This window comes from Sphaerodactylus townsendi, linkage group LG09, assembly GCF_021028975.2.
Source record: "Sphaerodactylus townsendi isolate TG3544 linkage group LG09, MPM_Stown_v2.3, whole genome shotgun sequence".
Taxonomy (NCBI): Eukaryota; Metazoa; Chordata; class Lepidosauria; order Squamata; family Sphaerodactylidae; genus Sphaerodactylus; species Sphaerodactylus townsendi.
The window spans coordinates 41,699,829-42,692,403 of NC_059433.1; the positions used below are offsets into that span (position 1 = coordinate 41,699,829).

The following is a 992,575-nucleotide window of genomic DNA, read 5'->3' on the forward strand; positions in this document are numbered from 1 at the left end:
AACAAGCCCTGCATACTGATCAAATGGTTATATCTGCCATTGTTTGGTATGGATGCAAAGGATTGCCCATGCCCTTTCCACTGGAAGCTTTGCAAATATCAGATTGCTGTTCACTGATGACACATGTAGTTCATCTCTCTGTTCATTTGAGATAATGTTTTGCTTTGATCAATAAGACAGCAGAGAAACAGCAGAAAGAGATTTTTGCTAATGAATTGTTCTACATTTTTGAAAGCAACGTATTATGAAGTAGGGAATCAAAGGCCTGCACTACAGCCACCTGATATTTATATCTTTATTTCTACAAATAAAGGAGAATGTTGGTTTAGTTCCATTAGTCTGGCATATTATTATGATTATTATTTTTAATGTCACAGCTGCCAGTTCTTTAGAAGGTTGTTGGCTTTTCATTACAATTAGAGCCTCACCCAGAGGCCTAGGAAGTTGTAATGTGATAATGGGATAACCCATGTCCCCGGGCGCAGCTAACCTGGTCATGTGGGGGTGCAAAATCGGCCCCATGTGACCAGATGCCTTCCAGGAAGACGACCAGGCAGCAGGGAGTCCTGCTGCCTCATCTTCTTTGGGATCCCTCTGTTCTGCCCATGTTGTCGTAGATGTGGGCATGGAGGGAGGCTGAAGACCACTCCCTCTCCCGATGCCCTGGCCTACTCCCTCCCCCAAGCTCCCTGTAGCCTGGCTTCTCTCCCCTTTTAAAAGCAGGGAGGCAGGGGGTGGGGCTTAGGAGTGTGGGCCCTGGGGAGAGAAGCCAGGCTGTAGAAAGGCCCTCGTGGGTGGGGCCACATCCAGAGCTCCGCCCCTGAGTGTGCAGGGGGGCATGGGGGGGTACCCAGAGAAGGAGTTGTCTCCGGGCACCATTTTCACCCGTACGCCTCTGCTGACTGATGTTGATTTTATTGATTTGAAGATGTTTCAAGTGCCACCCCAATGTTTTCAGAATGGCACCCAGGTACCTATTACCATTGGGATGACCTTAGCTGGTTTGTGCCATAATTGCTGAATCTCAATTTTCAAATCGTGGTATTCAGAGTCCTTCTCATGTTCTTTTTCAATGACCCTGATGTCAGTAGGTACAGCTATGTCGATGATGGTCACTTTCTTGTTCTCGATCTCTGTGATGTCTGGTGTATTATATGCCAATACTTTGTCTGTTTGGATTTGAAAGTCCTTCAAGATCTTGACCGTCTCATTTTCCATGACTTTTTCTGGATAATGTTCCCACCAGTTTTCAGTTGTCGTAATGTTGTGATTCTTTGTAACAAAATGTCTTTTAAAACGTTTTTAAATTTCATAATTATGGAAAAACCTGTCTAGTGAGGTGTGCCTGGTCCTTCATAGTCTATTTCAAAAGACCATTGAAGAACAGATTTATTTAGTAGTGCATTTAATTGATTGAATTTTTATTGGCAGTCCTAATTGTAGTTTTTAAAATGTTGACTTTTTGTTGGGTTTTAAAATTGTTTTTATTGTGCTTTTATAGTATTTTATTAATATTGTAAGCCTCCTTGAGTCCCACAAGGGAGAAAGATGACCAATAAGTGTTTCAGACAAATAAATAAGCATATTGTCTTAAAATATTTTCTTGCTTACACTTTCAGTCATTCAATGAAGATACTTTTGTTGGCAGCTGCTGAGATCTCCAATGGTTAGTCAGAAACTTTGTTGGGCAAAAGCTCCATCTGACCTCACCAAATTTCTAAAAACACCAGTAAAAACACCATTGGAGATCCCTGTGCTACATCAACAACAAATGAAATAGAAGAAGAAGAGTTGGCTTTTGTCTAGCATAAAAGTTTCAAAGTGGTTTATAATTGCATTCCCCTACCCACAACAGGCACCTTGTGAGGTAGGTGGGACTGAAAGAGTTTTGAGAGAACTAGCCTGAGGTCACCCAGCAGGCTACTTATGGAAGAGAAGAGAAACAAACCCAGTTCTCGAGATTAAAGCTCATGTGGAGGAGCAGGGAATTAAACTTGAGTCTGTGACACTAGCTGTCAGAAGCCAAACAACTCCTTTCAAAGAATATCCAAAAGGCAGAACAAACTCCATTTACATTTACTTTTAATTACTTCAGTTTCTCCCCTCTCCACATAGGCGGAGCTACCATGGAGCAGGGCAGAGGGACAAAAACCTTGGGCGCAGGCATGGGGGCGGAGAATCACTTCCCCACCCTTCCCTTCAGACCACCCCCGCGGCCCGGAGCAGCCTTTGTGGCCTGGAGCAGCCTCCACGGACTGGAGCAGGCTGCTCTTTTAGCTTTCAAAGGTAAGTGAGGCATGTGGGAGGAGATGTGGGGGGCGCCATTTTGCCCCAGACACCAGTCCCCACCCCACGGCACTGCCTCTCCAGTCCATTTGTTACTGGTATTGACCATTGACTGATGAAATATATGAGTGTGGGAACACTGCTAAGCTAGACTGCTTAGAAGTAAGCCCCATGTTATTCAGTGGAGCTTTCTCCCCAGAATATCTCTTTACAGCCTAACAGTGCAGAAAAATCTTAAAACAAAAATAATGCTAAATACCTGCACATTGTTACTTTTAATGGATTAAAATAGAGTAGAAGTTTATTTCTAAATGTGAACACAACTTATTTCTCTGGATCATGCATGTTTATTCCTGCATCAATGTGTGTGTGTGTATGATTTTCACACATAATGCACATAATTTAATTTTAAATCTGTCATTTTGATAAAAATTCTGAATACCAGGTGGATCTGCATAAAACAGGGCTACTTAAGCAGGTTTAACAGGATAAGGCATGGCTAATACGATCTGGTAGTATTCAAACAATACTGAGGAGTGCAGTGAAGCAGAGGTAATATAATTATGGTAATATGCTTCAGCTCTGCGAAGGAAAATGTGGTCTAGTAAGTTCAGGATCATCTTTTTCAAAGTAAGGTCTAGCAATGCCCTACAGATTTTCCTACAGCTAAAACTAAAAGCTATATACCGTGGATCATTATTTGTTTGTTTGTTTGTTTGTTTATTTATTTATATGTAGTCTGTCATTTCTCTCAGAGGCTTAGGGTGGCTTCCTACACATAGAATAATACAATTAAAAGTAATACAATAAAATGATTAAAATATGTGCATTTCAGTACTTCTTGGAGTATTGAAAAGGGTGAAGCCTGCATATATAAACAGCCACACCTTCACAGTGATAGATCAGAGTCAAGCCATCTAAAATAAATAAATTGATTATGTTGATGGTTGATGTTCAGTTCCCTTCCCTACACTGCCAGGTGTAATAATGCCTTTTCGAAACCACTTTCACTAAATGTTTGCATGGCGATTTCGCCATTCTGCTTCAAAGAGCACTGAAAGCAGTTTGAAAGTGCATTATTCTGCATGTGCGGAATGAGCCAAAGCTTAGCCAGATGCTATGACTCATTCAGATGTTACAGGAAGCTACAGGAATGTTTTATTAAAATCTGGTTTTGCGTGATGTCCAAATGCAGCACGCCCAAACGTTTGTTGAAAAGCAAGATTTTAGCAAGATTTTTGTCCAATAGCACTTTAACAATCAACAAGCTTGATCTGAAGAAAAGAGATTTGGCTCGCACAAGTTTATACCTTGGAAATCTTGCTCATCTTTACGTTACTACTGGACTACCTCTATCAGACTTCTTAAGTAATAACTGTGCCTGTCTTAGTTAATTGTTACATTCAAATCCAGAAGTACCGTATTGGCCAGTCCCACTTTCCTTCACAGCCTCCAGGATAAGGAATTGATAGTGGGGGATGGGGGGGGGGGACTCTGCTCCATCTGCATTCTGCTTTCAATTGTGCTTTTTCACGACACAATTTCAACTTCCTCTTACCATCAACCCAACCCATTCCTAATATCTTAACCATCATGATGAAGAAAGATCTGGAATTTCAGCAATCTGCCTCCTCTTTCAAAATGTAGGGGCTTTTAACTACCGTAGTAGTATCTGAACAAACTAAAACTGGTTACACTTTCTTCAGAAACAATTGTGAGGGGAAAAAATAAAATAAAGGAAGACTAAAATCTGAGATGTCACAAGAACTGATAACAATGAGAATTGGTCCTAATGGAAATAAATACTAAAAATAATGTTAAGTAAAGTAAAGGGCTTGTATTACTGGTCTTTAACATAAGAAGAGATGCTGGATCCACCTGCTGGATGAGAGCTGGGCTCTCCCTGGTTAAGCAACCTGTTTCAGTGAGGGGCAATTTGTTGCCCTGTACAGCCAGCAAAGAACACCAAGTCCAGTCCCCTGATGCTGGCTCTTAGCAGTGCTATTCAGAAGTTTACTGTCTCTAAATATAGAGGCCAGTGATGTAGCTGTCCTTCATGAATCTGTTTAATCTCCTTTTAAAGCCGACTGTGCTCACGTCCACCACCTCATCTGCTGGCAGGGAATCCCACAATTTAATTGCTCATTGACTGAAGAAGTACTTCCTTTTCTCCATCCTAAATCTATTGTCCATCAACTTCATTGGGCATTCCCAAGTTCTCATATTAAGAGAGAGAGGGAAAGAGTTCTCTCTGTTCACTTTATTCACTTCATGCATAATTTTATAAGCCTCTATCATATCCTCCCTCACTCATTTTTTCTAAATGGAAAGCCACGGGTCTCCTCAGCCTTTCCTCACAGGAACAGTTTTCTCACTCCCTAATCATGTTGGTTGCCCAATCTGCCCTTTCCCCAGATTTGCATTATTTTTTCTGAGATGCTGTCAGTGGTCTTCCACTGGAGAAGGCACGAGTCACCAGTCATCTGTACAGGGGCATTACAATATCAGACAATTTTCAACACTCTAATAATTTTCAGCACAGAGTTTGCATTTTTTGCCACTGATGCATGTTGAGTTGACATTTCCATTGAGCTACCCACTACAACCCCAAAGCACAGACCCCTCTGCAGAACATGCCCCTCCCCAATCTTTTGTTTGTACCAGGTGCTGCAGGGAACAGATGTAACAATCAATGCCTAGAGAAATCAAGATGTCTAAATATTGTTGAACACTAGCAGTATTATTTGGTACCGCAAACAGTCTTTTTGTTTGTCACCTTGGAATGAAGAATCACCATCTGTTCAATTAACTCCGTATTGTTTCGGAAGTATGTTTCCTCCTGCATTAAATAGCATGAAGCTGGACATTCTTGTAAATAGACAGTAAACATTAAAAAAAAACAACTTTTGTTGACTGTGCTCCCCATAAATGCAATGCTTCCTTCCTCTCTCGATTGGTTCCCTGGCTTTTGGCTTTCTAACTATCAATACACGTTTACCTTTGTATTCACTACTTCTGGTATTTTAATACTTTATAAATTAAAAGAATAATAAAATATCAAAATGAAGAGTGAAAGCAGACACTGTGTGGAACAAGAACAAAAACTCTGTAATTGGCAAAATTTAACGTGTTGGTAGTTGCAATAGCCTTCTTTATCAGAAGTTCAGTTCTGGGCGGGGAGGGGGGGGAGGATTGTGCTGAAATTAGTTTTTCAAAAATGTAGACCCATGAAGCATTTTATTGGTTTGTACATTTTGTTCCTATTTGTCCATATATGTTTGTAGGGTTGCCAGCAACATTCTTGGGGTGGAAGATCTGCCCCTATCAGCTTTTGTCATCTGTTGCCCCTCTGAAAGCCAGTGAGAGAAAAATAAAGTTAAAAAATCAAAGTGACAGCATTACATCACTTCCAGAGACATCGTGCCTCTCTGGAGGGAGTTTCATGCTATTCCAAAAGAGATATAATACTATGTGGATTTTACCTAGAAGTAATGTAATGCTGTCATGCTGATGGGCACCCCATGTCCTTGCCCCCACCCCCAGACTATCACTGTTTCTAGCCACTTGCTGGCAACTTCATTTGTGTATGTATGTTAGAACTCGCACATAGAAACAGAAGCCAGGGCACAGAGGAACTTTTCCCCGTTGCCTTTTGTTCTTCCTCTCCACTGCTCAGCTAATGTTACCTTGCATGATCTAGCTAAGGAGATCTGTTAATAGAAACAATGCCTGTATAATTTATTGAATCTGTAACTGCAGGTCTAAATCTGAGAAATATAAAAATATGGATGCTGCCTTCAGTGTATGGCTTTCACTGTAATAAACATTTGAATATATATCCAGATCTACATTCTTATGTGAAGAGAGTTGTGCAGGCTTAATGAATACTAAAGTTGTCTTTCTAGAGTGCATTATGATCTAATAGTTATAGTCTCTTATCTGCCAATTTTACTGTTCCCTTATGCCTTCTTTCCTTTTAATATCTACACTTTTATCCATTATGTTCTCAGACCTTTCTGTGTTCCCAAAATGTTTTTGCCAGGAGATTCTTTTAGATATATATTTACAGTTTTAAAATATTTTATCCTTGTACCTTGTGCTGTTTATGCTGGTCTGTGACCCTAATAAAGATTGATTGATTGGAGGTATACAACTGGCTGTTCATGAGTAGATTCAGCTGAGAGCAATGCATTGTAGATAGAGTACATCTGATTGTCCAAGTGGTCCTTTAAACTACACCTGGGTGTTTTTATCCACCTTGTAAGATACATTGGGCTTGGAAATGCTAAGGATAATTTTGGAGGCAGAATGAAATCAGTGCTGGAGAAGACATGCTGGAGGTATGCCATTTGCCCCCCTGGGCTATCTTTTAAACTGTGAATAGACTTCCCTCCTACAATTTATAGGATTTGTTAGTGATGAAAAAATGTCTGAGGGTACAGTGTCCTAAGTACAATTCCCCTTTAGGTCTCAGCCAACTCCAGTAGGCCTGCAGCTCACCTTCTGCTGACAACATGAGGGCCAATGGCATGTCCAGTCTTTCATTCTTGCCAGGGGAACTGGGGGGAGAGCCAGTGCCAGCTGTTTCTGCCCCCCCCCCCCCCCCGAAATTCCCTCTGGGTATAGAGCCCACTTCCATCCCTGTCTCTTTGGCCTTTTCCTCATGAACAGCTTACCACAGATTTTCCCAGTGGTCAAACCTTTTGTGTCAATGAAATTATTCTGCATACCTTCATTCCTCTGTCATTTCCCCCTTGTCTCTTCAGATGCATTTATTCTACCTGTTACCGCTGAAAATGTATTATTCCTGATGGTGGTGGGTTGACATCCATGATGCAGAAGCACAACCGTTCCTGTTTTTTTTCTTTCTCACAGGCTCTCTAGTGGCAATTTTGCAGTGGCAATTCAAAAATGTCTCAGTCTCCATTTCTATTATTGAAAACTGTCAACCCAAAATGGAAGCCAAAGCAACTCCTGAAGGAACAAGAACATGTAGCCCACTCCCCTCTCCCATCATTATTGTGGCAGTCCCTTGTCAATTTCCTCCTGCAAAAGCAACTTCCCTTGTAAATTCCATTTGCTGTTAACTGCAGACACTGCATATCTCTGTCTTGCCATTACATCACTAATTCAAGATGAAATTGACAAAGCTGATACAATCAATCTGGTTTTTGTCTGTGCCCCTATTGTTAATGTGATCTGACAAAGACAAAAAATAAAGAAAAATTCCTTTTGAAAACAGACGATGAGGGAGAGGAGAAAATGACTGAAGGGGAAGTTGGGCAACTACAGGGGACTCAGATAAGAGCCAGGTGTTTGGTGGTGTGGGGAAATAAAGACTGTTTCAACATGATTGCACACTCATGGGCGGCTGGTTCGGAAGGGAATTGGAAAAAAACACATTGTGGTAAAAGTGTTCAGGAAAATAGTGGTGGAAAATGAAAGGAAAATGTTTCCAGCACCAAACAGTGGAAAAAACATGCATAAGTAAAAGAAAAAAAGAGCTGTGGCAAGATATGTTGTAAACACCTTGTGCAGAAAAGGGGCTTGTTTTGCTGCTCAGCATATCTGCACTTGAGGCAGCCACTTGCACAGTTGGGGTAGTGATAATATGGGCACTTGCCATCACAGTATACTTCAAAGCTAGCAACAGTTATTTGGATAAATGTGCCATCATTTGCTTACGCCTATTTCTTCACTTTTATACCTTATACCTTTTATACACTTTTATACCTCACACCTTTGATACCTTTTAACATTTTAATCTGATTATTCAGCAGTCTCTTTTCTGACTTTGTTCATGTGACAACTGGCTAGAATATTTCGCAGTCCCAAAACACATCTCAGGTGTGTGTCCCCCAGCCTATTTTTATAGCCCATTCAAACATTTAGCAAAGGCATGTGGCACATTACTGCATTGCCGGAAAAGGATGTTCTCCACCCAATCAACTAATAGAATATATTGCCCTCACTTGATTAGTCAAAAGTAACAGATCTGTGCTGTAACTTACTGGCACATGGTGAAATGAACAATAGATGTGCAAAAATTCATTTCATGAGACTTAAAAGGGCAATCTGCAATTTAAAATCAAAATATGTAGGCTAGTCATTGGGGTGATTGTCAACAGTTGATATTCTAATTTAATATGCTAATACCTATTCTGTGCCCTTAGAATAAATACCATGGTGTTTTTTTCTACAGGTGCAAAAGGAAGGAGGAATTCCCTTTGACCACCCAAAAAGGTTTATGCTGGTGATCATGTACAAAACCACGTGGTATGAAAGAGAAGAGTAGTATGGAAGAGAACTAGGTTTGATTGGGGGAACTTGCTGACTTTATAGGCAAATAAAGAAGTTCTCAAGGTGGACTGATGAGAATGCCTAAATTACTTATGAAATATGTAGATCATAAATGGATTTAACAAAGCACATGGGATGCAACAAAGGCAAGTCAATCCAATATTATTTTGTTGTGTACTCCTGATTCTTCAAAGATAGAATCTAAAGTTTGAAAATATCATAAAATGGGAGAGGGGGAACTTATCTAAAATAAACCATTGTTTGCCACAACTTCTGAATTTGCAAGGAAGATATTTTATGTCACCATAGGCATATCAGGGGACTCCACTGGAAACTCTAGTTTTCTTGCCCTTTTAAAGTGGGGGTGGGGGTGGGTGAGTAGTAATTTAATTATCACACTACATTTTATGACTGGCTGTATCTTTACCAGAAGTAAATAAATATATGACAGAGCAGTTAGAATCTGTGGGTATTTCAAACCTGAAGCAACTGTCATTTCAGAAAGTAATGAAAGCATAAAATCTGATTATATAATCCAAACCTCACAAGAAATATTGGCAGTGTGACAAATTAAAGAAATAAATAGGAAAAAGAACTGCAGGGGTGATTCAAAGAGAGAGAGAAAAGAGAAAGCCCTATGCATTTTTTTTTTAAAAAAGTTAACACTGAAAGAGTGGGATCACAACAGTAGGAACACACTGAACACACTGAACACCACAGTTTTACTGTAAAAGAAGTGGGGAGACAAAAAGAGGCAGCAAAGGAGAATTTGGGTAGATAGATGGTATATAAATTAATTGGAATCTTAAGCAAGGGAGATGCAATATTTGATCCATAATACAAATTACAAAGCAATGTCCTTTAGCATAAGTATCAATACTATGTAATTTACCTTGTGATACTTCATGAGTTACAGAACGGGGCGGGGGAGGGGGGATCACATTCACAGGTTGTCCTTTTCACTGAATGAGCAATATTGACTCTTAGTATCTATGTTGTTGCCTGAATAGGGGAAAAAAAATCAATGCAATGCTTTCTTCAGTAACAAGAGTATGCATGTGGGAACTTGGACCTGATGGATGTACTTATGCTTCCAGTGAAATACATTCTGCATTATTTATTACCAATAGATATTTTGCTCTAGCATTTCCGAATGTGCCAGAAATGCATTTATAGCAATGTCGTTGGAGCATAGTGTCAAAGGGATTATGAATACATTCATCATGCAGAATAACTACCTCTTGTAAATTCAAGGAAGGGAAAAAAGAACCCTAGTTCCATTATATCGAACCATATTGTGAACAACAGGGATTTTCAGTATAGTGCTGAGAAAAAAAAATCTTCCCTGTTGTGGGAATTCATAATATGGTTCTCTAAACAAAGAAAATGACTTTAAATAGTGTTGGTGGAATCAGGATTTTCAATACCTGAGGGACCATCTTGCCTGTTCCAATCCCTCACACTTCTTGCATTCTTCATTATACAGTATTTTTTTGGTGGAGCCTGGCCCTCAAGTGACTTGCCTCTCTTCTGTCAGGGTGAAGGCCTTCTCTATGGTGGCCCCATCCTTGTGGATTGTTTTATCAACATGAACTCTGCAGAACCTTGTTAGCCAAAGCAACATTTTTAAAAAGCTGCCCAAACCACCAGCAACCAATCAGAAGCCTTGCTGGGGAAAGGCTCCACCTGGCCCTGCCCAGTTTCTAAATATACTTGGAGGGTGTTATTCTCTGTTCCACAGAAAGATGCAGTTGAGGGGCAGCAACTGAGAAAATTGTATGCTTCCGCATTAGAATATAGTCCCAAATGAATATGAGAATTATAATTCCATCATTTTGTGCATTACTGAACATGGTTCTTTGATACAAGAACATTTATAGTTCATTGAATGACTATCACCAGTACTTGCCTTTTGGAAGTTGGTAGGAATTAGGATCAATGCAGAACATTCGACAACAAAGAAGGTCTGGCATGTTTTGTTCTGTGGTGGAGGAATATACAATCTACTAACATCTTTAAGTGGAACAGAGTATAGGAAAGGTAGAGGCAAGCACCATAGTGCCCATGAGCACCACACTTGGTACCCAGCTCTATGGTAACCACCATCACTAGAACTTCCTCAATATGGGGGTGGGGGGGAGTACTGTTCTTCAGCTGGGCTAAATTCACAAATGGAAGTAAGCCAATCCCATTTTCCTTCCTTGCTTCACTTTTCTGCTTTAAAGATGTGTGTGTTTTGGGGGGATAGTTTCAAAAGCCAAAGTTTGAGCTCCTCACAAACTGAAGAGCCTCTTGTAGCACAGCAACAACTCTGGCCATTTTTCTCCAGACTCGGGAAGAGGATTCCTGAGATTTATAAAAAATATGTTTTCTGAAAGAGGAAGCACTCCTGAGACTCATTTGAAAATAAAGTTGGCAGTTCTATATAATTAAAACAAACAATAACTTTGTTGTTTACTTTATTGGACTTCTGTTTATCTTCACCACAAGATGACAGAGAGGCTTGAACCTTTTACCTCTGCCATCAGGTTCCCATATGAGGCTGCTCACGCATTATGGATTTATTAAATGTTTATCTCAAGAGAGAGGTATGGTGGACAATCAACCAGGAAACCCGGAAGTGACCTAGGATAGCTCTAGGAATTGCTGGAAATGCTACAGTTTTACCATTTTCCCTGTATGTGATGTAGTGTATCCTACATCATTCTCCCACAATAAACACACCAGTCTGCCAGGCAACCCTAAAACTGAGTAGTAGGATACACCCCGCTATTTCTGTGAACATCCTCCTATGCATTGTTCACTCAAGCCCTAGCAATAACACTGTGGCAGAGGTCAACAGTTCACTTACTCTTGCTCTGAAAAAAATTATAGCTTGCAAAATTATATCAACGCCTCCCAAGACTTCCCTTTCTTTGTAAGCAGATGAAATGTTGCTTAAAACTTGGCTGCAACCGTATAACAGAGCTAGTTAAAAGGCGTTAACGCAATCATTAAGTGGATTCTGTCAAAAAACTACTGCTACATTAACATATTTTCCTACGGCACCAGAGATACCGAAGGAACCAATTTCCAGGAATTACTTTGAAGACTCCCTTGTTGTAGCCCCAGACATGAAACAGGAACAGCGAACCCCTCCCACAGTGCTCTCACATTACCCTTCAAACTGTGATCATCAAAGACAGACCAATGTACTGAGAGTGCAGGGGAAGATACCGAATATTGAAAGAAGGAAAAAAAACACATTGAAATATGAATGGCAATAATGCTTTTAACTCAAGAGCAGAAAGCTGGCAGCTTTTACACAGATTTAAATGAATGGAAGAGTCTAGAACAATCTGGCTATCCACATATAGAGACAAATCAAGTATTGTTTCTATGTTCAGAAGAGGCTTGTGTTTTGGAGTACACACTACAATTTAAGACTTTTTTTCTTAAATTACTAGTTTATCTCATTAGTGTATCAAAGATGCATCTAAACTACATATTGTCAAAGGCTTTCATGGCCAGAATCAACTGGCTCTTGTGGATTTTCAGGGCTGTGTGGGTGTCGCCTGGTGGTTTTATCTCCTAATGTTTGGCCCGCAGGCATGCAAACTATTAGGAGCTAAAACTACCAGCTGATGGCCACACAGTCCAGAAAAACCTCAACAGCCATATAAATTACCTTTAACTTATCAGCGACAAAGAAATACTATCCATGAACTATACCTCATTGTATGGTGAATTGCAGTTAGAAAAAGTGAAGTAAGATGTAGTATCTAAATAAGAGTATGATATTTTGTCAAAATCCAGCAGAACTATCGCTTGAGAAGCATGGGTGTGAAAATGTGCTGCACAAATGGTGCCTATTCCTGGATTGGGATCACACCCATACAGTACTGAACATAATTTTGATCTTGTCACTTTGGAAAGTGTTTTTCACTTATAGGAAAGGGAAGGCTTAATTCAAGCGGGGATTATGTGGATTGGAATGTATTGCTGGATAGGGCAGGGATAACTCCCCCACCCCTAAGCTGTTTCCCCTGAGGCTGTTTCTGCACAGCCATGGGGACTGTTCGCACCGTAGCGTGCGAGCAACCCCAACTTTCTCCCCAGCCGGAGAGGCTGCTCCGCACAGAGCCGCCTCTCCTTCAGTCCCCTCCACTCACCTCTTCTGCCAGCGTTGCTCTGGAGGACTGGAGGGACACACCCATGCTACCCTCCAACCTCCAGGGGTCAGAGGGCAGCGTGGGTGTGTCCCTCCAGCCCTCCAGAGCGACGCTGGCAGAAGGGGGGAGGGGGAAAGCGGCGTCTTCCCGCCGGTGCAGTTCACACCGCGCTGGCTTGAAGACACCACTTTTAAAAAAACCTCGCTCATCGAGGTTTTCTAAAAAACCTCTCCGTACCACTTGGGGGGAGCCAAGACAGCGCTGCTGCGATGTAGCAGCACCTCCTGTGCGAATAGCACTTCAGGGACTGTTTTTTCCCCGCCCCTGAGGTGCTGCTTTTTGGCCGTTCGGAAACGGCCCGAGTTTCCTTGAGATGAGATAGAAGTATAAGGCACAATGTGGTTAACTGCCTTTTCCACTGCTAGAATGTAAAAGAACCACAGAGGTAGCAGAATGTGGAAGACTGAGGCCATCTTGGCATAGGTTAGGACTGTCTCACCACTTTCTTCACTGCTGGAAATCACAGCACTGTTCTCTTCAAGTCAAATCACTTCTTAAGGGAGGGTTGAACTCTTTTGGAGGCAGAATCCATAGGTGAGACTACACACATTCCTTAGTCCCTGCTGGTGAGCAGAACCACCATCTTTTGAATTCACCTAACATGGATGAGCATTACTGCATGTGAAGAATATACCACATGTGAAGAATATACCACAGAGAGATGAAGCAAACAATGTTGCATGCAGATTTTTTTTTTAAAAAAATTTAAAACAGTTTAAAACTGAACTAGTCAAGTTCTACTTTAATGCTCACATATCACGTGAAGGGCACCTTCATGTTCATTCCATAAAATATGGCATTTTCCAAGGGGTGAAAGGCTTTGTTCTCAATTTCCTCTGCTTAGTGACAGGCAGGAGACTATATTAAACAGCTCCTTGGAGGTGAGAAGCAATATCCTTCCTTAAAATTGAATACCCCATCAGAGATTTTTCCACATTCAGGTAAAAATTGCAGGTACCACCATTTTGGAAATTTTGGACAGTGTCTCAGGTGGTGACATATCAGCCATAACTTCATATATCTCTGCTCTTTAGCTTCTCGCTTTAAGAGACTTTACAACCTGAATGGAGACAAAGCCAACAGCACTGATGTAGACCAGATGACATTTCAGTGTTTATAAAGGGCAAGATTTACAGCAAATGTAGTGAATATCACTGAAGAATAATAACAATTCCTTTCATCCTACTCCAAGCTATTACCTATTCACCTATAGTCTGCCCACAGAAAGCAAATTGGGATGACAGTAGGAGTCAATTAACTTAAATGACACATGCCTCCTTTTGTATACATGTTCTCTTTTGATGCTTTGTTTTCTTATTTTTTTTAAAGAATCTACAGCATGTTGGAAATTATACTTCTTAAAATGCGTTGTAATCTTGGACTGGAGGCATGTGTCACTAGATTTGTCTTCCAAAGAGTTTGATCCAGCAGCTGCCAATGAAATTGCTGTGCACAGTGCATTACTCTACATTTAAATACCTGTTTCTAAGTGATAATTACACTGTCAGCATTTCCACATGCACCAATACTAGTAACATTCTCTGTCAGCATCCTAGGTCACTCCTACAAAACTCAGTGGGGGTCTGAAAGATTGCACAAGGTTAAAAAATGTCAAATCAATCACTCTCTTCTTTGTAAACTAAAGGGAGTTAATTATGTGTGTATTTGTGTACACTGATGGAAGTCTGAAAGACTGCACAAAGGAATCTCACTGACAGAAAGTGGTTACTGACTTCACTTTTGTTGTCATGACTTGGCCAAAAATAAAGTTGTGCAGCATTTGTGTCCAAGATTGGTAGGGCACCCTGCCCTGTCCCAGGTGATGCCTCCATTTACCACAATGAGGGTCTTATAGTGAGCCACACTGGGGGTGGGACAACAGCACATCCTTAAGAGGCAAGGACACAGGCAGATGACAACCTGAGACTCATGTCCTTCCCTTCAGCTGGTTGGCAGCGAATTGGCTGGAAAGCAGACCAGGCATGTATAGGCAGGAGACAATGAGAGTCCTGTAATGGCCAACCACCTTGCTTTGTTTCTTCCCTTAAAACCATCACAAGGTGCTTGCAACTTTACAGCACTTTCCTCCAGCAGCAAGAATTATTAATAGAGAAGGCAGGCCAGGTGGGCAGACAGTATTTTTGCAACCTTTCCTGAAGGACGGTTTGAGGATCTTTCCTCTTGTTTCGTGAGAGATTTTATAAGAATTGTCAGAGCAAAGAGATGAAATATAGCTATGTCTGTGACAATATTAATGAATGAGTTAAGATCAAGATATTATTTATTTATTTAATTTATACCCTTCCTTCCCCATTGAAGCAAGCTCAGAGTGGCTTATATCATACAAATATACATCATAAAATATACAATAATATACATAATAAATACGATGTGCTCTAAAATCTGCATACATGGGACGTTATTAAATCCTGATGTAACCCTATCTGCAAACCCACAAAACAGCAGAAGGGATGGCCACAAAGGAGGGAAAGGGACAGGGGAAAGGGAAGACAACAGTGATGAAACTAACCTGTTGCTGTCCTCAGCTACAGGCCTGGTGGAACAGCTCTGTCTTACAGGCCCTATGGATCCGAGACAATTCGCTAAAAAAACCCTGAGAAAAAGCCTTGTGCTTTATTTGTGCATATATTTACTAAACCTTTACATTTACTCCCCAGCAAAGGGCAGCATCTCAGCCAGTTTTCCTTCCATCCAAAGGCTTCCCTGGCTCATTCCGCATGGGCCAAAACAGTGGTGTGAAAATGGTGTGAAAATGGTATAAACCCTTTTAAACTGTTTTAAACCCATTTACACATTTTCACACAGTTTTCACATCACTGTTTTTGGCCCATGCAGAATGAGCCTCTGTTAGCACCTGAACCTGAGCTCTGTCTTCTATCTCCCTCTATTCCTATTTACTTGCTGCACTCATCTACTCTCTCATTTCCTTCATCTTCTTTCACTTGGACCTACTTAAATGTTCCCTTCACTGTAAATGGCATATATCTCTTCTTTCCTATGTATTAAGTTTACCTGGAGACCACAACTTCCCAGCAGCTTGTTCTCTCCACCCCCATCCTTGCCTTACCTGCTTGGCCACAATCTTGGGCCAGCCATGCCGAATAGAAGTTTTGAAATCTCTGCATCTGAAAACAGGCCTGATAGACAGGAGTCAACTCCAGTCTATGCTACAAGATGAAATTTTCAGAAACTCCAGTCTTTGCTACAAGATGAAATTTTGAGAAATGGACGAACATAGGTTGTCTTTTTAAATAAGAATACACTTAAAAGTTGCTTTGATACAGCAGTAGTCAATGTCTCTGGATCCAGTACAGAGATGAAAAGATTTTGAGTTCTTAAAGATTTAAAAACCACTAAGGAAACTTCTCATCACTTTACCTGCTGTCCTTTTCTCTAGATCATTCTGAAAAGAAAAGGTTCTGCTGAATTATTTAGTTCTGCTTTAAAAATGAGCTCTAATTATTTGCTACTTAAAAGATAAGCCATTTTGTGGTTTAGTGATGAATGCTGACATGTCGTACCAGAAAGCTGTTCGCGTTAATAAATAATATGTTTTTGCTTTCTTGGCTTCATATTTAATAATTCAGTAACAATGCCATATTATTTTTTCTATTACAGGCTAATAACTTTGACCTTTAAGATGATAACAGCTGGTAGGTCAGCTCCTCACTCCAAAATTTTAAAAATGAGAGTTGTACGTACAAGTGAGCTTGCAGCTATTTTTGTAGGCATGACTGCAGTTTTCTCAACAGCTATGACCAAATAGAGCTGCCACTTCTGTCCATGTACAGTTTTGGTTCTCACTAGCCTTTCTTTGCCATGAAATCCTTTACATAATAGGAATTTGGCAGTGTGAATTGGTGCTAAGATTGGTGACCACCCACCTTTGAATTCTTGCTTTCTGTTAAACAAAAATTGCAGTCAAGGTTGAAGGAAAGTTACAGTCCTACCCAATTAATGAGGAAATCCAAATTTCATCTTCTCCACAACACATTTATAATCAACACAGCAAAAGGCTTCACAATCATTTCATTCATAGTCACTATTCTTCTGTGAAGAAGGCTAGCATTATTGTCTCTTCTACAGGGACCCCCCCCCAAAAAAAAATGCAGTTTCTAAAAGCACCACTGCATATATAGCCACTTACCATTTTTGTTGAACTGTAAATATCAATATTAACCATCATTACCGAGAAATGAGCTCAGTAGACCTTCCTGTCCAGGATGCAATTTATATTGCAAATGATTTTTCTCATGTCAAAAAGCATTCCTTATATATTTTGTCATAGAAATAGTTTTTATGGTATCAGCCTTAATTAGAAGAAGATGAAGAATAATAATTTGGATTTATACTCTGCCTTTCTCTCCTGTAAGGAGACTCAAGGTGGCTTACAAACTCTCCTTCCTCTCCCCACAACAGAAACCTTGTGAGGTAGGTGGGGCTGAGAGAGTTCTGGGAGAACTGTGGCTGGCTCAAGGTCACCTACCAGGCTTCATGTGGAGGAGCAGGAAAATAAATCCAGTTCACCAGATAAAAGTCTACTAATGTGGAGTAGTGAAAAATCAAATACAGTTCTTTAGATTAGTCTACTGTTCTTAAACATGCATCCTCACTTCTATACCTGGTGCTTTCCCATTCCTATGAGTTTTCATATTCTCCTTTGTGCACATATAACTCTGTGGGATGTTACAAAGGATACTGAGGCACATCTTATTTCATACAGTGCACCGGTCTGAAGTTGCCAACTGGTTTTACCGTACGTCTGGTTAAATGTGTGATGTGTGACCCACTTCTCTTATATTGTGTTGCACACCATTCAAAAGTGAGGTGTACCAGCCTATCCAGGGTAGAAAGAAGGGTTCCCTCTTTTACTATAAAGAGACTCCTTTAAGAATTTTATCACTGTAAATAAAAAATTCGAATGAGAATCGTATTTGTTAACATTTAATAAGTTTCATATCATATATTTATCTCAACAAAAAATGCAATGTTCTTATCACACTGATTATGGCTAGGATTGGTAACAGTCACAACAGCAATTTCATAACCGGATATTGGAAAATTTTCTACTCTCTGACTAGGAATATTCACAGCAAAGTCTGACTCAGTACATTCTGACACAAAGTGTTCATTTATGGTAAAACATTTTGTGGCTTAGGTTTACATTGTCTGCTCCTTCCCAAGCTCTCACACATAAGGGAAGAATGAGGAGGGTGAAAATACTTATTTCTGGAATAAACTAACAAATGAGATTTATTTATTTTTTGCTAATTTTGCCTTGCTCTTTTAAAAAGATACTTGCAGAGAAAGACAGAACAAAGAATTTGGGAGTTGAGTGTCTCGAAGAAGAAAGGAATATCTTTCTGAGGATCATTTGTGAAACTTACGATTTACAATGTGGTGTAGTAGTTAAGAGCAGGTGCACTCTATTCTGGAGAACCGGGTTTGATTCTCTGCTCTGCCACTTAAGCTGTGGAGGCTTATGTGGTGAACTAAATTAGCTTGTGCACTCCAATACATGCTAGCTTGGTGACCTTGGGATTGTCACAGTTCTTTGGAGATCTCTCAGCCCCACCCATCTCACAGGATGTTTGTTGTGGGGGGGGGGAGGGACAGGAGATAGTAAGCCCCTTTGAGTCTCCTTGCAGCACCCTCTAAACCAGAGCTTGATGGACTTCTCAGAAGGCTGTAATAATATAACAAAGTCATGGAAGTGACAGAGGCCCTTTCTGCACCACAATGGTGTGGGGGTGTGTCGGCATAAAAGACTCCGATGCACCCCCCCGGGACTGTTCGCATGGACGGTCCCGGGAGGGTGGCAGGTGGCGGCGCAGCCTTCACACAGGCTGCGCTGTCCCTGAAAGCTTACCTTGTCCCCTGGCCTCCGGCTTGTCACAGAGGCCAGGAGACACACCCCCACAGGCTGGAGCGACGGCTCTAGAGTCACAGGCAGGGGGGGTGTCCCCTGGCCTCTGCAATGAGCCGGAAACCAGGAGACGAGGTAAGCTTTCAGGGATGGTGCGGGGGACATGGCGCCTTCCAGCTGCTGCCGTTCGCACGGCAGTGGTTGGAAGCTGCTGTTTCCGGAAAACCTCGCTTGGAGAGTGAGGTTGGGAAACAGCGGCTTCGCGCCGCTGGGGGGGAGCGAGGGCGGCGCTGCTGTGATGCAGCAGCGCCCCCCATGCAAACAGCTCCCTAAGGACGGCGTTTTTGCTGTCCCTAGGGCACTGTTTTTGGGCCGTGCGGAAAGGGCCAGACTTATATATGGGATTTTAACCTTTTGCATAGCATAAGTGAGAGCAATCCAAAGTAGGTTTGCTCTGATCTATTCAATTGGTCTTACCCAACAAAGTGGACTGCACTGTTATGCTATCAATATAATTTAACAGCATGTGGTCCTGAAGTTTTCTGAAAGCCAAGATTATTCTCTTAGGAATTACTGTGAACCTTCTCAGATTTCATATTCATCTTTAACAGAAAAATTTTGATAAAAAAGAAGAAAAAGCCAGAATAGTTTAACATGAAAGACTGCATGCTTTTAAAGAATCTGGGCCACATTTGATGTTGTCATGCTTATTAATTTGGCTACAGGGAATGTAACATTGAATTAATGCAGGCTTCCATCTTTTGAAGAGCTGCCACTTACATTTGACCCTCCCCTTCCTTGTTTCCTGGCTTCTCCTACTCAGACTGTTGCTTCAGTCCTTCCTGTAGTTATGTAAGCAGTTAACTTGATAAATCAAGGCAAGCTGCTTATTCCAACACACCTTACTATTTTCAGAATGGCTGAGGACTAATCCCATGCTTTGGCTGTGGTCACTGATTTTAGAGAACGAATGCCACTGCTAACCCATTTCATAGCTCTGTGAGCCTTGGGACTATCTCAGCATGAATATTCAAAAGATCCTCCCTGAGCTACATGCTTTATAATCTCTTTTCCCATTTGTATCTTTTCATATGGAAAAAGAACCAATATTCCTGTACATTCTGCATTTTATTACCATAGAAAATCAGGAAGTGACTGCTCCTGAGCACTGCTAATGTTGGAGTTAATTAGGTGGATCGTTTTATCTGCAGCAGTTTGTGCCAATAACTTCTTTCCTTTACCGATTCAGCACAGGCTCTGCAGTTGACAGGACTACCTCTGCATAGGTACTTGTTTTATCATCCACTTTTCAAACAGGTTTTGAAATTAATTCATTTTTTTCTTCATAAAAACCAGAAATCAAATCAACCTAATTGTTTGAAATGAGCTAGAAACAAATTGTAGCTCAAATTCTAGCATTAATGCAGTTTGTACTTTTCAATGAGGCTTTTCAAGCTCTTTCCAAGTCCAATGAGGCTTTTCAAGCTCTAAGGCTCATTCCGCACATGCAGAATAATGCACTTTCAAACTGCTTTCAATGCTCTTTGAAGCTGTGCGGAATGGCAAAATCCACTTGCAAACAGTTGTGAAAGTGGTTTGAAAATGCATTATTTTGCATGTGCGGAAGGGGCCTAAGATTAATAATAATTTTCAGAGAATGCTCTTTCCAAGTTGACCTTCTCCCTTGCACTTGGACAAAGGACATTATGAACATCCTAAGCCATCTAAGGCTGGAAAAATCATAACATTGTTAACTATCACCATGTCATTTGGTATATCATTGAAGATGCTCATTAATTATCCCTTTCTCTTTTGTGTGTTTTTTAAAAGTCAAACAGCTCCAAACTATTAGGAAACAAACCAGGAACATCTGAGCCCAAACTGGATGAAAGTGGATAGGAAGTTTGATGAGAATCCTAGACACAGTATAAATATTATAAAGCAAAAAGGAATCAGGTTTTACTTGGCATTTACAGATAATGTCTAAAAATAGCAAAAACAGAGTGAGCTCAAACAGTTTTTTTTTCCGGATGAAAAATGAAGGGTTTCTTTGACCACCCAGAAGGGTCCTGCTGGAAGCCTCGAGTAGACCAAAGTCATGTGAGACAAGGCCTGTAGTAAAGTAGGGATTTGGTTGAGATTTAGTAGAAGAGCTGACTGGATTCACCCTACTATTCCAAAGTCATGAAATACAGGTTGCCTGCTCTGAAGGTTGAAAGTCTCACAGAGCACCAAGCTCTTTTGCAATAACAAAGTCCTGTTCGCTCTATTTTCAAAATGGAGTAGATTGCATATTTGCTTAGCATAAAGAAGACAGAAAGCAACAGGAATTCAACCTTTGTCTAATTTTAACAGACACCAACCTTTTCTTTGAATAACTCTCCCCTTAAAGAAAGTCCTGGATTTTTCACCTTAGGTGTGATAAAAATGCTTCTTTCCTAAGGACAGAAAAAAAGGCCAGTAACCAGTGAGATGAGAGTGTGCAAATAAGGTTCTGAAACCTAATAACTGGGAAGGTAACTTTCATGAAAACATCTGGGAATGAGACAGCCTCTTCAGACTTTCTGTGCAGAGGCCTGGCACCCCTAAAAGAGCTGTCCTGCTGAAGTGATTTACAGTTTTAAGTTGTGAGACAAAGAAAATTTCACATTGGCAGAAAGGCAATTTAAGACTAGAAAATGCCTTGGGCCTTCAAGAACAAGGATATGGTCTAATTAATTAGCCAAAAATTCAGCTAACGAAAGCACATTCAATGATACATATTTATTGCTTCAAAATCTCCTTCACTGAAAGGCATTCTGTCACTGTACTTCTTCCTTTAGCATGTTGATATCATGGTTGCCAAGAACCGCCATGGGCCCCTGGCCAAAGATCCAACTTGCCCCCCACTACCCTGCCCCCAACCAAACACTGTAACAAATCACTTTGCTTGCTGTTGAATATAATGAAAGAATCCACCTTTCTGTCCATTTATGGAAGGCATAACTGATCAGACAATAACCAAAAATTGCCCACCAGCTTTGAGATGGTTGTAGGACCGTGGTGGCGAACCTTTGGCACTCCAGATGTTATGGACTACAATTCCCATCAGCCTCTGCCAGCACAGCCAATTGGCCATGCTGGCAGGGGCTGGTGGGAATTGTAGTCCATAACATCTGGAGTGCCAAAGGTTTGCCACCACTGTTGTAGGAGTTTCAGGGCCAAAAGTGAAAACAGGGAATATCCTGGCCCAGGTGAGACTGCCCCTACCCCCCCACCCCCCACAGTTACTTGCAATGTAAACTAAGGGTCTCTGTTTGTGGCAGGCATAACTCATCAGAAAATAATGCTATATGTTTAAGAACTGGGCAACAATACAAAATTATGATGGAAGTTGCAGTGCCACAAATGAAGGGAACTGGAACATCCTGAATCAGGTTATTCATTATAGGCAACATGTAATGAGAGCTTTCAAGCAATCTGTCATCTCTAAATCTCTAATACTGAGATTTTCCCAAACCGCCATGAAAGGTTGATGGAGGATACACTCTCAGACAGACCTGCCTCATAGGGTTATTGTGATAATAAAATGGAGCACAGAAGGGCAATCCTGCTTTGGGCACCCACTGAAAGAGAAAGACTGGTTCCATACAGAACAATTAAGGTAGCTTGCAAATGTTTTGAAAAGAACTGTTTTGGGGGTTTTTTTGGTCCACATAGCATGGAAAAATAAAATGTTTCAGGCGAAAACGGTTCTTTCCTTTTTTTAAAAAAATGCCATTGTATCTTTGAAGCTACAGAGACTTGAAATCCGAAGCCTTGCCAATTTGGACATCGTGTCTATGTAGCATCGAATTTATCTCACATAATTTTTTTAATTTGTGAAAAAAAAAAAAAAAGACACGTTTGTGTAATCAGCAGGCAATACTGAGTTAATTGGTGCAAAGCAGTGATGGAAATGGTGGGCAGCTATGATGCTAGATGGAAAAAATATCTGTACGACACTTCAGCAAATGGCAGACAGCATGGAGAATTACTGAAGCAGTGGCGTAATGTCCATTGGGCAAAGTAGGCAGCTGCCCAGGGCTTAGGAATTTTGCAGGGCATGCTCCTGCGTTTTTATTTTTTTGGTGTTTTTTCACGTTTTGGCCTGCAGGCTTCATGTGCAGGAGCAATGAAACACAAAAAACAGCATTTTTAAAGCTAGTGACACCAAAATTTCAGGGTATCATCAGGAGACTGTCTGGTGAAGTTTGGTTCGGGGGGGCAAAGTTATGGGCCCTCAAAAGTGCAGTCCCCATCTCCTTAGCTCCCATTGGAAACAATGGGGGATAGGGGCTATCCCTTTGGGGGTCCATAACTTTGGACCCCTGAACCGTAACCAGCTGCTCGCAAACTTGAGGGGCATCGTGGTGACCAGTCTCCTGAAGATACCCTAACATCTTTGGTGCCCCGATACCTCTAAATATATGAGTCCCCTGCACCGGGCTGAAAATCGCTAAAATGCAAAACGCATTAGAGAATCTTGGATGTTACCACAAGTTTGAATCGTGCAGAGTTCAGAGGGGGCGGACTCGGGCCCTTGGCCCTCCTAGTGCCTCCGAACTGGCTCAGCTTGGCCCGATCTGTGGATCAGGCTGAGCCAAACCGCCAAGCCTTGCTGCCTGTGCTCCGCCTCTTGCCAGCCCTGCTGTGTCCTCGGATAGATCTTTGTGGGGTGGCAGGACTAGCAGTCAGGGGTGCATATGCACCTGGCCAGCCCACCTACCGCGCTGCTCTCCCCTGGATGCTGCTGCTGCCCGCCGCTACTTGCTTGCCCTCTACATCTCGCGCCATTTTGCCGGTAAGGCGGGGCACCTAAGTTCAGCCGGCAGGGAGGGGGGAAGCCACAAGCCACCAGGGGAGGAGGACGGGGGAGCTCCACCTCCTTCCGCTGCCCATGGGGGGCATCAAACTCAGTTTTTGCCCAGGGCTCCAGTTTGCCCGTTATGCCCCTGCACTGAAGCAGCAGAAAATGGTAGGCAGCAAGTGGCTGAAAAATGAAACTGAGAGCTTCAAAATTGGACTGGAGAAATAAAACAGTTTCTGACATCCACACAGCAAGCAGAAAATGTTTTGAAGCCGTTTTGGGAGGAAAAATATCGCTGGTTCAATGGATCATAAATAAAATGTTTTGAGCTGAAATTAAAAAATTTCAAAAAATTTTTTTGCGGGGAACGTGCAGAACTCCTTTCTAAAATGCCTCAAGGCATTTTATTTGTGTTGTGCAGAAATGACCATTATCAATTATAACAACCCAGTGCCTGAACTGGGAGTTTTAACTTCTTTCCATATGTGTAACCACTAAAATAGATATACAGTCCATGTATCGTGCATGTGAAAAAGGGGCGGGGGCAGAAGCATCCTTTTACTACTTTGTTAATTTATGGGGCAATATTACCCCGTCTTCTGATCATAATATTAAGATTTACTATTAAGTTCATTCTTTTGCCAAGCATGATAGGAATGAGGGGAGTTAAGACTGTGACTTGAAAATAAATGGGGGGGATGGATGGAAAAATTAGGAGGAGGGGAGAGAAATAAATGAGAGAAGAGTGGAAAAGAGGGAAAGAAATTAAGGAAAAAGAGGGGAAAGTTGTTTTATCTTGTGACAATACACTAACTATTGCTTGGCAAGATTTGGCTGAGCTGGAAGTGAGGAAAAGAAAGGAGCAAGCTGGCAATTATTTTAGCAGCCATCCGTGTTCTGTCACATCTTACTCCAATGCTGGCTGGGTTGATGGACTTAGCATGATCTGTTAGACAAGTCTGCTTCTGTCTTGCAGAAATGCAAATCTAGTTGATTGTTAAAGTGCCTTTTACTGTGATTGGACTTCCCTGTACCCTAGTAAAGAAGAGAACGAAGAGTTTGGATTTATACCCAGCTTTTCTTAACCATAAGGAGTCTCAAAGCGGCTTACAAACTCCTTCTCCCTACAACAGACACATTGTGAGGCAAGTGGGGCTGAGAGAGTTCTGAGAGAACTGTGACTAGCCCAAGATCACCCAGTCATGTGTAGGAGTAAGGAAATAAACCTGGTTGCAGATGCTGACTTCAGGGACTCTCTAGCTGACTTGGAACCCCTGAATTTTGTCCTGTCAGTTCCCAATTGGCAGCAGCCCTGTACAAAAGCAAGCAAATGCTATATAAAATGTTACACCTGTGTCCATTTCAAGCAAGTATAAGACCAGTCATCCCTCAGGGGCTTTGACCAGGCTCACTAATATGTAATCCTTAGCCCCATGTGTCACTTTGCTCAGACCCTTCATCAGTACTGGCAACTGGCATCAGTTCACCAGTCGTCTTTTCCCATACTTCTGCCAATTTTCAGGAGAAAGCAAGAAATACCCAGTTTGTATTGCTGAACTGATTGACTCCTGCAGAGCTGGTTTGTGGCCCAGCAGGGCTTGCTCCAGGGCTATTTTTACTTCCCAGTTCACTCCTGCCTCCCCTTTCTGTTGTTGTACTAGCCTAACAAAGACTTCTGGGCAACTCAAAAGCTTGTTCATTGCCTTTGTGTCATTTTGATTAGTTCTAATATGACAGGTTTACATTAATGTTGATTTTGGAAATAATGTCCATTGAGATTCTAATAGGAAAGACTTCCAAATATAATTTCATACATCATGCTGAAGTAATATGCTTGACAGGAATATTTACTAAACAGGAGATGCAACCAATCATGGCTCCTCCACGAGAAACCTTTGTGATATATGTTTACAAACATATTCACCCTTAGGATCAATGTGCCAGGAAGTTCAGATAATCTAGCCATTTTGTATTTATGTGTACTGCTTATAAATGGGGCTCAAGAGAATGAAATTCACATGGAAATCTATATTTGAGGCAGTTTCTATGACTGCACCACACAAGTAGGTCCTGAGTGCTGAATGCATCATCCTGACACTCTCAGCTTTCATTTAAATGAAAAGTTGCCCCCCTCCCCCCACCAGCTTTCAGACTGGAGCTCAGGCTAGATAGAAGCTTGGAGTCTCAAGCTCGGCAGGCAGGAAGTATTCTTTGTCATGCTCTGAAGATTCATGTCGGGCCTGGCCAATCACTGAGCCTCATGCTACTTCACCCCTGGAGGGACAGATGTTGCATCCCTAAATCTTTACAGACATAAAAGAGCCCTGATGGATCAAACTAGTGGTCCATCTAGTCCAGCATCCTGTCTCACACACTGACCCACTGATTCCGGTAGAGAGCCAACAAACAGGACATTGAGGCCTTCCCCTGATGTTGCCTCTTAGACATGGGATTCAGAGGCTGACTGCCCTGAGGACAGACTAAGCATACCAGTCTATCATTGCCAAGTGGGCTATTTTCTAGCCTCAAGCCACAAGGTTCCTGGTTGAATCTGTGAACAATAAGAAAACATAGTGGCTTGGACAAGGATAATGTCAGTAATTGAAGCAGCATAAGTAGGTACAGGAAAAGAGGTTTTGGCAGCCTAAAACTGAAAAATGTATGACAATCACACAGCACTAGTTTACTGGCATAACTTTTTAACCTTAGGCTCATTCCGCACATGCAGAATAATGCACTTTCAAAACTGCTTTCAGTGCTCTTTGAAGCTGTGCGGAATAGCAAAATCCACTTGCAAACAGTTGTGAAAGTGGTTTGAAAACGCAGTATTTTGCATGTGCGGAAGGGGCCTTAGCTACTGTGAAAAGACATCAGAGCACAGGTACTTGTAAAAAGAGATAAGAGATCATTTCTCTGTCTCAGTTCTTACCATATGTGTTGAGAGTGTCAAAGTCCTTACTTATATTTTTCTGCTTACTTTATTTATTACACTGGGTATGAAATGTAGGATAATGGATTCAGGGTTATTTTAAAACTGACTTTCAAGTCCTTATTTTGATTTGACAGTATCCTAGATTATCAGATTTTGTTTTTGCATAACAAAGAATACTCTATGTCCTGTCAGAGTGCTGCTTCCTAATCAACTATTTTACATATTTTCACGGTTTCTATTGTTTTGCTCAAGAACTTGCCTGAAAATGGGAAAAAGTGGGAGTGGTCCCATAAGCTTAAAAATAACTACTTCAAAGTGCTACAGCAATTTGTAAATACTGAGGAATTTTATTTCCACGCCACATGGTCTCAAACAGACTCTTAGAACAAGACCAGTTACACTTGAGTATGCCCAGAGTTCTCAGTGCTTTCCCACAAACAAGGGAAATTCTCAGTAAACATTGTACATAGCCAGTTGAACTGTTAACAATTATTTAAAAATCAGGGTGGGGTTTTTTTGTATTATCAATGCAAGAATACTAACATTAAAAGTACAGTACAGATAAACTCACAACAATATTACAGTGGAACTGATAGACACACGTGGATATAACAGTGAGAGTACACTTGCTGTATGTACATGCACTAAAGTGCTAGGAACCTAAAAACATGCAAATCTTTGTGTATTGTACAAGCTCATTTCTTTAAGACTTTCTGAGGCTTCCCCCTTCTTCCTAAACATTTCTTATTCCCTGTATTCCCCTTTTGTTTATTTAAGACAATCCTAGGCTGATTCCGCACGGGCCAAAAACAGTGGTGTGAAAACAGTGTGAAAACAGTATAAACTCTTTTACAGCGTTTTAAACCCTTTTACACCATTTTCACACCGTTTTCACACTGCTGTTTTTGGCCCATGCGGAATCAGCCCTAGTCAACTAATTCAATGGCTTTCTTCACTAATTAAAATTTACTGCTTCAGACATGCTAAAGCACCTTTATGATTTTTTTCTTTTTTACAAAATGGCAATTGACAGAATAAAATTAATTTCAAGATTCTAATTTTATATCAGAAATTAACCTAACAGCCAGCCAACAAAACGCAAACCTTAACAGTGCAAATATAACAGAAGGCAGTCAGTAGTCAGAGAGCAAGAGAGAGAACACATTCAATTTCCTTTGAAACATAATGTATACTTTATTTAAAATGTTACCTTTATCTGTATATCTTTTAGACCTTTTCATTAATATATTGTGTGTAGAAAAGATGGAGGCAAAAATAGTTTTCTGAGCTATGATAAAAATAAGTTATTACAGGCACGTTTTCATTCTAGAACCATCTCTCTGTTCCACAGGATGTACTTTAACCAAGTGCATTCTAGCACATTCTTTGACCTTTAATAATTGAACTCTCCTCGCTGACAGAGACTGGTCATGGTAATGGTGCTATTATGCAAAAAACAATGAATTATTCTATGATAATTCATGCAGACTTGCATCACTTGTTTGGGTCTTCCAATGGCAGTTCCTTGCTTTCATATTCTTCCCCAGTTAACTGAGATTGAGAGGCAGTAGGGGAATGTGAGGCCCATCGGGAAGGTGGGCGCCGATTCGCTGGTCTCTCTGGCCGGGAGAAGCAGGATTCTAAGGGTGGAGCTAGTGCGGAACACGGTAGTTCCTTTATAGTGAAAAATAGAAAGGAATGAATGACATTACTAATTCATATATTGCTCATACATGATCTATAACTAAAACCAAAGCTAATCAATATTGGTCATTAGGATCAATAAAACTTAGAAAACTAATTCATAAAGACAGTTTTAAGAGTCTGGATTTATTTTGTCTGTAATTGTAATTAATGGCAAAAACATGGAAAAATGAGTAGAAAGCGTTTAAATGAACAGAGGTATATGATAAACATTCACATTAAAATTTGGTAATGATTATGCGGAAAGGATTGAACAAGACAGAAAGCTAGCTAGACTAACCAGTGGACTGTTGTCAGTTCACTAGAAAGTACAATTTGGGGGACTGTCCATACTCTTCAATCAAACTCACTAGTTACAAAAGGTGTTTTTTCAGATTAAGGTTATGTTTACTCTGGGAACCACTCCAGGAGAACAGTGGCCTTTAAAAGCTCTTACAGGCAGAAGGGTACATGGTTTGGAAGAATATTTAATTCCCCACGACACCCCTTGCTGCATTCAAATTGCCATCACCCTGCAATTTTGTAAGGATTTGGCACTCAGATCTGCCCTCATCATATTTAATTTGGGTTCAAGTATCTGCAGCTTAATCCAGCAGAAACCCACATTTTATTGTCCTACTTGAATATATTCATGTTTATTATTTAGCAGTTTTGATGGTGACATGGCTAAAATACGTGAGCCAGCATAACACTGTGATATGACATGCCATCATAATATCTACATAAATTATCAAGAAGCTCTTGTTAAGCAATATAAATGAACTGTCTTTCAAGTTTATGTCTTTCAATTTCATAGTCCAGTCTAAATCAACAGAATTGAAGGTTTAGACTAGAGTAAGTCTGCATAGGCTCAGACCGTTAGAAAGATTGCTTTCACTGTCTGGAAGCTACTTTCGGTTTGCAAGCAGCTGCTGCCAGGTCCAGCCTTAAGACATTTTTGAAAAATGATAAATCCAAATAATTCACCCCCCCCCCACCCTTGGCACTGCTGAGCTCTTCATGAGGCTCATGTTTTTATCAAAGCATATAAGAACAGTAGGAAAGTGGCACCACATTTCGACTGTACCGCCTGATGAGGATTGCTTTGGTTTGTTCCATGGCAAAGCTACAATGCAATTATCAAGTCAAGCTGTACAGCAGCCCCTCTGTCTTGGCTACTACTGTAATACTCAGTCCTGAGTTGTCTGAACTGAAAAGTGCTGCAAGTTGAAAACAGAATATCCCTCATTTTACTGAAGAGGAAGAAGAAAATCTGAAAGCTGGAAAAGCAGAACTTAATGAAACTGCACTGCAGTTGCTTCTTGTACCAGTAGAATAAGTAACGCTGATTACATTTGCGGCAGGCAGCCTTTCAAGTGTGATGTTTCACACTGGAACCTTTATTTATATTTCATGACTGTTAACAACTGGAAGCAATGGTTGACTTTTAAAGAATTGATAACTTTGCTCACAGTTGTGTTGAGATGATTAAGTACAGAGATGTTAAGCTGCCGCAGCAAAGATCATAAACCTCTTAGCCTTTAACTGTATGCATTTAAAAAATCTGAGTGCAGAAGGTCTAAAGTTGTCAATGTCAACACACAGAAGAGTAATGTGCAATTTATACAGGTGAGAAAGCAATATGCAAGCTATGGTAAAATGTATGCTGGCAGTAAATAAAGAGTTTATATACCATGAAGGAAAAGTTATAGAATAAGAACAAAAAAACAAGTAAACAAACAAAAATTCCAAATGTACTGAAGTATTTCATGCCACATGCATCAAAGAATGTCAGACTAGAGATATTATTGAGCATTACAAAGTAACATGAAGCAGACAGTAAGCTAGCATTGAAATATCTTAGGCCTGTTCTGAACATGAAGCAGAATGGAGTATAGGAAGCATAATGAACTGTAGGAATGGAGAACCATTCCTAACATTATTAATGTTAACTTAAACATTTCTTGCAGGTTAAAATTAGCACATCACAGAAAACAATTCTACAATGTGCTTATGGTAATTTTCTACTTACCGTAAATAAAATTATTAAAGGGAACTTTGAACTATGTAATCTCAAAACTTGCAGTTCAGAAAAAGAGTTTGGATTTATATTCCTGCCAGAGGTTAAGAGCTCGTGTATCTAATCTGGAGGAACTGGGTTTGATTCCCACCTCTGCCGCCTGAGCTGTGGAGGCTTATCTGGGGAAATTCAGATTAGCCTATACACTCCCACACACAACAGCCGGGTGACCTTGGGCTAGTCACAGATTCTCAGAGCTCTCTCAGCCCCACCTACCTCACAGGGTGTTTGTTGTGAGGGGGGAAGGGCAAGGAGATTGTAAGCCCCTTTGAGTCTCCTGCAGGAGACTCAAACTCTTCTTCTTCTTCTTCTTCTTCTTCTTCTTCTTCTTCTTCTTCTTCTTCTTCTTCTTCTTCTTCTTCTTCTTCTGCTGCTGCTTCTGCTGCTGCTGCTGCTGCTGCTGCTGCTGCTGCTGCTGCTGCTGCTGCTGCTGCTGCTGCTGCTGCTGCTGCTGTAAGGAGACTCAAGGCAGCTTACAACCTCCTTTACTTTCCTCTCCCCTCAGCTACCTTGTGAGGTAGGTGGGACGGAGAGAGTTCTGAATGAACTGTAACTAGCTCAAAGCCACCCAGCAGGAATGCAGGAATGGGGAAACAAATCCAGTTCACCAGATAAGAGTCTGTCATTCATGTGGAGGAGTGGGGAATCAAACCCGATTCTCCAGACTGGAGTCCACCTGATCTAAATCACTACACCATGCTGATTTTAAAGTGGTGCAGTCCACTTCCAGCCACACCAGTCCACTATACGTCTGGCAGGATACAAATTTGAACTTGGGTCTCCCAGATCCTAGTCTTAAACTCTAACCACTATTATCAACACTGGCTCATGATGAGATGAGAGTGTACATACACAGAAGATGAAGGGCCTGGAATGAATAGAAACGGGTTGCTCTTTAATGGTTCCATCCAAAAGGTAGTCAAACCCGTTGCTGCAAAAGGCTGTGCCAGCGAATTTACCCTCCCTGAGGCACTTGGCCCAGTGGAGGGGAGAATCTGCCAGTGGTGGCCACTGGGGCCCTCCATGGTGGTGGGATGTGGCACTAAACACTAAGCCAGTGTTTTGTGCTCCGATTGCTGGTGTAGCAGGGGAAGTCCAGGGGTATGGCTTAGGAAGGAGTCAGTACTAGTCAGCTTTCACCTGGCCATTACCCCTGTTAGGATGGCGGTCAGGGCTTGGGCTGTAAGTCCATTAAACCCAATGGGGCATTTCTGGCATTGGGGAGACTTTTTTGTGTTTTTAGCCTCCTCACATTGCCGGAAAGCCACCCTGGGGTTGGTGGGCCAGCATGGGCGCAGCTGTATCCAAACGCTTGGCTTTTTGGATGGGGCTGCCTGTCTTTCATCAGGGACCACAAACATGGTTAGAGAGAGGAAATGGTCAGCAAAACACACTGTGGGGATAAGGATGCCTGAAATGAAGTAGAAATACTTTATCATGCTGAGGAGGTCAGATTCTAACAAAAGGTAATTTTGTAATTAAGCAATCCAGACAAAATGTCATCCTACAATATAAACCAGGAGTACTATCAATCCATAGGAGCATTCAAGATTAAAAAATAATCATGAGTGCCGGACTCATTTGTTATGAGGCCTGGATATGACATAAATGTGACTTGGCTAGGCACTGGGAGACCTTGGCTGGCCCCAGAACTGCACTGGGATAATGGCTAAACTGGCTCACCAGGCCAGATTGTGAGCGACAGGGGATTGCCTTAGGTGGCTCACGGGCCCGATAAGCCCCTCAAGAGGCTGGATCTGGCCCCCAACCACATATCTGACATTCCCGTTATAGACTGCTTATATTGGAAGCCTATCACTCAACACTGAATAGGAATAAATCACTTCTTTTAGAGAGGATAATGTAGTTTATTAACCATTATTGAAAGGACAAGATTTGCTAAAATTCCTATTAGATAGGAATATCCTCTAAAATATACTTTCGCTGCTGTAAAGAAGGATTGAGTGAGATTATGATTTTCCAGATAATTGTATATACAGTTTGCATTTCATAGAATGGAAATAAATCTTACAGGCAAATTTATTTTTTTTCAATCACTTTTCTCCTGTTTCATTCAGCCCTTTATATATTGTCAGCCAGCTTCAACAAAAAACAGAACATTTTTAGTGCAGTCCACTTATACTGTATATGGCTATACCTTTCATCAGTGGATGTTTGGTACGTTTTTGCCATACATGGGAATGTTTAAGTCTGATGCTTACATAGTGAATAACTCTTGCAGCAAACAAGATTAATTTGCTCCAGTGCACCCAGTTTAAGAGAACTGTACTGCTCAGCACTAAGCAGCAAGCAAGCAATTCCTACTCTAGAATGACAATAAGTCCATAGATAAGTATTTTTTCACCAAAGATTGGTTCACATTAGGTAACACAGGTTTGCTGTCTCTTGTGTGTGCTTGTGAACACAGGGAGATACACAGAGCATGACACAAATAGCTGTGGCCCTTGGATACAGGTAGCACAAAATAAATACTGAGTGACAATGATTTATATGACATAGGAAACATTATGTTTAAAAGAGAACAAAAAACTCACTAAAATTTTCATTCCAATTTTATTTTGGGAAAATATATTCCTATTGTATTTGGGAGGGGGAACCCCCCACCAAAATCTCCATTCCTATTATATGGAATCATCATAGATAGTGCTATATTTAAAATATCTTTGTTTCTTAGACAAAACAATGTAAAGCCTTCCCATTTCAACATTTGCATCCATTTCTTTCAATTCAAGCTTAGACAAAACAATGTAAAGCCTTCCCATTTCAACATTTGAATCCATTTCTTTCAATTCAAGCAACTTACAGCCCAATCCAGAGTGGGGAGTCGGACCCATCTCTAGAGACAGAGCAGCCCTATTCTAGCGTAGGTGCCCACCCTGCCGCACAAGGGGTAAATGCACTGGCAGAGGAGCAACTTACCTGGGTGGCTGGGTGCTGTGCAGCTCCGTGGTGCCCGACCTAGAAACCACCGCTTGTTCCTAGGCCTGCTGGTGCAAAAAGCTATGCCGGCATGGCCAGGGGCCTTCTGGGGGAACGAGCTGACCTTAGTCAGCCTCCCTGACCAACTGGCCCCAGATGTGCCAGCAAAGCTGGCATCAGAGATAAACCATGTTTTTTGTGACATATCTCTATTATCCCCTATGAGGAATTCCAGTCAGGTTTTTCTGTTTTTTTTTTAATTTTGTTGTTGTTGAAAGAACATGGGGCAGAGCTGGCCTTACCTGCCCACTCTAGATTGGGCTGTTAGTTTTATAGAGCCCTGAGCAGTGGAGCCTAAATTCTTAGGATGCATACGGAGTTTGCCAGATGTATTGTCAAAGGCTTTCACAGCCAGATTCAACTGGTTCTGCTGGGTTTTCCGGGTTACACAGTGTGTAACAGACTTCCCTCTATGATGCACCTCTGAAGATGCCAGCCACAGATGCAGGCGAAATGTTAGGAACAAGATCCACCAGACCACGGTCACACAGCCTGGAAAACCCACCAGAACCAGAGTTTGCCAGAGTTTTTGTTCTTTTCTGGAAGGGAGACATGAGCCTTTCTTCCCTTGCCTTTCCCATGTTTTATGACCTATTTAGAATAAAAGGGAGTGAACTTTCTTCTGCGGTGCTCCACAGCTCACATTTTGTATGTTTGTATATATGTTAGTCAAGGTTTGCTGTGTGTCTCTTGGCGAGCTCACTAAGTGCACAGGTGAAGACATTTGGATATATTAGAGCAAGTGATATGCTCATCACGTGGAGTGTTTTTTTAATTTCCCTATGTTCTCTTTTCATCTGAAATGAAAATAGTTACCATGCAATGAAAAATATTGCAACGACTATACTACAATGCAAACATTGCAATCATTTCATAAATAACATGATAATCTGAATCTAGTCTATTGAAATTGGGCAAGATGAGCTGGTTCTTGAATGTTTTCTTTCTTCTTGACTTTTGGAATTTTCTTTAACTTAATTTTATGGATTGGATTTAAACTGCTAAACGCAATCAGTGAATGCTAAGCACAATCAGTGAAAGACAGCTTTGATCCATTGATTGAGAAACTGCCAATTGCATTAGTTAATGCGGTAAATTATAAGAAAATGCAAGATGATACAAAACAAAATCGGATTAAAAGTGCACCGTAGCCATGATGGGCAGAATCCTAAATCAAGCAAATTGATTCACTGGAATCCCGTGGAATGTATTTGATTTAACATTAAATATTTTGGCTTAAACCATCTTTGAGTTACCATTAGAACCATGTTCAGTGGGAATGTTATAAGGATACAGCCCTATAGACATGGCCCTGATCTGCTTGGAATCTACTTCTATGCCATTCATAAGGAATGCTGTTGTGTCTTTAGTTTATATTTCCTCCACCAAGCAAAAGCAAACATTTCTGAAAACAAAGGTAGAAAGGACTTACAGCAGTGAGGCAGGCAGGGTTAGGGTCCCCAGGGGGCAGTTAGTAAGACAGTTTGGTTCTGGACACAGACAGAGGAAAAAAAAGAGAGGAAGTAGATTGGAAAGAATATTTAAAGCATAGATTTGTAGTTAGCACTGAAGAATTCTTCAGATTTCACAACTATCATTAAGTGTCACAGCCTTTACTGGCCAGGCTAAGAAAAAAAGGCAGTAAACTGTTAACATCAAAGTCAAGAAAGTAAATGGGGAACCTCCTCTTCTCCACACTGTCCGGTTTGGGACCATGACATTAAAGAATGTATCTGGTGGATTAGTATGTTTACCAACCTATTCCAACTTATCTCAGAATCACTGGTTTCTTCCATTTATTTTTAAAAGGTCACGGATGGTTCACGTTGCTAGAAATGTACAAGAACGCTCTGAAAGGCTGATTGTGTCTTGTGGATATGAACCCACTCTTCTGCCTTTTAAAACCTGATTTAGGAAGGGCAGCAAAACAAAGCAGAGAAAGCATTGTAATGTTATCTTTTATTCCCCTTCCACCTGTTTATCAGCAGTGTACACAATATGCCATTGGGAACATAATCTGAGGAATATGAGGACTAACACAGCAATTAGCCTTCCTGGAAGATAATGTAGACTTCTGAATCTTCTCCAGCAGCACTCCCCTTTACCATGTGCAAAGAACTGGCCAACCCAGGGAATAGAAATTTCATAATGCTTTTGTGGGAGCAGTAAAATAAAGCTTATTATTTCAGTTACGGCACAATCTTGGGGGGAGGAGATGCTATGGAAGCAGTGATATTGCCAATGGCACTTGCACTGGTGTACGGGCTATAAGTGCAGGCGCTGGGGCACTTATGCTGGCACTGCAGAGTGGTGCAGGAATGCGATGGAGGGGCACCGGTGCAGACATTCCCCTCCCTTGCAGTCATCAGTGAGACCCAGGAGATCTGGAGGTGGAAACAAAGGGTGCATATGTCTATTTCAATTTTCCCTACCTGAATAAAGTTTAGTTGTAGGTGGCAACAATTTGTGGGCCTCTCAGTATGGGTGGGCGGTGCCCAAGGGGTGGTGGAGTTGCAGATAGATCACTAGAAAACCAGCACCAACAGTCAGCACGGTGGCCTGACCACTGTAGCCATCACCCCCTTCCCCTGCTTTATGACAGTAGTCATAAAGGAGTCTGGTCATTCCTGGAGGCAACGACAGAGATTTGCTACTCCCCAGAGCCCTGGAGCATTGGGATAGAGGCAGGGACCTGGATGGACAGGCACATGAGGAGGGGGCGGGGAAGGGGCGAGTCAGGGGAAGCATGGCAACAAGATGATTTGCCACAGCACCAGTCCCCAGAAGGGGAACCTGAACACATCGAGCAGAGGGAATCTGCAGAGGATGCCGATCACTAGGTAGCCTACCTCATCTGACAAAGTCTGGGAAATCATCCAGGGGCTACCACTCCTGCCAAGGCTGCCCAACCCCCTCTGAGCAGCTGTGGCAGTCATTTACATGTTGGGGGGTGCATTCCTCGATGGGCCATGGTGGGGGAATGGCATTGGTGGTGCCATGAGAGTCTGTCTCCGTCGGACTGTGGGAGGACCAAAGGCAAGAGGCTTCAGGGGGTGAGCATGGGCAGCCATACCTTCAGATGTCATTGCTGATGGAATCAGGCCAACTCTAGATGGACAGTAGTCATAAAGGAGTCTGGTCATTCCTGACCTTGGGTGTGGGGACTCCTAGGCCACGGAGGCTAGGGGCTTGCATGGTTGATGGGGAAGAGGTGCCCCTCGCAAGCTCTGGGTTCTCTCTGGCAACTCTGGCCAACCCAGCAAGTGGTTCCCTTGTTGGCAACTAGGGCTTCTGTTTAATGTCAGATGCCACATGGAGCTCAGATGGCACTGGCGTTGGGGAGCCAATCCTGGAGGGCAGGGGGACAAGCATGGTCAAGGCTCCAGGGATGGCTGCCATTCCCAAATATCACTAGGTATGGGCTCTCAGGATGGAGGGGAAAGGGGCACTGGCAGTAAATAGCCATTGTAACACTGGGCCATCAGGTGGCAACATCATGTCCATTGGGGCTGGTAGTGCAAAGTTGCCTATTGCAGGAACTCCTAACCTCTCAGGTGCACTCATGGAAATTTGAAGGGCAGTGGCACCCATAGAAAGATGGGGTGACTGCTTTGTCTGGGCACCCTGTGAGGTTCTGGCCACCAAACAGCAGGATGTTGGGATGGAGCCACAGTATTGGAAGAGGAATGCCTTTATCCATGGGGGAACTGGACAATTCCATCCACACCCATTTTGGGGCAGAAATGTAGTGAAATAAAAGAATAAATCATTCTTTAAAGTTGCATTTTACAAACATGAATTTAGCTACTGCCCCAGGACAGATTAAAACTAATTATGAAACAGTTCCTGCTTTATATGCATTTGTGTATACATGCTGCCCAAACAGATGAATTCACTCAAACATTCTACACTGTAGCAAGATTAATAGAAGATACCTTACTATCACTCAAATATTCTACACTGTAGCAAGAATAATAGAAGATACCTTACTATCTTGAAGAAAATTTGAAGAAAACAATAGGAAGAAGCACAAATGAAAAAAGCAATAAGCTAATAACTGGTATTCCATGCGGATATTCCAAATCAGTAATACATCATGTCAGGAGTATAAAAACAAATCTAGGAAAAGGTAAGAACCACCATGAGCACTGTAAAAGTAGCAGTACTGACATGATGCTTCACTTTGCATAGCATGCTATTTTAGGTGAAGCCCAGCCTCCCAAGTTAAGCAAAGGTAACTGAATGGAAGCCACAACATATTAATTTCCTAATCTTATTTGTTGTGATCTATACCCCTTCTCACCACTGTTACACTGTGAATATCTTATTAAATTGTTGGTTATGCAGAATTCAATCAACTTGAAGTCAAACTTTACGAAATTCTCCAACCAGGTACACATTGGTGGAATATGCAGAATACTAAGAAGTCCATGAATGTAACCCGTATGTCTGGACAACTGTCTCTGAAAGCCAAATATGTGAAAAAATATGGCTGAGAGACGTTTACCCAAGGTCATCCAGGGCCATTCTGTATAGCCACATGAACTGAAACAATCCACTTAATGTATTTCACGGATCATTGCACCAGCGTCTTCTTCTGTGGCAGGAAGGGGGATTCTGATGAGGAAGAAACTGAGGTCCTGGAACAATGGCCCTTTCCGCACAGCCAGCTTGCATAGTTTATGCCGATGCGCCCCCCTGGGACCGTTCACACGGATGGCCCCGCTGGGCGCACTGCCTGTGGCGCAGCCTTTGCACAAGCTGCACCGCTCCCAAACGTTGCTTACTTCCCATGTCCTTCCTTCGGATTGTGGAGGCCAGGGGACACGCCCCCCCTGGCCGGAGCGATGACCCTGGAGTCAGAGGCCAGGAGGCGTGTCTCCTGGCCTGCACAACATGACAGAAGGAGACCGGAGGTAAGCAACGTTTGCGGGGGCCGGGAGAGAAATGTCAGCGGTGCCTGTGCGAAGGGTCCCCACCAAAACAGTGTTTTACTGGCCTGACATCGTTGCTTTTGGCCTGTGCGGAAGCATTGAAGCAATTTAAGGAGCTCTTTCTGGACACAGAGCTCTGTGTATCTGGACAGGACAGCTATCTCACCTTAGATGATCTCCCTGTATCCCTCTTCTGACTGCTAGTTTACTTTGACCTCAGCCAAGAGCGGGACAATGTGAACCTGCTGCCATCTTAAGAACTGTATCCTAAGAACTACCAAATTAGAACTGATTCCCAACTCCCTCCCCAATTTGAGATACTTTTGACTCAATGTTCACTAAATATTTTTACTGCCACTTCCAAATTGTGACAGTATGAATGTTAACTAATTCTCACTTTGTATGTGAGATGTTTAAAATGTGATTTTTTTTAAAAAAGAATACTCTACTGATTTTAAATTGCGATTATAATGAAGACAATTTAAAGCAATTATTATCACTTGGTTCGAGAACAAGAACATGAGCAATGTAGAATGCAAATATTATATTACTCCTTTAAATGAAACAAGTTACCATGCTCTCCAGAGGGGTAATGTCTGAACTGGAATGTGACTCCAGATGCAAACCTATTCCCATCAGCAAGACCATATTTGAAAAGAAAACCTTTTAACTAAGGCCCAGTTTTATATGTGACACTGTGCTATTGACTCTCATGCAGGAAAAATGTAGGAAAGTATATTGCCATGTGTGAACATAACGTATCTTTTGCTGCTGTGGTTTTAAATATATTCAGTCACAACACAATCCCTGCCCACTTTTCACACATGATGGTGCACATGTTTTTTCAGGAAAAAATATAAATATCTTGTAAATATCAAGGACGAAAACAACAACAATAGATTAGACTGCCATTGAAGGTAGCAGAAATTTCAAATAGGTACTAGCAAAATTGTGTTCTAGACTGCATGAGGTACAATGCATCTTTCCTGGAACTTGCCCATCTCCTAAGAGCAAGTTCTACAATTTCTATAAAAAGTGAATTTGGTGATAATAGCTCTAGGAAATGATATGAAATAAACCTGCTCTCTGCATATTCGGCAGTGATATCTAAACTCCTGTTTCTTGTTAGCCTGTCACAAAAAAATGGATCATTTGTACCTTAGAGCCTGTTTATTTTTTACAGTCCATTTAAATTTATTCAGCAGAATATATCATCTCTACTTAAGAACATAAGAACAAGCCAGCTGGATCAGACCAGAGTCCATCTAGTCCAGCTCTCTGCTACTCGCAGTGGCCCACCAGGTGCCTTTGGGAGTTCACATGTAGGATGTGAAAGCAATGGCCTTCTGCGGCTGTTGCTCCCGAGCACCTGGACTGTTAAGGCATTTGCAATCTCAGATCAAAGAGGATCAAGATTGGTAGCCATAGATCGACTTCTCCTCCATAAATCTGTCCAAGCCCCTTTTAAAGCTATCCAGGTTAGTGGCCATCACCACCTCCTGTGGCAGCATATTCCAAACCCCAATCACACGTTGCGTGAAGAAGTGTTTCCTTTTATTAGTTCTAATTCTTCCCCCCAGCATTTTCAATGAATGCCCCCTGGTTCTAGTATTGTGAGAAAGAGAGAAAAATTTCTCTCTGTCAACATTTTCTACCCCATGCATAATTTTATAGACTTCAATCATATCCCCCCTCAGACGTCTCCTCTCCAAACTAAAGAGTCCCAAACGCTGCAGCCTTTCCTCATAAGGAAGGTGCTCCAGTCCCTCAATCATCCTCGTTGCCCTTCTCTGCACTTTTTCTATCTCTTCAATATCCTTTTTGAAGGATGTGGCGACCGTGAACTTTGAACACCAGTACTTCCAAGTCGCGGTCGCACCACGGCTTTATATAAGGAGCATGACAATCTTTGCAAAGGTTTATTCCATCAGATTCCTTTCCATAATTATCCCCAGCGCATAGAGTTTGCCTTTTTTCACAGCTGCACCATACATTGAGTTGACATTCCCATGGAACTATCAACTAAGACGCTTTAAATCCCTTTCCTGGTCCGATGACTGATAGCACTGGACCCCTGTAGCGTGTATGTGAAGTTTGGATTTTTTGCCCTATGTGCATCCCTCTTTGCATTTTGCTACATTGAACTGCATTTGCCATTTCTTAGCAGCCCACTCACCCCTACATTTATCAAGGTCCGCTTGGAGCTCCTCGCTAATCCTTTGTGGTTCTCAACACCCTACATAATTTGACGTATCATCTGCAAATCCTGGCTACCACGCTTACTCCACCCCTACTTCCTGTAGTCTCGTTTACCCCTTGAATAGGTTAAAGAGCACTGGTCCCAATGCGGATCTTGGGGGATACCACTCCGCCACATCTCCAGCCAATGTGGGAATTTCCCATTTACACCTCCACTCTCTTTGGCTTCCTGTTATAACCAGTTATTAATCGCATAGGAGGACTTCCTCTTCCTCCTTCATTGCTGAGTTTCTTTTCTCAATAGTCTCTGGTGAGGAACTTTGTCATAAAGCCTTTTGGAAATCCGAAGTAGACGTAATGTCCACTGGTTCCCCTTATCCATATGCCTGTTTACATCCTCAAAGAACTCTAGTAAGTTTGTAAGACAGGATTTGTTTTCTGCAAAAGTTTCATGCTGACCTCCTTTCTCAGCAGGTCTTGCTTTTCTACATGTTTTATAATTTTATCTTTAATGACCAGATTCTACTAATTTACCAGGAACAGAATGTCAACTGACTGGCTGCGTAATTTCCTCGGTCCCCCCCTAGATCCCTTTCTTAAAGATTGGTGTGACATTGGCCATCTTCCGAAGAATCCTTCAGGGATGGAGCCGCAGAATTTCAAGGATACGCTTGCATATTAAAGTGAAAGAACATCAGCAATTTCATCGCTTGAGCTCTTTAAGAACTCTTGAGTGTGAATGCAATCTGGGCCAGGGGATTTGCAGCATTTAGTTTATCAATGGCTGCCAGAACTTGCTTCCCTTGTGTACCACTAATCTTTGTTATGTTCCTTGGATTCGGCCTCCTAAGAAGCTTGGTTCAGGTGCAGGAATTTTCCTCACCTCCTCTTGGGTGAAGACAGATGCAAAGAATTCATTCAGCTTTTCTGCAATCTCCCTGTCATCTTTTAGCACACCCTTTGTTCCTTTGTCATCTAATGGGCCTACCGCTTCCCTTGCTGGCTTCCTGCTTTTGATGTACTTGAAAAACTGTTTGTTGCTGGTTTTGATGTTCACAGCCATGCGTTCCTCATAATCCTTTTTTGCCTCCCTTACAGCTAACTTGCTTCTCTTTTCTCTTTTCTAACTTGCTTCTCTTTTCTCTTTTGCCACCATTTGTGTTCTTATGCTGACATTTGTGTACTTATGCTGACAATGTTACATGGAAGCAGCATGAATAACTTGCTTCCTTAATCCATGCTACTAAGTCTCATTGGAAGAGGGGGAAATATACATCTCAACTGCAGAGAGATGAATCTTCTGTTGCTGCCTCATGAATCTGTTAGATGTGGCCCAGAAGTGAAGACAGGCAAACAGTGAATTACTCAAGCATTCTTTTCCTACGCTTCTTCATATCACCTGAAGTAATTCTTGTCCCTTACTGTGTGGAGCCAACTCAGCAACACTTCAACACAGTATAGTACTGGACTTTTAACAAATGCAAGCTGAAATTATTTTATGAAAGTTAAGGGCTTAACTATCGGTTCTGACAGCTTTCCACGAAATCACACTCACTTAATTTAATCTAAATAGGACTTTAGCCACCTTCCTTCTTGAAAACACTCAAGGAGGGCACACTAGGATACGGGAGGAAACTCTGGATCTGAAAGTTGGTTTTTTTCTTTAAAAATCTGCATAAATGTTATAATAAAAATCTCAGCCTTATGGCAAGTAATTTCCTTTCAGCATATACAACATACAACATATACAACATTCAAAATATAGGCTCATTCCGCACACACAGAATAATGCACTTTCAAGCTGCTTTCAGGGCTCTTTGAAGCTGTGCGGAATGGCAAAAACAGTTGTGAAAGCAGCTTGAAAGTGCATTATTTTGCGTGTGCGGAATGAGCCACAGTTATTCTTAGATACTTTAATATCTAGTTATAGTAATTGCACTCTGGTCCAATGCGAAAGTTAACTGAATGTTTAAATATCCCCATAAAACATTGTACCAGACCTCTTCTTGCCTTTCTGTCTTGTATACAAATGTTTCCCAAACTTTCATGTTGGGGAGACTAGGAATCCGTTGTGCAAAAATTCTCCCAGAATGCACTGTCCACATCAGATACCACAACTACCTGGTTTACCTCCACTGCGATTGATACTTATTCCATGTCGCTCATCTTCATAAATAATCAACTCGTTACCTCAGTTCCTGATTCAGCTTTGTTGTTCTCTGCTATTCGTGCTGCAACTGGGGCTGTGTGAAGCTATTTTCCGCACGGGGCATGCTCCATAAGCTTTTTGTTCAGGATTCTGGCAGCATTTTCTGTAAGGGTATATCCTGGAGGAGCTGATAAGTCTTGTCTGATACTTGTTGTCTCAGCACCTTCATCCTTTTGTTGCTCTGTGGCTTGCCGTGGAGAGGACTTGGTGATCTTCGCGGAGACTTGCGCATATGTCTTACATAGATAAATTCAGCCCGAAGTTCTTCTTACCTTCATCGGCTTACGGTTTGGTGGCGCGGCAGAAACATAAATAAACCAAAGGGCTATGGTCAATGATATTGAATAAACTGGAGAGGCCATCATTGATAGTGGTATGAACTGGGCTCTCTCTCGTTGTAGTTGATCTGGCCCAGGCAGATTCACTGAACCCTTTCTGAGGTGTACCAGGTAAGGTCCGATTATTCAGCTGATCCGTCTTGCAAAAAGCTTTCTTCTGTAATTTGGGGGAGCCATATTTGGGAGAAACCTTGTACGTTCAAATTTAGCCCGCCGGACCTTTTCGGCACGCATCTGCTGGCTGCATGATGGTGATGACACAGGTGTGGAAACTCCCTTTGGTGTCAGACATCTGTGTGGACTGCTGGTGATACTACGGAAAGTTTCTGTCTGCAAACCCACACTGATTGTTTGAGTGGTTTGTGTTCCCATAGTTCTTACTCCATTCGTCTGACAGGCTGTGTCTTTGAACTGAAGATCTGCTGAATTTGAACGTATTGCATTTCTGACAGAATAAGCTACCTCCTTCATATCATCGCTCATGTTTTTGGACATTTCCAAACTGTGCAATGATGAGGCAAAACCCACAGTAGTGCAAATAGGACGCTCAATAGGATGAAGACTACTTTCCAGGAAATCATTATGATGTTTGGAGAGTTCACGGATATATTTAATCGCTTTACGAAGAAGACAACGTTTGTACATTCCCTTTAGCTTTGGCCACAGGAAACAAAAAATCTTGCTCAGGCTGGCTGCTGTACCAGCTATCGACGGTCATCAAATCTGCCGGACAACAAGACGACGAAGGGCCCTAACTTTGTTTTCTGGCGACCCAACTTGAAACCACGGTGATTGTTTGACGGTAGTGGGGCTGAATGGTATTAGCTGACGTGGTGTCATGTGCTGGTAGTGAGGTACCATGAAGAGGGCTGGAATGGATCTGGAACTGAATTATTTCCTGCCTTCCCAATCTCTGTCTGCTCTGCCCATGATTCTGCAGGCCTTTCTGCAGCACCATTATGGTTTCTGGATGTGCTGTAATCCCAGTTTTTGTTGAATTCCTCAATGTATTTCAGATCATCAGGGGATAAAGGAGGTGTCATATCTTCCTTGGTGCCAGAGGAAGGCAGAGTCTTCTCAGGAAGAAAAGGAGAAATGTCCATCAAGCGTTTGAACTCTGACATAGAGGAAACCGACATTGCCCTGAAGAAACATACACACAATATTAAACAAAATGAACGAAATGAATTTAAGTATCATTAACACAATTGCAAATTCTGCCAAATACACTGTTGTATAAGACTAGAAAACAGTTAATTACTGTTCCAATTTTAATACTGAAATTTTTAAAAGTTTAAAAGCCATTTTAAGAAGACTTTTGTTTTGGAGTGCAGATAATACTATCATTCCCATTTATAGTAAACTATTTACCAACTATTTACCAAATTTATACATTACATTTCACTTGAAGGGATTAGCAAACTTGTGGCAAAAGGATTGAGTACTGGTTAAAACAGAGCCAAATGTGACTGGAGGAAGGATTTTAAAAAGGCCTTAAAGCAGAGGTGTCGAACTCATTTGTTAAGAAGGCCAGATATGATATAAATATCACTTTTGGATTGGGCCATGTGTAACCTAAAATGCAATGCCAGGCACTGGAGATAAAAACTGTATAGAAGACATAAGCAAAGCCAATTAATTACATATTTTTTTACTTAAAATACAAACATGCTTAAAACAATAACAGGAAGATTATGCAAAATGTGTTTGTTGCATGGTGGAGGCGAATGCCCGCCACAGCAAGGTTTCTTGAACAGATTTATTTCCTCTAGTTGTGCTTTCAGTTTCCATTTTCTCCACTGCAAGAAAATTCACTTTTAATTTTAATTCTGCTTAGCTGCCAGAGTCGGACAGATTTCCAAGTGGGCACAGCTTTGCCCAGACCTCTTCCATCAGCCTGCAGACAGCCCTGCTAGTCTTACCCCGCACTTCCTCGCATTGCTCTGCCCTCCTCCCTGTTGCTGATGACCTCCCACTTCTTGTGCTGCATATTATTTCTATTGCCTGTGCCCTCTTTGCTCCTTCATATCTTTAGATCTTTATTAAAAAAATTAAATAACCATATCGATAGATCAATAAATTGATACTAATACTAAAAAAGTAAAAATAATAAGACTAGCTGATCAGTCCAAACACTTGATTTGATCAACAAACTGGGATGCATCCAGCCTTATAGTTTTATACACAAGAAATTAGTGATTCCAGACCACACTGGGAAAAGCCCATTGGTCTTGATTCTTGGTTTACAGCACACTGGGAGATGGATGATCATGAATCTGGGAAGTTTAGCAAATGGCAGTTCACATTGTCCTTTTGTGGTTTTACAAACATCAAACTGCCACTGCTCCCTCCAACCCCCCCCCCCCACTTCCGGCCATAAAAGACAATCAGTGTTCGGGCAAAGTGTGCAGATGCTGTATTCAAGACTTTTGTTTAATAGTTTGCTTTTTGATATCGATTTTTGGATAGATTGATATATCAATCTATTGATAAGATTAAAATTAAATTATTAAAGATTAAAGATTAAAATTAAATTATTAAAGATTAAGGATAAAAATTAAATTACATTAAAAACTAAAGCACTCATGTGCGACAGAAAACCCACAAACATTGCCCCCTCCCTGCAATGACAAGAAAAAAGTCAGTTAATGGGTAACACCTGCCCTGCTGCAAACAGGATGGTGAGTAATAATGCTGAACATGCCCCAAAACAAAGACTCCCTGGCTAATTTTCTTTGACGTTGTGGGAACCTCGCCTTGAGTAGTTGGCCTGATAGTATTTCCCTTAAGAATCTTTGGCCCCTTCCGCACACGCAAAATAATGCATTTTCAAACCACTTTCACAACTGTTTGCAAGTGGATTTTGCTATTTCGCACAGCTTCAAAGAGCACTGAAAGCAGTTTGAAAGTGCATTATTCTGCATGTGCGGAATGAGCCTTAGATAATTAATGCCCTTGTTCTAGACTACTGCATCAAAAACTAGAGTCACAGTCTATACTGTAGCGATTTTGAGTATGCTGTTCAGAAATCTCTTTCTCTATAAGCTGCGAATATACTTTTATTTATTAACATTCATTACAGAGAAGAACCGTTCACATACTTATGTTGCCCAAACCTAGGCCCTTTCCACACGGGCCTTTTACAGCGCTCTAGGGACGGCAAAAACGCCGTCCCTAGGGAGCTGTTCGCATGGGGGGGGGCACAGCTGCATCGAAGCCGCTGTTTCCAAACCTTGCTCCCCGGGCGAGGTTTTCTGGAAACAGCAGCTTCCAGCCGCTGACGTGCGAATGGCAGCAGCTGGAAGGCGCCATCCCCCCTTTTTCGATCGACTTACCTTCCCTGCAACCTTCCAGCGTGTTGCCGAGGCCTGGGGACATGCCCTCCCTGCCATGCAACTCTGGAGTGGTCGTGCAGGGCAGGGGGGCGTGTCCCCTGGCCTCGGCGACGCGCCAGAAGGTTGAGGGAAGGTAAGTCGATCGGGCGACGGCGAAGCGCTTCACCGTCTTCCCTGTCTTTACCAGGACTGTGCCGGCGTCGTATACGCCAACGCACCCCCCAGCGTGGCCGTGCGGAAGCGGCCCTAGATACAATTTTAGCAGCAAAAGTCTTAAACTGGGGGTAATTCAGACTCCAAAACTGGTAAGATTTGCTAATGCTAACTTCAAAAAATGTATCCCTGAGGATGGCATCACACTGCAGATAAATTATTTCCATCTGGAGCTCATTTGGAACCTCATGGACATCCAGAGAAAATGGATTATAGAAAATTCTAACATCTCTGTGTAGGTTTCTGAAGGCAGCAAAACTTTCTTGGGATTCATTTTTCAGCTCTGAATTTTTTGCAAGTACTTCTCTGTGGATATATGATCCCTGTACAGAGATTTCATGGTGGAAACTGTGCCAAATAATTTTTTGAAGGTGAAGCTTCAACTCAAAGGCACAAATGCTATCATAAAACTCTGTCACAACTTTGATTCAACCCTGCATCTTTGTGCTGAGACAGTTCAGGTGTCTTGCAATATCCACCATAAAAACAAGACCTTGAAGATATTCATTATTCAGGCAGAGCTTTTCCTTTCTTAACTCCTGTATTTCACTTTGTAGTTGACAGAAGCGTTTTAGTACAGTTAACAGCTTTTATAGCCATGTTTATCATGTCAGAGGCTGATTTTGGTTGCATAGCTACAGTTTTTCAATTTTCACTAGAGAAAAGGATGATCGGACATGATGTACCATACCATGCTGAAGTGTGATGGTTAGGTCGCTGAACTGTGGGCTCAGCCTGGCCTGGGTTGAGAGGGAGTCCATGTTGGTACATACGGACTTTAGAGATTGAACCCACAGTTCAATGCTGGATTTGTGGGATGGATAAGAGACCTCAAGGGGCCAGATCAGGACCATGGGCCATATGTTTGACACCCCTGCCTTAAAGAATATGACCCAAATATTAATTAGTTTCTATATGAGTCAGTGAGCATTTCCTAGAGTGCTCAAAGCAGCAACTGAGACACTATAGGAGATGGTAGAGGCCATGAGAAAGAAACACACACTTTCTACCCACCTGGTGATGACAGCCAATCACTGCTGCCGCCACCAGCTTTCACTCTACCACAAGGCCAGAGGGGGAACCAACAGTGGAGAAAAGAGGCATAAGAAGCTGACAAAACTATTTTGCTGGTTTATTATAGCCCAAGGTCTCTGAGCCCAATTCCAATCAGAGCTGGGTAGGAAGGCAGTTTGCTGATTAGTAGTATTTCTGCTTTGTTTTCCCTCTTCACTTACCTTTGAAGGTTTCCCTTGTGCATTTCTTCTTCCTGAAAGTAAAATTAAAAGTTAATGTTGTACTTGTATGTATTATATCTTGTGCCCAGTGGGCCATATTTTCATTTACTTTGAGTACTCCTCAACATTCTTGAAAATCCTTTGAAGAACATGTCTGTTTTCTTGTCTGCATATTTTGGTAATTAGAGGGGATTTTCCCTCACATGCTTGTGTATACATCATTCCCAACTGAATTAGATAGTATAAATTAAGTAAACCAATAAATCCCCATTGTGTTACATACCATAATTAGAGCTCTACATACTACAGAATTTTTAAATATCTGATTGTGGAAATAACGAATACAAAACACATATCTGTACATCTGCAATTATTTTCTGAGCAACCCTGTTTGATATTGGTGACTTAGAGTGCTGACATTAAAATATTCTTTTGATATATTATATCATTATAAATTTGCCAAACTCCCACAACTTGCATCAACTAAACTCATTAAACTATTGATATTAAATGTGTGGGCAGACTATTCTTTATATGAGGGACACCATACAGATTATTCACAGCACCTACGTGTTGTCATAGCAACTATATCACCCAACCATTATTCCCAGAATCAGCTACATGTTTTATTAGAAGAATTTGCTTTGAAGAAAAAAGAGTAATGGTAATCTAGCAAATTATAAACTGTGACAAAAATGTTAAAAATCTAATCTTACTAGAACAGACAGAACATTATTTTCTTCTGTATCTTCTTTCTAAAAATGGTGGGGTGGCACAAGTCAGACATCCATGCTAGGTGCAAAACATGAACATGATCTACATGCAAAAATCCAAACCATATAAGCCATGATTGTGCAGGCAGTTTCTAGAGTTTATGAGGAAACACAAATATGTTTTTAGGCCTATGCACATTACATTTTTGTGGGTGCATATCTTGTTCAAATGCTGTTCTTAATGCATTGATTCCCAGTAAGTCCCATGTGCTCCATAAGTTGGATGGGAAAATGAGATCCCACAGCTCTACTACTCATCAGGAGAAGAATGAGGAAAAATTACATATTAGGAAAAATCCCTCTCATTACCAAAATTTGAAGGGAAGACATCAAGCTTCTTCATATGGTCTTCAAAAGATTTTCAAGAATTTTAAGGTACACTATTACAGTTTATTTCAGTTCATAATACATGACAAACACAAAAATTGACTGAATTTGTCAGTGAATTACTATAAACTGAGCTTCAATGAAGCATTCCTTCACAGAACAGCAGAAAAAATAATTATAATATAATTAACAATATAAAAAATGAGGAACATACCTCACTTACACAAACTAAAAACCTTTCTTGTTCCAGTTTCTGGGACTGTGGTTCATCAGCATCATCAGGAGAATCAAGGGACAGTGTGTCTAGAAAGAGATTTTCTGTGGCAGTGCACCGGTCGCTTTCCTTCAGCTTGGACAGTGATCGATCTTCAAACTGCATGGTATCTGAATCGGAGTAGGATCTTGATCCCATTGGACGAGGCACATGATGGTTCCCTTTATTTGAAAATGAATGAAGGCTAGTTTCTTTTGAGTCACAGGGTATGTTGTCTCCTCTTTTGGAATTTACCTTCTGAAAAAATAATCATAAATAAAAACTGATACATCACATTTATTGTTGTTGTTATTATTTAGTTTTCTTATACTGCCCAATTCCCGAAGGGCTCTGAGCGGTGAACAGAGGCCAATAGACAACATATAAAATACAATATATATATATTGTATATAAAAATTTATTGGCGGTATCCAATTCCAGGCTTGGGAGGGGACTCGGCAAAAGCCAAGGATAACATAGACAGAATCAAAGGGGGAGTAACATGAGGGCGGCAAATCCACGGCCAGTCTCCCCAAAAGCCTGGTGGAACTACTCAGTCTTAAAGGCTCTGCGGAATTCCCCAAGGTCCCGCAGAGCCCTAACAGTTGGAGGAAGAGTGTTCCACAAGGCAGGGGCCAGGGCCGTAAAAGCCCTGGCCTGGGTAGAGGCTAGCCGTATCATTGAGGGGCGGGGGACTACCAGAAAATTCACCTCCGCAGAACACAGAGGCCTACTTGGGACATATGGGGTCAGACGGTCCTGAAATGATAATTCACATTTCAGTATTTATAACATTTGTATGCTGCCTTCCACCAATTTGGTATCCTAGCATTTCCCACAATATTTTGTTCCAGTGCGCAGCGTTCTGGTATTTCAACTGGTCTCATATATCTTTCAATTTGTAATAGTTGTATGAGATTGACGAAACAAATTACATTGGTTCCCCTAAGAAAGGTTTTCGTAAAGAAATAAAACTATTTCAAATTACAACTTAAAAGGGACAAAAATAGTAGCTCTGGGTTTCTAGTTTCTTTGGTAGGAGAATGCCCACCCGGGTCTTTTCATTCTTAATTATATCCCATAGGAGTACACTCACATGGCAGTTTTCTGTAGCTACTATATAGAACTAAAGTGAAAGGAATGAAAGATAACTCTAAAAAGGTTATAGCTATGTGGTGTGTATGCTTGCAGGCTTATGCAGTGAAGTCACAGATTTGGACTACCATCTATTTTATTGAGGGAGGGACTGTGGCTCAGTAGTAGGACATCTGCTTGGCATGCATGTGGATTACGGGTGTCAGATGTGCTGTTTCAATCCACAACAGGAAGTTTAAGAAGTCTTCTAAGAAAAAGTGATGGAACCAGGTTGAGCAGTGTTTGTATATCTTTCCATTATGCTGACTCTGTCACTAGTGTTTAGTGTGTGATGTCCCCGATCTCTAAAAGCCTGACGTGGGGCCATTCTGAGGACAATATGAGAGCTTGCTGTCATTCTGGGATTAGCTGTGCTTAATTCCTCTCTCAAATCCAACTCCTCCTTCATTATGTGGACATGATGTAAGTTTTAATAATATATTAGGGGTGTCCGCGTGTGCATGAAAATGTATCAGAAAGAGAAATGATTCTGCTTTATAATTAAACCGAAAATATTAGCTGTGGATTAACTGATTTGAAAATGTAACACAAGCACAATCAAAACTGCAAATTTATGTCTGCTGTTCCATCTCTAAGGAATAACACTGTATTTATGTTCTTGAAACGGAATATTTGGAAGCACAGAAAATGTAGGTCAGCATGCTTCTATGTGTAAGCTCTATTTCCACAATTATCTCAAATGGTCTATTTTATGCCTCACAGATTTGTGGGCATTTCTCTTCCATGTATTATAGTGAAAGCAAACATATAAGATATACAGGCAATGATTATAGCAAACACTTATCTATTGTGATATCATGTTATAGATTTGGTTGTCAGAGTTCTTCTGTATATTTCAAAAGGGACAGATAACACTACTATGCTATACAGATGCTAATTGCTTCTACAGGAAGGAAGTCTAGCTAATTGCTAAGAAGCTACTGAACTAAAGACCTACTAATCGCTGGATGTTTCCTGCTATAAAAAGGGATTGTTTATCAGCACAAAAGGTTTGTATGTATCTGTAAAAGCAATAAGTTATTTCAGTTGCTATTTCTGAAGTCTGAGTCTTCTGGGAATTGTACCATCTTCTTTTTGGATTTTTCAGTTGCATGTCATAAATACATGCAGACTTTCCAAGGAGTTCAGTGATAATCTCGCATGACTGTTAGAGGGAGAGAGGAGTCCACTCCGGGGATTATGGCAGCTCAAACACATATTCATAAGTGGACTGGCAGGAAACGTAAATGTGCTTTTCAAACCAAACATATATTGTAGTTCAGCAATATTAAGATGTGCACAAGTGCTTCAAAGCTGTTGCAATGACTTTACTGGGCTGAGAAGACCAAGGGCATTATTATTCAGCTGTATTTAAAAGCTTTATTGAAGCAAAACATGGTGTCTACAAGCAGGGTTTATGCACACATATCGTTGGAATCACACACACACACACACACACACACACACACACACACACACACACACACACACACACACACACACACACACGAATTTGGATATTTTTATCCTCCTTTTTTCCTGAAAAGCAATATTTATAGTAGCTTACAAAACAATGAACAAGAATTTAAAAACCACAATACAATAAAAAACAGAGACAGCAGCCAAGAGGTTGGACTGAGCAGCTGGAGAAACTCAGCCCTTGATGGAAGACTCCACTAGCAAGCAGTGGTAATCAAATAAATTATACTTAGAAATTTAGGATTGTACCTCTTTCTAGCAATGACTGTGTGTGAAACCTGCATAGGTCATTCGTGTGTTGAAATGAACAACATGTACACCATTTCATAACCTAACACCCAGTTTTAAGAATAACTGTGAACTAGATAATAATTAGGTTTTCTGTTATGTCACCAAAGAATAACACTTCAGTGAACTTGAAGTAGAAAACAACATAGGAGAGATGGTGGCTTTTCCAGACTGTGTGGCCGTGGTCTGGTGGATCTTGTTCCTAACGTTTCGCCTGCATCTGTGGCTGGCATCTTCAGAGGTGTAGCACAGAGGGAAGTCTGTTACACATTGTGTCCAGATAGAAGGGAATACTATCAACCCGCAATACAATATTATCAACCACATCTTTACATAACAAGTTCCATCCAAACACTGATTGGTTCCCCACCCTGGGACATGGACAATATATACCCCAAACATTTCCTTCTCTCTGGACACAGTGTGTAACAGACTTCCCTCTGTGATACACTTCTGAAGATGCCAGCCACAGATGCAGGCGAAACGTTAGGAACAAGATCCACCAGACCATGGCCACACAGCCCGGAAAACCCACCAGAACCAGTTGAATCCGGTCGTGAAAGCCTTTGACAAAACACAGGAGAGAGTTCAACAAGAACTAATAATCTGAAACCTATAAACATAATGAAAGTTTTTAGTGACGTTGTTGTATTCATTAATGCTGCAATTATGAAATATAATTAGGCAACTGTACTATCACGTTTGAAACAAGACTCTGTGGATTGGGTACTATCGTATGAAAACATTAGTTTGCAAAGGCTCTCCAGGTGCTTTTTATCATTGACCCTCCATTGTGAGTTTGGTCTTAGCTCAACAGAAGCTTGTGCCTGGCTCCAGCTTTCTAAACAGAAGTCATCCCTTGTGAACCTGAACCTGGAGGACTTTTCTCTTTTCCTGTATATCGATGTAAAAATATGTGGCAAAATTGATCTATGCTGGAGATAAGAATTACATTCATTTTGATACTTGGAGGACATGTTCTTTGCTTGCCTTTGCCTTGCTATCTAAGGGTAATCTTTCCTCCTCTCTGGATTCTCTGGTCAATTTAAAGTTATGAAGAACCTTCATGTACTCAAGATTTTATTGCCCTTTTTCAATGGTTTTGCTGCGTTGTCTGCTAAGGCTTTCCCTTTCAAAGCAACTATGTCCCTGCCCTTTTAAGTCAGTGGACTCCTGGGTACATATCCTTTTGCAATACCCTTATGCAGTGGTGTAGCTGCAAGGAGGCAGAGTGCCGAGTTGTGCACCAAGCGTGCACTAGTGGGTCATGTTGGGGGAAGAAAATTATGCCCCTGACCCCCTCCCCCTCATGCCCCCCTGCCCCTCCCACCTACCTTAGTTTCGTTCATTGTTGTGTCTTCAGTGCAGTCTTACATGGGGAAGGCTTTTAGAAAGTTTGACCACTTGGAGCACTCTCCCCCCTCCCGTCAAGAGCTCAGAGCAGGCTGGTTTACTCCCAAATGGTCACATGAACGGAGGCAGAGAGAGTGTTCCTCCCAAGGTCTCCTGGGAAATGTAGTTCCCAGTGAACAGGGAACTGAGTTCCCCTCCCCCCCTGCAACCAGGCTTCTGCCCTCCTCTGTGGAGAGCAGGAGTCAAGCTGGCCTCCACAGACGTGCTTGTAAAAGCATGGAGGCTGAGGGTGGGGGCAGGGCCCCCCGAGCCCTACTCCCCTGGGCTCCCTGCAGCCCGACTTCTGATCTCCCCAGGGTCTGGGGAGAGCAGGAGCCAAGCCAGCCTCCAGGAATGTGCTTTTAAAAGCATGGAGGCCAGGGGCAGGCCCCGCCCTGAACCCTGCCCCCTCGCCCCTGTGCTTTTAAAATCTGGAGGCTGGCTTAGCTCCTGCTCTCCCCAGGCTCTGGGGATGGCAGAAGCTGGGCTGTAGGGGGCTTGGGGGCAGGGCCATCTCCGAGTCCTGCCCCAGGGGGGGTGCGGGAGGACCCGGAGAAGGAGTTGTATCCGGGTGCCATTTTTTCCCTATACGGCTCTGCACTGGGTTCTGATAATCTGTCAAGGGGAAAATTATGCAGGAAATCTGGGACCACCTGATGCTGTAAATCCTTCCCCAAAGTTCCTTTGTTGCAATGCAATTATTGAGAAGCTTCATTAGGTTGATCAGGCCTTGATTTACCTGTTCCAGCCTCCTCAGCAGGTCCTTCCTTTGCTGCTCCCACTCTCGATGGTCTTTATCCAGCTGTTCCAGAAGCTCTTTCTTTTCTCTATTCCATTTCTTCTCGCTGTGTTGGATTTGCCACTGCAAGTTCATCACAGTTTTGTGACTATCAGTCAGGAGTTTCTTGTGCTCCTCTCTCTCCCTCGTAAAAGCTGCCTTTATATCAAGACCAAGGTCACTCTGTGCTTTTTCATTCATCCCTTCCCACTGTAAATGAAAAAAAAAGTATTATTGCAACCATCTTTTTCATGGCAAAACCCATGTCAGGCTTAGTTAACAAGTCCAGATATTTTTGTTCTTTTGCACACATAAGCTTTAAATTGTCAAAATGCATGTTCTTCTAAAAAGGCAGCTATAACATACTTTTTATACATATCTAATGGCTCAGTCTATAATCTAGTATTCAATGCTGAGCACTGACCATGAAAGCATTGTGCTTAAAATAGTGTGACTCTGCTTAACACTGCCCTAATTACTTTTTGTGAAAGTCTTTTGTAATTAAGGACTTTGGGGTGCTTACACTGATGTGGACAGCAACGACTGCAAAGAAGTCTTGAAGCAGCTTTATCTCCAAGGTTTAAGGTACGAAATACTTCTTGAACTGTCTAAGGACAACTTTATATGCCCATCTTTCTTTGATATATTGTGTAAAGAATAGTAAAGCCTTAGCAATCTGTGGCTGCAGTGTCAGCTAGTCCTTAAATCTCAAACTGCAAGATTCATTCTCAAACTCCAAGATTCATTCTCCCTCTTTTACATCCTACTGATATTTTTTTACAAAAATGCTAAGATATTTCTGAAAATTCCAATACTTATGCCTGAAGGGAAAATACAGTGTGTTAATTGGCCAGTGCCTTTTTAAAACAGCAAAACCTGTCAAACAGTCAAATTGATTGCTTTAGTTTTAATTAGCAATCTGGTAACTAAACACTTTTGACTTTCTGATTTCAAAATTCTTCTATACAACGTCCAAGGATAGTACACACAAGCCTCGGGAGTTCTGCACCATCACTAACTTTGTCACAACAACACAGTTCTTAATATTTAGAAAAGCATTCATAAAAAGAACTAAAGATCAGATGTTGATACTGTCTGTTCACACTGAACGAGATTTGAAGTAGTCTTAGATCAGGAAACTTATATACATGTGCAGGGTTGAAAAATCTGTTCAAATCTGTTCCAGAGCTTCATTAAACAAGAATAACTTCAGAGTTCCTGTTTTGGGCTTATTGTTCTGAGAAACCTTGCCTAACAAGGCTTTTCTAGACGTTTAACCATACCACTTTAATAAAATTGAGACAACCAATTATTCTTTACAGTTATTTATCCATAAATGAAATATGGCCTAGTCAAAACTTTGCTGTGGGCTGCTGAGTCCCTTTTAACTCATATAACGAACTGAAATGAAACTGTGTATACAAACGTAAAGTCAATAGAACATAAAGTCAATTCATCCCAAAATAACTGATCACCATGTCTATGGTATAACTGGATGCGCAATAAGTAGAAAAATAATTCCTCAGTGTTTGTCTCTCACTCATCTTCAGTTCAGTCAGAGAAACATATCACTTGCCTTTCCATTTAGACTAGGGGAACCTTACCTGCTCCAACTGACACTTCAGCTTAGTCCATTCTACCTCCCAAGCAGCTTTCTCAGTGGCATACCGCTGCTGGAGGCTGTGATGTTCTTTCTCATCCTCCTGAAGCTCAGTTCGAAAGTCATCCAACAGAACTCTCAGGGCATTTAAAAGTTGGTGATTTTCTTTTGCCTGTGGAAGCAAATGCTGTTTGTGATGCTAGTGGCAAGTTTAATAATGTTTTAAAATTACAAACGATAAAATGTTTTCTGCATACTTGCAACTGCAACATTAAGGTTAATCAGCAACATGGATAAAAAAATACTCAACCTCCTTTCAAACACAGAACAAAATAAATCAACAACGCTAATTCCACCCTGAAACAAATGCTAAAAAGCTTTGCTTGCCACAAGGAGATTTCCCTGATTCACCCCAAATGAACTCAAGCTGCATAATTTAGAGATGGACCTAAAAGATCAAGCTTGGTTATATTCAAAATATGTCAGCCCTCAGCATTCAAATTAATCTCCGATTCAACCTGCCTCTAAAATAGCATAAATGTGTTTTCTGCATTATTTGATTTTTCACTACAGTGGAAAGGGTGAAAGCTTTCAGTTAAAGGTTAACGACTGACTGTGCTTCTGTATTGGTTCATCCTTCAAAGAAGCTCCTAGCAATCCAGGATAGGCTAAATGAAAAACAGTATCAATGAGACAAAGTAGATGGAAGGGCCACATTTTTAGCATTTCCCATTCTTTACAGTCACATGACATAAAAGTGGGACTAGCTCTTGCTGAAGACAAATGAAGTAGCCAGGTTCAAGTTGGACAGGACAGCCTAATATGACATGGGATCTCTGGTGTACAAGTATTTTTCCCCTGTTTTTGCTTCCTCCTCTCATATTTCATTTCTCTTTGTGGACACAGATGATGTTGAAAGTTTCAGATATAAAATAAAACATTAAATATGAACATCGGCCACTCAAGAATTACAGTGAATCCACTTCCCTTTTGTGACCTACCTCTTACAGTCTACTCATTTACCATTACACATTATTTTAGAAATCCATGTATTGTCTAGCTGCCACTTTGTACCAATAGAGAAGAAATGCTGTTCAGTGCTGAAATCATAGGCCCCTTCCACACACGCAAAATAATGCGTTTTCAAACCACTTTCACAACTGTTTGCAAGTGGATTTTGTTATTCCGCACAGCTTCAAAGAGCACTGAAAGCAGTTTGAAAGTGCATTATTCTGTATGTGCGGAATGAGCCATAGTGACTGGGCAGATTACTATTGCTAACATTGTTTATCCAGGGGTTCTAGAGAGAAAGTGAGGCAGTCTTTACCTTTTGCTTCCATAATTTAAAAAATCCCCAAACTGCTCACAATGTTAGTCATGTTCCAGCGCTGTTTTCTGCCTCTATGTCAGATAGTGTCTGTAGTTTTTCCTCACGCTACAAAATATTGTAAGATTTGACAGGCTACTGTGTGGAGATTTCTCAGAGCAGAAGTCCATGTTGCCCTGGCCAATGTGCACTCCAAAACTAATTTCTACATCCTCTTTACACAGCAAGCAGGTTGAGTCCTGGGCCCATAATGTGACAGCTGTATCAGAATCAAACATAACCTGTAGGCTTTCCTCAGTTCCTACATGCACGGTACCGGGATCAGAACAATGGTGTATGTGGTGAAAGGGTTTCACCCTTCTGCACCATTTTCCAAATCCAGGTGTTCTCTGCAACAGATGGCCCATAGGCCCAACAGCAACCCCAACTGGGAAAATAGTGCAGGGGAAAGGCTGAGCCCCCCTTTTTCTGTACACCATCATCCTGATGCTGATCAGAAACTTCACATGCAGGAATTAGAAGACCCCCAAGCCATCTCTGACACAGGGTGAGGATGGAGACCCAAGCAGTGTGCTCTGTAATGTTTAAAAGTCCCAGTAATGTTGAAAATTTAGATTTGGACATCAACTGATTCTTCCCTTCAAACCTTTACAGACAGTTTTCCCTTGAGAGGGGCTTATTTCCAGTTAAAGCCTATTTGCCATTGAGGATCACTTTGCACAAGAAGTTTAAGCCCCTGCATCTGCCACTTCCTTTGCATTCCTTCAAGGGCCTTATGAGGCAACCATGGAATTGGACACTCGGACCTGACTGAGGCATAAGAACATAAGAAAGAGCCTGCTGGATCAGACCAGAGTCCACCTAGTTCAGCACTCTGCTACTTGCAGTGGCCCGCCAGATGCCTTTGGGAGCTCACATGCAGGATGTGAAAGCAATGGCCTTCTGCTGCTGCTGCTGCTCCCGAGCACCTGGTCTGCTAAGGCATTTGCAATCTCAGATCAATGAGGATCAAGATTGGTAGCCATAGATCGACTTCTCCTTCATAAATCTGTCCAAGCCCCTTTTAAAGCTATCCAGGTTAGTGGCCATCACCACCTCCTGTGGCAGCATATTCCAAACACCAATCATGCATTGCGTGAAGAAATGTTTCCTTTTATTAGTTCTAATTCTTCCCCCCAGCATTTTCAATGTATGCCCCCTGGTATTGTGAGAAATAGAGAAAAATTTCTATCTCTTGACATTTTTTACCCCATGCATAATTTTATAGACTTCAACCATATCCCCCCTCAGACGTCTCCTCTCCAAACTAAAGAGTCCCAAACGCTGCAGCCTCTCCTCATAATGAAGGTGCTCCAATTCCTCAATCATCCTCGTTGCCCTTCTCTGTACTTTTTCTATCTCTTCAATATCCTTTTCAAGATGTGGTAACCAGAACTGAACACAGTACTCCAAGTGCGGTTGCACCACTGCTTTATATAAGGGCATGACAATCTTTGTAGTTTTATCATCAATTCCTTTCCTAATTATCCCCAGCATAGAGTTTGCCTTTTTCGCAGCTGCCATGCATTGAGTTGACATTCCCATGGAACAATCAACTAAGACGCCCAAACCCCTTTCCTGGTCTGTGACTGATAGCACTGACCCCTGTATGTGAAGTTTGGATTTTTGACAAAGTTCCTCACCAGAGACTATTGAGATATGCCACAAAAATGTGGCATATCTCCAAGATGCTCCCCTGATTTATGGATCCTGGGCAGGCAGTGGAAGCCAACTAAGGTCAGCTCCACCCTGGTCTGCGCCTGGTCTGCCCCTGGCCATGCCAGCGCAGTTTTCTGTGCTGGCAGGCCTGGGCAAGAATGGCGGCTTCCAGGTTGGGCACTGAAGAGCAGCACAGTGCCCGCCCACTGGGATAAGTAACACTCCCCACTAGTGCATTTGCCTCTTGTGACAGTGGGGTAGGCATCAACACCAGTGTCGGGGTGCCCTGGCTCCACAGGGGGATTTCCACACCCACCTCTGGGTTGGGTCACCAGAGGAGCTGGTGCATGAGCTTGTAAGCACAGGAACTCTCAGCAGAATAAGACATTTATACATCAGCATTTATACATCACTGATGCTGTTTTATATGCTGACCGCTGTGTTTAAGTGGGTTTTTAATTGTATGTTGTATAATTATGTTGTCCACCGCCCATAGCCCTTTGGGGGTAGGGCAGTATAAAAAAAACTCATAAATAAATAAATAAATAAATAAATAAATAAATAAATAAATAAATAAATAAATAAATAAATGCCCACCCCCCACCCCACCATCTTTTTATATAGAAATGCACGTTGAAAACAGAATTGGTCCTCTGCTCAGCATTCCTTTGGCACAAGGGATATTCCACCAGCAGGACTTTATTTGCAATACTGGAATGTACTTAATGCTGATTGGTATGCGCCACCCCTAGCAGAGATGAGTTGTAAGCTATAAATTAACCATACTTCCTTACAGGCAATTAGATTTGTTAGACTAGGATCAATTGAATGGAATACCTTTTAGAATAAATTCTGAAATAAGCACTGCAACAATGGCCCAGTTTGCATATTCCTTGAGATCAGAGTTATGATATAAAATTTTTAGAGACAGTGCAAGCAAAGCCTTTACTTCAGGCTGGCTGCTTAGCACGATAGGGGAATCTTAGCCAGTGGCTCTGTCATTCCCAGTTTGTAGGTGGAGAGGGCAAGCCTATCACTGGTCTGATTCAGCCTGATTATTTTGCAGCTGTTATACTAGCTATTGTCCCTGCCAGATCATTCTCCCCTGGTCCCTGATAAACCATGGAGCTGAATGGACTCTTCTTTAGCTGGGTCTCAGTTCAATCCAGACTTTGATAGGACTGTCAGAGATTCCACTTGGAAATGCCCCCAACACCATGAAGAAGCTAGAAAGATCCATGAGTCTTTGTGAATGGACCATCTTAATTGGTTTCATACACCTGTGGACAGGACCAGCAGCATAGAGAGCAGGCTTCAGCATATAACAACTGGATCATGATAAAATTCCCTCACATTCAAACTATGGCTCATTCCGCACATGCAGAATAATGCACTTTCAAACCGCGTTCAGTGCTCTTTGAAGCTGTGCGGAATAGCAAAATCCACTTTCAAACAGTTGTGAAAGTGGTTTGAAAACGCATTATTTTGCATGTGCGGAAGGGGCCTATGATCCCTTTATACAGAGGAGATCACCAAGGTGGAGGTATGCTTTGATAAATGTAGTGAGTCAATCATAATTTGAACCAGGCCCATGGTTGCCATGAAATCCTGAAGGTTGTGTGTTAAGGGGACTTGTATGATTGTTGAAGCCACCCAGAACTAGGAGTCTTCAACATCATCCCTGAGACAACCAGCACCAGCGTACACAAGAAGACTACTAGGTACAATTCCATACCTGTCACAAGGACCCATACTAGGGTAGAGGGCATGGCCCAGAGATAAAGCACATTCTGTACATGCAGAAGGTTCCAGGTTTAGTCCTAAGATCAGCAAGTAAAAGGATTTCAGGCAGCAGGTGCTGGGAAAGAACTTTCTCTGCTTGAGACCCTGGAGAGCTGCTACCAGTGAGAATAGACAATGGTTTGATTCACTAAGCAAGCTCAGAAATGTGGCTTCAAATGCTATCCCCTTGTTTTGTACATACTCAAACAAAACACACTGCTCTGCTACTTTTGCCTACCATCGCACATTTACCAGACTTGCCCATTCCTTCCACATCACTTTTCCATTTCTGTACTAAAAACTAGATAGCAAAGCAGTTCTCCTAATGAGGGTGGATTTAACCAAGGAATCCAACTTTTTGAACCCTACTGAGTCCTATGTGAAAAGTTTTGCTTGCTGTTCATAATTAGGAATCACAGCTGTCTTGTCTAGCTTGAAGCTGTGGGACTCTCTTGCTCTTTCTCTTTCTGCACATATACACATGCTGACATTTATCAATGAACAATTATCTTAACAAAGCTATTAATGAATAATTATCTTAACAAAGCTGGACTGCACCCCAAATATACTTTGGAAAACATTCACATATTTTACTGGTATTTCTCCAAGACTTGAATCTAGGTCAAGCCCGAAGTAGGAAAAGCTCTCAATCCACTTGAGAGAAGAAGACAAGAGATCAACATTAACTAGCTTTTAAAAGAGCGCATCTAGTGAAAGTATTTGGGCATGTTTTAAAAAATTCTTTCATCAAATTAAACACACATTTCTAGTTCTTACATTATATATAAGAAACAGAAAACTTCCCCTCCCACTAATGACTTGATGGTGTATTGTTGGTGCTTCAAACCATCCAATAACAATATCCTTTTCTGAACAGGAAATGGAATATTTCACTAACAACATCAGTGGGAAAAGGCTGCTGCAATTCTTTTCCCCATATTAAACATGAATATAATAAATGAGACACATTTAAAACTCAGTATCTCTAAAACAACTATAATTATGGTTATACTTAAAAGACAGGCAGCAGAACAGAAAGAATTTGATTACTGGGACAGAGTAATAAGCACATGCATATCTGCCTATACCTGCTGTTGATGCTGTAACAATTCTGCAGTCTGTAGCTGTGGTCCATGCTCACTTGTTTCTTCAGTGGAATGTTGAGAGTAATCTGTCAGTGCAAACGCTCCATCTTCCTCCTCCTTTTCCTTCTCTCGTTCAATACCCTTATTTTCAAACTGAGAACTGAATTCTGATACGGAGTCTAGGAGGTCTGACTAAAAGGAAAAGTGACTAAAGATATAGATGCATTTCTGTATGAAAACTTTGTGACATAGCTGTACTAATAAGCATGCGACACTTTGCAGGGGCTTCCCCATTCTTTCTATAAAGATGGCAATTCTCCATTCCAGACTCAGAGGCTCATTCTGCACATGCAGAATAATGCACTTTCAAACTGCTTTCAATGCTCTTTGAAGCTGTGCGGAATGGCAAAATCCACTTGCAAACAGTTGTGAAAGTGGTTTGAAAACGCATTATTTTGCGGGTGCGGAAGGGGCCAGACACTGGCCAGTGTCTACATAGTCACTAATACCATTAATTTATTGCAATGCCCTCTACATTGAGCTTTACAGTTAAATATAGAATAGTCCTTGATTAATTCCAAAGAGATCGCTGGCACTGCCTACTTTTAATCATACAGATTCCCAATGAATAAATGTTACACGATGTCACAAATATGACAAATACATTAGCACTGCAGAAAAATAGGTATCTTTTAAACATAATTGTTTGGATTTGATTGATATATTTTTCTTCCTAAGGTTATTTTGGGCGATTAGTCTAAAGGCATAACATTCTCTTCCTGTCCATTTATTATAAACAGTGATGTAGGAGTTGTGTGAAAACATTTTACTCATGATGAGCCTGATGTATGCATTGCTTATATTTCCCAGTATTTTAAGACTCTGCTGCTAGTAAGCCAACATGTTCTTGACAGACTTAAGGGCCCTTCACATTGTGGAAAATGCTGACATTACTCCAAACTGATTTGAAATTGTTACTACATGAATGTATTAAACCTCTTCTAATAATGTGGGAGGGGTGTGGAATGGTATGGTATTAGCCCAGTTGCATCAGATCTTAAAAGCTTAGCTGGGCCAGTACTTGGATGGGCAAACTACCTCTGCTTCTCACTTGCCTTGAAAGCCCCTTGTTGGAGTTGCTATTAGTGATTTGATACAGAGAGAGGTGGAGGGGTATTTATTCCATGTATTTGTAGAAGAGATTACATTGATTTAGAAATAAGATATAATTTAGGATTGTCAGCCAGGTGATCCTTCATCACATGTACTTTTAAAAAATCCAGTAGCTGGCAGCTTCATATTCCTTTTCAGCAATTTCTCCATCTAACAATAAATGAAACAGTTCTGCAGTTAGGGCTGCTCTGACACTGGGACTGGAAAGCAAGGTTATTTCTCAAAATGAATTCTCTACATAATGGAATAATCTATCTTGCATTTCCCTTGCAGTTTCAGTCCATTAAATGACACGGGAGAATTACCTCAAGCATGTCCTCTCCTTTCTCCTTGCCTTGCCGCAACTGTTTCAGCAGCCATTTCAGTTTGACGTAGAGGAGAGAGGTGTTCTGTTTGAAATGCCTGAGTTCTTGATGCATCAGGTTTTTCTCCTGACTCCACGTCTTCTCTTCCAGTTTGTTTTGCAAAGTCAAGCTTTGCACCTCCAAGTCTTTCCTCCGCAGGCTTTGTAGATGGTCCTCTTCTAGCTTTAAACAGAACAACCATGTTCAATATCAGTGGGATACTGCTCTCCAGGGTTTGTTTTCCCCCCTATTTGGGCAAGCTAAATCAAGACTGCTCATTCTAATTACCATCAGCTAACTGAACTTGGCAAGGGAATTGACTTTCAAGAAACCTGAAGACCACAGTTTCTAAACTTAATTTAATTAACCATATGTGAATAACCTGCTGGGGAAATACACACTTTACAACTTAGATCAGACTTCTGCAGCATAAACATTTTTATTCCTTTTACACATACGTTGTTCTTTCCACTGTGTCCTTTTCAATATGTTCCCCATATTTATTCATTTTATTGGATTTATATCCTGCCATATCCCCGAAGAGCTCTGGGTGGGTTACAACATAATTTAAAACATTCAGTAAACTTTAAAATATAAATCCTAATTTAACATTTAAAACCAATTAACAAAATGTTAAAATAATGTAGGCCTAATAATTAAATTGATGGCATAACATTAATTCTTCCCACCTCTTCCACCCCTCCTTGGGCGGGGGGTCACCAGGAGGTTCCCCTCCAATGAATGGAGGGGCTTTGTAGGACAATATGGGGAGATGCAATCCCGATGACCCTGACCCTGTTACTACAGTGTGTAAATTCCATTTGCTGACAATCCATAGAAGTCCTTAGCCTTGGGTTTTCCCCTTCTGTTTAGGTGGGGAAATTGTCCATTCTATTTCTTCAGCCAAAGATCACTATTTTTGGAAAATCAAGGTCCCATCTTGGACATCTTAGCATAAGAAACTATGCCGATGCAGACTGTCAGCACTGATGTTCTCTAGCACTGTATCCAAATATTCAAGTTTCCAGCATCATTTGCTAAAAGCTCTTTATGGAATTAGCTATCAGCCAGGCAAACAACAAAGACTCTCTTAGTATCATTACCTGTATATTCATAAGAGTTCACCAGAAAAAGCTATTTCTCAGTGAAAAACATACCTGAATAATTGTCATGAAGTCACATCTATTTTATTTCACATCTGTTTTATCTTAAACTTTACTAATAAATGAATGAAAAAAGATTCCATTTACATTAATCTTGCACTTAGAAAATAGCTTGCTAATCATTAAAAGGTATTCATGAGAAAATAAGGAGACCCCTAAAGCAACATATCTACAATGTTCTATTCCATAATGATCTACAGAAATGTAATAATTTTGAATAATTCCAGAAGATGTACCTTTAATGCAAAGTGTTACTTTGAAAATACTATTTCTAGATGTGTCATGTTTAATTACTTTTCTGTTATATTTTTAACATGCCATTAACTTTAAGAATTGGAACTAGACTATATCTGAAAATCTGGATAAAGAATTCAGCGCCCTGAATCACACCATATTCCTACAGTCAGAAACGTATTTTTAACTTTTGTGTTACTAGGATTCAAAGTAAGAATTATGGGTTCTAATAGTACAAATAAGATAATTATTCAATTTAATTTTGAGTTCAGACTCAATCCACAGTAAAATCATCTAGGAAATACACAATTCAAAGAACTTTAAAGTTCTTCATTTCAATACTGTGAGCCACTGACAGACAGAAAAGTAGTACACCTTCCTAAAGACACAGATCTCTTCCAGTGGCCAGGTTATGTATTTACCTGAATGATCCTCTCTGAAAGTTTTTCTTGCTCTTCTTGGCGAAGTTTCACCTCCTGCTCAAGTTGAGCCTGAAGCTCTTGTATCGATACATTCTGTACAGGTAAAACATGGCAGTCCCTCAGCTGATCAGCAGGACAAATGGGTAAGTTTCTTACAGGTTTGACAAAACTACAGGACAGACACCAAGACCCACAACTACACAAATAAAAGAAACTGTATTCACTATATGGTGATCATAATCAGCAAAATACACTTCCTAATAAATGAAAAATCCATGGACATGGATTCCCTTGTTGGATCAGGAACTGTACAATAAGGCTGAATATGGAGTCCATACTGTGATATGGATTAAATCATGGGGCATTTGTTGTGAAGAACTGAACCATATCTTTAGTTGCTTCTAGTTGCATGCATCTATCTCCACTGCACTGTGAATAAGAACACACATAGACGGATTCCGCATGGGCCAAAAGCAGCAGAGTGAAAAGGATGTAAACCCTTTTACACCATTTTAAATAATTTTACACCGTTTTCACACCATTTTCACATTACTGTTTTTGGCCATCCGGAATCCGCCATACCCATTTTCACATTACTGTTTTTGGCCATCCGGAATCTGCCATACTCAAGCTGTGTATGTATTGGAACTAATTCTGAACAAGAGCCTAAATTCTTACAGTTGTGGGTAGTGTAATCCTCTAAGTCTGTGAAGTTAAGGCAATTATCAAGATCTGTCTACAAGAAATTTATGGAATATTTATTGAATATTTGTTCTAATCTTATAAAAGCAGGGGAATCTATATTTTCAAATTTTAATTGGCAATAATTGGAATAGACACATTGGTGATAATTAGTCAGTCAGCTGCAATAAAAGTTTGGTTAAATCCAAAGTTTAATAAAAATCTATCTTTGAAATTATGGCCATGAGTTAGGGATCAACCACTAGCAGCCTACAACAATCTGATCTCACAGTGGACCACCCCTAGACAAGGGAAAGAAAAGTCTACAAGAAACAAGGCAAAGGAAGGTGGCAAAGTGAAAAGGGATTTCTCTCATTTTGCATTCCTTCCATTTGTACAAAGCATGTTCTCTTTCTCTCTTCTCTTGTTCATTCCCTCCTAAAAGGTGTGAGTGAAATACTACATCACGCCTGAGGTAATCCCCTTCTGGAAATGATCTGTGAACCATGGAATGGTCACCACACAGAAGCTGTTCCCAGAATTCCTGAAGCAGATGCCAAGGACGAAGAAGAAACTATTTGCAATCTGAAAGAACAATTTTGCTGGCAAATCTCTATGTCAGATACTTAGAATTCAAAAACTCCTATGAATGTCACAAAATACAAATAAAAATATTTTTAAAAAGCAAGTAACCATTTCAAAATACCTATAGGGTATTTTGGCCACCCAAGATTTTAATGGGTCTTTATCTACAGTCATCTCCCATTTTTAGAAAGTGAATGCTTTGGTAAGATATATGAACTTGAAAAATAAATAGAATGCGATCTTTTTAGAAGAGTGAAGAGTTGCTTTTAAAATTATTAAATTTTTCTAACACAAACTGCTAAAATAGGATACAGTTCCAAAAAGCTTCAATATCTTTTAATTAGAGTAAGCCTATTCTTGCCAATTTCTGAAGAACACCCACAGTTCCAGAAAAAGGGAAAACTGTGCTTCTGAGCACAATAAATTCAGTATAAGAGATGTAGACTAATATAATTTTATCTTTAAAAACACAACTCAGATATATTTGATAGTGCATATGATTTACAAGGCATTGCATTTATACAATTCACAAGTGGGAGACCCAGAAAGACTTTTGGGAGGCATCTTGTTCTGTCTCCCACTACTTCCTCTTTCTCTTCTCCAGCCCTCCTTGCCTCTCCCCCTTTCCTGTATTCTTTTGTCCTTCCCATCCACCAACCAAACTACCTTTTTTTGCCCTTCATCTCCAGCTATATTTATTATTCACTTCATTTATACTTCACCTTTCCCACAAATGGTTTACAGCATTCTGCCCGCCATTTAGTTTCTCACTTATAATAACTGAGGTATTTTATTGAGAATATGTAACTGGTCCAAGGTGGAGCATTCTGGGAAGCAGTGGTTTTTTTTGCCCCACTGCTGGCTACACTACCCAGAACTCTATTGAAGGCAGCATGGAACCCTTCACAGTGCCCTCTCTTGATGTCACCATCTGAATTGCACTGTTAATCTTGCAAGTATAATTGCTCACCTGTAACTTGGAACTGTAAGTTTAAACCAGTCTTTTTGGACTGTAAAGAATGGTGGAATTCCCCCATGGAGAATTAGTAGAGTAGACTAAGCATGCCTAGCCTGGCAGGTAATACCATTTTTTATCAATCTTCATAATCAACTGCTTGATAATCTTTTAGGCTAAAAGTCACCCTAGAACAGAAACTACTTTCTCTGGGCATCATACAATATTTTATTTTTCTATTGTAGCCTGATTCCATGAATTATCTCACTTCAAGTAATATAATAAGCTGCTATCATCCGATATTATTTTAAGTTCCAGGTTTAATGCCAGTATCCAAACCCTTGATTCAATGAAATGATGGCCAAGTTCCACCCACATATTTCAGGATCTTGTAGAACAGTTAATTGTGTTAATGGCTCAAAATTGTGCTAATGGTTCAACTATAGTCTCATTTATCCTACTGGCCCAGACTACTACTACATATAGAAGTTGAGACAATATCTTAGCACTGACAGCTGTATTCACTATCAGAAGGTACTGTTCAGCTTTCCTGCAAAAAGCACTTTACTGATGTGCTAGAGCAGGCCAGTCATGCCATCATAGCCCTACAATGAAGTTTCCAAATTAAATGCATGTCAAAAATTACTCCCAGATTTTTAAAAGACATAACCTACCATGGCTCAATACCCTCTAAAATCCATTTATATCTTGGATCTCTTTCTGCTTTTGTAAAAAAAAAACCAATGAATTTTACTTTACAGAGTTAGGGTCTGTAGCCTGATGGGTGATCGTGGTATTAATGCTACATCATCAGCATACAATAAAATGAGTATTTTTAGCGTGCCCAGTTTTTGTCTCCTTTAAGTGCAGGTGCTAAATCATTTAAAAACAGATTAAAAAGTAATGGAGCCATCAGACACCCCTGCTTAACTCCGGACTTCATAATACATTTTCTTTCATTTACCCCTCTGGCCCACATCTAACCTAGACTGTTGAATTAGCAAAGAGCATCCATACCAATCACATCAATCTAGCATCAGTCTTGGTTTTCCTAAAGTTCTTGCCATTAACATATCCTAGGAATCAAATCGAATCAAATGGTTGCAGTTTGAGAAACTTTTCAAGCTGTCGTTGAAAACAAAGTTTGATGTAGCATTTTGATGTGAAACACATTAGGATCATCAAATACTATTTAAATATTTGAAGATCCTCTGTGCACCTTTTGTTTTGCTGTGTTTTGATCTTTGTTAGTGCAGCTCATCTATGCAGTTCTTCCTATCTAAAACCTGCTTGTTCTGTACCCAGCACTGATTCTGAAATCTATCCGGTCAACGAACTTATAACATGCATATAATATTCTAATCACTGGTAACAAACTATTGGAATCTATTCACTTTTCTTAAATATAGGGACAGTAACAGCATATTTCCATGGATCTGATATTTTACCTACTGACTTAATTCTGGTGAATAAAGGCGCTAGTAAAGTACTTCACACTGTAAATTGCTCTTGAATATTTCAGTTGGTATTAGGTCTGTCTCAGGGACCTTGTGCTTTCAAGTACAAAACAGAAAAATATACCATATTTTTTATCTTTAAAGTTCATGTTCTTGCTCAAAAAACCTTGTTTGCCTCCCAGGACACCAGTGTCTGGAGCAGGGACCGACACCACCCTTTTCGGTGGCATAAGTTCATTGAGCCCAATGGAGGGCTTTCTGGCAGTAGGGATGGTTTTTTGTATTTTGCCTCTCCACACCACCAAAAAGCCCTCTGGAGGCAGTGGGGCAGTGTTGGAGTGGCACTGTTCCTGGCCACCCCAAGGCTCTGGATTGGGCTGTTATAATTGACAGGGGGAAAACAATTTTACAATATAGATATGATCACAGATTCCGTAACAGTAGTCAAAAGCTACTCCTGTGTTCATATTTGATTTCTGAAGATTATTACACAACATTATGTGGGGAAAATTTTGAACATCTGAATCTACTCAGTTTAGAGTTAGTATTAGATTAGACACAGGATATACACAATTTAAAGATCCTCTACTGATGTTTCATGTGTGGCATCTGTTCCTTTGTCTCACAATGGCAGAGCGTTGCTCCAGTCATGAGTAATGAGCTCAGCATGTATCTTGCATGCATGTCACCTCCCTTTCATCAAAGCAGCTGAAAGTCTGGTTTTGCTGGGGAAAAAAGATTTCCACTTACGGCATTTTTGAAAAGACAGATTTCTGTTGTGATGTGTACTTAACTCAGAGTTTATCTAAATACATTTTACAAACACTTTACACTAAAAACTGCTAATTCAGCTCAAACATTAGTAGCAGTTTGCAGTTAAGACTAGTGGGTGGTATCAAACTATAGACAGTAAACCTTAGCTGTGTTTAATCTGACAATTAGTCTGCCATAATACTTAGCATAAAAATAATGTACTAAAGGGCTATAAAGTCAGATATGGTGATAGGGATGTTTTCCAAACAGAAGAGGATTGCACTGAAAGATCTTTTTTTCCTGAGTGTTGGTGACATCAGACACATCTCTGGCTTCTGGAGGGCTCAGATTTGACCTTGCATAAACTATGGCTCCTCACTATTCAGCTTTGTGGTGCTACTACATCTGCTAGGAAAAGGGGCAAGTATTTTGCTTGCACATGTTGGCATACAGATATACCTCCCCATCAGCACAAAGCAGGAATGCCACTAGGGCAGATAAACAAATACAAACATTTTGCTTGCACATGCAGACAAACAGGTAAGCAGTGCTGCAGATGAGGTGATGGATGGAGGCAAATGTTACACCTCATTCACCAGAAAGCACCTGCCCTGCTATATCTTCTGTCATTAAAGTGTGCACACTGAAACTAATAACAATTGGATAAATAAAAATAATTTGTGTGCATGCGCACAAAAACTTATGCCAAGAATAAAATGTTGTTGGTCTTAAAGATGCCAGTAGACTCAAACTCTTTTGAAATGGAAATTGTTATGTTGTTAAAAAGGCAGCTTAACTTTTAAAAAAATAACTCAACAATGTATAGCCGAATCCCCAAAACTGACAAAAGGGCATTCAGATATTGCTAACAAGACTAAAATTGGCTCTAAAACATTATTGTGACACTTTATTGCATGTGGCGTTGTGTTTCAATGTGAGTCTTTATGCAAGTCTGTTTCTCCTTTGCAACCTCTAGCATGCAAACTTTTATTCACTATGGGTACCTTCTCTATTAGCTGATTTGTAAATTATGATGAACTGGGCTATCTTCTATATCTTGGTTTAACTAATGGCAGGAAGTAGGATTAATGAATGTGGAATAAGGCCCATGATCTTCTCACTATCACAAATGCAGATAAGAAATACTGATTCATCATTCTGAAGGATTACTAGATGGAGATTAGTTGAACTTTTTTCATTTTGTAGCCACTGGTTTATCTACATCATTAGCATAGTTTATGGCAGCATTTCACAGTGTCATATTAACGTATGTCTTTGATTACAGGCCAATTAATGTAGAGCTTGTTTCATCCAGACTAGAAGAGGAGTGAAAATCTAGTGCTGCACACCTTTCTGTCTGTTTAAACAATAAGGGGTGTAAACTGCACAGGTTATTCAAGTGGAACTATTTTAGTTTTTACTGCTCTCGTTGTTCCTGAACCGTAATCACTGACCACTCTGTGTTTTAAAAAAAATCTTAAATTAATACAATTTCATTTACATTATATGCAAAATTAATAACACTTCCTCAAGTTTAATGATCATAACATTTCAAATAAATGCTCTTCCTGGGATGGTCTCTGGCAGGCCAATAGAGCTGAGTCACCGTTTAGCGTCACCTCAGTATATTTCAAATTCTGCTTATTCTTGCTAATGTCAAAGCTCGCTTACTATTTTCCCCAATGATCTCAGACCCTTCCAATTTGTACATGGCTGACGGGCAACAGAAGTTAACCAGGACAAACAGGAGCATTTTCCCCCCACATGTTGAGCTTAGTTATCCTGCCCCAATCTTTGTAATGATTCAAAGATGCAAACAGGTATGGTGTAGTGATTAGATCATCAAGCAGAAGACCTGAATTAAGATTCCCATTGACTTAAGAAGTTCATTGGGTGGCCTGACTCCACTGTCTCTCAGTGCTCCATGTACATCTATTCAATTAAATGTATATTAATCACTCACATTAAAAAAGGAATCAGTTTTTAAAATATTAAGACAACAAGCGGGAGAGGGGAGGAGGGTCAGTGATATCCCTGATTTCCAGTCCTTTTTGCTGGAAAGAGACTGAACATCTAAACACAGTATGGTTCTTTTTATAGTCAGCTCACCATATAAATTATGTGCTTCTGAACTCACAGTTATATATTTAAAGCTGCTCTGAACTGGTGACGCAATAGATATTTTACAGAGGGAACTACATGCTTTTTCTTCTTTTGATAGTTTGCTATAAAGGATATGTCGAAACACACTGTCACACTTTGCAACCTTCTTTAAAAGCATCAACAAGGGCCAGTGCAGCCGGGCTATGAAATTATCCCATCTTATTTAGATAATGGTACAAAAAAAAGACACAGCAACAGGTATTCTTCCTTCCCTTCCTTGATATTTACTTCCTTCTCTTGGCCTTCTACAGCAAATTTATTGTGCTATTGGAAATCTTTCCTTGAGTTGTAATTGGCTACATTTGCCCCCAGAATGTCACAATGCCAAATATATTTCAAATTCTGCTTATTCTTGCTAATGTCAAATCTCGCTTACCAAAGCTTGCTTATCACTTGACATTGTGACATCATATTCACAACATGTTGGCTGAAATTGCACTGTGAGGAAGAAGCAGCCCTAATGTTAAATAAAGCATTGTCTGGTGTACAGAGGCGTTCCTCCCATTGGGCAAACTGGGCAGTTGCCCACGGCGCCCCCTTGTGAGGGGGGATACAAAAACTGCCGGGTCGTTTGTGGGATTTTTTTGTATTTTCAGTGTTTTTTCGGTTTTTGGCCTGCATGGGGTGCAGTTTTTAGGCTAGCAGGGATGTTTCAGGAAACTCTCCTGATGCTATCACCCAGGTTTGGTGAGGTTTGGTTCAGGCGGTCCAAAGTTATGGACTCCCAAAGGAAGTGCCCCATCCCCCATTGTTTCCAATGGGAGCTAATAGGAGATGGGGACTACACATTTGAGGGTACATAACTTTGGACCCCCTGAACCAAACTTCACCAAACCTGGGTGATAGCATCAGGAGATTCTCTTACTGATAACACCCAGATTTTATGAAGTTTGGTCCAGGGGGTCCAAAGCTATGGACTCCGAAAGGGGGTGCCCCATCCTGCATTGTTTCCAATGGGAGCTAATAGAAGACGGGAGCAACACCTTTGGGGGTCCATAACTTTGGACCCCCTGAACCAAACTTCACAGAACCTGGGTGGTATCATTAGGAGAGTCTCCTAAAGATACCCTGAAAGTTTGGTGCTGCTAGCTTAGCAATTGCACCCCTGACATCAAATTTTCCCAGAATTTCCTTTTAAATCCCCCCCCTTGGCATGGCTTTAAAGGGAGATTCTGAGGTCCCCAGTTTAAACATTGAAAGTGATACTGAGAATCAACCCCAAAATAGCATCACTTTCAATGTTGTTTAAACTGGGTACTCCAGATTCTCCCTTTAAGATGGATTTAAAAGGAAATCTGGGATCCCTAGTTTAAACACCATTGAAAATGATGCTGTTTGGGGGTGGATTCCAGCATTACTTATTTAAACTAGGAAGCCCAGCTTCTCCGTTTAAATCCACCTTAAAGGGAGAATCTGGGGTTCCAAATTTAAGTAACATTGAAAGTGATGCTGTTTCCCCCAACTGGGGAGACTGGATAAAACACCATAAAATGTTTTCATAGCAGTAATAAAACATTTTGAAAGCATTTTGAAAATGTTTTCAAAAAATATTTTTGCTGTGTGGCATGGCCCATTGCTGTGTTCAGATCTGTGAGTTGGGGCATGTTCTATAATGTGATGGTGACTTTGAAACAACCTGGTGGAAAAAAATCATTGTTTGGTCATGGTGGAAGAGGCTGGCCGCCCATGGGGGGGGGGGGCATCAAACTCAGGTTTTGCCCAGGGCTACAGTTTGCCTAGGTACGCCACTGCTGGTGTAGCTGTCCAAGTACAGCAGGAACACAAAAAGTATATATTTGTGAAGGATTCTTCAGGAAAAATTTTTGGTTCCTGCAAATCCATTTCTGGTTATGAAAATATTTCCTTAATAAATGTACACACCACATTTTATTGCCTTCAAATTATATATATGGAATATGCTTTGTATTTGTCCTTGTTTTCTGTGGAAAAAGAGAGAAACTGATGTATACAATAAGGAATTCCTACATATATTGTATTTGGTCATTGACCGTAAATAAAGATTCTTCTTCTTCTACATATATCTATCTAAAGAGTTTCTGGTGAGAAATGAAAATTAAAAAACAAACAAATAGAAGCTTTTCAATTTGTGAAATATTGGATCTCTCCATAAAATGAAAATAATTTAAATGTTTTTGTTAAGTATAAACTGCCCCCCCCCCCCTTCAAGCGCTATAATCTTGGAAACTGTGGTATAAAATTCAGCTTTCCAGGAATGAAGATGAAATAGAAAGTTGTAAAACAACACTTCAATACATTTCACACAAGGGGTTATAAACACATTTTACCTTCCAAATAATCTATCAATCTATCCATCTAAACGATAGATGAATATCTCAAGGACAGCAACTACAAGCAAAATAAGACTGTCCAGGTTTTGTTTCACATTTTAAGCAGGCACTGCTGGTTCTTTCAAACTGAAATTGTGCTGTATTGCATCAGTTATTCCCTCCCTCCACTTGGCTTAACTTCTGTGACAAACACTGATTGCTCCCTTTCAAGGTTGCAGGAAGCTTTTAATAGTCTGTGCTGACCTCTAGACTGAAACAACCCTTCTTTCCTGGCCTGTAGAGTTTAAAGTCTCCAACAGCTCTGACGTGTGGTTCGGCGGCGCCTCGTTGGTGGTGAATCTCTTGCTCATCTCCATGGTCTTGGTTGCGCTGCCACTCCATCTGATCCCTCAGTTTGGACTGTTAGGTGCATGGGTGGGGTTTATAACATAAAAAAAGGACAGGAGGGAATAAAAAAAAAATATGTAAAAGTAGACGACTGAAATCTACAAGACAAAGAAAAGCGTGAACAGAAAAATCAACTTAAACGCAGTGGCATAAGAAAGTGAAGAGAACAGAACTAAAATGAGAATGAGCAAAATAATGGGTTGAAATATCTGAAAAGCAAAAAAGAGAAAGAGAGGGAAAAGAATGCAAACACTGGTTATGAGGCGCATGCAATGAGGGTGCATGAGTCAAACCAACAGCAAGCATACAAGTTATGGGGGATATGGGATATAAGGCTTTCTCATCCTTACTTGTGCTGTGCGGAAAAGCCAAATCATCCAGTGTGGCAGCTGTGGCAGAACTGACATTGAGCCCAGGGGAATTGCAATACGAAAGGCAGTCCTTCACTGGCTACAGTGCTTCTTGCTCACCCCTCGATTATGTGAGAGAGCTGTAAGCAGGCTATTCAAGAATATAACTTATTTTATTTTAGGGTTTTTTTTGTTGAGATCTTTTGAGAAAACACTTCATTTGAGGAATGAACATAAGAGGAAAACATCTCTTTATACAACGGTCAGGAAATACAGTTTAATGGTCGCTGAAAATAAAATGTATTAAATGCCTGTCAATCAACATTTTAAGCTGAAATAAGAACAAACCAGCCACAAGTAAAATCAGCTGTAATAGTCCAGAAAAAATGTACCCAGGTGCCTTTTGCTTCTGTTATATTAGCCTTTTGCCACGAGGAACAGCCTCTGAACCAAAGTAGCAGAGAGGGTTTTTGGGGGGTGGGGGGTGGGGGAAGCAAAGCTTATAAAATGTTTTATAGTTTATATTTCAAAATCATAACAAAACAGCCATGAGTAAAATCAACACCAGTGAAGCCAGAAATAGTAGTCTCCTGCAAAAGACAGAGAAGTCCACATACCTGGAAGTCTGAAATTAGATCCTTTCCCTGGTTACCAATGGGTGACTCTCGAGATATGGACGTCATTGTGGACAGAAAACTGGAAGACTCTGTAAGGTGGGGAAGAGGGGAAAGATCTTCCATTTGTTCTTTGAGGCCTTCCCCAACACTGTCAACCTTCTCCAGGAAGGTTTGCAATTCTTTCTGGAAAGTTTTCATCCTTGAATTGATTGTATCCAAAAGTTCTGGTTCATTTTTCCTTTCTCCCCTCTCTTCACCTTTTTCAAAACCTTGCTCAGATTTACTGCTGGTTATATGCACTTTTGCTTCATAAATTAAACTATCCGTGTCACTGATGAGACGATCCACAGCTCTTTCCAGACGTTCAGCCTCACATTTGATGTTGATCAAAGATTCTGCATCCTCTTTGGATCTTGTTGGTTCAGTAGAGCACAGATCACTAACTTCTGATGGTTTCCCACTCCCAAAACCTGATGTCTTTTCATACAAATCTTCTGACTCACTCTCACCCCCAATAGGTCCCTCTCTCTTTGGTTGAGGTAGACGGCCTTCTTCATTGTCACTCTCTTTTTTCCCCGTGTCACTCTCAGCATCGCTGTCCCTTGGGCTTGAAGTCCGCAGTCCTAAATGTGAGGCAAGATCATAGCGCTGCACATTGGATATCAAAACACGATTCTCATACTGGAGTTTCATCACTTTGCCACTCAGTTCATTGATTTGTAGTCGAGCTGATTTCAGCTCTTCTTGTAAGGATCCACTGGACTTGGAAGCATTATCATCAAGCCAACCAGACTCCTGTCCAGGTTCAAACTTGAATTTATTTAGTTCATTTTTCAACTGCATATTATGATCTTCAATTTCAGAGATTGATCTCCTCAGCAGTTCTGCCTCTTCTTCTACAAACTGCAAATGACGGCGTAGCTCTGCAGCTGACTCTACAGAGTCACCGTATGGTGAGGTAGGAATGCTTGAAATATGGTCCTGGCTAAGACATGCTCTCTCATACTGGCATCTCAAGTCCTCCATCTCAGCTTTAATCCCTCTATTTTCTACTTCCAATTCCACTAATTTCCTTCCTAGGATGTTAGCTTCCTCTTCCACCAGTTTTAGGCGAAGCTTCAGTTCAGCCTCTCTTGTGCTGGGTGGTCCTCCAGCCTCCCCAATAGGGAGAGGGCTTTCCACATCTCCATAGATGGACTTGTACTTTTGGAGTTCTTGTTCCAGATCATCTTTCTCCCTGCCCAACTTGGCCATCTTCTTACGCATCAGTGCTGCTTCTTCTTTGGCAAACTGAAGCTGGCACTTCAAATCAGCACTGTCTTCCTGCCAATAAAAAAGAAGAAATTACATGAACGAGGAAGACCTAGCCGTAACTTTGGAAAATATGAAAATTGCATATCCTTTACAGAATTGAATAAAAGTGTGGCTGATGATTTGATGATAATAAAAGCATCATAGTTAACAGATCCCAAGAAAAACAACAGGTGCAACCCATTTGTTTCAAAAACTGCAGATTTTTTCCATGAAGAAAACACATTAATTTGGAAAGTGAACTCTATGCACATTCAGCAATTCGGGTCAGCCAAACAGGGGAAGAGATCACGAATAACAAAATTTTGGCCACTTTTCCTATGATCTGCAGAGCCCTTATCAGGCAAGGCTTTGCAAACTGTACTACAGCGTACCGAACCAAATCAGCACTACAGTGTACCGAACCATGTGGCTGATTTGAAACTAGGAAACTGTACAAAACTTAACAAACAAATTATCACACAATTGTCTACACACCTCATGTAACTGTTCAGAAGTGAGAGCAATGTTATAATTTAGTAAAGTTTGAAGGCTTCCTCTTCTACTGACAGTGTTCAGGTAGATTATCTGAAAGACCACCTGTTTCCATACAAACTTGCCCGTTTACTAAGATCATCTGGGGAAGGCTCTCTGTCCATCCTATCTGTATATCTGGCCAGGAGAGAATCTTCTCGGTGGAACACTCCAGATACTGGAATGTTCCAGACACTGGATGTTCTTCTTACAGAATCCTGGTGTGCTCCTTTCTTGCTCTCCTTTCATCATCAGGTTAAAACCTTTTCATTTTGAACAGCTTTTAACATCTACATTTTAGCAAGCAACATTTTAGGTTTTATAGGTGTACTTTATTGATTATTGCATGGTATGGTTTTATTGTATTGGGTTTTATTATTGCATTTTAATGTATTTTGTAAGCCATCTTGAATATGGCTATAAAAAGGTAGGGCATAAATATGTTTAATAAATAATAAATAATAAACAAAACAATGACTGTTTTAAATATAATTTATAATCCTGAAACTGGCTATTCAGCTTAACAGTTCACTTGTTCTGTTTACTTGACTATGACACTCCAGTTGTTTGCACTGTATATTTCTAAGTAGGTGATGGATTTTGTATAGAATTATGAACTACATCATCTAATGTACCGTATATACTCGTGTATAAGTCGAGTTTTTCAGCACATTTTAGGGTTTTTACTAAACATTTTTAGTAAATATTTTAGGGTTTTTACTTTGTCGGCTGCCAGGGGGCGCAGTTTTTAGGCTAGCGACACGAAATTTTCAGGGTATCATCAGGTGACACTCCTTATGATACCAGCCAAGTTTGGTAAAGTTTGGTTCAGGGGCTAGTTTACTGTTTTTCTTTGAAATAAATATTCAAAAACATTTGACTTACTGATGCCTCAATTAATGTAATTTTATTGGTATCTATTTTTATTTTTGAAATTTACCAGTAGCTGCTGCTGCATTTCCCACCCTCGAATTATACGTGAGTCAATAAGTTTTCCCAGTTTTTTGTGGTAAAATTAGGTGCCTCGACTTATATGCGGGTCGACTTATACATGAGTATGGACGGTATTTCTGTTCATGTCTGAATTATGAGCACTGTGATTTTTTAACCTTTTGTCTTTAATACATTCAGTGTACAAGCATTTTAAATATTGTTATTACTATACCAAGAACTTTAACAACTCAAAGATGAAATTTAATTTGTCTATAATTTACAAAACTATTTTATAAGATAAATAGACTGTTCACACAAAGGTACTAAATTTAAAATCCAAGAAAATATTGATAGAAAACAATGTTATATTTCTGAATAATGAACCTTTTAACAACTTCTCAGAATTATGGTAATTTTTGCACAGAAAAACTAATCAAATTCTCCATTAACCATAAAGTGATATCATGTACATATGCATAAAACCAGCCTTTTGTAGGCAAAGCACCCATGGGCTTCCCTCCAAAGGTTTGGATCCTAAGATGCTGATCCATCAACATATCAGCAATTCCTCTGTTAGAACAGCATTTCTCTTTGTGGAACAGTAAAATAAGACTCTCGCTGACTATATTCTCTTGCTGCAGATTCTCACTTTCCCTACCACACAGTTCTTGAGGGACAGTGACCCACACAAGCAGCACTTTGAAGGACACAAAAGGCTGTGGTGGAAGGGCATGTAGAGGATGCTAGGTACACTATGGGCATAACCACAGGACAGTGGTAAGTATACAGGAGACAATTTATAAACTAGCCTGAAACCACTGAATTAACTTAAACATGCAGGAATGGGAAGGTTCAAAATTTCCTCAAAATTTCATGTAAATACACAATAAAACAAGAGATACACAAACAGCTGCTAAACCATACTCGAGCCTAGTTACTCCCACATGAGTGTTTGGCTTCAGCTTGGGTTGTCCTCCCCACCCCAGAACTTCATTATGACTGGTTGTCCTCCAGTTATTCACTTTCATGGTTTTCCCTGAAACAAGTGTTGCTATGGTCTTTCCAGAAAGAATGTACTCAAAGTGGGCTTGCCTAACCATGTGAATAGGAAGATGCAAGTTTCTACACTTCCCTGTCCATAGCAGTGACAACCCCCCACATACACACCTAATGCCACTGGAGACCTTTTTGGAAACTTTTTAAAAAGTTGGTAACATTGTATTGTTATTACGTTATAATAATATTGCTACCACCAGTTTTCTCAAAAGGCAAAAAAACTCTCCAGCTGCATGGTCAGAGAAAAGAATAACTAATCTTATTGTGTGGATACTCTGTTTGCACTGTGAAGGCCTTTGAATTCACAATAGCAATGAGTGCACAATGGGGAATTGTCTCTGAAAGCAGTTCTGATTCCTTAACTCTATATAAAGATTGCCCTTTAATATCCTGAATGAACAACTTCTTAAAGAATTTGGTATCTTGATTAGCACAAATAGATTAGATTATGATAGATTTAACTAGGCGGGTGTATTTGGGAAGTATATGGCAATATTGTTTGGGAACATACCTCTTGGTTTAATTACAGCAGTTAGTGCTGTTTTTTGACAGCGAGGCTTAAAACTGGTAGGTTTTCATTTACTATATTTTCATATTTTTAGGTTTTCTTTTTGTCCTTAACTTTAGTGTTGAAAGTTATAAGGGATATACAAATAAATATTAAATAATCATATATTAATTACCAAATTGCACGCCTGTTAAACATACCTAGAGTATGGTATGGTATGATATGATAACAGGACTATTAATGCCAAGCTGCAAGAACACAAGTTTATATTTGCAAATGGAAGTTCCATGCATTACCTACATTGCAGTTCAAAGTCAGATTATTTGTTACCAGTTAATTCCATGTAAAATACAGATACTACATTGACAGATTAACTCCCCTGACCATTCTATAGGTTCACTGAACACATGGTTTATGACATGTGGAACTCCCACAGACTGTGGAATCTAGTTTTTTAGCTGATAACATATTCTCTACAACTCTGCCTTATTTATTTTGGCCCTGCCTATGCAGCAACTACAACCTGTTTTACAGAAATATTCCTGGAAACTCAGAGCTGACATTTGTTCATCTAAACTAAAATGATCCCACTAGAATTTTGAAACCATTTTTCCTGATGAGGATACATACTCATTGTAGAAAGAAACTGCAAGTAGCTTTGTTAATCTGAAGAAATGTCCAGAAACAAAAGCTGAGTAACATTTTTAATAGGACCAACCAAAATATCATAGAACAGTATTCAGGTTTCCAAGTCCTTCAGAACTCTTCATCAGACTGGAAGGTCAGCACAAAAATAAATAAATGATCCATAAAAGTATTCTATATTCTATACCTATTGTATTCTAATTCTATCAACGCCAGGCTTCTAAAATCCATACTAGGAATCACTTTCCTTATTCAAACATCATAAGGAAACATTATTAGTAGAAGGTAGCAGAACTACTGGTTCATTCTGTTCTTTATCCATCATTCAACAGCTCCAAGATGGTTTAACAAGAACAGGGAATACATGAATGCTGAAAGTGATTACTTAGGAAAAATATCCATACCAGGTGATATGGAGCTTGCAGCCTATATTAAGCATATAAATGATGAAAAACATCAACAACAAAACAATAAGAATATGGATAAATCAGAGCTGCAGAGCAGAAGCTATGATGAGACTGGATCATACATTCCATATATCTTTGACCAGCAGGAAGTTACAAAGAGAAAGTGATGAGAACACACAGTGTCATCCTGAGCAGATGCAAAGCCTTCTCAGTCCCACTGACCGCAATGGACTTTGTCCATTGTAAGCATAACTCTGCTTTAGGTTTGCACTGTAAATCTTCTACTGTCACTTCCTCAATGGTCTTGAAAGGGCAGAATGTGGTTGTGCTCTTACAGCATTGCAAGCCTAATGAGATGGCAGCGTAGCTGGTGTCCAGAAAATTGGGCTGGAGCCAACATTCCTACCTTGCGCTGAAGGAACAGTTTTCTTTGTGTCCTGACTGCTGCCTGGCATTTTCCAAGAAGTTCCATTCTGCAGCTCTGCTGAACAGAAACTGTTTTTTTTTCAACAAAACTAAATGGTGACAAGGTATATCGAATACTCTCTTTCATTTCATGTCACTGAAACCCACAAATTTGAACCAGCACTTTTGATATTTATACAATTACAGGTACATGTGAGTGACATGAACAGAATCTGCTTTTGACCTGTGAACTGCATTGGTTAGACGTTTTCAAAATTTCACACTTAGGATTGCACTATCTATTTTCTTGGCAACCACACAAAAGTAGATGAGAAAATATGGTCCAGATATATCTACAGTGACCAAATGGAACGCTGAATCACAGCACTGTAATGTTCCCAAGGCTGCTGCATTTTAGTACAGCAGCCAAGACCAAGAGATTCAAAATCAAAAGATGAGACTAACAGCATATTCCTGGCAAAGACAAACGTCCAAAAATGAGCCTTCTTATTCAAAAATTTGGTAACTGTTGTTAGAGAAAGAATCAAGCCTCAGAAATACTATCTTTATGCCTGATAGCTAAAAACAGGAGGGAAAGATGGAAAGAATGGGATAAAAACTGTTTTAAACATCTGTGAGTAGTTTCAGTTCAACTCATTCCCATATTTGTTCATGCTGCTTCATTGCCACTTTCATCCACTGGGCCAAAGAAAATTTTTAAGGCTGAAAATCTTCCAGATTTTAGACATTTTAGACTCCATGCACATGACACGATCAAAGACATACAGATCTGGAGTACATGAATGAATGCATCACAGACCTATTTACTGTTACATCTGGATCTAGCATATCATCTCAAGACTCAGATACAATAACATGTGGGTCATATAATGCCCTGAAAGTCTATTCAGTGGCTACAATGGATATAAAGCATGATGACTTGTACTCTGACACAGGTTTTTTGGAAACAGCGGCTTCCAACCGCTGCCGTGCGAACGGCATCGACTGGAAGGCACCATTACACCCCCCTTTCCTGAACGCCTTACTGTCCCTCCGACCTTCCGGCGCGTCGCCCAGGCCAGGGGACACGCCCCCTGCCCTGTGACTCCAGAGCTGTCGCGTAGTGCAGGGGGGCATGCACCGGAAGGTCGGAGGGATGGTAAGGCGTTCAGGGAACGGCGCAGCCTCTGTGTAGGCTGAGCCTTCTTCCCCGCCCCTACCGGGACCGTCTGTGCGAACGGTCCCGGGGGGGTGCGTTGGCGTCGTTTATGCCGACACCCCCCGCAGCATGGCCATGCAGAAACGGCCCAGGAATGAATTACATTTGTACTCCACATTTGTACTCCACATTGATTTCTTGTAGCACTCCGTGTTCAAGTAAAAACACTTTTCTCCTACAAAACTTAATTCTTGTACTCTCATGCCCTTCCTTATGGTTTGTCATCAACACTCACTGTAACTCAGCCCATATATGAGGATGTTACTGAAAATAACATCAGTTTTCAGAGTACTGCATATGCAATCATTTTACTACAGTTTTTCAATAAATATCTTGTTATTTTCTTGGTGCTATATCAAAAAGGGCTACTTCCAGTGGTGGGATTCAGCAGGTTTGCACCACTTCAGCAGAACCGGTGGTTCAAATGGTGCTTGTAAACAATCAATTGTTAAATTATTTGAATCCCACCACTGGAACCGGTTGTCAATTTTTTAAAATCCCACCACTAGCTACTTTTATGGAATGTATGAAAATGTGCCCAGTGCACACAACTTTGTCTGAAAAAGATAGGAATTATTTTAATATGACAAATTAAATAATGACTTTCCAACAGTGACTTCTTCTCTCTGAATGGAAATTCAATCAACATGCTCAATCTATTTAACTTCTAATGGTATGAAAGCTGGAAAAAAAAACTTCAACTACTATAGTTAGCTCTCAAAAAGAAAGAAATCCAAACCAGTATCTTTCCTAGGGAGAATCATGCTTCAGGAATTCAATATGATCTGCATCCAAGTGGAGCAGGCAAATTGCTTCACTTTTCTATTTTAATCAGGTTAAAAGAAACCGATATCTAGAGATCACATGCTGTTCACCTTGCATGAAAAACAAAGTCTTAGTATCTGAGAGAATGCGTTGCTTTAGTGTGCGAAATGCATTTTGTGCCAAGATGTTCATTAGTAGAAAAAACCTTGGCACCCAGGATAAATTTAGTCAATGTCCCTGAGCAATGTCTGCTCCAAATACTTTCTGAAACAAGGTAATTTTATTTTCTGTATCAAGAAATGTCTAATTTTAATGTATTGTCGAAGGCTTTCACGGCCGGAATCACTTGGGTGCTGTGTGGTTTCTGGGCTGTATGGCCATGTTCTAGCAGCATTCTCTCCTGACGTTTCACCTGCATCTGTGGCTGGCATCTTCAGAAGATCCTCTGAAGATGCCAACCACAGATGCAGGCGAAACATCAGGAGAGAATGCTGCTAGAACACGGCCATACAGCCCGGAAACCACACAGCACCCAAATGTCTAATTTTGTCTGATACAACACCCAACCAAAAACATTTACAATATTAAAACAATACACTTTTCCAAAATTGCCTCTAAATTATGGGAACATTGAGACCATTCTCATATTTCAGACAAAATCTCCAGTCCCTTGCAAACAGGAATATTTATTTGCCCACTAAACATAAAAACAATAATGAAATGCACATGTGTGCTTAGAAAAAATACCTGAGCAAATGCCTTCTTTTCTTTGTGAATATCTCGGCTGCCTCTTCTCTTCAAGGAGCTCTGAAATAAATGACATTGAAAGGCAATTAATGACCAAATAGCATTAAAAAAGACTTATTCAGGGATCACCCAAATAATCTAGTGGATATTATGAAAATCATTATGGCACTTTCAAAAAGTATTTAGGGTTGGATCCTAAGCGCTCTTTCCACTTGCAGTAGGCACTTCTGCTCATGAAAGCAGGTTCCCTCTCTCACTTTGGTCATCCCAGTTCAACCATGATGTTCCTGGTGGTCCACTGGTCCACAGGAGAACAACTTTGGAGGGGGGCAGTAGACTAGCACAAGGTGAGAGGCAGGAACATTACTTTTCAATCGGCCTGCACAGAAGTGATACACATTGCCTGATTTTTATTTTGCCATCAAGTCATAGCTGAAATATGGCAACCCCACTGTTACATAGCCAGGGTTGCCTTGGTCAAAAATCATGACACTGTTAGGGAAAGGAAAATGAATTCACAATCGTTAAAGTTGTCACTTGAATAAAATTGTTTCACCAGTCTCTGTCTAGTTTTCCTTTCAATATCAGGAAACTCTGCCTATGCTCTGCCATGACAACTTTGATCAAGTTAGCAAGGGCTTCTGCAGGTACCAACCTGCAAATGGGAAAAAATCAATGACTGCCTGAAGGCATACCTTCTCAGTTGTGGCCCCCATCTTGTGGAATGGTCTGCTCAAGGAGGTCAGAAAAGCTCCCACCAGCCCTGGCTTTCCACAAACAATGGAAAACTGTATGATTCAAGAGGGCTTTTCTGGTCAGATAATAATGTTGCACTCCATAAAATGGTTTCACAAACTTGCTTGGATAAATGATTAAACACTGTGGTTTATACTGCTGTGTTTATTTTATTGTAAGTAGGATCCTATTTATGTAATTACTATACTTCTTAATGTGTCATGTGAATACTTATGCTTCAGTTCTTTTTGATGGTTCCAGGCTTCTAAAATGCTAATGCATCGGTTATTGAATTGAGAGCCAGTGTAGTAGTTAAAAGTGGAAGACTCCAATCTGAAGAACCAGGTTATTTATTTATTTGTTTGTTTGTTTGTTTGTTTGTTTCACATTTTTATCCCACCCTATCCAGAAAGGTTGAGGGCAGGTAACAACAATTAGACACCAGTTTTCCCCTACTACTCCACATGAAGGCTGCTGGGTGACCTTGGGTTACTCACAGTTTTTCAGAACTCTCTCAGCCCAACCTACCGCACAAGGTGCCTTTTGGGGGTGGGTAGGGAAGGGGATTGTAAGCCACTTTGAAACTCCTTAAGGTGGAGAAAAGTGAGATTTAAAAACCAATTCCTTTGTTTCTCCTGAATGTTCCATTTTTCTGACTGCACTGGCTCAGTAAGTGTTTTGAGTATGTGAGAAATGCAGACTATAAATAAAAATAAACAGATGAATGAACAAACTAATTAAGTGTCAATATCAGGAATATGGACATTAGATGCAACCCCTCTCCCCCACGAACCCAGAAGTCAGTTTCCCACCATCTGAAAAAGGCTACTGTGAATTCAGGTTTTTGCAACTAATGAGAATTCTGTTTGTTTCCATAAGTGAGAAAGCAGCCAGCTAGAAATTCTTGTTTAGAACTCTTGCTGTCTCCTCTAATGTTGCAATGTGAGAGAGAATACAATACTGACCTTTCCAAGCAGACTTAACATATACACTCAGGTCAGCAAAGGGAACTATGCAGAACTCATCATCTTGAATAGTTATCTAGCTTCAAGGCAGGACATGCCTGGCCAGATTACCTTAAAGCTGGGTTTGATGTAACAGATCTATATTTCCCCTCATTCCTATCCAGTCCTTGCATTACTAGTCTACAAACATTCTCCATTTAATAGCCTTAATGAATAGCGCAATGAAAGTCATATTTGACAAATTCATAAATATCACGCAGGACGGTATAGGAAAAGTAAACTAATTGTCTTTGAATAAACAGGAAACAAAAGTTTGCTAAACATCCCTCTCGATTGAATTCATCTACAGTGTGATCCTATGCATGCTTATCCAGAAGTAAAATTCATTACATACAATAGGATCTTCTCTAGCGGGTGCCTATAGGATTGCAGTTCAAGTGATTCAAAATTCTATTAGGATGGTTTCATGAGTACAATTGCAGGGTAGATGCTTTTCCTGACACAATGCTATTACACAAACCAGTGCTTACTTAGTAATTTAGCCTTCTCTAAAACCTTTAATCTTTCTGAATGATAACACCTGTGCTGTTCATTTGGCTGTTTACCAGTAATTTCTCCTAAAAGGTTACAGTATGCATCGAAAGGAAGAAAATGACAGATTCTCCTGCTTTTGAAATGCTGTAGTAGCAATTCCTTAGCAAATTCCTTAGTAGCAAAATGCAGCTCTGAAACACAATGAAACTGAAACGCCTCTTACTTTAGAGGATTTCATAGCAAGAGGGGGAGAGGGGTTGCATCTAATTTCATACTTCAGTCAAGATTTACATTGACAAAAGGGTGAACCATATGCATAGAATTCATTCAACCATCATGGCAAACTCCTGTTTGTTTGGAAAGGACACAAACAAGGCTTGTTCGCTGTGGTCATGTATCCTCTCAACAGGCAGCACAAGAGGAGGCTTCCTGGTTTGGAATCCTTGAAAGCAAACTCTATTTTGGCATGATGTTCAAATGCAGATATCTGAGCAGTTGAGATGCATTACCTCACCATAAACTGAGATTCTAAACTGAGGCAACAGGGAGAGACCCCCAGTCTGAGAGTTGTTGCCAGTCTGAGTAAACAATACTGACTTTATAGTTGTTCGGGTATTCAGATCAATCCTGGTTTGAAAGGAGGAAACAAACCCCAGTTGCCCAGATGCCTGCATTTGGATGCGATAAAGTAGAGTTTCATTTACTACTTCTCAAATCAGGGAGCCATCAATACATGAGAGAGCGAGGGAGGGAAAGGGGAAAAGAAGACACATTCATGCCCAACGCTATCAAACAGAGAAATGTGATGAACATGGACTGTAATTTATCTCTGCTTCTCCTTTCTCTTTTTCACTCTCTCTCTCACACAAAGGAACAAGGGAACAACCTTATTTATTCCAGAATCTAATCTTTAAAGCACAGTTTCACTGAAGCTTTGTGTTCTATTAGTCTATGCCAGTGATGGCAAACCTTTTCGAGACCGAGTGCCCAAATTGCAACCCAAAACCCACTTATTTACCGCAAAGTGCCAACACAGCAATTTAATCTGAATACTGAGGTTTTCATTTAGAAACGCGCCACTGGGGAGTAAGCTTGGTGAAGCAACCATGCAACGCTTCAGATGGGTGAATCATGACCCTAGGAGGGTTTACTCAGAAGCAAGCCCCATTGCCAGCAACCGAGCTTTCTCCCAGGTAAACGATTGCGCCCAGGCCAGCCTAGATGTCCGTGTGTGGGGTGTGTGTGTGTGATTTTCCGCCCGTCCACATGACAGACCCTGTGCCCACGTGCCCACAGAAAGGGCTCTAAGTGCCACCTCTGGCACCCGTGCCATAGGTTCGCCACCGCTGGTCTATGCCCTACTGTGCCCAATAGGCAAACATTCATAATATGTGAATTTCTTCTAATGAGTACAGAAAATATATTTATAGTGGTAAACAGTACCTATATTACATTTCATTTTATAATACTCCACAAATTTTCATTTTTATAATTTCTCTATATGAAGAAAAAAATATATGAGTTAGAATGTTTTTCTTTTTACCAACTAGTTCTGCTCAAACCATGATCTCATTCCAGTAGGAAATAAGTCAGACTGAGCATGATCTCTTAGTCGAAGAATCTATTAAAGCAAGAATTCTCAATATGATTCCCCACCAGTTATAGCTTTACAAGCATACTTGTGTAGTTCATCCAGTTTCATGGCTTTGGTTCAAGTTCACACACCAAAGGAAAAAAATCAAAAACCACAATCCAGCACAGAACTTTAAGTGCTTTTCAAATGATCATCTGATTTCAAGGCCAGCTATAAACTGCACTATCAAGTTAATGCAAACACTATTAATATTCCCCACATCCTTACCTACCCCTCCTTGCATGTCCCATGGCAAAGCTACTATTACAGAACAATCATTAGAGCCTGGTGACCTTCAGCAGGCCCTTGGAGCTCAATCCAATGGAGAAAAATCATACAGCAGCCTAATGGTGCCCCTTCCTCCCTTTTTATCATCTGTGGCCCTTTTCCATCTTGGGCCTTCCATTCCCTCTTAAGAGGGGTTTTTTAGATGACTGGACACTATATTTTTACATTTATATTTTACTTCATTTTGTATGCTGTATTTTAAATGGTTTTAATTCGATGCTTAGAGCCCTTATTTTATCTTATATTGTATTTAATTTATTGAGAGGGCTCCTTTTGCTTATTTATGTTATACTGAAATGTTGTACACTGCCCAGAGCCCTCCGGGGGTGGGCGGTATAAAAGCAAATAAATGAATAAATGAATGAATGAATGAATGAAGATGATGATGATGATGATAATCAGTTCCATCATACTCATGCTTAAGACAGCTGGGACAGAGGGTGTGGGTATGAAGTGCCTCCAAGTTGCAATTGACTTATGACATCCCCAAGAAGAGACTTTCATGACATGTTAGATGCAGAAGTGTTTTGCCAACCCTGGTCTTCCTTGGTGGTTTCCCATCCAAGTACTGACCCTGCTTTAGCTACTGGGATCTGATGAGATCTAGCAATTCTTCAAATGCACGCACGCACGCACGCACGCACGCACTCTCTCTCTCTCTCTCTCTCTCTCTCACACACACACACACACACACACAGAGGGCTTTTTTTGTGCCAGAACATGCCATAGCAGTGCCTCTTTTCGGCCAATGTGACATGGGCCATTTATGCTAGGGTCAGGCTGGGCTGATTGAGAAGCTGTGGCCTGGCACATCCCGCAGTTGAAGTCATGCCCACTGATTGTGTCAGTAGGTGCAACAGGGTACTTCGATTTCACCAGTGCCTTTTTTCCAGCCTGTCATCTTATCGGGATAGTAAGCAAGAGATACTGCAATATGGAACAACATAAAACACAGAATAATGATTTGAACAGAAATCTGGGTTGTTGGTTTAAAGGGCTGAAATTGGTGTCCCCTATTGCTCTGGCATTCTGACAAATGGTGCTGGGCACATCTACAAAATGGCTGCCACAGAATGTGGAACCAACCACAAATGGCTGCTGCAGGAAGTAGGCCCAATCTCAAAATGTTTATTTTAATTTTTTTTGCTGTCAAGTCACAGTCAATTTTCAGGGATTCCATAGGGATTTTCGAAGCAACTGACTGGGTTCACTGCCTGAGCTAGCCTGAGACATGGAACCCATATAGGATTGCCAGTTCCAGGCTGGGAAATACCTGGAGTATGGGTGGGGTTTGGAGAGGAGATTGACTTCAATAGAATATAATGCCAGAGACCATCTCCCAAAGCAGCCATTTTTTCCAAGTATTAACCATGATGATCCTGCTTAACTTCCAAGATCAGGGTAGCCTGAATTATCAAGTCTGGCCAGTGAGTTTGTGAGAAGCTTTGTTTTACATGGTTCCTTTAATATTAACAGCACTTACAATATTTTCTTGCATATACCAAGCTTGTCAATAGTAATGCCCTGAAGGTCCTTTAGCTGTAAAAGAAGTTCCTTCCAAAGCAACTTTTAAAAAAAACCAACACAAGCAATCAAATTGCCAGTGGGCAGTCAGAAGCCCTGATAAGATTGGTTCTGGCTACTTTCCAAAAATATTAGGAGGATGCCAGGAAATGTGTTAGAGGGTCCATGGAACCTCACTTAAATTATAAAATGAGATTTAAGTTGCCACTGATCAAGTCTATTTGTGAGACATCCCTTCTAATCTTGATGTCCTTTCTTCTAATTCCAATTTGCACAGACTCGCTATAAACAACAAGATGAATTGGTTACCAATTAAGCCACATGAAAAACATGTGCTGGAAATATTTTCTTAAGCCTTCATGGCTCTATGGTTGTTTCCCCACTCACCATTTGATGCGGGCTACTCGCGTCAAGTAACCTGGGGACCCGCAGCACTCCCCACTACCCCAGCGGCTACAACACAGATATGCCGATTCTGCTGCTCTCCCCCCACCCAGCGTGCGTCTTTTCAGATCCTTGTCCGAAGAGCACCTTTTTGAAAACCCCGCACAGAGGGTGGGGTAGTGGGGAAGTCCAGGGGTGACTCTGGATTTGAGATTCCCGCCCCTGGTAGTGATATGGAGCCTTTTGTCCAATAAGGAAGCAGTGGGCTGGGGCGGGATGCGTGCGCAGCCAATTTTTTTCCCCCTGCGGTGCCGAGATCGATCTCTGCTTGAAGGGTCATATGTTTGAAGGGACATCTGGCTGGTTAAATAGCTCATGCCCCCCTGTCCTCAAAGGCACAACAGTTCATGCTTCCTACAGTGAACTTGCTCATGCTTCCTATGGTGAACTTGCTCCGGCCGCTTCCGTGTTTCAGTCCCTGCGCAAAGCGCTCCCTTCCCCCATAGTCCCACCCAGCAGCAGCAGCCAATCAGGATAGCCCCTGAGCTCAGTGCACGTACCACAGCCTCAGAGTGGGAATCCCCGGTGGCTGCTGCCTGAGCATTGTTTGAGGGGCAGAAGCTGCAGTGGGGACCATGAACCTGTGCCCAAAAGGTCCTGCAGCAAACAAACCCGGTGTGTATCTCCTTTTTTAAAGTGGGGAATCGCCCAATGTAAACTTATGCAAGACAGGCAGAAGAAAAGACCCCCATGACTCTATTCTAAGCAAAACTGCACTTTTCTAATCCCATTGACTTCAAAGGATTTCGTATAATTCTGTTTGGGATGGCCCTGTTAGTCTCCCTTCCTTGATATAATTTCATTATAGTTAATCACAGACTGAATGCTTTTCTGTTGATCCTCTGCTAGTCCAAGCAATCCAGTTTTCATCATTTCCTTGCAAACTTCCCTCTAAAAGCATTCCTATGGTATTAAGTAATTGGGTAGAGATCTTACCAGTTATTAAATTCAATGATTTTCCAGTATTGTCAACTCTATGTTGTAGACAGATTTATTAATCCATATATTAAAATGATCACTGCTACCAAATCCACACAGATGGTTAAAAGTCAATTTATAACTAGATTTGGCATATGCTTTGAGGAATAATCCCAATAAATCAATATTGGAGAATACTGATCTCAAAAGAACACTAAAGATCAAGAAATTCAAGGGATGGGGGAGAAGAGATCTGGAATAAATATTGTAAGCCTGGTTTAGTTATTATCTCATCATCCTGATAAATGCCCGCAAAGAATAGTCAAGATGATGCAAGACCCTTTACAATTAGAACATATATTATTGGCAGATACATGTGAGAACAGCAGCACTCGTTTTCAAAAGCTGTATCCTTCTACTTATAGTTTTATTTGGAAAATATGACTACAGTGTGCTCAAAAGGCATACTGTAATTTAAAAAATCCCCCCAGTTTTAGTTCTATAAAGCTATTTAACGTTTTAAAAGCCAGTTTAATGAGAGCTAGAAAGGACAATCATTTTTCAAGTTGACATAATTGGGAATCACATCAGTATTAACATCAGCAAGATTAACCAAATTTCCTGGAATAATGTTTTGACCTTCTTGCTTTGTATCTCACATAGAAAAGTCTGGAGTCTTGTTAGTCCTTCTGCTAACACAGGTGGATTCCGCACAGAGCAAATATAACGGGTGTAGGGTGCAATACGAACCATTTTTGTGGGGGGGGGGGCTTTGCACGAGTCCCATCCTGAACACAAGTTTGGCCCGTTTTTGTTTTCCTCCACCCGGGATTTTCAAAAATCACTAAGCCAGCAACCCTTTTGTAAAATCCCAGGTTGGAGCTGCCTCTGCGCGAATGACCAGGCAGGAGGTGCTCCATTCCCCTTTCTTCTACCCGTTCACTGTAATTTCCACACAGTCAACCATCAGGGTGAATCTGCCTGCCTGCCACTCAATGCAGGTCACCCAGCAGGTTGGGGGCAGAACTTCAACTATGGGTCTGCAAGCAGCAACAGATACTAGCCAGTCGCTGGAGGAGAAAGACATGCTACCAGCCAAGGTTTAAAGCAAAATAATTCACAGGTAACAAAATCTTCAAAAAGCTAGCTCCTATCCAAATTCTGACTAGCAGAGTAAGAAAAGGAAATGCTCCTTGTGAGTTGGGCCTCCAAGACAGGACTTTGGGAAGCAGATGGAAAAGTACAATTGTTTGGTTTCAATTCTGCTCACCAGTATCTACTATACAATTGTCTTCCCAACCAACAGCAGTCATTCCTCTTTTTCAAATGTCAGCTTATGAATTCTGAGAACCCTAAAGTACTCTATGTTTTTTTCTGATTCCAGTCAGCCATGTTTGAACAAAATTGATTCCACTCAATAGTTTTCTGTGATAAGCAGCTGAAACATGCAGGACTGTTGCCAACAAGTCACTGCTGACATTCTCTGGGGAACATCTAACCATAATGTTCTGGTAATGGAAGTGGCAGGAATATAAACTGTCACAACATTGCAAAAATTTTGCTCAGAAACAGGTCATTTAAAAACGGATATTTACATCAACGTACCCATTCCATAAGCACCTGCTGCCACAATACATTGTATTGTGATAAGGGAGCATGAATTATTTGTAAACTTAATTTAAGTTATTTTTAAAGTACATTCAGGGATTTGTGGTTTCAGATGGAGAAGCCAAGAAACTGGCAAGAGAAAACAAGACACAGATGATAAGCTGACATGATGCCAGCTAAGTGAAAATATATACGGTAAAACCACTAAGGAGCTACACAGAGGCACCAAATGCTCTCAGACCATGTTGGACTTCCAGAATTGTGTGCATGCACAACCATGATGCAAAACGGTGGTTTTAGTGAGATCCTTACATGGAACCTGAAATTCCAGAATTCACTGATGTGCACTGAGAGAGGCAGACTGACCCAGGTAATCCTGAGAAGCAAAACGGTATATATGGTACAATCATAATAATCCCAGGAACAAACTACATGGTACAAGTAGGGACAAGGGGCACTTATTTGGAGCAGTATGAAAGATGCTATAAGAACACCAAATCCATTCCCTTGAAAACAAGATTAGGTATTGAAGCAAACAATGATCCACCTCCAGGGAGTGCAGTACCATCCAAGGAAAACAGAAAAAAACTTAAGAAACTCAGTTTTCAATTAGAGTGAACTAGTGGGTATTTTAGGAAGGTTGCAATGTTGTAATGTTAATTTATTTATCAAGTAACCACTTGCTGCTAATATTTTGCTACTAATTTTATCATATACTTTTATTTTAAAATGTTATATTATTTTGTTTGTAATGTATCCAGCTCATTTCTACAATGTTCCCCGCATACTGCCTGAAATATACAAGTCTTGGAGATAATCTATCCTTTTAATTTTTATTCCTTGTTCTTTTATTCTTTCTTTTATCATCATTCAATTAAGTCCTTAAGCCTCGGTGTTTTCGGTGGTTCAGCGTGGCTGACTGGAGAAATAAGAGCCCTATCAACACTCTTTCCTTCCCCAGCTTTGCACTGACAAATACCTAAAGACAGTGCTTCCTTCTCTTTATCACCCTCCTAATCTTTCTCTTCTGCCACATTGACCCCTTACTGAGGAATAGGTCAGAGCTTCCTAACTAGCTGAGACACAGAGCTGCACATAACTTTCCCCTGTCTTTTTAAAGCAAAACAGTTTTGAAGACTGTGAGTTTGAATGGAGGATTTAAAGGGCAAGGGAAAGTCCCTTCAAGCAGCTTTTCTTCCTGCTTTGAACCATTTTTTTAAAGAAAAGCCAGGCAAAAAAAACATGTAAAAGTAGAGAACTTTTCTTTGGCTGTAACAGCCAGTCCCCAAATGTTGAAGCCACAAATAATTTCTTAGGCTTCGTGATTTTGCATTTTAATGATCACATTTTCTCATTATTGCTAACTCAAAACCTAATACTAACATCTTCAAGGTTTCTCATAACATTATTAAAGCTATGAGGAGGGTGTTGTAGCATATAAAGGACAATACTGGTTTTCATAATCACAACAAAAAGCTAACCCTAGCCTAACTTCTCCCAGTATCTCATAATTCCATTACTGCTTTTAAAACATATTTAAATTTTGGTGCCAGTATAGACAGCAACCTGTTAAGTAATAAACTGATCCACTATTGCTGAATGGTGTAAAGTTAAGTTTACATGTAAACAAGCAATTCTAAGAACTTCATGCATATTTATTTTTGTGACGCGCATCACAACATCTGATGCAAAACAATATACAAGCTTTGGGTTGCATCCATACAACCTTAGCCAACTCCCCTACTTATTACAGCCCTGTTCCACATGGCTTTTGCCCACATAGGTCTCATGATCCTTTTGTTCTCAGAATAATAGAATTACAGAGTGGGACAAGAGCACAAGGGCCATCAAGTCCAACCCCCTGCCATGGAGGAATACACAATCAAGAACCCTTCTCTCCCATTTTTATCAATGGAAAAAAACAGGTTAAATTCGTTCCTTTGTATTTCCACTGAGAATTGCTTAGAGATGCCACAATAAAATCATTGCTGAAAATAGGCAACACAATGAAATCATGACTGCAACTGGGACTTGTCATGATGGTTTACAGACACACATTAATGTAAATAGGGTAAAATAGTCTCAAAGATAAAAGTCCCAAGTATGAAAAAGCTTTGTTAGCAGTTCAGAATGTCTGCTCAAGATGGTGGTGACAACGAGGCTGAGACTGAGGCAAAACAGCCCACACATAGTCTGCGACTGCCTTGCCTGACGCTTCTTTGACTCTATAACTGGAGCCTTATGGTCATCTTCAGAAAGAAATCCATCTTGTGCAGCTTCAAGGTGAGCTTCAATGTCCAAAGGAACACCTTGCAAGCTTGTGCTGTAGTTGATCTGAGCTATATTGAGATCTTTTGTTATTGTATCCTTCTCTCAGACTCAATGGGAGTGACAGAAGCAGGGACAGCCAGAGAGAGAGAAGGAAGGATTAGAGCAAAATGAAAGAAAGACAATAAAGAGTAAGAATAAAGATAGAGACAAGAAAAGCTTAAGGACTAGCACAGGTAACCAAGTTAGCTGCAACTCCCTGTGAGGCAAGAAAAGAACTGAGAGGCAAAGGGATGATCCACCAAGCAGGAAGAAGAATCTGGTTTCCTGCCTCCCTGACTGATCAGTGGGAATCATTCAGAATATGTCTTTCGGCTCCGAAGGAGAAAGTGACAATGACTTCAGTTTTTTGCATGTGAAAGGGTGAAGTTATTGATATATATTTAAAGCAACATTCAATGTCAGCAAACAATACAGTGTCCAGCAAGGCAAAAATCCCAGTGTGGCTTTTTCTTTAAACTATACTGAAACTATACTAGAATGCATTTGTCATAATATTTATTTGGAGTTGTGCTAGTCAGTTCTCTCCACTGAAAGTCAATTGTTTTCAATTGTTGATCATATCTACAGGGATGGGGTAGAGCAAGAGAGTACACAGCCAATCTTTACTCCCTGGAAAAATATTTTGCCTGTCATGTGTGTTACAGTGAACTGGATTTTACTGCAGTGTTTTTCTCTGCTTCAGGCCTAGAATTTTTGCAGTAACATTTATCCTGGTTGTAATGTCAAGCAAATTTTGCTAACTGAGTATGCTACATGATCCTGGTAGCATTTCTGGCAACTTTCAAACATGCAGTTTTCTTATGATCTCTGTCTTGTTCTTTTTATCGAAAAGATCAGAAACACAGTGATCAACTACAATTGTAAAATCCAGTGACATTTCCTGGTCTCTGGTAGGAAATAAAGCCTCCAGAGCCTTCACTTTATATCAGTCCGAATGATGAGTTGTGTAACAGAAAGAACTACATGAAGCCCTGAAAAAAGATGCAGATCTTGCTGATGTGCACAATCAAGTCTGTCAAGCAATTATTAATACAGATGCACAATGCCAAGTTTTCACTTCAGTTCCTTACATTTGTGTTTCTAAAAATGCTGAAAAGCCTTGAACTGATGGCATGTTCAGCAAACCCTTTGTACATTATTAGTGAAACAATTCAGCTTTAGTTGAGCGCAGTCAAAATCCTAATAGAGAGTAGAAAAGCTGCAATGTGAAATTCCTGTATACCTGAACTACATATGAGGTCCTTGGGGATATACAGCAGCTTTTCTTTACTTAACAAGATTCATACTCTACAGAAATATATCATGATGGTCTATGGACCATGGACCACAGTTCAAGATCTGAGTTAGAACTCCTGTCTTCTCATTACCATATCAACTATTTCAAAATGTTACCCTATGCTGTTGATGATCACTAGATAAAACTAATATCTGAACAAGATTACATGGCTACACCACCACAGTTTCAGAGTATATAAGACAAAATATGTATGGTCTTATTATTCCAACCTCACATTTAAAAATCTCCCTACTGCAAACATGAGCAACTACTTATAAGTAGTTGCTTATAACTAGTAATGCTATCCCTGCAATAACACTGCCCAGTCACCTCATACTATGGGCATATTCTTTGAAACAATATGTTTAAATATGTATTCATCATCCTTTTCCTCAGAAGGAACTGAAGTACCTCTTTTTGCCATCAGGTCACAGCTGATTTATGGTGACCCTGTAGGATTTCAATCAATGTGCCCTCTAAGCTATTGAGTGTTGTGAGTAAATATTTTAAATTGTGAGCCAAAATAGCCACTATAATTGAAGTTGTGAGTGAGCCTACATTTATCTATCACATAAATTAGCTTGTTAGTTATATTTATTTATTTATTTATTTATTTATTTATTTATTTATTTATTTATTTATTAGGTTTATAGACCGCCCTACCCCGGAGGGCTCAGGTCGGTGAACAATATAAAGAGCACAATCAATTAAAATACAATATAAATATAAATTAGGATGGCTCTGATAAAAATAAACCTTACTCTATTAAAATGCAGCATTAATACTTTAGTTCCAGATGGCGCCTACTATCATTCCCACAGAAGCCCCAGAGTGGGGGTTTATAGGTCTTCATGATGTCAAAAGGAAAAGAACAGGAAGGGAGGAGAGGGAGGGAGGAGGAGGGGCCCTATCAACGGCGATAGATCTCACCAAAGGCCTGTGGAACAGCTCAGTCTTGCAGGCCCTGCAGAATCTCAACGAGGAATCCCCGCCAGGGCCTTCCCGGACAATGGCCTGGAGGGGAAGAGCGTTCCTATTTCAGGCTGGGGCCAGAGGCTGCTAAAGGCTCTGGGTCTCGGAGTGGAGGCCAGCTGTATCATGGAGGGGCCAGGGATCCACCAGTAAATTGGCCTCCTCTGCTGAGCAGCTTAGAGACCGGGTTAGCGGGTCATATGGAGTAAAAGAGCGGTCCCGTAGGTATGGGAGGCCCCAGGCGGCGTAGAAGGCCTTAAAGGTTAACTGCTTTACCAACACCTGTGAAAGAATGATTTGAGTATTCAATTGGCAGCCTGTAATGCAAGCGGGCGTAGCATAAGGTTGTAATATGCTCTCCCATGGCACCTCCTGTAAGCATACGCGCCGCTGCATTCTGGACCATCTTTAATCTCCGAATCAGACGCAAGGGAAGGCCCGCGTAGAGCGAGTTGCAATAGTCTAACCTGGAGGTGACCGTTGCATGGACCACAGTTGACCATTATTACATGGTATAATAGTGGCAATAACTCAGAATGAATTTCTTTATATTCATAGAATGGTTTAAACATTATAAGTAAAAACAGAATCAAGTCAAACCTCATTATAGACATTTTTATTTTAACTTCTCCTCTGTTTTCCAGAAACTGTAAACACTGTCAATATCAATATTATTCCCAGTAGACATACGCAGTTGGTGGTGTCTAAACGAAAGTGCTGTTTAGCCACTGGAAAAGAGAGACAGACAGACACTGCTGAGTTTACTGAAGCACCCTGGAGATGTAAAGTCTCCTTCTTCCTCTTACTCTGAAGGTCTTAGTGGAATGGCAGGTCAGCTGCCCTGAAGGAATGCCTGTTTACCTCCACCTATGCTCTACTTAATATTTGTAAATGAAGCAAGTAATACTACCACATCTCCAGTGATCTCTTCTCTAAAGAGAATCAATCCATGTAAGCACTGGATCAGCTCACAGTTCAGGGAAGTAGGAGACACATACCAATACGCTGAACCTAAATTTTCCTTGTGTTTACTGTATACATTTTTAATCAAATCGCCAAGGCTCATACATGGATGAACTGATGGACTAAAAAGTTGTAATAATTTCCATAATTCTGTAAAAAGTGCTAATGTGGTACAGTGGCTAGAAGGTGACACTAGAATCTGATGTCCTGGGAATTTAAATCCCTTCCGCACATGCTGAGTAATGCACTTTCAATCCACTCTCAAAATTGTTTGCAAGTGGATTTTGCTATTTCACAGTAAAATCCAGCTGTAAAGTGCATTGAAAGTGGATGGAAAATGCATTATTCTGCATGCGCGGAAGAGGCCTCTGACTGCACCCAAACTGGATATAGGAAGGGAAAATCAAAGCTCAGTTTAGATGTTACTGCTGGCAGCAGTCACTGTTCCTCTCAATCCTCCCTGGATGCTCAAATATATCAATTTGGGCTTGAGCTTCCAAACACTTCAGAACCAGTGGCCACTGTAGTTGACACTACAATAGCAATGTGGTGATAGATCTTCCCACCTCACTGGCATGTATATTTCTTGTAAAATGGATATCACAGTATCCCTTGTATCTACATTCACAAGAGGTATGTGAAGAGCAGTTGGGATGAATTAGTCTAAAAATTAAAAGTATTATGTAATATAATATGTACCTGAATTACCTGCTACGATCAAAGGTGCCAGATAATTACTGTCATTTTTAGATAACTATCAATATATAACATTCTCAATGTGGCCTCCATCAGTGGATACTCAAATCTGTAGAGTGAAGCCATGAACAAGCAAGAAAGATGTTCTACAAAGCTGAGAAGAACTCCAGGTTTGTAGAAAAAAATGTAATCTAAATTATGTGGTTAACTCCACATAATAATAGAAGTAAATTGAAGTTGAAGTAGGTAATTCATCTACTAATTTGCCTCTGATCTAAAACCTCAGCTCTTGGATATCTATTCCATCTCCATTCTCAAGTGTTGGAACATTCCTCCCTGAAAGTTCACCTAGCTGCCATTTCAAGACCAGACTCTGAAAGCTAATTTCCCTCTACCCAACTGTAGTGAAGACATTTTTCAGTAGCATCGCTAGGCTTTATCCATCTATTTTGTTCTTTCCATAGTACCTGCACAGAGTCGTGGCTCAAACCATTCTAGAGCTAGGCTAGTAGGAGGAGTGCAAGTTAGAGGAGTCACAGCTTCTTGCTCAGTTATCTTTCTACTGACACAGCAGCAGCACCAACTGGGAACATGGCCTCGTGTATTTTCATTGCCTCCAGTGTTTTTCCTTCTTTCTTCCTCAACCATTTGCTATCTTTCAAGATTTTTAAGAAAACTATTTTCCTTTTCAAGCCTACCACATGTTTCTGAAGAATCTTCAAAAAGGTTCTGGCAGTACAGGTACTTTCCACCCACAAGCATGACAAAATGATATGGTTATAATCATAACCGTACCACATAGATCTGGTGACCTTCACCATCAGCTTAGGAGAAGGATGATGGTCAAATGAGGAAGGAAGTTCTGTACCTGCCCACTGTGAGTCAACTGCATTCATGGATTTTGCATCCTACAGTATGAAAACTGCTGCATCCTGAATTGAAATCCGTCATGAAGGAAGTGGATCATTTACCACTTTATGTCTGCAGTAACAGCAAAGACTGTGAGTTGGACTACAATGCAACCCTATTAAGTTTTCAAATAAACTTTCAAAAGCTTCATTAGCATATATGTGTCATTTTGATGCTATATTTTATTTGTGTATTCACCAATTGTTATATTAAAACCAGGGCAAAAGGAATAACTGCCCACACTTCTAGGGATGTTGCTACTCTTTGCTGTCATCCTCCTTCCTTCTGACACTACAGATTCAGACCTATTTTTGGGCTGACAATGAGGATTGCAGATGCTCCATGTAGGAGGGACCATTTCCCTTTAGTGTTAATGCTTTAAGTGAAGAAAACTCAGTATGATTTCTGAAAAAAACACCAGATAACATTTCATGTCAGTCTGTATAAAGCCTTCCCAAAACTATGCACTTGATGATTTCCAGAGTAAGTCATTTTATATCAGAAACAACAAGCATTTGACAAATTGATTCCAGAGAAGGATTAAGGATTATTAATATTTCACAAGTACATATATAGGATTAGATCTTATGTCTTGCTGCATTTTTAAAGCAGCACTTCACTTTCAATATTCCATTGATTTTTCTTGTCCCACTACACATCTCCAGTGCTGTTCCTGAGACTGTCACATCACCCTCCAAGGAGGCGAATTTCAGGGAGGACAATAGGCTGCAGAGGGAATTTGAAAGCGGGAAAGTTCCATTCCATGAGCACAGCACAGATTCCAACTGATAAAAATAGACATAAGAGTCTACAAAAGTTGTCTGCAAAAAATATTGTTTTTTGGATTTTAGCATATTGGACCAGAAGAATATTGGTATTCCCAATATTCCCAAATTTCAGTACCAATATAATATTTAAGTGATTAAGGATTTTTTTAAAGGTACAGACACTGTCCTTTAAATACCCACCAAATTTCAAATAGATTTGACCAAGAGGTCCAATGTTATGGATCTCTAAATTGCTTCCTGGCAAAAGCCATGCCTGAAAGCAGCAATCAGTGGTCAAACCATGCCTCCCATGGAAGAAAAGACATAACAACCCCAAGAGAACCATTGCAGAACCCAATAATTCCAATAGAACAAGAAGTCAAGGCATCAATCTCTGTAGCGGAAGCAGTCCCAGATGTACTTTTGCAGTCCCAGATGTACAAGCACAACCCCAGTGTTAATGTGGCAGTACAAGCCCAACAGAACTGATGTCAAACTAGAGAACATCTGCAGTGGAAACTGAAGGACGGTGGTTGCAAGCCCAGCAGAACCAACCGCAATGTACACAAGTCCAGCAGGACCCAGTGTTAGTCTTGCAGTGCAAGCCCAGCAGAACACAGTGCCACTCTGGCAGTGCAAGTTCAACAGGACTAATGTGCATCCAGAGAGCCATAGATAGAAGAACAAATCCAAGTTAGGTGGGGTAGGGTGGGGGGTGGGATTATTGCAAGCCCAGCAGAACAAATGGCAATGCATAGAATGCCAGCAGAACCCAGTGCAACAGGAGAGAGATAGCAGCATCTTGAGGCTCAAAAAAAGAGTTGGGGATCATCAGCATCATCAACACTTTGGGTGATGTCATTCAAGGGGCTCACACAAATATTAAAGATCACAGGTGAGAACACCAAGCCTGGGAAACACAAGTCAGTTTCCATGGCCTTGACTCTGCCTCTCCAAAGAAAACTGTCTGCCAAAGATCAGTCAGGAATGTTCAAAACCAAAGGTCATCTCCCCAAATTCCAAAGCCCTGCACTAAACAGTTCAACAGAACATGATTGTCAGCCATAGCAAAAGTGGCTGACAGGTCTAAGAGGATCAAAAGGGAAGCATTTGAAGCTGGGGATCATCTACCAGTACAATAATACTGTTTCTGCCCTATAACCAGGCATGAGCCCTACATTAAAGGGCCTAAGTCTCCTCTAGGTGAGCACAGGCTTGCACTACTACCACCTACTCTATCACATTACAAAAAGATGCAAATCTGAGACTACAATTAGGCAAAACAACTATGCCCAAAGCTTTTTTTAACTGCAGTAACCACCATCCCATGGGCCGGCAAAAGGGCTCTAACCTGTGTCTTGTAATTCTTGCTTTGAGACTTTTGCCTCCATTGCTCCACCTGTCTCCCAACCTGTTTAATATCTGCAACGTCACAAGTACATGAAGCTCGTGGCCTTTGAAGTAAGAAGGAGAGGGCACCAGGGATGGGACTTGTCTATAGCCCCAGGCGCTCAGTAAGGACTTGAAAGAGTTGTTGAGGCTCACAAAATCCCCAGAGCATCCTGAAAATATGCCATTTTGTAGGCATGAAGCTCTATGCAAACTAGTATGTAATTACAAATCAGGTTCTTTCTTGACAATACCAAGATAAAGAAATGACATTGTTTTTAAATCACAAACATCTGGCAACACAACTATCATTATGAAAACAGAGAAACAGACAGTTGGTATGGCCTATTATGGATATGATGAAGTTCCATGAACTTGTGTTCTTATCATTCTAAATAATAAGACATGAGAAACCTAATCCAGATCCCTAAAGGGGCCGGGAACAGTGCTGCCACATTGCTGCCCAGCTGTCTTGAGAGGGCTTTCTGGAGGCATGGGAGAGGCAAAACCCTCCAAAACTTCCCTGCCATCAGAAAGCCCTCCATCAGGCTCAATGGACTTATGGCCTGGGCTGCCGCAGACTTCCCCAAAAACCTAAGGTGGAAGCCAACTGATGTCACCTTTACACTCAGGAACACCCTTGCCATGCCTCCACAGTGCCAATGGGGCTGGCAGAAGTGCAGGAGTATCAACTAAACGTGTCAACTAAAGTCATAACCAATGCATAAGATCTAAATTAAAAAAGCAATCACTGTTGTTGCAATCAGAGCAGTTCTTCATGAGACTAAAGGTCTATCTAGATCAGGGGTAGGGAACCTGCGGCTCTCCAGATGTTCAGGAACTACAATTCCCATCAGCCCCTACCAGCATGGCCAATTGGCCATGCTGACAGAGGCTGATGGGAACTGTAGTTCCTGAACATCTGGAGAGCCGCAGGTTCCCTACCCCTGATCTAGATATTACATTTGTTTTTCACAGGGTCCCTATGTAAAGTCATGTAAAAATTATGCTTGAATTGTTAGGTCAGGAGTAAATCCATATACAGAAGGTGACAAATACAGGACCTTGCTCATAGAATTATATTTGGGAATAGTTAACCCTGATGTGACATTTTGAAGTGCTCACGTGGAAAAGTTACCGTGCAATTATCAGAAGAGCCTTAAAGAACGTGAAGTCAGTGAATTTCACTTATACCAGGTATATTGATTGACGCTTCCTTTATTTCATGTGTTAGTTCAATGAAGTAAATGGTTTTGTAGTAAATGGTTACTATTTTCATGTGACCTCAGTGACCAATATAAGTAATATCTGAGATATGCTGGGTTATTTAATAGGAAAGCTACCATTTCAAATGAACTCGCGGAATGAACTGGCACGTGTGGTATAGTAGTTAAAGCATCAGACTATGATTTGAAATTCCCAGGTTTGAATGGCCACTGCCATGGAAGCTTACAGGTCACTCATTCTTAGCCTACCTCACAAGATTATTGTGATGATAAAATGGAAGAGAACAGAACAATGTAAGTCACTTTGGGGCCCTAGTTGGGGAAAAGGCAGGGAATAAAGTAAATAAATGTTTCCCAGCTGCTTCAAAAAGCACTTAAAGATCTTTTTGCTACTCTTAGTTCAAAGGCATTCTTCAGTTCTGTTCTCCTTTTCATCTTCATCCTGACTGTCTTCCCGTTTGATGTTGCTCTCATCTGTACTCTATACAACTTCAAATGCTAAATATTAGTTGCTGCAACAAAAGTGTCCACTGTTAGGATACAGCAGCAGCTAATAAAATCTAGGAACATAAAAATCATTGTATTAGATAATCTATCCACACCTCACATTCCTCAAACAAGGACGTCAATACATTACAGTGTGCACCAATGAGATCATGTTTGCCTCAAGAGTCTTCATAGTCCAAATAATGATGATTTAGTTCCTACCCAAAACATCTGCAATATGGAAATTACAGCACAAATGGGAAGGAGAAGAGCAGCTGACATAATTTTAAAGTACCATTTGACCCTTTCAATCTGGGTAGTTTCTTTCATACAGGAAGAATAATTTTAGCTTCAGATACTGAGACATCCTTGAAATCTCCTATCAGCCTATCCCACATACTGTTTCAGCCCACCCCCTCAGATGTTTTGCCTCTCCTTAGAAAGGACACACTGAAGCATACTTCCTATGTGTGGGTTGCAGATAAATTTGGAAGATACACACAAGGGGTAGTGTCAGGGACGGGGGGAGGGGTGGTTTGCAGAACTTAAGACCAAACTTTTCACAGTTTAAGGGCACAACAGTAGTATTTAAAAATGTCTTGTGTATACTTCTGTATTAGAATCCAGGAGACATACCAAAGACCAGGCAACATGCAGCCTCTTCTGATTCTTTCTGTCAAGTCTGGATATATTTTTGTTTTTAGGTCAGCTGCAGAACAGCAGGAAACCAAGATGTTCTCTTAATAGCTGGACACACCTCACTTTGGTGAGTACTGCCTCATCCACTGTCCTCTTCTGCTCACTGTGGGCTCCACTGCCACCCTTTCCTCTTATTCACCCCAGCAACTCTAGAGCCAGCATGGGGTAGTGATTGGAATGTTGGAATAAATCTGGGGGATCCAGGTTCGAATTCCTACCGTGCCACATAAGTTTGACCTTGGGCCAGTCATATGTTCTCAGCCTAACCTACCCAAGAGGGTTGTTGTAAGAATTAAATGGAAAACAGGAGAATATTGTAAGCTGCTTTGGATCCCCAGTATGGAGGAAAGTGGGGTATAAATGAAATTTTAAAAACTCTTGGGCACCACATCTGAATTGGGAATTCCTGGATATTTGGATATGGACCCTAAGGGAGAGCTTAATGACAGGAGAGAGCTCAGCAAGGATGTGATGCCCCAGAGTCCAACCCTTTGAAGCCATCATTTTCTCAAGGAAACTGACACCTGTTGTCTGGAGATCAGTTATAATTCTGGGAGACTCCAGGTCCTAGTTGGAGGTTGGAAACCCAAGCTTTCAGCATGCTGGGTTTGTGACTTGTTAAATGCCAGCAACCAAAGTAACCTGAAGACCCTACCCATCTACACAAGCATTGGACAACCTAAGCTCTCTCAGAGTGAGGTCCATTCTGAAGGTAGTTTAGCTAATTCAAGAATGAGGGGTGGGGCTGACTCCATCCACCAAATCTCAATGAAACAAAGCCACAGCTGTGGCGCGATCCACGCATTTACTGAACAGCACTCGCATACCAAAAACAAGTCATAAGGACAGTGTTTGCCAACTCTCTTGTTCTATACTCTGTTCCACAGAAAGATAGCAGGATTGTATATGCTTCCACCACAGAACAAAGCATACCGGATCTTTGTTGTAGAATGCTCTGCCTGGGTCCTAGTGATTACCTAGTCCTTCTCCCCCATCCATTAGAAAGTCACTCAATGAGCTATAAATGGCCTCATATCAAAGCACCATGCTCAGTAATATACAAAACAATGGTCTTGATAAAGGCAGCATGTAAAATTAATGCTCGGGATTATATTTTACACACACAGTCCAGAATAATAACAAAAACAAGCCTTTATTATCATTCAAATAAGGAAGGGTTAAATGGAATGGGACCAGAATCACAGGCAGAGCTGTTCCACCCAGTGCGTGACCTTGAGAAGGACTATGTGAAGCAGATTGTATAGTATAGTAGTTGGACAAGAACAAGAGAGATGGCAACAACAAGCAATGAAATGCACAAAGGTCATTGCAGCTGTTGGTAATACTCCAGGAGAAGAAGATGGATGGACTCCAATCATGGAGCAGTCTCTACCAGATGTCTAGCCCTGCTGGATAGGTGCCTGCAAAGAGATCAAACAGACACAAAGGGGTGCTTGGGAAATGCTATATTTGAATCAAGCTTTGTTAATCTTGAAGCCAAGTGACAGACTTTGATCTTGAAAAGACTTTAAGCAAACATGAACACGGAGGTTTTATGAAGTGTTTCGATCTTAGTCCTGGACTGGATTACTACAAAATAATTCCTGCCAACCATTCTGAAAGATATCAGAAACTTGTTTTCCAGTCAAATTTTGTGAATCTTAGCTATAGGCATTAAAATGGCACATTTGCTTCCTAGGTCTCGAAAAATCCAAGAGCGCTGTTTATTCAAACATTGAGAAGTTTTGCATTTATTTTAGTTCTATGTAGAAATTATATTTAAATATATATTGTGGGTGCTAAAATATAAAAGTGGTTAAGAATATTATACATTTGTTTCCAAACTGGTCAATCTGGAAATGTTATTTCTCTACTACATTATTTGTTCAGTTACAAAACAGAGGAGAACAGCTTTCATGGTTCTTAGCTGAGCTATTGTTTTTCATTCAAGAACTAGAAGAAGAGGGAAACAATATTCTGCTGCTTATGGTCTTTTGAGGACAGGTGTAAAAAAAAAAGTACAATGAGGCTGAAAAAAACCAGAAATGGACAAATGCATTTTAGAAGTAACTGGGGGTGTAACTGTTCCCATAGCCCTTTGACCTCTAAAATTAAAATGCTTTTCATATGAAAAACTTTTCCAGATGCTTGAGGACTCCATTAGTATTGAAACTGGAAAGAAAGGAAATAATTCCTCATTTACTAATAGCAGCTCACTGTGAAAATAGATCTCATTTAACACAAATACTGAGCTAAAAACATTTCAAAGTTAAAAGCATTTCAAAGCAAATGTCAGAGTGGTTGGCTTTGCTTGTTTCATTCTTTCCGCCTTCAGTTTCTGCACCATTCAGGTTCTTGAATGATTCTTATTTTGAATCCTTTGTTTTCTCTGTCCTACATGCATCACAAAACAATACTGAAAAGACTGTATTCACCAGTCCCCAAACACTTTAAAAAGGAGGACTAAGCTTTCAGAATGCAATCTTTTAAAAAAGTATTTAGTGGGGGTTTGACTATAGGAATTCATTTTGGACATTCTTAAGAGAAAGAGCAGTCATTTGATTCAAGAGATAGGTATTCCAAGCAGAGTTGACCTCTTCTATTTTCATAGAGGTGTTCTGAAGAAACTCACAGTACAAAAAGAACCTGTCTTTTACTTGTTCATAAACAATCCACATGACATCTCAAATTCACAGATGGTTGAAGTATCCCTTTGGTGCTTATTGGATTTGGAACAAAAACAAAAGATATCACTGACCCACTAAAGCAAATTTAATGAATTGCTTCTATCGTCAGTACACATATTGTGGGCTTTGCTTTTCCACAATGTTCTCTGGTCTTCTCCTTTTAGTTATTTCCAGCAGCAGTTCAAGACTCAGCTCTTCCACTGAGTTTCTGCAACATGAAGCTGCTAGATGAACTGGGTCTCTTTTGTTTTTGGGCTGCAAATTGTTGGGCTACATTTGTTGCTTTGAATATTGCTGCAAAACCATTATGAAAGAACTTCTATATAATAGAATCCAAATTACAGTGAATAAAATGTAAAGGCTGATACAGACACTGGACTCTGTCCAAAATCACCTTCTCGGTTGCCAATTATGAGTTGGAAAAGATGTGGAAATTTGAAGGTGGAGTCTGGGGAGGGCAGAATTTGGGAAGGGGAGAGACTTCAGCAGGCTATAATCCCAAAGAGCCCAGCCTCCAAAGCAGCCATTTCCTCCAGGGGAACTGACTTTTATTGGCTGGAGGTCAGTAGCAATTCCAGGAGTCAAGCAGGCCCCACCTGGAGGTTGGCAACCGTACGTCTCAATGCCTCCTAATATGTTTCTAGCATTGTCACCTTTGACAACTACTGCCTAGGAAGAAGAACTTCCTAAGAATTATGGAATTACCCATGTGTAATGGTTAAAAGTGTCAAACTAGGATCCAGGAGACCTGGGTTCAAATCCCCACTTGTGCCACTTGGTGATCTTGGGCCAGGAATAATCTCTCAGCCTAATCTACATCACAGGGTTGTTGCAAGGATAAAACGGAGTAGAGATTGGTGTACATGTTAAATCCCCATTGGGGAGAAAGGCGGGGTACAAATGAATGAATTAAATAAATAATATTGCATTAGAACAGTAGTCCATCTAGTCCTGCTCTGTCCACTTTGAATGGAAACAGGTCTATGATGTCTCAGGTACAGGTTTTTTCCAGTCCTGACTGGACATGAAAGAGAAATAAACTGGAACCTCTACATACAATTCCAGTGCTGTTTAAGGTTCCCTAGATGAAAAGTGGTTTCAACTACAGTGGTCTATATGCCAGTTACTTATATATTTTTATTTGCAATTTTATAATGTGTGAATAACTTCTAATCTATGAAGTACTGGGATAGAGCAACATTATTTCAGTGTTACTCGCAAAGTTAAATAAAATTATTCAATATTAATAATTAGCAATTAATCAGCAATTAGGACCTTGTTTGCCTATTCTGAAATATTTGAAATTTATATGAAGCAACTGCAAGATTACTCTAACAGCTTCAACAATAAATCAGGCAACTTTCTCCTCTACTTCTGTTCCTCTACTACTCTTAAGTAATCAAACACAAAACTCTAACTCTAAGGCCATTACTGCACAGTAGCAGAAAACGGCTCTCCACCAGTTCTGCACAGAGCTGCCTCCGGGTCATCCCGTTTACTTACCTCTCCTCCCTGTGCAGCTCTGAATGGCTGGAGGGACACACCCATGCTGCCCTCTGACCACCGGAGGGGCCAAAAGCAGCACCCTCACACCGGCATACTTCGAACCACACTGGTGGGAAGACACTGCTTTTGAAAAACCTCACTCAGGGAGCAAGGTTCAAAAGCAGTGTCTTTGCGCCAATTGGGGGGGCGAGCACAGTGCTGCTGCGATGCAGCAGTGCTAGCTGTGTGAACAGTGCCCCAGGAATGGTGTTTTTACCGTTCCTGGGGCACTGTTTTCCGCTCATGTGGAAACAGACTAAAATTGCTCTTTTGAAGGTCTGTCTAATAATAAAAAAGGATTAAACGATAATAAATCTGCAGTCTAACCTTTTATCATTATCACAGGGCTATTGCAAAGAAATAATGCAGCTCCTTGGGAGGATAGGTTGGCAAAAAGAGTTGTTGCATACAATTTGGATTCTGTATTTTTTATACCACTGAAACAGCACTACCCAAATTAGATGCCTGACTGCCAGGTCCAAAGTTCTCTACTCTGTTCCCACATTCTGACCTCTCAGCCCACTTTAATGCAGCTGATGCCTCTCTCCTGCATTACTTCTTTCATCCCCTAAGTTTTCATGACTTTATTCTCAGTTGTCCTACTTGATTTTTAGAGCTTTTTAAAGCTGTTCTATGGTCTTTTCCTAGCCTGACACAATAATTATCAGTTCATTTTAGACTGCTCTATTTGTTTTTTGCCGTAGTTTATTTGTACTAGCTTGGATTTTTAAAATATAATTATTTAATTGACTTGACATGTTTTTGTAATTGAATTGTTTTTAATGTGACTTTTTATTTTATTGTTGTTTTAAATAACTGTGGGGTTTCTGTCATCATTGTTTAGCTTTATTGGTTTAGTTGACAGCTGTGTCAACCAGGCTTGAAGAGGCAGCATACATATTTTCTATAGAAATAATTCATTCAATATTTCTACTGAAGTAAACTCTTCTAAGTAAATAGAGTGGAAATTAATGCATATTCGTCTCTGTGTCTACCTCCTCCTTCTCATTATGTGGTACACTCCTTAGGGTAGGAACTTTCCTCTTGGTAATCTGTAAAGCACCATGAACACAATATACACCATTCAATGCTTACTTGGATATTTTTTAACCTTCTACAAAAGTTATAAAGTAATTCTTTAGTGAATAAAGACATTACTATAAACATTGAAAATACCATCTGCCCTTGCTTTGGTCATATTTTCAAGCCAATGCTATGGGCAGCCTTAAAACTGACTGGTGGTGAAAACTTTCTTTGTGTGCTCGATACAAACAATGCACAATCTGGGATCCTTCATAAGATTAAAAAGTCTCAGCAAACTGCCTGTTGTCACTCAGACACTCTGCCTTCTGTTTCTTCTCCAACTCATAGAAGAGTGTTTCAGATACACAGATAACATTACTATAGTATAGATACAAACTGAAAAAGTTTAGTATTTGTTCGGAGTTTAGTGAGCCAAAGGTCACACAGGTCAGAATACTGTACTCTTGCATTTGCAACAAGAACTCACAAAAGCATCAAGTGAGTAGCATGTTTTAAACAGGTTACTTTCAACTTTATTCAACTGATTGGTAAATTGGCTTGTCCTCCAGTCCTGGCTTCTTCCATCCATGGCAAAGCTAAGACGTTGTGAGTCTGACATCATAAAATGTTCCAAAAGGAAAGCCTCACATAGGATTAGGAAAGGATTTTGTGCTATGGGTAGAGAGGAATGCAGAGAGGCATATCTGTCATGCTGTGTGCTTTCTCAAGGTTATTCACATAACCAGGTGGTTGGCATCACTGGGGAAACTGGAAAAAATTCCATGTGAGAAAGTGCTTCATTGTGCATGTTCTATTGGTGGAAGTGAGTGTAGAAAAGGTACAGTCCTAGATTTAGTTTGTTTTCTGCAGTCACACAGTCTTCCATTCCTAAATTTATCAGACATAAGGCCTGCATAGAATAAGTTTGGGCATAATTCTTAACCACAGAAAGTGATGCCTTATTGTTGCTCTCCTGCTGACCCTTATGCTTTCATGTAGCCCCCCAAAAGACAGAGATTTGTCAGCTGTTCAATACGGCTGTTGCATAGAAAATAAATCCCCCTTTCTTCCTGATTACACAATCTCATTCATTTCTTCCTAAACTGTCTTATATCATTCATGTCAAATCATTCTGCAGCTGCTACCCCATCCCTAATCCTGCCCATGCTTTGTCTCTTTCAATAGGATTACCCTTTCGAAAGCTAGTTGAACCTCTCCATTGCTTTCTGTCTTGTTCTCTTTGCTGGCTCAAAGTTCCTGGGACAAAGAATTCACCAAAACATATACTAGGCAGATGTAAGAATCTAGCAGTTTTACTGGAGAAAGAGAAGCAGGTTCCATGAGTTAGCAATGCTTTTTATGAAATGTGGCATAGGAAAAATACAGTTTCATTGGCTATCAGATTTTCTAGAATAGACTATTTTCAGCAACATTGCACCCATACTTATATATATAAGCACCCATATTTATATATATAAATATATATATTTATGATATATTACACCCATATTTATATATATAAATATATATATTTATGATATATATATCCTTCTCTAATCTCATAGATCATAAAACAAAGCAACAACAAGCTGCAAATGCTTGCACCAACAGTCCATCAATAAGATAAAAGCAATATGCAAGATAAAAATAAACACAGCCAGATCTGACAAAGGTTTATCCTCCACCAAGTGCCCACCGATACCATCATTTTACGCACTTTCTGAATACCGAAAGTAAAGGTGCCTCCCACACAAATTCTGGTAAGCTTTCCAGTGGCAACCTCCTACAGAAAAATCCATGAATTGATTATTGTCAGATGGGCAGTCCAAATGAGGGCACCTCAAGAAAAAAGCTCCTTGAAGATCATAGTTGATGAACTATGGAAGATGTCGTTTTGTGATTATTATCAAAATTAGCTCGTAACTGTCAGGGTCAGATCCAAGACTTTGACTGCAGTGGGATGGAGAAGATGAGAAAGTCATTCTCCAGAGATGGAAATCCCCCATGAGTGTTTACAGGACTGAGAAAACTATCCTGTTCCTTTGGAATCCTTCCAAAAGCATTCTCACTCTTCCTAAAATCTCTAGTAAATTCAAGATTGCCCGAGCACTCCCATTTTAATGGGTCTTAGTTTTCCAAAATATTGAGAAGTTTAGAGGTAGTGCTTTGGGATGAATGTCCATTGTCAAGGAGCCATTTTATTTACTTTATTGTGTGAAGGAGCCATTTTATTTACTTTATTAATATCCCATCAATGGGGCCAAAAGTGACTTGCATCATTCTTGTATCTGTTTAACTTCACATCAACCTACCACATTTGAGGTAGGTTAGGCTGAGAAGGTGTGACTGGCCCAAGGTCAAGTTTCCAAGGCTAGAGTGGGGATTCAAACCTGGGTTTCCCAGGTCCTTTCCGCACGGGCCAAAAACAGCGCCCTAGGGATGGCAAAAACGCTGTCCCTAGGGAGCTGTTCGCATGGAAGGCACTACTGCAGCGCAGCGGTGCCGCCCTCGCTCCCCCCCAGCGGCGTGAAGCCACTGTTTCCCAACCTCGCTCCCTGAGCAAGGTTTTCCGGAAACAGCGGCTTCCAACGGCTGGAAGGCACCATGTCCCCCGCACCATCCCTGAAAGCTTACCTCATCTCCTGGCTTCTGGCTCGTCACAGAGGCCAAGGGACACACCCCCTGGCCTGCGACTCTAGAGCCGTCGCTCTAGCCTGTGTGGGCGTGTCCCCTGGCCTCTGTGATGAGCTGGAGGCCAGGGGATGAGGTAAGCTTTCAGGGACAGCGCAGCCTGTGCGAAGGCTGCGCCGCCGCCTGCCGCCCTCCCGGGTCTGTCCACGTGAATGGTCCTGGGGGGATGCATCGGCGTCTTTTACGCCGATGCACCCCCGCACCGTTGCGGTGCGGAAAGGCCTTAGTTTGACATTTCAACCGCTATACCATACTGACTTGTTAATATGTGGGTTTGGGGGTGGGGACTTACCAAATATACATGCTGAATAAGAAACAACAGACTAACAGTCAGACAGCATAAATGGCAGATACCGAATCAAACAAGGGGCTTTTGGAATACCTCAAATTACTATCATCAAAATTATTACCATCAAAGTTAGATAGCAACTATTAGGATCAGATCCAAGATGCCTATTAAAATAGTGGATCCTCTAACAAGCTGAAAAAAGTTTTCTTTATAGTAGCTACATTCTGATTCCCAACTACTTCCACCTCTCAGGGAGTAATTATCAACCATCAAGGCCACTTACAAAATACCCTCCACCTATTAGATAAACAAAAGACCAGGAAACAGGTCATCTCCATAGCTGAGATCAGATAACACAAGTCTCCTTATAATCCTGCCAGATAAATTCTGAGGAGAAGTCAGCCCCAGAATCTGCACAAAGAAAAAAACTCACCCATGAACATAGATAAAGGCTTCCAAAACTGTGCTTACAAATAAAATTCAACTAGACTTTTAATGAAAATATATACTAATTATTTTTAAATGCCAGAAAAAATCTTCAATGTTCACTGACCTTCAATTCAGCTATAATATATGTTTAATTTAGGTGAATTTCAATATAATTTAGGTAAATTTAGGTAAATTTAAAACATCCTAAAACATTCCTTTCTCTGCATCAAACCATTTCTTTCAGAGGTCAAAGTAGCTTTACTTTTATTTGCTTAATAGGCAAAAAGAAACACAGTGGAAGCCAGTCAATGTTACAGTTCTTTGGATGGTTATAGTTCCTTTCTTGTTCATTGTCAAATGTATGGATATGCCAGAAATATGCAACATAATAATTCAAACAGCTAAGGTCACTGCAAATGTGGAGAGCGGTGAGAACTCTAAATTCAAATTAGCAAACCTCTTGCACATCTTCTTTCCAGGTTTACTGGCTGCTGTTGCATTTGCCACACAGAGCAAAAGGCAGACATGTTTGGGGCAGGTCCTGAGCAGATGGTCAGAAAAACTCATTTCCAAAAACAAACTCAAGACAAAATCTCAGCAAAAGCCAAGAAAACTTGGCAAGGGTGGGATCATAGAAGAAAAGTCCTCTATCCCTAATCCACTATGTACTTAATTACACTTTATGTTAAAAGATTATTTCATCCTAATCTGTGCAAAATTTCTTAACAAACTGTCCATGTCAATAACCTTTTGACAAGAAGAATTCAGGACTGTACTGACACAGGAATAAGGCTCGATACAAAAATCTTTCCCTGATTTAGACTTGTGGATAACTGTCTACCACAGACCTGTTACAACCACTTAACAGTGACCTAACATATTCATCATAATTTTTCATGACAGTTTATAAAATGAATAATTTGAAAGTATAAGCCACAGCAATCTGTAAAGAAAGATTTTTCTCTTTCTCTTTTCTAATACAAAACTGTTTGGGGGGGGGGGGCAAAGAAACTGTTGGAAAGCACTTCAAAAGAATCACTGTATACAATATATAAACAGAGGGAAAAGAGAGAGGATTCCCCTTCTTGAAATCCTTTGAAAGCTGGAAAATATTAACTTTTACCATAGCATGCCTAACATGGTTATTTCACAGCTTTGCATCTCTGAAATAATCCAAAGGGAAATAGCATCTTAGACTGAGTTTCCAATTATCCAGAACCAGTTTATCTGATTTTCAGATTATCTATGCCCTAAGGTCAGGAACTGGCCCAGACAGTTCTGAGAACTGGATCTAAAACTGTTATCTTCTTTCCCAGCATTTTAAAACAGATATATTCTATGCCCTGGTGTTCAATGTCGACATTATCGTTCTTCAAATGTAAAATATTATTTGGATGTAACATTGGTTTCTCTTATACTTGGCACCAGCATCTTCAAATTAGTGAGGAATAAGGAGACACTCAGCCCAGCAGGTCTCAGTTAACAGCTCCGCTTCAAACACATTACGCTGTATTCAATGCCACTACAGGAAAATTAAATACAACAACAGCTTTGTAAAAAAATATAGCATGACAATATGTTCTGATCTAGCAAAGAACACATCACCAGCTGCACTAATCATCTGTTAAGCTGTCAGGGAAAAAGAGATTTGACAAGCGGTAACAGGCATATTGCCCCCTGTCAAGCAAGACAATGCCTGAATCAGGAACAGACAGATACAAAATTGCAAACATTACAGGTTGAAGAAAAAGGGATTGGATCGAAAGAACTATGAATGAAAGGCAAACACCTGCAAGCACAATTCCGTGAATGCTAAAGTAAAGAGTTCTCAAAGTGCTATAATAGATAGGTTCTGTAATGATTATACGTTTCTATTGCTCATTTATTTCAACAAGCAGATATGTATTTTGTATGGTGCTTCATTTTTCCCCCTCACAAAACAAGCCAGCATAAGGAATAAGCTACTCCTTCTGTGAGTGGAAGAGACTGCGCATGTCCAGAAGGGCTCACCTGGATCCAACCCATGTTTCAGAACAGACCTTTTCAGTGCCAATTACTGTAGCTGGTGGAATAAGGCATAAGGCATAATAATGAGATGTTCTAAATTTTCTTTTTCTAAGCACTTCTCATTAATTACTCAGTTATCTTACCTCTTTCGTTCTATCCAGCTCGTTCTGCAGTGCTTGCTTAGATATTTCCACCTCAATGATTTGTTGACGAAGGAGTTCATTCTCATCTTCTGCTTTAACACGCTTCTCTTCCATGTTCTCCAATTCATGGTGCAGCCTGACAGACACATCTTTGGCTACCTATTTAAGAGTACACACACAAAACACCAATGTTAACAATGTTAACATTTTTTTCATTGTACACTGTCTGATCAAGCACTGTAGTGCAGCCATCCTGGATGCCCCACTAATTTATGGACTGGGCTACGAGTCAAGGAGTAGGAGGCTGCACAGACACAGAAGAGGGTACAGGTGGACAAGTCACAGGTGCTTCTCTGAAACAGGTCCACCTATGCTGAACAGAGCTGGGAAGTGGATTAGTGATCAATATTGGCAGCCCACGTCACTGTAGGGGAAATGCAGGGATGGAGCCAATGGTGAGAACTAGGATGGCCAGAGCAAATGGCAAGAGAGAATAGAGCCTAGCTGACAGGAAAATTTTGCCTCTATAAAGGAGAGGAGAGAGGAGACAGGGAGACTCTTAGAACCTACTGAAACCTAACCAAAGAAATATGGAAGGAATCTGGCCTGGAAGGCACGAGACGAAGAAGGCTTCTAAGTATCTGAATCTTGCTCTTAGGAAGGAATCTTTATTTGAGAAAAGGAAAGCATAACTTAGTCCTAGTTAACTGGGATATGAGTTTTCCTGTCTGTGGACCAGAGCACTGACAGAAAAATCATCCACCTTTTGGTGAAAGTCGGATATCCCTGCTGGATCATCTCAAGGCAGAAATGGTTGGTAGTAGTGGAGGCCCCATGAGAGAACTGGGCCTGAAAAACAGGTTCCCATGCTGCTACCTCTTGTTCATGGGAGTGTCTGTGGGCCCTAGCTTAGCCATGTGAACACACTGCATAGTGACTTTGTTTAGATAGTAGGGAAGTTTTTCATGAGTCCACTTGTTGAATTCTATGATCACGCTATGGGTTCAATTGCACATTAGTGGCTCTCACCCATAAATGCTTCACACCCACCTTTAGATCTTGCTCTAAACTTCTAATTAGCTCCCCATCCACTTGACCCGTTTGTGCCACTTTCAAGCTTTTCTGTTCTGCTTTCCTGAGACGATACTGCAAAATGCGACAATTCTTGTTTGCACGATCCAGCTCTCGTCGAAGTTCCTGAAGCTGGTAAACATCTTCTTCAAGGTAGCTGTCCCGCATCTCTTCCATTTCAGCCCGGAGTTCATCCAGCTCATCCTGCCAAAACCAAAATGCTATTAAATACCAGCTTTAAAACACAGTATAAAACTAATATCACTTAATTAAAACCAGGAACCATATAACATTAGATGACATCATCCCTCCCCCTCCCCATCCTTGCGCCCACGGGAGGCCAGATGGAACGGTAGCGATGTTCTAACCCAGGCTGGCTGAATGCCTGGTGAAACAGGTCAGTCTTATAGGCCCTGTGGAAACTCTGTAGGTCCCGCAGGGCTCTGATCTCCCTCGGGAGCCTGTTCTACCAGGTAGGGGCCAGGGCTGTAAAAGCCCTGGCCCTTGTCGAGGCCAGCCTGATAGCTTTAAGTCCAGGAATCAATAGGTCCTCTTCCAAAGAGCAGAGGGGCCTAATGGGGTGATACGGAGAGAAGCAGTCCCTCAGGTATGCAGGTCCAGAGCCGTGAATGGCTTTGAAGGTCAAGACCAATACTTTAAACATGACCCGGTACTTGTTCGTCAGCCAGTGCAGCTGGTATAGGACCGTCGTAATTTGGTCCCTACTCGATGTGCCTGTAAGAAGCCTGGCTGCCGCATTCTGTACGAGTTTCAATTTCCGGATCATGGCTAAAGGTAAGCCCGTGTAGAGCGAGTTACAGTAGTCCAACCTGGAGGTGACCAATGCATGAATCACAGTGGCCAGATCAGTGCCATCACATACATGTGAGTGAAAGAGCCAGGGAGAAAGAGACGGAAAGTCAGTTTCTGCAGCAAAATGCACTTTGGAACCTAACAGAAACACTCCCTCCTCAAAAAAAATCACAAAGAAATTTTCAATAAAATCAGTGACAGGGTATACAATGGGTACTGAAAATACCCACAACACCATCTTTAAGTAATATCCAGACAAGAATTAGTTTATTTGGGTACTGAACTTGGCATAACTGAAAAAGGATGGCATAGCTGAAAATTAAGAGTTAACTGGGCTGCCAGACCTTCTGTTCACAAAAACCTGTTTGTTTTCAGAGATGTGTCATACAGAACATGCAAGAAACTTCATTTAGTCCTAAATTGCACACACAACTATAACTCTCTGAGCAGAAAGGTTTTTTTGTAAGACACACCCTTTGCCTAAAAAGAGACATTTATCCGCTGACCAGAAATAAACAGCCCTGAGACATGTGGTCCTTTGAAAGAACACATGCCGCATAGAGTAACAGCTATTAGCTAGGGTGAGGATATGGAAAGATATCTATTATACCACTTTTTTGAAAATGTCATAATTTACAGCCCTCAATCCATTCTTCTGAGGGTATTAACTTTCTAATACAGTCTCTAATCTTTATGGATAAGCAGTGGCCACATTTGCAGCAGCAGGACAGGGAGCAAGCCGTAGGAAGCCTTCTCATAGGCTCTGGGCTGGCCCCAGGCAGTCTGGCCAGGCAGGGGGCAGAGTTCTGGGGTGGTCCCTGAGCTCACAGCCTCCTCTGGTTCACCCCCTGCCTATCTGGCTGGCTGCCATGGGGGATACACCCCTTCTGATCTCTCTGGCTTCCCCTCCCACCCACTCCCCTTGAATTCAAGCTGTAACCAGTTTGAGATCAGTTTACTTGGTTGTTTGTTTCCATGGCATAGCTTCATTGGGCAGTTTGGGCATTAGGTCAGATCCATTTGGGAGGAGGCTGTGACCATACCCACCTCTCCCATCTGGGGACTCCCTTAAGGGGTTATGGGTGTGGAGTCATTTGACTGCATGCCCAGTTTGGGAGCTGTTGCCTGGCTCTCACAATCAGGCACCAAAGGAACCACTTAGCAACTTGTACCCAGATGGTATCCTGAGGCTTAGAACTCCTCAGTTACCCCCATCCCCAGGCAGGCAGGATGGTGGCATATTGAGTGGTTGGATCTGTCTCCATGCTGTGCCAATGCTCTTGCGGCTGTATTCAATTAAAAAATGTGGCCTTTTCCTCCTTAGTTTAATAAAAATTGTGGCCTTTTCCTCCTCAGTTGGGTCTGTATGGTGTTTCCTCCTTGTCATTGCTCCTATTCTTGACCCCTGGGACTGCAATACATCGATATTTCCAAACTTCTTATATCTGCTTGTTTGCGTGTCTATTCTCATAAAAGCTGAACACCACAGAGACTGAAGTCAAGAACTGTAACCATCTTTATCTACAGTCCTGGCTCCATAGTCTGGAAATCTGGAAGAATAATTTGTATATGTCCCCTAAACTTTGCATATTTGTGTTTATCCCCTATGTCTCCTAACCTTTGGCAAGAAGGGAAAGACTGTCCTTTCTATTACCGTAGTCTTCGTCTGTCAATCAAGAAAGCAATGCCTGATGACCCCAGTTACAAGCAAGTAATCACTGGTTTAAAGCTAAATCAGTGGCAACAAATTTGGTTTCCTACATTAACTGAAATGAAAACTTGTTGTAGACCTTTGAATACAGGAGAAATTATTAACTTTGGAAGTAGGTACATGTGGTTGCTCAGCATCGCTGCAAACAAACAGAAAGTGGAAATGAGTCACTTGTATTTATGTCCTTACAGTAGAGTTTTAACTTGGGGACCTATGTTTGGAAATGCTGTCACTGACAACACTTTCCCACTCACAAACATGCTGCATAGACCTTCAAAAGATCTCACCCTAAGACACAAATTACAAGTTAAATCTTGCAAACCGTAACTTGGACAAACTGAAAGAAGAATTAAGAGGGTGGCCATATTGTGCTAAAATACTTGGAGCATGCAATGGGTTCCCATGAGCCCAGTAAAGCATATACCCATTTCCCCCTCCCTTCCATATATGGGTCCTAACTACTTTTGAAATCTTGAGTGTGAAAGAGCACTTTGACATTTTTTATTATACCCCTCCCCAAACCCAGCTCAGTTCTTGGGAGTCCCCTGAACTCATGCTTGGGAGAGGGTCCTGCAGCAGGAAAGTTTTGTTCCTCAAGATGAGCTCTGCTTAAAGTACTTCAAAAAAGGGGTGCTGTGTGGTTTCCAGGCTGTTTGGCCATGTTCTAGCAGCATTCTCTCCTGACGTTTCGCCTGCATCTGTGGCTGGCATCTTCAGAGGATCTGAAGATGCCAGCCTATCGGGAAAATACAGAGCTCTGGGCTACTTATGCAGGCTCTAATCGATACAAATCACACAATGAGCTAGTGATTCCGGCCGTGAAAGCCTTCGACAATATACTTCAAAAAACTTTAAAATGCTTAAGTTGCCTTTGTTAAAGCACAAGAGTGTATTTTGCTGCTGAAGACACTATTTGTTCCTGTTACTTCAGTGATTTCACAGGATTACTCTAAAACAGTGATTCCCAAACCTTTTTGAGCTGTTTCTGTCAAGGCCTGAGTGGTTGGTCTTGCTGTTTACTCTCCAAGCGGGACTGGAGATTGTGGTATCTGGAATAGCTTTGACTGTTTTCAGTCTGCTTGCTTGCTTGTTGTTTTACTATCTTGCTGCTTCAGCTGGCCTGCCTTGTTTTGGAATGATCTTCCCATGGAATCTTCTAAGAGTGTGGTTATCTGGTCTTGTGGGGGAAGTGTATGACTATACCTGCTTGCGAGAAACTCTGCTAGTTAACTGGAATTGGTGAGAGGGGCTGCCGTATTTTCTGTTGGGATTTTCCCACCTGAGTGCAGGCTAGAAAATAATCCTAATCCAGTGTGCATCTTTATAGATTCTTATCAATAAAGAAAAGATTTCATTCATATTTGAATCTGCTTTATTTGAGAGATCTTTGAGGACGCAACAGTTGTTCCCTTGGCTCCCAGGCCACATTCCTAGCGCTGCCCCCCCTCTCCCATATACACACATATGAACACATACCACTTTTGTGGAATTATGTCTACTGCAAATTCAAAACAGCTTACTGGTTGGTTTGCCACTGCCTTCACCAATAGTCTTTAATGTTTGCTGCATAGGGAGCTGTCAATTGGGTTGAGAGAAGGTGCAAAAATGGCTAAAATAAATAAAAGTTACATCACTGCAATTCCTGTCTGTGGGGCTATCTGTACTGAACAAATGGAAGGATGGGATGGGACGAGGGAAGAAAAGGAAGAAGAAGAATACATTACTGACTATTAATAAACCAGTTCTTTTTCTTCTTTTTTCTTTTTCTTTTTCTCCTAGAGTCTGATTCATGATTTTAACAATCCAACTGGTTGAAATGCATTCCCGGATACTCACATTGTTTACTGCTACACCCCTTCCCCCCAAAACAGGGGGGGAAATCCTTGCCTATTAAATAGCTATAATCTCTGGCTTTCATTACAATGATATAGGAATTTAGAAATCAATATCAAAATCAGTCTGAAATCAATGAATTACTTTAATCCTGCCTAGCTGGCCACAAGAACTGGCACAGCTACATATTTGTGGATTCTAACATAAGTTCTCAAGCTTGCCTGGAAGTTCCTAATCCCAGATGGCAAAACATTCTGAAGCCCATGGCTCCTATCTCTCCACCCAGCCAGCGCACTTTTGTTGTTGCAAATTTTTTAAAAAATTAAACTTGCAAAGTCAGAGGGAATCAAAGTGGGAGAGAAGCAGGAGGGACACCTTGTGCTCCCCCCTCCAAGCCTCCTGTTAGGAATCTGGGTCACCAATCTTAGCGGCCCTTCCTTGGCCTCGGTTGGCAGCATTTGACCTGAAGGAAGTGTGCCCTTTCTCTGTGTGTGTGTGTGGGGGGGATGGAGCAGCCACATAGGCCTGACCCTGCAGGGCCCAGGGTGTCTGTGCCAAGCCCACCTCCCTTTGTTCCTGCTCAGTCAACCAGGCTCTACAGACTGGGTCCATCACAGAAGCCTGGCCTCCCCTGGCAATTTGCCTTTTCCACAGCTGCTGCTGCCAAAATGGCACAGGCCAGGCAGCTCTCTGTGAGGAACAGTCAGCTCGCCTACCTGCGTTAGGGAGATGCTTCACACAGCTGGGGGATGTCACCTCCTCCCCTCAACCCACTGGCCAGGGGGGCTTCTCTATTGCCAACCTCCAACCCAGCTCTGCACTCACCAGCCAGCAGCAGCACCTGGCAGCAGAGCAGAGAAATGCTTCTCAGGGCAGGGATGGCTGATTCGCAAAGGCTGTTGCGGCTAGAGATGGGCTGAAGTGCCAGTGTTCTGACCAAAGAACATTTCACCTGCCAGCTGGCCAGGAATCCCTTAGCTGCCCCCTACTGCCCCATAATTTTCTACCACTTCCTACAGCCCCCAAATTCCCTGCCTTGATGCTTCCACCGCCCCCAGTGGGGTGGCAGCATCTACTTTGGGAATCCCTACTCCAACATCTGCCAAGTCAGAGATTAACTTTTAAAAAATAGTATTACATATTTGACTCTGAAACATTTGAGTACTCAACTATCAGCAATGTTGATCCTTCTAATTATTCTAGTGCATTTGGGAAAGCCTAAATTAAACTATTTTCCAGTTAAGTTACAGACCAACTTATGGCCTTTCTCAACAGATAGACATGATATCATGTAACATTGTTTATACACAATGAAGCACTCTGTAAGGCTACATACTTTAATATAAACAAACAAGCAGGCCCATATGTTTCCAAATTGTACACAGTTTTAAACAGTTGGAGTAGTCATCTGTCCAGTGATAATTAATACGATCTATTGAGAGCTACAGATGGAAATCCCTGTTACATTACACAAGCAATGAATTCTAGTTCCACTGGACAATGTAATGTTTCAGCAGAGCCACAGCTGTGGCTAAGAGACACATGGGCCCATAGCCATTGTTCACCAAACTCATCTTTCATTCTGGCAGCTGACTAATCCAGCATTTGCAAACTGTATACATTATTCTGATACCTAAGGTTTGATAAATCTCCTCTTCTCCATGAAAACTACAATTGAGTGTAAAATAAAAGCTCCCCCATGAACAACAAGCTTTGCTAACCTCCAATATTTCTTTAAAATAAACAAACAAAATCATCCCAACAATTTGGTCATTCTTGACCTGCAAAGATCCTACCATATATACAACAAATAAAGAATTAAAGAGCTCCATGCAAAGGGAAGCCAATGGGCTTGAAGGAGTGGTGCGGCCTTGTGGTGGCACATTTAACCTCCCCGGGGTATTTGCCCTGGCAGAGGAGACAGACACACAGGTGGCTGCCTGCCCCTCAGTCCTGCTGCCACGAAACCCAGAAGACCAAGCTGCAGCGTGGTTGTGCTGGCTTCCCAAATGGATGCCAGTGTGTGTGTGGGGGGGACAGCTCGGGCATTCCCAAGGATTAGCTGACTAATCAGCATGGGGGGGGGGGGCAGTACCATCCCAGGGGTTTGGGCCAGAAGCACAGCACCCCAGTCCTCAGACTTAGGCCATCCTTTGGTGGCATAACTGCTGTAAGGTCTAAAGGGCCTTTCCTGTGACAGGAGGTGGGATGTTGGGAGCTTTTTCCCCTCTCCATGCCACTGGAAAGCTCTTTTAGAGGCAGTAGGGTGCCACCATTTTGGTGCTGCATCCTGCTATCTCCAGCTTTGGTTGGAGCTGAAAATCATTTTAGCCATCACACATGGTTATTTGATAGGAGGTGTTGCCTGGATTTGATTTTCATTGTGAATAAATTTTGAGTTGAGGCATCTGAGACGAACATCAGCTATTCAATCTACACAGACATGGTTCCAGAGAAAACTGAACGTGATGAATATGTTTGCCCACTGCAATGTTCTGTTTTACAAAAATATATTTAGACAAGGATCTGGTATCACACTGAGGACTGGACTTGCCAATGATCCAGTGCCAATGTTTATGCTTCCTTTAGCAAGATACCCTTTCCAGATGACAGGGTAAAATGAATGCACATAAGAAAGAATGGAATTACAGTCAACTGACTTGGTCCACAGGCTTGTTCAAATACATTTGAAGATCTGCATAAAACAGCACTCACACATACAGTAGTTCATGAGTAAGGCTCTTTCCCTGAGATCTGGAAACCTACTTTTCTGTAGTTTCTGATTGTGTGGCAAGAACTCCCTTGTACAAGGGCAATTTCTATGAACACCTTCAAATGAGCATGTATAGTTTGGGGGCAGATCAGGATCCTACACACATGCATGTGCGCTCTCATTGTTTATCCTTCCCTGATAACTCCGTATGGTCTCCCAATTTGTCACTCCTATCATTAAATGTTAGAAAACTTAGTTACCATTGCATTTGCGTGCCTGTTACTCCTAGGTATTAGCTGTACAAATGGGGAAAAGTGTTCCAGGCACAGAAGTGTGGTTAAGAACAAATCCTGCACTGGCAATAATAGCTAGGATGACATTTTTGGCCAGGTCAGTGTGGGCCAAATTAAATACAATGGGGGCAGCTACATTTGTTCTTCATGTGTTTGCCCAAATCATCTCTAAAAAGAGGTGTGTTGGGTCTAATTTCCCCCCAAAAGAAATGTTTGAATTAAAATAATCCCACCTTCCCAGCAGCACCTCCTTACTTTACCATTCTCCATTATCTGAAGCACTTGTCTCCCAGTCTTGCTACAATATTGGATGTGAACTGGACTGTACAGAAGACAACTTCAAGCAATGGAAAGTAGTGCTGTAAAGTGGGGTTGAGTTTAGCTCCCCACATGCGGACATCCCCAGAGGCATAGCAAGGGGGGAAAGTGCCCGGTGCACTGGTGCGTCCTTCGCCCCTGCCCCACCCTAGAATGCCTCCACCACACTCCCGGAACGCCCTCACCACACCGCCACAGGGGTGCGCACCCAGTGCGTTGCTCCCCCTGTCCCTTCGGAGCTATGCCTCTGGACATCCCACTCCTGGTTAATACCACAAATATGGCTGTGTCCATCAGAATGACTCCCAGGGAAACTGTACCATGCCACCTCTATAAATAACCACCTCAGATCCTATTCTTTCTATTAAGAAGAATCTTCTCCCTATGCCTCAAGATTTTCATCCAAACAACTTTTGGGCCCTTCCTAAAGGCCTTCCATTGCTCACAAAACCCTAGGAATAAAAATTACTCACTGACTCTTCTGTCAACAATATACCTGAAATATTATATTCATAGAGCAAGCCAAGTGGTACAGTATCTGTGGTTGTCCCATCAGCTCAATTTCTCTTATTTATAGATGTTTCTGAATGTGGCCTCACTGCTATGCCAAAGATTATATTGTAAATACAAATCCAGTAAAAGTTCCAGTACATAAAATCAATCCAGTAGCAATCTGAATGGTGACTCGACAGATGGAAAGATTAGCATAAAATAAATACTTTGTGAAACTAGGTTAGCACCAATAATATTTCTGTCATAGCTGTGCTTGCTTTTGCAGGCTTGCTTAAAGCAAATATACAAGTACAAATATAAATGTAAACAAGTTTCCCCATTTCAGGTTTGGAGAGAGAGTAAGCTCCTTTTAAAATGGTTTTCTACGTATTCTTACAGATTGTTCTTCACTGCCCCATTTTCTTCCTATCAAGGCCACAAAACATAATACTCCAGAGGGGGCAGAATCTTAGCCAAGCTAGATGTCCTGCTATAGTTCAGCTTTAATTCAGACTAGTCCTTAAGTTTTATGCAGTAGCATTTGCTTTGCATCATTCAGCATCTTTGTCTGCAACCCAGAACTCCTTCAGCCCAATTATCCTTGGCTCCTTCCGCACACGCAGAATAATGCACTTTCAAGCTGCTTTCAGGGCTCTTTGAAGCTGTGCGGAATGGCAAAAACAGTTGTGAAAGCAGCTTGAAAGTGCATTATTTTGCGTGTGCGGAATGAGCCCTTGTTCTGCTCACTGCACAACAGCAGCAGAAGCAGCAGCAGCAGCAGGAGTAGCTTAACTCATCTCTGTACAGTGAGCTATTATAGCCCAACATGTCGTTTGCTACTTTGCAACAGTGTCTGGGAAGAAGACACTATTCAAGGAATACTAGTATAATTAGATGAAATTTGAGAATGGGTTGAATTAAGAGAGTTTTAGGTAAGTATTGCATCAGTAGTAAGGTGAATGGTCCTTGAGAAGCAGGAGTCCCATCTTCTTTCCGACCATGCTAACTGAAAATAAATCCTATTTAATTAATTGAGACTGACTTCCAAGTGAACATCAACAAAGGAGTGGGCTGTATTTGAGAATCTGTATATGTGTACATACAAATGTATCTGTAACAGTTTTATTTATTCACATTCAGCAGAAACATTTATCTGCAGCATTTTCTACACAAGAGCTGGCACAGTGTAGTAGCTAGATGGGAGTATGAATAAAGAAGTCCCCCAGACTGAGCCTCATCTGTGACATGAGCCCCCTAGGAACCAGTACTCATGTCACTCACAGTTCCGGCACCACATTACATCTGCAATATAATCATAACCTGGACCTACTGTATACTGTTTACGTGAAATACCTGGAAACACTTGGAAATACTGTACAAATGTTAAGGACTGAAATTGTCAAATTCCTACTGAATACTAGTGATGGTTCAGAGTGTGTGGCAGTTCTTGTGCCATATACTCTGAATGTGGCAAGAACTCATTTGTCACATGAGATAGAAGCTGTGCCCATATCTGCCATTTAATTAAAGTCTGAACACCTGTTGTTTGACTTGCCTTGCCTGAAAGCACAATCATCATACCCTTTCTACGAGGACAGCTTTCAGGTACACAGCTCAGAAGGCATAAAGTTAAACATCCTGGCAACCAGAATATAATTAGGCACACAGCTGCAATATTCCCTTATCCTAGTCTGGAATTTAATCTTTTCCTATCCTGTTCTTAGTTCTCCCCATGTCCCTCCAAGGGCTTTCCCATATAATCAGGTTTTGTGCATTAAATGGACTTCTGGTTTCCATTTACTATTCATCGCCACTTTGAGTCAAAATCTATATTTCTCTTATAGTGTATTATCCCGCTATGGCAGCACTTAAACAACAATATTCAATGCTATATGTTTCTCCCAGATGCATTTTTTGCTTGAACAGTCCAGTTAATAATTGGAAATAGTTTGAGATGTGGGGATCAAACTGTGGTGCAGCTCAAACTCCTTCCCACATGTCCACACTATTTTATGACTCTTTCAAAATTTCCTATTTTAAATAATTACTATTATTTTTAACCTCCTCTATTGCTCACTTCCAGCCTAGGAACAATCAGCCAACTTTTAAAAAGTTAAGACTACACATAAGTATGCCAAGTGTTCGTCACTGGATTCTTCTTTTCAATAATAATTTTGATCACACCTAGACTGCTTTTTTTGTGTACACATACAAATTCCTGAACTGCTATTCCCCTACACATAAGATATACTGAACAGGAATTAAAAGAAACATCGTTTCAGTGCAGTTGAGGCCTATACTGCTCTTGAATGCAGAGGAGTTTCATCTGCTTTCTGGTAGGGATCTTGTGCTTTCAGCAGCTGCAGAAATTTCTCAATGTACATTTTGCTTATAACTTAATTTCTGACTGCCATTCCCCATATTCGGTAAGGCCTTTAGGTATTCATGTGTAATCTTTCACCTGCCATGTTTCTCATGAACAAATGCTTTTTTATATGTAATGTATACAGAGCATCACAGCCAGCTGTTGAAACTTGTCTCCTTATTGTTCACAATAACTCACAGTACCTTATTCTGCGTATATCATTTATTTTTGCTACAAAAATTTAATAAAACTTGAGAAGACAGTTTCATTCAGCAGCAGCAGCCACAGAAATCATAAAAGACAGTTTAAATATTCCCCTGGTATCAAGCTTTCTTTGGTCTTAAAAAACTTCTTAGTATGCTGGTGCTGTTAACTGTTCAGCCTGCATAATTCAGGCTTTGTAGAGAAATAAGACACAAATGTGTACAATCTAATCTGCTGTATTCTCAGTGCTGCTTTGTGGGAGTTCTTTGGGGTCAAACACTGACATAGTTGTACCAAGTGGCCACTTTTCTTTAACAGGCTTCAGTTAACTTAATAAGTATAAAAATTACAACATATGTTATTTTTTACAAGTTGTGGTCATTTGAATTTAAGTTCCACTGAAAATGACAGTGTGTACTTCCAAGAAAATGAAAGGACAAATGGGGCACAACATAGGAGTAAGAAATGTTTGACTAACAGCCAAATTCAACTGTTTAAAAATGCAATTATGTTAGTATTTGTTTAGATGAGCAACACAAGAAACTTCAGAGTGGCTTACAATTAAACACCAGTATATAAAACTGCTCATCTCTAACCCCAATAAAACATTTCAAATTAATTAGGCTTTAATCCCACCCACACCTGAGAGCTAGTTTCCCTGAGTACAGTCAGGTTCTCCCCTGAATAAACATGCATAGGGCTAGGCCGCCCATGTTTCTTCCTACCAACTTTCTATTAAAATAAATTATTTCCAGTGTTAACCTTTCAAACTGTGTTAAGCTCAGTTCTGACAATGTTTCAGAGTGGGCTAGAGATTACACTATTATGCAAAAAGCAACCCATAGTCATTCAAAATACCCACCTTTTAAAAGAATGTGGGGGTGGGGGTGGGCAGAGGATATTAGCCATATCTAATCCGTCCTTCCACTATATCCACATATCAACTAATAACTGCTTTCACCAGTTTCATTATCATGTATGTATCCTTTTTCTTGTTCTTCTCTACTCTTTTTTGCTGGCCTAATGGCCCTAATAAAACTGACAAACTGACTGATTATCATGTATGTGACCTAGAGTTGCTTGCTCCATGTTGGGAAAGATCTCAAATGGTGAGGGCAGAGGCTGGGGAGAGCAGAGACCTCGGCAGGGTATAATGCCAAGGAGTCCACCTTCCAAAGCAGCCATTTTCACCTGGTGAAGGGATCTCAATTGCCTGGAGGTCAGTTATAACAGCAGGAGATCCCCAGGTACCACCCACAAGCTGGCACTCTTACAGTGTGAAGCCAAGTCTGGCATCTATCATTCCAATCCTTTGCCCACACACACGTTTCCTGTTGCAGAATTAAAGTGCTCGCTTGCCACTGTATGAATCTACATAACACACAAGAAGCAACTCCAAAGCAATTTGCCTCCTGAGTGAAAGAGATCAGGCTACTGAATTTCCATGATTACCAGAAACGGGTTCTTAGGACCGCATTGCAAGCAAACAAACGATTCAGAAATGTAATACTTTACAACGACCCGTGGAGATATTTTTTTTTTTGCCTATTTGTCTCAAGGGAATCTTTCTATAATATGAAAGACATTCTGGGACTATCAGCCCCCACTCTCTTTTGCTCTGAAGAGAAGATGGGATGTTCACAACTGTTGTGTGTGTCAGAGGGAGAGGGTGAGTGTGCATTCCCACTCCTCACAAGTCACTGCTTGCCCCTGCAGCAGCACACCTGGCATATCCACCATCCTCCTTTTGTCTTAACCTGGCAAGAAACTTCCCTCCCCACTCTCCCAGAAGCAGCCATGGGCGCGGGCTGCCAGTCAATCTCGGCCGGCTCCAGCAGCCTCCCAGCGCTGCGCAGAGCAGAAGTTGCTGCTGCTGCTGGTGGTGCCGACTTCGGAAAAGTTACCCCTGCGACTCCCTCCACTCCCGCCAGTGCCCTCCCTCGTTCCTTACCTTGAGGTAATCGTTCTCGGAGCGCAGCTCTTCTATCTCCCTGCGCAGCTCCTCCTCGTCGGCCAGCTGCCTCTCGTCGGGGGGCTCCGGCGGGGGTCTGCCGCCCAGCCTCAGGGCGCCTTTGGCGGGCGCTTTCTCCAGGGCTCTCCCCGAGGGCGCCTCCTCGCCTGGCGGCTGCTCCGCAAGAGTTCCCGGGGGCCCCGGCGAGGCAGGTGGCGCAGCGGGCGGTTTGCTCGCGGGGGACGCGGCATGTTGGGGGCCCGGCGGGGGAGGCGGCGGCGGCGGCGGCGGCGGCTCCCGTTCCCGGTCGCTGGAGCCGGTGCCAGACTCGGCGTCGCTGCTGGCGGCCTGGGCGTTCAGCCTCTGCTCGTCGGAGAGCGGCTCGGAGGGGCAGTCGGACAGGTCGGAGCTGCTGTCCGTGTGGCTGATCCTGGCGGCCGGCGGGGCCAGAGAGCCCGGCTGGGCCGAGGGGAGGCAGCGCTTCCCTTTCCTGCCTTTGCCCGGAGGGTGGCCCGGCTCGCCCCCGGGCTGCCTCCCGCCGGCCTTGCCCCCCGCCTGCTCCTGGGCCCGCGCCGCCTTCTTGCTGGAGAGGGCGCTTTTGGCGCTGCTGCTGCTGCTGCCCGCTTTGCCAGGCGAGCCGGCCGCCAGCCCAGACGCCGCCTTGGCGCCCTGGGCGCAGCTGCGCCGGGAGAGGCGGCTCTGCGTGGCCAGGAGCCCCGGCGACTGCGGACGGGCTCCCCCTGGCTGGTGCGGCGCTCTGCCCGGCAGGCTGGGCGACTTGGGCGGCCCCGGCGGGGGTTTGGCGGAGGACGCGCGGCCGTGGAGGTCTCTGAGGAACGGCCTGGCGGGCGAGGGGGCTCGGTGGAGCCGCTTCTTCTCGGCGCAGCCGGCGTGGTGCGGGGCGCTCTGCGGCTGCCTCGGGGGCTCGCCGGGGCTGGTGCCGTTTAAAGCCTCCATGGTCCCGGCGGCTGGAGCAGGAGCCGGGGAGGGGCAGACACTTGAAGCTCCCCGAGCCCTTCCCGGGCGCAGCAGGAGTCGCGGTGCTGGAGAGCCTCCCGGTCGAGAGCAGCAGCAGCGGCTTCCTCCAGCTTTCCCCCTGGCTCTCTCATCCCTCCGGGTTCTGCCTGGCCCCCAATCTCACACTTTCCCCTCCTCGGCGGCGGCGGGCTGAGTCAACAACACGATTTCCCTCCTCCTCCTCCTCCCCCCCCTTACCCGACCGAAAGAGGGAAAATAAAAAGCGGTGGCGATCTGATTTCTCCTCCCCGATCAGGACGGTGCAGGTCGAGATAAGGTTGGCTCCTGCAACCGCGACTGCAGGCGACTGTTTCCTGGATCCGCTCTCTGCTTCGGTGGCTCGCGGATCATAATTCATTCATCTCGGCTCGCCATCCCCCCCACCCGCACCTTCCGATCTTCCCAGGCTCCTTCCTCCTCGCTTTCGCTCCTGAAATAGAGAAAACTGCAAACGCGGCTGTCTCCAATACTGACGCTGCCCCCTCTGTGCGCATGAGCCTCCCCTTCTGTCACCCAGCCAAACTGTGCGCTTTTTCCTAGAGCTCTCTCTCTCTCTCTCTCTCTGCATGCGCTTTTATTGGGGTTCCTGGGTCGGTCGTAGCCGATAATAACCTGGATGGGAGGGGCTGGGGTGGGGATGATGGAAATTTACTTCTGCAGCCATCAGGGATGTACTGGTCCTGGCGAAACTGTTATAGTGCCGGTTGCCTGGCAAAAATAAACAGTTTGCTGCAGCGACAATAAATCCACTCACTTTGTTGTGGCTATATATGCCACAGGCTGATATCAAAACAAGTTTAATGTCAGGAAGTGAATTCGACAGATCAGTAAAAAAGACCATCGGTAGGATGCTGCTGAATGTTCTCCCAGGCATCCTTGCACTTGATGCTTAAAAAAACAGGTGCATGGCCTGGCAAATCAAATTACATTTGGATTGGTTATGTCTGCATTTTAGATTTGGTGAAACGCTAGATGCTGTTTTCTGTTACAGTTATGCCTTTTGAAATACTCTGATTCTGATTTGCATGCTCTAGTATTTACTTCTACACACAAGAATAGGGACCGCCCCCACACATGGATACATGTAACAGTTCCAGGCATTTGTCAGGATGACCATATGGAATATAAGCAAGAACTTGCACAAAATAAGTATTGAAAATCACTTATCCTGGACACATAAAGAGTATTCTCTCAGAACTGCAAAACATGTATTTCTCTGTGACATTTGTCTTGGTATAATTTAGCACCTTTGTGAATTGCAGCTTATTGTAAGTTTCCGAAGTTTAATTAATAGTTCAAGCAAAACTTGTGAACTGTCAAGGAGGTCATAACCTGACCTGTATATTTAACAAAATATATTTAAATATTCTTGCCCAAATCTTGGCAATAGCCTGACATGAACGGCAAGCATTCTATATGGAATGAATTTAAACGTGTCTCTTAGGCCCCTTCCACACATTGATTGATTGATTGATTGATTGATTGATTGGATTTCTATACCGCCCAATCCCCAAAGGGCTCTGGGTGGTGTACAACATGGATTCCACATGCAGTATATAAACAAAACCCATTAAATTAAAATGTAAGTTTAAAAGTTTAAATATTTAAAACGCAGCAGTAATTCAGTAAAATGGCATCAGCAATACCCCAGATTAAACCCTCCCAAAAGGGGGAACAAGACAGTAACAAAAGTGGGTCCCCTAGATGACAGGGGGACTCTGAAAACCGGAGGAATAGAGTAATGCAGAATAATGCATTTTCGATCCACTTTCACAATTGTTTGCATGTGGATTTTGCTATTTTGCACAGTAAAATCCAGCTTCAAAGTGCACTGAAAGTGGATTGAAAGTGCATTTTTCTGCATGTGCAGAAGGGGCCTCTGTCTATCTAAGATTCAAATAAATTTTTGTATGGCATGATAGCTGGGGGGGGGATAAGATCTGTTTCATAAACATTGTTAGTACTTGTTAGTGTTTAATGCAGCTTCATGCATCTAAAATCACTACATTCACACATGAAGCTGCCTTCTACAGAATCAGACTATCAGTCCATCAGCATAAGTATTATCTACTCTGACTCTGACTGGTAGCAGCTTTCCAGTGTCTTTGGCTAAGATCATTCACAACACCTACTCCCTGGCCTTTTTAGCTGGGGATGCCAGGAACTGAAACTGGGACCTTCTGCATGCAAAACAAATGCTCTGTCACTGAGCCACAGCACTTCCCCCTCCATAATGGCTTCCCTCTTAGTCCAAGTTTTTCTCCAGGCCATTACTGCTGTCACATCATTGAAAGCCAACAGATATGAAAAACCTTACCTGAAGTTCGTTAAAGTATATTTAGATAATTTAAAAATCTGATATAAGGAAACATAGCTACTTCTAATTGAAATAGTTTTAGTCAGTTACTGTGTGTGCCATTAGGTTATGTTTGGAAGTTATTATGGCTTCCACTCACATAAGCCTCAGTGATGATGATAAATCTCAAGTCAAGATGTGTCATCTTATTCAAGCCTTCTAGAGTCATTATATAGACAACATCAAAGTGAAATGTATCATATTCTAAAAAACAGAACATTGGGTGCAAGCCAGCAGCAATGCAGCCAGAACAATCCTAAATAGGTGTCTGAACTAAGTCCTGCTTTATTCAATGGAGCTCACTCCAAGGAAAGCATTCTGAGGACTACCTTGACATTCTCAAAAATGCCCGAGACCAAGTTTTGCTATATCTGTTTAAGAATCTGTACTTTTTGTGGATGATTGGCAAGGCTTCCTCCAAATTGAACATGCTGACTTGAAACACCTTAGGCATTATTATGTCTTCGTGTAGCCTTTAACACTATAAAGGCTTGGTTTAATGATCCTTGACCAAGACCTCTAGGGTTACTAATAAGAAGCTTACAGGAAGAAAGTAGATTCCTTTGAACTGTGATGTTGGAGGAAAGTTTTATGGATACCATGGACAATCAGAAAGACAAATAATTGAGTTCTAGATCAAAGGAAGCTAAAAGGACTAAACTGAAGCTATTGTACTTTGGTCTCAGGATGAGAAGACAAGACTCAGTAGCAAAGACAGTTATGTTAGGGAAGGTTGAAGGCAGCAGAAAAAGAGGAGGACCTAGCATGAGGTGGATTGACTCGATAAAGAAGGCCTTCAGTTCACTAGACGTGAGCAAGGCTATTAACAATAGGATATTTTGGAGGACAGTGATTTATAGGGTCACCATGAGTAGGAAGCAACTGCATTTAACACACACAATCATACCATATTAATCAGGCAGCACCCAAACCCCCTGAATTGTAGGACTTCCATATCTTACCATAACTAAACCACTATAAAGATTTTTTTTTCAATTTGAAAAAAAAATGATGTTCTTTGGTTGTATAGTTATATATGACTTTAGAATGTCAGATGACAACATTTTGTGTGTGTTGATCATATTGGCTGGGATCTCACAAATTATGCATTTGTTTAAATAAAAATGTATATTAAAACTTGATTTAAATTCTTGAGTTTGGCAACCAGTGGGAGACGTGGGGGCGGGGCTCACTGGTGATGGATAGCTGCATTGGAAGTGACATCATGGCATCAGGCAACACTGATCACACAAACACCATTTTCCCAGGATATTTTTCCCCCACTGCCAAGGTTAGTGGAGGACAGAGAGGTGGAGGCCTGAAACAGGAGACCCGGTTTCCCTAGATAAACCAGTCTGATCCAGAAGGCTCTTCTGACATTTGTTGTTTGACAAAGCACATTCTGTTGAAACTTGTTTGATTATTTGATAACATTGAAGGACAATGGGTTTTCTAGAATATACTTAACCAAAAGAAGTAGCATCAAAGAAAACTCTGCAGAGGAAGGCAATGGCAAACCACTTCTGTTTCTCACTTGCCCTGAGAGCCCCTTGCTAGGGTCACCATAAATCAGCTTTGCTTGACAGCAACTTACAGGCACACATATTGAGTCTTGGAATTGCATGTATTTAGAAATAGCCCATCACCTCATGCCAGTGGTTAGAACTCTCCCCCATGGTTTCGGCTACATGTTCTGAAAATAGAGTCCAGTTATACATGGAGACTGCTTTGAGTGCCTTGCAATCACGATGACAAACCGGTCAAGATGGTTAAGAAAGACTCTGCCAACTAATCCAACCTGAGAAATCAGCAGTAGCTGAATATGCTGTAAATCAAGGTGGACATGGATTCTTATTTGAGAACACAGAAATTTTTGACAACTCTGGCAGCTCCTATGTCAAACTACAGAGGGAAGCCACTGAAATCCACAAACACCTGGTCAGTTTCAACCAAAAGGAAGAGAGTCTAAAAATCAACAAAACCTGACTGCTAGTACTACAAAAATACAAAAACCAGAGACCTTCAAAGACAACTGGAAATGAACTCCGTCCAGCAAATGTGGCTCACCCCCTGTGAGGTGGACAAAGCATATACTCTCCATCCTGTGCCGTAGAGACAAACACATCTCACCATGACGTGCCTCTGAAGATGCCAGCCACAAGTGCAGGCAAAACATTAGCAGCAAAAATACATGGCCACACAGCTCAGAAAGCCCACTATAGCTAAATGATTTTGGCCATGCGAGCCTCCGACAGTACACAAGGACAGGACAATCTGACCATGTGGCTTCCTATTATCATTTTAGAAAATTGTATTGACCTTTGTATTGACCTTTTGTATAGGAATAAACAACATGGTAAGATAAATTTTGGCTTTGACTTAGGCTAGCCTGAACTTGCCAGATCTCAGAAGCTAAGCAGGGTTAGTCCTGGCTAGTATTAGTAGTAGTAGAGATGATGCATCTGTATGTATTTCTGTATGTTTAGGGACTGCATGCTCCCATCAATAGGTGTGTTAATTTAAAAGCTTATCTTTCTTTTTGTCTTAAAAGCTTATCTTTCTTTTTTTAGAGTGAGAAATAAGATGCTTATTTCTTAACGACAAGCTGTGAAGTTTCTAACAGCTGAAGGTGCCAAGATATGCACTGTAAATAAGATGTGGATAAAGCATTAGGGTGGATAAAACATAAGAGTGGCCTAATTTCAGCATCTAAGATGTTAAGTGATTCCATAGGGTGTTTTTTAAGTGCAGGAAAAAACAGGTCTTAAAAGTAATGTTTTTCCAGAAATTAAATATAAGGCTAAGGAAAAATAATTCATATAATATCTCCATCATGTAAGAATGATCTCGTACTTTGGCAGCACTTAGGTTGCTGACTAATGGTTGTGCTTAATATCTGTGCAACAGAAAAAAAAGTTCAGCCAGGGCAATTGCTTTTAGTATTGCGGCATTTGTGACTCCAGTGGTAAATAACCACCTGAAACTCCTTGGAGAGGGACAGCAGCTTAAGTAAGGATGGGACCAACATAACATTTGAGTAGTGACATAACTAGGCAAACTGGAGCCCTGGGCAAAATCTGAATTTGATGCCTCCCAGGCATGTGCCCGGTGCAACATGCGCACCCCTTGGCCCCCTTGTAGCTATGCCCAGTGGTGTATCTAGGCAAACTGGAGTATGGTGGGCCCCCCCATGGGCAGCCACCCTCCCCCACTGTGACCAAGCAATGATTTTTTTACATCAGGTCATTTCAAAGTCACCATCACATTATAGAACATGCCCCAACTCACAAATCTGAACACAGCAATGGGCCATGCCACACAGCAGAAATAATTTTTTAAAAACATTTTCAAAATGCTTTCAAAATGTTTTATTACTGCTATGAAAACATTTTATGGTGTTGTATCCAGTCCCCCCAATTGGGGGAAACAGCATCACTTTCAATGTTATTTAAACTGGGAACCCCAGATTCTCCCTTTAAGATGGATTTAAAAGGAGAATTTGGGCTCCCTAGTTTAAACAAGTGATGCTGGAATCCACCCCCAAACAGCATCATTTTCAATGGTGTTTAAACTAGTGAGCCCAGATTTTCCTTTTAAATCCACCTTAAAGGGAGAATCTGGGGTCCCCAGTTTAAACAATTGAAAGTGATGCTATTTTGGGATTGATTCTCCCCCACCCTGAAACAGCATCACTTTCAGTTGTTAAACTGGGGACCTCAGATTCTCCCTTTAAATCCATGCCAAGGGGGGGATTTAAAAGGAAAATCTGGGGCAATTTGGGGGGTGCCTGCCATCAGGAGTGCAATTGTTAATCTAGCAGCACCAAACTTTCAGGGTATCTTTGGGAGGCTCTCCTGATGATACCACCCAGGTTTGGTGAAGTTTGGTTCAGGGGGTCCAAAGTTATGGACCCTCAAAGGTGTATCCCCATCTTCTGTTACCTCCCATCGGAAACAATGGGTGATGGGGCACCCCCTTTGGGAGTCCATAGGTTTGGATCCCCTGGATTAAACTTCAAAAAACCTGGGTGGTATCAGTAAGAGACTCTCCTGATGATACTCCCAGGTTTGGTGAAGTTTGGTTCAGGGGGTCCAAAGTTATTGACCCTCAAATGTGTAACCCCATCTCCTATTAGCTCCCATTGGAAACAATGGGGGATGGGGCACCCCCTTTGGGAGTTCAAAACTTTGGACTCCCTGAACCAAACCTCATCAAACCTGGGTGATAGCATCACGAGAGTCTCCTAAAACATTCCTGAAATTTTGGTGCTGCTAGCCTAAAATCTGCGCCCTCTGCAGGCCAAAAATGGAAAAACACTGAAAACACAAAAAATCCCACAAACGAACCTGCAGTTTTTGCGCCCCCCACAAGGGGGCGCCCTGGGCAACTGCCCACTTTGCCCAATGGGAGGAATGCCTCTGCATTTGAGGAAAGGAAAACCCTTCTCTTTCTGCCTCATTGTCTTTGTTCTGAAGACTGTCCCCTCTTGAAGTTATCTAAAAGGTAAGTTTAGCTCCTAGTTTACATACAGTCTATTTTATCTGACAGCATACATGCAACAGTTTTATCTCCTTTTTCTTTAGTTAAGCCTGCATTTTGAAGCAGCTGGTCTTCAGTGTCAGCAAAAATCGTGACCTATTACTACTTGAAAGTATTCAATGATGGCTAAGGGTTTTTTCCCTCTGTGGTTTTGTGCTCAGGGCATCTTTTGTTCTGGTAGACATGAAATATTGTTCCAGTAGACATGAAAAGACCCTGCCCTTTTGATGAATAGATTCCCATTTTGAACATCGTCTCACAGAAATGTTCTAAAAGGATATAGGGATGCTTAGCTCCAGTTACTGGCCTTTTCTGCATGAATTCTTTACAACGTATCTTGCCACCAAATGCTACTTTTTTCTTTGAATTCCACATATTTTCCTTCATTTGGTTCCAGAATGTTTTTCCTTCATTTTTTTCCTTCAATTTTCCCAAGCACTTTAACCACAATAAAAAAAATATTTTTCAAGCCAGCTTCCATTGAATGTGTGATCTTGTTGAAATTATCTTTATTTCTTCACTGTGCCACCTGCTTCTACAACCTTTGCCACTCTTGATATTCAAACCTGCAAGGAAATAGGTGGTAGAAAGTGCTGTCAAGTTGCAGCTGACTTACAGCAAATCCATAGGGTTTTCATGGCAACTGAGGAACAGAGGTGGTTTGCCTGCCTCTGCATAGTAAACCTTGGACTTCCCAGGTGGTCTCCTATCCTCTACCCAGTCACAGAACAGAACAAGGGAAAGAATACACAGCAATCTCTGCTAGACAAAAGACCAGTGGAGTATCTGCTGCTTGGGCAGCCTGGCTCTATCTTTCTTAAAAGAGCAATGCTCAGAGGATTGCCCTTTTAAGAAAATCATAGAGACAGGCTGCCCGAGCCAAGCCTCAGAGCCTGTGGGGAAAGGAAAAGATGAGTGAATGAGTGAGGGGGATGACGGGCGCCGGCGCCGGTGGGTGACTCGCGTATAAGTTGAGGAGGGCTTTTTCGACACAAAAAATGTGCTAAAAAGTCGACTTATACGCAAGTATATACAGTTTCTCATTAGGCCTCAGCTGTCAGGTCTCAGACTGAGATGATGGCCAAGTTTTCAGTCTGGGCTCACATGATGACGAAATGAAGTGAATACCAGGACTTCACCCTCTCTTTGATGTGTACTTGACTGTATGAGGAAGAGTAGAGAAAACATGGCATTCTTTAGTTTAACTACAGAAAAGAAATATCTCAATACAAAAAACAAATATAGACATAAAACATAGACATTCCTATTCATACAGTTACTATCTAAATGTACATTTTTTGAATTATGGTACACTATGTCTATGTTTGTTTTGTGTACTAAAATAAAATTTTCAATTCAGATTTAAAAACTTTATATAAAAAGAAGATTGAAAATAAAATATTTCTATAAAGGAATATTGAATGAAAAATAATCAACCTGAAATGGCTAAACAAACAGCGATGTAAACATGCTTTCTCATGCTGAAGTGTTCAGTATTAATATATCTTCTGCTTTTAAATAGTAGTTCTGTGAAACAACATTGAAAAGTACATATAACACTTGATTTCTCTCCTTCTGCAATCTCTTTTTCTTCACTTTTTCCTGCTCCTTTTTTGTGTATCATATAATAGGTGCAGTGTCCTACATTATCAGTTCCACGAGATAATCTGGTGTCTTTGCCTTTATGAGTCACACTGCATTAAGAAACTAAAGCAGCTGGCTGGCATTTATACCTTCCTATTACACAAGTGCTGAATCCTCCTAATGTGTAGGAGCTGAATTCATGCCAGCATGGAATGCCATGCACATATAGGGCGACTTTACAAGGAGTTATTATATCAAGGACATAGAATGTGATCTGCAATTATTGTTTATTTTGGTCGCAAATCTACTTTTAATATTGCATTAGTGTGAAAGAAGTATTTTTACCTTTACTGGATCCATTGAGCAATCAAAACATTTAACATAATTGCGGTTCTAACAAATCAATAGAGCAAAAGCGAGATAATATGGGGTAACTATTACTAACAGATGATTATCTATACAGACAGAGTCCGTGTCAACTATTTTACATTCAAAGGTGAAATGCTATGTAATTTAGGCTTAATACCAATTTTTGCAACTGATGGCCCCATATGATGGCCCCATAGGGTTTTTGAGGCAAGACATGTTCAGAAGTACCATTTCCTGCTTCTGTGTAGCAACTTTGGACTTCCTTTCTTCCAAGTGCTAACCAAGGCTGACATTGCTTAGTTTCCGAGATCTGACAAGAATTGGCTATCCAGAGGTATCCAGGTCAGGGCGACAGCAATCACGGCAGATTTAATTTGAGACAGGGTTTACTCGAGCGTAGTTCTGTTTTCAGTGATTGGGCTCAGAGGTAGGGCATATAATGCAAATACAAAGCATCCCTCTAAGCAAGTGCGGAATGCCTTCTCCCTTTGGTGAGTAATTACAGTAAAGTTCCTCATGATCCCAGGAGGAATGGATTCCAGGCCACACAATGGAACTTTCAGGCCTATGGGAAACCCACCTCTGACCACTTAAAAAATTTAGCCCTTAATGCCACTGATGCAAGGTAGAGCAAGTGAGAGCAAGGGGTGCCGAAAGCCACTGGCTCATAAAAGGCATTAGTGCTTATTTAAGTTAGCATCTTCTGCCATTGAGATCTATTGAAGGAATATCTTTCGATAGTATCAATGCAAAAGAAAGACTGTAAAAAGGTCAGCTCAGCAGAAGTCCATAACATGTATTTGTGAATATTAGAATCCTTTATACATGAAGGTATATGAAATATGTATTTGTTAATTATCTTTTCAAATGTGTAGTAATCTTTTATTTGATGGAGAATGTCTAGTGCTGACCCCAGTTCAGCATTATAGCAATGAAATTATCTATGTACAAAATGTTTGAAGAGAATTTCTCTGTCTCACCCGAAAAATTATTTTCCCTCTTTTGACACACAGTTCTACTTCACCTCATATATAATGAATATGAGTTTATTCTTGACTTTAAGAAAGGATTTTCTACCCCCTTACTCAATGGTACTGTGAGACATTAATATTTTTATGTTGAAGCTGAGGCACAGGTCATGTTGCATTTACAGCTTTTTCCTAATAAAATATACCTGGAATGTTATGTACCTCAGCTTCCAAAAATAGCAGTCCATTTCAGAGATGGTTGACCATGCTGAAATATATCAAAGCAGCTCAAATGGCATGGGTACATCATTAGGAAGTGAGTTCCAGTCTAGGCTATCGATCGTTATTTGCTAAAGTGCCTTCCATTGTGCTATTTTGGGATTCCTGTTAGATGTTTTCCCCTTGAAACTATTTTTTTGCCAGTTCAGTCCCTGTTTTAAAGGACCATGCTGCAGTGGCCAAGCTTCATATTTGTTATCTCTCCAAATTAGATTATTGGTGTTGTTACCAGCAGAGATTATACAAGAGCTTCACTAGGGCTATATTATCTTCCAGTGTAATCACGACACTGATTTCAACCTCTAATGCTGTCAATACCTGGATCCCACATATTTTAAAAATAATCTTCCTTATGCTGTATCACAGCCTTGAAGATGGCCCCCTGCAGGGCATGGAGGAAAATGCTTTCTATAGGGGTTCCTCCACTGTAGAATTCACTGCTTTTGGAAATTTATCAGACTGAATATATTCTGAGTTCTTGGACTGTAATTAAGTAGCTGAAATTTTAATCTGATTTCATAAATTGTAACTGAGTATTTCAGATGGCTGACATTAAGGTTCTGGTGTTGTTTTAGCTTGCTATCTATCCTCAGCCTAACAGTATCATGTTTCATTTTTTTTAAATGGTTTTATTAATACATCTTAAAAATAAAGACTACAGTTAATCAGTAGTTTACAATTGCAATTAATCAACAACTTATAAAATATAACATTATATACACAAAGCAATTCAGATTCCTTTGTTACACACATGGATTTCTCACCAAACCGTCGAGAGACATACCCTTCATAATTTGTCCCACTCACCCTAGGTTTAATAACTAAAAAGAGATTGTTTTCCCAAGTACAGATCGTCCAATCATATTATTTTTTCTATAGCTCATCTGTAGTTTCTCTTTTCCCCTACTCCTTAAAGCTTCTCAATATTAATTTATTCATATATCTATCTATCTATATCTATATATATAAAAAGCTAACAGTGTTTTTGACAGTATACCTCAGTAACTGCTGGGCCAATTCCTTTGAAAATTCTCAGCCACTATAGTCAGCCAGGCGAGAGTGTTTTTAAATGTTCACATTCCTGAAATTTCACACCTGGCCCAGGTAAAACACCTTTTTCCTAGTGCATGGTGAAGGACATGCAGCTGCCTGTGTGTAACTGTCACCCTTAGAATGTTCGTGCTGCTTAGAATATTCACTCAGACGGCCAGATATGAGCAGTGAAAACAGTACATAGGCAGTAACTCGAGTGGAAGTGAAACACATACACACACATACACATGAGGGGAGGGAGAAGAAGAAGAAGAAGAAGAAGAAGAAGAAGAAGAAGAAGAAGAAGAAGAAGAAGAAGAAGAAGAAGAAGAAGAAGAAGAAGAAGAAGAAGAAGAAGAAGAAGAGGAGGAGAGTGAAAGAGGAGGAGGAGGAGGAGGAGGAGGAGGAGGAGTCTGGATTTATATCCCCCCCTTTCTCTCCTGCAGGAGACTCCAAAGGGGCTTTCATAATCCTCCTTGCCCTTCCCCCCTCACAACAAACACCCTGTGAAGTAGGTGGGGCTGAGAGAGCTCCGAGAAGCTGTGACTAGCCCAAGGTCACCCAGCTGGCTTGTGTGGGAGTGTACAGGCTAATCTGAATTCCCCAGATAAGCCTCCACAGCTCAGGCAGCAGAGCTGGGAGAATCAAACCCGGTTCCTCCCAGATTAGATACACGAGCTCTTAATCTCCAACGCCACTGCCACTGAGAGGGAGGGGTGGCATCAGAGATGGGATCCAGCAGGTTCTCACAGGTTCCCGAGAGTAGGTTACTAATTATTTGTGTGTGCTGAGAGGGGGTTAATAATTGGTGATTTTGCCATGTGATTTTTGCCTTAGTTACGCCCCTCCTCTCAGCAGTAGCGTGCAGAACTTGAATCAGTCTAGCAGGAGGTGCACCGGCATGCGTGGCAGCCTGTGCCTGTGTGCATTCGTTTCCCGCCCAAGGACTGGCGCAGTGGCTGCCTCCTTGCCACAGCCCTACCTAGGAATGCCCCCGCCCCTGGAATACCTGGCCATGCCCCCGTTGTGCCCCGCCCAGCCCCATTGGAGCTACGCCACAGTTTGAATCCCACCACCATGGGAATCTGTTTTGGATCCCACCACTGGGTAGAATGCAAGGGAAGAGAGGGAGGGAGAGGAAAGGGACAGAGGGGGAGGCATGCAAGGGAAGAGAAGTGAGAGAGGGGAGAGAGTGAGGAGAGGCATGCAAGGGAGGGGAGGCAGGGGGCCCAGCATCTTGATATGACCCACCCACCCTAGCGGAGGGAAAGGGAAGGGAGGGAGGGGGAGGGGTGGCATGCAAGGGAAGAGAAGTGAGGGAGGGAAGAGAGTGAGGGGCGACATGCAAGGGACGAGAGGGAGTGGCCAGGCACCCTAGATTCCCTGAATACCGCGGTTACAGTTAAGAAAACCAGGCACCCATTACTCAGGAGTAAGCTCAGTACAGCAACTGTGACATACTTTGAACGGCTGCGTCATGCCCCTCAGAGGGTTTCCTCAGAAGGGACACCCAGAACTGCCCCCCTGCGTATCCGGACACCCCCCTGCATGTCCGGATGACCCCCATGCCTGTCCGGACACCCTCCTGACGGCCCCCCTGCATGTCTGGACGGCCCCCCTGTGTGTCCGGACGCCCCCATGCATGCCTGGATGGCCCCCTTGCCTGTCCGGACACCCTCCTGCATGTCTGGACGCCCCCCTTCATGACCAGATGCCTCCTGCGTGTAATAGGATTGTAACCGATTACTGAAACCTGTGTTTATTACAGATTTTTACTAACTACTGAAACCGATTATTACATACTTTGAATGGCTGCGTCAAGCCCCTCAGAGGGTTTCCTCAGAAGTGACACCCAGAACTGCCCCCTGCGTATCCGGACACCCCCCTGCATGTCCAGACAGCCCCCTTGCCTGTTCGGACACCCTCCTGCATGTCCAGACGCCCCCCATGCGTGTCCAGACACCCTCCTGCGTGTCCTGATGGCCCCCCTGTGTGTGCGGACAGCCACCCTGCATGTCCAGATGCCCCCCATGCGTGTCCGGACGGCCCCTTTGCCTGTCCGGACACCCTCCTGCGCAGGTCTCCGGACGCTTCTATGTGCTTGGGCAGACGGCCCACCCTGCGCATGTGTCGGACGGCCATCCATGCCATATCTGGGACAATTCCCATGCGTGCCCAGATGGCCCGCATGCGTGTCTGGACACCCTCCTGCGTGTCCGGACTGCCCCCTTGTGTGTCCGGAAGCCCCCCATGCATGTCAGGATGGCCCCCTTGCCTGTCCGGACGCCCCCCATGCGTGTCCAGACGGCCCCCTTGCCTGTCCGGACACCTTCTGCATGTCTGGATGGCCTCCCTACGTGTCAAAACGGCCCCCTTTCCTGTCTGGACACCCATCTGCATGTCCGGACGGCACCCCTGTGTGTCTGGAGGCCCCCCTGTGTGTCCGGACGGCACCCCTGCTTGTCCGGACGGCCCCCATGCGTATCTGGACGGCCCCCTTGCCTGTCCGGACACCCTCCTGCGTGTCCGGACGCCCTCCATGCGTGTCTGGACGGCCCCCTTGACTGTCCAGATACCTTTCTGCATTTCTGGATGGTCCCCCTGTGTGTCCGGACGCCCCCCTGCGTGTCCGGACGGCCCCCCATGCGTGTCCGGACGGCCCCCATGCGTGTCTGGACGCCCCCTTTCCTGTCCGGACACCCCCTGCGTGTCCAGACACCCGCTTGCCTGTCTGGACACTGTCCTGCGTGTCCGGATGCCGCCCCTGCATTTCCAGACGCCCCCTGCGTGTCCGGAAGGCCCCCCCTGCGTGTCCAAATGGCCCCCATGCCTGTCCGGATAGCCTTCCGCATTTCTGGATGGCCCCGCTGCCTGTCCGGACGCCCCCCTGCATGTCCAGATGCCCCCTGCGTGTCCGGATGCCCCCCTGCGTGTCCGAACGCCCCATTGCCTTTCTGGACTCCCTCCTGCGTGTCCGACGCCCCCCATGTGTGTCCGGAAGGCCCCCTTGACTGTCCAGATACCCTTCTGCATGTCTGGATGGCCCCCCTGCATGTCTGGATGCCCCCTGCGTGTCCAGACGCCCCCTGCGTGTTAGGACGGCACCCTGCGTGTCCAGACGCCCCCCTGCGTGTCCAGACGGCCCCCCTGCATGTCCAGACGGCCCCGCTGCCTGTCCGGACGCCCCCTGCATGTCCAGATGCCCCCTGCGTGTCTGGACATGTCCAGATGCCCCCCCTGCGTGTCCGGATGCCCCCCTGCGTGTCCGAACGCCCCATTGCCTTTCTGGACTCCCTCCTGCGTGTCCGACGCCCCCCATGTGTGTCCGGAAGGCCCCCTTGACTGTCCAGATACCCTTCTGCATGTCTGGATGGCCCCCCTGCGTGTCCGGACGCCCCCTGCGTGTCTGGACGCCCCCCTGCATGTCCGGACGCCCCCCTGTCTGTCCGGACACCATCCTGCGTGTCCAGATGCCGCCCCTGCATGTCCGGACGGCCCCCTTGCCTGTCTGGACACTGTTCTTCATGTCTGGATGGCCCCCCTGCATTTCCAGACGCCCCCTGCGTATCTGGACGCCCCCTGCGTGTCCAGACGGCCCCCCTGCATGTCCGGATGCCCCCCATGCCTGTCCGGTTACCCTTCCGCATGTCTGGATGGCCCCGCTGCGTGTCCGGACGCCCCCTGCGTGTCCAGACGCCCACCTTGCGTGTCCGGACGGCCCCCTGCATGTCCGGACGGCTGGCCTGCGTATCCGGACACCCCCCTGCGTGTCCAGACGCCCCCATGTGTGTCCGGACACTCTCCTGCGTGTCTGGACGGCTGACCTGCGTATCCGGACACCCACCTGTGTGTCCGGACAGCCCCCCTGCGTGTTCGTACGCCCTCCTGCATGTCCGGATGCCCCCATGCGTGTCAGGACGGCCCCCTTTCCTGTCTGGACACCCATCTGCATGTCCAGACGGCACCCCTGTGTGTCTGGAGGCCCCCCTGTGTGTCCGGACGGCAATTCTTGCTTGTCCGCCGACGCCCCTGGCGCGTGATCTGGACGCCCTCTTTGCCTGCTGTCCGGATAAATCCCTCCTGCGTGTCCGGACGCCCTCCATGCGTGTCTGGACGGCCCCCTTGACTGTCCAGATACCTTTCTGCATTTCTGGACGGCCCCCCATGCGTGTCCGGACAGCCCCCATGCGTGTCTGGACGGCCCCCTTTCCTGTCCGGACACCCCCCTGCGTGTCCAGACGCCCGCTTGCCTGTCTGGACACTGTTCTGCGTGTCCGGATGCCCCCCATGTGTGTCCGGACACCCTCCTGCGTGTCGACGCTCTACGCGCTCTCCAGACAGCTTCCCCTTTGCTCTGTCCGGGATAAATCCTTCTGCATGGCGTCTTTGATGGCCCCTTGCATTTCCTTTGCGACACCCTCTGCATGTCCGACGCCCCTGGCGTGTCTGACAGCCCCTGGCGTGTCCGCCGATTTCGCGCCCCCATGCCTGTCTGGACACCCTCCTGCGCGGTCCGACGCTTCTACTGCGTGTCAACGGACGCCCCTCTTGCCTCATTCCAGGATTCGCGGCCCCCTATCGCGGCGTTTCGTCCGGCACGGTCCCTCTGTGTGGGCCCCGGATGCCCCTCTCATGCCTGTTCGACACCTCCTTATGCGTAACCGACGCTTTCATGTGTCCGGACACCCTCCCGCGGTCCGACGCCTTTACGCGCGTCCTCCGATCGGCCCCCTTGCCTGTCCGGACAACCTTCTGCATGTCTGGATGGCCCCCCTGCATGTCTGGATGCCCCCTGCGTGTCCAGACGCCCCCTGCGTGTTAGGACGGCACCCTGCGTGTCCAGACGCCCCCCTGCGTGTCCAGACGGCCCCCCTGCATGTCCAGACGGCCCCCTTGCCTGTCCGGACACCCTCCTGCATGTCCGGACGCCCCCATGAGTGTCTGGACGCCCCCCATGCGTGTCCGGACGGCCCTCTTGCCTGTCTGGATACCCTCCCACGTGTCCGGACGCCCGAATGCGTGTCTGGATGGCCCGCTTGCCTGTCTGGACACCCTCCTGCATGTCTGGACGGCCCCCCTGCACGCTGTCAGACGCTTCTCCCATGCTGCGGTCTGCACTTTCTTCTTCATGACCAGAGATGCCTCCCCTGCGCGTAGCCAATAGTGATTGTAACCGACATTACGAAACCTGTGGTTATTACAGATTTTTACCAACTACTGAAACCGATTATTACATACTTTGATTGGCTGCGTCACGCCCCTCAGAGGGTTTCCTCAGAAGTGACACCCAGAACTGCCCCCCTGCATGTCCAGACAGCCCCCTGCATGTCCAGACAGCCCCCTTGCCTGTCCGGATACCCTCCTGCGTGTCCAGACAGCCCCCCTGCGTGTCCAGATGCCCCCATGCGTGTCCGGACGGCCCCCTTGCCTGTCCGGACATCCTCCTGCGTGTCCAGACGCCCCCATGCATGTCTGGACGGCTCCCTTGTCTGCCCGGACGCCCTCCTGCATGTCCGGACGCCCCCATGCGTGTCCAGACGGCCCCCTTGCCTATCTGGATGCCCTCCTGCATGTCCTGATGGCCCCCCTGCATTTCCGGACACCCTCCTGCGTGTCCTGACTTCCCCCCTGCATGTCCGGACGGCCCCCCTGAGTGTCCGGATGCCCCCCTGCGTGTCCGGACGCCCCCATGCATGTCCGGACGCCCCATGCATGTCCGGATGGCCCCCTTGCTGTCCGGACATCCTCCTGCATGTCTGGATGCCCCCCATGCGTGTCCGGATGGCCACCCTGCATGTCCAGACGGCCACCCTGTGTGCCTGGGAGCCCCCCTTCATGTCCGGATGGCCCCCATGCCTGTCTGGACACCCTCCTGCCTGTCCGGACACCCCCCATGTGTGTCCGGACAGCCCCCTTGCCTGTCCAGACACCCTCCTGTGAGTCCGGAAGCCCCCCATGTGTGTCCGGATGCCCCCCTTCATGACCACATGCCTCCTGCGTGTATTTTATTTTTATTTTATTTTATTTATTTGTTTCACTTTTATACCGCCCTCCCCCAGGGGGCTCAGGATTGTAATAGGATTGTAAGCGATTACTGAAACCTATTATTATTACAGATTTTTACCAACTACTGAAACCGATTATTACATACTTTGAATGGCTGCGTCACCCCGCTCAGAGGGTTTCCTCAGAAGTGACACCCAGAACTGCCCCCCTGTGTATCTGAACGCCCCCATGCATGTCCAGACGGCCCCCCTGCGTGTCCGAATGCCCCCATGCGTGTCCGGACGCCTCCCATGCATGTCCGGATGGCCCCCTTGCCTGTCCGGACACCCTCCTGCGTATCCGGATGCCCCCCATGCATGTCCGGATGCCTCCTTCATGTAATAGGATTATAACTGATTACCTTTTATTATTACAGATTTTTACCAACTACTGAAACTCTTACTACATTATCGAATTATTATCACAATTACCATTGGAGCGGAGTTATTACCCGCATTACTGAAACCGACATTACTACACGCCCCATAGTGTGTCAGGACACGCCTCTCTGCGTGTCAAAGGACGGCCCCCATCGCGTGTCCTGGGGAAGCCCCCTGCATATCCAGATGGCTACCCTGCATGTCCAGAGCGGCTCCTCGTGTGTTAATACATCCAGGACAGCCCCCTGCATGTCCGGATGCACTCACTGGAGGTGGTAAAATGTGACTGTCCCTCTGCATGTCCATGACGCCCCATGCATGTCCGGGACACCCCCTGCATGTCACGCAGACGGCCCTCTTTGCACTTCCTGTCTGGACGCACCCTCCCTGCGTGTCCGGAAAGTTCCTCCCCGGCGTGCCTTTCGAGATTCCTCCCCTAAGGGCACACATACATTACTGACATCGCACAGATATCAGGCTGTGTTGTTTGCATGAGCACGTACTGCTGGCCTCTGCAATTGATTTGCTGCTACCGTTCCTTTCCCATTTCACCACAATAAGCCACAGCAATGCGTGGCCGGGCCCCGCTAGTCTATATATATAAAAAGCTAACAGTGTTTTTGTTGATGACAGTATACCTCTCAGTAACTGCATGGGCCCAATTCCTCTAGAAAATTCCCAGCCACTATAGTCAGCCAGGCGAGAATGTTTTTAGATGGTCACATACCTAAAATTTCAAACCTGGCCCAGGTAAAATGCCTTTTTCCTGGCACTCCATGATGAAGGACATGCAGCTGCCTGTGTGTAACCCGTCACTTTAGAAGAGATGTTAGATGCTTTCCTTGGAGCTGATTCACTCAGACGGCCAGATATGAGCAGTGAAAACAGTACATAGGCAGTAACTCGAGTGGAAGTGAAACACATACACATACATACACACAAGGGAGAGGGAAGGGAGGGGGAGGGAGAAGAAGAAGAAGAAGAAGAAGAAGAAGAAGAAGAAGAAGAAGAAGAAGAAGAAGAAGAAGAAGAAGAAGAAGAAGAAGAAGAAGAAGAAGAAGAAGAGGAGGAGGAGGAGGAGGAGGAGGAGGAGGAGGAGGAGGGAGGAGTTGTTTGGATTTATATCCCCCCTTTCTCTCCTGCAGGAGACTCAAAGGGGCTTACAATATCCCTTGCCCTTCCCCCCTCACAACAAACACCTTGTAGCAGGTAGGTGGGGCTGAGGGAGCTCAAAGCTGTGGCTAGCCCCAAAGGTCACCCAGCACAAGGCGTGTGTGGGAGTGCACAGGCTAATCTGAATTCCCCCCAGATAAGCCTCCACAGCTCAGAGCAGCAGAGCTGGGAATCAAACTCAGTTCCTCCAGGTGAGATACACCTGAGCTCTTAACCTCCCTACAGCCACTGCCGCACTGAGAGGAGGGGTGGCATCAGAGTGGGATCAGCAGGTTCTCACAGGTTCCTGAGAGTAGGTTACTAATTATTTGTGTGTGCCGAGAGGGCATTACTAATTGGTGATTTTGCCACGTGATTTTTGTCTTAGTTACGCCCCTCCTCTCAGCAGTAGCGTGCAGAACTTGAATCAGTCTAGCAGGAGGTGCACCGGCGTGCGTGGCAGCCTGCACCTGCGTGCATTCATTTCCTGCCCAAGGACCAGCGCAGTGGCTGCATCCCTGCCACAGCCCTGCCCAGGAATACCCTGCCCCTGGAATACCCGGTCATGCCCCTGTCGTGCCCCGCCCAGCCCCATTGGCACTACGCCACAGTTTCAATCCCACCACCATAGGAACCTGTTACTAAAATTTTTGGATCCCACCACTGGGTGGCATGCAAGGGAAGAGAGGGAGGGAGAGGAAAGGGACAGAGGGGGAGGCATGCAAGGGAAGAGAAGTGAGAGAGGGGAGAGAGTGAGGGGTGGCATGCAAGGGAGGGGAGGCAGGGGGCCCAGCATCTTGATATGACCCACCCATCCTAGTGGAGGAAAAGGGAAGGGAAGGGAAGGAGGGGGAGGGGTGGCATGCAAGGGAAGAGAAGTGAGGGAGGGAAGAGAGTGAGGTAAGAGAGGAATATGCTCGGTACAGCAACCGTGACATACTTTGAATGGCTGCGTCACGCCCCTCAGAGGATTTCTTCAGAAGCGACACCCATTGCCACCAACCAAACTTACTCCCAGGTAAAGGATCATGACCAGCCAGCCTAGATGTGTGGGAGGGGTGCCTTTCCATCCCGCCCCCAGGAATGCAGGCACACACATCACTGACATCACACAGTTTCAGGCTGCATGTTTGCATGAGCACGTACTGCTGGCCTCTGCAATTGATTTGCTGCTACTGTTTTTTCCCCATTTCACCACAATAAGCCACAGCAATGCGTGGCCGGCCACGCTAGTATATATATATAAATCTATCAGTGTGTTTTTCTGCTGACAGGTAATCTCCCGAACTACTGGACTGATTGCTTTGACATTTTCACACAACGTCGCATTCGCGTGCGGCCAGGTTTCCATACTGTTTCCACACCTCCTGTTGTGTACATGTCACAACTGTGCCAGTTATTGTGTACATGCCACACCTGTGACAGTTGGAACCTCAGTTCTGTTCCGCAATAGCAACATCTGCTGGCCGTCAAAGCAATCCTTCTGATACAAGGGAACCAACCATGCCTTCCTTGAAAACCACTGCCTTATGGAGTGAAAGGGATGGGGCAGGCCATCTGGACATGGCCCTCCCATCCTAGCGGAGGAAGCGGAAGGTGAGGGCGGGTCCAGGGGTTTGCTGGACCAAACACTCTGAAATTTGAACACAATGTAGCTCATGCCTCCCAGCATGTTTTACACTAGATAATTCACCTGCAAGGGAAGGGAGTGAAAGGGACAGGACCAGCCACCTGCACATGGCCCACCCACCCTTGCAGAGGAAGGGGAACATTAAGGAGGGACCGGCCGGGTTGCTATGCAAGGGAACGGGAGGGAAGGAGGGGAGGGAGGGGCCCCTTGCCCCTCCCCTCCCTTGCTATCATTGTGCAATGACACATGTTCGAACCGTTCACTTCCCCTTTTCTTTCTTTTCCACTTCACCAGACTCAGCCACAGCAACGCGTGGCTGGGCCTGCTAGTGTGTGTGTGTGTGTGTGTGTGTGTGTGTGTGTGTGTGTGTATTAATAAATTAATGTTGATAAGCTGTTTAAGGAGTAGGGGAAAAGAGAGAAACTTCAGATGAGGGGTGGGTGTGTGTGTGTGTTTGAAATGTTATCTGGAAATGAGACATTTTGGAGCTTTTTCTGCACAAGTCATTTACAACATTTCCAGGATGATTATAAAACTTCCATAGACTTCCAAACTCCCTCCCCTCCCCCAGTTCTGAACATTATTCCAGGCAACTTTTTCTCCATTGTTTCTGAAAACATCTTTACAGTGGGTTTTTTTCCACTAAAACTTCTCTGAGTTGGCTTCCCTCACAGTGCAATAATACTTAAAATGAGTCTCTCCCCCCCCCCCCAAACAGCAGAGACATTTCCATGTCCCCTGTGCGGTCATGAAATCTCCCCTTCAGTGCCTGTACCTCCATTTTTTTAATCTCTTACCTTGTCACTTCACTCCTCTCTGCTTACATTTTAAGTTAAGTGCTTTTCCCTTTTCTCCCTCATTTTGTGCATTAACAAATCAGCAACTCTATGAATCATTGCTGCAGTGCATCCGTGAAAAAAAGCTTCAAAAAATGGCAGACAGGAAAGGTGAAGGGGAGCGCAGAGAAACTTTGTAATAAACTGTGGGATTGAAAACGCCTTCAACGTGAGATAAATGTTGTGTGTGGAAATGGCCAGGGTTGATGTGCCTATTTAACTTTCTTTCCTCTGTTGTCATGTAAGCACAGAAATCTGATTCCAGAAATCTGATACCAGAAGAACAGCTGTTGGTATTACACACACCTTATGCATGAGCTTCATCATTCCTGAATGCATCCTACATGGAACTTCTTATCTAAATTAGCTGGATGTCTAGTGGGGGAAGATGAGACTGCTCTTTGCAGGTCCCCATACAGGATGAAGGAAACTGATATCAGGCCAGATCTAGGGGGTGAAAGGAACAGGTGCCCCAGGTAGCGGGAAGAGAGGAGGCAGTGCCAGGAGGTGGGAAAGCTCAATTGCCTGGAAGAGATGGCTTGTTCTGCAGTGCGCACACACTATTCCCCAATTAGGCTGCTGCTAGGAGGTGGGGGGAGGGAACGCTCAGTTGCACAGAAGAGATGGCTCATTCTGCAGTTCATGCATGCCTCATTTCACTGATTAGGATGCTGCTAGGAAGTGGGGGGAGGTTCAATTGCCCTTTTCTCCTGCAAGGACACTTAAAGCGGCTTACAAACTTTCTCTCCCCACAACAGACACCTTGTGAAGCAGGTGGGATTGAGATAGTTCTGGGAGAACTGTGACTAGCCCAAGACCACCCAGCAGACTTCATGTGGAGGAGCAAGTAAACAAATCCACCGATCACATGGAGGAATAAGGAATCAAACCCAGTTCTGCAAATTAGAGTCTGCTGCTCTTAACCATTACATCACACTGACGGGGATCACCAGTGTTTTTGAACCTGCAGGCACATTTGGTATTCTAACACGGCAAGGCAGGTGCAGCAACAAAATGGATGCCACAAGATGGATGCTGCAGGAAGCAGAGCTAGCCATAAAATGATTGCCATAGATTAACTTCAGTAACATAGTGCTATGGTGCTTTGTGCTATGGTGGCAGCTGCTGCTAAAGCAACATTGTTGTTTTAAATCTGCAAAGACAAATAAATCCCCAATAGTCAGTCAGAAGCCTTGCACTGCAAAGGTGAAGATGGAGACACAGAATATTTCTGATTGCAGCAGTAGCCATATTTTTCTCCATGTTTTGACCAGGTATTTAGAGACCTAGTCAAAGAAGTATAATTACCAATATCTGTTTTTACCCTCCCTTTTGTTTGTTTTTTTGGCAGCCTCATTTAATATTAATAAAAACTGCATACATTAATAATTATTACATATGTGTGTTTCTTAATATTTATATAATAATAATAATAATAAGCCTTTATTTGGCATAACAATAACCATAACACAATAAAAAACCTGAGATAAAAGGTATACAAATACAAAGGTTTAAGATAGAATATAAATTATTGATTGAGCATCACCTCCAGTAAAAATTGTGCTACCAATTCACAAGTTTCATTGTCAGAATTGTCCAGAAGGAAAGGAAGAATATTTATCTAAGAGATTGGTAACAAAATATACATGTAACAATAAAAATTTGTGTGTAATATTTGCTTTGTGGTCTCAAACATCTGAAAATTATTCTATGTGGCTCTTAGGTTAAGCAGGTTTGGCCCCCCTAGGATAGAATATTTTATAGGTAATACATCACTGACCCCTAATGGACATTTTGTGTTAGTGTATATTATATTCCCAGCCTTTTTATATTACATCCGTTTCATGAAACTGATTTGAATTCTAACTATCTCCAGCTTTTTAAGACTAATTTTGCTTTGTTTATTTATAAGGTCATTGACCAGAAATAGGTACAAATAAGTAAAGCATAACTCACCAAAAGTTCAAAATTACAATTATTTAAAACGTCACCCATGAAAGTTATAACATCCATAGAAAGAATAAAGGAAGATAAAAGCATAAACAATCTAATAAGATTCAGACTTGATTAGTCAGTAGAATGGAGCAAAGTTTATACACTACTGCATTTTAAAACTAAGTTTACTAATAAGACTAACTTTGATCACAATATGATCATTAAAGTGCCTGACATTCAAATGACATAGAGGTCTTTTCTGAACAAATCACTTAAAACATTTGTAAAACTTTTTAAATCCCTGTTCTTTATCATGATGTTTGTCCACACTCACCCCCTTGACATGATTCATGGCAGCAATTAGGTGTTTTCTCTTTCTTTAATTATTTGTTGAATCGATGCTTTAATGCTTCTTGCTGAGATTCTCTATAGTCTGTAGCAGGGGTCTGCAACCTGTGGCTCCGGAGCCGCATGCGGCTCTTTCAGCCTTATACTGCGGCTCCACATGGCCTGGAGGTCAGAGGGTTGCGCGGGTTCCTCCAGCCCCCCAGAGCAGCGCTGCAAGGAAAGGTGAGTCGAGGGGCCGAACCAGAGGTGGCTCCGTGCGTGAGGGCGCCGCTTTTCGCATCCACTCCACTCACCTCTCCTTCCAGTACTGCTCTGGAGGGCTGGAGGGACATGCCCATGCTACCCTCTGACCCCAGGAGGTCGGAGGGTAGCGTGGGCGTGTCCCTCCAGATCACCGCCATCCCTCTGCTATTCCCGCAGCCGCCATCCCCCCCTCTGCCCCACAGAGCAGGCAACTGCCTGCTCCATCGGGTAGAGGGGGTTTCCCTGTCTGGTGCTGCTGCTTCCCACAGCGCAAGAGGCAGCGGCACCAGGCAGGCTATGGCCACCATCCCCCCTCTGCCCCACGGAGCAGGTGGCTGCCTGGCACCTCCGCCTCCCCGCGCTGGAAGGAAAGGAGAGTGAAGGGGCCGAACCGGAGGCGGCTCTATAGATCTTTGGGACAGTGGAAAAACAGGTCCAAATGGGTCTTTGGGTGGTAAAGGTTGCTGACCCTTAGTCTATAGCTTATATAATTAATGCTTCTAAGACTTTATCCCTCCCCACTAAAAAAACAAACAAATCATTAAAATAAAAAGGCAAGGGGGAACAAAGTAAGTGCAACAACATGATAAAATGGCACCAAGGAGAAAGTCTGGGAACAGTACAAAGCTGTGAAAAATGTAGTAAATAAATTGCACAGCAAGTGAAGATGCTTTGAAAACATTTCAAACCAAAGAAATGTTTTAAAAGGGGATTAATTTAACACATTTTGAGGCTGGAAATAAATTGTTTTTGGGATGTAAGGGGAAAAAATAATGCAGAACTCCATGAAGGAAACATTTTATTTCCTGCCTCAAAACATTTAAAAAGGTTTGTACAGAAAGGGCCATAATCAATGGGACTGGGTTTTGAGGAACTGTTCTCTAGCATTGGTGCCAGGGTCTTTGTGCTGGAAAAGTGCTGCACAGGATTCAACCTAGTGCAATTGCTGAAAAGTGCACTCATTCCATTGTTTGCATCATCATAATCGATAATATTATCATATTATCATAATACTTGTTAAAGTATGCCTGAACCATAGCAGAGACACAAAGCTAAATACAGGCCCACTATCTAGAAATCCAAATACTGGGAAGCTTTCATGCACCCAGATGGTCACAATATATGGGTGGTGGCCTATATTAAGTTTAGTGAACCACAGAATAGAAAAATTACAATTGTAAAATTACAATTTAACTGGAATTAAGTTGTGGCAAGATTAAAAGACTCCACCAAATTCCTATTACAGAGATCTTTCAGCCAGCCACGTTCTCATTATGTTTCTGTTTGGACCTCAAGTCAAGAGATGCCTCCTCTCGCTCAGCCCATGGTAGAATTTATCTTGCCTTTCTTCCTTGCTTTCCAAGAAAACTTCCTTTCTGCCATGTGCTTCAAAACAATACTTTGATCTAAACCATTTGGCTCTTCACTTTGGTTTCTCTGAGGAGCAAAGGTTTTTTAACAGGCTGGTGTGACTTCTTCTAATACAGTTACAGGACAACTTCATCACATACTCCTAATTCAGACTTTCCACTGTTTGGGGGGAGGGGAATGATCCTTTTCCTTTAGATTAGAGGTCTGTGGTCAAAAATTTGGCTGGTTGTTTCAAAGCAAGTAAACATCAAACCACAAACAGGAAAGTCTGTTTTGATTCCCCCCCCCCATTATTTCTGCTCTGTTCTAGTTACAGAATGTATCTGCTCCTTTGCCATCCTGTACAAAAGGCCTACAAGGCAAGATAAATATGATAGCACTACACAATATAATTGTTGTGAAAAATACAGTGTCAGGCTGGAATGTCCCTGATAGACATAATGTGCAGATGGAGGGTTGCCAGCCTCTAGGTCATGGCTGGAGGTTGCCCACTACTATAACTTTTCTCCAGGCAGCAGAAATCAATTCCCCTGGAGAAAATGGCCACTTTGGAAGGTAGGCTCTATGGCAGTGGTGGCGAACCTTTGGCACTCCAGATGTTAGGGACTACAATTCCCATCAGCCCCTACAATTGGCCATTCTGGCAGGGGATGATGGGAATTGTAGTCCATAACATCTGGAGTGCCAAAGGTTCGCCACCACAGCTCTATGGCATTACACCCTGCTGAGGTCTCTCTCCTCCCCAAACCTCACACTCCTCAGGCTCCACCCCCAAAATCCCCATGGCGCCTCCCCTCACAGAGCTGACAACCCAATGTAGATGTCTTATACAAGTATATATACATCCAAGAATAGCTTTATTGAATAGGTGCAGAGTGTAGTGCGTCTCATGATCCAGGCAGGAATGAGACATGAAAAATTAGTTTAACTACTGTTTTAGTTTGGGGTCCATTTTGTTTTTAGTACCTTCCATATTTTTAAGAAGTGTTTTTTGACAAAGAGAAAAATTTAAATTCCTACCAAAGCCAGAACCAGAAGTCCTACGTCTTGTCACTTTGTACTGATTCTTTAATCAATTGTATAAAATTAGAATGCATACATCTACTAGCAAACTACTAGTATAAGTAATGAAGTATTTAAATTTGCCGCAGAACCACAGCTAACTTATAAACTTCAAGGTCTAATTAATGTAATATGTCAAAATCAGAATCAAATAGCTGAAACCTGTCTATATCTCATGTATAAGCTAGACATAGTTGGTAGTTTCTTTCTTAAGAAGTTCAGGTCATAGTAAATGAACTCAAAACTCAATTTGCACCTCTTAAAATTAAATTTACCGTCATTAACCTCAATCTAGTTAAAATAAATATTGATACGAGGTGTCTATTTTTGTCTGTCTCAACAGTACAGAATCTCAGTAGAGATTCTCTGATCTCTAGAGGCCCCAGGAGTTGGGTAATTTGACAAACATTCACACACACACAATCCCCACTGATCAAGGTGATTTACATATACCTAATTGCTACAAGATTGCAACAGTACTCTGCAATTTACTCCACCTGCATTCTTAGTTTAGCTCTCTTGACTTGAGAGGAGAATCAGTGAATAGGGTGTGTCAAACATCTTTAAAGTCAAAAAATCCCTTTCAAGTTACAGTTTCTTTATAATTGTTGCACATCCAATTGCACATTTAATGTTTTACAAGCAGTCCCTACGTGCTTAGTAATAGAATATACAAACATTAAACTTAGAATTGCAGTAGTATAAACAATCTTACAATGATAAAAAAATAAAATAAAACAGGACGTCCAATCAACCAATAAATCTGTTTTGGGTACCAGCTCTCATGGATACTCCATTAGCCCTTATTTTCCTTGCAGCCAGCATATGCACCGGCATTCTATAAGATATAAAACCATCAGAATCAGAGAGAAGGAATATTAATTTCTCAATGGAAGAATGTAAATTTAAACCAACAAATACTCTAGCAAGAAATTTAGCCCTGGGTTGCACATAAAGTGGGCAGTCAAAAATGTAATGGGGTAAGTGATAACAGCAGTACTTCTCCCTTACTCTACTATTTGTGGCTTTTATCACTGAAGAAAACAAACCGATAATGCAATCCCATTTACTGCCAGTGCTGAAATATTGATGTGCATTGATAGAATGTGGGGGCAACAATTTATATGCTCGTGTAAATATGCATGCAAACATACAAATAGGTGCAGTCCTGAGTTCTGGCATCCCAGGAGATGAATAATCTCATTCCTGACAGAACACCAGTCATTATAAAATAGGTAGAATGGTGAACAGCAACACTGTATTTTTTTAGCTCAACTATGCTTTTAAGCTGGTGTGCCTGAGAGTAAACAGGACTGTACAATGGATACATTTACTCCAAAGACTCAATACTTACTGGAACACCTTCTTTCTCCATCTTCCAACCCAAGGGAGTACTACCTTCTCTAAACCCTTGTAAATTGCCCTTTTGGTTCTTATGGTGGACTTGCAGGCCTTGCAGAAGGTATCATCCATCAAGCCCAGTGGTACCTTAGAGACCCATCAGATTTTTTTGGGGGGGGGGTATGAGCTTTGGGGAGTCAGAGCTTCCTTTGTCTGAAGTAAGCTATGATTTTTGAAAGCTTATACTCCAAAATACCCTGTGAAACTATCAACATGACTGGTCTTGCTAACACACTGATAATCACATACAGCTTGAAGTTGGCAAACAAAGTATGGTGGCTGTTTACTGTAGCGGACCTTAGGTCTCAGGAACATGGAGGAGCCAGCAGCTAAACCCAGTCCTGCCAATGTCCACTCCTGATTCTGCAGCCAAGGGCCTGGCCCAACCTCTGTTTATCTAGGCTGCCTTCTTTTATTTATTTATTTATTTATTTGTTTGTTTGTTTGTTTGTTTGTTTGTTTGTTTGTTTGTTTGCTTGCTTGCTTGTTTGTTTGTTTGTTTGCTTGTTTGTTTGTTTGTTTGTTTGTTTATTCGATTTGGTAAACCGCCCTACCCCCGAAGGGCTCATCTCCTGCTGCTTCTTGCCCCAGTCTGAAGAGGGGCCCCAGTCAGTCAGAGGGCATTTGAATTAGTGAGAGGCATCCAGCTGTGATTTACAAAAGTCTGTAGTCAGTTGGTACAAGCAACACCTTCTATAACCGTGATGGCGAACCTATGGCACGGGTGCTCAAGGCAGCACTCAGAGCCGTCTCTGTGGGCACTCGTGCCATCATCTCCCCCTCCCCCTTCCCCCCTCGCCCAGCCAGGGGTGGCTGCCAGCAGAAGCATTAGGAGTCACAATGCACAGGCTGGCCATGCACAAGGCGCTCTGTCAGCTGGGGCTGAGCTTCAGGGAGGTCCTCTTGAGTCGACCTGATTTTCTGTAAATACCATCTACCTCCCCACAAGCACCCCCTCCCCCACAAAGCTTGGGAGACTGGAGGCTGGCATGCTTTTCTTGGCATGTGACTTTTGGGACCAAACTAAAACTTTGGAGGTAGGATTAAAAAGCAGCATAAATAAGTGAGTTTTGGGTTGCAGATTGGGCACTCGGTCTCAAAAAGGTTCGCCACTATTCTCTCACTGTTCTATAATATAGGAGGATTCAGCTTCATCATCTGGGTGAGAAAAGGCCAGAGGAGAGCTACAGGCTGTCCAAGAGACTAGGTCAACAGCCACCAAGCCATCCCAACTGTGCTTTACTTCTGCAAAAAGAAACTGCCTCAAAACCTGTTATGTTTACTACCTTTTTGCAGGCAGAAATTTGGTGGTATGTTTCAGCAGAAGAGGAATTTTTGCCTGTTGATTAGCTAGCCACACAGCTGTTAAGAAGTTTAAAACTTCATGCTACATATGTACACAACCGTAAAAAAACTAATCTAATCATATCCTAAAAGAAAGTTGGGGATCACATGATGTGTTTGTGTCTTCACAGGTTGCATTACAGCAACGTATAGGGTCCTCAGATCTTCATTAGCATGCTTTCATGAAATTTGAATTCTACTTGCTGGCCCAAAGGCTCATTGCAGTGTCAATTCTGGAAGCTAGTGGAGAAGTGCATATACTCACCAGATTTGGGTTTTTTTATTTATTATGGGGAAAAAATGCCACTTTTCTAGCAACCTGCCTGAGGCAGCTTACAAAGTAACAATAAAAATGAGACATTAAAAGATAAAAGTATTAAAAACTTAGCCAGCTTTAAAAACAAGATGGGTTGGCACTGTCATTATTGCCTGATCTGACAACAATTTTTTACCTAGTCCATCATTATCATTTGGCTCACTGCCTCACTGATCCTAGGATTCATGGGACAACCTTGTAATGGCTGTGCTTATTTCTCCAGGGTGGAGGACAGAAAGCAGCAATCAGGGAGAGGGCCTTGGCACACTATGCACTGGTGTGTGGGGCCCTGCAAGGGGGAATCCCTCTCCCTGATGTTATTTAACATTTATTTGTGCCCTCTTGCAAAGTTGGTCCAGAGGTTTGGGCTGGGTTATCACAAATACACTAATGACACCCAGCTTCAAATGTTGATGGGGCGCTACCTGATACCATTGCAAATTCCTTGGCCAGATGTGGTGAAGGTGGTTACAGCAGAGTTGAATGAAGTTAAATCTATTGAAAGCAGAGATCCTGTGGTTGGATAGGGAAGGGCAGATGGGATGGCCGATTTCTGACCCTTGAGGGGTGCAATTAACATGTATTCCCACCATCAAGAGTTCAGGAGTGATCCTGGATGCCTCCTTGTCTATGGAAGTAAATGTCACAATTTTTCCCCATTTGTACCTGGTGGAATGCTGTATCAAGGCCCTGTGAGACCTGGTCAGTTTTGTGAGGCAATTAGTTTAGACAACATGGGAGGAGGTGGTCCTTCAAGCATACCAGCTCCAAGCCATCCATCCATCCATCCATCCATCCATCCATCCATCCATCCATCCATCCATCCATCCATCCATCCATCCATCCATCCATCCATCCATCCATCCATCCATCCATCCATCCATCCATCCATCCATCCATCCATCCATCCATCCATCCATCCATCCATCCATCCATCCATCCATCCATCCATCCATCCATCCATTTGCATTTATTACATTTTTAGGCCACCCTCCCCCAAAGGGCTCAGGGCGGTGTACATCAAGTATAGATCTCAATAAAATCAGCATAAAACAATGAATTAAAATTTACAATACAACAGATTAATAACAGCAGCTGATGGCAACTTTTTCTCTCCCATCCACAACCCACCCATGGGAGGCCAAGATGGTACGAGGGTCCGATGACTAACCCAGCTGGCCAAAAGCCTGGCAGAACAGGTCCGTTTTACAGGCCCTGTGGAAACTCTGTAGATCCCACAAGGCCCTGATCTCTTTAGGGAGCCTGTTCCACCAGGTAGGGACCAGGGCCGTAAAGGCCTTGTAGAGGCCAGCCGGATCTTCTTTGGGCCAGGGAACTCCAGCAGGTGTTCTTCTGAGGAGCGGAGGGACATAGTGGGGCAATGCAGGGAGACGCATAGGGCTTTAAAAGTAGGAACCAGCACTGTGCCTGGAAACAAACAGGCAGGCAGTACAGATATTTCAGCACTGGGGTGATATAATCCTTGTATCTCATCCCTGACAATAACCTGGCTGCTGCATTTTGGACAAGATTAAGTTTCTGGACCATTTTCAAAGACAGACCCATGTAAAGTGCACTACGATGCAATCCAAATATATCATCAGATGAAAACAATGGCTGGGCTTCTGACTGTGCAACACAAAATACTACGTCACTGTAAAAGTAACAAATATATCATGACCTTCACTTGGCCAGGAGGGAGGCTGACCTGGCCCCTGGCCCCCTCAAGGCACAGTGCCCACCTGGGTAGGCTCACAGCTGCAGGCAGTCCTCCAGGATGGCTTTTGAAGAGAGAAGCAAACCAGATGGCAACTGGTGGAGGTTGGGCTGTAAGCTGCAAGTGGAGGGAACTGGCCTTTGGAGGAAGAAGCAGACTTACAGACAGGTGATCAATTGTCATCTCTCCCCGCAAGCACTGATCCTTGGACACTAAATGGTTAATTGAAAAGATGTAATGTCAGTTTCCTTCACATTCCCATTGACTTTCTCAAGCAAGATCATCCAGCCCAGAGAACTGACATGAAAAATAGGAAATTTGGATTGTATTTGTAATTATTTTGCTGGATAATTAATCAGTAAGTCAACCGGTCATACAATCTAAGGGGTATTGTTGAAGGCTCTTGACGGCGGAATCATATTTGTTGTGGGTGCTCAATGGTGTTCTAGTTTTCCTTTATAGCTGGATTGTGGTTGGCAATCTCAGAGTGATCATGATCCTCTGAAGATGCTGTTACATTTGCCAAAACGTCAGGAGAGAATGCTGCTAGAACGCGGCCATACAGCCTGGAAACCACACAGCACCCAAATCTAAGGGGTGCCATTTTTGTGGAAACATCGTCAGTATTTGACAGCCACTGAGGAACTGTATAAGAGAGCTGACAAAACCACTTAAGCTTTGAAAGGATTGAACAAAAACTATTGAACTTTAAAAATGCCAAACCAATAAAGAGGATTCTGAAATGACAGCAGAGCGGGGCTGCTTTGTTTTTCTGCAGCAGAAGCTGTCTCTTTAAAAAGCAAAGTTCTCACAGGCAGATATAAATCAAGCCTCAGAGAGACAGAATAAATACATCTTAGTGGAATAATATTAAGATAAGCAGTCATAAATTTGTGCTGATACATTTAAAAATGTGTTAGGTTTCATCAAGCAATGTAGTCAAAGAACATATGGACCTCACTTCTCATATGCCCACTTCCAGATCCATCTGACTTTGCAAAATTACCTTCTTGTTAACATCTCGATGATAAATTATTTCTGAGACTAGTTGAAGCTTTTATGGAAATAGCTCATGTATTAACAGAACTGCTTGTTGCAGCATTCTCCGCTCTGTTATCTGATGGCTCACATCCAGGAGCAGGTGGATTTTGATGTTGCAGAAACAGAACTTCATCTGTATGCCGTTAGAAAGGATTTCCATTCCAAATCTTTGCAAGCTGGCTCGCAAGGCCAAGAAGGAGGGCAAGAGAGTGGGAAACAAATGTCAAATTCAATAGCTTATGTAATTTTTCTCCATTTCTACCAACAACCAGTCCTATAAAACAGTAGTGTAAAGAAAGTAGATCATGGTCTACTGTTGGGCCATTAAGTACTTGTTGGATGGTAGGATGCCCCATCTTTATTTATCCCTCCCCTTTGCTCTTGCTCTTTTCTCTGCCCCTACGACCACAATTAATAGGCTTGGACTCATCTGGGGTCACATTTGTAGACACAGAACCAGGAGTGAGTGAAGCAGAAAGATTCTCCTTCCTCTTAATGGCTCTACAGTAAAAGCAAGGGGCTGCAGCGGTCAGTTGACTCATTCTGCTGGGGGCCAGGCCAGCAAATTGAGCACTGGGGCTAGCTGGGAGGGGACACGTTCCCAGGTGAATCTGAAGGTCAGAGTTTTCACTCTGGTCTGCCCCCCCCCCCCCCAATACAAAGGCAGCTGCATTTGGGGCTGCTTATCAGTTGGCTCCAACTTCCCCTCCCATCCTCCCTCAGTCTTTGCACTTCATGGTCATGTTCGGTATTTTGGTTCAGTTACTTCTTGTCACTGCTTTTCATGGATGGTTGAGCCTGCATGCTTGCCTCCCTTGGTCTGGGGACCCCATACGAGGTCTTGGAGATTGGGGCGATTCAGACACAAGCATGTGCTTAGGTTGGCTCAATATAGATGAGTTATGCTTCAATGGACCACATGAGACTGAAATAAGTCTACCTTGACATATAATGCATAGTCTACAGCCAAGCCTAACAGATGAGAGGGCAGGTCTACTAATAGCCTTTGGCAAAGCCAAGGACAACACAGTTTCCAGTTTTAAAGTGGCAGGGTGGAGGGCATCCTGCCCCATTCAACTCCAGGCTTCTCCAGGGCTTGTAATGTTTCAGCAGAGCAGAAGGCAGGGATGTGGGAAAGAGGGGCACAATCAGGCACTCCAAAAACTGTTCCCCCGTGTGAGTGTTTAAAATGTGCCCTAAGCGCCCCCACCCCGAAGTCTCGCATGCCCAAAGCCTACCATGGTCTCTATCAACTCATGACCTTGAAAGGAGGGGGTCAGAAAGACAAGGAATTGGAAGGTACTGCAGGTGGAAGAGTGGCGGGTGCCTTGGGAGGGCAAAGGATGGAGATTAGTGAGGCCAAGGAAGTTTCCCTGAGGGTCTGTGCCTCCCACTACACAGAATTTGACATCTTTGAACATCTCCTCAGGAACCTTTAGGTCCCCCTCCTCTTTGCTTTCCATAGTCTTGACCGACTATCAGCTGCAGCCTTACCAAGGGCTGTGACTCCCCTCTGAGGCCTAGGGCCTACCTTTCCTTTCCCCCACTCCTAGCAACAGCCGAATTGAGGGATTGGGGTGTGGAAGCTACAGAACGAGCCATCTCTTCCATGCAGTTTAGCCTCCCCTACCTCCTAGCAGCAGCCAAATTTGGGGAATGGAGTACACATACTTCAGAACAAGCCATCTTCTCCTTGCAGTCTCCACCACCTCCTACCGTGTTTCCCCGAATATAAGACAGTGTCTTATATTAATTTTTGCTCCCAAAGATGTGCTATGTCTTATTTTCAGGGGATGTCTTATTTTTCTGTGTTCTGTTCGTCGGGCATGCTTCCAAACAAAAACTTTGCTATGTCTTACTTTCGGGGGATGCCTTATATTTCGCACTTCAGCAAAACCTCTACTATGTCTTATTTTTCGGGGATGTCTTATATTAGGGGAAACAGGGTAGCAGCAGCTTAATCAGGGAACAGGTACAGATGTTGCAGAACAAGCCTTCTCTTCAGGGCAACTGAGTCCCCCCCTGCCATTTGTACCACTGTCCTCATTCTGCCCACTGCCTGGGGCAGCTCCCTCCACTCCCCATAGATTCAGCCCTACTAATAACAGAACATAGTCCAACAAGACCCTGAGTTTCTTAACTGAGTGCAATAGAGATTCACTCATCCCATCAGAAATGGGGAGTACACTTTCCACCAAGACAGTGGCCTTGAAGACTAGCATCATCTCTGTCTTGCCTGGATTCAAATTCAGCTCTGTTTATGTATACATAGTTCTGAGTCTGACTGTCATGAAACAAAGGGGATTTTTACATTACTATATGCCTAACCTTCATTTTACAAACATTTTAGAAGATATTTTCTTGAACTGTGTAAAATGCATTGCAGTGGTTGGTCACTAGAGGGAGCCTAACTGCTATAAGATGTAAAAGTTGTGATAATGCTGAAGGATACAGCCCAGCTTTACAAAAATAGAAACTGATCAATCTAGTGATCAGGAATATAACTTTCTGAAGCACTTGTGGTATTTCGCAAACCAGTCCTACCACTTGCTGTGCAAGCTAGTTTATTTATTTAAAATATTTCTATGCCACCTTTTTGCCTAATTCAGGGTTCCCAAAGTGGCAAACATTAAAATATTTCAAACATTAAGAAGCATTATATAATTAAAAAATAATTAAATCAAACATATAAACACAAGCCCATAAAATACAAACAGGAAGATGGGCTAATATAAATTAGTAGGGGAATGCCAAACAAAATAAAATCAAAAAGTTGGGAAATGTTCAGTTGGTGCAGAGTACTGTAACCAGGATGTTGATTGGAGTAGCTCATAAGGACCACATCACTCCAGTCATGATCCATCTACTTCGGCTCTGAATTGACAATACAAGGTTCTGGTTTGGGACCACATACCTGAAGGACTATCTACTCCCCTAGGAACCTGCCCAATAACTACAGTCATCTTCAGAGGCATTATTTGAGTACCACCTCCTCTTCCCTAAATTCCTTTCTGAGATTAGGCTCATGGAAACTTGGGAGCCGGCCTTCTCAGGCATGGCCCCAAAGTTCTGGAACTCTCTCCCCAGGGAGACTGGCCTGCAACCTTCTGTAGCTATCTTCTGCCAGTGGGTGAATACTTTTTTTTGTTTCCTTTGGCATTCCTTCTTATGACCAATATTTTAATTGCTGTTTTATGTCTTTTTCCATATTTTAACTCTGCTTTTAATTTGTTTTAAAGATGTTAATTAGGTGATACCTGATTTTAATGGTTTAAAAATGTGATCTTAATCATTTATGTTTTAAATTGTTAGCTGCCTTGGTGGCATTTATGAGAAGGAAAAGGTGGGATGTCAACAGTGTAAATAAATAAATAAGCCTTCACCTACTATAGAAGACAAAAACAGAGGACTGACCAATCTTCCTGGGAAGAGACTTCCAAAGTTTCTGTGCCACGACCCTAAAGTCCCTTCCTGGATGCCACCTGCCTAGCACAGATGGCTGGGGGACTTGAAGAAGGGCTTCTGAAGATGACTGGCATTGTTTGGTATGTTGATAAGGGAGCAGGTGGTTTTTAAGGTATTCTGGCCCCACCAGCACATTGCCCCACCACTCTCTCCCCGCCCCTGCGGCGGGGAGAGAGTGAATAATCTGAATGATAAGTGCTGGCCTCTGGTAAGTTCGGCTGGGACGGAGGCTGGTCTGGGCCGCTCTCCTGAGGGGAATGAGGGGAGGGAGTATCACTCCCTTTCTCCCCCTTTCTAAAGCCAATTTTCTTGTTTAAATGGGCTTTAGTGCTAGTGTAGTTCATAACAAACTTGGAGTCCTTTTGAGGTGAAATACCTACAGCGTCAAGCTCTACAACAAATCTGCGAGAATTGTGCCTTTTTTTTCTTATATGGAAATATCCCAACTCTTTAGTCCCGCTAGTGGATTTTGGGTTACAAAATCATATATCAGGACAGGGGAAAGGAAGGGAAGGGGAAAGGGAGGGCAGCTAGTTTAATGCTGTTACTGTCCTCAACCAAAGGCCCTGTTGTGGTATTTCATTTACTTAATTCATACCCCACCTTTTCCCTCGGTGGAACCCAAAATATCTTACATTGCTTTCTGGTCCTCTGAATTGCCCTCATAAACATCCTGTGAAATAGTTTAGGTTGAGAGTATATGACTGGCCTACTGGCACTCTTTGCTTTGGTGCGATTTAACAATTCTGTTCCCTACTACTACTAAGACCACATCTGCAGAAGATCAGGTACAGCTGCTTCAGTTTCAAAAACAGTTCAAACACAATACATTGGCAGTTGTGTTATGTTTTTAATATTATTTAGATGTTTATACCATTCTTTTTCTCCCCTGTGGGGACAAAAACAGCTTATAACATCATTCACTGGTCCTCTCTTTAATCATCATAGCAAGATGTAGGTTAGACTGAAAGTGGACACACAAGGGCATGCGGCAAGCTTCTGTGGCACAGTAGAGATTCAAACTGGGTTTTCCAGATCCTAGTCTGACACTCCAACCACTGCACAGTAACGTAAGTAATAGATGATAGTTCACCTGAGTCCTGAAACATCATATATTATCTGCAAGGAAAAAATCAGATTACATATTATTATTCTTGGCATGAATGTGAACACTACAAAAGCTGAGTGGAATAGAAGAAAAGAAATAGAAGAAGGAATATACTAATTATTATAATAGATGGACTGCTTTGTTCGTAAATTTGACAGTTTTCAACTCTAATAATAAAGAACTGCCTTTCTTCTTTAAAAAGTGATATAAAACATCTGAAATTGTGAATGAGGTTGTGTCAATTAGTGGGAGAATAAAGGAGGGGGGCGGCCTTCTACTCTCCTGTCCAGCTCATGAAAATGCCAAAAGACAATTTGATTGCAAAGGATGTGGAGAGAAAACACATTTCACTTGCTTGGAAAATGATAGTAATAAAGGAAGAGAAAGTGACCTTTATCAAAAGCTGCATTGTCAATATTATTTTTGAACACACGCTTTTCTTCTCTGGTGGTGTTATTGTGTCTCAGTTCTACTGACATGAATTTAATCTGCTTCTTTTTTCTTCTTTACATCCCTCTTGAGCACCTGACTTCTGAAATTCATCCCATATTCCCATAATACAGAAGCCAAATTCATTTTCACTATTTCAGCATGTGATGAGTCTGTTGCAGAAAACATTTTAATATATTCACTTTTTACACACTTATCCTAAACTCATGGAAATAGTTTCCATAGAAACAATGGTATGTTCTTTCCAATTCCCGTGAAAGTTTTCTTCATGTTGCAAGAATTAGAATTGCTATGCTGTTGAGTCGAATCCTATGCCTGTGATACTGGTCAGGCTGCTATATCAAGGAGTCTGCAAGCAGTACAAGACTGGGGTATCCATCCCTTGTTTGGAAAGCATGGCTGGTAGTTTGGGGTATACTTGTGCTAAATACTTTGTTGACTAAGTAGTGGTCAGAATGCTTACCTAGTGTATATACTGAGACTGGGGTAGGATATGCAATTTCAGGGAATGTGGACTGCAAAGGTAACGTCAATGTGTTGGAGGAGGAGGGGCACAGTCTGAAGACATAGTCTTGTGCCTGCTAATAAGAACGGAAGTATCTTTGTATGAATGTTTCAAATGTATATTTGCATAAAAATGAATTCTAAACTGCTCTTGGATGCTTTTCCATGAGGCTAATGTTTGTGTGACAGTTGAGGAAAAAATTGAAGAATGGTGCAGGATCCTCCCAGTATAGTTCCTCATTAAGGTAGAAAAGCAGTAACTGGGTTGTAATGCACATGTGCTGGCTGTGCACTGATCCTGTACTAGCCGGTATATCAGCAGCTGCCCCACAGGAAGGATACCCTGTGGTTCAACACAAGTGCAGACTCCCAGTCATCTCTTCAGGATGGAGGGTCGCAAATCAGGGAACCACAAAAGGTCATGCTCAGCCTCAGCTGATGTCAAGGAGAGGTATTGAGCTTGCCTTTGGCTGAGCAGCAAACATCCTTATATATTTATATATGTATTTAATTAGTGAATTTCTATCCCACCATTCAGGATAGTCATTGACATCAGGGTTCCAGAGAATTGTATAGCTTTTATACAAATGTAGATACCAGTGGCATAGTGCCAACGGGGCGGGGGTGGGATGCCCCAGGCATGTGTGGGTGTGGTGAGGGTATTCCAGGGCGTGGGGGCATGGCAGGGGTGCAGGGCGCAGGCGTGCCCTGGGCACTGTCCCCCCCCCTCTGCCCTTGTAGATACACTGCAAAGCACACATAATAGAGTTGCAGTATCAAGCACACCACCATATTTTCTATTTACAGTAGAAAAAAATTCCTGCAGATTTCATGGCTAGTACAGAAGAGGACAGCTGCCATGTCATCAGCACTTGGTCAGAGAAAGCAACAGACAGTCCAGGACTCCATTGTTTTCCCTCCTTCCCCTAATACATAACTTGCAAATTTATGTTGGAGTTGAGACCCACCATGAATATTTTTCACACTCAGGAAATCCTGGAAGGACATCTTTATTCTCCCTTTTGGCTGAACTGTCATCTGTCCATGGCAAATGGCCTAACCACGGGACACAAAGTCCAAGTGTCAGGCCTCTGCTATAGAGAACAAGAACAGAGGTGACCATGAACATAAACATTTTCACTCTGATCTATTCCTGATTACTTCAGCTGAGCAGGGCGGGTGGTGAAATTAACTAGCCTGCAGAATGTGCAATGAAATTACAATTTTGAACTCAAAATGGTTCTTAAGTTGTTCAGTTATTTAGTAACTTGTTGTTGACTGTCTGTGTAGACTGACAATAATCCATACTAATTTTTCCTATTTTTGTCTATCATTTTCTGAGAAACTAGAAATCATACTAGTGGCTAACGGCCTTGAAACATAATCTTGATGAAGCAGAAAATTGCTACAAATATGGCAAGATGCATCCACCTTCATATGCTAAAGGAGAGCCAATCCTATTCAATATATTAAATTTCTCTGTGGACTTGTTAATTAGCATTTGCTAAAGATGGTTGCTTCTATTTTCAATTCAAATTTCAGCTTTCCACCAAGTTGCACAAGCTTCATTAATTCATGAACATTGGCCCTGTATTGTGTAATTGTATGCCTCTCATATTGAAACTGGTACTATCTTTCTTTAACGATGCCAAATCCTCGCTCAGCAGAAGGCTGCATTAGTAATACCTTTTAGCAACCTTTAATCTATAGCATGTAAAGCAAATTGACAATGCTCTCCTCTTTAATATAACACTCTGCCACATATTACCATTCTGAGTTCAGCTGGGCACGAGCTAGTAATTGCTGAGTGATACCTTATTACTTATAAATATCAGTATGTTCATTTCTCCTGTTACACAGAATGGTGATAACTACAAATGGCCACTAATGGTTTGGATAATACACATGAGCATGAATAGCTGCACATTTTATATGTGCAGGACAAACAATGAAGCAGAGACTGTTGTTAGCAATGGATATAATGTGTGAGGACATCCTATGAAAGTTCAATTTTGGTATAATTTCAATCTTTATCATTCATCAGCATCACAATGCAAATCTGGGGTGGCATTGACATTAATTTTTTCAATTTCATTAATGCATTCCTTTAAAGTATTTATACTCCTCCCTTTATTTATACTCCCTGGTGTATTTATTATTTATTCTCCCTGGTGACTGAGGAGGCTTTCAATATTCTATGTTCAGAAGTTTGAAAATAATCATTGTTAAAAGGCTGACAATTGAACAATAGACAGCAGCCCTGAAATATTGAAGAAAAACAGTGATATTGTCGAAGGTTTTCACGGCCGGAATCACTGGGATGTTGTGTGGTTTCCGAGCTGTATGGCAGTATTCTAGTAGCATTTTCTCTTGACATTTCACCTGCATCTGTGGCTGGCATCTTCAGAGGATCTGATGGTAGTAAAGCAAGTGGGGTATATATACCTGTGGAGTGTCCAGAGTGGGAGAAAGAACATTTGCCTCTTAACAAGTGTAAAGAGTGTAATTAGCAAGCTTGATTTTCATGTGTTGGGTGGGATCCATCCATTTAGCATGTGAGCAGATTTCAATGGCTTCTCTGTGTAGTCTGACATAGTGGTTGTCAGAGTGGTCCACAATTTCTGTGTTTTCAAATAATATTCTGTGCCCAGCTTGGTTTATCACGTGTTCTGCTATTGCTGATTTTTCTGGCAGTGCCTTTCATGTTCTTTGATTCGTGTCTGGGTGCTGAGTTTGGTGGTCCCAGGCCAGGATACTACAATGCAGATGCCCTCACTAATTGATTATGCTATCTTCATGGTTACTCACAGGCTAAATGGGTGGATCCCACCCAACACATGCAAATCAAGCTTGCTAATTGCACCCTTTACATTTGTTAGCAGGCAAATGGTTCTTTCTCCCACCCTGGACATTCCACAGGTATATATACTCCACTTGCTTTACTACCATCAGATTCTCTGAAGATGCCAGCAACAGATACAGGTGAAACGTCAGGAGAAAATGCTATTAAAAGGATGACTGGCAGCAATTCTCCAGGGTCTAGGATTGCCAGACCTGTGCTGGCAACCAGGAGCAGGGGAAGAGAAAACATCAGTGGCATTGTGCCAATGCTGCTATATCACTTCAAGAGCAAACACAAAAATGACATCATTGCATTGGGCTAACACTCTAGGATCTGTCTAAAACTTTTCCTTGAACATTGCTCTGACACAATGACATCACTTCCATATTAGTGCTGAAAGTGACATAATTGCAATGGCACTACACTGATTTTTCCTTTATTTTTTCTCTTGCCACCTACTAAGGAATGATGGGGAAGTCAGAGAGTGCTACCTTGTTTTCCCGAAAATAAGACAGTGTCTTATATTAATTTTTGCTCCCAAAGATGCGCTATGTCTTATTTTCAGGGGATGTCTCATTTTTCCGCTCCACAGCTGCATGCTCTGATCGATGAGCATGCTTCCAAACAAAAAACTTTGCTACATCTTACTTATATTTAGCACTTCAGCAAAACCTCTACTACGTCTTATTTTCAGGGGATGTCTTATTTTCGGGGAAACAGGGTAGTGGGAAGTCTTCTGCTACAGCAGGAAACCTAGCAGGCCTAGCAGGATCTGAAGATGACAAAGATCTTTCCCAACACTACTTCAACATGAAGTTCATCACCTAGAAATGAATAAGATGGCAGAAGCCAGCTTCAGTGCATATATGGCTTTAACTGCATGCATCTGATGGAATTACAATTAAGAAAAAATAAATCTAATTGTTGGAGTATTTTAAAGGGCTTCTTTTACAAGTTTCTTTCAAGGTTTCAGAGCAAAAATACATGCAACTGATTAATTTGAATCAAGTATTTTCCTTCAAGATCTCCAAAATATTTAGAAAAAGGAATATAACTCCACTATTGACATCATTTTACCCTCAGAATGACAATAATACTAATATTTTAGGGATGTACATTTTAAATACAATGTTACTTACAGATTAAAATCTTCTGATGCAAAGAAAAATCTCTAAGACTCAATGCAAGTGGAATCCTTCTCTCACCAGTTGTTTATTTTCAAATGATCAACTTTACAGATCAATATTATGGTACCACTAGGTGGCTCTCTAACCACAAATATATTAAATAGCTTCTACAGTTGTTAGGAAACCAGCAGGTGAAGGCTCATCCTGAGAACTGAGCATACTAAAATGGCATCATTAATGCTCTTTTAACCATTTGCAAATTGAATATCTTTAACAAAGACTGAAGTTAAATGTATGGTATGGAAAGGAGAATTTACTACATACCGGTAGTTTAATAAAATCTGAACTTCATAGTAAAGTCCTAGCTGTTATTTGTTTTTATATATCTCACTTGATGGTATTAATTTTGTGAATATGTATGTTTTTTTAAGCTTATACATACACACAGAAAACCATTAGTACAACAGACTTCTGGGCACTGGAGTTTAGTGAATGGAGTGATGTTGAAAAAGGGAGACTTCTTGTCTTCCCCCTTTCTAGTGCAGGCTATTTCCCCTCCCCTCCCCACCCCACCCCACCCCACCCTGCCCCACCCCACCCCGCCCCCCACAACTCCAGAATGTGATTCTGTTACCACCCCAGGAAAATAAACAAAATATTTTCCTGACTCAGGTTACCTGACTACACTGGCTCCATGCCCGGATGCGGAGACTTGTGTGGTTCAAAAGCCTCCATAACGTTCACAGAGAACGTATATGTATGATTGTGCCAATGCTATATGATTGCCCTCTTGCTTATGCCCTTTTAAGATGTATTAAGCCCCTCTTTAGTTGAATTTATTATGTGCCTATTGTTTAGGACTTTAGTTTGACTAGGTTCTCCAGTTAGTTTAAGGTTTTGTTATTGTTAATTTAGGAGAGTCTTGCCTATAAGTATATGTGTTTATCCTTTAAGGTTTCCCTAATGTTTAAGTTTAGAAATGTTATTTTTGAAATTTGTATCTTTTGGCAAAAGCAGTAGCCTGTAGAGGCTGATATTAAGGGACAAGGAAGTTGGCCCTGGAATGCAGCTTAGACCAACACCCATCCGACTCCTTAGCAAAGACAAAGACTCCCTTTTAAATCAAATCTAAGGGCAGCACCCACAGGTCCCCAGTCGTTAGAAGATGTGCAGGGACCACCATTGGACAGTTTGAACTTTTCTTTGTTGCAAAGATGAAGAGCGGGAGCCTCAGGGCATTACTGAAGGAAACAGCCATCTGATAAAGAAAATAGCTGGGTGTGGTAGCGAGCCCATCTGGATTTCCTGAATGGACCTTATTGACTTTCCTTTCAGCACCATTGTGAGATCTCGCGGGACTACTTTTGACAGCGGGACTTGGTGATCCCATTCAAAGTTGTAATTGTATCTAGCTTTTGTATTGTTGTTTTCTTATTGCTGTTTGGTGAGGGACTTGCCCCCTCACCTCCCCCTTCCTACCTGCCCTTTGCCCCTTTGAGGTTTGGGAATAAAAGTCGTTGCACTTGGTTGCAAGGGCGCGATTCTCCTGCCTGAGCTGTGACCACCATCTCCGAATAAAATCCTTTTGCTTTGAAGACCATCGGCTTCCTGCGCCTCATTAAGTTGCTGAGCTGAAATCACTTATTGTTACCCGAGCAGCAGCAGTAACAATTCCAGAGAATCAGGATACCCTCAGGAACATCATGGGAGATAATCATGCATGTGTGTGTCTGTGTGTGCACACAACAATGGAGAAATAATCAGAAATACTCTCTTCTACTTTTGCACATGCTTTTGCTCTGTTTATGGAATTCATATCAATATACTGGGGGGGAGGGTTAACTGCATATTTAAGTCACAAACCAATGAAAATGGGTCATAACCCTGGTGGCCATTCCATCCCAGGGTAAGCAAGTGGTCGAGGGGCAGGTCATGTCAAGGTTTGCTAACAATCAGAATTAGTGTGGGGTGGGAAGCTGAGTGGTTGAAAGGGGAGTGAGAGCTGGGCCTGATTCAGACAACCCCTAAGTTTGTCCAGGGTGGACCATAGGAAGTTGACTTCTGATCAATACACTATGGCTGGGAGAAACAGCCTACAGCAGGTGCCTCAGACAAGTGCCAATTGGTGCCAGCACCATCAACCACCTTCCTTTCCTTTCCTCATATGCCATGCTCCATAAGGCAATTGCACTCATGGTGCTCACAAGACTCATCTCTGCTCTAGACCTCTCAGCTTCAAGGTTACTTGTGTCCAATGGAACAAACTCATTTTCAAAGAAACTAGTCTGGAGCATATCAGAAATCAGGGGTGGATTAGCCATTAAGGCCATTGGGGAAAATTTTGGGGATTCCCCATCTCACCCCAGCCCTAAACTTGCAGGTAACACCCATCCCATGCTGAGTGGGCAAAAGCTTGCTTTGCCTCCCTTCCCCCATCTGCTTGGGGGGGGGGGCAATTTTCCAGGGTTGTTTTGGACACCCAATCTGCCCTGTTGTGTGTGTGAAATAATGTCAGGTCGTTTCCAATTTAAGGAGACCCTATGAATAATGACTTCCAAAATGTCTTATCATTAACATCCTTGCTCAGGTCTTGCAAACTGGAAGGTGTGGCTTTCTTTATTGAGTCAATTCATCTCATCTGTCTGCACCTGTTAGGAAGTATTAAGACAAGTATTAACACTGTTTTTTTTCAAATGACATTTCAGAACTTTATATTGGCCTAACAGGAAGCCCATGTGTTGTAATTGTCTGAGTGTCAAATTAGGATCTGGGAGACCCAGGTATTAAGAAATGGGGGGGGGGGGGGGCAAGAAGATAAGTTTGGAAATTAAAAGTTTGGAAATTTCAGTTTTTTGATATCTATTAAATATAAAATACATACGCATTATTTTTCAGAAATCAGTCCAGTCAGAAGATTTTTATTTTTGCAGAAAGCAATTGTTTGACAATGCCTCCTGTGCTAATTTAAATCCACCAAATATCATTAAAGCTCAATACAGTCCTACCATTGGTACAGCAGCACCACACAGAAAGATCTGCTCAGAGCTCATCTTCCTTGTCCAAGTAGAATGTTGGACAGGGAGCGAGAAGTATAGCACAGCCTATCTCACGGCAGATCCTTAAGTATAGGTCAGATAAAGAGGCCAGACTTAGGATATAATTCCTCCTGTGGGAATAAAATCTTCCTTACAAGAACTTGGCACTGTACAGTCTTTAAACAAGGCAAACCCCATCTGCAGCATTAGGATCTAAAGACTAATACGACCACAAGGAATTAGGAATGGCTACAATGGGAAGAAGAAACAGAGATCAAAGGTTAAGGGCTCAGGAAATGAAACACATTTTCATGAGCAGCTCTGCTGACAGACTCTGCAACAACTGAACGTTTTACATGCTTGAAAATGTGTATTAACAAAGGTGATAGAAAAAAACCCAACAGAAATCCCCTTTAATTAATTTGGAAGTAGCATGAAGTTGGTCCAAAAAAGCCTTTGCTTGGACAATAAGCTCTCTTCCCTTTGTACTAGATACTTTGAGCAGAAAAGTGATTGTTGTCATTACATCTCTCACTGCAGTCTCCATTTCAACCTGCTTGAGGATCCTCAGGGATCCACTGACCTATTGGGATGCAACAATGCAGGGGGAAGGAGGAGGGACCTGTGGCATTTATATAGATTTGAGCTCTGATTTCATTCCCATTCAATGTTCAGCAGACACCTTGTTTTGTTAGCTAAAATGACAGCTCACCAATGGTGTGTGTGTGGGGGGGAATGGTGCCCGGGGCAAAATGGTACCCAGGTACTGCCCCCGTGCCCTCCATGCCCCTCTGCACCCCTCACTTACCTTAGTTCAGCCAGCTGCAAAGAGCAGCCAGCTGAAAAAGCAGCCTGGTGGAAACTACACTTCCCAGGAGACCTTATGAGCCCCAACTCCTACAAAGGCCTCCCTGGAGGCGGGAAGGGGGCCTTTGTTGTTTCCACTCCTGCCGCACCAGGAGGCTGCACGGGCTGCCAGGCCTGGCAGGGCGGGGGAAGGGGAGAAAGGGGAGGGGTGTGGGGCGATTTTCCGCCCCACGTGTCCCCAATAGCGTGCGCCAGGGTGCAGCCCCACCCCATCCCATTGCAGTTACGCAACTGCAGCTCACAGTATAGTAAATGAGGAGAAACATGTTTGCACTTTAACCAAGTATTACCCAAGAAAATGGCAGATGATGTGGAGAAGAGTATGGGCACATCGTAGATGAATCCCATATTTGATTATCAGAAGCCTCATAAGGAGAGAGGGGTCATTTTCCAAAATAAATATGCAAAATAATCTCTAAAAGGTTATTTTTTTCTTTTCAGGGATTTGGACTGTGTGCATGCATAGAACTAATATTCAGGAAGAAGTTTATCACATGGGGCTGAAATAGTTTCACTGCATTAACAGGACAGAAGAGCAACGCGTACTGAAATGAAGCTCATCATCTTGTTCCACAGAGGCAAGCTGACCTCTGCTTAATCTTGTCTTTTGGTCCAACTGAGAAAATTTGGTACTGAAAATGAAGTTATGCTGCAGCTTGCTGATGATAGCCAGGATGAGCTGTCTGACTAACTGACGGCTCATCAGCTGTGCCTTTCTGGGTGTTTCTGTTGGAAACTGTGGCACGTCTTCTAGTGTACAGTATAATCAGCTCCCTCGCAGGTGGTTCCCCCTGCAATGCTTGCTAACATCCCCTTCATTCTGTTACAGGGACATTCTACTAAAGATAACTACATAATAGCCCCTTCTCATCATCACTGTCATTGGTAGTTTTAGAAGTCATGATGAAGTTATACAAGTATGTGAACATTTATGGTGTCGTATCACATACTTTCAGACCTCATGGAAAAGACACTTGTTCAGCTGCAAGAAAATGCCCCTCCTGAATTACATTCAAGTATTGTGTGTTTAAAATTTGAAAATTGTCAAGATAACAAGGATCTTACATAAACTTTTACTTTAATCTGAACAAGGCATTTATCACACACAGCTTTAAGTAGCATAACTCCAAATGATAAAATATTTACTTCAGCTGTAAAATATTGTGTGTTCTTAGATTCAAATAGGATTACAACGTGGGGAATGCTTTTTCATTGTGATCTTAACGTAGAAAGCTGAATCCATCCTAATGACAAGTGAATATATATATTTTAACGGCTATGAATAAATGACATTCTTATTAAGCATTTAGCAGCATTCAACAAACAATGAGAAAACAGTTTTATCAAAAAGCAACTGATACATGCACCGTGGATAAAAATGCTATTTATTATTGCTAACTCCGACATACATGTAATATCCTCTCCAGATATTCTTTTAAAAAAAAAGAATGAAAACAAATGGTTCCTTTTATTAGAGGCAGGAAACAAGTGAGGTACATACCTTGTCAACATTCCACTAACTTTCAAAATGCTGCTAATTTTATTTCCCCTAAAACCAGGGTACAGCATGGACCAGCCTGTCTAGCTTTTATGCAGCAGCACCTACCCACCTAGTAGCTAATGCCAAGTATCCTGCTGAATGTCTAGAAAAGAGGTGAACTTCTCACCATCCTGGAAGTGTAGATAGCTCTTCAAAGACCTGACATTCCTTATCATCAATAGATTGCAGGGGTGATATGGGGCACCAGTTTCACTCTAAGATCCATTAAGTGCATTTACCTATTTTTGCACAGTTTGGCTGGAGTTCTGTGCTGACTTAAGTTAACTCTATTGTTAGCCATAAAACCTTTCCTTTTTGTTCAAGATAAATTGGGGCCTCAGAAGGCATCAGATCAGCCACTTTTAATTTTTTTTCTTTGAGAATGACAGGTTAGACAATGACCCTGAAAGAAATTATTTTGCACCAATAATATTTCATATTCTGTCAAGGCTTCTATTAGCACGTGCTCTCTGTTTAAATAAAAGCATATTTAAAGTCTTCACAGTTCTTTGGAATTGTTAAGCATTTCAGCAAGGACAAATGCATTCCCCAAGTATGAATAAAAGTGCTAAACCTCTTATAGCAGGATCTGTCACTCATCCACAATGGAATTTTATCCCCTTCTTTAAAGAAGCTACAATTTTGCTGCTCAGATAAATGTAAATCAGCAGCACCCGGTTCTAACTCATCTGAGAGAGTCTTTGTTTTGTTTCTCGGAAATGAAATCACATGGTGCATAGTCAAAGAGCCTGTATTAAGTGCTTTAATGGGAGGGAGCCCAAAAGTTCCTAAAAGAAAAGAAAAATCAACATGATGACATTGTTTCAGGCCTCGAATGGCTACAATTAAAATTCTGGGCTGATTCCTTGGCCTGTAAACAGCTGTGTTAAAAGCTATAAACTAAGATGCCACAGTTACATCAGAGGGAACAGGAAGCTCGTTAAAGGAAGGAAAAGCACCTGCATGGATGTAAAAAGGATACCTTGAACTCTGGACAGCTGGTCTATAAACACTGGCAGATCACTCACCCTCTAGTGCACAGGTATGCTGCACCTGGGGATTTTCATCATATTAATGCTAAGTCATTGTTCCACTTGGGCAGCACGATATGTTAGAATGCCTTAAACATGAGTATGCAAACAAAAAAGTTGGATCTAGGTCATTTAAAAAATGAGTGTTGAATTATTTCATATCATAATTGAAGCTAGTTGGGTTAGGAAGTCAATCCAGCAGTAGTTACCTTTCATTTCAATAATTGTGACTCACCCCCACTATTAGGATGAAGGTTGCAGTGGAATTGTTATTTCTTGCTTGTTGCCAAATACTTTTAAGAGTAGGACGTTTGCACCAAACATGAAAAACATATTCCAAGATCCTTATTACATCTCCAACCTATATGTAAAATGTAGATATTCTCATAGCTAAGTATAGCACCTTCCTGAATTTTAGCACATTTTCTCTTAGTGTATATGCATTTTTATGTATTTTATACCAATTTCACCTGAAGTTTTCATAAGGTTTTATAAGTTGACTTCACTTTTTCTATTTCAATATTTAATAAACTCTAGGTACATCTCCTTTCTACTTATGTGGCCAAGCTAGTATCGGCTCATATTTATTATGGTACGGATACATATAGCTTCCATTTTATGGTTTCTTTGTCACTGCTTTTACATGCTGGCAGATTCCTGGACTTGTTTGTACCCTTCATGATCAGTAACACACACTGGATCTGAACTTTTACCATCATGGATAAGTTCTTATTGTGAACTGATAATAGGGAAAGGCCATGAGTTACAAGTCATTCTAGAAGAATTTCCACATACAGGTGGTTTTAGGACTTTAGAGTACCATTTCAGCTCAAGCAGCTCAACCAAAAATATAACAGTGGTGATAGACCTACAGTCTTTATAAAAGTTTTCCAAATGTCTAAAAATAAATCATGAATGCAAATATCAATACAATTCTAAGGTCCTCAGTCCCAAGAGGGGCATTTATCTCTCCACTGGTCTAATATAAATATGTTAGCTATAGTAAAATCAGTTTTAATTTACCCTTTAATAGCCTCCAACAGATGGACAGATAGCTTAAAATAAGTATAAAAAACAACAAGTGTTTTAAAATAAAATTGATATATCTTTTCCCCAGAAAAACCAAATGACTGAATATATCCAAAGCATGTATTTAAGTGACACATCCTGTTATAATGTCATCAGTTTAAAACTTTACTCAATTCTTTGCTAAGGGGTCATTGTGGTGTCCAGTTTATCTTAAGTTGCAACTTAAGAGAGAATAAGTATAAATGTTAAGGACATATCCCATTGCTTTGGCAAAACTAGGGCAATTTCCTTATTCCATTCATCTCTGAGACTCTGCGCATCATGTTTTCAAATTGACATTAACTACTGATAAACAAATATTGTAGGTTTTGGTTTTTGTATTGATTCAGAGGGAGTTTCCAAAAGGGACTCTGAGACACTTAATGAAGCAAAGCCATATTTAGATATTAATAGATGATGCATTTGTCAATATTGCCATTAAACAGAAGCTGTCAAAATCATAAGTAAACCTCAGCTGAGAAAATGACAAAAACTCATCTTCATAGTCTATTAATTAGTCTAATGTTAAAAAATCCCCCTATCGGTGCAAGACTTCCATAAAAAAGATGTCTTCCCAATTTTTCGATCTGATTTGGGCCATAATGTTACCTTAGCCTGTGAAAATTGACCTAATTGATATGACGACATCTTGCACCATTGTCCTCTAGCTACAGAAGTGCAGGAGGAATGGGATCCACTCTAATAAATACCCCTAATGCATTCCACATAGGCCCTCTCCGCACACACAAGGTGACTCAGGTTTGACTTGTGTCCGCGGAAATGGTTACCTGAGCTCGACTCATCCGTTTCTCCGCACAGCAGCTGACTTGTGTCTCCAGAGCCGAGTTCAGAGGCCGGGATTACCTCCTCACTTCTTCCGCTCCTCATTCCCGATTGGCTGCCATTCTATGGCAGGAAACGTGAGTGTGTGTCCCTTTTTTCCCCCGTTTACCGACATAGGAGCTACGTAGGAAGATTTTTTTAAAGGCACACTTCTCGCTGCTGCCACGAGTCTCCCGTTCTGTGCATGGCTGAAAATACTGCACTGTGATTGGCTGGCAGAGTTGAGGCGAGGGAGATTCCGCACTCCGCTGCCTTCGGCTTGAGTGCAACCCAAGTTCGCCAGAAGTTGCACCTCCCAGTTGAGCTCAAAAATTTAATGGTGGGGGGGGGAGCCAAGATGGTCGAATGCTACAGCTGTGCGGAGTACCCGGGTCGGACCTATGTTGAACTAGGATCGAATCCTACAGTGCGGAGGGGCCTATAGATAGGGGGAAAAGACAAGAAGCCTCCAAAAGAGCCCAGGATGGGTAGTCCAACTACAAGAAGTGATCCCAAGAAACAGTGCAAGTTAAGTAGGCCCGATGATATAAACTAAGATCAAGGAAACCAAATCCTTCTTCAATGAATGGGAGCTGCATCCTCTTTAAAGAAATCTGAGGTGGTAAAGAATCCACATAATTCCTGAAACACAGGATTAATTTTGAGAATGTTTCTGCCAGGCATGTATAAAGGAATTACACATATAAATTATCCCAAGGATAATATTTTCTTAGAGTGCATTTACTTTGTTTTATAAAGAAAAGTCCCTCTGCCCAAAAAGTCCATCTGCCCAAATGGTTTACCATTTGGTTTACCAGCAAATAGCTTGTTTACCAGCAAATAGCTTGTTTACCAGCAAATAGCTTGTGAAAATTTTGCATAATCATATGCATGGTATCTCTAGGAGTCAATATTTCAAGGTAAGTAATGACATCTGGCACCACTGAAAACATCTCTACTTAAAAAAAAAATTTCTGGCCAAGACTAGCCCAGTTAACAAAAGACAACTGGGCTGAACAGTTGAAACACAATATAGGACCATGCAGAGGCAGGGGCGTACCTAGGCAAACTGGTGCCCGGGGACAAAACCTGAGTTTGGCGCCCCCCCCCAGCCCGGCATATCGGCAGCCACCCTCCCCCACCATGATCAAACAATGATTTTTTGTACCAGCTCACAAAATACCTCCCATTCCCAGCAAAACATACATGGCTCCCTCCCCACCAACTCTTTTCCTAATTTCCTAATCACAACAACCCTATGAGGTAGGTTGTTAGCCTGAGAAACATCTCCAAGCCAGTGCAAGTGGGTATTAAGCATGTAAATCTCTCACAAATCACCCCCAGCAAAACATTTACCAAACAAATGTCGGCATCAACTCTCACAAAACACCTCCAGTGGAATCCACCCCCAAACAACATCACTTTCAATGGTGTTTAAACTAGGGAGCTCAGATTCTTCTTTTAAATCTACCTTAAAGGGAGAATCTGGGGTCTCCGGTTAAAACAAAATTGAAAGTGATGCTGTTTGGGGGTGGATTCTCCCCCACCCTGAAACAGCATCACTTTTGAGGGTTGAAGATTCAGATGAAACAAATAGCAGATTCGGCTAGAATCTGGGCAAATTTGGGCACATTCGGACAAAAATTGTCTGATTATGTCCTGCCCAAATATGAACAAATGCAAATGCGAGGTATTTGGGCTTTTGGGGGGTATTTTTGGTGTTTTTTTGGCCTGCAGGGAGCACATTTTTAAAGCTAGCAGCACCATGATTTCAGGGTACCATCCAGAGACTGCCCTCTTCCACACACATTTTAGCAACTTTGGCTTGTTCCTTTCAGGAGACTCACACCAGCAGCTACAGGAAATGCCCCCACCCAGAGCAAGATCCCTACCACAGTGCCTCCTGTTGAAACCTCTACCACAGAGCCATCTGGGCATAACAGAAAGCCCCATTGAAGTCTATGGTGGGAAAAGTAATATGCAATGTTGGTGCCGCTAGCCTTAAAAATGCGCCCCCTGCAGGCCGAAACGTGAAAAACACTTAAAAACTTTAAAAACACACAAACGACCCTGAAATGTTGGCGCCTTCCACGTGACCAAATGGGGGGCCCCCGGGGACAGAGGGTACCCCCTGTCCCTAGGCAGGAACGCCACTGTGCAGAGGAATGTGAGGATATTGAGATTAACCTGGATGATACAGAAAGTTCCTGCCATCCCAGCTGAACACTATATCTGCCGTTGGCATTACATATTCCTCCCTGCAGCATTTTGCAAGGTTCTTTTAAGGGCATCTTCAAACTCCTGGCAAGATGGAGCCATATGTCTTCTTCCTGCCTTTTATAACCAGTAACAAATAGCATATTTTCTTTATAGGAGTCCTGGGTGGCAAGAAAGCAATAAGGAGAAAATCTGGGCCAATGTAATATAACTGTTCATGTTCAGTATTGGAGACATTTGAGTTTAAATCTGTAGTTGTCTATGAAACCCAAAAGGCCAGTCACTCTTTCTCTCAACATAATTTACCTCATAGTGTTGTTATTATTATAGGAGAATAAAATGGGAAGTGAAGAAGAGTTCAGATTTATACCCCCAACATGAAGAGAATGGGTACGGCGCGATGACCACAACAACAGCAAACCCACTGCACCCTAGCTGCCAATAATTATAACAAATCAACCTAAAATGCAGTTTTAAATGTGTGAAAGTGTAAAAGTACAAATAAGTGCAATAACTGTACATCCAATATTTTAAATGCTACAAGAACCAACATTTGTAATACCAATATTGTCTTATTGCAGAACGACAACCAGGAAAGATTTTAACATACAAGTTGTAGTCTGCAGCAGGCTGAAGCAGGATTGGGAGAGATTTATTCTACCATTTAGTCCTTCAGTTAATCTGGCTGAACATATTTGAACATCTGAGGAAGATTTTCCTGAAAATGCCGCTTACCATGGATTGTGTTCTGTGCAGTTTACTCTACATATTCAACATTGCATATTCAGTGTACTTGCGTCAATTTCACTGGGAAAGCACTACAGGTCTCAGAAGAATGGGAAACTAACTGAATGGCCTCTGCAAAGTTTGCTTGAAGGACTGACAGAGCACGCAAGTTGTTTGGAGTACTACCATTGACTATTGTCTGATTTGAACTCCTGTGCCTGTCTGTAAAATCCATACAGAAACAAAATTTTTAGTCTGCATGTCTGCATGTGGTATTTCAAGCGGACTACAACTTGTATGTTAAAGTCTTTACCAGTTGTAGTTCTGTGATAAGACAATATTGGTATTATGGTTGTGAGGTCTTGTTATATTTTAATATAGGATGCATAGTTATTACACTTATTTGCACTTTTGCTCTTTCATACTTTATTAAAAATTGCATTCTAGGTTGATATGTTATAATTATTGGTGGCTAGGGCACAGTGGGTTTGTTGTGCAGTGGCTTAGGAGGTTAAGAGCTCATGTATCTAATCTGGAGGAACCGGGTTTGATTCCCAGCTCTGCCGCCTGAGCTGTGGAGGCTGTCTGGGGAATTCAGATTAGCCTGTGCACTCCCACCCACGCCAGCTGGGTGACCTTGGGCTAGTCACAGCTTTTCGAAGCTCTCTCAGCCCTACCCACCTCACAGGGTGTTTGTTGTGAGGGGGGAAGGGCAAGGAGATTGTAAGCCCCTTTGAGTCTCCTGCAGGAGAGAAAGGGGGGATATAAATCCAAACTCTTCTTCTTCTTCTTGTTTGTCATGGATTTATATCCTGCTTTTCTCTCTTGTAAGAAAACTCAAGGTGACTTACAAACTCATTTTCCTTCCTCTTCCCACAACAGATACCTTTGCCGTTTCTGCACGGCCACGTTGGGGGGTGCGTCGGCGTATACAACGGCGTATACAACACCGACACACAACCTTGTTCGTGCGAACGGCCCTGGTAAAGGCAGGGAAGACGAAGCAGTGCTGTGCAGTCGCCCTAACGACGTACCTTCCCTGCGACCTTCCGGCGCGTCACCCAGGCCAGGCCCTGCGTGACAGCTCTGGAGTCGCAGGGCAGGAGGGCGTGTCCCCAGGCCTGGCCGACGTGCCGGAAGGTCGCAGGGAAGGTAAGTCGTTTGGGAAAGGGGGGATGGTGCCTTCCAGCCGCTGCCGTTCACACAGCAGCGGCTGGAAACCACTGTTTTCCAAAAACGAGGTGGGAAAATGGTGGCTTCGTGCTGCTGGGGGGGGAGTGAGGGCGGTGCGGCTGCGATGCAGCTACGCCCCCCATGCGAACAGCTCCCTAGGGACGGCGTTTTTGCCGTCCCTAGGGCACTGTAAAAGGCCCGTGTGGAAAGGGACTTTGTGAGGTAGGTGGGGCTGAGAGAGTTCAGAGACAACTGCGATTAGCCAAAGGCACTCAGCAGGCTTCATGTGTAGGAGTGGGGAAACAAATCCAGTTCTCCAGATAAGTGTCCACCACTCATAGAGTGGGGAATCAAACCCAGTCCTCCAGATTAGAGTCTACCTCACTTAACCACTACATAACGCTGGTAGAGAAAGGCTGGATAAAATTTGACAGGTATGGGAAACAGCAGTTCTGTACAAACCCAAGCAGCAATTATTGGCCAAATTCTAAACCCACCTTTGCATCTGGGAAATAATCTATTGATTTAAAATGGATATGGAGAAAGAATTCTTTCATCAGACCTCACATTTTAGCCAAGGCTCAAGGATATATTGTGTTTCCTTAAAAGACTGCAGCAAAGCTTGTCTGAGGGGAAAAATGACTGCACAAGTCACTGTGCCCTCTGGTCTGCTATTTTGTTGTTCTGGCAATGTATGGCTGTTCATCTATTCAATTAACGTGCAAGCAAGAGTTACCATGTAAGAGGTTCTTGTTTGTTTTTCTCCCAGCTTCGGAACTCTTGACACTCAAATACTAATCACACACATACAAGTTGGCCAGTGTATACTAAATAAATGCAGCATTTAGCAAAAATGGAAAGTCACCCTAAGAAGGACTCTGAGGAGGCAGGATATAAATTCCCTAAATAAACATAGTCCTCATAGTATGCTGAAATAAGCCATGGGCAGCTGTTCTTTGCATACCTACCTCCTATTGATTTCAGCAGGGTTTCCATGAAAGTCAAGAAAATGCAACTGATTGTAGCCTTAGTGTTTAACCCTTACTTAGATGTAAATCCTATCCATTTTAATGGGACTAACTTTCAAACAAGTGTGCACAATATTGCAGCCTTAAATGTATTGAAGTTCATCCCTCTAATAGGAGGTTTTTTACATAAACAATTAAAAATCTTATTACAAAACTCAGGATTAATATATCAGTCTATTATAAACTCAGCAAGAAACCCTAAGCTCAAGAAACACAGTCATAGATTCCTGCCCAACAACTGGTTATGCTTCTCCCTCCCACAAGATAAGCAGAACCTGAATAAAATGTTAACTGGTGTACCCAACTGAAGCATATGAAGATCAAATAATATTTATTTACTTCATTTGTACTCCACCCTGCTCCCCATGGGGCAGCCAAAGTAACTTACATCATTCACCTCTTAATAGGAATAATAGTCTTTGTTTAGATTAACATACAGTTAAAAGGAAGATAATCCTACTACGAAAAAGGTCACTATGAACTTTATAGCAGCCTTTTGCTGAATATTCAGAGTGTTACTGAATTTTCAGTCAAAAAAATGTTTAACGGTTCAATCCAGAGCTGTCAGGTAGGCAGCAACAGTATCACTTGAGCACTGCTCCACACATTCCATAGGTTTATTTTTTTTCTACCTGAAACCTTTCCTTTGGGAGAATAGAGATATACTGCAAATATTGCGGCATATCTCTGCTGGCAACTCTGCTGGCATACAGGGGCCCTGGAGGCTGACTAAGGTGGGCCCTGCCCACCAGAATGCCCCTGGGGTGCCAGCATAGCTCTGGGTAGTGTCAGCGGGGTGCTGGGTGCTGTGGTCAGGCTTCCTAGGACCCCGTTGTGGCCAGGTGCTGGTGGGTTTGCCCCTTTGCCAGAATAAGTGCCCTGGAGAGAGCAAATGCATTGGTGTAAACCTGCTCACCCTTCCCCACTCTGAATTGTTCTGCCAAGCTAGGCTGTGTAAAAAGAAAGTCACAAACCAACCATTTATTTTAGATAAACCATTTTTTCCAGTCTTTATAGCTCTCAAAGGTAAATATCGGACATTAATATGTAACAAAAGAAATAATCTCCCAATAAATGTTGTCCCTAGAATGAGAAACCAGGACTTCTAGTATGCTTTAGTTTTGGCATCTGTTACAAAATGCTGACTGGAAATCTGCAAGTGCTGACAAAAATTACCCATTATGATTTTAAAAGTATTTAACAGCTCCAACCAATGGTACAAAGGTAAAAGTATCTACACATATACCTCAGGACTAACTACAGGACTCAGGACTAACTACATGGCCAGTATTCTCCAAGTAAAGTCATGCTAGTTGTTTCTTTTTGGCTTGCTAGTGGACCACCTAACATTATTTCCCAGTTTTGAAGATATGAAACACAGTGATGGTTTCCACATGAGGAGGGCCTTGTGTGGTTTTCCTGTTTCTGGTGTCACTGCAGATAAAGCACACTCGCAACTGAACTTTCACGTGGCAGTTTCCCCTGCAGTGCTACACAGCAGTGCCACCCCTCCACTGGGCTATCACTAAGACTTTTGCTATTAAACAAATGGCACTAGAATATTATATCGACATATCTTTGTAACAGTATGTATGACAGGGTTTGTGAATTCCCAGCTTTCATTTTCAAGAAACAGCAATTCTCTATCCCAGTGGCATAGCACCAAGGGGATGAGGGGTGCACGACGCACCGGGCACGTGCCAGTGTGGGGGGCGTGGGGAGGGCACAGGATGCACACGACCCCCAGGAAAAGTTCCCCCTGGCTCTAGCCCTGCTGTATCCCCTTCTATCAGTAGAGGGACTTTTTTTTAAAAAAAGGGAAAGTTGAGAATTCAGAGAACTCCCAGTGGCTGGGAAAGGAAATGAGTGCTCTGGGGTCTGAATGCAGCATACCAGCAACTCACTCATAGACAAAGGGGACTATTATAATAATTATAATAAGCAAAGAAATAGAAAAGAGCAACAACAACAAAGGATGAAAAGGAGATTTTTTTTCTTGCAAGATCCAATAAATCAAAGGGAAATTTAAAGTGTGGTTAGGCATGATGAAAGATCAACTGAGCAGGACAAAATAAAGAAAAGATGTGAACAATACAGTAAAAAATATACAGAAGAGATTAAGGCAGTGGTGAAATTCAGCAGGCTTGCACCATTTCGGCAGAACACTCAATCCATATTACAAATCTATATTCCAAAAATTCCAATTCTATATTCCAATTCTGCATTCCAACAAGGAGACATCAAAGACTGCAGCAACCATAGGACCATCATATTAATTTCTTGCGCAAGTAAAGTGATGTTCAAAATCATTCAACAAAGGCCACCATATATGGAATGAGGAATGCTAGATATTCTAGCTAGAAAAAAAGGATGAGATGTATCACATTACAGCAGGAGATGTGGCTCTCCTGATGCTATAACAGGAAGGGTAAAAACTCACAGAGATTTAATGGCAATGTTCACATAGGTTGATGGGCTTTAACAGTTGGGGATGAGTGAGTTATGATTAATCTACAGCTAATTCTGCACTGCTATTTGAAATCCACACTTGATAATCAAACTTTGTATTTCCATCTGGACAGCATCTGAGAATCCTATTGACTAGTTCAGTGGATGAACTAGAACTATAGAATCTCCTTTTTAAAAGCTTTTTGTTTTGAAAGAGTAAAAGCTTAGTGATTAAGAGCAGGTGCACTCTAATCTGCAGGAACCGGGTTTGATTCCCAGCTCTGCCGCTTTAGCTGTGGAGGCATATCTGGGGAATTCAAATTAGCCTGTGCACTCCAACACATTCCAGCTGGGTGACCTTGAGCTAGTCACAGTTCTTATGATCTCTTTCAGCCCCACCTGCCTCACAGGGTGTTTGTTGTGAGCGGGGAAGGGAAAGGATTTTGTAATCCCCTTTGAGTCTCCTTTCAGGGCATAAGCTTTCAAGAATCAAAGCTCCTTCCATCAGATATGGGTAAGGATATAACAAAAGATGTAGTAGAAGACAGAAACCCCAACTGGTTGCCCAGATTGAATTGGATCAATGTAAAGCATATTGCAAAGTTTAATCTTTATCACTTCTATTGTTTAGAACATTTGTGGAATGCTGCTCACTCTGAAAAGGACAGAGTGGCTGCACTTCATTGAGCCCTACAGCCATCTTGAGAAGTGAGATTTGAGTCCAGTAGCATCTCAAAGACCAACAAGATGTCCAAGGTATTAACTTTTGAAAGTCAAAGCTCCATTCATCAAATATCTGTCCATCTCAACGGGATGCCATTGCCAAGTGAGGGTTGCCAACTCTAGATTGGGAGATTCCTGGAGTGTAGGGGGTGGGGGAGCCTGCGGAGGGTGGGTTTTGGAAGAGGAGGGACTTCAGTGGGTTACAATACCATAGAGTCCACACTCCAAAGTGGCTGGGTGACTTCTCGGATGAACTTACCTCAAAAGGCCAGATCTATGGCGGGCTCATTGGGGTAAGTATGCTCTCCACAATCGCAGGTGGCAATGTGGTGAATCTGGGGGCAGAGATGGCCCTGATTGCACCTCCCCATCTACTCGGAAGCCTTATAAATACCTTAAGAAATCTGGTTCTATGTGGCTTGGCTTGACTTATATTAATTTTCCATGTGACCTTAGGCCTGACTCTGTGCTTTTTAAACTTGTCATTAGCACATGGGAAACCCAGTTTTGCTTACCAAAACTGAATGGGAAATGGTTAAACCTTCTCTCACCTCACTACACAATCTGAATGTGAACTAGGGCTATATGTACACACAGTTTACCTTTTACAAGTGGATAGAGAGTAAGTCTAATCATTGACACCTATATTTTGGCCCTTAGAGACCCATCAGGACATACCTGTGATAGCAGGCTGTTCTGGTTCCATATTCCCATCTGGCAGCTCTTGGTATCAGCCAGATTGATTTGTCATGTTATACCAAGCTGTTATATCAAGCAGTTCATGTGGTTCCTCATACTTCATGTTCAGAAGCATCTTCTGCCCTAACGGGACTAGGATAAGAATATAAAAATATCTCAGCTCTACTTGTAGTTTGCTCATCTCCTGAAGGAATTCCACCGGGGTAGCTGTATTAGTTTCCTGCAGCACTAAACAAATGGGAGCTTTGTGGTACCTTAAAGAGAAACAGTTTTATTTATCCCTAAGATGCTAGTGGGCTAGAGGCCACTTGGTCAGATGCATTGCACTGGATTCTCAGCCAGCAGATTCAAGTTATATTGCTCTTTTATGCAAAGGCCCTATCTAGCGTTGCAAGTTACAGGTATATCATACTGGGTATCTGTATACCCATTAGAGAGATGTGAACCTTAACCACGGAATAGCAAGTCAGTTCTAGCTTCTTCTTGGAATGACTGCCAGCCAGGGAGGATATAATCTCCTGATTTTTATAGCTATTCAAGAGTCTTCTCGCCCAGTTGTTTTTTAAATGAACAAAACAATTTTCTCGTAAGAAGACTGATTTTTGTCTGCTGCATGACCTGCAATTCTGTAGGTTACAACCATTTGCAGATTTGGGAACTACCATTTATATGCTTGTAGCTGTGGAAACAATTCATATCTGGTAAGCCTCAGACCTTTTGATGCTCATTTCTGAGGTGTTTATAGATCATTGTGGAAGACAAGCCTGCTGCATGTGACAAGCAGAGCCTTGGCACAGAAGGAAGCTAATTTCCTCTGACTGTAGTGATTAATGATATTCTCTTTGGAATACAAAGAAAATCTCTCGGCAGATGAACTTTGCTGCGACACTGAGGGGGAGAAACTCGCTCCAGCCCTATTTGTTTTCTCTCTCTAGATGTGCTTTCCTCAGCAGCTATTGGCAGGAGATGGAGTGAACCCAAGAATGGTGCAAATTCCTGTTGGAAACTACCAATCAGTTTTTGTAGTAATTAGGAAGAGTCAAGTGAAGTCCAGCCATCTTGGAAGAAAAGTTACCTTCATTGAAACAGCACACTGGAAGTCCATATTGAAACCTACAGGGAACCCGATCCTTCAGTTCCTCCTATCTCTCATCTGTTTCAATACTTTCAGTGCTGTATTCAGATAGGCTGGTGAAAACACCACTTTCCCTAAAACTTTATATCTTTTTGCCTAATGATGAGCAGCTGTTTCAAACTGTCAATTCACATGAATATTTTATGACTTTATGACATTCATCAGGTGGGCAGCAGATGCCACTTATCAGTTTTCTGCCACATCAGCCTGTCCCAAGCATCACTATCTGCCACCCCAGGATTGATTAAGCTTTTGGCCTGCTATTGCATACCCATACAAAGGGTGACTTTCACCAGGTCGACAATGCAGTCTTTCTATTTTCTCAAGACATGTTCTGCTTAGGGAAGGGATGGGGGCAGGGGCGTAACGAGGCAGCCCTGGGCAAACTGTAGCCCTGGGCAAAACCTGAGTTGGATGCCCCCCCCCAATGGGCGGCCACTCCACCATGACCAAATTTTTTTTTGCACCAGGACATTGGTGTCTGCAGGGGGTGCATATTTAGACATATCAGCGCCAAAATTTCAGCATATCATCAGGAGACTGTCCTTATGCTACTCCCCAAGTTTGGTGAGGTTTGGTTCAAGGAGTCCAAAGTTATGGACTCCCAAAGGGGGTGCCCTATCCCCCATTGTTTCCAATGGGAGCTAATAGGAGATGGGGGCTACAGTTTTGCGGGTCCATAACTTTGGCCCCCCTGAACCAAACTGCACCAAACTTGGGGGGTGCCATCATCTCCAGATGATACCCTGAAATTTTGGTGCTGATACATCCAAAAATGCACCCCCTGCAGGAACATCCTAGAAATTTGCCCAAGAATCTTTGTTCTGCATTGAGTTTTCTGCATTGCTGTCAATGGGGATTGCAGGCTGGGGGGGGGGGGGCACATTTCTGAAGGCACAGTCTCAAAACTTTCAGGGTCTCATCAGGAGACTGCCCTAATGATACCCCCCAAGTTGGGCATTATGCCAGTGGGTGGGGGCGGGGATGTCTATACACCCCTCCTTTTCGTGGGTGGGTGGGATGGGTGAGGGAGACTGTAGATTGTGTCTTGGCTTTTAGAATTGGGTTTTACTGTGTTTTTAGAATTGTTTTTTGTGTTTTATGATGTTTTTACTGTCATGATTTTAATGTTGCATGTTTTATTGTAACCCACCCTAACACTGTAGCAAAGGACAGGTAATAAATGCAAATAAAATAGAATAGAAATTGAATAGAATGTCAGGTAATGTCAGTATTTATATGGAAATAATTTGCCTGAGGCTTTATTGGTGCAGTATAGTTCTCCCTGAGAGCCAGCGTGGTATAGTGGTTAAAGGGTCAGACCAGGACCTGAAAAATCCAGGTTTGAATTTCCATTTTTGCCATGGAAGCTTGCTGGGTGACCTTGGCCAGTCATATACTCTCAGCCATGGCTAGTATTTGGATGGGACACTTCAAAAGAATACCAGAGTCATAATGCAGAGGCAGGCGATAGCAAACCACCTCTAACATCTCTTGCCTTGAAAACCCTATGGAGTCACCATAAATAAGCTGTGATTTGACAGCAAAAAAGATTCTCCCCAACTTATTGGTGGTTTTTGATCATCTGCTATCCTTCCATGTTTACTTTAAGATGTGTGTGTTCTTTTATTTAAGAACAGTGGAGTAGAGCAATTGTTCAGACTTATGTGGGAAAGAAACACCACCTCTTAAACTGGGGAGAGGGGCTTTCCTGAGAAGTAACTGTCTTGCTTGAGAGGTGGAAGGACAGCAAGGCAAAGGGGAAGGCTAGAGTCAGCACAGTAAAACTTAGCATTAAGTGCTAAGTCAAATATGATGTCAGGCCTAATGAAATGTTTGCACGTTGTTGACTTTTAGCTTGAAGAGCTATCACTTGTATAGCTGTGCAATGGGTCGTGTAAATGAACTTGTGGATGGGTAAGGAAGCTACACTGATTCTGAGAAGTTGATACCCTGCCATTCAGCTGCTGAAATGACCCCTATTGTTAATGGAGATTGATGTTACCTTGATAAGCTGTTCCCAAACTTGTGTTTGGATAAAGAACTTCCAAGGAAAGGCAGGGAAAGAGGAGAGCTGCTGATTCTTGCCACAAGATTATTTCCTCTACCCCCACCCCCACCCCCACCCCCACCCCCACCCCCACCCCCACCCCCACCCCCCCCCCCACCCCCACCCCCCCATGCTTCAGTTCCAGAGCTGAGTTGTGGAAAGTATTTTATAGTATTCAGAGGGATTTGGAGGGGTCAAATCATCCTTTCCCCAGAAGAGTCCACTCTTCTTGCTTGTGGGCCCCAGTCTTTCTACGCTACAAGAGAAGCAAAAGTTTAGGAACATGTCTATCTCTCATAATATTGTAAGTTTCTAATCTTACAGAAAGAGTTTGGAATACTCTGAAGAGGCTTGTGGAGCAGACAATCTCTTGGCATCCAAGAAGCTGCTTTAGCTCCTGTGTTAGGTCCGAGGAGAAAGCTTCACCCAATTTACCAATGCTTTCATACAGCAGTAATGGAAAGGAAAAAGATTGGTTGAAGAAGCCTAGATGTACAGTTGGCCGCTGCCTTTCCCATCCCTTGGGCATCCACACTTCTCTAAAAGCTTCACAGATGATGAAGCACGCTATGAGAACACATCCTTAACTGCTGTTGCAATAATCAACTGTGAACTTTTAGCTTCATAGATCTCTAAATCTCTCTAATGCAATGAACATATGCAGGACAGATGCTACTAGTGCCATTTTGTATGCAGGACAGATGTTACAAGTTCCATTTTGTACACAGAAAAATGAGGCAGTGCTGAACTCCAACAACAAAACAAAAATCAAAGGAAACTACTGCCTCTTCTCAAAGTTCAATAGCTGAGAATTTTAGAGACAGAAAACAAGAGAATGCCAGATGCGGGTATTTGTCTTGGTAAAGAGTATGGGTACAAGCAGCACATTTCCTATGTATTTAGTAAGGTCCTCCAAGACCTCATTTCAAAGGAATCAACTTTCTTCCTGTCAGCTTTCTTCACTGCCCAACCTTTTTCTGGAGACAGATTTGGAGTTCCCTTTTAACTCATACATAATGTCTCGGTCAAATAAGTGGGTTCTAGATCAAATGGAGCCTGGATTCTCCCTAGAAGCTAAAATGAGACTGTCATACTTTGGTCACAGGATGGGAAGAGTCAATGCAAAAGGCAATAATGCCATAAAAGGTTGGAGTCTGCAGGAAAAGAGGAAAACCCAACATGAGATTAATTGTCTCTATCAATTAAACCACAGCCCTCAGTTTGCAACATTAGGATGTCTAGGGGGACATTGATTCATAGGGTTGCCATGAATTGGAAGCAACTTGACAGTACTTAACACACATGCAAAAGTTGTCTCAAAAGAAATGTGGAAAAAAGGTGGGGGTGGGGGAGCACCAGAAGTCAAACCAAAACAGTGAAAACTAAAGGCACAAAAATGCATGTGGAAATCAAATAAACCAAAGGAGATAACCAAAGGCGTTTGGGGCCAGAATTGACCCCCCCCCAATGCAAAAAAGCCCTCAATTAAGCATTTAGCTTTTTCTTTTCTATCAAGAAGATAGCTTTGGCTTCGCTATAGAAGTGGAGCATAATGTTTTGCCTGTTTGTCATCATCAAGGAAAGCCTCTTCATATCAACACATTTACAGAGTATATTTTAACATTCACTAAGTCACGCCACAGTACTGCTTGATTTGTAATGTGAGTGCCCTTCAATGTCAATACATTAAGTGCCAAAGCACATTGCATAGTAATTACAAAATCACTAGAACAGGTACACATAGCACTTCCCGAGTAACTACATTTTGTTCCACAAGTGTGTTTATATATGGGTAGGCTATCAGCCTGAGTACAAGGTTATAAACATGTTTTCTGCCTGTTAAGCACAGATTTTATAGTTGAATTCTACTTCCCTTTTTATTACACACAATTCTAGTTTCCCTGCTCATTCAGTGCCAAACTTGTCCTTGTTATAGAACTGTTGATTGACTTTTAAATCTCAACTGGAAGACAACTGAATAAGCACAAAATGGTTTCTGATAGTTTGAGGGAGATTTCCCATCCGCTTTTTCCAACCCCATTCATGGCATTCAAAATAAAAAACTGGAGTTGCCTTTCTAACTAGGCTGCAATCAGATAAACCACTATAAGAATGTCAGCATGAGCGGGAGATCCTTCAGTTCCTCTGTTGCTTAATTGATTGGGTCTGTAAAAACAGTATTATGCTAAACGGCTACAATGTGTGTTTGTCCGGTTGCGTACACAGAAGAGAGCAAGAGGGTGTTCTACAAGGACTAAATTGGACTAACCACAGAGAAGCTACTTGCCCTGAATTTCTCCACCAAGAGTCCTTGCTGAATGAGAAGTCAGGCTGGTGCAATTCTAGGGGACACATATAACATCCCTCAGTAGTTCACATGCTTAGCAACAAGTCAGGCAACAGAACCTAAGGAACTGCACAAAATGTTGGCATACTTCATTGTGCTGAAAGGAGACATGGTTGGTTTCCAAATGGTTTCAACTTATTTGCTGAAGGGTACCAAGGAGTGTACATCTGCTTGTTACCAGAGACTCAGCCGCAGTTCCATACCCAATGGAAGCTTCCTCAAAAGAACCATGTTGGGTCAGGCTTGGAAAATTACCTGAACTGGCAGCAAATGCTCCAAATGGAACTGAAGCTGAGTGCAAAGAACCCTATAGCAAGGGTGCACAAGACACTTTTAGTATATTATGACAGAAGATCCTGTGTTGCAGGTTTGCTAGACATGTTCTAGATCCTGCATCTGCCCTTCACTTAACCTGTAATCAATAAGCTGTGAAATCAGCTGACACTTGGAGTGTGCACTTATGACGTCTTAGCGCAAACAAGTTACTCTTATATTCTTACCCCCTCATTCTGAAAAAATCAGTTTATCCACAGCTGTTCAATGAATGCTTATGAATGAAATAGGATGGCAGCCCTGGCCACCAAACGTGAATCATGAACCACGTTAATTAATACAGAACACAACACAGTGGTCTTGCATATATGAACCTTAGAAGAAGCAAATGGGGGCAGGGATGATTCTGCCCAGTAGGAGAGAATCACATACCATTATTGCTTCATACACACATTATGATCTTATTTAAGTGGCTCAGCCTTTAAATGTGTTTATCCAAATGTCAGTTTCCCTGGTATGTAGATTCAGCTTATTTTGAACAAGCAGTTCTGTTAACCCATTCCTGCAAAGATGAGCAGCTGAAGTCAATTTGTTTCTTAACTAATTCTGCAGATGTGCTGTAGATATTCACAAGTTATAAAAAGATTATCCTGGCTACATCTGCTAGGTAACTAGCATATTCTTAATGCATTTTTACAGCAATGTTCATTAAAATTGCATTGCAAAATGGTTCTGGCTGGTTGATTATGAAGAGAATTTAATAGTGTTGTGCGGAAGGTTGGCTAAATTACGACATAGTAGTCCAGATGCACTTTTTAAAAATTCATATTGGAATTCATATTACTATAGTGATACTAGCAGGTCTTCACAAGAAATTCGTTTAAACAGTCATATTGATCGAGCACTGTGAATGTTACAGAAAAATGACCATTATGGTGATACAGCTTTTCAGGAATGTATGGAATATATCAGAATGATAAACTCTATTTTTAAATGCAAAATGTCTGTTATATTTTAAAGTCAAGTCACAGAAAAGACATTCAACCTGAAATATCAGATAGGAACCAGAGAAAATTTTAAAGGTAGAGGAAAAAGGAGGCTGAAACAAACCGGTGGTACCTTTTCATACTGGTCCAATGCTGAATATAATCATAAAGTGTGATAGATCATAGAGCCTGGGGGCAATCTGGCAGTCCATACAAGCTGAGAAGTTCCTGCTTCAAGATTATGGCCTGCTGACTGAGCTGGTAGGTATAGAGAGGTTCTGCATCAAGTGTGAGAAGCTTCATTTGACAGGTTTTCCCATTACTTCAGCTAGAGATACTGAAGCATTTTATCCATATTTGGAAACTATTTTGGTAACCCCATGGCCAAAAATCTCAGGAGGCAGTCCCAGAGCAATGATCTGGGCTGTCATCATGAGGTTGCTTCCTATTCCCTATTTTTAAATTTGTTCTGCTTTTCTGTTTTTCATTTGGTTTTCTGTTTCTTGTTTCTGTGCAAACCTGTATGGGAGCAGAAAATGGTCATCAAAGAACACCCAATAGATTGACTTGAAAATATTGGAATAGCACCAGGACAGATTTTCCTGGTTCCATTGTGTGCTGTTTAACACTATGAAATGACCAGAGCCCCTGAATACTACAAGCAGAGGTGGAATAACTCAGATGTCAATGGACAGCAGTAATCCACCATTGTCTGTGTTCATGTGTGTTGGGGAACAGTCTGAGTTCTAAGGGCTTTGCATTTCAGCAGTAGTACCCTTAAGAGTTCACAACCATTCTTAGCACTACTCCAGTACCATACTTGAGCACGACAGCCTGTCCAGCCATATAAATGATTTTAGTGTTTCCTTACCAAAGATTTGGGGGAAAACCAGCTTGATCATCAGGATGTTGTGGGTTTTCAGGGTTGTATGGCCATGTTCCAGTAGTATTTTCTCCTGATATTTCCCCTGCATCTGTAATTACATCTTTCAAGTCTGGGAGTCAGCCCATTTCTCTGTTCACTATCAACATTGGAAAAAATAGAACAGACTTCTTTGGCTTGGTGTATAAGATTTTGGTACAAGTTAAGGCAATTTCAGCTTGCTGTTGTGGATTTTCCAGGCTGTGTGGTTGTGGGTATTTGTTTTGTCCATCTCTGAGAGGAATGAGGTGTATTCACATGTGTCCAGATGGAGTTCATTTGCCAACCTGCTGAATCCCACCACTGAGTGTGTCCAAATACCCATTTGGAAATTCGACTGCAAATTAACTTCGCCCAGATACATGAAAATGCACTTAATTCCACTCCAGCCTCAGAGGTGGACAAAACAAATACCATCTTCACTACACAAAATACTCCATACTGTACCACAGAGAGAAACACATCTTAATGTGACATGCCTATGAAGATGGCAGCTATAGATGTGGGAGCTAAAACTACCAGACCATGGCCACACAGCCTGAAAAATCCAAAACAGCCAGTTGATTCCAGCTGCGAAAGCCTTTTGCAATGCAATTTCAACTGTTTGTCACTAAGGTGAGCTCCCATGAAGTCTAACTTGGCAGGTACTTGGCAGGCGTTTGATGCAAAACTTGCAAGGACTAAAGGACACACTGAATCAGAATTGTGGATAATTAAGTCTTCAAGGACCTGGAGCAGATTTCCTTCCTTGTCTCAGGTGAGAAGTTTATACCTGCTTTGCATCCCCAAGAATTTGCTGCCCAAATAGGACACATATTTTATAATCCTCACTACACTTTACACATTAGGGTTGCCCAGGGACTTCCTAAAGGATCTACTTAATTTGCATTGTACTTTGTAGAAAGGGTCATAAGAAGCCATATAGGTTATGGGAACAGGAAAATAGGCTTGAATATTATATTTGATATAAAAGAATAAGGGATCTATATAAACTGAAAATCAAGGAGTCTCAGTAGTAAAAGTAACTGGTCAGCAAGTTACAAAGCAGGGAAGATCTTTTCATATCACTAAGGAATGTATAACATCCTGGTATAGGACTTAAGACGTGAGATAGAGCATGTCTTATAGACCTAAAGGCATCTTCAGCTAGATAAGAGGAACTAAATTAATAAACACAGAAATGAAGATGTCAAAGGTTAGAGAAGAGATAAATCTGATGAGATAATTAAAATGTGTTTTTCTATATTTTACTCTGAAATGATAGTGAAATATATGACAAGTATGCATAGGATGCATTCTAGGAAAACCACAAATCATAAATAATTGTTACAATCATTTTCACATTTTTAGTAAATAAGATGTATATGAAATCGTGTTATCCTGGAGAGGTTTCTCTTTGGACATAGTCCCCTTCAGGAATATTGGAAACTGGTTATCTTGAGTGAAACCAGGAAGGCTGGAATTAGTTTTATTGTCTTATTTATGGAAGGGAAGCCAAAGAGCAGAGAAAAATTTCAGCTTTGTGTTAAAAAGTCAAATTAGCAAATTTGATTTTAAGGTGAAGGGTGTGTGTGTGTGTGTGTGTGTGTGTGTGTGTGTGTGTGTGTGTGTATGTATGTATTTTTAAAAGTACAAGAAGAGAAGTCTTTTGTCTGGTTGGGTGTTCTCCTATGGTTCTTTAAAAGATAGGGTAGACACAGAACATTATAATGTATTGGCCCAGTTTGTGTTATGAGCTAAGCCTACGAAAGATGTTCAGCAAATGCAAATGAACCTGTTTTAACCTGAACGTACATGGCCCATCCTGTCTCCAGGTGTGTAATGAATTTCATTCATCAAAATTTAAAATTTTATTTACAAAATTGATACCTCACCTTTCTGCCCTCCTCAGGGTAATCAAGGCAGCTACTAGATAAATAAAACCTCTTCTTTAAAACCATTAAAAAGAAACAAACACAATTAGTACCAGGCTAAAATACATGTACAAAAACATAAAAATAACAGGTCTTTTCACAATTTATCTTACTAGTCCTCAATCTACTTGCTTCCCAGATTCTCTGTAACCCCATTACTCCCATACTCATGCTCTGTGAAGTGATGTCCTACTTGGAACCTGCTACACATCACCCTGGATACCATAGGTTGCCATTCTGCCAGCAAAATTCAACTGCAACCTTCCTAAGAGTAGAAATAGAGACCGAGACATTTTTGAGTTGCTACTTCAAAATGTATCTGTGCAGTAACATCAGGACACTTGCACAAAAGAAAAAAAGAGGGGAGGGTTATTCTTCTGCATTACGGATGGCATCCTACCATCAATTTTCAGCAACAGTGTGTGAAATAAAAGTGCGGCCGCGCTTGAGACGCAGCTGCCATTGTGGGAGGGTAAAGGGGCCTGATGAGGGCTTTACGGCCCGTTCTGCGCATGCGTGGCCAATCCACACGTGCGCAGAGGGCCAGGTGGCTTCGGGACCAATCTGCGCATGCCCAGAAGGCCAATCGTAATTGGAGACGTGCTCTCGCGATGCGCAGGAGCATGTCATCAGAGTGGGTCAGAGGCAGAGCCTATAAAAGGCCCTGCCTCGTGGTCCAGGTCCCACTCTGTTTCTGGACGGTGAGGGATCCAGAAGAGGAAGCAGAGCTCCGGCTGGCTGAGTTAGTTCAATAGACAGTTCAATTAGTGGTTATCAGAGGTGCTAGTGTTTTTACCATGCTCTACCATTACACAGCGCTGTGCACTCACTTATGCTCCTGTTATTACCATTATGGCACTGGTTAAGGACATTAAGGGGAAAAACCCCAGTCGGGGTCAAGGCCAAGCAACACGGGCCCCTAAAGTGAGAGTTCCCACCTCCAGTGGGGGGAGCGGCAGCAGAGGAGAGCCTGGCGCTTCTCGGAAAACTTGTAAGGGGGCCCCTTTAACTAGCAGGCCTCATCGATTTACAGCGGGTAAGGTGCCTGCCTGGCGTAACCAAGACTTGTCGGGCAGTGTCCCTTTTGTCCAGGGTTTTGGGGGGGCGGGAGGTACCACATCGGGACATTTCATTTAAGATAGAGTCTCTGTATAGACAGGATGGGGTTTGGACACCTGGGAGTTTGGGCAGGACGCCTGGACCGTTGGGCGGGATGCCTGGGCTCTTGGGCGGGACTCCTGGGAGGTTGGGTGGGACACCTTTGCCATTGGGTGGGACGTCTGGACCGTTGGGCGGGATGCCTGGGCCTTTGGGCAGGACTCCTGGGAGGTTGGGCGGGCCACCTGGGAGGTTGGTTGGGATGCCAGGACCTTTGGGTCTGGGAGGTTGGGCGTGACGCCTGGGAGGTTGGGTGGGATGCCTGGAAGGTTGGGCGTGCAGTCTGGGAGGTTGGGCGTGCAGTCTGGAAGGTTGGGTGGGACGCCCTGGCCTTTGGGCAGGGCGCCTGGGATGTTGGTTGGGACGCCTGGGCTGTTGGGCAGGACGCCTGGGAGGTTGCACGGGACGCATGGGAGGTTGGGCACGCAGTCTGGAAGATTGGGTGGGATGCCTGGGCCATTGGGGGTGCCGCCTGGGAGGTTGGGCAGCCGCCTGGGAGGTTTGTCCGGACACCTGGGAATTTGGGCAGGATGCCTGGGTCATTGGGCGATTGGGTGGGATGCCTGGGAGATTGGGCGGGATGTTTGGGATGCTGTTCCCCCCCAATTGGAGGGACTGGATACAACGCCATAAAATGTTTTCATAGCAGTAATAAAACATTTTGAAAGCATTTTGAAAATGTTTTCAAAAAATTATTTCTGCTGTGTGGCATGGCCTATTGCTGTGTTCAGATTTGTGAGTTGGGGCATGTTCTATAATGTGATGGTGACTTTGAAACGACCTGGTGTGAAAAATCATTTCTTGGTCACAGTGGGGGAGGGCGACTGCCCATGGGGGGGGGGCGCGCCAAACTCCAGTTTGCCTAGATATGCCACTGGGCATTGCTACAAGGGGGCCGTGGGGTGCACGTTGCAGCAGGCACGCACTTGGGGGGGGGGCATCAAATTCAGATTTTGCCCAGAGCTCCAGTTTGCCTAGTTACACCACTTCATGCAGGTTGTGAGCATGAGAACTGGAAAGCAATTCCTTTAGGTTGACATGGCATGGGAGCCAGAAACCATACTTTAGATAATATGGCAATGCCAGAGAAGGCCTCTCTGCAGAACCAATATCACCTTTTTAGGCTAGCACGTGGGCAAGGAGATCTGAGAAGAACCCCCCCCCCCCAACCTACTATGCCAGAGTGGTATGGTCACAAGAGGAGGCACTAAAATAATTTTGGTGTGATTCCTCCCCCTGCCCACCCGCCGCCCCTGCGCTGACCAATACTGCTGTCCTCACTATGGTGACATGTACTGATTTGGGGATTAATTGAGGGCTATGTGCCCATACCACACTTGATCATCACAGTGCCAAGCACGCCTATGACAGAATTCAAAGCAATCTTAAAAGTTAAAAAGCAAAGTTTAAAAAAAGCAAGTTAAAAAAGGGAATTATTTTAATTTTCATAAGGTGAGGAGAGGAGTATATATGAATATGTAGTTGAGTTCCAAAAGTTAATTGAACATGGAGGATATTGTTGAGCAAGAGATTTGTTTGTGGAATGATGGCAAGCGAATTAGAAGGCAATTGCTGGAAGAAGGAAAGCTGATCTGGACCAAGTTATAGAATTAGCAACAGCTATAGAAGCAGCAGCAAAGAATGAGAAAGGTTAACCTCTGAAGTCCACCCAAATAGAATCCATAAACAAACTACAAAACCTGCAACAAAAGGTTCAGGTCATGGAAACATGCTTCCATTGTGGAGTTCACTCGGTTTCAGCCTACAAATATAAAATCTCTTGGTATCACAAAGGCCTAAGAACTGGGCATGTAGCCATGAAATGCAGAATGGCCTATCAGAAAACACAACAAGGCATTGAGAATACACTATATTATGCCAGAGACAAAAGGAAAGAGGCAGAAATCTTGTTAGTTACATCAGAAAAGCAGCCAATAAGACAGTGTACTGTGTAATGGGAAAAAGTGGAGACTTGCAAAATAATTGTAGATTAAATTATTAACCCTCAACACACTGAGAGATGCAAGGACCTGGTGACTAATGTGGACTCATTGGAAATTTGAAGCAAGCCTGAGTCCACTAGGGAGGGAACAAATGAAGATTTACTGGGGAAAATGTGCTAGTGATAGGATCAGTATTTATTCCTGTCAAATATAAAGAGCAACATAGGTACCTATGAATAATAAATGGACCCTTCCATGACTTTGGGCCAAATTAGCTGTATCCATCAAGAGAAGATTTTGTGGGGGACAGAATATAAGTATTTCCTCCCAACAAAAAGTCAGCCATCCCTGTTCATTGGTCACCCCCCAAAATTAACTTAAAAATCCAGTTAGTGCAGAATGCCACAGGTTAGCTATCATGTAGAGCTAGATGGAGCATGCATATTATTCCCATTCTATAGTCATTCCACTGGCTGCCCACCAGTTACCAAGCTCAATTTAAAGTATTGGCTATCACATACAAAGCCTTTCATAGCTTTGGACCTCATACTTGCAAGACCATCTTTCTCCATATGCTCTGCCATGACAGCTTCACTTATTTAGCACTTTGCACTTCACTTATCAGAGCAGGGCCTTCTGTAGGGAATACAAAGGCTTGCAAGTTGCTATTGTATATGTTCCAACAAGGATACACACAAGTAGCCTCAGACACTAGATGTGGTGATGTACTGATGAACATATGAAACTTCCTTATGCTGAATCAGATGCTTGACCTATCATGGTCAGTATTGTTCACTCAGATGGGGTCTCAGTTCAACTACTCATATCAACTACTGCGTGATACTTTTATCTGTGGATAAAAGTCTCCAGATATTGTCTGGAGACGGGTTTGAGTTCATAGGCCCATTCTGTAGTGCTCACTAACCCTGGGGTTGTTTGCTTGGGAGTGGGGTTTCCCAGCAGCTTTTTGTGCAAAGCATTCAGCAGAACCATTTTGGCTGTCAGTGGTTGCCTTGCTTTTTTCTGAGCATGCCTTTTACAAGCCCAACTACTGAGAGTCAATGCCAGCAGGATCTCCTGAAAGTTTTTTTCCTTCATCATCTTCCCCCACCCACAACTGTCACCCACCTTGATTCCATCTGCTGCCTTCTTTTTGTGTGTGCGTGCATGTGCGTACACATGTTTTGTTCAGTATTGCTTCATTGGCAAGATAGATTGTTAAATCAAAAGAATGCTGGTTTTAAAAAAAGCCCTTTGAGCATTCTGAAACTAGTGGAACTTGGACAGGCAATAGTGGGAAGGCAGGGTGGAGCCCGTGGCCTCACCCCAGAGCCACTGGGTCTCACTCTGAGCCTGGTGGGAAAGCCCTCAGGCTGCCAGGAACCCCCTCCCCATGCCCCAGGGATCCTTCCTCCCCCCAGCCCAGGGCCCCAGGAGGAAATCACTGTGGAGGAGGAGAAAAGAAATCTGACACTGGCCTCAGCATCAGGGAAGACAAGCAGGGTGCCCCAAAGGAAGTCTATGGGAGGGTGGAGTCTGGGAAGGAGAGGCAACACAGGCAGCCAGTGGGCCAAGGAAGGGCGCTCTTGACCAAGTCCCAGAGGCCTTGGTTGGCAGGTTGGGGCCCTAGGGATGGGACTGTCTCCATAAAGTCACGGAAGGAAGGTGGCCAAAGAGGAAGCTGTTGGCTGTCAGCCCTTGCGGAACTGGGGAAGTTGTTGAGCCATGAGGGAGATGCATCCAGTGAGTCCTCCTCCCTCACTTCTGAGGCCTATGAGACCAGTATGGAGCCATCTGCTCCAGGAGGTCCTGGGAAGGGGTCCCCACCAACAGAGGGTGCCATAATGTCATATAATGGCTGTGGCTTAGGTCTAAGGAATTTCCACTTCACATCATTTGAGAATTTTCACAAGGTTAAGAACAACAAGTCTCCTGGTTTAGATGGATTTACAGCAGAGTATTACAAAGAAATGGCAGAAATATTAATACCTGAATTACAAAGGTTATATAATAAGATATTAAAGGGACAGAAAATACCAGAAACATGGAGAGAAACAGAAATAATCACTATATTAAAACCAGGACGCAATCCAGAACAGGTTGAATCATATAGACCTATAAGTTTACTAAACCAGGATTATAAAATATTTACTAAAATATTGTCGAATAGAATAAAGGCAATATTACCAAAAATAATTGGTCAAGATCAATACGGATTCGTGAAAGATAGAGATATTAGCTATCCCATAAGAAATGTATTGAATGTGATAGAACATGGAAAGGATAAAAAATATGCCATGATAAAATTAGATGTCTATAAAGCATTTGACACAGTTAGCCATGCATATTTATTCCAAATAATGGAACAGATGGGATTTGGAAAGGGATTAATAACGATATTAAAAGAATTATACAAAAACAATAAAGCAAAGATTATGATAAACAATGGATGGTCGGAAGAAATTAGGATAGAAAGAGGTGTGAAACAAGGATGTCCGCTATCTCCATCATTATTAAGTAGTAGCAATGGAATATCTAGTAGGATAGAATTAGAAATAACGGTAGGATCAAAGGCTTTAAAATCAATAAAGAAGAAATAAGAATAAATTTATTTGCAGATGATTTATTACTAATAACAACTAATCCTGTAGAAACTTTAAAAGAATTAAAGAATTAAAAATAATATTAGAAGACTTTCAAAAGCATTCTGGTTTGGTGGTTAATATGGAGAAAACTGAAATCCTGGGAATAAATATAGAAAAAAAACTACTAGGGAAGGAAATGGTGAAAAAGAAGATTAAATATTTAGGTATAACATTAACAAACAAGAAGGAAAAGATGTTTAAATATAATTACGAAGTAATATGGAAAAAAATAACGAAGCAATTGAAGGAGTGGCGAGAGAAGAACCTATCTATTTCTAAGAGAATAGTAGCATTAAAAATGTGTATAATGCCAAAACTCTTCTATCTATTTCGTACTTTGCCGTTAGAGATTAAGAAGAAACAATTTGAAGAATGGGACAAGAAAATTAAATTATGGGCATTTAATCAAAAGAAACCAAGAGTGATGAATAAAATAGTTTATATGTCTAAAAAACTAATGGACTGGGGGGCTCCCAAATTACAGGAATACTCTGAGGCATTTCAAATAAAAAAGTTTGATGGGAATTCAAATAGATAAAAGAGACAGATGGATGAAGTTCGAAAATGAAATAAATTTGAACACGGGTAGCTTTGGAATATATTCAAGTTGTTCAAAAATAGAAAGACAAAAATTAAAAGGCCCTAGAAAGGTATCAATGGAAATCTGGGAGAAATGGAAGGGAAAATGGATGCCAGGGTTACTGGATCTTGACACCACTATGAGCATGGTTGGACAGGAAGGAACACAAGCAATAAGATCTCTACATAGACAAGGAATATAAAAGGTAGCACACCTGCACAACGAAAGAGGATAACTAATACCGTTTCCTAATGTTTTAGAGAAAGGAGGTAAAGACAACTGGTTACTATTAAGAGGCATCCGGGAAAGACAAATGCCTCCAGGAGGGAGGAAGAGTGTATAATGAAAAGTTGTATAAAAATATATGAGGAAAAGAAAGGACAAATCTTAGGTGTTTTATACAAAAACATGATAGAAGATCAAGGATTTATGATAAGAATCATAATGGAAAAAATGGCAACAAGATGGAGTGAAAGACATAGAGCTTATTAAAAGGACTATAGACAATATAAATAAGATAAAAATTGATAAATATGCAGAACTGGAGAAGAAACTAATATTAAAATGGTATAGAACACTGAAACAGTTGGCATATATGATAAGTGGACTCAGTCTGAAATGTTGGCATTGTGGGGATAAAAATGCAATATATACCCATATGTGGCTAGAATGTACAGAAGTAAAAAATATGTGGGAAAATGTGATAAAATACATAGAAAAATATGTAAAGGTAAAAATAAAGATAAATATAGATTTACTATTTATAGGTATAGTGGATCATATTATAATAGAACAAAGAAAAAGAAAACTTTTCAAATTCATGATCAGAGCGGCCCATGCAGTAATAGCATTGGGGTGGAAGGACAAAAAAATCTGGACAATGCAGAAATGGTTGGAATATATATGGGAGGAAATACAATTAGAAATTTTCGACACAATGTCAAGAAATCAAATATGGCAAGAAAAACAAAAGGACATGAAGGAGATTTGGATGGAATTCAAAGACTGGCTAAACGAAATTGGAATTACAGAAGAAAAATGGACAAGAAGATTGAAAAGAATGGACCTGCTGCTGCGCATCTAAAGAAGAGAAGAAGAAGGAGGGGGAGGGGAAAAAGGGGGGAAAAGATATGGAGGATGTATATAAAGTACACATTATAAATCTGTAATAATTCCGAAATATCAATAAAAATATTTAAAAAAAAAAGAATTTTCACAAGGTTTAGCTGAAGAATTTTAATGCCATGTGTTGCTATAAATTAAATGAGATTTTATTATATATGTAAACAAATGTTTACAATACCATACGGTAAGCAATTCTAAGGATTAATAAAAATAATTGTCACACACTGTTCTTCACAAAAGATTTCTTTTTAATGAATAAATAATTTGATGAAATCAAAAAATATTTACAATATAAACAAATGGGAAAAAGCTTTGGCTATATTAATCTGATCATCCTGTATTTTTCTCATTTTCTTAATGGACTTCTATCAAGTCTCTCCCTTCTTGAAACAATACAAGTTGGACAGAAAATACAACTCCATGAAGCAAATGTGGTCTGGAGAGTGTAGCTATTAGTTCAGTTTAAGCTACAGATACTTTGTTTTATTAGGAGCAAATAGGATACAAATGTAAATAAAAATACATTATCAAAATGCTAGAAGGCATTCTCCACAGAACAAAAATATACACTAGGTTCTGACAATAACAGAGGATCACCGGCAACAAAAAAGTACAACAGAAAAGTACAAATTTCTTCATTAGAATAGAATTGTGCTCTTTAATTTACTGAATGACTAGGCTGGTCTATTGAGTTGATGGATATATATGGTAGCCATTTCCAACCACTGGAGTGCATTTGTGTGTTACTGTGGGACTGTAGGTGTCTCTAGCAACAGCCATATTGTGGAAAAGGGGCAGTGCAAGCAGTTTTGGAAAGATTCCTCCAAGCTCTTAAAAAGAGCCGATACAAAGCAATATAAGCATAACACTGAGAAGTCCTCATCTCATACACACAGATATCATGAAGCGATTCACTTTGTGGTGGTGAAAGGTTTTTGCTTTTCCCCCAATGTTATTTGCGTCATCATCCAGAATTCAAGTACTCTAGAGCCACTTCATAGCAGAATTTATATTGATCCTGAAAAATCAAAGGTAAAAAAAATCACAGAATATCAGTTGTTGGAAGGACTTAATGAAGGGCATCTGTTTTCTGTTCTATTAATTAAAATTATTTAAAGAAACCATTTTTTGTCTATTCAAATTATTTGCTTGTATTCAAACATGGTCAGTGTGAATCAGTTTTGAAATCCAGTCTGCACTGTCAATAAGATTATTCATACAAGCAAATCAATAAGCAGAAGGTACACCTGGTAATTTAGATTACAGAAAATGTGGTGAGGTGGTAAAGTCAGCCCAGTATCTGTTGTGAGTTTTTTGAGCTGTATGGGTGTGGTTTGGTAGTTTTTGTTCCTAACGTTACACACACATCTATGGCTGGCATCTTCAGAGGCATATCATAGTAAGATGTGTTTCTGTCTGTGGCACAGTGTGGAGTGATTGTGCAGTAGGCTATACGCTCTGTCCACCTTACAGGAGGCCGGGGGTGGGGTAAGGTGCATTTGAATGTGTTCAGATGAAGTTCAATTTCACTGCCTAAAAAACCCACAACATCCAGATAATTCTGGCTGTGAAAGCATTCGACAACACACAGCCAAGTACAATGCTGTGGAAGCCTGGGAACAAAAATCTGAAAATAACCATAGTTAAACATACCATACTGCAAAGGTGCTTTATTTAGTTATCTACACAGCCTTTTAGTTGCTTGACATACAACAGCTTCATTCATATGCCACATCAAGCAGATATTAAACCTGCATAAGCAAAAACCTTCCTTGTTTGTCATGGTCTTGTATATACACTACTCCTTTCCCTATCCCATGAAGGGCACAATGATATAATCCTGGTTTAAAAACAACACTGGTTTTCATGATGCATGAATGCAGGCATGGGGTTTGACTGGAGGCTGTTTCAAGTCTACAACCCAGGTTTCCAAACTGGGGTTAAGTCCTGGTTAAGAATCTTGCTTATAGGCTGGGTGAGATAGAGCTAGCTCTGCTTAAATCAGTAATCATGGGAAGCCAGACTTAGATTTAAACTAGGATTTCTTGATTGTGCCCCACCCAAGAAAGGATGAGGTAAATGCACCAAGCTGGGTTTGTGCATGTTTAGGCTAAAGTTTGGGTTGATGTGATGCCTTACTATAACCTATGATTGGTTCTGTAATTCTTTCTTCCTCATGGCTACTTAACAGGATGGTTACTGTACAACCTATCCACCATTATAGATGGGGAAAATAGCTACAGTATTTCGATGCTCAGAGTTATTTTATATCATTTTTTATATAACAGCTGCTAATGTTTCAGCAATTCTACATTTTAGGAAGCTCCATAAAACATTCTATAAGGAAATAATTGCTCTTGGCCCTTTGTTTCTGAACTCTTTTAATCTTTCTGTGAGATAGAACAGCCATAATTAAATGCAGTACTCTGAATGTCAAATCGAAATTCACAGTCTTGATAAATATTAGGAGATTAAGCTATTTGTAAAATATATAATTTGAAAATCTGGCATTTCATTTTACACAACTATTATTTCTGCCACACAAAAGCAGAATTCATGTGGATTGTGCTGGTAGAAGGGAAAATTAATAAGGATGTTCTGTTGAAAGTTTTAAACTTTTTACAAAAAATCTAGCATAGACAGACAAAATCTCTTCAGGAAGAAAGCAGTGTAAAAATACTTCTACAAGTGAATAGATTTCATTATCTCCCTTTGAAAATAACAGGCTTGCTTTTATGAACAGCCATCACTCACTGAAAATGTCACCACGCCTTATGACAATAGAAATAAATTTTCTATTTAGTGATGCAGTTTAAACAGCTCATACCAGGAGGTCCACCATGTTAGGTTTATTATTCCTTAGGGTCTTCACAGCATGGAATACATCAACGGCCCTCTGGTGTCGAAGCATTTCACAAACAATACTGATTGCACAAAAGGTCCCACTGCGACCACCTCCATTTCTGCAACAAAACAACATGATTACTTTTTAGGTTTATGCTATGTGCTCTCATTGTGTGTGTGTATCTTTCTGCTCAAATAAGCTGATTCAAATGTTGATATGCCAATGGCCATTTATGTCTCTAGAGTCTCCTGGAGTCTGACAAGGACATATATGTTTGGGTTCACATGGTGTAAGCAAAGTAGACTCAACATCTTCAGATTCCCATTAAACAAACAGTAACAACACAAACATTTGCTATAATAAAGGGTCTTCGCCAGAGGTGGGATCCAACCAGTTCTCACCACTTCTCTAGAAGTGGTTAGAACATAAGAACAAGCCAGCTGGATCAGACCAGAGTCCATCTAGTCCAGCTCTCTGCTACTCGCAGTGGCCCACCATGGTTACTAATTTTTTCTGAGTGCCGAGAAGGGGTTACTAAAGCAACGTTCCTGCCTAATAGGGACGGGAGGTGCATGTGTGCGGCGCCGCCACTGTTTGAATCCCACCACCAATGGAACCTGTTATTAAAATTTTTGAATCCCACCACTGGTCTTCGCCCACAATTACAATATCGCCTTCCTTCATTAGTCATGCTGTTGGTGGAAATTCCTATACAAAAATGTATTCTATGTATTCCGTTGTTGTTTTTTTGGCTGTCAATTCACATATGACTTATAGAGATCCCTGGTGGGGTTTTCAAGGCAAGAGACATTGGCCCATTCTGCACAACTCAAATAAAATGTTTTGAGGCTGAAATATAAAATGCTTCCTGCTGGAATTCTGCACAGGTTTTTCCTCAAAATGTTTGGAAGACATTTTATTTCCCCTCAAAATGTTTATTTTGAAAATGCTAAGATGTTTTCAAAGCATTCCATGCTTGCAGTGCAGAAAGCAGGAAACGTTTCATTTGTCCTGCCTGACTTATTAGCTTCCACTTTCATTTTCTCAGCAGCTTGCACCCACCATTTTGTGCTGCTGCAGAGATTCTGCACACTGCTGGCCATTTACATTTAGGTGGATTTGTCTTTACTATTAGGATAAAAGAAATAAAACAAATTAACATTATTTTCCAAATCAAACTGCATTACATCTGCGGCTCTGTGCATATGAAGTGCTGTCAAGTCACAGCTGACTTATGGCAACCCTAGCAAGGTGCTCTCAAGGTGAGAAACTAGATGTAGTTTGCCACTGCCTTCCTCTGCAGAGTCTCCTTGGTGGTTTCCCTTTCATGTGATCAGGAAGGTATCATGCTACCTTCCCTCCAACTGTTGCTCAAGAAATTAGAATTTGGAATGTTTCTTATTGATTAACATTTTTTTCACCATTTCATCAGATTGAGTTAAAAGTCATTAGTCCATTTATATCATCAGACTGTAGAACGATTTATTCTGGATTAATCAAGAAACCCAAGCAGTGTACTCCCTCCATCCCAGAGTTGTTGCACTGCAAATTTCTTCTGATGTCTGTTGAGCATCCTCAAACTTGTTTAAGGCTTAGGTTAGCACCAACTTTGAATAAAGTCCCAGTGCTGAACCAAGGGGAATTTGCGCTGAAGGAGCAAAGAATTCTATGATATGTTCAAGGGATTGATTATGGATACTATTAATGTGAAGCCTAAGAAAATACAAGGTAACTTGCTGCAAAAAAGTGAGGCATAAGTGTTCAGATGCATGATGAAATATAGTATTTAGTAGAGCTTTATCTCTGATTATTTTTAATCTTCAAGAGAATCTCTTTGCTTTTGGAAACTATTATTTCCACAGCTATTCTAATCAGCATCTTTAGGCTGCACTTCATGGAAAATAATAAACCTTAATAATTACTTGAGTGCTGACTAGTTAGCTTGCAGCTTTTTAAATCCAGAGTTCACAAATGGCTAATTTTCAAAGGAAGCTACAAGATGGCACATCTGTCCCATCCAGGCAGCATGAAAAGAACATTCCTGCTGCCAAAACACGGGACAATATTGTGCCATTCTTTGAGTATTTTAATTGAAATAAAGTCATTTTAAAGTTTTTTCCCTTTTCTATGCCACCTAGAAGTGACATGCCAGTATGTGTGTGGATGTATGTGAGATGTAGCATGGCTGTTAATATCAGAAGTAAATGAGAGTGATGAAACTAATTTGCATTTAAAAAGACCTCCCAGATGTTGATCTCACAGCATGAATGAGCTAAACTTCACAAGATGAAATATTAGGATTCCTAGTCAACAAATAGGAAACTGGTTCTGGTGGGTTTTCTGGGCTGTGTGGCAGTGGTCTGGTGGATTTTGTTCCTAGCGTTTCCCCTGCATCTGTGGCTGGCATCTTCAGAGGTGTATCTCTGTGATACACCTCTGAAGATGCCAACAAATGCAAACAGCTGTTCAGAACAAATCCACCAGACCATCTATTCCCAACTCACCAGTTGAATCCGGCCATGAAAGCCTTCAACAATACAAATAAGAAACTCCTTGTCCATGATCATCTGGAAAGTTGTCATTTTAGAAAACTTTTGGGAAGAAATAGTTAAAAAATTGTTAAGTACACTTCTTTGAAGTACAGCATTTTGCTTTAGATAAATATTCTCCACTAGACCTTCAATCTTCAAGGACAGAGGTTAGAGAGGTATGTCTGAGTTTCACATTAGTAGGTTAAGCAACAAATGAAGGAGACTAGGAAGGCTCAGCCTATCTGAACTACTGGCTCAACTGTAGGTTACTTTCAGGGTGACTCTAGAGAAGATACGAAAGATTTGTGATTAGATCTCTCATCACTTTTTAATACATTTTAACACCAACTGCACTGCAAGGGGTGGGGGGGGGGGGGAGGAACTGGCTAGGAATTGTAATGTTCAGAGAAGGAAGGATTTAACTCTTTCCCTACACATACAATATTTTCACAATGTAAATCCCCTTCGGCTTTTACTAATTACCATATATCAGAGTCCAAATGTTTTCCTTGTCATGGTAAACAATGGCCAACTACATATTTCCAGGAAGTTCTAATACAAAGCACAAAGGCAACATCCCTGCCCTACTTATGGTCCCCAGCACGTGGTATTTTGTGATATACTACCACAAGGTTCCACATAGGTGTCTATGGCCCATCTTTCATGAAGTTGTCTGACAAACATCTAAGTTAGCAGTCATCACCTTCAAATTTCAGTTACTTACAAACAATGGACAACTGTACGGCCTTCTCCTCCATTGTAATCTTCCTGCCACTTGTCGACTTGACGTATGAGCTTCAAAAAAGAACGTTTGGAGACAGGTGTGTCTCTATACATGGGCCACCCTAGGAACTGAAATTGCTGCACCATTCTGTACCCATCCTGGGGCTGTGGGGATCCAACCAACAGAAGGAGAATAAAAACAGCATTATTTATACTACATCCAGATTTGCATTACACATTCTCATCAGAACTGAAATTATCATTAAAGCAGATTACTGCCTACAAGTTACTAAAATTATTAACATTTAAGAGTTAGGACTTGAATTTCAGAGTTATTAAGATGATGCTCAAAATAGAGGAAATACAATAAGCTGGAATGGAACAAAAGTACAGCTGCAAAAGTCAAGTATATTATGATTCATACGATAGCAATCACTGACTAGGAGAACTGCCATATAGTTTCAATTATGGCTGCTCTTTTTTATAGCTTGTAATTTTCAAATTTTCAGGGTGAATTTTCATTGTGCAGTTGATCATTAACATACTAAATAAAGATTTCTTCATTCATTCTTTTCTCTGTAAATATATATTTTATATTATCTGATTTTATTTATCTAAAAAACCTGGAATATTTTTTTCTGCATGTTTATAATGCAGAGAAGGAAAGGGAAAAACCTTCTCTGATACCCAATAACTCTAAATACTTCATATTTTTTTTTAAAAACTTCATATTTCAAAAAACTTCAGGATTTTTGCAGTTCCAAGGACAGGAAACGTTTTAAACCTCAAATTTTTACACGAACCCTTATCTTCTGCAACCCTCCCCCCCTCACACACAAAAATCACCAGTTGAAACTGTAAGATTTGGCAATTTTATTTTCCTGAAAGAAATACTTGTTCTTGAGACTCTGCATATAGGTAATAAAGACTGGAAAAACTATGCACAGCCCTGATCACAGGGACACCTTGCTCATTCACCTTCCCTTTCAAACCACAAATGGCTGTTCAACTCCAGTTTAACTACCTTTAACCACTCCTCAAGGTACTCAAGACACGTGAATGCAGGGGAGCATGGGTAACCACAGCTAGTTTTCTCTCACTAACAAAAGTTTAATCCAGGCTTAGAATCAGTGTGGGCAACATGGGGGAAATGAACTTTGATTACATTGTGCCCAACTACATTTCAAACTGGGATTCTCAACATGAACAACAAACTTGGTTTGTGCCCATGACATTTTAATATTTGGATTAAAGTGATGTCTGAATCTGGCATCAGTGTGCTATAAGATATGGAATCATAATAGTGAAATAATGCTGAAGGTAGTAGACTTTTACAAAGCTTTTTTAAAAAGCATATGACGTAATTGTTGTTAGGAAAACTATGAATAATACAGTAACTATAAACTTTGATGCTTGTACTTGGAAGAATGCTTATAGCACTAATTTTATAAATGTAAAATGTTTATAGAAGTTTCAGTTTTACATCCAGAATGATGATGATGAGGCACCAGATTGTTTTCTTAACTACAAATCCTCATATGTGAAGGAGTATTCAGGGTGATCTGAGATATGCTACACAATATTGTTCTTGTTTTTAAATTTAAAATTCTCAGCCCACTGACTTGAAAAAGAATCTTTATTCAGAACTAATTTCTCAGTAAACTCGGGAAAACCAGGAGAAGCAAGACTGTGGGAGTCATTTGGGCACTGGCCTCTGAATGGCTCTCCCCTTGTTGCCTGGGATGCGAGACAGCTAGCAGCTTCTGAATGGGAATACAGCATCAAGGCTTGCTAATCCTAACCCCTCCCCCTCCCTCCCCTCCCTTGCATGCCACCCCTTCCCCCCTACCTACACTCAGGTCTGTGGGCCATGTCCAGATGCCGGGACCCCTCCTCTCCCTTGTGTGCCACCCCACCCCACCCCACCCCACCCCACCCCACCCCACCCCACCCCACCCCACCCTTCCCCTCACCTCACCCTGTTGTGGCTCACAAGTTTCTTAAAGTGGCTGTGGCAGAGGGAGGGGAGGGTGGCATGCAAGGGAGTGGAGGGAGGGGAAGGGGGCCCTGGATCTGGACATGGCCCACCCACCCGAGTGGAGGGAGGGGGAGGGGAGAGAGGGAGGAGTGGCATGTAATGGAAGGAGAGTGATCACCAAGGCTCCTTATGGGGGTTCCCAATAATGGGGAGAGCCAGTGAGCAGACTCCTCCTCCCCAAAATGGATCAGTCCCCATGTGCAACTCACCAAGCTGCAACATATAAACAAAAACATCGAACACACATAACAATAACAGAACTCCAAAAAAGACGCAAGAAAAAGGGGAGGGTGAGCGAGAAGAACCAATATGATCCGGAGCCAAGAAATGCCCCTGCCACCTAATTCCGTACCAGTCAGGCTTCTAATAGCCTTGCCCTCAGGGAATTATGTGGCTGGCATGGAGAAGAGGCCCTCTGCCATCCCTGCTCCTGGAAGCAATGGCATCCCTGGGTAAGTCCTGGGCTGCGCCGTTCCCATTTAATGATTCTTATTACAACACAGAATCTCAGAGCACACTATACAATACACAGCATATATCATATGAGTTGTTACTTCAATTAGTCAGTTTTCTTTTCCTTTCTTCAACTCCAAAGCAATTGCAATTGTTTTATGTAACACTAAATAGTAACACTTTATGAATACAATTGTTTTTTTTTAAATTGGACAGTGAAGATTTCAGTTCACTGATTTTATCCCTTTATTACGAAGATCTACTTTTTGTTTCTGTTTCTTTTTCATCAGTAAAATGAGCAAATAACTGGTAAGTTCCTTACTCTTGATGCATTATAAATTCGGAATATCCGGCTAATAATGTCTTCTTCTAAATCAGCAGAAACAAACTCCACCTGAATGGGACCATGGCGGTGAACCCCATTTTCAGGCCAGTACTGTGGACACAACTGTAGAATAAACAGGATAAATGTAAAGGCACTGATAAAACAATTTCCAACATTAATTTTGTTCACACTTACAGGTGTTCCAGCACACACATAAAGCATTGTTCAAGAAACGAAACTCTGTCTTTTTCAGAATGCCCCAGATGCACAGTTAAAATGCTCACAAAGACCATTTCCTGGCATCCAAGAGAATGAAGCAGCCCATCTTTGTACAGAGCTTCACAGGGACACTGAAGCTCCTTGAAACTTTGGATTGGTCTCAAAAGTAGGTACCTAAATAATAACCCAGGGCTGGCCAACCTATGGCACCCCAGATGTTCATAGACTACAATACCCATGAGCCCCTGCCAGTATGGCCATAGGCCAATTCTGTCTCCCAAGGTACAATCAGTACATCCATTTTTCCTTGAAATAAGAGGGTTTTGAGCAGAAAAGTTTGTGTATATGTTTGTTTGTACGTGTGGGCAGGAATATAACCAAATCTTTTATACAGGATTCTGATTTAGCATTTTTTTTACCCATCTCCATTCATATATTTCAACTATGTATTGGCTACTTCTCAATTCTGAAAAAACTTTGGCATTTAGGATGACAGCTTTTGGCAGTCAGCATCAGTTTAATAGGCTGAGGCAGCAGACAAGATGGCATGATGTGAACCACACCGTTAAGGGCCAGGAAGGCTCCCCAGGACACAGTGAGCAGTTCACAGAATGATTATTGCTACCTACATGACCCTATCTGTGCTTAAATTCTCAGAGGAATTTTTTTCTCTCACTCATCTGGAACTTTTTATGCTTGTGACGGTCACTCTCCCCCTTCTTAGAAAACTCATCCCTGAGTTTAAATATGGGAAACTGTACCAGAAGGGATTACTGAGGAAGTTGTTGAACTGCAGGCTGAATAACTCTAAAGAGCTGCTTAATTTTTCACCTCCCAATATCCCAATCATCAATTTGTATGTGAACAAAGATTATCTAATGCAGACACTGATTCGCAAAGTAATGTACTTATTCAGAAATTCTCCAGAGTGAGGTTGGGAAAAATATAATGAAAATGAAGCATGAAATAAAAGGAGCATGCATATAAGGCAACTTTTTTTTCTGCTGGCAAGAGTATTATGTTTGAATTATACAAAAAAAATCACACCATAAAATGACTATATGTTTCGATCTGTTGCACTGTTCTGGCTAATCTGCTACTGAATTAGAAAACATATCATGTAGCTTGTAATTTGTATTTCTTATAACTGGAATATCTATTCTGTCTTTAATGGATATTCCAGGCAACTATGGCTACTTAGAACATACCGTATATCCTCGAGTATAAGCTGACTTTTTCAACACATTTGTTATGCTGAGAGATGGTGGCCAGAGCTGGGGCTAATGTGGGGATCCGGTAAGCATGTTGCTGCTTTTTTTCTAACTCACCAGAGAGCTGTAAAAACAAGCTGTAAGGATAGCCTGCATAGCATTACAACTAGGTTGTGTGTGTGTGTCTGTGTTAAAAGAAACCAAGGCATTTCACTCCTAAGGGTTATTGGTGCGTTGCATTCTAGATTAATACAATTCTTCATACAGTAGTTTACTGCCAAATACTGATGTTGCTGAAGACAATGACTTTCTTTGGATCAAAGTTTTGGCTGGCATGGCTATGAATCCCAGAATTATTCTACATTTGGAGGAAAACAGTGGTTCATTTGTGTTCCTAGAGTGCTGGAAAGCTGCTCATCCCTAATGCAAACTCTGTTAAGCAACTCTATCTCATCTTGCTCCCAAATCTGCTGTTTTTAGCTGCTACTGAGTCAAGTTCAAAGGCTTATACTCAAGTTAATATGTTTCCCAGTTTTTTGTGGTAAAATTAGGTGCATCGGCTTATATTCAGGTTGGCTTATACTCGAGTATATATGGTAAGTAGATATTCAGCCATCTAGTGTGACATGCAGATCATGGACACCCAGTATTTAAGCAGTGTGGCTTTATTCACTAGCAGAGTTGTTACTATTACCTTAACACTAGATCCATGCCCACATACGGGTAAAACCACAGCCCTCCCCCCCCCCCGATTCTTGGTTTAATTTTCAAGAAAATCCCGTTTTCAGTAGCATTTGAATTGGCTGCCAAAGCCCCACTTCAACTATCAAGCTTAGCATGCTACCAAACACCCTCCTTCCTTATGAGATCTTTCTCTCGGTTCCCTTATTTGGAAATGTTCTGAGTCTCAAGATACTCTTCAGACCCCATCAATATCTCCTCCCCTGCCAAAGGCTACGTGCCTGAGCCTACACCCTGCCCCTTCCTGTCTTCTAATCCTGAAAAGCAAAGAACCATTCTTAAAGCATTGCTATAAACAGGAACCAAATCCCTCCCCTTAGGGTTATCAACCTCCATGTAGTAGCTACAGCTCTTCTGGAGTTACAACTGATTTCCAGGCAATGGAAGGTAGACTCTTTGGCATTATATTTTGAAAGGTAGACTCTATGGCATTATATTCACTGAAGTCTCTCCCCTTCCCAAACCCAGTTTTCTTCAGCCTCCACCCCCTAAATCTTCAGGTATTTCCCAACCCAGACCTAGCAACCCTACCAAGAAGCCCCTTGTATTTCCTTGACAAAAGACTACCCTTCTTTGGTGAGCTGTTTGGGGTTCTGTTCTTATGGATTACTCACTGCTTGACACCCATGAAACATCAACAACAGTACTTACTATGGGTGCTGCGTGGTTTCCGGGCTGTATGGCCGTGTTCTAGCAGCATTCTCTCCCGGAAACCACACAGCACCCCAGTGATTCCGGCCGTGAAAGCCTTCGACAATACAGTAGTTACTATCTTTCACATGCCTTGTTCTCCTTTCTGGCCTCTATCTGCCCCTCCTTTGAATACAGTAACTTGCTTAGATCTAGCATATTTGAAGTAACCTTTCTGTTAATGGGAATTTGGTATTTGGGTATTTAGAATTACTAGTTATTCTCCTGCCCAAATAGCTGCCTTTCTGCCCCTTCCACCAAATAATACATTTTGGCTTGAAATCGAAGTGCCTTTCCTGCTCATGCCAAGCACTACTTGTAAAATGGTGGGAGTATGATTTTTACTAATTCCGTCTTTTCACTGCAGCTTCCAATCCCCTCACAATGATCCTGTGGGTCCAGTGATCCAATTTCAGGGGAAACATAAGGTAACAGCAAGAAGGGGAGTAAAGTAACTTTTTATGCAGAACATTATTTATGTGCAACGGGAAAGGGGAAAGAACACATAAGCACACCAAGGCTTATGGTTATGCATGATATCTGAATGTGGTCAAGGTCTATTATAAATGCAGGCAGTGCATATAAGTTTTGTTTGTGACATAGCTTTCACCTGAGTAGCAATCTGTTAGCTTTGAAAAATTAATCTGAAAATCTCAGTGATGGCCACAGACTTTTTACAACATACCTAGCAGATTGCTAAAGCATCATACTACTCTAAGTTATTAAGACCTATATGCTGTCAATCCAATGCATATTTCAAAACCTGCATTTTTGGAAAGGTGATTCTCCAGTTTTTTCTAACTTTCAAGGAACAAATCATGCACCATATGGACAAATGGTAATGATAATTTCGATTTCGAATACCTTTAATGGCATATAGGTAATGATAATTTAAAATGCAAAATATAAATGTTAGGATTCTCAGTGAAGTCTGCCCCTCCAAATTCTGACCTGTACTTCTAATTAAAATCTTGTCATGGATGCTGGTGGAAGTACCAGAACAGATGTCCTACCTGACACAGATCACCCCCCAGTAGCTTTACAAGGTAGCTAAGGTCAATGAAAACCTGAAATGGCTCAGTGCTCTTGTATATTCAAAACATGGCTGAGAAATTCAAACACGCTTTTTAGTGGCAGTTAAAAGTCTGAGTCCTTAGAGCCTTTTCTCTTTCACTCCGAAAATAACCTACCTTCCTACAAACAAGCGTTTTGCCTTTCATATATTTCCCCAGAGACAACTGAGTGTGGCTGGGAATCAAAAATATGCAAGGTACTGTTCACAGTTGGTAGTTATTGACTTGTAAGAAGAGGCATTTATTCTGATTTTTAACAACAACATATACTTCTGCTGTTAGAGAAAAAACATTGTTATTCTTCGATGGTTTTCTTGTACTATTTCAATGATTTATAATGAATACACCAAAAATACAGAAAAGAGTAAGTATCCAGCATGTACCCAGCTAGCAAAACCATTTAATGAAAATGAACACACTATGAGTCTGAATTATTATACGAACAGGGGTCAGTAATTATGCACTTCCATGGGGAATTACTGGCATTTTTCATATATTGCTCCATTTTGCTGTCATGATGGGCACATCAAGTGCTTGTGCTGTGTACCCTCTAGTCGGGTGAAAGATGCTTCCTTTCCATTCCTGGGCTTCCAGAGAGCTGACTCTTAGGCCATGCCTGCACCTCCTGTTCCTGCTGCTTCAGGTGGCAGAAAGAGCAGCACGTAGATCATTTATGCCAGGCAGAGGACTAGGCCAGGACCATTTGAGAGAGCCAGCAAGTTATTAAGAGTGGCAAACTATCTGGATAACCTGGTTTGATTCCCTACTCCTCCACATGAAGTTTGCTGGGTCACCTGGAGCTAGCCACAGTTCTCTCAGAACTCCATCTGCCCTCACAAAGTGCCTGTTGTGGGAGCAGGGAGGAAAGGCGATTATAAGCCTCTTTAAGACAAGGCAACAGCCATCATTACAGGCTGCCATTTGGAACCTGCCACATACATATTTGTGGGCTCTGTAAAATCCCATGGAAAAACACACCACTACAGACTCTTTTTCTCCAGCAAAAATGTTTAAATGGAGTGACATTCATTTTCTCAAGGAAGTCATACCAAAGCATGGTGCTTCAGCACTGAAGAATGGTACTTGAGCTCTCACATAAAATCTAGTGGCTAGGGATCGTGGGCCAGAGAGACCTGGGTTCTTCTCCACAATAAATCCCCTCTGAGTGATCTTGTTTCTTTTATTAACTTCCAGCCTAATATATCTCACAGCTTTGGTGTGAAAATACCTATGTAGAAAGTTCTGTGTTCTTTGAAGAAAGGGCAGGATACACATTTGACCAGTGAACTAGACAAATGAATCTTGGACTTAGAACCTATGTAGACTATTGCCAGCCACTGAACCAGTTAGGAGTTTTCAGATTTGAAATTCTGATACCTTTCTTTTTTTTAACCCCCTGCCCCTCCTCCCCAAAAAACCCTGCACTGCAAGTTCAATCAATGCCACATAAAAGGAACTATTTGTACTATTCACTTGATTGTCTGTCAAACTGTTTCAGGTAATTTAGTGGTTTGGGGGCACTGGTTGATCTGGAGGAATCATAAATCTCTGGAAAAGGTTGACTAATATCTGATGAACATGCTCTGTCACCATATTCCAAGAATTATTTTAGAATAAAAAGAGAAGAGATGAACGGATCACAGAATGGAGTCGTCAACTTGCAAAAAAAGGGGAATAATCTGCAATTCTCCATGTTCAACAACAATGGCCTATACCCATGGTGGCGAACCTTTGGCACTCCAGATGTTATGGACTACAATTCCCATCAGCCCCTGCCAGCATGGCCAATTGGCAATACTGGCAGGGGCTGATGGGAATTGTAGTCCATAACATCTGGAGTGCCAAAGGTTCGCCACCACTGGCCTATACCATACTGCTATAAAAGATCAGGCTGATGGTGCAAGATCTTGTTCTCTTGTTGAGGCAACACTAAAAGGCTACCAGATCTCCCTGAAGAAGCCTACTGGAGAAACACGTAGAATTAACCGAAGAATAAAAATATTTTTAGTTTATTTGTACCACTGGTCTTGGCCTTATTTTTATTTTCACTACAACATACTGTCTAAAGCATTCTTGGCATCATAAGCTGCTGTGTTTATTAAAAATTATGGAGGCCAGTATGGTTATGTCTGAGCATCACTTTCTGCACAGCAAGGGCTTTCTAAAATTTTCAAATGTGTTGAGAAGTTGGTTGCTATGACTTCAGTAAATTTGTCATTAACACCATTGAGCAAAATGGAAAACATTGGGAAAACTTCCATTTTCTGACTGTGTATCTCTGAAATACCAATTTTAAATTGTTGCCTCTAGCTACAATTATCAATTTATTTTTAAAATGAATAATCTTTTCTTAATTTTCTTGCAACTTGGGTTGTACTCCAAAAATCTTGTATTGGACTGTTCGTGTTGTTTTTTTACAATTCTTCTAGCCATCTTTGTGTTTCACTGCAAATTACACAATGGTTTATGAGAAACTTCACTCTCAAATTAGTGTTTTATTAGAAATTTTACTGTGCAAGCCAGTGTATGGTAGTGGTTAAGAGTAGCAGACTATAATCTGGTGAACCGGGTTTCTTTCCCTGCTCCTCTACATGAAGCCTGTTGGGTGACCTTGGGCTAATAACAGTTCTCAGAACTCTCTCAGGCCCTTTCCGCACGGGCGGTAAAGAGCGCATCGCAGCAGCGCAACCTTGCAACTCCCAAGCGGCGCAAAGACGCTGCTTCCGTACCTCGCTCTCTTTTTCAGAAGCAGCGTCTTCTGAAAAAGTGAACAGCAGTGGCTGGAAGGCGCCATTCCCCCACTTTCCTGAACGCCTTACTGTCCCCTCTGGCTCTCCGGCACGTTGCACAGGCTAGGGGACACGCCCCCCTGCCCTGCGACTCCAGAGCTGTCGCGCAGGGCGGGGGGGGGGGGCATGTTCCCTGGCCTGTGCGATGAGCCGGAAGGCCGGAGGGGACGGTAAGGCATTCGGGGGACGGCGCAGCCTCTGTGCAGGTTGCGCCGTCTTCCCCACCCCTACCGGGACCGTACGTGCGAACGGTCCGGGGGTGTGTGTGTGTCGGCGTTGTTTATGCCGACGCACCCACGCAGTGTGGCCGTGCAAAAACGGCCTCAGTCCCACCAACTACAAAAGGTGTTTGTTGTTGGGAGGGGAAGTGAAGGTGATCGTAAGTTGCTTTAAGACTCGTTAAAGGTAAAAAAAAGGGGGGGGGGTATAAAAACCAATTCTTCTTCTCCTGCAGTATGCTTGTTTGACAGTACTTCCATGAACACGTTACACTATAATGTACAGTTTCAATTCAAGTAGTTACAGCGACTTACTTGTGCAGGATCCACATCATTTAGCATAACTATTGATGTACAGTGGTAGTCTAGAACCAGTCTCCAGAAATCTTTGACAGTATTTGGTAAAGGATGCTGGGTAACTATGAAAGCCGAAGGCTGTTTATAGCTCTGTAATACAAAAAAAGATGATCGTGTTGAACAAAACTGTCAAGATTAGAGCTATGAGAGGATGAGCAAGAACTTGCTGGAGAGAACAAATCAGTCTCTTCCCCTTTTCTTGTACCATCTCAGCTTCTTCCACCCTTGAGGGCTCCTGCTTTCCTCACTTTTCCCTGCTTGCACCCATCTGCTCCAGCACTCACGGCCTCCCATGCTGCCCTCACTCTTACAAGGGGTTCTCTGGCATCTCAAACCTGCAGCTGAGATTTCTTGGTATAGCTTAACAGGGACTTGGCCAAGGACGTAGGTAAGGGGGGGGGTTCTCGAGTTCAACCCCCCCATTCATGTCTGAAGCTCCACCCACCCGTTTGTGGGTTTTAAAAACATTTTTAGTGTTTTTTGGTTTTTGGCCTGTAGGGGGTGCATTGTTTAGGCTAGCAGCACCAAATTTTCAGGGATTGTTTGGGGGACTCTCCTGATGATACTACCCAGGTTTGGTTCAGGGGGTCCAAAGTTATGGACTCCCAAAGGGGGTGTCCCATCCTCCATTGTTTCCAATGGGAGCTAATAGAAGATGGGGGCTACACCTTTGAGGGTCCATAACTTTGGACACCCTGAACTAAATTTCACCAAACCTGGGAGGTCTCATCAGGAGAGTCTCTTACTGATACCACCCAGGTTTTGTGAAGTTTGGTCCAGGGGGTCCAAAGCTATGGACTTCCAAAGGGGGTGCTCCCATCCCCCATTGTTTCCAATGGAAGGTAATAGGAGATGGGGGCTACACCTTTGAGGGTCCATAACTTTGGACCCCCTGAAGCAAACTTTACCAAACCTGGGTGGTATCATTGGGAGAGTCTCCTAAAGGTACCCTAAAAGTTTGGTGCTGCTAGCTTGGGGAGGCGTGGCCATGCCCTAGGAGCGGGTGGGGGTGTGGCCCCCCCGAAACCCCCCCAAATCTATACCTACATCCCTGGACTTGGCAGCCATTTTGGGTTCTAGCCTAATTCTGGATGGATTTTTTTTAAAGGTCATACTTTTAGAGCTTCTATGGATAACACAGTGACACTGAATGCCTTCAGAACAGCATGGAAATGAAAGAGAAAGAAAACATTCCTGGAAGATGTTCCATTTTTATTGACAAAACAGACTCAGGAAATTTAACAGCTCTCTAGATTTAACGGAAGCAGATGTTACCTGGGCATTCAGTATTTATTAGAGCAATCCTATCCATGACTCATGCCTGCTGTGCCAGATAGGTTCATGCTTAAACCTCCCGATACTGATATACCTCAAAGGTACACTTGGTCTAACCTTTGTCACTATTGTGCCAGCTGCATCACAACTTGTGGAACCTTTATAAAGGACCACAACTCAAATGGGATCATCAAGGAAATAGGGAAGCCTAATCACAACCTTTGGCCTGGTTATTTTGATGTTGGAAACCATTTAAGCATGCACTGCTATAGGCATATAAAGGCTGCCAAGGCTTGATACTGATCTAACATAGTGACAATGCTATGGTCAATCAGTATTGAAGTCAGAACACAACAATAATTGAGGACATTTAATTCAGCACCACTGGGCCAAGGTCCCACATTAGTCATATGAAGGTACCAATCAATGAATTATGTTGGAATCAACATAATGATGCTATCATACTGTACATTTCCTCCTTTATACACTTTGATTAGCATAAATATAATGCCAATAGAATTTTATATAAATGCAAATTTCTTATATTTCTTCTTCTTTAAGTACTACCTTTGTGGAAATTTATTTAAGAACGTGTTCATCCTTTTCTGAAAGCTGCTTTCTTGGCATGTGTGTATGTATGCGTGACAGCTTTAATTAGTTGTTCCTCTGAAATGTCAGATATACTCTATACATCTCTAGAGAGTATAAAACATGTTTAAGTATCCTTCTACTGATACCCTATAAGTGCTATTAAAATTTCCTTGGCTGTGGTTAAAAAAGAAGAAAAAGAAACATTCATTCAGAACAGAAATGTTCATTCAGTCAGAAACGAACAAAGTGACTGAGGTAATGCCTTGTGTACTATCTAGGCTGACAGGCAATTATTTTCTTTCTTTGTTAATTGCTATAAAAAATGAGAAGGGGAGGAAACTTAAATATTGCTGCAAACCTTATTATGCCACTAAGCTGTCTTTGTGGGCAACCTTTTCCTTTCGTAAGCTTTTTGGTTAAAGGTTTAAGCGCTAGTAAAGAGGCAGCGATGCAAATTTCATTCGTCAATAAGCTCCCCTCCCCATTGATTAGTGCTCTCAATAAAGCTTTCAGACCTGAGCTGCAATATAACATATGTGGGATCTTAAATGTATTTGAGCGCTTAAAGATTTTGTGTCATTTTTTGGTAAAGCAAATTAGAAAGATTGTGCTGACTGCGCTTTCTAGTACTTTCCAGTTTGTTGAGCAGTGCATTCTTGCTTAACTGTTAACATCCAAAAAGGAGCTTACATCCATCAGTGCAGCATTAATGTAGTTACTGCTTTCCCCATCTATTGTGATGAGGAAAGGTAGGCATCTGTCTGGAGGAAGAACATCCATGCATCGGTTCTTCTCATGATTCCGTGGTAAAAGTGCTATACTGCAATCTTCCACACGCAAAGTTGGAGTCACCATGTTTAGAGTCTATAAAACAAGGTAAGTGATATATGAGATGAAAAACCTTCAGAAATTCAGGTCTACATATTTCAGAATTTCATCCTCAAGAGCAATCTATGCTCCTGAAAGTTATGATATGATCTGGGTAGCCCGATTGAAAGAAGAAAACAAAACAAGGCCCAAAGCCCTTTGACAACAAAGTGGATAGTTCATATTATCTGACTTTAGAAATATGACTTACCCTGAATTCTTCTTTGATTTGGCTTGAATTTGTCTGAGGATCCAACTTGTTCATTTCATAATATACAGACCTAACCTGAGAAGCTGGAACAGTTGTGTCTCCACACAGACAAGCTTCCAATATTGCATCATGTATAAATACGTACTGTTCCTGAAGGGAAAAAACAAACATCAGCTGAACATGAACACATTCTTAGCACCTATGCAAATAACAGTATTTAACTTTGTAATCTTAAGAACATTACATAGACCTGAGTAGGATTCTGAGTAGTCCTGTTTAGGGTCAGACTATAACTGAATCCAGAGATTATCAATGTTTTAAAGAGCTCAATCCTGCACTTGTTTTGGAAAACTAACGACAGCCATTCATTATTATATATTTAATTCCAAACTTGACCCCTATGCAGAAAATGAAGCAAGAATGTTGTCAGTGCAGACAATGTGAAATAACCATCCCTATGATCTGAAAGTGAGAAAAGGAACTCAGGGGAAGGGACACAAAGAAAGAAGATGATGATGAGTTTGGATTTATGCCCAGCCTTTCTCTCCTGTAAAAAGACTAAAGGTGGCTTACAAGCTTATTCCCTTCTTCTCCCCACAGCAGACACCTTGTGAGGTAGATGGGGCTGAGAGAGTTCTGAGAGAACTGTGACTAGGTCAAGGTCACCCAGCAGACTTCATGTGGAGGAGGGGGAAACAAATCCACTTTACCAGATAAGAGTTCACCACTCATGTGGAGGAGTGGAGAATCAAACCAGTTCTCCAGATTAGAATCAACTGCTCTTAACCACTACACCATGCTGGGTGCTATCACCACATGAGCTAGGTAGGCAGAAGGAAAGCAGGGAACCAGGGCCACTGCCACATGATCTGGGAGTCTGTCAATAAATGGAAAAACAGAAAGGAAGGAGAGGGTGCTGCAGCCCCTGCCACAGGCTAGCTGGCAAGTGAGTAGAAGGAATGGATCCCCCCACGAGTCTCAAAGAATCTCAGCTTATTATAGTACAATATTACAGTGTTCTATATCTACAGCAGTCTCCCATCCAGGTTACCAAAACCAGTTTCCTTACTAGCCTTTCCCTTGGTTTTGGCTTTCAGTGTCATCATGATGCTAATCATAACAAGCTGTAGTTTTTGTTTACAGTTGATCCTGTAAGTTTAATACATTTCTTGATTCTATAGTGTATTTTTCACTGAAATGCCTGAGAAGAAAACCTTTCCAGTGAACAGGGAAGACTCACATAACTCTCAGAACTCCTCAAACCTCCCAACTCCCTGTATATAGAAAAGAATCGTACCAGGGAGAGAGCTGGGCTAGAATCCTTGGCCGTTTCTGCACGGGCAATTCATGGCGGCCTGGAGACGGTAAAAACACCGTCTCCAGGCCGCCATTCGCACGGGGGGCGCAGCTGCAACGCAGCCGCGCCGCCCTCGCGCCGCCCGGCCGGCCTGAAGGCGGCGTTTCCCCAGAGCGCTTCCCAGCTCTTTGAAAGCGCCGGCATGAAGCCGCTGCGGTGCTTAACGGCAGCGGCAGCGGCTTCATGCCGCCTCCCCCACCCGGCACTCACCTTCTCCCCGGGCCTCCGGCGCGTCGCCGAGGCCTGGGGACACGCCCCCCTGGCCCTGCGCGCCTGCTTCAGGTGCGCAGGGCCAGGGGGGCGTGTCCCCAGGCCTCGGCGACGCGCCAGAGGCCCGGGGACAGGCCGGGTCGGCTGGGCGCCGGCGCTCCGCGGCGCCGGCTGCCCAGCTGCTTCAAGGACCGTCCATGCAGACGGTCCCAGCGTCTTCAGGTCGGCGCGCAATGCGCCGACCTCGCCGTTTCCGCCGCCGTGCGGAAACGGCCCTTGTTTGTAACATCTTGTTTTCCATGTGGGATGAATTTAGCATTGAGTCCCCAACATGCAGTTTGAAGTAGTACAGCCCAGTCACAGGGATATCGCTTCAGCAGTAACAAGGCCTGAGTCCAACTGCTATTATGAGTAGAATGAGGGATAGCAAACTGAAGCTTAACCCTGTCTGAGGCTGAATTCCCACTGAAAATTTAATCTAGATATAACCAAGTTCAAAAGAATTGGCACCTTTTCATCCAGGTTCCAACATCCTAACTGCAGCATGTTTCTAGTGAAGACGTCTAGGCTTGCCCCTTGGGGGAGTGCCTGCTGTCAGGGGTGCAATTGCTAAACGAGCACTGTGGTGGCGAACCTTTGGCACTCCAGATGTTATGGACTACAATTGGCCATGCTGGCAGGAGCTGATGGGAATTGCAGTCCATAACATCTGGAGTGCCAAAGGTTCACCACCACTGAGCTAGCAGCACCTTTAGGAGACCCTCCTGATAATACCACCCACGTTTGGTGAAGTTTGGCTCATGGGGGCCAAAGTTATGGACCCTCAAAGGTGTAGCCCCCATCTCCTATTAGCTCCCATTGGAGTGTTTTTTCAAGAAGGTGCATATACAAGCAGGTCCAGGAAAATCCCGTGATAAAGGAGGGGGGGCATCAGAAACGGGACTGATCTGTGTTCCACAGTTCGGCAGTGGGAAGATCGCGAGGAAACCTGGATATTTCGGGTGACTACCCCAGGATTAATTGCCAGTGGGAAGTACCCCTGAGTCAGATAAATTAATGTTTGCAGGGTGTTACAATCAAGGGGAGGCATATTACTCTCCCTTGATGGAATCACACTTTTTTGGCAGGAGCCAAGTGTATAGTCTGGAGATTCTATCTCACTGCTCCAGTCATAGCCCCTGATAAATCTTACTACAGACAACTTTCTGCTCTCTCTCAATGCTTCATGCTTTCTGTCACATTGTTGCTTTGGCCTGGAATGTGGAGCCCAGTGTTCCAGTCAAGCTATTTTCTTCTCTTCCTTCAAGTCTGTCCTCAAAAGTCATTGGGGCCGCACAACCTTTCCTGAACTCCCTGAACATCCCAATGTCCACTGGCACCCTGACTCTCACCCCATTTTCTCAGTCCCTGGTCCTGCCCTATCTAATTTTCTCAGTCCCAGTCCTAATTTTCTCAGTCCCAGTCCTAATTTTCTCAGTCCCAGTCCTGCCCTATCTAATGTAAATTAGCAGACTTCTGTACTTATACACAACTGGTGTTAAATATCAAACTGAAATTGATCTAAATTTCAACCTCTGGTCAAATACCGGTAAGTTGCATTTTCATCATATGCAATTTTAGGAATATCCAAAGGAAATGATCACAATACCTCAGTTTGCACCATATTAACTCTTCGAGACCGAAGCTCTCTTACACAGTTGTATATATCTACGACACCTTCTCTTTCTGCCATGTCTAGCATAATGTCAATGACAATGAAGCATCCAGTTCTGCCTGCGCCAGCACTGTAAACATGAAGCATAATTAGCACCAGTTGAATTCTCAGAAATATAAATGGTAAATGCAGGACCCATAAAAAGTACTTCCTCATTCAGTGTGTAATTAATGTCGTAGTGGTCACTAAGTTTAAAAACCAAACCCATGGATAATATGCCCATGAGTGGATGTTAACCATAATAGCTTACTTTTCTTATGGTTGAATTTGGGAAAAAAACTATAGTCTTTCTGAAATGGCACACTTAATAAAGATCACAACAATTCTACTTACTTCACAATTTTGTGCTATGGTTTAGAACTGCACTTTAATATGTAAGAAATTCTACTGTAGGACTGGACAAGATAAATCCAGTGTACACTTATTACATTTCAAAGAACTTCTACTTTCATCAAAGAGTCTGGCAGTTTTTGCTCCTAACATTTTGCCCGCATCTATGGCCAGCATCTTCAAAGGCATGCCACGGTGAAATGTATTTCTCTTTGTGGCACACCTTAATGTGACATGCCTCTGATGGCATGTTAAGGATGAAAGATTAGGAACGAAAACAACCAGACCATGGTCACACAGCCTTGGAAAACCCACAACAGCCACTTCTGGTTTCATTTGAATCAAATGTCTCTAGATCTTACGACTGCTTAGTAATTATGATGGCAAAATATTAAAACTCCCTTGGGGAAAAAGTTAATTTCGATAGATTATGTTGTAATGGGCCGAAAGGACGAGTTCAAATGTTATTCTACACATTCTTCCACACAGTGGTTTCTGAATGGTCACAATCCATGTGAATGGCTGTAACAGCAACATGCCAGTTACCATGATTCACACACAAATACTATGGCTGCCCAGTGGAATGCCATCATAAAGAGCAAAAAAAAGGTGTTAAACTTTCCATATGGTTGCCACTGGAAATTGAAGCCATATGCCAACTGTATGTTCTGAATAGGAATTCCAAAGGCACCACTAGGGGCCCAATTCTGGCTAGGGCCATGGTATAAGGGAAGGTGGGGATCCTGCTCTCCTCAAAGCACCATTTTCCTGACTGAAACAGTGCTAAGGGGTGTTAATTGCCCTGCAGTCCCCCAACAGGTCAAATGTTCATGTTGGTAAATGTAATGGGGGGGGGAGCAGCAGCCCCTCCTTCCCCCACACCACAGTACCAAACAGAATCAGATCCCCCATGGGAACTTGCAGTGTTGTCCTGCTGCAAGTCTCCATGGTGATAATGTGGCATATGTAACATGTAAGTTGTTCCATAGAAGTGGCGCATACAAGGGTTCACTAACATTTGAATTGCCCCTAAATGTATTTGTCCAGATTAATGATATCCTGGTACATCAGAAAAAAACCTTCTTAATAAGAATGTTAAAGTTTACTGCTATTTTCCACTAACTGTAGTTTATCATCAGCTGTGCTTGAGAAAATGACATAAGAGTTACGTTACCCATGCTTTGTTGGGTCTAGTTGAATGAGACAAAATTAAACTTTCTCAGCTAGACAGGCTGAAGAAATTTCTTTTCTTCTAGTTACCTGCAGTGTACAACCAGTGGGCCTGCATTAGGTGGGCTTTTAGACTTGACCTGCCGTACAAATCCTAGAAGTCCTGTTGCATGGTAAGGCACACCATGATCTGGCCAGCCTGTGAAGTGAAACTGTCTGATTTCTCGGATCTCATGGGCACCTCTCTGGTCATCCATCAGAAAATAAAACAAGAAGAGGGATGGGAGGTGGGAAAAAAAGCTTCAGTTATTCATTTAAAAGAAGACAGAGGCAAACACAAGCTTTTTAAAAATGCTATCACAGTTGCAATATTCCCTCCTTCAGAATATTCCCTTTTCGATTTTATCAGTCAATGAAAATACGGAAGGCAAAAGTTGTCCTCACCATGAGGAGGCAGTAGAGGACTAGCCACAGAAGAATCTGCAAAGTGGGTTAACTTGCATTTCTCGAAAGACGTGACAACTTTAACAGTGACATGACTAAATACGTTGGAGGAACATATTGAGAAAATATATCTCTGAACACTCACCTTTTCTACTGCGAACGTTCTAATCACGTACTCTGCTAGCAGCTCTGTTTCTATTAGAGTAACTTTAATGTCTTTATATATCTCTGTGTCATCCGGCCAGTATTTACAGCATTTGACCTTTTAGAAATACAAGGAAAAAAATTAAGGTTCATATCTTTCAATCTGAACCATTCCTTAAAACTTTGCAGTGATGCATGATATACAATCCGACCACAGATAAAACAGTCATGCTGCCTCTACTAAGCCATGGCCCATTAGTTTTTAAGAACAAGGGCTGTCTTTCTCAAAGAGCAGTTCTCTGAGTTAAGGATGGGAATGCCATTTGGTTCAAAATATGGAAATTGTATGAACCAAGTTCGTAGATACGACATGCATTGCTCACTTAAAACTGCCATTTGTTTCCTTTCCCCCCCTCCTGTTCAAGGAGAATTCAGAGGTGTGAGTGTGTGTGTGTGTGTGTGTCCGTGTCCGGGGGAATGACAACAAAGAGAAGAATAAATTTAATATCTGCCTGCAGTTGGTTATTTGACTCCAAAATATCTTTTATGGAAAAGCATACTGTAACATGATTTCTTTCTAATGGAAGAAAGAAAACACACATTTCTGAAATAGAATTAATTACTCAGCAAAACCACCAAAAAAAGACTCACATAATGTTGGTAACACATAATATATTCAGTGTGAAAAAATTCTGAATGCACAATAGTGAGATTCAAATGGAAAGGATCTATTTTTGGACCTGAAATTGATGCCCACTGTGGCTGGATAACTCATTAGGCTCCTGGGAAGGCAAAGAAACTTGGCCCAAGCAATGTACACCAAGCCAGGAAACATGCAGAAGAGGAATAAGGAGCAGCTACCTCTTCATTTTTCCAGTAGGACTGTACACCTTCAAGCTGAAATCTTCATATGCATTTTACATCCGTTGGGAGTAAGTGGGGTACCTGTGCCTGGAGAGGGGTTTTCAGGTGTTGCCTCTCACCCTGGGCATGGACATTGCAGGCCCATTTGCATCCACTATATTGAGAGGCCCATGTGCAGCCACCATATTTCCATCTAGCTTCTCACAAGCAAGCTGATAATGTTTCAGAGTATGAGTAACACGCATGGCACAGAGATAGAAGGGAGAGGTGCTTGGATTTCCTAAAAGTTCTTTGATCTGCTTCTCCACATGCTTGTGAACTTCTACGGGCCAGAAGAAATACAGGACTCTTCTGAGTCATACTGGACAGGTCTGCACTTGATTGTGTTGTGTACATATCTGTGTTCATTTCTCTTCCCAAAGATACCTGAGATGAAATACAACATTTTGTGCCTGCACTGCCTTAACATTTAGGATCATTTCTGACTGGGAAGACAAATACATCTGAACACCAGATGCAAAATACTGAAAGCACTAATAAGTACAGCCTGCAGTTCATTTTTTCTCTGTCTGGAACTTCACTGTCTAAGCTATAACAATTCCAAAAACTCCCTTTGAAAGAATTTCTCAAAGCCCTGCAGTCAGGGAAACAGAAACCATAAGAAACAGATTGGAAGCTCGTTGTTTATCCATCTGTCTATACTGCTTGATAATCCAGACCAATAGCATTGTTCAAATCCCTGACTTAAAGGTTCACACTGCTTGAATCCATTGTTTGGTAGCTATTTGTAACAGCAATTTCCCCCCATAGAAAATGTGTTTCCTGTGCATTGTTCAAGAGAAACAGAACTTCCCGTTATCCCCAAAGTGGTCAGTGCAAACCATCCAGAGACTTGTTTGTGACCTTAATTTCCTTGTCTTGCCAGTTCTGTCTCTTTCGTGGGTTGAATCTGATCCACATAAACTTGTCCAGGGCACATTTAAAAAAGGAAACAGCTGCAGAATGTAACCTAAATCAAGTTTCTAACTTTAGCACAATTCTTTTACAGATGGGCATTTGCCATGTTCCACAGCACTCCATTTAGCAGGCTAAACAATTTTTTTTAAAAAAAGATTTGACTGAGTTATTTGGCTCAGAAAAGAAACATACAACTGCCTCAGTCTAGACACTCAGGATTACTACAATTGTACTGTTTTTAAAAGTCCTTCTGCAAGTATTCTCAGTAGATTTAGGGTGTGTACAGACATCTTTTTTTTCTCTTTGGCTTCATACTGTGGGATTTTATCAGTATGTATCCTAAGGAAATACAGAGTCTGGCCAGAGAAAGATAGGAGAAAGGCAAGAACTAGAAATCTTCCTTTCTTCAAGGGAACCTCAGCTTGCCATCTGCTTGATTGTAACTTATTAGCAACTTTTGTGACATCTGGCCAATGTCCTTCTGAAAGCCAAAACATGTTGGTATTATTAACTATCAAAGTATACACCATTTTTCTGGGCAACAGTGAATGGGGAATAAGGGTGTGTATATTTCAAAAAGCACAGAGAAGTACAGAAGATCAGTGTGAATTCAGCGCATGGAAATACATTACAACTTGCTGTGGGTCAGGATCAGAACCCTGAAGGATTAAGGACAGCTTCTGTCCTTACTGCAGCAGTGACCCCTCCCTCCCCCAGTACAGTGATTCACTTTCCCACGCAGGAATAAATCAGAACCCAAAGCAGAAAATAAAGTCAAGGATACCAGTCAAGGTAGGGGTTAAGTCTAATTTTCAGTTATTCCTGTTTTCACACCCCAACCTTGATGGTTCTGTCCTAGGGTCTGTTTTTCCATTAGACTGTGATGGATGGTTAGGAAATGACTTATCTATATATAGAACTACTGGACATTTTTCTTTCCAACAAACCAATGCAACACAGATTAGACTGAAAAAGCAATTTGCTCAAAGTCCTCCAGTGAAAATTATGGCTGAACTGGGAGCTGGATCTAGGCGTGCCATATTCAAACCAACACTGCACGACTGCAATCATTGGCCTCAAATATTTGGCTTTGGTGTGCATGCGCAAAGACGAAAAACATTATTTCTGTAAACAGTTGTGTAACTATGCTGTGCTCTGAACTTATTTTATTGCATTTTTTATCTGTTACTAGGCATCTTTTATTATTTAAATTTTATGCACAAGCTTAGCAGATCTACTTGGCAGACAAGTAAATGTCAGTAAACATTGATTACACTTAATCCTCTCAAAATGATGCAAACAATTTACTATAAATTAATATTGGCCTCTTCCGCACATGCAGAATAATCCACTTTCAATCCACTTTCAATGCACTTTGCAGCTGGATTTTAATGTGCAGAATAGCAAAATTCATTTGCAAACAATTGTGAAAGTGGATTGAATGTGCATTATTCTGCATGTGCGAAAGGGGCCATTGACATGAACAGGTACTGTATGTAAGGAAAATCACGGTTTGAAATGCTGGGATGAATTTCACATTAATATGTATAGAATGTGCTCTTGTTAATGCTGTGTAATATATTTATTTACAGCTATTCTAAGCTATCTATCTGTCTGTCAACATACACAGCCTGACCTGGATAGTTCAGGCTTTGTCAGATCTCAAAAGATAAGCAGGGTCAGTCATGGTTAGTACTTGGATGGTAGAAGTAATAAATGGCAAATCTATGGTAAGTTCTTCAACGTTTACCAAGTATGGCAAAATTTATCAATTTCAAATGGGGTTAAGAACTATAACTGTGCAAAACTTCGGAAAACCGTCTTAAAACCTACATTCTGACACAGTTTTTAAAGCAGCAAGATTCTCTACTGATATATTTGTTATATGGCTCAGAGACCATGCCAAACATATTCCATTATATTCAAAGCCACAGATAAATGAGTAAATAAAACTAAAATCATAAACTAATAAATTGTCCTCAACTTACATGATATAAACCACCCAGAGCCATTCGGGGGAGGGTGGTATACAAAACTAATAAATAATAATAATAAAAACTATGATGTATCATAGAGCACCAGTGTGGTGAAGTGATTAAAGTTTGGATTATCTTGTGCCATCTTGATCCTAAAATCAAGCCACTCTCAGAAATCTGATTGTACATGTCTAGCATAAAGTTTGCTCATGACACTGAGCAGACTAATTGGACTATAGTTGGATGAATTTAATTTATCCTCTTTTTATATATTGGGGTGATAATGGCACCAAATCTGACACCCACCATTCAATGTTAAAGCAATTCTGGAGGGATCAAATCATTTCCTGGGGCTCTCCCTAAGTACAATTTTCATTTCCATCATCATACCCAGGCTTCATTCTTACAAAATGGGGCTCACAAATTCCTTACGTGATCAAAGTCTTCTAAGGCAAAGTAACTCCTCAACTTATGTATGGGTCACAACGATGTTTATATAAAGATTTATATAGATATAAAACTTGATAACAACATCTTGGTTAAGGCAGCACCATCCTTGACTCCAAGACATGCATATGGGACCCCAAATATAGATGTAAGAAACTTAGATTTTATTATGTGCTGTCACCATGCTATGTGAATACAGCAAGGCACATATTTTCCATTTCTGGTATGCACAAGCTCATACCCACAAGTAACCTGAGCTTCTGATGTATATTGAAGCTGGAAAGTACCTGGATGGTCCTATTCAAACAGTGACCGCATGTGACATTATCTACCTATGCAAAACTGAATTATTCAAAAGGGCCTTTCTGCACAGGTTGTAAGACTGCACTGTACAAAATGGTTCATAAACTTATGTGGAAAATGGTTGGGGACCATGGGCTATACTGCTGTGTACAGCTTGCTATAAGTAAGATTCTATTATATAATTTTTGTACAGCATAATGTGCCATGTCATACTATGCTTCAGAACTTTTGGGTGGTTCCAGACTGCTACAATCCTAACACATTGTTTATTGAATATCCCATGTTGCTGATTGTACTGATTCACTATGTGTAATCTGCCTCGAGTACCTGTGAGAAAGGCAGACTATAAATAATGTGAACAAAAAAAAATACATTTAAATGTAGTTGAATTGGCAAATTTGTTATGACTGAAAAGGGTTATTTTCATGTATGTTGAAGACACTGTCTTGAAGCAGTTAGCACTCATAACGACAGCAATTTATACTTTACTGCTGAAAGTGATACCAATATATGAACTTGAACCTAAGTTAAACTTCTGTCTCCAAGAGAGTATTTTGAATTACTCACTGGTTATCTATAGTAGGTGATATTGATAGCTTGTATGAAATCATTGCTTGGACATTTTTACACATTCTAATTTTAACTGAGAATGAAATTTAAATTTACTGAGGATGTTAAAGTAGGAATAGGGTTCATACGGATAAACCTGTTTTTAATTAATGGATTTGTAACTGCAAGTTGTAGTAATATATGTACATTTTGATTAAAAAGTATGACATATAAATGACTCTTAATTAACATTCTTTTCTATATGGCATTAAGGTTATATGTGAGATTAGTGATTAGATTTATTGACATATTTTAAACCTTAAAAACAGCCAGTGGTACCGCATAGGGGCCTGAGCCATGGTACTATGGGAGTTTAATGAGCCCAAGGACAGTTTTGCTGGTAGAAATCACCCCTCACTAGTTTCAAATAAAACACAATATCAATAATCTCTGGAAATATGACACACAGCAATGAGACCTCAACTGAAGGATCAAAAATCCCCCCCCACAAAAAAAGGACTCCCTATTCTTTAGGAGGTGCACTAGCAGTTAATAAGAGCATGTAAATTTTGCTTATATATTGTGTAATTTTTATTTGTTTAATTAAAATTAATATATTGCTTTTCCTTGTGCTTCAAACCTGCTAGACTAAGAGTACAAGGTATTAAAGGTCATTCCCTCTAATTTTTCATCTTCACCGTATGTATACGAATATTCTTTGCCTTCTAGCTGATTCTGTCCTGTCACACAATACCCCCATCCAATCTCTCCTTTCATTTTGATTGTACTTTCACACTTCTAGCATCTATTCCACATTCCATCTTCCTTTTGCATTTTACTTTGAGCCTTCTCTGGTATTATTCCTATAGATACCCGTGATATCTTTTATCAGAGTAATATGCTGAGGGGTGTGTGTGTGTGTGTGTGTGTGTGTGTGTGTGTGTGTGTGTGTGTGTGTGTGTGTGTGTGAAAGAGAGAGAGAGAGAGAGACTTGCTCCAGTCTCATCCAATAAAATTCTGTTGACTGACCTTGGGAATGATGAAGTTCTTGTTCTATATTCAAATGGTCCAATAAAAAACACATTTGGAACAAATGGTAGCATCAGAAATCATTTCTTTACAGCTGGCGCCTTACTGTGTGCGTGCGAGGTTCAAAATACAAGCCAATTTAAAGCAATTACCAGATGTTTGCACCTTCTTTTCCCACTGAGTACAGCCATGTTGACTTCCAGCAAGTATTTGCAGTTTCTTTCAGATTGGACTGCAAGCTGATTGGTATTAGGCATTTTGGACAAGCCAGGATAAAAGGGAATGCTATTTGGGTTTTGGAAGAAGTTGCCTGCAATCATAGTACTGTGCATAAGATTTTAAATCTCCATTTTTCCAAGCCATCATTACGCTCAATAGGAACAAAAATATACACTAGTACAAGAAAAGCAAAAGTGAAAAGCAGCAGAGTGGCCCAGAACAATGGACCACACACGGTGTATTTAGCACACTGAGTTTTGTATTAAATGTGTGCATTTTGACTAGCTGCTCATACTATCACATAGTAACTGGCCCTTGCACAAAGCAGAAGCACAGATGTTTGCCTTCTCTCTCATTCTGATTATACTGATGACTGATGTATAGCTATCCCATTATCCAGAAAAAAATTAAATCATGTTGCCATTGACACTGTTGTGCCACCAAAGCTCATAGATGTGGGATGAGACCCAGCAGGTAAACATCACACTACGTTATGTTTAGTGTTAAGACAGATTATAGTTTTTTCTTGAGCTGTGATATTAAATTTACAGAAAGAACATTTGTAATTACTGTAGGAAACTTAGATGGTGCCTGGGTTTTAGTGTCACAAATGCCAGAGACTGCAATGGTTAGTGAGAACTATTATTAGGGCATGATGAGATGTCTCTCACAGGAACTTTGATCTGCATGCTAACTAAAGCATCATTCATTAAGTGTGACTTATTGCTAAGAGGTGAATCTCTACCTTTATCATGGCTCTGATTCAAGCCTGTTACTGCCCTTTAAAAATGTCTGTGGATCTTCCAGAGTAACTTCTGAGGGTTTGGCACATGGTTCCTTTTTCTTTCATACCTATGTCAGTAATTAAGGTTAAATTAGAGCATCCCTACTTTAAAACTATCTACCTACCAAGCAGTAGTGAATTAAAGAGCTTCAAGCAATCTTGTGCATACAAACACATGAATTTTAGTTTGTCACAGTATCTGCACCAGAAAAAATTTTAAGCACTTTGTGTACTTCTTAATCTAGTTAGTTATACCTTCAAAGTGATACGGCTAAATTGGTTTAGTAAGGCTTAAGATGTGAAACTCTATTGATCCTGCACACTTTAGAGAATCTGCTTTATTGCAGAAAATTCAATGTAAGAAAAACGGAAAACCAGTGAGACCTTTTCTTAATGTTACAAAGTGCAAATGTTCTGCAAATGTTTTGGGCTGCTCTACTTAGTCAAGCAAATACTGTGGATTCGGGGACATCTTTATTAAATGATTACAAAAGAGTCTTTCTAGCTTCCTGGAGAATAACAGCCAATTTCACATATAAGGATTTCTCTCCTGCTATGTTTGATGGAAAAAAGCTAACTTGTTATTTTTGATAGTATGTTAAGAATGGAGAAATCTGATTTGACTGGTAAGACATATTAGTCCATTACTGGTGTGCCAGATTAAAGATGATTTTAAACTTTAGATATTTATAAAGCATATTCTTTTTAGTGATCTATCATGAATTACATTTGCCTTCATTTCTACTTAAAAATTACAGTTTACATTCTTTTAAAAAAGGATACCAATTGGACAAACCCATTTAAGAAGAATATGATTTCTTATGTTCTCTTCTATAGAATTTTGCTAAATCATTCCTTAAATGTTTCAGTGGTAAAACATGCAGTGAGGGGGGATGAACTGGATGTTAAAAAATTAGAATTCCACCACTGGTCATGCAGGAGGAGTTTCTGTTACATTATAGTCCTAAATAAGGATGTATATATTAAAAATTGGATCAGTTTTGGATCTGGATGTGAGAGGGCACTTTTTCATTATCCCAGATGTTTGGGATTCTCCATAACATTTTGGGATTTTTTTTCAGGAAAGTTTTAGCAATTTCCCTGTTTCGGAAATTGGAGAAACCAGAGGCCTGTTCTGCCCCCATAGAAAACAAAGGCCCTTTAAAATGTAGAAGGATTGGAGATGCTGAATAACAGCCGATTGGGTTGACATGGCCTTGCAGGCAAGGTCTACCATTCATAGGAGAGAATGGAGCAATTATTTCCTATGGATGGTAGACAGGCCAGGTCTACAAATCACATGAAATAATGTGTCTATTATTTCCTCATAGGTAGAAAGGCTTCACCTGGATAGCTCAGGATAGCCTGTTCTTGTTATATCTCAGAAGCTAAGCAGGTTCGACCCTGATTTGTGTGTGGATGGAAGACCTCCAAGGAACACCATGGTCATGAACGCAGAGGTAGGCACAGGATCACAACATGGAGGTAGCGGCAGAGGTAGCCAACAGCAAACCACCTCTAAATGTTTCTTGCCTTGAAAACCCCATCAGAATTCATTATAAATCAGATATGACTAGACAGAAAAAAAAAGAGGCCAAGTCTGCTCTTAGGACATAATGAGAACATCGTGTCCTCTGGGTAGACTTAGCCTCTCTACTGTGAGTGGTAAATCTAGCTTCCACACTAGGTTTACCCAATCAGCTGTTAGTAGGTTTCTACAGTCCCTTGAAGTTTTAAAGGGCCATTATTTTTTATTAGGGTAGCCTGGGTTCTGATTTTGGATGCCAGGTCTTCCCACAGAAACTAACAGCCCTTTGAAATTTAAAGGGAGAGGAAATGCTGCCAAGCAGCTGTTTGGTGGGCCAGCTTTCTCTCTCTCCCTCTTAGCTCCTGCTACCTAAAACCTGAAACACTCCCATAATTCCAGGAGATCTTCATTTCTCCCAGACTTGTGAGTGAGTATCCCCAAGCTGACCAAAAACCAATTTCCAGTTTATTTTCAGCTGAGTGCACACCCCTAGTTCTGAAATGTCACAAGTAGCTCATAGCATGGCAATGTTTTTCCCCTCCCGAGACCCCAGAAATGATACCAGTTTCCCTCCGATCCTTGGGCCCTGAGCTCTGCACAGCAGGCTTGTACTGGAAAAAGGAGCGACAAATTAATTCTTGAGCTAGATTCATTTTGAATGTGGATAGTTCATATGCAGCCTGCAGCAGTTCTCACTTTTCAATTGTGGAAGTGGATTCCCTCTGTTGCAGTGGGATAGCTTCAGCAAGCAAACATCCAAACAGACTGATCTGCAGCTTAGACAGTTCTTTCACATATACGCATCAAAATGTCATGGCAGACAAAAACAAAAACAGTCCATTCATTTTTGCCTTTAAATATCAATAGTTTTGCTGGATTCCTCCTTTTTGTTTTTGGTTTATAATACGTATCACTGAGAGATTTAACACTGATCTTCGTAATTGTCTCTGTGATCTTCATTTCCGACTTACCTTACATGTATTCTAACTTTTAAAAAGAAACAGATTTAAACTTTCTTGTCTTTTTGAAAAGGTGCATGTAAAGCATTTAACATTTCTTTTTAAATTTTTTTTAAAGAAGAAGTCAGCTTATTAAAATGTTTCACAAGTAATAACATCCTAGAAATGCAATTCCAACCACCCAATAGGAGTCAGTGGGAGGGGTGGGGTTTGCCAGTGGCTTCTGGAGGAGAACTGGTGGGCATTGTAGCTCAAATGTGTACAGTTGTACACATAAGGGATGGGCAGGTGAAGGCTTGTTTAAAGGAACAGCGCGCTCACAAGGAGCTCACTCACAAGGAGCAGAAGTGGCATAGGAGGTTAAGAGCTCGTGTATCCAATCTGCAGGAACCGGGTTTGATTCTCAGCTCTGCCACCTGAGCTGTGGAGGCTTATCCGGGGAATTCAGATTAGCCTGTGCACTCCCACACACATCAGCTGGGTGACCTTGGGCTAGTCACAGCTTCTACGAGCTCTCTCAGCCCCACCTACCTCACAGGGTGTTTGTTGTGAGGGGGGAAGGGAAAGGAGATTGTAAGCCCCTTTGAGTCTCCTGCAGGAGAGAAAGGGGGGTTATAAATCTAAACTCCTTCTCCTCCTCTATGCATCTCCCTGTAGAATCATAAGGGAACATACAGGCCATCTAGTCCAACTCCATGCTCAACACAGGATCTGTCTAAATCATTACTGGCAAGTGTTTGTCCAGTTGCTGATTTGAAGACTGCCACAGAGGGGGAACTCACCACCTCCCTAGGCAGCTGATTCCACTGCTAAACTACTCCCACTGTAAAAAAAAAACCCTAATTCCCAGAGGTACCTTTCTACCCAGTCATACCCATTATTGTGAGTCCTACCCTTTGCTGCCAACAGAAGCTCCTTGCTGTCTTCTAAGTGACAGCCTTTCAAATACTTAGAGAAAGCAATCATGCCCTCTCCCCAGCCTTCTTTTCCAGACTGAACATTCTCAAGTGCCTCAGCCTTTCCTCATCCTTGTTGCTCTCCTCTGCACAAGCTCCATTCTTTCCATATCCTTTTTGAAGTGAGGCATCCAGAACTGTACACAGTACTCCAGATGCAGCCTGACCGATGTGGTGTTCAGAAGGACTGACATTTTGTGATTTGGCTCTGGCCTCAGCCTCATGGAATGCTCTGTAAAGCGACACCTGGACCCTGCAGGACTTGGTACAATTTTGCAGGATCTGTAAGAGGGAGCTGTTCTACCATGCTTATGATTAAGGACAGCAGTGGTATTGATCTTTTGGTCGCCCCTCCCCTCCCCCCTCTCTTTTCCTCTTTTTTCCCCTTTTCCTTTATATTAATGCGAAGATTAGCTTTTAAGGGGGTATCATTTATATTTTAATTGTTATCCCCTTAGTCAAGATTATGGTGTTGAGATACAGCTGATAATTTATTATTTTTATTGTTGTTGATTGATGTTGTACACTGCCCAGAGCCCTTATGGGAAAGGGTGGCCTAGAAAACAAATAATGTAACAAACCCACAAACGATATGTCCCTATGGATAACTCCAAGACCGCATTAATGTTTCTTGCTGCTTCATCACACTGACTGCTCATATTCAACTTACAGTCTACCTGTACCCTTACATCTGTTCATACTGTGTGACTGAGAAGTTTATCTCCATCCATTATGTGTGCTTCTCATTTTTGTTACCCAGATGTAGAACTGTGTACTTATTCTTATTGAATTGGATAATTGGAGCTCTGCAAGTTCTCTAGAAAGTGCTTTGAGCACTCGTGGATGCATACCGTCTGGCCTGGGAGATTTGTACATATCCAATGTAGTTAGATGCCTCTTAACAACTTCTCTGTCCAGTGTTTGCCATGCCTTGTCCACTACTATCTCTAGATAAGCCTGCTCTATTTTTCAGGGGAAACAATGAGGCAATGTAGGTTTTAAGCCTTTCTGTTTTCTCTGGGTCCTCTGTCAGTTTCTCCATTTTCATCTAACAGTGGGTCTATTGCCACTTTTATCTTCCTTTTCCTCCTCACACATCCAAAGAAGTTTTTCTTGTTGCAGAGAGCCTCCCTGACCATTCTCAGTTCATTTCAAGCTTTGGCCTCTCTGACAGCTGGCCCACAGTGTCTAGCAGAGTGTCTAGATACTCTAATTTAAAGGTATGCCCTTCTTCAACATTTCCCTTTTCTTCCTTAGATCTTCACAGAATTCTCTGATCATCATCATTAGCTTTTTGGATCCCCTACCATATTTCTGTCTGGTTGGAATAGTGATGGCTTGAGTTCACAAGAGCTGCTGCTTCAGGAGAGCCCATCCTTCACTTGTTCCTTTCTCTTCCAGAATTCTTGCCAATAGAATGACTCTCCCCATGCCTTTGAATTTATTAAAGTCCGTCCTACTAAAATCTAACATACACACCTGGCTATAAATTTCCTTGGTTCCCCATTGAATAAGAAATTATAGGAGAACATGGTCACTTCCCCTAGGGTCCCCCAGAGATGTACTAGGGGAAAATCATGTCTGGGAGCAACACCTGCTTCAGGCGCCCAACCCATGCCCCACTTACCTTAGCCAGTGGCAGCTCCAGTGGCACTGGTCCTGGGCAGCCTGGCAGGACCGGGCGAGGGCAATGCCGCCAGGCTTCTCCTTCAGTTGGTGGAGGCTTCACCATCTGAAAAAGCAACCTGGCAGGCCGGGCTGAGGGGTGTGCGGCAGCAGGGTCACCAGGTTTCTCCTTCAGCTGATGGAGGCTTTGTCAGCTGAAAGAGCAGCATGGCAGGGCTGGGACAAGGGATGCTTGGCAGCAGGTGGCTCTGGCAGGCACTACGGCCACAGCTGGCCTCCCTATCAGCAGGGAGGCCTGGGAGTGCAGGAGCCAGCCTGTGGCCGCAGCAACCACCTGACCAGTAGGCTTGGCCCAGCCTCGGCCATTGGCATGACCCCTGGTGGGGGGAGGGCTTCCGGTTGCGTAGCTTGGTCCTGCCTTGGGTGCCGGTGAGCAGCAACCCGGCACAGGGGGAGCCGCCAAGCATGGGCCAGGTCGCCACACCATGAGAGAGGCCGGCCCATGTTGGCTCCCCTTATTCTTCACCCATCTGCAATAACTGCCTGATGGGCTGAAATGGCAAATAAGGATTCATGCCCTCATCACAACTGCCAATTTATTAAATTATGTTTCTAGCTTTCAGTATTTTGTGTATAGGCTCATGGAAAATGTTGGGGGAGGTGAACAAAGAGCACCAAGACAGTATTCTAGCTGTTCAGACCCAAGAGAATGCTGCACCCAAAAGGCTTTAGATAGGTCAGGACCTGTTCTAGCCTACACATAGGCTGCCTTTGTAGCTGTAGTAGATGGTTTCCATTTGCGTTTCCCTCCATTGGCTGAGAGATGGCACACAGACTGAATCCCTGCCCTCATATCTATCAGGTTGCCTGTCATGATACCTGCTCAAGGAGCTTTCCTGAATATCCATGAAAATGCCCTATTCAGATCCAACAGTCTCTAGTCACGGGAATACTTCCAGAACAATCTCTGTGTGTGTGTGTGTCTGTGTGTGTGTGTGGGGGGGGGCACACACAAAATCTCAGTGGTTGCTTATTTCTTCATCACATCACATTTCAAAGCATTTTTCATGGCAACTTAATAATGGCTATCCTAAATTACAGTGAGGCATCGTTTACATTTTTAGCATTCAGTCACATTCTAATGAGGTCTTCATAAAGCTGGCTAAATATGTTTAGAAATCATTAGAGTAAATTACCACAGCAATAAACTCCTAGGGGAGTTCTGCAGTTTTTTGTTATATACCTATGGCAGATGGATCAGTATAATAGCACAAGCACAAGAGTAGGGGGGGGGTGTTTGTTTTTTTGTCTCTTCATACCAAGAGTGTATATCTGAGAGACTCGCTTACATGCTGCTAGATAAAGAGCTAAATGTCCCTCAGGTAGATTCATTAAAGAAGGAAAACAATCAAAACACATTTTGTTGCCATTTAAATACCAGGTGCATGCCGGCCTGTAAGTGCCAACAAAACTGACAAAGGTCCCTTGCTGGAACTCTGGAGAGCTTAAAGGGATGCATGGTTTTGACAAGCCTGACTCAGATAATGACAGGTATTGGCAGATGGATCCAGGCCCTGCTAGAGGCAAATGCGGGGACGAAATCATCTGTAGCAGGTGCCTGCATGAGGGAAAGCCTCCCAGTGGCTCCTCTGCCTGCAATTAAAACCATCCTGATGCATAGAGCTCCAGGGCAAAAGCTATATCCGAGCACAAATTTAATGACTATCCAGTCCGGGTAAACAAATACACATACGCCCCCTTAATGATTAATGTATGAAGGACACACACAAGTTATGTGGAAAACATGTTAAATAGGTATTCTCTCCTGGCAAAAAAGAAATAGCGCTATTTTTCCTTCCTTTGCCGATGCTTGCTTTTGGATTTAAAAGGAGTCGGTGGTCTCCAAACAAATCTGTAAGTCAAATAAAAGAAGCGGCGTCGAGCAGAAACGGCAGCAACAAAAACATATAAAACCTTCAAAGTTGACAAAAGTTATAACGTTTGTTCTGCAGGAATCTGACCTACTGTCAAAACATTAAAAAAAATAAGAGAGAAAAATGGAAGAAAACTCAAGGATAGAAGCCCAGGTAAAATGATTACCAACTGAAATAAGATACAGCCTTATGTGCCTAGGCAAGGGATGACAGAAAGCACAGGTTGTACATTAATTAAATGTTTACAGTCAACAGCTTTACCACTGAAAACAGTAAATATGAATTCTTGAAGACTGCAATCCCAATGCAGTTCCAATTGTCAAATGTTTGGGTCCCAATTATCCTAAAATAGAGCAAATGACTTTTAAAGGGTGGTGTCCTAAGTACACTTACTTGAGAGTAAGCTCCCTTAAATAAGGTGGTGTTTAGTACATCTAAAAATGCTTTCAGAATATTTTTCACATTATTATGCAGTTTGCTCCCTCCTCATTGCCTTTCATTTCCCTAAACTGTGGAAGAATGTACTATGGGGCTGGCAGGATATAGCATAGCATCTCATACTTATCTGCATGATTGTATCTTTTCTTTTCTCCAAGGAGCTCAAGACACTGCATGTGGTTTTCTTTACTTCACTTTGTCCTCACAACAATCCTGTATGTTAGGCTTAGAGAGAATGACTGTGCCAAGGTTGTCAAGCGAGCTTCATGACTAAGTGGGGATCTGAATTTGGATCTCCAACGTCCTAGGGCGTTTCCCCGCTCAGCTTGATCCCCCCTATGCCGCGCGCTGCTCTCAGCACGCGGCATCCCTGGCACACACCCGGGCGCCCCACGGGCGTCCCCAGGGATGCCGCGCGCTGAGGGGGCATGACAGCGTCAGCGTCGGGGCGGCTGCGCTGTCGCCGCCCCTCTCATGGGGAGTGCCGGGGGTCCCCGCACTACTCTCCTCAAGTAGCGCGGGGCTTAAGGTAAGTTGGGAAAGGCCCCTAGTCTGGCACTCTAGCCATGACACTAGACTATTACATGCCCTCCTTTGTATTCTAATCCAAAAAGAGACAAGTTCCAGGTTATCCCTGCCTCTGAGGTCAATGTTATTAGCAGAAGCTACAGTTTGAGTAAGATTCTAGAGGTTTGGAATGAGGCTAGCCATTGTTCAATTTATGCTTGTGGATAAGATAAAAAATGACAGATTGCATAGATTTGTGTGATACATAGCAAAAATAAGTTCAATTACAAGATAAGCTGATATAACAATTATTATTATTTTGCTTCTAAAACATAACAATTGTGTTGTGTTGTGACAGTTCCTTGCTAGTGGTGAAGTAGATCACCAAGATGCGTAATTCACACTGTGAAGTTTTTTTGGCATGGTGAATGGGGAAGAAATAGAAAACTGACATTTACTATGAAGTTTCATCTTCAATTGCATGGATCCAACCTTCCTCCAAGGACCTGTCATTCGTCTTAAGAGTTCTTCCACTGGAGGAAGAGTCACTTAAGTTGGCGGAAAGCTCCTTAGGGTGGAGGAAGGACATCCCATCTATACAGGCTGGCATCTGAGAAGAGATGGAGATGCACTGGTTTCCAGAGGATGATCCAGAGTCTGTTGTTCAGACACCATGCCATATCCTTGAGAAGTCTTTCACTTCTGGAAGAGAAGTACCAGCATCTCTAGGAACTTCACATCTTGCCAACAGAATTACAGGAGACCAGCATCCCCAGAAGTTGAGAAAGGCTTGTTCAGGATATTTCTGAAGTAGATTAAACTGCACATGGCCCTCAAGGACTGAATTAATATGTCTTAGAATTGATGAATACTTCAGAAACCAGGCATGGGAGACTATTAGAAGCAATCAACAATCTGAGGACAAAAGGCTCCTCCTGCAAAGTGCTGAAGACAACCTCCTATCATTAGTGGATTACTGAAATGCTTGTCAGGTATTCCTTCCTCTCTGGTAATAGTAGGGAGCAAATGATGAGCAACTGCAGTCTTCTTGCTAGATTAGTGGGTTGTCGTTTTTGTTTGAAGTTTCTGAATCACCTATTGCATGCTATGGGTTTAGGGTCCCACAGGAAATGGAACTTTTTAGAACTTTGATTATCCTTCCTTAGTGAACATTCTTCTTGTCATAGGTTTATGGTACCCAGGTGTACCATGAAGGGAACAAAGGGAACACTGGCAAGCTGTGACTGGGAATTTGGATCAACTTCCCAGTATCAAAGCAAAACATACCAATCTTCCTAGTATCAAAGTTAAGTGTATCTGTGAACTGCCACATTGGTGACCACTGCACAGAATTTGATACAGTCTCTACCAGGTAGTAGATAAGGAATTTTCTTTGGTTCATCTCCAGACCATCAGAAGACTCCCTCGTGAACAGTTAGTGCTTGATGCCTGGAGAGCTGCTGAAAGGGCTTCAAAGAGTATCTTTTAGAATCAATTCAATAAATTTACTGCACCAATATTTGTTTAGTGCCAGATGGAATCACAAATGTGTTCAGAATATCAACTGGACCAATTACTACTAATGTATATTTTAAATGTAGACATGTAGGCAATGTAGAAATGTAGGCAAGCCTGATGGAGGTCTTGATACATGCTCATGTTGCCTGTTCTGATGTGACTAGGTTCAGTGTGAAGAAAATGCTCATCTCCCATTTTAGGATATTCAGATGCCCGATCTGGGGCAAAAAATTGAACACTTGTGGGACCTGCCACTCTGAAGCCCCAGGTCCATGGTTACTCATGGCTTCCACAAGTGATGACATATGGCTTTCTTGTCTAGATATAGACAGGCTTCTTCTCCACCTAGAAAATGGAGCCCAAGTGGACTATGTTTTCAGATATCATGGCTGGCTAAACAGTGCAGAGACCAAATTTCTGTAGTCAAGGTTGCTGAAACCTTGGGTTGAGACAGGGTCTCAAAGTCACTTATTGACTTTCACTTTTGGAAGGGGAGCAGCTGGAGTTGAAGGAACTGTGTGTTACTAGGACCACAAGTTTGCTTGCTGTGGGAAGGATGATGGAGAAGCCAAGTGGAAGAGAGTAAGTGTGGCTAGTCTATAGCATTTTCCTACGTTGAAACAGGTGTCAGCACAGTCCAGAGCTGCAGCTGTGCATTGCTCCCCTCAGCCCCACTCTCCAAAGGATGAAGCAAACTGTATACATAGAGAAAATCCACAGGGTGAGCAGAAAGCATGTCTGTTCAGAACATAGTTACTTCTCTGGCTTTGGGTGGTGAAGAAGCTAACCCCAATAAACCTGACCCTACTGAAGGTCAGGATGCAGAGGAAGAGGAAAAAAGAGCTTATTGATGCTATAAGCACTCTACTAACTCTACCTGCAGCTGGAGAGCCAGTCAGTGCCCATCTGAGAGCTAAAAGGAAACCACTCCCCTTGCTGGTATGCTGCATAAGAACCCTGACTATAATCACAAAGAAGTGCTTTGCCATCTCAACTCTGCCCTACCTATGGAATACCTGGAGAATCTAACTTTGCTACAGATGCAGAGCTGACAATGAGCTGAGTAATAGATGAAATCTAGCTAAAAGGGGTACTTTAGATGGACGCTGGGTTTAGTCATCTCTCAAATGTGTTACATTTCATGAAATATGGTTTACCATAGACACAATATACCACTAAGTTGCATATCACTAAAATGATCTTTACTTTTTGCTTCGGTTTGCTTGTCAGTGGCAAAAAAAATTTACATTTCCACTAGGTCTCAACAGCCTCTGGTTGACCATTTTAGTCATCCCCAATGGCTGCATCTTTGCACTCTTGTAACAACACTTAATTATACTCACAAATCCAACTGCTTTGTTGTCCAAATGTGGCCCTGTTGCCTGATTTGTGAGGAGGCTCAGGCACTTAGATGTCTAAGCAGTAGGATTTAAACTCCCAATAAACCATGAACACCCTCTCTTCTGAACACCAAAATGAAAATTGAATTTATAATAAAGGAAGCTGGAAATGACACATTTACTCATATTACTTAGAAATTGATCACCCTACAGGCCATACATCTATTTTTCAAGGAAAAAATTATAAAGAACTCTGTTGCTAAGAAATTAAAAACATGCATCATAACTGTTTTAGCTCCATCAAAGTATATCTGCCATTTCCTACTCTTTCCACAGCTAACAAATGTGCTGTTTCTGGAGGCGTTGACAGTATTGTTGATGAAGTTTGGGATTTTATCAGGTTATGTTAAATATCCTAACCTTCATCAATGCTGCTAATAAAGTAAAATACAGTAAATGAAAAACAATAAAGCTGACCATTTAAAAAACCTTAATTAAGTACTGCTTGAAAATGAAAATTCAAATACGTTAATGAATATATGTATTTCTTAGGGAACTCATTGTTTCCATATCTATGAAAACACAGATTCATTAAGCTATATCTATAGAATCTGGTCAGCACATAAAATAGTTAGGAAATGGAAATTAGTTGCTAGGTGGAACTCCTAACTCCTCACCTAGGTGTATGTGTGAGAGTGGATCTGAAGCCACAGAAGAATAATAGGAATTCTCTTCTATTGGGAAAGGAGTTTGTGTGTGTGTAAAATTAGCTAGTGACCCAAATGTCTAAGATATTTACGGCTGTACAAGTATTTGAAGAAGTATGGACACAGATGAAAGATTATACCAAGAATAAACTTTGTTAGTCTTAAAGGTGCCACTGGACTCAGACATTTTTCAACTGTACAAAAATGTCCTACAACAGGGTTAGAGCAAAAGTTTCTTTTATGTAAATGAAACAGCACTTCTTTTTGTATGTCGGTGGGTGGGGTTAGAATAAATTGACTCTCAGTGATTCACTCTTCCCACTGCAGACCACAATACTGCATTCCATATTAGTCTCAGGGGGTTTCCTGACAATCAGGAGCCACATTTCTGGGAGCACAGTGTGGAGGCAGGAAGGATCCATTCTGTGATCTTGTCTCTGCTCACAGTCCTTTAGACCTAACCCTTTATGTTCCAGTTGAAGGGTTTATTTCACATTTACAGTGTCCACTACTTTCGGATTGGTGTGACTGATTAACAGCTAAGTAGCTGAGATAAGAAAAGTTCTCCTAACCTTGGAATACTATTTTACCTACAAAATATCACAGAGAGGCCAGAGCTTTCTGATTATGCCACGTAGCCAAATGTCTTTGAACAGCCAATGAGATTTGGCTTCATGAAGATGTCTACAGTAAAATTCATTTGTCATCTTGTGAGTTAAAAAAGGAAGAAATACTGGCGTGCAGTAGCTGAGAACCACATAGGAGGACATCAAATTGATGGTGAATGAAGCATCACAGCTTTATAAGAACCGACCTTCCCCTCATTTCTAGCTAAGAAAATTTTAGGAAGAACTTCAAGTTAATTTCTAGTACAGATCATCATATAAATATACTCAAGTACATTGATGCACTTCCATTGCATTTCACTTTCTTAGAACTAAAATAGCAAAAGACTCACTATTTTATACATCCAACATACCCTCGTACGGATGATTCATCTTAAACACTGGGGGAAAAATTGAAATATCCAGAAATATCTTACCCTTCCCACTTCCACAAGGTTTGTCACCATGACTATACTTGCTGTATTTTCATGCCAGACCATTCTCCAGAAATCATATATTGTTTCTTGCATTGGTCCTGAAACAAACAAAAAAATCAGTCTAAAGGTTACTTCTGCATGCTCTATGACTGAAAGATTACACAGTGATCATTTTATGGACCACCTCCAAAGCTTGACATTGCTAAAGGGAATAACAAATAGTAGGGTGCAATATCTAAACTTACTAACAGCCTCATCCAAAGGGAGGCAAAGGGGCTCCAGGAGCAGTGCAGCCTTGCACTGTCACAATAGACCTTCCTGGTGCACTTAACCCGGTGGAGGAGGAAGACGCACTGGTGGCCACTCATCCTGCAGCCCTATCACTGAAAAACCTGGAAATCTGGGCTGTGGTGGGGCTGTGCTGGCATCATGCTCAGATGACAGTGTGGGGGGACATTAGCTGGCTCCCTCCCATGATTGACGGCCGGGTGCATATTGCCCTGGTCCTTGGACATACACCACACTTTTGGTGGCGGGGTGGTGGGTGGGGTTCAGGTCTTTTCTGAGCTTCTCACACTACCAAGAAGTCCTCTTGGAGGCGGCGGGGTGGTGTTGAACTGGCATGTGTCCCACCGCCTCTGGCTTTGGATAGGGCTGCCTTTTGGGTTGTCAAATGCTTGATGAAAATTTAGTTTATTCCTTGCTAACCAACTGATTTGCATTTAAATGTTTTTTAAAGCAAAGTTATCTAAATTGATAGCCAGCGTGGTGTAGTGGTTAACAGTAGTTGGACGCTAATCTAGAGAACTGGGTTTGATTCTCCACTCTTTCACAGGAGAAGCTGAGTATTATCTGGTGAACCAGATTTGTTTCCCGACTCTTGCACATCCCTGCTGGGTGACCTTTGGCTAATCACAGTTCTCTCCAAACTTTCTCAGCAACAAGTTAGACTGTTCTGCTCCCCAGGTGGTTATTTAGGTGCCCTGCACCCGGCCAAAGCAGAATGTAAGACTCACTGATTCAGTTAACAGTTCAATACTTAAAGCTTTAATTGTAACAATGTTGACAGACCCTGACTCCTCCCGGGTCTAACTAAATAAAGGTTACTTTGTTGCAGAAACTTTCTGGAGGCTGGAATTTATTGATGTAAACACTGTGAGACTATAACATCTATGATTTTTTTAACTTAAATACTGTGAATCTATAACATCTTGGACTGTTAAATACTGAGAGTCTATAACATCTTGGACTGTTAAATACTGAGAGTCTATAACATCTTGGACGTCTAACTTGTTGCTGTCACCCAGCTTCCGTTGGCACCTAACTGCCAAAACCAGACGGGTTGCTGGGTAATAACTGCCGTAGAACACCAGCCCTAGGGCTTCTTAAAGGGACAGAACTAAATTGGGTTCCCTCCCACTGAAATACTATACAAACATAGCTAAACCCATACTAACTGTGGGGAAACTAAAGGGGAAATAAACAAAGGCTCTGTGGGGGCATGACAGCCCCATCTACCTCACAAAGTGTCTGTTGTGGGGAGAGGGAGGGAAAGGAGTTTGTAAGCCCCCTTGAGTCTCCTTACAGGAGAGAAAGGGGGGGTATAAATCTAAACTCTTCTTCAAACACTATTGGATTTTTAGAAATTACTTTCCATAATCATCATGCCTGGGATTGTGAAAAATGAATAGAATTATTTTTCCTGGTAACATTAGAAAGGCTACTTCCATCATAAGAAAACTTCCAGCTTTGTTGAGGTTGGAATGGTAGAATACAAGCCAGAGTAAATGACACGAGAAGAGTTTCAATTAACTATCCTGGCCTTTTGCAGTTTCTACTATTTCTCTTAGCTTGCACTATTGATCTAATTAGTCTGATTCCTAAATTGCTCTTTCTGAAAAAAGACAGTTCTTTGAGACAGTTTATTATTTTGACATTAGTAGGGGAAACAGCTTAAATGCCAGGCTTGACAATTATCCTTGCTGTAGAACTTGATGAGAGAAATGAGTCTGAAAAGACACCTCTGAGTAATGCTTTAGACTGGCTGTGCCTATTGTTTGTGTTGATTATGTTTCAGAGCCAGTCTAATGAGCTAAATTTACTTCCACATTCATGCAGAATACATGAACATTTTAGGCATACTTATGTTCAACACAGATTTGTATCATGCCCATATTGTGCAAACTGGCACAGACTGGATGTTTAGTTGACTGTGACAATTCCTGAAGGACTGGTGCCCAGGAGCCTGACCATATCTTCCTTCCAAACAGATGACACACAAGAAAGCAAGAAAATACTGGATATGATGAAATGCAAAATTTGAGTTTGAGATGAATCCCCAGAATATGCTACTAAATATTGTACCAAGTAATATTCCAAAAATATATAGTAAATTATTCAAATACATGGTGACGACAGCAACAGTAACATACGAAGCGAAAAAGAAGGCAGAGAAATATCCAGATTTGAATGAATCAATGAGTACATTAATTGAATATGCAGTTAAGCATAACTAACATGCTTTATACAAAACAGTACAATTTCAGAATTTTTTAAAAATGTATTTTTATTTATATGGTTGAAAATTAAGAATCAAGTGAAACCAGATGTACAGTTCCATTTAAGGGGCTGTGCACCTGGCCATGGTGCTGCAGCCATGGTGCCCCCCCAAGAGGTTTCCTGGTAGTGCGGGGAGGCTGGTAAAGCAAAACAGCCTCCCCACCACCGAGAAGCCCTCATTGGTCTTAATAGACATATGGCACCCTTTTAGTGGTGTAGGTCAGAGATATTATCCCCAGTCTGCTCCTGCTGTTCCGGGGAGGGCTGTGGTAGCGGCATGCCTGTGGAATTGCCCCTGCACCAGGGTAAGTGCCCCAGGAAGGATAAATCTGCTGGTGTGACCATGCCCCGCTCCCACAGGAGGATTCACCACCCCTCCAAATGGGGCTTTCAGGCAATATATGTTTCACAATAAACATGTCAGATACAAAAATGAAAGGCAAAAGTAGTGCATTTTTTAAAAAAATGTAAATTTAGATAGCAAGCTCCACAAGTGATAGTGGTCACTGTGCAGTGGCAGCTGTGCCCAGGTAGCCTTTTCTTAAGGAATAGGAAGTGGGTGTGGGGAGGGTGAAGGGGCAGCCATTAATGCCTCAGAAACTGCGACTTTGGCAGCAGTAATACAAAGATGAGCCAGAAGTGACATCATATCACATAGGTGAGTAGTCGTGTCAGCTTTTTTCCAGGGTCAGTTTCACTTCTTAACTGCACAGGAACCTGTTGCCAATTGGTCCGTCTTCATGAAAGAATTCTTTGAATATAAAGTTTGTCTTGTATCAAGTAGCCTGCCCTGCAGACAGGGGTGTACTGCCCACAGAACATGTTGGGGTAAATGTCCCCAGGCGACGACCATTTGGTAACGTGGGGGGGGGGCAGAAAATTGCACCCACACCCCTCCTTCTCCCCCCATGCAAGCCAGCGAGACCGGGGAGGGCAGGAGGCCCAGAAGCACCAACAGGAAGGAGATGTGCAAGGGGCGCAGTCACCAGACCCCTGCCTTCATTGCCTGCCCTCCAGAGGAGATGAGAGGCTCCCGGGCGATCGGACCCACCACAACCCCACCACCGCTAATGCATGCAGTACTGCCATACATTGGCTGCTGCGGCGCCTGGCCATGCCCCCTCTGTGGCAGTTCCCCTGCCCTGCAGTCAGCCTTCCAAGACCCCCCAGCCCAGTTGCTGCCGGGGGGCTCCCCCTCCCTCATGGGCTGCAGTTGGCCTGCCCCCCAGGGACTCAAGACTGCAGCAGCCCCCTGAACCCAAAAGTGAGGCCACCCTCAAGGTGGCCCTCACACCTCACAGTAAGGCTATTGGTGGGGCCGGGCTGGGGGGTGCGCGGAAAACAGACCTTGCCTTAGGTTCCATTTTTTGTTGATACGCCACTGCCTGCAGACATACTATTAACAGTTAATTAACCCCAAACTGGACCATACTCTGATCAAGGTTCCACCTTTGATTTTTGTACTGAAAAAGCTAATGTCATGGTGCCATTTCCAGTGGTAACTTAATGCACCTATTTGAATATGCTTGTACCGTGACTAGCCTGTTGGTCTATTTTCAAGGTAGGTTTTGTTGTGAGCAGGTATAAAAGTGTTCTTTATGAAGAAGAAAACTGCATTCCCTCCACTTTTAATGCTGTTTTAAAACGCGTGACGGAAGCTATTCACAGATATATTTAGACCTTTTAAAATAGTAACTGAATCTTGATTCAGTTCTTTGCTAAAAGTATGATAAATGAAATAAGGCATCAGTATGAATTAAATTAAGTTTAAATGAATTACATTTCAGAATTCAACTTCTGAGAGCTTTCTGCAACATGTGTATTCATAAGATAGTTCTCTGCAGCATGGCAAATCTGAAACAAAAGTGATACTGTTTTTCTTCCAACACCTTTGCTATAGCATTTTTTCACCTTGCCATTTCACCTTAGTACAAATTCACTCAGAGAATAAGCTGCTATGAAAAACCTATAAATTACTAAAATCCTACCATCCACAGAGAGTAATTCACTGATCTTCTTCACAACAGTAAGCAATTAGTCACTTATTCATGAGAATGCTATTAGTCTATTCATTTGGGGACAAATGGATAAATTTATCAGCCTAGTCTAGCTAACAAATGAGATGCCTTCCTTGAAACATTACGATACCTTTTAAATTTTAAAATTAGGGTTGCCTACAGCTGATAAGAAGCTGTGAATGTAATCACTCTTGAAATAAGAATATTTTTGTAAAATGATAAATGTGAACAACATACTATATTACTAATTGCATCTTAAAACTGATGGGAGCACAAGTCAGAGCAATACATTAAAGAATATTATTAAACTAAAAAAACCCACAAGAACATAGTTCTACCATTGTTTGTTTAAACGTGCTTGCTATTGGCATTTAAAAGCCTTTCTAGCTGTAGCTTTTCCTTCACGTTCCCTCTCTCTGTGCCTCACAAAAAAATTGACAAAAGGGCTCAGGGAAAGGGAATTATATGATGTAACTTGGAAAAGCAGTCCAGCCTGATAGATCTGGAATCGTGGATTAATACAGGAAAAACCTGAGTTCAAATGCCTCCAGCACCACTACACCAGCTTTTGCACTAGATAAACGTACAAGGGTAAACCAAAATATATTTCTTACTGATTTGCTTACTAAAGGTTTGCAGCCCAATCTGAAGGGGGGAGGTGAACTGACTCCTGGATATGACACAGGCCCACACTGGCAGCTTGGCTTCTCTGGGACCCTGATGGAGGGGCAAAAACACCGGTAGGGGATGCAGAAGAGCTGCAGGCTGCCCAAATGTGGCTGTCAGTGCTCCTGCACCTCAGTTGGCCCTGTTGGTGCAGTGAGGGCAGGCTGGAGGTGTACCCAGGGGTGGAACCAACTGTAGTCAGCTTCCACCTGGCTTTTAGAGCCAGGACTGTGTGGTCTGGGCCTTGGAGTATGCCATCTGAAAGCGTGGCAAAACTCCATTCAGCCTTATGGAGGGCTTTCAGGTGTCCTGTTTTTTTTCTTTTTTACTGCACTTCCACATTGCCAGAAAGCCCCCTGGAGGCGGTGCAGAGGCACAGCCACCCCCAGTGGCCCCTGGATTGGGCTGTTATGAGGATATTAAGTTTTTGTGAACTACAGCCCTCTTTATCTGATATGTCCTAAATTGGTTCACATGTATACATGTGTACAAATATAAAATTACACAATTGGTAACATTGTTTGGATCCTGGTAATGGGGGGGGGGGAGGGCACGGTAAGTGGGACTTCAGCTTGCATTACTGTGTGCAGACTGTACATTTAATCATCAGTGAATTGAATTTTCTGTGTAAATTTATGTATTCTGGGGACATCAGTCATAGATCATGCCAGAAAAAGGTCCCATCTATTAACGTGGAGAAAATGTAAAAGATGAAAAATAATTTTGTTAAAACTGAGAATCCTCAGGGCTCCGGATGAAGTTGGATCAAACTTTTTCTCAGACACAATTCATCATTCTCCCCCCTCCCCCATCACTTTCTTCAGTCAGGCAGACTTTCCTCTAAGAATGAGTGATGAGAGAATTCTTTAGAATGTCAGTGATGCTCTTTTCAATGCTACCTATTATTGCTACAGAAAGACATTGGTAATTAAAACAACCCAGGGGAAGAAAATTTAATGGTAAGTTTGTTATAGAATTATTTTAATTGTTCCCTTTACTACAGAAATCCACAAAAAACAATTTTGGACCTGGGAAATTCATGACCCCAAACTGCATGTCTTACAAAGTAATTCTCTTCTATCCTTTTTTTCTCTTTTACTTGACATTTTTCAAATTATTTTTTGACATCAGAATAAATTATTGCTCTGTCACTTGTCTCCAGACACAGTTAAGAAGCACTGAAGGGTAAGAAGGGATACAGAATTGATTGTCATCAAGAGGTGAACAATTTGATTCCAAAGGTCCAGGATAGGGAAAAAAAGATACACTATAATCACTAAAGGAACCACACTTCACGAAGGTTTGCAAAAGCTACACTGCACTTGAACCTTGAGTATTTTAAGTGTGCCCAAAATTTATGCAACCTTAACCCTAAAATAAATAAAATGTGATTTGCAGAATATTTGGTACATTACTCATTATCCCTTGCTAGGTCTGGGGAAAAAAGAAACAAACAAGTTGATTAATATAAATATGTATCTCAACAGGACCAGAGATTTAATATTTTACAAAGACAATAGATTATCTTAACTAACTGACACAATAATCTGATTCTGCACTATGAAAGTAAATGGAGAGAAGACTGAAAAATGTGGTGTAAGTGGAAGAAAACCTGAGAGACAGAGAGAAGAAGAAAAGTAATAGTAGATGTTGTGATGGTGATAGTGGTAGTGGCCTTCAGTAAGGAAATAAACATCTGGAAACAGAACAGATTTTAAAAAGGAGAAAAGGATTGATAAGTAGAAATTCGGTAACTTCGCCTTTGCAGGGTAGTAATCTAGCCTCAATAAACCATTTAATTTGTGTCAGTTAAACTCTGGAGTCTGAGTCTTCCTGTTGATAACAACCTTTTCCCACTGGGGTGATAAGCACCTTAACTGATAGAGGTTCTCTAGCTGAGAGAGCCTAATTAACACTAGCAATTGTAATTATTGGCACAATCCTATGTTCTATGAAAATAAGAGAACGGTTAAAAGTTAAACAGATCCAGGATGTCCAGAGGTGCACTTAACTCACTCTGCTACAGATGCCAAAAGGCCACTATATACAGCCTTGAGTACTCACTGAAAAAGAAATAAATTAGCAGCAGAATTCCAGACATGCCAATTTCAGATATAAAGCACTGCAGTGTGGGAACACAAAAATCACCAGCACAGTAATCAAAATAACAGAATTTAATTTAATTAAAAGTTTGGGAATGCAGCTTTCCTTAATGTAACTATTTGGAACACCAGAACTGTTAATTAGCTAATCTCTAAGGACAGTTTCCACAGCATGTGGCTCAATTTATATGCAAAATTACTGGATTACTAATTTTTTGCCAACCTGGTGATCTGATTGGCTAATTACCCATAAGCGCAGTGTATACCTTATTTTAACCAAGCTGGATTTCTGCAGAGCACTTGGGTTTTGTAACACCCAGCAACTACAACTTAATTCAAAGATTATTCAAGTTTGAGATATATCATACTTTAAAAAATTATAAAAGAATGACTGATCAGTTAAAGTTCTACCATTTTAGGTATACAAAACAGATAGTAAAACACATCCTGTTAATTTTAACAATGCTTGTTTCGTAACTTTTTAAAAAACTGCAATAAAGCTGTGTTAAAAGATAATATATTCTTCTTGCATTGCAGTGGGATTAACTGTATATAGTATTCAACTCATATGGAAATCTGGCCACAAAAGATTTTTACTTGTTTAAAAAGTTATTTCTGACTTACAACTGTTATGTCAAGCAAGTGAACCAAATCGTTTTAACTGTGCAGCTTGGATAAGTGTGAGAGAAAATAGGAGGAAAGAGATTTTGGAATTGTAGAAGTAACTTCCTAAAACATTTTTAATTCATAAGCCATTGCACATTGAATGGAATTCAGGTATATAAACAACAACAATCCTTGTGACCAAGGTAAGATTCGGATATTACCCATCATCCCATTGGGTCCGGCACAGGCCTCCCATCCCCCTGCCCCCCAATGGCCCTTGCCAAGATGGGAGAGCAAAGCAGCAGAGAGAAATATGGCAAGAAATGCGGCACCAAGGGGCAAGCGAAGGCAAGAAAGCTGGCTCAGTTGCAGCAGAACCAGGCAGACTCTCAGCCTCCTGAGAACCTGCTGAGTGGGCGATGACAGCCGGTGGTGGAGACAAGGCCCAGAGGCAACAGGGGCAATCCGGGGGCATTGCAGCAGAGAGAGGCGGGTGGTGCAAGGTGGTATGAGTTGGGCTCAGCGTCTGCTGAGGCAGGGCCTAGGAGAGGTGCCTTGAGAGGGGGGTACAGACAGAGACTGGTAGCCACAGGACCCAAGCCAGACCCTGAGGAAAGGGCAAGGGGATGGGTTCAAAGTCTCTGATTAGCTAGGAGGGGGCAGGAGGGGTGGAGTAAACCCTTTAAAGAGTGATAGGAGGGGCACAGTCAGGGAGGAAGTGGGCAGTGGAGAACCCATGCATGCTGGAAATTTTCCTGTCAGGGTTAGTAAGAGAAACCTACATTACTACTCATCTGAGGTCACCCCCTCCCAACTTGACCTGGGACAGAGTCTGTGGGAGGCAACATGGCATGGGCAACCCTGGGGGAAAAGTGCCTCATGCCCATGTTATAAATTTAGCAGTGGTTTATGGGTAGGATTTTGTTAACAAAGAAGGTATTACAAATTATTTTTAGTTATTATACTAAAATAATTAGCATTTGAACAAATAATTGTCCAACTGATCAGAAGCCCTTTTACTTGATCAAAAGGATTTTCATGAATTAACTTCACTATTTAATGGACAACATATTGGAGCCCTAATGCAAAGCAATAATATCACGGAGAAGAAAAAAGCAAAAAACATAATTAGGGATATCTAATAACAATATATGTACTTAACTACAGATTCTAAATATGAATATAATTTTAATACTTAATTTGTAATTAATTAGTCAAAGCAATCCCACCTCAAAATGGATACTGTAAAACTAGAATGGATAGGTTGCAATATAGATTGAAAGTTTCCCCCTAGTCACTATGGGGAGACAATGGGGTCAGGGTTGCCAGATCCAGATTGGGAAACTTCTAGACATTTGGGAACTGAGATTGTGAGGACAGGGACCAAACTGGGGAACAATCCCATAGAGTCCACCCTCAAAAGCATCTGTTTTCTCTAGTGGAACTGATCTCTGTCATCTGGCAATAAACTGTAATTCCAGTGGATTCCCAAGTCCCATGAGGCTGGCATCCCTAGTTGCAGTACTGTTCTGATGAGTATGGGCTAATGATTTTGGGGATTTTCACTTTAGATCAGATACCTGAGGGCACAAGATTTATAACATTTCAGAGTGATTTATAAAGTTCAGTGTTTTTGACCTTTGTACTTACCATAATTGGTAAGCATTTCACCTGAACAATCATCACAATGGTGGAGGGTTTAACATTAAACTGTTGTCATACCTGTGTTTCCCTGAAAATAAGACAGTGTCTTATATTAATTTTTGCTCCCAAAGATGCACTATGTCTTATTTTCAGGGGATGTCTTATTTTTCTGTATTTTGTTCATCGGGCATGCTTCCAAACAAAAACTTTGCTACGTCTTACTTTCGGGGGATGCCTTATATTTCGCACTTCAGCAAAACCTCTACTACGTGTTATTTTCAGGGGATGTCTTATATTTGGGGAAACAGGGTAATGACCTATTAAATATCTCAATAGACAATCATTCTCAAGCATTTCCTCACAAATCCTTTTGTTCATTAAAATATATATATGCTGTCCTTCCAATAGCTTATGTTATTTTACAAAAAAGGACTTCAACCATATTTGCACACAAATAATCCAGTATGAAAAAGAATTTAATTCCTTCTAGAAGAGGTGACAGAAAGAGAATCAGTCTGACATTAAACTATAGTTGCTACAAGGAAAACATCACCCAAATGCCTTTAAAATAAAGTTGGTAGGGATGGAGTCTACATTATCCTCTCAGAAATCCTATTATAGAAGGGAAAGGATGTGGAGTCAGCAATGGAGAAGGCATCCTCTGTTCTTGTGTTATTTAGTAATGATATCATCATTCCCCATTTTGAAGTATTTATATAAAGCCATATGTTACCTTCTCATAATTTTCTATAATTATAAGATCCATTGCTATATAGTTTCATAGTGTACAGTACATTTTTCGAGGCAATTGTGTGGATTTGTCAATTACATTTGCTATTAAAATTAAAATTCTGTTAATTTTCATGCAACCTTTTGAGGTATTCACACAGTCCATTTGCTGAGCAGCTTGAAACCAATGTTTATCTATTCATTGCGGATTATTAGGCATGTGATTAATTGGCATACATCTTTTCCCATCACAAACTTTAAAATTAAGTATTTTACTATTTGTCCAATCCTTCAAGGTTTTTTTTGTCTTTTAGAAAAATACTTGGCCAAGTTATGGAGCTAATGGATATACTGGATATGTTAAATTTTCAGACCATGCTTGATAGATCACCATTCTTGCATTTAATAAATTTATTAGTCTTTCTTAATTCAAGGTATGTTATTACACTAGAGTTAATATTTTAAAGTACGTAAAGTAAATCTGTTTTCAGTGGATTAAATTCAGTGGTTTTCTGCTGCAAAGAAAGCAATGTTCTGCTGACCCAATGATTCTTACATTGGAAGAAAGATATTTTCATCCTATGAACGGAGTTTCCTCCAACAGACTATCCCTGTATTAGCAGAAGGAAATGGTGGATCTTAGCCGATCTGTGAGTAGAAAAAACAACTGCAAGAATTGCAACACAAAGTCAGCTCTTAGGATGGCAACAACATTTTACCTGTCTCAGCTATGACTCAGGCAAGAAGTATTAACAAAACAGAGAAGTCAAGAACCAGTTGATTTCTTTATAGCTATGCAACTAAGAAACTGGGTTCACTGGCGTAATGCCCATTGGGCAAGGTGGGCAGCTGCCCAGGGCATCACCTTGTGGGGGGCATCAAAATGCTGGGTTCGTTTTTGGGTATTTTTAGTGGTTTTCCATTTTCGGCCTGCAGGGGGCGCAGTTTTAGGCTGGCGGCACCAAATGTTCAGCGTATCATCAAGAGACTGTCCTTATGCGACCCCCCAAGTTTGGTGAGGTTTGGTTCAGGGAGTCCAAAGTTATGGACTCCCAAAGGGGGTGCCCCTATTCCCCATTGTTTCCAATGGGAGCTAATAGGAGATGGTGGCTACAGTTTTGAGGGTCCATAACTTTGGCCCCCCTGAACCAAACTGCACCAAACTTGGGGGGAATCATTAGGGCAGTCTCCTGATGATATGCTAAAAATGTGGTGCTGATATGTCTAAAAATGCACCCCCTGCAGGCACCAATGTCCTGGTGCAAATATTTTTTGGTCGTGGTGGAGTGGCCACCCATGGGGGGGGGGATCAAACTCAGGTTTTGCCCAGGGCTGCCTCGTTACGCCCCTGACTGGGTTAGATCATGTAGATGATTTTCACTGATGGAAAGAGCATAATTTTTGGCAAACTCCTTTCCCAATGCAAATCTCCCACTCTGAGAGGCTACATTTTGACTTGCAGCAGAGAGGGAGGCAAGGAAGTTGCACTGCACTGACGGATATCTTTCCATCAGTGGAAATGTTCAGCAGGATCAAAGACTCTGGGCAGTGAACTTAAATGGTCTGTTGAGAACTCTGAAGACTGTTATTTTTCAAACATAATATACCATCACCATTTCCATCTGAAGGCCAGAACCAATGACAAAGTGTTATTTACTTGTTATCTATGGATGCTGTGGTAGCAACTTCAAGTGAACAGTTCTAGACAACATTTTGCTTTATATCTTTGAAAGAGAACTTGTGACCAGAAATCTGTATTTGTATTTTGAAAGGCCTTATTGTAATCCTTTGCAACACATGTGCCAAAAGGTAGAGAAGGCAAAGGATATGAAATAGATCATTATAGTGGCACATTTGTGTTGCCACAGTTAAAGCTGTGCAAACACCTGCATTGTAAATACTTATCTTCAGGGGCTTATAAGTACCATGAAAAGATTTTTCTATAGGTGTAACTTGGCAGGTTTCTTGCTTCGAGGAACAGAATTATGCTTGCACTATGAAGTATAAAACAGTAAATAGTTTCTTTATTTAAAAAAACTGAAAGCATTCTCAAGAGAGGAAAATGATAGTTTCAGATGCTGTTTTAAAATGAGCAATTAAAACATTTTATTGGGCCTAATATATTTAAACTATGATTTAATAAGTTGCACCCTGAACACTTTAAATGTAATTGCTGACCCCACGCATAACGGTATGATTCCTTTTTATTGTGTCCATGTGTTGCTTGATTCTGTGGTTCCACTGCTGTATTGGGAATGTAAGGGGTGCCGACAAATGTATTAACATGCTGAGCAAAATCTGAGCATAAATTCATACAAGCCTTATCGCCGTGTAGAAATGAATGCACTCTGAACTAGTGGCTTACTAGTAATAAATATTAAAACCTTTGAAAGCAATTCATTTGTCCACGGACCAGAACACATCAGCAAAATAAAAGGAAAGAACAAAAAGTGCTGCATGTTGGACTCAGATATGGTCACAAAAGATGAATTCTGAGTTATTGCTGGCAGGCCATGTGAGCAGAAAGATGTCCTGCAGTCACTTGAACACACCACTCAAAAACCCATTCTTTCACAAACAGCCTGATAACAGCCTGACAATGTTCATCGACTACCTACAGCATGGGATAAAAAAAAATAACCACTAAGAAATTAGACAGTTGTACGTCTCATAATTTTTTTTTTGATGTAAATGGATTTTAAATAACTATTATCAATTGCAGAATGTCAAGCAGCCATTTTAAAATTATGCCGCCTCCACTTTCTACATGATTTCTTGCACTGAGACAACACCGAGTTTTACTACAAGGAAGAACCAGGTGCATCCTCTGTCTGGCAGTGCCGATTACTCCAGATCACCAAAAGCCTTCATTAGTGGCAATTTCAGCCTATTATAGTGACTGTATAGAAGAAAAATAGAGTCTAATTTTCTAACCCAAATTGCAGGTTTTGAATTTATTGCTCTTAAAATATAGCTACATGGTCTCTTGAAACAGAATTAGATGAAATACTTTTCGCTCTTCTTATGTTGGTGCCCTAACCAACCTGAGTAGGAAGGGGCAAAAGGCTGACTCATTTGCAAGTCAAGCTTTGTAAAACTAAGTCTAGCTCACTTGGAGTGTACTCAAACAGTAAGAAATAAACCTTCTGCTTTGTTAAAAATCGAGATTGGTAGCCTACTACAAACCACCATTTGAATGCCGCTATTTTAACGGCATCCAATTACATTTGCTCATTAGTACTCGAAACATTGCATGGAGCTGAAGAAGCGCACAAGGACAATTAAATACCGATGTGACCCACTCCACAAGGATTTTGAACTAAAGTCTGCAAGGGTTTTTTTTCTGTCTTGTAGAGTACAGTGAAACATATATGTACACAAATACGGAAAGAAACTAGAGAATGAAAGCCTGATGAAAGAAAGATGGCATAATATTGTATAGGAAATACCTTTGCATGCCTAGACCATACATTCACAGTTTTAAATAAGATTTGCTTTCCAAAAGATATGAACAGCTCTAGATTGACTTCCATGTCTTCTTCAGTTATCAGTTCCTGACTGAAGGCAGAGGAAAAGGTAACAAGATGGCACAACCTAACCTCAGCTCTCCCCATCTAATCCTATTACACAGAATGTATCAACATTTCTTTCTGCCTGTGCAGTTAGTTTTCATCTAAAGCAACTTCCACTATCGCGAGTAATGGGGAGGAACCTCAGTGGAGGAATAATCCCATAGCCTCCATTTTCTTCACTCATTTCTGTAATATGGAGATCAGTTGTAATTCTTGGGGATCTCCAGGCCCCATCCAGACATTGGCAACCCTTATAAGGAGCTCTGTCAATGCTCTTCTTTCTCACGGTGGCAAAAGAGGAGGCAGGGACACTTTCCTTGGACCATTAACTACTATAGCCTTATCAACAGGAACATCCTAGGACTAACATTTTTGGGAACTGTAATTTGCCTGGGCTCCAGGCTTTCTCCTAACAGACACCAGATATCCTTATACTGAGCAAGTTCTTTCAGTAGTGCATTTGACCTAACACATGCATGAGTAGTAGTCTCCACGAGGGAGGATTTCTCATGTTGTTGATTATAACAAGGCCCGAAACAGGAAAGCATGATGAGATCTGGAACACCAAGTTTTGAAACCGGTTACTCAGGTCCACACCAAATCAAGCCTAAATTATTTCATTTGATGAAAGACAATTTTAAATCAAAACAGGAAAGCCGTCACTATATCTACAAAATGAAAAGAGTACAGAAAGCAATACAGAAAGTAATCTGTCTATGGCAGATCTTCTGGTTGGACTGAGGAATCCTGAGGGGAATAGATGTGCTGCGGTGAAGCATGGCCATCTCCGCTGTGCTAGGTTGCCTCCTCAGAGGCTTGCTGAACTGCAGTCATCAATGCAACAGTGATGCTCCCCCTACCTCTGTGAAATGCTCTGCACCATCACAGTTGCTGGCCTAAGTTCACAAGGGCCTGTGGGGGCATTCCTGGACCAAAAGGGCTTAGGAAGCAGATATGAGATCACAGCCTTTCCACTTAAGGAACGTTACTGGATGTGGTAATTGTGTTAACTCCTTTTTTGTTTTCATTCATTCATTCATTCATTCATTCATTCATTCATTCATTCATTCATTCATTCATTCATTCATAGCCCACCCTCCCTGATTGAAATCGGGCTCAGGGTGGCATACAAACATTTTAAAACAATTTTATAAATGCATGAAATTCACTATACCTATCATTAAACTCATGAAAAGCACATGTTGGCAAACAAACACATTTTGTCCTATGAAAATCATCTGGCCCAGCTTATTTTAGAAAATGTGAAAATGACATCACATGAACTTGTTTTTAATTTATCAAAGAACCATAAAAGATACTGTGATAAACTGCTGATTAAGGGTTGATTTTAAAGTGCAGTTCTGTCAGAGCAAAAAGAATTTAAGAAGTTAACTTGGAGCTTGACCTGATTGGCTGGCTGGTACTGCAGCTGTTTAAAAAACCAGAGGGTGGGTGTTTGCAAGGAGAGGGGAAAAGGAGAGAGAGTTGGGTCTCAAGAGGCTGGAGAGCTGGTTTTTGGTGAAGGACTAGGAAGGCTAGGCTGAATGTGAAAGTTGAGCCAAGGTCCTAGGGAAACATCATCACAAGGGAATACTTAAATGATACGAAGGGCTGGTTTGTAGATCTCTTAGGAGAAAGCACCTAGATATGGGACACTGAAGTCTCTGAGGGTGTGTGTTATTCAGTTAACAGTCAGGGGAAGGTTTCCAGGTGGATTACTCCAGAGTCTGCTCTGCAAAGCCCAGTGTGCCTCTCTTTTAGTGAAAGGTTGGATATTTAAGCATCTGTCAAGTTCTGTGAAGGAAAGATTTTCTCTTTGAAGGAAGTTTACTAATCTTGTGAAAATTTATCCAGAGGACTGTTTGGAAACTCTAATAGAATATCTGAAACAATTAAATGCCCTTCCGCAAGGGCCAAAAATAGCATCCTAGGGACGGCAAAAACGCCGTCCCTAGGGAGCTGTTTGTATAGGAGGTGCTGCTGCGTTGCAGCAGCGCCGTCCTCGCTCTGTCTAGTGGAGCAAAGCTGCCATTTCCCCATCTCGCTCCACGAGCGAGGTTGTTGAGAAGGGACGGCTTCCCGTCGGCGTGGTGCGAACTGCACCGCAGGGAAGCCCCCCCTTTCCCCGTCGCTCCCACTCACCTGCCTCTCCAGCGTTGTTCTGGAGGACTGCAGGGACCCACCCATGCCATCCTCCAACCTCTAAGTAAACTTCCTTCAAAGAGAAAATCTTTCCTTCACAGAACTTGACAGATGCTTAAATATCCAACCTTTCACTAAAAGAGAGGCACACTGGGCTTTGCACTGGGAGGGCGACCGACTGTTAAATATGGGAAGTGTTGCCCACAGTGTTAGTATGGTTTACCTAAAAACCAATTTCTTGTAAAACAGAGTTGTCCCTTAGCTTCTGTATGAGATCAAAAGGTGAACAGATTAATATACATATACCCTTGGAAATTCTGATGTGAGATTAGCTTACCTTGTGTAGCAATATAGTGGTTTGGCCTGTGATAACCCTGAAATAAATGTTTAAAAAAGTATTTTGCATCAGACTGTAAAAATCTATCACACACAGAAAATTAAAGTCATAAACATAAATTCATTTATTATTGAATGTTATATTAATTAGTGGCAATTAATCAAAATATTAATAAAAATATTAAAGCCTTAAGATTAAGCTGTTTCAGCATGAGTACATGCTTAGCATTTATACAGTACCCTCAGATTACAAGTATTTCAAACACATCTTCTTGTTAAAAGTAATTAACTAAGAAAAGATCTTATTCTTTTTTATCATAACCAACAATTTCATTTACATTAGACAATGACAACCTTATCATATGGTGTCATTAATGAAGAGGGAAACAATGCTGACAATGTTGTTCAGATGAATAAGTTGTTTTCAGTTACTAACATGAATATTGTGTATGAACATCTACTGAAGTTTACTGAAGTTTATTGGCATACTTGGGTCTAAAAAGGCATTGGCTTTTCCTTGATTTTCAGTTCAACTTTTAATTTCATTCTTTCAATGTCCCCCAAAATGCTCTCTTAAAGAATTTATTCGAATGTAAAACATTAAGTTAACATGATGCAGGTTGATCAAAGAAGCAGCCTTCAATAATTAAACAGTGTACATTTTTAATGAAATGTCTTGCTTGCATTAAAAGTACTGGTTAACAGATGCAGACTATATTCTGAAGGCTGCCTTAAAAGTGCAGAGATGACAAGAGACTGCAAGTCACCGTATCAGAGTTTTGTCATAGTAATATACAAACTACTCTTTTAAGTGTGGAATCATGCCAAGTTGTTGACATAAACTGGAAATTACATTCCTTTTGTTTACATAAGCTCCAGGAGGAAAAGTAGCCAGATAAAATTACTGGCAAGGCCCCACTTGAAAATGTGGCAATTTTAGGAAATGGCCAATATAATTTTCTTATTGACAAACCTTCAGTAGTTCTAATGTCAGTTTTAGCATACACACGGGATCCTTTGACTGTAATATTTCATGGAATTTAACAGCTGGCATTCTCACCGCATACAATATCTATTTTAAATAGTCAATAAACAAATAATGATTTTCTTTGAATAATACTGTTAGATTTGTTGTCTAGATGAATATACATACATCAACATAATTTCCATTGATGTAATCAGAGTTTGCGTCCCCTTCAATGGTCTGCAGCCTAACTCGAGAGTGATCATCTGAAACAGAACATATTAAAATGCATCACATAATCTGCATTGCTTTCTCTACACACAAAATGAGAATTTACATGAAACTGTCATGTATATAAGGGAATATCAGATGATACCCTTCTACCACAAAATACATTATGGCATAACAATATTATGATTATTTTAAAATATAACAGAAAAAAGCAAAAGCTGCAGGTACATTTACTAGTTTGTTGAGGAATACGGTGCTCTATGCATCTGTCAGTGGTATTCTTCTATAGAAACTGAATTAAATTTGGAAAAAGCTTTAATCCAACCATTTGCACGGTCTTTCCCATTCCAGTTAAAAGGATGCTTCTCAACTAAGTTTAACATTAATCACCAGATTAATAATGATTTCGGACTGTTATGTTTTTGATCCATGAAGTAGGTCAGAATCTTTGGTTCAAGATTTTTTATTCAAATTTATTTATTTACTTCATTTATACTCCTCCTTTTCCTTCAGTGAGAAACCCAAGGAGGCTTACATCCGTTGTCCATCCTTCAATTTGTTCTGACAACAATGATGTGAAGGAAGTTATGCTGAGGACATGTAACTGGTCCAGAAAGCTTCCATGGCAGAGTAGGGATTTGAACCTGGGTTGCTCAGATTCTACTCTGACACTCTAACCACGACACCATGTTGGTCCTTCAAAGACTTTCATGCTTTGCTGTAGCACGGATCACTCTCCACATCTGCTTTTACTTTGTGAACCACTTGTTTCCTTGTGCTGTGGATGCCACGTGTGAAGCCACTCGAGAGACAATTGCTTCTTCCAAGGGAGATTTTATACACCACAAGAGCTGTACAGATGTTTTCCCAGCAGCTTGCAAGAATCGTCTGACTGACGAACATCTGACACTGAACACTTGTTAATTTAGAAATGCTTTCCTGAATCTAGCGACATGCTCTCCTCTGTATGTTCAGCACAGCTTTTGGGCAGTGCGGAAGGAATTGAGTTTTAATTTGAAATCTACCACTGTTAGCTTTGGGAAAGGTCTTCATTTCCCTCTGTTATTTTCGTCATGGTCTTTTGGATGACCTGAAAACACACTGCAGAAAAGTGCTGGCCCATAGGTCCCAGTTTTTTAAATCACTTTCCTAGAGAATGTGAAAGCATTTAAATTACTTTCAGTTAATAAGATTTAGGGCATGTTCAATATTGACAGAGAAAAAAATCAGTTGCTTGGGAGCAAGAAAGTGACTCTGCTGCTGGTGGGTGGATTGCAGTTTAGATTATAACAACTGCTGATATCCACTGGTCCATAATTTACTATATTTTCAAATAGATGAGTAAGAATTAAAAACACACGCACACAGGCATATGCACACACGGCTAGCCCAATTCTCAGACCGCGGCAGCAGGCAACGGCACTACTACCATGCCACTTCCAGAGGGCTTCCAGGCAGCATGGAGAGCCAGAACAAATCGAAGAAGTCCTCCATAGGGCTAAATGGAGTTATGCCATCTTCTCAGGCACTGTAAGTCTGAGCCCAGCACCAGGAGAATTCCCACTGTCAAAGCTCAGTGGAAGCTGACCAAAGTCGGCTCCACCCTGGCAACGTCCCTAGCCTGCCCAAAACTGCACCAGCCTACACCATTAGGCCAGCTGTGTGGGGTGCTTCTGGGTCAAGCACTGTGGAGCTCTGAGGTACCCATCTGCTTGCCAGTTTGTCCTCCCTACTAACATAGCAGCCACCTATGCCATCAGGATGGGTGAATGGGCTGGCATGGCTCTCCGCCAGCTCTACAGCCTGATTTGCCCCTCTCTCCAATTGGGCTGAAAATGTTACCCTAACAGCGCCTATCAGCCTTCATAGAAAATTAGGAACATTCTGCAGCAAATAGCTTTTTAAATGAAACACTGGAAAATGTGAATTAATGTTAAAAGTGCTATCCTATGCAGGGTTTTACCCTTTTAAGTCATTTGAAGTCACTACATTGTCAAACTATACTTAATTTTTCTCTGTAGTTAATTGCAGTCAGAAATTGAGTAATAGAACAGACTCTAGTAACTAGTCTAAAATATCCCTTTCAGCTTTATTCCACACTACATTTTGCCTGAATAGTAATTCTGTCAGGTGGCAGAATTTGAGCATACTGTCAGACCTGAAATATAGATTCCATATTGAACACTGGTTGCTAGTAGTCAACGTTTTATGAAATGTTTCATTAAATGTGCACATATCTGCTTTTAAGTCTGCACGAGCAAAAAAATTAGCTAGTTTGGCAAACAGTAACGGTTCCTTAACTATTTTATATACTCAACAACTTTAGCTTGGAATTTCCTTAGCCATATTTAGAGACAGAGAAAGCCTGCTAATGGGAAATGCGGGAAATGTATGCATGTGAAAAGCAAAAGTAATATTTATACCAACTATTTCCCCTTCCCCACTTCTGATCTAGAAACAGATTGTCCTGTGCCATTCTGATACATGTAATAAGTGCCTGAACATCTCCCTACATTATTCTCTCCCACCCCTCCATCCCAAACTGGCCATTGCCATAGAGATTTGGGGGATTCACCACAGGTGAAGCCATCTCCACCCCAGCATTTCCTCTTCTGTTTGGGCATCAGCAGGCAAATGAGCCCTGAACTACTTGGACTGCAGCCACCATGCCTAGGGTGTGAAAAGCTCTTGGACTGGCTATGAAGGGTATCTGAAAATATATTTTGGAATACAATGTATGTGCATAGTTTCACAAACCTCTCTCAAGATGCATTCTAGACGACTACCTTAAAATTAATTGTATACAAGCATTTTAAGATGAATTGTATTCTAAGTATTATCCATGCATATTATTGATATGATACCTAGAAGTATCAAGATAATATCATGGCATTCTATTTCAATCTGAAGTTTCCCGGTTGCTGTTAGATTAGGAGAAATACTGTTGCGGAAAATCCTGTTTGTACTGACAGCTCAGTCCACAAAACATTGAGTTCAGGTTCAGTACAATTGGAATGCAGGAGCCCCAAAACTGCAAATTGTTTTTTCCCCTGTCTTGTGCTCTTCTGTAGGTGGATTCTGCTGGGAAAATGCTGATATTTGTACAAACTCCTACTTTATATGGCTTTGGTTATTTAGAATCCTGCAAAAATACAAAAACTAGTTGACTTTCTTAGCTGTCCTGGGTTGGTAATACAGGCAGGAATTATATGTACTGTATATACTTGAGTATAAGCTAACCCTAATATAAGCTGAGGCACCTAATTTTACCACAAAAAAACTGGGAAAACTTATTGACTTGAGTATAAGCCTAGGGTGGGTAATGCAGCAGCCAATTTTGGGGTCGTCGGAATTCACCGGCATGGTTCTCATTCCTCCCTCCTTGGCTTGGTGTTCCTGATAGGCTGCACCAGACGCGTCCCTGCTGGGGCTGCTGGCATCCGTCTGTTTGCTTTTCGCTCCTCCCTCCTGTTGCTGCAGCCGCAGCATTTTTTAAACACGGCTCCGGAGGATGTGTCTCGATTGGGGCTTGCTTGCCAGTTCTGCTGGCCTTCTTCTGGGTGGGGACCGATTTATCCCAGTCCATGCCCTTGGAAGCTGCCCATGTGCATTCCGCCAGTGAGCGGGTGAATGCTTCCTTGTCCAGTGAAAAGGATTTGGCAGCCATTTGAGGCTGCTTAGGTCCTGGGGCTCCCACTGGTTAAATCTGCCATGAAGGGGAGGGAGGTAAGGAGGAGGAGAGGATGGTGGGGGGAGGGGGGAGCGAGGGAAGGAGTTAATTCAGATGAGGTAAGGAAAAAAGGTAAATTAAGAGCAACATAGCAGAGCCTGGATAAGGAGCTGCTCTCCCTGATGAGGCACTGGAGAACAGGTAAGTGGGACTTGAGTATAAGCCGTGCTGAAAATGTCGGCTTATACTCGAGCATATCCAGTAAATACGTTTTCACCAAAGCAATCAAATGAGAATAAAAGTACATTATGATAGCAGATTGGTCATTTATATTTACCTAGTTACTTCCCAGAGGAAACCACAATTATTTCCTAATCTTTCTTTTAAACTATAACTTTACTACTTTGTCATTTTGGACAGCTAAAGTGGATGACCAAAATAGCTCTATGCTTGATTCTATGAAAGAGTCTTATTTCTCAATGCTTATGGAAAAAAGAGTTTGTACATTTAGTTAGAAATTGTAGGAGGTGAGTAAGTAGAAAGGGGTTTTCTGTTGCTCTATACTGGCTTTACACTCTACTGCTAAACTGCATGTTGCGACAAAAAGGGAATTAAATTGATATTAAATATTTTATCTGTTTAGATAGACCAAAGCCATTTTGACAGTAACAAACTGTGGCATGCAGTTATTAAAATGTCATATGCTTGTGAATGGGGCTTTCTCTCCAGTTTTGTATAACATGGCATGTGATGGCAGGAAAAAAAGAGTAATGGTCATTTATGGCTCAGTGTCTCTCTTTAGGTTTTAGAATGTTACAGTCAGAGTGATAAAAGCTGAGAAACAGTGTGTGGTAATTGGAATTTGCCAGAGGAAGACATCTGAAAGTTTAGCATACAAGAAGCAGCTGTAGGGAAGTGTGGAGAGTCAGTGTTGTTGTTCTAGAATATCAGATCAGGATTAGTAGTAGTGCTGCCTTCTTTTTAAGTCTGCTCTGTTGCTTAGTTTCATTCCTGAGATGACTCAGAGCATCCTCTGTGATGTCTCGGAGCCTCCAAGTGCATCTTTTAGACTTTAGTACCTGTTGGGGGCGTAGGGGGAGAAAATGCTGCCCGGGCACTGCCCCCGCTCCCCTTACCTTTTTCTGCTGGCTGAAAATGGGCCAGGCCTGGTGAGGTGGGGTGAGAGGAGAAGGGGGCAGGGGAGATTTTTTGCTCCCACTGGTGCGCACCCAGTGCACGGCATCCCTTGGTACCCTTATAGCTACGCCTCTGACCTGCTGGCCACAGATTCTAAGCTGTCTCAATGGCTCAGGTGAGCTGGGTGGGCTGTCAGTTCTGGCCTCAGTGCCTGGAAGTGCTTCTGCAAGTACTCTGATCTCCAGCTCTTGGCTTGTCTATGGGCCTGCTCTCTCTCTCTCCTCTGAGGCTTCTGGCTGCTCTTGAGTTTCAACCCACTGGGGTTTTGGTGAGGCAGGGTCATTCTGTTGGTCCTCCTCATCTGAGGATTCCTGGCTGGCTGAACCTGGGCCAATGACACCCCGCATGAGCTTGCAAAATGGCAGTGGAGGGGAGGAAGATTTAAGAAGCCAAACTTTATTTGACTTTTTTTGGCCCCAAGTGTATTTGGCATTTTGAATACACCTGGGGTTTTTTAATTGATAAAACAACCCCCCCAAAACACACACAAACACACACACACACACCTCAATATGGATTTTTTTGGCATTTTCTGTTATTCATAAGCGATAGTAACATTGAGACTAGACTACTGCAATGTACTGTACATTGGTCTCCCTTCAAAATGAATTTGGAAATTCCAGTTGGTGCAGAATGCTGCAGCTCGGCAATTATTGCGAGCCAGATGGTACACGCATGTTATTCCCATTCTGCAGTCACACCACTGGCTGCCTATCAGTTATTGGGCTCAATTTCAGGTATTAGCTATCACATACAAAGCCATGGCCTTGGACCCTCATATCTGCAAAACTGTCCCTGCCCCCAATGTTCTACCATGATAGTTTTGCTTATCGGATCAGGGGTTTTCACAGGTGCAAATGGGCAAAATACACAACTGCCTATACACATTCATTCTCCTTTATGGCCCCCCCTTATGGAACAGTCTGCCTGAGGAAAATTATAATAATTAATAATAATGCCCTGAACAAACCCTCCTGCTTTTATCTGCATATTCTGGACAGCAAAAGAGAAGGGTTAACCAAGCATCATCAAACCACAACATATGGCTGAAAGACTGCGTTCACCAAGATGGGTTTTATTGTGCAGACCTGTTCTAGAATTGAGCTTTCCATCCCATGCTTTCCTGTAACAATTTATTCTGAAGCCACTGAATGTTAATTACAAGTTTGCAGAGTTGAGGACACTGTGTCTAGAAAAGCACTGGTTTAAAAAAAAATTCACAAAAATTCTTAACAATTCCAAATTACTTTGTTTTGACTGACTGCAGGCATCTCTAACTACTTGCATTACTGTCATTAATACCATGATAATAATGATCTATTCATACCCAGAGAGGCCTAGTAAGACTACTCTTGTTTGATACATTTATTCCCCCATGGCTTAGAACAGTTCTTCAGAAATTATCATACTATGGACTTTCTCCACAACTACTCACAAGTATGAACTATGACAGAGCCAGGGATTTAGTCAAACTCAGAATCACAGATGTGGAGAGGCAACATGATCTCAATAAGCTTAAAAACCCAATTTTTAATAAAACAAGGTTAAATAGACTTTCAATAATGCCTTATTTTAATTTGCTGCCCAATGTTAACCTTCGTAGAGCTTTTAGCCTACTTCGTTATAATGCCGTTTCGCTTTGTTATACCAGTGGGATTTACAACAAAGTTCCAATTGAGGGCAGAATTTGCAGCTGCCAAATGGGGGGCATTGAAAATACAGAACATATTTTATTTGATTGCCCTTATTATGATAAAATACGTTGGATGCTCATTCCCTACGACCAGGCTAACTCTTCTTTGACTAAGAAAGAAAAGTGTCAAATATTGCTATCAGGCACAAATAAACATCTAACACACACTGTTGCAAAGTTTGCCTGGATTTCTAGTAAAATTAGGAAGGACCGACAGAGTTCCACTGGAGCAATCAGCTAATTTTCGTTTGTTAGCAGCTAGGATATTCGATATAGGATCTGTATCCACGTTATGAATATTTCTGCTCCCTATTAACTGTATGCTGCTATTTCTTTTAATCTGTATTAATAACTGTGCTGTTTATATAATTTTTAACTTTTTGTACCTTGCTGGTCAATGACCGTAAATAAACTGACTGACTGACTGACTGATCTATTCATATAATTTGCTGCAGTGATATAATATAATGGGGGTTCCGGTTCCGGCTGCCATTCCGTGCGGTCGCTCCCTGACGAGCTCCTCCGTATTTTTTTAAGATATAATATAATTCATATAATATGCTATATTGAACAGTATGCTGTTTATGCCAGGAAACCATTCAGGCAAGTGTGAAATCCACAAGTATGCAAGTCTTGTCTCTAGAACATTGAACTTATCTTAATAGCCTGAAGGCTGATTTTGTTGGTTTAAGGTTTTTTTTTCTTATAGTAGCCTTCATGCCTACTGTTAATAAGTTCCTTAATAACTTTCAAAGATTGTTCTTTCAAGTTCACAATCACTGGGATATACTTAGGGGAACTATCCTCTATTCTGATATCAAAACTATTTTGCATAGATCACAGTGCTGAGCATGTATGCTTTGAGAATTACTTACATTTATGTTTTCTTTTTTTAGTTTGTAAGTGTGGCATGACCATCTCAGGTTTTCTGTTTGTATGCTTATGTGTACACACACACATTTGTGACCAACACTGCAATACTTTTTTACTAGTATGTTACAATATTCAAGGGAATATTGTTGATACACTTAGAAAATTACTAGTTTCAGATGATACAGGTCTTTAACCTTCTAACTAACATCTGTTGTATCATCATCTCAGATTAAATAAATAAGATGATTTTCCATATTATCTTTATAAAGCACAACCAATATTGCTATTACTACACTATTGTAGTAGTGATAAAATGAAAGATGAGAAACTACAGCTATTGTAGTAAACAAGTATAAAAATATTGTATGGAGTGCCCATAACAAAAAATACACATTATCCAAATCCTACACACTAACACTATATGATACTGAATAATCCTGTAGGATTCCATGGTATTCAGTGGTTTGGGCGATTATCTCAAAGGTTACTTCTGTAGACTGAGAATATACTGGACAGATGTGAACTGAGAACATGAAGGAGAAATGAATGTTTGACAATAGGTCAGTAGATATAAACAAAGAAAGAAGAGGAAACATATTCTAGATTTTTTTAAGATCCAATTTTTGTTATTTTTTTTTCACTTTAAGCAACCAATGTGATAATCTTGTAGACAGATTGATAGTTAGAGCCCAAAGAATAATATTATTTTAAAAGTAGATAGCAATTGTTATGGGATACATTTATCTGCATCAAGTTTTATAAGCAAAGAAATATTAGGTTAAAATGTTTAGCTAGAGCAAGGGTTACCAACCTTTTAAAATTACAAAGTCAAACCACATCAAAACTCAAAGCAAGCGATCAGGGCTAGTATAAGAAAGCCCATTTGCAAACTAGAAATGTACAATTTAAATATTATAATTGGGAGATTAATAATCTACATCATTCATGCAGCCCAAAGTTTCTGTAATTGTCATGAAGTCTTTATTAGGAAGTGACCCACAGTTAATGATTACATTTTATTTTTTTTAAAGGTTCTGACTCTGCACTGACCCACATTTGGCTCTAGAGCCATAGGTTAAAAACTCCTAAGCTGGAGCCTGCATGATTTCTCTAGCAAAACGGTATGTTTACAGTACTACTTCACTCCAGTAACATGGTGATTCACAGCTGAACATATTAACTTCATACTTGACTTTTGTACAAAGCTCTAGACATAGTGGGTATAATCCATCAGAACTGAAAGTTAAAGGCTGAATCCTACCACTCCCCTTCTGTTGCAGTGGACCAACAGAGAGTGATCCAACCCTACTGAAATAAAGTGCACAATTAATTACTTAAGCAGGACCCTAGCTTGTACTACTAAATAGGACCCTGGCTTTCACTAGATTATTCTCCTTACTCCCTCTCATAGTAAATTAGATGTTCCTAGGTATGAACACTAGTCATAACTTCTCCATGTTTCAATTGTAACCATTTCAGAACAAGCAATCATCTTTCAGTTATATGAAAGATATAGTCATAGACCTATAGTCATTTGTGCAAGTGCATCAGAACCCTAGACGTCAGAAGTAAACAACCCAGGTCTTTATTTTATTAAAGTCTTTGGCATATTACAATGTTTATTTTTCCTTTATTATTTATTAAAGCAGTCAGGACTCTGCGTTTACTCCAGACATACACGGAGTAGCATATTGGTGGACTGTCTTGTCAGTTACTAAAAGGAATTTACACAGTAGTACAATTATACTGTCAACACTTACATGCAATGATATTCCCATATCTATTCTTCATTCGGTTCTCGTCTTTTTTAGCGGAATCCCACGGTGCAGACTGTCCTTCAAAGAAGCTCTGAAAAAACAAATACAGATAACACTATGGGAAGGCATATCTAGCAAGAGAACCACTATAATTGCAAGCTGCTGTGGCATTTGCTGTTACTTAGTATTACTTTCAATGATTCTCTAAACAAAGATGAGTTTAGTGAAAAATATAAGCAGACTGACAGAAATTGTAATTAGACTTGCTACTTGACTAGTTGCCTGATAAATCATCATATTTTACACACTATTCATTATATTTTACATTTATTAATAGCATCAATCTGGTATATAAGCATAATTTCTATATATAGTTAAGCAAAAGGCTGAAATTGTAGTAAAGGTAAATTATGAGCAGAACCCCCTCCCCCCATGAAGAATAGTTTTAAAAAATTATTCTGCAACAGTGTTAAGGAACGTTGAAAAACAAATATTCAACATACATCTTGTGGATCAGTGAGGTTCACTATAATGTTTAAATAAACTTTCACACAACACAGTGAGTGAATACAGAATATTTCATAAATGTCCCAGACACATGTATGTTTCTACTCATTCCAAGACTGACCATTCTAAATATTCATCCAAGAAGAGCAAGAATATAGTGTTAAAATAGTAACAAGTTGACAGGAATGATGTGAAAGCTAAGTTTTGTTGTCTAGGCGACAGATATGATAAAATACACTTTTTTTTGCTAACTGCCTACTAAATAGAGTTTTATTCTTTTAAAATGGATGTCAAGCAAACCAACTTTTAACAATCATGAACAATTAGCAGTAAAGCCCATTAAATGAGAAATACAATGGGTGCCAGAAAACATCAGTTAAGTGCACCCACTGAGGGCAAACCCTCCTGCTTTTCTTCTCCCCTGGCCCCCAATGCCAGCTGCAACCCTCCAGGCTCCTACCCCCACCAGCTCCTACGCACTCCTACCCAATTGCTGTGCAGGACTCACCATTCAAATAGTGTGTGATGCTTGACTGGAAGTGAGTCCTTTGTAGTGACTGGCCACTGTCCTGCGACGGCCCCTGCGTGAGACTGACCCCCCTGCTTACAGTCAGTCTACTTGGAGAACTGGCACCCTGAACACACCTTGCTGCAGTGATGGGTGGTGGACCATTGGTCTTGTAGGACCTTGCCTCTTGTGTCAGTGAGGTGGGCCCACTTTGAGCTCTCCCATTCTTCTGGGTTGCTGCCAGCCTGCTGCTTCCAGCAAAGACCTCTGATTCTCAGTCCAGCTCCTCCCAACGCTGCCTCTCTCCAAGGCAGGGTGGGTTTGGGTTGCTTGTTCTCCAGGCAGGTCCTACCCTGGGGCCATCATGGGACAATGAACAATTGCCGCACAGGACTCACTTCCAGCCAAGCATCACTCATGAGTTGGCTGGAAGTGAGTCCTGTGCGGTGATAGGGTAGGTGTGTGTCATTGCCATGCATTTCAAAGCTTAGGCAGTTATATCTTAGGATATAAACCAAGTTTACCACACCATATTATGATCCAGTCAGGCATAATATAACAGTGAAGGCTGTCCCCTGAAGAGGAAGGGGAAAATACACATGTTCTATATCATGATTTCCACAAAGTTGTGTTTTGGACACCACAGCATTCACCAACACTTGGTGCCTACAAAGATTTTCAGAAAATGGGCATTGGAAGGCATGGCTTCTTATTAAAGGCTCTTACTTAAATGAAAGGGATTTCCACTGGGCCTTTCTTGGCTTTCCTTCTTCCCAGGAGATGTATGGGGGAGGTATTCTGTTTTGTTCTGCCTCCTGCAGATGATATTTGGGACTTGGCTCCACTTTCCACAGAAGCCATTTTGGGGGTGGGGCTTACCACATTCCCAATGTACCTGGAAGGCTCAAATAGTTGGAAACTCCTGTTCTATATAAAGTTGTTCTTCCCTAAGCTATCTGGTCTTTCCAAAGGTAACAGCTTTGCTCTTCATTTACATGCAACTGGCATATACATATGTTTTATTAAAATCATTATTTACAGTACTTCAAAAATTTACTGAATTGCTAGAAGGGGAAAAATGTGTTTTCATCCCAAGTACAAGCTGCTTTAATATTTACTTAACCACTGCACTAAATGATTTAATCAAGTTCATCTAAGAATTAATGTATTTATGTTAGGAAAACACATTAGTCGTTCATAGTTCTGTGCCAGAGGAATGTCATTCCCTGTCCTACCGGTGGCAATGATTTATTCCTAACTGCCACTGCCCAGAAAAGAAAAACCCAGACTTCCATAGAACTTCAGTTTGTGCCCAAAAGCAACATGAAGAAGCAGGTGCAATATTCCATTAAATGCCATAATACAGAGGAAGGTTCAGAATTTTTTAAAAATAAATTAATCATAGCTACCTCCCCACATTCAGTTCATGGGGGGAACTTGGTGTGTGTCTGCATGTGTGCTGACATTAATCTGTGAGAGACAGAGACTATGTTTGTAAGTAAAGGAAGTTTAGAAATATTTAAAATAAATTAATAAAATTTTGACAAGGCACTTTGCCATAGCTTGTGATTGAAATGTCTTCAGAACTGGCTGACATCTTGTTCTGATTGTAGCTTTCCCAGAGTAGAATGCAAGATTATGCAAATAGCATCGTCGCTGTTAGCTAAAACTGTCTCTATTAAGAACTACCAGGGGATCAGGAGCTGCCAGGCTTTCTGTCATTCCCCCTTTAACTTCCAGTGTGCTGGAACTAGGAAAACCTCAGGTAAAGACAGGTGCCTGTCTTAGAAAACACAGGCTGTGTTGAAAGCAAGCAAGCAACTAATGGGGTACGGAAAAAGCTCATGTAATATGATGAGTTGCTAACCACTCCTCAATATTCATAATGAATCGGCATGATTGTAAGGGAAACGTATCTGACTCCATGTTAGCAAGGCAGATAGTAGATATTTTGACACTTTGCATTCATAGAGCTCTTTCAGTGTTCAAAGCACTTCATGTATGTTAGCACAGTAATACTTTTAACAGCCCTGTAAAGAAGGCCAGCATGGTTATACTTAGACCAGGGGTAGGGAACCTGCGGCTCTCCAGATGTTCAGGAACTACAATTCCCATCAGCCTCTGTCAGCATGGCCAATTGGGAGGAGGACTGAGAATGAGAGACTTGTCTAAGGCCACAAGATGATTTTCTGACTGAGATGACATTCGAGCTGACAGCCACACAAATCACAGCTCAGCTTCTGGACTACTCCAGCTCCCAGCTTTTACAGAGTTGGTTAAATATTCAGCTCTGTCCATCCTTTACAGAGTTTTATAAGCAAAAGCAAACAACAAAAATACAGGACCTTACCCTAAGGATTTTCCAATCTACATTTCAGCAGAGGTGGAATAACACAGGAAGGATGTATTTATAAGCTCTATATCTCTCTATGAAATTGAATAAGAGCCTGGTTGGGTGGAAGCACTGAAATTATAGCCAATCAATGTGCACTGGTGAGGCATGCAATGACTCCAACACACGCGACTTTGGGGGTAAGATGAGCGATGCTGACTGCTCCAACTGCTGAGGTGCAGGACAGCTCTGACAATCACTCCCCACTCCCAGGCAATCACTGTGATGCAATCCCAGAGCCTCATAACTGAAAAGTGGCTGCTTTTTCTTTTCCTCCCACTCTCCCTTCCTCTACCCATTCTATAGCCACTTCCTGGCTGCCCTTTCCCTACTTTTGTCTCCATAGTGGCCATTTTTTCATTCCCTCCTGCCTTTCCTTCCTCTGCCCGTTTAACCAAGATATGGGCCTGGAGCAATGTTTTGAGCACAAGAGACAAACCAAGTGTGGAGCCTGCACATAAGGGGCAGACAAGGATGGAACATGCAGCAGCAAATGAATAAAGGGCAGAGGGAGACAAATCCATTATTGGGAGAATGTGTGAGCGAGAGAGGGGGGGGGGAGAGAGAGAGAGAGAGGGAGAGAGAGGGAGAGAGAGAGAGAGAGAGAGAGAGAGAGAGAGAGAGAGAGAGAGAGAGAGAGAGAGAGAGAGAGAGAAATATCAAACTTCAGCCAAGGAGGAGGGAGAAACACAGGATAGCTTGTCCCCCTCAGTAGGCGCACTTAACCCACCAACAGTTGTCTAGAGCCCATTTTCTTTGTTCACAATATGGGCTTTACTGTCAGTGGGTTTGTAAAGTAGACATGGTGTTTTATTGAACAGTAATCCATGGTATTCCATGATAAACTCTGAGTCCTATTTATGGAGAGTGGTGTCTGGAATATTCCAAACCACTGGATTAGCAGGATCTGTTTGGGGTGGGGAAGGAATGCACCAAGGACAGTGCCGTTTTACAACTTCTTTGCATCTGAGAAACAAGATTCTGGCCTTCCCAAGTTATCATGTTGACTTACAATAATCAATGAATATACCTGTGGATAAGAGGTTCATTGTTACTTGTTCAGGCTTCCAAAAGACCCACAAGGGTGCTTCTTTTCAAGGATCTCACCATCCCTTTGAACTCAGTTTGTATGTTTTATTTGTAAGTAGCTTTGGATAGCTTTAAAAAGGGCTTGGACAGATTTATGGAGGAGAAGTCGATCTATGGCTACCAATCTTGATCCTCCTTGATCTGAGATTGCAAATGCCTTAGCAGACCAGGTGCTCAGGAGCAGCAGCAGCAGAAGGCCATTGCTTTCACATCCTGCATGTGAGCTCCCAAAGGCACCTGGTGGGCCACTGCGAGTAGCAGAGTGCTGGACTAGATGGACTCTGGTCTGATCCAGCAGGCTAGTTCTTATGTTCTTATGATTATGCTCATTCCAGTGCCTTTACCCAGAAATCATGAGGAGGAACACATTTCACTGTGACCTGCCTCTGAAGATGCCAGCCACAGATTCAGATGAAACATTAGGAGCACAACTTACCAGATCACAGCCCAGGAAATCTGCAACAGCCAGCTAATGTGGAATTTTTTGGAACTCAGAAACAATGGTCCAAAATCCAGAAATTTAAAAAATAAAAGTTGGGATCCTCCATTTTGCTACTCCTAGCTATATTTTCCTTCAGTTATGCAGGATTCCTAGGCAATTGGGGGTGTGTGTGGCTCTTCTAGGCAATAGGATTGCATGTTACAGATCTAGTAGAATTGGCATGCCCAGTCATCAGGATGGCCTCACAGCTCTGCAAGGGTATCAGAGCATGGGAAAGAAGATGTAAGGCAGGTCGGCAGCCACTGCATTTCATGCTGGAGTTCTGAACTGCCTGCCTTGGATTTCTGTGTTGAACTCCATGGCTATGTGTGACTGGTCAGCCCTTACGAACTGGTTTGCTTTGATTGATTTCTTTTAATTTTTAGCAGGGTGTAAGGTTTTTGGTTTTGACTGAGAGATGTTGGAGTGAGGAAAGCGGTATGGATTTCTGGATCTTTTTAAACACTTTCAATTGTTTTCTGTTTGCTTTGAACTACTTTGAAAAAGGTAAATAAGGTTTTGCTGGGAAGGGGGAGTCATTCAGTCTTTGCCTTCTTAAAAAGCAATCCTTCCAATCTTTGTAGACAGAGTGCTACTTAGGAAATAAGGAACCTAAAATTTTCTGAATTCCAGATATTATGAAAATTCAAAATCCAAAACAGTAATAGGTATCCAAACAAATAATAAAATTAATAATGAATGGATGTCAGGCTGATACAATATTAGGCAAGCTTGGCAGTTCAAAGTCATAAGTAATGTTTTGTAGGTGTTTTTCCACAGGAATGCCTGTGAGGTAATACATGCATACGTGTATGTTCTAAATATTTCTAAATCAAAATAACGTTGAATCCAAGTAAAAAATCAAGTTATAAACACTCCTGAATGATTGTTTAGGTGCAGGTCAAATCAAAAGCAAATTCCTTGTTAGTGGTATACACCAATTATTTTAGCATTTTTTAAAATTCAGGTTTAAGAGACTCCCCCAAAAAGCTGAATCTCTATACTGAATCTTCTAATTTTCCTTCATTGTTTCCAATGCAGGATGAATGGAACCCCCATGTTAGGGCTCCATGAAACTGGAGTCCCTGACCCAATTTTCACCAAATTTGGGGATTATTGTAAGGGAAGTCACCAGCAGCTACACTGAAAATTTGGTGGCTCTAACTTGAAAAACCATTCTCCCTAAGCCCTGCAAAAACAATAGACCCAGAAAAGCAAAGAAAAAAATTGAGAAAAAATTGGGATAGGCTGGGGTGTGGCGGCTTTGCCTTTTTGGCTGTATTAAAATGATGCCTCTTTTTTTGGCTGGAAAAAATACCTTGCCAAAACAGCTTTTTTTCAGTTCGGCGTATCCAAATGTATATCTCTATTCATTATGTTTCCTCTCACATGGCAAAAAAGGATATTGCAATCACCAGTCTGATAAGGAATTAACACATAATTCAAATGATGATAGGGGAGTAACAGTGCAACTGAGGTAACCCTGTGACCTTCATGGAAGAGTGTTAAGGTCTGTTGAAACAGATGAGTGGACCACGCACAGGTCTTTGGAAGTGCTAAAATTAGCATGTTCAGCTTTCAGTGTCTTATCCCCCCTTAAAATTTAACAAAGTAAGAGAAGTACATGCTATGTTAACTTTTCATTTTGCAAGTATTATTCGGATAAAAATAATTCCAACATAAGGTTTTGAATTTTTTTGAATATGTCATTTAAACTACAGTTCATTATTTTCCCTAATCAAATATTTCAGGTAAAATAATTTGTTTATGTATTTATAGCCCACCTTTCTCAGTGGGACTCAAGATGGAGTACTGGCCCAGAGGGGAGTTAGAAGCAGCTTTCCCAGAAGAAAGGGTGCAATGGCCAGCAAAGGAATTTTAATGAGCTAGGAGAAGAACTCAGGCAGCAGTTCTAGCACCTAGGTGTGAGCTGGTGGGGGACAGCCAGAGTAGTGGACTAACCAGATGTGCAGACTTTTCTTAGGCACCGTGGAAAGAAAATGGCAGCCCCCCCCCAAGGGAGATGGGCCCCTGGCCCTGTGGTAGGGATGCCAGCCTCCAGATGGGAACTACAATTACAGCTTATCTCCATACTATAGAAATCAGGTCCTCTGGAGAAATGGATACTTTGGATAGTGGACTGACTGGCTTTGTTCCCCACTGAGGTTCCTGCTCTCCCCAGGCTCCATCCCCAAATAGAATTTCCCAAACTGGATCTGGCAACCCTACTCTATATAACCCATTGTTTGCCAGGGAGACCTTGTAACCCAACCCTGTGGACTTCACAGTGTCACAGGACAGCTAAAAATATCAGTAACAAGATCATGTTGCTTTCTGAAATTGCAAATTATTTAAAAAACTATTTCTCCTTGCAGCTTTAAAATTCCCTTTAAAATTCCCTTTTCAATTCCCTTAAAATTCCCTTTTCTAAGGAAGAAACATATTCTTAATCTAATGAACATAATAGTAAAAAATTAAAATTCACATCTAGCAACCAATTTCTTGGCACAGTAGTTAAATGCAACCTTTAGCCATTTGCTTTACAGATTTATCTCTAAGACAATGAGCATAGTGAGGTGATAGGATTTTAACATTCTCCTTTTGCAGAAAGATTCCCCTTAGGTACAATATGCATATTTATTCTGTAGTTAATGTAAAAAGGTACATTATTAGCAATTTGTATACCTAAAATTTAGATTCTGTCTCGAGCAACAGTTCTTTTCTTTGCTGAAAGAAATGTACATTTACAAGGGCTGAATGGGTGCTTTCTATTTAGTGTATTTGGAATTTTCACAAATAAATCTACTTTTTATTCTTTAGAGTATGTAATTAAAGTGTTGTTCCTGACTGTATCTCATATATTTTGCTGCAACTCAGTGAACCTTGGAAGAACTCATAATACTATACTAGCAAGTTGTAATATAATACAATGAAACTACACAAGCTCAATGAATACCAACTACTTTGTGTTTTCAGAACCATATCTGAGTGCAATGCGTAAAGAAATTGAACATCCCACATATACAATCATATATTTTTCCTGAGCAAGATGCATGCCGTGATTCAATAACCTTTTCCAGATCCCCCCTTCTCTTCTCTCCCCTCATCAATTTCCACAAGATATAATTACACATCCCAATTGCACAACCCAAGAGATTGCAAGAACGAAATGGCACAAAGCTATTTAAAATCAGAGCTCCCAGCTCTCACAAATGGATATATTATTACCCAGAAGGGTGCAGATGTCAGGCTTATATATTATGTACTGCAGGTTTTTCATACAGCATGGATAAACATTTTCAGAGGTTTACTACCTTTTTCCAATTCAGCTCTATAAAGTCACAACTAAATGAGTATTCTGGATGAAAGAGAACATCAGAAGCTGTTGCATCATAATTTAGGGTCATTTTAAGCATTCAAGAGAATCAAGTGATAATGATTTTCAAGGCTACAAGTGGAGGAGTGCATATATAATAAGCAGGATAGGGACAAGAATTTAGTATTACTCTGAAGGAATATCCAAACAAGCAACTCTACATCTTGAAATTCAAGCCATAAGCCTTAGTCTGGTGAATGTACAGATAGGTCTTTAGAGATGTTGGGTCTTCTGCTTGCCTATCTTTTGGTTGGATGGCCTCTAACCATGTATCTAATAGCAACCCAGAAGGGTATCAAACAGCCTTAAATGATCTGAGTCTTCATATCTGCAGGATCACATCTCCCAATATATCCCCAAAGGGTGATGTGATCTGTTAATAATAACCTGCTGGTGGTTGCTGGTTTAAAAATTTTTCAGATGCCCTCAACCAGGGCCAGATCTTTCTTAGCTCTGACTGCAGCCTGGTGAAATGCTCTTTTATGTGATTCCCAAGTCCTGCAGGACTCATTGTATTTTTGCAGGGCCTATAAGACAGAGCTGTTCTGCCAGATAGGTGGTTGAGGGATGCCACGGTGTCTAACTTAGATGGCCTGCCTGCCTGCCTGCCTGCCTGCCTGCCTGCCTGCCTGCCTGCCTGCCTGCCTGCCTGCCTGCCTGCCTGCCTTCCTTCCTTCCTTCCTTCCTTCCTTCCTTCCTTCCTTCCTTCCTTCCTTCCTTCCTTCCTTCCTTCCTTCCTTCCTTCCTTCCTTCCTTCCTTCCTTCCTTCCTTCCTTCCTTCCTTCCTTCCTTCCTTCCTTCCTTCCTTCTTGTTTTTTATTACTGATTTATATTTTGATTAAGTCCTTCCCCCACCCCCTCTGGTATTTGGTTGACTGTATTTTTACAATTATGATTGTATTGTAATTCTTGATTTTAGAACTGTACTATTGATTGTTGTAAGACATCCTGACCCCACCTAATGGGGATGGGAAGCTTTTAAATCCAATAGATGAAATGAAATGAAGTTATATGTAACTTATGTATAAGCTATCTGTACCTGTCCAATTTGTAGGAAAAATACAGAAACTAAAAAGGAAGGTTAACTAGCCAAACAGGAATGCAAACATCTATATTTACTCAGTTCCAATACAAAATGCCATTAGATACTGTGTGGCTCGTGGATTAGTCTTTGATGGTGGCTTGGGTCTGAAAGTGAATAAAGTGACTGGCAGGGATCTTCAGTGGTGTTTTGAGTGTGAAAGCCCAAAGTCATCACTGATCAACAGGCTGATGAAGACCATGCTAAAAGTGAACCAAATCACAGATGATCATCTGGCTGGTGACCCTGCACAATGCAGGGTCTGGAAGGAAAGGAGAGATTTTTCCTATTCTGGAAGACTTTGAAGACTCCAGAGGAGTATCTAGGCAAATGGAGCCCGGGGACAAAACCTGCGTTTGGTGCCCCCCCCCATGGGTTGCCACCCTCCCCCACCACAACCAACCAGTGATTTTTCACACCAGCTCACAAAACACCTCCCGCCCCCAGCAAAACATACATGGCTCTCTCCCCATCAACTCTTTTTCCTAATTTTGTCCTCACACCAACCCTATGAGGTAGGTTGTTAGCCCGAGAAACAGCTCCAAGCCAGTGCAAGTGGATATTAAGCATGTAAATCTCTCACAAATCGCCCCCAGCAAAACATTTACCAAACAAATATCAGCATCATCTCTCACAAAACATCTACAGTGGAATCCACCCCGAAACAGCATCACTTTCAATGGTGCTTAAACTAGGGAGCCCAGATTCTCTTTTTAAATCCACCTTAAAGGGAGAATTCTGGGTCCTCAGTTAAAACAACATTGAAAGTGATGGTGTTTTGGGCTGGATTCCCCCCCACCATGAAACAGCATCACTTTCAATGTTTAAACTGAGGATTTCAGATTCTTCCTTTAAGTTCATGCCGAAGGGGGTGGATTTAAAAGGAGAATCTGGGGAAATTTGGAGGGTTCCTGCTGTCAGGGGTGCAATTGTTAAGCTAGCAGCACCAAAATTTCAGGAATTTGTTGGGAACTCTCCTGATGATACCAGTCAGGTTTGGTGAATTTTGGTTCAGCAGTCCAAAGTTATGGACCCTCAAAGGCGTAGCCCCCAAATGCTATTAGTTCCCATTGGAAACAATGGGAGATGGGGCACCCCTTTTGGGAGTCCATAACTTTAGACCCCCTGAACCAAACCTCACCAAACCTGGGGGGTATCATCAGGAGAGTCTTCTAAAAAATCCCTGAAATTGTGGTGCTGTTAGGCTAAAAACTGTGTCCCCTGCAGGCCAAAAACTGAAAAAAAAACACTAAAAAATACTAAAAACACACTTACAAATCTGAAATGTTTGCGCCCCCCACGTGACCAAATGGGGGGCGCCTGGGGACATGGGATAGCCATGTCCCTAGGCAAATATGCCTCTGGAAGACCCCCTGCTTGTATCTTCTGGTCTCAAAGTTACAGCTTATATTTTCGAATCTCAAATATTAAGTCACTGTTTCAAAATTTCAATTCATGCAGATTTTAGGTTGTCTGAATCTTAGTAAGCAGAACTCCCCAAGCACTGTACCAGTTTAAAGATGACTGAAATGGAGGTAATGCAGATGGTATTCAATTTAATAAAGCAATCTGTGCACCATTTAATGTGGTGAGGTATGAAGCAATTTTTCTTCTATCTTCCACTTTGCCCCATTACTATTTTCTGAGTTGTTAAGATGGGGATCCCCCTCCCCCCAATATTTTGCTCCTCTGATCAGGGCCACAGTGCGTAAACACAGTGTGTAACAGACTTCTCTCTATGATACACTTCTGAAGATGCCAGCCACAGATGCAGGCTAAACGTTAGGAACAAGATCTACCAGACCACAGCCACACAGCTTGGAAAACCCATAACAACCAGTTGAATCCAGCCGTGAAAACCTTCAACGAGAGTGGGAGCCTTCCTGACCTCTTCAGGCAGGCCCTTCCACAAAATGGGGGCTATAGCAGTGAATGCACAAGTACAGGTAATTGCTAATCTTGCTCATTTCCAGGGTGGCAAAAGATCCTGCTTGGATGAGTGGAGCTGTTGTGGTGGAGCATAGACAGAGAGGCAGTCCTGCAGATATGAGGAACTAATACCATAAAGTGATTTGTATATTATAGCTAATACCTTGAACTGAGCCAACTCAGGGGCAGCCAATGAAACAACTGCAGAATGGGAATAATATGGATGCTTTGCCATGCTCCTGATAGTAACTAGGCATCCAAACTGACTTTAACGGCAGATCTATGTAGAGTGCATTATGATAGATAAGTTTAAACATTACCTTGGTGTGGCTTCAGGTGGCCAGATTGGCTGTACCAAGATTAGAATGAGTTGGAAGAAAGCTTTTTTCATTAACTTGCTTCTCCAGCACCAATGATAGGTCCAGTATAATGACGTCTAGACTCTGCACTGAGTCAGCAAGGGTCAGCTGAACCCCATCCAAAGTGGGAAGCTCAATGTTCTTCAAGCTCTCTACCAATCAACATCACAAACTATAGGGCATCCAGAACTCAGAAATGTGATACTCATTGGGAAGATATTTGTGTCTATGTACCACAAATGAACATAATTGGTTGAACAAAAAAGAAGAGCCGTTTCTAGACAGTAGGTATTTCTTGAGGGCACTATGGGCATATGTAATATATAATCTGGCCCACTATTGTAAAGCAATGATTCACATGGGAAGGAAGGAGAATGACAGAAACACAGTGACTAAACACGCCTTCTCACAGAACTGTGTAGGAAAGGCATTTACACATTCTTCCCACGAAAACCGAAAACTCTGCCGAAGCAGCTGCCATTTTTCACGAAATGGTAACTGAAGAAAAAATGAAGAAACCAATTAATTAAATTCATTGTTTTGAACATCCTACTGTAAATATTCTATTGCTGTATATAAAATGGAAATTAGTGGAATATCTTTTTCCAAGCATTATGTTAACAAAATTACATGAAGAAGAAGAAGAAGAAGAAGAAGAAGAAGAAGAAGAAGAAGAAGAAGAAGAAGAAGAAGAGGAGGAGGAGGAGGAGGAGGAGGAGAAGGAGGAGGAGTTTGGATTTATATCCCCCCTTTCTCCCCTGCAGGAGACTCAAAGGGGGCTTACAATCTCCTTGCCCTTCCCCCTCACAACACACACCCTGTGAGGTAGGTGGGGCTGAGAGAGCTCCAAGAAGCTGTGACTAGCCCAAGGTCACCCAGCTGGCGTGTGTGGGAGTGTACAGGCTGATCTGAATTCCCCAGATAAGCCTCCACAGCTCAGGTGGCAGAGCGGGGAATCAAACCCGGTTCCTCCAGATTAGATACACAAGTTCTTAACCTCCTATGCACTGCTGCTCCTAAGGCACACAGTATATACTTGTGTGATTGACACACAGTATATACTTGTGCATAAGCTGAGTTTTTCAACACATTTTTTTATGCTGAAAAAGCCCCCCTCGGCTGATATTCGGGTCTTATACTCAAGTATATATGGTATTTATATACAACTGTATGTGCCCTAGTCTGTGCTGATAACCTCACACCAGATATAGCTGAAGCTCTGTTTGTGTAACCCAGGGTCCATTAGGGGGAGCTAAAAAGCTCAGATTTTCCATATAAGGAAGAAAAGGCTCCATTTCCTCAGAATTGTTAAGAGGCCTGTAGCTGGAGCCAGTCGACTTCACAGAGTTCAGTTGTTATGAACTGTTTTTGCATAGTTCAGGGCTACCCTTGAAGGCTTGACAATAAGGAGAGAGGGCTCAGCAAAGAACAGCAAAGCTGCAAGTCCATCAACAGTGCCACAGGACACAGCTAGAGAGAACTGTAAAGCACTGAGACCCTGCTAGTCTGTTTTGCATAGCAGGCCAGAACTATTATATGTTGATTATTGTTTCTGTATTGGTTTGCCATATTTCATTGTTATACTGCATACTATTGTTTATGATACAGAAAACAGATTTAAAGTTTCTTTTGTTGTAAGTCAGGTGAATGTTAAGGGTCACAAGGTGGGATCACACTGTCAAAGACTTGAACTCCTTTTCTATTTCTGATAATATCCCTCTTAAAATGTAAGTTGGGTTACATTTGGACATACAGATGATGAAGAGGAATCCAGTTTTGAAGGATTTTAACCCTTGTGTTTTAGCTTGGTTGCTGATTGAACTAAGGTTTTTGTACTTTTAAAGTTATTGTTGATACTATATTGTTTTTGTTGACCCTCTTTTCCACTTACAGAGCTAGGTTACTGTTTTTCTTTGAAATAAATATTCAAAAACATTTAACCTATTGATGCATCAATTAATGTAATTTTATTGGTATCTATTTTTATTTTTGAAATTTACCAGTAGCTGCTGCATTTCCCACCCTAGGCTTATATTCGAGTCAATACGTTTTCCCCGTTTTTTGTGGTAAAATTAGGTGCCTCGGCTTATATTCAGGTCAGCTTATACTCGAGTATATACGGTAACTGGTTTTTCATAATATTACTTTGTTATTGGTGTTGAGCTGCTTACTAATTCTCATGAGAATCGTTAGCAGCAACCACCCTCTTCCACTGGTGCCCCTGGTCATGATTTTTCAGAAATTGGTTTGACATTCTTCTTTTATACTAGAAACATGTCACTCACTCCGAAGCAGATTTGAGAAATAAAAGCTCAGCATCACAGTTACCAGGGAAGAAACCTTTTTACCAAGCATTTTAAACATGTGTTAAAGAACCATAGAAAGAGAGAAGGCACCATGGTTTGATCTTATAGATGAGCAGGATTAGTACTTGGATGGACAACCACCAAGGAAGACTCTGCAGAGGAAGGCAAGGGCAAACCACAGTTCTTACTTGCCTTGAAGCCCCTTGCTGGAGTCGCCATTAAATTTGTTGTGTCTTGACAGCATTTATGTAAGTAAAAATATCTTAGCTAAGGGAGCAATTTTAACCAGGATTACTTAGAAGTCCCATTTTATTCAACTTCCCAGAAAAGTGTGCTGCTGGAATCCTATGGAGATTTCTTGGAAGTGTGCCCCTTTGAATAACACAGAACATCTCCCAGCTACAGGATTCCAGAAGAATCCCGTCAGGTCTCCTTTATTCATCCTCCTGATCTTCTAGTCCACTGTACATCTTTCTGCTGCTATTTTATTGTATATATAACTCATTAAATCATATTGGCTGGAGCATTTCATTAGCACTGATTTCAGAGGGAAGATTGCAATTGATGAAGAGTCCACTGCCAGCTCCCTTGATAATCTTTTGCAAAGGTAAATCACCAATGCCATCACTATTTTATGCTCTATTTCTAATTTGAGTTTTTCAAGGTTTAGCCATTTGTCCTCCTTATGTCTTCATGTGCCAGATTAAGGTGGCCTTGCATGCACCAAACTTTCTCTACAATAGATTACTTAGGTTTTTGAAACAATCACCAGGCTTTTGGTTTGTTGTACTAATCAGAGATGCATCTTCTGCAAGGTTTCTCCTGCTTTTTTTTAAAAAAATCCTGTTAAAAGAATAGAAACTAGAAATGGATACATGATATAGACAACTTGTGGAAGCTGTTCAAATTGCCCGAGCAGGGTAGCAGTTCCATAAAGGTAGCCATTCCATATCCATTCCATGCTTGCTGTGTAATTAAAAACGTTATGTCTACCTTCCTCCCAATCAATTGGAAATCAAGGTTGATAAACATGAATTGCTAAAGCAATACATCCAATTAAAATTCAGCAACAATAACTAAAGCCAGCTTGAAGGCCAAATCAAGGCCATTGTGGATATCTCCAAAAAGCACTGAACTGACACATCAGAGAACCACACACTTCTGTAGAATCTGATCTTATACGTGCAAGTTATGTGTTGCTATTGAATAGAGGTCTCAGAGCAGGTCCAGCTAAAAAGGAGAACGGCTTTGGAAAACTTTACAAAAACAATGTTTTTAAACAACACTGGAAAAGTGAGTTACTGAGGTATATAAAAAGGTAAAGGTAGTCAATCGCCTGTGCAAGTGCAGGGTCCTTACTGACCCATGGGGTGATGACACATCACAATGTTTGCTAGGCAGACTATGTCTACTGGATGGCTTGCCACTGCTTTCCCCAGTTGGCTACATTTTATTCCCAGCAAGCTGGTTACTCATTTTACCGATCTTGGAAAGGTGGAAGGATGAGTCAACTTTGAGCTGGCTACCTGAAACTGATTTCCATTGTGATTGTACTCAGTCTGTGAGCAGAGTTTTGATGGCAGTATTGCAGCATACCACTCTGCACCACGGGACAAGTCTTACCATGAAGACTTCCTCAATTAATTAATTATATGTCACAAATATTCTACAGATGTATTTATATCTAAGCACACAAACACCATAATTCACAATGAAAATTAATTTTTGTACCTTAATATTTAGGTAGTACTATTGTTAACATCTACACTACTTGAGAATTTTAGCAATTAATCTTACATATGTATTTCAGAAAAACAAGGGCACCACACCTCCCATGCTGCTGTCTTGTAACTTAAGCCTTAAACATCAGGAAGAGGTAGGAGACCTCTGACACAAATTCATCTTAATAATGTAGAAACAATATTAATAAGTAATACTCAGCATTTATGCACCAAACCAAACACTGGCTGGACACAGTGCATTTTAGAATATGCAACAAGTCTTGTAATGGAACTGGTCATATGAATGAGATAAATCTCTAGCCTTATACTATCATAATTCTATTTCAAAGGATTTTTAGAAGTCTGCTGCCTTTTCTTCAATTCCTTTGTTAGAAACTAGTCTTATGGCTGAATCCTGGCTGGGTGGGGGGGAGATGAACGGGCAGATGGAGGTGGCACGAGGCTGTACCAGCATGTTTGCGCTGTCCTCCAGTGTAAGAGGCACCCCTGATGCTGGAGATGGCAAAGGCACCCCTCAGCTCCACAGCAGTGAAACCCAGAAGTGGGTGCTGCTAGGGAGGAATACTGACATCCAATTGGACACTGGCATACAGGCAGGTGGGCCAGGGAATCCCCAGGGCTGGAGCTGACTTTAGTTGGTCTAAAGTTCCACCTGGACTTTAAGGCCAGGAATGTTGTGGCCAGAGTCTTAGACTTACGCCACCCAAAAGGATGGCTTAATTCCATTTAACTGTATGGAGAGTTTTCAGATGGCCAGGGTTTTGTTGTTGTTGTTGTTTAGCTGGTGCCACCTGAAAGCCCTTTGGGGTCAGTGTGATGGCAGTGCCATCCTTGGCCACCAGGTGCTTGTGAATTAGGCTGCTCAGACATTTTGATGTAATTATTATGTAATTTTCATAAACAAAGGGCATATAATAGTTAATAGTTATGAACTGAAGCTCTAAAATATTGGACTAAGTTTCTGTTTCAGAGTTTATCAAACAATTTCCTTTGCTTCAGCTAATCCATTTTTCACAATCTGTTTATTTGACCTGGTGTTACCTGCCCTCATTTTGCCTGAACTTTTTCTGGCTGTGACTCTGATCCTAGCCTTGCACCTTGTCAGTGCCTGACCTCTGCCTTTACCTTGTTCACTGAATACAGTTTGTAAGCAAGGATCTGAGCAAGGATCACAGGCTACAGAAGCTGCTCAAGAACACTATTATAAGTAAAACTAAACAGATGGCCCAGATTAGCCTAATCTCATCAGATCTTGGAATCTTAGCAAGGTTGGCCCTCGTTAGTACATAGATGGGAGACCATCAAGGAAGTCCAGGGTTACTGTGCAAAGGTGGACAATGGCAAACCATCTCGGAACATCACTTGCCTTGAAAACTCCATGCGATTGCCATTGGTTGTGACTTGATGACACTTTATACACATATACACACAAATAGTTGGAGTCCTGAGAAAACTCTTTTTGAGATAGTCTAATTTTTAGAATTGGTGTTAAAGTGCTTTCCAATATCCAGGGAGGTAAGATACACTGAACCAAGTATGTAGAACAACATCTGACATCATAACAACAGTCTTTTACTCTTTGAACTATAATTGAAATGATTTGGCTTGGAAGTACTATCTTGTATTTTTATCATGTAAAGTATATGATGGAGTATGTGAGCAATGCTCCCCTGAAATGAAGGGATTCTAAGGAACTATTCAGATAGGAGGGAAGGTCAAAGAAAAGAAAAGTTCCTAGTTCTACAGCCCTGCTGTCACACTTCCTTCTGTTCCATTATTCTCCGTTTGCTTTCCTGAGGCCAATATGTCCTGACTCCCCAGTCCTTTGTTGGTCATGTCTTGGAAAACAAGATTTCTTTGTCCAACTCTAAAATGAGATCAAGAAAGGTGACTGCTGTTCTCTGAAAAATCAAAGGCTTACAGCGGTAGTGAAATACTGGCTTCAGTATTCTCCTCCCACCAGGGCAGTAACTGGGATAAGTCCAGTGAGAACACTGCCCTACAGCTATGATCTGCTCCATTTTAGGAGTTGTTTGAAAATTTTAAAATGTAAGATTGAAAACTTTTCATTGAAAGAATGAGAGCTTGCTTTTAGAATAACATTTCTAGATTTAAAAAATTCAGTGTATTCCCACAAACTGGCAATGCTTCAAAGTCTACACATTTGAACTCCTGAACTCTGCACAATCATGACTCTCCCTGGATTAGAGCAGATTTTTCAAGATCACTGTTACTGTTATAGTTGAGTGATTCTGAACTGTAAGTTCCTTTTGCAAAGAAAAGAGCTGCATTTTGGGGCTGGGGCACCATGTCCTTGAAGTACCATGAAGCACAAAGTCTTTCCCACACTCCACAAGTTAAAGTAACTGATCTTTAAGTAGAGTATTTATAAACCCAGTATGTGAATTAGGAATCTCTTTTAATTGTTGATTGGATAGATGATTGCACAGAGGCACTAGAGATGATTCACACTCTACTGACATTTATTCCAACTTTGCTTCAGACTCATTAGGTAACAGTAGTTTACCAGGAAAAGTGACTGCCTACAGAAGTGATGAGCTCCCCTACTCTGGCCGCCTCCAAGCAGCAGCTGGACACATACTTGTCAGGGATGCTCTAAGATGATCTTTCATTGAGCCGGGGGTTGGACTAGATGGCCGGCATGGTCTTTTCCAATGATTTGGTTGTGGATTGTCACAGTTTTAACCATGATAAAGGAAAACACACTGGCTTAACCTGCCCATCCAATAGTCATTTCAATAATATTTATAAGGCTTTGGTTAGGAATTGGATTGTTGACATTGTTAGTTTGAGAACAGATGAACGGAAGCAGAGACTATATATAGAGGATGGTTTTGTAAAATAAAAAAGTAATCACAATTTAAGTTCATATAGACAATTATTAATATATATAATTCTCAATATGGCCAAATCTGTGATACTTAAATCAAAAGATTGAAGCCATGAACAGCTAAGACAGGTCTTTCTACAAAGTTAAGAAAAGTCCCAGTTTTGCAGAAAATCTGAAATCTACCCCCCAAAAAACATGGGGGGTTAACATCTCACAGTTAACAGAAGCAGCAACTGCAGCTTCAAGACACAAATGCCCTCAATGTCCATTGCTAGGCAACCATAAAGTACTGTTTTAGTCTTTGAGAGAAGACTCATCAGCAGCAACCACTGAGTGACTTGAAACCATGCAACTTGCATGACTCACTCATGTCTGCTGATTGTAGTTCAACAGCAGTCACCACATAAAAAGCAAATGTGGTGTAAGAGAGTTTTGGACTAGGATCTGGGAGACCCAGTTTTGAATTTCTATTCTGCTACATAAACTCACTGGGTGACGTTGTGCCAGTTGTACACTTTTAGCCTAACATACCTCACAGGGTTGTTGCAAAAACAAAAGGCAGAAATATGGTGTGAACTGCTTAGGGTCCCCATTGGATAGAAAGGTGGGTTGCAAATAATGCTGAAGACTTTAGGGGGAGATAAATGCTTTCTGATAAGTGGGAAGGAGAGAAAGAAGCTGGAAAGGGGGAGAGAGATGGGGCTGCCAGAAGAAGAGAATGATGAAGTGGTGTGGGAAAGGGAACACAGGGGGTAATGAAGTAACTCTGCCAAGTCCATGCAGGCTCTCAGTTTCTAAGTGTATAATTGTGAAACATTAAAAACTAAATCAGATCCTTATTGCAATCAGAGATTATGCAGCTTGTATTAATATCTAATTTTATTATGCTTTACTGTTTTCAAAGTTGCTCAAGTACACAAACCTAAGCAATGCTGATTCGCTAGCCAAGTAAAACTGTAGATTCAGTTTATTATCCCCCCCTCCCCAATTTATGCACATGGTGGCAGCAGCAACAGCTGGGAATAACCTCTAATGTATTGTATTGTGCCATACTCGCTTCAGAAGAAAAACACTCCCTTTATTCAGTTAACGTATATTCTTTCTGGCAAGAAGTAAAACTTCAAGAAGCCAGTAGATTTATTTATATGCATTTCACAGCCACATCTGCCTTTTAACAGCACAATTCCCCAACACCTGAGCTGCCAAAATTTAAGCACTAAATAGCACATCAGCTGAAGGCTCACTTGCAGAACGTCTGCATGGGGAATAGCAAGACATGTGAAAGCGTTGTAGCTATGACACCAAGTAGTGGATCTCATGAAATGCAAAGCCATCCTCCAATACTTGGCATCAAATAGCAAAACAAAACAACGAAGAAGGACTTCAAACAACCTTATGAAAATCTTCTTTGCAATGTGCTCCTTTACTTTCTAATCAGTGCAAACTTCGCAAAAGAGAGAAATGTGCCCTGGAAAAGGTCAAGATGTGTAAGAAATTGAGGCTCTTGTGATGTTTTTACACTCTACTTTTCTCTACCTTAAGGGGGTCTCAAAGTGGTTTAAAATTACCTCCCCCCACCACAATGGGTCTCTTATGAGGTAGGTAGGGCTTAGAGAGTTCTGAAAAAACTGTGACTGACCTAAGGTCATCCAGCAGGCTTCAGGTGGAGAAGTGGGAAACAAACCTGTTCACCAGATTAGAGTCCACTGCTCTTAACCATTATACCATGCTGGCTACTTGAACTTCATTTCAACCCTAGCTGAAGCGTAATTTTCTGCATTTTTAAAATTGAATTCCTACAAATATGTACTTTATAATACACAGAAAATCTGTCATCAGTTGCTTATTAAACCCATTAGGGATTGCTTAAAACAATGTGCCAGGCAATTATCTGTTAAAATTGTTGTATTAGTTATTATAATAGGGAGAGCTGGTTCCCCAAACCCAAAAGCAGTCAGATTTAAAACCTTTCTGTTTGACCAGCTGGGCATGCAACAATTCTAGAGCAGCCTGAAGTCATTGACTCCCAACCAACCACTAATCAACCATATGAATCTACTGCCAGGGGAATGATTCCATTATTATCATGCACTGCAACCTTCACTGCTATGAGTATATGCAAGTACACTTGCTAGTGGAAACATTCAAATGTATTGTGACAGCCATATGACCTGTTTTCTAAGCCCTCATCCTGCAGATACTATACTAAGGATTGCCAAATTTATTCTGACAAGACTCCTGTATGGTACCTTTAACTGATGTGAGAAAAGTACATTTTCAGAACTAAAGCTCCCCCCGACCCCATACCCACACATTACTGCTACTTGTCTGGCAGTTGTTAAAGAAACAACAATGCTTTCAGAAAAAAGTTACCAAAGTTAATTATCACTACTACCACTCCACCCTCAGGTGAATCAGGATCTAATCAAATTTTTCTTATACATCCATATATCTCACCAAGTGACTGAATTCATTGCAACTTATAGACTTGCATGCAATTAAAGGCTAACACAAAATCCGAGATCAAGCTAGCACCCTCTAATCAAAAGCATGCATGCAATCAGTGTGTATGGCATAACAGCCTAACATACAATCAGTGTGTACGGCATGATTCAAACCAAAGGTCTATCTAACTCAAACCAAAGGACTATCATGACTCAAAACAAAGATCTATCTAATTAAATAATCTTTCTTGGTAATTGGGCAATCAGAGGCCCAATTAAGACCATAAGCAGGATATGTTGTAGTCACACACACCCCTCCCCAAATCAGCATCTGTTACTTGGAGTAAAATCTTTTCACAATTTATTTACACAAATATTTAGGAATGGACTGGAAAGTGAAAAAGGCCCAGAAGCAAGTCATGTGAATGTCCCCTGCTATGCTTCAAGAGAGCACTGCAAGGCCACCAAGCTCAGTGAGACCAGAAATGGGCATCAGCTCACACAGTGAATCATCCCACAAACTGGCAGCAGCACAGAAGGAGACAGACAGCTGTGAGGAATTGTCAACAGCCAAGTAGACCCTAAGGATTGGGCATAATTGCTGGGGCTTGGCTCTGTTCCTGGCTCCCGAGGGTCCTCTAAGGCAGTGATCCACTGGGAAATTCCCTGCAAGTTAAATGACGACCACCACTCCTCCACACTCTTAGACCATTTCTGCATGGGCCGAAATCACTGATTTTGGCCCAGTAAAACACCGTTTGGGAGGGAAGTCTTCGCATAGGCGCCTCTGCCAAATCAAAGCGGCGTTGCTCTCTCTCCCTCGAAACAGTGTTTTTGAACCTTTCTCCCTGAGTGAGGTTTTTGAAAACGCCGGCTTCCATCTGGTGCTGAGTAAACGGCACCGGGTGGAAGCTGGGGTATTTTCTGCACTGCTCAGAGGCGTCACTCTGGCCATGGATGCATGTCCCCTGACCTCCACAAAGCGACGGAAGGCAGTAGGAGGTAGGAGGTGTTCGGGAGTGGCATAACCTGTGAGAAGGCTGTACCCGGCTGCGGAGCCAGCTGGGTAATTCATGCAAATGGCCTGGGGGGGGGGGTGTGTGTGCATCGGCATGAACTATGTTGATGCACCCCCGCTAACCTGGCTGTGCGGAAATGGCCTTAGAGAGCAAATAATTAAGTACAGATCATGGAAAAGGGGAAATCAGATTTTGAACACTTGATTCCTCTAATACTAATCTCCACCTTTTCTCTGTGACTTTTCAGAGATTCCTGTGCACTGATGTATTTGTAAATAAATTTATTTACTTCTGTTATACCCAACCTTTCTCCATCATGGGGTTCTGGAGTGGTTTATAATATTCTCCTCTTTCCACTTTATCCTCACAACAACCCTGTGAAGGAGGTTAAGCTGAGAATATCCCAGTGACCAATGGGAAGGGATTCAAATCCAGATCTCCCAGACCATAGTCCTATACTCTAACCACTACACCATTCTGGCTGAGATTAGGATTTTCCAAAAATGAGGGTTCTTGGTGTCACTTCTATTTATTAATTATTTTAATTCTCCTGAAAAACAAGTCAATATTTTTAAATAGGTAATGTGAAAAAAATTAAGCTGCAGGATTTAAAAACATAATATATTTTCCAACATTGATTAATGCATAACTATGATTTCTGGTCTTTTAAGACAATTGCATCATAAAGAAATATTGACATGATTAAAAATATGAACTGTATCTCAATTAGGCCTATTAGTCTATTAAACCAACTTAATATGATCTAAAGTATGTTGTCTAGTCAAGGATAATATTTTGGGTATACTAAAGTCAATAGACTAAGCTACATAATTATGTGCAGACAGAACATGCAATCCATATGAAATACAAAAAGCACATTTATAATTAATAATAAATATTGTAATTCTAAGATCATTTGCATACTTTAGAAGTAAATGGATGTTTAATGGCCTTAAGGAGAATAATAAAATACAAAGGGAGCAATGTTTTTGCAAACCAGTAAAAATTAATGAACAATATCTGTGAGAATAGAAGACACTGTTGCATTAATGGTAACATTTTTATAGTTGAGGTAAAACAATCCTGAAAAGTCAGCAATTTTTAGAGTAAAACTATGACACCTGAAGAAAAGATTACTATGTAGGATCAAAAATTCAATGTCACATTTCAAAAAATTAACATATCAAACATATTTGAAATATTTACATGCCTTTATCACATGAATTGTTATACTGAATTTATTTATTAAAGCTATAATTGAAATGGTCCTATTTAAACATTTAAACAGACTGTGTGGTTGAAAAACTGTTCAAGACAAATGCATAAAATGCATACTGCAGGTAATTTCTGTACAACAACAACAGAAAAAGAGGTCCTGTATTGCCTATGTCTCGATATATTACTATATTGATATATACTGTATTGCATATGACTCTATATATATATTTTGGTTTTTGTTGAAAGATATCCCAAAAATGCATATAAGATAACCTGAATAGCAGCAGCTGATTAGTAGTTCATTCACTTTTTATGTTGGCATAACTTCTTAAATGATCACAATTGAAGGGGAGAAAAGTAACATTGGAGAGAGATGGTGACTAGTTACTTTTTTATACGTAGATAGCATTTTTAAATAGGGAAACATTCACACTATTCCAGTCACTTGCAATCTGGGGCTGTAGCAGTTATAAAAGGCTGCATAAGATGATATCTCTGCTTGTGTGCATTGGACTCCATAGTCTATGTCTGTTATTGAAAAGATCTGTATCTCACCAAATGGTGACAAAATACACAGCAAATTAAATTGATGGAGATTAAAATACCATCCATTATCCAAAACATGATGTTAAAAGTTACTTGTGGAGCTGTGGTAGTCTAAAACAAGGCCCAAAACTAATCAAAAGTCTTAGTGAATGAAAAGGATTTGACTTGGTAAATGAAAGAGACCAAATTAGGCAGCAGATGGACAGTAGTAGGGACATATTACATAATTTACAAGGCCCTAGCTAAGAAGAGCACCAGCTCACTTCAAAAGGTGGGGGCACACAGGATAGACATGGGAATAAAAGACATGGAAACAATAAGTCCTTTAAATACCCTATTGCCAGACTGAATGTGCCTTTAAACATAATAGCCAGCACAGGGAAAGAAGCACAAGTAGGCAGTGTAGTTCTTTAAGAACTGCTGAGCAGGGACGTAGTTAAAAATTTTTTATGGGGGGCCGGGGGGGACCACACCCCCACCCGCCCCTAGGGCATGGCCATGCCTCCCCAAGCCCCGCCCCCGGCCTAGCACTTATAAAAGCAGCTCTCCAAAGCTGGGGACGGCAGACTCCCCCGCCCTTCCCTCCCCTGCCCCCCACCAGCTGGGCTCCCAGCCGGCAGCTTGTAATTGACTTCTGCCCTCCCCTCTGGGCAGAAGCATAGAGGGAAAATGGAACCCAGTGCAAAATCTGAGTTTTGCATCCCGTCCTGTCCCGTTCCCCCCCCCCCCGGCAGCCGCTGTGATGCTGGAATCCACCCCCAAACAGCATCACTTTCAATGGTGTTTAAACTAGAGAGCCCAAATTCTCCTTTTAAATCCACCTTAAGGGGAGAATCTGGGGTCCCCAGTTAAACAACATTGAAAGTGATGCTGTTTTGGGGTGGATTATCCCCCACCCTGAAACAGCATCACTTTCAATGTGGCGTAGTGGTTAAGAGCAGGTGCATTCTAATCTGGAGGAACCGGGTTTGATTCCCTGCTCTGCCGCTTGATCTGTGGAGGCTTATCTGGGGAATTCAGATTAGCCTGTGCACTCCCACACACGCCAGCTGGGTGACCTTGAGCTCTCTCAGCCCCACCCACCTCACAGGGTGTTTGTTGTGAGCGGGGAAGGTCAAGGAGATTGTAAGCTCCTTTGAGTCTCCTACAGGAGAGAAAGGAGGGATATAAATCACAACTCTTCTTCTTCTTATAAACTGAGGACCTCAGATTCTCCCTTTAAATCCATGCCAAAGGGGCTGGATTTAAAAGGAGAATCTGGGGGATCTGGGGAAATTTGGTGGGGGTGCAATTGTTAAGCTAGCAGCACCAAACTTTTAGGGTACCTTTAGGAGACTCTCCTAATGATATCACCCAGGTTTGGTGAAGTTTGGTTCAGGGGGTCTAAAGTTATGGAACCTCAAAGGTGTGGCCCCATCTCCTATTACCTCCCATTGGAAACAATGGGGGATGGGAGCACCCCCTTTGGGAGTCCATAGCCTTGGTCCCCCTGGACCGAACTTCACAAAATCTGGGTGGTATCAGTAAGAGACTCTCCTGATGATACCTGCCAGGTTTGGTGAAGTTTGGTTCAGGGTGTCCAAAGTTATGGACCCTCAAAGGTGTAGCCTCCATCTTCTATTAGCTCCCATTGGAAACAATGGAGGATGGGGGCACCCCCTTTGGGAGTCCATACCTTTGGACCCCATGAACCAAACCTCACCAAACCTGGGTAGTATTATCAGGAGAGTCCCCCAAAAAATCCCTGAAAGTTTGGTGCTGCTAGCCTAAACAATGCGCCCCCTTCAGGCCAAAAACCAAAAAACACTAAAAATGTTTGAAAACCCACAAATGGGTGGGTTGAGCTTCGGACATGAATGGGGGGGTTGAACCCGAGAACACCCCCTTACCTACGTCCTTGCTGCTGAGTTACGTTATTGGTACGGTAACTAAACTCATTAGCAATCTTCCTACGGCATTTTGTACTGACTGACATTTCCAAACAGTCCTCACAGACCCCACAAAGAGTACACAGCAAAATTCACTCTGGAGAAAATGAAGAACTGGGTTCAGATTCTGGCTATCCCCCTGCCAAAGCTGACACCAACCAAACCAAGAAACAATATGTCACAGAAGAGAGCCATACCTCCAGCTCAGCAAATTATCAAAAAGTACTCTAAGAATGCAATCCAGATAACTGGGAAAGTGCTGAGGTAGCCAGAGGCTATGCGGTGGAGGTGGAGCTGAATTGCCTCTAAAGGACAGTTGGGTGGCACAGCAGGATGGAAAACAACAAACCCTCCTGCCACACAAAAAGCTGCATAGCCCAAACAGGCTGTGGGCTCCCATGGTGGTATTCCTAGGTTGGAATGCCATGGAAGCTGACTAACATTGGCTCCACCCCTGGAATGCTCTCCCTCCCCCCTTGCTGGCATCTACTCAGGATGCCAGCGCAGCTCTGTGGTTCCTGGAGTTCCAGGTTTCAGAGCTGTGGAACAGAGGGGTGGCTGGCTGCAATGTGTTCGCTCCCTACACCAGTGGGGCTGCCTTTTTTGACAGAAGGGAGCAAATGTGTTGGCATGGCCTTCTGCTGTTTCCTATGCAGATTCACCCCCCCTCCCTTGCATATGAGTGGGCTACAAGCTTCACAAACCCGCTTTTTCCAGAAAACACAATCCCACTGACTGGCTCCTTAATTCCTGACTGTCATTATTGGCAGTCAGCAACTCTTCAGCCTGTCTAAAATGTGTCATCTTTCAGAAAACTTCCACATGCTTTCGTATACATGTAATGGGATCCTACAAATACCAAACTGGAGAAGCAAACCAATCCAATCCAATCCAATCCAATCCAATCCAATCCAATCCAATCCAATCCAATCCAAAAACCTTTATTAGGCATAAACCAGAAGTACCATACATTCCAAGTACAAAAACAGGATCATTGTTATATATCATGTAGAACATGGATTAAAAATGTAGCAACTGCTTCAGAAATTTCTACATTAGGGCTGTTCAATAGCTTAGACATTTTTAGTTTGTCTGAGAGAAACATAAATTCTAGAGGTAGTAAAGCTCCCAGATCGGTTCTAATATCATTATACCTCGAACAGTAAAGCAGGATATGAGGGATTGAGTCCATAGCGTTGGGACAGTACCGACAACAATGCTCACTTTGTGGGATGTTAAGGAAACGACCTTGAAGATAGACAGAGGGGAATCAGTTGCACCTTGCTCTTGTCATGACCCATCTGCACTTATAATTAACAAGCTGTTCTAAATATACAGCAGGGCTAGATTTCGGGGGTGTGATCCCAAAATATAGAGGAGAACAGGAGCTTTGTGCAGCACTCAGGAGAGATTGGTATTCCTGGTCGTACAGTCTGATCTTTAGATGATGGTAAATTTCCGTGGCGGTAAGCATATGAAGAGACTCCCATGAGAAACCCAAGGAGAAGATTTTTTTTTCAATATGGAGCCACCACTTCGAAAGCTGAAGCTCCCTCATTTCTAACAAAGATAAACTTTTTGGATCTGTGCAGAAGCATAGACGCAGCCAAAACTTAAATGTTACAGCCCATGGAGAAGCAAACATATCAAGACATAAATATGTTATCTTTATCCAGTGGCATTTTGCACAACATGAAGCTAAACACTCTGGAACATCTTATCCAAATTCTTTTTCCTGACAAGCTTTTGGTTACAGATGTACCCTAACAGACATCTTAAATTCGGAGGTATGAAATTGCACCTCTAAGACCACCATTAACTTATGTCCCTTTGTTGGGTAAAGAAGGATTGGAAGCATTTTTTTCAGTCTCCAAGTCATAATTTTCTAGCACTGAACATTCTCCTCCCTTAGCACTGAATGGAGATAGCCATTAAGAATCTGAACAGTTAAAGGCAATGAAAGAGAATAGGAGATTTGGGAATATTGTTTATGTAGGAATAGCTCTCTTGTTTATTGTTGAAAGAACAAGTGAACAGATGGCCATAGATCTGAATGATCTCAAAGATATTGAACTGAGTTTATTGTAGTGATCTTTAATGAGTATGCATGCACTCATAAACACATACTAATAAAGGAATGGTGGTGGTGGAAAGTGCTGCCAAATCACAGGTGATTTATGGTGACACTGCAAGGTTTTCAAGGCAAGAGATGTCCATAGGTGGTTTGCCATTGCCTGCCTCTGCATAGTGACCCCAGACTTCTTTAATAGTCTCCCATCCAATTACTAACCAGGGCCTACTCTATTTAGCTTCCAAGATTTAGCTTCCAAGTTCAGGCTAGCCTGGTCCTTTCAAGCAGGGACGTAGGTATAGATTTTTTATGGGGGGGGTTCAGGGGTGGGGCCACACTCCCACCCGCCCCTAGGGCATGGTCACGCTTCCCCAAGCCCCGCCCCCGGCCTAGCGCTTATAAAAGCAGCTCTCCAAAGCTGGGGATGGCAGACTCCCCCACCCTGCTCTCCCGGGCTCCCCACCAGCTGGGCTCCCGGCCGGCAGCTGGCAGTTCCTTCTCCCCTCCCCTCTGGCCAGATGCATAGAGGGAAAATGGAGCCCGGTGCAAAATCTGAGTTTTGCGCCCCCCCCCCCGCCGGCAGCCGCTGTGATGCTGGAATCCACCCCCAAACTGCATCATTGTCAATGGTGTTTAAACTAGAGAGCCCAAATGCTCCTTTTAAATCCACCTTAAAGGGAGAATCTGGGGTCCCCAATTAAACAACATTGAAAGTGATGCTGTTTTGGGGTGGATTATCCCCCAACCTGAAACAGCATCACTTTCAATGTGGCGTAGTGGTTAAGAGCAGGTGGATTCTAATCTGGAGGAACCGGGTTTGATTCCCTGCTCTGCTGCTTGATCTGTAGAGGCTTATCTGGGGAATTCAGATTAGCCTGTGCATTCCCACACACGCCAGCTGGGTAACCTTGGGCTAGTCACAGCTTTTCGGAGCTCTCTCAGCCCCACCCACCTCACAGCGTGTTTGTTGTGCGGGGGGAAGGGCAAGGAGATTTTAAGCTCCTTTGAGTCTCCTACAGGAGAGAAAGGGAGGATATAAACCCAAACTATTCTTCTTCTTCTAAACTGAGGACCTCAGATTCTCCCTTTAAATCCATGCTGAAGGGGGTAGATTTAAAAGGAGAATCTGGGAAAATTGGGGGGGGGGCTGCTGCCAGGGGTGCAATTGTTAAGCTAGCAGCACCAAACTTTTAGGGTATCTTTAGGAGACTCTCCCAATGATACCACCCAGGTTTGGTGAAGTTTGGTTCAGGGGGTCCAAATATGGATAGACTCCTTTGAAATTTCAAGAAAAATCTCCAGAGGGAAAAACCTCCAGGTATTCTAAAGATCAACCACCCAGAAGGATGCAAGAAAAAGAATAAAAACATTGGAGTTTATGCTAGAAATGCAGTGAGAAATCTGTTTTTTTAATGTTAGAAGATAGAATAAAACTGGATATTAATTAACTAACACTGAAATGTTAAAAATGCTAGACAATGATACATAATCCCAATATGAATTAATTATATGAGCATGAAAGTTTGAAGGAACTGCCAAACCTACATACTAAACTTCTTCTTAGTGTCCTTTAAGCACAACTTTATGTCTTACTAATATGATTTTGATGAAAAAGAGCACAAAATAATGCATATATTTCTAATATATATAATTTTAATATAAATGTATCTACCAATTACCGTAAATGCAATGGCTGCTCTATATAGAAATTTGAAAGAGTTCCTACTTGAGAGAATTGGAAAGTTAAAATGAGAGAATATTTCTGATTGGCAAAATAAATGGAATAGAAGTCTAGAATATAAACGGAAAGCAAATGGAGGACCGTACTTTAAATATTATATTATTAAACTTGTTTTACTAACATGATTTTAATGTGAAAGTGCATGAATTAATGCATGGTTTCTTTGCTCAAAATGGCTGAGTTCCATTACTTTATGGTCAACAAGCATCTGTGTTTCCTCACAGATTACCTGCAGGCAATCTAAAGTCTGGACATTGCCAGGGATGCAAAGAAAAGAGGAAATTGGGAACCCCTAAGCCATATGAATAAGCTTTGGATTTGAACTTCACTCACCTCATATTCCTCCTTGAATCCATAGCCTTCTGCACATTTCATCTGTGTAATATGCTGCAGCAAATCAGCGACACGGATAGCTGGATGGAGCTGTCCTGTCTGGTATGGCACATCTGCAGGCTCTCGCTTCTTATATGTATGTGACTGGACCAAGCTGCTTGTGTCACTGCCCATCGTATGGGTTTCATCTAGGAAAAGAACACTGAATAATGTACCAGGCAATTCCTAATTCTTTCACAAAATGCATGCTTTTACAAGGATGGACACTCACCCTATTATCATCTTTGATCATCTCTATCTATCTTGGCTACATCATAACAAAAGCAAACTCTACTGAGTAACTTATTCAGGGAAATAGCAAGATGTATAATTTATTGGTTTACAATGAAAAAGCATTGCATAGTCCATACTGTATACTTTTTTTTTGCTGGTTGGTTTAAACCTACTGTTCAATTCAACAATTTAAATTTTTAGATTTTAGTTCTAAATTGTACAGAAGTTTCAAGCTGAAACTTCACCAAGTCCCAGTATAATAAAAAAGGACTTGAGTGTTTCCTGGATTAGTGAACTTTTTATTATCTCTTTCACGGTGATTCAGGACACATGTTAGTGAAAGCAAAATGTTTAAAAAATGCATAAAATGATATGGATTATTAAGCCAGGAGTAAAATGGAAAATGTAGGTTGGATACAACACTAGGAAAGAAAATACACAAGGATAAATACAAGGGATAATTTGATTGGGGTTAAACCTTTGGTTGAATTCAGCATGCTGCAGTATCAAATACGCAATATAACATGGGCCATTGTAAAAGGCATGAAATGTTATATGTCAACTGACATGCAAGCCAACACACAACATCACCCCACTGGGTTGGTCCAAACTGGTACGAAGCAAACAATTTCCCACCCCCTCCACACCTCTTCAATGGGGCAAGTGGGCAACTTACCATTTATTGGCACTTTTAAGAAGATACATATCAGGAGAAAAAGAGGGGGAGGAGAAGAAAAAGGAAACAGGCCATAAGCAACAGTACTACAGTAATAATTACAGGTATTATATGTTTAGAATTTGAGTGTCTAGAGTTTGGTTACCTAGGAGAGCAACCAAAAATGGTAAAATAAAAGGGCAGGGTTGAATAACCAATATAAGGTTGTTGTTGTTGTTGTTTTCATTTTCTCAAATTGGGATAGACCTTTTACCTTTAGAACATGTCAAGAAAAATAAAAGATCTAAAACTTAACATTGAATATTCTTATTTTTTCTTCTATAAAATTAAAACTCAAAAGTCTTTGTATCTGCTAGAAAGCCATTTAATTTAAATTGCAACAATGAAGTCTACCATCTTTGAAAGCCAGATGGTGACTCACAAACCCTTAAAAAGCATACCTCATCTGACTCTGTCCTCCTGAAGGAAATGGGACCAAGAAGGTCAAGGGTTGGATTCAGTGGAAAAGTTCACAGAAGCAGTTGTCAGAGCAGATCTGGGAGACCTCACAAACAAAATGTACCACAGGGTAGGGTATGGCAGCAATGACAGGATCGAGTAATACTGCACCCATGAGCAGTTTCACCTGCTTTCTCTTCATTACTGCAGCACCTCATCCTGAGGTGCACTTTGTCTGTGAAGCTCTCCCAGTCTACAGAGAGGAGTTTGGGGACAAATAGCAGATTGCTTAACAACTGTTAACTCTTCTGCTGGATCCAACTCAAGGGCTGCAGCATAAGGGTGAACTTAAAGCACCGTTTTTACAGCAGAATCTCATTTGTGAAAAGCTAGATTTGAGTCCAGTAGAGCCTTAGATTTTCAAGGTACAAGCTTTCATGAGTCAACACTGTCTTCATCAACTCTGACTCTCAAAGCCTAACCCAAAATTTTGTGGGTGTCTAATGTGCTACTGGACTCAGATCTAGCTCTTCTATTGGTACCAATGTTGCTACCCTCTGAAACGATCATTTGTGAAAAGAATCTCTGTATTTTCATATTGTTAAATATTCTTATAAATACAGTTCAACGTGGCAAAGCAGAAACACAGCTATGTTAAATTATTCTATTGAAAACTGCCTTCATGTGGTTTACTACAGGACTACACTGAGTTTTCTATTTATGGTAAAATGTATAACCCATCCTAATACTACAGTTCAAAAAATTGTACAGGGTGTCTTCCTTTAGTGCCATAGTTATATTGCCACAAACCTAGCACTGTCTTATTGTTTGAGATGCGGTTCTGAGTTAATAGTTTCAGTTGTATTCTGAGCAGTAATTGACTGGTGAAACAAGTCTTCTGATTAGACTGTAACAGCATGGCTAAACTTTAGATTTGCAATATGAATAGCTGCTAGGCTGGCTGGTGAACATTTATTTCTAGTTCATTTCCTCAGTTAGTCTCTAGAAATTCAGAAGCAAGAATAATTGAGCAGGGTAACCAGAGATAAAGCTTTCTGAAAAGTAGCATGTTTTTCAGAACAATTAACTTTTATTCATGTTTTTCAGAACAACAATTATCTCAAGGGTCAGAATTACCTCCCAGTTGCGGTGTGGCCTGTGTTGATGGACTTGACCTCCCTGGGGCACTTACACCGGCGGAGGAGCAAAAACTCTGGTGGGTGGACACTGTGGCCCTCTGGGACACTTGAATGTGGCACTAGGTGCCACATCAGTGCTCCAGTGCTTCAGCCAGCCCTGTCGGCTCAGCAGGGGTGGACTGGAGGCATTCCCAGAGTGGAGCCAATTGTAGTTGGCCTCTATCTGGCCTTTGGAGCTGGGAACCCTGTGGCCTTTCGGGTAGTGTAACACCATTCAGCCCTACAGAGGGATTTCAGGTGACTGGATTTTCCCCCTCATTTTGGCTGCATCCCCATGCCATCTGACAGCTCTCTGGAGGCAGTGTGGTGGTGGAGTTGTCCCTGGCCATGGCGGTCTCTGGAGTGAATATGATAGTATATTGATCCTACAATCTAATTCTACAAAATGTGCTTAATGAATACACCCCAGGTTGCCTCTCATTCACAGTCTAGAAATATCGCTGATCCTCACAATGATGTAATCCTCACACTTCTTTTGACAGCTTTAGCCTGTTACCATATGACATGCTTGTACTGGTAGCATGCTGGAGCATATTTGGATAACAACTCAAATCTGTATAAGGAAATAGCACTAAAGTTACTGAAATGAAATTATTTCAGCCCACTGGCATTACCCTCATCTTTTTGTGAGGCATATTAGTATGATTAAATAGTATCCTCCTCACATGTTAGTTAAAGTCCTAATTATAAAGTAATACCTGTTGCATTTCAAGGGCCTTAATCATTTTGCCGCAAAATCTGAGGCCGCCTTACTATCCTGATACAATACAGTTGCGTATGGGTGCTGTTAGCCAATCCTTAGCAGAACTGTAATGCAAAGCACCTTGGGATGCATGGCATGAAAGGCGATATACAAGTGTCGTTACAGTATGTTGTTGTTGAAATGGCACCTGAGTACTACAAGGTGGCTTAGACACAGAAGACAAAATAAATAAGTAAATAAATAAATAAAACAAGGAGTTGGAAGTTATGATATTTTAAAAATAAATTTATGCACAGTTAGATCATGATTATTATTTTATTATATTATTATCAGATTACGATCAGGATCTAATCCACTGCTACAAAATCAACTTTAGTATGTTATTTAGAGGCTCATATGTTTCTGAATCAAGCAGAACCAGCATATACTAAAATCCATTTTTATTTTGATTTGTTTGTTTTTATAACCAAGATTATTACTTTTCATAAGGGAATAATTTGCTTTTCTGTACTGCAGACACTAGTCATAAAGTAAATCAAGGTTATCGTATTTCTTCAAAACAGACTTTTCTGAGAGGCAATCCAAAACTGGGTTGCCAAAATATGCAAAAGTGAAGTCCCTTTTGTTTCATTTTAAAATATTTGAACAGGTCATCAGAGTGTGTAAATAGTTCTTTTAAGCTCTTAAATTTTGAGTGTCACATAATTTCACAGGTAATTGCTTTTGCAAAGTGAGGATTCCATAATGAACTGGTCACATATGGTGCGGAAAAGGCAAAAACTTTTAATAGCCCTAGTTACTGCTTTTGAGTCTATATTATTCAGATGTTGATGGGATCACGCTACTATTATCTTACATTTGAGATTTCCTGAGTTCACTATTAATAAAGAAATATTGTTACTGCTATCTAGATAGCACCAAATGCATATGAAAATGTTATCTTATTTATATAAAAAGACACTGATATGATCAAGTTAGTAACAGGAACATCCTTTTTGTTTAAAAGGACTTAAAAGTGCTATATGTGGACTGGAGCATGCCAATCTATAGGAACACAGAGAGCAATTCCAATCAGCTGTTTCCAAAATGAAAATGCATGTTCATAATGTTATAAACATGGAAAATTGAGCCGTGTACTAAAACACATTAATTTGTGTGAGCTATGGACCTGGTTCTTTAGTCGCTTTTGGTCCTAAGTAACACGTGAGAGTGGAAGGACTGCTACACGAAACTCCATATGTAAAAACAGTCAGTATATATTTTTTAAAAACTGTAAAATGGAGCTTACACTTTTCACTTTTAAAAGTCCCATCCTCATACAGATGGGCAGTCCAATCCACGGTGGGGGGCAGACCTACCTGTGAAGCTGGCTCAGCCTTGTTACAGTGTTGCCAGTGCAAGGGGACATGCACCAGCAATGGGGGGGGGGTGATATGCAGGTGGCTGTGCCCCTCAGCTTGCTGCTGCAAAACCCGGAGTCTCGACATGGCTGCAGGTTGTATGTGTGTGTTTGAAGCCAGTAGTGCCACAGCCCTGACCTTGGACTTATACACTCCTGACAAGATGGACATCCAGCCTCTATTTAAAAACCTCCAAAGAAGGAGATGCTGCCACACTCCGAGGAAGTGTATTCCACTGTTGTTCCACCCTTTTGGACTGCGTACGTTCATTGGCCCCAATGGAGGATTTTCCAGAGTGGGGGAGGGTTTTTTTGCTGTTTTTACCCTCCCCAAGCCTCTGGAAAGCCCTCTCGAGGTGGACTGGCAGCAGTGCCGCCCTGGCTGCCTCCATGGTCTATATTGGGCTGTAAAGAATATTCCCTTTGTGATCTGAAAATTAAATAAAAATGGGGAATGATTTTTTCAGAAAGTTCAACATTGAAAACCTGTTAGGCTTCCTTAGTAAAAAAAATTTTTGGAACATGCTGTTCTGCAGACTTACGGAATCAAATTCATTGTTGTGAGCTGCAACTTTAGCTACAAGCAAGCAAGGCTTTTTTACAGGGGCGGGGAGGGCTTTCTCCAGCAGCAGTGGCGTAGGAGGTTAAGAGCTCGTGTATCTAATCTGAAGGAACCGGGTTTGATTCTCCGCTCTGCCGCCTGAGCTGTGGAGGCTTATCTGGGGAATTCAGATCAGCCTGTGCACTCCCACACATGCCAGTTGGGTGACCTTGGGCTAGTCACAGCTTCTCGGAGCTCTCTCAGCCCCACCTACCTCACAGGGTGTTTGTTGTGAGGGGGGAAGGGCAAGGAGATTGTAAGCCCCTTTGAGTCTCCTACAGGAGAGAAAGGGGGGGGGATATAAATCCAAACTCTTCTTCTTCTTCCATCAATCTCGAGTCCAAAGTCTAACCTGTCTTAACTCCCTGCTGCTTCAGCCTTGTCCAGTGAGTCATGTGAATGAGTCATACGCACAGAATCAGCTTCTACTGCAATATTACTAAACCACAGGTAGGGTGATTTGTGGTGCTTTGTAGGGAAATGGCTGGAGAGCAGCTCTGCATAGGGTTTCCCTGTGGCTAATCTATGCTGAAATGGCTGTGAGAATCATCTCTGACTTAGTTGCCAATTGCAGCCTTGGGTGAAAGTGGGGCTATGCATAACAGCCAGTGAGATGCAAAAGGACTATTTCTGTTTATAGTTATTAAACTTATTATCATAAGACATTCATAGCGCAAACCTAAACATAGTTATATCCTTCGAAGTTCATTGACGTCAATGGGCTTAGGAGAGTGTAACTCTGCTCGGGATTGCACAGTCAGTTGTATCTCAGAAAGGAGGCATGTGTTTAATGATTACAAAATGGTGAGGCCATGGATAATTGGCAGCATAATGTTATAAAGTCTGACGAGGCCCTATAACCGTCTTTTAAGTGGAGTATCTATTTAAACTTGTGCTATTTTTATACTGTTAAATAGAAGAGGAAACCAAAATGAAGTTCACAAAATCTCAAGTTCAGTTCAGTCATACTCTTCCAGATTCAATCCAAAATTTCCCTCAATATAAACTTTAATGACTGATTATTCAGTTTATATTGTTTTTATCAGAAACATAGTTTTAGCAATTTTAACATACAAGTAATTATTAAAATATATCCAACAATTAAGCACACTGAAATCCTAAGTGTAACCATTTTCCTTTTGATAATAAAGCTTTCCTGTTTGTTCACTGCAAATGTCATAACATTACAGATTGCCAAAGCAAACACATGTACAATGATCTCAGACTATTAATAATAATTTCATTCACATGCAAGCTATTATATTGTGATGATAGTCAGGGCAGTACCATTACCTCTGATTTACTAGAAATCATTCTCTTTGGATGTCAGATAGAAACAAATTTTGCTTATTATTACTGCATAGTGATGACTTTGCTTTCCCTATTTCATATGAACTACCTCCTGGAAATCTAATACCATGACTGTGAGCCAGAGAATGACATAACTAGTTGCACATATCCAGCAGGTTTTCTAACTTTGCAGTTCCTCACCCCACAAATTGCTTTGGAATGATAGAATCATAGACCTGGAGGAGACCACAAGGGCCATCAAGCCCAACCCCCTGCCATGGAGAAACAACACTCCTGACAAGATGGACATCCAGCCTCTATTTAAAAACCTCCAAAGAAGGAGATGCTGCCACACTCCGAGGAAGTGTATTCCACTGTTGAACAGCCCTTACTGCCAAGAAATTCTTCCTAATGTTTAGGTGGAATCTCTTTTCCTGTACCTTGAATCCATAACACCTTGTCCTAGTCTCTGGAGCAGCAGAAAACAAACTTGCTCCCTCTTCAACATGACATCCCTTCACATATTTAAACATGCTAATCATGTCACCCCTTAATATTCTCTTCTCTAGACTAAATATACCCAGCACCCTAAGGCCTGGGTCCCTGGATCGCTGTTCAAATAGTTCACCCCTCAAGCGGTGTGAAAGCACTGCTTTTAAAACTCACTCAATGAACGAGTTTTTGCAAAAGCAGCGTCTTCGACCTGCTGCCATGCAAACCGCAGTGGGTGGAAGGTGGAGTTTTCCCTGTGTTGCTCCCCCCCTTACCTGATCTTGGCAACCATTGCTGTAGAGAGGCCAGGGGACACACCTCCTGGCCTCTGTCCCTGGAGGCGTTGCCATGGCTACCGGGGGGGGGGTGTCCCTTGGCCTCTCTATAGCTATGGCAGCCAAGAGCAGGTAAGGGGGGGAAAGCGACATGCCCCGTGTGAAGGCGGTCCCATGGGCAGCTGGGGCACCGGGGCCATTTGCACAATGGCGTGCAAACGGCCCCGGGGATGCACCATTTGCAATTATGTCAGTGCACCCCCGCTCGCTCGCCCATGCAGAAACAGCCTAAGTCTTTCCTCATAGGGCATGGATTCGAGGCCCAGTAGAATTTCCAAAGCAGCTTATGAGACAGTATAGCAACTTCCGGTGCAAAGAGGATGGTGGGGACCCAGAAAGGTCCTACTGAATATGTAAGACTTGTGGTCCTCTACAGGAAATTTCTGTATTGTGTTCCATGTACAATTCAGTTTGGAAATGTTTGCTTATGAATTCAGCAACATCAATCCAGAATTTATATTATATATCACACATGATCCATAAGGATTTTTTGGGGGGGTGGAAGGAGAAGGGGAATTGTAAAACCATTAAAAAGACAATATGAAAGCAGCAACTTGAATATTGGAATTTTTTCCACAGTGCATTATTGGATTTTTATCTCTTTTTTGGTTAAAAAGACAGTTTGGGTTAGATTAGAGTTAGTATGGTGGTAGTAATTGAAAGCATTGAAAGCACGGTTATAATGTATTCTAAATATAATAACATCTCATGCTGCATCTTGACATGGTAAACCCATTTCCCTTCACTCTTTTTATACTGGAGAAGTAATTTTGTGTTTTTAATTGTTTTTAATTTCCGGAAAGACAGACACAAATGCCTTTCCTTCTATAACTCTAGTGTTTTCTTTCAGTCTGTGGGATGTGATATGTAATAAACATTACTGTAAAGTGCCAGCTTGTCACTTCGTGGTTCACTGTCTCATTGCAAACCACTCTGCAATACCATCTCTGCTACAAGCAGCAGGTAAATGACCAAACTTTATTTTAACATTCCCCAAATAATATTTAGCAGTCATTTATTTCACAGACAATGCTGAAATAATGACAAAGCCTCCCATTATAAACAAAAAGGCATTCTTTGATGATTTACCATTCACATCTTTCCCTAAAAACAAAACGAAACTGATTTTTTTTCCTTTCCAGAATTTGTCTGATGATAATAAATATCCAGTAAGATGACTGACAGAGGACTTAAAATGTGCTTGTTTGCATATCCTCTGGCAGCATATAACATTTTCTTGGAAAGTAGGTTTCGGAGCCCGTAATTCAGCTTTCTAAAATTGTTTTTCCAACATGTGTTGATAAAGGGAAATGTTCTCACCTAAAATTGCAGTTGGCACAAACGGATCTGTCATACATCATAAGCAGGTCAATGCGGAAAAGGTAAAAAGAGAAAGAACAGTAAACGACTGATAAATGTTTCAAATTTTTCTGCCAGAAAGCCGCAAACATGTAAGTGGTTATAACATGCAAAAGATGATCAGCACTTTTTGACAGATTAATACATATATACGTATAATTATCTCATAACAATACTATTGATAAAAGAGATTTAGCTATGATCCATCCTTGAGCGTGTGTGTGTGGCATACACACAAAGAACCTGTGGGCTGGAGCCATGAAGAAGATAGTGCTGGTTAGATGAGTGTACAAGAGGTATATACAAGGTATATACAAGCCTCCTACTTCACATGATGTTTAGTGTGTGTCCATCAAGGGCTGCTCTTAAGAAAAGCAAGAGGTCTCCAAGTTGCTCCCTAATGATCCCTCCCATTGTGCACATCTGTGTCCACATGTGGAAGGATCACTTAATTCCTAGGGGTAATTATGAAAAATAAACCAAGGACAAAATTGGTTACCTGGATAGTAAGAATTTGGTACTGTTGTACTCAGTGTGTTTGTTTTCATTGTAAATGAAGATGGTGAGGATACAGCTGAAAAGATAAGAAAATATTAGTTGTGGAAGGGGAATGTAAAAAGAAAAATTTGAAATTTGTGAACAATTTTGAACAATTTTGTTTGGCATTAGCTTTGAAACTCCTAATTTCTTTATCTTATGATAGCATTAGCATCCCTTCTGTCATTAACTTTAATAATTCCTTCCCATTATACTAACAGTGTAAGAAAGAGCAGTTGGGAATCAGCACGACCGCAGTTGCCGCTCGAGGTGGGGGCAGGAAGGAGTCCCAAAGCCCAGCCCTACTAAGGGCGGAAAGGGACAGACAGGTGTCGCAGTGCTTGCTTCGTGACGTCACCAAAGAAGAGGTTGGACCAAGCCTAAAAAGGCTCAGGTCAGCCTTTGTGCCGGCCATGTGCTCAGGCTGGCCAACGACTTGCCCGCCCGCGTCTCCCTATAATACTTTGGTTTTCTGTTAATGCATGATTCTTGTCATAGCCATTTGTGGTTTGGCACATGGGTATTGATCTGAAAGGGCCGAAGTGGGGGAACTAGGAAGCTACCCCTCCCCTGCTGATGGAGAATGCTACAGCAAGAGGCCAACCACCAAGCTGAGCATTACGTCAACGGGATGCTCTCGCAAGAGGACGACCACTCAGCGGAGCTTCATGGCAGAACATAGCTCCAGTAAGAGGCCGACTGCCCGATGGAGCTCCGGGGCCATATCACAGAACAGATCAAATCCCATGCTGTGCCTCACGCTTCTGATTGTATAATAAATTAATGGTTATGGCCAAATATTTACCCCAACCAGGAGCGTAGCGTGGTTATTGGGTCAAACACTCTGACCAAGAGTGATCATGCCCTTGGACGGCAAATCCTTAATAATGTAGGAGAAGTCTCTGCCACAGCTTTTCCAAGCCAGAGCTGCTTCAGTCCTCAAATGAAACTGTTACATGAAGCAGCCAGGACACGGAATTCTTTCATGCGATATTGCATCTGAAATGCTACCAGGCAGTAGGGGACAAATTCAAGCTGCAATTCTTGCAAGGAGGCCCTTAGTATAAATGATTTGTTAATTAAAATTATTATCTTTGTTCAATCATGTTCAAATGACTGGATTTCAGAATATGCTATGAAGGCAAAACCAGGATGGTTTACACCAACATCTAGTTATTTATTTAAAAGATTTCTGGGCTGCCTTTCCACCCAAATAAGGTTCCCAAGGCAGTGCACATCAATACATTTCAACATTAAAATAACATTTAAAATAAATTCTATATAATTAAATAATTCAATAAAACATTGGGGAAATGTCAAAAAAAGGAAGTTTATCTTTAACCGCTGGCAGAAGACAACCATAGAGACAGATGGATAAATTTCCCTAGGGATGGAGTTCCAAAGTTTCAGTGCCTCAACTTAGAAGGCTCTTTCTTTGGCTGCTACTTGTCTAGCCTTAGATGGGAGGGAAGCACCTGAAGCAGAACCTCTGAAGACGAACAGAGTGGATGGATAGTTTCATAGGGGAGTAGGCCGTACTTAGGTATGCTGGCCCCTGGACTGACCTTATCTGTCTCATGCTTGACTGTACTCCAAGTTAATTCAAGGAACATTTTCCCTATCTTTCTTTAGCTGTGAAAAACATACTTCTTTGTATCCCGGTGTAGTGGCACAGCACATGTTTTTTGCATGCTAAGAGTCCCAGGTTCAATGCATGTCATCTCCAATTTGAGAGATGCTGGGAAGATGGGCTGAGAAATGCCTCAGGATAAGACTTTTTAATACAGTTTTCCCCATAATAGTCTTAAAGAGTCAACTGTATGAATTGGAATAAGACCGCTTCATATGTTCATTCCAGAAAAGTGAAGGGGATATCATTTTATTGGTCGATAATGCTAACATAAAAATGTAATCTTGAATTACTTTGACTCTTTAGTCATGAACAAATCAGTGATTATGAATCCAAAACTATGGCTGATTTCAGCAATTTTCTTGCAACATGAATTTGTAGATATGTCACCTGTTACATTAATTGATATTTATAATAGACTAAATGGCTGGCATTGAAACTATGTATTTTTTAAAAAATTGGCTAAAAAGAGTGTAGGGGGCATGCAGGCTGAATGAAAGCAATAAAAATTTTAGAATTGTAAAAGTAAATGAAAAAATGCACTCCAACACCTGCTACAGATGTGCTCTTTGTACAAAAGGAAAACAACAGACCAAAATGTAAAATCATCTTTATTATTTTTGAGAAACTCTATTCTTTCTAACTGGAATACATACTGTGATATGCTGCATGGTATGAGATTTCGGAAACCTTGTATCTTCTATGAATCAATAACCCTTGCCACTGAATTGACTGGGTAATGAGAAGTATTTTAAAAATCATTTGCACTGTTCTTCCCCTCCTGGCCTACACAAATAAAAATGACTGCTGCATGCATTTTTTAAAAAAACTTACATCTTCCATTTAGATTGTGTGTGTCCATGAAAGAGAAAGCCTCATCACAATTGGTTCCTTGTTCAGTGTAGCTTTTATCCATTGAGTTCACCATCACTGTCATTTCCTGCCGTGTGCTGCTCAATGTCTCTTTCCGCTTTTTAGCCAATTTCCTGAACATTTGGGGGGAAAAGGATGCTGTGGTAAGCAAGTAGAGAATCCATTTTTTCAATTGATCTACATCTGTCGATAAACTTAGGTAGAAAAAAAGCATTTAAAATAATGGTGGGATTCAACCCCCCCTCCCAAATCTGAGTGCAGCACAAAACAATAAAATACGAATATCATCAGCTTCATCTAAACAGTAAAAAGATTCATACTAATTGTATGGACTCTTTAGAAGCGGGAAAAAATGAATAATATAATTCAGGTACAGCCCAATTCAGTATAGGTGCCCTGTCATGAGGTCTAGTAGAGCCTCCCTCCATTTATGTTTGCTTAAAAAACCACATGCAGGTAGTAATATATCCCACCTTTCTGTTTTCCCATACTCTTTCTCATGCTATAGAGAGCAACATAAATTTTTACTAAATTAAGAACACAAGAACATAAGGTGAGTCATGCTGGATCAGACTAAAGGCATTCCAGCTTTCTGTTCACACAATGGTCAACCAGCTACCTCTAGAAAGACTCCAACCTGTGCTCCCCAGCAACTGATTTAATGAGGCATACTACCTAGGGTATTGGAGGGAGTAGACATGCATCATGATTAGTAACAATTGATAGCCCAGTTCTCCATGAATTTGTCCACTCCCCTTTTATAGCCTTCCAGCTTGGTATTATTATTTATTTATTATATTAGACTTCTATACCGCCCATCCCCGGAGGGCTCTGGGCGGTGTACAACATATAAGAGTACAATATAAAAGCAAGTAAACAATTAAGAGCAGCGATAAAAATTTACAGTAGCCATGACCACATTCTTTTTTAATTACAGATAACCTTTAATGGCATAGTACACGACCACATTCTGTGGCAGCGAGTTCCACAAATTAACTATAACTATATTGTAAAAAGAAATAGCTCCTTTTGTCTGTCCTGAATCTTTTACCCTTAGGCTTACCCTCAGTTGATGACCCTAGTATCATGGAAGGGGGAGACAAATTTCTCCCTCTCCACTGTCTCCACACCATGCATAATTTTACAAACCTCTACGAGTGTGTTGGTGGTAGGGGAAAAATATGGTAGGGGAAAAATATGTTAGCATTTGTTTGTGTCAAGTTAGGGAGGTCCAACTTCAGTGCCCTAATGTCCCACTTCCTCATCCTGCAGCCTGTCCAGGGGTAGAGGGCACAATTCCTAGCTGACCTCGTGGCTACCTCCATATGGCATTTGTATGCGGCTCAGTTCAACCATGCAACCTGACCTGGACAGTCCAAGGGGGCCTGGTGAGGCAGCATGGCCATTGAGCATGGCTCTGGCCTCTCCGGCCCAGGAATCTGTCGTGGGGCTCCTACTCAGCTCACCTCCCTCCCCCCAAATCCCCTCCTTTTATTTTTCCTTCCTGAAAACTGATCTTTGGCTCCTCATGTGAAAGTGACTTAAGTCTGGTTCAGCGCTGCTCTGTGCATGTGTTTTGGGCTGCAGGCATGCTGGCTCTTGGTGAAGCAGCCATTTGAAATTCCAGTATGGTAGAAGCTGTAGTCTTCCTTTCAAAAACTTGTAATTATTTCTTTCACAAGCCTCCCAGTAAGAGCTTATTCCATTGCTATTTCCTTCCCAACCTCCCGCTCTCTCCACCATCGTGCTATGTTTAAAATTTATAAACATTTGATATGTATCCCAAGCAGCTAAGTAGGCTTTAAATTCCCTGCACGTGCTTAGGGTAGGCACTAGTACTTCCGCAAAAAATTCTACTACAAAGAAGGTCCAGGAAGAAGTGATGGATTAATTCACAAGCCTCCTGAGATCTTTTGATGAGACAGAGTTTAGAATAGCCAAGAATGCCATGATCACAGTACAATGCATTACATTTTGAACTTCTACAAATGCTATGATTGTGTGTTCCTGAATTGCAGGGGATTGGACTTGATGGACCTTGGGGTCTCTTCCAACTCTATGATTCTATGATTCCAAAAGGTGGTGTTTACTCTTAGCTGGATGTTTAATACCGTACTGCCATTTTGTTCATGCCCAACAATGAGAGTACCTCAAAAATGATAGTAGACAGCAGGTAAAGGCTTTAGGTTAACTATATCATAGGCAAGAAAGTATCATGGGACCCAATTATAATATGCTTAAAAGCATTTTTTAAAAGCAGTTATAAAACTATTATCATAAAAATTTCTGAAGAACGAGGTTTTTTATTTGTTGATGGAGGCTACTTGGTCTAATACCATATGAAATTATGTTTTTTCCTTCAAGTAAAAGTGCATGGAATAAAGCCACCTGGAAATTCATATATCCTTCTGGAAAATGTAGAAACATTTTAAAGAGATCAGAAAGCTGTATATAATAGGACTGCCAATTTTACCTTGCTTCTTATCAAAAGTCAGTTCAATTCTTTACTTGGGTCATAAGTACGAATGACTCTAACAGCGATGTTCTAGTCTAGCTATCCATTTAAAACGACCACCTCTGAAGATACTGTGATTGACAGACTGCAAGAAAGACTTTGGGCTTATAAAGGCGGGGGAGGAAACCTGAAAATGTTGGCAGAGCTGTAGGAGATTTATATGAACAACCCCTGACTGCTCCATTTCAGGCACCATTCTGATCTACTGCCATTTTTGCATTTCATACATACTTTCAGAAACATGATCTTGTAGTCTGAGTTAAGCTCCTTCAGTCTTATTAAATTAGACAACTATGAGAGCAACTGAGATAAACTCATGAAACATAACCTAACAATATCAACAAAACTGGTGGTGAGAGTTAACTAGATGAGCTAAGACATCTGATTGACAGCTGTCTGAAATATGTGGACTATAAAAGTATTTCAATAAGGGCAATGAGGGAACTTCAATAATCCTTGCAGTTGATATTCCCCCACGTGTTCCTATCTCAGTGTATTTCTACAACTTAACATCCTAAATACAGTCACACCTTTGTGTTGGCAGGCCTTAATGCTTTACAATATGCAGTTCTTTCAGGTAGATAGGCTGGTATTCCACACTCAGACAGAAAATGTAATAGTGCCTTTTAACCTTATTGAATCCATAGACCATGTACTTCTAAATTCTTAAAACTTAGACAGGAACGGATTTCCTGCCTAATTAGTAATGATTCAACCTTTCTAGTTTCTGAGACTACTAGCTGCTAAGAATCAAAGATGGATGGCTACATCCAGGGTTGCTAGAAATTTGCTCTAAGGCAAATGCATAAACCTTTCACAAAGTAGACTGCTTTCTATCAATTGCTCAAACATAATCTCTTAGTAACTTCACATGTGTGTGTGTGTGTGTGTGTGTGTGTGTGTGTGTGTGTGTGTGTATGTGTGTATATATATATGTGTATGTGCAGTGGTGGGATCAAAAAAATTTAATAACAGGTTCCGATGGTGGTGGGATTCAAACAGTGGCACCGCCTCACAACGAACCTCCAATCCCTACTGGGCAGGGAGGCTGCTTTAGTAACCCCTTCTCGGAACTCAGAAAAAAATTAGTAACCACTTCTAGAGAAGTGGTGAGAACTGGTTGGATCCCACCTCTGTTATGTGTGTGTATATATGTGTGTGTGTGAATATAAAATGGCGTTCATATATATGTGTATATGTGTATATATATATATATATATGTGTGTGTGTGTGTATATATATATATAAAATGGTGTTCATGCCACTATATAGTGGCTTGCAGCGTTACTTTTTGCCTGAATAAAAATATCTCAGACTACAGTATACATCAAAGTTCAGGATCCAGGATAGTTTTAAAGTTTATTTTCAACAGTCTCATATATTAATTAATTAATTCATTAATATAACAAATACTTTTATGTTAAATTTTACTGAAAACAAACACCAAGACCTTCCTGTTATAAATACGTGGTATTTCATTGTTTAATGCTTAAGTCTGGCTGTCCTTGTGTCACCTGCTGTCTTGGGATGTACTTGGAGAGTAGAGTGCGGCTGTGATGGCACCAAGGTGATGCAAAGCCATGCAACTCACTGGCCCCAGTGTAAGTGGCTCCTACAGTGGCGTTCGTGCCACTTATGTTGCTTAGACTGGCAATAGTGCTGGCAGCAGGGTCATGCTGGCTTCACAGTACTTTTACCCCTTCCCACTGTGGACTGTACTGTTACAGGGATACTCAGACTCCAATTAAGATGATTCTCCCCTGTAGCCTAATGGATCCAACTGGCCTTCAGATTGCACGAGAGGATTTTCTTGCTGATATGGTCAGTGCTCTTGTCAAAGTCCTGATTTACCTCTAGAATGAGAAAATGACCCAAGCAATTGACATGAATGCTGCTAGGCATCCTCTCTTTAGGCTAAGAGCCCTGGCAGGCCCTTGGTTTACTGAAGAGCTGGACAATGATAGACAAGGGAGATGGCTAAAGAAGAACAGTTGGTTTGTATTCCCTACTTATCTCTACCTTTAAGGGTCTCAAAGAGGCTCATAATCACCCTCCCTTCCCTTCCCCTCCTCCACAAGACACCTTGTGAGGTAAGTGGGGCTAAAAGAGTTCTGATAGAACTGTGGGGCTGAAAGAGTTCCGATAGAACTGTGATTCACCCATGGTCACCCAGCAGGCTTCTTATGGAGGACTGAGGAATGAAACCCAGTTTTCCAGATTAGAGTCCACTATTTACCACTATTTATTTATTTATTTATTTGATTTATTCGATTTATTCAAAGTTGGAACCATGCGACAGTGAAGAGAGACTCTGACAAGTCATGGACTAGGACTCTCTGTTGCACTGTGGTGAAGAAATGATATTTCTCTGCCACCATCGCATCCAGACAGTGTAGACTTGAAGAACTCTTCTAGGTGGTTAGGGCTTATTGGGTTCCAATCTACAAGAGCAGGTGGACTACACTGCAGCCCACTGAGATAACTTCACTCAGCATTTTGCAGATAAAATCTCCAGCATGCACTCCGAAGTGGAATCTGTTTTAACAGTAACAGCACTGAATGATCACAGAGTATCAATTTGTTCAGCTTGTCCAGTGTGAGAATATAGACTATTTAGATGTGGCGCTGAGGGACAGCTGCTTTACTACACAGCCTCTAGCTTATGGGGTCCTGTGTGGTTCTATTTTGTCTCCCATGATTTTCAGCATCCATGTAAAGTTGCTGGAAGAGATTATCCAGAGTTTTGGGCTGAGTTGCCTACTTTACCAGTGACTTTACATAGACGTTGAAAAATATGTCAAGACAGAACCATGCATTTTCCCCCTCTCCTTGTCCAGTCAGAATACTCTCTTGATGCCCACCAGTGCTCTTCCCCTCTTACAAAACTGGAAAGAAATATTTTATTCAGATAGTCATATTGATATTGGAATGAGCTATAGGAGGAGTACTCTGCTTTGGGAAATTTCATGGAAGTAAAAAAGTACTTCCCATTGGAGAGCTCATCGAGAAAAAGCTACATTCCCAAGCCCTATAGGGGGCAGAGGTTTCGGACTTTCAAAGATGCAGTGGTTTCGAAATAAATCAAAATAAACTCATAAAGACTATTGTGGGAACCAGAGGTGAGATCCAGCAGGTTCTCACAGGTTCCCGAGAGTAGGTTACTAATTATTTGTGTGTGCCGAGAGGGGGCTACTAATTGGTGATTTTACCACGTGATTTTTGCCTTAGTTACGCCCCTCCTCTCAGCAGTTCTCCACACAGAACTTGAAGCAGTCTAGCAGGAGGTGCATCGGCGTGTGTGGCAGCCTGCGCCTGCGTGCATTCATTTTCCGCCCAAGGACCGGCGCAGTGGCTGCGTCCTTGCCATAGCCCCGCCCCGGAATGCCCTGCCCCGGAATGCCCGGCCATACCCCATCATGCCCCACCCAGCCACATTGGCGCTACGCCACAGTTTGAATCCCACCACCATGGGAACCTGTTACTAAAATTTTTGGATCCCACCACTGGTGGGAACCCAACAGACTGTGGGAGCCTCTCGGACAGATTTTTTGAGAGCAGAGGATCATGTTATAGGTGTTGATGTTACACTAAATATGTATCTTTTAAAGATCATGTTAGTTGCCACACTAGGCACTGTTGAACTACTAGTACAATGTCATATTACTCATGTAGTTATGACAATAGATTCTATATATGTCACAAACATTATAATTAGAACTAAATGTCTGTGGCACAAGCTCTGATTGAGTGGTTACTGATATACCAAAGCTGTACCAAAAAGTGCTTACTGTACTTTGTATAAAACAGCATGATATTTTCCTATTAGGCACAGAAGTTCAAGCAGAGGTGGGATTCAGGGGGTTCCGAAGGTTCTGTAGAACCTGTTGTTAAAATTTAAAATATCACATTTTTAATACTTAAAATATTTTTATTAAGTATTAATGTTTTAATACTTAAAATAAAAAAGTGATATTAAAAACATTTTAAATACTTTTAAACAGTCATTATTTGAATCCTACCACCATCAGAACCTGTTGTTAAAATGTTTGAATCCCACCACTGATCAAGTATACCCAGCTGATTAAATTTTTTAACTCTGATATTGTGAGCATACCCCTTTCCTTCCTTCCATCCTTCCTCTTTCTTTCTTTTGATATTATCAAAGAAGAATAGTAAAGAGTGAATAAATAGACAATTCTGAGGCCTACTCAGGAGGTAGTGGTGTGATATACAGCAACAGACAACATAGACATGAAAGGTTTTCACTAGAACTCCTTTATGAAGGATTCTGAGACTCTCATCTTGAGACTAATTACCATTTTAGGGCAAAAAGACTAATGATTAAAGAGTCCACCTTTTTATTCAGTCAAACTGTCAATTGTATGCAGAACTTCAAACACATAAGGGAAATATGCACTGTAGGTATCCATCTTTCCCTTGCTTTTATGAAAATAAGTAATGCAAATGAATTTTGAGATGTCCTCCTACAGTATACCAAAGCCATCTCTAAAAAAGAGCCACCTTTGATCCACGTAATAATTCAAGAGGGGTAGCCACATTAGTCTGTTGCAGCAAAATAAAGAGGAGTCTGAGGTTACTGATGATGCATTAGTCCAGTCAATTATACCAAACAAGTATATTGCATTATCAGTGATGTACAGATCATCTTGGATAATTATATTTCCTTGGGTGCAGGTAATTCTTTCTTACAGACATCCGCCACATAAAACCACTTCTTACCGATCATAATGAACCATTTAACAGAGACAGAAATCCAGCACCCAGATCCTGCTACAGTCTACCAAATTCCCTCTATTAACACCTACACAATTATAGGATCCAGTAACATCCCCTTTGGCTTTTCCACTTAATCATTCTCTGATGTAATATTTGACATCAAGTATCAACAATGCCGTTCAGTTCTCTGCACCTGATACATAAGTTAGTCCTTACACAACGGAATATATCAAGATACATCTGACATTCAAAATTACAACCTTTGGAAACCAGCATGAGAATACATCTGTCTTCTAGGACAGTATTATTTATCGTTGAAGGGAGACTCCAATATGAAAGTATTGAACTGGCATTATTTAAGAAGTTTTATACTATTTTACTCTCCGGGTTGAACTGTGACTTGGGATTTTTATCTCATTATAAATGATAATTACTTCAGAAAAATCTAGAATTCCCAGCAATTACTAACGTTAACTAGCTTAGCATAACTAGTGAATGATCTCTATATATTTTGATTGGATTTAAATTTTACATAATTACATTTCATTTGTACTTCCTGCCTCTTGACCCAGTATATTTACATTATACTTCTCACAATATATGACAGCACAGTGAAGATTCAATGATTGCTCTATTTCACAAAAGCTTATGCTGGAATAAATAATATTACATTTATGATGCCACTAGAATAACTCATGAAGCCACCTGAGATACACTATGATATATTTCAGAACTACAGCTTATGTGGTTGGCTATATGTTCTGCAACCAAAATCCAGTGCTTTGATGCTAATACACGCAATCTGATCTATTTCAAATAAATAAATCTATTTCAAATCTTTTTCAAGCCAAATGTCTACAAAAATGGTTTCTCCCTAATTTTGATCCAAATGTTATCAGAAAATATACATCTTGAGACAAATAACAAGCAATATTGCATATTTGAAAGGGCTGGAGTCAACATGCTCTAACAAATGTGATAAAATGTAGAAAAGGATTATGTTGATTTCAATAATTAGAGTTTTTATATTTTTTTCAATATATGTACAAAGGTAAATAGCAAACATAGCTTTATAGGTACATATAGATGGCTATAAATCTCAAACCTGCTGTTCTCACAGCTATCCCAAATGTGAACAGTAAGCTCTTATTTTAGAATGCAATGGGAAATTCATTAGGAAGTCCTGAGGAAGGTATCTCTTGCTGCCACATTTGGAATTGCACAAAAGATTTAGATTAGGGTGACTTTGACAATTGCTTTACATAATATGGGTTTATAGTGTCATCCAAAGCAGAGTCACAGCCTCCTAAGACCATTGGGTTTCATGGACTTAGAGGCATGTAACTGTGTTTGCGATGGCACTGTAAGAGATGTACCATTTATGCAATTCATAAGTAATGGTGTACACGATATATAAAGACAATGCACCCTCTTCATAACATGTAATGAAGTCGTGATATGAATAAGCAGACACATGCTATGGATACAAAGTACCAATCAAAAGCCACACATTTGACATTAAATCTTGAGGGCTGATTTGACAGTGTTGTCATAGATATCTGTATTTGACAGTGGAATACACTGCCTTGGGGGTGGGGTGGAGTCTCCTTCTTTAGAGATTTTTAAACAGAGGCAGAATGGCCATCTGTCAAGGGCGCTTTGATTGCATATTGCTGCATGGCAGGGAGTTGGACTTTACGGCCCTTGTGGTCTCTTCCATGATTCTATCTGTACAAGTGTTCAGGATACTGGACTAAAACAGTTTGATATTGATATCAGACTTAGAACTAATGAATGAATCTTAACTATGAACTACATTGTTCTGCTAGGCCACCACTGCAATAGATTCATTCTTATTTCATCTTTATGTTCTAATGCAGACCTTTCTTGAAATAGAAACACACAGTATAGCATGACGACTCCTGCACTACTTTGGCCTTTCAAATCAGGCAACTGGATTCTGTATGGGAGCATTTGGAATAAATTCCAGTTTGTATCTTACGGGGGAAAAAAACCACTGACACTTGTGAATTGATGCTAAAACTACCAGATAAGATAAAATATGAAGAAAGATAATCATGAAAATAATGTATCATACTAGTTTATTCAGCTAAATGAAATCTTTCCAGCCCGCATTGTTTGTATTATTCATTGGTTGCTGTGCAAAGTGACATTTTACAGATGGTGACAAACATAAATCATTGAAACACAGAGTTCAGCATCATTCAAAAACATTAGCTAGTCTGCAATAATGATGACACTTACCATTTCAGTAATTTAAACAAACAATTCTCATATCACTCTAAAGACATAAAACACCAATCTTCACAGTATCTTTGCGGTGAAGCTGCATACATATGGCCATAATTTTTTTTAAGGAAATCAGTAAAAGCCTAAGATTATATCCACCAAACATGGCTATCCATTATGCACAGTTTCCCACTGAGAAAGTCTTGTCAATGAAGTATTCAGGTAAGATGAAATCTCTATCTCATGATCTGCCAGTAATCCAAAGACCTATACTTGAGTGTAAAGGTTCCATTCCGCCCCACAGACAGGAGAGCCCTCCTTTTATTCTGTTTTAATAGGCACCCCCCTTTAGATCCTTAGTGTTAGGAGCTCTGAAATTTGGGAAGTCTCATAAAGTCATGACATTGGAAAGTCTCAGGAAAGAAGAGGAAGGGTGTGCTGGAATTAAAAACTGATTAAGTCCTGTACCATATCTTGCTTAAGAGTGTGGGAACAGGCCAGAATGTGTATAAATTTGTATTTGATTAAGTTATAGAACCAAGGATTTGCAAAGAATCAAAATGGGAGCTTCTGTGTAAGTGACCAAAAGCCTGCATGTTTTGCAACAGGTTAAAGGAATGTTACCAGCTTGCTAGTGACTATGCAAACAAGCAAGATAACATCTTTAGCATCTTGTAACTGCAGGTTACTACGTGACAAAAGACAAATGCAATTTATAACTTTGGGTTTTTGGGTTAGAAATAGAATGTGATTAGTTAAATTACAAAGTGTTTTTCTATATAGTTAAATGAACACATAAATGATAAGGAGAAATTCACATGTATTAGTATTTTACTATAATTCTATTGTATTAGAATCGTGTTTGTAAAATCTTTTAAAATGTGAGAATCATTTCATGCTGGGGAACAGAAAAGTTTTATGATCTAAAAGTATGTAGAGTCAGAACTGCATGCCCTGGAGGTATAGCTCTCTCTCTGGGAGAAACTTAGCAAAACGGGTTTTTCTTGAAGAGCAAGCTAGCTTTATGGCTGTCCTTTGTATATGCATAGAGGCCACGCACTAACAGCATGTAGCATTTGACGTAGTAGAATAAGAGGTTGCCTTCATGTGATCAGGAGACAGATTTTGATCCAATGGGATTTGACCATACATGCTTGTAGCACGTGAAAGGAGTATGGGTTAATACGTGAGTAAGGGGATGGATTGTGTGACGTTTTTGCATCTATAAAAATTAAGGCTCTTCCTCTACTGGCCGTGCCTCTTTTGAGAGCCACCCGGGAGGGGTAACCTCCTGTAACGATCTAAATTCTGTGTCTATCACTCGAGGGCACCTGGGGCGTGTCTCTCCCTCGGGAGAGGTCACCTTCTGTAACTTGTCTAAATTCTGCTAAGTAAAAACTGTCTGTTTGTTCTAATGTCAGATGTCTTTTGCTTTATTTCAAATTTTAAGTTTTTCTTAAACTAACTCAGCTGTGTAGGACCAGAAACGCGATCCTGGCCCCACAAGAGCAATGAAAAGTTTTAACACTAAGGACATCACCAATATCCTATCACACCCCAGAAGTACCTGCTCAGTTCCAAGGCATGCCAAATGAATCATATATCTTGCCCCAAGAACAGTGGTGGGATTCAGCAGGTTCGCACCACTTCAGCAGAACCAGTTGTTAAAATGGTGCTTGTATACAACCAGTTGTTAAATTATATGAATCCCATCACCGGAACCGGTTGTTAAATTATTTGAATCCCACCACTGCCCAACAGATACTTCAGTGTGAGATAATATGAATCATTTCCAGCTATAGACAGCAGGGCAACCCTGAAGCATCATCCAATCTAATCCAGCCATTGATAGGCAGCCTAACATCCAATTCACCCAGGATGATCCATTAAGAGCACACTGAAACCCATAATTTACTTCCAGTCCTTTGCCAATATGCTAAAACTGTCCTACAATTGCCGCCTCCTTGGAATGTAAGGTATTTCTCTACTAATCAGCAGTTACCTTCAAACTGTCCAGTCAGGTTCAGGCTTTATTTCTTGGACCAATCATATTACTGGGAAACTGAGCAATGAGGTTCCAAGAAAGATACCTTAGCTGCATGGGACTTATGGGCTGCCTTAAATGACTGCATGCCTTTTGCCAATCACATGCAGCAATTAAATGAAAAGACCAGTACAATGTTAGAAGCTAGTGTAAGGAAAGCAGGTAAGTTAAGAGTGGAGAAATTTGTTCTTATAGTAGAGAAAAGAAAGGCCCTCTCTCCAACCCTAACCAAGTAAAGAAAAAAAAACTTGAAAAGGAAAGAACACAGGTAAGAACTACAAAAACCAAGGCAGCTTCCTTAGAAGCCCAATTCCTAGTTTCTCAAGCAAAGACTCACTGAGACACTCCTAGAGCTCCCAGAAAATACCTCCCAATATGATCTTGCTGAAGATGCTATCCCTACAACCCCCTATAACTCTGAATGGAGTAGTGAAAACCCTGTAACTCCTCTTAGAATCAAAATGATAAAAAAAATCAGAAAGGCAACAAAATGTTGGAGTGTGGGCAGGTGCTTAGAGCAGACTGTTTACATTTGTATTCTCTTTATTTGGTATGCAATATAGTTATTTGTTTATGTTTACAATCCCTTTTTCTCTATCTATTTTACTTTGGACGTTTACCAAGATCCAGCCTGGTATACATAGACTACAAGGTGCTGCATTATTTCTTTCTGAAGACTGGCATTAAAAAAATCACAACACTAACCAAAAAAAGTGAGAGGATATTTCAGTCTTCCGGGACATTCCACTGCTGTTCTAGGAGTGACAATCCCCAAACATAGAAGTTTAACAAGGAGATTACAAAGAGAGTGCTGAACTTAAATTCATTCACAAATTCAGAACAATGGACCCCCAAGGCTGAATTCTAATTTTAGAAACACAGGATTCTAACCTTACTACAGAGTCTAATTTTCTGCCCCTAAACATTTCTCTTTTGTACTAAACAAGCTGATTACAACGAGCATTGTACCACTGTATCCCAAGTCCCTTCTCTGCAACACCCCTCCCGCCTTCTGACTGGGATTTAGGGGCACTGGGATCTTCATTCAGACTTTTATTTGATGAAGGGACCTTTGACTCTGGAAAGTTCATACGCCCCAAATCTTGTTGGTCTATAAAGTCCTAGAGGGTTCAAGGTCTGTTTAAGAAATAATTGGATAGACATCCTAAATCTAAGAAAAAAAAATTATACGATTGGGCTGTGATTTATCCCATTTCTATTTAAATTCCTCTTTCTTGGATAATAAAAAGATGCAAGATAAGCTTCAGATTGCCCCAGGAACACTTAGTTTACAAGATAAGGGATTTAAAAATCTAGCATAAAAATCTATTAAGTATATATTAAACTGCCTGATGAGTTCAGGAAGGCATTCTGTTTTTCTGGACTCAATTTACAAAGCAGGGCTTCCAAGGTAAGGCTATAACAACAGTATAACTGCTTCAATGAAAATAAACAACTTTAAAATACAGCCTGATATTTATGTAAGGGAAGTGATTTCTGCTGATTCAACAAAATGGCTTAGCAACCTAGAAATATCTCAGATGCAACCTTAGCAAAACAGAGTTTGTAACTTTTTGACATCGAAATGGACTTCCTGTGAATTTTAATTTTTGAAAGCTGGAGTTATTAAAAACATGTTGCTAGTAGGCAAATTTACTATTATTAAGAGTTATGTGGCAATTGTAATTCAGTATAAACATCATTATGTGGAAGGCTAATTTTTAAGAAGTTCTCTGATATAGGGTTTTCCCACATTTATTTTATGTATTTATTTGATTTATAGGCCGGTCTCCCTGAACAAGTCTGGCTCAGAGCTGCTTACACCACCCAATTATAATTAGTACATATTATGCAGTTAAAATGATACAAAAATCTTCAACAGGGCCATAGATCTCAATTGGGTCTGTCAGAGGGAAAAACTTATTGACTAGAAAGAAAAAGGAAGAACAATAACTTCAGGGATCAGGGAAAGGGAGGGGAAAGAGAAGGGGCAAAGGAGGCCAGCAATATGACAACCATTGCTGTCCTCAGCCATAGGCCTGGTAGAATAACTCAGTCTTACAGGTCCGGTAAAACTATAATATAATAAATCTTGCAGTGCCCCGGTCTCATTAGAAAGAGAATCACACTTGGCCAGAGCCAAAGTAGAGAAGGCCCTGGTTCTGCTTGAGTACAGTTGGATAGATGTTAGGCCCAAAGGAACACAGTGCTCTTGGGAGGAGTGTACCAGGAGAGATGGTCCCACAGATTTGAGGGCTCCAGACCGTTAAGGGCTTTCAAGGTTAACACGGAAACCTTGAACTTAATTTGGAGCCAGTGCAGCTGGTGGAGCACTGGTAGTGTAATTGGCAGAGCCCTCCCCATAGCCCCCATAAGAACCTGAGCTGCTGTATTCTGTGCTGGTTAAAGTTTCTGGATCAGTCTCAAGGGTAGTCCTGTGTTGAGTTTGTTGCAATAATCTAATCTAGAGGCAATCACTGCATGGATCACTGTAGGTAAGTCACAGGGAAATAGGCTGTGGATCACCAGCTGCCACATTTGGTGAAGATGAAAAATGCCACCCTGACTACACTCATGACCTGTGCCTCTATAAATAAGGAGATGAAAAAAGCACAGTGCCAGGGAAAACAGTAACAAAGAAAATCAGTGGGGTACACAAACTGTAATACAAAATCGCTTCACAAATATATGATCTTTACCAAGCAGCTCGGCCCCAGGAAAATGATCACAATTTCAATGCATATACTCAGCAACTGCATCCAGTACAATATAACATTCAACTTTTAAGTTTAGTACCTAATTATTCCCAACTGTAAGTTTAGTGCCCGATTTAGAACCCAAAGTGTATTCAGCTAGTTACAAACATACGATGAAACACATAAACTATTTAGAAGTCTATGTAGAAGAATTCCAAACATTCCAAGATGGGCAGCTAGCTAAACCTCCTGTTTCACGGTTCACTCTCTTGTGGTGGGAATGGCATCCCCATTCCCACATCACAAGGTGCCGTGATTGTGTGGCATAACAGACTGATGATATTAATACTTCAGGCCATAGGGATGGTTAGAAAATCATGAAATGAGTCTATAACTTTAAGACTGTCTTAATAGGTCAACAGGAATGGTAAAAGGCTCAATATTCAGGTGGAAGAGATTGAAAAAAGTGATATTGTACTGGATGCAGTTGCTGAGCATATACAACGGAACTGTTATCAATTTTACTGTGACTGAACCGCTTAGTAAAGAGTGGCCCACTACGCATGGAACAAATACCTTGTGACTCTTTTCTGTGCAGTGGGCTTGCTGAGGGTTCTCCTCGTCTTTCCCTGGAGTTTTTCTGCAAAGAGCTCTCTAGGTCTGGTTTCTTAACTCTGCTCATCAAGTGATTCTTAAATGCACAGATCTCATTACACGTGGTAGTCAAGACTGCTGGCTTAGCCCTTTAAGCTACTCTTATGCCGATATTATTGTTCCAAAAGTAATCCTCCTCCCCACAACTGCAAATGAAAGAGGCAAAGCAATTCTCTGGCTGCTAAAGAAAAGGACCATCCCAGAGGAGATATTCTCTCCCCCTTCCCTCCTCTCCCCTTCATACAACACTTCCTGCTGGTGGTGCTTCCGCCACCAGAGGACAGAAGCTTGTTATTTCCAGGCTCCCTTTATATTAATATCTCAAATCAAAAAAGACAATTAGAGGTTGGTGTTCTGAGAGTGAGCTTCTTTTCTGTTACTTGAAGCAACCAGTAACACGGAAGGGGGGGTGAGGGGGAAGGTGTGCAAAGCAACGAGAGGGAAAGGGAAGGCTGATTGTGGGTGGAGGGAAGATCTCCAGGGCAAAGCTGTGCTCAATTACAAATCTTCCTGTCTGGTGATGAAGCAAATTAAAAGTCATACTAAAAGTGGTCTCGCTTCCCATGGAGATAATGGAAAATGAAAGCGTGGTTTGAGGAAACAGGTCTGTGCAAGAAATTTGGCTGTGATGGAGATTTGCCCCCATCATGCAACATGTTGTGCATAAAGTGTAAGCATGGTGAACAGCAGGTGATCCTTTCCTAAAACATATATGTTCTGGACCAATAACTGAATATTTCATCCACTGTTGGAATTTTTGTAGGTATGTTGTGTATAATTTGCCAGAGATCGATAATAAACCAATGAGATGACAATTAGCAGGCAGTTTGTAAGAGTCCATTTTATGTACTGGAATAATAATGGCTTCTTGCCATGCTTCTGGAATGTTTTCCCAATGCATTGATGGCAGTAAATTATGTAGCCAAGATTGTAGCCCACCATTTTTCACCCAACTGAAAAATTGTCCTGGAATACTATCTGAAGCTAGAGCTTTATTAGCATTCAATTTATCTAGCAATCAACACATTTCCTTGGAAATAACTGGATCTCATCTTGCCTTCAGATCTTTCAGGGAAGAATTTAGATGTAGTATAGGAAGGTCATAATGTTTCTTACAAGTGGAGAAAACTGGTCTCAGTATTTTCACTAGGGCCAGCTAAAAACTTATTTATCATAGCCACCATCAAGGGAGAATTTAATACTCTCAAGAATTGTTGGGCTAATCTCAAATTCCACTTCCTAATTCTACAGTTCGTTAAACAGTTTGTTGAATGCTTCTTAGTACAATGATCTATTCCAAAATCTAGGGGCAGTTCTAATTGAAGTGGCATATGATCATTGGCAAAGGTATTATGCTCTACAACATAGGTGTCAAACTCATGGCCCTCCAGATGTTATGGACTACAGTTCCCATCATCCCCTGACAGCATATCACCTTCTGCTCTACAACACACTAATTGCTAACTCTGGGTTGAAAAATTCCTGGAGATTTGGGAGTAGAGTTTGGGGAGGGCAGTATTTGGGAAAGGGAAGAAGCTCACTGGGATACATTGTCATAGGAGTCACCCTCCAAAGCAGTCATTTTCTCCAGGGGAACTGATCTCTGTGGTCTGGAGATTGGTTGTAGTTCCAGACTTCCATACCCCATCCAGAAGTTGGCAACTCTACAGCCAATCCACATAACCAGCCAGCGCCCAGGAAATAGCCCTTCACATGGAGGGCTATTTCCCATTGATAGGTACCTTTAAATAGTGTTCACATAGCATCTATATTATAAGACATAGGACTGACAGAAATACTAATTTTTCAGTTTCCTGAATCACAAGGCTGCCTTCCAACTGGTTTCACAAATGAAAAAGGTACAACAGTTAATCTATTGTTTATTCAAAGCCACCGACAGAAGTTAATAGACACTTATAAACCAATTGAGTGCATCTGCACTGTTATCTCCTCATTCATCTCACTTTTTCAATTTAGCTTCGTTAAAGTTCCATATGGTACAGTGCCCTTGCTGCTTGGAACAGTTATTCGCTGCAAAAAAATCCTCTAACAACAGGAAGCTAATAGTTTAACCATTCCTCTAAATTTGTTTGACAAAACTGACATTTAACATGCCATGTCACGTTGTCAGTAATCTGCAATTTACCTCTAGGCAGTCAGTGGATGCTCATTTTATTTACCTCTCATAGTTAAGAGCGTAATTAATATTCCACTCTAAAACAAAGATTAGAGATTTGACAAACATTGTAATTTAAATTCTCCATTATTGCAAACATTAAAATCAAACATCTCCTACACACTCCATTGCATAAATGACACGTGTAGCTGTAATTTAACTTTTTAGATTTTAACAACACAAACTAAATTTTGCTGTCAGTTTAATGAGTTGGAAAACACAAATCTTACCACTCTGAATGCACAGGCTAATAGCTCAACTAGTAAGAAAGTGTAATTTGGTTTCCTTTTCATCGCAAGTTACTCCCAGCTTGCATACAATTTGCTCTTAGACCAATAGAAACACAAGTCCTCTCTATCAGAATCACATTGTCAAATTATTCCTCTACCTAGTTGAAACTTGTTCGGGTGGAAAAAGAAAAGGGACAGCTGCACTGTGCACCTTACTCAGCAACTGTAAATTCAAATGTCAACTCTACAGTCGATAATGCAGTATACCTCAACTGAAAATGAATACAAAATATTTCATCCCCACAGAACTTACTTTTTTCTAATTCTTTTTAGATTCAGTTCCTTGGTCGGTTAATGTTATTTATATAACTGACAATTTCCTACGATAGTGGAACCATATAGTCAAACTGCTCTAGTCTTGGCAACTCTTGGGAAAATAAATGACTGCAGATTTAATATATGCTAATTTGAGCTGGAATTCTGGCTTCATAAATTTTGTGTGACTGAACAAAATTATTATTATATAGAACACCTCTAGGCAACTACATGGGCTCATTAAACAAGGAAGTCTGAAATTATTTGCTCTGGTAACACTTTCTTTGTGTGTACAAGTGTATGTATAACAGAGGGATCGTATTAGAAAGAATTAAGCAGAGACAAGAGAAAGCTGGAAATATATTTTAAAAACTTTCCTGTAGACAATCTTAAGTCCCCTTCACAGAAGCACAGACTTAATGAAGAGGTTGCTGTTTCTTCTTTCTCAAACCAGGCTACACAGAGAAGCCCCTGACTTGCCTGCCTGCTTCACAAGACTTCATTAGTCACTGCCAACTTCAATCTGTTTCAGTTATTTTACATTCCATTCCCAAAGGAAAAGCACTCTCCCCAGCGACGGCAGGCTAAATGTCTGAAAAGATAAACTGGTTCATTTTAGAATACATCAAGTCACCATGTCTCGACTCATTCTAGCAGCAAAATATTGAAAAAAATACTGTAAATGTTAACCTTGCTATGATATCAAATGGAAGAGAGATGTGTCTACAAGGCAGTAGGGCCTCTGAATACAAAGGAATTTCAATTCTAGAAAAATTATAATTGCATAAGAAACACCATTTTCTTACAACCATTCAAAATAGCAAAATCTCACTTCAAAAAAATTGTTGCTTTCCTGATACATGTTTTACAAATATTTGATACTTGCTTTGGATTTTTTAAAAACAATTTACTTGTTGAAAATAAACATTTGTAGTGGCTTACACACATTCCATTGAAAAGGGAAGGAAGGAACATTCCTCAGTGGCAGAACATTTGCTTTGCAAAATATCCACCTGAAATCTATGGCCCTTTCCACACGGAAAAACGCAAAAACGCCGTCCCCAGGGAGCCATTCGCACAGGGGGCGCAGCTGCTGTGCAGCCGCGCCGCCCTCGCGACGCCAAGCCGGCATTTCTAGAGTGCTCTTGGAAGCGCACTTTCCTGGAAACGCCGGCTGGGAGCTGCTGCTGTGCGAACGGCAGCGGCTTCCAGGCGCTTCTCCCCCCCCCCACACACCATCTCCCTTCACTTACCTGGTCTCCGGCCCTCCGGCGCGTCGCCGGGGCCTGGGGACATGCCCCCCTGCTCTACGATGCTGAAGCAGGCGCGCAGGGCAGGAGAGGCGTCTCCCCAGGCCCCAGCGACGCACCGGAGGGCCAGAGACCAGGTAAGTCCACCGGGCGACGGCGCCCAGTGGCGCCGTCTTCCCGGTTCTTTCTGGGACCGTCCATGCAGATGGTCCCAGCGGAGTCAGGTCGGCGTCGACTACGCTGACCCGGCCGCTTCCGCCTCTGTGCGGAAGCGGCCTATGAAAAGTCTGCCAGTTCAGTCTCACCAAAGATATAGGGGATCACCTTTTTTAAAATTGATTTTGACTTCTGCCTTTTTGGGGTGTTAAGCAGCCCTTTGTACTATTAGATAATTCCTGAGTGAATGAACAGACTTAACTAAGAAACTGCTCAGCAGCAGAGATGCTGGAGTTGAAGTGATTGCTTCAGAAGGCAGCTGCCCAAAGAGTTATGCTCAGGGAACCTTCCTTGCTAGCCTCTCTCCTTTTATATTCCAAGTAAGATATCATGCGGTTCATGTGACTATCAGTATGCTTTTGGCACTGGGCTAGACTTACACAAGGTATACAAAGGAAGATTTAACCTTAGGTTTATCATGACCCCGCTATATTCCCTGCCACCATTCAGCAGATTGGTAAGGGACAAGAGTAGCAAATGGGAAGGAATGCCAGCAGTAACCAAGCATGCTGATTAAACTGCCTGTGCACATAGCACTGAGTCAGCCCATTACTGGCATTTGGGCAAAACTCTATGGTTGAACCCTAGAGTATTGCTCTAATGCCACAGTGTCTCAGCATTGCCCCACAATGTTCTGATGTCACTTCTGGGTCCACAGGCAATGAAGTCAGTGTGTCACCAGCAATACCATTATGTCATTAGTGACTCCTCTTCCCCTGCCACCAGTGCCTTGGAACAGTAAAGCCAATTCTGAGATGTCTGCATTTCTTTGATACGAGGGTGTGTTTCTCTCATCAAAACAGCAGGCCTGGTGTGAAAATAAAAAATCTGTGGAAATTTAGCTCAATCTTCAACGCAACATACATTAGTAAGTGGATATATATTCAAATATGAGAAAAATATTTAAAGTTGTTTTGAATGATATCTTTCCCTCTGAGCAGGCTAGGACATATATTATCATTTTTTGGTGAAAACCAAAATGCATGATTTCTCTTCTCTCTTAATTGAATGCTCAACAGCAGTCACTGTATCATGTCACTGATACATGCTCAACATATCTTTTCCATAAGAGAGATAGGAGTCACCTTGATATGATCCATTTGCACATGGACACTTTTTCTTCACACAGAAATTTTGGCATGCTGCCTGGCGGCTAGGATATGCCCCTTAAGCTTGCCCAGATTCCTTCATTTGTTTAATAAAATGGGCTGCAGCGAAGTTCATTCCAATGGAGCTGAGTTTGTTGTGTTACTGAATTAAGCGAGCCCTCCGCACATCAGCACATAACATATTTATTTGTGTGTGTGTGTGAGAGAGAGAGATTCTAATACCTAGCCTAGGAATGGAGTTTACTTCAAGGCCAACAGATGAGACAACTCCTGCATTCCAATGCCAAGTGCACATTCCCCTAACTCCCCAAAGTGCATTAGTTGAAAAAAAAGCTATACATAAAGGGGGTGTTTCTTTTTTTTGTCTTATTTGTTAAAAGAATCCCAGAATTACACTTTCAGAAGTTTGATGTAATTCTTTATCAACATTTCCTGCCATAAAAAATCCCTACATATTCCCTCTCTCTTCTCTGATAAATCTTCTCCCAGTAAGTTTTTTTCCCTGGAAAAAAAAATCAACAAATATAAGCAACCCTTCAGCAACTGAAAACCATTATGCACCTAAAATGCTCTTCGTTTACAGAAACAGACACTAAGAGGAGATGAAAAAGATGGGCAATTATATAAGAAAGTTAACTATGGATAAACATTTCAGAGGACTATTCAGAACTGAATATTGTGACATTTATTTTGGATGTGTCAATTTGTTTTGAAATGCTTGTATAATGTGAAACTATGTGTGACATTTTCCATCCCACAGGCTAATGGGGAAGTCTAATGGAAATATGATATGTCGCAATGTGACAGTACTGCACACTTAGCGTTTGACTTTAAACTAAGCCTCTAAAAATCCACCCAAATTGGTTTTATGAAACTTAAGGTACCAGGAACACAACACCAGCTCTGCTGTCTTCTAGTTAAAATCTCCGTTCTTTCAAATGCCAGCATGGAACTTTCTAGGCGAGTCCCATTAAACTCAAGAGAGGCTGCATGAAAGAATTTTGGAGTTTAGCCCTCTTTGACTGTAATGTCAAGTGGTTGGGTGGACCCTTCTACAGTTTATTTGATTTGATTCTTCAAGCCTCTCAAAACGAAATTGTGCTGTGAATTATTTTAGAAGTACTTTTGACTCCCCACTCAGCTGCTGAGATGCTTCTAATCCCGAATTAGAAGCCCATTCCCTTTGCTGCCACAGGGAAGTGGACTGTAAATTATAATCTTCTTTGTCGAATTTGAATTTCGAATACCTTTAATGGCATATAAATAGTTTAACATTAACACTGCAAGCTAATAACAGCCTTTACAACTTCTGACGAGTTAAAATAACACCATTAAAAAATTTAGCCACTGCTTCCAACAGCTCGTAGTTGTGGCTGTTTAAAAGATATATAACCTTCTGTTTATCTGTAATGCCTTCACTTCTATGCAGGAAGGGGATTATGTGCTTCTTCCCATCTATCTCATAAAAAGGACAATTCAACAGCATATGAGATACTGTTTCCACAGAACCCATGCCACACGGGCATTTCCTTTCTTTATGTGGGATTCCAAGGTGGCGTCCAAGGCTAAGGGAAGAAGGCAGGGCATTACACCTAGCTAAGGTGATTGCTCTACGCCACTGGGCCTCAACCAGGAGATAAAGGTACCGGGCTACAATTAATCTATCCACAGTTATTCCCAGAGAGATCGGGGAACAGGATTTATTAGCTTCCTCTAGCATCTGTTGAAACTCTCTATCTTCTTGATAGCCGCATAGACCTCCTGCTCTGTTAACATTAGCAGGTCCTCCAAGGAAATGCCCAACTCATTAAGTTTGGCTTCGATTTTAACCCACCACTGGGTTGTGTGGAGGATGGTATGTATAGTCCAGTTCATCTCGATTAAAACAAATCCTGGCCCAAAACTTGAATGTACGTCACCAGGCCAGAGTTTCCAGCCGATGCTGGCCTGTTTCTAAGCACAGGGCCGGATAGGGAATAGAATGGGGCAAGCCAAGGATTTTATACAGAAAGTACGACTGGACCTCTCTGCTCCATGCCCACCCTATCCAGATGGGGATCCCATAAAGGATTTGTTGACTCACTTTGGCATTAGTAAATTATAATCAATGTAGCATGCTAGCTCTATATAGATGTATGGATCACAAATAGTTGAGTTTTCACTGAGGAACGTTCTGTTATAAATGACTCAACAAATTATTTTGCTCCTGCTACATTGTACTTATCTACCAATGCATCTGTGCCTGTCATGAGTAAAAGCAATTTTCTGCAGCACTTGGACTAGATAATACAAGTGGAGACGAGCAAGAAAGTTGTGGGGTGAGGCCACACCCTCCACCTTCGTTTCCTCCCCATTCTTTACTTCTCTGCATCTCATTCTTTCTCCATCCTGCTCTCTCTCCCATGCCTGTTACTCTCACTGTTCCTTACACCATCACTCTTTTACTTGCTGCCACCTCACATTATCACTCTCTGTTGAGAAGCCAGGTCTTCCAATTGCTCTGGCTACGCACTGGGTGTGTGAGTGTACTATTTGCATACAGATTTCAGGTCCAGAAGTGCTGAGTCCTTCCATTTGGTTTTCCCATTATGGGAGTTCTAGCATGGCTAAACTATGTAAGCCTGGGTTGAACCACCAAACACCTTGTCTGAATTGGCATCCACTTCACTGTACGGGGACATTATAACTTGATTTTTATATTTAAAGGCTGCTATATTTGTGGTACATAAAATCAGAGTTGGAAGAGGCCATACATGCCATCCACAGCCCAATGCACGATCAGCCTAGAGCATCCCCAACAAGTGTTCATCTAGCCGCTGCTTGATCTACTTTGTTTAGGGCAGTAAGAGTGGTCTTTTCAAGGAATTTCTCAACACACTGCTAAGAATATTTATTTTTAGTTAACAGAGATAATGTGTTATGCTTCTAATTTTTTGTGTTTAAGAGACTGGGCATGCAGTAAAGATCTTTACTATGGAATTCCACTCTTTGAGGCCAATAATGAAAGAAAGAACAGATCAGGTGCAATTATCTGTGTTGCTGCTTTGACAAAAGAGGGGAAGCCCATATGGTATTTTGAACTATGATGAGCAATTGAAGAAGTTGAACTATAAAGATCTTAAGTAATTACATAAGTACAATACTTTTTTTCATGCAGAGGTGGCATGTAATGGCCTTTTCAAGAACACAGCGGAGATAACTGCAACAGCTACAGAAGAAACCAGGATAGGACTGCCAGTTTTATCTGCATACTGTAAGGTAAGCTGGTGCTTACTTCCTGATAGGGTTAGAATGCTCTGAGGTTTCCAAGTGGGCTTGGAATACCTTATCTTGGGTACAGGAAAGAAAATCACCTTCCTGTCTTCCTCCAACCAGGCCCAACCTGACCCTCAGAGACAGAAGGAAGGGGTTGCTTTAACCTTTTTTTCTTTATTTCTTCTTCCTTCTCTCCCTTGCTCCAGATACTCTCTTTTGGCTGACAGACTGGCACTTGGGAGCCATCCTTGACTTTGATCACTAAGACTTCTATAGCCAGGGTGGCCAATCTTGTTCTCCCCTCCCCCCCCCCACCCGCAACTCCCTTGCTCATTCTCCTGTACCACTATGTGATTGACAGTCACACCACTCTGTTAGGAACTGTCAGTTATGCCTTGCTCCCACACCTACTGGCCTTCTAAAGCCTTGGGTAGACATCACCCTGCCTGCATTGTTAGAGTTGGAATCATGCTCCAGTTCTCTTTTCAATCTGGGCTTTTGCAGGGGCCAGCCCAGCCAGGAAGTTGTGGCATGGAGCCAAGCTCTCACCACTTGACACCATCATCTCCATTATTACTCCAATCAAAGGCTTGTGTCAGATTCCCCGTTCAGATAATAAATCACTTGATTGGTTCAAGGCTTTTACTGAAGACATGTCAGAAAGAGAGTTCTGGCAAAAACCGCACCACACTCTTGATAATATGAGTGTAAGTTCCCCACCCCCCACATGAGAAGCAGACAGTTCGCATTGTCTGGCCTGGAGTCTCTTCCCAGCCACAGAACTCCAAGGCCACAGCTAGAAGTGATAATACTGCACCTGCATATGTGAAAGCGATCCCCTCCCCCCCCCCACGGAACCATCATGACAGCTTGCTCCTAGCCTGTCTGCCTTTGCTAGGTTCGCTCATAAGTTCCATTGTGGCTCCCAGTTCAATATGCTGTATGATGCTTGTGCTGTGCTGATTTAACATAGCTCCAGGGTTTTATTAAGAAGTAAAAAGAAAAAAATGCTTCTGAACTCACTTAATTTTGTTTGTTCCAAAGTTTGTTCCTATTATACTTGCATACTTTCAAAAACCTCCTCTAGTTCAGTAATTTGGACATTATGGCAGTCATGTGATCTCTTTCTCATCACTCCTCATCATCCTCACTATGTCTAGAATTATTCCTTGGTTGTTAAGCAAACATAATAATGTTAGCCTTCCCTCCAAGAATTTCAACACACCTGTCTAGAGAAGCCAAATGGAAAAGTGCATAATGTAAGGCTGAATGTCAGAAACGTGAAAAAGTACCTCAAGATATAAGAAATCAAAAGCCAAGTATGTCTCACGAGCACAAATTTGTCAGCCTTCTTGCCCCCATGCTCAATCTAACTCAAATGGAGCTTTAGATAAGTTTTAAGTGCAATGAATTGCAGAAAAGTGACCTTCTTTATCATAGTACTTTTCATTTCTGTCTCATTATGTCACCTTTCAGTGATGCTGCTATTAGGCTGTGGGCCATTTCCTTTCATTTCTGAATTGTTCTCTCCCTCAAAGCTGTTACTGACATCAAGGTATAGTCTCTCTCTCTCTTTTTTAAACTCTGTAAGAAGCTATTGTGCTTTCAAAACTAATCTCCCCTCTATTTATATATCAATAGAAAAAAAGTCTGTGCTGCAGCATTTCACTAAATAACTACTGGGATTTCAAAAAGAAAACAAGACTATTTCACTCCAAAATGTCAAGATTCAATTCTCCCCACTATGCTTTTCAGCACACACAAAGAACAGGATAAAATATATCCCAAAGTGTAGCGAGTGACTACCAATCAAAAATGTCACATTTAGGTAGATGGCTATTGATGTAACCCTGTGAAGAACAGTAAGAGGTGGACTCTGATGATAGTAATTTTTCTGTGACATGCAGACTCGGTACAGAGAAAAAGATGACAATAGAAGAGGTAAGCAACCAAACAGAAAGCCTGAGATAAATAATAGCTGGCAATGACACAGAGTATAAGTTCACTATCTTCAGACACCCACCACAGATTGATTGGATTTGTGTAGTGCTTCAGTCCTTCAAGAAAACTAGCAGTGGCAGTTTAAATGATCAGATTGTTTGAAGCCTTAAGGATTTCCTACCTCCCTTTCCTTAAAATAAATGTTTGCGTTCCAGAGAGGAGGATTATGAAGGAACCTGAAAAGGAAGCTTTCAACATCAGCATCTGTCAGTGACAAAAAAACCCACCTTGCTACTAATTTTCATGACAACCTATTGCTGGGGAAAATTTTATAGACAGTTAAGATGAAAAATAACACCTCAAATCAAAATTTGAAGAAAGTTAATTTTACGTGCACAGCATTTTACTGTGTTATCAACAGGGATGGGACTGTGGCTCAGTGGCTTAACAATCTGCTTTGGATGCAGAAGATCCCAGGTGTGCTCCTTGCCACCTCCAGCTGAAAGGACCACGTAGTAATAAGTGATGTGAAAGACCTCAGGGATCTACTGCCAGGCAGCATAAATCTACTGGCATAGAAAGACCAATGGGCTGCCTCAGTATAAGGCAGCTTCCTGTGTTCAGTATTCAAAGATCCATAGATCAAGGCAACTAGGAGACCACCCTAGTCCAAGAGAATGCACTGGCCTAAACTAACACATTTTGAGAGATCAGTTGGCACGGTACGGCCCAATCTTCTTAAGATCTAAAAAGCTAAGCAGGTGTGGTGCTTGAGTGGTAGACTACCACGGAAGGCTCTGCAGAGGAAGGAAATGGCAAACCACCTCTGCTTCTCATTTGCCTCAAAAGCCCCTTGCTGGGGTTAGTTGCGACTTGATGGAACACATGTATGTAATATGTTTTGGCCCTTGTTTAACTAGAGGTCACGGGAGGGGAGAAGAAGCAAATAAAACAATCAAGACCATATGAGGACTGATTATAAAAGGCTGCAAAGGAAAGAGGAGTAAGAAAATGAAAAATGGTAATGTTTTTAAAGATGCCTGGGAAATGAGAAAGGAAAAGTGTTAGCTGCACATGTCCTGGATGAAAGCAGAAGGAGTGAGTGGTACAGGATGGGCAAAACATAGGCATATTATTTTTTGGTATAATTGACAATAAAGAAATAGAAAAAAGACAGAGGTTATTATTTAAATTAATGATAAGAGCAGTACATGCTTTAATAGCATTGGGATGGAAAAATAAAAATATATGGACTATACAGAAATGGTTAGAATATGTATAGGAACAAATACAACTAGAAATTTTTGGAATAATGTCAAGAAACCAGCTATGGCAGGATAAACAAATGGACATGCTGACGATTTGGACTGAATTCACAGATTGGATGATTGCAGTTGGAATTACAGAAGATAAATGGAAAAGAAGAGTTGAAAGAATGAATCTGCTGCTGCACATTTGAAAAAAAAGAAGGAATGCGGGGGGGTGGGAGGGAGGAAAAAATGGGGTAAAATGATATTAAGAATGTAATAAAAGGTTGTAAAATGTATGTAAACATAAAGATCCAAAATATCAATAAATTTTTTTTTAAAGGATGGGCAGGCAGGAAGCTGTTGCCAGGGGTGGCAGCAGCAAAAAAAACCCCCAGCAATCAGGGCTAGTAGCCTCAGGCTACATCTTGTTGAACCACTGCATAGGTTCAACCAATATAATGCTGTTTGACATTCAAACTGTTATCAAGTCATAAATGTATTTTTATATGTATTAGCATTGCAAACCTCCTTTGTTCTTGCGAACAGTAGCGAGACTATTTTATTACAGCATCTTTGGGGAAAACAGAATTGTTTATGGAGTCCTTAACCCTGAATTATCCTCTCTTGCAGTCTTAGGACCTGATTCACCAGTATAATTTTAGCTGCTTTGTACAGCTGTGGCAAACCAAAGCGATCATAAAGCAGATAAAGTGGCCTGTAAAGTCTGGTTAATAGCTTATTTGTATTGTCAGAATACCCCAAAGCAGCTTGAACATATTGGTGAATTTTTCTCTTAAGATTTCACTTTATTTCATCCTTAACTTTAAATTAGTCTATTTTGGGCTTATTATACATGTAGATTTCCTAATTGTGCCTTAATATTTTATTTGGTTTTAGAAGTCTTCAGGCAAACAATAATAATTTCATTATTCTCCCAAAAATATTGATTTTATGTTAAAATTGAAACATGTAAACTACCGTAGTTAAGATTATACATTTAATAGATCACAACAGAGGATGCCAGCTTTCCTACAGTGCCAAAATATAAAAGCACCCATTCTCAGTACCACAGCAGACAAAGTTACTGCAACCTCTATTTCTTCTAACACAATAGCCAACAGGGAGTCATAGCATATGTTACAGACTTGTGAAACTGGAAGTTGCTATTCAGTCCTTTCATTAATGTATATATGTAGAAGAGCCAGCATGGAGTAGTAGTTAAGAGTAGTTGACTCTAATCTGGTGAACTGGATTTGTTTCCTTGCTCCTTCATGTAAATCTGCTGGGAGACCTTGGGCTCCACACAGTTATCTTTGAACTCTCTCAGCCCCTTCTACATCAAAGGGCCGGTTACCCACTGATGGCTGTTCCCCACCCTTGCCCTGCTCTGGTGCAAAAAGGCACACCAGAAGTGCTCGTTTTCCCTGCAGAAAGTGAGAAGCATGTGTGGGGGAAGAGGAAGCATGTTGGGACAAAAAATCTTGCCCTGACACACCTCTTTCCTTGGCACGCCGCGAAGAGGAAGCACGTCAGGACAAGATTTCTTCCCCCAACGCACTTCAATTCCCACTATGCACCAGAGCACCAGTAGGTAATCGGCCAAGGTGTCTGTTGTGGGGAAAGGAAGGGAAAATTATTATAAGCCCCTTGAATCTCCTTAAAAGTAAAGTGGAGTATAAAAACCAACTCTTCTTCTTTAACATTAGCAAGCACACAGTTATGCCCATTAGGGGCATAACTGCGTTGGGGGAAGAAACTGCGTTGGTGGAAGTCCTGACGTGCTTCCTCTTTGCGGCGTGCCAAGGAAAGAGGTGTGTCAGGGCAAGATTTTTTGTCCCAACATGCTTCCTCTTGCCCCACACATGCTTCTCACTTTCTGCAGGGAAAATGAGCACTTCTGGTGTGCCTTTTTGCACCAGAGCAGGGCAAGTTATGCCCATTAGGGCATAACTGCCTACAAAAGCAGACTTTTAAAATGTTTCTTCATGGTGCAAATGATTAGAATATATGCTTCTGCAATATGTTCCATAATGGACAGTGTCCTGTTTGCAAATTGAAGGAAAATGCTGATATTGCTCAAAATTATATTAGTAAACCAAACAACATGTGGCTTGGTTGTTGTGGGCTTTACGGGCTGTGTGGCCATGGTCTGGTAGATCTTGTTCCTAACATTTCACCTGCATCTGTGGCTGGCATCTTCAGAGGTGTATCACAGAGAGAAATGTGTTTCTCTCTGTGATACACCTCTGAAGATGCCAGCCCCGGATGCCGGCAAAACGGTAGGAACAAGATCTACCAGACCATGGCCACACAGCCCGGAAAGCTCACACCAACTAATTGAGGCCAGCCGTGAAAGCCTCTGACAAAACATATGGCTTGTTTAGTTTTAAAAACTCAGTACTGACACTCAATCAGAATGCTATCTATCTATCTATCTATCTATCTATCTATCTATCTATCTATCTATCTATCTATCTATCTATCTATCTATCTATCTATCTATCTATCTATCTATCTATCTATCTATCTATCTATCTATCTATCTATCTATCTATCTATCTATCTATCTATCTATCCATCCATCCATCCCCTAAGGGCTCTATGCAGATTTTAAATTTATGAGTACAACTTATTTCCAGTAAAGAGAAAAAAGAATATGTGAAAGTGTCTTCTGATATTTATTCTGAGAAAACTATCCTCATCTGCAAATGAAAACAACTTAGTTCTGAAGAGGAGGAAACATGTGAGAAACTGAAAATTCAACCTGAAGGGGATGTACATGTGAAGGAGATACAAGTACATAAATGGCCTAAAGTCACAGAACTGTACATCAGCACAAAAGAAGGTTCTGAAAGCACCTTTTCTGCTGAGACAAAAATGTATAAATACGCATTGTACAAATGCACTTCATTTACAGATTCACACTTTAAAAATATTAATTTTAACTCATGTTCCAGCTAGAACCTTGAAAGGAGTTAATTCATTAATGTTTTACAGAACATAGCGTGGAAGGGGAACCCAGATCCTAGCAGAAAGGAGGTTCCTTTTTCTCCTTGGATATCCTTGTGGCCACACAGTTGTGCCAGTTTCATTGTTCATATTTTCTTACAGTTTTGTCTATGGAGGTCCATATTACTGCCCAGTTATAATAGTAAGGCCTTCACCTGTGATACATCAAGTTGGGCCAAGGAGACACAACAAATCTTCAGGCTGCCAAGACAGAGGCTGAAGGGTGCACCTAGTCAACTTATATTAGATGGTGAATAGGCAGTCTCCAGGAAGAGCCAGGAAAGGATATGAAATAATGTTTTCCCAAAAACCTGAAGATGATCAGATTATAATTAAGAACTTCCAGCAATTATGGTAATGTTCCTTTTGCCACAAGAGACTCTTACATGCTACCATTAGTATGTTCTTTGCTTTCTTCAGAAACTCAAGTATATCTTTCTGGCCCATTCATCTTGGGATCATTTATCTTCTTTTGCCAGAACTTGGTATAGAAATTTGCACTCCCTTTTACCTCATTTATCTTCTTTTGCCAGAACTTGGTATAGAAATTTGCACCCCCTTTTACCTCATTTATCTTCTTTTGCCAGAACTTGGTATAGAAATCTGCACCCCCTTTTACCTCCATAATAAAACAATCTTTTATTTTTTGTGCTCTTCTTTGTGTCCTATAAATGGGAAAATAAATCCCTACAGAGTGCGGTGGTTCCCGTCTTCTCACTGGTATATGTTGTTCCTTGAAAACTGCCTAAGACGTTGGTTTACATGAGTGTTAAAATATGGGCTGGCAATTATTTCAGTAAAAGTAGAAAGAGAGGCTGCAGTGGGGAGAGAATTTTTCTACACTGGTTTCCTTTTTGGAACTTCTGTTCTAGTAGGGCCAAAATCACATAGACCAGGGATCCCCAACCTTTCTGATCCTGCAGACACCTTTGGAATTCTGATACTGGAGGAAGACCAACAAAATGGCTGCTCAAAAATGGCTGCTGCGGGTGGCGCACACAATAGCTGACACTGATTGCCCTATATTATTTATTTATTTATTTATTTATTGGTTAGGTTTATATACCGCCCTCCCCCGGAGGGCTCAGGGCGGTGAACAATAAAATAGAGCACATATGTAAACTTTAAAATCTGTTCAGTATCAAATAATATAGGCTCTAATAAAATAAACCCACCCCATTAATGCAGCATTATTAAAATCCACATAAAAGATGGCGGCTACTATCAAATCCCCTTTAAAACCAGAGGGAAGGGGAGGCAGGATCCATTTGATATTATAAGGAGGGAGGGCCCCTCAGCGGCTAGTCTCCCCAAAGGCCTGGCGGAACAGCTCAGTCTTGCAGGCCCTGCGGAACTCAGTAAGATCCCGCAGGGCCCGGACAGCTGGAGGAAGAGTGTTCCACCAGGCCGGGGCCAGAGCTGTAAAGGCTCTGGCCCGGGTGGAGGCCAGCCGCATCATTGAAGGGCCAGGGATCACCAGTAAATTGGCCTCTGCTGAGCGCAGAGACCGATTTGGGACATATGGGGTAAGACGGTCCCGCAGGTACGGAGGTCCCAGGCTGCGCAAGGCCTTAAAGGTTAACACCAACACCTTGAAAATTATTCGGAATTCGATCAGTGCAGACGGCGGAGCACAGGTGTGATGTGGTCTCTAGCGGCACCTCCTGTAAGCATACGAGCCACTGCATTCTGGACCATTTTCAGTTTCCGAATCAGACGCAAGGGAAGGCCCGCATAGAGCGAGTTGCAATAGTCTAACCTGGAGGTGACCGTTGCATGGACCACAGTGGCCAGGTCAGCTTGGGAGAGGAAGGGGGCCAGCCGCCGGGCCTGACGGAGATGGTAAAACGCGACCCGGGTTACATGGGCCCCCTGGGTCTCCATGGAAAGAGACGAATCCAGGTGGACCCCCAGGTCACGGACAGAGGGGGCCGGTGCCAATATAGCCCCCTCCCACACCGGTGGCTGAAAATCCCCAACCTCCCCATCACGCCTAAGCCAAAGGATCTCCGTCTTTGATGGATTCAGTTTCAACCTGCTCTGTTTCAGCCAACCAGCCACGGCCTCCAAACAATGCTGGAGAGCTGCAGGGGCGGCAACCGCTCCCCTCCATCAACAGAATGAGCTGGGTGTCATCTGCATATTGATGACACGTCAGCCCAAAACTTCACGCCAACTGAGCTAGGGAGCGCATGTAGATGTTAAACAAGAGCGGGGACAACAGTGCTCCCTGAGGTACACCGCAATGAAGCGAGCACCTCCGGGATGCTTGGTCCCCACACCACACTTGCTGAGTCCTGTCCCGGAGGAACGAGGCAATCCACTGAAGGACAGTGCCCCGTACCCCGGAAGCGGCCAGGCGGTGGGTCAAAAGGTCGTGGTCGACCACATCAAACGCTGCGGTCAGATCTAACAATACCAGCAGCGCCGATCCGCCTTGGTCTAGTTGTAAGCGAAGCAAATCCGTGACAGCGACGAGAACGGTCTCCGTCCCATGCCCAGCACGGAAGCCGGACTGGAAGGGATCAAAAGCCGATGTGTCCTCCAGGAAACCCCGAAGCTGCTCCAACACCACTCTCTCAATTACCTTCTCCAGAAACGAAAGATTCGAGACGGGGCGGTAATTGGCCAGATCACCAGGATCTAACGATGGTCTTTTCAAGAGTGGGCGGACCACTGCCTCCTTCAACCCACTTGGGAAAACTCCTTGCTCAAGGGAGCTATTGATGATACTCAACAGGTGGGGTCGTAGCTCCGCCTGGCATGATTTAATAAGCCAGGAGGGGCACGGATCCAGAGGACAGGTAGTAGGTCTAACAGCACCCAGGGTCCTGTCGACAGCGGCTTCGGAGAGCAGGGAGAACTGGGCCAAATATGGGCCAGAAGACGGCAAGGGTGCCTCCAGTTCACTTATTGTCTCTAAGGTGGCAGGAAGGTCTTGCCGGAGCGACATGACTTTATCTGCAAAGAAGCTCATAAATGCCTCACAGCTGATAGCCAATTGACAATTTGTAGAACCCTCAGACAATGAGGTCAGAGACCGAATAATGCGGAACAATTGTGCTGGGCGGGAGCTAGCAGATGCGAGGGAGGAGGAGAAGAAAGCCATCTTCGCCTCCTTCGTCGCCACCTCATAGGCCTTCATAAACATCCTATAAGGTGTTCGTGCAGCCTCGTCACGAGCTTTCCTCCACACTCGCTCTAGCCGTCTAAGTTCCCGTTTCATATGGCATAACTCCTCAGTATACCAAGGGGCCAGCCGTGAGCGGGAGCGCAGAGGGCGCCGGGGGGCAACTTCCTCGATGGCATCGGAAAGGCGGGAATTCCAGTCTTCCACTAGCTCATCGAGGGTGCAGGTGGGTTCAGGATCCCGCAGAGCATTCAGGAATCCAATAGGATCCATAAGTCTCCGCGGGCGGGCATAAATTCACCCGTCGCCTAGACAGGGGTGTTGCGGCACGTCCATCCAAACCTTCAGGGCATAATGGTCAGACCATGGCACTCTATCAATAGAGGATATGACCATATCAATCCCCGACCCAAAGACCAAGTCCAGTGTGTGCCCGGCCTCATGAGTGGGGCCAGAATTAATCAAGGAGAGGCCCAGTGCTGCCATGGATGACACTAGGTCCGCAGCCACTGTACATGAGGCGGCGTCGACATGGACATTGAAGTCCCCCAAGACAATAAGCCTGGGGAACCGCAACGCCCAGTCCGCCACCACCTCCAGCAGCTAGGCGACCGGTACACCAGAAGAACGGCCAACCACTCCAGGCCAACACACTCCAGGCCATTGATCTCTGGGACAGGGGCTGGGTCAAAAGGCACATTACACAATGAAGATCGTGCTGTGGAGGCAGTGGCTGTCAAAGCAATGTTTTAAAATATCTGCAAAGCCAATCAAATGTCCAATGCACAATCAGAAGCCTCGCTAGGCAAAAGTCCCACTGGGGCCCACCCACTTTCTAAAACCATTTTGTGACTACCAGGAAAGGTGTGAGTGGGTGCCACAGTACCTACAGGCACCATGAAAGGGACCCCTGACATAGCCATTTGTGTGGTGGAGTGATCACATGGAGGGACAAGCCTGAAGAAGGCATTCCATATTTGAGAATATGGAAGTTATCTTCTGGATACCTGCATCAGTTTTCTTCTGGCTTGAATGAAATATGACACTTGCATAGTGATTCTCATGCTAGCCTGATCTTGTCAGGTCTCAGGAGCTAAGTAGAGTTTGCCCTAGTTAGAGTTGCTATGCAGTGGATGGCAATGGCAAACCACCTGTGTTAGTCTCTTGCTTCGAAAACCCAATGGGATTGCCATAAATGGATGCAACTGGACAGTTGCAACTGGACAGTACTTTACACATACACACAGCGATTCTCACATGACTGATCTCTGAATTTGAAACATGACCTGTGGCATGCACTCTGCAGTTCAACCATAGATAGCATTAGGGCATACTTTACAAAGAGCACTGAAAACCGTTTCACAAAGTTTTAGTTAAAATTTACAACACTAAAAGCTTCCCCTGGTGGATTATGGAGATGATTATAAATAACCTCATAATCATATTATAGTCTTCAGTGAAATGATATTACTCAAACAATTGCCCAGGTGACTAAGATAACTTATTTTTACAAAGTATTAACTATTGAGTTAGCCACTTGCCTAGCAGTTGATGTATCAGTGTTGATGGGTTCATATAACGCAGCACGTAGAGTTGTCAGGGAAATGAAAATAGAGGCTTAAGTTTAAAGCATTTGAAAGGAAACGGCTTTCTTACCAGCTATATTTTAATTGCTGAAATGCTATACAAGAGGGAAAAGCCAATTCCAGCCAACTTGATGCCACTTTATGGAAAGGCTACTAGAAGACAAGTGCAATTATTTTAATTTTCAAAAAACAAATTCACAGCATTGTGAGACAGTCCACTTTTTCTCTAAATAGCAGGAATGTGCTGGGCCAGCTAGATGGTGGTTATGCTACTTACAACTTATAAGTATGAATTTTTAAACATATTTACAGTACGAGCGTGATATTTATAGCTGTGTGACAGTAATAGCAACAAATCAATAATTGCTAGCACAAATGAATCAAGAACTTCCTGTTCATAAAGCAGTTCATTTATTTTAGGCTCATATCCATCAATTTCAGCTATGCTGGTTATCACATTCATACAAGAGATAAGATGCACTATATCAGTGGTGGCGAACCTTTGGCACTCCAGATGTTATGGACTACAATTCCCATCAGCCCCTTCCAGCATGGCCAATTGGCCATGCTGGAAGGGGCTGATGGGAATTGTAGTCCATAACATCTGGAGTGCCAAAGGTTCGCCACGACGGCACTATATGAAGCATTACACAGGTGTGTGTCAAAATGGCATCGTATTTATTCCATTTTGTCTTTGTTGCTATATTATAGTTGATTATACTCAAACAAAAAAGGGGTTTTTTTTTTGCAAAATTCGGCCACTTTGCCCAATAGCTATGCCGGATAACGTGATTTACATTCATGCCTTACTGAATTCAGTGAAAGAAGGCTTGAATACCTCTTAAATAAATACATTAGTGAAATTATTCTAGCTTAAAATACCATGGGCTAGATCCTATTGGTCCATTTCACTGATACATTTGTCAGGGAACTTTCCATTCAAGAGTCACTGGCACGGATGGAAAGCTTGTTCAGCCAGTCAAATGTTATGGTGCCAGTCCAAGAGAATGGGAGAATCCAATTCCTTTCCTGTAACTGGGGCCTTTCCGCACGGGTGTAATACAGTGACCTAGGGATGGCAAAAACGGCATCCCTGGGCTGCTGTTTGCACAGGAGGTGCTGCTGCATTGCAGCAGCGCCGTCCTGGCCACCAAGGAGCGGCGTGAAGCCTCCCCTGTTAACCTTGCTAAACAAGCGAGGTTTTTCCAAAGCACTGTCTTCCCGTTGGCGTGGTGCAAACAGCACTGGCAGGAAGACGCTGCTTTCCCCCTCCCCTCCACTCACTGTTCTGTCCAGTGTCGCTCTGGAGGGCTGCAGAGCCCCGCCCACGTTGCCCTCCGACCCCTGGAGGTGAGTGGAGGGGGGCGACCAGAGGCGGCTCCTTATGGAGCCGCCTTTCTGGCTGAGGGGAAAGTTGGGGCTGCTCGCATGCTAGTGTGCAAACAGTCCCCAAGTCTCCACCGGCATGATTCATTCCACCCATGTGTAGAAAGGGACTAAGTTAATAATTGTACAAGAAGACCCTCTCCAAACTTTGATATTGTAAAACCTGACACTACACAATAACATTAAGAATGTCTTTAAGGCCGTTTCCGCACAGCCACGATGGGGGTTGGGTCGGCGTACATGACGCTGACCCAACCCCCCGGGACCGTTCGCATGAACGGTCCCAGAAACAACCGGGAAGACGGGGACACGTAGCGCCGTCACCCGGTCGACCTGCTGTTTCTGTGGCTGTCCGGTGCATTGCCGAGGCCTGGGGACAAGCCCCCTGCCCTGCGCGACTGCTCCGGTGTCGCAGGGCAGGGGGGCGTGTCCCCAGGCCTCGGCGACGCGTCGGACGGCCACAGAAACAGTAGGTGAACAGTGAAAAGGGGGGAGGGAGGGCGCATTCGAGCCGCTGCCGTTCGCCCGGCAGCGGCTCGAAGCCGCCATTTTCCAAAAACCTCGCTGGGGAAGCGAGGTCGGAAAACAACGGCTTCGCGCCGTTCGGGAGGCGCTAGGGCGGCGTGGCTGTGCAGCAGCTGCGCCCCCCGTGCTAACCGCTCCCTGGGGACGGCGTTTTTGCCATCCCCAGGGCGCTGTTTCCGGCCTGTGCGGAAAGGGCCTAAGTGAGGCATATATAATACATTAAAAGCTTGTAATGTGAACTGGACAGTAGCATGATATACATGGGTTGAGTTGTGAGATGGACATGTAGATGAAGCAACCAGTTATTTCATCAACCCAGATAGAAATAACCCAGCACTAAGTCAATTATATTTCAGCAGTGTTCAAATAAAAGGCTTTTAAAGCAACTATTCAGATGGTGGGTTGTAATTTTAACAGGTTTGCTACAACACAGATCAGGTACAACAAAATATCATGATGAAATTATGTTCTGCTTGGACCTATATGGAATCAATATGGAATAATCATAAAGGCCACAAACATTCTAGAAGTCCATATCTTCATATTAAAATAACAAAAATCATGTGACAGCTCTAGTCACACCTAAGCAAGGCACAGTAAATAATTAGTGACCTTAGATGGGAATGTATTTGTATCATTGGTATCAACAGATGTATCTACCAAACTCAGTGATGCCTTGATAAGCACTGTGGTATGGATGTGCACAGCATGTGTGCTGAGAGTGGCACACCAGACCATTTTGCTTGGAACTAAGGGTGAGATCCTTACACTAGGAACTGAGGGACTGGCAACAGTACTGTGAGAAAAACTGGGAGAAGGCAACAGGCACGCTTTATGTTCATCATTGCTTCCCCAAACTACAGCAGCCAAGCCCAAAGCGAATTCCTGAGATGCTGGATGCATGGCTGGGGCTTGGGGCTTGGTATGCTTCAGGTGTTTGTGACTAATTCAACTCTCATTTCTCCACCCCATTTTGTTTGCCATCACATCAACATCTTCACAAGGAAACACTCCATTTTCTTTTCCGCTTGGATCAAAAGATTGTCTACCCTATATTCATCCTAATGAGAATACCCATTCACTTCATCTATAGGAGCAGTCCAACAAGATACCTAAACCTATAAAGAAATCTGCTTCTACACAGACCTCCTTTGCAGTGTTACTGGGGCGAGTATTTAAAAATTTGTTAAACTGATCTCAGTCTGATTTGCCTGGGAGGGTATTGTGATCATAAATAGGGGGAGGATTACAAATGCAATTTATATGCTAAAAATTGTTTTCAAAATAACGGTAACAGAATATCACTCTTTACAGTTCATCGTGTAACATTACTTTCATTAATGCTGAAAAGGCACATATGGATTGCAAACAATTTAAGATAGAGCATTATAGAAATGCAAATAATTACTCAATATTTCAGAAAGAAATCTGTGATATTATTTATACTAGATGCATACCCATCTTACTTTTGCTTTCATTAATTATACCAGTGTGTAATGCCATCTAGATGAAGTAACTAATCAGGATTCATGAATGTATTAATCCACACGAAATTACTTTCAGCAGTTGAGATGTATGTATCAGACTTAATATGACTGATATACATGAAAATGAATACAACATTCTATGAAATCAGTTACATACATGCCAGGATAACTGAAGGAGCTACCCAATGGTACAAACTGTTTTATGCCTATTAAAGGTTAATAAAGATAAAGATAAAGGTACAAACTGCTTTTCTCCAAAGTATATTTAATTTACTCATCGCACTAAACATATCACATGTTAATTCATTTAATGCCTTTAAACCTGACTGGACAGCAAAGTAAAAAATGTTTCCAACAAAACAATATTAGTTTGAGAACAACTCTAACTTTTGGCATCTTAAAACTTTCTCTTGAGACATTTAAAAGCCTATATTAAATACTCTACATAAAAAAACTTCATTTCTTTCTGTCATGTTATATCTGTGATGGCCTTTTCACACAGGCAACTTCATTATATGATGCTAGAATCAGCAAGTGATGAATAGGAATCTATGAACTAGGTCTTTGCATAATTAATTTAAAAAACTGTATTTTATTTCAAGAACTTGTCTGCTACTGCAAGGTAACATATCCTTCAGCTTTACCTGCTGTTCTTTTTCTCCAGCAACGCACTAAATTGGATCTGTCTGTCATTTAGTTTACATCTGACTCTTGTCCAATCATGTGCCTTCAGACAGGCAGAAAAACTGAAGTAGTCAGCAGTTTGTTCTTGCAAGCAAAACGATCATGCAATAATCAATGAAAGTATACATAATTACTTTTTTACACTTATGAATCATCCCTTAATTTCAAACTGAATCTGGCAAAGCACTTATTTTTAGTTCATGAGATGAAAAGAAGGCATGCTTTTAAAAAAGTACAAAAAGATATAAATCACTGAAAATTCTTGTAAGTGCCACCTGCATGGTGGTCCCATAATGGAAAATTGGACTGAGACTATGCTGTTAAAATTATATAGCTACTTCTGGTTAATTAGATACTGCAGGAAATTCATTGACAGTCTTGGTGTAGAAAAGTTCCTTCAACCATCATGAGAAGGAATGAAGCTGAGTTTTTCAGCAAGGCTATATTACATGCTCAGGACTAGCTTGCTCAAGTACAGATTCTATATCCCACTCCATTTACACTATTCAAATGGACAAGTAGGTGCATACATTTCAATAAAAGTGTTGAATATTAACACAAATTTGAAACATTTCTGATTCTAGGCTTTAAGTATTTGAAATAAGACAGCTCACAGAAATTGTAAGGCACCTCAAAGAATATACTAACCTTTAATAAAATTTAGAAATTAAAAAGGACACACATAGAATACAGACTAGAAAGCAAGAATAGAAACGTATAAGATTTGTGATTCTATTAGCCTCATATTCTGCCCAACTCATGCTCAATAGACTATATAAACCTGATGTAAGAGTCTTCATTTTGATCTGCATACAACTGTATCAATAATAGATTAAGGGTTCATATCAAAGCAAAATTCTATATTCAAAAATTAAATAAAATATGAAGTATAGCTGTATAAATATATATATTTTTAATTTTTCTAAAGTAAGGACACAGTTTTAGCATTAGACCAAACTACAGTTGCCAGTTTGGGATTGGAAAATTTCTGAAGATTTGGAGATGGAGCCTGAGGAGAGCAGAGTTTGGGAATGGAAAGAACATCAATGAGGTATAATGCTGTAGAGGCCTGTCTCCAGGGTAACTGACCTCTGTAGTCTGGAGACCAGTTCCATGAGATTTCCAGGCCTGACCTGAGGGTGGGTAATCCTAGATCAGATATTTATGACCTAAACCAAAGTTGATGGAGCTGTGACCAGTTGTCAAACTATGGAGTTATAACCAGTTTTCTTTTTCATCAGACCTTTCAATAAAACTTGCAGAACCAAAAGATCCACAGTTTTAAATTTGGAGCCTAAAACATTAGCAATGGGGAAAGTGAAATGAAGAAGATGTAAGTTTAGTTCCAGCCGGTTGCGCTTTTTCTGGTTCTTGGTAAGCTGCTAATGCTCATCAATAGGCTTGGAAATCATATTTCAGTTCTATAAACTATAACTAGCAAGATATTTCACCATACTCCTTATTCACCTGCTTCTTGGAAGATATTTGTTCCTCATCTTGAACTATGAAGCTTAGGAACCATTCCAGCTCAAGATGAAGAAAACAATTTTCATACTTTTGTTCTGCCTGTTGTTTCTGAGGGTATACTTGGGGTTTGGGGTGGGGGGGTGGGGGATGGAATTACACTGAATTCAGAATTTTAAATGATCCAATTTGCAGTTTCTACAATTTTTATACATCTTTTCATCCCTAAACTGATATGAGCACACACATTGACAAAATACAGCAAGCAAGCAATCTTGACAGGATTGATGGTATATATGACTGCTTCAAGATTATTGCTGGTTCTGCATTGATGCAAGTGGTAGCTTAAGCAGCAGCTTTTAGGGGCCAGCAACTTCCACTACTCCCTTTGTCTCACTGCTACCACCCTACCATCCATCCAAGTGCTGAAAGTCATGAATACTCAACAGGACCTTCTAAATTCGTCTAACATTGTCATATTGGGCATGAGAGTATTGCTGCACTACACAGCAGTGGCGTAGTGGTTAAGAGCAGGTGCATTCTAATCTGGAGGAACCGGGTTTGATTCCCCACTCTGCTGCTTGAGCTGTGGAGGCTTATCTGGGGAATTCAGATTAGCCTGTGCACTCCCACACATGCCAGCTGGGTGACCTTGGGCTAGTCACAGCTTTTCAGAGCTCTCTCAGCCCTACCTGCCTCGCAGGGTGATTGTTGTGAGGGGGAAAGGGCAAGGAGATTGTAAGCCCCTTTGAGCCTCCTACAGGAGAGAAAGGGGGGATATAAATCCAAACTCTTCTTCTTCTTAAAGATAATCTGGGCAAGGCAGTACAGAGGGGAAGTAGGTGACAGCAACAAGGGTAAGCAACAGTGTGTAATGACTTCAGGCAGGACATGTTGCTTAGCTTTAACTGATGAAGATTTTTTAAAGTGTTCGTTGATGGATACAGGTATCCTTGTGTGTGGCAACAGACCATAAGCAAGAAATCTTGATACAAACACATGAACAATCCATGTGCTTCAGAATGACATCCGGTTAATCAGTTCTCTTTATAAACAAAACATGAAATATGGAATTCCTATATGTGGTGAGAAATCGATAGAATAAATATTTTCAAAAGGTGGGGTATAGATTTTTAAAAAAAACAGATTTGAGTCAAATCTTGAGACTCAGCACAGTACGGTAGACAGTGTTCACCTGGGACTGTGAAGACATGAACCCAAATGGAAAATCAACTATGACATCAGTGGGTGGACCTAAGTATGGCACATCTTTATCTAAGCTGCTATATATGGCTGTTCTAGGAATGAAAGGGGTAGCCCTGAATACATGGAAGGAAGAAGAAGATAATAAAGAAATTTAACAAGCTAATATGCTGATAAGATATTAAGTTGGCTAGTTTGGACCTACATGTGTTGCTAGGGAACTCAAAACAAATTTAATACTAAGGGAAAATAAGCAACATTAATTTTAATGTACATTTATATGCCATCATCCATTAATAATCTGAATAGCATTTTATAGAGCCCCAAAGTAAAAGATATGATTAATCAGGATTAGCTAGGTCTGAAGTGCTTGCGGTGAAAACTAACCTTCTATTTATTGTTGGGGTTAATTTATTTTCCTAAGGGTCATCAGCTTGATCTCATTTGCTTGATTGCTTGATGGCATGACCCTAATAATAACAAAATCTTCCGTAAATAACAAATGCAACTAATTTCATGGCCTTTTCTAGCTTTTATTAATCCTACAGTTATATGAATATTCAGTAAACTATGCTAGAAAAGTAAAATGTTCTAGCAGTCATAACTAAGGTGACAATCACTGAGGTTTCAGTAATGAAAAACAGGTGCATTATAGTATTTCGGCCAGATACAAAATTAACTATTTGATCTGTCTTACAGTATCTCCCCTCCCCCTGCACCTCCTCTTAGGAATTTACTGCAGATTATTTTTTACTTTTATCATATTATCATATTATATCTAGAGATATCCCAGACAGTCTGGAGCATTTATCAGTCTTTCTCTTTCTGCTTCTTAACATATTACGTATGGTGTTACCACATGAGATGTTGTTACTAGTTCATTTCTAAGCAGAGCTTCGACTTGTTTTAGAAGAATGTAACTTTGCTTAGGATTGCACTGTCTGAAAACCAGTGATACATGATAAAGATAATGTATGATCTCATCATTCATTGTGTGACAGTACAAAAGTCTATGAACACTAAATAAACTGCAGTTCATTGTATAACAATAGTAAATCGAGACCCTGGTTACTGAAATCAGGTAAGGATCAGATTGATAAGTTCCTGATGTCTATTGTAAATCAATCACTGACTCAAGGTACCTTTCCCTGGTCACTAAAATAGTCACTAGGCAGTCACTAAAGGAGGAGTACTCTCCCTAGCTTCTTTCACATGACTGTTTGGGTGGAAAACCAGTCTGCTCTTGGCTCTGGAGAGGAAGGCTGCAGAGAACTGACCAGAAGGTTTCTAGAAGCTTTGGAGTGCTTGGAGCTCCCCCTCTCCATCACTTTATTCTTATGAGAAATTAACCTGATGGTCTTATAGTTGCTGAAGTCTTTGGCATTTCCTTTTTCGGAATTGGAATGTGAATTGAGTGTTTTCAGTCAGAGGGACATTATTTTGTTTTCCATATTTGTTGGCATATTCTTGTTTAGATTTTGATTAAGACTATTACGTATGTAATAGTATTCTATTTCTATGTTGTCTTCACAAAATTCTATTATTATTGTTGTTGTTGTTTGTTGTTAAAATTTAATAGACCGCCTTACCCTTGAAGGACTCAGAGCGGTGTACAATAAAACTAACAACAAACAATAATATAACATAATATAACAATATAAATTTAAATATGCGTTAAAATCCATTAAAACAGTAGCAGTATCATAACTCACATAAACCCATGTTTTAAAAGTGGCGTCCGAACCCCAACTCCCTACTTCTTGGCAGGGGATGGCAGATCACTGCAGATGGTATGCCCAGATGGTATACGGGGCATCAGGAGGGATGAATCACATCCTGCTTCATTTTGTGCTCTTAGCCCAAATTTGCTAGTAATATTTGATTCTGCTTTCCCCCCCTACTTCCAGTCACCTATGATTATCAGCATATCTTGCTTAGGTGTGTTATCAACCTCTTTCTGTACACTTGCATAAAAGCTTTACATTTCCTCCTCATTAGCATCTGTATCTGGAGCATAAACTTGAATGACAGTTATATTGAAAGACTTTTTCATGAAATTTGACTGACACTGGCCTTTTCCGTACAAGCAAAAAAACCCTGGGATAACAAGGGAAAAAACTTGTGTTGGGCGGAAACTTCGCATCGTTCCCGTTCATAACACGGGTCTAACCTGCCCCTCACCCACGCTATTGGCCACAGGGTGGGTTAAACGAGAATCATGTCATGTGTGACTCTTTCGTTTTAATGTGCCTGACAGCTGCGGCCGAGCAAACAGCCATGGCTGTGAGCTGCGTTAAAACATGAGACTCGAACAAAGTGCAATTCTTAACAACCCCCTCCCTGGCTCCCATCTGTGGAGCCAAGCAGAGTAACGGGCCATTTCATGACCCATTTCATGACCCAGCAGCTTCGCAGGCAAGCAGGGAAACAAGAAAAAGAAAAAAAGAACTCTGCGTCTCTGTGCAAAATGCAGTTCATGTAACCTGCCCTTCCCCCACTTTTATGAGCCTGTGCAGAAAGGGTCACTGTTGGTCAGACTTTCCATTATAGCCCCTGACTTTCTGTGCTACAGCTCTGTGCTACATCTCGCCTCACTATTACAACAATTCCATTTCTTCTGTGATTGAGTAGTACAGTTTGTAGTTTTCTGACTGCAAATGTCCTAACCCAGTCCACTTTAATTCACTCACTCTCAGCATGGCAATGTTTAAATGTTCCATTCCTTGTTTTACAATTTCAACTTACCTTGATTCACATTTCTTACATTCTATGTTCCTATTATACACGTCAAACAGTTTTGGACTTTCCTTTTGCATTAGTTTACTTCAACAAATGAACATCCTTTTGACTTAAAAGCCTAGTATTAATTAGCATTAAAAGTTTGGGCAAACAGTATGGAACAGCCCTGTCACTAGTAATGCCCATGTCAGATAAACTAGCCTATGAAGACAATCTTAAATCTAAGGTACCACTACATAAACGTGCTTTTGTCTTCTGATATTCTTCTTATCCTCTAAACTAGATGCCCCCAGAAAAGTCTTAGATAAAGATTTCAGTTGATGGGTAGATTCAGATGAGAAATCTCTTCAGATACGTGCATATTGTTTACAGTTTATACCAGCACTGAATTGTACTGGAAACAAACTGCAAGCCAGTAAAGCTGTTAAAAAACTGGGCAAATATGTTCCCCATGGTACCTCCCACTTAACAACCTAGATGCTTTATTCAGGACTAGTTGAAATTTCTATTTGCTTCTTCTGCAGCATTAGAGGCTGACTGAAAATCATTAATTGTTGCTCAGAGATTATTTAAACCTATACGTACAAATTATTATGCTAAAATAGTTGAGATGGAAGATTATTCATGTCTAACAGGGCGCATCTGAAGGTCAAGGCAGATGGGAATTAAATAGTCCAGAACTAACTAATCATATAGTTTAGGGTCGGTGAGCTTTTTGTAGTTGATAACGAAACACTGTTTGATAACCAAACATTTGCAGTTGATAACATAACATTGATAACCAAATAGTTACACCCTGTTAAAGGTCACCTAAGGCTGAGCTTCAAAGTGTGAAAATATAAAATTATAATTTCTATGTTGTTTTCACAACATTCTATTATTGTTGTTGTTGTTGTTGTTTTTATTATTATTATTACTGTTGTTGTTGTTTGTTGTTAAAATTTAATAGACTGCCCTACCCCCAAAGGACTCAGGGCGTTTTACAGCCCAATCCAGGTGTTTTACAGCCCAATCCAGAGTGATGGAGGGTAGCTGAAAGGATCTGAGGAGGCAGTGGAGCCCTATGAAAAGGAAATGGCCTCCCTGGGGCACTAACCTTGGCAAAGGGGCAAATCTGCTGGCAAGTGACCACCGCATTCTCCCGGAATGCCCCGTCACAGTGCTCTTCGAAAGGTGGGGTGGGGTTGGAGATGACATTAGTTGGCTTCCACTCAGCATTGCCTTCCAAGGCACCAGTCCCCATTGAGCCCATTGGGAAGTGTTTTTTGGTGTTTTTTGCCTCCACATGCTGCCAAAAAGCCCTCTGGATGCAGCAGGGTGGTGCCACAGTAGCACCATACCTGGCTGTCTCAGGGCTCTGGCTTGAGCTGCCCAGTCCATACTGTATATATGTTTGTATGAGGTCACTGAAAGATCAAATAATAATAATGATGCTTATAAATTTGTTTAGAACAATGGTATAATAATATGGAATAACCCTAATTTCTATAAATCCTGTTGTATTTGCATTTGCTGAATTTGCCTTAATTATGTTGTCGCCTAATTAGAAAGTTCAGTCTATAGAAGAACTCACAAAAACCAATGGTGCAGAACACTGAAAACAGCTTATTCCACTTCATAGATTTACAGCCTTGGAGTCTCATGGCAAAGTGGTTAGAACAGACTCTATTTGTGAGGTAAATAGACAGAAGACACATGGCAATGACCTACCACATTAATGAAAAGTGATCTTGAGTTTACTAATTCAGATAAGGGTACACAATTGTACTGCCTCCAAAGTGCATGGACCTATCACAGAAACAAATGCATGGCTCTCATTGCATTTAATTTGATTCTTGTTCTTTGTAAGGCTGAGCGTGTAGATTTAATTAAAGCACATTCAGCAAGTATCTGTGTTTAATGGCTTCTTCAGAATGAGAGCGCAACAATGCATGCAAAGCTTTAGCTAACAGGCAATAATAAAACAGAAAGCAAAGCCATACGTATAATACTAATCTCAGATACACAATGAGATTCAAACTCTTTCACACCTTTTCATAGACAGTTAAGGTGTAATATAGATTACCACCAGAAAATTGTAGGAACTATAACTGGATCTATGAAAAATTGTAGGAACTATATCTGGATCTATGAATAAAATCAGTTGTGCTGAAGGGGCAGGGGAGAATTTTTAACAAATCCTGATGCTGTACATTACCACAGCTTTGAAGGGGGACACAGCAGTTACAGCAACCTGTTCTGAAAGACATGTGCAAGAAGCCTCTTCTGTTAAATTCCCTGTCACTTGTAAAACTCATTATAGAACAGCTTACTACAATAAATCAGGCCTGATGTATTGCACTGACAAAGACATCTCCTGAGTGGCTTCAAGGCAAACTTTATGGCACTCCATGGTCACCTCAGCTCTTACTCCCATCCAAACCTGATCAGGGATGTGAATAAGTATGAAAGTGATTTCAGTTTCACAGAGTCTGGGGATGGGAACACACATCTTCACTGACATTTGCTTCCTGGTTTCCTGCGCTGAGTTATAGAAAAAAGTCATAAGCTTTTTTTGCCTGCCAGAGAAACACATCGTGGGAGGCCAGGAAAAGTATTTTATGTTTTCCTCTGGTATCAAGTCAGGACAGGTATCCAGAATTATGTCAGCTGCTGCTTTTTGTACCAATTTTATTTTCAAGTTAAGTCTGCATTGCTTAGAATAAAGGTCATCGTATCATCAGTGAGAGACAATCAGTTGTTGTCAGCTGGGGGTGGGACACAGGGTTTTCATAAAAACAACTAAAAAGCCACCCTCCCATAACCCACATGTCTACCTCCAGGTGTGACTTCTGCAACAACACTCACCATACATGATAAATATAATGGCTTGTATTCATAGTAGACTTTTCTGTAGGCACAAAAAATTCTCCTCCTTGAGTAAAATCCCTCTCACCCAGCAGCCAAAATGTCCCCTCAAACATGCTTTTAGAGTGGGAACCCTCAACAACTGAAGGGTACTGTTGGGTCCTGCAAGAGGGAAGGGGTGGGAAAATCATGCTCTGTGAGTGGAAATTTTTAAGCATGCAAAACATTAGCCTGGATCAAACTCAATAACAAACTATACATAAAAATATAAATATCCTTCTCGGAAAAGTGGGACAGATCCTTTGACTGAACAATTGATGGCATGTAAAATACAAAAATTTCAGAGCCACTGGCCTATATAACAATATCACCAAGGGCAAATGAAGCTGATTTAGGCCAAATCTGACTGGCTAGGACTGAGATGAAGTTTATGTTTTTAGGCAGTAGAAGATCTACTGGTAAACAAAAATGGTACTGAACTAGAAGCCAATCAGAGCTGTGCACAATAGCTGCTGGGTGCAAAACATGTTAATTATGGGGAAGAATAATTTTTATTAGACATACTGGCCGTTCCTCTCTCCCAGTTGTCTCCTTTTTGCCTGTTGTGACCTATATGAACAGCCTGGCTGTTCACTCTGGCCATGGAGGTGTTCCCTTGGCCTCCACAGAGTGAGAGAAGGCGGAAGGAGGTAGGAGGTATTTAGGAGCGGAGCGGCCCATGTGAAGGCTGTGTGGGGCCATTCATGTAAATGGCTCCTGGGGGTGCATTGGCATGAACTATGCTGATGCACCCCCGCTCAGCTGGCCATGCAGAAACGGCCTTGGTATAGCATGGAGAAATAGATCCAGATATAAGGTGACCACCCAATACACCCCTCTGCCTAGCTGCAGCCCACCTGCAAGCAAAGAGGAGAACATGCAGGATGGCAGGTTGATGGATTGTACTTGGGCACCAGCCTCCACATGGTCTCCCCTGCCACTTGGAGTGAGGGCATCTGAACAGCCCCCAAGCTGAGCATGTCCCCAAAGCACTCACCCCCAAATCCCTTAAGGGGATCCCCAAAGATGAGAGAAATGGGCACACAGGCATATCCTCCCCCCCCCCAACAAATCTGGCTCCATGCTGATACTGCCAACACAATTGTGACAAATACAGACACAAGCAACATCAATATGAAACACTTAAAAAGAGGGAGGGCTGGATGGGAGAAAGTCACGAGACCAAGTGTGCCTGAACCAACTGGCAGAGACTTAGAGCCAGGGTGTAGGGCAGCGAACAAGCCCTGCTTTGTGAGGGATCCAGTTTGCTCCCCACGCATGGCCAGGCCCCACGCATGGCCTGTTAGGCTGGCCAGAAGGTCACCTGACCAGAGGAAACAGGGCTATGGCTGTCAATGGAACAGTCTGCACTTCTAGATCACCGCCTCCCTTCCTCCACCCCTGTGATCTCACAAACAGGGGTCCAGGTAAGCCTAGGCCCCTTCTAGGCCCCATGGAAGAAAACATTTAAATTAGGTTTATTAGACAATTTTTTTTTTACAATAAAAATAGTTCAGCAGTGGAACTGGCTGCCTAAGGATGTGGTGAACTCCCCCTTTCTGGCAGTCTTCAACAGCTAAATGCACACTTGTCAGGCAGGGATGCTTTAGGCTGAGCAGTGAGTTGAACTAAATGGCCTCTATGGTGCCTTCTAACTCTATGATTCAATGATTTCCCAAACTATAGTTTGGCAGAGACTATTTAATGTATTCTGTACATAGCAATTACTTTATATAGCACTGTAGAAAGACATACTTACAAAGAAGATGAAGTAGTAACATGTTTTGTTGAATTGCTTACTATTTCTTTTGGCCAAACCACATATGACTTTGGGAAATCTATCACTGGCTCCTCTGATGTGTAATTCAGCAGGACAAAAGGCTGTGCCATATCCTACTATAGACTGAGGCCACTGTACAGTGAAAGGGTGGATATATCTGCTTTTACCCTACTTGGGATAAATGCAACATGGGGGGCAGAGGAGCAATGAAGACCATCTCCTTCCTAAGCATGCAGCTGGATCCATATCAGAACACACGTTAATTGGTTGTTGTATCAAACTTACAAGCTGGAGGATACAATCATAAATTCCCAACAAAACACGTAGTAGAGAACTTTTTCTATACATTGTGAATTTCCGAACAGACTTCTAGAGTATGGATCAGTTGAATTCTTTTGGAACTTGTAAAAGAAAAATCAATGTTTTCATTGAAAAGACATAAGTTTGTATACGCAACCATTTCTTTCAAACATCAAAATCACAAAACCTTGCAAAAACATTAAGTCAGGGAAAGAATGCTTTGAAGAGTAAGTCAGGAAAAAATGATGGGAAATCATTTCAAGCAGAGATTACTTATCTTGATTGCTATATATTCAACTGCCTTGTATTACAACTGTCTTTAGAGTTTATTTGCTTTCTTGTTTCTGTTCCTTGGGTTATCAAGCCCCCCCACCCCTCCGGCTGCCACCGCTATGAATCTATGGACTCGTTGTGATGGATGAAAAAAACTAATGAAGAAATGGTCTCACATATTCCATGGCCAATGCTGCTTATTCCTTAACAGTGGCAGTTGTTCATTACCAGTTTGGCATTACTTAGGCAGAAACTACCTTGAGTTTTGAGATGGTACCGTGGACTTTCCCATGACATTATATCAGCAAATGAAAGTTTTAAAGAATGGAAAGGGAAAAAAGCCAAGATGATTTACCAGTAGAAATATAAAGAAATACAGGCAGATGGCACATCAGGGAAGACGATAATTAATCTAGTGACAACACCAGCCAAAAGGGCCAGTAAAGGTATTCCAACTAAAAATATATATATATTTTGTAGGATTTAAAGGGTATTCAAGGAAAATAATTTTGAAGTTCAAACAAAAATATAATTACAAAGGAATCGCTAGCAGTCTAACTGAACACATTTCACTTTAGAGGCACAGAATTGTATATGAATAAAATTTGAGTTGCTGGATGAACCATTTTAATTTCCCCTATGTGCATCTTTTTTAAACTGCACACTAATTTGTGTACATTCACCTCATTCCTCATGGTTCTGCCCTTGGCACTTGGTTCAGTATTTCATTAAATCACCCTGAAAACTAACAGCTCAATCTGTTATGAAAGTACAGTCCCTAAGCAACATAAATTACCTACCTAGTTCTGGTTACACTATGCAACATAGGCTGGTCTCTTAAGAAGCATTCTGTTCATAGAAAACATGTAAACAGTGCACTAATAAAACATTTGTTCTCAATCACGAAGCTGCTTCAGATATTAAAACAACATGGGGTAAAAATCACCACTACATTTCCATTTTACCCATTTAATACAGATCCTCTTTTCTCCACTTGATACTAACATTTTCAGGGCTCTAGAGGATGATTGAGGGAAACAGTTGTTCAATATTAAATTGCAGTCTTCTAATATATTTAACTTAATTTGTAGGCATGGCCTTTTTTGAGAGCTTATCTATTGAATGTTTATTTTAGTAGGGAACAGTCTTACATACCCTCATTACATCACAACTATTTGTGGGTTGTAACAAGTATTACAGTTTTTATTCTGTTATTTAGAGATACTTCAGGCAAGAAGGATCTACACTTGAAACTGCTTATTGTGTAATTAAGACATTTATTTTACCTAATTGGCCTACTTGTACAGGGTTGCCAAGCTCCAGTGATGAGTGGGTGGTGGAGTTCTCCCAGAACTACAACTAATTCTCAAAATACAGTGATCAGTTCCCCTAGAGGAAATGGATACTAAGGAGGGCAATCCCGACATAATCACATCTCCTCTGCAAACTCTGCTATCCCCCAGGCAGTACTCCCAAATCTCCAAGAAATTTCCCAAGTCAGAGTTGGCAACCATAGTGAGGAGCATAGCGAGGAGTTCATAGAGGTCACTCTCCAAACATGCCATTTTTAAAAGCTTGTTTTTGGAGAGTCCAGAACTCCTGATGGTGTACATGACCACACCTTTGAAGATGCACACAGTGGTGTGGACCAATCTATCTTTCTTATTGAAGGTATAAAACAACAACAAAAATAACTGAACGGGATAAGTGGCTGTGCCTCTTGCTTTTCTAGTATTCCAAGTCTCTATGAATAATGGAATGAAAATTATAATATTTCTAGGTATTAGTTTTCGATTCAGTTGGCGATCCTAAGCACCTATGATTTAAAGGTGCAAGGTCAATTCGTGCATTCAAAAACTTGATCCATGTGACATTTTCTTAACACTTTCTGGCCCTTTCCGCATCGAGCCTCCACCGGCATAATTCATGCCAGTGGAGGCTCGGGGACTGTTCGCATGCTAGCGTGCGAGCGGCCCCCACTTTCCCGCCAGCCGGAGAGGCAGCTCCGTACGGAGGCGCCTCCCAGTCAGCCCCCTCCACTCACCGTCATGTCCAGCATTGCTCTGGAGGGCTGAAGGGACCCACCCACACTGCCCTCCAGAGCAATGCTGGACATGACAGTGAGCGGAAGTGACGGGGAAAGAGGCGTCTTCCCAGTGGTGCAGTTCGCATCGCGCTGATGGGAAGACGCCTCTTTGCAAAAACCTCGCTCATTGAGCGAGGTTAAATGCGCCGGCTTCACGCTACTCCTGGGCAGCCAGGACGGCGCTGCTGCAATGCAGCAGCACCTCCTGTGCGAACAGCAGCCCAGGGATGGCATTTTTGCCATCCCTGGGCCACTGTATATCGCCCGTGTGGAAAGAGCCTTAATAGAGTCTCAACCTAACCCGTGCTGATTTTTTAAAATAAAGATGAAGAGTCATGCTCATTTCCTGATACAAACAAAACATGAGATAAAGCCACAGAAATTTAAGACCAGAGAGTACTTAGTATTTGCTAGTGGGACCTATCAATAGTAGGAAATATCCCAAAGATCTTTTTTTTCCAGCCTTATTCTCTCAGCCCATGGATAGTATCATAAGAACATTATAAAACCTTGATGGAGAGGACCAGTGGTCCATCTCGTCTACCATTATGCCTCCATCTGTGACTATCTGGATGCTCTGGGCAGCTTCCATACATGGCAAGATGACAACAACCCTTCTTTGAATAAAAAGAATCCTCTGCCTAACTGGTGCAATTAGGACTCACTCATAGTCAGCAGCAATAGAAAAAAAGTAAAAAACAGGTCATAATGTCTATGGTCCTCCTCTGTATTCAAAACTATTTATGCCTGTAAAAACATACATAAAGAAGAAGATAGAGAACTCTGTACAAAATGTGTCAGTCTAGCTACTTTGCACATCGCATTCTCTGGGATCAACATGGCAACAATTCCATAATATTCCATACTATTCAATGACATTTAAGCAATATATTTATTTATGAATGGGATTAAAATGTATACAGAAATGGATTTATGGTAAATGGTTGCACATGTACACACACCAGATTTTCAATGAGAACAGAAAAAAAACCATTATAATGCAATTCTGTGCATTCATTTGGAAGTAAGCCCTACTGAATTCAGTGGGACTTACTTCTGAGCAAATATAAGATCTGCTTGTAAGTCTTTGAGTTATAAAGGTACTCTATAGTTATCTTTCAGAATACTTATTATTAATGAAGACCCTCCCATCATTTCAATGAAAGAAACATAACAAACACACAGTATGCGGCAAAAGACACCTTAAGGAAAAGTGAGTTTGGATACAGTGACATGAAGATGTTTTATCTCAAATGAAGCTGAAATTTTTTTTGAATTTCACAAAGGAATTTGCATCATATTAGTATTCACTATTCATGCATAGAACAACATGGCAGAAAGCATGTCTCTGATGATGCACAAATAAGTTACTTACAGGTAATAAGTGTAGGAGTGATAGCTTCTTCTGCCATGATGGTGGGAGGATTTAGGCAGTGGAGGAAAAGATGAAATGGAAGGAAAGAAAAGCCAAATATTAATGTATGAAAAAATCAAGATGAGACTAGAATTGGAGAAACAAATGAAAAAGGTAGCAAGAATGCATTTCAGAAACATCATGCAACACATCTGGAACAGACAGATGACATATCCATTCTTCACAACAGCTTAAGCAGAAAACTAATTCCTCACTGAGATTTTAAACATGTTTACCATGCATCTAATAGCCGTGACTAACAAAGGTATGTATTATATATTCAATAATACATAATATAAAGACACGTGTTAATTCATAAACCATGCATTGGTTTTACATAATTGTATTAGAAAGATTAGAAACCATGCACTCCCTAAAACATCAGTAAGACATTTTGAACGGTAAAGTTTAATACAGTTCTAAGCACAGTTAAACTCTTGCAAGTCCACTGACATCATGAGACTTAGAAGGGTATAACTTTGCTGGGGAAAGGCCCATTAATGTTCCCAGAGCTGCTGTTTTCTTTTCTTTTTGCCAGCATACTGTGGGTTGTTCCATTTTGGAGATCTTGCTAAAGCTTAGGTTAAGGAAGTTTAACTAGTCTACAACTCAATATACTTTGCCTTATGTCCTCTCCCTTCTCTCAGTAAAGTTTGAAGTCTTCCCACATCTTAAGGATTTTCCTGTGATAGAAGAGACTGGTCCTCTGGTGGAAATGTGAGCTGCTATCAACAGAGGAAGGCTTCAAATATTACTTAGCAGAGTAGTAGGATACAAACCAGTTCCTTTTGCTTAGTATCAGAGGTGGTAAAAGAACTCAAGAGTGTAGATCTGATGGGTGGCTGAAGCTGAAGTGTAATAGAAAAAAATTTCGTACACAGCCAAATATGCCTTTCATTATAAATGTGTGCCAGCACTTTTTTTCAGAAAAGGGCGTAATAGAATACTTTTCCTGTTTTCCTCAACACTCATGCTTCAGTCCTTCTGAAATAATTTGTAAAAAGATAACTGCAACTTCACAAAGGAAGAGTCAAGTAGACCAATATAAAATAGATGCTGCTTCCATAGTTCTTTCATGATTTTCCAAAAGAAAATGGATATACTACATCAGGGATCCAGCGATCTTCCCTACTTATAAGTCCATATCTGGAACTATGTATGTCATATGTTTGTAATATTTGTATGATGGGGATGCCACCCCACCCCACATCTTAAGTTCCCTTTTTTGAGTGGCAGCAGGATAAAAATAAATTAAAAAACAGCTATTCTCGTTTAAGCCAGGTTGGGGCAGATAAACCGGGACAGACCAGATGCAGGGGAGGAAACTGTGTGAAGTTCCCACCCACAAAGGGTTATATCCTGTTGTTATCCCATGTCAGGTGGTCCGTGCAGAAAGGACCTTAGGGAGGAATGGCTTCTCTTCTCAGTTTTCCCTGACATGACATGCCATCGCTGATGGCTGCCCCCATCTCCCTGTCTCCCATGGTTATGACACCAGGCAACACTCTTGTAGCATAATTCTTTGTATTTCAGTTCTAACTATAATATCTGTTATTTGTAAAGGATGGGGTGGGGGGGATCCTCCAGGAAACAATGGTGCTTAGGGGAAAAAAACAGGAATGTTCCCTTAAAAGGAATTCTAAATTCTCATTAAATCAAAACAGAGCTTAATCATGCCTTCTCTTCATTCATTTGAAACAGCCTAAAATAATATTTTAGTAGCAATGAGGTGAAAGATGGAAATAAGCACTTTAGGTACTAGTAATATTCACAGCACAGTACTTTTGACTATGACACCCCCACGGCCCTATATAAATAGGCCTTACAAAGGACTACAGCAAATGTTAAATTGCCTCCAGCTACATGCTGCAGGCATCCCTTTGAAAATGAGGCTTTCATCACATTTTCTCTCTCATCTTCTTTGTCTGTAGAAATGTTTGCCAGTTTTTAGTCCTATTTTTCTGATGCTAACAGCACTGTATAAACACAAGAAGCTTTGTGCTTAATATTTAATCACATGTGGCATATTTGCTAAATGCACTCCTGTTGAAATTCTGTTCAGGGGGAGAATGCAATATGCTGTTTCACTAGGAAAGCTGTAGCTCTGTATGTTATTGCATTTTGAGTCATGCAAAAAGAACAGCAACTGCCCCCACTCCCAATCCAAGAACCAGGAAGAAGCTTGAATAAAGAACACACTACTGCATCCCATGGAAATATTTCAGCCTACCTACAGTGAGAAAAAGATGACAGTATATATTAAATAAATGTAGTTGTAATCCCTAGCTTTCAGAACTATGTACTACTCATTTAAAATTTCATGACACAGCAGTTCCTACACCTTATCATATGTTGTAATAACAGCAATACAGTGTAATGGGTATAAATGCTCCCTATAAGCTGTAAGAAAACTATAATTCATTAGTGCAAGACCGTGAAGTGCTAGGGTGCAAACTTCTGTCAAAAGTTCATTGAGACGAATCACTCCGAATAAAAATAGTTGTAGAGGAAGGTGATTTAATTTCAGCAAATGCACTAAATAACATTTTGATGTAAGGGAAGAAAAATGAAGGCGAGATCCTCAATGTACTTTTAAATCAAGTTCTTATTTTAAGAAATCATGAACTTTTATCTACCAGAATTCTTGACAATGAGATGTTCCAGTTCTTAATACATAGTTATAGACTATGGCCATTTATGCACTTGTGGTTGCTCTGCTGTGAATGTACATTCCCTCCGGGTCAGATTCTCAGTTGTGTATGTCTTCCCTGCTCCTAAACGTATTTCACTAGAGATCAGAGAATGCCCACAGTTTTTGAAAGAAGATTAAGTGTGATTTTTTTCCCCTGCCTTTCCAGGGAAAGCAAAGGAGATGGCCGTGTATCTGTTCAGGTTTTCTTGCTCCTCCCTGCCTTCCCTTGCCCATCCAACAGTTCTTCTGACCACATTGTTCTTTTTATTTTCATGCTGCTGGTCTACCGATAATTCAATAGACCAGTGAAATTGGCAAGGTTTATTGAATTTCTGATAGACCAAATATGGCATCTCCAGCCCCCGTCGCCACAAAAAAAGGTGGTAGTGGGGAGGTTGTATGGAAAGGAAAGGAAGTGGTGGGCAGGCAAAATGGCAGATCAGATTGGCACGGTTGGGGGCACTTTGCAGCAGAAGACTTCCCTTTTAAATGGAAAACTGTGGGAAAACGTCATTTCAAACCAAACAGCTGTGCCACAAGCAGTAAATGTATAAAAGGTCAAAGAAGCACAAGAAGAAAATACTATTTTAAACATGATTAATAAACATGATTAAACATTAGCACTGCAACCCTGAGTGAAGGGTCAAAAGGGCTCTGGATGTGGCATGACCCCTGTGCTAGCCTAGAACCCACTCAATGCAGTGTAAGTGACATCCACACTGGCCCAGAGACACTTATGATTGCGCCGGAGAGCTGTGCAGCTATGTAATGGCCAGGTGCCAATGCTGCTGCAGCAGTGATACTCCTCCAGCATAGAGACCCATCGCCAGCATCAATGGGGGTGTTCCCAGGAGCAGAAAATACTTTGTTTGGCTTCCTTTGACCTTTCATCCCGGGAATGCTCCCACTTGCTGGCATAAACTTAAACCACCAAAATGAGTTATACTGCCCATTTGGATGTATAGGGGCCTTTCAGTGTGATTGGGGAAACTTACCTGTTTTCTTGTTCCCCTCTTCTTCAGAAATGGGCTGCATCATACTGCATTTTATGTTGGGCTGGGATTTGGAGCATCAGAACACAAATTTGTTAGGGTCTAGGGCTATGAGACACCACATTCTGAAACATTCAAGTTTCAAATGTGCCTTGATGAGCACCATAGGACCTGTTAAATAATTAAAAATGCACTAGCTGTTATGGATTTTCCAGGCTGTATGGCAGCTGATAATTGAGTTATACTGGTTACTGATGCTAAACTAGGAGCACTGTCAGTTTAACACATACCATTGGAGCATCATAGGAAGCCATGGGTCATGTGGGAGGATTCCACTCCACAGAGGAACAATGTGGGAAAGACCTGCACGGACTCCTCCCATGTGGTCTGGACTTTTCAAGCTACCTCAGGACAAAGCTGTGCTGCAGTGGCATATATGCCACTGGCTGAAAAGCAATCCAACTCACATTGTAAATTAAACTTCACCTTTAAAAAACAATAAAATTGACTCTGCATTTTTAAATGGAGGAGGACCAATAAACAGAAGTGCTTAGCTCTCTTAAGTATGCAGTGGTGACATCTCTCCTGAAAAAAGAAATTAGATGAGGCACTGAGTCAATTACTGCCTGGTGTCAAACCTTCCATTCCTGAGAAATGTGATTGAGCAAGCAGTGGCCGAGCAGCTTCAGGAATTCCTGGGTGAAACATCGGCCCTGGATCCCTTCCAATTGAGTTTCAAGCAGGAGTTTAGCACTGAGACAGCCCTGGTAGCCTTGCTTGATGACCTCCTATTACACCTTGATAAAGACATACGAGTGCTGCTAATTGTCTTGGATCTATCAGCTGCTTTCGACACAGTAGACCTCCTGGCCTCTCTGAAGGGAGGGGCACTGCACTGGGTAGTTCTCTTCATTCCTCCAGTGTCACTCACAGAAGGTAGCCGTTTGTAGAAACAGATTGGCTCTCTATGCTAACCTGTGGGGACCTGTAGGAGTTGATCATCTCTCCAATGTTGTTTAATATCTGCATATGGCCCCTGGTGGAGATCATTAGGAGGTTTGGGGTTGGATGCCACCAACATGCGGATGACACTCAACTTTACATCCTGCTTGAAAAAAAGCAACTGCTAGTCACATATTCTCAGTCTAACTGCCTCACAGGATAAAATGGAAGGGAACAATGAAGGATGCCACTCTCGGCTCTTTGGATGAAGGGCAATATTTTAAAAGTACTATACTGATTAAAAAATTACAAAGTATTTCACTTCTAAGCTGGTGATTAAAACAAACAACTCCAATTTTAGCACAAAGATAATAGAAAATCAATTCCATCCCTACAGCTTAGATATCAGTTGTTAGAGAATATAATGAACCAAGAGTAGTGTGGAGGAACTATGCCTCATACTGAAAAAGTGTTCATGTCTCATCATTCCGCTGAAGGTATGAAGGTTGAAAGAAAAAAGTCTACAGACCTGGCCTGAACAACTCATCTTTTTCTTATTCTCACACACAAATGTTCAACATTTTGGCTTTGTGGTTGGGATGTCCAAGGCAGATATCAAAGTGAATCAATAAACAACACCTAATCTTACTCCTATCTCCCACTTCCTTGCTCAGACTTCATGGCAAATCTGTGATAAAACTCTTGTAGCTGAGACCTTCAGATAAACTTACTCCTAAAATACTCTATCACTGGAAAAGATAATAATGCTAGGAAAAGTGGAAGGCACCAGGGAAAGAGGAAGACCTTACATGAGATGGATGGACTTCATCCATGAAGCCATAGCCTCACATTTGCAAAACCTGAGCAAGACTGTTAAGAACAGGACATTTTGGAGGTCATTAATTCATAAGGTTGCCATAAGTTAGAAATGATTTGACTGCACACACATATCAAATCAAGCCTGAACTTTCCCTAGAGACTAAAATGACCAAGCCGAGCCTATAGTACTTTTGCCACATTATGAGTAGGCAAGACTCACTGGAAAAGACAACAATGCTTGGAAAAGTGGAAGGCATCAGGGAAAGGGAAAGACCCAACATAAGATGGATTAATTCTATAAATGTGGCCAGGATCACCTCTTCTTTCTCCCCACCCCCTGGCAGCAGAATTGCTTCTTCTTCTCTCCCACCAGGATCGGCCTCTTCTTCCCTCCCCTCCGCAGCAAGATCACCTCTTCTTCCCTCCTCCCCACAGCAGGATCACCTCTTCTTCCTTGTCCCTCACCCCAGGATTGCCTCTTCCCCCTTCTCTCCAAAGGAGGATTGCTTTTTGTTCCCTCCCTCACACAACATGATCACCTCTTCTTCCTTTCCCTCTTGCAGCAGAATTGACTCTTCTTCCTTCCCCACCACATCAGGATCACCTCTTCTTCCCCTCACCCTCTGCCACAGGATCACCTCTTCTTGCCTCCTCCTTGCAGCAGAATTGACCTTTTTCTCTGCCCCCTGCAACAGGATTTCCTGTTCTTTCTTCTTCCCCTCACAGCAGGATTGCTTTTCTTGTTTCCCCTTGCAACAGGATCACCTCTTCCTCCCTATCTCTGCCAGGCACCTGCATCACTTCCTTCCCCAGCCCCAGGTTGTGATCTAACATGGTAGTTACTCACCACCTGGGTCGGGAGGAAGTTGGACTCTGGCAAAGAAGAGGAAGACAGCAGAGCTAGTAATGTGCGGGGTGTGTGGAGCCTGGCTGGAGGCCACAAGAATTGACAAGCATGTGCAACCTCTGTCTCATGGTCCTGTTTCCCTGTTGTGCAGCCTACTGGAATAGGGTGTCATCACCCCACCTTATGTGTTCAGCAAGGCTGCCATGATGCTGCCCCCTCCTTCTTCATGTCAGGGGCAGCTGCCCCCTCCTTGCCCACCTAGATCTTGCCTGATGGTAAATTGTAGCACAGAGACTATTAACACAACAAAAGATCATACTTCTAATCTGCACAAAATAAAAAACAACAACGAATAATCACTTTTAAAGAAAAACAGGACCAGAACAAGAAAAAAACAAGAGAATGATGGACTGATGGTAACATCATCTAGAATGACCATCATAATTGTGTGTAGAATTACAGTAACTGTGCTATGCTTGACTAGTGAGCAACATCCCATGGTCCCTTTTAGAAATTGAGGTGCTATTGTAAGTCCATCTTCAGTTCCTCCAGTAACTTTGAACTTTCACATTACTTCGGAAGGTCCATGACATGGCTCCATCTTCTACTATTGGGCCTAACTCCGGGAAGGTATGATGCTGGCATGGAAAAGAACTGCACTGTGAGCCTCTTACTCATGACCTAAATTTCTGCTGTTATCACAGTTGTACAGGAAAGGAGCTGTTCAAGTGGCTCCCATACCAAAAAGATAACATCATAAAGTGCTTCCACTTAAAAGAAGCCTTTCAACATATGATTTCAAACAATAATTTTTATTCTGCAGATATTCCTTATTTAAGACTATAACTGACAACTGGCCAATTCTCTATTTGATATTGATGTTTGTAAGTAATGAAAATTGTAAACCCTTTTAAAGGGAAGTAGAAGAAAGCTGCAGAGTCCACTTCTGACAGTTTCCTTATGCCTACTCTCCCTAAAGCAATCATATGATTACTGCCCCTAGAACTTGGTGAGAAAACCAAGGAGGAAGTGCTCAGTCATACAGGTTATCTTTTTCAATACGTTTTTGATTGACCAGCTTGAAAGTAACATATCCTCAAGTCCAGTTTTACATTGGGAAATGTTACAAAACTGTTGGCAAGTTTTGTTGTGAGTCAAATGAGAATACTGAATGCGGGAATGGACTCTTATCAAACTTCAGCAAGGACTTCAGTAGCACAATCCACAGGAATGAAAATAAAATACCATATTCCCCTTGGCCAATTTTGGAGGAAGAATGTTGCAATAGAACAGTTATTACGCTGATATAAACAGCTGGGCATTCATCAGACAGAATGCTGCTTCTTCCTACCCCTGATATGGCAGCACACAAATAAAATGTAACATTTGCTCATATTTGAATCAAAATAGCAATAAATGATGCAAACCAGGAGTTCTGCCTAGAAAGCTCCACCTTTAGTAAGAGATAACAATGACTGACAGAATTTACAATATTTTCTCCACATCTTGCCTATCAGTTCATAAAAATGCACCAGTGTGGCCTGTAACACATACTTACCCATAATAGTTATATCAGGCAAACTAAACTTTGACATAATTTTTTGTGAAGGCTAAACTATGGCCCAGAGAAGCTCCCAAACATCAGAGAAAATACTGAAACCAGTTCAATCTGGGCACAATTCACATCCTTCACTATTTGAGACACATGTTTTATCTCTCTACATTCCATTTATGTTTACCACCTTACCTACAACAGATGGAATTCAAATTGCCATATTTCAAAATTATTTCTGACTACTCCAGTTCATGACTAAAAATTAATATTTAATAATTAATATTTTGTTTATACACATAGGTTCCTTTATCTTCTCCATGTTCTTTCCCCTACTTCTTTCATCAATTTCTCTTTCACTTCAATTTCTATCTAGTTCATTCTCATGCTTCAGGGACCTACTGATCTACTGCTGGCTTAAATGTACTTGAAGAGTTTTCCAAAGCTATCACTATATTTTATATCTGGAAGTTTTGACCCATAACAACTACACCTGAGATTATTTAAGGTATGTAAAACAATAGGAAAAACTGCATGTGAAGGAAAGCCATAACTACAAAGGAAGAAGGATTCGAATGATAGCATTTTCATAGGGATACTGGGAGCTGTATTGTCAACAATTTCAAGAATAGCTTCCAGAGCTGCTATGTTCTACAGCATTTCCCCATTATGGTATGCAATATGCTCTCTTTATCTCTGTTACTAAAACGAATTCCCCATAAATTGTCTTCAGCGTCATTTAAAATAATGTAGTTTGCTTTGCTTTTGTAGAATAACAATTGTACAGAAAAACATGGTATTGAAAAGAATTCAAATAGCAAATCCACTGTGGAACTTCTGTCCTATCATATTGTCTGTTTTGACTGAATATTCTTTTATATTCAAGAAGAACAATTTCCTGAGATTTCTTTCAGGAATCAATATACCTCTATTTTTCACTTTGGCTCCAGGATGCGGGAAGATACTGTTCTTATATCATTTGGACTGTTAATGCAGTATATAAGTGCAGAATACTAGAATTGTTGACCTTAGGATGTTTTAAACGCACTGACATTAATTTCCTTAGAATGCTAACACAAAGGCACTAACATTAATTTAATAAGAATGCTGCAGGAGGAGAACCAGATGTTACAGTACTGTAGACCACCACTAGGGCTTTAGGGTGAATAAGCAGCATTTCTTTCCATTAAGGTGGCTGGAAACTTAACATGTATCATAGTCAAAACTGCTGCAGGAGATGCTTCAACACATAATGCATACACAAAGAGGAATAACTGCTCACCTTTTCTTCATAACCAAAACAACCCCCAGAAATATAATAACGAACAGCAAGATTCCTGCAATCACTCCAGCAATTTTAACAGTGTGGTCTGTTTGCTTCTCTGGCTCTGGGTCTGGTTTCCTAGTAGCAGCACCTATGGATGCATATTTTAAAAGGAGACAAAGAATTAGTACTCAAATTTGTTAAATAACAGTTGAGAGACATCAAAGCTTTGATGACTAGGATTTCTTTAAAAAATAATATCGAAGTATTTATACTTCTAAACCAAATTTTGGTACTATATATGGAACCTTACTCTTTTATGTGAGCAATGTTTATTATGATATCAAACTTCTCTGTTCATTGTACTGTTTACAAAAAACTTCATTAACCCAACCACCATCATAAATCTTTATCCACATTTGATTTGTGGAACATTTTCTGCCATTCTTTTTCATAAATAAAGCAGTAATTCTTTAACATACTAGTTTAAACACCTGGAAATGTAAGATAAACTCATTTACCATGCATTTTACCAGCAATTGTTTTGTTTTACACAATAGATTTTTTGTTGCCTTTGAAAATCTAAATCTAGGTCACATCTGGTAAGCAAAAGACTCCTCCTAAGCAATTTATTCCCAAATTGGGAAGCAGCTGATGATCACACCACTGGCACAAACATTTAATATCTGTTTAAATGAGATAACCAGTGCCTTACAGCAGCTACTGCCTTTTATAGATTCCTCTTTACAAACACACACACAAAACCACTGTTTGTTCTGTTTACTATTATGTGATACAATGTTAGAATCCATGTCTCATGAAACATCCACTTTCTTCATTAAATAATGAAGGATTCAGTCTTCAACTCACTATGCTGATTCTTTTAGAGGACTTTTTAATCAAAATATAGCAGTATTCATCATTTGAGGAACCACCTCACCTTCGCAAGGTGGACAGACAATCCTGGAAACAAGTCTGATTTATAAGCTTCCTCATTATTGTTCCTTTGGATTGACATGAGAGAGGGCGGGGAGAGTATAAAATGTAATTAAAGTTTAACGTTTGGGGACTAGTATACTCTGGGTTTCATCAAGGACTTTGAAAGCCTGATTAAGTTCTAACTTTTTTTTAATTTGCCTAGAAATCAAAGTAATGAATAATCATCCCGGGACAGGGTTTTTTGACTATTCAGTAACAAATGATGTCAAATATTCAAGGATATTTAATTCTAACTAAATCAAACTAGGGACAGATTTACAAAACTTCTGTCACTAAACATAATAATCATATCCTTATCTACAGTTTGGCACACCAAATGAAGAAATTTCATCAATGCTGGTTTCTGCTAATGAAATAAGCTTTCTTCATATATCTCTATACAGCAGACAACATATTCACACTGATGTAAATCTCTGAGTCATTATACATGTGAAGTTGCCAAGTGGGGCCTGACAGTTGGTTAGGGAACTTTTGTAAGTGGGGGCCCTTGCCAGCAATGTAATGAGATCAGTGACAATGCACTGACAGTGCTCTCCATACACACAAAGAAGTGATGTCTGCAAGTCCTTAATCTCAGAGTTATGCTTTAATACTAGAGTGTCCCCAGCATCCCCTGATATCATCCCTGGGTGCACAAGGAGTGACATCAGCTCATCAGCATGCTGCTGACATCTCCTTCTCCCTCAGTAGTTTTTTGCCATTTCCCCCATCTCTGGCCTATTGAGCAACACTGGAGAAGTGCACACTGGCAGCAGCGCATCCCCTGTTCCGGACGAGAGCAAGTGTACAAATGGCCCACAGTATTAAAAAATTGTACAGTGATGTATGCACTGAATAAGGTTACATGGTAAGCTTCAATTACTTTTGAAGCAGGATCACAAAGTGGTTATCCCTTGCCATACTGGTCCAGCTTTTTCCTGATATGAAGCACCTCATTTTTTTTACTCTCTGTTTCTTGCCATGTCTGCAAAATGGGAAAAGTCTATCATAGTTTGTGTAAGTGGAAATAGCATGAATTTTTAACACAGCTCAATCAACAGCAATGGCTGATAATATGGAACTGAATCCTTTCAAATCCATCTCATGTAATTTTAGGAAAACTTATTTCCCCCAAAAACACTTTCCACTATATTTCTTATGTTCTTATGCTTTCACTTTTTAACAGAAATGTAAAACAAAACAAAACATAATCCTGATCCTGCCTGTCTTCACACGTTACAGAATGCCTACCCTCTCAATTTCCTTTTCCTTTATGCCACAGCCAGGGAAGGGAAGCAAGCATTTGCAGTAATCAGGAACATATGGACCAATCATGGGAGATGCTGCAACAGCATCTCTATAGCAGGTCATAAGAGCAGAAAGCCTGGTTGCAACCTATCAATCAGTTTGTTTAGTGCAGTATATTTCTGTGGGATATTTCTCTGAATCTCTGCCCCATGTGCCAGATTGCACGGATGCTACACAGTTTTCTATAAGGTGTTCTCCAGAGTTTGAAGTCTGTTCTTTCTGAATGGGTCTACAACTCTACTAGAAGGAAATCTTCTTAGTGGGTCTGTTCAGATATTCTCATGAGGTGCCTGAGTGGTGGCAGCATTTACCAGATTGTTTCCAGGGAAAACTTCATCTAAGAGAGTTTCCGAAAAGGAAAAGCACCTTCCTACCTTCCTTCTTCCACATTTAGCATATGAAGTGAGTTGTAGATTCTAAACCAACTTGAAAGACATAGGGTAATTATTTAGTTTTAATTCCTCTGAAAGTAAATACCTCATAGCTCATTTGGTAAAATTTAGCAAATAATGGTGAAGAAAACTGTGTGAAAAAAAAACCAGACTTATTTCTTGAACAGAAGAAACTTTTCTGTGATGCCATGTACTCCAATAACTCCTTTAATTAGAGAATGATGGCCTCGCTTTTAGTTTAAGCCTAAACTATAGCTGGACGTTTCTTCTGTTATAAACATTTATTCACTGTGTCATTCTCAAAACTCTCACACCTAAATTTCTTGTACAAGTATTCCCATCAACTGATGTAATGTGAACATTTTAAAAAATACGCAGCACAAAGCTCAGTACTGACAAAACCATTTTTCCTATTATTAGGCAGCCTGTGATGTCTTTTGTTTTCTACTTTCTACTATTTCAGACCATTATGGTTTGCATTTTCTACTTTTTTGGCTTTAACTTTTGACCTGTGTTATACAGAAACCAGTAAATAAACCTCTGTTCCTCCTAAGGGCAAGGTAAATGATCACCCCTTCAAAAAAACTCATATCCTTAAGAGGTATGCAATCAAATTATTATGCAGGCAGTAAGATCCAAGTAATATCACTTTTCAGCACCTACCCTTAACTCATATTGCAGATAAGGTCAGGGAAATGAAATGTTATACCCTTGTGTGACAGCTGCATTGTGATTAGGAGCATGGAATCATGCAAAATAGGATAGAATTAAATTGCCCTATAGTGGTAGATTTCTACCTTTGATTATCTAATTCAAGGGTTTGCCACAATGCAAAAGGGTGGGAGGGATGAACGAATGCATAACATTTCATCTTGACAGAATTGGTTTCATTCCTGATCAGAAAATCATCCTATGCATCTGAGGTGTGGTTGAGGCAGGAACTGGGTCGATTGCTCAGTCAATCAATGTGGCATGCAATCAATGCATGAGTCCAGAAGGTCAATCTGTATTCATAGTCCAGAAGAGCACAGAAGCTCTAAGTCCTAAGTAGGTTATATTCAGGAATGACAATATGCAAGGGAATACTGTGCAGTATTGGACTACAGAAGATACTGGAAAGGGTTAATGTCTACAGTATTGCATAAAAAGCACCCCAGAAGGAGCCTTCTAGCTATTCAGCACAGAGAACAGAATGACCTGTGGGAACTGTGAGAGCTAATTATACACCAGGTAACACTCAACCTCTCTAGAGGAATTACAGAATGGCTATAAAACTGCAATACCAGTAGTAAGCTCAAAAATATTGCCCAGGGTGACAGTATTTCCTAAGCACCTTCAGTATAACAGTTCTGGAAAAGTAGTGGTCTTATGGCAGCAATTAAAACTGACAAATCAGATTAAAGATGCTGGCAAATCTGAATGATTGGTTTGGTCCGTATGCCAAAAAAATTAAACAAACAACAAAAGATTTTTAAAAAGTATGGAGATGATGAAAAAGCAGCACAACTGCCACCAAAAATACCTTTCATTTAGTCTTGATATGCTTTCCAGAATGCTGGGCGCTCCTTTTATCATTCCTAGTACCAGCTATGGTCTTGTTTTCTGACAAAAGACATTTTAAATAAATACCCTCAATGTCTTCCTTCTTTTTTGCCATCAAATAGCAGTCAACCTATGGCAACCCCATAGGGTTTTGAAAGCAAGACCACCTGCCTCTGCATAGCAACCCTGGAATTCTTTGGAGTTCATCCATCCAAGTCCTAACCAGAGCTTTAATACACTATTATCGTAAATAATTTGGCTCAAGGATTGCTTGGTAAAACAAAGTTGCACTTACCTGCAACTGGTTGTTTATAGAATTTTTTTCTGTGCAGTCATGCACAGGTGCAGGCTGGACACGGAGAACTGACAAGGAGTTTTTGAAAAGCTAGAAAGCACTTGAAGCGCTCTCTTCTCTCCCAACTGGAGCCAAAAGCGGGTTGTTTTCCTGCCCAAACAGTCACATGATGGAGGTGAGACGAGCACTCCTCTCTCAGTTCTCCCTTCACCACAGGAGAACAGCACCAGGAAGGCAAAAATGGCAGCCTGTGGTGGGAAAGAAGGGAGGGATGCGTGCCTACACAGAAGACACTCGATGAACAACAGTTACAGGTAAGTGCAACTTTATTTTCATCGTCATGTTTTCAGTCCAGACCAGCATGGGAGAGTAACAAGCTCGCTTACCATGGAAATGGGTGTCAGATTGTCAACAAAATAATAACTGCTCTCCCAACAGCTGCATCTCTCCTGGAATCCTCACTGGTGGAATAATGCTGGAGAAACATGGAAGGAGCAGGCCAGGTTGCTGCTTTACAGATATTGTGGAGGCCTACCCTGGCAAGAAAAGCAGATGAAGAGGCTTGGCCCTGGCAGAATGAGATTTAACTTAAAGTGGGCAATTAACCTTAGGATTACTATAAGCTAATTTAATGTCAGAAACTACCCATCTAGAAGTGCTTTGAAAAGAAGTAGGTTTGCCCTTCTTGGGACCCTTAAAAGAATTTTTTCCCCTTAAAATAAATGTGTTCTTGAAATGACTTAAAAAAGGGACACCCTTCAGACATCCAGTGTATAGAGTGACTGTTCACCCTGGGGAGTGGGGATTTGGAAGAAATGCAGTTAGTTTAATGTCCCAGGACATATGGAACCATGATACCATCTTAGGCCTAAATTCTCAGCTAGGGTATAGGACTATGTTATCAGGATGGAACTTGGTGAAGAGGTGTTTAATCTCAAGAACCAGCAACTCTCCTCCTCTCCTAGCTGTGGTGATAGCAACCAAAAAAGCAACTTTATAAGACAAAATGACAAATCAGATGTTGACAAAAAGGGGCCACGAGGCTCCTTGTGGACTGATCTGATTTTCTAGCAACAGTTTGACTGAATGGCAGATTCTGAGAAAATGCCATTAAAATGTTCCACGTGGCATTTATCAGTACTAGGTTAGCAAGAATATACCAAGGAATAAGCAGTTGCTGTTGGTATTGCAATGACTTACATATGAATTATTTGAACACGTGACAGAAAGGTCCTAAAGCCCAAAATTATTGGAAAATTGTTTCCATTACATTGTCAATGTGAAGCGAAGTCTTGACTTCATAGTTGTTTCCTCTCCAGAATTCTTACTTAAGTATGTGTTGTCAGTATCTGAAAAGTTAAGGATGCCTACTTTATAATATAACAACTGCTGCCAGACTTGTATTGGCTAAGGTACAGAAGGTTAAAATAATTCCTACAAGAAGATTGTTTGTTGACCAAGTTAGTTTTTTATCTAAAGATGAAACTATCTGCTCTGCAAAAGAATGAAAATTTCTTGAGTCTAGAAGCAATTTGAGAAAATATTGTAAAACACATGGAATCAACCTTGTAAGGTTTTTTTTCTTTCTTTCACATCTATAACTGTAAATATATAATTATAACATAACATAAAATATATCCCCAAAAAGAGTTTGACATAGGGTCTGCATAGATATAAAATAAAATATTTTGAACCCCATCCCAGGATAAACAATTTCAGCATTATATTTAAAAATCCTATAGCAAGGTTCCAAACCATTTTTTCAGATTGTGGGCACCACTGGAATTCAGACCCAGGATCCTAGGCACACCTATAAAATGGCTGCCACGGGAGGTGGAATGAACCAGTGGTGTGATTCAAATAATTTAACAACTGGTTCCAGTTGTGCGGGGTGGGTGGGGCGGGGGACCTCCTCCTTAATCTTAATCGGCGGTGGCCCTGCCCTCCCCAGTGCTTCCCGGCTGCCTCCACACTCCCACATGCTTCTCAGCTTGGGAAGTCTCCTCCCCTCCCCAAAATGGAGCCCAGGGTGGGGAGGAGAGCTGAGCCAGAGCTCTCCTCCCTGTCCTGGGCTCTGAGGTGCTAAAAGCCCCATCGATTCCTCTCCCAGGATATGGCGAGAGAGGGGGCTTTAAACAACCGGTTTGGCCGAACCGGGCCAAACCAACTGAATCCCACCTCTGGAACCAACCACAAAATGACTGCTTCAGGAAACAGAGCCAACTGCAAAATGTCAGGGAGTGAGGATATGCATAACTAATAGTAAGATTTAAAGCAAAAGCTCTGTTTAGCAGGATGGCATTTAAAATGAAAATATTCTTTTCAAGGACTTTTTACATATGCACAGCTTATCTTCAGTCACTCAGGGAAGATCTTTGTACTGTTGTGACAACATTTTGGATTCCTGACAGCTTGACTACTTCAGACCAGTCCTGCCTCACAGTTTGAACTGCCCTTTCTTGGGCTGATGCCTTGGGCTTTAAAAGAACTGTGCTTGACCCTGAATTGCCCTACTGACAATACTTCTTGCCTCTGGTCCTTGTTATCTGCCTGCTCCAGGGCAGCAATGTTTTTTAAAAATCTGCACTGCAAATCAGCTCACCCATGGCCAGTCAGAAGCCCTGCTGGGGGAAAGCTCCACCTGGTCCTATCCAAATCCAAATCCAAAACCTTTATGAGGCATAAAACCAGTGCCAAGAATTTCAAATACAATAAAAAGATCATTATTGCTCAACTTGCAGTACACAGAGTAAAAATATAGCAACAGCTTCAGAGATTTCAACACTAGAGCTATTTAGAAGCTTAGCCATTTTTATTTTATCAGAAAGGAGCATAAATCCTGTTGGTAACACAGTTCTCAAATCGGTTCTGATGTTGTTGTATTTTGAACAATGAAGCAGAATATGAGAAAGTGTATCAGTTGTATCAGGACAAAATCAGGACAGCAACGCTCATTTTGTGGAATACCAGAGAAGCGACCTTGAAGATGTACTGACAGAAAAGAGTTACACCTTGCTCTAGTCATGACCCACCTGCAATTGTAATTAATAAGTTGTTGCAGGTAGGTATAGCAGAGGACCTAGAATTTCTGAGGGATAATCCCAAAAGAATATTGGAGTGCAAAGAGCTTTGCGCTTTGCTCAGGAGAAAATTGGTACTCTTGATCAAATAATCTAGTCTTTAAGCGATGGTAAAATCTCTGGAGCGTGAGCATTTGTAGGAGCCTCCCAAAGAGAAGCCCATGGAAAAGATCTTTTTTCAATGTGTAGCCACCATTTCAAAAGCTGAAGAGCTCTCTCTATTTCTAACTGGGACAAACTGTTAGGGTCAGTGCAGAAACAAAGACGCAGCCTTGTAAAACTTAAAAGGATTATAACCCATGCCCTTGTTTCCTAATAGAAATGTTGCCCTGGATTCCAAACAAAAGGAGAACACCATAGAGGGTGCCAAAGATCTTAGATAGGAAATTGGATTGGATGCATTTCCAATTTCTGAGCTTGCCACATCAACTTTGGATCCAGATGGGGACTTCCATACAAAAGGGTGCTGGGGCTTCACCTTAGCGTTGGAACACCGACCTTCAACACTGCTGGTATGAATCTTACTACCAATCTCATTGATAGTAAAAAAAAAGAATTTCCTCAATTACTGCAGCGGATAAATTTTTGCAGGCTTTAAGGGTGTTATCTCTGTGTGTGGTCCAGGTTGACTTATGATGGAATATTATCCCAAGATATTTGAACAATTTAACTTGCTCGATGTCAGCACCTTGGATAGACCATCTTGAAGGTCTAAAAACATTGGAAAAAACCACAATTTTAGACTTAATTGGGCTGGTCCTATCCATTTCCCAAAACCTTTTGGTAGGTGTCTGGAAAGGGCCCATGGGTTCCCCTGTCCAACAGTAAAATTTCCAAAATATCCCATTATATGTACAAGAAGGGGCTACAGTGCACTAATTTGCCATTAGGAGCCCAGCTAGATAGTTTCTTCTGCTAAAGCAAAACAGCAAATTAGTTTTCAAAACTGTTCTAGAAGCTGACTAATTAGGATTTGGGGGTTAGGAAAAGGATTACAGCATAGAGTCATTCCTGACAAACTCATCTTCTGAAATACCTGATGGCTGTATGAGCCAAATTTAATAAAATTAATTAGAAGTACAATCCTAAACAGACTTACACCCTAAAATTAATTAAGTAGATTTAGAAGAGTGCACTCTGTTTAGGATTGTACTGTAGATTATAGAACTGTGCACAGAGGGAATGTTCCATAACCATACTAAGGGTTAGAAATAATAAATTTCTCCTTCACTCCAACACAAAATAAGTAACTTTATCCATTACATTTTTAGCCTACATTTTATCCAATGAATTCAGAACTTTGTACATTATATTTTCTTATTTATTTAATTGTATCCCATGTTCCAAGGCAGTTTACAGCAAGTTTTAAACTATATCACAAATATAAAACAGCAAAATGCTGATAAATAAACTACTAAAAATTAAACCAGTAACAGCATTAATTGTTATTAAAAGTCTGGGAAAACAAAACTGCCACACAAATCCTGTGGGCACATGAAAACCATTCCTTCTACCATTTCATTCTGACAACAGTCCTGTAACATAGGCTAGGTTGAGAGAAACTTAATGGGTGAGAATGATGAGAATTCACGTCTTCCCAATCTATGTTCAACACATCTAATCACTACATGGCTGATCCTAGCAAATGTTAACAGATATGCAATAGTTTGACTTATTGCTGCAAATGTCTCTAAGATTTAGAACCAGCAGAGTGTAGTGGATAAGAGTGGCAGACTCTAATCTGGAAAAATGGGTTTGATTCTCCACTCCTCCACATGAAACCTGCTGGGTGACCTGGGCCAGTCACAGTTCTCTCTGAAGTCTCTCAGCCCATGCAGAGGAAGACAATGGGAAACCACCTTTGAATGTCTTTGCCCTGAAAAACCCTACAGAGTTGCCATAAGTCAACTGTGATGGCAATTTACACACATACTCATACACACACACAATTTTGTTGTCCTGAAGAAAAGAACCATACTGTCCTGACTGCTGCAGCTTTCTTTACATCTATCGTTTACTGAACAATTCTCCTGCTTCCTCTGGGTTTCTAGTTGTCTTTCCGAGGTGTTCCAACGCTGTCTAATCCAACTGACAAACTGAATATGAATTCCAGTATATTCCAGATACATGAGATTCCAGATACTCATAGACGAAGGAAGAAGTTTTATTTTAGAATGCATGCCTTGTTGATTAGTGTACAGGTACAGTCAAGATCTTATGGTAGACTTCAAAACCTGCCAGTCATTTGATAAGTACCACAGGTAAAGGGTATAGGTTCAAATAAGTGAAGTGTTATAAAGTGAAACTGGATTAAAACATTTTGAACAGAAAGCTAAGAAAGGTTAAAGACCAAAATAGGTAGACATGAAATCAGGCCAAGACACTTCTGCTAGGCAAACATTTTGAGCTTTTGGGTGCTGTGTGGTTTCCGGGCTGTATGGCCGTGTTCTAGCAGCATTCTCTCCTGATGTTTTGCATGCATCTGTGGCTGGCATCTTCAGAGGATCTGATGTTGGAAAAGCAAGTGGAGTATATATATATCTGTTGGAGTGGGTGGAGAAACATTGTCTGTGAGTAATAAAGGAGAGGCCAACCAAAGGTCCAATAGTTGAGGGGGGCAATCTGAATAGAAGTACTTGAGTAACAATGAAGACTATAGCATGGGAGTAACACTGGAGATAGCAAGGTCACTGGTGGGAGCATCTGAATAGAAGTATCCTGGCCTTTGTTTCTTTTGTCTATGGTCATCACTGTGGGCATTATGTGGAGCTGGATGACCATGTAGACAAAGACAAAACCAAAGACCAATGCTCCCACCAGTGACTTACTGCTATCTCAGTATTCCTATCTTATAGTCTTCATTGATACTGCACCTGACTATTCGACTGCCCTCAACTCGACCTGATTTACTGCTCTTTACTCTGTTCTTCTCCCACCACCCTGAACACTCAACAGACCGCCCTACTCACTTGCCTCTAACTGTCAGATCTCTGAAAATCTCGATCCTGGGCTGAAGCGTTGATCGGGAAAAAGAATATGTTAACATTCTGAAACCATGCAACTCTGACTACAACTTTACTAGCCCTGTTCGGCCGTGAAAGCCTTCGACAATATTTTGAGCTTTCATTTTAGAGTTAAACAATGGGCTTTCAGTCAATTCAAAAGCCTTTTAAAAATATTTCTACCTTAGTGGTATTTTATAGTTTTTACTGCTTGTTTGTAGTCCTAATATATTGCTACTTTGGTGCCATTTTAAAGTTCATTTTCAATTCACAGGAATACATAGAACAAATCTAGATATGTGATAACATTGCTGAAGGCAAAGAAAGACTTCCATGGTTATACTTTTAATGACAGCAAGAGAGCGTAACGTATCCCTACTGCGCACAAAATCAAGCAATGCACCCTGTCATGCTGTGCCGCGCTGTTCTTTAAACTGCTTGCCTTGGTCCTGTGGCAAGACTTTTAACCTCAATTCAGTACTAGTCACATAATTATGAATGACCAATTGAAATTAATGTGGAGCCCAGGGAAGGTAGCTAGATTCAAGAGTGGATCTGAATATCATCCATTCTCACTATGTAACTTTCAATTAGATGCCTGTTTCACCCACTATCTGCCCTAGCTAGTTTGAGAGATATAGTTTGCCTTATTGCTGATCTCTGTAGTTTGAGAGATGAAGTATCAAGTCTAGTTGCCTTCACAGTTGGGATGTGTCCATCTTTTCCCAGGCACCCTCTCGCAAGCAGTTCCACATTCTGGCTCATTCCATACATGAATAATAATGCAGTTTCAAACTGCTTTCAGTGCTCTTTGAAGCTGTGCGGAATGGCAAAATCCACTTGCAAATAGTTGTGAAAGTGGTTTGAAAACGCATTATTTTGCATGAGCGGAGGGGGCCTCTTTTTGCAAAGATGTACAGAAAACAGCTGAAAGGAAAAGGGTGTCTCAGGAAGCATTCCTACCTCCCAAGTTCATTTTACCCCAGTAGGGACTGCAAGAAAGGAGGGATGAAAATGTTTAAAAGCATGAAAAAACCCAACCTATATAATAAACGAGGAACCAAAAAAAGGTTGTGAAAAGCAGAAGGAATAATCAAAATTAATAATATATTCAATATGTCTTTATTGCACAGTGCTTAAATAAATAACTTATTTAGAATAGAATAGAATAGAATAGAATAGAATAGAATAGAATAGAATAGAATCTTTATTGGCCAAGTGTGATTGGACACACAAGGAATTTGCGTCCGGTGCATATGCTCTCAGTGTACATAAAAGAAAAATACATTTGTCAAGAATCATATTTAAATGTCGAAATTACAATAATTCAGTAAGGTCTGCAGGAAGTTTACAAGAGTACAGACTAATAAAAAACATGGCTTTTAAAAAAGTCAATCTGGAAATTGTCATAAATGCTAAGAAGCTACTCTGACAGAAATTAGAATATTTAAACTTCTTGTGGTCCAATCAAACATGAACACATATCGTATTGTCGAAGGCTTTCACGGCCGGAATCACTTGGGTGCTGTGTGGTTTCCGGGCTGTATGGCCGTGTTCTAGCAGCATTCTCTCCTGACGTTTCGCCTGCGTCTGTGGCTGGCATCTTCAGAGGATCTGATGTTGGGAAAGCAAGTGGAGTATATATATCTGTTGGAGTGTCCAGGGTGGGTGGGGAAACCTTGTCTGTGAGTAACAAAGGCGGCAACCAGGTCAATAGTTGAGGGCATCTGAATAGAAGTATGAGTAACAATGAAGACTATAGCCTGGGAGTAACCCTGTAGATAGCAAGGTCACTGGTGGGAGCATCTGAATAGAAGTATCCTGGCCTTTGTTTCTTTTGTCTATGGTCATCCTGTGTTTGTGTGGAGCTGGTTTGACACAGTCTTGACCCTAGTATTTTTCAACACTGGCAGCCAAGTTCTGTTCATTTTCAGAGTTTCTTCCTTCCTGTTAAAATTGTCCATGTGCTTATGGATTTCAATTGCTTCTCTGTGTAGTCTGACGTAGTGGCTTTCAGAGTGGTCCAGAATTTCTGTTTTTTCAAATAATATTCTATGTCCAGGTTGGTTTATCATGTGTTCTGCTATTGCTGATTTTTCTGGCTGAAATACTCACAGACAAGGTTTCCCCACCCACCCTGGACACTCCAACAGATATATACTCCACTTGCTTTCCCAACATCAGATCCTCTGAAGATGCCAGCCACAGACGCAGGCGAAACGTCAGGAGAGAATGCTGCTAGAACACGGCCATACAGCCCGGAAACCACACAGCACCCACATGAACACATATCAATGGCTGATTTAGTACTGAAGTCTCATCCATCTATTCGTAAAGGGATGATATGTTTTACGACATACTGAATTGTTATATTTTTCTTACTGAAGATATAGCCTTCAAGAAACTATTCTTATTTCAGAACAGTATCGCTGTATTTAGAGGTTATGATGAACTGCGATTTGTTTAAACCACAGTTTGGTCATTTCCACATGGTGGTTTGGCTGCGGTTTCTCTTCCTAACTATATCTGTTTTCCACCAAGCTTCCACATAGTATTATTTGATAACTATTGCTTTTCAGGATTCCCCCCTTCTCCCCCCTGCAAGGTTTCTCTGCTTTTTTCCAGACCACCTTTGTGATGAAGTTCCATGAAATAAACCACCTAACATGCTTTTTCTGGAGTATATAATGTATACTCTGCTTTTAAAGTGCTGTACACATCCCCATCATGCTTTACCTCCATCATTTTTTTCCAGACGTGCTGCTGTTTTCCCTGGCACCAGCCACCATTTTTTTAAAAATTCCACTTATGTTGCTAGATCCCTATATTGATGAAGAGAACAACCATACACTGTGTTTGGGAGGTGGCATGAATTTCATTTCAGTTTTAATGTTGTAACTAATAGTGTCAGCCCCTACGGCAGCCAGCACCACTGCAAGTAACATTTTTCCATGATCTGGCAATTTCCCTGGCAGCAACAGCTGTGTTCCTTCCTTTTTTCTTGTAGCCATGCGTTACTGTAGCCTTATTTGCTAATCAAACAAAGGGCACTGGGGGCACTACCCACAGTGAACGCTGAATGAAGTTCTTTTAAAAGGGCAGCATGTTGCCACCTTTGGCTGCAATGAAAGCACCAACAATGATAATAAAAACATTTCCAGAACGTTTGGAAGGGAAAGCCTGAGAAAATAACTGTGGAAAAGCAAAGAAACAGTGCCGTGAGGAAGCTCAGTTGTCGATGTGGTTATCTGGAAGGACGGTGGGAACCAAGAAAAGCAAGAATAGCAATTTTAAGTGCAAATAGCCCAAACTGTATAAACTCTGGCTACACTGTTAGACATGTTTATAGATACCAGTTTATCTACTGCATATGTTTAACTAGAATCCTCTGATGCTATCCCAAGCATTTTTATATTGCCCAGATACTGCATACTATGTATGCAGTTTGCTTATTGGTCAGCAGCGATAAATAGGTAGGAAAAGGATAGGGAAGCACAGACTACAAATTAAGTGTCTTTTCCTCCCTTATTCTTGGCTAAGGATCATTAATTAACATTCCCTATCCATTTTTGTCTTGGTGGTTCACTACATCCCTAAACATTTTTACTGTGGCTTCTACAACCTATTTTCACCCTTGTTTCTTGCCATTTCATCATATTACTTAATCCCATCCCACCCCCAAATAAAAAGCTTGGAAAGCAAACATCATTGTGGCCTGCTCACTCATTTGGCACTCTCTACTTTAATATAAGAAAGGGGCCTTTGGAACGGGGTGTTTTCTTTATGGGGAAGAATGTTTGGCCAAATGGGCAATGGCGGGTACGGGCAATATTCCTTTACCTCACAGGAAGGAACACTATTAAAAACTGAATGCAGCTGGAAAAGCAAGATTTTCTGTTATCCAATACTTGTCTCTGCAGGCAGGAAGCTAGAAGGGGCGACATTATTGAACAATCTGGGATTTCTGCATTCAGACATAGTGATGCTTAATACCAATGACAATAAACCAGAGCGCAAACTCTGACTTAAAAGTCCTGGATCTTAATATTTTTGCTGCATGCACACTTCTCTCTGGAGGCAGTTTTCTGTTGCACAGTAAATTCTTCATGTTCTAGCCACTTTGGGGCTCACACTGGAATATTACAAATGGAAGTGCCTCGTACTAGAAAGTGAGCTCCTCATGCACCAGGCTTCATATCCTCACTGGGGTTGTTGCCTGCCAGGACGAGCAGGGATTCAGGCAAATGGCTCTAAATGCCTAGCATGCCTCCATCCCCCTTCTTTTAAACATGTGGTGTGATTACAGGGTTGCCAGATCAAGACTGGTAATCAACCAGAGGGCTGGGTGAGGGATGTAAGATTGGGGGCAGGGGGGGGTGACTGCCAAAATTACCACCTCACTTCCAGGTAAACTACAGAGTTTCTGCCTATTTGTTGAGCTACCCATGATCATTTCCAGATTGTACATGAAAGTGATGTACTAAAAGAAGGGATGCTGGTCTAATTTTTTTTAAAAAACTGTCACTGCTCAGACAGGCAGCAAACAACAACAGCAATCATCAGGAGACCTAGAAACTCTAAGTATGGAACAAACTGAAGCCTGACCATCAGATATTATGGCTCCAACCTCCCATCCCCCATGATGCATAGCTGGCAAATTGGGAACAGCACACAGAAAACAGAGTGAGACTCACAGCTGAGCTGATCTTGGGCACAACTGCCCAGAATCTCCTGCTCTTTCTTCCTCCTATATCTGGCCACAATAATTGCTCCAGGTTAAGATCATGAGCAGGCATTCTTGTTCAAGGCACTTTAGGCTCACTAAAATAAGGTGACCAGCCGTCCCGATTTTCGCAGGACAATCACGCTATTGCGCTATGTGTCCTGTGTCCCGCCGGGCTTTGCCATTGTCCCGACTAGGCAATGTGCTCCTGCGGCCGCACTCCCCGTCAGGAAACAGGGAAGCAGGAAACAGAGCTTCCCTGTTTCCTGACTGGGGAGCACCGCCGCAAAAGGCAGTGTGTTCCTGCGGGTGCGCCCCCCCCCCCCGCTTTTCAATACTAAAAATCTGGTCACCTTACACTAAAAGAGTCTGGAACAATCCCAGCAGAAGGGCCTAGCACCAGAGTATGTGAGCTCTTCAGCAGAGGACTCATTTTGAAGCACCCGAAGAAAGTAATGTGTGGGGCAAAGGTAGAGGAACCAAGCCCAGACATTACAATAAACCGGACTTTATGCAAACCATGGACATAACAAGATGTTTTAATTCCACAAATCTCATTTAAGTCCACAAAAATTTCAGTTTCTCTCTTTATTTGACATTTTGATGAATCTACCCTCCTATCAAGGATTATGTAGGAGTTTATGTTCTGTATCTTCATCTCATGAGTGGGAGATGTAAGGTTACTATGGTGAGGAAGAGATAATCTATTTTCAATGTGTAGTCATTATATTTATGATTTTATTTAAGTTTGAGTACTGGAAAACATTTGGCTTTTGAAATTCAATATGAAAAATAAATTTTGTTTTTATTTAAATAAAGGCATTCATTTTTAATGAGACATTAGTTTATGTTTTTATGTTTCTTGTTGTTAACAAAGCTGACATATTTTAGATGGGGCTGTGTGCCAACCTGCACCAAATTTGGTAGAAAGTATTCAACAGGGCCCAAGCAAACTCATATTTGAGAGTCAGCATGGTGTCATGGTTAAGAGCAGTGAACTCTGATCTGCAGAAGATTCTGCAGAAGATTCACCACGTGAGCAATGGATTCTAATCTGGTGAACTGGATTTGTTTCCGCACACAAAGCGTGCTGAGTGAACTTGGGCTAGTCTGTCAGCCACACCTACCTCACAAGGTGTCTGTTGTGGGGAGAGAAAGGGAAAGGAGTTTGTATGCCATCTTGAGTCTTCTTACAGGAGAGGATGCAAACTCTTCTTCTATTCAAATGCAAACTCTTCTTCTATTCAATTTAATTTGTTTCACCTTCCATAATGGTGCGGGGAAGTGGCCTTTGTAGCACAGTGTTGTTCTAATTATGAATTACTGACTAAAATGATTATTTCGTAATTAGAAGCTAAGATCACTTAGCTTCTGTCATTTTTGCTTAAAATTTTCTTAACAAAAATAGCTTAAAATACAGACTTTAAAGATAGTTATTTATTTCTATCAAATTTTTATGCATAATCTAAAATCAGTTGTTATAAACTGCAATGGGAGCATAGGTAATAAAAATAATTTCACAGATTTAATGCAGAGGCATCTAGTAATGCTAAGAAGCTCTGTGGCACAGAGTGGTAAGCTGTAGTACTGCAGTCAAAGCCCTGCTCACAACCTGAGTTCAATCCCAACAGAAGTTGGTTTCAGGAAACTGGCTCAAGGTTAACACAGCCTTCCATTCTTCCGAGGTTGGTAAAATGAGTACCTATCTTGCTGGGGGTAAAGTGTCGATGATGGAGGAAGGCAATGGCAAACCACCCCATAAACCCCGTAGTCTGCCTAGCAAACGTTGTGATGTGATAGGTCTGGTGCTTGCATGATCTGGTGCTTGCATGATCTGGTGCTTTGTACTGTGTGTTTCTTTGTAGAATCAAGCAATGTCTACAGTGTCCCGAGGACCATTCTCTATCCTTAGACAGGATGGAAAATATCCACTAGACTATGTGTGAATACTGCAAGACTTCACAGTGAACATAATATGAGCAGTAAGACAAATCAAAGAAGTAGAATTTCAGTCACTCCATTTTTACATAGCAAGGAGTCTACTTCAGCACTAGGAAGTAATAGGAATCAAGAATTACATTGTCAGAAGGGATACAACAATGAGTGCTGAATATGGCTGTACTGTTCACAGCATGGAAATTTAATAAGCAGCAACTGTGCCATTACTAGTTAAGAAGCCTGCAAGTCAAATTTTGAGGAGAGAGCAAATAGTTTGCCTGTTTTCTGTGAAGTTACTAGGCAGAGAGATGTCATCTTCCCCAGGTTACACACCAGAAATGAATGGATTTCTCAGTGGCTAAGCTATATAGCAGGCTTGGATTCTACACATAGGAGAGCTCTTATTTCCTGGTTGGGTTGTCTTCTGCTGTCTCAGCCAATGTACCAATTTCTAAGAATCAGAACTATCATAACAATCATCATTTAGCACAAGAGTTTGGGAACTGTCAGTTTTGGCCACTGCTATAATAATGGCCAAACACGGAAGGCTTTACTAAGTTTTTAAAAATATATATGATAAACTAGAACTGATACCCTTATTGGTTCTTTACTACTTTTTTGTACAGCTGTAATAGGTTTGTATGTTATTGCTTAACATTTATGGAGGCTGTCACCATCAGCAAAAGATATTCTGTTCCCATCATCCTTCTGCATTATTCATCAACTGTAGCTATTTATTTGTGCTACACACGGGTAAGCATAAAAGTGTATATACTCCCACTAGAAGAGCAATTTCTGGAAGAAAATGCCTAGTATTTGACCCAGTGGTTCATTACAAAAAAGGGGGAGAAAACAGCAGTTTCATGAGCTGGGGGAAGGGGAAAGAAGCTTTGTGGCAATTCTGTATCCTCTTAACATTTTCTTGTAACTATACTGTTTTATAGATGAAACTGCCACAGCAAAAATGACAAATATAACACATAAAAGAACAAAAAGGAGCAATAAATCATAAGTGACACTGCAGCCTATTAAAATGCATTCAGCTGGTGTTGCAGAAAAGAGAACATTTTCCATTCATTTTCCATTCTGCCCTGCAGAATAGAACAAATCAGAATTTTTGAATTACCAGTGATACAAATGCTTGAAGTAGATATACTGGAAATAAGGTTTGTGACAAAAGAAGTGGTGGCAACTGATGGGGACTGTCAGTCAGAAGACCTTATCTGACCAGGCTGAGATACCAGATGTGATCATAGGAAAACAACTGCGATAGTAGGTAACTCTGCATTTTACACTACAGTTGTTTGCTGTGTGTGCCTTCAGCAAACATATAATGTGAATGACAGGTGTATAACTCTAACATAGTTGTTTAAATTAGATGGGAATAACATCTAGGTCAGGGGAGTCCAACTCTGGCCCTCCAGATGTTCATGGACTACGATTCCCATCAGCCCCTGCCAGCATAATGCTGTCAGGGGCTGCTGGGAATTGTAATCCATGAACATCTGGTGGGCCAGAGACGGACACCCCTGGTCTAGGTCATGACCCTGCCACATGTACACTGGATGCATCTTGCAGACTTTCTTTGTTTGGCATGAGATACAGCCATGTAACTGAGGCAAACAGGCATTTCAAGTGACCATGTTAAAACTGCTTCTTGTGATAGGGTCAGTGGCTTTCAGTAATGCTGAGCAGTCTGCAGTATTTTGTTTTAACCGAATCAGTCTGCCTAAATAACATCTACATTTACTTAAGAAAGATTCTGTAACATGAGATATATTTCCGGAGTGCAGTCACTTGTAAGAACAGTGTAAAACTGTTACTGCAAAAAATGAATAAAATAAAAATATTTTCAGGCTATTATATATGAATGTGCTAATCGATTCTGCTATCTTCAGCTAACCATTCTGCTGTTTATCAGAGAAAGCTGTATAGCTGGCTCAGCAACAATCCATGTGGTACTAATTTAGATCATGTTTCACTAAAGGTGCTTTGCGGCTACTGTACCTCTTGAAGCACAAAATTCACTTTTTAATATACAAGAGGGAAGCAGAACTGCAGACAGGAAAAGCAGCCTTGCATGGCAATGCAGACAGGGAATGGGAAACACATATGGTCTGGAGCAGCCCTGTGGGGGGATCTTCCATCTGGCACAGGACTTGTTCCTCACGAACAGAAAATGTTCTCTAGGTAAAGATTTCTTTTGCTGATTTGCAGACCATTACCTTTACTTTAAAAACCCACCAAGCCAGATATCCAGTGCCAGACCAATGCTAGAACCATTTGCTCCCTGCTGCCTCCCAAGTTCTAGGGTCTGGCATGATACATGATGATTTTTTTAAATACAGAGATCCATCAAGCAACCTGAAGAAGGAACCGGTTTCTCTGCCTTACCACAAAGAACAAACAGTGACTCTTCCATGCAGATTATTTCCTTTAAATCACAAACATCTCTGCTTCTAACATTCTTCTTTATTAGTAATCTTTTCTTTATGATTCCAAGCTATTCTTCTGTGGACACTCACTGTTTTCTTATTCCTCATCTATTTCAAAAAATTTCTAAAATATGCAACAGAGAGAGTTCCCAGATTTGTTGCTGGATGGTAGCTGAACCAACCATTTTATTGCTTTGATTTGTTCACTGAATAGCAGTTTTATAGGTAATTTCATAAGTTCAGGTTTAGAAATCATCACTTTTCACCAAACTACACTAATCTAACAAGTTTTCTGAAGAGAAATTCTTCTCATCTCAGCAGAACAAGAACACCTCACCAAATTCCATAATTTGTAGGACTGATTATCTCCATATACTAAATATTTGCAATCCCTCCCTACCATCTCCATATTAACATCTGAATTTTCCTCATGTTATTTGGCTAGCAATTTCGAAGGTGTCATTAAAACCAAGGGGCAAGTGTATGTTCTTGTATTGTGGTGAAACACAATTTATATTCACGGAACCAGGAATGTTGCATAGTAATCCATCAGCCACAATTTCCAATATGGATATTGCATGTGGGGCCCCCGCAAAACTTGTGTGGGGAATCCCATCTTACCCATTATTGAGCCATCTGAGGACAACCCCACAGTCCCAATCCCAGCAGGTGAGCCCAAGTCCACTGATGCAGCCATCCCCACCATTGTGGCTCCAGGCCCCCTTCACCTACTTAAGCCCACTGTCACTGTGATCAACTAAGTCAACTCTGCTTAGCCTGAAGGACATCCCTTATGGTGATAGGCTGATCTGGTTACCTGGATCCATGCCACAGTACCATCAAGACTAGACTACTGCAATGCATTGTACATCAGTCATCCCTCAAAATCAATCAGGAAACATCAGATGGTGAAGAATGCTGCAGCTCAACTAACATTGGCAGCTAGATGGCACATGTATATTACTCTCACCCTGTAGCCACTTCACTGGTTGCCCATCGGGTACAGGGCTAAGGTATCAGAGGTCACACATAAAGCCCTTTGTGGCCTTGGACCCTCATATCTGGAAGACCACCTCTCCCCTTATGTCCTGCCATGACAGCTTCTCTCATTGGAGCAGGGTCTTCTGAGCTTCACTTCACTCAATGGAACAGGCAGAACAGGTGTCAATCTGCAAATGGGCAAAATCAACCTCTGCGTGTACATGTGTGTTCTCTGTTCTGCCCCCCCCCCCTTGTGGAAGTGCCTGCCCTAGGTCAGAAGGTTCCACTCTTCTGGCTTTTCTCATACAATGCAAAACTGAATTATTAAAGAGGGCTTTTCTACACAGGGAACAGACTTGGGCAGTACTAAATGATTCACAAAGTTACTCAGAAAAATTATTAGGGACTATGGTTTATACTACTGCATAGAGCTTATTGAAACTAGGATCCTACTATGGAATTTTATATCATATAATGTGTCTTGTTAATACATATGGGTTTGCTTCAGTTCTGATTTTAGACTTCTGGTTGGATCTGCAACCCTAATTTATTGCATTGCTCGCTGAATGTCCCATCTGATGATTATATTGACTCACTCTGTGTAATCCACCTTGAGTCCAAGTTAGAAAGGTGAACTATAAATATTTTAAATAAATAAATATCTGAGGAATACGCATGTAATAAAATATTACCTTTTTAAAATGTTGTGTATGTTGAAATGATATATTATACTCACTAAATTCAAACTAGTAATGTAAAAAGTATCTATGCCCCCCCAAATATATTAGGTGCAGAAAAGCTAGGGAAGGAAAAATAATTTATGGCATTAATTTGAAAGGGCTCACCCCAAAGCTCAAATACACAATGAAACATGCTATGGAATGCTCTTACACACATGATTACAGGAATTCAAATTTTTTGGCATCCAGCACATCGCTGCAATAAGGTGAACATACTACAAGCAACAAATACAAGGATGTGGAGGGCAAACAAGCCATATGGAAATGGGTATGACGACTTTTCTATATTTGAGTGTCTGACCTGTTAGTTGGTCGTCGCCTGCAGCTGGGGCGATGCGTATGTATGGTGTTGTAAGCTGAGTCACGATTATCGCAGCTAAGGCAAAGGAAGATTTCCAGGTCAGCATGCATGAGGGAAAAAAAAGCCAGACTGAAGCTAAGCTAGCAAGAAACAATTTGTTCAAATGTTATTGTTTCAACTGCTTACAAACAGAGAGAGAGAGAGAGAGAGAGAGAGAGAGAGAGAGAGAGAGAGAGAGGTTAAGCTGATGTACACTTCTAAATTGATTCTTCCATTCAGTCATTTAAATAAATATACAAGTAGATAAGAGTTAATGGAGAGTTAATGTGAATTAGGCTATACATATAGTGAGCTGGGAGCCATTTCTATGACCATGGGTGCTGGAAAAAAAATGTAATAACCGTCACAGATATAGCTGCTGGCTGTTCATGAGCCCATAGTCCAGTTCTTATCAACCTTTGTATACCTGGTTGTATATTCTGCACATGACTGAATGGAAGGTTTGAACCAGCCCTCAGTTATGTTGAAATACTTTTCAGCTCCGTAAGAAAATTTGCTCCAATGAAGAAAATGAACAAAAAAACCCCTCTGAACATTCTAAACACATTGAGTAAAATATCACATTAGATATGTGGGTTGAAAAATAATAATTTCAAGAATGTGCAGGCAGCGCTCCTAAAACATGAGCAGAATCATGTCTACTGCTGCGTAAACTTCGGCTATTTCAGTCATGCTTATCTCACAATTTCAGAGAGAAAACACTGGTGTTAACTTTCTTTTGTAAAATATCCCAACAAATTTTCCTTTTTAAAGTGAAGATATTTTATAGATGACTTTAAGTCCAATCCCCAAACATTTTCCCCTGACACACTAAACTAGGATTCTGAGCTATTTTCCACGTGGACCTTGAAAGGTAGAGGATAAGTCCCCTGCCAGTCAGTCTCAACTGTAACCATAGATGAAAACTATCCGGTAAGAAATCACTCATATGTTAACTGGCCCTTAAAGCTTTGGGAAACTTTGCAGTGCTTTGTAGTTATTTTTACAAATTCCCCCTTTTAACAGCAGTTCCATAAAGAAGGTATTTATTAAGTTATTAAATATGTGGAATGCATTATGTTCACAAAATATATATTAAAATGTTTAAGAGGTCAGACCTAGCATGCCATTTAAAGAAAATGGAGCAATGAAAAGGCAAAAATAAAATAATAAAATAAAATAAAATACACAAACCACACAACGCAACCTACAAATTATGGGAAGGAATCATAGGGAAGCTTGCAGATTTACATAGAACAGCCTGGGCACAGTTAGATATGTGGCAATGAGCAAGGAAAGGAGATTACCCACCATCTGCAGACAATTAAGCTCAAAACTGCTGCTGCATAATATTTTGAAATATCTCTATGCAACACTGAAACACTCTGTTGTTAGGAGCTGTTACAGTACTGTTGCTACACTATTTAAAATAGGGATAATAACCCCTTTCTTCTATAACGGCAAAATTTCTAGTCTTGCAAACTTAAAACAATAGACACCGTCTATTGTGGTCTGAGAAAAGGAATTGAAATAGGTGAAATAGAAAAATTGGAAATCTGGGTGGAAAAATGAATACCGGATAAATTTAGCATCACCAACAAAGTTAACTGCTAGTTCTTTTTAAATTATGCAAGAGAAATGCTTATACACCATCATGGACCACACAGTGCCCTAATGCCACAAATCTGTATGTTATAACTCTAGAGTATTGTGATATGGGATATTCTTGATAGCATATGATAGGGCTGTTGATAGCCACCAAGGGTCCCAAGACCTGCCTCCCATATGATCCTGATCCAAACCGTGTGTCTAATTTTGTAATTTTATATGTGCATGCACATACATATTTGTACCAATATAAGACAGAGAAGAAGAAGAGGAGTTTGTATTTATATCCCATTTTCTCTCCTGTAGGAGATTCAAAGGGCCTTACAATCTCCCTCCCCCCTCCCCACAACAAACATCCCGTGAGGTGGGTGAGGCTAAGAGAGCTCAGAAGAACTGTAACTAGCTAGCCCAAGATCACCCAGCTGGCACGTGTTGGAGTGTACAAGCTAATCTAGTTTCCCAGATAAGCCTCCACAGCTCAAGTGGCAGAACGGGGAACCAAACCCGGTTCTCCAGATTAGAATGTACCTGCTCTTAACCACTACGCCACTGCTACTCCTTATTACATTTGATGAAGTGGGATGTAGTTCACAAAAACTTCATACCATAATAAATCTTCAGTAAGTTAATCAGTAGGAAATCTATTTAAGTTTGAAAGCAGAGCTGAGTCTCTGCACAGCATAATTCTATATTTGGATGCTTGAAGAATAAGTTCATACCTGTATGTAAGAGAACTCTACGCTGAATAGGAAAGACAGAGTAAAGGACTTGATCTATCTAACGGTGTAATCTTAGTGGAGTTATTTCAATCTAAGTCAATCTTAGTAGTAAATCTGCACGGGATTGTATTGTAAGGAGGATGGAGAGAGATTTTAGAAAACATATCCAGCCCTCATTGTAGAGAAAGAGAGATAGAACTGACCAGAAGGAAGGAACCCCTGAGAACAGAATTCTGGGTAACAAAGGCACAGCAAGAAGAGTGGACAAAGGTAAGGTCAAAGAGAATACTATCTACCCCTATACTAATCCTCTACTACTCTCCTCTGAAGCTCGAAGTTTACTCTTGTACCTTTAGCTAGTACAAAAACAGGATCAAATGTATTATGTGGTGATTCTGGATGAGAAGTACTGGTATATTGGAATTGAGTTTACTGACATATTTTCTAAAAAGACTGTGTCAGATAACAAGAACCTTAACGCCCACACAGCAAAGCGGCATTTACAAAAGGACATTTCAACAGCAACCACTCATCATATGAATAGTGTTTAAAATGTAATTAAATCTAATTAATAGGGTAGAGGGGAGACTGAGTTCTGTCTTCTCTTCCACGCATGTAAAACTAAAGCAGATTAACATTCTGTAACCATGCATGCAAACGGATGTGGGGGGGGGGGGGAGCATCCTTTCACTCTTTGATACACCTCTTCCTTCTATTTATAACATTAATAAAGTTGTGCTGGTGTTCTGCTATTAAATACTTCTAAACTGCAAGCCAGGATAGGGATGAGGAGTTGAGACCAAGGCTTGGATTAGAAAGGGGGCAAGAGAAATGAAGGCATATCATGAACAGCAGAGAGCAAAATGGATAAAAGTGTGGAAAAGAAGAATTAAGGAAAGAGGATAAGTTGTTTTATTTTCTGCAATAGATTAACAGGGAAAATGTTGCTGAGCAAACAGAACTATGGAGTTGGGTAGAAGGAAAAAGAAGATGGAAATAAGACTGCTAGAAATGACAACTTTGTTTGAAGGCTGCAGCCTCAAAATCACTGTAGAAGCCATGAGCTGTGCTGCCGTTTTTTTTCTTGCTTGGTTGATGAATTCAGCAGGGTTTGCAAGTGTTTGCCTCCTAATAGTAAATTACGTAGAAAGGCTCCATAAGCAGAAAGCAGAGGCTCCATAAGCAGTAAATTACGTAGAAAGGCTCCATAAGCAGAAAGCAGAGAAACTGTAATTTCCTGTACTGTGCCTTCCCTGTACGCCAGTGGTGGGATTCAGCAGGTTCGCACCACTTTGGCAGAACTGGTTGTTGTAAATTATTTGAATCCCACCACTAGGGTGTGGAATGCACATTTCTCAAGGTAAAGCTACAAAACTTTCAGAACATCCTCAGGAGAATCTCTTGATGACAGCAGACAGGTTTGGTAAACTTTGCTTCAGGGGGAAGTGGGAGATGGGCCCTACCCTTTTGGGGGCCCATAACATTCAACTCCCAGAAGCAAAGTTTACTAAACCTGGATGGTGTCATCAGAAACTCTCCTGAAGATGCCCTGAAAGTTTTGTGGCTTTACCTTGAGAAATGTGCACCCCACAGCCCTCCCCTAGAAATTTCCCATTGTCTACAATGGAGCCACTTCAGAGCCCAGAATCTCCCAGCTTGCTAGTCTTCCCACCATAGAACTTTAAGAGGCTTACTGTGTTTCACCGCCACTCCTACACATGAAGTCTGCTCAGACACTGGACACTGTGTAATAGACTTCTCTCTGGCCGTTTCCGCACGGCCAAAAGCAGCGACGCGATGACGTCGCAAATTGCGACGCATCCCAAAAAAAGCGTTCACACAGACAGGCGGAGCTGCGGGCGTCCGCAGCCCCGCAGAAATGTGACGGTTCGCACGGAAGCGCTGCGGAAGCGGCGTCTCGCGATGTTGCGCCTGCGCACTTGCGAAGCCGTGCAGGCCCGACGCCATTTTTGACGACAGCTCCGTGGCGGCTGTTCGCACGAGTGCGGCGTCGATGCGTCACATGGGGAAAAAGAGTGGTTTTAAGCGTTTTCTGAATACACCGTCTTCGCGCCGGTTTAGCGTTTTCGCGACGGCGCGACTGCGCACCTCCGCCGCTGCGCGTGCGAACGCTCTCGCTCTGACGCTTCTTTTTCCGTTGCGACGACGTCATATTTTGCCCGTGCGGAAACGGCCTCTGTGATATACCTCTGAAGATGCCAGCCACAAATGCAGGCAACTTGATAAGAACAAGATGTACCAGACCATGGCCACACAGCCTGAAAAAACCCTACAGAAGCTCCACCTCTTAAAATCAAGCCATTCTGCAACACACTTGCAGTCTGAGGCCTGATTCAGTAATGACGCTGAATTGGACGCCATTGATTTGGATAGCTCCAAATCAAATGCCATTGATTTGGATCTGGCTCAGTCTGAATCTGACCTAATCAATGATTCGAATCACCAACAGTACCCACCACCAGAACCGGTTGTCAAATTATTTGAATCCCACCACTGCCTGAACCCCCAGCAGTTGCACAGAAGAACTGCATTAGAATCTGAAAGCAGTGTGACACTGAGCCCAGATGACTTGGGGCCATGGAATTTTGTCCCTCTCATCCAGCATTTGGCTGTTAAGGTAGAGAATTACTTTTATGATCAAAGGATGTTTTGGCAAAAAAGCTGTGCAGAAATCCTTCCCAAAATACCTTTTTAAAGGTCCTCAGGATGGCTTATTTGTGCTGTGCAGAATGCACCACTGAGTGTGGTAAAAGGTCCACATTAGGCTTGATGATTCGGTAAACCCGAATCATAGAAAAAACAGAAAAAAGCCATCGGATTTTTTCAGTTTTTTATATTACCATTTTTCTAAAAAGATGTATTCAAAAAGCTGAATACACCTGGGGCCAAAAAAAGCTGAATAATGTTAGCTTTTTCAATCTCCGTTCCCCCCCACCCTCATGGTTTCCCAAGCCAGCAAGGTGGGGGAGAGGAAGAGAAAGATCTCCATGCTACATGGAGCAAGCAGAGCATGACATGGAGAATCTGTCCCCCACTGATGCTTTGCAAGCCTTCTGGAGCTTGAAAAGTATGGGCAGGAGAACGGACAGTCAGATCCTCTATGAAGTGCTGAGCAAACTCAATGCCTAGGGCTTGGGAAATGGCGGGGGACACTGAAAAATTTTGGGTTTGGATTTTTTAACCCAAATATTTTTAGTAACAGCGGAATAAAACTGTTGGCTTTGTTTGGCTTTACCAAAATTTTCTGGGTTAAAAAAACCCTGAACCTGAAATGTAATGATTTATCAGTGCACGTTTCTAGTCCAGATACGAATGACTGTTGGCTTTTGGTATGCATCAACATAATGTCTGAAAAGGGCTAGACGAGGAACAGAAGTGGTAGATTATTTTTCTGTTTTCCACTTCTAGACAGAGCTTCTCTTCATCTTTTTTCCATTTGGGAAATAAAATAATATTCAACTCCTTTCTTCTGTACTGTAAATCAACAGCATTTCTGTTAGCCAAGTCAAGAGCTCCTGGATGCTGTGAAGGAGCAGAGGTCAAAAGCTACCTGCTTTATAGCTGTGGCATACATTTGATTTGATCCTTTATAGAAACAAAAGAAATGTTACATAGTCGTATGCCTCTATACGACTGGTCATAAATCTTCCCAGACATTCATCCTACTTTTAATGATTCCTAGAAGGAGTATAACAGACAGGCAGCTCCAAGTTTTGGTGTGTGCGCACACGCGTGTGTGTGTGCACACACGCACCATAAAGTCACAGCTGACTTACAGCGACTCTATAGGGTTTTCAAAGCAAGAAACATTTGAAGGAGGTTTGCCATTGCCTGCCTCTACATCATAACCCTGGTATTTCTTAAAGGCTGCCCATCCAAATACAAGCCATGGCCGACCCTGCTTAACTTTGTAGATATGACAGAATCAGGCTAGCTTGGGGCTATCCTGGTCAGGGTGGAGCTGCAAGTACGTAATTGGAAATCACATGACTTAGAGTCATGTAATAGGAAAAGCAGAATCAGAGTTATAATTTCACTAGGGCCAGAGTCAGGAGGACTGCAGACCAAGAGAACCAAGGAAAGAAAAAAACAAGCTAAGTGCCAAGAAGGTACCACAGTGGGGAACAGGACAAAGTTTAAAGCCATAGGGAAATCCTTTCCATCGCTTGAAGCATTTTGCCCTGTTGTCCTGCTGTTCCTCTCAGTGTAGGGAGATAAGGGCAGAAAAAAGGGTGGCTATCCATAACCATCTGGGGGTTTTGATCCATAGACTGAACATAAGAACATAAGAACTAGCCTGCTGGATCAGACCAGAGTCCATCTAGTCCAGCATTCTGCTACTCGCAGTGGCCCACCAGGTGCCTTTGGGAGCTCACATGCAGGATGTGAAAGCAATGGCCTGCTGCTGCTGCTGCTGCTGCTCCTGAGCACCTGGGCAAGCAATGGCCTGCTGCTGCTCCTGAGCACCTGAAGATCTATGCCCTAACTTGTGTGGTTTTGGCAAAACCACAACTCATTAACTGAAAATTATGCACACGTTGATCCAAACACATATCCCACTGTACTGATCAACACAATGCAACTGGATATTTGCACCTTTTATTTCTCTGGAATGATTTAGGATTATGAAAGGGGAACTCTGTGAGTGTGTCTGTGTGCATGTGGTTACGGATTTTCATATAAAACTCATCATTTGGAAATACAAGCTCTTCTGATCAGCAGATACAAGATTACACTTATATTTCTCCCATATGGAATGCACAAAATTCATGCTTGAATGTTACATAAATGCAAAAGCATGAAGCATGACACACTCATACTAGTTTTAACACTTTCTAGGATGTCTAAAGCCATGAGTAATTGGAAGGTTTTTACTAAGTAGCAGTCTGTGTTGAATATTTCTACTTTGGTACTTTGGTAAGCTAAGAACGTGTTATTAGACTATAGGAATGAGAGGCCAAGCAGGCTTAGTCATATTATTTTGCAGAATGGGGGTTTTATGAGAAACACTCAATGTCTTCAAGTTAAGGAGAAAATAGTCATTTAGCCATTCAATCATGTCAGGGAATCTGTTCATGGCAACAAGGGTCACTATTCATGATGCATCTGCCAGCACCAGGTTGGGAAATACCTTTAGACTTTGTGGGTGGAGTCTTAACAGGGTGGAGTTTGGGGAGAGGAGGGACTTCAGTGGAATATAATGCCATACAGTCCACCTTCCAAAGTGGCCATTTCTTCAGGTAACTGTCCCCTGGAGATCAGTGGTAATCGTGGCAGATTTCCAGCCACAATCTAGAGGTTGGCACTCCCATTAATACAATGTCTCAGAGGTCCTGTCTTCTGGCTTATTTAGAGTTAGTCTTCATGCTTCAGTGTCAAAAGCCTGATCATACATTGCAAGGCCCACATGAGAGCTGATGCAAAGAAGCAGATGTTCAATGAACAATTTGTGTCTCCCAGAATCGCATGTGTACTTTTCTCCCTGTGGCCAAAATGTGCATTGAACCACATAAGTAACACGAGTTCACAAATGGAACCAATAAAATTCCCATGGCGCAGGAAAAAACAGCGTGGGCGGGGGGGGGGGGAGCTGAAGCTGTTTTTCCCTATGAACTACAGTCATGAAGAGAAAAGGGTACATGTAACTCTAGAAGGCAAAACTGGCTAGGTGAGTCTTTGTAATATGTAAACAAGCTCTTAGGGAGTGCACAAAATATATTTATATCTACCATATCTGTACATGTAAATAAAAAAAACAAGAGGCAAGAGATTTTGAAGACGCATTTTTTATGTGTGTGTGTGGGAAATTGTTACATACGTAAATAGTTACTCTGTGTATTTTGAGGTCAAATTACTTAGATTGTGTAAGTTACAATGCACTTTAAACTAGAACTTTTTACAAGTGCATGCAACTTCTGGTACAGATCATGCAAAGTGTCTGGCGACATGCAGAGTGCATTGGACTGCAAAGGTCTCCATTCCTCAAAGGGAGACAGATGTGAGGCAATGACACTGAATTTATCAACTGTAATAGAAAACTTAAAAAAATTACACATTAAAATAAACACATTCTAATCATTGGCTTGCTTTAATTAACATCATTGACCTTGTTCAGCTTTACATGATAAACACCCCTTTCAACTTGGCGTCACTTGCGAACCAGAAAGCAAGATAAGCTGTTACTAGTGCTTGCGTAAACAAACCTCTGCTGGAGAACTATCTGAGGCAATTGCTTCATTTTTTTTAAAAAAAAAATTAACGGAGAGGCTAGCAGTTAATTTAGTAACTGAGATTGCCAAGCACTCGTGTTCAAAAAAGACAGAGAAATGTTCATATCAGAAACTGAAACTGAAAACTTGGCTGCTTAATGGAAAGTGGAATCAATAATTAAATACATCATCTGTTAGGAGGAAAGAGAGCTTTTAGATGTAGTCAGGAGGTTTAGGATATTAGTCCTGCTACAACCTATTTGTCCAAGCAACTTAATTTGCTATTTAACATCCACTATCATGAATGATAACATTTTTCTGCTGCAATCTGGATTCTAGTACTTCTGACTATTGACATACTCAAAGAACATACCTTAACAGTAACTGAAGCTTCAGTTAGCTAGCAAGTATTGGCATTCAACGTGCCAATTTAAGTTTATGCGCTTCACTTCCCCTCTTTTAAAAGTAATATATTATCAACTGTTGTGGTTTAAAGTGAACCAATATAGCATATCCTACCAACAAATACCAGGTATGTTATTATATTTTAGCAGTTATGTTAATCAGTGTATCATACATGTTTTATAAAGGCTATAGTAGCTTCAAAATAATCATTCACAGAACAATCCCTAGAAACTTCTCAATTTTTTTCATCCTTCACACAACTTGGAAGGCAGTTTCTCATAAATCTGTTTCTTTTTTCTTTCCAGTTTCTCATAAGTCTCTCTCTGAGAACACTATTTCTCAGAAATTCTACACTCGCTAATATGCTTTCACAATATCCAAATAACTGGCATATGTTCAAAACAGAAGCTGCATCTCTTTCTCACCCTTCCTCCAAAAAGCTACTTTGAAGTCATCTGTTGCTATGGCAGCTCCTTCAATGCAGGAAATACCCTCTTGTTTCCAAAATGAAACAAATTTAAAAAAAAAGTTCAGCTAATCAAACAGGGGGAAAATACTTTCTAAAGATTTAAAATAAGAGACTACTGAGTGATACTGCTAAATTAAATATTTTAGGATAAATTAGACAAAACTTGTTTTTTTTAAAGTACTGTTCATCTTTTTAAAAGGGCAGATTACAAAGTGAACAAAATTCCCCATAAATTCCCGATGATCAGGAACACCACACTAATTGGTAAAATACCTTTTAAATTGTGATAAGTATTCTTCAGAGGTATGCTTAGTTCTTTACAAGCAAAATAATTGTCAGAATGTAGGCCAAAGGACTGTTATCAAATCATCACAAGATTACATAGAAAAAATATTTAAACTACAATCAACTACACTGTTCTTGAAAATAATATCACCATGCTTGTGTGACTATTCTATATGATACATTAGTAAATAAAACAAGCGGGAATCCACAAGTATTTTATCTTATTTCTTTTTTCCATTCCCTGGAAGCCCCCACAGCCTCCCGTTTACTGCTTTCTTCTCTCCTTCCCACCCAACAGTGAACATGCCTTTCTCTGTCCCTCTGTTTCCTCTCCACACCAGCAAAACTTTGGCCTAGTTGTGTGGTGCCAGTGACTGGGACAGGCCCACTTACATAGTAGGGAATGTTCAAGGACTGGTGGGGTAATATTTTCTCTTTCCCTCCTCCTGGCAATTGCCATTTCCTCTCTCCTTTCCGTGCCTCATTATCTCCTCAGCCATTACCAACTTACCTTTTATATGCCTCTCAACTACAACTATATTTATGGGGTGTTGAATGGTTTCTGGGCTATATGGCCATGTTCTAGCAGCATTTTCTCCTGACGTTTTGCCTACATCTGTGGCTGGCATCTTCAGAGGATCGGATGGTTCAGAGAATCTGATGATCTACCATCAGATACTCTGAACATGCCAGACACAAATGCAGGCGAAACATCAGGAGAAAATGCTGCTGGAACATGGCCATATTGCCCGGAAACCACACAACACCCCAGTGATTCTGGCCATGAAAGCCTTCGACAAGCTATATTTATTATTTATGTATTTCATTTACACCTGACCTTTATCCACAATAGGTACCTATCCACAACAGGTAATGAAGAAGTGGTTGAGTCACTCATTGGGTGGCAACAAGTCACACTGTCGTTGCTGTCATGCCTAGGGTTGCCAATTTCCAGATGGGACCTGGAGATATCCCAGAATTACAACTGATTTTGCAATTACAGAGATCTGTCTCTCTGAAGAAAATGGCTGCTTTGGAAGGTGATCTCTACGGCATTATCTTCAGCTGAGGTCCCTGCTAGACAGGTCTGGCCTTGATACGTCCTTCCTCAAAGGCCAAAAGGAGCCACGGAACGGATCTTGCCCCTCCCTCTGCCTTTTACTCACTGAAACCAAGTCGGGAATGGTGTTATTGCCTAACAAAAGCCATGGAGGAATCAATTTGTTGACGCTACAGATGCTCCTTGTATCATTTTTTTAAAACCACCAATGCATGTTTTAGAGTACACATGGTTCTGTCTTGCCCATTAACTGGCCAACTACTGGTCATGTGTGTGTAAGCAAAGTTGTAGCTGATTTACAGCAACCAGAAAGGTTTTCAAAGCAAGAGATTATTTGCCATTTCCTTCCTCTGCATAGCAACCCTAATATTCCTTGAAGGACTCCCATATCCCATCCATATCCTATGCCTTGCTTCCAAGATCTGACAAAATCAGGCTAGTCTAGGCTATCCAAGTCAGGTCTTAAGTATCCTTAAATTTGGCTGAGGTTGCTATTACAGTATGAAACTGGGGACCCACAAAACTGGTGGTGGAGGGATCCCTTCACCCTCTTAACATTAATCTGCCCGGTCAGTGCCAATGACCCATCATGGCTCCTGCTTTGAATTAAATTTAAATTAAAGATAAGAGGAGGAAGGGACGCCAGCAGAGGTATTATAACTCTTGCTTCCTTACTGTCACAGCTGCTACCACAAGCCTGGTGTGGTTCCCAGCCTTCACCACCAGGCCACAACACTCCTATACCGACCCCCACAGCACTGATGACTATGAGCTCTACTGGACTCTACTGACAGGCTTACTGTGACTCCCAAAGCCCCTCCACCCTGACACCTGATGCCAGTGATGTTGACACATCTTCCAGTTTCATCTGCTGTGCTACCCCTAATATCACAGCTGAGCCTCTGAAAGACAACACTTTTCTTGGGGGGGATTTAACAACCCCAATTTTTTTTAAGGCTTCAAGATATTCCTGTGAGCTGGGGAAGGGGGGGTTAAATTTGGAGAAAAGTCTCTTCAGTGTGGGTTAGTACCATGGATTTAGATATCAACAGATTGGCCCACACTTCAGATATACATTTACAGATGATGAGTACATCTTAAGTCAGCAAAATAGTTTGAGAAATGCTGATAGTGATCCAAGAAAATTTCTTTGGCTACAATCCAGACCCTCATGGTTAGATCTGAGAGCCAAATTAGGCTTTTGAGTAATTAGTCTTACAATATTCCAGTAACACTATCTAAGAAGCCAGTTATGAAACTTTGGGGACTTTCAAAACTGGTTTGAAACACACTACTGGGAGCTGTATATTAGTAAGTCTTGACACATCCCTAAACAGGCTCCCAGGACCATTGCCGGATAGATATCAAGTTGTAAAAACTCATTTACAACAAATATTATAAACCATCTGTTTCTGATAAAAACAGGAAGAGACTCAGCATTCTTCTGAAAATACTAAGCTTCCTTTAAGAAATTAAACTTCTTTTAAGAAACTGAACTTCATTAAACGTGTTTATCAGTCATGTCAAGAATAATATAGCATTTTTAAAAACTGCAATGAATCTCACTGTAAAAAAAGGAAAGCGAACAGTTTACATAAGCATGGCCAATCAGGCAAGAAAATCAATCTCAAAATGTTCACTTTGGTTTTTAGGAAATAACTACTGTGGATGTCTTTCTGTGGAATGAAACGATTATCCACATTTGGCCTGCAGATGATGTACTTAAGAGGAAGCTGTTAAGTAGATTTTGAAACTGTGATGGAGCAATGTGGGAGAGGAGTTGCCTTAAAGGTATATAGCCAGTTAGTGCTTTGAGAATAAAAAACCAGATCTAATATAAAACCCTATATTTTGTTATTATTTAAAATACACTTTCAGTCACATTTGGAAATCTACAGGAAGCCACTGGAAGTCTACAGGAAGCCACTGGTACATTGGTATAATTTGTTCCCAGTACTAAGTTTATATATTAGGTGAAGCTTCTGAATTATCCTCACACAAAATGTATTACACTAGATTTAAGGTTAAGAAGTCATCAGGTCACTAGGAATCTCATATTGCCAACAACAGCCTGTTTGTGTCAGAATGAAAATCTACAGTAACTTCATTCCAACCTAGAGTGATCAACAAGAAGCACAGAGGACAGCTATTATTCCTTGAACCAATTGACCTGAGTTATCCATTTAAAAACTCTATTGCATTTTTCTTTTAAAAATAATTAAAATATAGTCACTTTAGAAAGTTCCCTCTCACAATTTTTGTACTGAAGGTGAGAGTATGTGCTATTATTGGCTGTTCCACTAGCTTAAAAAAAATAATGCTGTATTTTAAAATTGCTAAAACATGTAGTATGGAATCATGCAAAAACAATCAGGAAAATAAGGACTGTTTGTGCAGAAAGCTAAAAATGTTAATAATAAAACTATGATTTTGGAGGATTTTACGTCTATTCAGCAACATAATATTCTGATATACAGGTCAATAGATTTAAGTTCAGGAAGCAAGACACAAATGAAACATACCTTTTGTGGCGACTCTGACGCAGTCAATTTTTGTTTCCTGTGTTAGATAAATAAAGAATATGTTATTTGTATGTTTGCATCCAGCAAAAATAAAGTAAGACACTGTTTCCATTTATTGTTCTGCAAGGTTATTTTAAAAAGACCTACATCTCATTCCTAAGTTTCTCCTGTACTGCTTCAACAACATTTTCCTGCCATGGACAACTGAATGAAAATGTATAGGGCCACAAAACAATCAGTACTTCTTTTAACATTAACATAGAAGGTGAATGGGCTGTTGTTAGACATGATACATTCACATTTTTTCTTCTTTGACAATACACTGACCTTGCTATACCTCCTTTTTAAAAAATGTAGGCTACACAGCTCTAAGCAACATGTAAGAAAAGCAAACAAAAATCAATGATGCTTCATATTTCTGCACTGCCAGTGTGCTGTAAAAGAAGCGACCATTATGGTATTTGGCAGAAAACATTGCCATGCTGTCAACAGAGAAGGCAAAACCATGTAGGGGGTTGAAGGACTCTCACTAGGTATGCCCAGGAAATGGAAATCAGTTCTAGAAAGCATCAGATGAAATGTGATCCACAAAGGAAGGACCTTTTATGAACTTTTCACTTGGGTTCAGGCAACTTATTTCTCTTATGTGTGAGACACAACAAAACAAAGGTCCATGTCTAAATCAGGGCAATCAAGAATGAAAAAGGACATTTAAGATAGCATATACTAATGTGACATATTTGAAGGATCCAAGGAGACCAATACTATAAAAGCAAAACACATTTTAAAAGAGGAAAAAGAAGAAAAAGAACGTAGAATGGCTGACAGTTTCCAAGAAACCATTACTAGATTTCCTTTATGAATTAACAGAGTTTTGCTATTTGTGCCTCCTCTCCCTTGATTCAGTAATAATTGAATATCACATAAAGATACCTGTTTATCTTTCTATTATATTTTTCTACTGTCTTTTTTGACACCAAAATTATAGTACTCTGATTGGCTCACATATGAATACTGCTTTAAACCACCGGTGTTCTAAGACTTACCCCATTGGCTCTGCTAGCAGCTTGAAAATAAATACTGTAGCTTTTATGGGGAAGAAGAGGAGTATTCCAAAAGCCACTGTAGGTCTTGTTGTCACCAATTGTAAAAGGCTGAGCCATTTGAATACTGTTGGCTGGAAACTCTGCGGCAAAATAATACTGAGAGTTCAAGAGTGAAGCATTCTGGAAATGAATTGGTACTGGATAGCATTTCAGGATTTCAGTTGTTTTTTTTGTTCTGCGGGGACGTTCTTCCTCAACAACTATTTGGTAGACGCTACAAAAAAAAGGAGAGAGGAGGAGAGAAGGAAAATGGAATAAGGAAAAAAATGCTGGCTTATATTAAGGTACCTAATCAAATTTTGTTTTGAAATCTAATAATATAGCAAAACACGCAATGCTTCAAAGGATAAAAATAGAAAACAAAATATTAATATTTATTATTTATATTTGTATACCGTCCTCCCCAAAGGCTCACGCTGATACAGTTAAAGCACATGTCCCCTTTTCTTTCTAAAATTAGCTTTGTTAATTGGTAACCATTTAACAAGAAAGCATGGTTAATTTGCATATTGTCCAGATTACTGAGGCAGTTGCTGCCAGTCACTCAACTGTGTATTAGTCAGCTGACTTGGGTTGGAGGTGTCCAACTCACTCATCTCCTAACTGACAGGCTCAGGTGAGAATTCATCAAGGAATTTAGGTGGGAACAGGGCAACTCACTGGGCTGAATAAAAGCTCTGGTAACCAGCATATTTGATTAACCGGCAACACAAATTCCCCATAGATGCTGGTTGTAAAAGTTTTTAAGATATACTCATTTCAATAATAATAACATTCATCAAACATTTTGAAAACATTTCATAGTTTAAATATACAGGAATATCACTTTTAACGACACTCATAAAGCTAATCAGAGGCTCATTCCGCACATGCAGAATAATGCACTTTCAAACTGCTTTCAACGCTCTTTGAAGCTGTGCAGAATGGCAAAATCCACTTGCAAACAGTTGTGAAAGTGGTTTGAAAACGCATTATTTTGCGTGTGCGGAAGGGGCCAGAGACAGAAAGATCTGTCTTTTAAGTGGGAATGTCTGAGTCTCACTGTAGTGGGGGAGGGTGGGATATAAATCTAAATCTTAAATGACTATCTAAATAAAGTTATTTGCCTTGTTCAAATGCAATAATACCATACCAAACGTTGGGACAAAAAAGGTAAGAAAAATGCTATCAAACTGATGTTACTAGTAATAAAGTCTAGCATTTTGATCATTTACATGTACTTTTTAAAAAGTTAACCCCTATTGCTAGTTCTCTAGATGCAGAGAGCCAAATAAGTATTTCAGAAGCAATATTTTAAGCTTTTCGTTGACATGGTTATCAATTTCTGACGAGGAAGCAAGCATCTGAATTCATATGAGGCTTACAGAAACTTTGTTCAACTGTCAAAGAATAGTAGATATTCAGAAACAATAGAGAACAAGCAAAGCGTATAATTCTGTACATTTCACTCATCTGAGCAACTAAATTCATCAATCTTTCAGCAATGCAAAAGCACGCTACTTAAAATTTATGGAATTTATCCCAATGGAAACCAACTTTGCGATCATGAGAATACTGAACAAATAGTATTAATGTTTGCTAAATGTTTATATATTTGTGCAGAGAATTTTAATGCAGTCTAAAACAGTTCTGGGCTGCTTCCACATGGGCCACTTTACTGAGGAGCTTACGAATGACATTGGGTTCTTTGCTACAAACAGTTTTGGGGCTCCAAGACCCTTTCCTTTTAAGCCAGAACAAAGAAAAACTCCTTCATTCTGACTTAAAAGGGAAATAGAATGCCAGCTGTAGTTTCCATGTGAAATTTCTGCCCACACTTAATCCGAAGAAGAAGAGTTGGATTTATATCCCCCCTTTCTCTCCTGTAAGGAGACTCAAAGGGACAGAGGCGGAGCGAGGGGAAACTGTGCCCGGGGCATGCATGTGCACTGTGCCCCTGCTGCGACACTGCCCGCCCCCTCCATGGCTTGGCCATGCATCTTCCCGGGGTGTCACCCCCCACCATCCCATTGGCACTACGCCACTGCAAAGGGGCTTACAAATTCCTTTCCCTTCCCCCCTCTCAACAAACACCCTGTGAGGTAGATGAGGCTGAGGGAGCTCCAAAGATCTGTGACTAGTCACAAGGTCACTCAGCTGGCATGTGCACAAGCTAACCAGATAAGCCTCCACAGCTCAAGTGGTAGAATAGGGAATCAAACCTGGTTTTCCAGATTAGAGTGCACCTTTGGGGAATCAACTCTGGTTATCCAGATTAGAGTGAACCTGTGCGAAATCAAACCCGGTTCTCCAGATTAGAGTGCACCTGCTCTTAGCAACTACACCATGTTGGCTCCAAGAAGAGTGGAACTTAGCACCACTTTCAAACTGGTGGTGTTAGCTCTAGCATTCCTTCTTTTTAAGACCTTTTGCAAAAGTTTTTGTTTCTTTAACAACTGCCTGGCAGCTCAATTGACTTAATTTGAGCCTGTTACAGTTTCCACCCTTTATTCCAAAGAAAACTAATCTCATGCTTACATAACTGCCATCTGTCCACACTTTCAATACAGGTCGTAAGAAACTTCGGATAGATTCTTAGTTACCTTTAATGAATGTCATACTAAGCTGGTCCACTAAAAATCCTACTTAGGTCTAATGAATGGTGCCTACTCCCAGGAAATGGTCTTTAGCACTTCACTATAAATCACCTATTGCTACTACATCGAGATAAAATCTGAAGCTTTAGCAACCAACAGGGCAGATTGCGGCTTGAATTGACTAGAGTATTTTTTCAGACAGAAAGCGTTCTATCCTCATGGGAAAGCATTTTGGGAAGCATTGCTGGCTCCAATGGAAGAGGGGAAGTGGAAAAATCATGCTCTAAGGGTAGAAATCCTCCCATCCATGGAAACACTCTTCTGGAAGCAAGCCAAAATGTACAATTTCTAAAAATGAAAACAACAAGCTATAAGCAGAAGAGTGTGAGCTATTTTAACCAACTGACTGAAGGTAATTTTAATCATTTTTCCACACTTTCATACATTATATGCTATAGGGCCTATATTTTAGAAGTAAAATTGCTGTTCCAGTCTAATTTTACTCTGATAAGTTCATAGTTGTTATACTATACCCAGCACTCAATGTACACTGCATTCTAAATGTCTGAATTCATCCTCAATATGTTAAAGAAAGTACAAGTCGACTAGAGTAATTTCAAACCCAAAATGTCTTTTCATCTTTACTCTAAAAAACAAATTAGATTTGTGAGCAACCAGACCTCAAATCTATTTGCTCTTTAATAATTTAAGTACTGAAAGGTCACAAAGCTCTTTTCTCTTCCCCTTTATCAAAGTCCAAGCGGTAATGAAAAATGGCTAAATCTTGTCTACTGCACCATTTCATATAGGACTTTGTCCCTGATGTAAATTAGCACATTATGCACCCCTGGGTCAATGGTAATCCAACAGCATTTTATGAGATATGTTTCAAATTTGTATAAATGAGATCATTTAGCTAATTTATACAATCATTCAGGTAACAGCCATAATGTAAAACTTTTCTTTAAATCTTACTATAGGAAATGCTTTCGGATAATACAGAAAAAGAAGATATGACTGGAAAGAAATCTTTAGGTTGAAACTTGACCAAACAACAAACATTAAACTAAATCTTTATATTACTCTAGCATGTCAGTAATACTGTCCATTTGTCTGAAGTTACATTATGCCTTTCAAATAATGTCTAGGTATAGTTAATTCATTTATCATGCAGGCTCTTAAAGATTCTTCCTGGTAAGCTTTCAAATAGATGATACAAATATGAATCCAAAAGCACCTGAAGTCCACCATAAAACTACAATAAAAACCAAGATGCTTATAATTCACAACTTGAAAATAATAAATAACAGAAAAATGAAGCTGACTATAGAAATATTAAAATATTTGGTTGGATCCAAAGATCTTTTGATAAGTAACAGTCTTCCTCTCTCAGAGGAATGTTTCTTCTGATGGCAGACTTCATCTGGTGGAAGGAAGATTGGGGCAAATTCAGATTAAATTGACAATGTTCATGAATCCAGTCTTTATGCTGAAGATCCTCACATGCCATCCCTCAAAGTCTCCAGGAACAGCATTACATGGAGATCAGTGGCCTGCAGTGGGAACAGGAGAGGCATGGGAAAGCTCCATTTGTTTGGTGAAAAATTTACAGCCCTATCCTGACTGGGAGGCCAGGCAAGGACAGCACCATTCCGGTGCCACCGTGCCCCCTCCAGCGCCACCTTGTCTCCTCCTGTGGTGCAGGAAGACCTAAAAAAGTTTAAAAATAAGGGTGAAAAGCCCCCATTTCCCCTTCCCACTGTATATCTTTATTTTGCTCCCGTATAGTTGCTATGGTGCCTTGTATTCAAGAAACAGAATTTTGGGGAACTCAGAGAGTTGTAGCAGGAGTGAAGGAAGTTTCATTCTGCAGTATAAGTGACAAAAAATATTTGGATCTAACATTCAGTCTTTGATCATTCTTCAAGACCCTTACTGAAAGAGTCAGCCTGGATATTCTAGATGGGGGAAAGTGAAAAGATTCCATAGCTGCTAATTGTAATACCCACTAAAACTTTAAAATATTGAGTTTCTTTCCATGATGCTGGGACAAGAACTATTTTTGAAATGTAAGATTTCACTCTTGAAATTTACTCTGTTACTGTTAGGCTGATTCCGCATGGGTTAAAAACAGTGGTGTGAAAATGGTTTAAAACTGTGTAAAAGGGTTTATACCATTTTCACACTGCTGTTTTTGACCCATGCGGAATCCACCTTAGTTTCAGGTCATTTCCTAATCTTTCTGAAAGGTATTCACTGGTGATTGGAATCAAGTTGATGTTTTTCATTTTAACTCAGGAAAGTGTAAATCTTCCCTACCCCCCAAATTATAAATCCCCCCCCCCCCCCAATTATCATCTTGGTTGTCTAACAGGTCGTCAGTCCACAAATAAACCCAGGAATAAATACTCATGTAGCCTTGGAGGGTGAGGAGTAGATAAAAGATGGCTTAATTTCAGCCTCTAAAGATAAATGCCCAAGACAAGTGGCTTGGATAAGATTATTTTCAGAGATCCAATCCAGGGGGAAGGGCAGTGGAATAGCATTGAGTTTCCAACACGAAACCTTTAAGCTTAAGCTTCTTTGTGACTATCCTACCATTTCAAGTGAATATTTTCAAAGATTCAAAAATCACTATTTACAAAGGGGATTTTCTGGCAAAAAAACAGATCTAAGCAAAGCTTTTTCTCAGCTTTCCTATGCATACAGACAGGAAATCCCGATGGTTTTCCTGTAAAGGAGAGTATATTATCAGTGAAAGGTGAAGGCTTTATCCTGCATATTGCTAAAAGGGCATTTACAAGGAGAGTGAGACCAATTACTCACCTCCTCAGGGAAGAAAAATACTTGTTTATTTATATGATATCCTGACTTTAGTACAGTCTGGAGCTTCAGAGGTGGCCTATCTTTTCCACTGCACAGCTTTCTTAAATACCATGCTTTAACTAAAGAAAATTATATTTCAATGACTCAGTCCAAATCCTACATCATAATGTAAAATGATAAGACATGGATTTATACATCTGTAGTCTGCAAAAAGATCACAATTCTGCATTTACAAGAAAAGCAGAATATAGCACACTACTGACCACGAGATCAATCAGAGGTGGGACTGAGGTATGATATTTTTCTGGAGGGCATTCCTCTAAAATGCCTTCTTTCTTACAGCCCAAGTCAAACCTATGCTAAGTATGCAGCACAGAAGAAATTAGTTCCTTTTCTTATTCTGAGAGAGTAGTTATGCATAGTCCATTCTTCATAACGGTTGGATTTACGAAGAAATCAAAAGTTACTACAAATCAAATCTCTCACTTTTCCTAGTTCTTATGGATCAATATCCTAAAAAGATCTTACATGTAAGACTATTTTCCTTGTTGAAAAGCAGTCTAATTTATTTTTAAAAAACCCAAGCAGCACAGTACCGAGATACAATAGAATGCGTTATCTACAATGCGAGTTATACAAGCCCGTAGTTGAACATAAGGAAACCACACATTTGTCATATCAGTTATGGACCAAAGCACAAAGTACATTTGACCTAACCAGATTTTGTTCATAAAATACAGTAATGAAAAAGAGATAACTGGTCTTGTACAGACTTTTTTGTCATATGCCATACATGCTGGATATCATAACTAAATCTACTGTGATGAATATTCCATTTTTGTAACTAATGTCTCTTGGTCTGGCTGTGATGTAGATAATATCAGTCATAAATTGCTTTGGAATATTAGCTGGGTATCATAAATGCATTTTCTGTCCTTTCAACCATAACTCATTACAAGAAAGAGGCTTGGCATCAGTAAGTCACTAGTGCCTTTTTAAAAGTATATGTGACTCAATACCCTGCTGCTAGGCTATTTAGTGATAAAATCTGATGTAATAAAATATTAATTACAGCTGAAAGGTTGGGTGAAAAAAATATGAACTCAATTACAGACCCATATTGCGAACAAATGGCAGGGTGAAAAAAAGCTGTTAGTTATGGACATTTAAGATAATAAAAGAACAACTAGAACATTAGAATGAATCTGTGAGCTTCCTAAAAGGCCTCCTGTTATTAATCTTTCTATCAGACTTGAATTCCAAGTGCACAAGGCTTAAGTGGAATATTTCTTTATGGTGCTGTTTATGGTGAAAATCATCCAAATATCTAATTCTCAAAATGGCCAAATCTGAGGGGAATTAAATCCGGAGAGTGGAGTCAGAAATCGACAAGACAGAACTTTATACCAACCTGTGAACTTTATACCAACCTTTTTTTTAAAAAAAAAATTGGGATGTTAAAAACCTAAGTGATGGAAGCAGAACTTGTAGAAATAAATAGAAATAAATAGAAATAAATGATTTCAATGCCATTGCTAGGACGTCACAACAGTATTGCCAGCCTTCAAGTTTTCGTTTCTGTCAGTAAAAGGCAGGGAGAGAAGGCATAGGCTCTGAGGGAGGATTCCAGACCCAGCAGCGACTACCAAACTCTCTCCCAGGCCTTCCTTCTTGATAATGCTCAACAGCAGCCACCCCAGGAAAGCCAATGTGGTGTACTGGTTAAAATACTGGACTATAAATTGGAACACCTAGGTTCAAATCCCCACTATTTCAAGGAATCTTGCTAGATGATTTTGGGCCACTCTCATAATTTCAGATTAATCTATCTCATAGTATTGTTGTGAAAATATAATGGAGGAGAAGAGAATGAATTAAGCTGATCTGAGTCCCCATTGCAGAGAAAGGAAATGTATAAATTAAGTAAATAAATAATAAATATAGGTGAGGATGGGGAACAGATAGACGGTAGATTGGTTGGTACAAGAGAAGAAAGCAAGGAGAAGAGAAGATATGAGGTTGCCAGGAGAAGAGAAAGACGAAATAACATGGGGTAGGGATAAAGAGTAATATGTGGTTTGCCTGGGTCATTGCAGCTCCCTACACACCCAACTGAGCCAACTGGCAGGTACTTCCCCAAATGGATTAAAATTTTCCTGGAGGCAGACTGCTAAGGAAGTGAAGGAAGGAATGCTGGAGTCAACAGGGCAGACAAAATATAGGTTGGCAGGTTGATAGAAGGAAAGATGACAGCAAGTGAAGGGGGAAAGACTATGGGCACTTTTAAGAAAAGAAAGGAGGAAGCTGAAGGGAAGGAGAAAATAAGATTCTCCCCACAAGCCTTCACAGGTCCTTCACTTGTTCTTTGCTATTATCAGTCTCCACAACTTCCACTGTCTTCTTTTCTCTGGCAAACTGAACTGCTTCCTATAGCTTTTGGAAACTCACTGTTTACCTAGAAGCTAAGCTGAAGTCTGTCTCTTAAAGTGTTTTCATTTATAAAGAGAATACACCATAAAGTCAAGTAAAATGATCCTGTATGTCATTTCCTTATAGAGTAGTGGGCTACTAGACATAATAAAAAATACTATGTTTTCTAGCACGCATCTCCAGAAAGAATTCTCTTCCTGGAAATAATGAGCATCACTGATATGCTACCACCATTAGTGTATATTGGACAAAATGGTAAGAAATCTGATTCTGCAATAAGCCAGCAAGGTAACTCCTATACTCATTCTCAAAGAGAGAATAAATTTGAGCTATAGGGCACTTTAACAACTTGGGTCAGTTCTACTGAGGATACCGAACATGACCCATTCCACACAGCAAATGTATAATGGGTTGCAGTTGTGATAAAGGAACCGATTTTCCTGTTTTTGCATTCACACATGTTCCAGGTAGCGATTAGAGCCCACAGAAGCCATCTGGGTTACTGTTGTAACTTCGCACAGAGATGGTTCTCTCTTTTTAAAAAATTACTTGCCTTACATGTATAGCTATTCAGGCATACACAAATGAACCCCCTACAGCTATACCAATGTCGCACAATATGATCAGCTGCACCTGCATAGCTACATAGATGCAAGGCAGAAAATTTAAAAAAAATGAAAAGGGGCCTCCCTGCAACGGCCAGGCAATGGAGGGCAGCTTTATCTGCACCATAGAGGATGGGATAGAAGAGAGGCAAATAAAGCTCTTCCTGCCTGGCTGTTTGCCCCCCTAGCCCTAACCCTAACTGGCTGTTTGCTCGAGAGCAGCTCTAACCTAGGATTTTTCAAAAGGATTGCTTATTTAGCGATTTTCAAAGAACCCGGGTTGGGGAAAATAACACAGGGCTGACTCGGTTTGGGGGTTGACCTCCCCTTCCAAACGAGTTCTACACCCATGTTTCTTGGCTTGTGCAGAATGGGCCCATGAGAAACTCAATTATATTTTTATAAATTTAGTTATTTATTTAGGCATTTATGGCTGGCTTTTCTCCCCAATAGGGAACTATTCTCCTCCATTTTATCCTCAAAACAACGACAGCAGAGTGACGGGTCCAAGGTCACCCAGTGAGTTTCTATGGCAGAGTGGAGATTCAGACTTTAGTATCCTACCTCCTAGTCTGATACTCTAATCACTACATTACATAGGTTCTAGAACTCCTGTGTTTCAATAGAAGGGAACAGACCTCATTTTTCCACATCTGGTTGTTGATCACCTTTAAAATCAACTTGCACCCAGTAAACCCCTTTATATCTGTGTATTTCTATATCTTTCTCTATTTTCTTTTTCAGTGTGGAATAGGGGGAGTTTAAGGTTTGCATCAGTCATCTAATATTGCTAAATAAGCAAATTAAGAAACAACCATTATCCTTCTTTCTCATTATATAGAGTAAACCAAACAATTTGTAAAGACATCTGAAGGAATTTGCTTATAAATTACCATTATTGAAATCTGTTAAGCAGTCTAACCATGCTTCTTTGAGAAACAGCAGGGATAGTTTAAAACTTTGGATTAATGGCAAACAATCTGCTTAGTGATTTCACTGTACTTTCAGCACTGTTTTATAGGTACTGAAATTTACTGCAATAATCAGTGTATGACAAATTCTACTAATATGTAATTGCAGCTTGGTCCATACCTTGTCAATCATTTCCTTTTCATATCTCTTTTAAATAAAAGCTCACCCTTTTTGTAGAGTTGTAGATTTCAAATGCCTTACAAAAACCACAAGTCACAGCTAATTTATAGCAACCCTAGTAGGGTTTTCAATGCAAGTGATGTTCAGAGGTGATTTTCATTGTCTGTTTCTGCGTCACAATCTTGGTATTCCTTAAAGGACTCCCATCCAAAGCTGACCCTGATTAGCTTCTGAGATCTGACAAGATCCGGCCAGCTTGTGGCTATCCACATCGGTGTACAAAACCTGCTTTAGAAAATACAACAGGCAGCTTGACATGAGTTTTTTACCAATTAGTAATGGGTGGGCAAAGTGTGTAGGAAAGAGTGTTTTCAAGAGAGGTTAAAAGAACTGAAAATGTTTTTTCCCTTAAAAAAAAATGGCTATCAGCTTTATGAATGAAGTCTGCCTGGAAAACAATTAACGAACATGGTTGTCTTCCTCGGTCAAACTCAAAATTAAAGCCCAACCCGCTTTTCATGTTTTTAAATGGTTGCTAGAAGGCAGGAGCCCAACCTGCCCTCATATAGCAGCTCTGAGTCAAATCGGGCCCTGCAGGCTTTAAAAATGACATTTCATGATGCCTGGAAAGTCATTTTTAAAGCCTAAGAGGTCCAATTCAGCTCAGGATGGTTGTGATGCAGGAAGCAAAGCTCCTATCACCCCAAAAAACATGTTGGTATGCTGAAAGGGCCCCATGACAGTTATTCGCACGACTTTGAAGCTTTCCATGTTCGGAATACTCTATGTACAAGTTCCAGAGTTATGCAACTAACTCACCATCCGGGTTATTTCAGTGTGAGAAAATGGCGTAGTGGGGGAGGCAAGTTTCTGACTTGAATATACAAAGGAAATCCACAAAGGATTCAAGAGGGCTTTTCTGCGAAGATGATAGGGTTACATTGTACAATATGTTGCACAAATTTACATGGATAAATGATTAGATTAGAAGCTATGATCTATCTATACTGTTATGTACAGCTTATAGCAAGCTCCTATTATGTAATTTTTGCATTGTTTAATATGTCATGTTAATACTCATGCTAGGCCTCAGTTATTTCTGGTGGTTCCAGATTTCTAAAGGACTGGTTATTGAATGTCCCATTTTGTTGACTGTACTGACTCATCGTGTGCAACCTGCCTTGAGACCCGGTGAGAAAGGCCAACAATAAATAGCATAAACAAAAAAATGATTCTTGAGTTGCTACAGCCGAGAACTGTAAGTTATTGGCTTACCTGTTCAGTTTTGCATAGTCAATAGATATGTGTGGCTGATTCTCCGCATTTGGAAACTTGTTCAATGTAATATCTGAACCATTACTTAATACGCTTTAATGCAGTAATCAGGAACATTGTTATTTCAGATAGAACAAACCACATATTCCTGACAAAAGTTTTCTTACATACTCTAATAAAGCATAGAGAGTTTGATGATCTTGACTGCATTTCCAGAAAATTTAAATGAAATGCAGTTTGAAATGTAGAACAGAGCGTGTTTTCCGTGAATTTGCATTCATGACACTTACAACAATGCAGAAATAATTTTAAAGATTTTTAATTGGCCTTATATAGCAGAATACGTCATATAACTCTCTCAAGAAGTCATTATGACATATATTAAATCTGCATCAAAAAACTGTTAATTCTAGTCATTGTGAAAAATTCAAGGGCAGATTGTATTGTATGATAAAAACATGACAACATTTTTTACAATGTAAGTAATTACTGCAGTGTTTTCTCAATGTAAGTGAAATTGACCATTTGACCATAAATAAGAATACTCCAATGCCATAAAGGAGCAACAATTATGGGCATCAATAAAGCTCCATCACTTTGATATCACAAACTCGGTGAACCATGTTTTGGGTTATTGTATAGCCTGTAAAGCTATAATTTAGAAGCAGTTTGCAGGCAATGATAGCAGGAGATGACCCTGTAGTTTTCCTTTCAACTCCACAACTTTATAGAACACTAAATAATGTGTTCTAAATAAAATGAAAACAACAGGGGAAAATGTTCATGACAGACATACAAACAGAAGACTGACATTTTTGCAAGAACTACTGTGTAACTTAGGTCCAGCTATAATATGGTATTTTAAAATACACGGAAATTGGTTCAAATGTTGCTTGTCATTATGACTTAAAAAAAATAAAACAAAGGAAAAAAACAACAAATTCTATGCTATAGATTATTAGGAAAGTGACTAAAACAGAGCAGCCAGTACTGTAATGCCTTTGTTGGGTTACAAGTGGAATACTGAATACAGTTTCAGTCACCTTCTCTCAAAAAGGATAATAGTTGGAAAAAACAAAGGATCACAAGGAAAGATTAAAGAGTATGACAGTTTTCAGTTTAGAACTGCACTAATGGCTTGGCCACTTGGAGGGCTGCAAGTCCCAGCAACGGGATCTCACAGCAGCGGTTCTAAAGTCACAGTCCAACCTCAAAGTCCAGATTCCAATAACACAATCCAAATGCAAAGTCAGAATGAGGTCCAAGGTATCAGTCCAGGGTCAAAGCGCATGTTTCAAAAGGCAGGTCCAAAAGTTGTCCAATGGGTCCAGGAATAACAAGGAATGCCTTACAAAATCCTCACTCCTCAAAGCCAGTAGAGGCAACCTAAATGAGTACCAACAGCAAGAGACTACCTGCAGAAATACCCCAGTCCCACAAGGGCTCTAGCTTCACTGTAATCCTATATAGTACAATTCCTTACAGGTGAGGCTGGTCCCACATCATAAACTGAGTTGGCTCCTTTACTCATGAGATATAATGGGGCCATATCCTGCAATAACTTATTGGTTTCTCCTGGCACTCCCTCAGCAAAGGGAAGACCTTGGCCCTCCAAGTGGACACTACTGCACCTGGTCAAAGTCTTAGCCCTTCATCTTCTTTGATCCTGGGGTCTTTCAGAAGACCATGGTGGATTGGGCAATGGCTCAGAGGGCAGATCTAGGGCTAACTCAGGGTCCATCTGCGGAGGCTTGGGGACAGATTGTCTTTCTCCTCCCCTGATAAGGATTCATCTTTCCACATAAGCCAGGATGGTCCATGACAACTAAACTGTGAAACTATGCTTCTAAAAACAATGGACAAATGGATTTCTGGGTTATTATAAACTTTTCATTAAGCAATAGAAGCTGGTTTTGAGAATTTCTATAAATGTGGCCTCTTTGAAACAAATCATATAGCTGAGCAGTAATTTCTTGAATATGTGCAGTTGTAACTGTAATGGATGGGAAACGATTTAGGGCCAGTCACACACTTGTTTTATATTTTCCCCAGTGTAAAAAGAAAAGGTGGTAAAACTGTAAACAAGCACATCTAGACAGTAATGTGCTAGAATTTGTGCTTACCCTCTCTCCTACCTTCCCTCTATCCATCAGAGGAATTAAAGATTTTTATGTGACAGAGCTGACGCTTTGATCAATAAAACGACAACAATCATTTACACTGAAAAGTTTAGCGCACTTCCAAGAATCTGCATTAGCCATGCAGGGTGGTTACAACAGAATCAATAGACAGCCATTGCATTTAGTGAAGTGCATAAATAAGGTATAGCTACATTTTTCTATCTGACAATGAATACAGATGAAGGAAACAATCTACTGGGAACTTCTCCTCACCCTCCCTCCAAATGAATACAGATGTGTTTATCTTGCTCCATTGCTGTTCACTCCAATAAGGCTTGTACAGGAGGAGTTAATAGCATAAAGTTGATTTGGCAAAGCAATACAGATCTCAGAATACATTTAAATATATATAAAGGGGGCTTTAATTTTCAACCTTACATCTACCCAGTCAGCATTATTTCCAAAATGCAAAGGAAGGCCAAACTGCACATGATGCTCAATTGTATGCAATCTGTCCTCAACAAGTTGTTGTCTGATAGTGTGTGTGTGAGTGAGAGAGAGAGTGTGGTTCCTTAATAAGCTATGGCCGTTTCCGCACGGCCCATTAATGGTGCCCTGGGGACGGGATAAACGCCGTCCCCAGGGAGCCATTCGCACAGGCGGCGCTGCTGCAACGCAGCAGCGCCGACCTGACTCCGCTCCCTCTCCCCCAGGGCGGCGTCAAGCCGCCCTGAAAAACAACCCTTTAAAGGGTTGTTTTTCCTTCAACAGCGTGTTCCCGGCCGGCGCCAGTCGCGAGGCAGCTTTTGCGCCGGGAACACGCTGTTTCCCTTCCCTGTCCCACTCACCGTGTCCCTGTCGTCGGCCTGCTGGCCGTCGAAGCCCCGCCCACACTGTCCTCCGACCCCTGGAGGTCGGAGGAGAACTGGCGATAACCTCGGCGACGAGCCAGTATTAATGAACGAAGGCACGGCTCCGTCGCGAAGCCGCCTGCTATTATCAGCCGTCCTGTCTGGAGGCCGCCCGCATGCTTCCATGCGAACGGCCTCCGCCTCCACGCCGGCGAGAATTCTGCCGGTGTGGAGGCGCCTCCACAGCCGTGCAGAAACGGCCAATGAAAAACAACAAAAAGCCAGGCAGGGAGAAGAAAGTATCCTTGTTCTCACTTGCAGCGTGGGAACAGACATAAACCAGCATGAGACCCTTTCCTAGGACCCTCAACTACTTTTAGGTGGCAGACATATCTGGAAGGTGTCAGGGGATGCAGAAGAATGTTTCATCTTGTGTCTGTGGAATGCCACATGACATCTTCACATCTTTCCTATCCTTTCCTGGAATCCTCGGCTGGCATGGTTGGTTTTAGGGTAGAAAACAACGCTCGCCCTTGGCTCAACTTACTGCACTCTGTTTTTGCAGCCTTTTTCTCCCAGCCTGGCCAACTCTAGAATCTGGCTGGGGGAAAATAATAAGAACTAGTACTAAAGTTGGAAATAAGACTGAGGCTGACACTAGGTCCAGCTCCTCTGATCTCAGCATTTTCTTCCCCCAATCTTCTTCTTTCTCCTTCTTTATACCCTAGTGAATTTAAGACCAGCATATAGGTCGTACTACGAAAAATGTAACAACCTTAGTAAGATTTTAATAGGGAGCTTTCTGGTTTGTAGTGCAGCCTCTCGACTACAATACATCACCTCTCAAGCAGATTGCTGAAAATCCTTCCAGTAATGCAGCCGCCCTGCGAACGCCTTAGCTGTTTCCCGGAACTGGAACGTTGATTAAAACGGCAGGTTGGCGCCAGGCGTTGGTGCGCAGACTGGCGCGCAAACGTTTATAAGAGGATGAAAATAATGATGTGCCCTTGAACTCATAAACACTGCATTGAGCAATTACCTTAAAGGAGTAAAGAAGCCACCTACATAACAGCACTGCAGCTTTGTTCCTTATTTTCAAAGAACAAGCTTTGAAATCCTTCACACAATACCTAACTACTCCACATCAAAGCATTTTCTTTCCTCATCTGTTATTTAACTCAATTAGCGATAATGCAAACACAGATTTAAACACTGATTGCTGTGCTAAAAACAACAACCACCTGAAAACGCTGTCAAAAATTAATTGATTTTGTTTTAATCTTGTAAAGCTTCCACAGCTCCACCATACCTGACTGGAGCGCCTCTGCTCTGTGCAGGCTTCAACATAACTGTCACAGTGCTGTCAGTTTGATTTAAAGGTGTTTCCAGTTCATATGGTGGCATAGAGGGTGCTAGAAAAAAACAGGAACAGAGGAAGAAGTCACACAATTTGAACCATTCATGTGGTTCCAAAAGTCCTGTTTTAAATATCCTTCTGGAAGACACAAATGCTATTTTAAAACACAGAGGAAGAAGCTGGTACATCCCCACTTTTCAAAAGATGGAAGAGGTGAACTAGTCTGTACTGTACCTATGTTTTTTCCTGCTGTGAGTTTGCAAGTAACATAAAGCATCATGTGGATTGCAGTTATCTCATGGATTACTGCCTCTAGAAACCAGTTATGTATGAAGTATAATTGTAATATAACATGGAAGGGAGACCAGAAAGAAAATGGAATCCCAACCTGTATATTGGCCCTTATCCTGTGCCTTTAATAATTTCAATTCAATTCAATACCTTTATTGGCATGAACAAAGGAGTTAATAAAAGTAAAAATAAATAGATTAAAAGAAGAAACTAGATTAAGATAAATAAAAGTGAGGCAGTCAATAAAAAGGTAGTAAAACAATATAACTGGAGTGGGTCTACTGAGTCAATGCCAATTTTTTTTTGCCACTTCCACAGGTTCTATCGTAGGAATACAAATCTATAGCAAAAGGCAATCTTAGCGCCTTATCAGAAGAATCGCCGCCATTCTAAGATCGTGAAAGGATCGATGAAGAGCCTTCTAAGCGAGGTATACATTTCGCAGCCAAGTAAAATATGTTCAACCAACTCGACTGACCTCTGGGAACAGAGGCATGTTCTTTTGTGGTGGGGGACCCGTAGGAATCTGTCCCATAAGTAAGCAGAAGGAAGAGCATTCAAACTAATCAGCATAAATATGCGTCTTAGTTGGGGCAAGGATAAATTTTAAAAGTACGATGGCAGGGCTCTATTGGGAGGAAGAGTGATGAGTTCTGTAGGTAGAATGGCTTTCAGGTAGTGAGGTGATAAGTTTTGAGTTTCTATGTCAGTTAATCTTTGTGTCAGAAGACTTGACAATTTGCGATTCTTCCATATTGACAAAGAAGTCCAGCAGGAAGCTCAGGGAATTTGTTTTAGTAATAATATGAGAACTCCAATCAGAAGAGAATGAATCGGATAACATCAGATTGGTTAGGCTGCCAGACTTGGATTGAAAATGTAGGTGCAGCCAATATCTTAGTGAGTATAACCAAATCTGAGTCTCAAGCACGTTCGAGCCAGTTTCGGAGCATAGGGCATAACAACAGACTGGCATGTAGTAATGTAGGAGGTGAAGCTGTGTTTTAAGATTAATGGGCAAAACTTCATATTATTTCTGCATGTCAGGCTCCCAACCTAGGCTATGTTCTCACTGATGCAGCAGACCTATCCCTTCCAAAGCACACAGGTAGAGGCTCACACGACTGAATCTGAGAATCTAAACAATACAAAAGATTTCTTCCACATTAAATGTCAGGAAGAAGGATGCTAAACTAGCTTACTAACTGATATGCCAACATATTTAATATAGAATATTTTTGTTGTTGGTATGGAAGAACATTCCACCATGAAGCCCCTGCCTCTGCTGTCTAAAGTGGTCCAGCAGACACAAGTTAACCTTCAGTAGGAAAGAAGGCCATAGACAGCAATGGTTGCCAACATACTACTTTTTCATATTTCAAAGATAAAATATTTGCTTTAAATAATTAGCATCAACCTGAAAGCGCTTATAACGCTTACATATAATGCAAAACACAAAGTTCTGAGTAAAGGCCAATAACATTGCATAAAGAGTATTCAGAAAAGCTACACTTTATTGCTCCTTCATTTGTACTTCTGATGATGCCTCGTAGTTATCATTCTGCTTAGACAAGTGTGAAGCTTTCCTCTGGTGAAAGCCACCAAAGCCACTTCTGCTGCAAGACAGCCTCACACTTAGCTGACTGAAGTGATAGGACTAATAAAAACATTTAATATGAAAATTTCTTAATTGGTAATGCTATTCCAAAAAAGGTCAGAAATTACCTTTGCCAGATCTCAGCAATAATCTCCAAGTGTCAAACAAAGAGACCTCAGAGAGGGGATTATATTTAAACAACTACAAATATTTTAAGTTGGGAGCCATGTCAGACTGACTGTAGCAAGGGTCCAGCAACACCTTAAATACTAACAAAATTTCTGGCAGAGTGTAAGCTTTCTTGACTCACAGCTCACTTCTTCATAAACAGCTAGAATGGAAGTTCATCTGTCATTAAGTAGAGAATGAATTCATGCATCCGATGGCAATAGCAGATAAATGTCAATAGCAGGTAAATGACAACAGCAGGTTTGATTGGATTAAGTGTGCTATGCAGAGGGGTAATAGGCGAGGAGAAATCAGCATTAGTAATGAGACAGAAATTCTAGGTCTTTCTTCAATTCAGGGGAATGCACTGAAAAAAGTCAATCTGTAACAAAAGATCACAAATGTGGAATAGGGAAAATAGTGGACTAGTTGTCTCAGATCTTGGTCTATATATATTAGGATATGAATAAATGATGTCAGTGCGCAAATGGAACTGGTTTGAGCCCCACCTCAATAGCTCTGTGCAGTGTCTGAATGAGGATGTGGGTAGATGTGTGATGTCCTGAATTAACTGAAACCATTATCTTGTGGGAGAGAGGTTGTGAACCTGTGGGAGAGTGATAGGCACACTGAGTGAGTGAGACAGGTGTGCTACAATTACGCTGTAATATTCTATGTTTTCCAGGGCTCCTGATAATGTATTAGCTTATTACTGAATAGCACACAACCATAACCTTATTTCTTCCTTCAAGAAATATTTGTAACGTTTTGAAAGTACATTAAAAATCAAAAATAGGATCCAAATGTCAATCATATTCCTCTCAGGTTTTCTAAAAGAGGTCAACATTCAGATATAATGCATTACATATCATGCATTTGAAAATTAAAGAATAAGCATTAAATTAGATTATTCGCAAAAGGACAATGGCTGGAGGAAAATAATATTGACCCAAAGGCCCTTTCTGCACGGCCAGCTTGCGAGGGTGCAGCGGCATAGTTTACGCTCCCCTTCCCATAGTTTACACCCCCCCTGCCCAGAGCGACACGCCCCCCCTGCCCAGAGCGATGACCCTGGAGTCGGAGGTCAAGAGGCGTGTCTCCTGGCCTCCACAATGTGACAGAAGGAGACTGGAGGTAAGCAGCATTTGGCAGGGCTGGGGGAGAAAAGCCAGCATCCACCCAGTGCCGTTCGCATGGCACCGAATGGAAGCCGGCATTTGCAAAAAACCTCGCTCCCCGAGCGAAGTTTAAAAACACCGTTTTGGCGGGAACCAAGCACCACTGCAGCAATTTGGCAGCGGCGCCTGTGCGAAGGGTCCCCACCAGAACGATCTGATGGCATCGCTTTTGGCCTGTGCGGAAAGGGCCTTTGGCTAACATATTCCAAAAGGAAACATTTTTAATGAGTTTGTTTAGGATTTCAGTCCTAAAGTATAAAATGTAATTCCGTTAATTAAAAGCTATTTCCAATTTGTAAAATTCCAAGTAAACAACCATATGAATATAATAGATATTCAATCAAGAGAAGAAACACTGTTAAATAAAAAACAATACCTGATATCTTTGTAGTAAACTGACTTGTAATGGGAGGTCCATAACCTTTGGCTGTACTGGCTCTTATAGTGAAAGAGTAAGTAGTCCCAGGATACAGACCAAAAAATAAATAGTGTGTTTCATTCCCATGTTTTAAAACACGTCCACTTTGGTTGGATAAATCTATTTCTGGGTCAAAGGAGCTGACAGCCTTGTAGGTGATCTACAAAAGAATAACAAAGTTATATATTATCTTCCACAGTTGGGACAAAGATTGCATTTTTACCCAGTAAACCCTTCTGATGTGTGCACTGTCAGATATTTTATGATAAGTTATCTTACTGCCTTATGTGCTTCAAATCCAGAGTGCAATGAAGGGATACAGGCTCAGACAAAACTGTTATGAGTTATTACTTTTATAGATACAGGGATTTGGAGACAGCTAGATTACAACTATAAAGGCTATGGTTCAGACTCACACTAACACCTTAAAGTTGTCAGTTTTTATATTGTAATTTCCGTTTCCAGACTGCATTATTGTTGGCTTTGCACCAAAACAGAACAAGCTACAGCCCTCACCATTTTAGAACCAATAAAATATTTTTAATGTAGCTACATTTTAAAGTTATCTACCTATAATTGAAATTCATTTATTTTGATTACAATGACAAAATTAAGGCTGTTCTGCACAGCCCAATAACAGCGCCCTAGGGACGGTAAATACACTGCTCCTGGGGCGTTGTTCGCACAGCAGGTGCTGCTGTATCGCAGCAGCACTGTGCTCGTGCCAGCCAAGTGGTGCAAAAACACCGCTTTTGAACCTCACTCAACAAGAGAAGTTTTTCAAAAGCAGTGTCTTCCACCCGCTGCCATGCCTCCTGGCCTCCAACTTCAGAGCCGTCGCTCTGGCTGTTGCCGTGCCTCCTGGCCTCCGACCTCAGAGCCATCGTTCTGGCCATGAGGGCATATCCCCTGGCCTCTACAATGCAATAGAAGGCGACAGGAGGTAAGAGCCGTTTGGAAGTGGTGCAGCCTGTGCGAAGGCTGCGCCATCGCCTATACTCCATGCGAACGGTCCCGGGGGTGCATCAGCATGAACTATGCCGATGAACCTCTGCTCAGCTGGCCATGCAGAAATAGCATAAGTTACTTCTCTATAAACATGTCCATGAAACAACAGTTGCATAGTGCATTGTGGTTATTACTATTGTTATTGAAGAGGTCTTAACTGAAATTTTAGAGAGCTAGAAAATTGTGGCAAATTTCTGAATAACTGAAATTGTCTACTGGAGGACAAAAATATTTTCCATTAGAAGAACATCAATATTTTATTCTATGCGTTGTTTCAAACTTTTACAGTTAAATATTTGCCACTTTACCTGTTTTTGTGTGTAATATACTTAGTTACATATGGCTTGCTATTACTCTCTCATATGACACTGTTTAGCATCTAGAATGAGCTGCATTAATTATCATCTTCATAACACTATGAGGTAAGACTTTAATGTAAATCAGAACCAAAAATGACATTTAAGCCAAGCGGAAAGTTAATTGCTGAACCAGGATTTTAACAATATCCTTTATGGTACAAATTCAACTCCATATGTTATACTGTATGTTATAAAAGGGCCTTGTCTGGTACAGGGCTGGAAATAGTCTTGTATAGTATATTAGGAAGAAAGTGGCTGAAAGAATTAATCAAAATGCATAAAATGGATTAGGTTTAACAAAAGTAAAAAACTCCACTTCCATCAGAGTTACCGTTTTAATTCACTGTAATTTACATCCCCAAATCTCTAGAAAAAATGCTTCACCCCCTCAATTTTCATTTCTTATCTTTTTCTAGCTCTCTTCAAACAACACAAGGCACGTAGAGTCAATGCTTATAGGAGGGGAGTGTTCATCAGTGAGCGGATCGCATATCCAGCTGGTGAGGGATCACCAGCTAGTGAAAATGACTGGTATGACAGCCCCAGAATGGAATGATTGTTGCTATAAGTAGAATCAGTGTTCTCCAACTGGAATGTCAGGTTCCAGGGTGGAGACAGTTCTTGTGATTGAAATCATTGATCTGTACCTGTAACCACAAACTTTAAGAGTGAAATGAAATACTTGGGGGGGGGGGCATTAAGTTGAAAACAACTTATGGCAACCCTATATGTTTTTTTAAAAAAATGTTTAATTAATTTTCACAGTATAATTGACCAACACGGTAGAAAAATATGAAACAGAAAAAAAGAAAAATTTCAGAACAGAGACAGAGAAGAATGCAATACTTGAACAATATAAACACAACTTTCAGTGGTACATACATCAATTTCAAGATACTTTTTATATAGGTCGGGCACTGGTTAAATAGGGGAGAGACATTCAGAGGTGATTTGCAATTAGATGTCTCTGTGCAGCAACCCTGGTATTCCTTGGTAGTATCCCATCTTCATGCATGCAACAGCCTTAGTCGAACACAATGCCATACAAGGAATTGTAGTTTTAAAAAAGCCAACATGGGGCATATTCATTGCAAGGGATGGTGTAATCAGAACAGCCAGAACAGCAAGATTAGCTACAAAAGAAATTCCACCAAACGGGATGAAAAATGAACTTCCAGACTGAAAAAACAAAGGCAGGCAATAGGCAAAGGGAATGCATTAAACATGTGTTTTTTGCCAGTCCAATTACTGAATCAATTTGAATATCCATCTTTAGAATTTTGTAATTTGCTGATCAGTGTGAACACTAGCTTTTCTTCAAACCAATGTAACTTGAACAATATAAACACAACTTTCAGTGGTACATACATCAATTTCAAGATACTTTTTATATAGGTCAGGCACTGGTTAAATTAATTTCAACTCAGCACTGACCCAGGGTAAACTCATAATTTACACGAGCTCTCAGTTTTGACCTTTGGGATTAGAAAAGGCTACCAGTAAACTCAAGGCAAATCACAATACACTGGGTTTAAAAGATGATACATGTTGTTTCTATATATCAAATAAATGAGTTTCCTGCTTGAGGCACTGTGAATAATACTGGCTCAGTAGAACCTGCAGATTTTTTTTTCTAAATTGGACATGTTATATCATGGCATATATTTTAAATGACAATTACCACAGATTTCTTCTCAATTATATTTTAAATAGTCTCATAGGGATTTTATATATTGGTGGCTATTTCTGTATCTTTTATTGTCTGATTCTAAGACTTGCCGTGCCAGTAAATATTTTTTCAGAACAAAGTGTTCTGATTTGTGGGCTCAGTGTCATTTTATGACATAGTGCTGGAAGAGCAATTTGGGGTGGGAGACACTAGCAAGTTTTGATTGGAAGCTTGGAGCAACTTCTCAGTGTTGCAGCCAAGTACTTGTGGGATGCAGACAGAATCTTTTTGCCTGTAGCCATTATTCTTGCTGCAGAATAGATGTGATCCATAGAGGAATCTACAAGGAATGCTGAATAAACTATCTTTGGATCTTTTATAAAGATTCTTTTATAAAAGATCTTTTATAAAGGTTCCAATTGCTGAAGCTGGATGGTGAGGTTTTAACATCTATCTCCTTTGTAAAGAACAAGGGTTTGATTCTGGAGTCTGTCTTATCTATGGAAACCCAAGTCACACAAATAACCAGGATGGCCTTTTTCCATCTATGTCAGGCCAGGCAATTGGTCCCCTATCTGTCCTGTACAGACCTGGCCACAATATCCAGGCAATGGTCATTTCCAGGCTAGACTACTGTAACTCACTCTACACTGGTCTACTCATGAGACTGCTCCGCAAACTGCAGCTGGTCCAGAACACAACTGTGAGAGTACTCACTGGGACACCAGTGAGAGAGCATATTAGATCTGTGCTGTACAGGCTACACTGGTTGCCAGTTGAATTCCAGATAGTTTTCAAGGTATCTGTACTTACCTTTAAGGCCTTGAGATGTCTGGGACAATCATAACTTCAAGACCACATTACACCATATCACCCATGGAGGACCCTTAGATGCTCTGGTGGTAATTTGTTAATGGTTCCTAGTCCCAAGGAGCTTTGGTTGTTGGCTACCAGTGCCAGGGCCTTTTTGGCCATGGATCCCACTTAGTGGAACTCAATCCTGGCAGACATTAGAGCCCTGTGAGATATAAATCCATTTCGCAGGGCTGTAAGACCAAGTTATTCTGCCAGGTCTTAACTGACAATATTGGTCCATATGTCATCTTGGCACCTGGGCTAATGCTCCTCCCTCCTTTCCTCACCTATAAGATCTTGTGAAATTATGGTGAGAGTTTGGGAAATGTAATGTGGGTAAGACTGTTCAAATCATCATTGTTATATTGTGGAAATGTTTTAATGGTTAATTTATTGATGTTGCTTTCATGATTGTATTTTAGATGTTTATTAGCCGTCCTGAGCCAGGCTTTGGCCAGGGAGGGCGGGTTACTAAATCTAATTAACAACAACAACAACAACAAGGTCAGATTGCTCAGAGAAGAGTGACACTGTTTCAGTCAGTGTAGGAGAGGCTGGCCTCTCAGAATCTTTGAGAAATATGGTTGGGTGCTAGATTTACAGAACATTCTTTATGTTTATTCAAATTCCTGTTGTGAGAATGACTGCTGGAATGCATAGAGGATTTATAATCCTATCGTTCTGATTTGCGCCATTTTTATTATCTCACATAAAAAACATGAAGCTGCCTTATGAGACCCAGTAGTTAGATTGGTGAACGAGGAGTTGAGAGAACCATAGTTCCATAAAAGTTCTATAGAAGTTCATTCTGCCATAGAAGTTTACTGGGTGGTTTGATTCTCAGCCTAGCCTACCTCACAGGGTAGTTGTGATGATAAAAATGGAGGAGACAAGATTGTAAGCTACTTTAGGTCCCAACTGGGGAGAAAAGTGGGCTATAAATGAATAGAGCAAATTATACTGAATCAGATTAATAGTCTATTAAGTGCAGTAGTGTCTACTCAGACTGGCAGGGTTCTCCAGCATCTGAGATAAAGGTCTTTTACATTGCTTATATTAGAATAAATTGATTGTATAATTGCTTAATATTAGTGCATACGTTAGGGTCACTCAGGAGACAACATAACAATGAGTCACTAAAGGATAGGACACTTTCTGACCTTTCCTTCTATTTATTCTGATGCTGTCCTTCAGTTACCCAGAATCCTATACTGAGGAGATCCTTCCGTTCAGTCATTTGTTCTCGCCCTATGATTACTAGGCTGGACATTCTTTCTGCCATCTCTCTCCAGCCTAGCTCAGCAAGAAGCATTCACTCTGTCATTCATATCAAGTGTGTAGTAGTGGTTAAGATGTTAAACTAAACCCTGGAAATCCCAGGTTCAAATCCCTACATGCCATGGAAGCCTGCAAGGTGACCCAACCCTGGCTAGTATTTGGATGGGAGACCTCCAAGGAATAACCGGGCAGTAATGAAGAGGCAGGCAATGGCAACCCAACTCCAAAGGTCTCTTGCCTTGAAAACCCTATGGGACTCTATAAGTCAGCTGTGACTTGACTGAAAACAAAACAAACAATACCCCCCCTCAAATTCTCTTACAATAAAGAGCCTCCATTTATTTTCTGAGTAATAGGCCTCATTGTGAACTTACTTGATCCTTTAACTGGAAATACTGGGGAGTGAACCTGGAACTTTCTGCATGCCAATCTTATGCTCTATCAGTGAGCCATGCTCCTTCAAGAGCACACAGATGCACCTTTTCCATCACCTACCCCTTCAATCATGTGCCTTAATTTGAATCAATCATGTGCCTTAATTTGAATCAGCCCTGGCCCCAAAAAGTCCTCAGTAAGAGAGATAAGATCCTCAAGTCCCATGTTTACGCATTGCATCTGAGGGAGATATTTTATCCTCACATGATAGACTGGCAATGTCTGACTGGCTCCTCCTCAATCTCTGTAGCATCTTCTGTTACAATGAAACTATTTCTCCTAATTACCGGTAAGTCTCACACCCAGTTAGAATTGTTTTGTTCTTCAACACCAAAATATTTCTTCCTGTACCGGGAAATAAAGTTCTGCTTTTGTTTACTTCTGGATTCATTCTTGGTATAAGCAGGCAGACAAGGTTATAATGGGTTAAATACCAAGGCAGAGGAGAGGGCAAAGGTGCTTCCATAGTATGCCAGAGGCAGATATAAACAGCATCAATTATTTACATCACAGATGGCTAACATCCAGTGAATTACAATGCACCAGCAGGCCAGTTCTTACACCATTCTCTAGCCTCTGTGTTAGTTACATTTGTTGGTGACAGGGCATAGTAGCATGGATCTTATTCCTCTCAAATTCATAAACTATTACACTACCAAACTGAGGACAGGAGTATTTTATCACGTGAGAGAATTAGAACAGGTTTACAGAAATGTAGCAATGCTCAATATTATATGACCATTCCCAATTTTGCCCTTGAATGATTGACTAGTGGGTATTACCATTAAAAATACTGATCTATATAACTACAGCAGGTAATATTATACATGGCTAGTACAAGCAGAGTTTCACTAATTTGATAATGCAATGGCTCCTGTGAACTTTCTTATTATACATTAGGTGGAAATATAAAGTAAGGGGGAAAAGACGTGATATAGAATTAAAGAAAGGCTACAACTTTGTTTATACTTCCAATGTGAAAGGCTCTAATGCGACAGACCATCAAAGGCTGTTTTTTGCTGTTTAAAAAATCTAACATGTTAGCATTACCTTACATTAAAGTGTCAAATTCACTTATTTTCTTTTCTATGCTGCTTGTTTCCCCAAAAGGACCCAAAGAAGCTCAAAGAAATTTCCAAAAAACAACAACAACCCCACCCCAGTATAATTTAAACAAATAAGCCAATAAAAAAAAAGAAATCCTGGACATGAAGAAAGGTCCTGCCTTCAGCCAAGCCAATCTATGAGAACTGGGAATAATCCCACTAGTTACCAGTCATCTACCTAAAGTATAATTATAATAATGAAACTGTTGGAGCACAGCCTTATTGAACGGTCCACAATGGTTCAGTGGATAAGAGTAGGTTTAAACAGTCCTACTAGAATATGGAATGGAACTACCAACATGCAACACCCCAGGGAAATTTTTTTTCTTCCAGAACAGAACAACCATAAATTACCTTAGAGTTGCTAAACTCCAGTTGAGGCCTGAAGATCTCCCAGAATTACAACTAATCTTCGGACAAAAAAGATCAGTTCTCCCCAGAGGTGGGATTCAGCAGGTTTGCACTACTTCGGCAGAACCAGTTGTTAAAATGGTGCTTGTAAACAAACAGTTGTTAAATTATTTGAATCCCACCACCGGAACCAGTTGTTAAATTATTTGAATCCTGCCACTGGTTCTCCCTCTCCCCTCCAAAATGGCTGCCCTAGAGGGTGGACTCTATAGCATTATACTCCTGAGAAAATAGAGACCGTCTAACCCCATATGTCCCAAATAGGCCTCTGCGTTCTACGGAGGCCAATTTGCTGGTAGTCCCCTGCCCCTTGTCGATACGGCTGGCCTCTACCCAGGCCAGGGCCTTTCTGTACATCACACTATATTGCTAAAAAGTCCTGATGTCTATCCCAGAAAAAGATATCCTTTGCAGAATTCCTCCCCCTGCCCAGTAGTGGCATCTATTCTATAGATGAGACTGTTATCTGCATTACTAGTATTGCAGATGTGATTAATTTATTATGGATTTAAACTGGGCTTCTGGACTACTTTCAGTGAGATTATATTGATTGTTGTGTTTTTAAAGTTTTTGATTTACTGATCTAGTATAGATCACTATAAACTTTTGAATAAGATTGGATATAAGTATTTAAATAAATAAAACCTTGATCAGATATACCAGAAAAAATACTTTACAACAGACCAGTTAATATTTTACATGAAGAAGGGAGAAAAACAAAAAAAGTGTTAATTAACGTACCTCATATAATGTGATCACACCATATGTCTGTACTGGCTCTCTCCACTGAAGGAATATCTTCTCCTCATAAGTACTTCCTTGAATAGACTCAAGTGGAACGGCACTTGGAACTAATGATTAGGGAGAAATAGATCTTTAGATTTTTTGTATTGTAACTATATTGAGTTCTGCTGGCAGATATTTAGGCCCTTGAAAAATTGCAAAAAATGATCTCCTTAGATGATTTTTCAAAGATCATATTAAAATATGTTCTAAATTATGAGGAAACATTGAAACTTTGCACTAGAATGAACTAAATTATGACCTATATAATTTTTTTCCCATTGGAAGAAAGTCAAAAGGCCCTGAATCCCACAGAACTGAGATTCAGTAAAGCATTTCTTCTGTAGGTGCAAACATATATATATGTAACAATAGGAAGCTAGAATTTTTACAAACTGAAAGTTGGTAGACATATATAATGAAACTGTTGGAGCACGGCCTTATTGAATGGTCCACAATTGTTCAGTGGATAAGAGTAGGTTTAAATAGTCCTGCTAGAATATAGAATGGAACTGCCAACATGCAATACCCCAGGGGAACATTTTATATATATATGGTACAATTAGTGGTACAATTAGTACAATTGTATATGGTATATGGTACAATTATGGTACAATTAGTAAATTATGGCATATGATTAGCCCAGATGGGAAGACTACGTTCACAGCGCTATACTTTTACTAGCCCTTGCCCTTCATTCACGGTAAGATTATAGGACATGGAGGTCGCTTTGCTGAAAAGGTGCATTTTCTGTATTTTTCATCCACTTTGGGGTGAAAAATGAAATGGGAATTGGTCATTGTCGAGCCAGAGAGGGGATCTGCCCAACTTTTTCCCATTTCCAAAATACCAGGGAAGAAACTCATGTCATTGCTACAAAAGAAAAAGAAAGACTTGCTCAAAAGTGGAACAGCAGAGAGTGAATACAGCATGGAAGGAACTAGAAATATAATGAAAAATAAAACTTTTAAAAACAATACAAAATGTGTGGACATAGGTGGTGCAGAATTATACAACCTATCAGTGCCAATAACACTGGCATATAAGAGGCTTCACAACAATTGTGTTACTGTTGTGAAGGGAAAATTACATTTAACCAGCAAATTTGAATTGCGTCTTGAATGCTGGATTCCATACAATAGTGGAATGACATGGAGAAAATATTTCTGAATCCCACAGTTAAATACTTGTAAGTACACTGCAATCTTTCCAGAAAGAAAACAGTCACCATCATTTCTCAGCATGAAACAAGAAAAATACTAAATAACCCATCAAATAGTCTCAGTTTAAAAACAACAACTATTAAGAATAGAATAAAACATATGCAACCTGGAGAACACTGCAGTCTTAATTAACCTGACATTTCTTCAGTGAAATCTTATTCACCCAAGACACGGGGAATTTTACCTTTGCTTAAAATTAAGTTTCTACCTAGCAGGACTCTGGAAGCAACCAACCCGAGTTTACAAATTTATGAATTTATAAACTGGTGAATGTTTTATTAATCTCTTAATATATGGAAATTATATATTGAGATACGTAACTATATACTTATACATAATATTTTAAAACAGAATTGTATGGGTGCTTCTTCTTTCAGGCTTCATGGGAAAACCTCTTTAATACTACTAACACAATGTCAGATTCTTTACAGAACAGTTACTAAATTGTGAGGGATTTTAAAAAACTAAACAATTTAAAAACAAATTTTAAAAGCTGCATTTTTACTTGAATTGTATTTTGTACCACAGCTTTCTGTTTAAAGGGCATGAAAGTACCTTACAATAAAGACAAGTACAATAAATTACAGAAATATTAACTAAAAGAAGCAAAAGTATTGTTAGTGATTACTAACAAAGCTTTGACTACTTTAATGTATGTTTCTGTAGCTGTACTTTGAACAGAAAGCCATGGTACAGAAAGCTATGGTACAGCATACAAAACTCACTGGTAGAAATTTTTAAAAAAAGATACAAAAAACGAAGCCATTGGTACAAAAATACAAAAGCCATTGATTTCAGTGGAGTGACTGTGAAGTGTCTCTGTGTTTGATATCACTGAAATCAATTGTTTAGATATGAAACTTTAGCAGCTCTGCACAGTACTTCCTTATGAAGGTGCTCAATTAAAAATCAGTGATAAAAAGGCAGCAGAACTAAAAAAAGAAAAACATAATCTAAAAAACATTTTAGTAGCCATTGCTGTCCCTGCAACCCTGCTTCCCTTGTTTTACGGACTCTTTTACAAGCTGAAAAGGTGGAGCCATTCAGCAGCATGCCGAGCTTGGGGAGTGTCAGCTGGCTCTCACCAATAAGTGGCAAGGAAACCGTGCAGCAGCTTGCATCCACGTGGGATCTCAGGACTTGCCACTTCATGGTCCCACTCCCAGCAAGTGGGCTGGGGGGACTGGGAATATCAGGAAGCAGGTGGGTTGTCCAGTGCTGGATGTAACCCCATGCTGTGCCAAAGCACTTCCCATTCCTATAGCACCCACCTGTACCAACTGAAAAGCGTTAGGAAGGAAGTCTTAGTTCAACTGTGGAAGTCATGGCCACTCTTCCTCCTTTGCACAAGCAAAAGTGCTCTCTACTCATTCAATAGCATTAAACTAGTTACACGGATTGATGTTCTTTTAATTAAAATGCAGTTGGAACTTGATACATGAAACCTTGTTAAATTTGATCGTTTTCTTTTTTAATTTAATTAAACAATCCTTTTTTTCCATTTTTTAAAATTAAAAATTAATTTCTGAAGTAAATTAAAATAAATGGGGAAATATAATTCTGAGGCAAGCAATATAAAAATGTTAAGTAATATATTTATAAAAAGCAATATATGCAGTGAATTATGACTATTAATTACTATCACCCATACAACATGTCTACATCTACTTTCCTTCTCATAGATAAATCACAGAGTTTCCAGCAATATCTATATTACCCTTTGGCACTTCTGGATTGTGCTCAAAAGTGATGTAGTGCCACTGGCATCATGTCCTTCCCTCCATCTTCCTGCCTCCAGCCCACTCACTAGTTGCCTGGCAACGCTTGCTATGGTCCTAATTTGTATAAAGGTTCTAGTTGTCTCCAGTGGTGGGATTCAGCCTATTTGCACTATCTGGTAGAACCAATAGCTAATTTTTTGTCTTGTTCAGAGAATGGTTGTAATCCCACCATTGAGTCCTTTCGGAACCGGTTGTTAAATTATTTGAATCGTACCACTGGTTGTCTCTCAATCAAATATAACTAACTTTGTACAGAATTATGGTATTTGTCTTCAAATTAAGAATATTTTTGTGCATTTTTTGCATGAAGAACATATTAGTTTTAAACTAGCAGATGCTGTTTCTAAGCAGGTACAACTGTGTAGGACAAAATTGTTTAGATTATATAATGGTTTTATATTTATCTGAAAAACTATATGATAAAAAACTAATAAATGCCCTTGTTCAGAAAATGTATGAATGATAAAATAGGAGACTTGATTTCAGTAAAGACATATTACATGACGTATTAGATAAATACTAAATTAAACACAGTATATAAAAATCAGTTATTAAATTGATTGATTTATATTTAATTTTAAACATTTCTACTAAAATCTAAAGTCAGTACTAGTGGTTTTATCACCATCTTTCAACAAGTATTGCATCACAGATTCTTTATGGACAGAATCTCTAAACTGTAAACTCTAAACTACCAATAAAGGTCATCAAAAAAAGGGATCTTTGAAAATTATACGGTGTGTTGAATTTGTTGATACCATCCAGATAGTACAATTGAGGGGAAGGCATTTAGATGGGCTAACATAAAACCCTACAGTGAAGAAGGGAGTCTAGATTGTAAAAATAGTGCTGCATAGGATCGTTCCGTGATGATTTTGAAAGTAAAATTAGCAGCTGAACACACAAAGGGTCAAAGGGTTTTAAATTCATGGTTTAAAAGTATCTGCTTAATGATGGGAAAGATGTGAGATTCAGACTTGATTACAACTCCTCCCCGCCCCACACTTGAGAATCAAATTTATATTTTGCATCACTGTTAGCATAGCCTTGATATAAATAAATCCACACCACTAACAAAGATATATGAAAAGATTCCTATATAGAATGTTCACCGATTTTGTACGTAAACAGTAAAACAAGTTAACCCTAATGTTCTTGCACTGTAGTAGAGGCCCATCCATGTGTTACATGGTTGCAGCAGCAATCAATGCTACAGAGATAGAGGCAGAAAGGTGAGAAATCGGTGAGATGGGAAATGAACAATACATCCCATGTGAAAATAAGGATACATTTTCCTCATCAGAAGACCTCCTGTAACATATTTCATATGGAGGCATGCCATGAGGGGGGGGGGGGCAGCAGGGGGTATTCCCCTCTAAGCACCATTCACCTTCCCTCCCCGCCACAGACCAGGCCAGGCCAGGCTGAGGCAAGCACTGCCCTTGTCGTCTAGCTGTTTGTTCTATGGCTGCTGAAATTTCAAGTCTCCTTTGTCTACAGCTGCTGACAAAAGATTAAAAAAGTTATACTGTGCCTGTTATTTCCAACAATATAACATATACAATTTCTCACCATATTGATTGCATGAGGAAAGGAAAAAATGTTATTTGCTGTAAAAAATTCTATAGTGCTTTCCAGAGATACCATTGTCTCTGGAGAAATGATAAAGCTTTTTTGTTCAACATAGAGCAGGGGTCTGCAACTACAATTCCCATCAGGCCCTGCCAATTGGCCATGCTGGCAGGGGCTGATGTAGTCCATGAACATCTGGAGAGCCACAGGTTGCAGACCCCTGACATTGAGCATCTAACTATTGATGAGAAATGGTGGCAGCCCCATTCAAGAGCTGGGTGCCTGGCCACGAGCCCTGAACAGGCATCCAGCACCATGAGGAGGCTTGAAAATTGACAAACCCTCCCACCCTCTGAGAAGCCTCTATGGTGCTCAATAGACTTACACTAGCCAAAAGGGCAGCGTAAGTCACAGGCCCAGTCTTCTGGTGTAACTGCATGAATAGCTGGGAGGCAGCCACATTGGGAGAGAGCCACGCCTGGCCACACTCCCAGCCTGGTCCGCCTGGTCCACCTCCCAGCAGTCAGGGGAGGGAAGAAGGCAGAAGTGGCTGCATGCAGCGAAACTGCTCTTCCGCCAAATCCACTGGCATGGCCATAAGCCCCTTCCACCAGCATATTTTGGCCCTTCTCTGGATGTGGCTCTTAGACCATTTCTACTAGAAGAAAAATGTAAATCTCAATGGAATTAATGTTACTCCCTTTAAAAATACACCTCCTCTTTAACACACAGGCCATTTTGACTAATGATATTCCTGGCTATTTTACAAACAAAAATAGATAACGTGTATTATGTGTTGGTGCATATAATTTAGGGCTGAAACAAAGCTGCTATCTGTGAAAAGGTTAGGTGAATGGGTAGTTAAAAACGGCTCCATTGATTTTTCAAAGGATGAGCTGAAAAGGGTTGAAATTGTTTGCTCCTTCACAGACAGGAAGTTCCTTCCCTCTCAGTTCGCTTTGTGATGATGTCTCATAGCTAAAGGTGATTGGCTACACAGAGTTGTGATATCTAATTCGCAGGTGAATCCTGAGTGGCTGAGATCACTATTCTGAGGTAGAAGCAACCATCATTTTTTAAATAACTGACCATCAAAACACCAGTAGACTGGGAACCAAAAAGGCAATAATTCACATATCAAATCGCGGCATCCTTTGATTTTGGACTCCCCCCTCAGAAAAATTCAGTAATAAAATGCAAACATACCGGTAAGCATTGCTAAATATGTTTCTATTCATATTAAATGTGTTCAGTCAAAAATTACACTTTAAAACTCACCATCTTCATCCGTCTGTACCACAATTTCTTGGCTTTCTTTCCGTCCTTCAGGATTCATAAGAACGAGTTTTATGCTGACATTAGTATAAGGGGATAGATTAATAATGGTATGCTGAGGATGTGAATTGTCAGTATCCCAGCTCACTTCTTCTCTGACTTGTTCTTGTCCCCCAGTTTGGTAGCGGTAATGGACTGTGAGGTTGTACCTATGACAACGAGTTACATTGTAGCCAAATGGCTCCCAGGTGATAGTGATTTGCTGGGATTTAATATCTACAACCTTCAGTTTTCTTGGACCTCGCACCGGATCTGTAAAAATAAGGAAATCAATTTTAATGGAAGTACTTGTAGACGCTACACTCTAAATCAGTGATGGCAAACCTTTTTGAGACCAAGTGCCCAAACTGCAACCCAAAACCCACTTATTTATCGCAAAGTGCCAACAGGGCAATTTAACCTGAATACTGAGGTTTTAGTTTAGAAAAAATGGTTGGCTCCGAGGCATGCGTTACTCGGGAGTAAGCTTGGTGGTAGTTGTTGGCTTTGCTTTGAAGCAACTGTGCAACTCTTCCAATGGGTGAATCATGACCCTAGGAGGGTTTACTCAGAAGCAAGCCCCATTGCCAGCAACTGAGCTTAATCCCAGGTAAAGGATCGCGCTTTAGTTCTTTGCATGAAAATCAGTGGGGTTTAACAGCGCTTAACAGGGTTACCTAGACTGCTTCCCCAAAACTAGGTCTTAGGTTTAATGCTAATAATTGAGCCCAGTGGCCCAGGCCAGCCTAGATTGGGGGGGCACTCTGTGTGTGCCCACAGAGAGGGCTCTGAGTGCCACCTCTGGCACCCGTGCCATAGGTTCGCCATCACTGCTCTAAATAAATATCTGACATATGGCTGTGAAGCTATACACTTTAAAGAAAAGGTGCACATGAGCTTATCACTCAATATACACTCACTAGAATACAAATAATAAAATTAACATGACAATTCCATTAATTGTAGGGTAATAATGATAAAGGAGATGAAAAAACAGCATAAGCTTTGATCCACAGATCCTGTATACATGCATACATTCCAGGGCTGATAAGTACCATTAGCTTTGGCAAAACTGACAGGTTGTTGGACTGATTAGCCCCGCCTACTGAATTAAATTTCCTTACTGTCTCCTGTATACAGACTTGACTTAGCAGAAATCGTAGAGTACAAAGCTCTGAGTGTTGAATATGGAGATTTCTCTCTGTTCTGCATATACAGTATATAAAGTTGAAGAACTTATTTTGTTTATTTGGGCTCCATATCAGAAACAACAACATATCACAAGGTCATAATCTGGTACTAGTACAAGCAATTAAAATTATGATTTTAGGACTGTAACTGGACTGACCTCAAAATGCTGCCATTAAAAGAAAACTACTGTTCCTATTCATATTCACCAAATCAATATGAGATCACAATGGGAAGTTCAACAGAAGTTCCCATCATATTACAGAAAAGGCCAGAACTTGCTAACATCTCTAGTAAAAAACTCAGAAAACTGTCACCGGTGGAACTATTATACGAATTTAGCAATAATCTGATTTTTATATCTTATGAGAGTCCTCAACAAGATAAAAGACAATGACTAGTTTTATCTACTGCTTCGCTAGTTGAAATGCCAAGAGGAGTTTTAATGAGCTAGAAAACTCTTATATATAAACAGATTAATATGCATCTTTTGGCTCATGTTTATTAATCAACACATCTTTACCAAGAATGTTCTAAACACTTGCCACAAAATTCCATCACTTCTGGCTTCTATTAATTCCCTGCAAGCTTGCAATATTGTTCAAAGACATTGTTCATTTTATCTTAAGTTTGCAAATAATACACTAAAATTGCAAGTTACATAGTCTTCAAAATCTATTGCTACTATTTTCACAGTTTTATACCCATCAATTTTGCTCAAAAGTTTTGAATCCAAACTTACTCCATTTTTCACGACTGCCCACGCACCCACCCAATGCTAACTATTTATATTGCCAGGAAAAATTGAAGCTGAGGAGTGGCTCTCCTCTCTTGTCCTTGTCATTGCCACTTTCTTCCTGGACTCTGATCACATTAATTCATCCACTAGCAACAAAATTGTGAAAAAAATATCCAATCATCACACTGGCTCTGAAAATGCAAAATGGGTAAGGGGAAACTTGAAATAAGAGAAAGGTCAACTGGTGATGTGAGTCTCGTAATGAGTGAACTGAGTGGGTAAGCAAATGGTAGCTCACACCTTCTTCTGTCAGTGACTTCAGAGAAAAATGGGGTGGTGAGAAAAATGGCTGGGACTAATAATGAAGATTGAAAAGTGGAACTAGTATTTGTCAATTGCCTGAAGAATTTGATGTGTTAAGAGAACTGCTCCATCCATCTAATCTAGTGAAAAGGCTAGAAGGGAAGTAACAGATGGAAAAGGCAGTGACAGGACCTGTCTTCCCATGCTAGGGAATCACAGGAATAGAATATCTTTTTCTTACAGGGTACGCTTTGGTCACATCTCTTCGTCAAAAGTTTGTCTTATGACTCCACGAGGATCTCCTAACATTCAGTGCTTGTGGGACAATAACCTGATATTCCACTGCACTCAGGGATTCCAAATAATACAGATCTGTTCAGAAAACTAAAGTCAATTAGCTGAATAATTTCATCTTCTTTCCCATTAGGATCCATCTTGGGGTAACTGAAGTAATGAGAACACCTTTTTTTCCTGCAAAGGACACGGACTTTTGATATAAAAGATCCCCAATTTGCTTGTCATGTTGGGTCCAGTTTCACCACAGGACTGTCTCTCCTGCATAGCAACTCTTAATGATGCTCATGCTTCAGGATCAAGTAACATCTGCAACCTTCTCTCTTACAATCTCTTACCCCAGCTGTACTTGCTCTAACCTGAGTTCCCCCAGGTTCACTTGCTTGTTCTTCCCCTCTCTTCCCTTTTCTCAAAGGCTCAATCCAGATAAACCCTCTCTTTCTGCCAGAAATGCACTTCCCTTCCCTTCTCTTTCCTTCCACTCCAACCAGCCCCTCTGCATTGTGCCATTCCTCTCTCTCTTCATCCCAAAACATTACAATACTACATCTCTGTGTCTGTTTCTTTTCATCCCCTTCTCTTTAAACCTGATTCTTACTTCCCTAATTTGTCCACTCAGCCTGATTTTTACTACTTTACTATAATACCTTATCTGCTCTCTCTTCTTTTTCCTCATATTAGAGTCACTGTACATATATGCACAGATAGGTTCCAACTGGACTAGCTGAAAATGGACATATATTAAACCACTTAAATTAGAAACTCATTGCTTTCCACTACTTTTCTAGGGCTGTAACTTTGATTTACTTATATTGTGTTTTTGAAATCTTTCATTCTTGCCTTTCCATATATTAGTGTACTTAAAAAAGGTTGATTTGGTTTAATTAAAACCTTCTGATCATTTCCCAAATCACCATGAATATATGACTGTGTATACATAGAATCCCAAACTAGGAGTGTGTGGTGCATGTGTATAGGAAACACTCATGGATTGTCAGATTTCCCAGGTTATAATATCAATCTGCTTCTTCTTTTCCTCGTTATCTTTTTCTCTTACTGTATCTTAGGCCCCTACTGCACATGCAGAATAATGCATTTTCAATCCATTTTCACAACTGTTTGAAAGTGGATTTTGCTATTCTGCACAGTTAAATCCAGCTGCAGAGTGCATTGAAAGTGGATTGAAAGAGTATTCTGCATGTGCAGAAGGGCCATAGCTAATTATCTCCAAGTACCTCAAAAATTTCACTTCTGAGCAAATGTAAAACAAACAATGTTATACTAAGTGTCTCCTGGTTTGGGGCGGGGGGAGCCTTTTCTCCTTCACTTCATGGGATGGAAATCCAATTATTCAGTTTCTGATGCAGTCACAAAGTCTAAAGAACAACTAGGTGCATGGAAACTCTAATGCAAAATTTGCTGCATGAGATGAACCACTTCTCAAAATACACCAAGGTTCAACAAATTACCAACTTAGTAGCAAGGAAAGTGTGATCTAGCCACTCTAATCACAATGAATGCTACATTCATTAAGATTGCCAAAATAGATTTACATGGAACAGAAATCATTCTGAATGCTACCCATAAATATCAGAGGCTTTGATAATAAGGTAATTAATTATGTTTTCACAACCGACCCATTCATTTTCTCTTCTGTAGGGGAAGATTACAGAGCTATAGTCTTCCACTGTTACAGCTGCTTGAATAAAGCATTCACTGGCCAGCAGCATGCTGGGGTATTATGATAGGCCCTGATGGCATGAATCATGTGGCATTCTGGGATCACTGACTCACGATAAGAGAGCAGGATTGCTTTCTGAAAGGGAGCAACGTCTGTCTCACTTTGAAGCTTAGCTGGGTAGTTCTTTGCTATTCCCCTGACAACATTTGACATATTTTTCAGACTGTTCTCTTCCTGCCATTTTTAGGTAGTTATCAAGCAGCAAAGTCTGACAGTTGCGCTCATGACCACAGGGACTGGCAAGACCAGCTCTAGCCCCTGGCACTTCAGCATTCTATTTAATTAGAGATCTTAGTCCCTTCAACATTCAGCTGTGTTTTCCAGAGAGCGCAGAGCAAAAATGGACTGATAGGATCAATTTCCATTGCACGTTCAATTCACAGCTCATTTCTTTGGAACTTCACACTTTATCTCCTATTACAACCATTGTGTTTTTTTTCAGAAACTCAATTTCAGAATCTGTGAGAGACATTTAAGTGTAATTTTAGGATCTTGTCATTGATAATCAAAAACTTGAGTTGGAAGCAGAGCTCATGCTGCAAGAGATTCCCCCCTTCTGCTTTATCATGGGCTGCAGATGGGAAAGGAAACAGAAGAGCTAAAAAACAGGCAAGTTGGTAGGATTTTCATTTATACTTCATATATTACATCACAAAATAGGATTTAAGGATTAACTAGCACTAGTGAGTCTTATATTAAGACATTTGCTTCTGAGAAAAGCAAAATAATCACTTTTTAAAATTGCATTAAAATATTCCAACCATTCTTCACTGATACAAACCACCTGTGCTACAATAGAAGAAACTTCTTTAAACAAAAAAAAAATCAGTGTGCTATTTTTAAAAATGAGATGAAGGAATCAGGATGTGATTATCAGCAGCCAATATCTGGGCAGAGAGAGGGAAGAATCTTCTCAGATTCATATTAAATTCTAAGTTGGAGAAGAACTCAGGAATCATATAATGTAGATGCATGTTTATATAAAGGTGGTCCTATTATTCAAACTGATTTCATGTCTGTGCACTAGTTTCAGAAATCCAGAATAGACACATTACCATTCTTCCTCTATAGCTTCTCCCTTTTAGTATGTCTGGAACAGATTTAACACTGGCCAAAACAAAAGGTTCCAGGGAGCAGTACTCTTGCGTGCCTGCTCACACTTAATACCATAATACCAATTAGAGCAATGGCCCACACAACAGTCACAAGGATCTTTGTGACTTGGTGATACAACACACACAGGGTTGGAAATGATAAAGAAATAGACTGGTAGACCAAAGAAGGAGTGAGGGAGGAAACAAAAAACAAAACTAAAGTTTAGTAAAGAAGAATCATACAATGAATTCACTAGAAGTTTCTGAGATGGATTCCAAGCAGCAGGGATCTGAGTTTTCTCACCTGGATAGGGAAGAGAGAGAAGGGTGTGTGTGGAGAACAAAGTTGTTAGAAAAGGAGGAAGTGGAAAACAAGATACCTGTCAATCCTGAAGGGCTCAACTGAAAGCTCAACCATGATGGAAGTTCTGGTTGATAAGAAGCAAGTATATCCAAAAGGATTATGTGCAAATATCAAATGGGGGTTCCCAATACAAGGATAGACTAAGGGTGGGTATAAGTCCCTTTCGGGGAAGGAATATGTTCCCAGTTTTAGTGCAAAAAGATTACTTAAATAAGTTTAGCAGAGGATTGTACTATTTGTCAGGTCTGTTCCTGCTTCTTCTCTGCAAATCCCTGCTCTTTGTTTTCTGCTGTGACATGTTTGCTTTAATGTAAAAAAACTCATAGGAATACAGGTATCAGACACTGTGACAGATGGAACAGGAAGCAAATGGAGGCAGCGTGTTAACAATTCTGGATCTAAAATCATGAGTGCAGTGAGGAGTGGGGGGCTAGAGTCCTAGGTACTACTTCTCATAGTCATGTGGGGGGCATTGAAGGGTCACACCCCCACCACTTCTGGACTTCCTGTGGAGTTTGGGGCAGGGACATAGTTGAACACCAAACTGTGGGGCTTGACCCACCCTCAAACTCCTGTGAAGTAAAATCTTGGAGTGAGGGAGAGGCAGGCCTTGCAAGCCAATGAAATATGGGCTTTGCCCAAGTACAGGACACATTCCTTGTGCAGATCCATCCTGGCCATCTTAGTGCCACACACAGCACGTTTCTTGAACAACGTGGTGCTGTTCTTCAGCTGTGCCATGCTGAAAAGGCCTAGAAATGAGTGCGGACAGAGCTACCGCCAAGTGATCTAACCTCCATGGCGTGGAAAGAAAAACTGAGGGAATGAATTCTGCCCCTTCCCTTTTAATATGTTATGTTTAGGTGGAAAGTTCTCACCTAAACAAAGGAGAGGGACAGCATGCCCTTAAAGCTATAGCACAGAAAAAAGCTTTATATTCTCTCTGAGGTAGTCTCCAATGTGGGACTGAACAGAAGAACCACAAAGATGAACACCTGGAACTACAGAGGAAACAGTGAAGAAGGGAAAATAAGATGCCTCCTGCAAGTCCTTGCCGTTTCCCACTTGTAACATTCTAATTTTGTTTTCCCCATCAGATCTTCTAAGGAAGCTTAGTTTGCTGTACAGGAACAATAACAAGTAATATGATAAGTAGGTGTAAATTACACGCATGGATGTCTGAGATGAACCTAGTGAACAAACATGACACTGTAAATAATTTGGAAGAACTGACAAAGTCTGTATACAAAACAATGCTTCTACACAATAACATTGTTTATAACCCATACTTGGTAACTGCTCCTCAGCGGTAGAATGGAATGTGTCAGACTATGCTTTACACCTGCAACATTTCAAGCCTTCAGGATTCTGATCTAAGAGACAGGGTGCAAGACAGTAACAACACTGATGCTCTGCAGCACATTACAAATGCTTTTGCAGTGTAAGTTACAATTGTTATTTGTGTTTTTCTGCTACAGTCTGCGAAGTATCCCCTAGCTAAACTGGGCCAGTAAATGCCAGATGTCAGTCTAACATAACATATCATGCCAGTTCACTAAGCAGTTCTTTGGTGGTGTGTTACACATTCCTGCCTTGCTAACATCCATAACAGTATGAATATAATCAGAACCAATCCTGAAAAGACAAGATTACAAGATTAATATTGCTGTGAAGTGCTGCTCTAGTATTCTCTGCTGCACAGCTTTTGTCCTTCAGCATAGTATCTTTCCAATGTTCTCAGGTACAGATTAGTTGTCTAGTTTTTGAAAAAATATTTGGTGTCAACTTCCTGAGAGTTTTCAAAGGTGAATTTGGTACATGCAAGACATAAGAAACAGCAAATCTGAAAAGAACATGCATTCAAATTGAAATTAAATTTGAATGTACGTAACTTTGTAAAGTGAGGGACTTGAATCTAGCATATTTTCATTCAGAGGTAGCAATCCAGCATCACTGAGAAGTATCCTCAAACCCATTGAAGGCTAAATCACATTTTGTTGATTTTTTTTCAGTTTTTTTTCCAATGTAGCCAAGACCTCCCAGTCACCAGTGCCTTAGCACAGGCTTATCAGTCTGTACTTGGCCAAGTGGCAGATAATTCTCAGATAAAGCTCTATAGATATTAATGCATTTTGTGGACCTATGCTACTGCATTGTCTTCTTTAGTCAGGACTTGAAGATGGTGATCACTTCCCTCATAATACTACTTACTATAGGACTACTTCCATATTGAACTGACTGCTCAACAACTATGTATAATGGAGAGGGGGACGAAGCACAGTTATTGCAGAACTGCTGATGCTACAAGAATGTCAATTCCATTGTGTAAATGAACAAAAGATAATGTTGCCCTGCATTACATGATGGAAAGGGGGACACAACAAATAAAGTGAATATTCTGAAATAATGAAGCACTACTGCTGGAGATGGCACCGCAATCCTGAAGTGAACTATACAAACTTGCACAAGTATTCAATAACAGTTCTGATTTCTGAATGGCTTTGCTGACCCTGTGAAAATGACCTAGCACACAGGTCCAAAAATGCAGCATAAACATAAATTCCAGTTCTTCCATTTTTTTGCAAAAGATTGTTATCATTTCATAAACCTTTAATAGGTATCAGTAAATACAATGTATGAAATCGGGAGGCAGTATAAGATTGTTATCTTGAAGCCCTATACTTCCCTTCCCATTAACATTAGAGTACAAAAGACTGAGGGCATCAGTGAAAGCACTGTAACTTTCCAAAACAGCTTATGTTGCTTTTATATGCACCTAGTGTCTGACAAATATTTAAACATTTTTGACTGAGATTGCAAAAACGATGTTAGAACTGCCCATCTCTTTGTGGAGAATGAAAAGAAAGTATAAATGTAATTCATAATGTTAAAACAGTTTACTGCATCAAGGTAGCAGTCAACAGCTGAACAGCTCTCCAAATTTAAAAAGTGACCAGCACATGGAATAGAGCATGCAATAAATGGAATAACAACACATTGGCTAATAGCCAATTAATATAAACACAACCCCCTCTTTCAGCAATCAGTGCAAGAAATTATCAAACCTAGAATATTAATATGTAGTTTATAACAAGGTTGGAGTCCTTCTGAGGGGAAGTATCTGCAGCTTTAGGCCCTCCAGGGAATTAGAGAAGATTGCAAATTTTCTTCCCTATATGGAATATCCAACTCTTTAGCTCCCCTAGTGGACTATCACTTCTGATCAAAATTATCCAGAAAACAGTTGAAAACTGAATATAAAAAAACTGAATCCTTTACTTATTTCTATATATGACCACTAATATTTCATAAATGTATGGTTTCATGTAAGCGTTATAAATTATAACCATTTTAAACAAAAAAAATTAGGTTCACAGTGCTGCTTTCCAAAAGCAATCCAATCCAGATGGGGGAGGCTAATTGGCTTGGGGAACCCAGGCTGGCAGAATTTACACACCCCAGGGACAATAATGCCATGGCAGCAGCAGCTGCGGCTCCCTAGCATGCCGACAGGTGCCCAGTGCTGTGTCAGTGCTGTGTCCCTCTGCCACCAGCCTGCTGCTGCCAGCCTCGCTGCTGCACCAGGGGCATGGTGGAGGATTCTTGTGGGTGGAAATGACCCTTGTCAGCTTCCATCCCAGGTTTGCGGCAGTTATGCCTTGGCCCTTGGATTTACGTTACCCTTTTAGGTGGCATAAGTCCATTAAGCTCCACAAAGGGCATTTCCCGTGCTTTTTTTTTTTTTTGTATTTTTCACCATCTGTAAGTCAGTGAAAAGTCTTCTGGAGGCAGCAGGGCTCTGGATTGGGCTGCCCAATTGCTTATTTCTCCTCCCAAATGGAAAGCACACTTCATAAAAAAGAAGAAAAAACCCATCAGTTCTATGAATATAAAAAAATTATATTCCAAATCTGAGACACATTTTAGTTGCTTGTTTAAAATGACATACATAGCTATTCAGAACTCACTTTGTAATAACCCCTTTCATTCCCAAATCTACTTAGCCAGCAGCCGGAAGCAAGCAAAATGCTGGTGGTAGTTTTTACAACTGCACATTAGTTTTACATTTCACGACAGGTTAATTCTAGAGAGTCCCAAAGACAGACAAGTATGTGTTCTTACAATTGCTTTCTTGGGTTTGAAGGAAGTATAAATCGAACTGATAAGTGGAAAAAATATGTGAATGAAGATATGTATTTTACATTTCACACTCATGTCAGCATCACTTTGCCCTAAATGCATTCCAGGTGTTACAATGAAACTGCAAATCTGTTAGAAAAATACATTTCTGCTAATTATCCTTCAGCACAGATTAAGTATAGAACAATTAAGGGTTTACTCGAGTTAATTTTTTAAGTCTTCATTATACATATAAAGGCAATCTTGTGTATGTCAAGTGCCATCAAGTTGCTTCCAACTCATGGCTACCATACGATTTAATGTCCTCCAAAATATCCTATTGCTAACAGGCTTGCTCAAGTCTTGCAAACTGAGGGCTGTGGTTTCCTTTATACAGTCAATCTATCTCATGTTGGGTCTTCCTCTTTTCCTGATGCTTTCCACTCCCCTAACATTATTGTTTATTCCAGTGAATCTTATCCTCTCATAATGTGATCGAAATACAGTATCTTCTAGGGCAGTGGTGGCGAACCTATGGCACTCCAGATGTTCATGGACTACAATTCCCATCAGCCCCTACCAGTATAGCCAATTGGCCATGCTGGCAGGGGCTGATGGGAATTGTAGTCCATGAACATCTGGAGTGCCATAGGTTTGCCACCACGGTTCTAGGGAGAGTTGAGGCTTGATCTGATCTAGAACCAACTTGTTTGTCTTTTTGGCAGTCCATGGTATCCGTAAAACTTTCCTCCAACACCACAGTTCAATAGAATCAACTTTCTTCCTGTCAGCTTCCTTCATTGGTCAACGTTCACACCCATACATAGTAATAGGGAATACTGTGGCATGAATTAACTTGATCTTGGTTGCCAGTGACATATCCTGATACTTAAGAATCTTTTCTAGTTCTTTCATGGCTGTCATTCCCAGTCTCCATCTCCTTCTGATGTCTTGGTTGCAGTCTCCCTTTTGGTTAATGAAGGAATCAAGGAACAAAAAATCTTAAACAATTTCAATTTCTTCATCACCAATCTTAAAGTTGAATCGTTCCACAGTATTCTTCAGCATTCATTACTTTTTTCTTCTTGATGTTCATCTGTAGTTATACTTCAGCACTTTCTGCTTTAGCCTTCAGCAGTAGTTGTTCTTCACTGTTTTCTGCAGGTAATGTGGTGCCATCTACATATTTCAAATAGTTAACATTTCTTAATTTTAACTTTATATTCATCTAAATCTAACCCAATTTTTCTTATATCTTTTCCATATAGATTGAACAGAAAGGAAGAGCAAATAGATCCTTGTCTCAAACCTTTGCTAACTGGAAACCATTCTTGATCTCCATACTCTGTCCTAACAGTAGCCTTTCATCCAAATTACAAGTTGTGCATCAAAACAATCAGATGGTGTGGCATAGCCATTTCCTTTAAAAACCATAGCTTTTCATGATACGCTGTCAAAATCTTTGCTGTAGTCTATAAAACAGAAGCTGATTTTCTTCTGAAATTCTCTCATATGTTCCAGTAACCTACATAAATTTGCAGTATGATCTCTAAATATCTTACTTATCAATCACTGTAATGAGGATAATAGAAGTATATTGGTTCCAAGGAGAAGTTTCTTAACTACAGTCATGTGAGCCACAGTTTCACCCCAGAGACTCAGACAGACATAGGCTGTTTCCGCACAGGCAAGCAAGCGTGGGTGCATGGACATAACTGCAGTTGGTGCATTCATTGGGGCCGTTCGCACGCCATTCTGCAAATGGCCCCAGTGCCCCATCAGCCTGCAGGGCCGCCTTCACATGAGGCATGCCGCTTTCCCCCCCTCTTACCTCCTCTCGGCTGCCGTCGCTGTAGAGAGGCCAGGGGACACCCCCCCATAGCCATGGTGACGCCTGTAGGGACGGAGGCCAGGAGGTGTATCCCCTGGCTTCTCTACAGGGACGGCAGCCGAGAGGAAGTAAGGGGGGGGGGGAAGCGGCATGGGGAATACGCCGCTTTCCACCCACTGCTGTTCGTATGGCAACAGGTGAAAGACGCTGCTTTAAAAAAACCTCGCTCATTGAGTAAGTTTTGAAAGCAGCGTTTTCACGCCGCTTGAGGGGGGCAAGCATGGTGCTGCTGTGATGCAGCAGTGCCAGCTGCACGAACAGCACCCCAGGAATGGTGTTTTTACCGTCCCTAGGGTGCTGTTTTCTGCCCGTGCGAAAACAGCCTTAGAGAAAGGACAACAAAGAAAAGAGGTAGATCAAAAATGTGAAAAGCAGCAGGATCATATAGCAAGTGTGAGAAGAAATTAGAAAAAAGTTACTTTCCCTACTCATTTACTCATTCATCAATTCATTTTGAAAAAAGGGGAAAAACAGGGATTAATGGCTAGTGTTCAATTTCTCTGGTTTTTGTGGTTTCCACAGTTTGAGAAACAGTTATTTAAAAAGTTTTCTTACAATATATAAGATGAATGCAGACAAAACAAATAAGCTACAGCTTGTTCATTAACAAACCTTGGAAGTCTGCAAGAAAGTGTGCTCTTTCCACCTCCCCTCCTCTCACGGGTGACTGAAATTTTGAAGGGTTCCTGAGAAGCTGCAGTTTGTTGCTCAGATGGCTTTCAAAAGTTGAATCTGGTCCACACTTGTTTTAACAGATGAACATCTCAGTGAAGTTCAATACTGCATAAGCTAATAACACATGCCTTTTATATTACACTTTTCATCCACCAAGTTTAATTTGGCTGCATTGATACACAAGAGTGGAATTGCCAGTGGATGCCTGGCAACTGGGGAAGGGGCGGGGGGGGGGGTGCTGCTGCTATGGAAATTGCATCATGATGCTAATGACATCACTTCTTGTGAATACTGGGAGGTGATGTCACATTACCAGCATGATGCTGAGGTAACACACTAGGATTTGGGCAATCTATAGTAAAACTAAAAGCCAGCACTGTGATGGCACTTCTGGGTGTTTGCCAGAAATAATGTTGCATCACCAGCACAATGCCATTAAAATATGTTTCCTTCTGATGGCCTATAAAAGGGGGAGCAGCAGGTCGCCCTATATAGGAGTTCAATTTCAGTTTGATGTCCATCACTATTTTTCTAAAAAAATAATTTTGATATACACACACACATATATAGTTTTACTCTATTGCTGTTAATGTCTGAACTAGGTTTTGGTGTATCTGTCTTAATTAAAAATTAAGATTCATTAACTGAATTACTATATTAGTTCACAAGCTAGTTTAAAAATCTAATACTGATAAGCTTGAGAACTGGTTCTGAAATGAGAAATTAAAATAATTATATTGTATATTAATGTAAGGAATCATATTGTATGGTAAAAAGTATCAAGACTGCTATAATAATCATTTTAACAATCTTCACAAGAAGCCTGCCTTTTGTCTGTTCAGTGCCTGCCCAGAAAGTATCAGAGAATATATTACTTATAAATGTAGATTTTTTTCATAGATCAGCAGAAGGAAAATGAACCAGGATACTCCAGCTATCACTATAGTCATTTGCTACTGACATACTGTATTAATCCAAAATAATTATCTACAGTAGAGTTATCTAAATTGAGCATTTTAGATAGCACTTCTACAGAATCCAAGTGACAAGACTACATGGTTGTAGAAAGCTCGCTGAAAGAGGAAATATCACCAATTAATGCTGCTCAAATTCTATCTAAGCACACTTTATTGACAATCCCTCCCAATCTGATATGTGCAACCAGGCTTAACAAAATAATGTAGAGCATAATAAATTTAGACCAAATAACCCGCAAAATGGATAGTAAACAGATTGTATTTCTTGGATTAGATTGGTAAAAGAAAATTTAATATTAAATATATATTTGTATATTATAAGTGTTCATAATAGAATATGCTGTTTCTTCTCCATGGTCAACATTATTTTACTGTAAATTATCTGTGTAAAAGGTAGAATGATAGTAACATTACAAAGTAATGACCATTTCCTTTATGGCAAGATCTCCCCTTTGGTCAATATATAATAATAATAAGCCTTTATGTGGCATAACAATAATCATAACACTTTGGTCAATATATTTGCCCCTATACATTTGTAAATATTAAACTTGTCTAAAAGTAAAATACAGCAAGTTTAAGAAGTTAGGAACAGTAGTGTCAGGAATAGACAGGTATGTGGGACGGAATGCCAATTGCATCCTATGTCTTATCATTATTTAGACTAAGGAACCATGCCTTACCAGCAAGCTCTTGCAGGGCATTTGCCCTATTTTTCATATCTTCTTTCTACATTGTTCTCCCAACTCCCTTTGATTTTCAAGACCAAACTAACTTTCACTTTGGGGAAATTTAATCACAGATAAGGCATACATTAGTAAGATTCTTCTAATGGTATTAACATTATTACACAACTCTATCATCTGGCAGATTATTAGACCACCAGTGCAATCCTAAACAGTTATCCACCCTTAAAATGGAATGATTCATCTATTTGAGTGAGATGCGCTGCGTGACTCAAAACTCATTTTTTCTTCAATATAGATGTGTGTGTGTGTGTGTCCCATGCCCACTCCTGTACTACACACAGAGTTCCATATATAATCTTGAACATTTTTCTTAATGCAGGCATGGAGAGCATGGAAACTGTGTGAAAAATTCCCATAATTTCCCTTTATGATAATAAGAAGGTCAGGCTAAAACCTTCTCTCTGATATCCTTCCTTTCTATATACAGGAATTTATAAAATATAATAGGACAATTCAACATCCCTCCAGAACTCCATGCTTTTTCTGAGCCTGTCCATCAAGCATCAAACACACGCACTGAAAGTAGGGACAGATTCACAAATCTGGAAAGGACGAGAGGATATCCGTTTAGCTTTCCACCTTATATCAGTCCTCTGAATATTGGTTGGGCCATGAGGTGTGCTCAGTGGCGTACTTGCAATGGAGACATGGTGAGTCAAATGTCCCTGGGCACCCCCTTGTGGGGGGCGCAAGAAATGCAGGTCTGTTTGTGGGGTTTTTTTTTTGTATTTTTCCGTTTTTGGCCTGCAGTTTTTAGGCTAGCAGCACCACAATTTCAAGGATTTTTCGGGAGACTCTCTTGATGATATCACCCAGGTTTGGTGAGGTTTGGTTCAGGGGGTCCAAAGTTATGGACTCCCAAAGGGGGTGTCCCATCCGCCATTGTTTTCAATGGGAGCTAATATGAGATGGGGGCTACACCTTTGAGGGTCCATAACTTTTGACCCCCTGAACCAAACTTCGCCAAACCTAGGTGGTATCATCAGGAGGGTCTCCTGAAGATACTATGAAATTTTGGTGCTGCTATCTTAATAATTGCACCCCTGACAGCAGGCACCTCTCAAATTTCCCCAGATTCTCCTTATAAATCCACCCCCTTCGACATGGATTTAAAGAGAGGATCTGAGGTCCCCTGTTTAAACATTGAATCCACCCCAAAACAGCATCACTTTCAATGTTGTTTTAACTGGGGACCTCAGATTCTCCCTTTCAGGTGGACTTAAAAGGAGAATCTGGGATCCCCAGTTTAAGCACCATTGAAAGTGATGTTGTTTGGGGGTGGATTCCAGCATCACAGCGGCCAGTTGGGGGGGGGGGGGACTCAGATTTTGCACCGGGCTCCATTTTCCCTAGGTACACTCTAGGTGTGCTGCTATTGTGTTTTACATATCTCTGGCGTATATGATTTACAAGGTTTGGAAGTAAACAATACCAAATTTACAATTATACTCTTAAATAATATACCAATTATTTTAGACTACATAAAGAACAAACATTTCTATACATGTATCATATATCATTATTTCATTGTGATGCAAGTGTATTTACAGCTAGTAGTGTGCTAGAGTAACTAGAAAAGATATTCCTTTTGCATTTGCAGAATGGTTTTACAATAGGCATTTATCATCTTTCATTATGAATTATGCTTGTCTTTCTCCCAGGCAATTTAGAAGCACACAATAACAATGCTTTAGATTTAGACAGTCACATGGGCTAAATCCAACAAACATTACTATATGCCTATACACTCCAGTTTTAGGCTGTACAGAATAGAATTATCTTTAACAAAACAACTTTGCTGTTAGCAGAATATAATTTTAAATGTTCTGTGTATCTAGTAGCAGAAGGAAGACATTTTGTTCAGCTACTTTTACTTTAAAATACGCTTATGTTATTCAGTGTTGGGTTATGAAACCATGCACAAAATGTTTATAGAATTATTTTATAAACAATTAATTGCTCTTGTCATACTTCTTAAAGTTTGGGGTGTTGACACTTTTAGTTTAATTATTATACTCAATTTTTTTTATCAGGTACAGATTTGGCAGTCTGTTGCCCATCTCTTTGAAGGTTCAGTACCAGGGAAATATGTTTGGTTTGTATGTCCCAACAGTTAGATATTATAGGAATAATCTGCAAGTCTGCTATATAGTACTGCACTGTGCTGATACAAATTGAACAAATATTAGCCATACTCTCTCCTTCTACAATCTATCAAGTAGTTTCTAATCTGTTATGACCAGAAGGAAAGATCATAAGAACTTATAACCAGGTGCTGCAAACCTCTGGAGCTGTTTATTGTGTGCTGCCTGGGGAGAGGCGAGGCATCAGCACAATGTAGTTAATCGCAGATTGTATCCTATACGTTGATTAAGCTTATTAGCTGTGACTGAGCCAGTGTGTATCAGATCCAGAGACTCGTATTAATGTTGTCACAGTAAACCATCACTGCAGTCCCTGAACTACAAATCACCATTTCAACTTGGTGTATTTTGTTTCTGCACCTGCAGCAGCAAAACAATTTACTATGTCTCACATGAATACAAAACTCTGGGTGCTTATTTTTAACTTTGCTTGCATGTAATTGATATTGATCATGACCATAGTATCACCATTTTATTCTACTGGATATCACTTTGTGGAAAACAATTTTTTTTGTGTGTGTATGCTATTCTATTTAAATTAAAATTCTATTTTATGTTTATCAAGACCCAGATGAGAGATAGGTCAGGACTTCTGTTTAGTGTATATTGGTGGTGGGTGCATCTTTGTTCCAGTGTCTATTGGTTATTTCACCTGGGCTGGAAGAGATATACTGTGGGGTGGGGGTGGGAATGGGATGAGAGATGATGCCACAATTCACAGAGAGTGGGGTAGGGGGAGAAGAGATGTTGGTATCAACATTTTGCCAGGGTATAAAATTCTGCTGTTAAATGCCAGGTCAATCACAGGAAAAACACCAGTCATTGTCCTGTTAATATGATTGGTGCTTCTGTCGATGACCTGGTTGACATCTGGAGTAAGGAAATGACCTCTGCTGTTGACACCATCATTCTGAAGTGCCTTCTCTCATGGGTTAGAGCTCAGGCAGCAATCTTGTTTACTGAAGAGCTGCTGCTGCTGAAAAACAGCTAAAAAGACAACAGAGCAAGACTGGATGAATCTGATAGGACATGGGCTAGAGCTCATTTTAAAGAGTAGTTCCACTCAATAAAGGAATAGGTCATAATTTTGGGGTGCTCTTGGACTCAGGCCTATTTCTAGATAAAAAGGTAGCAGCAGTGGCCAAAAGTGTCTTTTACCAACTTCAACTAGTTGCGGGTGGCAATACGATACTATCAACCATGTCTTTGCATAGCAAGTTCCACCCAAACGCTTACTAATTGGTTCCCCAGCCTGGGACATGGACAATATAAACCCCATTAAACATTCCCTTCTCCCTGGACACAGTGTGTAACAGACTTCCCTCTGTGATACACCTCTGAAGATGCCAGCCACAGATGCAGGCGAAACATTAGGAACAAGATCCACCAGACCACGGCCACACAGCCCGGAAAACCCACCAGAACCAGTTGAATCCGGTCGTGAAAGCCTTCGACAATACATTTCTCTTTGTCCATCAGTTTAACAAAGGATAATTTGTTTATGCACACTCATGAAACCTGAGGCATGAAACCCTTCTCCAAGGGCATAACTAGATAAGATAGACGAGATCCTTGACCACAGCAGCTACAAGGCCCCGAATTCGAATTGGGACTGTGAAACTGAGATGAAGATGGGGTTTCACACACACACACACACATACACACAAACACACACACACACCTATTTCCCTGCTATATCTAATTACCTGCACCAAGTCATTAGGTATGAAAGTGACAAAAAAAGATTGCCATGTCCCAGCATGGCATTTCCTCCCCAAATCAGGCCCTCCACACTGGGTTTAAGTAAAGTTAAATTCATCAAGGATCTCTGACAGGATTATTTATCCAGACTTAATAGCTTCCAGCTGCTAGGTCTGAAAGAGAAAAAGACAGGTTGCCCTGCCTCTCCAAATCATGTGGCTTTTAAATAAAGTTAAACACATCAAGAGTTCCATAATAAGATCATTCATCTTGTTGCATCCTGAGAAATCAATGAAACTTGTACATAAATCTATAAAGCATTTCAGCAAAATCCTTGCATGCAAAAAGAATGTATGAACAATGTATTGCCAGCCCTAGCCCAGAGAAGAAAATTAGCAGACAGAAACAAATGAACCCAAGAGTGATTCTAGCATGTATATTACTAACATAAGAGCAAAATCCTTGCATGCAAAAAGAATGTATGAACAATGTATTGCCAGCCCTAGCCCAGAGAAGAAAATTAGCAGACAGAAACAAATGAACCCAAGAGTGATTCTAGCATGTATATTACTAACATAAGAGTGGTGTGGTAGAGTTTTTTTCTCTCTCAAGCATTCATATCCTGCTTTTTTCTGTGATAAGTATGCAAACAGCATGCAAAAATATCAAAACAATTTAAACAAACAATTAAAATGAATGGACAGGTATGTGCAGTAATGGCCCTGCAAGCCCTATTCCTTAGGGTTCCAGAAAGAATACACCATACACAAATCACTCAAAAATGCTGCCCTGTTCTTTCACTCTTGGGCAGTAAACATTGCTAGCAGCAAATCAGTGAGAATCTCTGGCTAGAAGGATTCGCACATCCAGCACTCTTTACCTGCATTGCTGTTTAGATGCTCTGCCTAGTTACAGTTCTCCTGTTTGCTCCTACAATCTAGCATGGGTGGGAAAGGACAATCTATCACACTTTCCAACTTCCAAGCTATGGTGCTCAAGGGATGGTGAACTTACCCACTGCCAATCTCCTTTACTGCTCTTTAGATAGCAAGATCGAATTTGCATGATAGCAAGACTGAATTGGTGTGATGTTTTAACGGAGATCAGGCTTCAAGCATTAAACATATAAGAAAGTTTAATAAACAAAAAAAGAGTACATGTGGTCTTTTTCAAATTTCAGACTAAGCAAGAATACCAAACAAGGTAAACAAATTCATTCCTATCCCCATATACTTGGTACTTATCCTAAACAATGTTTAATTAGTACTTCTTGAAGGAACAGCATTCAAAAGTCCATTAATTTAATGATCAAGAGTTGGAACTTCTCATTGTTCCTCGTCAAATGGACAGGAATTCCTACATAAAGGTTTGGTTCTTCAAGCATTGTGTCCATCCAAGGAGAAAAAGAAAACAAAGGAAGCTTCTTTCTCTTTGTTCAGACAACACACAATTTCCCCTTGGAAGTCCCCCCACCCACCCCTTTGATCATTCTGATCTTCCTTCCTCAAGAGCAAGAAATAACAGTCCAGTTATTTGGTTATGGGTCCCTTGGGTGCAACATTCTAGCAAGGTGAGATGGTAAATCTATTGTCCTATTTTGGCCTAATCCATTAGCATCTAAAAGCACTAAAATTCTCTGTGCTTGAGGCTTGATGGCTCATTTCTTGTCACCCTATTTTGTGCCAGCTATGAATTTGCAGCCAGATTAACATCCATGACAGAGCTGTAGTCCCAGTGGTTGAATCACTAGAATTAATTCTAGAGTGGATGGCATTTTCCCCCAATGTACACTAAAAACCCTGGTCTAGGATGCACTCGGATGGTCCATCAAGGCCACCATTTGCAGGCCAAGAATTCTTTCACTGAGCCTTTCAGTTCATGCTAAAAAACTCACGTCTATAGCCATGCCCAAATTTTAAGTACACTAATAATAGTGCATGGAAGCTGAGGATGAACTGTGAGAATCCTGTCATTCTTGTCTTTATCATGCAGCTATAATCAACTTACAGCTAACATATTTTCTCCTTGCTGGAATAGAGAAGTATAACGTTTTTATCTTCATACATTAACATTTTTATATTTGAAACATTTAAAATGGAGTTCTTTTCCTTCAATTAAACTCATCAATAAACAATTAAAGCGTAGCCACACTGATCTGCCGTAGAACATCTAGATTTGAACCTAGTACTACTTTAGAGATCAAGAAGATTTTGGGGGGGATTGAGCTGTCAAGAGTCAAAGGTCCTTCGGTGGGATGCCTGTATCTGACAAAGGCAGCTGTAACTCTTGAAAGCTTATACCCTCACATTTCCTTGGACCCTAATGTGCTTCTGGACTTGAATCTAGCTGTTCTTTAACATTTGTATTATAATAAAAATGGACCATGCCATTTTATATTATCTCCATAAGTCATTATACCATATCTATCTGTCATTTTATGCCATAAGTTTACACACCCACATGCATACACCCCCCACACACATATGCAATGAAACAGACAAAGCAAAAGCACATGTTCTTAAAAACAAATTACAAATCATACCTACTTATTATATAGTGTGTATTTTTCAGTGGAACAGTAAAAAGAAAAAAAGACCAAAAGATATTAAAATTAAAGTATAGCAACACTTTCAGAACACTTTTTACATTAATATTACATTTTACACAAACATTTGCTTGATGGATTGGATTTACTGTACATTTAGTTTGATTAATTTTTCATATTGATGATTTCTAGCATGAGAAAGTATTACCAACATCAAAACTCTTTTGCATGTATGATTACTTAGCTCTCACAAGGAGAAAAGGTTTACACTAGCACCATTTAACTCCCTCCCCCTTTTCAAAAAAATGTATCTGTGAACAAGCAGACTTCAGAAATGTCTGTAATGCTCTGGAGCCTATTTTAATATGCCTAACAAAGGTTGTTGTTATTGTTAACAAGCAGACTTGTTTACGATTTCATATATGACATGGAAGCCACAGATTGTAGCTCTGGTTTATCTTGCAGGATTTTAGGTTTAATTCACTGTTACATTTGACTTTAAAGAAGAACTGGACAGGAATTGTTTATTTTACCCCATACGTTGGTTGAATCAAAAGTTCCATCTGAACAGGAGAACAGAATACATCCAAAGTTTTAGAAAACTCTTAATACTTTGCCCAGCTTTGATACGTGTGCGTCTCTGTAGAACTTAAGTTATCACTTGTATGCAATTATCTTATTCCTGCTTGAATTTCAGCTTGCTTTGCCTTAAAAACCACACACTCAAAGAAAACTTTAAGCTTATGTATCACTTTTTATTTTTTTTTCATGCAAGCCTGAGTTGTCTGAAAATTTGCATTGAACAAGCTGATCCAATACAGATTTTATTTTCTTTATAGGAATTTTCATTGATTTCTTGGTTCCTTGGGCTTTGATTCTCTTCCGCTTCCTCTGTGGTTTATTTCAACGTCCTTAAACTACAAGTACTGAGTATGAAAAAACACAGAGAGGAGAGAGAGAAAAATCATGAGTCTGGAGACGACCCCTTATATGACTTCTGCTATAATTCTATGGTCTACTGAATGGATGAAAGGGCTTAACGTTTCTTGCGGAAAGATAGTTGTTCTGAAAATACTCTTCATTCAATTAATAGGATATCTGACCATCATATTTTTCTTGCCAGTTTCTATAAATTATGGTGTTTTCTTTTTTATGCTGCTTTAACTTTAATGTTGAAGTTGGAGATTAGTGAACACTGGATTAAACATATATTAATGACTCCTTTATGTTTTAATCCGTAAGAAGATAACGGATGAAAATAAAAGCTTTAAATATGAAGACAGGGATTTCGGTATTGCCGTATTCAATGTTTGCTGATAATGCTAACAGCTTTTTCCTGTGAAATACCTAGGAAAATCAATGCCTGGAAATGAAAACCAGAAATAAAATTAAACAAGGGACATCAGGTGTTTGAGACTCATGAGTCCAGAGAGTTTTACTTGCAAACACCACAATAATTCCGCTGCATAAAGTAGTCAAATAATGAATGAAAAATGAGGCACTCTCTATAGTAAACTTCAGTCTGTAACAGAGTTCTTCTATTACTTTATTCCACCGCTCTTCATTTCTTTTGTATTTTAAAGCTGTATTTCTCAATAAAAATAAACACACAACTTTGCTTTTTTAACCTTTAAAACAAAGTGTGAGGTATCTTTTGCTTTAACTGTGGTTGTCAGAGGCAAGCCTGCTTTAATGTTCCAAGCAAAAACCCAGTTCCAAATAATATGCACACAGTATCATCATGCAAAATAATGGTAGAAATACAAGCAATTCAAAGACAGGTGAAGTGGGACTTCTTTTCAGGCAGAAAGCAATACTAGAAAGACTGGCAATTTTTTTCCATAACACGTGACCTCAAGCTCATTGTCAGTGTCTCTGTGTCTCCCTGCCCTCATATCTCATTATTCATTTTCTAAATTATAGAAAAGCCATAAAAAGTGAATATTCTTTTTCTGAAAACAAGATTAAAAACTGAGTACAGAAACCAAAACAGATTGAAATAAGATAACATAAAAGCTAGAACACAATTTTGAACTTCTCTCACTTCCTCTCTACATATTATATTCAAATGTGTACGATTATTCCCCAATACTTTAAAAAATCCTGCTTGTCCTCCAAAGTGCTCAGGGTGGCATCTATGGCTCTCCAATCCTGTTTATTTTCTGCACAAGAAGCAGCAGTCCTGGACTTACCTGGAACTAATTTGAGAGTACAGGGCAGGAGGTGGAGCCCATGGGGTGTCAGGCTGTGTGGGCATGGCCTCCTACTGCTGAGTTAATGACTTGCTGCCTTTTTTGCCTGTGGGGGCAGGCCAGGAGAGTTGCTTGGTTTGGGGAGGGGGGCTTCCTCAAGTTCATCCCTTTCCTTATAAGGCCATGTAGCTGCCTGGATACTCCAGTTCAGAGGATACTCAAGCTCATGCCATCTTCAGAGCAGATCTTTCAGCTATCGTTGAAGCAGACTGTCAAGCTGAGGCATCCTCAGAGCATGCTCTTCCTGAGGACTTTTTGCGGGGTGACTAGCAGTTGGTTTGACAAGTATGCTCCAGGTCTGGTAGCAGCACAGAGGTGTCAGTTAATTTTTAATATAAGCTAGCGTGTTGTTAATTATCCCAAAAAGAAAACGTTTTTTAATTAATTTGTACCGTTCTGCTTTCGTTTTTGGGGAAGGTAATTGAGCGAGTAGTGTTGCAGCAGCTTCAGGGCTTCCTGGAGGACACATTGGCATTTGATCCCTTTCAGTCTGACTTCTGTGCTGAACATGGGATGGAGACCGTCCTCGTCACTGTCACAGACACGCTCCACATGCAGCTTGACCAAGGCGGATCAGCGCTGCTAGTATCACTAGACAGTGCTAGTATCACTAGCTAGTACCACAGCATTTGATCACGAACTTTTGACCCACTGCCTGGCCGTTTCTGGAGTGCAGGGTATTGTCCTTCAGTGGATTGCCTCATTTCTCTGGGACTGGAGTCAGCAAGTGCGGTGTGGGGAATAGGCCTCCCAGAGGAGCCCTCAGGGGCTTTGTTATCCCTGCTGTTATTCAACATCTACATATGTCCCCATGCTCAGGTGGTACAGAGCTTTGGGCTGATCTGTCATCAATACGTTGATAACATTCAGCTCATTCTGTCGATGGAGGGGGGCCGCCTCTGCCCCTGCGGCTCTACAGAATTGTTTGGTGGCGGTTGCTGACTGGTTGAAGCAGAGCAGATTAAAACTTAATCCATCGAAGATGAAGATCCTCTGGCTGGGTCATGGGGAGGGGACTGGGGACTTCCAGCCGCCTGTGTTAGAAGGGGTCCCTCTGGTACCAACCTCTTCAGTCCACAACCTGAGGGTCCACCTAGACTCATCTTTCTCTATGGAGAACCAAGTGGCCCAGGTTACCCGGGTTGCTTTTTTCCACCTTTGCCATGCCTGGCAGTTGGCTCCCTACCTCTCCCACACTGACCTGGACATGGTGATCCATGCAACGGTCACCTCCAGGTTAGACTATTGTAACTCATTCTACGCGTGCCTTCCCTTACAGCTGATCCGAAAATTGAAGCTGGTCCAGCATGCGGTGGCTCATCTTCTTATGGGTGGCTCTATTAGAGATCACATCTCCCCCATATTGCTCCACCTGTACTGGTTCCCAGTGGAATTCCGGATCATCTTCAAGGTGTTGGTGTTGACCTTTAAGGCCCATCGCAGGCTGGGGCCCTCATACCTTCGGACCATCTGACCGCATATGTCCCAAATAGGCCTCTGTGTTCCACGGATCTGCTGATGCCCCCCGTGCCACACCCGTTGATTTCATCTGTACCATTCTCAGCCTTTGCCAAACCCCCTTCCAAGCGTGGGATTGGGTGCTCCAACAATGTTTGTGTATTGCTGCTACTGTATTTTAAATTTTTTAACGCTTTATATATTTTACCATTGTAGATTGTGTGTTTCCTTTTTGGCCTTATTGTTCACAGCTCAGAACCCTTCGGGGGTTGGGTGGAATACGAAAATTAATTAATTAATTAATTATCCATAAAATGGTCTGAATACATCCATGTTGTTGTGTTAACGTATACTTAATTTCACGCTTATACAGCTGAAAAAGGAGACTGTCCGGAAGGTCTATATAAACTTCTCTAAGCTTTCTGAAAAATTAATAGTATATCAGTGAGGAAGAGGAGATGTATGCATATTATTGGATTTCTAGCAATGGTAGTCAGTTGAGACATTTTAATCCTGTTGATTGGACTTTGGGAAGACACCTTTACAAATGATTTGTGAAGATTAGTACTGCACAGAAAAAATGACCCAGCAGAATGTGAGAACCTAATAACTCACGTGTCAAAACTGAAAGGCCTTTCATTTATTTCAAACATAACTTCTCACTCTTTAACTGAGAATTCATTATCACTTTCTTTTCTTACTTTCACACTATTAAAATGAAATATATAAAAAAATTAGATTAGCAAAAGGAAATAAAAGTCATCTTTCATTCCTATTTTCAAACTGCCAGCTTCTGACATAAACATATTAGGATTTAATTAGCTTTTATACAAATTATGGTGGAACAAATTCACAATGTTTCCAGCAAGTGACTGATGGAATGATAAATAAACCACATCTTATGAGCTGTAATATTTTCAAGCACGGACTTCTTTATGGCTAAACCATATTTAAATATATATGATGGGTGAGTGGTATACACATTGTCTTGGACATTTTTAAAATCACACTGACCTGCCTAATTCACTGTGGTTAAGTTATGAAATTAAATTTGACACAGTCTACCTTTGCAATTTAAACATCAGAGTATAATTCCCTAATACTTGATGGGTATGGTCTCATTTTAGCTAATTAATAGCTGGAAGACGACAACTACTCAGTGTTTTACCCAGAAGCAGGTATTTTCTTTATTGCTAGCATACAGTTGTCTGGGTTGAATTCTAGAACACAGAACTGTTTTCAAGGCTGAGATGTCTTGCTTCTCTAAATCAGAATTACTGAAGGAGATCTCAAAGTGACTGTCTTGCATATATTTATCTGTTACAATTCAAAAACTAAATTACTCAATGCCAGTCCAGGATGCCAAAAGCACTGAAGAGACCTCTGCCCAATTGGGGGTCCCATTACACAATCCACGGTGTCTCTTTTATGGCCCTGTAAGACAGGTGGAGAGAACAGGGAAATCCCAGGCCATCTACACACTTTGTGTTACATTTTAGCATCAATTGTAGAGATACCGGTAGGACATCTACGATAATCACACATTGACATTTAACATTTTTTAAAAAAATGTTCTTCTTTGTATGGAATATGATGTTTCGAGTCTCATAAGTAAGACCTCTGGCAGGCAAACAGGGTCAGGGTGATTAAACTCCACAACTATGTCCCCTCAATGTCTCTAATTACCATATAAATCACTAGTAATTAGAGAGTAGTTAAAATAATGACACCATCAACTGGCTAACATTCAGTTAAATAAAACAAAAATCCAGTGGCACCTTAAAGACTGACAACATTTATTTCAGTATTAGTCTTTAAGATGCTGCTGAACTTTTGTTTTATTTTGCTATAATAGACTGGCATGACTACCTCTTTTGCAATTAACATTCAGTTGAAGATAAACATAAGTTGGCTGAATTTTATCACTCATTATTTAGTTCTTAAAAACAGGAATCCAGATGCAGGCCCAAAAGCAGAAACCAGCCCATTATGCTTGGAATGCTTATCTTGGGGCTTTTTGTTGCACACAGTGGGGCTCCCCTTGAGTAGTGGGGTCCCCTTGAGTTTTTCTGTTTACATGTGAAGAGGCACTCCACTGCCTATCTGCAAGGCTTGTCTGCTGAACTCTCCTGGTCTGCTTTTCCTGGTTCTCTTAGGTCGAATCCCCACTTGAAATTTGCTGTAACGCAGATCCAAACCAGCTCGTTGTGAAACTGTGTCCTCCTCATCGGAGTTTCTCCCTCCCCACTGCAGCGAGCACACAGCAGACACACCCAGTTGCAGAATTCCTAGCAACCCCCACTACCAAGCGAACTTGCTTTGCTCGTCTCCCCTGATTGGCTGGCGTGCCTAGTTGGGGCAGGACCTTTTCCCACTGTGGAAACGTACATTGTAGGGGCATGATCAAAAAAATCAGAGGGGAAAAGTTTAACGTTTAAATGTTTCAACTGTGCAAACAGTGAATTGTTACTGTGTAAACCATTAACGATTCAAAGTTAAATGTTTGACTGTTTAATGTTTGCGTCCCCTTCTGCTGGTTGATCGCAAAAGCAGAAATGAAATCAAAGAAAGGCTGCGCACGCATCGCAGCGCTGACTGGTTGCCTGAATTCTGTGTCACACTCCAGGGTGGGAAACGAGTCAGGGTTTCAACCCTCATCCCTTTCCTCAGATCAGCTCTGAACCGCGTTAATGGGGTCTATGCCACTTGCAACCAGGTCCTACCAGAACGCGGATTAAAGGGGAGAACGAGCGCCAGAAACGGAATCTGCCACGCAAGCAATGGGGTCTCTCAAACGTGGTTAGCTTGTGTTCTGAAACCTGGCTAAGACGGTAGTGGGAATTCAACCTTAACTCTGCTCATCAACTCATCACAGATACAGGATGGTGACACCTGGCTTGACAACACTACATGTGAAAGGAATCTGGTAGTCTTAGTAGACCACAAACTGAACATAAGTCAGTAGTGTGATGTGGCAGCCAAGAAAGCTAATGCAATTCTGGACTGTGTCAATAGGAGTATAGTTCGGAGGAATGTAATTGTACCTTTCTATTCTGCATTTGTTAGACCTCACCTGGAATACTGTGTACAGTTCTGGGCACCGCAAATCAAGAATGATATTGACAAGCTGGAACTGGTCCAGAGGAGGGCAACCAAAATGGTAAAAGGTCTGGAATCCATGCCTTACGAGGAGAGACTTTGGCAGTTGGGTATGTTTAGTTTGGTGAAGAGAAGGTTAAGAGGTGACATGATAGTCATGTTTAGATGTTTGAAAGGATGTCATGTTGGTGAGGGAGCAAGCTTGTTTTCTGCGGCTTCAGAGACTAGGACCAGGAGTAATGGGTTCAAGGTGAAGGAAAAGAGATCCCACCAAAACATCGGGAAAAACTTCCTGACAGTAAGGGCTGTTCGACAGTGGAATGCACAACCTCTGAGTGTGGTGGAGTCTCCTTCTTTGGAGATTTTTAAAGAGAGGCTGGATGGCTATCTGTCAGGAGTGCTTTGATTGTGTGTTCCTGCATTGCAGCGGGTTGGACTTGGTAGCCCTTGGGGTCTCTTCCAACTTCATGATTCTATGAACTCACTCTTAAAGGCACAGTTGCAAGATTGTTGGCTTTGTTAAAGCCATTTAAATTACGGTTACAACTATTGTTATTATAGTAATATGGATATTGTAGCTCCTTTCCTAAAACAATCCCCCCATGAAAGAAGCAAAGCAATTTCCTTGATCACACTCTACTGAAGAATGGGACTGTGTCCCAGAACAGATATTCTCTCCCACCCCCCACCCCATGTGAACACAACACACTTCCTGCTGCTGCCATGGAAGGAGGAAAAGGCTTGTTATTTCGATATTCCTTGATATTTCAATATCCCTAGATCAGTAGATCTAATATGCTACAAATGCCTGAAGTTGAAATACAGTTTTAAAAGCCACCAGGGAGGAAAGAAGTAGAGCTGGGGGGAGGGGGGAGACAAAAACTTCAGGCTACATCACACAATTAAGGTTTTGGGGGGGGGGCATCAAAACCTCACATTCATTCTAAGAAGTAGAAAGATAGGAAACAAGACAGTGATTAATTGTCTCAAGCAAACACTATCCCGTTGATGGCTCTCACCAGCACACAGTACATGGAGATTTGGTGAACAGATTACTCTTATCTGTGGGAGTGTTAAAGTGTGGTAAATCATACCTGGGAGGTATAAAGCAAAGCAAAAGAACTAGTGCAGGGGTAGGGAACCTTTAACACTCAAAGAGCCATTTGGACCCATTTTCCACGGGAAAAGAAAACACTTGGAGCCACAAATAATTTTTGACATTTAAAATAAAGATAACACTATATATATAGGGTTTTTTTTACCTTTTACTCCGCTCATTCTGAGAAGCGCATGGATGTGCCCGCCCTGCTGCCTGCAGGGCGGGCAAGGATGAAGCCGGCGGCTTGGCCTTGCCGGCTGCCGGGGAAACGCCCGCCCCGCTCCAATGGGGCGGGCGAGAGGGGAAGCCCACGGCGCGGCCCAGCTGACTGAGGGGAGTTGGTGCACCCGCCCTGCTGCTTGCAGGGCGGGCAAGGATGGGGCCGGCGGCTCAGCTCGTGGAGCCACAGTGCAAGGGCAGAAGAGCTGCATGCGGCTCTCGAGCCGCAGGTTTCCTACCCCTGAACTAGTGGAACTTGTAAACAGTAAACTAGTGGAGCTTGTAATCTGATGTGGACAGATAAGAAGCAAATCTCCATGCTCTATGATTCCTACTCAGAAAATCCAGAAAGGTCTGGTTGACGGCAGTCAGGAAATACTTTAATATAGACAGTTGTGAGGAAGAATGCTTCAAAATTGTTCTTTCACAGTTCTCAGAAGAACTTTCCTCATGGAAGCAGTTAAAGTCCCATACATACTGAAGAACAAAAGCCTCCTGCCAGAAGATGGCCACAGGCTGAATTCTCTTCTTTGGTGCTACTTCTTCAAAAAACATAAAAACCTCAGCCTCTCTTTCTCATACAGACTGTCATTTTCTCCCACTCCTCCTCGACAGATGTGCACCCTTTCTCCTGTTGCTAGGCAACCCTTCACAAAGCCTGTCCAGAAATCACTTCCCACTAGTGTTCCTAAACAAGGACCAACAATGCATGAAGATATAAAAGGCTAACAGTGGTGGCAACAACTAACTTCCAGCTAATGGCCACAAATGACTCTCTTCCAGCCAATCGCCATGTACACACGGCTTGGGGGTGGGGTTTACACAGAATGGGTAAAAAACAACACAAACAATGTGGTGGTTACTTAATCTCTCATGCGCTCACCCTTCTACCCCACTGCTGAATAATTACAGTCCCTGTGCTGTCTGCAACTGCCTGAGGAAGAGCAGGTCCAGGCATCATCCGCTTCCCGTGGAAGGGTCATGACTGCTAGTGGCCACAACTGCACATGAACTCTTGTGTGGTGATACAGCTGTCAGGGAAGAGGGACAATTCAGAAACAGGAGGAAAATGAGGAGGAGCTGGTGACATGCCGTGTTTCCCCAAAAATAAAACAGGGTCTTATATTAATTTTTGCACCAAAAGATGCATTAGGGCTTATTTTTTGGGTAGGGCTTATTTTAGGGGAAATACGGTACATTCACAATTCATTAAGGCAGGCTCTTGGCAGCCCTGTTGCTTACCCATCACTTGTGGTGCAAGTTGCATCCTCATTGGCAGGGAGCAATGCTGTTGGATCACACCATCCTGATCTGTAACTACCGGTAGGGCTTATTTTTGGAGAAGGGCTTATATTTTAAGCCTCCTCCAAAAATCCTGAAAAATCATGATAGGGCTTATTTTCGAGGTAGGTCTTATTTTGGGGGGGAACCGGTAGGGCTGAATGGGAAGGAAAGATAGCAGGGGTCGCCTCCCTTGGCGCATGCCATTAACCCTTGTGTGCCGATGCAAATGTCAAGGAAGAGAAGGAAGATGAAGAGAAAGATGATGACACCAGTCCAAAGGGGGAGAAAATGTAGGAGGGGTTGGCCTCCCCAGTGGGTGCTGTTACCCCACCAAAAGTTTTCTAGAGTCCACTGTATTTATACAAAGAGCTTTACTCTTAGTGCTATAAATATCTCAATAATACAATATTCCTTAAAGGGTTCTACATGCAATTCAATTAAAATAACAAAATCACACTGTAATAAATAAAACAGTCAAGAGGACCACTAAACTTATTATTTTAATATCCCTGGTTCTAGAAAATTAGGCACTTGAGAAGGTAGGTAGGTGCAGTGATTTCTAAGGAGGCCTTTCATTTTTGCCCAGTGCCAGGATAGGTTTTAAACTGGTAAGGCTTCCTGCCTGCCACCTAAAAACAACATTTTTTATTTTACAGAAACTTTGTAAAGCTTCCTTTCTCACTTAAAAAAAAAATCCCTGATTGTGTCTTGCTTATACTATTTGGAAGGATTTCATTTGAACATCCAGAAATCTACCATTGGGATATTTTCTGTACCAGCTTTAAAAATAAGTTTCACTTCTTTGTAAGTAGGCCAAAGGAACAGATGCTGCTTTTGCCTGAAGGGAAAGTGGTTTAGTGCACTGTGACAAAAGCAGAAAGGATACAGAGCAACAACACAGCACTTTCTCCCTGCTACCTGTTAAAATGTTCAATGGTTTTGTCATTATTGAAATTCCACATACCTACTTATATCACATTGGAAGTAAAATTATAAATTTATATTCAGGTAAAAATAAAAAAATCTTTAACGGAAATCTTTATATTCTTAATAATCTTGCAAAAAATCTTGATTTCCTAATAATCTGCTGCACGACAATATTGATTAGGGAGCAGACCATGGCCCGTTTCGCACAGGCCATTTAGACCAGCATGAGGCCAGTAAAAACACCATGGGGGGGGGGGGGAGAAGATCACACAGCTGCTGCTGCTGCAGCGCAGTGGCAGCGGCGTTTTCCCCCCACAACAGCATTTTCTCGACTCACTCATTGAGTGAGTCGTTTTGAAAATGCTGGCTTCCATCCGGTGCTGAATGAGCAGCATCGTGTGGAATCCGGCATTTTCCCCGTGCTGCTCCTGGTCCCCTTTTACTTCCTGCCAGCTCTGGTCAGTCTATGGAGGCCAGGGGACATGCCTCCTTGCCTCCAACCCCGGAGGCGTCGCTTTGGCCATGAGAGCATGTCCCAGAGTGACGGGAGCTGGCAGGAGGTAAAAGGGCACCGGGAGCAGTGCAGCCTGTGTGGAGGGTGAGCCACCGGCTGCTGGGCCTGTGGGACTGTTCTTGCAAATGGCCATGAGGGAGTGCACCAGACGATGCTGGTACACCCCCACTTGTGTGGCCCGTGCGGAAGGGGCCCATGGCTCAGTGAAGTGTATCTGTTTGCCATGGAGAAGGTTCCGGGCATCTCCAATTGAAAGGAACATGTAGTAGGTGATGGGAAGGACCCCCTCGAGAGACCCTGGAGAGCCACTTTCACAGATGTTCCTTCTGAGGAGGCTAGTCAGACTAGGAAGCCACCAAGCTAAGTACCTCAATTGCCAGCCTTTAGTCCACAAAAAAAGGGGACAATTAATTAACAGAGAATTGAGTTCTTTTTTGAGCCAGCCTATGTAGACAATTCTGATGTTGATGGATAAAAATGTTTGTAGAATAGAATATAACTACATTTCTAGAGCACCACTGAATTGGTATAATGGGGAAAGAATTCTTTCATGTAATTCAAAGTAGGGTATACAGGGTTTTCAGTAGTTCTTCCATTCAGACACTAATTAAAATTGCTCTAAAATTATAAACAAAATCCTGATAAGTATGATACCTACATTACTAAATTCTATTCTATTCCATTTTATTTACATTTATTACCTACCTTATACCACAGTCTCAGTGCAGGTTACAATAAAACATGCAGTATGAAGCTAAATAACATGCTTCATGGTAGCTTTACTTCACAATGGAATGAATGAGAATACATATTTAATACATTTAACTGAATAAAAAACATTAAACAAGATATCATGTATATTTGTTTCCACACTATTAAAAGGCATATGGAAAATTGCACTGGAAAATTGGAATGGCAAGCAAACAACCCGTACAGAAGACCTTCTAATTCAATCTTCAACTAAAATGAAAGGAGTGCACTAAATGAGCAACTGTATCTAACAGTACCATGTACATTATATTCAGTATTTATCAGCTGAACGTATCTGAAACTTTAAATGTTACATTTTAAAATAGAATTCGAGATTATAAGAAGTAGTCAGGGATAGCAGTCGAGGGGAGGGAGAATAGACGTATTAGCAACTAATTAGGGATGCTTCAACACTTGCCATTTGGCTCACTTCTCATTTGTCAGTGGCCATCAGGCAGCCAATTAATTGCTGCCTGTTTTGTTTTCAGCAACCTGTTTGTGTGGGATGAGGAATCAACTATGAGTTAGATTCTGATCTTCCGCTGGAGCAATTTTGCTCTTTACTGAGCAAACATTTTTGTTTGGGAGGGGGCTGAATCACTAAATAGCTGCCAGTTGATCAGCTGCAACTGAGGTTCTTCTGATCTCTCATCCTAGAAACTCTGGTCCATTCTGCACAGCACAAATACGACGTCTTGAGAATGAGGAAAAAGGCATTTTGGGGAGGAACTCTTCACAGTATACAATTTCCCCTTTTTTCATTTTTGATGAACTATCTTCAAAGCTACGCAGACATGATATGAAAATGGGCTGTGATTCTGACAAAGTGTCTGCATAGCTTTGAAGACAGCTCATCGACAGTTAACAAAAGGGAAAACTATATATTCATGGAATCGGCGGGACAAGCTGAGTACAACCATGTACTTTTTGGGCTGAAAAGGCGCCCAGGATCAGAGCCTGCAGAGCAACCATCTGGAAAAACCACCACATGGAGAATTCCTGCAGCACAAAATGTCGGGCACGAGAGCTTTGAACTTGGGCGGGAGGAAATGGTGGGCAGGGGGGAAAGCCTCTTTCTCTTCTGACACATTTTTTGTCCGTGTTGGCCAAACAAAAAATTAGGAGGCAACTTTTGTAAAGACGTCCCCAAGACATCTTATTTGTGCTATGGATGATGGACCCCTGCTATCTCCCAGACTTGCTCAGATGCAACGAGTTTGGAAGGGGAAAGGGAGATCAGAAACCCAGCTGATTTCCTTTCTCTTTTCCCAACCTCAAAATGATGGCTTGTACTACAGAGAAAAATGGTGAAATTACACCTTTGCCTTTTGCAATGGGGAGATTAAAAGCACTGCATCTGTTCCCATTCTGCTGGGGGCTGGAGGAGAGAACAGCTCTTTCCACCCTCCCTTTTCTAATGCAGGCATTAAAAGAATTTCTTCTGTTCCACTCACCTTGAAACAAAGGGAAGAGAAAGTAGCTCTTTCTCTCCCTTTTGCAGTCCTAAGCACTCTTCTATCCTAACACAGCACGGAAGGGAGGGAAGAGCTTACTGTTGCAACTTCACTTTGCAGCTATTTTACTGAAACGGCTGATCTCCCAGCAAGCTGTGAGGCAGCTTCTAATCAACTGACTTCTGCAAATTTAATTTGTCAGATGTTTGAGTGGCTAAATATAATCCACACATATCTCTGATTGCTCCCAGGTCTGATCATGTGTGTTGAACAAGTTAAGTTCCTCTGCTGAAAAGGTTCACTGAGAAATTTGCAGTATCCCTAACACAGTCTTTCCAGACAATGGACTAAGAATGGTTTGACTAATCATTCTTGAATGGGCAATCCAGAAGAAGGACAAACTAAGATGGTGACCTAAGTCAAATACACAGGCATTATCCTATTTTCCCAAGGTTTTCTACACCAAAATGGCAGGAGATAATTTATCAAATGATCTACTTTTGAAGATAAGATTTAAGAAAATGTCCCACAAGCCCTAGCTTTAAGAGAAACTGTATGCAACAAGTTTGAAAGGGGAAAAGGAGATCAGAAACCCAGCTGATTTCCTTTCTCTTTTCGCAATCTCAAAATGTTTGAACAAAGTCTTCTGTAACAAAAAAATGAACCAATTACAACTCAGGTTTCCCTGCATATACAATTTCATCATCAAAAAAACACTGTATCATATGCTTAGTATTCAAAATATGCATGAACAAAGATCTCATCACCTGTGGCTTGTAAAACTGTGCATGTGAATTGTAAAACTGTGCATATGAATTGTTGCCAGAATTAAATGATGGTAAATTGACACCGTATGGGCTAGTGATTCTTTATTTAATCTCTGTTGAAATATATGAAGGGTTTTTCTTTTATCATGCTACCCAGTTCTCTACAACAAAATTTGCCTCATATCCTGAGAGTAAACGTGAGCAACAGAAGAATTTTATTTAACAGACACTATCCGATGGCTTGAGAAATGTGTTTAATCTCTTTTTCCAAAGGCATACAATGAAATTGGGGGTGGATGGGGGATGAAAGTAACTAGAGCGCCTCTAAGCAACAGTTTTTCATTACGAAAATAAGACATCTCTATCTGCAATAGGCTACTTTGTTAGGTAGCATCAGGACAGAAAAAAAAATCTGCACATGCTGTTTGCTGCCATGTACAAAATCTATGTCCTTTTCATACTGTGACTTATCAGTGGATGTGTTAAACATGTGTAAATGTGGATCTATTGAAATGAGACAATCTCCACAGTTCAGTGAGCTTATCAGAATGAGTTCTGCAGATAAAATTCAACTCTTGGAAATGAAATATGAATAACAGAGATGAGCAAAGCCCTTTTCTCCAAGGTATTGGTTTGCTATCAGAGCATGGGAGTGAATATCTGTAATTGACAAATTTTCTCTGGGCTAATGATTTACAGTATCACAATGCCATGTAAAAGGGTGAACCGTCTCAAAGGAAGGTACATGTTTACCAGGGCACACAGAGACTTGGACAGACCTTTTGTTAATATAAAAATATCTCCCAATTTAGTTCAGTTATGTAAGTTACAGGAGTCAAATGACTTTTACCCCAGTGTCCCTTCAAGATATGCTGACGTAAGGGTTAGTTATGTAAGGGCCAGCAAGGGCCAGACTCCAGGTGCCAGTGCAGCCCTGCAGCATTTGCCCATCAGTGCGACTGAGGCATGTGTCCCTAAACCAGTGTGGCTGCGGGCAGTTCAAGGGGTAGGGCTGCAGTTAATTGGTTCCATAAGCCCTTTCAGCTTGGGAACGGCCCATCAGAGGTGCAAAGTTATGCCAATTAAAACCATGGCATAGCCAGTGGTGGAATGCAAATAATTTAACTGGTTCCGGTGGTGGGATTAAAATAATTTAACAACTAGTTGTTTACAAGCACCATTTTAACAACCGATTCTGCCGAAGTGGTGCGAACCTGCTGAATCCCACCACTGGGCATAGCCCATAGGTGCCAAGCAAACTTGTACCAGTAAGTTGAACTGCGTATGGCCATAGGCCTTTACAAAACATCATAAACTAATCTGACCCTTTATAAAACACATACATTCATTAAAATTAGAATCACGGTAGTATAAACAACCTTAAAATGATAAATAACAATAAAACAGTTGGGATGTTGCCCAATCAATCAACAAAATCAATTCTGGGTAAGAGCTCTCATAAACACTACATTGGCCCTTATTTTCTTTGCTGCCAGGGCTTACACTGACATTCTGTAAGCTATAAAATCATCAGAATTTGAGAGCAGAAATATTAATTAGTAAAAGAATGTAAATTTAAACCAGCTAATATTCTAGCAAGAATTTTAGCCCTGGGTTGCACATAAAGCAGTACGTCAGAAACTTAATGGGGTAAATCCTCCAGAACTGGCAAATGGTAAATACAGAAACGCTGGTCCTTTGGTATATGACTATCGCAGCCGACCAATATGACTAGTGGCATTGGTTCGAAGCGCAAGGACGTGAGGTTATGGTTTGATATCTTAATGAAATAGGGGGACATGAAATGATAGTTTTAAAATAATTTGTACTGAGAAGCAGATTTTATTTTTAAAATTAGTGATTTGTCTATCAGAACATTGCACTTATATACTCAATCTCTAAGCTGAAAACTATCTACTTGAGAAACCTAAAAGGTCATCAGGGATGATACATCATAAGAGTATACTAGTGATGAATTCAAGACACAGTGGGTCTTTTGATAACATAAGGTTAAAAAACAATTGACAGAATATACTTGGATTATCTGTTCTGTAGTTTTTGCAACATTTTAGGACAGCAAGATATACCTGGGTCCTGAGAGCAGGTAGACCGGTTTCTGCTTTAATAAAGGCAGGTGTGGGCCCACTAGGGTGAGCTAAGATATGCCTTAAAAATAAATTTTGCATTGTTTCTATGCTAATAATGATCTTCTCTTTCCAACCCCACACTTCAACTCCACATAGTACATAAGAACATAAGAACTAGCCTGCTGGATCAGACCAGAGTCAATCTAGTCCAGCACTCTGCTACTCGCAGTGGCCCACCAGGTGCGTTTGGGAGCTCACGTGCAGGATGTGAAAGCAATGGCCTTCTGCTGCTGCTGCTCCTGAGCACCTGGTCTGCTAAGGCATTTGCAATCTGAGATCAAGGAGGATCAAGATTGGTAGCCATAGATCGACTTCTCCTCCATAAATCTGTCCAAGCCCTTTTTAAAGCTATCCAGGTTAGTGGCCATCACCACCTCCTGTGGCAGCATATTCCAAACACCAATCACACGTTGCGTGAAGAAGTGCGTGGGGGCAACTTTGTTTTTAAATAGTTTCAAGGCAGGATCAACAAGAAAACCTCCCTTTGTATAATAAAACCTCAAGATAGACCCCCACTATCAATGTCACAGAGGACTTGATAGTTGCCAGATGGATATTTCAATTTAGAGTCTCACTGAAAGTAATCCCAAGATATTTGAAAGAGTCATACTATTTAATTGGGTTTCCAAGTATGCCCTAGGCAGATATTTTTGGTCTTTTTTTTAAAAAAATTATCATTTTAGCTTTTTTGTAGTTTATATTAAGGGCTTCTTCCTTACAGTAGGTTCCTAATTACTGCAGCAGACATCTCATCCCTAGTTTTTCAAGGGAGATACAGGCCATGTTGAATGCATAAAGGATTGATATTCTTGATCTCTAAGAATAGGTGGAATAAAATGTGTACCAGAAAGCCTTTTAACAATGTCATTTATATACAGATTAAACAACAGGAGGGTCAACACACAGTCCTGCTTCACCTCTTTATAAATTGGATTTTATTAGAGAAACCAGATCTTCTCACTCTAATTTGGGCACAAGTGTCCATAGGCAGCTGCCACAGTGATAGTAGTAGCTCTTTATCAATATTTTGATCTGTTAACTTCTGCCAGGATCAAACAAATGCTACACTGTGACCGGGTCAACAAATGCTACATATAGTACTTTCATTTGGCCCTTTAGACCTGAGAAGGCCGGTTGATGGAGAGTCTGACAGCAGTACAGAAGTCCTTTCTAAATCTTGCCTGACGCTGATAATGTGGTTCTAAACCCCCCAGCCCTCTAACTTAATCAGTAGATATTTACTATACATTTTGGCTGTCGTCTATATATAGCAGGCTTATTGGCCTGCTAAACACAGCGGCCAAAATGTATACTAAAACAGAAGTAAAAATCTAGCGTCTCCCCCACTGCTGCAGCCACATCTATAAGGGTTGTTACTGCTTAGGATGTCCCTGAGTCAATTAAGCTCCCCTCCCTAGAACCCAATTGTGTACCCCTACTCCTGAGGTAGGCTGCATGGAACAAGAACTCTGTCTCTCAGAAAGGCACTTTGGTGGGAAAAAAAGCACTGACAGGACACTTAGCACTTCTGGTTGAGTACTCTGTACTAACACCCAAAGGGGAAATCAAAGTCCACACTATGTGGCTGACCTCTCTCATTTAAAAACCCTAACATGTACCTCATCTCCAAAGGCTTGATCCAAAGGGGTGCCTGTGCACTAACAGGAAAGCATTGGACTGTGTCCCTTCCTTGTTCCACTTGTTTGTGATTAGGAGCTTCTGTGACCATGCCGCCTTCCAAACTCAGCTGCACTGCAGTTATGTAGGGGCCTATGAGTTATGGTCTCATGGCACCATGACCTCTTGCACAAAAAAGGAAGTGGGACATCATAGGTGCTCCACGAAAATGCCACAGAGAAGGCGCCCATGTTTTTAGCTCCATGCTAGGCTGTAAGCTCATTCCTTTTGACAGGCTCTTCCTCTATCTCCTTGTTGCAGGGGAGTGGATATCCACATTCTAGATTGCCACACAACCCTTGAACTCATTGACTTGCAAGTGCAGAGCTCTGTGCAATAGCTGCCGTGGCATAAGGATCATTAGAAATCACTGAGCATTTCAGTGAAGGACAGGTGAGCATAGATCACCTAATTCATTTGCTCTAGATGAAAAGAATTACCTATGACTGAGGCATTATAGGGCTTTGCCATTACAGAATTGGCCTTGATTGGCACATTGCATTATACTCTTTAAGAGGACATGACTTTGTGTGGAAGATTGGGTGCCAGTTTTAAACAACTCTCTAATAATTGGTCTCAGTCATTAAAATATTATAATTGTAATTTGTAGCTAAGCACTGCATTATTGCATTACTTTTTGACCACTAAGGAAGGCCAGTTGGTCAAAATACATCTGTTTCTAAGGCTCATTCCACACATGCATAATAATGCACTTTCAAACTGCTTTCAGTGCTCTTTGAAGCTGTGCGGAATGGCAAAATCCACTAGCAAACAGTTGTGAAAGTGGTTTGAAAACACATTATTTTGCATGTGCGGAAGGGGCCTAAGGGTCAAAAAGTGTAATATAGGACCCTTCTGTGTATTATACTTGTGATATTGTGTGCATAAGGCAAGCTATCATGGTCATTTGACAAATGTACATACCGTATATGCTCGCGTATAAGTCGACCCGCATATAAGTTGAGGCACCTAATTTTACCACAAAAAACTGGGAAAACTTATTGACTCACGTATAAGTCGAGGGTGGGAAATGCAGCAGCTGCTGGTAAATTTCAAAAATAAAAATAGATGCCAATAAAATTACATCAATTGAGGCATCAGTAGGTTAAATGTTTTTGAAAATTTATTTCAAAGAAAAACAGTAAACTGGCTCTGTAAGTGGAAAATAGGGTCAACAAGAACAATAGAGCATCAACTATATCTTTAAAATTACAAATTCCTTAGCTCAACCTGCTACCAAGCTAAAACACAAGAGTTAAAATCCCTCCCAAACTGGATTCCTCATCATCATCTGTATGTCCAAATGTAAATCCCAATCTTAGATTTTAAGAGAGGGATATTATCAGAAATGGAAAGTCTAATCATTAGTCTTCCCATTGTAAAACAATGGGGATGGGGCATCCCCTTTGGGGGTCAATAATAACTCTTTAGGTCCCCTGACCCAAACTTCTCACCTCAAACCTGGCTGGTATCATACAGTGACTCTCCTGATGATTCAGCTTCAGGTTTGGTGAAGTTTGGTTCAGAGGGTCCAAAGTTATGGACCCTCAAAAGGGTAGCCCCATCTACTAATAGCTCCCATTGAAAACAATGGGGAATGGGGGCACCTCATTTGGGGGTCCATAACTTTGGATCCCCAAAACCAAACTTTACCAAACTTGGCTGGTATCATCAGGAGTGTCTTCTGAGGGTACCCTGAAATTTTGGTGCCGCTAGCATAAAAACTGCACCCCCTGCTGGCTGGCAAAGTAAAAACACACAAAAAATTTTAATGACCCGCATATAAGTCGAGGGGAGCTTTTTCAGCATTAAAAATGTGCTGAAAAATTCGACTTATACATGAGTATATACGGTAATTTTAATTTGTAATAAATACATATGTGTTTTTGATACTTAGCAGTTTTATATTTAGTGACCCCCTTAACTATTTCTTGACCTTTTAGGTCAAGATGGAGCGAGCCTGAACTTTGGGGTGGGGTTGCAGTGGTGTTCTGCCCCAAGGATCCCTAGTTGCCATGATTGACAAGGCTGCACTCAGGAGGCACTCCTGGATAACTGCTGTTGCTGCACAACTTTCTGTTTTGCTTTCCTACAGATAATGATTCATTAAGGGGACTTCAGAGCATGGCTAATGCAATTCTTCTCTAATCTGCTGTCCCAGCCAGGCTCCTGGAGTGAAGCATTGGACCCAGACTGTCCTTCCAAGTTCCACCTGTGACTCTACCCCCCCCCCACCGCCACCCACTTAGAAGAATGCTGTGCCACGTCACGCTCAGTCCATATTTCCATGGCCCTAGATAAATAAAGTGTTGCTTATGCCACAACAGTCTCTCTGCCACTGGCGTAATGCCCATTGGGCAAGGTGGGCAGCTGCCCAGGGCATCATCTTGTGGGGGGCATCAAAATGCTGGGTTTGTTTTTGGGTATTTTTTGTGGTTTTCTATTTTTGGCCTGCAGGGGGCGCAGTTTTAGGCTAGCGGCACCAAATGTTCAGCGTATCATCAAGAGACTGTCCTTATGCGACCCCCCAAGTTTGGTGAGGTTTGGTTCAGGGAGTCCAAAGTTATGGACTCCCAAAGGGGGTGCCCCTATTCCCCATTGTTTCCAATGGGAGCTAATAGGAGATGGTGGCTACAGTTTTGAGGGTCCATAACTTTGGCCCCCCTGAACCAAACTGCACCAAACTTGGGGGGAATCATTAGGGCAGTCTCCTGATGATATGCTAAAAATGTGGTGCTGATATGTCTAAAAATGCACCCCCTGCAGGCACCAATGTCCTGGTGCAAAAAATTTTTGGTCGTGGTGGAGTGGCCACCCATGGGGGGGGGATCAAACTCAGGTTTTGCCCAGGGCTACAGTTTGCCCAGGGCTGCCTTGTTACGCCCCTGCTCTCTGCCTATTTGGTTCTGAATGCACGCCATTAGGAATAGAGTTTTCATGAAATATTGCATCTCATTCCACCCTTCAAAACACCCAGTAATTGCAGTCCCTCCTAAAAATTCCAAAAGGGGCCTAAATCATTTAGGACTGCAATTACTGGGTGTTTTGAAGGGTAGAATACAGTGCAATGACTACAAAGGCAACATATTCCAGGTCTGTGGCTACTAAATATAAAAACTATACAAAATGAAGAATTAATGACTTAATTTATTCACCATTTTCCCCAGAGACTAATATTTAAAGAAAACCACAGACTTCTATTTTGATTGATCACTGGTTTTTTTGTATAGTTCTCTGCTCCCTACTATAAGCTCTTTTTTATTCAGGGCAAAAGACGCATCTAAATGAACTAGAATATATTGCCCTAGCTTGTAATGAAACAGCTGCCTAAAGCAACTTCCTTATTGTTCAGTTATCAAGCCAACCTATCCATTCTATTTTCTCCTTGTATAGTACCAGTAGAAAAGGGGATTTTGATGGCAATGATGCACTTTCTTGATCTCACAATTGTATTGGAGCCATTAATCCCCCCCCCCCAAGCTCTAGGAACATGATCTGCCCCCGCTAACCTATTAAATGGCATATTACAGAACTAACACAGAATATTTTCATTTTAGAATTTACACTAAACTCTAGTGCTTAGCAGTGAGGAGATGGGCTTCTGTTGCCATGTGTTTACTTTGTCCTGCAAACAGATGGAAGTGTCAAGACCTGAAACCAGCAAAATAACAGAAAATATCTTATTCAACAATTGACTAAAATATCCAGACTCTTAAGGATAGCAAGCTTTTGTTTCTTCTTTTCATTATCTCTATTCTACAAACATCACACACACACACACACACACACGCACACACACACGCACACACAAAATGCAATTATTTTAACTATTTAAGTTTAACGTTCTGAAACTTTCCCACCTAATTTTGCAGGCTCTAATTTTCTTATCATGTGTCAAAAGATGATTATTCATTTAAAAAATACACACATCTGTTTCATATTTAACAGAACTGAATGGTAGGCTTCCCAATATAAAGATCAGATATTCTTTTTAAAAGTTTTAATACATTGGAGAAGATTGTAATATTTGGCTGTTAACAGAACAGCAACAGTAGAATCTCATTATGTAGTCAAGAACCTTTCATACTTTGACATTCTGGCAGTTTACCAAAAATCCTAATTATTGATGACTGCAAATAATTCATATTTATTTATTTATTTATTTATTTATTTATTTTATCTCGCTCTGCTCTCGCTTCCGTTTCCTCGCTGCCTCGCTCTGCTTTTAATTCTATTTTCATACCACCCACCCCCAAAGGGTTCTGGGTGGTGTACAAATAAAACACTTAAAAGTCATAAAAACAATTAAAATACAATAATGTAAAAATCGAGGCAACACAACTCAAAATATAATGTTGGATAGCAACCCGTAAAAGACCCTCTGGGAGAGGACACATTTTTTTTTGTGTGTATACACATATATACACATATGGATCTGTCCACTAGGAAACAAGAAAAACAGTTCCTTCAGAGGACAAGGTACATTTTCTTTGTGAGCTTTCCAGTCTCCATAGTTCAGCTCAAGTACTAGACTTTTTGCAGCAATAACAAAATATAACCTACATCTGCAGGTTTCAAGGATATTTTTGGTGGCTTTCATACCCAGAATGCTTCATCTCTTCACAGAGTTTGCATTACACTTGCTTTAGAATTTTAGAGTTCTTTCAAAGTAGCTTTTTGTTTGCTTAGGTGCCTCTTGGGCTTTACCATGGTGAGCTCAGTTAAGAGGCTTTAAAAGTTTAAGGGACTCCTGAGGCTTCTATGACTATGCCCTTCAAGTCGGTTGCTGAAGAAAGGTTTAAAAAAGGTAAAAGTGTTTAAAAATGAAGATTTAGTTTCATGCAGAAATGTTTTCAGCTTTCTTAAGTTTAAAATAGTGTGTGTGTATACATGAAAGAAAATGCTAAACTATCAGAATATATTTGCACTCTTGAAAGCAAAAGTGCTAGAAACTTAACCTTGCATAGATGTACCTCTTTACATTTCTCATGTTAGGTTAGAATCCACTGTCATAAATGTGCACAGTAGGGGTCTATAAAATCCTAATATTGCCATTTCAAGTAGCCATTTTGTGTTTGCTGCTGTAACGGAAGATCCCGTGGGCTTTTTCTAAAACCCCAATTTCAGCGAGAAAACAATTTTTACGAAAAGGCAACACTTCAGTATGTTTCCATCAGAGAAAAAGAAACTTCTGTATTTTACAAACTGCTGGCTTGAGTTTCACGGCACCTTAGAGAGCAATACAATGACCTGAACATCGTCTGATATCTGTAAGAGGCATTATTCAAGTTCCCCAACAGGCAGGTTTCTATCACATCATCTCAGACCAAGACTGTGGTACCTTCCTATCCTGTCTGCAAACCTCCTAATGCCATGTATGATGGTCTGTACATTCAGGTGGTACATCATTGTCCTCTGATGCCAGAATAACTTTAGTTAAAATTTTGCTTTGTTCTAAAGAGAAATTGAAAAATAGGTATCGGGTTTTTCAAGCAAAAACATATATATGAAAAATGTTTAAATTTCTATTTTCTTTAGCCTTTAAAACATATGACCTTTACCAAAACAAATACTTCGCAAATAACATTTTTTTCAAAAAAATTCACATAAAACCTTCCATAAGTCTTGTTGCCCCCTTACAGAAATGGGAGATATGAATCTTTAAATACATTAAGAGCTGTGCTAAGGAGGCCAGGGATTTGTTTGTCTGCAAGCAAAATAAAAAGCATAAGACTCAAATTGCAAATTAAACCATTTAGGAAGCCAAAACAATTTCATATAAGTATGAGTAATGGAATATTGAAACAGGTTGCTCAAGGGCCCTGGTGAAATCTCCATTTAAAGTTTTTTTTAAACAAATCAGAAAAGCACTTGATTAGATTAGCTGAGGTAGACTGACTGGAAGACCTTTCAAGTTCAGTTGCAGCTGTAAAGATGTATGCTCCTTTGACAACAATTTCTGAATTTTGGAAAACTGCTTTAATGATAAAAAAATAAAACAATGATACTTCTGTCTTAAAATTTATTCCAGCATAAATTTTTGTGAGTTAGCACTCACTTCATTAAATAAATCAAATGTTCATCCATTATGGAGAAGTATTTTTACTTAAAGTTTTTGTGTGGAGTGGAAATAGTACAAAGATAAGCCAGTGTAAAACCAGATTTAATCAATATAGTAAACAGCCACCCAATAAACAAAGCAATAGAAGTAGGATTACATATATATATATATATATATAATTGGTGAAATTACGAAATGACCAGTAGTTCAATTTATTCACTTATGCATAGTTAGCTCATTTGTGTGGTCTTCACATTTGACAACAACCCAGCTCACCTGTTATTGTAATTAATTGAACCAATAAACATGCTCTCTATTAGGTTTGTGAGCTCTTCTGTCTACGGATTTCAACCTAACTCTGCAAACAAAATTAGTTTATAGATGTGGATATCCTAGGGCTGTCAATCTCCAGACGGGAGATGGAGATCTCATGGAATGCCAACTGATCTCTAGAGTACATAAATTGCTTATTTATTTATTAGTTACTTAATTAAAGCATGCCATATGAAGGCCAGCACATGGCACAAAAGCTAGAAGAAGTTAGTGACATCCTTCTTTCTCCTGTAAGAGTGTATCAAACTTCATTCCAAAATATTAGGTTTGCTATATTGTGTCTCATCATGTGTTCTGTTCAATTGAGCTACAAAATTTATGCCTTGGAAACAATCCTAAAGGCGAATACAGCTCTTCTTATTGCTTTCAATACAGAACCTTAACAGCTGTAACTGCTCTGTTTTCAGTCCCAAGCAGTCTTGACTAAAGCTAAAGAAAAACACCAGAACATATAAAGTGCCAAAATACAATCTAAGCAATGTTTTGAAGACTTTAAAGACCATGTAAAGAATACATTTACATTAATAAGTTCAAGTGAATGTAAACCAGAGGAACTAAGGGTCGAAACAAAAGATATTATAAAGGAAGAATACACAAAGGCTACTCCTGTGGCCAAAAGAAATGAAAAGCCTTGATACATGACTGTGGAGACTCTTGAAATTGCTAAAGACAGATGAGAAGCAAAAGGTGTCAGAAACAGAATCAAAAGTCTAAATGCAGCATTCCAGAAGCTCGCACACAGAGACAAAGAACTAGTATAACAACCAGCGTAAAGAAATAGAAGAAAACAAAGAAAGAATGAGAGATCTGTTCCACTAGATCCAAGAATTCAAAGGGAAATCAAAGAATAGTGAGGCCCCTTCCACACATGCAGAATAATGGACTTTCAATCCACTTTCACAATTGTTTGCAATTGGATTTTGATATTTTGCACAGTCAAAATCCAGCTGTAAAGTGCATAGAGAGTGGATTGAAAGTGCATTATTCTGCATGTGCAGAAGGGGCCTCAGGCATGCTGAAAGATCAACATGGAAATTACAGCAAAGCTTTTGACTTAAAACAGATATGGTTGGTTTTGAAGGAAATGAATGTATCACAATATCTAATTGTTTTGATGTGGAATCGGTACTCTGGACAAGAGGCTACTGTTAAGAAAAAATATGGAGAAAAACAATGGTTGCCAATTGGCAAAGGTGTTTGACAAGGATCTCTTCAATTTGTATGCAGAACATACAATAAAGAAAGCTGAATTAGATTTAGATGGTAGTGGACTGAAAATTGGCAGGAGGAACATTAACAATTTGAGATAAACTGATGATGCTATATTATTGGCAGAAACAAGAAAGATTTGAAATAACTACTGCTGAAAGTTAAAAGTGCCAAAACAGGACTACAGCGGAACATCAAGAAGATAAAAGTAACAGTTAATATAGAATTACTCAGCTTTATGGTGGACAATGAGGGCATGTAAACTGTTGAAGACTTTCTTTTCTTTGGCTCCATCATCAACCAAAAGCGTGACTGCAACCAAGAAATCAGAAGGAAATTGAGACTTGGAAAAGCAGCCATGAAGGAGCTATAAAAAAATTATGAAGTGTAAGGATGTGTCGCTGGCAACCAAGATCAAGTTAATTTATGCCATAGTATTCTCCATTACTATGTATGGGTGTGAAATCTGGGCAATGAAAAAAGCTGACAGGAAGAAAATAGATTCCTTTGAAATGTGTTGTTGGAAGAGAGTTTTTATGGGTACTGTGGACCACCCAAAATGAATCAGTGGGTTCTAGATCAAATCTGTGTCCAGAAGCTAAAATATCTAAACTGAGGCTGTCATAGTTTGTTTACAGAATAAGAAGATAAGAGTCACTGGAAAAGGTAGAAGGAAGTAGGAAAAGAGGAAGACCCAACATGAGATAGAGTGACTATAAAACGGGGTGTGGGAGTATGTGTATGTGTGTGTGAAGGTCTGGATTAAATCAACTGGCAAGAAAAGTCGAGTAACCCCTTCCGAGGAGCCGGGCATGCAGCCATGCCACCACGCTCCAAGAGACTTCCTGGCAGCATAGGGAGGCTTAAAATGCTGAAAAACCTCAGGAAGCCCCTATTGAGTTAAATAGACTTATGCCACCTTTTTAGTGGCATAAGTCAGTCATCCTAGCTGCTGGCACAATGTAGGGTAAATAAGCAGAAAACACAGTATTGAAGCAAAAAAAAAATTATGGTGGTTACAATATGTAATTACATTAGTGGACATTATCACAAGGTGTAGGTAAGCTAAATGCCCCAGGCAATCATGAACACAATACTTTATTGGAACATAAGTAAAAATTCAGCATTTTTAAAAACCATTTACAGTGTATTCAGAGTTAAGGATACTATCCACAATCACTATTCACAAAGAAAATTTTAAAAAGTGGCCCAGGGGATTAATACAATATATTTTTGTCAAATACTAATAGGTCATCTTGAATGAATATCCTTCGCATTTTAGAGACATTTTCCTACGAACTAAGTGGATATTGGATAAGACTTCACTAAATTACATTATTATTATTCTAGGTCAGTAGTTTCAGGCAAACTAATTGTTAGATAGAGTTATCTCACTCTCTAAATCTTTGTTAAATGTAATCACTCCTTACTTGAAAACCAATTAACTATCATCCTTTTTAGTATCTATTCAGCTGCACATTCTAAAGATTTTCTGTTTGCAAGACATTTTTGTCCTTTTAATGTATGTGAAGTAGTTATCTTAAAACCACATGCAACATTTTTTTGTCTTGCATCCCTAATTTTTCATACATAAAGACTAAATACTCCATTTAGAAATACACTTCTAACCATTTACGTTTTAAGATGATACACAAAATGAATTCTCAGCTGATTTTATAAATTAGCAAGCTCAGGAGTGTTGCTCCTGAGAGCCAGCGTGGTGTAGTGGTTAAGAGCAGATGGATTCTAATCTGGAGAACCAGATTTGATTCTCCACTCCTCCACGTGAGTGGCAGAGGCTTATCTGGTGAACCAAATGTGTTTCTGCACTCCTACATTCCTGCTGGGTAACCTTGGGCTAGTTACTGTTCTTCGGAACTCTCTCAGTCCCACCTACCTCACAAGGTGTATGTTGTGGGGAGAGGCAAGGAAAGGAACTTATAGGCCACCTTGAGTCTCCTTAGGGGACAGAAAGGTGAAGTATAAATGCAAACTCTTTTTATTCTTCTTTCCATAATCCAATATTTAGAATACCATGTTCTATGTTTTTGTATATCTCTAGAGATTGTCCAGAATTGAAAGAACTTTTAACGCTTTTATTTTTGTCAAACTGCAAGAGTCACCCTCCTGCACTATGGTAAAGGGTCTTCTAAAGTGACAGTATTTTCAATGATATTTTTGTGCTCTAATGGGGAGAGGGAATCAGTTGTTTAAGAAAAAACATCAGACTTTCTCCTTCACTTCCCCTTCAGGCCTCAAAATATCTTCCATTTTTTTAAAAAAAACAACCCTAAAAACCCTAGTATATCCTTCAAAACAAATGAAGCATGTGCATTTTGAACTCAGGGACTTAACTTTCTACCTCTTTCTAGTATAAGGCATTGGTCAGGATATGTGAAACCCGAAGTAAGCAAAACAGCTCTCCCCTCATGGCTTTTTTCAGCTTGTGAAAGGACAGGTGATAGAAGGAATAGAATAACAAATACTCTCTTGCCACCGCACATTCTCATCAGCCAGTTTTGCTACTTTTTTTTTCAAGTTAGAGGCACCAAATTTTCATCATAGCTACTGGTGACCGCTCTTACACAAACCCCTGAGTTTGTTCAACATTGGCTCAAGGGGTCCAATTTTATTAATCACCAAATGTAGGGAAAATTGGGAACCAATAAAATTGGACCCCCCTGCCCCAATATTTATCAATATTTTTCAAATGTATCAATATTCATCAAACTTAGGGGTTCTTGTAAGGGAAGTTGCCACAGCCATGATGAACATTTGGTGCCAGTACCTTTAAAAAAGCCCACCTCCCCAGCCCCAGAAAGATTCTCCATAGAATGTAATTGAGCAGGGAAATTTAAAGGATCCTATTGAACCCCATGAGGAATCTCCCCAAAACTGGAAAAGGCTGCATTTTTTCAAATTTTCCTTTCAGTTTTTTTTGTTTCTGTTTAAAGGGTCTATTTTTTTTCCATTTGGCAGAGCCAAATGGACACCCCTTCTAATAAACTGAAACTTAAACCTGACAAAACAGATGTGCTACTAGTTTGACTCATGACTATGGATGGGGTCACAGTGCCTCCCATCCCAAAGAAGCAGGTTCGCAGTGTGAGAGTGCTGCTGAGCCCAGGCATCTGTTAGATAAACATGTGGCAGTGCTGACAAGGGTGTCTTTCACCATTTTGAATGGTAAGTCAGCTGTGGTCCTTCCTGGGCAGGAAAGATCTTGCTACAGAACTGCATGCCCCGGTAACATCTAGACAAGACTGGTCATTACTAACCTGTGGGGGATGTCACATCATCATATTTATTAGGAAGACTATGTGCACAGGGTGGTTTTCCAATGCTCACCCCAGTCACCTACATTTTACTGCCCGCAAGGTAAGTACTCATTTTACCAAACTTCGGAAAGACAAAAAGCTGAGTTGACCTAGAAAATTACTTCCTTCGGGGTCGAACTCGGATTATGAGTAGAGCTTTGACTGAAGTATTGCAGTTTACCACTCTGTACCATGGAGCTCAGTCTCAGATAACTGTAACATTGTACTGTACTGAAATACACTCTATGTGGGGCTGTCCTCAAAGACTGTCCAGAAGCTACAGATGGTACTGAATGCTGCAGGCAGAATATTGACTGGTGCATGTCGTAGGGACCAGATCATTCCAGTCTTGTTCCATCTGCATTGCTTACAGCAGTGGTGACGAACCTGTGGCACGCGTGCCAGAGGTGGCAGAGCCCTCTCTGTGGGCACGTGCGCACAGAGTTCATCATGTAAAGGAAGCGGAAAATCTCACTCACACACACACACACACACACACACACACACACACACACACACACACACACACACACACACACACACACACACCACACATATCTAGGCTGGCCTTGCTTCTGAGTAAACCCTCCTAGGGTCATGGTTCACCCATTCCAAGTGTTGCACGGTTGCTTCATCAAGCTTACTCCCGAGTAACATGCACCTTGGAGCAAACCATTTATTCTAAACTAAAACCTCAGTATTCAGATTAAATTGCCATGTTGGCACTTTGCGATAAATAAGTGGGTTTTGGGATACAATTTGGGCACTTGGTCTCGAAAAGGTTTGCCATCACTGGCTTACAGGCTCAATTAAAGATGTTGGGATTTACCTTTAAAGGCTGTTTGGCTTGGGATCAGAATATCCTTAAGTGCTGACTTCTTACAAAAGAGCCTACCCATCCACACTTCTCTAGTTTATCGTCTTTTATACCAAAGACTGTAAAGTACTTTCATAATGTGTGTGAAAACTGTTTGCAGCTGCCTTTGGAGAATAGCTTTTATTTTCTTTGCATTCTAATTATAGATGCATTTATTTATCAGTGCTAGGCTGTTCCAACAGAATGGAATCTCATTGTGCTAGGCAAAAACATGCTTCAACAATTTCAGAGAACTAAAATTACTAAAAAAAATCTAGTATGTTGCTTTGAGACTCAAAGTGGTCTGCTTTTTCTCAAGGGAACAAGCTTATAGCATACAATTACCGCTGCAATTTAAAAGGTTCATTATGTGATTCGTCTCTTCAAGCACTCCCCTTTCTGTTAATTCTATAGTGCATTATTTGAGAACAGCATAACTTCACTGCTAAGCAGTTGTACTAGTATATGATTAGTTTTAGCAACATAACGTTTGAAACTTTCTCTTTTTTTGCTGTCAAGTATCAACCCACTTATGGCGACTCAGTAGGGTTTTCAAGAACACCGACTTACGGAGATAGTTTCACATTGCCTCACTCTGTATATCAACTCTGGACTTTCTTGAAGGTCTCACATCCAAATACTAAACAGAGCTGACCTAGCTTAGTTTCCAAGTTCAGACTAGTGATTCACATGATCATTTATTCTGTTATATTTCCCTTTTAACTGATCTTGCTCAGGAATCTGATGTGCTAGAATATGACTGGCTCAGTGTTCCAACTATGGAATGGATCCAACTAATTTCAAGTAGAGTTCTCTTTCCAGGAAATGATTACCCCTTTGCAGTGCTCTGCAACTCCAACAAGCAGGTGCTGAAGGGGTCAGAGGATGCTCAGACACAGCAAGGATTACTGCAGAAGGCTTGAAACGGGACAATGGAACTGATAGAAATTCTTCTGTTACGTTAGCAGAACTGGCTCTGAGTCACAGAAAGACTAATACAATTCAAATCATATTTTGTAATCATATGCATGTATGCACAATCAAGTTATTTCAGAGACTGCAAAGAGTAAAAAGGTATGTGTGAAGTAGATAATTTTTTCCCTTTCATTTAGCTCTCTAACTGAAAGCAGGAAACAGTACATCAGTGCACTTTATGCTTTCTACATATACTAGAATATACTTTACACTTTCCTCAGTACATGTTATGCTTTCTATGTATACTAGGAATACAATTTCTATTTGGAAATAAAGCCGTATAGCAAGAATAAATGTATTCATTTATCTCTAATAAAACTCTGCTTTATATCTGTTTACAAGTAGAAACATTAGTATCACTGATTACAACAAGGTCCTTCTACACAACAACAGAAACGTATGTATCTCTATGCAAGCATGGTATAGTGGCTAAGAGCAGTGGTCTGCTATTTGGAGTAGCGGGTTTGATTTCTCACTCCTCCGCATGAGCAGTGGCCTCAAATCTGGTGAACCCTGCTCCTGCACCTGAAGCTTCCTGGAGGACCATGGGCTAGTCAAAGTTCTTCTGAACTCTCTCAGCCCTGCCTACCTTACAAGCTGTCTGTTGTGGGGAGAGGAAGGGACGGAGTTTATAAGCAGCTTAGAGACTCTTTATGGTACAGAAAAGCAGGATATAAATCCAGCTCTTCTTTTTATACAGATGTCTATCGCCAGTTGCTTGAAAATGAATCCTGCAGTAGCAGTTGATTTAAAAAATATATAATCACAGATTGTAATATTAAATTGCTGAAAAGAAATAGATTTAAAGGGTCCATCTTCTCCAACAACACTCTACCCAGTTCCCACTCAGGTGGGTGGTTGAAGGAAGGAAAGTTGGCCACAGAGAAGAGATACTAAATAACCACGCTAGCAGCCAGTCAGGAAAAGAGCAGGCTGCCTACACTAGGACAGTGCTGATTTTATTCCCCCTTTGCCACAGCAATTTGTTCTCCTCCAGGTTCATTGGCAATCTCACCTGAGCTACTGTATCTCCTGCTGAGGAAAGAGCGGGAAGGCAGAAAAGGAAGCCCTTCCCCTCATTTCATAAGACTGGCTAAGGTTCAGCAGTGGTGGGGAGAGACAGTTCTACATACTCAGAGGTATTTTAAGTGCTATATATTTAATATTCATAGCTACATCTGATTTGTGTCTATGCGACCTAACCTGGATGACCCAGTCTCATCCAAACTTGGAAGCTAAGCAGGGTCAGCCCTGATAAGTGTTTGAATGGGAGGTCCAGAACCGCTGTGCAGAGGCATGAAATAACAAACCACCTCTTTTAGTCTCCTGCTTTGATAACCCCACAGGGCTGAAACTTAAAAGCACTTTACACATAGACACAAATGCACACACATATGTATGTAGCTCTCCATGAGACATGGTACCATTGGACTAAAACATGCAACCCACAGCAAAGAATAAAATGCAAAAATTGTGTGATCCTAAGGAATTTGAAGAGCATACTATACTTATAGTAAATATATATTTTAAAGTTGCACTGTATTTGTGAACAAATAAGAGATACAGATGACAATACTGATTGAAAATAACATCTTCTTACAGTAAGCCAAAGTTAAACCTTTTGTTATCATTGATTTCAATAGTAGAGTCAATCACACGTTTAATTCTAATTGAAATCAATGGGTCTTAAAAATGCTTACTTTTAGCATGAGCATGCATATGATAGTCAAGTCCTAAGGTCACTAATTTCCAATTCTAATGCTTCAAACCAAAAATTTCCCCACTTTAAAAAAATACACCATGTGGTGTTACTTCAGGAACTAAAAGCAAAGTTATCCGTTTTAAACAAACATACTCACCAGCACATTTTGTCCTTGTTTTAAGAGCTGGACCAGGAGATCCAGTTCCTCCTTCACCTGGTCTAGTGAGCAGCACACTAATCTCATATTCTGTATCAGGATCCAGATGTCCAATTTTGTAGCTTGTGGAGTCAACAGGTTGTATGTCATACCAGCTTCCACTTGAAGTACGATATTCCACCTCTCTTTCAATAATGGGCCCATCTCCATTGATGGAATTTGCATTCAGCTGTATCCATAAGTAGGTTGCACCAACAGAGGACAGCTGAGGTGGTGCAATAGGAACAGGTGGCTCTGAAACAAATAATAATTATAATTGAAACATTAATCCAATACAGTTATCAATACCTTTATATGATGTGAGCATTCTTTTAAAAAAACCATTTAAAAAAATCATTGCGAAAAGCAATGAGTTACCATCTCTGACATCTGATCTTTGTATTTATATGTAACTGAGCTATAGGTTTTTAATTAAGATTTATACTGTAAATTGTTTTATACTGTTTTAAATTTATATTTCCATTTTTAAAGTGAACTGTACACCACCCAGAGCCCTTCGGGTATGGGCGGTCTAATTTACTTTATGCACTAAATTCGTAAACTGTGTTGACAGCATTATGACTATTAGCCTCCATCTTTTTCCCCTTCACATTTCAAGGTATAGTATAATGCCACACCAGAGTTACAGATACATTTATTTTACAGATTCAGATTTTCTTTTTTGGGATGTTGGTCTAACCATGGACCTGTTTGTTTCAAAAGAGGTGATCTTTTTGGACAGCAACGTTCTAGAGTAGCAAATCCCTGAAGCCTCAGGCCACACGCCACCTGGCCTTCTCTGACCTTAACTGAGTTCCTCATCAGGGCCAAACCAGACATTACAATTTACATGAGGCAGAAGCGTATCTGCCTAGGGACATGGGGTCACCTGTGTCCCCAGGCACAACTAATCTGGTCATGTGGGGGCGCAAAATCGGCCCCCCATGTTACCAGATGCCTTCCCCCACCTCCTCTGACTTCGGCCTCCCTCGTCTGAGAAAGCCTCCTCGGAGTGGCTTAGGGGAAGAGTGAAAGATAAGAAGCTGCTGGCTTTGCAAGCCTGGCCAGTGATGCCTTCCTGGAGCGAGAAAGTGAGCGGGGGCAGGCATTGAGAGACGATCCCTAAACGTGAGGAAGATGGAGACTGGAAGCCTGGCCCCTACCTGGTGGGATAGGCTCTCTAAAGAGATCAGGGCCTTACGGGGCCTATAGAGTTTCCACACGGCCTGTAAAACAGACCTGTTCTACCAGGCTTTTGGACAGCTGGGACCACCATCAGACCCTCATACCGTCTAGGCCTCCCATGGGTGGGATGGGGTTGGAGGGGAAAGTCACCATCAGCTGTTGTTATTAATCTGATGAGTTACAACTTTTAATTTATTGTTTTATACTGATTTTATTGTGATATTATATATACACGTGATGTATACCGGCCTGAGCCCTTCGGGAGAGGGTGGTCTAAAAATGTAATAAACAAACAAACAAACAAACAAACTTGGCCGAGAGGGAGAGCGAATGTGTGCAAATGCAAGTTATGTATTGGCAGCGGGGTAAATGGAGAAACCAAGAAAGGAAGAGGGAAGGGAAGGAGGAAGTTGATAAAGAGTTTTCTGCCGTGTGCCTTTCCCCAGTTCTTGGCTTTCCTTCCCCTTTTGGGATGGTGTGGGAAGAGTAAGATGTGAGGCTTTGTGTGAGGGGAATGAGAGAGAGGTTTCTTTTCCCATCATGAGGGTGGCTGTGGTGGAGCTTGCAGGGAGAAGTAGCTGCAGCTGAACTGCCTTGAAAAGTTTGTGTGCATGCATAGTACTTTGAAGGGAAACCGAGTCTTTCTCGCCTTCCTGGAGCGAGCAAGTGGGGGCAGGCATTGAGAGAGGATCCCTAACTTGGCCGAGAGGGAGAGCAAGTGTGTGCATATGTGTGTCATGTATTGGCAGCGGGGTAAGTGGAGAAACCGAGAAAGGAAGGGAAGGTGGAGATGACAAAGAGCAGGAGGAGGGAAAAGAAGCTTTGCAAATCTGCTCAGCAGCTGTGTTTTGGACTCTTTGTTTGCACGCCGTCTTTCTCTCTCCTGTCCCCCACCAGCTGCAACGCGTAAGAGCTTTGCTTTGCTCTCTTCCCGGAGAATTTCAGCAACACTCCTCTCTCCCTCCCCCCACCAGTTTGCAGCTTGTTTTGGATCTTCTCCTTTTTTGCTCTCTGTGCAGCACGCTTAGTTTTCCGCTGTGCGCCTTTTCCAGTTCTTGGCTTTCTTCCCCCTTGAGAGTTATGTCTACATTGCTTAGTTATCCCACTTATAATTAGAAAATGTCCATCACTTATTCCTATTTTTGGCACACGTTGCTATGAAACATCTCGTTGGTGAGGATCAGCCACCCCAAGGGGGTGATAAAGGTCAAGAAGTGGTTAGTATTTAGGAGCTGAATTATACAGTTATTTGTACTAACCAAGCCTTTAGCCCATGCAACAAAGAGAAAATCAACAAACCATATCCCAGTAGCTTCCCCATCAATCAAAAGTGGTCCTCCCAAAATTGAAATAAAAATGTTAAATAGCTTTTAAGAAATCGTTTAAAAGCCTGAGCAAAATCAACCATCTAGTTCAGCCATCAATAAGATACTTACTGTGCAATCCATGGGGAGGTGGCAAGAGTTTTGTGAATGCAGTGGGGTACTGTGCAGCTCTGTGGTACCCAAGCAAGGAAGCTCCCAATATGCTGGTGCTCCTCTGCCACAACAGCCTGCATCAAAGTGGATAGTGGCGTTCTAGGGCATTTCATCGACTTCCACAGGGCTTACAGTCTGTGAACACTCCCTATGCCAGCCAGCAACTTATGCCACCTCAAAGTGTGTGGACTCCTTTGGGCTGCATAGCCCAAACTTCTGCAGTCCTTTGAGCTGCATAGGGAATTTTCAGGAGAACTTGCTGTTTTCGTTGCTCCCAGTGCTGCCTGAAAGCCCTTAGGAGGTGGTGCCATCCCTTGCTGCCATGAAACGCCCCCCCCCCCCCAATGGACTGCACTTTCCAATTACTTGCTCCTTGAAAATTATGCATAAATTTCTATTTCTTTTTATGGCTGAATTACTAACATGCCACTTATCTGTTGCAATTTAGTTACCATTTTTTTCACTGCACCACTATTAATAATTTCATTTAAGAGGAGGAAAGTGCTTTACTTTAAAAACTTAGTAAGATATGCTTAATCTGTGCATTGCATTCCTTTTTATCCAATATTTAATAAGTTCATTATATTTTTATCCATCTTTTATCCTTAGCAGCTTTATCCAGTATCCAGTGAAAGGAATTCCATACCCCTGCATCAGCCTGTTAGGACTACTGTTAATGATGGTACTTAGATGGTAAATGTCATATACAAAATGTACAGCTACAAGATGTGACATTAAATATTTGCACATTAATGAGATGTTGCCAATTACTCCCACACGATCAAAAGTGGCAAATCTGGCAGCAACTCAAAATGATGGCAAAAATTATTATTATTGTTGTTGTTCAATACAGATATCAGATTAAATATATAGTGAACATTAAAAAAACAGTTTATCATCTAGCCATTTAGAAACACCAAGGGACAATGCTAAACTAGCTTAACCATTTCAATATTTAATAATTCATGGCACAGCAAAGACAGCTTCTCCACTACTTACAAATGAAAGCTTTATGCAGAATGCGTGCAATTTACATAGCTGTTCTTAACTCAAAATGATTTAGCTTCATTTACAATCATTAGGCTGTTTCTTCAACCAAAACATGGAATGGAACTTTGATAGAACATCCCATGGCACTTAGGAAGTCATGCTGAAACAAAAGTTAATTATGCTTAAATTTGAAGTGCTAGTAAGGATTGTTGAACTGCCATTCAAAAGTCAAGCTAAGGATGCAGGCTATAAAGGTTAGTGCTTACACCAATTCATTTTAGTTCTTACAAGTATCTGAAATAGCCTTGGCCTTAATGGTTTTTCATCCCTAAGGGTGTGTTTCTGATCTCCAAAAGATGGGTTCCAGGCAAAGCATTGCTTGTTTTGTTCTAGAGTGGGATGTATACAGACATGTATACATTATGGAACTTAGCACAAATAAATACTGCATGGAGCACAGCAAATTTAATGCTGAATTTGCAAAACAATCATCACTGATAATGTTTGTGTTTCCAGTATTTGCAAGGAGGGTACACATGAAAACTATGCCTATAAAGCTAAACTCTACAGCAGCATTTCACACATACAAGTTTTTAACTGGGATTGCAGTTCAAATGCAACAGGCATTTGTGAAGAGATTTTTTTATAATGGCTTCTTACTGGCAACAGTGAGATGTCCTGAGAGACTATATAGTGGATTTATTCATGCACCAGCTTTCCATGCAAATCAACCTTTGCCATGCGGCTCCCCCTTTTTGCCACAACTGTCTGTTACGATTGCTGGCATTACAGGATAGGGTTCATTTCACATTTGCCAGCCCACTGATTTCAGTTCCCCCTTTGGCACACTGATCGTGTCATCCTTTATGTTTGTCCCATTTTGTTCCTCACATCAATTTTTTTATGAACAAGTTATTTTCATATCAGTATGTATCAATTATATACGTTGTATACATAAAACAGCATATGTTGGACCAGATATAAATTTTGTATAAAATCATACATTTATAATACAAACTAATCTATGAAAACAACAGTCAAAAGTGGAGAATGAAACTTTGATGAAACATACAAAACACAGTTCAGTCACTCATTCCTGTTGCAGAGATAGATCCCCACAGATATCAATAAATAGTTAAATAAAAATTTAAAAATTGTGACCAGTACAATATAGTAGAAAGCACACTATAGCACAGTGATGGCAAACCTTTTCGAGACCGAGTGCCCAAATTGTATCCCAAAACCCACTTATTTATCGCAAAGTGCCAACATGGCAATTTAATCTGAATACTGAGGTTTTAGTTTAGAATAAATGGTTTGCTCCGAGGTGCATATTACTCGGGAGTAAGCTTGATGAAGCAACTGTGCAACGCTTGGAATGGGTGTCATTACCCTAGGAGGGTTTACTCAGAAGCAAGGCCAGCCTAGATGTGTGTGTGTGGGGGGGGTGTATGTGATTTTCCACTTCCTTTACATGATGAACTCTGCGCACGTGCCCACAGAGAGGGCTCTGAGTGCCACCTCTGGTACGCGTGCCATAGGTTCGCCACCACTGCTATAGTAGAAGCCACCATGAATTTGGATTAGATGTGGGTTCAAATCTTATTCTCTCTTACTCTATTACAAGATTTAGTCCAAGGTTAGAATGGATTAATTCCAAGGATGAATTTTATAAAATAAATGTGGGGTATGCATATATATAAATTTGGTAAAATGAAAATAAAGATTATTTCAACTGATGTTGTTAATTGAGAAATGTGCTTTTACACATACAAGAACAATGTAGGATTGTTTGACTGAAAGGCAGTCACATACCCCTTGGTACATATGGTATACCCCTTGGGTGAACCCTGCTTTTTCATGACAGCTTTGCACATTACCCAGAATTTTATTGTATTTGTGGGAAAAGACAGAGGAAGCCATCCCTGACATGTTTCACTGTATTATTTGAGACCTTTTGAAATATATATCTCTAAAGCAAATTCTCTAAAACTTAAAATAGAGTTCCATCAAATGGAAATTGTTGTTCTTCTGGCCAATAGCAAGCAAGAAGATTTCTTCCATAATTGCAATTCCCTTTTACCATGCCATCTGCAAATCATTAACAAAAATATTTTGCCTACGTATTATATAAGTATGATGCTTGTCACTGAGTATCACTAGATGTAGGACAGCTTTAATTCTAAAATAGTGTATATTTCATGGTGGTTTCTCCTAGTGAATTTTATTTTCTTATTTTTAATTTATTATTTTGCCATGTTTCATTATGGCCAATCAAATGATAGAAATGTGTTATTTTAAAATACATATATTTAAGCATTATTCTTTCAACACTGTTGATTCCCTAATTACCTTTTCATAGTTTCCAAGAAATATTTGTCTCTTAATTTTGCAATATCTTCTGTGTTAGACAGATCTTTTCACTGTCAATGCTATTTTAGGTCCAAAATCTTTCATTTCACAAGAAGACATAATGCCTCAATCAGTGCAGATGGTTGACCTCTCATGCTACTACTTAAAAACCTAACAAAACCCCTTCTGGTCAATCTAACACCTGGGTTTACCTGGTACGAACTCCATAAGCAGTTTGAACTTTGAAATAATCTGGTATCTTCTCAGACAGGAGCATTCTGTTCTCCTAAATCTAATCTATGTGGCAGTTGGTCACTATCAGAAAAAAAACCTTAATTCTATAAATAGTATGTAAAAATACTAATTTACTTCCCCAAATATGTTTAATCAATCTGCCTTAATGTTTTCCTTCTCTGCAATGTCTGTATGTTAATTGTTGGAAAAGCGATACTGGGTTGAGTCTTCAACTTTGCTTTGCCTTTTTAACAGTGTACAGGTTATCAGATAAATACAATTTGGTGTCTTGGATCAGATAAAAAGATATTTCAAATTCAATTCCTTGACAAACAATAGGATATTGTATACTACAAACATAGAGAGTAACAAATAATTGAACATTTTCTTTCATCTCAAAATCAATACTTAGGTAAAATTGTTTAAAAATTGTTAAACTGTTCAGTTAACATTTTGACTACAAATCATACAAAATATATGTTCATCAAACCTCTGATGGATTACTTTTTATGAAGTTGTATTGAACCATATGATGGCATCTCCTTGCCCTGTGAACAATCCAACAATATGAATGTGTGAATGAACTGGGAAGTGTTCAGCCATCCCAATCAGGTATGGGACGCACATTTTGTCAGCACAAGGCTTGTTCCATCAGCACAAGGGTCCTGTCAACATCAGAGCCTACATTCCCAGCATAAACCTTGAGCTAATGGAAAGTGCCTTATGCTGAAAGAGCACACTATTTCTGAGAATGGTGGTTTGATAAAATCTATTTATTTATTGTTCTAAGACAGGGGTAGGGAACCTGCGGCTCTCCAGATGTTCAGGAACTACAATTCCCATCAGCCTCTGTCAGCATGGCCAATTGGCCATGCTGGTAGGGGCTGATGGGAATTGTAGTTCCTGAACATCTGGAGAGCCGCAGGTTCCCTACCCCTGTTCTAAGACTATAACTACCATACCTGAAGACTACACATTCATGTCTGCAACAGTAGACAAAATGATGGCAAATGCAGGGATTTATTAGGTTAGTTATATTAACACTCTATCACTTTTCCATAAAAATTGTCAGGATATATAAACCCAAATCTACCTAACTTTTGCATGGGTTTTGCATTGTATGTCTTCTAACAGCCCCTGGAATCTTATATAACCATATAACTCAGACGTAAAAAATATGTGTATAGAGAAGAGCATTGTTAACCTCCAAGGGGTAGCTGGAGATCTCCTGAGATTACAGCTGATCTCCAAATGACAGAGATCAATTTACCTAAAGAAAATAAAGGTGGACTCTATGAATTATACTGCACTGATGGAATCAATGCATTATACTCTATTATATCCCATGATACTTCAGGTATTTCACAACACACAGCTGGCAACCCTAGTTGAGAAAGAGAGTCAGAAAATACATATGCAAATTGCTTCTTTGTGTATTTGCCCCCTAACAAGACAGATACAATGATATTTTATCTACATCTATATATCTAAAAAGCTAACAGTGACTTTGTTAGTCATGCCCTAACACCGAAACGGCTGGATGGATGTTTGTGCAGATGGCCAGAGATGAGCAGTGAAAACAGTAAATAGGTAATACTGTTAGGTAATACGAGTGGAAGTGAAACACATACACACTTTGCCGTGTGAGACGTCAGGTGGGGTTCCCCCCCTCACACGCAGGTAACTTTCACTCTCTGTGCCTCACCCACTGCTCCCACACAACACACATACTCTCATACACATCCAGCTCACCCTCACACACCTCACTCTGCCCTCCCTCACATCCAACCACCACTTACCCGCTTCCTCACCCATATTCGTCACAGCTCTCTTTTACTAAAAGCGAGCTGGAATTTGCCTTTTTCTTCTAAGAAAATCCGCGGGGTGGGGGCAAACCAACAGTGCTGGCTCCACTTCTTTTGCACATGGCCCTTTAAGAACCCAGGGAGCTGGCCTCAATCTGAACGCCCCACCACCCTGCATCTGCTGCCTGACTGGGATATCCTCCTTGCCCCAGTTCTGCCTTACCCAAGCCAGCACTATGCGTATCAACCAGCCTCATGGACAGCGGGATTCGCACTCTGGACAGTTCCGTTGTGGAATGGAAAGGGTTACCTTATACTAAAAAAACAAGACACCACCATATAACAATGTGAATTGAAAAGGGAAAGAGGGATTCCATTTGACTACCCCAAAAGGCTATGCTGCGGATCATTGGACCTGCATGGACATCTGTGTGAGTTGCGGACTGTGATGAGAAGGGCAATTGCCACAGCAACGCGTGGCCAGGCCCCGCTAGTAGGTAATAAAGGAATGAAAGGAATGGGATGACATTCCTCAGTATTTGAAATACAAAAACAGAAAACACGGTCCTTCGTGAAGCAGAGAAGGCATTTTGTGGTCAATACATTTGGCACTACACATGAATCATAGTCCCAGAACTTTTGCTATACTTCACAAATGACGCTATACACAATTTTCTTTACAAAGAAATTGTTGGTATGTAGGAATAATATGCTCTGATTCTGATAAAGGATGAGTCCAAAAGAAGGGGGAAATACAACAAGGCTTCTTCTTTAGCCTGCCTGGCTGAATGTCACTTAGCTGCTCCCTCTCAGGGCTGACTAGACTTGTCCCAAGACTGCCAGGAGGATGTTTATTTTTAACCATGGTGTGAGGGGATGAGGAGTTCCTGTCTCTCCCAGTGCCATTTTCAGAGAGGCACAAGCCCCTCATTCTCCTGTGCTACACTCCTCAGCAGGATTGGGCCATGATACCATTTTGAAAAAAAGTTTAAAACCAAACTCTAAAATGGTACGACTTCTCCAGGGTGGATTTGGGGATGCAAAAGCATCTATTTTGGTCCTCAGATTCAAGCGGTTGTTATCCTGTTGAAGGGACAGGTGACTTCCCTAAGCAGAAGTCAGATTAACAACTATACAGCTGCTAATACTATGGTTCTTAATACTTTATTAATGCATGCAGCCTCATGAGTTTTTAAACAGCATTTGGGACAAAAAAAATGTGTGAAGCAGCCCTAATTGTACATTTCTACTCTGCTTTAGATTGTACTGTGGATCATATCAAAAATTTGCCTCACATAAGATAATGAATCTATTGTCAAGCCAAGAAAAAAACTGTAACTGTTCATTGCTTTTTGGTTCATTGATAATGTTTAAAACACAAACTTTGTAGTAAATATGCAATTTTTGAAAAATATGGGCAAAATGTATATCCTTTGTAAATGTCTAGTAGTATCAATCCAAATTAACTTAAACATACCATAAAGTTGTTATTTAAATAAAAGCTGTTCCAAGGTCAGCATACTGTTTAAAGTGGGCTTTTAGGTCACATGACCTGCATGTGGTCTCATAAAAGCTAAGGCATAAGCAACAGGGATTACCATAATTACTTCATCACGCTACAAGTAGCTAATGGGATTACACCCTAAGGGTAAGCAATTATTCTCCACACACAGTGTAATGTGCTGAGAGAGGTGGCTAAATGAAAAATATTATAAGGATATGATAAATAAGTTCATGCATGGAAGGGTCAAAGTCAAAGGAAGCAAACTGCATCAGCTTCAAAAGAAATTGACTCTGCAGAAAATTTTTTTGTCCTCAGTATCTCTTTTTTCATACATTCTGTCAATTTAGCTGATAACATCCTTTTTAGTGATATTCTGCATGCATATATTTGATTGTGATGTTCTTCAAAATTATAATTCCTGATTTTTCATTCTTTTGAAAACTTTCAATTTTGGGCTTTTGCTACTGAGGCACTGATCAACAAGGATTCATATGGGAAGTCCACTGAGATTAATATTGCAGAAGTTTATTCCACTAATTGACTAATGCCTTGAATGTCAAAGGTAAACTGCAGGCTTGCCTTCTTCTCCTATTAGCATACAACTCAACTCTTCCCCCTTCAGCAGCTCAACTGCTTCCTCTATTTCTATGATTAAAACTATATGGCTTGGGAAATACCTTCCTTTGTACCCACAATTTGCTTCTGCCATATAATGATATTAGTTTTCAGCTCTAGAAGATTAAAAGGTGGGCTATAAATGAAGTAAATAAATAAATCCGACAATACAATAATAATTTTTGATCAGCTTCAATGAATTTTGAATGCTCATTCATGAATACATTTATCAAGGAAAAAAATCATCATGATAACCATTACATTCCAACATTGCCTTCAAAGTATTTTAAGTATCAATCACCATTAATTAATGGGTAATTTTTTCCAAAGGATTATAAGCCAAGGGAGAAAAAAGTCTTAAAATATCATTCCTTTCAAAAATCTACAATATATTCACCACACATAAAGGACCATCTGCGCAGGTATCTTCCCCAGGGGATACGCAAGGAACTCCCTGACTCATAAAAAAGAACAGGGCATCCCCTACATACAGAAAATTCTGTGTTTGTGTCAAAGCTTGCAGAGCTCTGTTGTTGTTGCCATTATTATTATTCATTATTATTAATTAAATTTAGTATACCGCCCACCCCTGAAGGGCTTTGGGCAATGTACAATAAAACCATCAAACAATACAAACAAACCAAAATACAACATAATGGAAGTCAGAATAAATACATTAAAATTCAGAAGCAGCATAACCCAATTTTAGATGGTGTCCGAGATTCCCACCCCCCAGGAGGGGACCGGCCGTTGCCGAGCAGATGGTACAAATAGATGGTATACGGGGCATACAACTCTCTCTAATATGAATGCATTCAGGAAACAAGCCTATGCTTTTAACAATTAAAAGATACACTGTCAAATACCTTTGACTATCAGTTCTGCATAATTAGATACTCCAACTCCACCTTCTGTATGAATCATGCACCGGTAACTGCCAGCATCCCGTTTGGTAGCATTCACCACATTAAAAGTAGCTACAAATCGCCGATCATTAAAAACTTTTATGTCCTTCAGAGGTGCATCCCGTCCAAGCAAGCCCTAGTGGAAATAAATACAGATTCTAATTCACAAATAAAGAAACAAATATTGAATAAACAACAGCAGAATACTTAATTATACTACGTAAAACTCTTTAATTTTGGATTAAATAATTAACATTTATCTACAATATTCAGAATCTCTTTCAACTCACTTGTGCAATTTATACCTATGATATACATAGATATACACAGAAATCAGTTTTATTAAGACAAAGACTACAAATGCTACTTAATGCCAGCCATTATTTCCTCTGCCCTACAAACACAGTCCTATTACAGTTTTCATCTTTGTATAAAATGCTGGGTGATCTGAATCTTACAGGAGCTGTACAAGTTGTCTTCTTTGACATTTGTCAGAATTAGGGTTTCCAGATGGGAAACCTGGTCTCCAGAGGGAGCTTCATGGGGACGGGATGGAGGACTGAGATCCACATGTGCAGTATGATTATGTCACTTCCAGGTTTACTCCAGAAGCTTGGCATGATAACATCACATCCGGGTTTACAGCGGAAGCACTGGCATCACACAGGATGCTATAGCACTGTCTTCCCAAAATTCTATATAAAAATGATAGAATTTTATAAGAAGACTGCTAGTGTTCTCATTGAGGTGCCAGTGCTTCCAGGGTAAAAAGGTGCAGAAGCAGTGGTGGGATTCAGCAGATTCGCACCAGTTCGACAGAACTGGTTGTTAAAATTGTGCTTGTAAACAAACAGTTGTTAAATTATTTGAATCCCACCACCAGAACCGGTTGTTAAATTATTTTAATCCCACCACTGTGCACTGTGCAATTTCCTGCCATAATTGGGCACATTGGAACTCCAGTCAGAGAAGCTTTGAACAGAACAATTAATTTGCTTTTAAGTTAAATATGTTAGGCAGCCCTATCCATAGAGCCGGACCCACAAACATGCTGATGAAGCCACACTGACCTGCCATTCCCAAGGGGGCTTTCTGGTGGGGAGACAAAAAACGAAGCCCCCCTGCTGCCAGAAAGCTCCCATTAGGCTTGATGGACTTAAGTCCAAAGTTCTGTGCACCAGCATAAGTGGGGTAATGGTCAGGTGGAAGCCAATTAGCATCAACTTCTCCCCAGTGACTCCCCAACTCAGAAGCCTTCTCAGTGCTGGTGCTGTCGTAGCAGCACACCCACCCCACCCTGTCAGCACAGATACCCTCATAAACTGCATGGATGCTAAATCAAAGACTCTAGTGGGAAGAGGAATCAGAAAAAATCCCCCCTCAATCAATGAAGTATCTGGTGAATCTGCCTCTTCAAAACAATGGCCGTTTCCGCACGGCCTCCCTGTCGCCTCCACGCCGGCGAGAATTCCGCCGGCGTGGAGGCGAAGGCCGTTTGCATGCACGCATGCGGACGGCCTCAGCAGAGGCCGGCAAACGGCAGGCGGCTCCGCATGGAGCCGCCTCTTCCCCCTGCCCCGTCCCACTCACCTTGTCCCCATCGTCGCCTGCTGGCCATCGAAGCCCCGCCCACGCTGCCCTCCGACCTCCAGGGGTCGGAGGACAGGCACGGCGGTGAGTGGAACGGGCAGGGAGACAGCGCTGGCGGTAGCGCGTTCGCGCAGCCGCCAGGAAGACGCTTTTCTCAACAACAACCCTTTAAAGGGTTGTTGCTGGTGCGCCTGACGCCGCTCTGGGGAGGAGGGTGCAGTCAGGTCAGCGTACTGCCCGCGAGCCAGCCCGGCATAACGGCACAGGGGCGGCGCTTTTACCGGTCTCCCAGGCCGGGCGCTTTTGGCCCGCAGTGGGCCAATGTTTCTCTAAGCCAGTTTTTGGATTAGGGGTTATTCAGAAGTTGAGCCCAAACACCATTTGTAAACTGGTTTAGGAAATAAGAATGCAAGTAGACTTGCCAACCTCCATGTGCGGCCTGGAGATTTCCCTGAATTAAAACTGATCTCCAGATGACAGAGGAAATGGCTGTTTTGGAGGGTGGACTCTATTTGGAGGGTATTACACCTGTCAGAGGTCACTCCTCTCCTCAAATCCCACCCTTCCTAGTTCCTAGTGGTGTAGCACCCACGAGTCGGGGGGCTGACGCCCCGAGTGGAGCAGTGGCAGAAGTGTGGCCAGACCATCAATGGGGCATGGCGTGGCGTTCCAGGGTGGGCTGGGGGCAGGCGACGCCACGGCAAGGGCGCAGGGCGCAGGGCCCAGGCACGGTTTCCCCTCGCTCTGCCTGTGCCAGTTCCACCCCCAAATGTCCAGGAGTCTCCCAACCTAGAACTGATAAGGTTATGAAATATGCAATCCACTGGAAGTCCATTGCATTTCTGAACCAGTTGATGGACTGGTGAGTTGTTGGATTAGTGAGGGAATGCCTTGATAAAGGAACTTTGTATGACTTTTCCCACATAGCAGTAACAGTTTTTGAAAGGAGTAAACTGCACTGGAATCTATGGAGCTTAAATTCTTTACAGTGTTTGTCTTGCATCCTTTATCTTTTCCAGCAAAAAGAAAAGTAATTCAGAGCTGAGGATTTGTTTGGGGAAAGGGAGAAAAACCAAGAAAATGTTTAAAGACTCTCTTTCCACCTATGTTCTCCTGGAAACTACAATGCCAGCAATTACAGTCTGGAAAAACCAAAACACATCAGTCTTTGACAGTTAATGCAGAATTACACAGAGCATGTGTACTTCTGTTCTTACAAAAAATTTAATAAATGTATAATGCGGAGGCAAATTATAAATTACTTTTACCCAAGACGGCCATGAATGTTCCAAACATTTGGATGTAGCTTGGTATATGTATGCTATATACCAAGTGTAAATCCTTCCTTAGTAATGATCATATACACAAGAGTGTTATGCCTGAAAGTAACTCTCTGTGTGTGTGTGTGTGTGTGTGTGTGTGTGTGTGTGTGTGTGTGTGTGTGTGTGTGTGTGTGTGTGTGTGTGTGTGTTTCTTCCTTAGAACACAAATTACAATACAAAAATATGTGAAGGCTAATCCTGACTGTATAAACTAAAAAGAGCGAGTCATGCTTTTTCTGTAAGAATACAAAAACGTAATACCTATTAAGGAAAAGTGAACCCAATGTGCTGATTTGGAAGTTCACGTGTCAACACGTTTAGAGTAATCTTAACATGCTATTTATAGCAGCTTAAAAGCTCTAAATGTAATGTCAACATTAAACTTGCTCTTGTACATAATTCATGAGGCGAAAGTCAAGGTTAAACAGATCATTATACCAAAGCAGCAGGATATTAAGCAGTAAATAACAAATTTTAATTTCGTTAATAAGTACAGCAATAATGAAGTCATTTAACTTTTACAAGTGATTTTATGGCATGGCCTTATTTAAGGAACTGTTAGAATAAACAGTAGTAAAATAACTTTAGAAGACACAGTTTGCAAAAGTGCTTGACGAAAATGCTTTAATACTGCAATATACAGACATATATAGTCAAGACAATTTTTGAACAATAAGAACTAATTCTCCCTGAACATATATAACATATCCTACAGGTTTTTTCTTCTTCTATATTTCGATTACTTTACCAGTTTAGATGCATCACATTTGTTGACCATTACAGACCGTAAGGTTTGTTTACAGATGGTATTAATAGATAAAATTCTATTACTGTTTTATCATCTTACAAAAAGGTATTTTTCTTTTCTATACTTCGGAGTTACTAATATTATAACTTAATATCATCATTACCATATGGTCCCCTTCTTCAGCAGCGCGTACTCCAGGGAACTGCTTTGCCTCTTTCCGTTGGGAAGGGGGTTATTTTTGGAAAGGGCAACAAAATCAATATAACTGCTATTACAGCAATGTCAATATTAACCGCAATTTAAAGACTTTTACAAAGCCAGCAATCTTGCAACTACCAGGTATGATGAGATCTGTGCCTTTGGGAGTGAATTGATGGGTGGAGGCTTGTTCTACATGGGCCAATAAACATGGGTGTAGGATGCTAAAAAACCTGCTTGGAAGGGGGGGGGGGGCTTTGAACATTTCTTATTATACCTGGTAATCTCAAAATGACTCTGCCCCGTGTTATTTTCCCCAAGCCAGGGTTTTTTAAAATTGCTCAACAAGCTAGTCTTTTCAAAAATCCGAAGTGACAGCTGCTTTATTTGCCTCTGTTTCCCTCTTTTTTAAATTTTGCAGCTTGCACCTGCGTAGTTGCTTAGCTATGAAGGTGCAAATGGTCGTATAGTGGCACATTGGCATGGCTGTGGAGGTTCATTTGGGTACGCCAGTGTAGCTACAAATGGATGGAAGTGATTTAAAAAGAGAGACATGTCTCCCTGCGAAAGCACAAAGGCAACCCAGATTGTTTCCAGATTGGGCTCCAATTGCTGCCTGCACATGTGAACACGAAAACATGAAAACGGGTTCCTTTATTCCAACTGCAATCCATTATAAATTTGCTGTGTGGAAGGGGTCAGAGTTAAGAGAACCAGGAAAAGCAGACCTGGGAGAGTTCAGCAAAGCTGCACAGTGAGTGCCTCCTTATGTGTAAACAGAGAAATGCAGGAGACCCCACCACAACTTTATTGTACAATGAAGAGCCCCCGAAGTAAGCATTCCATGGATAATGGGGCCTACAAGTTCTTCCTTTTCTGACTCAGCCTTATTTAAGGACAGTATCTGTAAGAAGTTGCATCAATGGCATATGCTGCCAGTTTAAATTGCAAGAATTTATAGTAATGTAAGTGATAAATGTTTTTTTTTAATTGTTTTTATTGCTCAATTTCAAAAAGAAATACAAGAGGAGGAAGTTTGAAACACACAAGTATAGCATAATTGGAGAAAAAAAAGTGATACAATAATTATACTATACATTAAATCAACTCCATTCGTGGGTATTCTCCAGAAGAAGAAAAAAATTTCATGTGTATTTATCACAATTGTCATAATTAAGTACCCACCATATCGCTTCCCCTCTTCCCCTCCCACTACTCCCTCTCCTCCCCCCTTCCCCTGGCTTCCACTCCAACTGACTCGCGTACAGCGAGCCTTACTTTATTATTCTCTATAACTACATAATTAAGAAAACATCTGCTTTGTTCAAAGTAAAAACAAAAAACAAAACTGTCTTAGGAAAAAAAGAACCTTCTATATGTTTAAAAAAGGAAAGAAAGAAGGTTTTTTTTCCTCCTAAAAAGTACATTTCTAATTTATTATAATTATAATGCTATGTCTTATTTATAATGGATCAATTACAACATTATAAGTAGATGAAACAAAGTCTGACCACGGCTGCCATATCTGCTGGTAATATTCTGACGACCTGTTATTTAATTGAAAGGAGAGTCTGTCCATTTTATTTAGTTGCTGCATCTTGCAGATCCACTCGTCTATCTTTGGGATCACAGCTGATTTCCAATGTCTCGCTAGAACGATTCGGGCTGCTGAAATCATATGGAACAACAGATGTTTGTAATTTTCAGCAATCTTTTCCTTCATTAATGCAGGGCCCAAAAGATAGGTTGCTTCAGTTTTTTTAAAGGTTATTTTAATTATCTTGGTTATTTGGTCATGTACCTCCTTCCAGTACCTTTTAACCTTTATACATGTCCACCATACGTGGTGGAATGTTCCTGGTTTGACTCCACATTTCCAACAGTGCGGAGGAATTTGGGGGTTCATTTTATGTAGTATAGTTGGAGTAAAATAGGTTCTAAAATACATTTTAATACTATTTTCCCACATTGTTGAATTTGGAGTATACTTATATATTTCTTTATAGAACCTACTCCATTGTTCTAAGGTAATTACCTCTTTTATGTTTTCTGACCAGCGTATCATATTTGGTTTTACCACTTCTTGCTCAGTTTGTTGAGTTAATAATACTTTATATATAGAACTCACAATTTTCTTATCTGTTCCTATAAATATGTTATCTAATTCTGTTTTCCTTTTTTGGATTCCCCAATTTTTTATATCTAATTTATAATAGCTTTCTAGTTGGCAGAATGTGTACCAGTGACAAGGTTGGTCTTCCCATGCTATCTGATTCCTTTGTTTTAGGATGGGTTGGTCATTATTCTAGAGAATTATATCTTGGTATTTTGGCCAACAGGTTGTTGTTGATCTAACTCCACCAAAATGGGATTCCATTCTGGAAACCCATAGTGGGAGGCTACTATAGAATATATTTCTGTATTTGTTCCAGATTTTAATTAAGGCAGAACGAATAAAATGGTTTTTTATAACTTTGTCTATTGTGTTTTTTTTATCCTTATTCGGCCAAAGATATGCATGCCAGCCTTTTGTTAAGTTGTATCCCTCAAGATCTAACAATTTGTGGTTTTCCAGCCTGATCCATTCCCTGACCCATCCTAATGCTGCTGCATCATGATATAACTGGAGTGATAAATGTTGATTCTATAATAAAACCGGAACCAACTTCCTTTATATATGGTGGCATGTGACAGCGGAAAGTTTTCTAGGATAAGCTAACATTATTAACAGTGACTTTTCAATATAAGGTAGAGAATACAATCAAATTTGTACCACTTCACTGTGTAGTCTCCATCCCTAAAGAACACCAGATTATTGCTCTTTATTTACTGACAACTGCAAGACTTGTCCTTGGGTTTTGCCACATTTTAAAAAATAAGTTCTGGCTCCATGCTGCTTTGGTTTATCCCAATTTCCACACATATTTTTATGCCTTTAGTTTACACTTACCATATATACTCATGTATAAGTCGACCCGCATGTAAGTTGAGGCACCTAGTTTTACCACAAAAAACTGGGAAAACTTATTGACTCGATTATTGAGTCAATATTGAGTCGAGGGTGGGAAATGCAGCAGCTACTGGTAAATTTCAAAAAATAAAAATAGATACCAATAAAATTACATTAATTGAGGCATCAGTAGGTTAAATGTTTTTGAATATTTATTTCAAAGAAAAACAGTAAACTAGCTCTGTAAGCCCTGATTCTCCCTTTAAATCCACTCAGAAGGTGGGGGGTGATTTAAAGGGAGAATCTGGGGAAAATTTGAGGGTGCCTGTCAGGGAAGGGATGTTTATGTTAGCAGTACCAACATTTCAGAGTATCTTTACCACCAATGGTTAAGCTTGGTTCAGGGGGTCCAAAGTTATGGACCCTTAAAAGGGTAGCCCCATCTACTATTAGCTTCCATTGGAAACAATGGGGGATGGGGGCACCAACATTTCAGAGTATCTTTAGGAGGCCCTCTTGATGATACCACCCAGGTTTGGTTAAGTTTGGTTCAGGGGGTCCAAAGTTATGGACCCTTAAAAGGGTAGCCCCATCTACTATTAGCTTCCATTGGAAACAATGGAGAACCCACTTTGGGGATCCAAAACTTTGGATTCCCTGAACCAAACATCACCAAACCTGGATGGTATCAGAAAGAAATTATCCTGAGGATACCACCCAGATTTAGTGAAGTTTGGTTCAAGGGGTCAAAAGTTATGGACCCTTAAAAGGGTAGCTCCATCTACTATTAGCTTCCATGGGAAACAACGGGGGATGGGGGCACCCCCTTTGGGGGTCCATAACTTTGGACCCCCTGAACCAAACTTCACCAAACCTGGCTGGTATCATCAGGGGTGTCACCTGATTATAGCCTGAAATTTTGGTGCCGCTAGCCTAAAAACTGCGCCCCCTGGCGGCCGACAAATTAAAAACCCTAAAATATTTTTTTAAATACACCACACTTGCGTATAAGTCAAGGGGAGCTTCTTCAGCACATTTTTTGTGCTGGAAAAAGTTGACTGATATGCGAGTATATATGGTAAGTTTTCCCCCACCCAGTTCATTTAGGCCATTTTTACCCTGGTTTTTTTCAGGAAGCAGATTTTGAGTGTCTTTCTTTATGCATAATGTCTGCCAGTCTTCTTTGTCCCACCCACTGTCAGACCATTGCTTCATGATCAAACTGTTGTGGTCAAACCATTCCCTTTCCTTCCACAAAGATGAGTGGTTTCATTTTCTTTTTCTTAAAGGACACTAAAATATCAATATCTCACTAAAGTATTGTAACAATGGGATTAGCAGGGTCTCTGAATTTCCAACTTTCCTTTTTTTAAAAAATTCTCTAGCTCCTTTCCTTATGGAAATATACCCTTTCCTTATATTTTCATGAGGGAAAGGGATAAAGATTTATTTTTTAATGAAATATAGAAATCCATGGAACCTGCTAAGCCTATTGTTACAACATTCTAACTCTAACAATATATATATTAATATTTTAATGCTGTTTTAAAAAGGGAGATGCTGTGACATCATCAATGACAACAGCACTCATCCCTGAAAATTTTTATTGAAGGCATGTGGAAAAACAAATAAACTGACACCACAATTACAAAATGTGCAGGGAATGCAAAAAGGTGGAAGAACTGCGCCCCAAACTGATTCCAGTGCTTTGTGAAGCAAGTATCAATAAAATCAAGAGTAAGTTGAATGTGCAGAAAACCCCCTGCAGAACATGCAAGTCAGATCTTACACCATTAGTTGGAGAACAGCTGAACAAGTAAAACAGCTGTTTAAGCTGCTGAAATTAGTGCAATAGCATCAAGATCAGAGTGGTGGGATTCAGCAGGTTCGCACCACTTTGGCAGAACCGATTGACAAAATGGTGACTATAAACAATCAGTTGTTAAATTATTTGAATCCCACCACCGGAACCGGTTGTTAAGTTATTTGAATCCCCACCACTGATCAAGATGTTCAAAGAATAACAAGGTTATGGGATGCCATGATTTCAAGAACTACAAATTAGTTATCAAAGGTCTAAGAAGAGGTAATCAGTTAAATAATCATCATCAGTGAGTTTTTTTTCCATTGTATGGTCATTTATAAAGTTTATATATCTTGAACTGTAGTTTAATGTAGATATTTTGTAATGTAGATATTGTAGTATGTAGTATAATGTAGTATAATGTAGATATGTTGTTTAATGTAGATATTTTCTGGCTACTTGTTCTATTTTCTTTTTTTACTGTATGTTATAAAAAATAAAATATTTTTTTAAATTAATGATGTTTTCCATTAGTCTTCTAATTTAGAATCAAATCTGATGTACACTGTGGGGTTCTTCCTTGGAACTCAATCTCTTTACTCTCTTCTATCACTCTGTACTTGATGAGGATAGGCAGCGTCAGTATTAAACCAATTTTATATTTCTGTGGTTAATCGGAGTAACTGCATCTTGCAGCTGTCCTCAGAATGGATTATCAGAATAAATTACCCCAATTTAACCACCTGTGGAAATATCTTTATTATACGAAATCTAAGTATCTGATTTATTTTCTGGCTGGTTATCAAATTATTGTAAGAATGCAATTCAAAGCTGTTAAACCCAACAGGAAATTTTCCAGCAATTTAAATGCGATCTTGATTGCACCCTATGTTAGCTGCACCTTATGTTAGCTGCAATTCCTATACCTTAGACCTAATTCGTGGCAAGGGATTCTCCTGTAGAGCTCAATAACTGAGGCTATTGTATAAGTTCCTTGATTGCTACACTATTATTCCCTGAACATAATCGTTTGAACAAAATTTGCTGCATTTTTAAGAACTGTTTTCTACTTTCTGGATTTTAATGGCATGTCACATGCCTCAAAAACTTGCTAAAGGGGGAAATAATATATATGCTACATGCTGAATCTTGCTTTGATACTCCTCTCCCAAATGACTGGCAGGGCAATATGGGATTGTGTTGGTCGAAAGAAAGAATTCAGAGACCATGGACTAAATGATGTTGATGCCTGATTTAAAACATGTGAAAGATAGGTGCTGCACAATAGCTAAACATTTATATTTATTTTTTAGATTATATATGCATTTAAACTGGTTCAGATCCTTATCAGACCCAAAAATCATACTAGTGATTTTTCTTTGCAGTACATCAATCAAGACAGCCTATGTTGCCCATCCTGTAGGACAAGTGTACCACAAGTCAAATACACAACAGAACTATTACATACACTCACAGTACATACCTGCAACAGTACATACATGCAGCCTCTGAGTTGTTTTATCTTAGTTTATACTATTTTCAAAAGAAGAAATTTGATTCACTGCACAAGTGTGTGAATGAGTATGGCTACACAAACACTTGCTAACAAATTGATGAAAGTTCACTAGCTACAGCAGAACAGAAATGGATATATTAAAATTATTGTTAAAGCAATTCTATTAATTCATATTTATGCAAGGAATTCAGTCAGTTTCTAATCAATTCTTTTTTTATCAAAGCGCACACTGAACATTCAAACCAGGATAAAATCAATCCTAAGAAATCTGGTTGGATAACATATACAGAATGCCTGAACCACTGTAAGTTATCAAGCTGCAAACTGTGATGGACCTTCTATTTTGCAAAGAAGAATTCTGACAGCAAGCTATTCCTTTCTTCCAAGAAACAGAAGATGTTTTGTTAAATATTTTAATGCTATCAAAATATTCTGTTTTGAAATCTGATAAGTAAAAAAAAATCAGTTTAAACAAATAAAACTTCATCACATAAACAGCAGATGCTTTCATGATTCTATTAATTTTTTTAAACTATTTTGTTATGCTAAATTTGTTAACAATAGCAAGAATAAGGTTGTCATCTTAAAATTATGTCTCAAAAGCCACTTTAAAGCTTCAAAGAAAACATATTGGGGAAAAGTGAGAAGGAAATTCCTTTTTCCATGGAAAATTTTGTTCATTAGGATACTGAAGAAGATAATTTGAAGTGCACTATAGCACAGTTGAAACATAGCACCCCTTAAGGTCCAGCAACCCCTACTGACCAAAAAAAAAACTCTATCAAAAGAAGAATAAAAGGAGTGAAAGGTATTTCAATGTTTTTATTTTTGCTTCCAGTTGTAAAAAGAAATTAAGTCAAGTCCTTTTTTGGCCTAAACCAGAAACAGGATCAACATCTTCCAGGTTAATCCCTGATTCGGGTTTATCCAAATATGTTATTTATCTTATTCGGGCATACAGATAATTTTATGCTTAAATAAATCCGAATTTTACCGAATTTCTAGGGTATTTACCAACCCTACTATCTGAAGCCATTTGGTTCATGAACAGGTGGCCAAAATTAGCAAAAGGAATCTTAAACAAGATAAGACAGAGATATAGCCATGTGAAAAGCAGCAGTCTGGTTGGTTGGGGAAAATGCCTATTTAGGATGGCAATGTACTCTGCCTGAAGGATTAGGTTTATATCTTGGAGATGCTGTCAGGGACAAAGTACACAATATATATATCATATCCGATGTATTTTGGCCCTCAGGCCCAGCTTTGGTTCTGGAACCCCAGACAACAGTTGTGGTTTGGCATACCTTCTTTCAGATTTAGATAACATGAGCAGCATGCCGCTCTGGACTACAGTGACATCCTAAGCAGGTTTACTCAGAATACAATTCAGGTCCATTCTTCGGGGCTTAGTGCTAGAAAAATATCTTTAGGATTGCATATTTAGCAACTTTCAACAAAGCATCACACTCATAGCACTTTCCAGTACCTGTGTGTGTGTGTGTGTGTGTGTGTGTGTGTGTGTGTGTGTGTGTGTGTGTGTGTGTCCGTCCGTCCGTCCGTCCATCTGTCCATCCTAAGGTAACAGCAGCATGAGGACGGTTTCCACTAGCAAAGCTGCATAGGACAGGAAACATTAACACACATACTTCTCTCTCTCCAAGCACCTGAAATATCGCTTTAAAAGGTACTGGATGATCTGTGACCTTCAGCTTTTCTAGTTTGAGGCTGATGCAGTATACCAGTAATGAGGGGTGGGGAAGGGGGGAAAGAGAGTGACGGAGGGAGAGGAGCAAGAGCTAAACATCAGAGCAATGCTAACTACGGCAACACTAACAAGAGAATGAGGTGGGATGCAGAAGTTCTTCTGTGGTTTTAATTAAATTTCAAGCTGGAGAAAGGTTGTAACATTTTCCCTTGTATTAAACGCCAAAGATTATGAGCAACTGAGGTTCATATTCTGAGCTGAGAAATTATGAACTTCATTGGCATTATTCACTTATATTTATACCAATGAACTACATGTATTTCTTATAACTGCTCTCACTTCATGCTTTTAAAGTCCCCGCCTAACAAACGCTTCTATAGTTTACATTTTCCTCTTTGATTTTATTTCGAACATGACTGGCAGCTCATTGGTGTTCTCTGAGAGTCACATTTGCTCTTTTTTTCTTTGTTAAGAGGAGTCTTCTCACCTCTTGCCATCACATACACTAAATAAAGACTAGCTGCTCTTACAGTAGGCAGCTCCAATAAGAAATAAGCTATCAGGTGGCGAGAGAGTTTCAAAAATGGGAGCAAGAAAGAAAAGGTTTGACAGAAAGAAAAGGTTTGACAGACAGGCAAGCCATGGAAAGACAGTCCAATAATTCTTGTCAGCAGAGGTATAAAATGTAATAGCTCCAATCTGAAACAGGGCTTTAAAAGATAATAAGTGCCAAACTCAGGTGGACAATTGTTCTATTAACAGAAGTAAATCCACAGAGCAGAAGTGGACACAGTATCAACTAATTGTTTCCTTTGTTGTTTGAAATAATGAACAAAAAGAACATACTTCATAAGGGTTATCTGAATAAGAAGTAAAAAATGAGTATCCTAAATTTTTTTAAAAGGGATGTTTTCTTAAGGTCACTCTGGAAATAATAAAATATTTTCAGGCTGATCTGAGATAGGCAAATCTTGGCTGCTTGAATCAAGCATTGAAAGGATGACCAGTGCCTAATGGCCTAAAAAGCAAAATGCTGGGACTAATTAAATATCTATAAAACCAGGCTGTGGTTATTCAGCAGAAAGGATCTCATCCTCCACTTATTTCCTCATAATTATTTCATATGTTCCAGGATTCTACCCACAATATGCACTGGGAACAGTGAAACTCAACGTAAACGCCTAACACTGCAATCTCATACAGTTACTTCAGTCTAAATCCACTGAAATTGTGTTTAGACTGGACTAACTCTGCATGGGATTCCAGATAAAAGTCAAGAAAAAATATAGAAAGGAAAACGAGTTACGGACACAACTTTTCAAGGAAACTACAAATGATTCTTGGGGGGGGGGGGGGAACTTTACAAATCCATGAAGCAAGCAATAATGATCCATGAAAGAAAAGGTTACTTGATGAGCTGGCCACTATGGTAAAAGTGCCTGCCTTTCTGTTCTAAGCAATGCAGGAATTTTACTTGTGTGATCCATTAGCGGTTTTTTATTTTCTAAAAGAATTTCATTGTAGCATTCAGTTTTTTAAAGAGTGTGTGTATTAGAAACATAATTGTGTAGCTTTCCAATTCCAAATTAAATCTAAGCACAAAATGGCAATAACTTGTGTTGTCCACAGATGTAATAATGAGAATATAAGCAGATGGGCCACATCTGTTAATCGTAAACACTGTTTCTCCAAAGTCACTGAATTTATTTTTGTAGTATGCTTACATTGAAACTTCGGCTAATGAAAACATTTAATTACAGGGCACACAATCTAGTCAAAGAACCTTTAAAAAAAGCTATACTCAGTTTCACATAAAGATGATAGCAGAGTTGGATATTCCTCTGCCACCTTTTTTGTTATAGAATATTCCACCTGGGTCCTAGTGCCTACCAAGCCCTGTTTCCATCCTCGTCCTCCATTTGAAAGTAAAAATACTTTTTGTCATTGGCTCATTCCGCACATGCAGAATAATGCACTTTCAAACTGCTTTCAGTGCTCTTTGAAGCTGTGCGGAATGGCAAAATCCACTTGCAAACAGTTGTGAAAGTGGTTTGAAAACGCAATATTTTGCATGTGCGGAAGGGGCCATTCAGTTTAAGTATACAACATTGGCATCCAACTCAGTTACATACCTCTACTCCAAGCTGGGCTTCCTCGCACACCTCTACAATAGTGCCTGCCTACAGTGAGCCCAGTCACTCTGCCGGAGCAGTGGGCTGCAAGCCACCCGTACCTGGATCCTGTTCGCTGGCCATGAGCAACTGCCAGATCTACAGGTCACTACTTTATCTCATATTTCCAGGGCTGGAATGAGGAGGAACTGCAGCTGGGGCATGCATGTACCCTCATTTCAGCCCTGTGCCCTTGCCACACCCCTGCCTGCCCCAGAATGCCCTCCATGCCCCCTATACCCCCTGCACCGCCACACGCCCGGTGCATTGCATGCCCCCCTGCCCCCTTGGCACTATGCCACTGCATATTCCTTAATCCTTCTTCTCCCTTTGATACAACTATACAATTTATTTTCCTTTACTCCCTTTACGGATTAGGTTTCTGTGATTATTCTCATCCTGCCTAATTGTTTATTCAGTATTCCAAAGGGACATTTTCTCTTCACTTCTTTCTCTCGGCCAGAGTTTCCTGAGTATCTGTACTTAGTCCTCTTCTTTTTTCTCTCTACATGAGATATGAGGTTTTTCTCTGGGATACCTCATAAAATCAAAGTGCTGATAATACACTAGGACGACCTCTCCGCCCCTGATCTTTCTCCATCCTCCATATTCCACTCTCCAACTGCGTTTTTAATAGTTCTTCTTGAAAATCACTATATCTAATTTCTCATATGCCTTAGATGTTTCCCTCTCTTCACATATTATCCATGTTCATTGGCTTTGTCTTAATTTTTTCTCATTTCTTCCTCATATTCAGTCTGTCATCAAATCATATATCTTCTCTCTTTACAACACTGCAGTAGAATGGCACTTCTCCACCATGGTTCATACATAGACCATCTCTTACCCTGACTACTGCAATGCCTCCTCTCTGTCCGCTTTACCTTGGACCTTTATTCAAAACTCAGCCTCTAAAATTGCTGTCTTCTGTTATTCTGATTATAGGGCACCCCTCTTTACATCAATATACCAATTTTCTCTCTACTTCAAATTCCACCACAGCTCTACCTTCAAAAACCTCCATGGCAATGGTTCCACTTATCTTTCTGTTGTGATGTTCTGGCATATTCCTGCCCATCGTATTTGCTCCTCTAGTTCCACACTCTGTGGTCCAAACATTCCCTCAAGCAGCTTTTCCTTTTCTCACTTAGGATCTCTCTCAAAATATTAGTGTGATGCCAACTTGCACACTTTCTTCAAACCTTTTTAATGAAGCTTTTGGCCAACCTTTAGTCTTTATCTACTGAATGGGTACTTAAAATGAAAACTCATTCCTCCCTGTTAACCTTACCACCTCCTCCCCCCACTCCCTTTATTGTCTTCCTTATCTCAAATAGTAGACTGAAAGATCTATGGTGCAGACACTTGTTGTCTAGTATCTGGTAAATTGCCATGTATCCTGATAGCACTACATAAACAAAGAAACTTCAGCGAGCCAGAATCTGCTGTTAAATAACACATCACCATTGTACTTTTCTCAGTACTTGTTTCACAGCAAAAGTTCTTACTGTCTCTGCATGCACACATGGTCCTCATTTGGATCCAAAACTTATTAGTCATACTATGCTCAACAGTCTTCATTTTGGAGGAAAGAAAGAAAAAAAAGGTTACCTGCAACCACAGTCGATTGCCTTGAACTGTCCTGCCATTGGCAGTGCACTGGAAAGTAGCAAACTGACCAGCATTGACTTCTACACTCTTAATACGCAGGAAGTGAGGTGTACTGGCTGTTGGAAATAAAAAGAGGTGAAAAAGGAAGAAGAACATTATTCATAATTTGCCTTTCTAATCGACCTATTTGTTTTTAAATAACTGGAGTTTTAAACATTGTTGAGAAGAAAAAAAATTCTGTGTGAAATCTATGTTAAAATATTTAACCCTAATTGTGCCTAGCATGATAGGCTGTTTTGCATGACTATGGCTCCCTTTTTTGCAATAATCCAGGACATAACAAAAGAAAAAGGTGCTAGTGTATTGTTCCTACTGAGCAAGGGATCTTAAGTTACTAATCCTCTTACAAAACAGTTTCTATTATGATATAGACTATGGTGAAATCTAATTGATGTTTTGAATAAAGCTACAGTAGATATTTATAACAGTTACTAGACAAGAGTTGTCAAGACAACTATTTTTAAGTCAGGTACACACACACATATATATTTGAACTGCCTAATAAGCGACAGTTCTAGCATAACATTTCGAACTACAAAATCCTATATTCTTTTACAACAGGGGAGGAGGAAATTTAATTTAAAATGGACTCAACAACTGTTGCGGATAGCCATCATTTCCTTGGCTAATAGAATTCCTATCAGCTTGATCTACAATGCCCTCAGGTAGAACTACTGCAAAAGCATTTTTAAGCATTTGATACCTTCATGGATGTAACACTGTAAAAGTAAAACACTCTATTTAGAACTTAAACCAAACACTCTAGTAAGCAGCAGTAAACAAAATGTACATGACCACTCTTCCATGGAAGCCTGATCAGATACACACTTTCAACCCAACAGGGTTGTTGTGAGAATAAAATGGGGAAGAGGATGTTGCAAGTCTATTTGGGTCTAAAACAGGGGAAAGGGTGAGATATAAATAAAATAAGTAAATAAATATAATTAAGGGTGGACTTAGGCTCTTACCCAGAGCTCCATTCTTAATGTACATACAAAGCTCTGTGAAGATTATCCCACTCACATTAGTTTAACAATTTCATAAGTGCATTTTTTCCCCTTCACAACAATAAAGTGTAGCTGTTGAGTGTGCAGGAGGTCAATCAACACACCATTGCTGCAATGCACACAGGAAGCCACTGCTGTAGTGCACACTGGTGTACTGAAACAAAATGGTGCATTAGGCTTGCCCCGGATGCTGCACCCCCTTGCACCCAGCCACCAGCCAAAAAGGGTCAAGTCAGCCTCGTTGCTTACTGCACACCTCTGAAGGCCAACTTGGTATGTTCCCAGAGTGGCAAGTGGCAGTTGGGCAGCAGTGTGCCTGCAGGAAGGGAGGGAACAGGTGGTCAAATACATCCTCCAAGTGACCTGGTGAGTGGTGACTGGATTGTGAGACCCCAATCCCTGCCCCACAAGATATGCCCATGCATCAGGAATATAATGTTTGAAGTTCTTATATAAATAGAGACATATCAAATGGCTATAATATTCCTGTTTGCCTGGGCATGTGTTTGCTGTAGCTTATTCAGCACATAGCATACTGGTAGAAGGCTTGTTTTGCATACATGAAGCTCCAGGTTAAATACCCAATGCACTTCTGAGTGTGTTTATAATCTATAATCTAACAACAAAGTAGGCAAAATCTGGATACTTATATCCGGTGAGTGAAGCTGTGAACAGACAAGACAGATGCTTTTACAAACCTAAAAAACACCCTAGGTTTGCAGAGAGGTATGAAATCTTTAACAAAATACATTTGGGGTTCAGAAAACCCCAAACTTATGAAATTATGGAGTGTACCTTTGATAAATGGATTTCCTCAGTGGCTGTTGAGAGACAATTTGGTTCTATGATTAAAAGGCTGTGGGAGGATCAGGGTCTTCTCCAGGTTGTTTTGGCTTTTGGGGGATGACTAATTGGGGCTAGGGTTGTCATCTGCAGCCTGGAAAATTCCTTGAGTTTTTTGGGGCAGAATCTGGGCAGGGAGCATTTAGGCAGGGGCCTCATCCAGATATACTTTTACACAATCTAAATTCCAAAGCAGCCATTTTGTCCAAGGATAGATATCTCTGTAGTCTAGAGATCAGCACAATTTCTGCTAAATCTCCAAGTTAGCAATCTTAGACCTGGCAGCAACCATTGGGTTACATGATACCCCCTGACTTGCATGGCCTGACATGACCTCAACGAGGCCTGGCTTTTATAGAGTGGCTATGGTTGAACAGTAGTTCAATCACAGCCACTCTTTGAAAGCCAGTGTGGCTTAGTGATTAGAGTTTCAGAGTAGGGTATGGAAGACGCGGATTCAGATTCCCATCTTGCTGTGGAATACATTCAACCTACTCTACATTACAAGGTTCTGGTGAGAATAAAAAAGACAGGCCGTTTCCGCACGGCCCCCCAGGCGCCCCCACGCCGGCAAGAATTCTGCCGGTGTGGGGGCGGAGGCCGTTCGCACGCAAGCGTGCGAGCGGCCTCAGGAGAGGCCGGCGGACGACAGGCGGCTCCGCATGGAGCCGCCTCTGCCCCCTTCCCTTTCCCACTCACCTTGTCCCCGTCGTCGGCCTGGGGGAGGGGGAGCGAAGCCTGTGCGAATGGCTCCCTGGGAACGGCGTTTTTGCCGTCCCCAGGGCGCCATAAAAGGGCCGTGCGGAAACGGCCACAGAGAAGAATAATATAAGCTGCTTTGGTCCCTACTGTGGAAAAGGATAGTGAATAAATGAATAATACTAATAATCAGTAATAAATATAGCTGAAGAGTAGTGGCAAATAAAAGGTAGGTCAAGGAATGGTTGAGAAAGAGAGAATGAAGCAGGGAAAGGAGAGAGGATATGGAGGTTGCCAGGAGAAGGGAAATAGTGTGAGTAGGATGATACAAGGGAAAGTTTCCCTCCAGAGGTCCTGGAGGACTCTGTATCATGTAAATGGGCCTGGCTCAGCAGCTGGCTCCACGCAACTGGGTAATATTTTTTTCCTAGTTAGAGGTTGCGGAGTGGGGGAGGAAAGTGAAGACCAGAAAGGCAGGTAAATTTAGGTTGGCTGTTTGGAAAAGGAGAGGTGCTATGGGAGCTTTCAGGGAAGGTAAATAGTGGGTTGGGGTGAAGGGAAATTATATACATATAACATGTTGACAGACAGACATAAACTGCTCATCAGGGCAGACAGTGCTAGACTAGATGGCTCAATAGTGCAAATCAATTAGAGGGCATGATCATATTCCAGACCATCTTTTGAAAATCTGAGTCTTTTATGGCAAGACTTAATGTTTTAGTTCAATTTGACATCTCACAGTTAAAAGTCACAACAAGTGATGGCAATATAACCTTCTTTCTAAAATAAAAATTAATAAATAAATCCTATTATTTATTTTGATATACTATGATTACTCTCCATGCAAGACAGGAACAAATGGCAATCAACACAATAAATAAATATGAGTGTGTATTTATTACTATATTTATTACTATAACATGCTGAATCAGCTACACTCTTTTCTATGGACACTCTCATCAATAGACTGTTTATTTACCTCCATCGTCTCTAGGACCTTGTGGCTTTAGAAATCCCTGGAGTGATGCTACAAAGAAGCTGGTTTTTCTCACAGCAGGCACTTTTTTGACATTCACCTCAATGTTTGCACTTCTCCATATCACACTTGAATTACATAAACGCAGGAGTGCCCTTGAAAAATGCCATTTTCAAGTCTGATGTGGCATCTCAATGGAGACAGCAACATTCCAAAATAATCTGAAAAGGCTAAGCTACTTACTGCATGGATGTCCTAAAACCTTCACGTCATCAATAGCCAGGTATCCTTGGTGACCTGAAGTGACCACTTCAAAAACTACCTGGAATATAAGAACCAGCATCAGTTTCATCATAGTTTTAACAGAATAAGTATTTGTGTTATTGCAACACTGGTAAAAAAATAATGTAACTTTTTGTTTATTTAAACCAACTAAGAAGAATTTATAACCAGAAAAGAAAAATAATTCTTTTTAATGAAGAGTCTGGACTTTACAATCATGGGAAATATCATTTGTGTGAAGCTATAACAGTAGTGGGAGTTAATGAACCTATAGGTTATCTCTATCTGTATATGGTTTGTGATTGGCATTTGCTATACAAGGTTTAAGAAAATAGCCAATAAATTGAAGGATGTAAATGGTATAGTATAGCCTAATTTAATCAAATCTCAGAGGCTATGCAGGGTTGGGAGATGGGAGATCACTGAAGACCTCCCAGAAGAAGGCAATGGCAAACCACTTCTGCTTCATCACTTGCCTTCAAAACCCTATGGAGTTGCCATAGGTTGGATGCAACTTGATAGGTACACACACAAGAAGTTGCTAATCAATGAGCTTATCTCAAATATAAAATCTTGCTTTAATTTATTCTTCTCACCAGTGCTAAAATAATAGGGCCCTACCAAATTTGGAATAAGGAAAGCACAACAGTATGACTTAATTAGTTGCTGGTTTTGGGGTACATAACATTTTCTAGTAAAAAGGGAGGTCTGATACTGCTAACTATACTATTTCCTTCTAACCCTCCTGCAGCTGAAAAGATTATATTCCCTCTGAGAGGCATCATCTTACTGGGAAAACTTTGGCCAATTGTGTAATGCTAGCTAGGAGAGGCTCAGTTGTGTGATAGGAAACCTACAAGAACTTGGAGGGGACATCTTATTTTCCCTTCTGTCTCCTCCATATTCTATTTCTTATTTATTTATTTATTTATTTATGGGATTTCTATACCGCCCAATTCCTAAAGGGCTCTGGGCGGTGTACAGCATGGGTCCCACATACAATATATAAACAAAACCCCATTAAATTAAAAGTAAGTTTAAAAGTTTAAATATTTAAAATGCAGCAGTATGGCGTCAGCAATACCCCAGATTGAACCCTCCCAAGAAAGGGGAACAAAACAGAAGTGGGTCCCCTAGATGACAGGGGGACTCCGAAAACCGGAGGAATAGAATAGAAGGGGCACCTAATCAGCGGCTTTTGAGATCTCACATTCTTTTTGAGACCTTCCCACATCCTCCACCTCTCCTTGCTTCATTCGCTCTTCAGCCATTCACCAACCTGCCTTTATCTGCCTCCCATCCTCAGCTATTCTTATTTTTTATTTACTTTATTTTTACTTTGCTTTTCTGCACAATGGGTATCCTGGAAAAATATCCCCATCACAGGTAAGAAATAGATTCCAAAGATTCAAATCCCAAGCCCAACACAGCTTTCCCCAGATTCCCTTAGGAGAGAATGAGAAAGCTGGCAAAACAAGATCAAGAAATAGGAAAGTCTCACCAGGAGACAAAATAGGAAAGTCTCACCAGGAGACAAAATAAAATAAAATACTTGGAATGTCTCATCAGGAAACCAGATTCAGAAATAAAACAGCTTGGAGAAAAATTAGAAGCCTGTCTGAAAGAACGCAAACACCGAGTGAACTTGGTAAAATAAAGTCAGAGCTAAAAACCAGCGAGGCAGAAACTGCCCATGTAAAAGCCCAACTGCAATGCTCAGTAACTAAAATAAAACTGTTAAAAGAACACTACAGGACATATGATGAAGCTGAACCACTCCCAAGTCCCCTTTTTTCTTAAGGAACTGATAAAATATTCTGTGCCTTGGCTTGTTCAGCACAAAATGAAAAAGAAATCATAACCTCGGAGCATATGTAGAATTCTGAAGTCAGTGCCACATGACCTCCGTCTTCATTGGATTTAGCTTCAACCAGCTCTCTTTCATCCATTTCACCACAGCCCTCAAACAACTGGCCAAAGTATCCGGGGTAGTATCCAGTGGTGGGATTCAAAAATTTTAGTAACAGTGGTGTAGCGCCAATGGGGCTGGGCAGGGCACGACGGGGGCGTAGCCAGGCATTCCGGGGCAGGGCATTCCTGGGCGGGGCTGTGGCAAGGACGCCCCAGGTGCAGTTCCCCTTCGCCCCGCCTCTAGATTCAAATAATGACTGTTTAAAGTATTTTAAAAAGCAATTACGGAAATGTAGTGTATTATTTCTTTTTTATATAATTGTATTAATTGATTTTAACTAATAACATAAGTAAAGAGAGAAATCAAAAACAGTTTACAATAGTTAACGTATTACAAACATATCTAATTGTCTCTCTCTCTCAACCCCCCAACTAAAACATCCTTTATTGCCTCCCTCCTTCCCATATTTCCCTCCCTCCCTGCTTTCTACTTCCCCTTCAGATTCCTATAACTACTTTATCTATTCCACTTGAAAGAAAACTAACAGAGGGAGAGATCCAAAATCCTTAATCTAAAAGAGTAGTTTAAACTCCTCTCTTTCCAATATAAATTTCGAGGGAAAAAAAGAAAATGAAAAATCTTTACCCATAATACTTTCCCAACCTTTATATCAATGAACAAAAAAATAGAATTACTATATATTGTATTATTTCATACAGTTCATACACACATGCGGGGTGCCATGGGGGGCAGGGGGGCGCAGGGGGGCATTACCCCCTTGTCCCTAGCAGAGTTAATAATTAATAACTGGTTCTCCGAACTGAAAAATTTTAGTAACCAGTTCTACCGAATAGGTGCAAATAGGCTGCATTCCACCTCTGGTAGTATCCAGCCTACTGTTCATCATCAGATACAACTCATGTCATCTGCATATTGATGACACTACACCAGAGGCATAGCAAGGGGGGAAAGCACCTGGTGCACCAGTGCATCCTCTGCCCCTGTCCTGCCCCGGAACGCCCCTGCCACACCCCCACAGAGGCATGCACCCAGTGCGTCGTGCCCCTATCCCCCTTGGAGCTACGCCTCTGCACTCCACTCCAAACTTCCAGATCAAGCTGACAAGAGGGTACACGTAGATACTAAACAAAATTAGTAAGAGCCCCCTGTGGAACTCCACTCACTGACGAGTGGCATGCAGAAGTTTTCACACCAATTGCAACCCCTGTCCCTAGTTGTAGAAGAATAAGCATAGCCACTGAAAGATCCTTTATCCCCATGATGGCAAGATGGTTGGTCACAATGTCATAATTAACTAAGTCTATCAGATCTAATAATATCAGCAACACCAACCCGCCTTGGTCCAGGTGTCTCCAAAGGTCATGCATGCCTGGGCATGCTCAGAATGGGTGACTCAGGGCGGGCCTTTTTTATATGTTCCTCTTGTCTACGAAGCTACGACCATGCAAAGGAAAAAAAACTGACGTTCAATTTGTGGCAATGTAGCTACATAGCTGTTACGAGGAAAAAGGGAACGCTCATTCATGATCCCGCCCCAAAACTGACGTTAATTTGTGGCAATGTAGCTACATAGCTGTTACGGGGGAAAAGGGAATGCTCATTCATGATCCTACCACAAAGTAACAGCCAATCATGAACTAGCAACAAAAGAGCCGCCAAGCTGATCCCGGACAGCCCAGGATCAAAAGGTACTGGTATTTTATGGTCCCGGTCCAATCCCAGCATATTTTCCCTGTGGGGAATCGACCTAAGTTAGCTGATAGCGCACTTCTTTCATAAGCAGCAACTCTGTGTATCGTTTTCACTCAGAATTTGTTTCTGAATACCAGTCCTTAAGATAATAAAAAGAAAGAAGCACCCCAAAAACATTTGTTGTTAACTGTGATTTATATTACAATAACATCTATATTTTCCTACAGTTTCCATGAGGTTAGGTGCCAGATCTTAAAAAATGTTACCCTTTTCAGTCTAAGCCTCAGTTTGCATTTCACAACAGCTGACATAACACCATTAAAAGCAACACATGAAGCGAAATAAAATAACACTGTTACATAGCAAGCTGTAGAAAACGCAGTAGTCTTTTGATTCCTTGGAAATTACTTTGCTGCTTATCAGACAGAAAAAAAACAGTTAAAAAACACAGATTTCATTTCCTCCTGAAAACCTGTGTTGGATGTCTGCCTGAGATATGTTTTACATCAGACTACCCCTAGGATGGCTGCCAAACAGGAAATAGGGAAGCGGTTCAACATTGCACTGTCCCTGATCCTCCCTGCTTCAGTGAAGAGCAAAATTAGCTTTTCATTCCAACCACTTCCTCTTCTCTATAAGAACAAAGAAGGGGGGTAGGTTGCTTGCCACCCTAAATGCTTACTGTTGAAAATGTGCTGGCAGAGATAGCTTGTCAGCTCCACAGAACAAAGAGAATAAATATATTTGCTTTCAATACATGACCTCACTTAGTAAATTCCTGTCTTTCTTTTCGCTAAGCAATTACAGTTTTTGGAGTCCAAAGGTGAACTGTACCTCTAATTCACAAAGCTTACTTTGAAAAAAGGACAAGGAATTCAGCAATAACGGTATAGTTTCTTGATGCAATTATGTGAAAAGAGCAAGAAAATAATCCCATCAAACTGGGATCATTTTTCTTGCACCCCCTCTGCATTCACACCTCATTTTTACATGCATTCTGTTTTCAGATTTCACCTCAGGCTCATAAAGAACAATTTATGAGGTTAATGTCAACTTGATCACCCATATGAAAATGATTTAAGGTGAACATGATTGGAAATTGGGCTCACATAGTAATGAAGTTGTTTGTACCAGGTTATTTTTCAAGGCCCACAATGCTAAAACTATTTATTCCATGAGGACTTCTACAGCTCCTCAGTAAATTCCTTATGGGTTGGAGCCAATATTTTGCTCTATTTTTGTTCTCAGAATCTTGGTAAGTATATTTAGTTGATGACGGAATCTCATTGACATGACTTAAGTCAAGTGTCTCATTACTACATATATATTTAATAAATATTTAGCGACTTAAGGTTTTTTTTTGCATATTAGATGTATTTAATGCCTTGCAGTAACATGTAAATAGCACGTGTGTATTTCACTGTATGCAGAAGTACACATTCTAAGACCACAGTTTAAACTAGACTTGCCAATGTGAAGTAAAGTATGCATATAATAACTTTAGAGTGAAACAATGTGTTATGATTTAAAAGTGGAGTGGAGCTACCTCTTTAAGCTTCTCATTTACATAAAAGGATAAAGAATTTAAAGTAAACCTGTGTATATCACAGGTATATCACAGATATTTAAGATATTTCCTTCTCCATCAAACTACCAAAAGTCATTTACACAGCAAAAATTGTCATATAACCTAAAAGTACTACAACCCAACAAATACTAAAACATACAAATTTCACAACCAACAAAAAACCCAGTCAGCATTACTAGCATATTTAGGGTGGGGCAAGCCAGGGTCTGTGCCCCAAGTGCTGCTTGCTGGGGTGCTCTGGCTGCCCCTTTACAAGGCAGGAAACCATGACAACGCCTCCCCCGGGCTGCATCCTACCAGTCTCTGCCTCCTGACATTGCTCAGAGAACTGGTCTCCGGTGGCCAGGTCTAGCCATTGCTTTCAACCACGGATGACCAAGATGGGAAGACATGTTGAATTTGGGGGAGGGGGTACAAATTAAGTGCTTGCCCTGGGCACCATGTTCTGTAGATTCACCACTGATCAGCATAAATTACAAATACTGATCATTTTTTAAAAAGCAAGCTAAAATAGAAACGTCTGGTGCCAAAACACATAAAATAATAATGCTAGATGCATAAGGGCCAAGGTGAAGGATTTAGGATTTTTAAAAAAGCACACCAAGGTCTTTGCTAGAACTGCTTTTATTTTTCTGTTCCTGTTGCATTTTTGAGGGAAGTCTAGTGCTGTGATGACATGTGAAGGAAAAACTACAGATCAGATGGCTGCTCCACCAATTTAACTTTCCTGAAGTTATCCCACCCCTTGCACAGCATTCTTGCTTAGGATTGCCTTCCTTGACTGCCTTTTTACTTCTATTTTGTGGTGAGGGGTTTACTGGGTTTCGGAAAGCAAAAGTTTTACTTCGCTCTCCCCCCCACACCCCTCCCCCTTCCCCCCGCCAGGCCCCCAGTGTGATAATAGTGTAATTATTTTAAGGAGATTATTAGCATTAAACCTAAGACCTTGTTTTGGGAAAGCAGCGTAGGTAACCCTGTTAAGCGCTGTTAAACTCCACTGATTTTAATGGGAAGAACTAAAGCACGATCCTTTACCTGGAAGTAAGATCAGCTGCTGGCAATGGGGCTTGCTTCTGAGTAAACCCTCCTAGAGTCGTGATTCACCCATTCGAAGTGTTGCACAGTTGCTTCACCAAGCTTACTCCCAAGTAACGCATGCCCAGTTTTTTCCAAACTAAAACGTCAGTATTCAGGTTAAATTGCCATGTTGGCACTTTGCGATAAATAAATGGGTTTTGGGTTGCAATTTGGGCACTCAGTCTCGAAAAGGTTCGCCATCACTGATATAGGAATGAACCAGTATTAGAATAATAGAACAAGGAAGTTAGAAACTAGGATAAACTAGGACAAGGATATAGGGTATTTTATGTAAGAATAGTAATATATGATCTTATGGGTAAGGGGATGGGAGAGTTAAGGATAGGGGATTAGAAGATTAGATAATAGATTAGATATATGTTATAGATAATAGGTAGAACCGGGGGAATTCATTGAAAATGTTGGGGGGAAGAATTAGGACTAATAAAAGGAAACACTTCTTCACGCAACGTGTGATTGGTGTTTGGAATATGCTGCCACAGGAGGTGGTGATGGCCACTAACCTGGATAGCTTTAAAAGAGGCTTGGACAGATTTATGGAGGAGAAGTCGATTTATGGCTACCAATCTTGATCCTCTTTGATTTGAGATTGCAAATGCCTTAACAGTCCAGGTGCTCGGGAGCAACAGCCGCAGAAGGCCATTGCTTTCACATCCTGCATGTGAGCTCCCAAAGGCACCAGGTGGGCCACTGCGAGTAGCAGAGAGCTGGACTAGATGGACTCTGGTCTGATCCAGCTGGCTTGTTCTTATGTTCTTATGTTCTTATGTAGTATAGATAAGATAATGGGTGAGAATTAGCAGGGGATGAGGGTAATTACAGGTGATAAGTTAGGAAGATGATTTTAAATGTACACAATGTGTTATGTTGCTTAAGGTGTATGTATTAATTTCTAGACACGGGTGATTTCAACATTGTTAATTTTTTTTGTTATGATGTTAACTTGCCACAGTTGTTAAGATATTCATCAAACAGCAATGTTTTAATTTGTTACATGTTTAATGTTATGGGGTGTTAATAAAACTTTTTTTAAAAAAATAATGCTACATGCAGTGAAAGGGGTAGAATGACAGTCGGGCGTCACCACACACATAGCTTCAAAAGACAGGGGAATAAGAAGGAGATGAACATCTTGATATTTAAACAGGACTCAGTGGGGGCATTGATACTGTCTGATCCTTTTATGCATAGAGTTTTACGAATCAAAACCCATACCTTGGATTGGGACCAGAACCAAACAGCTAGTGAAGAGCTTTCTACTATACAATTCTGGGCTACTTTTAATTCATTCAGAAAGCAAACTTACTGCTATATTCTAGACTAATTGGAATTTTTTGGCAGTGGCAAGGGTAGACCACACAAAGTGTACTACTATAACCAGGCCAGAAGATAACAAAACTTTGAATCACTATGAACAGATTCCATTTCAAGCTTCAGCTGGCTAAATACACATTAGAAATCTGAACATCGATTTGTCTAGATTTAATAGTATCCCAAAGATGCATCCTGCTCATTCAAGATTAGTACAATCCCATCCATATTAGGTTACCTCCCAATTACATGATCAACACTAACATCCACCAAAAATACTTCAGTCTTATTTAACTGAGGTTCAATTTGTTGGACCCCACCTACCCTTTATGTATCCTGATAATAGTTCATTTTTTCTATCTAAGTCAGATGGAAAGAAGAGATAAATGTATTATCTGGATATTAGTGGCACTGTATTCAGATTACCTCCCTCAGAAGTCTCACATATCTGCTAAGCATCAGTTTCAAGCTCTAAACCAGGTAGGAATAGAAACATCAGAGTTCAATGCCCCCATTCCCCATCTCAGGCAAGTGGATGAGAAAGCTTTAAAGCTGCTGTTGCCCTACCCTTTTCAACCCGCTTTATTGGACAATGGATTCAAAGTGGTTGTTATGAAATATGAATTGGCAGTTGCCAACAGCCATGTGTGTGTGTCTACATCAGTGTGTCCAGACCAAACACAGGCCAAGCGAGCAGAAAGGCCTGTCAGCAAGGTCAAACCTCGGAAATGGTTAATCCAGTCAGCAGGACATCTGGAAGCCTCATGGACATGTCCTTGAACACCACACCCTGCCAAAGGTGATGCAGCACAAAGGATCTAGGAAACACCCTGCCACAGCTCTGCATTTCCTTTTCTTTACTATAAATCTATTACCTCCTTTGAGACAACTGTTCTTTCCTTGAACCCCCACACCTCAGCCAAATCTGGATACACACCTGGACAGAGACTCTTAAAAGAAACTCTGCCCAAGCCATTAAGGCTACCCCTGATTTAATCATAGATCATTGGTTCTAATGTTGGTACTTAGAATCAATAGATAAACTGTTAATCAGTTCAATCCAGCTATTCCAGCATGGAAATCCAGGAAACTGAAGAAGGGAGCTCCCCAGTCATGCCCTAGACTATGTTCTGGGGTATAAAAATACAGTTCATCCCAAGATCAGGGCTCTTTTCACTAGTCTGAACCTCCCTTGTGTCCAGATAGTTTTGAGGAACGATATATTGTCCTTCTTTTGGATTCACATGCTGGCCGTCTGAATCCTTGCCTCCTTCGGGAACCTCTCATCTGAACCTAGGTAATGTATAAGTCCCTGTAACTCCCCTCCTAATATTTCATCCAAACCTATTATTCCCCCCTTCGGGGGGAATGTAAGCCTCTTTACATCTTACTGTATGAATGTTTCTACCAAACCTATAAAAACAATTAATTTTACTTTGGTTTCCTTATATTATCTGTAGAACGTTTCAAAGCCATTTTCCGGTAGAGTTGTTAAAGATCCCCTCGCTAGCCTACCTCTCGCTGCCAAGCTGAGTCATTCCCCACCGCTATTTTAGAACATTCTTGCTGTAGAGCTAGCGTAACACTGCTTTGGGTTCAACAAAATGAACAGCATCACACTTCACTATGTCCTATTCATGGAAAAGGTTATCAAGACAACCAAGGTGGTTTCTTTTCCACAGAAACAGGTCTAGATAATCATCCAAATGCTTCACGTTGGCTGGCCACCAAGAACTGGATTGCCTTATCTGAAAAGGGGATAACAGCAAACAGCTAAAAAAAAATTAAATCCTCAAGAACTAAACACAGTATTTTCAACAGCAGATTAACCATCATCATTTTAAAGATTCTACCTCTTTCAAGGAAGCACTGTCCATTTCTGAGTTTCAATGCTATGGGCAAGTGCTTTTCCCCCATTTCCCAACAGCATCATGGTACATTCATGCACCTCTGGTACATTCATGTACCCCAGCTTTTTTCCAATATTTCTCGAACCTGCTTGACTCCAAAGTTTTGAGAAAAATCACACAAAAGCCTGAACGGTTGCTGTGGGAGTAGGAAAATTTTCTGGCCTACATGGCAGCCATTTTCTCCTTCTGCCATCTGGAGCTTTTTAATTTAAAAAAACCTACTCTAGAGTACTGTAATTTCAATATACAGTTGTAATAATAGATGTAGCAGGTTCTCTAAATTCCCAGCTTTCATTTAAAAAGTAAGTCTCTATCCTCTTCCTTTGCAGAGATATAAGGAGAAAGATATTTCTTTACAAGGGAAGAAGCAGGAAACTTTCATTTTTTTAAAAAAAGTTGGAAATTCATAGAACTTGCAATGCCTATAACTTCAACACTGATCACTATATATTCTAGTGCTGATTTTTTAAAAAATCTGCAAAAGCCCTAGTGGGCTGTGAAAACTTATGGAGGAAGAGGAAAGGAAACTCCAGAGAAAACTACTATGTGGAAGCTCCATTACTGATGTGCTTATCTGCAGCACCACCAGCAACTGGGAAGCCACTAAAATTGCTATCTGCTATCTTGAAATGGAATATCACTGCAGGTGCTCCCATGTAGAAGCTATCTTTAGTTACTTTTAGAATCCACTTAAAATATCCCCTCTGCATTTGGCTGTAAGTAAGAGGAGCAAAGGTCAAACGAGGAAACAGTACGCTGTACATCTAAGCTTCACCATAACATCTTTAGCTGCAATAACTGAATAAACAAAACTTGATTAGACTGTACTCTAAAAGTCTTTTTAGCCTAAACTGTCACATATACATAGCCCAGGTTCGCACAGATGTGAGAAGTTTCATCTATGAAATGCTTTACAGACTTATCACATTCCCTCACTACAATTCAGTTGTGTCATTCAACTAAAACTAGGGTCCCCAGTCTTTTCAATCATGCAGGCACATTTGGAATTCTGGCATGGAATCGGGGGAGCAGCAACAAAATGCTGCCACAAGAGGAGCAAGTCACAAAACGATTGCCACAGCTTAACTTCAGTAACACAGTTACTAATGTTTGGTAGCAGCTGCTGCCAAAGCAACATTTTTTTAAAAAATCTTCAGGGCCAAGCAGAAGACTTTCTGGACAAAAGCCCTACTTGGCCCCACCCTCTTCCTAAAAATACTAAGTGGCACCAGAAAAAATGTTGGCAGGCTCCACACTGGAGATCCCTGAACTTCAAAATGGTTTCACTTTCCCTATCTTTATCCCTAAAAATTATAAAACTGACATCTAAAACAAGAATAAGCACATAACAGCTTCCCTTTTAAAGCCTGAATACCGTATATACTCGTGTATAAGCCAACCCCTGTATAAGCCGAGGCACCTAATTTTACTGCCCAAACCTGGGAAAACTTATTGACTCGGGTATAAGCCGAGGGTGGGAAGCCAGGAGGCAGAGGGAGCTCCTTATTTGGGCAGTGACATCAGGGGGAGTCACTGCCCAAATAAGGAGCTCCCTCTGCCTGCCAGCTAGCTGGGCTTCCTCAAACCCAGCCAGCAGGCAGAGGGAGGTCCTTATTCGGGCAGTGACTCCCCCTGATGTCACTGCCCAAATAAGGAGCTCCCCCGCCTATGGGCTGGGCTTGGGCAAACCCAGCCAGCGAGCAGGCAGAGGGAGCTCCTTATTTGGACAGTGACATCAGGGGGAGTCACTGCCCAAATAAGGACCTCCCTCTGCCTGCCAGCTAGCTGGGCTTCATCAAACCCAGCCCAAATGTCACTGCCCAAATAAGGAGCTCCCTCTGCCTCCCGGTTTGAGGAAGCCCAGCCAGCCAGGGTGCCTCGGGGTTCCCCCCTCACCCTCGAGGAGGGCAGCAACAAGGGGCTTCTGGGGGGCAGGGAGGTTGTCCCAGCCCACCCCCAGCCTGCTTGCCATTGATAGAAAATGGTGACTCGCATATAAGCCGAGGGGGCTTTTCTCAGCCTTTAAACAAAGCTGAAAAACTCAGCTTATACACGAGTATATGTGGTATTCAGATTATAGAAGAACAGTTTATTCATGCATTTACTTCTCAGTAAGCCTTTACTGCATTATCTAAACTAGAAAGTAAAGATATAAGAAGGGAGAGGTTGTAGTTTATTTCAGAGATGGTTCTGGTGGGTTTTCCGGGCTGTGTGGCTGTGGTCTGGTGGATCTTGTTCCTTACGTTTTGCCTGCATCTCTGGCTGGCATCTTCAGAGGTGTATCACAGTGGTGAGATACACCTCTGAAGATGCCAGCCACAGATGCAGGCGAAACATTAGGAACAAGATCCACCAGACCACGGCCACACAGCCCAGAAAACCCACCAGAACCAGTTGAATCTGGCCGTGAAAGCCTCCGACAATATTTCAGAGATATTCTAAGCTTGCCTACATGTGTGTTTATGTAAGGAGGAATGCAGAATACTGAACAGACTGAACTCATCAGAAGTACTGTACAACTTGGGGAATGATGGAAGTTTATTTTTAAACAACCCTCTGATTGCATTGGAAGCACTGGGAAATGGCAAATTTCTACAGTAAACAAGAAGGGCTTCCTCTTGTCACATTCGTGTTAGTCACTGATGAAAAGCCTGGTTTACTGATGCAATTCCAACTGATAGGCAGACTTCAAGTGAATACAAGGGTTAATTTTTCTGAGTTACTCTCATTAACTAGACCTAAGTAGGATTCTGAGTAGATCTGGTCTGGAGTAGGGGGGGCTCTATTCAAAGATTAAATATCTAAATGTCTCAACAACTTGAAAACAGTTTTAAATGAACAAACATTAAACGCCAAATAGTTATAAATCATATAGTTTAACACTACATTTTTCCTTCAGGGCATGGCCTAGATAAAGAAATAATAATTTGCTATGAGAATTATCCTGAAAGCGCACAATCACTTTGCTCAAAAGGCCATGCTTATTGAGAATAATTTCTATAGAAAATGTAAATTTAGAAACATAAAATAACAAAATGTCTGCAAAAGTATGACTTATTCTGCACTTAAGAAACTGACTGCTATTCAGTGAGCAATAGTGGGAGTTATTTGCCTATGTTTTTCAAATTAGAAAAAATATTTTTTCTAAATCTCAATACTAAAACATTTTATTGGATCTCAAAGATAATGCAATATATTTTCTATATTGAACAGTATCCTGTAATTGTCCAGCTTATGAAACGGAGTAGTACATTAATCAGGCAGGAATCTAATTAATTTAATACAGCACTGTCAAATTCCCTGAATAATTCTGTAACATCCAGTACTACCATTTGGGATGAAAATATCATTTTCACAGGGCAGGGGCTTATGGTGAGCAAGGATTCCATGTCTTGTACTAACAGGGGTTGTTGTCAGTGCCATCTGTATCAGTACTCTCCGAGAAAACCAAGCATGAATGCAGGATGAGCAGGGTATCAAGCTTATGGCTGAGGTCCAGGAATCAAATTATTGCAGCAAGAGCCAACAGTATATCATACATGTTACTCCATCAAAGGCTGAAGATGAATTGACGCCATAAATAATCCATCAAGGAAGTAGAGATATAGACCCCTCCCCCGAAAGCTGCCACTAGTTCCAGGTGCCATGCCTAGTTACAGCAGTGAGTACTATAATACAGTACTCTTGGGAGGCTTGAGGGGTTGATAGATAAGAAACAGGCGGTTCAGCAGCAGTCTCAGGGGTGCAGGATTCATGGTCTAAATCTAAATCAGAAGGCAAGGCCGTATTCCAGTGTGAGAAGGCTAACTCGGAGTCTAAGGGCTCTACCTGCACATCAAAAGAGACTTCTGGAGGTGTCCTAACTGTCTTATTCTACAGCAGTGTTACCTGTCCTGCTGTTGCCTTCTCTCAGTTTTTGGACTCTTTGTTCAATGAGAAGGAGTCTGAGTTCCGGTTTATGACAGTGACCTCACTAGGCACCAAAGCAGCCTCATGCAAGCATAATACTGATCCAGGTTTTCCATGATTGTGTAGTGTCTTCAAGTCAAGTGTGTCCCACTGAGAGGTGTCTAGGTAATATTTTCCTATTGTCATGGGGATTGTAACTAGTGATTGAAATGCATTCCTAACCCAATGTAACTGCTACAAGATATATGTAACTACCTCGCTACGAGATATATGTAACCAGCCTGTTATATGTTACTGCTGCTATCCAGGGCCATTCTTTCCTTGATCTTTGCTTTATGGCTTCACACACCATGTAGATAACTTTCCCCTGACACCCTGGTCCCATGATAAACAGTGTTGGATCCTTTATCTCATGAGGGCAGGAAGCCAGATGGCTTTCTCTTACTACCTATTGCTGACCTTGGGGTGCCTCGGCTCCAAAATAACTCTTTCTCACATTCCTTGGGAAACAAGGAGGGGGGATTAACATCGGAATAAAATGGGTAGCAAAAGTCAGGTTCCTCAAAACTAGCTTTGTCCAACGGGGTGCTTCGATGCCTCAACACTACAGAGTCCGTTTATTGCTCTAAGGTTTGAGATTCAACACCTGTAAACCACACCTTGCAATATTATACGTGGGTACTTTCAGTGGTGGGATCCAAACATTTTAGTAACAGGTTCCCATGGTGGTGGGATTCAAACTGTGGCATAACGCCAATGGGGCTGGGCGGGGCACGACGGGGGCGTGGTCGGGCATTCCGGGGCGGGGCATTCCTGGGCGGGGCTGTGGCAAGGACGCAGCCGCTGTGCCGGTCCTTGGGCGGGAAACAAATGCACGCAAGTGCAGGCTGCCACACATGCCGGTGCACCTCCTGCTAGACTGCTTCGAGTTCTGCGTGCTACTGCTGAGAAGAGGGGCGTAACTAAGACAAAAATCACGTGGCAAAATCACCAATTAGTAACCCCCTCTCGGCACACACAAATAATTAGTAACCTACTCTCGGGAACCTGTGAGAACCTGCTGGATCCCACCTATGGGTAGTTTCCCTTCTTGCTAACTCTCTTTACCGGGGATCAGGATTCAGATCTCCCCCTTTACAGACAGACTATAGCAAAATATTGTATTCAGTTAAAACAAGACAAAATGGCAGTTTTAGCATGTTTCCTATAGACTAAGCAAAAAAACAAAGAAAACAACACAGAAAAGTGATACCTGATAGAAGTTTGGCCAGAAGGTGCTGATTGCTAGTTCTACCCTGATCCAGGTTCCTGTAGGAGCTCCAGACATATTCCATACCGGGCTACCCAGCTGACCATTATTAACTTTCACAAAAACATTTAACACACCAGGACTGGACCCAGTCTTGCTGGAAATGTAAAAATTGAAATCGATGCAATGAGTGTCATTTTCCTTAAGTTGCGGTAGCAGAAGATGAGCTCTTTGTCCAAACCTTCCAGAAGTATTCACCAGCATAAAAGAACCTGTAAGAAACAAACAAAAATAGTTTGTTAGTGATTTAACTATCTCTTGTCTTCTAACAAATCATTATTCTTTTGGAGGGGACTTTAACAGTTACAGGATCTTAAAACTCCCTGGCCAAAACTGGTGAAGCCTGTAATGATCATCATATGGAACAATTTTATGCTTACTTAATGGAAATGAGTCCCACTTAATTCAATGGTGCTTACATCTGAGAAGGCTACAGGACATGTAAGGCTAATGATGTGTACAAAACCACAATTCCAGCCAACAATATCAGTTTTTAGTGCTTTTCCCCCCTCAAGTCAACGAGAATTTTGTTTTTCTACAATACTTAACGAGTTCTACAAAATGTATCAAAACCAAGTGAACAAGTTCAAAATTTGTGGCAACTATGCAAAAAAAAAAGGTAACTGCAGCAATATTAATTAGTTGTTTAAGTTTTAAAATGAACGCATTCTGACATTACTCTTTTCAAAAACTGAAAAGAACAACAGGTCACTAAAAATAAGATATAAAATTCTGCAGTGGATAAAAATGTTCTCACAAAATGTTTATTTGAATATAATGTGGCTAAAGAAATAGATTTAATAGATGAAAAGAGATTGTAATGTCTGTAAAGTTTTTTTGTCTTCATTCCTTGTGAAGCTGCAGCTAACTTAAAGCAACCCTACAGGGTTTTCAAGGCGAGAAAAGTTCAGAGGTGGCTTGCCATTTCCTGCCTCTGCATAGCAACTCTGGCATTCATTGGTAGACTCCCATCCAAATAGTAATGAGGGCTGATCTTGCTTTCCTTCCAGAATCAGAAAAGATAGGGCTATCCAGGTCAGGATATTATTATTAAAATGACTCTAAAAATAGGGATTGGATTTTCCGCAGTGTTCTTACAAGGTTTCATCATATGACATTCATCAGAAAAAAAGATTCAGGTCAGTTTCCTCTATTTCTCCACAGATTATTATTATTCATTATTATTTATATAAAAGTCTCCAGGCAGCTCACAATAAAACCAGAATGATAAAATATCCCAATAAATACAAAAATAAAACAAAACCATAAAAACATCATAAAATTAAGCCCAAAACCATTCCACCCCAGACCTGCAGCCAGAGGCGTATCTAGGCAAACTGGAGCCTGGGGACAAAACCTCAGTTTGCCCCTCCCGATATGGGCAGCCACCCTCCCCCACCATGACCAAACAATGCACCAGCTCACAAAACACCTCCCATTCCCAGCAAAACATACATGGCTCTCTCCCCACTGACTCTTTCCTAATTTTGCCCTCACACCAACCCTATGAGGTAGGTTGTTAGCCTGAAAAACAGCTCCAAGTCAGTGCAAGTGGGTATTAAGCATGTAATCCTCTCACAAATCACCCCCTGCAAAACATTTACCAAACAACATAAGAACGTAAGAAAGAGCCTGCTGGATCAGACCAGAGTCCATCTAGTCCAGCACTCTGCTACTGGCAGTGGCCCACCAGATGCCTTTGGGAGCTCACATGCACGATGTGAAAGCAATGGCCTTTTGCTACTGCTGCTGCTCCTGAACACTTGGACTGCCAAGGCATTTGCAATCTCAGATCAAGGAGGATCAACATTTGTAGCCATAGATCGACTTCTCCTCCATAATTATCCCCAGTATAGAGTTTGCCTTTTTCACAGCTGCCATGCATTGAGTCGACATTCCCATGGAACTATCAACTAAGATGCCCAAATCCCTTTCCTGGTCTGTGACTGATAGCACTGCTCCCTGTAGCACGTATGTGAAGTTTGGATTTTTTGTCCCTATGTGCATCACTTTACATTTTGCTACATTGAACTGCATTTGCCACTTCTTAGTCCACTCACCTAATTTATCAAGGTCTGCTTGGAGCTCTTCATAATCCTTTGCGGTTCTCACCACCCTACATAATTTGGTAATTAGGAAAGAGAGTTGGTGGGGAGAGGACCATGTATGTTTTGCTGAGGGTGGGGAGTGATTTGTCAGCATTATAACTCACAAATCACCCCCCCCCACCCATAGCAAAACATACATGGCTCTCTCCCCACCAATTCTCTTTCCTAATTTTGACCTCACACCAACCCTATGAAATACGTTGTTAGCCTGAGAAACAGCTCCAAGCCAGTGTAAGTGGGTATTAAGCATGTAAATCTCTCCCAAATCACCCCCAGCAAACATTTACCAAATAAATGTCAGCATCATCTCTCACAAAACACCTCCAATGGTATCCACCCCCAAACAGCATCACTTTCAATGGTGCTTAAACTAGAAAGCCCAGATTCTCCTTTTAAATTCACCTTAAAGGGAGAATCTGGGGTCCCCAGTTAAAACATTGAAAGTGATGCTATTTTGGGGTAGATTCTCCCCCACCCTGAAACAACATCACTTTCAATGTTTAAACTGGGAACCTCAGATTCTCCCTTTAAACCCATGATGAAGGGGGTGGGTTTAAAAGGAGAATCTGGAGAAATTTGAGGGGTGCCTGCTGTCAGAGGTGCAATTGTTAAGCTGGCAGCACCAAAATTTCAGGATATTTTAGGAGACTCTCCTGATGATACCACCCAGGTTTGGTGAAGTTTGGTTCAGGGGGTAAAAAGTTATGGACCGTCCAAGGTGTAGCCCCTATCTTCTATTAGCTCCCATTGGAAACAATGGGGTATGGGGGCACCCCCTTTGGGCCACCTGAACCAAACCTCACCAAAATTGGGTGGTATCATCAGGAGAGTCTGCCGAAAAATCCCTGAAATTGTGGTGCTGCTAGCCCAGGGGTAGGGAACCTGCGGCTCTCCAGATGTTCAGGAACTACAATTCCCATCAACCTCTGTCAGCATGGCCAACTGGCCATGCTGGTAGGGGCTGATGGGAATTGTAGTTCCTGAACATCTGGAGAGCCGCAGGTTCCCTACCCCTGTGCTAGCCAAAAAACAGTGCCCCCTAAAGGCAAAACACTGAAAAAACACTAAAAAATTCCAAAAACAAACCTGCAATTTTTGCGTCCCCCACATGGGGGCGCTTGGGCACATTTGACTCCCCCCCCTTGTCCCTGCCACTGCCTGCAGCTGTAGAGGTGCTTCCAGAGGGGCTTCCAGGGAGGCTATCCAAATGCTTGGGTGAAGAAGAAAGTCTTTGCCATGTGCCTAAAGAGTGAATCTCTGAGGGGAGTCTGTCCCAAAGCCTGTGAACAACACAGAGAAAGCCCTCCCATATGTCCCTGCCTGTCGCACCTCAACAGGTGGAGGTTTCACCAGGAGTACCTGGGCAGATTCATATGGGAAAGGCTCAAGCCATTTAGGGCTTTGTACATTAATGCCAGAACCTTGGAATGGGCTGGGAGTGAATTAGGAGCCAGTGCAGTTCCTTGAGGCCGGCGTGATGTGCGTCTAGCGAGATAGCCTAATGGATTTATCAGTGTTCATGATCATGTATTCCCTCCCCTCCACCCCCCACACATCTCATATTGATATCCAGGGTTGCCAGGTCAAGCCAAGCCTGGCAACTACCGGGATGGTTGTTGGTGGAGACAGAAGGGGCCATGTGACATCAACAATGTCACTATTGTTCCTATGTCACTTCTGAATGCATCCGAAAGCTCTATGAATAGTTCTATGAATTGCTGGGAACGATGGCAAGCCCTGGAGCTACCACTGTCATTCCTGGGTACCCAGAAGTGATCTGCTGGCACACAGGCCAGCAGCAATTGTCAATGAAGACAAGAACAGGAGGCCTCCCACCACAGTAGGAAGCCATAGTGGAATGCATATGACATCACATACTGCTATCACATACAGTGGAAGAAAATTTAGACACGTGAGTATTGTTTCAGTTACATTAGCTGGCTTTCTCTTACTTTTACAGCAGAAAAGAAACTGAAAGCTGCAAATATTCAGAAAAGGCTCTGCATCCTTGGACCCTTTCAACCCTTCTGCCTTCCCACAGGATGCCAGCAATCTGCCGTTCCACTGTGTCATACAAACTTGATTAAATTTAAAATGTAAGTAGGTAAGTAAACTTTAATACAGTCAAAGACCAGCATAGTTAAATTAATAATACACCACTTGTAGATAAAATATAACAAACAATAAGTTTAAATAATAAACTTAAACAGTGAACAAAGGATAGCAAAGAGTTCACAAAGACCCAGTAGTGCAAGAACTAGAAGCCATCAGCTTTTGAAGGCTTGAATGAATAAGTACTATGTGACCTGGAATTCATGGACAATAATCAAGAGGACCAAGACAAGATATGCACTGTCAACTCATCTTGAAAAACACCTCTGGGATTTAATCATTTAAAGAGAAAAACAAACAGCAAGGCACTTGAGAGTAAACAGAAGAAGTCCTTTGGGCTCCATTTAAGAAAGTGATGTGATCTGCTATTATAAGAAAAGTGAATCTTTAATGAGAACTAAATTAAGTTACAGTATGTCATTTAGATGAACTGTTCCAGCTACTGAGTTAGAAATTCACATCACAATACTGTACGACATGAGAAAAGTAATTACTAGGAATGTACAACATGTTAATTTTCAGTTTGTTGGGGCTGATTGTATAGTTGGAAAAATAACTGTCTTTCTGCTTAATTTCTTTGTCAAAGTTCCTGATTTTGCTGTCACCTCATTGATCACCAGGGTTGATTTGGCTGATCTGGCAAGCTAGGTGGGTGTCAACTACCTCCCTCACTGCTCCATGTGCATCCCTGTCAAAGGTGTGGGCTCAGTGGAAGTGAATGGCCATCCCAGGTAGAAGGAGTATACTGTTCGTCGGTCAAGGTTATACAATAGCTGCACTCCCCTGCTAGAACCTCCGAACGAGCTTAAGGTCCATTTGAATAGTTGGGGGAAAAATTGTCTTCCTGCTTCATTTTTTGGCAAAGTTCCTGATTTTGATGGTTACTCTTATTGTTCAACCCTCCAAGTCAGTTTAATTGTTACTTTGTTCTTGCAAGACCACTTCTTTCCTTTTCCCAAATCCATACTATGCTTGCCTTGATAACACTCCATTCTCCTTAAAGTGGTGATGTGTGTGAAGAATAGTACAAATAAAACCAAAATAGAAAAACTATAATCAGATGCAGTAATGTTGCTACACGATACAGTATGGAATAATATGCAATAAACCATAAAGTTATTGCTTCAACATTCAATAGAATTTTGTATCTTTTCTAACAAACCTCTAGCAATATATTAAAAACTGTCTAAACAAGATTTTGACAGAAACTATTAAGAATATTTTTCTAAAATGAAGTTAAAATACAGAGCAGAGAAATGCAAACAGCACTTATTAAACAACTTTTGACAATTTAAAAAATCTAATCAATTATTATCAACAAGATGTGTAAAAATTTTCATTTTATAGCTATTAACTTTAACTATTTATTTCTTGGATACCAGTTGGTAAAATACTACCCTCCCAAATGCATAGCTACTGAAAAAAGATAAATACAGTGAACAAAATAAACAAGCATTTATTTTCAATGCAACTACAAAAGATAGCTTCGATGTTAAGATTCACAGTGGATGCCCAAGTCATACAACAAGCTGTTGTGTAGTGGACACTTCAAAACAAAGTTATCCAAAAACGAGACTGCTCCACATGGTGAGCTGTTCACCATTCTTGGGAGAGTGATGTCAAGTTGCATCTGACGTATGCCAACCTCAGATGTTTTCAAAGCAATAGATGTTTGGAGGTGGTTTGCCACTGCCTGCCTCTGAGTCACAACGCGGGTGTTCCTTGAAGGTCTTCCATCCAAATACTTGCCAGAGTTAATCCTACTTAACATCTGTAATCTAACCAGATCAGGCTAGTCTTGGGCTATCCACGTCAGGGCATTCACCATATGGATTATCCAATTTCATCATACCACTGCAAACTAATTTTGGACACTTAAGGAATGAATCCACATGACAGCTGAACAATTGATGAATCTGTGTGACTATGGGGCAGACTTCCAGGAAGGCGCAACCGGTTGGGCGGCGGGGGCGGGGACGCTTACAGTCCTCCATCGGACTGTCAGTACATTCTCATGCCAGAAATCCTTCCTTGAGTAGAAAAACTGTGGACTGGGTATAAGCAGCTGCCCGAGCATACCGTGGATCAGCTGTCCAAACAGAGGTGTAGGAAGGGGGGGGAAGTGCCCAGTGCACTGGTGCGTCCTCTGCCCCTGTCCCGGAATGCCCCCGCCACGCCCCTGCCACAATCCCCACAGGGGCACGCACCTGGTGCATTGTGCCTCCCCCCATCGCCTTGGAGCTACGCCTCTGTGTCCAAGCAACCCTGGACACCATTCCTTTACAGGATCACAGCTATATGGAGGAGCAGCAGTTCAGCATGCATTTGCAGTCACTGAGCACTTCCACACAGGATGGATAGCGCTATCTGAATGGCAATAGCATCTGCCTCAGGGGAGACTTTCATATGGTTTGGGACTGTGGGCTCCGCCAGGTGCCACAGACTTGCCTGTGCCCAGCATAGTGTCTACCCTATTTGCCATCTCTGTACTTGTCTCTGTTTTATCTTCCTACAGATGGTTATTCAACAGGAACATCTGGAAACATGTTCGGGGCAGTCCCTGTCACTCTGCTTAATCACTGGTTCCAGCCCAGTTCCTGGAGCATCCTATCTTAGGTCGCCTTCTGATCAGCAAGTCTGCCTCACCCAAATGCACATTTGGTAGCTATGATCATGTGGATGATCATCTCTGACAACTTATTTAGATAAAATCTTTAAAACTGCATAGAATCTGTCAAAAAGATGATAATTATATCTAAAGCTTGCGGGGTTCATGTATATTTTTCTACTTACAAATCATCCAAAGATAACAGAACAACATCCAGCAGCATTCTGTGGCAAGAAAAAGAATATGGATAAGCAGGGGTGGAATGAGTCTCTTGGTCAAGAAGCCTGCCAAACCAAATAGCTCCTGCTTCACTAGCAGCAGCACCATAAGGGCTGTTTGGATCAAACCAATGTGTTGGTAGTTCAGGCAGTGACGAAGGCAGGCACACAGCTGGGGGCAGCGCTGCTGGCTGGTCTCAAGGCTGATCCTGACTTGGCTCAGTAAAGTAAACAAGTTTACCTAGGTTCAGTACAGTAATTCATTCAGTAACACACACCATAAAGCTTAACAAGATTTTATGATCTGTTGGGATCTTTAAAAAAAATATTAAAAACAAGGAATATAGTTCAGTGGACATGAAAGGCACAAAAATAATAAAACTGACTAGCTACCGTATTTGATTTACCGAAGTCCAAACACAGCATCAATGTTTTTTAAGGCAAAGAATTTCCAGAGCATAATGCAACTATCTTCTTGGCAGGAGGTAGGAAGGTAAAGGGATAAGATTTTTTTCTTTCTAGCTACATTTAGAGAAAAAAAAGCTAACCATAATCTCCTGACCTCAATAAATCATAAGGGCACTACCGCTTGCACTTTCCAGTACAGTTTTCCCTCCTATACCATATTGACAGCTGTATCATGTGAATTAATTAACAGGTCTGAGAACATGCCATTGAGAAATAACCCCAGTATGTGTGTGACTAACACTTGAAGAGTCAGGTAACAAACTAGGTTTGAAAATTCCTTCAAGATGGATTCTCTGTGGAGAGCTGGAGGTTGGTTTAGCTTGTTCCTGGCAGCCACTAGTCTCCTAAGAAAACAGTCCACCAGGGACTTTCCTGGTAATTTTTTAAAATCAGCCCTTGTTGCTGAGCTATGGAACAGGCCTTGATGCTCATTCTAAGCTTATGTATGTTGTACTATTTTCCACATATGCGATTTTCTCAACAAAAGTAATTTAATAAATTGAGGGGAATGGGGGAACAAGATATTGAGGAGCCAAGTTAGAATTTGGGTTTATACCCTGCTTTTCTCAACTGTAAGGAATCTCAAACCAGCTTACAAGCTTCTTCTCTTCCCCTCCCCACAGCAGAACCTTTTAAGGTAGATGGAGCTGAGAGAGTTCTGAGAAAACTGTGACTAGTCCTAGGTCACCCAGCAGGCATCATGCGTAGGACCAAGAAAACAAATCCAGTTACCAGATTTGAGTCCACTGCTCTTAACCACTACTACATGCAGGCTCTAATACAGCAGTAGATAACTTATACCATCTTAAAAAATATCATGCAGAATTAAGAAAATGTGTTCTTAACTGAATTAACAACCTGTACTCATGTTACTTGGGAGAGTAAGTCTAAACAGGTCTACTCAAAAGAAAGTTCCAAGTGATTCAATTGAGCCTACTCTCAGCAAAGTGTTCTTAGATATACAACCTTTATATCTCAATAGTGCGAATAACACATTTAGCATGTTCAAATAAGTACTCTGGCATTTGCAATATGTCCATTGTATGTTCACAACACATTTATAATTCTGATTTTTTTGGTATGCTAAAGTAGGTTAATGCGTGCATGATGTGATGAAAAACACATCTAAAACAGCAAACAGGAACACATAATTGAGTGCAACATTATTGTACTGTTAAATAAATGATGATCATAATATTGAAAGTGCTAATTGTAGGAAGAGGCTAGAGTTAGAAAAGAGAAAAGGCACCAAGAAACATATAACTAGATTTTATAATTAACAATTCATAGATTAAAACATAGTTTTATAACATAAAATTGGGAAGCTGATGTATTTCCTGTTGAATTTTCTCAATATGGAAAATATAAAAGGCATATATACAGCGGGAAAACAGCAAGGAGTAAACAAGAAAAAGGCTGTATGTGAAGATATTGCAAGGCACATATTATCAAGTGTCATGAATATATTTCATTATAAGCAGTGCAAATTACATAACCTAATGTGCTATAATATAAATAAATAAATATATTACAAAATGACAACCATGTAAGGTAGTGTTGTGGTTGATGTCCAATATATACGACCAAACAGGACACTTTCTTATTTTGCTGCAGATTCTTAAATTTTATATGAGCACAGCATATAACAAAGCTGAGCAAATGGGCGAGGTCGAAGAATATCTCGTAGTACTCACAGTTACAAGCACTGGTGTATGATATAAAGTGTTATTGTAGAATCATGTTAAAAAGAAGCTTACAGAAAGGTGATCAATGGAAAGGAATATTAGTCAAGAATCAACAATTTAAATATAGGGCCTATGCAGATGATTTGGTTTTATTTGTGGAAGACCCATTGGAAAAAAAAGTGTATGTACAACAAAAGATTCTGAATTTTGGGGAGATGGCAGGATTGAAGATAAATAAAGAGAAGGCAAAAATGCTGATAAGGAATATGACAGATAAAGAAAAACAAAAGTTACAACAACAATCAGAATCCCAAGTAGAAAAACGAGTGAAATATTTAGGTACAATTTTGGAAAATAAAAATAATATGTTATTTATAAAAACTACCAGAAAATTTGGAAGGAAATAAAAGCAGATATGGAAAAACGGAAAAAAAAGTAAGATTGTCTCTGATGGGAAGAATAGCAGTAGTAATCTTTTACCTAAATTAATGTATCTATATCAAAATATCCCGATTCTGTTATCAAATAAGCCGTTAAACCAATGGAAAAAATGTATTTTGAAATTTATATAGGCCAAAGGAAAAACAAGAATTAAATATACTAATATGATAGATGGAAAATAGAGAGGGGGTATGTGAGTTCCCAATTTAAAGTCATATTATGAGGTGAATGCATTGATATGGCTTAAGGAGTGGATTACCTTGTGAAATTAAAAACTATTAAGTTTGGAAGGCTTTGACCTAAAAGAAGATTGACATACCGGTAGTTACCTGTGGCCTGTTGGAAACAAGAAAAGTCAGAAGAGCATACAGGATCATCTTATAAGAAGAGCAGTTTATAAAATTTGGTTAAAATATAGAAGTAGGATATATAATAGGACGCTAATGTGGATTTCTAGAACAGAGACATAACAAATAAAATAATATTATGAGAAATGGAACTGGATGAAATATAGTGATATTCAGAAGAAAATGGGAAATTTTACTTAAAAGATAGAATATACTGAATGAAGGAAATAAATGCTAATGGAAGATTGCAAACGGATAATATCTATGGAAGAGTGGGCTAATATATGGAAAAGAAATGATAAATTTATGCAATCAACTCATTCAGGAATTCATTGCTCATTTCAATTCTTGTATTGCTGGAAAAATACCTATCCAATTCAAATACAAGTTCTTAAATGGAACTGGAACTGGAACTGAAAGGGGTCCTTTCTGGAATCATATCTCGGGACAAGGATGTGACAGAACCAAAGGTAGTTTGCCTAAGGAAGAAGCTGTTGCCTTATTTTGGTGCTTGTGATGAACTTTCTTTGGAAGCAAATCAGAGACACGGCAGAGATTCCAAGTTTTAGATATTTCTGTAATCAAGGCTGGATCCAAAGACACAGGAACAAGTACTGGAGCTGATGGAACCAACGAAGAATAACCCTGTCTCTCAGGGTTTGGAAGAGGCACCCAGATGGGATGGTGTTCAGACACTGAACTGGAGTAAGCATTCTCCTGTAACACCGTCTTAAGATGGTAGGTTTGGTCATGCATTGCTTTCAGTGCAAACTGTTTAGAAATGAAACATCTGGAAATGTTATGCTCCTCACTGAGGGGAAAAAATAGAGTGTGCAGTTATTGCATTGGAATTTTTGCTCCACAAACTAAACATTTTTAAAATTAAGATTTTTAAGTCACTCAGCTCCTCTGATGTCAAGTCTATTTTCTTTCCTTATAGCTTCCACAAATAATACAGGCCAGTAAGAAGTCACCCTGTTTTCCAACAAAAAACAATTTCTTCGGAGGAGAAAACAAAATTAAGCCTGAGAGGATAAGCCTCTTTGATGAGCAATGAAGATGAAAAGCCTGAGGAAAAACAGCAGTGGAAATGTCCAGTTTTTAATTTTCTCAGAAAGAAGAGCTTCACTGAAGATGTCCTTTCTCAAAGGTGGCAAAAGATGACTGAGGGAAGTACACTCCCAACCCCACCCTTTCACATTGAAGGAGGTAGGGAAACAGCATGGGAAAGCGAGAAAAAATGCTCCCATCTTCATTACAGCTCCTAAAATTTCTCTGTGGTTAGCCTGTACATGCACTGAATCCATTTGAGACTGGAAAGGTACTGTGATAATTAATGAGTTAGTAATGAGACGACAGAAGCTCTGCTAACAAATTACAGTGAAGGAACATACAATCTATGCAAACTTGATTTAGTTTATAGGTGCATTTAGTTTTCACATTACGTTTAATGTCCATACAGCTAAACATGTAATTGAAACTTCCCATTTCTCCAGGTATGGGTTCCCAGTTTCACTTATAAAGTGAACACACATCGACTCTATGTGTGCCCATACATGTAGGATGTATGTGTATTCACTATAACCTATTAACAGGCTTACACTAACTGCATACACTTTACCAATAAACCAGGGTCCAACACTGAGATACATAGGGGGTTCAAATCACATGGTCAGAGATGCAAGTGTTGAAAGAAACAACTGAATTACTCAACATACACGTAAAGAAAAATCACATGAAATTTACATGCACTCGCTGTAATGTGAACATGGCTACAGTGATGAGGCAACAGAATGGTCTAAAACACTTTGGACTATATTAGACAGATTTCATTTTCTATAAATTATTAATTTTCATTGAAAATTTATTAATAATTTATTGAAAAGAGTAAACTATGAAATAGATGCAAAACATCCCAGAAGAGATAACTTTTCAACAATGGGAAACATTATGGATCAAAAACATCCGACTTACTGCATGCCAAATGTTAAAAGAGAATTGGTATAAACTGTTTTACAGATGGTATATACCTCCTGAAACAATCAAGAAGATGACCAAACAAAGTGACTGCTGGAGATGTCAAGAAGAGGCTGTATCGTTCTTCTACATGTGATGGACTTGCAAAAAAAATTAGGAAGTATTGGATAGAAATACATATGAAAATACAAAAAATAATTAAACAAAAATTTTCCTTTATTGCCAAGACAATGTTACTGGGCATTTTACTGCAAAATCTTCCTAAGAAGCTTAATGAACTATGTTGGCACTATTAGAAGCAACAGTAATAACTGCATCTTGTCAGAAAACTGAAAAAGATCTCAACACAGAACTTTGGGAAGACAAAATTAGAGAATATGCTGTAATGGCTAAAGTAACAAACCTTATAAACAGACAGTCCAAATAAGAATTTGATGAGGAATGGGAACTTTATTTCTTATTTGAGACTGAATCGATCATGTAAGAATAAGAATAATACTAAGAACACTAATTTGTTAATGAGCAAGATACAAGAAATTGTTTTATTATTGATAACTTAGAGCCAATGGTCAGAGGGCATTGAATTTTAAAACTGTGTAACGTTCTAACAATGTCAATTTTATAATCTTGAGATTCAATGCACTAGAGTTAATGGGAACTCTATTTCTTATCTGAGGTTGAATCGATCATGTCAGATAGTAATAGTAAGATAATAATAGTAAGAACACGAATTTGCTAATGATTAACATACAAGAAATTGTTTATTATTGATGCTTTAGAGCCAATGGACAGAAGGCAGTGAATTTTAAACTGTGTAATGGTCTCTCTAATGATATCAGCTTTGTAATCTTGAGATCTAATGTGCTAGAATTAATACCCATACAGTACTTGGGTAGCTGTATTTTTTTTCTGTGTATTGCCGAAGGCTTTCACGGCCAGAATCACTGGGGAGTTGTGTGGTTTCCGGGCTGTATGGCCGTGTTTCAGTACCATTTTCTTCCTACGTTTCGCCTGCATCTGTGGCTGGCATCTTCAGAGGATCTGATGGTAATAAAGCAAGTAGAGTATATATACCAGTGGAATATCCAGGTTGAGAGAAAGAACCATTTGCCTGTTAACAAGTGCAAAGGGTGCAATTATCAAGTTTGATTTGCATGTGTTGGGTGGAATCCACCCATTTTTGCATATTTTTTTCTTTTCTTTCTTCCGCTCTACTATTCCTTTTTTTGGTCTGTCAATTACAATGAAAAAATCAATAAAAATATTAAAAAGAAAAGAGTAAACTAGTAAACCATGCAAAGAGGTTGACTAGAATCTTTCCCTGTTATGTGTTGTTTTATTACTATTTATAGGAAACTTTTACATAAACTTTCCCCTGCAGTCTGAAATAGCCCATCCTATCTTGACCAATTCAGAATTCTACCATTTTATTTTGATGCATATATGGACCAGGTCTTAGATTAGCGACACTGGCACAGCAGCAACTACGCCAGCAGAGATGCATGTAACAGCTGTAAATTTCTTTGCAAGTGATGCCAATCACAAAGATTCACTGCAACCTGGAAGCCCTTAAAAGATAGAATTGGGAAGATAACAAAATGAAAGGAGGCAGGACCAGGAATTAAACTTAATATTACCTTTTCTTTTTCTTTCTTTTTCACAAAGGACCATGTTTTAAAAAAACGGTTAAGGGCTATTGATATTTTTGTCTTTTGTACAGACAGGCTGAAAGACTTGCTAAACACAGAGAAGTTGACACAAAATGCTTCTAAAGGGACAAAGAAAATGAGCTGCTCAACTTGTATAGAAATTCAATTTTTCCCTCAGCTTTCAGTTACTGGACTAATGTTTGACTAATGGTTTGATCTATGTACACATTTAGATTGTCCAACCAGCCTTGCAATAAATTTTTGGTAATTGGGAGCAGCCTGTCATTACCTCTCTGGCTGATGGTATCTGTGGAAGGATTACTGTCAGCTAGCTAATTATCTATTTGCTGTCTGCTGATAATGGCAAATTGTCTTCGTTATAATGTCAGGTGTGCAAACAAATACAATCACATCGTCCAGATTAGCAGTTACAGAAATATGGAGCACAATAAAATGGCATCTATCTTTAAATGCCAATACAGCAAAAGGTTTTAATAGGCTGTTTGTTACAAGATTTTCAACAAAAAATACTGACTACAACCACCAATTCTATGAAGTTTCATGAAAGTGTTTTGAGACATCTGGGGGGGACGGGGGGGCTAGCGACTCAGGTACCACAAGGAATAGTCACACTGGGGTGCATTTCAGTCACTCCTTTCCCTCATCAGTCTCCATTGGCCCACCCATCAGCCACCACCTGGGGTTGCTGCCGCAGCATCCACCTGGCACCTGTGTCCTTCACCCACCGACTGGCCTGTCTCTTCCCAGCAGCCCCTGGAATGTGCAAGCCTTTTGCCCAACTCTGCCTCACTACCTCCGTTGCTTGCTTTTCTCTCCTCCACACCCACCCACTGGTGAGTGCCAGGACAGCATCTCTGTCAACTGTCTCCTTTTGGCTGTGATCCTTTTAAGGACAAGAAGAGGCCACTTGAGTTGATTTGGCATCAGAAAAGTAAGCAGCACACCATCTATCCTTTTCTCTCTTGAGTGCCTCCCAAGCTTATCACTGGCCCCTTCCGCACACGCAAAATAATGTGTTTTCAAACCACTTTCACAACTGTTTGCAAGTGGACTTTGCCATTCCGCACAGCTTCAAAGAGCACTGAAAGCAGTTTGAAAGTGCATTATTCTGCATGTGCGGAATGAGCCACTGGGCATTCCAGAAGCACATCCTTTCCATGCTAAAAATTTACTTTAAAGAAGTATGTTTCACTCACAAAGTAGCTTACACATACACCCTCTTAGTTGTTTTGTGCCGGCAAGCCACAACTGACATATGGGGACCCCAAAGGGTGTTCAATGCAAGAGAGGTGGTTTGTCATTGCTTGCCTGCATGTCATAACCCTGGTATTCCTTGGAATATTTAGCTTTTGAGATATATTATATTTAGCTTTTGAGATATATCCAGATCAGGGTCATATTTATTACAGTGAGACAACTGAAACCCATCAGGAATTTGGCTGTGGTATTTTGTACCAAACGAAACTTCAGAACAGTCTTCAAAGGAAATCTTACATAAAGTGCATCGCAAAGCATAGATAACTATGCAACGCAAATGCATTTGGGGTGATCTGAGATTCTACCTGCAGTCACAGTATAAAAGTAGCTGTGAACCTGCTCTTTCAGTGGTAGTGAATACACCTCTTGGTAGTGAATACACCTATACACCTCTTGTTGCCTTTTCAGAAAAAATGTTTGTTAAATTGGACAGTTGTAATATAGAAACATTTTCTCTGCAACAGACATCAAACATTCACATGGGGAAAAGGAGTAAAATGAAAAGACAACCAGCAACATTGCAATGTTTTTCTCTTATTCAGCGGCTTCTTTGTTCTTGTACATAGTATTTATGTTCGCGGAAAGACTTTCACACACTTCATTAAATACATACCATACCTTGACTAGAATATTAAATTGTGGTTTAAACTGTCAATTCCTCTAAGTAATGGCTGTTGAAAAACTGATGAAGCTCCCCTGTGGCTCACTGCCAACGGAATCTGTCCCCATTCAAATTAATTTCCGCAAGGAGTTCAAGGTTGACCCATGAATGAAAAAACTGCTGTAAGCGTCCAGTAGAGACTATCTACTTTGCACTCATTAGTATAACCTGCTTTACATCAGGGACTTTGGCTTTCTGGCCACTTTTGTGACAATAGCAAACTGTTACAACCCTAGCAGACTTGATTTCAAATTTAGCCTTGACAGCTGATGATATTAAAAATGCAGGGACTGCACGTGGAAGTTTGGTAACTCAGGCACCACTATTAGATCAGTTAATAAGTCCTCAGGGAGCAAAGCACCATTAAAAATCTAACATTGTAACCTGTTCACTTTGACTGATTGTCTCTATTAAAGCTGAATCAGATGTGGCATTTTTCTGACTTCTGTTATTCTGTCCCGTAAGTGTGAATAATTGTAATACAATTTAGCAAACACTCTTTTGAATTAAACAGTTTTTGTTTTGCCTAAAAATTGCGAAATAAAAAGTGAGGGCAAAGCTGAAGGGTCTTAATAGAAAAACTACATTTAAGATTTTAAGATCATGCTTGGTTGCATCCATCTACTAAAGGAAAAATGAACTCAAATCCTGAATGTATAGTAGACACATGCAAACATATCTCTTTCATAACATAATACATGCCCAGAATGTTTCATGTAAATATTTTGCTTAAATGTGACTGCCACCCAGTACAAATATAATCAGACTTGTATTGCAGGTGCTATTTAAGACTCAAGCTGTCTGTTTTGGAAAGAAAATAAATCTGTGGAGTCCATCACCCATTTATATAATACAAAAGTGTTCTCCTTCACTTCTTTTCTCTGAGATTTAATATACATAACCACAGATTCTGGATAACAGTTCTCATGTTGTATAAGTTGTGTGATTAATTCTATAGCTTCCATGCAGTTGAATGAAGTGCTGAGCCTTGGGAGTCCATTTGAATGCACAATTACTCATATAGAATATAACATGAGATCCTACTTCATCTTTTGGAGAACTATCCCCACCTTCTCAGATCCTAACGACATAGAACCATCCACAAAAATGTTAGGATTCTTCAAAGTTCAAAGACTTTTATTAGGCATTAAAACATAGCAGAACTAAGTAATCCAAATACAGTTTTACAAGATAAAACAGGTACTCCTGTTTCAAAAATGCATACATCAGAGCGAAAGAGGAGACCAGGAAATCATTTCGTAATAGTGAGCAAGAATTTGGCCACTATGTCCAGTTGCTTGGGGTTCTCTGTATTCAGAAGATAGTTCAATTTAAGATTTAAAAGGCTTGGATGGACCAGTAAGGGATCCCCTAAAAACAGGTTTGGTCTAAAATCGTTAAATTTTGGACAAACTAATAAAATGTGCTCCAATGACTCCTCAGAGGTTTGACAGTATTCACAGGTACGCTTTTGCTGTGAAGGTACCATGAATCTCTCTGGGGAAAAGGTTAGTGGAAATGTGTTGGTTCTCGCTCTGGTCAATAGCCACCTCAGCTTAGGGTCAGATTAGGATTCTTCATATGCAGAGAGGACTCCACAAGTATGCAAAAACATATTGTTTTATATATTGAAATAAAGAAAAGGGAGGGGTGTCTGGCCTGCCCTCTGCCCTTTCTGCTGGCTTCTCTAATGGAAACGTAGGCCCTTTCCGCACAGGCGGTAAGGAGCACCCCAGGGATGCTAAAAACAGCATCCCTGGGGAGGGGTTCGCACGGCCGCTGCCGCCGCATCACAGCAGCGCTGGCCTCACAACCCCAGAGCGGCGCAAAGACAAGGCTTCCGAACCTCGCACTCCCAGCAAGGTTTTTCGGACCTTGCTTCCAACCGCTGCCGTGCAAATGGCAGCGGCTGGAAGGCGCCATTTCCCCCGCACTGTCCCTGAATGCTTACCTCGTCTCCTGGCTTCCAGCTCGTCACAAAGGCCAGGTGGACACGCCCCCCTGGCCTGCGACTCCAGAGCTGTCGCTCCAGCCTGCGGGGGCGTGTTCCCTGGCCTCTACGACAAGCTGGAAGCCAGGAGATGAGGTAAGCGTTCAGCGACAGCGCAGCCTGTGCGAAGGCTGCGCCACCGCCTGCCGCCCTCCCAGGACCGTCTGTGCAAACGGTCCCGGGTGTGTGTGTCGGCATTGTATATGCCGATGCACCCCCGCACCATTACGGTGCGGAAAGGGCGTTAGAGCTGGGGAGAATGGATACTGAACTGAAGTCAGATCCACAGATTCTTGGCTGCACCCTCCTTCCTTTTGTTTCCATCAAATTGGTGATAACCATTGGCTCAGAAGTACCCTTTCAAAAATAACTGATTTTTTAAATCACACCCTCCAACTTAACATATATATAAAACAACAGTCCAATAGTGGTAACAAATCTATCGAAAAGCATCTACAAAAGATTTCAGAACATTTAAAATCCATGTGGATGTAGACGTGTCATCTATATGTCATATGTTAAAAAGCTGATAAAATTGTAAAGGCCTTAATCCATTGGATTGCTGCACATGGGCATTCATCTTTCCAGTGTTGCAACAAAAGGGGACATAGGGTCCAGAAGATAGGCAAAACAATTAAAATTATAAAAGCAGCCTCAAAGATCAATTTATACAAATTTGAAACTTCCATCAACAAGATCAACAACTGGACAGGCCAAAGTAGAAGTTTAAGGGATACATCCTACAAGTAATAGTGGCAGCAACTAGATACTTATGTAGTCCTTTACTTAAAAGGCAATGTGGTGTCTGGTAAATCCAAAATGTATTTTTTTGCTAAATAGTCACTGTTTAAACTCCATAGAGTTTAAACTATATATACAGCAAATATAAAATGTAGGCCCGTGCTGCCCTGTCACTTCCAAATAAACTTTCTGGCATCATGAGGATGCTGCAAAAGTGCAAAAGCCTCCCCAGTGCCAAGCAGCCTCTTTGCGGCTGTTCAGACTACCCCTGTTTCCCCAAAAATAAGACAGTGTCTTATATTAATTTTTGCTCCCAAAGATGCGCTATGTCTTATTTTCAGGGGATGTCTTATTTTTCCGCTCCACAGTTGCATGCTCTGGTCGACGGGCATGCTTCCAAACAAAAACTTTGCTACGTCTTACTTTCAGGGGATGCTTTATATTTAACACTTCACCAAAACCTCTACTACGTCTTATTTTCAGAGGATGTCTTATTTTCGGGGAAACAGGGTATGTCTGAGACACCATGGTCGCCACTGTGTCCCAATGCTGCAGGAGGGTGGCAGCTGAACACCAGCAAAATCCACTGGCACAGCCGGTGTGCCACCCCCACTGCAGATTTGTGCATTTATGGCAGCCGTCCATAAAAAGATTTCTTCCCAATTTCAAAATCCAGATCAGCCCATATTGTCGTGACATAATGTACCATAACTCTCTAACTGCAGATATTGCAGGAGGAACAGGAGGACATTATTGGACCCTAATACATTCCATTTAAAGAGCAGCATCAGACAAGAAGTTTCCAAAATAGCCCAAAACAGACAGTCCAACTGAGAGAAGTAATTCCAATCATTAGTACAGTCTGATAACTATATCAAAAAGGTATATGAAAAGGAAACACATTAAAACATACATCATCTCAGGTATAATGTTCTTTTGCATGTATTTAATTTGTCAAGGGAGAGGCAATCTTAGAGAAAAAATTTCAGCTAAACTTTGTTTTTGCTGTACTCTGACTTGACTGCAGATTTCAACTATCCCACCAAACTGACAGTCACTACTCAAGGTCATCTCCCAGGACTAGTAATTAGCTCACACAGTTCAGCTGCGAATCTGGTAGGGCAGAGGGAAGATTGCTTCTGTACAAAATATTCAGTGGAGATAGCCCTGTGATTGGTTGGGGAAGGTCAGGAGGTTATGACCTACTTTTTCTATAAAGTATAGAATATGATGGGAGAAGATACCTTTTTCCCTTCGCATTTCTAATTTTCCTCCACTTTACCCACCAACACTGCCCAAAGATATTTGCTATATGCTCTGCAACACCATGCTTGAGATATGAGAGACCATCATCTCTACTGTAATTACTGAGTAAGTAGTTAGCCATTTTAGCTTTGTTATTTTATGTGCATTTTAACTGCCACTGAACTATACACATTGTTCTGAAATTATTTTCTTTTATTTCTTCAATAAAGCCTTTCTTTTGCTTTATGGTGTGTGCTATTGGGGAGTGATCTAAATCAAACTCAGTTTAAATCTATTACTGCACTAAGGCAGGATCAGTCTTGACATAAAAACACTTTAAAGACTGTCCATCTGTCCAAATTCAAGGATTTAGGAGCCATCAATTTATCAAAATTTAGCATAACCAATTATGTAATCTCTAAGAATCAATATTCCAAGAAAAGCGATATCTAATGATATCTAAAAATCACTGAAAATATCCATCAGCAAACACTCCATGATTCATTGTCTCCATTGGTGGGATTCAGAATGTTCATACCACTTTGGCAGAACCAGTTGTTAAATTATTTGAATCCTACCACCGGAATCGGTTGTTAAATCATTTGAATCCCACCACTGATTGTCTCCCAATGGCATCAGCTCACATTTTGTCTAGTAAACCAAATAGCCATACAAATCCCCAAAAGTATGAATTAGTTCATTAATATTGGAATGGAAGACTGTGTTTCCAAAATAAACAATAAAAGTCCACCTGCATAAAGAATAATTTCACATTTCAACGAGTTATGTTCACAGGCTTGAATATTATTATGTCTGATAGCACAAGCCAGAGGTTCCAAACGTTGATCATAAAAATAAAAACCAGGACACCCTTGTCTAGTACCCTTGGCTAACAAATAAATTTCCAATGTAGTCAAAGGCTTTTCCAGACATTTTTCAGATCAGTCACAATAACACCCTCATACCAGATAGAAAATGTCAGATCCAGCTTTTGCAGTGGATTGCCTATGTGGAGCCTACTGGCATCTACAGAACTACATGGTATATGTCGATCCCTATTCAGAGAAATTTAGGCACATGTAAGTTCTTTTGTTTTAGAAACTACTTTACACATGTAAGTTATTTGGTACTAGACGCTACTATTTATTGATTATTGGGTATCACAGTATACAAAATTTAGGTACAGGCAACGTCTTCATCGTGACACTTATGGTCTGTGCATATCTAAAGTCTGTGAAAAAGCAAGGTTTCTGCCAATGCATTTTTATCCAGCCCTTCATTCAAGGAGCTTATGGTGATGAACATTGCTACTCTCCATTTTATTTTCATAACAACTCTGTAAGGTAAGTCAGGCCAACAGAGTGTTACAAGCCACAGGTCATCCAGTGACTTTCACAACCGAATGCAGACTGTAAGCCAGGTCTCCCAGGTCCTACCAGGACACTATAATTACTACACTATACTGCTCTTGAAAAAAAACACGGATTGACATTAACATGTCTATTTAACAGCCAGTAAAAGCAACAACTAATTCTGAAGTTGGTGAAAATCAGTCAGCAAAAATGTAGGGAAGCTTGCTATTTAACTGGTCCATTGGCAGGAAATAAAACTCACTAACTTTTTAGGTTTAAAAGATGCTAACTGAATAGTGGGAGATATTTTTATTAAGTTCATATTACTTTCACTTTATTATCTGTTCAATAGAAAGGTTTCCTGATATCATTAATTTTAAGAGAGGTCAGAGACAATGAATACCAGACTAGTTTTTAAATGTATGATATTTCCTCATCTTTTGCTAATGCTGTCACTATGCAATATATATTAGTAATAAAATTCTCAGAGGTTATGCCAAGAAAAAGAAAAAGCAGTGACTGGAAAATGTCAATGATAGGCAAACTTATATTAATGTTGTTTAATATATCTAGTGGAATTATTTTGCTCATACAAAATAATTAGCTTTCAGTTTCCATGAAGATGTGAAGAAGTTGTTAACAATTCTTCCTCCATTAAAAATATATATAAATTCAGGAATAAACTAAGTTCCTACTATGGACAAATTTATTTCAGGGTTTCATTTTCATTTACTGTAATTCATCAGTTCTGCTTGCATTAGCAAGAAACGATGGAAATAAAAACAAAACCATTTTTATGGGAATTCCCTTTTTCATGAATGTTCTTTTCCGAGGTAATTAATGTTCTTTCCTGAGCAACAGGAGGCAGGCCATAAGAAAGATTTTTTCTCAGAGGTGCTTCTTAATATTCCCTTTTTTCTGGCTTTAGATGTTCTTCACTTGCATGGGTGGGATAAAGCAGACGTTTCAATTCATGACGCATCCAGACATTCTACTATGGTTATGGCAGTCAAGGTTGGAAGCCTATCTATGGCTCACATTCTGGAATTGAAACTGTCCTTCTCAAGTCCACTTAAAAGGTATGCTCTATGAGGGAGTCAGATTGTGTGTGAAGCTGATGAACCAAACATTTTCAAAGAAGATATCCTTTCCTTCTCTCCTCCCCAGATTCTGTTATACTATTCTTGTTTTATATGCCATCAACCTCAGTAGTATCAGTAGAACATATTTTAGCAGGAGTGGTCTAATTTCCAATGAAAAATGCTTTAAAACAATTCAAATGAACTCCTAGAGGACCAAATGTTCTACTTCCAAAGGGTCCATAAAATTGTAGGCTGGCATTGTTTGTGTAACTAGGAAGGGCCCTTCATGACAGAATTCATCATACCCAAAATACAAGCTTCTAATCATAACCATACAGGAAAAAGAGGAAATTGAAGAATCCCTAAGAAGAGCAAGATTCAATGCTCAATATAAGAAAGTCTTATTTTAGTCAGTGGTTCCCAAATCAGCTTAGCATCAGTAGATATGAAAGGGCCATGTTTTCATGTAAACATACAATTATCAAACTAAACATAGGTCAAATTTCCCTCCTTCTCTATTTGCCTGTATTAAAGTCTCCTTTACAGGCTTCCTGCTGCTACAGCTTTCTATACTATAGAGGGGGGTGCCAAAATCATTTGTTGCAAAGGTCAGACAAGACATAAATGTCACTTGGTTGGACTGAGCCATGTAAATCATAAAATGTAATGACGGAAATAAGAGACAGAAACCTTAACCTACCCAAGATTGGTTCTGTTTAGTTTCTGAGACCTGACAAGAGCAGGCTATCCTGGGTATCTTTGGATAAAGTAGGCTAGCAAAAATGTGTTGATTTGTCGCTTTTATGGATTTATATGCAAGGGTTGTTTGGATGCCAGAAAAGAGAAGGCTACCTTAAACATCAGAGATGAGCCAAATTAAATTTAGAGGGAAAGTGTTTTTCTGCTACTTCCTCCAAACACAAATTTTCAGACAGATTCTGAGGCTGACTGTAAATGGACTCCAACAAATATTAATGCCCATACATGAGTAATAACTTTTCACCACAGATCTGGGGGTTAGAAACAACAACGTAAATTGACCCATCAGCAAACAGGAGCTTCAAAGAGCCCCTTCAATCACTCATTCCTTTATCCCAGTGACTATTCTCCACTCATAAAAGAAAGTTGGCTTGTTGTGCTCCCAGGAATAAGTAACCACCAGATATCTCTCAGAAATCTATTGTAGCTTCCAGTTTCATGAAAAGAAATAAAGAACTCTGTGTTTATAGGAACTCTTCCACATGCAACAGGCAGAGCCAGAAATGATTTGACAGGTGCAGAAAACAGCATAAAATATAAGTATGCTAAAAAAGAAAGAAACAGACATGGTCTGCCAGAGATGAGAAACTCTGATTTGAAACATATGCACTAAATCCTATTGGTGCTTTCTTAGAATTCAGTCCCATTGTTCAAGAAGTTAAACCCTCTCAAGCTTACAAAATAATTTTGGATTTAGTTTACAATTATGCTGGAAATACACTGATGATGATGATGATGATGATGATGATGATGATGATGAAGAAGAAGAAGAAGAAAAAGAAGAAGACGACGACGACGACTTGTAAGGTTTTGCTGTTTACTGGAATCAGTGGTGTGCACTCATTAATTTTTGCATCCAGCAACTAGTGGAACTGTAGATTGGGAAGTATTACAACTTGCAGCCCAAACTCCTATTACTAAAATCTTCACCATCCCCTGCTTTAGCAACAAAATCCATTTTCACATTCAGTATGAAATCATTGCTTAAAAAAAATCTGCCCTCTCTCTTGCGTATTCCTTCCTGAAGCTATTTCTACAAAAAATATACTGTACTACCTTCCATCTACTGCCTGCCATTTCTTATCTTCTGTACATCTCCCCATGCTTTTATATCAATATTTATCAATTTATATCAATTATATCAATATATCAAAGGTGAGGGGTGGTGGAAGAGAATGTTTCACTACTATAATTCAATCCGCACATGCTAACTTTGTCACTTTCAGTCTGAGGTAGGCTAGTTTTGGAGTTAGTCTAACTGTAGACATGCAGGTCTCTCTGTAGTGTGGGAGGGGGGTGTCTAGAATGTGGCTTCAGAGTTGCCTTCACACTCTCTGATTGCAGACAGCTCTTCCTAAAATACATGGGTTCACTGCCACCCAGCTCTCAAACACCATCTCTCTCTCTCTCTCTCTCTCTCTCTCTCTCTCTCTCTCTCTCTCTCTCTCACACACACACACACACACACACACACACACACACACACACACACGGGCTCACCATTCCCTTTTCCCTCCTCCTATGCAACTTGCATCACTCCTGAGTTCCTCCCACAGCAGGGACTTGAGAAGAATGTGGAATGCCAGCCCACTGGCTCCCTGTGATTAGTGCTGCTGAGAATGGCTCCATTCCTGGGCTTTTTGCAAGGTGCAGGGAGGGAGAAGTGTCATTTTGCTTGGAGCTTGGAAGGGGACCATGCTCAGGTTCCATGCTCTCGTGTCATACATATAATATATTGCCCTCGTTCATAAGTTCAGCAGTTTACTTCCAATGGGTTGTACTCACAGCAACCATGAGTGCCTAGATTCTGAAAGAGCCCAAATAGGAATTACCCTCCCTATTTCACTCTACAGAGGCAAGTCTGCGAAGGATCACGTTAGGCAGGAGGCGGAATCATCCACGAGTGATGCTACACAAACTAATGGAAAAAGTTGAAGGTTGATGCAATGGGGTTAAGTTTGCTTTTTCCTTTATGTCTTGCTGAGGGGAGGATAAGAGCTCTCAAGGGGCCGGATCCAAGCTATATGCTTGACACCCATGGCTATAGCTTAAGTGTGAATATGAGTGAAGTGCAATGCTGCCTACCTTCTGTTTTCCTTCTAGGGTCATCTTCATTTTTAAAGAACTGAATGGCTCTGTTCTTGGGTTGTGATTTGTACCTGTTCCACTTCATCTCCCCCTCCCCAACCAAGCAAAAAGTACTTCACATGCCCTGTACAGAATACAAACCCAATTACACTTTTGGGTTGTGAATTATGACACTTTTGGATTGCCTTCCTGGGCAGTAAAGCATTTCGTGCAGATATATTCTGACACTTTTTAAGAACTCTATCAGTTATAACTACAAAAACAAACATAAAGCTACTTGTCAAGAACTCAAGTGTGTTGGTGTGCATGTACTCAAACATACACACAACACTAGCTTTATACATGATACATTTTAAACAACGTATAACAGAGCCTCACAGATGCTGCTTGTTGCAAGGATGCAGTGCAGGCAAGGATATGGCTAAAGTGCCTGCAGAAATGGAAAAGATGATTTTTTAAGATCTTGGGGAGAAAAGCAGCAAAAATTGATAAACATTTTCTGCAGCAAAATGGAAAGCAAAGTGGCCTCCAGATCTGAAATGTCTTTTTGGACTTTATAGATCAAGGTCTGGGACAGTAAGTTACAAAAATGGATATGGATAAGAAAAATATGGATACAAAAAAGTTATATTTATATCTTTTAGGGTTAAAATATTTAAACAGAATATTTGAAGATGTAACTTTTAGATGTTGACAGATATAAGTAAGCTCCGCAAAACACTTTTTTTCTGAAAAATGCTCTTTTTAAATTCTTTGAAAAATAAAAAAATCCAATCTTTTAATTTCACTAGGGACCAGATCATGAAAGCCAGTGTGGTGTAGTGCTTAAGGTGTTGGATTAGGACCTGGGCTCAAATCTCCACTTGTGTTATGGAAGCTTGCTGGGTGACCTTGGGTGAGTCACATTTATTTATTTATTTTTATACCCCACCCTACCCACAAAGGGCTCAGGGTGGCTTATAATTGCATAAAGCCTAAAATCATACATAAAATTCCTATCAATAACAATCAATAAAAACAATCATAAAACCATTTAAAGCAATCCAAAAGCTAAAAAACCCAGATGGTGAGACATATTGTTTCTCCCACGGGAGGCTCAGGGAAGATATAGCAATGGGGAAACATGAATTTAAAGGAAAGACCAAAACAGTATGAGCACTTTTTGCCTCCCACTTATGGCAATGAGGAGGGGGGGATGGGATGGAAACTAACTACGACCAATCATGCCCAGAACACCAGCAGCAATGTGAGTCCCAACCATAGACTCCTCCTTGAAATACCAACAAAACTAAAGTTATAAAAACAATTACCTTTGAACACAGATGGTCATGAAGTAACTAAAAAAACCCAAAAGATTTTTATATTGTCAGGGTCAATAGTTCACTACAGAGCCACAGATGCTCTGTGGAAACTTAAAAAGTGTAACTATTCTGCTTATTCAAGCTTTGTGGCTCCAGAAATAACTTTATTTCACAGGCTGCAGATTTGACAATTTGATATTTTCTGGAGGTTATTAGGTAAGCACAGTTAACTGAATTAAAATATATTTTTACAGATATAAACAGAACAGAAAAAATAAAGACCATGTCAGAACAACAGCTGCAATTACACCAAAAGAAAGGGAAAAGAAAGAATATGCATATAATATAATGAACAATAATATAATAAACAACATATAGTAAGTGATGTTGGCAGTTATGAACAGTAAATAGTGGTCTAATAATGAGCATTAAAAAGTGATTATAATCACAATCTTAGTATAAATCATACCATATGGATACAGTATTTGATAACCCGATTATGATGTTAAACAATATTATATGATGAACTATATAAAATGGAATAGATTAAGAAGCTTGCAATGTTGATTACTATTGAAAATTTCTAAAAATATACCCCAAATATTTACAATTAATTTCCCATATTAGTATCATCTAATCAAAGTATAGTTAAACGTTCCCCACCCTTGACACCTTTTCAATATAAAAAGAGGATTATTCATAATTCATATACATAATTTCAACAACCTCCTTTTCTGCTACTCATTTTTAAAGACAATACAAGTAGTATGGTTTCCATTTATCTTTAAAATCTTTTATTGGTCTCTTATTCACACAGTTTGTTAGTTTTGCCATTCTGCATATTCAACTAGTTTGTTTTCCCTGTCCTGCTAGCATTGGCACTCTTCAGTTTTCCATTCTGCTGCAAATGTAACTCTGACCAGCATTATCATTCATGTAATCAAAACAATTTTCCCAAGATTTTTGGAATATTTTTGGCAGAATGCCTAATAGCATATTCTTGGTTTCCATAACAAATTTAATTTTAAAAATTTTCTAGTTTTCAGAATGTGTTTCTTTCCAGGTTTTTTTGCTTATTGACCACATACAATAAGGAATACAATCCATTCTTCTCTTTATAGCTCTTGTCCATCTTTCTGACATCCTTTGGAGTAATATACCACCAATAAATTCTTCTGCCAAGTTTTTCTTAATATTTGACTAGCTGCAAATTTCATACCTTTTGTCCATAAGCAAGGACGTAGGTAAGGGGGGGGGGGTTTCTCGGTTCAACCCCCCATTCATGTCCGAAGCTCCGCCCCCTATTTGTGGGTTTTTAAAACATTTTTAGTGTTTTTTTGTTTTTGGCTTGCAGGGGGCGCACTGTTTGGGCTAGCAGCACCAAACTTTCAGGGATCGTTTGGGGGACTTGTCTGATGATACTATCCGGGTTTGGTGAGCTTTGGTTCAGGGGGTCCAAAGTTATGGACTCCCAAAGGGGGTGCCCCCATCCTCCATTGTTTCCAATGGGAGCTAATAGAAGATGGGGGCTACACCTTTGAGGGTCCATATCTTTGGACCCCCTGAACCAAACTTCACCAAACATGGGAGGTATCATCAGGAGAGTCTCTTATTGATACCACCCAGGTTTTGTGAAGTTTGGTCCAGGGGGTCCAAAGCTATGGACTCCCAAAGGGGGTGCCCCATCCCCCATTGTTCCCAATGGGAGCTAATAGGAGATGGGGGCTACACCTTTGAGGGTCCATAACTTTGGACCCCCTGAACCAAACTTCGCCGAACCTGGGTGGTATCATTAGGAGAGTCTCCTAAAGATACCCTAAAAGTTTGGTGCTGGTAGCTTAACAATTGCACCCCTGACAGCAGGCACCCCACAAATGTCCTTTTAAATCCACCCCCTTCGGCATGGATTTAAAGGGAGAATCTGAGGTCCTCAGTTTAGAAGAAGAAGAAGAGTTTGGATTTATACCCTCCCTTTCTCTCCTGTAGGAGACTCAAAGGAGTTCACAGTCTCTTTTTGACTGATTTACAATCTCTTTTTGACTGATTTTACAGTCCATATGTAATGTGTAAACCTTCCAAATCAGTTGTTTTTAATTTTATTACTCTTTGATCTGGGTTTTTAATCCAATCCACAATCAAAACCATACCAGCTGCTTCATAATATAATTTAGTCAGTGTTTGCACAGAGGACTACCTTTACTTTAGTAGGTACTACTAATCCTCCACTCTTTTTCTCATCTTCTAAACCTTAAAATCTAATTTTTGGCTTTTTGCCAGTCCATGTGAACTTATTTATCTGTTTCTGCCATTCCTTCAAGGTATTTTCTTGGTAACATCTGAAATAAAAACGTTAATTTTGGTAATACATTCATTTCTATTGTGGATATTCTTCCTAGCCATGATATTTTTAGTTTAGACCATCTCTGCAAGTCCTCCAGTATCTTCATCCACATGGTTCTATAATTGTCTTTAAATATTGTATCAAGCCTAATTTCACCTTTATGGGAGATGATGACATTACATATTGTTGATTTACATTACAGCAGGTTTATACTCCTGTTTTCTTCAAAGTTATTAGATGCTTTTCAGGAGCAACAGGCAATCCTTCTCTTCAGAATTGTGAGCAGCAGTGGCGAAGTGGTTAAGAGCAGGTGCATTCTAATCTGGAGGAACCGGGTTTGATTCCCCACTGTGCCGCTTGAGCTGTGGAGGCTTATCTGGGGAATTCAGATTAGCCTGTGCACTCCAACACATGCCAGCTGGGTGACCTTGGACTAGTCACAGCTTTTCAAAGCTCTCTCAGCCCCACCCACCTCACAGGGTGTTTGTTGTGGGAAAGGAGATTGTAAGCCCCCTTGAGTCTCCTACAGGAGAGAAAGAGGGGATATAAATCCAAACTCTTCTTCTTCGTCGTCTTCAGCATCCCAAGACATGTCATTGACTTTTGCTTTGCTATACCATTGCAGCACCTGCTCTTATCTCTCAATCAATGCGCTGGGGAGAAAAAAATCCTTCAGGGATAGTATGGAAGCATTATTCTCACAAGGCCATGACCTTCCTGAGTAGATTGGAAATTATCTACCTCTTCTCGCATTAATGTGCTGTTTCGTACAGGGAAAAATTAAATTCTATCTGTCCCTTCAGTGACAGCAATTTCTAATTTATTCTGTCTTCAAAAGAGAAAGCACATACAGAATTATAATCATCGTCCCCACTACAATCTCATTTTGCAATAAGAACTTTTCCATATTATACTTCCCACTAAGACTAGCTGTTGATTTCAAGTAAAGAAAGGAAAAAGTTGAGGACAAGGAACTTTTCAAAAACTAAAAATAGTACAATACAACAAATTAAGGAAGTCTCGGGAAAAAAAGGTAAAGGAGGCTGAAAACAAAAAAATAAAAGCATTAGTATCTTATGGTGCTTACATAATTGTTAAGTTCTTGCAGGGTAGATGAGTCATGCTGGCTTATTACAACTTTGCTCCTGATCATTAATAACTGCTACCAGTTCTTGTTGAGAGGTGGAACTGTTAGCAGTCCCATTTGCAAAATAAAAGGTTGTCCAAAATAGAATTGTTTACAAGGGCATTTTAATAAAAGAAATGGGGCAGTAGTTTAAAACAGTACTTCTTGATAAAAGGGACTGGATGTAGACTGTAGCACTTTATTGTATGCCTCATCCTCCTCATATTTGGAAAGACTTGTCATGTTTTCCTGCAACTTAAACCTTTCACTTAGGAAAAAGAAAATAAGGTTCCAACCTGATTATGGCTGTTTCCACACAAGCAGATAACAGCACCCCAGAGACGGTAAAAACACCATCTCTGGGGAGGTGTTCACACAGCTGGCCACCCCACTTTTGAACCTTGCTCCCTGACCGAGGTTTTTCGAAAGAGGCGTCTTCCACCTGCTGACATGCGAATGGCAGCAGGTGGAAGCCGCCATTTACTTCAAACGGCTCCTTACCTTCTCCTGTCTTCCGGCACTCTGTGGAGGCGAGGGGACACGCCTCCTGGCCTCCATCACTGCAGCCATCGCTCTGGCCATGAGAGCGTGTCCCCTGGCCTCCACAGAGCGCCGGAAGACAGGAGAAGGTAAGGAGGTGTTTGGGGACAGCGTAGCTGTGCGATGGCTGCACTGTCGGCACTGCACCCAATGGGACCTTCCATGTGAACGGCCCCGGGGGTGCATCGGCATAAACTATGCTGATGCACCCCCACTAAGCTGGCCATGCAAAAACGGCCGCTGAAAGGTCACTGCTGATGAGGATGTTCTGCAAACATAGCATTAATAGTGAGGATAAAAAATAGTGGAGCACACTGAGGCAGTCCTAAGTCTTAGAAGCAAAACTTCTGTGCAATTTGTTAAGTTTGCCTCGCCCACTTCTGGGACGTTCTCTCATCTAGCTATGCTAAAAACATACATACATAAGCTCCTCCCTCATCCAGGCCAAAATTCTGCAATTGCCCTATGTTAGCCCCTAAGTACAGTCACCAAAGTTGGAAAGAAGACAATAAAGGACTCTTCCTATGACAGCCAATGAGGTCTTGGGCTAGTCAGTTTTCTGAGAACTCTTTCAGCCCCACCTACCTCACAAGGTGTCTGTTGTGGGAAGAGGAAGGGAAGGAGTTTGGAAGTTGCTTTAAAACTCCTTACAGGAGAGAAAGAGGGGTATAAATCAAACTCTTCTTCTTCATGTTCAAGTACAAGGCAGAGAACTTCCCACAACCTGGTCACACAAGCTCTATTTCTTCAAAACCCAATAACATTCCTGAGTCATACGCTGTAGAGATCCATGGAGTCTTACATTCAATCCTGGGGTGATTTTCTCTGAGAGGTAATTAGTATCCATTTCTTAGACAAAAAGCAAGGAAAGATTTTTAATGCAATTTACTTATCTGATACTATCTAATAAAACATTGTAATTCAAGGAACACACACATGTTGGTAAGTAAACTGGCATTCACAGAAAACTGAAACAGATTGTTTAGGAGGGCATTTTTATAAAAGAAATGGGGATGTAGTTAAAACAATACTTGATAAAAGAGATAGGACTGTAGACTGTAACACATTATTATATGCCTTATCCAGCTCTTACTGCATTGTCTTCTACTTCTGTAATTCCACTTGCTGCACTGTTTACTATGAGCCTAATACCTTTTTCTTTTTGCATTATTTTTCTAACTTTTGCAGTTTAAGTTCTATTGCATTGTTCATTTATTAAGCTGGCTGGTTACAATGTTTATTATATCATGTCATCCACCTTGAGTCTCCAGCAATAAGGTAGTCTGTAAATAAATAAACAAACTAACATTCACAAAAATCTGCTTCAGTTTTACAAACAACATTGTACATTAGTATTTTTACTTGGGGGACTAAAGAAAAGAGAAGTGAGGCTTCTTATCATTCTGCACTAGAATCACTGCTATTTAATTTATTCATAAATTACCGTATATACTCGTGTATAAGTCGACCCGCATATAAGTCGAGGCACCTAATTTTACCACAAAAAGCTGGGAAAACTTACTGACTCGCGTATAAGTTGAGGGTGGGAAATGCAGCAGCTGCTGGTAAATTTCAAAAATAAAAATAGGTGCCAATAAAATTACATCAATTGAGGCATCAGTAGGTTACATGCTTTTGAATATTTATTTCAAAGAAAAACAGTAAACTGGCTCTGTAAGTGGAAAAGAGGGTCAACAAGAAAAATATAGTATCAACAATAACTTTAAAAGTACAAAAACCTTAGCTCAATCAGCAACCAAGCTAAAACACAATAGTTAAACCTTCAAAACTGGATTCCTCATCATCATCTGTATGTCCAAATGTAACCCAACTTAGATTTTAAGAGGGATATTATCAGAAATGGAAAATCTACTTTTAGCTTCCATTGTAAACAATGGGGGATGGGGCACCCTTTTGGGGATCAATAACTTTGGATCCCCTGACCCAAACTTCACCAAACCTGGCTGGTATCATAAAGAGACTCTCCTGATGAGACCAGCCAGGTTTAGTGAAGTTTGGTTCAGAGGGTCCAAAGTTATGGACCTTCAAAAGGGTAGCCCCATCTACTAATAGCTCCCATTGAAAACAATGGGGAATGGGGGCACCTCCTTTGGGGGCCCATAACTTTGGACCCCCTGAACCAAACCTTACCAAACTTGGCTGGTATCATCAGGAGTGTCTTCTGGGGGTACCCTGAAATTTTGGTGCTGCTAGCATTAAAACTGCGCCCCCTGCTGGCCGGCAAAGTAAAAACACAAAACATTTTTAATGACCCGCATATAAGTCGAGGGGAGCTTTTTCAGCATTAAAAATGTGCTGAAAAATTCGACTTATACATGAGTATATACGGTATCTGAAATCAGACAAGAACAGTGAAATATCAAAGTTTACAGACAAATTATTCAAGATGCTGAAAACCACTTGCATAAATGTAGACTGAGAAGATGTCCAAGAGAATATCTCCATAATTCATGGAAGTTAGCAACACAGCAGACAACAATCCGTTTAAGTGCAAAGTAGACACACTAGCACACACAAAACAATTTCTGATGTCTACATATACAGTGATGATGGCTGAATCTGAATTGATCAGTAACAAATGAGGTCACGGGGTATCAGCAAGAGTGCACTGAAAAATATTCACGGTATACAGCATCAGTACAAAAGACATATTGCATACTAGACATGATTAAGAAAAGTGGTTGAAATGTATTCAAATGGAATGTTAATTCTCATTGCAAATGTTAATTCCCATTGCCCCCATTTGGAAAATGTCCCTGTGCCTTGTCTTCTTTACGCAAAAGATGTGGTCCTTTTATCTCATTCAAGGTGTGGCCTAAAAAAGCTATTACTTAAATGCAATGATTTCTGCACAGTTAATAGGCTAACTATCAACCCAACAAAATCTAAGGTATTAGTTTTTTCCAAAATATACAGGCCTACAAAATGTTCTATCAGGGAGCTGACTTTGAGCAAGTCAGACTTTTTAAATACTTAGGGATTGTTTTCCACCATAAATCAGCCTGGTCTAAATACAGAGATAAAGTCATGAAGGGCAGTAAAAATCTGTCAGCTGCCATTCAAAAATTTTTTTCCCACAATGGTGGTAAATTTATCCCAGCATCTTTGAAATTATTCAACATGAAGGTGGTCCAACACCTACTATATGGATTCATGCATGGAAGCCCTGTCTTGAACTTATCCAGTCTGGTTTTCTTCATAACATTTTTGGAGTTCCTTGTTGTGTCCCTTATGCTGTTGTTTGCTTGGAAGTGGGACAGCATCTTTTAGAAACTAGAGCCTGGGTCACACTATCGAATTCTGGCTGCATCTTTGCTTCCACTCAGATCCACATAGTTTGACCTGACTTGCAGTGTGTGACCTTCAGACCTTTGATTGGTGGTCATGTATTGAAGCCAAGATCTTGTCCCTAGGTATTGCATGGGATTCTTTACTCATGCTCCCTGCCTCAGAAATATTTCAAAAACTAAAAGGCAGATTGTTCAAGCAGGAATACCAATTGGGGTGCTGTGTGGTTTCCAGGCTGTATGGCCGTGTTCTAGCAGCATTCTCTCCTGACGTTTCGCCTGCATCTGTGGCTGGCATCTTCAGAGGATCTGAGGAATACCAATTCCTTATGAGCAAGGTACAGAGTTCCTGCTCTCCTTTACATTTTGGTATCATTCCTCAAAAATTTTGTATTGCTGCCTATTTGGATCAATTATTTGTTTATAATCAAAGATGGCTCTTGACACAAGCTAGATGCAACGTCTTTCCTTCTCCATTACTACAAGGTAATAGAGGTCCTTGTAATGGAGGATGATTATAATTCTGAGAATATTCCAGGTTTTTTGATACAGTTGGCTTCTCTTAATCTACATCAATTTGTAAAAGTCTTTACGACTGGGGATATAGTCTTCACACGCTGATTGGGTTGGACATTCAATGAAGAGGGGGTAAAGATCTCAGAGTTGAGATTTCAATTGGAGACATTCCAGGTCAAACCAGGAATCATTTGAAGAGTGAGAAGTTGAATTGCTGGGTTTGGTATTTGGTTGAGTGGATTCAATGATTAAAGATGTTAACTTCTCATAGAAAGAGAGTAAAACTTCGGCAGATTTAGCATTTTTAATAGCCAAGAAAAATTTATCCAAAGACCCCGTGCTTAGCAGAGTTATCAGTTGTGCCTCCTTCTGAATGGACCATTTGGTCAGAGGATTGAAGCAAGGAGGATTTACGTTGGTCTGCATAGGAGTAGTTATGGGCTGCAGATTATCATAACTGATGTAAGTGACCAGAGGCTGATGGTCACTGTCCACTCTGTTGTCAATAAAAAAATTTGTAATAAATCCAATCAGAGAAGGATGAGAATGTAATTGATGACACTGCTGCCTCTAGAAGAATGAAATGTGAGGGCTCTAGGGTGATCATCAGGATGTCTTCCATTTAATATAATTTTACTGGTTGAGGAACAGAAGTTGGCCAAGAAAAAAAACTGCTTTGTTTTTGGTTGTATCATGTGAGACTCTTGGCAATAATGGCTGGTTTGAGTGGAATACCAGAGGAATGAGATTACATGGATATAGATTTCCATCTTCATCATCACGTCCAAGTCTGGCGTTGAAGTCGCCGGCAATATAAAATTTTGCAGATGAATGGGAGCTTTCCAGAGAGTCAAGGTAATTAGAAAACAGAGTCCATTGAGATGTGCGTGCAAGAGTATCCATGCACGGTGGCAAACATGTACTGACAAAAATACATTGAAGCCAGGCAGAGTGGCATAAAAATGCCTGGGCGAAAGGAGGACAATCATAGAGTGGAGTGAACTGGCACATAAGCTTGTTGGAAACTAAACAGCATAAGCCAGCTCTAAAACGGCCCTTTGCTTAACCTTGTATTATGTTTTGACACTTTTTCCTTTTCTCTTTTGTAAATGCCTAATAAAGGTTACTGAACTGAAACTGTATTCAAATGCATTTTTAAAAAACAATGATTGAATAATGATTTACGCTACCATTTTTACTGCATTTAGAAGTTTGTTAGAGGTTTATAGAGTAAATCTTTTCTTTAGGATTTTGGTAAAATTGTATGATTTCATTCCACCATCATCAAAACCTATGCAGAACAGAACTGGACTGTTTTGTACTTCTTTAGGAAGTAATTAAATTTGATCCAGAGTTCCAGTTTTACAGCTGCAATAGCTGGCCACTATATTAGAGCAATGCCTAAATCTATCGATCGGGATATTTGTGATCAAACAGAAGTAACAGTATTTTAAAATATTTTTTGTAAAAAAATAAACAATGTGCATACACTTGAACAATATCTAATCATCTATCCTTTATTTCTCATGTTAATGTTACTTGATGTTCTTATTCTGCCTAGTTTTGTACAATATCATTGAGCTACGTGCATCTTAGACCACCCACTCCTTTGGATAAACTTTGTGTAAATCTGAAAAGAAATTGTATTTGCATTGTTATATATTCAATCCAACTTTGCTCTTACATTAAACTCTGCAAATTATATCTTTTCATCTGTCATAAAGAAGAGCCGGGATGGGAGGAAAACTCATGTATCTTTCCAACTGAAAAAAAATGCTACTTCTTTTGCTATTGTGTCTGAAACATCTTGGAAATATGCTGAATGGTAGTCTATCACAAAGTGCTTCTAAAGGTAAACAAAAATGTCTTCCTTCCAGGTGCGTTATCAGGCTTCTGCCAATGTCCAAGTGGTGTTGATGGCATTGAGGCCAGAATATAGTATCTGCATGTGGGAATGCAATGATAACAATCTTCTTCAGGTCCTCTCCAGAGCTTTTTAGAGTAATATTTTGTAATGAAGGTGAAATGAATCCCTACACCTCCTTAATTTATCCAAACAGGGAAATCACTCACTGACCTAGCTTGCCAGATTTTCCCGACTTTTTTCCCTTCAGGGACTGAGGTGCTTCAGAAATGGTAGCATTTGATATAATAAAAGCACTCCCCAGTCCCTTCCGCACATGCAGAATAATGCACTTTCAAGTCACTTTCACAATTGTTTGCAAGTGGATTTTGCTATTCCGCACAGTAAAATCTAGCTGCAAAGTGCACTGAAAGTGGATTGAAAGTGTATTATTTTTCATGTGCGGAAAGGGCCTCCCTTGGCGCTGTAATTGACCCAGAAGGTGAAGGATGCCAGTTAACTGAATCCTTTCCAGGCAAACCCCTTTAAAAGACTCACAAAGGCCGTTTCCGCACGAGCATTTAATGGTGGCCTGGAGATGGCAAAAACGCCGTCTCCAGGCCGCCATTCGCACAGGGGGCGCAGCTGCATCGCAGCCGCGCTGCCCTCGTGCTGCCCAATCGCCGCAAAGCCGGCGTTTCCCCAGTGCGCTCGGAAGAGCACTTGTTGGGGAAACGCCGCCTTGAAGCCGCTGCCGAGCTGCTGGCAGCGGCTTCTCAGCATCCCCACTCCCCTCCCGGCACCTTGTCCCTCGGCCCTCTGGCGCAGGCGTTGAGAGCCTGGGGACACGCCCCAGGCCTCAACGATACCGGAGGCCCGGACAAGGTAAGTGCCGAGGGAGTGGGGAGCAGCCAGGGCCGGGCCGGTCCCTCAGGCTTTCGGGCGATGCAAGCTCGGAGGCCCGGGATCAATACCAGGTCGTCACGCCAGCGCCCGCAGCACCGGCGTCCCGGCTCTTTCCAGGACCGTCCATGTGGACGGTTCCAGCGTCGTCAGATCGGCGCGAAATGCGCCGACCTAGCCGCTTCCGCCTCCGTGCGGAAACGGCCAAAATGAATACTGATGCAGATTTTAAATGTAAACAGAATAAAAGGTTTATTAACAGAGAGGAGATGGGAAAAGGAGATAAGTAACTTCGGAGAAATGGAATGGATGAGGCAAATTCGGCAGGAGAAATATATATACACTAGAGCCTGGCACCAAGACTCAGTATTGAGCTCTTTAAGCACAGGCTTAATAAGACTTTTTTTTTTCTGTTATCAGTTGCAGTTCAGCTTAATGTTATATCATTGCTTCATAGATGGTACAGTTCCTTATAATTCAGATGTTCTGGCTAATGTTCACACTTACAAGGTTCTAACAAAGGCTTGGTACATATACTCAGTACCCTCACTCAGCCCTCACAATTAGAAAACCTTCAACTAAAACATAAAACACTGTATTGAGGAAACAGAAAGCAAAAACCAATACCTCAGACTAACTGGTAACCAGGAATTCTTCCCTCACTTTAAAATATTCCTAACTGGTTTATATGTATGGCCCTTCAGCTTGGCCACTCAGTAAACCCCTCCATCAGTCCGGTCTGAGTATAATTACTTTAACACATAGCTCGTATGCTAATAATTAGTAGAACCAGTCATGCACTTTGACTGAACTATCCTCCTCGGGGATGTTTTGCTTTAATATCACAGTTGAAGCAGATAGCTCTGAACACCAGGAACTCTAAAGTCCAAAAGCCTCTCAAATTGTTTTGTCAGGGAGTTAACCTCCTCCTCCACTGCATAATCTAGCCATTAGGCCAATCAGAATGCAGAATACCATAGCCAATCAGGTAACATCTCCTGTTCCTAGGACTCTATGCCTCACTTAGAATGCAAATAATGCTTTGCTTTAGATAGACCTGAACTGTTAAATGTACACTTTTCTCTGCAGTCTGAGTCCCAGGCTGGAAGATGATTGAATCACCAAAAATACAGAGAGCCAGCCATCCCGGTCTGTTGGCCATACACAACATTGAGATGCTCTTGGATTGAATTGCTCTGCCTACAGATTCAGAGGCTCCGATAGCCAGGAATCCCTTTCCAGATGGAGCTCTGAACTCTATACTCTTTCACCACAGTCACTAATAAATTCCCTAATAAATTCCAGGATTTAGAGCAGGTCCACACCAGTGGATTTTCCATCTCTGGGTCACTTATCCCAGAAGAGAGGGGAAAACGCCAGTGGGCAGACATCACGGCCCTCCAGGATGCACAAACATGGCACCCAACACTGCATCAATGTTTCCACACCACAGCCAACCCATTAGCACAGTGAGGATAGGCCAGAGGCATTCCTAAGGGTCGAGTCGACTGAAATTGGTTTCTATCTGGCCACGAATGCTGTGGTGCAGACCTCGGAGTTACACCACACAAAAGACTGGTGTAACTCCATTCAGCTCCATCGAGGACTTTCAGGCAGTCTTTTTTTTCTTTTTGGCTACACTCCCACAACACCTGAAAATTTTCTGGAGGCAGTGTGGCAGCATGGCAGTGGTTGCAGCAGGTTCTGGATTGGACTGCCTGTCCAATAAAATTCATAGATTTGTTTGGATTGGCCAATACTGTAGTAACCAAATACAGACTGGCAACAACTCTAGTTCTGTTGCTTCCATTCAGCATGAGCTGAGTCTTTTCTGGCATGCACACTGTTTCATCATCACTTCCCTATGTTTCTTACCTGCTCTGATAGTATTTTGGTCTCTAGTCCAATTGCTCTTCTCTTCTGGATAAAAGGTAAATACATTCTCTTTTTTTTTCTTTTTTGGGGGGGCAGAGGGGGAGGCATACTGCAAGGTGGCATGAGCACCAAAGGAAGATACAGTGCCAAGAAGTATTGGGAAGCTTAGTAAGGAGGTATGTAGTGGAGGGAATTATATTGCAATGAAATGGAAGTGAAATGGCAGCTGAACTGCAAGGGCATACAATAAACATTCTGCAGAAATGAAAGACATCTATTAAAATATGGAACCATTTCAATGTGTAAGTGCATCACAAAAATAAAATAAAGCATAAAAATCAAAAAACTACATTTTATACTTCCCTAATGCTGCCTAACTGATTGTGAAACATTACATATTGTCATTAACTCACTCACTGAAGCACAAGTATCTGAAATTAGGAATGTCACTGTGAGTTCCCTTGGCTTTTGATGGGATTACTGAACAGCATTAACTCGCTGAATGTTTCATCAAGTATAATAATACTTTCACAGAAAGCAGTTCAGGATGAAAGGCAGAAACATCTACAAATCATAAATATGAATATTCTATTCACTGTCATAGACTTTAGAATATGTTGACACGATTACACTGTATCTCTGAGTTCCATACTAATTAAAAGCTTTGCTTATGATGACATGACTGTTCTCAGTCACCTGAAGTTATCCCAATAATCACTCAAGACTAGGCCTGATAACAGCTGCATCCTTTTAAAAAATTGCATTTCAAAAGATTCCTTCTACCTGGATTAGATGTTTAATGAAAAAAATCAAAAATTTCCTCTCAGGCCATGAGACTACAACTACAGACCCTATCTCAGTCACTGAGTTAGGAAAACATTTTTTTCTTTTTTAAAAAGTCTGTCTAAATGCAGCCCAGATAGATTTTTCAGCAGAATCATTAATTTCTATGGAACAAGAAAAACGGGTAGCGTAAGACCACACTCTGCATCAGAAGTGAAGGCCGTACTGTCACTCACTGTTCTGATTTGTCCCCGTCACCTTTATCTGGGTGCTTGACACCTGTTTTCTCTATGTTTTGCAAGAAGTAGTAGTAAACAAGTGGCATCACAGAGCAAAATGAAGAGATTGAAAAAAAAAGGAACAGGATCATAACCTGATTCAATCTTCCTGATTAGATTACCAAGAAGCCTCTAGAAGATCCTGAGAAGGAGATCCTCACCCAGAAATCGGTCATTTGAAAAAGAAGACAAAGAATTGGTTTTTATACCCGACTTTCTCTACCACAAGGAATCTCAAAGTGGCTTACAATCACTTCCAGCCCACAAGAGGCACCCTGTGAGGTAGGGCTGAGAGCGTTCTGAGAGAACTGTAACTGGCCCAAAGTCAACCAGCAACTTCTTGTGGAAGAGTGGGGAATAAAACCTGGTTTTCCAGATTGGAGTCCACCATTCATATGAAGGAACATATTCTCTAATCTGGAGCAGGTTCTCCAGATTAGAGTCCACTGCTCTCAATCTCTATGCCACCTTGGAATCCCCATCTTCTTCTTCAACAAGCTTTAATTTCACTTTTCCTTGGACTTACAAACTATGCCTCCTCAACACACAACTGGTCCTATCTCTGCTCACCTCATTTCTGAAGGTACCACACTTTTCACACTTCAACTGGGAATAAAATGTTTTCCCAAGGTACTTTTTGTCTTGTCTAGGAACATCCATGGCTCATTCCGCACATGCAGAATAATGCACTTTCAAACTGCTTTCAGTGCTCTTTGAAGCTGTGCGGAATGGCAAAATCCACTTGCAAACAGTTGTGAAAGTGGTTTGAAAATGCATTATTTTGTGTGTGCGGAAGGGGCCCATGCTTTATGGGTTGCAGAGGTCCTGTATGGGACACAACATATCGTTTTGCTTCTCCTAATGTACATATTTTGCTGACTATATGACTGAACTTTCCTGTTGGTTAAAACTCTTCTCCCCAGGTTTGGATCCCTAAATCCAACTCTCCTTTCCTCACATGTTCTCTCCTCACACACCATTTCTCCTCTCTTTTTTTGCTAAGTAGACCAAATCCAGTTTAGAATAAGCCTTGAATTGAAACAGCAAATTCCCCCTACTTGGATGTGTTATATGATCCTTGTGTTATGCAAACATAAGGAGAATGGTAGATAAATCAAAAATATTTACATTACAGCAATTTTTAAAAAGCAAGATGTGTTTTTACTTCTAATTCTCCTTTAGCAAAACTAACTCAGAATCAGAATTTTCCCATAAAGTAAAAGGAATCTTGTTGAATAGTTTTCTGTGTGGATCTGCATACACACACAACTCCCAGCTAACCTTTATGTGTCCCCCAGTTCACCAGTGGACCCTTATAAACAAAATGCATCACACAAGAGGTTGCAGTAAGAATGCAGAACGTACTAAATCCCAACATCTCCCCAATTCTGTTGGCAAGAATTCACTGCACTATTGGCAAGAGGCGATTTTGTCCCATTTTGATTGGTCATGGCAAGCACCTGTATTGCAAAGCATTTACTTACAAGTGTCCCCCAGATTTTATAAGGCAGCAAAAGAAAAAGCCACCTGAAAGCCCTCCATGGGACTAAATGGAGTTATGCTACCCTTTTGGGTGGTGTTAATCTGAGGCCTTAGCTACCATGTTCCCGACCCTAAAGCCCAGGGGCAACCCTCAAGAACACCCCTGTCCACTCCCCTTACGCCAGAATCCAACTGGACACCAGGGTTTCCTCACAGCAGTGACCATTTCTGGGTTTCACCACCATGGAGCTGAGGTGTGCTTGGCTGCCAGCGCCTTTGCCCATCAGCCCATAGAATTGGGCCATGTATCAATGAAACCCGATCCCTACATATATTTGATCAGATATGAATTTTGCTAATTTCAGGGAGGCTTAAGCATACTCAGTTTACAGGCTTATACCTCACATGAAATCCCAATTAGTTTAATAGAACTTTATGCCTTGCCAAAATACATAAGATCATAGCTTGAAACTTAATAATACTGTTAATATTGCTAATTACCCTGCCCCAAACATAACTGCCCATTCCAAGGTTTTTCTTTGAACCAGGATACTGTATCTGATAAACTTCAGTACCTGTTGCCATAATCATACAATACAAATTCTAGCTGAGACAAACAATTAGTATACAGCATTATAATTTTCTTTCTTTAAAGGATTGTGAATACTGCCCAACAAAATTGTTTTTGAACTTAATATTAATCTATAGCCTGACTTCTGATATAATTAAAAAAAAACCCAACTTATTTTCACATAGTCCTAATTTTTCATTCTGTAACTTCCAATTCTAACAGTCTCTATGAATTTCCAGGGTAAATACCACCCTGAAATTCTTAAAATTCTCTTAGTATTATATAAATTAAAAATATAAATATAAAAAACCCTATTCCAATTCCAAAGAAAATTGGAACAACATCCACCTTCCAGTTCTCAGTTCCATTACATGTCTTATATAATTCATCATTTAATATTTAGAATGTAGAGATATTTATTTGATATCATTTGAAAAAAAAATGTTTTTCATTAGATAAACTCTGCCCTTTCAGAAACACCATGTCATCCACCCCTGACATATTTCTGCTTTTTCCCATTTTTTTCATTTGTAGGAAGATTATTATGTGATACCACACAATTTTTTTTAATCAAATGAAAACTACCTGTTGGCATCCATGGATCTGATGAGGGCTTCACCAGTGTGTTCACTTGATCCCAGTTAAGATCATCATCATCAGACTGACTATATCCACATGAAGTGAATGGCTCATCAAACGAACAGCCACCTGTAAAAACAAAATAAGTAAAAGTCAATGAACTCTGCATAACTTAAGTTCAGCCTTGTCTTCGTTTTCTTTTTTACAGGCATCATTATTGCCATCCATAATTTTGTCCTATTTGGATCTTCAGATCAATTTTTTTATGTTCTCAGCATTGTCAGTGCCCAAAGATTATGGAATTCATAGAGCTAATATTGTCCAACTAATTTCACCTTAAATCAAACCAGTAATACTATAATTACATGCAGCAGACTTCATTTCTGGAGTCCACAATGTGGGGAAGGACAAGCTGTAAATACACAGAAGACCAGATATGTGACACCTATCAGTTGGAAGATCTGGTAGTGTTTCAAGGATCACAAGATGGTGGTTAAGAACAATTCCCAGCACTGCTAGCAATTAACTGATAATGATAAATCTTCAAAGATGCCATAATATTACCTGGGGCTCATGTCAGAAATTGTGGTATGAGGTGTTGGAAAAGGAATATTTGCTATGACAGACCACTAGGTGGCAGGAACTTCATCTAGGGGATATACTGGGGATAAGAAGTTCAACTTCCATTGCCTGGCTCCTAGGAAGCTTTAATGGGCACACAACATCCACGTGCAACCTCTAAGAACCACTATTAGCATTCCACACACTCTGCAAGCATACAACAGTTAAAAAAAACATTGTGATGTATGTTGTGGGGCCAGAAGAGAATCTCTGGTCCTACACAGCTGAGTTAGTTTTAAGAAAAACTTAGAATTAGCAAACACCCAAGAAACAGTTTTGAAATAGAAGATTAGTTTACTGGACAGCATAAGAATCTGGCCAGGGTGTCCTCTTAAGGTCAAGAGGCACCCCCTTGATACAAAGGGACCAATTTTTATAGGCACAAAATTACAAACGTCACACAATCATCATAGTTCATACCTCTCTCACGTGATACAAGCATGTTCAAACCCCATTGGTCACAGTAAGACAACCTCTTATTCCACGTCACACGCTGCATGCTGTTAGTGCGTGCTGTTTCTCTGTGCATATACAGAGGGCAGCAATAAAGTAGCTTGTTGTCTTCAAGAATAACCTGTTATTCTTGGTTGGCTCTCAGAGAGAGAGCTATGGCTCTAGGGCATCAGGCTTAACATACTTGTAGATCATAAACCTTTCTTTACCATTTAGAAATGATTTAACTTCAAATGATTTACAAATATAGATTCTAACAACAATTATACCTTCGATTCTAAGACAATAGAATTATGATCAAATACAAGTAAACATGAATCACTTATTTATCCTTTGTGTTCATTTAACTATATAGAAGAACACTTTGTAATTTAACTAATCACATTGATTTAACTATCCCATATTGCGGGTCCTTACCCACAAAAACAAGGTCATAAATTTATATGGCTTCTGTCATATAGTAACCTGTATTTACAGGATTCCAAAGATGTTATCTGTAGTTGCCTGCATCTCTGCTAGTAAGCTGGTAAGATGCAGGCTTCTGGTCACTATACACAGAGCCATTTTGATTCAACAATCCTTGGCTCATGTGAATTAATCCTCCTTGATTAAATATAACTACAAATTTCATACATTCAGGTCCATCCCCACAATGTACTACTGAAAAGTTAAACTTTGAATATTCAACTTTGAAAAATTATTTTGTAACTCCCCCCAAAAAACCTCAAGAGAAAACCTAGCATGAGCGTATATATTCAAGAGGATACACAGTCAAAATAAATGAAATTGCACCTTGCATAGAGACTATTTGTAGACTACAAATGGAGCATTGAAAACCTATCTAACTTTCAGTTCAATCTGGGGATGACGACCCAAATCCGCCTATGGAGATGGTGTAGGGCTGCACCTGCAGATTTACCCTTCCCAGGACAGTTATCCCAGCAGAAAAGCAAATCCAACGGAGGGTGGCTACTGCAGCCCTCCACAGTGGGCAGACACAGCGCAGAGCACTGTTTCAGTGCTCCTGCACCCAAGCTACCTCCACTGGCATAGTAGGGGTGTTCTGGAGGTGCAGCTGGGGGTGGAACCGACATTAGTTGGCATCCAGCCTTTGCCTGCGAGAATGCCAGTAAGGATGCTTTGTTTTTTGCCTCTCCATGCTGCTGAGAAGTCCTCCTATAGGTGGCAGGGCAGCGCCACAGTGGTGCTGCATCCTCCCACCAGGGGCTCTGAATTGGACTGCCTGTCATTTTAATTTCAATTCTTAACCAAGTTCATCCACTTGCATTTGTAATCCTTAGCAAAGTTCATTTCTGAATAAAGGGAGATAGATGTAGCTCTCTGTGTCTAGCTGTCACATTCAACCACCAATAACTCCTTTATACCCCAGTGGACACTCTGCTCATTGAGCAATAATTTACTAATGGTCCCTGACCCAAGGAAAGTCTGGCTGGCTTTAACCAGGGCTTTTTCGACTCTGATCCCAGTCTGGTGGAACACTCTGTCTGATGAGGCCAGGGCCCTGTGAGATCTAATGAGATCTGTGAGATCTAATGTAATTCCACAGCACCTGTAAGATGGAGTTGTTCCATTAGACTTATGATTGAGGCATCTCCCACTCACGATTCATCATCCATCACCTTTCCTGCTACTTTCCCTCTCAGGTGGAAATGGTTTTTATCCCTTCTCTTTGTAGGGCTGTTAAGCTTATTACTGATAAGATTTATGCCATCTGAATTGATTAGTAAATTTAGATGGTAAATGTTATTGTTTTAAACTGTTGTGTACCACCCTGAGCCCTGAAGGGGAGGGAAAGTATAGAAATTTAATTGATTATCATTATTATCATTATTATTATAAGTTCATTAGGAAGTTCCAGTTCACCCCAAATTGCTCTTTTTTGTTGTTGAACAAATCTGTTGACACTCTTACGGTACAATCCTAAACACAGTTAGACCTAACCCCATTGAGTTCAACAGATTTAGAAGAGTGTAACTCTGCTTAGGACTGCCCCATTAATTCAATATTACCTGATTTCTGAGCTAAGTAATGCATAATTTAAAGATATTAATAAAACAGTGACTCCTGGTCTTACCACAGCTTCAAAAGGATATGGTTCTACCCATTTGTTTGAATTAAGCCTTTGAATCTACATAAACTGTAACTTCAATTATTCAGTGTTTCCCAAAAATTTATCCAAATTGAAAAAAATTACCCTCTATCACAGAGCCCTGCTTCCAACTCCTGCTTAGATGCCAGACAGCAAGCCAGAGATCTGTCTGGCTGTGACTTTGATCAGGAATCTTTCCTTCCTCCACACTTTTACAGGGGAAAGTGAAATAGCTGCAGAAAAAACATCAGATTTATAGCCCTATGCGGCTAGTTCAAGTTCATCTACCACATGGGTATTAAAAGGACAAGTCCCTGACTAGAATGCCAATTTTGTTTACACCTGACACTTTTCTATTTTGGAAGTAGTAAATGTTAAAATATAAACTGATTAAGCAGTACACTATGCATTGGTTTCTGAATGAAAGTAACCCGAAATGAGTAAAATGTAAAGGACGAGAAATGGCTTTCTAGGTTCACACACACACACAAAGCCTTTATTGGCATCATACAGTAAAACAATTTGTAACCAAAAACGTTTTACAACCAGAATAACATAGTTACAACTCAAATAACCATCATTTAATATAAAAATCTCCCTTAGCAGATGTGCCAATAATATCCAACAGAAACTTGGCAACTAATTCAGAAAAATCCTGATTTGATCCATCCAGAAATACTTTTATCCTTTGATCATCTGTCATATCTACATTAAAGATGTAAACAATGGTCGACATACTTATACCTTAAGCATTCCCTATTTGGACAGTGAAACATGATATGCTTCTAGTTTCTACTTGTATGCTGTTGCAAGGGCATAATCTTTTAGGTCTTTGGTAATTTTTTTTTTTGGAATCGACCCTCGAGTAGAGTACAGAGATGGCACAATATTGGATCTTGCTAAAGAGAATGCACGTCTCAATCTAAAATTAATCATATAAAGTAAATAATGAGACATACAACCCTTGCTTCAACTAGTGATTGATTTAGAGGTGAGCAAGTTGAATTTGCTGCTATTAAAGATCTTTGATAATCCCATTCAAGGAATTTTTCTTTTAACAATTTTTTTGCCTCTAAATAAGATAACATTGATATTTCATCCATAGATATGCCAATTTCTGTAATCTTATCAACTATTTTATCATGCCAGTTTGAAGTGTTAAGTTCAGAGAGCAGTAAGCATGTGAACTGCCTTGGTTGGAATGATGGTGGATTTTAACCAGTATATAGTTGCTCTAATCCAAGCCAAGGTAGTTAAGGAACATAGGCCTAGTTCAATGCGTAAGGCTGCATAAGACACGCAGTTGGGGAAACCCATAATCCTATGCAGAAATTTAGAGTGTAGAGTGTTTAGACTGGTGTTTTGGGCTAAGAAAAGGACTGGAAAGCCATAGAGAAGTGAACTACTTTTGCATTGAATGCCTTGATTACTGCTGGAATGTATTGGTGTCCTTTGGTGTAAAGAAATTCACTAAAAGCGTTTACAGTTGGAGTGGCTTTTACTGATGCCGCTTTGACATGGGCTGTCCAAGAAAGATTATAAGTGAACAAAATACCTAAGTATTTGTATTTGACTTGTTCAATTTCTTTTGTCGCTACTTTCCAGGGTTGTTTTTCCATGATCTAGCAAACTACCATAACTTTTGATTTATCAAAGTTAAGTTCTAGCTTGTTTAATTTACAGTAACTGTAGCATCTGTTCATTGAACGTAACAGGCCTACCCTAGTGTATGACATTATAATAGTATCATCTGCATAAAGAAGCCGTAAATGTGTATTTCCCAGTTTGGGGCTGTGTCCATCAATATCCCAAGTTCCAGTGGTAGTCCCTTAAGTATATGTTAAACAAGGTCGGAGACAATTATACACCCTGTTTCACCCCTTTGTTGCTTAAGATATTATTGGTCAATGCCCCCTCCTGAGTGCATTTTACCCGGCAAGAGGTGTTGGTGTGTAATTGCCTGATTAAAAAAAGCAGTCTGGGGTCGATGTTCAAATCCTCCATTTTCTTTCCATAACAAGTCTCTAGATAGTGAATCAAAGGTTTTTTTTAAAGTTCAAAAGCAAATATAGAGCTTGCCTGATCGTGTTGTTTAACTGTTTTGGGCAAGGTACAGGACTATTATGCGTGGTCATAAGTAGATTTTCCTTTGAAAACCTATTTGTTCGTGTCCTATGACCTCTTGCTCTTGAATCCACCTGTTTAGTTTAAGGTGGAGAAATCCTGTATATAATTTGCCCACTACAGACAGCAGGCTGATGGGGCGATAGTTAACATAACTCTGATAGTCACCTTGTTTATAGATTGGAACCATTATCGCCGAGCCATGTTTTGGTGTATTTTTCCTGTTGAATTTACCTGGGTAAAACAGAAGACAGGAGTTGTGACCACCAACTTATGTTGGATTTAATCAGTTCAATGAAGTAATTAAATCAGGGCCTGAGATTTGCCATATTTCAGATCTTTTATTAGGGAAATTTATCTCTTGAGGAGATACATATGCCAGTGTGGGATGTTTTCTAGATTGACAGTAATCTCGTTGGTATGCTGCTATCATTAAATACTTGGTTAAAGTAGGCAAACCATGTTTCCAGAGAGATACAATATTGAGGGGCCTGTTTCAACAAGAGGGATTTATTAACACATCTCCAAAATTGTTTAGAGGGTCTTTGGAATTCAAGGCACGAAACAGATCGCTCCCATTCATACTCTAGATTTTGTTGTGATTTTATCTTTATCAAGTTATTTAGATTGTTTTTCAAGGATGTTAAATGATTGTATAACCTGGGGTCCCTATTCTGATCGAATAGGTTATAGTAGCCTTATTTGTTTATTTATTTCTATAGATTCTTTATCAAACCAGGTTCTTGGTCTGTTTTGAGGAGATGTTACTACTACTGATAAATGTGCAAAATGATTAGTAATTTCCTGTTGTATTTGGTTATATAAGTTTACCCCCTCAGAGGGTGATTTAGCATTCATAATCATCTGTTTATTTGCTTGTATTGTAGGGGAGTGCAGAAAAATTGTCATTTCATGATCAATAATACTTGACCAAGTTATTTTCCTTTGGAATCCTTGACTTGTATTCAAATTTATCTCCGGCAAGGGAGAATAGTTAAGAGTAAGGATAATAGGGAGATGGTCACTTCAAATAATCCCCAACTTCAAAATCCTCAATATGCTGGCAAACCTGGGGATCAAAAAATAATCAATTACACTGCACCCTTGTTTAGAGACAAATGTAAAGTCCGTGGCATTTTTAAATTTGTTTAGTCCATTTAACCATATTTTATTTGTTACAAGGGCCATTTTTGCTAGATGGATACCAGCTAGGTTTGTAATCTTATCCCTCAGGTTTCTCAGGTGGGGAGTAAGTAACGTTTGGATAAGTTCTTGATCGAATCCTTCCATTAATAACTGTTGGAGAAAATTGATGCCCACTCTTGCATTTGCATCCCCTGCAATAATTATATTAGTATCTGGGAAGTTTCTTTCAAGATTCTGTAAATAGTCAATCAATCTACCCCAGTTTTTGTCCAAGGTTGTTTTTTGTTGGTAGGAAGGTAGATATATATTCACTATCACATAAGGATGAAGGCCCAATTTAACCCAAGTTGCCTGAGCTAATGGGGGACAGCTATTAAGAGCTTTAGATTTAACAGATTGGGAGATCAGGGTAAGTAAGCCTCCTGAAAAGCGGCCAAAGTTTTTGTCCCTTGTGGCTGGAAGGCAAAAGGCCTTGTATCCTGGAAAATGAATCATCTGTGAACACCAAGACTCCTGAATTAAAATAACTGCAAATCCTTTCAAGTAATCTTTAAAACTGGCAATGTTCAACTTCTTATCCCACCCAGCAATATTCCAAGAAATCATCTTTGCACGGGTGGGGGAATTATGTCAGTCCTCTACCGGCATTGTTTCAATATTCATTTCAAGATTTTTCACGCATCCATTTGCTGCTTCCCTAGGGCTTTCTAGGTTGTAATTTCTATGTAATTTTCCAGATGAGAAAGGCATGCAAGATGCATAATTTGGGAAATAGCCATTACTCACTTTTTCTTAAACCTTCACCCAAACACTTTCCACACCCTTTAAATACCACCATCTGTTTTCCTTTATTATGAACCTCATAAACATATTGTGTATGCCCCAGTGGCAGAGAGATAGGTCATCTTATTGCCATTCTAAATTGTGTTCTGTGGAACAGGCTTGTCCGTTATCTCTAGGCATTTCTGAGAAATTAGCACCCCTGGACACTGCATATTTCTGTTACACTTTTGACTATACCAACCTCAATTAAAAATTCTACCGGGAACCAAAAACTCATTAAAGATCTACTTAATATTTCACCTTGACAACAACATATAATCTGTCCTCCCACATCAATAGAGAGAAGAAATTCAAAATCAAATGCATCTCTTCAAATGCAGACAGGTAGGTCTACCAAGTTATACTTTATGGTGGAACAGTTTAGCATATGCAGGGCAAGTAATGATGTTTCATAAAAGTGAAAATATAAGGGGCTTTTTTGACACAAATTTTAGGGATAAACAAAAGGATCTTCTTTGTGCTGCACTACTAAAAATGTCCAATGATGAATTCTGGAGGGGTGTTAGAGCTCCTATACTCTGGCCAGGATAATATGAAAAATTCCTTGGCACCAGCCAAGGTACCTTGTTCCCCAACTTCCCAGAAATTTTTCTAGCTTTTGCCATATTCAGTAAACTAGGCTTCAGAAGAAGTTCCATAGATGCAGCTTCAGCTATTGAAATGATCCAGGGTTGGCACTAGCTACACTTTTATTAAGCACAGTGTACCTGAATTAACAGGTCTGTCCTGGATGGAATGCTTGAGGAGACAATACTTTGGCAAAGCAAATGAAATTCATCTTCTATTTTTCATCACAGCTCAAAACTATAAAAATTTACTATGTGAGCATAGTAAATTTCCTCTAATTTAGGGATTAGAAACATAATTGGAACATTTTATACGCTATGAAATTGATATAAAATAATGGGAAGATATATGCTTGCAATGAGAAATCGAATAATGTAATGAACACCTTTAGACAGAATTTAGACATACACTTTATTTATTTATTTAAAACATCTGTACTTTGTTTCACATGAAGATATTAGTTCTGTCAGCTGAGGTGACACAGTTGAGAAAATTGTATGCTTCTGCATTAGAATATAGTCCCGAACAAATGAGAATTATTCATTTTTATGCACTGCCTTTACCAAAGCCACTATGTTGTGCATTACTGAACATGATACTTTGCTACAAGAACATTTATGCCATAACATATTTTTACTTTCAAATGGATGGGGGAGGGAGCAGGGCTAGGTAGGTACTAGGACCTTGGCAGAGTGTTCTACAACACAGAAGGTTCAGCATGCTTTATTCTGTGGTGGAGGAATATATAGACAACTAACATCTTTACATGAAACAGAGTGTACAAAGTAACAGACTGATCACTCTGAGGGTATGATGTAAAAGTCCCTGAATCATAAGAAACAGCTAAACTGAATGATTATGTGCAGAGGCAATGGTGGTGGAGAAATACTGCTTTTTTACTGCCATCACTGATACGGAAAAGGTTGTAACATGGGCTTTTTGAGGTGTTTGATCAGTCTTGCTCTGGCCCTTTCTGCATATCAAATGTATAGTGTGTTGTAGTCAGGATAAAGTAACCTGTTTTCCTGTTTTCACATTCACATGCATCTATGCAGGTGGGTTGCTGTCACACCTTTGCATGAAAATGCATCTTTTTTTATTTACGCAGACATCTCACGATACGACCATCAGCACCTGCGTGGCTATGCAGATGTAAGCCATGAAATTTTTTAAAAAGGAAAATGAAGGCGAATAAAGCGCCTCCTGCTCGGCTGTTTGTTTGCAAGCAGCTGCAACCTGGAATTTTTTAAAAGACTCACAAATAGCACAATTCTCAAAAAATCCAGTTTGGGGAAAATAACACAGGACAGATGGCGGAATCTGTGCAAAGTCCCCCCCCCCCCAAATTGTTTTTTTACCTTTCTAAACCGCAACAGCAAGCAAGCAAAGCCTTTATTGGCATACATAGAAAAGCGGTAACAGAACACGGCGAACATAAAAATTTTAAAAGGCAAAAAGAATAACCTCAGATATATACATATTATTACTGGCTCTGAATTATCTCCGTAACAAAGCTTGCAACCTCTTCACAGAAAACAGAATCAGAATTGTTCAACAGGAGAAATAATCTAATTGAATCTGTTGACTCAGATTGGAAGAGAGGGTGTAGATTTACATATTTAGATCTAATTTTAGCAAATTTAGTGCAATGTAATAGCTGGTGAGCCAATGTTTCAACTACCTTAGAATTACAACTACACAACCTTTTAGATTTTTCCAGGTTACTAAACCTGCCATGTAGTAAGGCAGATGGCATAACATTGAATCTAGCAATTGTCAAGGCTCTCCTTGAGCAGGGGTTAGTTAAAAAATATAAGTAGTGGGCCATACGACCCTGCTCAAATGGAATTAAAAATTGTGTGGGAGAACAAGTTCTTTTAGCAGCTAGATACAGTTCAGCAAATTCCCAATCTAGGAGACAGTTTTTGAGTAGTTTATACGCTTCTGAGCAGGACAGAGAGTAGAGTGATTCTAGAGACAAACCTTTCTAAACCCATGTTTATTGGTCCGTACGGAGTGGACCTCTGACTTTTCATCCCTCTAGCCATTGTCCCTCATGTTTTCACTACCATCATGTCCCCAGTAAATCAGGGAGACTACTTGGCTCTACCAGGGGGGAGAGGGCATTTAGGGCTTATTCAGAGTATTATTCAAGAGATAAAAACCAGAGGTACTATCATTCCTTGTGCATTAGGCCAACAGCATGACCCCAATACTGCAAAGCTCTGCCCACAGAAATTTACCATACCAGGCCATTACATGCAATAGGATATCTGTACACGCTTCCCAATTTCCACTGACTAGTTCTCCTCATTCTGTGGCTATGGCCTTCAAAGAGTGGGGGTGGGGGTAGGGGTGGGAGAAATGAGTCTCTTGAGAAACCTATATAAGAATCCCATTTTCTATAAAAGCCTGGTGCAATACTTGTGAAAGTTCCCATGTTGGGCAGAGGGAAACAGATGTGTTCTACTATATGGGTATTGCATCCACAAGGGAAGTCTCATATCCTAAGAAGAGAGCAGCAATGTGTGAACAGCTGATTAAGGCAATATTAAAACAAGCCAAGCATACAATAGTTGTGGTTTTATTGCAGTTTACGAAAGAAACAAACACAAAATATCAGAAAATAGGCTTAAAACAACGTTGAAACTAGGCACAAAATTGCTCAGGTGGGAGGTGAGGTTATGCCACTTTATTGGGGGGGGGAATCATCAGTAAAATTATTAAATGTCTGTAGAGAGGCAGAAAAATAGTTATGCTTAAATTGGGATGTTTATGTTGCAGTCAAATGAAAAAAATATCGCGTGAACCAACATCATCTTTGTTAGGTGATACAGGGCAGCTGTACGATGCAGCAGAACTAGTTCAGGATTGTTTGCTGCCTTATACAGATCAGGGTGACTAATTTGCTTGGTTCCCTCACAGTTTTGGGAAGGGCTGCTCCCCTTGCAATTAAGACAGCATCCATTGCTTCCAACAATATTTCAGAGGCTTATGAAGCCCAAGCTGTATTTATGAAGGGAGCTCGCCATGCAAGAAACAACCTGCCAGCCCTACCTTGCGCATTGCTACCACTGCCCTGCTTTCTGCAAGCAGGCAACCTTTGAACAGGTTCAACTGCCACCCTCCAGTTCAAAGATCTGGCGATATGCAAGACCTCTGCCTAAGACCCTGGAGAGTTGCTGACAGTGTGAATAGGCAATGCTGAGTTTTATGAGCCAGTTGTCTGATTTAGTATAAAGCAGCTTCATGTGACTTGTTTCTTAATGACCACATTTGAGAGAGCAGTATAATAAACAAGAGAAAATTCTCAGAGTAAAGTCTATAAAATACAAAAAAATTCCCAACACATATCACAAATTTTCTTCAAGGGAATTTATAGTCATGTTTCAAAACAGTTCCTCTGAAGGCTTAGCTAATACAATACATCTGCTTAACAACAAAATACATTCCCAAGAAGATCTGGAAAACATTTTCAGAATGTTCTACTAAACCACTATAACTCTGCCTTCAATATCTGGTCCAGTTTCTTATTGACTTACTTGGAAACTCCTTTTTGCACAGAATTTTTTTTTTGCAAGTTAATACTCAACTGTTCCCTTGGATGTATTACATTCTACAATGTGACATATTTCTTTCTTGATATCTCAGCGCTCAGGTAACTAGTACAGCAAAGTATAACACTTTCAGTTCTTGTCACTATGGCTACAGACCTGCAACAAACTCTCAAAAGTATCTTCAGAAATATTTTGTTAATAAAGGTTCTGAATATGTGCAGACATGGTTGGCAAAGGTTAACCACTGTAATTCGAGTTCACAAACTACATTTTAATTTTAATTATATCAGTTTTTGCTTTACAGCATAATTTGTTCCAATTAATATATTCTGTTTTATATATTTCAGACAGGTGAGAAATGAAATTTAAAGCTAATTTTTACAAGGGGAGGGGGGCAGGTGAGTGGCAACCAGGCACAATGTAGCCCCACTGCTTCCAAAGAGAATTGCAGAGGAGTGGGGAGCAAGAAAACAGGAACATTTCCCCAACTGTGCTGAAAGGCCCTTATGCAGTTGATTGGGCTGTGCCCACTTTTTTGCTGGTGTGAGACTATGTGAACAAAAGGGGGCATTCCCAGTCTGAAAGGACACAGAAAGCCAACTAAAGTCACCTCTGAGCACAGGAACATCCCCCCCCCATCAGTGTCATCTTGGTCAACACTGGAGGAGTGCTGGTGCTGGCAAAGTTGAACCAGGCACTGCATGGCCATACAGCTCCCCAGCACCATAATAAGTCCCTGGACCAGAGTGGGTGCCACAAACATTGGGTGGAATGGCATCTATGTTAATGCAGGGGTCATAACACTTCCAGAGCCCTTTCATCCTCTCCCCACATCCGCCACCACACTCAGGATTGCACTGTTAGGATCCTATGGAAACTTTCCCGGGAGCAAGCCCCACTGAACCAAGAATGCATCAAAAAATGGCTCCTGCAATCACCCATAGTTGTTAAACAGCTAGCAGCACCTAACACTGGACAGTGACGTTGTTATTTGCACCCACAGACAATGTTCTGGCACTGGGGAACATATGACTAAATTATGTTGTAGTAGTAGCTTGATGTCCTTGGCCAATACTGGATTATACTGCAGACCGAGGCGGGACCCTGCCGGCCCAAGCCTTTTGAAAACCCCATATTTGGTTGAATAATGATGCCACACTTTTTTTTGTGGGTAAATAAATTGGCCATAGCCAGATACATTTATTGGCAAGGAGTTAACAGGAAGTAGATTGGCACAGCATGGGTGGTTATCCGACCATCTGGCAAGTCCAACTGCTGTTTCTCAGAGGCAAGCAAATTCCTCCGCCCACCTGCTGGAGGAATGAACCGTGACAGGCAAGATTGGGGCATGGGCACCAGGGCCATCATGGGGGCCCTGTTCCAATCTGCCACTAAGGCGCAAGCCTGGTAGCCCCTGCCAGGCGTCCCGACCTCTAGCTCGCTCCACCCTTGCCCCTTATGTGGGCGTTTGTTGAAAAATTTAGATCCCTTAACTTGTGAATTAGCAGAGTGAGGAATAAAAAGACCTTGAGACTGTTGCTGGAGTTATGTTAAAAGAGTTTACTTACTAACAAAGGGAAAAAACAGGGTTATATGGAAGAAAACAAAGAATAACTTTCTAGTCTAGTTCTAACTTGGCTACATTGCATAAGACCACGTGCTGCCACATGGTGCCTATAAGCAAAGCACAGATTCACCTCTTAAGGTGAATCTCCAACAAAGAAAATCTCATGACTGAGTGAGCACATGTAACTAACCGACTGAGACAAAGGAACATAGATAACCTTATAACCTCTGACCTATGTGCCTAGTCTCATATAAGCAATGTTGGCTTAACTAGCCAATGGCTTAATCAATAAACTGGTCCTACAACTATGATCTCAGTAACTAATTAGCATGCACATAGTTAACCCCTTCTTGTCAGGATTGTGACAGACACTTGCAAATTCTAACAGCATTCCAACAGGAGAGCTTCCTCAGTTTCCCTTTTCCCATTGATCGCCACCCATGCGCACCCCGCCAACTAGCTACGACATAACAAAAGCAAACACAGAAAACCATATATAAAGCATGCAAGACAGGGGTGGGTGGGCCCGTCTTTGGGTCAGCCGGGCGACAAAGCGTCGCCTGCGTGGCTGGCCTGTTAAGTATAAATATGCTGTTGGCCTTCCTCCAGCCCCCATGATGGCCCTGGCCATGGCCCGCGTGCATGCGTAGCCAGTCCCTGAAGCCACCTGGCTGCCCTTTCTGGTAGCAGCGCGGCTGGGACCGGGGCCCATCCGCCCGCAACAGGTGTGCCCGGTCCAGCCGTGGGCCGCGCTTTTATCCATGCAACAATAAAGCAGTACCTAAAGTCCTCCAGCAATTGCTGGTTACAGCAGTACCTTGAACCATGATGTGAGAAGCAAGTGAGAAGCAGAGTATACATGTTTTGATAAATAAATAATAAAATGTGTCAAGGCTCCCTATGATTGATTGCTGTTTTCCCAGAATGTAATGTTCAACAAGCCACTGTAGTAGCACTTTGGCATGTATACTTTTGGTACTACAAGAATAACTTGCTGCATTCCAAATTAATTTTTTTTAAAAAACAAGCATATTGGTTTTATTGTCACTTGTTTCTGAATCAGATGGAATACTATTACACAAATCTATTAGGAGATTTTGGCAAGAGGCTACCTTATGGGTTTTAATCAGTGTACTTGTTTGGATGAGGGCCCAAGTGGCTTGAAAGAGCTGTCATCTAGGAAAGTTTCTCCTGGCTGCATTAATATTATTATCTAGATTGGTAAAATGTTTAGCTTCCCCACAAGAGGGAATTCTCTTTAAACCAATATCATTTAAGTAGCCTTTCAGAATGAGTGCCACATTCACGTCAAACATACTAATCTGCAAACAATCTATTATTCATAAAAGTTAAAAAAGCATGCAAAATAGAGGCCTCCTTGAGTCTAACAATATCAGAGAGAAGCAAAGGCACATAGAGAATGCATGCAGACAAACTGAAGCCGCTCAGAATGAATAACAAAGAAAAAGAACAGTGATCAAAGCTTTACGGTTCTGCCAGATTTGATACCTAATGCAGAAATAAGTGAAAACTGCATTACTGTGACGGATATGAATATCAAAGCAGTCTACAAGGAGCTAGTGTTTTTCTAGCCAAAAGAATGAGAGCTATGTAAAATATTAATAAGCTCAGGTACATGCAAATAAGAAGCTGAGCTACATACCCTTATTGCCCTATTCCTACAGGCTTCCTGCACAGCAAGCCAGTGTGGCATAGTAGACAAAATGCTGCAGGATGAGCAGGAAGACCCATGTTCAAACTCCACTCTACTAGGAAGTTCACTGTGTGATATTGGGCCACTAACAGTCTCTCAGGCTAACCTACCTTGCAGGATTGTTAGCAGGAAGTAAGAAACAGGTATGCTGCTTCATCGGAGGAAGAGCAGGATAAAAATATATTATCAGAGTTCTGGAGGTATAAGGATTGTATGGATTATTTTCTATACTGCAGTATGGTCTCTCTCCTACCACACAAATGTTACTTTCAGGAATCTGACTATTTTAATAAGTCATAGAAGCAAGGAGTAGACATATATATACTTCTAATGAGCTATGTTCTAATCTATTCCAAACATTAACTAGGGAATATGAAACTATTAAGACAGACTTGCCATCTGAGCATTGTAGGTTAAAATATCTATGTTTACCCATTCATTATCATAGTGAGTTGAATTACCTGTTAATGACAAAGAGTTCCCATGTGATTTTAAAGACAATTACGTAAGTTAACTGAGTTAATTTTCTTACATTCCCTAGCTATTGTATATAGAACAATTCACCAGTCTTTGTAATTCTTTAAAATAAAAATTCAAAAACTACCTAATTTTTAATTTTCCAATACAAAAACTTCTTATAATTATAGATATGTTACATATTGATAGGGAAAGGTATAAGAACTGCTTTTGACATACATCTTTCTTTCTAAATACAGTATTAACTGTTAAAAGTAGCAACAATTATTTTCAAGATATCTCAAAAATATTTCAGCAACACAAAGCTTTAAACCATTCAAAGGATAGCCTAATGAATTCATTTTCTCAATCAAAAACTAAGCAAGAAATTCTGTTCTATATATTTAGGAGGCATTTCAATGAGCAAACTGGCAGTATTTCTCTTGAACTGCCAGTTCAGCTTTTAAAACAGGTATTCTCCACCTTTATATTCCTCAAATTAAAAACCACAAGTGGACCCAAAGATCAATCACTCTCCATAGACAAACTCATTTTTAATGAGCATTTTGTCTTCATGTCTCCCCAGAAGACAAAATTCACAAAGCAATCTCAGATAATTTGAAACTGAGATGTGCTACTTCTCCAAACCCCTGTCTTTTTGAGTCAGAAAACTTCCTGTTAAAGCCATAAGGGAACGGTGGACCATTTCAGTCAAAACTGATTTCACTTATTTATTACAAGCTCCTGCTTAGAAACTCCACTGTGGATTTGCTTGTGCATACAGTCTGTTTCAGACTTTGAACTTTAGAAAGAATTTAAACAGTCAATCTCTATATTATAAATCCAAGAGCATTACCTTCCTATCGATCGTGAAAAAATAAAAAAAAATGTCTGAAGCTTGATTTCATGGGTAATCTTTTCCATTTACTTGATGAGTTTTGAAGCTGTAAGTAGATAAACTTGTATCACAGAATAATAAACAGGGATGGGGAATCCAGTGTATTCAAAACATGTTCCCAGTTGTTAGTAAAGAACAAAAGCAGTATTAGTTTGGTAAAGTGTCAAAGAGTTTTCCATTAATCTGCTCTTGGATAAAGTGAAGCATTTCAAAAGTAATTACTGGTGGTTTCTCAGTAAGTTTTGAAAAACATACACCAGCACCTAGAACTTTTGAAACATCTTTAAATTAGTGGCTCTTCTGCTGCCTGTTACCACTATTTATGTTCCACAATCACACTCAAGGGATTCTGGCAGGATTTCCACATGCATAAGAAAGTACAGGACTGCCAACGAAAGGTTCCGTCAGGTACTTGACATAACTTCCTCAAAAGCCTCAACATAATAAATAAGGGTGCAATTTGCTTTGCATCAGTAGTAGATGATGGTCATTAGGAACATTATTAAATACAGAGGAGTTGTGCAACAATAGAGTTGATGTATCACAGCATTTGGCTCAGAAGAAATGATTACAGAGATGAGTGGCAGAACTATTCAGAAAAAAAGAAGCTTACTTTATTTGGGTAATTTCCATTTCCATCTTAGCAAGTTTACCTAAATACTAGTTCCTACACGTGGCGTGTAAAAGCTGCCCATTTGCACAGAGAGTCAGCTTGGGCCGTGTCTGGGTTTGTCTCCCTTCTCTCATGGAAGCAGAGAGAAGGGGGGGGGAGGGTTAGCTACAGTAAATGAAGCTATTAGAAATTATTATTAGAAATTATTAGATTACTTGCAGACAAGAACAGGCAGAATCATCTAGCAAAACAAAACTAGAAAACCCCTTACCCCCAACCCTGTAAGTAAGACAAGCAGAGGAACAGAAATGAGAATGGAGGGATGAGAGACTACAGAGAGAAATCATTCCTCCATCTTCTGCAAACACAGAGGAAAGATGCCAGTTTCATCCCCACTTCTTAGTACTGTGTGAGCCACAGAGTTATTCCTGATTATGCACCTTGAGATCTCCTCAGCTGATCTTTCCAGAGACTGGAAGATGATGCAGCAGTGGGAGGAATGTGATTAAACTTCTGCACATGAATGATTAGGATAGGCACCAGTATCCCTGTTCTGCAGAATTTTATTTACTATTTGTGTTTTTACTGCTCACTATTATGCATACTTTGTGAAGTTATATAAATAGTCTGAAACCTTGGATAATACAATAGTTGTACATACTTTTTGCATCTTGAGTCCCCTTGGAACAGAAATACACACACTGAACAAAATGAAATCAACAAGACACTGGCATTCTTTTTCTCTCTTTCTCTCCACCTTTTTTATGCACCTTACCCACAGCAGCTTTAAGATTTTTTTTCTCAATCATCAGTTCTGCTTGAAATGTTTTTTCCCCACTAAGCTGAAAATCGGGACTTCTTTTTCACCCCCAAAGATTGCCATACGTTCATCCCAATTGTTGTTCAATTTATTCCATCATAGTAACTTTTGTATGTAGAGCATTTTCCCTTTAGCTGGAAAAAGTAGAAAGACAGGTTTTCTTCAGCTGTATAAGACACTGAATAATCAGAGAGGTTGTGCCATATATTTGATATCACCAAAAGCCCCTAGCAAACCATTTCATTTCATAAATACACTCCATCAAAATCCCATAAGTTTGATAGATATTTTAAAGCCTAGTTATCAGGATACCTTTTTTTTAGTACAGGAAGAAAACACTGGTTGCTGCTGTTGTTCATTCTTAAAAACATAATCTTTGGTAAATGCTTCATGCTCCATATCAATTGACTCCTTCCTGAAATAGATGAAAGTTGATGTCGAAAACGATGAAATACCGAGTGGCAAGAAATGGAACTTTTCATGTCCCAACTAATACAATAAGGAACATCACACTGTATGACTCAGACAAGACCAGCTATACTACTTTTGCCATGATGTAGATCAGAAGCATCAATAGTAGTCTTAAAATAACTTTCATGAATGCTAAGTTCATTCTTGAAATCAACTGTCTGAAAACTGGACTGGGTCATCAAAGCACAAAGTATGATGTTCTCCCTGTCAATATAAGGCTAATAATGCATGCAAATGCTTTTTTTTTTTTTTTTTTGCAAATAGAAGGTGCCTTACTTGACATTAAGGATCAGAGACAAAATATATTGGTGATTTTTCTTCCTAAAGCCGAAATTGTATCCACCTTTACAGATGGATGCAACATATATGTTATTCTTTAATAGTAACAAAAAACCTAAGGAAATTGCTTTTAAGCTAAGATTAAAAAACGTATACTGGGAATTATTCTTTATTGCTATTCTGATAAAAGCTGTTAAATATAACTTAACACACTCAAAGGGTTGTTAGACATGATACATGGTACCTTCTCTCAAGTCGTTTTCATTTGTTAAATTATGACAGATGACTTATGTACATTACTGAACTTCTGTTCATTTTTCCCATTTTAATTAAAAAATATCCCTTATGTAGTTGTTCTTAATCTATCTTTACCAGAACAATTTGACAGTCAGCAATGATGATAAAGAAGGGAAATGTTACACAGTAAATCCCTTGATGACGCGTGGAGCAAGGAGTTTATGAATACAGAACTATCTCAGCAAATATGCAGAAGCAATTTGGATATCATATTATGTCATTCAGCATAAAGTGATGGGATTGAATGATGGGATTCTTCACCACTAATTTTTAAGTCCACTATTTCTTGATTTCGTCTGTAACCCTGTAACCCTGCCTTGTATACCCTGCCTTATGAAATATTGGATTTTCATATTATTCTAGCATTATCGAGCCGAGTAATTCCCCATTGCTCTATAAAAATAAGTTCGTATATTGTTAAGCTGGGTAACACTATGAACTTTGTTGGCAACTGTATTAGTTTGTTTTAAAATAATTATAAGAAACAACATTTTCAAAATATTTCTACAAATATTATGATTTTGGAGGGAAAGAGGGTAGGAATTTACATTTTTAAAAAACTTGGAAGAGAGTCAGGGTTTCAGACCTACTATACAGAACTTTTAAGAAAAGCCTGCATGAAGTATAAACTGTTAAAGACAGATGAATCAAACGTTAGAATATCACAGGTTTATTTGTATGAAGTGAGTAATAAGATCCTGCTCTACCTTCTAGGAAACAGGGCTGAAATTTTTGTGTAGACAGATGAACCAAGAAACAGTAAATTTAACCATTTGGCCCGGATTCTCAACTGACCTTCTAAGTTATTCTGAACCACCACCACTTGCATTGGGTACCTTAGAGCCCCATCCTGTGGGGGGTGGGGAAATCTGCCTGTGGGAGTGGCACGCCTGCAGATTTGCCCCCCCCCCAGGGAACTTAGCCAGTAGAAGGGCAATGTCACTGGCGTGTGGCTGCTGTAGCCTTCTGTGGCACTGAGACAGCACCAGCATTCCAGAGCTCCTGCTGACACTGGCATAGCAAGGGAGGCAAGGGCATGGCTGGGGGAGGAGCCAACCACTTGGCATTCAGACTTACACCACTCTTTTGGGCGACATAAGTTTTTTAAACCCAATGGGTGCTTCTCGATGGCGAGGACTCTTTCACATTTGCAAAGCCTTCCTGCTCTGCTAGGAAGCTTCTTTGGAAGTCACAGGGCCACAACTGGTCACCTGAAGTCCTGGATGGGGCTGTTAGTTTGACACCAGGCCTCATTTCCTTGCAGAATGAAAAACTACCATAAAGGAAAGGTAAGCTGGCTGCAAGGATGAACGCAAGTACATAAATAGTCTACGACTGGCCCAGGAAAAGAACTCCTATTACAGTAAGGTATACACAGTAGAACTCCTACTTACAGTAAGCTATACACAGTAGCAAAAACCACAATCCCTAATCATTTATCTAAGACAGTTTGTAAACTATTGTATTCTGTGCAATCTTATAAACTATGCAGAAAAGCCTTCTTGAATAATTCAGGAAGACTATTTCCATAAGATGGGAACCATAATAAAAGCAGCCCATGTATGGGAAGTTACTGATTTTGCCAATTTGCAGGTTGGCACCCACAGAAACCCCTGTGAGCAGTGAAAGTTTCCAGGTGGGAGAGGAAGCTTGGGTGAACTAGGTCCTACCTCCCTCTCACACGTTTTCTTGAAACTGCATAGAAGAAAATAAATTTCACACTGGTAAGATATGAGACAGCAACATCAGCTATCGCCCATTTTCTGCTTTGGTTCCCCAATGAAAAGAGTTTAAAATTTTCTTTCAAAAAGTTCAGACAGCTTCATCTGTACTGCTCATTTAGCAATACAACTGAGTTTTGATAACAATCTTCTATTTGTGACCAAAATTTCTGTATCATAACAAAAAGCAGTAGTTTCATATAGATGCTAAAAAGCATAGATTAAAAACAGAATTCTTGACAAAACCCAGCAATTCTCTGAAGTTCTCCCAGCAGAGCCTTCTGAAACCTGGCCCCAGGGATGAGAGTAAACACTATAAAGCAATGCCTCTGGCACTGCAGTTCTAAATTAGCAGTGCAAGTTAATTAGACTTTCCGAAGGACTGTCGGTGTCTTTTCAGGTGAAATCAACTGGTTCACTGAAACAACCATGATTAATAGAAACCAAGGGGTGTTTTAAAACCAGTGTGGTAAACAAGATTAAATAGATGTAAATAGGACTACTAAGGGTTCCATAGATACACCAATTTTAGGCTGCATAAGTCTTTGAACAACCTGGAAGAGCTATGCCAGGTAATATTGTATGAATGCAAAGCTGGCACAGAAAGAAAGATTTCTGCACTATGTAGTTCAAACAGTATTCCAAAAATGAACTAAGGCCCTGAGAGAAAAACTTGCCAACTGAGCTAAAACAAATCCTTGAAGCCAAACTCAGTCCATTGGATCCACAGCCTCTGGGGCAAACCATTTTAATTAGGCCTATCTTACCCCTGCAGAGACTACAGAGGTCTGTGATTTTAACAAGATAATGATTAGCTGAAGTGGTTGAAGGAGCATTCAGTGACTCCTCTGTCAATGCATAAAACTTCCCCTGACCACAGATCAACCTCCTTCGAATGCTAACCACAAATCTTGGATGAAAGCTTGAGAGATAAAGAAAAAAAGGAGCATTTATAGGAAGAGCATGATGTCTGAAGTTGCTCTTACCTTCTCCCTCTTGTTCTTTACACCTGAATGGTATGAAGAAATGAGACTTTAAAGGTCAGTCTTAATTGCATTTCTTAAGTATGTCCTAGACATTGTTTCTGGCATTGAATACATAATGAGTAGATGACTTATTAACTTTTTTTTCTGCATTGAGAGGAACACAGACTCCTTAATAAAAGTGTATAAAAGATGCCAAATTTTATAGTGACATCTCCAGTTTTGGAGAACTGTCCATTATTCTAGAAATCAAATAATATAAAAACATACTGTGACCTCCAGCCTACCAGTACAGTTTCACAGGTGTTTTAATGCTTTAAGGGTTTTGGGGAGGGACTTGTTAATAAAATTTATTTTTAAAAAATACAAGTGTAATATATGTAATGTAATATAAATATATATTACATTGAATAACTTGTTTTAAAGATCAGTTATTGACATTTTAAAAACTCCACTGGATCTGTAAGTTTAGTTCTGTATCGGTCCTTTTAAAACATTTTTTTGCGACATAATTCCTCCCAAAAAGGAACATGAACATTCAGAAAAATTGAGCACACTAGGTACCATTATAAATACCTGTGAACTAAAATAATGTGCCTCGACATTATTTCTGTCAGACTCTAAAGCATCAGCATGGGTAAGTGATTCTAAGATGACAAAGTAATTATACAGTATGGCACTAGTGTTACCCCAGCCGAATCTGAAAAGTGCTATTCCAATCTAAACCTGTATTTTCAAGCTGCTTAAAACTTTCTCAAATATATTCTTCCAGGGATGTAACAAGGCATATTACTGTGAAATACTTGGTTTGCTTTAGCTTGATCCCTCTCATCCAGTATCCCAATGAATTGCAAAAATAAAGGAATTAGTAATACAACAGGTTAATTGCAGATCATGATAAAGAAAGAGAAGGTAACCTTATTTCATACCACAGGACAGTATTAAAGATCTCTGTGCCACTGTACTTCCTGTAACCAGATTGTAGATAATGGGCCAGTTAGGAAGCAACATGTTAGTAATGAGTACTAAAATGTTCACTGCTTGCCTTTTCTTAGCATCTCTCTCCTTGCAATGACTGTCAGTGCTTTCAACAGCAATTCAAATCAAGTTGCAAGTAGAATACTAAATTGAAGGGAATGTTGCCTGTGGATTATTTAAAAGCATTAGGTTGCTGCTTTAAAAAAATACTATGAGCAATTGCTCCTTTTATTGCTACTGTAATTAGAAAACACAAACGTTCCCCTAAAATGATTTTTATGGAATGCAGATTTTTGCATATGGATGACAATACAAGAACTGGATGGTAAATGTTAAAAGGACCCCAAAAGGAGCATGAACTAACCAGTCACCATCAACTTTCTTACTCATCTTCATAGTGCACAGTTGTTGATCATATCATATCCATTGTAGCAAGGAACATTTTAGGTGGACTCGGTTCATACTACATGTCAATGAACCTCCCAGTAATAACAATAAATAGGTACAGTGCTCACATTGTCTACTCTGAGTGTGCATGTGCGACACATGACTCATTATTTATAAGTGGTATAGATCACCATCTTCCTCTGATGAATACACTGAAATAGGGACAAATTTCTGGACATTTCATGCCCAAATACAGAATAAAAAGTGAGAAAGGTCTTTGCTTTAAAGAAAATCTGGAAATGTTAACATTTTGGAAGCCACCAAAATATATAAATATTGGACTTCAAAATGTGATTCCAGGGAGTGATGATGTGAGGTAGCTGACAGGTAATATTTGCAATGTCTCCCTCCTTTGTTCCCCTTTCCCTGAGTATATTCTATACATTATAACTCCCAGAAAAGCTGGCATTAACTATCAGGATTTCTGTTGGCTACATTTCCCAGATGCATCAACCAACAACATTTCTTCTCATTTGCCCAAACCATTCTGAGAACTGTATGGCATTCTAGCGACTGTAGTTTCCAGAATGCCTGACAATACATTGGCCAATTGTGCAGAAGGTCTTTGCTGCATAGTGGTGGCCAGTGTTCACTGCAGCAAAATTTCTTGTAGTGATATATTTTCTGGAGCCCCACTTTTACTCTCTTTGTGACAGGCAAAACCACTTATAGTACAATTTAAAACTTGTTTTGCCACCAGGGCAGAACAGATTTGCCACCACCTTGCTCTGATAAGTACAGTGAAATAGGGACAAAGTTGGCACGGCTTTGCCCTGGACCTTGTCCTTCCATCCATGGTCAACCTTCCCACTCACTCCCTCGCACCACTTTGCATGCCTTCCCCCTCACCACAATCACCTTCAGGCTGTTGATTCCTTCCTACTTCCCTAAGTGCACTGATCAAGAAATCAAGAGATCTATCTCTCATATGTATAGGGAGTGGGGGGCAGGGGATTCAAATAATTTAACAACTGGTTCCGGTGGTGGGGTTCAAATAATTTAACAACTGGTTGTTTATAAGCACCATTTTAACAACCGGTTCTTCCAAAGTGGTGCAAACCTGTTGAATCCCACCATGGTGTGTGGGAGGGGGGAATCCCCCTGATCTCTGTCTAACATCTCTCCTCCACCAGCAGAGCCTCAGTTGCCAGGTGCCCTGGAGTCTTCTTCCTCTCCTCTTTTTGTGCTTTTGTGCTATTTCAGAGGGGAAGGGGGGAGAGAATATCAGCTTTTAGCAGATCAGGATGTGAAAATCACCTCCTTAGCCGCTACCTTTTTAGCCACTGGACAACAAGAGAATGCACAAGAAACATGCCAGCTAGAAATCTTCAACTGGCAGGTTGATTTACTATAAACCTTTTAGCATGTTAATTTTAATACTGATATGGATATTTTTATGGTTTTCCCATTATAATTCTCTTATAATTGTTTCAATGCCCATGGACCACATTGCTTTTTCTTTTTTAATGCCATTAAAGGTCTTTGAATTGAACTGAAGTGAAGCACTTTTATTTATAAAGGGTAGGTTTTGCAAATGTTATACAATATGGCAACAGAACAAATAACCATCTGTAATGCAAAATGCAAAGTCCATCCTTTCCAATTACATTCATATGTTAAACACTGAAAAAAGTAAAAGGATCACATATTTTCTGCCTCTATGTGGAAACCATGCTTTGGCCAAATTCCAGGTTCTTCTTATCTTAAAAAACCTGTATCAGATTACAAATATGCACACTTTCCAAAACTGAATTTAAGAACAATATTGGAAGCTATGAAAGGTAACCCGTGGTTTTATTAAGAGATGAACTGTGATCGGTTTGTTGCCACACATCTGTTTAATTCACACGTATCTGTTTAATTATTGGATTAAACATAGATTTTATCTAAAAACAAGATTTTAACACATGCTTGGAGAACAGCAGCAAATAAAATATTCTAATTCTAAATAATCAAAAACGTTGCTATTGAGTATTTCTGGAGAAACAGGCCAGATTCCACTAAAAAGACTTTGAGAATAGAATGATTCTATTCAAGGGATCGATTATTGCTGTCTTGTGCCAGTCACTATTCTAGATAACGTTAACATAATGCTCCTTGCAAACTCCATTACCATGCTTTTGAGAAAGATGTAACAGATTGGACTCTCTCTACAGATTCCAAGCTCCAATCCAAAGGGGAACTCTGTAAAGAAATTGATGTGTCACCTTTGCATTGAAGACTTTTAACTTGTTCCAGGCCAATGCCGTTTAGAAGCCAAGTGCTGGGATTAGGCCTACTTGAAATAACCATTACTTCTGATTTGGCTGTATTCACTTCAAGCAAGTTGTTGGAGCAGTATTCATTAAACTTAGTTAAAAGACGTTTTAGACCAACCTTAGATCTTGATAGCAGAACCATGTCATCTGCCTAAAGCAGAATTGGTAACTGGGTGTTGCCCAAATTGGGACAGTGCGAGTGTACTTCCTTGAGAGTGGGTGCTAAATCGTTGAATAGAACAAATTGAATAGAACAGGGGCCAGAACACATTCCTGTTTAACACCTTTTGCAACCAGTATTTTAGGAGTCAGCAAGCCGATGGGCATACACTTAATCTGGCAGGTGGTGTTATTGTAAAGGAACTTAATAAGGAGGAGGAGTCTAGTGTCCATACCCATTTTATCCAGTTTGTTCCAAAGCAACTTCCTGTCAACCGAATCGAAAGCCCCTTTCATAACTAAAAGGCAGTATAGAGGTTAGACTTTCCTTTTTTAAAGTATTTTGAGGATATTAAATGAAGGACCATACAATGGTCTAAAGTAGTCTTGCCTTTTTAAAATCCAATTTGTTCCGGGCCCAAGATCCTATTTTGTTCCACCCAGTCAGCAAGCCTATTTAGAAGATGTTTTGCATATAGCTTCACAGAAATAGAAAGAAGACTTCTAGGCCTATAGTTGGCCGGGGATGTGCAGTCTCCTTTTTTAAAGATGGGGGTTATCACTGCATTGGTTCAGGAAGAGGGGACAATACCTGTTTTGTCAACTGTGGTGAATAGGGTTGCCAGGATGGGAAGCCACCAATCTATAAAGGTTTTGTAAGTTCCGGAGGGGCTGCATCAGGGCTTGGGGATTTATGGAGTTTTAGTTGTTTGATTAGTGACTTTATTTCGGTTGTAGAAACAGGTGACCAAACCGGGATATTTTCTAAAACAGGTAGATAAACAGTCTTTATGAAGCCAGATCACAAAGCTGAACAGGACGTAACTTCAGATAGCTTTCACCGCCCTTCTTTACATCTAGACTGGTAAGTGTTCATGAATATATCAAAAATAAGAAACAAAAGAGTCTGTGCAAGTTTCCTTTCCTTTCTTTGAACATTTACACACTTGTTGTCTCTTTCATTGAGTGTACATTCCCCTCAGAACTCACCACACTCTCAGATCAGAGAATTCAACAGTTTCCAAAAGCTGTTAAAGGCCGTTTCCACACGACCACGCTGGGGGTTGGGTCGGTGTACATGAACAGTACCGGTAACGAAAGGGAAGACGGCGCCGCGGAGCACTTTCGCCCGATTGACCTACCTTCTCTGCGACCATCCGGCGTGTCACCAAGACCAGGGGACACGCCCCCCTGCCCTGCGCAACCGCGCCGGACAGTCGCAGAGAAGGTAGGTCGATCAGGCAAAGGGGGGAGGGATGGCACCGTTTTCTGATTTCAGCTGATGCCAATCATCTTTCCACAGTCATCTGGCAAGCATGAAATGCAGCAGTACAAACTGAACCCCTTAACGTAGGGTCTAGGAGACCAAGGTCTAAATCTCCATCTTGCTGCAAAAGCTCACTGGGAGATTTAAGACCAGTCATATACTTTCAGCCTAACCTACTTCACAGAATTGTTGTGAAGACAAAAAGAGGAGAGGAGAATACCATAAGCTACTTGAAGCCCTGTTGTAGAGAAAGGTCGGTTGTAAATGAAGTAAATAAATAATAAATATAACTGAAGATGGGAAATACTCCTAATAAAATAAAAATCTGTTTTAGCTTCCCCCACACACACGCACACAGAACAACATAACTCACTACAGTTTTGATATTATAGCTGTTGTATACTATAATTCACAAAAAAATGTTAATTACCAGGCATCAGCCCACAAAATCTGGAGTGAATACTAATATTCATCTACCACCCAAGCACCATCTTAGAACTTGTGGCTGTTGAATGAATACACAAACATGAGATTAACTATGAAACAGCCTTGTGTTACATTGATTCACTTCTTGTTGCACCTGAAAGAAATCAACAGGACTTTACAGTAGGATTGTATATAGCATTCAGGTTGTATCTAGTAGGATTCTATCTAAACAAGGTTTGTAAAAGTAGCTCAGACAGTATACAGATACTCATAAATTAGTATTTTTATCTCTCCTGGGGGTATCAGAAGTAAAAACACTAATTTAATTCTATTTTGAACAACATGCACCTGCTTCAACCAGTTAAACTTCCCATGCATTAATTCAAAGGTTAAAAGCTTACAACAGCTAACATGAATGTTTCTATTTAAATAATGGACAGCGTACCTTAAGACTAAAACATAAATATATTTTAACCAAGCATGTTATTTCTGTAGATCAAGTAATCGCTAGTAAATTATATAGAGGGAAGCTGATTATAGTTTTCAATTCTTTAGAACAGGCTGATTTAATATCTAGCATTTCTTCAAGGGTTCTGCTTCCTGTCACTCATTCTAGAAGTAAATTTCTTGCTCAAACTGTGAAGAAATTTGGGGGCATACATAACATTATATTTGGTTATTACCCTAAAATGGACATGCATTGGGCATATTATAAAAATATCTATTTGCTCTTAATAGAGCCAATATAATGTTCAGTTTAAATTCACATCCCTAAGTATTATAAAAAATGAGTAGGCTTTATATGTTTGCTAAGAACAATCACTTTTGTAGCGCCTTAAAAAGTAATACATTTTTGGTGGCAAGATTTTACAGAGTAGAGCAAACTTCTTGAGTCAACAGTTTTCTCAGATTAAAACTGGGGGAGGGGTAAGAATAATTCAGTGAAGTTTTACAAGCAGAAAACTCCCATGTTAAAGTGCTGTCAATTCAGGTAGAAACCAGGCTCACTATGATTCTGAGTAACAGTGCTGGGTTGGCTGCACCAATGTTCTCTCAATATAAGGCAGCTTTGTATATCCAAGGGTGAAGTTCTGCACACATTTACTTAGGAATAGCCTGTATTAAACCCAGTGTTATTTGCTTTTAATTAATAATGCATATCATCAAATTGAATATCACTAGAACCTCAAAGCTACTGCATTTGAAAAGGGTTTTTCATAAAAACTCCTAGTAGGTCCGATTTTCAGTTCTCAAAAAATTATCTCTTGTTCTTAGGCGGCTTTCACATGGGCCAAAAGCAGCGGTGTGAAAATGGTGTGAAAATGGAGTAAACCCTTTTACACCGTTTTAAACCCTTTTGCACTGTTTTCACACCATTTTCACACTGCTCGTTTTGGCCCATGTGGAACCCGCTTTAAACACAAAAGTAGAGGCAACAGAGATTTTTTGTAATATATGTGAATGTTCCTCTAGATTTATCATATTCAGTTCCATGCAAGACATAAAGATTGTATTTAGATAATATTTCAAGGAATTTTAAACCTGATTTATTGACTTTTAAGTTCTGTGATGCTCGTTCTAATGGCCAGGCACGCTTAGCTACTTGTGCTTTAATACCAGTCTGCTGGGTTAAACAGCCAGCTCCAGCTCTTGCATTAAAATCACCTCCCTATGATTATTTGAGTTGTAGGATTTTAAAGAACTGGATTTTCTACTATATGGGACAACTGATCCCAAAAATTACCTTATGAATGTGATATCAAAAATTTAAGAGGGAAATATATATTTATACACAAGAGATTGCCTATGTGGGGACCTCTGATTAATAATACTTGTATGAAGTTTGGGTGACAACTTTCTAAGATTTGAACTTCAACTTTCAGATAAACAGAAATTAACATGGCTAAACCTCCACTTCCTCGACCCTTGGAGTGGTTTTTGATAGCTGAAACATCATAGACCCTATAACCTTTAATATTCAAAGATGCTGACTTTTGTACCCAGGTTTCCTTTAAGAATAAACTCTCATAAGAATACATAAGAGCCAACCCCCCAAATTCCAAGATAATATCTTTAATTGCCATTCAGAGGTTATTATTTGGTCTAATGGTTCTTTAGAATCCAAATAGATACAGCTGTTTCTGGACAAAGACAACTAGAGTTGAGCAGAACTGACCAGGGCTCAAAATTAAAGTAAAATTGTCTGAATTACGGCACTCTTAAAGGTACAGGGCAACAAATTCTGCCTTAAAAAACAATGCCAGGAGAAAATGTTTCCTCATCCCTGATAAATGCTGTGGTGGAGCAGTGGTTCAAATTAGGCTTGGAGATTCGGGTGCAACAAATACCTGATTCAGCCTGAATCTGGGCGAATTTGGACACATTCGGGCCAAAATAGCTCGAATAAGTCCTGCCTGAATATGAATGAATCCGAATTTGGTATTTTTGGTGTTTTTTCACGTTTGGCCTGCAGAAGGTACATTTTTAAAACTAGTGGCGCTATACTTTCAGAGTCCCATGCAGAGACTGTCCTGATGATACCACCCAGGTTTGGTGAAGTTTTGTTCAGGGGTTCCAAAGTTATGGACCCCCAAAAGGGGTGCTCCATCTCCAATTGTTTCCAATGGGAGTTAACAAGAGATGGGGGCTACCCTTTGAGGGTCCATACCTTTGGCTCCTCTGAACCAAATGTCACCAAACTTGAGGGGTATCATCAGGACAGTCTCCTGATGTGACCCTGAAATTTTAGTGCCAATAGCTTTGAAAATCCACCCGTGACAGACACCCCAAGAACTCTGCCAAGATTCTCTGTTCTGAGTGCCTTCGCTCCATTGTAGCCAATTTGGGGGTCCATAACCTTGGATCCTCTGAACCAAACTTCACCAAACCTCGGTGGTATCATTAGAACAGTCTTCGAATGAGACTCTGAAATTTTGGTGCCACTAGCTCTAAATTTTTTGGTGCCACTAGCTCACAAAAAATACCCAAAAAATCAGACAGATCCGATTTTTCAGGTATACCTGAATATTCGGGTATAACCGAATGTGTTATTTGTCTTATTTGGGCATACAGATAATTTCATGCCCAAATAAATCCAAATCCGAATTTTACTGAATTTCTAGGGTATTGACTAAGCCTAGTTCAAATGAATATAATCTTTTTAAAATACTTTTACAAAAAAAGAAACATATAACAATATTCAAAAGAGAAAATTGCTTCAAACATTTCTAAAATTCAAGACTATAAGTTTATGCAAATATCTGAAGAGGAAGCAATATGCAGATATGGGAACATAAATCAATGTTAAACCTGATAAGTAACAACGATTAGAAGAACAAGAGGCCCACATAATTTCATGCCACCCCGGAAAGGAAAAAAATTTTTTTTCATTCTCAGCATATTGCAGAACTCACCATTGGATCTTTACCGGGAATGGTCCTTCTTCCCGGAGGACAGGAGGATTCCTTGCTTGGGTGATTCCCACCCTTTCCTTCAGGGAGGCAGGATCAAATTCTTTCCTATAGTGGGAGACACCCTTCCCAAATTCAGGTAACTCCGATAGAAGGAGAAGGACTATTCATGCTAAGCATCCAATGGTCTGTTCTCTCTCTGAGGCAGGAGAACATTTTGCTTGGGACCTTTCAGAGCAATGTCCCTACCTGATGAGTAGATCATCATCTAAATATCTACTACATGTTGCAGCACTCTTCACCTGAAGGCTGCATCTGCTGAACTATGTGTGTTATTTGCAATGTGTAACAATGTAGAAACTGTTGACTAGTTTGCAACTTTCATATTTCTTCCACTAAGCATGTTTACCCAAGGCCACATTAGTATCTGAAGACCTGACTGAATGAGCAGTGATGCCTCCTAGTGCAACCAACTAGTGGTCCTGAAAGCTTCAATTATCCAGGGTTTCTGACTGGAGGTTGTGGCAGTCCAGGACATCTGTTTCCCTCATTCAGTGAACTAATGGAACCAAAAGGAAGTCTGACTTACTAATGAGGCTGGTTCTGATTATGGTGACTTAACCACCCTCCCAATATCAAGACTGTGCCATAACTTGCCTTAGGATATATTGCTTTGAGACAGAATGAAAGTGAATTTTCCAGGTTGATGTGCAATCTGGGCAATACTTTGGGCTCAAAGGTGGAATCAGACCATGTAAAAATATCATAGTACCGGTAAGTAAAATCAGCACATCACAGTGAAAGATTCCTTACAAGCTTCCACTTATAAAGAATCAAGATAGGGTTGTTTTAAAAATGCAGTCTTTCAAGTGCAGCACAATTCATTTCACCATCTCAGTGCTTTGCCACCTCACCTCATTTAGTAGACATTCACTGTTGCCAAGATTAAGTAATTTCTTTTTTATAAATCAACCAAAAATCCCCCCTCTCAATCAATCAATCGGTCAAACAAACAAACATATAAGCAGAATGGGGTCCAGATGCACACAAAAATGTGTCACACAAGAACAAAGGCAGGCAAGGATGCCTAGGCAGTAAAAAGCAGGTTAAATTTTACAGAACAAAGCTATCTAAAAATGACTGCCAGATGATTTCATACTTTCACAGTTTTAAAAAAGGATGGTATTCTTTCATTTGCTGCCAGAGTAAGCCATTCAAATATCCAGAGTTCATGTGCAAAATTAAATTTCTGCCCTCTAGTCACACAAGTATAGTTGGGCAGCTGTTATATACATCTTTGTGCTCAAGCCTTTGTGAGGACTTAAACTGTTGGGAACTGGCTCAGAAGCATGTAGTTTCTAAAGAAATCAATAACAAATGTATTTGCCTGGCAACTTCTGTAAAATGATCAATCATCAATTCCAAAACTTACACCCCAGAAATTCCACAACGGCAGTGGACATCTTCAACACACACACACACACACACACACACACACACACACACACACACACACACACACACACACACACACACATTTGTGTCAAGGTTGCCATGTGTCTCCCTATGGTGGGACACCTCTTGCTGGCAATCCGCACTTCCTGCCACTACTCCTTCTGGAGAAGTCGGAGATCATGGATAGAAAAATGCCAATGTTATTCAAAACAGACTTCTGATTCAGACAAACAAAGGCCGTTTCCGCACGGCCCCCGAGGCGCCCCCACGCTGGCAAGAATTCTGCCAGCGTGGGGGCGGAGGCCGTTCGCACGCAAGCGTGCGTGCGGCCTCAGGGGAGGCCGGCGGAGGACAGGCGGCTCCGCATGGAGCCGCCTCTGCCCCCTTCCCCGTCTCACTCACCTTGTCCCCGTCTTCAGGCTGCTGGCCTCTGAAGCCCCGCCCACGCTGCCCTCCGACCTCCAGGGGAGAGGCCAGCAGGCCGACGACGGGAACAAGGTGAGTGGGACGGGGAAGGGAAACAGCGTGTTCCCGGCGGTGCGGTTCGCACCGCGCCGCCGGGAACACGCTGTTGCGGCAAAAACAACCCTTTAAAGGGTTGTTTTTTAGGGCGGCCTGACGCCGCCCTGGGGGAGGGGGAGAGCAGTCTGTGCGAATGGCTCCCTGGGGACGGCGTTTTTCCCGTCCCCAGGGCGCCATAAAAAGGCCGTGCGGAAACGGCCAAATATAGTTACTGCAAGAAAAATCAAAGCCTAGATCCACATAGATATAAGCATGTGTGGCATGGTTTTTAGGCTTTACCATAACAGTACAGAAGCAGTCAAAAGTATATGGTTCTTGTGCTGCTCTGATGACATGTGAAACATAGATTCCCTGCAACAAAGTGGGTAAAGATGATAAAGACACTTATAGTCTTGTTAAAAATCAACTGAAATAAAAGCAATCCTGACTCTCCAGCATAAAGTGGGACAGTATACATCTGTATGTTTTTACACACTTCTGCAGAATTAGACATGATAATGTCATGCTAAATTGTACAAAGCACAAATATCTGGTGGTATAGATATCCGTCCCCCATCTCTGAGGAGTAGGGTTTTCAACTGCCTGAAGAGAAAAAAATATTTAACAGAAAATTAGCAGGATATTATTTTATGTTATTTTTCTCCACAAAACATGTAAATGTGTTCATTTTGACATTAAGTTGCTAGAAACTCTACAAAGGAGGCATTTGTATATGGCCGGGGGAGGGGAGGGAACTTGGGTATATAACTAAACTCTTAGTCATTTACTAGATAGCGACATTTGTTTCTGGTATAATTTTCATATGCCTATACATCCCTATACAAAAATCCCTACATTTTCAAATTTAGGCATATATCTTGTGTAAATCCAAATTAAAACTACTAAATCTTAGCAAGGTGTTTGGATATTAATAGCAGGTGAAAGTATATTTCATAACTGCAAGTCGTATTTTAAAGTATTTCTTTAAATGTCATTAATGACAGAAAGTACTAACACAGAAAAATGATCAAAATATGAAACTGATTCCCTATCTAATTCCCTTGTAAGCTTGTAAGTAGCAAAAGAGGTCACACAAACAAGTTGTTGAAGCTGCCATTAGACAACAGGACAGTTGCCAAATGACTAAAGATACTGGCTAAAGATAGAATGTGTGTACCATTGCCAATGATAGTCACGTCCAGCACACTTCAGCACTGAAATTTCACCTCAACTTCAAGTTTCTAATAACACAGAGTTACAATGCCTTCTCAGTCACAGCTTAAAAATCAGAGAATTTTAACTTCTTGTAGTTTTGACTACAAGATAGATAGACCAACACTTCACCTCTGTATTTTTAAAATAAGAAAAAATTATAAAATAAAACTGTACCTGAATACCGTTTCTTTGATAACACAGATCAGTGATGAAAAGAAGACATGATTCTTGCAAATCATTCATTCAAAAGTACATTTGGTTCCTGCAGAACTGAGCAGCATTCAGATATATGTAAGTCTAGTCATATTTAGATATATATTTATCACACATGATAAACCACGTTTTACCTCTAAGTATATAATACTAATGCACCTGTGAACTGAATTCAAATTACTATTACTAGTCCTCTGAAGAAGAATCTGTGAACATGATATCAATTCCAAAACCTACACCCCAGAAATTCCGCAACTGCATTGGACATCCTCAACACACACAAACACACACACACACACAAACACACACACACACACACACACACACTTGAACAAGTGCCTATTTGTCTCAGTCATTAGAACATGGGGTGTTCTCTTCTTCCTCTGACTGATTGGACTGCAAAGCTGCCTATCAAGGGTATTTCTAAGGTGTACTTCTTAGAACAACATTGCTCATGACAGATACTAATTCTCTACTGGCCAATCTCTTGAGTCAGTTAACTACTATGGAATGGCAGTATCAGCAACATATTTATAATCACTTTCACCAGTTTCAATTCTGCAAGACCAGCTCTTTGGTACATTATAGGTTCTCCTGCCAACTTTATTTCCATGTTACATGCTATTGAAATATTACAGGGGGTGATGTCCTGATATTCTTCACTGATATTAGACTGTGAACTTTGATATGATGGTGAACCTACATTTTAGCTAATCCACTATACTAACTTTTCACAACTTTCCATATCCGAAGTATTTTTAAAAATGCATTTGCTGTTTGCAAGGTTCCCAATTATACAGATAAATAAAACCTTCTTAAAGTCCCATGTGTACTCTTAAATATCAAAATCCCATTCTTTGATGATGCTGTAATCAAAGCAAGTCACTCTGGTAATATACACAAACCCCAGATAAAGGATTATAGGATTATAGGATTACAAGAAGGTTATTAAGGGTTTGGGGTTTTGCTTTAATTCTGTTTGAAAGTTTAGGAAAGAAAGAAGGTTCTCTTCACTGTAACTTGAGTTACATAGCTTGTGAGAATAGTAAAGAGGTTTTTCAAATCATGTCTTTTTCTTGAAAAATGATTGAAAACTTTACTGTATTAACATCTATAATAACTTGAATCTGTTTGCTTGTTTTCTTGTGCAGTTCTTATTTACATGATACACAAAGGCTTTTTAACTACATTTTAAGTATTATCCAAAATTCTCATATACCCATTCATGCTTCAAAATCTTTATAAAATTCAGAGATAAATTCTGCATAGAGAAGATTGTCACTTTCCCACTGAGTTACCCACTACTTTTCAACATTCTGAAGCATTATTAACTTCTAAATTGTGTCATTTTCTTTAGCTTTTACAACAACAGCAGTCTTGACTGATTGACCCTTTAGAATGGTGTTATCTTGCTTGAGTGTTCTGCTATAGATTTCTTTTTAAGAAAAGTAAATCAAGGAAGCGGTTTTTCCTTCAACTGTGTGAAAATATCTAAGTTTGATCCAAAATATTTTGCAAGTATTTCAAAAGAATTTGAGAACGGACTGTACCTTATATCGTGTTTTTAGACTAGCATAACAATTGATGCCTATGTGCTCAACAGTACAAGATTTATTGATGAAATAAACTATAAAATCCTTATAAAGCATAGACTATGTCAAGACAGTGAAATACTTTTCTGTCTGGCTTAAATGGTGCCTAGTATACACCTGGGTATTGTAATAAGAGCCATTTACCTCTGCTGACTTACGGCATTGCAAACTAATGTGAATCTTTCATAAAGAAGCTGCTAAAAATGCAATGAGATGCAACATCCTGCCAAAGCCAGATGTCTGGTTAAATTATGACTAATTTTGATATCAAAATATTAGGATAAAAAAACCCCATAGGGACAGAAATCAATAAGGCTGCCAGCTCAGTGCTAGCAACTCCCAAAGACAGAGGGGGCAGAGTTGCAACAGACAGCATCTCATCAATGCCATGACATCACTTCCAGTGCAAATCTAAAGGTGACATCCTTCCATCAGCATGTTGTCTAGAATTCACGCCAAACTCTACGATTTTGCCAGTTTCAACTGCAAAACCTATTCCCATCTCCCCAGTTAGTTTCCATTGCTTGTCTAAGAAGCAATGGGAACAGTGGGTCCCATCAGTGGGAAGTCTCCCACCAAAATGGGAGACCTAGTTATCCTAGAGCTCAGGCCAATAGATACAGACTGCAACCTCTCTCATAACACATGTTGTTGTACAGTCTCAGATGATGACTTGATGTTTATTTTTGAACACTGTAATTTTAAATTTTTTTTCTGAAATGACTTCTTGGCAACAAACTAAGCTAATAGTGGTTGAATCTTACTGTGAAGTTTGTGCCAGAAAAATCAGTGTGTGTATGTGGGGGGGGGGGTGTCCATCCCCATCCCTGTCCCCTTTAATTAATGTTTGCTTTTGCTCTTAAAACCAAACACTGACTCAACGTCCGCGATCCAGACAACCCCATGATGGCTTCCATACATACTTTTGGACCTCCCAGAGCACTCCGCACCAACCCTGGAAAGTCATTAAAGACTCACAACTGCAGCATCTGTGCCAATGCAACTTCTGGAAGAAAAAAGCAGCATATTCCTAGCAGGAAAGAGTTTTATGGCAAGTAAAACAAGCCAAGCCAAAACAAACATCCATAATTTAAAACAACCACTAAGTCAGCTTTTGCTTTCCGTTCAGGCATAGTGGTGAACAACTACAACGAAAATCATCCAGTTCACCTTAGGAAACTTGACCAGCTGGCTCCACTGACATATATATGGTCCATATCTGAATAGTAGTCTTAGTGGGATCTGGGAAAAGGGCAGCCTGCATTGTATCTGGTTCATGTTGACCCAGACATTGTATCTGGTTCATGTTGACCCAGACAGTCAAACAGGAAGTATTAGGCTCTCATCACACAATGTCGGATGTGAGCTAGTCAGTCTTTCCTGACCTGATTCATGGACACATTAAGCTGTGTATACTGGACCAGACCACTGATCCATCCAGGTCAGCAGTATCTACACAGAGTGGTAACAGCTCTCCAGGGTCTTAGGTACAGGTTTTTCACCTGGATAGTCCAGGATAGCCCAATCTTGTCAGATCTTGGAAGCTAACCAGGGTTGGCTGAGGCAAGTATTTGAGTGGGAGACCCCTAAGGAATAACAAGGTAGTGACATGGATGTAGGAATTAGCAAACCATTCCTGAATGTCTATTGCCATGAAAACTGTAGAGTCACCATAAGGGAGCTGTGTCTTGGCAGCACTTTCCAGCACCACCTTTCCATCACCTACAACAGATCCTTTTTTCCTGGAGATGTCAAGATTGAACCTGGGAAATTCTGCGTGCCAAGCAAATGCTCCACTACCTCTCCCTCCATGACTGTCTGTCTTGATGACAGGACCATGTGTCTGGAAATTGTGTGACTGAGATCAACCGTTCCTTAGCAGTGGGACAAAAATACTTGTTGAAGAGAAGGTTGAGATCCCTTCTGATGACACACTAATGCTCAGAGCAAAATCACACACACACACACTCCACTCAATTTAAATTGAGTCCCTTCTTTAACATCTGGCTGTGAGTCGGACCAGGGAACCCCAACCCATTTCATATTAGGTGTATCAGGCAGCAGCAGTAGCCAGCCCATGCATGCTATAATTTGTTTCAGCTCACCACAAAACACAAAGCAAGAAGACAAGACAAGTAAGGCACAGAGGTATTGATGGATGAAAAAGTCAGATACTAAAGACAAAGTGAAAGCCAGCAGCAATCAGGATGTTGTTAGCAAGGTGGAAAAGACTCTGCGCGTGAGTATATGCGCATGCATGCCTGAGAATCATTATATGTGTGCATTCTCTAAGTACGGAGTATGTTCAATGCAAAAATATTTTCTAGATTTTTAATTCCTTATCCATAGAATGAATTCTGTAACTTGACAAAGACATGTTTACATCATACAATGCAAACATCCTGCATTAGGCACTGTCACTCACAAAGGACCAAGGTCTTCCAGTGAGCCAAAAAGTGATTTTCATTGAAAGAGGGCCCCCCAATCTTTTACACACTGTGGATACTATATTCTGACATAATGTGGTGGGTGCAACCACGATACGGCCTTTGTGGGAGGCAGAACCAACCACAAAATGGCCAACACAGGAGGCAGGGGTAACCATACAAAGAGGAAGTCCATAAAGGGAAAAATTAGAGTAATCTTTTAAAATGTACTGGGAAAGAGTAGTGAGAAAGAAAATCAATACTGTGGTGGTAGCTGCTGCTGAAATGTTATTTTAATCAGCATAGCCAATCAGATCTCCAATGGACAATCAGAAGCCCAGCTGGACAGGAATAAGAACATAAGAACATAAGAACAAGCCTGCTGGATCAGACCAGAGTCCATCTAGTCCAGCTCTCTGCTGCTCGCAGTGGCCCACCAGGTGCCTCTGGGATCTCACATGCAGGATGTGAAAGCAATAGCCTTCTGCGGCTGTTGCTCCCGATCACCTGGTCTGTTAAGGCATTTGCAATCTCAGATAAAGGAGGATCAAGATTGGTAGCCATAGATCAACTTCTCCTCCATAAATCTGTCCAAGCCCTTTTTAAAGCTATCCAGGTTAGTGGCCATCACTACCTCCTGTGGCAGCATATTCCAAACACCAATCACATGTTGCGAGAAGAAGTGTTTCCTTTGATTAGTCCTAATTCTTCCCCCCAGCATTTTCAATGTATGCCCCCTGGTTCTAGTATTGTGAGAAAGAGAGAAACATTTCTCTCTGTCAACATTTTCTACCTCATGCATAATTTTATAGACTTCAATCATATCTCCCCTCAGATGTCTCCTCTCCAAACTAAGGAGTCCTAAACGCTGCAGCCTCTCTTCATAAGGAAGGTGCTCCAATCCCTCAGTCATCCTCGTTGCCCTTCTCTGCACTTTTTCTATCTCTTCGATATCCTTTTTGAGATGTGGCGACCAGAACTGAACACAGTACTCCAAGTGCAGGCGCACCACTGCATGACAATCTTTGAAGTTTTGTTATAAATTCCTTTCCTAAATATCCCCAGCATAGAGTTTGCCTTTTTCACAGCTGCCATGCACTGAGTTGACATTCCCATGGAACTATCAACTAAGACGTCCAAATCCCTTTCCTGGTCTGTGACTGATAGCACTGATCCCTGTAGCGTATATGAAATTTGAATTTTTTTGCCTCTATGTGCATCACTTTACATTTTGATACATTGAACTGCATTTGCCATTTCTTAGCCCACTCACCTAATTTATCAAGGTCCGCTTGGAGTTCTTCGCAATCCTTTGTGGTTCTCACCACCCTACATAATTTGGTATCATCCGCAAACTTGGCCACCATGCTACCCACCCCTACTTCCAGGTCATTTATGATTAGGTTAAAGAACACTGGTCCCAAAACTGATCCCACATCTCTCCATTGCGAGAACTTCCCATTTACACCCACCCTTTGCTTCCTGTTCCTCAATCAGTTTTTAATCCATAGAAGGACTTCCCCTCTTATTCCTTCATTGCTGAGTTTTCTCAATAGTCTTTGGTGGGGAATTTTGTCAAAAGTTACCATGTGGCTATGTCCACTTTTCTAAAAAAAAAAAAAAAAAACACTTGCTGGGCACCAGGGATATTGTCAGCAGGCACTATGGCACTCACAGGTACCACCTGCAGAGAATTTTTTTTTTGCAAGAATGGCTTGATCAGTGGTTTGAAATCCCAAAGTCATCTTCGTAGGAAGGTGAAAGTACATCATCTCTTGGGTTCCTCCCTGGTGATATTTAGGCCAATATTTAGCACTTTGGTTTTCTCCAAAGGAAGCCACTAATTCATACAGACATGAATGTCTGGGAAAAAAAACAGGAAATATTGGGGGGGGAAACCAGCTAATGGATTAGTGGAACAATTGGGGGGGGGGGGCTATGAAATATTTCCTTTATTGGAAAGAGTAAAACACGCTTCATTCAGAATGCGAAGTATGAATACATTAAAGTTAAGAATCTATATTAGATAACAACTGCCATATGCTGTAGGCATACATGATTCATTTTCAAGCATATATCTGAATGTAATTAATTTTGTTCACAATTAATAGTCTGTAATGTCTATGGTAAATCACTATTAAATAGTTCAATGTTTTCAAGGCTATAAAATTTAACTTCCTATCCACATATAGTGCTACCTCTATTAAGCTTTAGGAAGCAGATTCTGTTTGTATAATATTTTTTCCGGGGGGGGGGGGAGGAGGGAGGGCTTTTTAAAAACTTAGCTATTTTTCACTAACTTTTTTTCCTCAAAATCTCTGGAAATTTTACATCTCCATTCCCTCATGATTTTACAAAATAAAAGTAAGCTCCTAAGGGCACCACTGAGATGAGGACTAAACCTGACTCCTGTCCTCATCCTGTTGAGCTCAGTGCTGAGAAAGAGCTGACTTTGCCTCCTCTTAAATCAGTCCCATTTCCTGTTTCTGGGATTCTATACCTTCTTTCTGCTTCTGCTATTCTCCATCTGTTGCAAAGGCTCTGCCTTTTCCCCTACTTTTTACTCACAAAACTGAAATCTGGAATGCTGTGGTTGCCTAGCAAAATCCACTGAAGGAATACACATTGCTTAAAGTTACAAACTCTCATTTTGTTATTTTCAGATTTTTTGAACCTGCAATTTAAAAAAAAAATCAGATTTTTCTGCAAACTATGGCCCTTTTCAGGTTAATGGAAATATCTGTCAGACAGTTTACAACTTCAGTAGCAAGCTTTAAGTATCCTCACATTTGGCCGACTATTAGTATATAGATGGAGATAAAAAGGATTGATACAGGACAAAATAAGGATTAATTGAGGAATCAACTAGACTTTTCATCTTTTAACCTGAAGTCTCTATGCTCCCTTCTATATTTTCCTTACTCTTTAATGGAGGCTTCCTGCCCATTTTCAAGTTAAGGTGTAAATAGTTACTAGATCTTGCACTAGTAAGACCTCAGCAGCAACATAGATGGTCAGTGGATCAAACAAAATGACAAGTGGCAAAACTAATTTTATATGCATTCCCTGAATTGGCAAGTGAGGACATGCCAAAAAGACAGGCTTGGTAGTAGCATTGATGCCTAAAAGGTGGGGGGATATTTTGTAAACAATGCCAACTGTTTCTTTACAGTGGAGAACTCATTAGCAGGAACCATCCAGTCAAAGCCACCAGATCAGTAAAGATTACTAGAATGAGGCAAATGTGTTCTGTAAACAAAGGAAAATTTAACTTTGTGTTTCCCATCAGGTTTTGTAGCTTATCACAGAAACCTCAAAGAGTACCTAGTACTAGCCTGGGAAGATAAAGTGTGAAAACAAAAACTCTTTTAGCATATTAAGGGAGGCCAAAAGAAGAATTAGTGACTCTTTAGAGAGAGTGTGGAAATTAATCTCATATGCAAACTCAAGTGCACCTGTATCCTTTTCACCATAGACCTCTGCAGATGGATGATGCTCATTACTTTTGAAACCTGTGATAAACTACTCTATGGAGTTATACTACAAAAAAGATCATTGCAGGAGATATATTCATAAAGTGCCTGTGTTGGATTTTATGCTTCCTGCTTATACCACTCACCTAACTTGGCAGCAGTTATAAAGCCTCACTCATATGCATAATGATGCTTTGTGTATGCTAACAATTCTGGCAGTTTTCCCTTCAATAAAACGCTCCAGATGTTAGTCCTAGTAATTACGCCTGACATCTCTCAGCTTTAGTAATGAAATACTGCTGCTACAAATGTCTTGTTTATATTTCTATGGATCATCTGCAAACATGAGGACTGCCGCATTGAGACAAATATGTGGATGGGCACTGAATAGAAATATGCTAAAATAAAAATATGGCAATGGTATATTAGCATAAATAGGATAAATATGGAAATGAAATATTCTGTGTGGAAAAATATCACAGTAATATTGTGCATTTGTTCTCCTGCATTTGATAATGGGGATATACTACTGAACACAGATTCCATAAAAGGGGCGGATTTTTAAAGAATATACTTAAAGAATATTTAGAAATGTATCCATAATTGCTAAAAAGTTACATAAATGCCTGAGCAGGAAACAAATATTAGTTTTGAATATAAAATTGATCTCTTTAATAACATCAAGGCAAAAACAAAAGCAAAAATGAACAATCTCAGTGAAATGTCTACAACATATCAGCGTGTCAGAATCTCAGTGATTAGCAGTATTTTTCAATAAAAGTAGACACTTAAGACACCTAGTAATGAACATTAAAATACTTAGCAGTTAAATCACGAAGGTCTGATGAATGCATACCATATTTTATCTTCATTTACCATGGTAAACTGATACACTATCAGTTATGACATTTCTAGGTGAAATGCAAAGTCGTCAAAGAACCACAAATGAATGTCCAGATTTTACCCTCACTCATACCATTTACCAATCAACAGTGATATCCACTAAGAGAGCAGTCACTAATATGGCACCCATTTGTGTTATGGTGCCCACTGACCACCTTTTCTGGAGACCACCAAATTGTATTTACCCTTTCTGGGCAAAATGATTGAGAGAGCAGTAGCAAATCAATGCCACATCTTCTTGATAATTCATTTGCTCTACACACTTTTCAATCTGGTTTCAGATCAGGATATGCGACAGAGATTACAGCTGATGACAGAGTATGATGTAATTCTTCTATCACTTAATGTGTCATGTTAATACTTATGCTATGTTTCTTTCTTTCTATTGGTTCCAGACTTTTAATCTCCTAATGCATTGGTTATTGAATGTCTGATTTTGTTGACTGTACTTACTTTGTGTTATCTGCCTTGAGTCCCTGTGAGAAAGATGGACTATAAGTTACATAAATAAAATAAAATGGATGAAGCCAAAAGGGAATCTTGCTCAGCATGGCTTCTGATTGGCTATGCAGATTAAAATAATGTGTCACCATCAGCTGCTACAACAATGTTGATTTTATTTCCCCATATATACCATATAATTTATCACTAAATTCAGCCATGGTACCAAAAAACTAGACCTCACTCTTCATATCTCACGGTACCCCTGCCATCCTCCCCCCCACCTTTCCCTCCTAATTCCCCTGCTTGCCACCCCCCCACCTTCCCCTCCCAGGGCGAAGGAAAGCACGGGGGTGGGGAGTAGGTGGGAAGTAGCTGCTGACCCTACCCCTTGGGCCAGCTCCATATCCTTGCTGGTACTGGCGGGATACATCACAAAAGTGAGGGTGGCCGGTAGCATTGCCGCGGTACCCCTAGGACATTCTCACGGCACCCCAGGGTACCACGGAACCCTGGTTGGGAATCGCTGCACTAGACACTAGAGATACTGGAATGGAGAGCAGCAAACATTATGCTTATTTTTTTTAAAGACTCCAAGAGGGAACCAGGAAATTACAGGTCAGTCTGCCTAACATTTGTCCCAGGCAAATTAGTAGAAGTTGTAATCAAATATGGAATTATTAGGAAAAGAGGAACAAAGCCAGCTGAGAGATACTCAGCATAAGTTCTCCCTCACCAATTGTTTTGGTGGTAGACCACATTGGATAACCATCTTAAGTCTGTCTGTAGCAGTCAACAAGAGCAAGAGACCAATAACACCTTCAAAACTAAAAATATTTCTGGCAGTATATGAGCTTTCATGAGTTACAGTTCACTCCCTCAGATACAGTGCCTGAAGAAGTGTTCTGTAACTCACCAAAGATCATACTGAGCCAGATTTTTTTTAATCTCTAAGGAGCTACTGGACTCAACCTTATGGAATTCTTTGAAAAGGTGTACAAACATGTAGGCAGTGGTGATCCAGTATATATTATATACTTGGACTTTTAAAGGGATTTTGACAAGGTACCTCACCAAAGACACCTGAGTAAACTTGGCACTTGTGGGATAAGAGGATGGATTCTCTTATGGGTTCAAAATTGGCTAAATGACAGGAAGCAAAAAATAGTAATAAAATGACAGTTCTCACAATAAACAGAAGAAACCAGTTGTGGATGAAGCCAAAAGGGTACTAGAAGGATCAGTATGAGGTCGGTACTATTTAATTTGTTCATAAATAATCTAGAACTAGGGGTCAGTAGTGTAGTGGCCTAGTTTGCAGATGACAAAAAAATTATTCAGGATAATGAAAACCAAGGATTACTGTGGAAAGCTCCAGGAGGATTTCCACAAATTGGGCAACAATGTGGCAGAGGTACACTATTGATATGCGTAAGGTGATGAACATTAGGACAAAACTCAAAGCTTCATGTGTAGGCTAATGGGGTCTGAACTTGTAGAAGTGAGTGGGAAAAAATGTTGGGGTTGCAGTAGATAGCTCAATGAAAGCAGCAACCTAGTATGCTGCAGCAGTTAATTTTGCAAACTCTACATTAGGGATTATTAGGAAAAGAGCTGAAAATAAAATAGCCAATGTTGTAATGCCCTTGAATAGATCCATGTTACAGCCTCATTTGTATACAGTTCTGGTCATCATATCAAAAAGGACATTACAGAGCTGGAGAAAGTGCAGAAAAATGCAGCCAAGATTATTATGGTGCTGGAGCACCATCCCTATGAGGAAAAGCTGAAGAATCTGAGATTTTTCAGTTTAGAAAAGAGAGGACTAAGAAGAGACATGATAAAGGTTTATAAAATTATGCATAGGTAGACAACATGCTAGAACTTGAGAGCATCCAAATGAAGTTGATGGACAGTAGATTCTGGACGGACAAAAGGGAATATTTCTTTACATAGCCAGTGTTTAAAATCTGGAATTTGTAAAAGGGGATTAGATAGATTCTTGGAGGATAAGTATACCACTGGCTACTTGCCAACCATGGTGACTAAAGGAAAACTCCATGATCAGAGCCTGTAAACCTCTGAATACCAATGCCAGGAAGCAACTTTAGGGGAAGGCCTCAGCCTCTGTGCCTGTTGATGGACCTCCAGAGGAACCATCTGGACACTACATGAGGCAGGATGCTGGACTAGATGAACCACCGGTCTGATTCAGCAGGACTTATCTTACGTTGTTATTTGTTCCTATGTTTTCCCTCACTCCACTGCCCCAGTGCACTTTTTTTAATTACCCACCTTTTCCCCTGCACATGTAAGTGTGTTTGGCTCCATCACCCATAGCAGCCACTTTGAGATTGTGCCTACCATCCTGTGACAGAATTCCAAAGGTTCCCATAGGCTCAAAAAGATTGAGGAACCAACGAGTTCCATAATATATTTATTTTGAATATTTACTGGTACATCTCAAGGATTACCTGGTTCTTTCAGGGATTTAGTTTCACTTTCCAGACTGACAAATCCCATTATCTGAGAAATATCCAAAACTGTTGACAAATTAATTATTTTTCACATTTTTGGGAGAAGAAGACAGAAAACGTTCTTCCTTCATTATTTTATTTAGAATTTTGAGCTTGTCAGATTTTCAGAACTACGGCCAGTTTACAAAAATATGCCAGTCTCAATACTATGCAAAAAATGAACATCTACCAAAAATACCAGAAGGGGCATACTTTTCTTAATATGTACAATGTTGGAGTTCAGTTCCTGGATATCAATTAGTTTCCCAACTAGTTAAAAGGAAATCACAATATATATGTAAAGTTTATGCAGTTAGGAGACTAGGCTTTAGATCATAATTAGTCCCATAAATTTAGCTTTACTACTACTCCCCTTTAAGTTGAGCACCGTGTGATTAAGAGGCAATATTACCTTTCCAGGCCTTGTAAGAAAACCAATAGCTCAATCAAGAGCTGAGTTGGATGGGGATGATGTCGCTTGAGCACCACTTCACCTGCTCCCCAAGGCTTTCCTGTAGCATGGAAAGCTCAAAAAAAAAATTCCAACTCCCCCATAGGGGAGAACAGAGATATGCTGTGAAAATCACAGCATGTCTCTGCTAGGAGCTCAGCCGGCATATGGGGGCCCAAAGAGGTTTACACCAGCATAGCTGGGGGCCGCGTGCAAGCACCAGCGCAAGGCATCATGGCCAGGCGTTGAGGGGTGCTGCAGTGGCTGGGAACCGGCTGATTTGCCCCTCCACCAGCGTAAGTGCCCCAGAGAGGGCATCCAAAGCCGCATCCAGAGGGGGATTCACCCCCCACCCCAGACTGCACTGCCTGCATTCTTGACCCAACTAAAAATGTTTCCGATCAACTTTTGCCCAGGCAGTAGCTAGACTCACACTGCCTTTGAGGCTCACTAGCCATTCTCTAGCCAATTTAGCATCAGCCTGCCCTCTACTTACAACATTCCTAGTGTGGCAATTTTCAGGTCTTCTTTGATCCCTCTCTGCATCCTTGATCCACCATGCATTTAAGCTTCTTGGCTTAGGTCTTTATGCAAGACCTTCCTAGCTTGCTGAACACTAGAAAAACTGCGAAAGTAACAGAATATTGTTTGGAGGTTTTTCCCAGTTGATTTAGAAATAGGTAGAGTTTTAGATTTTTATTCTGTTCAGAATCAATCATTGAAATCACATAGTTGGTATAACAGAAAACAAAATTCACCAGTCAGGCTTTAATTTTTCTAGTATATCTGTTGATTTTTCTATGAATTATATTGATAAAAGTAATAATGGAACAACAGTTAAGTAGAACTATAGTTTTACAGAACTCATTTTGAGATGCATAAAGTCATTTACTCTCTTTGGGCTCTCAAGAGGAAATGGCCACTGGCACACTCAAAGGAGACTAGGAGTCTGCATCAAAATTATGTCAGCTGTACTAGTCTCAAAGGAATCTTTGTGCTCTGCTTGAAATAAATACATCATTGTGCTTTTCACACTGACATGCCCTACTCCTAATATGAACTCTTATGGATAGGGCCAGGAAACAGTTCTGCTAGCTTGTGCTAAAAAAAGAATCCTTCCTGGAACAGACGTTTGCTGCTCCTTTAAAAGCAGCATTTCCAATTTGCTGTGCTTCAAGCTGCAATCACATTCATCCAAGCCAAAGATATATCCCCCAAAATACCTTATTGGGTTTTTATATATATATATATATATTCAGTATCCCAGATATATCTGGGAATTTGAGGGGAAACTGAAAAAAGGGTTTTGAACAATCCCAGAAATATTTGGGATTTAACAGGAAGATCTATTTCTTTTCTCTTCGTTTTTGCATTGGGGGGGGGGAGTGCAGGGGGTTGCAAAAGTGTCCTCTCCTTAAGTTTCTGCAGAGATTCTTTGGTTTAACAGTGGTTCTGGTGAGCCTGCACTGTCACAATGGCTCTGGGTTTTGATGGGCTTCTGTGAACTGCCACGATTTCATTTGGTTTGCAAAAAGGCCCTTCCACTTGGAGTTTCCACTGCAGAGAGTTTCAGGTTTGATTTTGGTTCTGTTTGGCATGACACATTGGCTTGTGGTTCTACAGGGATTACTGGGTTCTGCAATAGTTCTGTTAAGCTAGTTGTGTTTGGTTCTTCTACAGGAGGAATGGTTTCAACAGCGATTGCTGCTTGCATTTGTCTGGAAGCACCCTGGGAGGTCCCCCCACCACCACCATAGGAAATAACAGAGGATGGCTGAGGGCACCCTCTTCAGGGGTCCGCAGAACTGGATTTCTTGTGCCATCTTCTTGAAATCTGTAGGTTGCTTAAATGGCAGCACTCAGCAACTCTGCTGCAATTTTGGTGCCTGTACTTTTAAAAATCACCCCCTCCCAAGCTATCCATAGGGAATAGTGTACTCCAAAAAAATCCAAATCCAAATACCATTTATGTATTGGAATTCAGAAATATTGATACTCTGGAGGTCCAATATACCCAATTTGAAAAATACTGATTTTTTCCCACAGCCCAATTATCTACACAATTAAAATTACAAATGCAGAATTTCTATTATCTACAGTCCAAGTCTTCTGTATTCCATTGGCAATATTCTATCTCCTAGGTGTCTTACAGAGAATTACTTCAATCTGAATTATTGACATTAATGGGACTAGAGTGAAATAATTTTACATAAGATTGTACTGTAAATTCCTTCTCCATGAGTTTCCAGTGAAAGTACCTAAACTTACTTCCAAAGGTATCCACATATTCATGGGAAACCCAGGGGGCGCTGGAATTTATAGTACAATTCTTTTCAAGTAGTGCTTAATTGCAGTAATGCCTACTGCGCACAGTTCTCATTAATAAATGCTTCTATTTAGTTAATTTCTGTTTTAACATGGTTCCTTAACCATCATTACAAGGCTGATCAGTAGGCAAATTAGCAATAATATTCTTGCATTCTTATCAGAAAAAATGGCAGACTAGATTTTTAAAGTATTTTTATTGAACAACAAATGTCCACAGAAATAAGTACACTTCAGTACAGAGGTGACCATATCAAACAGGTGTCCTTTTCACAAAGTGGTACCTTGTATTGTGCTACCTTGTACAAATTGATCATAGCCTCATACAAGATGTCTCACTTGAACATGCTCTATTCCTGTCAGAGCTCAGTCCTGTAAATATTTGATCATTTTCAGCACCAGATTAACAGCTATATCTTTCATAAAAACCAGCTTTAACTATTTAGTGAAAGAAAAACTGTATTTCCACAATTAGTATTCACCACGTTTTATACCAAAGCATACAATGGGGGAAGCGGATTCTACTTGGGGTACTTAATTACAAACCTAAGCTGGATGCATCCAGACAATAATAACTATTTTTATTGCTTAGTTCCTGGCCTAAGAGGATTTTGTCATTAAACTGTTCCCTCGTGTAATGCTTACTCCAGTTCCTGTATACAGACTGAGATTGAAAATGCATACTATAGATCACTTATTCTGTGGTTCTAATAAACTGCTCTACTTACGCTGCCTTTATTATAGTGGATCAATCATCAGAGATTAAGACAGTGTTGATTAAAGTACACAATCTTTCATTGGCTTTATATATAAATTACTAATAAGGCCATTTTAAAAGCACACTAATACAAGTGTCATTTTTTTCCTAAGGTACTGAATACATTTTGCATTGATAGCGTTATTATACTATCCACTTTATTAATTTCACTGAGAAGACAGGCAAGAGCTATTATGCAGACACTGTTACCAGGTTAAACATGACATTTACATTAAGGGTCAAGTTCTTGTACTGCTAGACACAACTGAATGTACGTAAAAAATTAATATTACTGTGTTATTATGAAGGGATCAGAATGGATGAACCAAGTGCCTTTTCTTGCTTTATGTCTAGGATATTATCTCAGCAACTGTATTACTTTAATATGTTAGAGTATTTACATAAGCGTTTTATTGTATTTCAGAGTTTCACGTGTGTTTTCAGAATTAAAATTTGATTTTGCAGAGTGCTTTTAAAACTCATTACATCACAAATGCTTTCCTGGCCAATAATTTACGATAGTACACTAGCGCACTAACATAAATAAACAGCTTTATCAGAATTGAAGCTCACGCACTGCCTATAATGGCAAGAAACATTTTCCTAGAAAGAATTATGGCCTATATTTCCAAACAAATCATGGCATCTTTATTTAAAGATCAGTAAGGGATGAAACAAACACACTTCAATAAAACATCTCAAAAATATATAAGGATACTATACTGGGATTGCAAGAATAGGAATTTTTGTAACGTATGGTCTTTTATTCCAGATAATTTTGGTACTTGTAAACGTATAGCAGCTATATGGAGGTTGTTTAGAATAGCTCTGCTTGCTGGTGGTTATCATTTGGTTTGAGTTCCATTCACTGTTCACCATATGACTATACAACCTTTATTTCTGATTACTTGCAGTGGTGCAAACAACTTAAAAGCCCAGCTGTACTCACCGCAGCAAAATTCAACAGAGACACAGATGGGAAAATCAAAGGACAAGAAAGAGAAGGAATCTACTTTAAGTAGAATTGAGTAGCCATCTGTGAAAAAGACTTTGTAACGCTAGAAATCACCACTTGATCTGAGATGGATATCAAGAGGGCTGAGCTCTAGGACAGGCTGTAAAGGCAGGGACATTTTGGTTAACAATAGAACATACTGTCCTTGCTACTCAATGTGTTCAGCCTGGCCCTCTAGGAAATGTTATCAGACATACCCATGCTGGACTGGGGAGGCCTGTTTTTTTAGCACAACAGTGTCCCTACCTATCCTGCCAACCTTGAAGGTAGTCTAGTAATGCAGTGCCAAGATGCTACCCCTGCAACGACTCAGAATTACCACTAAGACAAAAACTTGCCCAGGCAAATATCTCCTGAAAACATTTACTTGCAAACTGCTGCTGTACTTTTTCGTAAAGCAATAATGAAACGACAAAGCCTCTAGCCTGGGAAAGATCACTTCCTGTTTCAGCCATGACACACCTGTCCCCATGAGACAAACAGAATGCTAAATAATTTCATCAAGTTTTCCTTTCAGCCTTTTGTCAATGCACTGATCTTTTCTTCTAGATTCCTGACTAACCTCTACAAAACATCACCTTCAACTGCACTGACATTATCCCAGAGCCATGACTGCATCAGTTCCACCCCAAAATCTAATCTTTTTGGGCCCTCCCCGGTCTTAAATGTCCTTAAGCCTAAGTGTCCTCTCTGTTTTTCCCCTGGGAAACAAGAGTCGCCTTTGTCCTGGGAAGGCCAGGTCACTTAGCATTGCCTGAGGACCTGATTTTGTCTATAACTAACCTGTCCACCCAGCACAAGGTGTTCAGTATTTTCTTGGACATCTCTCTGTCTGGTTAATACTGATCCCAGTGCTGCTTTCTATCCCACCTCTATTGGAGCTCAATGCAGGTTGTTGAACTCTGATAATCAGACCAATCCTCTTTTAAATCAGGTAATTATCACTTTATTTCCCTGAAACCCCCGCTGTATTCCAGACCTATACCCTCACCTTTTTATACATCCTAGAACTGTGTGAGTTCTCTGTGTGCTTTGATTATTTATGTGATTGTACATTTATTATTTTACTTTTCTTAAACTTTAGAATTCTTGCAGAAACCACCTCTGTAAATGTTGATGGGAAAACGAACAAATAAGTTGGGGCAAACAAATAGTGCAGTTGTGAGTCATTTTTTTAAAAAAACAAAACACGTTATTCTGGACAGTTTATAAACACCTTTATTGCTTACATATACAAATGTCATTCCGTAGCACCAATCAGGCTGAAATAAAATTATTCTATGCAAAATCTGACCACTGTTTTTAAAAGCAATTAGGATAGCATCAAATTTCTCCATGGTTTGTCATTTCTTTTTCTAGGCACATTTACAATCACCAAACCCATTATTAGGAGTCCAGACAAATTTAATAATAAACTATGTACCTAAACTAACATTTCTGAAAATCAAACAAATACATTTAATAGCTGGGCACATAGGTTTATGGTATTCATGGCATAAAAGTTTCATTCTTTTTCTTTTTAATTTTAAATTAATTGTAGACAGCATTGAAAATAAATGCCCTGTACCATTATCATTCTATACTGGATTTATATTGTATTATGAATATCTATCTATTTCCATTTGATATGAAAGAGTAAAACTTACTAATATTATTTCCAAAGCATTTACTATAGCTTTATTTCAGATAACGATCAAGGTGATATCAGTTCTGGTCATGTTTACCAGAAAATGCAAACAATACACTAGCTCTGTTGTGAGTACCCTATTTTTATTTATCAGGTTCTTCCTGCAACTGTATTGAATCTTCCAGTTTCTTTTCAAGATGTCATTATCTTTAGTCCCTTATTTATCTCCAATCTGAAGTTAATTCCCTGGACAGCATGCTACTTGCTGGGTCGACGGATTAAATATAAGGGTTTATGAAGAAAAGCAGCTTTTGGTACAATGCTATTACGCAGTGATAACTTAGACATAAATCAGCAGTTCTAAAAATGTATGTTAAGACACATGCTGTTCATTTTAAAAGAAATATTATCATGTTTCAAAATAATAGAAAAAGGATTACCTTAGAAGTAGATACATATACATTGTAATACTGCCTTTCATGAGACTCATAACACGACTATGTTTGTGTCCATGATCTGAGATCAGAATATTAGCCATAAAATTAGACTTTTAAAAATCTATTACTAAATTAAATCTAGAAACAAATCAAAGCTTGTTTACTGCTGAGATGAGCTCAGAAAACTCACCATGGCCCAAATGAGACAGAATGTAGCATAGTGGTCAGGGTAAGTGCTAGAATCTTGGATACCCAAGGTTTGAATGTCCTCTGGACAATGCAAAGTTCTCTGAGCAATGCTAAGCCATATGAACCCTGTATGGTTTTCAAGGCAAGAGACATTCAGAGGTAGTTTGCCATTGCAATTTAAGCCATTTACACATTTGTGTGTCTCCTTACCATTGAGCATATGTTCCTTTTGAGTCTGATTCTTAGTTACATGTACATTTTCCCCTCTTCAGGATTCACTGAATGGTCAGATCAGAGAATCCCTGAAGTTTCCAAAACTTGTAAGTGCAACTTTTTCTGTCCCTTCATAGGGAAAGTAAGGGAGATTACTTCAGGTTCTCTTGTTCCTCTCTGCCTTCCACTTCCCACACAACAGCAGTTTCTCCCACTCTTTGGGCCACCATTTCCAAATGCTCAGAAGGGCTTTGTTTTATTTTAATGATGAAATTGAAGTGGTCTAGCAAAGTAACACTAGACCAAAGATAGCAAAACAGAGAAAAAAATAAGGACAATATTGGCTAAAATATTTTCAAGTTTTCTTTGGGATTTTTTTCTAAAGCTAAAAAAGCAAACAACAAAGCTGAGGTAACTCTTTGAGAATAAATATGAATTTGTTAACAACACAGCAGAGAACTGAGCAGAAGGAACTTGTTCATGCTTTAAAGGCAAAAACAGAAAGACAAAACTCTCCCTTGCATGAGGGGATTTGAGAGCCCAAGCTTTGACTAGAATTCTAGAACTTTCCCATGTTGCTTTCTCCAATGATTTAACACCCATCTGTCAGATTTCCCAGAGCACATATAAACACCAGTGTAATTCCGTGTATGTTCTGATATGCTTTCTAGAGAGCACTCAACTGCTTCCCATGCCTTTCATAAACATGTGTGTTACACACCAATTTCTTCACAGAAGTGCTTTCTTGAACAAAATCTAGCACTTGAAATGACCCAAGATGCTGACAAACTCATATTTCCTGTTGTCCAAGGACAAATCCGAAGGCAGAGAGAATGCAAAGGGCCAAACCCTGAATTCCCCCCCCCCCCCCCCCCCGTTTCTGGAATTATATAATACGCTGAAATGGAATTCTAACATACTAGCAATTGTTACTAAGGTGGCTTAAATAAAACATACATAAATCTGTCAGGCCGTTTCCGCACGGGCGAAATATGACGTCGTGGAAACGGTAAAAGAACCGCCATAGCGAGAGCGTTCGCACGCGCAGCTGGCCGGAGTCTTCCAGCCCGTCGCGGCGTAAACCGGCGCGAAGGCGAGTATTCAGCGCTTTAAACCACTCTTTTTCCCTATGTGGCGCCCGGCCTTTTCGATGCGAACAGCCGCAAGGGAGCCGTCTTCAAATGGCGACTGCCAGGCGGCCAAGCTGGGTCACCGTTTCCCCCCACACACACACACGTTCGTCCCTGGTGCTTTCCTGCATGGCCAAGCACCTTTCCCAGACCATGCACTGGGACTGACAGTAGCTGGGAGAGGCACTGACAGATGGGGGGGCGGGCAGGACATCAGGGCAGTCCACGTTGTCCATCGCGCTGCTGCGTGGGCATGGCGTCGAGCCTGCAATACTTCGCAAGTCGCGCCGAAGCGCAACATCAGCGAGGCTTCCGCAGCGCTTCAGTCGCGAACCGTCACATTTCGGCGGAGCTGCGGGCGTCCGCAGCTCCGCCTGTCTGTGTGAACGCTTTTTTTCGTATGCGTCGCAATTTGCGACGTCATCGCATCGCTGCTTTTGGCCGTGCGGAAACGGCCCATGAGATAGAATAAAGTCAGATAAGCATAATCTGTTCTTGTTTTATGGGTTGTCAATCCACTGGGAAGTGTACAAATCCATATATATCCCTGACTGCTGGCTTTTAATGCAGCTCTCACATTTGAAAGTGACATGTGTTACTGACTTTGTATCCAGATAGCTTATAAATGGTTTGTTTTCACTCATAAAACCAGGTTTGTTTTCATTCATATCAGCCACTGTATATGCATATATATATAGATAATATCTCAAATGACAGGTTTTTAAACTGAATGCTGTTGCACATGAGTATACAGAGAGTATAACTGTGAGATCTTAAGTGTAAATTTAGAATCACATGCCGCTTCTACATCTTTAATTAAAACAAAATTTTGCAAAGCAATAAAGCTACCCAAGTATAATTCTGTGAATGCACAGAAAGTTAACCACTGATATTAAATACATCCTTAGTTCTGTTGGAGTATTAGATTCTTCTTACACTACAGACTTAAAAGATGATCACTGCAAGCTCATTTGCATGCTGAATTAAAAGAGTCCTCAATTTGTCTTTCCCCCCTGCAACACTGGTGGAACAACAAAGACACACCAGCCACAAATATTTAAAGCCTAAAGTAAGACAAATTTAAATAAGTTGTCTTGGTAGCTGATAAATGGGAAAAATGCTATTCATCAATCAAAATGTTGCATAAATAGTTTCTCTAGCAGTCCCTCTTGAATTATCACTAACTTTTGCAAAGCCAGTATCAATAGGGACAACTAACTGTACATGGGGGATTTATAAATGTCCTTCAGTAATCTGAAATAGTAATTCCAGGTATAATTTAATAGCCCCAAGAGTCCAGAAAAAGTACACATATGCATCTTTTCAGCTTTTCTAATTTGAAATTTCCAACCCAGTGCGTAGTTTTATTTCAGTTTACACTGACAGACACCGCTGCAGACCCCTTTGCAATTTCATGGATGAATCGCTGAATTGGTTAAAGTTTAAATGCCACTCATCAGCTGATCCTTTGGATGAATAAATCTGCTGTTCTATGCAAGTCTGAGAAACAGTTTCACTATAACAATCAATTACACCACCCTGTTTAATTAGGGGAAGGATATAATTACATTCTCTTTTCAGGCCATCCCAACCTGTATGTCTCTACAACACTCACACACTCTGCCCCCTCCCCAATTAACATGTATATGTCTGCCTGCTTTAGCAGTGAAGCTGGTCTGAAGTCATTCAGCAAAAAAGGAAATGACCTGACACATGCATATTTTTATCTCTGCAACAGGATGCCTAATGCTAATATAATAGTAAGGGTAACTCTTCACTGCACGTCATAAAAGTTAATTTAAGCAACAGGGTTTGCATGCTTTGGTCCAGCTTTTTTTGATTGCCAATCTAATAAAATAACTCAGTGTCAGATTCACTTGGCCTTCATAAGCAGTTAAATTGGAAAACTGGAAAAACTAACTATCACACTGGAAATATTTCAGTGAAGTTGTAGCAAAAAAATAGCTGTTTCTAAATATACAGAAATGTATATACAGAAATGGACATAACTAAATTTTGATAGCTCTCTAGGAAAGCAGCTCAGGAAAGTGACCACAAAAAAAATCAGAAATGCTTCAAAGCATTTCCCTGCAAAAGGGAAATGCATGAACTCCCAATATATTACCCTTAGGTACCATGAAAAATGCCAACACCTCTCCTGGCATCTGCCAAATGTTTTTAAGAAGTGGGATGAGCCAGATGAAACTTTTGTCTAGCAAGACTTTTGATGGATCACCAGAGATTTGATTGGCTGTGCAGATTTTTTAAAAAATATTGCTTGCCACCACATCACAAGGATTTTCACTGTGTGACTGAAGGTAAGCTGTGGCAGCCATTTTGTGGGATGGCCCCACATCTTGGGGCAGCCATTTTGTGGCTGTGGCCACCACTCTTTGTCAGAATTCTAAAGGTGATCACAGGCTCAAAGAGGTTGGGGACCCCTAGAGAAAGGCAAAAGAAGAAATAATCTTTGTCCTGTGTCAAATATTAAAAATATGGTTCGTATACATTTTTTGGCCTATGAAATAAACCTGGGGGCAAAGAAATAATAAATGAAATATTGTATGTGTTACCACTTCTGAGGAGAAACAAGTATTTTAACAGTGTTCAGAGGATGTCACAAACGTTATCTTGAAATAACTATGAATACTCAAATGAATTTATATCCATATTTTAGACTTCCAAATCACTTGGTCTTGTTTCCAAAACAGAACAGGAATGTTATAAATCTCCTCCATTAGTCCATTTTAGCATTGAATTTTATACACAGCAATGAGATGCTGCATCTCTCAGTCAATAACCATCTTTTCTACCTTCCATGTGAATAGAACAGTAGCCAAAAAGGTTCCTGCATTTGAGCACATGGTTATATTAAGAATGTTTGAGTATATTCTACCATTGCACAGAAGCCATGAGTACATCAATGGAACAGTAAACCAAAATAATCTTGTTATTATCAAGATTGATCCCTACCCCGGGCATTATCTATATACACATATGCATTGACAATGTAGAGGAAGAAAAGCAAATGGAACACAAGCAGCTGAAAGCTGTCACAAACTGAGCCCACTTCAGTTAACTGTAAAAATTCACCTATTTAAATCAGAACAAAGAGGAACAGAATACAATGCAGATGAATAAAATGCTAGCAGAAGGGAATCTATTCATCTTGTTTACAGCTCTGTAATTGAGATTATTGTCCTGACCTGGATGGCCAAGGATAGTCTGATCACCCCAGATCCCACAGTAGGGTTAACCCTGGTTATACTAACTGGATGAGAGTCCACCAAGGAATGCCAGGGATTGTTGAGCAGAGGAGGGCAATGGCAAACCACTTCTGTTAGTCCCTTGCCTTGAAAAACCTATGATGTTACTATAAGTCAGCAGCAACCTGACGGAACTTTACACAATTGAGACCATTATTATTACTGCCCATAGTTCACATGGGGGGAATTTATGGAAGAACAAGGTTCAAACTGGAGGTTTTCTGAGCACCACTTTCCATCTCTTAGCCACTACACTCAACCAGATGTAATTTTTACACAGTGATGCAACATATGCACCTGTTCTTAGGAAGTCTAGGAAGCAGATGGAGTTGACTGATGTAGTTTCTATCCCACACTTTCCACTATGCCATCACACGTTATGTCCAACTATAGCAGTAGTAACAGGAATTAAAATCTTATCACTAATCATACCATATTGCATGTTATCATCAGATCCAGTACAGATGAAAGAACTGAAAAGATCAGCCGTATGAACTTGAATGTATAATTTGAATTTTTAACATTGTAGGACTGGTGTAAACAACATGTAAAAAACCAGACCATTTGATTCCAATAAAAGTGATCCCCCCCCCACATTGGCTTATTCTAGAACCTCTATCCTAGAGCACATCTATCACCATTGAGAGTAAGAAGAAAAGTGCTGGCTCATCTGCACTGTTGTCTTCACCAAATAAGACTGCAGTTAATACACACTGCTGGAAAAGTTTTGCATTTTAAGAGCAGTGAAACTACTTGCAAACTGAAGTTTGTGTGTAATGCACTTCTGGTTTGGTAACCTGACTGACTGGCCTCAGCAGGCATCCAAACAAAAACTTCACATTCTAGATACAAAACTTCAGACCTCAGAACATCTGGCAACTGACTGTGCAATCCTAAACAGAGTTACATACGTCTAAAAGTCTTGAAGGTAATGGACCTAGAACAGTATACTTCTGTTTAGACTGCACTGTTAATCACCCTTTTATCATCAACAGCTTAGTTGATGGTGAAGACTCCTGTCATTTTATTTGACAGTAGTATTCCATTGACAGTAGTATTCCATTGCCATTTTCCTATTCAAGCACTAAGAGTAGGTAGGAGAGGAAGGAGAGGAAGGAGATTAAAGGTAAAGACTATTTTTCCGTTCTGTTTTACTTGCTGTCTAACCAAAGATGGATTGTCCCATTAAATATATCAGTATTTGTGTTTGGTTATTATTGTGATTAGTAATTTATGAAGAGTGCCTCGGAAAAGCTTTCATACAGCAAAAACTATAATCCACAAAGCCCTTTCCAGTCAAATTCTAATTTTTCTGTAACTTTCTAGTTTTGCTGATATATTTTCAATTATCTACAAGTGCACAAAAATAAAGCATTTTCCTTATAGAGACACAAAAAGTGGGTCAATACGCATTTCAATTGTTCATGAAGCACAGAAGGTGGAGTCCTGCTGAGTGCACCGCAACTACAACTGCCTTTCAGCTTGTCAACAGAGGTGAATCTGGCAATGTTTGGGAAGAAGTCAACTCCTTTTCCAACTCATTTTTCCAAGGCAAAGTGCAGAAGAAAATTAGTGGGAGGAACAATTGACTGACCTCTCAGTGCTGAGTCAATCCTCTTTACAAGGGGAAATGACCAGCCCCACAGGGATCCAATTTAGAGAATCTTAGGAACTTTGGTGATTACTGACACTAAAAGGGTCTGCTGCTTTTTGACCCGAGCCATGAAGCCTAAAAGCCTATAAAAACCCCCATTATGAGGTGAAAGCAAATTCACCAGTGCACTTTCCCTCTTATCTCTATACCTATGAATTGCATTCTAGCTTTGTCACTATTTTTGATAGTCCATTTAACAAAATGAATTTTATCAGTTTATTCTGTTTCATTCCTAGCAAATTACCAAGTGTTATAATATAGGATGGAAATTATGAACTTTAAAGCCTGAAACACTATCAAATGGATTTCTACAGTTGTGTGTGTCTTGTCCTAAGGCAACGCAAAGTTACAAAACCAGTGTATCAGCACTGAAGGTCCAGAAGTTGGCACAGATAGCAGCAGCAATTAAGATACACTAATGAGAATTAAGATGTCAGGATTCAAATCATGTGCCAAATTATGCAAGTACAAATGTAACAATTATATATGCCATGATATTAATCGTTTTTCAGTTATAGTACAACATTCTTCTTTCATAATTGTTAATAACAGTTGCAAGCAATCCAAGTAGGGCTGAACTACTTCATCCCAAATTGCCTTAAAGGTGACTCCACACTTGAATTTGGATAGTCCAATCCAAAGTGGTGGGGCGAGGGCAGTAGAGTGGCAGCCAGGGACAACACTGCAGAACTGCCTCCAAAGAGGCGATCGGCAGTGCAAGCACCAGGGAAGAAGGAACAACAGGGAAGAAGGAGCAAGTCTATAAAGGGATATGACTTACACTACCCATTTTGGTTGTGTAAGTGTGCCCTCCTGAAGCGTACCATTGCCAGTCCAAAACTCCTTTGACAGCCCACAAAGCTGGCTCTGCCCCTGGGAACACAACTGGAACACACCTCTCTATGCCAGTGCAGCCTTCTGTGGCACAGAAGTGACTGCAAGGGGGAGGAAACTTCCATGGCACTCAGCCACCAAGTCCCTCTGTGCTGGTTTCTGGGCCACTTGCATAGTGCTGGCAACAATGGTACTGGTGCCTCCCTTCCACCACTTCCAATGCATCCTCATCCCCCTTGTTTGAGTTGCACAGTAAATCACTTTCTATCCTGTTTGCCCATCAAAGTTCCTGATCATGGAATCACAGGAACTACAATTCTGTCTTGTGTCTAAGAAAGAATTCTTAGTATTCAGAAAGCTTTAATTAACAAGGTTGTTTATGGTTTAAAATTCTAATATAGGTGTATCTTAAGTATGGGAATGAAGCTGCTTGCTGCTTTTTGCAAGGTAGTACCAGTTTAAACTAAGAATCAGGTACCCAAAAAAAAGTTCAGTGATCAGCACTCCTGCAATAAAGTATTTTTTCTTAGCTCTAGTGCATGACTGACAAGTATGCTCCATGAGACGACTGGTCTCGCCACAGAGATCAGCATTGACTATGCAGTATGCCTCCATAACTGATCATTTATAACATAGCTTGAGGCAATATGGTGACACCAGACTGCACAAGTTAGTATATATCAAACAATTTACTGTGTGAAGACCTCTGTGTGGTGGGAATATTTATAGAAGTTGTGGTGAGTTGACCACTCTATTGTACTTCTCCTGGAACATTTCTTGCCATTTCTGAGAAACGTGCGCCTTACCTGGCATTCAGAACAATACTGCATCCTAACTAAAAAATGGCACTGAATGCCCACTTCTTAATCGATATAAACAGCCTCGTTCCTGGTGAAATATTTTGCTGAGTGTGAAATTCACAAAAAAGAACAACATTCAGAGACAAAACCCAAATTTTCCCATAAAAATGTTATGGATTACAATGCAATTATTCTACATAATCCTCACCCTGAGCCTAGGCTGAATGGAGCTTTCTCCTGGAGGTGGAGGACATCTCACCTGGGTAGTTCTCGTCCTTTGCTCAGGAGGCAGGGACTTCAAATTTTTGTCACTTCCCCTCTCAGTGTTAGGTATTTTTTCCCTTGATCGAGTCCTTTGAAAGGAGGATCAAAAAGGAGTGGCAAAATTCAACAGCCAGCAAAACAATTCCTCCTTTGAGTAAGAAAATCTACGTCTGGCCTGAGTATGTTAAAAACCTGCTACAGGTACCTCTGGTGGATGGTCCAGTAGCCACACTTCAATCAGGTACACTGGAGGGAAATGTCAGCGATCCCTTAGATCGAAAATCTTAGGTAGCATTAAGAAAGGCACATGAATGGTTAACTATGGCTATGAAGGTCCTTATTCCTTCCACCACTGTGTCCAGATCTCTTATAGCCTGGCTCAAGAGGGTAATAGAAATTCTACCACCAGAGGAGAGAGTGGTTAGAGAAGGGTTAGATAGGCTCATGACTGGAGATTCATTCTTAGCTGATTGGACTCTAGCTGCCCTTACCCTTACTGCTCGATTGATGGCTTGCTCCATCCCAGTCAGACGCAACCTTTGGCTCCACTCCTGGCAAGCTGACATACACTCCAAGTCAGTGGTATCCGGCTACACCTTTCATGGTCAGAAGCTATTTGGAAAAGATCTGGAACAGGTCCTGGTAGATACAAAGGACAACAGAAAAGTCCTTCCCAGACAAATGCACCAGAATAGACCAGCGTCACGGAGTACTTTTCGTAGCCACCGGTCTTTACCTCATGCGCACAGAGACGGAAAGAGACCTTCCTGGCAACCACACAATTCAGGGATAAAAAGGGGTAATATTCATCCCTTTGGAAAATCCAATAGGTTCTCCGGGTCTGAGAAGGCCCCAAGATCCTGACTATTCAAAAATTCGGGTAGGGGGGCGCCTGCTCCACTTCCAGCATCAATGGAACAAACCTTTTGTGGATGCCTGGACCAAAGATGTTGTGTCCAACGGCTATGTAATAGAATTTGCCAGCATCCCCAACCAACACTTTTTTTCATCAACTCAGGGCAGCCACCTGAACAAGAAATTCAGAACCACCGCAGCGATAAGTCATCTGTTAAACATCCATGCCATAGAGAGAGTTCCCATTTCTCAGAAACACGCGAGAATTTATTCGGGGGGTGGGACGGGCCGTGTTGCCCCTGGAGCCATTCCCCCTCCCTTCATCACTGTGTCCAGTTCATATAGATAATCAGACATTCTCCCACTATTTGTTTTTAATTTTAGGAAAGATGGCAAACATACTGGAAGATTTGTCGGATTCAATTTCTGGATCTCTTGGTCTAAAATTCTTTGTTTTATTGTTCTAAATATCTCAGTCTCATTCATGTTTAGTAGAAAACTCTACAGAATGAATTTTATTTTCAATTTTAAAAAGCCAATGGTGACTAAATGAATAGTTTTGTAGATGAAATAGCATTCTAAAATGTATTTTGCTTCATTCTAAAATGTATTTTGAGTCAATAGCGGAAGGTTTGTATCCAGGCTCTAGATTCAAATAGCGGAAGGTTTGTATCCAGTTGTATCCAGATAGACAAATTAATGACCTGACTGCCCTCTTGACTGACTTTTTAAAAAAGGGAAAAGAGGAACTGGGAGTTGTTTCGTGAAATAAAACAGCAACGCCCTTGAGCTGGGCAGACAGCTCTGGGCTATTTCAGGATTCTGCTATTAGAAAAGTCTTTTCTTATTGAGAGTGATATGCTATCATGATGGGGGAAACTGCATTTGTTCTGCTTGGCTTGCAACAACACCCTTCCTCTTCATTCCTGGGAACTTCCACTGTCATGGGTAAACTCAGGCTCCTTTAAGAGACTCCTCGAGTTTCAGATCCTCTTGGCACATCACCTGTAAAAGGAGGTGCCTCTTAAAAGAACTAAGTCCAAAATAAGAGGGGAACCCTACTATCTGTCTTATCTGGAAGAGGGGGCAGTGTCCTCAAACTGCTTCCTATCTTACTTTGTGCTGGACTCCATTACATGATCTGGCTAGGCTCTGATAAGGGAAACTCTGCAAGGCTGAAAAAAAATCTGAAAGAAATAGACTTTAGCAAAGTAAGGCAGTAGGAGAATATAGCAGCATTCTAGGTACTCCATTTTTGTAAAGAAATTTACACTCACTGTAAGATAGTACTGGAAAATGAAGAGAAAGTTTATTCAAAGGCTAAAAGTTGTGCTTGACTGTACACTGGAAGGGATGCCTACACTGAGGGGTACAATTCTTGTGAACATCATCTCAGCAATACAGACAACTTTAAAAGTACAGCTGGAAGTTTGTTTCCCATTGAAACTAGTGGTATCCAAACAGGTAATAAACATAACAAGCAGAAATCTGACTCTGACCTTTTCTCTTTTTTTCATACCTCTTGTGCACTCACAATCTCTTTTTTATCATTTCTCTATCCAGAATGTTTCCAGATCATTTTATTGAATATGTAAATATGTTCTACACAGAATTTTTTCTGGACTCAGTAAAAGGAATTAAGCTACCGTGAAATCTAACAACATTCTGCTGGACTGAGAGTGTCAAAGTGAATAATTGATCAACGGTGACACAACAATTGCTAGAACTCTATAACCAAAGAGAAAGTATGATCCCCATGGACCAAATGCACATCTCTGTAATTGGACCAGCTGTAATAAATCTAATCTGACAAGTATTCAGGGACTGAAGCAATGTTCTATCAAATGTTTTTAAAGTCAGCTCCACAAAAGTCAGTCCAGCTTTGCCTGGAGATTTATTAGACATTTAGCTGGTACTCATGTGATTGCTTTTTATCTAAAAGGAAAAGACAAAGATGTTGACAAATGAAAAATATCTAGGATGTTATGAATTTATGGATATTGTATTGAGTTAAAATTCAGGAATACTTTGGAATTAGTTTGTTTATGTTTTTCAGTCACTGATTTCTTTGTTTTCAAACATTCTACTTTATGACAGTAAGGTTTCTTTAAAACAAGTGATTCCAAACATCTTTTATTTTATTATAAGAAAAAATAAATAAAACATAGGAAAAAAATACATGCATGTTTGTGCTGTCTTCAGTCCAATGCATATTTTCATTAGATTAAGCACCACTGAATTTAGTGAAACTCATTTTGAAACAAAGATGCATAAATTTGGGATGTGAAGCACATGACTTGGAAACCATCCTTGATTTCACTACCTTGTTCTTCCACTGTCAAACCTTGATAAAATTCTGCTACTTCCTTCTGTTCAGTATTTTATGGCTTGTTCTTTTATGTCTTATACTGTTAGACCCTGGCCCAGATGCTGTTAGACTCTGATCCAGAGGCGAAGCTACCAGGGGGTGGGGGTGGAGGTGATCATTGCACCGGGTGCCCCCTTGTGGAGGGGTGTAAAAATTGCATGTTTGTTTGTGTTTTTTGGTATTTTTTAGTGTTTTTTCAGTTTTTGGCCTGCAGGGGGCACAGTTTTTAGGCAAGCAGCATCAAAATTTCAGAGAATTTTTGGGAGACTCTCCTGATGATACCATCCAAGTTAGGTGAGGGTTGGTTCAGGGAGTCCAAAGTTATGGACTCCCAAATGGGGGTACCCCATCCCCCATTGTTTCCAATGGAAGATAATAGAAGATGGGGGCTGCACATTTGAGGGTTCATAACTTTCGACCCCCTGAACCAAACTTCACCAAACCTGGCTGGTATCATCAGGAGCATCTCCTAAAGATACCCTGAAAGTTTGGTGCTGCTAGCTTAACAATTGCACCCCTAACAGCAGGCACCCTCCAAATTTCCCCAGATTCTTCTTTTAAATCCACCCCCTTCGGCATGGATTTAAAGGGAGGATCTGAGGTCCCCAGTTTAAACATTGAAAAGGATGTTGTTTCAGGGTGGGGGAGAATCTACCCCAAAACAGCATCACTTTCAATGTTGTTTTTGACTGGGGACTCCAGATTCTCCCTTTAAGGTGGATTTAAAAGGAGAATCTGGGCTCCTAAGCTTAAACACCATTGAAAGTGATGCTGTTTGGGGGTGGATTCCAGCATCACAATGGCTGCCCATGGGGCCCCCCCGCAAAACTCCAATTTTGCACCAAGCGCCATTTTCCCTAGCTACGTATCTAGTTCTCCCCCCCCCCAAAAAAGTGCATGTAAATGAGGGATATCTCTGTGGCGGTGTGTGTGTCATAATTAATAATACTATTATTTCAGGATTTTTCTTTCACTAAGAATCAGAGATTCCAAATACTATTATAAAATATCATTGTAATGACCCAAAACAAGTTTGGATTAGACTTGCTCCCTGACACTGCCTTCCTAAGTAGAGTTCTACCTTTGTAAATTCACTGAAATCAATACCATGTATCCAAACTAAATTTTCCACTAATAGAAGGAATGGAGTAATTTTTACTAATTTGCCCTTCTTCCTGTAGGCTCCCAATTTGCCTCTCATGCTATTTCTAAGGGTTACCTGTTCTCCAGGAACAGCTTTTCAGAGATATCAGTGGGTTCTAGCAGGAGGCAGGGTGTCAGAAACACTTTGTTTCATTGACATACGTGCCCTATGTGAACAGAAAATTTAATATGGATTCAACCCAAAGTGCATAGAAAGATATCACTCTGCTTAGGATTGTACCAGAACATGGTCATGTCCTCTAGAACAATTGTATCAGACTCATTCTGTGTCTCAGATACCATCCTTGTATAAATATATGACTAACTATAATTCTGGGAGGGAAGGCAACATATTATAGCCCAATCTCATCAGATACCACAAGATAAGCAAGGTTGGCACTTGGGAAGGAGCCTCTGCAAAGGAAGGTGATTGCAAACCACTTCTGCTTCTCATTTGCCTTAAAATCATCTTGCTGGGGTCTTCTTTAATTGGCTGCAACTTGATGACACTTCACACACACACAACTATAATTCCTGTTTCAGTCATCACTTACAGTTCTTTAACCTTACCATAGTTGTACAGGAACCACGTTTCTATGAGTGGCACTAGTAATATTTAAATGTTCCCATTGGGCGGAATTGATGACACAGGTCTTCCCCATGCACTCTCCATGGTCAGTATCTACCTACATGGTGGATCAGTTAAATATTTACTCCACCTGCATCAAAACCATTCATGGAAAACGGTCCATTGGGCACTTACCGTGAAGGGCCCTTCTCCTGGTGGGCCAGGAGTCCATCTCGAATGGGTGTTTCTCAACCTTCTGTTAGGGAGGCAGGTCTAATTTTTCAATTTCCTGTCCCTGGCTCCTCCTCCACTTCTCTCCAGTACCGACTGTCAAAGCAGTGAATTAGATATAACGAAAATAGATAAGGGACAGGAAGGAACAGATAACTACGCTCCTTGTAACTGAGCGAACTGTTGTTAGACTAACTATATCTATAACTACAATTATAACTGTAACTGAGTCCCGAAGGACTGCACTCATCTGCTGCTCTCTGCTTAGTAGTGCTATGTCCTGAGTGTAGAGAGATAGGTGTAAAGATTTAGAACACATCCTGAGCGAATTGACGGCAAGGGAGGGCCGAGATGGACTCCTGGCCCACCAGGAGAAGGGCCCTTCATGGTAAGTGCCCAATGGACCGTTCTCCTGGGGGCGGAGTTCATCTCGAATGGGACCTCCCAGAGCAGTGTCCCTAAAAAGGGTGGGCCATCATTCTCCTATGATGTGTTCCAAGATTCTTTGTCCGAACACCTTTTGGGCTGCGGACCATGAGTGAAGTCTATAGTGTTTGGTAAATGATGATGGTGTGGACCAAATGGCTGCTCTGAAGATGTCTTCTACTGAGACCTGGTGTAGAAGGGCTGCGTTGGTGGCTGCGCATCTGATGGAATGTGCAGTGATCCCCGTGGGGACCGGAAGGTTCAGAGTTCTGTGTGACTCTGCGATACAGTTTTTGAGGGTTGAGCTGATGGCAGCGGCTGACATCTGGTGACCTATGTTTGGGTTCGTGACATTGATGAATAGACTTTCTGTCTTGCGAATGTTTTCCATTCGTATAATGAAGGCCTTCAGTGAACGTCTTACATCTAAGTTGTGCCACAATTTTTCCTTTGGGTGATTGGGATTGGGGCAGAAGTTAGGAACCACTATCTCCTGCCTTAGGTGGAACCGTGAGGCCATGAAGTAGGAAGGTCGGATCTGTACGGAGTATGACCCTGTCAGAGTGAAAGATACATAGGTTCTTGTTTACGGAGAGTGCTCTGATTTCGGAGACTCTTCTGGCTGAGGTCAGTGCAATGAGGAAAAAGAGTTTTCATCTTGGAACCACTTTAGATGGATGGATTGTGGCGGCTCGAAGGGGATTGGTGAGGCCCGGTTAGGACAGCGTGCAAGCGCCAAGATGGGAATCTGTGGATCGTTGGCGGTTGAAGTTGTTGCACAGGAATGGGATGGCGTCATTATGTCTGGAAGCTGGGGTTCCTTTGAACAGGGGCCATATAGTAGTTAGTGCGGCTACCTGTCTGCGTAGTGTGGAGCTTTTGAGGCCTGAATCCACGCCGTCTTGAAGGAACTCTAGTATATTGGTTATGGATGGATTTTGTGGGTCAACGTTCTTGCGTTTGGACCACCTGTAAAACGCTTTCCATGTGCAGTTATATATCCTGGTGGTGGACGGGCGTCGTGAGGCCAGGAGGGTGTTGGTTATTTTGTCAGAGTATCCTTTCCTCCTCAGGTTGTTTCGTTCAATGACCAGGCGGTCAAGTGAAACCATTCTGGGCTCGGATGGAGAATTGGACCCTGGTGTAGTAAGTCTGGTCTTGGTGGAAGTCGCAGCATGGGGCTGCTCGTCATCTCGGTTATGGCCGAGAACCAGGGTCTCCTGGGCCAGTGAGGAGCTATCAGTAATACCCTTGCTTTTTCTAAGGCCACTCTCCTGAGGAATCTGGGGAGTAGTGGTAGGGGTGGAAATGCGTACATGAGCACAGGTGGCCATGGTGCTGTCATTGCATCTACTGCTAGTGCCCTTGGATGGTAATACCTTGACATGAATGCGGGTAGTTGAGAGTTGGCCGGTGTGGCGAACAGATCGATCTCCGGTTGTCCGAAGGTCTGAGTTATGAGTAGGAAGACCTCGTGGTTGAGTGACCATTCTGCTTCCTGAATCGTGGATCTGCTCAGCCAGTCCGCTGAGACGTTCATTTTCCCTTGTATGTGGTCTGCCTGTATGGAGATCAAGTGTTTCTCTGCCCACCTTAGGATCTTGGTTGATTCTGTGTGAAGGCGTGACGAACGTGATCCCCCCTGGTTGTTTAGGTATACCTTGGTGGCCACATTGTCGGTCCTGATCAGAACGTGTTGATCTTGGATCAGTGGTCGGAAGTGTTGGAGGGCCAGCAGGATGGCTCGAGTTTCCAGTATGTTGATTGGAAGGGATGATTCCGTGGTGTTCCAGGTGCCTTGGACGAATTTGTTGTTCAGTGTGGCTCCCCAGCCTTTCAGGCTGGCGTCCGAAAAAATTTGGGGACGTTGTGGGAAAAGAAAGGTCTTCCCTTGTGATAAGTTGTTCCGGATGGTCCACCATCGGAGACTGGACTTTAGGGAGTTCGGTAGGGTGAGTGTAAGGTCCCTCTTCTTCATGATGTCCCATTGGAAGGGGCGGAGAAAGATTTGTAGGGGGCGGGCGTGGAGCCTTGCCCACTGTACCATGTCCATTGCCGCGATGAACTGCCCCAGTAGACTCGTGAGGTGGAGAAGGGAGGCTCGGTTGGCTGCCATTGTCGTGGATGCCTTCCTTTGTATTGCGGCGATCTTGGCATTGGGAAGGAATAGGCTGTTCTTTGCTGTTGAGATTATGGCACCTAGGTGTTCCATTTCTTGTGAGGGTATCAAGCAGCTTTTGGACATGTTTACTAGGAACCCGTGTTGTTTTAGTGTGTGTATCACTGTCTGTGTGTCCTTGAGAGCTTGCTCCTTGGACGGGGAACGGATTAGTATGTCGTCCAAGTAGGGATGTGTGTGGATCCCTTGTGTGCGGAGGAGTGTGATTGGGCCTAGGAGAATTTTTGAAAATTCTGAAGCGCAGTGGAGAGACCGACGGTGATGGCGGAATTGGTAATGTTGGTTGTTTGAAACAAACCTTAGGTATTGACGGTGTGTGGGGTGAATCATTATGTGCAGATATGCCTCTGTTAGATCCAGGGAGGTGAGGAACTCCCCTGGTCTTAGGGCTTCTGTGATGTTAGCATGATGACTCCATCCCGGAAGTGGCGAGACTTGATATGACGGTTGACATATTTTTAGGTCTAAGATAGAAGCTCTCCAGTCCCGTTCTTTTTTTGGGGACTGTGAAAAAATAAGTATATGCCTAACTTGATCTCCGCTGAGGGGACCTGTTCGATGGCTCTTATGTCTAGGAGGTGTTGCACTGCTGCCTGATTGCGAAGGTTTGTGGCCGAGTTTTTGGAGTTTGTGGACCTGAAGAAGCGTGGTCGTGGAATTTGAGCAAATTCTATGAGGTAACCCGTGGAAATGATTTCTTGGGACCATCTGTCTATGTGCTCCCCTCTCCATTGTGTGTGGAAGTGTGCCAGTCTCCCCCCTACTGGAAGGGAGATGGCGTCATTGTCTTCCTGATTTGTCAAATTTTCCAAATTTGTCTGATCTGGGTTGTGTGTTGGAGTAGTTGTGTCCTCGAAAGGAGCCACGGCCTCGAAAGGAGTTGGGTGTTCTCCAGTTGGAGCGTGGGGGGTCCCTTGGTGCCCTTGGTAGTGTGCGATGTGATCTGAAAGTATTTCTCTGGAATTGTGTACGGTCGGGCCTAACGAATTTTGGCATTATTTTCTTTTTGTCCCTAGTCTCGGTGAGGACCTGGTCAAGCTCCTTGCCGAAGAGCATCTCACCCTGGAATGAATAGTTTGAGACCAGGACCCTTGAATGTGGGTCTGCCTGCCAGGCCCTGAGCCAGCTGTTGCGTCTGGCTACTATGGATGCTGCCATGGATCTGGCCGAGAGGAGGAGGGCATCCAGGTTTGAGTCGGCTAGAAAGGAGACTCCGCAAATAATTCTTTGGATGCCCTCCCTGAGTGCCGTGCTTTCGGGTGGTATCATTGCCATGACTCTGTTTGCCCAAACTAAGAGAGCGCGTGCTACTACTGCTGAAGGTGCTAACACCTTCATTGCGGTGGCTGTCCATTCGTGGGCCCTTCTTAATGAAGCATCTGAGCGCTTATCCATGGCATCCCTAATGGAGCCGTCTCCATCTTTGGAGACCAGACCTCCTGATTGTAGTGCTGCTACCGGTGCGTCCACTAGGGGGACTTTTAGCATGGAATTAATGTATTCTGGCACCAAGTATAATTTTTTGATGGTGGAGGGTAAGCCTCTCGCTGCCCCTGGTTGTTGCCACTCCTTTCTAATTTTTCTTTCTAAATATTCCGGAATGGGAAAATAGTTGGAAGCTGAGTCCTGGTGAGGGAAAAATTTTCTGTTTCCTTTAGGTTTCCCTTTAACTGGTTTAGTGGAGGTGGATGGGGTAGAAGGGTCTTGGGCTCCCTCCTCATCCTGTAATTCCAGGGCTGAGATGGTTTTATTTATGAGCATGGGCAGGTCTTCTAATTTGAAGAATCTGGTGAAATGATCGGGAGTTTCGGGGAGAGGTTCTTCTTGGTCTGAAAAGTGTTCAGGTTCTTCCTGAGCCTCGTCCCCACTAAAACCCTCCTCCCCTGGGAGGGTTATGGACTGAGGGAGGGCGCCTCCTGGTGGAACTAATGGCGCTCCTGCTGGGGGGGTGGAAGAAGGCCCTGGGTTGGCTGGATTGTGGGACTGCATGTGTGCGCTAATTGCCGCGTTAAGAATTTGGGAGAATTGGGCCGCGGTCATGCTTTGGAGGTTGAAGGGCTCGTCCCCCGCCTCCTCCCTCGGCTCTATTTCCATCCCGCTCCCACCGTCGTCGGCTGTGTCTTGCCTGAAACTTTCCTCTGAGTCCGGTTCTGAGAAGGTGCGGGGGGATGGCGGAGCAGCTGCCGATGCCTCGCTCTGGGAGCGTTGAAGCTCGTGAGGGGCCGGCGTTCCCTGCTGCTCTATGCGTCTTTTCTTCGCCTACGCGTTTGAAACGGGAGCTGCGGTAGACGCTGGAGCTGATGAGTCGTCCGTTTGTTGTTTGCGTTTTCCGCCTGCTCTGCTTTTGGTTGGGAGGTTTTTGTCCTCCGTGAGGTCAAGTGCCTTGCAAGTGGAGGACCTGGTGGCCTCCGCAGCGGACTTGGCAAATTGCAGTCTGGGCGGTGAAAAGGATCCATCCGCCATCTTGGAATTGCTTTTGGTGGGAAGGGATCGTGAGGGGAAGGGTGTGCCCTCAGAGTGGGTGTTCTGCCTTCCTCTGTGTTAGTCTAGGCTAATCTAGGTGATAAATAAAGATGAGAATTGAAGACAGGTGCGAAGAAAGAAAGAGAATGAAGGAGGAGTGTAAAGAAATAGTGGAGCCAAACGCTATAGCTGCTCTCCCTAGCTAGGCAGGAAAGTATCTGGAGACAAGGTGGAGGAGGAGCCAGGGACAGGAAATTGAAAAATTAGACCTGCCTCCCTAACAGAAGGTTGAGAAACACCCATTCGAGATGGACTCCGCCCCCAGGAGAAGTGCCTCCTGTGCAGACAAGAGACCATTTACTGGGACAACTGCTGAAAGTGAAAACACAGTACCATGGAAGTGCTGATTATCAATTAAAAACAAACATGACAGCACATGTCACAATGAGATTTCTAAATCATGCTCAAAATTATTTGAATTATTTTGTGGAGAGTAACAAACATGTAAATAGAGGAGAATGTCTCCATTTTCCTACAATTAAATTTCATATTCATATTTTATAAATCTTGGTTAAAGTGTATGAGTTTTTTAAAATGAGGAATTAAATGATCTGCTTAGGAAAAGGACGTGTGGACAGGAGAACATGCCAAACCCAACAATCATTGATGAGGGAAGATTCCATCCTCAGATCCAAAAGTGGACTATCAAAATCAATGAACAAATTACGGGTCATTGTGTCAAACGTCAGAAATGTTACATCCCCACAATTCAAATAGAATCACTACTTCATTTTTGTTGTGTTTTATATTTTCCAATGAAACCAAGAACTGGACTTTGTTGGAAAATACACGGGACAGGAAAATAAGGGAACGGTTCTGGAACTGCTAGGTGAGGAACAGCTAATTTTCAGAAGGTATTCTCATGGGATAAGATGATGCCTACTAATATAGGTTTTAATTATTTCCTATACAAAATCATGGAAATGGATGTTGTCTAACAGGCAGGTCAAAGTGGAAGCTTCATGTGCTGATGTTGATAACAATGGGGAGGGTAGTGGTGAAGTGGTTAAGAGCAGTGGACTCTAATCTGCAGAACTAGACTTGAACTGGTGAACTGGATTTGTTTCTCCACTTCTGCACATGAAGCCTACTTAGTGGACTTGCGCTAGTTACAGTTCTCACAGAACTCTCTCAACTCCACTAACTCACAAGGTTTCTGTTGGGAGTAGGAAAGGAGTTTGTATGCTGGTTTGAGACTCCTTACAGGACAGAAAGGCAGGGCATAAATCCAAACTTCTTCTTCTCTTTGTGGCCTGCTTGCCAGCTTCCCAGAGGGATGAAACTGACCACCCTGGAAACAGAATACTTGATCTTTCATTTCATTCCACAAATCTCTTCTTATACTATGTGACATTTTCTGGTTAATCTATAGCCTATTTGAGTACTTCTAATAAGTTTTTGCAAAACATGACAAGTATTTTAAGGATATTTTAATGTAACCTGAATGTTCAGTGGATTATGTACCAGCTGCCAGACTGCATATTAAAGTCCAGAATCAGAAAACAATACAGAAAGTTATCTATAGAGCCTTGTCAAGCACAACCATGAACACTGAAGTTATAATGGTAGATAAACCAGGAATGAAAGACAGAAAATGGTAAAACCTGCATGCGTGTCAGAAAACATACTGCAAAAGATTTATATATGGATTAGATAGGTCTCAAGCTTAGGATTCTTTAAACACTCATGGGGGTTTTCCGCACAGCAGAGGCAACCTAGGGTCGACTTGTGTCTGCGGAAATTGTTACCTGAGCTCGACTCTTCTATTATTCTGCACAGTAGCCGGGTCATCTCTCCGGACCCAAGTTCAGAGGGCAGGGTGACCTTCTCGCGTCTTTCGCTCCTCATTCCCGATTGGCTGCTGTTCTATGGCGGGAAATGTGTATGCGCGTCCCTTTTTTCGTTTTGCCACATAGGAGCTACATTGTGACAACATCACAAAGCGTCGATTTCCCGCCTGTCACAAACTGGTGGGAATCTGCATTTTCGCGAACCTTCTCTGTCGGAGCAGAACGAGCAGAGCTGAGCTGTTGCTTTGTGCACAAGACGGGTGGTTTTTTTGAAGGCGTGCTTTTCGCCACTGTGAGTCTCCCGTTCTGTGCATGGCCGAAATACTGCACTGTGATTGGCTGGCTGGCAGAGTCGAGGCGAGGGAGATTCCGCACTCCGCCGGCTTTGGCTTGAGTGCAACCCGGGTTCGGCAAAAAGTCGTACCTCCCAGTCGAGCTCGAAAATTTGAGGGTGAGAGGGGGGGAGCAGAGACAGACATGAGTCGAACGCTACGGCTGTGCGGACTACCCGGGTCGGACCTACGTCGAACTAAGGTTGAATCCTACAGCATGGAGGGGCCCATGGTATTCCTTCCGCACAGTATAAGAGGACCAATTCAACAATTACCCAGAGAACAACATTACAACTTTTTTGCCCAGACTGGGCATCACTAGATGAGGCTGATACATTAACAATTACCATGCCAGCTCTTCATGTAATTTTCACAGCTGATACAGAATTGCTAGCACTGGATGCAACTAGAAATGTGCAAAAGGGAGAGAAGATCAAACATGGGTTGCTATTTTGATTAGTAAATGTTTGGCAACAACCACAGTTCTGCGCCTGATAAGGTCCTAGAGAAAAGGGACATCACAGTGAAACAGAGCATAGGAGAGGCATCACAGTACCCATAATTTCACATCTTCTGTAAAGCATGCTAAATGTTGTCCTTTATGTACCTCTAGGTAACGAAAGATAATGTTCTGATTTCCTACCACTTGAGACAAGAGACAATATATTTGTAAGCACACATGCAAAAGGATAGTAGGGAAATATTACATATTTTTATGTGAACAGTCTTAGATTTTAAGCATATACGTGAATAATGTTGATGCTTATATATAAATGCAGTTTAAAAATATATACCAATTTTAAACACAAAGATTTAATTTTAATAAGAAAGCAAGAGAAAAACATACGTAAATTATAAATGTACTTTGTGCGAACTGCCCCCAGAGATTTTAAAATAAAAATATTGTCTTAAAATAAATAAAATGAACTACCCATACAGACATTAATAAGGAACTAATTTCTTAGGTTCTCACTTCACTGAATAATTATACCTTTGGGCTAGTATGAATAATTTATTAAGTGGCATACAGTTTATGCAGCCCTGAAAAAATCTGTGCATTTATTACACTCACTGCAGACCATTTGGGGGCATATTATGGCTGACTAGTTAGCAACTTCTGCACAAAAGGCTTTTTTCCTTCTGGCCTAAACCGGTTTTACCAAAGGGTGAGGATTCAAATTATCACTTTCACAAGTGTAGACTCACTGCTTTCAACTGGATAACACTAGTGTAAATGGTTACCAAGTGTCTCATCCCATTAACAGAAGCTTGCAAATAAAGGCCAAATATTTTTAGTATATTTTAAGTGCCCTCTTTCTCCCAAGCAGCATTCAATAATTCATTAAAGTACTGGAGTTCAAAACTTCCCTTAAGCTCTGAGAGTTATTGGCTAACTACTGTCTTTATTGATCTTTTCAGTGATTAAATTTTAAGGCATTTAAAGCTGAATTCTGGTAAATGTAATACCCATTTTCAGCAGTAGCTAACATATAAAATATGCCAAGCATTTGAAGAAGCTTTATGAAAACGTACAAAAAAGGTGCTTGGAAAAGATTTTATGTTAGCTCAAACAGATAATGGAATATATAATTAAATAACCTGACATATTTTCAATTTTCTGCCACTTTGTACCATACATCTATAGAAAGCCCTGCTTGCAAAGAAACTGTCTTACTAAAGCAGAAGTCAGTGTTACCCTTTTCCTGCAAAAAAAAGATAATCTATATTTTACTTAAAAACAAAAGAAAGTTACTTGATAAACATACAAGAATACTGCAGTGGAGACAAACCAGGTGTGTCACTAAACACACTTCCTTTGTCCAAGATCAGCTTGCTGTCCCTCTTTTTCACCTACACTATTTGAAACCCAGATCAATCAGGGGCTATCTATCTGAGATACAGGCAGGTTGTATAAATGAGAATGGTATAGTGGCCTGTTACCCACCCTCAGAAAAAACAACATAACCTGCCAGCATCACCACAGTGCAGATTACTTTCCAGAGGCTGGCAGCTAGCATAATTCTGATGGAATGGGGACCTGAGGGGTCAGCACAAGGGCATTACCTCGCTTCTAGAAATTCCAGGATGCTGAATCATTACTGTAGGAATCAACAGATATTCTATGGTACGAAGTTCCTGACAATTCCTACATGAGTATGACATCACTTCCAGGTTTTCCCTTGAGGCTACATTATACAGTCAAACAAAAATGGGCTGGAAATTATTAACAAATAAAATGGGACAATTGTAATGCCTTTATACAGATTTATGGTACAGAAAGCCTCTGAACACCAATGCGAGGAGGCAACATCAGAGAAAGGCCTTGACCTCTGTGCATTCTTTGCCAGTCTTCCATGCCAACTGGTGGTCACTGCATGAAATATGATGCAGAATTATATGGACATCTGGTCTAATGCAGCAGGGAACCTCTTCTGTCCTTATGTTTGTTCGAATACTAAAAAGATGATGAAATTGCCAGTATACCAGTGGAATATTTACATGAACTTTCTCAAAGATACAAAAAAGACCCCATCTTTGGTTTGGAATGCATCCATTTTTGATTCAGGACACTTTCAAAGTGTTTCTACAGATAGGTGACAAACTATAATTCCTAATTCAGTAATCACTTCAGCTTCTTTTCAACATTTTCCTAGATACATGAGATCTGCTTAATAGCTCTAGTAATAAATAAGCATTCTGAGTTGGAGGTCAAGAACAGAGAAGGGCTTCTGTAGTTACACACAGAATAGTGGCAGTCAAGGGGGCAAGATGGATTAACCAAGGCACTTCACTGACTGACTTGCCACCGCAAGTTCTTCTAAACCTTGTCTCACCGAAAGACAAAAGCTCAGTTGTGACCAAATACCATTTTTCTTCTTATGGAATGCTTCACTGTGGACGTGATTCTTCAGGAGCACACCTACAAGCAGAGCATTCTACAGGAAGAAGAGGGGTATTTCGTCACAACTGAGCTTCCATCTTTCAGTGAGGCAAACTATAGCAGCATCCAATGGTGTTTGCAGAGCTGCTGCTAGGAGATAGGGGAGGTTGAATTGCCCAGCAGAGATGACTCGTTCTGCAGCACCCATTCCCCAAACTAGACTGATGCTCTGAGGTGGAAAGAAGAGAGAGATGGTGGAGGCAAGACTATGGCAAGCAAAGAGGAGGGGGAACTAAAGATTCCTGGGGAGATTTTCAAAGATGTCAAGTTCTATGCAGTGGGAGGCACAGACCAAAGCCCATTCCACATGGGCCTCTGGAGCAGCGGTACACCAGCGTTTATGATGCCAGCGGAGCCCCAGGACAGCTCGCACAGGAGTATGCAAGCGGTTCAAGAGCGGCAGCCGCCCACGGAGGTGCGTTCGCACGAACACATCTCCATTCTCTCTTTTAAACTTACTGTCCCTTCCCTGAGTGGCTCTGGAGGAAGGGAGGGACACGCCCCTGTGGCTATGGCAATGCAGGGGGTTGGAGGGCAGGAGATGTGTCCCTCCCTTCGGAGCCATGCAGGGAAGGGACAGTAAGTTTATCAGAGAATATGGAGGCACCTAAAAGCAACACCTCCAGCCCGATGCCATTTGCTCGGCACTGGGTGGACAACGGTGTTTCCTAAAAGACTTGCTCATTTAGCGAGTCAAGGAAACACCATTGTGGCACCGGTTGGGGGGAGAAAGCACGATACTGCTCCGTTTCAGTGGCACCAGCCGTGTGAAGTTCGCCCTGTAGCCGATGTTTTTACCGGCCCTCCACTGCTGTTTTTGGCCCATAGAGAAGGGGCCCAACAGGTAACCTTTTTTGGCCTTGCTAATCTCCCTCCTTCTCCTATTCAAAGCACCCTCCAGTCTTCCAATTCTTTGTCTTCCTGACCCCATTCCCTTTCAAGGACCATTAATGGATAGTGACCATGGAAGGCTTTGGGCATGCAAGACTTGGTGTGTGTGTGTGTGTGTGCTCAGAACTTGTTCTAAATACAGGGGAAGAGGAGTTATAGAGGCTGATGACTATTAATAGTTTAGAATGCCTGTTGTACCTCCCTTTTCCACATACCTGTTTTGTCCTCTGCTGAGGTTCTTCAAGTCCTGGAGCAGCCTGGAGCCAGTGGGGCAGAGAGGAAGAGGTGGGGCTCTTCTCCCCCCCTTTAAAACTGGGAGCTGTGTTATATTTGGGTTTGTTAAAGGCCATGAGTAGTCCCGCCCCCTCATGTGATAGGCTTAGCTTTCCCAAATCGCCTGATTTTACAAAGTGAAAAGGGGAGGGGAACAAGAATAGAGAGTCTGTTCACATGTGTTATGTGCCATCACATCAGACTTATGAACCAATGACCTCCAACATCCTCTCATTAACAACCTTGCTCAGGTCATGAAACGAGGGCAATTATAAACCTTACACCGCCTTACACTGAAGGTAGATTTTCTTCTGAGCAGAGCTTCTGTTAGGAATGCCTCCCCCCGCCCCAATTCTCACTGTGCAACACTTCTGATAATCTCAGTTGTTTGTGAGAGCGAGCAAAGAGCAACCTTTTCCCCTGTGAAGCAGGGGGAAACAAAATAAATGCCTCTGTGTTATTCTTTGCTTCAGGCTTTACTTACGGCCTGCCAAATGATTGAAAGGGCTTTTTAAAAAAATTCAACTTTAAGCAGTTGTACAGTATTAGATCTATTGGATGACAATAGATCTAACAAAAGAACATCGAAATACCCTAATATAAAAATACCCTGGAAAGGTGAGGACGGAGAGTGGCAAGCCTTTTTGTCCGCCCATGGCACCGGCAGCAGGAGCTACAGCTGGAAGAGGAAAGGAGACTGGTGATTTGTCTGGCCAATTTCTATTCCCACTATTCCCACAAGCTGCCGTGATGCCTGCATTATGGGTCTCTGTCAAACCATCTCATGGTGGGTCTTTCTTTTTTCCTACCATCTTGCTTATCAACTTTAATATTTCCTAGCATCACTGTTTTTTCTAGTAAGTCCTTTCCAGTGACTGAAGTACAGTAGCTCCAGTTTAGCCATTTTAGCTTCTGGCAGAATAATTAACCAGATAAAGATTTCCTTGGGCTGTACTTTATCAGGCTGCGAAGGAGCGTGAGGTATGTTTCGTGTTTCCCATGTCAACATTATGTGTGCTGGGGTGCTGTGTGGTTTCCGGGCTGTATGGCCGTGTTCTAGCAGCATTCTCTCCTAGAAGAGAATGCTGCTAGAACACAGCCATACAGCCTGGAAACCACACAGCACCCCAGTGATTCCGGCCATGAAAGCCTTCGACAATACATTATGTGTGCTGTATTTTTTAAAAAATGTCCATGAAAAGACAAGGCTTAAAAACTTTCTCCATGGGTTGGGTTTTTATGTGTGCAGAGGAAATTAGGGAATATTAAAACACTAGCAGGGCACCCGTACTTCATCACAGGCTCTCTATGAATTTTGGGATGACATTCAACATACTTCTTTACAGCCTGTTTGGGAACTTTGGGGTGACATGCAGCATATTTCCCCACAGCCTGTCTGTGGACTAATGGGTTTGTTTTCGCATATTTTGCAGCAGCTTCCCGTAGTTGTCTTTTTCTAATGCAATGTGCTCTCTTTCACCTGGTGGGCTCCAAAAGACGTCATGTGGAAGCAGCTGTTGTATTTTCGGGGTGCAGAAAGGAAGTGTTCTGCCACTGGATGCTGATGAGTGAGAAGGCTGTGAAGAGGTTCCAGGTAGGGTTGAAGGGCAGGGAGCTGAACTGTACCGCCACTGCAGCACATTCCTGGGGACTCATCCTGCCACTTCAGAGCACGACACCAAGCACAGGGTGATCGCAGGCCGAGAGCAGTAAACTTGTCTGCACAGTAATCAATCTGATGTTCGTGCAGCATGTCTGTGGACTGAGGGGCTGGTTTGCCCTTAGAATGTTCGTGCAGATGATCAGAGATGAGCAGTAAAAACAGTAAATGTGTAATAACTCGAGTAAAATTGAATATTTTGAAAAATCCTTTCTTAGTGAGCATCTAAATCACATAATGAACTGGTGTGCCAAATTTCAACTTTGTAGGTTCGGTGGTTTTTGAGTTCTTTTGATGAGTCAGTGAGTCAGTCAGTGATATTTCGCGTTTATAGATATAGATTATAGATAGATAAAATAATGTAAAAGTGTAATTATTCATTAATTATTCATAGAGGTCATCATAATTTATTCTACAATTTAAAATTGTTGATTATATACACTGATTGTATACAGGAGAGAAAAGCAAGGTATAAATCCAAACTCCTCCTCTTCTTCTATGTATACAAATATGTATATAATATATGGGAGGTGTTGTTTTTGTACTTTTGCACCCCTTCCAAAATGTAGATCTGGTGCTGGTGGCATCCATGACACTAAAAAGCAAAGGAGTAAGTGATAAGCCTTTTTAAAAAGACACTATTCCAAACCTTACCACTCCCAAGTTACCAAGACAGATTCCAATTTGTAAAGACGATACAGAAAATGGTTTTATTACAATTGCATTACAATGGAATAGTCATTAAAATCATAGGTCACAAAGCAGTCTGCTTTACACCGCACTTTATCTGGCATTAAGGCCTCATCTTCTAATTTCAGCTTCTAATTTGAGTCAGTAATTACAGACAGCTAATGAGAGAATGGGAACTACAATAGTATGCTGTGTGCAGATAAACTGAATTGTCACAAAGACTAACAGTATATGAGACCTCATCAGGTTAAAGGGAATTACCTGTACATACTTTTGAACTAAAAAAAACTTCTTAGTTTATTCTGATTGATGACTGCATGAGGCTAATAATGTACTGAAAATGGTTCTTTTACAGCACAGTATAATTTAGCTAATCCACAAAGAATATAAAATGAGTAATAGCTCATATATGTATTCTGTCATTTTCTATTAGTTCTGTATACTGAACGTTTGATAGAAATGGCTAATGATGAGTGAGGTGAAAAAAGGAAAAGGAAAATGTCAAAAGCAAAAAAGGAAACTGTTAAATGGCAATGAGGGCCCGGGTGAGGTGTTTGTCTACCCATGTGGTGCTTGTCTTTCTCAATCCATCATCAGAAAAGACAAGGGACCTCAGGAGGGACGAATGTCCTAAGTCTGAAGGCTGGAGCTGGCTACATCCTCAATTGCCTGGGGCCAATAGCATGCTTGCCCCAAACTGTCAGTTTATGATTTTCACTGAAATCTGCCTTCTGTCAAAGTGTTCTTCACAAACTGAAATCTGATGCGACTTTTAGCCCTCAAACATGGTCCTACGAGTATTTATAGATGATTCAGAGAGAAGCCGGACAGTTATTAAGGAAAAAAAAATCAAAGCAAAGGGGTAAAGATTCTTCCATTTCTGTTTCCCTTAAATTAAAGCCAAGAAGTGAAAGACTGCATGGAAGTTGCTCAACCACATAGCTACCAGTCCCTGAATTAGGAAGGAAGGTAAAAAGTATCAGAAAACAAAATGGAAAGGTATTATCAGATGCCTCTGGCATTTTTCGTCAATGTGGTAAATGCCAAAAGCATTCAAATAAGATACATTCTGACTGACATAATTAAAGAAAAACGGAAGAGATGCCACAGCATGGTAACTAGCACTTTATCCTTTCCATTCTCTTTAGAACTGTACACAAGCCAAAAGCCAAGAAAAAGTTAACCAGCTGCATATTTAATATAGCCCAAGGATGTTTGGGGTTGTAAGGAAGGAAGACAATGTTACTGGAAATTTAAGCAAAGTGAACTGGAAAACTATGTAGACACAAAGGTCAGCAACTCGGTATCATGTTAGCTCCTCTTACTATAGGTGTATATCTGTACATTTCTGTATATTCCAAGGGGGTTATGCAAAAAAGGGGGAGATTAAATCCAAAAATAAATATTTTACTCTATACACTCTATATAGTCTATACTCTATATGTTCACAGTAAATCCCACAGTAAGGATGCCATCTCAGATGTGAATTGCTTTGTGTTCTATATGAAAGTCTTGGCACAAGCTTTACTAGTTTTTTTAAAGGATGTTAAGCAGCTTCAGGCTGAAATCTGGCTTATACTTGAACTGGCAAGAGCATTTTTAGGTGTTATAAGCACAACAAGAAGAACAAGATGGGGGGCGTGTAACAAGTAGCAAGCTCAGAATCTACATATGAGAATAAAAACAGGGTTAAAGGGTCTTCCAAGACAAGTGTTTCTCTGTCACCTTTTAACAGGATTTAATGACAGGTGAAATATGCCAAGCTGTCAAGTAGTTTCTTTTGTGATTCAGAAAAATTATCACCATAGTCAAACTGAACACGGAATCTTAGGAAGTATGCCTTATTATATAGTTTTTCCTCACTACAGAGCCTCTTTCTTGGCATATGCACATTCCAGCACAAACGCAAGAAATACTGATTACCAAAACTCATCTCTCACCTATCTTACAACATATATGCTGCCTCTGGAAAAACGTTCCTCTTTGTATTTCATAAAGGGACATCTGATTTGAACCTCCAGAAAAGCCACACAGCCTATTTGCATTTTAAGTAATTGCACAACTCACTGTAGCCAAACATAAACCTCTCAGATCAAAGACAGATAGATGCACCAATTGTCTCAGACAACATGAATGCACTGTCTCACAGACTCTATACAAAATGTCCATTTCAAGGGAACTCACAATCTCATTAGCTTGAGTGGGCTAAAATGCCACAGATGAGCAGAGATACCTCCTATGCCTGATTTGTCCAAATACACCCCAGGAGTGTAACGAGGCAAACTGGAGCCCTGTGCAAAACCTGAGTTTGATGCCCCCGCTTGGGTGGCGGAGCTCCCCCGTCCTCCTCCCCTGGTGGTTTGTGGCTTCCCCTCTCCCTGCTGGCTGAACTTGGGTGCCCCCCCAACCGGAAAAAGGGTGCGAGATGCGGGAGGGCGGCAGCGGGCAGCGGCAGCATCCAGGGGAGGGCAGCACAGTCCGTGGGTCGGCCAGGTGCACGTGCACCCCTAACTGCTAGTCCTGCCACCCCACAAAGATCTATCCGAGGACACAGCAGGGCTGGCAAGAGGCGGAGAACAGGCAGCAAGGCTTGGTGGTTCAGCTTAGCCCAATCCACAGATCAGGCCGAGATGAGCCGATTTGGAGGCGCTCAGGGGGCCAAGGGCCTGAGCCCACCCCCTCCAAACTCTGAGCAATTTGAACTTGCAATAACATCCAAGATTCTTGGATGTGTTTTTATTTTTTGTGTTTTGCATTTGGGCCTGCAGGGGGCGCATTTCTGGAGATATCGGCACCAAAGTTTCAGAATATCATCAGGAGACTGACCTGATGATACCTCCCAAGTTTAGTGAAGTTTGGTTCAGGGGGTCCAAAGTTATGGATCCCAAAAGGGGTAGCTCCATCCCCCATTGTTTCCAATGGGAGCTAAGGAGATGGGGCTGAACCTTTGAGGGTCCATAACTTTGCCCCCCTGAAACAAACTTCACCAAACCTGGGGGTGTCATCAGGATAGTCTCCTGAAGATACCCTGAAATTTTGGTGCTGATAGCTTAACAATTGCACCCCTGACAGGCACCCCCAGAAATTTGCCCAAGAATCTTACTTCTGCATTGATTTTTTTCCATTGATGTCAATGAGGAATTTCTGGTGCAGCCTGTGGGGTGCACATTTCTGAAGGCACAGTCACAAAGATTTCAGCGTATTTTCAGGAGACTATCCTGATGACACCCTCCAAGTTTGGTGAAGTTTGGTTCAGGGGGTCCAAAGTTATGGACCCTCAAAGATGCAGCACCCATCTCTTTAGCTCCCATTGGAAACAATGGAGGATAGGGGCTACCCCTTAACCAAACTGCACCAAACATGGGGAGTACCATAAGGACAGTCTCCTGATGATACTCTGAAATTTTGGTGCTGCTATCTCTAAAAATGTGCCCCCTGTAGACAAAAACGTGAAAAGACACCAAAAAATAAAAACTCAGGAGAATGCCCTGCAAAATTCCTGAGCCCTGGGCAGCTGCCCACATTGCCCAATGGACGTTATGCCACTGATACAGCCACTGTGTCACTCATGTGCTTCTCATCCTATGGGTTCAAGAACCCAAGGATTAACAGTATGAAAGGGAGAGTTTATTATGCTGAAGTCATTCACTTGAAAAGGACATCAATGCACATTGTACTACAGAATATAAATATTAACATAATAAACCTGGGCATACATTTTAAGAAGCTGAAGGGAATTCTGCAAAAAGTTATTTTCTTCAGGTCTGAAAACTACATTTTTACTAGGAGGCATGCTACGACCACTTTTTAAATTCCTTATTCTAATATCTGTGCCTCAGGAATATAGAAAAATGGAACCAGTGGGAAGAACATCCTAAAAATAGTTCATTAACAAACATTATGATGGAGATGCTAGCACAGCAATAAAAAGGGGAAAAACTTTTGTCATGATATGCAGAATGAGAATGTGTTGGCCTAAAACTATTAACATAAATCATAATAGGAGTTTCTAAAACCACCAACAATGCAATTCCAAGAAGATATATCCTTCCAAGTCCACTGATGGTTGAGAAAGGATACAACTTTATTTAGTATTAATCTGCAAATATTGTACCAAGTACTGGTAGTTTAAAAATAATAATACTCAGCGGGCAGTTCATTCTAAAAATGGCACCACTCAGAGAACTAAACTGATATTGTGAGCTTTAAAAAATAAAAAAAGATATCATAACAACTTATATCGTGCATCTATAGTTTTTAACAAGTAGATCAAATGTATACTAAGGAAATGAAAAATTTAAAATATGTATGTATATCCACACATAATTTATTCCAAAATATAAATGTAGCATAACCCCCCCGCCCCCCCACCCCCGCATTTCTTCTTGCAAACAATGGCACTACAAACTACATTTTCTGTTAGATTCCTATTTTTCATTGCTGTTGACAGCTTGGAAGAACCAACAAGATTAACAAGATTTGAAAGGGGTTAAATGAATCCTGGAAAATGCCAACCTGAATGCTCAGATGTAGGAGTCCATATCTAATTGCCAGATGCTTTAAGAGGGCAGCCAGGCAATATCCCTACCGTTTGTTGTTATGGCTCACAAACTTGATTCAAAAAAGAGCTGTTGGGTCAAGTCCAGAATCTTGAACATTTTGCTGGCACTGGTGGACTCTGGCACCATCCATCACATAAATATGATATAGTCATCTCATAATGCAAGTCATGTATTTTGCATGCTGCCCAAGAAAATGAACCTTCCCACTTAATTACACGGAAGATTAAAAGGCAACTGCAGGATAATGTAACACTGCTTGGACTGTGTGTACCCTCTTAGGATTAATTCTGGTGTCATGATATGAATGCTTGCACATGGACAGGAAAGAGCTGGATAATGTTAGGACAGAGATTTTTGTTCACTTATTTTTTATTATTTTAAAACAGTCAATCATATCATTCTTTATCACAGCGTCAAACTAATTTGTATCCTACCTCACAAAAGACTGCTTTTAGCAATCTCATTATCACTTTTCTTTGAGGCATGCTGCAGGTGAAAATGATATTTTCACAATGCCTCCAAATGAAAGCTGAATGTAGGTGGAAAATGGAAATGAAAATTTTTTTCCCTAATTCTTTTGAGGTGTTTGGTATGAATATATGAACAATCTGTTTTCTGTTTTCTGGGAGCAATTCTATTTTCAAGGACCTGTGGGATTAGCTAAAGTGTGTATATGTGCACACACACAGGCAGGAGAAAAAGAATGATACTGCTTCTGAAACTATAAAATTTATTTTCAAACTACTATGTAGATGAAAGTGGCATCCAAAATTTCTCCAACGGTGTACAAAAAGAAAACAATATGCCCCACAAATCCCAAAGATACATAGCATAACCTGATCCACTTGAAAATAATCTTGCTAAGTAATTCCCTTGGCTTTAGAACCAAGTATACAAATAACAATTCTAAAGAGTTACAAAGGAATCCAAACCATTTACAAGAACCAGAAACAAATGCCACACACAATTGGCTGGGTTATATTAAACTGAGAAATGCAAAGTAAGAATTCTAAAGTGTTTATTATTTATTTATTTATTTATTTATTTATTTATTTCATTCATAGCCTACCTTTCTCCTCAGTTTAAATCATTCTCCTCTTCTCCACTTTATCATCACAACAACCCTGCGAGGTAGGCTATGCCAAGAGAGTGTGACTGGGCAAAGATCACCCAGTGAGCTTCTACAACAGGAGTGAGGATTTGAACTGGTGCCTTCCAGATACTAATCTAACACTCTTAACTACTATACCAGTGTCTGCATACACAGCTGAATATGAAGGGGTCACAGAGTTTTCCTGGAATTTTGTCTGATCTCCAGAATACAGAGATCAATTTCCCTGGAATAAATGGCAGCTTCAGAGCGTAGATTTTATGGCATTAATTCCCACTGAACACCCTCTGCAATTATGGTTGCACTGTCTTTATCTCTACATGTACACACTTTAAAAATTCACTTTTTATGCAATTTAAACTGACCCAAGGCAGTCCTATTTTGGGTTGACCAAGAAAAAGCAATAAAGATTTTTACATCAAGATGTCTTTGTATGCAACACATGCTTTACATGTTTATTGTTTGGAACAATTTACTAATCACTAACAAATAGAACATGTTGGAGAGGTAAGAATAGAATCTCTAATGCTCAGCCTGCTGCTATCCTCATTTTACCATTTCTTACAAGTAATTTATTCAGCTACTAAAATAACTTTTTTGTATTATAACTAAACTTGGATGCATAACCAAGTGTGCCAGAATGTCACAGTGGTCCAGACTGGCAGACGTTAATCTGGAGAACTGGATTTGATTTCCCTCTACACATGAGTGGCAGACTCTGATCTGGCGAACCAGGTTTATTTCCCCACTCCTCAACATAAATAATTCACCTCTAGTGTACATAGTGTTGGCTGGATCATTCCCATCATGTTGGGGGGGGGGGCGCGGAGGGGAGGATAATAAAGAGTTATATTACCTAATAAAGGGGCAACAGAAATGAACTCACTTTTTTGAGCTTTTTTCTGCATGAAGACTGTTTCTCCCATGGCATTTACTTGCTGTATATGTTATACACCTTGACTATTATCTGGCTGAAGTTATAGTTTTCACTCCATAAACTACAGCATGAGTTTTAACCCCCCCCCCCCAAAAAAGTAGAAGGAACTTCAGTGGTATGAACTGTTCCTATCAAAGGGAGAAAAACAGTCCTTTAAAAAACATCATGATATGCAACGTGCAATCCCTAGGTGACTCTTATTATCCTGTCTTATGAAAGACCTGAAAGTGGAAATTTACTACTGGCTGTTGGTCATTCTCTGATGACTCCAGATGCTACCATCTGAAACAAAATGTGAGGGGAGGAAGAAGGGTGGGGGCAAGCCCCAGAGATACAGCACACAACATTTTTATCACAGGAGGCAAAATCACAATTTACTCTTCTGAGATAGAACTCCTTTATGGACCACTTTGTATATGGCAAGAGATTATCGATTCGCCATCCATCAGAGATGGAAAGGTGTTTTTTTTAGCTTGATAGCTTTATAGATAGATCTTTACTCTCAGTTCACATCATAAAATCTGTTCCTCATATAATGGGTTATTTCTGCATACAGAAATGGTATCCCAAATAGGAATGTACTTTTGATTCACCCGCACTTCTCCATAACAGTATATCTCCTGTAATGCAAAGAGCATGATTCACCACAGCCAGCCTGCTTAAGATAACTTACAAAGATCATACAAGACTGCAATAACTTCAACTAGAAACCCCCCCCCCCGCATTTTTTCAATTTCAAGTGAAATATGTTAAATTTTTATGGAGCAAAGCACATTTCATGTTTCAACAAAGTATTTCTATTCACAGAAAATGCAACTGTCAGATTTAAAAGTTTTAAGATGCTTTAAAACAGAAAACAATTGTTATATTCATTAGCTTGTCCAAAGAAACCCATCATACAAGAAATATAATCCAATTCTAAATTACTTATTTTCAAATTAAACTGTCTTCTAAAAGATGATGGCACCAGCCTTGGAACTATACACTTTTCCACACGAAAATTAAAGTGCGGTCAGTTGTGCTGTGGCAGAAGAGAAAGTAGTATGTTTCCACAGTAGAAAAATAGTCTTGAATTATTACGAGCATTATAATTGTGGAGCCTTTGGCAGAACTATTATTCTGCGCAGAATTAAACATGGTTCTGTGATTTTTTAAAAAAGCATGTATTGTGCATCTAATGACTATCAGCAAATTTTGCCTTTTTAAAGCGCCACTCCCAGGATCCTTTTATTACTTTGTTGAATCGTGGGGAAACACTGACTCCTCCACCTTCACCTTCAGTCTGGCTTGCAGCAGGAGGGAAGGCCCAGAGGACGAAGGGAACTGCTAATTTTTTTTGGCAGGCCCAAGCCAGAGACAAATCTAGAGCAGCAGCAGCAAGAGCCACAGAAGAGCGTATGGGGATGGAGTAGGCCACAGGTGTCAAACTCGTACCTTTCCAGATGTTATGGACTACAGTTCCCATCATCCCCTGCCAGGATCATGCTGGCATGGGGATGATGAGAACTGTAGTCCATAACATCTGGAGGGCTGCGAGTTTGACACCTATGAAGTAGGCTGCACTTCAAGTTAACATTTTGTACTTTTTTCTTTGTAATGCTCAGCACTGTTTGTTATTAGCCACTGTTCTGAGTGGCCTTTCTAAAGAGAACTGAAAATTGTGTCTCTTTAAATTCTGCTATGTTCATAGCCATTATGATTTAGTATTATTTCTAGTTATAAAGTTATGTTTATGATAAATCTTTGTTACTTTCATTGCTGTTTTTATTTCATTCTCCGGGAGGGGAAGGGGGGGCCCGGCTATTTTGCATTTACTTGCCAAGCCACAACGGTACTGTCATTTATTAATTTGAACCCCCACCCAGTTCTCCAATTGGAAAGGGTAGTTTAAGAGAGGGATCTATGCAGTGGTGGGATTCAAATAATTTAACAACCGGTTCCGGTGGTGGGATTCAAATAATTTAACAACTGGTTGTTTACAAGCACCATTTTAACAACCAGTTCTGTGGTGTGAACCTGCTGAATCCCACCACTGGATCTATGTAATCAGGATCCTGCTACCGTGTTTCCCCGAATATAAGACAGTGTCTTATATTAATTTTTGCTCCCAAAGATGCGCTATGTCTTATTTTCAGGGGATGTCTTATTTTTCTGTGTTCTGTTCGTCGGGCATGCTTCCAAACAAAAACTTTGCTAAGTCTTACTTTCGGGGGATGCCTTATATTTCGCACTTCAGCAAAACCTCTACTATGTCTTATTTTTAGGGGATGCCTTATATTCGGGGAAACAGGGTAGGTTATATATACAATCCTTAGTCATCAGCACAAGCATAAGTGTGCCAAAGTCACTTCAATCCAGCTTGTAAGAGCAATAGATTTTATAGAAACATAGGAATTGCTTTAAGTTCCATAAAAGAGTGTTCGCACACTCAGATTCATTTATCATCCTCAATCTGCTGACTGTTACACAATAATTCCAGAGCACTTCTAATAGAGCACTTAGAAACCAAGTACTGAGAGTCAGAAGCAGTGGGAAGGCACATTTGATTTGCATATTTCAGTTGTGAGGCTTTTATGGAACTACTGTTGCATAGAAAAGTTTTTATTGGGATCCTGGTCACATATTCTTAAATGTAGGAGCTATCATAAAAGGTATTTTAACCATATTAATTCAGAAAAGAGTTTTTAAATTGAGTCTCAGAGATGACAGATTTTCTCCAACACACAACAGAACAAACTCATGTACATTGTTGTGTATAATAGGAAACTGTAGTCCCATTATTCTTAATAACAAAAGCTTTGTAATTCACGTTTCATCTATAGCAACTAATCTTGTAATCGCTGTGATCTAAAATGATTTAAAATGAAAGCTGTGAGATCTAAAAAAAACCCAGATGGCAACTATAGGACAAAGAAGACAATGCAAAATGGTGTGTGGGGGAGGGGGACAGGGACACCTAAACAGATGCAAGTTTAGGATAGGTGCTCTTGATAAGAGTAGTGACAACAACAGATTCAGCAGATCAGAAAAACAACATATGGGACTTTGTTTCTGAATTAATTTCCTCCTTCTTTTTTTTTAATCTAAGGATCAGCTAAATTGGCAGAATTGTTTTTTGCTCCATCTGCTTTACTTGCAGAAAGTTTTCACATCTCAAAATAGCTCTAATAAAAGACTGATTCTTACTACTGTTCTCAGAGCAGGTAATCCCCTCTGTAGCATTCATTTCTTCAAAATGTAGTCAACTGGTATATATTTGCATAATATACAGGAATGCAAGCTTAAAATGGGCTGATAGCATTACAAATAAATATTTTTAAAGGGGTGGGCGGAGGGGGGGGGTGCAGGACAAAAGCAATTGTGAAACTGTTTGAAAAGTGAGCCAAGGGACGATCCTAACAGTAATTATGGAAACAAAATAGATGAAATTATATCTCACAAAGTTGAGAAGCTGGTTATTTAAAAAGTGCACTGGTAGGAGATAAGGAATACCAAACAGGCTATTTTGCAACTGCGAACACTGCCAACTGAGTCACTACAATCAGAAGAATGTTGTTTGCATCACGGGGCGGGACTCGTACCTCATGATTCTGCATAGCAAAGCATTCTTCTCAGCTTGAGGCCAAAAGCTTCACAAAGAAAAGAGTCATTCATGGTTTAAGATAAACAAATTCTGTTTGGACAAAGAATTGGTCAGGCTTAAGATATTAGTAAAGTTTTCTCTCTTGAGCATCTTCATGGATCACAAACCTTCTTCTATGCAAACTTCAATGGCGGAGATCTAAACTACTTATAAGAGGCATCTGTTTTGACTCTTGTGGTATCTGGATTAGAACTCCACCTCCAAATAAACCTTGTGGTTCAGACTTCAAAAATATGTCAACTGTGAGGAGCTTCACTTGGAGAAAAATGAGACTAAACCATAAAATTTGTAGTTAACATTTTATTTCCTTGTTTACTAAAATCACTTTCATTATATTTTAAAATGCAATGGAAGAATGGACTCTGAACATTAAAATACTAACGAACTCTGAAATATGTTATTCTGGATTCCTTGGCAGAAGCTTTCTGACAGTCCTGGCGGAAGCATTCCAACTGTCTGTAGAAAGAACTGACAGGGCAGGATTTGACTGATGAAGGCAACAGCAGCACTGGCCACACTTTGACCCTCTCGGGTCATAATTGATGGTGTAGACATATTTTATGGGGGCAACAAGTCTAGAACTAACCTGATGTGCTGTCACATCCCTGGGCATCTCAGCCCTGGGAAAGAAGAAGTGAAACGTGGGCACTGCCCTAAGTACACCAGCAGCACTGTAACAAGGCAGAAGGGGGTGATGTGGCTGTCAATATAGGCATGGAAAGAGCAGATAGAAAAAAAGGAGAACCAGGATTAGTTCCTGAGGGGGAAAGGTCTACTCAAGGGTAAATATTTCCTTGCAAGAAAATATCTACTCAGAAGTAGGCACTGGGCAGCAGGAACTAGGCAGGTCCAGGAGGAGAATAAAGAGTCCCACTACATGAAGTGGGGAGAAAGTACCTTTTGATCCCTTCCAGTCCGGCTTCCGTGCTGGGCATGGGACGGAGACGGTTCTCGTCGCTGTCACAGATACGCTCCACATGCAACTTGACCGAGGCGGATCAGCGCTGCTGGTGTTGTTAGATCTCACCGCAGCGTTTGATATGGTCGATCATGACCTTTTGGCCCACCGCCTGGCTGCCGCCGGGGTTTGGGGCACTGTCCTTCAATGGATTGTCTCGTTCCTCTGGGGGCGGAGTCAGCAAGTGTGGTGTGGGGACAATGCTTCCCAGAGGTGCCCACTCTACTGCGGTGTGCCCCAGGGGGCATTGTTGTCCCCACTGTTATTTAACATCTATATGCGACCCCTTGCTCAGTTGGTGCGGAGCTTTGGGCTGATCTGCCATCAGTACGCTGATGACACTCAGCTCATTCTGTTGATGGAGGGGGGAACTACCACTGCCCCTGCAGCTCTCCAGCATTGTTTGGAGGCGGTCGCTGGTTGGTTGCAACAGAGCAGGTTAAAACTTAATCCATCGAAGACGGAGATCCTCTGGCTTGGCCGGGGGAGAGAGGGTGGGGATTTCCAGCCGCCGGTGTGGGAGGGGGCCTTATTGGCGCCGACCCCCTCCGTCCGCAGCCTGGGGGTCCACCTGGATTCGTCTCTTTCAATGGAGACCCAGGTGGCCCATGTAACCCGGGTTGCATTTTTCCATCTACGACAGGCCCGACGGCTGGCCCCCTTCCTCTCTACCGCGGACCTAGCCACTGTGATCCACGCAACGGTCACCTCCAGATTAGACTATTGTAACTCGCTCTACGCGGGCCTTCCCTTGCGTTTGATCCGGAAATTGAAGCTGGTCCAGCATGCGGCGGCTCGTCTGCTCACAGGGGGCGCCTTCCAAGAACATATCTACCCTGTGTTGCGCCCCCTGCACTGGTTACCGGTAGAATTCCGAATCATCTTCAAGGTGTGGGTATTGACCTTTAAGGCCTTACGCGGCCTGGGACCCTCATACCTTCGGGACCGCATTACCCCATATGTCCCAAATCGACCTCTGCGTTCTGCAGAGGCCAATTTACTGGAGATCCCTGGCCCCTCCATGACGCGGCTGGCCTCCACTCGGGCCAGGGCCTTCACGGCTCTGGCCCCAGCCTGGTGGAACACTCTACCACCAGCTGTCCGGGCCCTGCGGGACCTTGGAGAGTTCCGCAGGGCCTGTAAGACTGAATTGTTCCACCGGGCCTTTGGAGAGACCAGCCGCTGAGCCCCCCCCCTCCCCCTTTACCTTTACCATATAGGGGCCTTAACATCTTTGGGACCCATTGTGCTTTCTGGGTGGGTTGTATGCGGGTCTCTGTGAGACACTGTTTTTAGAAAATGCTTATTTTAATTCAATTGTATGTTTTTATATATGGTATTATATTGTCCACCGCCCTGAGCCCTTCGGGGATAGGGTGGTATAATAAATTAAATAAATAAATAATAATAATAATAATACCTGGGTGGGACCTTCTAGGAACCAGGAAGAAGAGTAACCAGTCTGACTTGTGCTCTGACAGGGCTCCCCTGCACTGGGAAAGTGATATTCCTGGACAAGAGGCCTCAACTTGAGTCTGAAAATGTTTGCCTTCTCATCAGAAGGGAGAAGCAAAGGTTTAACATTGAGAACCCAATAAATCAGCTGTGTTCTCCCCTGTGTTCTCCCCCCACTGCAAAGCCTACCATGAATCCCACTGAGCCAGGGTGGTCTAGCTACTGCCAGTATTAACCCTGCCAGAAGATGAGGTAGTTTGGAGCTACCAAGACAAGGTGAAGGAGCTCAGAAGAACCTCGGTGAAAATAGGTAGAAGTAACCAGCAAGGCTGCAGGGTAATCGTTAACCTTGTAAACTGTTGGTTGGAACAGAGCTAATCAAGGAAAATGGTAGCCTTGACAATTTTTGACTTCATGAATATACCATGGTACATCCCTTGGGGGAATGGGGTCCCTGGCTTTAGGGCATCACACAGACAAAACACACACAAGTAACCTGTGACTGTGCGTACATAAAATGTCACATCCGCTTAGGCTCTTCTTGGATTTTCTCTTCCTTGATTAATTTTATATAGATGAAGGAAAGACCAGAATGTACCATAAGATGACAGGTGCTTGATAATCCACTGAAGTCTGTAACGTTTTCTCTCTCTGATTTTTTTCCCCAAGGGATGGAGTAACCAGAGAGGTCAGGATGGCAGTGAAGGGAGAGGAAGGCTGAGGCATTAATCAAATGGCCAAATTTGTACCACAAGCTGCCAGTTTACTAATAATAACATGAATAATTAACCTCATCCTTTTACTATTGCACTCACCTATGAATGGTGTGAATCCTCTCCCAGCCATCCTTCCAGATTTTCCTGTTTGTTGTTGTTCCTACTACATCTTTCCTTCTGACAACGTATCACCAACCATAACTTTCCAATCTGCCTACATTGCAGCAACAGTCTCTTGAGTTTGTACTTGGGGGTACTTCCCTATAGCTTTTCCCTCATGTTTTACATAGATTATAATGAGATATACATTTATCCATTAGCCAACTTTATATCTGGTGACATTATGGACACTATATATATAAAAATCTAAACGTGTGTTTGTCCCTGATGGTCTCCCTCAGAAGCTGCTGGACGGATCGCCCCCAAAGTTTCACAGGACATCCCTCCCTGTTGCGGGCAGGTAATCAGACTTTCAAATCACCGAAAGTCCACACCTGAGCCAGATAAAACGTCTTTTTCCTGGCGCACCAGGCCATGAAGCTGGCTGTGTTTAACTGTCACCCTTAGAATGTTTGCGCAGATGGTCAGAGATGAGCATTGAAAACAGTAAATAAGTAATACTGTTAGGTAATATGAGTGGAAGTGAAACACATACACACTTTGCCGTGCGAGATGTCAGGTTGGGTTTCCCCCCTCACACGCAGGTAACTTTCACTCTCTCTGCCTCACCCACTACTACCACACAACACACATACTCTCATACACATCCATCTCATCCTCACATACCTCACTCTGTCCTCCCTCACATCCAACTACCACTTCCTCACCCATATTCACCACAGCTCTCTTTTACTAAAAGCAAGATGGAGTTTGCCGTTTTCTTCTAAGAAAATCAGCGGGGTAGGGGCAAACCAACACTACCGGCTCCGCTTCTTTTGCACATGGCCCTTTAAGAACCCAGAGAGCTGGCCTCGATCTGAGCGCCTCACCACCCTGCCTCTGCTGCCTGACTGGGATAGCTTGCTTGCCCCAGTTCTGCCTTACCCAAGCCAGGACTGTGTGTGTCAACCAGCCTCATGGACAGCGGGATTTGCACTGTGGACAGTTCCGCTGTGGAATGGAAAGGATTACCTTATACTAAAAAAACAAGACAGCACCATATAACAATGTGCATTGAAAAGGGAAGGAGGGATTCCATTTGATTACCCCAAAAGGCTATGCTGGGGATCATTTGGACCTGCATGGACATCTGTGTGGGTTGCGGACTGTGATGAGAAGGACAATTGCCACAGCAACGCGTGGCCGGGCCCGCTAGTGTATTATATATACGGACAACCAATATACCAACAACTCTCAGATTTTCATGAAGGCTGTAAAAGTTGGACATAACTAAAATTAAATCCCTTTGTAAGGCAAATTCACCTGCATAACTCAAACCATGGGGCATTACAAATGGAATCAAAACCTTTTTAAAAGACAAGAAAAAAACTTTAGGATTCCCTTTATAGTATATATAAACATTTTAAGTTAAGGACTTTCACTTTAAACTTCAGTGGGTAATTTTTTTAATATATCTATTAAGTGGAAGCAATTAAAGGTGTGAAAAAGTTTACTTCATTTGGCACAAAGCAATGAAAACAATTTGAAAGATTTTTCACAGCAGACATGCACTATTTACTCTCAAAATTACCATGACTGATTACCATATTGTACTAGAAAGCTGCAAAAACATCTCCTTTTTTGCACTCCTGTAATTGCTTCAATGGCCTAAATACTCCTATGTCAGCAATTAGCAGCAGCAGTGTTACATTAATCCATCAGATTTCTGACGTGGCACATTCCAAGAACAGGCGATAATAGAGAATCATTTGTTTAAACCTCTGGATTAGCCCAAACCCCAACACAGTACAGTATGTCATTAATTGTAATGGTGTTAGGGAAGCAGAAAAAAGGCAGTCTGGGGATAAAACATCACAACAAATCAGTTAAGACCCTGAGATTCCTTAGTACCTTTTTCTGCTTGGCAATACTCTAGACTCCAAAGCAAATCATTTGTGCAAAGTAGAACAGATAGGCCATGATCCTATGCTAGTAACTCCCAATCAGCCATTCATAACCTGTGTGACTCTTAAAATGGATGCCCATCATCCTTTGGAGCAAACAGTGTTTTCAAGCCAATTCTCTGGGGTTGAATGATCACTGCAGTTGGGGATGATCACCTAGATATGTACCAGCTATTTAAACGGGAGCCTGTTTCCATTTATATCTTCAATAGTCTGGAACATACATCTGGGGCCACTCAGAGCCACCATGAGAAAATATTTCCTTTGCCCCACTCCACACATATAAACATTTAAGCAAGAGGGGGGAGGAGGAGGAAAACTCATTAACACTCAATGTAAGAAAGGACTGTCATCTTGTGGCAGAAGACTAACAGATATGGTTAACAGCCAGGGTGGTGTGCTGGTCAAGATCAGTAGACTTTAATCTGGAGAACTGGGTTTGATTCCCCACTCCTCCACATGAGTGACAGACTCTAATCTGGTGAACCAAGTTTGATTTCCCACTCCTCCATATGAAGCCTGCTGGGTGACTTTGGGCTAGTCACAGTTCTCTCCAAATTCTCTCAGCCCTACTTACCTCACAAGGGAGAGGGAGGGAAAGAGTTCGTAAGCTGCTCAGAGACTCCTTATAGTGGAGAAAAGTGGAATATAAATCCAAACTCCTCTTCCTCTTCTTCTTCTTTTTAAAATGAGTAATTACAGAGTTTTATGGAGATGTCTAGTTGTTGCCAAAGTTCTGCAATTCACAGGTTATGCCAGGAGGAAGCAGAGGCAGGTAGACTTTATCTCATACCCAGCAACCAATGGGGAATTTTATACCCCCAGCAGCCCAGTGTATCTCCACTGTAGTAAAGAAGGACTAGGACAACAGGCTAACACACAGTTAGAACAATACATTACATAATGATTGATGGTTGAAAGTAGCTTTATATCATGTGCCCCAATATGTTGGTGCCATGAAGCCCACCACCACCTTTTCTTGCACCTGTCAAGTGGTTTCACAAAATGAGTGGGGCCATGTAGGGATTTTGCTCAGCAAGGTGTCTGATCTGACTATGGAGAGCTGATTTTTTAAATGCTGCTTTGGCAGCAGCTGCCACCAGAACACAAGGATTTGCACCGTGTTACTGAAGTTCAGCTATGCCACTCATTTTGTGGCTGGCTCTGTGTCCTGCAGCAGCCATTTTGTCGCTGCCTCCACCACGCCATGTCAAAATTCCAAATGTGCCCACAGGCTCAAAAAGAATAGGGACCCCAATCTATATGTTCACATGACCACACTCCATTTCACACAAAAGACCTCAGGCAAAATAGAGGTTTCCCAACTCACTTAAGTTTTGGTACTAGCTCCTAATGTAATTCCAGACTGTGTGCACTGAATTGTCTCTAACATTAAATGGCCATATTCTTGAACAGAACTCCACAGCACAGCAAAGATCCAACTTTTCATCTTTAAAAAATCTAGTTCTCCCATGCATATTAAGATGAATTTTAATCTGGCTTTCATCATGATTTTTTATTTGCAACTGCCATTTTCTAAATGTGTTACATTCATGAACAAGAAATATTACATGTAATTATGTTAAATTCAAGAGCAGCTGATTTCCTATCAACCACATTTCTATCAAAAATGTTTTACATACTTGATTACAGCTAGATAATTGCATATGTGTGGAAGTTTTATTTCCATAAATTCCAAACTACATAAATACAACCACTTATGGGCTGCATATTGCCCTTCAATGTTGCTTTTGAAGTTATTACTAACATACCCTGCTCAGACATTTCCTGTAATATTACAGTCTTTGTCACTGGAAGATACAAATACTTCTTAATATCAATGCATCATAACAAAGAAGTTTTAAAAGAAAATCTGTGCCTTAACTTGTACATCTCCATACATACCATGTTAGCTTGAAAAGGTCCAACAGTTTGTACACAAGGCCTGGATTACCAGGATTTTTCCACCACTATGAATCTTACTGTCTGACATGACCATGTTTTGGTCTGGTCACAGTTTCGGAGCACAGGGAATGGCGCAGGGCTGTTGCTCCAATCAGAATGGACCTGACCAGACAATGGGCAAGTAGATCCATGGCATGCTTTGTGCAATCGTTGGCAGTAGGTACATAGCCCATCATGACATCCCCTTCCGCATCTCGGCTCATTATTGTAAAGATAGCATCCATCTATCAGAATGGGGCATGGATATTTGGCTCCACAATGTCAGATCTGCTTTGTGTGATTGGCTATTGACTTAGGAAGTGGAAGCTTTGGCAGGAATGAAGGAGGGACCTGGTCTTTGGTGGGTTGTGCACGTAAACTGATCTGTTTTTGGAGAAAAGCAGCCTGCGTGCTGGACCTCTCCATTTTGCGGGGATCTCCATAAGGGGTTTTGGGGTGGGTTGAGCATCTGGCTACTGGTCGCTTATACCCCAACTTCAAGGGGAGTTGGCATCTAGGGGCTGATGACTCCCACTGTCTTGCTGCTCCTTGATCTGTTCCACCAGGACTTGGGCCTGGGGGAAGGATATCACTAGGAGGCAACAAGGGTGCTGTGAACCCAGTGGTCGATCCATCCCCTATGCTGCACCTCTGCTTTCTTAAGCCAGCTTTTCAATAAACAGGCTGTGGCAAAAATTATTTCCACAAAATGTTGGTTGTTGTGTGTTTCATTTTGGGACCTCAGCCTCCTTCTCCACTCCTTGGGCTGCAAATACATAGTCATTGGTCCCTTGGCATTTGAGAATAACACCAAGACAAAATTGCTGTTGTCATGGCTCAGAGAATATAACGATGTAAGAGACACTCTGAGATTATAATTTGCGTTGTTAACCAAATAGGAGGTTCAAAAGTGGCTATTCTCAAGGTGTACTTGTAACAAAGCTAAAAAATTCTGAATACAAATAAACTTAACCGTCCAGAGATTTTAAAGACTAATAAATGAAACGGAGGGTTTTCTTTTGGGTCTTACAGACATGGAATTTTGTTTTTTTATATGACAGTGGTAGCAAGAATATTTTATGTGCAAGAATGGAAAACTTCATTGATACCTACAATAAGAAGAATAGTGTGCAAAGATACTGGAATTCGCAGAGATAGATAAACTTAAAACTTTGATCAGAGAAAATAACTTATCTAAATGCAATGATACTTGGAAATCCCTGATAGGCATATTTTCATAAAATGACCTGATGATTTGCGGATTTGAGGAACAGAAGAACAAGAAAATAGACATGACACAGAAAAGTGTCCATATTATTATTAAGAACTAGCGGTACCCGGCCACGTGTTGCTGTGGGTTATTGTGGTGAAATGGGAAAGGAACAGTAGCAGCAAATCAATTGCAGAGTCCAGCAGTACGTGCTCATGGAAGCGCGCAGGCTGATACTGTATGATGTCATTGATGTGTGTGCCCGCACTCCCACACATCTAGGCTGGCTGGTCACGATCCTTTACCTGGGAGTAAGTTTGGTTGGTGGCAATGGGTGTCACTTCTGAGTAAACCCTCTGAGGGGTGCGACTCAGCCATTCAAAGTATGTTACAGTTGTTTTACCGAGCTTACTCCTGAGTAACGCGTACCTCGGAGGCAACCTGGCTTTCTGAACCGTAGCCTCAGTATTCAGGGAATCTAGGCTGGCTGGCCCCTCCTTCCCCTCCCTTGCATGCCACCCCTCACTCTCTCCCCTCCCTCACTTCTCTTCCCTTGCATGCCACCCCTCCCCCTCCCTCCCTTCCCTCTCCCACCGCTAGGGTGGGCAGGTCATATCCAGATGCTGGGGCCCCTCCCTCCCTTGCATGCCACCCCTCACTCTCTCCTCTCCCTCACATCTCTTCCCTTGCATGCCTCTCCCTCTGTCCCTTCCCTCTCCCTCCCTTCAGCTATCTTTTACACTCAATCTTGTTCAACATGGGTGTGGAATATGGGTGAGGAAGTAGTCAAGTGGTGGTTGGATGTGAGGGAGAGCAGAGTGAGGAGTGTGAGGATGAGCTGGATGTGCATGAGAGTATGTGTGTTGTGTGGTAGTAGTGGGTAAGGTATGTGTTTCACTTCCACTCGAATTATTAACTATTTACTGTTTTCACTGCTCATATCTGGCCATCTGCACGAACATTCTAAGGGCATAGCAACCCCTTAGTCCACAGACATGCTGCACGAACATTCTAAGGGTGACAATTAAACACAACCAGCTTCATCGCCAGGAAAAAGACGTTTTACCTGGGCCAGGGGTAAAATTTCAGGTATTTGAACATCTAAAAACACTCTCGCCTAGCTGACTACAGTGGCTGGGAATTTTCAGAGGAGTTGGGCCAGCAGTTCCTGTGGTAGACCATCGTGAACAAACTCACGGTTTGCTTTTTATATATATAGATTAAGAATTAATTCTATAACTGTACCTAGAAAACATGCCGTCCTTTCCTCTCTTGCTCTGTAGTGCAATATTTAGTTTTGTCACTGTCTGTTGCTTTTTGGGCTTTTCCATGCGAGTTGTTTACAATGTAGCTAGCCACCATATGCTGTTTTTTTTCTTCCATTTGGTTCCAAAAACATTTTCCCTTCATTTTTTCTCTGTTGTCTTTCCAAGCACTTTTACTGCAATTTTTTTCCAATCCATTTCCAAGCCAGCTTTGCCCGAGTGGCCAAGCAAACACCAAGCCATTACCCATATCCCATGTAATCATCCAACCTCCCCTTCGCCTATTTTCTCCTCCCCCTCATCCTTTGTTTTCAAAAGGCTTTTAAAAAAATTCTCATTGTCATATCGAACTAGCAATGTAACATTCAGGCAGAGATACAAACTCGCAAGGTCGATTGAATCAGCTCTGTCAGTTCCATACACAACTACCCGTCTAACATTAGGGAAGAACGATTTTGAAACTGTGGGGTGCTGCATGTAATCAGGACTCCTGCAGATCCTCAGATCAAATTTGGCCAAAAAATGTTGTTCTTGGGGTTGGGGGTGTGATCTGGCTATCTCTTTCTCTTTCTAATAGTACCTGCTCCCAGACTTGTTTAAGTTTCCATTTTGAGTTAGTAATTCTCAATAGTAGAAATGGAGGCTGAAACACATTTGCATTGCCCCTTCAAAATGCAACTGCATAGTAATGATAGAGCTCCTGTGAAATTTTTAAAAAGGGAAGAGGGTGGTTCTTCTGCATCATGGATAATATTCCACCACCATCAGGAATAACACATTATCAGTAATATCATGTGGAATAAATACAACTGAAGAGACAAGGTGGAGAAACTCCAAAACGACAGAGGAAAAGTAGACGTGTGGATTGATTTCACAGAAAACAGTTTCAAGACACAAGGCATGACCAATGGGAAAATCTGTGATAAGCTGTGCATGTGGAAAAAAAACCCCACTCAATCTCATTTGCAGATGTCTAATTTTGATGTAAACTTTTCAAAACCCCTAAAGCATTAAGTCTGCTTGACAACATTAAAGATATTCATGGTTTACCTTACTTTAAAAAGGAAAAAATACCGTAATGCAGCATGGCAAAGCTGAACCTTTTCAATAGAACAAAGAGAATGTTGTTGAAAAGCAAGTCTCATTTTTAATATCTAGTCTGAATTAAAACCATACCTATAAAAAAATCCAATTGGGAATCTGTTCTCTCTTCTTCAAGGTTTACAAAAATTATATCCAATATAATCCAACCTTAATTATGTATGATATTTCCTGACCTTTGAAATTCAATTAAAAAGAGAAAATGGGCGGCAAGTTCTCTGCTGTCCCTGACATCATACTCTGATTCCAACTGCTGGTCCAACTGTGTCAGTGCAAATGTGGAACATTATTATTAATTTCACATTAACAGGGAGAATCTGATCCATGCTTCAACAATATGGATGATATAATTTCATTAGCTTCAGCTGTCACTGAGTCATTTAATTATTCATTAATTGTAACTTCTTGTGTACCAATATATTTGCACAAAAGGATTGGAACCATGCATCAAAAAAAAGTATTAATTTCATCATAGTTATTTCAGATGGAGCAATAATAATGATGTAAAATTTCCAGAAATGTTGAACTCATGGGAATAAACATTTTTAATGCTTGCACTGTGTATTTGTGATATTTGTCATCCTAACCCGAACCTCTCTTGCTAAGTAAGAATACGAAATATATTGGGTTAAATTTTATACATGGAATGTATTGTTTGGTACGTTTATGAAATGTATATGTATAAATGTAGTTGATTTAAAAGTGAGCTGGAACAAGGCTTATAGAAGGGCACTTGGGTTTTCATGCTGGCAGGATCTCTTGCTGACTGCACCTTCGCACTACCCCTCCCTATATTTCATCTCACTGTTCCTGAGTATCTCACAAACAAACTGCAATTCTGACTTTTCACAGCAAGCAAAGAGCTATTTCCTTTCCATGAGCACCATTTTACTCAAAGCTCATTCTGTCCAATCCAGCAAATATACCCACTATAAGAAATGGAACTGTCAGCTACTTCATCCTAATGGGTGTTTAAAGGAGAAAATGGAGGTGGGGATAGCAATGTATACTAATGCAAGATCCAAGAAGGAAGGGCAGGACCAAAATTTGATGCACAGAAAAAGAATTATTTTTTAGAGAATAGGCTTAGAAATAAGCATATTTATAATGGAACTGAAGAATGGCACTGAACTGGATATTTGATGATATTTCATAATGCTGATGCTATTTTATCAAAATGTGCAATTACAGAATGAAATCTCACTTTGCAAATCACACATCTCTCACCTGGGCATTCACCCTCATTAGGAACATATGGAACAGTCCCCTAAAACATGGTCTCAAACTGGGTATTCAAACAGCCCAAGGTACTACCCATAAACTAGATTTGCATATCTTCTGGTTCAAGGAGTCACCCTGGAACAGTGTCATGGAGGACATCCGCTGCTATTCCAGAAGTAGCTGCCCAGTGTGGTTTGAGGCCTTTCCTGCTACTCCAGGAGCTAGCTCGAACTCTCCTACACCCTCTGCAGCTCACCTAAGAGGGCAGCACTCTGATGGGCTGGGGCTGGGGGGGAGTCAGAGCACCAATTTGAAACATTAGTAAGGTATGAGCTGCAAAAGGTTCGTGCTGCCCAGCCCTGCCTAGACTCACAGACAGCCTGTCCAACATATAGTCCAGGCAGAAGGGACTATAACAATTTATTTTATTTGTTATCCAACCTTTTAAAGCCACAAATAAAGCTGATTTTAAAGCATAGCTGATGTGATTTTCACTGGAGCAGTTTTCAGACATGCAAGGGGAGAAGACTCTATAGTTAATATGTGGTTTACCATGAGCTTTAACAAGTGGGTGTCCAACATGTGGTGGGTGAAGGTAAATAATGAGGGAGGGCTTGGGTTAGAGCAGGGGTAGGGAACCTGCGGCTCGAGAGCCGCATGCGGCTCTTCTGCCCTTGCACTGTGGCTCCACAAGCCGAGCCACTGGCCCCATCCTTGCCCACCCTGCAGGTAGCAGGGTGGGTGCACCAACTGCCCACGGCCGGCTGGGCCGCGCCGCAGGCTTCCCCTCTCGCCTGTCCCATTGGAGCGGGGCGGTCACTTTCCTGGCAGCCAGCGAGGCCGAGCTGCTGGCCCCATCCTTGCCCACCCTGCAGGCAGCAGGGCGGGCGCATCCATGCGCTTCTCAGAATGAGCGGAGTAAAAGGTTAAAAAAACCCAATATATACAGTGTTATCTTTATTTTAAATGTCAAAAATTATTTGCGGCTCCAAGTGTTTTCTTTTCCCTTGGAAAACGGGTCCAAATGGCTCTTTGAGTGTTAAAGGTTCCCTACCCCTGGGTTAGAGTGACAAGTTCTAAATCAAAATGGGAATCGCCCAGGTGTGCTGAAATCTGATAACTGCTGCTCTAAGGTATGGCTTCACATGAAAACTAAATGCTGCAAGAAAGTTCAGTGTCCCACAAAAAACAATATGCACACATTTAGTTTGAAATATCAAATAGATAAATTCAGCACTCAAACACATATCATATAAAGCCTTCGACAATACATATCATATCATCTCACTTTCGAATTTGAAAATTTAATTTTTTTGTGTGTGAAAGAATAATCATTAATTACACTCAAGGAGCCCTTCCCCTAGGTTTCTATAGGAGTTGTTCACTGTACAGGGCACATGTATTCGCTGTCATGGAACTTTCATCAAGAAATCAGTACAGGGAAGTGAGTTGAGTTACATGCCTCCGCTGCCATGAACCTGATCCACAATAGGAGATGAAAAAGTGCTCCTCCTCAAAATTTTAAATTTAAAAAGCACATAATTTGATGAGGGATCTTCAACCTCTTGTCCAGTTAAGTCTTTATTTCTCATGATACACCAGGAATTCTTTTTTGGAACACAAGAACACATTTTGGGGGATTACTGACTCATGTTAGAAAGCAAGAGAACAGATTCTACTGTGTAAAAATCATGAACATCCATAAGTAAATAATGCCCATAGTGTAAGAAAATTTATAGGGCAGTGGGTAAACATATAGCCAGTCAACCACGGTGGGATGATTCTGATCCTATCCCATCAGACCATGGAGAAAACTTTGAAGTTGGTTTAATTGAAGAAAGTTGTTACACTAAAGAAAGAGCCACATATGTTGAAGGAAGGCTCCTTATGTTGGAAGAAGGCTACTTGTAGGATGGTTAGATTCCAGTGTGCCTGAGATTCTTAAATTCTGAGATTCTATTACTGCATTAACTTTCAAATTTGTGATTAACTTTCAATTTTGTGATCAGACTCTGTTTTTCCACTGATCCACATAGGTATCTCCACTTGGCTCTCCCCGAAATTCAATGACTGGTGAAACCACATTGAGAGAAAATTGACCTCTTTGGGTCTCTCCTGGGACTCTTTGTGTATGCTAGCTCCCAATGAAATAATGCAAACAATAAAAACCCGCCTTTTCAATCGGGTACTCCAACTTTTGGTCCAAAGAGCCGGGGTTGCACGTTCACCTGGCTACTTAGGTATTATCCCCACCAAAGTTCAAATGGCCTTACCTAAATGTACTATTTGACCCAAAACAAAGATGGGCTTTTACCAGAGCCAGGTGCAATTCCTTCCTATCAGCCCTACTCCAAGGACGTTTTTCAAGGATTCCTATACAAGACAGGGTGTGCTCTTGCTATATCAATACCCCTGAGATGATGATGCATATTTTATTCGATTATCCTAAATATCTCAATTTTAGACCTGATTTCCACTTTATCATTCCTCCTCTACTAAGGAATTCTACACCTAACATGTGGGCTGGTTTTTTGTTAAATAACAGTTCAACTGAGATCTTGGAGTTGGTTGCCGAATTCCTGGGAAAGGTTTTGGATTTTTGATCTTTTGGATTTTAGATGTTTTATATTGCTCTTGGACCCCTTATTGTTTACTGATGCCTATTAAAGGTTTATGTATGTATATACTGCAACAGTGTAACTCCTTTCTTTAGTCAAACAGAGCGCAGCATAGAAAAATTTATGGCTGCATAAAAGACACAGGATTAATTCAAACAAAGGATGTACACACCTTCTGCACTGATCCTTGGGGCCCTATGCAGCTCTTGATCACATATGTAAATTTAGGCCTAATAAGATGATTATCCTAATAACACAGAGAAGTCCAGGTGCAACTGGAATCCATCTTGAAGTATGATAGACTATAGTCAATGAAAAAAAACATGAGTTTGTGAAAGTTTTTCTGAGAGAGCAGGACCTGACAGCATGACATGACAGGATTGCTTTGCTTTCCAGAAGAATGTTGTTAATATAAATATCAACTGGAACTAGAATTTCCATATATGGGTATATGGGCAGATGCCCTGTAAAGGGACCTACTTTGATTGTTGTGGCCTGGCCCCCACACCCTGCCAATACCGAGGATGGCAGCAGTGATGGGGAGCATGCCGTTTCCAAGAGAAACAAGGAGGAGGAGAAGCGAGCTGTCAGTGAGGACAGGGCAAGCCCCTTGGATCCGCCAATAGACAATTGACATTCTGCATTTGTGCCACAGACAGACTCAAAAAGATAGCAAAGAGCCTTCCATCCCTGAACCATCTTACTTGGCTCACAGTGATCCTGGACCCACTCAGAAGACTCTGCCAGCACCAGGGGCACACCCCAACTTCCCCTTCCCCATTGGAATAAAGGTGCCAATCTTGCTTGGATCTTGCAGAGTGTAGGAAGACTGCCAGATCAGCTGCCTGACACCTGTAAATTGCCTGCAGAATTGGTTCCTGATGACTCATTCCTGATGCAATCCTCCTCAGCAAAGCATAAGCAGTGAGTGCTAACAGCTGTTCCTTTGCAGAAGTAAAGAGCATCATCCAGTCTCACTGCTGCTCTGCCTTAGACCTGCTTTTTATGCCTGAGACCCTGGACCTAGCCTCAGACCCTGACCTTTGGATAGTTGCCTCAGATTTGTCTCTTAAACCATGTTTTGGACTATGGCACTTTGGTGAGCTATCTGACTTTTGGACTGTGCCTTGACTTACTCTCTTGGATTTTGTCTGAACTCTGTCTGCCTTATCCATGCCTTGATTTCAGATTCTGTGCACCACTTTTGGGACTGTGTTTACGCTCTCCTCGCCGGAAGCCCTCTTGTTGCTCTATCCAGCTGCCAGCCAGATCGTGACATTGATACTTCAATAGTATCTTCTACTAGATTTTGAAAAATAGTTTCCATTATCACTGAATGTAATTATGGGATAAATAAATATGACTGATTTGAATTAAACAATATAGAAGATGTGAACTCCTTCCAAAGCAGTTGGACTGTCATGTTAAAAGCATCTAACTTGTCAGCACGTTTCTTGAAACATGGAAGTGGAGAAGTTCAATGAAAGTTTGAAGACTGGAGACAAGGCAAAGGAATTTACAGATTATAATCTGATATTCTGCCACCTAAGTAAGAATGCCTCAGAAGACAAAGAGCTAACAAGAGCAGTCTTGGAGGAGATGTTAACTTCAGAGTAGGGCCTGTAAAGCCCATCCTATATATCAAATTGACTGACACTTACACCGAGATTATACAGAACATCACAAAAAGTCCCAAGGACTATATATAACCAATGGGCTTCACGGAAGGATATCATAGAGATTTACTCATGGAATAAGTACCTGAAGACCTCCAGAATCAACAAAGGGTGCTGCATATGGAAAAGGGCATGAAAAAATCTGACGGTTAAGCTGGTCTAAGCAACCCACAGAGGTATATATACACTGATATGGAGGCAAAAAAATCAACCCTGAAGCAGTGGGGTAACTAGGCAAACTGGAGCCCTGGGCAAAACCTGAGTTTGATGCCCCCACAGGCGCGTGCCCAATGCAACGCGCACCCTCCCTTGTAGCTACGCCCAGTGGCGTATCTAGGCAAACTGGAGTTTGGTGCCCCCCATGGGCAGCCACCCTCCCCCACTGTGACCAAGCAATGATTTTTTACCCCAGGTCGTTTCAAAGTCACCATCACATTATAGAACATGCCCCAACTCACAAATCTGAGCACAGCAATAAGCCATGCCACACAGCAGAAATAATTTTTTTGAAAACATTGAAATGCTTTCAAAATGTTTTATTACTGCTATGAAAAAACCCATTTTTATGGTGTTGTATCCAGTCCCCCGACATTGGGGAAACAGCATCACTTTCAATGTTTCAAAGCGAGGAATCTAGGGCTCCACCTAAGGTTTAAACCATAGTTGATGCTGGAATCCACCCCCCAAACAGCATCATTTTTCAATGTGGTGTTTAAACTAAAGGGAGCCCAGATTCTCCATTTTAAATCTACATCTAAAGGGAGAATCTGGGAGTTCCCAACGTTTAAACAACATTGGAAGTGATGCTGTTTACTGGGGTTGATTCTCCCCCACCCTGAAACAGCATCACTTGCAATGTTTAAACTGGGGACCTCAGATTCTCCTTTAAATCCATGTCCAAAGGCGGGGGGGATTTACAAAGGAGACATCTGGGGAAATTTGGGAGGAGGTGCCACTGCTGGGCAGGGGTGCAATTGTTAAGCTAGCAGCACCAAACCCTGTTGCAGGGGTATCTTTAGGATACTCCCCTAATGATACCTCACCCAGGTTTACCAGGTGGAAGTTTGGTTCAGGGGCCCTAAAATTATGGACCCTCAAAGGTGTAGCCCCATCTTCTCTGTTAGCTCCCATTGGAAACAGTAGAGGATGGGGGCACCCCCCTTTGGGAGTCCATAGCTTTGGACCCCCTGGACCAAACTTCACAAAACCTGGAGTAGTATCAACTAAAAAAAATTCTTCCTGGATGATACCTCCCAAGGTTCTGGTGAAGTTTAGTTCAGAGAGTCCAAAGTTATCGACCCTCAAAGGTGTAGCCTCATCTCCTATTAGCTCCCATTGGAAACAATGGGGGATGGGATCAGTAAAAGATTCTCCTGATGATACCTCCCAGGTTTGGTGAAGTTTGGTTCAGAGAGTCCAAAGTTATGGACCCTCAAAGGTGTAGCCTCATCTCCTATTAGCTCCCATTGGAAACAATGGAGGATGGGGCACCCCCTTTGGGAGTCCATAACTTTGGGCCCAGGGCAACTGCCCACTTTGCCCAATGGGAGGAACGCCTCTGCCCTGAAGTGCCAAATGATATTAGCAGAGATATCCCTGGACAAGAGAAATGAATAAAAGCAGAGCATTGGATGGGACTATGCAAGCAGCTATAGTACCTGTGTTGACGATTCACTGGAGCCATTCTGAAGCCTGTAGTGAGACTGCTGAATAGGCAAGCATGGATATCTACAGTTTATAGCCCTAAAATAATTTTGTAACTTTAAATTAGAATGGGCAGGTGGGTGTGTACGGAGGAAAAGAAAAAAGAAATCTAAATCTAGTTCAGCTGAATTTCCATGTATTTTATTTATTTCCTATTTCTTCCTATGTTTCCCTGCTACCCTCTCTCAATGAGCCACTTAATTCATTTCAGTGATATTTGTGAAGTCTGTGTTTTCCTTAATAATTTAAAGATTTGATTGTCTACTGAGGTTATGATAGGACATTATTTTCAACATGGAGACTGAACTATTTTAATACAGTCTGCCCTGATCACCGTATACATAAACTGGCTGCATTCATGTGATCATGGCATACTATTAAAAGAGCTCTCTAGGGTCCAGAGACCCATTCAATCCACAGGAGCCCTGGGATGGAGCATGATTACTCATAAAGTGTAATTACAGTTGCTCACGCTTGTAAGAACCAAGTGCTAGAAAATAGTGAATATAATGTTCTGCAGATAAGAAAAAGTGACAAACCTATAAATTCCATACAGTTTTATGAAGTTTGGACAAGAGAATCCCCAAGGACAAATAAGAGTTGCTTTCCTTTTAAAATCTCACGACTGGTTCTGCTGACCTAAATAAAAGTGCTTATATTACTGTAGTGAGATGCCACTAAAAGGGTCATTTGAAAAAAAGAAGTTGAACTACAAAATAGAGGAAAAGAGCCAGTAAAAGCTAATAAACGGTTTGATGCTTTTCAGAGGTGAGCTTTATATTTTTGCACTCTACTTTTTCCAGAAAGTGATGTTAAACCCCAATTTTCATAGCAACTATTTCTCAAAAGTTTTTTCCTTTTCATCTAAGCATTTCAAACTAAAAGATTCCTCTTTACATATTCAGAAGGTTTTCCCTCTGACCATCACCACCTGCTGGTTACCATGTAGGGGCAGGAGCCATTCTGGAGCAAAGGATGCATTGTGTACGTCAGAACATTTGATTAACTTTTGTATATTAGAGTATGACTTTTTAAAAAGACATCTTATCTGCATCCTTTCCAATGAGACTTACAGTATAATCCTAAACCAGGAGTTGGCAACCTTTAATACCCAAAGAGCCATGGAGGCGTGGCCCTGCCTCCCCAAGCCCCGCCCCAGCCTCCCCAAGCCCTGCCTTCAGCCTGCAAGCCAGCCATGCAAGCTGATGGACAGAGTAAGGTGCAGGGGCAGCTGCACTTATGGAGGATGCCCCCAGGTGGGCAGGTGACAGCAGGCGCCAGACGAGGGAGGGAGGGAGGGAGGGAGGGAGGGAGGGAGGGAGGGAAGGAAGGAAGGAAGGAAGGAAGGAAGGAAGGAAGGAAGGAAGGAAGGAAGGAAGGAAGGAAGGAAGGAAGGAAGGAAGGAAGGAAGGAAGGAAGGAAGGAAGGAAGGAAGGAAGGAAGGAAGGGAGGGAGGGAGGGAGGGAGGGAGGGAGGGAGGGAGGTGCGCTCGCCGCACCCCAAGTGCAACTTGCCGTCGCAGGCGTCACCACTGCCTTCTATCCCACCCAAGTGGACAGGATAGACAGCGGTGGCGACGCCAATGACGGCAAGTTGCACTTGGGACGTGGCAAGCGCACCTCCTTCCCTGCCTCCTCCTTCCTTCCTCCCTCCCTCCGGTGTCCTTTCCCCTCCTTTTCAGGTGCCAGACGAAGGAGCCGCAGTACAACGATGAAAAAGCTGCATGTGGCTCCGGAGCCGCAGGTTGCTGTCCCCTGTCCTAAGCAGTTACATCCCTCTAAGTCCATAAAATTCAGTGGTCGTAGAGAGGTGTGACTCATTTAGGACTACAATGCAAAACATTCAGTGGATGATTCTAAGTTCTCAGCTTGTAACCATATAGCATTTCAAAAGCAGAATCATCCAGATTTGATTCAAACCAGTGGGATGAATTGAGCAGACAGAAAAAGAGATCTACTTATACTAATCCCACTTGTGGAAGAGACAGTGAAATATCTCATGCAACATCTCCCACTCCTGTCCAAAATTGCTGAAATGCACAAAGACATATACAAGATCTTGTGCAACCTCCCTCTCCCAGACTGCACCCCGGTAAGCCATTCTATGGATGAAGAGGCTATCAGATTCACTTCCTGAAACTCCAAGTGGATAGGTACAAGAGGGAACATAATAAATCTGAGACAGTGTAAACAGCTACTATAATGCACTGACTGGAAAAAAATGCCAAAAAGCAGGGATGTACTGCCCACATGGACAGGGGGTGAAATGACTCTGGGTGCACTGGCAGAGGGGGGTTGCAAAATTGCCCCCGCCCCCTCCTTCCCCATGTGGGGGAGGCACCTAAAGATGAGATGTGGCGCCCATTTGAACCACCTCCTTCTCTCCCCAGGCCCTTGTGGGCGGCTCAGACAGTCACTGCGGTTATAGGCCAGCTCTTGGGTTGCTTGTTATGGCACCCTGCCTCCCTGCAGGTCAGCTTCTGCCCTCTCCAAGGTCTGGGGTAGGCAGGAAGCGGTCTGCAGGGAGGCAGATCAGACAGGCGCCGCGGCAGCATTCTGGCCCAGGTGTTGTCCCCGGGCGCCATTTCGCCCCAATATGACTCTGCCAAAAAGCATTTCCAAAATAGAAAATCTCTAGGTGTAAATAGTATTTCCGAGGCTCATAAGAACTGCCAGTGTCATTTATTCTTTGACTTTATATCATTTGTGAAAGCAAAGTCCCCCACAAATCGTGTTTCCCCCCACAAATCGTGTTCTTTAGGAATCCTCTACCAAGAAAACAGCTGGTGGTATGATTTTAGTTTAAACACCGTTCTTAAGAGTCAAGATAGAGAGGATTTATTTCTTAAGTTTCTTAGATACTCTATCGGCAAGGATGTCTCAAAATCATAGCGTTGGAAATTTAATCTGAAGGCAATGCTCTGACCTTTTTATTTGAACCATCCATGATACGTCTAATTCAATATTATCATTATGATTTGTGACTTCAGAAGACAAATCAGAATGAAAACCAAGAACAGAAGTTACATAACAAAGGAAATGCAGTGGCAATGTTAAGAATTCCTGCCTTCCCCTCATGCTCCATTGTTGAAGACTTCCTGAGAGAGTGGGCAAGTGACAAATGGTGAGTGGAAAAAATGGTGAGTGGAAAAAGCACAAAACACCCCCAAGCTGTTGAATCTGTCCTCCAAGTGACAGCCAGTGTTGTGAAGTGGTTAGAGTGTTGAATTAAGATCTGGCAGACCCAGATTTGAATCCTCAACTGCCATGGATGCCTGCTGGGTGACCTTAGGCCAATAATATACTCTCAGCTTTAGCTACTTCACAGGGACATTGTGAGGATACAATGAAGGTTAAGATAACAATATTAGCTACTTCGTCCCAGTGAGGAGAAAGGTAGGGCATAAACCAAGTACCAGAAAAATAAGTAGTTCTCCCTTCCACTACATTAACCTAAACAGGGAAACATAGGAGATGTGCTTATTTCATAATATCTGATGTCACCATCAGACAGAAGAACTGCCATTTACAAAGGACATGGATTTTTAAATGAGACCATCACACATCTGACCAAGTTTGGGCTAATTATACCAAATTAAATGGTATAATTTGTCAGGGGACCTATTGTAACGCGTGCTCTATATACTAAACAGATCAGAAAGTACAACTGTATGCCCTACTGGTCTGACAGTTCTTCCATGCTTCTCCCGTTATGTATCCAAGATATATTAAATTCACAGAATTGCTCTAAATTGACCACTTCCAAATTCAACAGAAACTATGGTAAGTAAAACTAGCAGTGATATCCACATTTAAGGATGTAAAATCTGGCCCACATTTGTAACAGGAAGAATGTCAAAGGGTTGACTGACTCAGGAATTAATCTTTCAAGGGATAGAATATATAATATGTAAACAAGGACTATAAGTGCACAGAAAAACATTTTGTAGGAATAGCAATTCTTACAACTTTGTACTTGGAATGAAAAACAAAATCCTGACATACTTACAGTACCAATTTTTAATTTAAAAACTTAATACATATCTCTGGCAGGAATTACATACCTTTTTTTCAGAGTTCCAACAGCACTCCCAAATCACTAGTAATTGTCTGTTGATATTAAATCTTCTGTGAAATCAAGCTTTTAGATACATCCAAAAGTCTGGCATGAAGACATTCTTGTGACTCTAAATTATTTATTCACCAATTTTTGTGCAACTTCCCACACACCATTGGAGATTGGGACAATTTCAGCTATTTGATGTTACATCTTCTCAAGTGGCTAAAGAGGCTATAAAGCACCCCATTGCTTAAGCCTGCCATCTCAGTTCCATTAGCAGTAAAGACCTCTCCATTCAAACTGCTAAGTAAATCCTCTGAGAGCCAAGGGGCTGTTTCATGGTTGAACGCAACTGTTAAGAATTTGACAACGACCAAACTGCTCCTATTTAATTCTTCTCCCATGGTAAAAAGAATTATAGGTAAACATATGCCTTCATTATTTGCTTTGCTGCATTTCAATACTCAATCCCAAATTAAATTGCCAGCAAAGGATTTAATGCAACCACTCCCGGATTTTAGAGCAACTGACATTGCAGATGAAACGCGTTAAAAAGGACTACAAAGTCGGAAGGCAAAGCTACCATGTTTTATATAATCATATAAGAATATTAAACCATGTTGATTTGATATTTTTATCACTATCATAATAGAAGAATCTGAAATAGTCTAGTTCTTATTCACTTCTGTGACCATAATCAATCAACAACGTGGCCTAATCGTGAATAATGCCACTGCAAATTACTCAGTACCTAACCTTTCAAATTCAACAGCAGTTAGCAAAACAAGGCTTCAATGCATCTATATACTTTTACTGGATCTTGGATATATTTGATTATTAAGAATGAGGATAACAAACAAAAAAGAGGCATGAAAGTAAACTTGAGAGAAAATAAACTAGCCTCCTCACTCTGACATAAGGTGATTGCAATCTTAAATATCATGCTTTCTCCCACTAAGCATGCCCAATGAAAGAGCAGCAGAGACTCAGCCCAGTCCAGGCTGAAGTTCTAAAAACCACACCTCCAACCCTATATGCCTATTAAGGCTTTTGGCCTTTACTTATTTTGGCATCCACTGACACTGTGCTGTTATCCTTTTCTAAACAAACTTCTGCAATCAGAGAATCCTTGGCTGTTTTTGCACGGTCAAAATATCCCGCAGTGAGCACAGAAAATATCCCTGTGCAGCCGGGAATTCCGCACGGTTCCCAAAGCTGCACAGGGTCTGCCCCGGTGTAGCCCAGCAGTATTTACCTTAGGCTGGGATTTTCAAAAATCACCAGTTTGGAGGTTCCTTTTAAAAATCCCAGTGTGACCCTGCTTGTGCCTGTACCATGCAAAAACCAATTAGGAGCAGGACCGGTTTGTTTTTCCTGCCCAGCTGCCTGATCTCCCTGCCTAAGGTTCATTCAAGCTGCCACTCAAAAGCAATAGCCAATCAGAACAATCACTTGGTATATTTTCCTTAGTATAAACTTTATTTTAAATCAATTAGCAGACATATTCACTAGTTTTCTCCCTCTGACAGCAAAATCTTACTTTAAACCATTAAAAACACAGATCAATTTCTTCCATTCTCACAGAACATACACAAAAACAACAATCGGAAGCAGATAAAGTTTATTTTTCCCACCCCCTGCCTGATGTTCATTCAAGCTGCCACTAAAAAATAATAGCCAATCAGAATGCAGGATACTGGGCAAGCTCACAGGTGTTTGCAGCTGTCACTGAAAAACAACAGCCAATCAGAAAACAGGACACTGGGCATGCTCAGACATGCTTCCGAAGTAAATACAGAAGTCTGGCTCATGCGGAGCAAACTGGAGCATTTCCTACTGGACTTAACTCTGCTCCTGGGCAGAAGCGGGAAGCCACGCAAAGGGAGAAACCGGGAAAAACCCAGGTATATATGATCCCAGTTCAACCCTGTATATTTGTGCCATACAAAAACAGCCCTTGATTCCATTCAGCACTGCTATCCACTACTGTGGCCATAAAAACAGGGGAAGGGGCTGAGAGACATTAGCAGAAAGCCTAACCATGGTTTAGGACAAAACTATGTAGCTAGCTATGATGTACTGCCTAATTCAATCATATCTCTAATTCCTAACCACATCATAAAGTATATGATTAATAGATCAGCGACATAGAGGTAGAAATGTATAGGGTAAATTTTCTCTACAAACCTGAAATGTGTGTATGTGTTAAGTGCAATCATGTTGCTTCCAACCTATAGTGACCCAATGAATGAATGACCTCCAAAACATTCCACTGTTAAGCAGCCTTGCTCAGCTCTTGCAAAATGACTCATGTTGAGTCATCCTAGGGCAGGGGTAGGGAACCTGCGGCTCTCCAGATGTTCAGGAACTACAATTCCCATCAGCCTCTGTCAGCATGGCCAATTGGCCATGCTGGTAGGGGCTGATGGGAATTGTAGTTCCTGAACATCTGGAGAGCCGCAGGTTCCCTACCCCTGTCCTAGGGGATTAATACTTCATAAAATAATAATCAACAATGTCTGTAACTTTAAGAAAAGAACACCCAGTGTTCTTTCTGCTCTCAGTGGCCATACTGCTGAATCTTCTAAACCAGCGGTCTTCAAACTATGGCCCTCCAGATGTTCAGAGACTACAATTTCCATGAGCCCTACCACTTGGCCATGCTGGCAGGGGCTGATGGGAATTGTAGTTCATGAACATCTGGAGGGCCATAGTTTGAAGACCCCTGTTCTAAACCTTTGTGTCTGTAATTTGAAAGCCAAAAGAGCCCTAAAAAAGGTCCCACACTCTCCCAGATCATGCCCCCGAAGGACAAACACTCCACAATAATAGGCCCAGATGCAATCACTGGATACGCCATACCCACACAACTGGGCTCAGCTCAGCAGTAGTACCTATCACCAAACAACTCAGTCTGGCCTGCCACAATACCCACTACCATACAACTGGGCCAGGCTTTTTATAAGGAGATGCTACCAGGGGGAGGAAAGGAGGGAAAGAGAAGATAAAGGTAGGTTGGCTGGTCGGTAGAAGAAGAGAAGGAAGCAGGAAAAGGGGAGAGGCCCTGAAGGCTGTCAGAGAAAGAAAAGAGAAAACAGTGGGAAAAGAGGACCCACAGAAAAATTACTTGACCCCTGTAAATCACTGTGGGTTCTCTACTTGTACATTTTTTAAAGTATTAAATTCTGTGAGTCTTACTTCCAAGTGTAGCTAGGATTACAATTTCTTGTTTCTTAAAAGCTAGAGGTTCATCCAACACAGTTTATACTCCCAACGCTGAAGGTTCAAAATGGGAAAGTACTAGATCTCTTCCAGAGTGTGCCCTCTCACATTTTTGATGGTGGGTTTTACAATGCTGCTAATTTAAAACTGGGAGTTGTTTTTCAAAGATCTCTAATATCTTAAGAACATAAATGTCTATAGACCCCAAAACTGAGCCTTGATTGAATAAACTTTATATGTCCTTTTCCCACTTAGAAAAAGTTTTCAAACTTAAAAAGCTTTCAGACCTATTAAAGTTTTGGGGGGTTTTTTTGTTATTCAATGTAGTACTTAAAATGGTTTTTTAAATTAAGGACTGGCTTTGAAATGACTCAACAGAAGAGAAGGTCTGGGGGTTCATCCGTTGTAAAGATGAAGAGACACAAGCTAAACAATGTGAAGTCAAATGGAGAAAAGGGCAAGGGAATGGAACAGCACATTCATAGCTAGCTATTTTTCAAGAAGTTGTGTCTTAGCACTCAGAAGGCGAGAGATAGCATCCAATTCGACAGTCTAGAGTTGATCATGGTGAATGCACAACAACCTTTACCCTATGCTCTCTTCTGTAAATGCTCACAAGAGATTTACGCTCCCCTGGACAGTTCTTGTTTATACTATTATGTGGCCGTATAGAAAACAGTTTATCTGTAGCAAAGCAAGAATCCTAAAGTTTATACATAGCACAGCCATCATTACACAGAAGTTTTATATTCATGATGCTGCTGCCGCCATTTGTGGGTCAATGGAAGCCCAAAATTTTTGTTTACATTGTGTTTTTATGGTCTCCCTCTCTTGTAATGAGATACTTTCCCATAAGTTATGGAAAGAAGAGACTGCTGACAGGTAAGCCATGTGATTTCATTTCTACACATTTCTGCTCACTCCAATAGATCTTCATCCCCCCCCCCCCACACACACACATCTGCTTCATAGCCATTTCAGACTTCTCCTTTGTGAGCGGCTGCCCACAGGTAATCAAGCTGGCTTTGTCACAGTGTCCAATCTTACATTTCTCTGCCCACATCCATGAATAATACCACAACCTATGGGTGGGCTGTCGCATTTGTTACAAGGGTAAAGAGGACAGACAGTACTCTGTGTTTCTATACAGTTTGCATTAGGAACTAATCAGAATATTAGTAATAGCAACTTTTGCAAATCTGCATGTCTCATTTTCACATCATTCTTCTTTGCTATCGCTTTTCACATTAATTTCCTTTGCTATCACTTTTCCCCTTTGATATCAGAAATATTTTATGGCACGTAGCCTGCAACAACCCCCAAATGATATAACATCATGCCAGGATTGTCTCAGTGTTTATCTAAGTGTGTCCACAAAGCCCCAAATACCTACTACTTATACAATGGTATTGGTGTTTTTAATAATAGTATTTATATTTTTCAATAGCTTGATTTATTTTCTTACAGAGAAATATGTCTCATGAAAGTTTTGTTGCCAGTGGCGTAGTGACAAGGGGATATGTGTGATGCACTGGGTGTGTGCCGGTGCAGGGGTGTGGCAGGGGCACAAGGCGTATGCATGCCCCGGGAACAGTTCCCCCTCACTCCGGCCCTGTTTATTACCCCTTTTACCCCTGTTTATTATTGTCAGAGATTTGGACTGGACTGGACCTTAAACATTCATGTACAGATTTCTAGAAATCCTAAATGAGCTAATATATTACATCTGTATTGGCATATACTGGAGGGAAAGCAGCTTGGTACAGCCCAATCTCATCAGGTGGAAGGGATACCTCCAAAGTACAATTTGCAGAAGAAGGCAATGGCAAACCACCTCAGCTTCTCATTTACCTTGAAAGCCCCTTTCTGGGATCGCCATAAGTCAGCTGTGACTTGACAGCACTTTACACACACTTAGTATATATGTTAATACATTTTGTTTGCTGCAGTGATTGTAATTTGCAGAACTGTTTTTAATCTCATAATATTTATATCTGTAAAGGATTCAATGGTGTTGATGAGAGGGGCAGCCGCCTGGCCTTGACTACATTCCACAGCCCGACTGATGGAGCCCAGCTTCCGGGCTGGAGACCTTATTCCCGGGCGTAGGGAGATGGTAACTCCGCTCTATGGGAATCCGGGAGTGGGGATGGGATGGACAGAGTTATAACCGCCAGTGTTTCCAGCAGGAGATCTTATTCCTGCTACCGGCGCGTGTACATAGAGCTTTCTAAGATGTCTGAATAAGCCGGTCCTGTCTTTACACCTCAAAGAGCCTTTTATTTCTGCTTCTATGGAATTCCTTACATTGTGCGGTGGAATCATAATTCAATCTATATTCCTAGCGGAAAATTTCGGCCTCTGCAATGGTCATGGAGGCTGGATGTTTCTGTGGAAGGTAAAAGCGGTAGCCCCCAAAGAGGTTCCGACCTTTCCCCTTCTGGATCTGGAGGAACCGCGGAGGAAACGGGTCTCGCTGGTGACTCTTTCCGCCCTAAATATCCTTGCACGAGTCTTCCTTTACTCTGTTGGTAAATCCAGGGACGGAAGACAACCATGGGGACTTGCATGAGTCGCTTGGGGCGCCGTCTATGGATGCTGTTTACTGTGGATCGGATATCTACCCAGCTTTTGTGATGGATTACAAACCTCAAGATGCAACCTATCGTCGCGGGAGAGGAGACGGGCCTGACCACCTTCATGGCAACCCAGGAGTCCATTGAACGCATTCCTGGACTGCGTATTTTGAGTGATGCTCCCAAAGACCCACCGCGGGTAGCACTGGGGCCCGATCCTCAAGACCACCAGCGACACTGGGACTATAATACCAGGGATAGGGAGGGTATCCCGCACCCGTGCCTCAATCCCGGATCGACCCCTGATCCCGGACCAGCGGCTGCCAAATCGGGAGATGCCCATTACGTGGAGCCACCGTGCGCACGATGTCGAACTTCGGCCCAGACGGTATCAGGAGTCCGGGAGAAAGCCTGCACTCCCAGCGCCTGATCTACTGTTCCCCTCTCCCATCGGTAAAGAAAGCTGGGATGAGGAAGTGGAGCCGACCAAGTCGAGATGCCCACAAATATGGGCCCGCGAGAACGCCAGCTATGGGAAGAGGAAGCGGGAACAGCTGCAGCAAGAGCTGAAAACCTGCAGAGAGACCCGGAGTAGCAGCGCCAGGAAGTCCAACTTCGGGAATTGGACTGCGTGCTACAAAGATGCTTTGCAAGCGGCAATATCGCGCCAGAATCTATCAGTCCATGATAAAGTCCTTCTGGAATTAATTCGGTAAACTGAACTTTACAGCGCCAACGCCGAAGTGTTCAGGGCCTTTAAGTGCGACAAAGTGAACTTACTGCAGCTGTTCAACGGGACCTAACTACAATTGGAACGAGAGAGCAGCTTTGCATGCGCACCAGGATGCATTGACTCGTTAGCGAGAGAGCTGGCTGCCTTTGAGAGGGAACTGAAAGCAGCAGACCAGGACAACCCAAGTTGGGAGTCTACGCCGTCATCGGTACAGCCGGCCAGAGGGCTAATGCTGCTGGGTCCAGCCACCTTCCAAGGACCGCTCCCACCGAACACCAGCGGCACCGGGCGTTTTGATACTTCCACCGTATTCCGCCCTGCGCGAATCGCTGCCTTCAACCTTCGCCAATCCTGGCGCGAATCGCCACGGCGGGCTTAAGGGCTAGCGAGAGGGGTTACTACAGACCTCCAATACCTGCCCGCTTCGATGGGACCGCTTCCAAACTCCGCCTCCCATCTTGCAACTCGATGCCCTACATGGAGGACTATGATGATTTATACCGCCGTCTGAGCGCGAAAAAATACGGGACATCGGCTCAGTCCTGGATGGGGCAGCAGCCACTGGTTTGTGACTCTTTTGAACCCGTAAGATGAACATACTCGCGACGGTACCTCGCGATTCCTCCAAGCCTTAAGGGCTCGCTTCAAGATCCGGTGCGAAAAAATGAAGCTTATCCGCAGACCATCAAAACTATTCAACAAGGCAAACGCCGTTTGCAGAATTCTGCCCGTGGAATTTCCGGTGGCGGGCGCCGCTCAATTCTCCTGGAGGGCCTGAGCGCATGAAATGCTTAATACTTCTCGATGCTGTCGACGGGCAAGCTGCGCGAAACGTTTTAATTCGGGTCCCCGCACTATTGATTGATTGAATTAGATCCCAGGTATGCCTCGCTAGAGTACGCTGCGGCCGGAGGTCAGCTTCACGCTCAAGCTTCCGCCACTGCGCCCACTGCTGCTTCCAGCCGCTTCTTACCGGTATCTCACCTCCGGTAGCGCCGCCGCCGACTGGGATTGTGTCTTACTCGCGGAGGTCCAGGTCATCTAGCCGCCAACTGCCCGAAAACAGAAGCCAACCGGCCTCGCCGCTACAAGCACCCCATCTTCGCTGCCACCACGCGAAATCAATACCTAACGGCTCGCCTAAGGCAGTCATCGAAGGCGCACCTCGAGGAGGAAGCAGCTGTTTACCTTTCTTCAGCCCCCACATGGGTTCACTCAGGACGCTGCGAGTAAAGGCAGCTACTTCCCATTACAATTCAAGCATTTCTGGCCAACCCCTAAGCATACCTCTTCGTGACATAGCCTCAGCCCTGTGGATTCTGGCTGCTCCCATTGCTTAATGCGTTCCAGGTGGCTGAGGAGCTAGGTCTAATTCAAGTCCCCTGGTTAAGCTCCATACCATTCCCCACCCAAATGGACGGCAGTCCTCGAGTGAAGGACCGCTCCAGTTCAAAACGCGAACCGTTCCGCACCATTGGGAGAAAATTAGTTTTATTCTGGCTTCGTAATAAACACTCCATAGTTCCTGGGCATTGCCATGGTTGTTGTTGCATGAACCAAAATTCCTTTGGAAAGAAAGGATCTGACCACTGACCCTCCCGCGGGGAACACATGAATTGGGGAAACTCGACTTCTCCTGACACACTCTGGCTTCATCAGCCATTGCCTCCCGACCGGCATCCCCGCATCAAGATCTAGCCAGAGTATTTCAGGAGCAAGAACGCTTATCAGCTGCCACCCCATAGAGACACTGACTGCAAAATCGCATGTTTAGCTAACTGCCCAAAGGTAGAATCTACCGCGATGAGTCCCAATGAGGAGAAGGAACTTCGCGTCTTAGATAAGAACTCGCCATGGTTCATACGGGCGGGCCACCAAACAATAATACCACGTTGCCCTGTATTGTTTGTAAAAGAAAGATGGGTCTTTAATGCTCTGCACAGATTACCGAGAACTTCCAATGCAGTCTCCTTGTCCAATAAAATACCCTTGCTTTGATCAAGGACCTTTAGATGCATTAGCAAAGGACGATTCTACTAAGTTGGACTTGAGAGAAGCTTACTACAGGGTCAGAATTCGCTGAAGGCTATGAACACTTGACTGCATTTTAACACAAAGTTTGGACAGTTTGAATAATTTAATAATGCCATTCGTTGGTACCCCCTCGGAGCTTTATTAAGCCCTTATCAACGAAGTTCTCCATGATTTATTGTACAAGGGAGTAGTGGGTGTACTTAAGATTGACGCTTTTAATTTATTCACAAACCATGGAGGAGCATACCAAGGCATTGGTTCGGGAAGTATTGAAACGCTTTGCCTCAACAACTCCCTCTTTGCACCCAAACTTTCCGAAGTGCTGTTTCCACCAAACCCTTATTATTGACTATTTAGCTTTCACGTGGATCTCAAAGCCTTTAGGGCCTAAAAATGGATCCTGCCATAGGATTAGTCATGCGTCCTCCGTCTGCTCCTACCAACCAAAAGAATCCCAATGCGCTTTTCTAGGTTTTGCTAAATTTCTATCGCGGACTTTATAATTCAATTCACTGAACTGATTCTCTCCTCTCTCACAGACCTTCTTACGCATATGGGTAAAGATCCACTGGGTCCGGCCAAGCCTGGGCCCCTTTATACCATGGTCCGGAGAGATGTCACAAAGCCTTTCAGCTTTTAAAGTTCTGCTTTTACTCACTTAACCTATCCTAAAGCACCTCTGACCCTGATCTCCCGCTTAGTAGCAGTTCACGTAGATGCCTCGGACAAAGCTTTGGGGCAAGTCTCCTGTTGCATAAGAGAAATAAAGAGATGATAGAGTTGGTTCTGCGTGCTTTATTTATCAAAAGAAATTCTCCGATTGCTGAGACTCAAGCTGGACTGTAGGGGGATAAAGAGACTGCGGCCATTAAAGTAGTTAGCGCTCTCCACTTCTGGCTTTTCACTTGCGCTGGAGGGGCTAAACACCCCTTTCAAGTTTGGTTGGATCTACCAAGAACTTGTCACTTCTCTCCACTTCAAAGGATGTCAGCCGAAGCAACCGCTAAGCAACTTCATAATGATTTCTCGCTTCCGCGGTCCATTTTTTCCTCGAAAAGGCTAATAAACTGGCTGGATGCGCCACCGAGGGGTGGAGCCAGCTTCACCCAGGACATTCCAAGCGCACCGTTCTCTCTCTCCCCTCCCAACCAGGGCCACAACATGTCACCCCATCTCGGTGACATCCACTTCACTCCTTCTCCGCCTTTACTCCCAGCCTGGTCTCTCCTCCTTTTCCTCACCCACGGAACTTGAGGAGGCGGCTACGCCGGAATACCGGGCGGAGGATAGGCAGTGACTCCCACCATTGTTAGCGTTTGGAGATCGAAGCGCTTGACGCGGGATTGTTGGTAATGCGTTTCCTCCGCAGCAGGCGTTCAGGTTCGAGGCTGCCGCCATGAGTGCCCTCCGCTTCGGGTTGACATTTTGGCTTTTCTAAAGAGAAACTCTGCATTTGGCTCCCATTGCCAGATTTCCTGGTGGCGCTGGCGCTAAAGGACATTCGAGACGCATAATAAGGAGGTTGCTCTGTTGTGCAGAAGCCAAGACCGCTCCGGAAAGCCCCATGGTCTGTTGAAACCTCTCCGGTGGCCTCCTCTGGGAAGTCATCTCCACATGGATTTTATTACAGATTTTGCCATAGAAAGTCGCATGGCAACACGTCTTGTGGGTGTGGTGAATTGGACTTATTTTCTAAACAAAGCCCGGTTTATTCCATGCGCTTTCCATCCCTCCTACCCTAAAGCTAGCGCTGCGTCTGTTCGATTCAGCATGTATTTACCGTGCCTACACTCGCCTACGCTAAGGTGGTCTCCGACCCGGCCCCTAATTCATTTCAAAAGTTCTGGAAAGCTTTTTCACAAATTTAGGGTTAGTCAGCCTGGCAAGGTTTCGACCTTCTACCACGCTCCAAAGGAGCCGTGAGTCGGAGAGAACGAACAGGGCGAACCCTAGGAGCAGTAATTTACGTTGCTGCTACACCAACTACCACCAAAGAGACAATTGGTGCGAGGCTAATTCCGCTTTTGCAGAGTACTTAGTAACAATCGCGGTTCCATAGCAGATTTACAAAAAAAGACCTCCTTCGGGAATTGTGTCCGTCGCTTCCTTCCCGCCACGCAACTACCTCGCGAGAGCATTGGATCCTCAGAGTTTCAACAATGGATTTCATCTTCTGGCCGAGGGTGGAAAAGCGGTCCAGACTGCCTTGGCCACAACAGGCTAAAGACTCCCAAAAGCTGTAAGCGGATAAGCACCGGAGTTTCCTCTCGGCGGTGTAAAGGCTTGGGTGCATTTGTCTACCAAAAAATCCTCAGAGACGCAGCGCATAAATTTCTAAACTAGGCAAAAGATTCGTAGGACCTTTTCAGATTACGAAAGAGCATTAATGATGTCACTTCGCCCATTGATTTGCTCTTTAACTTCTCTTGTAACATTCATCCTGTCTTCCATTCCAGTTTACTCAAAAGGAGGCTCCGTCTCCGAAGCTCGGCGCAGCCTATAATTTAATTCTATTGAGAGACCCCCCACCGACTATTATTGAGTGGCCCACAAGCATTACGAAATTGACGTTTCTATCACTGGACTTCGCTTTAATCGCAAAAGCGCTTTACAATATTTAGTCCTCTTGCGTAGGGTATTCCTCTGGGTATAATCAATGGAGTTTTATTCCAAAATATTGACGCCTCTCCTTGATTTCTGCTTTCCACCAGCCTTTCCATAAAACCTGGAGGGAGGGGTCTTCTTTTTTAAAGGCGAGGCAGAGTGTAAAAGAGGATTCAATGAAGGTGTTGATGAGAGGGGTACCTTACAGGCCTTGACTACATTCCACAGCCCGGGCTGGAGTGGTAGCTTCCCAAGGAGACCTTATCTCTATGTAGGGAGATGCGGAGACCTCGTCCCATGGGAATCCGGGAGGGGGGATGGGATGGACAGAGTTATAACCTGTGTTTCCGGCGGGAGATCTTATTCCTGCCACTGCGTGTACATGAGCTTTCTAAGATGTCTGAATAAACGGTCTTTTACACCAAAGAGCCTTTTATTTCTGCTTCTATGGAATTCCTTACAATATCTGCATGTGAAGACTGTACAAGGCCTGAGCACTTTGTGGGAAACCTTGGGATACATATGCCTCATATACAAATGTATAATATTATAATCACATGCAAATGAAATGGATGGTTTGTGTGCAAGACTCTGCCTTGTCAATGATTTCTAATATGAATACTGGTATCAAAAAATCTTGTGCTGGTTTGGGGTGGCAGAATTGGGCACTATATATATATATTTTGCAGGAAAACCCTTATGCGGGCCATTGCCACAGTCCTCATGATGGTAGTTCATACTGATTTGGAGATTAACTGGGGACTATCTGCCCACAACATTTCTTCCCATCATAATTTCAAGCAGACCTGTGAAATAGGCAGAGACACATTTATTTACTAGACTGCCTCCATTTTCTGGTAGCCAATGTGGAAATAAACAGTGATGGTGGTCATGAAGTACCATGTCCCCAGCTTTGGTAAACCTGATTATAATCTTTCAACACTGAATTCCAAGTAAGAGAACAGAAATTGAACATAACAAAAAAAAGTTTTATTTACAGTGTGAAGGGAGGGAAGTAACCTGGAGATGTTGAGGTCCAACTCTATTCCACTGAAATGTGTATATACACGATCAGGAGGACAGCAGGGGGGAAATTCAGGAGCCCTATTAGTGGATGGGTGCTGAAGCCAGTGTCATGCTGCAGACAGCCTTTCCATTTATTTTGCTCATGCTGCAGTTCATGGTGCAGTTCCACTAGGGACACAGGGAAGTCTGAACATAGAAAAGGCAGTTTATCAGACAGATTCGCCTTTCTGCAAGAGTGAAGCAAAGCTGCGTAACAAATCATGATAAGCCAATCAACCAGTCCAGCGCTGGATCAAGGCAAGACAGAACACTGGTGGCTGCTACAATAACTGCCAGTCCGCAGCTTGCTAACAAGGTCATTTTCTCCAACAGTCTAACTTTTCTTCCTTTCTCTCATTGAACCCAGCTCAGCCAAATCGTGCAAAGTGGAAGCTAATGTGTTGTAGTAAGATCAAAGCTTCCCCTCTCTTTTTTCTATATGTCACTTCTCATTTCCCAATTTTTTCATTCATTTCTCTCCCATCCATCTAATTTTTCCCCCCCCCCCCCCCACTATTAATCTGTTTCAATGGTCATACATGTGAAACAGAAGTTAGAACTCCCACTTTCGACATTTGATTGTTGCCAGCCATTGTTGCTATGAAGGGCTTTCCGCGGTCGGGAATTGAACAAGTAGCGCAATGCTGGTTTTCGGGCACCATAGTCTGTTATTCTAGCAGTTATTCTCTCAGCTGATGTTTTGCCTGCATCTGTGGCTGGTATCTTCAGAGGATCTCTCTTCTGAAGATGCCAGTCACAGATGCAGGCGAAACGTCAGGAGAGAATGCTGCTAGAACATGGCCATACAGCCCGGAAACCACACAGCACCCCTATTATTATTGTTTGGTGGAAGATATAACAGCCCTTTGTAAAGGTTACTTTGCTACATGACAAGTTACCTTTTTAATGACATTAGAAGAAGAAGAGTTTGAATTTTCTGCTTTTCCCAACAGTCTCAAAGCAGCTTAAAAACTCATTTCCCTCCTTTCTCCTCAACAGGCACCTTGTGAGGTAGGTGGGGCTGAGAGAGATCTGGGAGAACTGTGACTGGCCCAGGGTCACCCAGCAGACTTTATGTGGAAGAACGAGAAATCAAACCTGGTTTTCCAGATTAGAGTCCACCACTCTTAACCACTACACTGTGCCAACTCATTAAAATTGTGTTTGTATCTAATGTCATACTCCATCTCCCCAATGGGGAATTCTGCCTTTCTCTCCAAGTGGCACCAGGTTTGGGGGCGAGAATACAGGCAAATAGCACCTCTGAATCACTGTAGGTCAGAAAAGTGCTGGGGAGAAACTGTTATGACCAAAATCAGGTCCAAATTATGAAGTTTGAAGGAGTTTTTAGGTATGAACTCACTAAATTGATGGTGAATCCCAAAGGCAAGTTCTGGGATACTTGTCTTATCTACATCTTCAAATCTCTCCCCCACTTCTCCCCCCTCCAAGTGTTGTAAGGGCTCTGACTGGCTTTCTCTCCAGCACATCAGGGTACAAAGGGGATTGGCAAATTCTGGAAGTGGGAATGGACTTGGCTCTGTCCAGCACAAATGCCTATAATAAAAACATGCCCGAGTACAAATACCACATTGTTAAAAGGAAACAAGATAAATTCAGAGATTTCAATATAGATTTTTGCTGCAAACCAAAACAGAGGCCCTTTCCGCAAGGGGCCATAAACGGCGGCTTGGGGACGGCAAAAACGCCATCCCCAGGCTGCCGTTCCACAGGGGGTGCAGCTGCGTCGCAGCCGCGCCGCCCTCGCACCAGCGCCCGTCCCCACGCCGGCGTTTCCCCAGTGCGCTCGGAAGCGCACTTGTTGAGGAAACGCCGGCTGGAAGCCGCTGCCGTTCGCTTCCCAGCGCTTCCCCCCACCTCGCTCCCTGTTCTTACCTTGTCCCCGGGCCTCCGGCGCGTCACCGAGGCCTGGGGACACGCCCCCTGCCCTGCGCGCTGGAGCAGGGGCGCAGGGCCAGGGAGGCGTGTCCCAGGCCTCAGCGACGCACCGGAGGCCCGGGGACACGCCGCCAGATCGTGCCGGAGTGCCGGCAATCTCCCACGGCTGCGGCTGCTCCGGCTCTTTCAGGATCAAATCCATCACCGGAACCGGTTCTAGCGTCGGCTCCGAGGTCAGGCGTCCGAAGTTCGCCGACCCGGCCGCTTTCGCATTCGTGCAGAAACGGCCAGAGAGACATGGAGCTAGAAAAACTTATTCAGTGAGCATTTTTAAACATCTAGGCTATAGCAAATTTTTAAGTATAATCTCAATATGCAACAAATATCTTGTCCACAATCTAGTTTTAAACACCTAAAAAGTAACTTCCTAATTTGAGCAAATTTTGCTCCAAAACAAAGATTAACTATTTGGATTGTATAAAGATCTAAACACACCAATATGACAAAGGTATGTCACAGTGCTCAATCTGGTCTTTTCCACACAGTAGAAAAAAAATGTCTGCAGGCGTTTAAAAAGACCCATTTTGGCTTTTGGTGTTCACTCTGCGTAGAGAGCACAAGTGCTGCCAGCCAAAATCTGCTGGCTGACAGAGCTCTTGTCAGTTTTATAGTTGCGCCCACAATTTTCTTTGTTGCTACAGAGATTCTCCTGCCTCTGCCATTTGATGAAGGTTTCCCATGGAGGTTTCCTCTGCTTGCAGCTCATCCGCACTCAATTTCACTGTAAAAAGTACATGAATAAAGTTGGTTTTGCCAGGCGATCCTGCACATGTTTCGTTTTTCTGTTTTTGTTTTGAGGGGGATGTCTGCGAAGCTATGCACATATATGTGCATATTGCAGATTCTTGTGTTGTCATAGCTTCTCAGACATCCCCTCAAAACAAAACAAGGGAAAACGACACGTATGCAGGATCACAAGGCAAAACAAACTTTATTCACATACTTTTCACAGTGAACTCACGAACGGGTATGCTTTAAGCAGAAGAAACCTCCACGGAAAACGGCCACCAAATGGTGGAGGCAGGAGAATCTCTGTAGCAGCAAACAAAATGGCAGACACAACTACACTGAAAATGAAAGTAGGAGTTGGGGAAAGGGAGAAATAAAGTGTCTCCTGATCGTTTTTGTTTGCAAAGGCAAGTAAGAGACCTCTTCAGGAAAAAAAAGATTGATAGTTTTGCAATTTTGGAAAAGCCCCTGTTGAGAGAAATAAAATGTTTTGAAGATGTTTTGGGAGAGAGAGCTGTGCAAACTTCTTCCCCCAAATGCTTTTTATGATGTCCTCAAGACATCATATTTCTGCTGGGCAGCCTCTTTCCTGAAATTAAGCCTCAAATCCCTCATGCCACAAAGTTCTTCAAAAGTAATTGTTTACAAACGACTTAGAAAAAGCAAAACCAGCTCAGCTCAGACTAACAAACAATATCCCCAAGAGTTGTGTTGTCTTTACTGATAATGTGAATAACACATTCTAGGCTAATAAACAAATCCATGTTAATTTCATGCTCAATTAGAACCTCAGCAGAAATGTTGAAAAGGGGCGAAAAAATCTATATTTGCCCAACTTGGAAGCATTTTTAAAATGATAAGACAAAGGTTAAAACATCCACATGCATTGCACAATGCTGAATGCAACAGAAACGGAAATGAGCACAAAATATTTCAGTTTTATGCACTGCAACGTTTTGATCCAGAAAATATATACAGCTTTGACAGCACCATGGCACACAGTAAGAGATCAATGTTAGTGTCACATATAAAGCAAGTCCAGCAGATCTGTTGTATTATTATGCTATTATTTTTGCCAAAATCTCTGTGTTGTCACCATCTCTTACATATAAAGGATTACAGCATTGCAGCTTTTCATTCTCCTTTGAGTTTTGTATACAAGTAATGTCTCCTCTATAATGCAACTTAAATAGTGCTGCCAAAATGAGCTGGAAGGATTGGCTCTCTTCCCTTACATTGAAGCAATGATAATATAAGTCATGGAAAAGTTGAACTTCCTCTTCTGCTATAACCAACAGAAAGAGGCAAGACTGCAAAATGGTTGGAATGCTCCTGGAAGGGCAATGGCTAGTCCCATATGAACCTGAGAAATATGGAAGGTATTTGAAATAAATGAAGGCTAACAAGCTTAATCCCAACAAAACAGAGGAGCTACTGGGGGAGGGGAGAGGACCCTGGATAATTGCACTCCCCCTAAAGGAGCAGGCTCACAGCTTGGGGTTCTCCCTGGACCCTGGCTTCCTATTGAATAAACAGGTGGCAGCAGTTGCCAGCGGTGCTTTTCACCCGCTTCATCTGGCAAGTCAGCCGAGGCCTTTCCTGGGCAGAAAAGATCATGCTACTGTGGTGCATGCTCTGATAATTAGATCACTTTAGTGCATGGTATGAAAAGCTGCCTTGAATACTGTCCAGTCAGTATAGAATGCTATACAGTCAGTATAGAATGCTGAGGCCAGGGTGTTGACAGGAGTGAATTGCACAGATCATATCGCTTTGGTCTTGTTGTACTACATTCGCTACCAATTTGATTCTGGGCTCAAGTCAAGGTGCAATTATTGACCTTGAGATACCTGTTCAGCCTGGGACCAACATACTTTAAGCGCTACCTTCTCACCTATAAACCTACCTACTAAAACCAATCATCCTCAGAGATCCTGCTTCAGTTGCCTTCGCCAACTGAGGTTAGATGGGTGGCAACCTGAGAAAGGTAGAATGGTAGAATCTGTGCAGTTGAATAAGTTTTAAAGTAATGATAGTTAGGCACTATACTCTGTCCCACCAAAAGATAAAAATGTGGTTCTGTGTTGTGCAGAGGAAATGAAAGCAGTGTGCTTCCATTGTAGGAAAAAAGTCCCAATATTAAAATGGCTGCTGTGGATAAAACCTGTATCTATGGAATCCCTTGGGCTATCACAGTGGTTTTAACAACATTCTGATCAATGGTCCCTGAGGATTCCACCCCACTAATTGGTTTTTTGAAATTTGGATGCCCCAATTTTTCTAAGATGACCACCACAGGTAAAAATGCTTGTATCTCTGGAATCCCTTGGGCTATCACAGAGTTTTAACTGTACTCTGCTTGGGGTCACCTAGGGATTCTTTTCCACCCATCAGTTTTTCAAAACTCAAACCTTCCAATGTTGTCCTTTTTTGCTGGTCTCCTAAGATGGCTATCACCTCCTTTCAATAAAAAGAAGGTCCTGGAAGTGGCTGTAGAGGAATTCAACATTGAGGTTCTATGTTTCTGTGAGTCAATGTATAGCCATTTAAATTGTCTGATTTAATCTACAACACAGTTAAAAGCTAGAAGCATGGGGTCAGAAGAAGTCGTGATTATTCTCTTAACTGCATTCTCTGGACTTCACAAGAACCTTCAGTAGGCCACAAAAAACCTGTGGTTGAACGAGTGATTATTCAGTTACTACATCTAATTCAGTTACTACATCTAAACTGCTCATTTGTGGGTGACTCTCATGAAGTTCACATCCCACATCACCTCAGGTATTGTTAACAAGTCATATGTCACAAAAGCACAAGTACAGATGGCCCAATGGGAAAGGATGTTTAAGCTTGTTAAAGCAATGGATGTCACACGGCCAGCCTTGAAATACATCACGATATCAAAACATATTATTATTCGCAAAATGTATAGTCCCCTTTTCTACTGTTCAGACATTCCAAGTGGCTTACAAATAAGTTTGAATAAATACATTCAAACACATCCTCATCCCTCACCAATATCAGAGGCAGAGTTCTGGCTCCTTTGGCTGGAGCAGTGGCACAGCAGAGGTCTGAGTTGGGAGACTCAGATCTGCTCCTGTCACACGAATACTGTAGCTGAACTTATTCTCTCTTAGAACATCACCACAAGATGCATCCTTTTAAATTTATTTTTTTAATTTAGAAAGTATGGATTCTGTAGGGGGAAAAACTTTCTGATTCAATCATTAACAACAGTTACATTGAGGGGTACTTTCTTTGGGGATATTAAGATATCAGGGAAAAATATCAAGATTCTAAACCTTAATTTCATAAATTCAGTGCATTTTAAAGCATGCTCATGTTTTTTTCTCCAGTCATAGGTCTTCGTTTTTGTGTTTTGCAGACTACAGGGTTGAGCTTTCCAGAGTCTTGCCCCACACTCCACCTGAAAAGGCGTCTCCAACAAACAGAATTGAAGGCAGCATGAAGAGATGCAACTCAAGGAGGAAATCTGCAGAAATGATGGAACCTCTTTTGCCAGCCCTTCTCATGCAAGAGCTACTGTGGATGTAACCCACAAAACTCTTACCTCTAAATTCTATGTAACCTACTTTCAAAATTTCAGGGAGAGAAACTTTGCTGAACTAAAGAACCTACTGGGAGTACTAATAATGTGTGGGAAACTGAACAGAAGAAACTCAGGAGATGTAAGCATTTTAAAAAGAAGAGATCGGTGTCCCTATTTTCTCATCAAGTCCATTCAGGCCCATCCTAGTGGGGTTCCAGTGACAATGTCACCTAGAGAGAAAGACAAGTCTAGACTGTTCCAGCATTCCAAGTGAGAAAAATCCAACTGATCTCTAAAAAAGAAGTTAATGAAATTATGATAACAGAGGTTTGAGAATGGTGTAAATCAAAAGGTATTCAGTGTGCATCAAGAACTGTGAAAGAGGAAAAAATGTTTTTCTTCCATAAATCTCTTTAGGCCCACATTTTCTTTTATTATCTCCCCCATGGAGCAAACCCATTGAAACAAGGAATAACTATATTTTGCCTTCTGCTGCTATCCAATGAAAAATAAATCAGAAACAGTGAAGTGCTTCCATACCCCAGCCACCAGTTGCCTCTAGCAATATGCTTTTTTTTTCTTCCTTTGGGCTTTGTTCTTATTTTTCTTCTCTGTATAAATTTCTGATTCAAAAAATATATGTGTATAGCACTGAATACCTTCTGATTTCACATTATAATAGGTAGGTGACCATATCATCTAGCTAAATTGAGATTTACAACTGTGTTCAAACTGTGGTGATACTGACCAATTATTCACTGGTGCTCTGACCTGCAGCGAGGGTAAGTTTCTTCTGGGGCAGAGATTTCCGTACAGATGTGATCCCACTTACAGGCCGAAGAAGAAGAAGAAGAAGAAGAAGAAGAAGAAGAAGAAGAAGAAGAAGTCCCCCCTTTCTCTCCTGAAGGAGACACAAAAGGGCTTTCAGTCTCCTTTCCCTTCCGCCCCCCCAAAACAAACACCCTATGAGGAGGGTGGGGCTGAGAGAGCTCTGAAGAACTGTGACTAGTCCAAGGTCACCCAGCTGGCATGTGCTGGAGTGCACAAGCTAATCTGATTCACCAAATAAGCCTCCAAAGCTCAAGTGGCACAGTGGAGAATCAGACCCGGTTCCCCAGATTAGAGTGCGCCTGCTCTTAACCACTACACCATGCTGGCTGAACCTGAATGCCCCACAGTTAACAAGAGAAGGGAAACCCAACCTTTCCCCTTGCTTCAGGGTTTTGATCCTACTGGGTCATTCCACCATCCAATGCAACACTGAAGATTGCCAGCTTTTTTGCAGCCCTTTAAATGTAATATTGATATTCCTTATAACGATATTGAGCAGGTTGCTATCATTGGTTGTTGTTTTTTAGGGGAATGCCAGTCAATTATCCCTGCAAGAACTGGTAGGTGGAGGTGGTCTTCCTTCCTCACTCGCAGGGATTGATGACCAGCATTTTCCTAAAAAACAAAAACAATGATAGCAGCCTGCATAATATCAATACAAGGAATATTGACATTACTTTTAAAGGGCTCAAAAAAGAAAGCCAGCAATTTTCAATGCTGCGTTGGATGGGGGAGAAACCCAGGAGAGGGGGCTGGCAAGCCCCGCAAGCCATGCAGCAGGCAGTGGAGCATCTCCTTCATGTAAACAAGGAACCTCGAGGAGACTCCACTGCAGAGGCATTGCAGGGCAAGGAGAATCATAGGAAGTGCTCCATGCATAATGGGCCACTGTTCTTTTCTCACTGGCATACACCATATAGTCATGTTTCTCACCACACATCTAAGGACTTGCATCTTGGAAGTCTTGTTCACCTACCCTTATCTCCAGGAAATAAAAAAAAATAAAAGAAAGGAGGCCCTTGGAAGACTGGAGCAAGAGAAACAATACTTACACTCGAATGGTTGGTTCACAGGTCTGGGAACTTTAAGCCATCTGGATGCTAAAAGTTCTACATATGCTCATGACTCATGAAGTCACTTAGGACTGTTCTTCCAACATAAAAATACAAAGTGCTTGTGTGGATTTAAGACTGCATGATCAATTAGATTCCCAAGAACTGCAAGTGGAGTCATGCCAGAGGAAGGTAAACTACTCACCTACTGCCTGCCACTGCAGATTTCTGTGCTTCTCCCAAATTGTGCTCCTGCAAGTCACAGCCCCTCCACAGATAGTGTGGTGGACAAAGGAAGGGGGGGGTCTGACAAGGAAGGGAGCAAAAATAACCCTCCTCTGCCAAGATAAGAGCCACTCCATTAAAAGAACTGCAGTTACATCAACATATGGTAATTAAGAATCTGAGCCCTAGATACTACTAGATAGTCATACAATTGCATCAGAAGGACCTGAAATATTCTAATATAACTAACTCTACTAAATTACAAGCCTCTCAATTCAATATATTAAATTCATACAATACAGAAGAAAATGAGAAACATCTAGGCAATCTACTTCTGAGAATTAGGCATGACATTAAAGAAAAGTACACTAAGAAGTCTTGCTGAGTAGGGTTCAAAAAGTTTCCTTGTCCCTTTAACAAGGCAGGGCATTTTTATCCAGGCCTGTTGGCAACCCTACTCAGCAATAACAAAATCAAACACTGAAGGCAACACAGAAGTAGTTGATGTTATGAATACTTAGCCTTGTTCACATGAGCATTAGTTAAAAAACATCCAAGCTGATTCCCTTCCGCCACTCCATCCAACATTTCTCTGGTTAGGTCAATTTTACAGCAACCAACAACAGCTTTCCCTTCAAACTGAGCAGAAGAATCATTTTAAAAATATTTTAAAGAATGTGGCATATAACCCACCCATCTGTCACCAACATGGAATTCTGATGTTCGTATGTTCATGAAGGAGATTCTCTTAAGGAACTAGTGATGCACTACAGCCCCTCCCACATATGCAGAATATGCACTTTCAATCCACTTTCAATGCACTTTGAAGCTGGCTTCTACTGTGCAGAATAGCAAAATCCACTCTCAAACAACTGTGAAAGTGGATTGAAAGTGCATCATTCCACATGTGCAAAAGGGGCCTAGGCAAGAAAGATGAGGAAGTTCCAAATGGCAATTTCAAATTCTGACTGCCTCCACTGACAAAGTGTGGCCATAACTAAAAGCCAGTTGCACCTTGACACCAAAATGGCAGATAAAAGGCTTGGCGTGAGCTGACCTTAAAAAGACATCAGGAATGCCTGGCTAATACGATAAAAAGCAACTGCAGCATGAGTAGTCGCAAACTCATGGAACACTTCAAGAAAAGGTTGGGTCAAAAGAGCCAGATACAAAGAATTCAGTCTTGGGCTAGTGCAAGATCCCTGTCATCCAGAACTGTTGAAAACATTATCTATGAACACGGTTTTAAGACTCACTTACTATAGTGGCTTCCTTTGTTGTAAGTTATCTACTGATCCTAGTTTTATCCAGGAAAGAAAGGCTCTTCTTTTACAGGAAAGGTCAAGGTGAACCACTTGTGATGTATAACTGCATCATGCATTTCCCTCTTTACCAAGCCCTCTGAACTGAAAAAATTGATGCCTATGAATTGAATACAAGTAACACTAATGCATTAATGACTGACATGTGGCAGCAATACCCAGACACATAGATGAAGTTTGACATTAATGGAGAGATTTGCCTGTGGTCATATGCATGGAAGGAAAAAAAATAGACCCACCTGACTCTTGCCTTTAACCTGGGTATGAAATCAAATGTCAGACAAGATTAATTAGATGCCTGGAGTTTTGTTCTTTTCTGTTGAAAGAAAAGACCTATTTCCATAATGTGAGGAAGCATTTATGTGCGCAGCAAATCAGGTTGACATTGAAGGAAGGTTTGCTTTATTGTGAATGCTGGCTGTGTGGTGGTTGTCAGTGCAATTACTTTCTAGTCAAGTGGGTTGCTTTTTAACATTTTATTATCTTAAGAACAAACCCCTGGAAGCAATAATTGTTTATTATGTTAATTCTTTAGATATTTTTATTATACATGTCTATAAAATGATTAAACTTCGCTGTGCCCCAGAAATGAATAGAATTTATTAATACTTATCCAATTATGGAGGAAAAGGAGAGCAACAAAATCACTGTACTGGTAATTAGTCACTAAGTAGTCAATTTTGTGTGCTTAGCAGTCATACCACAAGTCCTTTTTTCTCTTATCCAATCCCCAACATCTTTTGAGTCAGTCTAATTAAAATACAAAACTCATGCTCGCCTAGGGGTGGGAGCAATATGGACAATTAGGAAGATGGCAAGATATTGTAAATACTGGAGAGATACATAATTCACAGGAACAACACATTAACTACAACATAATTTTAAAGCATCCATGTTTTATGGAGTAAACACCATAAACAAAGCTTTTGGGTTGTGTGTTGCTTTTCCTACGATTCAGTGAAGCCAAATATAGAGGCAGATGCACAAAGCTTTTATATCTCCACAAGTATTCCTTTAGAAACTATGAGTGCTTAAAGTGATAGGCATGCAACTAAGCCATGTTTAACTTTTAGAGATGCTCTCCCTTTGTAGAAGCAACTTTCTTGGCTACTTTTGGACACTGAACAATGGGGAAGCATATAGCGGTGGAATTTATTCCGCAGAGGATATTGTTCTTCTAATGCTTGTCTGCACACAGAAAAGGCCCTCTATCCATTTGGTGAAGAATTTTCCCCAGTTCCACACAACATTATCTACAAATGTTTCATTCCAAGTACAAGTAAAAAGTGAAAAATATTTTTACAGCCCTAGCTCAGCTAGACCGCACAAAGAACAGCCTAAAGAATCCAGAAATCTATATTTTGTTAAGCAAACCTGTTGAAGAATAACCAACTTATTTTCTGGAAAATAATCATGCACTTTTTGGTTCTGTATGAATATCACTTCTTTTGAAAGAGACAAAACAGTCTTAACTTCTTTCTGGCTCTTTTCTACCTTACTCTTTTCCACCTTATTTTAAAGGTTGAAATATTCCACAAAAATATACAAAGGTTTACATCTTCTTAACAGAATACCTTCTAAGAAGGTTCATCTCACTGTCAGTAACTCTCTGTTCAATCATTACCCCACCTGACAGTACTGGATGACAAAAAAAAAAATCCCTAACCTCTCTGCTTCTACTGTTCTTATCATCTTTAATGTACATTGACTTTAGCTTTATGTTATAAGCCCAAGGGCAGGGGCTCTATTTTTAATTTTTCAGAGCGCCTTGGGTTTTTAGTTGCTTTACTAAGTAATAATGATATATAGATTAAAAAGTTATTTTAGGGTAGATCTGCACAGCAGGCATAAGACTACTGTGAAGACATCAAAGAGTCTTCCAATAAGAAGCAAAACACTTTTTCCTCTCCGTTCTGCAATCAGGCAACCAGCTGTGCAGATTCACAGCCACAGACAGAGTTTCATTATTTCCTTCTGCAGAGCAGACCTCGGGATTGCTACCCTTTCTACTTTCGGTAGCCCCATACCTTTTTTGTACAATCCAACACACAAAAATTTAGCAGATAAAGTTTTTCATATTCTTAAAATGTTTCTGTTACATTCATGTACAGGAAAAAGTCATAAAACAGTCATCATGTACTACTAAAAACACTAAGGAAGGGTTCAGCGGAGCCAACACCAGCATATTTGTGTGTATCATGCATAGTTTTGCTTTTGCAAACAACCATTTATAAAGTGAAGACATTTCAGTGGAGACCAGTTGTTGTTAACAGTGCGCCCTCAAAAAGGGAGAGTTTAATAACTCATTTTTGAAAGGCCCAAATTTTAAAGTAATCACAGAGAATCAAAATTCTGTTAAAAGGTTATTAGGACACAAGTGAACACAGGTAACAGACACAATCAATATCACCTGAAGCCAGGAGGAAAGATGTCCTGCCCTTTAATTGAGGCTTAATGTATGGAAATAGCAATGGAAGCTGTTCACAGCATGAATGTAAGTAATATCATGTGATAACTAACATCCCATTGAACCTCTATTAAAGGGACAGCACATTTTTCAGGTTGTTGGCCAACCTAGTATCACCATTAGGACAACCAGGCTTGGCTGCCAACCAGTGGGAAAGCGGGAGGAAGGGATACGATTGGAAAGGTAATCAGCATCCTCAGCGCAATAATGTCACTTCCAACACAATCTGGCCAAATGCTAGACCCCAAATGCTAGACCCCAATGTGATCTCCTGAAAGTAATATCATCATGCCAGAGACACCGTCACTCCTCTCCTCATTTCACTAAAGAATTTCTCTCTACAACCAAGCAAAGTGGCAATGGCAGCAGGGTGCAAGAGATGTATCGTTCCATCAGGAGACCTGGCAATCTTAATTATTCACTAATTATTAACCTTAATTATTTACTTAACTGTTCACTCGCCAGTCCCACAAAAAACAGTGGCACATCTCTTCAGTAAACCAAGTCTGTTCCAAACCTAACATGTTTCTATCACATCGTTGGGTAAACAGAAATTTGAAGGACAACATGAAAATGTTCAGGAAAATCTATTTTTCTCTTCAGGACATAATAGGAGATGGCTAAATATGTTATTATTGATCCCCCTAGTTCAGCACTAATGACACCATTTCTGTATTCAATCAATACTTTAAAAAGCATTATTGATACAATATGGTACGTTTCTGCTGGGCCCCATTCAACTAGTATTGCGGACTGCCTGGAGTGAAAGTGTCCTGCCCCTTCGACATAGACTTCATGGTATGTTATTTAACAGGTGAAGTTATTTATCTCTGTACCATGAAAAGCATCAGCTGTCCATTTCTACATATTAAACTTCTATAAAAGGGGCAGGTCATTTTTCTCCAGGCTTATTGTCACTAGAGGTATGAAGGGCCAGGGGGGAAGAAACCCAGAAACATTTCAGGGGGAAAAGGGGGGGGCATTTATCTTTCAAGAGCTATTTTTTCAATTTTAAAATAAAAAGTGGAAATTTTGGTAAGCACTAAAAAAACCTTCTATTAAATATTTTCTCTTTCAGAATGAGTGAAATCCTTTTAAATACAAGGTGGCATGTTGTAGACATGTACTGCTCTTAAATACAAGATGCATTTTGGCACCTAGAAGGATCTCTCATCTTCATGAGGGAAGTATGCAATATTTTCGCTACTCTTCAGCCATTACATACCTTCTGTTGTCCTTTTTACCTGACTTGTGCTTGACCTTTTCATCTCTTCCTCATATACCCACAGATTGAGTAACAATTAGCATATTGCCCTAACATGCTGCAGGGAAAAGAAGATCAGAAGGAGGTGGAGCAGAAACTGCATCAAAGCTTCAGAGGGAAATTATTATAGTTTCAGTAAGAATTTATCTCTTTCTAACCAGATAGCAAAAATTAAGATGCATATGCTAAGATAGAATAGAGTGCATCAGTCTACAGATTTCTCTCATGTATGAGATATATATGCAACTTTGCTTGTACAAAACTATGGTGTTTATAACTTTTAAATTCCATAAATACAACAAATATTACAATTTTATATGCTGAATGAATTTTTAATGATGGGTTTTATGTTGTTAAAGCAGTAAAACTAGTTTAGGACATATATTTCAATTTTTCCCAATCACTTTTTGAACAGAAGAAAAGTTGGTTGTTATGGGTTTTTCGAGCAGTGTGGCCGTGGTCTGGTAGATCTTGTTTCTAATGTTTCGCCTGCACCTGTGGCTGGCATCTATGGCCAGCCACAGATGCAGGCAGTTAGGAACAAGATCTACCAGACCACGGCCAGACAGCCCAGAAAACCCACAACAACCAGTTGAATCCAGCCATGAAAGCCTTCGACAATACAGAAAAAAAGTTGTTTCCATTACTTTAAATTTTCAGGAAAGTTTACATCACTAGTTGGCACTCCTGCCTCCAACATATGTTTGTAGTATTGTATGAGCAAACTGAAAAGATAATATAGCTCATCTTTGATGGATTATGTTGCTTTTTAATATTAAACTCTGAAGTATTGGGATAAAATAATTACTCTGTAATATTTGGATGTGTACTCCAAATTAAATTTCTTATATGAAAATATTATATATTTAAGTTGTGATATGTAAATTACCATCTCATTGCTATCTTTAAAAAAAAACCCTGTCTCTCCTTCTATGCCTTTAAGAGCAGCCTAACAAACCAAAATGCAACAGGTGAAAACTTTCTAAATTGAAGAGAATTAGCTGGAAAAGTTGTACTCACTAAATTTCTGTGTGACTGTTCTTCTAGGCACAGAGGATTTTAATGGCAATTCTGCCTTGTTCGCATTATGCATTATGAGTATTTGTGACTGAGAAATGTTAATCATCTCTCCATACCTAGATCAGCAGAATGGGACGACACTGGTGCTAAAGAGATTTTTCTGCAACCTTGAGGTACTTTTCAGGTTTGCAGGAAAATCTGAAATGTAAAAAAAAAGTGTTTAAATTCTCTCTAATTTAAAAAATAGAATGCACAGACAGCACACTCTGTTCAACTGGAGACAGCCAACACCACAAAGATCCACTGTGGGACCAGCTGCCATGTTGGGGGGGTACCAGGAACCACTCCAGGCCAGCTGCCATAGAGGCAGGTTTGTATCTATCTGTGGTGGCAGTGGATGCCAGGAGATGTTTCAGGCCAGGCCACCACAGTGGAACACTCTGAGAGCCACTCCAGTCCCAGCAATGACAGTGGCAGAGTGTGGGACCAGTTCTGAGCCCAGAGCAGCTCCCAGCAGCCGCCATTGCTACAGTCAAAGTAGAGAGTAAGATGGGTGGTGGGGCTTGGAGCTGCAATGTAGGGAGGAGATGGGATTCTCCCCCACTAGAGTCTTGCGGGCCTCCTACTTGCACTGCCATATTTTCCAAAAGAAAAAGAAAGATTAAATTATATTTTTAAAGGAAGTAGCTGAATTTTACTCATATCAATATTTTAGAAATTGTGCTTTAAAGAGATTTCATTGATTAAAACGGCATGAGTCAGAAAGAAAAGTAAAGTATTTTTCCCATCCTATTTGGTTGGCTAAATCAAAATCAAGTGGGGCATAATCAGCCACAGGATCAAGTCTCCTAATTCACTTGCAGTAGAGTTTTTGGGAGGCCAACTGCCTAGAGAGAAAAAAATCTTGTCCATTTAATGTTTAATTAATGGTGACATTATTTACCAGATGATGTTATTTACCTCCATGTCAATAAGAGCTTGAACTGCTCATTTTCACACATTAAGCCTCTGTTAAAGGGACAGGGCATTTCCCCCCTTTCTTCTGTTAGCAACATAATTGTAAGGGTTACACCATTCTAAACTTATTGACTTTGATAGGAATAGAAGGGTCTAACTCTGTTCAGGACTGCACTGTTAAAACTGTCACTGAGGACCCATTCTGAGCTATGTGGTAGAACAAAAAGCTTTATATAAATAAAATGTTGAAGAGCAGCGTAATGAGTAACCATAAAATTTTTTGACGTTAATTAAAATCAATTAATGGACTGTTTAATTGAATGAAAAGAAGAGTTACTACCAGCAGTGGACATCAGCCAGCTGTGTTGCTTACTCCCTTCTTGTGCATCTACTAATACAGAAACCCCTAATCCCTTACTGAGTTAGAATTTTCCTAGTTCTCACCACAAAAATCCATTGTCTTAACTCCTGCCAAGGTGGCTGCGGGAATCCAAACAGTGGTCGCAATAGAGAATACTCTGGCTGTAACTGGAGGTGACTTTGTGCTGAACCTCTTCTCTGGAAACAGCATAGGCTCTCTGAGTGATTCTGATGGAGGGTTTTTTAAAACCAAATTTTCATTTCCTTGCTAGATAACACCACTGATGCAAAAGATTGTTGAAAGCAGGAGCCAACATTCAATAGCTAAGTCTCAGTTCCAGTATGGAACAGCTCTTGAATTTGACCTAAAAGTTCTGGGAACCAAAATGTGTGAAAGCAAAGGGACACATGAAGACACACACATACAATTCAAGATCTATCACAGTTTGTGAGCAAGGTAGGAATGAGGCTTCATAAAAGCATTCATAGTCTTACCATATTCAGACAAATCCCCTAGAATATCATCAGTGCCTAATACTTACTCTACCCAGTGATACCCTTCTCTCTCCAAGGTCTACCTTTCACAAACAGCACACGAGGGATTAAAGCTATATCTCAACTGTATTGCTCAGAATCTAGGTGGAAACTCACAGAATTGAATAATCTGTCTTAAAGTGCAGCACACTTGCATGTTAGTTCCTACAAATTCTTTCAATAAAAAAGAACACCAGCCTAGCTCTAACAGGTACAACTGTGTGAGAAGTGGCTGTCATGGTGTCTGGTTCTCTTGTAATCATTCTACAACACACACAGTTGCATTGTGAAAAATAGTTTTAACACAAATGCCAACACCAATCCCTGAGCATAGCTTGCAAATCAGAGCACATGCTGAACTCATTAAAAAATGGCATTCACAGGCCAATTACACACAAGGTCTCTGCTGTGTAGTGGAGGCCAGCGTTCACCACAGCAAGATTTCTTGCATGGACGTATTTTCTGGAATCCCACTTTCATTTTCCACTCTCTTTGCGGCAAACAAAACCACTTACAGTATGATTTAAATCTTGCTTCACTACTAGAGCAAGGCAGATTTGCCGGTGGGCACAATTTTGCCCCAAACATCTTCTCTCTGCTAGCCTTCCCACTCCCTCACACTGTTTTGCATGCCTTCCCCCTCATCCCCCCCCCCTTCATCCTGTTGGCTCCTTCTTGCTTCCCTAATTGCACTGATCAAGAGACTGATCTCTCATATCACTGTCTAATGTCTGGACTCAGTTTCTCCTCCACCAACACAGCCTCAGCACAGCACAGCCTCAGTTGCCAGGTACCCTGGAGCCTCTTTCCATTTTCAAAGCACTTTGCAGCTGGATTTTGCTGTGTGGAATAGCAAAATCCACTCACAAACAATTGTGAAAGTGGGTTGAAAGTGCATTATTCTGCATGTGCGGAAGGGGCCTAATCTGAAATGATTTTTATATAGATCTCTTCCACAAGAGTCATTTTATAGTTATTTAATGTCCCATTAATGAATCTGCCATCAACATAGACTCCAGTATACAGATACCCAGCTCAGACTCACTTGAAGAGTAATTACTTGTTGGGCCAGAGCAGTTCATCTATCTATATATATATATAAATCTATCAGTGCGTTTTTCTGCTGACAGGTAATCTCCCAAACTACTGGACTGATTGCTTTGAAATTTTCACACAACGTCACATTCGCATGCAGCCAGGTTTCCATACTGTTTCCACACCTCCTGTTGTCTACATGTCACAACTGTGCCAGTTATTGTGTACATGCCACACCTGTGACAGTTGGAACCACAGTTCTGTTCTGCAACAGCAACATCTGCTGGCCGTCAAAGCAACACCCTCTGATACAAGGGAACCAACCATGCCTTCCTTGAAAACCACTGCCTTATGGAGTAAAAGGGATGGGGCAGGCCATCTGCACATGGCCCACCCACCCTAGCGGAGGAAGGGGAAGGTGAGGAAGGGTCCAGGGGCTTGCTGGACCAAATGCTCTGAAATTTGAACACAACGTAGCTCATGCCTCCCAGTGTGTTTTACGCTAGATAATTCGCCTGCAAGGGAAGGGAGTGAAAGGGACAGGACCAGCCACCTGCACATGGCCCACCCACCCTAGCAAAGGAAGGGGAACATTAGGGAGGGACCGGCCAGGTTGCCATTCAAGGGAACGGAAGAGAGGGAGGGGAGCGAGGGCCTCCTTGCCCCTCCCCTCCCTTGCAATCATTGTGCAATGACACATGTTCGAACCGTTCGCTTCCCCTTTTCTTTCTTTTCCACTTCACCAGACTCAGGCACAGCAACGCATGGCCGGGCCCGCTAGTTACATATACAAGTCATACTCAATATTGGGTTCTGTGTATTTAGATCACAAAAGCAAAACATTACTGTAACTTTAAAAATTAATAAGTGAATAGTTAAAGTTAAGCAAAAAGATTAGCTTGTTATATCAAAGCTGTGGCGGCACTACAGGAAAAGACAACAGTAAAAACTCCATTCCTGTTTTGAAGGCAGTGGCTTCAAATCATTCTTGATTATACAAAAAAACAGAATGGCTGAGTAAAAATGTGTCACAGCAACTCTTCATTACAGGCTGGTTCTTTTAAGATGTTAGCCTTATAGTAATACACTACTTTCTTCTTTTTTCCTATTCCATATAGTTTAGGATTCTCCTTCCTCTCACACAAAAGGTCTGAAGCAAGTTCACATTAGGTACAGAATGCACTCAAGAAAAGAACATTGCATTTCTAATGCTGAGAAGCACAGCCTTGCCGAAGTGTAGTATCTTCCCTTTGTATCTTCTTTTAGTTACAACAGAGTGACACATCCAGCTTATTTTTCCCTCATCCTTTGTCCAGTTACCATGCAGATTCCCAAAGCTCTAATTCACCCACAACCTTAATAAGGTTTGCAGCCCAATCCAGGGCCAGGGGGGAGGCACAAAAGGAGTTGTGGAGGCAGTGGGGCTCTATGCTGCCAAGGCACTTACACTGGCAGAGGGGTGAATCCACCGGTATAACAGGGGCATTCCAGAGATGTGGCCAGTGGTAGAGCCAACTAACATCAGTTTCCACCTCACCTTTGCCTCCCACGACACTAGTGCCCAGGGCTTAGATTTATGTCATCCTTTAGGTTGGCATAAGCCCATTGAGACCAATGGAGGGGTTTTTCAATGGTAGGGAGATTTTTTTGTTTTTTTGCCTTCCTGTGTCACCAAAAAAAAACCTCTCTGGAGGTGGCAGAGCAGCATCACAGTGCCGGTGCACCTGGCTGCCCCAGGGCTCTGGACTGGGATGCCTAACTCTTACCACAATTAGTAACGTAGCTCACAAATTAACCAATCAAATTAGCACTCCAAATAAATTTACGGAAAACCAAAGGTGACACAAGGATTAGAAAAGAATATTTTGCTCTCCATATAGGGTCTACATTTTTTTTGCTATCATATAGTGCTGAATCTAACATATACAAATGTAGTTTGTTACAAAGAACAGCTTGAAGCACTGCTCTGCCGGTGTGACTCAATTTTCCATGCAGTGATGGGAAATGTGTTAGAGCTTTGCATTTTACTGCATGGAAATTGGCAACTCCCATAGCCATCTCATATAAAGCAATGGCTTGAACTAGCCAAACTACATATTGTGCAAACATAACTTCCAAATGAAATGACAATATGTCATACATTATTAAAAGAGCTAAATGAAATTCTCATGACGCAAAATTAAATCAGAGCAGCATTTTTAACTAGGACAAACTGTAATACTGAAGAAAATCCCTAATTCAGAAAAGTTGAGGGGCAGACATTCATTATCCAGTATTGCTTTGATTTTTCACCTTCATCTCAATGTAAACCTTTAATAAAAACCTTATGAAGAGTTCAGAATGTGGCTTAAACCAGGGGTCCCGAACCTTTTTGAGCCTGTGGGCATCTTGGGAATTCTGGCACAGCATAGTGGATACAACTACAAAATATTTTCCTTCATACACACAGTTTACCTTCAGATACACAGATCTTTGTACTTTGGTGGCAGCTACTGCCAAAGTAACTTTTTTTAAAAAATCAGCACAGTCAATCAGATCTCCAGTGGCCAATCAGAAGCCCTTCTGAGTAAAGGCCCAACCTACCCCAACTACCCACTTTCTAAAAATGCTTGGTGGGTGCCAGAAAAGTTGTCATCCACAGACATGGTGCCTCAGTGGGGAGTCCTGCCTTCCCCTCTCTGCCTTTTGCTGCTCCTCCAAATTACTTCAGTAGCGCTTGAGAAGACAGGGTATTCCCATATACAGCATGAAGGGGGACTTGTAGGTCTGCTGTAGAGGGCAAGAACTGGTAAAAATCACTCCCCTAACCAGTAGAAACAATCAGCAGACATCAACTTCTCATCCAAAATAACTATCAGTTGTCTGTTGTAGGAGCCAGAGGAATCCAAAACTCCCTACATTCTAAAAAAGAAAATATTTAAATACAGGTTTTCATAATAGCTTGACCACTCCTATAAAAACAGCAAAAACCAAGTAACATACCATGCAAATGTATTCAACGAAATTAACTTTCTACCAAGTGATTTTACAGTGCAACCCCATGCAGAGCTACTCCAGTATAAGGCTATTGATTTTGGTGGCCTTGGAGTGGAGTAACTCTGCACTCAATTGCAGTCAGTTCGGGAAAAGAATAAAAACAAAAGCTAATTCCATTGTTGATTTTTTTTTCTTACAGTTGGACAGGATTTTCCAGAGTTTAACCTAAATCTGTGCTTCGGCCATTTGTAAGACTCCACAAGAATCTTCCCTCTCACTTGATTTCTCTCTTTCATACGTTACTAGGAGCATACGGGATTGAGCAACGAGGAAGCTGACACAGCATTTTTCAGGTAACATGGATAATACTTATGTTGATTCATTTACCATGATTAGCTTAACATTAAAGTATGTTGATCCCATTATGTACCTATTCTATGGCAGTTTCTTTTTGCTGGGAAGGTGTTATGTGAAACTAAGGCCCATTCCACACAACACAAATAAAACATATTCAGAATGCCAAAACAGGTATTTTGGGGTGGAATTTAACACAGTTTCCCCCAAAAAACATTTGGAAGATGTTTTATTTCTGCTCAAAATGTACTTTTTCAAAAACACTAAACTAGTGACTTTTTTCCGAAGTTGCTTTGAAAACGTTTCTGGCATGCTGTGCAAAGAGCAGGAAATGTTTCCTCTGCTTGCAGCTTATCCGTCTGCCATTTCAGTGTGTTAAGTACTGGAGTAAAGTTCGTTTAGAATATCATGTCACTTTCACCTTTTTTTGTTGTCAATGAGATATCTGCTAAGCTATGAAAACATATGAGAATCGCAGCCAATTCTCATATCGAGTCTCTGCAGCTTTGAAGATACTTCATTGAAAACAAAAAAAGGAAAAACAACACATACACAGAATCAGCAGACAAAACTCACTTTATTCATGTATTTTACACACTGAAATGCCAGGCAGATGAGCTACAAGCACAGGAATGATCAGTTGGAAAATTCGACAAATGGCAGGCATCACAGAGAATCGTGAAGCAGCGGAAAACGTTGCGTGCAAGCTGCTCAGAAACGTTCAGTGAGAGGTTGCAGACAGAGTGGCCAAAAGAACCATTTCCCCCTGAAACGCTTTTTCCCTATGCTATGCTGCCAAAAATACCCAAAACAGTTCTTTCTAAAACATCTGCAAGATGTTTTATTTGTGTTGTGCGGAGTGGACTTAAGAATCAAAAGCTTTTCTGGAATCATGATATGCAACGGAATACCCATTCTCTAATAAACAAATTAAGGAAAGTCAACTAGTTGGATAATTCCAGATCCATCAGGCTTTCAATGTTATTTTTGTAATGTTTCAGCAATTCATAATTCTACAATGCCAAATTCATAAGACATTATGGAAACATAAATATTATTGCTGCAGTCGAAAGCCTTCTTGTACACACTTCTGTGTCCATTTAAGGCTGCAGAAAGTGCTAATTTTTAGTTCTGTCATCCAGTCTCAAATTGTCTTCAAGTCAGTCTTGGGTTCATTTTAATATAAAAGCACCACTGCCGCCACCACCCATCTAAGCAAATAAATTTCACGTCAGGCAAAATTATGGGCCTTGCACTTGAAATTAATGGACTCTTGCATAACAACAACTATTCTTATCCTCCCATGATTGCTGCCTGCTGCTGCTGTCAAATTCACAATGTGACTCCATTTGTTTCAGGTCATTCATAATATACCTGCTCATGTTTACTTATTTCATAGTCAGTTTTGCAGTATGCAGATAGTTGGGATTAGGAACTATTAGTTACCAAGAGCCTAGGAATAGCAACTGTCCTCATTCACCTCACTGTGTCTTGTACACACAAAAAATACCCCTACAGTGGAAGCCGTTTCAGCCACAGAGTTTTCTATTTCATACTTAGTCCTCAAGAAGACATCTGCTGAACTTGACCTTTTCTGCACAGGCTTACAAAGGATAAAGACTAGAAAGAGCAAAAGCCACCACATGAAGCTAGCTTCTTGAAGCACCCAGGAACCTCACAGAAGCAGAATAAAGGACTTCTTGCCTTGTAGTAACTTGGTTTGCAGCTAGAAGTAGTTTTGGGCTTTGAGAGAGGGCCTGGTTCTGGCTTAGTTTTCACTTAAATGTAGCCAGTAAATTCCTGTAGCACGGCAATCTTACATTCTTGATAAAAAGCCCAATTTCCCCTTTAAGGAATATCCTTTGTTTCAAAAGAGCTCAGAGTCCAGAAAGGCCACAAGTTAATTGTAATTAATATATTCTCCTCCCTGACCCCTCTCACATGCAGAAAGATCATCCACTTGTACAATTCCTTACCCTACCGCTCTGATTCCTTATGTCCTCTATGTTCAACCCAAATCCAACACTCATGGTTCCATATTCCCACACAACCCCCTTCACACACTATAGAGAGAAAAAAGAAAAATAACAAAAAAATTCGTAACAACTTCAAAACCTATTCACTTCCATACCACTTCCACACTGGTGACAGGAAGTGGGGGAAAGAATGAGAATGAGGGCATAGGAGCAACCAGGTGTTAGTGATTTTATTATGTCACCTTCCCCCTCCCACCTTAATGTTTTTTTCAGAAATTAAATGCAGCCATTAGATGCAGCCCTCAAATGCCACCAAGGTTCTCTTGTCCTTCATGGGCTCACTCTATGTAAAATAACCAAACTATAGGAAACAAACTCTGACCACCTGATAACCCACTGACAAGAGAATGCAGAACTCAACAAATCTCAGGTGCCAGGTCACCATGGTTTCTAGATGTTTCATTGTAGGGTCTCACAGCAATTCTCATGGTACACAGGAATGACTCTAACCAGTTTTTCCACTGATTAAAAAGGAGGAAAGAATCTCCTTTGACCACCAAGAGGGTACACTTGGGATCAAGAGAACTGTACAAGTAAAAGTCATGTGGAATGGGAGATACATTAAGGAAAGGGATCGGCCAGAATGGATCAAAAAAGGCTGGCTAGAGTCAGACTGATGTTTATTTTTCAGCATCAAAATGCTTTGCTGGATTATGTAAACAAATGTGCATGAAGTTCTTGTCACTGTTTATCTGTGTGTACACTTAACTTTATACCATTCGATAGCAGTGAATGCCTTCTATGCTAATTCCAATATTCAATTAAACTGAGCATTTAAAAAGGCAGTTTCCCCTTCAGTTGTGTCCAACCCTGGGGTACCACTGCGAGCAATGATTTTATAGGCAAGCCACTTTTGTAGGGTAGTTTGCCATTGCTTTTCCCGGCTATTCTTTACCCCCTCGCTATGAGCTAGGTACTCATTTACCAACCAAGAATGGATGGATGGCTGAGTTGACCATGAGCCAGCTGCCGGGATATCTGACCCACAGGGGGATCGTACTCCTGACCGTGTGAGTGGCAGTGCAAGCACTTAACCACTATGCCACGCGGCTCCTACAAGCATTTAAAAGCATAATGGAATTATGAAAAACTGGAGGTTAGAGGTTAGCCTTTTGTTTTAGCACACATTTTGGGTTACCTTTATATTTATTTATATACTACAATATTTTTGTCATACAGTTCTTTAACAACATTATGAGAAACTGGGAAGGGTCCATGTTTAGGTTTTTGGAAGAATATTAGCAAAGATGATTATTAATTTGAAATCCAGAAGGATAAAAGATGACTCTGGCTCCTAATTTTGGCACGGGATTCTACAGCCAAACAAAATTTGTCATAGCCTGAGATAGTGAATGGCAAAATTTTGTGTACATTGTCAGTGCAGATAGCAACACTCAACAGCAACAGTCAACAAGCTTGAAAATAGTGTGGAGCAACTTTATTAGAAGTAGCCATACAGTACACTGCCATAGCAAATTACATTTAATCCTATTCAGATTAAAGCAACAAGCAGTTTGTGATCAGCATTTTAAGCATCATTCAATATTGCTACAAGATTCTCCAATATGTTATACATCTCTATCAAGTCACAATAATAAAACCTAATGAAGTGTTAGACTATAGTGTGTAGTTCAATCATTCTGCCAGGCCATATGAACCAAACCTGCACATGAATCCGATACCAGCATATGGCACATTACAAGAGTTCCAGTTTTTTCTGGTTAACCATACCATAGTTAACTCTATAGCGGTTAGGATGCATTTTAATTTATCTTATGGTCAGTTAATCAACCAATCAAAGCTGAGCAGCCTTTTTCCATCTCCCTGCTGAGGGGGATCTTGTTTCCTAGTCAGAGGAAAATATTCATTTAGCCATTCTATTTATGAATCACGTTGCAGTCAGCTTGTTGGCAGAATAAAGAATAATATAGCCACCAACACATGACTCAAAAAGCAGCACCCTCCTCAGCAAGACGACTTCATTTGAACTACTGTTCAGTTTCAAGCAACACATTGCACACAGAATACAGGAACTACCATAATACTGTGTTTTACCAAAAATAAGACAGGGTCTCATATTAATTTTTGCTCCAAAAAATGCGTTAGGGCTCATTTTCAGGGGATGTCTTATTTTTTTTCCATGATTTTGTGCCTCCCATGTGACCAGATAAGCTGCACCAGGGAATCTGTAACTAGGGCTTATTTTTGGAGTAGGGCTTATATTTCAAGCATCCTTCAAAAATCCTGAAAAATCATGCTAGGGGTAGGACTTATTTTCGGGGAAACAGGTATGTCAAGGCCAACAGCTGTATGGATGAACATTCTAGGTTACAGGTAACTAAATACTCCTGAAGAAGCGTACACAATGGAAGATGGCAATATCCATCCTGTTTCTTGTCCCCAGAAATGGGCAGCCCCATCCACAAGCCAGCTGCCCTGCTGCAGAATCACCCCATTGCTCCCAAAGGAGCTTCCCAGTGGTGTGAGGCTGCAACAGTGCAAAAGTGCTTGCTGGGTGACCTTGTGCCACTCACACACTCTTAGCCCTGATCCAGGCTAATATTTTGATGGGAGACCTCCAAAGAATACCAGGGTCGTGAAGTGGAGGCAGGCAATGGCAAATCAGCTCCAAAAGTCTCTTGCCTTAAAAACCCTATAGGGTCACCTTAAGTCAGCAGAACTCCTCCCTGCCCCCAAGCCTCATAACACATAAGGGCAGTTTATACCAGAGATGAGCTATGCATTTTATGAAAAAGAACTTATTTGCTTTCAAAATTATTCATTGTTTATCACACATGTTTTTTGAGATATATGAATGAACTTTTAAAAACTGTCAATGGCAGCATTCAGGCGGCTAAAGGTCTTCCCATAAAACAAATAATAAAGATTACTTCTGCATCCCAGGTTCCTGTGTGCCTGCAGAATGCATGTTTTCCAATGGTAATCATCTGTGTACGTGACTGACGAAGGGTCACATTTTATTTTTTTTCTTCAAAAAAGCAGCACTTAATATATAAGAATACATATGTGCGCTCGATAGATGGTGAGCTCGTTAATGTTTCAATAATTTTTCAAGCACACAATTTCTCTATTAAATTGAAATTTACATCCCTAGTTTCAGTTCCTTCTGAGATGACCCACAATACATTTTTACATATTTATAAACACAGTGGGGAGGGGGCCAAATGCCAGTTGAGATGGATTACTCTGAGTATCTTATCACACAGCTCTTACACGCTCACTCTAATTATAACTCAGCCTTTGGAACTCCCTGTAAATGCCCTAGGACAGAACCAAGTTCACTGTGCCATTGATTACAGGCAAAGAGTTACTGCTGGTGTACATGACTTTTTGTACATCCCATATTAGCTCTCTAATCTTTTCTGCTAGTACATGCCAAATGCTATTTTGGTCACTACTATATGTTATAATAAAAATACATACATCTAGTACTAATACAAATACACACATCTCTTTCCACAAAAATTTCAGGGCACAATATTAGGATTGAATAATACAATTCTTTGCATATTTAAAGGCATCCATGTGCCAATATAAAAAAAATCCTACAATATTTCAGCCAAGTTAAAAATACATATTTTAAGTGTACTCAATGACTGGCAAGTACTCACAGTATTCTTGACTGATTTTTCTATCGTGTAGCTTTTTGAAACTTCTTTCCAATACAAAAGGACCCTAACATGCAGCAAAGGGTTAAGAGAACTGCAGAGAAATGCAAGCCCAATGTTTTTGTGGGCCAGCATACTGTTCACTCAGTTCTCTCACTGTGGATCATAACGTTTAACTCACAGGTGACCAAAAGACTATCTGAAACTCAATTTTCTTCATATAGAGAAATTCTGCATGAAGTAAATATTTTAACTTTTTTCAACCATGAGAAATGAGCTCTTTAAAAAAGTTACAGTTCTTCATTGACAAACACCAAATTATTTTAGTCCATTAGTGCCAACAGCAAAGCACTGGACTAAAAATATAAATAGAAAGCAAATAAATTATTACACAGGCATGCACGGTTTCTGTACTTTTAGTGGTTTATTTTCTTCCAAAAGGTACATGGCTTACATTACATCAAGCTTTCAAATCACTCCAAATGCCTTAAATACTTTTTCATGTCTCAAGCTCACAATGTGCCAAGTTCAGTAGACCCAGCACACAACCTTATGGTGTACAATCTTAGTTTAGGAATGTGGATTTAGAGATGCAGCTACACCTAGTGATCAGCAGTAGATCACAGCAAACAAGACTTCATGGCTGAAACACATCATACCTTTGAAATGAAAATCTAAATACCACTGAAGGTACAAGAGAGACCAAACTGAAAAAGTACAGAATTTATAGTTAGTACTATCAGGGTTTATATTAAGGACAAATAAATGTATTTTTACTAAATCAGGTACCTACATGCAGAAACCACCAATGAATCTAATGGGACATATTGAAACCCTGCTTAACGGTGCCTATAAAAATGTTACAATTGTCTTGTTTTTATGTCCATCTGTTCAACTGAAATCAATAACTAAAAGTCATGTGTTTGGAACCAGACAATGCTTATGTTGAAATCTTACTGAATTACTCAGCATCATTATCCAAGACAAAACCATTTGTTATTTAAAATTAAATTAAAACAAACAAAGCCAGAATCCAAAAGATTAATAGTAGGTAAATGAACTGTGGGACTGTATCTATTTTTATCTGCTGCTAAAAGTCATTTGCCCTGTGGCACCAGGGCTACCATCAGAAATACAGGCCCAAAGGCTCGCTGGACATGCAGAATTAGACATGCTGGATCCAGGGCTATCTGGGGCTGGGAAGTGTAGCCCAGATGCCAAGCTAAGCAACTATAGTTTAGTACTCTTCCAAGAAGAAACTAAGGCGTGGCTGTTGTTTGGAGCCAGTTCAGTTCCTAGTGGGAAAATCAGCGGCATGCATCATAACTGACTTGAACATGTTCCCAGCAGAAGAATACAAGGAATGGGACGTTCACTGTTTACAATTAAATGTTACATTACTCTAGTCAGATGATGGAGTGAACTACTTTGTTCTCTATGTTCTGTGGCAACACAGCAAATTCACTCTCCGCAATTGTCAATCCAGAAGATTCCATCAGTATTAATTTTTGTTTAAAAAGAATAACATATTTTGTTTGGTTATTTCAAGGCACTGTAATTTTGCACACAGAGTGATAACTAAACTGTGAGACCAAAGCTACATTAGAGGAGTTCTTCAGTGTAATTACATCCTTGTAATATACTGTAGGGTATACTTTTCTCTTCTATATTATCATAATAACAGTGCCATTTTAATCAGTGAATAGAAAACTTTAATTTTTTAATAAGTAACACAAGGCAAGTCTGATATAGATTCAGTTCGAAAACCACTGTGAAACAGCAGAGACAGACAAGAAATAAACAAAATACAGAGAACTCTTCAAATCCAAATGCTGGACATGCAATTCTATCACTGAAACTCCATATCCTGTACCCAGGCCTATTTCTCCACTGTCTACTAGGCAGCTGACTCTATCACACTTGTCAACACAAATGATTTACCGGTAGAGTGAAAATGTGCAGACCTTCTTGTGCAATAGCATGCTGCTTATGAGGTTTGGGATTGGTACTTAGTTGATTGACATCAGCTTTTATAAACAACCTACTTCATTAGATACACAGACTCATCTCAGGGCAGGCACACTTTGTGGTTTGTCCCACTTGACAACTGAAATGCCTAATTCGCCCCACCTCTCTAATGTTCCAAATCTCTAGGTTGTGCTTAGAGATGTACATGTGTAGAGTCTGATGCATGTAGCACAAACCATATAATCTATATATTGCAATCTAGAGTGAGGTTTCTGTTTATAAGTACATACATACATATATATATATGTATAAACAAACCTACATATACACACACATATATACATATACACATACATAGACAGATCCACACACACATATATTTGTAGGACAATATGTGCATATGACCATAAGCAAATTTAGCATACAGCATGTGGAGTTCAGATGCTTTTGGGGGTAGAGAGAGCTGATAATAACATTCTAGTCACCGCCTAAGTGTAAAAGTATATGGCTGTGAATCAACTTTTAGTCATTTTTTCTCTCACCTACAACCTTCTGTCAAGAAACAAATTCTTAGCCCCACAGAGCAAATCTAACTTAACACAGGACTGCAGTTTGTACTTAGAACTGTACCCAATGCTTCATTTAATCATTAAAAGCAGAAATTTTAATGAAAACAAGTTGTGTCACACATCGAAGTATGTAGGATGATATCACATCCCACTGTTCAATTTCAGCTTACCTACAGCAGCTAGAATTATGAATTTTAAAGATAAATACCACTTATCTCTAAAATGATGACTAACCATTGCTCCGTAAATGTTATTTTTGGAAATGATGAGATCCTGTTCCAAATCTAGTTCCATTTTCACCCCCAAATGAGAACATGGGAACAAGGTAGTAGAAATGAACCCTCTGTACAGAAAGGTGGGGTGAAAATATTTTTTGTACAATACAGAACAAGTTGATGTCCCCCCAATTTCTCTCTCTCTCTCTCTCTCTCTCTCTCTCTCTCTCTCTCTCTCTCTCTCTCTCTCTCTCACACACACACACACACACACACACACACACACACACACACACACACACACACACACAGGTGATTCTTAACTACTGGAAGTCCAAACAATGGATGTAAAAATCCCAAATCCAGCAGCTAGGAGCTGTGCCAGTATTAACACATGAGGTTTTCAGCTGTATAGTTGTAAAGTATTAGGTTGAAATTCTAATCACTGTGAACAACCAGTTGGGGGACTACGGCAATGGTTGGCAAATAAGTTTTTTTCTGTCACTTAATACAATGTGAAGTAGCTGTACAGCCTAACAGTAGGCCTTTCCAGGACAACCTGTGTTAACAACAGAAATCACCAAAAATGGGCCTTTTATAAAAATTTGTGGTTTTCAAATTCCATTATAGCTCTCTGCGACTTCAACTTCAGCTGATACTTGACAGAACCCATCAGGACTAGACCTTTCATTTTAAACAAAACCTAACATTTAAGATTAAGCTGTCAATGGCGTCTTTTCAGCTTGTAGCCTATTTCTATTGAAACAAACCCATTTTCAGAAGTAGTTTGTTTTCTCCGGCATGGATGATCTCTTGAAGCAATAAATCCCGAAACACCAAAATGAAAAATCAGATCAGACTTTTTCGTATTTAACTTTTTTCTACTATCATGCTTTGATTGCTACCATTAAATATAGATTTCTGAAATATAACAATATAAAGGCTGGACCCATTAAACAGGCTAATGATAAGATTCTGGGCACCTAAAATCAATGGGGTCTACCTTTTTTAAGAGTTTATGATGAGACCAAGCAACTCAAAACAATTGTTGTCCTGGATTTTACATAAATGACGTCACAACAGTTTTTGATTCTACTCAGAGAAGTCATTACTTGTCTTCTGGTATAAAACTGTCAATCTTGCTTCACTGTCTTCAGTATTAATTTGTCATTTATCAACAATTGCAGAAAAGCTCACTTTTCTTGATCTAAATTTTTCTTTAAAACTTACAACAGTATCGGAAACTATAAAATAGTAGAATGAACTTCTCGTGACTTTGCTCATACTTCTCCCTGGTAGTGACTTTCTACAGAAGTATAATCAAACGAAGAATGCCTGAATAAAAACATTGGAAAACTTCTAATAATTCAGTATGTTGTGTATAAAAAGATACAAATGTGACAATTCATTTTCCAACTTCTAAAAACCAGCAATCTACAAAAAATTTGCTGTTATTGTAACTTGTGTGATAGGGTATTATCAGAGACATAGCAGCAGTTATCCATTATATAGATACTGCAACTATACTATGAACTTACCCGACAAAAGTATAAGAGTACTTCTAGATATTTTAACGGTAAAGTATAACCACAGAAAACTTAATATTATTTTAAATATGTTACAGAACAAAACAAAAATATTCATGTTTTATTTTTGCATATCAACAATATGTGCAGTTACTCATACTTTGTGTTCCATGAAACCAAATCTTAAACACATCATATAAGACATACCAGTCTGCACAGAAACTGGCTCACTTGAAGTCTTATCCTAAGAAGTGTTCTGCCATTATATGCCCATTGACTTCAAAGGATTTAAAAGGGTGTAACTCTGCTTAGTATTGCACAAATAGCTACACTTATTTTTGGCACAGAACCTCCTACTCCCTGCATATCAATGTCAGCTCAAAGTTTGTGAACAGAAGGAAGAATCCCTTTTAATGACACTTCTAGAAAACCATTTAACAGGTGACTATGTAAGACAACTCACTACACAGGACGCTGAAGGACAATAGTTTTGAAGCAGGCAAACAGTGGTTTAAAATCCCAGATTCTTATACAAATATTGCCAGCTGTGTATGCACACAGCTTATCAACAGAAGATGCTATACCCCTACAACATTTTGACCTTTCCATGTAGGTCATACAGCTTAGGTGTGACTTCATCTTAATAAGGCAAGAACTTATTGACATCTGGCCTTGAAGGTGTTCAATAACACTCCTGCGGATAAAGTTTCATAATTCACATAGCCTCATTGAAAGCACATAAAGGCAAGGTGAGGGGAAAGCATTTCCTCCGTGCTATATTTCATACTAAGGGAAACCTCTGGAACTTCTCTCTCCTAACAAACCTCATGACTTCTCTGCAGACATAGCAAAGAAGTTTGAGAAAATGCAGGCTGCTTATATACAGAGAGCACAACCTGGGACATACATTAAATCAGAGTATGTTTATAAAAGAGAACAGATTTCTTCAAGTCTAAAACTTATTTCCACCATTCTGTGCTTTAGTGAACACACAGGACCCCAAGTGCCATGCAACCAACAGTGACATCTTGCATTTCTGCCCTCCTCTCACAGTTCAAATTTCATATGAAAAACAAAGTTATTCTGTGTGCAGTTCTCTGTTTTGCAAAGTAGACCAAAATTAGGGGTTTGAGTCTCAAATATATATATACCGTTCAAGCAGATAGCTTTGTTACATACTCTGGAGGCGGTCCAGAGGAAAGAGCCACAGCAGCAGGATACTGAAGCAAAAGCCTGCCAGGTGCAATTAAAAAGTTATGCCTTGATGATCTCTGCTGTCACTGCTTGGCAGATGTTAAAACCTGCACGAGAGAAGCAAAGGAAACCCAGCACGAGTTGCTTCCCCTTCTTTTGTCCCACAGAGCTGTCACACAATGAGGCAGAGGGACTTGCCCTGTCTAAAGCCCGCTAACCAACTACCAGGGTGGCCAGACGCTCCCCCTTCTTCCCTATTTCCTATCCCGAAAGGGGTGCTAAGAGCCCTGCCCTGCACCCGCCATAGCACACCTTCCAAAAGACCTCAGCAGCACAACCCAGGGGGCCGACCTGGGCGAAGGAGGGAGAGGCCTCGTCCCCTCCAGGGTGCTTTTTCATCCCTCAGCAAAGCTGCTCTTTTGCCCCCAAAGCATCCCCGACTCCTTGTGCCAAGACGGAGGGTCCCTAGAAAGGAAAGGCAGACCAGCCAGCCTCCCCACTGCTGCCCTCAAGCCGTCGGACAACACTCAACTTGCACAAAGTTTTTGGGCTCTGGATGAGAAGGAAACCCCCACCACCCGTCCTGAGGGCGAACAAGACTCGCTTCCCAGCCCTGCCCAGCTTCTTCTGCAGACTCTGCACAAAACTCTCTCTCTCTCCCCGCTGCACTTTTGCACCAGGCAGCCAAACTAACGGGATCCCTCCCACGGCGCCTTGAACTTCCCGTCTCGGTGCCAGGCGTGTCTCGGGCTCTCTTTTTCCAGGCACGCAGCAGCTCCGAGGGTCACACCCGTAGCGTGGGGGGGGGGGGGGGCTCCCATTTGCCCAGGGCAGCCGCCCGTCTTCGCCCCACACTCTCCCTCCCGGCTCCCCACGGCGGGGGGAGGGAGTAAGGAAAACCAGGCAAGAGGGGGCTCCCCCACTCCTTACCTGTGAACGTCTCCGCTCTCGACGCCAGCAAAAGTCCAGCCAAAGTCAGCAGCCAACTTTCAACTTTTCCCATATTGCCTTCCTCTCGAGAGGAGCCCTCCCAAGTGAGGAAGGGGAAGGCTGGGGTGGGCGCCTCAGTCCCCCTCCGTGGCCCCTTCTGGACGGCGGGCGCCTTCTTAAGGGGGGACACCCAGGGCTTCCTCCGAGTGGCAGCAGTCCCGCCACGAAACTCCAGCCAGCCCCGCTCCCTGTTGCGCAGCCCCGGCCCGCCGCCGCCTCCTCGGCCGGGGAAGGAGCGAGCGCGCCGTCTTCGCCAAGAACTCCGCGTCTCTCGCTCCAGTCCCCGCACTGACTCGCGGTCCCCCCGGCAGGCAGGCGAGCGAGCGAGCAGGCAGCCGAAAGCCAGCCGCCAAGTCACGCCCAGCCGCCGGCACCGCCGCCTCTGCCCCGCTAGAGGGCGAGTCGCTTGGAAAGCGGCGCGCCGCCAACCCGCCCGCCTGTTTGGACGCCGCTTTGCCTCAGGAAGGTGGCCAAGACAGCGGGACACACGCGCGCGCGGCTTGGCGGGGGGACTCGGAAAAAACCACGGTGGGTAGGGCGGAGGGGAGGGGAGGCAGGAATGGAGGCAGCCAGGAAGGAGGGAAATAGCAGCAAAACAATTGGCGGTCCTAACGACGATAGTAACAACAGCAACTTAGGGGAAGGAATTCCATGGGCAGAGGGAAGGACAGGGAATTGCAACACATCTGTCTGGAATCGTTATTGCGCGACGACGGTCGCTTTTTTTCTTTTAGCCACAGCAGACCGACACCACTATCCTCCTTTTGTAAGCCACTCTGAGACAGACCCCGCTTAACGTTGAGAAAGGGGAGATGGTGGAATGTGTGGAAACATTTATTAATGTAAAATTAAGGAACTATAGGAAGGGGGAAGTGACCTGGCCATGTGACATCAGTGAGCCTCGACGTGAGCCCCGCATGTCAAGTCAAGTCAAGTCATCCTTTATTGGCATAAGGACGCAGGTCAGTATTTTTCAGCAGCACATGTCACCGCTGGACGCCCGTGTGCCGTAATAAAGAGAACATGCCTGGGGGGTTATGTGCAGAGGGCCTTTAATTTGAACCACTCCAAACAGCCTCCACCCATCCACCGGCACTGAGCAGGGCTTCAGGGACAAGCAAAAGGTATGGGTCAGTCCAGAACTGTTCATTTAAAAGAATTATTAAACCCTCACTGTCAGGACACAGGCTGTGTTGGCCACAGCACAGTGTGATATATATAAGATTTTCTTTCACAGCCAGAATCCACTGGAAGTTGTGGGTTTTCTGGGCTGTGTGGCTGTGGTTTGGTATATTTTGGTGCTATGTGGACAAAACATTAGAAGGAAAAACTACCAGACCTGGAAAATTCTCAACATCCAAATAAATAAATCTATTGACTGATGGTTCATTTCATTAAAAGAACAGAGAAATAAAGCCTACCCATCCAAAGAAGTCCTGTCCACAGATTCCAGTAGTGTGGGGTAACTCACAGTGTGGGAGAGGATTGTTGTGTGCTCCCCAAATCCCCCAATAGTGACAAAATCTTAGGTCAGCACTTCATGAACTGAGAAGTTTCCTTTAGGTGAGAGAGAACTGGAGGCGTGGGGTGTCTTTGTAACAGTTTATTTATTTTGAAATGTGCAAATAAAGCACAAATCGATGCAAAGAGTCATTCCTATATGACAGCAGATCAGCTGCTCCATATCAGATGCCCAGAGTGGGAGACCCTGCACCCACCCGAAAGCAATGTCACCTTCAGCCAACTCACAGCTGTCTGTCTGTGCCCTTTCCAAAACCAATCTTTTACACCCACTAAAACATCTTGCTGCTGCTTCTCCAGAGCTGGAGGAGTCACCTTCCCAAATCTCCCTTTCAGACTCTTTTCTTCCATAAAGGAATGAGCTGAAATCCAATAAATAAATAAATAAACAACATGCCCCAACCCTGCTCTGAATCCCAAATCAGATGCAGTTTCAGCAAAAAAAAAAAAGCATCCACAATAAGAAAGCAAATCCACAACAGCATTTACAAACCCTCTGACTTCATATGACTTCATAAACTTGGATTTCTGGTTCTAGGGAGGAGATGACAAGTTACAGTGAGGGAATGCATTCTGTATCTACTCACAGCACTCCCTTCTTCCAAGTATTCCCCCAATTAAGCAATATTGTGTAAATTAAAAAAAGTTCTTCAGACTAGGATATTGTTATTAATTTGATAATAAATACATTGTTGTCCCCCATTTCTCTAACACTGTCAATTTTGCAACCATATCAGGAACATTGGCCCATTACACATGGCACATTTACCTCAAACCTGTTCTCTGCGCAGTGGGCTCATAGTGGGCCCTCCTCACATTTCTCTGTTTACACACAAGGAGGCAGCCCAGTGCCTTGCAGCTGCTTGCAAGTCTCAAAGAAGCTTCTGGTTCTTTCCTGGTTCTCTTAACTTTGCCCATCAACAACCTTAAAGGCACAGAGCTAATATTCTCTCCCCACTCCCTTCCCTCCACACATGCTCTCTCTCTCTCTCTCTCTCTTTCTGCATCTCTGCCGCTGTCAAATAAGAATAGAAGAGAGAGACTTATTTTAAAACATAATCTTGCCTGAAATGAAGTTTAAAAGCCCTCCGATCAGGGACTTAGGTATAGATTTTTAGGGGGAGTTGGAGGGGCAGGGCCACGCCCCCATTACCCCTGAGGGTGTGGCCACACCTCCCAAGCCCTGCTCCCAGCCTCAGTGGTTATAAAAGCAGCTCTCCGAGGACAGGGATGGTAGACTCCCCTGCCTCAGATTCTCCCTTTAAATCCATCCCAAAGGGGTGGGGAGATTTGGGGGGTGCCTGCTGTCAGGGGTGCAATTGTTAAGCTAGCAGCACCAAACTGTCAGGGTATTTTTGGGAGACACTCCTGATGATACCACCCAAGTTTGGTGAAGTTTGGTTCAGGGAGTCCAAAGTTATGGACCCTCAAAAGTGTAGCCGCTATCTCCTATTAGCTCCCATTGGAAACAATGGGGGATGGGCACCCCCTTTGGGAGTCTATAACTTTGTACCCCCTGAACCAAATCTCACCAAATTTGGGTGGTATCATCAGGAGAGTCTCCCAAAGATACCCTGAAAGTTTGGTTCTGCTAGCCTAAAAGCTACGCCCCATGCAGGCCAAAACTGAAAAAAAACTTTAAAAATACAAGAAGCCCACAAACGGGGGGCAGAGATTCGAACATGCAATGGGGGGGGTTAAACCTGGGAACTCCCCCTTACCTACATCCTTGCTTCCAAGCAGGGAAAGTGGGGTGGAGATAAAAATATCTGCTTGTACTTTTAGTTGAAAAAGCCCTCCCTGTTGTTATTTTATATTGAAAGGTCGATCTCTCGATCCCTCAATATGCACTTTTGAGAAGCAGAAAGGACCTGGCAGCATGGGGGGAAAGGAGGGGGGCTCCAGGGCACCTGGCAATTGAGGCTGCGATGTGCTGAGGCTGTATTGGTGGAAGAGAGACTGTACACACACCTGAAAAAGAGATACGGGAGTTCTCCCCCCCTCCCCACCCCGCCACCACTATACATATGAGAGACTGATCTCTCAATCCCTTGATCAGTTCTCTTAGGAAAGCAGGAAGGAGCCAACAGCATAAGGGGGGCAGGGGACGGAAAAGGCATGCAAAGCAGTGCGAGGGAGTGGGAAGGCTGGGTGGAGAGCAGATGTCCAGGGCAGATGTCCCACTGACAAATCTCTCCACTCTGGTGGTGAAGCAAAAATTAAAATCATGCTAGAAGTGGGCTTGCTTGCCACAGACAGAATGAAAAGGGAAAGCTGGGATTGAGAAAATACTTCTGTTCAAGAAATCTTGCTGTGATTTGCCCCCACCATGCATCAGACCCATTGTGTGTAATCGGCCACTAAATGGTAGCCAAATCAGAGTGTCAGCCCTAGGGCGAGGGCGGTTAAAAGTCCAATAAATAAATAAAAATAAATAAAAATTAGCAATTATTCTTCCAGGTCTGAAGACCAATGTAAAACTGTAAGCACTAAGCAAAATACTCTAGTACTGTTTACATGATGAGAGTACTAAGCAGAGGCGTACCAGGGGTAAATAGCACCCGGAGACAAATTGTCTCCAGGTCACCCCCCAGGCTCTGCCCCTGCCCCGCCCACCCTGGCTCTGCCCCCCACTGCCCTTGACCCTGCCCATGTCACCATGGACATGGGCAAGGTTTAGGGTGCCCACCTCCCCCCCCCAGACTCTCCCTCCCGGCTGGGCTCCCAGCCGGCAGCCTGCAGTCTCTTCTGACCTCCCCTCCTGGCAGGCCAGAAGAGACTGCAGTCCCGGCCTTGGAGACCTTCTTTTATAAGCACTGAGGCTGGGGGGTGGGGCTTGGGGTGAGGCTGGGACTGCAGTCTCTTCTGGCCTGCCCGTAGGGGAGGTCAGAAGAGACTGCAGGCTGCCAGCTGGGAGCCCAGCCGGCAGGGGGGGAAGGAAAGGAGGGAGAAGTCCAGGGTGGGGGTCAGGGGGCTTGGAGGCAGCAGGAAGTCCTGCTGTCTCGTCATTTTTGCATGCACCCTCCCGAGGGCCGGGGGGGGTGAGGCAGGAGAAAACTGACTTGAGACAGCAGGACTTCCCTAATCCTTTATGGGGGGCCAATTTTGCGCCCCCCACGTGACCAGAAGAGTAGCGCCTGGGTCAGATACACCACTGGTACTAAGGGTTTAGGTTCATCAGCCGCAAAGATTCCTAAGAGGACCTGTGTGAATTTCAAAGATATGGCCATAGAGACAGCTGTGGGATTCCTTAACCGTTATGATAATAGCCAGGGCTTTCCTGTCAATTTGTACATAATTTATTTTAGTGGATTATATAGTTCTTTAATAGTAAGCAATTTGTTCCCGTGTGTATAAAGTACAGCTAAATTGCAACTGACGTATGGCAACCTCATAGGGTTTTCAAGGCAAAAGATGAACTGAAATGGTTTGCCATTGTCTATGCATCCCTAGTCTCCCATCTAGGTACTAACCAGGGCTGCCTCAGCTAAGCTACCAAGAGTTAATGACATTGGACTAGTCTGGGTCATTGAGGTCAGGGCTGGTGCTTCTGTAACATCTAATAATTTGTAGTTAAGCATAACTCCAACACCATGTGGTGAAGATCAGTGGTAAGGATTAGTGATTTCTTCACATTATGATATAGAAGTGCAGTATCAGAAATCAACCTCTTCTTAATTTTCTGGAATGCATCTTCATGCTAGCTAGCCCAATACCAGGGAATAGGTGATGCAATGACTCATCAGTGATTGCTTTGTGTGAAAGGTAGACATGGTAAATGTTGAGTGGCCCCAAAAATTGAGTAGAAGACTTGAAGTCTGTGTATTGTTGATCTTAGTGCATACTGGGTGGCATGTACCTTGTCTTTAGTGAGATAATTACCAGAAGCATCAGTGCAACAGCTAAGGAATCTGACCAAAGTTTCAATTTTACATTTACCCCTTTTCATACAGAGTTGTAATTTGATAAACTGAAGTAGGATTTCATATAGCCTTTCATCAATTTTGCTCTCTATTGTGCCTATTATCAGGATTTCACCAAAATATAAAATAACCCCTGGAATTCCAGACAGTAGGGTATGCATGGATTGCTGGAAAATTCCAGAAGCAATGGACACTCCAAATTGGAGATTTGGAATGCCCCTTTGTGCGCGATGATTGTTTGTGTCTCTGCTGCAGTAGCATCAACAATCAGCTGATGCTACACAAAGGCAAGATCCAGGTTTGCAGATACGTTTCTGACAGCAAGGATTACAAGACATATAGGCACTTGGATATTAGTGCTGTTCAGTGCCTTCTTTGCATTGCACTTGTAATCTCCACAAATTTTACCATGAGGTTTTAATACTGCCAAAATCAATGTATCCCACTGGGTCTATGTAGCTGGTTCAAGTAATTCAATAAAATGGTCAAGCTCTTCCTCATATTTAGATTTTAGATTTCATGTGAATTGGTGTGATTGATGGGTTTAGGTGGACTCACAATGGCATCCCTTCAAAACCAGGGTTGGATCTTAGTAGTCTCTTTTGGAAGACAAGGAAGATGAGGCAGTGCTAAAACGCCAAGACAACCCCCTCAGTCCCTGGGCTCTTAGGTCTCTGATAGGCTATCTGCTAAGGCTATGGCACCAAAAGCCCAAGGGCTCATGACATTTTTATTTTTAAAATAAAACTTAAAAAAAAACCTATTTGGTCTGCTGTGTGTCCACTTACTCAAGAACCCATGTGAGCCAGGTGACAAAAGCCTAGATTGCTTTTCTTGACAAGCTCCTCCCACATCTGGTAAGGTCAGGGAGTCCATTACTCCTGGCTCTTGTTTCCTGCCACTGCAGGACAATTTTTTAAAGGCTGTCAGGCAGATGGAGTGATATTATTCCTGGATAAAACCCAGAAGTGACATCAGTTCCCTCTAGAAGTTTCAAATTCCTCGAGAGGCATGATATCACTTCTGGGTTTACTCTGGAAGTTATGCCATGTTGACATCTTTCCTCTGCCCCATCATCACTCCCCACCCCCATCCCTGGTTGCCATGCTTGGCAGCCCTAAGCTGATGTCAGCACTGAACTGCATCTCCTTCAGCCACTTGCTAAAACTACAGGTGCTGAAAAGGTCCAAACAATCCCAATAGCTTCATATGCTGAAATGGTTTTAAATAGAATGTTGGTCTAATAAAAGAATTGTACCTTTTCTATTTCACATTTTGGGAGAGCCCAACACAGCTAGAAGTAGCTTATTTGCAGATGAGCAATATCACTCCATCTTCCATCACTGCAGGAGCTATAATGGCTGTTTAAATGCGGAAAAGGACATTTCCCTCAAGGTCTGTTTCAAGAGAAGAAAGCGTTGATGGTCTCGTTCATTTTCTTCTGCCCATTCCTCTTTTCTCATTTTAGGCTACTGCCTTTTCCTTTTTGTGTGTGTGTGTGATTCTTTTTAATAGCCTCCAGAGGAAAGTGTGAGTGCATTTCCTCTTCCCCACAGCTGCTTTGTTTGCAGAGGAGTCTGCTCAGGATTTGTGTTCCTGGCAGGAAGCTGATTTCAGCTACAGGAGAAAGGGTGTGTTTGTGAAATTCAAACCTCACACGGGATACAAAAGCGTATCATTAACTTTTTTCATTTAGCTCAACACGCCAGAGCCTCAGCTGCACCATCCACCAGAGAAGTTAGAGGATTTGTTCTCTTGGCTAAATCCTTGCTGAAAAAGAATGATGCAGTTCAACCATAAATAAAAATGAACAAGCTTAAAAGCAATGCACAGGTTCCATGTGTAGTAATAAATCCACCCTCACTTGCTATGCCTTGAAGAATCATTCCCCTTCCCCCATCTCTGGCAGCTGAGCCTATCTGTACCTCCCCATTGTACATTGGCCTTGTGCTATTCTAAGGTACAAAACAAACAAGATAGGAAATATAAAACAGCAACAGGCAGAAACTCTAGGGCCACAATGACTGTCTGGCTTCTGGGAAAAGGAGAAATTGTGTCTTGGCTACGCTTTTTTGTTATATGTGTCCTCCAGTTTCTAAACCTGCTGCTAACTGCAAACAAATGAAACAATTCTAAAACATGTTTTCGTGCTATTGGGTCAGCAAATATTTTCACAGTCAATCAGACTTCCATGTACTGAGAAAACAGGGAGGCTACATTTCTCAACAATTAAAGGGAAATCTCAGAAGAGAGGAAAGATATCGAACATTTGATGTAGTGCCTAATGGAGTCCTGTTTTGGGAGCAGAATTGCTCCCAACTGTGGCGTCCTGTTTTGGGAGCATGATTTGCTAGCTACGGAGACAGCACTCACATGAAGCTTCTACTGCTAGATTGCATCATTTGGATGTGTCACAAACAAAACACTCAAAAGGGGTTGGGGTGGGTTTTCCGGGCTGTGTGGCCGTGGTCTGATGGATCTTGTTCCTAACGTTTCACTTGTATCTGTGGCTGGCATCTTCGGAGGTGTATCAGAGAGGGAAGTCTTACATGGCTACACAGCCCAGAAAACCCACCACACCCAGTTGAATTTGGCCGTGAAAGCTTTCAACAATACACTCAAAAGGGTGATTAGCCATATGAAACTATGGCTTCATTCAGGTGCCATAAATCAACCACAGTGGCCAAGAACATGACTTATTGTTTATAAGGCTTCTCTTGACACACAAAGCCTGGTTTGGGAAGCTTTCAACTCCAACTTGCCATGACATCCAAATGCAGATCCCTATCAAATGGAAGTTCTTTTGACTCTGCTAACCAACGTTCCAAACCAGGACTAAACTGTAAACAATTAAACTGTAACAAACTTGTAACAAACTAGCATTAAACTGTAGCAAACTTGGACTATGCTATAGGTTGAATCTCCACTGAGAAATTAAGCCAGATACATCCCGGTTCCAAAAGAAACAGCACCTTTTTCATCACAGTTTCTCCCTCCCCACTGCAGTGTGTGTCAAGTGAAGACCTCAATGTCTATCATGGTTTCAAACAATGTAACACTCCCCCCAAACACGCAATCTGCTCGGCAGGTCTGTCCTTCCTCGTCCTGATTGGCTATTGTGTTGGGACGGGAACTTTTAAAAACTTTTTTTTGCGCACATCTACGTTACTACATAGATGCATAGGCAGAATTTCCCCGCCTCTGTGTTTGAGCAGGTTTGTTCTGATTGGCTATTGTGTTGGAGCAGGAACACTACTCCGCCCAATTGAAAATTCACATTATTCTTACTGTTTTAACGTTCGAACATAGCCATGCACAAACAATTTATCAAAATCATTGTTCCATAGCTACGTATTTACTTTTCTTGTAGCCTCGCCCAGCGCACACCAAAAAAAGTCTGCGTGCGCTCTGTGCACAGCCTACTGCACTCTGATTGGCTGGAAGGTTCGAAGGACGGGAACAATAAGCTGCGTCTGTCCCATTTCTCCCAACAGAACTGGCTTTGGAGCATGCACTTCAATGCAGGTTCTGAAAAAACATGTGATAAGGGAGGGAACGCGTGCCAGAACCGGGATGAAGCTGTGTTTGGCACTTAAGCTGTGGGGAGTCCTTGCTTAAACCGTGTTTTTTCACGTGAGTATCAAGTGATAAATTTACCGTGGAGAATCGACCGTAGAGGAGTACTTCACAAGTCACCGAATGTGTATGCAAAACTCCTTGACCTTCTCTTATTAAATAGAATTCCTTAAATATTGCCTAGACGTCATGGGCTTTCAAATAACTTCTGGTGCAATTGGACTGGTATTCAGAGTCTTTGAACAAAAGCAGGCTGACTAACAGTTGTCAGGTAGAGTTTGTGGTGTGTGAGAAACTAGGGAACAGATTTATTAGTACATATATATTAGAAGGCTAATGGGACTGAAAGAGCCAGCAGCGGCTCTAAGTCATACATGGCAGGACAGGAGTACCACAGTAGGATTGAGAAGTGACATGATTTATCATGTTAGAAAGCTCATTTCAAAAGGAAGCATCATTTCAGCCTTTCATTTTTTTTACAGAAATGTCAGATGCCAGCATTGCTGGAAAATTCTTCTCCTGTCTTTGTAGGTAGAAAACTAATTAATGAGTAATATTGATACTGCAAACTCTGACATGATGGGACAAGAGACAAGCATATGGAACTTCAGCTGTGACAGTATATCCTTGTACTAAAGGGTGAGATACAGGGCAATCGCTGCACAGATAATCATTTAGTATGTCTGCACACCTTGTGGCATTTCTTTCTGTTCGGACTTTTGTTAGCGCTAGTGTTTCCTTTACTGTACAGCTTGCCATCTTTTAGCTTTTAGAAGTTCTTTAGTATTGCAAGGCATTTCTTTTGTAGATATCCCCAGCTGCCCAATTAGTTGTACCCACTTATTTTGAACTTCACAGCACTTCATGGTCCAGGGTAAAATCCATCTCTTTCGGTAATCTGGATTGCAGTGTCTTTAATAAATGTTTTCTTACATAGTTTCTCAAACTCAAAAATTAGTACAACAACATTATGGTGTATCAAGCCATAGTTTGAGTGGTGAGCCTGCTATGCATCTGTGTTCAACTCATTTTGTCCAGATGTAAAACTCCCTCATAGAATCAAGTTTAGAATCAACTGGGATTGCAGAGTGCTGATTGGCTCACCCTTGTTAACAGTCATGAAGCCATGCCACCACATCCCTGGATCTATATTTCAAGTAAAATCAAAACCAGATGCAATGGCTATCTGAAAAGTTAACCCAGTTCATAGGATAATTTAAGAACATAAGAACATAAGAACAAGCCTGCTGGATCAGACCAAAGTCCATCTAGACCAGCGCTCTCCTACTCGCAGGGGCCCACCAGGTGCCTTTGGGAGCTCACATGCAGGATGTGAAAGCAATAGCCTTCTGCTGCTGCTCCTGCTCCTGAGCACCTGGTCTGCTAAGGCATTTGCAATCTCAGATCAAGGAGGATCAAGATTGGTAGTCATAAATCGACTTCTCCTCCATAAATCTGTCCAAGCCCTTTTTAAAGCTATCCAGGCTAGTGGCCATCACCACCTCCTGTGGCAGCATATTCCAAACACCAATTACACGTTGTGTGAAAAAATGTTTCCTTTTATTAGTCCTAATTCTTCCCCCCAGCATTTTCAATGTATGCCCCCAGGTTCTAGTATTCTGAGAAAGAGAGAAAAATGTCTCTCTGTCAACATTTTCTACTTCATGCATAATTTTATAAACTTCAATCATATCCCCCCTCAGACGGCTCCTCTCAAAACTTATAGCCAAACTCCTCTCATAGCCAAACTTCCTATAACTGAACCCATTTCATTGGGTTTACAACCCCTGGTGATCTCAGAAAAGGAAGTGCAAGATCTATTTCACAGACAGAAGCCTGGAAAAGCACCAGGCCCAGACAAGATAACACCTTCTTGCCTAAAAGTCTGTGCTGTCCAATTGGCCCCCATCTTCACCCAAATCTTTAACAAATCACTAGAGATGTGCTATGTTCCTTCCTGCTTCAAACACTCCACTATCGTCCCAGTGCCGAAGAAGCCTTCCATCAAGGAACTGAACGACTACAGACCAGTTGCTCTAACATCTGTAGTTATGAAAACTTTTGAAAGGCTAGTGATGTACCATTTGAAAACCATCACGGATCCACTGTTGGACCCCTTGCAATTTGCATACCGAGCAAATAGATCGACAGATGATGCTGTTAATATGGCTTTGCACTATATCCTACAGCATCTTGAATCGCCAAAGACCTATGCAAGGGTCCTCTTTGTTGACTTTAGTTCAGCATTCAATACTATCAGACCGGACATTCTTCTAACCAAACTAAATCAGCTAGCAGTACCTGAGCATATTTGTACGTGGATCACAAGCTTCCTAACAGATAGGAAACAGCAGGTGAAGCTAGGAAAAATTACATCAGACACCTGTAAAATGAGCACAGGGGCCCCCCAAGGCTGTGTACTTTCACCACTTCTCTTCTCTCTGTATACCAATGACTGCATCTCAAATGATCCATCTGTTAAAATACTGAAATTTGCAGATGATACAACAGTGATTGGTCTCATTCGAGACAACGATGAAACCGCATACAGACGGGAGGTTGAACAACTAGCCTCGTGGTGCCACTGGAACAATCTAGAACTGACACACTTAAAACCGTAGAAATGGTGGTAGATTTCAGGAGAAACCCTCCCATCCTACCTCCTCTCACAATACTAGACAACACAGTATCAACAGTAGAGACCTTTAAATTTCTAGGCTCCATCATATCTCGTGACCTAAAATGGTCACCTAATATCAAAAATGTCATTAAAAAAGCACAACAAAGAATGTTCTTTCTGCGCCAACTCAGGAAGCTCAAACTGCCCAAGGAGCTGCTGATACAGTTCTACAGAGGAATCATTGAGTCTGTCATCTGCACCTCTATAGCTGTGTGGTTTGGTTCTGCAACCCAACAAGATCGACACAGACTTCAGAGAATAATCAGAACTGCAGAAAAAACAATTGCTGCTAACCTGCCTTCCATTGAGGACCTGTATACTGCACGGGTCAACAAAAAAGTGCTGTGAAACTATTTACTGACCCCTCGCATCCTGGACATAAACTGTTTCAACTCTTACCCTCTAACCGTCGCTACAGAGCACTGCACACCAAGACAACTAGACATAAGAACAGTTTTTTCCCGAATGCCATCACTCTGTTAAACAAATAATTCCCTCGATAATGTCAAACTATTTATTATATATTTATTATATAATTACTGCACTACTTTTTTCATCATTCCTATTACCCATCTCCTCCCAATTATGACTGTATGACTATAGCCTGTGCTGACATTTCATTTTATTTTATGATTTTACATTTTATGTTTTTATTACTATTGATTGTTTCCTGATTGCTTACTAGACCTATATGACAATCATTAAGTGCTGTACCTTATGATTCTTGACAAATGTATTTTCTTTTATGTACACTGAGAGCATATGCACCGGAGACAAATTCCTTGTGTGTCCAATCACACTTGGCCAATAAAGATTCTATTCTATTCTATTCTATTCTATTCTATTCTATTCTAAAGAGTACCGAACGCTGCAGCCTCTCCTCATAAGGAAGGTGCTCCAATCCCTCAATCATCCTCATTGCCCTTCTCTGCACTTTTTCTATCTCTTCGATATCCTTTTTGAGATGTGGCGACCAGAACTGAACACAGTACTCCAAGTACGGTCGCACCACTGCTTTATATAAGGGCATTGACAATCTTTGCAGTTTTATTATCAATTCCTTTCCTAATTATCCCCAGCATAGAGTTTCCTTTTTCACAGCTGCCATGCATTGAGTTGACATTCCCATGGAACTATCAACTAAGACGCCCAAACCCCTTTCCTGGTCTGTGACTGATAGCACTGACCCCTGTAGCGTGTATGTGAAGTTTGGATTTTTTGCCCCTATGTGCATCACTTTACATTTTGCTACATTGAACTGCATTTGCCATTTTTTAGCCCACTCACCTAATTTATCAAGGTCCGCTTGGAGCTCTTCGCAATCCTTTGTGTTTCTCACCACCCTGCCTAATTTGGTATCATCTGCAAACTTGGCCACCACGCTGCCCACCCCTACTTCCAGGTCATTTATGAATAGGTTAAAGATCACTGGTCCCAAAACGGATCCTTGGGGGACACCACTCCCTACATCTCTCCATTGTGAGAACTTCCCATTTACACCCACCCTTTGCTTCCTGTTCCTCAACCAGTTTTTAATCCATAGGAGGACTTCCCCTCTTATTCCTTGATTGCTGAGTTTTCTCAATAGTCTCTGGTGAGGAACTTTGTCAAAAGCCTTTTGGAAATCCAAGTAGACAATGTCCATGGTTCCCCCTTATCCACATGCCTGTTTACACCCTCAAAGAACTCTAGTAAGTTTGTAAGACAGGACTTGCCTCTGCAAAAGCCATGCTGACTCTTCCTCAGCAGGTCTTTAATCTTTAATGATAGATTTGACTAATTTACCAGGAACAGATGTCAAACTGACTGGCCTATAATTTCTTGGGTCCCCCCTAGATCCTTTCTTAAAGATTGGTGTGACATTGGCCATCTTCCAGTCTTCAGGGATGGAGGCAGATTTCAGGGATAAGTTGCATATTAAAGTGAGACGATCAACAATTTCATGCTTGCACTCTTTAAGAACACTTGGGTGAATGCAATCTGGGCCAGGGGATTTGGTAGCATTTAGTTTATCAATGGCTGCCAGAACTTCTTCCTTGTCTACCACTATATTCACTAGTTCCTCGGATTTGCCTCCTAAGAAGCTTGGTTCAGGTGCAGGAATGTTCCTCACCTCCTCTTGAGTGAAGATAGATGCAAAGAAGTCATTTATTTATTTATTTATTTATTTATGCTTCAAATTTCTATCCCGCCCCATCCCCGAAGGGCTCTGCATTCAGCTTCTCTGCAATCTCCCTGTCATCTTTTAGCACACCTTTTGTTCCTTTGTCATCTAACGGGCCTACTGCTTCCCTCGCTGGCTTCCTACTTTTGATATACTTGAAGAACTGTTTGTTGCTGCCAAGGGTTCCTCACAATATGTTTTTGCCTCCCTTACAGCTAACTTGCTTCTCTTTTGCCACCATTTGTGTTCCCTCTGGTATTTTTCATCAGTCAAGTTGGACTTCCATTTTCTAAAAGACATCTTCTTTTCTCTGATAATTTCCTCAACCTCCCTTGTTAACCATGGTGGCTTTCTTTTCGACTGGGCACTGCCTTTCCTAACCTGCGGAACACATTCCAGCTGAGCTTTTATGACTGTGTTTTTAAATAACCTCCAAGCATCTTGGACAGTTTTGACTTTCTTGACTTTCCCATTTATTTGTTTGTTTGTTTGTTTGTTTGTTTGTTCCACTTTTATACCGCCCTCCCCCAGAGGGCTCAGGGCGGTTTACAGCATAAATACAAACAAGTGGATAAACAAGATAAAATACTAAAAATTAATATCAGTTAAAATGCAGCGCTCCAAATTCATAATCATTTAAAACAGATGGTGTTCAACCATGAACTCCTCTAATTCCTCTGAGAGGGGAACAGCGGATCTCAGCTGTTAATGGGCACCTATCAGCAGCCGGCCTCCCCAAAAGCCCGGCGGAATAACTCAGTCATACAGGCCCTGCAGAACTCGTGTAGGTCCCACAGGGCCCAGACAGCTGGAGGAAGAGCATTCCACCAGGCAGGGGCCAGGGCCGTAAAAGCCCTGGCCCTAGTAGAGGCCAGCCGCATCATAGAGGGGGCGGGGATCTCCAGTAAATTGGCCTCTGCCGAGCGCAGAGACCGACATGGAACATATGGGGCTTCCTGCACACTATTTTAGCTTTTATTTTAGCTTCCTGCACACTATCCCCCTCATCTTTGAGAAATTTCCCTTTCTGAAGGCAAATGTCACTACATTAGTAGTTGTCACTTGTTTGCATGCAGAGATACTGAATCTGACAGCATTGTGGTCACTGTTCCCTATCGGCTCAACAACACTGACTTCCCGCACCAGGTCCTGGGTCCCACATAGAATTAGATCTAGGACCACCTCTCCCCTGGTTGGTTCCACAACCATCTGCTCTAAGCCACAGTCATTTAGCATATCCAGGAATGCTCTCTCCTTACTATGACCTGAACATGCATTTTTCCAGTTTATATGGGGATAGTTAAAATCACCCATTACCACTACATTTTTGTTTTTGTTGGCCTCTCTAATTTCTCTTTCCATCTCAGAATCCTCTTGTGTGTTTTGGTCAGGGGGATGATAATATATTCCCAATATTAAACTATCCTTCACCCCTGGTATTGATATCCACAGTGCTTCTGTAGGGGATTCAGCTCCCCCTGCATTGTCTATTTTATGTGACACTATGCTCCCTTTGACGTAGAGGGCAACCCACCCACCCCCAATACGCCCTGTCCTATCCTTCCTGTCGAGCCTGTAACCTGGGATAACAGCATCCCACTGGTTCTCCTCATTCCACCATGTATCTGTAATGCCCACTATATCAATGTCCTCCTTCACAACTCTGTACTCCAGCTCCCCCATTTTAGGTCGAAGGCTTCTACCTATTAGCATAGAGACACCTGTATGCTCTGTCTCTGTCCTTAACCTGGGATTTATGTGCTTTGACCTCTAGCCTTTTGTAGACACTATCACTTATCACATTGCTATGCTCCTCGCTTGTATGTGGTTGATTTTAAAAAAACCTCCCTCTCTGCATCTCCATGGATACTGTATTCTAAACTGAAGCCACCTCAGCTCCTGTCGGCTTTCCCCCAGGGATCAGTTTAAAAGCTGTTCTGCCACCTTTTTAATGTTGAGCGCCAGCAGCCTGGTTCCAATTTGGTTAAGATGAAGCCTGCCTTGTCCCAAAAGGTTCCCCAGTTCCTGACAAATTTGAAACCCTCTGCCTTACACCACCTTCTCACTCACACATTGAGACACTGTATCTCTGCTTGCCTAGCTTGCCCTGCGCATGGAACAGGTAGCATTTCTGAGAATGCCACCTTGGGGTCCTGGACTTTAACCTGTTACCTAGCAGCCTAAATTTAGCATCCAGAACCTCCTGGCTACATTTCCCAATGTCGTTGGTGCCAATGTGGACCACAACTGCTGACTCCACCCCAGCACTGTCTAACAGCCTATCTAGACGAAGCATGACATCAGCAACTTTTGCACCAGGCAGGCAAGTCACCATGCAGTCATCAACCCTCTCACAAACCCAACTATCTACATTCCTAATGATTGAATCACCTACTACGAGGAGCCCCCACCTCCCTGAGGGGTATCCTCAGTGTGAGAGGATATCTGATCACCAGCTAAGGAAGGGGTCCCATCTAAGGGAGTATCTTCCACCACCTCAGACTGGCACCCTCCGTCCCCCAGACTCTCATTCTCCATGACATCTGAAGAGATGTCATCCTGGGAGTGGGACCCGGCTGTTAGGTTCCTGAAAGTCTCGTCTGTCACCCTCTCTGCCTCTCTCAGCTTCTCCAGGTCTGCCACCTTGGCTTCAAGAGAACGCACATGTTTCCTGAGTGCCAGGAGCTCATTGCAGCGAGGGCACACCCACAATTTCTGTCCCAGTGGCAGATACTTGTACATGTCACACTCAGTGCAAAACACTGGAAAGCCCCCCCCCCCTTTGCTGGCTTCCTGCCTTCATATCTAATTCTGTTTATATAGAAAAATATTGAACTATTAAAGGGTGCCTCCCCCTGGAACTTTCTGTACCTTGTAGTATCCCTCAAGATACGTTCTTATTTAGTAAAACACCTGCGCACACTGTTGCGCGCCGCTGCTTCCTGACTGAGGAACACAGTTAATAGGAAGCCCCACCTATCAGCAGCCTCAGCAGTCCCACCAATCAGCAGCCCCAGGACAAAGAGAAAAAAATTAGAAAGGCCCTGTTAAAAGTACACTGTTTAAAAAGATGTGGCTTTGAGAAAAGCCTTCCAAAAAGAAAAAGAAAACCAGAGCTCACCCAGCCCTTTCTCTCCCAGTCCTCTTCTCCAATGCTTCTCCTCTGTGCTGCTTAATAAATTATTAAAATTTATTTAAAAATGTGATTTTTTAAAAAATCATATCAGTTTCATGGCTAAACTACACACATAACACTAAAGAAATTGAACAACCAAACCTATAAAATAGAAATATTTGATGGCATTGTTGCTTTATGAACATTTTCATGTACAATCAATTTTTTTCTTTTCAATTAATTCAACATTTTAAAAAGATCCTATCCTTGTTATATGTTCAATATAATATTTATCTGATTTACTCAGGTAGAGTTCAGATAATGATGAAGATTTGGTGTCTTTTGCCAGCATGAAGATCTCAAAGTCAATTATGACAAAACTAAAGTTGTTGTTTTTGGCAAGAAGCCAAGAACATATAAATGAATCATGGATGGTTTTAAAATATTTCAAGTCAACAGTTTCAAATATTTAGAGATCCATTTAAATGAATGTATGTCTTGAAAAGGGCACAAATTAGCAATAATATTTGCTGCTTCTATGATGGTACAGACTGTTTCAAATTTCTCTTGGTATGAGAAGTGATATCCACATTCAAGAGTTATTGCTGGCAAAGATTTGTGTGCAAGTTCTGCATGTCACAGAGGTATGAGGTTTAGATTATTTTAACTTACAGAAACTGTTTTTTTTGGCCAGCTGCAGTGTACTCCAATCATATTCTGAAACACTGACAGGCATGGACTTGAGCTCCTAGATATCACGGGGGGCGGGGGTCACCTTTAATAAGGAAGAAAAATCAGAAGCTAGATGGGTCAGTGATCTTCTTTACAGACAGAACTTGGCAAACCAACAGGAGGACCAGAGGTCAGGGGTGGTGAGTGACAGAAGTAATGCTGAGTCGTATGTATATAAGCTATTACTCCATCAGCAAAATAGCAACTGTAGCTGACTTCACAGCACTGTAATTGACAAAGAAACAGGCATCCTAAAGGGATGCTATTATTATTAATACCTTTTAATGATATACAAGTCTTTCATGTTCTCATCTGAAAGACTATATGCCAACAAATGTTGGTTGAATTCAACATTCCTCCTTACCTGTTTAACACCTCTTTCCTTTTCGGTGCACATCCTCTTCCTACTTATTTTTTCAGGAAGTTCAAACTTGTGTAGAAAAGAACGTGTGTGTTTGCTTTTATGTCTCATGACTGATGCTGTCCCTGAGATGTTGTGTTCATATTGCCAGCAATACATTTCAAACTGATTCAGCAGCTGGCATGCTATGTAACAACACTGGGCCCTTCAGGAATTTGAAGTGATTCTTTGTTTTACTAGCTGTTGTGTTTGAACAGCAGAGGAAGGGAATGTTTGCATCCGCTTTTTCACTTCAATTTCCCTTCACTTCACTAAAGAAACAGCAGATCTGTGAGCCCTTTCCCCAAACCTTCACAACAATTAGCAGAATAGTTTAACTTCAGCTTCTGACTCTTGTGTACTGTATTGATTGAACATTGCATCTTAACTGCATGCAACTTTAGAAATGTGCAATTGATTGCAATGTACAATTTAAAGGTATCTGAACCCTGCAGATCTTTTAGACAATCTTTTTTTGTTTCCTATATTGTTTTTCAGAATAGATTATTATTTCATACTTTTATTATGGTAAGTAAAATGGTCATAGTGAGTGGGCGACCTCTGGAATTGAATGAGCCATCAACTCGTATTTGTCAGTTTGCCTGTCTTCTTTTGTGTATGTAATGCTTTTTATAGCTAGGAGGTGGAGGTGGTACAGATTCATCTGCAGCACTTCTGATTGAAGTTCTGCCTGGTCTTCGCCTGAGAAAGATAAGGGGGAGGCATGAAAGTTAAATCTGCTTCATACAGTCATTTTCCCCTCGATTACTTTCTCTGCCAACAGCAGATGTCCATCGAAGGGGCAAAACTATTTCCCTATAGCAAGTCACTCCACTGAAAATAATGGGAGCTTATTTAAATAGTGTGTATAGTCTTGATCAGGCAAAAAGCGTAAGAGGATAAAAATGAAATGTGTGCTCAGTTTAAAAATACTGTGTTTTGAAGGATGCAGATACGGGCCCATAAAAACTGAGATATACATCTAATTTCCCATTTTCATTCAGTAAGATGTCTTGACACTTTTAGCCCTGGCAAGAAATACATGCTTGCCACTTTGAATGGGATTTAAAAGCTTAATGTAACATTGATTAATCCTACGCATTGTATGTTCAATAATCCTATAGAACAGCTGTCTCAGGCTTGTGACTCAAGATAGGGCCCACAAGCATGGGGCATGTGATGGAAATGAACCCCACTGGGTTCTTCAGCTATCAGTGCAAGCCTCAGCAGAGTGGCATCTTTCTAAAACCATTAACTTCAAGTGATTTTAGAAATGTGTGCAACTGTGGTTAGGATTGCACTGTATCCATCTTAGCCATTTTGCCTAGAAAAGGAAAGGTATCTGCTAGATTCCTCATTGGGGTCCATCTCTTACATAAAGTGAAAGAATGCTTCCAGAAGTCCAAATAGTTGCACAGGATCTTGAGCCTAATTAACAGATTAGATGACATAACCTAGGAAAAACCTGGTTTGTTAGAGAATAAAAAATTATGAAAGAACAGTAAGAAAAATAAAACCTAAAAATCTTGCTTATGGATGACTTGTTGGTACGCTCATACTGAATACTTGTAATTTCAGTCTAATTTAAGGTTTATGGAATTGTCTTAACCTAGACATTTTAACAATGTACAGAGGTAGATTTCACTACTGATGGTAAAAAATGTTCTTTAACTTGCATATCATGTGATGCAGCTAGTGGTACAACTAATGTGTAATTGTGGTGGCCAGGGGTTTCACAGTTATTTTTGATCAGGATCTTCAATCACTACTCCAAAAGCTTTAAAAAACCTCCAACAGACCTCCACTTCTCCAGATGTTATTTAATAGGTAGCTGAAGAATGCCTTGACATTTCCTTTTAACCAGGTACAAATGGACTTAAGATGGCTCCCATGTGCAGAGTCTAGAAGAACCCAGGTATAAACTGAAATTAAAAAAGAAAAAATTAATGTATTATATAGGAAGACTTAAGATGTCTCCAAAGTTAAACAAAACATTATGCCAAATATCAGCCTGTCTGGACTGGAGTCTTTCCAAATAAAAGAGAATTCACTTTATTAATATCTTTCTTGGACTCCCTTGGCACTGGCAGGGCTTTTTAAGTATTGAGAGAAAGGATGACAAAATAAACCAAGGAAAGAAAAGACAGAAAACAGATTCAATCAGGAACTGATAGAAAATACTTTTTATTCAGTGAGATGAAGAATTATAAATATTCATTTATTTTTTATGAAGAGCTGGCAAATAAGGGACAGCTATATTGAAATATGACCCCATCTGGCTACCTGATCTAGTATATACAACTGGCTACCAATGTGAGACAGGCTGCCTCATAGGAAATTTGCATAAACACACGCTAAATTTCTAAAATGAGATTTTGTGGAAGGGTCTTAGAAACTTGGGTGAAGGAAGGTGGAATAATCTAGCCAAATCTCACTATCTCAGAAGCTAATCAGCATCAGTACTTGGAAGGAGACCACCAAGAAAGGCTCTGCAAAGGAAGAAAATAGCAAACCGCTTCTGCTTCTCACTTCCCTTGAAAATCCCTTGCTGGGGTTGCCATAAGTCAGCTGTGCCTTGACAGCACTTTACACATTCAGAGGAACATGGAGTTGGTCATGTTAGTTGACAAAACATTAGAAATCTTGCCAAGGTAAACGATTTTGTTTCGGGGAGTGGAACCTATTTCTAAATTTAAATAGTCCCTGTAAAAGTGTTATTTAATTTAAATCCTCAAGTAAATTAAGATATTCATTTCCTACTACTAGCCACGGTTGGTTGTAAGTTGCTGGTTGCTATTGTTGGTACAGAATAGCACAGTATCTGGACTCTGATTCATGAAGAGTCTCTGTGCTGTCATTGTGGAGACACAGGGAATCAGTTGATATTATAGTTATTTTTTCCCACCTGATAAATAAGCAAATCTTTCATAACCATCAAAGAGTAATATACATAATTGGAAATACATTCAGCCTTTATAGTATATATATAAACTTCTTCCCTTAGTTTCCAGCTTTATGACTCTCTGTGGCAAAATACAGTAACAATTCTTTTTGATTGTTTTTTCCTGTATTGGGTATTCAGGGGAACTGAGTATTATTGTGTAAAATTATTGCCTTGTGTATTGAAAGAATACCTAGCTATTGTCTGAAGCTGAAAACAGGGAGTGTAGTTTCCCGAAAATATATATATAAGCTAAATGAAACAAGAAATGTTCACAATGGATTCCATTATATAACATTAAGTTATAGTTTTTTTAAAAAAATCAAATGAGAAAAAGAGTTTAAAATAAATGTGACTTTGGGATCTTAGAAAGTATGCTTAACTAGGATGCACAAAGTGTGCATTTCACTAAGACACGTGATTCACTCATCATTAGGATTTTGGAAATGTGACATAATTTTCCCATTATGGAATCTGTAACAGTGTCCTTACTATAGCTGCTATGGCATCTTAAAAAACAAGAAAGCTGTCTGTTGCTATCGCTCTCCAACCACCAGCAGCCAAGATGAGCATAGCCCTCTCTCTGCGAAACTGTGACCTCTAGCCACCTCTCTGCCTGCTCTGCTTTGTTACCCTCCCCTCTCTACAAAGCCAGGAAGTTCTATTGAGCAAAAGAAGAGGGATGACTTTGTTCAGTTAGTGACCTGAACTTCTGTGTACATGCCCAGTAGGCTGGATGTTTTTGCATCTGTTTTGGTCAGGAAACTTGTGTGTGTTTTCAGCAGGACTAAAGCACAAGCAGCCAGAATCTGTTGCTGAAGCTCTGGACATTTTCATTTAATTGTGATTCCTATTGAAAGAAACAGAATTACAAATCAATCTGTTGAAAGTCACCCATTGCTGAATATCTCTTCACTTGTGCCAAACATAAGAACATATAAAGCAGACTTGTGCCAAGTCATACACCTGAGCTCTCTCTCATGATTATCTATTTTTACTGGCATCAGCTTGCAGATTTTGAAAGGTCATTCAGAATACCTGCTACCTGAGCTTATTAAATTGAAGATGCCAAGGACTAAATCTGGGATTTTGTGCATGGAAAGCATGTGCACTGCTACTGAATCCCTGTCTCAAGACAGATGCCAAATAAGCATGCCTTATTAAAGGATTCTGTGAAAAGAAACCGTGTTTACTAATACAGAATAGATGGTAATGTGTTTGTGTCTATAAAGCTTGGCTGAAGTGGTATGCTGCTCAAAAGCATTCCAGCAGCTCATAGATCAAAGTTCCCAGAATGTTTCTAGACCAGCTTCTGTGAGGGAAAGAAATGTCTGTTAGGTGGGATTAAAATGTCACACATTCAAAAACAGCAGCAACACAGTGATAGGGTTTTCTTCCTACTCTCCTTCCCTGTGTCTTTGGGATTTGGCCTGCTACTGTAGTAGCATCAGAGTCACTGAGAAATAGATTTTTCCATGATGTGTGATGAATCAGGCATTCTGGTAAAATTAGTATCCCTGACACCAGAAGCAGTATTCCATACCCCAAAGAGAAGGGAAGGGAAAGCAGGGAGTAAAAACTGAAGACTTCCCCTTTCCCTTGCCATTACACCAAAGCTGTTCAGTATCTGAACCTCCCAGTGCCACCAGTGATTGTTTTGCAAGGTTTGGAGCTCCCAGAGGAGGTGAGTGCTAAGCCTTGTTCTGTTTCCAAGCTGTTTTCTTATCTCTTTGGAATAATATGGTGGATGATCCCAAGTCACAGTATGACTCAGAGTGTGTAGCTCACCCACCATAACATTTAACAGTTGCATAGGATTTCAGTTGAACCAGTGTTGGACTAGGATCTGGGAAATCCAGTTCAAATCCCCATTTGGCCATTGAGCTTATTGAGTAACCGTGGACCAGTTACAGTACAGTCCTACTTGATCATACTGTGTACAGTACTCTAACTGAAACATGTTGCCTTTGACAAAACATTTGGACAGTTGGATCACAGTTGGATAAAGAAACAAGGAAGCAGCATAGACCAATATCAGATTTACTTCTCAGGAATTGCTACTTGCCATGATGCAATGAAAGCTGTAGGGTGCTTGTAGGCATATAGGATAACAGATTTTTGATCAAATTCATAAATGCTGAAAAGACATCCCAGGATAGTTCTATTTGTTGGAATGGGGGGTTGTCTCTGGACCAATTGCAGATGAGTAGTACAGGCAAGTTTCAGCTTCCGTCAGCTTGCTCCCCTTGCCACTACTTAACAAGTGTGCAAGCTATTGAAGAATCTTAAGTACCAGTATGCTAAAACAATGAAGACTGTTTATATTGGCACATTGTAAATTTTTTGTCATGAGGAATCCTTGAGGGTTGAGACAAGAAAATCCTTTCAAATGCTTGATTATGCCCCTATGGGGCAGGGGTGATAGAAACTCTAGCTCATGTGTTCTTGTCTTGTATTGCAATAAAGAAGTCAGAGATGAAGTACTTGCTTCACTCTTGGCCCAGGTACCTAGCCATTTGGCAGAAAAGTTAGATACTCTTCTTCTTGCTGGAGAAAAGATACATGTTACTGAAAGAGTAGCTATTTTAATGTGGTTGCTGAGACTAATGTTGGACGCGGAAAACTCTGTTAACCAAACATGTACAAGTACTGTAATTTGTTTTATTTAAAATATTACTGAAAAGCCTACTGGCCATATAATAAAGATGATGATGATATCTTTCAAGGAAGTAATTCTGACTATTGTTACAGAATTCTTAAAAACATACAACCTAGTTTTAGGGTTAATCAGAACTATTACTGCTTTGTTAATCAAATGTATTCTAAAATTCTCTTCACTTACATATGGGCTCCAAGAGTTTTTTTTCAATCAGAGAAAAGATCAAAAGTAAACTGTTGCTTTCAATGTGAAGCTAGATCAGAGGTCTCCAACCTTACTGAGACTGTGGGCACATCTGGAAATTTTGTGAGGCAGTGATGAACACCATTCCCCAATGTTTGTCACAGCAGGGTGTCAGGCACCAGAATATTGACCTACTCATCAAGCAAACAGGTCAAAGACTCATATGGGGAGGCAACTAGGCACCTAACACTATAGCAAAAGAAGGCAGTTGAACTATCTCCAGGAGACACCTCCAATTTATAGGAGGTGCCCCCTGACCCTGATTGAGCCTACCCACGCTAAAATACATATCTTCTTTCTGATTTGGACTGGGACCTTGAAACTTTCACCCCAAAGCATGATGCTGAGCCAAAGGTTTGTCCTCAGCTGACTCATCAAGCCTCCGAACCTTGGCTGCCCATCACAATGCTTTCCACTGTAACCCATTACAGAACCTTAGACTACTGGCAGCTGGTTCCTAGAGGGGAGGGATCTGTATCTCTTCTTCCTTAGCTTGACTTCAGCCTTCAGAAGAACAACATCCATGATATTGTACTGTTGGCTCCAGCTACAGTGCCTTGACTCCTGAATTTCAGCCTCAGAACAGAGGCACAACTAAACACGGTACCTCACTCCTTGCTTTGCACAAAACTACATTGAACATGTGAAGCTGCCTTATTAAAAATCTGGCCATTGGTCTGTCAAACACGTTTTCCAGACAATATAATATCCTGGGGGGAAACTGGGATCATACATACCGGGATGTTTCTATCTCGGTTTCTCCCTCCGCACAGCAGCCCATCAGTGCATTCAGGTTGGGAGGAAGAACTCCAGTTCATTATGCATGGCCCTGGTTTAGTTTCATTTTCCTCGCCAACGTTGCCATGCATGCGTGAACTGTCCCGTTTTTCTGACGTTCTGATTGGCTGCAGGTGGCAAGGCAGGAAAAATAAACTGGTCCATCTCCTGTGGTGTTTGAATGGAAGTGGGAGCGGCACATTTTTTTTTTTCAAAAGAATCGTGAATTTATCGGTCATGGAAAGCTGTAGGATAAGGGAAATCTAATGGGCTGGGCCCAAGTTAGGTCGAAGCGGGATGTTTCACCTTATCCCAGGATATATGGTCTGTGCGGAAAACGCCAAAGTGAATATTATTTGTACTTTGAAAGCATCTGGCTGTTGGAAGGATAGTAAGCCTGGAGAAGGAGTGGGTGGCCTTCTACTCCTGAATACAATGCCTGTGCATTTCTTTAGTTATTAACTACAATAATTACAAAAATGGAATGTTTTATAATTATAATTGATATGCAAACAAAAAAACCTCCCCGTTTACTGTATATACCGGCGTATAAGACAACTGGGCGTATAAGACGACCCCCCCACTTTTCCAGTTAAAATATAGAGTTTGGGATATACTTGCCATATAAGAGTACCCAGCGTATAAGACGACCCCACACTTTACAGATGATTTCCCAGGGTTCAAAAGTAGTCTTATACGCCAGTATATACAGTAAATAGCCTGTAACAATATATGCGATTTCTTTTATTTTGTTTTGGTTTCTTTCATTTTTTGCAATCTCTCTTTTGTTGGTTTCACTTTTTCAAGGCAAACATTTTCCTAATAAGGGCATAGAGAGAATATAGTGTTCTTTAGGGGGAATGGGAAACAGGCTCCAGGCTTTATTGATTGATTGCAAACTGTAATCACTAGGATTACATACATGTGTGAAGTATTCCACTCCTGAAGAATATCTGGCGGGACTTTGCCTTCCATTATCCCCTCAGTGCCTGCCCTCCTGCGTCAAATTTTCCCTTTCAATGGCAACCTTACCTGCTGCTGTCTGCCCGCCTAGATGTCTTATCTTCCTTGTGCTACCAAATGTCCTTGTTTTGTTATGCTGCCTCTTCTTCATGGTACTGATCTTCATGCTCAGTAACTGTAGTGCTGTAAACCTTAATGTTAATTATGGGTACCTTTCATTTCCTCAAAAGGGAGGGGACTATATTCTAGCTGTCTGGATTTTGCCAATGTGGGTGACCTAGGCAAGAACCACAGTCTCTGTGAGTTATAACCAATTTGAATGAAAAACTCTGAAGTTACGAACCTGGACCACTCAGCTGTTTGGCAGGTGCAACCAGATTGGCTGAAAGAAGGACTGTGATCAGCGCCCATGTATGATAATGTCACTTCTAGCACAGTGCAGAAGTGCTGGTGTAACCTCAGCTTGTGGGTACTGTGGGGCAGAACTTGGAATGAGTTTGCAACAACAATTTTTAAAAACAAAATGGTTTACGTTCTTAACATATAACATCATACATCAACTTTTAACATCACACTTCAAGGTCCTGTTCAGGTTGCATTTTCAAGTCCCTATATTTACAGTCTTGTAATGCCAAGTCCATTTCTTCTTTGCGAGTGGGTTGGCTCCTGAAGACTCCAAGGGCTTGATGAACAGGATTCAACATGATGAAGGTTTCCAGGAGAACTCTCACCCATTACAAACATGAAAAACCCTGAAACAATAAACTCCAACATTTACAACATAACAAAAATAAACTACCACCTTCCCAGTAGTTCCCAACAACATTGCAGTTACCTTAACAAGGTGTTAAGGGCTTATAGAAATCAAGGTCCGAGTCTGGTAGCCTTGTCTCCTCCAAAGAGCTCTGCAGCCTTCTGCTGCTTTGAGTCTCCACCCCTTTCTGGGTCAACCCATTCTGAGCATGGGGGTTACACTGGCACGGCATCTTCGAGATGAACTATCACTTTCCCAAAAACTCTTTGGAAACTGTAGAGTTTTGGAGCAAGTACTAAAGCTCCTCCAGTGTGATGTCAGTTCTTCCACACTGTTCCAGAAGTGATATCATCATCATGAGCAGACACTGAACATTGCTTCCTGGAACTGCCTTCTGACATATCCTGTTAACTGCAACCCTATTAATGAAAGAAATGAAACAAACTTTGATACACATGAAGGAGCAGCAGTGGTGTCGTGGTTAAGAGCAGGTGCACTCTAATCTGAGAAACTGGGTTTGATTCCCCGCTCTGCTGCTTAAGCTGTGGAGGCTTATCTGGGGAATTCAGATTAGCCTGTGCACTCCAGCACACGCCAGCTGGGTGACCTTAGACTAGTCACAGTTCTTCTGAGCTCTCTCAGCCACACCTACCTCATGCAGTGTTTGTTGTGGGGGGTGGGGAGGGAAAGGAGATTGTCAGCCCCTTTGAATCTCCTTACAGGAGACAAAGGGGGGGGATATAAATCCAACTCTTCTTCTTAATACTAATCTCTCCTCATGTGACAGCCCAGCTCCCTGCACACTAAAACTAGCTCAAAGCTTTTTCTTTGCTTTGCAAAAGAAGCTCTTGGCATGTAGTTAGGCTTAATTGAGAAATGGAACCACACACTGGCTAGAAAAGCCCAATTGCTTACCAGTTCTCCCTATCTTTGGGTAGCTGAAATGCCAGCCATGGAAACACTTTCATTTGAATTAGGGTAACCAATAACAAGCCCTTTGTAACAATGGCCCAAGCCTTGTCCTGAAAAGTCTGAGGAAGTAGTGTAATGTATCTTGGTGCCCACAGGTGCTACCTTGGGTAACCCTGATTTAAATGATGACTCAGAATGGGAAGTGCATAAAACATTCTTTCTGATGGTGCTCTTTTTCTTGCTCTCAGGAAAGCCAAACAAAGTCACAAGTACTGAGAACAATATATAAATTTCTTTGAGCCCATTGTATGCAGCTCTACATCTGAAGGCTATGTTTTTATGTTTGTGGCCATAAAAATTTACAAGAAGCCATGGTTAATATATTATCACCCCTTTCCCTGAGTGGAGAAATCAGCTGTAGAATGCAGAATAATAGGCTGAACACATTTTTGCAAAACAGTCAGCATAAAACAAATCTCTCTCATCTATATACATTTTCCTTTAACCTTTAAGATGTCTTTTTTTGCCTAATGGATACTGCAGCTTTTGTACTATTTCAGCTTTCATTGCCTCAAAAGCCCAGCTCATAAAAGAAAAAGATAAGTGAAAATTCCACTTAATTTTGTGAGCTCGTTGAACAATTTATGCTGTTTTTCCCACTTTAAAATGTTTTCTGTATTACAGTTTATTTAAGTAAAGCTGAGATAAAGAGATCAAACAATATTAAAGACAACGTCAGTGTGCAGATTAAAGGAGAGAGAGAAGAAAGCAAGTGATAGAAATGGCAGTGGACAGAAGCAATTGTGGATGGATGGGTGAACTGGGTAGTGACATAGAATAAACACAAGAGGGGGAGAAAAGAACAACAGATGTGGGCAACAGGGAGAAGTGAAATTTGGCAGCTTCTGTGGTGGCGAACATCTTCCAAATATTCCTCTGCAACATCTCACACATTTTTGTCCCATCCAATTTTAAAATTAATACCCTGAAAGGTCTTGCTGGAGACTACTGAGCAGTAGACACTACCGATTTATTGTTTGCCAGCTTTGCAGGTGGCATTTGTTTTTTATGAATTCTTTCTGTTCTTTGGACAAAAAAGCATCCCTTTGGTGTTATCAAAATTTAAGATGATGCCAATTTAATGAGGACCCCACATGAGATATATTACATATTTTATTATTTATTTTTTGCAATCTACACATTTCCTGCCAATAATTTAAGACACTGGCGCAAAATATTATTAGTGGTAATAATGTTTTAAAGCGTCTTTTGACTGAAATTGTTAGAAAGGTGCACAGCCTTCTGTTCTTGATATGCAATTGTTGTGGTCTCATTATTCATTTGTCACAGCCACAAGTTACCATATCTGACATCAATTTGCAGTATCTCTCCATCTGTAGTTGTCAAAACTAACATTCAACAGGTCTTCTGGAAATAATTTTAATTCTGCCATCCTAAGCAGATCTACTTAGACCATGGGTGGTGAAGCTTTTTTCTGCCAAGGCCCATTTGAATATTTATAACATCATTCACAGGCCATACAAAATTTTCATCTTAAAAATTAACCTGCTATATTTGGTCAAACATTTAATTAACTCACCCCTAATGTGATGGCTGGAACTGCTTCTCTTTATTATTATGATTTATGTTGCTATGAAAAAAGCTCCAAGATGTATTGCATGTTGAGGGCCCCCCCCCGCCCATCCCAGTATGTGCATTCTCTCTCTCTCTTTCTCTGCCTCTCCCGGTCCCTTCCAGGTTTCTGATTCCCTTCTCTCCCTCCCTCTGGCTCTTTTGAACTTGGCCCCACCTCAGTCCTCTCCTGATTCCCACTTCTCCCATTGTCCCTGCCCTGAGGCAGTGCGGGTGGCAGGGCACTGGGTTATCAGGGGTGCCTAGAGGCTTTTTAGGATCCAGCAGTGTGAGGGTCAGCTGCTCCCACGTGCTCCAGTCCCCTCCCCTGCCTGCCTACCTCTATTGTCTGAGCAGCCTGACAACGGCCAGGCGCTGGGAGGATGGGTGGTGACAGGGCAGGGCACAGGCAGCAGCACTGATTGCCTGCCTGAGTCTTGTGGCTGCAGCCAGATCAGACTGATCAGACATGAGCCTTGCAAAACAGAGGGGCAATTTAAATGGGAGTTGGAGCAGGGCCAGACAAAATGATTTTGAGGGCCTTATACAGTCTGCGGGCTGAACATTCCCCACACCTGACTTAGACTGTTATTTAGGTCTATACTATGGGGCTTTCTCTCAGGAAAGTGCTCTTGTGGTTGCACAGCAAATATTTAAAATATACCTTTCTAATTTAAAAACAAGCACTTCAAAGGAGAAGCGTACGGTGACCACTCTATGTTACCCTAAGTCTCCATTTTTAGTTGGGGGAATTAGTTGCAAATACAGAGCTAGAGGAGGGTACAGAGCTAGAGGATCTATAACCTGTGTGTACAGGGATTGTCTAGATGGGGAAACTCTTAAATAACCAGACAGTTTTAAATTAAAAGTTTATTAATAAAAATAAAAAACCCCAACTATATGTATTTAATCAAACATGCACATAGATATAAAGTTTACAAGAACAAACTGAGAGAGAAGAGGGTAGAAGGTGGATAGGTTTCAGAGATAAGTGATATTTACTGGTTTTGAAGAGAGGAATGTCCAACAACAACAGTTCTGAAGAGGGTAACGGGCAGCAGTTTTGAGAACGAAAGGAAGGAACCAACATGCAAGTGGAGGTGTGTGCATGGATCCAAGACATACACACACTGAATGGCCAAAGAATTAGTATTTATACCCCAAAATATGTTCTGTGACAGTATGAGGTAAACTGGCAGGTAAGCCAGAAACAAAGAGTTGATTGCTTATTTGGGGTCCAAACAAAAACAAAGAGAAATATGATGGACTCATTGGGATATAATGCCATAAAGTCCACACTCCAAAGAAGCCATTTGCTCCAGGGAAACTGATATCTGTCATCTGGAGATGGGTTGTAATTCCAGGAGATCTCCAGGCCCCACCGGAGGCTGGCAACCCTAATTCACTCTGGCTTTTTCCGCATGGCCACGCTCGGGGTGTGTGTGCGTCGGCGTATATGATGCCAATGCACCCCCATGGGACCGTTCACACGAAAGGTCCTGGTAGGGGTGGGGAAGATGGTGCAGCCTGCGCACAGGCTGCACCGTCGCCCGAACGCCTTACCATCCCTCCGACCTTCCGGCGAGTCGCCCAGGCCAGGGGACACGCCCCCTGCCCTGCGCGACAGCTCTGGAGTCACAGGGCAGGAGGGCGTGTCCCCTGGCCTGGGCGACGCTGGAAGGTTGGAGGGACGGGACGGCGTTCGGGAAAGGGGGGAAATGGTGCCTTCCAGCCGCTGCCATTCGTATGGCAGCGGTTCGGAGCCGCTGTTTCAGAAAAACCTCACTCAGGGAGCGAAGTTTGGAAACAGCAGCTTCGCGCCGCTCGGGGGTTGCGACGCCACCGCCGCTGAACCCCTCCCCAGGGATGCTGTTTTTAGAGTCCCTGGGACGCTGTATTCCACCCGTGTGGAAACAGCCTCTGATTCAAACTACTTCACATTAATTGATGAGGGGAAATAGTAGGCAGGATGGATGAATGAAGAACCTGACATACCCTTCCTTACCCTCCCTGGGCACATAAAAGTAGTATGCCTGTGTGTACTCCTGGATATATTATATTGAACAAGGGCTTAAAATTAGTTTGTATTTTAGACAGCCTACATGATAATTTTTTTTAAAAAATTATCCGCTCTAATTAACTCAGGGTCAAAATAAATAAAATAAAGCTTGGGATGGCATCTGTCTAGATGCCAGACAGATTGCTGTCTTAAGAGATTTTTGATAATGGAAGATCAGTAGTCAGTTATAATGATATCCAATGATCTAGAAGTACCAATCTCATTAACATTTTTTCATTTCTGATACAGTCCCCCCAAAATCATGTATTGTGTGTATGTGAGGGAGGGAGGGCATAATAAAATTCTACAAGTATTTCAGGCCAGAGATTCCTGGTGTCAAGATCCAATTTGTTGAGTCCTTTTCAAGTATAAATAAGACAAATGTGTTTTCCCAGTTGGTTTTATACATTCCTCTTGCTGAGAACAGCATCTCCATGAAGCATTTCTCAACCTCTCTCCCTCCCTCCCTCCACCCACCCCCACCCTGCATTTTATAGGAGTGTACCATCATGTTTCACATCAATTATGCTTCCTGGCAGGAGTAAGTGATGGCTGTGACTTACATGGTGAGTTCTGACTAGATGATATGGCTAGTGGGTGGGAAATTTGCCTTGGGGAATGCTGGTTCCCCATGGTGAATATAACATAGCTGTCACATTAATCTCATACAAAACAGCCAACAGATCAAGGAAAATTGGAAGGATCTGTGCCACATGGGCACATAACAGGTTTTGGGTGATCAAATGAAAATACAAAAAACTATCTGTTCACTGGACAAGAAAGACATATTTTCTTATGTACCAGAATCATGTCTTCTCTTGAAGCCATACTTCTGTTCCAGATACTCAGTGTGTATGTGGAAAAATGCAATACTTCCTCCAAAGTGTGCATTTATTAGTGCAATGGCTGTATTACTGCAGGTAATTGTGTGGTCATCACAGATACCTCTAGAATTGTGGAGGCTGAGGCCTATAACTTAGTATAGTGGACTATTTTCTCCATAACACTATTCTTGCTTCCCTAGATTAATAAATGAACTTTTGTTTTTATAATTCTTTAGAGTTATACAATGTTTCACTCCAGCCCAGGAGCACTGACTTCTGGAGAACTGCTGCCAGTTGATCTTGACAGACCAATGGTCTGACTTTATGTAAGGGACCTTAGTGTGTTCATGTGTGCTCATTTTCCAGTTAGCAGCAAGACTAATCCTACTTCCCTACCATTCTATGAATAACATATGCAAAAATCAATTAAACTTGTATAAGGAAGAAGATTTAACAGTATAATCCTAAACAGAGCTATACCCTTATAAACTCAGTGACTTTATTGGGCTTCAAAGGGTGTAACACTACTTGGGATTGCACTGGTAATCTCTTAAATATTTATTTTATTTTCTGCATTAGATATAGATTTATCATTTAAAATGTGGTTCATATTGTTAGTGATATGTACACCTGGCTCTCAATATCCCTGTATACTCCCTATTATATTTTCTCTTACACCTTCTTATGAGGAGCTCAGAGTGATATGTATGGTTCTCCTTTCCTCTATTTCATCTTCACAACAATGCTGTGAGTAAGATGCATTAACAGCAAATCTCTTGTCCAAGGTTACCAGGTTAGCTGTATAGCTGAGGGGGAATCTGAACCCAAGTCCTTGTACTACTACAATGATTCATTGTACATAGATTTTTTTAAAAAAAATCTTGCTTGAAACTTTCATAAGAAAATAAAGTGCCATCCGAGCCTTCCTTTAACATGAAATTCCAGTTCTGACAAGATTGCTGTTACGTCCCATAAAATAATCCATTAACCTAGCTATGATTCTTGGCCGCCTACAAATGTGCCATATATAGCCTGAGCACAAAGTATAGCTTTTTGCTCATCATGGTAATAAGTTTGTACATTGTGTGATCTCTTACAATGATTATATTCTTCAATGTATGAGATTTACTTTGCTGAAAATGCAGTAAATACTAAATAAAAAAAGACTGGAATGGTTCTAGGTTTATTTTTTTATTTTTTTTTTGAATAGTGCTGCACTGTGACCTTTGTTTTCTCCTAAACACCCAGTGCAAAGATTCAGTGACATTCCACAGGGTATACTCAAAGAACAGCAACCTTTCAAGGAAGCATCACTTAATGGAACAGCACATGCTACATGCAGTCCTTGACTTCTCTGGAGAATGGGGCTCTGGTTGCCGGGCGATTAAAAGCCTGAACCTCAGAGAACAATCAAAGTATGGATGGATCTAAATAAGCTAACAGTCGGATTCAGAATAAGGATCAAACTACATGTTAAGTTCAAACACAGGTAAACAACCCCCACATCGTTTTTGAAATGGAAACCTGTTTCAAGGGAGTGGAATTCGGAGAGGTGACAGATGTGCAGTATTTAACTCTTCTTCTACTTCATGTTTCTCCAGTCCTCCAGCAGATTCCTCCTGCCCTGTAGGGGAGTTCAAAAGCATTCCCAAGTCAATGTACAATTGCAGATGCACCTTAAGCAAGACAGAAAAATCACCTATTCTTTTAGTGTTGAGAGCAGCTTTGCTACTCATTCACTCAGCAGTAAATAGATTTTGTGGTTGCTGTTTCTACTTTCTGATTACTGATTTCATTGTTCCTATTAATCAATTGATATTTGGCACTCTGATACACACAAATTTGTTCATCTGAAAGAGGTGAGAGCATTCACAGGAAGAAATAGTATTATTTTATTGGAGATATATCTATAAACAAAATGAAATAAAGTAAAAGCTGAACACTCTTCTGATAACTGGCCCAGATAGGAACGTTGCTTAAGTGGCAAGCAGCAGCATCTGGCTATAGTTCAGAATCCATTTGCATTTAGTTGCATCTGCTCCGCAATACCATGAAGGCTTGTCAGTCCTATTTAAAGCCTACTTTTTAGCAAACAGTGGTCTATAATGAGCTGTGTGCCCAGGGCATCCCAATTTATTTCTGTGGAGTTTTGCCAGTGAAACAAAGAACAGAACATGGCCCAAGTTTATAAAATATTCTGCATATAACAAATGAGCTGCCAACACACCAGAAATATGTTCTGGTGGACTGACTCTTCAGGGAAAGTGCAACCAGGCAGTGTGGGTCCATTCTATGCTTTAGCAGCAGCAGCATATATGCAGATGTGTCGCGTCAATTAAAGCAGCATACTATCCTGTGAAAGTGGTGCATAGCCCTACAGTACGGTTACACTTGTCTACAATAATACCAAACTGCATTGATTGGACAGCATGATACTCTACCAAAGCTAGAGGAAGGACATGGTCCAATGAGTATGGTACAAGGGGCCAGGAGTGGATGCACTGAAATATTCATATCCCATCTTTCCCCAGTGGCTCAAGGCAGCTTAAAAAATCAGTGACAACAGGCATTTGCAATATAATTCTCCTTGAAAACTGGTATAGATGGTACCATCCTTATCTACTTGGGCTAACTGTTCCAAGACTGGAGCTGCAACCCAAAAGTCTATGCTTGAGCTGAGATGTCTAATCTCAAGGTTACAGTAACATAGATTAGTATAGACAGATCAGTTGAATCCAGAAGGAAAGAAGACTTTTGAGCAAGATGTAACTGAAAAAGCTGTCTCTCTAGCAACAGTGCTGGGCTAAGAACTCCCCCAAACCCTTCAAATGATGTGCAAAAGCCAGCCTTTCTTTGAAATATGCAAACCACACCTGTCTGTCAGAATTATATGTCAGCTGTTCCTGCCACTTGACGATAGCTTTTGAAAGAAGGGTTCAGGATAGAGATAGCAACGTGGTGGTGGGGATAAATAAGAGTTGGGTGTCATCAGTATATTGATTATGCCAAAAACAAACAAACAAAGCTTTGAATGATGGCATTCAGCATCCTTACATAAGCATTAAAGTTTTAGCTGATAATCCTGGGCCCCTGTGATGCTCCACAAGCCAGTCTCCTAACTGCTAATTAAATTCAGCATCCCCAACAGAGATATCCCTCCCCCTACGGTGTATTAAGGTATCACACTGAGTTTCCCTGGAACATTATAGTGGCTGAATCAAGAGCTATGGTTCAGTGCCAGTTTGCAGAAGAAGGGAATGAAGTGTCTTTTTGCATTGGCAAGGGAAGTCCAGCCTTAAGTGGTCTGTTGAATAGGAGAACATTTGGTGATATAGAAGTAACACAGCAACAACAAAAAGGAAAAGATAGGACAGGGCTTGACAAAAGGTAGCCAAGAACCATCTAGAAACAGGTGCATATATTGTATGCCAAGAAAGGTTGTGTGGAAGAAATGGGTTTTAGGAAGGGTTTTGAAAGGGAAATAGCTTGACTAAATTGAGAAGTGGGAAGGGAGACGGGCCTGTAATTGACTAAAAAAAGAGGAACACAGGGAAAAAGAGTGTTAAAGATCAAGCTTTATTATACATGAATAATGAAACAAGATCTTCCCATCCAAATTGGTAGCAATGCTTGTTTACTCGTTCTAAATTGGGCAAGATGGTCCATAGTCTTTGTGCCAACAATTAGATAGAGCTTTTTGTGCCAGAAGGACCTAAAGTAGAAGCACTTGTATTTTCACAAACAAGGAACAAACACTGATTGCTGGATGAAAAGAGACTAATGAAAAGGAATATATGGAGGGGAAGGGATTAAAGTTAACTTCTGCTCTGCAAGCAACAAATAAAAGTGAGAGTAATTAAGAACTCAGTCTTCTGGTTACGTATGATAAATTATATGGCAGTGGCTATTTGGTTTAACACATCCTCTAAAGGGCTGTGCAAATCTATTAGTTTGGAGAACTCATACTAAATTGAAGAGAAACCACCAAGAAACAGAAAGGCAGCAACTAAACAGTTTGTAGAATGCTTATGTTGGTTTTTCAATTGCCTTGCTATTTTTAGATTAATTTTCTTGGAGTAATTGCTCCATCTATTTCGGTTGTTTATCTTATTTAACCGATGAAAGCCTAACCGCTTACATTTTATTTCACAATCACTGGGGCCTTAGAAATTGATTGCTGCTATCTCAAAAGAGTTGTACTAGCTTTCCCCCCGTTTCCACTCCCCTACCCACCGTATGAAATGAGTTAGAAAATCAGATGGGCTTTGTGATCGGTAGTTCCTTCCACCTGTAATTGAAACTAGACAAACTCAGAAAGGAGTCAGTAGTGATGCCCAAGATAGTCCAATTAAACTCATGTCCTGTTGCCAGAATTATCTGTTTATTGAGCAGTTAGGAAGCACTCATAATTCACTAGGACTGTTCCTCTGCCTTTTATCTTTGAATGGCAGTTTTCTATGTAAGACCATCAAGGGGTAGCTTTTAACATTTGCTCCACAAATGAAGCTTGCAGATCTGCTGCATCTTTTCACAGCTATGGAATTTCAACACAGAGATGACAATTATTATTTTCTGGTCAGCATTTTGAAATCAATGGACACCTCCAACAGGAAAATACATTTATCTTATCATGCCATTGTTTTATTAGATTGTATTAAACACTGTATTTATTTTCATCTGGAATTGGATAAGTCCAAGATACCTAGAAAATTAACTGGAAAAGACCCCTAGAAAATTAACTGTCGCCTAAGAATTTTAAACATTTTGCCAGTCTAGAACACTCAGTGAAACAAGAAGTGGGAAATCCATGATCAGATGTTCAGATGTCCCTGCTTTTCTTCAAAAACATAGACAGCAGGGGACTTGGTTTAAAGCTGTGGGACTGGAACAGTGGATAACCCAGTGCTGTTTCCTAGGCGGATGGTGCATGGGCCCAAGGAGCAGCATAAAAGACATCGGTATAGCCCTTGGGCAGTTCGCACTTGTGTGTGGGTGGTCTGGGACTGGCAGCAGCCCGCAACACCCCTTCTGCATGAGGTGCACTACTTTTTAAAAAACTTACCTCTGTATCCCTGAGTAGCTCTGTCAGGATGAGGGGACACGCCCCCATGCCCCAGGCAATGAAATCATCCTGGTGATGGAGCTACGCAGGGACAGTAGCTCTGTCAGGATGAGGGGACACGCCCCGATGCCCCAGGCAATGACCTCATCCTGGTGATGGAGCTACGCAGGGACAGTAGCTCTGTCAGGATGAGGGGACACGCCCCCATGCCCCAGGCAATGACCTCATCCTGGTGATGGAGCTACGCAGGGACAGTAGCTCTGTCAGGATGAGGGGACACGCCCCGATGCCCCAGGCAATGACCTCATCCTGGTGATGGAGCTACGCAGGGACGGTAGCTCTGTCAGGATGAGGGGACACGCCCCCATGCCCCAGGCAATGAAATCATCCTGGTGATGGAGCTACGCAGGGACAGTAGCTCTGTCAGGATGAGGGGCCTGCGCCCCCCATGCCCCAAGGCAATGACCTCATCCCTGGTGAGTGGAGCTACGCACTTGGGGACAGTAGCTCTGTCAGGATGAGGGACACGCCCCCCCCCATGCCCAGGCAATGACAACCTCATCCCTGAGTGATGGAGCCTCTTGCCTTGGGGGACAGTAGCTCTGTCAGGGATGAGGGGACACGCCCCCCCCATGCTTGAGCAATGACCTCATCCTGGTGATGGAGCTTCTGCCCTTGAGGACAACAACTCTCTGTCAGGATGAGGACAACCCCCATGCCCCAGGCAATGACCTCATCCTGTTGGTGGAACTCATGAGGACAGAAGTAGCTCTGTCAGGATGAGGGGACCGCCCCATGCTGAGCAATGAGCCTCATCCTGAGTGATGGAGTTCTACGCTTAGGGACAGTAGCTTTCAGGATGAGGGGACACACCCCCATGCCCCAGGCAATGACCTCATCCTGGTGATGAAGCTACACAGGGACAGTAGCTCTGTCAGGATGAGGGGACATGCCCCCATGCCCCAGGCAATGACCTCATCCTGGTGATGGAGCTACGCAGGGACAGTAGCTCTGTCAGGATGAGGGGACACGCCCCCATGCCCCAGGCAATGACCTCATCCTGGTGATGAAGCTACACAGGGACAGTAGCTCTGTCAGGATGAGGGGACATGCCCCCATGCCCCAGGCAATGACCTCATCCTGGTGATGGAGCCTCTGCATGAGGACAGCTCAACTCTGTGTCAGGATGAGGGACACGCCCCGATGCCCCAGACAATGACCTCATCCTGAGTGATGGAGCTCTACTTGCCCAGGGACTAATAAGCTCTGTCAGGATGAGGGGACACGCCCCGATGCCCCAGGCAATGACCTCATCCTGGTGATGGAGCTCTTGCCAGGGACAGTAGCTCTGTCAGGATGAGGAACACACCTTGAATGCCCCAGGCAATGACCTACTCATCCTAGTGATGGAGACTACTTGGGAGACAGTAGCTCTGTCGGGATGAGGGACACGCCCCATGCCCCAGGCTTGTATGACCTCATCCTGAGTGATGGAGACTCACATAGGGACAGTAGCTTTCAGGATGAGGGGACATGCCCCCGTGCCCCAGGCAATGACCTCATCCTGGTGATGGAGCTACGCAGGGACAGTAGCTCTGTCAGGATGAGGGGACACGACCCCATGCCCCAGGCAATGACCTCATCCTGGTGATGGAGCTACGCAGGGACAGTAGCTCTGTCAGGATGAGGGGACACGCCCCGATGCCCCAGGCAATGACCTCATCCTGGTGATGGAGCTACGCAGGGACAGTAGCTCTGTCAGGATGAGGGGACATGCCCCCATGCCCCAGGCAATGACCTCATCTTGGTGATGGAGCTACGCAGGGACACAGAAGTAAGTTTTTTTAAAAGCTGGAAAACTGTTTTTCATTTGCCTTGCTCATTGAGCAAGGCAACAAAACACTGTTTTTTTGGGGGGGGAGTGACGCTGCCTTGATTTGGAGGCAGCAGCTGTGACAACCCCCCCCCCCGGTGTTTTTACTGGGCCAACACTGGTGAATTTTGCCAATGCAGAATCCGCCCTATACAGTTTTGTCTTTACTCCTGAGCAGCTGTTAGTCTCAATGAGGGCAGAAAGCAGGACCTACCTGGGTTAACATCCATTTGGGACAGCTTGATTCTGATGTCCCTTTTAGGTCCCACCTGACACCAGATAGGGTAGAGTTAAGGAATATGTGAGTGATCTGCAGTAGAACTGTAGTAGCACAATGTGATCTCAGGATCTTTCCTCAAATACAGAATTGTAAAAACAGTTTACAAATAGTTGAGAAGAGACTGCTTTCCCCTTCTTTGTTGGTGCAGTCACCACAATGCATTTTCTGCTGCTGAGAGAAAGGACATCGGGGTTATCATTTTCTGCCCTTTTAAAGATAGGAGAAGAAACTGTGACTCATTATACCTGAAATGCTTCAGAACATAACATAAGAACAAGCCAGCTGGATCAGACCAAAGTCCATCTAGTCCAGCTCTCTGCTACTCGCAGTGGCCCACCAGGTTCCTTTGGGAGCTCACATGTAGGATGTGAACGCATTGGCCTTCTGCGGCTGTTGCTCCCGATCACCTGGTCTGTTAAGGCATTTGCAATCTCAGATCAAGGAGGATCAAGCTTATGTCATTGAGCTTATGTCATTGAGCCTATTCTCTGGGCAGTGGGCTTGTAGTGGGATCTCCTCGCATTCCTCTGTTTACACACGAGGACGCAGCTAACAGCATGCAGCACAGTTTGTCTGTTGTACTCTGCCGGGTCTCACTTCTCCTGGTTCTCGTAACTCTGCCAATCAACAGCACAGAGCTGATATTCTCTCCCCTACTCCCTTCCCCTCCACTCACGGACACACTCTGCCACCGGTGCAAGAGAAGAGAAGAAAGAGACTTGTTTTAAAACGCAATCTTACTTAAAATAAAGTTTTAAAAGCCCTCTCAGCCATCGGGGAGGGCAGAAGCAAAGCAGGAGAGGTGGGGACGAGCCAAAAAGATGCCTGCTGTTCCTTGCAAAAGACCTCTTTGTTGTTACTTTGTATCAAAAGATTGATCTCTCTATCTCTCAATATGTGCACTTCAGAGAAGCAGGAAGGAGCTGGAAGCATGGAGAGGGGGGCAAGAGTGAAGGCTCCAGGGAACCTGGCAGCTGAGGCTGTGCTGTGCTGAGGCTGTGCTGGTGAAGAAGAAACTGAACACAGATGTTAGACAGAAATTGGGGGGGGGGGTTCTTCCCCCATCACAATAGGGATGCAGAAAGGAGCCAACAGCATGAAGGGGCAGGGGTGAGAGGGAAGGCATGAAAAGTGCTGTGAGGGAGTGGGAAGTCTGACCATGGGCAGAGGGAAGAGCTCTGGGGCAAAGGTGTGCTCACTGGCAAATCTGTCTTGCTCTCGTGGTGAGCAGATTTAAATTGTGCTATAAGTGATTTTGCTTGCCACAAAGAGAGTGGGAAGTAAAAGTGGGGCTCCAGAAAATACGTCCATACAAGAAATGTTGCTGCGGTGAACACTGGTCTCCACTGCACATCAAAGATTTCATGCATAATCGGCAAAAGATAACTGTAAGTTCTTGTCTCCAACATGAGGAAGCACTAGCAGTTAACATAGACTGGTCTGCAGAGAGCACTAACCATAAAGGCTGAGGAGATACTTAACCATCTCTAGGTTTTACAGGCTGAAAGGTGAACTGAAGATATCCACCCACATTTCCCAGAGGTCAAAATTCAACTCTTGGACTTAGAGGGTCAGACATTTTTGCAACATACTTCTTAGGAGATTTATTTTATTTTATTCAATATAACACTTATTTAACTAGGCAAACTCTGCTACATTAATCAAATATCCCAATAAATACTTTATTTTAAAATACATTGCTCTTTTTGTCTGTGTGTACATGTGTTTTTTAGTTTTGAGTGTAGCAGACCTCAGGCCTTTGAATGTCACTGTGAAACTTCCAACCTCATAAAATCATACCCTTGCTTTGCTTATTTATTGGTTTCAGAAATTTAGCTGTATTTACAAATCTGGATTTAAAGATTGATTAAGGCTGTGAATTTTGGACTTTTACCTGTGAATTTCAACTGCAGTCCTGACTGAACTGAATTAAAATAAGACAGTGCATCTAGGACCACATTTATAAGGTTTAAACTATGACAAGATTGTATATAAAAGTACTTAAATAGGTGATCAACAACACAGATGCTAGTATAAAATCTAATGTTTTGCTCTAGATATTGAAGCAATCCTCGTACTTCTCAAGCCTGAGAACCAACGTATACAAAGAGTTATAAGAAAAGACCTGGAATGGCCCCTGAACCAATCTTATTGCAATGAATGGAAACAGTCATGAGTAATTCATTGTGTAGGGTCTGGGCAGGAAAAGATCCTGGGGCATTGTATGCATGACCGATACCCTATCTTAAGTGTTTGTGCAATTTTAAAATAGCATGAGTGGCATAGTCTTGTAATATTACAGTTTCATCTGTCTAAATGGCACTTGTAATACATAAAAATAATACATTTTTCATACTGGTTTTTTTTATAGCTGTGCTACAAGATTAAAGAAAAAAAGTTGCACTAAGTATAAATTGATACTAGTGAGAATTTGCAAGTCCTTGTGGGTGGCAACTAATTCCGCCACCCCAATTTCTTGTTTCCCTTTCCTGAAAGCCCCCATAGCCTGTTCCCTTCTCCTGTGCCCTTCTCTGTTTGTAGGATTGTCAACCCCAGGTGGGGCATGCAGCTCTCCTGAAATCAAAATAGATCTCCCAATTCAATAGCCAACCTACCTTTACCTGTTCCCTGTCCTAAGTCCCCTCCACAGCAGCTTCTACCTAGGAAAACTGAGGCTCAGTTTTGTGGTGCTGGCCACTGGGTTGGGCCCAGAGGTGGGATCCAGCAGGTTCTCACCAGTTCCCGAGAGAGGGTTACTAATTATTTGTGTGTGCCGAGAGGGGGTTACTAATTGGGTCCGCTTTTCCGTCTCCATGCCCTCGCCTCCCCCTCTCTTATTCTTTCTTGTAGCCCGGAGCTTGCCGGCTAGTAAGAGGAGGGACCCTTTAACTACTGTTGGGTCCAGGGGACTCTTTACTTGCTTGGTAGGCTATTTTGGTACTCTGTTCATTTTATGATAAATTGTGATTTACCATGATGCTTGGCCACTTAAAAGCTCTGTATTCCTGTATGTGAGAATGTTATGCTAATCTGTGTCTCTAATCCTAGATTAATTAATGTGAAATATTTGCAGAATATACAGTATGGATTGCGAATTCTAGTTCACAATGGATGATGTTCTGGTTTATTTTTTACTTTAAACAGAAGAAGAAGAAGAAGAAGAAGAAGAAGAAGAAGAAGAAGAAGAAGAAGAAGAAGAAGAAGAAGAAGAAGAAGAAGAAGAAGAAGAAGAAGAAGAAGAAGAAGAAGAAGAAGAAGAAGAAGAGTTTGGATTTATATCCCCCTTTTCTCTCCTGCAGCCCCCATAGCCTGTTCCCTTCTCCTGTGCCCTTCTCTGTTTGCAGGATTGCCAACCCCAGGTGGGGCATGGAGCTGTCCTGAAATCAAAATAGATCTCCCAATTCAGAGACCAGTTTCCCCTTATGGTTGCTTACAATCTCCTTGCCCTTCCCCCCTCACAACAAACACCCTGTGAGGTGGGTGGGGATGAAAGCTGTGACTAGCCCAAGGTCACCCAGGAATAAAAAGGGAGTGTTAATGACTGATTTTAGGTATTTATGGGGCTAAAGGATTACAAAGCATTTTGTATAAGTGAAAGGTTAAAGGTACTAACTACTAATGCTTACTCAATTTTTTAAAAAGTCATGACCTGTGTATCCTGGCAGTAGCCTTGATATCTAGCTCTTGAATATGCCTATGCAGTAGGAATGGTCCATCGGATCCATGTTTTAATGAATTTGTGTCTTAATCTAAAGTGCAAATTATTTTGAGTATTGAATGTATTAGCCCTTCAGAATATAGTTAACAGTGGTGATGGTGAATCTTCACTAAACTGTAGTGACCACTCATGATTTCACAGTTGGCATAAAGTCCTGTTGTTTCCTATGTGGCTGATTAGCGAAGATAGAAAACGGGATAATTCTCCCTGTTGGGCTGTTTTAAAAACATGTTTTAGAAATATGGTAAAGTTCCTTGTTTAAGGAAAGTATCCTTCTTTTGACTTCTAGAAACAAAATTAAGTACAGTATTTGAAAGTATTAAGTATTTGGCAGGCAGTCAATTAGACGAGAAGTAGTTGTTTCTGTTGGCAGTAGACAATAGGACTTGCTATAACGAGTTTAAATTATGGACAGAAAGATACCAGCTGGAAATTAGGAACTTTTTTTTTACAGTAAGAGTTTTTTACAGTAACAGAGAAATTACTAATGCCCCACCCCCAGAATGCCCAGCCACGCCCCAGTCATGCCCCGCCCCTCCCCATTGGCGCTACACCACTGTTTGAATCCCACCACCATGGGAACCTGTTACTAAAATTTTTGGATCCCACCACTGGTTGGGCCCATTTGCATGGTAGGGAACACTCAAGGAGAGCAAAATGAGATCACTAGAAACATTCTCAGGCCAGCCAAAGCCATAAAGGTCAGAAGGGAGAAAAAGTCCAGGTGCCACTGGCCTGGAGGAGATCAGAAAAATGCAATGGGAGAAAGTTCGAGCCTCCTCTTTTTATGTTGCTACTCTAAGTCACAATCCCACATACCTGGTAATTGATTTCTGAACACATTGCTCACAGTGCATGTCTTGACAGTCAGGGCCTTGGGGAGGAAACATAACATGTAAACATTACAAGGAAAACATAACATGTAATCAAGCCTTATCCAATTCAGCAATGATGGTCCAAATACTGTACTGGATTGCCTTGGATGTTGCAATCCATACACAAATGATAGTCTTTAATGATGGGGAGGTGATGAGTCACATCCTCGTCCCAGCAATAGGCTTTGGTGCTGTTCATTTTGATAGCGCTGATTGCCTATTTGGAGCATGAAGACAGGCACCCTGTTTGCCACTCTCCTTCAGAAGCTGACTAGAGATGGCAAAGCTGACTAATTTGTGCAAGAGAAGCTATGGATTAGAACCTCTGCATTCTATGTCAGAAAAAAAATCCAGTTCCTAGACAGCATCACATTTTTGGCTGTCTGGGCATTCAAAGAAAATGCAACCCCCAGGGCTTCCAGTGCTCGGTGTGTCTCATGGTTGTGACTCAGCCCCCTGTCCTATCAGAAGCAAACACTTGTCAAAAACACAATGATAAAAATGATGATAAGTCTATAGGAAGAGTTTGTAATGCATTCCCAACTTCTCAGATTTCTATTCACGATAATGTGTGGGGAAGGTCAGTGAACCATCGGGTTGCAATTGCAAGACAAGCATCAGAGGGCATGGGCCCTGATCTTGTGCTCCTTCCCTTTTGTGTATTGGCAGCAGTTCCTGACAATATTGCCATCCTCTGAGTGTGTGTGTGTGTGTGTGTGTGTGTGTGTGTGTGTGTAATTAAATATATATCTTGGTTACTGCAACTTTACCATTGCAACCTTAAAATTACATGTGTGGATAAAATAAAATAATTAGTTCTGTCTCAGATATAAGGTTAGGTTCAAAAAGTTGTGCTAATAGATTTGTCCAAACAGAAGCTAGATGCTATATTACTAGGTGTTTTCTGCTACAGGAGAAACTACCAACACTAGAGCTGGGCATTTGGCAAATGGCAAATGCAAAAAAAAAATGCAAAAAAAAAACCTGGGGAAAAACCTGGGCCGTTTCCGCACGAATGCAGAAATGGCCGGGTCGGCGTTTCCGACGCCGACCCGACGACGCTGGGACCGTCCGCACGGACGGTCCTGGAAAGAGCCGGGCAGCCGGCGCCGTGGAGCGCCGGCGCCCGGCCGACCCAGCATGTCCCCGGGCCTCCGGCGCGTCGCCGAGGTCTGGGGACACGCCCCCCTGGCCCTGCGCGCCTGCTCCAGCGGCGCAGGGCAGGGGGGCGTGTCCCCAGGCCTCGGCAACGCGGCGGAGGCCCGGGGACAAGGTAAGTGCCGGGTGGGGGAGGTGTCTCGAAGCCGCTGCCGTTTGCTCGGCAGCGGCTTCGAGGCGGCGTTTCCCCAACAAGAGCACTTCCAAGCGCTCTGGGGAAACGCCGGCTTCACGGCGCGAGGGCGGCGCGGCTGCGATGCAGCTGCACCCCCTGTGCGAATGGCGGCCTGGAGACGACGTTTTTGCCGTCTCCAGGCCACCATTAAATGCCCGTGCGGAAACGGCCCTGGAAAAAATCCATATCAGCATTTTAAGGGGGTTTTTTTTGGCCTAGAAGTTGAATTGTTTGACAAAACTGCTTTATTATTTTGCAAATAATTTGCTTTATTTTATATTTTGTTTCTATCTGTGTTAAACTTATTTTCTTCAGCCTACTGGTGAACAGGGTGGGGCCCAGGCCAGACCTGATTTGATTTCTGGTTTCTTCAAAGTTGCCTTATGGTTCTGTTTACTCAGGTCATTTGCGGCTGTGTTGTTTTTCTGAAGGGTTTTGGTTTGGACTTCTAGAGGTTTTGGGGAAATCTTCCAGGTTTCCAAGTTGACTCTTTTTCCATCTCTCCCCTTTTATTTGCTTTTCTAGTGCTTGCTTGCTTGTCTCTCTGTGAGCTAGGCATTTTTTTCCTGCATTTGGTTGGAGAGGTTACAGTTTTGCTCCAAATGCATTGTGCTGGAAATTTTTGGGGACTCTGGGAGGGCTTTTCTTCTAGGCAGAGGCACCAAATTTGCAACACAGCTGGTGGCAACTCTCCTCAGAAGAACCCATGATGTTGGTGAAGTTTGGTTTTGGGGGGGATCCTAATTCCATGGGCAACCAAGTATAGGAAAACTGGGTGCCCATAAAATTGCACCCTTAGACTAAATTTCACCAAACTTTGTGGGTTCTTCTGAGGAGAGTTGCCAGCAACTATGCTGCAAATTTGGTGCCTCTACCTAGAAGAAAAGCCTTCTGGAGCCCCCCTCCCCCAAACCCAAATCTCTAGTACAATGCAATAGATCTATGTAGATCTATTGTGAGAACTTTTTCCCCCCATGGTCAGATTCTTGGGTATTGTGGCTTCACTCCACTATAGCCCATAGGGAACTGGGGTTGGTGGGAGCTGAGAGGTGTTTTTTAAGGTAGAAGAACCAAATTTGCAGTGTAGTTGCAGGTGACTCTCCTTAGGAAAAAAATCCAAATTTGGTTCGGGGCATCCAGTTTTGTTTCCAATGGAAGATGGGTGACTCCCTTTGGGGGCCCCCCTGAACCAAACTTCACCAGAATTGAGGGTTCTTCTAAGGAGAGTGACCTTCAGCTTCACTGCATATGTGGTGCCTCTACCTTGAAAACACTTCCCCCCAGAGCCTTAAAATATTCCCCATAGGCTATGATGGAGCCTAATGTTTTCAATTTCTCAGAACCCACCCCCCAAACTACCCCAACAACAACAAAAAACCACTCCACCCACATTTGCCAAAAAAATTCAGTCCAATAAACTCAAATGTGAATTTTACTGAAAAATCTTTTGCCCACCCCAATCAATACACTGTAAACATTGTGCAATCCAAGTAGACATTGTCTACTTGGATTTCCAAAAGGCTTTTGACAAAGTTCCTCACCAGAGACTGTTGAGAAAACTCAGCAATGAAGGAATAAGAGGGGAAGTCCTCCTATGGATTAAAAACTGGTTGAGAAACAGGAAACAAAGAGTGGGTGTAAATGGGAAGTTCTCACAATGGAGAGATGTCGGGAGTGGTGTCCCCCAAGGATCCGTTTTGGGACCAGTGCTCTTTAACCTATTCATAAATGACCTGGAAGTAGGGGTGGGTAGCGTGGTGGCCAAGTTTGCAGATGATACCAAATTATGTAGGGTGGTGAGAACCACAAAGGATTGCGAGGAGCTCCAAGCGGACCTTGATAAATTAGGTGAGTGGGCTCAGAAATGGCAAATGCAGTTCAATGTAGCAAAATGTAAAGTGATGCACATAGGGGCAAAAAATCCAAACTTCACATTTTGCTACAGGGGTCAGTGCTATCAGTCACAGACCAGGAAAGGGATTTAGGCGTCTTAGTTGATAGTTCCATGGGAATGTCAACTCAATGCATGGCAGCTGTAAAAAAGGCAAACTCTGTGCTGGGGATCATTAGAAAAGGAATTGAGAATAAAACTGCAAAGATTGTCATGCCCTTATATAAAGCAGTAGTGCGACAGCACTTGGAGTACTGTGTCCAGTTCTGGTCGCCGCATCTCAAAAAGGATATTGAGGAGATAGAAAAAGTGCAGAGAAGGGCAACAAGGATGATTGAGGGACTGGAGCACCTTCCCTATGAGGAGAGGCTGCAGCGTTTGGGACTCTTTAGTTTGGAGAGGAGGCGGCTTAGGGGGGATATGATTGAAGTCTACAAAATTATGCATGGGGTAGAAAATGTTGACAGAGAGAAATTTTTCTCTCTTTCTCACAATACTAGAACCAGAGGGCATACATTGAAAATGCTGGGGGGAAGAATTAGAACTAATAAAAGGAAACACTTCTTCACGCAATGTGTGATTGGTGTTTAGAATATGCTGCCACAGGAGGTGGTGATGGCCACTAACCTGGATAACTTTAAAAGGGGCTTGGACAGATTTATGGAGGAGAAGTCGATTTATGGCTACCAATCTTGATCCTCCTTGATCTGAGATTGCAAATGCCTCAACAGACCAGGTGATCGGGAGCAACAGCCACAGAAGGCCATTGCGTTCACATCCTACATGTGAGCTCCCCAAGGCACCTGGTGGGCCACTGCGAGTAGCAGAGAGCTGGACTAGATGGACTTTGGTCTGATCCAGCAGGCTTGTTCTTATGTTCTTATGTTCTTAATCTTCCAAACTCTGGATTTAGATGATTATAACTCTGGTTAGGATTGCACTGTATAAGGCAGACATTAACTGCAAAACCTCTGCTTATTGTCAGGTGTTCATCACTTGTGTGTATTGTCTGTTCTAATTTGTTGATCTATTTTGTGTGTAGCATTGCATGAGTTCACAACAATTTGCTTAATGTGAGTAAGCTTAGTGATACAGGCAAAAGGTACTCAGAGTATACTGTTAAAATTTGTGAGGAAGTGCCAAAGAGAGCTCTTTGGAACATCTTTCTTTACAGATTTCCAAAACCTTTAACTCCAAGCAACTTCCTGTCTCCTTAAAAATCCATTTTCCGTTATTACTTGACCCATATTTTTGAAAAGTGATTGCATAATAATCCATTTATGTGAAATTTTCCCTGAAGCTTTTTACGAAGCTAGGTGTAAGGTCTTTTGGCTTCCACTTACCTTGACCGATAAAGTATTAAACAAAGTACGCTGGTGAAATTTGCCTGAGATACCCTGCCTTCAATAAACCCATTATTCTTGCCAGCTTTCATTTCAAAAACTGCTTCCTAGAAATCTTTGTAATTAGGACAGTTGTATAACTGTACACATATTGATTAAGACTTTAGTGTGTGATCTGTCACTTTGGTCAATGTAGCAGGCTTACTTTAATATTTTACATAATAGTTTCCTCTGTGAGACATTTTATAAAGTACTCCAGGCAAGCCAGATCCACACTGGAGACCTGCACTACTGAGATTCGGAGTGTCTGTGACTAGCCGAAAATGCTAGATTCTTCTTCCATGTGCTTTTTTCCTTCCTCTTCACCACTGCCTGGAGCTTTTATGATCTCGTTCCTCACACTTTAGACAGGATTCTGCTGATCATCATATACCATCTCACAGAGGATAGAATAAACTTGGCCTTCAAACCAGAGTTGTTTCTGATTTCAGGTATTTGAAGCTGAGGTTACCCTAGGAACCTGCTCAGTATGGCTAGTATTGAGGTACATCATCTTCATGTGACTTACTTAGTCAGGTAAGCAACTTTTATGTGAGTCACGGCTCCTGGTATCACAGGATTCTTTTTTTAAAAAAAAACCCTCTGCACTTTCTTGTTGTTATTTATCAACAGCTTTTCAGATTTCTTCCATGTGTGTTTTGTCTGTCAGAAGCAAAACAATGAATAACAGAGCCAAAGACTCAATCATAAGTTTGCTGTTTCTGGTTATATGTTGTCTGTCCTGTACTTGACTCCTCGCTTATTGTACTTGCAATCTCTCTGTCTTTAAAGTGCTGCACCTGTACAAACTCTCTTCACACGAATGGTACTCATGCTAGCACAAGTGGTGGATGATACAACAGTAATTTATCTACCTAAGGATACCTATAATTACAGTGAGGTCACTGGAAGGCAGTGCACAGTGCTCCAGAAATATTTATTGCCTGACAAGTATGCCTTTCTATTTCGATGTAATTGGATTTCTATCTGTCCTCAGGATTTTGTGCTTCCCTTTTACCTTCTCTTTTTCATCCACTTACTCTTCATATGTCTCTCCTCCCCTCTAATTATATTCCTGGTACATCATTTCTCTCATCAGTACTTTTATTTACCAGCATTCCACTTCTCTGTGAATTTTAAAGTCTCTTTCAATGAGCATTTTGGGAAAAAAAACCATGGAGTTTTATTTAGGTAATTTATATAAGTAACTTCTATCTATTGCTATTGGAAACTAGTTGCCATTGGTGTGGGCCCATCTTGTGGGGTTCCACATGATGCAATTCTATCCCCCAAGCTTTTTAATCTTTATGCCCATAGGACAAATTATTTGTAGCTATCTGGTTGGTCATCAATATGGTGGTGATTCTCTGCTGTATGTATCCTTAACCAAATGTCCTAGTGATGTGACAGAGGCCCTGAATTGCTACATGGCTATGGTAGTTAACTGGCTAAAAGTGAACGAATTGAAACTAAACCCTGAAAATTCAGAAGTAATGCTGGTTGGGAAGGTAGATGTCTTGAAGGACAGAGTTCTCCCCATTTTTGATGGAGTTCAAATGATCCTTGCTAATTTAGTTAAAAGACTTTGAGCCACTTTGGATCCAGCTTTACCGCTATAGAAGGAAGTTCATGCAAACCCAAAAGCCTTTCTACCAACTCAGCTTAGCTTGCATGATGGCCCCTTACCTTGAAACAGTTGACCAGGCTACCTGGATCCATGCCAAGGTAACGCTAAGACTAGACTACTGTAGTACACTGTATACTGATCTCAACATCAACTGGGAAACTCCAATGGGTTATTAATAGTAGCTAGACAGGAATGCATATTATTCCCATTCTTCAGACATCCCATTGGCTGCCATCTATTACCAGGCTGTCAAGGTATTAGCTATCAAATACAAAGCTCTTCATGACCTTGGCCCCTCTTATTTATGGCATTGCCTCTCTCACTATGCTCTGCCATGACAACTTTGCTCAAGTCAGCAAGGGCTTCTGCAGGCACCAACCAGCAAATGAGCAAAATCAACAACTTCCTGTAAGTATGCTTTTTCGGTTGTGGTTCCCAGCTTGTGGAATGGCCTTCCTGAAGAGGTCAAGAAAACTCCTACCTTCTTGGCCTTCTGCAAACAATGCAAAACTCAACCGTTCAAGAGAGCTTTTCTACTCAGATAATAGTGTTGCATTGTATAGAATGGTTTTACAGACTTGCTTGGACAATTGTTTAAGAACTGTGGTCTCTACTGCTGTGTCACTTTAAGTAGAATCTTATTGATACCATTACTATACTTCTTAATGTGTCATGTGATTCCATATGCTTCAGTTTTTTCTGGTGGTTCCAGATTTCTAAAATCCTAATGCATTGGTTATTGAAAGTCCTCTTTTTTGTGATTGTACTGGCTCACTATTTGTAATCCACCTGTGAGAAAAGCAGACTATAAATAATGTAAACAAATAAATAAAAATAAAAATCTGACATAATCCTCTTACAGGGGAGTGCCTTAAAACATATATTATCAATATTAAATTTGACCAAATACGACATGAAGACCAACAGAGAGACACAGGTAGCTCAGCTTTATATTTTTAAAGAATTGAACTACATGAAACCAACTCTGGTTAGTGTACCTTGCACAGGTAACAGATCCTAGTTGGTCTATACACTGGCCCGGCAAAGACATCTTTTCTATACTACAAGTCTCTGCATCCCCAAGGGGTAGGATGTGAATTCAAAAATTCAACAACAAACCACAGTCAACGTAATCTGTTTATAAATAAACTATAAGGAAATCTGCATACAGTGTGATGGCAAATGATTATAAATTATTTGTATTCACATGAACCAATAAGATTCATATCACACAGAGGAATAAGAAAGATGAAAAATTGTAGTTACAGTATCTGAATGTAGACATGGAGCTGAATGGCTCCAAGGATAAATAATTCAATCTTACACTGGCAAGATTCCTTGGATCCCACAAATCCTTATCCAGTCTTCTTTTAACAACTTTGCTAAATAGGAAAAATTCAGCTTCAGTTGACAGCTGATGTTATTGCCTAATCATTCAATTTTTGAAAAAAAAAAGTATTTTCCAAACTCTGCTAGCTTCCACCATCAGCACATTTCTTCATCTTATTCTCTGAGATAATTCCCATATAATATTTTATGGAAGAAAAATGCAATTCTAAACAAAGTTAGGCAGAGCTTAAAAAAACTGCACTGACTGTGTGTCGAATGTCATGTTTGGAGCATTGTGTACTTTTGAGAAAGAGACAAGCATTGTTAAGAATCTGGGAACTAGCACCTTCCCTTTCTTTACAAGTGGCAAAACAATCCAACTCTTCCCAAGTAATATTTTTAAACCCAGAAATAACTTGTGCAAACATATCCATGTGTATCACAAGGAGCCCCCAGAAATTCTGCTTAGAACTCTCTCTCTCTCTCTCTCTCTCTCTCTCTCTCTCTCTCTCTCTCTCTCTCTCTCTCATGTCAGTCTTTTAGATAGGGAAAATAACAACAGTGGTTCAGATATCTACTATCATGTTTACCATGCTCAATTCCCTCAGCCTACCCTGTGATGTAACACATTCCAAATTCTTTATCATTGTTGCTTTCTTCTCAGTCCAACTAAAACAAATCATTCCAAATGCAACAAGATGGGAAAATGTTGTTTAACATTTTGTTGACATAACTATAGTTTAGATGAGCTACTCACACTTCCCATAGCAAATATGTTTTCAATGTGAACACACAGAAAACACATTTTACTATTCATTTTGGGAGATGACTCTTACCATCCCAAAGATCCTTTTTCTTTTTTCATTTAAAAAAGTGGGGGTTGAACTATGCACTCAGGGACATCACATAGATATGTCCTCCTGAGCCATTTAGGCTTTATGTGGGGGTCTGCAGTTGTACAGCCCCTCCTCACATTGTAAGCTCCCTGATATAATTTCTTGCTACAAACTTGGTGTGAGCATTGATGAAAAGTCAAATTCAGTGCTATAGATTATTAGGGAAGGAAAAGAAACAGCCAGTATAATAAAGCCTTTGGTAATAATCCATGATATAGCCATAAATAGTCCCACTCCTCCATCTTAAAAAGATTATGCATAGCTGGAAAATGTGCAAAAGGGACAATCAAAATGATCAAGGAGTTGGAGCTCCTCCTTAGTAGGCCAGGCTAAAGTGCTTGGATATCTTCAGTTTAGAGATGGAGATGTTGTAAAGGTTAGTAAAATTAAACATAATGAGGAGAAAACAGAAAACAAATGTTTCTCCTTGTCTTACTGATACTAGAACTTGGGGTAACCTAATGCAACTGATGGGCAGCAGATCCAGGCCAGACAAAATAAAGAACCTCTTTCCATAATGAATTTGTAGAATTCAGTGGCCACAAGATATGGTGATAGCAACTACCTTTTTTTTGGCATCAATCTGCAGTTGACTTAAATTGACCCTATAGGATTTTCAACTGATGTTCAGAAGTGGCTTGCCATTGCCTCTCTCTATGTCACCTATTCCTTGGAAGTCTCCCATCCAAATATGTGCTTCTGAGATCTGATGAGATCAGGCTAGTCTGGGGCTGTACAGGTCAGGGATTATCTACCTTGGCAACTACCTAGAACATTCAACAAGGGACAAGTAAACTTATGAAGGCAGACTGACCTTCAACAGTCCATCAATGACTACAGAATACATCATTGTTCAAAGGCAGTGTTCTTCTGAATATGGTTGCTCTAGGAAACAATGACAGCAGAGTTCTGTTGTCCAGTCTACTAGGGGCTTCTTGGAAGCATCTAGTTGACCAATGTGGGAAAGAAGATGTGGAACTATATGGACTTTTAGCCTATTCAAACAGGGTTGTTGCTGAGTTCTTATAGTCTTCGTAGCAAGGATCTTAATGATTCTGGGGCCTGGACAAGAGTCAAGGATAGTGCTCTGCACACCCCATCACAATTTTTATATCTCAGTTGTATGAAGTGGTAGGTGGTACACATGTGAGGACATTTGCTGTGCAGACCATGGGCAAGAAGGATTTTCTGAACCCTAGTAAAGAACCTCCTGGATTCGATCTGCACAGAACATCAAGGCTATATTAAATAGGCTCCACACAAGCCATGGAAAGTGCACACACTTTCTGCATAAATGGCACCTGCTCCAAACCCCAGACACACAGTCAGTCACATCATAAAAAAATGCCTCTTCATTCTTATAAAAGCAAAGTTTGAGAATTATTATATGTACCAACAAAACTGATCAAGTGGATAATTAGTCTAAATGTGAGTCTGCAAAACTGATCTTTCTTTGTCTTATTTTACAGATGATGCTCTGACAATATTGTCTGTGTAATGTTTTTAGTTATTGCATTTTATTTTATTGAATCTGTCTAACAGTCCAATCCAGAGTGGGCTGGCAGACAGGGACAATGCTGCTCCAGTACTGCCCCACCCTCCCTAAAGGGCTTTCCTGCAGTGCTGAAAGCCTGAAAAACAAAAAAGTCCCTCCAAGAATCCCCCATAGGTGATAAAGGAGATATGCCATGAAAAACATGGCATATCTCCAAACCAGCCTGCTGGTGCATGGGTGGGCAGTGGAAGCTGACTAAGGCCAGGTCCACCCCCTGACCCACCCCTGGAATTCTGCCAACCACACTGGTTGCCCTTTGTACTGGCGGGGTGGGCGCCCATGCCAACGCAATGCTGTGCCAGGTCCAGAAGGGGATTGCCCTGCCCATAATATTATATAATGGTTTTTAGGAATTGGCTTTAAGGTTTATTATATAAATGCTTTTTAAACATCACTATATGAGAAGTGAAAGTACCTGATAAATAAATAAACAATATACTACCTTCTTCCTAAGCAACTGCAGGCTGATGTAGCAAATGGCCAGACTGTGAGGACAACTGGCTGTGCAGGCATGGCCCCTCCTTGTTGGCAATATTAAGAGAGAGAGAGAGAGAGAGAGAGAGAGAGAGAGAGAGAGAGAGGAGGTCAGTTGCCTGCCAACCAACTAGCCACCTAGCTGGAGCTGGCTGAGTGGGCCAGAGGACAGCATGCCCCTTCTGCCCCTTACCTCAACTCAGTGTACATCAGGAGCCAAAGCAGGGTAGCCGCATAGTGCTTGGAGCTCCTCAGCCTCTGTCCTTGCCCCCCAAGTCACTATGGCAGCACCTGTAGCTGCAGTGAAGAGAACAAGCACAGACATCCAAGCAATGACAGGGCAGTCAGTCTGTTGTTATCACTTCTTGAATTGCTGCTGAAGCAGCAGCATTGAGGGCAAAACTGGCCAGGGCAGTGGCATGGCAATTGAGAGGTCCTCAACGTGGGGCTCGAGGTAGCTGCTCTGGTAACTAAGGCTGTTTCCGCACAGGCGGAATATAGCATCCCAGGGATGCTAAAAACAGCGTCCCTGGGGAGGGGTTCGCACGGTCACTGCCGCATCGCAGCAGCAGCAGCCTCGCAACCCCGAGCAGCGCGAAGCCGCTGTTTCCGTACCTCGCTCCCTAAGCAAGATATTTCGGAAGCAGTGGCTTCCAACCGCTGCCATGCGAACTTCAGCCACTGGAAGGTGTCATTCCCCCCTTTTCCGAATGCCTACCTTGTCTCCTGGCTTCCAGCTTGTCGCAGAGGCCAGGGGACACGCCCCCCTGGCCTGTGACTCCAGAGCCGTCACTCCAGGCTGCAGGGGCGTGTCCCCTGGCTTCTGCGACAAGCTGGAAGCCAGGAGACAAGGTAGGCGTTTGGCGACTGCGCAGCCTGTGCGAAAGCTGCGTCATCGCCTGCCACCCTCCTGGGACCGTCCATGCGAACGGTCTCGGGGTGTGTGTGTGCGTCAGCATTGTTTATGCCGACACCCCCCCGCACCGTTGCGGTGCGGAAAGGGCCTAAGATTGCCAGTGCTTAAGGGATAGTATAACTTTTGCATGATGTACATATAAATTTGAGAAATAAATTTAAGGAGTGAACCTTGTAATATTAAGTTGAAATGATCCAAAGACTACATAATCAGCTATGAAAAATTACACTGGAAATAGACCTGAATACAAATGGGATTTCTTGCATCTTCCAGCAGAGGAAATCAAAACAGAAAGCTTTTTAAAAATCTGATCTATAGTCTACACTGCTGACTTGTCAGGAGCCTTCTGAGACTTCCACAACTTTCCCCACCTTCAGAAAGCTTTGTCATTCTCCACTCTGAACACCTGCTCTTTCAATCCCTCCCCACATCTACCTCTAGAGACAGAAAGACTAGAGTTAGTTTCTACCACCTTTTCTGATTTGATTTGGAAGGCACAAGGTAACAGCAAGTATCTGCATGAAAGAGAACAGCATGTAAGACATCTTCAATCACTGTACTTGGGCCTGAAATGGCAAGGAAGGTGGTAATTTAACTGAAATTACCTTTGATGCAATCTGAAGTGTTTTGCATGGGAGTTTTTTTTTTTGCTAAGCCAATATGTGTGTGTATAAACTGCTATCAAGTCACAGCCAACTTAATTTCTGGGTCATGTTCAAGGTTTTAGTCTTGACTTTTAAGGCCTTGAGCAGTCTGGGGCCTCATACCTTTGGAACCTCATCTCCTCCTATTGCCCATGGAGGACATTGGTCCTATGGTAGTAATCTTCTGGTGGTCCCTGCCCCCTAGGATGTTAGGTTGGCCTCAACCAGTGCCAGGGCTTTTTTGGCCTTGACTCCAGCCTGGTTAAACTCTTTGTCAGCTGACATCAGGGCCCTGTGGAATGTTAACCAGTTCTGCTGGACCTGCAAGACAGAAATGTTCCACCAGGCCTTTGGTTGAGGCCATCCATTGTCTGTTGTTCCATCTTGCTGGCTTCCCAACTGTCAACTGTTAATTGTCATCTGTCAACGTACCCTAAGAAGGATAAATTGGTCACAGTCCTCCCATTTTTTCCCTTTGGTTGTTGGTTCTCCCCTATCTTGGACAAGGCTGTTTAGAAGAACTGCCATGAAGATCTGTCAAGAAGGGGAGATATATACATGGTGTATAGTTACTATATGATATTGCTGTTGTTCCCGCCATTAACAGATTTCAACTTAAGTTTGAAGATTCATTCATTCATTCATTCATTCATTCATTCATTCATTCATTCATTCATTCATTCATTCATTTAAACTTTTAGACCGCCCTTCCCCGAAGGGCTCAGGACAGTGAACAATAATAATAAAAACAATAAAATCACAATTTGATATACAAATATAAAACAGGTCAGGGTTAGTTTATAGTAGTATTAGTTAGTTTAGTTAGTTTATGGTAGTGTTAATTTATAGTAGTGTTTTATTGTAATATCATATTATATATATTTTTAAGCTACCCTGAGCCCAACTCCAATTGGGAGCGGGCAAAATAGAAATCCAATAAAATAAAAATAAATTAAATAAATTAAGACAACCGAATAGGGTTTTCAGAGCAAGAGCAAACCACAAATGTGGTTTGTCATTGCCTTTCTCCACATAGTGACCCTGGTTTTCCATGGTGATTACATTGCCAGACTGGTGTAAACTTTTCTGTTTCGCCGTTTACTGGAATCTACTGCAAAGCTTCCAAAAGCCACTGCTTCTCCATATGGGGTATGTATATTAACAATTGTTCTTTGCTTGATCCATTAGAGAGGAGGCTATTCTAAAATCCTGGACTTTTCCACACTTTCCAATGAGCAGCATTTACTTTATCATGCAAGTGAGACTTCGTTTATTAAAAAATATAGCAAGGTCAAAGTTCTTTAGTTCTCCATAAAGTTGAAAGCTTTGGGACACTCTTTTGCACTCTGAGTATGTAGTGACAGGTGGTAGATGCTTTTTATGCTTCAATGCAATATACCCCTTTGATCATCTCTGGAAAGAGACCTTAATTTCTGGTCTGTTCACAGCACTTACTATGAATAAAATGAACATCAAATAAAATCCTTACACCTGTATACAGAAAACTGATACATCAGATAGAAAGCCTTCTGTACTCATTTTCTACATGATAAGAATTTTTAATGTGGTCTACCCACCAGGGACAGAGACTCTCTGCTGTTTATGGGATTTCTTTTCCTGTGATAAAATGACCAAGGCCTCTCAACCTTCTTTAAATTAACACCAGTCTTGGAAGTTTCAAGGTACAAATAAGTTCAAAGTCATAACATGGTCGAAACTGTAGGAAAGAATTCTTTCAAAAGAGATAAGCAGAGACACTGTCACCTTCCTGCTTATCTTGAGTTTCCCTCTTCTTAAAGTTTAGTGATATCAGTTGTCACTGTGCATTCAAAACATAGATACTTTATATTAAATATGATCTATATCTATAACAAAAGCATACAGACAATTGTTCTCCACTCTCTACAGTCCTCCCTTTCCACAAAATGTTCACGTTGTAGACTCCAAGACTGTCTTTTTATTGTTTGCCAATAAAGGCTTGTGTTGTTGTGTTGTTGTTGTTTTTAAACACAGATTACTTTGCTAAAATGGGGGATCCATGTTTGATGATGATGATGATGATGATGAAGAAGAAGAAGAAGAAGAAGAAGAGGAGGAGGAGGAGGAGGAGGAGTTTGGAGACTCAAAGGGTCTTACAACAAACACCCTGTGATGTGGGTGGGGCTGAGAGAGCTCTGAGAAGCTGTGACTAGCCCAAGGTCACCCAGCTGCCATGTGTGGGAATGCATAGGCTAATTCCCCAGATAAGCCTCCACAGCTCAAGCGGCAGAGCAGGGAATCAAACCCAGTTCCTCCAGATTAGAATGCACCTGCTCTTAACCACTATGCCACTGCTGCTACTGTTCAGAATCAGTACTTTGTCATTCTACTGACCCTGCAGATCTTTGTAGTCAAACGTGGCCTGACGCAGGTGGGCAAAAACTCTGACAAGCCCTTTTACCCATGTAGGATGCAAGTGAATTACTTGTTTACAAGTGAATGCCTCATGGAGTGCCTTTTACTGAAGTACAAGCAGCTGTCATTGTGCTCTATTCTCAGAACAAAACCAAAACATGAGAAGGCTGAATGAGGTTGCCACATAAAATGCAAAATAAGATTGGTGTTTATCTTTCAGCAGATTATATATACTTAATTAATGAGAGGAAACTTCTGCTTAGAAATTCAGGAATTGGATTCTTAGTCCCCCCCCCCCTCCCCAATTCCCCCTCACACACTATAGGATCTTCTTACCTCTTTGCTGCTTTGTTGATTTTTGTTCAGTTTTAAAAACTGGGCAGATAACTTGAAGAAATATATCTTCCTTCCCCCAAAATATTATCATATCCCAATCTCTTGCAGATCTAAGCAGAAACCCTGCAGTGCTGTGAGGGCTAACCTTGAACATGGAAGGGTGGCGTGGGTCTGGGAGCCAAGGACAGGCCAAGGCTACATTGGGGATTTCTTCCCACACTACGGGCAATTTGAAGAAGAATGTCTCCAGAACTACTGGTCACAAACTCTGGGAGGCAATGACTAAATGTTCCTACTGTACTTCTGGTGGCCAAGAGACAGATGAGCTTCAGAGACATTGCCAGAGCATCTACAGCCCATCCTCCTCCTGGCTGTTGTGGGCACAGTTCTGGGGACTGGTGTTGGACACATGCCACTTGTAGGTTAGACTAGCACATGTCTTCCAGTCAAGGAAAATAGGTGATTGTCTGGCAAACATGTGCTGGAGTTGCTTATTGGCTGGTGCACACGGGCTTGGAGCCATCTGTCTGCCAGGCAGATACCTGAGCCACTGGCTGGCACTGATTGCAGATTCACAAGCATCTCCTTGCTTCCTGGACCTGCCCCTCAGCTCTCCCAGCCATTGTCCCCACCCCCTGCCAACAACCAGCAGGGTGCGTCCAGCCCAGGAGCCTCTACCGGCCCGCTAGCACCTGCTGCGGCTGAGCCCTCTGATGAGGCCTTTGACTCAACCGCTTTCTTGGGCTCCGTGCGACCCTTCTTTGCACCACCCTGGCTTGTTCCTTCCGTTCAGGGCTTGGTCTATGTTGGGCGGGTGGGCTGCCTGCCCCAGCACTGGACATCCTGAGAGCTGCCTGGCCCACACTCTTGTTGAGGATGTGGACTGGCCTCTCTGGAGGGTTGGACGGGGGGGGGGGTTGGAGGGGCGTGGGGGCAATTTTCTGCCCCCTAGTATGACCCAAATGGCCTGCACTCAGGACACGTGACCCCACATGTCCCCATGGGCCCTGCGCCTCTGGGAGAGGCTACCCCATGGTGGTAGAGTTCTTTAAAGCATTAACAGCAGCTTGCGGGGAGTTGATTTGAATCAGGGTTGATGAATTGGGAAAGGGAGGATTTACCTAGGGTTACCAACCTCTAGGTGGGGCCTGGAGATCTTGTGGATTTGTGACTGATCTCAAGATCATAGGGATCAGTTCCCCTGGAGAAAATGGCAGCTTATGAGGGCATCATATCACTGCTGAGCTCCTTCTCCCAAATCCCATGAATCTCCTAACCCAGAATTTTAACTCCTACCCCAAACACTGCTTTCTTGGTCTAAATTGCTTCTCTCCAGAGTGCAATTTGCTATGCCGATGAACAGCATGTAGAGATCACTCCATCACATCTAGTTTGGCCTTCAGGCAATCATGTAATCTGGGACATTTCCATATTAAAAGAACCAACATATACATCCTGTTAACTGTGATTTGAGAAAATAAACTGTTTTACTTGCCAGGGTTCTGCATGTAAAAAATGCAAAGTTAGATACCAGTGCAGTTATGGCAGTGACCATCTGTTTTTCAGTTTTGAATTATTACATCCAAACTATGAAATGTTTGCTTGCAAAACTCCCATACGTTACAATTCTGTTAATATGTCTGTGTAGTTTTAATTTTCATATGTTCCAGTAATCATTATTTACTATTGTGTTATCCACAGACCATTGTCTTTCTCCACTAGGAAGATGCTAATACTATTTTATCCAGGCCCTATTAATACTGTTTTCCGCAGTTGGAGCAAGACTGCAACAGTTGTTCTGCTAAAGGGGAAAGTGCATCTGAGCATAATAACCTCCCCCCCCCTGCCCCCCACACTCATATTCCAGCCACTTGAAAGATGGAAGATGCATTTCCCTTTTTACAGGGTAACCACTGATGAAAGCCGTCAGCATTCGCATTTTCAAAGTCTCAGAAACCAGATTTGGAAGGAGGTGGTGGTGGTAGGGGAGCCTGATAGTACAAAATTGTGAGAAGTGTTTAAGTTTTCTGTACACATGGCGTGGGTGGGGAGGGGGGAGAAACTAATGCATATATAACACCAAACTGATATTGGGATAGAAATGAATACACAGTTAACAGTCATTTCTCACTTGATAAAAGAAAATGGCCTTGACAATGTTGTTTAGTTTTTAGTAGAAGGACAAATACCCCTGAAGGACTTCATTTTATTTGTTGTTCTCTATATTATAGTGCTAATTTTGCCTATGCAAGAGCACCTTGGATAGAAACACAAGAAAAATATAACCCAGATCTCAGAAGCATGACCTCATTTATCCAAACAGCCAGAGGATGCCTCCCACACTGTAGCAGGAGGGCTGCACAAATGGGAATGCTATCTACACTGCACATGGTTTTTGAAGAAATTACCCAGAGATAGGCTTGCCAGGTCCCCCTAGCAGGGAACTGGTGGGCTGGATTACCAGAACCAGGTTGGAAAATCCTGGTAATTTGGGAATGAATCCAAGGACCTCACTGGGGTACCGGGCCATAGACTCTGGTGTCCCTACCCAGGCCACTTAGACAATGGGATTTCTACTGCCTATCCTGATGGTCTTAATATGGAGGCACTACTGGTAGGATTCAAGCTTACAATCCTGACTTTTAGAGACAGAGCAAGAGGCATACTGGCTAGTTTCTTCAGTTGCATACCTACCTAAAATGTTGGCCAGGGCCAGAACCAAGATTGCACTACCAACTTCATTGCAAAGGGGTGGCACATTGTATGCCCACTCAACCAGGGTGCTCTGCCACTTCTGCCCTTGGGCCCAGGGTGCTTCACCCTAGTGCTGGTGGCCCCATTTCCTTGCCTTGCTCTTGGTGCACTTGCCGCATGGACCTGCCACTGATCACCTAAATGGTATGCCAAGTGGAGGACAGGTGGCCAGCACTGGCTGCACTGTGGGCAGGTGGGTGTCCAGTAGGTGGCGCTGGGAGGAAGCCATCAGTGCATGAGATAGGCATATGCATACCCCCATCCCTCTCCTAGCTGCTAAGTCCCTCGCTTACCCATCCAAATGAGGCCCCTCCTGGCCTGTGGGAAGATGAGAGAGGGCAGGGTGGGTGGCTAAAATGCATCACCAGGTGAATGGTGCCTTGGTCAAATGCTCCTCTGCTCCCCCCCCCCAAGATATGCCATTGAGTTCCTTACCAATCCACACAATGGGTATCAGTACTGACTGTCTGAGCGCATAGAAGTGCATTCATAAACAAGTCTTACTCAAGTCTTACTCAAATCTGACTCAAAAGGGAAAGAGTTCCTGAGATGACACTGGAAGTATCCTAGAAGAAGTGTACCTCCCTTTTTTAAGGACACTCCCAATTGCCTAGAACGTTATAACTTTTAAGTATATTTTGTTCTCTGTACATTAATTTCAGGAAACCAACCAATCGTCTAAATAAATAATAGTCATAGGCATATCACAGGGATATATCAAATATCTCTTATTTTAATCACCCTGATAGTGCTATCAGAAACTTTTAAAGTTAATCCCCTTCACAAGAGATCATTCTTTTTAAAGGAGATTATTAAAAACCTGTCATACAGTTGCATTTTTTTCTTTTTTCTTTTGCTAACATGAGAACCACAAGTCTGTTTTGCAGTTACTCTAGCAAACCAGCTATCTTTTGGCTGCCCAGCAGTGAGCCAAATTCAGTGCCACAAATGGATATGTGATTCTACTGTTCACAGTGAGTTGAGAATTCATATGTATTTTTTTCTGTCAAATCACATCTGACTGATAGCAACAAACTTTTAGAGGTGTTTTCCATTTCCTGTCTCTGTATCGCAAGCCTGGTATTCCTTGGAGGTCTCTCATCCAAATACTTACCAGGGTTGATCCTGCTTATCTTCAGAGATCTGATGAGTTCAGGCTAGCCTAGGCTATCCACATCAGGGCCTGGCACCAATGTAGCAAACTTTTTGTCAAAGGCCTTTTACTCATCAGTCTAGATTTTTAATTTGTCATTTTTGGATGCTATAATCTGATTGCTTTCCCCTTGTTCACAAACAGAGCACAATTCTAATGGAAAGGTTTGACTGTTCTTTCAGGATTGTACCTGCACAAGAGAACTTCCTAAGGGACAATGCTTTTGATGATGCCATTTTTTAAATTTTGGATTGTTCTAACAAGCACCTTCCCTAACCCCCAGACATTTCTGTCATGATACAACAATCACAAACAGTTAATCACATACCAGCCAACAAATCCAAATCCTATTCTGACACTGCCATCATAGTAGACAAAATGCTTCCTTATTCAACAACTCTGGAAAATATTGCAAACCATTGTATTATGGGAAGTACTTTCCCAGCCCCCTTTCAGTGAGGGACAATATAAAAATTGTTGCCATTGTGTCAGTCACTGGTAGACTCCAAGAATCCTAAAATAGTCAGATTAGTTGCATTGTATGGATGTCGTTGTTGTTGCCAGAACAGAATGTGTCTGTTTTTTTCTGATGGCCCTTCCAATGCCAATAGCTTCCTTCCAAATGGCTTCCACCCTAATACTGTAGCTTTGAGTGGTCCCCACACAGCCGGGCAATATTTAATGCAGTGGTTCTCAACCTGGGGGTTGGGACCCCTTTGGGGGTCGAACGACTTTTTCACAGAGGTCGCCCAAGACTCTTTGCATCAGTGTTCTCCATCTGTAAAATGGATAAATATTAGGGTTGGGGGGTCACCACAACATGAGGAACTGTATTAAAGGGTTGCAGAATTAGGAAGGTTGAGAACCACTGATTTAATGCAACCCATTGGAGCAGCTTGTATAAGTCTTTCTCACAGAGTTGGTACTTGCTTCCAAAGATTCCCGATTCCACATTTGACTTACATATGAACAGCTTCTATCAAGCCATTCAAATGTAATCCTAGCCATATAGGAACTGCTCATGGAATGTCCATGGTGAAAGGAACAGTAATAGAGCCACTAAAACAAAAACATAAAGTGGGGAAAACATAGCTGCATTACAATGCAATAAGTATGTTTAATATTTTGCTTTTCATTGTTTTATTTGTGGTACTCTAAAAGTTTGGGGTTCTCCCCCCCCCCCCCCTGCAGCTGAAGGAATATTTGCAATAGGTTACTATTTTCCTGTGGCTTTTGTCCCAAGAAAATACAGCAACGAGCTGAATGTTTTTGGGGTTTTTTCCACAGCTGAATATATGTACTAACCTTTCTCAGAATGCCTTTAACATTTTTCCCTATGTGTGCCTTTGTCAGATTAGAGCATCACCCACAGGAAGTCATTTTCTATAGCTGTATTGAAGGGGGTATCTGGAAAGGAAATGAAGTAAGGCAACTCCTGTTGCTTTGTTTCATTTTGTTTCTACAACTGTGTGATTGTACACTTGTGTTATTTTCAGGGATATCAACTGTAAGCAAACTCTTATTGTTCTGGTTCTGGTTCTTATTGTTCTGGTGACCATGATAGTGGTTTTCTCTCCCCTTCTTTGCTTTTTTAAAATAACAGATGTTTTCAATTGAAATTGGCAAGTTATTGAGAAGTGGTACAACCAGCTAGCATTTCACATCATATATAAAGGACATCTTGTTAATTAGATGGTTACTTCACCAGGAGAAAACATTATTGAGGCATCTCTAGGTATATTTTATCTTTAAGTGGCAGTTAGATTAAGAAAATAACACCTTTTGCAATACTGCTTATATTTGGGGTCTGTGAAAAACCTAAGCAAATTTTTATTTGCAAGAACAACCGCCCAGTGAAATAACTCTCCAACAAGTTATGCAGAGCAAACGTAAGGCTTGCTAATGCTACCTGAGAGACAATGTTAGAGGGGAATACTCAGTAAATATTGACAAATGTACTTGGTGGTAAGTCTTAGTAACTCATAGTACTAATGATTAACCTATACTACCAAGGCAGTCTGGAGTTGTTCGTAGATTCAAAGCACTATATCTGTGAAGCATTTGAACTGTGTACTAATGGCTGCCATTTCCTGTTAACTTTTGTCAGACTTTGTGTGGGATCCTTTGAAAGAGGTCTACTAGCATGATTGCTTATTCCAAAAAAGCCCTGTGAATCCAAATCTGAATCAAGCAAATCAGAGACATGTGCCAGTGTACCTGTTGCATTTCCTATGCAACACAAATTGTTCTCTCCACCTTGGAAAGGTTAACAGAAGTATTGTTTGAAAATAAGTACCTTACCCATTTACCAGTCCTGAACAAGCATATTATGATGACAGGACCACAACTTATGTTACAGAATTTGCATCTAATTTATATTTTATGTACTCAATTCAAATGATAGATGCAAAATCAAAACATATCTATGGTACCTAAAGAGAAAGGCAAGTTCACAATGGCCCTCCTCAGCTGCCTGTGCATGAACCCCACATGCTGAACAAATTGAGTGTCATGGTTAGGCTTAATTGCATCAATAACCTATTGGAATGAAAGAGGAATCAAATTCAAGTTGGGTTTTTTGCAGACAAGCTACATCTGACTTATGGTGACCCCAATGGAGTTTTCAAGTCAGGAGACACTGTGAGGTGGTTTGCCATTTCCTGCCTCTGCACCATGACTTTGGTATTCCTTGGCTGGTATTCCAATTTTTCTTCTTGTCAGCTTTCTTCGTTGTCCAACTTTCATAATCATAAACAGTAATGCAGACCACTATATTATGAGTTTTCTTGATCTTGGTTGCCAGTGACACATTCTTATACTTAACGATCTTTTCTAGCTCCTTCATAGCTACCCTTCCCAGTCTCAATCTTCTCCTGATTTCTTGGTTGCAGTCTCCCTTTTTGTTAAAGACGGAATCAAGGAACAGAAAGTCTTTAACAATCTTAATTCTTCTTCGTCATACTTAAAGTTGTAAAACTTTCCAATAGTTATTACTTAGTCTTCTTGATGTCCAACTGTAATTCTGCTTGATACTTTCTGCTTTAACTTTCATTGGGTCTTCTATCTTTTCTGCCTATAATGTGGTGTCATCTAATAGTTTATTTGTTTTTAAATCCCAATGTTATTAGGTGACAGGCCCACATATGCTGGCTGTGCAAAGACTAAAGAAAAACTAGCAACATGCAAAATATTATCTCAAACAGGCAAAAAATGAAGTAGGGGACAAAACAGGCATTGTTTTACCTAAGTGCTCGTAACTCAGCACACTCAAGAAACTGCTTCCAAGATCAGTGGGATTTTTTAGTCAGTGTCTTAGATTCCAAGCAATAATCAATAATCTGTTTATCTGCATTAGATGATAGGCAAATAGACCAGCATAAAATGAGACATGAAGCCTACTTGCTTTGTACCAGACCCTGCCATTATCTTTGATTAGCTCATACATGCCTTCTTCTTGCAGCTGTGTGACTAGAAACAGGACTCTTTCAACTAATGACACAGCTAATATGATCTGCCTTTCTTTTGTCATTTAAAATAATATAAAACAAAAAAGATTGCTTTTGGCACCACAATGCCTTTGCATATAAAGGAGATTTTTTAATACTGTACCTTTTTGCAAAGTTTGCCCCCCCAAAAGCCAGTTCAATGTCCAAATCAAAACTCCGTTAACACAGATGAAATTTACTTTGTTGTAAGCATGTCTTAGGGCCAAAATACACATTTGGATTTTTAAGAAGCTTGGTTGGTAGGGTTGCCAACCACCAGGTGGGGATCTCCCACTAATACAACATCTCCAGGTGACAGAGATCAGTTCATCTGGAGAAAATGGATGCTTTAGAAGTGGACTCTATGGCATTATACTCCATTGAAGCCTCTCCCTTCCCCAAACTCCACCCTCCTCAGCCTCCACCCCAACATTCTCCCAGTGATTCCCAACCCAGAGGTCTGGTTTCTCTGATAGCCACACAGCAGCCATGAGAAATGCAGTTTTTTAAATAATGGGGAGGCCAAATAAAGGTGAGCTCACTCACCCAAGTCATTTTCCCATGCAGAAACAGTGCTCAGGGAGAGTTATGTCCCCATTTTTGCTGCTCTGCATGTACAGAATACTCCATGTGGAATATCAAAAATGGGGACACTCCCCCTGAAGGCTCTCTGTTTCTGTATGGGAAAACAACTTGGGTGGAAGGCAGGAACCCTTTCTTTCCTCACAGAAACTTTCTGAGTCCATCTGAGCACTCCATTATTTTTTTTAAATGCTCCCTGCACTGCTGTGCAGCTGCGGGAAACCTGACATGTACTGGGAGGACATGGACCCAACTTGTTAAATAACCAAATTCATAGTTTGGCCTTTATCCTATGGGTTTGACCTAAAGTAGCATGCCTTGTGGAAGTCACAGACTATGACAGAAGGATTGCTGATGTTGCTTTATGACTGGAGAAATCTTTTCAGTTGGTCTGAAGTGTCAGGAGATGAGCATGCTTAACCTAACTCATCAAGGCTTGCAGGATGTCATTCTCCCTCTAACTAGCAGTTGAGATTCTAAAAGAGACTGATTAACGTCCCCAGTGCTGTGCTCGTGCATTTGTAAATAAAGCAAATATTACAAAGAGTCTTCTCTAGAGAGAACCTACCTTGGCAAGCATTGCCCCTGAAATGTCTCATAGCTCAGGGTAGTCCAAAGGTCGTAACACCTTCAATTTCACAAGTTCTACCTGGATGCATGACAAAGGGAGCATGTCATTTTCAATTGGCTGCACATTTCTTCTACATCAACACATTTCTCAATCCTGTCACTATTTATGAAGGAATATACAAAGTTACTTGAAAATAAACGTTGGAAAGAAAAGAAACTATGTTTGTGTTTATGAAAAAACAATTCTCTTTGTTACTGCACTCCTGGCCTCTCAGGGATCATTAATAAACAATAATAAAACTATTCTGGTTCTTTGTAACAGGCTTTAAAAAAATTCTTTTAAAAAACACAGGGTAAAATAACAAAAAGGGGAACTCTAGCAACTAAACAAAACAAAACAGAAAAATAGTTAGAGACAAAAATAAAACAAATTTGGTGGCACATAAGTTTATCTGAAAGATTTCGAAATGTCTAAAAATAAGTCCATACATAATTGTCATCCATTTGTCATGTGTTCAAATCCTGTAAACTTCGAAGGCCCTTGATTTCCCGGAGGTGGGCATTTATCTCTATAATGTGAATCTTTTAGGTGTAGTAAGGGCACAGAGGGTCCATTATCATCAGTGGCATACTGCTAATGGAGACATGGGGTATCCCATGTTCCCAAGCGCATGCCATTTGATCATGTGGGGGGGGCACCATGTGCCGCCCGGGTCTTGCGGAACCTGGCTGGCACCTGGTGGCTCCCTCTATGCTGCTCAGGTGGGCGCCACGGCTGCAGGCTGGCTCTCAGGCAGGAGCCAGCCTGTGGCCACGGCTCAGCATCAAGCAGCTCAGGCAGGCACCTGAGGCCAGCTCCTTCCCTCCCCAGCCTCCCTGATGACAGGGAGGCCAGCTTTTGGGCAGGAGCCAGCCCGCTGCTGCAGCGCACGCCCACTCGCAGCACCTGCCACCAAGCCCCACAGTAACACAGTGTAGATTCTTGTCCTGTGGTGGCACTTGTCACCAAAGCAACATTTTAAAAAATATGCACAGCTAATCAAATCTAGAGTAGTCAATCAGAAGCCTTGCTGGGCAAAAACCCCACCTGACCCACCCACTTCCTAAAAACACTTGGTTGGTGTCACACTCCTGCACTGGATCTGTGTTTCCTCACCTGCATGCTGTGTATTTGCCTCCATCTAACATCATTTTCCTCCTTCTTGCCACTACCTCAGGATATAAAACCCAGTGTCTTAGTAACCAGCAGCTTGGGATCCAATCAGCAAACATCATTTCAAGCTGCCCCATCACATAGCATCTCCCGATGTAAATTATTAAGCTCATAGATCTGATATTTAATAAGGCCTATGGTAAAATTGATATGTGGACAGAATATGACTATAATCTAGAATTAATCTGAAAAATTATTCTGAAAAATAATCCCAGACATTATTTCCATTTATAGGATAGTGATGTATAGGATTATGGTAAAAAGTGGGACCTGTACCTGAAATAGCCAGAATTTCCACATATATATTCTGCATCTGAATGAACAGGTCACACAACATTTTTCAAAAAGTGGCAAATTGACACAGGTAAAAAATAAAATATTTATTACCTCCAATTGCTTTAATTTATAGTCCAACTAGTCACATATGATCATAAAATGTATGAAAGACAAAATTAAATAGGCTAACATCAGTGCTGTTTATGAAAACCAAATATGGCAGCATTTCATGGAAAATAGAACGCTTTTACAAATGATGAACACCATAAATATTTTTTAAAAACCGGAGAGCCTCATGAAGAAAGGCTAATGGAATGGTTCCATCTTAATCTGGAGTTTGTATAAATCAAAGGATGAAAAGATTTGGACCATGACAAGTGTAATAACTAAATTGGCTGGAAGATGTCAAGCCCTATAGAAAGTAGAATCTGCAGGACACACGTCAGTATTCTTGGACTTCAGGTGTTGTAATAAACCAGATGTCAACAGTGTTAGATCAGATTTCGAGCAAGGCTTGACAAGTATTACTTAAGTGGGTGTGAATATTACAACCTGCATTGGAACAGGGATGAAAAAATATTTCACAGTACCTTTGCAGAATAGTTCCGGCTCATCACAGAAATTTCTAATGGATAATTCGTCATACTTATGCCCATTATGCATGGAGCGCTTTCTGTACTGCTTCTTGCCCCTCTGTAGCCTTCGCAGTGGGGTCTTCTTGCATGTCCTTGTTTACAGGCAAGGAGGTACCCCACTGTCTGCTTTACAGCTTGCTTGCCCTCACTTCTGGGTTGCCCCCCCATTCATGGCAAAATTGTGGATTGCCATGATGATGATGTAATATTGATATTCCTTATATCGATACTGTGCAGGCTGCTATTTTTTGGGGGGGGGGGATGCCTGCAAAAGGGAGGAGAAGACTGCAGGGTTCAGGTGTTGTAAGTGTAAGCATATCTGCATAGAAATCTCTGCTGTGGAGGAAACGTTCCCTTGCTGCGCAACAGAGCAGCAGTGTATAATCACTAGGAATCCCAAATCAATCCACATTTTAATTAGAGGGATTTGAGTTTTTCTTTTGTTTTTATCTTAACGGAGATGAGATGGATGTCGAAATAAAAATTTAAAGAAATTGCTTCCTGCTTCTTTCCTCTGTTGACCTCAACTGCTGGCCTGGGAGAGAAACACAAGGAGCATTCCTGTGCCACTCAAACTCAGAAATGGGTTCTATTTTATTCTGTGGGTCTTCATCCCAGTGAAGTATTCTGAAGATTGCAGCCAATGATCACTTACACAAGGGTTGTTTTTCTCCAGTTTGGATACTGTTTGGAACCTAATTTTTCCCTTGTTTCCCTGCAGCTTTGTGGTGCTTTTTTCTCTCTAAGACTTTTTCCTCTTTCATAGATTAAGTTTCAATTCTAGTTCATCCTAAAAAATACTGCTTAGCAAAAGTGACCAAAAAAATGAGGGCATCAGAGTGAGGGGAGGGTCCAGCGTGAGAACCTCGATTGTTTTCTGGGCCCAGCACCAGTAACAGTGCAATCATACAAGCCTAAAGTCAATGGACTGGAGCAACTCTACATATCTATCTATCTATCTATCTATCTATCTATCTATCTATCTATCTATCTATCTATCTATCTATCTATCTATCTATCTATCTATCTATCTATCTATCTATCTATCTATCTATCTATCTATCTATCTATCTATCTATCTATCTATCTATCTATCTATCTATCTATCTATCTATCTATCTATCTATCTATTTATTTATTATTGCATTTATAAACCGCCCCATCCCCTAGGGGCTCTGGGTGGTGAACAACAGATATTATAAACAATGTAGCAATAACAATAACAGTTAAAATCAGTAACATCATTAAATATATAAAATTACATAAAATTACAGCGTTCCGTATAAACCATATGGCATCCAGCGTTAAAACTATCAATAAAACCCCCTCCCAGAGAGGGGAGCGGTATAGATGTTGCGAACTACCAGAGTGATAAAGGGAGGGACAGGAAGGGCGCACACCATCAGTGGCCGGCCTCCCCAAAGGCCCGGTGGAACAATTCGGTCTTACAGGCCCTGTGGAACTCTCCAAGATCCCGCAGGGCCCGGACAGATGGTGGGAGAGTGTTCCACCAGGCGGGGGCCAGGGTCGTAAAGGCCCTGGCCCGGGTGGAGGCCAGCTGTATCATATGATTGCACGGCAATGTTTCTTTTTGCTCTTCAAGCAGCAGAATAATGCCACTGGATGTAAGAAAAGAAATAGCAAAAGCTATGGCAAGCGCTGTTATTGGCCAGGCATGCAGTCTCAAACTGAAGGTGCTGTAGTGTAGAGTCACAAATCAGAAATTAAAATAAAAAACAACCAGTTGCTGATTCTCAAAACTACTTTACAAACTACTGTAAAGAAGAGCAAAAAGGAATGTAGGAACTGCAAAAGAAACTAGGATCCCAAAGATGTTATTTGGTTCAGGCTGATGATGTAGCTATCTAAAAAGGAACAGAGAGATCAGAAGAGCACCACAGCCAGTGATGGATGAATCAGCTGAGGTTGCAGATGTATCTGCATCAGGTACTGAGAAACTATAGACTCTCAGGACTGAACAAATGACTGCTGGAGTACAAAGTGTATGTAAAATGTCAGAGAAGGTTTTAGACACTGAAATCCCTTTGATTTTATCAAGAGGAAGAATGATAAGAAAATCCATTATACAGAGTAAAACTTTCATAAAAGGAGAGAAATGTAATGATAATAAGAACCAAAGTGTTCCATTAATGGCTGCATGCAGGGAAGCAGTTCGGAGATCACCAGCACGGCATTGAAACCAAGAGCAGCAGTCATTTTGAGTTCAGTTGTTACTGTAATAGTACTACATTGTTTGCTTTATTTCATGCTTTAGGCCATAATTCTGCAAAAGTTGTGGCAACTGTAACCACCAACTGTGACAAATCTTTTTAAAATACTTCCTGCTTTAGAGTAATTTCTGAAAATTTAAAGTTAGGGGACATTCGTTAAATACCCACTGAACCCTAGTACTATAATGATTACAAGCAGGAACTCACGAGAACTCACAGGAGGTGTCTCATTCCTTCCCTTCACTATTTCCTCTTACTCTTTCCTGGAAACCCCCATCACCTGTCTGCCTTTCCTGTTTCTTGGGTTGCCAACCATTAGATGGAGCCTGGAGATTTCCTGCAATCAACACAGATATCCCAACTTTAGAAACCAGTTCCCTCTTAGGGTTGCCAGTTCCAGGTTAGGAAGTTCCTGGAGTTTAGAGCCTGGGGAGAGTAAGGTTTGGGAAGGGAAGCAGCATCAGCATGATATTGTGCCACAGAGTCCACCCTCCCTATCATCTGGACAGCAGTTGTAATTCCAGCTGATATCCAGCCTCCCCCTTGAGGTTGGCAACTTGGCAACCCTAGTTCCTCTGGATGAAATGGCTTCTTTGGAGGATGGAGCCTCTTCCCATTCTGAGGTCCCTTCTCTCTTCAAACCCAGCCACCTCCATCTTCTGCCCCAAATCTCCTCATACTTCCTAACCTGGGGTTGGCAATCTATTTCCTTCTCACCTGATAGCAAACATAACTTTATCTGCCCCTCTGTCGTCAGTTTTCCCTCCCCTCCACAGCAGCCTTTACATAGGAAAAGTGTGACCCATCTGTGTGGTGCTGGCCAGGCCCACCTGCATGGTAAGGAACTTCCAGAACTTGTGTGGGGGATACCTCACTTTCCCCTATATCCCTCTTACCACACTATCTGCTGTCCTGGTAATTTTCCTATCCTCTTCTTTTCCCCTGCCCCTTTCTCTCCTCATCAACTATTCACCAATCTACTTTTTAACTGCTTCCCATAATCAGCTATATTTATTATTTATTTACTTCATTTTTCCACAACTTTCTTTACAGTAGGAATCAAACTAGTTTATACCACTCTCCTCTCCTTTTTATCCTTACAACAACCCTATGAGGTAGGTTAGGCTGAAAGTATGTGACTGCCCCAAAATCACTGAGTGATGGGATTTGAACCTGGTCTCCCAGATCGTACACTGAAACTACACCAAACGGGTTTTCATAAGACAGCTGCTGTTGAACAACAGGAAGCCGCCAGGCCTAGTTCAGTCATGCAAGTTAGGTGGCATTGAGTCACCCACAAGTTGCTGCCAGGCCTAAGAATCCCAGTTACAGAAATCTGTCACCCTGAAGAAAATGGCTGAATAATGTGATGTGTACCTGGTGGTGTAAAGTATAGTTGCCAACTCTGAGATGGAAATAGATGGAGCTGGGTGGGGGGGGGGGGAGCTTGGGGAGGGAGCTGTTGGGGAGGGGCAGGATCTCAGTGGGGTATATAACATCACAAAGTCCACCATTCAAAACAGCCATTTTTGCCAGGGGAACAGATTGCTGTTGCCTGGAGATCAGTTATAATTCTGGGAGATCTCCAGGCCTCACCTGGAGGTTAGTAATCCTATGTGAAAGAGAAAACAAAGCTTACGAGGGTAAAGAACAGTGTTCTGTGGAATCTTTGCTGTAAGGGCCATTTCTCAAACCAATGCACCAGCAACCTGACCACCATGGAAAACCTCCGTGGTGTGGAAGCAGCCTAGCCTGAGGAGAGAAGGTAGGGGACTGCTGTGTGGCAAGGCAGGAAAAGGGAAATCAACAAAGGTTGCAGTCCTGAGGACAGTTTCCTGGAAATAAGCCCCACTGAATAACATTGGCCCTGTTTTCAAGTATATTTGCTCAGCATTACTCCTTTAACCCCCGTGCTGTAGCCCTTTTTGCTAAGCTGCCAACCCTTCAAGTGTTTGATGCCTGCTCCTTCCTTTCTCAAAAGCCTCTAAGTTGGTTTTTTAGGAGCGGGCCTTGCTCACTAAGCTTGTAATAGGTTTTTTATGATTGGTACAGTTTTATTTATTGACACAGTTTATAAAATGAGGACACAAAGCCACAATTATTCTTGATTCCAGCAGGAACAATAAATTGTTTGCCTCCAGGTTTGGATGTTTTTCAAGGCCAGTGAATAGTTACTGTGTAAAGCAGAAACTGTGTTTTCTTTCTGACGAAAGTCAGTTTGTAATAATTTAGCAATACAGGATAACCCAGAGCAGCATAGTTTAAATTGAGTGAAAACATTATTGTTCTGTCACATTTAGAGTGTTCTGGAAAAAGATATTCAGTAAAAGCTTCAGCATTATTATTACAATCCAAGATCTCAGCCAGCTGAGATTCTTGTTTTGTATGACTTATTCATGGGTATGCTACTGAGCACACTATGGTTGCCTTGAAGACAGTGGCTTGAGTCCAGGAAACATTTATGTGCTGTGAACACACATGCAAGCAACAGTATGGAAGAAAATGCTTGCAATAGAAACCCAGCAAAGGGACATACAAATACATTTTATTTTTAATACTTTCCCCCCCATTTCTTTATTATTAATGCTCCTCAGAATCTTATGTTCTTTATTTGTTTCAATTTAATTCAGCATTACTGCTTGAAATTTTTTCCTTGGAATTTTTATCCAACTGGGATGGATTTTTCAGAATCCTGTAAAGCACCCTGGTAACCAGCTACCATTACTCAATAATTTCCCGAGAACATCTAAACTGACCTTCTGAGAAGGTATCCTAATACTATACCAATAATTAAGTAACAGGGTAGAAACCTTATAAAAACTATGGGCTTTTTAGCACAATTTATTTAAAATGTTTTGAGGAAATAAGGGGGGATTAAAAACATTTTTAAAATGTTTTGGGAGACTTGCATGAAAAAGTCCCATGTAATATCTATGTGATCTAGCACATGAGGAAAAGACTAAGAGAAATATTCCAGAAAGATAAGTGAGAGCCTCCAAAAATATGTTTTTATAGAAAGGTTTTAAATAAAAGACAGAAAGGAAAAGTGTGGTTGGATTCAAAAAGTGGTAAGAAAAGGTGATAACAAAATAAAGAGAAAAGTCATACATCAACAAATCACAGAGGTTTCAAATAAAAAGTAACTGAACCAGCTCAGCTAAATACATATTACCTAAGCTATAGTAGGTTCTTCAGAACCTGCGCAGAGTTACTTGCAGTAACAAGATGTTGGAGGAGTCTTTAGCCCCTACCTGACCTTCTGAGGACATTAGTCTCTGCTGAAGGTTGGAGACCAGGAGAAATCCCAAATGTCCAGATATTTGTGATCTTTGGAATTTGACATGTCAGCTTTCTCTCTAAGGCCCTTTCCGCACGGGCCAATAACGATGCCCTGGGGACGGCAAAAACGCTGTCCCCAGGGAGCCGTTCGCACAGGCGGCGCTGCCAAAATGCAGCAGCGCCGACCTGGCTCCCTTTCCCCTCCCCCAGGGCGGCCAGCGCATTCCCAGCGGCGCGGTGCGAACGGCACCGCTGGGAATGTGCTGTTGTCCCCGTCCCTCTCCCACTCACCTCGTCGCCTCCATCGCCCTGCTGGCCTCTGAAGGCCCTCCCTCGCTGTCCTCCAACCCCTGGAGTTGGAGGGCAGCGTGGGCGGGTCTACGGAGGCCAGCAGGGCGACGGAGGCGACGGGAGAGGGACGGGGAAGAGGCGGGTCGGCCGGGCGACGGTGCTCCGCTGCGCCGTCGTCCCAGCCGGTTCTGGGACCGTCCATGCGGACGGTCCCAGCGTCATCGGGTCGGCGTAGATGACGCCGACCCAACCCCTTCCGCCTCCGTGCAGAAGGGACCTAAGAGTGATGAGCTGATTTTGCCAGTCTCTGATATCAAAGGCTACCAATCAGAAAATTAGTAAATGATAGTCCCACCCTGCAAGCATCTGGCAAAGGCTTTAAACTTCCATGACAAATAAGTGGTCTTGCCAAAACTCTATTATCCTCTGTACTAAAAGGATCAAGTCTGGCAGGATGGCCTAAGATTGAATAGCAATGAATGGGTTATTCTAATGTAAACTCCGGATGTCCAAGATCTCAGATACTCTAGATGGCACTCTTGAGCCCTAATAGGGTTTTAGGGTTTCTGTCAGACCTAGCCTTGAATGTGGAGTAGGAGTTGTGTTCATTTTTAAATGAAGAAGTATACCACTTAGGGTAGCTACCTTTCCATCTCTGCCTGGCCTCTCTGTGATTGATCGATTTCATCATTTTACTTCCAAGCTACCTGTCTTCTGGTACTGTAGCCTAGCTGACAGAAAAATGCTTCCAAAACCAGGAATGAGGTGCAACTTGGTGTAGGGGTTAGACCCATGAATGATCTTGCTTGGTGAGAATATTGGCAAACTCTTGACTGGATGACGCTTCTGACAGGAACATATCTGTCAAGTCACTCTTTCCCCTCTCACCCTCCTTCCTTGCTGCTTCATGGAACTGAAACTGAATATGTCAATGTGGTGTTGGAGAATATAAAGAATATAATCTTTTTTATTATTTCCAATAGTTTTTTGTTTGTTTCTGTTCACTTAATTATAACTATATCAATTAATGGGATCTGTAAGGACTGGATTATATGGGTTTGTGTCTGCAGTGCAAGGTCTACAAAAGTGAGCTAAAACATTCGTTTGTGATGTGGAGCAGGGCAGGAAAAGTTCTACCACAAGGAAGCAGAAGTACACCTGTAAATGCTCTAACATCAAAACACAAGAGTTTTTATGTTAACTCAGTGTGTGTGTTGAAATTCAAAGCATTTGTTTTGGCATATCTGCCTTCACTACTGGTTTAGTACCAGATTTCCCTTTATGCTCAGTTTGACATCAAAGTTGTAATGCTTAGGTTTGCCAACTCCAGATGGGGCCTGGAGATTTCCCAGAGTTACAACTGATTGCCAAACTGCAGAAATCAGCTCCCCAGGAAAGCATGGCTACTTTGGAGGGGAGATGTTTGTGGCATTATACCCACTGGGGTTCCTCCTCTCCCAAAACCTCCCCTCCCCAGGTTCTACCACAAAATCTCCAGGAATTTCCCAACCAGGGATGGACAACCCTAGCATGACTGAAAAGGGCTACAGTAATGCAGTCTCAATTGTGGGGATTTTTGCAGTTACAGGCCAAATTAGAGGAGAGAGCGTGTTTTTTAACAGGAAATTACTCTTCTACAAGCCCCAAATGCAGATCAGGGCCCTGGTATATATTCGTGTGTGGTGGGATAAGAGTATAACTCTTCCTTTCAGTGAGGTTTTTCTGATTAAAAACTGGCTAGCTGGAGTGTTATTAGCCCTAGAAGGAAAAGAGACAGGAACATCTGTCTCTCCCCCACCTCCTTCCTGGGCTAGTAACAACCCAGTGATGTTGGTTTTCAGTACGTCCTGATTTGAAGCAAACTTCCCCTTTCCAGCTGCAATTTACAAAATGTTGGGCAGATGTGTTCATGAATCTCTCAGCAACTTGTAAATCTGGGTGACCTCTAAATGTACTGGAGATGTAACTACACTCTGGTGGAGCCTCTGTTTAGGGGAAGGTGCTATGTTGTTCTTCCTAGATCTCCCTTGAGAGCACAGAAAGAAAATTCCTTGCAGCTGAAAGAAAAAGTTGATATGCTGTTCTCTTTATGCTGGTTCAAGGCTGGAGCTATTCAAATAACATGCAAAGTTGGAAGTTGGTGAATTGATGCCTCCTTTAGTATGCAGTCCAAATGAACAGTTATTTCATTTTTCTGGAAACACTCAGGACTTGCTATACTTGATAGAGTTATATCAATGACCAAGGGTGTGGGGCTATGGATCCATGGCAGAGCATCTGTTTCTCATGCAGAGGGTTCCAGGGCTAGTCCCTGGCATCTCCCATTTTCAAAACAGGATCACATAGTAGGTGATGGGAACAACCTATTCCTAAGATCCTGAAGAGCCACTGCCAATCAGAATAGGTAATGCTGTCCTAGAAAGACCCGTGGCCTAACTCAATTCAAAACAGCTTCATATGTTCACAATGTTGGATTAAAGATTGCAGGATGAATTTTCCATCTTTCAATGCAATTTACCTGGTTGAGGATTCAAACGACTAATTAAATATATATTAAATAACTGACTAGTAATCCTATGAATGTCTCAGTCCTATAAATGTCTCAATCTCCTACTGTGTACATGAGGGAAAACTGGGCCTGGCCTTTTGGGATAACTTTAGACAAATCTTAGTGGGGATAGGGTTCTCACTCTGGTTTTTCAGATGGAATATGAGAATAATGCTAATTCATTATTTCCTGCAATCTCTGAAATGGCAGAGCCAATTTAAATAACCTTGATAGAACTGGCAAATCTTATCCTGAGGCAAGATAGGTATGTTAGGGTGGTAAGCTATTATTGGTTTTAAAGTACCGTGTTAAAAATGTAACGAGTTCATTAAATTTTATATCTTAAATTTTCTGCAAGTAGATTGCTGCTGTCACACCTGCTTCTTCAACATGGATGAAACTTTTCTTGGTTTTCTCTGTTTACCTCTGTTAGCTCCCAGTTTCTAATGCATTCAGTGAGAAGTTTTTACCTAAACTTCTGAAAGATTAAGTACAAAGACTCTTGAGCTAAAATCTCTGAGCCTTTAAATAAGATGTTCTCAATAATGTTAACATGAAAAAATGCTGTCCTCTGTCTCTTCTTTAGAGGAAGGACATCTACAGGTAGACGGCATGTCAAGCAATATAATTATAGTTTCATATTTACTTGATTGCTTCTAAGACTGAAGTCTGAAAAATCCCTCTGGCTATAGATGTCTCTTTCCTCTGATGTTTTAGAGATGGATGTAGAAGGAAGGGGAATATCAGACACTCTGAAGAATTTGGGCCAAACTAGATAAGGTACTGGAAAGTGTTTCACATATTATTACAAAGTCTGCATGGCATATATGTGACTGCCCCCAAGAACTTTAGGCCAGATGTGCAGCTGGAGTTTTCCACTAGGTACTTCATTCCTACATGTGTGGGGGCCCACTTTGTATCAGGACCTCAGCATATGTGGGGGGAGATCTTAAGCTCTCCCCAGTGCTATTTCTCTGACCTGAAATAGCACCAAGCAGCTGCTGTTTGTCCCTCCGAGGAAACTTATGTGTTTATATCCACAAGTTGATATTTGGAGAGAGACCATCAAGGAAGACTCTGCAGAGGGGTACAAGAACCCACATTCTGGCTGCACCTCAGTGATGACATGCAATAAAATGGGGGTTTTTTTCTTGCTGGTGCTGCAAAGATGCAAATAAGGCTTATGAAAGAGAATGAAAAGAGAATTAAATTCTATTTCAAGGCTGATATAGAGCTCTTAGAACCCACCCAGAAATCCAAAACTGTAATTTGCTGGTTGGTCAATGAAGGCAACCCAACAGCAAACACCTTTCTTCCTTTCTGGTGTTTAAAATAGTTAAAAATAGGTGCAGAAATATGCAAGTAACAATAGGAAGGCTGCAGTTAATAAACACTTTGCATTGACAAAGCCTGATGATTTCAATAGGATCAGAACAGTTAACACTAAGCTGTAATCCTCTTAAGTTTCAGAGAGCTTTAAAAGTTAAAATTGGCTTCGTTTTGTACACTGCAAACTAGATTCATCATTGCTGTAATCCAATGCACAGTCAGGTGCACCAAGCCACATATCAGAAGAGCCACAGTTAGACTGCCATAGGCATAGGTTATGACATGTTCACTGTGATAAGAGGTTGGTTTAATTATAATACAAGAACTGAGATATTAGTTCAAACTGATCTTCCCTTTATGACCTAGTGTACTGTCTCTGAGAACCAGCGTCAGATGATTTCAGAAAAGAATACAACAGGGATCAAATGACTCTTCCTTGTCTCCGCACTAATATAATCTGTTAATTTAATATACTAATAGATGAGAAACGGAGTATTTAAACTAAAGCCTAAATAAAAGTAAATGATAGTGGCAATAATATAGTCATAAAATATAAGTATCTGGTGTTGGCCCATCTGTCTTAATGTCTAATTATCTGTTAGCTCTTACTAAATTGATATTCATATTTTCCAGTAAATTAAGTGGCACCAGTGGTCATTCATGTGGAGCCAATGTGATGTAGTAACTCAGATGTTGGACCAAGATCTGAGAGAGCCAGGTTCAAATTCCTGCTCTGTCTGAAAGCTCCCTAAACAGTCACTCTCAGCCTTGCAGGGTTATTTTGATGACAAATGAAGAAGAGAAGACCATGTAGTCAAAGGTCTTTGGTGGAAAGGCAGGATAGAAACATACTATAGATAGTTTATGTCTGCTACAGCTGCCAAGAAATGTCACAGAAAATATTTCAAACAACTGGTATAGCCTGTCTTATCCTATGCCCTATTCTTGGCCACCCTTCTACTTTCCATATTTCCCTTCCTACTGGGAGTTGAAGAACCCTACATTTCCCTTCCTACTAGTTACATTGAAATACCCCACCATAAGTCATATCTCTATGGTATAACAGTCTTGCTTGACATCTAGCTATACAGGATCCTCTTCAGGTATTTGACTGACTGGATGACCCCTTGCCTTTAAAGTTTATGGTTCCATGATCATTTTATTCTAAAAATGGTATCATTCATACAGATAATGTATCTGGATTATATTCTATCATATATCCAGATAATGTCTGCACTCAGAAGGTATTACAACTAGGGCATTTAGATTAGATTGCTGTGAAAGATTATCCTGCAGCCATACTTTGTAGTCCAGGCAATAGTTTAGAAGCACTGTTTAAATGTGTATTGGCTTGCCAACTGAGATAGAACCATATATTTGATGTGTGTGGTATAATGATAGCTTACAAACCAGACCACATGAAGTCTCAACACTGTTGTTACAACCCTGATTACTTCAGGAGCCATCTGGTGTTAACTGCTGTTGCACCTAAGCAGGAAAAGCAATCTCCTGCCTTCCTCTGTTCCTTTGATACTGAGATCTGTCTTACAAGTGAACATCCACCTGATGTGGCCAGACAGAGCAGATGCAGACGCAGGTGCAAACACGGTCAAGCATGGCTCCAGATGGCTCTTGTTCATTAAACCAGGCAAAGTAATAGTTGCACAGATGAAGGCCTCCAAGAAACTAATCAGTTGCCCTCCAAGGAAAGCCAGGTTCAGAGTCAACGCTTGTGCTAACTCTAAAGAGGTAATCAGCTTTGATTGGAGGGTGAAAGCTGAGCTGATCAAGCCCCTTTGATATTTGGATGAAGTGACAAATTGATAATGGAAACAGCCAAACAAGATAGATGAAATAAAATGGTCTGTCCTGAGGGCTGATTACTTGAATCTGGCCTTTAGATGCCAAGATAAAAATCCAGAACTTTGTTTACTTATGCTGGAAGGCTTAAAAACAGCGTGTAACAGTCTTCTTTCTGTGATACACCCCTGAAGATGCCAGCCACAGATACAGGCGAAACATTAGGAACAAGATCTACCAGACCATGGCCACACAGCCCAGAAAGCCCAGAAAGCCCACAACAACCAGTTGAATCTAGCTGTGAAAGCTTTCGACAATAAAATGAACAGGATGTTTAACTGTGTTGAGGAATGTAATTGTGAGTAAGGGATAGTGCAATCTGCTGACATTAAAAAATGATCAGAGGAGAAGGAGTTGAATCAGATCCCTTTAATAAAGTGAACTGTACAGATCCATTTCACTATATTTAAAAAAGGTGTTAAGCCAAATATGCCAAGTACTTTAAGCCTCTCCTAAGAACTATCTAAAGGTCAAATGTGATCATACAAAACCAATTGAGGAAGATTACAGAAGTTGAAGTTTATTTATTTTAGATTTCTAGCCAGGTCAATATGGAAGAACTGAGGGTGCTTCTTACCCCTTTTGAATTGTTTTCGTTTCAGAATCAGGAAAGAAAGCTAGTGCTTAGCCAACTGCCTGAAACTAAAGAACAAGAACAATTTCATTTCCTAGCCAGGAATGCCTGCTTGGTTTGATACAATTGAAGGAATATAAGCACCGGCCATGCACCAATTCCTTCCTTTTAAAGAAAATTTCCTCCTTTATGAAGAAATAACAAATGTTTCATTTCCGCTAGTATTGTGCATGCTCTCTTGTTTAAGAACTGGAGCTTTTAGATTCAGATTTCTTGGGCCTTGGATATAGAGCAGTGACTCATCTCAAGGCTTCTGCAACCAGTGAAGCCTTCTTTTGCTGGTTGGAAGAGAACAGAAGAGCTAGAGCTAGTTGGATTTCACCAGTAACAGAAAACCAAACAATTTGTTTTGTTATGATGTAGTTTCAGATCAGTGCCGTAAGTGGGGTCCAGATGGAATTTTTCCAGGGGCTCATGGTGGACCTCAGAAGCCATGATAATTGCTAACTGGTGGACTGTGGGAACTCTCCCTCTTCAACATCCAAATATATATGTTACCTTTTTGCTCCACTATACTTTTCATTAACAGGGATTTGAAATGCTGCCCATTGGCAGTGGCAGTCTCAGCCCTCCCTCCCCCCCAAAAAAACCCAATTCAAATCAGGGCCCTTGGAATCCTCAGAATATTCAGGTACTAAATCTTGCTTTTATCATTGCAATAGAGTTGGGGGGTGGGGGGAGTTTTAAAAGGAGGAAGGCTGCAGTGAGAAGGAGATTCATATTCCTCCGGTATCATCACATCATGTCCAGAATCTCATTCTAAAGGAAGGACAAAGCAGCCAGCATCTCAAATGTTGCCCACTGTGCTCTGTTAGGAAAACAAACTTTTCTCAAGGACAGGATCTTCTTTCATTCTCAATTTATTTTGCTAACCAAATGGAAAAGCAAAGGAGGCTGCTCCTCCTCTTGTAAACAGAAAGCCCTTCGACTGAAGCAGAGATGTTGGGAGGTGTTATTAGAGAAAGCTGCTGTGTATTTCATGGCTCCTTTCCGTGTATTTTTCTCCTGTTTTCCCAGCATGCTGCTTTAAATAAATCCCACTGATGAAGTTTTGATCATGCATTCCTTTGGAGGATAGAGTTTGCTTGGATCTCCATCTGAATTTGGTTTCCAAATATCTTGCTGCTTTAGCAACCTTACCCAACCACAGCTATGTCAAAGGAGCAATTTTGATTCCTGGAAACAGAGTCTTTTCATGAGTATATTAATTTGTATGCAGGAGTCATAACAAAATGCCCACGTTTTCCAAGACAGCAAGATGTTTGGATGAGAAAAGTGCCCACTGTAAGGCACTCTCTGGGCAGCTTGTGATTGTATCACGTGGAAAGATTTGCCTGTTTGCAGCAAATGGGTGGTGAAAACTAACTTTTTTCTCAAGCTGTGGAGAAACAGAAAGTGAGAGCTTTAAACTCAGATGGGAAGAATATCTATTGTTTTATTGCATTATCTATCTCCCTTTTGAGCTTACCAAGATCTGTTGTACATGTATTTCAATTCACAGCATCTCTATCATGCATTCCAAGCAGCTTGTATTGGCTGCAACACAAAGTACATACTTATTAGTGATATAAATCAAGAATCCTAGCTCTGAATAATAATTAATCCGAGTTTTATCACCAGGAATAGAAAGAACATGGCCCTGCTTTATGTACAATGGGAACAGTCCCCTAGCAACTGCTTTTTCGGGTGCTCTCTCAAAAATAGTATTCAAGAAAGGGTAGAGGATTTGGGAAGGGGAAGAAACAAACTCATTGGAGGCCAGGGAAAGAGGCTCTTCGGGGTGCAAATGGGTGTTAGTAAGGTTCCTTTTTGCAGAACTTGGTGGCACATTTAATCATACAGGCTACAGAGTGCATACATAGCACAGTTCAAGCAATTCCATTAGATGCAAATGGAATGAATAGTACAACAGAAACTGAAGTAGTTTAACGCTTGGAGATCAAATTGTCTCATGACAGCATTGAAGTAAGATTAATGGAGTTGGGCTAGCCAAAATGCGCCCCTTGTTGTAACTCACTTTTTTTTTAATGCATACCGTGTTTACATTAAATACATGTGAAGAAGACTTCATTTGCAGTAGTGGAGGCTGTGAAGTGAATTGAGGGTTTCAGTGATATGAATAGAGACTATGGACTCCATGACAGCCTTGCCTTTGCACAATGAAGAATAGTGCTGGCAGTTCATTGACAGGTGATGAGCAAGTTACCTTTATTTATAATATGCTTCTGCACAGTAGGATGTGACACAGTGATTGATCTACAACAACTGCAAGGTCAGAAGTCTGATATGCTCAGGAAGTAGCAACTGTGCGACATATTTCCTTACATTGTGATGAATCAGGAATACGTAAAAGGTTAAGCAGGGCAAAGAAGGAGCCTGGTTTATTTGAAGTAGGCACAAAATTACAATCAGCTATTTAGCAATTCCCTTGTGAAATATGGAGACACAATGATGTCCTAAAAATCCAGTGACCTTTTTTGAAACTTGTTTACTCTTTCATTTGCATAGAAGGCAAAATATTTTGGAGAACTCTGTGGAATGAGAAAATGTATCAAATGCAATCAATCTCTATGGCCGAGACCTTGACCACATTTATTTGAAACAAAAAAAAATTTCAGTGTCCAAATTCATTCAACACAAATATTCATAATTTCATTTTTATTATTTTTTTTGCAAGGAATTTAGCAAAATCATGCTTGGGAGAAACTTTACCACTTCACATAGCCTTCTACATGACGTGACAATTTTCTGTTCAAGATTTTTTCAAACATATGAAATCTTCCTGTGTTATATAGTGGCAGAGTTCCAGAAAGGCAGTATATACATACATGCTTTTACATGGGACTGTTAGCATTTTCACATCTAGCTATCTACATAACTTCAGTAACGCTGTACCAGGTGATGGGTCATTCACTGGGTCCACGTGCTTTTTCTGAACATATCAATGAGCGATTTGAATCTGATTGCTCAGGAAACCTGGCAGATCGACATGCATTTTCTGGACAGAAAAGCACTGAAATAGCTATATGAAGGAGGTTTTACAACTTCCCTGGGCACTGGTAAATGTCTGAGGAAGTTTAATTTTTAACATTATGTTTGACCTAGGCAACTCTGCTGTGATATTAACACAATTGATTTTGGAATCTATCCTATAGAGATGGGGAACTATTACTTTTCTGCTTCTTTCGGGAACTCGCTGATTGTGACAGTCAGCTTGTTCTTCCTTTTAAGCTTCGTTTCTCTAGCTTTCCACTTTGTTTCTAAGGAGGAAGTAGCACACTCAGCAGACATATTTTTGAGAATGATATAGCCAGACCTATGATTTAGGAATAAGTGTGTCTTTTTCACATCATGGTGCAATTTAATTTTCATCTCTTTAAACAGCAGCCCGCATGACCCTTGTTTTCCCCAATAATTCCAGGAGGAGTGAAATTGTCAAAATGAGAATCAGATAGCACCATGCAACATCCAATTAGCTATGCCCTTGGAATGAAAGGAAAGCCTGAGCTGTCAGCTGAGCAAAAGAAAGGATGCCTTCTTAATTTAACTGCACTCTAAGTTGTGTTAATAATAATACTAAGTCTGTCAAACTGAAAGCACACACAGGCTGACTGTAGCACCTGCTCTGAAATAAAACATTTTTTCATTAAAAATAAATGTAAAAAGCTTCTGCAGGAACAGTTTAAAAAAAAACCCTCTACTAATAATGTAAAGGTAAAGTGTTCATTTCATACAGCTACTTAGCTACGTGAAATGTATCAGTTAATTTGCAACACTGGATCCCAAAAGAGAAACATACAGGGAGGGAGGAATAGTGGCCGATAATGAAGAATGGAAATCCGGTTGCAAGAATGTCAGAGCAGGGCCTTTGGACAGAATGCAATACCAGGGACAGGATTGGTGGAGACCTTAGGAGCTGTTACCAAGCAACAAGAATATTTATTAAGCTTGTGGGGCGATGTAGCCCAGTAAAATGCATTTCTCCATTGACGTGTAGGACAAACAAGATTAGTATTCAGATTCTAGGTTTATAGCAATCTATACAAGAAGAGTCCTAAACTTTTACTAAAGCTATTACAATTACTGCTGCTGGTCATCACTAAAATACTGCACCATCAGTGTATGCTACAATTTTCAGAGTCTCATAAGCAAAAGCAAGCAAAATCCCTCCAAGATAGATTCCTGGTCTAAGGAGCTTACTATTTAAATTTCACAAACAGTCCAAGTCATTCAGTAAATCCAAATGGTGTCCTCACAGTAGCAAGATATGAGGAAAATTCTGGTCACAATGGTGTGTGGTGGAGGCATCCTGAGATTTTGCTCCTTCTAATTTGTTTTAATTACAGCCCAATCCAGTGTGTGTGTGTGTGTGGGGGGGGGAGGTGGCTGAAGGGAGTTGTGGTGGTGGTGCACCTTATGCCAGCAGAAATGCCATCTATGGAGCACTTACCCCAGCGGAGGGGCAAATCTGCTGGTGGATGGCCTCCATGACTTTCTAGGCTGCCCAGTGAAATTCTTTGATTGGTCTCTTATTCACTGACCTAGCACCACCACCAGCACTGCCAGCATAGTGGTGGTGTTCCAGAGGTGTGGCCAGGAGTGGAGCCACCCTGGAGCCCCAGGTTTGTGGTGGCCCAGACGTAGACTTATACCACCCTTTTGGGAAGGAAAAGCCCGTTGACCCCAATGGAGGGCTTTTCAGCATCAGGGAAGTTTTGCTTTATATTTTGCCTCTCCACACAGACTGTGGAGAGAACAGAACCCTCTGGAGGCAGCTGAGCATGAGCAGTGCCATAGCAGTGACAGCCCTAACCACCAAGCAGACCTTGATAAATTAGGTCAGTCACAAGCCTTTATTGGCATAAAATAAACATACAAAATCAGCATACAAAATTTGCCCATTATTGCTCACAATTATAGACACTGGTACTAAAATACTAAATACTAAAATATATACATGGTCCTTCTGTAACTATAGGACATTCCTTCAGCTAAGTTAACTCACTTAAACGTCATCGGATACTGACAGAAGCTAGAAAAATTACTGCTGGCTATATGTGGTCATAATACATAGACATTGGTTGGTATTCATCTAGACTTACGTCTATTATTGTTAGCAGAAATTTTGCTACATTCTCACACACTGTGGGATCCATGTTGTTCAAAAGCATAGGTATCTTAAGAGCATCAGTTAGATTGTTATACAGAAATGGGATAAGTGCAGATTGTGACATTCTGATTTTTGCAAACCTTACACAATGAAAGAGGGTATGATCGAGTGTCTCCACCTGACCCATATTGCATGGACATAGCCTCCTCTGTTTATCAATTTGTTGATATCTGCCATAGAGCAGCATAGAAGGCATTAGATTGAATCTGGCCAGTGTTAAAGCTCTTCTTAATTTAGGGTTGGTGATCCACTGTAAATAATTGGCCATGTGTCCTTGTTCAATTGGAATAAGCAGGGTCAGGGGGGAACACGTTTTCCTCGCAGCTGTTATCATATCCCGATACTCTTGTTCTAATAGCTTAGTTTTCAAGCAGCTATATGCTTCTGATAGGGAAAGAAGATAAATTAGGTGAGTGGGCTCAGAAATGGCAAATGCAGTTCAATGTAGCAAAATGTAAAGTGATGCACATAGGGGCAAAACATCCAAACTTCACATACACGCTACAGGGGTCAGTGCTATCAGTCACAGACCAGGAAAGGGATTTGGGCGTCTTCGTTGATAGTTCCATGGGAATGTCAACTCAATGCATGGCAGCTGTGAAAAAGGCAAACTCTATGCTGGGGATAATTAGGAAAGGAGTTGATAATAAAACTGCAAGGATTGTCATGCCCTTATATAAAGCAGTGGTGCGACCGCACTTGGAGTACTGTGTTCTGGTTGCCACACCTCAAAAAGGATATCAAAGAGATAGAAAAAGTGCAGAGAAGGGCAACGAGGACGATTGAGGGACTGGAGCACCTTCCTTATGAGGAGAGGCTGCAGTGTTTGGGACTCTTTAGTTTGGAGAGAAGACGTCTGGGGGGGGATATGATTGATGTCTATAAAATTATGCATGGGGTAGAAAATGTTGACAGAGAGAAATTTTTCTCTCTTTCTCACAATACTAGAACCAGGGGGCATACGTTGAAAATTCTGGGGGGAAGAATTGGGATAAATAAAAGGACACATTTCTTCACCCAATGTGTGATTGGTGTTTGGAATATGCTGCCACAGGAGGTGGTGATGGCCACTAACCTGGATAGCTTTAAAGGGGGCTTGGACAGATTTATGGAGGCGAAGTCAATGTATGACTACCAATCTTGATCCTCCTTGATCTCAGATTGCAAATGCCTTAGCAGACCAGGTGCTCAGGAGCAGCAGCAGCAGAGGGCCATTGCTTTCACATCGTACATGTGAGCTCCCAAAGGTATCTGGTGGGCCACAGCAAGTAGCAGAGTGCTGGACTAGATGGACTCTGGTCTGATCCAGCAGGCTCTTTTTTATGTTCTTAGGTTCTTACACAGAGGCAGAAGAAGAAGAAGATGGAAATTTAAGAATAATATTTTATTGCAAGAGGAAGTAATAAAGAAATGCAGAAACCCTATAGATAACAGGTATAAAATTTATAGCCTGCCAAACAGTAAGGGAAAATGGGTACAAGATGTTTAGTTGATAGTACATTCCCCCAAAGGATATCAATAAAGTGAACAAGATCTATAAGGGTAAGTGCTGGAAAGAAGTGGATGGTTCTTTCTTCCATATCTGGTTGATATGCAAAAAAGTTTTTAAAAGTTTTAGAAATTTGTTCATGTAGAAATACAGAGATTTATATTTAAAAGTATATTTAAAAATATATTTAAAAGTATAATGGATGCCAAGACTGTTATTATTACCAAAAAATATTCAAAAAAACTTCAGAAAAACTGTTGATAACAGCAACCAGAGTAGTATTTGTGATAAAATAGAAAGCAGAAGAATGCCCAAGCCCAGAAAACTGAAAAAGTAAAGTAGCTGAATATACAGCAGTGGCAAAACTAACAGCCTCTGTGAATAAGAGACCAATCAAAGAATTTCAAGACAAATGGAAAATATATTATGTATAGTATCTTCCTCCCAAAAGAATAATGATGAAATGTGAAAAATATAGTTGACATGATGGGTATAACCTATTAATAACTTTCATGATATATTATATACTTTATTGGGAAAAGTGAAAGGGAAATAAAATAATTATATTAAATAAGATTATTAGAATTTTCCACTATGATTTATATTTTCTTTATTTTGTGAGAAAAACTCTAAAAATGAATACTAGCAATCAACCAGTAATCACCCATCAACATTTTATATTAATCTATTTAGAATTGTTAGAATTGTTTATATCAATTATAGCCAACTGTTTCAAGAATTCTAATACTATATGCATAATTTTGTTTCTTGAACCTGATGTCTCTCCTGCCAGGTAAGTATATATATATATTTTCCTCTCTGTGTCTTTAGAATTGTAATGATGATAAGATTTCCCTTTTCTGTTATTTTTATTACTATTAATGGGGAAAAAATTAAAATGATTTTTAAAATGGAGCATTGTCTTTTGAGCCAGCTGCTGGGTGGCTGCTGGAAACTTTGGCTTGTAGCTGAGCAATAGCAACATGGTCCAAATCACATCACTGGGGAAAATGTGCATGCTGTGGGGTCTCACCACTCCTCTTCGCCCTCACCTATCCTCACCTTCCTTCAAGCCACACTCTTCAACCTGTCCCACCCCCTGAACCACAGATGCACACTCTGGTAAGTGTCACACCTTGAGCAAGGGTAGGGCAGGGGCTGCTACAGCGCCACGAAAGCCCATTGCTGGGGAGATCCTTCCTCTCCCACTCTTTTCTAGGGCCCATTGCATTTTCCCAGCAATGGGCTTTGCTGCTAGTAGATTGTTTGGTTGTGGGGAGAGAGGGCAGCGGCCCAGGGAGTGGGGGGAGACAGAAAATTCGGATTTTTCCCCCGGGCTCCATTTTTCCTAGCTACGCCTATGCTTTATCTGGACCCCAAATTTGTAGCTTGAGGTACATGATTTTCCTTTGCTGAAGAGACAACTCAGGCTTGGGAAGAAGGAGAAACCCATTTAGCAAAAATATGGAGGACAGGAGTGGAAGAGTTGAGTGTACCAAAGAACTGATGTGAGCAAAATATTTACTGATATTGTACTCCTGCTTTTTGCCAGAGCAGAGAATCTGAGACCCATTGGGATGTAATGCTGACCTTGAAGTGGAGAGACCCTGATTCAACACTTTGCTTGCCATACAAAGCACTGGGTAAATTGTTCTTAGCCTAACCTGTCTCACAAGGTTGTTTTGATGATAAAATGGAGAATAGAAGGACCATGTTTTGAGGGCTTTGGAGAGAGTAGAAACACAATAAACAAACATGTTCTGTAGTTGATATGAGCTGAGAAGGATATGTTTTAAAGAAATCAACCTAAGCTGATATTTGATTGTTTCATTTTTACCTCGAATCAGCCAGATTGCTAAACTTCTAAAAATGTATTGGTAATTGAATATAAACAGTGCTAGCTCTTGGCACGACTTTAAAGTGGTAGAATGTAATTAATTTTCACTAAGCTATGAAATTGGTTTAATTGCTTTTAAGTAAACAACTTTTTTTTACATTCGGGGGCAATATTTCTAATAGTATTAAATCTAGACTAATAAACTGCACTTTCCATTTGACATTTTATTAAAGGGATGCCTGCCTACGCCTCTAAAGTACAGACAAAATAACCATGGAAGTAATAAAGAATAATTTGCAACTAGAATTTTTTTTAAGTGGATTTGAAAAAGCATTAAATGATGAACAAGTGACAGATTCGTTCGGCAGAAGATGCTATGGATTTGCTATGGCATTGTTTATATTTAGACCACAGCTTCCAAAATAATAGGGCATTGTACTAAGTTATTACTGCAATATTAAACACTTTCAATCCAGTTGAACTGGGGCCTCCCAAAGAGTTCTCTCAAAATTGCTATGTTGCCAGGGTAATGAGAATTCATTATTAAAGGTCCGTTCCACACAGCACAAAAAAGATATCTGTGGGATGTCTTAAAAAGAGGTGACTGCCTCTTTTCACTCTGCACGCCCAAAATATGACATCCAGGGGATGTCATAAAAATAGGCAGCTTATGGTATGCTTTCCAGACAGCAAAAGCCATCAGAGAAGAAAAGAGTTTCCCACCCGATTGTTTTGCTCTCGTCAGTTCGCCCTCAGCTTGCGCCCAACATTTTTTGTGGAACTGAAGAGATTCTCCCTGCCTCCATTTGCTGAAGGTTGTCACAGGGCATGTGCTTTGCAGGCTCTGATCCTGGGCATCTTTTCAGCCTGAAAAGTATATAGTTGTACTCAGCTGGTCCTGCCAATTCCAGCAATATATAGTTTTCCTATTTTTAATTTTTGATGAGCTATCTTCCTAGCCAGATACAAATATGAAAATCTTAGCCACTTGGAAGATCCATCTACCTCCCATTGAGAAGCATTGGGTTAACCTGCCCTCCACAGACTGATTCCATGGTCCAGGAATGTCATTAGCCAATATGACTCCTGAAACAACTGAGATGAAACAAACAAACAAAGAACCTTTATTGGCATAACAACATTATATTCACAGATCCACTTAACCAAGTACAGGGAAGCTAAAATAAATGGACAGGTAGAGAAGGCTGATGTTCAGGATTTGCTCCTAAAGCGTTGTTTTATATACAGGTCCAAAAATTTGGTGACTGCATCGTTTACCTCACTACTGGAGCTGTCCAACAGAAGGGTGATCTTTTGCAAGTCAGATGCATACTCTTTTTTGAGTAGCAGAGGTGACAGGTGTTTGACTCTAGGACCTGTGTAAAGTGGACAGTAAAGTAGAATATGATCTATAGAGTCTACACAGTTCCCATTGCATGTGCATAGCCTTAGGTGGTAAGGGGTTTTAATGTATCTCCCTGTCGATACGGCTGATGGAAGGGCATTGCAACGGGCCAGCATCATTGCTCTACGGAGCCTGGGCACGGTTATCTGGTGCAGGTATTGAGCCCCCTTATTACCAGTGTAGGTGATGCCTAGAGCTAAAGGAGAGCAAGTCCTGGAAGCCTTTTCGAGTAGGGTCTGACGTTCCTGGTCAAACAACCTTCTCCTCAGAAGCTGGAAAGTCTCTTTAGAAGGTAGCATGGCCAGATAATCCAAAGAATAGCCTAATTTGTTAATTTTTGTTTCTATAATGCCCCACCATTCCGAGTGACAAGAAGTCTTGAGGGCTTTATATGACAAGGAGGCTGCATCACGGTTGAAACAGATGCACAGCCAATATTTGAGCGTGGCAAGCCATGCTCTTGTCTCTAAGAGATGTTGCCCGGTTTCGAGGCACAGGGTGGCGTAAGGCACGCAGTGAGGCATACCCAAAAGTTTAAATAAGAAGCGAGATTGTACTCGCTCAGCTGTGTTGGACCAGGAGCCTATCCAAAGTGGGACTCCATATAATAGTTGCTGGGCCACCTTGGTGTTAAAGACTTTTAATGCTGCAGGCACAAATTGATGGCCCTTGTTATAAAAAAAACGTAGGATTGCTGATACACTGACCATGGAGTTTGTAACAGCATGGTCTCTGTGGCTGGCCCAACCCCCTCTATAATGGAGGTGCACTCCTAGATATTTGAAGCATTTGACCTGTTCCAATTCGTATCTTCCTAGCACCCAACGAGATGGCTTCCAGGATTTTGAAAACACTACAACCTTCGATTTTTGAGAGTTGAGTGTCAGGCCATTGATTGTACAGTATTCGTTGCAGGTTGCTAGGAGTCGCTTCATGCCGATTTTGGTATACGACAGCAAAACTGCGTCGTCGGCATATAGCAATAGGGGGATTGGATGTCCATCTAAGTTTGGGCAGTGTGAGTTTACAGATTTAAGTACGCTTGCTAGGTCATTTAAATAAAGATTGAAAAGAACTGGTGCAAGGACACAGCCTTGTTTTACTCCCTTGGAGATAGATATTTTGGGTGTAAGCGATCCCTCCTGATTGCATTTGACTTGGCAAACTGTGTTATGGTGTAACACCTTGATTAGGGAGATCAATCTATTCTCTACACCCATTTTTCCAAGTTTACCCCATAGCTTATCTCTTGGGACAGAGTCAAAGGCCCCCTTGATGTCCAGGAATGCTGCATACAATGGTCTTTTGATTTTATTACAGATTTTGGTTATTAGTTGGTTAATGACCATTATGTGATCGAGGGTAGATTTACCTTTGCAGAACCCTATCTGCTCAGGTCCTAGAACTCCATTTGAGATGACCCAATTATTCAATCTGGTTAGTAAGAATTTAGCATAAATTTTCCCCGGTATTGATAGTAGGCTAATTGGCCTGTAGTTTTCTGGAACATGATGGTCACCTTTTTTGAAAATAGGGACTATTATAGCCTTTGTCCAGGCCTCTGGGATTAAGCCAGTTTTATTGATTGTTGTAAAAAGGGAGGCCAAGAGTGGGGCCCACCAATCCACATGCTTTTTAAATATCTCAGGTGGTAATGCATCGGGGCCTGGCGCCTTACCTGGCTTGAGTTGTTTAATCATAGACGCTACTTCTGTTGGGGTGACTGTAGGCCAATCCGTGGGAATATCCGGGGATGGCAGGACTTGAGTTGCGAGGCCATACTCTTCAGCACTAAAAGTGTTCTTGTAATGCTGGTACCAGGCCTCAATTGAAATGCCAGCGGACAAGTTGTTGTTAATCCTAGAGCTACTGGACACTATTTTCCAGAAAGATCTGGTGTCATTGGAATTGGTGGCCTGAATGAGTTTTTCCCACTCTGCATTGATAATGGACATTTTAATGTCCTTTAGCCGCTGGCTGAGCCGTTTTTTAATTGAAAAGTATGTATCGGGAATGGAAGGCTCATTATTAGCTCTCTGCCATGAATACAGGGCTCTAAGTTGTTGTTTCAGATGTTGACATTCCTGGTCGAAGGCATCTGCCTGGGGTCTTTTTACTTTCTTTGGCTGATGGGTGGTATTGACTGCGCATAAGGCATTAATGTGCTGTACTAACTCTTCATATAGGCTCAGCAATGAGTCCGGAGACTCATTTTGTATTATTTTGGAGTGTATTTCTCCAAAGGTTTGGCTGCTTATTAATTCACAGAGCTGCTTCTCTGTTTGGGAAGACCAGTTGATTTTTAAATATGGGGGAGCCAGCTCGTTATTCTTCTTGAGTGGCAAAGATTGATCCTCGGCAAGGCTAATTTCCAAGGAGAGCGGAAGATGGTCGCTAGCACTATGGTGGTCAATATGGAAGTCTTTTACACCCGCAAAGAGGTCAGGGGAAACTATAACATAGTCTATCACACTACAACCTCTGCTGGAGAGGAAAGTATATTCTCCGGAATGTTTAAATTTGCAGAGGCCGTTCAAGTATATCATGTCACAGGAAATCCATGTTTTGACCAGCTCCTTGCCTGAGTGGTTAACAAGATTATCCTTCGAGTGCCTCGGTTGAGAGAAGTACCAAGGTAACTCTTCCGCATCTAAACCCAATTCTGTAATGAGAGCCTGTTCGTCTGCTCCCACTCTAGCATTGAAGTCACCTGCCAGGAGAATATAATTAGAGGAGGTGTTTTGTTTTATTTTATCTATATAGTCCATCAGTTGCAGCCACCTTGTATCCTGCAGCGCTCGGTCGGTACTGGGGGGCAAATAAACATTAACTATTACAAGAGTATAGGCACCCCATGATAATAAAAAGGCCTGGGCCATATTCTCAACATTTGGGAGCGATGTGACTCTAATATCAAGATGGGAATCCAAGAAAAAGGCCAGCCCTCCTAAGTTTCTCCCCATAGTTTTAGGTTTATGGGCTGGTACATCGTATACAGTATAGCCCTCTAACTGGGGCTTAGATAGAGACCAGGACTCTTGAATTAAGATGAAGTTGAATCCTTTAAGGTAATTAGTAACTTCATTATTTTTAGCCTTGGACCCCCATCCTGCTATGTTCCATGAAAGGATCTTGATATTAGGGAAATGGGTGGGTTGGGGAGTCTGGCGTCAATCTAATTCCACTAGAAGGTTAAGAGAATTGGTTGTATCATATAGGACACTACCATTGCCCTTTCCAGGGACCTGTTTTCCCGGGTTTTGGTACATTCTGCCCTTATGCTCTTTACTTCCTACCCCCCTCCCACCCTGAGGGGTAGATAAAGCCTTCTTAGTAGCACTTCCAGTTGGAGGAGTTTCACGGGGGGGGTTCAGTCTGCTTAAGTTCCAATAGTTCCTGTGCCCACGATTTTCCACTTTCCAGTTGGAAGCAATTAGTGACTCGGATAGGGTGCAATTCCACATCAATATCTACCGAGTTCTCTTTGTGTTCTTTTCCTTGGCCCAAGTCAGTTACAGGAGGGAGCAAGCTCCTGTCTGGAGAAAGCAAGCTCCTGGCATTGAGACCTTCATCCAGGTCAAACTGTGGGCTATTCAAATTGACCTGATTGGTGGGCAATGTTAAAGTAGACTGGTCCAAAGCTCCTTCTACGGGGAGGTGGGCTGGGTGGCCTTTCTGCTCAGCTTCTCCTGAAGGATTAATATTACAGATGACAGTAGGACTGATTGACAGCCTGCTTGGGATCTGGTTCTGTTTTGTGCTATCCAATCTGTTGGTTTTCCGCTCTTTGTCGAGCTTGGTGTGTGAAGAATGGAGTTCCCTGAAGTCGTTTACTTGAGATGCAATAAGTGGCAAGAGGTTTCCAAGGTCATCAAGTTTGGAGGGTTTTGCAGTCTGCATCTGCTTGTCTCTCGGGTCTAAGCAATTGGGAGGGGTAGAAAAGAGGCTTTTGTTGGAAGGCAATGGAGATGGAAGCAGTGGCTTTCTTCCCAGGTTTTGGAAAACGCGAGTTGGATATATCCCCTTAGAGGCAAGAAACTCCTTGTTTCGTAGTAAATAGACTGGGATTGTTGATGTTTTAAATGTCAATATCACTCTTTGATTGTATCTGCTGTTGTTTAAAGTTTCCACGGAGGACATGTCAATCCTCAATCCACCCCTCACCAGTGATCGAAGATGGCAAACAGAATCCTGGAATGTTGTCCAGGTTGGTCGGAATCCTTGAAATCTGTGAATCATCAGACAGATTTTGTTTGATAGAAGGGATAACTTACAGCTTGGCTCCTTGCTTTCTGGCCATATGCAAGGGTCTCTGGATGGAGAATAGGAGGGGCTACCGGAAGAGAGTTTGTTCATTTTAGAGTTCAAAAGTCTGAGTTCCCCATAGATGTGCTCAAGTGTTTCAGCAATCAGCTTGCACAGGCTGGATGATTCCAGCAAGTCCGCAGGCTGCCCCTCTCCCTTCTTGTGAGTATCATTTTTCTCTCCAAAGGCCTCATTTGCACCATTTGTGCCTTTAGCAGGAGCAGTTGTTACTGCCTCTTCAGTTAATTCCTCATCTGGTGGAATGGCAGCATCAGTTGACAAAACAGAAAACCGATTGGAGAGCGGGACCTGGGTTAGAAGGAAATCCTCCATTCTGGTTTGTTTAGCTGTCGGGAGTGTAAGTTCCTCAGGCTCTCTCCCACGTTTCCTATGCGCCATTCCGTAATTAAATGTGGCAAAAAAAAAAGGGGGGGGCTGTCTTCTCTCTCTCCTTCCGAGATTAAAAACTCATTAATACTTCAAAGGTCCAATAAAACACCACTTCAACAAGGCAATAAAACACTGGATCCGTGAATGATTCCAGGGCTCTCTTCCACGGTCAGCAGGTCAGTGCCTTATCTTACTGTATTAAAACACCTCTGTGTGGGTGTGGTGGCTGGGAGAAGCCGTAGAGAGATAGCTCTCATAAAATTCCTTTTATATATATATAAACACAAGTCCGTGGGTAAAATATCAAGGGCACTGGCCTTGAGAGATTATTTCAAGCTGTTTCTGGCTATTAGCCCTGTGAATTACTATGAAAAGAGTTTAAAATCCAGAGAGAGAAAAGTAACGTTACCACTCAGACGCCATCTTGGCTTTCTCCAACAACTGAGATGTTACAATGTATTGTAGCAATTTAATTATGATGCTGGTTTTTATCAAAAATTGTCAGCCCACAGTCTGTTCAGTCTTATGAACTAGGATGGGAGGTGCTTCTGAGTTCCAGTAGATGTTTGGAAAGCTCTGCTAACTGCTGAAAGTACAGAAAGAAGATCCTATATGTTGATAACATAGAACATCAGGGGTTAAATCGCCTTAATTTACAGAGCCAGCCAAAGATGCAGGTGAAATGTTAGGAACAAGATCTATCAGACCACGGCCACACAGTCCAGAAAACCCACCACAACCAGAGAGAAGATTGTTAGGGAAGAAGGAAGAAAACAAAGGGGAGATGTGATGTACCCTCTTTACACATTGTTTGTGCCTGAATGATGCCACTTTTACTTTTGGTTAAAAATATGAATTGAATATAAAAAGAGCAAATTACCACATTGTTGTGCTAGAGGTAATTTTATTGACAAATGAGCTACCATCTGTACTGAACTTCATTAGATCTATTTGTTGGTAGTTAACAAACACAATAAAATTATCATCTATACATTTAATGGTTGCTGGTTTGAAGGATTTTGAAGTGAGGCTCCGTGCTGTGGATGGGATACAGAACACCCTCTTAAAAGAGCAGGCTCATAGTGCAGGAGTGCTCTTTGATCCTGCTTTGTGTTGGAATTTCAGCCTTGTTTGCATGCAGCAGCAGAGCACAAGCAGCATGGAATTCTGGGAAGCTGTATGAACATTCTGAAGGTGACAGTTAAATAACCGTTGGTAGTGTTCTGTTCCCTCACTATCTCACACTTGCTCTGACTGCCTGACAAACTAACTAAGTGAAAAGATGTTCTCTGTGCTTTGCAAACCAAATGCTATGTAAAAGTGCTCTGGCCGTTTCTGCACGGCCCCCCAGGCGCCTCCACGCCGGCAAGAATTCTGCTGGCGTGGAGGCGGAGGCCATTCGCATGCAAGCGAGAGGCCTCTGGAGAGGCCTCCAGGGGTCGGAGGACAGCGTGGGCGGGGCTTCGACGGCCAGCAGGCCGACGACGGGGACAAGGTGAGTCGGACGGGGAAGGGAAACAGCGTGTTCCCGGCGGTGCTGTTCGCACCGCGCCACCGGGAACACGCTGTTGAGGGAAAAACAACCCTTTAAAGGGTTGTTTTTCAGGGCGGCTTGACGCCGCCCTGGGGGAGGGGGAGCAACGCCAGGTCGGCCAGGTCGGCGCTGCTGCTTAGCAGCAGCGCCGCCTGTGCGAATGGCTCCCTGGGAATGGCGTTTTTACCGTTCCCAGGGCGCCATAAACAGGCCGTGCGGAAACGGCCTCTGAGAAAGATATTGTATCTCAACCAAACAATGAGCCATGCATGTAACTATATTTGTGATACTTTGGCCCCTTCCGCACACGCAAAATAATGCGTTTTCAAACCACTTTCACAACTGTTTGCAAGTGGATTTTGCCATTCCGCACAGCTTCAAAGAGCACTGAAAGCAGTTTGAAAGTGCATTATTCTGCATGTGCGAAATGAGCCTTTTGTTAATGTATATACTGCATATGTTTTCTCTCTCAGTTAAAGTAAAGTTCTCCTTATGCTTATGAACTTCTGAGGTAAAACAGCTGGTCTTTTGAGATATAATTATTCTAATTTGATGTGCTGCACAATCCACATTTCTGCTCTTTACTCTGCTTGACAGGATTTTATATACTAAATATACCTGTTGCCCTTCACTTTGTTCCTAAGGGCCCAGTTAACAGTATTGGCCAGAATTGTATGTTATCAGAGATATTCAGTGAGCATGGCTGTACAAAGATGCTTGTTCTTTCCCTTGGATGAATTTGGGTAGGAAGGATAGCTGCTGGTCCCACAGAGGGCATAACTTGAGGAACAGCCTTGATGGTCAGGATCTGTCTGGTATGTTATTCAGTTTTATACATAAAGATTGCATTCTAAATATGTATAGAAACTGCATACATAACATAAAGATACATAAGGACTGGAAGGAATCAGTGGTTGGTTTACATTTGTATTTTCTTAAAACAACGTTTAGGTGAAAAAGACAATTTTAGTATTACCCCCTTCCCCTCAAAGTTCTCTTTTTCAGAAAATAAATTTGGCTAGGATCTCTTAACAGGAGAAGAGTTCTGTCAAGTTATTTTCGCAGCTCTTCCTTCAATGTAGTATAGTGCCATAGATTCCACCTTCCAAAGCAGCTATTTTCTCCAGGTGAACTGATCTCTGTCACCTGGAAATGAGTAGTAATAGCAGGAGATCTCCAGCTACTACCTGGAGGTTGGCAACTCCAGTGGAGGAGCAGAATTGCTGATGCTGGCATATCCTTTCAAAGAGACTATTGTTGTGACTGTCTCAAGTCCCTGTTTCCAAATATATCTCTGGGATAAAGTATGGAAGAGGCAGATTGTTCCAGGGCTCTTTTCCTGTTCATCCTGTTACCCCTCCATTTGCCACTTGCATAGAAGAGGCGGGATGTATGTCTGGGTGGAGATGAAGATAAGCAATTCAGTTCTTCTTGAAAAGACAAGATTTTGGAAAGGAGATTGTTAAATACTTAGTAACCACAATAATCTGGCTGAGAGAAGCCAAAAATTGCACTTTCTTCAAGGTCTAAGGACCAGCATAATTCATGGAAGCCTCCCCTCCCTTTTCAATAGCATGTTGCTTCAGTAGAGTTTATTTATCACCTCTTATCATAGACTTACAGTGCTGCTCAAGGGTAATGACAACTTTAACATGTCAGAAAAGTAATAGGTTAGCCAGTATTTATGTTGGTACCTTACTCAGGGTATCTGGCAACCATAATTATACTGAGTTGATAAAAAAAAATTACCTGGTTATCATAAGTAAATTCAGAAGGAAGCATGAGAACAGTGCAGTCCTATGCAGAGTTGAACTGTATGTGTCATAAAAATAATTTTGGCATGGATATAAATTGCTTTAACTGCATAGTTAAGCAGTTCTCTCAATTTGAATAGTACTGTTTGGTATTACTGGGATCAGTGGCGGAGCTACAAGGGGACAGGGGGTGCGCCGTGCACCACGCACACGCCTGGGGGTGAAGAAAATCACCCCAGGCCCCTCCCCCTTTCCCCCTGTGGCATCCCCCACCCCACGGTGCCCCCCGCCCCCTATGGCGCCCCCACCCCCTTCCCACACTTACCTTAGTTCCTTTCCTTTTTTTGAACTTTTTCAGGATGCAAAAGGCCTGTTTGCAGTAAAAATGGCCTGAGGAACTACAGTTCCCAGGAGACCTTGGAGCCGGGGGCCATGGGGGAATATAGATTGTGCACCAGGAGCAGTTTGGCCCAGCTACGCCTCTGGCTGGGACTACAAGAATTCCTCTTGCGAGGTCATGGTCCATGGTCCATGCCATCTTCAAAATAATTGTTTTCAAGGATTTTATGGCAGTGTTGCATTTTATGGCAGTGTTGCATGTATTTTATGGCTTTCATAAAGCAAGCCTCTTTCTTACAGCCTTTGACCTCCCCTTCCATTGATTCCCACCTTTGCTGGACTTCCACCTATTCTCTACCTGAACGAGAAGCTGCAACCAGTGGAAAGAACCCATGCCACTGTGGAGGCAGAAGTGTTGGCAGTCCAATGAACCATCGGGGTATTTCAGCGTTATCACAAGATATACCCCTTCATTCTTGTGATGGATCACATTCCCCTTCTGTGGATGACTCAGATAAAGGATCATAATCTTATGATGCTACCACTCCCTTTGGCCTTTCAGCTATACTGTGTGCCACCACCTGGGCAGGCAGCACACTAATGCAAACTTCATGTCCTGGACAGAGGACGATGAGCTGTGAGATGACACTGTTGCTTTAAGGGAGAAGATTTGTTTGGGGATGCCTTCCATGGACTCCCACCCCCAGAGGCCAGTTCTCCCAAACAGGAACAAGTCCTTCTCATATTCAATGTAGCTGGGAAGTTTGGGGGTGCTGGGCATAGAGGTGCAGCCTTGTTGTCTGGAGAAGATGCTGCCATGGGAGAGAGGGAAGGTCACCCAGATGGGTGGAGGTCAGAGCTAGGCTGAGTTGGTGACTTGTGCAGGGGAAGAGCCTGAAGATGGCCTAGGAGCTGGCAATGTTGTCAGTAGCTGGCAGGGGCAGAGCATCCATGGGAACATGTGGGGCCGCATGTCCCTGGGCGCATGCCATCCTGTTATGTGGGACCCCCCCCGCAAAATCTCCCACACACGCCACACCACGTGTCATCTACGCCCCTGTGCCCCACTTACGAGCCATCTTAGGAGTAGCAGAATCTTAGGGCTCAGGATATGTCAGCCACTTCAGCCTTGGGAATGGTCTGGTCTCCTCAAAGGAGAGCATGATCAAAGAAGCAGACACCAGGAATGATTAGCTTAGCACAGGGACCCAGCAGGTAAAGGTGGGCCAGGTGGAGGGGCAGGGCTTTTGGATAGGGCCTGAGTTGGGAGTTGGGAATAGGGAAAGAGACAAAAGGCTCAGGGAGGTGATAGGCTAGCTGACTCTGGAGAGGAAGAACCAGACCGCCAGATATGAGAGAAGGTCTAGTAACGGCCCAGTCCCATTCTGAGGCTGACTGAAGAGCACCTATGGCCATGACAGAGGGCATGAGAGTGTAGCCAGCATGAGGGAGACACAACAGGTATGTTGTTCACAGGGGGAGGGGCACACAAACTCCTTGGTAGGACAAAAATTCATGGGGATTTTTGGTATCTGTATACTGATTTTTTATTCCTGGAGTTCAAGCAGGTTGCATGGCTCCCCCTTCAATTTTACCTTCACAAAAACCCTGTGAGGGAAGTTAGGTTGAAAAAGTAACAGGTTCTAGGCTGCCAGTAAACTATGGCAGGAGTGAATACCTGCCTATTTGCTGGCGTTCTGCTCAGGGGAGTGAAATATTTGACAAGTTGTCCATCTGCATCCAAATAGTTGTACATGTTTGATGATGGGGAAACTATTATCACCCAGGATAAATTATTGCCAAGAATAGCAACCTATAAGTAACCTGTGCTTGTTTGAGTAACTGAGCCATGACTTACATGGAATATATGCTGTCTCATTTGATCATAGGGTAGATTGAGTATACTGAGTGTGCAGGCCAGGGTGTTTGTGTATATGTGATTTGGATTAGAAAATAGCCCAAGGAGAAACTGTAGTAGTACCATAATATGCTTTTGCTCCAATCCAATTCTCAGCCCTGATAGCTGTATTTCAGATTTAAAAATTGGATTGGGAATGATCATGTCTTTCTCAGCGTTTACTGATGAGACTACACAATATGGAAAAAAAAATCAGAGGAAGCTAAATAAGATGAAACTTTCATTACTACTTAATGGTAGCTATCATTTGAGCACAGGAATAAAATACAAGAACCACCTACCTCCTATTTTATTTTGTAACTGATATAAGTCAACAGTCTTTCATCCATTTCCCCCCCTGAAAATTACAGTTTGTAACAACCACGCAAAAAAAATCCCCACCAAATTGTGTTGGGATGGGTCAAATATTTCAGTTATATAAAGTGAAACATTTCCATGGTTCTAAGAGAAAATGTTGCATGTCTCTATTATAGAATCATTCCCTTATCTCTATATTATATCTCAGAGTTGACCTGGCAACCCTGATAGGGATATTTAAAATGGTGTGATTTAGAGACAGCATCAGAACAACTGAACAGATTTCAGATCCGTTTAATATGCATAGAGATAGCAAATAAGGCAGCTTGGTCCAGCAAGAGGAAAGCTTAACCACAGGGTATTGTTGAACTGATGTCACAAACAGCATTGTAAACAGTAGCTGTAGCTTGGTTTACTGAAGCTGCAAAATTGCACAATTGTTCAGCCTCTCACTGCACAATATATTGGGAGTCCCATGCATAGAAGCACCCAGCTTTTCAAAACTCAACAAGCCTGAAGGAATCTGTTTCAGAGTGGGACTGCAGCATGAGAGGATTTTGATCCCTTCCTCCCTATCATTTTCAAATACAAATGGTCCAGGTGTAATGCATTAGGCTATGTTTTGAAAATGAATGTGAACTTGATACCAATACATCTGCATTTTCACAGTGGTGCAAATATTATTTGATTGAGAAAGTGGTATTGGTGAAGACATAAATCCCTCTCCTCTCATGCTGCACTGTGATCCCAATCCAAATTAGGCTCCACACACCTGGTGATTTTTAAGATAAAAAACTGGAATATGGCAGTCTGCTCATTTTATCTAAGTAGGGACTCAGTGATGGAGCTCATGATTTGCATTTTCAACTCCTGGCATCTCCAGACAGTTAAAAGGCAGCATGGCTTGGAAAGACCCCTGTCTAAGGTCCTGGGAAACCTTTGCTTGATACGTAGAAAATTGTGTTTTAGACGTGCCAATGATGTTATCTAAGAAAACACTTGTGAGGGTCTGCTGCACCATCAGGGTTGGGTAGGTTCAACATATTCTTCAGAGTACCTCTTTGAAGCCATCAATAGGCTTCAGATGAGAAAGATGGAGGGGGTGGTGACCCTAGGTCTACTTCCTGTCTTTCTACTGCCCTTCCCATAGGTCCTCCCAGGCCCAAGTCCCTGGCCCTTAAAAGAAGTATCTCTGGGGTGTGCCTTCCCCTTCTTCTTCCTGCCTCCTGATGGTTACTCGACCCTCCTGGATTGACTAGCAGGAGCTATTGTAAATGTAATATGAATGTGGGCCAGGCCAGCCTCCAGCCTTCATCTCCTTTAAGTGTCTGCCTTACCTCTTGCCAGCCAGCTAGTACTGGTATATCAAGGCTGAAAACTACCACACGTGGCAGATGTTTCTCTCTTTCCTGATCCTGTTTGCAGCTGTTGTTCCCTTTCCTGAACCACCTGGAAAGCTGACTGAACTGCTAAGTTGATCAATCGGTGGGGCTGAATTCTGCTGTATGTAGGCCTGAGGCTACCCCTGGGCAAGACTATTATGAGTAGGTAATAATAATGCCAGCCTCCAGGTGGGACTTGAAGATTCCCCGAAATTACAGATTGTCTCCAGACTACAGAGAGAAAAACGGTGCTTTGGAGGTGGATTTATGGCATTGTACCCCACTGAAGTACTTATCCTCCCTACTCTCCATCCCCACATTTCTAGGAGTTTCCTAACCTGGATTTAGCAAACCTGCTCTGCCATCCCCTACTGGTGGCCAGGGGACATCTAATGGGTAGTCTTGCCCATACATTTGAAGCAATAGAGGATTTCTGTGGACAGGAGCATGATTTATTTTCACTGATGTTCTTCCTGCTGCAGGCATCCAACTCCCCCTCAGACTGTACCTGGGATTCCCCTTTCTGCTAGGAACAGCACTTGGTGAGACATGTTGAGCCTGAAGTGGGGAGGGGGTAAGTCATGCTCTGTAGATGGACATTCCTTCCTTCCATGGAAATTACCAGTGAATACAACCCATATCTCTATCATATTTTTGTTTATGCAATGCCTTATTCCTTTAGGTAAAAGATATATGAGAAGGGTTTTAAAATACAAAAATATCATATCATCATCCAATCCATCATGCTAAGTAGCATATTGGGCAACAAGTGCTCTCCAGCGTTTCCTGTCTTGGGTGAGTGTTTCACCCTCTTCACACACACAAATATGTGTGTGAAATATATAAAAATGTAGCCACGATGCCTGCTTTATAAAATGAATACTGCTTCTGAAAAAAAAGCTTAGGCTTCCTATATAGTGGTCAATAGCCATAGTTCATTTGAAATTAGTAAAGAGGTTAATTGTGCATTGTTTGAAAGAGGAAAAGAATCATAAAATGATTTTAAGCAGAAAAAAAATGTCACGATTGCTTGAAGGTACCAATACGGCCTCACAGCAAAAGAAGCTGAATCTTTTTTCAGAATTTTAAGGGGTGCTTGTTAGAAAGAAATATGCTGGAGAAGACAAAGGGGAAGAACATAGGCCTGTGAAAGTTAATTGAGGGCAACCAGACTTTGTGAATATAGTACACCCTCATTTATCTGGAGTCTGTTAGGGATATAACATTTGTTTGCCACAGACTGGTGCCCAGAATAGAGGGGATGTAAACAATATGGATATGTTGTATATCTCCACTGTGTCATAGGATGCATATGTTATTACAGGATCAATTTGTCACCACAGTCTTGTCTGGTAGTTATTTATTTTTTTAGTCTCCTTTTTCAATTTGTCTCAAAACATCAGAATGCTTAAAGTGTGTCCTTCATACTGAGATGGAAGGTAATTATCCCACCCTGAAAGCTAAACAATTCTGCACCATACTATCTTCAAGGTTAAGGTGAAAGATCACTATCTGATAGTGATCTGGAAGAATAAAGTACAATTTTCTGATTGCGGGGGAAATATAGAATAAGTTTCCACAGAAGCATCTTTTAACTGTGGAAAAATGCAAAAGTCTTCGTGTTTTCATTTATTAAAAGGGGACTAGTTCCATGGCAGTGAAAGGGATGGAACTTTTTTTTAGTTTTGTATTTTAATTAGAAATTTAATTAAAATATTAGATTTTTTTGATCTTCTTCTGTTCTGAGATAACATTTTGGAAGGGAAATTAAGAAAAAATGTAGAGTTGGTTAATTATTAGATATTAATTAGGCATTCCTGAATGCCTGCCACTTTGATTCAAGTCTTCCCACAGATCTTGAACAAGGAATTGGCTGTTTGGTGAGTTGTTCGGATGTGTCAGAAGGAATTCTTGCACAATTAGACCTTCCATGTGCTGCCATCTCACCTCCGCTACCTCTTTGCCACCCACCTTCTCTATTTTTTTAAAAAAATTAACATTATAAAAAATTGCTTGCATTGAGACTGAAAACATTAACTTGGATCCTATACAATATGGACACAGTTGTGCTGCATAAATGGCAACTGTCCTGCTACCTGTAGCACTTTTCTATGCCCTGTAAGTTATGCTCCCATGTATCTGTAGGTAATCTCTCAGGGATATTACAGGGGTAAAGGTGGAAAGGCTGTAGTGAAAGGGGAAGAATCAATAAAAAACTATCTTCCCTGAGTAAACATGTCTATCATGAGCAGAAAGGTGTGTTATGAGCCAAGCCTTAATCTTGCGATTAGTTCTTGCCATCTCTTCTTAGATAGATTCCACTGACTGGCCAAGCACAAAAAACAGGCAGTGCATTCCGTCTATTGTTGGTCATTTAAAGGATGCAGCCGACTGTGCAAGAGTAAAGAGAAGATGAATGGCAACTGATTCAATACTTGATACAAGTTCATCCATTTACAGTGCAATCCTAAACACAGTTAACACTCCATCGCCCCCACAGAAGTGCATGGGCTTGGAAGGATGTAACTCTACTTAGGATGACGCTGTTAATGATTTCGACCTCCATGATCCTGGAGAATGCAGCTTCTTTTATGGTAAATGACTTGGTTTAAATTTTGAACTGGGCAAATCCAGTTATAAGCTGCAGTGACCAAGAGGCCAAAGCTCAAAGCTATTGAACTGAATAGGCTTAGAAGGGTGTAACTCTGCTTAGGATGGCTGATTGTCATGGTACTGGGCTCACAGAGAACTTCATCAAGCAATCAGGGTGATTCCCACAGGAACTTGCGTTGCGTGTTACTGAGGAAATTCAAACAAGGTATGTTTGCTGCAAACTTCCCAGCTTATCCAATATAGATCCATTACAAATAGAACTCTTACCTTGGGGTTCTTCATGGACTCTTCAGGGGACTTTCAGAGGGGTCTCCTTGCATGTTTCTGTTTACATGCAAGAGGCATTCCCTCCTGGGTGTGCAACTTTTCTAAAGAGAATTCTCCAGGCCTGGTTCTCTTAACTCTACCCATTAAATGATTATTAAAGCCACAGATCTTAAAGGCACTTATTCTTAAGACACAGATCTCAGTACTTCCAGTAGTTAAAATTGCTGGCTTAACCTTTAAGCTACACTTTTATCCATATTACTGTTCCCAAAATAATCCCGCTCCCCAAATGAAAGAGAAAAGCAATTCCATGGACTACATGCTGCCAAAGAAAGGGACATATAGAACCCTGCTAGAGCTAATATTCTCTCTACCACCTGCATCCTGCTGCTGTTGCCGGAGGACAGAGAGGCTTCTTATTTCCAGGTACTCTCTGTTCTTACGTCGAGATATCTATCTAACTATCAATAGAAAATGCAGAGGTTGGTGTGTTTTAGCTAAATCCATGTAAGTAAACTTCTTTTCTTTAACTTGAAGGAGCTGGCAACATGGAAGGGGGGTGCGAGGGAGGGTGTCGATGGCTGTGGGTGGGAGAAAGAAGACTGGCTGTGGGTGGAGGGAAGATCTCTGGGGCAAAGCTCTGCTCACTGGCAAATTTCCCTGCTCTGGCATAGGGATATATTGTATTATATTTGGTTTCTAATTAGAATTGCACACCATCTTGTACCATAATGAAAACATGGTGTATAAACATTTTAACAATTAGTTCAATCAATCAATCAATCAATCAATTCGTTTTTGAGTACAGCATGTGGAGGAAATGCCAGTCCTGCTATGTAGGCTGCAAGAGCAAATGAAATACAAATACAAAAGGAAATTTCAAGTACAAGAAAAAAGCTATAAGTGTTTCAATACCTCTAAATCTACTTGTGATACCTTAGAGTAAGGAGGAACAAAATGATGCTGAAACTAAATTAAGCAGGATTCCGTATGAATGTGTATAAGAATAATAAAGCATTACTGGATAAAGAATATGATAGTGGGGGTTAACCACTTGGAGTGTTATACGTTTCTGATGACTTTTTTTTTTGGCAGCTCACTTAAATTCTAATAATGGCAAACATTCTGTCAGTATAAAAGAACAGGATTGATACCACTGAACAAGCATTGGGAGATATATATAGAGAGAGAGATTAGCTGTCATTTGAGGAAATCTCCACTCACCACCTGGATGTTGGCAATCGTAGCCTCTATGCTCAGTTTGTTGGCATTCCAAGGCAACTGTTTGGCTTCAGTGTGAAACTGCATACTGTCTTAGATGGACCCCTACTCTGCTCCCTACTCCCCCAATATATATATTCTGTGAATATTCATGTGAATTGGAACTTGATTTGCATTCCTTTGTTTTCCCATCCAGGAATATTTTAACCAACAATTTATGTGCAGGAGTGGTAGCCAAAATTTAAAATTCTTATGCAAATTTATTAGAATATTAGTAGAATACAAATTTGAAATCCATAAGTCAGGTTTTCATGAAAAAGATGAGTATCTAGTGTATCCATTCTAACATGCTGCATGTAGGTACACCAAAATGTTGATCATGAGATCTAAAAAGCTCGTAAGAACTGGAATAAAAAGAACAGTTCTGGATCAGAGTAGGGATCCATCTAAGACAATATACTGTTTCACGCTGAAGCCAAACAGTTGCCCTGGAATGCCAACAAACTGAGCATAGAGGGTAGGATTGCCAACATCCAGGTGGTGACTGGAGATTTCCTCAAATTACAGCTAATCTCCAGACGACCAACATCAGTTTCCCTAAGAAAAATGGCTCCATTGGAAAGTGGACTGTATGGCCAGGCGAGCAACATGTGTGACCTGAACTTCCATTGTTGAGGAGGCATCAAGGATTACTCCAAGACTCTTACGGTCGATGCATGTGTTAGCTGCACACTGTGAAGGGTTGGCAATTGGCCATCCCCATCTGCTCCTCACCAGTCCAGGATCTCTGTCTTCAATGGATTTAACTTCAGCTGGCTCTCTTTCCACCACTTCACCATGGCTTCTAAACAACTGGGGCAGAATCTGGTTGGCCATCTATCAATACATAGAACTGGATGCCATCAGCATGTGGATGACATTCTGGCCCAAACCTCCGGATCAACTTGCCAAGAAGTCACATATAGATGTTAAACAATTTTGGAGAGAGAATTGCCCCTTGTAAGACCCCACACACCAATAAGCAGCATGGCGAAGTTGTCTCTCTGACAGCTGGAGATATGAGCACAGCCACTGCAAGGCTGTCCCATGAATCTCATTGCTGGCAATCCAACTGCTTGATAATATACTTTGATATTAGGTACTGCTAGTCCGCCTCTCTTTTTCTTATCTTGTAAAACTTTAAATCTGATGGTTGGTTTTTTGCCATTCCATAAACTTATCTGTTTCTGCCGGTTCCTTCAAGGTTTTTCATGAATTCAGATTGATAACATTTGAAATAGAAAATTTGGTTTTAGAATACATCCATTTTTATTGTAGAAATTCATCTTAGCCATGACATTTTTAGTTTAGACCATGTCTTCAGGTGTCTTCACTCACATTGTTTTACAATTGTGTTTAAATAATGTATCATTTTGTCCAGTTAGTTTTATTCCCAAATATTTAACGGGATTTAATGTTACTGCGTATCCTGTAGTCCTTCTGGTATCTTCCTTTTTCTGCTTTGTAAAAAAAAAATTAAATTATTTTTGTCTTTTTCCTTTTGATTTTATAACTCGCAAAGGATCTGAATTTTTCAATTTGTTCTATTTACATGTTACATTGGCAGGTGGGGATTTGAGATTGTAGCACCGCATTATCAGCATAACTTTTCAAATCTGCTAATTCACTTATTGATTTATACAGATAAATATTGAAGGGTTATCATTGATTGTTGCTTCTTCAAGTGACATCATTCAGTTTCCATTCCAAATTTGCAAATCAAGAAATTACTGCTATAATATTACCAGAATCAATCATTATTTATTTATTTTCTCTGCATTAGGCAAGAAATAATACAACATATACAAAAGCTGGGTTCTGAAGGACTCACTCTTTGATATTTTATAGACATTTTAAAAGAATAAGGCTGCCAGTTTCTGTTGTGTGCCTTCTCTATGCATTGATTCCATATGCTGGCATTTTGCCCTAGGTATGCATACAGAGCAAAACTGAATCTATGACTTTCCTGAAAAGTACAAAGCTTGTAGCAATTGATCCTGGCTCAGTGAAGTGTTGGAGCTGGCTGTAGCAACACAGTCTTTCTTTTTGCATACTCTCCCTGGCAAATCATGTCAGTTGAAACAACAGGAGCAAAAAGCATGTCAAGGATCAAAGCTATTAATGGTCTCCTGCTTATTCTTGCAAGTACTGTGATAAAGCCCCACAGGCCACTGGTCAAAGAGGCACAATATAGGGAAATAATTTCTTTGAGGGCATTGACTATTCCTGTTTTGCTCATTCGCCTAAATCAAGTTCATTTCTTAGGGTGATGCTTTTTGATGATATTTCTGCTCCAGCACTCACCAGATTCCACTACTGAGCAGGTGCCTATGAAAACAGACATTACACCCTGCATTGAACAGAGGTCACAGCTGTCTCCCTATATAGATGAGTGTTTTTACAAAATTACTCTACTCGGCAGAGCTTGATGGCTGTATCTACACAATCTAATTTAGATGTCACTTTTCACCTCCAGTCCACTTTCTGATTTGTGATAAAAGGAATATAAAGAAATGCTTCGTGATATTTACTAATCACAAAGGCTGAAATTACTCATCTGTATTGCCTTTTGTGCATAAAGAAGGCTGCTGCTCTCAAGTCCTGGCTGTTTTGATCATTTAGATCCAAGCCTCAAACTGTAAGGCTTCAAGTCAAAAGCCCAAATCTCCTGGCACTTATTATGACTTGAGATGTTGCTTTCTTACAGCTGATGAGTTGGTATATTGTTATGAATGAAACAACAATTGGAGTTCTCTTGTTCTGAAACTTAGCTTTGAAACCTTTTTTGAAGAGTCCAAGATACAAGGTATTTCACACTGGAGACATAAAGAAAAAAACAGTTAATGAATGGGTGAATCGGGGTTATTGTGTTGTGTTGCACATAATAGGCCAAAAGACCATTCTAAGGAGTCAGAAGAATAGAAACTGCATTGGAATTCATACAAACACAACCAATAATGCAGCCAAATAGCACATAAGAAAGCAGTCAAGCAATGCTCACTGATGCTAATACATGTAATGTCACCCTGTCCCTACAGAACAGAACACCCACAGAACAGAACAAGGTTCTGCATGGAGGACTGAGACATCCCTATTAAGAGTATAACATCACACTCTTTGAAGTTTCAGCACCAAAACAAGAGGCAGACTAAAATTTATGTTTTACACACTACAGAACAGGCCATGGGACACTGGAATCCTCCATTAAAATTAGTCGTATACAACAGGAACCTGCAAAGACACATGGGGCATCTAATTTTCCTCTCCCCAACATTCCCTGTACCCCTTCCCTGAAAGTCCCATTTCCTCTTCTCTTTTCCTATTTCATTCTCTTCTTCCCACCAAATAGCAAAAATACCATTATTTTCGGCCCTTTTATCTTCAGCTCCCCACCCCAGTAGACTTTACTTAGGAAAGCTGGACCACAATTGTGTGGTGGCAGCCCGTGGTCCAGGCCCATTTGCAAGGTAGGGAACCCTCAAGGACTTGTGGGAGGCATGTCAATTTCTCGGTATCCTCCTTCCCACATTATTTCCCTTCTTCCTCTTGTCAACCCCAATATCCTCTCTCTTCTTCTTCCTCATCCTTTCCTCTCATCCATTCACCAACTGTCTTTTATCGGTCTCCCATCTTTAGCTATATTTATTATTGATTTTCTTCATTTAAACCCTGCATTTCTCCAAGCGAGGACCATAACAGCTTACATGATTCTTCTTCTCCTCACAACAGCTAGGAGAGGTAGGCTTGACTGAATGCATGTGACAGGCAAAAATTAGCCAGTGAGCTTCCACAGCAGACTGGTCATTTGAACCTGGGTATCCCAGACCCTGTTCTGAAGCTCTGACCACTACACCACACTGGTTTTAATAGCATGGCTGTTGTGGAAGAGCAGCAAGCAGCCAGGCCTAGGTGAGTTGTACAAGTGAGTGATATCAAGCAACTCAACAGTTGCTGCCAGGCCTGGCCCCAACGATTCCTCCCTCAAATGCCAAAACAGCCTAGAAAGGATCTTGCCAAGTCCCCCAGTCTTTTACTGACAATCCTAACATGCTATAGTTGCCAACAAGTACTGTCACTGAGAGCTTCTGTTTTTTAAAGCTACAGAAATGCCTTTTATCATTCTGCATGTTTTGAACCACCACCCCCCTTTTGTATACTTTTGGGGCATTTTTCATGTTTGTAGAAGGTAAACTATGGTAAACTTTGGAAGATAAACTATGTAGCATTATATCCAGCTGAGGCCTCTCCTCCCAAACCCTGCCCTCCTCAGAACCCCCTCCCCCACAAAACCTCCAGGAATTTCCCAACCTGGAGCAGGCAACCCTGGAACTTAGGTCTGGTCCAAATGAGTCTTCTTTCAAAAGCCAAAATAAGCCTGTGATTTATGGTTTTCTAGCAATGTTCACTGAGATAATACATTGAGATAATACATTGGTTAAAGCTACAGGCACTTCTTTTATCATTTTTTAAAATTTAACATTTTTCTGCAAATTTGCAAAGTTCTGCAATGTCGATAAAAGGATCTGTCTTGGCTGTTCACTGCTCCAGTCACTGGATTTAAATATCCTCACATTTGACTGACTTCTCTATTAGTTATATAGATAATATCAAAGCAGGAAAGAAGACTGTGATGACGGACTGCGCAGTAAAAGGAGACACTGAAAGTGCAGGTCTGTCTCAAGACATGTTGTTTACATTTCAGAGTAGACCCCTTAGGAACAGGGAAGAACTCTGAATACGCTAGCCTGCACTCTGATTGGTGTAGCACTGGATGACTCAGACAGGGAGGAGGATATCTCTCTGACAGGAAAAAACTGAATATGCTTTTGGATTTGGATTCTTTTGAGTGAACATCTAGTTGCCTTAACTGTGTGTTAAACATATCTACTCTAAGGGTGTATTTCAGTTCTGGTGAAAAATCTGATTGGTCAGCCTGAGCTTAGAAAGCAAATTAATACCCAGACAATGAGAACTGGTTGTTTATTGAGGGACCAAAGCTGAGTTGGAAGAGCAAAGACTTTCCACGTGGTCATAAATATAAACAAGGATAGGAATAGATCTTCTGAGGAAGAATTCCTGGACCAATTAGTGCAGGATTATGCACATTTGGTGGATCCTGTCTGGTGTATTAGGGTTTTGCTTTATATCTTACTTCAAGAGAGAGATTTATGTTTGTTTTGGATAACTGAGACACAAGGCTGTGTGAGTGCATACTGGGAAAAAATACCAGCCTGTTAAGACCCAAGATCTGTAATAATCCATAAGCTAGAAACATCAGAAAGTGTACCATCTGAAGAAAAATCCTCTACAACATCTAAGACATTGAAACTGAAACTTAAAATGCCTAAGTAAGATATATGCCAGTGCCTGAAACTGAAAACTGATATTTAAACCATAGTTGTGAATGTATTTATCTCTTGCATACTTATTTTCCATCCTTCTAAATTCTCTCCTGCCCCTTCTCATTTGTTAAATAAAATTTAGTTCTGTATGAGAATTGGCAATGTGTGCATATTTTGAGTCACAGTAGCTTTGAAGATACCTCCCTCAAAACGACAACAAAAAAGGAAAAATGACACGTTTGCTAAATCAGCATTGAAAACTGACTTTATTCATGTACTTTTTAGATGGAAATTGCAGGCGGATGAACTGCTAGCAGAGGAAACCTAAATGGAAGCCTTCTGCAAATGGCAGATGGCATAGAGAATCCTGCAGCAGCAGAAAATGGCAGGCACAAATGAAAGTAAGAGGTTCTAAAGTGTGTGTGTGGGGGTGGGTGGGTGGGTGGGTAATAAAGCATTTCCTGCTCGCCACACAGCAAGCAGGAAACATTTTCAAAGTGACCTCAGAAAAATTTGCCAGTTTGGCATTTTCAAAGTAAAACACCAGGGGGAAAAATGAAACATCTTCCAAACATTTTGGGGGGGAAACTGTGCAGAATTCCACCCCAAAATGCTTTTGAATGTCCTGAAGACCATTTATTTCTGTTGCGTGGAATAGGCCAGTGGTTAGCCTGCCTCAGAAAGATAAGAAGGTGAGGGGGTCTGTCTCCAAAAGAATATCTATTGAAAATGGCGCCTGGGCAAGCTCTCAAATGGCACCACCAGCACCACCTGTGCACCACCACTAGCTGCCCCCTGGCAAAACTCACCCCAGGTGCCCCTGCCAAAAAATCCCATTGGTACTCACTGTACCTTGAAAATTGGGCTGCTGGGTCGTGGTGGCAGCTGACTCTTTCCCCACCCCTTTGCCCACAGGAGAGGTGGCAAAGCAACAAGTGAGCAAGGTGATCATTGAAGGTGCTAGGCAATCCCCAGCTGGCCACTCGAGTCCACTGGGTTCTCCCTGTGGAGTGGTGGGCTGCTGTGTTGGCATTGGATGCTTGAAAGTCCAGGGCTGACAGAGCAGCCCACCAGTGCACCTGAACTTGCTGCCTCACTCACTTGTTGCCTTGCTACCTCTCCTGCAGGCTGGACGGGGCAGGGAAGCAACTGGCTGCTACTGCTGCGATCCAGCAGCAACTCTCCCAATTTGAAAAGTATGGCCAAAATATTCCGGGGGAAAACCGGGATCATACATACTAGGATGTTTCTATCTTGGTTTCTCCCTCCCCATGGCAGCTCGTCAGCGCATTCAAGCTGGGAGGAAGAACTCCAGGTTCAGTTTCATTTTCCTTGCTGACGTTGCCACACATGCGCAAACTGTCCCATTTTCCCACTGTTCTGATTGGCTGCAGCTTGTGAGATGGGAAAAATAAACCAGTCTGTCTCCCATGGTGTTTGCATGGGAGCAGGATTGGTGTTGTTTTTTTTAAAAAAAGAACCCCCAATTTTATTGTTTTTTGAAAGGCACAGGAAAAGGAGAATCTCCCATGGTGGGCCCAAGTTTGACCCGGAAGCCATGTGGAAATCATGGCTGAACCGGGATGTATCACCTCCTTATCTCAAGATATATTGGCTGTGGAGGAAATGGCAGTGGGTTCTAAAAAAAGTTTTGGGGAGGGAGCAGTGCAGGGAGACCAGTCCAATGGCATCCCCCACATGAAGCCTTAAAGTGCTCCCTCGGTTCTCTGATCCCTCTGCTCCCCCCTGCCCAGATCTACTACTATATGTTGCAACTACCTAGATAGGTAAAGCACTGTGGGACAGCACAAGGTTAGCATGTCTCAGGTCCTCATTTCAAGCCTTGCATGTGATTAATTGCTAGACAGTCCTGGAAAGAGTCCTATGAATAGCTGAGGTTTTGCACCATCAGCCTGAGTCACTTGGAAAGATGCAAAGTAAAATGATGGTGGCCCCAAATTCCAATAATTTTGCTTCACACCTTTCCATGGAATCATCCCTAGACATGGAAGATTAATTAGCTTTGTCTGCCTCTTCTCTTTGCAGAATACAATTGTGTAGACAATAGACAACTCTCTTAGGCCCCTTCCTCACAGGCCAATAAATGTGGGCTAACCACTGTATAAAACTCATGTTGTGGTGGTGGTGGTGGGGGCTTTGCACAGATTCTGCTGCTAACCTGAGTCTGCTTTGCATTCCCCCCTCCCCAACCCGGGTTTTTCAAGAATCGCACCATCAGTGATTCTTTTGTTTTAACGTGGATTGCAGCTGCAGCCGAGATCATATCAAAGTTCTGATTTTTTAAAAATATTCTGGGAGAAGTACTTTTAAAATATTTGTTTTGTTTAAAACATGTTTATGTCATATTTCCACCCAATCAGGGTCTAGAAGAATACAGAACTATAACATAATTCAATCAAAAACATATAAACAAACAACTAGAAGAAGGGCAAATAACTGTTATTGTGGGTATAGCTGATGAAACAAAAAAGCCTGCACCTGCTACAGAAAGACCCCAGTAGAGGGAAACACGCAAATCTTCTTCAGCTTATTGTGTCAGATTTATGGTCTCTGACATCTATTTTTAAAAACATTTTTTTTGTTTATCAAAATCAGTAACTATGCTTAGAATAGTGCTGCAAAATTCTGAACATCACACATTAAGAAGTTGCCAAATCAAGATGTATTAGGATTGACTAAAAGAGAATATATAGCAGCCTGTCTGAAGTGATTCTAAGTATGCTATACAAAACAATGAACTTTCAGCCTATCTTAGAAAGGCATCTTTCCTGCCTGCCAGCAGAACCCTGTTGCAGCAACATATTAAGACAGGATGCCCTTCCTTTTCCTTTTCCTTCACTTCGGCCTTGGCTCCCACTTTTGCCTGAGGAAGAATTTCCTGATTAAAAGTTTCATAGCTGTGACACCTGATGAGCAATATACAGCCTGCCTTTGGGGACTGTGGGGGTGGGGAAGTTTCAAATGTTAAGGTGATGTGGTGTGAATGCAAGTGAGCCACACATCTGCTTCATTGCTTCTAAAATAACATCCAATGAGAGAGCTAACAATCCCCTCGTGCAATGTTGCTTGAGCTGTACTCATGGCCATCTACCTCACACAGACTTACCAACCCAATGCTAGTGGTAGGGGATCCCCAGTCACCAGTGGGCCCTTCCTCACTGCAGCTCAGCTGGCTGGCAAAGGAAGAAAATCATGTCAGCAGCAGTGGTGTACCGATATGAAACGGAATCCAGGGCTTACCCAAGTGCCTCGTCTGCCCCCATGCTGCACCTCTAGCTGAACTTCCGCTGAGCTCCCCCACCCCTGGCAACACCCCAATCTTTCCTCTGTCCCTCTGAGCGACAGTGAGACTAGTACTGAGGGACAGGGAGGGGGGAGAGGGTGGGAGTGGGTGGCCAAAATGCCCTCCCCACATGACCCAGGTGAATGTATCCTGTGTCATCTGCCCTCTTTGCCCCCCTAGATCTGCCATTGTTCAGCACCCTGACAAACGGATGTCATTCTCTGTGGACCAAGAAGTGACATTAATATGTGGGTGGGGGACCCTGGGGATGCTGTTTTGCTGACATCATTTCTAGGAGTATGGGGAAATAATGTAAGTATATTGTCAGCACTGTCATTATGATACTGGTGAGCCCCTCCTTCACCTAGGTAAGTCTCCTGCTAGTTGTCAGAATGAACCTTCCAACCCTAACTCCACATTTGGTAGCTGTGCATCTGGTAGAGAATATGAATGAGGCCCTTCTTCCAACAGTTGTACTGAAAGTGCAAAAATCAGAAGTACTGTATGTGTAACTTACATATCTACTTGTGATGCTTCTTGGAAAGTAGCCCAACATATTCTGAGTTTTATCTTTTTACAGCGCCTAGTTAATTTCAAATGAATTATTATGAATTATTTGCTTTTATTTTGCTTGTCTGTATCAGTATAGTTTGAAGTTTAAGTTTAATCTAATCCTTCCATATGGATTTCCCTGTGCAAATGACAGGGGAAATCCATTATCCTTTTATTGTTTGGAATAATGAAGTATTCATTAAGCCAAACAGAGGGATTTAGAAGAGAAAAAATTGCATGCTAATGAAAGTAGGAGCCTTGCTTAAGGTCTGCCTATCGGCTTTCAGAATGCAGCTCAGTGGAAGCAAGAAATTCCCTATTAAAGAAGTACAGAAGAACATGCACACAAATTCAAAGTGGGACACTGAGACAGGGAATTAAAATGTGTCAACGAATGGATCCAGGAGATGGCCATTGGAACACCCATAGTCTAAAACATTAGATTGTGGAAGGGGATAATTTCTTTATTCTCTTTCCACAAAAAAAATTCTTATTTCTTCCAATGCCACCTCTGCATATACTTATTATATATATATGGTGGTATTAAATTTAGTGGGACTTACTTCTGGTTAAACAACCATAGTAGCGGGTTGCTGTAAAGGGAGAATTCTATAATCTACCAATGAGGAAAACATATTGAACATACAGTAGATCTGATACTGGCACAGTATGTCTGACATGGGAAAGGGGCTCCTGCTTTCCTCCCTCTCCGCTATGCCACTGTTTCAATCCAAAATGTCCTGGGGGGACAATGTTTGCTTCAACGGAGGCTACACGTGTGTTGATGGGCAATATGTGAAGCGGACAGCTAGTTTTTATTGCAGCCGTAAAACTCTGTTTGGATGATACTATCAGACTGCTGGTGATAATGCTGGTGAGAATTCATTTAACAGAATGCTTTTCTCTCAATTTCAAGAAGAAAAAGAAGAGTTTAGATTTATACCCCCACCTTTTTCTTCTGTAAGGAGACTCAAGGCAGATGGCAAACTACTTCCCTTTTTCTTTCTACAACAGATACTTTGTGAGCTAGGTGGAGCTGAGAAAGTTCTGAAGAACTTTGACTAGCACAAGATCACCCAGCAGGCTTCATGTGGAAGAGTGGGGAATCAAACCCAGTTCTCCAGATTAGAGTCCGACTGCTCTTAGCCACTACACCATGTTGGCTCAAATCAGTGTGAGCTCTGTGTAGAAGTTTTGCTCTGGTTGGGCATCCATATTGGAACAATTCTTTTGGCACTTCTACACAATATTGTAATTTAAGTATCCACTTTCTCAATTTCCTATACTTTGATGTAATGGTTCCCAAATATGGTTTGAAATAATCTATTTGGAAAGGTCACAGTCTATGTGTTTGCATACCATGTAGACAGATGGGTATGCATTTTCGAGGGTCTTGACCACATCATCACATTTTTTTAACCACAATTGCCTGTGACCATGATTCCTCCCACCACTAGAGGTTTTTTTGTACTTTTTTGAAAATGATAGTTGTTAGGTCTCTATAGCGCAATAATGTAGTAATGATCTATTACCACAATCTGCTGGTTCCTATGAATTCTTAACTTTTAAAGAAGTTGCCAACCCTTTTATTTATGGCTCCATAACAAAAAGAAGCTAGCAGGTCATGGTAATAAATCATTATGATGCTATTGCCTGTAGTCACCTGCAGGTGTGTTACGTTTTTGTCAAGTTGCTTCCAATCCTTTGAATTAATGACCTCCAAAATATCCTGTCATTAACAGCCTTGCTGAGGTCTTGCAAACGGAGGGCCTTGACTTCCTTGACTGAGTCAATCCATCTGATGTTATGTCTTCCTCTTTTCCTGCTGCCGTCAGCTTTCTTCATTATCCAACTTCATTATCCCATACATAGTAATGGGGAATACTGTGGTATAAATTATCTTGATCTCGGTTGCTAGCGACACATCCTTACACTTAAGGATCTTCTCTAGTTCCTTCAAGGCTGCCCTTTCCTGGCTCAATTTCCTTCTGATTTCTTAGTTGCAGTCTCCCTTTTGGTTGATGATGGAGCCAAGGTGTAGAAAATCTTTAACAACTTCAGTTTTCCCCACTGTCAACCTTAAAGTCCACAACAGTCATTACTTTTGTCTTGTGGTTCAGCTGTAATCCTGCTTTGGCACTTTCTGCTCTAGCATTCATTAGGAGTCATTTCATTTCTTCACTATTTTCTGTCAGTAATGTGGTTTCCTCTTCATATCTCATATGGTTAATGTTCCTTCTGCTAGTTTTCAGTCCACCTTCAACTAAATCTAATTCAGTTTTCCTTATGATAAGTCTGCATATAGATTGAACAGACAGGGAGATAAAATGCATCCTTGTCTGACCCCTTTGCCAATTGGAACTAATCAGTTTCTCCATAGTCAGTCCTAACAGTAGCTGTCCAGAGTATAGATGGCAAATCAGATGTTGTGGCACACACATTTCTTCTAAAACCAACCATAACTTTTCATAATCCTTAGTCATATCCCTTACATAGAGACCAAGCCATGTGAGGAAAGACTGAGGGATGTGAGAATGTTCAGTCTCTGAACAGTTGGATCCCTCCTCCTGTTAAAAAGGACACCATGGCGGCCAAAAACTGGCATCAGAGCAGGACTTTGCTTCCTCTAAAATGGATGCCCCTCAGAGAGTTTTGGGATTCATCTTGTGTCTCAAGTCTGAATAGGAAGGAGGTTGGCAGCAGAATTTCTCCCCTTGCCATGCTGGGATAGCTAAACTCTATTTAATCAAATGTTCTAATTACTCACTCTACCTGCACCCACTCCTCCATTCAATCAGTATTCAAGGGCATAGCCCAGGCATTCTCTTGAGACCTGAAGACCCAAATAGTCTCCTGTACCCTTTTGTCAGAACACCAGAAAAGCAATCAGTTCTTTGTTCTCTGGATTTCTTGCCAGCTTACCTCATACCACCTCAGGAACTGTTCTGGAGCATAAATATTGGCCCTCTGGCCATTCATAGTGTGAGTGTCTTGAATCTGTGCACCCACCCCCTCTTGCAGGTGGGCCTTTCTCTTGCTTCTGGAAACACTGGTCATTTTCATCCTCATCACTGTTCTCATGGATGTCCATTCCAGTCTGGTAACTATTACCCTTCCCTGAAACCCTATCCAACCCCCTCCCTTTTTTCTTAGCTCTTGAATGCTTTACATGTGTATGTTCATTGCTTGAAGAATATTTCTTGTTTTTATCAGTTTTACTCTTTAATAAAACCCATTTTCATTAGAACAACTGCCTATGCATTTAAGAGTTCTCCTCCAGGATGATCTTGGTATACATAGCTTATCAGTCCCAATTGCCCCTTCTCTCTTTGTCTCCAACTAATTCCTCTCAACTTAAGTGAAGACTGCCTGCTCAAGGTAACAAGCTTGGAGATGAGGAGACATGATGGAAGACATGATCACTCTTTTAAAATATTTAAAGGGCGGTCATTTGTAGGAGAGTAGGGAGCTGTTCCTGCTGGCAACAGAGGATAGAACTCGCAATAAAATATGGGTGGAAATGTACCAGCTGGGTGTTAGGACTTTTTAAAAACATTAACAATAGTTGGACAAACACTTCTCATGGATGCTTTAGGCTGATCCCTCATCGAGCAGGAGCTTTCAGTGGATGACTATTATGGTCCCTTCCAACTCTATAATTCTATGACATAACAATTTGCGATTAGTTTTCTGTATGGAGAAACAGTGTCATGAGACCCCCTCCTTCCCCACAGATTGTGATTTTTACCACTTCATGTGGAAATAGGATCCTCCACACATCCATTTTGTCAGAAGGAAATGTGTACTTGTACATGAGGTATTGCCCCTGTGCTGAAGTTTGATCAGCGGTGGGATGAATGTATATAAATGTGTATTTGAATGTTTGTGTGGAAAAAAATTATGGCATAATCTGATATCTTCCACATGCCTGGTCTAGCAATTGCTTAGCAGCCTAAACTCAAAGGTTTTGGTTGAATTACATGTAACCTGTATTTTGAAGCCTTCGCATGATGGGGTGTAGGAACATAAAACCTTATGGAAATTCAGACTCTTGATGTATGTGCATTTGGAAGGGTAGCAGAAGTAAATTATTATTTCTGTTTTCACGTCTACACCTTATTTCTGATCAAAAGCCTACACAAGTCTGCAGGCTAGGTAAGAAATGATCAAATGAAAGCAGGAAAACTGTCCTAAATATGATTAATGAATAATTTACTGCATTATCATGTCTGAGGAAAATACAGGGCTTCTACCAGGCTGAAATGTATGTATGTATATATACAACCTGTCTGACTTCCTTGCATCATATGCTTTATGTTTTACTACAGAAAGTAGATTATCCCTGTTATGGATTATTTCCTTATTGCATATACCTGTGGAAGAATCTAGCTCTTTTGTGTACATATATATATGTATATTTTTAAACTCTCCAAACATTTTGAAGCTCAAGCCAAAATGTTGCTGTCTCTATCTTCTGCTTCAGCCTGTCACAAATAATTTCAAATTGTGACCTAAATTTTCACTGAGAGCAGTAATTCAGGACTATTGCAGTTGACAAATTTTCTAGCATCGGCCACAGATCTCTGGGGCAACAAATATGGTCAACAAGCCCAAGCAGCAACAAGTCAAGCTCAAGCAGCAGCCCAAACATTGGGTAAAGTACTGGTTGTGATGGTAACAAAAGCAGAATCGGTGAGGATGGGCCAGGCTAGACAGTGAGGAAGGCACACGAGATGGGTAAAAAATGAGAAAGGTGCAGATCGGAACCGAAGCCGGGATGTTATACAGCAGCAGGATAACATTTGCAGATGTTCACCTGCCATTTCATGTAACACTGCACCATTCTAAAATCCTTGATTTCAACTGATTGTTTGAAGAGCTTCATATCAAAATCTTCTGTTACATAGAAAGCTTATACAACAAGGGGGTAGCTAGCTTTTCTGATGGAGAGAAATTTTGTGGCAAGGGTATTTTCAGACCAGAACAATCATGTGAGATCAGTAGAATTATTTTCTTCCAACTCATGTTCTTAAATATTTATCCTCAATTGTGTTATTATGCCAATAAAAGTTAATTGAATTGAATTGTTAAAATATTTATCCTCACAGTTACCTCTGGGCCATGTACTAGGAATTCCAGCCTTGAGGTGGGGCCTGGAGATCTCCCAAAATTGCAGCTCAACTCCAGCTTACAGAGATCAGTTCTTCTGAAGACAATGGCTACTCTGGGCTCTGCAGCATTGTACCCCACTGAGGTCCCTGACCTCCCCAGGCTCTCCCCCCATATCTCCAACACTTTTCCAACCTGGAGCTGACAACACTATCCCCCTCGCAACCTTAACATGTTCATTTATTACTCATGTGGGAAGGCCATCACTGCAGGACATCCTGCTAGTATTAATTTTTATTTCCTATCCCACTGTGAATTCTTTCACCATCATTTCATCCTGCATTCCCCCCCAAATCCTTCAATCTCTTTATTGTGGCATTTTAGTTTCCCCATGTATTAGGCTCCTTCACTTTTGTTGTTTTTCAGATCATTTGTCCACCCACCCCCTGCCCCCACTGGCAACATTTGTCTATATCGAGCAGAATAAATCCTACTTGTAGCCTCCCCTGTAAGCAGGGCTGGATCTACGCTTTTTTTGATGGGACACAAAAGTACAAAATGATGTCCTCATTATCAGCAGACGTAGAGTGGTGCTACTTAGAGTAGACAAGTAGACTTATTAGTCCTTCTATGCATACTGCAGCCTCCCACCTTCTCAGGAAAAGAAAACACTTCGCAAAGATGTTCTTTCCAATATGGAAGGCTTTACTAAAGTAGTTGCAGTACTATACAAGGTTGTATAAGAACAGACTATACAGACTATACTAGAACAGACTAAGCCAAGCTAAGCTAATACGTCTATACAGCTAAGACTAGAATAAGACAAGTACAATTCAGCATACACAATGCATATCTCTTATAATGTTCAAGGTTGGTACTTTCCCCAGCAACAGTCTTCCCATTGGGACACAGTCACAGTCAGAACATCAATCATGTTAAAAGTCAACTGTAGCTTGTTGTCCCCAGACTGACTGGCTCCAGCTCTGCCTATATATATGTATATATATAGCCTGTTTGTGAACTTTGGGGTGACTTGCAGCATATTTCCTCACAGCCTCTCTGTGGACTGATGGGTTTGTTTTCATATATGTTGCAGCAGCTTCCTGTAGTTGTCTTTTTCTAATGCAGTGTGTTATTGCTTTTTCACCTGGTGGGCTCCAAAAGACGTCATTTGGAATCAGCCGTTGTATTTTTGAGATGCAGAAAGGAAGCGTTCTGCCATTGGATGCTGATGAGTGAGAGGGCTGTGAAGAGGTTCAGGGTAGGGTTGAAGGGCAGGGAGCTGGACTGTACCGCCATTGCAGCACATTCCTGGGGACTCATCCTGCCACTTCAGAGCACGACACCAAGCACAGGGTGATTGGAGACCGAGATCAATAACCTTGTCTCCACAGTAAGCAATCTGATGTCCATATGCAAAACCCGACAAATGTTTAGTAGTCCAAGGTGATAGTGTGGTTTGTAATCTATTTTGATAGTATTTGGCTGTAGCGGTGTTGTTAACATGAGGGTGGGTGGAGGAGTACTTTTTCACAGCCTGTCTGTTAACTTTCGTGTGACATTCAGCATACTTTTTTGCAGCCTGTTTGTGAACTTTGAGATAACATGCAGCATATTTCCTCACAGCCTGTCTGTGGACAGATGGGTTTGTTTTCAAATAGGTTCACATGCATTGTGGAGGGCAGTGGTAGAGTGCAGTGGGTGAAGGACATGAAGCTGGCTGTGTTTAACTGTCACCCTTAGAATGTTCGTGCAGCATGTCTGTGGACTGAGGGATTGATTAGCCCTTAGAATGTTCACGCAGATGGCCAGAGATGAGCAGTGAAAACAGTAAATAGATAATAAATCGAGTGAAAGTGAATATTTTGGGAAATCCTTTCTTAGTGAGCACCTGGAGTACGTAAGGAACAGGTGTGCCAAATTTCATGTGTGTGGCTTTGGTGGTTTTTGAGTTCTGTTGATGAGTCAGTCAGTCAGTGAGTGGTATTTCACGTTTATATATAGATAAATTGTGTTGATATAATAAATTGTGCTGGCCTCTATGAATTGTTAATATATAATTACATGTTATTGATTATCTATGAATAATTACAGTTTTGATACTTGTAAAAAATGTAACGGCTCATAGAAGAGCCAGCCAGTGTGGTTATAATGGTTAAGAGTGTTAGACTCAAATCTCCCTAGCAGTTTGCCCTTGCTACTCTTTTTAAATTAATCTGGACAAAATCTGTCCCCTTGTATCTTTGCATTAAAAACAACTGGAGATATCATTTAAAAATCTGGGAATTCAGAGGAATTAAAATTTGAAATGGAAATAGATGTGGCAACAAATTGTTATGATTATAGTGCAATAGCAACAACTGATTAGAACTAGAACAGAGTGAGCCACTGATTGAGGGAGAGAGAGAAAGAGAGAGCAATGTGCACTGGTGGGGACAGAAGAAAAGAAACATGAAGAATCTTCCACACTTTCCCCTCACTTCATAGAGTTAAGTCCTCTCTTGGACCTGCTTTTCGCATTCATAGCTCCTAGGCAAATGAAAACATTTGTGAGGAGAGGCCATACAGAGCTATGGTAGAAATTTCTGAAAACGAGAGGGAATTTCTAAGTCTGCAGAAATATCTTAGAGTTTAAGGGGAGCACAAAGGGGTTAGGCATGAAATAAAAAGCCAAAAGGGGTGGGGAGAGAAGAAGAAGAGCATTTTATAAGCAGCATCAGGTGGCGGCAGGTGCTGGCTCCACCCTCAAGGACCTCAGCAGCTCCCCTAAAAGTATGTGGGATGTGGGTCATCCTCAGTCCAAAGACAATGAAAAAAGAAAAAAAAAATCACTGGTATCTCCTGCACAATGCAATTAAGATTCTTATTCATCACCAATTGCAGATTCTCATTGTTGACAAAATGTGAGCTGTTGAATCATAAGGATACTGACTATTTGAGGAAGTCTGTGTTTCTTATACAATGCCTTTTAGAGTACAGAACAAATCTATTTTCCAGTTTCTCCTCTCATTGTTTACAGGTTGTTTTAAGATGTAAATGGGATATTACCCATTTCCTATTCCAATAAGTCTTTTGGGTGCAAATGTGTGTGTGCTTCCCCCTTCAAAGTGACCATTCCTGAATGTCCAGGTCTTGCCTATCAGTCAGTCTTGTGAGTCTCCTCTAGACAACCCTCCACCCTGCATTGTAGTTGGAGTCAGAAAAATGGGACTGGAGCTTTGTCTCCTAGTGCTGGTAGGAGCAGTAAGAAAGTCCCAGGAAGATGCCAATGTCATTGCAGAGAGACCAGGCTAGGCTACACTGGGCTGTGGCAGGCCTGCAGGCAGCAGTGCCTCTGTCAATCAGGTGGACTTCCCTCTGGTAGGTCCTGTGCTTTCCAGCTGGCTACCTCCTGGCCTCTCTGCTGCCTTCACTGAGGAGAGCAGCAGCTTGCTAAGTTCTGGCAAGGAGCAGATGTGGCTCAAAGCAGCTGGGCAGGCAGCTCCAGCCTCCGACCTGCCTGCTGCCACCCCCTGTGTGCCCAAGCTGGGGTCAACTGCCCTCCTTGTCCGCTTACATACAGCCCTGTTGTAAGTTTAAGCAAGAAAACAGAAAAAAAATCTTTCTAGAATCTCATACTGGAGTCTCCACCTCTTCTGGTTCAGTTTTTGCTGGTTTTGCCTAAGCACACAGCCTATGCCAAGATGAGAAGTAGGGCTGTATTAATCCACGGCTGGGCCCCTGAGTTTTCAGGCATTTGGGAAGCAGAGCTTATGCCATCATTTATACTTTCAGTATTCATGCAGACACCGATATCCAGTTGAAATATAGTCTGTTGACCTCTTTTCTTGTAGCGCAATTGTTCTTCCTTTTCTTTTCTCTTTGAAATCTTGTCTTGTGCTCATACATGTTGGTTGCCATTTGTTCTTATTTTAATTTTTTTAAATAAATAATAACTCTTTTTGGCTGGTTCCAACCAGAGGTGTAAGGGGATGGTGGTGCCTGGGGCAAAATGGCACTCCCTGTACCCTTCCCCCCACGCTTCCCCCACTTACTTTAGTTTAAAAATAGCCTAGTGGGAACTACCTTAGTTTAAAAACAGTCTTTAAAAGCAGCCTGGTGGACTACACTTCCCAGGAGAACTTGCGAGCCCCAACTCCTGCAGGGAGGGGGAGGAGGGGAGCAGGGGAAGGGGGAGGGGCAATTTTCCACCCCCACTGGCATGTCCCTGGTGTATGACACCCCCCCTTTCCCCTTATAGCTACGCCTCTGGTTCCAACAGCTCATGGGAACTTTTGAACACACATGATCAAGGTCATGATTAGACTGTATTGTTCATGGAGATGTAGTAAGGGAGGTGGTGGCACGACATCACAACCATGATGCTAGTGCACTATTGGCCTGCTCTCCCCCCCCCCCCAGTCTCCTTTGACTCAAAACAAACATCAGTTGACTTCGAGTGTGCCTTGCAACTTCTCAGTTTTTAACATAATGACTGCTTGTTCAGCATATGGTTATACGAAAAGGCATCAGAGGGATTCTATAACATTCCACAGGTAAGTGGAGAAGTTTACAATAGTAAACAGATTCCCTAGTCCCCTAGGCTTCAACCTGGTTAGCTTTATGGATTATATGGTCCTACTTATCAGCACTCTCCATTGCCTCATGGCTACCATTGGTAGACAACTCAGTGGTCCTCCTTCTTGAGGCAGTGTTTCAGCTCTGTGGGTTAGCTATGTGATACTGCTGGCTTTTGCCTGGAGTACAGTGAGCATTTCCTCTATCACATATCCTTGTGAGATAGCAAAGGAAAATGAGCAATAAAACTTGGCTGTGGAGACCACCAACTGCCTGTGCAGATGGAACAGTTATGATTCAGGATTACTCACTCTACATTCGTACATCTAGCATTTATATAAAACATTCATATAGACTGTAGAGTGTTTTGTACCAAACTGGCATAATATGGGCACATTGCTTCTTAGTAACTATGGATGAAAAGCAGACTAACTGGCCAGGAATGATTGTTTTATATTTGACAAGGAGGAAATGTTCCAGATGTCCTGAAATCTGCTCAGAATGGCTCAGTGTTTAAGGAGATCACAGAAAAGACCAGTTTTTGTGGCATGTCAAATTATCTCATATTACCAGAGGCAATACTTAAGCAGAAAATTTTCTCTTTCAGCAAGCCTTAAATGTGCTCCATTGTGAAGGGACGCTTCCAGCAGCGGGGATCTGTGGTTGCCTGCATGAACTGTTTGGACGGGTATGCATCCCTTATCTTGTTGCAAATAACAGCTTTCCTCGCAATAATCACCAAGAATCACTTGGAATAGTTATTCCGACTTCTTTAAAAGTGTGTGCTTGACTCTTGTGCAAGCAGCTATGGTTATAGAAATCAGCAAAACATAATGCAATGCCTCAGCGTAAATATTCATGCTTTTTCAGGAGGACACTGCTAAGAGCATTTCAATTGCTAATTATGAAGAGGGCAGCCAACCCCCCAGTTTCCTTCTATTGTTCCTACCTACTGCAGATGTTCTAACATAGCTAATCAACAGCTTCATTTAAGAATCATCTGGTTGGCTGGTTAGCAAAAAGAGATTGGTTGGGGCTTATAGACTGTTTTTCCTCTAATATGTTAGTACATGAATATACAGAATGCTTTTAAATATACTGTAGAAAGCTTGATTCCTGATCACTGTGTCTCACTGTATTCAACTTGACAAAACAATGGTAATGTGTTTCACTGACTGTAGATACCTTCCTCAAAGTGTCTTACTGGTACTAGTCAAGTGGTCCGTCAGGGCTTGGAGGTAGTATTACAGAAAGTGGGCAGGTAGGTGTATGTATGAAAAGAAAGGCAGTCTGCTTGATCTTGGCGAAAGGAAGGGCAGGATCTTTCTTTCTCTTTCAGGATCTGATATGCTGTAGCAGCCGGGTTGTCATCTCTGGGTGAGGAAATACCTGGAGATTTTGGGGGGTGGGCGTGGGGCCTGAAGATGGTGGGGTTTGAGGGGGGGAGGGAATTTAATGGGGTGTAATACCATCCAATCTACCTTCCAGAGTGGCCATTTTAACCAGGTGAACCAATCTCTGTTGCCTGGGGATCAGTTGGAATAGTGGAAGATCTCCATTGCAACCTACCCACAATTTGGTGGATGGCGTCCAGTTCTAACCCCGGGAGGGGACTGGCAAATTGCCAAAAACAACAGATAGTACATTATAACAACAGGTAAGGGCTTCCAGTAATAAATTGGATTAAATTAATATCATGTAACATTTTAAGGATTCTCTATTTTGTTTGTGTTTAAATAAGCGAAGTGATATTTTTTATCAGTACTAATCAAATGTCTGGATGATGAATGGTGCCATTTGATCATTCCACCATGTTCCCATATCCCAGTTTTCTAAGCCATGACAAATATGTTCATAATTGGCAGTAGTATCACAAGTAAGGAACTGGATTAATGCTGGAACATCAGTTGTCCATATTTCCATGTACACACTCAGGTTCACAACTCCAGCTGGCATGAATTGAACATACCAAGTTCCATAACTGTGCAGTTCACTCCTCAGTTGAACAAAGAGGGTGGCAAGAAAAAAGGGAGCAGGTGAAAGAGAAAGAAGGGAAAGAAAGAAAGAAGGGAAAGAAAGAAAGAAAGAAAGAAAGAGGAAGGTAAAAGAGAAGAAAAGATAAGGAAGAAAAGGAAAAGAGAAAGAAAAGAACCCTAGAATCAGAAAAAATTAGAAATAGCTGTGACCAAGTTACCAGTATACTAAAAGCTAGATGTATGGAATGAATATATTCATATAATTAGAATCATGAACCAAATTCTCTTCTTGTGTTCTATTCATATTTTATATTACAAGAAAATAGCTTCTGACCTGTGGAGAGCTTCTGACTTATAGCAAAGAAGAAAATAGCTTCTGACCTGTAGCAAAGGAGAACATTTCATATTCTTTAATCCATCTGGCATGTTTTGTTCATTGTTGTGTGGTGTTTTTGTGATGTACCACTTTCTTAGAACATGGCATTTCCTGAGTTACATCCAAGAAAAATGCACAGCCTTGTACATCCTGAAAAAAGCCAGTCGAGGAGCAAGAGAAGAGAGAGAATGACAAAAGCTGGCACAGCTAAAGCACCAGATCATAAGGGTATGTTTGGGCACAGAACTGATTTGCTATTTTCTGTGGCAGAATCAGTTATGTTATTCAGTGTTCTCACTCCCCTTCCTTCAAAGTGAGGCCACTTTCCACATTACCCTTTTTTAACGTATATACAACAGTTCCTGTATAAATATCTTTGAAAATGTGAAGTGTAAATGTGACCCATGGATAATGTAAATATGCTTACTGTACAGGCATGCCTAAGCAAGGAAAGAGGGCTGGCTGGAAATCCCTTCTGAGCATATGCTTGTTGATAATGCAAATTTGCTACCATGTCATATGTGAAAAAATTGTTATAATTTCAGATACAGGACCAAGGGGGAAACCTTTACAGTGTTGCTGATGTTTTGGTAGGACGTTGCTGGTTTGAGATTCAAATCCATATGTTGTGGGGGAGACTTGAAATTTTGGGACTAATATTTTCAATGCAAAATTAATTTGAAGTTGTCTTTAAATATAATGGCACCACATTTGCACACAATAACTCCCTCTAATCTAAAGGCCCCCCAAGTTTCAAGTTAAATGGACAAAGACCCTTCCAAATTGATGACTCTTGGCTCCAGTGCACTTCTATCCATTAAGAAGAGGAAGGGAAAGGAGTTTGTAAGCCACCTTGTAAGCCACCTTGCAGGAGAGAAAGGTGGGATATAAATCCAAACTCTTCTAAACTCTTCTTCTAATTCTTATGGAGGGAAATGGCAGTGGCCTGCAAGGACAGTGTCAGTCACCAGGATTAAAAAACAACTACCCTGTCTGCACCCATTTGTAATCTTACAACATCTGGGAATAAACATATATCTTTCATTGAAATTTCTGCATTTACCATTCTTTGTTGTTCCATTGCTTCTTTGCACAAAGTAAGAAAAACTTCCTTTGTAGAAAACCTCCCTGCAACAGTTCTCCCCCCCCCCCAAAAAAAAGTGCATGTAAATGTGGGATACTTCTGTGGGGGGGGGTGTGTGTGTGTGTGTCATAATTCATAATACTATTATTTAAGGAATTCCTGAAGGAGGTGGTGACAAAGAGCTAGGATGTGAAAGTCTGAAGGCTAACTGAAAGTCTGAAAACCTACCACAACCAGTCTGAAGGCTAAGTTTATTTACAAGCTGTCTCAGTGATCACAGCGTTGATAGGAGTCAACGTAGGCTCCGATAATATCACTTTAATGTATTGCCAAAGGCTTTCATGGCCGGAATCACTGGGGTGTTATGTGGTTTCTGGGCTGCATGGCCGTGTTCTAGTAGCATTTTCTCCTGATGTTTTGCCTACATCTGCGGTTGGCATCATCAGAGGATCTGATGGTAGTAAAGCAAGTGGAGTACTATATATACACCTGTGGAATGTCCAGGGTGAAAGAAAGAACAATTTGCCTGTTAACAAGTGTAAAGGGTGCAATTAGCAAGCTTGATTTGCATGTGTTGGGTGGGATCCACCCATTTAGCATGTGAGTAACCATGAAGATAGCACAATGAATTAAGTGAGGACATCTGCTTTGTATTAACCTAGCCTTTTGATCCCTTTGATTGGTTACTGCTTAGACAAAGGATGTCTCTACACAGCGCAACCACACCACACCCCAATATCACTTTAAATCATAGAAACTGATTATTCTAATGAGGGGGCAGCTTGGATGGAACTGTACATGAAGCAGTCTGAGCACTCACAGATCAACACATTCCTTCAAAGAAATTTATTCTCTGGGACTTGTTTTCAAAGGCTGGGAACATTCACCTCCTGATCACCTGCAAAGATCTGAAATCAGGAAAATCAAAGTAAAACAAGATTGCTATTGCGAGTGGTATTTGTTTCCACTGAACATGAAAACACAGATTTGATGTGTGTGTATATGATTTTAGTAATACCTAAGAATCCTGGATTTGTTTTACCATTCGAGAGAATCATGACAATGACCTGAAACTGAGGTTTTCATGTACAGCTTATGAATCGCAGAATACACACTACTGTTGTCAAAAACTTGATTTCTGTTCCTTTGGAGGTTGGAGAGAGTGCAAACCCACAACTAGGTAGGTCACCTTCTGGACGTATGTACTGGGTCTCAGATTGTGCAGAGTCAAGGATCATGAAATAAGTTAATTCAGAGCTGAGAACCAGAGTGAAAAAAGGGAAGTATGAAAATGGAAGAGTGCTCTGAAAGGTGGCAGAGAAGAAGGATGCCATGATAAAAGGAATAGAACCAGGTGACTGAAAAATGAGAGAACAGAAAATAAAGAATTCCAACAAACTTCAGCAGCATGGACGGAGTGTGTTTAAAATAAGTATCTAAATGTTATGATTTGAGTTTTTAATCTGTTGCTGAGGTTTATAAGATTTTTATCTGGATTTTTTCATTGGTTATTGGAATAATTAAAATATATCAATTACATTTTAATACCAATGTTACTCCAAGGAGTTCAGGGTGGCATTCAGGGCTCCTCCCGCCTTTATTTGGGATGAAGAAGAGCGACTGGTCCAGGACGACAAAACTTCATAGCTGAGTTGGGATTTGAACTCCAGTCTCCTCAGACCAATACTAGCCCCTTATGACCCAAATAGGTCGCTGCGTTCAATGGCGGCAGAACTGCTGGAGACCCCCTGTCCCTCAATGATGTGGCTGGCCTCGACCCGGGCCAGGGCCTTTATGGCTCTGGCCCCTGCCTGGTGGAACGACTTTCCTCCCGCTATTTGGGCCCTGCAGGACCTTGGTGAGTTCCGCAGGGCCTGTAAGACGGAATTGTTCCACCGGGCTTTTGGCGGGACTGGCCGCGGATCTACTGCCTCCCAATGAGGCTGCCATATTCCATCTTGGCAGGGCCATGACTTCCATCTTGGGCTTGGCCCTTCCCCTCCTGGCTTTTAGATTGGGCACCTGATTTTATTTCCTTGTTTTCTTTAATTCTGACGTATCTGTTGCTGCTGAAAGATTTGTTGCTGCTGTAATTGTGTCATTTTTATTGGGGTAACTTATATTTATGTTTTTATGTAACTGTTATTGAGTATAGTTATGACTGTGAGCTGCCTTGAGCCCTTCGGGGGTGAGGCGGCCTATAAAATCCAATCATCCATCCATCCATCCATCCATCCATCCATCCATCCATCCATCCATCCATCCATCCATCCATCCATCCATCCATCCATCCATCCATCCATCCATCCATCCATCCATCCATCCATCCATCCATCCATCCATCCATCCATCCATCCATCCATCCATCCATCCATCCATCCATCAATAAATAAATAAATAAATAATAACAACAACACCGCACCTTGTTAAATAGACTGGCAACATTCACTCTTCAGCCAGACCATTGTTCTACCAAGATCAGTACTGACTACCCTGACTTACAGGCAGAAATCTTTCACATCACACACCATATTCATCTAAAACAAAGATGAATGGAAAAGAAGAGGATCCCTGAAAAATATATACCGTATATACTCGGGTATAAGCCAAGTTTTTCAGCCCTGTTTTAAAGTTGAAAAATCCCCCCTCGGCTTATACACGAGTCACCCTTACCAGCTGGCTCTTCAGGCCTCTGCGGAAGCTGGGGGCATGGCCCAGGAGGACCTCCCTGTGGCTGCACAAGCCGCTTGTTGCTGCCCTCCTCTGAGGGTGAAGGGGGAACCCCGATGTCACTGCCCAAATAAGGAGCTCCCTCTGCCTGCCGCTGGCTGGGCTTTCTCAAACTCAGCCGGGAGGCAGAGAGAGCTCCTTTTTTGGGCAGTGACATCAGGGAGAGTCACTGCCCAAATAAGGAGCTCCCTCTGCCTCCCAGCTTCCCACCCTCCACTTATACACGAGTCAATAAGTTTTCCCAGGTTTTGGTAGTAGAATTAGGTGCCTCGGCTTATACATGGGTCGGCTTATACACGAGTATATATGGTACCTAAAACAGAAGATCCTGAATTTAAGATGACTCCTACAAACAAAAGGATGGATGGCCAGCCAGCCAGCCAGCCAGCCAGCCAGCCAGCCAGCCAGCCAGCCAGCCAGCCAGCCAGCCAGCCAGCCAGCCAGCCACTGCCTCCATGTTCCCTGTCCTACAGCTCTCTCCTGGGGTTAGCTGCTACAGCAATCATGGCCTGTTGCACTGCCTCATCCTCAGAGCCAGGAAGCACTAATTACAATTACCCAGCTAGCTGCAGAGGCACTCCTCTCCCTCCTGAATCTTCTGATTGAGCCAGAAAGCTCAGAGGAAGAGTATGCAGAAAGCAACTCTGCTATGTGGACTGCTTGTAGCCCTACCCCTAGGAGATGGAAAGACTGACCGATTTCCTCCTATCATGTTTTCTCGCTGAATCGGAGAACTTGGAAGAAGGGGCCAGTTTTTTGTCTTTTTTTTGGCACTATGAGAATGTTGGGGGAGTTCCCTCTCAGGTAGTGTCTGCCAGTAATAGAACTGGGGCAACTTTGCATAAATTTATACAAAAATTAAAGAGACACTTTTTAAACAGAGAAGTTTAAAGTAGCTTGTTTTTAATTAGAGAAGAGTTTCAGTTTGGGTTTATACCCCACCGTTCTCTTCTGTAAGGAGTCTTGAAGCCTCTTACAAAATCCTTTCCCTCCCTACCTCCAGAACAGACACCTTGTGAGGTAGGTGAGTTTGAGAAAATTCTGAAGAACTGTGACTAGACCAAGGTCAGCCAGCCGTCTTCATGTGCAGGAGTGGGGAAACACATCTGGTTCACCAGATCAGACCCTGCTGCTCATGTAGAGTGGTGGGGAATCAAACCTGGTTCTCCAGGTTAGGGTCCACCTGCTCTTAATCACTACACCACACTGGTTCTCAAATTAATGCAGTACTATGAGTGACTGAAGCATCAGATTAGGATCTGGGCGATCTGGGTTTAGAAGTCCTTATCTACCATGAAAGTTCACTGGACTAGTCAATTTCCCTCAGGCTCACCCACCTCACAGAGTTGTTGTGAGAATGAAACAGAGGCAAGGAGAATTATGTGGTAAGCTGCCCTGGAAAAAGTAGGGTACAAACACCTGAATAAATAAACAAAGAATCCTTTTAACAGGAGAGACCAGGGATTGGACTAGAGACCTTCTCTATGCAGAGGATATGCCCTAGTACTGAGGCACGCACTCACCCCAAATGCTTCTCCCACCGAGTGATCAGGAGTTGAATAAAAGTAATATGGCTTGGTAGGATTGTGCCCCTGCTCTTTTACCACTGAAGCAACAAAAAATTCAAGCAACTCATTTATCTACATTTATTGTAGTAATAATGCTAAAGTGCATTTACTTAATTGACTTCACGTTATAGTTACTTACTATACACAATAAAATATGCCTTAGTTTGCAGAGATCACAACTGTTAAAATCAGCAGGAGCGTAACTACTAATTTGTCTGGATTGCAGCCAACATGTTTGGTTAGACTTTTAAAAATTGAACTTCACTTCTTTTGTATGCTACTGTGCATTTTTGTATTAGAAAATGAATTCAGATTCATTCTGGCTTATTTTTTCCTATTATGGCTATTCTGAATGCTGAGGTTTTGCACTCAGCATTACCAGCAGAGTTGGATGCCACGCAGATACAAAAATAAAGCATATGTTTTGCTGTCTATTCTTAAAATAGATAATTCTTATAAGGCAAACAGAGGGAGTAATCCTAAACAGGCCTATTTAGAAATAAATCCCATGGTATTCAATGGGGCTTACTCCTAGAGAGTATGTGCAGTGGTTGAGAGCAGTGGACTCTAATCTGGAGAACTGCGTTTATTCCACCACTCCTCCACATGAAGCCTGCTGGATGACCTTGGGCCAGTCACAGTTCTCTCAGAACTCTGTCAGCCCTACCTATCTCAGCAGGTGCCTGTTGTGAGAAGAGGAAGGGAAAGGAGTTTGTAAGCTGCCTTGAGTCTCCTTACAAGAGGGAAAAGCAGGATATAAATCCAAACTCTTCTTCTAGGAAAGGTTTATTAGAATACAAAGGTTCTTTATCTCATGTCGCTGGTATCCTCTTGCTACTCTGAAACAATCTCACATCATGACAGACCTTTGGAACTAGTAACCAAGGACCTCTTTAGTGATCTCAAAAGCTTTATTTTGCCTATGCTTTGTTTATGAGTTAAGAATTGATTTCACTGTGAGAGAGATTTAAGCAGGTGCTTGTCTTAATCAGACTTAACAGTGTGCAATTTGGGCTGGGTTATGCCCTTCAATTTGTAAACCGTTTGCTCTAGACAGTGATAGACTTGATTTCTAAGGCTTTAGTATCAAAAAAGCATGCCTGCGCATGCTGCTATTTGATATTTGTTTTAAATTGTCTTTTGATTTAGTAGATGAGGCTGGTATCTTAGAGGAAGGTATTCCACAGCGCAAACCACAAAAGGTGAAGTAATTTGAAAATAACTCAGCATAACTGATAACTTCTTTGAACATGTTCACACTGAAAGCAGGAATTAATTGTGCAAAATAATATTATTGCACATCAAACTGCCATATCTAAATGCTATAGTACATTAAGATATACTGCTGCAAATTAATAGCCCTAAAAAGTCAAGCCTTGCTGGAAGAAAGGAAGATTTACTCCAGCTGTTGGCACGCTGGTATAAACGGTGTAGGGTAAAGACGTCTACAATGACTTTTGATGAGATTTAATGAAACATGAGCTTGCAGTTCAGAATGCCTACAGCTGCATTAAAGCAGCTTTCTACAACTGAGCATTAAGCAAAATTATACCAGGAAATTTAACCTAATAGACTTTCTGATATGAACTGTTATCAAGTAGAGAGCTTGGTCATTTAGCCATGTTGGTCTTACCTGCTTGTCTTATTTAATACATGATTGCATGACATTATTACTGCAATTTGTCCACATGACTCTTAGAGGCTGGAATAAGATCAGAGTAGCAGTGCATTCTGATCACAGAGAGAGCCAGAGAAAAGATACTGCCTTTCCATGGGATATTTCCCATTCCTTCCCCTTGCAATTCTCTACTGGAATCATAGGAATTTTTGGTCAGAATGGGGCCCTTTTATTCTGCATGCTGGATTGAACGTTCCTTAAGAAATGATGAGAAAAAGATGCTTATTGCTTGGTTAAACATGGGGGAGAGGAAAGTGTGTGCATTGTGAAAGATAAATAACTCTGTCAGGTTCTCAGTGCATCCTTTCCTCTTGACATTTGAGCATGTGAGAAAATGTACATACCCAGCATTATATGGATGCCCTGGGAGAGCTTGTTTGTTGCTGCAACTCATATATAGAAGAGCTGGATTTATATTCCCCCTTTCTCTCCTGTAAGGAGACTCAAAGGGACTGACAATCTCCTTTCCTCCCCACCCCCCCCACAACAAACACCCTGTGAGGTAGGTGGGACTGAGAGAGCTCAGAAGAACTGTGACTAGTCCAAGGTCACCCAGTCACAGCTCAAGCTGCAGAGTGTGGAATCAAACCCAGTTCCTCCAGATTAGAGTACACCTACTCTTAACCACTATGCCACTGCTGCTCCTGTACAGGAGCAGAAATCATAAAGTGAGAAGACACTTATAATACATTCCTGTAATAAATGAACAGTAAAAAGTGAAGTTCATTCTGTTGCACTCCCTCATTTGGAGTAGGTTTGCAGTATAGGGGTGCTGGTGGACCCAGCCTCTCAGTGAGATAAGCAGGTGGCAGGAGTACCTTTCATCATCTAAGACCTTTCCAAGGCAGAAAAGATCTGGCCACTGTGATGCACTGTGATACACACCCGAGTAACATTTAAGATGTGCACCGCCCAGAGCCCTTTGGGGGAGGGGCGGTATATAAATTTAATAATAAATAACTAAATAAATCAGATTATTGCATTGTGCTCTATGTAGGCCCTTGAAGGGTGTGCAAACTGGTTCAGAATACAACTGGTTTAGAATACTGATGGAAGAATGTTGACTGGAGCAGCAGTGAAAACAGTGAGGGAGGATTAAGAGCTTTCGTGGTAATATCTAATCTGGAGGAACCCGGGTTTGATTCCCTGTCGTCTGCTTTGAGGCACAATGGAGGCTTCTTATCTGGGGGGGAATTCAGATTAGCCTGTACACTCCCACACACGCCAGCTGGGTGACCTTGGGCTAGTCACAGCTTCTCGGAGCTCTCTCAGCCCCACCTACCTCACAGAGTGTTTGTTGTGAGGGGGGAAGGGCAAGGAGATTGTCAGCCCCTTTGAGTCTCCTGCAGGAGAGAAAGGGGGGATATAAATCCAAACTCTTCTTCTTCTTCTTCTGGAGCGACTTGTCAGGACCATTATCACTCCAGCCTTGTTTCACCCTTACTGGCTTCCAACCTGCTTCAAGGTGAAACCTTATGCTGATTCAGATCAAAACTGTAGAATTTCTCTTTCAGAAATAGTTCTCTGTCCCCCCCTACTGTTATCTTTCAATGGGGCATGAAGTCCTTCTTGTTACATTTGACATTCCCTTAGTGACCCTCCTTCCTATTTATAATGGTTGTTTTATATGCATTTTTGAAATTTTTAAAATGTTTGTGTTGGACACCTTGAGGGTGCAATTGGGTAGAAATACCACATAAAATGTTTTAAACAAATGAAATGACATAAATGAATTACACACATACACACACACAGCAGTACAAGCTACTGTTCCCATATAAGCATAAGAGAGCCAGCGTGGTGTAGTGGTTAAGAGCAGGTGCACTCTAATCTGGAGAACCGGGATTGATTCCCCACTCTGCCACTTGAGCTGTGGAGTCTTATCTGGTGAACCAGATTATCTTGTGCACTCCAACACATGCCAGCTGGGTGACCTTGAGCTAGTCACAATTCTTCGGAGCTCTCTCAGCCCCACTCACCTCACGGGGTGTTGTGGGGGGCAAAGGGAAAGGAGATTATAAGTTATGAGTTTCCTACAGGAGAGAAAGGGGGGATATAAATCCAGACTCTTCTTCCCATATAAGTATATGTATGGCAAAAATGACCTTCATACCATCATTCATACATAATTGGGAGCGTTCTTTTATAGACATAGAATTCTTCTCCAAAGAAGCAGAGATCAGTGTGTCCAAGCATAATGCACAGGATGTTTACTCAGAAGTAAGCTCAACTGATTTCAGTGGCATTTACTCCCTAGGGAGTGTACCTAAGATTGAAAGCAAAGAATCCAGCTCCTTTTGTCCATTTTTATTGCCAGAGCCTAGCATGGCTAATTCATCTAGAATTCAGGAAGAACTAAATGCCTGGGAATGGTGCCTACGTATATTCTCAGTTCAGCTGCCTCAGAAATAACAAGGAGCTACAGTCCAGTGGCAGTTTGCTTGTGGTCTAGCTAAAATGCTATTGCTGTAACTAAAGGCACATGACAGCATAAACAACTACATTATGATGCAATGCACATTCCAGGGCCCTGTAATTGTGGACATAATTGTAAAAGCAGATTCATGTTGTCCAGCTAAATGGAAAATCTGTAATTCAGGCCATGAAGCTAGCAGAGCAAGTTGGTTTGCAGCTCTCAGTGTCATAAATCTCAGGTCACACTTTTACCTGAATGCATTTGATGGCAAGCCCCCCCCCTTTTATATGACTTCACTGTCGACAGCAAAGCTAAGCTTTTATGTTAGGTGGCTGCTGATAGGATTCATGGTTAGCATCACCCAAGTGCTGCTAATCAATTAAAGTTTTCAACTTTAGTCACTCCAACATAAATACACTGGGATGCCAATTAATGCAGCCCATCCATCATTGTGATGGTGTTATTGTAATGCAAGGCTTTGCTTCTCCTGCAATTATAGACAGCAGTGAGGACTGAAATTGCCACTGAAATGAAACTTTTACTGCAGCCTGATATTTTTACAAGCACAGTGATATCCTGTGGAGGCAATAATGTTCCTGGATAGACTTTAAATTAAAGCCTTGTTTCCCATTATGGAAAAACACCATCACAAATTTTAAATTGTTTATATACACTGCATATCAGGGGACCTAAGTACTTGACAGCAGAAGCCACTCCTTTCAGAAAATACATTAGATTTTCCTGAGCCACTTCCTGCATTGCAGCCTTAGGAACAGGCTGCTGATCAAAGGGCTGAAACAAATTTTCAGGTTGTCAATAATGGAGTCAATAATCCTGACAAGTGAAGGAAGAGGGCCTGCAAAAAAAAGGTTATGATTTCTCTTGTCACGTTCCCGTTTTCACTTTGGGAGGACTCAAGTACTGGAGAACGTCCCTCCCTACCTCTCCAGCATTATCTTTCACTTAGATTTCAGCAGCCTCCATTTATCCACACTACCTGGGCAGCAGGACTTTGGGAGTTCTTTTTGTTTTAATAGATTTTTTTCTGACATTTTAAAACAATGTTTCTGTTTTGTCATTGGTATTCTGTCTGTCCCCTAAAGGCTGTCAAATGTTCAATGCTTGCGGTGGGGTTCTCCAAACAAGCTAGTGTGGTCTAATAAACTGGTCAGTCAGCCATTTTTTCAATCAGCACCAAATAAACCAGGGAGTGGTCAGGAGCCTCTGGTCCCCAGCAGGATCACTGGATCTTGACTTACACTGTGTGATCTTGGTCACATTAATTCATTGCTAGCTGATCATTACTTCATCTCCTACCCTTTACTCTGGGCTGCAATCTTTCAGACTCTTTAGTAGGTGAACATTCTTAGAATAGTCAAAACTTGAACAAAAACTCTGTTCAAGTGATGGCTCTTTCTTTCTTTCTTTCTTTCTTTCTTTCTTTCTTTCTTTCTTTCTTTCTTTCTTTCTTTCTTTCTTTCTTTCTTTCTTTCTTTCTTATTGATTGATTGGATTTCATATACCACCCACCCCTGAAGGGCTCTGTAAGGTAGGTTAGGCTGAGAGAGTGTACATGAGCCAAGGTGACTCAATGAACTGATATGCCTAATAAAGATCAGTTGAAGTTGAATTAGACTCAATGTTCCCCCATGGCACAAGTGGGGATTTGAACCTGAATCTTCCAGATTCTAGTCCGGCATGCTAATTACGGCACCACAGTGGTACCTGTGGAAGATCCTGCAAGCTTTGCTGCAGCAGGCTAGCAGCAGCTGAAATAATTTAACCTGGGTGAGACCAAAAGTATGAGTCCTTGGGTATGCGCTGTAGGGCAAGAGTCAAAGAGCACTTAGCCTTTGGCTCCAGGCCGGGGCTCACAGTCTTGGACCTGCAAACACAAAAAACAATTGCAAACTGCAAGCTGGATCAGAAGCATGCTACATGAATACATATGAAAAGGCATGGATACAAAACCATCAGAAAGATGAGTATGGTCACTGCATATAAAATGGGATACATGAACAGGCAGTACATAAAAATGAACCAATAAAACAAAAATCAGCAGTCCAGTTCTAAACCATTCTCAAGTAAGGGAAACACTAAGTAGTAGAAAGATGAACTACAAACCACAAGGTATTGTAAATACGGGAGAGGCAGCATGGTATTGTGGTTAAGAGTGATGGACTCTAATCTGAAAAATTGGGTTCGATTCCCCACTCCTCCACATGAAGTCTGCTGGGTGACCTGGACCCGTCATAATTCTCTCAGAACTCTCTCAGCCCACACAAAGGCAAGTAATGACAAACTACCTCTACAAGTCTGTCTTAAAAACCCTATGGAGTTGCCATAAATCAGCTGTGACTTGATGGCAAGACCCGTTGAGGACAAAGCCATGCTGACTTCCCTGGATCACCAAGTTGTCCTTTTGATGCTCACAGATGGATCCCTTTAAAATCTGCTGCAGTATCTTTCCTGTGACAGAGGTCAGACTGACTGGCCTATAGTTTCCTGTGTTATCCATCCTCCCCCTTTAAAAAAAATTGATACTCACGTATAGCATGATTGTGTCTGCACATACTTGAGAAGGGCTCCCCTTAACTGTAGAACCTGCTCCTATGCAATCTGGTTGCCTGTAGGAACCAACAATCTTTTTATGACATCTCAGCTGCTTATCTTAACTCAATTGGCAGTTTATTCCAGCCAATACACCAGTTTCTGGGCTCTTTCAGATAAATCAGTGGATTCTCCCAAAACCATTGGAACAATCACACAAAATAAGATCAAAAGTCCAGGGATCCATGCTTCTCCTAGAACTATAATATATTGGGTCAAAACACAGCTGGGGTCATCTGTTGGGAAGCCTCTTCTGTTTTAAAAATACAGTTGGACAAGCTTCAAACAAGTTGCTCCTCCTGAACAAACGTTTCCTCTCATTATTAAGAGATATTTTTCAAGTGCTTACAGCTGCTTGCTGTTAATGTTCTTTGTGGAATGCAAAACAATCACCCAGTGATGTTTCGGTCATGTCTCAGCAAAAGGTACAATTTCTGGTGACAAACAACATGGACTTGGTGTCTGAAAGCCATTTTGTTCAAAGATAGAGGCTATAACAGGGCAATCCAAGGCCAAAAGTATATCAAATTAACACCCTATAGGAGAGACTCTTTGCCTCCACCTATGCTTTGCTTGCATCTTTGTAAATATGACAAATACTATAAAAATACTATGTGTGCGTGTGCACACACAAACACATAAATATATAAAATATATAAATGCATAAATGAGGCATTGTGAGCTTCTCTGACAGGTTGCTCACACCAGCACAGTTATTTGGACTGAGTCCGTTTCAGTTGTGAAACAACTCTCTTGCTAGTGCTGACATAGATTTTGGACATTAATGAGACATACCACTTGTCCTTGAAGTCTTGTACGAAGTCAGACTATATCCAGACACTAACTAGGTTTAGTGGGTGCTCTTATCTGTAGAGAGATAGCCCTTAATGAGGAATGTTCATGTTCTTCAGTGTACTGAGTTCTTTAAACTGATTGTTTGAAAGAGTGTTATCATTATGCAGCACTGTTGGTATGCTTGAGGTTTTGTACATATGTTTGTAAATAGATTAATTGACACCTAAGAATCTCTGGATCTTGATCTGAATACTTTTTAAAGGTTTTTCCCCTTGTAAACATTCCTAACTTACCCATCTATTCCTGCTATCCATGTGTAGTGCACTTAATTTGTTTCACAACCCCCACTTGCTTATTATTTATGATGCACTCCCTGGTGGGGCCTGGAGACCACCCAAAATTACACCCGCTGTCCATATGACAGGCATCAGTTACCCTGGAGAAAATTGCTGTTTTATAGAGTGGATTCTATACATTATACCCTGTTGTTGAGTCTTCCATCCCAAACCATGCCCTCCCAAGGTAACACCCCCAAATATCCTGGAGTTTCCAAGATCCTGCTGGCAACCTTAAGGAGGAACTAGTCTTTGAAATTGGGAGAATGGCTGTGATTCCAAGAGATCTCCAGGCCCCACCTGGAGGTTGGCAATCCTAGGAGGAGAAAGGGAAGCAGGAATTGGAGAGGGTATGTGGGAGCTTTTAGGAAAGTGAAAGAGGAAAGAGTAGGGGAGAGATAAATGAGATGCCTCCCACAAGTCCTTGCAGATTCTCACCTGTATTTCCTATTATCCATCTCTATTTAATTGTCTGTATATCAAAGTTGGTATTCCTGAAGAATGAGATCAAGGTTACTTTTCAAGAGCACTTCATGCTCTTGCTTCATGCCACTCTTTAACTACCCAGCTCTTCTCAGAATCAAGGTAATTAAAAGTTGGATTTTCCCTAACCTTTAAGTGTTACCTTTCATATAAGCCACAAGAAGGATAGTTTGAGAAGTTTCTTAACTACAGGTGGTTGTGGCTGCAAAGCTCATTGCCCTCTAGTGGCCATTATACACCACTTCAGGCAAGGTCCCAGCTACATGGCAATTGAATTTGTTTCCATTTGGTACAAGAGATGTTTACTAATTGTGGGATTGCTATTAGTTTACTACATTTGAAAATAGCATTTTAAAAGGAAGACAATGTGGCACAAACAATCAGCTGAAAGCAAAGGAAACCAGAATTTGTTTCCAGCATGTAGTTGCAGCACACAGAAGCTGCCCAATGTTTTCTTGATCTGCAAGGCTAGTTTGAAAAGTATTTTAAAATCTGTGGATGAAAACAAAGCAACAGAAACTTTTCCATTTGTAGGGTGAAACAGCAGGCTCAAACTATGAGTTCCAGATGGTTTAAGTGGCTTGTTTTAAACGGAGGTAAATCAATTTTCCTCCCTTGTATATTAATTTATTGCTCATAAATGTGGTGTCTCGGAACTTCATATGGATATAGCTATGAATTATTCATGACCACCACTGCTCTTATCATTCTGCAAGGAAACTGAAAGGTCAATTTTGTTACAGTTGTGTTTTTTACATATTAAAAATATATGAGTTCCTTACTCGTCTTGTAAGATGGATGATGACCTGCATGGATTTCCGACTTACCCTTCGAGTTTGCCTTGCAGAATCCATAGGGAGGTTGTTCTGTTAATGCTAAATGCAGGTAGTTGTACTCTCCTGCTGAAACCCAGGAACAAACCACAGATGAGAACTTGTAAAAACAGGAGAAACTCCTCTTGGGGAAATAACTCTGGTCTCCAGGGAACTGACTACAAGGGCAGTAGGGAAAATGTCATGGAAACAGAAATGATAAATTGTTTCATCCAAATGAAACTATGTGAAGAAAAGGAAAATGGATGACAGCAACAACTTGTGTTACAAATACACATAAGCAAGACAACCGAACAGCTTTCTTGTGAGTCAAGGTCCAAGGCTCCAGTCTGTAATCACCAGAGAGCCTCATCAGTCAAAAGCACTTCTCTAGCCATCTTGACATCTGGGCACAGTAAGGGGGGGGGGGGTTTAAGGAAAAAGGGAGACACAGAAAAAGTGCCTGAGAAAAGGTAATTCTGAGGAAGATAATATAATAGAGGGGCACGGAGATGAAACGGATGCAACAATGAGGGACATTTGCTAGGGTCAGTGCATAAAAAAACGAAAAAAACACAGGAGAGAAAAAGGAAAGCTGATTTGTGGAATAAGAAAAGAATAAACAAATATAAGATTAACCTCTATAGCTAACTAGAATAATAAAATACAGAAGATAGAGGAAGAAAAGGAAGGAAATTGTGTTTTTCGACAGAAATTATTAATTGATTTGTATTTCCATCCTGACTCGTCCCAGAATTCAGGGAAGGTTAAAACACACATGGTTATTATCCAACTAACAATTTTATCAAACTGTGAAAGGCTACCAAGGGAAGGGACTTCTACTGCTTTCAAGGGCGTAACGAGACAGCCCTGGGCAAACTGTAGCCCTGGGCAAAACCTGAGTTGGATGCCCCCCCCCCCCATGGGCGGCCACTCCACCACGACCAAATTTCTTTTTGCACCAGGACATTGGTGCCTACACAGGGTGAAGTTTTTAGACATATCAGCACCAAAATTTCAGCATATCATCAGGAGACTGTCCTTATGCTACTCCCAAGTTTGGTGAGGTTTGGTTCAAGGAGTCCAAAGTTATGGACTCCCAAAGGGGATGCCCCATCCCCCATTGTTTCCAATGGGAGCTAATAGGAGTTGGGGGCTACAGTTTTGAGGGTCCATAACTTTGGCCCCCCTGAACCAAATTGCACCAAATTTGGGGGGTATCATTAGGGCAGTCTCCTGATGAGACCCTGAAAGTTTTGAGACTGTGCCTTCAGAAATGTGCCCCCCACAGCCTGCACAACAACCCCATTGACAAAGTAGCAATGCAGAAAACTCAATGCAGAACAAAGATTCTTGGGCAAATTTCTAGGATGTTCCTGCAGGGGGTGCATTTTTGGATGTATCGGCACCAAGATTTCAGGGTATCATCTGGAGATGATGGCACCTCCCAACAAGTTTGGTGCAGTTTGGTTCAGGGGGGCCAAAGTTATGGACCCTCAAAACTGTAGCCCCCATCTCCTATTAGCTCCCATTGGAAACAATGGGGGATGGGGCATCCCCTTTGGGAGTCCATAACTTTGGACTCCTTGAACCAAACCTCACCAAACTTGGGAGTAGCATAAGGACAGTCTCCTGATGATATGCTGAAATTGTGGTGCTGATATGTCTAAAAACTTCACCCTGTGTAGGCACCAATGTCCTGGTGCAAAAAGAAATTTGGTCGTGGTGGAGTGGCTGCCCATGGGGGGGGGGCATCCAACTCCTGATGATATGCTGATATTTTGGTGCCGCTAGCCTAAAAACTGCGCCCCCTTCAGGCCAAAAATGGAAAACCACTAAAATACCCAAAAACGAACCCAGCATTTTGATGCCCCCCACAAGGTGATGCCCTGGGCAGCTGCCCACCTTACCCAATGGGCATTACGCCAGTGACTGCTTTGGGGAAGCAGTTGAGAAAAACAGTCTGAGGCTGTTTTTGCATGGTCAAAATATCCCGGGGTAGAACCGGTATCTTATATACCGTGGCTATTTTCTCTCGGTTTCTGCGTCCACACGGCTCCCTGCTTCTTCCCAGGAGTTGAGGCAGAACTGGGATGTAATGTCCCAGCTGTTTCCACACAAGGCTAGGATTTTTTTCATTTGCACCGCAAGGTCTTCCATGCATGTGTGGAAAACCTCCGTTTTCCACGTTCTGATTGGCTGCTGGTTGTGCTATACACATAGCATTATTCTCTCCCCCTCCCCCACTCACTTTCGCTAGTTGCCAACCCACTTCCCCAGGATCTTATCTCAAGTGTTTTGTTTTAATTAACTGTGAACCCAATTACACTGAGAAAACGCCTTTCGTGAAGATAAGAGACGTGGCTTAGATTGCAGAGGAAAAAAATCACAGAGGGAAAAACCGTGGATTAGAGAAAAAAAGGGGGAGTGAAAAGAAGAGAGTGGGAGGCGGCAGTGGCTGCTCCTGCGCCCTGCTCGTCACATTCTTGCAATGCTGACAGAGAGGCATATTCTCTATCACCCTCCTTCTTTCTCCAACCTTAGACTAGTGGCCGCTCCCGCTCCTCCCTCCTCTTTGCACTGGAAACCAGCCTCTTCTTAATAAGATCAATGCACCCCTCCCATCTTTGCCATTTGTATTCCCAGCTTGTGGCCACCCCCACAAAAATGCAGCTCCTATTGATTGTCCTGGTTCTGCTCCAATGGTGTTTGCCCGGCAGTAGGGTCACACAGGGGCATTTTAAAAGAGCTGCCAGTTTGGCGATTTATGAAAGTCGTGGGGCAAAGGAAAAATAGCAGGGCAACACCGGGGCAGACCTGCTGCAGCTTCAGGAACCGTGCGGAATTCCCAGCTGCACAGGGAGATTTTCCATGCTCACCCCAGGATCTTTTGACCATGTGCAATGGCCTAAGAGTATTTGGATAGAATTACTAAAAGGGTGCTCACCATTTATCCTAGGGGGGAAAGTGGTTTGTTATCTGAGCTGATATTGAAACAACATATAGAAAAATCTGTGACTAGTATGTATGTGTTTGGGAGCCAGATAAAGTTGAGGAGCAGTCCAAGAGTTTTATGGCTCTGAGAAGATTAACTAGTTTATTATGACATGAGCATCTGGTGTGGCTGCTTCCATGTGTGTTTTTTCTGGACTCTTTTCTAGACCTCCATCTTGATCTATTACCTGGATTTGCTGGTTGGATCCTTGTGTGTTTTTATGTGTAACGTTTTTAGGAATTTCAGCAGCACAGAAATGTGGCTGTGAGTACGTAATTCACAGACAATGATTTTCAAATGAAAGGCTTTACCTTGCAAAAAGGAATGGTATACTTATGGTCTTCATTATAGCCCAGCAACTGTAAAGCTGGTGTTCAACATAAGAAGCAAATCATGGCCATAAGTCTGCAGTGAATGAGCACCACTTCTATCCTTTAAGACTGTAGAAATATGTATGGTGAGGCTTCCATTTCCCCATAATTATGCTTAAACATTCGCAAAATAAATGGTGCCTTTCTTGAATGAGTCTGGCCAGTGTTCATCATTCAATGTTCAGTACCACTCTAAGGATTCAGAACTCTGTATTTGAGCTGCTTCAGGGTTATTCGTAATTTCCATCATAAATCATTTTCTCTCCCCCTGCCCCCGCCTCGAATACACTCTTTCTCTAGGACCAACATTTTTTTAAAAAAAAATAGTAAGGCTTTATCTTTAAGTATTCCCTAAAGATACACTAGCAGAATGCTTGTGATTGCTTATGCTTACATTTGTGTTGAGTTCGTATGATTTTGCAAAAAAGAATGGTTGTAACAGCACAGACAATTTAGTTTTCTGGCATTTATTTATCCTCCTGTGCGAGGATTCTTGAGGAAGCATTTGGAAAATGTGCCCCTAAACTCTGCTAATCCAATTTAAAGGCAACAGATGCCACAGCCGTGGTGAATATGGCACCTTCAGATTCACCTTTCATTATCATTTTCAGGAAGAAGTGTCACTTTGATGAAGACAGAATGTAGGCAGGAGGAAAGAGGGCCAGTGCTTGAGTGCTAATAGGGTTTTTTTAAAATCCTACAGCTCTATTTGCATAAAATTCACCTTTTGTCATCATTGTCAAGAAGGTGTGCCACTTTAACAGAGATGGAAAAAGGATAATGTAACTGTTAACAGTTTTTTTTTAAGGGAGCTCAGTTCTGATTACCAAAGATGGCAGAAATAAACATTGCGGTGCTGTGTTATAGACTACATGCCATCCAAAGAAGAGGCGTCCATTATGTCCTGCATTCTCCAATGCTGACGCAGTCTTGACTGATAGACAGTTATAATGGGCACTCCTCAGCATGAATGACAGGTGAGTGTAATAATAATATAGGTGCAAATATGTGTCTTTTGACATAGTGTTTTTATATTGCAAGATACATGAAACCTGTTACATGTTATTTAAAGCAGTTGAAAAGTTAAAGGGAAAACCCACCCTAGCAGAGGGAGGGGGAGGGGAGGGGGTGGGGTGGCATGCAAGGGAAGGGGAGTGAGTGGGTGAGTGAGTGAGGGGTGGTATGCAAGGGAAGGGGAGGGTGGCATGAAAGGGAAGGGGAAGGAGGGGGGAGGGAGGGGGTGGGGTGGCATGCAAGGGAAGGGGAGTGAGGGAGGGGAGTGAGGGAGGGGTGGCATGCAAGGGAAGGGGAGTGAGGGAGGGGAAGGGAGGGGAGGGGGTGAGAGGCGGCATGCAAGGAAGGGGAGGGAGGGAGGAGGGGGAATCGTAGTGTGTTGAATGCTGATAATTTTGTTATGTATTCCTGCCCTCTTCACTGAAAATAATTCCCAGACCTCTTGAGGAAGAGGAAACTATTGTTAAACTATTCAAGCTTCTGCCTGGAATTTAATGGTGGGTGCTTCTCCAGTAAGTAGGGTTTTCCATTGTAATAAGTTCCCAGAACCAACTGGTTACTAATAAACATTCAGTGCAGTCTCTCAGACTCAACATCCCCATCCTATCTCCACCCTTGCCTTTTCCCTTCCCTTCCCTTGTCCTGTAGACTGCAGAGAAGAACACCAACCCCTTGAGTAGCACCATCAATGATCTCTGGATTAGGATGCAGCATAAAGGTAAGTAATCTGTATGTAATTCTCTCCACCTCCGACCTTCAAGGCTCCTTGCACTGATATTTTTATTTGTGTATCAGGTCCTTAATTAGTGTTTCCAATTAATTATGACTGGCGATCTCCCAGAATTACATCTGACCTCCAGGCTGCAGAAATCAGTTCTCCTAGAGAGAATGCCAGCTTCAGAGGACATTATGCCCTGGGGCATTATACCCTGATGAAGCCCCTCCCCTCCTCAAACCCCACCCTCCACATGTTCCACCTCAAAAATCTCCAGACATTTCTGAATCCAGAGCTGGAAACCATACCTTTAGTATTAATTTATTTTTATGCCTTCTCATAACATGTTTCCTCATAGCACAAGATAAAAACCCTGCCTCCATAACACTGAAGTGGGAGTGCACACAGCGGAAGTTCTTAATAATCATGCAGATTCATGTGAAAGTAGGTAATTCCAAAGATACTTGGCCCAAGCAGTTTAAAATATTAAAAGAAAGGACCAGAACTTTGAATGGTGCCCAGAAATGAACTGGAGGCCAATGAAGTTCTTTTAGCAATATCAAAATGTATTTCCAATGGTCTACGTTAGTCAGCAATCTCAGCTGAAGTTTCTGAACCGTCTTCAGTGGCAGTACCAACGAAGTTCATGACAGTAATGTGACTTGGATGCACTGAAACCATCAATAATTGGGTCAGATTTTGCTTTTCCAGGAAGAAAGTTAGTAGGCAAACCCAACATTAGTTGAAGGTGATGGGTACCATAGACCAGTACCATACCACTTATGGGGACATGCAGTATCCCTTGTCCCCAGGGGCCCACTGCTGAGTCCCACCCCCTTCCCAGCCTCTTTGGAGGCTGGCTCCTGCTCTCCCCAGGCCCTGGGGAAGGCACAAGCTGTCCTGCAGGGAGGCGGGCAGGGGCAGAGCATGGTGGCCACAGTGTCCCGCCTTCCTGCCCTCCCTGCAGGCTGGGCTGGTGGGGTGTCATGGCAGGCAGTCCAGGCAGGTGCCATGGTGCAAGCCAGCCCAAGAGCCAGCCTGCTGCCATGGTGCCCATCCAAGCTGCTCCCCCAGCCCTGCCCTCCCCCAGCCTCCCTGCTGGCTCCCATAAGTGGGGTGCGGAGGGGTTGCAAGGAGCCGGGTGAGGGGGGGTCGCAGAGAGGTGGTCATGCCCCCGGGTGCCATTTAGGCCTGGTATGCCTGTGCCATAGACAAGACTTTCATTGTCTCCAAAAACTTAACTAACGGTGAACTTGAATGATGAACCTGCTCTTTTAGAGGAAGTGTAGCATCATTTAGGATAGATGGATGCTTTAGTCCTATATATAGGTGGCTATATTATCATCTAGTTTGGGCTAGGTCTATCTGCCGTTATATGAAAGGGAAGTCTGACACAAATCAAGAACAAAAATCTGGTTCTGGATACATTGAGAACTGAACTACACAAATGATGCATATGCTAAAAGCATTTTTTATGTTACTTCTTGAGGTTCTTGAAGAACAATAACATAATGTTTGAAAGCATGCAAAGATTCCCTGATATTCAGTACTTTGAACCCCCACAGTCTGCACACCCTTAGTCTTGCTGTTCCTTGCAGAAACCCAATTTTTTTTTAAAAGTCAACTTTGGAAGCAGAATTAATAATGCATAATAAGCAACTAAATGCCAATTTGCATAATTTATTCTGATTGCAGATTGCCTTCATTTTTTTTTAAGCAGTGTATGCCCAGCATTGCTAATGTGCTTCCTGGTGTTTGCTGCTTGCTGAATAAATAATATTGTCAAAACAAGTAAAAAAAACCTTTCCTCCTAAGAATTTTTAATGTGTCTATCACTAGAGTGTACAAACACCACCGGAGCTATCTGCGATACAGACAGTAAAGATACAGCTGTCAGTTTGTTGCATCATCTCACCTTTTAATAGCTTGTCTGGGAGAGAAAAGAATGTTTGGTTTGCATGCAAGTTGTTTTGTTTAGCTGCTTGTGTGTGCATAAGACTGACACATTATCATTTCTCATGTAAAAAAGATCATTAACTTGATCAGAAACTATTGCATACTTGGTTTATTTATCAAAATATTGTTCCTACCTTTTCCACTGACCAATGTGGTTCATGATAATGTGCAAAGGCTTGCTCAGTGGGGAAAAACAATTAGAACAATAAACAATTCAATCAGTAATTTACACACCACTACACCAATGGGCAACTCCCCATAACCCTTAGATATCTGCCAAAGGCTCAGCAGAATAATGTTGCTTTGTACTTCTTATGGAATCAGGTTTATGTAGGGTTTCTCCTCACACTCTCCAGGAGAGTGTTACAGAAGTCAGACATGTCTGCTAAGAGCAATGGGTCCAGGCAGTAGGCTGATCAATCAACTCTTAGAATGGGATTTACTAGGAGGAAACTGGTGGCTCTGAAATACTACATAGCTTCATAAAAGAGGATCCTTCAAACTGGCTCCAGATTGTACAAGGATTTAAAAGGATTGGACCAGGGGCATATAGAAAATACATGGAACTGAACCAGAATGAGACTAACGTTCTCTTCCTGGTAGTCCTAATCAATTAGTGAACAGCCCTATTTTGTATAAATTACAGTTTCAAAATTATCCTCAAAAGCAAACCCACATATAGCATATTACAGTAATGTAGTGCTGAGATACAGAAGTATGGACTGGTGTGGCCAGATCTGTGGGATTCAAGAAAAGAGACAATTTTCCCCACCAAATGCAGCTGAATGAAAGCATTCTTTGCAACTGCATTGACCTAACCTTCTAGAATCAGTATGGGATCCAATGGAACTCCCAAACTAGGGTGTAACTACAGTGGGACAAATCAGGGCTCATGCCCTGGGTGAACTTGAGGTGGGGCACCAGGCAGCCCAGAGTCCCCTCACAATCCCTGCCCCTCACCGTCAAACTGCATTCCACCCCAAACTCCTGTGGAGCTTGGGGGCACATGCACAGTTCAAGACTGGACCCAGGTTCAGCTGTGCTCTGGCCTCAAACTCCATGTGGAATTGGGGGCCTTCAGTTCAAGACCAGGCTCTACCCACAGTTTAATGCTGGACCCAGCCAGGCAAAGGCCAGCCTTGAACTGCAGGATATACCCTGCTTTATACTGCTGGTTCTGCCTCTGAAGTTCACTTGACTTTGGAGGCAGAGCTTTGGAGGTAGATCCTGAAGTTCAAGGCTGGTCTTGTCCTGGCTATGTCTAGCTTCAAAATGAATGCTTCTGAAGTGGAGCCTGCAGTTTAAAGCTAGATCTGGCCAAGCCCAACCTTGAACTGCACCCCCCAACTCTACATGGAGTTTGAGGGGAGCAGCTCAATACTTGCCTCCTGGGTGACATGGTTAGAAGATATGTCCCTGCTTCCAAATACTTTACCAAGGTTGTCATGTTTAGCCATATTCCTTCTAGGTAGGCAAAAGCATTCCTTCCAAATTATCCATCTTAAATTAACCGTTGTTGCTCTTGTGTTAAAACATAAGAGCATAAAAAAGAACCTGATGCATCAGACCAGAGTCCATCTAGTCCAGCACTCTGCTACTTGCAGTGGCCCACCAGGTGCCTTTGGGAGCTCACATGCAAGAGGTGAAAGCAATGGCCTTCTGCTGCTGCTGCTCCCGAGCACCTGGTCTGCTAAGGCATTTGCAATCTCAGATCAAGGAGGATCAAGATTGGTAGCCGTAGATCGACTTCTCCTCCATAAATCTGTCCAAGCCCCCTTTAAAGCTATCTAGGCTAGTGGTCATCACCACCACCTGTGGCAGCATATTCCAAAAACCAATAAAGCATTGCATGAAGAAATTTTTCCTTTTAGTAGTTCCAATTCTTCCCTCCAGCATTTTCAATGTATGCCCCCTGGTTTTAGTATTGTGAGAAAGAGAGAAAAATTTCTCTCTGTTAACATTTTCTACCCCATGCATAATTTTATAGACTTCAATCATATGCCTCCTCAGATGTCTCCTCTCCAAACTAAAGAGTCCCAAACGCTACAGCCTCTCCTCATAAGGAAGGTGTTCCAATCCCTCAATTATCCTCATTGCCCTTCTCTGCATTTTTCTATCTCATCGATATCCTTTTTGAGCTGTGGCGACCAGAACTGAACACAGTACTCCAAGTGCGGTTGCACCACTGCTTTATATAAGGGCATGACAATCTTTGCAGTTTTATTATCAACTCCTTTCCTAATTATCCCCAGCATAGAGTTTGCCTTTTTTCACAGCTGCCATGCATTGAGTTGACATTCCCATGGAACTATCAACTAAGATGCTCAAATCCCTTTCCTGGTCTGTGACTGATAGCACTGACCCCTGTAGCATGTATGTGAAGTTTGGATGTTTTGCCCCTATGTGCATCACTTTACATTTTGCTACATTGAACTGCATTTGCTATTTCTTAGCCCACTCACCTAATTTATCAAGGTCCGCTTGGAGCTCTTCACAATCCTTTGCGGTGGTCACCACGCTATATAATTTGGTAAAATCCACAAACTTGGCCACCACGCTACCCACCCCTACTTCCAGGTCATTTATGAATAGGTTAAAGAGCACTGGTCCCAAAACTGATCCTTGGGGGCACCACTCCCTACATCTCTCCATTGCAAGAACTTCCCATTTACACCCACCCCTTGCTACCTGTTCCTCAACCAGTTTTTAATCGATAGGAGGACTTCCCCTCTTATTCCTTGATTGTGAGTTTTCTCAATAGTCTCTGGTGAGGAAGCCTTTCGGAAATCCAAGTAGACAATGTCCACTGGTTCCCCTTTATCCACATCCCTGTTTACACCCTCAAAGAACTCTAGTAAGTTTGTAAGGCAGGACTTGCCTCTGCAAAAACCATGCTGACTCTTCCTCAGCAGGTCTTGCTTTTCTACAGGTTTTATAATTTTATCTTTAATGATAGATTCTACTTACTGATAAGACAGTAAGAGACTGGGGGTGGGGCAATAACATCACTACAACAGGGATAGCAACATCATAACAGAATGTGAAAATATGTTATCTGCTATTATAAAAACTTCCAATGGCTAATTGTCAACAGTAAAACAAAACAAGTCCACTGTGTTATGTAGGCTTTATAACTATTGATAGACAGATATCTATGTCTGGTGCCCCCAACCTTTTTGAGTCTGTGGGCACATTTTGAATTCTAACATCACATGGTAGGTACAATAACAAAATGGCTGTCACAAAATGACTCCCACAGGAGGTGAAGACAGCCACGAAATGATTGCCACAGCTTAACTTCCATAACACAGTGTAGAGCCTTGTGCTATGGTGGCAGCTGCTGTCAAAGCAATATTTTAAAAGATCTGCACAGCCACTCAAATCTCCAATAGTCAATCAGAAGCCATGTTGGACAAAGAGCACTACCTTGATAAAGCTTGACCCATCCATTTACCCAAGTATTCATAAAAAATACTTGGTGGGCTCCAGAAGAGATGTCAGTGGCCACCATGGTTCCCAAGGGCAACATGATTGGGATTCCTGTTCTATATACATATTACACTGGTAATTTTTTGATTCCTAGCATTTCACTTGCATCTATGGTTGGCATCCTTAGAGGCATGTCACGGTGAGATGTGTTTCTCTCTGTGGCACAAATAAGATGCACCTGAATAACCAGGGGCAGCCATTGCTGCCGTGGTGAGCAACGCAGCTAGATAAGGGGCATGCATGGCCTGGCGGCAAGCTGCAGAACCAGGTGCAATGATTGGCTCCCAGCAAAAAGGCGGGAGGAGCCTGGGTATATTAAGACGCCTTCCCCGGTCCGCGCCCTTCCCGGCGGCGAGAACCAGCAAGGCGTGGTCGTGTGTTTGGTGTCTCGCGTAAGGTCTGGAAGGAGACTGGTCACGGCCTTCTTAGCTGATTTTCCTTCTTCCTCTGGCTCTCCTCGCTTCTCTCGTTTCAACCTTTTCTTCTTTTCACCTCTTCTGGGTCGTGGCGGTCCCGGCTGCCGCCATGGGGCCGAAAGGGCCAAGAGCAGGGAGCCTGCTGCAGAGGCGGCGGTGCCATCGGGCAGAGCTCGTGCTCTGCTGAACAGGGTCCGGGCCCAGACTGGCCCGGGACGTCCGGACGACGGCCCGGTTGTTGGGCGAATCGGAGCAGTGGCGAGGGCGGCCGCAGGCTTGGGCTTGTCCCCATCGGCAGGGGCCGGCCGGTCGGCATGGCGGACAGGCTCCTTTGGGGCCCTCCCGCGGTCCCGGGGGGTGCCGGCTCATCTTCCTGGCCCGAACCTGTCGGGCGGGATAGGCACCGATCCTGCCTTGGTCCGCGAACCTGGCGGACACCCTGTTGCACCTTTCCCAAGTCCTCGGAGGAGCGGCTGGCGAAGTCTGGCCCCACCTCGGGGTCGGGGGCCCTGAGCCCACCGCGGCGGCGGCGGCCGGTGCGGCGCCAGCGGGTGCCTCGAGCGGAGCAGCGGAGGAGCTGCACCTTTCGCCACCGGTCAGCGCGTCCACATCGGGTGGATGCGTCCGTCGGCCCCTCAGTGAGGGCAGGAGGAGTGAAGCAGTCGCCAGGGCGTTCCCGTTCCTCCAGGCGATCCCCAGCTCCTCGTCGTCGGGTGAGTCTACTGAGGATGATGACGCGCAGGCTACTGGGGAATTTTGGGTGCGGGGGGAGAGGGTGCCTGCTCTCCCACCGTGGCTTGCAAAGCGCGGGCGTTTTGGGGGCTGCGAAGCGCCATCCCCTGGCCCGGCTCTAGACGACCGCGGCAACCCGCCCGGGTCCCACCTCCCCAGGAAGCTCCGGGAGCGGGCGCTGGATGGGTATTACGTGGACATCTTTAAGTTCCCGCGGCGGGAGGGGGAGTTGGGTTTGTCGGGCGGGAAGGCTGACAAAAAACGGAAGGACCCAGCAGCAGCCGAGCGGAATTTCAGCAACTGGCTGCAGGGCTTCACCGAATTCCTGGCCCTCATCGGGGCCGCGTATCCCCTGCGGGCCTGGCACCTGGCAGCTCACATGGCTCATGTGCTGCGGGCTCGGGCGCTGGCTGGGGAAACTGCGGCCATCGCTTACGACGAGGCCATCCGCAAGAACGCCTCGCGCAAGTGCCTTTTCCGTTGGGATCTCATCCACGACCAAACTTGGATGGTCGTGGTCCAGCCCGCCATGGGGAACCTCCCGTCCCAACAAAACCCGGCAGAGCCTACCCGGGGCGGGTGGGGGCAAAGGGGATGTGTTGGGAATTTAACAAAGGTGCTTGCCAGCGGCCAAAATGTAGATTTGAGCACTCTTGTTCCAATTGTTCCGGCAGCCACAGCAGGATCAGCTGCCCCAAGCCGGCGGGACGCCCTCCCTTTCGGCAGGCCCGGTCGCCCGGCGCCGGGCCCTCCCAAAAAGATGCCGATGGCCAGGGCAGCGCTCCCGCCCCCGCAAAACACTGAGTTGCTCGCTCAGCTGCAGTCTCTGGCTCCTACGCCCGTTCAGCTGGGGGCGCTTTTGGAGTGGCTGCAGCGTTATCCAGACAGGGGGGCTGCGCGCTTGCTGGGGGATGGTTTTTCTTCTGGCTTCCGCATCCCATACCAAGGCCCTAGGAGGGCTTACCAAGCCAGCAACCTAAAATCTGTCCGCGATCTCCCTGGAGTGGTGGCTGACAAGCTCAACAAGGAAATCCAGGCCGGCCGCATCGCTGGCCCGTTCAGTCACCCGCCTCTCCCCAACCTCAGGGTCTCCCCAATTGGTGTCATGCCTAAGAAAGCCCCGGGGGAGTTTCGCTTAATTCAACACCTCTCCCACCCCCGGGGCGATTCCGTTAATCATTTCATTGACCCAGAGGTGTGTTCGGTCCGTTATGCCACCCTGGACGAGGCCATCCTCTGCATCAGGCAGGCGGGTCCGGGGGCATCCCTAGCTAAGTGTGACATTCAGTCTGCCTTCCGGCTCCTGCCCATTTCCCCCGTGGACTTCGAGCTGCTGGGCATCCACTTCCAAGGAAATTGGTATGTGGACAAGGCCATGCCCATGGGCTGCTCCTTTGCCTGTGCCGCCTTTGAGACTTTCAGCACTTTCCTTGAATGGGCTTTCAGGCAGAGGGTGCCCTCCGGTTTGGTGACTCATTACCTTGACGATTTCTTGTTTATCGGCAGGCAGGGCACCCGGGAGTGTGATCTTGCCCTGCAGGCTTTCCAGGCCCTGGCCGCCGAGCTGGGGGTCCCCTTGGCGGAGGGGCCTGCCACTGCCCTCAGCTTCCTGGGCATTCACCTGGACACGGTCCTAGGCACGTCATCACTCCCGGCTGACAAGCTTACAGCCCTTTCCGCCCTGCTCCAGTCCGTTCTCCTCCTCCGAAAATGCAGGGTGCGCCTGGTCCAGTCCTTACTCGGCCACCTCAATTTCGCTTGCAGGGTGGTGGCCCCGGGTAGGGCTTTCTGCTCCCGGCTGGCGAGGTCCTTGTCGGGCTGCAAGTCCCCTGACCATCACATCAGGGTCTCCCGGGGCATGAAAGAAGACCTACAGGTCTGGTTGTCCTTCATCCGAAACTTCTACGGCATCTCTGTGGCAATCAGCTTTGGAACCTGGCCTGGAGTTGCGGTGCACTCTGATGCCTCTGGGGCTCTTGGTTTCGGTGTGTTCTTCCGGGGTCAGTGGGCGCAGGGCCTTTGGCCCCCAGAGTGGCACGCGCAGGGCATCACCAGGGATCTCACCTTTCTGGAGCTGTTTCCCATCCTGGTGGCGGTGCACATTTGGCACAACCTCTGGCTTAACAAAAGGGTGCTTTTCTGGTGCGACAACCAGGCAGTGGTGCGTGTGGTGGTAAGCAGACAGTCGAGAAAATAGGCACGGGTGATGCGCCTGGTACGAAATTTGGTTCTCACCTGCCTCACTCATAACATCTCTTTCAAAGCTGCTTTCGTTCCAGGTTTGCAGAATGAGATTGCTGATGCCTTATCTCGCCAGCAGGTGGATCGTTTCGGCCTGGCCCCGTGGCGAGCCGTTCCGGCGACAGTGCCGGGCGTCCCTCTGGAGCCTTGGCAACGAGCGTCATCACAGGTGTTTTGAACTCGTTGGCACCGGCCACGTGCAGGCAATACGACGGAGCCGTGCGCCGATTTCCTGAGCCGCTGCGTCCTCGAGCGCCCGGTCTGCTGTTGGGGTGGACACCGCCTCCTCCTCGAAAGTATCTGGTCCGGCTCCATGGGCAGGGGATGCACCTGCGCACCATGGGGGTGCACCTGGCGGGCATCGCCTTTTACTGCAAGGTTTCCGGTTTCCCTGACGTTACCAAGGCGTTTGTAGTCCGCTGCCTAGTGGCTGGGTGGCGGCGGGTGGGCACCAGGCAGAGGGACCTCAGGCGCCCAGTCACCAAGGAAGTGTTGAGGGCGGTCACTGGAGTGCTACGGCAGGTGTGCGCTTCGCGCTATGAGCGCTTGCTCTTCGCCGCCGCCTTCCACCTGGCACACCACGGGGCTTTCAGGCCTGGGGAACTGGTCGCTCCCTACCGGGATCGACCTTCCAGCACCGCGCTGCAAAGGGAACATCTCGTCCTGTCGGGGACATGGTTTACGCCTGGCTGGCCCATTCAAAAACCGACCAAGAGGGCCGCGGGGCCTGGGTCACCATGCCAGCCCTACCGGGCGACGCCACCTGCCCCCTCCCTCCCCTTATTGAGTGGCTACGGCACAGGCCTCGGGTGGGCGGCATGCTTTTGGTGCACGAGGATGGGCCCCCCCTCACCAGGTTCCAAATGCTGGCGGTGTTCAGGGCATGCTTGGCTCAAGCCGGGCTACCGGCCGCGGAGTTCGGCCTGCACTCGTTCAGAATAGGGGCCACCACGGCCGCGGCAATAGAAGGCAGGGCCCCGGAGGATATCCGCAACTTGGGCAGGTGGCGGTCGGGGGCCTTTCGGGCGTACATTCGCCCACACCTGACTTGTTGATTTCCCTCCTCAGTGCCTCCAGGGACGCCGCAGACTGTCTATCGGCAGGTGTGGGTCGTGGGGCCCAGCCTCAAGCCAACAGAGTCGACTACACCTGCAATTCAATGGGGCCGCATCTCGACTCGGGAGCGACGTAAGAACTGCCTGGATGGGGCAGGGGCACATGCTTTGGCATGAGCTAGAGCCCAAGGTCATTGAATACATTTTTCAGCTGGCTACACCGACCTCCTGGTCATCCACCTTGGGAGGAAGATCTCCTGCCAGGTCGGGCCTTGACCTGCGCTTTGCGGTGGCCGCCACGCCAGGGAGCTTTGCCAGGCATCGCCTGAGATGACCTTGGTTTGGTCCGAGATGGTGCAGCTGGCCCATTGGAGCGGAGCGTTGGATCCTCTGCAGTGGACAGGGCCTGCAGAAAAGTTAACAAGGCGTCAGCCAAGGTGGTGCTTTCCCTCGGGAGCGGTGGCAGAACACTCCGAAATCACCCGGGACGTCATGGACCTTTTTCAGCCGGATGGCGTCCGCCTGTCCCAATGGGGCATGGACTTGTGGCTTCAGTCAGTTCAGTTTACTCTTCGTCGGTGGTTAGATAGAGACAGGCTCAGGCTTGAGGAGCTTGGGCGGTGAGCTGCAAGGGTGGGCAGCTCGTGGCGGGTTTGCAACGGTGTCGCACATCTGGGGAGAGAACGAGCCTTCCGGCTGGGGCTCCCAGGCTTGCGCCCTGTGTAGGGGCCGGGTGGGCGGGCAGGCTGGCAGGCCGGCAGGCCGGGCTGCTGCCTGACACCCCAGGGAGTGGGGTTGGGTTGGGCCGATAGGCGGCCATGGGCTTAGCCGGTGCCCGACACCCCAGCAAGCACGGGAGGAAGACGGGCTGGGGGCGGCCTTGGGGCTCAGCCGGTGCCCGTCTCCTCAGCAGGGGCGGGAAGCGTGGAAGCAATTAGGAGTATGATCTCTGGGGCTTCCCTTCCCGCCAGTTTCCCATTCATTGGGATGTGATGTGCGACCCGTTTGCCGCCCAGCTCTGATGTAAATAGTTCTTGTTTACATGTTTGATGTTTAATAAACGAGCTGCGGCCCATTCCTTTCCAGCCTGTCGTTGTGGTGTACTTATTGAGCGAGGGAGTCTCACCATCTGCAGCAATGTGGATATTAACATCTGCCATGTAGCATACAGTCATTAAGTCAGACATAATTTCTCAGCCCAAACTATTCTGTAAGGTTGCTGTGAGACTAAAATGGGAGAGGAGGTCACTAGTCCTAAACATGTGACCAAGGTGGAGAAAGAGAGTGTTGCTGGATCTGATTAAAGTCTGTCTTGTCCAGGCATTTCCAACAGGTAGTTCATGCATCCTGTAGAACACTTCAGAAGAGATCATGAATAGATCTGTTCAAGACTTGTCTTTATAGAGAGCTTTTATTTCTTAAGATTTTTCTTTGAGCTGATAGTTTCATTTCTGTTGTTCTTCCTAGTCTGTGTTCTGTTTTTAGGAGAAAACAAAACTCAGTAACTTACCAGAGAGGGAGGGAATAGATTAAGATAGTTTTCATTACTCAGAAGTAGCTCTTATTTAAACAAGGTGGGTGACCCCTAATCCAGTCCATCACTCTATGGCCAGCATCACTTTATGGCCAGTTTACATGCAAGACATGAAGGTTTGTGGCCCTTCCCTCTATGTATGGTATTCTGCCTCTGAACACCAAGGTTCCATTAACACAAGGTCAAAATGTTGGCCTTGAGTCTTATCAGTCTTTGATTTAAAGCACAAATATGAGCCAGTTTGGAAAGTTACATTAATATTCGTGTGTGTGTGTGTGTGTGTGTGTGTGTGTGTGTGTGCGCGTGTGACATCAGTATGCACCAACTATCCCCAGTTTTATCACCTTCTACTGGGAGCTTATGACACCAGTACTAAATAACTATGCTAAATGTAAACATGTTATAATGTGTATTAATAAGGAAAACACAAAATTAGTTCCTGTAACAGCTGCTACAGCCAGATTTCCTGTTTGGTGCAAAGTGGTTCTTGAGATACCGAAATGCCCTCTGCATTTGTAAAGAGAAACCATTGCAGCTAAGGTGTATGTGTGTGGAGGGAGATTCTGTACCATTCCCAAGCACAGGTTGCCAGCTTCATGACACAGAAGAATGATTCTTTTCATAATTTTCCCGAGAACTATGCATACTTGGGGAATAGGCAGTCTGAGAAACGGCATTCCTGGAGAAGAGATTAGTGCAACCAGTAGGGTATCTTGAAATGCACGAGAGGACCTTCAACACCAAGTACTTTGAAACAGACTTTCCTCCCCCTCCTCTTGAGAACCATTGCACTGAGCATCACAACACATTTTTTTCCCAGAGAACCAGGCTCCATCTGTTTCTGGAATAGCTTAATGTTCATAAAGTAACAAATTATCTTTCACAGCATAGCTTTTTCACAAGTTAATGGGGCTAAGGAAAGATTTTATAAGATTCTCATGACTACAGCGCAGGCCCAGAGGACACAAAGGAAGCAGACTGAAGATGCTATAAAGTCATAATTGTTTGGTTGCAAGCTAACCTCTTCCAACCAGAAACTCAGAAAACAAGACAAAGGAAGATACTCAACTCAATGGAAATTGTAGCAGTAGCAGAGTCACCCCTCCCATCCCTGCTCATGATTAGTATATGTGGAGATGGGAGGGGGCTGCAAAACCTGTGTGTATGTATGTGTGGGGGAATCCCATCTATCCTTCCCCTTTAGTCACTTTCCAGCCCCAGTGTAGTTGGACAGCTCTGCCAGTGGCTCCTGGAGCTACCTTCTCCCTCTCATGGAGGACAGGTGCGCAAAGACCTCTTCTGGGAGCTGTCTTCCCCTCTTCCCCTCTCCTTCCCTCTGTCGCTTTCTTTTTCTCTCTTTCAGGCTTTCAGCAGGAGCACAGCCCATGAGCTGTTTCTCTCTTGCTCTCGGCAGGAGCCATTGCTGCTGCTGCTGCTGGCCCCAGAATGGCTCCTGGCTTGTACTGCTGCCACTAGCCTGAGATTATTTTTTATTTTAGGGAAAATTTAAACCCCCTATTAAAAAACTATTTTTTTTCTGCAGACGGAGGGGGGAGGGGCTCCCTGAGTCTGCAGAAAAAAAATGTTGGCAGGAAGTGTGCTCCCTATCAACAGATATAAGAATCTGGACAAGGAGGGGGGGGGGTGTCACATCAGAATTAGGTATATAGATGCTGCAAAGGTTGAAGCAGGTCCATAACAGTCAAGGGTTCTAACTAGGAAGAAAAAGAATCCTTTCCTAAACATAAAAAAAATGACAGAAGTGAAAGGAGGTGGTGAACAAAGGTAAATTTATCTAACAGGGGAACAGGACAGAAGTATAAGTTGCATCCTCTGCTCTGGAACTTTTGAAGAGCAGGTGGTGTCTCTGGACTGTGATTTGAGAACTCTACACATTTCCTTAGCACAGATTGGGAGTCAGTGTGGTGCAGTATGGTACAGCATTAGATTATAACAAGGGGAACCTGCATTTGACTTTCTAAGCAGCTCTTTGTGTGACCTTGGGCCAGTCATTCGCTCTTAGTCTGACCAACCTCACAAGATTGCAAGAATGATAAAATGGATTGGGGGGGGGAAACAACATGGTGGGGCCCTGGCTCAGTGGTAGAGCATCTGTTTGGTATGCAGAACATTCCAGGCTTAGTCCACAGCATCTCCAGTTAAAAGGATCAGGCTGTAACTTATGTGAAAAGAGCCACTGCTGGCCACAGTGGTTAAATAGTCTGATTCAATATAAGGCAGCTGCATAGGCTCATTACTGAGAAAACCTACTCAGAATCCTACTCAGGTAAATTCACTGTGGGTTACTCTCAGAAAAGTGTTTTTAGGATTCTACTGTATCTTTACTGGCCTGAGTTCCTTGGTGGAAAAAAAATGGAACTTAGATATAATATATAGGGGGGGAAACATTTTGGGAACTTAATATAAATCCCTTATAGATGAAATATAAATATAATATAAATCCCTTATAGAGGAAATTTCTAGTACAGTTAAAAGGTTAGCTTTTTATTATAAATACAAAATGTTTCAAAAAGAAAAGCGGAGACACACAATTATTATCTTAGAGGTGGAAGATATTCAGTTGCTCTGGAACCAGGAATCTTGGAAATAGGGAAGATTTCCCACTTGCTGAATTGTTCTCCCATTTGTTATACTCCAAGACAGGCAGTCAGAGGCACTTAAAATTATCTAATAAGCCCCTCAAGTGGTCAGGTGAACCCCAACTGGACTTTCTCTGTGCAGTTGTCTCATTCCCTGCTCAGAGAGACTTGCCCAACCCTTTAGTATTGGCCTTTAGTAAAAGGTATTTAGTAAAGGCCACTTTACTTACATGAGCTTTACTTGTGTTAACCTTGTATTGTTTTGGCTGCTTCTGTCTGGAAATGATTTCATATGTAGCTCTACCTGCTACTGCTGCTCATGCAAAAGCATTTGCAGTTGTAGTGGAGCATCCACTCAGCCATTTTCCCCACACCTTTCTTGTTCTGAATCAGCAATTGCTAAACTATAGGGTATTGTAACTAAATATTCTCACAGTATGCCAGACTCTCAAATTCTTTGCCTTAATTTCTTCAAAAAAGTACTATGACTTTTTATTGTGAAAATATAAGGGGAAAGCATACCATTTAAAAAAAAAAGCCAGAAAAAAGGGTCTTCTGTGATGTATGGTGAAATGGTGCCAGTAGGGCACCGGCCGCTGATGGTGCCCCCTCCTTTGTGGCCTGTCATCTGGCCACTCACCATCTAATGAGACTCACCATGCCTCCTTTTCTCGGGGGGGAGGGAATTTAATTTGGATTACTAGACGCCAACTATGCTTTCATCAACTGAGACTTATTGTGTACATTAATTTTTAGCTCTTACCGCTGCTTTTAACTGTTTAATTGTTTTATACTGTTTATTTGATATGCTGTACACCGCCCAGAGCCCTTTGGGGATGGGGCGGTATAAAAGCTTAATAAATAAATAATAAATAATAGGTAAGCAAGGAAAATTGCACTAGCGTGGGATCTTACTAATACTCACATTTCTGTACACATGCTGAGCAAAGGGCTCTGTGAACCTCGACTGCAAGCTTTCAAACAAACATCAAAGCAGGGGGAAACTTAGGAACTTGATGGGCGGGGGATGAAATTGTGTGGACACTTGATTTAAAAATACACCCCGTTTCTGTCCGGAGTCCAAACTGGAGCAAAGTTGTCATGTAGAAGCAACTTTTGTCAAATTAATTGATGTTTATTTAATTAATTTTCTTGTTATTTTACGGAAGACATTATGCAGTTTTATTTGTATGGCATTTCTGAAACGCAAGGTATGCATTTAAAAAAAAAACAGAACAAGAAACTTATCTTAAGTCTCTTGAAACTTGGGAGTCAGCGTACTAAAGTGAATCAATCACTTTTGCCAGCTGTTTTAGAGCTCCTTCGACATGATAATTCATCAGTCTGAGCAACTGAAGAAAGCCACTGGATGTCTCCACAGCCCCTGCTCCTAGCTCCTTGATTACCTTTGCACAGCGAGAAACCATATCTTCCTTGTCCATGACCTCTAGCTGCTTTGGACTTGGACATACTGTCAAACTATATGATAGCATTTACATGAACCTGCTTTTTTCTGCTCACAGTACCAGATACTGTCTATCATTGGATCTTATAAATGACTTAACACCACACCAAGTACCTGACATTAGATCATAAAGCCCATTTCCACCCCAAAGGTATCATATCTTTAGGACTGGTCTTTCTATAAAATGAATCAAAGTCTTGAGGAGTGATGATAAACAAGGCACTATTTTCCAATCTTTAATTCAGTATGTTATTTTTAAAAAGAAGCCACTTCAAACAATTTGAGGTTTGTGTTTCACAATTAGATATCTAAAGCATTGTTGGCTGATGCCAACTGGGTATATTTTTGAAATCCTATAAAGGAACAACTTTTGCTAGTTAGCTTGATCCATTGCTAAAACAATCACCTTAATGAACTTATATTTAATCCCTTTTCCCAATGTTCTTATCCTTATAATTTAAGGTGAAGACAACTGTTAAACTTATGGCATTACTAAACTGGAGGAATGTGCACTATGCATTTCGCTGGACATCACTGAAGTAGCTTCATATAAACAACATCTGTTTTACAGAAGTGCCTGCTTTTTCCCAAGAACTTTTGATGTGCTCTTCAGCTACTTTAATAAGTGAATAGTTTGCTCAGTACAATATCATAGTTACAAAGTAGGATTTGATCTTCTTGGGTCTTTTTTTTTAATTATTAAAAACCTATCCTTTGCAGATCTCAGAGAAAGGATTTGAGTCTAATGGCTCTAAAATGTATTCAGCCAGGAATACAATACTCTATTAATGGTGTCCAAACAGAAAAAAGAAGCAGACACATTTAAAGAGTCATAATAAATTTCCTGCTTGACATAGCATGTCTTGATCTTATTTTCCTGTCAATTTACCACAGCTGTACATGTATAAGATAAACAGAACTGTGACACCTGCACCTACTACATATAGCAGCCACAACACATTTGGACATTTTTGCTGATTTTGTTAGGTCTTTAAATATGTGACATCTTCATTTATTATTTCTTATAAGACAAATATATTTTATTGAGATGATGCTCATTCTTCTTAGGGTTAAGAACCTATGCCTTTCTCCACACATAAAGGTGGAGAAAAAAAAAGGAAAAGGTTCAAGAAAATTAACAACAAATAATGATAATAACACTATCACCAGCGTGGTAGAGTGCTTAGCATGGTGGACTAGAAGGACCAGAGAGATCTGGGTTCTAATTCCCGCTTTCCATGAAACTTATTGGGTGAGCTCAGTTTATTGGTTTGTAGCTAGTTTATCATTTGGGCATCTGTCATGATCTAACACTCCCTACTTTTCTTGAGTGTGAATATGTTCTAAGTAGAATCTCAGGTAGCTTCACAAAAAACACTGGGCTTCTGCCTTCTGTTTTTGCCATCATGAAAAAGTTGTATTTCCACAGAAGATGCCATAACTGGTTTTTAACATACCTCTGAGCTAACAGACTGCAGGGTTTTGATATTTTAGATATTGTTCTGATGTTCAGTGGTCAATGACACAGAAATATCTTGCCTGGCTAAATGCTTTTTGTTATATTTGTAAGTTCATGAAGATGAGGAGGAGGAGGAGGAGGAGGAGGGCATATGGAAGGTGTACCTGAAGTCTGTAGTCTGTAGGTCGGTTGCATTTTCAGGGAGAATTCCAAGCTTCACAGAATCAAAAAGAAAACAGGAGCGCAGCAGCATCTTAAAGTCTTTTGAAGGCTGTGGGCTCTCCCCCACTAAAACTTACTCTGACAAAACAATAAAAACTGTGCTCGTCTTTGGGCCCTTCCCCACTCACCTTATACCGCGTTTGTCGCACAAAGTACGCTGAGGTCCCTTGTCAGCTCCCACTACTTGAAGTGACGACTACGCAGCAACCCGGCGCGGCAGCTCTCACCGGCCCTTTGGCGGCGGCATTTCTTGAACTGGAGTTTCAAAGAACCCAGCGCCCAGGCGGAGTTGTGAAAGCCTGGAGTGGTCACTCTGGGGTTGCGGACTTCCCACCACTCGGATGACGTGGACCCTCCTGGTTCAATCAAGCGAAGCTGGCGTCGTGCTGCGTCGCGCATCGGTTTCTTCCCCATTTCTTTTCCATTTCTTGGCCGGGTGGTGGCCTGCTCCGCGGGCTCGAGTGCTGCGCTGCCATTTGCATCGTTTGCATCGTTACTCGTTTCTTCCTTCACGGAGAAGCATTCCGGGCATCATAACCGTTTCTTCCTTTATTCCGCGAACCGATTACGCTGCCATTTGAATCGTTACTTTCGTTTCTTCCTTTGTTCACGGGCTTGAGTGCCGCGGCCATTTGCATAGTTTATATGTGTCTTCATTTATTCCAGGGAGACCAAGCCCAGGCCACCCTCACCAAACGAGTGGACCCGCGCGTATCCAGCCAAGAAGGCTGCTTTCACCGCCCTGCCCCGGCTGCTCTGGAGAGCGTTTGGCCTGCTTTCGGCGGTGGCGGCTTCTACCCGCCTTCCCTCCATCAGCGGGAACTGAGAGTTCCCTGGCTCTGCCATGGCGGAAGAGCTGCGGCGCCGCTTCTGTTAAACAACGAAGCAATTCCAGCGCCAGGTCACCTCCCTCTCCGTAGGTGGCCCTCCCCTTGAGATGATGTAGCCATGAAGGCTGCTTTGTACCCTGCCTGCCCTGGCTGCTCTGGGGGGGGCGTTTGGCCTGCTCATTGATGACTTCTGCAGCCTCTTTCCCACCATGGCATGGAGAGGCGGGCTGCAGAAACCTGCACCATCGAAACAGGCAACGAAAATTTCTGAAGAGGCCAACGCCCAGGCCACCCCTCCTTTCTCCCAAACGACAGACGGACACCCGCTGGCCGCCGCTTTTTTCTTGGCAAAAGCCAAGTAGAAGCGATTAGTAGTTACAAATAGTTACAAATGTGCATTGTGACATCTGTACGTTTTCCCCGTTGAAACGAGCTGTTCGACCCCCCAAACTAACAGACCAATCGGAGATCAGACCTGTCCTGCCCATCAGCCGCACGCGGACTAATCAAATTGGAGACCCGCCCTGACCCGCCCTGACCATCGACAGTCGTGGGGAAATGTAAACATCCTGACGTCGCACCAGGTGCGCGCCTTTCAGAGAGTGAGCCGACGGAGCCTCTGAAGTGGGGGACACGACTGCGCGCTCAAAAACTCCAGCGTTTTTCGGATTCGGTGCGCCTGCACGTTATTCTATAAAGTGGGGAAGGGCCCTTTAATGTCCTGAGGGGTAACTGTTTGACTTGGTAGTGACAAAACAAAACTTATGTTCAGGGACACCATAAAGTGTGACAGTACTTATTGCTAGACTTCTGTTTTGTTTATGCTGAAAGAATCACACTGCCACTGCTCTGGCATTGTTTTTGCATGATGCTGTCCCCCCTCCTCCTGAACTGAATGTGCAACCTAATATACTTCCCTTTCCTTTGGGGAAGACTGTGCAAGCTCTTTGGGTTTACTTGTCCCTATCCTTCCCCCCCCCCCCCCCGGGGAAATTTATCCCCCATTGTTGATCTTCTCACTGTTCTGCAGCCTGAGATAAGCTTTTGAGATGCTCTCTGAAGCAACACTTACTTACATAATCCCAAAGGCGATGGAAGGGGGAGAACAGAAATGCCCTCAAAGTCATTGTGTAGACATCCTGGGCACAAAAAACAAGAGCAGGTCACGACATGCTGGAAGTCTACATGCAGATGTGCCTATAATCCCCTAACCTAAATAGCACATCAATTTAGGGATACTGCCCTAAATCCCCCTTTGCCACCAGCTTTGCAAACCCCTGCAACCTCCTTGTTGTGACTCACCTGCTCCTCCCCACGCCTTGGTGTCTGCCCCAGCCCTCCAAATGCTCCCAGGGTAGGAAACAAAATGCAAGAGAGGAAGGTGTACCTATAAACAGATGCATGTGCTTGACATGTTTTGAAGGCTCTGTAGTATAAAATCTTGTCGAGTCACAAGCAGATGATTAGCTGTGCTTCATATGGTTGGTTTCCTTCATACGAACAGCTTCCTTACATTGCCATACAATTTCTGAAAATAAATAAACTTTTAACAGTTCTGGCTGCATTTTTTAAAAAATAAAGACTATGTTTTAGAAGTTTTTTTCTCCCTGAATGTAGCCCATGCTCAATAGACCTCTGGAGTTCTACTGGCATATCAGAAGTCTGGCTCACAGCATCCATCCTTTTAGAACCTGTACAGCTTTTCAGTGAAGAAATGTGCATAGTATTGTTAATGACAGACCTTCAATTCTCCCCCTGAAAACTTGGCCAAAACCCTCCAGAGATATCATGAAGAGTCTCTGTGAAGAATGAGGGATAAAGATGCTGCAAGCAGCGAATGTAAAATGTTTAGAAGAAAGAAAGGTATTGAAAACAAAACGGCTAGTAAAAGGCATCAGCCAAGAATATGGTCTGCTTTTCAAATTATTATCTTTTGTGAGAAAAAAGACAAAAGTTCAAGGTAGTTGGGGAAAAATTATGCAAAACCAAAACACTTTTTATTATTAAAAAGTTGACTTCTGAATATGATTATATGCACAAAAGCTGGAAAAAAATAACATGCAAGAACATTGAGAAGAAGAAATGAATGATCCCTAAACCATAATTTCAGACTGTTGAGGTATAATGTGGAAGCAAATTGAATTGAAATTGGTTTAATGCATAAATGGAGGAAATTAATAAACTTGAAGAATAGCGAGTGTATACTGGAATAGCTGAAGGTAAATACAAAAGGAGGGAAATTGTGTCAGAAAAATACATGAAAATTCAGTTTACAATTGACCCTGAAGCTTTGCCTGTCCAATAAATGGTAGCGGTTCTATATAATCAGAGAATAAGGGATGCATTTATTCCAGGATGTTTGTTTTTCACACAACATGTACCGACATTCTCCAGGGAGGGGGATATTTTCATTCCTAAGTCCCATCAAATTTATATTTTATTAAAAAGTCAGATTCTGAAGAAGAGCAGCTGGTAATATTTTCATGGTCCATTGTTTCATTTTTACATCTTGATCTAAAGATATCTTATTGAGATGGCAAAGACTGTTTCTAGGGAAACCCTGTGGCTTTATTGATAGTTCTAGTGCCCTTAAAATATATGTGAGTTCGTGAGCATGTGAAGCATCTTTTTCATGCGTTGTCCACTGAGAATACTCTCAGTAGTAGTAAAGAGTAATAGTGTATTGATTCCATTTCTAAAACTTGAGATCCAATAGTGTAAAACTAGTGGGAATTTATGGTAGTATTTTTGAGGAGGCCTGTGGCTTTTCCGCAGAAGCTTCAGATTCTGTCAGAGTTGCCAACCTCCAGGTGGGGCCTGGTTATCTCCCTGAAGTACAACTGATCCCCAGACTGTGGAGATCAGTTTCTCTGGATAAACAGCTGCTTTGGAAGGTGGTCTTGTTGACGTTATATTCTGCTGAGGTCCTTTCCCTTCCCAAAACCCACCCTTCCCAACCATCACTTTGACATCTCTAGGAATCTCCCAATCTGGTTTTGGCAAGCCTAGATTCAGCCAGAAGGATTTGTCAACTGTTTGTCACTGGTGATAGTTCTGATGCCTCATATATGCATACCTTTCCTTCATGGTATGGAGGTCTTGTCATGATAACTACAGAGGAACCTCGGTAATCATCGCCTTTGGTTTTCGCCAGTTTTGGTTTTCACCGGTCGCCCCCGGCCATTGTTTTGCTGGGCGCATCCATTTTCGGTTTTCGCTGGGTGCATCCATTTTCGGCTACGCTGTTTGTGTAAATGTATGCTTTTTGTGTAAATTTGCTACACCGTTTGCGTAGCGCATGCGCAAACGGCGTAGCTTCGGTTTTCGCCTGTTTCAGTTTTTGCTGAGCGTCGCCAGACGGATTACCAGCGAAAAACGAGATTCCACTGTATGTGGTTCACTAAAGTAGGTACAAAGTGAGTTGGGACAGGCATTAGTATCTTGTACTGAAAACAAAAGAACATCTCTCAGACCCAAATGTAGGGTTGCATTAAGTCAGTGTCAGCAGTGATAGGTTTTTTTTCTGCCCCAATCATGATGTGTTGGGCTGCTTCGGTCTGCAAAACTGACCCCCAAATAGTAAATCAGCTGTTAAAGCTTCTTTTGCTGCTCACCTGGAAGATAATCAAACACAATCGCACTATGGTAAATTCTCAAAGCATTTTTCTACCAAAGTTGCTGTGGCTTCAAGACCAATCTGTAAAAGCTTCAGTCAGTGTAGGATACTTTAACAGAGCTGAGTGGAGAATATGAATCAGATCCTATCTGCAACAGCTGTTCTGATTATTTGTTAGCTTCTCCTCTGTTTGCATACATGAAGGAGCATCTCTCCCCACAAGAGTGCAGCTGTCTGTTGAGATTACATGGTGAGGAGGCCCAGCTGAACTGTTGAGAAGTGAAAATAGCTGGAATTGTAACAAGGCTTCTGTGTTATGGTCCAAAGTTTTGAAGGGTGGGCAAGTTTGGGAAGATTTCCTAAATTCAGCCAGGTAGACTGTCCAGAAGCATTGAAAAGCTTTTTTAAAGTGACAAACTTCAATTTTTTAAAAGGAAAAGCTAATATTTTGTTTTCACTGCAATTGAGTGGGCCACATATCTCTTATTTCAAGGAATAATTTGGGCAATTAATGTAAACTTTTGAAGAACATTGTAAGTTCAGTCATTACAGTTAGTACATTGGGCAAAGAGTGTCAGAAAGATTTCAGAACCTCACGGAAGCTTGAAGTGCTTTAGAGAGAAAGTGTCTCCTCAATGAAGGATCTCTTTATCTGATGCATTCTGAACCCAATAACAGAGTTTTAATTTACAGGACTTTTGGCCCCAATGTCACATTTTGTTTAGTTCAAAATGCCATTTCACAGAACTCAAAAGATGACCAATAAGTCATATTCCAAAATGTCTTGGTTTTTAAAATTTTTAATCTGCAACAAGCACTTTTCATATATCACCGAAAAGCACAGTATGGTTCCGTTGGGAAACTATGAGAACGGATCATCAAATATTGTTTCTATGAAGACACTATTCATTGCAACATTACTGTCAACAAGGCCAACTCAGTCGTAGGCAAACATTTGGCACTTTCCATCTGCATGCTTTCATGGCCCTGGGAATGTAGCATACAAGGAAGACAACAAACTATGACTGGTTGTAGGAAAAGAGAGGAGCAAAATTGAACTAAACTGGACTGTTGCTGCCAAATCTGGTTGTCAGTTGTACATTTAACTCCCATCTCAACAGCCCTTTCTTATGTCATTATTGGGTAGCCAGAGTGAGGTAGCTGAACTTGACAGTTTGTAGTGAGTTCTCCATCCTACACTGTAGCATGTAGAAGCTGTGAAGACCTTTTCATTCACTCCAGCCCCTTACACACAGCACAGCAGAGTAAGTTGCATTTGAGATAAAGTAACCCACTCTCCTGCTTACCTGTTTTCATGCCTCCATGCAAACAGTGAACAGAAACCGCAGAAACAATGTGGGTTGCCATTGCGCCTTTGCATGGAGGTGCGTCTGGCAGGCATGGACCCCTGCAGCCATGCTGACATCCTATGTCCCTGCATGGCTACGCAGCTGTTAGGTAGGACCTCTAAAAACAGAGGGAAGCACGGCCTCTTAAAGTGCTTCCCGGCCAGACGTTCATTCACAAGTGGCTACAACCCATGGTAAAACAAAAGAATTGTGGATAGCACAATTCTCGAATTACCCATTTCAGAGGAGATAACATGGGGCAGCCTCGCTTTAGGGGCAGAAGCCTTGCGAAGTCCCCCCCCCCCCGAATGGGTTTTTTCCCCATCCACAGCCCGAGTTTATTGGCCTGTGCAGAAGGGGCCTCAGAGACACTAGCCAATTATGCACAAGGGGCCGAATGTCCATCATGGCATGACTTCTTGTACTGAAATATTTCCTCAAGCCTCACTTTCACTTTCCATTCTCTCTATTGTAAGCAACATCACTTCTAGCACAACTTTTAATTTGCTTCAGGACCAGAGCGTGAAGATTTGTCTGAGAGCACAGCTTTGCCCTGGACATGTTTCCTGCACCCATGGCCAGCCTACCTAGCTTCACCCTTCTCACTCCCTCGCATTGCTATCCACACCTTTCCCCTTGCCTCTTGTTCCATGTTGTCAGTTCCTTCCTGCTCCTCTGAATGATAATATTGAACTATCAGTATCTCAATATGATAACAGAGTGTTGACTTTTGCAAGGAACAGTAAAAGCAAAGTCTCATTTTGGCTTCACCATACCTCCCCTGCTCTATTTCTGCCCTCCCTGATGGTTGAGAAAACTTTTTAAAACTTTATTTCAAACAACCCTCTGTTTTAAAACAAGCTTCTGTTTTCTCCTGCAGCAGCAGCAAGAGGAGGAGGACAGGAAAGAGAGAGGAGGGGAAGGGAAGGAGATCTAGCACATAGTGCCCTTCTTCAGCAGTGTGGGGTTCAGGAAATTGCTTTGCAGAAATAGAGCAGGGGAGGTATGGTGAAGCCATATTGGGGAGAATCAATTTGGGATAGGCTAGAATATTGATATAACTGCAATCGCAGGTATATCAATATAATTACAATTTAAAGGACTTTAACAAAGTCTTGCAACTATGGGTGTGATGAGATCTGTACCTTTAAGAAGGAGTTGATGATCTGTACCTTTAAGAAGGTGAACCAGGAAAAAGATAGGCCCATTGAGACGTCAGCAAGCAGCTGCAGGGCAGGCAGAGAATCACTCGTCAGCAAGGAGATCACACAACAGCCCCACAGTGCAGCGAAGCGATCCAAGGTAAACATTACATTACATGAACCTACTGCCCTCCTTTGCAATTTCTATCACACAATTCAGGATTACAAGTAGGTCAGGAAATCACAGTTCACCACCTCTCTCATCTCTAATTAATAGGTAGAGGCCCATGACCCTTTTACATATACAAGGTCCTTATCTCTCCTCTTCCCCAGAGACTTTACCACATAGAATCATAGAATATGGGGCAGCAAAGTTCCCTATATCAACTACCCATCACCCAGACACTTCACAGAAGTGCTGGGGTTGGAAACCAAACACTGTTTTGCTCTTTATGCTACATCCATCCATTTACAGATATGCATAGTGACTAAGGACTTGCAAGTGTGTGTGAGTGCCCAAGTGTGCTTCTTTTCCTGAGACAACAGGCATCCAGTTAGCAGGACTAGCACAAACAAAAGAAGTTAACTTTTGTTGAAGGTTTACACAATAGGGGAATGATTCATAAATATACATATAGTGCTTTTCAGTCTTTAAACTTTTGAATTCTAATTCAGTTTATACTTCTAGAATGTTGTTGAAAGATAACTTTTCCTCAGTCAGTGATAAGTCATTGTTTTGGCTCTCCCTATCTCAGAACTGTCAGCTGTTACCCAACTGTGCTCCAACTGACTAACTGTTCCTCAACAGTTCTGTCTGTCTACTTCCAACATTCCATTAGTACCCATTGGTGGCTCTTGGGGAGAGGTGGAATTGGAGCTGGCTGTCACAGAGATTTTTTGTCATGGTGTACTCAGAAGTAAACCCCATATTCAATGGGGATGTCTTCAGGAAAGTGTTTGTAAGATTACACTCTGAATATCCTTGGTCCTACAGATGATCATCAGGCATAATCACTCTCTTTTAAAGGAGAAAAGAAGTGTTTTGGTTTGTTTAATCTCTGCCTTAACACAATTTTTCATAAATGGCCCAAATCAGAGAACTTCAAAGCTTGTCATTTTGCATTTTCTTGGTTCTGTTTGCAAGTGGAAATGGCAAAAACACCGCAGCAGGGTTTTACCCAGCACTACAGTGCTGTGATGTCTCAAGGGAGGGACTGCATAGAGGAAACAAAACTATGGGAAGCTACGAAGGATGTGGATTTCTGAGATTTCATTAAATATCAAATTAAAAATACACCCACAACTACTCTGTTTATCAAAGCAATGTCTTCTGGTAGAAGAACTGTTTAAATTTGGGGAAGGCTCCGTAGGCTAGTGGAAGGCTTTAAACTTTGCTGAACATAGTAAAATACATGCCAATAATTCAGTAGTCCAATATTGAATAATATGTAAAATAATGAAATATGCAAATACCTTAAATAGTCAAACATAAAAATATAAATCCTACCTTTCTATGGGCACCACTGAGACAGAGAAAAAAGTCTATTGTGTAAAGAGGTTTATCAATAGGAACTGATAGAATGGGCAGGGAATGGAGCTCAGCAAGGACGTGATTCCATAGATTCCACTATCCAAAGCTGCCATTTTCTCCTGGGGAACTGTTCTTTGGACTCTGGAGATCAGTAATGATTCAGGTAGATCTTCAAGCCCATCTGAATGTTGACAACCCGTTTCCCTGGGCCCAACTCAGGCCTCCCACAGCCACCCAGCATCTGTGGAGAGTGGTTGTTAAAAACAAATGAGAGATTTTTAGAAGAAGAGAAGGAGGAGGAGGAGGAGTTTGGATTTATATCCCACCTTTCTCCCCTGTAAGGAGACTCAAGGCGAATTACAAGCTCTGAAAGCCACCACAGTTGGAAGAATCCATCATTCCCCAAAACCATTTCGCCACACTGAAACCCATTTTTGCTGCTCCTTGTGTACAGAATAATCTATATGCAGTAGCAAAACCAAGGAAATAATTTGTCCCAATGCTATTTCAGCACAAGAAAATGTATTGGGGAGGGTAGAAGTCTTCTTCCCACCCAGTGGCATTCTGACTTCTTTTTTTAAAAATAGCCATCATTGGCAGCTCCTATGTGGATGCAGAGGACCCAAATTGAGTCCAGGGAAACCAGCAAGTCTAGTTTGGCCCAGAGCGCACACTGGGCGCACTCTGGTCTAGCTATGCCTCTGCCAGCATCATATTGGCAGGGGATGATGGGAACTATAGTCCATAACATCTGGAGGGTTGCAAGTTTGACACCTGTGGCTTAAAGGATGGCCATCTAAGACAGACACATAGTTTAAATATAGCCTTTTGACAGGAAATCATGATTCCGGTATAAGCCATTATGGTGAGCGGGGGGCGGGGGGGGGTATTATATTACGATATTTTAAGAACGTGCAGATTTTCCACCAGTTTCAATCTCAGAGAACAAAAATCAAAGTTTGTACTTATTATCTGTGTATGTAAAGTGCTGTCCAGTCGCAGCTGACTCACAGCAACCGCATAGGGTTTTCAAGGCAAGTGATTAAGCAGCGGTGGTCTGCCAGTGCTGTCTTCTTCAATCTTTCTGGGTGGTCTCCCATTCAAGTACTGACCTTGCTTGGCTTCTGTGATCTGACAAGATCGAGCTATAGTACTATACAATTCCACATCCTGCATTTTATCGTTTACCTTTAATCAATTTCTCTGTTTTTGTCTTGTGCTTATGCACTACGGTTGTGTGTTTCAGTATTCAATTTTACTATCCCAATGGCTCTCGATGGACAGAAAATGTAATTAAGATTCTGCCTTTCTGTCATTGGCACCTTGGCCTATCCCCAGAGAAGTATCGCAGAAACAGGAAAATTAACAAATCAATTTGATATCCCAAGTAAAATCCATAGACTGAATACTACAGCTGTGATTAGAAACAATTCCTTTAATAAAAGAGGCAGCACGCATAGTTATTCATAGACAAAATGCATACTTGTATGCATCATCGCCAAAGACTGAAACGGGTGGAAAATCTGCAAGCTCTTAAAATATCGTAACATAATACCCCCTGATGCCCACCATAATGGCTTATACAGGAATCATGATTTCAGCTTAGATATCGATTGTCTGATGTGAGAGAATAATATATGGATATTTGCCTATATTAATAAACATTTTCAGTGAAGTACAAATCTTAGTTAATAAGATAATGTGAAATAAAATATGCTTTTACAACTCTTTTTTAATTCATAAAACATACTTGAAGTGTGTTCATAACTTTAGAAGTCCTTTGTATGTAGGTATATGAAAAACAGGCATCATTAGTATAATGCACAAAATGTAGTCTATCAAGATTACACAGTATGTCTTGTTTTGAGGGATACAGTTTCCATATTGTAAGTAGAACTAAAAAATGAACTCTACAATTTTATCTTAACTCATAAATCATATGGATTGTCTTGTATAAGTTTATATAATTCACAAATCTAGAAAAGCTGATTTTTTAAATTAGTTTAATCTTTTAAACAAGAAGTAAAAACCTCTACCACTCTCCCTTTGTAGGATTAGAGTTAAGTATGTGTCCTTGTTCCTTACAATGCAAATGTGGCCTTTTGAATGCTATCAGCTCCTCACCACTGAGGAATGATGTACCTGTCACATTAATTATTGAAATGTATAAGTGGTTTTTCCAGACATCAAGAAGCAAGGGCATATTTTCACAAACTTGTACTTTTTACACTCCGGGACTTTATTTGACCCCATTAGGAATTTACCTGATGAAAGGAAGAAATCCTTTGTGCAGATGTCAAGTCTTTAGAATATATGGTTTGATCACTGGGACAGTCAGGCTTGGTCAACATTTTTTTCCAGGATTCTAATGAAGCTGCTGAATTCTTTGTAATTATGGCCTTTGGGCTGGGGGAAAAATTTACATATATTGTGGCTAAACTCATCGACAGCTAACATAGTGTAGTAATTATGAGTGTCAGACTAGTACCTGGAGACGTGGGTTCAAATTCCCACTCATATCATGGAAGCGAATTGGCTGACATTGGGGCAGTCACATTCTCTCAGCCAAGCCTACCTAACAGGGTTGAGGTGAGGATAAAATAGAGGTGAGGAAAACTATGTAATCTGTTGTGGGCCCTCACTGGGGAGAAAGGCAGGGTACAAATTACTTAGTTTAGAAAATAAATTTAATCAGAGGCATTTATCTGGTTTGCTAAACTCAGTTTAGTGATTTCTGAGATTCTTGAGCAATAGTAGCGGCAAACAAAGTATATATCTTTAAAGTTATTTTTTATGTATTTTCTGTAAACAGACCTAAGTAAGATGATCTCAGAAGAACGAACAGTTATATATCAACTGAAGCCAAGTACTTGAGTTGATGTATATCCATATGAAGAGAACATGCTATTGTTTGAGAAATGGGTTAGGAACATAACATAAAAAGTGGTCCATTTGGACCAGCATCCTGTCCCAAACAATGGCCAACTAGTTACTCTGGAGAGCGAACAATGGTGTTCTCCTGATGTTTCATTCTGGCACTGGCATTCTGGCACCTGTATAAGTGAAGATACCACTTAGTCACCATGGCTAGTAGCCTATGGCCATTTCCGCACGGCCAAATAACAGCGCCCTAGGGATGGAAAAAACACCCCTCCTAGGGTGCAATTTGCACAGGAGGTGCTGCTGCGTCGCTACGATGCTGCTTTTAAACCTCGCTCGTTGAGCAAGGTTTTTGAAAAGTGCATCTTCCCACCAGCGTGGGACGAACCACACCGCCGTGAGGGCGCCGCTTTTGGCCCCTCCAGTGTCTGCAAGAGACTTACCTTGCATTCCTCTGCAGCTCCAGGTGGCTGGAACGACACGCCCATGCTGCCCTGTGACCCCCCAAGGGTCAAAGGGCAGCATGGGAGTGTCTTTCCAGCCGCTCCGGAGCTGCAGAGGAACGCAAGGTAAGTCCCTCGCAGACACCCTGGGTGGCTCCATATGGAGGCAGCCCTGCGGGTAGCGGCGGCATTGGGACTGCCTGCATGGGACCATGTGAATGGTCCCGATGCTCCTCCGGCTTCATCAAAGCCGGTGGGAAGCCACTGCCTCTGGCCGTGCAGAAACAGCCATTGATAAAGCTACCCTCCACAATTCTCTCTGATTCTCTTTTAAAGCTGCCTATGCTGTGGCCATCATGACATCCTGATGTAAGAAGAAGACCATATTTTAATCACCCATTGAGCATAGAAACATTTCCATTTGTCTGTCCTCAGTCTAACACCTTGTCTGTCTTCAAGTTTTTGTATTTTGGAGAAGGAGAAAAAAATTATTTGTCCATCTCTTTACCTCGTGCATTATTTTATAAACCTCTCTCATGTCTCCTCATAGCTGTCTCTTTCCTAAATTGAAAAGTCCCAGGCTTTTCAGCCTTTCCTCATAAGAAAAGTGTTCAACCCTCTTGACCATTCTGGTTGCCCTTTTCTGTACCTTCTACAGTACTACAATGGCTTTTCTGAGATACAATGATCATCACTGCACACAGTGTTACAAATGTGGCTATACTATAGAACTATACAGTGGCATTACAATATTTGCTATATTATTTTCAGTCCTTTTCCTAATAAACCCCAGCACAGAGATTGCCTTTTTCACTGCTGCTGCACATTGAGTTGACATTTTCATTGAGCTATCCACTATGACCCTAAAGTCTCTTTTTAGGTCTCAGCAAGTCTGCCTATTAGCATATATTTACAGCTGGAATTTTTTATTTTCATTTTTTGCTGCAGTGTGCCTCACTTTACATTTAGCAACACTGAAGCTCATTTGCCACACTGTTGCCCATTCACCCAGGGTATCTGCCAGAGGGACATGGAGGGTAAATTGACCCTGGACGCCACCCGTTAGGTCATGAAGGGGCACAAAACCGTGCCCCCTGTGACCTGAAGGAGCAGCTGGGTCAGGAGTCTGTTGCACCAGTTGACAGGCTTTCAGTCTGACTGTGGGCCTGCAGCAGGCTCCTGACCCAGCTGCAAGATTTCAGCCCAGCTGCAGGCCCGTGGCAGGCTCCCAGCATGGAGGAGGAGCAGCCAGGCTGGGAGCCTGCTTCCCCCTGCCAAGGGGTCCCTTCAGTAGGCTCCCGGCCCGGCTGCTCTTTCAGGAGCAGCCAGGCCGGGTGCCTGCCACCCGAGGAGGTAAATGGGGCATGGGGGGAGGCCATGGGGGCATGGGAACAGGTGTTGCCCCCGGGCATAATTTTATCTCAGTACACCTCTGCATTCAGCCAGTGTATAGTGATCCTTCTGGAATTTTTCACAGCCAATCTTTGTTTTCACCATCCTGAATAATTTGGTGTCATATGCAAACTTGGTCACTGTACTGCTCACCTACAATTCCAGATAATTTATGAAAAAAATTAAATAGTACCAGTCCCAATACTAATATTGTTTATTTCTTTTTATTCAGAGAACTGTCAGTGTATTCCTACTCCCTGCTTCCTGTTACTTAACCAATTTTAATCCCTAAAAGGATCCATCATTTTATTCCAGAATTGCTGTGCTTACTCAGGACTCTTTGCTGAGGTACTTTGTCAAACACATTTTTAAAGCTCAAGTATGTTATGTCTGCCAGGTCACCGTTATCTACATGTTTGCTCAATTTTTCAAAGGATTTTAGAAGGTTGTTGGTGAGGTGGGATTTCCCCTCACAGAAGCCATGATGATTTCCCCCCAGCAGACTTTGTACCTCTACGTGCCTAATAATACTGTACATGATTACAGTGTCAGTTAATTTGCTTGAGAAAGACATTTGGCTCAATGGCATGCAATTTTCTGGTTTCCCTCTTTTAAAAAATTAATGTATGCTATTCTCTAGTCTTCTTGTACAGTGGCTGATTTTAGTGACAAGTTACATTTACTGGTTAATAGACTAACAATCACTCTCATCTGGATGGCCCAGGCTAAACTGATCTCATCAGATCTCAGAAACTAAGTAGGGTTGGCCCTGGTTAGTACTTAGATGAGAGACCACCAAAGAATACCAGGGTCACTATGCAGAGGATAAAGCAATGGCAAACCACCTCTGTTAGTCTCTGGCTTTGACAACCCTAATGAGTCATAGTCACCATAAGTTGACAATGATTTGACATCACTTTACACACACACACACACACACACACACACATCAACAATTGCACATTGGATTTCCTAAAAAAACCTTGGGTGTATGCCACCAGGACATGGAGACTTACTGGTTTTTAATCTCCCCAATAATTGTAGAACTTCATCTCTTGTCACCTCAATTTGACTCAGTTCTTCAGACTCCCTTCTTGAAAATAGTGGCTGTGGCCCGTCTTCATGCCTCTGTTCACAGTGGATATAGATGCAAAAAACAAAAATCTCTGCCATCTCCAAACCTTTAGCAATTCTTTTTATTTTGTGGTTATACAAACGCATGACTACTTGTCTGGTTCTGTCCAGCTCTGGATATAGTTAAACAAACGCTTATTGTTTGTCTCAATGCTTTTGCAATGTGTCTTCAAATGTTCCATTTGCAATGCCTAAATTAATAACTTACACATCTTTTGCGGGCTGCTGAGTTGTTGTTTTTTCTGTTCATCCTTGGGGCAGAGTGTCCACTTTTAAAAAGAAGACTTTTTGCTTTTTATGGCTTCTTTGACTATCTTAGACTGTTAACCATGCAGGAATCCTTTCAGACTTGACCCTGATTTTTCTAACCTGGAGTTTCAATTCTATTGGGGCTTCATTTAGTTTAGTTTTAGATACCTTCCAAGTTTCATATAAGGATTTCACTGTGTCGTGTTTGCCTTTCATTTTTCCTCTAACTAGACCCCCTCATATTTGTCAGCTTCCCTCTTTTGAAATGAGGGGCAGGAAAAATAAATTGGTTTTGCTCCTGTGGTGTTCCCTCAGAAGCGTGTTCCATGCAGGATTTTGGAAAACCATTGCAATTCTAGCGGTTTTTGAAAAACCTGGGATGAGGGAAATATCACGGGACAAAACCACTTTAGGACTGGGAACCATGTGAACCCTCTTGGCCAAACCAGGGTATTTCCCTTGCTCAACCCGGGATATTTGCACCCTGTGGAACTGACCTTACACAATCTGACTGTTAATATGGAGTGCTTTTTTCAATAACACTGGCGAGTACCACCCTTCTAAGAACTGGTCAACCTAGCCACACTGATCCATGTTATCATAACCCCAAGATAAAACTGCTGGAATGAGCTTAAAGACGAATTGGAAACTTAAATTTGTACAAAATGTGACTGCCTGTTTACTGAGGTGAGCAGATTCAGATATATTACACCGCTTTGGGAAAAGCTTTATTAGTTTCCTGTTCAGTATGTAGTTCTTACCTAGTTTCCTGAGGAATTTTACTCTCCATATGAACTTCTGTGCCAGTTATAATTCTCTGCCTACTATGCTGTTCCCTGGGAGTGTTTTCTTTTTTTTCAGCCTGGCCCTAAGCCTTATCATTTCCAGTTCCATCCTTGTGGAATTGTTTGTCAGAAGAGCTCAGGACAGCATCAGTTCCAGTTTTCAGAAAGAATACTAAGGCAATTTTGTTCCAGAAAGCTTTGCTTGACATGTGTGGTTGTTGTTGTTGTTATCTTTTCAAAACAAAGCTGTCCAGGGCAGCTCATAGTAACAGCAACACAAAATGAAACCACAAAACAATCAATAAGCAGTTAAAATAACTACACAACAATCACATGAAAAATAACGCTGACCAAAACTAATATAAAAGCAAAAATATCAATTCATCTGCAAAATCCATCAAAAGGATAATTGGAGTCAATGGAAAGATATAAAATAGGCCAGTCAAATAAAGTATGCAAGGGGGCATATGTTCTTCTCATTGAACAATCTGTAAGCTGCTAAATACAAACAGCTAAAGGTTGGTCGGGGGGGGGGAATGGTTGGAAGTGAAGGGCTTTGCACAGTTTCTTAACCTCAGACTTCAGAGGGGTACTAGACTTTAGATTCAGAGGCCCCTTCCGCCCAGGCAGAATAATGCTCTTTCAATCCACTTTCACAATTGTTTGCAAGTGGATTTTGCTGTTCCGCACAGCTGCAAAGTGCATTGAAAGTGGTTTGGAAGTGCATTATTCTGCATGTGCAGAAAGGGACAGTCAGAGATATAGAGAGGTCAAGGCACTGGGCATCCTTTCTTCATTGCTCTGACAATACAGATCCACTCTTCCCAGTCTTGTCAGCCGACTGGCACAAAGGAGGGCTTGGTCCTTTAAAGGCTCGGGCCAGCCCTCCTACTTCCCGTGATGTCTGCCCTGGTCTAAGATGGCCAGGGCTCTGCATCCACCCTTACTAGGGCAGTAGCAGCCAGCTCAGCTCCACCTACCCACCCAGAGCGGCAACTGCAGCCTGTGGTGATTCACAGCTGTCTTTAACTGTACTGAGCTTCGGTTTATGGGCCCTTCTCTTCTCAGGACTTCCACAAACCCCTCTGATTCAGTTATTACAGAGAGGTACTGTTGGATGTCATCAGCAGGTTCAGATTAAGACCTTTAGAGGCCCTAAGCACTGAAACTATTATGGTACCCCCATATACTGTATATGTAATTCAAAATAAAAACAATAGCAAATCATAAAATATATATGAATAATGAATAAATATCATTATTTGCATGAAACAAAATACCTTTTATTCCATTGCTCTTGTGCCTTGAAGATACATAACATTTTAACTCACACAAATCAGAGATGCCAAAATAATGTTTACTGTTGCTTACTGATAACTTTATCCTACATAAAGTTTTCTCCTGCATTTTTTAATTGGAAAGTCTTTGATCATATCCTCAAAATTAATCTGATGTAACAAATCTACTTCAATACATAGCAGAGATTCTCTTGCATTGGGAGGACAAACAAGAGAGTATTACTGCATGACAAAAGTAACTTTGTGAAAAGAAGACCAGTACATAAATTCAGAGAAAAATGGGAGTCCTATAAAATGTAAAGTTCCATTCAAGTTTAAGTGTTGTTATTATGTTATTATTCAAAGTATAAGTGTATAAATGTAATAATGTTATTATTCAAAGTATAAGTGTATAAATGTAAGCATATTTTAATATGAAGAGATGTTGATAATAAGTTCAAACGAATAATTTCAAACTAATTATGTGACTGCAGAAAAGACTGAGTAAATTCATATATCAAAATTATCTTTTATTTCAAATTGTATTTTATGGTCCTTTAATCAGTGAAGATCCATCTACGGTGTGTTGTATATTATTATTATTATTATTTTCCCCATATCTTTTTCTTTTTTGTTGTTATAATGTTCTGTGAAAATATAATACATTTTATTTAAAAATACTTGGCATTCTGAACATGCAAGAGTTTCTTCTTTTTATTCCATTTCTTAAAATTCCTTGTTACAAGTGGCTCTAGACTCTCTTAATAACATGTAGATTGTGAAACCAGCAGAAGCTGTATGGCCAATTGCACAGATCCATAATATATTGTGATTTTTTAAAAATGATAGGCTGTTTTAATACATAATTTCTCAAAGGGTGATCAAGACAAGCTAAACGCCTGTCTTTTTTTTAAAAAACAAAAAAACGTGTTATTTTGATTGCATGCAACCCTTATTCTGGCCTCCAGTATGAGTTGTCAGCTTTATTTCTGTCCTAATCATTCAGGATCCAATGTAAAAATAAACAAACAGAAACGCAAAAATAAACGCACTGGAGATTAGGGGAAAAGAATCACATATTTGGCAAGTCAACTTCATGACATTTTAGATAAATAAACTGAAATGTTGAAGACTGAGGGCTGCTCCACTTTTTTCGCGTCAGGTGATAATGCAACCACCACATGTTTATGTAATGAAAGGCGAACTCTTGAACGACAGTTGTGAAAGCTGTAAACCCATGGTACTTGAAACAATGGCCACTCATGACTTCCTCCTACATGTCAACTGACAGCTTCCAGAAAAACAATTCTACTTTGGTTGTTACATTGTTCACGATGATATATGCTGAGCATGATGGGAGTATATCTGATAGATTCATTGTCAAGCAAACCAGAAGGCAAGTTCATACATGCATATCGGGCAATCAATAACTGCAACATCAAGCACCAACTTGCACATGTGATAGGGTCATGTGCAGATCAAGCACTGTAGACAAAGCTTTGGCATCACCTCAAACACAATGCTTTTCAGTGAACGGAGCCACATGATTTACTGTGAACCATATGTGGATTCTTTTCACATGGGCTGTTTGTTGCACTCTCATTATTGCTGAGAAGCAGGTTTTTCCCCCTGCTTCCCAACAACATTATAATACATTTGTGTTCCTCCAAAAGTTTTCCCTGACTTTTCCCTGATCTTTTTTAAACCTCCTTTAAAATGTTGGGAAAGATCACACCAACTTAGATGGCTGCTGTTCAATGGGAAAGTTTGGATTTTCCCCAACTGCACCTACAGTAGCTATTTTTCTGCCTCTGTTCCCCTATTGCCCATTTCCTCCCCCTGCTGCTGGAATCTTTTAATTTTTTTTTAGTTGGCAGCTGAATATTATTGTATTGCTATAATTATCTGAGTATCAGGTTCCCTGAATCCCCATCTTTCAGTTTAAAAAGCAGCCCCTTTCATTGCAGAGATGTGAGGAGAAAAGCTTAACTCTACAACAAAAGGAACTGAAGTGTTAATTCTTTTTAAAAATGAAAGGTAGGAATTCTGAAAACCTCATACACAGACTATTATAATGTTATAATGACAATCAGATGCCTTTTGGGGAAAATCTAAGAAGTTCTGATAGCATAAAAGTAGAGAAGGGCAGCAGCCAGAGGACTGGGCCAAGACAAACCACAGTGAAAGCTGCCATGTGGAAGCCTTGCTGCTGCTGGGCTGTATTGGCAGCCACAGAAGCAACAGGAACACTTCACAATCCTGTCTCGGTGTAGAAAACATTATGTTCTGTTGTGAGACAGCATGTAACACACATACAGCCCAACACTAGAGGAGGGATGGCTGAAGGCACAGCTGATAGTTGTTGATAGCCCAGGCACATCCCCACTCACATGCACACACACGGTCTTCAGGCACACAAATCCTGTCAGGAAAATGTATGCTGCCACCTTTTTGAGGGAAAATGGAACTCTGAGAGGCTTCTTAACCTTAAAACAAACAAGAATTTATTTACAGGGGTTCTTAATTTGATTTTACAGAGAGATTTTATGCTTTTCTTTTTCTTAGGCAGAGAATACTTAGATATTACATTCAGTTCAGAGTATTTTTTACTTTAGCTGTTTACTTTAGCTATTGTTTCACTTCCAAAATATATAGTTTCATATACTCAGTAAATTCCTTTCTGATAAACCTTTCTACATGGTCCTGATTAAGTTCCTAAACCACCCACCCTTTACTCCTCAGAGTTTCACATTGGGCTGAGACAGAGCAAGCTTTGGGGCTTCTCTAAACACTCTCTTGTCTCTGCCATTTACATTAAACACACTCTCAGAAACTCTCTGGTCTCATATCTAGGTGTGGTCTCTTCAGAGACTATACCAAGCCCTTCTTTGGCCTTAGGATTGTCCCCATGAATAGGCTTCCCTCTGGTCACACAGCACAATCCTAAGCAGAGTTATACCCTTCTAAGTTTCTATTTTTAAAACCAGAGCACCTATGTGCCCAATAGCACGTTGGCGAAACTAATCCAACTTCAGCCCCAACTAACATTTAAGCCCAGGGATATTTTTAACATTTTTTGCCATCAAGTCACAGTTCACTTATGGTGACCCTGTAGGTTTTCAAGGCTAGAGAGGATTTGGAGATGGTTGACCACTTCCTGCGTCCCCATCATGACCCTGATATTCTTTGGAGGTCTCCAATCCAAATACTAGCGAGGGTTGAGAGTGTGAGTCTGGCCCAAGATCTCCCAGCAAACTTCCATGGTGTGTGTGGGGAGTTGAGCCTGGAATTCCCAGGTCCAATGCCTTATACACCATGCTGGCTCTTTATTTTTAACATATGCCTGCCTAATAATACAAACTTTAGTGGAGACAGAGTAACATACCTATCAAAACCACCCAAAAGATATGGCAGATGAAATCACATGAACAGCAAGGGAACCTGCTCAAAAACCACAACATGTGTTTAGCTCTTACCGACAAATTAAAATAACTAAATGCAAAATGAGTTAAAGTTTCAGTTACAACTTTACCACAAGGGCAGAGTCTTTGGGGATGGCTAACAGCCTCACAGCAATTTGAAAGTTTGGCAAGTGGTAAAGCATTTACTCTAGCCAAGAAAAAAAGTTCACCTCCCAAATTGGGGTAGAAAGGCAAAATAACTGGAAAAAAACAGGAGATAGTAAAATGGTGGCGGAGGAGAGGGGCAGCATCTCTAGCTTCTCAATTAATAACCTGATCTAATCTTTTCAGTGATTCCAAAGCCTTCTTTCTAATATTTGGTATATCAAGGAGAAGGAGTTCTATGATCTATGGGTTTCAAACTGAGTGCATCTTATAAAATCTAGTAGGGACTCACAATCTAACAAAAAGAGTTTAAATTCTAAATTAATTGTCAACAGGCTTAAATGAGTGTAACATTGCTTAGGACTGCAATGAAAATACTGAAATATATCCATTCTGGTTTCATCCAGTTAGCTCCAGGATTCCTGAGTTGTGTTTATTTTTCATGGAAGCAAGGCAATCATGATTTGAGAGAGAGAGAGAGAGAGAGAGAGAGAGAGAGAGAGAGAGAGAGAGAGAGAGAGAGAGAGATTAAATCAGTACTTGATTAGAGAGAGGGATGGTTAAACCAGTGCATTGGAAGTGTACTAATCCTCCAGGCCAGACAGAACGAGCCTGAGAGTGCACAAAGAACTTTCTAGAGAGTATGAAGAGCTCTTGTCTATCATCTTCAGAACCTCTAAGAGGACGGGAGATGTTTCGCAAGACTGGAGGAGGCTGAATGTTTCTCCAATTGCTAAAAAAAAGTGAGGAAGGATGACAAACTACAGGCCAGTAAGTCTGATCTCTGTTCCAGGGAAGATACTAGATTAGATTTTAAGGAGCTTAACCTGTGAGCATCTGAAGGAGAACTTGGTGAACTGGACAAGCCAGCATGGATTTGTCCCCAGTAGGTACCATCAGACCAAATTATTTTCTTTCTTACTGGACCATGGGAATACTGTCAATGTTGTTTACCTTGATTTCATTAAAGCTTTTTACAGGGACCCCCATGATGGGTAATTTGGTGCACTGCATCTTTTATGTATTGTTGACATAGCTTCGTGGTGCATAAGATGGTCTGATGCTACTGTGGAGAGAGGCCCTATCCCAAACAACCACTCACTAATCATGCAAGATCTAGGATCACGTTATTCAGTTGTTCTAAATAAGGGTGCTAACATTTCAAATGGTTATTCATAGTGACATATTGAAAGAACAGCTGTATCTATACTCAGAAATTTCTTTCACTGGGAACAATGGAACAGATGCAAATTGATTTTTTTTGCCCCTCAGATTGCAATTTTAGCCATTAGTTATACCTGCACGTAAAATGTGTGATGAGGTACAAAGCAGCTGCGTGACATAAAAGAATAAAAAGAAAGAGCCAGATATTCTCAAAAGTCAGACTGGCTCCACTGGAAAATTAAACAAAGATTCTTCTCTGCCGGCATTCTTTTGCCAGAGTAATCTCTTTTCTCAGAACAATGGCAAGTTTAAAGGTTATCTATCAATTGAATCCAAGGCAGCCTCTGATATCAGTTCTACAGGGTGAGAGATAAATGGACACAAGGTATTTGAGATACTTCTTCTCATAAAGAAAGCAAATGGATTACTGGTGTCAAAATGCAAGAGTTTTAACAACTGTGGTGCAAATATTAACAATGGCTTTTGGCAGTTGTATTTAGCAATGCTACGTTTAGCAAGGCCATCCATTTCTTCCCTAGTATGTCCTCTGTTATGTTCACATTTTTTTTGCTTTATAAGAAAATAAATGCTATAAGATGTTGTCAATGGTGAGTATTTTTTAAAAGAGGATATATATCTTCTGTGAAAGCAAACACATTATTAATATGGGATGTACATGGAACAGAAGTCACATTATCTAAATCCCAACTCACTGCAAATTCACCTTTGGTTTTATGTAGGTATTCAAGGCACTTGCTTCTTGTTGCTGTGGAAGGGGCAACGCAATTCAGCCAAGGGTCTATCAGAAGGAGGAACACTTGAGAGCCATGGAAACAGTCCTATTTCCTGTTTAAAGGATGCTCATAGTTCCTTTGACAATAAACTGGAATGCATCCCAACCATCAAAAATTGCCATTCTCTTTTTTTAAAGTGTTGGAATAGCTCAGCTGTTGGCTTACACCCAGTGATCATGATTATAAAGATATGTGGGAGATGTGGTCAAATCATGTTGTGTCACATCCAATTGCTTAATATAAGCCCATGGACATTTTGTTAATGAATATCAACAATTTGATTTTTAATGTAATTTTTATTCTCATACTGTTCCTTTGTTGGCTCAGAGAGAAGCTTTGTTTCTAAAGCTAATCAGAATCCAGTGTTTCAAAAAAGAATGCTGAACAAATTGTCACTCAGTTGCCCTAAGCATACATCAATCATTCACTTTAATAGAAATAGTGTCACTGTAATAAAATGTTGTCAACGAATATGTGTCTCTTGATTTGAAGAAACATGCCTGTGACTTGATAGTTTTTGATAAATGCCTGTGATTTGTCATTTTTTAATCTTGCAAATGGAGCTCATTGTCTTATGATGAAGCTCTATCCAAATGACATTATCTCTTAATTATTTTTGTAATATATTTTTGCAGGATTTTTGGAGTAAGATTTTATTGTCTAATTTTCATGATTGATGTGTTAATTTTGTGAGTATTACATTAGCAGACAATATATATATTTTTCATTAGCATATGTTTTCCAGCTGCATTTATGCAGGGAATATGCTAAAAGAATGCCTGATTAAAAATATTCAGATTTTATTGTTTGTTACAATACTCTGGTTCAGCTGAACTTAAGTAGTGACCAAGTAGTGATTAAGTAGTGTCTAAGCAAGTAGTGAGAAACCCAATGGAAGTCTATGCCAGCTTGACCCTGGTTATAAGGGGTTTGCTTAGAGACATGGATGCTTACAACTAGGCTGCAATCTGAACATATTGTTTTTGCCTGCCATGATCTGAGCTGAGATGCCCCAGTTTTCTTAGCTACAGCGCTGCACAATTTGAGCAGTTGGAGAACAAGTTTGGATTTGCCTGCTTACATCTGCCAAGCTAGAGAAGAAGAGTTTGGATTTATACCCTTCTTTTCTCTACCTTTCAGAAGTCTCAAAGCAGCTTACAAATCCCTTCCCTTCCTGCCCCCACAATAATCACTTTGTGAGATGGGTGTGGCTGAGAGTTCTAAGAGAAATGTGACTTGCCCAAGGTCACTCAGCAGGTTTCATGTGCAGGAGTAGGGAAACAAATCTGGTTTGCCAGATTAGAATCTGTTACAAACAAATACAAATACAAAACCTTTAATGGCATATAAAGAGTGGTAAAATACAAATTATGTTAAAACCAATTGACTAATATTTACACAAAGGTTTCACTCTTGATCCAAGTGCCTTTGTTAAAAACCTGGCAACTGATTCTGTAGTGTGGGGATGATGGTCACTAAGCAAGTATGAAACTATTTCCTTGTCTGATCTCACTGAAAATTTCTTCAAGATGGCCTCGAGAAAAAGCAACCGATAGACTGCCAAGTCTTTACAATGAAGGAGCACGTGTTCAGTTGTTTCGGGTAGGCCCGCTGCACAGGAACAAGTCCTGTTCTCCTGTGGGATGCCATGATATCTGCCTCTTGTTTGGGCAGTCGGAGGCACTTTATTAAGCAGAACAGAAAGCATAAAATATCTACGAGGAGATGTGGATTGGTTATTAAATTACTCATATATTTTAGCCATAAAACCCGGCAATGGTGGTGAAATGCCATAAAATGTGTGGGAGAACAAGTTCTGCAGGCTCCAGCTGTGAGAAGCTGCCCTTCAATGTCAAGGAAATCGTTGTTTCAAAAACTCCGAGAAGCCTGTCTTTAGATCCATCAAATAGGAGTTGGTCAAAAGATACACCTATGTTGTTTATTTGATTGATAATTTTGGTGTGCCAGGTGGAGTGGAAGTGGTCGCATTACAACAGAAAATACGTCAGACTGCCGGGAGGAGGAGCTCTAAAATGAAGGCGTAGTAGTATTTAAACAAAGAAAGCCAAACCCGGGAAAAAAAAATGCGTCTTGGCTCCGGTTTCTAAACAAAAGAACTTGATCCATGACTGAGTTTGGAAGACCCAACCATGGCAGAAAAAACAAAGATTGAACACTCTCTAGAACACCAAGCGGTTTTTGCTTTGCCCCAGATTGGAGCTCCGTAAAAGTAATTGTAGCAGTAGTTTTAACTGAAAAAAAACTTCCATTCTGACAGGGAAAAAAATTGGCCGCCTCTGGTGTGAAAAAAATCTGGATAATTACCCAACACTTTGGTTTTACTTTGTATTGAGAGTCTAGTGGATTATGAGAGGTCCAGGTTAAGGAATGGTGGAAGGTGATTCCTAAATATCTGTATGAATGGACCTGTTCCATCAATGTACCGTTTATTTTCCACGTGCTGAGTTTTTTTGAATTCGAAAAGATCAGCACTTTGGATTTGTTATAGATGTCGACAGGGCACTGTTATTTGGCTGCAGTACGTATAAAGGCAGAAGTAGTCTTTGCAGGCCCACCTTGGACCGAGACAGTAACACAGTGTCGTCTGCATAGAGAAGTGCACATGTGGGTCTTTGTCCCAAAATGGGTGCATGGCTTTCAGTCTGAGATAAATGAGGAGCAGAATCTGTTACTCAGGTGGAAGAGTGGGGAAGCAAACCTAGGCCCTTTCCGCACACGCGTGGAAACGAACCTCCACCGGCATGAATTGTGCCAGTGGAGGCTCAGAAGACGTTCTCACACTAGTGTGCAATCAGCCCCAACTTTCCCCCCAGCCGGAGAGGCGGCTCCACACAGAGCTGCCTCTTGGTCAGTCCTCCCCACTGACCTTGTCTTCCAGCATCTGAAGGGCTGCAGGGACCTGCCCACGTTGCCCTCCGACCTCCAGGGGTTGGAGGGCAGTGTGGGCAGGTCTCTGCAGCCCTCCAGAGCAACGCTGGAGGGATAGGTCAGTGGAGAAGACAGTAAAAGTGGAGTCTTCCCAGCGGTGCGGTTTGCACTGCGCTAACGGGAAGACACCGCTTTGCAAAAACCTTGCTCAACCTCACTCAACGAGCGAGGTTTACAGTGGCGGCTTCACGCTACTCCCAGGCGGCCAGGACGGTGCTGCTACGATGCAGCAGCACCTCCTGTGCGAACAGCAGCCCAGGAATGGTGTTTTTGCCTTCCCTGGGTCGCTGTATTTCGCCCGTGCGGAAAGGGCCCTAGTTTGCCAGATTAGAGTAGATTGCTCATGTGTCAGTGTCATGCCCCCACAGAAGATATTATTTTCCTATTAAGCATCAGTTATCCCTATAGTTATAATGGTTTAGTTCCTTGTACAGTGTTCTAAGGGAGGGAATTTTAGTCAGTCACTGTCCCTTTAAGAAATTTCCCTAGAGGCAGTTTTCCTTAATTATCCAGCAATGCCCCTGTTTAGCTCAGTCAGTCTAAGGTGCCTAGGGAGTTGGAAAGCTGCAATATCTATGGGGCATAGACTAAAATGTATATAGTCTAGACAATGCAAAGTTAAGGTGTCAACAGAAAATAGAATCCAGACAAGACTGAAAGAACCAGGAGAAAGCACAGACAAGTGGGATTTCTTGAAAAGAGTCAAGAAAGAATAAAAGTCTAGTTTGTTTCAAGTTTGTTCACCAGTCATGCAAGTACCTTATCTTAGTTAGACCCTGGGAGGAGTTAGGGTCTCAATTCTTCTAAGCAATAAACCTTGTTTTTGAACTGTTACACCTTGCTTGTGTGTCTCCCACTCTGTTCCAGCCAAGAACAGGGCACCTTTAGATTGTTTTACTTGGGGAACAGAACAGTCAGAGTGAATAATCAAACCTGGTTCTCCAGAGTAAAGTCTACTGTTCTTAACTACTACTCCACGCTGATTAGAAGGGTGATCTTGGCTGACCAGGGGAATCAGCTGAAATTTGGCTCCTGATCCTGTCCCTGGGAAGCTTCACTGAGTCTATGATGCAGTGAGGTTTGCTGTATGTTGGGGGCAGGGAGGAGGGAGGAGGTGAATAAGAAGATAGTTTTCAGCTGATTCCCCTGGTGAGCTGAGAACTAGCTACTCATCTCCAGCCCAGGAAATACTGCTGTGTCCCAACTTGTGGGATGGCATGTATGAAAGTTTGGATAGTGGATAGCTGATCATTAGGCGGTTTAGATGTGACTCCATTTCTGATCTCAAGGAAAGCTGGGATACCGTGAATTTTCCAAGTGTGGGCAAGGATCAGAAGCCAGCTCTCACCTGATATTTCCATCTGCTGACAGGTGGCTTTTGATCTCCCCCCCCCCCACAACTTTGCAGCAGAGGCGTAGCTAGAGGAAATGGAGCCTGGTGCAAAATCTGAGTTTTGCGCTCCCCCCCCCCATGGGCAACCGCTATGATGCTGGAAGCCACCCCCAAACAGCATCACTTTCAATGGTGTTTAAGCTAGGGAACCCAGATTCTCCTTTTAACTCCACCTTAAAGGGAGAACCTCAGTTAAAACAACACTGGAAGTGATGCTGTTTTGGGGTGGATTCTCCCCCACCCTGAAACAGCATCACTTTCAATATTTAAACTCAGATTCTCCTTTAAATCCATGCTGAAAAGGGTGGATTTAAAAGGAGAATCTGGGGAAATTTGGAGGGTGCCTGCTGTCAGGCATGCAATTGTTAAGCTATCTTTAGGAGACTCTCCTGATGATACCACCCATGTTTGGTGAAGTTTAGTTCAGGGGGTCCAAAGTTATGGACCCTCAAAGGTGTAGCCCCCATCTCCTATTAGCTCCCATTGGAAACAATGGGGGATGGGGCACCCCCTTTGGGAGTCCATAAGTTTGGTCTTCCTGAACCAAACCTCACAAAACTTGGGTGGTACCATCAGGAGAGTCGCCCGAAAAATCTCTAAAAGTTTAGTGCTGCTAGCCTAAAATCGGCACCCCCGCAGGCTAAAAAACTGAAAAACACTAAAAATACCAAAAACCCACAAACGAACCTGCAATTTTTGTGCCACCAAAAAACCACAAACGAACCTGCAATTTTTGTGCCACCCGGTGCAAACCCCACCCCTTCCCCTCGTAGCTTCGCCTCTGCTTTGCAGTGAAATTCCATGTATCAGAATGTGGCCTTCAAACCATAATGCTTGTGCGCATTGCTCCTTGTGCCAGTAAATAATGTTATTGATGAGATCCAGGCATAGAAAACTATGCTTGACAGTAGTGTATGGCTAAATTCTAACTTAGTTAATGGAGCATGTCTATCAAAAATGGCATCTGGGACAAGCTCTCAAACTGTGACCTCCAACTCACCAGCACCTGATTCCCTCCCACTCATGCCCAGCCTCCTTCCCAGCCCCACTGGCGGTCCAGGCAAGGGAGGTGCCCACTTAGTTGATGCTCTGTGCTTAGAAATTCTCTGCCAGATCCTGGGCATGGCTCACCTGTTCTGGTCTCCTTTGGATGGCCCCCAGCCCCCAGCAATGAGAGAAGGGAAGGGTGAGAGTGGGCTGAGGAAGAGCTCACAGGCAGGAGCCCCCATCCGACACCTGGGCCTGCCATCCACATGCATGTGCACCACTCTCTCCCACTCTCTCTCTCCATTCATCCCTCCTCTCTGTCTGTCTGTCTGTCTATCTAAGGTCCTTGCCTGCATCCTCAAGTTGGCTAAATTCTGAGAGATCCAGGCTCCCATCTGGTCAAAGAATACAGCAGTTGGTTCTACAGCTCATAGAACCACCACATAGTGTCAGAGAGAGGAAAGCCAAACCTGGGAGAGACTTGATGGAATCAGATGGGCAATCCCAGTTACCAGCCAGGGCACTGGATTCTAGCTGAGGACTGTGGGAAGGAAGAGATGATGTCAGGGGTGGCTGCGCGTGCTGGGGCAGAATCCAGTCGAAAGCTGGGCTGAAAGGTGAGTCTGGCGATCTTGGAAGGGCTCAGTGGGGTCAGGGAACTCAGGCAATAGGAGCCATGGCAGTCCTGCTCACCAGTGGGAGCCATGATGGGCTGAAGGCAGGAGGCCCGGCAGAGGAGTTTCCAATTCCAGCCCAGTCAGAGAAATGGAGGAAACCTAGTGGTGGGTCTGGAGAGGCAGTGGCCAGAACGAGTCCTTCCCTGTCCTCCCTTATATCACTTCCTGCTCCTTCTCTGCAGGACCTCCGCAGGACCAGTTCAGTGTGCCTCACATGTGACACTTTAAAGTGGTGCCTGGGTCATCTGCCCCCTGTGCTTCCCCAGATATGCTATTGTTAGTTAATTTACTTAACTATATTTGTTGCAATCATCGATCAGCAACAAATAATAGGTCATTCTGTGAGACTCAAAATGCAACCCAGAAAGGGGGGGAGGACAAAAGAGCTGTGGAGCTGGTGTGACCCTGTTGCCAGAGTAAATGTCACTTCTTGCAGCATAAGTGGCATCCACACTGACAACAGGGCCACCTATGCCAGTGATGGAGAGCTGCATGGCTATCTGACACTCAGGCACAAATACGAATGCTGTGCCAGTGCTCCTCAGGTGCAGGAGCCTGCGCTGGCACTGATGGGTTTTACCTGGGAGTGGAACTGACTTTGGTCAGCTTCTGGAGAATTTTTAGCCCAGAAATGCCCTCTTTGGTCAGCTAAAAGTGTGGCACAGCCTAATAGGCTTCATGGGGACTTTTCACTGCCCCAGTGCTTATTCTCTGTCTTTGCTTTCTGCACCACTTCAAACTTCTTTGGAGGCACCATGCCGGGTTGCCGCAAAACCTTCTGGACGGGGCTACCTGAGATCTTAAAGTGTCACTCTTATCAGATGCAACTCTTATAAATCATTAACCTGATAACTGAAAGGGAGCGAGGCTGATTTTCATAACGACCTTGGCACTCTTCAAAAAGCACTTCTGTTTCAGTGATTTTTGAGTGTTATAAAAGTGTAAAATTTTCAAACATTGCAGAGTAGTGGTGTGGACACAAGGTGACAGCTTAAGTTGGTGATGCAGCACCAACCTTCTAGTACAAATAACTCAAAATGTAAAAAAAAAAAAGAACATGATGTTCTTTGGAGGGAGATGCTGATGCCTCTATTTCCTCACTTTTCCATCACTAATGAGCAATGGGCTTGATGTTCTGGGCAAGGTTTCAATGCAGAGTATGGGAATGCACAGAGGGTTGAAACATTAGAATAACATATGCTCCTTTGTTACCATTTGTTTCTTTGCCACAGGTGGCAGGAGCAAAGAAGTAGACAGTTTGCGGTCTCAGGCATGCTTGGTAGTGCCAAGGCAGTGTCGGCCACTATTGACACAGGGCGTTATGAGTGATGGGTTCTTGGAAAGAAAGACCACATAGGCTTTGGGAATATATTCCTCCACATTCAAAGAGGGTGAAATGAGGAGGCTTCATTTGCCAATTAATCCAAATTTGTCTGCATAGCAAAATTACTGAGGGCAAAGGAGTCCCTCTTGTTACCCTCAAACTGCGGGAGGATAGGGAACAGACCAACAGTCACTCTTTTGGAATGGAAAGCTGGCAAGCAAAGAAACTATCTGCATAGGGGTTAGATTCGAGTCCAGTAGCACCTTACAGACCAATAAGATTTTTTGGGTATAAGCTGTCAAGAGTCCAGGCTCCCTTCATCAGAAATGAGTAGGAATGGAGATCTCTGAGTCTTTATATCCCAGTGAGAAGGTGGGATGGCTGTTGAATAGAATAAACTCAAAATTTAGCAACGCGCTACAATGCATAATACACTTAATGTAAACATAAGCAGTACAATTAGCCTATTTGCTCTCAGCAATAGATATTCAATGAGAAGGTTTTGTTTTCTCCCATCAGCGTAGACATTCAGCCAGATAAGTTTGGTTATAGGGTCCTTGACTTTCTCACCCTGGCTACACAGTTTTTTCAGCTGGATTTTGTAGCTAGCAAGAGAGACATTTTAAATAAAGAAAATGCAGAGAACAGTTGCAAAGAATGGACAAACAACAAACAAACATAAAAGAAAACTGAAGGGTGGCTTTTAGGGACCATTTCCCCCCTTTCCTCCACTCAAAAATACTTTTTCATGCTGAAAATGTTTGGTTGTGAATGTTTGACAGATAATTGCCATTTAACATTTTGACAGTCTGCTCTAAGTTAACACATTGTCATGTTGCTTCATAGTGTAAATAATAAAATCAGTGTAGGACAAAACTAACATTTATTTATAATTCATTTAAAATATCTTTATGTGTGTGTTAAGTGCTGTCAAATAGCGTCCAACTCATGGCAACCCTATGAATCAATGTCCTCTAAAACATCCTATCATTATACTTTCCATCAATCAACAGATTCCTGGGGTGGTTTGCAAATTTAAAACAAAACAATGAAATATTGACTATGAAATAGTTACTCTAAAAAACCACAAGGTAAACAACTAAAGCAAACACAGTATTGCCATCAGATCCCCTGCATATGATTTGGCAAAATTTCTGTCTGCACAATTACAAATCCTCATTGGACTTACCACACGCTACATTAAGGACTCAGCCCATTTCATGGGAAAAAATCAGCAATCTAAAACTCAGCCCCAATGACAAACTGATCAGCTTTGATGTGGTCTCCCTATTCACCAAGGTCCTCATAGTAGACACCATCACACTCATTAGCCAGATTTTCCCCAAGGATATCACAGCCCTGTTTCAACATTGCCTCACTACAAGCTACTTCCAATGGGATAATGAATTATATGAACAGAGAGATGGGGTAGCCATGGCTGCTTACCCTTCTTAGCCTTATACATGGACATTTTTTTTTTGCACATAGAACACTTTGAAAAACAAGTACCTGGAAGAACAGCACCAAAGGCCTACTCAGATATATTTTTTTGGTGAATGACATGTTCACAATTTGGAGCCACAGAGAAAAAGAACAAAACAAGTTTCTGGACCATATTAACAATATCCACCCAAACATCCAATTTAGAAGAAGAAGAAGAGTTTGGATTTATATCCCCCCTTTCTCTCCTGCAGGAGACTCAAAGGGGCTTACAATATCCTTGCCCTTCCCCCCCCCCCCCACAACAAACACTCTGTGTGGTAGGTGGGGCTGAGAGAAGCTGTGACTAGCCCAAGGTCACTCAGCTGGCGTGTGTGGGAGTGTACAGGCTAATCTGAATTCCCCAGATAAGCCTCCACAGCTCAGGTGGCAAAGCTGGGAATCAAACCCGGTTCCTCCAGATTAGATACACGAGCTCTTAAACTCCTACGCCACTGCTGCTGCTCCTACTATAGAAAAAGGAAATCAGAGAAAACTACCATTTCTAGATGTCTCAGTCACCTGCAAACCCAACCAACAATTGGGCCACACAGTCTACAGAAAACCTACACACACTTTATGCGTGCGCGCGTGCGCGCGCGCACGCACACACACACACACACAGAAAACCTATACACACTGATATATATATCAGGACATAAAGGAGCACAATAAAAACTCTGGTAGACTGTGCAAAAAGACTCTGTGAGCCCCACCTAAACTGGGCTGTACAGGCTGATGGTTACTCTACTACAGAAATCAGAAGATCTGCCAAGACCAAGAACAAACCACAGGAATGAATATAAACAACCACCCAGAAGGAAGGTGTTCTAACCATACATCAAGGGAATCACTGATCGAATAGGGAAACTGTTGAATAAACAAAACCTTCAAACAATCTTCAGCCACCAGGAAAATTCGACAAATGCTACATTCAGCAAAGGATAAGAGGGATCCTCTAAGTCTACTGCTCACCTTGCAGCTGTGGACAAGTCTACATAGGGACCACGAAATGCAGCACCCAGACACGAATCAAAGAACATGAAAGGCACTGCAGACTAATTCAGCTGGAAAAACCAGCAATAGCAGACACGTGATAAACCAAGATGGACACAGAATGTTATTTGTAAACACAAAAATTCTGGATCACTCTGACAGCCAGTATGTCAGACTACACAGAGAAGCCATTGAAATCCACACGCACATGGTCAATTTCAACAGAAAGGAAGAAACCATGAAAATGAACAAAATTTGGCTACCAGTACTTAAAAATACTGGAATCAAGACAATGGTTAGTGAACACCTCCCAGATATAGGATGTCTCTACAAGAAGCAATTAAATAGATTAAAATGCCAGGCAACTGCTATGCAGATGCCCTCACTAATTGATTATTCAACTTCAGTGTTACATACATATGCTAAAATGGGTGGATTCCACTTAACACATGCAAATTACTCTTGCAAATTGCACTCTTTACAACAAGACTTTTAACCAATTTAAATTGTTCTTTCTCCCACCCTGGACATTCCACAGGCGTATATACTCCTCTTGCTTCACTATCATCAGATCCTCTGAAGATGCCAGCCACAGATACAGATGAAACACCGGGAGAAAATGTTCTTGGAACATGGCCATACAACCCAGAAAACCCACAACACCCTAAACAATTAAAATTTTAGCAGCAGCATTAATTAATGGTAAAAACATGATAAAAGGTCATTGCTAAATAAGAACTGTATACCACAAAACTTAAAAAGGGGGGGACTGAGAATTTTGGAAGATGACTTAATAAATATAATGGCATTAGAAGCAAATATAATAAAAATGATGGAATATATTTTTAAAAGGAGATCAAATATCTAATTATAAACTTGGCTCCAGAGTACAGAGAAAAAAATATGTACAACAATGACAACTCAGTAGTACAGAAAGAAATCTATACAAACATGTAGGAAAATACTAAAAGTTAAAACCAAGGGTCTAACACTCCAACTGAGAACTTGTGATGTGTGCCTAGCAATCCCCCTCATGGGTTTTATTTAATTAAAAACAAGGGAAAGAGAGAAGGGGAAAAAAGCAGCAGCTGGAGAACTGAGGGAAAGGAATGAGAAGGTGGTAGCAACAGGGAGAAGGAGAATGTGGCTGCAGTAGAACAAGTGGGAGGAGGAGGTAGGACAGGGCGGGAGCAAGGGGGCCCTGCGCCCCTGCCATACCCCCAGAGAGACGCGTGAGCCCTGCGCCCTTGCCATGCCCCTGCCCATCCCACCACACCCCTGCCGTGGTGTGTGTGCAGTGCATCAAATGCACCTCACCCCTTGGCGCTACGCCAATGAGGTAGGGCAATGGGAGAGTCGGGGTTGTTCAGGGAAGGGGTAAGCAAGAGGAGACAAAAGGACTGCTACAGCATGACAGGATTCCCCCTTTTAGCCCCTCTTCAGTTTTCCAATTGCACAAGTCTAATGGAATCAAGAAGACACAAAACATTCCCAACTTTTCCAGGTTACTAAAATCCAAGGAAAATGGTTTCCAAATGTTGCAAACTCAATGGGGCATATTTAGTAACCAACAAGATTACAAAGCAAATACAGTGTTTTCCCCCAAAGCATCTGCTTGGAGTCAACACTCTGGTATATCTCCACCCACCAGGCCTCCTATGTTCTTTATACAGATGCATAAACACCAAGTACACAATCCCATATAAGTGCACAACAGCAAAAAGCAAATAAATAAACCTGATAAATAAAAGGGGAGTTATGGTATGGAAAACATGATAGGAAATTCACAGAAGCATCTTAGAAGATGGAGGGGGGGAATCCAATGTTTGTCTCCTAGTCAATAGCACCATCTGCTGCCCATTTGTGTGAGCTATGATTTACTATAGAAGAGAAAAGGGGTCATTATGCATGGAACATTTACCTCAGGGCTCTTCACTGTGCAGTGGGCTTGTAGTGGGATCTCCTTTCATTTCGTTTACACATGAGGAGGTGCTCACTCCTTGCTGTGCAGTTTGTCTGGTGAACTCTTTGAGCCTGTGCTTCTCCTGGTTCTCTTAACTTTACCCATTAACTCAGTCATGAAGACACTGATCTTATCACACTCGTAATGCCCAGATTGCTGGCTTTGTAAAAGTTTTAAATTACTGTTATATCGATATTTCTGTTGTGGCAGTTATATTGATATTGGCACCAGAATGTAAGGAGCATAGGGTGGAAGGGGAACTCAGCAATATTTCTGTGCTCCATTGCCTAATGTCACAGATGGATGCAAAATAATAACTTTAGGCCCTTCCCCAATTACCCTCTCTGTACATTTCCAAAAATGCTTCTCCACAGAGAGCCAACGTGATGTAGCTGTTAGGAGTTGTGCTGTCTAATCTGGAGATCCGGGATTGATTCGCCACTCTTCCACATGAGTGGCGAATGTTTCCCCATTCTTACATATGAAGCTTACTGGGTAACCTTGGGTTACTCACAGTTCTCTCACAACTCTCTCTGTCCCACCTACCTCACAAGGTGTCTGTGGTAGGGAGAGGAAGGGAAAGAGTTTGCAAGTTGCTGTGAGATTCCTGAAAGCTAGAGAAAAGCAGGGTATAAATACAAACTCTTCTTCTTCTTCTTTGAGCATTCTAAGTGTACCTCACAGTTCTAAGTTCCTTCTTATCTTATTAGACTTGGTACCATTACAAGCTCTGCTGTCTACAGTGAACATCCTAGAAAGGGTAGCAGATCCTTCTCCCTAAAGGCTTAAGACTTTTAAAAATTTCTTCCACTTTATGGATAGGATTTTTTTTCTGCACAACCGTACAAGTGTGTCCTTTTTGATTCCCATTGTTCTGCAGCTGTAATTGAATCAGCTACCCTGGTATCAGCTACCAAAGTTTCCGAGCTTGCCCGACAGCTCACTAAGCCAAAGGCCTGCTCTCGCTAATTTCCCAAGTCTAAAAGTTACAGATTCCCACCATTTCAGGCAACAAGCAGGTCATTCCAACTGTCTTGCCCCATGCAGAAGATAGGGAGAGACTTCTTCAGACTGGAGCCCTTTCTGCACAAATCTCCTAAAACATTTGTAAAACATTTGTGGAACATTTTCAAACCCCCCCCCCCTTTTTTGTTTGCACTCACCTCCTTGAAATAATTCCTGGATGCCATTTTGTGATTTTTTTTTCTCTTTTTAAAAGTTCTGTGCTAAACTGACGTTCAATGTTTCATAGCTTTTTGCTGCATTTTCTACTCCTTGTATTCTTGATGCTTTGAAAATTGCCCCTCCAATTTAAAAAAAAAAAAAGCTAAATGCTGCAAATAAATAGGCAAGGGTGGGTGGAATGAACTCATAACATTTTGCCAAGGAAAAAGTTCAGGAAAGCAGAGAAGTGTGGGAAACATAGGTCCCTTCTGCACATGCAGAAAAGTATACATTCAATCCACTTTCAATGCACTTTGCAGCTGGATTTTACTGTTCACAATAGCAAAATCCACTTGCAAACAATTGTGAAAGTGGATTGAAAGTGCATTACTCAGCATGTGTGGAAGGGGCCATAGTCAATAGATCACACAGCAATTGAAGAGCTGGGTTGATATTACTAGGCTTGTTGATTCAGTAAGGCCAAATCAGTAAAAATAACCCGATGGGAATGGGAGATGGGGGCTACCACTTTGATGACCCATACATTGTCTTCCCTGAACCAAACTTCACCAAACCTTGGTGCTCTTACCAGGAGGGTCTCCTGAACTCACCCTGAACGTTTGGTGCCTCTTTCTTGAAAAATGTGCTCCCTGCATACACAAAATTCCCCTTTGGCTCCAATGTCAAGTCAGTTCAATAGGAGATTCTGGGGTTTCTGAGTATTTCTGCGGGGGGTGCATTTTTTTAAGACTGAGGCACCAAATTTGCAGAGGGGCTTTGGGAAATCCTCTTGATAAGAGTACCAAGGATTTGTGAAGTTTGGTTTAGAGGGGTAATTTTATGGGTTATTAAAGGGGTAGCCCCCATCTCCCATTAGAAACCTTTGGAAACAATGGGAGAGGGGGTACCCCTTTTGGATCCCCTGAACCAAGCCTCGCTAAACTTGGGTAGTCTTATCAGGAGAATCTCCTAAAGAGGCAAGTTTGGTGCCTCTATCTTTAAAATCAATCCCCCTACAGGTGGAAAACGACAAAACACCCAAAATTTCCCCATAGGCTTAAATGGACTTGATGGGCGGCGGGGGGGGGGGGGGCAAATCAGATATTTGGGGATTTGGGGTGTTTTAATAATTTTTAAGCCAGAATACCCCAAATTAATGATGTCCACATGATTCTTCAAATGCACTTCCTACTTCCCACTGTACTATTGGTCTGTTCGGCCCAGCACAAAAAAGACATCTAAGTTCTTCCCAAAGATGCCTTTTTTTGTGTCCCCAGGACAACTTTTTGTGCAGTGCAGAACAGACCACCAAGTTTGCTGTTAATCTAGATCTCAAGCAGTTTGGACTATCAAAAGCCTCCCATGATGTATTTCTTTGTGTGTAGGCACATTGTGGCAACAGAAGGACCAGCTATCGGAAATTATCCTTTGGTTAAAATGAAGACTTTTTCACTGTGAGAGGGGGAAGTATGTATGAGAGCTTAAAGTCTTCAACCCCTGCTCTGGTCCCTATATAGTTAATATACAATGCTTCCAACCCTTTGAAATATGTATTCTTTAAATCACAGATGTAATAAAGTAAATGCAGAATTCTATTTCGTTTCTGTTCTCTTGCTCAGATAACAACTATTTGTTTTTTTTATCTCACTGATACTTTGCAAGATGACTTGAGACTGAAAGAGCTGTAAGATCTAGATGCATCATTAATTATTTAACATGCAAGGGAGATTATTATGTTTCAAGCTGCCCAAATCAGCAACAGCAAGCTTTGTTCATATGAATTATCTTAGGACCTTGGAGATTTTTGTGAAAAACAATCAAACGAATTTATGCTGTGGTTTTTTTAAAAAAAGAAGGCTGTGTTTCAATAGTATGCAACCTTTTTCTAAAAATGGTTTCTATTAAGGCTATCACTTAGAAAAGAAAATGAGGCATTTGCCAGGATCCAAGAAAAACCATTTTCTAATAAGGACATTTTCTATCAATTTTGATCTATATTCCAGCTATATTCAAGGTCATTTTAGGAAGCTTCGATGCTAGTAATGGAATCCCTCTTCCACTAACAGCAAGTCAGAGCAAACGCTAACATTGAGAAATGCAGTCTTGTTGTTCATAACTGAACTATGGACAGAAGGAACAAAAGCTATGTAAAAATGATATCTGTATTTGCCACAGAGGGACCGATTCTGTGCAATGCAGTGCCAGGAGAGGCCATGGTGGTTGTTGCTTTTACATGTCTTCCTCTATCCCCAGTAGCTTCCAGGTAAGAGTCGCAAAATATGCAGTACTAAGTGTTGGGTGACCCTCATGGATGAAAAGCCAGGCAGCATCAGCAGCTGTACTGAAAAGGAAGAGCAAATGAACTTCTCCTTCCTGTTGTTCTAGCAACAGTGCTTCCAGCTAATTGGGTTTGAATAAATATGAAGCTCTGTTGGTGGCAAAGAGACTGATACCCAAAGCCTGAAAATCCAAAACACCATCTGCACCAGAAGACTGGCACAAAAGCAGGCTTGAACTGGCACGTAGAGAGCATTTGATGTTACACTGGAGGGGAACTCTTGACAAATATCTGATAGAAGGTGGCAGTCTTAATCTAGAAGCTTTTGATGAGACTTATGAACATTTGCACTATTGCTCCCTAAAATGCAACAAGGTAATGTCTTCCCATCTTTCTCCCTTTACCTCTTTTAATGCTTCTTTTCTTTCCTCTTCTACCTTCGGTGAGTTTGGAGGGTCACCTCCATGTTAGAGAAGAATGAGGGCTTCTGGACCGGCTACGTCAAAAAAAAAAGAGAAAAAAAGAAAAGAAAAACCAACCGTTGAAATAGCTAATTTCTTCAACTGCTGAAAAAACTATATTAAATTGCCACACAGCCTCCTCCCCACCAATAAAACATATAAACCTTATCAACATGACTGCATCAAACTGAACAAAATCACATACAATGGCCTAACAGTGACTCAGTTCATGTCCTGCTTTTTCTTCTGTCTGGAACTGTACAAATGTGTACATATCAAGCATATGTCAGGTCACAAGAAATGTACGTTGGGCAAAATCTGGCTTGATGAATCATAAATTGTGCATGACTGGCTTAGCCCATCTAAGGTGTTGATAACGAGTACACAGATCTACATAAGCCTGACAAATTGACTGTCAAGAGAAGAATACCCTTATGAGATTTGTAACCGCTATAGTCTAAGACAGTTCATGAACATGAGTGCAGATTTTCTATTCTGGCTTCTTGTTAATCTGTGATCCAAGCTAGCTCAGATGCACCAGCTGTTGACATCTGCCATCAGTAATTTGTTAACATCTCCTTTCTTGGGCAAGGTTCAGTGGTGAAAATCTAGTTGGGTTTCACCACTCGATGCACCTTTTGCTAGCAACTCAAAAGTATGACAGCCCTGAAAGCATATTAATGAGCAGCTATTTCCCTACAGGAGTTCCTCTGTCAGCAGCTTCTCCCTCTGTTCAGCTTTGTGTCATCATTCTCAGCAATGACACATAGTGGTGCCTGTGCAGCATACAGCTCGGCAGCCCACCCCCCCGCCCACCCCCGGAATAGGCCTAGATATTAAAATAAATAACCTTGAGATAAAAGCTTTGTTCTTTCCAAAGATGGAGCATGTGAATCTTTTAAATTCAATCCATAGAAATCGCAACAAAATGGCCCACTGTGATCCTACAATTATGACAGTGCGTGCAAGCTAGGGGGAATTTGGAAATGATATTCATTGCTTTTTGCCTAAATTCTCATGAAGATACAAAACGGCACTGTGAAAATATGAAATGGATATTCAGGATATACAGTGAGAGGCTTCATCAGAAGCACCGCATGCTTATAATGCCATTAGGTATATGCTGAACTAATGGCATATTAGAACAGAAATTATACACTTTCCAGGAATCACTAAACATGTTATTTGTTAAATTATGTGGCAATAGCATTGAAGTGGATGAGAAATAGAGACTGCTGGGGAAATAAAAAAATAATGTCTTGTAACTACAACCAAGGGACTGCTACTGAATTTTCTGAGGATTAGTTCTCATGCTATAATTTGTTTCAAGGGGAGTACTTTGGAATTACTCTGACAGAGGGATATATGGGTCAAGACACCGTGTGTCCTAAATAAATCAATAGGATAATCATTTTCTTCTGGATCTAGCAGGTGGGTGCTTTCCATACATATGGTTTTCTATGTGTAATATTATAATGACTGAGGGTTCTTGGGAAACAGCAACAGAGAGGCCCAATCTAGATAAGGATCATCTCATGGAAAATGGTTCTTTTAAATCAATTCTCCTCATGTTGTTTTCCTAACTTCAGGTGGCTTCCCTGGGGCTTCAGTTCCCCCAATAAGGTTGAACATGCATATTGCATACTGGAGAAATGTATGTTTTCTCCAATTGGAGAAATGTATGTTTTCTCCAAGAAGGAAGAACAGGGAAACCTGCAGAAAAAAATGGCAGGAGAAATTGGGGGCAAGGGAGGATTGGCATTGCCTGATGCCATGTACTTCTGGCACAATCTAGACATTATATCATCTTGTTACCAGCAAGTCCTTCCCCTCCCAGCAACTCTCCTGCCAGTTGGGTGAGTCTTGGGATGGCAATCCTAGGCCAGAAGCTTCTCGTCATTTGAGGCTAGGAAAACAGAGTAAAGATTGGTCTTTCTCTCCCACATACCATGGATCCAATCCAAGATGAGGTGTTTACCCTTTTAAAAAATGCCAGAGAGATCTGGTCACTGATTTCCTGACGTTTATCTAGTTTGGCTTTGGGATTTGGGTTACCAGTTTTCCCCTGGCCGGTGTGGGGGGGGGGGGGATGGGGGTACGGTTGCCAGATCCAGGTTGAGAAACTCCTGAAAACCTAGGGATTGAGTATAGGGAGGATTGGGACTTTGGGAGGCTATAATACTGTAGAATCCACCCTCTATGAAGACTGGCTGTAATACCGGGGGATTCCTGGGTCCCATTTGGAAACTGGCATTCCTAACTGGGATACATTTTTAGTTTAATGGGATTTTATGAGGAAAGGAAGCAAGAATGAAGGAAGGAAAGGGTCTCTCCCCCCCCCACAAGAAGTTCAAAATTTGTAATTGATATCCCCTACAAGCTACTTCAGCAACAGCGAAGGGAAGCAGCCACTCTGCCTTACTAGAATGAACAGTGCTACAGAAGCATCTCAGGCACCAGGGGCCTTGGCAAACGCTGACAAGTGCCCTGCATTATTTGCCTGCTGTGGAGAAATGGCTCCTCCCCCCCCCCCTTCCGTTTCCTTTTTCTTTCATCCTCTCCTTCTCCAACCAGGTACCAGAGATTTGGAGGACTTAGAAATCCCAGAGAAACATCAGGAAATGCTACCTGACCTAGGGGGAAATGATATCTTGACCCAGCCTGACCTGGTCAAAGGAGGGTGGGGTCTGGGATCTGATAAATTGAGGGGAAGAGAGGGGCGAGGTCTCTTGGCTCAGGTCTCTCTGGAGGGGAGCAGAGCTCTTGCCTGAACTGGGAAGGCGGCAGCCATTTTCTGGACCATGTGCTCAGCCAGGTAATGTGAGCTCTTTGCCAATGGCAACATTTTAAGCTTTAAGGACCTACCCTGCTTTCTACCATCTTTAGCCAGGGTATGTATTAGTGATAGGAAAAGAGGATTTGCGTCTTATCTCCTTTTATTTTGTAACCCTTGCTAAATCTGGTGTGTGCTAAAACATATGGTAATCATTTTCCTTCTAATAAATACTTTTTAAAACCTTAGCTGTGGAGGAAAGTTCTCTGTACCACTTATGCCCTACCGTCTTGGACACGCTATTTAAACAGGAGGTAGAGGAAGGCTGAGCAGCTTTTCCTCCAGGATCTCCAGTCTACCCTGTGGAACCCAGGAGAGGGGAACCAAGGGGAAACTGAGGCAGGGGCCTCGTGCAGTTGGAAAGGAAGCTGGGAAATCCTGATCTTCCCCAGCAGGCAGTCCTCAAATGATCAGGTGGTGGCAGCATACCCAAAGAGAAAGTTAGCCCTCCCCAGGAAAAGTCGGTAACTCCTGGGGGTGTGCAGAGTGCGAAATAGGGCCTGCCAGCCAAAAGCAAGCCTGTTTCGCCACACCTGCTATGACTTCTGGCATCTGTAGCACTGGTAGCTTTACAGGTGGCAGCAAGGGGTCATGAGAGGAATGAAGAGGAAAAAGTGGAAAGACCTCTTTCCATCCCTGCCAGCACTCTCAACATAGTAGCCCACAGCAATTGATTGTATTTCTGCATGACCAGGGGTTAGACTTGATGATGTATTCCTGCATGGCCTGGGGTTGGACTCTTCCAGCTCTATGATTCTATCCTAAGGCTTTATCCTGCAGCGATATTCCTGTCCGTGGTTGGAAGAAACTTCAGGATAAAAGCTAACCTAGATTGAGGACAAACTTTAATAATTGTCAGAGTTTCTATTATGAACTAAGAATTGAGAACTTCAGGGGCATCACTAATTTATCCATCACACTGGTAATATCTTCAGAGCAATGGAAATATTTTTCATAATACTTTATTGAAAGGATTCCTTGCAAGTTCTTGGATTTTTTCCCCAACATGCTAGTCCAAGATTTCTGCTGTAATGTAATTCCTGTAACTATTATTCTGAAACATTATTTTCCATCTTTTTTTAAATGAAGTTTGCCTAGCATTGTTTTTTTCTATGCCAAACTTACTTTGCTCTGTATTTTTTCTTTCATTTTTCCAGGCTGTGAACTTCAGATGATATAGCGGCCCTGAACTTTAGATGGTATAGCCAATCTTTTCAGCTTCAAAAGAGACATTACACTGCCCATTTTGTTCCTCTTGCAGGATGAAATAATATGTTATTGTACTGTAAAAGGTTTCCATGGCCGGAACCACTGAAGATGCCAGCCACAGATGCAGGTGAAACGTCAGGAGAAAATGCTACTAGAACACGGCCATACAGCCCGGAAACCACACAAATCCCAATATGTTATTGAATTATAAAAATATATGTAATAGCTAATGTTATTTCAATTATAAAAAAAGCTACAGACAGAATAATCAAATAGTACTACCTTGATCACTAAAGACCTTTTCCACACAAGTCATGTAGAATGTTTCCAGAACATTTTTGGTCCGCCCCTTTACCACAATGCTTGTCCATCCTCACCTCCTGCAAATGTTTCATGGCCACCATAATGGCTTTTTTTGGTTGGTTCATAGAGACAGTGCTTTGTAGAACCATTGATTCAATGCTTAGGAGATCTGTTTAATTGCTGCTTCATTGAGTCACCAAAACAGCAAAAAACCCACACGAAATGACTAAAATGAAGAGGTGAGGTGGAAATTAGGTGAGGGACATGAAAGAAAAAGGCAGACAAGGTACCAATGACACAGGGTCATGGAAAATGGTAAAGCTGTTTGGCGGGAAAAATAAAGTGTTTCAAGTAAGACTACACTGTAAGGGAAGCTAGCTTGGAATCTTTCAGCAGATGTTGTTTTTCCATCTGATGAAAACTTAACTCACACAACAAAATTCTTTAATCAATATTTTCAAAATGTTCTTGAAAATTAAATATATAAAATATCAGTTCAAAATCTATTTTGACTTACCCTACTGATTGTTGTTGAATCCCCTTATCTAAGGAAAAACAGGGTCTAATTTTTTTTGAACAAACAAGTAAATGCTTAAAGGAAAGATTTTAATTTAAAGGAGACAATAGAAAATGGAAGGTGGTTGAGAATTGTTTTGTTGTTAGCAGTGAAGGGGCTTGGTATCAATTTAGCTTAGCTGGTGTTGATTGTATTAAGCTTGTTCTAGAGGACTAAGAAATTTAACTCTTGGAGAAGCTTGGGTGGATAGATTTTACTTTAAAGTCAGGGATTTTGTTTGTTTGTTTGTTTGTTTGTTTGTTTGCTCCTTGACATTTTGGATATTGTATTACTTAGTTTAATAGTTTGAGCCATTAGAATCTTTTCCTAAATGATTCCTTGAACAATGGGCTTTTTGTGTAGACAACCCTGTATGCATATACTCTACATCTGTAATATGCTGTACTTCGTATGTTGTGGATTGATTTTGAAAGGTTGAGCCATGCAGCACGTGCCATGGCCTACATGAAACATTTCTACATGGGGCTGTATTCTTAGATTTAGAAACTCCAGTGTCTACAATCATGTTACACAGCTTGGAATCTGGCTTCAGTTCTTGGTTTATTAGTCTGTTGGAATGCTCCTCAGAAGCTCTTTTGCAGATACGTGATCAACAGATATCAGCACAATATTATTTAGCTAGTTCAGGGTGCCAAAAGACATTTTCAAAGAACACCAGGCAAAAACCTTTAATCAGCTCTAGAGTTTTGCTGTTTTGCTATAGCAGAGGTATGTTTGAAAATACGTACTCCTATTTTATCATTTAAAATAAGAGACATCTGGGAATTCCCATTCTGAATTCTGTTGTCTCTCTTGTCAGGCTTTATCAATACAGAATCCTTCATTTGTGACCTAATGACTCTGCAGCATTGAGATCAACATATGGGGACGTGGAAGAATAATAGGCTGCCACTAAAACTGGAATATGGCAGAAACCCACGTTTAGATGGGTTTTGACTTTTCCAAACCCATCTGAAAATGCCCATTTCCTGAAAAAGGTGCATCAGGTGGTGCTTTGAAAATGTCTTCTGAGTTAGTACCAGGGGGCATGTCAGTGACTATTATTTAGGCTGAGACTTCTAGATGACATGAAATTAGCCTAAAATTAGCTCCATGTTAAATTGGGATGACTGATTTTGTGATTTTTTCAAAGTCTTTGTACTCAGATGACATACAAACCCAGTCCTGAAAAATGATCAATGTATGCAAAACAGTCAGTACCCTTAGAATTCATCAGCACTGTAACCTCCTAAAGGATTAACCTCCTTTAACAGCAGAAAAATATTATATTAGTCTGTTCAGTTACATTCATGAGATAAAGTGTCAAAAACTGCAGTCTAGTCCTCTCAGTAGACTCTTAGATCAATGTGGATGCTCATGTATAGATACGTAGGGATTCTTCAATGAATTAACTGCAAGGTTTTTAAAACATTTTGTAGCTTCATTTGTTTTTGGGTAAGACAATACCACATTAAAATGTATTCTTAATATTTTTATTTCCCTTACGGAAAGGGATTAAGTGCATTGCAAGATGGACCGACATGGTTATGTGTATAGGGAGAAAGCAGACTTCAATCAAAGCTGAATTAATTTGCAATTGTGGGGAGATTATTTTTCTATCTTTGCTTTCAGCTTGCTCTATTTATAGGGCTATATATCAGCCTATTTTCACCAGGGGAGTTTGTTTACTTGCAAACAATTTAAGGACCTTCTAAAACAGTCTGACTAGTCTGTTGGAACTGCTTCAAACCACAAAAATATATCCCACTATTAAATGGATAATAATTACTGTGAGTGCCCTCATCATACAGTTTATTGGAGGCTGAATCATGAACCACCTCTATAGAATGGGGGGTGGGGGTTGTAATCCATTAATATTGGCATCACTGACCTTGAATGCCTGCCAGCCAGACTTTGAAAAACATTCCAGATCAGGAACGGGGAACTTGGGTAAACATATTGTTTCCTTGGCTTCCATTAAGGATCAGACTAGGAATTGGTTGTTGACTTTTCTCTAGCTTTCCAACCATTTTGAATTAGCCATCACAATGAACTGAATGGCAAGGTCACCTGGACACCTGAGGGCTGGGATGGTTATAGTCCTCCACTGGAAATTTTAATTGAATTACTACATACCCTAAATGAAGCTGAGACTCCATTTTTAAGCCGTTCTCTATGTCCTGGCTTTATCATGAGGGTTGTGGCCAAAACCAGCAATGGGCTAAAACAAACAAATCAGCCATGGAACTGCACATTTAACCCATGTAATACCTTGTGATCCCCACCCCACCCCCTCCACTGGGACTCTTCTTGCTAATCTACCTACAATCAGACTTTTCAAGGGTCCTTTGAATACTCAAACTGTTCTGAATCATTCCTACGGTGCAATCCTTCAATGGCCTTAGCAGGGTATACATTTGCTTAAGATAACACTACTAATAACCAACTATTAAACATGCATTCATCTCTCAGTAATAGAGATTCCAGGCAAATATATCTTCCTTTTTTCCATGTATGCATCTCTTTCTCTCTCTGTGTGTGATTATATATATATATACAAACACACACACACCCCACACACATCCAGCACTGAGTTCATTTAAAGTTAACTTCTCATTCTACAATAAAGCTAAAAATAGGAATTTTACACTTAGAATGCTTTGAGCTTTCTACTGTTTATTCTATTTTTAGAAGCTTTTCATCTATAGGAAAATATATTTTTGATCTTTTATTATGTAAGTGCTGTACTGCTCAGTTACACTATTAAAGGCTGTTTATAGCTTTAAAGGAGACCAATATTTTCTTAGCTGTTTTAGCACTATAAACTCTTTTTCAACTACTGTGCTAAAGTATTAGAAATTCAGATTTAGGGTGATGTATAAAAACTTGTTTAGTTCTTTAATTGCTGCCTCAAAGTCATGTACCTGCAAACCCTCCTTGTGCCAACAGTCATTCATGTTCTCTGCCTTTTTATTCTTTCACTTCTTTTATTAGAATGAGTAAATATTGATACAGCACATTGGAATTATCTTTCCTGTAAAGAAGGATTTGTCAAGAAATGGGATTTCAACACCCTAGACATTAGTTAAACCAAAACTTCTAATGTTGGTTGTTTGTATGCCAAAGGGCATGAAACTTCAAGACTACAATCCTGTAGGTGGTTAGGCTGAAATCCATGCGAACAATGAAATCAATGGGATTTAAACTTCGTTGAGCAGAACTGTAGCCCATAAGGCATACTACATGTAATTAGAAGCTGTACTGCATGCTGCACACTTCTGGGCAAATGGAACATCTATTATTTTGGAAAATGAGCCACATTTCTAGAAAACTTTTGATTTGGAGAAAGACTTTTTATTGTGATCATACATTACCCACCATTCATTCTGAACTCTCCATACTTTGGTAAATTAAGGCCCATTATATGTGGAACGCTTACCTCGAAACTCTTAGCTGCATAATGGAGCTGTTTCTCTGTTTACGCATGAGGAGGCAGTCCAGTGCCTGCTCTGCAGCTGCTTACTGAGGCCTCTTCTTGGATCTCTTCACTGAAGCCATCACTTCCCTCTTAAAGGCACAGATCTCATTGCACCTGGTAGCTACAAGGGAGGACTTTGTTAAAGCCCTTTGAATTGCAGTTACATTGATATAACTGTCCAAAAATTACTCCCTCCCTAAGAAAGAGACAAAGCAATTCCCCTGACCACATGCTGCTAAAGAAGGGGACACTGTCTTAAGCACAACATTTTCAATCCCCCCACCCATTTGTTCACACTGCCTTAACAGACCAGGTGATCGGGAGCAACACCGCAGAAGGCCATTGCTTTCACTTCCTGCATGTGAGCTCCCAAAGGCACCTGGTGGGCCACTGCGAGTAGCAGAGAGCTGGACTAGATGGACTTTGGTCTGATCCAGCTGGCTTGTTCTTATGTTCTTATGATCTCCTCAAAATGCTTCCTGGCCACCATTTTGTGATTCTTCCATTTTATTTTGACTTTGTCATGAATTCGTAGCTTCAGTGCGTCAAAGCCTCATGCTGAGAGTCTCCTTGGGTTGTGTTTTTGTAGCTTTGAAGATATCACCCTCCAAAATTAGAAAAAAGTCCTGACAAAAATAAACAGGCAAGACAACTGAGCGACCTCAGAAAATGGTGCCATAGAAGAAGTCTGGGAACTGCAGAGAGGTGTGGGAAAATTTTTAAAGACATATGCACAGCAAGTGAAAACATTTTGAAAACATTTTCAGAAAAAGAATCACTCAAGTCCAGAATGCATGTAAAATGTTTTGAAGCTGGAAATAAAATTTGGTCTAAAAACCATGTGGAACTCCTCAGAGGAAATTTCCTGCCTCAAAACATTTTATTTTGGTTCTGACAAAAGGGCCTTTGTATGGCAAAAATATCTGAATGATTAAATGTAGTCACCATGCTTTTATTTACACTGAAGCACAAACCCATGGGCTTTCCCCCCTTAGGGAGGGTCTAAGGGAGGGTCTAAGAATTCTTATCCACTTTATTGTTAGGTAGCTGGCACAGAAGGAGGCTGTACACAAGGAGGTGGAAGATTTGCCCACAGGAAAATGCAGTGGTGCAATATAGTTGGGCTATGTAGCCAGGATGAGAGAGGTCAAAGAAGGGTCTTAATGTAGAACCTCCACAGTGTCATTTTTTGGACTGGTATTTAATTGTGTTTTGGGGGAAAAGGGGAGTTTAAATTTTAATTAATCTAGTTCAGTGGCTTTACTAGGATAAGGGAGTTACTATTATTATTCAGCACCATCACCATTTTCAAAATGCCTGTGTTCCACTTGATAATCTACTCTGTTCTCTATATGCACATCTTACTAGTTTGAATTTATTTTCATCTCCTATCTGGGGATCTTTTCCTTGTACCATATGCTCGTTTTCATTTGTGAAGCAGAATCCTAAATATTACTACAGTGCCAATTTATCTTAAACTTTCATACTAATTACCATATGGCGCTATCAGAGTCAAACAACATCACAGACTAACTACTGATCAATGGAGAAAAAAACTTTTCAGATGATTCATATCACAGGCATAAAGATCTCTAACATGCGGCACTCAACTGCATTCAAGGGTCACAAAGAACGCTATTTTGAATGGGTATTCATTTAATTATAGTTCTTGAATTAGGAGCTGTTTATATACACACCAACAAAAGATATGTATTGGGAGAGGTAAGGAGATGTGTGCTGCTCCAAAGGGATGGAGTTATTTAGATATTGCAAATATGTATGTGTTAGCAGTAGACAAGGTAAGAAAAACTATCCCTTTAAGATGAGACTTGCAGTTCTTAGCCACTAGGGTCACATGATTTAGCATTTGAGACATGACTGGACAGATTAGCTTCCTTCTGGGCACCACTTTTCAGCCTGGGAAAGTTTTCTGATAGTTTGTTCAGGCCAGAGATGAAGGCAAGCGAGACCATTCTCTTTTTCAAATGCATAAAAGAATGAATTCTGCACAGATTTGACAGCTCAGAGGTAGTTTCTGCACAACAGATTTATAACAAGTTGCAATCATTATAAGTGAATTTGTTTTCCATTTATAAAAAGGGGAAATGAGTTCATTTATAATGATTGCAACTCTACAAATCTGCTGTGCGGAATAAGTTGGAAAGACAGAATATTGCATGCATAAGTCTCCAATAAACTCTGAACTAAATACATGTAGAATACTTAATGCTGATACAACTCAGAGAGAAATGTTGAGCAGTCCTTTCTCAAACGAGCATAAAATGGCCTAGTTAAGCTCAATCAGTTCAGTGGGGCAACTGAACATGGGGCAACTGAACATGTGTTTCAATCTAATCATATCAATAGGACTTCAAAGTGTTTAACTTTGGCTGGGCTTCAAACATATTGCAAGATACCTGTTTTTGTGCTACATTAACCAGGTATTCAGCGGATAGGTCAACTGTTGTACGTTTGTTTCAACACTGGGTTGGATCCAGCCTAAATTGGCAATTTCTCCTGATTCCCTCTTCCCATACAGGCCCTCATCATGTCATTCCTCAGACTCTGCTATCCCGCAAGAGCAGCATTTCATGGAGATCATGGGCTGTAGTGGAAAGGGGCTGGGAAAGTTCCATTCCGCCACTGAAAAATCTAGTCTCAATCCGACTCCGTATTTATCTCTTTGTAGGTAGTTACCCTCAACTTCATACCTTTCAGGAAGCAATCTTTCCTTAATTGCCCACCAGAACCATGAAACTGCAAGAAAAAAATTATTTAAGAGTTCTAAATGTTCTTAAATAGTTGCAAGTCAGATACAAATCAAGTTTACACCCTCTAAAATCTGGGCAGCTGCTCATTTTTGAGGTATTGCATTAGCACAAAATTCTTACAAAATATTCCCTGTTCTTTATCATTACATCTGATATATGGAAACTGCTGACTTCACAGTTTTAAAGGCACATTTGGAAGATACAAAAATTCCTGTTTCTGAAATGAAGATCTTTTTAATAGCCACCAAAATATTATCATTAAGTTTGATCCTTCTAGCTGCTAGCATCACTCCAAAGCACCTACCGGTTATTCATAAAAGAAAGCAAAAACACGAAAAGATTGTTTCCAAGAACAAGAAATATTTCCAAACCTATCAGTTTTAAAAATGTTCAGAAATGTTGTTAAATTGTGAAGATTCATCAGATTTGATTTGAGTTTTCTTAGATGACTGGAGAAGGCAATGGCAAACCATTTCATAAACAAAGTCTGTCCAGTAAATGTTGCAATGGGATGTTACCCTGTGGGTCAATAATGACCTGGTGCATGCTACCTTTACCTTTTCCTAAGATCAGATCACAAATCTGCCCATTATTTTCCATGCTGAAAAATAGCAGGTTTTATGGAGCAGATGTTTGTCACCAAATTGTATCTATATATCAGGGATCCAACTTCACCCTCTTTTCTAAAGATTTCCCAAATTACAAGAGTATTAGACATACAGGTCTAATTTTACAGCTTCTTGAATAAGGTTCTTCCAACATAATGAAAAAAATGCAAAAATGGTTGCCTGTTTTCTGAAATGGCTTTACAAATTTTTAGTACAAGTAAAAATAGTCCTTCCAGAGTATCTGTCTAGGTATATACAGAGGAAAGAGAGTTTCCTGCAGAGGAAAGAGAGTTTACCTATCCAAACCTAAGCAAAAAAAAAAGACATTACTCCAAGTCACCAATTAATCTGCAAAAAGGCAGAAAACAATAAGTGAAGGCAACTAGAAAAGCCAACAAATGAAGAAAAAACCCAAGTATAAGAAACAAAGGCCCCTTCCACACGGGCGGAATATGGCGCCCTCGGGATGGCAAAAACGCCGTCCCCAGGGAGCCATTCACACAGGGGGGGGCGACAGCCAAGCAGTCAGCTACGCTCTTTGTTCGCTTCGATCGGGCGCTGAAGTCGCTTATTTTCTGACCTCGGGCTGGGGAAGTTTGCGGTTTTCGGAAAACGGTGGCCTGGAGCACGGGTAGTTCAGTAGCCCGTTCACCTGCCATGTCCATACAACCAAGCGCGTCGCCGAGGCCTGGGACACGCCCCCTGCCCTGTGACGCCAGAGCAGTCGCGCAGGGCAGGGGGGCGTGTCCCCAGGCCTCGGCAACGCACCGGATGGCCACGGACACAGCAGGTTGGCCGGGCGACGGCGCTCCGCGGTGCCGTCTTCCTGACTATTTCTGGGACTGTTCGTGCGAATGGTCCCAGGGAAGTTGGGTCGGCGTGGAATACGCCGACCCAAGCCCGATCGTCGCCGTGCGGAAACGGCCCAACTCTTCAGAAGCACAAAAAATGAAAGGCATAAGATCAAGCCAAAGCAAACATTAAACCAGACAGAATCCAAAACAGTTAAAATAATACCTCACCCAATGCTTCTGCCTGTGGTGTAGTGGTTAAGAGCAGGTGCATTCTAATCTGGAGGAACTGGGTTTGATTCCCCGCTCTGCTGCTTGAGCTGTGGAGGCTTATCTGGGGAATTCAGATTTTGGTCCCGTGGCCTTTGCACGGAAGCAATTCAACATGGGATTTGGGGAAAAGATCAACATTTTAGCGGTTTTGGAAAAACCCAGGATGAGGGAAATATCACGGGACAAACCCGCTGTAGGATTGGGAACTGTGCGAACCTCTTGGCCAAACCAGGATATTTTTTCTGCTCAACTCGGGACACTTGGACCGTGCGGAAACATCCCAGATCTCCAATGTGTACTTGGTTAATTAGAAGTGTGTGTGTGTGTGTGCGCGCGCGCAGGGGGAAGTTTAAGGTTTCCAAAAAGCTTTCAGTAAAATGTTCTTGTCCTTTTGAGGATTAATGTGTAAAAGTGGGTGGGTGAAGCTTTTCATGGCATGGAGGTCCCTGGCAAATAACTAATTAAACCTCTACTAAAGGGATTTTTTTTCTCAAGGCAGTTGACCCCACTTTCCAAAAACTTCAAAGTAACAGCCAAGAAAACTGAGTCGGGGAAGAATTACACAGACTAACACTTTTTACCTGATGTCTATTTATACTGTAACAGAAAACTTTCATGAAGGACAGTTATACAAGGACACTACTATGAGACAGAGCCTCTTATGATATCTGTTGGTGCCCAAAGGTATAGAAAACAAGCATTTGATTTTTGGAGTTAAAGCTGAACTTTGATTGATAGAAGTAGCCTCTCTTGATAGCAATAGCTCCTTGGCTTATCTCTTCTATGCACAAGGGAGACACAGAAAGGTGTGATGCACCAACCCTGGTGAAATGAATGGGAATGAGTGAGAGTGCAAAGTAGGGCTTGTGTCCTTGATCCTCTGTTAATGCATCATGCAGTTCAAATTGTAGAGAAGTGTGGGGCGGTTATGTGAAAGGAGCGCAGTTGTTCCAATAGTAACATTATCTGCATCATTATCATACACTTGTTATTGAAGAATGACCTCACTTCTCAAATAACCAAGTGTGAATGTCACCTATTAGTGGCCAAATCTCTGAGCTAACTTTTTTTCTCAAGGTTTTGCAATACTAGGCGTGTATGTTTCAGAATATTTACTAGTCTTTATTATGCACATTTGGAAGACTACCCTCAGTGGCTGTAAACTTTACTCATTAATTCCTGCTATTATGTAATGTTTAGATAGCTTGCATTTCTGAGATCACAAATATTGGAAAATTAATTGTATTGATTAATGTATAATGTAATACCTAGTATCCAATACAAAACATGTCATCAAATAAATACATTTGTGACTAGAACATTCCTTCTTCCTAGAAAACCACTTCAGTTTCTTGTTAACATTTTTAGTAGCGATTGCTCTTGGTACAAAATAGTTAACCGGAATTAAAAGTTTCAGAAACATCACAAAGTACATTCATAACACACATAGTAAGTTCAATATATATTATTGCAGTCTGACACATAGAAAAGGCTATCCTGAAAAGGGTTATTGGCCCTACATTAATCTGCTTACAACTAAATACAAATAAATATTTAATCAGTGCTTTCTCCCAAAAAAGATACTTTCAACATTCCTGACACATACATTTCTTGAGAAATTATTTCAATGCATACTTAATACCAAGTCAATGTACTTGCTTTCAGAAAAGCTTATTGTAATTGTCTTTAATCTTCAAAATCCTCATTTTTGCAGTGTGAAAACCACTGATCAGAAAATTTCAGTGGCATGATGGAGGCAGAGCTGCAGGGTCTTTTGCAGATATATTGAAAGTTTAGAGATGCTCGTTTCTATCTTTTAGGTAGCTGAAGAGTGCACTCAGTCCTCCCTCTACCATCTCTGGCAGAGGTTTGGACAAAGGGTTGTGTGAAATATGAAGACCTTTATCCACTGGATTCCAAGCAATTTTAGGCAGTCGCTGAAGCTGGTAAAGTTCATCTGGAAGACTTTGAATAGAATTGTAATCAACGTTTAGAAGTTCAAGAGAAATGACAGAGCAGATAGCTCTTGGCAAAGCACGAAGGTGATTATAGTCAGCAATCAAAATCTGCAAGTTCACTAAAAATTGGATACTCTCTCCAATGTTTTCAAGTTTGTTGCAGCCCACATGTAAAAAATCTAAATTTCTCAATGCAAAAACACTCAGGGGAATGTAAATGAATTGATTGTTGCTAAGATTAAGTTTTCTTAGGCTCATGAGTTCTGTGATGCTGGAAGGGAGATGGGAGATGCGGTTGTGCGAGAAGCTCAACACTTCCAACTTCCTGCAGTGTCCAAGCTCTGCTGGTATCTCAGTCAAGCAATTCATGTTGACAAATAAAACCTTCAGGTGCCTGAGCAGTCCAATCTCCTTAGGCAGAGACCTCAAACGATTTCCACACAGATTCAGCACGGCCAGTCTGTCAAGTTTTCCCAGAGCTGAAGGAAGGGTCACCAACTGGTTGTGTGAGAGGTTTAATTTCTGGACTTCTGGAAGTCCCCATAAAAAATCAGGCACTCTTGTCATTCCCTTCATGATGAGGGTCAAATTGACATACTGTAGTCCACGCTTCAATAAAGCTCTTGGGTCTTTTCCAGGGAGAAGAGCCTCTTCCCACGGAGGCAATTTCTGACTTCTTTTCAGCAGCATTGGACTTTTCTCCCCCTGGTCCTTAGAGCTGTTTCCTCCCATACAGTTTCAGCTTTGCAGTTTCTGATGGCTGGAAGTTTTGTTTCCTGGCCTTCCAAAACTATTATCTGACAAAAGATTTCAGCTTTCAGAAGACTCATAGATCAAAACCATCTCAAAGAGATGTGCAAAGGCTTTGAAGAACACCTTTCTCCCTTGCACCTTCACTAAACAGCCGCTGCAGTTGCTAAGAGAAAGTTTCAGTTATCCAGGATGGGGTTTCAAGATGTTTTCCTTGGTGTTACATGCTGTAACGACACACTTGCTACTGGCACTTCTGAGCAAACCTGTTCCATTCAAGCTGAATGCTATAAAGCAGCTGTCACTGTCATTTTGTCTGGGCTTTATTGGATAGATGCACATCCTCATTGCAAAGAGGTCACTGCAATGCCATATATAACTTTACCATGTCAGCTTTCTTGGATATCTGGTGCATGAGGTAGCAGCAAGACAATTAGGAAGAGTAACTATAAAAAAACATGGAGGAGGTGGCCCCCTCCCACTTCCAGCACTGTTTATTCATCTGAGGATCAACTTTCATATTCAATGTGTGCAGCCCTAATTTATAAAGAGATTTAATTATTCACATAAACTTTATTGAAGAACAACATGAAAAAGTTATGAATTTATTTTGCAAAGGTAGGGTTTCAACAACGAACATGATGTAGCCCTCTCTTTATCCTTTGTTCACCTAAATTAAAAGGAACTGATGTATAAGTTTGTGTAAAGCAAAGGTTGTTAATAGGGAGGCAGTGGTTAGAGTGCTGGACTAGGATCCAAGAGACCCAAGTTCAAACCCCATGGAAATTTGTTGAGCAGTGGCCAGTGGCTCAGTCTAACCCTCCTCACAGGACAGTTGTTTTGTGGATTAAAATAAAGAAGCAGAGGATATTATAAATTACTTCGGATGCCCATTGAGAGAAAAAGAGAGTGTCAAAAATAAATAAATAAATAAATAAATAAATAAGTTCGTTCCGTATTGACACTGTGAGCAAATCCCCACTGAGAAATTAAATCCAGATACAATCAGGTTTCAAAAGAAACGGCACCTTTTCATCATGGTTTCACCCTCCCCACTGCAGCGCGTGTGTGATGAGGACATCTATGTCTATCACGCTTTCAAACTGTGCAGCACTCCCCACGATCGTGCGATCAAACGCGCAATCTGCTCAGTGGCTCTTTCTCCCTCATCCTGATTGGCTGTTGTGCTGTGTTGGGGTGGGAATTTTTAAAACTTTTTTTTGCGCAGCTACGTCACCACACACATGGGTAGATAAGACGGTAGCTGTTTTTCGCGCTAAGTTTTGTTTATGTGCGGCTTCAGAATTCCTTACCCACGCAGCTGCACTGGCACAAAAGTCTACTTTTAGTTAACAGTTGGCACAGAAATCACGTTCCACGCAGTCACGTTTCCATGTAGCCTCCGCTGGCGCGAAACAAAGAAAAGGCTGCACACTCTGATTGGCTGGAAGGCTCTGCGTCACTGCCAACGGCGGGAAATTAAATCTAGATTGAAACCCCGATCCTCCCCACTGATCTGGATTTGGTGCATGTTTTTTTAAAAAGGTGCACTTTCATGCAGGTTCTTAAAAAACACATGATAAGGGGGAGCGGGAGCACCAGAACCGGGATGGATCTGTGTTCGGAGATCAGGCAGTGGTGAGTTCTTCCTGAAACCTGGATATTTTGTGTATCGCGCAATTAAATTGACCGTGAAGATTTGACCTGTAATGAGCACTTCTAGCTAGACCTAAATTTTATTTGGGCTTGGATAATATGGCAGATCCCCCCCCCCAATTCTAATTAATTATTTTTGAACCAGAAAAGTCCTAAATTTCAGTTTGTTACTATTAACCACACACACATGCATGCACCCACACACATCATTAAATGACACTAACAGTGGGTTGCTCGGTACTTCTGAACAGCTCTTAAATCCTTACTGGACAGGAAGCTCAAAATCAGACTGCTCTATATGATGAAAAACAATTAGAACAATACAAAAACTGTTTTAAACCATAAGGGCTACCTTGTTGAGAGACAATGACGTAAGAACTGAAAGAACAGTATGTATTTAGATTACTAAAAGATACCCTTTCTAAGCAGATTAGCATACTGACTTAGTTTCACTGGAGAGGCTTACAGAAAAAGTCATAGATATACAATGTAGTTCACTGCTGCAACTCACATTTATAACTAAGATCCAACCCCAAGTCCCAATTGGTATATACTAGGATGCTTGCGCATGTGAGAAGCCTGTAGTCAGCAATGGCTTACAACTTTTCATCAGTAAAAGCTCAAAGTTGTAACAACAACAGCAATGTTTTGACTAAAATTAGCTTAAAACAATCTTGTATCCAGAAGCTTGTAGGCAGTGACAATTTGCAACTTGTCAGCAGAAGCTCAAAGACATAAGCTTTCTGAGCTATCCAATATAGGTTTGGTTCATTTAGAGAACACTTCTTCAGAATTTCTTTAATGCTCCTGGGTTTAAATACTATCTATAACCTGAATGTTGCCCCAAATGATCTGCCACAGGTCCCATCCAATTAAGATGTACATGAAGCCTTGCTCTGGAGGAGAACAGCTCCTGTTATTGGTGGAAGCCTCGTAGAATCTCACTCAGTATATTTATTTCTTTATTTACATTATTTATAGTCTGCTTTGGCACAGGTACACAAGATGGATTACACATTGTGAATCAGTACAATCAACAAAACCGGACATTCAATAAACAAAACATTAGGATTGTAGATGCCCAGAACCAACTATAAAGAACTGAAGCATAGCATAAGTATTAACGTAACACATTAAGCGATGCAAAAATTATATAAGGGGATCTACTTACAGCAAACTATATACAGTAGTACTGACCACAGTCCCATCATTAATCCAAATAAGTTTGTAAACCATTTTGTACAATGTAATTATTACCTGCGCAGAAAGGTCCTCTTGAATAATTCAGTTTTGCATATATACGATGTGCATGATCCAAATTGCTCTGACTAGATGGTTGCTGAGAAAATCATGGCACACTTGCAATTCTGGATTATGACAAAAAAATTAAATGTATGAGCTCAAATGCATTCATTGCTCATGTCGAACAATGTTAGAATATGGTACTTTTTGTCATATTATATAGGCACTCCCATATGGGGACTTTCTCTGAATGGAATGAAATGAAGGAAATCCCTGATTTAAATGGAACTTCAGCATGATATCATCCTTATTTCATGCTCATTGTGAACATGGCTTGGGTTCCTCCTGGATCTTTCTCCTTTAAACTGGATTAAATGTAGGTTTGTCAGTCTGCAGGTTGGGCCTGGATATCTCCTGGAATTACAACTGATCACCACACTACAGAAATCAATTTCCCTGAAGGAAATGGCTGCTTTGGAGTGTGAGCTCTATGGCATTATGCCCTGCTAAATTCTCCCCCCCCCCCCACATCCCTCTTCCTTAGCCTCCACCCCCAAATCTCCAGTTTCCCAATCTGAATTTGGCAATCGTGGTTAAAGGAAAATCTCAAAGGAGGAACTGTGCAGTGGCTGAGGGTAGTGTGTCCAAGTGGACACTCTACCTACAGACAGTAAAGGGAGTGGGTAGAGCTGCCAGAGAGCCAGCATAGTGGTGGTGGTTAAGAGCAGTGGACTAATCTGGAAAGCTGGGTTTGATTCCCCACTCCTCCACATAAGCCGTGGACTCTTATCTGGTGAACCGGATTTGTCTCCCCACTCCTGAGTGAGCTTAGGCCAGTCACAGTTCACTCTGAACTCTCTCAGTCCCACCTACCTCACAAGGTGTCTGTTGCAGGGATTGGAGTAGAAAAAATGTTTTTAAGCCATCTTGAGACTCCTTATAGGAGAGAAAGGTAGGGTATCAATCCAAACTCTTCTTCTTTAATATAGAGGAACTAAACTAGCATTTCCTACCTTTCCCTTTTAGAACTTTGAAGCATGTCTCAGCTGGGAACTAGGAGAGGAGGGGAAATAGCAGCACCTGGCTGCCAAAGGAGAAAGTGAAATCACTGTCAAGAACACAAGTCAATGGAGGTGGGGAAAGAGCAGGGGAGCAGCAAGGGGCTCTGGGATAGGCCCATGGAGACTATTCCCACTTTCTCCTGTACTGCTTGCAGTTGTATTCAGGGCAAGGTTGCACTTTCATGCCTCAGTTGCAAGGAAGACCCTGGTGGGGTGTGTGTGTAAAATTTGCTGTATTAACAAAGGATCTTAATTGACCCCCCCGCTCCCGCAAGAATAAAACCCCTGACAGGTACGTAAATAAGCATTTTTTTTGGTAACAATGAAATGCCACTGATCTTTCAGGGTCATATTGCAGCACAGCTACAACTTCTGGCCTACAATTCAGTTTCCATTCCATTACTCTCAGCCAAAATGACTTGAGGGGGGAAGGAATGAAAAAAGAAACCAAAAATTAATTGACCAAATAAAATCTCATTGTGGCTGTTATTAAGTTTAAAGCCATTGCATGTTTTGTAAATTGAAAGCACTGAGATTTGATGCTCATTGCTCATCAAAATCTGAAAAGCAGTGCTACAAATCAATCTGACCTGAAGGAAGGAGAGAAGGGTGTGGGTTCAGCAAAATGCATCTCAGATTCATTACAACAATGAATGCAAAAAAAAATCCAGTCACAGAGCTTATTCAACCAAAGCAGCTTCAGAGGTTTAATCCCACACCCATGACTCCTGTACAAATTATATTGATATCAAAGAAAAGTTTGCTATATCCAATAAATGATAAAACTGAATCCAGTTACAATTTCTTATGCCATATGCATTTTACTCAGTTATGGATTAATCAAATGTACTAGAAAGGCAACATATATCAGCTTTCTACTGAAGAAATGGAACAGACCATTGATACTTTCCCACTTAAACTATTAAGTTTATTTATGCATGTACATGTATATGATGTAAGTGTTGCATACTTGATTCCACTTGAAAAAGATCTCTCTTTAAACCTTCCAGTCCTCCCCTTTGCTATTTTATTGCCTGTGACTATTTTTTTTTTGGTATAGATTTTGGCATATAATTTTATAATACTGTGTCTCTTAAAGTAAGTGCATAATGTGGTTTTTCACTATCGATAGTGGAATGAATTTCAGATACATAATAGTTAGCTAAGGAATGCAAGTCATATTTTTCCAACCTCCAGGTGGTGGCTGGAGACTTCCTGGAATTACAAATGATTTCCAGGTACAGAGATCAGTTCATCAGAAGAAAATGGCAACTTTGTATTGTAGATTCTAACATTGCACTCCACTGAAGTCTGTCCTCTCTCTGAAACCCCCCTTCCTCAGGTTTCACCTTGAAAATCTCCAGGTATTTCCCAGTCTGGAGCAGGCAATCCTATTTCTGCACAATGTAGGATGTTTTAATAATAGCTATATCTTCAATGTTTGTGACGTCTAAATTGTAAACAAAGGAGCCTAGAAGAAAGAACATGGGACACAAACACATAGCTGTTCATAATTTCTCTGCATCTGGGATTGTAGAGAGTGATGTGTTGGAATGCTTGGAGTAAACTCCCCATAATGAACTCCCTAAGGTTCAACAAAGAGGCATAGAGGCCAAAGTCTGATGTTGTCTCTTGGCACTGGTATTCAGAGGTTCACTGTCTCTAAATGAGGAAGTTCATCACAGTTTTAGCACTCAAGACAGATATTTCAAGAGCAAGTCAAGAAAGTAGATTCTGAGTTTGTGGCCAAGCTACCCACAGCAGCTTCTGGCCTTGGCTACCCAGGCTGATGAATGCTCCCCCCCCCCATCAAAAGAATACATAAGCTCTCTCTCTCTCTCTCTAGGAAGAACCTTTGGGTCATCCAGGGGTTACTTTGGGCTGCACCCTTAGCAATTAGAGGACAAATCTGCAGTGCTTGGAGTTCTTGTAGATACAAGTGTGAAATAGGCATTCAGAGGAAGAGATGGAAATTCAGGCTTGCTTGTACTGTGGCTTATTTGAGCAGGTTTAGTATTAATCCTAATTGGCTATTATTTCTGGCAGTGCTTGGGAGAAATGCAAAGGAATGAGTGGAGAGTAGTAAAACATTATTCACAGCAGTAATAAAACATTTTGAAAGCACTGTAAGTCGTATGACACTTAAAATATTTTAAGTGTTATGACAGTTTTAAACATTTTGACAGCATTTTGAAAATGTTGTCAATTTTTTTAAATCTCTGCTGTGTGCCATGGCTCATTGCTGTGTTCAGATTTGTGAGTTGAGACATGTTCTATAAGGTGATGGTGGCTTTGAGATGACCTGGTGCAAAAAATCTTTTGTTGTAGTGGGGCAGGGTGCAGGGTGTTGTAGTGGGGCAGGGTGGCCTTTGGTCATGGTGGAGGAGGGTCGCTGTCCATATGTGCACACAAAACTCAGATTTTGCACCAGGCTCCATTTTGCCTAGCTACGCCTCTGGCCCAAGATCATCCAGCTGGCGTGTGTTGAAGTGCACAGGCTAATCTGAATTCCTCAGATAAGCCTCCACAGCTCAAGCAGTAGAGCGGGAAATCAAAACCAGTTCCTCCAGATTAGAGTACACCTGCTCTTAACCACTATGCCACTGCTGCTCTCGTAATAGATGACATGGGGTATACATAGTACATTCCTGGGTTTCAATAAATTACTATATGCCAGGGCCTCATGCTGAGAATAGTATTTGCCTCTCTAGCTATAGCTGGTTTGCTTTCCAAATGACCCACTTTTCAGAATTTCCTGCCTATGTACCATGATATCCTCCACCAACAGACTATTAAAAATGATACATGGGGCACATTTTTTACACTAAACAAAAACAGTTGCATGTGAGGACATGCGTTTTCTTTTCTTGCATTCGAAGCAATATGACCACATCCTGAGATTAGGGCTGGTTTACACAAACATGTTTACCACCTGAGCAGTTACAAATGTAATTGGCCATTACAGATAATACTCTCCTGTGATTTCAAAGCACAGTATTATCCAGTAAAGTCAGATCACAATTCAGCTGAGAGTTATCAAATATATACAAATCATGTGGAGAGATCTAATGATGTATACTTATGTGTGAAACCATGCATAACTGAGGTTCTTTCACTCTATTGAAAAACATGATATTGAAAAAAATATGATGAAGGTTTTGGAACAGCTGGATAGCTTTGCCACTTTTTGATTCAGAATATGGACCTGCAACTTTAAGCATGCATTGTATTGTATTGTATTGCTGTATTGGGGATAGTTACAGGATATGGTTCACTCCATTCAAACAACCATCTCTACATAGGGGTTATTGTTCTTTTTTTTGCACTGGAATCTGTCTGTCACATTATTTTCCCATCTTTCCTCCAAGAAGCTGAGGACATACAAAGGATTTTCTCCACTTGATTTAAAAGAAGATGTAACCCTTCCCTTCATTCCCTGCCTTATGAAATATTGGATTTTCATATTATTTCTTACACTGTGTGCTATGAAATGCCAGTTTCCATGTTTGTATGTGTAGGTAGCAGAGTGTCCATCTAAAAACAGGCCAAAGGCAAAAGGTCTGTTTGCAAAATTAAATAAGTGCATAAGTTACTCCAGGCAATAGAATCTGGAAGCCTCATTGACCATGGACATATCTTGATTACCACACCCCACTAAAGATGTTGTGACACAATGGATCCCAGAGAACTCCCTGATACTGGATGTTATTTTTAATCTGCTTTTGAGAAACCTTTTCCTCAACAATTGCTCCTTCCATGCATTTCCTCAACCTCTAGATACGATCTCCCTAACAATCAATCCCTTCCTGATTCACTCAGCCTCAGCCAATTTTCAATACTCTAGGCAGAGAGTTTAGGAAGCATCTCTGCATAAACCATTCAAGGTTTCACTGATATAATCTAGGACCAATTGGCCCCATTGTCCTGGGAAGTAGAAACAATAGATAGAGTTGCTAATTAGCTCAACCCAGCAAGTCCAGCAAGGAAACCCCAAGCAGTTGCAGAGAAACGAAACCTAAGTTTGAATTTCCCACCTCACCTGCACAAGGGGGTATAAAAATACTGCACACCCGAGCCTCAGTGCTCAATACTAGCCTGAACCTCTCTTGGTCATGTTGGGTTGAGAAGAGATATATCGTCCTTTGCTTGGGTCCCTATGCTGGCATAGAGATCCTTGCCTTCTTCTGGAACTTCTCTGCAGATTTTCCTCCCTGTTTATATACTTAGGAACTGTGTGTATGAGCTTTAACGTCTCACTGTATGATTGCTTGCAACCGAAACTTATATAAAAATATTTAAACTACAATTTGGTCTCTTTTGCATTCTCTGTAGAATGTTTCAAAAGCCAATTCTGGTATAACTGTCTAAAATATCCTACCTAGCCTGCCTCTCGCATTGCCAAGCCGAGTTATTCCCCATTGCTGCTTTGAAAAATATATTCATAACTGTTAAGCTAGGTAACAAAGAAGAGTTTAGATTTATATCCCCCCCTTTCTCTCCTGTAGGAGACTCAAAGGGGCTTACAATCTCCTGGCCCTTCCCCCCTCACAACAAACACCCTGTGAGGTAGGTGGGGCTGAGAGAACTCCGAAGAACCGTGACCAACCCACGGTCACCCAGCTAGCATGTGTGGGAGTGCACAGGCTAATCTGAATTCCCCAGATAAGCCTCCACAGCTCAAGCAGCAGAGAGGGGAACTCAAACCCAGTTCCTCCTGATTAGAATGCACCTGCTCTTAACCACTATGCCACTGCTGCTCTCTTAGTCTAGTTAAGTTATACTAACAGACTAACAGCCAGTTACTGGTCCAAGATCATCTAGTGAGCTTCATGGATGAGCAGGATTTAGTCATGCTGGTCAAAGTCTAACATTCTAATCAGTACATTGCGCTGGCCTTCATTGTCAGACTGTGTGACAGGTTGCAGGGCACAGCCTTCACTTAGGATAAATGGGGCACTATTTAAATTGGCTGCTTCTGCCTTTTGATTGCTGACTGACGCTTGTGGGAGGAACTGCAGTGCAATGGCTTGTAGAGAACAGATTGGAACTAAATTGGCAACTGAAGAGCTAGTTAAGAAGTAATATGGAAAGCAGAGTGGTAATTATAAAAGGAAATGCGAACAAAAATTTTAGAGGAATGAAATGCCCTACTGCCCCTTTCTGTACTTTTTTCAATGAGATTCATCCAATTTATAGATGAAAAGAAACAAGAAGGTTTTGAAAAGTGAAGCTTACCAGGGAGGGAAGAACTTGGTTTCAACTATTGCATCTCCAACTGGAATAGGTCACTTAAAATCATATTTTAATGAGGAGTTCAGCTGGCTTTGTATGTTAGTTAGATCTATCCACATTTCCTTTGCCTATCTATTAATTCCAATTTCTTATACATCAGTTCTCCAATAGCACAACATAAGAGGGAAGACTGAAATACAGCGGGTTACTGGCTCTCTGAGTTCTGTATCTCGTCATTTAGCTCAGTTTTTTTAAATTTTCCCAATGCTGACAGGTTCTGGCATTGGTCAACATTGAATTACAGTTCCCTATGCACCTAACTCTCCAACACCCCAATACTCACCTTGCCACCCTCCCGCACCCGAAGCTTCACCTTTCTACCTCCCCCATCCGTCACCACAGCCTCAACTTCCAATCCTCTCCCCATCCCTAGCCTCACCTTGCCACCCTCCCACCATACCAAGCCTCACCTTGCCACCCACTCCCACCCAATACTAACCTTTCAACTCTTTGCCACACTAACATCCAACCCTCCTAGCCACACCTTCCAACCCTCCCTGCATCCTAAGCCTTACCTTTCATCCCTCTCGCACCCCAAGCCTCACCTTGCCACCCTCTCACCCTTCCAATCCTCCCCCACTCCAATCTTCACATTGCCACTCTCCCCCATCCCTAGCTACACCTTCCAACCATGCCCCCATGCCAGAACAGAGCCAGTCAACTTGCCCACCCCCCAATCTTCACATGGCTGGCTCCACTCCCAAACTGTACATGGAGATTGGGGGGTGAGCAAGTTGACTGGCTCTGTTCTGGCATGGGGGCATGGTTGGAAGGTGTAGCTAGGGATGGGAGAGGGTGGCAATGTGAAGATTGGAGTGGGGGAGGATTGGAAGGGTGGGAGGAGGGTGGCAAGGTGAGGCTTGGGGTGCGGGAGGGTGGCAAGATGAGTATTGGGGTGTTGGAGAGTTAGGTGCATAGGGAACTGTAATTCAATGTTGAATTTTTTCCTCCCTTCCTAAGCCGTGACCTTCAACAGGAAGAACTGATGAAAACATAATATGTGCTCCCAGATCCTTCACCTTGTCAACCCAGAGTCCCAGAGCCTCTTCTAATATGGTCTGGGCTGTGCTGGGCAGTATTGTTTGTTCCCACATGGATGAGAAAGAAAGGACACTAATGTGTGGGTTGATGAATCTCTCTAGCTTTTCCATTACATGTTGAATGTGTGCATTTGGTAGACAGCATACCTCTCAAGATGATAAGCCTAGTCAGCAGCATACTTTAGCCCAGGGGTCTTCAAACTATGACCCTCCAGATGTTCATGGACTACCCATTCCCATCAGCCCCTGCCAGCATGGCCAAGTGGTAGGGCTCATGGGAATTGTAGTCTATGAACATCTGGAGGACCATAGTTTGAAGACCCCTGCTTTAGCCTCTTCTCCTTTCAGAAGGGAATCCCGTTACCAGCACGTGGCTCCTCCTGTGTTGAGGAAAGGAAATGCAAATCTTCTCATCCACAAGGGCCAGGGAAATTTCCTTCCAGTTTTGGGGAAGCTGGGGGAGTAACCCTTGTTCCAGTAGTCCAGAATCAGTATATATGGGGCTGCTGGGGGACCGATTGCTTAGCAACAAAATGTCTCCTGTTTTTCTTGCTCCTGTGGCTAACATACTTTCATGCACCTTCTCTTCTGCTGAGTGCTCATATATTTCATGGGATATCTTTCCTTCATCCCTTAGCTGCCTTTCAAGAATACTTCATGCATTCTGTCCATGAACTCTTCACCTTCCCTTGTAAAATGGAGCATGGACAAGCATGCCTCAAGTCCATTATCTTCTCCTGAAGTAGGGCTACCAACTTACACTTGGCGTAAGTGTTTTTGCCCTCAGGTAAGAATACAAACATGTCACAGACTCTGCACATCACTGCCTCAGCACTCTCACTGTTTTGATCCATTGTAGAGGTGGTTCAGTTTTTCTTGCATCCCTCTGACTACTCCCCTGCCGTACTACCTCACAAGACTTCCTGCTTGCAGCAGCAAAAAAAAGCTTAACACATATAGGAGGAGCAGGATATAACTCTAAAACCAACAAATAAATAAGAATTTATCAACTTCTTAAAGGGCCCCTAGGCCTGACCCCCAAGCAAAGAGTCTCAGGCTTTGGCTCACATCTCTGGTGAGGAGGAGCCAGCAGTCAGCCCTAGGCAAATAGACCCTTCCCAATCAGTCACACTCAGTCACAATCAACACCCCACCAGCTCTCTTGACCTGCTCCTTCTCAAAGCCCAGCTGATTGTGGTCTGAAATTGATCGGTATCACTTGTTTTTAATGTGTTGTCCTTTACCTTGTAATCCAGTTTCTGCATTGTTTACGTAGTTCAAAGGTGTCCAAACTATGACCCTCCAGATGTTCACGGACTACAATTCTCATTGCCCCTGACAGCATGGCCAGTTGGCAGAGCTGATGGGAATCATAGTCCATGAACATCTGGAGGGCCATAGTTTGGGGACCCATGGCTTGGTTATTTTCATTGTTTTTATTCTGTAATCATAGTTCTCTTGCATCATTCATGGGTTGTTACACTGCCTGATGGCACTGTTTTATATCCTGTAATTCACCTTGAGTCTTAGCAAAAAAAAAGGTGGACTATAAAGTAAGTACATAAATAAAGTTTAGTCTCTGAGTCTTGGAATTCTTTTCTTAAAGAAGCAGACATTGTTTTTATGTTTCAGCAGTACAATCAAAGATCCCCATCTAGTGGACATTTGAAGTTACTTGAAGTGAAAAGGTTTGCCTGCATTCTTATGTGAAGATATTTAAAGAAACTTCAGAGAAAATTGAGAGAGTAGGTAGAGGAAGCAGAAAGCAAGTCTTATTTTAAAAACTGCAGTACAATAAACTATGAAATGCAACCTTGTAATGAAAGACATTCAGAGTCCATTTTTCTCTCCTTCCCTTTTCTCTAGAAGTCCTTTGTGACTCTGCAAAGATGATGTTGCGAGAGAGGGACAGTGCTTTGTGGACAGTGCCATGGGGGTAGGGGAAGTAGTATACAAGCTAACTTGGATCCACCTTGTTCTAGTGGTGCTTCTTGCACAACCAAAATGTCTCCTAGTAGAAGGGAAAGGGTGTAGAGCGATTTCACTTGATTCCCAGTCCTCACTGCAACTCTCCCTTCCTCCCGTGTGCTTCATGGCATTTCCTTAACTGTCAACATCACCTTTGGTCCCAATAGAGTGCTGGGAGAAGAGTAAAATGAGGGTCGACTTTGACAAGTGCGGAGTCGAGAGGTATAAAAAATAGGTTACATATTTTTGAAGTTATTTATCTATCTATATAAAAAGCTAATAGTGTTTTAGTTGATGACAGTATACCTCAGTAACTGCTGGGCCAATTCCTCTGAAAATTCCCAGCCACTATAGTCAGCCAGGCGAGAGTGTTTTTTAGATGTCTACACCTGAAATTTCTACACTCTGGCCCAGGTAAAACGCCTTTTCCCTGGTGCTCCCTGGAGAAGGACATGCAGCTGCCTGTGTGTAACTGTCACCCTTAGAATGTTCACTCAGATGGCCAGATATGAGCAGTGGAAACTACATAGGCAGTAACTCGAGTGGAAGTGAAACACATACACACACATACATATGAGGGAGAGGGAGGGAGGCATGCAAGGGAAGAGGGGGAGGGAGAGGAAAGGGACGGAATGGGAGGCATGCAAGGGAAGAGAAGTGAGAGAGGGGAGAGAGTGAGGGGTGGCATGCAAGGGAGGGGAGGCAGGGGCCCAGCATCTTGATATGACTCCACCCACTTAGCGGAGGGAAAGCGGGAAGGGAAGGAGGGGAGGGGTGGCATGCAAGGGAAGTGAGGGAGGGGAGAGAGTGAGGGGCGGCATGCAAGGGAAGGGAGGGAAGCGGCAGGCACCCTAGATTCCCTGAATACTGTGGTTACAGTGAAGAAAAAACCAGGCAACGACACCAGGAGTAAGCTCAGTACAGCAACTGTGACATACTTTGAATGGCCGCGCCGCACCCCTCAGAGGGTTTCCCTCAGAAGTTTACACCCATTGCCACCAACCAACTTACTCCCAGGTAAAGCACTCCGCGACCAGCCAGCCTAGATGTGTGGGAGGGGTGCCTTCCATCCCCCCCAAGTGAAATTAACGCGGGCACACACATCACTGACATCGCACAGTATCAGGCTGTGTGTTTGCATGAACACGTACTGCTGGCCTCTGCAATTGATTTGCTGCTACTGTTCCTTTTCCATTTCACCACAATAAGCCACAGCAATGCATGGCTGGGCCCCACTAGTAGGATTTCTGATTCAAACTGATTCAAACTACCTTGATTTGGGGTCAAGTATAATTAATAATCTTACACTATTTAGATCCATTTCATGTACATGTCATATTTCACCCACCAAAAACAGGCCCTTAAATGTTTTCCTGGACCACCATCAGTTAGGCTGTTGTTCTAAAGTTGTGTTTTCTATGTTGCAAGTGAACTTTCTAGACATTTTTGCTACTTTATTTAAGCTACATAGTCCTGATAAGGTTTTCCTTACACTTACATGCAACGGAAGATTCAACTTGAGATGGATTGATTCCATCAAGGAAGCCATGATTCTTAGTTTGCAAGACTGATAGGACATATTTGAGGTAATTAATTCATAGAGTCACTATGAGTCAGAAGTGCCTTGACAGCATTTAACACACACACATGCTACCTGGGTTCAGAGTTACCAGTGAACCTGATTTTCAATATGCTCATCAGAAGCAAAAGAAAATATTTTACATAATGCAAAATTAAGTACTAGAATTGACTTTCACAGTCTGGGGTGATGGCCACTGGCTACCTGCAATCCTGGAGTATAGTTCTGTCATCGGCTTTTAGCCATGATAACTACATGCACAGAGGCGCTTTATCTACTTGAATGCTAGCTTGCTTAGAGTTAAACAGAATGAGAGGGCTATGTCTTTCAGGCCACGCTTTTGGGATTTTCCAAAATATCTTCCAGCTATTATCAGCAACAGTGCTACCCTTGATGTCTCCTTTGGCCTGATTACTATTGCTGCTATAGAATGCAAGTTTTCTTATAAACATTTTTCGGGTGGAAAAAGCATAGAAATTCCCCTCTCACTGTGTTATTTACCATCTTCCCAGCTAATTATTTCCTCAATCTGTAGTTTGTGCCCTACCCTGCCTCTCTTAAAGTACTTCCTGAGGTAGTCTCAGAAATCAGGGAGGCAGTATGGTGACATCTTGATAATGCGAAATAAATCAGGCCATGTAGGTGCAGTATCAATTGTGCACAGCATTACCAGTTTTTGTAGAGTGTGCACCACCAATCATTGCAGGCAATATCCACCAAATTAGGTCACTTTTTTTTTGCTGTTACTGGTGGCAGAAGCAGGATGTAATATCAAATTATGTCAAAATAATGATGAACGTACACAGGCTTTTCTGAAAAGGTTGGACCTACATTGCTTTTTAAATGGACAGAAACTAGTATAAAGCTAGGATTGCCAATTGCCTGGAGGAGGAAAAAGTCTTGTTCCTTTAATAGAGGTTGATCTTAAAAGAAGAGAAGACTATGGAAAAATATTATGAGTTTCTGCAGCTAACAGTAATCTTGGTTCTCTTAAATAAGAACTTTTTAGTGAAATATAATGCTGACTCTGATGGTGTGCTTTAAGAAAAAGAGACTGTACAGCTGATTTGGAGTTTCAAAGTTCAAACACTTATGGAAAAGAAGAGTGCTCAAGAATTTCAACAATCTATTTTAATGAAAAAAGATTTTGGGGGTGGGCTGTGGGTCCTTTACATCTGCAACTGAAGAATATTTTAATTAAAAATCAGAGTATAATTCAAAGAAACTATGCAGAAGTTCAAGGGTAATGAATTATCTTCCTGGTAAACCTCTCAAAAGTCGAGTCAGCAATAGCAACTCAAACATACCTGAAAAGTTTTTTGCTTGTCTAAACACAGTCTTACAGAAAGCTTCTCTTTTGACACCACTAATTAGGTTCTGATTCCACATATTTCTTGTTCTCAGAAATATACCTCAAATCAAAAGCTCTTGTTTACTCAGTAACACTGTCTTCTTGAATTACTATATCCTCCTTATTTAGCCACAGGTTATCCCCCCCCCCCGCCCCCAACTTGCAGGTTTTCTTATTAATTAGGTAAGGCGACAGCAAGTCCAGGTCATCAAACATTTGTAGCATTTACATATAAGATCTGACCACTCTATTACTCTGCATCCATATGGCTATCATAGGCTCCCAGACAAATGCCTGCCTCCCAATACTGCTATTAGCATGAAAAGGTTTTATTTGATTTATTGTATTGTCAAAGGCTTTCACGGGCCGATGTTGTGGGGAGCTTTCAAAGCTGTAAGGAGTCAGAAAACAGCATTCTTCTCCTGTTTGTGGCTGGCATCTTCAGAAGATCCTCTGAAGATGCCAGCCACAGATGCAGGTGAAACGTCAGGGGAGAATGCTGCTAGAACACGGCCATACAGCCCAGAAACCACACAGCACTCCATTTGATTTATTGTTTATCTGGCAAGAAATATTATGGAAAAGGGACAGGTTTGTCCAGGCATGTGCAACAAATATAATTATTCCATAACAAACATAATCTAATCCAATTCAGGATGCAGTTCTCTGCACATTTACTTAGGAGTAAGCTCCTCTAGACATACTGAGACTTGCTTCTCAGTAATGCATATAATAACCCCGCCATTGCCAGTCCCAAGCCCAGATGCGAAAGGAGGACGGTTGAACGTCAGGCTAGCAACCTGTCCCTGTAAAACCCCAATTGCTATGGAAACAACAGAAAGAACTTCAAGCACTTCTGCTAAACCAGGTGGAAGTTCAGCTTCACATGTTGTGAAGGTGTCAGAGCAAACCGGCACTAGTATCCAGTACCTGATGCCAGAAATGATCTTCTCTGCCAAAAACATTACAAGAGTTGGAACATAGAATGTATGAACCCTATACCAAAGTGGATGACTTGTCCAACTCCTATGGGTATTTGATGACTACTGGCTAGTCATCATAAAGATCGGCTTGAATATGGGGTAGGCCTTATCCTGAGCAAATGAGCTGAAAAGGCACTCATTGGTTGGCAACCCATCAACAACCGGATCACAGCCTATTTTGCTCATTCTGTCTCCATTTCTCTTCCTTGTTGCCCTTGACTACATCTTGCAGAGAACTGGAAGATGCTCTGGCAATGGCATACACGGGCCTGACAGAGACTGCCTTGGTGACTTGGATTTTGCTGATGACATCACTCTGCTCGAGGAAGATGAGCCAAAGATGCAGCATGCAACAACTATTATGAATAGAGAAGAGGGCAAAATTGGCCTCAGGATAAGCAATGATAAATCAAAGATCATGTATGTTAGCTTTAAAGCCCGAACACAGGGAATCATCATTGGATCACTAGAGAAAGTGGAGAGGTTCACCTACTTGGGCAGTGAAATCTCCCAGAATGGAGATGCAAAGGCAGATGTCAGGTGCCAAACTGGGAAGGCTGCAGCCGTTTTTCAGAGAATGAACAAGATCTGGTGCTCACCAACCATTGCCCTAAAGACCAAGCTCCACCTATTCACCTCCATTGTGATCCCGACACCATTTATGCTAGTGAGACCTGGAAGGCATCAACGGGTATCAACAACAGGCTCTTTGTCTTCCAACAGAAGTGCCTATGTCAAATTCTGAAGATCCAATATTATGACCACATCACTAATGAAGAGGTACACTGAAGGAGTGGCATGTGCAAACTCTGTTCCATCGTTGCACACAGAAGATTTCGACTGGCTGGCCACGTCCTTCGCATGGAGCAGATCCAAAGGTGGCAATGAGGTGGATACCTCCTGTTGCCAAATAACAGTAAGGACATCCTGAAACATGGGGGGGGCGGGACGGGACATTCAAGCAAGACCTGAAGGTGCTGATTATTGCATGTGAAGAGGCTGAAACACTCGCCTAACACTGGAAATGCTGGAGAGCACTTGTTGCCCAGTATTCTACTTAGGGTAAAGGATTTGATGATGATGAATTCATATGATTGCACTAAATCTGTAAACTATTTCAGCCCATTTTAAGTTTACAAACTTCGTCATACTGCCTCTCTCTCTCTCTCTCTCTCTCTCTCTCTCTCTCTCTCTCTCTCTCTCTCTTTCTTTCTTTCTTTCTTTCTTTCTTTCTTTCTTTCTTTCTTTCTTTCTTTCTTTCTTTCTTTCTTTCTTTCTTTCTTTCTTTCTTTCTTTCTTGATGAAAGGTTTTAATGAACTCCAAAGTTTATTTACTCTTATTTTGCTTTGTCTCCGTTGGTTTTACTACCATATTTTTCTGACCCAGATTGCCCAGGCTAGCCTAATCTCATCATATCTCAGAAGCTAAGCAGGCAGTTCTGGTAAGTATTTGGAGTAGAAACCATGAAGGAATACCAGAGTTGCTACACAGAGGCAGGTGATGGCAAACTACCTCTGAATGTCTCCTCCCTTGAAAACCCTGCAGGATCTCTATAAGTCAGCTGTGTCTTGACAGCACAATAACAACAACAATGCCCCTACTGCGTTATTTCTGCTTATTTATTTTAGTTGTACAGAGGAACAAGAAGGATCGTGACACACAGAGGCAACTACTTGGGTCTAGGTGATGCCCTTACACAGATATTGCCATTTTTGGAAAGCAATAAACAGCTGTCTAGTGCACTTGCAGCCCTTTTAAACTGTTGGATTTCTGGTGCTACATTCTAGTATGTGATATTGCTGTTTAGTCTGAAGAAGTGTGTATTTTGAAACTTCATAACCAGCTAATTTTTCAGGTAGTGTGAATGAGGGTGCAAAATACATGCATTGCTCTTTTCAGAGAAAATATTGGTCACTAAAATGGTCATGTGTAGAGCTCTTTCCTGGCATGCACAATCACACCAGGTTTTGTAACATCTGGAAGTGGAATTTTTAATGTAGAAAAGTGACTTTTCCTCATTCCCCCATTCCTCGTTTTTCAAAAACTGCTAGAATTGTGATCTTTTCCCAAAATCCTGCATTGAACCTGCTGCCGTGGGAACACCACAGGAGTAAAACCGATTTATTTTTCCCACCCCACTGCCTGATCTCCCCACCCCGCCTGACATCATGTCAGTTACATTTATTCTGAGTTGCTGTCTGCCCTTTCCAAAATGTTCCCCTGCTAAGTTTCTTTCCTGCCCTTTGACAGCTCTTTCCTCCAGGGAGGCCAGTGCAAGTGAGCTCCATGTGAGAGCATGTTGAGCACCTTCACCAAGTCTCCTGCCTCACTTTCTACCCAAGTGCTGCTTGCTAGCCAAGCCACAGCCCGGCCAGCCCACTCCTACAGCTCCAGGCTCACGTTCCCAATGGGATCCTGGGAGAGGCTGGACTTTCCCTTATAGTTAGCAAACTCATTTATAAAAGCACCTGAAAATCCATCTCTTTTGTTCTACTCTGCTATTATATGTATTAGCAGAAATAAAAGTTTTCACTACTTGGCTGTGTGAATTTTTACAAGTGATGTTTGGCTAGGACTGAGTTACAAAAGGACGGTTGATGTCAGAGGTGTAGGGTAGGAAAATGGCACCTGGGGCAAAATGATGCCTGCCTCTGCCCCGTGCCCCCGCAGAGCCCTGCCCCCCTGCGGTGCCCCCACCTCCCACTTACCTTAGTTCAGTCAGCTGTAAGGAGCAGCTGACTGAAAAAAGCAGGGCCTGGCTGGTGGGGCTGTATGTTGGTCTGTGGGTGGGAACTACACTTCCCAGGAGACCTTGAGATCCCCAACTTCTGCAGATGCCTCCCTGGGATGAGTGGGAAGAAGGCTCGCAAGATCTCCTGGGTAGTGTAGTTCCCACCCGCAGACCAATGCACAGACACACCAGCCAGGCCCCAGGGCCAGGCTGCTACTAAGATAAGTGGGGGGGGGCTGGGGAGAGGGGCACCTGGTGGGGGGGAGGGGAAGGTGGTGATTTCTTGCCCCCCATGTGACCCCAATGGCACGCACCCAGGATGTGGCGCCCCCCCGCCCCTTTGTAGCTATGTAACTGGTTGGTGTCATGTCAATGGAAAGTGCTCCAGGCAATGCATTTTCCTCAATGGAAAGCACAAGAGGCAAAGCAACCCGCACTCTAGTACACATGAGTCAGAGTCCCGGTCTCCTTCCACTAAGGAGATTACAGAAAAATAATGTTATGTTATGGTGATGCTGTATGGAACAAGCCTCAACGATACAAAATATTGATTATGTCTTAACACAAGACCCTCCCTCCCTCTGATGATCCAGGGGAGGCAGCAAAGTTTAAAGCTGATGACGTGAAATCAAAGTTCACAATTTCATCTACACTCAGGGAGAGAAAAACTGCACTTGGACTCCCTATGGAAAGTGATACAAAGTAATCTCCAAATTATGTGAGAACTCTCAGAAATAAATTATATACCCCAAAAATGTCTCCAAATTGTAGCCTTGATGATCATTTATCAATTATGCGGAATGGGCACTCATGCAAAGGGAAAAACTGCGATAAAATAGACCCAGATTTTTAAATACTGAATGTAACCCAGTATTATTATGTTGTGCGGAATCATCCTAAGATGATCTCCTTAAAGTGCAACATTTTGACAAACCAGGCTTATATTAGCTGGATGTTGAAAGTCCAGTCAACTTATCTGATCTGCTACTTCTTTTCTATAGGTAGAGATCTCTCTACAGGTTGTCAACAACCTGTGTGCTGAGTTGTATGTGTTTTCAATTCATTCATTCATTCGATATGTATATAAGTAAGATATGTATATAAGTTCCCATCCACTGGTGATTATTACTGCCCTATGATTACACACAATTTCAAAACCTGATTTGCATACCCATTGCAGTTGGTTAAAAACTTTACAATCCTTTGTGTAATCGGTTTAAATGACCCTTTAGGTTGTTGCACAAATGTTCATTTTGTAGGAACTCTTGAACAGGAGTTCTCTGTTGTCTGCGACATTTAGCTATCTCTTCAGGTCCAAATGATGCTCAACAAACATTAGATATAATTTTTCCTTGTCCCCATATCTCTTGCTAGCACTGAAGCAACATATGCCTGACTAATTTGTCTGTTACTCTAGCTAGTTTCTCATTCCAATATGCACTGAATTGGTACTGGATAGTGTAGAAAATTATTTTATTATGTTTGATACCTTCTACTATTCCTATGAAGTGACCTCCTTTAAACATCTAGCCATATATTTTTGTGCAAAGAATTGGAAGACAAAATTCAAGTAAAAGTTCACAGCTTTAAAGCTTCACAAAAATCAGTGGAGGAAAAATTGGTCCTCTTACATTATATACCTTTAAATTTGCTTTTCTTTTTGACTTTTATACAACACAAACGTTTAGGGTGGATGCAGTCAGCTAGGGTGTCAGCTAGTGAGGCATTTAAAATAAGTTTCTAAGATCATTACTGGTTTTGCTATAAAATATGTCAGTGGCAGTAGCAGACTTGAAGCACATTTTCTTTTTATTATAACCAAAGTTATGCATGTTTATGGCAGATTATTGGTAAAGACTGCTCTTCACAGAGAATGGGAGGTTTACCCAAGCTATGTTTGAAGGAAATGACCTGTGTTATTCTAATTCTTGGCTGGCTTGGATCTACAAAATTTTGAACAGATGTCGTTTTTTTGAGGCTATTTGTTAAGCCAACGGTTGAGAGCCAAGCTTCTTAAAGAAAACAAAAAGAAAAGAAAAACATACCCTTGCAAATATAAATTTTCAAGAAGATTTCATGGTAAGCCAAATTCAAATTTTCTCCTTTTTATTATACTTTGAAAGAGCAGCTCTACCAGGTAAGTTATATTGTGAAGTTTAGATCTCCAACTTTTAGAAAGCAGCGCAGGATCAAGAAAACTCCCTTCATGTGACTCAGAGTATGACCCATGTAGCAGTGAAAAAAACCCCACATACACTATTCGCATTTCTGAGTTGTCCTGCTGGTCCAGATTATGCACTGGTTGCTGCTAACTTTAGATTTTATGCGAGTCATCTAAACTGCTAGGTTTTTGTTTGATTTATGTTATTTGGATGATGTATATGAAGGCTTTGCTTTAATTTTTAAAGAATATATACACATACTTGGCAAAAAATCAATTACAGAACAAAGCAAAGAGTGTGTGAATGATGGTATCATTAATTATACAGGATATGGGGTTACTATATGAAGTGTTTCGAATTTATAGAATATGTAGACCTTCACTGGTTTCCCATTATCTTCTGGGACCAATTCAAAGTACTAGTTTTGACCTGAAAGCCCCGGGGCCTTACATACCTAAGAAACCACATTCTTTTGTCATAACCATGAACTCAGAACATTTACGGGCAGTTCTGTCAAATGGGCCTCCTCAATATAAAAGGGAGAACTGGCTTTGGGTGGCAAAATTTCAGAAACTGCCTCCAAGCTAACCAAGGAATCATGCAAGAGGGAATAAATCTCACCCTGCTCTTCACCCCAAGACCTTTGAAACAATGGGATCTGAAAGGTGAGGTTTGTGTCTCACATACTGGTTTTTACTGATTGCAGCCATTTATGTTTGAAAGTATCCAGTCCAAAGGAAAGGGACTGCAATTGGCAATCTTTTAAAGGGAAATACATTTTTTTTGCTACAGAACCTGTTGTCCATGCAAAAAGGAAATAGCTGCTTTCCTGCTTAACTAGAGTAAAATAATCTATAGAGAGCAAAATAAAATTTCACCTAGGTAGCAAACTTGCTTGAGTTAGCCTTGAAATTCAGAGTGCCAAGTTCAAAGGGCAGAGCAACATGGAGCAATCAATGACTGTAGCCCTTTAGTTATAAAACTCCTTTTCTTCACAGCTTCACTGCCCAAGCCTGTATAATTTCAAGGACAGTAAAATTTTTACAGGCAGTCAATAGCCAGGAACAGGATTTAGCAGATGTGGGGAAAAGTTACTGGTAACACATTACAAAGATGTGCAATTTGGGTCAGTTTCTACCTTGCCCACATTTTAAAAACAAGGATATGAAAATCAACCTGGTTTTAGGACTTATCCATGTGAACAACTGAGTTTATATCATCAAACCATTGTGGTCAAGTCATTAAAGAGCTGGGATTTAATGTGGAGAATGCTGGTATAAAACCCTGCTTGGCTATGAAGCTCAGTCAGTGGCCTGCAGCAAATCTAATTCCATGCTACCTCTGAAACTAACAGCCCAATCCAAAGCAGCAGTTGCTGCCAGCATAGTGGGGCATTCTATACCTGCCAGCATAGTGGGGCATTCTAGAGGCATGGCCAGGGGTAGAGTCAACATCAGAAAGTGGTGAGTCTTAACCTTGGACGAAGGTCAAGATTAAAAATGACAGCTCAAAAAATAAAGAAAAAACATCAAATTAACTTTAAAAGAATTACATCTAGTAAGAAAGCATCACTTTGAAGAAATAAGCTATATAAACATTGCTAGCAATCTTCCATATTGAATGCATTTCTTCTAATTGGTGCCATTTGGTGAACTCATTTGCTATAATATTGAGACAACTCCAGAGAAGTCTGTTTATGTTAACATACAGGAACAACATGACTGAGTCTGACTTGCCCTACATTTAGATTGTAGAAAGTTCTTTATTTTACAAAGGCTCAAAATTACCTTTTGGATGTACATGATACAGCAGGTATAGTATGCCATATTTCAATCAATTTTGTCAGTTATAGTAGTAACTGTCACAGATGGCTTTTCCTCTCAGATTATTAACCATGTTCTTAAGAGGTGATACTTCAACTTTCTTTTCTCTTGGATATTCAACAGATATCACAGTGAAGGTGCACCTGAGATGTACCTGTCAACCTCTCCTAGAGGCAAACTGCCTTATTTAACTTAAAGGGACATTTCCTGGTGGACCACTACTCTAGAAGGCTGTAAGTAACCGAGCCCCAGCAGATCTGCTAGAATCTCAGGATCTTCTTGTTCAGACTCTTCACTGGTGATGAGTCTCAGTTCACCAATTTTCTCCCCGTGCATTGCAGCAGTGGCATAGGAGGTTAAGAGCTTGTGTATCTAATCTGGAGGAACCGGGTTTGATTCTCCGCTCTGCCACCTGAGCTGTGGAGGCTTATCTGGGGAATTCAGATTAGCCTGTGCACTCCCACACATGCCAGCTGGATGACCTTGGGCTAGTCACAGCTTCTCGGAGCTCTCAGCCCCACCTACCTCACAGGGTGTTTGTTGTGAGGGGGGAAGGGCCAGGAGATTGTAAGCCCCTTTGAGTCTCCTACAGGAGAGAAAGGGGAAATATAAATCTAAACTCTTCTTTGTTACCTAGCTTAACAGTTATGAATATATTTTTCAAAGTAGAAATGGGGAATAACTCGGCTTGGCAATGCGAGAGGCAGGCTAGGTGGGATCTTTTAGGCAGCTATACCAGAATTCTTTTATGATGAACATTTCTATTTTGCTGAAATGTTGTTCCCAACTGAGCAAAAGTGATTTCATAATACTGTTATGTGGAATTCATAAAATTTGGTTAAAAGTCACATCTATTTGTAAAGAAAACTTACCCTCCTATTCCTGTGATTCTGGAAAAAAATATTCTGGTAGTGGAAAATTGATGCCACATGATTCAGGGACAAGCCTTGACGTTTGAAAGTCTTCTGAGACGGTGCTCCCTAGTGATCAGTTGGTTTCCCTGGTAGAACTGGTCAGTGGCTATAATGGTAGATGAAGTGCTCCCTGTTGTTTCCTACCACTACTACTACCATGCTGTCCTGAATCTGAGATTAGCTTCTTATGCAACACTAGGTAAAGACTTTGCCATTTTCTCCACTGACATACATGACCAAATGAAATGTCTATAACTGCTGTTTCCTTAAGTACCCAGACAGTAGATCACTAACTTGTTGTTGTTAGAGGGAAGAATTCAGGTAAATAAATAAGTCCTTATTCGTACAAATCTGAAGAAGAACATAAATTTACCAGACAAAAAGGGCAACTCATAATTGTTGGATACTTGAGTAAACATATCCTTGAAAGATGCAAAGGAAGTGTAAGAAACCATTAAGTATATTCTTGGTGAAGATTCCAGTATCATAAAACACAGTTATTGTCCACTGTGGACAATATGTGCCTAAGAAAACCAAAAGAGAAAATCAAGAGCCCTAGGTTAGAAGCAGAAAAAGAGGAGAACATTAAAGAATATGAGGTCACACTTGCCAAGCCAAGACAAAGCAGAGAAAAACTAAGCCACTGGGTTCATCTTGCTGTTATACCAGCAGAGAAGACATTACGCCCCTGGGAAATGTTGGCGGGTGCTTAAACCCCACACTCTGAAGCTTTTAATGGATGATTTAAAGTATATAAACTATTTTGAGGGTGTAGCTGCAAACTAACAAATAAATAGAGCAGGATCAATAGTCCAGTTTTAGGCTTACTTTTGCCTTATACTGTTTCCATATCAAATTTTGAGGCACATCGCTATTATAAATAAATATGTATGAAAAGATGAAATAATTTCCACTTATTAGGATTAGTCATGTCACTCTTTCACAGACATATGACTTCCCATGTTTTCTTTGCCAGCTTCAGTCTTTTGTTCTTGGTTCCCATCTGGGCTTCAAGTCCCTGCAGAGAGGATTCTTTAGTTTACCCGCTGACACATTGATCTGTTGACTTTTTCTGTTACGGATGTTTTGCTTTCCTCCTTCATGCCAGGACTGAAATTCAAGATGCTTCTGAAGTGAGCAAAGGAATAGCCTTAAGACAAGCACAGAAACTGAGCAATATACTTTACTTGAAATCATTGTGTTGCACATATAAGGATTTTCTGTTCTTATATATTATTGAATTCATGGTAGGATTTTGCAACTTCAGCATTCACTTAATCACTACTGAGCTATTATGTACAAATTCTATAATGAAAAAAATGTACTTGGATGAATACTAATTCTTAATCCTGAGTATATGTTCAGCATTTCCCTTAGCTCTTGCTTCCTACAATTCTCATGTTGAGTCCCACTTTTCTCCTCCTTTCCAAATCACTGCCCACTGTCTCAGCTCTCTTTTCCTGACCATTTGATTCTTCCTTTCTCCCTATTTCTAAGCCACCTACTCCCTCCATATCTTCTCTCATGTGTCCGTTTTGGGGTGTTGAATTATCTCCAGTTTGCTTGCTGTCTCCCCTATTTCCTTCAGTCTTCTCTCCCACTTCCTTCTGCTGGAGAAGGACCTTTGTTACATTACTCACTATTTTTCTTCATCTAGTTTTAGAGCTAATGAACAAATGAAAGCTCCTAAACTGATTCCACCAGGTAAAGCACTGGGGACACAGGACAGGGGTTGGTAACCTTTTATAGTAAAAGAAGGACATCAAGGATATTGAAAGGCAGGGCAAGAGATCAACAAAGAGCCAGTAGAAAAACACTGGGTTGTGATGAGTCCTTATTGAGAAGTGACACTCATGAGATCTCACAGTAAGTAATAAACACACAAAGGAGCACCACACATGATTCTTGTTGTGCACTGGCATAAATCTACACAGTTCACACCTGGATTATCATTTGCTTGTATTACCATTTCCCTTTCTCTAAGAAACCTGTGTCCTATAAAAATCTTTACCTGCCATTCATGTCACATATATATTATTGTAATTGATGTTAGTGTCCTCCCTATCTCTCCAGTATATTGTAACTTCCTAGTAAAGGATATCAATCTAGGAAGAAATTTTATGGATTATCAGTCAACATATCAGTAAATACATAGGATAAAGTTACAGTTGGTTCTGTACTGAGCCACATCTGTCCAATGGTTGCAGATCCCTGACACAGAAATCAGCATTGCGTACAATCTAAAGGTACAATGAAATAATTAAACACTGAGTAAAAAGAAAAGTAGTTTTCAAACTAAATGCTACAAAAGGAGAGAACTTTACAGGTTAACTGATATTAACATTAAAGCCAGGTGCATCGCTGCTACTATGGCCTAATGTCTGAAGCTATTAAAAATGCAGAGGTGTAAAATGAAGAATGCTTTCGCAGTTATTTATTTATAACCCGCTTGTCAAACAAAAATGAACAGACACAGATTGTTGAAGTAAAAATATAAGAGTCTAGGGTTGCCAAGCTCAAGGTTAGATCTGGAGGTCTCCCAGAATTAGGACTGATTTCCAGACTAAAACGATCAGCTCCCATGGAGAAAATGTCAAACATGGAAGGTTTACTTTATTGAATTACATCCATTTTCAGCTCCCTCCCATTCTAAAACTACCCCCTCCTCAGGGTCCACCCCCAAATCTCCATGGATTTCCCAAGCTGAATTTGGCAATCCCTGCAAGAGTCATAGGGAAGTGGTGTGGAAAAGCCAGAAAATTGAAAATCAGTCTTGAGACTGGTTCTGGTGGGTTTTCCGGGCTGTGTGGCCGTGGTCTGGTAGATCTTGTTCCTGACGGTTTGCCTGCATCTGTGGCTGGCATCTTCAGAGAGAAGTCTGTTACACACTGTGTCCACTTTTGGGGGGCGGGGGGACAGATTTTGAACAGGTCCTGCCCCCAAAATGAATCTGCCCTGTTTTATTTCCCCCAACCCGGGAATTTTGAACATTGCAAAACCAGCAATCCTTTTGCAAAATCCCGGGTTGGAACCGCTCCCATGTGAACGGCCAGGCCTTTCCCTCCCTTCCACCTTGCCATCCACAGTCAAGGAGAATCCCCCTGCCACAACAACATGTTCATTATTGTCCTGCCATTGCAGGGAGGTCTCTTTTTCATTTTATTTTGCATGTTGCAGATGTGCAGCTTCGCAGGTGCAGCCAATTGTATTGTGGGATGATCTGCATAGCTGCAGGGGTCCCTTTCTGTATGCCTGTGCAATTACACATGCGTTGCAGGAATTTTTTTAAAAAGAGAAGCGTCTCCATGCAAAGGAGGTTGCGAAAGCAACCTGAATTATTTGCATGGGCTCCAGTTGCTGCCTGCTCAGCATGCATGTGAACAGGAAAAAGGAAAATGGATTCCTTTACAAAGACTGTAACCCATTTACATTTGCTGTGTGGAATTGATCATTGTGTGGTTAGTTTGGTGATTAAAAACACATAAAGGTGCTCTGTTGGATTAGACAGGTGATCCATTTGGCTAGCATCTTGTCTTACATGGTGGCCAATGATTGCACTTAACAGTCAACAAACAGCACAGAAACATGGGTTCTCTTCATAAATCTTCGTCACTACAGCTTTGCAAGTTAAGAATACATTTGAAATTTACAACAGCATTCTTATGATTGTTTTGATCTCTGATCATATAAATGGAGTATTAAAATAACTATGGCCTGTTTGTATTCATATAATAACATGATATAATACTAACCTTTCATAATGAAAAAAGAAATAAAAGAAACTGTTTCAGTACAAGCCAGGGATTAACATAGGGCAAATTCCTTTAGCTATTTACAAGATTGTTTTTCATAGTAGGTAGGAATCTAAATAAAAAACTCCTGCACTAGATGATTTAACTTACAAAATGTATTCAGAAAAATGTCCTCCAGTGAGTACATGGAATGAAGATTGGGATTGCACTGGCTTCTCCCCTACCCCTGTAGGATTCAGGGTACACAGGGTAGAATCTGTCTATACAACATAGACGTGTATAAACTGTCTACCTGATTTGTACCATGAAAAATACAGGGTCCAGGGTTCATGGGCAAAACCAAAGCACATATACTGCTTATTTATTAATCTCCAGATGTCCCAACAAGTTGCTAGATTTTGTGCACTGGTATACAAAGTTCAGAAATTGCAACTAGTTCCTCATGCTGTTTAAATTTTGTAATGCAGACAATATTTTAAATTATTTAAAGTAGTTTTATTTTGCTAAATTAATTAATACTGTTTAAACTAGCACATCGGTTTAAATTAGCCAAATGGTTCCAAAGGCAGAGGAATGATTTTAACTCAGACCGGAGTGGGGGTGGGGGGACACAAGTAAAGAGAGATTCCAGATGGAAGTGGGAATGGGGTTCAAGGGACACAAGTAAGTTCAGATTCCAGGTCCCCGAACACTTCCTCTTCCAAGGGCTGTCATTCCACTGGGCGGGGTGGGGGGTGTTCTTCATTTGAATCATAAATACATATCCTACTATCCAGGGGTCATAATTTTAGTCCCATAAAACTGATTCTTTCCCTAGGGACTGCCATTCCACCTTGGGGAGCCAAAATTCCAGATGCACAACACTTCTGCTACTCCCAGGGGCCATCAATCTGCTGAGTAGTGCTACTCAGATCAGAGATCTTTATTCAAAAACCATCCCACATTTGCATTGCAATTCTTGTGTGCTGTGTTATATTTCAATGGGCCAGCGCAAACCAATTGACATTCCTGGTTCCCATTACATCCAATGGGGCTGCCACCATCTCTCATTGTTCTTAATGGGCAATCCTGTCATTCGTTTCAGTCCACCGGTTTCACATAGACAAAGATTCCTTTGAGCCTGCATTTTAGCACTCTCTAGGGAGTTGAATTAAAAGTTTATCATGGGATGCACTCAAGTGGGAAGCAAATGGGATGAAATATTTTTTACTGGTTTTCTTTTTTTCCTTTTGGGATGACCCAAAATAAAAACAAAAACCCAAACTTCTCTCAGTAACTAAAAATGCTCTTCTCCGCGATTATCCCCATTTCAGCGTCTCTGGCTACCACAGCTACTGCTGGAACAAACCACGACTAGGAGTGGAGATGGGGGGTG

At 41.4% G+C, this 992,575-nt stretch overlaps 3 protein-coding genes, 1 long non-coding RNA gene and 1 pseudogene across 19 annotated transcripts; all 5 read right to left on the reverse strand.

Moving 5' to 3' along the window:
• Positions 1-27,390: 27,390 nt before the first annotated feature.
• LOC125438871 lies at positions 27,391-35,877 on the reverse strand. The gene is made up of 2 exons (XR_007245434.1): positions 34,966-35,877; positions 27,391-28,118 (listed from the first exon to the last, which is right to left on the reverse strand). It is a non-coding gene; the product is annotated as an uncharacterized LOC125438871 (long non-coding RNA).
• A 6,682-nt stretch (positions 35,878-42,559) lies between these two features.
• LOC125438870 lies at positions 42,560-43,634 on the reverse strand (annotated as a pseudogene).
• Positions 43,635-43,688: 54 nt separating this feature from the next.
• LOC125438869 (microtubule cross-linking factor 1-like) lies at positions 43,689-130,181 on the reverse strand. 2 transcript variants are annotated; one of them, XM_048507503.1, is made up of 14 exons: positions 128,630-130,181; positions 115,916-116,140; positions 114,866-115,024; positions 83,689-83,748; positions 75,180-76,502; positions 74,069-74,224; positions 64,923-65,015; positions 63,065-63,286; positions 61,590-61,778; positions 55,699-55,866; positions 54,056-54,304; positions 48,994-49,281; positions 47,671-47,702; positions 43,689-44,030 (listed from the first exon to the last, which is right to left on the reverse strand). In XM_048507503.1, the coding sequence occupies exons 1-14, from the start codon at positions 129,584-129,586 to the stop codon at positions 43,724-43,726; spliced, it is 4,428 nt and encodes a 1,475-aa protein (XP_048363460.1). In that variant the 5' UTR covers positions 129,587-130,181; the 3' UTR covers positions 43,689-43,723. The 2 variants fall into 2 exon arrangements, with proteins under 2 accessions (XP_048363460.1, XP_048363459.1); XM_048507502.1 differs by having other exon boundaries at positions 48,985-49,281.
• Positions 130,182-205,768: 75,587 nt separating this feature from the next.
• Positions 205,769-745,360, reverse strand: PTPRM (protein tyrosine phosphatase receptor type M). 15 transcript variants are annotated; one of them, XM_048507332.1, is made up of 35 exons: positions 744,982-745,360; positions 589,057-589,179; positions 546,739-547,007; positions 532,007-532,085; positions 528,176-528,291; positions 512,522-512,696; positions 501,454-501,747; positions 448,637-448,945; positions 442,741-442,850; positions 434,837-435,038; positions 431,179-431,281; positions 416,035-416,308; positions 414,989-415,025; positions 401,652-401,726; positions 379,955-380,087; positions 370,790-370,819; positions 318,200-318,351; positions 315,698-315,772; positions 315,160-315,186; positions 307,383-307,394; positions 306,434-306,621; positions 276,516-276,603; positions 267,281-267,357; positions 266,129-266,165; positions 249,754-249,851; positions 230,072-230,188; positions 229,573-229,727; positions 227,917-228,052; positions 224,702-224,851; positions 224,314-224,487; positions 221,716-221,847; positions 214,457-214,582; positions 211,645-211,823; positions 208,372-208,507; positions 205,769-206,562 (listed from the first exon to the last, which is right to left on the reverse strand). In XM_048507332.1, the coding sequence occupies exons 1-35, from the start codon at positions 745,052-745,054 to the stop codon at positions 206,509-206,511; spliced, it is 4,515 nt and encodes a 1,504-aa protein (XP_048363289.1). In that variant the 5' UTR covers positions 745,055-745,360; the 3' UTR covers positions 205,769-206,508. The 15 variants fall into 15 exon arrangements, with proteins under 15 accessions (XP_048363289.1, XP_048363291.1, XP_048363297.1 ...); XM_048507334.1 differs by having other exon boundaries at positions 211,645-211,808; positions 744,982-745,359; XM_048507340.1 differs by lacking the exon at positions 401,652-401,726.
• A 216,427-nt stretch (positions 745,361-961,787) lies between these two features.
• LRRC30 (leucine rich repeat containing 30) lies at positions 961,788-963,867 on the reverse strand. Its single transcript, XM_048508255.1, has one exon. The coding sequence runs from the start codon at positions 963,625-963,627 to the stop codon at positions 962,731-962,733; it is 897 nt and encodes a 298-aa protein (XP_048364212.1). The 5' UTR covers positions 963,628-963,867; the 3' UTR covers positions 961,788-962,730.
• Positions 963,868-992,575: the final 28,708 nt, after the last annotated feature.

What these genes read in the sequence shown, in the direction of transcription:
- LOC125438869 (XM_048507502.1), bottom strand. Translation starts at nt 129,586, where the DNA reads ATGGAGGCTTTAAACGGCACCAGCCCCGGCGAGCCCCCGAGGCAGCCG. An exon ending in CCGAGAACGATTACCTCAAG is followed by an intron (nt 116,141 to 128,629) that starts GTAAGGAACGAG and finishes TGGTTTTGGCAG; the next exon opens with GATGAGCTGGATGAACTCCG. An exon ending in AAAAGAAGGCATTTGCTCAG is followed by an intron (nt 76,503 to 83,688) that starts GTATTTTTTCTA and finishes TTTTATTGGCAG; the next exon opens with GAAGACAGTGCTGATTTGAA.
- PTPRM (XM_048507332.1), bottom strand. Translation starts at nt 745,054, where the DNA reads ATGGGAAAAGTTGAAAGTTGGCTGCTGACTTTGGCTGGACTTTTGCTG. An exon ending in GTTTACTACAAAGATATCAG is followed by an intron (nt 431,282 to 434,836) that starts GTATTGTTTTTT and finishes GTTTTTTTCTAG; the next exon opens with CACCCTCTATGCCACCATAT. An exon ending in ATATGGGAATATCATTGCAT is followed by an intron (nt 267,358 to 276,515) that starts GTAAGTGTTGAC and finishes GTTCTGTTTCAG; the next exon opens with ATGATCACTCTCGAGTTAGG.
- LRRC30 (XM_048508255.1), bottom strand. Translation starts at nt 963,627, where the DNA reads ATGGGAGGAAACAGCTCTAAGGACCAGGGGGAGAAAAGTCCAATGCTG.